Here is a 1,153,433-nt window from a genome sequence, read left to right on the forward strand (position 1 = left end):
TCCTTGGGGGGGTCTCTTGGGACTGGATCACAGAAATTCCTGAGGCATCAGTTTAACAGGTACTTCTCCCACCTGGGCAAGCTTCCCAGAGATGTCATCCTGAAGGGGCCAGTAGTCAATGGCCAGTAAGGACCTGCCAGGTAGGCCAACCTAGGACAGGCAGAGTCCATCATTCTGGATGCATTCTGGAGCATGAATTTGGCTGGGTATGTGGTAGAAAATATTGTAGCAATTGGGAAGGTAGAAAATATATTAAAAATATGGCATGAACTTTTTTTAAAAAAAAACAAGGCAGAAGTAAACAAACATTTGATATTAAGTAGGACAGACTCTGAAAAGTTGTGTGGTAAGCTTCTGGTTTTCTGTTCTGCCAAAGGTGTGTGTTTCACATTTCATGAAAGTCACCTGAAGTCATGAGACAATGATTAGGCAATGGCATAAGAGTGGCAGGGTTGTGTCTTACTTATAGAAGGGAGATTTTAAAAATAGCTCATGCTTTTCTAGACTTACCTGCTACCACTCTATTGCAATTTTTACAACATTTCTGTCATACAAGATCCCTATTTGAAAAGTGAAGAAATAATTGGTAAATGTTATATATATACATATATATATATGTATATGTATATATATAATTTTTCTTATTTTACATACCAATCCCAGATCACTCTCCCTCCCATGGCCCCTGACCCCCCTCCCATCCCATTCCCCATGTACTCCACAGGGAAGGCAATGCCTTCCAGGAGGGATGATAAAAATCTGTCAAGCTATTTGGAGTAGGGACTAGGCCCTCTCTCCTGCCTCTAGGTTAAGGGAGTATCCCTCCATGGGGAATGTGCTCCCAAAGTCCTTTTGTGCACCAGAGACACATCCTGGTTCCACTGTCAGAGGTTCCTTAGACTGCCCAGGCCTTCTAACTGAGACCCATGTTCAGGGGAACTGAGTCAGTCCCATGCTGAATTCCCAGCTATCAGTCTGGTCATGACCCGTTTTGTTATCACTCCTTCTTCTCTTCACCTTAATTACAGGAGTTCGGCTCAGTGTTCAGCTGTGGGTGTCTGCTTCTGTTTCCATCAGCTACTAGATAAGGGCTCTATAATGGTATTTAAGTTAGTTATCAATATCATTATCAGGGAAGGGCATTTAAGGTAGTTTGTTCCTTGTTGCTCAGATTGTTAGTTGGGGTCATCCTTGTAAGTCTCTAGAGTCAGTTTTCTCTTTAAACCTATCATGGCTCCCTCTATTATGATATCTCTTTTTTTGCTTTTGTCTGTTTGTTCCCCAACTCAATCTTCCTGGTCCCACATGTTCTCCTCTCCTCCCCTCCTCTTTCTCCTAACTCCCTCTCTACTCACCGCCCCCCCACTCCCAATATGCTAATGAGATCTTGTTTCTTTCCACTTGTGTGAGGTACCTTATATGAATTTCTTAAGTTCCTCCTTGTATCTCAGTTTCTCTGGCATGAAATGATTTTGGAGGCTAGCAAGACTGCTTAGTGGTAAAGGCACTTGCTCCCAAGTTTGGCTACCTAAGATTAACCCATGGAACCTACATGGTAAAAGGAGAGAACAGATTCCTATAAGAGTTCTTTGATATTCACATGTGCACTGAGGCACATGAATGCCCACACATGCATGCACACATGTAAAAGAAATTCAAAAGGCAAAATAATATTGTCTTCCTCTAGATAGGATATTTTTTATACAACATAAACAAGGATTCCACTAATTGAATTCAAGACATGAATTTTTTCTGTCCACCCACTTGATGTGAAGCTTGATTCAGTTGCAATGTCCTTATACTTTGCATTTTTCTTGGACTAGTCCTTCAGGATCCTCTTTGGCTAGTTGGGAACTCTGAATGCAGTTCAATAGCCCTGTTTAAGTAAGCCTTGTAGCTGCTACTCCTGATAGTAGAGAAAAGATGCTATTTGCAGAGCTAAGTCTTTTCACTTTTTACAGGATTCTTGGCCTGCCAGTTCCTTATAAGTTGTTGTTCAGTTTGTTAAAATAGATGATATCTTTATCTTTAGCATTCACAAAAATGATCTAGTCTTCCATTACTGTTAGTTGAAATAATTTTATATTTCTAGGTTCTCTCAGAGATGCCCCATTTTCAATACTGATTATACTGATTACTATAGTGATTTCATGTGATTTATTATTTGTTTTAGTATACATCTCCAATTTATTTTTTTCATTTTTATTTATTTATTTTTTTCATAGCTGCTAATTGAACCTGGCTGGATTTTATTCATAATTTTATTGTCCCAGATTTGTTTTCTTTTTTTTTGTTTTTTTTTGTTTGTTTTTTTGGTTTTATTTTATTTTATTTTGGTTTTTCAAGGCAAGGTTTCTCTGTGGCTTTGGAACCTGTCCTGGAACTAGCTCTTTAGACCAGGCTGGCCTTGAACTCACAGAGACATGCCTGTCTCTGTCTCTTGAGTGCTGGGACTAAAGGCATGCACCACCAACGCCCTGCTCATCCTGTATATTTATAAGTATTTTGCAATCACTTGGCTTTTAATAGAAAATGGAAAAGGTAACTCATAAATATTTCACACACATACATGCACAAATACACACAAGCACACAAATACAGACTCACACATGTACATATACACACATGGGCAAACATGCATGGAAACATACACATGCACTAATACATTTACACATACATGTCACATACACAGAAATACACACAAATCTTAAAATAATAAGAAACTGGAGAGAATCCTGGTCCTGCCTTCATGAATGGAGGGAGCCCATCTTCTGGTACCCTGCTCTGAGTCTCCTGAGGACTGAAGACTGCATGCAGGCAGGCCCATCCTCTTAGACTGGCCTTCCCAGAGTCTGCCAGCATTCTGGTTCCATCTCCAACCACTGTAGGAGATAAGCTGGGGCATGATTCCAGCCTGTGTGGGTTCCCATAAAAATGGCTGTCCTCCATCATGGCACAAAGCAGAAAATTCAAAACTGTCAGCAAGTCATAAATCCTCAAGTGTCAAATGTGTGGGTACAGAAGCATATTTTGGCTATCTTAGTCTAAATAACATCAAACCTGAATCTGAGGTGTGGCTACTGCTGACTGTCAAGGTTAAGGAAGAAGAAGTTGAATCTGAGGTGTGGCTACTCCTGACCTCAAAGCTAGGGAACAAGGAGTCGGAGCTAAGGTGTGGTTACTGAACCCTTAGAATAAGTGAGGAAGAAAAATCTGTTTGTTCCATATACATGATACTGTGTTCTCCTTTTTGGTTATGGTATATAAGAGTGGTGAAAAATAAACTAGTGGCTAGTTACCAAAACACCAAATAATTCAATTAAAAAGTGGGGTACAGATCTAAATAGTGTATTCTCAATAGAGGAATATAAAATGGCTGAAAGACATTTAAGAAAGTGCTCAACATCCTTAGCCATCAGGGAAATGCAAATCAAGGCCACTCTGAGATACCAGAATGGCAAAAACAAAACAAAACAAAACAAAAACAAAAAAACTGCAAAGACAGTTTATGCTGGAGAGGATGTGGAGAAAGGGATACAATCCTTCACTGCTGGCGAGAGTGCAAACTGGTACAGACACTTTGGAAATCAGTATGGTGGTTCCTCAGGAAAATGGAATGAGTCTACCACAAGAACCAGTAATTCCACTCTTAGGCAAATACCCAAAAGATGCACATTCATACAACAAGGACATCTATTCAACCATATTCATAGCAGCATTATTTGTAATAGCCAGAATTTGGAAACAACCTCAATGTCCCTCAATTGAAGACTGGATAGAGAAAATGTGGTACATTCCAACAATGGAGTACTTACTACTCAGCTGAAAAAAACAATGGAATGTTGGAATTCACAGGCTAATGAATGGAACTAGAAGAAACCATCCTTAGTGAGGTAACCCAGTCATAAAAAAAAGACAAACACAGTATGTACTCACTCATGTATGGTTTTTAGACACAGAGCAAAGGATTATCAGCCTACAATCGACACCTCCAGAAAAGCTAGGAAACAAGGAGAACCCTAAGAGAGACATACATGGTCCCCTGGGAGACAAGATCTCCCAAGCAAATTGGGAACATGTGGGGAGGGGAGAGGGAGTTAGGAGAAAAAGAAGAGGAGAAGAGGAGGGGAGAGGTTGGCATGATTGAACAGGAAGATTGAGTTAGGAAAAGAGAAAAGGAGAGCAAGAAAAGAGATACCACAATAGAAGAAGCCATTGTAGGTTTAAAGAGAAATCTGGCAATAGGAAAATGTCCAGAGATCTACAAGAATGACCCCACCTAAGAATCTAAGCAGTAGTGGAGAGGATACCTTAAATAGCCCTGATAATGAGATTAATGACTACATTATATGCCATCCTAGAGCCTACTTCCAGTAGCTGATGGAAGCAGAAGCAGACACCCACAGCTAAACATTGAGCCAAACTCTTGTAATCCAGTTGCAGACAGAGAGGAGTGGTGAACTGTAGTGAGATAGTCCTTCTGTAGCACTGACCACGCCCATTGGGGGGTGGAGCCATGGGCGGAAGTGACCTGTGGAAGGAGGTCAGAGGGGGCCAGGAAAGGTGCTCTCTTTCTGGCGTGACTCGGACAGGAGAGGATCGGGTTGAATTTCCTGGTGTTCATCTGTCTAGGTTGTAAGTTATTTCTCCCTGAATAAACATCTATTCGGCCTATTTGTTTATCCTGATCCTTATTTACCGCAATAGTGAACAAAGGGGCCAATAACTCAATTATATGTAATCCATTTCATTTTATGAAAAGAGATGTCCAAATTATGTTGCTGAATAGCAAGGCTTAATGAAACATTTTAGTCATGTTGTTCTTGCTGACTTTTTAACTTTCTATAATTCTAATATGGGTAAAATGGTAGACAGAAAACAGCAGACACTTTGTTAGTCTTCATGAAACCATTTAAAAGCCAAACCATGAAGATTTTATAGCAGTAATTTGAAATCTTACTTATCCTCATGAGGGTGTTTTTAAAGAGTTGTCCACAAAAGTCCTTTCTGTAGGCAGTACTCTGTTTCTTTGTTTATTTCAAGATGACAAAAGCTCATGATGAATTCATACAAAATTAATTTCACATTATTGTGATGGGACTTGTCATTCTGTAAATATGTTTATCTTATTGGTAACTGTTAGCCAATAGGACAGCAAGACAGGTGGGGCAAGGAGACAAGGACGTTTCAGGGAGAGGAGTAGGAGATTCAACATGTTGAACCAAGAGAACAGAGGTTCCAACCCTCTCTTCAGTAAGATAAGACCATGTGGAAATACTTAGATTAATAGACAGAGATAGCCATTAAGAAATGCTAGTAACAGGCTAACAACTTTATGTCTAATACAGCATCTCTGTATGTTATTTGGGGTTGGCACCACTGTGGGACCAGGCCGGCGGGAAAACAACTTGTAACATTATTGTATTTATATATGAAATACCTAATAATATTAGGGAAGAGCTAGGAGAAAATTGTTGAGATATTTTCCATCTTAGGGTTTCAATTTGTTGAAGTTCTAGACTGGACTTACAACTTTCCAAAATTCATGCTTTCAAATCCTAACTCTTTGTATAATGATATTTGTGGATGGGGGATTTTAAAGGTAAATAGGTTTATGTGGGCATAGGGGAAGGATAGCATAATGGAAATAGTGCCCTTTAAAGAAGTACTACCAGAATGCTGCCCTCATCTGCAAAGTCCCCTTATACCACAAGGAAGGTTGTGTGAATGAGTTCACAATTAAGTTAGTAAGTCAGAAGTGAAGCCCTCATCAGAAGCAAAACTGTTGGAACTTTTATTCAAGACTTCCCAACCTTGAGACAGGGTGAAAATAAATTTCTTCTGCCTAATCCACCCAGTCTGAGCAGGTTGCCATGGTAGTTCAAGCAGACAACTGGTCCCTTGGTAGACAAAGCTGACTCAGAAAACAGATTTCTTCACAATCTTAGAGACTTGCCAAATTCTAATGAATCAGCTGGATTAGTTCCAGAAATAAAATTGAACAAGCACATGTGATATAGACTTGAAAATATTTTTTAATAAACAGAACAATTAATCCTTAAATACATTAGCTACAGATCAGTGATTTATTCTGTTTTAGATTGAATGCCACCCAATGCTGACTTTGTTACACTTACCATAAACATTACTTATGTACTGTAGATGAGAGATGTGGTGGCCAAAGAGATAAGCATACAAAGAGCTTAAAGCTCTGTGTTCATTAGCATTCCACTTTAAAGATATGGTAAGTCTATTTGTATGTGTTTTAAATAAGTATAGGTCTATAATCTATGGCTTATTTTTAAGATACATTTTGACAAATTAATTGTACAATAGCAATCTCATTGAATTTTGTTTTGTTTTATGTGTGTATGCAGGTATACGTGTGTACAAGTAGGCATGCAAATATGTATGTAGTGTATATATAAATGTGTGAACATGTGAAGTCAGAGGACAACATTGAGTGTCTTCACTTAAGTTCTGTCTATAGTGTTTTCTCTTTAGACAGGGATTCTCAGTGACCTGTAATTTATTTAATGAGCAAGGTTTTCTGGCTTATGAGTGTCCAAGAATCATTCTGTCTCTACCCTCTCTTCCCTGAGATTATAAAAATACTGCTATGCACATTTTTAAAAATCTTGTTTGGAAGTTTAATTTAGAACAATCTTATTTTTATTATTATTTTTTTCTTATTTTACATATTGATCCCAGTTCCCTCTCCCTCCCATGACCCCAGAGACCCCTTCCCATACCGTTACCCCCCTCCCAACTGCACAGGGAGGGTGATGTCTTCCAGGAGGAAACATCAAAATCTGTCAAGTCATTTGGAGTAGGGTCTAGGCCCTCCCCACTGCCTCTAGGCTAAGACAGTATCCTTCCATGGAGAATGTGCCTAAGGTCATTTCATGCACCAGGGATGCATCCTAGTTCCACTGTCAGAAGTCCCTTAGTCTGTCCAGGCCTTCTAACTGAGACCCACGTTCAGGGGATCTGAATTGGTATAATGCTGGTTTCCCAGCTATCAGTCTAGGGGTCCATGAGCTCCCACTTGTTCAGGCCAGCTGTCTTTGTGGGTTTCTGTAGCCTGGTCTTGACCCCTTTTGTTATCACTGCTTCTTTTCTTCACCTTAATTACAGGAGTTCGGCTCAGTGTTTAGCTGTGGGTGTTGCTTCTGTTTCCATCAGCTACTAGATGAGGGCTCTATGATGGCATATAAGTTAGTTATCAATCTCGTTATCAGGGAAGGACATTTAAGGAAGTTTTCCCACTGTTGCTCAGATTGTTAGTTGGGGTCACCCTTGTAGGTCTCTGAACCTTTCTCTAGAGTCAGTTTTCTCTTCAAACTTGTAATGGCTCCCTCTGATATGGTGTCTCTTCTTTTCACTCTCATCTATTCATCCCCGGAATTAATTTTCCTGGTTGCACATGTCTCCTCTCCTCCCCTCCTTGTTCGCCTAACTCCCTGTCCACTCACTGCTCTTCCCATTCCCAATATACTCAGGAGTTCTTGTCCCTTTCCCCTTCTGTGAGGGACCTTGTATGAATCTGTAGGGTTCTTCCTTGTATGCCAGTTTCTCTGGTGGTGTGTATTATAGGCTGGTGATCCTTTGCTTATGCCTAAAATCCATATATGAGTGAGTACATACCATGTTCCTCTTTTTGTGATTGGGTTACCTCACTCAGGATGGTTTTTTCTAGTTCCATCTATTTGCCTGAGAATTTCAAGATTACAGCCCCCCCCCAGTAGTACTCTATCGTATAACTATACCACATCTTCTTTATCCATTGTTCATTTGTGGGGCATATAGTTTGTTTTCAGGTTCTAGCTACTACAAATAATGCTGCCATGAACATAGTTGAACATATGTCTTTGTTGCATGGATGTGGATCATTTGGGTATGTGCCTAAGAGCAGAATTGCTGGGTCCTGTGGCAGACTAATTCCCATTTTCCTGAGGAACTGCCATACTGATGTCCAAAATGGCTGTACAAGTTTGCACTCCCAACAGCAGTGAAGGAGTGTTCCCCTTTCTCCACATCCTCTCCAGCATAAGCTGTCATTGGTGTTTATAATTTTAGCCATTCTGAAAGGAGTAAGATGGTCTCTCAAGAGTTGTTTTGGTTTGCATTTCCCTAATGGCTAAGGATGTTGAACACTTTCTTAAGTGTCTTTCAGCCATTTAGGATTCCTCTATTGAGAATTCTCTATTCAGTTCTGTACCCTAATTTTTAATAGGGTTATTTGTTTTGGTGATTAGTTTCTTGTGTTCTCTGTCAGATGTGGGATTGGTGAAGATCTTTTCCCAGTCTGTGGTCTGCCATTTGGTCTTGTCAACTGTGTCCTTTGCCTTACAGAAGCTTCTCAGTTTGAGGACGTTCCATTTATTAATTGTGGATCTCAGTGTCTGTGCTACTGGTGTTATGGTCAGGAGGTGGTCTCCTGTACCAATTTGTTCAAGGGTACCTACCACTTTCTCTTCTAGGAGGTTCAGTGTGGCTGGGTTTATGTTGAGGTCTTTGATCCATTTGGACTTTTGCCCAACTTTTTAAAAGAAATGTGTATGTGGTTGTGAGTAGATGTGGACCCCATAAGAGTGGCACTATTAGGAGGTATGGTCTTGTTGGAGTAAGTATGGCATTATTGGAGGAAGTATGTCACTCGTGGCAGGCTTTGAGGTCTCAAATACGTAAGCTAGGCCCAGTAAGAACCCTTCTTTTCCTTGTGCCTATGGCACTTGGCCAGCTTGGCTTCATGCATGCTATGTAGATACTCTACTGAGTTATATGCCTATTTCTCTACCCAAGTTCTGCAAAGATTTTAAAAGTTTTTTGATGTTTTGTTTTTATAAAATTATAACAAAACGAAAGAAAATACTCATACAATGATTATATGGTAGATTTTTTTTTAATGTGTATGCACCTATGTGTCTAGCACCACAAAGCAAGAAGTAGAGCATGAACGCCATTCCAAAATACCCTCTCCCAAAGTACAAAGATCAGCTTGGATTGTTTTGACATTTATTTAGATGAAAACATAAACTTTTGTTATTTGTAATTGTTTTATATTATTTCAAATGTTATTATGTCTGCAAACATCACTAAAATGGCTATATGAACTTAGTTATAGTTTTTCCTTATTCATTTTATATACTGTTCCAATGTGTGTGTATAGCAAAATGCAATCATTCTTCCCTTGATGGCAATTTGGTTAGCCATCATGCCATTACCTTCAGTACTATTGAGAATGTATTTGAACATTTGTTGGGAGGAATGCATATAGTTCCAAGGTATGTGTTTAAGTATGTGAAATATGTGGTACATGGCTCATGTATTTTCTATGTTCTGATAATTGGTAGAAGGTTCTAAAATTGTTTCATTTTCCATTCCCAATCAAGTAGTTGTTTGGCCAATTGAATATCTTATAAAGTAAATACTTGGAAATAATTCAGATGATAATTTAGCATATTAATTAATATATGTATATACATATGAGCATAAAATTAATACTTAAATTTAGACAATAGAAAATACTTTAGAGCATTTTGTTATTAATAATAATGAAACACAGTATTAGTATAAGTAGTATGTATTATTAAAACCAAGTTCACTTTTGTAAATATCATTAGTGCTTGATATTTATGTATGTGTCTTAACTTATTTATATTGAAAATAGCTGATATTTTGACAGTGCTGTTTACTGGCTGGAATTTTGTGGATGTGATATATCTTCCAATCTCTTTGAAATTCAGCTTCTGCAGTTACAGAATAGCCTTCCATTTCGGAGCTATGAATTGTGTTAAATACTCAGTAAACATTAACTGTCACTAACTAACATTTTTATGAAGACTTGATGACCAGGGAGATTAAAATAAAGGTATTTCCTAAGTGTACCCAAACCTTATTATTCATAAAGGTCATATGTTGAGCTTGTAGATTAATTTGGACTTAGACTGGTACAGATAATGGCATTAGAGGTTAAAAACAAGTTCAAAAATCATAGCCTGTTCTGACAAAGACCAGCATTTCCAAGAATGTATCTTTAAAATGTTTTAGTGCCTCTTTGGGACAACTATTTAATTTCCTTAGAAGCCATTTTTAAATTGAACAAAGTATAGATATAAATAAACCCGATTCATGCTATGTTTCATTAGGGAAGGAGACAGAATGCTTCCCAGTCTTGTGTGTCACACTGTATAATCCTTACTTGCAAAATATTACATTCAGTCAGTTACTTGGCTTTTCTGTTCCTAAATTTTATTTGTAAAACAGAGGTGGTAAAAGCACTTCATAAGGTAGTTAGGAAAGTCTACCACAATTGGGGGACTCAGTAAATCTATCCTCTTCATTACTGTTGCTATTATGACCATACTTAACTGTGATAGTAGCAGCCCACTTTCAATGTTTCTGCTCTGTTTCCTGGGATGTAGGCCCTCAAAACTGCATCATCTGTGTTCTTTGGTCCTCTTCAGTTAGGATTATCAATGTGAAGTAGCAGCTAGGGAACAGGGGACAGAAGGAGGACAGTTAAGACATTTCTTGTCTGTACTTTCTAATTCTGCACTTTGGTCATGGGAGTGGCTTCATCCCTCTATCCAAATAGCTATGATGTCAAATTTGTCTGCTGTTTTAGCTCTCTCAGAGATAGAATGCCCCCATTTTCCATCCCATTAGAGAGGTGGTATTGGTTTTCCACTCTTGCCGATGTCTGGAACCTCATCACCAGATAGCATTTTAATCTTGCCTACATTGTTATAGTGCCTCCAATAAATTATCATTTGTTAAACTCTTCTAAACAAAATTGATTTCTTACTGTGATTTTCATGAAAATATAGTTAAAAAGAAAACTTAGTGTTTGTCTCTCTATAGTCTTCCTTGTTCAGGGTTAGGGTTAGAGTTAGGGTTCTATCAATGTATTTCATACTTTGTACTGTATACAGAAGTCACTATTCCCCCAGAACTTGAGAATTAGCTTATCTGCATGAACAGTTTTTTTTTTTTCAATTGTTTCTCCTTGGTTCTATGGATATCTGAAGAGACTATTCTATCCAAAGGTGCAGAGGCAAGAAGTACAGCATGGTGCAGCAAGTAAAAAAAAGGTGACTGTTCTAAGTTGGCCCATAAAAAAATTTATTAATTTTGGCATAACTGGTCAGAAAAAATCTCTATAAGAAATAACAAAAGTCCTCAAAGTGGAACAATTGGAAAAAGATTCTTTTCCTAGTGTAGGCTGATACTCTCTTGCCAGAGTATGAGCTCAACAAGTGGAGGAAGATCTAAGACCCATCTGGTCAGCCGTTGCTTTTGCATTTTTAGTATTCTGGGGTTGCAGAATGATGTCGTGCTGAATTGGGACTATATCTTGGATGAAAGTTAATTTTATGTTTATCTCTCTTAAATTTTATGGAATACATTGATTCCTGCTGCTCTTAATATACACATATAATTTGATCAAGATGGTGTAAGTTCTATCACAAAGTCATGTTAAGTATAAGTTTTATATTATGCACATGCAGTTAGTAAGATGGCTTTTCAGCTTCCTCTACCTGAGCAAATTTAAAAGTGCTACATGAAAAGTACTAGTTTAACAGAGTAATATCAGATTAAATTTACTAATGGACTTTCATCAGTTGCATCAAAAATCTTGGAAATGTCTGTATGAACATCCTAAAACATAAAATATAAGCAAGTAAAGGTATACTAGTGTGTATCAGAGTTTTGGATAGATATTGATTAAGAAAATGACTGATTTTAAGGCTAAAATGCATTTTTTGTGTCTGCTTTCTCTATGATATGAGTTAATTAAACATGACCTTAAACAATAATCTTAAGATGATTGACTATTTTTTTGTATTTATTAAAAATATTAAAACTGAGTTAATGTTAAATAAGTTATCCTTAGGAAATTATACATATGTGTATAACCTGTAATTCATTGTGAGGTAATAAAATAGATTATTGTCCTAGTGCTGATAATGCAGTATACCAATCAATGTTGAAACACATTTTAAACATTTTTCATCTTCATACACAGCAATTATGTGTAGTTAAATCTAAAATTAATGTTCATTAGATTGTGTGTTTATGTGAAGCAGGATTTCTTACTTCAAGATATAATCTTCAGTGTATAAAATTACATATATATTCAGGGCATGAACAATTAAATATATATATGTAAGAACTATAGACTGCTACATAAAGCTAGTTATGCAACATTAGGGAAACTCAGTGCCCCAGATAGGTACTATTTATTCATATGAATATGAATCCATTTATATTTGGTATTTTCACTTTCTTTCAATTTGGAGATGATCATTGTGAGTCCCACATAACCTAACAGCTATGAACCAGTGTCATCTCTTCCTCTACACTCAAATTCTTATCTCAGGGTTTCTGTCTGAAAAGAGCTAACTTGTTACCACACAGATAAGACATCGTGGGAAATCTGCTTCTTACTTGGAATTGGTGATGTTGAGCTGGCCACAGGAAGGGCATCATATAGGGGGGGCAGTCCATGTCTATGTAGGTACCCACACAGTAATGTTCTTATGCCCCAATCAAACCATTAAAAATTAATATCCATGCTAAATGCTGTTCAAATTTTGGAATATACACATCTCTCCACAAATATTTAGGTTTCTGAGCTTGTGGACAGAAATTTCCGTTCTGCCTGGTCCTGCCACTATTCAGTCCCAAATAAATATGCAGAGGTTTATATTAATTATAAAATGTTTGACTCATGGCTCAGGTTTCTTATTGGATAGCTCTCTCTTAACTATTAACCCATTTCTATTAATCTGTGTATCTCTACATGTTCTTGGCTTACCAATGAAGCCCAAGCCTTTTGCTTTCTCCACAGCTACATGGCATCTCACTCTGGACTCATTCTCTGAGTTCTCTTCCGGGTGTTCTCCCAGTCTGGTAGCCCTACCTATACTTCCTGCCTGGCTACATCTTGCCTGTCCTTTGGCCAAAACAGCTTTCTTCATCAACCAATAAGAGAAACATATATTCACAGCATACAGGAGGAAAGCCACCATCAGAGCTTGCAATACAAGAATGAAGATCTGCATTAGGAACCCACGTTTCCATGGGCATGTACTATTGGGGAGATAGAGACTTGGAAGATCTCCAGAGCTCCTTGGACAGCCAGTCAAGCAAAATTGTCAAGTTCCAATGAGAGACTGAGCCTCATAGAATAAAGTAGAGACTATCAAGGAAGAAACATGATATCTATCTCTTGCTTACACACACACACACGTAAGGAGTAAGGTTTTTCCTCCCACCACCTGGTCTTGTCCCGCTGCCGCGCCTGCCCCAATTAACACACTGAGACTCTGTATTTGATATAATTCTGTTGGCCAATTACTTGTTTCTTATCAGCTAGCTCTGTCTTAAGTATTAACCCATTTCTATTAATCTCCACAGGGTCCTATCTTACCGGAGAGAGAGGCCACCAGCGTTCTACCCTCTCCGTCTACTCTTTCCTCTTTCCTACTTGTCTCCTAGTCCCACCTATCTAGCTTTCCTATTGGCCAACAGTACTTTATTCATTAACCAGTATGAGAAACATAATTACAGAATGACATCTCCCATCACACACACACATACACACACACACACACACACACACACACACACACACACACACACCATGTGCACATACAACTACAAGCAAACACATATAAGAAATTGTGACTCAGATGGTGGTGGTGCATTCAGGAGGCAGAAGCAGTCAGATCTCTGTGAGGTTGAGGCCAACCTGGTCTACAGAGAGAGTTATAGGACAGCTAGAGATGTTACACGGAGAATTTCTTGAAAAACAAACAGACAAACAAAAAAACCAAAAATAAAACAAAAATAAAAAACAGAAAAAGTGAAACTTCAATTGTCCTGTATATTTTAAGTGGTAGATAAAGAGTTGTTTTATTTAATAAACATAGAAACTAGGAATTGATTCCATGTATGGAAAACGTAGTAATCTTTTAGTCTACTTCAAATCTACTTCAAATCTGTTCCCTGTTTTTCAGCAGGGGACATGCTGTCTTTGAATAAGACAAAAAAAAAAAAAAAAAAAATCTGTGGGTTAATGGGGATATAATAATATAGCTTAAAGTAGTCTATAAAAGTTACAGTTGTTTTGTTTTGTTCTTTGTCAAGATATATCATATTGAAACTTACATAGAATTAAAGGTTTAATGTATTTATTAATTTGAGGTATAGATTTTAAAAGTTTAAAAGCATTGATTGATAAGTCATGTTAAATAGCTCCAAAGATTGCTTAGGGCTAATCCTATTAGAGAACAGTTGTCTCTAATCTACCTCAGAGAAAACAAAGTGGGGTCTTTGGGATTCTTTTGAGGGCAGAAAGGGAATTTAGGGTTTGTTGTCAGTCACAGATGTATGGAATAAGATAATACACATTTTGGTAAGAAATGAAGCCTTGTGCCATAATGACAAAAGAATCTCATGTTTCTGAAGACTCAATGAGATTCCTTTGTATCTCTTGACATATTCTTCAGGTTTTATTAACACATTCTCCGAACATAATAGGATCAAAGATAAATTTTCTCTTACAATATTTTCTAGTACTTATAGATGAAAAGTGATAATTAGTTCTGCCTCTTTTCCTTCACATTCTGAATTTATATACAATTAAGAAAAATGACCATTTTGAGTTAGAAAGATAGATATAAAATTATTGATATTTCACCAATAAAGTTATTCAAAGGATAGAAACCTGACCTGTATAGAAGAATTGACATCCCTCAATCTGTAACTTACAGAGTTTGGATCTAGGGAATGGATAGCATAGACCTAGACATTAGTCCCTGTCTTGGCTTGGTTGTCACTGGAAAATTAAGAATCTAAGGAAAACAGCTTACTCATGAAAAAGACAGAAGAGGAGGCATAGAGTAACATGGTAACAAGTTAGTTACTCCAGTGATACACTGTGTCTTCATCTCTCAAGAAAATTCTAGAAAGTATGCATACTTTATGATTATCCTTCCCAAGAGTCAATGAAGACAGAATATTTAATGGTGAGGAAATTCTTCAAGGGAGAATTAATTCTGAGGCTTTACTGTGAGTGCCCAAGCAAAAGGATTGCCTGTGGTTTAGACAAAGGTTTAGACCTTAGGCTAAGAGACGAAGATACTGGTGACTAACGGTCAACTACAGGAAACAATGAAAAAGATGTGTTCAGAGACTGATGTCTACTACAGGCCCACAGTGCAGCAATGGCCTCTGAGCTGGACCCACCGCTTGCAGTAAGAAACAAAACAAGCATGACAGCTTTAAACTTCTTAACAGATGTGTTACAAAAGGAGAAAAGAAAGGCGAGTCAGATATGATTTGAGAATCATTTCTTGAGCAGTATAGGAGGATAGAGTAACAGAAGGGAACATCCCAGAGTCCCTTTAGGAGAGGGAAGTAAGTTTTACTCTGGGAAGGATTAATGTAAGAACATGAGGGGAGGAACCAATTGTTCATGGCTATAATTGGAATGTGAAATTTAGAATTTTGCATTAAATGTAATAATAATTGTGACACTGATAATAATGAAGTAAGAAGCATCCAAACAACAGAATTTTTTACATGTTAGAAAGAAGTTTTCATGATGAACAGACCCTAAAGTTTCTGTACACAGTTGGTCTTTTTATGTGGCTAGTCTGTTTCTGACTAGTCTATTCCAATCTCTTTCCTATAAGATCTTCCAGGAAGCATTATTCTGTTATCATGTCACAGAACAGAACAGAGAAGGAAATGGGGTGGTCAGTTTGACAGTAGGCTGTTTTGTGCTGGTGTTGAGAATGAGCAGGAGTGGTTTGTTAAAGGTAGCAAAGAAATGAGTAGAAAGTTCAGCAAGCAGAAAGGAGAACACATGCTGTTCCTTTTCTTTATGTGACTGGATACAACTACATGTTATATGGTATATTTGTCAATCCTTTATCTCATTGAAATAACTCTCATCTGCATGTCAATATTAATATTATTAATTATTAATATGAGCTCAAAACATCCTTCTTTATAGTAAGTCATTTGGCAGTAGATGCATGTGTTCCACGTTTCTCTATCTCCCAAACATTTTAGACTATTTAATATTAGTAAATGATTTAAAATTAACAATTTAATAAGAGGATTATTTTGACACATAAACCATTGCCATTTATCCCCTAATTGCTTATCTTTAATAGCATCTACAATTTTTCTATACTAATGTAAAATTTATTTGTGTTTCCCAAAAGAATATTTGTAACAAATTTTAGCATTTGGAAATGCTTCTTAAATAATAGAATATGCAAGAGCAGGGAAGATATTTATTATTTTTCTGGACAGACAATGATAAACAAATTTAGTTTAAGCTAGGTGGTGGTGCATGCCTTTAATCCCAGCACTTGGGAGTCAGAGGCAGGTGGATTTCAGTGAGTTCAAAGCCAGCCTGGTGTACAAAGTAAGTTCTAGGATGTCTAGGGCTGTTACACAGAGCCACCCTGTCTCAAAAAACCAGAGAGAGAGAGAGAGAGAGAGAGAGAGAGAGAGAGAGAGAGAGAGAGAGAGAGAGGTTTTATAAATGTCTCTTCAATCATTCTCCAATTCCATAAAATTTTATCTATACCTCTACTTAGAAGAAAGTTTGATGGTAAAGGTAGTAGTTTTAATGTATTTTTTTAATAACCTGGAATTTCTAAACAGTTAAAGATTAGAATTGACTTTTTAATGTTTTCTTGTTGAAATAGAATCAAAGTGGCAATAACCTTCACATATTCACTTAGTAAGAGTGGTCTGTTTCTCTGCTCCCAGTCCTCAGCTCAACAGAGGAATTGGCACCAACTTTTATGAGTTGTAGGAACACTGCAGTTTGTGATATTGTTCCTTGTAACACTCCGTACTGCTTTGTACATTGTATTCCTCACCCCACCCTGGAAAAAAGTCAATAGCTCTGCCCCAGATCCTTAGAGTTTTTGGTTAAATAGAAGATTGGATTCGATTGGGCCCACTTTGCTGAGTGATATTGTAGTCTGTGTGATAGGCAAAGAGGATGGAAAAGTGTGAGTTTAATGCTGGTTCAATTAGAAGGCTGAAATAAGCCACTGGTTAGAGCATGAAATTAGGATACTTTCTGTCCAGGAAAGTATTTCAAAGGAATGGATTGTCTGTCTAAAAAAGGCATAAATGTGATTCTGTACATATGACTCTACCCCCCCCCCACACACACAAATATGCTTCCATCTAGATTTTGGTGTTTGTCCATTTTTGTTTGTTTTGTGTTTGTTTTTTGACAGGGTTTCTCTGTGTAATCCTGACTGTGTTGAAATTCATTTTAGGAACCAAGTTGGCCTCAAATTCTCAGAGATCCTCCTGCCTCTGTCTCCTGAGTTCTGGAATTAAAGGTGTGTGCTACCATTGCTCTGTTGGTGTTTGTGCTTTTAATAGTCTGGTTCTAGAAATGCATACTGGCCATTCACCTGGCTTATATTTTTCTGAGCATGGAAAGCAGGAGTCACTTCCCAAGAAAGGAAGGGACTTGCATTTTCTTTAATATCTAAGGTTCATTAATGTTGCTTTGTGGATGGAGAGTGGAGTTGGTTTTGGCTGTGTGCAATGGCATTAAACTCCTCCCCCATGTATTTTCTAAGGTTTACTCATTATAATTGTTAATTGTACTTTTTTAAATTTGCTTTTTACAGCAGGTTGTAAGGCTGGTTCTAAGAGCCAGCAGCAGAGGAGGAAGAGGGTCTCTGGGGTTGGGCTGGCCTGGCTGGGGTTGGTGGAGGGGAGTGCTCTGGAGGGGTGGCACACACACTGCAGTGACAGTCCCTCCCTGGGCTGGTTGAGGCACCTCACTGGTGACGGGTCTGAAAGCACGTGGCTACGTCATGGAAAGCCAGTCTTTTCAATGCAAACTTCAACTCCTCCTCCTCCCTCTAATGCCTGTAACTCACAGCCAAGGCTGGGCGAGGAATACGGAGGAGAGATTTTCCTCATGCTCACGGTGCCTGGAGACTGGAAGGAAGAGTGTAAGGAAGGAGGAAGGAAATTTGTGGCGCTTTCTACCTACTACGAGACTGACAAGGGGAGGGGGCACCTACATTACATCTTCTCTTCGTGATTAAGAACTGCAGTTTCAGTCGGATCCCACGGAGCTCTGGTGATTGCTTATCTAAAAGAAAAAAAAAAAAAAAAGATAGGAAAAAAAATTGATCGCGAGAGAAGGAAGGCTCAGTCTTTGGCGGCCAGACAGATCTCGGAGGTGGTATTGGTGTATGAGTGTGTGTGGTGGTGTTTTGTTTTTTCTTTCTTCTTTCTTTCTTTTTTCCTTTCTTGCTTTTTTTTTTCTTTCCCCCGTTTTTATCCTTCTCTCCTAGGGACTACACAATGGCAGTCTTCTCTCGCTAAGATGAATCTGGCTTGCTTTCTGCAGATCCGCCCATCCTCAGTTCCATTGAGTAAAAGGCTATGATTTTCTCTTTGGGGATCTTTTGTGCATTACTGTTCTTCCTGATTAGTTCTGATCTCGGTTGGGATTTCTTTTCTTTTTTTGGTTTGGCTTCATGTGAAAAAGGATTTTTTTCTATCCAACCTTTTGGTCATGATCCAGTGCTGATCAAGAGGGGATAAATCATTCACCCTGGCCGAGAAAAAACAATCGCTGAGAAGTCTCAAAGAGATATACCACGTGAGGGGAAAAAACTGGGAGAAGATCCGGAATATTAACGTTTTTCCTATGGTAAAACCGGTGCCCCTCTTCAGGAGAACTGATTTCAAGTTATTATTATGCAACCACAAGGGCCTCTTCTTTCTCAGGGTGTCTAAGCTGCTGGGTTGCTTTTCGCCCAAATCAATGTGGTTTCTTTGGAACATTTTCAGCAAAGGAACGCATATGCTGCAGTGTCTTTGTGGCAAGAGTCTTAAGAAAAACAAGAACCCAACTGGTAAGCGAAGCATGCATCATATTCTGATTTTCCTCGTAATACCCTGTCTGTTGCTCACCGAGCTAGGTCTGCAGTTTTGCTATGCAGGAGACCAGGGAACATGCAAGGAACCCGGACAGTGTTGCATACAGAGGTGTTGCATGAATAAACAAGTAGCTACCGCCGATTTGCGTCCTTCTGATCCGAAAACCCTGATCAACAGCTCTTAGCTGTGACACAATCCATCACTAGGAGGGAGGAGGAAACTTTTTTTAAAAACCCCACTAAATTGATTTGATCTCCCGTGTCTGGTGGAATATTGAAGGGCTTATGGCTTATGGCTGTGCCAGGAGAAAGAGCGGAGAGCTGCCTTACTTCTGCTCCTCTGGGGACATAGCTTTAGACTTTCTGATTAGCTTGCACAATATTCGCCACCCCATCACCTTTAGCAAAGTAAAAGCTCCCCCTCCTTCATGGCCCGGCTCCTCCGTCAGCCCCCGCCTCCCTCCCCCGTCTAGCTCTGGGTGCTATTAACTCATTCTCTCGTCTGCCTCTGACACATCCAGCCTGCCAACAGTGAACACTGGAACAGGGCTTGTGCCTGGGGGAATAAGAACGTAGAGGACAACCCCAGTCCCTCTAATATATGCCATTTAAGTCCCTTTCCCTTTCATAAACGGGAGTGGAAACCCTGTGTATGGGTCCCAGGATGACCAGCAGGTCCCTTGCCTTATGCCTTCTGGGGATCACACGCCCCGATTTCAAAGAGCTCCAACCAGAGAACTTGCAGTATATTACATAAGACATGCAAATGCAGTTGATTTGGGGAGTCGGTCCCAGGGGTTTACTTCCCTGTGTCTAGTCTGAGGCATTTGGGAGCAGTGGAGTTGTGGGAGAGCAACCCTCAGGCAGCCACGCTGGAGGGCTGCCTGGCGGTGGCAGCTGCGGCAAAGGAGGCTGGGTGCAGTCTTTCCTCAAATCTCAAATCATTCCTGCTGTCAGCCAGGAGTGTGCAGCAGAAGCAGCTCCTGTTTGGGATAGGGTGTGGGGGAGGGGCCTGGAGCTTTTTTTTTTTTGGCTGTAGTTGTGCTGGAGGGGCGGGGGGATCATCTGTCCTGCAGCGGCAGCGGGATGATTAAGGCTGCTTGAAGCTGGCATTGCGGTGCACTAGATCATGGCTCTCCCGCGACCGCCGTGACATCTGGGGCTTAGCGTCTGCCACGTTGGCACCCATAAGTCCCACTGCTGGGCAGCAAGTGGCTGCTCGCTCCCAGCCTCTGAGCCTAGCAAATGTAGCATCGCCGGAATGACGCGAGCGGAGGGGGTTGCGGCCTTGTGGCTTTAGGGAGAACAGAAGAGCATGTGTGGGCGGGGTTGAAGGCAGTGGGTGTGGAGGTCTAGGACGCTTTGCAGACACCACTTCTGCAGCAAAAGGCAAGGTGCACGTGAGTTGCTAAGAGTGTCCAAAAGAGCAAATGTTTCTGTGCTCAGTCCAGGGGAAGTTACTCCTAGCTGGGGAGCTTAAGAGGATTATGGAGGTTCTGAGAAGAGACAGCTATTGACTTCAACCCACTGCATTGAAATTGGTGCCTCTGTCCTATGGCCTGGTCCTTGAATTCTAGATCCATGCCTTGCTTAACAAGCCTCCTTCATTGTTTCCTGTCCTTTTACCCTCCTGTCCCTTAACTACTCAGCGTTTAGTGACTCTGGAGTGGTGTTCACTTCCTGAGACTTCCCTAAGGGAAGAGCAGACTGGACACCTTCCTTAGTAGAGCATTCCTGATTCAGGCCCAGGGTGTACTCCCCATCCTTGGCATCCAGCCTAACACTACAGATGCCTAGTTCAATTATCCACCTACATCTGCAACACTGGTTCATGCACTGGACATGAAACAGCTGTCTGCAAGACTTCTCAAAGTGGCTATAAACCTTCTTGTGTTGTTCTGTGAAAAGATTTAGCTTTCTTCTGAAAACAGAACACAGTAGAAAGCCTTTCTTTTTTTTGTGACTTGGCCATTCATCTGGGAACTTTGAAGTCATCCTTTCCATAATATTGGTGAGTGGGAAATAATTCAGCAGGAAGAAACAGTAAGCTTGTTCTGAGGCCTTTATGTTTTTATTGCAAATAATTTTACTGGAAATGCCACCCCCCACTACTCAGTTTAAGATCTTTTTATTACACTTCCCCTACCCACTTTCATTTCTCAAGAATAGTTTTCTTTTTTCCAAAGTGTTTTAGAAGGCGTTAAACAAGTGATTATTTATTTTAAGAGCAATTTATTTTGCAGCTTCTATGTGCTAATGTACTTGGGGGGGGGCGGTGAGGTGATGGGTGAACCCATGCCATGTCTGATAACATCACCAGATAATTTAATAGAATAGTTAGGTCTTCGATTGCCAGAGATTTGAGTTCAAATTGGAAGTCAGAGAACTTAGGAGATTTTTAAAAAATGGAGCTTTGAACTTTTTAGCTGGACTCAAACTCATGCCTGCCATGTCTTCTGAATATTGTACCTAGTGATGTCTATTCTCCTGCTAGTAACACAGAGCCTATAATCATTTGTTGTTTTTTGATCCCAATATAGCAATACAACTAAGAATTTAATCTGGTAATTGAAATAAAAAGGGCCTCTTTTTATAAATAAATAAAATCCTCTTGACTGTAAAAACTAAAAGAACAGACTGACTACTACCTATCATATTATCTTAAATCCAAAAGAAGGACATTTAACTGGTTTCAATTGAAATAACTTGACATAATGCTGCCAAGCACAAGGGAATCAGTGCAAAGTATTCAGTATTATTTCAGAGACAGATTTTAGGCTGTTTTTTCTTCCCTATATTTGCAAGTTATGAAATAATTTACTGATAATTTTTGATTCTTGAAATCATCAAGAATTGTGGGGAGCTGGGATAAAGGTTCCCAGGCTAAAGGTTTTAGAGCAAGTTAGTGTAAAAATAAGCAGAAATAGAGGTAAAGATTTACTACTAATGAGAAAATAGCAGCATGTATTTGCACTACATATTCTTTGAAAAAACAACAACTCACAATAGTTTAAAATGTTTGGATGTAAAGTAAAATCTACTAATTTTAGCACAGTACCTAATATTTCAAAGTACAGTGATTGTTAGAGAACATATTCAGATGCACACACATGCTCAGATGTCCTACTTTCTGCTATTTTTCTAGCAGAGCAATAGCTGTGCATTTAGAAGATATATTACCTGCTGTAGCTTCTGCTGTAGGAGTCATGAGAAGTGACTGTACTCTAGGCAAATAATTAAATAGAAATACTAAGTACAAGTTGCTTATTTTGTCTGAAGGGGGTCTGGCATATTTTTTGCACCAATGTAACAGTTTAGAATGACCAGTGTATATAACAGGCTGGTCTAGAAAATAATCTAGGTCATTGCTCTTGAAGCATAGACTGATAAGGTAATAAATATAATTGATAAATACTAAGATTATGTCATTGCTGTCTCTCCAGATTCACAAAACAAGCAAAGCAAATCAGGGACCTTTTCACATGCTGTACAAAATATGCCACACACAAGACCCCCAAGCCTCCTCACCAAGCTAAGACTTTGGAAAACTCAGATTTTAAAATACATTACGATGTGTGAGAATCTTCTTGCATACAGATGTCTGTGGTGGGAGGATACGTAGGAAGCAGATTACCTAGACATAGTTCCACAGAGTGCACTGGGAATATTCCACAGACTCATGGCCTTTGGTGTTCCCATCACGGCTTTTGTAGTGATAAAATGGGGAGATAGGGAAGGAGAAAAGAGTAATTACCCCCTTTCAATTATTCTCACCCTAAAGTCTTATTTAAGAGTTCTCTAGACCTTGGTGAGCCACAAATTGACAAGTGTATAGCAAATGAACACATCAAATTCAGATAGCATGGACAGAAGAAGAAATGGATGGAAAATTCTTGTAATATCCCATGCAGGAAGTTTTAGTTATTGAGATAGTAAAGTAAGCTGTACCGAGCAGTGCTGCTTTGTGAATCAAATGTGGCATTTTTTAACAAGACTTCCAAGTAACGAATTGTTAGAAGAGAGGATTTCTTTCTTTTCTTGAAATTGACATCCAAGTTTACAATTATAAAATCAATGCACAGTAATCTCAACTCACCTTTAACTATGAAGATGATGATGTTCAAACGATGCATCACTCTTCGAATGTGCTAAAGCTAACTCTATACTCTGCTTCACATTTCCCACAATGAACTATTTGTTTACAGTGTTTGATCCCAGCTTTCCACATTTTAGCTAGACACACATTGGGTACTTTTGTGTTTTCATACAAATGATAACAAGGACAACAACCAATGTTTAAGCTCCTTTGCTCATTTTGACATCATGCCTCAGTCACCGTGACTCATACGTTTTCTATCAATACAGTGTGTGTGTGTGTGTGTGTGTGTGTGTGTGTGTGTGTGTGTGTGTATATCAAATTGGGAGCATTGATTCACAATAGTTTCTTATGCTTTAGGGGGAAACAGTTGGGGTACTTGAAGAGTGTGGCAGAAATTTGGCCTCTGTGAAGTTTAAACCAGTCTTTGCATTATGTCTAGAGTTAAATAATGAACAAAACCCTTTGAACTCAACTTAGCCCTATCCTCAAGTCAATGTGGGTCAAGGATAGATCTACTTGCATATATGCCTGCTAGTGCTCAGTCTATACGATGTTCCTGAAGCCTCTGGTTTGTGAGCCATGCATCAGATCCAGGTGTGAATTGACCTGGGCATTGACTGGCTAAACATTTTCTGAGGGAAATGCTCAATTTCTTAAATTATTTCCTGAGATGTAATTCCAGATTTTTGCTATTCTATTTTGGAAGAGTCACTCATCCTGGTGTTTCTCCTGTGTATTTCTCAAGTTGCTACAAAATAATGCTTTTATTTGGTCAAAGATAGGGTGATTAGGGAAGTCAAAAGGAAAAACTCCTAGGATTTTGTTAACATGGAAGTCAAAAGGAAAAACAAGAACACATTTACACAGAGCCTATTATGTAGGAAACACTGACAGTGGTTTTTGGGCACCACTGCATTTTCTGTTTCCTGACAAAGCCTCTGCTTGTGATGCAGAACATTTGTAAAACATTGCAATAAGATGAATTGTGAAAGCTGATAGCTCTAAAAGCTGAACCAACTGGCAGTATGATAGTTGGTCATTTATTCAGTGTTCACTTCTATTCTGAATGATGAAAACAAAACAAAACTAAACACACAAACATAAGTAGGTAAGCAAAAATTCCAGCAGTGGCATCAATTTCTGGCTCTTTGTATTCCTGAATGGTTTTACAGAAGTACTCTGAATTCAAAAAGCTTGAAGCCTTCTGGCTATTCCTCATACCTGACTCTTCTCTAAAAACACAAGACACAAGGTTATTGTATGCTGTTAAGCTTTCCTTTAAAATTGCAAATGCAGCTTGAAGCCCTCCCAGTTCCCTATGTAGTAAGGTTAACATTCTTTTATTTTTTGGTTCTTTTTTCTTTTCTGCAAAAAGTTGAATTTTTTGTTCTTCTTTTTCTCTTTAGAGCAATTCCTAGGACCCTCTTTATGGCATTTACTTTATTTATTGTCGTTGAGTTACCAGCTATCTCTAAAGAAGCATTCTCAATTCTAGTATTTCTTTTGTTGTTTAAAAATCAGTCATTTTCCAACTTTTTTTTTTTTTTTTTTTTTTTGCTTCATCTACTACCAAGCTACCAAGCACTAAGCCATTTGCTTCCTTTTTCCAGGGTGGAGGATGCCTTTGGAGTAGGCAGGGACTACAAAGTTTGACAGAAGGAACTGTTAACATTATTGGTTCTGTTCAAATCTGTGCATCTTCTCTGCAGCTCTGTTCACAGCTTGAAAACCCTTGGAGATCTGACTGAAGATAGTGAAGGTAACAGGCTGAGAGGGGAAGGCTTCCTAGGAATCCTACCCAGCAGTACCATCTCTTCTAGGCTTGCTGGACAGCGACCCACTCTGGTCCCCCCCTCAGGGGCTCTGCAAAGCAGTCCAAAGCAGCAGAAGCTGTCCTCAGAGCAGCCATTGTGCAGAAATTTTCTGTTTCCATGGAGATGACCTCTGACCCTGAGAGCATCTCTTGTGGCCCCTTTGCGGGTGCCAGGGTTGCTATGGGAACTTCAGTGGCCAGGATCCTGTGGCTGGAGCAGCTAGTGAGCAAGGGCTAGGACTCTGGCATCCACTCTGTCCTCTTCCTGGCGCCGAAGCATGGTTGCCCAGTGGGCCTGAGGGGATGGGAACTCCACCTGATGAAGAAGGTACAGGCCGGGTACCTTAGTTCCAGCTCACAGGTGGCCACATTTGCCTCTTCATCCTCAGGCTGTTTTAGAGAATGTGCTGCTAAAGAGAGCTGGGCTGTCTGGTCTTTGTGTGCAAGCTAGAGACTGGGAGCCTCTTTTGGAGCCCCATTCTGGGCTCAGTTTCCTCATTCACTTCCAAGAGACTTTCATACATTCTTGAAGTTTTCTGTACCCAGTCTCAGGTGCAATCTGAATGGTTTTGATTAAGAATAATTTCAATGTAGCACCTCCTCACATAGTTTTGATTTCTGAAACCTTTACATCTAGTCTACTATCTTCTCCCCTGTCTCCTTCAAGTGTCTTTCCTGTTCTATGTTGACTTCATTTAAGTTGTGTTTTAAAAATCAGTACTCATTAGATGTGGGACCACCTTGAAGCTCATGAATGGCTTGCTCCTCTTCCTAGTGTGCCAACTTCTCACTGGGAATTCTAGTGATTGTTGGCAAAAGTCAGTTCATAACTGTAGGCACAAACATAGGCAGTGCCTCTGAGCCCTGTAGGAAGAAACTACAGAGAGCTACTCAAGCATTTCCTAGAGCTATGAGCTTGCTGTTGAGATGATGTTCCACTTGACCCCTTCTGTCCCTAGATGCCTCTTCCTGGGGGACTGTTAAGCATTTTGAAAAATGGAATGTATACACTGGCTTATTTTTTTTACCCCCTTTTCTCTTTGGGTAATAATCACTTTAAGTTTTAAACATTTCAGTTATATGTTTAAAAATAAGATTTCCCAGGTTTCCTTCCAACTCTGAACTTTATGAAGTTTTTCAGGACCACAGGTTCTTTGTCAAGTATACTTTATCCTCCCCCCCCCCTTTTGCCATGTATTCCAGGCTGACCTAGACTCACCATTCCCTTTCCTCAACAATAAAGAGTACTGTCACTAGAGGCAGAAGCTCAGCACGTCCAAGTGTTTCATAAACTTAACAGACTTAAAAAGTTCTCCTGTGTCTCAGGTGTTGCAGGAGTAACAAGATGAATAGTTCTTGCATGAAGAATTTTGGAGTAGACACAAAGAATTGGGTTGGCTCTGATGGTTCAATACTAGCTCAGAGCTGTAGGCAGAGGAAGATAAGCTAAGGTTCAGCAAAGATGATATAGAAGGCTTGCCACAGTGAACAAAATTGAATTATGGTAACTGGCTAGGAGTTAGTCACTGTGAAAAGACTCAGGTTAGTTTGGCATGGAAAAGTAAGCATGCTGAGCACATGAGAGTAGTGCATGCTAAGAACTAAGATGACAGTAGATGTCAATAGGGAGTGTCAAGTAAAGCAGTAGAAGATAAAGAGGAACAGCTGTCAATTTGGCAGCTCTTATGCCACAGTATGGAAAATAGCTTTGAGTCAGGCAACATGGAAGAAAGGGCATAGAGGAAACAAATAATATCCTAAGAGATGTTGTAGTCACAAGGAAGGCTCTGGAGAGCAAGTGGAGTCAGCTGAGTGAAAGAGTTGGTTTGGAAAGGAAGTGTAAGGAGTCTAGAACTTTGTACCTAAGGCTTTAAGCCTTTGGCAATTTGTCAGTAGTTTGCCTTTGCTTTGGAACCTGGAAAAGCTGTCCAGACTTCCCTGTTATGGATCCAAGGAACTCAGCAACAAATCAGAAACTTTGACAGGTTTCTTTTTAATTTATTAACATTTTTTCTTTTATTTTACATACTGACCAGTTTCTCCTCCCTCCTATCTTACCTTCCCCCTGCCTACCACCTCCTAGGTACTCCCCTTTCCACCCCCCTAACCCTGAAATGCCCTACCCCCCAAAATTTAAGACCTCTCTCATTGTTAATCTTCCTTTCCATCCTGCTTCTAACCTGTCTCCCCCACCTAGCATGACCAGCCCATTCCCTCAAATTCACATTCCTCCTCCACCCAATCCCCAATTTATCCAGGGGGTCTCTTCTGTTTCCCCTTTCCAGGGGAATTCATGCAGGCCTCTTTGGGATCACCTTGTTAACTAGCTTCTCTTGGGCTTTTGATTGTAGGTTGGTTATCCTATATTTTACTTCTAATATCTGCTTATGAGTGAGTACATACCATGCTTGTCTTTCTGGGTTTGGGTTACCTCACTCAGAATGATTTTTTTTCTAGTTCCATCTATTTGCCTACAAATTTCATGAGGTTATTCTTTCTTAAAGCTGAGTAATACTCCATTGTGTACATGTTCCACATTTTCCTTATCTATTTTCTGGTTGAGGGACATCAAGTTTTCAGGTTCTGTCTATTACAAATAATGCTGCTATGAACATAGTTGAGCAAGTGTCATTGTGGTATGATTGAGCATCCTTTGGGTATGTGCCCAAGATTGGTGTAGCTGAGGTAGATTTGTATGCCATTTTTAAAACTGAATTATTTGGTATTTTGATGTCTAGTTTCTTGAGTTCTTTATGTATTTTGGAGGTCAGCCCTTTTTCAGATTTGGAATTTGGTGAAGATATTTTTCCATTCTGTAGACTGCTGTTTTGTCTTTTTGACAGTGTCCTTTACTTTTCAATTTCAGGAAGTCCCATTTATTAATTTTCAATCTCAGTGTCTGTGCTACTGGTGTTATGTTCAGGAATTTGTCTCCTGTCCCAATGTGTTCAAGGCTATTTCCTACTTTCTCTTCTATCAGGTTCAGTATAACTGGATTTATGTTCCGGTATTTGATCCAGACTTAAGTCTTGTGCATGGTGATAGATATGGATCTATTTGTATTCTTCTACATGCTGACATCCAGTTATGCCAGCACAATTTGTTGAAAATGCTTTCTTTTCTTCATTATATAATTTTGGCTTCTTTGTAAAACATCAGGTGTTCATAGGTGTGTGGATTTATGTTAGGGTCTTCAATTTGATTCCATTGATCCACATCACTTGACAAGTTTCTAAGTCAAAATTCGAATAATTCTGGGAACCTTTCTGTAGATAATGAGTTCATTTTTCTTGATTTTACTCTGAAAAATCATAGGAACAACAACAAAAAAATACTTTATAATGAAGACAATGGTTATGTACAGTTCTTTGTCAATAACAGACATTTTTGTATATATTTTGTTCAATTTGAGGAGTCAAACAGTTCAGTTAAAAGCCATGTTTTTAGATGATTGTTCCAGTCTGTCAGGAAAGGAGAAAGAAGCCCAAACCTTGCTGAATTTATATATGTAGTGTATTCTTGCTACCCAGATGCAAATTAAAGTGCTTGTAATTAAAATGCCTTTCCCTTCTGTAGCATTTTGTTGCTTGAGCAATTATAGTGGATCACTGAAGTGAGCCATAACCTTTTCTGTAAAACTGCTTCTTAGATAAAGAGTAGCTTTGAAGGATTCATCGTCATATTTAATTGTATACATATATGAAATTCTCAAAGAATAAAAAACACAGCAAAATTATGAAATCTAAGCATAAAGAGTTTAGGAGTCTCCAGGATGGTAAGTAAAAATACCCTTAAATTCCTACACTGCAGCTGCTTCTTTTCAAAGCCTGTTAAGCATTTTGTATGTAAAAGTCATCAATACTTGTCTTTATGGTTTTGTGAATCATTTTGACCCAAAGCTGAAATAAACTGCCACAAATTCAACCTTTATAAACTTGAAAATTTTAATGTTTTATTTTTGGAATATAATTTAAATTAATCTAAATGCACACTTTTTATAGCTTGGTGCATTTTGACAGTTGTGGGTTATAATGATAACTAACAATGCAATCAGGATTTAGACCATTACCGTTCACAATAAACACACACATAATATCTCATCTCTCTTTCAGAACTGTTCTAATTTCTCTATCTAACTTAAGCTGTAGCTAATATTCTATCACTAAATCACAAAACCCTCATATTTCATAGTTTGTTTTTTTCAATCAGGATAATACTTTTATTGAAGTAAAACATTGACCTTAATCAAAAGGGACTGAGTGATCTCTTTTTAGCTAAATATAATTGATGAAGGCCTGAGAACAGGGATTCTAATGACTCTGAATAACTTGTATGTCTGTGGAAAAGATTATATTAACTTTTGTAGTTACAGAAGAAATTAATAAGTTAGCACATTTGGCAAATATTGGGTCAGTGGGAAACAGCAGGTTTTGGATGGTATAATAATCTTAGTTTTAGGGCTGGTAGAAACTAAGTAGACTTATAGACTACTAAGAATAAATTCTTAAAGTTTTACAAGTAATCACAAAGGTGTTAGGTGAGATGCAGAGGTTTAAAATAAATAGCTTACTAGATAGGGTTAAAAGTAGCCAAAGGCAACTTTGGCTCTATCTGCAACATTCTCAGTTATCACAATGACAAATGACAAAAGTTTAGGAATAAATAATCATGCAGGATCTTCAACCTAACATGGCTTCTTAAGAGAATGTCAGTTCATGTTTTTAGATCCACCTGTGCAATTGCTGTTAGACTGGTAGGTTTTATGGGTAAGTTTTAGTTTTTACGTTTTAAACTGGAACCTTCTAATTGAATAATTTGAAGCTATCATCTATAAGTTGTCAGCATATGAAATGTGTAAGCTTGTCACAAATTACAAACATGCTACTGGAAGACAGGAGACTATTGGGACATGGAAAAAAAAAGACTTTATTACTCTGGAATAACAGGCAGGCTGGGCTTCATATCTTCATCAACTCATGTGTCCCATAGGTTCCCCAGTTCCTCAGAGGCAATGTCCAGTGGCCCAATAGATATCTGTACAAGGAGGATCTGTATAGCAGCTAGGATATAAGTTTAGAAAACACCAGGCTTTTAAGAGGCTTCTAGCAAAGTTGCCTATTTGAACATGAAGGCAATATGCTTATTATCCTCATCAGGAAACAAATATGTCCTCACATCATGGGGAGATGCTTGATTCCAAGATGGTTTGTTCATGCATCCTGGTAAGGACTAGTTCAGAAGCTGTTACAAGTGTTGGAGAGATGGGGTGGGTCTTAGATCCGTTTTCACACATTGAGGCTATGTTCCCATTGAAATCATGAATAATATATTGAGCTTGTAAAGTGGGACCTGTAGCTAGTGTCTGAGTTCACACCCTTCATAGTCATAAAGCTGAAAGATAGTTATGCACATTCTGACATAATTTGGGGCCATATCTCAAGATCTGAGATATGGCTTTCTACATAAAGAGAGAATGAGCTTTGGTTCTTCACATTGTGGAATGTACTACTGTGTATTTACTTACTCCTCTGGTAGCCACCTGCTATTTTGCAAGATGATGTTTTTCTATCGAAAAATTCAACTGGTAAGAAGTAAAAATGTGAACAGGTTATTTGGAGATAAGAACTTTTTCACCAACTTGTACCACATTGTACTGTATTATTTTCTCATTAGTGTAACAAAAATATCTAAAAAGAAGCAATGTAAGAGAGAAAAGGTTTGTTGTGGCTCATAATTTGAAGGTATTGTTATCATAGGGAGGAGTATGAGATTGTAGATCATGTTATATCAACAGCCAGGGAGCAGAAGATGAGGAATGCTAAAGCTTCTTGTTCTCTTATTTCTACTTAATCTGGGACCCTAGATGGTACTGCCTGCATTCACAGTGGATCTTCCTTCGTTAGTGAAACCTCTCTGGAAACTGCCTTCCAGGCACATTCAGAGATATGTATTTTAGGTGATTCAAAAGTCCTCAACCTGACAACATTAACAACGTTAACCATTACAGGCATTTTTTTTTTTTTTTTGCAGTGATTTAAGGTGCTATCCTGAATCCAACAGTGCTGGCTGTTGTTAGTTGAGGTATACATTAAGGAACAGTTTACCACAGTAGCATTTTTGGGAATGAATGTTTACTTTGTACTCTCTGGGTTATAAAATCTGAATTGTATATTAGGGTATAAGTATCTTTGTTCTAGCCACTTTAATGTTTGAAATGGTACAAAGTTTATAACATGATATTTTAAGAATAATAACCTATTAAAGAGCAAACCTTGCAAGTAACCAGACAATAAGGCCTTAAATCAACATTTCTTTGATTTAGATCTAGGATCAGACTTTTCTAAGACTGGTATACACATGGATACAAACACACACACACACACACACACACACACACACACACACAAGCACACAGGAATGGAAATAGGTTTCTTTTAGGTGGTGATGGTGGTGCACAGCTTAAATCTAAATCCTATGTTGGGTAGGTGATTGAATCAAATTTTTATTTTCTTTTCCTCCCTCCCTTCCTTTCTTTGCAAATTAGGGAGAGAGAAATAGACTAACTGAATAATAAACAGGAATGGATACTGAGGCATCAAGGAAAGGTCCTAACTCTTTTACCTTAGCGTAATTCTGAATAGAAAGTGTATTATGCACTCTGTTCAAGTAAAGATGCCACACCAAAATCATGCTCCAATTTGTGTCATATGGGTAAGGGCCCATCACTATATCCATTCCTTCAGGTGCCTACTGACTTTTGAGAACCCATGTAAGGGTGTTGAGGGTCATTCAGTTAACTCTGAGACTTAAAGCTTTACTCTTACATGTTTCTTAGTCAAAGCAGACTATCTATCTCTCTGCATCTTGATATTAGTCTGACTATACTTTTCATTTTATTGTTAATATTTTAATATAAGACAAATCTTTGTAACTCTTCTCTTATATTTCTTAACACTGCTAAATGGTAGAAATGCTTTTTAAATACAATTGTGTATTTTTTATGAATGATTTTTTTATGTCTTTAGAATTATGGAAATATTAAGGGAAACAATAGAATTGGTGCTATTAATAAATATGTTCAGTAACAGAAAGGAGATTTCCAGGTAATGATACAGTATGTTTATTTCTTAATTGTTGTTACATTATGGCAAAATATCCATATTTACATATTGCATAGTGACCTTCCAGGTTAAATTGTGGTTTGTATTTCTCTAAGTTTCAGGCAAACACTAAATAATTAAATGTACTTATGACTATGAATAAATAGTAGATAATTCATTCATTTGGACATTTGTGCCCTCGCTCCACCACAGTTTTTTACATATGAGAGCCACAAATAAAAAAGAGCCACAAAGTCAAGGTTCACATTAACAATAACTTAAAAGCAAAAAGTAAAAGCTCAGATGTATGTTGTTATAACTGTTGCTATTTTCGTTTTTTTTTTTAAATTTTTACTTATTTTACATGTCGATCCCAGTTCCCTCTTCCTCCCTCCCTCCTTCCCTCCCTCTCCTCCCTCCCTCTTACCCTCTCTGCCCCCTTACATGCACCCTGACCATCCTCCCCTCCCATCCTCTACCCCCATTCTACATGTAGGGCAATGCCATCCAAGTGGGGTCATGTAAATCTGTCAAGTCATTTGAAATAGGGACAAGGACTTCTCTCCTGTCTCTAGGTTAAGGCAGTATCCCTCCATGGGGGATGTGTCCGCAAGGTAATTTTGTACATCAGGAATACATTGTTGTTCCACTGTCTGAGGTCCCTTAGACTGCTCAGTCCTTCTGGCTGAGACCCATATTCAGGGGGTCTGAGTCAGTCCCATGCTAGATTCCCAGCTATTAGTCTGGGGGCCTGTTAGCTCCTTCTTGTTCAGGTCAGTTGTCTCTGTGGGTTTCTAAAATTATTTCTAATTTTATTGAAGAATGTTCTAATAATGTCTAAGCATTTTAAAGAAATAAATTATATATATCTAATGTACCTACAGTAGAGATACAGTGAAAATTTTTTGGGAGTGCATGTCTGCTTTTACTATATCTTAGTTCAAAAACTTTTTTTTTTTTTTTTTTTAGCATCAATAGCTTCCTGCAATGTACAAGAAGTTTCAAGAAATTAAATAACACATGCTTATGACCATTCAGGACTCTAGAAGAACATAGCTTAGGTGTTTATAAACAACAGAAATGTATTTCTCAAAGTTCTACAGGTGGAAAAAATCAAGGTTGAAGTGTCAAAGGGTAAAGTGTTTCATGAAGGCTTGATCTCAGATTCAGATACAGAACCTTTTCAGTTGTATCATAACATGATAAGGAAAGATGGAACATCCTTTTCTTTTCTGAGTGTACAAATCTCTGCCCCAGAGGCACATGACCTGATCATGACCTGATGGCTTCCTAAAAGGGATCAGAGATAACATAAACACCAATACTGTAAAAAGTGCTTAAACTACTTGTAGCAAGTAAACGGGAATGAACATTTTTTTTGTAGCCATATCTTTTACACAAAATTGCTCTGATGATTGTTAGTGATGTTTATTTTCAAGGTACAGGCATCTCCCATCAGATATCTATCCAGAAAATTGTTCATTTCCCATACATTTTCCAATTTTGTGGAGTACAGGTTTTCAAAATATGACCTGATGATTCTCTGAATTTCTTGAGTGCTTGTGGTTATGTCTTTTTCACTTCTGATTTTGTTAATTTGCATGTTCTCTCTCTGCCTTTTGGTTAGTATAAACAAGCTAAACTAAGATGGACAGAGAGTTTTTATATTCTCTGTGACAACACATGCATGGTTCAATTATTTACATCCTTCACCATAGTGGTTCATTTTTTACAAGCAATGGTAGGAGGTATCATCTCTCAGAGTCCAATACTTATATTTGAGTTCACTAATGACATTGTGTGCTTTGTGGATTTGGACAAATATGTAAAGTTCCCACGTGTGTAGAAAGAATCTTTGTTACTGCCTTAAAAATTCTTTTGCTTATAAAATGTCTTAATAAAGATTAATGGTAGACACATTTAGCAGCTTAAGAAAGTCCATGTTTGCTCATTGAAATTCATTTTGTACTTTTTAGATCTAATTGCCTTTTTACTCATAGGGTTTAGTGTTTAAGAAACTAAAGCATTTTGTATTTTGCCAGTCCCAGGAGGACTTGGCAGCAAGTGGATAGTTTTCTTATATTGTCCCTGACCTTTTAGAGAACATAATAATATGTGTTTTGGAATATTAGTACATCTTCTCTTTTCACACATATTTTCAAGATACTTATTAGTCATGTATGCAAGCCAAAACGATGACTTCTGAGGCTTTAAATGGGTATCTTTAAGTTCATAACATCCCTATATTGTTGTCATCACCCTTAATTCCATGATTACTTTGACCAATAAAAATTACCTCAAGTCCTTTGAGGTAAACTTTGTGGATACTTCACTTTCTCTGATGCCTTTTGTTTTAGTTACAAATTAATAAAGCACTTTTCAAGAGATCTTTCTTACTACTTTTTTCCTTCTGAGAGATTCCTGTTTTCTTTCTTTTTTGGATCAGAAAGAATCTCATTGTGGCATTGAGCTCTTTTTGTTTCCCTTCATGCATCATATTTTGGCTAACTCCTGCTATTAGTGATTTTTCTTATGTCCTCAGTTTTTTTTTCAATTATTCTTACAAGGGTTAGCCCTTCTCTTTATAGTTTGGGTTCTTCTATTTATTTATTTTCCTGGGAGGGGTAAGCTATCTAGATATGCGAAGTTTAGCTTAAATTTACCCATTTCACAGCCTGTGTGTAAAAACTCTACTCCATAAATTAACATCCATCATGAGAATGGAGAGGCTGGACATTGTAAGTGTAGCTCTCATTTCAGCTTCAGGTCATGAGGAACGCTTCTCATAACTTTGACCACCAGGCTCATAATGGGTTCTAATAGATAATATAATTATAATAATTGTAATAGAAAACAATCTATGATGATATACAGACACCCACAGCTAAACAATGAGCTGAACTGGAATCCAGATGCAGAGGGGGAGGACAAGACCAGGGTACAGAAACCCACAGAGATAGCTGACCTGAACAAGGAGGAGTTAATGGACCCCCAGACTGATAGCTGGGAAACCAGCATTGGACTGACTCAGACCCCATGAATATGGGCCTCAGTTAGAAGGCCTGGGCAGTCTAAGGAACCTCTGACAAAGGAACCAGGATGTATCCCTTGTGAACGAAAGGACTTTGGGAGCGCAATCCCCAAGGAGGGATACTCCCTTAACCTAGAGGCAGGAGAGAAGGCTTAGTCCCTACTCCAAATGACTTGACATCACCCTCCCTGTGGAGTTGAGGGGGGGGATGGGATGGGAGGGTGGTTGAGAGGCATGGGAGGGGGGGAGAGAGGGAGGCAGGGAACTGGGATTGATATGTAAAATTAGAAAAATAAATAAAAAAGATATTGTTGGAAGAAATCAAATTAATTAACCATTGTTAATAAATATGATTTATAGATATGGAGTAAATTAACAGCATTGTGAACATGTGGACCTGAAATTCATCCTCATAGTCCACATTAAAAAGGCCAAGTATTACATGTATAATCATAACCCCAAAGTAATGAGGTGGTGACAGCTAAATCCTGGGATTCTCTACCAGTCAGACTGGTCTACTTGGTGAGTTGCAGTTCAGATAGTAACCCTGTCTCAAAAAACAAGGTTGGTGATATAGGAGAAATGACTCTGCTGGTCTACTTCTGATCTCAACACATACATGCACACATGCGTGTGCACCCCCACTCCACGATAATATGATATAGAGGGTGCATGTCAAGATAGTCTGATTCAAAATCAGTGGAGTAAATAGTTGATTTAGGATTTACTATCATAAATGCTTTTGTATTCTATTGGTAGAGTCTAGAGATGATAATCTAGGGGTCTGGACTGGGTTAATTTTCTCTGACAGTAAAGGAATTAAAAGGCCCCAACATTTGAAGCTCAACATAAAATAGCCACAGAGAAATCTCAAGCTCTGAAGACAAAACCAGAAGTTAAGAAAGGCATTCATTGGAGTTGAGGAAATACGCGCATGAAACAGACACACTGAGACAAAGACTATGAAGCAGAGGGGCAACTGAGGAAGCCAAAAATATCCAGACTCTTCTCCAGGCCTGTGGGCCTCCCTAATTTAAGGTTTGAAGACATCTAAGATACTTGACTTTCCCAGAACTGCTATGTGACAAGTCCTAATCAGGCCTAAATTTCTTGCTGAATGGGTATACCAGATGGTGGGAAACAAAAGCTTCCAGGCTGTTATCTCAAAGTTGAGGAAAAAGCTACCTCTCTTGGAAATTTGTCACCTTTATTATAGAGCCATGGTTCCTATCCCTACCTATTTGCCTACTAGGAAGTCTATATAATCTTGCCCTCTCACTATTAACTTTTGTTCAAAAGTACTTGTTATTTTTTGACTACTGAACTGCTTTACTTAATAAAATCCTATAATATTGTTTTCCCTGGAGATGCTTTGATGAGATAAATCCTAAGATAGTGTTAGCCTAGGTAGTTGTGTGCTCAACTCAAAAGAGAGTTTGTGCTGCACAAATAGGGCAGAACTACCAGCGATAAGTTTTAGAAAGAACGAGAGTACAGGAAAGAGAGCTGGAAAGAGACTAGCTCACAAGAGGATCTCGGAATAGTTAATTGTATCCACAATAGAACCAGTTGACTTATTTCTTAAAGTGTCTATGTCATTGTGAGAAATGGACCCCCAACACTATCACTTCATAATTAATAGATTTAAACACAAATTCCAGTCAAGTTTCAAGTTATTAAAGTAAGAAAATTATCTAAATGAAACATATTAATATGCCCTATTATTTTGGTCATGATTTTTGTATTTATGTATATGGTTTTAATCTGCTGTTGATTTTTTCAAGGAGAAAGATTGATTTAAAAACAGATAGATAAGGACTGGTGAGATGGCTCAGTGTTTAGAAGTGGTTGCCTTGCAATCCTTACATCCTGAGTTCCACCCCCAGAAACCCTGCAGTGGAAGGAGGCCATGCACTCCAGAAAATTTGTTTTATGACCTTCACAAGTGTGTACCTACCCACGCACACACACACACACACATTGTAGTAGGCATTGGCATTTTGTTTGTTGATTTGAGGTTGGCTTTCCTCCAAACTAACAACTGGCGAAGTTTTAGGGAAGAAACACAGGAATTGGAAGACATAATCCTAAAATAAAAACAAGTGTTTAGATTAATAAGTGCAGCTTCCCAGATAAGTAGTCTTACTGTCTTCAAGTATTTATTTTGCTTCACTTAAAAGGTAGCTAGCATACAATAGGATCTATGTACATACATACATATGCAAATATAACAGAAATATAATACAGTAACACATATATTTTACTTATAAAGCCTCTCATCTACATTATTATTACTTAATGTATATTTAAATATTGTGTCTAACAGTTGGCTCTGTACACTTTAATTCCTTCAGCTAGTACAATTTTTTATCACAGGGAACACTGGCTCTAATTTGACCACAGATGTGATTATGCATAGTGTTAGAATCAGGGAACAAGGAACACAAAACTTTAATCCTGCTTCCAGAACAGCTACCCCTAGATTGATCCTTATCTAGCAGTGGAGATTAACTAAATCAATCAATGGGTGTATATTTCTTTTGGGGACATAAGCATGGTAGTGTGGAAGTAGGGGTGTTACTTTTCAACAGCATAAGTGACCTTTCCCATCACTCTATTTCTATTTTCATTTGCTTATGATGGCCAGATGTTGTGTCTCATTTAGGTTCTTTTTCTTGAACTCTGGCTCTGTTTCATGGCTCTGTCTCTTTAGACTTATTTTATTTATAGTAAAAAACCAAAAATTTTAGTTTCTTGAAGTAGAATTTAACAAATGAATGCTTATTGATCCTCTCATATCTCAAAAAATTCTTATCCCATGGAATCAGCATAATTTACTTTCAGGCTTGTATTTTGGGTAAATTAGTACAAGTTATTGAGACTGTAATCAAAATTACATGAGTTACCAATAAATATATCTTGAGTCACTTTGAAACATTTCACTTTAGTCTTGTGTGTGTGTGTGTGGGGGGGCTGAATGGCTCCTACATAAGAATCCTTTATATAATATATAATCTTTTAGAAATTTAAATTTTTAATAATTTATTTGTCTTAAGAAAATATGTGAGGATACAGGCTTTTGCACTGATATTAAAAAATTAATTATGCCTTATGACCCCTTCTTTGTCAGTGGATATCCTGTCAGGCTTTAACCCTATATACCTATTAACCTGCCACAAGGTATGAGTTCTAGTTAACTCACTGAGTATTCAGTGCTTATAGGAGTATAATAGAGACTCAGGAGATGATAGAATAGTATGGAATGAATCACCTTTGATATCTCTTCAGTATATGATCAGAACCTGAATAAGAAATGCAATTCATAGTGGCATTTCAAAAATTTCCTTTTGGAAAATTATGATTGCAATAATATCTCCCTAAATTGCATATCCAAAAATCTTCAGGTTTGACCTAGTGAAAATTATACAAGGCCCACATGGATGGCCTACTTTAGACTGAAATAGAGGCATTTGAAGTGCTATCAAGGCCCACTTTCCCATTGTGCTTCCACAGCAACTACTTCATCTTATTCAAACATTGAGAGTGTTTCCCAATTTCTTAAAGCTCAATAGGTGTGGTTCTCAAGTAAATGTTGGCATGAAAAAAAAACCCTTTGATTATATAGGTTATTCCAAAGTATAGCCAAATTTTGGAGGCATTGCTCTATAACATTTCTGTAGAATGTTTCCCAAATCTAATGAGGGCCTTACTATCAAATCAAGTTTTGTGCTTATTTCATTTATTAAAGTAGTAACTTTATAAGAGTATTTAATTATAAACTGGTTAAGTGAAACAATGCAAATCAGTTTCATCCATTTAGAGCTCAACTGTTGATAAACAGCACTGAATAGAAATATTTAAATATTTTTTTAAAGTAAGAGTTTGAATGTCTTCCAAAGGATTGGTCATAGTAACTGCTTCAATTACTTTCAAATTTGACTCTAATCCTAATCAAGTTATTTGGTATGACTCAGATGAAGATTTTGTTATACCTTAAAAGAAACCATTTCATTTTCCGGACCTGGAGAAATAGGACAATGACAAACATTATTTTTGATTTTATTTTGGCTGAGTTAATTCATATTGTTTAAAGTTAGTTAGACTCTTTTGACAATGTGCTGACTTCTTTGAAAAGTGACAATCCATGTAGAAAAAACCATAAAATACACTGGAAGGATCTAATGGATGATGAAGATTCAATTGATTTTTTTTTGTTTTTATTTTGGATTTTATTATATTTATTGGAAACAACTTTTATATATGTTGTCTTACTACACACAATTTTTGATTATAGTTATTAAAAATTCTGCTCCTATTCATCTCATATCTACAATAGTACTCAACCCCAATTTATTTAATATTGACATGTCATCTAATAAGATAGAAAAACTAACATTGCAGGCCCTAGGCTAGATAATTAAGTACGTGTAAGTCTTTTGAATCCTTAGATTGATCAACATCAGTAAAGGAACTAATACTTGTTGTTGTAAAAAAAAATAATGTGTTTATCTACAAAAATGGTTTTGAGTGTAAACTAGCCTACTTGGGCAGAAGGAGCAAGCATTGTCTTTGATATTTCTACCACTATCAGTTGCTGCCTTCCATTCATCCATCACACTTTTATGTGCAGAACCCATTTTATCATGACATCACTTTTGGAATTGTAACTGTTGGTGTATATCAATATCCCCTATGATGACAACTCAAACTCTAGGAACTTCTAGCCAAATTTATTTCCATGACCTATAAAGTAACATAGATAAAGTCTCAATCTATGACCTGACTTTAGGAAGCAAATATACTACTTCAGTCTGTTTCAGGTAGCATAATGTTTAATTTCAGAGAATTTTTCTACAGAAGGTTCCATGTGACTACACAAACAATCGTATTCCTACACAGAAACTTATGTTTTTGGAGATGCTCTGCATACCTCAATGTCAACTCTTTTGGACACATTTTCATTTCCTTTAGTCTTTTAGTAGATTTTGGCTACTAAAAGTTTGTATGTAAGAACATTTAATGTGTGTGTTCTAGAGTTAGCCTGAGCTGGGTTTGGTTTCACCTCCTTCCTTCCTTCCTTACTGGGTGACTTTGAGTAAAGTATTATTTATCTAAGCCCCAGTTTCCTTTTAAGTAGTATAGGTGGTGTTATTTATTTTGTAGGGAATATTCAAAGACAAATGGAGTAATGGAAAGGAAATCTCATAATAGCTATATAGAATCCGGTTGGATATGTATATGTATTTCTGTATGCTGTTTCATGAAGGCATTAAACTCATTAGAGGCAGGAACTGTATTCTCATAAAGAGTATTCAATAAATTCATTTAGCTTTTATTACTAATGTTATATCTAATAATTACTGCTATGGTATAATACTGTGTATAGTTATAGTATAATAATAATTAAATTCTTATTGTCATTACATTATATTTGTGTATGGGCACATGATACATGTGGGTATGAGTGCCATGGAGTACCTGTGAAGGCCAAAGGTCAATTTTATTGTTAGTTCTGTCCTCTTATCTTTATGCAGGTCTTGGGAAATGAACTCAAGTTACAAGGTTTGCATTGTAGTTGAGTTTACCTACTGAGCTGTCCTACTAGCCATATAAATTGTTAAGTTTAAACAAGAAACACACAATATTTGTAAATGGGGCATATATTTCTGTGTATACTTCCTTATTATTTTGATAAGTTTACTGGGTGTCATAAGAATAATAGAATATGTGCATTGACAAATCTGTTTTTCATCCCTTTTAGTATTAATTCATGTGTTTGATACATATATTAAAATAGACTTCGTGTAATATCCATTTTGTAATTGTTACAATTTACTTTCATGTAGTTATCTACAGTTGGTGAGGTCTTGGTGAGATCCTGGAGCACAATATTTAATCTTGACCAGGTAACCACATGGCTACAGTGGTGGAGAATTTGACATTGTGATATCCCCTTGGCTGCAGTTGGCAGTAGGATGCTGTTCACCATAACTCAGCAATACTTGTGCATTGATTTCATAGCATGGGGAACATACAGGAGAGTGGGTTGGGCAACTCATGTGGCAACTCATTGGAAACAAAAGCATGTGTCCTCAATGGTATTTGGCTTTTACTTGCCTTCATCTGGATACAGCTGGGAACACAGAGTGGATCTTGACAATTTATTTTCTCACCTACACTGAAGAAAGGGAGACTAAGAAAATGCATGCTCTTCTACTTTTTTCTCTTTCTTCCTTTCTTTCTTTCTTTCTTTCTTTCTTTCTTTCTTTCTTTCTTTCTTTCTTTCTCTCTTCTCCTTCCTTCCTTCCTTCCTTCCTTCCTTTTTAAATGCCTCAGCAGGTGTATTGGCTATTGTCAGGAGTTAGTCAATGATGGACATTGACTAAAGAATACCTGATTATCAGGATCCATCATGTGTCTAAAAACCCACATTCTACTGACAACAGCATCCTGTTGCTGTGTGTCCTGGGCAGGTGAATTGTGACAAGCTTCTCAATAAACTGTGGATGAGCTGTGCAAGTCTGTTAAGAGCCATTACAAACCCAAGATGGAATATCATGGGAGTGAAGAGTGTGATGACTATTGCCATATGAAGCAGTTTGATTTCTTAGGCAGATCTCTCTGATTTATTTTTTGGAAAACAATTCTCACTGTTGCCTCTTAGTCATTTAACAGATCTAGTTACATGTCAGCCTTTTCAATTATTGGATTTAGAGACCACACAGGTCATTGTATCTTACACAATTATTTTTGTGAGATGAAAGAACTGATTGAAAAACAAACAAACAAACAAACAAACAAACAAACAAACCCAATGCTCCCATTAGTTTGGTGCTAGAGGGCAGAGACAGTTGGAACCTTAGGGACTTGCTGGTCAGCCAGCCTGCTATAATTGGCGAGTTCAGCCTCAGTGAGACATCCTGTTTCAAAAAATAAGATAGACCAGTGGTTGAGGAAAACATTAAACTGAAGATAGAGGTTTCTGTACCACCAGGTCCCGTTGCCCTTTAGCCCCAAATAAACACACAGATGCTATATTAATTATAAAACTGTTGGTTGATGGCTAGGGCTTCTTACTGGCTAGCTGTCTCTTAATTACTTAACCCATTTCTATTAATCTATGTATTGCCTTGAGGCTGCGGCTTACCCATAATCCAGCATGTTACTTCTTTGGCAGCATGGCATCTTCCCTTGCAGCTACTCTGTGCCTGCCTCCCCAGCATTCTCCTCCTCTGGTAGTCCTGCCTATACAGTCTTTTATTCACCAACCAATAAAAGAAGCATATATACAGAAGGACACCCCTCATCTTTAAACATCTGATGCTTCTGGCTTCTACACAAGCATGCCCTGGAGAGTGCACTGGAATACATATATTCAAATATATGTTACACACATACAAACAGGCACCCCTTCTACATACATAAAGAGGTGAAGTGCATTGTCTTTATTTGCAAGCAAATAATCACTTATGGTAATTCTGAAATTACATCATTGTCAGAATATGTTAGTCCTTTAATGAAACTATCTTCATTACTGACATGCAGTTGAGTTTTGTTATTCAATATAAAGCATGTTATTTTTTTCTGGAACTATCAAATAAGCCCAGTCGATCAATTGTCAGGGATATTGAAACTGGATTGTAGATGTAGCACAGTTTCTATGGTAGGAAAAAACTTTCTGATTCACTTATTGTCACAGAGGTAGAGATAAAAACCCTGAATATTTATCAGCCTCTTACTATATAGTGAGAATTTTCATGACTTTTGCCTTCTTCGCCTTTTAAAATGATTCTATGAATAAATTTGATTCTAGGTCTTTGCTAATGAGGAGGTTAGTGGCATTCAGAAGATTCAGGCACCAGTAGTCACCTATTATGATCTATTATGCATTAGGTATCATTAAAAACTTAGCATATGTTTTCTAAATTTACTCTCAAAAGAGATATTATTCTTTTTATATTTGTGAGTTAGAATATGCTAGGTCATATTGTTATAGCGAGAAGAGTCCAAACCACCATGGCCCAGGAATAAGATGGTTTACTGTTGCTCATACTCAGATCACTAAGTGCCTATGACCTACTATAATATTTCCTCTCTGTGGTTACTTGGCAGTGGAGATTAATGGAAGTGCCATGGCTCTGTAGTGGCAGTTATGCGTCTCAGAACATTGGCCCTATAGATACTGTGCAAGAAAATGCAAGCACAAAATATCATATGGAATTTTAAGGCTCCAGATGAGAAACCTTGCATGATTATCTCACAGTTTATTGGCTGGAGCTCTGCCTATAAGAAACCGGCTCTCCATCATTAAGATAAGAAACATTAGAGACACATGTGTAGAGGTGAACATCACTGGACTTGAGTTTTAAAGATAGGAAGGATGAATTCAAGACATTTTATACTTATTAACTGGTAAATTATGGTGCTAAAAGTAGTTAACTGGAAGTCTGAAGAGTCTTTAGGCCCTCCATCCTACCATCAAAGGAGTTGTGTCTGTGGTAGCCAATCACCAATATAGGTTCTGTGATTTGGCCTCCTATGTATTAAATGAAATATTGCAGAAATTGTGGTGTGACTTTGGAGCCAGTAATGACAGACAGTGGCTTAACTTTGTTTTCTGTTGAATCACTCTGTAGAAGGCCAGCTGCCATTTAAGAGGATGCTAAGAGCAGCCCTATGGATCTCCCCCATGACAAGAAATGTAGGCCTCCTGCCAGCAGGAAGAGCCAGTGTGCCATCTGTAAGAGTGAGTCATCTTGAAAGTAGAACCATCAACTTCATCATCTTTCAGATGACTGAGCCCAGAACAAATCTTGAACACCCAAATCCCAAAAGCCAAGTTATGTCCACTCACCTAAGTTGCTCCCTAATGTTTCTTGGCCCACAGAATTCTATGAGATGACCAACATTTACTACTGTTTTAAGTTGTTACTTTACAGAGTCACTTGCTTTATATAGTTTTGGTTTAGATTCTCAGGGTTCATCTAATGTCTCATATATTGAAGGGTTGTAGCATGGTTTGACTCTGAAATGCCCTTCACAGTTTCCTGTATTTAAATACCTGACCTCTAGCTAATGCTGCTGTTTGGGAGGTTGTAGAACCTTTGGGAAATGGAGCCTAACTATTGGAAAGAGGTCATGGTAGGCCTTTGAAGGATAGATCTGCTTCTGGTTCTGGGCTGGGGTCTCTACTTCCTGGTGATGAATGAGTCTTTGCCACATGCCCCAGTCACCATGAACTGTGTTGTTTTCCTTGTAGTAATGAGACTGAAGTTCTTTGGAAACTGGGAGTCAAAATATACTGTTCTGTGCTACTGGGTATGGAGGAAACTTTTTCAGGTGGGGTCTAGCGGAAAATCTTTGGGGCCATGCACTTGAAATAGAATGTGAGATCTTGGCCTCTCCTTTTCCTCTTGCTTCTTGGCCATGACGCCATGAATTACTGTCTCATCAGAGGTCCCAAATCAGCAAGGCCAGTGGATGAAGCATAAAAATCTTTGAATACAAGAGCCAAACAAACATTTTAAAGTTGATTTACTCAAGTATTTGTTATAGTGGCATAAATATGACTAACTAGTTTGATGGTGAATAATAATACCAACCTTTTTTGGATTGCTAGTGTGTTTTCTTTCTAAAGACTATACTGCTTTGTGATAGTACATTTTCAAATCAGCAGAATTACCAAGTAGTACATTCCACAATGACTGCCACACAATGCAAATGTATTTTGACTTGCAATAGGGTTTATGACTATTTCAACAAATGCTTTATAAACTGAATATATACAAGTTAAAAATAATTTAATATAGTTAATCTGCAAAATATACCTCAACCTTCTTCAAACATGCTCAGAAACAGTCACATTAACTTATAATTAGACAAAATAACCATTTTCTAACAAAGTATTGCATATGCCAATTCATTAAACAGTATACTGAAAGTAAAAACAACTGGTTTCCATTCCATCCTAAAATAATCAGATCCTACATGGAACTGTCACCAATAGGAGGTTACCAGTAGTATTTTGGGAAATTTTAGTTGACTATATCTTACCATCTGCCTTAGTAATTTCAGACCAGTTCAATATGATGTTCTATATTAAAATATTTTATAATCTACCACTTCTGAAGAGAGGAATTTGAAAAATTTATTTTCCAACAAAAGTGTACCTTTCTGCTTTGAGATAATGCCTGCTTGAGATTATTTCAGATTTTAAATTACATTGTGAAATGAGTATGAATAAGCCAAGGACATTTTTAGTAATTGTTTGATGTCAGCAGAAAGACAAATATAGGTGTGTCTGCTTGATTCTTGGTATACTAGAATGTTTTCAGTGCTTATCTCTGAGGCAGGCAGATGGACTCTATGAAAAGCAGAATCCTGAAACAAAGAACACTCTTATTACCACTGGTCCCATGATAAATGAAAGTGTTCACCTTCTCTACTCTTGCATCGCGTTTTTCCTAACAGTGATATGCCTCAGTATTGTTATGTATTGGTGTTAATGTTGGTACTAGAGGATTATATTTTCAAACAATGGTTTTCTTAATTATTGTAATTCAATTTCCCTAACATTGGTAGGATCTTTATTATTTTTTAATCTCCCCTTCTGTATTCCTGAATGTGGTATAATCTATCAGACATAAATGCTTAGGGATTCCAGAAACAGATGGAAGCAGATGCGAAAATCCTCAACTTAATAATGGGCCAGCTCCTGGAGTACAATCAAAGTAAGAGAGGAGCAACAATGTGAATAAAGAGTCAAGACCATAAAGGGGAAACCCACAGAATCATCTGACCTGAGCTAGTAAGAGATCATTGAGTCTGCTCTGACAAATGGGAGACATGCATAAAACTGAACTAGGTGTCAATGGTGCGTCAGAGACAGTATATGAGGCCACTGGCAGTGGGTCCAAGATCTAATCTAATGCACAAACGTACTTAGTGGAGCCCATTCTGTATGGAAAGATGCTAGACATAGAGGTGTGGGGGGGTGGGGAGGTACCTTGGTCCTGCCTAAATGAGATGATGGCACAGACTTAGTAGACTTCCTAGAGAAGACCTTGCCTTCTTGGAGGAGCACATAGGTGGCAGAATGTGGAGAAAGTGGGGAGAGTTGGAGGAGAGGAGGAAGGGAGAACTGGGACTGGAATGTAAAAAATAAATTAATAAATTTTAAGAAAAGAAAAATGCTTAGGGATTCTTGTTTTCTAGGGCAGCAGTGAAAGGAAGTGGGCTTGAACCAGCTGTGGCCAGAGTCAACTGTGTATGTAAATGACAATGGCAATGGGGTATTATTTCTGTTCTGTGTAACATTGGCTTGTTATCTGTTTTAAAATGTTTGTTTTAACAGTGAACATAACACTTTTTTTAATAATAGTCTTTCAATGGCTCTTTCTGCACATATGTTTCTTTATCCCTTTAGTAAATGCTCTCTGTGTAGTATATGCTCCTGATTTTTCATCTTGGCTTAATTTTGCCAGCAGGATAAATGACAGAGAGGATATCATTTGTATTGAACAAATATTATTTGTAGAAACGTGGTCATCTCATAGTAAAAGCCAACTCAGGATAGTGGTGAAATTAACATCATATTCAAATATACACATTTTGTATAGTTACATGTACAAAAACAAAAACATTGTAAATTTGCATTTATGCAGTGAAAGTTTATAACAAACCAACGGTAGTGAGACCTCCAAAGACTGAGGCTCAGACCTAAGGAATTTATCAAGGTGTGTATGACAGTGAGACTGGACTATCTGCATTAACAGAGCATCTAACAGACTTTAGAAGACTAAAAAACATGGACTCAAGGACAATTTCAAGGTTTCTAACTCTGTGTGTGTGTCTGTGTGTGTATAGATAGTATATGTAGACAGAGAGACAGGCAGACAGATAGAGTGATGGCTACATCAGGAACTATGAACTCACACATAGCTTAAAGTATGTTTTTTGAGATTATAATATAATATCATCTTCCCTTCCCTTTCCTCTCTCTAAGATGACCATATGCTCTTCTTTGATCTTTTTCAAACACATGGCCTCTTTTTTAAAAAATTAATTGTGGTTCCAGGCACATATGTTTATGCATATATATTCCTATACATAAATATAACCCTCTCAGTCTGTATGTCACTCATGTCCATGTTTTCAGGGCTTACCATTTGGATAACCAGTTGATGTGATATTCCTGGAAAACACTTTTTCTCCTTCTGTTAGCATTAGGTATTGAGGCCTCATAAGCTTTCTGCCTTCTATGTTAGCATCTTTCTTGTCTCTTCCTGGTAATGTCTTATTCAGGAAGCCATGTTGGTGAGAATTCATGGATGTAGCTTCTAACATTCTTAGCAGACATACTCTCATATCAAATTTTCATTCTTTTTGGTTTTACAGTCTTTCTGCTCCCTCTTCCTTGAGCCTCAGATTCAGGAGTTGTAGATATATTAATCAGGATTATGTCCTACAACTCTGTTTTGATTAGCTTTGTTTTTCTGTAGTGGTTTCTGTTCAATTGCAAAGAGAATTTTCCTTGCTGAGAGATAAACATTTTTTAAAATGAGAATTTTAATTGATTTGCTAAAGGTCACACTGTTCATAAAAGATAAGACAGACTTAGAATATGGAGGTTCTGATTTCAGATATGATCAGGGTTTTTCCCCAATTTTAGGGATTTTTTTTTTTTAAAAATGCTTGATCCACACATTGGCCATATAGGACATATGTAATGCTGCTGTGGGCACAAGTGTTTATATGTAATCTTTTCTGATTAGAGGATCTATATGTATGTTCTCAAAGGGCTCAGAATTAACAGAGCCTAAGGGCTCTTTTCTTATGATAACTGCCAGACACTTGTGACTTAAAAGATGATGATGTGGAATAGTATTCAGATAATGAAAATGTGCACCCATTGGGGTAAAGAATATTGAATGTGAAACCAAGAGAAAAAGGCAAGAGTGTAGAATTTAGGAAGCCTTGGAATGATTTGGGATAGTCCTTTATCTTAATCCTAGTTAAGAAGGAGGTCAGATTTTTAAGCCTTGGCCATCCAGATACCACAAATAAGCAAAGGCATTGAATTTTACCACATAAACAGTCCTGGGCCATCTCTGATATTACATAATTAGAAACCAGAGAGTTACATTTTTGTTCTTTAAGTTATATATTATTTTTAACAGGAACTACATAGAAATATTAGTTGAGTTGCTGTTAGTTAGGAGGACTGGGCAGACTATGGAGCCTCTGATAGTGGATCAGTATTTATCCCTAGTATAGGAATGGACTTTGGGAACCCATTCCACATAGAGGGTTACTCTCTCAGCCTAGACACATGGGGGAGGGCCTAGGTCCTTTTCCAAATGATGTGACAGACTTTGAAGATTCCCCATGGAAGGCCTCACCCTCTCTAGGGAGCAGAAAGTGAATGGGATTGGGGTTGGAGGAGACAGAGGAGGAGAGTAGGGTGAGAAAATTTGGATTGACATGTACAACAAGCTTGTTTCAAGTTTAAATAAATATCCTACAAAAGAAATATTAGTTAATAAACTCTTCAATTGCCACAATCCTCTTTCTCTTCACCTGAATATGAAGACTCATTCTTAAGCATGCTGTAATGAAGAACAAAAGCAATGTGATGGACTGTAAACGTTCCTGTAGAACACTAGTTCTGTTGAACTTACCGTGAATATTCTGAATTGTGTACATTGTCAGGTTATGTTCTGCTGACAAAGTTTTGAAACTGTAAAAATAATTGATATTAAAGAGATAAACATATCTGGTGATGTCTGACTTTGAGCACAATGCTCCAAAACCTGACTCATAGCATGACTGACTTTGGTCATCTGAATGCTTACCAGGAAACTCAAGATTATAGTCTATTTAGAAATAAATATGCATATTTGTGCTATTGACAATCAATTTAGAGAGCTGAGAGCAAAATACAGTGATGTTTACCAACTTATCTATTAGAACAAAGTAACAATATATCATTTTCCTTTGGACTCCTTGTCATTGACTAGGCTACCCAAATGGTCTAAAATTGTTTTCTTATGTCTGCCCCCACCTGCATTGGAAACAAAATGATGGATGTGTATTTTGGGGCTAAGGTAGTCACATGCAACAAAATTACAGTCAAGACCTTCCTTCAGGAAAAGATTCACTGAGAGGGTGTTGTTAGGATCCTGCTTCAGAGTATTGAGCCTTCCCCACAAGAAAAAAAAAAAAAAAAAAAAAAAGGTGTGTTGGATGTTTAACAGGAAATACCATGGTAGCAGGAATCTTTGCTAAGAATCTGTGGTGATGAATAGACATGAAATCCATCAAACTGTTCAAAATGGAAAGGAGACAAATAAAGTGCCCCAGCAGCTGTCATAAACAGTTGAGAGAGAGACATCGTGTTAAAAAATAATTGTAATGCGTTTTTCCAACTAAAGGAAATGCCTTTTGCTTTTGCTTTTGGAACAACGACAAACACGAATTTTAATGGCAATCCACACCATGGGGAAAGATATCATTTGTAGCATGACATGGTAGGGATGTATTTGAACATGAGGCATTCTGACCAAGCATGACCACCACCTACATTTTTATAGCTCTTTAAAGTTTACAGACGTCTGAATTCTTGTTATCTTATCCAAATAGGCTGCTCTCTAATCTATGATTTCCCAGTTGACCATATGAGAAACAGAAAAATGCCAAACCCTTCCATATCCACTTGCCTTTTTGCAAGTGAGAAAACTAGTACTATCCTCTACATAAAGAAATTAGCAACTGTAATAACAACTGAAGGCCATTATCAATTGATCTAAATATTTAATTCAAGTAGTCACTTAATCTGAAGTTTAGAGTTAATTTTGTTTGTCTTTATGACAGCATGGTGTACGCTACACTGCTAGTTCCCTGATTATTTAATATGTACACCTCTTAAAATAGCGCTTTGTTGTATTTAATGCTTTACAGGGTATATTATTAAAGTCAAAGCAAATATCTTACATTAAAAAGCATTATGGTTTAATGGTTTCACTTATCACATCATGTTTATAATTTTAAATTCATTTTATATAAAGTAAATAATTTCTTTTTCAACAATTCAAAGAGGTAATATTTTCATTTGTATTTAAATAACACATGTCCTTTCTCTCACAATATAACTAAAATAATTTGTTTATTATTTTAGTGTTTTTTAAAATAATTTTATCATGCAATATAGGTATTTAACTTTGGATTTTTTTCTGTCCTTGGGTATAGCTTAAAAATGAAACTCAAATTAAATTCCTTTCTCTTCATCTTTCTGCTTCAAATGAAACAGTTTGGAATTTGTGATCTGAGGGGACTCATAATTTTATAGAAGAGACAGAAATAAACATATTTAGTAAGCATATACAATGTTGAATGTGAATTTTTCTGCAGGCTAGATTCAACTCCAAATCTCATCTTTATAGAACAACCATTTTTTCCTCACCATTTTCCTTAACAAAAACTTGCCACCTTACAGTCAAGGTATTCAGTCTCTTACGGAAAAGAATTTTTATTTGTCTCAACATCTCTGGTTGTTTATTTTGTGTTGTTTTGTTATTTGAGTGTGTGTTTGCATGTACATGTGTACATGTGCTCCTGTGTTTATGACATGTATATACATATACCTGTGTGTAGAGGTGCAGGCTTTATAACATGTAGTTTTGGTTCAATATGTTGGGTAAAAATTAGTTAATCAAGACTCACTACAGAGTAAATGTAGTAAGAATTTTCATATCAAAAAGACTATACTTTACATTGTTAGAATTTTGGGCCATTGTAAGCAGAGGCAATGTGAAATCTTATCTTGGAAGCAATTGATTAAAGAAAACATAAGGACAATCAAATATAATTAGATTGTGGAATAAACATTAGATAATGCCAAGAAAATGATTCATTTCTAGGAATGATAAAGTTAATATGAAATGGGAAGCATAATTATAAAGTTTATATTAATTGATTCAGATATGGAATAGTCTGGTGTTTGTAATTTATAATGGTTCCACCTACAAAAAAATGAAGGGAAAAGACTGGAGTATGACACAATTCTCATTCAAACTTTGAAGCCAACATTGGAAATTAGAGTCAGCTGTTCATTATCTATAGTGATCTGGGTGCCATCCTGTCCCATTTCTCTATCACTGTACACATTACTTCCTCTAAATAGGAAAAAAGTCTTACCAGGTGGTTGTCTTAAAGTTCCTTGTAATTTCATAGATATATCTAATTTCTTATAGATTTTTTTCTAAAGGATTTTTACAGCACAAAAGCAAATCACAAGATCATAATTCCATTCTGTCCAGAAAAAAATTCTATATTTTATTTTTATTTAATTAACTCAGGAGAAGAGGGACTGGGGGCTCAATTTAGGAATGTTGATAGATTTCAAGTCCCAAAGAAGGTCCAAAAATCAAATCAAGGTGCATCTGATTCTGTTGTGTTTTCCAGAAAAGGCTTTGTATCTAGTTGAAGAGTGTGTTGGAGTTGAAGAGCACTCTTTTCCATCTGCTCTTGTTCTTCATGGCTTCTGAAACTGGGTTTGATGAAGAATTTCATTGTTCAGCCAGCCCTCTCAGCCTTATCTTCTCTCTCTCTCAATAGAATCCAGAGCCCAACATATTAGAAATGGCTGCCACAATATCTGATATTCCAGTCATCCCCACTGTTTCTACTCTACTTTCCCCTTACTCTCATTGGTCTTTATAACAAGGGCTTTATCTTGGTTCCCATTCTGTAATCTAGTTCACACTGCATGCTGATTGCCTTGTTAAGAATCCCACCTATCCTATTCTTACCTAATAATGTTAAGCTCTTTTCAGTCTCCCTTTATTATAGACTTGGCTACAGATTCCTGTTATATGTGCCTGCAGGTGTTCTAGTACAGGAAATTCACAAATGAAACTCTGCTTCAGATTGAGATTTGCAATCTCTGTGACTAGGTTGTGTATTCTGGTACTATTTCTCAGCCCATTTTGAAACTCATCATTTGTGTGAATGCTAAGACACAGTTCCAAGTACTATTAATGATTGCCCAGAAAAAAAGTGGGTAATCAGTGTTTCTATGTTCTATAGCTGCTTCTGATAACTTAAACTCTTAATTTTGTTTTATATAGATTTTAAAGATATTCTTACCCCAAATGTAGTCTACTCATGCTGTGTGTTTTCCATATAACATTCTCTCCATTGTATTTAAGTCCCCCCCCAAATGGTAAATATAGAAAATAAATCATTCTCCCCAAGGATGCCTTGTGTTTCTCAATATAAAGCTACTTTTGGTTTATTTCTCTTCTAAACTACTTTAGCAATTTCCAATGGGTTTATGTTTAGGCCTTCAGAAATTTAAGAGACAGTGAATTTTCTTCCTTCCAGCCTACCTAATGTAGACATTTCATTTCTTAGGAGGATTTCATCAAGATATTCAGAACTAAAAATGAAGCTTTTATATGAAAAGGAAATGTGTAACTTTAAATTGCTTCTTTTTTAAAGATGTATTTTAGCCAATTTCTATCTGATCTTTTTTATTTCCCGCCTAAGGGAAACTAAGTGTCAACAGAGCTGGGTTTTATCTAGTAATAGAGGGAAATGCAAAAGTGAAAACTAGAAATGTTTATACAAACATATTCCCATGGTGTACAGATGAAATGGAAATACATAAACTCTGTGAACACAGAGATGGAGGTTTATGTAGAGCAATAGGTTATTTTTGTTTTACTTTGTTTGTCAAAGCTATTTCATGGTGACTGGAATGTATCAGGTGAAACAAATCTAATTCAACTTTAATTGTCTTTAGTCAATGTTCTATTGCTGTGAGGAGACATCATGAGCACAGCAACTCTTATAAAGGGAAGTGTCTAATTTGGTCTCATGTACAGGTTCATGGGTTTAGACCGTTTTCACCATGGCATGAAACACGGCAGCATTCAGGCAGACATGGTGCTGCAGAGGCAGCTGAGAGTTCTACATTTGCATTGGCAAGAAGCAGTAAGAAAGAGAGACACTGGGCCCGGCTTAAGTATTTGAAACTCCAAAACCTAATCCCCAGTGACACACTTCATCCACCATGCCCATACCTCCTTAGAGTGTCATTCACTGATAACCCTTTCTTCTATCTTTGGCTCTAAAACCAGAACCACATGGCTGATACTGCCAAGTACTTCTGTTTGCAGTGGCTGGAACATTTGCCCCTTATTAAATACATTTTCATCAACTTTATGTTTTTGTTTCACTCCATAAGCCTGGCTCTTTTGGAACTCATTTTCTAGTTTAGGCTGGCCGCTAAGTCACCTGTGTCCTATTCTCAAGTGCTGGGATTTAAGGTGTCTGCTACCACACATAGCCTTTTCACAGGGATTAAAGGTAGGGACTTGCCCTAAGGTCACAATTATATTCCATTTAGTATCAGGTTTTTCTTTATACTTTTTATCTCCTCGAACACTGGACTTTATTATACTTCTTGATTCTTCTTTTCTCCTCAAACTGTACATTTTGATTTTTTTTCTTTCTTAGATTGTTCCTTTTCATTATAGATTTGCATAAGGGTCATTACTAATAACAGCAGAACAGAGTAAATACTAGGTTTCTCTGAAATCTTCTCTGCCAGTTCTGTTAATCCAAAATGCTTCACTTTAGTTTCAGGTAGAGACATTCTGAGGCTAAGACTCTCAGGGCCTTGCCTACCTGAAATTGATCCATCAGCGTTTTGTTTCCTTGTGGGCCAATCCCCTGAAGTCAATTGCCATCTGCTGTTCCTCTGACCAGCCCACTGGAGGATACTTACAAATATTCTTGCCTTCTGAAAGCTTTTGAGCAAAGCAATCATAATATATATTGCTCTCAGCATGACTTTTCTTCCTGCTTCTACTACTATGGCCCATTAAGACCCACTTAAATTGTCCAGTTTTCTAGTTCAATGTCCTTAAATGTTCTATATTCCTCCAAACAAAGCATGCTCAGGTCTATCATAGCAATACCCCATTCTTGGTACCAATTTCTGTGTTAGTGTTCTATTGATATGAAGAGGCACCATGAACATGACAACTCCTATAAAAAGAAATAATTTAATTGAAGCTTGCTTACAAGTTCAAAGCCATAGTCCATCATCATCATGGTGGTAAGTGTGGTGGCTTGTAGGCAGACATGATGCTGCAGAGGTATCTTGGTATTCTACATCTGCTTTGGTAGAAATAGAGAGACACTGGGCCCAGCTTGAGCGTTTGAAACCCCAAGTCCATCCCCCAGTGATACACTTCATCCAAAAAGGTCACACCTACTTCAATTAGGCCACATTGCTAATAATGCCACTCCCAATGACCAAGCATTCAAATCTATGAGCCTATGGGGGTCATTCTTATTCAAACCACTATAGTAATAAAATTTTATGTGTCTCAATTAACATGCATTATATAATATCACATGAATATTTATATTTGAAAGAAATATTATCATTGTAATCCTTTAATATCTTTATTACTTTTAGTAAACTTTTTATTCCTGAAAAAATATTTAGAAAGAAATTTAGAAAGAAAGGTTTGTTTAAGTTCACAGTCTTAATTCATGGTTTGTTGAACTCATTGATCTTAGGGCTGTAGAAAGGTTCTTTGGGGATATACATATGATGGTGATTATATTAATGTCTAATATATAAAAACCTAATTTAAAGTGGTTCTCAGTAAAGATTATAAATGTTATGGTAAGGGCTTTCTTTGTTTGATGTAGATGGCCTCTGAATCACAGAAGCTTCATTTGAAGATGCTATGGATTTATCATTCTGTGAAAGTGATAAATGCTAAATAGTAATCATACTTAAAAGTTTTGAATTTTGCTCTTTTCCAAGCTTGGTGACATGTGGAGAAACTGGGTAGCTCCATGATTGAGACAGTCAACTATATTACTATGGCATTCTATGATGTTAAGCTACCATATTCCAGAAGTTAGTGGTTCTCAGTGTGCATTTGGCTCATGATACTTTATAGTAGATTTTCAGGGATGGGACTCCTTTGTAAGTCAAAGAATATCTGTTAGCAATGTGTCCCTGAAACAGCCATGAATCAAGTTTGGGTAATGTTTCATATTTCTGCTGTTTTACACACAAGCCACTAGGAAACCAAAGATTTAAGCTATAGGTTAAAGTATTACTTTCAAGGGCAAATAGCTACTTGGGCTTGCCTGTTCAAAAGGAAACAAGTGGGTTGCCCTTGGTGAAAACACTTTCCATTCTGGTCCTTCTGCTCATCCATTTATTTGGTCTATAATTGTAGTGTAATTACTGCTCGCCTGTAGACCTATATATATTCCTCTAGAAAATGATGAAACAGACCTTGAGGGCATGTGCATATCTTTTGGTTTGAACCCATTTTCTGTTATATACTCTTCTCATGTAGAGACAAGAGCAATAACAAAAGTGCCATTTATCACTTATTTTGTTTCAGGCACTTCTATAAACATTTTATCAGCACTAATTCATTTTAGTTCTTCAATGTCCCCATTACTATCCCCATTTTACAGGATTTTAAATCAAAGTAGAGAAATAGTATGCTGCATTAGTGTTCTCTAGAATCACAGAACTTATAGAACGAATATCCCTCTGTCTCTCTCTGTTTCTCTGTCTCTCTCTGTGTCTCTGTCTATGTATCTCTCTCTGTGTGTCTCTGTCTGTCTCTCTCTCTCTCTTCCCACCTCTTTTTCACAAAAGGTTTACAGGCTACAGTCCAGCTAATTCAACAATGGCTAGCTATGAATGGGAAGTAGTTGTTTAGGCCCTCAAGGCTGAATGTCTCAGCTGGTTTTCTGTGTATGCTAGAATTTGAAAGAAGCAGGCTCCAATGCCAGTGAAGAAATAGATGTGCTAGCAAGGCCAGGGCAAACAGAGATAGAAAGCTTCCTTCTTTCATGTCCTTATATAGGCTTCCAGCAGAAGGTGTGGACCAGATTAAAGATCTGGGTCAAAGGCTTGTGTCTTTCCAGCCCAAGATCCCAATCTAAACACTATATCTTACAGCCTTAAGAGCTGGATCAAAGGCATATGTCTTTTTACCTCAAAAGTCTGAACTCCAAGTGGAGTCACTGACTTCAGATCAAGCATGCAATTTTTCACAAGTGTGCCTCCATTTCTGGATTGTAGTTCATTCCAGATATAGTCAAACTGACAACCAAGAATAAGCCTTCACAAATTCACCCTTCGTTAACTAAACACACAATTGTACCTCCCTATGTCATGCTCAGTTTCCAAATGAAAAACAATAACAGGCCATAATAGTACTTAAACATAGTACAACTGTCCCACATACAGTCACAAACACATTATATATTTAACCAGGTCGTAACTACACTTAACATGATAACTATCCCTCATAATCAAATAAACATTATGAATTTAGAACAGGTGGCACAGTCCTTTCAGTGACTCAAATTTAAATACAAAAAACCCCATTGTTCTCTTAATTTATGTTGCAACATATTATAAAGAAATTAAGAAAGCACAAATATCTGTAAAATGCACTCATTTCTGGTCATATGGCCGTAACTTATAACTAGCTTCCTTCACTACCCATTCTGCATCTCCTCCACCCTCAGTAAGTACCTCAGTAGGTCTTGAATCTTTTCTCAGGTGAATAGCCTATACCTTCATTCCTGATAGGTATGTTCCCCTTGGCATTCTGCCAGGATTTGGCCGTTGTAGTTTCCTATTGACTTAAATCAGAGGACATGGTAGCACCAAGAGATGCTCTAAAGTATTTCCTATTTTGCAGACATAATCTTTCTTACTTCCATTGTGGAGAAGCAGTCCAATTTCCTTATGGTAATCTGAATCAGTCAGCCCTCCTAACACTGTTATTCTTTTCTTAGTCTGTTGGTTTAAGGACAATAGAAGCCCAAAGTTATCAAATGCAAGTTTAACCTTTCAGTTTCATAGAATGCTTGTTGTAGCTCCTGGTAGGAGCACTCCCCTCTCTGGAACCGAAACTTCTAAGTTAGAGATTTCAGGGTCACAAGAACAGGAAGCAAAAATTTTCCTAGTGGGTTACTAGAGATGATAGTTAGTGCAACTATTCCCTTTTCCACCCCTTGTTACTTGGACACATGGATCCTGGCTATGGGAGAAACTATTCCAAATATCAGATATTGATTAAAACCATAACCAGCCTCCTGAAGAACTCTGCCCCAGTCCCCCCCCCCCAGGCTTCTGCTGCCTAATTGGTGCTATAACTGTCTTCATTGGTGAGGAACACAGTAAGACCAGTGGATTCTATGATCATGGACTCACTGTTGCACTTCTCTGGCTGTAAAATTAATTTCTTGGTCAGAAGCAATACAGTGTGGAATACCATGAAGGTGGATATGGAATTCTGTAAGTCCACAAATGGTGGTTTGGGCAGAAGCATTACATTCAGGAAAATCAGTTCCAGAATAAGTATCTACTCCATTAAGGACAAAGTGTTGCCTTTTCCATGGAGGGAGCAGTCCAATGTAGTCACCAGGTTTCTGACTGGTCACCCCAGGGAATAGTGCCATATCTGGGGCTCAATGTTGGTCTCTACTTTTGTCAGACTTGGCACTTAGCAGTAGTTGTAGCTAGATCAGCCTTAGTGAGTAGAAGTCTGTGTTTTAAACTCTTATCATAACCCCCATTTCTGCCACCATGGACATTTTTTTCATGGGCTCATTGGGCAATTACAGAATATCTAGAGAAAGAGCCCAATTGTTCAAAGAATGGACCATGATATCTACTTGATTACTGAACTCCCCTTCAGCTGAAGTCACCTTTTGATGAACATTTACATAGAACACAAGAGTCTTTGCATGCTTTGCCCATTTGGAGAGATATATCCACATACTTCTCCAGATATCTTTTTCACAATTTTTCCAATCCACGCTCTTTCCAAATCCCTGACCAGACAGTCTTTTGACTACAGCCCATGAATCAGTAAACAATCCTACATCTGGCCATTTCTCTTTCCAAAAAACCTGTAATTATACATGTATTGCTTAAAGTTCTGCCCACTGTAAAGATTTCCCTTTGCCAGCACCTTTCAGGGTTGTCCCAAAAAGGTATTGTAGTGCTGCAGCTGTCCACTTATGGGTTGTACCTACATAATATGCAGAACCATGAGTAAACCAGTCTCTAGTCTTCTTTTCCTCGTTCAACTGATCATAGGGATCACCCCATAAGGTTATAGATACATACTTAGCAACAGACACCATTGTACCAGGACTAGAAGCCATAGGAATTTGGGTAATTTCTTTATGTAACTTGTTTGTGCCTTCAGGACCTATTCAGACCCAATCACATATATATCACTTCCATTTGACACTAAATTGCTATTGTGCATGTCCTACTTTATGATTTGGTGAGTCTGATAACACTCAGATTACGATGGGCAGCTTAGGTAACATGGTAACTTGGAAGACACTGTCAAACGTTTAGTTTCCACTAAGGCCCAATAAAAGGTTAAGAACTGTCTCTCAAAGGGAGAATAGTTGTCTGCAGATGATGGTACAGCCTTGCTCCAAAAACCCAATAGGTCTCATCTGCAATTCACCTATAGAGGCCTGCCAAATGCCAAGCAGCATTCCTATCTGCCACTGACAACTCAAGTACCATCTGGTCTGCCAGATCAAGTGGTCCAAATAGTAGAGTGTGCACAGCAACCTGTACCTGTTTAAGAGCCTTCTGCTCTAAGCCCCACACAAAACAGCTTTCCCAGTCAGCTGGTATATAGGAGAAGTACCACACCCAAGTGAGGAATGTGCTGTTAACAGAATCCAAATAGACTCACTAAATGTTGTGCTTCTTTCTTGGTGATCAGAAGGGTCAGTTACAATAATATACCCCTTGCCTTAGAAGGACTACATCTGCATGCCCCTCACTGCTGGATTCCTAAGAATTTCACTGAGGTGAATTTTGGTTGGATTTGTTTCCCATCCTCTGATATGTACAAGTGTTACCAATGAGTTCAAAGTGGTTTATACCTCCTGCTCATTTGATCTAATCAGCATAATGTCATCAGTGTGATATTTTATGGAAGAGACAGACAATAAAGATGCCTTCTAAGTTATCACGGCAGGAGAGTTAATATATCCTTGATGTATACTGACTACTGAAATCAAATTGCTTCTGGTAGTCCTTATGGACAGGAACTGAGCAAAAAGGCTTTTGCTAGATCAATAGCTGCATGCCATGCACCAGGAGATATGTTAATTTGCTCAAGTAAGGACACTACATCTGGTACAGCAGCTATAATTGGAGTTACTACCTGATTGAGTTTTTGATAGTTAACTGTCATTCTCCGTGATCCATCTGTCTTCTGCAATAGTCAGATAAAAGACTTAAAGGGAGATATAGTGGGAACCATCACATCACCCCTTCATCTTTCAAGTCCTTGATGGTGGCAAGAATTTCTGCAACTCCTAAAGAGATGTGATATTGTTTTTGATTCATTATTTTCTTTGGCAAAGGCGCTTTAAAGGCTTCCATTTAGGCTTTCCAATCACAAAGCTCTTACTCCACCAGCCAGGGAACCAATGTGAGAATTCTGCCAACTTCAAAGTATATCTATCCCAATTATACATTTTGGAATGACAAAATAACCACAGAATGAGTCCACAACTACTGGACCTACTGTGAATAAGACTTCAGCCAAAACTCTATTAATTGCCTGGCCTTCATAAGCCCCTACTTTAACTGGAGGGCAACAATGCTTCTTGGGATCTCCCAATGTGGTGGTTTGAATAAAACAGCCTCCAAAGGGAGTGGCATCATTAGGAGGTATGCATTTTTTCAATTAGGTATGGTTTTATTGAAGAAAGTGTATCACTGTGGAGGCAGGCTTGAGGTCTCTTTTGCTCGAAATTTGCTCAGTTTGACATACAATTTCCTGTTGCCTGCAAGAAGTAGAACTCTCAGCTACTTCTCCAACACCACATCTGCCTGCATGCTGCCATGCCTACCATGATGATAATGGACTGAAGCTATGAACTGTAACTGAGACACCCTAATTAAATGTTTTTCCTTTATAAGAATTGTTGTGGTCATGGTATCTTTTCATAGCAATAGAAACTCTAACTAGGACAAATGTGGGTATCATGGATTGGGGTATTGCTGTGAGAGGCTGAACATGTTTTTGTTTAGAGGAATTTGCAGTTTGGTTCTTTGGGTTTGGAAAACAGTTGAAAGCTTTAACCACTGCTTATTGGGCCATACCAGTAAGAATATGGAAGACAGTGGTACTAAGAGTTATTTGAACTGTCAAGGGATGCTAAAGGGTTTCAGAGGAGAATTTCAGTATGTGGTCTAAAGAATAGTATTTTGATGAAAAATGTGGCTACTTTTTGACCTTTTTTGAAGAGTCTGCCTGAGGCTAAAGTGAAGAGTTTTTGGATTAATTTCCTTGGCAGAGGAAATTGCAATAAAACCTAATGTAAACTCTGTTGTGTGGTTATTAGTGGCAACTCTAATAAAGATTTATAATGAAAAGGAGCAAACTGAGCAAATAAAAATAAAAAATGCATAGATTTTGAAAAGAGGTCCCACAAAGTGGAACAGAGCCAAATCCTGTGTTCAGGGAGATAAACAGATTAAGAAATAGAATAAAATAAAGGGAATGGTGGCCTCAGGGTAAGATCCTAACCAGCTAAATTTCCAGTATGTGAGAAGGTACTAAAGGAAAGCTTAGCTGTCAGTATCTGCTTCTGTTTCCATAAGCTACTAGATGAGGGTAGATAAGTTAGTCATCAATCTCAATATCAGGGAAGGGCATTTAAGGAAGCCTTTCTACTGTTGCTCAGATTGTTAGTTGGGGTCATCCTTGCAGGTCTCTGGACATTTCTCTATAGTCAGTTTTCTCTTCAAACCTATAATGGTTCCCTCTTTTATTGTATCTATCTCTCTTTTTTTCCTCTCATCTATTCCTCCCCTGACTCAATCTTCCTAGTCCCACATGCTCTTCTCTCCTCTCCTCCCTTTCTCTTTCTCCTATCTCCCTCTCCACTCACTGCCCCCTCCACTCGCAATATGCTCAGGAGATCTTGTTCCTTTCCCCTTCTGTGAGAGACCTTGTGTGAATCTCTTAGAATCCTCCTTGTATCCTAGTTTCTCTGGTGGTGTGAATTATAGCCTGGTGATCCTTTGCTCTATGTCTAAAATCCTTATATGAGCAAGTACATACCATGTTCCTCTTTTCGTGGCTCGGTTACCTCATTCAGGATGGTTTCTTCAAGTTCCATCCATTTGCCTGAGAATTTCAACATTCCATTGTTTTTTTTTTTTTTCTGCTGAATAGTATTCCATTGTGAAAATGTGCCACATCTTCTTTATCTAACTTATCTACCATCATAGAGCCCTCATCTAGTAGCTGATGGAAACAGAAGCAGACACCCACAGTTAAACAGCTCAGAGCTGAATTGGGGACAAGACCAGGCTACAGAAACCCACAGAGACAGCTGACCTGAACAAGGGGAAACTCAGACTGATAGCTGGGAAACCAGAATTGGACTGACTCAGACCCCCTGAACATGGGTCTCAGTTAGAAGGCCTGGGCAGTCTAAGGAACCTCTGACAGTGGAACCAGGATGTATCCCTGGTGCATGAAAGGACTTTGGGAGCACCATGGAGGGATACTCCCTTAACCTAGAGGCAGGAGGGAGGACCTAGTCCCTACTCCAAATGACTAGACAGATTTTGTTGACCCCTCCTGGAAGGCACTACCCTCTCTTTGGAGTGGGGGGGATGGGAGGGTGGTGGTGGGGTCATGGGAGGGAGGGAATGAGGGAGAGGGAACTGGGATCAATATGTAAAATAAAAATAAATAAAAAAGAAAAAAAAAACAGAAAGAAAGGAAAAAAGAAAGAAAGAAAGAAAAGAAAAGCTTAGAGTAGGGTATGTGGTTCACTTCTTCAATTCCAGCACTTAGAAGATGGCAGAGGCTGTTGCATCTCTGAATTTGAGGGTATCCTGGTTTAGAGGTAGTTTCAGGACAGCCAACTTAGGCAGTGAAAGACAGAAAGCTGGTGACGGTGTAATTGAACAAGGGGGGCAGGGGACATAATTGTGGTCCAGTAAACTGAAGAACTTGGATGCTTTGGCCATGTGGCTCTGGAGTTAAGAATAGAAGGAAAGGGCTATGGAATTTCCCCACTGACTAAGGAAAGCCACTGATACTAGCCATGTGTCAAGGGTGTTCCTGAATGGAGGCTTACAGAACCCATTGTGTGAAGCTGTGAAACTGAAGTCTTGATTGCTTTGGAGACCCTAAGATGCTAGAGATGCCAGAGTCATGGGATACCTGCCAGGGAGAGTTGCTAACAGGGAATGGAACTAAGTGTGTTGCGGTCAACAAACCTGAAACGAGTTGGAGTTCTGAAGAGCAATTTGACATAAGAAATGGAGATTCAAAGTTTGGAGTTTTCCCAGCTGGTCTTCAGTCTTGCTTTGCTCCATTATTTCCTCACTATGTTTATTCCCTTATGTTTTGGAATGGTAATGTAGCTCCTGTGACATTATATGTTGGAAATATGTGATTTTTTAAAATTTTGATTTTATAGGGGATTACAGTGATTGTGAGATTGAAAGAATCTCACAAGAGACTTTAAACTTTGGATTTTAAATATATTGTTGAGACTGTGATACACTATGGGGACTTTTGAAGTTGGAGTAAATGTATTTTGTATCATGATTTTGTTACAAATTTATGGGAGCCAGATAGTTTTTTTTTATGCAATTGGCCCACATAAGCTCATAAGGAGTGACGCTATTAGGAGATGTGGCTATGCTGGAATATATATGGCTTCATTCAAGGAAGTATATCACTATGGTGGAGGGCTTTGAGGTTGCCTATGCTCTAGATACTGCCTAGTGTCTGAGTCTTCTTCCTGTTGTCTGCAAGATGTAGAACACTCCTACAGCACTGACTCTGCCTGTGTGCTACCATACCCCACCATGATAATAATGTACTGAAACTCTGAACTCTGAGCAATTCATCCCAATTAAATATTTTTCCTTTATAAGAGTTGCCATGGTCATGGTTTTTCACAGCAATTAAAACCCTAAGACACCTGGGGTTAGCATTAAATCAGAGTAAGTAGCCAATAGACCTTGGAATTTCTGATTGTTTCCTCTCTCCCGGTCGCCCTTGTATGAGGTCATAGGTCCCTCTGGTGAAGAACTGGAGAAAGAATAACAGCACAGTTTTTAGGTGTTTTATCAAAGTCCTTCCTCAGGAAAACTTAACTTATAGCTGGTGGGGCAAGATTTGACCCTAGGCAGTTTGACAATGAAAGTGCTATTTTAAGTACTTTTCTGAGTTGCTTTCATTGCAGAAATTACATGAACCTTTCAGAAAATGTAGTTGTTTCAGGCCCTCAGTGGATGCTGATGATAGGGCCTCCCAGAGCAATCTATGGGCCCCAGTGCAGAAAGATCTACCCTGGTGTGCACACCTGGCTGAATATTTGTGGTGGAAGTCTCTCATGGCCACCCTGAAGGACCATGGGGTACATGGCTCTGTAGGCATGTACCTGATAGATAGCCTTGCTTGTATAAAAGGACTTTTCTGTGATTAAGAGTTGGGTATATTACTTTAAAAAAAAAAACAAATTCTAAAAAAAATTCATTATCACCAAACAACCCAGGTTTTGTGATTTAAAGTGCACACTTGTCCTTGTTCCTCTACTGCTTCCTAGAGGAAGCTGTATTTTTAATAGTGATAAATGGAACTTCCCAGATATTCACAGCCTGTATAGATGGATCTCTCTCTCTCTCTCTCTCTCTCTCTCTCTCTCTCTCTCTCTCTCTCTCTCTCTCCACATATGTGCATGCTTATGAACACATACACAAATTTTATAGGCTAAAGTCACATTTCACATGTTCTGGAACTTTTCATAATTACCTTTGCGTTTCAGAAGTCTGTTTTGGCATATTGAGTAGTATCCCATTTTAGGAAGCAGTCACTGAGTAATCCACACAGAAATATTTGAAATAGAAATAATAAATTCCATTTAAATGAGTATACAATTTTAATGGATCTCCTCCAGTTAGATATTGGGTTGTGTCCTAGCAGTGTAATGCTTTAGGACAGTGGCAGACAAGGAAAGAGAAAAGTACTGCACTAGTTATGAAACAATGAGACAGGAGAATACCCAGATAGGCAGGATAGCCTGAAAGGTTTTATAGATGGGGTAACTAGCCTTGTTCTGCAGTATGAACATATTTTGCAGACAAGTGAGAAGTTTTTTTTTTTTCTTCTGAAAAACAGACACAGGAATGTGTTACATTCAGTCTGCTATGTCAGGGGAATGGCAAATTATTCTTTACACACTAATGGTGAATTGTATACACAACACAAAACTGGAATGCTGCCTTATGGACAGGAATCAAGTGGAAGGAAAGAAAGTGGAATAACCTAAAAGTAGAATAAAATACAAGTATCCCTCATGCAGTGATGAAAGTGAATTTAGGCTCTGCCTGTTGGTTGAAGTGGGTGCCTAAGAAGGATTTGAAATAGATGGCTTGCAGTCAGGGAAAACATCCTTGCTGTCAGGTGAGGAAAGGACCTGAGGTTGTCAGTGTAGGAGAGGAACAGTTAATTAAGAGCCTGTAACAATCAGTAGTTCAAGTAGAAGACAACAGGGCCAAGAAATAAGGATGTGCTGTGCAAGATGAAAGGATGGACGCATGTAGGCGAATGACTCAATATGAGAGCAGTGGAAGTGGGGATGTGAGACTGAACTAGTTGTAATTGCACCCAAAGCTGCCTGAGGAGAAATTGTGGAGGGGCAGCACTTTTTTGTTTAGGAGAATGAATTTAAAGGACCTCTGGGTATTTGAGGTCAGGGTTTCTATTGGATAACCAGACAGAGCCAAGTAGAGAAGCCTGACGTGGGGCCCAACACTAAAGTGATCACAACTGAAAAGACCACTCTGGAGAGAATTTCACAAGGGCGGAATAGGAGCACACCCAGAACCCTTCTGATGTCAAGAGTGAAGAGCTGCATGGTGAAGGGAAGCCAGCAAAGATATCAAGAAGAGTTACAGGGAAGATGAAAGAAGCAGTGTGTTAGTGTTTCAGCTCCTCACAGTTTTCTGCTTTCCTTCTTTCATGTATAAATGCCTTCCTCTTTTATGGTCTCTCTCTCTCTCTCTCTCTCTCTCTCTCTCTCTCTCTCTCTCTCTCTCTCTCTCTCTCTCTTCTGTCTTCTGTCTTCTATTCCTCCCCTGACACAATCTTCCTATTACTATGTGCTTTCCTCTCCTCCCCTTCTCTTTCTTCAACTCCTCATGTGCTCTAGAGATCTTGTCCCTTCCCCTCATGTGAGGGACCTTACATGAATCTCTTAGAATCCTCCTTGTATCCTAGTTTCTCTGGTGGTGTGAATTATAGGCTGGATCCTTTGCTCTATGTCTAAAATCCATATATGAGTGAGTACATATCCTGTTCCTCTTTTTGTGACTGGGTTACCTCATTCAGGATGGTTTCTTCAAATTCCATCCACTTCCCTGGGAATTTCGAGATTCCATTGTGTGTGTGTTTTTTTTTTTCCTGCAGAGTAATATTCCATTGTGTAGCTGTGCCACATCTTCTTTATCCATTTCTCAGCTGAGGGGCATGTAGGTTGCTTCCAGGTGTTTGTATTACAAATAATGCTGCTATGAACATTTTGAGAGGAAAGTTTTACCTCCCAAATGTTCATTTTTCTTTCCCTGTATCTTAAAAGAAGTCCTGTGGTATGTGATGGCTGCTGGCTGGTGGCTGCTGGCGTCTTAGGTAAGAGTTACAAGTCATTAAAATAACTTGTGTCCTTAGTAGCTAAAATTTCTCCCAGGTTTCATTAATGAGTCATATGATTATGCTACTTTCTTTGTAACCTTGCAGGTTATGAATATTTAAAATTTCTTATTAGTTAGAGGTGTGAGAGTGTGAATGTATGTTCTTGTGCATGTACATAGGTGTACATAGATTCTATTTTTTATAATTGTAAAATTCTTAAATGTGTGACTTTTAATAAATGCTGATGTTGTAATAACATGCTAAGGTTTTGGCCCTTTTTATACAATATTCTCTTACAGAAAAAATGTATTTTGAACATTCACATGTAGGTATATCATAAAATTCCCCCCCCCCATGGAAATGACATAGCTAGAAATTACATTGCTTCTTACTGAGGCTTGAAATCTTTCTTTGAAATTCTTTGGTGCCTCTATCCTTCAAGTGGTGAAGCAGATTCCCCCTCCTTCACTGTTAGCTGGATGTAGTTACTTCTCACAAAGAAAAGCGGTGGAAGAAGTGACTTAGTGGCCTTCAGACACTGAATTACAAATGTCTTCATCCCTGCTCTTTTTTCTTCTTTTTCCCCCTGAATCACTGGCACAAAAAGAACCAGATGTCCTATCCTGTCTGAAGTCACCAAGGCAAAATGGGGAGAGGACAAGAAGATTCCTTCCAGAAACCTTGTAAATGAACTGTGGAAAGCCCCAGATGTCTGTCCTAGTGGATAACCAGAGACCTAGACTCTGGTTTCTTTTTCTTTTTTTATATATTTATTTTATATAACCAAGTCCATTTAAATGAAAACAAACATTTATAGACAATATTTGGGAATTTGGGCGTTGTTCTTTCCAAACTACTTCCTGCTGGTAAGGGGCGATGTCACGGGGGATTCGAAGAAGATGCAGAAATCCTGGCTGTAGTCTGCAAGGCTGCTTTGTCCAGCTGTTTTGAATGTAGGATCACCTGGTACTCTGTTTCAGGCGGTCTGGCTTGATCAAACCACATTATAGACTCTGGTTTCTTAATAGTACTATTGACACTTTGATCTGGAGAGATCTTCAATGGAAGGGATTTCTTGTTAACAGCATCCTTGCCTTCTACTCAGTGGGTACTAGATTGAGGTAAAATTCTGTCTTTAGGTTCACAGACAGAAGTAATTGCTGAATGAAAAATCAGTGGTTCTTAACCTGTGGGCATCAATTCCTTGGGGGGTCATATGTCAGATATTCTATATATCAGATATTTACATTATTATGATAATAATAGCAAAATTACAGTTATGAAGTATCAATGAAATAATTTTATGGTCAGGGGTCATCACTTCATGAGGAATTGTATTAAAGGGTTGCAGCATTAGAAGGGTTGAGAACCACTGTGTTAATGGAATGAAAAAAAAAAAAAAGGTGTTGGGAAGAAATGAGACCTGTCAATGATGTCACCTACACAGAACAACCTTCAAGATACTATGTTTCTCAGATCTTGGTGGGCATCTTCACAAATTCCTCGGTGTCTTTCTTCAAGCATATCTTCAGGAGTTATGGTTTCTGAACTTGAGTGGTATCAAAATCACCTGGATGGCTCATGCAACCTCAGAAGTACTAGCACTCAGATTATGATCCTATAATCTGGAGGTGTGTTACCTAGAAAGATAACACATATCTACCTAGCTGCTATGTGAAACTGAAGCTTGTCCAAGAGACCACATTTTGAGAATCACTGGCCTAGAACCATATGTCCTTGGCACTATCTGACATTGGGCATTGGGCTTTCTTCTTTACTTTTGCTGTTGTTGTTCATGACCTGGCTTGCTATCTCCATGTGCTCTGATTTTAGGAATGCTCTTTTTATGTTAGGTTTATATCACCTGCCACACACTGTTCCTTCATTCCAAGAGAAAATGCTTTCCCCTTTTCTATTTCACACAGGGAATATTTTTTAATTAAGCATCTATGAAACTTACTTTCCTTCCTGTTGAAACCTATGCCAATTTTCATAGCTGACTGTTTTTTTGGAAACTTGTTTCCTAAGGGTAGGCTATCCTCAGATACCACAGCTAGCAATCATCTGAGGTTATTTAGCATTTTGCATACTATTTTGACTATAGTAATACATTTTAAGGGTCTATGTGACATGTAGGTCCTCCTTTGAAAACTAAGTGACTTCTTAGAACTTATTTTTTCTGCAGGGGATATTTGAATTATTTTACATAAATGTATAATTTTACACTTCCCCACATCAAACTTATCTGTGAATTTCATGCCCACTCACACACATCCTCATGTGACATCCTTATCAAACTTCTTTCAGTGCCTGGGAAAGAAAATTCAGGGTTGTATGTATTTGTGTGTGTGTGTGTGTGTGTGTGTGTGTGTGTGTGTACTTGCATATGCTTGCAGGTAACCATGGAAGCCAAATGTTGATGTCAACAGTCTTCTTTTCTCCACCTTTTTAAAAACTTTATTACGCAGATGTGAGTGTGTATGTTTGTGTGTGTGTTGTGAGTGTGCCATAGGTCAGAGGAGTCTTCTCTATTCTTAAACCTTCATTGGGTTCCAGAGATTGAACTCAGGTCACCATTGCACAGAAAGCATGTTACTGTTGAGCCAGCTTGTCCACAATCTCCACTGAATCAATTCAATTGGGGTGCTTGACTAATAATTCCCACAGATCCCCGTGCTTCTGCCTCCCTACCTCTGGAATTACAGGTAACTGCTGTGGCAACTGGCTTTTTCAAAAATGGATCTTGATTGAATGGAGGTTCTCATGCTTACATGTAAGCACTTTGTGCAGTGAGCATCTTTCCAGCTTAGAATTACTGTTGTGTTCATTCCCTCGGCTTCATGTCACTGCAGAAATCCATGTTCTTGACAAAACATATTCACATTTCATTTTTTCTTCAAAAGTAGACTCTTTCATGGGCCTGCTTGATTCCTTATTAAGAAGCCAAAATCCAGTGTCTTACTCTAAAGCTTCAAGTTCTGTTACTCTAAACCTTGCAGTGCAATCATCTGGGTTGTGCTTCAAAGTCAGTCCCCATTGGATTACAAGCAATTGCTTTTGTAGTTTCATTTTGTTTTTTTGTCTCTTGTTTTTCAAGAAAAGGGTTTTTCAGTGCAGCCTTGGCTGTCCTGGGACTCTCTCTGCAGACCAGGCTCATCTAAAACTCACAGTGATCCTTGTGCCTCTGCCTCCTGAGAGCTGGGATTAAAGGCTGTCTGGCTGCAATGGCTTGATCTTTTTGCAGTCAGTATTAAGTGTAAAGCCATTGGTTTATGCAGTAGTTCTAGCTCCTCCCACACTATTCTCTCTCTAAACTCTTCTTTTGTCTGTAAAGTCAGCACATGCCTTTTTTGCCATACAAGCTTCTAGTACTTCTTCATGTGTTCCCATTCTACCTCACCTCAGAGGATCTTCCATGGTACCCATGCAATGCATCTGTGCTTGACTCTTTCAAGATGCTTCCCATGGTGTAATGAATCATTTTTAATAATTTGATGACTCACATGCCTTTGAGTTCTCTGAGGACAGTGACTACTTCTCAGGTCATTGTAAATCCATGTAAATCCTGGGTGGACCTCAATAGTTAATCCTGTTTGCTATCTTCTGTAAGAACAATAGCAAACAAACAACAAACACATAAAAAAAAATTCCTTGCCTTCTAATTTTTCCCATTTGACTGGATGTGGTCAGGTCTACTTTTCATTTCCTCCATTGTTGGTATTCTCTGAAAACTCCTCCACTCTTCAGATCATTCTCTTAGGACATCTCCAGATCTTTGGCCATCTTGACTCTCCACTTTCAGGTGCTCCTCTCAAAACACAGTTCTGAGTATTAGCACAACCTGTGATGGTCTTCTTTTCTGTTATAATGTTTGCTCTTCAACATACTTCAGGACTGTTTTAATGACTTTATCACCCAAGCTACTAGCTGAGTAGCTAAATGATATGGTAAATGACAAAGAGTAGAAGGTCCCAACTATTACATTTTTTAGTAGTATGTGGTTATTAGAAAGTACTCAAAAAGTACTGGAAATAGTACTTTTGTGTGTGGTATACAAATTTCTATGTACAAGTACTGTAATGTCCATGTGCCCAAGTGTGTATGTATATGTGTGCCTCTGAATATATATGTAGAAAGTAGGTGTTTTTATAAAGTGTTATCCTCTGTGTCTTTCTACCTTTATTATTATTTTTTTTTGAGATAGGTTGTCCCACTCCATTTGGAGTTCACTTATTTAGCTAAGCTTGCTGACTACTGAGCTTCCAGGATACTATTGCCTCTGCCCCCAAGGAATGAAATTATAGGTAAGAAGCATCATGCCTGTTAAGGATAGAAACTCAGGTGTTCTTACATATGTAGCAAGCACTTTACCCATTAAACCATCTTCCCAGCCCCATAAAAACAATTTAATCTCAAAATAATATACTTTGTCATCCACAAATATCCAGTGTAAATTTATATATGGAAAGACTTTAACTATGGGGCATATTCTCATATGTGTGTGTGTGTGTATGCATGTATAATGCATGTGTGTATATTCTGAGTTGAATTTCTTTCTATATGTTGCTCTGTACACTATAATGTCACTTTATGTCAACAAACATAGTAGTTTTAGTGTTCTTTGGGAATCAATTAAGCAGTGATTAGAAGTTTAGGACTTGGGCTTAGATGGATTTTGTTCTCATACCCCAATTCTTAGTAACTATTTTGCCTGTAATATATTGCTTACCAACTAAAACTATAATTAATAGTTATCCTCAGTTAAATAATTACTTCATACATAGTTATACAACATTTTAATAGCTGTACATCTCATTTTATGTGTAAATCTATTTACAGGATCTTTAAATTAGTTCTTCCCCATTACTAATTTAACTTTTTGAATTTTAAATGCTGATTTGATATTTTTGTTTAAATTAAATTATTTTATACTTTGAATAATTTTAAACCATGTTTCAATCTTTGTCTCTTCAGTCTGTGTGATACACCAACCTGAAAGACAGAATTTTATTTTGTATAAGAGATCAGAGATTATTTTAGATACCTCTACAGCCTGTCATTGTAACCACTAGAGTACTCCTTTCTCATTGTTCGTCTATTAACAATATGCTACTAACCAACACATTCATTAATTGTTAATTATAGAATCTACTGAACTGATTGCTACACTCTTGATAAGATGCCTTGCTGGTTCCAATAAAAAAAAATCACTCAAGAATCCTCATGAAATGACAGTAATTTTGTAGGGTGGTAGCTAAGCCTGGACCAGCAAGATGCCTTAATGGCAGTGGTACTTTCTATTAAGCCTCATGACCCTACTTTAATTCCTGGGACCCACATAGCAAGAGACAACCAACTCTAGAATGATGTCACCTGACCTCTACATGTAAACTGTGGCACATTTACCCCACATTCCATGTTAACACCCACAATAAATAAGGAAATGTAATACTTAAAAAATAATCTTGAGTTGGTATGATGAGTTTTTAGTGAATTCACACTGTAAGTGAACTCACAAATGTATGGCCCTTACATTTTCTTTCAGTAAACCTCCTTTGATCCTGATATATAGGCATTTAACACTGTACTTGACATGGCATGGCTTTTTTTTTTTTTTTAAAAATAATGTGTCTCTACTACTTTACTCTGAATATTTGTATATCTAGATCTCAAAGGGTAATAAGTACTACAATATGAAAGTAGGTTAAAGTGACAAGTTGTACCGAACATGAATTGTGAAAAAAACCTGAATCAACAGATAAAAAACTCTTGGGCAGAATCTTGTTGAGAAGAAAGTTATTTGTGTTTTCATAATATATATATACATATATATATATATACATATATATATATGTATGTATGTATGTATATTTAATTTTTGTTTTGAGACAGTATTATCTTATATAGCCCTGGCTTGATTGGAACCCTCATGTAGAACAAGTAACTCTACCCAGAACTCATAGAGATTCGTCCGCCTTTGCCTTCTCAGCATTGAGATTAAGGCTGTGTCCCACCATGCCTGGTAAAACTATGAAAATTCTTTATAAATGAGGTATGTTACATTCTTAATGAGTATTAGGGTTGGTAAGGTTCTTTAAGTAAGTGGTTCTATTTAAATTCAAATTCCCAGGGGAGCAAAGTTGTATCTCACTTGGTAGAGTGCTTGCCCAGCATACATTAAGCCCTGGGTTCAATCCCCAGCACTGCATAAACAGGTCATAGTGCTGTTTGCCTATAACCCCAGAACTCAGAGGCAAAGCAAGGGGAGCAGAAGTTTAATGTCATCCATAGCTACATAGTGAGTCTGAGGTGAGCCTGGAACACATGAGAGCCTATCACATGAACAACAACAACAAGATTAAAGGATTCCTTCAGAGACTGGAGTAATACACCTACTCCCCCCCATTCTATTCTTAACTTACTTAATTGATTTAGTTTTTAATAGGCAAGGAGAAATTTATAAAATTATACCCACAAGTTAATTTTTTGTGGAGGATAATTTACTAGGTGGTGGATTTTATTCCTTTATGTTTTTCTACACATAGGAAAGGTATGTAGATTTTCTAACTTAATAATTTTACTGATATGTAAGAACAGAACAGAACTTACTGTGAGTTATATAACTAAAAAAATTGCATATCTTTTTTTTGACAGAGTATAGAAAACACAAGGCAAAGAATATGGTTATTAGACATTTTTCCCTTGCAAAAGTGTAATGGCATTGTATTTCACAGTGTAGTTAGAGAAAGATTTTGTTAGAGTAATCAAAACAGCCACTCAAGAACTCTAACTTCACACTAGTTTTGAGTATACTTTCTTTCTTTCAATAAGAAAATCTGATAGGGGGGCTTGAGAAGTGGCTTAGCAGTTGAAAGCACTGAGACTGCTCTTCCAGAGGACCCTAGTTCAATCCCCAGCATCCATGTGGCTGCTACACACAACTGCCAGTTCCAGATGATCCAATACCCTTACAAAGAAAGACATGATGGCAAATAAAAATAAAAAGAAAATCTAATAGAAAAATTTAAAAACTGTTAACCTTAAAACTATGTTTGGATTCTATTCTACTTCTAAAGAAGCAATATGCCCATGCGAATTATGTTTAGTAGAAAGTTTGACCCATAGAATTTACAGAAAGAGGTTATTTAAATTTAGTTTGAAAGGTAGCACTCTCATATGACAATCTTGAATGTCATATCTCTTAATTCATTCTCCACACAACTGGTGAAATTACCATCCTGAAAGCAAATCTAACTATGTGATTGATCAGTTTAAAGCTCTGTGGCAGTAAAATGTAGATGTCTTACTTTGGTTGACTAGGTCATTCCTCATCAGGTTATGTACCATGTGCTCTAGGAATCCATGTTGGAGCTCTAACACACCTCAGCCACTTGCTATTTACTATTATTTTCCAATTAGGTCTGCCTGCCTGAGTGCATGGTCTCTTTCGTCCCCGAGCAACTGAGCCCTCCTCTCTTTGTACCTACAATCTATGCCAACATCACTGGTATGTCAAACAATTTCCAAAAGTTTACGTATTATTAGTCTTCCCTCTCAGACACCAAGCTTTTATTATTCCCATGTGTTTCTCTTCTAATGATATATTCTAAGAGGCACGTAGTTGAGTCTATTCATAAATGAATCCAGTGATACGTGAGAGACTGCTAAATATTTTTATTCTCAAAATGAGTATCCATCAAAGTTTTGCCAGCAATTTAAAAATAAATTGTCTTCATTTTGAATATTCTTAAGCTTCCCTTGCTATATTTACTGATTTTATATGAATTATATCATTGAAAACATTTAACACAAGTAGCTAGGGTTTATAACTTTTGACTCTTATTCAAATGTGTTCAGAAAATCATGCTAGTGAGTAAATGTTTCAAATTCAATCTTAATATTTTAATCTATAGAAATGTGCCTTCCTGAACATGCCTTTTGACCCACTGATGCTGTTAGATGGGCTTGGGATTTTATGGAGAGGAAAAAGCACCAACATTTTTGCTGTATTATTTATAGCTAAAGTTGCTTATTGTTTATAGCAGTGCTTCTCAATCTGTGGGTTGTGACTCTCTTTGGGGTTTTAACAACTCTTTCACAGGGGTTGCCTAAGACCATGATAAAACACAGATTTTTACATTATGATTCATGACAGTAGCAAAATTCCAGTTATGAAGTAACAATGAAAATAATTTTATGGTTAGGCATTGTTACAACCCAAGGAATTATATTAAAAGGTTAAAGCATTAGGAAGATTGAGACCCACTGATCTATAGGGTTAAGAGTAACCATTTAACTAGATGCTATACTTGGGAAGTACATAATATTAGAGAGTTAACTTTGTGTACCTTTCTCCTCTATTTTTTTTCAAATGAAGAAAACTGAAGCCCAGAAAGTTAACTAGCAAACAGAATTTCATATCATTTTCAAAGAGCAGTTATAAGCACTGTGTAAAAATGATTTCCAAAATATTTCCTTTGCTTTGTATATTTGGTTTCAATTTGGTATACTTTAATATAGGGACTCTTCCAGGGTGCATCAGGCTTGTAGTTCTGTGAATTACACTATAGCTTATTTTCTGCCATATTTTCTTTTTTTCCCCTTTATTTATGGGAGTAGAATGCCACATGAATAATTAGTCTTCAGGGGGCTAAAAAAAACTGAGATACACAGCTACTTCATAAGTTTTAGGTATCAGAAACACCACGTTTCTACATGACATAGCAAAGGCTTTGACGAAGTAAGGGAAGATTCAAGCATAGTTACTTCTACTAACAAGTAGACTTTCTTCAAATTCATGAATCTCCATGTAGAGTATGATAAGTTAGAATTATAACATGGGATCATAGATAAAGTAACAACATAGGGAAGGGAGAGAAAATGACTCAAATAAAAATGCAAATAATCTTGGGAGTCTCTTCTAAATATATTCACACACCAGTCTCTACATAGCACCTACCTGACATTTTTTCACACTAGGTTAATTATTCTTGCTAGATAATTTTACTTATTTTGCATTTAGCAAAAAAACAACAAAAACACTAATATCCCTGTATTGGTTGCTTTTCCATCACTCTGATAACAGAACTGAATTAAGAAAGCAAAATATTTCTGGCTTGATTTTGTTTTTTCTACTACAGCTACTGTAGCAGAGAAAACATGGTTCATGGAAGCATTTCTTCAGAATTTTAGAGATATCATTGTCTTCTTAAACGCCTTCTCCTAAAATCTGCACCCTGGAGTTTTTTAAGCCTCTAATATGGATTGTTATTGATTTGACAAACATCTTCAACAACTTTCCAGTTATTTTCCTTGATGTGTGGGAAGCTGTTTTTATCATAGTGGCACAGGAATCAGAAATAGATAGGCATTGGGGACTGAGGATAAAATTTATAGGTCTGTCTCTAGTGACTTACTTCTTCAGCTAGACCCCATCTCCTAAAGGATCCATAGTCTGTGAAACCTGAGCCTGTGGGTGTGTCTTGGATTCAAACTATAGCAACCACATCTATGTGTCAGATTTGTCTTTCATTTACAGTAAGAAGGAAATAAAAAGGGACTTTTGAGTGCTGTATTGGAAACCTTGTGGGATGCTAGCCATCACTATTATGAAATTATTTCAATCAGTTTTCTTGCTTGGAGTTCATCATGTGGAGAGTGGGAGAGTGGAAAAGGGGAAAGAATAATTTTAGATTATATACCTGCAGCACTTTCAATGACAAACCATATCTGTGTCATTCAAAGCCATCATCATCTGAAACATACAATCTATACATAATAAAGTCCTTGTCAAATATGGAGGGGATGGGAGGACATTGTACATTTGCTAAATGTCTATATGAATGACACAGTATCTCCAAAATAAATTTATCTCCCTACAAAGTATGTCTCTTCTTCCCTTTCTATTTCTACAAATTAAATAATTATCTTTTCATTCTTCTTTAATTTCACAAGAACCATTTGCTCTTACCTTAGTTCTGGATTGATTACATTCCATTTTACTCACCACTCTAGCTTTCATTGTACTGGGCCCCCATGAGGGCTGCTACTCTGTCATACTTTTCCTTTCCTTGGATGGTATGATCCTTTAAGGTATAGCGGGGTGCTGGTACTTTATTTGTTTCTTACATTCTTAACTATTTGTAACTTAGCTTAAATTCTTTTAGGATGGTATCCTTCTTGTGAAGAATAAAAAAATATTCCACATCAAAATATCTTTGAGTAGTTTCTTATGAGCTGATATTATTAATGAGTACTTTCTTCACATATGAAAATTTATTTAGACAATTACCAGAAACAAAAGTTTTATTTCTCTCAAGGCTTTCTTTGTCATTTTCGATTTAAAAAAAAATTGCTTCAAAGACAAGTAAAAGACAGTTCTCACTGGTCATCTATCTTATATGTTTCTAATTATGCAAATTAATTTTCTTGCTGTAAACAACGTAATAGCACACAACTGTGTACCTAGAAATTAACTCATTAATTACTAATAAATCAATAGCTCATTAACTAATATATGATTCTTTTTTATTTTTTTATATCTAATTTACTTTTAATATGTTTGTTTGGTTGAGATGGAGTTTCACTGAATGTCTTAGTCTGAGTTCCAGTATCCCAGTCTCAAGCCATCCTCCTGCCTATCCTGTCCCAGATAGCTGGGACTACAGGTATATGTCACAAGCCTGGCTACTTTATCTTTTTTTTTTAAATATATATTTGTTTTATATACCCAAGTTCATTTAAATGAAAACAAACATTTATAGACAATATTGATTGACCTAATTGTTATATGCAAATGAAGTACACATGTTCTTTTGAGTCTGTCTGATTGCCATTTTATTAGACTCCAAATGCCTACACACCTACACTAATTTAATTGACTATCTTGTTTTTGTTTTTGTTTTGTTTTTGAGGAAGCTTCACCCTATGGTAATAAGAAAGGTTTTGCTGAGTTTGAGGCCAGCCTGGTATACAGAGTGAGTTCTAGGACAGCCTCCAAAGCAATACAAAGAAACCTTATCTTGAAAAAACAAAAGAACAAACAAAAAAAGGCTTTGCATCTTTATTATTGCTTTCTTGACTTCTGTATTGATTTTAAGTTGAGTGTTACACTCTATCCTTATTCACAGACAAAGCACTATGCAAGCTCCAAGTTACTGTTTCACAGATAAGAACCACAACTTTTCAAATTGACCAATATGGTGATAATGTATTATTGGTTTAAAATTACAAGGTATTTTGGTGATATATTGCAAGATTCCATTATAAAGAACTTGCATATTTTGAGAAACTTCTCAGATGAAATGATGAGCCTCTTCTTTGATGTATGTGTGTTTGTGTGTATGGGAGGATGAGAGAGAGAGAGAGAGAGAGAGAGAGAGAGAGAGAGAGAGGGAGGGAGAGGAAGACAGAGACATGGCATTTATTCTTTGAGGACAAAGGTTAGATTACAATCCTAACTGTAGCCCATAAGAAAAGCAAAGTAATAAATATTAATATCTGTATTATGCTTTCCTTCTTAGATTCTATCAAGTAAAATTTTTGATATGGAATATGATTGCATCCAACCCCAAACCTCATGTTTTTTTCTCTGATGGACCTATCAAGATTGCAGAGGAACTGGGCCTGAGTCAATTTGCATTTAAACCAATATAATTGGCAAGAAACACTCTTCCCATATTGGGCATAATTGCAAATGAACTGAGTTCCATGGAATCTCTCTAAGAGTAGAACATACTAGGAGTTTGAAGGCAGAGTTGTTTTTTAGATTTTTTTCTCCCCCTTTTAGTAAATTAAATAACTCCAAGCACTTTTGGAATTATATTAAAAATTTTAGGCAAACCTACTTTTCCTTTCAGTATGTATCATTTACTTTTATTTCATTCCAGACCCCCTGTTCCCCACTCAAAAAAAAAAAAAAAAAAAAAAAAAAAAAAAAAGGAAAAGGACTTGAGATAGATGCTCAATCAACTTTCTAGGGAGTGTCCTTTTCTTGTTCCTGCTTACTGTGAATCATGTAGCACATTCTGAAAATGATTTTCATGTTTTAAAACATGAGTCCTTTTAAGTTCAGAACCTTATAGTATCTCTTACTATGGTGATTTCTGGAGAACCCGAGGAGCTACTAAAGTTGTACATATCCAAAATTATGTCCTGAAAATATCAGACTTAATTTCTCTATAGAATGGCTGTAGCATCCCATGGATAATCAGGTTTGGGTTACTTCTGCTAAAACAATTTGTTTTTCAAAGACTCCTTATTGAGTAATCTATGGTTGTATATGGATAGACCATTGGTAAGACACATGTGTGCAGACAATACCATAGAAGAAAATTATGAGATCCAAACCTAACAAGGTTTTCAGCAGGAAAAATACCTAACTACTATTTATGTAAATTATCAAAAATGGTGAAATGAAGGCTAAGATGGTATGTTAATGCATTTATGATGAAGCTTTTTATCTTCAGAGGTTGGGCCAAATAGAGTAGAAAAATCTAACAGTCCAGACTGATGTCTAAATTGAGAGATATTATCAAATTTCTATAAATTAGTTTACATGTTCAGAGGTTCAGAAAAGACACAAAAGGAGTGGACAAGGGCACACACTGATGGGAATGTAGATGTACATCAGGAAGGATGTAGAGAGGGCAGAAAACAGACACAGTGGTGGCTCTGACATGGTGTCGTTTAATTAGAGGGTGCTACCTGGTGTAAGGATTCAGGAATTATGCTGGCCTGCCTGTCTCCTGTCAAAATGCACTTAGGCAGTACTCTGGTCAGCCCAGGTGCAAAGGACCCCTTTAAAAGAAAGACCTCCACTTATGCTCTCTTTTCTCTCTTTGCTGCTGTTCCTCTGGGGCAGACAAGATTTTTCCCGTTTCCCTCTTCTCTTCTTTCCTGTCTCTGTGTCTCTTTACCTCTTTCCTTGTTCCTTCTACCCCTTGCCCTTTCTAATAAAACTTCTCACTAAACGCTATATGTCTGGTATGTTTGCCTTTGCCCACCCCCCTTGGTCACCCTTGTTTGCCAAGGAATCTGCCAAGGTTCCCCTGATGATTAATCCTAACACCTGGTCTTTTTAGATTTTAGTGTAGGTTCAACACAGGCACTTCCTTGGGAAAAGGAGAGTGTATCACCAACATGGTTGCCCTGATGAGCCTAGATTCTCGATGTATTTTTGTTATCGTGTGTGGCTATGTAAAACCCTAGGCTATCCTTCACATGATACACGATAACCTCAAAGCTAATTATGGAGTGAAGACACATTTCAGGCACTAAAAAGAAAACTTTGGAATATCTTTTAAAGATAAGTCACCTCCACAGAGTTTATAAATAAATGCTGTGCATACAGCATGAAGTTAGAAATCTGTTCAGTAAAGCCTTATAGGAATGTGTGCTGTGATTCCAACCTTGAATGTCTTGTCTGGCAGTTTTCTGCAGCAGATCATAAATCTTGTACAACAGGGTGATGTTGAGGCAAAATAGAACATCTCATTTGGTTTTATTTCACTATTAGAAAGACGTAGCTCTGCTGTTTCTGAATAGTGTTGTAACTAGCATGTATTGCTGCAGACAGTTAACTTTGAAGGGACACTAGCATTTCATTAGAGAGGCACTGAGTATGGTGTTGATACAGGTTTCACTTGGCAGGTTTGTTTTGCAATGTGAATTTTCATTGGCTTATCTACCTCCATGACTATCAGAGGACAAAGCTAACAGGTTCAAATCAACTTGAGGTTTGTCTAGGAAAATCAACCTCAAAACAATTGTACCAGCATCAATCCATGACTTGGCTAGCCCTGGCTGTTAAAAGAGCAGCTGTGTGGGTGAATTGCTCTGCTGGGTCTTATGGTTCACCTCAGGTGGCTCTTTCCCAGGGCTGGAGCACACTCCTCTTGACATCATCATTCTGTGTGTGTTTGGAGAGCATGGGGCCTGAACAGATGGCCTTGATATGGACTCCCATGACTACCAGGCATGCCAAGCAGGCAGATGAGTGATCTGGCTTGTTCTTTCTCTTTTGAATTGCTGCCAGCCAGAGGAAAATAGCGAAAATAAGTCAACAGCTTCCTCTTTCAGACCCAGCATGTACCTTTAACTAATCAAAATAAGCAACATTCTGAGGCTGCTCTTTGGGTGTTTTCTCTAGTAGGAAAAGCACTTCATACACTGGAGAGTCATGGAGCAAATGACCAAGTCATGCTTCAGAGAAGCCATAAGTGTGCATGTGTTTTGCTAGGGACCAAATGCTGGCACTGAATGGAGAGCAGCAGGTTTAGAGGAAGTGTTTATTCACTCTCAGACATTCTTCATCCTTTATCACTGGGTTAAGTATTTTTGGTAACTGGTTGGTGAGTGTTTACATCTCCCATCACGAGAACACAGGAAATCATAAACAGAAACCTTGCTGAACATCCCTGGCAATGCCTTTGAATTCCAGCTATGTATGTAAATCTTAGGATCCTTTTCTTGGGTGATACTCAGAGCTTTGATACTTACAAATCAAAACTGGAGTTCAGTTTAAGAGGACAACATAATCTTTAACACCCATGTAATCTTCAGATGAGGAATTGACACCAGGCTGAACTGCTTCATGGGCCAGCTTCTTTTTGTTTGAAATAAAGGTCCCCTTCCTACCTTGCTTAGCAACCTATTACTCATTCTCACAGATGCACACTGACTTTCCATTTATAAATCTGGACATCTGGCATGTTTCCAAACAGTAAACATGCCACATATGTGAGAGCCATGTCGGGTTAAGATGGAAAGGAAATTTTTATTTCATATATATATTCCAAAGTCTCTTCAATTTTGGAATTCTCATATGGCCTGTGGGTGGCAGTTGGATATCCCAAGATTTACTTAGCTCAGTATGGTAATCTAGTTCTCAAATTTTGCATAGTTCAACAAGTAGAATTTGTAATGTTTCTAGAAATATCATGGGTAGAAATATCTTCAGAAGGGCTCTATGTTTTGGTCTGTCTTCAGCTGACTTTAATTAGTTAACTAGAATCATCATAGGACAGTCAGGTTGAGGAACTGGCAGCCAGACATCTGGTCTCATTTGTGGTTTGGTCATGACTATATCTTTTCTTTGAGAGATGCCATTTATCACAGTGCTCTACAGGTGATTTAAAATTTAAAATACACATACAGCATCAAGCAGTTTAACTTACAAAGCTTTGGAGGGGTATCTTTTATAAATGTTAGTAAACTCACAATTATAATTATTTATTATTGACTGAAACACATAGACTCATAAAGAAAGATGGCAATATGTCAACCAGTCCTAGAGAGAAAACAGGTCTGCTGTGAGTTAGTCATCCTTCGGGATGATATATTTGAGGATATGATGCACAGACACTGAATTTACAAAGAAATTGTTGCTAAAGTTCCTTTTAGAGGAGTCATGGGTTATAGCTTTTTATTCTGGGAAATGGAATTTTTCCCTCAGGCTTATAAATATGGCAGAAGAGAACCAAAATATTTTGTATTTTTGAATTTTCATTAATGTTTCTTACCTTACACACAGAATCAATGAGATCTATGGTAGTTAAAAATCCTTTGTAGATTTAAGGAATGTTTAAAACATCCACAGTTGATGGCATCTTGGGGAAAATTATATTTCTTCTGTTTCAAATCTGTGGCTTTCTTGGACAGCTGGATAGCCAACTGCCTATTCATACTTTCCCTTTGAAAAGGCACTTTTGTTCTAGCCTCTGAATAGAATAGTATCCTTAGGCTCAAGTGCAGTCAGATAACCCTGGAAGCCTTGGCACAAAAAGTTTAAAATTTGTCTTTTGCTACCCTTATAAAGTATAATCACCTAGCTAACAGGGTTTGAATTGGTGGATTCTACTGAGGCTGGAATTAAGAATAAAAGTGTAGAAAATTAGATCAAAGATGTAAAGTACCTAAGCATAGATGGGAAGAACCACAACTAGAGGTCAGGTGACTATGATTGATTTAGCTCTTTATAGGTCTTATGTTGAGGGCTACCTTGTGTCTTTTCTGTGTCTATCCTGACAAACTGTCTAATTCTTTGAAGGAGTTTGCTCTCAGTCAATTACTTTCCTTCTGAGGGAAGCACTTCTCTAATGCTTGGTTTTTTTCCTATAAGCTCACTGTATTTCCCAAATTTCCCAATTTTTGGGGTGAAATTTCCAGATGACAAGTCTAAACTTTGATGAGTCTGTCACCCTTTTATCAAGTAGGCTTGAAAAATGAGCTTGAACCCTGAATATGTTTCATTCTGTAATTTGTGTAGTTTAACTTATTCATTTAGTTATTTTACTGGTTTGCATTAATTTTATATAATATTGGGTGTTATAAGGAAATTCTCATACAAGTCTACAATGTAGTTTACCTATAACCTCTCTCCCCGTTTCCCTTTTCCCTCCTCTCTCCTGTTAGCCTGCTTTGTTTTTTTAGACAGTTTTACTATTATGTTCATGTCTTACATAAATACATTTCATGTATTAATGTAAAATCAAGAATCTGCCTTAACAGAAAACTCCTGGTATCTGTCTGAGTATGACTTATTTAAACATTATACAATGATATCAACTTATATCCATTTGCCTCAAATTACATAATTTTGATCTTCTTCATGGTTGAATAAAATTCCATCATGTACATATACATTTTTTTTTAACCATCTCTCTACAGATTGATACTGAGGCTGATTCTGGTTTATCTATTTCCACATTACCACCTTACTTTTTAAAAAGGTCATGGAAAATAATTCTCTAAAAGCTCTTTGTTGGTTCAGGGATCAAGAAGGAGGTTTTGCTTTTTTAACCCAATAATTATAGTTGGCTTTCAGATCTTTGCTTTAAATTTATGAGTCTTCATATAACAATGATGTTGTCCATCAACATAGCAGCATTGTGAGCTACTGTCCTCAGGACCTAGAACAATGACAAAGCTTAACAAAGCTAACAATGCACATATGATGGAGTAAACAGAATTTTCAGTATGAGTCAGTGTTAATGAGATTATACCAATATCTGTGTCTATAGTTGGAATTTCCTTTGGGCTGCCAACCAGCTCCCAAACAGACAAAGAGACTTTTATTAATAAGTATGGATGTTAAGCTACAGCCTAGGCCTGTTCCACCAGCTCTTTTAGCTTAATTTGACCTGTTTCTGTTTTGCCTAAACATCTCTGTTTTGCCTAAAACTTTATGAAGGTATAATTAATATGGGAATGTTGGCATGTATTTATTATATGTATCATATGATAATTTGATAGGTTTTGACAATACCTTCACTATAGTCACCTAAAGGTCCTTTGCATTTATTTATCTGACTTATTGTTTAAAATATTTTTTATTAATTCCTTGAGAATTTCATACAAAAATTTTAATCACATTTACCCCCAAATTCTCTGCTTAACTCCTACAAAAATTAATGCCCACCTTCTACCCTTCACTTTTACGCCCTTAAAAAAATATCCTTAATAATCTACCAATACCAATGTATACTGTTCATATACTTCTGGCTGTGGGGTTATTTACTGGAGAGTGATTAATCCACTTGGAACCACATTCATAAGTGAACTTAAAACTACCTCCTGCAGAGACCATGAACTTTCCATAGATCCTTTGTTAGAGTAGCGGTTCATGAATCCCTTCCTACTCCATGATGGAATGTTGACTTGCTTAATCTTGTGCAGCTCTTATGCAGTACCACAGCTCTTACAAGTTCATGAGTACAGCATTTCTGTCATAACTAGAAGATACTGTTAGCTTTTACAATACATCTACACTACTATTTGATACTATTCCATGATCTTTGGAGATGGTGTGTGATACAGATAGACTATGGATGAACACTCTACAGTTACTCACTCTTTGCATTTTGATCAATGGTGTCTACATTAACCACCCTCTACTACACAAAGAATTTACTCTGATAAGATCCATAATCTGCACTAATCTATGAGCAGAGAGAAACAAATTTAGAAGGCATTTTGGTAGTATATCCATTTAACAGAATAAAATAGTAGAATTGCTCAACCCAGGGACGTATGAGCTTCCTAACCATGGGTTGATTTCACTGATATTACCCAATTCATTAGAAGAAATTTATAGCTACTTAGAAGAAACTTCAGGACAGTTATATACCCAGCGTATACATGTTCAAAACACATTCTGATTAACACGTGTGTATAACTCTAGCTAATGAAGGACTTTGATCGTCAAGATGAATAAACTGAAAACAATTCTAACTTTAAAATTCTAAGGAGGGAACATTACAGAAGGGTGGAAAAAGTTCAGGAGCCATAGGTAGATAGAAGTTCTGCAAACTGTGATCTTCTGGGCAAAACATAGTCATCGAAGTCATGATATCTACACTGAGTGTGTAAAAGAAAGGGTCTGTCAATAATCAGGCATGGGTGAAGGTGGGACTCTGGGAGCCTTAACCCTCACTGTTAAACTACCTGCTATTAATAGACTTAGGGAGTGGGAAAACTTCTGTTTTCAATTGTGTACCCACTGATAATCCTCCCTGGTTCCAATGGACACCCCAAATTCAATAACTACTCAAATAGCCATGGTTAAATCAAGCCACAAACTCAAAGTCATGAACATGATAAAAGTAGGATGCTAGAGGGTGTTTGATAGGTACAGTGAGAAGACAAAGTTTGGAGGGGTGAATATCAGAATACATTTTATACATGTATGACTTTGTAAACAGTAATATTGATCAATAAATATTACAAAAAAATGAGAACAAAAATAAACAAAAACTGAGCAAAATTAAACAGTTGTTCATGACCTATAGTTTCAAAAGTAGAATGGTGAAGAGGAGACTATTGCTAATGAATTTTACTTCCCTTTCTTCACATATGCCCCAGGATAGTAAAAAGGAACCTTTCCCAACCATGAGATCCTCAGAATACATCCTACATTTTATTCTAATTTTTTGATGTTCCTTCTGATTCTCATTATGTTTCCTTTTGCTAATAAACATATTTTTGTTTTTTAAGCAATATAATTATAAACTTTTCTGTTTTTAGGATAGTAGTACAGTTATTTTTCATAGGAGCCATTATGAAGGAATAGACCACCTGGTAGAGACCATTTGTTTGAATTGGGAAAGTTATTTGGACTAGGAGGCATTGCTTACTAATTTCACACACACTTTCATGTTACATCGTAGATTCACTGATGTAAGAGCTGTGTGATATATTGTGTCTGAAACCTATCCTTACTAGTTATTTTCTATGTTTCTCTGGGACTTTACATGTCCTCTGTGTCTTCAAACAGTCTGATTCTTGAACTTTAACAGATCTCTCTCTCTCTCTCTCTCTCTCTCTCTCTCTCTCTCTCTCACACACACACACACACACTACATATGAAGAATTGTCCATATGATTATTTAGATACATAGGTATTTAAATGGGTTGCAAATCTGAAGGATCAGAAAGATTTTCCTAAGCTGAGTATGCTACCATGCAGCACTTCAGAAGTATTTGGATGCCGTGCTTTAGTAGAGGGATTTTTTTTTGTTTGTTTGTTTCTGGTTGCTTGCATTTGACTTCTAGTTATTGTTTCTTGGTTTCTTACTCTGCAGTTCTTTATTATTTAAGATTAAGCTTTAAAATTTGAATACTGCTCATGGTGAAAGTGACTCATGCCCATTTTCATTTCATACATAACATGCATAGTAAGCTTTTATTTTTCCCTTAAACATGCCCACTGAGAAGAACAAAGTGTTTTTTTTTTTTGTTATCTTGATACAGCCACCAAGAAACTGTTTTGTTTTTAAGTGCCTTGATCATGTGTGTCTATTAAAGTCTGAAAAAGTTTTGTTTGCTTGTATCAATGACTGTTTATACATTAATTGATACACCAATGAACTGACAAAAATACATAAAAGTCTATGCCTTCATTTACTTTATATTTAATTTGGAGTACACAAAGGCAAATATATATATATATATATATATATACATATATATTCATAATGAAATAATAATAATGAACACAATAGTTCTATCTACTGCAATACTGACATGACTGTTATAGGAATAGCCTCCCTCCCCCTCCTTCTCCTCTCTCCCCGACTCACATGCACCCTGACCACCCTCCCCTCCCTACTATGGTCTTGTGGTATGATGTTTTGTGGCTATTTGTGGAAAGCAGGCCTCCTTTCTTTAATTTCCTTTCATCTCTTCTGAGAAGTTTCTATGTGATATACTGTCACTGAAAGATTAAAGCAAAACAAAATCCCCAAACAACAACAAAATAAAACATCACAATGCTACCATTCTATTCATTTTGTATAAAATAGTATTGAACCACAGAAGTTTTGAAAAATTCTCTTACATATTTCTAAAATCTCTAATACAAATTACAGATGCCTATGGATGGTTTGCAGGTGGAATTGCACAGTGAATGGAATTCTGTATTTGGGCACAGTGCTCAGTGGGATAGGCATTCAACAGTTATTTGTGCAATGAATGAACATAAATGCTGGGTCTTTAGATGAATAAATTAAGGCTTGGTGGTAATGGGTCAGATCAGAGGCTAGGATGCAGAGCCCAGAGTCTAAGCTCCTGTTTAAGTTGTAAAATAAGCAAAATTTAAAATGTAGCATTTTAGACATCTTTGGTATATATTTATTATATGTCATGATGAGTGTCACAGAGACAACTGATTTTATGTGTATTATTCTGTGACTTTATTCACTCACAATACACCTCCTTTCTCCCCATTTTTTCCTTCCCTGAAAGACTGACTCCTTTACACTAACTCCCCTTTTGCTATCGAGTCATATACATGATATGCACACACTCACACACACAAATTTTACATACTATCTAGGGTCTACAAATCACAAAAATATGAAATATTTGTCATTAAATCTGATTTATTTTTCTCAATGCAATATCTTATTGTGTCCACTTTCTTATTAGTGGCTGAATAAAGAACATTGTGTATTGGGGGCTGGAGAGACAGCTCAGAGTTTAAGAGCACTGGCTGCTTTTCTAGAGTACCTGAGTTCAATTCCCAGAAACCACATGACAGCTCACAATAGTCTGTAATTCAAGTGGATATGAAAGCTTCATACAGATACAAATGCAGGCAAAATACTAATGTAAATAAAATTGTTTAAAAACAATTTTAAAGGCAAATTGTGTGTGTGAAATATTGCTTTTATCCATCCATAAATCACAACACTAGTAGATCCTCATTAGCATATTGTGGGACACAAGAAGTTATGTACTATGAATTTCTTACCTATGATTATTGTCTTTAGCTGCAAAAACATAGTCAATCCTTGATCTTCCTCCATAACATGAGTCAAGGAAATACATGACAATGGTTAAAATGTGAGCATTTACTTAAAATCACACATATGTGTGAATGTATATACACACACATGCAAACTACATGTATCCTGATTCATCTGATGAATCTTTCCTAAAATCCTGTTAAATACTAGTCTGAAGCTGAGGCAAATATTTATTGGTCTGTACAAATTTGTAATAGGTGAGCAAGGGACATAGTGATTTCAAAACTGTAATTCAAATCCCTCCAGTGCATAACATTGTTTTGTCAATCTTTCTTGCTTTGTAAAATATTGGTTATTTTAGGTTGTGTATTTTTTCAAGACTCACAGTTAAAAAAGAATAGAAGGAATACTGTTGAGATCTATAGTCACAGAGCAACCAATATATTAAAATACCCAAATCTTTTTTCTAAATTAATTTAGATTTCTATATAAATAGTGCAATATCAATAGTATGGTAGGTATTCAATCTTTATCAATATTATGTCAATTAATGCGTTCTGAATGGATAACCAGCCTCTAGTCATTTTTCAGTGATTTACCTGGCAGTTATGAAACTGGACTTTCAGTGGTATTCACTTATGTTCTTTATCACTAACAAAGGCAAGAAAAACATGCATTTAATAAGCTGTAAAGAATATTATTATACAACTTTATACCTACATATATACAAATAATCATGATTTAGCAAGTCAGAATTTCATGTATTTGGTGATGTCTGTGGCCAGTGCAGCTCCAAACATCTCATGCTGCCATGTATCAAATACTGACTCTCCATTAACAACAGTTTAAAAACTGACATGTTACTGTATTCTATTACCTTACACTTTAGCAGAACGAGAGAGAGAGAGAGAGAGAGAGAGAGAGAGAGAGGAAAAGTAAAAAGCTCTGGGTTAATATTAAGTTTATATTATACTCAAAATTGTTGGACTTTGAGCTTGCTCTTACTCTGTTGTCAGTTTAAACAATGGTTTTGAAAGGATCTGTTTGTGAGAAAGCAAGAACTAAAGAATTCAATGTGCATTGCTTCCACAATTTCTTTTTCTCTTGTTCTTAATATAACAAGATGATGATTAATTTCAAATATAATGCAATGGAGGGAGGTAAAGATTAGTCAAGATGAGAAAGGAGGAGGCAAGTCTGTATCTTTAATGGGCACAGAGTGTCTCAGGAATTATTTATCTATTCTGCAGTGTGAAATCAAATGTGCTAAATTATCTGAAGTAATCAGTGTTCTGTATTGGTATATGTTTGATACTTCTTTTTGTAAAGTCAATAATAGTAATTCTACTAAAAGCAAGTTACTAGGAAAACAGGAAACAAGATAAAACAAAAACTTTATTAATAAACATGAAGGGATTTGATATTCCAGGTAAAGTTTTAGATACAATTTTTGCAAGATTCTGAATACCTCAAGAGTCATAGAATAGATCTATCTTCATAAATGCTGATGAGTCACACCAACCACTAAAAAAATGACAATTATGAGATTTCCCAAAGCCCCATGAGTAAATTATATATTGGCATTGTGATGTACAGCCTGTTTTTTCTACCCACAGGGGTAAAATGTATTATCCACTCCCTACAGCACCATATAAGCTTCAATCCTGTGGGAAAGGCTATCTCAGGCCATTGCAGCACAGCGCTACTAAATAAAACATATTAAGTCGTTGAGTTAACTGTTCATGAAGTTCAAGGTAACAAATACTCTGCACATCACAATGTGACACTGAGAAGGGTGACTGTAGGTGTGTTTATAGTAAAGTATCACTTCAGTTCTACCCAGAGGGCAGCACCAGCAAACTAAGTCTTAATTTCAGCCAGTGCCAGAGCAAAAGTGCTTGGCAAGTTTCTATTTTTGTGCTCTAATGTTTGGATGCTTCTCTTAGGTCTAATTCTGCCTTCCAGGGTCAATCCATACCTGTCTAAGTCAAATCAGGTTGAGTTGGATCCACCCAGTGAAATTTGCTCTGTTCTTCATATAGTTTGTGTATGGGGGACCATTTCAAGATGTATGGTTGAAGGAAAGTGTGTGTGTGTGTGTGTGCATGTCTGTGTGTCTATGTAGAGAGAGAGAGGGAGAAAGAGAGACAGAGACAAAAATCAGAGGGAAGAGGGGAGGGAGGGTCTGAACTGGTGAATCAGCATGAACTATGGTTCTTTACTAGTTACACGATCAAGAACTAGTGAGTACCTGGAGATAATTATAAATTTTATGCTTCTGTTTGTAAACTAGATATGTAATTTAATTGTTCTGTGTTTTGATGCCAGCCTAAATTTATAAAACACATTGATGACTAATTAAAATTAGTGAAATATAAGCATAGCTTGTCAGTGGCCCACTTGATCAGTCACCAGCAGTCATAATCAAGTATGCATGTCCAAGTACACACTCAATGCACAGAAGCCAGATCAGAAGACTTCATCAAAGAGTCTCACAAACTAATACTTTAAGAATCATCAGCAAATGGAAATTTTAGTTTATAATTCAAGTTCATTAAAATTTTGGTGTGATTGCCTTATTAAATACTTTTTGCATTGATGGTTTGAAATTGAAAATTAAGTATAATTTTATATGTGAAGTTACCTGATAACACCAAAACAGCCACACACACACACACACACACACACACCACACACACACCAAAAAAAAAAAAAAAAAAAAACCCACTAGTATTGTTTTTGTTATCTGTTTTATTTAGTATTTTAAATATCAATCTCAGTTCCCTTTACCTCCCATCTTCTCATGACCCCTGGCCCTCTCCCCATCTCATCCCTGATCCACTCCCCAGGGAGGGTGGGGCTTTCCGTCAAGTCATTTAGGATAGAGCCTAGGCCCTCCCTCATATTTTTTAGGCTAAGGGAGTATCCCCCCCATGAAAAGTGTGCTCCTGAAGTCCTAGCATGCACCAGGGATACATCCTTGTTCCACTGTCAGAGGTCCCATAGACTGCCTGAGCCTCCTAACTGAGACCCACATTCAGGGTCTGGGTCTGTCCTATGATGGATTCAGTTTTCAGTCTCAGGTCCATGAGCTTCTCCTTGTTCAGGTCAGCAGTTTCTGTGGATTTCTCCACCCTTTTCTTGACCCCTTTGTTCATCACTCCTCCCTTCCTGTAACTGGATTCCAGGAGTTCAGCTAGCGTTTAGCTGTGGGTGTCTGCTTGTGCTTCCATCAACACTGGATGAAGGCTCTAGGATGGCATACAAAGGAGTCATCAGTCTCATTATCAGGGAAGGGCATTTAAGGTAGCCTCCCCACTATTACTTAGATTGTTCATTGGGGTCATCCCTGTAGGTTTCTGGACAATTCTTTAGTGCCAGATTTCTCTTCAAACCTTTATTCTTGCTCTCCGCTGTTCTTCCCCCGACTCAATCTTCCTGCTCCCTCAAGTTCTCCTCTCCCCTTCTCTTCTCCCCTTTTCTTTCTCCTAACTTCTTCTCCCCTCACTGGCCTCCTGCTCCCAATTTGCTCTGGAGATCTTGTCATTTTTCCCTTCTGTGGGGGGATCATGAATATGTCTCTTAGGGTCCTCCTTATTTCCTAGCTTCTCTGGTGGTGTGAATTGTAGGTTGGTGATCTTTGCGCTATATCTAAAATCCATATATGAGTGAGTACATACCATGTTCCACTTTTTGTGACTGTGTTACTTCACACAGGATTGTTTCTTCTAGTTCCATCCATTTGCCTGTGAATTTCAAGATTCCATTACACCTCACCCCCCCTCCCCAACTGAGTAGTACTCCATTTTGTAAATACACCACATTTTCTTTATCCATTCTTCAGTTAAGGGGCATATAGCTTGTTTCCAGGTTCTAGCTGTTACAAATACAACTATGAGCATAGTTAAACAGACGTCTTTGTTGCATGGATGTGCATCCTTTCAGTATATGTTTAAGAGTAGAATTGCTCGATCTTGAAGTAGATTCCCATTTTCCTGAGGAACCGCCATACTTATTTCCAAAATAGCTGTACAAGTTTGCACTCCCACCCTCAGTGGAGGAGTTCTCCCCTTTCTCCATATTCTTCCAGTATAAACTGTCATTGGTGTTTTTGATTTTAGCCATTCTGACAGGAGCAAGATGGTATCCCAGAGTTGTTTTGATTTGCATTTCTCTGATGGCTAAATAATGAGCACTTTCTTAAGTGTCTTTCAGCCATTTTAGATTCCTCTATTGAGAATTCTCTATTAGTTCTGTACCCCACTTTTTAATTGTATTATTTGGTGTTTTGGTGACTAACTTTGTATATTTTGGAAATTATCCCTCTGTCAGATGTGTGGTTGGTGACTATCTTTTCCCATTCTGTGGGCTGCTGTTTTGTTGACTATGTCCTTTGCCTTACAAAAGCTTCTCAGTTTCAGGAGATTTCATTTATTAATTGTCAATCTCAGTGTCTGTGCTACTGGTGTTATGTTCAGGAAGCAGTCTCCTATACCAATTCATTCAAGAGTTCCTCCTATCTTCTCTTCTAGGAGATTCAGTGTGGGTGGATTTATGTTGAGGTCTTTGATCCATTTGTGTTTAAGTTTTGTGCATGGCGATAGATATGGATACATCTGCAGTCTTCTACACACCAGCATTCAGTTGTTGAAGATACTTTCTTTTTTCTAGTGTATAATTTTAGCTGCTTTTTCAAAAATCAGGTGTTCAGAGATGTGTGGGTAAACATCAGGGTTTTCAATTATATTCCATTGGTCTACCTGTCTATGTTTGTGCCAATGCCAAGCTGTTTTCAGGACTATAGCTCTATGGTAGAGTTTAAAGTCAGGAATGGTAATACCTCCAGATGTTCCTTTATTGTACAGGGTTGTTTTGGGTAGCCTGGGTCTTTTGTTTGTCCACATAAAGTTGAGTATTGTCCTTTCAAGGTCTGTGAAGAATTCTAGGATTTTAATGGGGATTGCATTGAATCTGTAGATTGCTTTTGGGAAGATTGACATTTTTTACTATGTTGATCCTACCTACCCAAGAGCATGGGAGATATTTTTCATTTTCTGGTATCTTCTTTAATTTCGTTCCTTAAAGATGAAAATTCTTGCTATATAGATCTTTCATTTGTTTGGTTAGCATTACTCCAAGATATTTTATATTGTTTGTGGGTATTGTAAAGGTTGTTGTTTCTCTGTTTCTCTGATTTCTTTCCCAGCCCCTTTTTTGTCTGTATATAGTAGGGTTACTGTTTTTTTGTTTGTTCATTTTTTTTTTGAGTTAATCTTCCATCTGGCCACTTTGCTGTGTGGTATCTGCTTTTATGGACTTTAAAATTATATGCAAAACTTGAATCATCAGTTTAATCATCAATTTCTTCCTCTGCTTCTTCTGTCTCTCTATGTATACACCTATATAATTTAATCATCAATTTCTTTCCCTGCTTCTTCTGTGTATTTGAATATATACACACATGCTTATATAACTGGCTATCAATCAACTTTAGTCTGCTTAACCAGCAAATTGACAGAGTTAAAGAATTAGGGCTGTGGATTTCAGTTCAACATTTTACTGGAAAAAAACCTGATCCACCCCATAGGGCTTATCCAAAGGTAGATGGCTGGTTGGCAGTCATGAAGTGACTGTGGTTTTCCCTTCTGACTTGAAAAGTGGTGCACTTAGCTTTTCAGCTGTCTTACAGGAATCAGGCATTACCATCAGTTTTGAGTGGTCTGCATTTCTCTCTGAGCTGTTCCAAATACCCAGGTTATATCGACTTCTTTTGAAATATTTTTTAAAATTAATTAATTCATTCATTTTCCCAGCCCAATCACAGTTTCCTCACCTTCTCCTCTCAGCCCTCCCCCCATCTCCTGCCACCCTGATCCAACCCAATCCCTCTCCATTCCCTTCAGAAAAGTATGGGTTTTCCATGCATATCAACCAGACATGGGATATCAAGTTGCATCAAGACTAGGCACTTCCTCTCCTATTAAGGCTAGAGGAAGCAACTCAGCAGGAAGAAAGGTCCCAAGAGCGGGCATGAGAGTCAGAGACAAAACCTTGCTCACTCTGCCAGGAGTTCCACAAGAAGACCAAGCCTCACAACTGCAACATATGTGTAGAGAGCCCTGAACAGTCTCATGCAAGTTCTCTGGTTGGCTGTTCAGCCTCTGTGAGCTCTCATGAGCCCACATCAGTTGACTCTATGTGTTTTTCCATGGTGTCCTTGGTCCCTTTGGCTTCCATAATCCTTCCTCCCTCTCTTCCACAGGATATTCTGATGTCCTCCTAATATTTGGCTGTGGATATGTTTCTATAAGTTGCTGGGTGAATCCTACCTGATGACAATTATGCTAGGCAGTGATCTATGCATATGGGAGAATATTATTAGGAATCATTTCATTGACGTTTTTTTCTCTTTTGCCAGTGTTGTTCAGCTTCTTGGTCCTGGCCCTCCAGTCATTATCAGAGGTAGGGTCCTTGTATCTCAAGCTGAATCAGCCATTGGTTGGCCATTTCCATAATTTCTGCATCACCTTTGGCTCAGCATATCTTGTAGGCAGGGCAAATTATAGGTTAGAGGTTAGGTGTCTAGTCTGGGGTTCCAATCCTTCTATACTAGAAGCCTTTTCTGGTTACAGGAGATGGGCAGTTCAGGCTACATATCTCATCCTGCTAGGAGTCTTAGCTAGGGTCATAGATTCTTGGGAGTTTCCAAATCACTAGGTTCTAGCATATTCCAAGGACACCCCTGATTCCAGTTGTCTTTCCCAGTTTCCCTCCATCCTCCCTTACCTGATCTCTCCTGTTCCCATGCCTACACCCCCATCTGGACAACTCCCCATTCATCTGTGTTGTCTATTCTATTTCCCTTTTATAGTGAATTCATGTGTGCCCCCCCATTTGAGCCTTCCTTATTACTTAACTTTCTTGTGCCTGTAGACAAAAGTGTCCTTTACTTTATGGCTAATATCCATCTATAAGTGAGTTCATACCATGTTTGTCTAGGTTACCTCACTCAAGACTATCTTTTCTATCTTCATCTTTTTACTGGCAAATTTCATGGTGTCATTGTTTTTAACAGATGTATAATACCACATTTTTTAAATTCATACTTCACTTGATGGGCATCTAGGTTGTTTCTTTTTAAAAAAATTATTGATGGTCTATACATTTATATAACAAATTTTAGTAATGTTCATCCTTTATTTCCCTCCTGCTGAAGCTTTTGCAAATGTCCCTCTTTTACTTTCATGTCTTTGTGTGTGTGTGTGTGTGTGTGTGTGTGTGTGTGTGTGTGTGAGATACACTGAATTTAATTAGCATTTCTCCAGTAGATGACCCCTATTCTTTAAATGCTGTTAAAGTGTGATCATGGTAGCCCATAGGGAGTCTCTGTCATCTAAAACTGGAAAGAATGCTACATGAAGGGGAAAGGGGGAAAAAGTTACTTGTCTCCTTTGTAGGTACTCACAATAAAAAATTATCATCCCTTTATGTGCACAGTGTTTCTGTATTTTAGCACCACTCATGCCATTTTTAGTTCCATCAAAGAGAATGGTGACATAGCTGTGGGACATCGAGGTGAAAGGTTTTCCTTGCATTCTCAGGCTTGTCTTTGCAGATTTTTTTTTTCAAACTCCATACACTTTTGAGTTGGGAGTCACCTTATCTCTGTTACCAACCTCTACTTGAGAACAAGAAACCTAGATCCCTTTCCTTGAACATTTTGTGAGAGGATAAATCTCTATTGAAGAAGAAATATAGGGGAAGACTAAATCTGGGCATGAAGAGGCAGTTAGCCTGGTCTTTGTTTTGTTGTAGGGTAACTCTGATTACATAGAAAAGCAAGCACAAGCCAGTTCTAGAGTAGTATCTACTGCCTGAATGTGTTGGGAATGTACCCAGGGTGTGTGTAGGGGTAGCAGGGGCCAGTCATGTCTCCATAGACAAGCACAAGTTGGCTTTTCCAACTCATAAGTCTAATGGGTGTCACATTATTTCTCTATAGGTGAGAACGTTCTCTCAAACAATCTTTTTAATTTTTATCTTCATATTTTGGCCAGCAAAATCATCCATTCTATTTTTTCATTAATTCAAGGAATGGAACTTAAACTAAGGACTTCTTGTTAACTTATAAACTACTATTCTTTATGATCTTTGTAGCTGCTTTGAAAGCACCCACATGTACACACACACACACACACACACACACCACAAACACACCACAAACACACATAGACACAAACATATGCATACATTTTAAAAGTGGAAACCATATAGATATGTGTCTGCACAAAAACTTTGTTATGTGCTCTCAAAAAAGCAGTCTCAATAATATGATTCATAATCTTGGAAGTTATATTTCCTTTTCTTATGTTTTTTTCCAGACAGGGTTTCTGTGTATAGCTTTGCAACCTGTCTTAGAACTCACTTTGTAGTCCAGGCTGGGCTCAAACTCTCATAGGTCCACCTGCCTCTGCCTCCAAAGGATTAAAGACATGTGCCACTACCACCTATCAGAAGTTATATTTAAATGACAATTGGAGCTATCATCAAAGTGGTTTTAATTAGTCTATACATGTAGACTTACACATTTATTTGTTCACATAGCCTTTAACTCATCTAAATTTACATTTTCATCTCTGCCTCTGTGTGTGTTTGTGTGTGTGTATTTGTGTGTATTTTATCATCTGCATGTTATAAGCAGTTTTCCCACCAGCCTAGTCCCACAGCTGTGCCAGCCCCAAATAACACAGAGAGACAGAGATGCTATATTAGATATAAAGCTGTTGGCCAGTTACTAGCATTTCTTATTGGCTAGCTCTGTCTTAAATATTAACCCATTTCTATTAATCTAAGTGTTTCCATGTGGTCTTATCTTACAGGAGAGAGGGTCTGGACCTTCTTCTCTAGTCCTTACATCTTGACTCTCCTATTACATCTTCCAGAATCCTCCTTGTCTCCTAGTCCCGCCTATCTTGCCTTCCTATTTGCCAACAGTGCTTTAATCATTAACCAATAAGAGAAACATATTTACAAAATGACATCTCCCATCATCTACATGCTAGTCACTATTCTCAACTCATACACCTAGTGTCTCTGAAACAGATCAGTGATTTTGAAGCATAAGCTTATAGAATGAATTGATTTAGAACTGAGAGAAGAGCAAAATCACACTCTCAATGCACATCTAGAACTTCCCCCACCTTGCTTACATTTAAAAAGCAATGAAAGCATATCACAACCCTGTTTTGCTTGTAGCCATTAGAGTAAAATTGTTTTATCCCTTTATTTCATGCTCCGTGTGGTTGCCATGCCTTTCATTCTGGTTGTGTTCATCTGAGAGATTTCCTGATATGTTATGTGATTGCTTTGTGTGAGGGAGGCTGAGTCACAGAGTCTGAGTGATATATCAAGCTCTGGAGCTGAATAGCTTTGGTACTTGTAAGGAACCTATTCTATATCTTATATTCCTAGGTCCTGTGTGTGATTCTTAATGGTGTATGAGCACCTGATCCAGACAGGAGGTGTGCTTCTTCTCAGTGTAAGGGTGTAGTTTCTGACTGTTGCCAACTGTCATTAGACATGTAATTGTATAGCTAAATTTAGTCTTCCAGTTGAATATGTATTTAATTATAATATAGCTAGTTCTTTTTAGTTTTCCTTTTCCAGAAACCATGTTACTCAGGGGCTCTTTTATGATACTGAAATCTCTTTTAAAAGTACATGTGGCATTTTGAAGGATAAGACTAAGCACTATATATAGCATTCCAATGTCAAATTCAAAGCCTCCTGCTATGATCAGACAGCAAGGGGGGCCTCAATCTTCCAAGTAACAGAACAAGCCTCAGAACAATGTCTGCTACATCAGTTTCTATTCCCAATAGTTCATGAAAATCACTTCACCTCAAATAAATTACTTCTTCAGAAAGCTTACTTATTCCGTGGATCTGGAGTTATGGATGGTGTAAGCCACCATGTGGGTGCTGGGAATCCAACTCTTTCTATTCACCTGTGTAGATACCAGTAGCACCCATGGTGCATACATACACATAGGCAAAACTCATACACATAAAGCAAAATGAAAGAAAAAAAAAGTAATTGAAGAGGTTGGAGAGATGTGTAACTAGTAAGGTTTTTCTGCTCGCTGCTTGTCTTGTCCCACCGCCGCACCAGCCCCAATTAACACACAGAGCCTCTGCATTAAATAAAATTCTGTTGGCCAGTTACTTGTTTCTTATCGGCTAGCTCTGTCTTAAGTATTAACCCATTTCTGTTAATCTATGTATTTCCACATGGATTTATCTTACCGGGGAATGGGCTGGCGTTGTGCTCTCCCCATCTCTCCATGTTGACTCCTCCTTACTACTTCCTTAACTCCTCCTTGTCTTCTAGTCCCTATCTTGCTTTCCTATTGGCCAACAGTGCTTTATTCATTAACCAGTATGAGAATCACATCTCCCATCAGAGATGGCCAGTGGTTAAGAAGAGTGCTCACTGCAAGAAATCTGAATTCAGGCAGGTGTTGGTGGAGCACTCAGGAAGAAGCAGAGGTAGGCAGATCTCTGTGAGTTCAAGGCCAACTTAGTCTACATAAAGCTAGTACCAGGACAGGCTCTAAAGCAATACAGAGAAAACCTGTCTCGAAAAACAAAAACAAAACAAAACAAAAAACAAAAATTTGGCTGGGCGTTGGTGGCTCACACCTTTAATCCCAGCACGGGAAGGCAGAAGCAGATGGATCTCTGTGAATTCGAGGCCAGCCTGGTCTACAGAGTGAGTTCCAGGACAAGTTCCAAAGGTACAGAGGAACCCTGTCTCAAACAAAAAAAAATAAATAAATAAAAATTAAAAAAAATTAAAAACAAAGAAATCTGAATTCATTAATTTCCAATACCCACATTGGGTGGCTTACAACTTCTTGTAATAATAGCTCCAGAGGATTAAATGGCCTCTCTGGCCTCCTGGCACCTATAAACATGTTCGTGCACATATACATGTATAAACATACACATAAATAAATAGTTAAAAATATTTTAAAATGAAAAAGTTCTTGGTCTGAAAGTACAGCTCACTGGTACAGTACATTGGCCCTATGAGATTCATACAAGGTCCTTCACAGAAGGGGAAAGGAACAAGATCTTCTGAGCATATTGGGAGTGAAGGAGGGGCAATGAGTGGAGAGGGAGTTAGGAGAAAGAGAAGGGGAGGAGAGGAGAACATGAGGGACCAGGAAGATTGAGTTGGGGGATGAACAGATGAGAGCAAAAAAAAAAAAAAAAAAAAAAAAAAAAGGATACTATAATAGAGGGAGCCATTATAATTATAGGTTTGAAGAGAAACCGGACTCTACAGATCTACAGAAATGTCTAGACACCTACAAGGATGACCCAACTAACAATCTGAGCAACAGTGGAAAACTACCCTAAATGCCCTTCCCTGATAATGAGATTGATAACTAACTTATATGCCATCATAGAGTCCTCATCTAGTTGCTGATGAAAGTAGAAGCAGACACCCACAGCTAAATACTGAGCCAAACTCCTGGAATCTAGTTGCAGAGAGGGAGGAGTGGTAAGAAAAGGGGTCAAGATCAAGCTGGAGAAACCCACAGAATCAGCTGACCTGAACAAGGGGGAAACCAACATTGGACTGACTCAAATCCCCTGAACATGGGTCTCAGTTGGAAGGCCTGGGCAGTCTATGGGACCTCTGACAGTGGAATCAGGATGTGTTCCTGGTGCACAAAAGGACTTTGAGAGCACATTCCCCATGGAGGGATACTCCCTTAACCTAGAGGCAGGAGAGAGGGCCTAGTCCTTACTCCAAATGACTAGACAGATTTTGATGATCCTTACTGGAAAGCATCACCCTCCCTGTGGAGTGGGGGGGGGGGGATGGAATGGGAGGGAGGGAGAGGGAACTTGGATAGATATGTAAAATAAGAAAACATAAGAAAAATAATGTACGAGGCTCTAGATTCTCCTGCACTTTGAACAAAAAACAGATTAAATAAAAAAATCTGAAAAAAAAATCTGTTTCTCCCACTTTTTCTCCAGAAAAAGTTCTCCTCCAAGCATTTGAACACCAAAGGAGCAAGAAGTATAATACCATATCTGAAAACTCACAAGCCAACATTTAAAGTATTTTATGTACTCAAATAGTTCAAGGATATTTAAGTAACTTGTAAGTGTATTTTCATCTGTCATAAGTGGTTCTCTCTCTTTGCATATATATATGTATATATATATAATAGCTACAATTTATATTATATCATAATATTATATGTTTTATATTATATATAATATAAAATTTTCTTTGAAGCAGTACTTAACCTCTTATAGCTTGGAACTTGCAATATAGATCAAACTTTCCTTGAACTTGAGGTGCTTCTTCTGCCTCTGTCTCTTGAGTGTTGACATTACAGGTTTTCATCTTGGCTTTCAACATTTAATGTCTTTAATTAGAGAACTGGAGTGTTGCTCTGTCTTAGTTAGGGCTTCTATTGCTGTGAAGAGACACCATGGCTATGGAAACTCTTATAAAGGAAAACATTTGTTTGGGATGGCTTGCAGTATCAGAGGTTTAGTCCTTTATCATCATGGTGGGGCACACGTGGTGCTAGAGAAGAAGCAGAGAGTTCTACATGTTGATCCATGGGCAGCAGAAGGAGTCTGAGTCCATGCTAGGGGTGAATTGAGCATAGGAGACTTCAAACCCAAACCCAACAGTGACACACTTCCTCCAACAAGGCCATAACTCCCAATAGTGCCACTCCCTGTGATCTTTTGGAGGCCAATTCATTCAAACTACCATGTTTGGTCTTTTTATGTCAAAGACATAAAAGTCCAAAGACTTTTGGATGTTTTCCCCTTGGTATTCTTTCTTCCATGCTAGAAATCTGTTGTGAAACCCTTGTCAGCAGTAGGTCTAACAGCTAATGCTGGAGTTGATTTAATTTGTTGAAAACATATTATCTGCAAATTTCAAAGTTTTTGCATAAATGGTAGCATTGCTTTTGATTTGTCAATTACTGTTAATAGGATATCATGAAAATAATAATTGAACATGGCTAAATTTAAGGAGTTTCCGATTCAAGAGTAGGGGCTGTAGAGCTGGTTCAGCTTGCTTTGCTCCTCCTTCAGAGGAACTCCTACGATGGCTCAGAATTGTTAATGACTTTATTACAGGAGTTCTGATGCTGTTTTCTGGCTTCTGTGTATAAATGGAGTTCTTAATTGGTCTAGATAATGTAAAGCTAGAGTCAGGTATAGAGGGAAATGCTGAGAGATCAGAAAGAAGGAGCAAGCCACAGCACACCTTACCTACTTAGCGTCTCAACAGACAAGAGAGCGATTTTCTGTTTCTCCCTTCTTATACCCTGTTTCTGCCCAGTTACCTCACTTCCTGTCTGTCTGTACAGACCTGCAGACCCCTATGGTTAGCTAGTGGCAGGCTCCATTCTCTGACTTCCAGACAGGCTTTATTTGTTCAGGGATGATATCACCACATCTGTGGATAATGCATATATGTGATACATAAAATTCATATCTATTCATGCAGGGACATTCTCACACACATAAAATAAAAATAAATCTTAAAAATATTTAATAGAGTCATTTTTTCCTACAAAACATTCATATCTGCTGATTTTTGATATATAGCAGTCCTGAGGATTTAAATGGGACCCTAGGGGTTTGTGTGTGTGTGTGTGTGTGTGTGTGTTGTGTGTGTGTGTGTTGTGTGTGTGAGTGTGTGTGTGTGAAATCTTTCCTTTGCAGCAGGGCCTCTTTGCTTAACTTGACACACTGGCTGAAAGCTTATGAAAGCTTATTTTCTTCTCAGGAAAGTATAGTTATGGAAAGCATGATAGTTAATATGTACTTAAGTAGCTATGTCCTAGTTTCTGTTTTTTAACACTGCTGGTGTATTTATGGAAGGAGTTTAATATAATATACAACGGGGGTCCTTTCTTATAGTACCCTGAGATATTGTAGAATGGAATAATTTGCTGGAAAATAAGAGGGAATTAGAAATTAAAAAAAAAAAAAATCTGTGTTAGATTCTCTGTCTCACTGTATTTGAGATCTTACCTAGTTTAATTCAGGTCTGGGGTTCTCCCTAAGGGACACAAGACCCAAGATAGTGTACTTTACAGGTATGGTATTTGGGGCAGCCATTTCCAACTGTAGTTTTTTTGTGATATGCTGGCTGTTACTCAAATATATCAAGAGGGATCACAAAGTAGCTGAAAAGAAAACACATTTTCAATTACTTTAATAAACTAGCAGAATAATTGAGACCTCTTTTCAGCTATGATGGCATTTTGACTGGACTGTGCTACGTCTCAGACATCCAGGGACAAAGGGTTCACATTGTCACCTCCCATGCAGCTAGTTAAAGTCAAACAGATCTGAGAAACAGCTAACCATTACAGACTCTGATTACAATTAGGGTCTGATGATGTACTGCTTTTTGACTCTTAGAACTGAGAGGTGATTCTAGTCATTTTTGCTGCATCTGAACCAGGATGGAAAGTGATCTTTTGTGTATGTAAATGACTGACTCACAGCAATCTGTGCTTCTTTTGGAGACTCTTTGTCTCCAAATGTATAGCAGGCCTTATACTATTTTCTCCTTGCTGTTTATTAGGAGATGCACACAAGCATGAGTATATGTGTGTGACATACAGTATCCACATAATACAAGCATATGTAGCATATGTAAAGTCACATAAGCACATAAAACATATGTATGTATACATATACATGTTTTTACATATGTATATATGTATATTTTAAAATATGTTACATATTTTGTTATATCTTATCAACAAAATATATTTATTGACATATAATAATATATTATGTACATTATGTACATGCACAATACAATTTACATCTTTTATTTTTACATATGTATTTTAAAGCTAAAGATAATAGTAGTGAGATTAGTAAAAACTACATTTACTCAAATGCTCAAAATGTTCATTCAAACTTTCTAATAGATTTCACCAACTGCATGCCTTCAGAGGTTCTAGTAAGATCTTCCTGAGTCAACATATACAAGGCAATTCTTTTCTGATACTAAAACACACTTTCTGTGAAAATACCATAAGTGAGATGTATGCTAAATAAAAAATAAAAGGCCCAAATGTTTATTCCCAGACACACAAACACATGCACGTATTTTAATTCATTTTTATTACCATAGACTCTAGAAGTGCATAACCATGGAACATCTGAATGTCTCTCATTGGGTCGTCCTTGTTTCCTAGCTTCTCTGGTGTTTTGGATTGTAGAAACTTCCTGAATCTGAAAGGCAAAGGATACAGTCAACAAGACAAATTGGCAATTTACAGAATGGGGAAAGATCTTCACCAGCTCCAACTCCTCTTCTAACAGAGGGATGATCTTTAAAATATACAAAGAACCCAAGATGCTATTCACCAAAACACCAAACAATCGAATTTAAAACAATTTAAAAACAATGGGTACAGATCTAAATAGAGAATTCTCAATAGAGGAATCTCAAATGGCCAAAAGGCACTTAAGAAATTGCTCTACTCTATTTGGTGTTCTGTAAGCTTCTTCTTCCTCCTCCTCCTTCTTCTATGTTTTAGTATATATTCCAGTACTCTAGAGAAATTTTCCATATTTTATCCCCTTTTTAAAAACACTTTGTGAATTATAATTACTTAAAAATCCTACTCACATTATGTTATAATTATCTTATTTTTCTTCATTTTGACCATATGATTATGTCTTTGAATATGTTTTATAATTATTTTCTGTTAAATATTGATTATTGCTTACAAGTATTTTTTTAAAAAATTATATGCCATAATTCTCTTTTTTAATTTAAAAAGAGGTTGCTTCTTGTACTTTCATTGGCATATCTTTCTTTAGGTTGGGAAAGTTTTTTTCTATTATTTTGTTGTATATATTTTTTGCACCTGTGAGGGAGCAGGAAGATTGAGTAAGGGGAAGAATAGAGGAGAGCAAGAAAAGAAATACCATAATAGAGGGAGCCATTGTAGATTTAAGGTGAAATCTGGCACTAGGGAAATGCCCAGAGATCTACAAAGATGAACCAGACTAACAATCTAAGCAATAGTGGAGCGGCTACCTTTAATGTCTTTCCATGATAATGAGATTGACAACTACCCAAATGACGTTACAGTCTTTGAAGGCTTCCGATGGACAGCCTCACCCTCCCTGGGGTGCAGAATAGGGATGGGCTGGGATTTGGTGTGGGTGATAAGAGAGGAGGGAGGGGTTAGGAGACTGGGATTGACTTGTAAAACAACTTTGTTTCAAATTTAAATTAAAAAAAAAGGAAAAAAAAATTGCTCAACACCCTTAGCCATCAGGGAAATGCAAATTAAATCAACTCTGAGATACCATCTTACATCTGTCAGAATGGCTAAAATCAAAACCACCATTGACAGTTTATGCTGGAGAGGATGTGGAGAAAGGGGAACACTTCTCCTTTGCTGGTGGGAATGCAAACTTGTATGACCATTTTGGAAATCAATATGGCAGTTTCTCAGGAAAACAGGAGTCAGCCTACCTCAAGATCCAGCGATTCCACTCTTAAGCATATACCCAAAGGATGTACATTCATACCACAATGACATCTGTTCAAATATGTTCATGGCAGCATCATTTGTAAAAGCAAGAATCTGGGGCTTCTATCTCTAATATTTTTTTTTTCAGTTGCCCTTTCAGAAAACAAATAATTTCTTCTTATAAGATGATATTTCATAAAGATAGCATGCTCCAGAGGTTTTGCATATGTTTCTTTGAGTAAAATAAAGATCTTGGTAGTCTGTATGTGCTCTGTGTTTTCTGGTCTCAAGCTATCAGTTTGGTGAGATGATTGCTAAACTTTCTATCTCAGTGATGGAAAACAGGTTTGGGAATGTAAGAAAATGTATCAGTTTTGAACCATTTGGAAAGGGCTGGGTGGCATTTGGGAGTGGGTGAAGATTTTTTTTTTAACTTGAAGCATTTTAGTGAATATTTACCCACCACCAATTCTGGCCAGTTGCTATATTTTTTGAGAGAGCTCAGAAGCTGCTTATTTGGGTCTTTAATTGTAGCTTATACACTAACATTCTAATGATCTCTAAGCTCTTTCATGAGTGACGGTACACCTTTCTTAATAAACTTTTCATGGACAGAGAGTCTGCTTTGTTTTATTTTGTACAAGGAATTTGAACCTAGGGCCTCATGCTTGCTAGGCAAACAATATACCACTTAGCTATATCTCTCACAGAATATAGGCATTTTGAACCACAAGCATGTGCAAATCCAATTCATCTTTTTTGTTTTGTTTTGTTTTGTTTTTTGATAAATATTTTGGATGACTTTGAATAAACACTGTATTATCCCATTGATAAGACACTGATGAATATTAGTTCCTGAAATCTGTTGTTAGGATAGTAAATGATGCAGATGAAACCCTTTGAAGAAAATGAGCCCTTAGTACTGGCCACACTGAGGTTTCAGATACAAGTTCTTTCCAACTTGAGACACTCTTGTTCTCTTCCATTCAAATGAACAAGTTCTTTGTCCAAATCTTGCACATTGATCTTAATATGATAGAAACTCTAGACTAGAAAAGATAGGACAGTAATGGTTCCATAAGTTAGTATAGAAAATCTCAAAGAGATTGGGCTTCTTTATTTAGTAGATGGGAACTGAAAAATCAGAGTACATAACATATCAAACTCTAAACCATCCTTCACAACACAGACAAGCTAAAACTCAGGTTTCTTATTTACTATATTCAAACTCAATTGACCTGTAAAAATTAAGTAGTATTATTGTATTAATTAAGTCACACAAACAGCAGGAGACATATGAGGAGTGAATATCATCTGAACACTCATTTCTATAAGGCTTACCTCAATGTTGCAAGAGATTTGTAGTGGAAATAAAGCTTTACACATACTGTTATTTTTATTTGGCATATGGAGCATGCTGCACTCTTGTATTTATAAGAAATACTCAGGGAAGGAGGTAGCTTGTTCTACTTTCACCTTTGATTACAGGGATTTGAGAAGATTTTAGTAGCTGTGGTTGAGGGTTGTACTGTCTTTGTTCATAAAAAACAAACAAAAAAACAAACAAAACCTTGTCTTATATTGTATAGTGTTATTTGTTTTAGGTCTTTATTGACTTTTAATATTTCTTCATGTAACCAAGTTTTTTGGGCTACTGTGAAAGAAAGCCCTTAGGGACCATTGTACTTTTTCCATGTTTGTTTGGAAACTTTTGTTTTGCTTTGTCTTTATTTTGAGACGGAGGATGGCTATATGCTCAGGCTGGTCTTGAACCCACAGCAGTCAGTCTGTTTAAGACTTCTGAATTCTGGAATTACTGAGAGGATCTGTAATTCCTAGCTGTAGTTCAGTGTTTACTCAACAGTTCCAATCTGTCCCAAATACATGGGATAACTTTAAAATTTGCTAGACTTAGCTTTGGAGATGAGTGACTGGGGCCTTATTGCTCATGCTAAGGTACATTTTATTTTATTTTATTTTTAACATTTATTTTTTTCTTATTTTACATTTCAATTCCAGTTCCCTACCTCCCTCCTTCCTTCCCTCCCTCCCATACCCCCAGACCACCCTCCTATCCCATTCCACCCGAACTCCACAGGGAGGGTGATGCCTTCCAGGAGGCATCAACAAAATCTGTCAAATCATTTGGAGTAGGGATTTGGCCCTCCCTCCTGCCTCCAGGTTAGGGGAGTATCCCTCCATGGGGAATGTGCTCCCAAAGTCACTAAGGCACAATTTCATAATTCCTTCTTCTGAGCAATATCAAAATCCTAGTTTTGCTTTTAAAAACTTACATAGAAAAATTGTTTTCTACAACACTCTTCAGATAAGTATACATTGTAAATCATATAGCTCAATTCTCCAGAGCCAAGAAACCAGGACACAAGAAACTCCTAATGAAATGTGATCTATTCATGACCTTAGAAAAGAACACCTCATACTCTCTGAGGATTGTGAATCCACACACATTCTGTTTCCCACCCTGCAGAAACATCATCTCTTCTTGGGCTATATAGAACCTAGTGAATAGAACAATGAATCAGAGTGCAGAGAAACAGCTTAGTTAAGTAGTTGGCATTACCTCTTTAAAATCTCTCTCTCTCTCTCTCTCTCTCTCTCTCTCTCTCTGTGTGTGTCTGTCTCTCTCTGTCTCTCTCTCTCTCTTCTGTGCACGAACACGTGTGTGTGTGTGTGTGTGTGTGTGTGTGTGTGTGTGTGTGTGTGTGTGTAATTCTCTGTGTATAAATAGAAACAGAAGTCAACCATATGGGACACAGCTAGTAATATCAAAAGAGGTAATGCTTGCAACATGGAGGGACACAAGCTGGAATTAGGTCAAGCTTTGGGTACAGCTCCAACTACTAAAGGTGAGACCCTGGCAGTCTCTTTCTGCCTCCAAGGGGGTACAATCTGGCCTAGGATTTGGCTCCAAATGATCAGTTCACTTCTTAGATGACGGACACTGGATCTTTTACAGATCAGGCTCTCTTAAAGGCCCTTAGGTTTATTACCTCAGATTTTTTCCCTTATATGAGAAAGGGACATTTTCTGGTGGTTATACATACAGAGAATGGAAGTTTTATTAATTGTTTTTCTAATTTCTTAACCAAGAAGGATATTTTCAGCCCTTTATGCAAACACTCTTCAAGAGAAAAATGTTTTAATTCAAAAGATGAACTCCTTTCTCCTTTAATATTCATGAGCTCTATTCTGCCTGCTCTTCAAGGTTACTTCTTTGCACATTTGAAGATTCTATCATAATCTTTTACTTCAAGTAGTTGTAATTTAAGTACAGAAAAGTGAGAATACTAAGAAAAGGCAGAAAAAGATGATGTTTGTGGAGTGAAATTTAACCAATATCAAACAGGGCAAGAACAAAACCTTACTTTCCCTTGTTATTCTCTGAGCTCCCCTAAGAATTAAAATCCTCCCAATGTTTTGCTGTTTTCTCAGTTTAAAGCCATATCATTCTAAAGTAAACTGATCAAAGAATCCCAGAGCTGGCAGGGAACAAGCTCTTCCCTCTTATATAGTAAGGAAACACTGTTTAAATTGTTGAAGTGACAGATTGCAGTCACTGAGGAATGTTTGTAGACAGAGAGAACACTGTAGACCCTGTGAGAGGTGAGTATGTGAGTATGACATAGACACCATGGAGCTCTCCTCAGTGGTTTGTATTAAGTATTTTAGATGCAAAATTTAACTGATTCAAGAATAATGGAGACTCAAAGACTCATCCAAAGTCAGGAGAAAGATTTAGAGAGATCCCCATCATCATAAATGGAGAAGGGGAGGAAAGTAAACCTACCCAGGATACACCTGCTAAGAAGAGGTTTGCTCCATTCTGTAGAATTTTCATTAACATAATCCTGTTCATAGATGAATTTGTAGCTGTTCCCACTGTTACTGTTCTGCACTCAATAATACTAATTTTATCCCACCTTTCCCCATATATTGTAGTGTTTGCCTGATTTCTGCAGTTCATTATTGAGTTTGTTTTCCCCTGATCCTGTGCTTTGTCACCAAACTTCACAGTCCTTTTATGTAAGAGGCATCACTAATGAAAAGCAAAAAGCAACTTGGTTGTTATTTTTAGGATCTAGGTAGAATCCCCTCTGTGTCCCTTGATACTGTAATGCAGGCTGTGGACCAGCCTTTCCAGGACCACCTAGAAAAGGATTACACTCCATCATTTCAATCTATTAAGTAGATACCTAGCTGATAACAGCATCAGTGTTTGGAAGAGCTCCACAGTGCTCATGCTTGGAGAGGAATGTGGTAGTGTTTCCAGGCTTGCTGTGTGCTGAGTGAGATTGCTGCAGTGCAGCAAGCTTGTGTAATAGGACCAGGTTGATAGGGTCAATTTTCCACTTGAAGGAATGGAAGCTCTGGATCATAGATGTGCAAAGGGATGTGTTCATATCATATACATGCATATATTTATGTGAAAGTATGTTTACTTTTTGAAAAAAATCCCATTAACCAAGTATCAAGCACACCTGCCACTACTTAACAAGATTATAAGATTACTATTTCTGGTGTTCTATTCTAATTTAGGTCTTGGAAAACACCACTTTTTTGCTGACATTTTGATTACCTTTATTTTTCCAGATCTGGTTTTATTTAGATGTATAAGAAATACATATATAGCTATGTACAAATCTATATGAATCTATTTATCATCTATCATCTATCTTCCATCTATTAACTATATCTCTATCATCTATATGTCTGTTGATCTATCATGAATTTATTTATAAATCTATCATCTGTCTTTAATCTACCTATATATCTGAATATATGGCTCTGGGTTTTGGACATTTGCCATTTTCTGCACCTGATACCATCCTTATACCAGATCTCACACCAATCGTGCTATTATTTTTCCATCATATTGCCTGAAGCTAACATCTTCCTGGTACAAAGGAAGATTGGCAAATTTCAAGGAATAGCAACATACAAATTAGACTAGGAAGATACTTGATATTTTGTAGCCCAGTCTTTTTGTTTTACAAATGAGGAAATATAAGCTAACACAAGAGATTTGATCAGGTCACTCAGGGTAAGCAGGGGCTATAAAATGGGTATGTCCATTTTTTATCTTTTTTTTTTGTTGATATCATTGTATTGAATTTTTTTAGAACATCATGACAGCTTTATTGAATTTTAAAATTCTACCCCATTTAAATTCCTCAGATTTCTTAGATTAATGTTGATTTTATCAAATAAATTATAAAAGCTGCTTTGTTTTCTCTTGAAAGTTACATTCAATATTATCTTACAATTTTACCTGTTTTGATGTTTGTGAGTATACAATACATTTATCTGCACATAGTAGGTGTTTAATGAATGCTTGATTAGTTTTGTAATTAGGATTATATTTGAAATATAGTAGGTAATATTGTGTTTTTGTTGATGGAACACATACTCTGAGTTTCTGGTTGGTTTATAAAGTTCCTCACCGCCAGAGAACAGGGTCTCCAGTGTCCTTATGGAGACATATGATTTGATCCAGTGAACTGAAATATGCTTCTAAGTATTAAGACACAAACCTGTGAATTTATGAAGAAGTCTAGCCTTCCTGGTCTTCTCTGGAACACACCAGTTATGATAGCTGCTGTGAAGTCAGTTCCAACTTTAGCTGTACTGTGTGATGGTTGTGACATTCTGAGCAAGTCACTAACAACTCTAAGCTCATCTTCAGGATGAAGTGTTATGGGGCATTAATGTGAAAAGCACTTAGTACAGTACCTGTTTACCATATGCTCCCCACAAATGCTTGTTTCTGAGTCAACTGGTAGAGGATTCAGCGATTTCTATCTGTGGATCTTGGCATTCCTCATCTCAGTCTCAGTTTCCTCATCTTAAGAAATAGGGATAATAACAGATGTTGTCTTATGAGGTATTGTGAAGATCAAATGACTTCCTTCATGCAAAAAAATTAGCCTATTAAATGCTGACATAATTTACATGTGTTTGAAATATGAATTATTATTGCTATTTGTAACATTTGGTATAATAACTGGTAAGTCCTCAAGAAACAATAGCTCTTATGACTACTCTTATCCTTGTTCCTTTGAGGAACTCATACACAAATTAGTGGTGTGATTATAGCAGCATTTCTATGTTATACAGTATTTAGTTTTCTTTTTTATTAAATTGAGTTTCAGTATACTTTTACAAATAAACTTTTTAGTATACAAGTATACAAAACTTTTCTGCTACAAAAGTTTTGTTGAATAACAAGGATTCCTAAAAATAAAAATCTCTGTATATTGGCAGAACAAGTTCTCTGGGAGTATATGTGAGTCTACTTGTTGGTACTAGGCTATGCTCTGGTTTCCACTGCACATGAGAAAAGTAAGACAGTTGAGGTCATCTGAGAAAATGGCCAGGATCTGGCCCTGATCTCTGGCCTGGATACTCGGGCAGACAGGAGCCCCTTGTAGCTCAGTGGATTTGGAGGCACAAGTGATGTCATGTGATAGTAAGTCCTCTTTTCCACCATGATTTTCTGAAGTTATACTCTACCCTAAATCTTGCTAAGTTAGCAGCTTGCTACAATCTACCCTCCAGGCTCTGTTCAGCCTCTGCTGAGAGGCGGTGTGTGACTCACTGGCAAGTCTAACAGGTGTGAGGCTCTTGCTGATGACTGGGCTGAGGCCACTGTGATGGTGGAGGTGATCCTGATTGCCCCCTACCCATAGGATCAGCTCCAGCAGGCAGAGGAAGTCTACTCACTGAGCTTTTCTATAACAACTTTGAGACTAAAGGGTCTGGAGCTGATGTCTGCAGAACAGCAACAGGCCTCCTGGAAGATAGTGTAGCCCAGATGGTGATAGGTTACATTCTAGATGGTACCTTTCTGCCCAACTAAAAGAAAGTTATGTTGGGATTCAAACTCAATTTCTCTTGAGGATTAGCAAGTGCTCTTAACCACTAAGCCAAATCTCCAGCCGTTGTATTTAGTGTTTTATGTTCAAGTTTTCTCTGTTCATTTTAGTGTCACAGACTCTTGTAGTCACACTTACTGTTGACTATTCTTTTGGCAGTGTTTCTGTTGTAGTGTCATTTCATAAAAAATATAGGTTTACAGTGTCAGGTTCTCTATTACCTTGTTTTTCACATGACCATTTATTTAATGACCATGATCAAAGATCATTACATTTCATGACAACATTCCAGATATCATTCTGTTCAGTTAGTCTGTCACTTCTTTTCAGAGTATTCATTTCTTCTCTGTCTTCTTTCAGTCATGATAGTTTCCTCGTCCCATTATTGCCTTTCACATTGGCTGACTACAAGCTCCACTATAGCCAGAGTTATTGTTTAACATTTGTACATCCATGGAACCTAACATATTGCTTTATTAAAGATGAATCTGGAAGGGTTTTGGTTGGCTTTTAATGTGTGTACTAGAAAATGAGTACCTCTCTCATCATCTAATCTGTCATTTAACAGTTATCTATCAGCCAAACACAGGAAAAAAAATCTTGTGGCCAGAGGCAGAGCCATAAATAGACACAGTCACTCCCCTGGGGGGTTACAGCCTAATTTCTAGGGAAGCATCAGAGTGATATATCTCTAAAAAATGAGTGTGCATCCCTCAGGAGGAGATGAATGTTAAGAGCTTTATTTGAGGACAGGAAAGGCCAATGAAATTATTTAACTTTTACCTTTGAAATGTTTCCACAAGCTTCCAAAGAAAAGCCAATTGTTATTCCCATTTTTGGATTTATAACCATATTTCCTATAATGTGTAACATGTCAAGAACAAAGCAAGTGCTGATGACTCTTAGGTACATGCCTATGTTGGGTACACAACATTTACTTCTTCTCTAGAAGATCTGAATGCTGATTGATATTTATACTCTGGGGCTATCTGGCTCATCACATTTTATTTTTGCTTTTTTTAAATTTTTTAAAAAATAACTCAAGGAGCTAGGTACCAAAACACCAAATAATTCAATTGAAAAGTGGGGTATAGAACTAAATAGAGAATTCTCAATAGAGGAATCTAAAATGGCTGAAAGACATTCACTATCAATGTCTTTCACTATCAGGGAAATGCAAATAAAAACAACTCTGAGATACCATCTCACACCTGTCAGAATGACTAAAATAAAAAATACCAATGGCAGTCTATGTTGGAGAGATGTAGAGAAAGGGGTACACTCCTCTAATTTTGGTAGGAGTGCAAACTCGTACAGCCACTTTGGAAATCAGTATGGCGGTTCCTCAGGAAAATGGGAATCAATCTATTTCAAGATCCAGTAATTCCACTATTAGGCATATACTCAAAAGATGCACATTCATTCAACAAGGACATCTGTTACACTATGTTCATAGCAGCATTATTTGTAATAGCCAGAACCTGGAAGCAGCCTAGATGACCCTCAACTGAAGAATGGATAAAGAGAAGGTGGTACATTTACACAATGGAGTACTACTCAGCAGGAAAAACAAAGGAATCTTGAAATTATCAGGCAAATAGATGGAATTGGAAGAAACCATCCTGAGTGAGGTAAATCAGTCATAAAAAGACAAACATGGTATGTATTCACTCATATACAGATTTTAGACATAGAACAAAGGATTACCAGCCTACAATCCACACCACCAGAGAAGCTAGGAAACAAGGAGGACCCTAAGAGAGACATAAATGGTCCCCTGGAGAAGGGGAAATGGTCAAGATCTTTGAAAATTGGGAGCCTTGGGCGGGGGGGGGGGGAGGGAGAGGGAGTTAGGAGAAAGAGAAAGGGAGAAGAGGAGGGGAGAGGAGGACTTGAGGGAACAGGAAGATTGAGTTGAGGGTGGAATAGAAGGGAGCAAGCAAAGAGATACCACAATAAAGGGAGCCATTATAGGTTTGAAGAGAAATCTGGCACTAGGGAAATGTCCAGAGATCTACAAGTATGACCCCAACTAACATTCTAAGCAATAGTGGAAAGGTTACCTAAATGTCCTTCCCCAGTAATGAGACTGATGACTACCTTATATGCCATCCTAGAGCCTTCATCCAGAAGATGATGGAAGCAGAAGCAGACACCACAGCTAAACACTGAGCTGAATACCTGGAATCCAGTTGTAGAGAGGGAGAAGTGATGGGCAAAGGGGTCAAGGCCAGGCTGGAGAAACCCACAGAAACAGCTGACCTGAACAAGGGAGAGCTCACAGACCCCAGAATGATAGCTGGGAAATCATCATAGGACTCACCTAGACTCCCCCCACCCCCCGAACGTGGGTGTTAGTTAGGAGGCCTGGGCAATCTATGTGGACTTTGGTAGGTGATCAGTATGTATTCCTAGTATATGAATGAACTTTGGAAGCCCATTCCCAAATGATATGCCCTGCTCCAAATGATATGACAGACTTTGAAGATCCCCCATGAAAGGCCTCACCCTCCCTGGGGAGCGGAAAGGGGATGGGATAGGGGGCAGGGGAGGAAGAGAGGGAAAGAGAACTGGGATTGACATGTAAATCAAGCTTGTTTCAAATTTAAATTAAAAAAGTGTGTGTGGGGGGAGCAGTGTATCTGTGCACATGTACACAAGTTGGGACACATATGAGCATGTTACATTAGTACATGTGAGTGGAGGCCAGAGGCTAACCTTTGGTATCAGCCTCAGAAACACCCTCCACCATTTTTGAGCCAGGATTTCTCCCTAGCCTGGAGCTAATCAAATGAGCTGACTGGCCTCTTTCTCCTTAGGTGTGTGATTGTAAGCTGTTTCTATCACTTCTGGTATTTCAGGTGAGTTCTGGGAATCAACCACAGGTCCATAAACTGTGATTGTCACTTTACTTACTAAACCATCACCTCTGCCCTCCCTTGAGTTGATTTGTATACACTACTTCTGCAAGAATGTTGCTAGCTAGCTGAAGGTGGTGAAATCTCTTTGTGGAAGGACTATGTAAATTTCTAATTGCCTTATTATAGCAAGCTTACAATGATATAAGTAAAATACAGGCCTCTTTACAGTGGTATCCTGGCATAAACACCAAGGTTTCAACCTTAAGGTGAATGTTTCTGTGGTGGTCTTGATGAGGCTGTTTTTCTTCACAGTTGTATCTTTACAACTTTTCATTTTGCAGTTTCTATAGTCACACTTTATACCCCAGGCAACCCACACTTAAGAGATAAGCATTATATCTTAAAGTATTGTTACTGTGTTAGCATCACTACCTCATGTTTCTTAATGTTTTTCAGAGTTTAGATTTCTAAGTCTCAAGAAGTCTCTCTTCCTCTAAAGCGTGGCTATTTCACAAACTTACTGAATTCATCAGCTTTTAGGTCTTTTCTGAAGGTTGAAATGAGGCAAACAACTGCCTATGAGAAAACTCACATAAACATCATAGGCTTAATAAAACAACTATCTCTTATTGATCTATTTTATATACCAAATCAATTTTCAATGCTATGTTAATTTTTATTTAAACATTTATCTCCCAGCCAGCTTCAGCTGTCTATTCACACAATCTAAGTTGTACAAGGAAACTCAATAGGGATTGATTGGATCAGACTGGTTTGTGGGCTTGTCTATAGGGCATTTTGCTTATTGCTTATTGATATAAGAGAGACCAGCCCATTCATAGGCATGTGGGTCTGGACTGTGCTAAAAAGCTAGCTGAACATGAGTCAGGGAGCAAGTTTTAGTCCATGCTTCCTGCTTCAGATCCTGCTTGAATGCTGCATTTACTTTCTCAATGATGTACAATGAATTGGAGGTATAAGCTGAAATAAAACCTTTCCTTCCAAAGTTGATTTTGGTCATATAGTTTTTCAGAGTAATGAAAACAAACTAGAACAAGTTGTTTTTATTTGTTTGAGTGTGTATGTATGTGTGTACGTTCATGCACATGCATGCTTGCACCCTGGAATCATGGCATATGGGTAGAGTTCAGAAGAATTTGCAAAAGTTGGTTCTCTCCTTCCTCCATGTGGGTACCAGGGATTGAATTCAGTTTGCCAGGTTTGGCAGGATGGGTCTTTACTTATAAGACATCTTGCTGGTCTTGGGTTGAAATTTTTTTACAAGATTTGTCTTGCTTTAAGGCTTGTGATCTTTTACACTTTTTTCCTTACAATGGATTTTGTACTTGCCTTGCTTTAGTCATCTTTTGGTGCCTTGAGTCATTTCCATAAAACTTAGAGCCATTACACAAGAATAAACTCAACATTTCTGTGGGTCAAGAAGTCGTGAGTATTTCAGGTTGACAGTCTGGCTCTTGATCATTCCTGAGTTGATGTTCAAGTACAAGCTGAAGGTATAGCCCATTGTAGATTGCCTGCATAGAGAATCCACTTCCAAAGCAGCACCTGCACCTAGGTATCAGATCAGTGCTGGATGTTGGTAAGATGTTTTAATTTCTTTTGTTAAGTGGGCTTATCCACAGGGAAGGTTTGCTGATCTTATGATATGAGTGAATGAAAGAACACAAGACAGCTACTGTAATGTCCTACCTAGTTTACTTCAACTGCAACACCTATTTTATTTAATAGAAGAGGGGTCTATCAAATAATATGAATACCTGGAGATAAAAACCCCTGGAGTTTCTCTGGAAGGTGGGTGATCATCATCTAGTCCTTTTCTTCTTGGGTTTATTTTATATAATTGTAATTTTGCATATTTTGAAAATACAGTTTAAGCTTTATTTAGACTTGATGAGAGCACCATTAGGTAAGATCCAGCACATAGGGTTAACAATGCTGGAAATTATAGATCTGGATTTAGAATCAGAGCAGCCACAGGAATCTGGGGCAGGAAGACAGGTCCAAAAAAGAGCAGGTACTCAGCCATACAGTACACCTGTCAGCTCCATCCTTTTTAGTAAGAGTTTGGTAGGTTTGGAAAGAAGATAATCAGAATAGGTTCCCACAAAGAGGGCTGCTAATCACAACCTTTTTTCTTTCCTTTCTTTCTATTTTTTTCAGAGATGTTATATAATATTTTTTTTTCTGGTTTGTGTAATTGATTTTGATGAGCTAGATATAAAAGTACCTTGGCAAATATATTTTAGCAACTTGAACATTAACCTCAACATATGCATATTAGTTTTGCAGAGCTAAGACAGTGCCCATTTCACTGACAAGAGAAGTATCATCTACTTCTTAGGAAAAAAGGAGGATCAGTAAATATCCCTGTTGGTAAATGTTGTGCCTAATAATCTCTATGGGGTTTTGGATTTGAGTTTTCTTTCAGCTTTTACCTACTGTGTACATTTTGACTTTTAATAATAATGATTGCAAATGCTTGTTAAGTATTTAAAGAACATTAAAGTCATTATCTAGACTCACTGCAGTAGCAGCAATGAAACATGCTGAGTCATTTTAGCAAAGCAACAGGCTGCAGAGTCTATTTCAAGTTGGCCTCAGTTGCTGTGGCTGTGGGAAACTGACCCCTTAGCCATATTTTTCTCTTTGTTAAAGTTGGGGATGAAAACAAGTTGCCTCAATGATTACCATGGGTGTTTAGTAAGATAACACCTATAAAACACTTAGTGCACTTCATGATTACTAAGCACACAGAATGTGTTAGTTTTTATTATTTCCATGAACTTCCTTCAAAAAAGTTTAACTCAATTACTAATGTAATAATTATTTCCTGATTTTCTTGGTAGTAGAACCTCTGTCCTCATGGTGCAATGTTCATGGCCATCAGTTAAGCATCTAAGGTATGCAAGAAGTTGATAAGAAAATAAAACAGAGGAAATAGAGATAACTGTATTTGTAGAAAGAATGATTATTTCTGTAGACAGGCTAAGGAAGTCCTTGCTTTTAGCATCCCATATGATTGGGAAGAGTAAAGGGAAGAGGAATGAGTGTGTCTGTGGAAACTAAGAAGGTATTTAGAAAAAGGAACCAAAGAAATATATCTTGTCTTGGCAGAGACACAGGTCTTAGAAATTGTGGTTGTGGGATCTGATGGGTTCTTTATTCTAAGCAAAATTAGAGAAAAGGGGATTGATGGTATATGAACTAGGGCTCTGAGAATAAAAGAGGCATGAAATATTTGCCTGGTCTGTTGAAAAATTTCCTGCCACCTGCAAAACCCATTTGAAGATAGCAGACCTGAACTTTAATGAAAGACTTAGAGACTCAGTGAGGTTATCTCTAGTTTTATGTTCATTCCTGTGAATGCAGGTATGAAATAGGTTAGACCAGATAGTCAAAGTGAGTGAGGGCCTGAGTAAAGCAATGCAAGATGATCAGAGATAAGAGAGGTCATAAATCAAAGCTTCTACTCTTTCAATTTGTCATAGATTAAACCTACATCTTCTATTAAATTATACCTGTCTTTGTCTTCCCCAGTTGTGATGAGCCTGTGCCTTACTCTTTTGATCTTTTCAACATAGTCTATTGCACATTTTATTTTTTTGCAAAATAGGAAATCATTAACAATCAATTGATTGTGCTTTCATATTTTCTTGTCATTCTACATCAGTTACATTATATAAAATGTCATTAAAACTTTTTTTTTTAAAAAAAATCCAGCACCCCATAAATACAAAGAGCTACTCTGTTCCAAAATGGGCTACTTCTGATTATAAATGTGTCCACAGAGTTGAGGTAAATTAAAATTTTAACAATGTGGTCAGTTCTTTTTCAATTAAGTAGATGGATGAAACAAAAATTCAATAGAAAATTTGGCTTGAATTATTTGATTTGAATGTTTCCATTTTGTCAAATTGAACTGGTGCTTGCCAGTTTCCCATTTTATTCTGAGGAAAGTCCAAATGATCAAGAAAATAAAACTCACTCTTTTGTTCCTTTAAAATAATCTCTGTAGGCTATCACTTTAAACTTTTATGTAAATGAAGTATATGGCTGTGAAGATGCATTACTAGGGTCAGGAAGTGAATATGGACTGTAATGAAAAGTCAAATCATGAATAATCTATGGATAAAGGTACTCTAAAAATATCCTCTTGTGTGATTATAGCAAATGTGAAATCATTAAATGAATTCACTATCTAAAGTATATTGTACATCTCATTCTGAATGGTAATACAGGTAGTGGATGAAAGATAGTAGACACACAAATAAGCAAATTAAAGATTCTTGATATGATGGGATACTACTGTATGGTGAAATCCTTATAGATAGAGTAGACAGATGTTAGTAACTGAATAGACACAGAGTTAGGGAAGAAAGAGTATAAGGATCTCAGGAAGTTAAGGAGATGGTTCAGTGGGTATAAGTACTTGTTGAATAAGCATGAACACCTGAGTTCAAATCCCTCATCCTCATGTAAAAGTTGGGTGTGGTGGTGCATGTCTGAAATTCCCTTCTAAGGTGACTTTAGGCTACATCAAGTTGATAGTTAAAGCTAATTTGGAGAGAAGCAGAACTTTCCAAGTGAAGGTATGGCTTGAAGAAGCAACAAGAAAGTTGGTTGACAAGAGTAGTTATGACTCAGGTGTTAAAGAGAAAATGCTGGCTGTTGCTCATTAATGGAAATATCATATTTTATATTTTTGTGTGTAGTTGGTTGTAATTTTTAAGTGCGAATATTGAAAGTTTTTCATTCACACATCAGATTTGAAATTATAAAACTATAGCAATAAATAGTATATGCTAACATTTCAGTTTCAGTGACTAACACATAAATTTAAAATATCCATTGATAAACTTAGCTCCCAGTGTATAAATGTTGAATACATTTTCAAACAGAGATTTATTTAAGGAATAATGTCAGTGAAGTTCTAAAGGTTCAAATTACTTGTTTGTGGGTTTAGTGTACATGTTTGCTTTTCTTATTTAAGTTCCTAAAAATATACCTGGAAGCTACTCACCTTCAGCGTCACCTAAGTTGCTGTATTCTCACTCTAACCTCCCTCCCATCTTATCAAATTTCCACACGCTCTCATTTCATCTTGTTTGCCTCTCCCTTCCTGCTGCGATTTCAGCCTCATGAATAATTCTCAGGGAATCAAAGCAGAGGAAGGAAGAAAAGGGGCATCTAAGTCTTGGGGTTTTGTCTCTCACCTGTCAGGATCCTTTTTACCATTTCAAAGTTATCCTCACCTGTGCTGGGAGAGATGGGGAATGCCAGATGTGGGGCAAAATGCAGCTACTTCTAGTGCTATTTGCCTTATTTGATTTTCATCTGCTCTGTTGTCTACTTGCCAACATGCAGTTCTGGTCATAGGCTGTTACTATGGAAAAATAGTTCAGTCAAACTATGAACACAACAAACACTCTCACTGCTTAATCCTATAGCAGAATAAGTTTGTATTGTTTGCCCTGCTCTATTTTCCCAAACAGAAAGTTAGCTTTCGTTTTCACTTCCTTGGAGATATTTTTCAAGCATTTAAAAAAAATAGATGTCCTATTTTAAAAATTACCCTTCCTAAGTATATTCCTGACTGAAGCACACTAATTTATATGGGCATTTCTTCTCTTTGGGTGAACATCAGTCAGTGTTTTTATTTGTATTGCTAGAGATTCTTGCTGTTATTTTGGTTAGAAAACTGAATAGAATGAGTTTCTTGCACACAGAGAAACCAAAAGCTTTGCCACCATCATTTTAAAAGATGGCTTTTGTTAGGTAAAATGTGAGAGATCATTTGCTTTTAACATGAAATAAGAAACAGATTAACGTTTAGGATAACCTGTCTTGTACAGAACTTATTACTGAGAAAGAAATACATCACATGAATTTAGTTTTCATCTAGACTTCTTCTTAGAATGTGTTGAAAATTTCCTTAAATTTAAGTGAATAATGTTTTCTTAGATACTGACTTTAAAAACACCTTTCAGGTCCTTTGTTTCTTGGGAGTTTTCCTATATCACCAACCTAGCATACCACACAGTCCTCTGAGAAGCCACTTTACAGAGTTTTCTTTTTCGAAACAGCACAGCACAATGAGACAATCGCCTTTGTGTCTGGATCCATCAGGAGAAGAAGGTGACAGAATGGGTTTATTATAAAAGTGCACAATAAAAGTCTGAACTTGGTAAATAAAAGGAAGTTTCAAAAAGACACTCTGTAGAACTTTGATGCATGGTATACAAAACTAAAAATCACCTCCTATGGAGACTCTTGTTAGTGCACTGCATTCACTAGTAATTTCTAAATTGAAAATTAACAAAAAAAGAATGAAATAGGGTAATTGTTAAAAGTTCTACACATACACCTTAAACATTTTATTTTATTTTATATTAAAAATATAAATGCCCCTGTATTCTGTAGTAGCTCCATGGTGTTTCCTTTGATACAGTTTCAGTTCCAGAAGAAATCACACCTTTGGATGATCAATTATGATTCTGGTATCTTTAAGTGAAATATAACCTCAATGAAGAAGGAAATCCCAGTACAAATCCTTCTTGATTTTCAAGGCATTTCTTCTTGTCTTTTATGAAACAAAGACACATATAGCCAAACAATTGCTTTTAGTCATTTTCTTTTATCAAGTTTTTCTAAATCATTGAATCTACTCTCAGTTAAAATAGTAATGCCCCTTAGCAAATATATTGGTTTTTTTTTTTTTTTAAAAAATAATTCAATTATATAATTTAAATTACAAGTTTTACATATATAAATAAGGCCAGGGGAATGTATTGGTCAAAATAGAATTCTATCACGAGTAGTCATGATGTAAGTATCTCAGCTACCAGTATGACTTACTATAAATACTTTCACATTGTTATATAAAACAACATGATTGGTTGAATGATTCTGACACATCAGTAACTATAGTAATTATATGAATTAATAATATGGATACAATTATTTCTCATTTTAAACTGATTTCTTATCTCAGAATACCTTTAGTTTTATACAAATATTGCAAAGATAGTGGAATGAGATACGATTAGATCTCATTTGAATTTTATATAACAAGGTGTAAGACTCATGGTTCCTATAGTGTGGTGGTTTCCTTTGCTGAATAAGGTAACAATGACTCAACAACAAATATATCATTATGAATGCACATAAAATTTCTTAGAAATTTTTTTTAGCTTTTACTCAATATCTCCTTTCTTCTCCTGAAGCTCATGTAAGATACTGTACTGCCTTTATTCAGATAAAGTGATATTTCCCACATGTTAATGATGCCTACAGCTGTACCAACAGATCTCATGATACTGATACTGTCCCTTGTCATGTAGCTGAAACTTTCCTCTTGAAAAGGTGCCCTAATATTGGATGTTTCTCATTAGTTGATTGTAGTGGGCCCACCATATGGTGTGCACTGTCTTTCCATTGTTTTTATAGTGTTACTTCACTAAATAAATTACTTCTTTCATCCATAATGGTTGTCATCATGATGGAAACTATAGTTTAGCTTTTTATGAGGATGTTTTACAAAACTAACAAGTTCTTTTTACCTCCTTATTAAATTCTACTTTTCCCGTGCTATTCCTGTTTCTTGAGCTTTAGAATTCAATAGAAGAAAAGACATGCTCCAATACCATCTATGTTTGGAGGAAACAGCACAGTGGCTGTACCAGGTATGGTTGTGTGATCTGGAATTCAAGTTCAATACTGCATTCCTTGACTCAATTTTATTTTCTTTGGTGGCATTTTTTTTTCTTATACTTCCCAAGTGCACTTGACAAAATTCATTGGATAATTCTCTTACAGAATATCACCATGTAACTTGGGGCAATCCTGTATCTACAAATTTATTGCTTTGCTCATCAGATCATCTCTCAGTTAGAATATAGCTCTAACATGATATAAACAGGGGATTTGTTTACCAAGCTGAAAAATGACAATTCATAATCCTATACTTTATGGAAGAAGCTGCCCAGATCCCAAAGTTATTTTAATAAACAGCCAGACTCCTACACTATATCTATTGGAAAACATTTTAATATAGAACACAAAGAGACCTTTCCAAGAGACAATCTGTTGACTTTATGAGCCTAGGAAATAAAGATGTCACAACAGCTTCTTTGTACCCAAATATCTGTGAAGAGAGATTGGAGAAACAAGTTATCTTTGTTAATTGATAGTGATTTTTCCAATTCTGACAAATGTACAGATATTGGCTCCTGGTTGTTTAAACTGATACTAAATAGTTGATATAAAACAAAACCAAGGGAGACCAAATCTTTTGGTTTTCATTTCTGTGTTCCAAATACATTTATTTTCTACCCTACCTTGGGTGAATATGGATTTCATCTGTCTGTCTCTTCAGTGTACTGTCATGAAGGCAGTCTCAGTGTCAATTTAACGTGAAGCTGCTGAATGGGGTAAAAACCTTGCTGCCTACTATATATTATATATTGTTTTCTTGTAGGTGGTTTTGGTTCTATGTCCATTGAAACTGTTGTGGGAAGCAATGTGCTTTAGGGAGAAACACCGGGGAACTCTAATGATATCTTTGAGAAGAAATCCTAGGACTTGGGCTATTCATTATCTTAAATAACAATGGACAGCTGTTACAACCTTGCCTACTTTTAGGATGTTGGTTTTTAACCCTGTGAATAACACTACATGAATGTGTTCTAAACCATGTGGTACAGTATAAGTCATAGGGATGGCTTTGAGGCTACCAGGGATTTGAAAATCTACAGCAGTAAAGGATTCATTTTGCATTCACAGGAGCTGTTAGTGTAGTAAGTGAGAGAGACAGAAAAAAGGAATGAATGTCCAGAACATCATATTCCCAAACTCATAAGAGGTGTTATCCACAAGCTGTGTGATTAGCCACAAAGTGCCCAATGATGACTACTGCAGTGATAAAGAACATGGTATAGGCATGCAGTCATTGCATGATTTAATTTTTAAGGTTCTTTCTATTTTTGAAGATAACTTGAAATAAATCAAGTACTTAAGCTAAAGACAACTATAGGTAAATGAAGATAAAAGCTATAGGAAAATCGGTATTTTAAAGATATTTGCAATGATATTTTCAGATTTAAATCACTTTAGCTTTTAGGATGAAAATACAAAAACAAAGTTTGTTTTGTCCTAGTCATTGCTCTATGTACTGTGGTGACATATTTAATGCCCTTATGATTCTTAGCAGATAGGCACAGAAAGAAGATATCATTTGATAGAAGTTGCGTATGTAGTTATGATAATGCCAGAATTGGAAGAAAACCAGTGTAGTATTCAATGTTAGAGAACAATTAATTTAGAAAGATGCCACTAATAGTAAAGGAGAAAAATGAAAGAACTATTTTTTAATCAGGAAGAAAATGAGAAAGGATGTTTTGGAACAACATAGGGCCTGCTGTGAAACTTCAGGCTACTCTTTACAATTGACAGTTGTGTCTCTTAAAGACAATATGAGATAATCCATTGCTAAGATGGAAATATATTAGATAAGCTCTATTATTATAATTATTCCTATTATTATAATTATTCAGAATGCACAACTTAAAAATATTCTAGAGAAAGACTTACAGAAAGCAAAAATATTAACAGGGGAAGAGAGCCTATTGTTCTAGGAAAATAATTACTGAAAATGAGTAGGAAAGACAGTTGATAGTGTCTGAGTCCTTTCACTGATTTGAGTATGTAATGGGCCAAATTCTTCATAGAGTTTTGATTAAAGAACCTACTTCTGAAATGATTATATAAAATTTTGTTCGTTCCAGTTTTTTTTAATTGCATGTTTGTGAATGTGTTTACCTTTCCATAGTTTAGTTGGCAGCATTCGTATGTTTACTCCCAAGTATTCATGAAAAATTTTTGTACCTATGACAGGTTGCATGATATACCTCTTCTTGTTGCACTCAATTTGTGTGTTATTGTACCTTGTGATATTTTAAATCAAGTGTTGTTGGTTCCAAGCTGCTATCAGCAGTAGATGCCAAAAATATTCATTATAACACTTCTCAGCATGTGAGTGAAAGCACTTCAAATCACAAGGGCAGAATTTACAGCCATTGTCTGTTCTTTTGCATGTTAAGTAGCTAAAAGAATGTAAAATAGAGAAGTATTTACTAGAAAATAACATGGAGGGAGATGTGGTAAAACATGAGATTGTTTTGTGACAGTTTTGAATAATTGGGTTCTGAATTAAAGTTACCTTCTCAAAAACTTTTGTTCTTTCCCTGAATGTTTTTTAAGCAATAGTTGTTTGTTTGTTTGTTTGTTTGTTTTCTTCAACAAAGAGCCAGAATGTGAAAGGTAAAGTCTGGGATACCTTATATTCCGCCCAGCTGTATGCTGAATTGCTATTCCCAGAAGCACAGATACAGACTCATGGTACCTAGGAGAACAAATGTTTTATTTGTGACAAATTAATGAGCAGGTTTGTCATCTTTTGTGTTGAGCTTGCCACTATTGGCCTCTATAAAATAAATTAATTCAGTTTACAATATAAGTTTGGACTTGGAGGCCAACTGACAAGCTGCCAGGAAAAATGTCACCAAAAAAAGCCTTCAATGACAATTTTGGATATTGAATTTTCACTGTTACAAGTTTTGTCTGGAGGAAAGCAAAACAAAACAAAACAAAACAAAAAAAAAAACAAAAACAAAAACAAACAAACAAACAAAAAACAAACAACCTCCCCACCCCCACAAACCCAGAGCCTTTTGGTCTGGGATAGGGGGTTAGTATGGATAACAAAGATAGTAAAAGAAAAGCTAGTGAGAAACAGATTTCAATTTCTTTCTTTCTTTCTTTTTTTCTGCCTGATAATTGTGTGTTCCTAATGATATTGCATCCTTTTTTCACTAACTCTGAAGACAGGGAACAAAGAGCTGGAATTTGGCAAAGGATACATAGGGCTGTTAAATATGCCAATTAAAAGAATGATCCCAGCTATCCAGCTCTCTGTTTACCATCTTTGACCTCACCTGCCTTTTCTTGACTGTGTGGTGTAGCTATGTCATCTTCAACAGTGTCCATATAGAGATGTATTTATCCTGCTATGTGTTAAACCCATGGTGGTTGATGAGATGGCTCCTTGATTGGTTGCTGACTTTGCCTTAGACATTACAGAGTCTTACCAAAACCTACAGGAAAACTAAGAATTTTATTAGGCATGTTTATTAGGCACTTAGTAGGTAGCCTTCAGTAAGTCCTTTCTGAATTAAGATCCTAGAACAAGGCAAAATACATATTTAAATATTTTCATAATCATATCCATATAAATTTGTAGGATTTAGAATTTAGCTTCCAACTGCATTTCAAATTCTAAAAGGTAGCGTTACAAAAGATTTACCATCAAAAAAGTATCCCATTAAATTCTGTTGCTTTTAGAAAAGCTCAGAAATTTCCATATTATTTATTGATGTCCTAGGGTATCATTCCATATTGTTTAAGAGCATTAGGAGACATTTGCCATGTAAACTGTGGCTTCATTTTAATGTCAGTAGACTTTCTACCATGGAATGTTATTGAGACATTTTCAAGAATATCTGAAATGACAGAAGAAAGAAGACAGGAACATTCTGTTGACCATTGATTTGATTCAAGTGAAGTAATTAAGAGCAAGGCAGAAGGACAGAACTGTGCCGGCTCTAATCAGCTGGCTGGCCCTTCTACTGCCCACAAGTCCAGTCTAAGTCAGGCAACTGTGGAGTCAGCATTAACATTCTGACTCACTGCGCCAGCTCTGAAGCATTTCTCTCATCTTTTAAATGCTTCCAAATTTGGTATGCAGAGATGTAGAGACAGCAGAGGGAGCATCATACAGAAAGGCAAGAGGGTCAGTGTAAACATGGTTTCATTCCAGTAGTCAAAAACAGAAAATCACCTTTCAGGGACATGTTGTATTCTGTCAGGGGCCCCCATCCCAAGCCTTGTTCTTAACATCCCTTTTATTAATTTTAAATCTTTGCAAACCCATTGTTTCCATAGAGAGTACTGGGTCATGTAGTGTACTTCAGCTTGGTGGATGATGACTTTCCTAGAGCAGAAATAATTTATGTATCAGTCTGTCTATTTTAATTTATATGAATTTATGTTGGTAAACGATGAACTCATAGGTGAAATGGGGAAGAAATAAGCTTCTTTGAGCTTTTCTCAATGCAGCCATACAAACGTAAACACTTTCTTCTTCCAAACCTTCTGGACATACTGGCAAATTACACTTTTCATTTAGCTGGGAATCTACAATGTAATTTCCTTGATCTTAAAGCAGATCAAACTCCAGGCAGGATACAGAAATGTTTCTAAAGACAGTTTAGAAAGAAGACCATGTTCAGCTTTACTTTGTGGATGATGGTTTACTTGGAACATGGATAATTTAACTTGTTATTTTGAGCTAGTTAGTAAATAATTATGTTTGTAACTGAAAGACAAAATCTGTATCAATTGTGCTTTGTAACAAAGAATTTTTTTCATTGCTGTTAGAAGCTTGCACACAAAAATTTTACATAGCTCACTACTTACAAAATGACCATTACTTAATTTCAATGTTTTCTTTAAGTTTGAGTTCTTAACATGAAAGTGGTAAGTGAAAAGAAATAAGTTTTAAATACTATGAGTTTGGGCTGGGAAGATGATTCAGTAGGTAAAATTCTTGCTGCACAAACATATGGAATTGAGTTCAAATGCCCAGAACTTAGTATGCCTGGCTTAGTATGGCATGCCTGTGATTCCAATGGTTTTGTGCTCCCAAGATGGGAAACAGAGAAGACAATCTCAGGAATTCGTGAATCAGCTAGCCTTGCTTATGCAATGATGAACAAAAGACTCTGGTTGAGAAACAGGTGAACTATGAGGATCAACACCTGAGGTTGCCTTTTTCCCCTATATAAACACCGTGGCTGAAAGCCTCCTGAGTTTGGGTGGTAGCTGAAGACTGTTTAGAAAAACTGCAATCAAAAAGATCCACACTTGCTCAAAGATTTGAGGAGAAAACAAAAGAAAATCTAACCAGTCTAGCAGGGATTCAGGCTGGAGAGACTCAGTCAGGAGTCCCACCTACAGGTCAAGCTTGGGCCTGGGCTGGTAGCCTCATGCAACTTATTTGTGAATTCATACTTTAACGTTGGGTGCCAACTGTAACATGAAAAATAAATGACCCAGAGAATGGAGTTCAAGCTTCAAGTTGAGGATCAGAAAAGCAAAGCAGCCAGCCACTAGCTTTTACCTCTGCCTCAGGCCAAAAGGGCCATGTCCTTTTCTCAGTGTGCTTGGAGAACCCTTTGGATGTCCTTCTGCATATATGTTTATTTTTATTTTTAACTGGTTGATGAATAAAACACTGTTTGGCGAATAGTGAGGCAGAAAGCATAGCCTCTATCAGAAGGGGAGAATTCTGGGGAGAGGAGGCAGAGAGAGACTGCCAAGGGAATGGACGGCATGTCGCCGTCAAAGGAGTAACCGGTACAGGCATTCTCCAGTAAGCCAAGACAATGTGAATATACATAGATTAATAGTTATGGGTTAATAATTAAGAGATAAGTAGCTAGTAAGAAGCCTAGCCAACAGCCAACAATTTTATAATTAATATAGCGTCCATGTGTTTATTGGGGCAAAGCAGCTGTGGGACCAGGTGGGACAGAAACTTCTGCCTACAAGTGCGTGTCTGGAGAATGAATGAATCTACCTTTTATGCCTCTTAAATCCTGGGATTAAGGGCATGTGGTCCCAGGTACTGAGATCATCTTTGTGTGAGCTGCCTCTCTTTAGCACTGGATTAATCTTGTGTAGATCTAGGTGACTTTGGACTCACAGAGATCCATTTACTTCTTAATCCTGAGTTTTAGGATTAAAGGTATGTACCACCACCTCCCAGCTTTTAGCTGCTGGGATTAAATGTGTATACCTGGCCTCTATTGCTTGTGGCTGAATTTGCTTTCTGATTCCTCTGGCAAACTTTAATAAATAATAAATAATACATCAAAACATATGCCTGTACTAAACACAGGTACACATGCATACACACACACACACACACACACACACACACACACACACACACGGGGGGGGGGGAGGGAAGAGGGAGAGAAAGAGAGGGAGAGAGAGAGGGAGAGAAAAAAGAGAGAGAAAGAGAGAGAGAGAGAAGAGGGAATTTAAAAATGATCTGGATCTTCTAGGTTCTATAAAATGTGCAACACTGTATATTCCTCTAAAGAACAAGGTCAGGCTATAGGTTTGCACAGGTTCATAATCTCATGATCACAAAAGGAAGGGGTGTGTCTGTAGCAATCTGGTGTGTCAATGTGAAGGTGCTGTAGAACTAGCAAGGGGTAGTTGAAAATAACTATGTGATTTAAAGGAATTATTGTGGAGGTACAAGACAATAAAACCTTTCTGGGAGAGGGTGACCTTGGCCTTAGATGTCTGTTCAAGGTTATAGCCTGTTATTCAGTAGACTTCAATTGGACTCTGCAGTCAAATCTTACCAGTGAAGAGAAATACTGTACTCCATGGAGATATAGCTTCACACACAGTACTAGAATTTAATAGGGAAATTGGAAGTGGCCACCAGAACAAGTAGCTCAGACTACAGACCCCAAATAAGCTACTTCTCTCAACAACAGAAGCTGGTGACTGTTGTGGTCAGAGGCTGTCCTGGCCAGGGAGTGAGGACAATTTTAATAATGTGCTGTGGGGCATTTTTCCATTTGTCTCATGCTGGGGCTACATTCAAACTATCATAAACTGGATATTTAATAAAAATAAAATAAATTTACTTTTTGTATTTCTGGGTACCAAGGCACCAGTATCCTGAAGGAAAGTCTCCCTTGGGGCTCTTAGAGCATGCCTTATTTTGTATTCTCATGTAGCTGAAGGGACCACTATCAGATAGCTTCCTGGCATTTCTTTTACATAAAACTCATCTTATCAATGAGTCTCAATTCTCATGACCTAATCACTTTCTATAAACTCTATCTTTTGATACCGCCCCTTGTAGGTTGGAGATTTAACATAATTAGAGGGATATAAACATTCCTTTCATGTATCATTCAACTTACTTTTTCCAGACTTTCCTTTGAGAACTAAATTATTTTTAAATATCCTGAAGTTAATGGAAATAACCAACACTTATTAATAGTATTTCAGTATTATTTGGGAGATGATATATGATAGATAGATAGATAGATATAATAAATGCACTCAAACACAAGTAAGTTACCTTTGATATTAAGGGAACCATAATCATCTAGTAAATATGGTCTGGTGCCTACAATGTATATGGTAGGCCTGAGCCTACATTCCAGCAAAAGATGAAAAAGAACCTGTTCTATTGTGTCTCAGATGGGTTAGTGCAGGGATTAGCAAACTATGTCATCTGATTCTTTACAGTCCACAAGTTAAGCATTAAAAAAAACTTGACCAATATTTTGGTAGATAACAATTATATAAATTTACCTTAGATATATAGACACTGAGATTAAAGATTTTTAGTAGAATGCAGTCATGCTTCATTTGTGGGTATTACCTGTGAGAATTCCATGTTATGGTTAGCCAATTTAATTTCCACTATGGAACTCTTGTCATACAAAGAATGTGATGTTTAATATCAGCTGTTTTTCCTCAAAAAGTTTGCAATAGGTCTTTTTGGCGGGGGAGGGAGGTGTCAGAAAGCTATTAAACAGATGGTCACACTTGGTAACTTGGTGTGGACTAAGTCCTGGGAAAGAAAGATGAGCAAAATGTGAACATACAGAACAAGACTGAGAAATTCTGTGTTCGGAAAGACTGCAGCACTATGCCCACTATCACCTTTTTATTTATTTATTTATTTGTGGCTTCAATGATACAATACTCAAAGTGTGGAGAGCAAATTGTAGTTGGTCATGTTATGCACATATGTCCTGTTGCTGAGGAGTTCTTCACTGACTCCAACTGCTCTGTTGTCAACGATCATGATGTTGCATTACAGCAATAGAAAGAAACACTGACCAAGATAGTAGCCATCATTACTAAAATTTAGAAATCACAATTATTGTCAACAATGGATCAAAACTGGGGGACTGACCAGAGAGAAAGGTGTTCTCACCAGGCTTGAGGAAAGAATATGCTTGTCTTTCTCCATGAAATTCTAGGGAGTATGCCCAAACTTAAATATTGTAGATATCTCAGTCTTTAAGAGGAAAGAAAGATTTTGTGAAAGAAGAAATACCTGATCATTCTCATGTGATGGGAAAGCTTTAAGTGGCAGGGAGTCTTTCTTAAGGGATGACAGGGGTGGGGAAAGTGATGCTGATGTCATTAGAACAGGTGAGGACTTGCCTGGTGGAATATGCAGCAACTTATTAGCAACCCGTCTCTTAAATCAGAAGTCTCTGTGGATGAGATTACATTCCCTGAGCTATGGGACCTATTTTGATCTCAGTCAGAGCATATTTTTGGAATTTCACATCAGTGACTCAAAGACATTTGCTCAAGTTATTTTTATACCCATTTGATACTCTTTTGTCATGGGCCTTATTGCACAAAGGATGCTCTCTACTCAACCCTTATCATTGGTCCCCTCTAAATTGTACTATAGTCTCTATAACTATACCACCTTTTCTTTGAAGCGTCTGCCTTGGCTCCATGCTTTTCATTACTAGATGATATAATTGAGTGATACCTGTTTCTGCCTCTATATACATTGATGTATTTGAGGAAAAATAGTGTCTATCTGAGAGATGTGTTTAAGATATTTAGAACAGTGATAGATACTAATTAAGTGCTAAGAAATATTAAAAATGAACAAAGTATTATTTTGACTCATTTACAAACATTTGGCTTCATTATGAACTGACTCAGCAAGCTTAAAAGAATAGAGCTTGTGGAGGAAAATCATCAGAAAAACTAAGATCATGTTATCTCAAAGAGTTTAAAGTTAACTTAGAGAATAAAGATTGAGTGGTCTTTACTCTCTGTGTATCCTCCCAGGGTAGGATCCTTACCTGGTGTGATAAAAGGACTAGCTGGCATTCATTCGACCTTCTCTAAGTTCATTCTGATTTCCTAAATCCACACATACAAATCACCACAATACATTTATTTGCTAAAACTTTTATTATCTCCAGAAATACAGCTATCAGAAATACATTTCACACTTTGGACTCTGTCCTTAATGAAATAATGAAATCCTCCTTGGCAGAGCACTCAAAACCAAGAGAACAGAACCTATATGTGTTCTAAGAACATCCAACAAATTACTATGGAGCTATGAATGCCTCCATGACTCCAAAAAATATCCTTTGGCATTAGCATGATATAACAAGATAGGTTCCTGTAAAAATTTCTAAATTAATAAACACATTCCTAGTATATGAGATCCATTCATGCTGGGCATTGGTGGCTCACACCTTTAAGCCCAGCTCTCAGGAGGCAGAGGCAGGTGGATCTCTGTGAGTTCCAGGCCAGCCTGGTCTACAGAGTTAGTTCCAGGACAGGCTCCAAAACAATATAGAGAAACCCTGTCTCAAAAATAAATAAATAAATAAATAAAAATCAAGAGAGAGGGGGGATCTCCATTCTTTATCATTTCATTTTTTAATGCTTTTGGCAACTCACTTTCCCTTCAGTTTTATAAAATATTTGTTAATATACAAGGCTTCAGCAAGGAGATATGTGAGGAGGATGAGGGAGTTTGAGAGAGTCAGAAAGTATAGACTAAAATATTGATTTCTGTGCTATCAGAAACAATAAGTTTGTGAGTGTTTGATATTCTAACTGCAATGATTCAGTTTGATGTTATTATTCTAGAGAAGAATCACTAAATGTGTTTATTTACTTGTACTCAATGAATGAAGTTGTATTTAATCTAAAACATGATCACACTGAAATCAATATCAAAACTCAATTTCTTCTAATTTGAAAGCAAAACATTTCACAAAGCATCTAAACCAGAGTTTATTGTTTCTGGGGAAACTGGAGCTAGATACCACTGCTAGATGGCCTTTTCATCTGCAAAGGTCATATTTAAGCCAAAGTTCAGCTTGCTCATGGGTTCTCCTTTTAAGCCTGGTTGCATTTATAACATCACTAGTTTCTGTCCTGTTAGTATTTCTCTAGCCACACTTAGCCAGCACCTGAATTAAGATCTGAGTTCACAGTTCTTCATGAAGCATTTACAAATAAACTCAAATGGTTCTAGGAGATCATATGATTATTCTTTTTACACATTTTTGTCTATTTTTAGTTCTCATTCTAAGCAATGGGCTTCATTGTGACATTTTAATTCTCTCTCTCTCTCTCTCTCTCTCTCTCTCTCTCTCTCTCTCTCTCACACACACACACACACACATTATACCTTGTTTTTGTTCATCTCCCTCACTGGTTTTTTCTACTCCTTCTCTCCACCTCTTGCTATTCTTGCTGGTTCCATTCCCCCCTCCATGTCACAAATCCTTCTGATGTCATGCCATACATTCTAGTACCATCTCTTATTCCTCTTCCTCCCTTCCTTTAGACCTCTCTCTCTTCATAGCTCCCATTCCACTTTAATGTTGAACATGTACATATACATATAAATGTGTGTACATATATACACATAAAGGTATGCTATAAACTTTTATTTATTTATTCATTTATCTTTTGGTGTTTGTAAATTTTTTTGGTGTTTTATTTTTATTTATTTATTTTTCTTATTTTACATATCAACCCCAGTTCCCTCTCTATTCCTCCCTCCATCCCTCCCTCTCTTCCACCCTCCCACGCCTCCTGGCCATCCTCCCATCCCATTCCCCCCACTCCACATGTAGGGTGATGCCTTCCTGGAGAGGTCAAGTCATTTGGAATAGGGACTAGGCTCTCTCTCCTGCCTTTAGGTTAAGGGAATATCCCTCCATGGGGAAGGATGTACATATAAACTTAAATCAATAATCTGAACACGAAGAAAAAAACAATTTTTCCTCTTGAGTCTGAGTTTCCCCCTGTAATATAATATCAATTACATCCATTTTTTGCAAATGGCATAATTTATCTATTCTTTATAGTTGAATGAAATTTCATTGTGTAGATGTATGACATTTTCTTTAACTATTCATCAGTTGATAAACCTCTAGGCCTATTTCACACCTTGGATATTGCATGCTGTGGTTAACACTTGTAATCCCTGCACTTGGGAGGTTGAGGCAGGATAATGGTTGAAAGTTTGAGGCCATCCTGAGCTACATAGTGAATTCTAAGCCAGCATAAGATACATGAGATTGTGTGCAAAATAAAAATAAATAAATAAATAAAATTATGGAAATAACTATTCTTTATCACTGATGTGAGATGTGGGATGTGGAGAGAGGCTCTGTGTCCTTGTGCATCTGGTTTTACATGTGCAAGTCCTGTTTCCTTGGCTTTTAGAGACAGCCAGAGTATAAGATTGTCCTATAAACAAACGTCTGTGGAGTTGGAAAAGCTACCCACTTACAACAACACTTCTCAACACTCCATTATTATCAAACATATGGACATTAGTAAAGGTTAGCTAGAGTAATGCTACATCCTTGGAGAGAAACATAAGGGCTAGCTGTCAATGTCCACATACTGCATGCTGACATTGTTCTTCTAGGTAAACCCCAAAACACTACTGCAAGGGGCAACTGTTATTTGTTCATATGTTCAACATATTCAAAGATATGTTGAAATTGAGATACAAAAGGATTAGATGTTATACTGCTGGTGAATAGCAGACACGAGGAATGAAATAAATAATCAAGCATCATGAAGATCTTCTTTTTGAGGATACAGATTAGTGAAAAAAAATTATAGTTGTATTTTCTCAGTGTAGGGTATTTGAAGTGGTTTGAAGAACACGTTGAGTTGAAGAACACATTGTCTAATGTCAGTCCTTGGAAATCTACATTTAAAAATAAAATAAAAAAAAATACTTAGATGGTTGGAATCCATGCTTCTCTGGGAGATGCAGAAAAAGAGGAAACAAGCAAGCCTCGCTTTTTCAGTCTGAGACTTGGGAGAAGCTTAATAAAGCTTGGTAAGACATTTTCTACTAGTTCACTTAATGTGTATCCTTCATAGTCTTATTTCCATCTATGAGGCTCCAATGGGTATTGTGGCTATTATAGAGAGATAAGAAATTCTTCTTACTTACACTCACTTCTTTTACATTATTAGAGGATTTAAACTGAGCACAGAGCCATGTTGCTAAATATTTGCATTTCTCAGTGTCTCTTAGAGCTAATCATGGCTGTGTAACCAAGTCACAGACAATAGGATATGTCTGCAAATAGTGTGAACAGTGTACAGTACATTTGCTTCAAACAGAAGGTAGATTGTCCTGTTTCCATTAAGTAGAATGTGAGTATGATGGCAGGAACTAGGGCAGGCATCTTGAGACAATGATACAAATTATCTCGAAGACCTTAGAGTCACAAAATAAAAGGTTCCTAGTCCTCATAAAGCCATGTGTTACCCTTCCATGGTTTACACATGCTCAGAGAAAGCAAATTCTGTTCTAACATTGCTTAATATAGACAATCTCTAATCTCACCCTTCACGTTTATTAAAATGTATACCTTAATAAAAGGGATCTGTGAATAGGAATATTTGAAATCATCAAAATAATCAAAACCAGGCAGTTTTACAGTGTTTTGTTTTATTTTCATGGCTTCTTAGATCTTTTATTTTGAAAGGATGTATGCAGAGTTCCTATTATTTGATTACAAATATTGCTTTAAAAATATGGTGCTTCTGGACTTGATTTGATAGCATGCTTTTTGAGAACAGTCTATTTGGAAAGCACAGCTTTAGGAACCTTTTGTAGGCTGCACTTGAGATCAATGTTGAGGGTTGGGCGTGGATCTGAAGGATATGGTCTAGGATACCCATGCAATATATGATAATGAAGTACAAGTATCCTGAAAGGTAAGGTACATAGCTTTAGATGCAAACATGAATTCATTACATGTACCCAATTAATGGAGACACAAAAATATGTGAAGAAACAAAAGTGGGTTAGGTTGCTTATGTGATACCTTGTAACAAGAGGAGGCAAGGGTGACCTTCATGGGAACTTCTGAACTTACAAACAGGTGAGGCTTTGGCCATACTCACCTGGAAGGAGGTACTTTCTTCTCTGAAAAAATATACTTTCAGTATAGCTATGAGTGGTACCTGGTGAAGGCAGAATACATCTTAACTACATTGACCCCTGTGACCACTGTTTGGAAACATGAGTTCTTTTATATTTAGTGACATGTCCAGGCAAGTGTGATAATGAGAACTAGGGATTTAGAATTGGAAGAAATGAGAAATGCTAGAGGGTATGTTCAAAGACAGCATAAGCATAAACCATGTGTGGAATAAACAGAAATCAAGAAGGATAAAGCCTGAAAAACACAAATGTAATATAAATTAAATTGGTAAATTGTAATAAGCTGTTGGCACTTGTTGAGGCCTAACTCTGAGAACAAGAGAAGGGTCTGCTTGCCTCAAAATCAAACATGTTCACTTCAGATTTCTTCTAAAACTCAACAGATGTGCATCAGGCTAAGCACATAACCTTGTAAAAGGTTACAGATAGTTTCCTTATGTCTTTGCCAACTAGAGGGTTATTGTCTGTTTGTATTGTTTTCTTCCTTGTTTGCCTGATGGAGTTACTATGTGTACCCACTACACTAACTACTCAATCATCTCTCTCCTTTCTTGGAGCCTTCTCTAAGACTCTGGGTTTCATGTGTATCTCATAGGCAGTCAAGCTGTCTCTAGGTTTTGCAGTTTTCATAGGACATATTCCCTTGAGTCATAGTCCTTTTGTTTAAACAGTCTACACAGGTATTTTCTCAAACAAAAGCAATTTTCCCTTCTCAGGGAAACTCTGGTACCAGCTGTAAAAGTGGCATTTTCTCTAACCTGCCTTTCTTTAAAGATTAATGTTATTTATTCTTCAGTGATTGACATTTATGCATAAATAATTGCCCATTTCACCTACTACATGGGGTCTAAATTGGGACTATTATTTGAATGAAGTGAAGAAAGGAAATAAAATGATTACTTAATATATTCAGGATTGCATATATGTTGTACTTAAATGTGTTTGTAATTACCTCACACAGCAATCTTCTAACATATTAAATTACAGTCAACAGTACACTGCCAAGTCTGCTCCTAAGCAGCATGGTAGACCCAAAGACATGTCTGTGTTCACCAGGAGAGGGGATGCTGATAGCGATCATGGAGCCTACACACTAATCTCATCGAATTCCCAGGGGACTATTTCCTGCACAAAATGTTAATAATTCTAAAGTCTTACTAGACTTTTAGACTACACTTGTTTAACATGCATCTGTTTTATTTTTACTTGACCATTTTGTAACCATTGGGGATTTTGAAAGTTATTTATTTATTTATTGGATGTGGTATTTTACTCTATGTAACATAATGCTCAGCATTCCAATTTTCAGATTATAATTGTAGCAGTGAGAGAGGTGAGCCTGCGTTATTCTGGGGTCACACCTGCAATGGGTAACAGTTGCATTCACTCTGATACCAGTATATCACAATCCTCCATTATTCCTTTCTTGAAAATCTGTGTGCTATAATATTTCCTTGAAAATGTGAGCAGAATTCTTTGCAATTTCTCACGAGGAGTAAGACAGTTGTCTCCTGGAAAAAGGGAGAGTGGATCTGCTTCAGTGACGGTTGAGTCAGGATGATGACTTTCCTGGAGTCAGATGTGCTACCATTGCGCCACGAGGTCACGATGATGACTTTCCTATGTGGGACATTTTCCTTTTGTTATCAGACTGTATCAATATTCCCATTCTTACACGCGGTTTAGAAGATGGGGCTTATATTTAAATAGCATACTTAGTAAACATGAGAACGTGTCCTTGGAGAAATAATAATGCTGCAGATCAGCATCCAGGCAGTCAAATGTCAGGTTTTGGTACCCTGATCTAAACACACTAGGAACATTGCAGTGGGGTTAGCTTTTTCTTCTTTTTGAAGATGATGAAGAAAACAGGAGTTTCATACTATCAAATTGCTGTGAGAAGTGAAATGTGTAGTATGGAAAATTCTTAGAATAAAATTTATTATATAACTATATGGTATATAAAATTAACTGCATTTTTAGGGATGGATGGGATAAAAAAATCTATGTCAAATGGAAACTCAAGGTTGGAACATTTAGAGAAAAAACATGGCAACTCAACTTATGCAGCATGAAATATACATTTTGTAAATTCCTTTTTTGCTAATTGTAGTGTTATTTTAGCAGCCAAACAAGAAATCAATCTAAACTTTTGACAACAGATGACTAAATAGGTGGACTCATATATGGTGCGATCTCTCAAACATGATATTTTACCCAGTATGTTGTCATCTAAATATAACACCTGTAATCTAAAGACATCATCTATCTATCTTCTTGTCTGTTCATTCATTCATCTGTCCATACATCCATTCACTATCCCATGCATATATACAAGACCAATAATAAGTATTACTATATATTAATCATAATATTTTGCTGCAACTTAAATACTGAAATACTATGCAGAATTTATATTTGGTATTGTCCCAACTTCCTTCACTTAGTTTCAGTCCATTTGCAATCATAAAATACCATCAAAATCAAACAGTTGATACTAATTTCATTAACATATTCCATGGAATAATATTAAATTTAGTTTATTCTCATTGTGTCTTTTTTGTTCAAAACCACTATGAAAGGGGTTTCAGATGCTTTCTGAGTTTACATTTTGACCTTGCACTAAGCAGATAGTATTCACTCTTCTGTCATTAGGTGGACTTTTATTTCTTCTTTAGCAGTTGCTATTTTCTTGCATCATTTTATTTCCATCATAAAGGGTAAACATTATGGTAGTAATAGATAGAAAAACTTAAGAACAATACACATCTTAGTAAGTGGATTTTTTTGTACACACTGTATATTTTACTCTGAAGTTAATTTGTTGCTTATGTGTCTAAAAACCTACGTTTTAGAATGAATTGTCTTTCTGAAGGAATGATGTAAATTTAACCATATTTTGTATCTCCAGATTAATCTACCCAGTCAGCTAATTAAATGCATTAACTCACAAAAGAGTGATTGTGGGGGATTTTTAAAATAAGGATGTATATATGTATGCATGTGGATATATGAATGTGTGAGTGCAGGTGCCCATGGAATCCAGATGAGAACATTGAACTCTTAATGATGGAGTTATAGGCAGTTGTGAACTACTGGAATTGGATGCTGGGAACCTAACTCCAGTTTTCTTAAAGAGCACCTTTAACTACTGAGCCATCTCTCAAGATCTCTAGTTCTTCTCAAGGACTTGAAATATACTGGGTTTGGGGGCAAGTTATTTCCCAATGAAATTCATGTGTTCGGATAACTAGCTCATTATTCTGAAATTAGTTTCACCTCTTTTACTCTTTTAACATTTTAAGAATTAATTTTTTTCCAGTTTGACACACAATTGTCCTTTATTAAACCCATAACCTTTCCTTTTTCTTCATTCCCCAAATCTATTGTTGATGGAGTTTCTGCCTTACTCAGTTCCGCAGCCATTTAGTACCAAGTGAATACATAAAAGCTGCAGAACTTGTTTCAAATGCTGGTTAAAGTAGTCTGTGAGGCTGGATCACCTCAGCAAGTGACCTCAAAATTGTAAGGAGCAGTTTGTTGTCCTAAGTTCATCTTTAGATGGTGTTATTCAGCATCATGGTGTTGTCGTAGTCCTAGTGAAATTATCATTGTGGGGCCCATCCTCCTTTTGGAGACTTCAAAGGTCACTGCTAGGCGTGGCCACGGTTCACTGTAGAAAACTGATTGATACTCAAACCTGAAATCATGTGCATGAAGGCAGACTAAACCTTTTTTCTAGAATTGGCTAGGACTCTATATGATCATTAATATCATAACAAAAATTATGATATTAGCAGTAATGCTATAGCCCTAAATATTTGTTTTTCTTCTGTTCCATATCAGATTGCTTAAGAGTTAATTTTAATGTGCAATTTCATAGAAGAATTTCTCTAGGTTTAAATGAAAAATTTCAAAGGTTGTAAAAATAAATAGCAACTACTACAAACACCATGGTTCAAGTTTTTATTAGTATTTTTACATATTTAAAATATACTGAAATTCTAGAGTAAAAAAAGAGAGCTACGGTCTCAAGGATAACTTTTGGCAGGTGGCAACTTTATGGAAAGTATTGCCTACAGGTCAAACTGAGAAAGAAATCAGTTAATCTCAAGCATGACTTAATATTCTTAAGAGAAAATGCTTTAAATTTGTAGAGGGATTCCTAAGTGAGCAACATGTAACCTTGAGATATTCATGTAAGATCTATATACTTTATTATTACTGTGAATTTTGTGAATGCTTATGTTGAATGGTATTGTTGTTTGAATAATCTATTAAATATTTATGAGCAAAACAAAATCTTTACATTGGGATCAAAATAAATAAACATAATTTTTCAAGTTAGTGGCTAAGAATCTAAGACAGAGCATGCCCTGTGAGACATAGACAGTATGTAGCCAAAAAAATCAGTGGTCTTAACATTTCTTCTATGAAGCACTACGCATTCTCTCTCTCATTCTCTCTCTCTGTCCCTCTGTATATACTTTTGGTCAGGCAATTCATTCTTTTTTGATATCTGCACAATTTTTATTTAAATGAAAAGTAATCTTATCTTACATACCAATCCCAGTTCGCCTTCCATCTTGTCCTCCCATTCCCTCTACCATCTATCCATCACCGCCCCCCCCATCCACTCCTCAGGAAGGGTGAGGCCTTCCATGGAGGATCATCAAAGTCTGCCATGTCATTTGGGGCAGGACCTAGTTGCTCCCTTCTGTATCTAGGCTGAGAGAGTATAACCTTCCATGGGGAATGGGCTCCCAAAGTCCATTTGTGCACTAGGGATAAATCCTGGTTCCAATGTCAGCTGTCCTGTAGACTGCCCAAGCTCCCTGACTGACAGTCATGTTCAGGGGACCTGGTTAGGTCTTATGCAAGTTCCCCAGCTGTCAGTTAATACCCCCAAATTTACTTTGCTTTAGTCCAGTTCTTTTCTTTTCTTTTTTTTTTTTTTTCATGTGACACATAAACACACCACACACACACACACACACACAGAAACAAATGCCACTGTCGTTCTGGCTGTGGACCATCTTAAATCAAGCAGAAACCAAACCTCTGAACAGGTGGTGAGACTTCAGGTTTCCTCTCAGAGAGGCTGTGGGAAGGGACGGAAATTACATGTTGCAGATTAATTCTCTTCCATGCTGCTATTTCTTATTCTCGTGATTTCTGTTTCCTATAAACACCATTAGCTGACAAATCAGTAGCTAGCTATAATTAACTAGGTTATGTGTATTTGTCAGTGGCCCTGTCCAAAATTCACTCAGCATGGCTTGACCCATGCCATATGTCCAGTGTTGGTGCATTTTGGTCAAATGATGCAATGCTGCAAGGTCCTGCATGCTTCTTCCTGTAGAGGGGAAAGAATGTCTCTCTCTCTCTCTCTCTCCTTATCTCTCTCTTTTAACTAGGAAGGATCTCTTAATTAATGATATAATATTTGTGTCATGAATGTTCCTAAAATACAGTGCTCACAGTAGCAATGTACACAGTTTTATTTGTAAAGATCTCCTTAACATGTATTATTGTATCAAATGAATGTAATAATTTAAATGTAAAATATTTATTCTAGGTTTTAAATTCTTACTTAACCATGCATGCAAGGGGATGGTAAATTTGAGCCTAGTTTAAGCTACATAGTAAGACCCTCTTTTAATATTGAAGTGATAAATGTTTCCACTGCTTTAAAGTGGGTGGTGTACATCCCAGAGGTACAGGCTATTCATTATGGTAGACCTTATCTCTGCTTATAGACTCATGCCTGGTCATCTATAGAGCCCTGGTCCTGCCAAGGTAACACCATAAATAGATGGAATCGAAGTGGATGGATTCTATTCATGCTTTGAACAATGTTGGATTGATAAACTTGATTTGCTGAAGAAATTTATTATCTATCCCCCTGGTTTATAGTATGAGCTCATTTCCCCTTAAATATTGTCTTCATGAGAGATGAACAATGTTGATTCCATTCTTTATATAACAATCCACCAAATTCATAAAGTATATTTGCATTCTCTGGTCTTAGGATATCATTTTATGCTGTCTATACTTAGAGATGCTGCTGAAGCTAACAAAAAGGCTTCTGTTTTTTAACTGCTGCTGACCATTCATTTTCTGAGATATTTATGGCCATTTTTCACTGTTGCATGACATATGTCCAGTTGGTCATCTCTATCCTTTTTTAAAAAGTGTATTGCCTTTCATTTTTATGCACATGGGTACCTAAGAAAACTCTTAGAGCCTGTCTGTAGCTATATTTTCTTATATTAACATACTTTTAATCTTAAATTATGTTTTTCTCATTTAAATGCTGTATGAACATATAAAAAGAAGGTTTGAGTGTCCCAGATTGTTAATAATTAGGTGACATGTTCCAAAAATCAAACACGCTATTAGTACAAGTGGCATTTCTGTTCCAATGACCTATTGCACTATCTTTCTGAGACAGAAGATGAAATGGGTTGCCATGGAGAATTTTTCATTAAGCTTAGCATGAGATGAGTCAGACTTTTGATGTAAATATTTTCCTTAATTTGTATCTATTTAAATAATGTACTATGTATTTCTCTATACATTTCAGAAATATAAATTAAAGGATCATGGTTGTAAATTTCCAGATGATATGCGTAGGCTTTGTTTATTTTCAATTTAAATGATGTAGATTATAAAATTAACATACTACAAAAGTAAAACCTAACAAGCATGTAAAAATGAGACCTAGACTTCTACTTTTTTGATCATTTTACATTTTATTCATTAAAATTTTTACTGACATTTCTGATTTAATTGTGTATATGTGCATATAGGAGAATATGCACATTTATATGTATGTGGTTAATACTACGTGACTTTTATATGATGTTTTGTTTTTATGCAATGATATTATAAACTAATATTATGTGTTTCTATTTGATAAAATATGCAGGACTTTTCATGTCAGGCAATTTTGGGTCTTCCTTCTTATTTTTCACAGCTGTAGATTATTTCTATAGCTCATAAAGAGTGAGTTTGTGGATTCCTGCAACATTTGGGAATAATATACAGAATGCAGAGCTGGGACCCATTTTAAGAGCATTCACATTTCTGTGACACTTGTATATCACCCTAGAAGGATGGCATTCAATTCTTCAGTATTACAACACTTCTTTCTGACAGTTTATTTTACATTATACACATTTTGTGATATCAGAAATGTTTAGTCATAGTCTAAAATCATAGATGAACAGAGTAGTTCAAGATACTTTCATTTTCTTTTAATATATTTTTGCCTAAATTGAGTATGTTGGTTTACACCTTTTGTGACAGATACAAAAAATGTCATCTGAAGTATCCAGCTTCTTTTAATAGTTTTCTTAATATTGTTAGATAATACACCTGAAAACCCTTCTTACAATTTCTGTCTTCCCTGAAAATGTGTTATGTGTTGATTATGATTATTAATTTAGTTTTAAGGATTGTAATGTTTGTATTCAATCTGGGATTATAATTTTCATGCCCTTTTTATGCAATTTTAAAAATTTATGATGATGGCTCAATACTGGTATTTTACCTGGATTTGGTGCACATTATTTGACTTTCATATATATACACACACATATGTCAGAGACTAATCAGTATATCTGATATGTTCTTAGAGCAGTATGGATTTAAGGTTCACGCTTTTCTAATAGAATTTAGCAAGTGTTTCTGTATGATGTTGTTAATTGGGCGTTGATGCCACATGTTAAAAGTTTGAATATGCTTTTCCTAATCCACAGGGTGTGAGGAAGAGTGCTAGGAACTAAAAGTGCAGGATGGATGGATTGTAGGTCTCTCTTTACTGAGCAGTCCTCTTCTAGAAAGCCTCTACAGTACATCCTAATCATTATTTTATTGTTTGCTATCTCAGTGGGTAACAATGTAGATGGTCCTTGTGTACCTTCTACCTTTATTTCTCCCTTTTCTGGGAGGTAAGAATTAACCTTTGTGTGTTTCAACCCAAGTAAATGTTCATAAATCAAACTGTTCAGTCACTGTTCTATTGCTGTGAAGAGACACTATGACCAAGGCAACTCTTATAAAAGTATTTAATTAATAAATAAAGTATTAATTTCAGAGGGTTAGTCTATAGTAGATAATACCTACATCCTGATTTGCAGGCAGCAAAAGGGTAGCACTAAGCCTTGTGTGGGCCTTTGAAAACCCCAAACTCACCCCTGTGACTCTCCTTCAACAAAGCCACACCTCCTAATCCTTCTGTGACAGCTAATAAACTGGGTACTAAACATGCAAATATATGAGTCTACAGGGTCATTCTCATTCAAGCCATCTCAGGTAGTTTATTAACTGATATTTCCATGGTTTGTTATGCTTATAAGAAAGTCGGCCCTAAGTTTGGCTTCACCTTAGTTGCATTGGATAATTATTGAATCTGGTACATGAATGAGTGGAGATGTTTTTGACTATATACATAGAATTCTACCATGAATAATTGTTCTCATGAGAGCTTTAGGAAGACTACCTGCCCACCCAGAAAGAGGGATCTGAAAATGCCTCACTATTAGGAACTAGGGTGTCATCCTCTTTTACAGATCTCCTCTTAGGAACAGTGTGGACATGAAACAAAACATAAACCATGTATATTCTAAATGGAAAGCCAAGAAAGAGTAGGTAGAAAACAATGGCTTGGAATTTTTTCTTTTCATTACCAACAGTCAATAATCAGAAAAACCTGAAGGTATTTTTGTTTTTGTGGGGTTTTTGTTTTTCGAGACATGGTTTCTCTGTATTGCTTTGGAGCCTATACTGGAACTAGCTCTTGTAGACCTGACTGGTCTCAAACTCACAGAGATCTTCTTGCCTCTGCTTCCCAAGTGCTGGGATTACAGGTGTGAGCCACCAACGTCCGGCTGCCTGAAGGTGTTTAACTTAAGTTTTTCATCTTAAATATCTGCATTGATGGGTAAAGATATTGAAAAGCCTTATCTTCTACATTTATAATAATAAGCGGTATGCAGGTATTTTTAGTAGTAACATCAGTAACATGATTTTCTACCGTATGTGATACTGAAGTTTTTCCTCTGCTTTAGAAAGGTCATGTCTCTTTTTCCACTGGAATTTTTCCAGGCCTTTGGCCATTGATAGTGTGGAATGAATGTACAAGCCTGATGATTCTTGGGTGTATTATATATCTAATCACCAGGAACCTGAAATGGTCTTCAACCTTTTCATTTCTGACACATTAGCTAATGAAACAATTTGGCTCATCTCTGAATCATTTTGGAGAGTCACACTAAAGAGACAGTGAGTGAAAAACTCCTACATACCTACATCTCCATAAAAGCCATGAGTTGCCCTCTATTTTTAGGGGGACAAACTCTTCTTTATTTGAAATGCAATAGGAAAAATAATTTTGTCTCTTAAACACTACAAAATTGAAGATAGAAGGTAGCTAAAGTGAATTCTAGGAATATGTAAAGCTGATAGCCTCTCAATGCTAGGAATGAGCTTGCTATTATCTTTGAGGTCTGCTGTCATCTTCCTTTCGTTAGTCTAAGAAAAATGAGGGAAGTATAGCAGGTTATTTTGGAACATGCAAGACATGCTGATGAGTTATAATTACATGGCAGCATCTTGGAAACTCTTATTTGGATAGCGCTTCCTTGCTGATTTATAATCCTTTAAAGATACTATAGAAACGTAGCTTTGCATATACACTCACCTCCCCCTAATTGGATTTCTTTTAAAACTGGGAACAGTGCTGTTGTTTTAAATGCCTGAAAAGTTTTATTCTACAAGTTGCCAGCATATGAATCAGTTCTTGAAAGGCCCAGAAGCTAAAGGCAAATTTTCCTAAACATATCACAAACTGGGCTGATTGTCTCTTTTAAACCTCTGCTTTGTTTTTGGTGCTTGGCTGGATCCTACTCTGAGATAGCCAGGATGAATTTTGTCATAGCTCTTGATGGAGGGTTGGCATCATTTCCAAAGATATGGCTCAAAAGGAAATCACACAATTTTGTTAAACAAACAAACAAACAAACAAACAAACAAAACAGCTTTAATTCGTGTTTTGGATACCTGAGCTTTTTCTACCAATAGGAAACTCAGAGGTTTTTTTTTTTTTTTTTTTTTTTTTTTTTTAAGAAGAACAAAGAAAGGTCAACAGAGTAAGTACCATGGGAGCAGTTTGAGATGGGGATTGTCACTCATTCAGGAAGTGTTCTCTAGGAACATCTCTGCTAAAACACAAGATAGAATGATGCCCGTCTGAAGAAGAAATGAATAAAGGGAACAATGTGTCTGTTAAGAAGTGAGACCTGTGTAGAATAAATTCCCAAGGCCTAAATCTGTCTATTTCCAGAAGGTCTTAAATCATAGCCCATTATCTTCCTCTCAATTCTAGGATTTATTTTGTTTTATGCCATTCTTTTCCTACCACAGGATCTTGCTATGTGTCCCAAGCAGACTTCAAACTTAGGGTCTTTTCCTTTCTCCCTCTCCAGGGTAGTTTTATGGGCCTTTACTTCCACATGTTGGCACATTTTAATACAATGAACACAAGTCATTGTGATAGAGGGGATGTTTTGTGTCTGTGCTTACTTTATTAATATGTTGTAGTGAACTGCATAAGGGAATCAGTTGAAGGTTTCTATAAAAAATCAAAGTGTAGTAGCCACTGATACTTCCTTCTGAGTCATCGTGAAGTGTGGAGTCTCAGGGGATGATGGCTAATGGCTTGCCAAAACACAAGATGCCCAGGTTGCCACTTCCATCTGTGCTTATTCAGTCTTCCTCTGATGTAGACATCGACTTTGTTTCCCAGGAAATAAAGTCAGATTTCCAAGATCTATAAAGTGCTTATATGGTTTTCTGTTTTTTTTAAATTTAATTATTTTTTACTTTTATTTTACATATCGATCCCAGTTCCCTCTATCTTCCCCCTCCCTCCCTCTCTTCCTTTCTTCCTCCCTCCCTCTCTCCCACTTTCCCACCTTCACATGCATCCTGACCACCCTCCCCTCCCATCCCCTCTCCACTCCACATGTAGGGTGATGCCCTCCAGGAGGGGTCATCTAAATCTGTCAAGTCATTTGGAGTAGGGACTAGGCCCTCCCTCCTGTCTCTAGGTTAAGGCAGTATCCCTCCATAGGGAATGTGCTCCCAAAGTCCTTTTGTACACCAGGAATACATCCTGGTTCCACTGTATGAGGACCCTTAGACTAGCTGAGACACATGGTCAGGGGGTCTGAGTCAGTCCCATGCTGGATTCCCAGCTATCAGTCTGGGGGCCTGTTAGCTCCTCCTTGTTCAGGTCAGCTGTCTGTGTAGGTTTCTGCAGCCTGGTCTTGTCCTCCCTCTCTGTGTCTAGATTCTAGTTCGGCTCAGTGTTTAGCTGTGGGTGTCTGCCTCTGCTTCCATCAGCTACTAGATGAGGGCTCCATGATGGTGGATAAATTATCAGGGAAGGGCATTTATGGTAGCCTTTCCACTGTTTGTTCAAACTGTTAGTTGGGATCAGTCTTGTAGGTCTCTGGACATTTCTCTAGGTTCAGTTTTCTTTTCAAACCTATAATAGCTTCCTCTTTTATGCTCTCTCTCTCTCTCTCTCTCTCTCTCTCTCTCTCTCTCTCTCTCTGTGTGTGTGTGTGTGTGTGTCTGTCTCTCTCCTCTCTTCTATTCCTCCCCTTACTCAATTTTCCTAGTCCCATGTGCTTTCCTCTCCTCCCCTTCTCTTTCTCCTAGTCCCCTCTCCACTTACTGCCCCCCCAACTCCCCATGTGCTCTGGAGAACTTGTCCCTTCCCCTTCTGTGAAGGACCTTATATGAATCTCTTAGTATTCACCTTGTATCCTAGTTCCTATGGAGGTGTGAATTATAGGCTGGTGATCCATGTCCCTCTTTTTGTGACTGGGTTACCTCATTCAGGATGGTTTATTCAAGTTCCATCCACTTGCCTAAGAATTTCAAGATTCCGTTTTTGTTTTTGTTTTTGTTTTTGTTTTTTTGCCGCAGAGTAGTATTCCATTGTGTAAATGTGCCACATCTTCTTTATCCATTCTTCTGTTGAGGGGCATAAAATTTGCTTCCAGGTTCTTGCTATTACAAATAATGCTGCTATGATTTTTGTTTTCTTTTTTTTGATAATTTTTTATTTAAATTTGAAACAAGCTTGTTTTACATGTCAATCCCAGTTCCTGCACCCTCTCATCCTCACCCATTCCCCCACCAACCCCAATCCCATCCCCTTTCTGCTTTTTCAAATTTGAGATAAATTGAGTTGAACTTTTAATTTGAGCTAAATGTACAATAAAGATAATTAGTCTTCAACTGTATTTAAAAAGAATTTACATAAAATTACTCTGCCCGTCTTCCTCTTCCTCCTCCTCTTCTTGCCATGCCTCACTTTCTGACACCTCACATGTTTCTGTCACATATTCACTCTTAAATAATATACAAATCATGGATTTTGTGAAAACAGACAGAGAGTAATTGAAGAGAATGTGGGGAACTGATTCCTCTGTTCAGTGAGGTCCAAAGAGGTAATATTTATACTCATGTTTTAAAAGATACAAAACAAAATAAAAAAAGAGAACAGAAAGGAAGAAAGCAGTTCTTTTTGCTGTTATTTCAAGGAAGCTGCAAAGAAATGAGCACATGGAGAAGATCTCTAGGACCAGAGACAGGAGTCCATGTCCTTCCCTGTCCTCACCAGATCTATAACACGTTAGCTGTACTAGGGTATCAGTATCAGGAGTGTAAAAGCTTTTAGGTCTCTCCATTATTGTCTCTTCAGTGAGACTCTTTCTCATAAGTGTTCCATAGTGTTCTGAAAAATGTTCAAACACATGAGCTTATGGAGGACATTACATATTCAAGTCACAACTGGGCTCTGAGGAAGGTGAAGTTAGATTTTCTTGGAAGAGCTCAGGGAAGCAGGACTCCTGCACAGAAGTGATGCATCCAGGGTGGAACAAACACAAAACTATAGTGGGGTATATATCTGTAGCTATCCAGACAAAGTATCACCTAACAGACTGGACCATCAAGGCTATATTGAGGGGCATTCTTACAAATGAATAGATATTAAAGGCCCATGCAGTATGTTAAAGTTATCTAGATGAAGTTAAAAGGGGATATTCTCAAAAGGAAGTATGAACCATTGAGGAACTATGAGTAAATCAACCAGCCATACAGGGCATGCTTGTCAGTACATGCGCAAACATGGTACTGGAAAGTTATCTTATGACAGATACTTCACTCCATCTATAATCTATAATACATTGCCTCTTACCTGGAGCTGGTAGGAGCCTCAGAAGTCATTACCATAGAGTATTAGATGGTTAAACTGACATTTTGTGACTACCTCTTTGTACTTTAGCTGTCCCATGTAGAAAATAAGCAGACATTGGTCTCTAAGTCTTAGATTATGCTTTCTTTGCAAATTCTACATGTAGTTTTACTCACATATAAAAATTTTTAAAGAGTAGTTTTACTCACATATAAAAATTTTTAAAGAGTAGTTTTACTCACATGTAAAAATTTTTAAAGTTATAAAAGCCTTCAACATCCATCCATGGGCTACAGATCAACAAGTTACCAGTCATAGCTTTCGATTTTTAGTCTTTTCCGAAGTTTAGATCAAGGATATTTATTCCATTGCTGGGCTGATCCTGAAAGTTTCACATCACTGTATGCCCATCCATTCAGGTATGCATTTGAGAGCTCATCTTTCACCAGCCCTTGTGTACATGTTCTGGCATCATCCACAGGACAAAACAAGCAGGATAAATAATTCATTGAGATAGATGTCACTCTAGGAACTTCTATTCAGGGCACATGAGGTATCTTCCATCTGCTTCCACCTGCTACTATATTCTTTATATATAGTTATAGTCCTCACAAAATATGAATGGGGGAAGAGATGACCACTAAAGAAAAAGCTTGTCAAGACATATTTCACTGGACCAGTTCCAGGGGATTCCTAAGAGGGGACTAAGACAGGGTATTTAAGCTGAGAAGGACATAAAGCAGGGAAGAGTCAGGGCAAGAATTATTTGGATGTCAGGCCTTCTAACCCCTACAGGAAGATGAGTATATTAGTTAGGGTTATTTAGAGTAACAGAACTACTTGTAGAACAAATCATTCTAAATGTACAAACTCCGCTTTATTAGAATTATTTCCAGGTGCTGTTCAACTAGTCCAACAAAGGTTGTCTGTGAATCCAGTAGTGGCTCAGTCCATGAGGCTATATGTTTTACCTTGGTCTTCAGTATACAATGGAATCCCAAAGAAGTAGGCTCTAAGGAAGGAATGGACTTGATAGCAATGTGAGGGCAAGCTGGCAGAAAGCAAAAGCTTCCTTCTTCCATGTCTTCATGTAGATTTCCAGTAGGAAGTGTGTCTTCCTGCTTCAAGATCCAGAGTAAAAGTGGATCTCCCTACTTCCAATTAAGCAAAATTGCCTCACAGGTTTGCCGTCCATTTTTAATTAATTCCAGATGTAGTCTAGTTGACAAAGAAGAACCATCAGAGGCAGGAAAAATGCATAAGCTACTGTTAGCATGGGCCGATGTTGCCATTGCTCTCTCTGCTATAGGTATTTCTGGCTGAGGAATGGTGACAGGGAAGGACAGTGATTATCTCAGCTAGAAGAACTTTAGGAAAGAATAGGACTCATTAATTTGAAATGAAAGCAGATCCTCAAAAAACACTGGAGCACATATAACCTTGTAAAGCTCTTTAATCCTTACAGGACATTTGCTTATTCTGTGTCTTGATGGAAGCAACAGACAAAAATAGAAGTGTTGATGAACAAAGTACACAGGATTTTATTAAATAGAAATGCACTTATATACAAGTAGATGGATAAAACACATGAAATTAAGACTGTGGGACTAAGAGAGTGCTAGAGTAGATCTGTACTGTAGTGCTTGCTTGGCACACCTAAGGCTCTGCATTTAATCCACAGAATACCCTCCTCTCCACCAAAAGATTAAAAGGCCCATTTTCAAGATACTGAAGAAGCAGCTCAGTGGTTATAAAGCACTGCTACTCTTTCAGAGGCTCTAATTTCAGGTTCTTAGCACTTACATAGGACAGCTCATAATTCCTAGTAATACCATATTGAGGTGATCCAAAACCCTCTTCCCACCTTTGTGGGCACCTACATTTATTTAGCAGAAATTATGTAGATTTACATGTGCACATAACAGAAATCCCACTTTTAGAAAATATTACTCTAAATACTTATTCTATGAGATAGTGAATTTTGAGGGGTGTTATGTACATTTCTTTTTCTGAAAAATAAATTGAATATATCCACCATTGCTTACTCTGATCATCATCATTGGCATAACACTAATTTTGAGACAGCTGGCATTTTGTTTTACAGCTGTCTTATTCTTGTGTTAAATAAAACACAAACTAGTCCTATGATTTTGATATATCATTCAGTTTCAGAGTAAATTGTCATATGCAAATATATTGGTTGTCATTTGAAAATTGAAGGCAAGTGGAAATTTACTGTTTATAAAAATGTATTGCAATAATTTAAAATGTGTGTGTGTGTGTGCGTGTGTGTGTGTGTGCATGCATGTGCACACACATGTACTTTGAAACTAGCTCTGTAGACCAGGCTGACTGTTAACTCAGAGATCTGCCAGCATCTTCCTTCTGAGTGCTGTGATTAAAAGTGTGAGCAACCACCTCCCAGCAACATGGTTTAATCATATTCACTCTACCTCTTTTTTCAAATGCTCTTACTTGTATACCTACCCTACTTAGAAAAAAAAATAAACCAATCAACACTAAATTGTTTTGTTCAAATACCAAATATTCTTGGATATATGGTTTTTCAATGCAGTATGATGGAAGTATTAAGGACTACATTCTTAGAGAAAATTGTCTTTACTTCAGCAGTTCACAAATGGCAATATTCCTTAGCTAGGGTTGGGCCTTTTTTTTTCTTTTTATTTATTTTATATAACCAAGTCCATTTAAATGAAAACAAACATTTATAGACAATATTTGGGAATTTGGGCGTTGTTCTTTCAAACTGCTTCCTGTTGGTAAGGGGTGCTGTCATGGGGGATTCGAAGAAGATTCAGAAAACCTGGCTGTAGTCTGTAAGGCTGCTTTGTCCAGCTGTTTTGAATGTAGGATCATCTGGTACTCTGTTTCAGGTGGTCTGGCTTGATCAAACCACATTAGTCTGGAAGGAATCCACATTTTTTCATTTTCTGTGGACACAAAAATAGAAATCCTTTTCCCCAGTAACTTGCCCATGAACTTAAATTTTGGAGTCAAAGCATTTTTTTAATTTAATTTATTATTTTACATGTTGATCCCAGTTCCCTCTCCCTCCCTCCCTTCCTTCCTCCCTCCCCCTCTCCCTCCTTCCCTCCCGTTTACCCTCTCTGCCCTCTCACATGCACTCTAACCACCCTCCCCTCCCCTCCCCCCACCCCAATTCCATATGTAGGGGAATGCCATCCAGTTGGGGTCATGTAGGTCTGACAGGTCATGTGAAGTAGGGACTAGGGCTTCTCTCCTGTCTCTAGATTAAGGCAGTTATCCCTCCATGGGGGATGTGTTCGCAAAGTCCTTTTGTGCACCAGGGATACATCCTGGCTCCACTGTCTGAGGTCTCTTAGACTGCTCAGTCCTTCTGGCTGAGACCCATGTTCAGGGGGGTCTGAGTCAGTCCCATGCTGGCTTCCCAGCTCTCAGTCTGGTGGCCCGTTAGCTCCTCCTTGTTCAGGTCAGCTGTCTCTATGTGTTTCTGCAGCCTGGTCTGCCTGGTCTTGTCCTCTCCATCTGCATCTGGGTTCTGGTTCGACTCAGTGTTTATGAATGGGTGTTTGATTGAGAGAGAGAGAGAGAGAGAGAGAGAGAGAGAGAGAGAGAGAGAGAGAGAGAGAGAGAGAGAGAGAACATAAAGAGGGAGCCAATATTGGTTTGAAGAGAAAATTGAAACCAAAGAAAGGTCTAGAGAACTACAAGACTGCCGCCTACTAACAATTTGAGCTTTCGTGGAAAGTCCTCCATAAATGCCCTTCCTGGATAGTGAGATCAACAACTAACTTATCCATGGAGCCCTCATATGTAAGTCTTTTGACCAATTGTGGGTCTATGTGTTAATCAATGTTTACCACTAATAGAAGCTTAATTGAAAGATGCATTGATCTCTGAGTATAAGAATAAATCATTAGAAAGCAGTTTAATACCACATCCATTTAGCAGAATAACAGTGATAGGCTATCCTCTAGGGCCTACAACCTGTTTGGCCACAGGTTCCAGGTTAGATAATCATGTAAGGTATGGGTTTCATCTTTTGGAACAGAAGTTGGGCATTTCTTGCTAGGCCAGTCAAATGGTATTGGGGAAAATTTTCAGTTAATGCTCTGTTGTTTAATTCAAACTACCCAGATTTGAGCTATAAACCTAGTCTTGCTTGTCACGCAATTAAAAGTTAAACTATGTTTTAATAGACCCACATAGTACATGATCCACACACACTATTAAATTAGGCAATGCACACATTTACTATTTCCTCTATGAACAATTGCTAATATCTGATATTTTAGGGGAAAATTTAATAAGCATTTTTAAAAGATTTTTATTTTATGTGTAAAATGGTTTTACCTGCATGTACATATGTGCACCACATGCATGCAGTGCACACAGAGGCCAAAGAGGCACTTTATACTCTGGATCTGGAGTTACGGATGGTTATGAACTTCAGGGTGGGTGCTGGGAACTGAATCAGGTCTTTTGCAAGAGCAGTGAATGTCTTGATCTCTGATCCATATCTCCAGCCCAAGGGCACACTTTTTGAAGTATTAAGTTCTGTATGAGATGTGGGAAATATCATAAAATGTCTTGATTCTTCAGGACATCTAACTCAGTAGCTACAAAAAGACTTTTGGAACCATTTCAATAAATACGACCAGGGACTAGGTGCTCCTTATTTTGCTTTTTCATCATTTTCTTATAGTATTTCTTGAATATATTTATTCTAGGTTTCAACATTATTTCAAATTTTTATCCTCTTAAACAACTCATGTTTCAAAATCTAAGTACTACTCCATCCAAATGTAAAGTTTAAGTGAGTGTCATGCTTATTAATTTATCAGAGGCCAATAGGAAGTTTTGGATAATTTTCTTAAAATTTGAAAAATATATATTTCTGTTATACTAAATTCTAAAGTTCTATAATGAAGATATCTTGAGGTATCTTAGTTAGAGAAAGTTGCAAAGAAATCTAAATAAGTGAAACAAGTCTCAAATGAGCTTACTTGATCTCAGATTAACCTTGTAGAAATGAGGTGAAAACAATCATTTTTGAATTCAAACAGAAGGTTGGTAACTCAAATTGTAATGACCATTGGTCTCCCAACCTGAGTTCTGAAGTAGAGCAGAATAAAGTCCAAGATAACTATTAAAGCAAACAATGAAACTTATATTACTTTGTAATCCTTGTCTTTTGCTGAATCAGTCTGATTACACCTTGCCTATGAGTCATTAAGATAACTGGTTGTATACAATGGATTGGATTTCTTCCTGGTTTATGATAACTTATTGTATATGAATGATGGCTTACATTTCTGCCTAGATTAAAGTTAAAATTTATTTTGTTAAATGGATCATTACCTCCTCCAACCCTGCTCTCTCTCTTTTTCTCACATTCTTTCTCTTCTTGTACATAGGTGTATTGGCTATAGGTAGCTAAATAAAGTTTTATCATCATCGAATTTAATACTAAAGCATGACTGAGCATAAAATTTGCTATTGGTGCTGAGTTTTCATTCAATTCCTCTCAAGATCAAATTTTCTCATTCACTCAGGATAAATGGCCATAACAGTCAAAACAGTTAAAGAAACAGTTGAAACAAAAATGGAAATTCTGACATGAGTTACTTTATAGTTATGATTTATAAGACCTAAATAATTCAGTTTGGATCAATGTACTTCCCACTTAAAAAAGGACTAGAATTAAGAGCATTTAAATCTTTAATTTATTTTGTGATACAGATGTTATTACAGTGGCTTGAAGTAGAACTATCTCAATTGGTTGTTTCCTTATATGTGTAATTTAGCTATTTTTCTGAAATTTTCTATTAAAAATTAATAGAAAGTGGAGAAAGTTGGCAAAAGGAGTCAGTAGCATGCAATCTCTGTGACATTTTCTCTATTATTTAAACTATCAGTTACTCTTGGTGACAGCCTTCTCTGTCAGGAGCTATGTGATAATGTGTAAGAACATTTCTGATATTGTTATAATTGCAGGATGGTGAAAGAAGGCAGGGACACCTCCAACCTTCTTCCCATGCTTAGAAAATCACCCACTACAGAAAATTATCTAGCTCCAAATATCAATAATGCCACCATTACAGATCCACAGGCTGTATCAAGAGTTATTGTCAAATGTTAGCTTTACTATTCTCCAATAGAGAGATCTTATGAGCATAAAAAAAACCTTAGAACTTTCTTTATATAGTATAAAACTATTTCAATGGGCCAGCAAGGTGCCTCAGCAGCTTAAGACACTTGAAACCAAACCTGATAACCTGAGTTCTAGTCTTGAAATCAGTACGATGGAAGGAGAAAACCAACTCCTGAAAGTTGTTCTGTGAGCAGTCAAACAGTCAAACAGTCAAACAGACAGGTAAGAAAGGAAGGGAGGAAGGAAAGAAGGAAGGGAGAAAGAAAGGAAGGAAGAAAGGGAGGAAGAAAAAAGAAAGAAGAAAGAAGAAAAAAGAAAGGAAGAGAAAGGCAGGGAAAGAAAGAAAGGAATAAAATATAATTTTAAGGCATTCTGCCTGAGGTTGTTTAGGGAGACAAAGAGGTCCCTGGCTCTCCTGGAAGGTTTTGCAAACCTGACTGAAGAACCTGATTTGGCCTTAGAGTCTCCAATAGCTTATTTACAGTTGTTTCCTTAGTACTAATCTAGAGCTTTTGTACCCATTGGTGACTTGTCTTCCTCCAGAATCTTGAGATAATTGTAGAATTGAATTAGATGCATACTAATTGTAGTCACCTACCATGATACTATTAAGCTGGAATGTAATGGTGGCATATACATACATACATACATACATACATACATATATATATATATATATATATATATATATATGTCAGTTTAAGGTCATAAATGAAATGAGAACTTTCTTACTGAGGATGCAAATCTGTGGCCCTGACTTTTCTATTATCTACCTTTTTTTTTTTTTTTTTTTTTTAACCTGTACTGTGCCAACATCATGTGATATGAGAAAGAGAATCTTCATTTTACCAGGGTGTGGGGGATGTAGTACCAGGGTAGAGAACTGTGCCATTAGCTATGGGCATTTTTATATCTTAGGTCACTTATAATCACACAGGCTTCTGGTTTAAGCTACATGTTTATTCATATAATTTATAAAGATTTTTTACCTCCATCATTTTAAGTAATCATTAGTTTGTAAAGTAAGTCTCATTATCATCACCCTATTTCAAGGATGGGGAAACTTAACTCAGTGAAGCTCCCCAAACTTAATAGCAAAATCAGAAACAAAAATCTCTTTTCCCCCAAGTGAGTCGAGTCTCCAACTCAAGTTCTTAATGTGACCTGGCAGTTGTGTAACCTGCTTTAGTTCTCAATATACAACCTACATTTGCTAAGAGCCTTATCTGTTATATCAGATTGCAAAATGTATATAATGTCCTTTCTCAGTCTCTACTTTCTTACCATGATCCAGACAGATTGAATTAACTCTCCAAATTTGCAGGTGTCTGGGGTCAGTAATAGGTTGTAACTGGCCTGGTATAAGATTATTTTGACTTAATTAATTTTTATCCATTTGTGGCTCATAGCCTGTGTAGCTGAGAGATAGAGGAAGAAATAAAATGCATTTTGTGCATTGGTAAATTTGATTTCAAACTTATCAATGGCATTTAAATAATGAAGCAATTTTGACAATACAGGAAGTATCATTTGGGGATTAAATCTTAGTAGAAGGGTAGATTAGTAATAGTATTTAGAAGAAAAGTTCAGAGAGAGTCACACAAAGAAAATGGCATCTGATTTCCACTACAGTATCCCTGTAGTGTTGCTTAGAGGATTTGGACAAGTTAACTCCTCTAGATATTAAATAAGTATTCAAAAGCCTGTTAAGCAAAATATTAGATTACTAAAATGCTGATGTTCTCTGAAAACAATATCTGATAAATACTTAAAAACTAGCAGTATTACAAAAGTAAGCATATGTCTTTATGGCAGGACTTCATAGGGGAAGTTTATCTGTTTTCATGAATGAGAGTTCCCCTACAGAGGAATACCATGTGCAATGTGTGCCACAGTTACATGCAAATTCATGACTAACATTCATTCTACCTACATAGTCCTTTTTCACATTTGATGATGTATTTTTTCTTTTCCCTGTTTAGAGACTTGAATAGGGCTATGGTAATTGATAACTACACTGAGATGACTACACTTCTGTTGGATAAAAAAAGGCCAAATTCAGAAAACAGATGCAACATATTATATAGTAGTAAAAATTCTAAATACGCACATTAATTAAATACTGAATTTTTCCCAGAACAGATGTGGCTCAGGTTAGAAACCTGTGTCCCAGGGGAGGTTAGGTATCATTTTGTTGCCTGCCTTTTCTTTCTGGTAGTTGCCACTGAAATTGCTGAGTATGAGATGCAGGGAGGGGGGATGAAGGGGAGATAACTGACCCCACTAGTTTTTGTCCATATTTATCAATGTCAAAGCTTCCCCTTCCATGCATTTTAACAATTGTTAAAGCTTCCCCTTCCTTCTCAGTTTTGTTTTCAGAAGCTTGCTCCTCTGGATCAGTGACAGGGACTTCTTTATCCCCAACCATATTTCCTCCATGCCTTCAGACATATTCAGCCAATCCTTTATATATTTGACTTCCATGGACAGAACCAAATCAGTTAATCTCTCCTGAATGTCTCAAAGCTTCTCAGGGGAGAAGTCCTAAGTTGCTATGTACCTGTAGTTTACAAGTGCCAGTTGGTCTGGGGCTGCTACCACAAAGGATTGTCATCTGAAAATCTGTAAGTAATCTTGTTCTGATGCCCCCATTTTTCTCCTGCCCTCCATTTACCATCTTCACAAAAGCACACTCATGGGCTGTAAGTGACATCTATGCTTTCATACTGAACATGCTACAGTATACTGGGCATCTTTTAGAAGGATTATGCACTGTAAACTTTTTTTTGGAATATTAATAATCCTATTGCTGAAGAAGGACAATATTTTCTCTCTCATGTATTCCATAGTGGCTGGAAAATACATTTTATTATTCTGACATTGACTGACTGAAATGTGATAGAGCTAGCCATAAATTATCTAGCAATATTTGATATGATGTTTCAAACAAGATACAGAGATTGATACTGGGGGAGTCTGATTCAGGAAACTATGAAGATTGGTTCATTGTTGACAGTTTCCTAGCATCACACAGCAAGGGACAATCACAAGCTGTTGTGACTGCAATATAAGGGTGAAGAGAAAACAAACAAACAAGCAAACAAACAAACAAACAAACAAAAAACAAGATTTCATGGTCTGTACCATAGAATGATATAACATCACAATAATAGCTCTTTGTGGTCTGTACCATAGAATGATATAACATCACAATAATAGCTCTTTGATAATGAAGCAGAAAAAACACCAATTTGTTCTGATTACACAAACTGCAGAAAATACCAGCTTTCTCTCACCAATTGCCTCTACTTAAGGAATAGCAGCAGAGATGTGTAGGGAGTTGAGAGAAAGCAGTAAAGTATATGGGCAAAATGTTATGGGAGAAGTGCTATGGCTTAGTCATGGAAGTAGCATCATTTTAGTTTCATTTATTGATAGTGGCTTATAGATAGTGACATGGCTATGCCTCTATCTGCAAAAATGGCTGAGGAATATATAATTCTAAAGTGAACCAACTGCCTGGTGCAAAAAATTTAGGTTAGTGAAATAACTAACAGTCTATCATACCTTACATAAGAAAGTTGTTCTGAAAAGGTAAGGGTGACTGAATGAATATGTGGATTTGCAAGCATATTACCAAGAAAAGACTTCATATGTGAAGTAGATGCATGTAGAAGAGGCAATATCACATATTGTGTTTGTGTGTTTGTTATAGAAAACATGTATTAGAAATGTATTCTTCAATATAGCAATACTGGGTTGTAGAGTCTGTTATGAGAAGTGCTTACATGTGATGCCTCTCATGATGCTATTGTCAAGGAAGTAGCTGTATTATTGCATAAGTAGGTTCCTTTTCTTCCTCATATCCTCTGTTTTTCCATCACAAGATAATGAAGCAAGAAAACCCTTGCCAGATTCTGGCCCTAAACATTGACTCTTAGCCTCCAGAAAGAGAAGTACTATTGTTTCTGACTAATATACATGATGTAGCTTGGGATATTTTGTTATAGCACTATAATGAAACTAAGGCATCATTTTACTTTGTGGCATACCAAGGACTTGAACTTTGCTCTGCATCAGAATCCTTTTGTCATAATTATAAACTTAAGTACAATTTAAATGGAATATTTTCACAGATGCTGAGGAATAATAGTAGAGAAAGGGAGTAGGGGTAGGATCATCCAGGATTTCTTGGAGCTAATGATTTACTGATGCAATAAAAAAAAAACCTTTAACCTATGTTTTATTTCCTTATATCCTCATGTATAATGACCATGCTCATTATACAATTGAATTGTACTTAAAATTCAGGTGGATGAGAAGAGGGTTACTTTTCTATAATGAAAAGCCATTGGAGCTTTCATTACCCTGACTTGGGGGTTTTAAAGACTGAAGAGGGCATTTAGCTTATTTTCCAATCCTAGGTTATCAAAAGCAAAGATTCCTTAAATCTTAAATACGTTGTAAGGAGAACTTGCATGGTTTATATAAAATAATTTCCTAACTAAAAATAAGACTTCCTGGCAGGGAGTATTTGCTAGATCAGAGCTTTAGGGATTTTCATTGGCAAAATGTTATCTCCAGAGGTTTGTCTCTCCTCATTGTGCTCTAAACAAATTCTTTCTTCATTAAGTGGGCATTTCTTTAAGTAATGCGATGACAGGTTGGCTTCTACTTATGGGAAAGATTTTTTTTTTTAATAGTGGAAAAATAGATGATCTTGATGCCAAAGTTCTTGAGCCCAAATGAGCAAGGCAGGTGGAAAGATCATGATTCTCTCAAGTGTAACTCCAGGGGGGATTCTGAGCTGTTTTTGGTACTTGCCCTAGTTCCTTTTGACTCAGACTTAACAAAGAAATGTGCATCTTTTAACTTCATTGTTGTTTCTTCTAAAAGGTTATTTTACAGTGGGGGTGGATATCAGCTACTTATTTGTCTATGCAGGTTGTATAGGGCACAATTCCAGAACACTCTGAGAAGGTGAAATATCAAAGTGACCTTTAGAAGATGCTTATTTTATTAGGACAAAGGGGTATGTGACTTGGGCATAATGTCCCATTTTCTTTTGTTTTGTGTGTGTGTGTGTGTGTGTGTGTGTGTGTGTGTGTGTGTTTTACAACACATGATTGGGGCTCATCCTTTCTATGAACCACATATACTCACACACACAATTGGTGATGTTGACATAAACTCTTCTATTTAGGATTATAAGCATGCCCCTTTCTCTGCGACAATCAAACCATCCAACTTTATCATCAAGCTGACATGAAATACACATGCCAATTATTTAAATTTATACTGTCCTGATCATACTGGCAAAATTAGACCCTTTATGTCTGTTGGACCTGCCTTTTTATTCATTGAGAATTCCTTTACTATATTCCTGCTTATTGTTACTTTGGCTGTGGTTTTGTTTGTTTGCTTTGTTTGGATTTTCAAGACAAGATTTCCTGGAACTTGCCCTATAGACTGAGCTGGCCTTGAACTCAGAGATTTATATGCCCCTGCTTTCAGAGTGCTGGGATCAAAGATATATGTCATGATTTGGCAGGTACTTTTCTTTTCATTTAATGACTTGAAGCACTATGTGTTATAGGTCTAGATTCCCTCCGAGATATTTTGATATTTTCCCAAATAAGCAGGTAAAGATGAATTTTCTATAGTACCTCTCCTATTTGTATCTTTCCCATTACTGCTCACATGTTTTATCCTTTTTAACTTTATAGATGTTATTCTGCAGAGCTTTTTAGCCTTCATTCCCTGTGGCTATTTGCCCCATCAACATCTACTCAACCATGAATGTGGTTACAGTGGGTTTGGAATGTATTAACTATATTTTTCATGATGCTGCTCGGTAGTAGAGGACAAATGAAATTCACATACAGTGGGGAACACAAATCTGTTCATAATCTTTTAAACACATAACTATCATCTCTTCAAACTAACTCTGGAAAAGTTAGTTATAGTTAGGTGCTGTTGAAGGAGAGTAGGTGGAGAAAACATTCCCTGTAAAGTGAAGAGTATGCATTCTTATATGAAATGTGAGCTGGATAAAAACATCATTCATGGAGTGAAGGTGGCAGGGCTATCAAGAAACCCACATTTGGCCAGCCACTGGTGTTCTATGCTTCCTTGAATTAAGATGGATATAAATAGAGATATATTACATGCATCATTTAAGCTTGGTTCATAACTTTTATGAGGGTTAAGCATGTTGTCTATATAAAAGTATTTCTTCCTAGAATGCTTACTCTGGCAATATGGTTGATGTGGGCTATGCTGGGAAGTGGCAAAAGTTCCATATATTAAAATTTCCATTATAAAATAGCATATCTAAGGAGACTTCCTTTGAAATAATGAGTCTTATAATCAGCATAAAACACTGATATATCTTGCATTCACTCTGTGGAACTAAACTCTGAATTTGTTTTAGTAATGACTTCTTTTGGTTGACTTTTAACTTGTTCTTACCATGAAGGTCTGTCTTCTTCATCAGCTTTGTGTTGAAGGAAAAAGCTTACTTGTCTTTGTAGGAGGTGGATTACTCTGAGGAGGTAATTAGTATATCACTAAAAATTCTTGGAAAGATTCCATAAGGAAAGGTAGAAACTAAATTAGCAAGTTGGGAGAATGAAACTGGGTTTCCTTGGTTACGCGGTGCCTTCACCCACTTGCAATAGTTCCAGAAGCCAGAGGGAATTTCTTCTTTCTTTTAAAATTACTTTTTTTTTTTGAGATGGAATCTCACTATGTAGTTCCAGATGTCCTGGAACTTGCTATGTAGACTAGGTTAGCCTGAAACTCAAAGAGCTCACCCTGCCTCTGCCTCCTGATTGTTGGGATTAAAGATGGGCTCCACAATGCCCAGCAATTGAATGGACTTTTTAAAGTCAGACTTTAGCATTAAAAACAGAATAAAAAAAGCTTCCACTCCTTCACTGCCTTGGGAGATGAGAACCCAAGGCTATTAATGCATAGATTCTGTTTAGCAGTTTAGCCAACTTAATCCTGAAATAGGAAATAGGACTCATGGTTCAAGAGCGACACAGGTTGAGTACTTGCTAGGCATGCCCCAACCTGAGTGATAATCTGTGTTCTTTGAAGGATTCACATGGAAAACCATTGTTCTGTCCTGCTAAAGCAGGAAACAGACCTGGACCTTCATTCCTGTTATTTGTTAGCTCAACTGATAAATGATTATTAGATATTTCTTTGAACAGAACTAAACAGGCAAAAACCAAACATCATTTCCAGAAGCAAAAAATCAAAATAACTTTCCTAATCTGACTGACAAAATGTAAAGAAAGAGGAGACATCTAGGTAGTAACCTGGCAAGAGAAATCCTCAGTAGAGTTGGTGGTTTAGAACTTCAAGATTGGCAGATTTTGACAGGAAGCTTAGCTTTTCCATGAACTGGTTTAGTTATCAGCAGGTTACTTAATTGTCTTCTACCACAGTAAAATATATGAGTTTTGAGTCCCAGACCCAAACCCTTGACTCCACTGCACTTTTTCTACTTGAGTTTATCAGCAAAATAGTTTTTGGATGTGGAGACTGATGTTCAGTCATGATTTTCTGATCAGTATCGTCTGTTTAGATTTTTATGAACTGTCTTTGGAAGGGCAGATATGTAAATCAGACATATAAGAAAATAATTAAGCTATAGGTAAGGGAAATTTAAGGGACATTTAAAAGCCCTATTAGATTATTTTAATAATTAACATGAAAATGTCTCCAACTAATTGATTGTTAAGATGAATCAATGGCCTTGGCTGGCTCTCACATCATCTGTAGTTTTTAATCTGATCTGAGGGTTGTAATAATATGTGAACATTGCTGCTGATGATATGATGCTCTGACAACGATAAAAAAACTAGATGTGTGTATAATACTAGTTGATGTTCATAGACATATTTTAGGATAGGAAAAGGAGTTCTGTCTCTGAATTGGCATCTGTGGGAGGTGTGGGACACATTTGGATGAATTTTAATTGAAAAGGATATAATGATATATTTTGGTGACATATACATATTTTCTAATATGGAATATCCATGAATTATGTTCAAGCAAAAATATTATTGATAGGGCAGAGTATAGAAATACATTTTATTTATTTTTGTCTGTCAATTAGTGTGCACTGCATAAGTTTATGTGCATAACATACTTACAGTGACCATAGAGACCAGAAAAGGGCATAGGATCCCCTGGAACTGGAGTTACAGGCAATTGTTAGCACTATTTATATGGGAGGAAATGAATTGAGTCCACTGCAATATTAATACATGATCTTAATGGCTGACCCATCTCTCTAGCCCCATGTCCTACACAATTTAAATAATCTCTGGAGAAGTATGTGCAGAATGTTTTATCTTGAATTAGGGTTTTGTTAGTCATTGCATTAACTATCATTGTATTCTCTTAATGATAGTACTTTATTATTTCCTTTTTGCTAAGTAATTTCTTTAATAGATTTCAGCACATTTTAACTCAGTGCAACCTTTACAAATTTCTTATGTCCCAATTATTTCACTTAGTAAGCAAGCATGTCAATTTGGTTAAAAGACAAATTTAATGATGATAAAGAAAATGTAGCCTATTAAGTGCATACTGGGTACATAAGTGGTAATTAAGTAGATTTGGGAGGAGTGTAAGTGACTGCATAATTAAAACTTAAGTAAATCTAAAAACATGATTAATATGCAGCAGTATGTGTTCCTACCACCAGCTTAATCTAAATGAAAGAATGTTTATTTCCTCCTTAAATGCCATCTGAAACTCTCTGTTTGACTTCATGATAGTGTATGAAATCACTTTTCTATTGAATTCACCATTTATCTTTAGGGTGTGTTTTAGATTTTGAATTTGCATTGAGAATTGTGACAATTGTAGGAGGAGAAGGACTTTGGAGAATTACTTCTTAAGGTTTGCTTCCAAATACAGTCTCTGTATTGACTGTCTCCAGATTCCTACCTTGTAATTTAATCCACAGACTCCAAGAAAAGGCCAATACTACCTCCCATTGTAGCCCCCATTGTCAGTTCTCTGTGTCTATGCCAACTTCTAACTCACATTCTAGAGTTTGTCTTTTTTCTTTTTTGCTTAGTGAGTGAAAAGGCACAGCTCTGGTGACAGGTACCTTGCTTTGCTAATGCCCCGAGGCCACAATGGTGAGGCTGGTTGAGATCTCCAGGTAAAGTCTTTCTTGTAGTTCTCATCCTGAAGTTCTCAGACTGTGGTGTGTTCCCAAGAAAATACATTATACTATATTTTGCCCCTGCCTCTGACTGTCACACTTCTAACAGGGTCAGACATTTTGTGGAGTTACCATAAAGATGGGAATGGAATGATACCTTTGTGAGACCCCTCTGTCTAAATGTGGACTGGGTTATCAAGCACTGTTATTTTTCACAGCAGAATGAATGTTTCCTGATGTGGCTGGATGATTTTTCTTTTGGCGATGTCTGCCATTTTAAACCTCCAAAGTTGTTATTACTAATCTTTTCTCTAAAAACTTACTTAAAGAACAGAGGGTCCTATGCTAATACCTAGTTCTCATGAGAAGAAAGCATATTTTATCATCTAAGCTGTAGGGACCAAAACACCAGACAGATAAATCAGTGTTCTGCCTGACCCAATCTTTTTTGGTCATCAGTTTGGAGAATGTTTATTGCATATTTTTGCATACTCATTCCTGTATAGTTCTTCTCAAGCTTTAATGTGCACACAAGCTTTCAGGGATTATGATATCTAGTGTAGTTTTTGAGATTCTATATCTAACAGTTCCCACCTGTGTAGTGAGATATTGACTCTGTCTGTACCTGTTGCACTGACCATGCCCATTGGGGGTGGGGACAGGTGCGGACATGACTTGGGGGAACTAGGTCTGAGGCCCATGAATGCCAGCAGGTTCCAGTCCCAAGGATGCCTCCCGATGCTCTCTGTCTCTTTCGAGCAAGCAAGAGAGCGCTCCGGGGTCCCTGCCTCAGACCTGTCCCCACCCCCAGTGGACATGGGCAGTGAATAGGGACAGAGTAAATATCTCACTACACAGCTGGCCTCAATGTTGCTGGCCCATGAAGCAAACTGAGTAACAAAGGCCAAAAACAAAGACATTTCAGTGAATAACTTCATTTGGTTATCTTGATAACTGAGTAGAGAATAGATATATTAATTATTCATTGTATCTAATTTATTTATACAACTTTAATGATGTTGCGATTTTAATATTACCCACTATGACTAATGATTTATATTATTTGGTGATTAAGCAGTATAGAAAAATAGTTGTAAATCAAAACATATAATTTCTAAAGTAATAAATGCCTACAACACCTCTAGAGTTTGTTTTGGTATTGGAAGTTCACTGTGAGTACATGTAATAGTACTGGGGAATAAACCAAATTTATAGAGATCATATTTCTTTGCTAGTAAAAAATGTTGCTTTATTCTAACACACTTAAAGCTTTATGTATTCCTTTCACTTTTTTATATATACTATTTCTCCATTTTCAGAACATGAATGAGATTCTAAGTTCCAATCTATCAAAATTCCCATTTATCATTGTGAGGGACATAAAATGTTTAGCTTCTATGAACTCACATATAATTCATTAAAATGTACTTTTAATAGCTGATACAGACATAGACTTATCAATAACTTGAGGGAATAATTCTGAATTCATTGCAGATACTGTTCAAATGTCTAGATATTTAAAGGAATTATTGATTACTATGGTTTTTAAAATTATGTCATTAAAAACGTACCATTCCACTTGAAAGTGTACAGCCTTATGTTAATTTGATTTTTACAATGTTGTGCAAACACCAACACTATCCATCTCTAGAATTTTCTTTGTCATGAAAATCAAAGCTCTGTACCCATCTAACAGCGCATTATTTTCTCTTCCCTGCAATTCCTGAAACTCACAATCTTACCATCAATGTTCATCATCTGACAACTTCAGATAATAAATACATATTGAAAAAAAATGCCTACTATCTGGAAGTCAGAAGATGAAGAACATAGTTAATTTTTTTTTTCCATTTAGTTACTTGACAGGAAACTAATTGGAAGCACATTAAAAGTCAGCATGGTGCACAGATAAAAAACACTCTGATGCAGTCTCTCAAAGAACTTATTGTTTGTGTATATTAGCAACATTAAGCTTTTTGCTGATGCTGCTGGGTTTCTACTAACTCAGAAGCAGAGTGACATTTTGGGAGACTCATACCTGGGTCTCCCTTCAGCTAAGTGACTTAAGATACTGTAAAGAATGAGATTAGGAGATTGGACCAGAAATTAACTCCAAGGACATGTGTTTGTGCAATAATTTAATTTAAGTTTTTTCAATGTTAGTTTCTGTAATAGGTGGTAATGATCCAACAATGAAGGGAACTTTCATCCTAGTATATAGAAAATATGAGAGATGCTTGGATTAAAAACTAAGAAAGGGAAAGGGGGAAGGGAGGATGTGAAGTGGGACAAGGGGCTGCATTGGGAAAAAAGTGTGAAAACTTCAGGGTAGAAGGAGGGGTGGTGGGCCATTCTCTCACAGCGGGGTTTATAGCTCTGAGGTGGGGTCTTTAGCATCCTTTTAAATTTTATGCTAGAGTATAGTTTTGCAAAACCACTCTCTCATTTCACTTAATTTTTAAAATTAAATTGGTATAAATATCAAGTAATGTATTGTTTCCAGTATTTTGTAATATTCATATATAAAGAAAAATTGATTATTCTCATGGGGCATGCCTTGCAGCAGCATTTATCGTTAAAATGATGGTAAGGAGAACTGTCTATTAGAAAGTTAAAAGGACACTACATCCAGTTTAGTTTTATGTTAAAATGCATTAAAATAAAGATTTGTATATATTGTTAAGAGAGGTCCAAATTTCACAAATTTGAATTTATTATTTTAAAAGAGAAAGAAGGGTCTAGTTCTTATAAGTTAAACATTGTGCATGTTATACTTTGGTTTTCAAAAAATTAAAGGCCTAATTGGATAGAGGGTTCAAATAGTATTATTCATTGGGGGAAAATGCCTTGATAATTTCTAAAACTAAAAAAAAAAAAAAAACTTACTGTTTAAGTAAAGTTGATTGTAGTGGGTGGGATATTCACTTTGTCTCCTTCCGTGTCACTGACCATGCCCATTGGGGGTGGAGTTTGGGGCAGAAGTGACCTGTGGAACTAGGTCTGAGGAGGAGCCGAGTAACACTCTTCTTGCCTGGACGCCAAGAGGAGAGGTTCCGGTGGAACCTGCTGGTGTTCATCTGTCTATGTTGTAAGTTATTTCTCCCTGAATAAACATCTGTTCGGCCTATCTGTTTATCCTTATCCTTATTAAACCGCAATAGTTGATATTGATGGAAATGTCAAAAGTTATTTTTGTTTATAATTGTCTAGTCACTTTATAACTTACTTTAACTGTGTTCCTTTCTTCTTGCTTCGATCCTTTTGATATATAAAGATGTAAATACCATGTTGACTGTAGTTTGCTCCATATAGCATGCTCTTCCTGGGAGACTGCTGTACTCTCACAGAGTGCATTGAATTTCACATGGACAGAACTTTCCCTCTTTCTACTGCGTCTCAAAACAAGCAGGGGAAGATTAGAAATAAGAACCAAAGCCTATGAGTTAACACTGCAGTCCCTGAGCCTTGTTTTTAAATAAAACTTTTGACATTAATAGTATTAATGATTATTTGACACTTACACATTACATTTTTCTTGTTGGTACTTGCTATTGTCCTGTAAAATAGGAATAGGACATTCTCTCACCAATACATAGTAATTGCCTTTGAGGGTCAGGCTAATTTGCCCAGTGCCTTTCAGTCAGAAAGAGGTGAAGTCAAAGGTCTGAATTCAACAGCTTCTCCCAATGTCAGTGGACTGTTAAGAACTTACTATCTTTCCTACCAGATGGGATCTGGGGAATGAATTCAGGTCACCAACCTTGGTGGCAAATTCCTTTAGCAATCCTAGAGCAGTGTTTCTCAACCTTCCTAATGCTATGATACTTAATATAGTTCTTCATGTCGTGGTGACTCTCAACCATAAAATTATTTCATTGCTACTTCATAAACTGTAATTTTGCTACTGCTATGAATTAATTGTAATGAAAATATCTGATATGCAATATATCTGATAATGTTATCCCCAATGTGTTTATGATCCACAGATTGATAACTACTGCCCTAGAGTCATAGTTTTGCATATATTTATGTTCAAGTAAATGTGGGAACAAAATAAAATATCCTTATCCATTTATTAAGGAACCAAAGATGCAAAGGTAATAAGCATAGAAGCTTCAATCCAACCCTAAGCATCTGGATTAAACAACTTCTTTCCACTGAACCATGTCCCCTCTCTTGTCCTGTAATGTCATATTTCAGTGTCTGCTAATCTGATGAACCAAGAAGCTAGTGTCATTTCCCCCTTTTAGATGCAGATTTACTCTGTAGTACAATGTACAGATCATTCCTTAAATCCTGAATTTTAAATAAACGGAGAAAAAACTGCACATGAAACAGTAGGTTGCAGCTGACAGCTTATCAAGGTGATGGAACATAAGCAGCTGGTTTTGCATTTTTATGTTTATTTTTTTTAAAGTAATCTCATTGGCTTTTGGACACCTCACGAACCTAGAGAAATATCGTCTGTGATCAGCAGTGGCAACAGGAGAGCTGGCTGCAGGAAAGAGCTAGAAATATTTAGAGCTAGAAAAGATAGGATGCAAAGTTACAGCAGAAGGCAGTGTTCATGAGTGAAGACATCTCCACACACAGAATCAGATAACTCTAGGGCATGCTGCTTGATACCCATGATATGAACATCCCAATTATGCTGCTTTGGAATTAGAATGCTTCTCATGGATTCAGCAAGTAGCAAACCAGCTAAAGATAGGACATCCAATTACTCTCTGTTGATATCTGCCCTATAGTTGCCTCATGAGAACCAGAAGAAAGGGTATGGTAAGACTAGAGCCCTCTTTTTTATACCATGACTAGGTCTTAAGAAACTCTGTGGGTGAATTTAAAAAGAAAAGAAAATCCAGAAAGAGGTTAATATATAGAATGGTAGCCTAGGGAAGTATGGTATCCTAAGCCAACAGAGCCAGATGTCCTTGGGAGGCTGCCAGTAACCCCAGATCAATTAAATATTTAGAATCTCTTCTGACAGGCACCACCTACAAGACAAAGAAGGAGCAACAGACCTTTAGCATGGGCATTCCTATCTCCAGCCTTTTGCTTCAGTTTAATGTCTTAACATTGTCAACCCTAAGCTGGGGGTTTGTTGGAAGATTAAGTTGGGAAAATCATGTGGACTTACCTATGTAGAGACCTGCTTATTGAATTGTTTATCAATTCTGGTATTGGCTGTATGATCCCCACAAAGTTATGAAAACAGAAAAAGTATCACTTCCTAAGATTCTTGTCTCTATAAAAGCCAAGGAGCCTCCTGTGACTGAGAACTCTCACCCAGTGCTGGCTTCCTCCTGTCTCCTATAGATGGACTCTGACATCTCCTGGGGGCAAAAGCAGTCAAGAGAGAGACTTTGTTTTTATTTTTTTCTTCCTCAAAATAGAAAGGATTCAAGGTAGAAAATAGAAGATAGGGCAATGAAGTCAGTAGAAGAACAAAAATAAATTTCAGTAGAATCTTGAGAAATTTGGTCTAAATTAACCCAGTATTTTTAATTAGAGTGAAAGATTTATACTTTAATGTTCATCTTAGAGAGGACAGAGGGTATGGTCTGAAGGTATTCAATACAGCTCCAAAGAACATGTTTTTCCAGTCAGAAAAACCCAAATCAAATTCTAACACTAGTATTTACATGCTGTGCAATAATAGGTTTCTTAATTTATCCATGAATCATTCCTGTTATCTGTAAAATGGAAATGGTTGTGGCCAAGTAAGTGCCTACTTGAGTTGAAGGAACAAAGGCCATCATTGGTGTCAGAGAGGAAGGGAGCTATGACTAACTTGAATTTCTATTAGTTTTGTGTTTGATTTTTTCTAAAAGGGATTGAATGATGGAAGATGATAACAACATAGAATGAGCTAGAACTCACTTGTTTCTAGCTTGAACTTTGAAAATTAAAGTAAGTTCCCTGTTCTAAGAGAAGAAAACCATAATGGGAATGCAGTGAAGGGGTAGAGGAGAGAGGTATGTTGTTAAAATGATTAATTTACAACTGGCTAAGGCTCTTGAGTTTATGTCCTGCAACCTGTGCAGTACCTTCTAGTGGCATAAAAACTAGCCAAAGAGAGTCAGTAGGACATTTATTTTTTAGTGTCCTGTGTCCAAAATATGTGGTATTGTCAGCAACAGAGCCTTACCATCAAGCTCAGCTTGGAAATCAAAAACAATGGCAATGCCTTGTATTGTTTGAGAGACTTCTAAGGCACTCCTGACAAAAACTCAAGAACAGTTATCCCCGCACTACATTGGGATTTTTATTTAGAAACTTATGTATGACTTTTGAGAGGAACATTGTTATACCCTGCTTATGATGACTCCAAAATATTAGGTTACCATAGTGCTTTTTTTTTAATGTTAGTTATCGTTCTCCACCCTCTCCCCCACTTATTCTCCCATACCTCTCTGTAGTGATATTTTTTATGATTTATTAAAGCATGACCAAGGATTCAGGAGAGCAAAGTCAGCCACAAGCCTTAGAAGCCAGGCAAACACCTTTAATCCCAGCAACCAGAAGCTAGGAGATGGTGGCACACACCTTTAATCCTAGGACCTAGGATTAAGAGTTTGACTGATCTCTATGAGTCCAAGGCTACCCAGATCTACACAAGAGTGAATCAATTTGAAAGAGCTTTATAGCTCAAACCTTTGATCCCAACATCAGGGAAGTATATAGAACAGAGCAAAGTCTCAGAGAGAAATTCATTCTTCAGCCACAGTGAGGAGAGGTTACAATCTGAGGCTTGGTGAGAGCTTGTGGAGACAGAATCATCCCATTCAACCTGAGGTAGAAGCAAGAAGCTAGTGGCCAGCTACTTTGCTTTTCTGATACTCAGCTTGAAGTTTGAACCTCAGTATCAGTCACTGGGTCTTTTATTTATTCCTGGGTTTATTTATTTATTTGTGTTAAACCTCTCCTCACAAAATTCCCCCAATATTCCCTTTTGTTCTCTAGGTAACCTGTGTTATAATGACAGTCAGAGCATGATAGGCCTGTGGGTACAACAGTGGAATTAATGTTATGAAAGAACCATATGCCTGGTAATGCAAATCTAGCCAATAACCCATGTTTGACAAGGTTATGCCATAAGCTGAACCTAATATTATTATTTTTTTCTAAATGGATATAGCATCAAACTGCACCCTAACTTTATATCTCTATAGCTATATGTTAGTGCAGCTCTCAGACTTCATCAAAGAATGTGTGTGTGTGTGTGTGTGTGTGTGTGTGTGGTGGTGGATATTGGATGACCAAGAAATTTACAACTGGTCAAAGTTCAGAGAATAAGTTTTTGTGTAGTTCTCAGTCTCCAAAGGCTCAGGGACAACCATGTACGAAATCAGAATGACTATAAAATCTAGAGGTCATGGAGGACAAAAATAAAATAGTGTCTGTCTTCTGAGCATTACAGGTTCACTTTACTAATTAACTTATAGCCTCCTGCATAAGACCTGCTCAAAATCAAGCCAGTCAACATTCTAGCATGGAGGTGGAAAGGCTTCATGAGCCACAACCCGTAGTGTTGAAAATATTCCAGCAATGATCCATGAATAAATGCACAGTAAAAATTGGACTTAACTAGTTACTGAAAAAAAAAAATAAAGAGGAAATGGACACAAATTTGGGAGTAGGTGAGGGTGGAGATGGAGGAGCTATAGGGAAAGAAAGTAGGTGAATATAATCAAAGTGCATTGTATACATATATGAATTGTCAAAGTATTATAAAATATTTAAAAAGGATAAATTTATCCTGACTGCTATTAATAAAGAAGTGTGCTTAAGGATATCAGAAATGGAGTTTTGGTTTAAGATTGAAGGCAGAGGTTTGATAATCATTGAAATTAAAGCAGTATTTGCAAGCATGGGAGTAGATGGCATTGCCTGGGGAAGATCAGACACAGTGAGAACAGAAAAATGTAAAACACTGAAAGTTTAAGTAAATTTAAAAGATGAGAAGAGACCTTATAATGGGATGCTGAATGAGGGTTAGAAACAGAAAAGGAAAATGGGGAGGAAGCATATTTGCTGAAGTAATGAAGCTGAAATGTTGAAGAACATTTCAAATATATTATACTTCAAAACATTACTTGTTGTCAAAAACTTGAATAAGATAAGAAATGAGATAATATTGAAGCAGGCATTATCAGACAGTAGTAAGAATAGCTTAAAACAGTAAGTGGGATAAGCTTAACGGGAAAATAGCTATTTTACTTTATTGTGCCTTTTCTGTTTCATAACTTTTCTTCTTCAGAATTTCATATACATATATAAAAATAGAATCATATGCATTTACATTTTCCCCATCAGCCACTTCTATATCCCTGGTGACCAGAAATAGCCAGTGATCTTTCTCTTCTACTTTCCTCCTAGCTCTGAATGCTGGGGATACAGACATGCATATGGGTATGCACAGCTTTTTATGTGTGTGCTGGAGATTTGAACTCAGGTCCTCATGTTTGCACCGTAAGTGCTCTCCCTGCTAATTGATCCCCCTGTTCCCTGGGTCCAAATGTAGAATATGCTCTAAGTTATGCTTGTGAGTCATAGAAGAGGGATTCACCATTGTTACTGGTGGAGGTTGAAACAGGATCCTTGTGAACTTTGGTGATACATCAAAAACTTGCTGAGTTCCTTTCCTTTTAAATCTTTAACACAGCATGACACTTGTTTGAAAGTGATATTCCATAACAGATGATTGTCACAGTATAGAGGGGAAAAGTAAAGTAAAATTGGTAATTTAAATTTAAGTAAAAGCAAGTTTAACAGATTTCGGTCCTTTGGTAATTCTGAGGCAGGAGTTTTTGCTGGGGAAGCTGGTACTGTACTAGAAACTGAATTCATTTGGAAAGTATAAAACCATAAATACTTTTAGTCCCCCAACGAATCTCTAGTAGCTATGGCAATTTCCCTTCTCATGTTGATAAGCTCTATGGATTGCTCCATAGCTAAACATGTGTCCTATATGTGGTAACTTACATGATTTATAGTCTCCTAAAATATGGTTTCAACACACCATAGTTTAGGGAAGTATTTAGAGACCAATTTCTGACAAGTCTTTTCTATCATCTGTAGGGTACAATATGGGTCAAATAAACTGTTCTGAAGCTACCTCTCATTTTGTTTAAAACCTCATTTATACAGTTCCAAATATAGGTTTCAAATTATCTAGAGGAAAATCACTCCAGAAAATTGCTAAGGCCCAAAGTCTACAATCTCTCTAATATTCAGAATTAATGGGCTAAGAGCACATTTCTGACTACTTTCCTAAAAATATGGCTGGGGACTCTAAAAACAGCATCAGTCACCAGACACAGGGAAACATGTTTGTCTGGAACCTTAGAACAATGCATACACTACACAACAATCACAGAGGGCAAGGAATCTTTGTGTGTGTGCATGTGTTTGTACATGCAGGTGTGCATGACCATGTGTGTGTAGAGGCCGGAGGAAGATGTCTAGTGTTCCTCTCTATTGATGTTTACCTTATTTCCTTGGGGCAGTTCTTGTACTGAGTCCAAGCAAGTCTTCTGTTTCTAATGTCCACTTCCACCCAGACTTGCAGAATTGCAGGCATGTACAACCATGCTCAGATTTTCATGTGGGCTAGAGAGATCTGAATTCAGAAACTTAAGCTTGCACTCCAGACACTTTACCTACTAAGCCAGTCCCTTAAAGGTAAGCAGTCTTTAAAGAAGCATGCAAAAATACTAAGTAATTTAAATTAATTATTAAAAACATAGTCACAAATCCTAAAATTAATAAAATTTGTACATCACCACAATATAATTTTACATTACCCACTATCCCATCACTTTGTAGATTATCTCTTAGTGCAAAAATCTTGCAGTCACACAGTCTTTCACCATACATTTTTCCACTTTGTTATGAAATAGCATGGCTGACAATTCTTTCTCAGATCTGCATTCCAAAGGCTGAAGTGGCTGACTATGCTATCATGTAAAAGTTCCTTCCCATTCCACTGCATTTTCTGTCTCTTCAAATGCTTAGCTCTTTGAGTATATGTATTCTTGTTTATTTCTTTTGGATCCTTTTTTGATGAAAAAGAGTTAGACAACAGGTTTAAAGTCATCAGTTTATCACATTAACTTGTTGCTGTGTTCTGCTCTAGTTTAATTTGGTGCCCTTTACACATAGAACATGCAGAAACACCAATGATGGAATTTTCTGACAAGCATCTTCTTTCCTTCAAGCTGAGCATAGTGACTCATGATTTTACTCCCACGTGAGACAGAAGGTCTGCCCTGATATAGATAGCCTGGGCTATATAGTAAATTTTCACACACATATACACACCCAACACACACACACACACACACACACACACACACACACACACACAGAGAGAGAGAGAGAGATTAATCATGATTAAGACGTATTGTATAATTTATAATTCTAGTTTCACAAACCCAGACGTACTCTGCTGTGAGCTGGAGGGGTGGGAGGAGGGAGAGTGAAGGGAGCTCCTCCTTCTCTGGTGAATTTACATTCCTCTTATTGCTAATGTTTACTGCATAAATCCAGGAGAGAGGAACCTGCTTTGTGGTTGGTGGTTTCCATTCAAACAGAGCTCTGGTTTGGAAAGGAAGATGGGGATCTAATGAATGGTCTTACTCTGAGGTGAGGTTGATTTTCTCTAGGGACCAATGCTGCATTTGCAGAGGCAGGAAAGCTGAGCTGCTGAGGCTCCAAAAGCAGATTGTGTGAGTGAAAACTGGATCATTTGGATGCCAGGGAGCACTCTCTAGATATAGGGGTAGGATTTTGTAGCCTAGAGGAATTTTAAAGGTATTTAAAATGCTAATTCTTTGATGTTTTTGTGTTGCCTTTTATGTGTTTTTGAACGCATGCAGCACTGGCTTCCTTTACACAGCATTAGGTGTCCTGAGTTGGTCCTGAACTTCAGCCTTCTTTGTGGTTCTCATAGTTAAGTGAGAACCCAGCCTCACTGAATCATTGCTAGAGGATCTCTCAGTCCTTGAGGAGGGTTATGTGTTTTATTTATTTTGTTTTTCCTGTCAAGCTGTAAAAGGAAGGAAGGTGTGACATACTTTTGAATTTCTTTTTGGCTTTTGAGAAAATACACTCTGTGGTTTTCATGTTTACTACCCTTCAGGGTGCTGCCATACTAATTTTAAACTGACAGAATCGGCTTTTATTTGGTTTTCATCATAAGATAAAACAATTTCTTGGCTACCAAAATATCTATTCATCTCAATTTTAGTAGGTGATTTTATAACATAAATGTTATTTTTGCTATTTATAAGACAAAGTTTGGCCATGGAAGTTTCCAGATTGCAATGTTTCTTAGAACTAAAGTTTCCTGCTGTGAAGGATGCCTTTTCTCCTCATAGGCAGATAACAATAAAGCTAATCCTTTCTAGTCTCCTCTCTCCCTCCTTCATCCCCCTCACCCCCTTCAGTCTTCCTCCATCCTTCAATTTTCAAAGTTCCTGAGAACCATACACTCTAAAATATTCATAAGAGAATGTTTTCACTCTAGGGATTTAGTAGATAGCACACCAAGTTTTAAAATGCTTTGCAGTAAATAGTCTCAGGGTTCAATCTTAGCACAATGCTTTGTCTCAACTATTTAGAACATGTTCATTGCCAGTGAAACTAATTCTTAGAAAATGTACCTTAGCACAGTCATGGATTGATGAGTGTCTTTATTTTAAGGATGATGAAATGGTGTTAGAGGAGAGTCAAGTAACTTGTTAAGGTTGTATGGCTAGTTCTTAGGGAGGCCAGTTGTAGCCTGTTCTGTCTGGGTTAGTGGTGCCGATTTCCAGAGTCCTATAATTCCTTTCTCAGAGCTCTGAGAGTTAGGATGGGGCACATTACAGACTTGGGATATGTGTGTATTGTGTGACACAGAACCTGGATATATTCTATAGCAACACAAACCCCCTTTCTTCTCTTGCCAGACTTCTGAAGCCTTTATGGCTCTTCTCCATCCCACCACTTAACTTTAACTGCATGTTCCATTTAGTATCCTGGCTCATTTCCATATATAATATCTTATCCCTCTTGTTACTTCATTTCACATGTTTTGGTCTATGTGAACTTCCATCTCTGACTTTCCTTTTTCTCACTCAATCTGTTCGAGATACTTACAATTTATAGTGTCAAGTTCAAGTCAACATTGAGAAAGAACGGGAAGAAAGGAACAAGGAGACATGTACAAAATAATACGAAAAACATTACTACCCTAATTCCACTCAGAGACAAGAGTCATTAATAAACTTAGAGGTGACCCATGCCTGAAAAAGCGAAATTTGAAATGATTACCAAACTCACAGTCTGCTCTTGAAGAGCATGTCATCTCAAGACCAATATATTATTCTATTTTTATCAGCAGCTTATCTGCAAACACAGAAGCATTGGTGGTGAATACATTGCTGGGCCGAGTGAAAGGACCTGGGGCTGAAACACTAGTTCTTTGGGTTATTTTGAATACTGGGAACACACACATTTAGAAAGGCATGAGGTGGCTATATGTGACCTGTACTGGCTGTCTAGGAGAGTTCTTACCTTTTTTGAGTTCTGTGCCAACTTGCTTGAAACATATGTCACACTTTTATTTTAAGAGGTATAGAGGGAAAAGAAGTAAAAAGAAGCACCAACTTCTGCTCGGGAGCTTATTTTTAAAACTGGAATCAGATCAGTGAACCTCATGCACATGTGCTATGCTCACTCACTCTCCCCTCACACTCGGGAGATGATGCACCAGCCAGTGATAGGAGCAGGCTGACCTCAGGGACTCTTTCTGCTCTGAATCTCCCAGTGTAAGCCCCAACAGCTGGGCCAGAGGAAAATTAACTTGTCAGTATTGCCCAGTTTTGGTACATTATAATTTTCATATAAACAAACAAACAAAACAGGCAAATGTGAAATTTTATAGTTAATTTTCTAGGAGAGTGAATAACTGTGAGCATCTCCTTCACAGAATATGGGTGGTGACATTCAGTTGCCACCGACAAAGAATATCTGTTCCCTCTGCTCTCAGGTGAGTTATTCTCCAGAATTTAAAGGAATGCTTCAGGCTGATGAGCACAGAGGTCTTTCCATCCCAAATGTGAACAAGAAGTTCCTTACCATTCACAGATGGCATATAGGGCTGGAGAATTCCTAGGGAACTATTCTGTATATGGTCAGACATTTAGTAGCATTCTTTACTACTCTATCACAGATGAGAATAAAACCTTTTAAGTTGTTGGTAACCAAAACCATCACAATAGTAGGGAAGAGTCCCATGAGAGAGAAGCCCATGATGATCTCCTTTTCAAAGAAAGGATCAAAAATGATTCCATTTAAGTCATTGGACTGTTTCTTCATGCTCATCAGTGACAGACTTCTGATTTACTGCTTTTCTCATTAACATTGACAATAACAATAATTATCTAAATAAGTACAATATTTCAAGGTTTCCAGAGAACTTTCTCTATGGAACTTGATTTACTGGCAGATGCTCCACAAGATTCTTAACAGTCTGCTGATGAGTCCATTGCCATAGGACTTGAAAATAGGCTAAATTCTGATCTCTAAGATAACTCTTTCATCATTTAAATGAGTTTTTGGTCTGCCTATAGTCTGACCAAAATCTGTGAAATGCAGAGCTTGGATAACCACAAGTGAAAAGAATATTCTAGAAAGGCTAATATTATTTTCCAAGTGCAAGATTCTAAATTCCTTTCTTTTGTATTTCCCTTCAGGGTAACCTATATTAACATATGATATCCTTTAATGGAAATGCCTGTTTCTGTGTATCCTTTTTATGAAGATGATGGCAGAAATCTTCTGGCAGTTCATGTCATTTAGTGTAGTCTCATCTTCAAATTGCAAGAGCAGGTTGGGGCCTATTCAGTCTGCTTCTAAGAATCTACATCTCTGTCACTTACTCTTTCAAGGTGTTGAGTAATTTTCAAAGTGGCTGTTGCAAAACATGTATTTAAAAAAAACTCTTGACAGCTGGCAACATTCTACAGGTTTTTCTGTTCCTGTCCTGGAAAGACTTGCACTGTGGTAAATGGAGGTTTTATTTGGACTTAGTTAAATTGTATTTGCTGGAATACAAGTTGGTGTAAAATTTGTGTTAATTGGGGGAAAAAGAAATTGCAACTTAATTGGAGTCTGTAGGTTAAAAGTATAAATAAGTAAATAATTATTGAAGGAGGATATAAATTTGGGAAGAATATGTGATGGGGTTCTGTGGGTTGGAGGCAGAGGTTGAAGGGTGGACATGATCAAAATGCAATGTATACGTGTGTAATTTTCAAAGAAAAAATCCAAGTTAAAAATGAGATAAAATAAAACCTGAAATTGCAACCCCATTCTAAAATTAAACAATTTGATTCCAAGAAGTATACTAATTGCACAGAAAAAAGGTGGTAAACATATTTAAGCTTGTTTCTCTTAACATTAGTATCTCATATTTGAGACTGCTAGATTTTAAACATAATAAACACAATTGAATTCTGGTAATTTCTTCCTATTGAGTTATGAAAATCAATAAAACATGTAACTTACTTTCAAAGTGGCATCGGGCATATCTCTTTTTAGCTTGAGAATATAAGAAAAGGAGGCTTCTTCTGTGCCCCTGCTTTACAGCTATTCAGTAACCAACTGAAGAGAAAACAACTCTGGCTGTTTAAATACCATCCAAGAGTTATTTGGGATTTAATTTTTTCTTTTTAATTTTGTATAAAAACACAAAAACTTTATTACACTATTATTATACTACTATCAAGATTTATTATTTATAAATTTGTCTTGAATAAGTAGATTCTCTTTTGTCCCCACTGTTCTAAAAGCTGCCTAACTTCTTTCGTTGCTGCTATGTACTTGGTAAATACAAACTAATTTATTGTAGTATTTGAATGTTCAGAAGTAAGCCATTATTCATCAAAGCAAAGGAAAGTGCTGTATATACAAAGTCTAACTAAAGTAGAACACAACCCCCCTCCCCTTCATCCTGATCCAATGCCTGTAGCTCTTTATAGCCATTATGAATGGGGCTAGAGTTTACATGCTTTCCATTTCTGATGAACACAGGTAAACTCTCACTTTATATATTTTTTAATCACTGCTGAAATTGAGGGATTGGGAGATGGGATTGTGACACTCTGGGTCAGCACGGCCTTCAAAGCACCACATGAAATCCAACAAGCTTATTCCCTGCCACCTCATAGGTGATCCTGGGAACTGCATTATTCTAAATCTTGGCTCCCTTCTTACTCTTGCTCAGAGCAGTGAAGTGGAATTTAGAGATGGATATTCCTGCTCATTCATACTATCTATGAATAGCTCTTCTCTGCAAAAACATTGAGATGGAGAGAAAAAACAGTCACTCTTAGTATACTTGGTCATACCATTTCTGAGATGACACTTCCTCAGCATGAAGCTTGTCAACAACAGACATGGCTAGAAGATAATGTATTATTCTGTGAACCAGCTGTGTGAGATCCCCCCACCTCAATGGAGCATCATATGATTTGGCATCAGCAGAATGCTTTCTCTGGTGATCAAAAGGCTCCATATCTCCTCCAGCCCTGTTACCACCAGTGCAGGAGGAGATCGTGGGAATGGGCAACATAAAACAACCAGTCATTCATAGTCAATATCTCCAGGACTTTGCCAAGTGGAGTGGCACAACAGGGAACCATGCAACTGGTGGGTCAACTCATTAAACACTAGTTGTCACTGTTGTACATGCCCACGACCCCCTGCACACCAGGCGACCTCATTGCATTCTTGTGCATTACACCACAACGTTGGTTCTTACTAACAAGTCTCCTTTACTTCCATAGTAGAGCAAATATTGAAAACCTCTCCATTGCCCTACTAATCTATGTCTGCAACATGATAAACTCTTTACATGGAGTGACTTTTATGAGATTCATGATAAATTCTTCCAGTACACTGGCTTATGGGAGGCACAGCTTCCCACATAGTCCTCCACTTGTAACTGCAATAGGGACATAATAGTTTTTAGTCTCTAGTCCTTGCCTCTCACTGGATAGTTGCATGTTCCTATTAATCTCAGGATAATTATTATCACATGAGCTTAATGAGTTTTTTGTTTGTTTGTTTTACATTTGTAAACATTTATTCTCTTGAACTGAAAAAGGCTTGCATCAGCACATTGTACAGCCTTGAAAAACTACACAAAAATTGAAAATAAGGTTCCCTGTTCATAAGTGCAATGAATCTTTGATGTCCAGTAATCCACTGCAAACACTGAAAACAAAATTTAAACCACTTAAGAAGTTTTCAGCACTCATCAAGTGCATTTCCTCAGGAGAATGCAGATGAGTGACATTTAGTTGTTGGAAGGACATTAAAAAAAAAAAGTGGAATTATTTTCCTGCCTAGGATGATTCCTATTTCTTTTTAACCTAAGTGGTTTTACTAAGAAGCATTGAGAATATAATTACCTTACACTTAATGGCCATACCACCTAAACGAAGGAAGGACCCTGTTGAGGAGTTCTGGATTTCCTGAAAACCTATTCTATGTTTAGCAGTGGAGGTGTAATTGTCTATTTGTGGATCTCCTCAGCACCCTCAGCACTCCTAGTTTAGACATGGTTTTAACTCGGTCCTTCCATTCCTGTATTCTTTTTTTCATGATGTCTGAGCTGGTTCACACTGTGCTGGCTTCAAAAAGAAATACAGGCTGCAACTGGTTATACTCACTTTGAAGAATAATTTGCTGTACGATAGTGCTTTGGATCTGATACAAGAATTCAGAAATTTAAAACAAAATAACTATAGAAGTTAGGAGGCATCTGAGTAACATTTCTTTAGAAAAAGCTGCTAACTCAGTATCATTCCTGTGTGGGTTCCTATAGTCACTGGGATGAAATGGGTATCTCCCCTCCCTTTGCTGGGTCCCTAGCCCTTCTTCCAGAAGTTGTAACATGTGGCCACACATCCCAGCAGTCTCTATGTTAACATTCAATCCACATATCAAGTCAATAAACTTGGAGAGGGCAGGGGGATTATAGAGGGTTCGAAGATTGCTGCTTTACTGAGAAGTAAGAACAGGAAAAGCCCCAAGCCAAAAGGTAGATGGGGTATTTGAATATAAACTGACTACTATGTAGACTTCTCATGGGAGCCCTTACCTGTGAAGAGGAGTGGACTGGGGAAGGTCTAGTGGGGAGGTGAAGTGGAGGGGGCAGGTGGGGTGGGGTGGGAGAGAGAACTGAGGCTGGATTGTAAAATGAAATAAAAACATTAAAAATAGAAGAAAGAAAGAAGGGAAGGAAGGAAGGAAGGAAAGAAAGAAAGAAAGAAAGGAAGAAAGAAAGAAAGAAAGGAAGAAAGAAAGACTAAGAAAAGCTGTCTAGAAACAAGCCAAGCTAAGGCTGGACAATCATAACTAAGAATAAGCCTCTGCTACTCATTGGCTTCATGGCCAACCAAGCTGCTTCATGCTGTAGTTGTGAAAGTTTAACAGGCCACACAAAGCTAGTCTTAATTCACCATGGAGCATTTTTAAAACACTCACTGAAAGTTAACTATTTTCACAAGCATTGATAAAGATCTCCACTTTAATTTCTTAAAAATGAAAAATGATACATTAAACAAAGGCACTGGACTGTTTCAACAATGAACACCCCAACACCTACCTGCCTTACTTTTGGAGGATATTTAGTCTAGTTTGATGGAACTTCATGCAATACTAGTGAATCATGACAAACAGTAAAACAGAACTGCCCACACCTCTTTACAGACCATAGAGATGTCAGAATAATAGTATTTTGTGTTATGATTTGCATTGACTTGAGCCAGTCATTTCTGTGTATCTGGGTAATTATCAGCAGTTAGGGGGCTTCACTGAGTGGGTTTCAGATATAGAACTTGGAAGAGTGAGGAACAAGTACCTGCTACTTATTCAATTACTTGAAATGGCTAAGCCTTTTGGAAAGCAGAATGTCTGCTCCCTACACATACCTACAGGGAAGGCAGGAATAAGAGTGGGGAGGATCCATTTATCCCACAGCTGGTGTTTTAATAATTATTTACTGTCTCTGAATAATCAAACCACTTTGGCATTTTCCTCATAACATTTAAGTGACAGTCCATTCCAAGAGCAGTATTTTATAAGTCCAAGAGGAAATAGAATTTGTCAGAGTAAGCAGAAATCTCTGGTCACACAGGAGGAACTAAAATTATCATATCCTTCTCCCCAAACTTAAAAGTATGTTCTGTTCAGTTTTAGTATAAATCTCCTGCCTAAAATCAGAGTGCACTCTCCCATAGCTCCTTGTAGGTGGTGTCTGGAATAGGTGACTGCCATTGAAATATGATTTTGGTGAAAGCATAAACTCTCAACTCTTATATTCCTTCACAGTGTTTGGTGATCCTCAATAGCTTATTACAATTAAAATTAGCATATATTATATTTACCATTGGTCTGGCTTAGAGTTGTGAGGTTTGAACTCCTCTGAGGTACCGGCAGGTAGAGTAGCCTAACTTCCTGTTCCAGCTGGGAGAGTAGACCCCCCCCCCATAGTCTCTTTATTCTTGCCCAGAAGTTTCTAGTGGAGCAAAGCCTCATTGTTGAATCCTTCAACAACTTCCCTCAATTGGGAGGGATGTAAAAACTTTACTAGAAAGATGCTGAGTCACCTTTGTAGGCCAGAATGGGTGGAAGGAGGAGAAAACTGGAAAAGGAAGGCAATGATTCCTGAGAAGAAGGCCTTGACTGGAGAATGAGAAAAGAAAAACCTGATTCACATACCATCTGAGGTCATGTCTAATCAGGGCAGCTCCATACTGCAGAGTTTCCTTTGAGTCAGCAAGGAGCCAGTAGACATGTGAATCTTCTCACTGATTTTTTTGTTTTGTTTTTCTCCTAAAATAATTTTGTGCTGACCTAAAACTGATGGGAAATGTTATTCTGTAAATATGTTTTTCTTATTGGTTAATGAATAAAGCACTGTTGGCCAATAGGAAAGCAAGATAGGTGGGACTAGGAGACAAGGAAGATTCAGGGAGAGGTAGGGAGATTTTATTTCATCTATAAGTTTGTGTAAATATATATTGTTTCATTCCATATATATTGCTATTTATATATACATACATTACGTTACTTACTTTTAAAGCAGTGGTTCTCAACCTGTGGGTAGTTTCCCCTTTGGTAGTCACAATGCCATATATTTACACTACGATTTATAACAGTAGCAAAATTACATCTATGATGTAGCAATGAAATAATTAATTGTTGGGCGTCACAACATGAGGTACTGTATTAACGTGTTCCTTCATTAGGAAGGTTAAGAACCCCTGTTTTGGAGGAACTAAGGAAATTATTTCGCAGGACATTGGCGTGTGTTTTCCTGTCCGGGACACTTTCCCGGGGCAGCCCTGTTTCTCCCAAAGAGTGCCAGCACAGGAGAAGGCCTCAAAGAAGTGTTGTGACTGTGAAGTGTCTTACCCCTTTCTTTGACCTGATCTCAGACAGGAAAGGATAGGAAGGGGAAACCCAAGAAGCAATTGCTTTAGAGTATAACAAACAACAATAGAAAAGCTAAAGACATTAACTTGCTTCAAGGCAAATGGACACCTATCCTTCCTACGAAATAAAGGACTTTCCAGAATGCCAGAGCCCAGCTCCAGCAGGTCAGAGTAAACTGGACAGGAGACTTACCTGAGGGGGCAAAACTTAATTATCTTCTCAATTTTTATTTTTCCCATAACTGTTATATACCATTGAAGACAAAAATCTTTACAGAAGTAGGAAACCACAAGTCATATGTTTTCCAAAAACAAATTAAAAACTTTACACAGGAAGAAATCACATTATGATCACAAGTTACATGTTTTTCTTGGAAGCCCATATGCAATTAAACATTTTCCTTTCTATTAATTTTCCCACCATAACCCATAGCAATTTCATCCCAGAGTAATGATTATTTTATTATTGATTAATGAAGTTTAAAACAAACCAAGTGCATTTCAGCCACTTCATTTTTACTGGACTTCAGCTGTTTACAGTTTCAGTGTAGCAGATTCCTACCCTATTTTTAGTCTACAAAACGTTAGTCAAGTGGTCTAGCTATCCATCTAGTTTTCTTTTTCCTTTACAAACAATAGGGTTATTTAATATCCTTTCACAACATGGGTTTTTTCACAGTGCACACTGAAATTTGTGATTAATTCATCAGGCTACACAACCAAGGAACATAGACCTAACCTATGGTGTAAGGACATAATTGCGTTTTTTTGATCCCCAGTCTGTTTTTTTTTTCACAGGTAGAATTCATGGGCCTATAATGTGTGAAAATTCCTTGTTTTTATTTTCTCTCCTTTAAAAAATCTCAAATTGCTAAGCATCATTGTTCTATAAAAATCATCTTTGGGAGGGCCTAGACCCTACTCCAAATGAGACTTGACAGATTTTGATGATCCCTCCTGGAAGGCATTACCCTACCTGTGGAGTGTGTGGGGGGAGTGGATGAGAGGGGGAGTCAGGGGGAAATGGGAGGGAGAGAGAGGGAACTGGGATCTATTTGTAAAATAAGAAAAAAATATATTTATAAAAAATCGCCTTCATTATGATCTGCAAGTAAATTGCCCAGTGAGGAATGGGATTTTCCCATGAAACAATTACATTATACTAGATACAGTAGAATTATTTCACATAGTAATCATACTATGCCAAATACAATAGGAACACTATAGCAGCAAGCAAGAAAAGGCATAGCAGAAGCAGGGGATATCCAGGAGACAAACCCCTGGGGTGCACTCATTGTAGCTGGCCCTGCTGCACTCCATAATCTCCATTGCTAACTGCAACTCATCCAACATGGCCTCCACCACCACCAGAAACCATCCCAGTGTGTCTCCTCCATTTTTTTCTTCTGCTCATCATGAGACTATGGTCTCCACTTTTGCTCTATGTTGCTGACGTAAAAAGAGATCTTACCTCAAAAGGCATGACAAACAGTCTGTTGAGTGAGTATGAATGACCACAGCATTGGAACACAGATTTAGTTGTCCCATGTTACATGCCCCCATGTGCAAACAGCCTTCTGTAGTTTTGGCTGGGTACAGAGTAAAAGAAAACACAATCCAAGGCAATCTTTAAATCAAGCAGAGTCGCTGTGGCAAAGCTGGGAATCTTTTATATGCCTCAGATGCCAGAAGATACTGTTATTGGGTTAGTGGAAGCTACTGATCAATTTATAAAAATATATAAATATATAATAGTCCCAAGGACGTTATATCTGACAGAAGAATTGGTCAAGCATGACTTTTAAAGGGACAAAAGATAGCAGGAGATAATTTAGTTTTGAGTCTGCAACATTCTCTTTCTCCTCAATCAGGAAGTTCCAATCAGCCTCATAGAACCTTTAACATGGGTGTGCTTTGGATTGTCCTTGCAATTCAGATTAGAGAATTTACACTGTAAGCATAAGAGAAATAAAGTTTGTGTTCAACAGTCTCTTTGCAAAGATAACCCTCAGTAACCATAATTTTATTTTCTACCCTGGTGCTAATGGGGAGGGTGGAGAACAAATGGTAGGAACTTCAGCTAGACAAGAGGAGCAATATCTTTAGTGCTAAATGCCAAAGCATGGTGATTATAATCACCACCAACATATTATGTACTTCAAAATTGCTAAAAGAATGATTTTTTTTAACAGTTTCACTACAAATAATGTTAAGGACAATTTGTTATCATTTAGATTTAATCATTCTACACTGTAAATATGTCTTAGAATGTCTCATTGAATCCCTATGTGCCATTTCCTAAGCCATAGACTGTAGTGACATTTATGATTTATTAAAGCTTGCTTGAGGATTCAGAAAGCAAAATCAGCCACAAGCCATAGAAGCCAAGAACATACCTTTAATCCCAGCAGCCAGAAGCTAGGAGGTGGTGGTGCACACCTTTAAGCCTAGGACCCAGGATTAAGAGATGAATCTGTGAGTTCAAGGCCATCAGGTCTACACAAGATTGAATCAGTCTAAAAGAAAATATAGATCACACCTTTAATCCCACTAAGGAAGTAAGGTTTCAGAGAGGCATTTATTCTCCAGCCACAGGAGAGGCAGCAGTTTGAGACTTGGTGAAGAACTCATGCCTGGATCAGCCCTTTCACCCTGAGCTAGAGGAAAGAGCTAGTGGCTGGCTGGCTGCTTTGCTTTTCTGATATTCTGATATGGGGTGAAGTTTGCACCCCAATATCAGTCATTGTGTTCTTTTATTTTTTGTGTTACAAAAGGTTGTTTTTCAGGTGTGTAACCCAACCAGGTTGACCAGGAATTTTGCAGTGTAGAGCCCATTGTTCAGCAAGCAGGGCTTTCTGCCTTGAGTCCCTTCAATGGAGTCCTTGCAGTTGACACAGTCCTTGTTGTTGTCCCTGTCTCTCCTTTCTCCATCAGCTGTCCTGGAAGAAATGGCAGAGTTTAGCTTTTCAGCCAGTGCCAGCAGGCCTACAGTCCAGGATACTTAACTCAGTAGGATATGGTCAACTTTTTTTCCCAATTGAAATCAGAACTAGTAGTGTCTTGATTCTCCTGCCTAGACAATCTTCATGCTGTAACTACTCATCATAATGGCTCTGGCTGATTTCTAATGGCCTTTCCAAAACACAACTTGCCAATCCTATAAATTTTTGAACATGCTGTTTTGTTTGCTCTAATTAATCTATTAAGAAATAAAATACTTATCTTGCTTCCTCCTTCCAAAGTGACATGTATAGATTCAACTTCTTGCTGGTTGCTGACGCTGTCTGGAATGATACTACTGATTTAATTCTGTCTTCTGTCTGTCTGCAACAAATTTAATCAGAACCATTAAACAAATTTGATGTTCTTTTCCAAGGCTGAGACAGAGGCTCTAGATTCAATAGACTTTTAGTTCTATTAGTGAAGGATAGGAATGGTAGCATAGAGTTCTGGAGTCATCTTTCCTTGATGCTTTCCCCTCTTCTTTTATACTGTATTTTATTTCTTTTTTGTTATTATTATAGCTTGACTCCTTCAAAATATTTGTCAAATGCCTACCTAGTACATTGTACAAGATAATTTTACATTTTTAGTCATTTGGATTTTGTGAGGAACAATGTTGTACTTTGCACCAAGTCTTCATTCCCTTTATTTATCATGGGAAAACTCTATGTTCTTTTTTATTTCCTATCAGTATTATTTTAATATTATCTAAGCATAAATGTACATACAGTTTGAAGGGTCTCCAAGATTATCTAACTGAAGTGCTGATGATAACTTTTGTATTCCTTTGTTGAATCAATCACTATGAATTGGATTGAGGCTATAAGGGACCAAACATTCTGCATAGCTTAAGAGGATGATGTAGAGTGTTGAAATAAAAATTGTGTCTATGGTATGGCTTATTAAGAGGATATTAATGAACTGGTTGCTAATGCTATTTTTCTTGGAATGTTACAGGGATAAACTTAATTATAAAATGTCTTCCAGGGACATAGGAAATACAGCCTCAATAGAAATCCAGCTACCTCTTACTGTATGCTGTAATTTGTAACTTAATTAAATGTATACAATATTCTAATATGGCTTTCACACAGGGTGCTTCATGTGCAAAAGTGAATGAGACAGTTTTTCTTAAAGCACAGAGTACACAATACTATAACAGTCTGGTAAGTGATAGCAGAGGAGAGAATGATGGGATGTGTTCTAAGGTTGTTGTGACAGGTCTTCTGAAAATGTAAACTTCTATGGTAGGGATGCTCACCCCCAATACCATTTAAATTAAAATTAAGATGTAGACCTGTCAGTCTTTGATCAGATATATCCTATCTACTGATTCCAAGGTCTGTTCTCTTTTCTGCTTATTTTGAGAAAATGTAATCATCCTTGAAGGTCTACCCATGAAATCACTCTGGACTGTTAAGTAGAACTATTACATGTTTTTGTCAATGTAACATTTTGTTCATATCACTAATTACTTCACCTACCACATATTATTGGGAAGTTTTTCATTGAAAAGATATAGGTAGACTCCTTAAATTATGTTACCATTGGTAAATAGCACAGTTTTGATTGTTAATGAACAATTTATAGTAGTTTCCTAATACATTTGCTCTGATTCCACAAATGAAAAGTCATGTATTGATTTCAAAACATCCAAATAAAAATTTTGGAATCATCAAACTGGTGATTCAAAAGTTCAGAGTTAGCCTAACTTTGAGGTTGGGCTGATTGTTAAAATCCTGGCCTATTTGTTCATTATTTTAGACTGAATGAACATGGAAGAGAATCTCAAAGAAGGTGAGAAATTTGCTCAAGGCCATGCAAGAAACACATGGTAAGACTTGAAGATATAATCCACACATTGTGAGTTAAGACTCAGGGTCTTTCTTTTATTTTTGTATGCATATGCAAATATGCATATATGTGTGCATGCATGTAGAGGACAGAAGTAGAAATCAGATGTTTTCCTCTTTAACTCTCTTCCTTATATATTGTGTCAGTGTGTCTCACTGCACAGACAACTTGCTGATTTGGATATTCTAACCAGCCAGCTTGCTCTGAGGATCCCTTAGCTCCATTTCCTACTACATGTTATGGTTACAGTTAGGGTTTCATTCTTGCTTAAAATTTATATAGTTTCTTAGGATCCCAACTCTAGTCCTTATGTCTACATGACAAGTGCTTTTAGTGACTGACCCATCTCCCCAGCCCTATATTTTCTATTTATATAAGTATTTAATAGATCAGTTACCATCAGAATCATTTCAGAGAAATATCCACGTGACTCTTGAGGATGTATATACATAAAAAACCCTTCTTGTTTTCCATCAATAATACAGCAATTAACCTTATAGATTAGTTCTCTTCTCTGTGAAGCCATTTTTCTCTCTTCCAGGATGGCTCCAACTTTACAAAGTATTAGACACATCTAGAAAATCTTTGTCTTGTTTGAGATGACTCTGAATCAGTTAATTATTTTGTTTTACAGAAAAAAAAATCTCAAGCTTATATATACTTGTAATAAAAAAGAACTGGGACCTCTTAGCTCCCAGCAGTTGCACTAAAGCTGCACATTGCCTGAAGTGAGCAGGGACCTGGGCCTGCCTCCATGTGGGAGGAGAATGAAGTCACGTAGAAAGTCAAAAAGTAGCTTCCCAAGCAGCCAAAAACAGACCTCTGGCTCAGCCCCCTCACATTTTTAAAATTAAATGTTCAGCAGAACTTGAAATATTAGTAGATTAACATGTCAATACATTTTCCACATCACTGCACAAAAGTAATCTCCAAGAATAAAATGTACTGTTTAAGCATTTTTAAAAGAGATATAAAAATTACAGGTAAAAGCAGAGGATGAAATAACTCTAAAATGAGCTATTTTGGAATTGAGGTTTAGTTACTCACAGAGTTTAGATCTGAGCTCTAGCAAATTCCTTGACATCAGTATTACAGATGACAGTGGACTCTCCCCAAACACATGGTTGAAGTTATAATCCTTAGGATCCTAGACTATAACTATATTTATAACTGAGAGCTGAAATTGAGGCTTTCACTCAATGTAACCATTGGTCTTATGAGAACATAACTGATTTAGGAAGAGGGAAGTTGGTGTAGAGATACAGAGACAAGATGATGAACTCAAAACAGGGAAGGGACACACTCAGAAGGAGCCAATATTGATCTTGGGCTTGAACCTTTCAACTGTGGGACAGTGAGCCTTTAACTAATCATCATGTAGCACTTGGCTGTGGTAGGGTAGTGCAATCATTAAAGCCCCAATGAGTTTGATGACATTCAAACTTATTCCTTTATGTAATTACTCTACCCCCAATTACAGTGACATTCTAGACTTGTAACTACTAGGGCATGAACCTATCAATTTAGGGTCACATTGGTATCAAGGGATTTGTTAGAGCTTCATCTAGACTCCAGAATTAAAACCTGAACTCCAAAAGAGGAGGGTCTTTGTAGAATTATACCATGAAGATTTTGTGCTGTTAAGAATTTTTGTCAGGTCTTACATTTCCAATGAAATGATGACACACTGTCACTAGCATCAGTGAACTAGACTTTGTAAAGAAAATTACAACTTTCATTTTCAGAAGCAGGGAACCAACATCTCCACCCATGAGTTTGCAGAAGAATGTGCTACAAACATCAGCAGTTTGCCTTATGTTAGGCAGTGTGAAAGTGGCCCCAAAGAGTCACAATTTGCTTGAATACTGAACATCCAAGGAAATTATACTTCATGAGTAGTGTTTCCTTTAGTACAACAGGCTAATAACATACTAGAGGATTTTACTGTGATACAGTGAGCTGATACTGTATAAGTAATGGAGGCATGGTTGACTATTTTACTTAGCTCATTCCCTTTTCTTTAAAGTAAAATGGCAGAATGTGGAGCCAAGCTCTCTTTCCACATACAACTGAGTGTTAGTAAGGTTTATCCTTATCTTTTCTAGTGGGTGGCTTTTAAAATAAGGCTTAAGATAATGGAGTTGCTAAGAAAAGATGAGAAGGTAGGGTAAGAGTTGTGTTTGGCTGTGCTGGGCCTCTCAGCTTTATTCTATGAATTGATCCCACAACTGGTAATTCTGTATGAGTTTAAAATTTCTTCATGACATGCAATAGCTCATTAAAACATACAAAGAATCTAAGGGGATGGGCTGGGGTTTGGTGGGGGTGATAGGGGAGGATGGGAGGGTGAAGGAACTGGGACAGACATGTAAAACAACCTTGTTTCAAATTTATATAAAAAAGGGAAAAATTAATATGTGAATCAGTTTCTCAAGAGGCAAAGCACTGACCACTTCCTCAAAGGCAAATTAGTGAACTATGGCTTCCCTGCCCCTCTTGTCCTCCTGTTAATGACTTATCTTACCAGAGCTCCTCTAGAGCTGCTACCTTCCTGCACATGATTCAGGATCCTGTATTACACTGTTTGAATTCCAAAATCTAGGTAGTGCAATAAAAGTGACAGACTTTTTTTTTTTTTGTATATCAGCACGGTGTGTTCTGTAGTGCAGGATTCTGGGATTTTAATGAGTTCAAACAGTTCTGAACTTGTTACTAATATTTCAAGCCATGTCTTTAACCCATTGGGAAATAACATCTTTCACCATGGTCTTTATTATTATATGCAGCCAAAGAAGCAGTCTCTAAAGCATATGGAGAATAAACAAGGGTATTATTTTTACAACACTTAAGCTCTTTTGAGTGTGCCATATATGAAACACAAAGGGTCCATGTTATTGCTGTTGACACATAGGTAGATCTGGTGATCATGGTATACAGATGCCTGTCTTAGAAATATGTGTCTTCGCATATACAGTCCCAATCCCCCACAGAAGAGGAAAGGGACAAGATCTCCTGAGCAAATTGGCAACAGGGTGGAGGGGAGAGGAGAACATGAGGGAGCACAAAGTCCAGGGAAGAATAGAGGAGACTAAGAAATAAGATACCACAATATAGGGAGCTATTATAGGTTTAAAGAGAAATCTGGCACTAGGGAAATGTCCTGAGATCTACAAGGATGAACCCAACTAACAATCTAAGCAATAGTGGAGAGGCTACCTGGGAGCTACTGACCCCAGACTGATAGCTGGGAAATCATCATAGGCCCTAACTAGACCCCCTGAAAGTGGATATCAATTAGAAAACCTGGGCAATTTATGGGACCTCTGGCAGAGGAATCGAGATGTATCCCTGGTGCAGGAAAGGACTTTGGGAGCACATTCCCCATGGAGGGAACTCCCTTAGTCTAGAGACACAAATGACTTGACAGATTTTAATAATTCCTCATGGAAGACTTTACCTTCCCTGGGACGTGGATGGGGGATGGGTTGAGGGGTCAATGGGGAACATGTGAAGGTGGGAGGGAACTGGGATTGTATGTAAAATAAGATTATTTTTAATGTAAATAAAAATTAATTTGGGAAAAAAAGAAAAAAACAATGATGTGCCTTTGGTCCTCATATCTCATATCACACAATATATTTTTCATCATTAGCCTTCATCAGATAGTTGCTTAGAACAGACCACATTACTAAGAACAACTGGAACCTGTAACAAACTACAGGTTTTCTAGCATACCTTGATTGCTAACTTGACATGTCTGTGGAGACGGAAACTCAAGTGAGGAATTTCTGGCATATTGGCAAATGGCTAAGGTTTTTGTTTGCTTGTTTCCTCTCCCTTTTTCTTTATTTAAATTTGAAACAAACTTATTTTACATGTCAATTCCAGTTTCCTCTCCTTTCCCTCCTCCCCTGCCTGCTCAACACCCTATGCCATCCGCTTTCTGCTCTCCAGGGAGAGTGAGGCCTTCTGTGCCTAGGCTCCTCTATGTGAAATGGGCTCTGAAATCCATTCATATACTAAGGATAAATACTGGTCCACTACCAGAGGCCCCATAGATTGCCTAGACCTCCTAACTGACACCCATGTTCAGGGGGTCTGGGTCAGTCCTATGCTGGATTCTTAGCTATCAATCTGCATACGTTCCCCCTTGTTCAGGTCAGCTGATTCTGTATGTTCTTCCAGCCTGGTATTTGCCCCTTTGCTCATAACTCCTCCCTCTCTGCAACTGGATTTCAGGAGTTAGCCTCAGTGTTTAGCTGAGGGTGTCTGCTTCTACTTCCATCAGTTAATGGATGAGGGCCCCAGAATGGCATATAAGGTAGTCATCAATCTCATTATTGGGAAGGGCATTTAAGATAGCTTCTCCACTATGGCTTAGATTGTTAGTTGGAGTCATCCTTGTAGATCTCAGGACATTTCCCTAGTGCCAAATTTCTTTTCAAACCTATAATGGCTCCCTGTATTGTGGTATCTCTTTTCTTGCTCTCCTCTATTCTTCCCTGGACTCAACCTTTGTGCTTCCTTGTGTTCTCCTCTCCCCTCCTCTTCCCCCCTTTTCTTTCTCCCAACTCCCACTCCCCTCCCTCCTGTTCCCAATTTGCTCAGGAGATCCCGTCATGTATGTCTCTCTTAGGGTCCTCCTTGTTTTCTAGCTTCTCTGGTGGTATGGATTGTGGGCTGGTAATTATTTGCTCTATGTCTAAAATCCATATATGAGTGAGTACATACCATGCTTTTCTTTTTGTGACTGGGTTGCCCCACTCAGTATGATTTCTTCCAGTTCCATCCATTTGCCTGTGATTTTCAAGATTCCATTTTTTTTTCCTGCTGACTAGCACTCCATTGTGTAAATGTACCACATTCTCTGCATTCATTCTTCAGTTGAGGGGCATCTAGGTTGCTTGCAGATTCTAGCTTTTACAAACAATGCTTCTATGAACATAGTTGAACAGATGCCCTTGTGTGAATGTGTGTCTTTGGGTATATGACTAAGAGTGAAATTGCTGGTTCTCTCCATTTAGTTTGATGGTGGCTGTTGGTTGCTCTATATATTGGACTGTAGTTGTCTTTTTTAACTTATTTCTTTGTGTGACTTCGCTACCAAGGTATTTGTAGTCTCATAAAAAGAGTTTGGCAACGACCCTTCTGCTTCTATTGTGTGGAATGCTTTAAGTAGTATTGGTTTTAGCTGTTTTTTAAATTTTTGGTAGAATTCTGTTGAAACAATCTGGTGTTGAGCTTTTCTTGGTTGGAAGACTTATGATGACTGCTTCTGTTTCATTAGGGGTTATAGGCCTATTAAAATTGCTTATCTGTTCTTGATTTAATTTTGGTAGGTGATATCTGTTCAGAAAATTGTCCATTTCCTTTAAACATTCCAACTTTGTAGGGTACAGGTTTTCAAAGTATGACCTCAAGATGATCTGGATTTCCTCAGTGTTCAAGTTTTATGTACCCCTTTTCATTTGTGATTTTATTAATTTGCATGTGCTCTTTATTCCTTTTGGTTAGTTTGGATAAAGGTTTGTGTCTTGTGTTGGTTTTCTTGAAGAACCAACTCTTTGTTACATTGATACTTTGTATTGTTTTTCTGGTTTCTGCTTTACTGTTTTCAGCCCTCAATTTGATTATTTCCTGACATCTACTTGTCTGGGCTAATTTTATTTACTTTGTTCTAGTGCTTTCAGTTTTGCTGTTAATTCTCTAGTGTGACTATTCTACAGTTTCTTCATTGGGCACTTAATGCAATGAACTTTCCTCTTAGCACTGTTGTTAAAGTGTCCCATAAGTTTAGATATGTTGTATCTTCATTCTCATTGAATTCTAGAAAATCTTTAATTTGCCTCACTGTTTTTAATTCTAGGCAAGGATGAGGAACTCTGAAGTGTAGTATAGCCTATGCACACATCATGAGAGTGTTGCAGTTTAAATGGCTATGGGTTTAAGAGTTTTGGTAGTAACTCTTCAGAGTATGGCAAACGCATGTCTGTGGAGTGCTTAGCCACAAAATGGGGCAGGTATATCATATCCCCTGCCAAAATCTCAGGGGATATTGTCTAAATGGACAGAATATTGTAAGAGCCAGAGGTCAGAAGGACTATAATGAAACTGTCTTCTAGACATGACAGGACCGCTACACTTATGAACTCATAACAGCTGTGATTGCATTCAAGCCCTGAATGAGATAAAGCTGGTCAACATTGTAGTATGGAAGCGAGAGGAGCTCAAAGTCCCTACCCCTAATTCAGGAGCTATTGATGGTGGATTCCCAGGGAGAGAGATTCAGTTTTCTTTGAAGGTGTATGTGTAGTGAAATATTATTTATGATTTATTAAAGCTTTTCTGAAGATCAGAGAAGCAAAGCAGTCAAGCCAATAGATCTTACCTCTACCAAGCTGAAATATCAATCTTGTCTTTATGGAACCTCAGAGACAAAAAGCTCTGAGTTTCTATATTCTCCTGCCTTATAATCCTTTCTCTGCCCAGCCATACCACTCCTGTCTTCACCTGCCCAGTGTTGAGATTAAATGAATGAGCTCTTTTACTCTTTACTCTTCTGTAGTCCAGGGTAGCCTTGAACTTAGAGAGATCTATTTGCTTGTCTCCTGCCATTAAAGGTAAGTGCCACTACTGACTGGCTCTATGGCTTGTTAGTATGGCTGCTAGGATTAAAGATATCCATTACCATTGCTTGACCTCTATGACTTGTGGCTATCTTTGCATTCTGAACCCTCAGGCAAGCTTTAATAAATCATTAATAGTATATTACCACCGATGTGTCTCCTGTGAGATCAACCATGCTCCAGGGATGGCCCTATACCCAGAAACATAAGGACAACCCAATTGTAGTCAATGGTTATTAAAAAGAGAAAAAAAGAAGAAATGTATTATGCAGTGGAAAATTAGAAATGGATCTGAAAGAAATGGGGGAGGATATGAGAGTAAATATGATAAAAATAGATTGTATGAAATATGAGATTTGCAAAGAATTAATAAAAATATTAATTTCTATAGTTTAGCAGTGGAAAGCTACTTTAAACAATTCTGTAGTTGAAGTTCAAAGTCAAGGTGTTAACTTTGTAGATGCCTGCTTTCTTGTTGTGTTCTTATGTGTAGAGGGGAAGAATATTCTCCATCATTTTAGACAGGTGAATCCCATCTCCAGATACTACCCTGGTGGTTCTGTGTAGCCCTAATTGCCTCACAGTGGCTTGCCTCAAAATACTGCCTCTATGTTTCAGAGTTAGGGATACAACATGTGAGTATTGGTGACTCAAACCTCAAGTCTGTAGTAGATAGTAAAAGGTTTGATCAGAAAACAGACACTGTGGTGGTTGAATATTTACCCCCTCCCCAGAAATAAACCACTATCAGTTTTCTCTCACACTCTCGAGAGTAACCGAAGACTTTCCTGCTTATGTGAAAAACTAATAAAAAGCAGTCACCATTCACAACTATTTTCTTCAATGTTTTAGGTTTTTCAAATTCTCTACAGTTGAGGTATAGTATGAAAATTAATTGGTGTAACTGAAAGGTGATTCATTACTTCCATTCTTCGTATAAATATGGACTCACTCTCATTGACTTACTCTGTAGTTTCCATATATAATACATATGTTAATAAAACATGATTTTAATAATTAATAAATTCTTAATTCATTATTTTTTGAATATATGGTTCAATGTAAAATTACAGGCCTTGTTATATGTTTGAGGAGTTCAAGTATAGAAAAGGACATAATAGAACAAGGCAGGGAATAGGTAATAGTGTACAATGGTGAGGATAATTTCACTCCTTAATCACATTTTTGGTGTGTGATATTTTGATTTTTAAGGCTAAGAGCATTTCTCATGAAGACCTTGCTTACATCTAGTTTTAGGATATTGCATAACAAGAATTACCATGGCAACAGAAAAATCTTTTGGCATCTGTAGACTCATACTCTATGTGTGACAGCTGGAATAACATGAGGGACTGCAAGCATGTGTCAGACTAGATAGTAATGGTCTTGAAGGAACAATGTTGCTCTCTTATAGGTTGCATGTTACAGGGACATCTTTGTATGTACCACATCCCCTGACCCTTTCTTCTCCTTCCCTGTGATTTGACAGCAAAATTAGGCACTGATTCCTTTCCTTCCTGTTTTTTTTTCTTTTTTTTCTAAAATGTTTGCCTCCATGTGTTAGCCACACTGCCCCAGACAAGACCATTTTATTTTGCCTTTAATTTTTCTTTGCTTATGTATAAAATACACATTTTTGGTGCTAAAAAATAAGTTTGAAATCAATTCAACCCTATCAAGTCTGTGGAAACGTGGTTTGAAGTTTGAACATTTAAAACTAATTCTGGCTGGGCGTTGGTGGCTCTTGTCTTTAATCTCAGCACTTGGGAGGCCGAGGCAGGCTGATCTCTGTGAGTTCCAGTCCAGCCTGGTCTACAGAGCAAGTTCCAGGACAGGTTCCAAAACAATACAGAGAAACCCTGTCTCAAAAAACCAAAATCAAAACCAAAACAAAACTAAAACTGATTCTGAAATTTAGGAACTGCTGGGCAAATATAAATGCCCCTTTATTTCCAATAAATGCATTGATTTTTGTATAATACTAATACGTAAGATAAAAAACAGGTGTTTTCTTTAGCTTGGAAGAGAGTGAATTAGCAGTGTGTTATAGTTTATATTCATGATTATATTAAAATTTTTTACCACACTGATCATAGTTTCACATGTGCAGTTTTTTGATATAATAATTTACTAGTTACTAAAACTAATAGATATTAAATACATGTGTCATATGACATACATATGCAAGTCAAATTGAAGAAAGGATAATACTGCTTCTGTATATGGAAGCAGTTTCCTCAGCTCTCATGAAAGCCAAATAGCCTCTAGATGGAAAAAAAAAAAAGAGTTAAACCATGTCTCAGGTCTCTAGAACTGTGTAATTCTTTAAAATGATGCCCGCTGTATGTGAATGACCACAGATGGGTAAATGATTACCAGTTTCCTAATTGCCATTTCTTGTATAGTTTATAGATGGCAATGGACTCTGGTGGCATCTCAAGGAATATAACCTGCATCAGGAAAGGAAACATGTTCAAGTAAAAGGACGTTTACAGATAGGGTCAGATTTGTTCCCGTGGAAGGCATACAGGCTTTAATAAATCATCTATAAAGGAGTTACAAAACATATATTTTAGGGGATGAAAAATGGCCCAGTAGTTAAGTGCATATATTGTTTTTGTGGAGGACCTGATTCAGTTTCCTGCACTCACTTTTCCTGGCTCACAAGGATTAATTACTCCAGCCTGGGAAGATTCAGTACCTCTGGCCTCCACAGGCACTCCACTCATGTGAGAATACCACCACACTAGCAGACACAATCACACATAATTGAAAATAATAACAATACATTTTAACTATTTTTAAAAGTGGATTACTTTGAGTGACAAAACATCTACAGTTTCTAGTTTATAATCTTTAGGCTTTGAGTTTTAGAGAAGTATCAAAAAACCCAGTGCAGTAAGAATTTTGTTACACTCTACTGTTCATTTCCCAGTAGCTTTTTTTTTGTTTTGTTTTGTTTTATTTTCATAGACACCTAAATAAAATGATATCATCTGGCTAGGTACCCTTTCTCTGCCTTTAAGGGATTCTCAGTAAACTGTGTGCTCTGTTTTAGTTTTATTTTTTTGTATAATTATTGGCTCCAGATAGAGTTTATAAAATAGCTGTAAACATATCAAGGCAGAGATCAAATTTGATTGCAGTTATGAGCGCTTTCCAGACACCCAAGCTGACAAGATTGAGAACCATTTGCTTATTAGGAAGACACTAGGCACTGCCCATCCCCTTTCCATTTTAAAAGATAAAAGAGTTGTTGAAGATAAAGATACTTTCCAAGTGTAACTTGAGTGTACGACTCTGTGAAGATAGCAACCAAACCATATCTTGTTTTTATCCACAGGGCTGTATCTGATAAAGAATAGACAGGGTGAATAAATTTTATATCTACAACTCTGTCAATTTTGTGAGGTAAAACCAAAAAATGCTCCATGATCTTTACAGATATTCACACTGAATATTCTCACTATGGGCCAGACAAATAGTGGTACTATTGCCAGGGAGCTGGGACAGTGTCTTATATGTTTTCCCATCTCTGATACTTGTTTAACTTCAATCATATTATATATTCTGCATTCTTATAAGTAATCGATGCTTCTAGTTCTTTTTGAACTTGCATACTTTTTTGTGAGCAAGTCAGATAAGTGAATCATAAGTATGAATGTTTGACTTTTCTTTTGACTTGAAAAAAAAAAAAAAAAAAAAAACCATAAATGTCTAAGTATCCAAATTCAATCTCCCAAGTAGGAATTTTGCCATTTTCAAAGCCAAACTAGCTTTATTTGTGCCCTCTAGTGGTAGAAGCATGAATGTGTTCAATAAACTAGGAAAAGCTGACTGACACCTCCCTGCCTCCAACCCACCCCCCCACCACTGAATAGCATTTTGGTACATAATAACTCTACAGTCATGTATCTAAATAATATGCCAACCATACATATGCATAGACAAAAACATATGTAATTTAGCTCTGAATGCATTGAAATTTCTATTGGAAAATTAAGTTTGAGTCCTGCACGGTTGAAGTTCTTAGATAGCAGTGGTAGTTTTTATTTTATGATTTTTTTTATTTCGTTTTTAATTTATTTTTTTTTATTTTACATGTCGATCCCAGTTACCTGCCCCTCCCTCGCTCTCACTTACCCTCTTTGCCCCTTCACATGCACCCTGACCACGCTCCCCTCCCATTCCCCCCACCCCAATTTCACATGTAGGGCAATGCCATCCAGGTGGGGTCATGTAAATCTGTCAAGTCATTTGAAGTAGGGACTAGGACTTCTCTCCTGTCTCTAGGTTAAGGGAGTATTCCTCCATGGGGGATGTGTCCGCAAGGTCCTTTTGTGCACCAGGGATACATCCTTGTTCCCCTGACTGAGGTCTTATTTTATGATTTTAATGGTCCATTTGTTTGGCAGCTTTCTTATACTCTTAGAGAAAAATCTTCCCACTTTCCACAAATGTGTTTTCTCTTCCTGAAATCAGTTTCCTGGGAACTATTCTTAAATTGCTGCTGTCAGTCAACAAATAATTTTCTTTGACTTAAGCAATCTCATTACAAAGCTTCAAGGAACTGAACATTATCTTCTTCAAAACACCAGGATTTAGTTCAGATAGAAAAATGTACTAGGATCAGTGGATTTTGGCCTCAAGGCCATACTAGACATTAGCTTATATCCAGCTTTTCTCCCTCCTAAATGAGTCTTCATGGATAACATTTCCATTCTTATGACTGTTTAAAACATTTTAGAACAAAAACCTGAATAGCTTACTGCTGTCTGATGTCCTGCCTTCTTCCCTATTCCTGATTAGCTGTTCTAGGTCCTTTGACTTCTGCTATAATATCTTCTTTCTTCTCTTTGGCAGTATTGAAATTTCTTGGTGACATACAAGGCAACAAAAAGGCTAAGTTTTCTGATTTTTTTTAGTAATGTTACCAACTAATCAACACTTTGTGCAACATTTTGCATATTTTATTGCTATTTTTAAAATCCACCTTGATAGTTTTGTGCCATTTTTCACTTTACAGATGAGGAAACTAATACTCAAAGGAGTTAGGATCATTCAGATTCCTCTAAACTTCAGTGTGGAAGAACTAAGACTCACACTAGGTCCACTGAACATTGGTATTATCTTGAAATTCTGCCTTCCAGAAGGCCACAAGAACACACAGACATATTGCATAGATGTACCACAAAAGACTTAATGTCAAAGGAATTTTATATATTAGACCAATAAGAAGTATGACTTTCATCTTATCGTGTGTATCTATCAAAACATTAGAAACAAATGGCACTCAGGAACATTGTATGTTTTAAATTTGGTCATAGATCACATTACATCTACATAGTGAGAGTGAATACGGGGAACAGTTGCTTCACTGTGTAGAAGACAATAGCAATTCCTCATTGTATAAGCTGCTAACTACTTAGAAATAACTTTCATGTTGTACAAGAAATATTTAGCTAGTGTAACAGCCATTCTTACATTCATGACAATATTAGCATTCTATGATATGTCACGAGCTACTACTTATTTGAAACAAGTAACATCCCATCCCTCTGTCCTGACCAGTGTATTGAAGGTCTGCCTCAGTTTTGAGCCAATCTAGAGTTCTCCCCACAAATCCTGCCCTTTCTAAAGTCCACTACCACTGTTGTTACTCTAGATTTTGAGAGCAAACATCAAACTCTACATTATGCTTTTCACATAAATGTGGACCTTCTCCTTCACGTCACAATAGCAGATCAGAAATTCCAGCAGACACTGAAGATAATGTGGCAGAGTACCACAGAGAGGATTATACACATTTTTATTTGACTTTTACCCCACCTTATAGTTTTACAGCTTAACTTTATTTGGAATGGGGCACTCCATTTTGCTTCTAAGATTTCAATTCATAAGAGTACAGTTCAAACTACAATAACAAGGCTAAGGCAATGTTTTTTTTCTATCATCTTAGACAAAGGTCACTCCTCTAGGTTACTATTTTCTATCTTAAAAGTCATATCTTTCATTGTTTGCAATGAGACCATCAAAACATCATCCACTTGAAGGATGCGACTTGTCTGAAGCCCCTCACGAAACAATGACACATTAGTGTGCCACATATGATTTCAATAAGATTTGTGTAATCATACATAAGTAGCACATCCAAAATCAGGTGTTTAGGTTTTCATTGTTAGTTGTGATGTAGGAATTGTAAAGAATCCATGGTCTTGTAGACAGCACAACACAGATTTGGATGTTTGTTGCTCAGTGTAACAGATGTAGCAATAGGATGAGTGATTCTCAGGGAGAATTAGATATGTGTGTAACAGGAATAATAAAGACCCAGAGACAGATTTTGAAGTTCAAGGTTCAAGTTGAAGATCAGAGAAGCAAAGCAGCCACACCAGTAGACTAGACCCTACCTCTACCATGCTGAAATGACAATCCTGTCTCTAAAAATCTTCAGAGGCAAAAACTCTGAGCTCCTTTGTCTTCCTTATATTTCTCTGGCCAGCTGTATCACTCCTGTCTGCACCTCCTTAGTGCTGGGATCAAAGGCATCAGCTGTGTTTCTCTTCACTAGTGTAGCCAGGGTGGCCTTGAACTAACAGAGATCCATCTGCCTGTCTCATGAGCCCTGGGATTAAAAGTGTGTGCCAACACTGCCTGCCTCTATGGTTTGCTAGTATGGCTGCTGGGATTAAAGGTGGTTATCACCAATGTCTGACCTCTGTGGCCTGTGGCTACCTTTGCTTTCTGAACCCTCAGGCAAGATTTAATAAATAATAAACAACATCACCACATATGTGTGTGTATTCTACCTAAAAGGAAGAGATGAATAGTTAGTGTACATTTATTTATTAAAGCAAGATATTCAGAGGGTTAGTTGAGGAGCTATAAGTAAATATTGTGAAAAAAATAAACAGAAACCGAAATGTGTGCTTCATCATATATATTTGGGACATTAATATTGCAAATAGCTTGGGTTGCAATAAGCTTAGGTTCATTTTTTCCCATTGGTGCCTCATCTAGGCTTAAAATATTGGCATCTCATTATTTGAAAACAAGGAAAGATACAGCTAAATGCTCTTGGTGCAACTTATTTGAGTATTGTGGAAGAATACAACTTTGGTGTGTATAGGCAGAGTGTCTCTAGTTATTCCTTTCATTCAAAAATCTTTGCTTACACAGATTATGTCTCCAGAGGATAGCTTACTTTGTAAAAACAGTAAACAGTGTTTAGTCCTAGATTTTGGTATTTAACCGTTGTCAATTATCCCAATGCAGTTGCTATAGATGACTGAAGAGGCATGACTGCAGTATAAATTACACTGCCATTGAAAAAAATAAAAGCCAACTTCATTAAAAAGCATCTGGCAGACAGCATGTGCTGAAGGATCATGTGACTATATGATACCCAGTAGGACAGTGAACACCAGGGCCACATTAGCACCCTAAAGTTGGCATAGTTTAAAAGTGACCTCATTGCTATTTCTAAAATATAATAGTCAGAGTGGCCTAGTTTCAGATTCTTGCCATTATTTCAAATATTTTTAAGTGTTGACTACCTTAATGCAATATTTTAGCATTCATCCTTTCTTTCATTAAAAGTGCATTTCTGGTCTACTAGGCTGACATGGCTGACAGAAAAAGGACTGGACTCTGTGTGTGTGTGTGTGTGTGTGTGTGTGTGTGTGTGTGTGTGTGCGCGTGCGTGTGTGTGCGCGCGCGCGCGCACAATAAACCACATGTCTGAACTAGTTGAGATCATAGAAAAGAGGATAGGGGATAGGTGATTATAGTCTCTGCTTCCTAGAAGCAGTAAGCATTCATGCTAGCATGAATTATATTTGCTTTGAATTATATCATGTATTCAAGTATGCAGAATTACTTTTGTCTACGAGCATTAAAAATTACAATTTGTTTGTTTCATCTATGGACTGTTCTACAGTCAAGCATGCTGCCTATGTTGGTCCTAGGAGAACTAGTTTTCTAAGAAGACCATTCTAGTTGCTATAGTGCTTTTTGAAATTAAACCATTTTGAATAGAGAATCCATTTTCAAAACAATACTGTGGGTGGTGTGTAGGCGCTTATTACTTTTTATTAGATTTTGTTTTTGTCATTGCTATATGGGGACAGAACAGTACAGCCATTGCGAGCTTAAGCTTGTAAGAACAGTATTTCAGGTCACCTTAACCTGTCTGTGCCTCAGTTTCTTCAACTATACAATAAAGATTATGATGATTACAAAGTGGTTATAAGGATTATATGACTTAAAACTTATATAACTTCTAAACCAGAGCTTATTGTGTATTAAACTAATGATAATTGTTAGCTATCAGTTTTTACATTCCAGGTATGAATGACATTATTATTGCTATGTATAGAATGACACAATAAACTGGTAAAATGTCTTGTTGTGTAAGGTTGCTTGCCACAAAGCCTGAGACCTGTGTTCTGTCTTCTGGAGCGACATGGAGAAAGGAGAGCTGTGTTCTGACCTTCATATGGTGCACCTTTCTTTGTCTTTCCCCTCTCTCTGTGAATAAATTGTGTCTTAAAAAAATTACATATAATGACTCATTGAATTTAGAAGTCTACTATTGTCTAAAGATTTCTGGATAGAACATATTTTTGTTTGGAAATTTTGCTTCTTACCACTGAAATATTCTCCATATCAGCAAAGTAGACAAGCTAAGATATCTAAACCATATAAAGATGCTTAGACTTATTTAAATTTCACTGGGATTAAATTTAAAGTCTCACCTGTGGACAATTTCTGTTTATAGGTGATCTTCCCAATATCACACACGAGGTTCCAGAGCTCTCATGCAAAATCCCAGTTTTTGTTAGTTTTTAACTGTTTGCATGCATGCTTCTTTTGCTAAAAACCCAATCTCAGGTATTTCTAATAAAACTTAAAAAGATAACTTTTTTAATATCTTCATTTCTCTAATAAGTATAGGCTGAAGACTAACTTCTATTGGGATTTTTGTTAGTTTGTTTGTTTTCAGTGAAAAAGGACTTGTTTTGCTTACGTGAGCTGATCCTGGATCTCAGCTGAGTCAGAGGGAAATGCCAGACTCATTAAAAAAACTGATAATGTTTTTCTAATGTGTGTGTGTGTGTGTGTGTGTGTGTGTGTGTAGAGACAGCTTCCAGGCATTCTCTCAAGTGATTAGAGGGTTCATATTAAAAATCAAAAAAATCACCATAAAAATTTATACTAATGGGGAACTTTGTTAAATTTAATTAAAAATAGAAATCCTTGATTTTGGCCTTTTTGTAAAAATCAAACAAAAACAAACAAACAAACAACAATAACAACAACAAAAAACCCCAAAACTAATAAATAGTGTCTCTAGTTAAAGATGCCACTTCACCGGCCATTAATGGACATCCAGCCCCAACAATCAGATTGGTAGGCCATCATGTCACTCTGAGGAAATCTGTCAGTTTGCTCAATGGACTTTTCCTACAGTTCCCATGCCAAGAGGATCAAAAACATTAAGTTTATCATGAGAAATTATCTAAGGCCTAATAAACTAGAAACCATATTTGTTACTCGTACTTGTTTTTACTAATAACACCCATGCATTTTATATGTTTGCTTGTATGAGTGAGTATAGATACCAGTCATAACACTGAGTTTCCATGGACTAACTTCTTCTAGTCTAAGTTTAACAGGGCAGAAATATACCTATTCTGTTTTCTTAAGCATATTGAGGAAGAGTTTGCAGATTTGGTCAGGAAATGCTGCCTCAATATCTAAGCATTAGGAAAGGGATATATGCTCAACTTGTAGTCTGTATTGTATAAAAGCTTAAAATATAAGTTCAAAAAGAAGTTCTAATCAGGCATAAAAAACCTTTTCTTTACCAGGGAATGTGGCCTTCTTTAGCAGGCATGGCATCTGCATTTTTGTAGTTTTTGCTTGTTTAGTGCTCAGTGTTTTAGTTGCTGAGATAGAAATATATTCAGATCAATGAAACTCCCAAAAATCTTTTTGAAGGGTTCTTCCAAATGTTACCTGGTCTGTTTTAAATTTAAATAAAAGGGAAGTGGTAGCCTATAAAGTAAAACAAAACAAAAGAAAAACAAAAACCAGCTTTTAAGAAATATAAACTGTTTATAATTTTCCCTCTTCGTTTATTAATTAAAATTATTTGGCATGCACTAATTATACATACTTAAAAGATCCTATGTGATTTTTCAATGCATTTAATTTGGTAGTATCAAGTTTGTTTTTCTTATTGACCCAAGTTCCCAGTCCATCCCATCCTGCTATGTCCCCCCCATTCCATTCCCCATCCACTCCCCAGGGAGATCCCTTCCAGAAGGGATCATCAAAATCTGTCATTTGGGGTAGAGCCTAGGCCCTCCCTTGTGTCTCTAGGTTAAGTGACTCTTCCTTCATGGGGAATGTGCTCCCAAAATTCTTTTTTTGCACCAGGGATACATCCTGGTTCCACTGTCAGAGGCCTTGTAAACTGCCCAGGCCTTTTAACTGAGAATCACGTTCAGGATGTCTGTGTTGTTCCTATGCTGGTTTCCTAGCTATAAGTCTGCGGTTCATGGAGGAGTTAGGAGAAAAAGAAGGGGAGAAGAAGAGGAGAGAGGAGAACATAAGGGAGCAGGAAGTTTGAGTCAGGGGAGGAATAGATGAGAAAAAAAAAAAAAAAAAAAAAAAAAAAAAAAAAAGAGGGAGCCATTATAAGTTTGAAGAGAAAATTGGCACCAGGGAAATGTCCAGAACCTACAAGGATGACTAACAGTCTGAGCAATAGTGGAGAGGCTACCTTAAATGCTCTTTCCTGATAATGAGATTGATAACTACCTCATATGCCATCCTAGAGCATTCATCCAGTAGCTGATGGTGACAGGAGCTGACAGACATCCACAGCGAAATACTGAGCTGAACTCATGGGATCCAGTTGCAGAGAGGGAGAAGTGATAAACAAAGGGTTCAAGACCAGGCTGCAGAAACCTACAGAGAAAGCCAACCTCAAGTAGGGTTTTTAAACAAAAATGCTCTGGGCATCTGTGCAAGCTCATGTGTTTTCCATCTGCTTCCTTAGTTTAGTTCTCCAATTGAGTAATCATACTTCCAGTTAAATAGTATGCTAGAAGTGATCATTTTATGGTTCCAAGTCTTAGTCTGTTCCTCTCTCTTAAGTGTAATTTTTTCCTACATACACCAGATGTCCTAAGGTGTATCATTATATAGTGTTTTGTATATTTCCTAAAATGATAAGGGTCCTATATTCTGTAAAGGTTTGTTATTCCTTTTTCTTCGATATTGTATCTGCTGTTTCCATTTGTTGTTTCTCGCTAATGCATGCTCTCCTGCAGTGTATTCTCAGTATAATACAGTCTCCTCTCCATCCCCATAGTTTTTGGGTCTATCCAACTAGGTAGGAAAGCTTGCCTTGACAAATGCCCTTCTGATTATATTCCTGGTTCTACTGTTTTTTTGGCTTTAGAGAGGAATGTGTCAGCTGTTCATTTAAACAGAACATTCAGGCATTAGGATTTCATTGCCTGCTCCTTTGAGCACCAATTTAGGGAGAGGCAATAAGAGAATTCAGATCACATTAGTTGAAGAGATCTGCTATCAATTTCAATAAATTTTGAGTTACTCACTTATGATGAGCTGACTCCCCAATCCATAACTTTGCTATATGTTTGTTCATTTAGCAGAAGCTCTGTCTAAGCAAGCAGAAAAAAATCACCACACATAATTCATTGCCGTTAGTTCATATTTATACTTGCCATAGACTTTCAGATAAACCTTTGAAACATTTGTTTTGTAATTATAGCCTGTTACTTCTTTGTGGCTAATAGTTACCTTCATTTCATTACAGAGACATAGATGTTAAATATCACCAGCCTTTTCTTTCTTCTTCACTTTTATAGCTTAGATCAAGGTAAATACACATAATATTTAAAGGTGATAGTTTAGAGCACTTGATTTCTTTACCTTCTTTCCTGTTTCTTACATATGCTGTATAGGACAATGGCTCATAACTGTGTCTGTGATCTATTTCCCCAAATTTATGAGCATAGGAGAGATTATATTTTATTCACATAGTTAAGGTTGCTGATCTGCTGAAATGAAATAGGAACTGTTGCCTCCAGCAACTCAGACCCAATGTAAATCATAAGGATTATGTCTGAGTGACACCATAGTTAATGGTTCTGTTCCACACACCATTTTGGAAAAGGCAAAGGAAAGAGACATAAGATCCAAAATACAGGTAGCCTCTGGAAACTAGAAAAGGCAAGAGAATCCAGAAGACACTATGATGTTTAGTTCACTGAAACCCATTTTGTACTCCTATCTTGCCAAATGGTAAAATAATACATTTTAAATTTAAATCACCAAATTATGATTTTATAGGAACTAAAGGAAATCAATACATATATTTGCATCAAATAATTGTTTCAGAAATGAATAATCCAATAGAACAAATGTAAAATGAAGATATTTAATTTACAAGGCTGTTGTTTAGTTCTTCCACAATATTTATTTTTTTTGGGGAGGGGCAGGTCGGACTAGAGATTGAATTTTGGGTTTCATACATGCTTAGCCATCATTGTACCATGGAACAATATTTCCAGCTCTTCAATTCATTTCAGATTTTGAGATATTGTTCCATTAAATTTTTCAGCGTAGAGTTGCATTTGCAATCCTTTCACCTCAGCCTCTCGAGTAGCTGCGATGATAGGTCTGTGTCAGTAGTCCTAGCTAGTCATATATACACATATTACATTCCTCTGCTATTTTCCAAAGAATACAATTAACATACATAACACAGACTAGGTTATAAAAGATTGAGGGATGAATATACTCATGCAATATTCATCCACTTTTATGTCAGAGATCAAAATGTATTCAAATAGTAAAATTTTAGTATCAATCCTCTCTTCAGATTCCTGTAAGAGTGGATAATTTATTTCAAGATCAGTGCTTTGTTACTCTATAGAATTTTTTGAAAAGCTATAGAATCATACCACAATGCAATTATTAATGAACATTTCTGCTTCATCATTTAAACAGTGTCCCCAGAAACCGGTCCAATATGGAGTGAATGAGTTCTTTAAATTGGAGTTGCAATTTTCAAATTATAAGGAAACGCAGCAGTTTTAAACAGTATGTTTCCAACCAAAAGAGAGGCACTTCATAGAAAATGAGCTGTTGTATATTCAGCTCACACTTCAGGAATCCTGGAACCAGCTTTCAGTTTCCTGTAAATTCCTTTCCTTTCTGATGCTATGATTTGGGGAATTAACACGCGCCATTGGAAAAGTGAGGATGGGGTTTCACCAAATTTGCACCCATAGGGGCGAGTTATATGGTTTCTCTCTCTCCAAGTCTAGTTTGACTGTTCAAAGCTTTGTTCAGCTTCTGTTTAGTAGAGTAGTGATGATAGTACAGTCATGTGAAACTAACCTTGGCCTTGTTACCATCAACATTGCTAGGAATAGGGGTTTCTTGTACATCTGCGTGGCCTGTCCTTCTGAAAATGATCACATTTTTTTCCAGGTCCTTACAGAATTTGGGGTTACTGAACATATTGTCTTATATGTGAGATAGTATTGATGATGATGACGATAACTTTCTAACAACCGTTGGGCTCTGAATATGGACCACCCTCTAGAGATCTCTCCCTGTAGCACTTAGGAGCTATGTCCCTGTTAGAAAATGGAGGGGTCAGGATATCATGTAGAGACTGCCCTGGGCTGAGAGAAGCTGAGGCTACTCAGGCTTACAAAGTCCCTTCTTACTTGACAAGAAGACAAATCTTTCTATCTCACCTAAAGTTGAGTAGAGAAATAAGCATCAGAAACCTAACAAGTGGATGTAGCTGTCTATACTGTCTTTCATAGGAACTCACTTAGCTGTCAATTGAGAAACCAAGTAGGAGGATAGAAAAACCATTTTGATTTATGGCTTTGTTGGCTAGTGAAGAATTGTGCTGGGACTTTGATGGGAATTGCATTGAATCTGTAGATTGCTTTTGGCAAGATTGCCATTTTTACTATGTTGATTCTACCTATCCAAGAGCATGGGAAATCTTTCCATATTCTGGTATCTTCTTTTATTTCTTTCTTTAAAGTCTCAAAGTTTTTAATATAGTTCTTTCACTTGTTTGGTTAATATTACCCCAAGATATTTTATACTGTTTGTGGCTATTGTAAATGTGATGTTTCTCTGATTTCTTTCCCAGCCCCTTTATCATCTATATATATAGTATGCCTACTGATTTTTTTGAGTTAATCTTGTATCTTACCAATTTTCTGAAGGTGTTTATCATTTGTAGGAGTTCTCTAGTAGAGGTTTCTGGTCACTTATGTAAACTGTCATATCTGCAAATAGTGACAGTTTGACGTCTTTCTAATTTGTATCCCCTTGATCTCCTTTTGTTCTCTTATTGCTGTAGCTAGAACTTCAAGTACAATGTTGAAGAGATATGGAGAGAGTGGACAGCCTTTTCTTGTTCCTGAGTTTAGAGGAATTGTATCGAGGTCTCTCCATTTAGTCTGATGGTGGCTGTTGGCTGCTGTATATTCATTTTATTTTGTTTAGTCATGTTCCTGTTGTGCCTGATCTCTCCAAGACCTTTATCATGAAGGGTGGTTGGATTTTGTCAAAGGCCTTGTCAGCATCTAGTGAAATGATCATGTGGTTTTTCTTTTTCAGATTGTTTATATGGTGGAATATATTGATAGATTTTCATATGTTGAACCATCCCTACATCCCTGTGATGAAGCCTACTTGATCATGGTGGATGATTTCTCTGATATGTTTTTGGATTTGATTTGCCAGTATTTTATTATTTTTTGCATGAATGTTCATGAGATATATTGGTCTGTAGTTCTATTTCTTAGTTGTGTCTTTGATACTAAGGTAACTGTGGTCTCATAAATAGAGTTTGGCAATGACCCTTCAGCTTCGATTGTGTGGAGCACTTTGAGGAGTATTGGTATTAGCTGTTCTTTGAATTTTTTGGTAGAATTCTGCACTGAAACTGTCTGTCCCTGGACTTTTTTTGTTGGGAGATATTTTGATGACTGTGTCTATTTTATTAGGCATTATAGGTCTATTTAAATTGCTTATCTGTTCTTGATTTAATTTTGGTAAGTGATATATATCCAGAAAATTGTCCATTTCCATTGAATTTTGTGTAGTACATGTTTTCAATGTATGATCTGAAAATTCTCTGGATTCCCTCAGTGTCCTTTGTTATGTCCTCCTTTTCATTTCTGATCTTGTTAATTTGCACGATCTCGCTCTGCCTTTTGGCTACTTTGGATAAAGGTTTATCTATTTTGTTGATTTTTTTTGAAGAACCAACTCTTTATTACATTGATATTTTTATTGTTTTACTAGTTTTTACTTTATTGATTTTAGCTCTCTATTTGACTATTTATTGCCTATGGTTATGTGGGTGTAGTTGACTTCCTTGGGTTGGAATTTTCCTTCCAGAACTTTCTGTAGGGATGGATTTGTTAATAAGTATTATTTAAATCCATTTTTTGTTATGGAATGTCTATAGTGATTGAAAGCTTTGCTGAGTATAGTAGTCTGGACTGGCACCCGTGGTCTCTTAGTGTTGGTAGAATATCTATCCAGGACGTTCTGGCCTTCAGAGTTTCCATGGAGAAGTCAGGTGCAATTCTGATTGCCTTTATATGTTAGTTGGCCTTTTCCCTTTGATGCTCTTAATATTCTTTATTCTTTACTACATTTGGTGTTTAGATTATTACTTGGCAAGGGAAAAATTTTTTTTTGAGGTCTACTATATTTGGTGAGCTGTAAGCTTCCTGTACTTTCTTTTCATTGGCATGCCTTTCTTTAGCTTGGGAAAGTTTTATTCTATGATTTTGTTGAATATATTTTCTGCACCTTTTAGTTGGGTTTCTTTACCTTCTTCTTCTATGCCTTCTTAGGTTTGTCCTTTTCACAGTGTTCCATATTTCCTGGATATTTTAAGTTAGTGATTTGTTGGACTTAAGATTTTCTTTAGTCGATGAATCTATTTCTCCTAGTGTATCTTCAACATCTTAGTTTCTCCCTTCAATCTTTTGTATTCTGTTGGTTATGCTTGCATCTGTCATTCCTTCTTGATTGTTTACCCAGCTTTTCTATTCTAGCATTGTTTTTTCTTCATTGTCTCTATTTCAGCTTTTAGGTCATGAACTGTTTGAATTGTTTTCTTAATCTGTTGATTGTTTTTTCTTGGCTTTCCTTGCTTTCTTTAAGAGATTTGTTGATTTCTTGCTTTTTTTTTTTTTTAATTTTGTTTTTTGTTTTCCTCCATTTCTTTAAAGGAGTTTTAATTTCCTTTTTAAGGGTCCCTATCTATTATCTTCATGAAATTGTTTTTAGGGTTGTTCTCTTCTGTTTCATCTGTACTGGGATGTTCAAGTCTTGCTGGTGTGGAGTCCCTAGAATCTGGGGGTGTAATATTGATCTTTCTGTTGTTGACTGTGTTCTTATACTGTCACCTACCCATTCCTTTTTCCAGTGCATACCCATGAGGTCTATCTATCTCCTGCTGGGTAGGGGATCAAGGTTCTCTTCCAGTGGATGCAAGCAGGTCAAATACTCTGATGGCTCTCCTCGTCCAGTGCATGGAGGTGGAACTAGGGTGCTGGCCGACTCCAGATGGGCTGGTGTGTTGGGACAGGTTACTTTGTACACAGTCCTCAGTCCCCAAGAGGCTCCAAGCAGGGCACCAGAAGGCAGGCTCCTTCCTTTTGTGGAGGTGTGACCAGGTGGTGTTGGCACACACTGTCTTTAATCCTAGAACTTGGGAGTCAGAGGCAGGATGATCTTTTTGAGTTTGAGGCCAGCATGACCTATAGAGTGAGTGCCTGGATAGGCTCCAAAGCTACACAGAGAAAAACTGTCTCAAAAAAAAAATCATTTCTAAAATACAAAAAAGAAAATAAATGCATTTTAGAAACTCTTTGCCTATTCTAATATTCTGGGCATTGGTGTTTCTCAAGAAATATCCTTTTGTTAACTAATATTACTCTCTAGACTAAATTTCTATAGCAACAGCATCATATGCAGGTTAATTAAACACTTTAATATCTCTCTAATATCTTATTTTCTAACTTAATTATCAATTAGCCTTGAATTCGGCCCCCCAAGTCTTTGTAAATTTTATTTAGGAAAATACTTAGAAAATACAGCTTTTTCTCAATAGAGTAGCAAGCATGACTGGCTACATATGGCCTAGACATTCTGTTGCAGATTTAACTCTTCTAAGAGGTTCAGTGTGGCTTTATGTTGAGATCTTTGATTTGTACTTAAGTTTTGTGCATGGCAATAGATATGGATCTGTCTGCAGTCTTCTACAAGTCAGCATCCAGTTATGCCAGCACCATTTGTTGAAGATGCTTTCCTTTTTCCATTATATAATTTCAAATACAATAAAAAACCCTAGAAGCATAAAACTCATACTTCTAACATTTCTTGTGGCTTGGTAGCAATTATAAGCATGAATGTTTTTTTATTTTGTCTTGATGAATTTGATTTTTTTTCACTAAAATGAAATGATACTTTTGAATGCCAAGTGAGGTTCCCTTAGCAGAAAGGCTATTTTATATTTATTTTTTTATGTTGATTCTTATATTTAATTGCACTTATGACAAATTAAATAAACCTCTGATTAGAAACTTGGTAATGGTGGCACTCCATTAGTTGTGGTACAAACACAAATGTGCTTTGGCCTTTTCACCCCAACTGAAAGAAATAGTACTATTTGAACTATATAAATAGGATTATTTGTGCATTTATAATTTATACTCTACTGTCTTACTTCAGGTTTCTATTGCTTTAATCAGATGCTATGACCAAGAACAAATTGAGAAGGAAAAGGATTATCTGACTTACACTTCCACATCATAGTCCATCACTAAAGTAAGTCAAGACAGGAACTGAAACAATCCTGGAACTTTGAAGGAAAGGCCATGAGGGGCTATTACTTATTGGCTTGCTAACCATAGCTGGCTCAGCTCACTAGCCCAGGTATGGCACCATCCATAATGTGAATGGTCCTACCCCAACAATAATTAATTAAGAAAATGTCCTATAGGCATGCCTGCAGCCCAATATATTGATGCATTTTGATAATTTAGGTTTCTTCATCTCAGATGACTCAGGTTTGCTTGCATCAAGTTGATGTAAAACTATCCAGCACTCTACATTATTTCATTTCAAAAGCATTGCTTTGAAAAATGCAAATATTTTCAGAGATATTTTAAAGTGTGTGATATTTAGTTTCCAACAGCAAAATGTGAAGATAAATAAAAATGAATTTCAAGTTAAATGAAGGTAAATTAGATATGAATGTGAGGCCATGCCTATGGTAATGATGAATATGTGGATTAATATTTTTAAAAAGGTTATTGAAATTCTTGTTAGAGGGCTGTGGAAGCAGCACAATGCTGAAGAATAGCTGTGTTCTTCCAGAGGATCTGGATTCAGTTCTCAACACAATGGCTCACAAATATCTGTAAGACCACACACACACACACATCTTAAATGTGGGCTTAACAACTATTTATTTTTAATTATGTTTGTATGTCTCTATATGTGTGTATTTGTGTTGGTATGTTATGTGTACGTGAATATGGGTACATGCACAATCCAGAAGAAGGTGCTGGGTCTCCTGGTCCTGGAGTAGGAGGCATTTGTGAGTTGACCAATACACATGTTAGGAATTGAAGTCTGTTTCTGTTCAAGACCAGTAGGAGATATTAATCAATGAAACAGCTTCTACATGCATTTTAAAGTGATGTTTTATTATTTGTATTTTTTTTTTTTTTGTGTGTGTGTGTGTATGTGTGTGTGTAGATGTCCTTGAAGGCCCGAGGCATTGAATGCAGCTGGTCACAGATGGTGTGACCTTCCTGATGTAGGTGCTGGAAACCAAACTTGGGTTCTCTGGAAGAACACTATGTGCTCTTAACCATATCTCTCAAGCCTCTTCTATATTTTTAAATTAATTAATTAGTTTTATAATTTTTGAGTTTATAATTATAACAGTTCTCCTTCCCAAACCCTCCCATATACTGCTCTTCACTCTCCTTAAAACTTTTAGCCTCCTTTTTCACCTATTGTCATTTTATGCATATAAATGCATATGTACTCCTAAATATGACATGTTCAATTCATATAATATTACTTGTATGTATATTTCAGAGCTAACCATTTGTCTTTGGACAATCAATTGGTGCCTCATCCCTAGGAAAAATCATTTCTCCTCTTCTGATTTTTTTCTCAGTTGCCTTTATTTCTTTGCAAGGTGTTGAAATTAATGGGCTATTCCATATCCATTCTGGCATGTCCATTGGTGTGATTCTTTTTCAGACCAATTTTGGACAGTGGAGTTGGTAAGACGTTATGAGTATAGCTCTCATGTTACTAGAAGACACATTTTTACAGCAAACTCTCTGATCATCTGGCTGTTACAGTCCTTCTATCTTTCTACACCTTCTTTCACAATGCTCCTTGAAACTTAAGTGCAGAATTGTTTTGTAAATATATCCATTTGGAATGGGCTCCAAAACTCAAAATTTTGATTGATCTGGGGGTTTTTGTAACGTCTCCATCTGTTGCAAAGAGAACTATGCTTTGATATGTACATATGTAAGTATAGTTTCACAGATTTTACAACACAAAATTCTGCCCAAGAGTTTGTTTGCACCTTGTCTTTTTTTTTTTTTTAAACCTTGTCCAAGTTAATGGATAAGTTACTTTATTTTTATCTTAGAGTCTATATTCTTTTTGAATGTTATAAATGTTGAGTCACATGAAGATACCATTGGCATTGTATAAAACAATGTTGTATCAGACTGAGAAATCTTATGGTATTCTTATTCATTTTTGCTTCTTAAAGCCCAAATGAGACTCTCTTTAAAATCCTTTTCCCTTATGTTTCTTGTTTAACTAGGCAAATCAGAGTAAAGCAAATCATGTTTTAAGAATGAAAAATCTCCACCCCTATGAGCAAGGATTAGTCAATCAAATGTTTACAAATTACATCTGTTATCCTGTACATACATATACATGTATATCTGTGCATATCTTTTGTGTAGATTTAAATATACATATAACCACCAGGGATATTGAGACATACAACTGTTTTCAAGAGCTAACAATCTTTGCGAAGAGCTGTTGTATTGATTGTCTCAGCCTGGTTCAGAGAGATCCAGTTTGATTCTAGATTTGACTCAAACAGAATCTTTCCTTTGTAAGTATTTTTAATCCACTATTTGCTTGATCTGGTTCTCTATCTTCCAGGTAGAGTATTAGAGATGCAAATATATATAAATATATAAGGCAAAGTTTCTTGGGGCAGATGACTGGAAGAAAATAGACAAAACTAATTTGGAAAATTTGTGGTATTCATAAGAAGTATAAATGAGTAACACATAGTTAATAGCATGAATAGAAAATAATGACAATCCTACTGATTTGTCACCAAGTTGATACAATATATAAAAATAATATATAACAGTTAATTTAAATAATTATTAAAGACAAAAATCACATAAGCAATGCAATCTATCTTTAATGACTCAATTTTTAATTGATTTTATTTAATGTAATTTAATTCCATGTCATTATTGGGTTTTAAAATGCTAGAAAATGTAATTACATAATCCATTAAAGTAATTGAGAATATTTTGTGTGTACAATGAGTTTCAAAATTATATCAATTCTTTCTGATACTTCTATAAAATTAAACTATATCTGCAAACAAAGCAAAATTCTCTCCTTTCCTAGTTTGATTAGTGCAGTTAACCCATGACCTATCCTGTCATTTCTGTTGCTTATATTTGACAGGTACTGCCATCCACCCAGAGTTCTTTCCTTCTTTATGAGACTTTAGAATATTTTGATTTTAAGGGAGTCCAAATGCAAGCTACTTCTGAAGACTTCCTGTTGTTCACAGTCTGCAACAGCTCAGCCTTGAGATGATGAGTACCTTCCAGTGGTCCCGTGAAATTTTCAGATTGACCTCAGTCTGTGTGGGGGCCATGTACTTTTTAAATAACTTGAAAAGTGCACTTAGTTTAAGTCAAGATGAAAGAAGTTTGGCAACATTAACATCCACAGTAAACTTCCTCTATTTCTTCCAGAAAGCACACAAGCACATTTTCTCTTAAGCCAACTTGTCAGAAATATGTGAAGCTGTAAAGATAGGCAGAAATACTTGCCTTTGACTGCATGCCTTCTGATTATGTTCTCTATGGCTAAGACTTTGCAGTTATGAAAAGTTATTTGCTGTGAGATCTTTTATATTCTTAGCAGAACATTTAAATTCTTTTGGATATTTTGGTATAAACTATTCAGCACTTTATTGGCTTACTGCAGATAAATATATCAAGCTAAATATTATTTTATAAAAATAAATAAGCTTATCTCGGAAAAACAAAATATGAAATGGAACTGTTTTTAAGCTCTTTTGTGGACTGCTATACAATCTGTTGATTCATTTGGGTCTAAGCATCTTGAATTTTTTTTACTTATGTTGATGTGTATGTGTATATGTTTCTGTGCGTAAGTCACATCAAGGCTTGTTTCTACAGAGGCGAAAAGAAGCCATCAAATTTTCTAGAAATGAAGGTTAATACTGTTAAGAACTGGGAACCCATCTTAACTATCTCTTTTGCTAAAATCTAAACTATTTTAAATCAAGATTCAGTAATTAATGTATTATCTATGGTCTGGACTCATCACCATCATTGATGTATCAGTGTTGACTAGAAAAAATAGTATTTTTCATATTGAAATATGATAGCTACTACCCAATGTCATTGATGAACTAGGATGAAACATATTTTGCACTTAATTCACCATCTTGTAAGAATCTGAGTGCCTATTTGTGGAGTTCTCGAAGCATTCTGAAAATTAAGTTCACAGAGTAACTCTTGATTAATATTTTACTTACAGTGTTGCTGAATCACTAGAACAGTGGTCAGCAAATCCCCCAGCCCCAAATAACAGAATAAATGGAGTGGTCTTTCTGTCCCATTTACTCTATTAACACTGCATTAGCTCATGCCTTTGGGGACCCACTCTGTCAGCTAAAACTTCAGATGGAAACATTGATGCTTAGTGGCGAAGATGACAGAGGTTCCTTTGAATTTCCAGCAACAGGGAAAGCATAAACATTTATGACCAAATTAAACTATTTTATTGGAAAAGTTATGAAAATGGAATAAAACAAGTCAGTGATTTCTAATAAAAATGTAATTGTCTCTAATAGAGGTCAATTTTGGTCAATAAAATATTCAGAGGAAAATATCTAATTATTCTTCTGGACCTACTTAATTCTGGCATCAATTTTCTCTTTTTCTCTCTAAAATATGAAGACTTTGTCAGAAACAATGATAAAATACTGTAGCAATATATTTGCCTCCATGCCTGTAACAGTGACCACGTACAGTAGAGTTAGTGACACACTCTAAATTTTCAGTCAAAAAGTAGAATTCTAACTAGAAGATTGGCCCTAGAAGATTACTGTTGTCAGGACACAAGATTTCTAGTATAAGCAACAACTAAGTAGTCTCAGGGTATTTTTTGTTTTGTTTTGTTGTTTTGTTTGTTTGTTTTGCTTTGCTTTGTCTTACCAAGTTACCTAGGGAACTCCCTTCAGTCAAACCAGAAAACAGCAGTGTACTGGTGCCGAACCACCTTGTATTAGGAAACTGATATTTTTCTGTGCATACATATACATATTTACTTGCCACACATCCTGGATTGGTTTTGGACCCAGTCCTTGCTGTAACCTCATTTGGATTCTAAAAACAGTTTTTTTTTTTAGAATTAATTTTGATTTAATCACCCAGTGCAGCATGTGTGCAACTTGGGCACTATCACAGAGCTTGCGGTTTTAATGGCACAGGGAAGTGTTGAAGTTCACAGCAGCTGCAATTTCATCTGGTGGCTCTCCATCTCTTAATAATTATTAGACTTCCAGAATGAGGATGCCTTTGGCAGGGGCAGTTTTTAAACCATTGATATATGGCAGGTGGGGGTAAGTGAATAGCTGTCAATGATGTGTGCTAAGTGATTTTCTGCCTTTATTTTACTTATCTGCAAAATGGCTTAATAAGATAATTGCAGTGTGTATTTCTGTGTTTGTGTGTGTGTGTGTGTGTGTGTGTGTGTGTGTGTGTGCACGTGTGTTTGTGAGTTACTATTATGAAACTAATAACTAATAATAGGATTGGATAGGGAGAATGGTTAACTCTACCTATCACCAGATACATATTGATGAATGTTACTTATTATTTTCTTTTTTGTTATTGAATGTTCTTTGCAAATTCAGTACAAATATAGGGCTTAGCTTATAATAAAAGCTTGCCAGTGAGAATAGAGCTTGTTAGGAGCACAGATGACTGGCTTAGGGAAAAGATGAATACTAGAAGGGAATACTGTTTGCAGCAATTTTAAAATTATTTTATTCTAACTCTTCTTAATGTCATTTTATTGGAGGTGGGTGGGTAGAATACTAGGAAGGAACACCATAAAATAACAAACAAGCGCTTAGTGGAATGAAATCTGAAGGAAGTCACGATATAAAGAAGACAGCCCATTCCTCTATCTCTAACTTGACAAATTACCAGAGAGATGGTCCCAAGAGCCCGATAATGCAGAATGAACCCTGCAAGGTGAATAATGCTGTACTTCAAAATGGGTGATATTTTGTACATTTCGTGACTTGTAAATTATTCCCTGGAAGAGAAATAGTACAAGGGAGAAAGACCAGAACTTGAAGTCATCCCTACTCTACTAAAATTCCAGAATAGTTTGTCAAACACTCATTATGCACGTGTCCTCTGGATACTCATTGAAGAGGTCTTATCTGGGTTCACTGTGCCTATGATTTATGTGTTTCCAGGTAGAGTTGTGGCTGCCTGCATGATGGCCACATGTCCAGTGACCAGTCACTTAAATCTTTACAATTTACTGTGAGCCAACTAAGTCTGGAAGGGAATAGATAGATGACTTTATTTATAACCTGAGGAACCCATACCTTTAAAAATAAGAACATGGATATAGTTAACCAGAAAAAGAAAAACTCATTGATGTGCTTGTAGAAGATAGAATAGCTGTCTCTGGTTTCTCCCTCCACCGAGAGAGAGAGAGAGAGAGAGAGAGAGAGAGAGAGAGAGAGAGAGAGAGAGAGAGAGAGAGAGAGAGTCTGAAAACAGCAACTGTGCTCTGAGTACATTGTGAGGCAAGGCTTTTGCTCTCTCTCTGTAGAACTTCTGACCTGACACCAGATGCCTATTTGCATAACTGGTAGAGAATGCTGAGATTTCTGTACTTCTAGAACTTTTCACCATCTTCCTGAGTAGAGATATTTTTAGCACATCTAGAGTTGTACACCCATGATTTGCAGCTTGTATTCATGCTATGGCTGATTGTTTCATAAAGAGTTCGACTGGATGCTTCAACTTATTCTTCCTGCCATTACCACCTTATTCATGCCCTCTCCCCAGCAAATATCACAGTTTTAAGGACAGTAAGCTATTAGACCTATAAAGCCATCTCTAAAAATAATGAACTTTCTGAAACAATAATGTTTTGCCACACATATTTCACAGCAGATCCTTTTTGAAACATCTTTCTTATAATTTCTTCTTTTTTCCTTCCTTCTTTTATCCTTCCTTCCTTCTTTCCTTTCTCTTTTCTTTTATTTGGCTATATGCTGAAAATAGAGGTTGCAGGCTTATAGCATGGCCTAAATATTCCTAAAATGGTGAGAAGAAAACATGGGATGACTGATACTCAAAGGGAAGTATCCTTGGAGGAACAATTGATGAAAATCCAGGGGCAATGAGACAAGGATATGAGATGTTCCTTTGCTATTTATGACTACATACTGGTCACCTCATGCACAAAATGATGTATTAACACCTGTTTCATTTAAATAACTTATCAAAGAATGCAGTGATAAGTTCATTATGAACATTCTTCACGAGCATGTATACTAATTGAGTTTATGTGGTGAATATGTCAGTCATTGACTGGCTGACTTGGTTATTCAGTGACATATTCATAAGGTGCTGAGTTACCCTTGAGGCTGATAGAATTGTTGGTAAAGTACAGAATATCTTCCTTCAAAATTTCTCCTTCTGAACTTTGATATTTACAATAACAAAATATTAAGCTTTCTCACTTTTGATATCCAGGTAAAATTCAATTATCTAAAAGAGGACTTCCTTTATCTGGTTTCTACTACACTGTCTTAAACATCAAATAGATACTTTTCTGGAATGATTAAGAACAACCATCTAACATGTCTTGGTTACCTTAGGGCATGAAATTATCACTTGTTTTTTTTTTTTTCTAAAAAGGCTGCCAGGGCTACACTTTTCTGGAGGGCGGTGTGGCCACTGGTAGGTTTCTAGTAGCTCACCTGATGACCTCATGCCTATGTGACTATGAGCAGCATCGATTAAACTCAATGGGTTAATCCAAATTAATTAACTATAAAGTAATATATGGCATTAGAAGGCAGGTATGATTGAGTATCCCGAGGACAATTGCAGGTATGAAGTGAAAAATGGATATGGTCATACATTGAATACGTGTATAAATTTTTCAAAAAATAAAAGTCAAAATACATAAAACTAATTATAAAATTATCCTTCTGTGTGAAAGGTAATAAATATGTAAATAATAATAAGCTTCAAATATAACCCTTCTTGTCAAGTGTGACAATCTGATTGTTATCTTTATCACTGGGTTTCCAAATTTAGAAGAAATTCTCTTTACTACATTGAACAAAATTTAAAGGGAAATATTTACTAACTATAGGCACATTCAGTGAAATATTTTGTGATGTTCAACACATCCATGCACACACACACACCCACACCCACACACACACACACACACACACACACACACACACACACACACTGGATATGCCAGTTAACTTTACTTTTAGCCCTAGATCCCAAGTCTGGGCCATAATGTTTAATTTTTCTTTTATGATAAATTCTCTTCCATAAGTTGAGTAAAATCTGGCTTTTAATCTTCTGTTCTAGACCCTGTCACAGCTCATCAGGATTGTTTGTATTTGTCTGTTTTGGACCTGAGTCAGGCTAATTTTCTGGAAGACTTTAGAATCCCAATCCAAACCCATGAATTCTAGGGAGAGAAATAGATGGATCCAAATTAGCTGCCCAACAAAAGTTATGGCTAAAGAAAATGTAGGGTCTATGCCCAATGAGATGCTTTTAGCCATAAAGAGGGAGTTATGGTATTTATAGGAAAATGGATGCAACTGGAGAGAATCATGCTAAGAGAATCAGTCACATGTCAGAAAAACAAATATTGTATATTTTGACTCATATTCGGTACCTAGGTTTTATATAGATACATAAAATCATATATACACACACTAAAAATGCATTACTAGGATTTTGTGAAAGATTATAGTTATGTGTATCATCATTATTTTATTGATGATTTTGTAAAAGATATTTTCAAGTGTTTTACCTTCAAATGCAATGCTATTAAAAACAGTAATTAATTAATATATGACTTGATAACAAATAGTACATTTTATTTAAAATATAAAGTTGCATTTGAGGTAATTCTAATGTACTGGAAGGAGTGTGGGCTTGCCGGTTGGGAAAGCTGGCTTTAAATCACTGTTGCCACTTTCTCAGATGATATCATTTTTCAATTGGGAGAAATGGTGATAGTGAGAATGTTGTGAAAATATAAAGTATAATTTTTGTAACCTTCCTTATAACAATTAATGTGTTGCCCTCATCTTTGTCATGACAACCTAGTTCTAAACAGTCACAAGTAATTAAGAGACAGGTGGCCAAGGACAAGAGAGAGTGGATTAGGGAGAGACATTAGGAAAACAGAAACCCACAAAAACAGCTGACTTGAACAAAGGGGAGCTCATGGACCCCAGACTGATGTCTAGGAAACCAGCATAGGTTTGGCCCAGACCCCTGTACTTGGGTCTCTTTTAGAGGCCTAGGCAGTCTATGGGACCTCTGGCAGTGAAACCAGAATGTATTCCTACAGCAAGAACAGACTTCTGGAGCCCATTCAACATGGAGGGATAATCCCTTAGTCTACAGACATGGGGGAGTACCTAGCCCCTACCCCAAATGACTTGACAGATTTTAATGTGTCCTCATGGAAGGCTTCACCCTCCTTGGGGAATGAATGGGGGATGGGATGTGAGGTTTGGTGGGGGTTTTGGGAGGACGGGAGGTAGAGGGAACTGGATTGATATGTAAAATAAGAAAAATATTATACAGTAAAAAAAAATTTAAAAAAAATTAAAAAAAAAAACCAGTGGCTATCCATGCACGATCCCTGTTTATGCATAAGTACTGCATTTTCTAGCGCTCAGCTATTTCTGCCCTCTTTCTGTTAACCCAAGTCCCTGTGAAATATGTAGTCCTTTTCCACTTTTATTCTCTCTACAACATTTACTTTGAGGACTATGTAAATATCTTGTACAACTAGAAACTTTGATGAAAAGAAGGGAGAAATGACCATTCCTATGGCAAAGACGTAGGGGTTCATCTCCATAAATATAGTCTGTGTGTTCTGTTTTCTTTGGGTAGACATTCACTGCCAACCTGACTTAGCCTATGGTCACCTATATGGTTCCTGTCTTACTTCTAAGGAACAAAAAGAAAATTAATTTCTGTCTTTTCAATCTTAATTTGTACTCAGGCCAATGCTTCTGCATCTTAAAGTGTTTATATTGTGGAGTCTGAGTTTAATTTGATGGAGAAGGTCCTGCGATTGCTGAATTCATTTTAGACAGTAGGTGAATTGAAGGTAACCTTATCAGCAGGATAGCTTTGTCCTCAAAGCAGACTAAAGGATGTCCCTGGCAGGTGTCTTCTAAAATGAGGGCTGGCACACTGCAAGAGCATAGACATCATGATTTAACTCACTCATGGTTTCTGACCTTTACTGCTTTCTGAACGAATTTTTGCTTTTACCATGTCTTGGTGTGTAAATCTAAAGAACTCAATTATGAAACAAACAAGTATACCTTTATAAATATTTCAGTAGAGTGAAGCAAGAATAAATTATTAATTGCTTTCTGTGGAATGTCTTTCTAAACTGTCAGTAGCATATATGTTTGCTTAAAAACAACATGAAATTTACATATGAAATCCTTAAAGCAAATACAAATAACCCTGAGAGTAGGCTTGGGAAAAAGTGAGTGAACATACAGAGATTAGGAGATTATCTACTGTAGTAGTTTAAAAGAAAATGGCTCCCAAAAGGAATGACACTATAAGGAGGTATGGCTGTGTTGGAGTAGATATGTCTTTGTTGCAGAAGTATGCCACTCTGGTGGTGGGCTTTGAGGTCTCATAAATGCTCAAGCCACATCCAATGGTTCAGTTCACTTCTTTTTGCCTTTGGATCAAGAACTCATCCTAGTATCATATTTGCCTACACGCTGTCTTGCTTCCTGCCATGACAAGAATGGACTATACCCCAGAAATGTAAGCAAACCACCCTAATTACATGCTTTACTTTATAAGAGTTTCCAAGGTCATGATGTCTGTTCACAGCAATAAAAAACTTAACTAAGACAGAAGTTGGTACCAGGGACTGTGATATTGTTATAATAGGCCTGAACATGCTTTTGTTTGAAGGAACATGGACCTTAGTACTGTTGATTAGAAAGTAGTTGAAGGCTTTAGGGGCATGGATACAGACAGTGGTGCTGAGTGACTTGAGCTGGGGGAGGGAGGGTCAAGAGATTCAGAGGAGAGGGATTTTAGTATGTTGCCTAGAAATTATTCTTGTGACTTTTTTTTTTTTTTTTGGTATAATGTGGCTGCTTTTTACCCTTGTATAAAAATTTAGCTAGAGGCTAAAGAGTTTTGAATTAATTCTCTTGGTGGAGAAAAAAAAAAATCTCAAAACAGCCTAGTATGGACTCTATTTTGTGGTTACTAGTGTTATCTCTAATAGATACATAACTAAAAGGAGGAAGCTGAACAAGGAAATATATTTAAAGAATAAAGGAACACCCAGAAGTAGAATGGAACTCAGTCCTGTATTCAAGACGATAACTAGATTAAGAGTTGGAATAAAGGGAGTGGTGGCCTCAGGGCAAGATCTCACTTAGATAAGTGTCCAATTTGTGAGAACAATTAAAGAAAAGCTTAGAGCTGGTTGTGATCTAAATGAATGAGGGGACCATGTTTTAGTTCCAGCAAAACTGACTAGGGAAGGCATGTGTCATTTGGGAGGCATGTGTCATGTGAATGGAGACCTAGAAAGTCCATTGCATGAAGCTGTGAAAGAGAATCCTAGATTGCTTTAGAGACCCCAAGATGTTAGAGATGCCAGGGTCATAGCATACCCACTGAGGAAAGTTGCTTATAGGTAGTGGAAGCATCCCAAGAAAAAGAAGTATGTTGCAGTCAACAAAGTTAACATCAGACATGGAGATACACGGTTTAGAGTTTGTCTAGCTGGTTTTCAGTCTTGCTTTGGTTCAGTATTTCCTCTCTACATTTTGGAATAGTAATGTTTATTCTGTGCCATTATATGCTGGAAGTAAGTGATCAGCTTTTTTATTTTTATTTTATAAGGGGACTACAGTAACTTTGAGCTATGAGGACTTTTGAAGTTGGACTGAATGCATTTTTGTGTTATGAAATGGCCAAAAGCCTTTGAGGGCCAGGGATTGCAATGTCATTATTTGAAAGAAAATGGCCCACAAAGGGAGTGGCACTATTAAGAGGTGTGGCTTTGTTGGAATATGTATGGTTTTATTGGAGGAAGTGTGTCACTGGGGAGGTGTGCTTTGAGGTCTCATATATAGTCAAGCCATGCCTCAGACCACTTTCTGTTACCTGAGCAAGATGTATAACTCTCAGGTATTTCTCCAGCATCCTGTCTGCCTGCATACTGCCTTGTCCCTGCAATGATGATAATGAACTAACCTTTGAAACTGTAAACAAGCCACTCCAATTAAGTGTTTTCCTTTATAATAGTTACCATGGTCATGGTGTCTCTTCATAGCAATAGGTAGCCTAACGAAGACATCTATATATTACGTGTACCAGAAATATCACTCAGGATAATTCTAAATGTAAAAAAAATTCAGGAAAAAAGATTTTCTAGAAAAAAGGTTTCTTAAAAAAAAAAAAAAACTGGGGACAGATTAACAGAATATATAGATCAGGGATCACGATGAGGGAAAAATGTTATTGTTTATTGTTAATGGTGGTATTGAGAGCTAGATTGTGGGATATCCAGGTAGATTCAACAAATGTATATGAGACATACCTGGTCATGGAGATGGAAACTAGCAAATTTTAGAAGAGAGCAATACATGACTCTAAAGATATAAGTTTGCACTGGGAGTTGATGATTCCAGTCGGCAGCCATAGTATTAGCCAGGCTAATACTATGTTTTCCTTCAGTGACTACTCACTGTGACAAATGAGGGCAGAACTTTGGCTCATGTTCTATGTGCCATCATGCTCTGCCGTGCTCAGGAAAAGCACAACGCATCCTTAACAGTTGTTTGCTGATCATCCTAGCTCTGTTCATGGAGAACGGCTTCAAGCACTCCTCAGAGTATTGCTTGACATATGTGCATTAGGACAAAAAGAACTTCCCTGTAAATGAGGTGAGGCTGCTGATTTGGAAAAAAACAAAAAAACAAAAAACAAAAAGACTTTCAATCAAGTTGAATACCTAGAGACTCTTTGATCTCAATAGTTTGGTTCTCACTTCCAACACTGCTTTTATGGATGAATGCTATTCTGTTGATCTAAGATTTTAGAATTTTAATCATTGAGATTGTACAGGATATATAGCTGCATGCCAGTTCCTTACTATTGGGTGTTACGGGCAGTTTTCCCACCAGTCTGATCTCACTGCTGCACCATCCCCAAATAACACACAGAGACACTGTATTAGATATAAAGCTCTTGGTCTGTTACTAGAGTTTCTTATTGGCTAGCTCTGTCTTAAATATTATCCAATTTTTATCAATCTAAGTGGTTCCATGTGGTCTTGTCTTACCTGAGAGAGGGTCCAAACCTCTGTAGTCTCCACATTGTGATCCTCCCCAACATCTCCCTGAATCCTCCTTGTCTCCTAGTCCTGTCTATCTTGCTTTCCTATTGACCAACAGTATTTTATTCATTAACCAATAAGAGGAACATATTTACAGAATGGCATCTCCCATCAACTGGAAGTATGATAAATAAAACTGATTTGGTACAAGATTTATAGACAAACAATTTCATTTAAATGGCCATAAATTAGTCTGGAAGCATATTGGGAATATATTTTTCCTTGACAGATTGACTGAGAACCATAGGTTTCTAACAGTGTCTAAGGAAAATGCTTTTGTAAGTATGGTAATGAATAGGGATTTGGAAAGATGTTGACTTCTGAATCTTCCTCAGTCCTTTGGATACTGCATGCAATTTTAGGGATTGGCAAGGGACAGAAATTAATCTGTTTTCAAAAATCCTAATGGTAATTCCTTAGGTGGTGGATTTCCCATAATTATACCAAAGTCCTGGCTTGTACTTGCCTCACCCCTTCATGCCTGCCTAAGGCATGTCTGTGGCTCTATTTTCATCATGCTTTCCTTAATAAACACAGTTATATAGCAGTTTTGGAGTGAGGAATGAAACTGAGCATCCTTGAACAGTCAAACACCATGGGCCTTTTAGACTTGCAAGGCTTCAAACAGCTTCATTTCTTCTTACACCCTGGGATCATAAAATTTCATGTGAAGACTCAGGGGTGGAATCCATGATGAAAATTATGTTTTCAATGAAGCAAAATTTTCTCAGTTGTTCATTAATCAACTGCCCATAATCTAAGTTGTTTATTAGAATTAAAGAGGACACTATGAATTAACTCCAAAAGATAGAATTAAGTCTGGACTGCTCTTGGCATAGCAAGACACAGATCATTAGTTTTCAAGGTCTAATACCCAATTTTAATGAGATCACAAATTCAGTATGTAGTTTCTTGGCTCCATATTTGGACAAAAGTGTAAATGATCACTAGCATTTATAACTTCATTTCTTTATATTTGCTCATCCTTAATATAACTTGTTATCCATTTCTGATTTTATAGATACCCATTGAGACGACTTTTGTCACTGCCTAACCCAATGGCTCTTCTTTGGTATGCTGGGTATTCAAAATAATGTCTCCCAATCCAAACAGATATTTATGGCTGAAATAGACAATCTTCTTTTTACACAAATGCAGTAAAATTAGTCATAGAATTTGTGTTCACAGTTTAAAATAATAGTTTCCAGAGTGAAAACTCACATGTATATTGTACATATGTATTCTCTTCTTAACTCTAGTTCCATCTAATGACTTCCCATCCCTAACTGATACTTTATGTTTTCAAATCATAATTGTCTCTGGAGTCATTAATCAAGGTCCTCCAGAGTAATTAGTTTGATAATCACATTCACTCTTCGGATTTAGTAGAGTTTATTGCTTAAAGAATGCTATATTATGCTATTATTATTCATTGATAGTATTTTATTGATATTAGTATGTATAACAGATTTATTATTTATTAATTTGTTAGTATAATATTTTGATATTAAAATATGTTTACAATAACCTGATGAGAGAGCTCCACTTTTGAAGTGCTTGTCTTATAAAGCATCTTAGACTGATGTAAAAATTATATGTTTGTAATACTAGCACTGGTGAAGGTGAAACAGAGACAGGATGGTCCCTGAAGTTTTCTGGACAGCAGTTGTAGTTTAGTTGTTGTGTTCCAGTCAATGTCTGCAAGGAGCTAGATGATATTCCTAAGAATGACAATAAAAATTATCATTTGACCTCTATATGCATAGGTGCATTTGCACCTGCATGATCATGAGCATACACATAAACATATGTTTACAAAGGCTAGTTATTTTTACTGGGGTATGACTCAGAAAATAAGTCTTCATTTCATCTCAGATCTTCAGAAATCAAAGGAGAAGCTCTGTTAGTGTGTAAAGTCAGTATGTGACCTGTTTGTTAGTTCACAGAACAAATGGTTCCTGTTTCTCTGGGCTTACGTGAATCTAAATGGATAAAAACAAAACAAAACAAAAAACAAAACAAAACAAAACAAACAAACAAAAAAAAAAAACAAAAAACAAAAAACACAGTTAAGTAACCCTTATCCAAAATGCCCAGGAACACAGTATATGAATGCAGGTATCTACAAAATTAAGAAGAGGTCATTGAGTTCCCTAGAATTGAAGTTATAGATGGTTTTCACCAACCTGATATGAGTTCTAGTAATGGTACTTAGGTCCTCTTCCAGAGCAACAAGTACCCTTAACTGCTGAGCTATCTCTCCAGCACTAATAACATATTTTTGTATGACTTTGTTTTCACTGCTAGTTGTTCAGTGAGGTCAGTTTGGAATTCCTTCTCTTCTTCATCCTCCTCATTTCATTCAGAGTGTTTTATCAATGACTTTCTATTGATATTGAACAGGGTCAGACTTTGGAGCACTTCAGATGTTTGGACTGGAGTTTTTCAGCCTGTAACAGTGCAATTTCCAAGTTTGTGGAGGATGTTTGAGTGACACAAGATAAGTGTACACATTGTGGGAAGAAGTCATAATCTCTGCGATGCAAACACATGGACTATCCTATATAGGGAATCTTTACATCTCCTACTTGGTTGTCTGTTACATAAAAATATAAATGTTTGTTTTCACAACTGAATAAGTTTACTGAGAACAAAACTATCCTATAAGTAAGAGGAGACTGTGATTTATTTTGTTCATTCAACTTCTTGTTAAAAACTATTCAATATTTTTGAAAATAGCTCTATCAAGCCACCAGTGATAATGCTGGTGGTGGCTTGCTAAGTCACCAATGTGTCATCCATTATGAGTAGTTGTGCTTACAACACTTTTATGTGGATGTAAACACTCATTTCTTTACTTCTTTTTTTTACATATTCAAATTAAAAACAATAATATTTGCAGTATTTATGGTAATGCCAGACACAGGGTTTGGACACAAGGGCAATAAAATGAGACAGGAGTGTTATTAATATAGCTAAAGTATTGATAAGGAGTGGAAAGGGCTGTAAATAACAATTGAATGCCCCCAAAGGAAGAGACAGTCTTTGAATCAGTTACTGGGGTGAGGATTGATCTGGTAATTTCCTGCTGGTAATGAGCATGCCACTTTAAAAGAAACTTCCTCTTGTGTAAGGCATGAATAAGTGGTCATTTGGTCCATGCCAGTTATTACATTGTACCTGGCTTATGTGGTATCTGAGATAAGAGTGTGAAGATCCAAAAAGATATATAGCAGATACTGTTGGAAGGATGGGTAAGAGGGCAGGGACAAAAACTGACTATTCTAAGCCTTGGAGCTTGTCTGTCCTTCGTTCTTATGGTGATAACTGACACTAGCAAGGGAACAGAAATGACAGTGATCATTTGAAAGATATTTTAAATATTATAAGTCATTTAAAATTAGAAATCATTTAAAAGTATCCAGTTATAAAGTATGTACGTTGGATAGATGTAGCTTCACCTCTGAGCTACCACGGACTAGGATACATAGTACTGTCTCAGCTAGAAAGGACTTCCCTGCTATTGGAGTCTGCCTACATGATTGTCTTCAACTTTACAACCCTACTCCGAGGCTTTAAAGACATACAGAGGTAATTCCAGTCTCTAACTGTCTACACTGCTTCCAAGGAAGGTGATCATTATAGACAAACTCTGGAATTTTTATGAAAACCATACTTAGGAATGCTGCCCAACACTGTTTAATTCTGCAGCAAACAGGCATTTGGAGAGGTGTCACAAACACAATGGACAAAAGTATTTAAGCTTCCATTTAACATATGTGGTCCCTAACTGTAGGGACTCTGCCACTAACAATGATCACACTAACAGCTTGTGATAACACAGCTCCACTTTTTTTTTGTTTTGTTTTCATATAACTCTCCATCACTCTTCCTTCAAAATTAACACAAAAAACTATTTTGTGCTAGATCATTCTTGTAATCATACATCATTAAATTACTAATAAAAATACATCTCACATGTATTATAATCTAATTATATGTTGTAAGTGTATTCATAAAGAATTTTTGTTATAATGGTAATTGTGAAGTTGACTATTTCTGCTCTTGAATATGTTTACTAGTGTTTCTCTTATATACACATTAAACTACTTACCTAATTTTAGTTATTTGCTTCATCTGATATCTGATAACAGTAACTCAAGGGGGAGAGGAGTTTATTTTGATTCACAGTTACAGAGGATATAACCCACCACAGTAGGGAAGACAGGGTATGAGCACCAACTAGCTTTTCACATTTGTTGTTGTTGCTGGTTTTTTTTTTCCCTTGATTGTAATTCTAATTTCTGAAGTTAATTTAGTGATGCCTAGTTTGGTGGTGAGAAGAAAGAAAACCATCTTACAAAGGTTTAGTCTGTGTTAACCTTTGTCACAGGATCCTTGTCAACAATGAACATCCAATACTGAGGAGTATGGCTTCAATTCTTTGTTATAATAGCAAGATCAGCTTTCTGGGAGGCTTGCTGAATTTCATCTGAAGTAAATTATCCTATAGATGTTTCTCTTAGCATCCTTCTCTGAGATAATGGGATTTCACAACGATTTTCACACTCATTTGTATCACAAGTTCTTTAGAAAGTGTGGCTGAAAAAGAGTCCCACTTCTAATTTGTGCATTTTTCATTTTCAAGTTTCATCATGAAGTTTGCAGTGGTAATTTTATATGTAGCATTTATACTAATAATAAAGTGCATACATTCTCTACACCCTAGAGTTTGGGATCTGCTGTTTGTATTAGTTGTTTAAGCAATTATAGCTACTTTTTCTGTTTTCTTTTCTTTTTTAGTGAGAACTACACTTTTCTGTGGATACGGATGAGATTTTAGAATGGAGTTAGAAATTAGGAGCCTAAAAGTACAAGGGTCTCCTCTAGGGCCCTTGACCTTACCAGCCATTGATGTTCAGCTAGGTTTACAGTACTAGGCATGGATTTCCTCATGCCTTAATTCTAATGAGCAGGCCTTAATTCTAATTATACGGCGGCTGATTATCCCTAAGATGCAACATTGAGGATAGCTTGACAAACTGGTTATTCTTGTGGTCACAGGCTTTATACCTGTGCAGAAAAATTGATTCCCCGCACTTTGGCAACATACATATAGCCACTTTTTCTTAACTTTGGGTCTCTTAAGTACTGCCACTATGAATCTATATTTCACTTAAACAAAACTCGTTTTATTATTAATTAATTCATAGAAATTAAATTTGAAGCAGTAGAATTATACATTTGGAAACTCATTCAACTTCTGAAAATTTATCACTCATTTCCTTAATTAATGTATAGATCTGAGAACTTTAGTCAGTGGATATGGTGATACATTGTTTATGATCTAATAAAGCTTGCATGGAGGTCAGAATGCAAAGTTAGACACAGCACAGAGGCGGATGTGATGGTTCACACCTTCAATCCCAGCAGTTACACTTGTTAGCCATAGAGGTTGGGTGGTGGGGGTGCATACCTTTACTCCCAGGACGAGAGAGGAATATAAAATTGGAGCTCGGGGTCTCAAGCTGTATTCAGTTTGCAGTCTAGGCAGCCTTGGGAGCAGTGAAGTTTGGAGACACAATCAGAGGACAAAATTGCCCTTTTGGTCTGAGCATTGGTAGGCAGTGACAGTACACACCTTTAATCCTTAATCCCAGTAGTCATACTAATTAGTGGTAAAATCTGGGTGGTGGTGGTGGATGTCTTTAATACCAGGTCTAGAGAGGAATATAAGACAGGAGCAGGGTTTTAGAGCTGGCGTTCAGTCTTAGGCAATTAGCCTCCAGCCACACTGAGGACAGGACCACTACATCCTTGTTAGATGTGAGAGCTCTCCAGTGGCTTGACTGCTTTGCTTTTCTGATTTTCAACTTGAACCCCAAAATCTGTCTCTAGTTTGTTATTATTCATACTAGAGGTAGAACTCCGCAGATATTAACCCTATGCATTAAAAGTTTATAGATTTATATAGAAGAGGACACATATTTATTTTTAGGTAAATAAATGAAACCCTATATGGACTTTTTGATATTTTCTGCCTCTGCTTTCTGATCAGAGACAAATTTCAAAGGTTTTTAATTGACTGCTATAATTTGATAAATATAAAAATGTAGCCTTTGAAGATAAAGGTAAATTAGGACATTATCCATATAACATGAATTGTTACGGAGCCAAGCTGATTCTCATCTTGTCTGTACATTGAGAATTTATACCATAGAGAGAAGAAAGGCTATATGGACATTTATCTTTTGGCTTTATAACTACCAGATATAATTTTAAAAGTAGATTAGATGTTTCAGTGGTGATCTCTAATTTGAATGCTGGGTACTGAACCTTACTCCTTTACAAGAGGAATAATTGATCTTAACCATTGAACAATCTTTCTAACCCCCCCCAGTGGATGATGTTTATAATGTTGTGATCAATACAATTTGCTAACATTTTATTGAATGATTTATATATTATGTTTGTTAAGGAAGTACATAATTGATTTCTATTTTTTTTTTTTAACTGCTATGGGCTTAGGTTTCAGAGTAACTCTGGTTTTCTGAATTGAGTTTGAAAGTATTCCTTCTTAGCTACAGAATAAACTAGCCTGGCTTATTGATCTGTTTTAGTATCTAATGCAGTTCCTACTTCACATTAGACTGTTAAATTTTGTTGAATAAATGGTTGCAATTCTCTAGATGCCAATATTTGGGAGTCACAATCTATAATATTATTCCTTGACTAAAATATTGAATAAAACAAGGCTTTTTTTTTTTAGATGGAAACAGAGAATTGTGAACAAACATTTTTTATGTTTTTGGTTGTGAGCCTAGCCTTTAACGGCTGAGCCATTTTTCCTGCCCGTGAACAAACATTTCTATTGGCAAACTTTTTCTTAGACTTTACTGGGTTGAAAGACAGAGATTAAATACAGGAATGATGCAAATAATTGTTCTATCTTGGAAAATAACTTTCATCATGATATTTCCTTCGATTTAGGAACACTGGATCTCTATCAGGATAGTGTACTAATAGTGCTCTGAGCATTAATCTTTGAGGAAGAGCCTGTTTGAAGAGGTGTGAGTACTGCTGTAGAAATAAATGAGGGATAGAAGGCCTCCCAGCACCACCAAAAGTTAGGACCTCTACCACTTATGTCTGAAGAGTGCTGTTTCAAAGAATCCAGTGAAAATTGGTGACAGGGCTAGAGTTACCTTATAGAGGAATGACTATGGGAAAAATACCTCACATTCAAAACATAAAAAAGTAGAGGTCTGGGGGAAGAAATTGCCCAGTCACTCATTCTCAGTGTACTCTGGTCTACTCAGTATTTCATTGACCAAACCAAACTGTAAATCTAAGGCAAGTGTTAGGTGCGGCAGGCTACAAATGACATTGAATATTCTACTCTGATATACATAGACAAGAAAGGATGGTAGATGATATTGAGTGTGGATGAAGAGTTTAGAATAGACACGCATCTGGATCTTAAGCTTAATCAGACAACATATGTAACTTGTTTATAAGAACTTGAACATCATTTTCTGAGTTTTCTTTCCTGAGTATCTTTTGTCTTCACCCTTCTTCCAGAACTTCTCTCCCCTGTTTGTTATAAGTCATGACTTATGTACCTTAAGTACAGTTCTAGTTGCTTCAGCATGTTCTGGTATACCTAAACTATCAAGTAGAGCTGGTTCATAAACAACAAGACAGTCCTGTACCCCGCTGTGCAGATATCATGCCGGGATAGGCTAGGTCTCTGCTTTCACTTCTAGAACATGCAGAATTTTTTCAGGGACTGAAAATAGTAAATTTGTAGAATCTTGAAGTCACAGTCCACTGCTGCTTCCTGCCACATGATTAAGATCAAGTTTTAGAACAGCTAGGACCAGAGACTCTTCTTATCACAGAGTACCTTTCCAAGCCTTACAGATGTTACCTTTATGGGATTGTCAGGTTATTATTTGGGCACCCTAAAACTAGAATTGTTTCATTCTACATCTGCCATTTATCTTTTCATGATGGTCCTGTATTCTATCTGCCCAGCATACTTAGGAGATGATGTCACATCATGCTCTTTGGGTAACACTTTGTTCAAGTTTTGCCATTTACAAGATGGGACACCCATTCAACAAGGTTAGAGGACACACAGAAAAGGCCTTGAAACTTGTTCTTCCCTGCATGGTATATCAAGACTTTCAAATAGGCAACATTTGCAAAGAAGTAAATTACCAGTTATGATTCAATTTTCAAGGTTACATTAAATAAATGATTTAAATTGAGAACATACACTACATGCTCACATATGTGAGTACCACAATTTGCCCTCAAGGAACAGAATAAAGCCATTGAAAATTAAGGCATTATACCAAGTCTGAGAAATAGGTTTCAGCCCTAGAAGTTCTTCAAGTCTCAACATCCCCCATTGTAGGAGATAATTCTGCCTGACCTCTGGAGAATTCATGCTGACAAAGCAGTGGCTGACAAGGACCTTTCCTCTCCTCTGCAGAATGTCTTCTTTTAAGGAAGTTAATTTTACAGGAAAAAGAGAGAAGCCAGTCAACCAGTCTAAGACCTGTTTTGAGAACCCCTGAAAGAATTCTTTCCTGGCCACTTTTTGTGACACCTGTATGTTTTCTATTGACCTTCATTTTGGACAGTGAAAAAATTTAAATGAATAAAACCACTTAAATTAAAGATTTTTTTGTAACAACAATTTTTAAAATCAAATCAGTCAAGGTAATACCCTCCACAGTATGCTCAAAAGGGTCAATAAAAAAGAAAATTTTTGTTTGAAGTGGATATTTAAAATATTCAAAGCAAGATCCACCTGTGCTCTGAGCTATATCTAGAGCTAGCATTCACTTGCTTTTATTACTATGTGGTATTTGAATGCATTCATATGTCAGAATGGTATTCATGCCATTCATTTGACTGCCTCTCTGATTCTGTGTGTCCTTTCCCCTCTCTCTTGCATGCACATACATATTGGGAATTTAATATTCTCCAAGATGATCTCAAGCTCCTCAACTCAAGCCACACTCCTAATTTAACCTTTTAATACAGCTGCTGAATCCAGCTTGGTTTTTAAATTCCAGGTAAATTTGTTATAATTAAGAATGCTGATTTGTTCAATACCTAGACACAAAGAAGGAGCTTTACACGCAGGACTAATGAATAATGCCATTACTAAGCACTAAACAAGTATAAATTGAATACACGAATGATAAAACATATCTCATGAAAGAAGGTCTGCATTAGTGATGTTCAAGGTAGAATTTAAGAACAGAAAAACTGGATGTGCATATACTTCCCAGAGATAACTGCAATGAAGACTTTGCTACACTTGCTTGTGTGGGTGAACTTATATTGTAATAACACTTTTCAAGAACATTTTATTGTAAAGACTTTAAACTCTTCAGCATTCTTTGGAAACACAATTTTGATTGACTATACAGTATGCCATTTTACCAGCTACTGGAATGAATTTAATTATTATGTTATTCTTTCGAGATTCAGTTATTTTTTTAACCATTTTTTGTTTTAAAAACAATTTTTTTCATTTTACATACTAATACCAGTTCCCACTCCTGACACTCACTCCTTCCCCATACTGCAGCCCCATTCACTCCTCAGGGAGAGTAAGGCTTCCCATGTGGACTCAACAAACTCTGGCACCTTACTTTCTGGGAGCACTAAGGCCCTCCGCCTTATATCTAGGCTGAGCAAAGTATCGCTCCAAAGAGAATGAACTGCAAGAAGCCACTTTAAGCATTAGGGATAAATCCTGGTCCCACTGCCAGCAGCCCCACAAACTGTCCAAGCCACACTACTGTCACCCACATTCAAAGAACTTAGTTTGGTGCAATGCAGGTCCCGCATCCCTGCCAGTCCATCAGTCCAGAGTCAGTAACTTACTGAAGCAGATGCAGAGATCCACAGCTAAGCACTAGGCCAAGCTCCTAGAGATTCAGTTCTTTAGATCTGTGTACGTAAGTGCTGTGTATATCCTGATTCATGTCTACAAATTATTTCTAAATTCTGACTGATGTTTTAATATAATCTCATTAAGTGTAATTGTTATATCAAAGCAAAGTTAAAAAAATATTTTTATGCTGTTATTTTCATGAAAATGCCTTTGTTTCAATAAATTAAAAATTGATCTTCCTGTATACTTAAGATAAGCAATCCAAGTCTTACCATGCTTTATTGACTTTCCAGGACAGTATTTTCAAAAGACTGAATTATTGTTTAATTGAATTTCTAATTGACACATATGCAAATTATATCCATCCATTTTTTTTTGTATTGGAATTTGGCTCATATTTTTTAGTAGAGACCTTTAGCTTGTAATAATGATATTTTTCATATTTTATTGATATTTCCCCTCTTTATTCTTTTATTTCATTACACTGTGCAATTTGGTACACAAATATTTACTGACAAATCTTTTCTTAATTTGTTTTTTATATTATTATTAATGCTTATTTTACATATCGATCCCAGTTCCCTCTCCCTCCCATCCTCCCATGCCCCCTGACCCTCCTCCCATCCCATTCTCCACCCATTCCACAGGGAAGGTGAGGCTTTCCAGGAGGGATCATCAAAATCTGTCAAGTCATTTGGAGTAGGGTCTAGGCTATGCCTTCCCTCCAGTCTCTAGGTTAAGGAAGTATCCCTCCATAGAGAATGTGCCCCCCAAATCCTTTCGTGAACCATGGATACAACCTTGTTCCACTGTCAGAGGTCCCATAGACTGCCCAGGTCTTCTAATTGAGACCCATGTTTAGGGGGGTATGGGTTGGTCCAATACTGGTTTCTCAGTTATCAGGCTAGGGTCCATGAACTCCGCCTTATTCAGGTCAGCTGTCTCTGTGGGATTCTGTAGCCTGGTCTTGACCCCTTTGCTTATCACTCCTCCATCTCTGCAACTGGATCCAGGAGGTTGGCTCAGTGATAAGCTGTGGTTGTGTGCTTCTGTTTCCAACAGCTACTAGATGAAGTTTCTAGGATGGCATTTCAGTAAGTTATCAATCTCATTATCAGGGAAGGGCATTTAAAGTAGCCTCTCCACTTTTGCTCAGATTGTTAGTTGAGGTCTTCCTTGTAGGTCTCTGGAAATTTCTCTAGAGTCAGTTTTCTCTTCAAACATATAATGGCACCCTCTATTATGGTATCTCTTTTCTTGCTCTTGTCTATTTGTTCCCCGACTCAATCTTCTCCTCTCCTACCCTACTCAATCTTCTCCTCTCCTCCCCTTCTCTTTCGCCTAACTCTCTACTCACTGCCTCCCCACTCTGCTCCCAATATGCTCAGGAAGGTAATTTTTTTTTAACACTCACCATTTTAACAAATTAGAATTTAGTATTGAAAAAAGGCTTTAGGAAAGTGCTAACCTTAGTAGTTTATTTCATTATTGGTTTTAGGAAATAATGTTGAACAAAATATCTTTTACTTTATTAGTTGGTTCCAAGGTTTGGGCTACATATGTCAAACCATTATTTCATTAATTCAGGCCAACACTTTCTCAACGTGTATGCATGTTGAATGATGAGTTACAACTTTATTATACTATAATTTTATAATACTATAAATTTATTATACTATAATACTATAATTATAGTATAAAATAATAATATAATTTTGTCATGAATAAATTATTTAAAATATAATATTTTATAATGATTATCCACACTAACTAATTTAGTACTATTTTTAATAACATTAATTTGCATTTATAAGTAATGAAATGGCATATGCTTTATAGAAACATTTTAAATCGTACATTCAGTATAAATATGTATTTATTTAATCTTTGTGTCAATAAAGCACTCTGTTAAATAGTGTATGTTCAGTAAATACATATTCATTTTACTCTTTCAGGTCTCAGTAGCACAGATATATTCTCTATGATATGAACTTAAAATAAGTAGGGATTTTATTCCTATGATTTTGTTTTATCTTCGTGTTTTAATTTTTTTCTTGTCTCATACATGGCATCCTGATCACAGTTCCTCTCCCTTCACTCCTCACAGTCTCTCTTCCCACCTCTCTTCTCCCCCAGATCCACTACTGCTCTGTTTCCCTTCAGAAAAGATGAAGCTTCCCAGGAACAGTAATGGGACACAGCATAAAAAGTTACAGTAAGACTAGACACGTACCCTCATGTCAAGGCTGGATGAAGTAACCCATAGCTAAATAGCAGGCAAAAGAGTCAGAGAAAACCCCCACTCCCACAGTTTGGAGTCTCACAAGAACACACAACTACACATTAATCATATATGCAGAGGACCTAGATCAGATCCATAGAGTCTGTGATTGTCACATCAGTGTCTGTGAGCCCCTACAAGCCCAACTTTAGCTTATTCTGTGGGCCGTGTTCTTGCCTTCACCCTATCACTGCTACAAAGCACTATGTGAAGACAAACATGAATTATAGTGTTTACTGTTGGAGATCAGATGGCCCCTTGTGAGAGTCTTATATGTCTTAAGCTATGTGTGTTACAGACTCCTGCTGTCTCTGGGCCAAGGTGTAGAACTCTAAGCTTCTTCTCTAACACCATGTGTCCGTACACAAGGTGTGGTGGTAATGGATTAAACCTCTAAAATCATATGCCATTCCCAATTAAATGTTTTCCTTTATAAGAATTACCATGGTCATGGTATCTCTAATGCAATGTAAACACAAAGATAGTATTACTTTTTATATTCACATGTGTTGTAGCTTAAGACTTTCTTATGGAAATCTGTATGTACTCATGTCCTCCTATGAAGGCTCTAGGGCAGCAGGATATTCTACCTTTCAGTTTTAATGGTTTATTTTTGATGGGGGTTTATGGAGATCATTCATAGTTTCCTCTTTGTTTCAAGTGGGTTTTGAATTTAGAACCATTTTCAGTTCTTTCTAATAGCAAGTATAGTTACAATAGTATAAGTCCCATGACTCCAACAATAGGATTTCATGCTTTATTTGGGAACTAAAATTGGACTTCCTTCTTACCCTAACCAGATTTCTCTGTAGTTTCGTTTGGGCCAATGACAATCAGAAATGAGCTACACAGTATGTTTCCTCTAAGGAGAAATGAAGGGCAAAACAGACAGATGTGTCTAGTCTAGCTGTCTATAATCAGAGTGAAAGTAGTATGGAGTGACTATCCTGTGTGTTACACAAAGGAAGAAAAAAAAATAAGTGAACCTGCTTCTAGAGTGTCAGAAAAAAGTTGCTCATATCAATGCACATAAGAATGAGTGATTTTTCTGGGTCTGGACTACCTCACACCAAATTTTTTTGTTTTGTTCTGTTTTGTTTTGTTTTCCTAATTCTATCCATTTGCCTTCAAATTTCCTGATGTCATTGTTTTTAACAGCTGAGTAATACTGAGAGGCTAGGTAACAAGAAGGCCCAAAGGCAATGCATGGATCTCCCTAGGAAGGGGAAATAGAGATCTCCTTGGTGGACTGGGGGCAGAAAGGCATAGCAACTTGAGGGATCAGGTTGGGAGGGGTGGGCAGAGGGAGAAAGTGATGAGAAAGATCACTGAAGTGGGGCACTTTATGGGATAGGTAGAAGCCTGATGCAAGGGAAAATCTCATGCGTCTACAAGGATGGCCCCAGAGAAGAATCTTGGCAACAGTATATGTATAACCTGAACTGGCCATCCCTGTTATCAGAATGGTGACTACCATCTCTATCACCAGGGAGCCTTCATACAGTGCCTGATGGAGGCAGATTCAGAGGTTAAGGTCAAACATTGGGCCTAGCTCTGGGAGTTCTGCTGAGGTGGGAGAGGAAGTATTGTAGTAAGGGGCATTGCAGAAAACCTATAAAAATGTATAATTTGGCTTCTGGAAACTCACAGTCTTAACCAAAAATCAGAGAGTCTACATGAGACCCATGTAGACCCTCTTCATATATGTGACAGTTGTGTAGCTTGGCGTATTTGTGGGACTCCTGGCAATGACAGCAGGGGCTGTCCTTGGTCCTTTGACTGGCTCTTGGGAATCTGTTCCTCATGCTGAATTACTTTGCCGAGCCTGAATACGGGGGGGGGGGTTTGCTTAGTCTTATGGCAGCTTGATATGCTATTCTTTGCTGATGCCCATGGGTGGCTTGCTCCTTTCTGAGCAAATGAGGAGGATGAGTGGATTCAGGAGTAGCAGAGAGGAGGAGGAGAGTGGGAGGAGAGGAGTGAAGGGTGGCTGTGTTCTGTATGGAGAATAAATAAATAACTAAAAAAAAAATGAGTGATCCACCAGTTTATTGTTCTTTTCCCCTCTGTTGTTTACTCTTTACATAATTATTATAAAATACATAAAGGGAAAGTGGATCAAATAACAAAAGAAGAGGGGTAGAAAACAAGAGAGAGTCTAGTAATGCATCAGACAAATTGCTTCTGTTTAAAACTAAATGTTTCTGAAAATAGCAGGAGACTTCATATGATCAACCCACATCATCCCATGATACTCCACAGTGAACTATGTACAAAGAAAACCCTCTGGTAGATTTATCTTTGCTTGCCTAGAGTGCTTCTAGGTAATTTTTAACTCGTTCTCTCTCCATGACTGTTTTACTGTTATTTTTCTGGGGACTCTTCATGCTTGGGTGCTTCCAAGGACAGAAATAGCTTTTGGTCTTTTTATTATTCTCCTTTTGTGAGCTTTACCTGTGATTTGGAGAAGAAGTACAGCTTGGATGATTTGAGTGCCTGTGTGTTCCCAGTCTTAGCAATTTATTACTGGAGCTTGATTTTTTTTTTTTTCATTAGAGTACCTTAGACAAGCTTTTGATGATTATTTTTTCTGGTCAGGAAGACCACAGTTCTTAAAGATCCTGTTACCAGGGAGTACTAACATATTCTATGCACTTTGTAATATTATTCATGAGGACTGGGAGTGAACTTATGGTTAACAAATATGTCATATTTATATACATGTTTTACTAAGCTAGCTCTGCTCCTTTGTCAAAATATTTGTTAATTTAAACAGATCTGTTCCCTGTGAAGTTACTTAATTTGGAGCAAATGAAGCAGACATTAAGAAGCCCTTCATTGGATGGTGAAAGTATCCTCTTGCATATTCTTGTCATTATCAGTGTTTTGTGATTAGCTACAGTACAAAATTATTGAACAAATCTGTTTCTAGTTTGTTAATATCTTGCTGGGTGGTCATGTACATGCTTTTTAATTGACGCATTCCCTGCAACTAAGCACCTGTATCAGCAGAAATGGACTTGTCCATTTTGACATTTTTATCTTTAGATAATAATATGTCTTAGAAAAAATGTGAATCTCACAATCACAATGCTTGTTTGTGAAAACTTCGGCTGGAGAAGAGTTAATAGGAAAAATGATTTGCCTTTAATCAATTAAGTATATTCTGTTTTGGGAAGAGAGACAAGACAGAGCATTTGTTGGCAAGAAATTAGCATGTGCTGATAGCCCAACTTATATCATGGTATAGAAAGACAGAGAAGCTCGGAGGAGGCACATTCCATTAACTAGGTAATAAGCTAGAGGTTCTGTGGATAGAGGAGAACTAAAGACATAGATCTAAGGTGTTCCGCACATCTAGGTGTAAAACCAAGAGCAGAAATGTATTTATTATTTATAATTGCATATGTTCATATAAATACACAGATAAAGACATGTACAATGTTTTTTGGTCAAAACCTCTCTGTTATCCTGTCCCATTTTTTTTTCCTCTCACCAAATCCCTTTGTTTCAAGACCCAGGCTTCCTTCCTATTTTCACATCTTGTTATTTCTTTTGTGTTCTATTGCATTTAGTTAGGGTTGATACATGAGTATGTGTTAATTACTTGAGCAGAGTTAACATACCCATAGATACTTCCCACAAGTAATATAAATTCCACTTTCTGAAGCCTTTAACTGTCTATAGCTCCTCTGGGAGGCAGATGGGTTCCAATGAGCCTATTTATCACCCATGATGGAGGACAAATTCCAATAAGAACCACTCCCTGAAATTCCCAGGAATCCACAAGGGTGACCCCAGCTAAGACTGCTAGCAATAGTGGAAAGAGTACCTGAACTGGCTATATACAGTAATCAGAACAGTAACTACCCAAATTGTCATCAGAGAGCCTTTATTCAGTAAATGATGGAGAAGCACATGTAGAGATCCATAGTTGAGCACTGGGTTGAGCTCAGTGAGTCCTCCTGAAGAAAGGGAGGAGGGATTATACAAGTCAGGGAGCTCAAGGAAGAACTCACAGAGACAACTGACCTGAGGTCATGACAGCATAGGGGACAGTTGGGGAGCCTACATGGGATTGACCTAGACCCTCTGCATGTGTGTGAAAGTTCTGTATCTTGGTTTCTTTGTAAGTCTCCTAGCAATGAGATCAGTACCTGTCCCTGGCATCTAGAAGTTTTTTGAAAACCTGTTCACCATGCTGGATTACCTTGCCCAGCCTTTCCCCCCTCCCCCCCCCAGTGGGTAGGAGATGGTCCTACCTCAACTTAATGTGCAATGCTTTGTTCAAAACTATTATGAATGGAGATGGAGAAGTAGATGGAGAGAGAGGGTATAGATGGGAGTCAGATGGAGGGAACAGGAGGAGAGGAAGGAGGAGAAACTCTAGCCAGTATGTAAAATAAATAAAAAAGTTAATAAAGTAAAATTAAATTAGAAAAGAACCATTTCCTAGGCAGAGAAAGACATTCAGACTTGGGAGATTTTAAAAAGAAAAATCAAGGAGATAATCTTGTTGAGCATATTTCCTGATAGAATGTTTGGAAACATTGAATATTCAGTTCAGAAATCCAGAAACATAGTTGAGAGAATATGCCATATTGTATTTTACCCCCTTTATGTGCTAGAAAAGTGTTTTGTAAACACGAATTTAGAGGAATAACCCTTATTTAAGAGTGAAATGCTTATACATGTCAGAATTCTTTATGTTCAGCCTTTAATAAAATAGTATCCTTACTGATAAGGCAATTTTACTGGTTCTCATGTTTTTGAGTACCTAATTTGTTTCTAGTTGAAATTAAGAACCTGATGTAAAATAGATGTTTGAAAAAGCAATAGTTTTTTAAGTTGCTTTTGAATTACACACTGGTAACAGTGCTTAGAAAAACTCCTAGCACTTATTAGACATCAAACAGTGATTTATTTCTCAAAGTTGCTATTATGAATTAGCCATCTATTTCAAAGTGAAAATAGTCTACCATGGTAATTATGGACTTATAACATATTAATAACCCCCTTTTTAAAATAAGGGTACATTTTAAGTTGAATGTTATTATTACTGTATTATGTGTATTTTTATGTGCCGAGGCACTTCACTTGTAGTAAATGAAACACAGTTAAATAGAACTGGGAGCTACATATCTTGAAAACTGCTCCTCATTTATGTTGGAGATAGAATTGCCTAAACAGTTATTTAGTATTGATGTTAATGTTTTAAAGTTTTCAGTGTATATTATTTCAGACATGACTGCTTAAGGGGATCATCCCTGGGGAACACTAATTCTCATTCTCTCAGCAGTCATTATGTTAATAGTTCTTAGTCGATGAGTGGGGTCATATGAGGTTTCCCTTCCATTTAATATGTTCACTGGTATTGTTTTTGTTCAAATCTTCGTTAGTCATTCTTTTTGTTAAGGAATTATGAATGGAAAGGGAAGGGGATAAATGGTATAATTATATTTTAATTTTAGAAAACAATAACAATCCATTAACTGCTTAATGTGTCTGTGTGTGTGTGTCTCAAGTATATCTTATTTCTTCTCACTATAGCCTTTTTTGACTCCATTTTCTAAATGTGAGAATTATAGGGATGCACCTCAATGCCAAAGTACTGTCTGTATATTTAAAAGAAAATATTCTCTTCAATCGTTAAAACTGAGTTTCATAGTTGTAGAGAAGCTAATGTAAGAGTGTTAAGGTGGATCACTCACTACTCATAGACTAAAGTGATGACTGCAAGATCAGGTTCTGAGATGCATTGACCTCAGTTCCTGGAACCCAGTACAAGGCATTCTGCCTGAGTAGTCTGCCTCTAGGCTTAAGATATACACATGAATTTTCAGAGTAATGATGCATAACTTTTTAGAAAAAGTGCTATCTCTATGCTGAAAACTTCTAAAATCCCTGCCTCTTTTTTCCTTCATATGAAATGTGCCCAGGCCCAACATATGATGATGAACCTCTTGGTTTGAGCATAGCCTGATTAATTGTTTCAATAACACATTACTTACAGAGAAGCAGGGACAGTTAACATATGAAAATCCATCAATGTAATCCACCATCTAAAAGAACTGAAAAAAAAAAAACCCATGATCATTTCACTAGATATTGAAAAAAAAAGCCTTCAACAAAATTCAATGCCCTTTCATGATAGAGGTCTTGAAGAGATCGGGCACAACAGGAACATACATAAACATAATAAAGGCAATATATAGCAAGGCAATAGCCAACATAAAACTAAATGGAGAGACACTCAGGTGATTCCTTTAAAATAAGGAATAAGACAAGGTTGTCTACTATCTTCATATCTCTTCAATTTTGCACTTGAAATTCTAATTAGAGTAATAAGACAACAAAAAAGGGATCAAGGGGATACAAATTTGCAAGAAAAAAGTCAAACTTTCCCTATTTGCAGATGGATATGATAGTTTACATAAGTGACACAAAAATTCTACCAGGGACCTCCTACAGTTTATAAACACTTTCAACAAAGTGGCAAGATACAAGAGTAACTAAAAAAAAAAATCAGTAGCCCAACTATATATAGATGATGAATTGGCTGAAAAAGAAATGAGAGAAACATCACCCTTCACAATAGCCACAAACAACATAAAATATCTTGGGGGTAATTCTAACCAAACAAGTTAAGTTAAATAGCTGTATGACAAGAACTTTAAGTCTTTAAAGAAAGGAATTTTAAAAGATATCAGAAAATTGAAAGATCTCCCATGCTCTTCAATAGGTAGGATCAACATACCAAAAATTGCAATCTTAACAAAAGCAATCTACAGATTCAATGCAATCCCCATCAAAATCTCAGCACAATTCTTCACAGACCTTGAAAGAATAATACTCAACTTTATATGGAAAAACAAAAAACCCCAGGATAGCCAAAACAGGCCTGTATAATAAAGGACCTTCTGGAGGCATCATCACCCCCAAATTCAAACTCTACTATAGAGCTAGGAATGGAAACAGCTTGGAATCGGTACAAACAAACAGACAAGTAAACCAATGGAATCTAATTGAAGAACCTGGTATTAATCCACAAATTTACGAACACCTGATTTTTGACGAAGAAGCTAAAATAACACAATGGAAAAAAGAAAGTATCTTCAACAAATAGTGCTGGCATAACTAAATGCTGACATCTATTATAAGATTGCAGATAGATCCATATCTATCGCCATGCACAAAATTTAAGTCCAAATGTATCAAAATACTCAACATAAATCCAGCCACACTAAACCTCTTAGAAGAGAAAGTAGAAGGTACCTTTGAAAGAACTGCCAACAGGAGACCACATCCTAAATATATCACCAGTAGCACAGACACTGAGATCAACAATTAATAAATGGGACTTCCTGAAACTGAAAAGCTTCTACAAGGCAAAATACACACTCAACAAGACAAAATGGCAGCCCACAGAACGAAAAAAGATCTTTACCAACCCCACATATAATAGAGGGATGATTTTCAAAATATACAAAGAACACAAGAAGATAGTCTCCATAACACCAAATAATCCAAATAAAAATTGGAGGTACAGAACTAAATAGAGAATTCTCAATAGAGGAATCTAAAATGGCTGAAACACACTTAAGGAAGTGCTCAACATCCTTAGCTATCAGGGATATGCAAATCAAGGCAACTCTGAGAGACCATCTTACTCCTTCCAGAATGGCTAAAATTAGAAACACCAATGATGATTCATGCTGGAGAGGATGTGGAAAGGGGAACACTCTTCCAGTGCTGGTGGGAGTGCAAACTTGTACAGCCATTTTGGAGATCAGTATGGCAGTTCCTAAGGAAAATGGGAATCAATCTACCACAGGACCTGGCAATCCCCCTCTTAGGCATATACCCAAATTATCCACATCCATGAAACAAAGACATGTGCTCAACTATGTTCGTAGAAGCATTATTTGTAATAGAAAGACCCTGGAAGCAACCAAGATGCCTCTCAACTGAGGAATGCGTAAAGAAGATGTGGCACATTTACACAGTGGAATACTACTCTGTGGGGAAAAAAACATTGAAATCTTGAAATTCACAGACAAGATGATGGAACTTGAAGAACTCATCCTGAATGAGGTAACTCAGCCACAAAAGAGGAACATTGCATGTACTCATTCATATATTGTTTTAGACATAGAGCAAAGGACCACCAGCCTATAATTCACACCACCAGAGGAATTAGGATACAAGGAGGATTCTAAGAGATTCATATAAGGTCCCTCACAGAAGGGGGAAGGGACAAGTTCTCCAGAGCACATGGGGAGTGGGGGGGGCAGTGAGTGGAGAGGAGACTAGGAGAAAGAGAAAGGGAGGAGAGAAAAGCAAGTGGGACTAGGAAGATTGAGTCAGAGGAGGAATAGACAAGAGAAAAGAGAGAGAGAAGAAAGAGAGACAGAGAGAGAGAGCATAAAAGAGGGAGCCATTATAGGTTTGAAGAGAAAATTGAATCTAGAGAAATGTCCAGAGACCTACAAGACTGATCCCCACTAACAATTTGAGCAACAGTGGAAAGGCTACCATAAATGCCCTTCCCTGATAATGAGATTGATGATTTAGAACCTAGCTTATGGAAACAGAAGCAGATAGCCACAGCTAAACACTTAGCCAAACTGGAATCCAGATCGAGAGAAGGAGGACAAGACCAGGCTACAGAAACATAGAAGCAGCTGACTTGAACAAGGAGGAGCTATTGGGCCCCTAGACTGATAGCTGGGAATCCAGCATGGAACTGACACAGACCCCCTGAATATGGGTCTCAGCTAGAAGGCCTGGGACTTCAGACCCTGAAACCAGGATGTATCCCTGATGCACAAAAGAACTTTGGGAGCACATTTCCTATGGAGGCATACTCCCTTAACCTAGAGACAGGAGAGAAGTCCTAGCCCCTACTCCAACTGATTTGACAGATTTAGATGACCCCTCCTGGAAGGCATTACCCTGCATGTGGAGTTGGGGGGGGGATGGAAGGAGAGGGTGGTCAGGGGACATGGGAGGGTGGGAGAGAGGAAAATAGGCAAGATGTATCATCAGGTTCCATTTTAATTTTAAATGGGGAAAAATAAACATTATTAACTTCCTCGAACCACCTAAAAGCCCTTGGATGTTTGTTAAGCAACCAATTCTTTTTCTAAGAAAGACAGCTATACAGACTAACTTTTGTCACTACATAATTAACTAGTGAGTTCAGGTTGTTATGGAAATTGTTACAGGCTTTTTAAAGTGAGTTCCACATTTCTACAATTTATCTTCATGTCATATTCTTTTCACAGTTTTTTTTATGAGAATCTTAAGAAATAAGAGAATTAGTCTCTTGTTTTCTGCTGTGTTTGATTAAAATCTTTGCTTATGGGACTGGGGTATAGCTCTGCTAGTAAAGTCACTTACTGCTAAGGCTGAATACCTCAGATAACTAGAACCCATACATTGGAAGGAGAAACACAACTTTCTGGTTTTCTTCTGAACTCTATATGTGAACTCTATGTGTGTATTCACATACACACATAAGCACAATGCACATACAGAGAAATAAATGAAGTAAAAATAATATTAGTACTTTGTTTTAAACAAGCATAAACAGATATAATTTCTGCTTATACTGATAATACCTAGATCACACAGGAAATATTTATGTGGTGACTGGTGATGTCTGAGGGCCTTGGATTCCCAGTAGCAGTGCTTGATTATTGATCATATGCTGCAAAACACATGCTGACTATTATTAGCAAAATGTTGCAGATTTCATGTTCTGTTTTGAACAGGCTCTTGGAAAATTAAATGTCCCAAGTTAATGGATGAGACACAGCAATTGATTGGTATGGTTGTCACTAGATTATTACAAAGGCTGCCACAAATATCAGGTACAAATCTATTCAGTGGTGAAGACAGTGACTAAAGATTCAGTATAAAAAGAATCTTATGCACCACCTGCTCCAAATGATATGACAGACTTTTAAAATCCCCTGGGAGGGATTTACCCTCCCTGGAAGCAGAAAGGGGATGGAATATGGGTTGATGTGTGGCAGGGGAAGAGGGGAGGAAGAGGGAACTGGGATTGACACGTGAAACAAGCTTCATTCTAATTTAAATTTTAAAAAGGAAAAAAATAATCTTAGGCATTAATTAAGCCATGATACAAATCTAAAATAAAAGTAAATCTAAAATTCTCTTTAAGTGACATCTACACATTTGACATTGTTTAATCCTTTGCCTGGTTAAATATTTACTCACTCAACAAATAGTTTTTAGCAAGTATTGAATTAAGCAAGTATTGATCAAGAGAAATTCATGCCATCAGATAATTATGATACATAATTTAAGTATCTGTTCAACAAATAGGCTCTCACTGAATATTATCTTTGCTTCCTATGTGTCTTATTTGCTTTTATATTGCTGTGATAAGACAACACAACCATGGTAATTTTTATGTGACCAAATTAGTTATCGTTCTTATATTCCTATGTTCTATTAGTGATCCAGTGGTCTCTTATTGATAGTAATTAAAATATTATATTTTGTAGGAATTATTATTATTATTATTATTATTATTATTATTATTATTATTATTATTCAGGCATCTGTACTGGCCTGTCTTTGAGTTTCTGACAGGATATACCCTCAGCTGTAGCCACTAAGAGCAACACTTGTGCATATTCATTATGTTCCCTTTTAAAAGGAGCCTCCCCACCTCCCATCCTTCTCTCTCTCTTTTCCTTTCTCTCTGTTTGTTACCCCCTCTTTATTTCTCTCTACCCCTTTCCTCTCTCCTGCTGTCCCCTTCCTCAGAGGCCAGTCTCCCCACACCCTTTCCCCTTTTTATGATTCCTTTTCCAAAAAAACCCAAAAAAACTCTTCTTGAATCCCATCACATAGCATCTTTCTCTCGAGCCACTTTTCTTAAATTACAGTTATAGCATTACTCTTTACAATTTGTTTTCCTTGCTTTTATTTCATCAAAATCACTAAATTAATGAAAAAAGAGCATCCATAGAACTTATTTTGTTAATAGCAATGATCTAAAGATTAGATTTCTATGAAATTTACTAAATAATTTCTGGCCTAAAATATAAAATTTAAATTACCTATATTGTTAAAATGGAATGTCAAAATCATAGTTTAAATGTAGCCATATTTTTACATATAAATATATACATTAATTTTATGTCTGTAATTACATATCTATTTATTGTTCAATATTTATGAAGGTCAAGAACTAATACCATTCTTCAGATGTTACATCTTGACTTTATATATAAATTTGAGACTAAAATGAATGTTTTATATTACAAATGTTTATTAGCAACCATCTACATATACTGTGCCTAATGTACCCAATAGTATTTGAGTCACAAATGATGACATGCAAAAAGCAAGCAAATTAAGCAAAGCACTTGTGAGGAATGTGATTTTATTATACCTGTGTTTATTGCATCTATACTCTGAGAGGAAGGCTTTAACATGGAAATTATTGTGTCATTATTTATATATGAGATACCCGGTCTTCCCAGGATCCTGAAAAATTTTCATAGCTCATGGAGTTGATGTACTACTCAAACCAAAAGCTTATTTTCAGGATGAAAGAAAGATACTTTGATGATTTTTCTTTGGATCTAGATAATCACACTAGTTTGGTTTAGGAACTAGAGTTTTATGAAAGTCTGATAAGGCCAAGTAGTTTTGCTCTCAGAGCTACAGTATTTATAAAGACTAAAAAAGTTTTCCTCTGCCATGCAAAAACATCTTTATGGAATTTGCAAACTAGCAGGTGTGGCTACGTTTTAATAAAATTTTATAAATGTTCAGGATGGGTCTGACCCTAGCTGTGGTTTTTCACATCCTGCCTTAGCTGTGCTGTCACTGAAGGTGTATCTCACAAGAGAGAGGCACTGTATTATCTCATATATTTGTTGGTTTCTACATGATAATGTACCTACATGATAATGAGTGGACCCCACTATATTCTTTTAAAGGAAGCTTGGCTAGTAAGATGAGTACATAGTACATAGTTTATATTTCTTTTTAGGCAGATTACAGTCCCTTAGAGGGCATGCAAAAGGAAAAACTTAAAGTTTAGTACTTAAACTTAGAGCAGTTTAAGCAAAATTAATAACATAATGAAAGGATGGGGATTTAGTTTAATCCTTCTGGGTGAAAGCAGTACATGTTTAAGAGGGCAGATGGTTTTTGATCTGGATCACAGAAGATGAATTGTACTTGGCCAGGCATTGGGTCAAGTAAATATATTTTGTATATGGGGAATGGTATGTACAGAACGAGAAATGCAAAAAAAGACCAGCATATGTTGAAGATGATTTGTAAAATCTCAGATTCAATAAAACTTGCATGAGATGGTGAGTGGAGATATAACTAGAAACTAAGTTTAATTCTTAAACAAACAGGGCATTGAAATGTAAGAAACAATTATAGAGCTAGCAAAGTATTTGAGTGATAGAAGGAAGATTTTATTATTAGCTAGAAAACAGGGTTGGTAGAGTAGGTAATGATCTGCAATAGGAGGGACTGACCCTGGTTTTACAGTCACTCCAAAGAATAGTGATGAGGAAGTGTAGTAAAAGGAATGGAAGATGGGAGCTGGTCTGAGAAGATACTGTGCACACAACATTGATGAACATTGCTTATTGGTTTTACTTTTATGTTGAGAGGCCGGCTAAAGAAGGGATAATCCCAATGACTATTAGAGAACGCAAATATAGCAGTCCATTTTGTTGGAGGATAGAGTAAAGAAATATAATAACCATTTTTGAACTTAGGTTGGGACATCTAGGGCCAATGTCTAGTAAGATGTAGGAAGTAAGAGATAGAGAAATATTTGGGAATATAGAAATAAATTGTAAACCGTGCCTTGCAAAGAATGGAGAACACCCATGGTGGCAGGGGGTGAAGATCAGGAAAACAGAAGAGAATAGCAATGTAATTAGCACTAGCCTATGAGGTGGGCAGAGAGAGGGGGATCGGGGTTGGGTAGAGAGTGAAATAACCCAAAGACAGAGAGATAGGCATAGAAAGACAGAAATAAAGTAGAATCCATTAAAGTGAGGTAGAAGACTTTTTGAAGATAATAAAGGGATTGGTGGGAGTGGGAGGGAGATAGTAATTTTTGATGAAGATGATCAAATACACTGTTTATGAAATTATGAAGAATATACTAAATTATATTGATAGTAGGACTATCATACATTGAGGTTTGTAATAACGTCAGGGCCTTAGAGTATTGTGTTTATTATTAGTTCTCAAAATATAAACCTATGGCTAAGTCACATCTTTCAAAATATCACTCAGTATTCCCTTATGTAAATTATAACAGATTGTGTTTTATTACCTTAATTTAGCCATTAAATGAATGCTGCCTACAGGTCTGTGGTTTAGAGAAATTTGAACAATAAAAGTTTACTTCTTAATTCATTTAGAACAGAAGTGAGTACTATACTGTCGGTACTGTGCTTAGTACCTGGAACATGATGTGAATAGTGAGGATGGGTAAGCCTTTTCTCAAGAGACCTGTTCTTCACTAAAACCTAAAGAAAAGAAAGCAAATGCAATTTTGAAGTTTTGTTCACTTCAGAATCTTTGAGTGTATATTACAAGTAATCTAGACCTTTATCTATTGAATTAACTTTTCCAGTTTCCTTGTGGGATGTGAATAACATTTATATCTACTCTGGGTTCAAGCATCTGACTCTTGGAAGGAATGTGCTAAAGCTGTTCTTCCTTTTTAATTATAGTGCATATGAAAATATGCAGAGTTTGTTTACTGGATGGCTTATTGGCAACCATCAAGATATCAAATGACAATAAATGCAATGAGGATGTGGGAAGAGGTACCTTACTCATTGCTGATGATGGGGTGTACTTCTGGGAATTAGTGTGATAGTTTCTGAAAACCAAAAATCTAACTACCATACAAATGAGCTAGTTCACTCTTGGTCATATACCCACATGACTGTGAGTTAAAGCGTTACACAGATCTTTCCACATCCATATATATTGATGTATCATTTACAAAAATCAAGAAGTGAAACTAGTCAGGATGTCCATGACTAAATGAACAGATAAAGAAAATGAAGTGCATATATACAGTGAAATTTTATACAGTTGTAAAGTGGAGTGAAACTGTAATAAATGTAAGAAATGGATAGAACTGGAAGTAATTATGCAGGTTAAATAGATAACTTTATGAGTCACAGTATTTTTAGTTAGTAAATTTTTTCTTTTTTTAAATTTTTATTTATTTTTTTTATATAACCAAGTCCATTTAAATGAAAACAAACATTTATAGACAATATTTGGGAATTTGGGTGTCGTTCTTTCCAAACTACTTCCTGCTGGTAAGGGGCGCTGTCATGGGGGATTTGAAGAAGATGCAGAAATCCTGGCTGTAGTCTGTAAGGCTGCTTTGTCCAGCTGTTTTGAATGTAGGATCACCTGATACTCGTCCATCCCTCCCTCCCTCACTTCTTCCTTTCTTTCTTCTTGAGTCCAAGAGAGCTTTTTCTAGTAGTTTTAAATTTATTTACTTATTTATTTTACACCCTGGCTATAGTTTCCCCTTCCTTCTCTCTTCTCAGCCCTGCCCCAATCTCCCTCTGTTCCCATGCCACCAATCCACCTCTCCTCCATTACTGTTTAGAAAAGTTGCAGTAATACTAAGCACCTCCACATGTATTGTGGCTAGGCAAGTTGACCCAGTATGAGGAGTAAAGTCCTAAAAGCCAGTAAAAGAGTTGGAGACATCCCCTCTTCCCACTGTTTGGAGTGCCACAAGAGATTCAACTGTAACATATATGCAGAATTCCTAGGTCAGTCGCATTCCTGGTTATGGAATCTGTATCTGTGAGCCCCCGTGAGCCCAGGTTAGCTGAGTCTGTGGGTTTTGTTGTGGTATCTTTGCCCCTTCTGGCTCCTACAATCCTTTCTCCCAGGCTTCTGCAAGATTTCCCTAACTTCTCCTAATGTTAGGCTGTGGGTCTGCATCTGTTTTCATCAGTTGCTGTATGAAGACTCTCTGACGACAACAGAGCTAGGCACCAACCTGGTCACACAAGATGACTAATTCAGGTTATGTATCCACTATTGTTAGGAGCATTAGCTGAGGTCATGCTTGAAGATTTGTGGAAATTCCAGTTGCACCAGGTTTTTACCAGATCCTAAGACACTGCCCCTCCAATAGTCTCATTTAGTACTTCCCCCTATGTCTTCTCCCAACTTAATCACTCGCAATGCTCTTATCCCCACCTGCTTTCAGTCCTCTCACAAAATCTCTTCTATTTCCCATTTCCAGGGAGATCCTGGAGTCCTACCATGAACCCTCCTTATTACTTAGTATCTCCGGGTCTGAAAATTGTAGCAGAGTTATCCTTTATTTTATAGATAATATCCACTTATGAGAGATTACATACCATGCTTGTCTTTCTCTGTCTAAGTTACCTCATTCAGGATTAGGTGTTCCTAGTTCCATCCATTTGCCTTCAAATTGTCTGATGTTCACTCTTTAACAGCTGAGTAATACTTCACTGTGCAAATGTGCCACATTTCCTTTATCCATTCCTTGGATGAGGGGCCTCTAGTAAATTTTATTTTTCCTTAGAATTCTGGGTTATTCAATATTTTATAGGTTTCATCATTTTCTCTATCTTCTTGATGTTTGCTCAGGATCCTGAAAATACACCCATTTTTAATATTTGTCAGATAGTTCACATAGTTCTATGTCTTTGAATTCAGCTTGTTAGCAATTGTGGTCTTCCCTATGGAGTCAACTTGTCTACTTTGTTTTTATATCTACTGCATTGCATTGTTGTTTGTACATTTAATGATTCAGCCCTCTCTCCCAGATTCTATGGGTTATTTTCATTATAAACAAAAATTTTCCTAGGATACATGTGTATAGGAGGGTAGGATGCTTGTTGTGCAGCTCTGGCATCAAGAAACATAGCTAGTTGTATTGTCTTTGTGCAATTGAAATCAATATTGAACTTCCCAAGGATCCTCAATAGCCAACATTGGATACCCAAAGAACTAGCCAATGTTTGTGTCTTTGGTGGTAATGATTTATAATGTCTTCTTGGTTTTTTGTTTTTTTTTTTTTCTTAGAGTGTGGAAGTAGTAGATGAGGGATTTTCTCTTGAAAACTGATCTAACTTGTAGGTTCTCTTTAGTGGCTGAAATATTGGTATTTGTCAAGGGAAACCATGGAACTGGGAGCTCCTGGCTCAGCTGAGGTTTATGTGCACGAATAGAAAGACAATAGAATGAATAGAAAGATGTGAGAGTAAAGACACTAGTGTATGGATGTAAGACACATTGCTGTCACACTGCAAGATATGGATGCTTGTGAAGTTGCCAGAAGATTCAGTAGTAGGAATGTAGATACATATATAGTCCAAGGTTAAGGCTGGTTCTAGCTCTATGATGGGAAGTTGGTGCTTAGAGCTTTAGAACTTAAAATTCCCTTTATTTGTAGCTTACATGTGAAAAACGTATGAGTCTAATAAGGCCAAGGGGATTAGGTCTGGAGTGCAGCACTTGCTTAGTGTCTTACCTTCATGATTTGGGCATGCAAGGCTTTAGGGGAAGTGTCAAATCCTCTCCTGAAGTGACTTAATAGCAGCTGCTTCTTGGTTTTGGGTAGAGTGTGAGCTACAATTACATCTTTATGTCTAGAGTGTTCCATTGTTATGGCTGTTGGTTACCTCAGTGACTGAAGAAGTCAAGATCCAATTCATAGTAGGACTCCAGAGAACATGGTGGTGCCTGATCTATAGTTTTTGATGGTATCTTCAATGTTTCTTTGTTCAAGTGGCCTTCTAGGATCTGTTCTGAATGTACTAGTCATTCTGAACAACTAGGTATTTTATTTCTGTTTCAGTGTGTTATTGAATTGTGTGTGTGTGTGTGTGTGTGTGTGTGTGTGTGTGTCTGTCTGTCTGTAAAAGATGAAATATCCTACTCTTGTAAGTTGGTTAATTAAACAAATCTACATTTACTTTCACAGTAACAACTAGATTACTATAACAACAATAATTTTACTTGTAAGTCCTCCTGATCAGCTAGCATCTTGATGTTTTTAAGATGACTTTTTTTATGATTTTTAATGTCTAGAATGCTAGTTGTAAGTAAAGTTTCTGACCATTTAAGTTAACATCAAACATTATAGGGATGGAAACTAAATAACCACAAAATATAAATCCAGAAAACCCATGACTTTGTTTTCTTAAGACCCAAGGAGGCATATGGTCAAGATCCAGAGGGATTTCAATTCTCTTAAATTTATAAATCTCTTTACTTTCTTAGCATGCTATTGTAGAAGAAAGGTTAAGTATGTTCCAGAAAATTTCTATTTAAGTTCCTGTTTGAATTGTACACTTATCCTGAAAGGTAATTTTGGTGTTTGCATTGTTATTTCATTATACTTTCTCAGCTGCTTCCCCTGAGAAACAATGTACTGAAGCTTGGGGCATGTTTCAGAAATGCCTGTGTATTAACTACTAGAAAAATGGTTTTAGCAGGTTCTCAGGTCAATGTGTCAAGAGAAACATTTATTTTTGGCACTGTGAAATAGAATCAGTTCTTTGCTTGTCATCTGTATCTTAGTAGTGTGCTAGATTCTTAAGGATTTTTCACTTGCAGATATGTTTTTAATGTTCAAACTGTAGTTTACATCTCCATCTTTCTCTATTTACATGTATTCTATAGGGTCCTAGGCATATTGAATCAGTGAAGCCTGCTACCCTCACAGTGTGGTTTCAGCTTAATTTAACTAACTATATTTTCATTGTACTCATTTCCAAATAAGGTCCCATTCCAGGTTATGGAAGATAGAAATTCATTGTACAAAGTGTATAAGGACATAGAGAAAATCATAATATTATACTAAACCAAGAATGTATCCTTAATTATGAGCCACATTTTTTTCAATTATTTGTGTGTGTGTGTGTGTGTGTGTGTGCGTGTGTGTGTATGTGTGTATGTATGTCTGTGTCTTTGCTCCTAATTATTTGTTTATTTTTGACTTGAAGCTGAACACATTAAGAGCAGACACATCCAAAACAGAATTCTGGGTCTCCGAGTGACACCAAGTATAGACTAGGGGTTCTGTCTTGGAATAACAATTTTTAAAATCAGTAAGAAATTGAATTTTTAAAGATTGATTTATGCAAAGAAAGGATATGATTATTAAAATGAAGAATATGAATACAGAGAAACCCTGTCTCGAAAAAAAATCAAGAATATGGGCATAATAAAAAGGACATTTAATCACACAAATCAAAGTTTATACCCTTTATTAAAAATTTGCATACAGCGTAAGGCTTCACAAGTTTATGATGATTGTATTTTCCTTCTGGAAGTTTCTTTCTTATAACTGACCAGAATTTCTTTGACTATTGATTTTTAAACATCTTCTCAGGGAAAAAAATTCATTTCATATTGTGACTTTTATTCCTTTCTCTTTGGACATTATGCTTCCATTATCAGCTGAAAGAAGGTAATATGGAAGACAAAACTAGTGTTACTGGAGGGAATTCATTAATTTTTAAGCAATTAATAACACAAAGCTCTGTAATTATAGTTTGAATCTAGAAAAATCCTGCTATCCCAATATAGCTACTGATGTAAAGACTCAAAACACTGTAAATCAGGGAGGGGCTCATAAAGGCTCACCTCTAGCTGAGGAGTAATTGGTGATTGGTGGTGTATGGGGGAGAACGAGTCAGTTTCTTTTAGATGTGGTCTTATACTCAATGTGCTTTTGAACTAGTACATGAAGTTTGGAGTAAAAAGTGGTGGTGTGTATAGGAGGAGATAGATGAAGGTAATGGGGATGGATTTGATTAAAAAATGTGCATGCATAATATTCTCAAAAAAGTTGATACTACTGTGAATCTCAATTCTGGATACAAGGTATGATTTCTGGGAGTTCCCAAGGTCAGTGCCACTCTCTTTGCAAGACTTGTACATAAAATTATTTAATTAAATAATATGAATCCACTCCTTATCATATGGTCCCTAGCTAACATTTGACAGCTATGCTTTTTTTTTTAATTGTAGGTAAAATAAAGTTTACAGGAAATGTGAAAAGTTTGTAGGAAGGTATAAGATGGTGACAATTCTGTGTTCAATTTTCTTTTTACTATTACCTACCATGATGGTCTGATTTTGTACTCTTCGACAACAGGGGCAATTTTAGTTCCACAATGACTCTAATTAGCTGCAGGAAGTCTGTCCTAGAGGTCAAAGAACAAAGTGAAATTCTTCATGGTATCATTTATTTGCTTACTTTAAAAATACAACTAGATCCATTGTGAAACAGTCAGATGTCCATTTTGGATAACTTAAATGATATCTGAAATAAAATATTGTTACTGAACAGAGACACATAGTCTGTGGTGCTTCCTTTCTCTGGATCCCTGATAAAACATAAGTTTTTATATGCATGTTATCCTGCCCCCCACCCTGTGGCTATCTTCATTCTCCTCCAGCTTTTAAAGAAATTTTCATGATAGTTACCACAGTTGGAACATAGTAATCACTATCTGAAAAATGAGTCATGTGTCTTGTCTGAGTCCTAGCCCAGCTGTATGTGACATTTGGAAGAAATGAGAAAATCAGAAATTTATTGCAGATACTAATGGAAGGTGAGGTAGTCATGCAGAGATTGGAAGCTTTCACTTAAATGCATGCCTCCTTCAGTGGAGCTATGCTCCTTGGAAGAGATTTGGGCCACTGTAGACAAAAGAGTGTTTTGTGCCTTGTCTGGTACAAACAGTTCATTAAATAGACATCTTTTAAATCTGGAGCTCTACACACTGATGACTAACTCACTCATCTTCTAACTTTCAAATTCCTGTCAGACTTCAAGAAAGAAAAACCTTGTTGAAACAATACAATAAAACTTGTGTTTTTCAAATAGACACAGACATTTTTTGTACTATTTAATATAAACCAAAAATTTAAAGAACATTCCTTTAGTATAAATCAGAAGATAATGTATCTGTGGAACACTTTGCCAGGCCTCACTTTGGAAAATCTTGTGCAAATAGCAACTGGAATAGAACTTATATTTTCAACTTTAATGTGTAACTGTCATGGTCACACTGATTCTCTGAACAAATTATAAGCATGTAATTCTACTCTCCCATTCTTGTTCTGACATTACTGCTAACACTTGAGGGCATATAACTTGAAAAGATATAGTTTATATACCGAGATGTATGTGCTTCCATTTTAAGTATTTATAGTGTTTTGCATCCTTGTATTGAATTAAAAGCATTGTAGTTTTAAAAAAATATGAAGGAAAGTGATTTCAGGCAAGCAAATAGAAACAATATTTACTAATTAATTTAGAAAGAAGTCCTGATCTGAACAGGAACCACAGTGTTAAATAGATGGGTTGAAGTCAAGCTATCCTTAAGCACCAGTTGGGTTTGGTAATAAGGTTCAGTAAATATTATGTCTTCCACAATAAGCATACCCATATGTGTTTAGAGATGTACATTTTATTACCATGAATAGGCAAGTATGGGAGGCAGTGTTAATGAGAAACCAAAATTAGGAAACAAGTCAGGGTTTAAAATAATAAAAATGAAGGGCCCTTGAAACCCATAATAACAATATGATTTTTTAAAGTATACCTAGATTGACTGCTTAGAAAAATCAAATATCCAAGAAACACACTAAGGCTTTTCACTCATGCCTTAGCAAAGATTCTAAAATTTGCAGTTTCAACAAACAAAAGCAGTCAGGAAATGAAAACAATCACAGCCAACAAATATTTGGTCAAAGTTGAACATGGATAGCAAGCATATCCCATGGAAAGGTTTCCCTGTGTTTCTTGAATCTTTATACTGTCTGTGTGAAGTACTTTTAATTATCTACATTTTAAAGATTTAGATGTGTGAACATGGCTCAACAATATAAAATGATGCTAGAGTATGCTACTTTTTATCAGCTGTCACTGTGAAAGTGTAAAGTTTCCTGAAATTCTTGGCAGTTACATCTGCCAATCTGTGAAACATTTAATTATTAATCTCTACAAGAAAGGTAGTATATATCTGTAATGTGACAGACCAAAGCCACTGTGCCCTCAACCAGCAAAACAAGGGATAATATTGAAGAAAGGATCAACCATAGAAGTTATTGGACAGAAAACAAAGTGCCATGGAGCCAAAAAGAAGAGAATTTTTAGGGAATAGGGTTCTCACAGAGAAGATAAAAGAATTGAAACATTTCAGACAATTGTCTAAATTGTGTTCATTTCTCAGGTTTCTTAAGCCTTAGGGTGAGACTCGAGCATGCTCTGCTAGTGAACAGGCACGTGGACCCATACTATTTTAAAGATAGAGAATTCTCAATAAAGGAATCTAAAATGGCTGAAAGACATTTAAGAAAGTGTTCAACATCCTTAGCCATCAGAGAAATACAAATCAAAAAACTCTGAGTTAACATCTTACTCCTGTCAGAATGGCTAAAATCAGAAACACCAATGACAATTTATGCTGGAGTGGATGTTGAGAAAGGGGCACACTCCTTCACTGCTGGTGGGAGTACAAAATCATATGGTGGTTCTTCAGGAAAATGGGAATCACCCACAGCTAAACACTAGCCAAACTCCTGGAATCCAGTTACAGAGAGGGAGGAGTGATGAGCAAAGGAGTCAAGACCAGGCTAGAGAAACTAGCAGAACCAGCTGACATGAACAAGGGGGAGCTCATGCACTCTAGTTTCATAGCTGGGAAACCAGCATAAGACCGACCCAGACCCCCTGAATGTGGTTAGTTAGGAGGACTGGAAAGTCCATGGGGCCTCTGGTAGTGGATCAGTATTTATCCCTAGTATACAGATGGACTTTGGGAGCCCATCCCTCATAAAGGAACACTTTTTCAGCCTAGACACATGGGGGATGTCCTGGCCCTGCCCCAAATGATATGACAGACTTTGAACACTCTCCATGGAAGGCCTCACCCTCCCTGGGGAGCAGAAAGGGGATGGCCTGGAGTTTGATGGGGGTGATAACAGCCTTGTTTCTAATTTAAATAAAAAAAAAAAAAAGAAAAAGAAAATGAAAAGAAAAGAAAGAGGGGAGGGAGAAGAAATTGGGATTGACACATAAAACAAAGATTGTAGTATAAATTAAAAATATCATTAAAAGATAATTCTAGTACATGAAGCAACATCTTTTCAAAATGTCTCGCATGCTAATAACTTATTCAAACCCTCAATTTGGAATAAGGGAAGTTAGGAAGCTTTTAATAATAGTAGTACTAGGGCAAAACAATTCATATTTCTCTTTTGAATTAATGTATAACTCCTTGTTTCAGTACAAATAGCTCTAAACTTGGTTATCATAGCAATTCCTGTAAGAAACAGTAACATCTTCTACTGGGTTCCAACATAGATGTCTTCTCAGTGATCTATGCATTTCATTATCTTTATCCATATCTCACTTTTTTATAGTAATAAAATCATCAGTTTTGTTAATGTTTCTGACATCCAAATTGTATCTTTTTCTTATTCTGTTTGTATATTTATATTGGAGGCATAACCCAGAGGTACCAATTGTTTGTAATAATGGAAATACACCCTTTGCAGGGAGCCAAGTGAGTTGTTTTGCTGTTGTTGGGAAGCTTGATTCGAATTGGGCATTGAGGATATGAATGCTCAGTAAGCTCGATTCATTCTTCCTGATGTGTAAGTGTCTGGAGTCCAGTGAATTTTCTTTAAAATATTACTTAACAATTTTAGAACAAGATTTCATTCTCTTTAATAGGTAGAGATTATGATACATGCTAAGCATTCAAGTATTCATTCTGATGTAGTGATCATCTTCTCATTGCTTTTGCTATTGTTTGTTTATTTTTAGTTTGTGTAGATAGTCTTTCTTCAACCTCTCTATGTTTATTCAAGGATAGAATTTTTCAGGGATACCAAATTTGTTATATTTTAACCTGCATTTTATAGTATTTTACTTGTGTTGAAAATAGTGGGGTTTTTTTAATATGCCATGTTATGAAAAAAGTAAAAGTCTACATGTGGTAAATGGATGATGCCTCTGTAGTCAAAAGTAACCAGGTCCTGATCTTTGTTCCTATTTAGGTTATCTTACATAGCAAAGGGGGTCTTTATAGATGTATGATTGTGTTAAGGATCTTGACACTGGGAACAAGTATATTCTGGATCTTAGGTGTACTTCCAGAAAGAGAGGTAACCTGGAGGAAATGTTCAAGAACAAGCAATTTTACTGGATTTGTAGATGAATGGCAGAGGCTGGAAACGAAAGAATGTAGGAGGCCTCAACACACGGGTGATAGGAAGGAAACAGGCTCTCTCTTGGTGACTCCGAAAAGTGAATAGCCCTGCTGATAACTTCAGTTTATCTTGAATAGAACTGTTATACTTTGAGCCTCTAAATTTAATTATGAGATAGTATAATTTAAGAAAAAGTAGTTAAGAGTAACACCCTTTGCTTTGATAAATAAAAGTAACTAACTGCCAATAAATTTTATTGACCTAAGACTGATTCTTCCCAAATACTGTTTGCTCAAAATATTTATAAATAGCCTGAGTCATAAGCTTCTCAGAAAGCATACTCCTCCCTTTGTGTTTATCTGTGGTCACTTTCAGTTTTAGAGATTGTGAAAAAGGAAGGCTATGGATGTTGCATCCTCAGCATCTTTTTTGAAATCATTAGAGCATAAGAATAAACATTTGTGAGTGTAGGATATACCTCAGTGGTACAGTGCTTTAATAACATGCATGAAGCTCTAGAATCCATGTCTAACATGTTAGAATAAATATTGCATATCATTTTCTTTATCCAAATTAATATTGTTCTTTGGTCTCATATATGTTTATGACACAGAAGTAGAATTTCTCAGAAGCAAAATGAAGATGCCTATAGCTTTGACCTGGGTACCATGTTCAATATTTCTTGTCAAAAGACAACCATGAGAAAATAATTTTGTATCAAATTACTAATTCCTTCATCTTCAGGAATTTGGGATGCATCTGGTAAGGTATAAAATGTTGTGTACACACTGCTCCCATGGTTTCCTCTCCTCACCACAGTCAACCTATGCTAAGCTCAGCCACTTCCCTTCCTGCCATTTTGAAAGCACTTCCAGTAGTCATGAATCAATTTTGTGCTCCTTTTGCCAAGAAGAATCCAATGCTGAGGCTGATAGTTCTACATCATGTGCTTACCACATTTCTAGGGGCAAGAGAATTGATGTGGAGATCTGTGTCACTTCCCCATTTCCCAAATACTCCTGCTATGCTCCTTCCTATTCTTAGAGCTTTTTGACTAGCATTCTAGTCATTTTGTTGATGAGATAATTTAGCAGAAACATCTTTTTTTTTTTTTTTATTAGAATAAGATCTGTAATTCCTTGGTAACAATATGCAAAATAACAAATGATGCCGTAACACATTGGAGCTTGCTTTAGAGATTTTAGTATATGAGATTACTATCTCTGCTACACACAGTTGAAATTACTTTTTTTTATGCATATAGAGTATTTTTTATTTAATTTTATATAACAAAGTCCAATTAAATGAAAACAAACATTTATACACAATATTTGGGAATTTGGGCGTCGTTCTTTCCAAACTACTTCCTGCTGGTAAGGGGCACTGTCTTGGGGGATTCGAAGAAGATTCAGATATCCTAGCTGTAGTCTGTAGGGCTGTTTTGTCCAGCTGTTTGGAATGTAGGATCAGCTTGTACTCTGTTTCAGGCGGTCTGGTGTGATCAAACCACATTAGTCTGGAAGGAATCCACATCTTTTCATTTTCTGTGGAAACAAAAATAGAAATACTTTTCCCCAGTAACTTGTTCTTCAACTTAAATTTTGGAGTCAAAGCGTTTTTTTTTTTTTATTATTTTACATGTCAATCCCAGTTCCCTCTCCCTCCCTCCTTCCCTCCCTTTTGCCCTCTCTACCCTCTCCCATGCACTCTAAACACCCTCCCCTCCCAACCCCCCACCACAATACAATATGTAGGGGAATGCCATCCAGTTGGGGTCATGTAGATCTGACAGGTCCTGTGAAGTAGGGACTAGGGCTTCTCTCCTATCTCTAGAATAAGGCAGTTATCCCTCCATGGGGGATATGTTTGCAAAGTCCTTTTGTGCACCAGGGATACATCCTGGCTCCACTGTCTGAGGTCTCTTAGACTGCTCAGACCTTCTGGCTGAGACCCATATTCAGGGGAGTCCGAGTCAGACCCCTGTTGGCTTCCCAGCTATCAGTCTAGTGGCCCTTAGCTCCTCCTTGTTCAGGTAAGCTGTCTCTATGTACTTCTACCGCATGGTCTTGTCCTCTCCATCTGCTTCTGGGTTCTAGTTTGACTCAGTGTTTATGTATGGGTGTTTGCTCCTGTTTTCAACAGGCATTAGTTGAGGACTCCATGGAGAAGTTAGTTGTTGATCTCACTCTCCGGGAAGGGCATTTATGATAGCCTTTCCACGGAAGCTGAGATTGTTAGTTGGGAGCAGTCTTGTAGTTCCCTCGACCTTTCTTTGTGTTCAACTTTATCTTCAAACCAATATTGGCTCCCTCTTTTATGTTCTCTCTCTCTGTCTCTGTCTCTCTCTCTCTTTCCTATTTTCCATTCCTAACCAGGCTCAATCCTCCTGGTCGCACATGCCTTCCTCTCTTCCCTCTCATTTTCTCCTACTTCTCTCTCCATTAGCTGTCCTCCCCCACTATACCTGAGGTCTGGGGGACTTGTCCCTTCCCAGTTCTGTGAGAGACTTTATATGAATCTCTTAGAATACAACTTGTATCCTAGTTCCTCTGGTGATGTGAATTATAGGCTGGTGATCATTTGATCTAGGTCTAAAATCCATATATGAGTGAGTACATACTGTGTTCCTCTTTTTATGACTGGGTTACCTCATTCAGGATGGTTTCTTCAAGTGCCATCCACTTGCCTAGCAGAAACATCTTTAATTAAAAGTTATGAATCCTCACCTTTTAGTCTAATAGGACTCAGACTTGAGATAGGATCAGAATCTTTGAAGGATTTGTGAAAATGAATTTCCCATGTCCATCTATGAACCTTAATTTTGACATGGATTTCACTATCAAGTTCAATTTTGGAATCTGGAGTTAAAAAAAAAAAAGATGGTTGTTAAGCCATCAGTTTAAGTATTGGAGAGTTCAAACCTGACTTCTTTGTTATACTTTAGTTCCAGCAGCATATTAAAATTTCAATACAAATTCCATGATTAGGAAATGGAGTCAGATGCCTGGATCTCAACTCTCACTAAAGAACTCAGTTTATGAGAAATTTGCTCGTTCCAAAATGAAAAAAATAAATTCTGCCTCAAAAGTTTCTGAGACTAAAAGAAATCAGTGCTCAAAGATTATGGCCACCCTAGATTCTACACTTTCTCTGAGGCAGTGGTGCTGTCTATGTATAAAGCTTCAGGACTTTGACTTAATGCTCCAACAGCCCTCTGAGGAACAAACAGGAACAGGACTAGAAAGGGCTGGTGAGCTGAATGGCTGTGGTACAAGTATAGATTGATTGCTTTTAAACAAAAAAGATACATTTTGGATTGAGCTTTGTATCTCAGACATCCTATAACCACAGCTTTTTTTTTTTTTTGGTGGTGGGGGTGAGGAGGAGATTGAAATAAGGAGATCACAAGCCCAAAGCAGCTTGTGCAACTCAACAAGACATTTAAAAATACTCAGAGATGGGTCAGTGGTAGCACACTTACATAGCATGTAAAGGCCCTGAGTTCTATCCTAAGTAATTCAAACTCATACACAGAGAGAAGGATGTGGGTGAGTAGATGGATGGATGGATGGTTGGAGGGAGAGATTATGTTCATGATAACTATTTTGGTATTAAATGTTTATAACTACTGTGTTGGAATTATCTTGCTAGCTTTTTCTGAGCTATACTAAGTCTTCTCTGCATCACTGATAAGGGAGGGGCAAGAAGAAAGGTTTTCCTTGGTTCACAGATAGTGTAGATACTACATGTAATGCTGCCTGCCACCATCCTTTTATTTACTAAATAGCCAGCATTATGAAGATGGAAGCAATGCAAATTGCCAGCCCCCCAGCTCACCTTCTCACTTGTCAGACCCTTCTTAGTTGATGATTTCCCCTCAGCAAGGAAGCACTATGTCTCCACTGACTTCTAAAGAGATGGCTTGTCATGCTCCACTAATCAGATCTATCTCGTCATGATGGATCCTAGGGCCTCTGGTATATACGGGGTGGGGCATTCTCTAGAGAAATTAAATTATAGCCTCTTCATTAACATTCTCTACTTTTGTATCAGATGCCACATTACATGGTCTTTCCCTTTCCCATTGAGAGATATAAGAGAACATAGTTCCCAGAAAGCAGCGAGGCACAGCTGTTGAAGTTATAGCAGAAGCGGTGCTTGTATTTTCCTCTGATATGTGGGCCTTATGTTCCTCGATTGATTCTCCTGAGATAATAGCATTTTGCTTTGAATTGATTTTCAGGCAGATGGCATGCTGACACTATGTAATATACACAGCCTACATTGCCACACCTCACATCCCTATATTGGTGAACAGAGCTGGTGAGAAGTATTCATGTTGACTGTAATTCAATGAAGCTATTTCTTTGTCTATGATTTGCTGATTCCAGGTGATTTCTAGAAAAAAATTCTTAAAATTTATATAAATACCTTAGAATCAGATCAATATGTTGTGCTGAACAGACAATGTATATTCTTAGCATAGCTAAATGCTAGATTCTGATTTCCTTTCTGAGAATGTATTTCAGCATGTATTTATCAGATCTTCACTGAAGATGAGTGTTATAAATCAGAAGAAAATGATGTTTAGCTAATAAACCTGAGTGTATCTTTTAAGCCCCTCTGAACTTGATGGTGGAATTGTGTGTGTGTGTGTGTGCATGTGTATGTGCAAATGAGCATATATGCACATGCATATGCACACATGTTTGTATACATACATAGGTAAGATAAAATATTGATTTACATTAATATGTTAAACAATGTTTTATTAAAACAGAATGTGTTCTTTCTGTTTGACTGGTCTGATCTAAGCCTTTTACTTCTCACAATGACCCTATTACAGACTACTTCATTTTACTTGTATTTTGTGATGAGAGTTGCTAATGTTTGACACATTGTAGATTTTCTAATGTGGGTAATTACATCCAGATGTGATTTTAAATGTTCTATAAATTGCTACATACTTGAAATGTCATTAGAAGGTTGTGTTTGAATGCTATAAATACTAGCATGTGTATTCATGAGATTTGATTAAAATCTATACATATAATATTCAAATATTTTTTGTAAAACATTTTGCTAATGTATGGAGAAATCCAGAAAGTAGTACATATTTAGAATCAACTAGAGATGATGATGTTGCCATTAACTTTATTCTTTTGAAAAGTTTGTGGGCCCAGTTTGGCCTTTGTAAGCTCATAATTATAATTTATTCCATCCTGCATAAATTTTATAGCATGAACTACCATGGGACGAAATATTTTGTAGGTAGTGTAAGATAATACATGATTGAGGGCATCCTTGGGATTCCTGTGAATTTCTATAGCACCAGATTTCTCCCTAACCCCATAATGGCTTCCTCTATCAAGATATCCCTTTCATTGCTCTTCCTCTTTACCCCTTCTCTAACTCTAACTCTTAAATCTTCTTCTTCCCATCCCCACCCTACCTTCTATCTTCTGTCCCAGTTTACCCAGGAGATCTTATGTATTTCCCTCCCTGGCACCCTCCATGTGTGTCTCACTTAGGGTTCCCAGCCAAGATGCCTAGCAGTAGTGGAGAGGATTAGTGACTGCCATAATTGTCATCATAAAACCTACATCCAGTAAAGACTCTGGACTGACAGCTGGGGAACCTGCATGGGACTGAATTAGGCCCTCTGAATGTTGGTGATGGTTATGTGGTTTGATCTATTGGCAGGGGCAGTGGGGCATGGGCCTATCCTGGGTGCATGAATTGGCTTTTTGAAGCCTATGGTGGGATACATAGCTCAGCCTTGATACAGGGCAGAGGGAGTAGGTGCTGCCTCAACTTGGTATTCCAGACTTTCCAAGGAAGACCTTACCTCCTCTGAGGAGTGGATGGGGTGATATGGGGAGGACTGGAGAAGGAGAGGGAAGAGGAATTCAGGTTGGTATGTAAAGTGAATTTTTTTTAAAATAATAAAGATAACATATTATAGGATTCGAGGTATCTTGTTTTGGGACTTTTCCTCTGAGTGGCTATGGCATGATGCTTTTCTGATTTAGCTACTACAATATGATTGCAAGTAACAGCATTATTCTTGGGAGAGGCAGATAATTTATGTCAATATGTGTCACGTATGGATTCTCATACAACTGTGTGCATGCATTTTTATACATGTGTCCATGCATTTTATGTAAACACGCACACACACACACACACACACACACACACATGTGAGAGGCCTGCATATCTCACTCCTATATCATTAAGAATCAAATATGTAATGCAACCATGTAACCAGTATATTTTAAAATAACTCAAGATCTATAGAGAATCTTTTAGTTCCTTGAAAGGAAAATATCAGTCATCTCTCCCACACCCCACCAACCCACACTGAGGTGTCTGTCTCATTTTGCTTCTAAGTTTTTGATAATAATTTTTTTCCTATAAAACTCCTCCAGCTGTCTCTTCGCCTCTCCTGTTGTTTTCTTTCTCTTCATACATCTTTCTAATTCTCAATCACAGGAGCTATACAGATCCAGAGTGCTCACCTTGGAGAGAAGGAAAAAAAAAAAAAAAAAAAAAAAAAAAAAAAAAGAATGAGTCAGTCAAACCGAAGTCCTGTGTAGAAGTCCTCTGTAGAATAGCTAAGAGAGCCAAGTTTCTGGTTGGTAGTTTTTGTAATTGCCTTGGGTTCCCAATGGGTGGGACCCTGGTTGTGCTTGCTTAATGTGAAAGAAGCTGTTGACCTACAGGAGTTTTAGGGTTTAGAGATTTCTAACTTCACTAAGATTTGTCAGAACAGCATATTTATGACTTTCATAGTATAATTAGAGAGTCATTCTCCACTTCCATCTTTCCAAAAAGATGATAGTTGAGTAGATATGTAATTTTATAAACTTTTTATTATGTTACTCTTTTAAAAAAATCAATGGGCAGGTTAATATAAACCTCGTGTCTTTGATTTTTAAATTGAAGTTTCATTCCTTTATAAAATGTTTCAACAAATACCATTTTTGTCATGGGCTGACACAGTCTTTTGTCTTATAAAAATCTCTAAAGTTTCTGGGAGAGCCTTTCATAACATTAAAGTTACTGAAATAAATCCAAACAGACTGTGTTTTGATGTTTTATGGGATTTCAGCGATACTTAAATCAAATAAGAAAGCACAATTTTTTAGTCCTTAACCTGGAAAAATATTTACAATTGTCATTTCATAGAGAGTTGAAGGTGTCAAATTTGTGAACTGCTATTAAATTGAGGAGAAAAACTTTCGGCAAATTGAGTGTGGGCTTCCCAGCATCCGAGACTTATATACATCCTGTCAAGAATGGATGAATCACTTGTCATTTTTAACCTCAAATATTCTAAGTGCAGGAGAGTACTTACCTTAATGTGTAAAATAAATTATCTATAATACACTACCCATTGTAAAACACATCTACCTCCTTCTAATATACTACGATTTAATTTTCATTTCACTCTACAAAGCATTTTCTACTTGAGTATTTTTCATTTCCCGCGACTCCAGTTATAAATGACACAGAGTGAATATGTTGAAGGAGAGGGAAATTTACCAGTTGCACATTCTTTGAGGAGGTTACATAATATCTCAATGCACAAAGATCATGGTAAAGCCTAAATGTAAAACTTGAATACCAGTGCTCCTTAGGATCTTTATGTGACTATTTGGGAGACATAGAAAAAGTTTTATTTTGATTCATGCTATAAAGCTGTTGCCAGCACCTTATGTTTAAATCAGAGTTCACCTATATACAGTAATGACTGGTTCATTTTATGGAAGTGAGGATATCTGATTCTCTTTAAGATTAGAATTACAATATGATGCCAAGTAGTTCACACAGGACATATTTTTTTTTTCTTGAGAATTGCCTGAGGATCCCGTGGGAATTCTGTAAAACTGAAGGTAAAACAGTCACTCAGGAGGAAGGGAAGTGGGTGGAGATGTTCATGGATGAGTTTTAACCTGCTCCTGTCATGGTCTTCTTTACTCCTGGTTTCTCTGTATTTCTGAGGCTGGTCTCAGGATAGCTTGTGGTTAAAGCTGGAAGCCAGCATGTTCTTTGAAATGATTCTTCCTATTTTATGTCATTTTTATAACATTTATGTTAATCTTTAATATGAACCTGCTCTTACTGCCTGGTTACCATCCTTGTTAACTTCCCTTCACTAAATCAATCAACACTTTCTGTTACAGACAGCTTGGTTGTTGCTATTTCACATGATGATACCCATAGCTGTGTGAACAAATGCTGCCTCTGTGGTTTCCTTATCCCATCACTGAAGATGTGTCACAGAATAACCTAACAGGGACTCTAATTTTCTGATATCTGGTCAAGCATAAAACAGGAAGTTATAAATTTTGCTGTCCCAAATGCTTTATAAAGCAGTTTTACATTGTCCTCCAACAAGTTTTAAAAAAAGTTTTTCTATACACAAAATATGTTCATTTTGTTTAAAAATAAATAGAATATCACAAATGAAAAGCCCTCTTGTTGTTAGTTTAGTATCAGAAAATTATGCTTGATGTGTAATGCTTTTTTCTTTCCATGTAATAAACAGAGGTCTCAATTTATAAAATATTTTATTAATTCTCCTGAAACATTATAAATTGGAAGGAGACAAGAAAGTCCTTCATTTTGTTTAATTCATATTCTTAGCATTCATACTTGAGCCAAATACCAAGACAAAATGCAATATGGAAAATAACTTAAGGAATGAGCCATCAAAAGCTTTCCCTGTTATTAGTAGATATTATTCTTGACTCCCAAAGAAAACATAAGCTTTCTTTCCCCTGTGGCCAGTGCACTGTGTGAATAAACCAGGTAAGTAGAGTCAGAGAAAATGAATGTGTTTTATAAATTGATTCAAAGACTTTGATAAAAGTTCATAGTTAAGTATTTTTCTACATTGTGTATCTTGTTTTAAATAGTAGAACAAAAATGATCTTAGGCAGTTGTGGATTTATGGTTTAAAATGTTTGAGCTACTTTGATGCAGTAACTTAATTATTAGAAGAATACTTCCTTTTTCTGTTGTTTTTCAGTTTTCATTTGTTTTTCCTTAAATTCATATGCTGTATGAAGAATGATCTTTTTAAGTCAAATGCTTTCTCTCTAAGTCTCAGAGGTCATCACAACTCATGGTAATCAAACTCTCTCTAGGTCCCCAATGTTTCAGCAAAAAGCTTTGCTTTGCAACAGCTTAGGATGAATGTCTATTTCATTTTGCCAGCTTATCTTATAGAGAGATGAGTGTGGTCAGAGGAAACCTATACAAGGAACAGTTCATAATTATAGGTGCTACATAATGATGAGACCAAAAAATGTATACCCTAGATTATACTGTTATTATAGGAAATGTAGCTGGTATTATTCATAGCAACTGTGAAATAAGGATATCAACTCTTTTGAGATATGAATGTTCTAAGTACAGCTGGCACCTGATTTTGAAGAAAGATATCCACATATTAGGCAACACAAGAATCCTACTTTGTTGCACCCACTTTAATGCGTATGTTAATTGACAGTGGGATCATTTCCCAATCCAGTGTGGTTACCACATGTGCTATGACAATCATATCACCATTGGTTATATGTAAACCAGGCATGTTTATTTTCTGTGCTGCCAAGCTGTGCATTTCTACTATGTACAAAGATTCTATAACACTGAGCTGATGGAGAATGTCCTTTTGTATATATGTTTCTCTTATTGGTTGATGAATAAAACACCATTTGGCCAATAGAGGCAGGAAGATAGATGGGACTAGGAGACCAGGGGAATTCAGGGAAAGGTAGGCAGAGAGAGACCTTGGGGAGACTCCATATAGAGACCAGGAGGACGGGACGCTCCAGGTGTTCTCTGGTAAGATAAGGACATATAGCAGTACATTGATTTATAGAAATGGGTTAATAATTAAGATGGAGCTTACCAATAAGAAGTCCTAGGCATCAGACAACCATTTTATAATTAATATAGCATCTGTGTGTTTATTTGAGGTTGAAGAGCAGCAGTGGGACCAGGCTGGAAAGGAAACTTCAGCAACATTGAACCATGTATTATCCTTAGCCCTCTTTCCCCTGTGGAATGAGAAGATATACCCCTGCCTCTGAGATCCCCAGTCTAACAAAGCACCATGCTAACAAAGTCTAGGAGACTCAGTTGCTATGCACAAGATTAACCATCAAGCTTTTAAGTAAAATTATTATATGAATTTTATTTACAGGTCCTAGTTTCTCCTTATCTAGTCTTTGTTTAATCTAAACAAAAGGTAGATGGTAGTTAAAGCTTAAAAAAAAACATCAACAACAAAATCCCTTATTTTGAATGCAAAGGTCCTGGGCAATGACATACTTTTACATTATCTTGCCAAATGTTTTTAAATGGTTTATAATCATTAGAGAAATGTCTGAATAAATGTAAGCATTTGATTAGCAGCGAGTTTTGAGAAATTTTTCAGTTAGTTCAGATTACTATAAAATATCATGTACTATATAGCTTACACACATCATATATTTAGTTTTATAATTTTAGTACCCCCAAAATTTAGTATCATACTAGTAGGTTTTCTGTCTGATGAAGGCTTACTTTATTATTCAAAGATTGTGCCTTCTCCCTAGGTCTTCACATGGTAGAGGGGGGAAAAGCTTCCTTGAGCTTCTATCATAAAGATGATAAAACATTCAAGGCCGAATCACCATTCTCCAGTCCACCCTCTCAGTCACACTTGTGATTTTAACATTTTAATATATGTGTGCATAGACTGCATACACTTTCAGACCTTAGCATCTAGATAGAAGAGGAGAAAAAAATTATATTACCATCTTTTGAAAGACAAGTTTTTGCTTTCTTCCTCTCTTCCTTTGGAGTGATCTAATAGGGACAGATGGAGCTAAGCTGTAGTATAAAAAACAGGTGGAGAGAAATTGAAGTTTGCTTAAGAACTGGTTACCAAAAAAGAAAGTGGGAAGACTTTAAGAGCCAGAGGTAGTAGATATTTTCAGATAAATAGTATTTTCTGGATATACTAATATAGTTGCATGTACAAACTCACAGAAGTTGCAAGTATAGGATGTGCACAAGATCAAGTCAGTCCAAATTCCAGCAAGGTTGAGGAGGACCAAATGAAATCCTACAGCTACCCAAGGATTTATTGGCAAATGATAGTTGTTGGATGAGGCAATGTCAGTTCCCTTTGGAGATTCTTACCCTAGAGGCTACCCATGCTCCAGTAGATGGTCCTATACTCATGCACACTTGGTGGATCCAGTAAGCTTTACAAAGAGGGTACATGAAGCTGGGAAGGAATAGTGGTAGGAGGTTTGGAACATGGTCAGAGGTTGAGAGCACTGGCTGCTCTTCCAGAGGTCCTAAGTTCAGTTCCCAGCAACCACATAGTGGCTCACAACCATCTATAATGAGATCTGGTGACCTCTTCTGGCTTGTACACATATATGCAGGCAGAAACTGTATACATAATAAATAAATCAGTCTTTCTTTTTTTTTGATGAATACATCAGTCTTGAGGTAGAGAACAATCTAGCATAGGTCAAATGAAAACACAAGTAGAACTGACTCTCCAGGTTACCCCATTCATCTCTAAGGAAAGACTAGGTTACAAATAAAATTATAAGACAAAAAAAAAATGATGGATAGTTAAAGATGTGAGGTTACTCAAAAGCCAAACACTGCAGAAATTCTGGCACAGTTTTGACATTTTCAGATATCTATGAAAATATAATTACCATTTTGACTTTTAGTGTGTGTGGGAGAAACTTAGAGGTTCAAAATAGTTGCAACCTGTGAAAGCATGTGTCATCAGTGGTAATCTGTTGTGTATTTTATGTGGGTGATGTTGCTTGTATGTTTGAAAACATCTCAGTGTTTGTGGGACTTTGTCACCAGGCTGTGACTAAGGAGAAGGCCTTACCTGGTTCCCTTCCCTTTTATGCTAGAGAGCCTAGGACAGAGTTTCACAAAGGATAACTGCACTATGACACATAAAAGCATTGATTTTGAGCCCAGATTTTATGTAGAGCCTGTACAATGATTTTCTCTTTTTTATAACTTACAATGGATCTTGCCATATATTTTATTTCATAATAGCTTGCCCATGTAATTCTTAGCATGCTAAGTAAATGACTTCTTTGCTATTCAGTATGGGAAAAATCAAATGTCAACAAAAAATGAGGGCTGATATTACCATATCTTCAAGACAGGCTTCTACATTACTTTGTTTCTTCTATGTGATCTTACCTTGATTTTTAAGATGGCAAATATATGCTTTGTATTGTAGTTTGAATTTCAAATTCATTTTCAAATGATCCTGATAGAAGGTTAGTTAAGTAATCTAAATACATGCAGTTAAGCATGCTGTACCATGGGAAGAGAATTAGCTGATATTCTAAGCTTCTCTAAACCTTCATTTTCTTGTATGTACAAAGGAATTATGTAGATAAAACTAACATATTTTAAATGTCTTATATTGACCACTGGAAAATTTGTTTTTAATCAGAAAAAGATTTATTTTTAACTGAAGAAAAGATAATATTTATGCCAAAATTCACATAAGTCTTGCAGGTGAACTTTAGAATAGGAACTAGTTTGTACATATCCTTCAGCTGAGTTAATGATCTATCAAATTTCAGAGAGTATTTCTACAGGTATTTTCTTTTAGATAACTTTCAACACTGTTTGCTGAGAATGCTACTAAAGCTGGAAATGTAAATTTGAAACGAGACTACCTCAATTTTCTAACTGAGAAAGGAATGCAAGCTGTGAACCCAGAAGATAATTTCTATGCAGGCAACAGTATCCATTAAACTCTTGATATTTTTTCTTTTTATTTAATCTTCTCTAATACAATACATCCTGGCTGTAACTTCCCTTCTTGTCACTCCTCCTAGTCCCAACCCCATCTTACCTCTCCCACAAATCCACTTTTCCCTTCAGAATGAAGAGGGCTTCCCAGGGATATCAAGCAAAAACAGCATAACAAGATTTAATAAAACTAGGCATAATCCTCATATCAAGGTTGGATGAGGCAACCCAGTAGGAGGAAAAGGGTCCCAAAAGCAGGTAAAAGAATCAGAGATACCACCCATTCCAGCTGTTCAGACTTACACAAGAACATAAAGCTACATAACTATAAGATATATGCAGAGAAAATAGCTCAGAGCCATACAGGGCCCATGATTGTTGCTTCAGTGTCTGTGAGCTTTATGCACCTTGCTTAATTAATTCTGTGGGCTGTGTTTTTGTGGTGTACTTGACCAGTCTGGCTTCTACAATCCTTCCTCCCCATCTTCCTCTTCTGCAGGATTCCCTGAGCTATGCCTAATGTTTGGTTGTGGATCTCTGCATCTGCTCCCAGCGTTGCAAGTCTTTGGGCTAGGCTCTGATCTATGACTGTAAAAGAACATCATTAGAAATCATTCTGCTGCCATTTATTTATTTATTTGTCTATTTTTGCCTAGGCATATTTATTCCTATTCTAGGTCTCTGGGCTATCCAGCCTCTGGATAACTATGGATCTATTTGTATTATTCTGCATGAAAACATCCAGTTAGACCAGCATCATTTGTTGAAGATGCTTTCTTTTTTCCACTGAATATTTCTGGCTTTTTTAAAATAAAAATATTCAGGTGTCCACAGGTGTGTGGATTTATGTCTGGTTCTTTGATTTGATTCCATTGATCAATGTGTCTGTTTTTATGCTAATACCATGGGGGTTTTATTATTATAGGTCCATAATATAAATTCAATACAAGGATCATGATACCTCCAAAAGTTATTGCTCAGGATTGTTTTTACCTATTCTTGGAATTTTGTTTTTTCATATGAAATTGGATATTGTCCTTTCAAGGTTTGTTATACTTGTATTGGTATTTTGATGGAATTTGAATTGATTCTAGATATCCATTTTTGTTGTGCTAATTATCCTAAATCATGATATGGGAGATTTTTACATCTTCTGATATCTTCAATTTCTCTCTTCAAAGACTTGAAAATTTTGCCTTACAAATCTTTCACTTACTTGGTTAGGGTCACCACAAGGTATTTCATAGTGTTTATAGCTACTGTGATGGGTGTTGTTCCTATGATTTCATTCTCAGTCCATTTGTCATTTGCATATCGGGGGGCTACTAATTTTTTTTTTCATCATGTATCTGGCTTTATAGCTGAAGGTGATTATCAGCTGTCAGAATTCCCTGGTAGAATTTCTTTTTGAGTAGCTTATGTGTAATATCATATCGTCTGTAAATAATGATACTTTGACTTCTTATTTTCCAATTTGTATCTCCTTACTCTCTTTTGTTTGTCTTATTGCTCTAGCTAGAACTTCAAGCATTATAACACCTAAGGAAACAGAGGATGCTTTTAGCACAGAATCCTACCAGACTTTCAAAGAAGAGTTAGCTCCAACACTACTCAAATTATTGTACAAACAAAAACATAAGAAACATTGAAAATTTTATTTTATGAACTTCCAGTCACCTTGATACCCAAACCACATAAAGATTCAAAACAGAAAAAGAATTACAGATAAATTGCCTTTACTAACATAGATGCAAAAATAGTCAACTAAATGCTCACAAACTGAATAAAAATCATCCACCATGATTAAATAGGCTTCATTTCAGTCCTGAAGAGATGGTTCAACATATGAAAAACAGTCAATGTAATACACTGTAGCATTAGGTCTAATTGGTTTTTATAATAAAAACCAAGAGTCAGATATAGGGCAAGCCCCAGCCACACCTTACCTTGCCAACTTCTCAGCCAAAAAGAGGTACTGAGCTTCTGTCTCTTCTTGCCTTATATTACTCTCTCCACCCAGCCATATTACTTCCTATCTGTCATTGCAGATCTCCAGACCTCTATGATTAACTAGTGGCTAGTTCTACCTCTGATCTTCAGGCAAGTTTTATTTGTTAGAACACAAACAAAATATCACCACTTTTCCCTTTATGTCTAAAAATTTAAAAAAGGTTATAACTAACATAAGAAAACCTATATACAATAAGTACAATAACTATATTTAATATATACAGGCAATAAATAAATCAACAATGTATAGTTCATTGTTAATTGAAAAATTCAGAGAAAATACTTCATATCTATTCTATCTTGATTATTAATACAGTCTAAAAGGCTGTGCCTAATTCATTTCTTATTCAAACTTGCCTAACCAAAACTTTCTTTTAATGTTTCTCAACCTTTTACACTTTATACATCTTTAGTGCATTTCTTTTCTGAATCTGGTAATAAGGAAAACTGTAACTATAACTATGAAGTCTTTAACTCCACCAGAGACCCAGGAATGAAATAATATTACCTGAGTAAGCAGGAAGTGCAAGCAAGTGACTTCAAAAATATATGAGAAATGACAGAAATAGCTGGCTACCTGGACAGTCACCCAATATTTCTCTGCAATGCTGGGGCATCCATTTTTTGCCTATGGGCCTAGCATATCTGACAGACTTTTCTGTAAAGCAGAATGCTCTAAAGGGCTGTTCTACCTTGTATTGGCTAAGTTCTGCAATCCTTTCTTTTTGTGTCCTGGTTGTCCAATTTGGACAACATACTGTCAAGTTGAGGTAGGAGCACTGTCTTGCCCAGTGGTTGACTTTTGCCACAAAGTAGGTAAACTCCATTTGTAGTCTCTTTGATGCCAACCATCCTCTCTGAAGTAGAATGGTGCTGCCAAGAGCTGACATGACTCACTGTCATATAAAAAAGAGAAGAAATCCTATGTTATTAAAATATTTTAAATGTCATATTCTGTAGATATCTGGTGTTTGAAGATGACTTGTCTATCTAAAATTTATCTCTGTTTAACTTTGTTAATATACCTAATATGTCTGCAAGTTCAATTATCATAGGTGACTAATTACTAACTTATATTTCCTTATAATCCTATATAGTTCGTAATAATAACTTTCAAAAACTAGAAATTTGTATTACTTTGTTAAATGACCTATATAGGTACAATACCTTGAACAAGATTAGAACAAGATTAACAAAATTAATTTAAAATTTCTATCAATATACAAAGGTCAATATCAATGTAAAATATTTAAAACAAGTAGTTGTTTTTTTAAAAGCAGATTCAATAATCTATCCTATTATATGTATATCCTCCTTTTTTCTTTTCAAAACAAGAATCCTGAATTGAATCTCCTTCGTTTAGCTTTTTTCCAGATCATTACCAAGAATAACTTGTAACCAACCACCCTAAACAATGTTAAATATCCATAATGACCAAAAAACATCCCCCACTTAGGAATGTGGCCATCATGTTCTTAAAATTACTTCCTGCTGTCTGACAGGATCCTGAAAAGAAAATTTTGGGTTGTCAAGTACTGGGAGAGATAGCTGAATTATTTGTTATCCAGTCTCTGTAAAATGGGAAAGTACAGGGCTTATTTCAAGTCCTAGCTAGAGTAGCCTGTGAGGCTGGCTCATCTTAGCTCCCCACTTTCAAACTGTCCTGACCAGTTTGTAGTCCAAAGCCAATCTTTAGATGGTGTTTGTCAGCTTACTGGTATTGTCATCATCCTGGTGGAATCATCAATGTGTGGCGCCATCATCCTTTTATAGACTTCAAAGTCTATAAAAAGTTGGCATGATCATAGTTCACTGCAAAAAACTTAAACATTTTAAATATCATATGCAACATATCTCAAAGAGTTTAAAGGATCAATATTTGTTAAGTATACCCAGGGTAAAAAAAAGTTCATATTTACCTAATAGAGTCTCAAACCTGAATTTCTGTACAGAAAGCTAGATGAAGCCTTTATCTAGAATTAGTGAGGACTTTATTTGAGGAAGAATCCAGTTAGTTCTCTTTATTGATTGAATTCTCATGTTTTTTGGATAGTTGTTGTTAGTCCCCCCCCCCCAATTTACTGTAAGCTCTACTCTGTCTATGTGGTAGAAAGCTCCATTATAAGATAATATCTTCCCTCTGCATTAATATTCATGTAGCAGAATGGTTAGACAGTAAAATAACCAGAATGCAATCAAGCTCTGGATCCTAACAATCCACATGTGTATCCTGTAATTTCTTTTACACCAAAACCAATTCTGTCTCAGCTTTAGTTGATAATTCTTTTGGACTATTTAAGTCCTTGTTACCATAAGGTTTTGAATAAATTATCCAGTTCATCATCGTGTACCCCAATAGTAGGCTGTAAACAGAAAATATCTCATAGCAATCTTTGAAAGTCATTAAGAGTCTGCAACAGATCTCTCCTAATTTACACCTTTTGGGGTCTAATTTTTATAGACCTATTTTATACCCTAAATAATTAATATAATCTCATCATTGTATTTTGCAGGAGCAATTTGAAACCACAACAAGGCAAACTTTACTTCTTCAAACATTCTTTCTGAAGTATCTACATTTGAATAAGCTAGTAAAATATCATCCATATAATGGTAAACTATAGATTGAGGAAATTGCTTATGTATAATTTCCAATGGCTGTCATACAACTCTTATGTTGAGGTGAAAGGAGAAATAGTCCATTTTGCCACAGTAGGAAAAGAATAAAAATGTAATGGGTAAAGTAGCCATTATTGGAAACAAAGGTTGAATTTAGATGAAGGCCTTTGTATGACTTTTAGCAGGAGAGTGTAATTTTGAACAGATCTAGCTAGCCCTAAACTGTATCTCACACATATGACTTTCATTAATGCTTGTTTACTATTTTTATTAAGAATGATTGATTACATCACTCTACATGTGGAGTGGGGGGGATGGGATGGGAGGGTAGTTGGGGGGTATAGGAGGATGGGAGAGAGGGAGAGGGAACTGGGATCGATATGTAAAATAAGAAAAATAAATTAAAGAAAGAATGATTACAATTATATTTTTGAACAAGAATACATTTGTTTATGGCTTTTAGATATCTTATGAATGGATACAATCATCTTCCTTGTAAAGTGAATTGTTACAGACTAGAACATGGGCAACTTTTGGCTTTGTTTCAACAATATCATTTTTTATACTTTCAAAATTCAATTAGTAAACTTTGGATCATATTTTGAGTTGCTTCAGTTATCCTGGGATCCAGGTTGTCACATTGGGTATGATATACAGTGTGTGCACAGTCTTCATGATTTCTTGTTTATTTTTCATACTTAGATAATTAGAGACAATTTTGCTTAGTTACAATAGTTGCTACTGAAGGCATATGGCTCACTGTGGATGCTAGTTTGAAGGTTTAGAAATGATGTGCATCATGCCGAGTTCTTATCTTGCTTCTCTTTCTCTCTCTTACTTTCTTTTGTCCTCTTTTTACTTTCCTATCCCTCTTGTGCTCCTTTTCCGTTGTTAATTTTAAAATGCAAATAACTATTTCAGAGATTTAGAAATATCTTACAATTTGAAAAATAACCAGCTTATTTGAAAGATGACATTTTAATTGACTAAGGGTTTGGGATACAAATTATATATGATTCCCATATATTTTCTCCCTTACCCTGTTTCATATCCTCAAAAGAAACACAGCCAAGGTTATAATTTATGATATGAATTTCCCATGTAGCAGAATATGTTCATTCAAAAGATAACTGTTCTTACAGCTGTTGTCTACTTGATTTTTCTTTTTACTGTGTCAAAGAGGCCTATTAAATAAAACAGTATTTTGTATTTTTACTATATTGTGGTTTTGAAAACATGTATGAGGATACATAACCATTGAATATATATGAATATACACATATATGACTATCTACCACTTTATTTCTACCTATATTTAATATTTCTATATACGTATGTAAATATATAAACATGTTTATATGTTTGTTGCTTTCTCAGCAAATTTGTGTTTTGTTGTTATGCTGCAGAGTATAACAGTGCAAAGACGAAGGACTTTTCAGCCAATAAGTGCTTGTATTAGCAGGAACATAGCACTTTCCAGCCCAGGGACTCTCAAAAGGTACATTTATAAAAGAGAGGTCTTGCTGATGAATTCCATTATCTCATGTCTTCCCTGGTCCCTTATATTACAGAGGATGAATTTCTCCTACTACTTTCAAGGTTAAAGTTTTCACATGCACTCTCCAAGAAATAATCAATTATACACATTACATTGCATACCATAGAGTTGCTAAGCTAGGCAAACGACTTTTTACCATTTTAAAAATAGCTTTACTCCTACCCACCAGAAGAGAAAGAGACAGAAAATGGGGAGGGGCACGTTGAAAGGTAACTGATCACATGATCAAATCAATTACACCAAACATGGAGGGGATTGTGCTCCTACTGAATTTTACACTCGGAATCCCCAGGTTTAGTATGTCTTACCTTCCTTTTTTGCTTATATTTTGAATGCCCTTGACTTCAGTTTTCTTTTTTAATAAGTTTGGTGACATTTATTGGAAGCTCCATGAGAGTAGGATGAAAGTGTGCTACCATAGTCAATGTCTCCACATACTTTGGAAGAATATCATGGGAAACCAGACAATCATTAAAATGTTGTTATAACAATAACATCTTAAATGATTCTCAAAGTAACAAAATATAACAAAGACAATATATTTGCATTTTTAAAGCATGTTCCCAGCCCTTTCCCTATGGAGGGATACGTTCCCAGTCTAGATACATGGGAGAGGGCCTTGATCCTGCCCCAAATGATGTGACAGACTTTGATGATCTCCCATGGGAGGCCTCACCCTCTTTGAGGAGTGGATGGGGGCTGGGATGGGGGATTGGTGGAGGGAGGGGGAGGACAGGTGGGAGAGGGAACTAGGATTGGTATGTAAGTTAAGTTTGTTTTTAATTCAAATAAAAATTAATTAAAAACAAAAAAAGTCATGTTCCCATGGAAATAGTACTCCAAGATTCTCATGAAGGGGACACTACTAAAATAAAACACTAAAATTAATCCTGGCATTATTAAAATAGAAAATGGAGCCTAATCACAGTCACTTTTAAATTTAGCAATTAATATAATGTAGTGGATACAATAAAAATTCAACTTTGTTTTTCTTAAGTCAGTTTTCTTCACAATCTCTTATTCTTTGCATTATGTTTATATTCTTTTATAACATCACTGATGCTCACCTATCAACACTCTGCCCTGTGTTCACCCATTATGCGCAATACAGTGAGCTGGTGAGCAGAGCACTATCACCTTTATTCTATAGAAGAGAAAGTTGAAATCGACAGACATAACCCTGTCAAAGTAGCCAAGTTGGTAAGTGGTACCGCTGGGTTTTGAACTTAATGCTCCTTGATTTGGGGGCTGGAGAGATTTCTTGTTCCTCTTTCATAGGATCTAGTTTTAGATTTCAATACCTATATCATAGCTCACACTATCTGTCACTCCAATTCCAGAGTATCTAATGCCTTCTCCTGACTTCATGCATGAATGCAAGCAAAACACTCACACACATAAAATAAATAAGTATAAAAAGAAAAAAAAATAAAGCATAGCTTCTGAGTGAAGCTGACCTATGACAGTCTCCCCAGAATTTATTTACCAAAGAAGGAAAGAAATCCCATAACAAGAAAGTTTGACTGTTGCTTATTTTGTAAATAAACAAATGTATGTCTTTTTAACATTTTTTCCTTTTGAATTACATCATCTCTTTTCCTTTTCTTCTCCATCCTTCCATGTGCTCCTTTTTTCTCTCTTTCAAATTCATAACCTCTTTTGTTTTTAATTATTGTTACATGCATATATTCCTATGTCTTTTTAAAAATAAAATATGTTGCTTCACTTTGCTGTCTATACCCAAGAGCAGGAAGCAAATTTAGGGTTTGGTGGCTGGTCTTGGCTGTGTTACCTAACAGGCATATCTCTGCACTCTAAAAAGAGGACTAAACTAGGCTACATGTCTCTTGGAGGCTCCTTCCCTCTCTCAGGAATATCCCCTGCCTCCCTTCCACTGGCACCATATGTTGCGATTTTAATGGCTTGACTTAAAGACTTTACATCAGCTTTATTTTCTCTTTCAGACCAGTTACATAACACAAACCCACTGTGAGAGAATGTTCTGTTTCTAAAGTGAAGAGTTATGCTATTTCAACCAAGTACTTAGTAAAAAAGAGAATGGTTCCTTTAACGTGTGAAAGTAACTAAAAGGAGCCAGGGGTAGCAACAGAATCCACTCCTTTTCTCTACTGGAAGATTTTTTTTCCTCCCTATTTCTGTTTTGTCTTTTCTTAGACAAACTTGGGACTTTGGGAATCAAGAAATGTGGTCAGTTTTCCCAGGGCTTCTATAATGAAAGGGAGAGAATTGGAGAGCTTTGCCCAACCCCCACCTCTGCTTGACTCTAGAAAGTTTGCTTTTTTCTTTTGTTTTTTCGAGACAGGGTTTCTCTGTATTGCTTTGGAGCCTGTCCTGGAACCAGCTCCATAGACCAGGCTGGCCTCCAATTCACAGAGATCTGCCTGCCTCTGCCTCCCAAGTGCTGGGATTAAAGGCGTGTGCCACCAGCGCCTGGCTAACTCTCTAGAAAGTTTTGCTACTGGTGTTGAGAAAGATAGAAAGGCATGCATGAACTATGCTACTTGATTTTGTTTAGAAAACTGGAATGTTAAACAAGATTAAAAACTTTGTGTCCAAATATAATACCCAGTAGTAGTAGTAGTAGTAATAGTAGTAGTAGTGAATATATGCAAATAATAACCTCATAGTCTGGTGATAGGTGTTAAATTTAATATACAATTATTGAAGGAAACTTTGGAAACCTATAAAATATTTATGAGAGTATATACCTCCATTCAAACTTTCTTTTCCACAATTTGTATCCTAATAAAGTTATCAATAACATGTTTACAGGTAAGGCATCTAATTCAGTATGAAACCACAAATGCTAACACACCAGACTCAGAAACATATAATTCAAGCCAATTCACAATAGGAAATCGATGAGAAAATTTGACAGAAAAATACTATGTAGCTAGCTGACAATATGTTATACCCACTTCTCATCTTTATCAAATGCATATATTACAATATATTTTCATTAATTTGTATTTAAATAAAATATTATTTTATATGCCAATCAGTGTTCTCTCTCCCATCTTCCCACCCCCCACCATCTCCCCATCCCACCCTGCATCCACTCCTCAGGAAGGGTGAGGCCTCCCATGGCTGATTATCAAAGTCAGTCACATCATTTGGGGAAGGACATAGGCTCTCCCTTGTGTATCAAGAATGAGAGAGTACCCCTCCATAGGGAATGGGCTCCAAAAAGCCATTTCATACAAAAGGGATAAATACTGGTTCCTCTGCCAGATGCCCCATAGATGGCCCAAGTCCCCTAACTGATACCCACATTGAGGGGACCTAGTTCAGTCTTATTCAGGTTCCTCAGCTGTCAGTCTGGAGTGTATGACCTCCCACTTGTTCAGATCAGCTATTTCTGTAGGTTTCCCTAACCTCATTACTCCTCCCTGTCTACAACTGGATTCCAAGAGTTTGGCTCCATGTTTAGATATGAATGTCTGCTTTTGCTTTCATCAGATATTGGATGAAGGCTCTATGATGGCATTTAAGGTAGTCATCTTTCTCATTATAGGGGAAGGGCATTTAATGTAGCCTCTCCACTATTTAGATTCTTAGTTGGAGCCATCCTTGAGGATTCCTGGGATTTTTTCCCAGTGCCAGGGCTTGTTAAGCCCATATGGCTCCCTCTATCAAGGTATCTCTTTCCTTGCTTTCCTTCTTTGTCCTTCTGCCAACTCAACCTTCCTGATCCCTCGTGTTCTTCTCGCCCCCCCCTTCACTTCTCTCTTCTTCCTCTTCCCTGCCTCCCTCCCTCCCTCTTGCTCTCAATTTACTCAGGAGATCTCATCCATTTCCCTTCCTGCAGGGGGTGAACATGTATAACGTCTCTCTTATGGTCCTCCTTGTTTCCTAGCTTCTCTGGGGTTATGGATTGTAGGTTTGTTTTCCTTTGCTCTATGTCTAATACCCACTTATAAGTGAGTACATACCATGTTTATCTTTGTGTCTGGATTAGCTCACTCAGGATTGTTTCTTCTAGTTCCATTCATTTGCCTGAGAATTTAAAGAAATCAGTTTTTTTCATGCTGAGTAGTACTCAATTATATATGTACCACTTTTTCTTTATCCAATCTTCAGTTGAGAGGCATACAGGTTGCTTCCAGGTTCTGGCTGTTTCAAATAAACATGGTTGAATAGATGTCCTTGTAGTATGAGTCTGTATCCTTTGGGTATATGCTTAAGAGTCTTGAGGTAGACTGATTCCCACTTTCCTGAGAAACTGCCATACTGATTTTTGCATTTCCACCAGCAGTGGAGGAGTGTTCCCTTTTCTCCACATCATCCCCAGAATAAACTATCATTGGTCTTTTTGATTTTAGCTATTCTCACATAAGTAAGATGGTATCTCAAAGTTGTTTTGATGTGCACTTCCCTGACTAAGAATGTTGAAAAATTGCTTAAGTGCCTTTTGGGGAAGAGGCTATGAGGAACAGGAAGATTGATTTAGAGGGGAAAAAAAAAGGAGAGCAAGCTCTTTTCTTGCACTAGGTAAATCTGGCACTAGGTAAATGCCCAGCGATTCACAAAGATGTCCCTAACTAAGAATTTAGGCAATAATCCAGAGGCTACCTTAAATGTGTTTCCCTGATGATTACATGACATCTTAGAGCCTTCATCCAGTAGCTGATGGAAGCAGAAGCAGACAGCATTTATAGTTTTAATATATAATGTTCCTCATAGGAATATTTGGTCTCAAGAGCCTAATGGCACTTTGATAGGCTGTAGAAGACAAGAGACCTTGTTTGTGATTAGGAACACTTGCCGCTCTTTCAGAAGATCCAAGTTTGGTTCTCAACACCTACTTCTGGTTGCTTATAACTACCTGTAATTCCAATTCTAAGGAACCTGCTACTGTCCCCTGGGTCTGCAGGAAACTGAACATTTGTGACATTCATATACAAATACTACTAATAATAATATTAATATACACTATTATTATTAATAATAAATCTTTAAAATTACAAAATAGTTGTGAAAATGTAGAAAGTGTAGCCTAGATGGAGTAAATAGTTACTGGGGACTGATCCTTGGTAGTTCATTCTCTCTTGATGTTTCCTGCCCCCTTATCTCCTTCTATCCCAGTCATGACATGAATAGCTCTCTTTCATCACACATTCTAGAACCATGCTATTCTGTCTAGGTACATGGTATAAACAAGCAAGAACTGTAACTTTGAAATTGCAAACAAACAAACAAAAACAAAAACAAAAATTACCCTTAAGCTGTTTTTGCCAGGTATTTTATTCCAACAAAATAAATGTAACAAACAGGATGATTCAGGTGAATTAGGCAGATCTTAGTGAATAAGAGAGGAGCCTAGCATGGCACAGCTCACCTGATCCAACAGTTGTGCACTGATGTCTGTGAACAAGAATTTCTCTCTCTCTCTCTCTCTCTCTCTCTCTCTCTCTCTCTCTCTCTCTCTCTCTCTCTCTCTCTCTCTGTGTGTGTGTGTGTGTGTGTCTCCAAACAACCAAACAGAGGTAAAGTATAGGAAATGATTTATAGTCCTTTTTCTTAAAAATTTTCTTAATTCCCTGTCTGCTGAACACATTGGATGCTTTATCTTCCATTTTCATGGAGAAAATAGTGTTTTATTTATTTATTTATTTATTTATTTATTTATGGATAACACTGGTCTGTAGAGATTCACTAGATACCAGAAACACAATGAAACAAAGGACTTATGTGTACTTATAGCCTTGACAGTTCCACTGTCAGAATATTACACTTAACTCTCCAGAAGAGCAGAGGGGACATTTCTGATAAGACAGACTATACAATGAATTTAAGGGCTGTGATCCATTCTCCATATGACCTATATGTACATGTAAACTTCAATTTTCTGGGCACATTTGCCATTTATTCATTTATTCATCTGGTTTTGTATTTGAGCACTACATGCCTTTATTAAATAAATAAAAAACAACTTCAAAAGAAAAGAAATTTAACTTCTTTAAAAAACATGATGGAGACATCTTAGATATACATAAGATTGCCCATGCACTAAAAATATGAATGTGTTCACTGTGTTTATACAAAAATGGAGACATGTTTCTAGTGTCAGTTCAGCTCCTAGACTCACCTGCCTGTCATAAAATACACAAATGCCCACAACTGTATCATTTGTTTTTCAGCCTCTCAGAGAAAACGGTATTTTTTTATATTCAGATTGTAGTTTTTTTAGTCATTGATAGGTAGTAGTAAGCTATATGTTTGCAAGCACACTGCTCCCTTTCTATCTTCATAAAAATCATTCTGTTCATTGTGTAGTTTATGGTCTTTTGGACTCTAAGGAACACAGTTGTGTTCTCAATTAAGCAAAACTTATCATACACAACCAATAATCTTAAGATCCAACATCACAGGGTTTGATTATTCTTTCCTTTACTACTATGGGAAATTTAATTCCAGTGGAAATTGTTAACACACTACATTAAAGCAAATGTTTATATTAAATTTGGAAGTTTGCCATGAACCCATTCTAAGGCTATCTTTCTTCAGCTTTGCTATTTATTCCAGGAAATGGCATGTCATTTATTTGGTTTACTAATTTAATGAGATTATCAATTTCATCTTCATCAAAGTGAAAGTTTAATTTGATATAGCCAGGCAATAGTACTTGTTAGCACTTTACATAGCTGAATTGGCAAGGTTTATAAAGATATTAAATAGAAAGGTATGCTATACTTTCTAGTCTCCTGGTAAGAACTGTTCAATTAAAAAAAATGGAGGATCTGCCAGTTCCAGGCAATAATGCAAAATGTTAATAAGCGATATCTGTTTAAACTTAACAGGTACAATTACACTTTTAAGTTCTCATTAAATTAAGTGAGTCATCTGTTAAACTCCTTATACCATCTTGGTGAACAGCATTCAGATTTTAGATTTTCCAATCTAATCATACTTATTTTTGGTTGTAGAAAAAGTCACCTTGGTGTGGCCCTCATCATGGGCAATGTTTTCCCCACACTTCTTTGAGAAACATACTTTGATTCTACAATTAGATGTGGGTTACATGTATGCTTCAGGAAATCCTTGTGCATGTGTGTGTAGAGGGATACTATGTGTATGTGAGCAAATGTACATACACATGTGTGCACATGTATATGAAGTCTTGATGTTCACATCAAGTGTCTTTTCTCCATAATTGTACAACTGTTCTGTTTGGTATTTTTTTAGACAGAATCTCTAGTTGAACAAGAAGGACATAGAGTCAGCCAGCTTGCCTGATCAATGAATATTAGTAATCAGATTAATATCCTTCAGCTAAGATGGGGTTACAGACATTTGAACTATATCCAGTTTTTAAAGAGAGTTATGAGAAACCAAGTATAGGTCCCTGTGCTTGTATGGAAAGCACTTTATTAGCAGAGTCATTTCCTGCAGCCCCAATATGTTTAAGCTAAAAATAATTCTGCTATGTCATTTAAAAATCAGATTAGATTACATAGAATAGCATTTTAGGTTTAATAGAAGACAGTGATTTGACTACCTTTCATAACCCCCCAGTGTTTCAGAAAGTTCCAGACTGTGATGTTTGATTTTGTCAACTTGACTGGATTGAGAAATACTTCCTAGATAATTAAGGAATAACGCTGGATATGTCTGTGATATCTTCTCCACAAAATATTATATCAAAAGGCCTGTAATGCAATGAGCATATTAGTCATTTCATGAATTCAATCATATGCCTTAGAAATTCCTATGACTATGGCCTCTCTTTTCCCTTTTCATTTTTTTATCTTACGAATTCTAAATGCCCTTTCACCATGGCCACCATTTTCAATCTGAAGCAATCTCTATCATGAACAACTGAGTGATTTTATGGTGAAAGGGAATGGTCATTCTCTGTTGTACTGTGGGCACTTAGCTAAATGGAAATCTTGCAATACTGGATGATGACTGGGCTAATGACCCCTGCCATTAGATCTAATTTATTTTTAAATAAGTTAGAAGCAAACGACACCTAATAACTCCTAGGAATCAGTTTGTCACGTTTGCATCAGTCCAGTTCTTAAAACAGTGTGATGCACACGACACTTGCTAAATTGAACTCAGTTAAGTGCCAGGCATTGACCTAGTTTGTGTTATAAATACACAAATTAGATCTTCCTTATGCAAAGTATGACTCATTGCTACACCTCTGTTATCATAAAGCTGACAACAATTGTTTTCACTTTTTAAAACCACATTCATTTTCTATTTCTGAACTCTTAGAAACTAATAACACATGTCCTTTCCCTAAGATATAATACTTTTTGAATTAGGGCAATGCTGCTTAGAGAAATTCACACATATTCATCTTATATTGGGCAACATCTGTCTCTCTGTCTCTTTCACACACACACAAATCTATGCACATGCAAATATAATTCTTTCAAATGACACTGCAAATGCAAAACTTTCAGCGTTGTTTTAGAAAATTGCTGACCTTTGGATTTTGTGACCACCTATGACAGCTGACATTATGTTTTTCATTTTAATTAGCAGATGCTCTATTCAAATTGCTGCAATTATTTTTATCTTGTGATTGCTATGCTAATGCAAAGCATGTAAGGAAGGCAGATGGGTATTTCTCATGGCCTTGTGGTTTGATTAGCCTTTTAATGTCTATTTACATGACACAATTCATGCTTTGCCATATAGTTCTGTTAATTGTGTTTGGAATGAATTATAGTAAGCTACTATATTCTCCATAACCAGGATATTAAGTTCAGAGGCTCAGTTTTCTCATAAGTTATAGAATTAGATGCTATTGTAAATTTAGTAAAATCTATTTATTATTTTATTTTTAATTGCACATCCTACTAATTTTATTTTCTGCAGTTCCTATGAATTTCAAATTGTATTTTGACATTCACTTATATTAACTTAGGAATTAAAATTAAAATTGGACAATTGGCATATATTATTTATGAGGTTATGATTAGTAGATGATGATTTTTTCAGTCTCTTAAGGCCAAAAATCCATTTATAATAACTTTTAGAAATAAGAGTAAAAATCAGTATCCAGCACAAAATTTAAAGAAATAATTGTGACTAGTTGGACACATGTTTGATGTCCTTGCTATTCAGGAGGATATGACAGAAGTAATACAAGTTTAGAATTTCCTTGGCAGCTTAGCAAGACCCTACATCAAAATGAAACACTAAGTTGAATAATTGAAAGGTCTAGATATGTAACTTGATGGTAGCATGTTTATTTAGTACATCTATGCACTGAGCTCAGTCTTCAGTATTGAAAACACAAAACATAAAAGAAAAATATGAATAGGTGTCATGCAGCTAGCTCATGGACAGCAACTTCTGCATTAATTCCTCGGGACTCTTGAAAGGAAAATTTCAATACCAGAAAGTGGATTTTCATTGGCATCTTTGCTGTAAACCCTGCATTAGAACAAATAGGGATTAATGTTTCTAGTAATTAGTGTATTCACTTCTCCAATATTACTTTTTAGTATGGGAGGAAGTTGGAGGAGTTGCATGGTAAGAAGCATGCAACCACCAACTATATTCAACAATGGTTGGAATATTGTTGCACTTATATCTCTTTCTTTATATATAAATACACGCACACACACACACACACACACACACACACACATGCATGTAAGCTAAAGGTTTCTCAAGATCTTCCTCATGTCACTGTTACACCATTATCACAGCTAATATATGAGTTTATAATGTCCTAAATAGCTAACTATATTTACATTTTTAAGTCCTCAAACATCTCTCAGAGCATTTTAAAACTTCTCTTTCTAGTCCTATTATTTCTTAGCCTAACTGGTTTTAATAGAAAATTGCCTAATATCACATTTTCCCTTCTATTCTGGATTGACAATTACATTGGTTTTCTAAGAACAAAACTGTATTGGCTGTCTAGAAGTCTGCCATACACGTTTATAGTTATGGTAAATCCACTTTCAACTGGCACTGTAAAATGTGAACCATGTGCTAGTAATTTATAGAGCTCACGATCTTCCCCTCCTGTTCCTATTATGCTACCATCATTCATGTCACCAAGTCACAAGCTGTAAACACCTGACTTGCTGTTGAACATATTTTGGACAGACTGTTCTCTCCTATATCAATTAAGTTATAAAAAAACAAACTAGTTTGTTTTGCTTCCAGTGTTCTTTCTGTCTCTTCCTTTCTGTAGATTCAAACTTTCTGGTTTTGTAAATTTTCATTCTGTCTTGTGAGGGATTGGTAGTTGTTGTTTTGACAATGTATCTCAGAAGGAAGGCTCATAGGCAGGGGATTCTGACTATTACAGTCACCTATTAGTCTTTTTTAGCCTTCACTGATGAAGGGCAAATTCACAGGATTCAGAAATCTACATGGTAGTTGTATGGTTTTAGACAATGGAAATATTTTATTCTACTCTTTTCTTGCTTGTGTGGTGTCTAAGAAAATTTCTGCTAGATTTAACTGCATGCTACCCTGTTCTTTCCAGTGATACATAAAGAAAGGTCATGTTTTATAAAATGTGGACAGTTTTAATTTAAGTGTTCTGAGCTTTGACTCATAATATTTTTGTAAGTGTTAGAACTCATATAATTTTGAAAAGTCATTAATTAAAAAACAGACAAAATATTTTAAAGGTACCATGAGATGGTTTGCATATGGTAAAGAATTACAATAGACCTTGCTTTTATTTAATGTAAATATAGGGAAAATTTGGCAAGAATTTATAGATATTTTATAGAAATAACTTCAGGATACTGTCCAAAAGAATGAAAACAATGTAAACAATGTGTGCAGACAGGGATATTTATTAAGTAACCCAGGAGATGCCTATGTAGGAGAACCAATAAAATAATAGGAGCAATATTAATGTTTTCTTATCTATTTACCAAGAATCACAAGACTAAAACATTAATTAAGTAAAAATTATAGAATCTATGAACATAGTTGATATGTTTGGAAGATTCATAAGTTGTATGTCTATGGATATAAAATCTATACACATACCTGTATGACAGTCTGTATAAGATTTATCAAAGCAATGGGTGAGAAATTTGATTTATTTATTAGCTCTTCCTATTGATTGAGAAAGTCATTGGTGTAGAATTGAGTAAGAATATTCAATATTTGAGCAGTAGAAGACACATGTCATGCTATAGGAAACCAAATATGCTACATCATCCATTATCATCATTTTGGATTCTTTACAATCTTTCAGAAAAGAGAAAAACCTATAAATAACTAGTTTACATTTGAGATAGGAAGTTGAAGGGTTCAATGATGTACTTGACAATTTATCTGTGAAATAGAGCATTATACAATTATTAAGATATTGAACCTCTATATAAAATCAATCATAAATATCTCCATCAGAGGAGCGAGTGATTTATTAATTGGTGTAAAGATTCTTCATTATCTTGGACACCTACAGATCTTTTATTTTATATATTTAATAATTTAATTTATTTATTTTTCTTATTTTACATATCAATCCCAGTTCCCTCTCCCTTTCTCCATCTCTTCCTTCCTCCCTCTCTCTCTTCCACCCCCCATCCTATTCCACACACCCCCCACACTCCACAGGGAGGGTGATGCCTTCTAGGAGGAATCAACAAAATCTGTCAAGTCATTTGGAGTAGGGACTAGGCCCTTCCTCCTGCCTCTAGGTTAAGGGAGTATCTCTCCATGGGGAATGTGCTCCCAAAGTCCTTTTGTGCACCAGGGATACATCCTGGTTCCACTGTCCGAGGTCCCTTAGACTGCCCAGGCCTTCTAACTGAGATCCATGTTCAGGGGGTCTGAGTCGGTCCAATGCACTTATAGAAAAAATACTTTATACATGAAACAAGTTACTTTCAATGTTGTAAATCACTTAATGCCTAAAATGAGGGACTAAATGAGGGAGTAAAATGAGGACTGAAGAGCATTTTTGGAGCAGTCACCATAGGGCTTTGCCAGACCCTAGGGAATCAGATCCAATATTTCAAATTCAGGTGGTTAAAGTCAATGTTTTATATCAAGAGCTGACATTTTTAGATATGAGCTGCCTACATAGGAGCTAAAAAGTATGTTTTGCACTGCATTGTACTAACAGCAAATATGGTGTTTTCTTTAGCTATGTCCATGTTAGTAGCATTTTCTTCATTTTTCATTATTGCCAGGAATAACCTGTAAGTTTGATTACTATTTGTTACCACTGTTGGTATAATTATCTAAATCATGGTTCATCTGCGTTTGCAAATAACTCTTAAGCTTTTCACCTTCCTAAGTTTGTAAAATTTTAATGTCTCTGAGATGCTTGTTTCTGGTTTATTATATAAGAAATATTGCTTTCTGTGTGGTTCACAGTAGGAAAGAAAGTAAATCTGATGTATTCTCTTAACTTAGACAAATGTGACAGTCTAGGACAGGAACATGACAAGCTTGGCTCTGTTCTACTGATACTATGCTATCTTGCCAGAATGACTTATATAGCAAGTTCCAGGCCATTCAGAGCTATACTGCAAGACCCTATATCAAAGAAGAAAATTAACCTGCATATAGCTTATACATAACAGCCAAGACAGTACTCCTGGCATACTCCTCCAGGGACCTAAGAGGCGCCTAATTGGTGAATTTGGACACTAAGACATTCTTTCCTGTTTTCCCTTTGTTTGCTGGAAGCTTGCTTTATGAGAAATAATTCAAGTACTTTACAGTATATTTGTACAAGATAAAATTACTCCATCTGACACTAAAGGATTACTTTTTCCTGTTTGTGTTCTTGGAGACACACAAGGAAACTAGAATCATAAAATACTCAAAAAAAAAAAAAAAAAGAAAAGAAAAGAAAAGAAAAGAAAAAAAGAATAAAGGACTCTGCAGCTCTATAACATGAACAGCCCTCAAACATGTTTAAAATGCAAATTTGCACTTTAAGATAATTAATGAACTGTTGTGATATATTTTCAAAGCATATTCTGCAAACCAGACAAGCATACAAAAGATGTTACAATTTATTCATCACTTTGCTGAGAAGTGAAGTGTGCACTGCTTTGTTCTAGCATATATATCGAGTCACTCAGAGCCCTGCTGGTGGTCTTTATTCACAATGCTGTTTTACATTGTGGTACCCATTTATGAAACTTCACAGTGGCTGATATCCTAAAATATTCCACAGTGCCTGAATACATAAAAATGAATTGAATTATGAAAAATTTTAATTTGAACCCTGCTGTACATAGCAGGAATCATAATTTTAAAGTGTGTTAATTAGAAACATGAATTTCATGTATTCCATGGGAACTATAGGCAATCAATGGCTACTAAAGGAAGGAGAATCAGGTTTCTTCATAGATGAGACATCTGATAAATTATCTCAGGTGGTCAGCCTTAAACACACACACACACACACACACACACACACACACACACTACTGAGTTTACATTTAGTGTGCCGGTGTGTATGTGTATGTGTGTGTGTATCAGAGAGAGAGAGAATTTGGAGTTGTAGGAAGCTTCCTACATCCCAGTGACACACTAATTAGGACAAGGCTTGAGAATCAACATGTTATGTGCCCTCTACCATTTTCTCATAATTCTGATTTTTTCCTTTTAAATATAGTAATTTTCTCTCTTATAGTTTTCTTTGTGCTGTTTTGAGATGGGGGTCTCATTTAGCCTCTGCCTCCTGTGTGAGACTGTCCTAAACTCCTGTCCCAGCTGCCTCTGCTCTCAATGCTGAAATTACAATTGTGAACCTCAGTACCAAGTTTTCCTATGATACCATCTTCTGATCTTTCTCTACCTACATACTGGTATCACAATACCTGCTTGCCCTTGTGGATCATTTATTGACCTCTACTGTGTGAATGCTTCCTCTATTTCTCTCTCCCTTGTTATTTTACTTCATTTGAGCTGTTAAAACAGAGTTCCACAGGCTATGTAGCATGTAACAATGTAACAACATAAATGTATTCCTACTATTCTGGAGACTAAGAAGATCAAGACCAAGATGCCAGCAGACTTCGGATGTTGGGAAAACTCCTTTCTGACTCATAGTAGAAAGCTTTCTTGCTGTGTCCCTGACAGGTGGATAGGATGACAGTTTTCTGGGAACATTCTGTGAGAACTGTTAATAGCATGCTTGAGCCTTTACCCTCCTGACCGAATCACTTCACAATGGCCTTTCCTTCTAACTTGTTACAACACAATGGAATTTTTGGTTTGTTTGTTTATAAGACAGTGTGCCTTACTGTGTAGCCGTGCATACTTAGAGCTCACTATGTAAATCAGAAACTAATGATTCTCTTGCATCTTTCACTAAGGCTACCAGTATTAGTATTGTAAATTTATCTGAATGTTTTGGAGCTTCAGTGAGATCTTTTTAGAGAAGTTTGCCATTTCTTTAACATCCCTGAAACTTTTTGACAAACCAAGCATAAATTCACACGGAGATATCACTTTTTAACAACTTCTTTCCAGCAGAAACTTTTCCAAAATCATGACCCTTCAGTATAAATTTTTATCATTTTTTCCATTTACTTATTCTGCATTTCTACAATTTAAAACATCTCCATAATAATCTCAACTCCAATTTTTATTTTTAATTTTATTTAATAAATTTACATTTGTTTTATCTCTCTCAGCGGGGTGGTGGTGGTGGTGGTGGTGGTGGTGGTGGTGGTGGTGGCACAAATGTATAACCACAGAGTCTAGAAGAAGACTCCAGTAAAACCCACACAGCTGGCCTTTGTCTCCCAGGTTGTATTTTAGTAAGCAGGTCCAACTATTGTGTCATGCTTCTAATCTCACCATGTCACTGAAGAAAGTGAGGTTTAAGTAGACACAGGATTTGTTTGGGGACTGGGAATATCCCCCTGGCTTCTATTTCACTCTGAGACATCCTGCTTGGCTCTTTGCTGTGCTGTCTTTCAAGCTGGCTTATTGTACCAAGGAGGCCTCCATCATTTTGTGATGAGTTGTGTGATACAGAACGAGAGTGGACCAGTCAAACCTGGGAAAATAGATTGACCAATTTACAGGAGGGCTGGCTCATCCAGTAGAGGAACTGTCCTGATTCTTTCTGGTGGCTGAACAAGAGACAATTTACATACATAGACAGTATAAAAATACATTTTGCATTTATTAGAATTATCATTGTTTTCCATGAATGCCTAGTGAATTCAGACAATGTTATCAGCATAGGCCTACACTTCTATTTAGTTTTAGACTTATCCTATTTGAGTACAGAGAATTCCCCACTTGCCATTTAATTTGAAAGCTGGTCTTTGTTTAAACTACATATGCAAATTGCCTACTCTTTTATCTTTTGCTTTGGCCCTTTAAAAGTAGCAGCAAAAATATCTTTGATGATTGTTTTCTGGATACTGTTGAATGGTGCTTCTGGCTGCATGGTACTCTAATTAAAATCAGAAGCTGAGATGAAGAGGCAGTTCTTTTTTTGCATGTAAGGAAGAGATAATTAGAAGAGCGTGATTATGGGAGGGTAGAAATGTCAAGAAAATGTCACATCGAATATCCCTCCTTTACACAGGTGATAAGTAAGTGTAAAACTTCATTAGAAGCCAGAGCCAGCAAGGAAAACCTGCTTTACACGTCCACTCTATTAAAGGTTGTCAGTTACAGCAGATAGTGTGCATTGAGCAGAATAATTTAAAAACAAACAAACCAACCAACAAACAAAAAGCTCATTGCATTTTTGCTCCTATTAGGACAATGATATCCTAATCCCTTTACATCAGGAACTCAGTTGTTTTACATTCATGAAGTTTCCACTTAAACAACGTTTAGCAAATCTTAGTATTTAATAGATATGTAAGCTAAATAAAATACAAACATAAATTGACTGATTATTGACAGCGATGTACTCACCACATAAATGTAAAATCTGAACATTGGTCTTGAATCAAAGGGGAACTTGGTCTCTTTACCAGAAGTTGCTTTCTGTGGTGAGGTTATGTCCAAAGCTTGGCAGCTTCCTGCCTGCAATTATTTAGCTTTTGTTCAGCTCAAAGAGAGAGAAATATTGTTAAGTAAGAAGAAAGATATGGAAGGAAGGGGAGGAGAAAAGTGGGGGGAAGGGGGAGAGAAAGGAGGGAAGGAAGGGAAGAGGAGGGAAGGAGAAAAGAAACATCTTTAGATCTCTCTCTGACTCAGTTACCTTGAGTCATTCAGGCACCTTCACCAAGGAAACCTGAAAAGTGGCAGATAAAGCTCAGGCTGGAAGTTCATCCCTGAACTTTTAGACCAATCTGAGGTGAAGTTTCCTTCATGTACTTCCATGAAGGTCCTACATCATGGAAATGGTTGAAAAGCAATCAGGAAACAACTATTTTATTTCCTGAAGCCAAATATAAAAGGACTATATATTTTTTTAAAGCACTGCCTGTTAGCAAACAGGCAAACCTCCTGTGCTTGCAGATGTCAGGTTTAGGGTTAATTCTACACAGGGCAGGGGTTTGGTAAATCATGGGTATTTTCACTTCCTTATAATTCATCCAGCTATATATTAATGGTGTAACACTCTCCTCTATTAACTATGCCTCAATTAACAAAATTAAAACTAACCTGAGAATATAGTAAGTTTCTAAGTTGTCTGTGCACAGTAACTTACATGAAGTATATAGTGATACTCAATGCTCCACACTGAGCACTGAGACAACCCGGGTGCCTCAGCAAACTCAGTGAGGCCAGGACATATCTTCAAACGTTGAAGGTATTGTAATCTAAGACAAGCAGAGCACAAGAGAAAGATGCCAACAGGGTTCAAGCAGAGGGGTTTTTTGTTTGTTTGTTTGTTTTTTGTGGTTAGGGAAAGAGATCATACAAAGGGGAAAGACAAGAGGGAAAACAACTGGCCTCTGGAGACAGGAGCAGCAGGAGAGAGGCAAAAGGAAAGACGGGGAGAGAGAGGAGAGAGAGAACAGACAGAGAGAGAGAATTATGAGAGGTGGGCAGAGCCCTTTAAAAATCAAACATAGTGAATGTGCACAGCTCTTAGTGGCTGCAGTTGAGGGCGTGTCATGTCAGAACCCCAAGGACAGGCCAGTACAGATGCCTGAATACAGAGGGAAGCAGGAATATGAAGCATCTGTTGATCACTATAGTTTTATACACACTGTAGGTGTCTAACTTTTATATGACTTCATGCTGTGTGATTTTGGGTCTCACATTTGAAAATCTGGTTTTATATTTCTGTAAGTGCTGTAATAAAATTGAATGGAGTTACCGGTGGTACAACATCTAACATGTCTCTAAGGTTTAAGGAATTGTGCAAGACCCACCAGTAACTAAATCCTTTTGGCAATTATGCCTATTGAGAAGGAAGTAATAATGCTATTGAACTGATTTTTTCTAGTGGTCTGCTAAGTTTGGCATTACTCTGCTGATTGGAAACAATTATTTCTTACATGAAATTGCCATGTGTTCATTTGCTTTAAATGTAATGAAAAAGCTCATGAGATACTGAATGCTATAAGCTAATAGGATGTGGAAATAACTACATTATACTATTTTCTGATTAGTCAGTTATGCACTATTGTATAATTCTGGTTAGAAGTTAAGATGAAAAGAAACCAGTAGTGTAATTTGCAGTTCTTTGCCTTTTTTATTTCTTATTTTACATATCCATCCCAGTTCCCTCTCCCTTCCTCCCTCCCTCCCATCCCATTCCCCCCCCCACCACCACCACAGGGAGGGTGATGCCTTCCAGGAGTGACCAACAAAATCTGTCAAGTCATTTGGAGTAGTTGTTTAATGGATGAAATATATATATATATATATATATATATATATATATATATATGTGTGTGTGTGTATATATATACATACACACACACACACACACACACACACACACACACATATATATATATATATATATATATATATATATATATATTTCAGTTTCATAGTCTCAGAATTCCAGGTGCTGCACTGAAGAATCCACTTTACTTGGCAGACCTTAGGGACCACACTACATGTGGCTTTATGATACAGCTGTCGGACTATGTTTTGGAGTCATGTTAGCAGGTTTCCATTATGTTCATCTGGCTTTTTTTTATTCTGTCAAAACAACAAGAAAAAGGAAACGAAGGCCACTAACTTTAAACACCTTGTGCCAGGATTCTGGTCCCAACAATGACTTTTGTTTTAGAAAGTTGCCTTTCTGAAGTTTAACAACCGTTTTTTTTTGTTTGTTTGTTTGTTTTGTTTTTTGTTTTTGTTTTTGTTTTTTGTTTGTTTGTTTTTTGATTTTTTTAATTTAATTTAAATTTGAAACAAGCTTGTTTTACATGTCAATCCCAGTTCCTGCACCCTCCTGTCCTCTCCTATTCCCCCCACCAACCCCCATCCCATCCCCTTTCTGCTCCTCAGGGAGGGTTAGACATTCCATGTAGGATCATCAAAGTCTGCTATATCATTTGGAGCAGGGCTGGGAAACCAGCATAGGACCAACCCAAATTCCCTGGGTGCAGTGTTACTTGGGAGGCCAGGCAATCTATGGGGCCTCTGGTAATGGATCAGTATTTATTCCTAGTATAAGAATGGACTTTGGGAGCCCATTCCACATAGAGGGATACTCCCTCAGCCTAAACATCCTTGATTTTAAGAAGATACATTTCAATGGTCATGATTTAGTAGAAAGCTTAGCCTTCTATGAGCATTTTAAAATCCCATCAACTTAACTATTTACAATGCAGCTACCTTGTCCCTCCTTTCTGCCTAAGGAGGCAAAACCACAAGGTGGATTTTGTTTTCTTTAAGAAGCATCAGCAAGTATAACAGAAACTGGGCCATAGTTCAGTAATCGGGGCAGCAAAAAGAAGGTGCTGAAGATTGAAAATGCAATGGGAATAGAAAGGAACAAAGGTTACTTCTTAAGGAAAGGACTAGATCATGCTCTTGGTGAAGTAGCCACTTCGTTATGTTATTCTTCTACCACTATATAGGCTTGCCTCTCTGACAAGAAGATTTCTCAGCTTTGACCTCAGGAAGTTTTGGTTCTCCATACATCATAGTAGACAAGAAACCTTTTATTTTTGGATCCTCAATGTACAGGAATTTAATATGAAACTATGTGACCATACATTTGTAAATTATCCAAAGAAAATTTGGAAGGCACTTGAACATTGTTCACCATTAAGTTTTCACTGTCAGTGGGGTTAATTCTTAGCTGGTGAGTCAAGGAGACTTGATTTCCAAGACGATCTTATAACATCAAAATTTTATATAAGGGTTCTTTTACAACTTTTAGAATTTGTTTAATCCTGTAATACTTTTGTCTAGCTTTAGACATTATTTGCCTGAGTATGAGATGCTGCATCAAATAAAACTTATTAATAACACACATATTATTTCTTAGTTAAACTTTGAATTTATCAATAACGTACCATTCCATGACTGGAGTGAATAAACATAAAATTGATCTTTTGTCCTATCATGTAAAAATAAAAACTCAGACTTTTAAGAAAATGTATAAGAAAGAAAGTCAATGAATAGCCTTCATTGCTTAATGGGGATTTTTAAAAATAAAATACAGAAGAGATAGTGAAGTAATTACCATACTTAATATGAAGTGGGGGGAATATTTCCAAGCTATCTTGCATTATTTTATAAAATATTTATCTTTATACACAGTGCTATGCTGGAAAAAATGAATATATTTTATTTAAAAGCACCAGAAGGTTTCCATGGCTATGGCCCCTGTAGGAAGGTGCTAACTTTTTTTTTAAACATTCCTGTGTATTATTCAGTCTTCTCTATGTACCAGACCAGCTGGCAAATGGGTTTCTCAAGAACTTTAAACCCACAGACAGAAGAAAGTACAAATGAACCATACCTTCTGATATATCTTTTCCCTGTCAAAACCCCCCTCTTTTTCATTCTGGGCTTAAAAGTGTTATGTAATTTAAAAGAACAACTGAACTGAATTTAAACAATTTTCCGTAGAGAATTTCTGAATGCCCCACTAGATAGCTGTAGATATAGCCAATGAACTCTGAACAATCATTGCTGTGCTATTTTCTCATCTAGACTCCTAGAAATAACAAATTCAATTAATCTAAAATGTCTCTCAAAGGATTTTATAAAGTAAACTCTGTTATAAGAACATTTTTGGCCAAATGCTAAAATATATTATTTTGAATCCTGGAATACAGATCAGGAATAGAGAGTATACTTACCATGGACATGGTTTTGATCTCCAATAGAGAGATAAAATATGCACAGAGAGAATCTCTATTGATAAAAATTAGCTGAAGATGTATTTTCTAATTATGCCTAAGATAGGAATGGGATTGGAGTTCAGTCTTGATCTGTATCCACAACTATGTACTTTCTGTGGATCTCAGATTCCTCATCTCCAATATGTGAGCCTTCAGTGTTATCTTACAGGATCCAGTCAATAGAGAAAATTAATAAACATCATCATTTATTTTTAACAGTTTAATGATGATCAGGAGAGTGTAAATAACTACAGAAGTGGAAAAAACAAGTAAAAAGTTTCAGTGCATAAACAATGAGTCTCTATCAAGCATGAATAATGAAGATTGTGTGGGGACATTCCTGGTGACACGCTGTGTGGAGGTCTGAATGTGTTTTGTACACCAGAATAACAAAAACAAAAACAAAGCAAAAAAAAAAAAAAATCTGTTAAACCCTTACTTCCATCTTTAATCATCACAAATGCATTGTTTAACAAATAAAGGCTCATCTTTCCTACTTCGTGAAGCATATAAAAGAGAGCATCAGGCAAAATTTAAATAAGTAGAAGTCTGCCAATTTTGAGTTTAATTTAGAATAATAAATTATCATAAAATTGATCATACAACTGGAATGTTTGTAGCCACATGGGAAATGAGGAGGGGACATTCTGATTCCCTTATGTTGGACTCAATAAATAACTCTTTTGACTTTCCCTATTACTTCACTAAATTTAAATGTTTAAAAGGCACTAGGCACTTTCAAGGTCAGCAGTGGTTTGGATTTACACCTACCCACTCAAATGAGAACACCTTAGATGCACTGTGCTAGCTCATCTCTATTCCTCAATCCAGAGTCACAACATCTACTGAATTGCATATTAGCATATATTAATGTTTTGTGTGAAGTAATATTGAAGAAAGGGAAGACTTAGTTCCTCACCATGCAGCAGTGCACACAGGACTATTTTCAAGACATGGAGCTCATTGGCCACGTTTTTCCCATGGTTCTTTCCTCTGTAGTCTCTTCAGTTTCTAAAAGGCTAGTTCTACACTTTCTGTGTTAAGCACATCCTTCCTTTCTGTCCAGACCAATGGACCTTTAAAGTGATATTGTGAATTGAAAGAAACCTGACTATACAAAACAATCTTCCACATTCATTACCCAGCAATAAAAAGGAATTTTAAAGGTACCCTATTTACTTCCAATATCCTAGCTCTTTCTAACACAAACAATGCAAGTATCAAAGTCTGCTGCTGAAATAAATAATGAAATAAGAAAAGAATAATAACCCTGTAGGGAAAAAAATAATACATGGGCTCTAACTTTTTGGCCATTGTGGTAGTCTTAATACATAATACTAAAAATCTAAAGCTATAAGATGAAATAAAAATTTCTCAGTAATTGTTATGACAGAAAGAAATTTTATATAGCCAGTAGCTTACATATTTTATTGTTGTTTGATTAGCCATAACAACAAAAGCTTTTATTCAAGTTTATGATGGCATGCCTAATAAGTCAGACACCATTACATCACAATTTCACCTTTGTTTCTTTACATTAACTCATCTTTATCTGAAACAATGTTTATCATTTTATTGCTGCTTTTTCATTCGAACAAAGATTGGTTGTAGAATACGACCCATTATTGCTTTTCTTCCAAGTAATCAATCTAATTAAAAACATGAAGACAATTGTTTTAAATACTACCTAAGATATTAGCAGGGAGCTAAAAACTTACTAATCATTGACTAAGTGACTCAGCTGTATTACAGCAGAAGGTGAGCATATAACTCAGCAAAAAGAAAATGATGTCTCCTGCCACCAGTGTGCCTAAACTATCATCCCTTTAACCTTGAGTTTCCACACATCAGAATGCCTTCCTTTTAATGAGGCAATAAGAGTTTATTAAGCTCTTAACATGTCTAATAATGTGAAGTGTGTGGAGGACTTAGAGAGAAACAAAGACTTCAAGAGAGAAAAAAAAAAACAAACAAAACATAATCCCCAGCTGGGAAAGATAGCTACATGAGTAAAAGATACTTGCTGATAAGCCTGAGAGCTTTATATCCCTAGAACCAATATGATGGAAAACTAGAATCAGTTCCTGCAAGTTGTCTTCTGACTTCCACAAGTATATTATGCTGCATGCACATACCGATACATTCACATTCACATGCATACATACATACATACACACACACCTAAATAAGATAGGCATGCAGGCAGGCAAGCAGAAAAAGGACACGAGCCATATCACCAAAGAATGTTTAAGTGCCATAGGGGGTAAAGCTCAAGGACATAAAAGGTTCAATATGTGAGGTCTTAATTTAGGAAAATGATGAAAGAAAACATTTAAGGAGCAAAATTTCCTGTTCAAGACCCCCAGTGTTTCTGTTTTTCTTTTTCTTTTTAATGTTACAGCATACATTTATTTATTTGTATAAACATATATTCATAAACATAATCTGTTCAGTCTATATTGTTCCTTGTATATATGTTTTCAGGGCTTACAATTTGGTACTGGGCAACCAATCGGTTTAATTTTCCATTGGGAACACTGCATCTTTAATAGCTTTCCTCAGTTGCCTATGGCTCTTTATGTAACATTGAATATTGTCCCTATTCACTTTGGCATGTCTATTAACAAGAGTCTTTGAGGCTGTGGAGTGGTGGGTGAACAGTACAGGAGGGGCTGTCAGGGGTCAGGAGGGAGGGACAGGGAACTGGGATCGATATGTAAAATAAGAATATATATATATATATATATATATATTTATGTTTATATTTATATTAAGAAAAAGCATGTAATGAGAAAGTTCACTTGCCCACAGATATCCTAAGTTCATTCACTTGCTGTTGCATCCATTCTGAACACTGTTGTTTTTCTTGAAATTTACATTTGTTTTCATGAAAAGGAATAAGTGGTTCTTCCTACATAATGTAAATATTTTTATGTTATGACCTTGAAATCACCTCACAGTGCCTAGACTATAGAAGATATATTCACACACTTAGGTTGGCAGTTTAAGTTAGCTACAGTTAGAAGGGAAGACATTATGAATACAGTTAAGTAAATATAAAAATATTTTTCTCATATTTGATGTATGCGAAGATTATCCAAGCATAGTCAAAAGTGAATACATACATACATACATATACATATACATACATACATACATACATACATATATATATATATATATATATATATATATATATATATTTGTACTCAGTCTTCTACATCTTGTCTATTTTAGGCCTGGAAAGTTGGAGTTTAAGGTTCACTCTAGTTGATTCAGACTCAGGAAGTCTAGGACCATACGCTGAGCTATTGTGCTCTAGAGGACTCTCCTGATGGCCGTAGTAGTACTAGGCTAATACTGTTACAATGTGCCGAAATTTATAGTTTGTATGAGTGCTTGGTCTGCTTAGTCAAAACCTGGGTGAGTGGGCTATTGATCTGGTTTTAAACTAACCAATAATTACTTTACATTACTTGAGTAACTCATCAAACATCCTTGTGAGGCTTCCTATCTAATCCAAAATGCTGCCTTAAATTGATCCCTCCCTCTAAGTTCTCCTCTTAGGTATGCTCTCAAAGTGTCACAAAACATGTGTTTTAAATAACAAAAATGTATTATCTCAATTTTATATGGTGAGAACTTCAAGGTCAAGTGTCTGTAGACCCCCAATGCACCAAAAATAGGCAGAGGAGAATTCTTCCTGGGCAGCTCCTGGCTTCTGCCAGTCCTAGCTAATCTTGGGAAGTTCTTGGCATCAGTACTCCTTGGCAGTCCCTGGCATTTCATGTGCAAATTATCACCCCTATGTCTCTCTTTATTTTCACACAGTATTATTCTCTGGGCATGCTTGCTACTTGCATCTGAGCTTCTGGTTACATTGGTTAGACTCTACTCTTGTGACTTCATTTCCTTTTGGTTATTGGGTTGTAGAAGCCAGAGAGATCAAGGACACCACAAGAACAAGACCCACAAAATCAACTAAGCATGGTTCATAGGGCATCACCAAGGTGAGAGCAACAATCACAGACTCTGCATAGGTTTGAGCTAGGTCCTCTTCATATACATTATGGTTGTGTAGCTGGGTGTTCTTGTGGGTCTCTTTTGCTTGCCCTTGAGATTCTTTTCTTCTTGTTGGGTTACCTCATCCAATCTTGATTCAGGAATTTGTGCTTAGACTTATTGTAACTTGTTATGCTATGTTTGGATGATATCCCTGGGAGGCATACTCATTTATTTATTTATTTTAAGAGAAACAGAGGAGGAGTAGATCTGGGGAAGATGGGGAGGTGCAGGGAGGGCTTGGGAAGACTACATGGTAGGGAAACTGTGTCAAGATGTGACATATGAGAGAATAATAACTTTTAAAATTCTAGTTTATCAATAAAGGTAAATTCTCATTAATAGGCTTCAAGAATTAAATGCATTTTTTTGTTTTTATTTTTGAGGGGGGCAAGATAATTTTATCCACAACACCTTCTTTCCCTTAATTATGTTGTAAATACATTGTAACACTTAGACAATGACAAAATAATTAATTTAGTTGTGCTTTTAATGACTATGGTGAGCATAACTCCCTACTCTTAAAAAAAATAAGTAAAAATAAAAAATCTTCTGCTTTTTTTCTGAAATGACACTTCAGCTTGACTTTTGGAATGTGTTAGAACCAGATTATGATACATTGAAAGGACTTGGCTTGGGCCTCTGTGTTCTTTCCTTAGGTCTGTTCTCAAAGTGTAATAAACATGTACTTTAAACAACAACAACAACAAAACATGTGTTGTCTAGTTTTGGATAGTGAGAACTCCAAAGTCAAGAGGGTGCAGAATCCAGTTCCTGCAAAATGTGCAGAATCTTTCCTGGCCTTCTAGATTTTAGAGACAAAAACCATCCCTCTGATATTGCTTATGTATGGAACATTCCTTTACCCCTTAGAAAAAATGGCATTCCTTTTCTTATCTATATCTTGTCTCTCAGGTATTAGTTTCTTTATCTCACACTACTATAAAAAATTCAACACAGAAACCTTTGTAAGATGCCCCATTCATTCTAATATTAGACCATAGGAAGGAAATATTTCATTTTCTTCTACTCTGTTTGGATTAAATAAAATATGTCAAGTAATCAAGTGATTATACTGTCGATTTACTTAATCCTTTGATTACTAAAATATTTGAAAGAAGTCCAAGTCATAATTTGGTAAGGAAATTAAAGTTTTCATAATTTTCTGTGGTGAATAAAGACACTGGGACATTACTAGTCAATATAACCATGTGACATGAAATAGTGAGTTTCGTTGCAGCTGTAGAGTATGTTTTAAGTTCACTATGGAGAAACGGAAGTTGTGAATGAGGTAATATATACCAAAGCCACACTGTGAATGATATTGAACATGGAAAAATACAAACAAACAAAATCTAGAAGTAAGTGTTGTTCTCTAAATCAGGGGAAAGTGATCAATCATTTATTAAACAAAGGGGAAACATTGGCTTTTGAAGCTAAGATTTGGGACAGAAAAGCACTGCAGTGGGAAAGAAACAAGCAAAAAAAGCTATTTTATGTGTTCAGAGAAGTACAGAATAGAAAATGTGTTTGTTTTTGTTGTTGTGATTTTGGTTTTTCCAGTCAGGATTTCTCTGTGGCTTTGGAGACTGTCCTGGAACTAGCTCTTGTAGACCACACTGGTCTCGAACTCATAAAGATCCATCCTCCTGCCTCTGACTCTCAAGTGCAGTGATTAATATAGAATGAGTGAAAATGCATTGCATAAAGGTATACATTTGGCAAATACTCAATACAAATGATAAGAAAGAAAACAGGCACAAAACTGACTCAGAATTATCACTGCTAGAAGCACAGCTTGGAGGGTTGATGAAAAGTGGAGAAAGAAGAGATTACAGCTATTACTGAAGCCAACAGAATCTGAGACACAGTTAAGGACAACCTGAGTCTCAAAACACAGTGGTGAGAAGGCAGAGAATCACCTGGGTGAAATGACATCATTGCATGGAAATGTAAGCATGTAGACATAGCCCTATGAAAACACTGCCACAAGGTTTGGGTTGGTGGGAGCTGATATACAATCATGCTATAAATAACTGTACTGGTCATTCTCCCAAAACCATACAGTGAGAGACAAAAATGCATGCCACCCACAAATGTGGTCATGAATCCATTATAAAGGTTATGTTCATAATATGGGAGATTTGAGACTGGGGAGATAGCTCAGTTGATAAAACATTTGTCTTGCAAGTCTGAGAACCTGAGTTTGATACAGAAACAGGCAGATCCCTGGGCTTTCTGACTGAGCAGGCTAGCCTACTTGGTGAACTCCAAACTAGTGAACACTTGTGTCAAATTAAGGTTGTAATTGCTTGGATAATGACACCCAGTATTGTTATTTGCCACACGAACACACACACATGCATACACATATAGTGTAAGAGAGAGAGAATGAATGTACATGCACATACATGTATACTCACACACATGTATACAAATAATTTTTTTTAATTCACAAAATATGGGAAAATTTAACTGAACTACATTATAGACCTATATAATTTTTAGTACTATTTTGGGAAAGTCGATCTTACTTTGTTTTCCAAATTGGTCTTTGACAAATATACTTAAATTTCTTTGTTTTTTTGTATGTTTATTTTCTTTTTTCTTAATATATTCTTGAGCACTTTTGATTTTTATTACTAGTTTATTTAATTTTCAAAACATTGGGAACAAGGAATGCATTTCCTGTTTCTCATGTTTCTACAAATGTTTTACTCTAATAAAATAAAAAAAAAAGCAAATATTAATTGAAAGGAAATTCTCAAGTCAATCTAATGTTTATTAAGCAATACATTTTAATACAAACAATAAAGAAATATGTTGAATTTATGTAAGTGAAATTGAATTGTTACAATTAATAAACAGTCAACACATTAGTATTTTAAGATAAGTGAAGTTATATTTCATTCTTATAACACAGATTTAAACATTTTAACTTGTTCAGCTGATATTAATAAATGAATTCCCTTCTAAGAATTTTCAGTTTTAAAACAGAATTTTTAAACTGAAATTCCAAATATTTTGAAACCAAAAATCAATTAAGATCTGTCACATGTAGCAGAGAGTTACATAATTACTATAGATAAAACCTCAGGAATTCTCAGTGAACACTGCAACTGATGAAGAGGATCTGCAATAAAACATAAAAAAGAAGGATTGTTGAAAAGTATGTCTAAGCAAATCACTAAGAAGATAGTGATAAGTTCTGAGTGTATACATCTATGAAACTCACTAGTAGCCTTTAACCTTGACTTCAAAATATAAGATAACAATAGAAGGAAAATAAACAGTTAATACCGGCAGTACCAAAAATAAAAACAAAACAGAGGCCCTTGGAAAGACTGAAAGTCATTTAATGAGGTGGATGGGAGACTGGAAACACAGCCCTGGGTCAAAGAGAGCATTACACAGAAATTGCCAATGTCTTCTAGTCAGGGACACACCAAGTGTGTAGTGTTTCTCAGTAGTACACAATGCAGTGAGAGAGAACATAGAACCTGGGAACTGATGATATATCCATAGATGGATGCTAGAAGGGACCTATTAATACGATTCAGATTTGGTTCCACGATTTGGGCAAGGGTGTAAATTGGAATGTGACCTAAATGAGATGTTATTAGATATTCCTTTTTAAGTTTTGTTTTTCTCTTCTCTGTGTTTTGTTTGATGAGTTTAGTTTCTTGTAATAATTTTCTCATTTTGCCTTTTCCCCCCCAAAAGAACAATCCATGTGAATTCAGTTACTTCTGTCCTTTATTTTTAAAAACTATACCTAAGTTTTGAAATGAGACTATAAAGGTGAAGCATCCCAGTGGCAGGACCTCATGTCTTTGTTTCAAATTTTCCTTTGCAATGTCATCTTTTATCTAAATACAAATCTTTATACTTGAGACCCTAGGTACATAGATCCTCCCTTGAGTTTGGTGTCTCTCATTGTATACCATGTGGCAGGAACTGTATTCCACAGCATCAGTGCCTGCACTGGAAGCAAGAGATGTGAGTTTATAGAGCAGAGAAGTGGGTGTGCTGTAGAGTGGCATAGAGCAATGGGAATGCATGCGTCTTAATTGAGCATATCATAACAGTGAATAAAACTGGGAATCTCTTGATAAATATGGAGTTTTCTTTAACAAAGATTTGGGCATGGGAGGGAGAAAGGGAAGAAGGAAGGGTTGGATGGATGGAGGGGTGGATGTAGATGGAGGGAGGGAGGGAAAAGGGAAGGGAGGAAGAGAGGGAGGGTGAGGAAACTGGGATTCATATGTAAAATAAATGTTTGGTATTAACTACTCCAGGAAACTTAAAATCACATTCCAATTCTTCAGACTCTTTTCAGTAAGTTAACATATTTCTGGGGAAAATGTCAGTGTTCGATAGAATAATTGCTCCATTAAGTTCTTAAGACACCACAGTGAAGGGCTTGTATTTCTAAGCACAAATGTGCCTTGACTCAATTTTCTGCTTATTCTGAGCATTTGCCAACAAATTAATAGTATTTGTAAATAACATTCATTTACTAAATAGTACCCAGTCACCCCAAAATAATTATTTGTGCACTCCTCAAATGAGCAAGCACATAGAAACAGCTGTCCCTAGTCCCCAAGGAGAATATTAAAGAAATTATGCAGCTATACAATGTTTTTCACCAGTCCTCATCAGAACATGCTCATGTCTGAAGCCCACATTGGGCAGGGATTTCTGTAGAGAGTAGGTTAGAATATTCAGGTGTTGCCAGGAATGTTTTCTGAGAGAGATTAAAAAGTTGAAATGCCATTTTAATTCATGGCCAGAATTTAAACTCTTCAATACAAAGTCTATCAGCCCATTTCATAGACACATTTGCCTCAATAATATAAAATAGAGAATTCAGAGGAAAATTCAGTGGGCCATGGGACATGGCTGCCTTCAAATTCCTGCTAGCTGAGCCATGACAGATACTTGAAGTAGACTTAATGAACAAATGCAAATGCAAATGCAGTGTAAATGAAAAACAAAGTAAATGCAGAACTGCTGTAAAGTTGTTTTTCAGAACTTCAGGAGAGAATTAGAACTGGCCAGTACCCTACCCCAGGAGTGCTTGATGACTGCATGGCTTTTAAAACCTTCACTTATGCAAAAGCAGGGTGTCAAACTTTTCTTTTGTTTGGACCTTAAAGGGGAAAATAGCTCTCACTTTTCTTCTTTGTCATTAATGAGGCCTGTGCATTGGGAACCTATTTAATTCTGTTGTTAATGAGCTCATTTTAATGTCTTCATTTGTGACTAAGTCGGCTTCATTAGATAGACCTCCAAGTCTGCTTGTAGTAAAAGTGTTGTGCAACTATTTTAAATATGACAGCTTTCTCTCTAGCTCTTCTCATCTCTATCTCTGCATCAGTTTCTCTCCTCCTTTCCTTTCTTTTCAGTAATTCTTGTAGCACTGTTGAAGAGTTGGCATGGTAAAAGCTGAGTGATGAAAACGGAGATAACTTTTTCAATACAATTCCATTGCTGATTAACAATTAATAAAGAATAGTGAACTCTAGTGATAACCTATATGGTATGCTTTGTAAAGACATAGACACATGCCTTTGCTTCAACTTTACTTTTATTGTGTCCTGCTAAATATTTTGCATATGTGAAATAATCTCTAGGACACAACTCTGAAAGCTAATAAATGATGAAATTGTAGTAGAAATACCTATAGTCATTGTTTGGAAACCATTTCTTTCATTAAAAATTTTTTTCCTTTTTAAAATATACTTAATAATAATTCATTTGGATTAATTTTTTTATTGCCCTTAAGGGATTTTCCTGTTTAAAATTTCCTATCATTAATTGACTTCTTCTGTATTGTTATTGTTATTGTCTTTCCAATACTATTTTAAATCTTAAAGGCAATTCATTTTATTTAATTATTTTAATTTAATTTTTTGTTTTTTCGAGACAGGGTTTCTCTGTATTGTTTTGGAACCTGTCCTGGAACTATCTCTGGCCTCTAACTCACAGAGACCTGACAGCCTCTGCCTCCCAAGTGCTGGGATTAAAGGCATGTGCCAACAATGTCCAGCTTGGCAATTCATTTTAAAGAAGGAATAATTTCAAAAATTGTCTTATTTCAGAATTCAGTATTCAGTTATTCAACACTGGCAGCAGAGAATTCTTCCCATATATATAATACATAAGTTTTTGTAAAAAAGAAAATATTTGTAAAGTTAAACTCCAGACAGTTGAACAACCATAAATGTTGGTATCGGCTGCACCAACAAGCTTAATATATATATATTTTTAATCATGAAAATGTGAAGCACAAAAATTGAGCTATAATATGAGAATATATTGTCATGACGTCTGAAGAATGATTTCAAATAAACATTCCAGATGTGTGGGATTCTAAAAATGCCAAAACTGGTCTGGAGCTGTCAATCATTCCATTTGGCAGCTCCAGCCAACTCTGGCAATCATTCAAAAGCCAAAGTAGCACAAAGGGTAAACAACAAACAAACAAAAACCAAACAAACCCAAAACCTTTCTAGAGGCAGCTGTGATATGATAAAGAGACAACATTAGTTCCTTCATCTTTTAAGTATTAATCAATTTGATTCCAGATGACCAACTTAAGGGTTAAGAAAAGTCCTGGGGAGCTTGGGAAAGCCTGTACATTGAGGGGCTGATAAGAGGTAGAGCAGGACTGATAAAATAATGGTAAAAGACTATTCCAAAGAGCATTGGAATTATTTTGCCACCTGCAAACTATTATTGTTCATAAGGTAGAATGCTGAACTATAATTTAGAGAATTTACTCTCTCATCTTGTAGCTGGAGAATTAAAAGTAGGAAGGGTGTGTGAATAGCAAGGGCCACAGGAGGCCAATTAAAAGATTTTCCCATTAATTATCACAGACTGGAATTCAGAAAAAATATTTGTTTTAAAAGCCAGAGAATCAATACTCCAGCCTCCATAGTCCATGAGTTATGTGTCATATCTGCTCAACCCATGCTATGATATATATGAAGCTTAAATGCTGAAGGCTATGTTCTAATAAAACTTTATTAAAATGAACACTAGGGAAGACTTAAACAGAAAATCATTGTTTTCTAAGCTATGTCTTAGACTTTTAAATGTCCATTGGAAATTTTAAATCAATTCCTACATGGAAAATGGCTGTTGACAACGATTTTCCCTGTTGCATTATTCACAACAGCTGAAAGATAAAAGCAATCCAGGCAACTCTGTAGTATTAAGAAGTAGCCCTGTCTGGGAGCACCCATGCCCCTTGGACTAATTCAAAATATTCCCTAAAGCTTCCTAAATGACAACTTTGGAGGAAGAGAGATTCTAATGTTAAGAGCCACTGTTCTGCATACATCTTTCTGCACTGTAGTATGCTGAATTAATACCCCCAAAGAGTTCAAAGTCTGCTGGGTAAGAGTTGACATATATGGTCAAGTTCAGAGCAGGCGTTATTGCACCAAGAATCAATCAAGTCCACAGAAACCCTGAAGGGATTAACAATTGTTTCAGGAGGATTGACTTTCCTCTAAAACAGCTGTGTCTAAAACAGCTGTAGGTTATGACCACTTTGGGGGGAGGAGTTGGATGACCCTTTCACAGAGATCACACATATCAGATATCTACATAATCATTAATAACAGTAGCAAAATTACAATTATGAAGTAGCAGTGAAATAATTTTATGGTTGAGGTCACCACAGCATAAGGAACTGTATTTAAAGGTCAGAGCATTAGAAGGGTGAGAACCATTGCTCTAAAATGTCTAGATTCACCATTTCAGCACAACACTTGCAAGCTGCCATTTATTGGCTTAATATTACTCTCCTATGCCTGGTTTTCTTTATGTAAAATGAGAATAATAACACCTCCTGGACACAAAGTAAATGCCCTAACTAAGCATGCTGGGCCCTCCTGGTGTGCAGGGTAATACTGGGGAGGGAGTAGCATTCTATTTTGAGCCTACTCCCTGAGTTTCATTAGCGCTGCAGAATATCTTCCTTAATGTTTGCCCCGAGGTTTGGAGCTTATTTTCGGGCCTCATTAAGTATGGAAGAGCTGTTCTATGTGGTTGTTTTCTAGATGAGATTTAAACAAATAACACCTTATGCAGTTGTACAAGGGTGACCTAAGTTCTTGGGTTTTGTCTGTTCTGTGAGGGTCCTAGAAGCATATATTCACTTAGGGAGGGAACCTTGTGACAGACTAGCTTGTGCATTGTCTTTAAGAAGAAGGCTGAGATTAGGGATGAGAATGGTCTGCCCAGAACCAAATCCTAAGGAGCCAGAGCTAAGATCTTCAGTCATTCACTCTCAGCTTAAAGTGTTTCTTAAGTTGAATATCAGCCCTCTGCTGGGGAGATAATTTTGTAGATGCATGAAATTCATGAGAGTATTTGTGACTGGATATTTGACAGTTAATCCACTGTTTTCTATATACTGAAAACAATCAAAAGAACAATGCACCTTAAGTTATAAATATAATCTGTTAATAATCTTTCGCATTCCAACTGTCATATTATCATGTTTCTAGTTTGCATCTACAGAATAGTTGTGTATATTGTTGTTGTCTTTATGTTAATAAAGAGCAGGTTTTTCTTGAGACCTGAAGCAGGCTTTCCCTTCTTTTTCACTGTAAAAACTAGAGTAACAGTGGCCACTACTGTCAAGTCAGATAATTGCACCACACTTCTCTCCCTGCTCTGTGGGGTGGTGGCAACATTAACCTTTACATGGAAGTATTTTCTGGGAGTTTTAAGATATGCCATCTAGATAAATATTACTATTGATTAAATAAATACTCAATTTCTATTACCTATGAATCTATTTATTTTTTTATGAATAACCAATACTTCTCACCAAGATATTATATAGTAACTATTCCTATTATAAAATAATTGAGGTTTAAAATATTAATGGCCTAAAAATTATACTTTAATGCAGCTAAGTTTATAATTAGTAACATCACATAAAATTAATGATCAACATAAAGTTATATAACTGGTAGGTTTTTATCATTACAAATATTAAACTTTCAACATTTATCAAGATTTATTGTTCTAAAAACATTCATTATTGGTTTGAAAGAAACTCTACTAGAATAGAGTTAGGAATTGTCCTAGATTTATTCACAATATTTGAGAACATTTTAACTTATTAGGTCATAAAAGAACATTTCTGTTATCTAATAATTTATTATTTTATATTGGTTTTTGGACAGAAGCCTAACTAGAAATGGCTTCTCCGGGATTTTTCACACCTTTAAAAGCCTGCTGTTTTCAGTGCCAGAAGCTGGCAGCAGAGGGCCCTACATATTTAACTGTCCAGAGACTTGTTACAATTGAGAACAGTTTTCTTTAAACATTGTGTGACCTCTCCTTGAAGTCTGGACTTGTGAATAACAAAGATTAAATTTTCTCTCTAATAAGGAAAAGAAAGGATACTTATTATGTTGGTATAATGTTTGGAAATCCACATGTAGTGATTTATTCTAGTTATACATTTCTAGCTAGGAAAGTCAAGAGCTTGTGTGCATTCCAACATAGATTAGTTTTGAGACTGAGTAATTACAATTCCAGCCATAAGCATCCACCATATTTGAAGTCTATGCATATTGATGAAGGTTAAAAAAGTATAGAAAAGACTTGGTAGTCTGATTGGTTTGCTCTTGTCATCTGATGGATGTTATTTGTTTGTTTGTTTTGAGATCTAGATCTGTAGGGTCCCTGAGGACTTTATCTGCCTTCAGTATTTCATGTTTCCAATCTCTGTTCTCCAGCTCTTTCTACATGCACATTCCATTTGCAGGAGTTCTTATGTATGTCCTTCCTTCCTTCCTTCCTTCCTTCCTTCCTTCCTTCCTTCCTTCCTTCCTTCCTTACTTCGTTGCTCTCTCTCTCTTTCTTTCTTTTTTTGAACAAATGTTTATTGAATTTTACTGGTTGACAAATGCTCTGGCCTCTACTCTTATGGAAATTACTTTCTAATATAGGGAGATAAATCAGTAGATATAGAAAAACAAAAATCTAGAAGGAATCCCATGAGCAGAAAAGATTTGAGTAACAAAATGTATTTGGAATGTTTGCAGCCATTACTTTAGATTGACAATTGCTTCAGATTGGTGGACAGGGAATGCCTCTTTGAAGAGGTGGGCTTGGAGGAGAATTCCAAATGACAGAAAATAGTCAGCCCTGTACAAATCCCGATATTTAAAAACAAATTTTTACAAAATTGCTTCAACATTGCACCTGCATTTCATGTCTGAAGAATGGAAAGTAGGCCGCCCAGTTTGTCTGTGCTGTTTCCATTTCGCCTTGAAAAGAAAAAGAGAGCTGTGGAATGCTTTTCTTTTTGTTTCCTAGTGGAAAATCACAGCTTCACTGAGCACGTTATCCACCTTCTTTGTTCCTTCACTACTGCCTTTCAGGGGTTTCCAGGGCAGGAGGCAGCCTTGTTTGGAAGACTGGCCAATCATCCTTTAAAAATCTTCCCCTACACTTACCCAAGTATGAAAGCCTGCCTATTTAGGGACCACATGTATTAGTTTCTCAGCAGGCACCTAAGGCATAAGCATGCTTCCCATTTACTGCCTTGAGGGACTTTCATGGAGGTGATTAAAGTTGTCTGCTTTGCAGGTCCACTAATTGGTCAAGGCTTCCTTGCTAAGTTGAAGAATAAAAAGCAAAAATGTCAACACGTTCTAGAGTTATGTGAATGACCTTGTTCTATCTTCGGTACTAATTCCTTTGTAAAGTTCCATTTTACCTCCAAGATAATTTTCTTACCTCTTTTTTTGGATCACTTGATTGTTTCACTTTCTTATGCCTCCTTTACCTAACTTCTTTCTGGAGCATACCTTTTATCATAAAAGAATAATTTTATAGCCTTTGATTGCCGAATTTTTTGCTAAAAAGCTAGGCAAAATACAAATAGTGAAGCTAAATGCAGTATGTCCTGTGCATAGCAGGGCTGTTTTCCATGGGAAATGCTATTATACAAAGCAGATTGGCATTTGCATTCTGTGGATAGAGGACATGAGGAAGAGGGAGACCTATATGATTCCATGATTGCAAGGCTTAGTGTTCAAGATGCAAAGCTAACCATGCTTAAGGGTAAATTTCAGAGTTCTGACTTAACCAGATCTACTCTCAGGCATTTCTGTCTAATTACAACACTTCTCAAGCTGACTCAAGATGGGTATTGTGTTTTATCATTAGGGATAAAGGGTCTGCTTTAAGTGCTAGGACCAAGGATACTCAGACTAAAATTAAGTACGGAATAAAAATGTTACAGCCAACCAAAGCCATTTATAATAATCATATAGATGATTGCATGTAATGGTGCTGTTGATAAATATGAGACAATTCCAGGAGGGCTAGAGAAACCCTGCCAATAATAAACAGGGAGAAAGAGGCTTAACCCAGAACACATACAACTCACAGAGGTAGATCATGAGAATAGTTAGAGAGTAACAGAAAACCTGATAATGAATGGGCAATAATTATTCACTCATCTCATACTGTTTTAACAATGGTGTCTTCAAACCCTCTTTATTTCAGCATGCTTGCTCCAAAGCAGAGCCTCTCTACCTTGGTTCTCTGTTTTGAGTTAGACATTTATTTTTGTAGGATGACCTGTGCTTTGTAATGTATAATGTTTAGTGGCATCGCAGGCCTCTGTCCACTAGATGCCAGTAGCACCCACCCACTCTCTGCTCCCGTTTCTGATAATCAAGTCTCCAGGCATTGTCAAAGTTCCTCATGGGATGCAAATCACCCCACTACAGAAATGATGCTTCTGTCAAAGGTGTTTTTATTATACCCTGAAGCATCAGACTTATTATTTATATCTTTTCAGTTGTATTGAAGGATTCACAGAAAACTTGGGGGAACAAAGATACTGTTGGGTATGTTACATAATAAAATATAAAGATAAAAATAATTAATGATGAGTGAGATTAAAAAAAAAAAGCCAGACAGGCTGAGGGTAACAATTGCATCTAAAGAAGACATTTAGTTTTGGTACTCCAAGGGGATCAATTTTAAAAGAAAATAAATTACCTATTTCTATTAACTGAAAAATGTTTAAATGACATTGCATTTATTTACTTGTTTGTTTAGTGGAGAGAAACCTAGGCTTTGTGCAAGTTTGATAAACTCTGCCACTGAGCTGCATGTCCAGACCTGAATACCAGTTTTACAGGATTGAAATTTTCTCTTTGACCTGGATTTTTATCAGGACAAATGTAGCACTATGGTGTTTTTAATAGCAGTTTTCATTATGAATAAAATTAATATTCTACCTATATTCATTTCTACTCAGAACCCAAGAGATAAAAGAAGGTAGAATAATTATAAGTACTAATTTCATGAAGATGCTTTTGTCAGATATTCAGCTTAATTACATTTACCAGTATGTACAGAAGAAAAGCCATATACATGCAAGGCCTTTCTTTATCTGTCTGTGAAATTCTTGTATCATGACAAAATGGTACTGTCTGCGTGCAAGAGGTTTCTAATTCTTATTTACAAGTGGGTTCAATGACTAAGACCAGACTGTGAAGTTGCCAGTAGATGCTTGGAGAGTTGGCTCTGGTTTACTCATCAGCATTCATGCAGCAGTATACTGTGGGTAGATTCCTTCATGGAATCTGCCCTCAGTGGCTTCTTTTATGGGATCCTATAGGAAGCAATGGCAACCCTAAACAGTCTTTCGATTATGAAGGCAGGATAATTTTTAATGATATTGCTTTAGCACAAAAACAAGTTAATTTTCAAACAATGCATTAGTTTACTCAGCTTGCTTTGATAAAATATTTTTTAAAAACTGAGTAACTTAAGAAACAGAAATCATTTTTTTCAAATGTTTAATATCTGGAAGTTCCATAAAACACCAGACTTCATTCTGCTGGTGTTCCAGGCACTTCCTTCAATCTATCTTGGAAATTAATTGCTCCTATATATTCATTAGTTTTTCTCTCCAGAGAAAATACAGATAGATAGATGATAGATACATGATCAACAGATAGATAGATACATGATAGATAGACAAATAATAGATAAGTAGATAATAAATAGATGATGATAGATGATAGATAGAAAGGGAGAGAGAGAGAGAGAGAGAGAGAGAGAGAGAGAGAGAGAGAGAGAGAGAGAGAGAGAGACTGGAGGGTAAATTGGGATTTTGTAGCCTCTGTTTTACTATTACTCTCTGTCACTGATAAAACCTTTCATCTTCTTCCAATAGTTATTTGCACTTATAGCACATGCTAAGAAATAAAAAGGTGTCAGTGAACAAACAACACAGCTGACTTTGCTCTCCATAACAGAAGAAACGAGGCAGGGGGACTGTCACCAACATGCTGACTTCCAAGGCTGTGTATTTCAGGTTTTGACTGGCCAAAGCTGCTTCCCTTCCTATTCTTAAACTTTTGGATAAGACACCAATACTTTTGAATTGGTCTCCACAAACTTTTGAATACCCCTGGAATACCAATACTTTAAAATGTATAACCACCCACATCTCAGAGATAGAGGATTTATAACTAACTTGAGTCTTGGAGTTTGTGGTAGCAGTTACTCTGCAATGTGGGTTAGGCCTTTAGAGTCCTAAAGACTAGCAATAGTGTTTGAGTACCTCTAAAACTCACCTCTGTTCAAGAGGTATCTTTAAAATATGCTGTGAAATTCTTCTCATTTCTTTAGCACATTGATTTCTAGAGTCTTCATAGTTTGAGCACTAAGAAGCAATTCAATCAGGCCTCCCTGATCTCAAACATCATGATCCTATAGAATGTTAATTTCCCTAAACTTGGAAACAGAAAGAAAACTTTCTTTTAGTTGAGGTGTGGTTTTAATGATTAAATCAGGTGTTACATGCTGGAAACCTACTTCTGTGACTTGCACATAATGGTTGATAGGTGTTTGAGGTCTGAAACTATCAATTCCATTTTTTTTCCTCCCAGGACCATTGATAATTCATCTTTTGAGATTAATACTGTGTTCACAAATATCTTGCTAAAAATTAAAGACATCTTACCTGAGGAGGAAAAGCTACAACACATTGAACATATCTTTAGACTAATTGGCCATTGCAGCTGCACAATTACTTAGAACAGCTGTTTTCTATCTGTGGGTCATGGCCTCTTTGGCAAACCTTTGTCTCCAAAAACATTTACATGGCAATTCATAACAGTAGCAAAATTACAGTCATGCAAAAAGCAATGAAAAATAATTTTATGGTTTGGGATCACCACAACATGAGGAACAGTATTAACGGGTTGCAGCATTAAAAAGCTTGAGAACCACTGACTAGGAGTTTTGTAGAGATATATGCCTTTTATTGAGAGGCTGCAACAGCCACAGTGCTGTCAGACATTAGGAGGTTTTTGGTGATATTATGACTTTACAGAAGCATTAGAATATGTGAGCTGTAGTAGGTCAAATTATTCTCTTAGAGTAAAAGTCTAAAAATGTGTGTCAAAGTATACATACATATATGTATGTACATATTCTTTTATATAAAGACAACTGTATTTTGATTGTTATTCAATGCTGATATTAGTTACAAAAATCAAAATAATATGTAAATTACATATTAATTTATGAAAATAAAATGATGTGACATTTATAACATCAATTCAATCTAACCCAATATGTATTCACAAACAACTATATAAAATTCTTCTCCTGAAGAAATTATTTATTTATTTATTTTTATGACATTTTAAAATTAAATTTGAAACAACCTTGTTTTGCATGTCAACCCCAATTCCCTCACCCACCTCTCTTACCATGACCACCCACAAGCTCCATCCCATTCCTTTTCTGCTCTCCAGGGAGGGTGAAGCCTTCCATGGGGGAATCTTCAAAGTTTGTCATATCATTTGGAGGAAGGCCTTAGTCCTCAACAACGTGTCTAGGCAGAGAGACTATTCCTCTGTGTGGAATGGGCTCACAAAGTCCAAGCACATACTAGGGATAAATGCTGACCTACTACCAGAGGCCCCATAGACTGCCCATTCCTACTAACATAGATGCACATTAAGGGAGACTGGGTCGGTCATATGTTGGTTTCCCAGCTATCAGACTGGGGGCCATGAGCTCCCCTTTGTTCAGCTCAGCTGTTTCTGTGGCTTTCTCCAGCTTGGACTTAACCCCTTTGCTCACCCTCTCTGCAATTGGATTCCAGGAGTTCAGCTCAGTGTTTAGCTGTGAATCTGTGTTTCTACCAGTTACTGGACGAAGCCTCTAAAATGGCATATAAAGTATTCATCAATCTCATTAACAGGGAAAGGCATTTAAAGTAGCCTCTCTGCTATCGCTTAAATTGTTAGTGGGGTCATCCTTCAAGAATTCTGGACATTTCCCTAGTGCCAGATTTCTTCTTAAACCTATAATGGCTCCCTTCATTATGGTGTCTCTTTTCATGCTCTCCTCTATTCTTCCTCTGACTCAATCTTCTTGCTCTCTCTCACATCCTCCTCTCCCCTCCTCTTCTCCCCTTCTCTTTCTTCTAACTCCCTCTCCCCTACCCCCATGCTTGCTATTTGCTCTGGAGATCTTGTCCCTTTCCCCTTCTCAGGGGAAATAATATATGTCTCTCTTAGGGTCCTTGTTTCCTAACTTTTCTGGCTGTGGATTGTAGGCTGGTGATCCTTTGCTCTATGTCTAAAATACATACATGAGTGAGTACATACCATGCTTGTCTTTTTATGACTAGGTTACCTCACTCAGGATGGTTTCTTCTAATTCCAACCTTTTGCCTGCAAATTTCATGATTTCATTGTTTTTTTCCCTGCTGAGTAGTATTCCATTGTGTAAATGTACCACATTTTCTTTATTCATTCTTCAGTTGAGAGGCATTTAGGTTGCTTCCAGGTTCTGGCTATTACAAATAATACGGCTATGAACATAGTTGAACAGATCTCCTTGTTGTGAATCTTTTAGGTATGTGCCTAAGATTGGAATCGTTGGATCTCGAGGTACACTGTTGTTGTCGTTTTGTTTTTTTCTGTGGTTCATTCTATTTGGTGTTCTGTAAGCTTATTGTACTTACATGTCTCTTTCTTAGGTTGGGAAAGTTTTCTTCTATGAGTTGGGTTTCATCACCTTTTTCTATACCTATTATTCTTAGGTTTGGCCTTTTCATGGTATCCCATATTTCCAGAACATTTTGTGTTAGGGATTTGTTGGACTTAAGATTTTCTTTGGTTGATGAATCTGTATCTTCTAGTGTACTTTCAATGCCTGATAGTCTCTCTTCCATCTCTTGTATTCTGTTGTTTATTGTTTATGCTTGCACCTGCAGTTCCTGATCAATCATTTACTCAGTTTTTCTGTTTCCAGCATTCCCTCAGATATTTTTTTTGTCTCTATTTCAGTTTTCAAATTTGGCACTATTTGAATTGTTTCTTGAAAACTTTGGTTTGTCTTTTCTTCCATTTCTATAAAGGACTTTCTCATTTCCTCTTTCAGAGTCTCTGTCATCTTCATGAATTTGTTTTTAGGGTCACTCTCTTCTGTGTCATTTGTGTTTGGAAATTCTGGTCTTGCTGGTGTGGAGTCCCTTGATTCTGGTGGCTTCATATTGATCTTTCTGTTGTTGACTGTGTTCTTATACTGTCATCTATCCACCCCCTACTTCCAGTGCATACTGGTGGGGTCTCTCCCTCTACTGGTGTGTACTGGACCAAGGTTCTCTTCCAGTGGGTGCAAGCAGATCCAGTACACCAATGGCTCTCCTGTTCCAGTGGTTTTGTTATAAGTAGGTTTTCCCGCTGGCCTGGTTCCACTGCTATGCCAGCCCCAAATAACACACAGTGATGCTATATTAAATATAAAGCTGTTGGTCTGTTACTAGCATTTCTTATTGGCTAGCTCTGTCTTAAATTTTAACCCATTCCTATTAATCTAAGTATTTCCACATGGTCTTATCTTACTGGAGAGAGGATCTAAGTTCTATCTTGTTGGTCCTAAACATTGAATCCTCTCCTCCCCTGTCCCCAAAACTCCCTTGTTTCCTAGTCCCACCTATCTTGCTTTCTTATTGGCCTACAGTGCTTTATTCATTAACCAATAAGAAAAACATATTTACAGAATGGTATCTTCCATCAGTGGTGGGACTAGGGCATTTGCAGACTCTGGATGGGACAGGTTACACTGCACTCAGTCCCCTGGCCTCAGGAGGCTCTCAGCAGGGCACTGGAAGCTGGGGTCCTCCAGTGGATGGAGGCAGGACCAGGAAGCTGGCAGACTCTGTACTGACTCTCTTGTGTGTACACAAGTCCAAGGCCTCAGTAGTCTCTGAGCAGGGCCCCAGAAGGCAACGGACATTTTTACTTATTGATGCTCAGATATTTTCTCTTTGAATAAAAAAACATGAGTAGTGGACAGAAGATGGGATCTGTCTGCAAACATTCAAACTTACCAGGAAAAAATAGAACGCATAATTTTGGTTCATGTTAAGGCTGCTGTTGTCCAGACAGGTTAGGAGTTGTTAAAAATGAGTCACTTTTTAAGAGAGTAGAAAACTGCATGTGATATCACTGATGTTGCTGAAGGTAACCAGGTCACTTCTGCATGTGATCAGTAGGGGGAGATGGAGTTTGGGAATGTGTAGCTAAAAGCACTCCTAAATTAAGTTATATGAGACAACTGAGAGAGGAGCAGAGCTTCTCACAGCACTATAGCGTCTATCTTTGGCTCATGCAGGTGGACTTAATTATCCAACTGGGATTTTCTCTTCCTCATTGTTGCAAACCCATGTTAAATGCTGAGCTAAAATACAAGCAAACACACGCACACACACACACACACACACACACACACACACACACACACACACGCTAGTTGTGAAGTATGATATTAGAACCTGCTTTTTTACACCTGGAATTCTTCAAACTAAATGTTTTTATTTTTAAAGTTAGTTACATTTTAATGGTTGTAAATGTGGGTTGGAACAAATGACTATTTCACTTTAGAATACTCACCTCCAGCCCTATCACATGTGCCCTTAGAGCTGTAAGTTCAGTCTTCTATATTCTTGTTATTTCCTTTTAAAAAAACAATAGAAAAGGGCTACACAGCTCTTTTTCATAGGCTCAAAGTAAGGACAAGACTTTTCCATTAAAGAATATTGTTTTTCACATGCCAGGGGTGGTAATTGCATAATTAGATTACAAATTAATATATGAAAGATGTATATTCACAAAAATTCTTCTGATCATGTAATATCTTCAATTATTTCTATGATCTCAAAATTTGAACCTGGCCTCAATTATCATTTTGAGGTTTTTGTACTAGAAACACACACACAGAGAGGCACAAAAAGGTGTATGCTGGACTTGAAAAATAAACTAATTAATAATAGTCAATGATCAAAAGAGACTTAGGGGTGACATAGGGCAAGTTCAGAGTGGCTTAGTAGTGTTTCAAGTGCTTGCCACCATGAAGGCCCCAGAACCACCAGAACTCATGTACCATGTGTCTCTCTGGTACATATTTTCACTGCTTTCCCTGGGGACTCCAGCCTTTCAGTCACCCTGAATCCCTTTATCTCATTGCTTCTGTAGGCTGAGAGGATATTGTGATCAGCAGGGCAGGAAACAAAGTCTCTGAGTCAGTGGACCTGAAAATCTCCATCGTCTTTCACACAGGGTATAAGAGCAGAGAAGGCAGCAGAGTCCTCTGTTTTTAAGATGACCATAAGTGAAATTTCATTTTGACATATTAGTGTTTGTGATTTAAGGGAAAATATAAATGTAGACTCTGACATGTAGACTCATGACAAAGAAACAGAATGTGAACTACCGATTGAATTGTCAGTGAAAACAGTCTAGAGGAAAACTGAAGGAATTCTGAAGGTGCATATAAAGACCTGGGTAGTGAGAGACAAGGCCAACCATGGAGGGCAAAATGAAACTAATTCACTAAGTGGGTGCCAGAGACTAGTGGGAAAGACTGGCAGATTTTGCACATACTTGATGACAGCTCTAAGGGATAGATAAATAATGACATTAAAAGCTCAAAAAAAAAAAAAAAAAAAAAAAAAAAAAAAACAGAAGGCTAGAAATTAACAGAGTATGGTTTTCAGAAAAACAATATTTAAAGATTTTTCATGCAGATGAGGGAAAATGGTTTGTTTTAAAGGGAATTCTAAGATAAAAATGACAGGGACTTTTGGAGAAATAAAGATTTTATAAAAAAGAATTGCATCACACATTCTGAAAACTGGAAAGCAAGACTCTAGTGTTAAATTATTAGAGTATTAGAGTAAATAATAGAGTAAGTTGCAGTCCGATCAGTCTTCACTTAGTTTCTGGAACAAAGAACTACATCTGTGAATTTAACAGTGGTGTTAGGGCCTCTGTGTGGATGCCACTGTTACTGCCTTTGACAGATTTGGAGGTTTTGGCAGTATTGTTTTAATTCTCTGTGTATGTGTATTTTAATTCATGTGAATGTACAAAAAATTGCTACAATGTAGCACACTTTCTTATTATGAAGTAAATAAAGCCCTGTGGCCATTAACCAGTCAAGGAGGGAGGAGGAACACTCAGCAGGTGGTTCCATCCTTCTAAGTGAAAGAAAAATCACCAAATGATTTTCTAATCAGAGCATTATCAAAGGAATATTATCAAAGTTGGGCATCACAGAGATGTAGGTTTATTTTTGTGTTTATCAATAAAGCATTTGTACCAGAATATGGTGACATAGGTGTGACAGAAATAAAATGAACTTGTTTACCTAGGAACTGAGGTACCACTATGTGGAGAATAATAGTTTAGCACAGGAAATTAAATTTGTACTTTCTGATTTGAGGCCTTTTGAAACCCCCAACTTATGACTTATACACAGCCAGACTGAAGCTTCTCTTATGTAAATGCAATTTTTAAGGATAAAAGCTATCTTGTTTTCTTCTTTTTCCTTTAGTTTATTTTAAATAAATATTTCATTGGAACAGTGGTTTTTACAACTGTAAAGAGAAAAGGGCAAAGGAAATATTCTGACATTTAAGAATTCCCAATGCAAAACTTTTGATACCATATAAGTGGAATAATGTCTCACGTTAAATGTGTAATATTATTATATAAAATTTAGGATTTCTCATCAGCACAAGTATGCTCAGCTCTCTAGTGATCCTTTTTGCATCATTTACCCTCTTTAGATTCTTACAAATCAGCATCTTTCTTTTAAAAAAATCAATATTTATTATTATACAGGCAGAATACATTCCTTTCAAGAATCAGGGAAAGCACACAAAGATGAAAAAATAGAGAAAGCTATAGTTTACCATCCACTGACAAACACTATTTATACTTTTTATACTTTACTTACAAATTTGTTTTTTTATATATAATCATATTTCACGTGTGCGTGTGTGGGCACACACACGCGCGCGCGCGCACACACACACACACACACACACACACACACACACACACGCACATGGGTTAGATTTTGTATATTTAAATGCAATGAATGTATTTCAGTTATTAGCAAAAATGTATAATGGAGGTCATTCTAAGTACAGGATGGCATGAAAATAGGAATTGAGTAAGTGAATATCTTTGCTGACCTACATGATAACATTGGTAGGTATTTCATGAATTATTACATGATTGTTTTAGAAAGCTGTGTGTGTTATAACTTGGGATTTAATTTTTTTCTAATTTATGCTTGATGGTCTTTTCCTCCTTTGTCAACCTAGAAATTTCCTCTCATCTATTGAATCTTAGTTCTATTTGATATTGTTTCCCTGACATCTTTTCTGGGCTGTAGTGGGCAGAAGTGACATTTTTCATTGGATAACCCTCTGTTACTTAGTCTCACTATCCTATGCAGTTGTCCTTTACATTATTTTCTTATTGTTTGAATACTTAGTCTAGGGATGGGAACGCAATGCTCACCACATTGTATAACTGAATGAATTAATGAATGGATGAACAGCAGGAAGATATATAAACAAGATGTCTGTCTTTATGAAAATTATATTTTCGTGATTACATTGATTGAGAGAGGGTTACTTTGCAAATATCAGATGAAGCAATTCCCCACCTGATGTTGTTTAAGATTTAAAAGAAAGGTGGCAGGATAGCTATGTTCTGGAAGTGTTCTCAGGAGCTTACAAAAATGACCACTGTGACTCAGTGCAGCCAAAGTCTACTGACAAGTGCATACTTGTGACAGGGAAGTATGTGTACAACACAGGATGTCATCCAGCTAGAATTAAGTTCCATGGCTGCTTCCAGATAGCTTTGTGACCTTAGCAAATTACTCACCCTGAAGACTCAAGTTTGTGGATCAGTAAGATTAGGCAGTTAGTTCAGGTAATCCCTAAAGTGAGTTCCTGTCCTCATTTTACATGGGGAAGGATACTGTAATGCAACAGATTAAGATTTTAATTACTGACCTTAAATGATTATAATTGAAAAATAAAAGGAATTAAGATGAGTGGTGATTTTTCTGCTTGTCAAAAGTATAAATTATATGTAAACACATGGTTATTGATACAAGAACACACAAATTTAGGATGTTTTGGGCTTTTATATTGTAGCCATTTTTATTAGCTTTCAGTAATTTTAATAGAAAAGTCTCTCAGTTATTATTTTGTGATTAGGTAATGAGATTTTATTTTGCATTCACCTTCATTACTATCAATGAAGGAACAAAATGGGGTTAAAATCTGTAGATTCTACTTGCAGGTGGAGATTCACAGGGATCTCAGTCCAGCACGTCAGCTTAGCATTGTTTTCTTCCTTCCAGAAGTGACAAGAAAGTGAACTATGCACAAGGTGTTCCAGGTTCACAAAAGCAGAGGTACTACAGTGGGGAACTCTGAGCAGGAGAGGCTGGGAGTAGTTGGGAAAAGAAAAATCCTTAGAGGCAGAAGAGCTGACCACTCCTGGTAGGCACGAATGTAGTAACAAGGGGTAAGAACAATTTGTGGATTGTTCCTTTTGAATTACTTAAAAAGACACAAGATAGTCATGAAAGCTGACCCTGGAGGACTATGAAATTATTACCCTTGTTTCTGAGTGTCTTCTCTGACTATGAGCCGAATATGACTAACTCCTAAATTTTGCTGTTAAAGGATATTGTGTTGCTGTTTCCTGTTTGTCGTAAAATATTTCTGACATAAATTAATCTGAAACAGGTCCTGCTATAGCCAAATGTCTTGAGAGCATCACTAAGCCCATTCCATGAAGATGAGAACACAAGCTCGGTGCAGACAAGCTGGCTTAGCACAACTGAGTGAATTCACGAAACAGCTTGAATAAAAGCTCTGTTTGAACAGTTTATCCCTATTGGCTTGGAGAGATCCATTGACTGTCATATGTATGATTTTGAATATTTTATATAAGCATAAATGTACATATGAAGGAAAACAAGAAAAATAGTAACTGCTATTTCCAACTCATAGCCAAAGGCCTCTTTGAAGCATTTTCTACTGTTATCTATGAAAGCCAGATTCAGATATCTGTGGGTCTCAAAAGAAGGAACAAAGAATAACACACTAATGACTAGAGAGATGTAGGTACAGGTGAGCAAGAGATATGTTAAACCTGAACTTCTTTGAGGAACCTGTTTTAGATAGGGGGTCTATTGCTGTGAAGGGACACCATGACCATGGACACTCATAAATTTGATTGGGGTGGCTTAAATTTTCAGAGGTTTAATTGAATATCATCATGGAAAAGCATAGATGCATCCAGGCAGAAATGTTGTTGGAGAAGGAGGTGAGAGTTCTACATTTTGATCCACAGGCAACAGGAAGTGAACTACCTGCCACAATTAGAGTAGCTTGAACATAGGAGACCTCAAAACCCATCCTCACAGTGACACACTTCCCCCTAAAAGGCCACACCTGTTGCAACAAAGCCATACCTCCTGCTATTGCCACTTCCTTTTAGGACCATTTTCTTTCAAACCACCACAGGACCTGATAATTTTTTTTTTTTTTTTGGTTTGTTTGTTTTATTTAAAGCCTCCTGTGGTATCTTCTGCATAAAATTACAAAGTTTCTATAAATTGCCCCTGACTCTGTATGTATGCTCTCTCTCTCTCTTTCTCTCTCTCACACATACACACGTGTACAAGCATGCATGCATAATCTAAGAAATAACTCTTTTGTTCCATTTTGTCAAATGATAACTTTCATTTGCCTTCAAGTCTAACTAGTAAAGGTAAATTCTTACCTAAGTTACAGTCTAAATTTCTGAGTAGGAAGACTAAATTGTCTACTACCATCTCTAAAGCTACATTATTAAAAAGAAATGAAAATGGAAGAGGGAGAAAGGACTTTCAGAATCAATATTTTTCATTTGGTGATAGCCATAGGTGTAGAGTATCACATTTACCTGTAGCTGTATTTAGTTTAATTCTATGGCCCTAAATCTCATGAAAACCATGTTATAAATTCAAGAAATTAAATTCTTCATGGATTGATTTCTGTAGAGCTCAGAAAAATGTGTTCTCAAAATACACAGAATAGCATAATGTTTCTGTTTTCACAACTGCAGAGAATTGCTGTGTCCTGCTACATTTTCTCCTGAAAAATGCAACAATTAAAATACAAAGATATTCTAGTAAGCATGTATTACCCAAGATGTTACAGCAATTGATCACAAGACATTCTGGGAAATGGGTAGAGCACTCAGAAAGACAAAAGAAGACAGTAATCAGAGATTCATACAAATGAACAACTGTTATTAAAATAAACAATTAAGCTGATACAAAACAGGAGGTACTCATTTTAAATGAGGTACTCATGGGTAAGTGGCTGTATAGTGCTAAGCCAAGTTATATGTTCCCATATGAGAGGTAGAGGGTAGCTGTGATAGACCGAATAACAGCCTCTCAAATTTGTACACATCCTTTTCCTGGAAACCTATGGACATGTAACTATTTGGTAAAATTAATTTTGTAAATGTTACTGTGTAATAGGTCTTAAAAAGGAATTCTGGATTGAGCAGGTGAACCAAATGAAACCATGGATATTTTTATAATGAAAGAGGCAATAGGGTCAATAGTAGGGAATGTGATAACGGAACCAAGAAGTTGGAGTAACACAAAGAATGGTCCATGAGACCCTGAATAAAGATGCTCTTGAGAGGATTTTCCAGAAAGCAAGAACACATCAATCTCTATTCAGTGTTTTCAAAAGTCAAGGCCAATATCTTGATTTAGCCCAGTGAAACTAAATTGACACTCTGATCTCCAAGGACACTAAGAAAATAACTGTATATTGTGTAAGCAGCTATGACTGCTAGACTCCTTTTACAGATCCCATGGGAAACTTAGATACTAAAAGCAAGAGAGTACCATAGTTAAGAGAACATACTGCTCTTTGGTTCTCATCAACTATGGTAGACAGCTCACAGTCCCTTGGAACTCAATCTCCAGAGGAATCAGTTGTGTGGTCCCTGGGCAACTGCATCCTTGTGCTTTACCCCTAAACAGATAGACACACATACACATTTACTTAAAAGTAAAATATAATCTTTTAAAAACACATGGGAATGGGATTTAGGGATGCAACCTTGATTTTCAGTGCTTGAAACAAGGTAGCAACTAGAATCAGGAATAAGGGCTCAATCAGTTCATGATTTTAACACTTCCTGACTATATGTACACTGAAAGCTACTTTCACACATAACTTTCAGAAGGAGCTCACAAGGTCAAGATAGATTAATAGCAACTTTACCAGTCCAGAGGCTCTAGTATTTAGCTAGATTTGCTGAAGCCTTGTACACTAAGGTAAGAATTAGTTCTGGAGATTAGAGCAGACAAAATGTTACTTAGGGGAAAGCAATCTTTGAGTAACAGAGGTTTTAGAGACTATGTAGGACACAATTCCTTCATGGACTTCCATATCATAACATTAAGAGTATGATCTTCCACTCTGGCCTTTTACCTCAACTGTAAATCCCTAATTGTTAAATTGTTTCAAAAATAGGTTGTAAAAAGTTCAAGATAATTTTCACAAATAACAGAGAAATTGTGGTTAAAAGGTTTATTGTTGAGATTAGAAGATCTTGAATTTAACGTTGCATTATACATTTTACCTATCAATAAATATGTTTCACTTTCTGATTGAGAAAGCATAGTATTAGATGTTGTGTGTTCATTTTTCTTCACCTCCACCCACTTAGGGTTATGGGTTTCTATTCTTATTTTGGTCAAAGATCCCTTTAATAAATGAAATCTGTAAATCTGATACTATGAAAATACACATGAATATTTCATATAAAATTCAGAAGTGATCACATATTTATATATCTTCGGAATGCAAGGAGTACTAAGATTCTAGATGTAAATTACTATTCTGTACTTGATTCTCTAACAGATGGTTTGATTTCAAATAACTGACTTCTGGATGACAGATACTGTCGGAGAGAAAACAAATGTTTCTGCTCTGTGACTTTCCAACAGAGCAGATTTGATGATCATTTAACATTATTGAATTCTCTCAACTATTAAGCTGGGATAATGATATCCTCTTCACAAAATACAGCAAGGCATTGTTTAGAAGTTTTATAAATCTAGAGGCATTGGGCATAGTCTTAGTTAAAAATGAAAACAATTGCAACTGGTAGATATCCTCTACTGCTAATTTCTATTTAAACATTTTCTTCAAAATATATGCTTTCCTATTTTATTGTAAAACAATTTATACATACTTATGTGCCACATGATAACACAATACATGTAGACAAAGTGTAGTGATCTTGTCAGCAATCAGTATCCCTGTCTTCTTTTCATACTTGTGATTTCTCTGTATTTGGATCTCCTGACCTCTCTGCAGTTCTTTGTAAAAAAAAAAAATATATATATATATATCAGACTTGTGGATCTTGTAATTGCTCTCCCATGCTGCAAAGCACCTCCATTTTTAGGTCAAGGGGTTTAGCTTTCACAGATGTTTAACAGCATGCATTATTTCTTTCTGTGCTTGACTTATTTTACTTAACACATTGTCTTCAAGTGCCATCTATTGTGTCACAAAGACAGGATTTTATTTTATATAATATTTTTGTTTTTTTTTCACTTTTATTTTACATATTGATCCCAGTTCCCTTCCTCCCTCCCTTCCTCCATCCTTCCCTTCCTCTTTCCCTCTCTCTCCACCTCGCATGCACCCCGACCACCCTACCCTCCCATCCCTCCCCCACTCCACAGGTAGGGTGATGCCCTCTGAGAGGGGTCATCTAAATCTGTCAAGTTATTTGAAGTAGGGACTAAGACTTCTCTCCTGTCTCTAGGATAAGGCAGTATCCCTCCATGGGCGATGTGCCCACAAAGTCCTTTTGTGCACCAGGAATACATCCTGGCTCCACTGTCTGAGGTCCCTTAGACTGCTCAGTCCTTCTGGCTGAGACCCATGTTCAAGGGGTCTGAGTCAGTCCTATGCTGGAACCCCAGGTATCAGTCTGGGGGCCCATTAGCTCCTCCTTGTTCAGGTCAGCTGTCTCTATGTGTTTCTGCAGCATGGTCTTGTCCTCACTCACTGCATCTGGATTCTAGTTCAGCTCAGTGTTTAGTTGTGAGTGTTTGCATCTGTTTCCAATAGGTACTAGATGAGGGCTCCATGGTGGTGGATAAGTTAGTCATCATCAATCTCATTATCGGGGAAGGGAATTTATGGTAGCCTTTCCACTGTTGCTCAAATTGTTAGTTGGAGTAGTCTTGTAGGTCTCTGGACATTTTTAAGTTTCAGTTTTCTCTTCAATCCTATAATGGCTCCCTCTTTTATGTTCTCTCTCTCTCTCTCTTTTTCTCTCTCTTTCTCCCTCTCTTTCTCTTTTCTGTTTTCTATTCCTACCCTGACTCAATCTTCTTAGTCCCACATGTTTTCTTCTCCTTCCCTTCTCTTCTAGTTCCCTCTCCACTCACTACCACCCCCACTCCCCATGTGCTCTGGAGAACTTGTCCCTTTCCCCTTCTGTGAGGGACCTTATATGAAACTCTTAGAATCCACCTTGTATCCTAGTTCCTCTGGCAGTGTGAATTATAGGCTGGTGATCCTTTGCTCTATGTCTAAAATCCATATATGAGCGAGTACAAACCATGTCCCTCTTTTTGTGACTGGGTTACCTCATTCAGGATGGTTTCTTCAAGTTCCATCCACTTACCTGCAAATTTCAAGATTCCATTTTTTTTTTTTTTTTTATTCAGCAGAGTAGTGTAAGGAGTAAGGCTTTTCTGCCCGCCGCTGGTCTTGTCCTTCCACCGCGCCAGCCCCAAATACAGACTCTGTATTTGATATAATGTTGTTCGCTAGTTACTTGTTTCTTATCTGCTAGCTCTCTCTTCACTTTAGCCTCAGGCAGACTATTTGGACAAGGGTAAAAGGCAGCTATGATTCTTCACCAGAGTACTACAAGGTCAGTCTCTAGTTACTTGTGAAGCACTGAGTGGGTATGCATGTGACAATAATTAGAGAGGAAGAATCTGTATTCTTCCAGGCTAATGTTTAAAATGGGGGAAATGGGTCAAATAAACAAAGGACTCCAAGAAAATTTTCTAAATAGTGCAGACTTTATGGATCCATCAAAAAAAAAAAAAAAAAAAAAAAAGAGGTTGTGTTTAAAGACTGTGATTAAATATAGCATTGTGAGGAAACATGTAGATCTATGATGATGAGCATCAGATTGAATGCAGAATATAACAGTTTTGCCATGAGCACAACAATTAATGAGCAAAGGAGGATAATAGGATATCTGGAAAGAAATGAAGGCAGCAGATATGCACAAGGCAGGATTTTGAAAAGGTTGTGATATAATCTAAATTTTGTCTCCAATGTTATGACCACAGTGTTGAATTATGCAAAGCAGAGCACAGTGAATCCCAAGGAACCCATTAGGTTACTACTTCAGTGGTTAATATGGTGAAAAGGTGAGTATGTTGAAGTGACAGCAACGAGTGTGGCCATATTATATGTATATTTTGAAAATAAGATGAATAGTTCCAGCACCAGTATATATGGGGTTTACAGAAAGAATGAGTCTAGTATGGTTCCAAAGATTTGGGCCAGAAGAACAAGAAAGTAATTGCTTTTCTAGAGATAAGAAAGAGTAAATGAAGACCAGGGTTAAGAAGAAAAAACAGGATTTAATGCTGACCATACTAATGAGAAAAGAATTGTACATCTTTGTAGAGATAACAATCTAGCTTGTTCTTCAGTTAACAGACGTTACATATTAATGCCAACTTTGTGGAAGTATTTTTATAGGCATGCATTGGTGTATTAATTGGAGATCATGATAAAATAAATAGTGAGAAAATTTTGGTTTGTTTGTTTTTTGTTTTGTTTTTCAGAAAAGAGGTCTATGTTAAGAGCTATGCTAGACTGTAGGGTTTTGAGGGTAGAGTCCAAGTCTCAGTTTGTTTTTCTTTATAATTTAAAAATTTATTGACTATCAGCCGGGCATTGGTGGCACATGCTTTAATCCCAGTACTCAGGAGGCAGAGGCAGGCAGTTGTCTGTGAGTTCAAAACCAGTCTGGTATACAGAGCGAGTTCCAGGACAGGCTAAAGCAATACAGATAAAAACTGTCTAAAAAAAACCCAATAAATAAATAAATAAATAAATAAATAAAAATTGTTGACTCTCAATCAGTACTCAATCAATTGAATATGTGACTAACTAGTGATGACAAGTTAAGTGATCATAATAGTTACTATTTATTGAATCCCAATTGTGTGACCAATACTACTTTAAGTGTTTAATATACGGGCCCTCATTGAATTCCCACAAATACCTTATTGATAATGACAATTGTTGGGACAAAATTATGCTGAGTATAAATGAAATGCTTAAGGGTTCAGACAGTCAATTAGCCTCACTCAATTTGTGATTTTAGCCAACACTTTACATTGCAAGGGTGAGTGTGGGTATCCAGCAGTTAAAACTTTGCAGGCCGAGAAAAGAACAAATGTTGACTGACAGGCCAATGGGAACCATGCATATTCTAGAAAACTTAAAAGACACAAAATAATGGAACAATCGATTGCCTTCCAACAGAGTGGTGTTCCTATGGTAATTTAAGTGCTAGGAGTATTTACTACTCACAGACTCTAACATCTGAGAGATAAGACAACATTTAGAACAGCAGTTTGGAGGCATGAAAGTAGAGGGGTAAGTTCACAAGTCCACTCAATATTGACTAATGGAAAGTGACAAAATGTACTGAAAATATATGTTGTGGTATTAAAAACATTGGAATTAGAAAAGAATGTACAAAGTATGTGTTTATGGTCTAGGGATTTGTACTAAATAGCTGACATTTATTTGTTGTGTACTTTAAGATAGCCAGGCAGTGCAAAAGAGTCTGCACTTTTACCAGAATTGAATAGAATCTGATATCTATTTTTAAAAGATGTAAAACTTGAAGTAGAAAGAAACTAAACTGACTTTGGAGGTCAGTATACATTTAAGAAGCTACAGCAAATTAAAGAACCAAGAACACTCCTAAGAGCTTTGTTAGACAAACCCCTTTCCTAAATCACTTCTCTCCTCTCCCCTGTTCTCTGCTTCCCCTTCTTCTATTTCCCCTCATCCTCCTCTTCCCCCTCCTTCCTTCCCTCCCAATTTTCTCTTTGCTTTATATAAAGACAAATGTGAAATTAAAAACTCTGTGCAACCGCCCTAAACCAGGTTTCTCTCCAGCTCTGCACTGCCTTTTATCACAGTTTAAGACAGCAGATGGCTCTCTTGCGTTTTCTTTCACTTATCTCTATCTGTAAACAGCCAAGCAGCCTTTGGGAGATGGAAGAGGCAAATGCTAGGGTTGAGCTAAAAGACCTTGATTACCCTATCGTGCTTTAAGCTCCCTTGAAATACAAAGCCACTTCAAATAGAGAGGACTGCTGTAGTTTCTATAAATTTCACTGTGTGAATAGACCCCGAGATTCTCCAGATTCTCCAGTCTCTGCTCCAGGCACTTCGACAGGCATCTGTACTGAAAAATAGAGCAAGCAGGGTACTTCTCCTGTATCCAAGAGCTGAAAAGCTTCGATCTCGAGGTGTGTTATTACTGTCATTGGAAGCTGTGATGATTAATGATTAATTTCCTTTCCGTCTGAAAGAAAGGAAGAAGGAAGAAAGGAGAGAGGGAGGGGAGAGGAGAAGAGAGAGTGAGAGAGTGAGAGAGAGCACTTTTAAGAGAGGAGCTTTTTATTATTATTTTTTTTATTTAATTTATTATTTTACATGTCGATTCCAGTTCCCTCTCCCTCCCTCCCTTTTATCCTCTCTGCCCTCTCACTTGCACCCTGACCACCCTCCCCTCCCATCCCCGCACAGTTCCATATGTAGGACCCAGATGCAGATGGAGAGGACAAGACTAGGTTGCAGAAACACATAGAGACAGCTGACCTGAACAAGGTGGAGTTAACGGCCCCCAGACTGATAGCTGGGAATCCAGCATGGGACTGACTCAGGACCCCCTGAATATGGGTCTCAGCCTGAAGGACTGAGCAGTCTAAGGGACCTGAGACAATGGAACCAGGATGTATCCCTGGTGCACAAAAGGACCTTGTGAACACATTCCCCATGAAGAGAGGAGCTTTTTAGAGACTGGTACAGACTACTACAGTTCTCTTGAGCTTGGTCAGGGTTCCTGTCCGTGGTACTGAAAGGCAAACTCTCTGGAGCTTGTGGAAAGGTAGGAGACTGGCTGACCTAGGAAGCACCAAATCTACATTCCCTGGGGAATGCTCTGTTCTAAGATTTAGGTGAAATCAATTCAGCCTTAGAAAGAAAGCAATTAACATAGCTGCAATGACAAGAAGCTTAATCCCATTCAACGTAATAAACCAACAAGGAAGGTTGGTGGAGTTGTAGCCAACTCTCTGAGAAAAAAGATACCACTACAAGAACCTTTAGGTAAATCTGTTTGTTTGTTTTGTTTTTAAATCATGAAGTCAATCAAAAATTCCAAAGCAGAACTTTTCAAATGTCCAAATGGCTTCTTTACAGTAACAACTTTCAGCAGCTCCCCCCCCCCCCGCCACAGAAATTTAGGTAAAGTAAAGCAATACTTCTATCTTCATTTTACCAGCATTGTTCATCTCTCTGTAGACCATCTTCTCTCTTTATGAGGCATAACACTGTTTTACAAATACAGTCAAAATAAATTCTTATTTTTCCCCCTCAGTTCTCCCCTTTAAACTCATGGGTGACAAAGCAATTCAAATTTCTTACAAAGCATCTCTAAAATATTGCTCTTCATAATTGTGGCACTTGTATATGTAACAGCCAAGTGATAGAAATAAGCTTTAGGCATGCCTCTTAATAATAAAGCAAAACAAAACAAAACAAAAACAAAACTATATCATCCTAAACATGATATTGCCTTCACCGGGTCCAAATCTCTGCATTCCCATTACAGCAAATGTTCCTACCCACAGCAGCATACAAGGGAAGGCTAGGGGTAAATTGTGGAGAGCAAAAGTCAGATTCCCTGGAATACATCCCAGGCTGCACTTCCCTCATTCGCCTGTTGGTGAGACTTAGTAGTTTTGTAGTACTCTCTGACAACTCCCCAGACCAAAAGAAGGAGGAGGAGGAGGAAGCATAAAGAAGCAATTTTGTTCAAAACTGCTTCAGACAATGCATGCATTCTGCACGTTTTCTTTCCAGCTCTCAAGTAGTTCCCAGAGATCTGTATAGGCCAGCCAATGAGTGCTGAAACAGTTTTCCTCTGTGTTTGCACTGGATGCAGAGAAGATCTTTGCATTCCTTCTTCCTTACCTTCCTAAGATGATGGGCAACACAAAGGGTGCTGGGGGAGGGGATCCAACTCTAGTGCTTGGATCTGTCACTGGAATTCATCCTGGAGACTACGACCACCAACTGTCCAAATCCTGAAGACCTTCTCCCCAGCCTTCTCTTTTCCAACTGCCTTTCCTTTCTTGTCACTTTCTATGATTAATAGTCTGAAACAGAATGCTGTCAGGTCACAGGCAGGGTACCGAAGGGAGGAGATATCAACTGTTATGTTTGGATTTCAGTTCAGCTCATGTGGCTTTGCTCTCTGGCAGTGCTGTCCATGCAGACAAACCAAAGGAAGGCAGCTCTTGGTGGAATGCCCTCAGACAGGCTGCTTCTTGTTATCCTGAATGCCACTCAGGATAACAGCATTTCTCCACCCCATGCTAATCTTTGTGCTAAGAGTTCTTCAGCATTCTTCCTGGCATTCGTCCTAATCCAGCCACTAGGAAGGACCACTATGGCAGCTGAAAGTTCCTCTTCCACCCTCTGGGGAACAGAGCTGGAAGCTATTTCCTCCGTTCTACTCCAGCACAGATTATTTGTCTCCTCTCCTCTGGCCCTTCCTTTTGCTCATTGTTGCTGGTTCAAAATTATAAACCTAACCTTCACAGCAACAAGAGGCAGAGTATGACAAGTTTGGGTGACTAGATTAAAAGTGGAGGTGCTTCCTTCTCCAGGGCTTACTCTCCTCTTCCCTTCCCCGAGAGGCGGGGATGCTTTGGTGCTGGAGGGATTAATCAGAGAGCAGAAACCATCTCACCCTTCAACTGCTGCTGAGAGTTTTCTGTGGACTCTACAAGCCCTAGCCAATCTGTGGCAGCCTCGGAAACATGCGAGTTTCATCTGAACCAAAAGCGCACCGATATTCTTTCAATTCCACATCCTCAGGCTCAACGTCTTGGTATCCCACCTCTTGCAATTCAATTTACCTTTCTCTTTTTATTATTATTTTAAACCATTGCTTCATATAGTTTTTATTTATTTTCTTTCTGAAGACACATCGGAGGGAAACCACATAGTTGGGAGGGGATTAGTGGGTAAGAATGGAGCGCTTTGATTAGAGAGCTCAGGGGAGAAGATTGCTCTCTCCAGATGCTGATTTCCAAAGCACTTGACAATCACAGGCAGAAGCCGAGAGCAGACGGCTGTGGCCGCACCTGCCCGAGGGCAGCTCGAGCTGGGCACTGAGACCTGCCCATCACGCCCAGAGACCCACAAATGTGCTGAGCCACTGCGGGGACCTGTCGTCCTCCCCTCCATCCTGTGTCCAGGAAGGAAGCCCTCCGATCTGCCAAGATCTCACCCGGGAGGTGGGCAGGGCAAGAAAGCTCGGCTAGTGGTGGTGGCGACCCCGAGAGGGCTCCAGCGACAGGAGGTGACCTACAGCCACAGCCCTCTGGATTCCGAAGCAGCCGAGACCTCCAGTCCCCCGGGTTGGCCTTGCTGTGTCCCAGGAGAATCTACGCGCCTAGCCCAAGCTCAACAGACTGGGCGATGGGTCCTAGTGGGCACTGAGCACCCTCACCTCTGTCCCTGGCCCCTCCAGACCGCCCCTCCCTCCGCTTCCCTCGGGGCGAGCAGCTGTCTGCACCGCCCCTTTCCTCTCCAGTGCCCCAGGCTCCCCTTGCTTCTGTCCCTCCCTCCCTGGGACCCATTCCCTGGGCCACCATGGCCGCGGCCATCGCCAGCGGCTTGATCCGCCAGAAGCGGCAGGCGCGGGAGCAGCACTGGGACCGGCCCTCTGCCAGCAGGAGGCGGAGCAGCCCCAGCAAGAACCGCGGGCTTTGCAATGGCAACCTGGTGGATATCTTCTCCAAAGTGCGCATCTTCGGCCTCAAGAAGCGCAGGTTACGGCGCCAAGGTCTGTGTGGGTTACTGTGGGGAGGTGCGCCTCAGATGGGATGGCTGTTATTTCACTGCCTGGATAGAACCGCTTAGGATTCCCCGTGCTCCTTCCTTCCATCATGTTTCTGTCCACCCTTCTCTAAACCTCTGATCTCCCTCCAGCGCGCCAGAGCGCCTTCCCGGGGTAGCTGTGAATCTACCAGTAGGTTGCTCCCAGGCAACCTGTAGCCAGTCACTGGGAACTCAGCCCGCCCAGAGCCCTGAAATTGGCCATCTCCTGGCTGGCTCTTGCTTTCTGATTCTCCTGCAAGCTGGACTCTAGAAATTCTGTTTGCACTCTTTCTCCAGACGCTGGGGCTCCCCAGAGCACAATATCCTCTCTGGAATGCAAGAAGCTGCTCTTCCACAGTGCCTCTGGTCACGCGCATTGTCCCCGGAGTCAGATAGGCGATGTCAGGAATTGGTGTGTGATCTGCTTCACATGGTCTCTTTAGTCCCCTGAAAATCCTTTGGTTCACATCCCTAGGTGAAAGAGCCCCTCAGCTGGGTTTGAGAAAGAAGTGAGCAAAGGCAGCATGTGAACTATGGGTTACCTCAGTAGAGACTTAGCAGAAAGCTGGTTAGTAAGGGATGCTGAACCCACTGCCACCCCCCCCCAGACCTTCATTCAAAATTTGGATGGGTAAAGGGTCATCCTCAGAATGAATCATACTGTGCCTGTTGGGGAAGTATGCATTCTTGTTTTGCCTGCTTTAACTGATACGCAAGAAAATTATATGAAGTGCAGACAGTTACTACACAAAGATGTCCAGAACAGAACCTTTACTATGTGTGATATTAATTGCTATTATATTTTGAGAAACAGCTAGTGCCCCTCATTGCCTTCTGTTGCCTGTAACATGCCAGTCTTTACTCAGGAGATGGAGCCCAGCCATCTGCCCCCTTTCCACACCCAGTTACAAAGGCTGTTTTAGGATCATGTGGGGTGTTATGAGGGCAACATGGAGATTGCTTACTCTACCTAACCAAGCGGGCAGGAAACAGAACATATTTACATTAATGGTTGTCTGTGTTTGCCCAGTATAATACATTCTCCCAGCACAGCTGTGTTTGCTTTCAGTGTCCTGTTGTTCTAGAGACAAGAAAGAACAGCATTGGAAAAGCCTGAGTTCCTGTGTGGATTTGTGTGTGTCCACACCTTTATCAGTCCATGATCAAAACTTTTTATGCTTTTTTAGGCTAATGTTAAATATGTAAAGGGTCAACAGTTGATTGTGGTAAAAATAAATTGCAGATAACTGGCTGTTTGCTGCCATCAATATGAAAAGAACACACATAAGATGCAGCCTACACATTCTAAGAGAAATGAAGTTGTATACATGTAACAGGAGAAACTTCCTTATGGAGACAATGGGACAAGGAGTTTTCAGAGCAGAGTGGCAGCTATGAAGAATAATTAGTTGGTCATGGATACTTTACACAGGAACCGAATCCAGGGTACCTTTAAGTTCAGTGTTCTGGTCACTGTTCACACCAGTGCCCATTATTACCAGTGTCTGCTTCTCACTTTTCCAGGTAGATCATCCTTTGGAACACAGCTTTCAGAACAGAGAGCTCTAAACATGCCATCTAGTTAAATTGCAATGGATATATTCTCTCCTGAGTAAGATTATCTTAGTACAAACACTGCTGAACAGAGCTAAAAAAACCTACAATGTACATTCTTGAAATATGTAACAATTAGACAATTTTATAAATACAGTCAATAGGTCTTATGTGTGATGAGAGGGGCTTACTTGACTAGATGAATTTTAACATAAAAATCTAATAGTTTTCTAGTTTATATTCTCTAATAGTCAATTTCTCTGTTTTCAATGTTGACTGTTTGTTTAATATTCATAAGTCTGAGTGCATGTGTGTGTGCACACGCACACACACACACACACACACACACACACACACACACACACACACCTCAATGATCTGCAAGAAAATATATTTGGGGCCATGTTGTCACCTTGTTTTTGCTATGAGAGTATAAGAAAAAAACAATATTAATTTAGATAAAATATTTTCTTCTGTCTCATAACCTAAGAAATATGTTCTTTAGTGAAGAAAACCATAGCTACAGCTATTGAACAACAGATAGAAATGAATCTATAAGTATTATTTTAAACAAAAGAAACATCAAATTATATATATGTATATATATAAAATGACTATGATTAAATGTAGTTCATGTCATTAATTTATTGCTTAAATACTACTTGGGGAAATATATACATATGTAGGCATATATTTATGCCTTTACCTATTCTTAACATGGAAATTGCTTCCCAGGAAACTTAAAATCTGATATCTGAAAGGCCTAACCTTTAAGTTTCACATGCTCTGAAGACTTGAACATCAGTAATCTGACAAATGAGTATTGAAAGTTTACAATGTAATAAGCCCTGCTACAGGTCTTACATATTCTCATTGATAACTAGGAGATTTTACTCAAGTAGAGCTCACACACACACAGGCTACACAGTTGTTGCACATAGGGAAAATGAATGGACAAGAAATACACCCAGAGTTCTAGATGCCAGTAGAATAGAGAAGAATGCAGGATGAGAAGGGAGGCTAGCTGAGAGCTGAGTCTAGTGAAGGAGGATGGTGCTCATATGTAAACCTCCACATGAAGCACTGACTGCTAATGAGGGTATAGAGAGGCACAAGAGCCAGTAAAAGAAGAAGAAGAAGAAGAAGAAGAAGAAGAAGAAGAAGAAGAAGAAGAAGAAGAAGAAGAAGAAGAAGAAGAAGAAGAAGAAGAAGACAAAGCTGTGTAGGGAAAACCATTAGTCAACAGGGAGAAACCAAAAAGACATAGAAACTCGAAACATACCCTTAAGTAGAATATGATCACTTCTTTTAAACAGGGTAAGACAATAGCTCTACATTTTGTGTTTGTCAGGATTTTAAGCTTTAATATTTTTTTTTTTTAAGATGCTTGTCGTAACACACAACTTTAATGACAAAACTTGGGCGGGTGTGTATATGTGTGTGTGGGGAGAAAGGTCAAGTGTTCAAGGCCAACCCTAACTACATGAAATCTCTCAAAAGCAAAAATCAAAAACCCAACACTTTATTAAGTAGTAATTTATGTATTGTCAAATGCATTAAGCTCCAAGACTCTCATTGTGTGCTTTGATTTGCTCCTGAATAGTCTGCAGATGGCTGTGGAATGGTTGGTGCTGTCTGCGACTGTTCCACCTTTCCAGGTTTCTCTTCTTTTGCTCTTTCTCCATCCCTTCCCCTCCTTTGACTTTAAACGGAAGTTATAATCCTGAAAATTAGCCACTTGTATGTGGTTCTTATATATGTATATGTATATATTTCTGTATGCATGTCTGTGCGTGCATGCATGTGAGCTGTGTGTGTGTGGTCACTTTCCTCTGTGCCTGAATCTTCTCTCTACTTGTAGACATGCATGGTAAAATTAATCTTATTCTTGAAAGAGTGAGGAACTACCTTCTGGGAAGTTTTTACTCACTACATGCTGTTAAAAGAACCCTCAGTGGTATTTTATCATTGTTCATTGTTGTGTGTACCTGATAATAATTACTTACTACACACCTTCAGTTTACTGTGCTTAAGAAGAAAAGTCCATTTTCTTCAATTCTCAAATCTCGATAGAATGTTACCTAGGTCCTGGGTGCAAATCTCCATCATTTAACTCGAAGGAAACATGGGATGCCAAAAGGTCCTAACTAAAGAAAGGTCCCTGAACCTCAGTGTTCTAACTAGATCATACTAAAATCAAAGCTCCTTTCAAATCTTCATGTTTTTTCTTCTTGCCCTTATATGCATGAAGAATATGTCCCTTCTAAATGGGTTTTTAGTGAGTTGTTGACAAGAAATCAAGGATACCAATTACTTCATTTTCATACCTACACAACACAGGAGAGCACATTAAAATATTAGCTAACTTTATAAAAGAAATATTCAGGAAACAAACAGTTGGCAAATAGTTTTACCATTTGGAATTTTTACAGAAAAAGTAAACCAGAAAATGAAGGTGATGATCTTATTCTAAAAGCATTACACTTTCACTTTTAAATGTTAAAATAAGCAAGAATTTGTTTGTATATAGGATAATAGCCTTTCAAAAATCTCTGTGAGGTCTATGTAGTTGTTTCTTTTAGGTTATTTTTTTATTTGCACTTTTACCTAGGATCACAGAAGCTATTGAACTATGCACAGTGCGTGTGGATTTGCTAACAACACTTCTGGCCTAAAATAAATTTCAGGATAATCTAGAAATTTAGAAATTAAAAACATGCTACTTAAATTATTTTCATGTTTTCAAATTAATCTGTGATCTAAAAATCAGAAAACCCAAGTCTTTTAAGAAATGACAAGAGGCCTTTGTCCTTACAAAATACTATGTTAAGAAATAAGTAAAAATAACAGCAGACAATAACATAGGACCACATAATTTATGATAATATCTCTGAACAGCTGTGATGTGCTGTAGGACACAGGCTTATGAAGCTGCTCATGAAAACTAAAGTCAGAGAACCTTTCCCACAGAAGCATATTTATTTTCTTTTGGAAATGTTTTAAACATATTTGTTGTTATTGTTGCTGTTTATGTTTTTAAACCACAAGAATTTTCTACACATATTTTGATAAGACTTGTTGCTGTTTTTATAACCAGAGTACGTCTATCTTGTTATTAGTATTATGTCTACAAAAATTATGCTGTTTCTTAATTTAAATGTTTAGTTTTATTAATTATTATAGGAATTTTACTAAATTATATTTCCTCTGTGATTTTCTTGTTTGGATTTCAACAATTCATGTTATTGTAATTTTCTAAGTGTAATCACTGCTTCGGTGGCACAATGAATCAAAATGTAGTCTAATGAAGTAGAATTATTCACTAGATTAAGATAGATATATGTAACAGAACATGGTTTGTTCTGGGATGAATAATATTCATAAAGTTGAGCTTATATATACATTATTAATTAGTTTGTTATGGTCATGTATTTTGACTTTTTTTTTTTAACATAAAGTCTACCCAAAAAAATACCAGAACTCCCCTGCCTTCACTCCCAGGGATATCATAACCAATTACAAATCTCTTTTTATATTTCAAATTAATAGAATTTTCAGGATGTTGTTACATGTAACTGCAGATTTCTGAGGAGGGTGTTAATAACTGTACTTTTATACTTACACTATATTTTCAAAATATGTTATTTTTATCATTGTTAGATAAAATAAAATTTCAGATTAATGGGAAACCATGTTTTTCTTGGAGGTAGTTAAGACCAGGGACATGTTGGGCAAGCAACCTATGACTAACTACATCTCTACTACAGCATCTGTGTTTTTAATTCGAGAGAAGCTCTCTCTAAGATGCTCAGGTTGGCTTTGAACTCACTCTTTAGCTCTGTATGGTTTTGGAGTTTCCATTTTCTACCTCAAATGACCAAGTACTAGGATTATAGGCTAGCTCATTTGATATTTCTATACATATAAGCATTGCATAACTGTTTAAGTTATGTTAAATACTTTGAACTCTTCAAACATGTATTTTTCTTTATGGTGAAAATATTAAAAATTCTTTCTGCTAGCTTTGACTTTGCAGTATTTTATAATGTAATATATACTCATCCCACTGTTCAATTGTTCACCTGAGTTATTACTTCTCTATGACTACATCTTAGTACTCAGTAATCAGCCTATCTCTACCCACCCTCATCTTCTCTGACTTTAGGAAATACATTTTTCATATTGCTCATATGCTAAGATCCTATGAGAAATGACACCCTCCCCCACACACACATGCACACATAAATGTGTGCTAAGTTCACTAACCTTACATCTATGATTAGCATAATGAATTTAGCATAGTTATCTAACAAATGAGAAAGCATTCTTCATTTTTATGGATGAACAGTTTTCCATTTACTATACTTACTACATTTACATTTTCTTTATCCACGTTAGATGATGGACATGGTTGTTTTAGTTTCTGGTGTCTATGGATAGAACCCCAACACATATGGCAATGCAGATGTTTTCCATTCTTCCTAATCTTATTAGGAACATTGTTTTTTCAAACCAATCATAAACCTTCCCTTACTCCATGCAAAATAACAATTGTATGTTTCATTGGCTTAATTTTTTAAATTGCAGATTTTTTTTCAGTGTGATTCATCTATTTAGTTTTGAAAATGTTTTTCCTTTGAATTTCTCTTTATATAATTCTTTGAAAAGATGAAAAACTTTCAGCTAAAAAGACCATGATAATTGCATAGTTTAAATTACATATGCAGGGCTGGAGAGATGGCTCAGTGGTTAACAGCACTGGCTGCTCTTCCAGAGGACCTAGGTTTAATTCCCAGCACCCACAAGGCAGCTCATAATTGCCTGTAATTCTAGTTTCAGGGGACCCGACAACATCACACAGACATACTTACAGGTAAAACAAGAATGCACATGAAATAAAAATAAAGAAATCATTAAAAAATAAGTTGCATATGCTAATCTCAGTATTAACACCCAGAATCTTTAGAAATACAATAATAATGATAAATTCAAATATGAAAGAAAACATTTTAAACAGGTTAACATAAAAGCAATCACAAAATAAGTGGACCAGAAAGCCACCAATTGAATGACAGTAACTTCAATTACCCCTATCTTCTTTAAGAAATCAGGTCCCATGACTATGTCTTTATTTACTGTTTCTTGGTGTGAAAGATTGTAGGAAGTGACAAGAAATTAGATACCATTTCTAAGCTGTTTTATCAGAGTTGCTTATTTTTGGTTGTGGGAAATATATCCTGTTATAAGATCATTACATTTTGAGAAATACTTTTGGTAGGATGTGTTTCACCCTGTGTCTCATATTTCTTTCATGTTGATAGATAGTGCTGTGATTATAGGACACAATCAATCAGGAAGGAGTCAGGGCCTCAGGTGTGACCAGCATATAACTTTCTGACTCATCTACCTTCCCTAACTATTTAAAATCTTGCGTTACTTTATGATGTTTTAAATTTTTTATTAATGCAAGTAACGTTACTGCATTAATAACAGAAGATACAATATGTATATCTGTGAATGAGGTTAACTGTAATCCAGTTGCTGTTACTGCATTTGGAATTACTACTCATTCTAACACTGTTATTATCCTTAAGACTAAGGCCAGAAGCAAATTTACCTTAAAGTAAATATGAGATTGTGAGCTAATAAAGAGTATAAAGTTCTGTGATTTACTAAGCCACTTTTGAAATAGGTATGCAAATTAGTTTTATTTTGCACAGTTAGATATTATATGCAATGATGTTATGATGTTAATAATTTTTAATTTCATAGATCTAGAATTACCTAGGAATCAAGCCTCCTGGCATACCCACAAGGGATTATCTAATTTAAGTTAGCTTCTGAGTATGTGTGTGAGGGATAGTATAGAATAGCTTGATTGAAGTGGAAAGACCCATCTTAACTATGGGCAAACCATTTCAGGGAATGGGGTTCTTGACTGAATACAAATGAGAAAGTGAGTTGAGCATAAGCATCTATCATGCTTTCTGATTTTTGCCTACAGATGCAATATTACCAGCTGCTTTAGCTCTGCCACCATGTCTTTACCCCTAGACTGTGAGCTCAAATAAACCTTTCTTTCCTTATGTTATTTGCATCTGGTATTTTGTTGCAGCAACAAGGCAAATACCTAGTAGAAATGTTATCTCCTTAATAAACAAAATTCCCATCATCATGTAATGGATTATATTTTAAATATTTTATTACTTATCATGAATGTGTAGTCTAAATGATGGGCGATGTCGTTCTGTAAATATATTTTTCATACTGTTTAATAAATAAAGCACTGTTGGCCAGCAGTAGGCCAGCACAGTAGGAAAGCAAGATAGGTGGGACTAGGAGACAAGGAGGATTTGAGGAAGTAGTAAGGAGAGACTGGAGAACAGAGGTCCTGGCCCACTCTCTCTGGTAAGATAAGACCACATGGAAGTACTTAGATCATAGAAATGGGTTAATAATTAAGACAGAGATAGCTGATAAGAAACAAATAACAGGCCAACAGCATTATATCAAATACAGTCTCTGTGGGTTATTTGGGGCTGGCGCGGCGGCGGGACAGGACCAGTGGTGGGCGGAAAAACCTATTACTTACATACATCTAAATATCTCATAGTCATTAGGATACATTATTGATTATAATCATCATTGGTCTTATTTTACGTGATAAAATAAAGTTAAGCTTCTGAGGTTAGAGGATCATAAATTAATCATGATAAATACAGATGGTTGAAAATCTACTGTGTTATGTTTTTTAATCAGATCCTTGGCTCATAGTCCTTTTCAAACACGTTCTGTATGTTATTCCTAATGTTGATTCTAGAAAATATAATGTAGTCAAGTCAACATACTTTTAAATTATACACTTTATTGATATTGCAAATAAGTGAACATTTAAGCCTGCAACTGCTTATGAGTTTAATTACATGATATTTGACTGAAATATCCTATGCCTCTTCTTGTTGTCTTCCTGACATGTTAAAATTAACTGCTTAGTCCAATGGTCAATCCTTTTATGCTTGCATTGACATGGCTGACTTAGGCTAGGAAGAAAAAACTATAAACAAATGAATTGGTTCAACTTCAAGTTAATTGCCAATAACCTCAAACAAGCCCTTGTTCATTTTTTAAAAATTATATTTCTATTTAGCTAAATAGTATTTCTCTTAAAATATCTGCCAAGTACTCCCTTTCTCTACTCTCAATAATATCTTAGCTTCTGTTTCTCTGAAAAAAAAAACATAGCAATTACAATGTTTTCACAGAGTCCCATGCTTTGATAAGTTAGTCTATGGATTCATCCATTTGCTTCCTTCTTTTATACCTAACTGGGGATGATGGGGATGAGTCTTAGTGCTCCACTCTTGTACAAATAATTTAAATTGAATTTCCTTCCTATAGAGGCTTATCATTGAAATGATTTTTATCTCTTTTCTTAACAACATATCTATCAGCACATGATCTCATTGGCATGTATGTGATAATATATGTCAATTTGAAAAGGAAACCATCCTCAGTCATGTGTTTCTATGCAACTGTCTTTTATTGAAAATTGGTTGAAAAGAAACCTCCTAACCTTCTCCTCAGATTATTTTTCAGATCATTTTATATTTGTTTTTCTCACCATGAAACTGCTTTTGTCAATGTCACTGGGGATCTCTGAGGGTCTGATTTCTGATCATATCCCACCTGCACAGCCTTGAACATTTAGATTTTCACAATAAATTTGTATTTATATTTTAGTGGAAAGGATCTAACATTAGCACCAAAATAGAACATATCATTTATACTATCCTAAACTTTTATGTAATTGCCTTCCTTTCAAAGGCACAATATAAGTGTGTGTGTGTTTTATTTTTAAAGGCAATGTCTTGCAATGTACCTTTGGCTACCTAGTACTCTGTACATAGCCCAGGCTGATCTCAAACTCCTGGCAACCCTCTGACCTAGCCTCTTGTGTGTTGGGATTTCAGGTATGCACCATCAAACCTGACTTTAGGTGTGTTAATGAGTTAGCTATTGCCAGGGTTTGGATGAGTTTCTGACAAATACTATTGCTATTTCAATGGTGCCGTTAAAAAAACAACGGTATTTCCTTATGTGAGGAACAATTTTGTATAGTACATTTATGGGTACATTGAATGATATGTCTGTAACATGGAGAAAATTCTGCATCGGTCATTTTAAGTATTAGTACAATTACTTGTTTTGATTTTCATATATAAAAGATTTGTCTTTAGCAGTAACTATTTTTAAAATTCCTTCATTACAATCAAAGAAAATAATTTGAAAATTAAAATACTATTTTATTTGCTTAAAAAGCACTAGCACTCAGACCCAAGTTTCATATAGAAAGAAACAGGAGCTGAAGAAAGGAGTTCTTTCTGTAGAATGTTTTCAAGGATGCATTTGTTCCTTTTGAATCCAAAGATTTCAGGTACATACAGTATCTCCTGGACCCGAGTATTACATACAGGTCTATAATTATGAGCTCTGGTGAGAAAGGTATGGTAATAGGTTTTCTTGTGTTTTCCACTTTTATTTTACTTCCTGTCAGAATGGCAATGGTCTGTTTGGGTATGAGAGATGGCACAAAGCTGCAGTTGGAGTGTAGGGATGAATCTGCTGACACCGTTCTAGTTTGTATTCATGTTTGATCCTCCAAGAGTGACAGGGAACCACTATGCTTCATTGCTACTAGATAAATATGTCTTTTTTCAGAGTATTTTGAATGTTGGATAAGCAGTTGTTTACTCATTTAATTTCCTCGGAACCCAACAATTCTCTCTCCTTGAAAAGTTCTTTAAAGCAGAGTTCCATTGCTTAACATCTTTTTATTCCACCACATGCCCATTTCATCTCTCTAAATTTTGGTAAATAATTCCTGCCCATCCTTGGATACATCTTACACTTTAAATATTTGTTCATGAATTTTTTTATCCTTCTTACCATTTGGTCAAGTTACAACTGTTTAACTCTACTTATCTTTCTCCATAAGTAAATGCCACCAGCACCTTAATCATTTCTGTGGCTCCTCACGTTCAATAATTACCTCATCTTTATTCTAGTAAATGAGATGACTGCTGTTTTCATGAGCAGAATTTCATGTAGAGGCCTGACTTGATGGGGGAAGTATGAAAGCAGCTATTCTCCCCTTTCTCTTTAAGGTGGGGCTGACTTTAATAGAAGGAAAAGGAAATCAGGCACATTTGTGCAAGGCAGAAGTCCTTGATGTGGCTTTGCATCTGACAAATTTAAAGAAAATGTAGGGAAAAAAACCAAACCATCTTTGCTACATTTGCCAGGGTTAGAGCTGCTGGGTGATACCATGTCTCCCACTTCAGAACATAGATGTTGTTGTTTTCATTTTCCTGGACAGGGGGAAGTAAAGTACTTTTTCCAGGGAGTCATTCGCCAGAGGTAGTAGTAGAAAGTAGTTCTGCTCCATAGAGGATGCAATTTGAAAATTAGTTTGTAGATGTTAGATTGTACCAGTGGCTGGCAACATATTCCATGTGTTTATAGATCCACCTTTTGGGCTCGAATGACAACCAGAATGCTATCTGTTTATCATTACAGATTCACTATGAGAAAATGAGGGTGCCAGTGTGGCTGCCATGCCCAGTGAAGTGCTGCACACACATAAAACCTGAATGTCTGTTCAGGTTTCTATTTCTTTCCAACACTCATGACATCAAGTTCACACATAAACAGGACAGCAGAGTTTCAACAAATGTTCTGGCATCTCTATTATTATTATTATTATTATTATTATTTGAGTACACTATTAGAGAGCAGGTGGACAATATTAGAGTTCACGTAAGGTGCAGAGCATTCTATATTCATTCAACTTAAAAAATTCATTCTAAGTCCTTTGCATTTTGGAAAAATTTACACACGTTATAAAAGTTGCTGAAGTTTCAAGAATATAACACTAATGAACAAAGGTTTGTTTTCTCACTGATGCTGCTGAGCCAGTACAATCTCCATCATTAGAAATGTCTCTAGTGTCCAAACATTTTCATATGAGTTGGATTTTTTATTTCTGAATGATGCAATATTATTTATTCACAGCATAAATATTCCTGATTGTTTACGTAACATCATGGATTTTAAATACTAACAGAAGCATCACTGCCATTAGCCTGTAATAATGAGTAGATGACATTGCTTTTTACTTTAATTAATTAATTTAAGAAATCTTATTTTATATTCAAACCACAGTTCACCCTCCAACCCCTCCTCCTCCCCTCTACCCACTCTCTCCCCAGCTCAACTCCCATCCACTTGTCCCTAAGGGTAAGAGCTCCATGAGAAGCCTTGTACAACAAACACAGTCCTGTACATTAAGTTGGGGCAAGAACAAACCCCTCACCCCTGCATTAAGGCTGGGCATGGACATACTGTAGGGAATGGGCTCCAACAAGCTAGGACCAGGATCTGATTCTGTGGGTTTCCCAATCTTGTCTTGACTCCTTTGTTCATATTATTGCTCCTCCCTCACTTCAATTGTACTCCAGGAGCTTGGCCTATTTGTTAGTTGTGGATTTTTGCATCTACTCCCATCTGTTTTTGGAAGAATGTTCCAGCTTCTCTGGGATTGTGGGTTGTAAGCTGGGTATCTTTTGCTTTATGTCTGGTATCCACTTACGAGAAAATACATACTATATTTGTCTTTCTAGCTTGGGGTTACCTCACTCAGGAATGTTTTTTCTAGTTTTGTCCATTTGTCTGCAAATTTTAGGATGTCATTGTTTCTTTACTCCATTGGAGAAATATGCCACAGTTTCTTTATCCATTTTTCAGTTGAGGGGCATATAGGTTGTTTCCAAGATCTGGCTATTAAAAGTAATGTTGCTATGAACATACTTGAACAAATGTCCTTATGGTGTGAATGTGCCTCTTTTGGGTATATTCCCAACAGTGGTATTGCAGGGGCTTGAGGTAGATTGATCCCTAATTTTCTGAGAAACAACCACACTGATTTCCAAAGCAAGCTATGTACAGCTCTCATCAGCAATGGAGGAGTGTTCCCCTTTCTCCACATCCTCTCTAGCATAAGCTGATCAGTCTAAGATGAAATCTCAGATTGTGTTTTGTTTGCATTTCCATGAGAACTAAGGATGCTGAGAATTTCCTTAAGTGTCTTTCTGCCATTTGATAGTGTTCTGTTGAGAATTGTCTGTATCCCGTTTTTTTTTTTTTTTTTAAATTGTGTTATTTGGTAGTTTGATGTCTAGTTTCTTGAGTTCTTTGTACATTTTGGATATCAGCCCTGTGTCACATGTGGGGTTGGTGAAGCTCTTCTCTCATTCTGTAGGGAGCCATTTTGTCTTGTTGACAATGTTCTTTGCTTTACAGAAGTTTGTCAGTTTCAAGAGGTCCCATTTATTAGTTGTTGCTCTCAGTGTCTATGTTACTAGTGTTCTATTTAGGAAGTGGTCTCCTGTACCTATGCATTCAAATGTATTTCCTATTTTACAAGACCCTTTTAAAAGAAAAATATGAGTTGTATATGTAAGATCCAGTCACACAAAATGACAAACTCACACACAGGAAATAAACTCATGTATATGCATCAATGGCAAATTTAGGAAAAGAATAATCACACACAGTATTAATTTACTTCCTCTTGGTGTGATAAAATAACACAACAAAAGCCACTAAAGAAAAGGTTGATTTGGAGTCACAGTTTGAGTATATAGAAGTAGCTAGCTTCTGTTGGAAGAGAGAGGGGAAACAGAACACCACACAGCGAAACTCCAGTCAACGGGTCAAATTAAAGCCACAGTCAGGAAGCAGGGAGATATAAATGATTATACTCAGGTTTCCTCTTTTTGATGTCATTATTTTAGTGTAGCCTGTACACTAGTGCTACTTTCATTAAATGTGTGTCTTCCTACCTAAATTTGCCTAATCTAGATAATCCCACACAGACATACCCAGAAACTTGTCACCTAGGTAAATCTATATCCTGTCAAGTTGGCAATCAATATTAGCCATGACCACAAGTCTGCACACATCTGCCTTCACACACACACACACACACACACACACACACACACACACACACACTAACAACATAATCTGTAACTTTAATGAATGCAAATTGTTTCCTAAGAACCTAATCTTCAGTTTTTTGGTCTTGTTAAGTACCTTGATTTCATTCCTTGAGAGCAGCACAGCAAGTTTTAAATAGCTATTAGAATGCATTTGAAGGGATGTTAGAGAAAATGAATGATTCAGAAAACTGGCAAACATTATCTATATGGCAGCAGTAGATGAACCTGAAAGTCAGGACCAGTGGATGACACCCAGTTGGACCTGGTTACAGCAGCTAGCTTCTGATAAAGAAGGGAATCTTTATGTGAGGGTTTCATTTTAGTAAGTCAAATTAGTTAAACAAAAGAGTCAAGCTATGGGGTTTTCATTAAAAGTGATGCTTCAGAATGGAGGCCAGACTAATGCAATTTCTGAGCAGCAATCAGCTGGTAAAAACTTCAGACTTCAGATTCTCAAAAACATAACAGGGCATGGAAAACATTCCTTGGTAAAAGTCTCAGGAAATGGTAATTTCCCTAGTGAAGAAAATAATTATAAGTCAAAAGGATTTTTTTTTATGGCTCTGGGGAATTCTTCTGTATTGGCACTTGTACCCAAGGTGATTCCATTTGGAGTGCTTTACAGATCCATGTTTGTTAAAGCTCCTGATTGGCTGCAGAGATACTTTTCATAAGGAAATATGTGGGTGAACTACAAATGAATATGCTGACATGATGTTTAAAAATGAATTTGAGGCATTTATTTATTTTTCTTCAAAAATGCAGGAACTATTCTGGGTACAAAAACAAAACCAAATGAAACAAAATACCAGCACCAACAAAAAAGAAATGTAAATTGCCTTATTATGTCATCTTTTGTTTTTATTTCAATCTGTTATGCTGTATATTGAAGAAGATGGGGATTCCAACTAATACTATTTCATAAATAATAAGGAAGTTTCTATATTAAAAACTCTCTGCTTAAAATTTTGTATGCTTGAAGCATGATGCCCACTGAAAACAGTAGAGCTAATTACACACAACTTAATGAATGTTGTCTTAGAAAGGGCTAATATTACTGCAATGAAACACTATGAACAAAAAGCAAGTTAGGGAGGAAAGGATTCATTTGACTTACATTTCCATATTGTTCTTCATCATCAAAAAATTCAGGACAGGAACTCAAAGAGGACGGGAACCTGGAGAGCCAGATTTATGGAGGCATTTTCTCAATTGAGATTACCTCCTTTAAGATAACTCTAGTTTATGTGTCAAGTTGACATTAAGATTAGTATCCCTGGTACACAAAAGGAGTTTGGGAGCACATTCCCCATAGAGGGATACTCCCTTAACCAAGAGGCAGAAGGGAGGGCCTAGTCCCTACTCCTAATGACTTGACAGATTTTGTTGACCCCTCCTGGAAGGCATCACCCTACATGTGGAGTGGGGGTGAGTGGGATGGGAGGGTGGATGGTAAACATGGAAAGAAGGGAGAGTGTGAGGGAGGGAGGGATGGAGGCAGGGAGAGGGAACTGGGATCAATATGTAAAATAAGAAAAAAAAATCAGCCAGTACATACATTCACAAAGTGCAGACATAATTTATGTAAATATCACCTAGATAAAGAATAGACTAGTAGGTTATCAGAAACCTCACCCAGAGTCACTAAACCCTAAAGACAAGCATGTTCTTGATGTCTAACACAATAGATGAGATTCTCCTGTTTGTAGCTTTTTATAAAGCAAATATGTATGTATGTATGTATGTATGTATGTATGTATGTATGTATGTATTTATGTATGGCCTGGCTTTCTTAGTGTTATATTTGGGGATTCATTCTTGTTATCTCTGATCATATTTCATTAGATTTGACGTTATGGAAGTGATGCCCCTGTTTTCCCTTATATTCATAATTTAACTTTTCTCTCCCACAATTTTGTGAAGTATTAAATTTTATTGGGTTTTTTTTGAAGGTGCTTTCAGCTTAGTTGATTTATTTTCTCTTGGGGCTTTGTGTCAAGTTGCTATTCCTTAATTTTATTATGCCCTTCTTTTTTCTTTCTTATCTTTCTTTCTTCTTCTTTTTTTTTTTTTTTGAGAAAACTCTTTTAAATCTTTCAGATTATAAAATGATTCTCATTGACTATAGAGTGATAAAGAATTTAAGAAAAATGCAGTTCAGCTGTAATTATGGCTTTGGTCAAATAACATAGCACTGCTGGGTTATAATTTAATCAGCTAGATAAATTATTTTCTACTTCCCATTGTGATTTCTTCTTTTAACCATGACTATTTAGAAGTGCTTGTTTATTTTACATATATCAAAGAACTTTCTAGTTATCTTTTCATAACAGTAAATTACTAAATTTCAAGGTGAAGTCTAATATAATCAGTGAACAAATGAAATGTGAGAATGAAACAAAATGTTTACTTTTTAGTGATGGGAAAGGTTTCTTTGTTAATTATATTATTTTTAAATGATATTGACTTTATTTATTGCATGTCTAGGTTGTGTGTGTGTTTGTGGGTGTGTGTGCAGTTGGAAGCATGAGTGGGACAGAAGGTGTCTTCCTCTGTCATTGTCCTCTTTATGGCCTTTTAATACAGGGTTTTTCACAGAAGATAGTCATTGCAGCTAAGCTGCCTGGTTTGTCAGCTGTCAAGTTACACCTATCCCTGCTACCCAGCACTAGGGTTGTGGGCACCTTCAGCAATGTGTGGATGGGATATCTCTCAGGTCCTCATGTTTGCAGGACAAAAGTACTCTTACATAATGAACCATCTCCAAAGACTTAAATTACTTTCTTATCTCCGATTTTGTTCTGAGATAGCTGTAAAAATAAGACTTATTTTTGCACAAGTGTGACTAAATTATTTGTAAATATATTTAAATTAAGTAGAGACTTGGAAATAATGATGAGTTGAAGAAATGTCAATGAAATTGGTATATTTGTCTGTGTCTCATTTAGCTCTGACAGTTTTTTCTTTAACATTTTCTAAATAAATGTAATTTCATTGAATTGACAGTAGGAACACCTTGTTTTAACATACTTGCTTTTTTTTATTTTAAGGTACACATTGCTATTAGTAAAATACTAATTTCCTTTGGTTTGCTGTTCTTATGATTTTATCTTTCAAAACTTCAACTTTCTGTATTTTCATATATGAAATAAACTCTGAAACTCTAATTAAAACAGTCTACTTACCACTTCACCTATTTACTAGTGCGCTTGATTTTTAATTCTGCCACCTCAACAGTTCAGTTTTTCTCTTTTCAACTCTCTTTATTTGCTTTGCTTTTCTATTTTTTTATTTATGAAGAATATTGTTTTGACTGTCTAGTTTTCTATTGGTACTAGCACGTGATTAAGTTTCTCAAAATTATTTGGACCTTTTCTGACTTTTGTTGTTTCTCCTCCTCCTCTTCCTCCTCTTCCTCCTCCTCTTCTTCTTTGCTTTGGTCTGGTTATATACATTTGAATTAGTTTCATTTTTTTTACCTGTTTTCTTTGCTGTTGAATTTAACAATGGAATTGTTTTTCTTGTTCAGTTTTTGATCATTTATGTGAATAATTTTGTTCTTTAGATCAACATATCATATATATACACATATATATATGTAATATATACATATAGTGTACCTTTAACAATTCATTTCTTTCTACACTCATTTTTACCTTCTTGAGTAAATTATCTACTTTTTATTCAGTTTTAGTCATTTTTAATACAAAAATAAGGGGCTCTCTAAGATTTTATCTTTTGTATTTGTCATCATTACTCTAAATTCAGATTTTGGTTTTTTTAGTATTATATGGTACAGAATGCTTTGATTTTGATTTCTTACACCTTTTATATAGGACATTCTGGAGAGAGTGATGTCCAACACAGTGCTCTGGGGCTTCCTCTCCCAGTGTCTGCTTTCTGCTCCTTCTGAGCAGTGGCCGCTCAAGTAATTCTTGTCCCCACACCCTCTCCAGGAGACCTGTTCCTTTTTGTTCCTTATTTCAGTTATGATCAAGATTTCAGAGCGTTTGAAGTTTTAGGAAGAAATATCTTGGTCAGGTTTTGATAATGCTCCATATTTCTAATAATGCAAGTATTGAATCTACGTTCAGTTGTAATTTCTGATGAAATCTAGTGCAAAAAGGGATATTTTTGTTGACAGTTGTTTCTGGGTATATGTCTTTTGTGTATTGTGTGTTTCATGCTATTGTGCTTCTGACATTGCCAGCTAAGATTATTTTAAGCCATTTGTGTATAGTTGTAAAAATTGGGTTATGCTTTAGCTCTTCAAATTCATTTCCTGGTAGTTGCTTAGAGCAACAGTGATGTAGATTATCAAGCCACTTCCCAGAACATTGAAAGACTGTGGGCTTACATGAAAAATTCAATGTAAAGGTTTATGTATGAGCTAATTTTGTTTTTGCTCTTAATGTTTACAAGGAAGATATAATAACAGATTTGCTATCTGCCAAGGCAACACTGTTTTCTAAGTTCAAATATTAATGAGAAACTACAATAGTCCTAACAGAATTCCAAACATTTTCACTAGAACTTTTACTATGTGGATGCTGTTTTAAGCCCCAGTCCCAATGATGTGCATATTGCAGTGTTTTCCTGTTAGGGTTGTGTTATCTTGCACATATGACTCCTTATTTTCCAAGTTATTGAATTTGCATTTCTATTATGCTTCTCCCTGGAGGAAGTAGGACTCAAGTGAAATAAAACATAGGAGTAGGTTTTATAAGCCATCAAATTCCATGCCCATGTCAAGAGAGTAGCAACAACAGAATGATACAAAAATGTATACTGTATTCAACAACTAAATACACAAACCACAATATAATCCCTCCACATGAAATTCTCTCACTTAATTCCCACAAAAATTAATGTAATTCAGTTTGAAAATATGGGCTAGAAGAAAAAGGTAAAAATTATTGAATATTTATCTCCGTTTCTTAACTTTATTTGAACTATGATATAATTTATTACACCCTTCATTGTATAAAATTTTAAAAATCATCTATTATCAATCTATTTTATACATACATTAGTCCCAAAATATAGATGGGACTACAAAGATGTCAACTTCTTATTATCTAATCATTACTAGTAATTGACAGTATAGATAAGAAAGAATTCTAGTTTCTTTTGATGACTTGATTTACAGTGATATGGTATAGTAGGTACCATTTCGGTCAACACACACAGAGATATGCCACTGTGTCAACCCTGACACATTCCTAGACAAACAAACACACAAGAATAAAGACAACATTCCTTGGGCGGCTGCTGACAAAACAGCATTTTTCATCTCTTCATCTCAAAAGGAAGTGAACAGATTTCTTTCCCACTGATATCTCCTCCCAAGGCATTTAGCTACCTTGGGTTAATACATTTTTCTACACTACATAATATAATCCATGGATCTCTCGAAAAATAGAGTAGCAGCTAAGGAGTCACACAAGTAGAAGTGGAATTGTGGCAAATACAATTTTAAAACAGAAAAGACCTAAGTATAAACTTGATAGTTATACAATTTGTACTAAGGGGTTTTCCTAGTTTCTGTTGCTGTGATAAAACAGTCTGAACAAAAGGAACTTAGGGGAGGAAAGTACATATTCCACTTAAACTTTCAGATCACAGTAGGTCACCAAAGGAAGCCAAGGCAGGAACTTTAACAGTGTTGTATGAATATATACATATTCACAGACACACACACAGACACACACAGACACACAGACACACACACACACACACACACACACACACACACACACACGGGGGGGGGGAAGAGGCGCAGAAAGAGAGAGAGGTTGGGGGGAGAGAGAGAAACACACATACACATCTCAATCTAGAAAGGTAGCCCAAGACAGATCAAATTAATGATTAAATCAATATCCTATTTGTTGAACCAATGAGATTTTTAATTGGTTACAAGCAGAAGTATCGGTGAGGGGTTACTTAGGCATATAAAATCAATTTAAAAATTAAAAAAAAGAAGTAGCAGGAGCACTTCAAAAGCAGCTACATTACTAGAAACCCCATACCAACATGGCTGATAAGCTAAAAACTGCAACCCAGAAGCCTTCCATACAGCTTATACGCAGATGCATACTCCCAATGTCTTTCTTCCTGCACTTCTTCTGCTCAGTCTCCATCTTCCACAACTGTTTACTCCATTGTACTCTGTTGGTAGGGATCTTTAAAACCTTACAAGATTTTGTTACACCCAGAGTGTAAGGTATTACTTTTCTCCTGTCTATCAACTGGTTCATTCTCCAGCTCATATTGAACTGCCTTTTTATTTTTTTTTAATAGTCAGGAGCCACCAACCCATCTAGGGATGGTGCTACTCACTATGGGTTTAACTTTCCCACATCAATCATCAGGTTCCACTTCTTAGTTCAAAATATAGGAACTTGCCTCTGTGGGTTAATGAATTTCTATCCTATATATTTAAGTTTGCTAGTTGTTTGTCTTGGAAAGCTTCACCGTTAAGCGAATGAGAGCCAATATTTTTCATGGTTTTAAGATATTTTTTTTATTTTGAACAAGTATTTGGATAACTTGAGAAAATATGATTTGTCTAGGAAACAAGAAACAAGTTTTTTTTTCAGTACAAAATCAATTTCAAACAAATGAGCTCTAGTGTGAAATACAGGAGCAAAAAGAGAAGCAATAGGTACAAAGCTACATTTGATAGAGGATTGCATGTTGGAGTGAATATCCTTATTTTAAATTTGTAACGAATGTAAGACATTTGAAAGAAAATTAAAAGGATCACACTGACTTAAAAAAGAACTGAAAACTCACATATTTTCTTACAAATTGGACAACATATCGGTGAAAAAGTAATATATTTCTTAAATAGTGATTAGATGATAAATTTTTTGTAAGATCTGTGGAAAGTTACTTAGACCCTGATTTACATATGAACTGTTCAAAGCAGAGGTTAGCTGAGTAGTACCCATACATACATTCATCTTTCTCTGCCTTGTGTTCCCTCATGCTGTGCTCATGAGTGTGTGTATATATATATATGGAGTGTGTGGGGTGATTGTGTGCATACCTGTGTGTATATGTGCATGCATACAAGTGGAAGCCTAAGGTTGTTTAGAATCATTTTCCATCACTGTCATATTATTTAATGAAGTAGGATGTCTCAGCCAAACCTAAAACTCTCCAATATGGCTATGCTATCCTTCTTGCTCTGTGAGAATAACTCATGTCTGCTGTATGCTGCTGGAATTACAGCTGATCATGGTGTCCACCCATTATTTATTTGGGTTCTGTGTATGTGAACTTGCAAGGCAAATAAGTGCTTTAACCACTGAGCTGTCTCTCTAAATCTTCTCTCTACTTTTGACTCTGTAGGTGATGTGACTAGCTGCCAGTTCTTACAACTTTCACCTACCTTCTGGCTAATGGGCTATAAATTGGAATTATGAGCTAAAATTAATCCTTTCTCACTTTAGTTCCTTTTTGCAGGGTATTTTATTTACAGCAACAGGAATGAAGTTAGTATAGTTTCACTGTTTTTTTAAATATCCTGTAATTACCCATGGAGAGACTCAATAACCCATGATAATTTTACTGGCTTGGTCCTCCAATTTATCTGGTAAGACTCCTGGACCTTGTATTGATATTGGGAATTAGTATAAGGAGAACCACTATTAGGATATTAGAGGACCATTGTTTTGACCACTATAACAAGACAATCATAAAGACAATTAATAACAAGTGACAGGACACCATTAATGCTGCAGTGACATTGAAACAAGACAGATGCAGGAAAACTCCATGGTAAGATAACAAATACAGAGGTGGTGCATGGGTGACTAGGAAATGACATTTGTGCCCATCAGGTAGCTAGTGCAGTCAGCCACCCTCTGTAAAACTCCATCCCACAATGTCTACCTCCTACACAGCTCAGAGCTATGCATTTGCTACTGTCCCACTGCCCCCCCCCCCCGACAGAGGCTCTGCTACCTACAACATGGTCACATACATATCTTAATCACATTCATAACATCTAACAGTCCAGCAGTTGGCACACCATTATAAACCAACTACAAAGGACCCTGCCTCTTTCCTTCTTGAATTTAATGCCTTACTGTGTTCTCAGCATATAATTAAACTCTCTTCCAGAAAAAACAAAAACAAAAACAAAAACCAGATATCCCAAGGTTTGTATACTTGCCCACTGTTTTCAGCCTCCTTCACTGACAATGTTCCTCACTCCTATAAAATCTGTGGTGAGATTTCCATGTCATCCTGCGACATTGGTTTACGTCCAGTTTACAAAGGACTCGGGAATTTTGACTTCCCTCAGACCACCCAGCTAATGAGTGATTCAACTGAGGTGTTATTCCTACTGTACAACAGGGAGGCAGCCTTGTTCCTGGAGACTACAGGATGGATCTGGGGACAGACTGCTTCCTGATTTTCTGCAAATTCATTTTCCCTTAAGCCAGTTAACACTAAAGTGGGGGTTTTCTGAGGCATGGTAGTGAGTCATAAGAAGTCTAATTCCTTGTGGTTCACATGTTCAATGGCCCATGTAATTATAAAGTACAGGGATTTCCTCTCTGCTGGTAAGAGAATTACCATGTTAAAAATGTCTTTATTTTAATTAGGTTTTGCTAGACCTTTCTAATAGCTCAATGTAGCTGAACAGTAAACAACCGGGAAAAGAACATTTTCTTTTGCTTCCAAAACATTTGAAAGAACTTACAAAGAAACCTTCATGTGGGTCAATGTGAACAGTTACACAGAGGACGTGGAGAGGGATGTGTTCTTTTTCTTGTGTAAACTAGATTTAGATATTTATTTGTATATATTGAATGAAAGTAGTATGGGAACTATGAGAAAGAAAACTAAAGAGGTAAATGAATTGAAAGAACAAAATATTGTATATTTTCTATTTTATTTAAATCACACACACACACACACACACACACACACACACACACACACACATACCGAGAAAGCATAAGAGATTATTTGGCATTGACAGTGGAAAGAGGAGGAATGAGGAGAGCCATGGGAAAAGAAAGAGCATGGTATAAAATATGTGTGAAGATGTTATAATAAAACACATTATTTTGTATTAAAATACAAAAACATGCATTAAATGAATAAAATAAATAATTCTGATTTAAATTCTTTGTAAAAGAAACTGTGTAGCTGGGTAGTGAGGCACACTCCTTTAATCCCAACATTTGAGGCAGAGGCAGGCAAACCTTTGAGTTCATGGCCAACCTGGTCTGCAGAGTGAGTTCCAGTTCAGCCAGAGGTACACAGAGAAATCCTGTCTTGAAAAAAACAAGCAAACAAACAAGCAGGCAAAAATGAGGGAATTTACATCTACTTCAAAGTTCATTTCATTGTTCCACCTTGATTTAACAACTAGACTTCTTGACTTCTAGAGATGAGAATATAGATTGTACAAAGTTGAGTCCCTTTATATAACTTACTGGGCTGATGAGAAGGTGTGGTGTTTTGAATGAGAATGGTCCCATATGTTCACATATTTGAATGTTTAGTCCTCAGTTGGTGGACTGTTTTGAGAATGGTTAGGAGGTGTAGCCTTGATGGAGGAGGTGTTTTATTGGGAGTGGGCTTTGAGGTTTCAAAAGCCCATGCCTTTCTCTGTTAGCTCTTTTCCTCCCTCTCTCTCTTTCTGCCCCCACCCCCACTCTGTCTCTTGCCTGTAGATCAGGATATAAGTTCTGGGCTACTGCTCCAGTTTTATGCCTGCCTACCTGCTGCCATGCTTCCTACCATGATGATCATTGATTCACTCTCTAAAACTACAAGCAAGTGTCCTGTTAAATGCTTCTATTTTGATCATGGTGTCTCTTCAAAGTAGTAGAAAAGTAACTAAGACACCAAGAAACTAGACCAACATCTTCTACCTGTATCTCTTTTATTCCTTAATCCCCAAGCTCTATCCTATTCAAGATCAATCCTCTAATAACTCAGATACAGGCTTTAGTTTTTTTCTACCTGATATCTCCATGGCAGTGTTTGGTTCCTGGACTATCCACTGGCCTATGTACTTTCTTAAATGCTTGCAGATTTAAATTTTATTGACTGACTAGGAAACATTTTGTTCTAACATAGAAGTTATGTAGGGGTAAATCATTGTTGTCATCAACATTGTTGTAGCCTATTCTATGATGCCATCTCTGAGTTTTTTAAAGTTTTCTTTGAACTCCAATTTTGTTTAAAGAGCTGTCTTTCAAGAATTACCTCATTAATACATTTCCTTTTCATGAAGGAGCTGCCACGAGCTACAGCCAACACAATATTCTTCCTGTTTATTGTACAGCAAAAAAGACATAAATTCTAATGATAATCCCCTCCACTAAGCATTAGTCTGTCCTTTATCATGATTTTTCTCAGTGCTACTGTTTAAGGGCATTTTCATCACCTAACAGCCATCCAATGTCTAGGGCAGTAACAAAATCATCATATGAGAATACACAAAGCCTCCTTGAAATGTTCTGGAATTGACATATCAACATCTTCATGATATAAATCAAATTTTGTATCAGGACTTCAACATGGTATTTTACACTTGGAGAAGCAATTCCTTATTTTCCTGTTTCTTGCTTATGTATTTTACTGCCTAAAATAATTTAATACTAGAATATGAAAGATGGCTTTTAAAATTTACAAATGAGAGTCAGAGAAAGTGGCTCAGCTGGTAATTTGTCTTCAAAAAAACAAGGACCTAGTTTAATCCTTAACTCTCACATTAAAAATGTATACATGAACAAATGTACATTAATACTGTATATACACATAAACACATAAATGCATAGACAATACAAAACACTCCAAATGATACTTTTTTCCCTAACAAGGATGATAAATGACCATTAATAAACAGATACTGAAGATGGCCCATGATGCAGGGTCATGTTTTGGCAGGTGTGGCAACTAAATTGATAATTTGAATAAAGAAGTGTCTAGCAACTCTAAAGACATGTGAACACACAAAGAAGCATGACAAAGTTGGGTAATTCCAGAGTTATAAACATTTGGTACTCAGAACACATCCATTCCTTACTACCTGGATATAACAAAATTTAAAAACTCAGAGTCTGATATTCGGGTTTAAGCTTCAAGCTGAAGGTCAGAGAAGCAAAGCAACCAGCCACTAGCTCTTTCCTCTAAGTCAGAATTAAAGGGTTGATCCTGTCTCCACCATCTCGCCTCCAAACCTCAGACTGTTGCCTCCCCTCAATGTGACCAGAGAGTAAATCTCAGAAATCAGCCTTAGACACTGGGTTCCTGTCTTTTATATACCTCTCTAGGACTGGGATTAAAGGTGTGAATTCTAATTCTCTTTTATACTTATTCAGTCTTATGTAGGACAGGATGGCCTTAAACTCAGAGAGATCAATTTGCCTGTCTCCTGAGTCCTGGGATTAAAGATGTGTGCCACCTCTGCCTGGCTATATGGCTTGTTAGTATGGCTGCTGGGATTAAAAGTGTGTATCACCATTGCCTGACCTCTATGACCTATGGCTAGCTTTGCATTCTGAATCCTCAGGCAAGCTTTCATATATCATAAATAATATATTACCACACCTGAGTAATCTTATCTGCTCTCGTATTCAGATTTTCTTTATGTTTCACATGGACAAGTCTGAAGATGCAGACAGATATCCTTCCTCAGTAATTCTGAGGTCAGATGAACACAGAGCAAAGCCACCTTTTTCTTTTTCTAATGAAACATCACTTGATATTTAGCTCTTGATTAGTAGTTTGCAACCTATTTCCCAATGTGGGAAGAATATGTTTTCATATATGTCCTCAGAAACATCAACAAATCTTTATATATGAAAGAACCTAAAAAGGAAAAAAAAACCCTGTAATTCCTTAACACTACAAAATCTATAGAATGCATTGTGCTAATGTTGAAACATAAAGTTTTAAATTGGGTTCTTCAAACATAATAACATAAGAGAAAAGAGCAACAAAGGGTAATGGAAGTACAGAACAAAATTTTCTCTTTAGCTACATTGCTTTAAGTTATTTATTAATTTTCATCTTTATTTTACTAATCTTCAGTGTGTGTGAGTGAGAAGACAACTAGTTTACGCTAGTTTTCTCCTTCTACAATGTGGATGTGGGTTCTGGTGGACTGAACTCAAGTTGTCAGCAAGCACCATTGCCTGTTGGGCCATCTTGCCAGCCTAACATAGTTTTTAAATATCTCTAAGTTGCTAATCATTGTAGTTAAGCCTTGTTTTTTATTGACACTATTCATACAAGTCTGCTAGATATGTCTTAATGGGATGTCACAGCCTGGGACTTACACAGAATGGCACTTTCCTGGAGTTCTAGAGGCTGAAAGGCTAATGCCATGGTCTTGACCATATTGGTTTGATCTGAGCATCTCTCCATTATTGTATATGATTGTTTCTCCCTGTGTCCTCATGCGGCTCCCTCTGTGATACTTTGAGTCTTAATATCATTTTATAAAAACACCAGTCCCACTGAAATGCAGCCTATTCTAAGGATCTCACGTAGAAAGGAGGAGATGATTAAATGCATGTGTCTCCAAATGCAACTACATGATGAGCTATTAGGGGCTTAGTACTGTGTTCTGTGATTTAGGTGCTCACACAATTAAGTCTCCTTTTGAGGTTCACCCCACCACACAGAAGTAAAAAAATAAATAATTTTATGGAATGTGGCTGTTCTAATTTTTTATTTTATATAACCAAGTCCATTTAAATGAAAACAAACATTTATAGACAATATTTGGGAATTTGGGCGTCGTTCTTTCCAAACTACTTCCTGCTGGTAAGGGATGCTGTCATGGGGGATTCGAAGAAGATTCAGAAATCCTGGCTGTAGTCTGTAAGGCTGCTTTTTCCAGCTGTTTTGAATGTAGGATCATCTGGTACTTGTTTCAGGTGGTCTGGCTTGATCTAACCACATTAGTCTGGAAGGAATAATGTGGCTGTTCTTTAAGAACACTTGTAAATCACCAGACCTCAGAGGTCAAGATCACTAGTGGTTATTGTGGAGGCTTCACATTTAGTTTTCACCATGAATTCCAAGAAGTCTCTCCCAACAATTGATACTTGGGCTCCAAAGAATCCAACACCTTCTAGTTCTTGCTGTTACTTGCACACATTTGGAAAGTAACACCCACTCACGCAAAATTAAATAAATAAATAAAAATGAGAAAAAAATCTAAGTTGTCCACCCTTGAATATATCAGGAAACACTATTTTTTTTTAACTGCATGAACACCCTTCAGAAAAATTCTGATAGGGATTTAAAGTATCATTATTTTCTATTATTGTACATGTTACATACTCTTCCATCTAATCTAATCTAAGCAATTGCTATTGCTTAGATTAATCCCCTATAGAAATGACCATAGAAAAAAATCTGCTATCACCCAAAGTCATAGAATTAAAAATTATCACCATTTTACAGCACAATTTTTAAACAGTTTTTTAAAATTTATTTTATATAACAAAGTCCATTTAAATGAAAACAAACATTTATAGACAATATTTGGGAATTTGGGCGTCGTTCTTTCCAAACTACTTCCTGCTGGTAAGGGGCGCTGTCATGGGGGATTCGAAGAAGATTCAGAAATGCTGGTTTACAGCACAAATTTTAACTTAAAGTGTGTGTGTGTGTGTGTGTGTGTGTGTGTGTGTGTAAATACACAGTGTTAACGTTCTCTACAAAAACAAAAATAAACTGAAAAATTTGGATTTGGAAATCAAAAGTACATGGAATACAACCAAGCACTTGTTTTTCCATCTATAATCTCAAGATTTATTTTACCAAGCATCTCTTTTGTGAAGAATAATTACTTTATTCCTTCAAACGGTTAATAATGTTCTCAAAAATGAGACTTTGGCAGGTCATTCCTTAATTAAGAAAAATGAGACAAAACATGTTTTTAATATCTCTAGTGTTTAACGTGCAAACTCTTAGGTGTGTTCCTGGATGCTCAGAGAGGCTGAGTACAGACTGCCATCAGCCTTGTCTGTCATTGTCTGAAACTCTAAATCTGGCATGCCACTCAAATGGACTTCAGAAAGCACCCTGGTTTTCCTCCATGAAAGACACCCCCTTAGTTGACAAGAAGCCTATGTTTCCTTCTACTACCCACATTCTGGCCAGATCTGTCACAGTTCAAGCATGTGTATCAACACAGGCATTTCAAGTATTATGTTTTATAGTATTATTTTCTACTCATAACAGCATAGTTTTGTTATCAAAGATGATACAAATGGTAAATTCAGTGTAAGCAATGGAAATCAAGACAATCAGTAAAATTCTTGTAGTTCAGAGGACAGAAGAAAGTGAAATTTTGTTTGTTTTTATATTTTTTAATAATGTCACAAACAGATACGGTATTTACATCATATCCATCTCATATTCTATCACCTCTAACTCTTTTCATGTTACTCTACTTGTCCTTAATTTCATGACCATCTCTTCTTCAATTATTATTATTATATGTACACATATGTTTTTATAAATGCAGCCTGCTGAGTCTATTTCTCTCATAGCTTGCATCCATGTTCTCATGTATGTATGGGTGTGCACATGCATACTTAGGGCTGACTTGGAATTATATAATTTATCAGGGGCCTTGTCCCCACCCCTAGATGTAGAGCTATTGGTTGTTGATGGTGGCTAAGAGAAGAACCTGTTTTTAAAAATCTAAATCCATGCTCTACTTTTCTTTCTTCCTTCAACCTTACAGCCAAAAAAAAAAAAAAAAAAAAAGCTTAAGACATTGGAGTTGCTTATTAATTTTACCGTGAGCTAAAGCCAAATTTGGAATATACAATTTATATGCAATAAAAATAAAAAATAAATAAAAAGGAGAGTGAATAGTCTTGTGCATATTTTCTCCCAGATTTGAGCATATAAAATGGGCCTGGCAAGACAGTTGTTATATAAAAAACACCAGAAGAGATGATATGCCATCCGACAAGACTCACTTAGGAGGTTTATTGGAAGAGAAGAGAGGAGGAATAGAAAAAGAGGTAAAGGGGGACACAGACTGGTCCCCGGGGACAAGAATGGTGGAAAAGAGAGGTGGGTGGATGTGGGAAGGGCCCTTTTAAAAGGAAATGTAGTGTGCCCAGATGATGTTTAGTGGCTGCCGCTGAGGGTGTACCTTGTCAGAACCCTAAGGACAGGACAGTACAGATGCCTGAATATTAACAATGGACACAACTACATATCTCAGAGTTTAAGATTTCTCAAAAATAATCTCAAATGCTCAACGGCTGCAAATTCCTGTATTTTAAAACTTTTGCCCTAATAAAATAAATCTGTCTGTTTTTATTGGATAGCCTATCAAGAATTAGTGGCCCTTTCTTCTGACTCACTCTTTTCTTTCCCTTTTTCTAATGTCAAACTCCTTCTTATCTAACCCCTAATACTGGGGAAAAGTCAGGGTTTGCATGCATGGCCACATGTATGGATGTGCTGCGGAATAACTACAAAGGGCAAGTTCTAAGCCTATTATATGGCGATGGACTTCTACCTTTAAAGTAAAGGCTGCTTTTTACTCAGCCTGTCTTTGGTTTCATTTCTCTAATAAAATACCCAAGAGAAGCAACTGAGGGAAGAAGTCATTTATTTTCACCAACAGTTTTAGCAAAGATGCAGTTCATTATGACAAAGAAGAAATTTCACCAAGGAAGGCATGGCTTCCTGAGTATGAAACCAGAAAGTTTGTGTCAGCTATCTGACCACAGGCAGAACAGAAAGTGAGGCTATGTTCTCAACCTCCAAGGTGTGCTCCAAGTGATGCTATGATACACTTCCTCCAGTCAGTGTCCGCCTTCTATTGGTTTCATTCTGACACTCTCCCAAACAGCACCACCATCTGTAGACCAAGTGTTCAAACACATGAGTCCATGAGGACATTTTACATTCAAAGTCTATTAGTAACTGCATGTCACTTTAAAAGCAATCATAAATTTCAAGTTAGCAAATCCCTACTTCCTTTCTTGAACACTCTCAGGGCCAGGGCATCTGTTGCTTTGTGGGAGAGTTGGCTCTTTAGCCACTGGTCAGTTCAAAGTATTGCATTTATCCTATTGACTTTCACCTGGAGTTGGCAATGACCAAAGAGATACAACCTACATTCTTGATGTCAACATACTTTGTCCTAATTCTGTCTTCTGAGACAACATGCACACAAACATAAAAATCTATTTTCACTTGCATTGACCTCCCTATACTTCTGAAGATAACCTCTCAGCATCTTCAGAATAGACATTTTTAAAATATAAATATTCAAAGACCATCCTTATCAACTCAATACACCTCTAATCTGTTGGTGTTTGTCACTGTGTAATGCTACTAATCCCGAGTGGTCTGAGGAAACTCTAGTCTTTTTCCAGAGAAAGCTAGGTAGGCTAAGCAAGAAGTGAATTACAGGTTTTAATACCTTTATCACCACTCTCTTATCGTGTTCCTATCATATGAGTGACACCGTGGCACTGTATCTTAATTTTCTCTTCATCATAGTGAGGTTAATCATGTCACCTTCCTCAAAAATCTGTTGGATTATGTAATTTAATAGCAAAAAGCAAAACTATTAGAGTCGTTTCTGGCTCAAGTTACATGATCAAAAGATATAAGACATTGTTCTTATGACTAATTAAGGGATATCCCCTATCTGTTTATGTAGCTCATTGTCTTAGGACTGCCATCATAAGGTTGACTGCAGCTATGGGCAATTATCAGTAATCTGCTTTTGCTAGGAGTTACTTTTGGCATCTAGTAAGTAGCTAGAGAAAGTAGATGCAAAGCAAACTCCTACTCAACAAGCAGGTTAAACTCTATGGCTTCCACAAATACTCATAACTAGAACACAAATGAATCTCCCCTCTTATTTCCCACTGTGAACTGCTAAATCCCCTCTAAACTGTACAGTAAAGTTTTGTGAGTGATGTTCCATAAAGGACGAGCTGAAGAAAGCATTAGAGCCTGCCATTCATTTTAAGCCTCAGAAATTAAGCATGGTAGGGGGTTTGTCTTGTAATAATAAAATATGCAGAGGCTTTAGATTTCCAACAAGCATACATCTGGTCATGCCTGACTTCAAAATCCAGGATGAAATTTGCAGTTTTTCATGGAACCTGTGCACTGATTTCTAGGAATTTCTTACTGCTTTGAGCATCAGGATCAAATGTTTGTCCTCTCTGGTTGCACATGCCTATGCTGATTCTGATGAGAGGATATCTAAACACCTTCTTTTTGCTGCTCCTCCCCCTCTTGCTCTGTGGATCTGCAAGGAGTGGTACCAGTTAAGCAGTGTTTCTGTCACATAATCTCCTGCTTGGTGGGTATGGAAGGAATTTTAGTGGGGAGCAACTAAGATGTCTGCTCCTTCTTTACATGGAAGCATCTTTGAATTCTTAATCAATTCCACTTTCAATTGCCCAGACAGTCAATGCTACAAGTTCTGCGGAGATGTCTCAGTATTTCTAGATATGAACAGGCAATATGAGCCCTACTGCTGCTCTGAGATAGTTACTCAAACATGTGATCCTAATGCTTAGGAATGCACAGATCATCCTTATCTCAGGCAGCAATAGACTTTAATTTGTCCACTATCATGTATATTTTTCTTGAAAAAAATATGGTTAGGAATGTGCCTCCTGGTCCTAAAGCAAAACATGTACTAAGACCTTGAAAACACAATTTTCATGCCTTTGTCTTCAAGTTCTCAGTTCATCTCTCCACACTAATTTTTAAGAAACCCAGTGAGTCTACACACCAACTATCCTTGTTTTCCTGGTTAACGCAAAAGCCTGACTGAAAGATAACTTTCACAAAAAACATTTGACACCGACTTTTATTAAATGATAACACAATTTTATTGCAGTAGATGCCCCCCCAGCTTTAGTGTTATTCCTCTCCCCCCACATGGAAAGCTTTTGTTTCCCAGGGAAAGACGTTTCTGGAAAACCTATTAGGAGGTCCTCCTGTATGTCTAACTAGCTATTGAATGCCATCAATGAATCAAATGCCTGTTTTTCAAATTCTTTCAGTTTGTTTTCTGAAAGAAGTGAGTGATACTGTGCAGTATGGTTCTGTATTAAATTTAATACTTAAGCCTCAGTCTTATTTCTACATCCACACTGATTTTATAGTCATATACATAGTACAGAGAGCAAAATTGAACTATTTTAGTATATTCTCAGAGTTTTCTGTTTCTCCTTGTAATTCTGACAGTGTCTGACTGCAGTGTTTAAAGCTGCCAGTGAAGAAACATCTAAAGATCGTTGTTAACTTTTGATAGATTGGCTTCCTTATCCTAAATTAATTCCCATTAGTATATTGCACCAGGTCTTTGTTTTGAAACCTGTTTATTTACAATTTTTAAAATTTATTTTGGTTGTGGTGCTATGAGTCACACTTGAAGCTTTAGGCATGTTGACATGTACTTAATAATTATAACCTCATTAATACAAATTATTATCATTGTATATTGTTTCCTATCCAGCAATTATATATTTGCAAAACACTTGGCATATTTATAGATACAGATGGATAAACATCATATAAAATATTCTAAACAGATAGAAAGATAGATTAGAAAAATAGATAGATGATAGCAGGTAGATAGATGCAGATGATAACACTCCTATATACCTTTTTATTAAACAATAGTATTTTGATGTATGGAATACTTTTATAGACATGATCATATAATATTTTATCACAGATTAACATGGCTATCCAACTTAGTTTGTGTAAGCATATTCTATGATGTGTGCATTTTCTAGATTATATTTCAGTCACTAAATGACACACAATTTTCTTCATAGGCAATACATATATAAACGTGTATATATGTGAAGGTTTCACTGTATTTAATATTCCCATGTCCATCACTTCTAAAATTTGCTTGAGTCCTTTTATATTCCTTGTACCTGCAACTTTGAATATCTCTCATTACTGATCTCCAACCACAAAATCTAATTATGTGGTTGTGGGCCAGATTACACAATGTGAAATATTATACTAGTGGAATCATGAGGAATGTACAGTCTTGTTGAACACTCTGATCTTCTATCTGTAGATTCTTACTTTATGTACATCATCCTGTAGTGTAAGCACCACAGTTTGCTTATACATTCATTTACTGAATAGGTGTTTGGATTGTTTTCACCTTTAAGCTATTGTAAATAAAGCAGTTGTGAGCATTCACGTATGGTCCTATGTGCATACACATATTTATTATATGGGCTAATATATAGAAACATTATGTGATTGTAAAATGTATTATTGTTGAATATTTTAAGATATACAGCAAACCAACAGCCAACATTAAACTAAATGGAGAGAAACTGAAATATACTAAAATATTTCAACTTTGCTCTCTGTACTACGTGTATGACTATAAAATCAGTGGGTGGGGAATGGGATGGGAAGGGGGTTGGGGGGCATGGGAAGATGGGAGGGAGAGGGAACTGGGATCAATATGTAAAATAAGAAAAAAAAATAATAATGAAAGACATGTGAGTAACAAAATAACGCCCGCATATTTCCCTGAGAATTTGCCATCTTCTAGGCTCTTTCAGATCCCTGTTGCTATTTGTTGTCCCCTTACTTGTCCTAAAGGAGCTCCTTTAAAATTTCCTATGCTGAAGGTCTGCTGAAGACAGATTCTGCTGTGCAGAAACATTCCCTTTACCTTTGATTTTTAAGTGACATTTTCTTTGGGCTTAAAATCTTAAGACATTTTTTTTTCTTTCAACTAAAGGTTGCTCCATTGTCATATTGTTATAAACAAGAAATTTGCCTTTTTCATCTTTGTTCCTTTGTAGAGAAGTACCCTTCACATACCCCACAAAGTAATAAAAGCAAAAAACAAAGCAGATTGTTTCTTTATCTATGGTTTCAACTATTTAATTTTGTGCTGTAGTTGCTTTCCTTTCTTGACTTTTCTTTGGGTTCATATGATTGCTCCACTCTTCCTGCTGATAGTTTTCAATATTTTGGAAACTCCCAAGCTATTATTCCTCTTTGTATACACCACAGGCATGTCTGCTGCATGTGGGCTGCAGAACAGGACACAGAATCCTCTGGGACTGAACTTACACTTGGTTGTAAGTCTCCATGTGGGTGCTGAGATATAGATTGCATCCTCTGGAAAAGCATCAATTGCTCTTAATCACTGAGTCATCACTCCACCCCCAGACACATTGTAATTTTTATCACCATTTGGATTATTTGCTTGTTTGGGGAAGTGGCTGTTGTTGTTTTACTAAATCTCCATTATTTGATTTTACCAACAAAGACTTGGGAGCCAGATGCTGGTATGAAAGCCTGCTAGTTCAAGAGGCAGGAAAAGTACCAGTTGATCTTCCTCCTCTGTTAATATCCCAGAAAGATATTTCTCCTGTGTGGTTTCAAGCAAGACTCCTCCAACATATTGTCCCTCTGTTCTACTTCCTCTGCATTTCTCTCTCTTCTTCCACCTGACTCCCTCTTACTCTATGATTATTTCTTCTCATCTGTCAGCTGGTTGCTTGTTCTGCCTCTTGACCTATGGTTGACTTTATTTAAACTTTTTTAATAATATTCAAGCAGAAAGCTCCAGTATTAAAGGTGCTAGGGCTAAGCCACACCACAACCAGAAACAGGTTTTTCCAGTAAATGAAGCAATCTTGGGATTCACAGTGTGATCAAATATCCTGGAACAGCTAGTTGTCTTTCTAATAAGTATATGCAGAACTTTTCAATGTATGAATAATAGTTACATCCCTTTGTACACTTAGTTTGACATTATAAATCTAATAACTTACTTTGTTCAAAGTAATTTTAAATAAATTAATTTCTCTAAGTGTTATTGATCCTATCTGTGCTGATTTCCAAGCATAGATTTTTGCTTTTGTTGCTGACTGTTTTTTTTATTGGATTCTAAATATGTTGACCTCATCTTTTTGTGTGCTGAATGTCCTGAGATTGGTTGAGTCACTTAGATACAGTAAACAAGTGTGGGTATAGAGGTGTGTACAAATGAGTGGGCATATGTGTGTTCATACCAGAATGGAAGCCAGAGGACAATTTTAGGTGTTGTTCTAAGGTAATGTTTACCTTGGTTTTATTGAAATATGGTCTCTTGGCCTCTATTAATCCTACTTGCCAAGTAATATTAGATAAGAGATCAGAAAGTGTTGGCATTCACCTGTTTCCACCTATCCAGTTCAGGGATTACAAATACTGCTTGCCATATTCCCCTTTACTCCTTTATTTGCTTTAAATATGGGTTCAGGAAATCCAACTCAGGTCCTGATACTTTCATTGGGAGTATTGTGCAGTAGTTGGATGTTTTTCTCTGTTTTGTCTGATCCCACTGGACCAGTTTCTCTCCCTTTCTGGGTCCCTGAAGCTGCTTATGAACTAAAACCCTGAGGCTTAATAAATATAATTGTTTGGTCAATGACCCAGGCTTTTTACTGGCTAGGTCTTCATTATATATTAATCCATTTATATTAATATGTGTATTGGTATGAATCTTTGCCTTACCAGTAATGCTCCAGCATGTTACTTCTCTGGCAGTTACATGATGTCTCTCTAACTCTGCCTTCCTTCTCTCTACATTTTTGTTTGAATTTCCCACCTAGCTATATGTTTTTTAGCCATTGGCTGAAGCAGCTTTATCCAGAAACCAATAAAAGCAGCCACATTTGTAATATACAGAAAGGCATCCTACATCATTTTACTAACTGATTTGCCCTGATTTTTGTCAGCAATACATACTTAAAGATTCAATGTTTGTAATGTGAGACAGAATCGGGGATGAAGTTGAGTTTTTCATAATACTGAGGAAAAACAAGTATTTGTTCTTTGTCCATAACCCTTTGAATTGTGGTAATATTCAAAGTGGTCATGGTTCTCAGTCCTATGCCTCTAAGTCACCAATACCTATCATACATTTGGATAGCTTCTTTTCCAGCTTTAGGTTCCTCCAATGCTATCACTTACCAATCTTCAGCTGAGTGTTTGAGCAGATTCTCTGTGTCTCTTTTTAGCGCTCTGTGAGCTCCTCCAGTCTCCACAGGTGCTCATCTTCAACTGCTAACTCTAAAAAGAGCACCAATCCCTTTCTGGGTGTGCTTTCAAAAGTGATGCATTCTGCAGAGATGAGTTCTGCTTCTCCATTTCTTTAGAACTACTGACTTTCATTTCTAACAGTCAATATGCTGTATCAGTCAGTTTGCTGAGTTTATGTCTTTGTTATGGGATAGAATTGCTGTTCTTTACCCTCTACCCCCTTCTGTGCTCTGCCCACCCTCCTTTCCTACAATCCTCCTCCTCTTTCACTTCCTCATCCCCCTTCTATTCTTTTCTTCTTGTTCTTTTTATCTTCTCCTCTCCATCCCACCCTGCCATCTCTCTCCATCCTCCCCTTTCCCTTCTTTCCTCCTGCCTGCATACATTATTATTATACATAGCTTTGAATTTCATAGGCAAATGTTCACACATATATAAAGTACTTTAAGCACACCCCCTCCATTCCTGTCCAAACCACTCTTTTCTCCCCTTTCTTATCTCTTGGCTCTTCCATGTGTCTTTTTGTCCATCTAGACAGTTTCTTTTTAAGCTTTCATGTCATATACATGTCCATTATTTAGTATCTCTCCATAAAAATCTAAGGCACTTCGTGACTTTCTTAATACATCAACAGTGCTGTATAATTAAAATGTAAAATGAAAGTTGGCACCAATGTTTTTGAGGCACCGTTTAGTACTCCAAATTCTTACCTAGAAGGAACAATAAAAGCACACATACTAAAGGGTGTGCATAGAACTAAATAGCAACTGAAATGTCTTATGTTCTATTTATTTTTCCTGATCAAAGCACCTGGAAATTTAAGTAAAATGTCTACCTATTTGCTTAACCATCTGGGAAATATCCTCTTAATTCATTACAAAATAGTCCTCCCTAATATTTATGCTAATTTGGGGCCATATAAATGTTTCCTACAGTAGTCCTGAGTCTTTCAGGTTGTGGTGTTGTTGATACACTAACAAGGACTCTGTGGGTGAATGGCTGTGCTCCTGTCTGTGGCTGTTGCAGTTCATCTGAGAGATTCATCTACACATCGAAGAAGAAGGCCGAATGCATGGCTGCTCAGTTTTACATGTGCAGTCCAGTGTGAAGGGAAGACATGAATAGAATCACTCAAAACCTGGGAATTCCTGGCATAGTGAAACATCTGGAAAGTTCCTTTGAAATGCACTCATCTTCACGGGTTCCCCAGGCTCCCCAGTGTTGTCAGTGAGGAATAACCATTTTATTTAACTGTGGTCCAAGAATGCTGAACATTTTCACTTCGACAATCAGTATTTATAATTTAATACCTTTAAATTTGCAACTATAATTCACAAGAAATAAATCACTGTATCAAAGCACGATTAATACAGTTTTTATACTATGTTTATAAGGACGAATTAAGTTGTAAAAAAAAAGTTCCCATTATGGCTATTACATGGTTTAAACTGTAAGAATGGTAAGTGATGTGAGAGTTTTAATATGTCTTTAGAATGTTAGGATATTACAATTATAGAATCCTGGTAGGAAATAGTGTTGGAAAAGTGTTTTCAAGCAGAGATACAAAGACTTATTCAGCGCTCAAGCTTTCAGGTACTGGATATTTGGGAAGCTCTCAAGAGTTCAGCTTTAGCTCCTTGAAATGAGATAATCTGGGTTGTCTCTTGGAAATATGGAGTATATGTTAAGCAGGATTCTTGAATGTCATGTGTGTATATGAAGGTATGTATGCAGGTGTGTGTGCAGGTATGTATGCAAGTGTGTATGTGTGAGTTCCCTTGCTTGCTGAGGTGAGAGATTAAAAGAAGGTGTCTGGCTCTAGTACTCTTAACCTTCCTTTAAAACAGGATTTCTCAAAGAACCTTGATCTCGATATTTTTTTGCTATACTGGTGGCTAGCAAACCCCAAATGATAATCCTGTGTCTACCCTTACACAGACACTGGAGTTTGCCTGGCCATGCTTAGCGTTTGATATGGGTGTTGGGGATCTGAACTCAAATCTTCTTGCTTGTACTGTCTTCTCTCCAATGACTTCCTCAAGCCTATCCACCCTCCAAGGTCCTCATGCCTAGTTCTTATCCTATATTTTACTAAAAGATGATATATTTTAACAGAATATTTTTGGTAACTGTTTCCATTTCTATCTTCATGTTTATCTTTATATCAAATAGGCTTTTCTATTCAGATGCCTAAGTAAGATATTAAAAAATATTTTACCCAGAGAGATAGTTAGGGCTTGTATAGATATTTTTTAAAATAGTCAGAAAGTATACTTGATTCAATAAGTATACCCTAAGCATCTATCCTGTTCAAATCATGCTGATAGGAAATTATGAGTGCCATATTCAGGTATCAAGGAGTTCATAGTGTTTTATTAAACACATTAATTTAAATCCATTTACTGGTGACTATTTTACAGTCAATTCATAGTACAGAGATGGAAGGGTGCAATAGCTTTTCTTTCCAATGTAAAAAGGCAAAGCCAGCATCCCGATAACAAAAGTCAGGTTAACAAGAGAAAAGTATATCAGATATTTTAATTAAAATCTTACATGACATGGAATCCTCAGACATGAAAACCTGAGAACTTAGTGGAACCCATTTTCACCTTGATAAAGGATTGTTATATAGAAATGTGATTGGATAAAAAGGTACATACTAATGACAATAAATTGAAGTATGCAGTGAAAGTTTGTCTTCTTGGCCTCTCTGTTGAGCTCTTATTTCTTCTGAATATAATACAAACTTCTTTGGGATTATGGGTTTGAGGGAGACAGGAGTATGATCTTCTGGAGTTTTGTGGTTAAATTTGTGGGGGGAGAGTTTCTGAATTCTCCCACCCAGTTTGAAAGAGAAATTCTGGTTTATATGACTCGTTTTTAGGGTAGAAAGCCTGGGGCAAAGCAATGCTGGACACAGTTAAAGAGACCATGCTTTTGAGAACCTCCAAATCTCTTTTAGTTCACCCTGTCAAAGTACCATGCTTGGAAATTACATTCCAAGCCCTCAACAATTGAAAGCTCTTTTGAGAGTAAAACCAACATGCCCTGCTCAGCTTGATCCTGGAAATCTGACTGGGACAAGAAGAAAGGAAGGATGGACAGAAAGACATATGTACAGTAAATGTGGCATCAGGTAGGCTGTGGAACCCAGAACCTCAGTGCTGTAACACAGGAAGCAGGGTTAAGTAGTCTTCTTGGTAGATCTCCATAAGAGTGCAGTCTCTGACTGTAAGCATACAGAAGGAGGAAGCTGTTGTGGAATGCTTTCTGAACACTCAGCCAGCACTTGCCCATGAGAGGAGGAAGGGTTTGACAATGTCCATGGGTCTGAGGCATCAGAGTCCTTACTCATCATTAACACACATTCATGAATAACTTCATGTGCAACTTACTATTTCATTTGGTTTTGATTTTCACTTGTGAGGAACAAGTTAACGAACGAGAGTTTATTCTGTTTTGTATTTTAAGTGGATGCATTTCAACACATGGCATGCATAGTCAGGATGCAGTGAGTAAGCAGTAAGCTGTCTGTAACACCCCAAGGCCTGCTCGCTGTAACGCACTGTAACACACTTCCACCGTAAAAGTTCCTACTCCTAAAGTTTGAATAACCTCCTCAAACTACCACCAGGTGGGAAGGAAGTGTTTAGGCACATGAAATTATGGTTACATTTCCTAGCCAAACCACAAGGAATGAGTTCTCACAGCAGCATTGGGTCTAGATGTAGAAGAAAATGAATGCCATCACAAGAGATAATTGGAAGCATCCATAATATTTTGCATGGCTTAAATTGAAGTTATCATTGTCCTTAGTGCCTTTACCACACCCCTTTCCTCAGTCCTCTAGAAGTATCTAGAACATGGTTTATTTTTGTAGTGGGTTATATGATAATTTATAGCTTTGGGCAAGAGATTCACAATATTATTTTCTGCTACTAGGAGTGCCAAAATCTAATTAGATCTGCCATGTTTCACCATATAAATATTCTAGAAATTGATTTTAACCTGTGAAAAAAATGTGTGTCTGTTTTTATAGCTATGGAAGAGTCATGTTTAAGAGCTTCCACTGGTATCCAATGAGAAGCAGATGTATCACACATCAGCATAGAACATATGAGGTGAAATATCAGTATATTTTCTGTAAAAATATACATTCTAGTGTGCATTTTCCATGGTGAAGAGTAATTAAAAGCATGCATATCATTTCAAGGATTATCTTGGCTACTCCTTTTTCAATCTGCATATTGTAAGAAAACAGTCTCTGACAGTGATTGATTTAAATGAAGCCACTTCTGAGAGAGTAGTTGTTCTAATTAAAAACATTGGGTATTTTTCTCTCTGTCTTTAGGCATTTAGACTTATTTGCATATCTTTCAACTGTATGTGTTGAAGGAAATGCATTATAAAACATTTTTTTTCTTGATATAGACACACATTAGGTTTTGTTATTTCTGTTTTAATTAATGTTCAGAATCCTCTGCACAGGATATCTTCAAAACATTTTTAGTTAACTGAACTGGCATAGTAGGCAGAAAATTAATGAGAAAAGCAGAAGAATAGAAGAACTGAATAAAAAAGAATAAACTGTATTTTCTTAAAAAAAAACTAGATATTCTGAGTATATGGTGGTTTTTAGAGGAAAACATCTAACAATTTTGGGAATTGAAAATATTTTGAGTTTTTTTTTTTACATGAATAGCAAAAATATATAGATGTTAGACCTCAAACATTTACGTGTATTAGTTATTAATTTGGTTGTGAGTTGTAAGAGTTTGGGGAACATAGGCATTGAAAGCAAAAGTCTTTGTTCTTATGGGCCTAAATGTTAAATGCTAGAGAAATGTCATAAAACTACTTACTTCATCAATTTAATAAAAATGTGAGCACCTGTACAACCTTATTTGGTTCACACTAAGGATATTTGCATTGTTTAGTATGTCAGGACATAATATTTATTTAGAGTAAGCATTTGTTAATAAATATTTGCCAGTTGTCTCAACATTTTCAAACTATTGGCTGATTACATTGTAGATTTGAGCAGACTGCTTAGTTTTCATTTAAAAAAATGTATTTTAAACCCACAATCCCTTGATGAAGAATTTCATCTTAACTAAATGACATTTGACATTGCTAATTTTATGTTTGTATTTTCAATCCACACTGTATCCATGATTTTTTTTTCTCCTAAGTTATCCTAATGTTATTTCTAATGCATGCTATAATATATAAATCTGCCACACTGGGAGCACATACCTTTCAAGGCATGGTGAAGTGTTCATTGGAAATAACCAGTTGAGAATCACTGTCTCCAGGATAGCCCTTCAGAATCACAAGATGTGTCTGCCCAACTGCTTTAGGCTCCTGAAGACCCGATGTAACATGTAGCTGCCTGGAATTATCAATAGGAATCTATATATTAAATTATTAACAAGTATTAATTTACCTTTCATTTTCAGAAATAATAAAAAATTCAAAGAGCTTGCTATTGTGCCTTTGTACACTCTTAGGCAACCTTCTTTACATGCCCTTCATAGAGGTATACTTTTGTTATGGCTACCTGATGGGTCCTGTCCCCACTGGAAACTGTATAAGGCTTTCTTGATTTAGCTTAGATAATTGTTCCTCTTGTTCTGACATGAAGCATCATGTAGGTGAGTGGTCCAGCAGATGCTAGACCAAGATTTGTTGCAGCTATAGTGAAGGTCCTTATTTTCATTCTCCTAGTCAGTCTAGGAACTCAGGCTCTCTTTGCTTCACAGGGTGTTACTGACAGGGCTATTTTCTTCATCGTTCCTTGTCTTGCTATGATCATCAATTTTGGCTTTAGAGAGAAAGTTGTGCTTTGTTTTGAATTGTGATTGTCTGAAAGATGGACATTACATTATACTTTAAATGACCATGTCAGCTATGGATAATTTTATAAGTAATGAAAGGGAAAAAGGGTCATAAGGAACATTCTGTGCATCTGTAACTGTGAAAAATCAACTAACAAATGCTAACTTTAAGTATTTGTACCATTTGCCACACAGCAGGATATTTATATTTTGGGGTATATATGATTGCAATTTTAATTGCAAATGTGTATGAAATATTATTCTTACTTGTTGTTCATTAGCCATTAATAAATGTTACTGCAATCTCTACATTTCATTATAAAACTGACAAGCCTTTATTGTATAAAATTTATCAAAGAGTAAAAATGTTGACAAATACTTTCAAAATTCAGTATATTTAATATTATTTAATATTTTGGTATACTTTCTTTCCTATATTTTTTCCTATGATCTTTTAAGTTTTATTTTGACATATTCCCTTTTAATCATTTATGTTAGAGTATATCTTGAATTTAGAGATGTGGAAAGCATAACTACATGAGCGATGGTTTGGGACCCATCTAAAAATTTGCTAGCCATTGTCTTTTTTGGTTTTCATACTGTTCAAATTTTGACTCCTATTTGAAATCTATGGAATTACTGGATGTTTTGCTAGCCTCTTGTCAGTATTTAATCAACAAACACTCACTTTAGATCTTATTAATAATGACACACACTTTAACTTTATGTCACATACAGTTACCTTTGTGAGGTAGATACTATCATACAATTTTATCAGTAAGTATGGTATTATGATCTCAAATTACAAAAGAGAAAATGAGCATGTTTTAAGTAATATTTGAGACATAGATGTGGCTTGAAGTGTTTCTGTACATTTTATTGTATTTTAAATGCTCAAAATGAGTAATTTCTATTTCAAAAATATTTCCATTTAAAATTTAATTAAAGAGTCTTAAAAATTTCTATTAACCAATGTTTAAAAATAATGATAAATAACTCAAGAGATATGTTTGTTGGCATAGGGCTTGCTGAGAAATCCCAGGATGGTGAGGTATAAGGAGAGGAGAGGGTCAGCAGTGAAGAAGTACACTTAAGAGGCAGCCAGCTCAAGGGTGGATTATGAAAACGAGCCTCGGGGGTGTGGGGCTGATGGCATTCACATTGTAGTTAAGTCATGAGTAGAACCGCCTTTTGGCTGGAGTTGAAAATGGTCAAATTACAGCATAAATGGTACAGAAGGAGCCTCAAATGTGTGGTGCTGAATTTACAAACCTGGTGGGGATTCATGAGGATGGAGCAATAATTGGGAACTTGGGAACTTGTCCAGCTACGGAGTGGGATGGGTACAAACTTTCAAGGACTTTGATCTCTCACAACTACATTCTAGCTTTGTCCTTCATGTTCACCTGTGGATATGCAGGACAGAGGCGCAGCAATTGTGATGACAGAAATGGCACCACTTTTGTTTACTTACTTGATTTTTTTATTAAGCACTCTGACTTAAAGGAATTTAGTCTAATTGTTTCATTTGTAGAGGGCACATAGCCTTTACAGGGCAGACTGAGTGTTCATTCTCCACCTCCAGCATTGTAAATTCTGTGCCGTTTGTAAGATTTCTTAATTGCTCTATTTCTCAACTTCCTCATCTTTGAATTCACATCTGCAGTGGAGAAAGGGTGTGTTGAAAAATGAATGTGTGGTTGTATTTGCTTTAACTAATACATATTTAGAATTGTGGGATATGGAAAGGAGTTGGTAAAGGTAAAAATCATGATTTAGAATACATTGCATGAAAAAATCTATTAAAATGATTACTAATACTCAAGAAATGATTTATCTTAATTTTCAACCTTACTGGATTTCCTTATCTAAGAACTTGGTATGGAGGGCATGTTTCTGGTCCTATCTGCGAGGGAATTTCTGGAAAGGATTAACTGCAATGGAAGATATATTTTGAGTGTAGGCAATCCTATGGACTGGAGCCTTGATAGAATAAAATGATGAAAAAAAGATGAGAGAGTTATGAAATTTAGAAATTATTTGGTATGGAAGAGAGTATATATATAATACTACCTTAATAATCATTTAGATAGCTTTTTATGACCCTAGCCTTTTAAACACCTGTCTCCTGACTTGCTTGACACACTGATGTAATGATACCTCAATATTGTCTCATTTCCCAGAATGTTATTTGCGTCCAATTTATTCTCCTAGCTATGAAGCCAAAGTCCTCATTGCAGCTGTTTTCATAGAAACCGTCATTGGATTTTTTCCCCCAATTTTCAAAAGCTAATCAAAAATAAATAATAAACCCCAAATCAAAAGCCCAGAGTTTTTGTTTGGGGACAAATCTGCCTGTTTGGCCTGTATGCTGTTCTATTTGTCTGTTGGCTATTCTGTAGTTATTAAAGACTATGTGTTGAATTGTTCAGTAGCATCCTGTAATTTGGACAGCACAATCAAATTTGCATATCCCATTCAGCTGTCGTGGAGAGAAGCCTGTTGCCATGGTGAGATTTATGATGTCCATATCAGATAAATTCCCAAAATGAGGATGACCTTTGCAAAGCCACACGCAAATATCTATTGTCTTAGAGACAGCTAGCTTCTGTGAAACACTGAATTACCTTTTCTCATGCATTAAATGAGAAACCCACAGCACATGCTTTCCCCTTGTTACTGTAAACTTCCACCTCTCTCCGTGCCTGAAGTGCTTCAAGAATCAGATGCTATTGGTGGTCCTTCTCAGTTGTGTAGATGAAAAGCTTGTTTGTTTCATTTACAACTTAACCAGGACATTATCCTAGAGCTGACCCCTATGGAAATTAGTATATCATTTTGTTTTATTATTTTGTTTTGGTGCTGAGTGCGGCACAAGCAAACCACACATCGCAGCTCTGAGTCCAGTCTATTCCTCCCATGTTTTCTCATCCTTTTTCACTCTGAGTGCAGAAGTGGAATGTAGGACTCTTGTTTGCATCACATTTAAACAACACAAATCCTTCCATGCAAATTGGGGGTGGGGGGTCCAAACTAGGTATTTTACTAAAGATGTGCATCACACTTTAACATTTTTAAAATATAGTTTTCTCACATTAAAGGTCTGTCAATTTAAGAAAATAAAAAATTCTATTTAAAACCTTTAACAGTTTCTGAGTCAAAACTCTTGAACTTCCACCTTGAATGACCAAATTAGTTTATAACAATTACAGAGTAAAGTCATAATTAACTTAGCTTGACAGTCTAATGAACAATGTAAACATACACATTAATTTCATTAAACGGCCTATTTTCTGAAGTTTATTATGATACTTCCTATAATTTTAGTGGTTCATGACACAGATAAGTCTGAGAGATACAGATATACAACCTTTACAAAAGGTCTTCTGAAAAAGAAAGATATTTAAAAAAAAAAAAGAGGGGAAAACAATTCTCTCTTACAGCATTGTGAAGTTGATGTCCCCTGTGTTTGCCTTTCAGATCCCCAGCTCAAGGGCATAGTGACCAGGTTATATTGCAGGCAAGGGTACTACTTGCAGATGCACCCCGATGGAGCTCTCGACGGAACCAAGGATGACAGCACCAATTCCAGTAAGTGACCGACTGAGTCTGCTACTCAAATGGCTTTGTGAGATGCATTTGTAAGTGCTTGGTTCTGTTGGTTTTTTCTAGTTGCCTGCTACAATGCATGTATCATTTCACTGAGACCTGTATTACAAAAAATAAAAGATCCAGAGAGTGATATTGTGGTTCAAACTTCAAGCTGAATATCAGAGAAGTCAGTAGATCTTACCTCTTCTACCAAGCTGAAATGGCAATCCTGTCTCCATGACTACTCTGAGGCAAAAGCTCTGAGTTCCTGGCTCCTGCCATATCTCCATCCAGCCATATCTCTCTGTTTACACCTCCCTAGTGCTGGGATTAAAAGGCGTGTGATCCCACGTGCTGAGATCTCCTTTGTGTGAGCTGTTTCTTTTTAGAACTGGATCAATTTCATTTATCTAAGTGTGACTTTGAACTAACAGAGATCCATCTACATCTGCCTCCCAAGTGGTGGGATTAAAGGTGTGTACCACCACGCCACTGCTTTGCTTCTATAGCTAACTAGTGTGGCTGCTTTACTATTTTGATCTCCAGTGGCTTTAATAAATCATAAACAATATATCACCACAGAGACCACATGTGCGAAGGTATTAATGCAGACAAGTCACCTGTGGTGTTAAACTGAGTATATTTTCTTTTGCTTATATAGCATATAGTGATTTTGTCAAGAACATTACTTTCTGTCTCCTCATCATAACAGTTAGGCATACTAATGCATCGATGTAGAAGTTAATGTACTTCTAATGGAGAGGATATTAAGGCTATGTGCATGTAAATACATTGCACAAAACATTTAATTACCTTATTCAATAGCATCTGCTCATTAATTTAAAATCTATGTATCTTACATTTATATTCCAGCTTTTGATTTCCTCTAATTTCACAAGAGTTCTAACACACACACACACACACACACACACACACACACACACACACACACCTTTTAGTCTTTTACTACTGGGCTAGGTAAATGAAAAAACTGATACAAGATATAAAACTCTGAGGTCATGAGCAAAGATGGCTGCCTATCCACTTACCTTTACTATTTATAATAAATTATAATCCATTAAAAGAAAAGAAGACCTGATACATGTAATGGAATCATTAGCCCTTCTTTTTAAGTCTGACTCATCAAGTTCTCAGGCACAAATTTTGAGGACAATTGATGATATGGAATAAGTTGTTTTACACATGATGCCTCTATGTGAAATAATATTAGTAATTTTCTGTTTCCTTTTGTCTTAAGTGAGCTGAGGTTTATGACTAATGCATTTACTAGTTTGGGGAGTGTTGCTTCATTTCCTTCATGATATATATATATATATATATATATATATATATGTATGTATGTATGTATGTATGTATATATGTGTGTGTATTTGTGTGTGTGCATATATATGTATGTGTTTTGAAATATTAATCTTTCTTGCCATTTTGTTTTCCATTTTTAACCTTGAAAATGTCCCCTAGATTATTGCTCCTTGATTTATTTGTATCTTTTTTATTATTTGGGAAAAGAAGGAAAAAATAATTCAGGTACTTGGGGGAAAGAAAACAAAGATTAGCAGAGATCATATAAATACAATGCTTCTTATATAAGATTAGAGATTGAGTGGTATTATCTGCACAAATCATGATAAAAGTTTTAAAGGAAGAAATATAAAAGCTGCAACTAAAGGAAAGTTGCCTCTCTGGACTTCATTCTCCTTTCTTTGGCAAGGTGTAGGGGTGTGAGGTATAAAGTGTGTACATATATAGTTAGATTGGTTGTCTGAAATTTGTGAAAGTTGTCACACCACCCCAGAGGTCTTAGGATGGCAGTTTTCCCATGACCTGCAGTCTAGGCTCATTTGAAGAGCTCCTTAGAAAATTTCCTTATGTTTTTAACCCAGCACTAGTGATTCTGACTTGGTTGGCCCCGGGGCTGGGCATGGTCATCTTATTTCATAAATACATTCATTTTTGTGTACAACCATGGTTGGAATCCCCTGCTACCTCTAGGATAGAGTATTCCACAACAGGAACACAACCACAGGGACATCTTTATTTTTATTCCCCTAGGCTTTGCCTTATTGCTTTGTAATTACATGACATTTTTAAAAAGTGGAAAATAACATATTTATGTTTTTAACTAGCACCACACACCCTCCATTGTCAGCTCCATATTGTTAATTTGTAAATGACAATTGTTTGAATTTTCCTTGCAAAAATCCAGAGGAAAGAAGGACAGTGTAATTTTTGTTATTTAGAGTACATTTTAGAATTTTCTATTTCCCACAGTATATCATTTTAGTGTATTCATACTATTCTTGCCTTTAGGAATTATACCATCTAGTTGACATGATATAATCAGAAGCCACAATACTTTTAAAAAATCAGGTTACAGATATTAAAATAAATAAGTTTGAAATTATCAGGTTGTGTAGTTACATTATATTTTACATTAAAATTATATACAGAAGTTAGGGCTTATCCTACAGTGTCCATCCTTTCAAATTTCAGGGAGTTAACACAAATATGAATGAACATAACTTTCACACACAAAGAAGACACACAGAGAATTGCCATGACAAACCCTAGTACCCAATACACCTATCATATTCAATGTTAAATAACAGAATTAAAAAGGAGTAAAACATTTTATTTTATTTGTATCTCATAACCCTCCAGAATCCTTTAAGGAGAGTTCAATGTTACTTTGCATAGTGACAGTAATACTCATCTATTCACAAATTAGCCCCCAAATTAATCCCTGTGTTATTATCAAGACCATGGGATACTGTTTTCCTCCATTATTATGGGGTGTAGATATGTTATGGTCTGGGGAACAGGAATTTTTAATTATTGCAAAAGAGGACTTACCTTTCACCATTCTGCATAGCATATTCCTGAGAAGAAAAACAGAACAATGGTTATTGCTGTGTTAGTTTGTAATCATCAAATTATTCACCAATTTCAACTCAAATGTGTTCTGTATAAGAGTTGAAGGCCTAAAATTAACACATTTTAGTTACATATTTATGTCAAGAGCTGAGTGCTTCCCAAACCAATTCCCACTGCTCAGAAGTAAATACAAGTTAACGGCTTGAATAAGAGTAGATAATTAATAATATTCTTGTTAATGCCACTTGTAATAAAAATATTTCTGGAATACCCACTAAATAGTCTATGTGTAACAGAGATATTATGGTTGATAATATCCTAGATGATGTGAGTACACTTTGTGAAAATATAGTGTATTAGAAGGAAAGAAAAATAGAAACATAAATGGTGTTTAATTTACTAGATATGTAAAACTGAACATGGTCATTTATTATTTACAATAAGTAGTTTTATTTATAAATTTATAAAACAACAATAAATACAATTCTTTCTTGAAAATTTGCAAGCCATTTTTAATTTTATTAGTACCTTCTCAGTTTATCTCATGGAAAGCTGCACATCTTTTTTTTTTTTTTTTTTTTTTTTTTTTTAATGTCATTTCATGTTGCTTCTGCCAAAGTAATTTAGTTTGGGAATTACTTCTGAACTGCTGGCCTACACTGCACTGCAATGCCCAATCCTACAGTACAGAAAATTACAGTCAACTTCCAAGCTGCACTTTTTAAATTCTGCTTCTTGAGAATACTCATAGATGATTTTTTTTTCTTCCTGGAACCTAGCAAGGTCAGAGACTTTAATAGTAAAAGCATCATTATAGTCTTGACTCTCTTCTGTCTCCCAACCCCTTCAGAATGGTATGGGCAAACCTGCTAAGGAAAAGCTGAAGCTGAGATGCTCATTTTTCTATATGAGAGTAGCTTCTAGGTTATAAAGAGAAACAACATTTCTTCAGTTGAAACTTTGAAAATAGAAATACATGTGATGCTTCTTAAATATCCAAAGGAGAAAGGGGAATTGTTATGGAAATGATTTGCTTCTACTGCTTGGTGACAGATCAATCACCTTTGTCTTCTACAGCATTGTTCAACCTCATCCCAGTGGGACTGCGTGTCGTTGCCATCCAGGGAGTGAAGACAGGGTTGTACATAGCCATGAATGGAGAAGGTTACCTCTACCCATCAGTAAGTTGCATGCCAATGACATTGGCCTCCAGTATGTTGTTAGTGAAATGGCAAAAGCAGCAATAGAAGTCAAAGATAGACGTGGACTCTGTCACTTTGGCTTTGGGATTTGGTCCTTATAGGGCTGTTGCAGAAACTGCTTATTAATTATTTATCAGTGTTTGGTGACAAGGGCACATCTGAGGGAATAGTAATTTTAGATCCTGAAATATGTTTGCCATTTTTTAAAAAGATGACCAAGGTCATACGAAGAATCAAAGAGTTGCCGTTAGTATGATCATTTTATTTCTGTTTATCAATGTTCTTGTTTTGAAGACTTTCAAAAGAAGTGCCATTGATATATGTTTTCTCTCACTAATTTATTTTTACTCAGTTTAATAGTTATATGTTTATCTGGGACAATATGCTGTATCAATCTTTTTCTACCAGTAGATTCAGTCAAGGTAATTAATATACCTGTCAGCTAAGTAGCATAATATTTTTTTATTAAAAAGATATTCAAATGTGTTTTTAATTTTGAAATATGTAAACTATTTACTGTACTCAACATACATGAAGTGAATACTAGGACTTATTCCTACTTGATAAGTGCCTCCTCTTTCTCCATCACTCTTCTGGAAAACAGTGGTATGATCTCTGTTTCAATGTTTTGTTTTGTTTTGCTTTTTCATTTCCAAATGTAGTATATAGTCTCATTTGTACTTGGAATCCAAAAGCTTGTATTTCTAAAAAGGAGACAATATGAGTTTTGAAAGAGAAAGAAGCATTGAGTCTCTGTGGACAGGGCTTCCAAGATTCTCTGTGTATACCATGCTCTGGGTACTCAAAGGTATCTTGTTGACTAAATTTCCTTGTGTATACCATACCTACAGTTTTGATAATACTTATATGATGTGAATATTAAGGAAATTGTTGTTTTATGTATTGCTTAGGGGAAAATAACATGAAATAAGCATATATATGTTCAGTCCAGACATGAGTTTTTATAATGCTATGATTGTCTACTTTGAAGGTATATATACTACACCAGTGGATATGAAAGGACACATATATTTGTTTTAATTAGAATTTCAAAACTGGAAATATTTTAGTAGAAAAACATTCTAATAATGCAGTACACATCTCACACAAATCTAAGCATGGATTTCTGTTTTTTTTTAATTGATATTTATTAGAAACAGAAGATTTTCTTCCACATAGCCTACACTGAATTTTTTTCATTAACTTATTTTCGACCAGATATGCTGTGCTCATACACTATAATACAGTTAGAATCTCCTTCCATTGCTAGTCAAAGAAATACATACTTGCTCATAAGTGTTCCTTTCCATTGCTCTTTTTAGCAAAAGTCAATAGACTAAAATGTAATTGTCTTAAAATACGTTCTCCTTTGAGTATGCTTTCCATTTTCTTGTAGATTCTTAGAATGCTAGTTGTTATACAATATTACTAGCAAAAACTGAAATATTCAATTATAATATTGTCATATATTTATGTATAAATAATATATGACTTTATATGCAATAAACATTTTCTTAAGCCTTTCACAACAGGTAATCTATTTTTTCTGGCAAATCTGGAAACTCTGTCAAAGGAAATGGCTATGTAGCATCAGAGTCCCTCCAACTAATCTCACCCAAGGGTATTCCAAAGCACAGAACTGGGTATTACGTTATGCAAATTGTGTACTGCTGCAGGGGATGAATATGCAACATGCTGTGAGAAAGATCAAGATAGAATTTCTTACAACTTGTCTAGGAAAACAAATACAAAAAGAGATCATTTATAGAGATGACTCATTTCAGCTACAACTCAATGTTACTGATTTGACATTTATACTGTTATTTTTGTTTACTTACCCCTGAAGTAATGTCTGAATAATCTAAATATCATTAGATGTACTGCCAAACACAGCATCTAACTCTTCCTTTCTGTTTCAAATTTTATCACATGATTGTTCTCTCATGCATATACTATTATCAGAGCATTTTTGTTTAACTTTTTGCTAATATAGGTGATGCTTTTAATTATTGCTTATTTTGAATCAGACTATAATTGTAAGGTATTCTTCTCTAAAGAAAGACTATGTCCTCTTAGAGATGAACTTTGGCCTAGAACAAATACTAGCACATTTAGAGCAATCTATCACTATAGTAACAATGAAAACAAGGCAGCTATCCCAAGTCCAACAACAAGCATTTTAAACATGGATCCTTTGGTCGGGACTCATAATTTATGAAGTTGCTGTGGGAAAGAGTATTTGTACCAATAAGTACTAAATATCTTGCTGAAGTTTCTTATTCTGGTTTTGTAGATGGTTGGCTCCTGGACATCCCCTGTGGTGGCTTAAAGTCTCTGACTTACAAATTGTGGTTTTGCTACGTCCTATCTTTTTGTACCATGAATCTAGGCTATGTCCTAGCTGAAGCTATTTCCATAGCCCAGGTTGGTGGGCAAGGGACCTGTCATCATTCCCATCTTTTGGGAGAGAGACTTTGATAAAAAATAAAAACAAACAGTACAATTTCAAGTCTTTTCTCATACACCACAATTAAAATACTCCATTGATTTAAACTAAATAAAATTTGAACTTTAAATATTTTGTTGGAGATAAGTATTTTCTATATTTACTAATTTTATAAGTAGCCAACCACTAAGACAATAACATAAAATATGATATATAAATTATTTTACTTTATAATAAAAGTTAAATTATAATAATCATAGTAGTATTTGTTTACTGTGCAGTATTCCAGTCATGAATTAATTTACCTGATCCTCTTAGCAAACTTTAATATATAAGTATAATTAATACATTATGATAAAATAAAGACACTGATATTCAGACTGCATAAAAGTTTGCTGTAAATCCCTATAATAGGCAGAAGCAGCAGAATCTGCTATTCAGTCTGATTCACTACTTTGCACTTTTAGATAGTTTACTATCCTTTCTCCATTTGAGATACGTTTCATTATATGACATGGCATCTGTTATAACAAGAAACTAAAACTGTATAATGATGTTATTAAAACCTTTGGAAGAATAAACACACAAATAAATCTTTTTAAAAAGAAAATTTAACTTAGAACATTTTCAGTATTATATGAGACCTATTTTTATCAAAGATCAGTTTTGTTTTTGTTTTTGTTTTTTGTTTTTGTGGGGGGTAAGTAATAAAATAGGCCATTCCAACTGAAGTACGTTGCTTGACCTTATACCAGTAATGCCGTGTATTTCTCTTTTTCAAGAAAACTTGCAATCCATTGTTATTTAAATAAATATCTTCAATGTGTTCAATAATGATAGTTCTTAAATGTTGTCTTGACTAAGATATGAATAATTCTATTCCCAGTATTGGAGGGAGTTGTTGCCTGTGAAAACTATTTTCCCATATGACAAGAGCTATTTTTGTGATCATAAAGATTACAATATACACTTGATATGGGGCTCAAGAGATTTAATGTCGTATGAATGATTTGCTGGGAAGTGTAATACAAGTTCTCAGGTCAGAGAACAAAAACAACCAAATACTTGGTACAAAAAATAAACAGGTGAAAATACTGCTTTAAAAATAAATCTGTTTAAGTTAGCTAGAAAACTACCTATTGTGATAAGAGGAACAGTCAGATGTTTTGTTTTACCAAATAACTTACTTTTGGAAGACTAAGCAATCCCCTGTGGGGGCTGAGAGATGGCTCATCAGTTAAAAGCTTTTGAAGAAGACCTGGGTTTTATCCCAAGGATCCACATGGATCTCACAGTTCCAGAATTTCTGATGCCCTTTTCCAGCTCTGTGAGCACTGTATATGTGTCCTTACATGGTACATGTGCATCATCCTTTCTCTATCCAAGGCCCAGGGAACGTCATGGAAGAAGGAGTATCAATAATGTCAGAGTGGGAGGATGAGGAGAAGTGAGATTTACAGTCATCAACATTTGGATAGTGCAGGTGCCCATGGGACCCCATCCTTAACTGGGAATTTTGATGGTTAGTGGCTGCTGGAAGAGAGAATCACTTTATTCAGCAGTGTATACGTGGGAATATACAGGCTCACACAAGCAACCCTAATGAAATTCATTGGGTTTTACACACACACACACACACACACACACACACACACACACACACAGTAGGGGAAGACCACATGGGAAAGAGAAGTGGGTCATCCAGAGTTTGGGCTATGCAAAACATGACAATATGTTTGAATATAATCATAATACATTATCTACATTTATGAAATTGTCAAATAATAAATTTTATAATAGAAACATGTGAAGATAGAACTTTTCTGTGATAGGTAATGTTTCTTTTCCTTTTATTTATACTCAGTGACAAAGATTTAGATATGAAATCAATAGCCTTATAATGGTGAAGGGAGAAAGAAAATAAAACCTTAGTAAACTATCTTATTAAGAATTTTCTACATATTTTACTTAATTCAAATAATCCATTTTAAATAAGAAAGTATACAGTCTGCTGATTTAAATTCATAACTTGAGCTTTCATAGAAATAATTCTGTTGTGTAAGAAGGAAATATTTAGTATTCACGCTATGTTTCACAGATTTCAACCTGCATAAGAATTATGTAGAATGTCTTGTACATATCTAGGCCTCAAAATATTGACCCAGCAGATTCTGATACTCCAGTTAAGTAAGTTCACAAGCCTTGAGAATCACAAGTCTGAATGTGTTGTGAACCATTCTAGAATTACTGCCTGAAAAACATATTGGAAAAAAACAAAACAAAACACAAAAACAAAAACAAAAAAACAAAATTCAGTTCCCCATCACATCTAACCTACCATGACTTTAATAGTTCATTCTTTGTTATTTTCCATTGATGATGACGAAAATGGACAAATGACTAAGGACTATAGCTTTATGCCTTGGTCTAGGTCCGGTGAAATGAAGAACAAAGAGTATCTATACGTAGTGTTCATTTTCTCATTAACCTTTAAGGAAGGCCACAGAAACAGTTGTGATCATTACACTCAATCTAAGGGAAAAACTCAACAAAGAATGTGACCTTAGCTCTAAGATAACATGAAGAAAGACAAAGAATTTGTTCAGACTAGAGAAAATAAAATCATAGGGAAAGTTCAAATCAGTAATAGTGGGCTTTTATAGTCCTGCAAAATGCTGTTAACTCTATAACACACAAAGCCTAAGAAGAAACTACGACACCAGGTATATATTTCAGCTTCCTGATACCTGTTGGTATAATGGGGCAGACTGTTGTCAGTGTGAAAAAGCTTGAGCTGATTTTGAAGGTGATGCTTTTTAGATTTAAGAAAATGAAAATAAAATTAAGTAGCTATATTTTACAAATTAGATTTTATAGTTTTTTATTTTCTGTGAGACTGAATTTTATTTGTAGCTAGGCAGGTTAGACCCACCCAAATCACATTTCTAGGATTAGGGAACAGACTTCCTTCTTCTTCATTCTGTGTGTGATTACCAGGTTTCTGGTATATGACAGAGGACAGGCTGTTCTCTGAACTACATTTCCATGTATCTGCAGGATTTGATTCCATGATGGCCCATGTATGGTGGTTTTCATGAGAAATGTCTCCCTCCATATACTTAGGTACTTAAACACTTAGTCATCAGTTGTTGGCAGTTTTTGGGAGGTGGTGCTTCCTTGCTAGAGAAAATAGAGTATATCACTGTGGGTGAACATTTGGGAACTCCGCTTACCGCTTGTGGTTGAGGATGTGATCTCTTAGCCTCCTGCTCCAGTTGCCATATCTGTCATTTATTGCTATGCTTCCCTGACCTGACAGAATCATCTCTCTAATATCATAAGCCCAAATTAGTTCCTTCTATAAGTTGACTTTGCCATGGTATTTTGCTGCAGCAGCAGAAAACTAAATAATACATCTTCATAAGTTTATTACTCCTACCTCAAGCCATATTTCTCTACTTGAGAAAAGTTAAACACAAAATACACACAACTATTTTAATTAATTTAATCACTTAAAATATAGGCTAAGTCAACATGCTTGGTGTGGATTGTTCAGTCAGATTACTAGGTTCATTCACCAAATATTTACTGTATACATACCATTGAGCATGTACCAAAGCTATAAGGATAAATGAAAATATGGTAGTTTTCAAACACATCAAAAGTACTGATTAGTAAAGGGGAAAGGAAATGACCAAATTGACTGTTGTTCTCTGTATTTTATGCTAAGCACAAACAAAATCTCCCTTCGGTAATTTTAAGTGATCCATCTTCTGGGTTGTTTTCTGTCTCTTCTTACTGATTTTTAAATTATAGTTTTCTTGACAAAACAGCGACCATTTAATTACCTGGAACATTGCCTGTTAACTAGCATAAACTTAAGCACACAGTTAGATACAAAAAGTGATAAAAATGTGGCCTAATGGAAACTTCAGTTAATATAGATATGAATTCTATGTACTATACAGTTTAACAGAATTGTTTATCTTGATTGCAGAAGTTTGTGCAGTGTCTGGAACTGTTTAGAGCCGCACTAAATGTTGATTGTTGGTCCTAAAATAAGTCACTCAATAAGAAATGCAATGTCATGGAGGTACACAATGCACTTCTGAGAAGGCTGTATTAGAGTCTGTGAGGGTATTATCTGAGGTTAGATGCTGGCCTTAAGATCCAACCACTGTACTAAACTGAGAGATGAGTCATAGTTATTAGGTGTTCCCCAGTTCATGTGAAGGCCTCATAATCGGTGGCTATTTGTTGTTCCAATAACAGTAGAGACCAGATGGGAACAAGATATTCTCATGTAGCTTCGGAATCACTGATTTTTTTTTCCTCTGACAAGATAGAAGTATTATTTGATCATTTATCTTAGCTCCTGGCCGTTATTTAGCAAAAATGTCCCTGTGAGAAAATTGGAAATATTATTTAACTTTTCTTTTAAGCTGGTACACCTAGTACCTAATGGAACTAACCTGATAAAATTTGAGTTTTGCTTTACATGTCAATCCCAGTTAGTGCATCCTACTGTCCTCTCCTGTTCTATATTGAGAGAAAAAAATTACTGATATTATGTAATAAATAAGTTGTACATGTCATAATTGAGGTTATAACATCACAGATTTCAAAATTGATGGCCCTTCCATTAATATCAATTTCTACAATTAACTCAGTTGTCTTTTACCGATGGGCCCATTATAACATGGTCTCAACTTCCTCTAATGTAGACAAGACCCCTTCATACCCAGTTTACTCTTGTAATTGATGTTTTCTCTTATAATTTAAGGGTGTTGGCTTGCTGGGCTGCAATTTACTTGCAGATCTTAGAAAAACAATCTGTCCTTTGCTAAGAGATAGAAACGAATAAATTAGGTACATGTTGATATGTCCCTTGAAAATTATGTATTTTTATGGCCTGAGAAACACTATATTGTATTACATAAGTGGTAAGTGCTCACACTGCAAACTCTAATTAATTTGCAAGTGTTTTTCCTGTTATTAAGATTTATGCTCATACTAATTTTACCATGTCAAATTATGAAACAATTGCTGATATCTATAACTCTAGAAGATATCACTACTACTATATTATTATTTAAATATTGACATATAGTATTTCCTATTTTAAGGTCATATGTTATTAAGAGTAAAAATATGGAAATTCTATTGGTTTTAATAGTTTGGGAAATAATGCCCCATTTAGCCCAGGCTGGCAAAGAACTCAGTATGTAAAGAGACTGGCTTAAGCTCCTCATATTCCTGCCTCCACATCCTACATTACAGGTATGTGCCACAAGCTTGGCTGGAAACTTTGTCATTAAGAATTATCACCTGTTATTATTATAAAATATTCATCTCAGTGTAAGGTACCAAATAAATACACTGCAAATTAGATAACACTACAGGTATACATAATGATTCTTCTCCCCCCTTTCACTACCAAGTTAGATATGCTTAGTTTTTACAATAAGAATATTAGAACAAATGAACTTTTAAATTGCTCAAAAGTCTTCAAGACAAAGGTTAAATGGGGAATAAGAAAGATACTTTTTAAAACTATCCATGGAAAAATATACTGTAAAGTGAAATATTATTAAATTGAAGGAGGAAACAGTTAAAAGTTGTTTCACAGGTGCCATAAAATGGTTTAGTTATTTTCCTAATAAAATCTGAACCAATTGAAAGATAGTTTTATAGAGTTAACAGAGCCCAAGGGCTACCTGGGAAAACAGCAGTAAACCCTTTATTAAATTTAAAATTACATTACAAAAGAAGGTTTGAACATTGAAATGGACAGACAGAAGAATTACTTTGAACAAAAGCTCTTATGTAGTTACTTCAAACACTCAAATAGCCTGTAATATTTGGGATGAAGATGAAGTTCATATTAATTTTATGCATCATTTATCCAAAAAAATATCAATCAGAAAAAATAGAAAATGGTACTAATATTTGACAGTTGTTTAGTGCAAAGGATGTGCCATTATGTTTTGCTTTTCTGAGCCACAAAAGCCAGTCCTGAAAGTATTTAGAAATAGTATCTTCATTAGACAGTATTTTTTCTAATAGTGATTAGAGGAAATATAAAAGGAATGCAAAATTAAACTTAATTTTAATGGTCAAATAGCCCAATCATTTCCTTTACAAGTCACTTGCCTATGGAACTGTTGATACCCTGGATATCTAGATTCCTGTGTGATAATTATTTTGATAAATGCACGCTTAACTGTTCTGTCACATTTCTATTGGTGCCAAATTTCACATAAAAAAATATCTGGTACTTTAAAATAATTTTTAAATTTGTTAAAAGTGATAAACTGATATTGACCACTTGAGGTGGTTTTACACTTGAGCTATGATAAAGACAGCTACATAAATGTGAATAAAATATGCCTGAATTTGACAGATGCATAGAATCTCAAGCCTCCATGTTGTTGGATTATTCTTGTTAAATAACCTCCAAAGTGAGTTTGTTAATCATAGTTCCATAACTTAAAGAGTGAAATGTACAATCTTTTTATTATATATATTTGTGTTTATGTGTATCAGTTTTATAATCACAAGCTAGTAAGACATTTTTTTTTCTTCAGAACGAAATAAAAAAGATACACTAAGCATTAGTTTCTCACAGATACATGTAGGTATTTTTCCCTTCTCGTATGGGAAGTGCTGTGAAAATTAAATCCACTTTTCTCAGTATGGAAGTAATACCTGTACCACAGAGGTCATGCTATTTGTACTTCCTCAAACACAAAACATTTTCTGGATTGCTTGAATAGTGGAGTTGATATGGGGAGAAGTATAATGGAGTGAAGTCTCAGTTCAAATGACTGATAAATTAGCATGATGTGTTATATGAACATGGTGAAGAGCAAATATCTAAGTATTTGCAATAGTTGCAGAGACATTTGACAGAACAACCCATTTTGTGATTAAAAAAAAACACTACACAAAGCTCAACTTTTGCTCACAACAAGAGAAAGAGAAAGAAAAGAAAAGAAGAAGAAGAAAAAAAAAGATAAGAAAGGCAAGGATGCCCACATTCACCACTTAAATCAATGTAATCCCAGAAGTTTGTCCACAAAGGGCTGGGAAAATGGCTCCGTTTGTAGAATGACTGGCGAGAATTCATGTGACTATGTGAGTTTGGTCCCTAGTACCACCTAAAACCTAGTGTGACCATGCACACCTTCAATTCCTGTACTCAAAAGATAAAGACAGAAATATCAAAAGGTATGAGTCGTTCTTGGCCACATAGTAAGTTTCAGTCCAATCTGGGCAACATAAGACCTTGTCTCAAAATAAGTGAACAGATAACTAAATAAACAAACAAATGATTAAACCAACAAAAATCTTCCAAAATTGTGTGAGATTTAATAAATAAACTTAACAAAGTTTCAGAGTATCAATTCAACATGTAAAAGTCGGTGATATTATTACATGCCTATAATAAATTATATGGATCAGATACCATAAAAATAATTACATTGACAATGGCTACAGAAAAAAAATAAGATGACTAGGAAGAAAATTAACCTAAGATACATAAGATTTTTTTCAAAGCAAATAATAAAACACTGCTAGAAGGAATTAAAGGTGACCCCCAAACAGAAAGACATCTTTTGCTCATATGTTAAAATTGGTATTATTAAATTGCTTTTACTTCCCAAAGTGATCTACATATTCAGTGCATCCCATTCAAAATACTAAGAAAATAAATAGAAAAAAATCTTAAAATTTGTATGCATTCATAGAAAACCTTTAGCAGCTGAAGAAATTTTAAAAACAAATGGAAAAAGAAAATGACAAAAAAAAAAATAGAGCAGGAATAATCTAACTTCAGTGCATACTACCAACCTGTAACCAGCATAAAACTGTGATAAAATTAATATAGAGACCAAAGGAACCATGTAGTGAACCCTGAAGTAATCTCACACATCTACTGCTAAATTCCTTCCAGTAAAGGTGTGAAGGTTAAGAATTGTAGAGAAGATGATTTCCAAAAATTGATGCAAGAAAAATTAGATATCTAGGAGATAGACTCTTGTTTCTCATCAGTTACAAAATCTACAAAATGGATTAAGTCTCAAATGTAAAACCTAAAACTACGAGGCTATAACAACAACAACAACAAAAATAGGGTAGAGAAATTTTAAGGCATTTGCAGAGAGCACTGCTAGTTGGTCAGTGTGATGCTCATCAATCAGGATTACCACACCAGATTTGTCTTTCAAATATGCTTGCTTTATTCAGACAAGTTTTTCTTACAATATCATGCTCATATAAATGTTATGGTAATCTCGTGTAAACAGACATCTCACGCAGCAGGAAAGTTCCTCCAGGCAGAAAAATGCTGCACATTTCCACCGGGGAATCGGCTCTGGTGCAAACACTGTGGAAGAAAGTTCAATTCACACCAGGTGTGAGGTTTTTCAACTGTGGCAGGCTGGGAGTATGGCACTGTACTTGGGGGAAGTTCCAGAAGGTCCTTGAGCATATGGGTCAAACTTAGTAGTGACTGGTAGTCATATGTTAACTCAGCAAATATGCTGGCAAATGCCAGTCTCTGAAGCCAGAGACACACAGTGGCCAGTCTCAAAGTCCCCTTGCCAAAAGGGATCAGCAGACTTGAGATACCTTTCCTCAGGAGCAAGGCAGCGGGTTCGAGGGTCATCTCAGAATTTCCAGGTTTTTTTTGTTTTTGTTTTTGTTTTTTTTTTTTTAACATTATCCAGTGTGCATTAGTTTGATGATAGTAGGATTCGCAGTTTAATACTGGTTCACTAACGTATCAGTGCCACATTGGGATTGGTTATTGGAATATCAAAGCCTGCCTTAGGATTGGCTCATATTGGAGCTGCCTTACAATGGTTTCTATTTTGCAGGCATTACATTTTTTCAAGTCACATAAAATTATTTTCAAGTTATCCAAAATTGTTTCACTTATATTGCTAACAACATTGGAATGAACAGTGTTATTTTAGATGGTATCATCAAAGCCAGTATCAGGAAAAATAAGGAAATATGATATTATGTGATTTTTAAAAAGCTTAACAGAAAGTCAACAACACATAAGAGTGACAAGCTGTGAAATACAGAAAATTTCACATGCTATGTTGACAAGGGTTAATATTCAGACTTCATAAAGAACTCAAGAAATCTAATAATAAAAGGCCAAGTAACTACTGAGGTATGAGGAATGGGGTCAGAAACTTGAATCAGTGGGTAAATAGACTGGTTTTGCTAACCAGGTGGCCAGAGTTTGATTCCCTGAAACTGTGTAAAGAAAAAGACTGATTACATAAAGTTTTTTTTCTTGCCTCAACAACACACACACACACACACAAATAAATTAATAAAATAAAAATTAACAATTTATATATTTTATAAAAGATAATAATGCTCAATAGGTACATGAAAAATTATCAGCAAAATATGTTGGGACAATGTAAATTAAAATCATAATTAGAATACAGTTAATTCTAGTAAGAATGATTATTAAAAAGAACAAAGGTCACAAATGCCATAGCCAGGTGTAGTGGTAAATGCCTTTTATCCTATCACTTAGGAATCTATGAGTTCAAAGCCATGCTGGTCTACATAGTGAGTTCTAGGATAGCCAGAGCTACACAGTGAGACTCTATCTTGAAAATAACAATGAAAAGATGACAAGTACCAAAGAGGATATGGTAGAGAAGACTTCATGCACTCTTTTGTTAAGAATGAAAATTAGTACAGTCATTATGGAAAACAATATGGAGTTAATTCATAAGTTAAAAATCCAACTATAGTGTGATTTAACTATCTCCCTGCTGGATTTAAGTGCAGATGAAATGAAGTAGTACAACCACAACAACAACAACAACAACAAAATATATAGCCTAATGCTTGCTGCAACACTGTTCACAATAGCCAAGAAATACAAGAGTGATCTCCTAGAGACAAATGGAAATAGAAAATACAGTGCATGTACACAGTAGATAATCATTCATCTATTACAAAGGATCAAATCCTGCCATTTGAGACAACATGGATGTTATTAAACATAATTATATTCAATAAAATAAGGCAGCCATCAAATCACGAGTGTAGGAGCTGACTCGGTGGGTAAAATGGTTTCTGTATGAGTGTAAGAACCTAACTAAGCTCATATCCTCAGAATCCACATAAAAGCAGGGGCAGTAGCATACATGTGGAATCAGAGTACCCTGTGATGAGCTAGGAGTCAGAGAAGAGAATTCCCAGAAGACCCTGGGCCATCTAGCCTGAAATCTGAACAGTACACAGCTGGAGATTCTGTGTCAGATAAGGTGAAAGATAAAGATTTACATCAACGATTGTCTGCTAACTTCTAAGTTCTACACAGACAAGATGGCACACACACACACACACACACACACACACTCGAGAGAAAGAGAGAGAGAGAGGATAGGGAAATACAATATACAATATGATTTCATTCATATATGGAACAAGAAAAAGGTGACCTCATAGAGGCAGAGAATAGACTAGTGACTATCAGAGACAAGGGCAAGACAGAGATAGGAAAGACTAGACAATGGTTGTGTCCTGATAGCATAAAGTCAGAAGTTCTGGTGTTCTTTGGACAATAAGATGATCACAGGTTGTGATAATGTGTTACATACTTTTAAAAGAATTAGAAAGATTAATTTTGAATATTTGTTCCTAAAGAATAGATCAATGTTTAAGGAGGCAGACACATTTAAACATGAACAGAATTAATGTATGGAAACACCATATGATACCTCATTAGTAAATGTAATTTTTAAGTTAATATGTTTCAATTGGGATGATAAATGATTAGGAAATATGCAAATTTATTTTAAAACAAGCAACTCAACAGGCTAAATGATTACTGGCAGTGTTACTAGCACTGAATTAATTATTTGGGACTTTCGAATGATCCTAAGACTTCTGAATGCCTTTGTTACAACATGATGGTAACATTTGCTTAATATACTGTGATTATGTTCTGGCAGGATGATAATAATGAATTTATTTAGGTCAGTAAATATTGCAATGTATGTTGCCTCCATGAGAAAAAACTATTCAAATTCTCATCAGCTGTACAGTTAGACTGCTAGGCATCCTGCCTATTGCCATGTGATTTTTACTGAAGCACATTTTTTTTTTGAGTGATACCTTAGTGAAGAAACACTGTTTTAGTGGAGATGAATGGAGGGTCTGCTTACTTTCTTTTTTTTATTATATTCTAGTACCACTCAAAAGAAATTTTGGAGAAATTGCAATGATAACCATATCAACATTTACATTGAGGTGTGTGTGGACATAAATTTTATAATCTCATATAAAGATTATGTTCACCCAAGTGAGTTTTATAAATAGTGTTCACCAACCTTGAATATTTGCCGGTGCAGCCAACTGCAATAATCTCTAACATTACATTTGTTTTCTTTAGAAACACACCTCCAATTAGTGAACTACAATGGTTTAAATACTGTAATTTGTCTTATATTATGGAAGAGTGATTCTGGTTATTCTTTGAAAACAATATACATCATTTAAAAACAAAACAAAATGCAGATATGGTTGATACTGAATTCAAATTTGAGCCATCAATGTACAAAGCCATTTGAAATAGCCTAATGAGTTTTAAAGAGAATTATAGAAGGATCATTTTGTCTTGGTAAGGGATTAGAGTTCATACAGAAGCATTTGAACAAGAATCTAAAAACTTTTAGTTCAAACATGTGGAAATTTTTTTTACATATTTGTATTATTATGTTCCCTGAGAATGAAAATTAATGTGGCTGTCACTACCTCCATCACTTCTCCAAAAGAATAATGGAGGCCAGACCCTTCCCAAAGAGGCAAAAAAGATAAATTGTAGAGTGGAAGGCACAAGCTTTTGGAGATATGGACCAAGGCTGGGTATGCCACTTGCATAATTAATAATTTTGATTGTACTCCATGACACCTGTTGTCTAAATATTTCCAAGAGGTTACAGGATTCAGGAATCTCCCCTTTCATTTCTTCTCCCATGGTAGGAACAACACACTGAAGATATAAGACCCATTCGAAGAAATTGCTGATGATTCTGCTGCAGGCACTGGTTTAAGAAGCTTTATAAGTGAATTTTGCTTCTATTATTGTTATTTAAATGCTAATTTGAATTGTTAATTGTATATGAAAATAAGCAATGTTCTGATGTGCGTGTATTTAACTCTCTAGCACTTAAGATACATGGAAGATAATACATTAAGCAAGGTATCTATTTGCATATGTTACTGGGAAAATCTTTGTTAGTAAAGGTCATTACCACATTTACGGCCAATCCAGGTAGGTGAAAGAACTTTGTGTAGTGTTATAAAGTCTTTGCATAGTATTTGGGTTTGATATTTCTTCACTGTCACTTCAGGAAGTAACTTCAATTTGTCTTCCTTTGAGCAAGAAGATAATTAGCACAATACATAAAGAAAAATCCAAATATCTCATTATAAAAATGTCATTTAAAAATTATTCAATTAAGAGATGGATTAATAGCTCAGCAACTAAGAGTATTTACTGCTTTTTCAGAAGTCCTGGTGGGTTCAGTTCCAAGTACCCGGGTGGTGGCTCATCCATAATTGCAGTTCCAGAGGATTTGAGTGCTCTTCTGGCCTCTAAGGGCTCCTTAGCACATGTAGTCATATAAATTCACACAATGCTTCACACATACACAAAAATAACTTTTAATAGAAAAATCTACAATTACTAGCATTGTTGTCCTTGTCAACAATGATGAATTAAGCATAGTTTCTATTAATGTCTTAGGACATTAGGTTTAAAGTGACCTGGCTAAAGTAAAAATATACAGCCCAGTGTTTTCTTGATTTCAAGATTTAAAAAGAAATAGCTGTATATGTTGAAAGCAAGAACCTCATATTTGTAGTGATAGTGATGTGTACATCAACAGGCCTATGATGCAACAGGTTCAAGAAAATAGAGAGTCCAGTGTGATTCTGTATGTATCTTTACTTTTGACATACTATACATTAGGAAAGTCCTACCAAGCATACCAAAATGATTATCAAAAAGCTGATTTTATCCCAGGAAAACATCCGACATGGGTTCTAGTGACCTGGATGTATTTTGATATCATTACCTAAAAGTTGGTCAATGGCTTGACTGTGGGAAATTCTTTAGCTGTTCTGCCTCTAATTTCTTTTATTGTAAGGAGGTTTTGAAAGCTGCGAATGCTGAGTTAGTTAAACATGAAAGCTCTGAGAACCATGCATAGATCTTAGCAGCAGAGGATCCTCAAATGTTACTGGGGATGAAGAGAGAAAAGAGGAGAAAACAGAGGAGGAGAAGGGATAAATCACCATGTTTAAACGTCTTTTTTAATGATTATGTATTTCTTTGTGTGTTAGCTGCTGAGGGGAGGACAGATTTAATTTGGCTCACAGTCTCAGAGGACACATTCTCTACTGGCTGGAAGGTGTGCAAGAACAAAGCAGTTTATGGTGGCCATGAGTAGGAGGAAGAGGGAATGTTTACACTCTCTTGATTTCTCCTCTTTCTCCTTTTATTCTATCAGCCACCTCATAGGCTGGCATTCCCTACAGTCTGAGAAGGCCTCTCTTTGCTACTTAATACAATCTTTAAATGCCTTCAGAAAAAAACACCGAGGATGTATTTTACTAATTTACTCAATCCAGTTAAGTTGACCACAAAGATTAGTCATCATACTTCATAATTTTCTATTATTTTCTTGCCCTCATTTTAAAGTGATTGAATTTAGGCAGTGGTCCCTACCAGCTCACCAAAGCTTCTGCAACAAAGTCCTTTAAATTTCATAGCTTAAACAGCAGAAATGTATTTACTCATTCTACTATAGATCAGATGTCTCACGTGATGGTATTGACAGGATTGAGTCCTTGTGAAAAAAATTTGGCAAGGTCTGTCACATCCCCTTTTTGAGGGAGTTGCTAGAAATCTTTATTGTGCTTTCTCTTGTGGAAGCATCACACTAATCTGTTACCATGGCAACAGGATGTTTTCCCTGTGTACATACCTCTGTCTCTGTTTTTCCTCCTCTTGTATTAAATTATATCTAGTTTAATGGCTCATGAATACTCAAATATCTTTGAAAAAGACCTATGTCCATGTCCAGCTTTATTTATACACGAAGAGTAACATGAAGAGTAAGGAATACAATGTCTTGGGGGCATACCCCAAACAGAACAACCTGTAACACAGCCTTGCAAAACTCTGTACCTCTAACTAATGATGCATAGTACCATACATAGCTGAGAGACCCAAAACTGTGTAGGAGAAAAATGACTGAATCAATATAACTCTAATTTTAGTGAAAATTCACAAGTAAAGGGAGAAGAGAAAAATTGTCCTTATGACTGTCAGTATCTCATGTTGAGTTAAAATGAGGTGGACTGTGGCCTCAGCTTTTGACAATTTAGACATGATGTTCCAACGTGAGTTTTTATTTGTTTTCTGTTGCATTTGTATTGTATGTTCCTCAGGGCTTCCTTCTGACCGCACTTTTCCTCTGCCTTTTCCGTATTCCTTACTCAGAACCCACCTGATGGGTTTTATTTCTCCATTAAGGAGAAAAATTTATATAGTGTTCTAATTTATTTCTTTAGTTGGGAACATACAGTTGTCAGAGCTGTGATGACAATAATGTCCCATCCCTACTTCCACAACTTATATCCCAGAGAAGCACACCCATGGTACACATACACACATGCAGGCCAAACACACACACACACACACACACACACACACACACACACACACACACACACTATAAATAAATAAACTAAAAATCTAATGATAAGTAAAGGTGAAATCAATATTGAGTCTGCTGAGGCTATCTTAAAACCTTCACATTTCATTCCCTAGCTCAGCCTCAGCAACACTCAAGAAATCCATTATCTTAGATTTCAGTGAGAAAGAAGGGAAGGTTTAATTGGGCTTAGGCATAAATGCGGTGGAATGCATTCCATTTCATAGAAAGAGTAGGCAGTAAATGGCTGCATTTTTAATAACTCTTAGTTTGCTCACATGCTACTGTGTAATTCACAAAAACTTGTTTTTTTTTTTTAACTTTTATACAATCTAATGTGTTTTAAAGAGGGCTGAAATAACCCTTCTTTTGTAAAATTCCAATTGCCAAAGTGACAAGCCCCATAGGAAAGAAATTCTTGGGTTTGGGAGTCAAAACCCCTCCTTTCTTTTCTTTCTTTTTAAAAATTTTTCAAGTCAGTTCACTTCAGTTCTAAAACAGATTTCATTATCTCAGGTCTACAACTAATTACTCTTGGTACCTTTCTGTCACCATAAAATGATCACTCTGTCACTGAAATGACCTCTAAAATGTCCTTGATGCAGGTCCCATGAACTCACATTTTCAATGTTCTACACCTAGAAATAAAAAGAGGGAGGAGTGACTAACAAAGGGGTCAAGACCACGCTGAGAAAACCCAAAGAAACGGCTGACTTGAGCAAGTGGGAATTCATGGATTGCAGTCTGATATCTGGGGAACCAAAATAGGACCAAACCAGGCTTTCTGAACGTGGGTCTCAGTTAGGAGGCCTGGGCAGTCTCTGGGACCTCTGGCAAAGGAATCAGGATGTATCCCTAGTGCAGGAACGGACTTCAGGAGCCCATTCTCCATGGAGGGAACTCCCTTAGCCTAGATACATGGGGGAGGGTCTAAGCCCTGTCCCAAATGACTTCACAGATTTTGATGATCCCTCCTGGAAGGCCTCACCTTTCCTGGGGAGTGGATGGGGGATGGGATGGGGGGATCACTGGGGAGCATGGGAGGGTGGGAGAAGAAACTGGGATTAATAGGTAAAATAAGATTGTTTCTAATTTAAATAAAATTTATAATAAAAAATTATATACATAGTAAAATATGTATTAAAACTGAAAAACTGATGCTTGCATCTAAGGGAAATATATATATATATATATATATATATATATCAAATTATTTACTTAAAAATTAATTCAATTTAATATTTTTCATTTTTAAGTATATCATTTACTTTTGAGATTATTATAAATTGCATCATTCCCTGCCTTCCTTTTCCTCTCTTTCCTTTCTTCAAACTCTCTCATATATCCCTTCTTGCTTTTTATCAAATTCATGGCATCTTTCTTCATTAATTGATACTACGTGTGTGTGTGTGTGATTAATAGATTCTATGTGTGTGTGTGTACGTGTGTGTATATGTGAGTGTGTGTGTGTGAGTGTGTGTATGTGTGTGTGTGGTGTGTATGTGTATGTGTATGTGTGTGGTGTGTGCGTGTGTATGGTGTGTGTGAGTTTGTGTGTGTGTCTGTGTGTGAGTGTGTGTGTGGTGTGTATGTCTCTGTGTGTGTGACTGTGTATGTGTGTGTGGTGTGTGTGTGTCTGTGTGTGTGTATGTGAGTTTGTGTGTGTGTCTGTGTGTGAGTGTGTGTGGGTGTGTATGTGAGTGTGCTGTGTGTGTGAGTATGTGTATGTGTGTGTGTGTGGTGTGTCTGTGTGTGGTTTGTGTGTCTGTGTGTGTGTGTGAGTATGTGTATGGTGTAAGTTTCTGTATATCTGTGTGTTAGTGTGTGTATGTGGTGTGTGTGTCTGTGTGTCTCTGTGTGTGAGTGTATGTGTTTGTTGTGGTGTGTGTATGTGTGTGTGTGTGCATATGTGTGTGTTTGTGGGTAAGTATAACCTGCACAATATGTATAATGGTACTTGTATGTTTTCAGGGCTGATGACACAATCTTTAAAGTAATAGCATCTCTAAAGGTTCCAGTTTCGGTTCTTTATATTTTTCCCTTCCTTCATTGATTCTGTGTCTTTCACATCATTCATCTCCATCCCACTCATTTCCCTGTCTCTTAGTATCCACTCTCTGCCCTTGCAACCTCCCAGCCCCCAAAATATAATAAAATAAAATAAAATTTAAGAGAAAAAGGAAATAGAAGGAAAAATTAACCTCCTCATGGAAGCTCTTCATGCAGTAAATCCTTCGATCAGTATATCTTTACTTGCAAGTGTTCATTGCTGATCAGGGAGCTGGCCCTGATATCGTAAGAGCAGGAGAGCTGGTCCTGCCCCTCACCAGCTGCAGCACTCAGGTTCTTAATATTTTTAAAAGGAAATATAGCTTGTAAGGATTAACTTTGTGGCATTACTTCAAGCAGAAGAAAGACAACCTAGTTGTAGAACATGGAAAATATGAATCTGTTTCCAAGCTTCCAAGGACAGGCTGACTTTTGTTCAAGACTAATGAAGCTGTTGACTAAAGTTGATGACATTGCGTACTTTCTATTCTGTAAATTGTGGAGACATTGAGAACTTTACTAAACCTACCCTGCTGGTACTCTCTATGTGAACAACAATGTGGATGGCAGCATGTCTATTTACAAAATGATTTTGTGACTATTTTAAGCCCACTTTCCCACGATTCGGAAAACAATATTTTTTTCAAAATATTACTGTTTATTGGTAATGCCTCTGGTTATTTAGGGGCTGTGATGAAGTGATTCAAAAATAATGGCTTTTTTGTGTTTGTTATATCTATTCATCGTACTAGAATTACAGAGTGATTTTGACTTTCAAGTCTTATTTCTTCAGAAATGTGCTTTGCAAGAAGGTAGCTGTGTCTAATTTAGTTTCTGTTGCTGTGATGAGACACTTGGATAAAAAGCAGAAAGAAATGAAAGCACACATATTTGCTTGCAATGCTCAGTTGGATTTTGCCATTCTAATATCATTCAAAATAATATGCCTATGGAATAGTACTACTCACAGTGGGCTGGGTCTTCTCATATCCATTAGCTTAATTAAGAGAATGCCCACAGGCATGTCTACTGGCTAACCTAATGCAGGCAATTAATTCTTCATGGGGACTATCCTTCCATGTTGTTCTAGGTTGTACCAAGTTGACAATTAAAATTATCATAGGCTTGATCCAACCCCATTATTCTGGAAGTAATCCACATCTTTTCATTTTCTGTGTAAACAAAAATAGAAATCCTTTCCCCCAGTAACTTGTCCTTCAACTTAAATTTTGGAGTCAAAGCATTTTGATCAAGCCAGACCACCTGAAACATTCAAAACAGCTGGACAAAGCAGGCTTACAGACTACAGCCAGGATTTCTGAATCTTCTTTGACTCCCCCATGACATCGCCCCTTACCAGCAGGAAGTAGTTTGGAAAGAAAAACGTCCAAGTTCCCAAATATTGTCTATAAATGTTTGTTCTCATTTAAATGGACTTTGTTATAGAAAATAAATTAAAAAAAAGAAAAAAATCGAAATAGACATGGGAGGGCATAGTTGAAATGCATTATATACATATGTTAAAATGCCATAATGAAAGTCAAAAAAAATTATCATAGGCTACTATAGACCATTACTCATGGTAGCATAAACTGAACACATTTTGTGAAAGATATATTTCAGCAGATGCCAATAAGAGCACCTGTGATTGCTAGGAGAAGGCCAGAATACCAACATGAAAAGGAAAATGAAAGAATTGGATTCTTCCAACCTCTGTAGATTATTTTTAAAAATAATTTATTATGTGCATTGCTGTTTTGCCTGCGGGTATGTCTGTGTGAGGATGGAAGATTCCCTAGAACTGGAATTATAGACAGTTGTGAACTCTTAACCATTCAGCCCCCATAGTCGACTTTGAGGAATCAAATATTTCAGTGAAGGAAGGACCTACAGATGAGATGGAAACAGCAAGAGAATGAGAATCGAAAGTTTTGGTCTGGAGGTATGGCTGGATTGCTGAACAATTACAATAAAAATTACTGGTGAGGAGTTGTTTGTATGGATGAGCTTTTTAAAAATGTTCCCTGAGTTAATTTACTCATGGTAAAAATACTGTGAATGTGGCTGGGTGATAATGAGGAATCTAGAAACTACATAAACTAAACAGATAAACTTACAACACTGACTCCAACACTGAAAGACAGAATTTGGATAAGGTTTTATGAAACATTACCATGTGCTACAGGAAAAAAATATTTTATGAAAAGATCTACTAGATTATGAAAACCCCATAATTGTCCCATTTTAAGAAAACCCTGAGGCCCATTAACTCCTTCATGTTCAGGTCAGCTGTCTCTGTAGCCTGATCTTGTCCTCCCTCTCTGCATCTGGATTGCAGTCTGGCTTAGTGTTTAGCTGTGGGTGTCTGCTTCTGTTTCCATCAACTACTAGATGAGGGCTCTATGATGGTTGATAAGTTTGCCATCAATCTCATTATCAGGGAAGGGCATTTATGGTAGCCTTTCCACTGTTGCTGAAATTATTAGTTGGTCTTGTAGGTCTCTGGACATTTCTCTAGAGTCAGTTTTCTCTTCAAACCTATAATGGTTCCCTCTTTTATTGTATCTATCTCTCTTTTTTTCTCTCATGTATTCCTCCCGTGACTCAATCTTTCTAGTCCCACATGCTCTCCTCTCCTCCCCTTCTCTTTCTCCTAGCTCCTTTTCCACACACTGCCCCCCCCATTCCCCATATGTTTAGGAGATCTAGTTCCTTTCCCTTTCTGTGAGGGATCTAGTACAAATCTCTTATATTCCTCCTTGTATTCTAGTTTTTCTGGGGGTGTATATCATAGGCTGATAATCCTTTGCTCTGTGTCTAAAATCTATATTTGAGTGATTACATACCATGTTCCAGCTTTTTGTGACTGGGTTACCTCATTCAGGATGGTTTCTTCAAGTGCCACCTATTTGCCTGTGAATTTCAAGATCCTATTGGCTTTTGTTGTTGTTGTTTTCAGCAGAGTAGTATTCCATTGTGTAAATGTGCCACATCTTCTTTATCCATTCTTCAGTTGAGGGGCATCTAAGTTGCTTCCAGGTTCTTGCTATTACAAATAATGCTGCTATGAACATATTTGAACAGATGTCTTTATTGCATGGACGTGGATCATTAGGGTATGTGCATAAGAGTGGGATCGTGGGGTCCAGTGGTACACTGATATGCATTTTCCTGAGGAACTGTCATACTGCTCTCCAAAATGGCTGTGCAAAGAGCTAATGGACCCCCAGATGATAGCTGGGAATCCAGCATTAGACTGAGTCAGACCCACTGAACATGGGTTTCAGTTAGAAGGCCTTTGCAGTCTAAGGGACCTCTGCCAGTGGAACCAGGATGTATCCCTGGTGCACAAAAGGATTTTGGCAGCATATTCCCCATGGAGGGATACTCCCTTACCTTAGAGGCAGCAGGGAGGGCCTAGTTCCTACTCCAAATGACTTGGCAGATTTTGTTGACCCCCTTCTGGAAGGCATCACCCTCCCTGTGGAGTGGAGGGGGGTGCGATGGGATGTATGTACATTGCTTTTGCCCATACCAAGAAAAAATCTTCCCATACAGCTCTTGCAACCAAGGGAATAACTTTACAATTTCTAAATCAGATCAGAATTGTTACTTGTTTGGTTTTTTTTTTCAGTTCTGTTAAGATATATTCAGAAAACAATCCATTCCATGGTCTGTGTCTAGAAATGTTTGCAATAAGCAGGCAAAGACTATGGTAACTTGTGATGATTATTGAAGTCTCCAACAAATAATTAGATTTCATCTAATTTTAATTCTGTTAAGGGGCTGCTAAACCTTCACAGTGAAGGTGTTTTGTGTTACAACGAGCATGGCCATCTTTCTTAGCTTAGGTAGTTATCAACATTCCTAAACTCCATGTGATCATGTGTACTATTGAATAAGGGTTTTTATTTTGTTATACACTCTTTTCACTAATTTATATTTTTCTGTACTTTGCTATGATATAAAATTATAAAGTACTCATGATAGAATGAATATCTTATAAGAAATTTCCTTCTTTCCAAGCTATATTAATTCCAAGTAGGTCATGAGGATTTACAATGATTTTACCTAGGACCAGAGAGAATCAGTCTAAATCCAATTGGGTCTGAATCTGTTTCTGAAAGTCTTTATATTGCCAGGAAATGTGAGAGTACTCACATTGACACATTATTGCTCTACAGTGTATACTCCTGGTTAGTGATTGGGGGTTGAGCAGTCTTTGTCTTTTCACAAAAATATCTCTGAAACAAATTGTTACGTATAACATTGAGGAATTATGTCCTTAAAAAAAGTATCAGTAAGAATAGACACTAACATTGTTTTGATGATTGCATTTGATCTCAATATTTGGAAATAATATTTATGTTTTGTGTGTGCATGTGCACATTTATGAATGCTCCTGTGCATGTGGAAGCAAGGGGTCATTGTCTAGTGTCTTCCTCAATCACTATTCACCTTAATTTTTGAGACAAGATTTTTCATTGAGCCTGGTGATTACTACTTCTGTAAGCTAGCGAACCAGTGAGCCCCAGATGTCCCCTTCCCTCAGCACTAGGATTAAAGCTATGGGTTTGGTCATATCCAGTTTTTAGATAGTGCTGAAACTACAAACACGTGCCCACACGTTTGCATGGCAAAGCACTTAATTATTAGGGCATCTTCCTGTATCAATATCTCATAATTATAACATTCAGAAAGCAAAGCTGTTATCCATGTTAAGCTAGAAATACTCTATTTTATAATACGAGTGGTTAAATTCTGCCATAGAAAAGAGATTTCAAACTCTGATGAAGTTTAACCATACTGGAGAGATATGTGAACTATGATTAAACATATGGTTAAATAAAATTATAGAGCTTTTAACATGTGGTTTTTGTGCTAAATGGATTTTGAACTGTATACTTTATTTAGTGGAACTGTAAAATTCAAGGTCTCTATGAAAGGCGATATTCTTACTTGTGGTTCTAAATCCAATATCAAATGATGTCCTTTAAAGGGGACAGGAGTGCAAGACATTGATGTTTGAGATCACAAAATCTATTGGTAAGGGATAAATGTGAGAAAAATCACTGAGAATACTAGTTTTATCATGCCTGCTCCTCTGCATGTTAATATACTTCTAAAACTGCCAGCATCACAGATTCACTTTCTGTGTCTCACTGTGACTTGGACTAAGTTTATTTTAAGGGCTTCATTTTGGGTTCTGACAGTTTTAGTAATAAAGAACAAATAGCTCTTTTATAGTTGAAAAACATAAACCTTTGAACTGGACCAGGCCCCTCAGTATTTATTTAGTTTAAATTATTTTCCTGAAGTATAAGTGATGTATTTTTATAATATTATGCTATATACAAATCTTGTAGCTCATATTAAGGACGCATATTTTAAAACTAAAAACTGAAAGATCTCTAACTATATTTTGTCTTATTCTTGCATTGTGTATGATTATAAATCACATGAGTTTGAGAAAGACCATTTTATGTGTGATTAACTCCCCTTGACTTTATTCTGTCTGGTATCCATCCATTCTTCCTTTTCTTTCTTCACTACTGAGCATGATTTCTCCTTAAGAACTACCCTTTCCTCTTCATCTCCATTTCACATCTTCTTTTTGATATTGTTATTGTTTTAGAAGGCACTGTCTCACAACAGCTGTTCTGGGCCTCTGGCTCCTACAATCTTTCTGAACCTCTTCTGCAAAGTGCCCTGAGCCTTAAGTATGGGAGTTGTGTTTTAGCTGTGTTAATTGGGGGTAAACATGCCCAGGTCAGCTGGTCTCTGTTATGCCTAGGTTGGATTTCTGCTACTGCAAAAAGAAGTTTTTGTTTGTTTGTTTGTTTTTCTATGAAGGTTGAGGCATAATTTTCTGTGGGTATAAAGGTAAATACTTAGAATAAAGGTAGAGATTTTATTTGTCTAGGCATGGGAGGATGGGAGGGAGAGGGAACTGTGATTGACATGTACAATAAATTAATTCTAATTTAAATAAAGTATATTAACAAAAAAAGTAAAAAAAAAAAAGGAAATAAAATTTTAATATAGACAATGTCATGGTTCTCTCTCCCTTAGGAGGAAGTTTCAGTCTTGTTAATAAAACGCATGAGGGACACATGGATCACTCTTGGAAGGGGAAATAGATGACATCTCCTGGGGGTGGTGGGTAAAGGGGAGGGGATAGGGGATGGAAATGGGGGGGGGTCAAGGTTGAGTTGGGAGATGGATGGAGTGAGAGAGCAATGAAAGAGATATCTTGATAGAGGGAACCGTTAAGGGGTTAGTGAGAAATCTGGTGCTAGGGTAATTCCCAGGGATCCACAAAGATTACCCCAGCTAAGACTCCTAGGAATAGCGGACAGGTTTCCTTGAACTGTTCTTCCCCTTTAATCAGATTGGGGACTACTCTAACTGTCATCATAGTACCTTCATCCAGTAACTAATGGAAACTGACACAGAGATCCCAGCCAAGCACTAGGAGACCAATCAAGAGGAAAGAGGGATTATATGAGATAGGGGGTCAAGGGCATGAAGGGAAACCCACCAAGACAGCTTATTGGGAACGCACGGGAGCTCAGGTACTCTAGACCAACAACTGGGGAGCCTGAATGAGACCAAACTAGGCCTGCTGCATGTTGACAACAGTTGTGTAGCGTGGTCTGTTTGTGGGAACCCTGGCTGTGGGATCAGGCTCTATCTCAGGAGCATGAGCTGGCTTTTTGAAGCCCATTCCATATCATGGGATACCTTGCTCAGCCCTGATACAAGGGGAAGGGCTTGGCCCTGCCTCAACTAATGTGCTAGGCTTGGATTACTCCCCATGGGACACCTTACCCTTTCTGAAGAACAGTTGGGGGTTAGGCTGGGGGGTAGGTGAGGGGAAGTGGGAGGAGAGGAGAGAGGGGGAACTCTGGTTGGTATGTGAAATGAATAAAAAAATTATAAAAAAGGAAATGCAAAGATCTCATATATACATACATATATATGTATATTCATACAACATACCTTGATCATATTCATTTCCCTCCCCCCAACTCCTCCCAGTTACTGCATCTCACCTACCAACTCATTTTTTTTACTCTCTCTCTCTCTCTCTCAAAAACAAAACCAAACAACAACAACCCAGTTTATGCAGTGCTGAGCATTGAACCTAGAGCCTCAAATGTGCTAGGCAAGCACCCTACCAAATGAACTCACTCCCAAGCCTTTTCACTTGACACTGACGACAGGTGTAAGAGAAGCATTTAAGCCATTTTAGCAGAGAAAAAATGCTCTACTGTGTGCATACAATTCCCTTTGTGTTATGTCTGTTTGCTCATTATGCATGTGCAACAATACTGAATTTGTTACTTTGCTTGGACTATTTAAATACTAACTTTCCTCTTCGTATTATTTGAATAATAGTCTCTCTGTGCTTTAGAATATTAGCTTATAAATGTGCATATTTTGACCACCAATTTTGTCTAATGAAGGCCAGTACATTAGTAAAAGTACATCTTTACATTATTAATGACATTCATAAATGCATTAAAGTAATGAAGTAAATAAAGTAATTAAGCTTAAGATGTAGATTTAACATAATTGAAGTATAAGGATGAGTTTTCTTCAAATATTAAGTTGTGCAAAATAAAGAATTGCTTTTCTATAGTGCACACAAGCTTGAGGGGACAAATAACATATTTAAAAATGATGATGTTAATTCTCAGTGAATTGAATAGAATTGATGGGGAGAACTGTACATCATTTCAAAATCTCAAACAGAACTAGAATCCTTTTAAAACAGAAACAGCACTTCTTCTGGATGAGCACATTGAAACAGCAGCAGGGATCCACTTTACACTGAAATTAATTGAACTGGCATTTAAGCTTTAAGCCTGACAAAGAAATATTGGGGCTCGACTGTTCTCCAATCATGACTTCACTGAACACCAAATTGTAAGAAATGGTTAAATTGCCAATGTTAAGACTATAAAGAGAGTGTATGTGAGAGCAAGTAAGCAAACCAGCAAAAGAGCAATGATGAGAGAGAAGGGGGGGATGGGTTCTCAACCTGCAACCATTTTCCTGACCAGTAGTATTTTTTATCCCTGTCTGCAAAATCAGGTTCTACTTTTGTTTCCTAACACCCACAAAGCAAGACAGATGACCATGTCTTCAGTTACTGTTTTTATTTTGAGTCTCTTTACACAGAGTAATATTCTATATCACACATCATTTAACATAGGACTTTATAGTCTGTGAGTCTACATTCAACTCAACCAAGGCATTGGGCAATGTATAAGACAGACCCTGTGTCAAACTGTATATTCAAGTTAGGTTTTGGAAGTCCACCGCACCCTTCCTCCTGGTTTCTGTGCAGCAACACAGCTCAACTTTATTCTTTGAACAAATTCATAATGGGACAAAACCTCATCTTACATTCCATATTATTTTCAGATAGTGGACTTTTCTACTCATTAAAGTCAAAGTCTGGGGTTGGGTAGTGGCGCAGTGGATCAACAGCCTGCCATGCAAACATGAGGGCCATAGTTCAGAACTCCAACACCCACATAAACACCAGACAGACATGGTAGTCACATGTCATCCCTGTGCTTTAGAGGTGGATACTGGAGACCCCTGAAAGAAGCTGGCTAGCTAACATAGCTGAGTATGGAGCTCTAGAAACCAGAATCCCAGTAACACACGTGCACGTGTGCAGAGTGTTTCTTGGAATCATGCTTACATAGATAGTCCTTATATTTAGTGCTCTATGCTATTTCATGTCACCTACTGGTAAAAGAGATCAGGAACCTAGCTTTTCATTTCATGTAAAGGCACAGGATCATTGAATAGACCATAAGGACATTGTGTGTTTTATTAGATATGAAGCAGTGCAGGGAAATGAATGAGTCTTGAAATTACTGGCTTCTAGGAATTAGAAGATAAGCACAGTGCTTACAGTAGTATCATATCTGTTATATTACTTTAAAACATGGATTTGAATCTAGAGTATGCTGTAGGAATGGCCCATGGTATGTTGATTTCTCTGACTTTGGCAAGATGTTCTGGAATGGGGAATGGATGCCTATGCCAAATATTTTGAATGTTCCCTAGGCAACTGTGTATCAGTGGTTCCAACAAAACGGGGAGAAGTTATTTGTAAATGAGAGGAAAATACAAATTTTGTTTTGGTCAGTGTTTCTGCTTAGAAACATTATTTGGGCTTTGTTCACTGACTTTCTTGTAATTTGAAAGCATTAATTAGGAAAAGACATGCATTTTTGCTGCTTCTCTTGAAAACTGTCTTTTTAGGTCAAGCTCATGTTCTACCAAGGTTCATTTATGCAGTTTCATTTCTTGTCTGCTTTGCACAGTGGCAAAACTACTCTTGCTTATTTGCTTTAGATTGTTATAAGGAGAGAAGGGCAAAAAGTACATCTTCCTCAGGATAGTTCTTATGCAAGTTATTGCCAGGTGACCACAATTCTTTGCATAAGCACTCATTATTTCTACCAGCAGTTCTCCTTCAAACATAAATTTTAATCTTTGAATATCAATTTCCATACATGTTTTGGCTTCAGGCTTTAGGACGAATTGCTCTGCCTGGAGCAAGAGCATTGTCAAGGATGGAACTGAAACTCCAGAGGAGCGGCTAAGTTCTTACAGCTCTCTGTCCCTAGGTCAGCTCTGATGGGAAGGATAACACCACAGAGAGAGAACTCTGAGAGCTGCAAGAAGTTAGAGTCACAGTTGAGTTTCTTTTGCCCACAACTCCATTTTCATTTCATCTTATCTTAATTTCTTTAATATGAACGGATAGGGAGCAAACTCTGTTGAACATGATGACAATTTGTTTCAGAACAAACATAAAATTGTGAAAGTAAAAGTGATGGGACTCAAATTTTGTGCTTTACTCTTTTTTTTTCTTAAAATAACATGCACATACAATAAGTGCTAGATCAGAGCCAGTTTGTTTCTTCAACTATGCATGGTTAGAAAATAACTGAAAAACCATTCAAAAGAGGCATATTTACACTAAATCGTGAACAAAACAGTGCACATGCATACACTATGTGCGTGCACACACACACACACACACCATGAAAGAGAGTTTTGTAGAATAATGGAGGAGTAGTTAGGGGCAGCAAGAAGATAAGCAAAGATGAGAGGTGAGGAGAATGGTCACTATGCAAACTGTACATGCATATAAACAATGGATTTAATTAATACAAAGTGAAAAATTAAAGTTAAGATACAGACATGATAACCTGACACTTACCTACAAATGAAACATCTGAAATATCTTTTTGCAGCCACATTTAATGAGACCATTAGTTCTCTCACAAAATTTTTCTTAAAATGTAAATTGATATTCGGAAAGTAGCTTGACAATTTTACTTAAAATATAGATGTCTTTCACTTAACTTCTTTTTTTTTGTTTTTGTTTTTGCAATTTACGTTGATTGAGTGAATGAATGAATTAGTGAGTTACCACATGTGGAGGAAATGGGAGGTACATGCATACTATGGTAAGTGTGGAGTTCATGAGTTGGCTTTCTACTTCTAACTTGTTCCAGGCACTTATTCTGGGTTTTCAGGTGGCAAGCTGTGGAGTCATCTTTAACCATGGATCTATCTTACCTGCCCCAGCAAACTCAGTTCCTTGAATTAATTGTAAAGAACAAAACTGAAAGCAAATGTACTAGTTATTCTTTTCTTTTTTATTTAAATAACACTTTCTTCATTTATTTTGCATACCAACCAGTTTCCCCTCTTCTTCCTTCCCCTTTTCCATCTACCACCCTCCCTATCCATTCCTCCTCCTCCATCTCCATTCCCGAAAGGGACAGGCCTCCCATGGGCTTGATAAGCATGCTACATCAAGTTGAGGTGAGAGTTAGCTCCTTTCCTAGAGGACCTAGCTCTTGGCCCCTCAAGTTGGGCCCAGGTAATCCAGCATGGGGAACATGTTGACAAAAGTCAGCTAGCACCAGGGTGAGGTCCTGTAGTCAATGTTCAAAGCCTTACTAAGAGACCAAGATACACCATTGTTACCCACATGCAGATGGCCTAGGACTCATTAAGGCTCCTTGACTGTTGGTTCAGAGTCCATAAGCTCCCTATGAGTTCAGGTCAGCTGTCTCTGTGGATTCCCCCATCATTACTCCCTGGATGGTACAATTTTTCCTCCCTTTCTTCCACAAGACTCTCTGAGCTCAGCACAGTGCTTGTTTGTAGATTTCTACCTCTGCTTCCCTCAGTTACTGGATAGCATATCTCTAACGGCAATTAGGAAAGTCACCAATCTGCTTAGAGTAGATGGCCAGTTCAGGCACCCTGTTCACCATTGATAGAAATCTTAGTTGTGGTCATCCTTGTGAATCCTAGGGGGGTTCCCTGGCACCCGGTTTCTTCCTGACACCCAAAATCCCACCCCTATCAAGATGTCTCTTTTGTTACTTCTTGTGTTACTCTCCCTCTTCATCCAGCCTCGAACTGGCTTCCCCAACCCAGCCCACCCAAACAGATACCTATAGTTCCCATCTCTCCACCCTCAACTCCTACCCCCCCCCAGGGTACACAGCAGGTCTTTTCTACTTCCCCTTCCCAGGGTAATCCATGTATCCCTCTTTGGGCACTTCCCCAAAGAGAGGTGTCTAACCTCTCTGGGGCTGTGAATTGTAGGTTAGTTATCCTATCATTTACTCCTAATAACCTGCCTTCAAGAATATATCTATGTCTGAGTATCAGTAAATCAGTGGTAAATTTATGTCCCTATATATAATGCCACATTGATTGTATTTGACTTGACAAAGTACATTAAAATTAAATATACAATAATCATCTATGCATCCCATTCTGGCATGAGCTTTGATTCTCTTGCCTTAGCATCTATAATGCTAGGATTATAGGTAGTTACAATTTTATACATCACCATTCCTGGATAAATGGTTAGTTTTCATAACTGTCTCTAAGATGTTTTGAATGAGACAGTGGCATAGGCTACTACCTTGCTGTCTAGCTTCCGTGTGTCACTGCCTCTGGATTTGCAGAATGAGTTATGTTGTTGAGGAGAAATCTCTGGATCTGTGCCTGGATGTGCCTAGTACATCCATAAACCTCAAATGATTTATATTTGGAAGGTGGTGACCTGTTTTCTTTCTTGATTCTATAATTGAAAATGACTGAATACTTCAGGAAAACAAAGAAATTTGAAATCAAGAGAATGATTTAGTTTGTTTCAGCTTTAGGGATTTTATAATCCTTTTGTATTTCCTTACCTTTTTTGTCTTGTTTGATGTGTATATGTGTTGTTTTTATTTATTTAATTATTGTTTTTTTTATAAAGAGACCAAAAATTTTTTTAATTATTTCTTTGTTCATCTTGCTGTTAGGCAGTTATATCTGGGAAGGAAAAATATTTTGAAAGCACTAGGTACTTTGAAACCAGTTCTTATTAAAATGCACAGTTGTGAAAATGTGTAGTTGATTAAAGGGGAGAGTTTGTACCATATATATATTTCACATAATATTATTACCTCAGAACATGCAGTGGTGAGATGATCTGGTTTCCTTGTAAAATGTGTTAAAGATCAATAATATTGATTTTCACAAAGAACATTGGCAAGCTCTATAAAGCTGAACATTTGCTGTAAACTCTGAAATGTGAGATTGAACCATGTTAGAACCTGAAAGCAATCACCGGCCTCAACTGACAGTCACAGAATACCCCTTAGGTCTCAGGTTACTCCTGTGTTTTATATACTCAGAGTTGGTGTTGATATCCTTTACATGTTTTAATACACACTGTAATCTTTGTTGATAGATGATCTGTGTTTAGAGCTTAGATGTTGTTACATCTTTACATGTATACTATGGCTTCAGGGTTTTTTTTAATATGGAATTACTGTAAGAATGAACATGTGTGTTTATCTGGATGTGTTTCTTTTTCTATTTTTCTTCTGTTTGTTTTGTCTTGTTCTCAATTGTTTATTTTTCTCTTATTTTATTATTACTTTTAGATGTCTGTTTCCTAAGAAAAAGCAGAAAGGGTGTGGATTCAGGTAGGGGTATCTTGGAGGAGTTGGAGGGGAGGAAATGGAGGAAACAATCAGAATACTATATATGAAAAAATACAGAAGAAAAAATGTTATGAACTACCAGTACAAAGTTTACTGGAAGTTTATGGGTTACTATTTCTAAAATAAAATAAATTTTTCTTACAAAGCACATAAAAGTTCACAGATCTCTGCAAATGCAGCCCACCAGTATTTCACAGGAGAGCTGTAAATGTGCCAGATTTATTCAATGTGAATAAATAGGTAAGTAAGTAATAAAGAGAATGAGAGTGTGCATGTTAGAGAACATTTAATTTAGTTAATTATTAAGACTAAGTTAAGGACACAGGTAGGATATAATTGAGTCATCATAAATAATCCATAAGATTTCCAAACATGTTTGGTAGCAAATCTCATACTTAGAAATTAGCAGCATACACCTGTATAAGTAATGAGATTATAAAATAAAAGATGAATCAGAACATAGAATTGAATCAGTATCTGCTGAGAAAGAAAAAGAAAGAGGGAAGAGGGAGAGAGATTAAAACAGATCAGTGGAATCAAAAATTGAATTATGTCTCTTTGTAAATGACTAAATGGGCAACATTCATTTAAGTATAGTTTCACATGGTTTTCATTTATCTATCTTATGGGTTTCTTTGCATGCATTATATATGTATGCATGTGGGACACAGGCATGTCACTGCACATATGTGGAAGTCAAAGAACACCTTATTGGAATCAGTTTTCTCCTTCCATTATGTGGGTTCTTGGAATCAAACACAGATCATCAGGCTTCATGTAACTTTATCACTTCATGAAAAAAAAATGGTGAATGGATAAGAAGCTTCTGTTTATTGTTTTTTGTTGTTGTTGTTTTGGTTTGTTTGTTTGTTAGTTTTGCAGTTAGTTGTGGACTTTTGTATGATAGCCATTCTAAAAGCTTATGGCTTCTTGTGGAAATCTCATTTTATTTGCAAAGATAAATATATTCATGTTGCCCACATTCCTCAGTTCTTTGACTCTTGACCCTTACTGGAAAATGCAAAGGTTTCCAGATATCACTGGCTTGTATGACATATGAAACTCTGTTGTAATACGGAATCAATGAAGATCAGGAAAGAAGAATTTATATCAGATAAAGATACTCTCTAAAGGTCAAAATTTACAAGGAACATATTAGCTTTTCATTTTATGTTTTTCAGCATGTATTGTACTCTCACACAGAGACAACTGTCTGATCTCTCAGAGAATGTAATAGTGTTGGTTAGAGAACAGAAAAGGGTGTGGTATTCTTTTATGAATGGCACGAGGTATGAAGTAGGACTATAATCTTGTTTGGATGGAATAATCCATTAGATTTCCTTAATTTGTGTCAGGATGTAACAAAGTGCATTCACCATCTTGGAATCTTTATTGTGCTTCAGAATTCAGTACACCTTGCTCCTCTTCTGCAACTCAAGATGTCAGGCTTTTGGATTTAATGAGAATTGTCAGGATAATGGATTATGTTAAGAGTGAAGAATTATAGATTTAAATTTTTCATAAGCTAGTGAACATTAAACAACTATGCACAAATAGTTCTATTTATATGTTAAATAGGTATCTATGAAGATGTGGTTACATATGTACACATGCATATGTGTATATAGTTATATGAATGCATATATATATTTATATCTATACATAACATGTAGAAATATTTCTATGTAAGCATTTTTTAAACTCAGGCATCTCAAGCCATAAACAATTTTCAAGAAATTATTTCCCAATCTCCTACTGATAAAATGACTAAGCATGGAGGCCTTGTAGAATAAGGGCCCTATTTTGTGCTATACTTTAAATTGTAAGTGCTTCAATGGCTTGCTCTTGTAGTGTCACTATTGGAAAGTAATATAATATTTAACAGATTTGGTTCATAGTTATATTTTCTGGTTGTTAGGATTGCACTTTTGTGGAATATGGGACCTCATTTCCTTCCTTTTCTGTGTTGTTCACTGACCATAAAGTATACCCCTTCTGTATTGTATCTTTCTTAATAATGTTGGTAGATTGCATCTATTTCTGTCAACACTGGTAAGAATGTTTATTTTTTTATTAATTGAAAATGCTTCTTTGATCATTTCATACATTTACAAATGTATTCTAACTGCTTACATTATATTTTGTCTCCTTTCCATACATGTTAATCCTCTGCACAAGTGGGTCCCTTTTCCATGTTCATGTCCTGTTTAACATCTAAAGATAATTATTATTCCTCTCCTAGAATGCTTCATTAGTCAGTATCTGAACAGGGAAGTGCGGTTGCCAGGAGCCCCTCCTCTACCCATAGCTTGATAGGTCTAGTCTCGTGCAGGATCAATTCAAAAGTCATAACTGTTATAGGTTCATGATACAGTGACTGTGTTATGCCCAGAAGACAGAATTCAGTAGACTTTCTCCCTGTCTTCCAGCTTTTACATTATTTCCATCTCTTCTGAGATATTCCCAGTCAAGAATTCCTTCCTGCTGAAATTCAATTAAGGAGAAGTTAATTGCACCACAATAATCTTCAGAATGTTTCTCAAATTTAAATTCCACTCCATTGCCCTCAGAAATTAAACACCACATAAACACACACACACACACACACACACACACACACTCATGAAGTTTAAGGGCTTGTCTTAATAAGCATCTATTGTGATCAGACAAAAGCTTACCACTTGTAAGTCTTTACATCAAAGTATGTGAGCATTGTGCCTGCAGTGGTACAAAAACAACCTTATAATACTATATATTATGATACAGTGCAAGTGGACCCCTGGCAGGAAGGATGAGAGATAAACATGCCCGGCAGACAGAGCTTATGTGGGAAGTTTTGGGGGGGCAAGGGAAGGGTGAGAGAGGGGAGAGAAAGAGGAGGACAGATGTGAGGAAGAAGAAGCCGAGTAGGCACAGTTCTGCATTTTAAAGGGCCACAGAGCAGGTCAGGGTACACAGGAGTGACATACTCTGCCAGTTCCCAAAGGGACAGACAGGGCCAGGATGCTAACACATGCTTGTTTGCAAAAATATAAAGGGTTCTGTGGATTGTCTATACCCATTTTCCACATTGGCCCTTGAAGTGAATGCAAGGACTGGAAAACTGTATTAGCTGTGGGTTTCCCAGGACAGTAGAACTCAGTCTTCAATGTCTGTGCTTAATTTCTTAAGGCAGCATTGCCCTAAAGGTTAGACAAAGCGTTAATCGACTTACACAGAACTGACCAAAATTTGGGATAAACTTCCAGTGTCAAGACCTTCAAATCCACATTTTTTTTTCTCATAAAGTAACATTTACAGATGCCATATATTAAGACATGTTTTCTTTCTGTCCCTTATACATCCTACCATGTGCTTCAATGAAACATACCATGCTTGCCACTGAATATTTAATTCTAAGCAAACTTTCTCTGACATCACAGAAGTATCCCCAATTCCTTTGTAATCTAGCACAAACCAGCTGTACTTATTTGAGGTCAGCAGCAGAATGAGTTGATGCTTGACCTTGTTTTAATCCAGAACTTTATCTATTAATTATTCTAGTTAATTTAACAAGTGAATTAAACCAAAGATCCTGAGGGGCCTAACACATAATAGTTATTAAAAGAGTGAACAGATAAAAGAATCCTCAAATGAAGAAAATTCTCTGAATGCAAAATACTTTTCTTGTTTCTTCAAGAAATTAAACTTCAGTGACCTAGTGTGCCATATTATCTCAGACCTATGAGAACTTCTTATATGTGCATCAAAGTCTTCAAGTTGCATGGTACTCTTAGCCTACATTTCTGTAACATTAAACATTCATAAAGAACCATGTACAAGTTGCAATGCATACAATTTTTAACGCCCTCTAAAGAAAACTAATTAGTAACTATATGTATATATGTGTTTGTATGTGTATATATAATGTTCACCTAATACTTCTTTAAGTCTCTGTGAATTATATCATTTAATTAAATTGTCACAAATTCTATGAGGAATAATAATGTCTTTTTCAAGATGTCCACATTGTGATTTCTAAGGTCCGTGACTATACCACCTCATATCATGGAAGAAATTACACAGAATGCATCATTAAGGATGCTGAGATGAGTTCATCTTGAATTTCCAAATAGCCCAAATATAATCACAAGAATTAGTAACAATAAAGGACCAGAGGATGAAGTCAGAATGAGGCAATGTCATTGCTGGCATTGGAGCACCTAAATACAGGCAATCTACACAATCTAGAAAACTTATAAGCTTGATTCTTCCCCTCAAGTTTCCAAAAGGAAATATATATGTGCCAACATCCTGATTTAACCCAGAGAGACCATCATTATACATCAGGATTTTGAAGGTACAAAGTAGATACAAGAGATGGATACAGATGGTGACTCACCTGAGTGAAAATAAGGATTAGAAGCATCACATGGTATTAGCGACTTGCCTAAAGTGAAACAGTCAAGTGGTAGAAGAGGCATCCAATTAATGCAGGAGATATATATCCTTACCTACCTATAAACAACAATCAAATTTGTCTCAAGATGGAAGCATTTGCTACATCCATGAAATCTTGGTTCGCCAGGAACCTGTAACCTCAGAGTACTTGGGAGATAATAGAAATAAATCCCTTGCTAGTTTACGATGCTGACCAGATTCTCTGCTTCTTTCTCCTTTCCATTATTCAAACAATGATTCTCACTGCTGCCTCCCCATCCTCCAATCCTTTGATAACCTCAGAGCCTCTTAAAAGATGATGGCATAAGTGGAGAAAGAAAACACCACCTTAATACAACAGGTCTTCATTTCAAACACAGCAACTCTATTCAGAAGTAGATAAGGTTCTCTGTGATATGAAGTTTATGTAAGAGAATTATTTACGAAGGAGGCTCACAAGTTGGCTTAACATCTCCTAGGAAGAAAGTGTGGGAGCAGTCTGTATCCCATGTCACTGTGGCATGAGGAAGAACAGGGATGTAATGTTATCTTTGTTTGAGTCTAAACTACAGTGTTTATTAACTTAAAAATCCCAGAAACTTATATTCAACATATGAATTTCATTTAAAAGAATAGCTAGGGATGGGTAAAGTGTTCACCTCACGCATTTGTTCTGAGAATTAAATATAACAGAGGGTTAAATATTTGTCTCTTGATGGAAGTTAAATGAATGCCAGTAACTATTGAATTTGGGGGTAAAGTTGTTTTACTTTGCATTTCAGATAGTACCATTCTGACAAGGAAGTCATTTTTGAAATCTTTCATCCCTACCTAATAGACCCAGAAACGGTGGTTTCATTTTTCTATAGTTTCAGTTACTATGTTCAATCATTGCTAAAATTAAGTGGAAATTTCTAGATCTAACAAGCATAAGGTTTAAATGGTACTCCCTTCTGAATAGCATGATGAGAGGTCATGCCAATCCTCCAAGGATGTACAAGATCATCCTTTATGAGATGGTTCACCCTATATATACTACCTGTCTATCAGTCAATTAGAGACCATTTATATATCAGATCTACCATTGAGCTACCACAGTGCCTGTATTCATGTAGTCCTTATTTTACTTAATTATGACAAAGTAAAAAGTAGTAATGGTAAGAATTCAGATATTCCATGGAAATCCATAAAGTACTTTTTTGAGTGAAAAAAATAAAAGATAATACTGTATGTTGAGGTTGCTAAGATATATAGCAGAATGAACCTTCTATTGACTAAAGTATGAATAAGTACAAAGTAATTCATGCTGGCCTTGATGTGGAGGATACGACCATTGTGGGTGATATGAATTTACACATGAAAGATTTTCCATTATAGAATCTGGTATTGTCAGAAGGTTCAATCATACACTGTGGGTTTCAAAATGTATCTACTATGGGTAAGTGGAAACAGTTGTTTTTAATTTAGATCTGGGTCACCAATTTCTCTAATAAACCATGTGATTATTTTAAGGATGATGCTGAAAATAGACTTTAAGTGGGGATTCTTATTTGTTCTTCAGCTGGAAAGCAAATGTTTGAAGATTTTACTGTTGCTGACTGGCTTGTGCATTCTTTGATGAAGCAACACAAATGTAATTCACCTCCTTTAATCACTGTTAAAATTCCTTCCAGGCATTCATTGATTGTGATTATGTGGTTTTTGTTCTTTCTTTCTTGAGTGGTAGTTAGCACTTCTTTGCAAACTACACAAAACCTGCATGGTCCTGCATGGGTCTGGTTTAAGCAGTTTGTCCCCAGCTATCATTCTGCTCCCCAATAACTATGCTTCCTTCTTTGAGACATAAAAGCACAAGGCTGGCTATTAGCTAGCTAGTTTCCTTTTCATTTTGTTTTATTTGTACTTCCAAAAGGATTTTATGCCAGTCATTGTGTCATTCTTTCATTCTAGAGTTGCTTCCCTAGATATCAGCAACATAAATAAGTATGAGATTCATCTCCCAGCCTGGAGATAAACAGAAAAACTATGAAATAGAAGCAACATTTCAGCACACAGACAGTGAGAGACAGAGCTCACAAATTCCCTGACCTTGAAGTGTAGATGGCCACCAGGAGTTCCTATTACCTAGTGTGACTCCTCTAATGGATTTCTAATGAACCAACATTGAAAGAAGAGTAAGAAATAACTAAGGTTTTCTCTCTGCTTTCCCCTTTAGAGTACATATATTAAAAAATAAATGCAAGAAAATCAGAAAACAAGAATTTATTTTTTTAATGTACTACTTCTGTTTTAAATCCAGAGATACTTTTCTCTATTATTGAAAATAGATTCTTTTCTCATATAATGTATCTTGGCTATAGTTTCTCGTAAAATACAGAGATATTCTTATCACAACGCAGTAAGAGAAATTAGAATAAAGTTAGAGTGTGTAAATAATTGAATTAATCCATGGATTAGCCAATAATAGAAGCATGGTTACTGTGGTCACATAATAAAATGACTACTGTGGGTCTACTCTAAACATCAGTGTTGGCCAGGGTTATCGATGGAAATCATATTATATGAATAGTAAGGGTATAGTATTCCCCTTTGGTCCTCGATTTGGAAGCATCTTCCTGATAAATTGATTAACAGGATTAAAAAGCAGTCACTATGAGCCATCTTTTCACTTATCTCCTTGCCTCATAATACTAGTAGCAGTAGCAATAATAATAAATGAATTTTATTTTTGAAACATTATATTTTAAAACATTTAACATCAGTGTCCCAGAGCAATACGAACAGTTGCCAAAGGTGCCTTTGGAAAGTCATGGGCGCAGGATACAACAAATGAAGTAGGTACTCAGTGAGCAGATGAACACAGTAGATTCTTTGAGCTGAACTGGAATCATCTATGGCCCCACTATGTTATTTTTATTACTTTCTTTTTATTATTTAAGATTATATCATTTACCCCTTCGCTTCTCTCCTTCCAAACCTTCCCTTATTACCTCTCCTTTTTTTTTTTTTTTTTTTTTTTTTTTTTTTTTTGGTCTTAAATTAATGGCCTCTTTTTTCTTTATTATTATTTATTTATTTAGAAACAGTCTTATTTTATATATCAATCACAGTTCCCTCTCCCTCCCATTCTACCATGCCCCCACTGACCCCCTCATCCACTCCTCAGAGAAGATGAGGCCTTACATGAGGGATCTTCAAAGTCTTTCATATGATTTGGGGAAGGGCTTAGGCTCTTTCCTGTGTATCTAGGCTGAGAGAATAGCCCTCCATGGGGAATGGGCTCCCAAAGACCATTAGTACACTAGGGATGAATACTTGTTCCACTGCCAGAGGCCCCATAGACTGCCCAGGCTTTCTAACTGACACCCACATTCAGAAGCCTTGGTTCGGTCCAATGCTGGTTCCCCAGGTTGATGACTGGAGTTCATTCATGAGCTCCCACTTGCTTAGGTCAGCTTTTTCTGTGGGTTTCCCTAGCATGGTCTTGACCACTTTGCTCCTCATTCCTCGCTCTTTACAACTGAATTACAGGAGTTCATCTCAATGCTTAACTGTGAATGTCTGCTTCTGCTTTCATTAGCTACTGGTTGAAGGCTCTAGGACGGCATATAAGGTAGTCATGTGTCTCATTATCAGGGAAGGGCATTTAAAGTAGCCTCTCCAGTATTGCTTAGATTCTTAGTTGGAATCATCCTTAAGGATCTCTGGACACTTCCCTAGTGCCAGATTTCTCTTTAAAGCTATAATGGCTCCCCCTATTAAAGTATCTCTTATATTGCTCTCCTCTATTCTTCCCCTGACTCAATCTTCCTGACCCCTTATGTTCTCCTCCCCCTCCTCTTCTCCCCTTCTCTTTCTCTTCTCTCCTTCTCCATTCCTCCCAAATTGCTCAGGAGCTCTTACTACTTTTCCCTTATAAGGGGGATCATGTATGTCTTGATTAGATTACTCGTTGTCTTCTAGTTTCTCCAGAGGTATGGATTGTAGGTTGGCACTCCTGTGCTCAATGCCTAATATCCATATATGAATGACTACATACCATGTTTGTTTTTCTGTGACTAGGTTATCTTACTCAAAATGGTTTCTTTTAGTTCCATCCATTTGCCTCCAAAATTCAAGATTCCATTGGGTTTTTTTGTTGTTGTGTTGTTGTTTTTTGTTCTTTCCACTGAGTAGTACTCCATTGTGTAAATGTACCACATCTTCTTTTCAATTTTCTATTGAGGGGCATCTAGGTTGTTTTTAGGTTCTGGCTATTACAAATAATGCTGCTATGAACATAGTTGGACATAGTCCTTGTATAAAAGTGCATCCTTTGGGTGTGTGCCTAAGAGTGGTATTGTTGGATCCTGAGGTCGACTGATTCCCATTTTCCTGAGAAACCTCCATGTTACGAGCAGTTTTTTCCTCCTGGCCTGGTCCCTCAGACGTGCCAGCCCCAAATAACACACAGAGACACTGTATTAGATGTAATGCTGTTGGCCTGTTACTAGCATTACTTATTGGCTAGCTCTGTCTGTCTTAAATATTAACCCATTTCTACCAATCTAAGTATTTCCATGTGGTCTTATCTTACCGGAGAAAGGACCCAGAGTTCTGCTCTCTTGATCCTACATGTTGAACCTCCTCCTACCTCTCCCTGACTCCTCGTCTCCTAGCCCCACCTGTCTTGCTTTCCTATTGGCCAACAGTGCTTTATTCATTAACCAATAAGAGAAACATTTACAGAATGACATCTCCCATCACCTCCATACTGACTTCCAAAGTGACTGTACAAGTTAGCACTCCCCCAGAGATGGAGGAGTGTTCCCCTTTATCTACATCCTCTCCAAGCATAAACTGTTTTTGGTGTTTTTGATTTTAGTCATTCTGACAGGAACAAGATGGTATGTCAGAGTTATTTTGATTTGCATTTCCCTGATGGCTAAAGATGTTGAGCAGTTTCTTAAGTATCTTTTAGACATTTTAGATTCCTCTATTGAAAATTCCCTATTTCGTTATGCACCATACTTTTTAATTGATTATTTGTTTTTTTTGGTGACTAACTTCTTGAGGTTTCTTTTGCACATTTTAGAAATCTGTCCTCTGTCAGATGTGGGTTGGTAAAGATCTTTTCCCATTCTGTGGGCTGCCATTTTGTCTTATTGACTGTGCCTTTTGAATGGCTTCCTTTTTCATTGATTATTCTTCCATACACAGTCAGTAGAGTGTGAGACTCTTAACCTCAGGGTCATGGTTTTGAGCCACATGTTGGGTGCCAATTGAATGAGAGGATTGTAATTATATCACTAGACCCAAGATATATAATAAATGGGTATTTATTGGGGAAAAATTACACAGAAAAATACAAATAACCACTGGAGTGTTTCCCTGCTCTTCCTACCAGATCCACTGACCCACTAGAAAGTACGCAAAGGAAAGCCATGGTTCAAGTTCCTCTCTTTCTGCTCCTGTCTACCTTAAATCACACCCAAAGTTGTGTGGACACTGTTACAGGTCCACAGACCAGACTCCTACATATATGTTTGTTGAAAGTGCCAGAATTGGATGCACATGTAAGATATATAGATGTATATGCACATATAAAATGTATGCTTATGAGGAAGGTGTGTGTTTCATTTGTAATACATATGTTATGGATTTGAATGTGTTATCCTTAAGATTCCAAAATGATATGGTCAATTTTATAATTTGAAAATGAGAGTGAAATCTGTATGTTGACTTCCTTATTTTTAATTGAAAATAGATTCTTCTCTCATACAATGCACCCCATCCACAGTTTCCCATCCCTCCATCCTTTCTAACTCCCCCGCATACAACACTTCTCCCCTAGATCCACTGCCCCTGCATTTCCTCTTCAGAAAAGAGAAGGCCTCCAATAGAAGACAACCACATAGGACAAAGCAATATATGATGAGACAAGGTGAAAACCCTCATATTAGGGCTGGACAAGGCATGCCAAAACAAAGAAAAGAGTCTCAAGAGCAGAGAAAGGAATCAGAGGAACACCTGCTCTCATTGTTAGAAGTCCCACAAAATTACCAAACTAACAGTCATAACATACACTCAGAGGACTCAAGGCAGACAAGATCCATGTAGGTCACCTGCTGTGGTTTCAGACTCTGAGCTCTGTTTAGTTGATTCAGTGACCATGTTCTACTGATGTGCTGATATTTCAAAAATATGTTAGATTTCCCGTGTTCTCTGTAAATAATATCTAGAATATTATGTGAATCCTATTATCTTAAATTAGGTAGTTGAAGATACCTTATCATGGCACAGCTCTATATCAATGTGTTTCACTAACTGACATTAAAGCAAGAGTCAAAAGGAGTTGGATGATTCTCTTTGCCTTTCCTTCTTAGGCAATTGACTTAGATTCAGCATGTCTGGGAGAATTATGTTCACTAACTCAACTTTTATGATTAAGGGTTTTTTCCTATTAATGGTTCTGGACTCATAGACAATTTGAGGTAGATGGAAAGCACTAGTTTTTTTTTTCTTGTTCTTTTTTGTTTGAGACAGAGTCTCCTGCAGTCTAGGCTGACCTCCAACTCACTGTACAGCTGAGGGAGATCTTGAATTCCTCATTATTCTGTCTTCTTCCTGCATACTTGTGTAGCAGCCATGTGCTATGACCATCCAAAACTCAACAGTTTCCCTGCTAAACATTTCTTCATATATAAACAACAGAAAATATATTAAATAATGAATGTTAGCACATGCATTCATATGTATTTTTCACATATATTTCACAAATGGTTTCTTCAGTATTTAATAACATATTTTTAAGTATGTGTTAAAGAATTTATAGAAAATAAGTCATTGAAGGTTACAGAGGAAATATAATAATTTTAAAACAATCTATTCCAAGATGCTGTGTGATCAAAACCATAGGACGGTCTTGTGTCAGCATTATTCTTCTACTTATGAAGATGACGATTCGTAAATTTATGCCATCTAGTGAGCTTCTGAAGACACAATATGTATAACTAAAATAAAAGCTCATTTTGTATTCATATGTGAAGCCTACTTAAAAAATCTAATACCTAAGAATAGAGAAATGGCCCAACAGTTAAGAGCACTGGCTGTTCTTCCAGATCACCAGGGTTTAATTCAAAGCACTCACATGGCAGTTCACATCTGTCTGCAACTCCAGTTCTAGGGCATCTGACCCTCTCACACAGACATACACGCAAGCAAAACACCAATGCACATAAATTAGAAAGTAAAATCATATTTAAAAATTAAAAAATGTAACACCTGTAATTTTAACCATCAACTCTCTAAAAGTTTCTTTCCCACCTGGTCCCACAACCATTTATCCCCAAATAAATACACAGAGATGAATAATTATAAACTGTTTGGCCAATGGTTTAGGCCTCTTACTGGCTAGATCTCGCTTAATTATTAACCCATTTCTATTAAACTATGTATTGTCATGAAACTGTGGCTTACCTGTAATCCGGCACATTATTCCTTTGGCAACTGCATGGCATTTCTCTCTCAGCTTCTCTCTGTGTCTTCTCCCCAACATCCTTCTCATCTGGTCTGATAGCCCTGCCTATACTTTCTGCCTTACCACTGATCAATCAGTGTTTTATTCATCAACCAATAAGAGAAACATATATACAGAAGGACATCTCCCATCAAGATCCTACAGATTCAGGGCTTAATCACTGAGAATTGTTCCCAATTTAGGTGTTAAAGGTCTTCAGAGCTTTTAGCCAACTGTGTAATAAGTGTGGGTCCCCATGCTTCTCCTGGATTTCAGTGCTATATTTGAGTGGCTGACAGAATTCAGATAAGCATTCTATTTATTACCGATGATTTGGTATTAACATTAAAAAACTACACATGAGCATCCAGGTGAAGAAATATACATAAACACATGCATCTTAGGCAGTCCTAATTAGGAGTTTCTGTTTCTAGGGAGTTGAGTGGCATTGCTCTACAGTGTATGTGTGCAGTCATTAACCTATAAACTTCCCACACACTGTCTTGTGTTTTTTTATGGAGCCTTCTGAATATAGATAGGCATGACTGATAAAATCACTGACCTATGATCAACATAACCTTCTCCTCTCTCCTCTCCTTAGAGATTGGGGTGAGGCTGGAACCTATACTATTTATCACATGGTTTATTCCCATAGTTTCCAACCATATTCAAAGTTGTTAAGTATCTCCCCAAATCAGTCAGTCATTTTAGTTGCATACATAAAATCACACAAATCACATTGGGGACTCAAAGCTTAGAAGCTATGGGCCAAGAAACTGAGACTAAAACCAAATACATTTCTTATTGTAAACACAATGCTAAATATACATATATGGTTATAATATCAAGCATTCACGTACTGTAAAATAGAGTGGCATTAATGATATGAGGTCCAAGTCACCTGGAAGGAAATTGACTAAGGTTACTCAGACACAAGACTAGAAAGGATTGTTCTAAGTGGCTCAGAGAAAGACGCATGAATACTCTTGCCATGTACAGAAAGCAGAAGAAAAATGAACTTAAGGGGACCTGTAAAAGAGAGAATCCAAAAAGAGATGTGAGGTGATTCCAAAGTAAAGTGTGATCCTAATGATAAAGAAATGAAGTGTGAAAAGATTAACCCAGAATTCGAAAATGAGAAAAACCAATCTCTCTGTCAGGACCAGCTGACCTGTTCAAATGTGCCGGAAAAGGGGAGTGAGGATTTAGAAATAAAACACACAAAAGACAGAAACAGGAGGGCTCTCAGTGAATACTGCAGCCGCCTCAAATTTATGTCATAGCCCTTATATACCCCAAGCAAAAGGGGAGGGCAAAAGACATCCTTACCCTGATACAAGGAACAAAAAAGCATAATTATCTCTTTAATACTCAAAAGATTGAATAACCATGTCCTAAGTCAAACATCCTGTTATTTGGCCTTGAGGAGCAAGACATCAGGTAGACAAACCTTTGGCCAAACATCCTGTTATTTGACCCTGAGGAGCAAGAATAAGTTTGAACTCTCCAACCTTAAGTCAAGATTGAAATAGAGTTATTGAGGGCCCCCAATCTCTCAAACGTTAAGTTTTAAATACCTTATGCAAATAATACATAAAGAACCTTTGCCAGCAGTTTTGTCCTGAAAAGTATAGTATAAAAATTCTTCAAGGTCAAAGGAAATTACCAACAAATGAGGTACAAAATGGCAGTGAGATATACAGAAAAACAGTTATGGAGGATAACATAGGGCAAAGGTGTGTGTAATATAATACCTGAAAGTAATAATGTCTCCTGGAATTTGTGACTTACATCTATACATTCAAATTTGTTCATTAATAAAAATAGCATTAATTTTATAATCACTTATTAATTCTTGCCAAACGACACTCTTAGCAGAAAGAAGCAGTGGCTTTTTTTTTGTAGAAAGTTTATAAAAAGCAGTATTTCTTTTTCTGAAAATATGATGTGTGTGTTTGTTAGAGAGGAGAGACAGAGAAGCAAGCAATAACATGAACAGCTGCTTTCAAACAATCTGTCAGATCCTTAAATAATTAAATGTAAAATTACCATATGATGCAGTTATTCTACCACTAGGCATTTCCCCAGAGAATTTCAAGCATATGTCCACACACAAAATAATTACATATGACTATTTATAACAGCTTTATTTATAATCACCCAAGGTGGAAATAACCCAAATGCCCATCAAGAAATGAATGGTTAAGTATAATGGAAGATTTATATACAATGAAATATTATCAAGTAATCAAGAAGAATTGGAATAGTGAGGCAAGTTGCACTGATGAAAACTGGTAACATTAAGCAGCCAATTGAAAAGCTTATTATTATTATTCTATTCATATTAAAGCCCAGAGCTAGGAACTCAGGTAGAGAGGAAATGGACTGGTGGTTGCTTAAGGATGGGTGGAGGGAATTGGGAGGTGTTAGATGAAAAGTGTAAGATTCCCAATCTGAATCTAAAGTTGATTGTTACAATGATTATGCATAAAAGTAAGAGCCACCTGAATTCTAAGTGGGAGAATTGTATAGAATACATTTTTATCTAAAAACTGTTTGAAAAAGTCAAAGGAATGGAAAGACATATAAGACAAAATAATAACCAAGCCACATTGATATCTATTTATAACAAAAGTTACAAAAGAACTAAAAATAATTATTTTCACATGATAAAATCTCTATACTGAAGCATAACTACTAATATCGTATGAACAAAGCACTCAATGCTTTTGAGATAGGAAAAAACACCAAATTTTCCTAATGCTTTCACTTTTAGTCAGTTCTGTACTGTGTATGACAGAAATAAAAATAAATAAGATTATCTAGATTTATTGTCAGAAATAATACTGCTCCTGCTATGATATATTTTAACATAGAAAACTAAAGGCAATTTAAAAAAAATTCCACTAGAATTAATAAGTAAATCAAAGAAAGATGCTGATTGGATATCTGTTACGAGCAGTTTGTCCCACCAGCCTGGTCCCAGAGCTGCTTCAGTCACAAATAACACAAAGATTAGATGTATTAGATGAAAAGCTGTTGGTCTGTTACTAGCATTTCTTATTGGCTAGCTCTGTCTTAAATATTAACCCATTTCTATTCATCTAAGTGTTTCCACGTGGTCTTATCTTACCGGAGAGAGCCCAGACCACCTTCTCTCAAGTCCTTACATCTTGACTCTCCTCTCCATTACATATCCCAGAATCTTCCATGCTTCTTATACCTATGAGATTAGTCAGACATAGATGCTTATTCTTTAAACATTTCATAGACCTGCAGAACATGGCATTTAAATGTTTTAATATTAGTACTCCATTGACATGAGACACTATTGCTCCTGACAGCACTGTGCATTTCTCGAAAATATATTGGGCACTGCTGTTGCTCCTCCTGGAGTCCATCTTCTCCTCAGCTAATGGCCTCTTGGGCAAAGAACATACCCCACCTTGACCACTGACTTGGATGTGTTGTCCTACTGTGCTTGCAGGAGACAAACATAGAAGACCGCTGAACCTTACCAAGTCAGTTTAAGACAGCCTTTCTACCTCCCTGCTTCTGTAGATACTCTAGGCCTTAGCCAAAACTGCTTGCACCAACATTGCTGTGAGGCTTTGGGTGACTGTTCAGGTAGGGTAGCTTGCTGTTTCTGTCCTCAATGCACTGTTTGGAAGCTGTCCATCTGTGCTTTCTGCCTACTATAGTATTGTTATCTTCCTTCTCAGGTCTTTGATGAAATTGAAGATTAGACTCTCACAATTATTATTCTCTCTTTCAATATAGAAATATTAGGCACTAGACTAAGCTTTCCAGCTTAGGACAACTCTATTATAATCTATGTTACGCCTTCACACTAGGACTAGGTATGTAGGTCTTAAGTTTGTATGTTCTTGATTTTCTTTTCTTAGAGCATATGTGTTATTCACTGTTTTTGTATATAGTTTTGTATCAGGCCTAAATCTTTTCTTTAGACTAAAATGGGAATTGTACTGAGATATTCACTCTGTCCGCACCTGTTGTACTGACCACGCCCATTGGGGGTGAGGACAGGTGCAGATGTGACCTGTGGGAACTAGGTCCAGGGTAGGGTACCCTGGAGCTCTCTCATTTCCTGTACTGAGACAGAGGGCATCTGGAGACATCCTGGGGACTGGAACCTGCTGCTGACATTCATCTGTCTCTATTGTAAGCTATTTCTCCCTGAATAAATATCTATTGAGCCTGCTTCCCCGATCCTTATTTTTCTACCACAGATATCATGACACAAATTAATCTATTTTTTAACTTTAAAGCAGTAAAGGAATAAATACTGAACATATTAAAATGGCAATCCAATATAAACAAACTATCATATATATGGAACTAGATTTAATTATAATAGTCAAAATGTTGATACTGAATATTTAAAGCCCGCCACAGAAAATATATTTTACAGTTCCAAAAATTTAGAAGGATATATACTGTGCTGGCTAATGGAAGCCTCTCATGGATCAGGAATACTTTTTTCTCCAAAATTTCCTAATGTCACACCTATAAACAAGCACATTACAGCATGGCTTGTCCAATCATGGATAGACAAATGAGATGAATATCGGTTTCCACCAAAATTGACACATTCATGGTTATTAATAGCTGCATTACAAATAATACCCATCAGTAATCAGATGGATAAATATATTAATATGCTCATATGTCAGCATATAGTACATTACAGAAGACGAGTCTAAGTATTAATATATACAAGAACAGATAGACATATTTGTTGTGGTATGAAGCAAGAAGCCAGAGCCTGGAGATTATGTGCTGAGTAATATGTGTGAAAAACCTAGAAAATAGACAAACTTAACTTTTGATGATAGGGAGATAGGGGTTGGATATTTGAAGCCTGTACCAGTGGTTATTCACCTTCCTAATGCTGCTACCCTTTAATAAAGTTCCTCATGTGTGTAATCCCCAACCATAAAATTATTTCATTGTTACTTCAATTCAATTTAGTGTTGTTAATATGTATACGTGTTTAGAGATAACCAGTTGTGATAGTATAACCTGTTGAGGGCCTAGCCCTGGAGAAGACTGGTTGCCCCTCAGTCTGTCAGCTGTGGCTCTTGATCTAAGGTTGTAGCTTTGTAAGATTTTTCCCATCTTCATTATGTGTCAACTGGTGTTGTCATTGTTCAGGTCTGTTTAGGTGAACATATTATTAAGATCTCATGGATGCAGTTTTCTGTCATGTATATAAGATACTGTCTTAGAGAAGACACCTGGCCCTCTGCTTCAATTACTCTTTCACCCTCTCCCTGCCTCTTCCATGATTTTCTCTAAGTCTTAGGTGTAGAGGTTGTGTTGCATATTTACTAAATGGGAATAGACACCTATGGTCAGTTGTTCTATTTCGACCAATTGTTAGTATTTCTGTATTAGTTTCCATCTTTTTGTGGGGAGGGGGCTGGAAAGCCTCTTTAATGCGGTCTAAGATCTGTATTTAACTGTGGACATTAGAATAGTATTAGGAATGTAGGTGGGAATTATAATTGCTGAAATTGGTTAGGGTCTAATAAAATTTCCATCAAAAATTGTGAGAAAACAATGAAAGGAATAAAAATTAATCTCACTCTTGAAAGCATTATGCAAAATATTCTTTGTAGATTTACTTTCCATTGACTTCTTAAGTGTCATATATTGGCATGTATTTTCCATGAGCCTTGCATGCAGCTCCAAGCACATGATAAGCTTTGAATACACTTATTTAACTAAATTAATAAATTGTCAGTGAGTGAAAAAGGATGAGTATAACCTACAATTTGGCCATATCATCTCTGCTCTAACTTCCCAAAGTACCTAGAATTAACTCTTTGTTTCTATTGTTGTTCTCATGATCACATTCTTGGCTATATCTTCAATGTATCAAAGGGCACAGATGTTTCTCACATTATTCTTTTTGTGAGGCAATTTTTAGTCATTTTTGTGTATTATCTCATGCATGTACAAAAGCTAGGTCCTAGTGGAACCTAGAATAGTTTTAAATTTACAGAAAAAAATCACAAGCACTTTGATATAACATAAAATCCTTTCCTGGAAACAGTGGCTAAACCCAATCTCTTCATTTCTCCTGTTTCTCTATAGTCAAAGGAAACATAAATTAGAAAAAAATAAAAGATTAAGAGTCTGTGAAAAAAGATACAAAAAGATAAGTAATAACATTAGCCATCCTGAAACCATGAACTAGAAGAGAAGTCAGACAGAAAGCCTATAACCATCTTATTGTACTTTGTTCTGTGATAATATAGACTACTTTTCATCTTTAAAGAAGTTCCAAAGAAATAATTAGCATTTTCATTGTAAGGAAGATTATGTATTTGAGGGTTGTTTAATGTTCTCTTCTTTTCTTCCTTTCATTTCTCTCCCTTCCTTCTTTCCTTCCTTCCTCCCTCTCTTCCTTCCTTCCTTCCTTCCTTCCTTTCTGCTTCAAGCCATTCAAGGTTTATTTTATTCATAAGTTAAAATTTCATGTCCAATTATTAGAATGATGAGAAAAAGAAAGGGAGCGGAAAGTGAGGCCTAAACGTGACCATTGACGTGGTCCATTCAGAAAACAAGCCATAAGTCCACAGGTCAGCTCATGGAACTGTTTGAAATAACTACACAAATACATTCCTCCTAGAACCCTGTCAGAATGCTGTTTGTCTTCTCTCAAAACTTTGAGCAATATTTTTATTCTTCATGAATTTCATGCCTCTATATAATTTATTCTGATCATATTCACCCCTGTACTACCCACCTCCAATTTCTCCTGGATATCCACAAGGTCCCTCTCCCAATTTCATGTCCCCTTTTCTTTTTTATTACCCAATGAATCCAGTTTGTGTTGCCCATATATACATGGATATGGGGCCATCCACTGTGAGTATGATCAATATGCCAGGGATGACAACACTAAAGAACATGAATTCCCCTTCCCAATGGGAACTCAGGTGCCTCTTCTCCATCCATGTTGGAATGCTGAGTACAGCTATATGCTCTCCAGCAGATCTTATGCAGGCAGCAGCTGATCTCTCACAAAATTTTTAAGGAAGGAGGAAAAAAGACAAGTAAGATGTGCTCTTAAATGTTTATTTTGAAAGTCAAAAAATGGGTTTAGTTGTCAGTGGCCATGTTAGAGAAGCAACAGATGACACCTGATAGGAGCAGAGTCAGGGAAACCCTACAGAACAGGGTGAGGAGGATTGCATGAGCTACAGATGTCCTTGGAAGGCTTTTTCTTTGTGTTCTAATTTTCTTTCTATTGGTCTGATGAAAACACCATGTCCAAAAGCAACTTGCATGGGGGAGTGTTTGCAACTTGGAGGTCAGGAGGAAAGAAATTATTTTATTATAATCTAATAATCCCCTCATAAAGGGCATGAACTGAAACAGAGGCCACAGACAAATATAATTTGATGACTAGGTTCCATGGCTTGCTCAGACTGCTTTCCTATACTCAAGATTACCTGCCCAGGAGTGGAACCACAATAGTGTACTGGGTCCTCCCACATCAATAATTAACCAAGAAAAAACATTTCAATGTTCCAGTCTTGCCTATAGACCAATCATATATGCTGTGAGGAACTGAGACAGAAGGACTACTGGAGCTTTTGGCCACCATTCTAGTTTCAAATTAAGTGAGAGACACTGTCTCGAGGAAATAAGGTGGGGCATGATAGACAAAGACACATATTGTCTTCCTTTGGGATGTCTTCATCTGGCCTCTGCAAAAGTGAACAGATGTATGTACCTCCACACACAAGTACTCATATGTCCACACAGAGAGAAATGCACAAAGATACAGTTACAAGTGTTTGTATGTGTTTGTTTAAGTAACACATTGAATGAGATGCATCAAATCTAACTTAATATTGATAAGTATGAATACTTTTGGAAGTTTGTAACAATAACTATAACATGAAGTCACATGTAATTCAAATGGGACCAGAAAGCATATACTCACAATGCCATTGCTCATTTTCATAGCTGAAAAACTGATGAAGTTCAGTAGGAGATTGATGAAAATATACACATATTACTTCCCTTTGGGTTTGATGATGCCCAGGATCCCATCCACTGACAGCTTGATAGTCACTATTCTCTATATTAAGATCAGCTTCACCAGAAACTCCCCAGTATGGAAATTTTAGCTGCTAAGTGGTGGCGATTGCAGTAATAATCTTGAGTTCCCAAGCCTGTGAAATCTTTAAGTAATTAGGAAATGTGGTGTAATTCCTCATATTACCCTACCAGAGAAGAACAGTGTCTTTTCGTCTCTTTTATCATAGAAAAAGGAACTTAAACTTGAAGTGATTCAACAGAAGTTACATAATTGTTTATTGATAAAAGCTTAGAAAAAGACATGATGGTTCAGAGACTCCTTTTCATATCATTCTCCAATTTAGGAAAACAAATACTGGAATTTGCTTATCTATCTTTCTCTACATAACTCAAATATTAACAAAATTACTTGCTGGAGATCTATTTAATCCTAAGACCAAAAATGTTTAGCCAATTCTTTCATCATACAGATTTTTTAAAGGAAGAATACAAATGATTTACCTCAAACTTGCAAAGGTTTAAGTGCATCGAGGTGGGGAGGATGTGGTAGAGAGAAACAGCACTCCTCTTGGTGGCCAGAAAAAAGAGGGAGGAAGGAAGGGAATTCTATGGAATCTTCCTCCATGACAAAGGAAAGCCACCAAAGACAGGAATATGTCAGAGATGTTTCTGCATGGAGGCATAGAAAGACCATTGTGTGAAGCTGTGAATGTGAAGCCTGCATTGCCTCAGAGATCCCAAAATGTTAGAGATATTAGAACAGTGGGATACCCACCCAGGACAGCTGCTAGCAAGCAGTGGAACCAGCCCAAAAGAAAGAAGTGTGTTTTAGTCAGAAAAGCTTAAGGGAGTTGGAGATTTGGAGAGTACTTTTGACAGCAGACAAGGAGATTCACAGTTCGGAGATTTTCCAGATTTTTGTTTTATTTGAGGGGATGTTCTATTTGTTTGTTTGTTTGTTTTGTTTTGGGGTCTTGTTTGGTCCACTATTTCTTCATTGTGATGTCTTTTGCAATTGGAATATATATTATATATATCCCCTATGGAGTTATATTTTGGAAGTATGTGATCTGCTTTTTCATTTTGATTGTATAGAGGATTACAGTTAAGAGATTGCTTGAACACAGGGGAGTGAGCCCTGTACCTCACTCAGACAGCACAACAGAGCTGTCCTTCTTGCATGAGAACAGGTGAGCTGACCCCACCCCCTCACCTGCCATGTGGAGGCAAGGGTAAGGGAAAGATGTCCCCCTTGTCTCTTACCACCTATAGCAGGAAGGAGAGATGGACTCAAGATCATAAGAGTCGGAGAGCTAATTCTGCCCATCATAGGCTGCAGGGCAATGAAAAGCAGGCCCTAACCCTCATGTGGGCAGTGCAGTAGAGCTGATTCTGTTGGCAGGGATACAGGTGGGCTTACCCCGAGGATGTGATAAGGAAAGCTAACCCCATATTCCCAACTCTTGTAAGTCCCAAAAGAAAGCAGGGGAGTGGACCTTGCACCTTGCCAGGTCAGAAAGGTAGAGCTGGCCCCTGTGGTGTGGGTAGAGCTTGGGAGAAGAACTGGCCTCACTCCTTGCTGCTTGCTGCATTGGGTGCGCTAGCCAGAACAGTACTGGAGCGCTTGCCCAGGAGGTGATGACAGGGAGGGAAAGTTGACAGGCTGACCAACCCAGTTACCACCCAGGTGCAGAACCAGAGCTGAGTTAGCCCTCCCAATACTGATTACATCTGTGAAGTGCAGAAGCATGTGAAGGTGCCATAACTACAAATCCAAAGCAGTAAGATCTCCATAACACAGGGCAACACAAAGTAATCCAAGAGGAGTCCTACGGAGGGCCCATTATCGATAGTATAGAAGAAGCCAGAGGCCTTGAACCAGACCAGTGACTTATAGCATTGCACACTTACAAGTAAAGATTTATGAAATAAAGCAAATACTGTATGACCTGCTGGGCCACACTACAGCTTTCACTACAGCTTTTGTTTTGTTTTAAAGGGAGGTTGTAAGGGCAGAGGGCAGATATGAGATTACAGGGAGTTGAATAGGACTGGAACACATAATGTGAAACCCACACAGAATCAATTAAAAAAAAAGTTGTTTTGGGGGGGGGTTATTTTATGATTGTATGAGTGTCAGAAGAAACTTTGAACTCTTAAACAAGTTTGGGACTGTTATAGACCATGGGGACTTTGGAAGTTGGAGTAAATGCATTATGACATGGCTACAAACCTATGGGGTGTCAGGTAGAGAATGTAGTAGTTTGAATAAAAATACTTCAGCCCATATGAAGTAGCACTATTAGGAGGTATAGCCTACTACTGCTTGTTGAGGTAGGTGTGGCTTTGTTGGAGGAGGTGTGTCACTAGGGAGTGAACTTAGAGGTCTCAGAAACTCAAGTTAGCTCACATCCTGATGCCTGTGGATCCAGGCGTAGAACTTACAGTTATCTCTCTAGCACCATGGCTGTTCATGTCTCCATGTTTCCTGTCATGATGGTAATGGACTAAACCTCTGAACTACAAGCCAGCTACAGTGAAATGTTTTCTTTATCAGAGTTGCCATGTCATGCTATCTCTCCACTGTAATAAAACCTAATCAAACACATCATTTGTCACTGTTATACATACATTTAAAATTGTATTACGTGTGTGTTTATACAATGCACATGCAATGGCACTTAAGTAGAGGAAGGCTTATGGGGGATAAGTTCTTTTTCCCACCATATACTTTCCAGGAATTAAATCCAGGTGATCAGACTTGGCAGCAAACTCCCTTATCTCTTGAGCCATCTTACTGGCCAAAATGGAGATTTTGAAATCATGTCTTAGTACAATTATGTACAGTGACTATAGATCCTTAACTAGATATTATAGGAGAAAATGATCAATGCATATATTCTGTTTAGAAGAAGCTGATAACTTTGGGAGGGGAGGGTTGGAATCAGAAATACAATTAAGTATATTCCAAGCCTTGAAGTATAACCCACAGTGTTTCATTACTTAAAAATTTATTTTTTATTATAACAATCACTATTAGTCAGTGTTTCTATAATTTGTTAGAAATACAGCTTCCCAATGGTAAAAATGTAGCTTATATATTCTGGCACTCAATGTCCTTTGCTGAAGCCACCACTGGGAAGATGATTATTCTCTGCTGTGAACCCTGGTACATATCCCCTGAGATGGAAAATAGTTAAGATTTTTTCCTAAGTAATCTGATGGTATTTTTCTACAGAGAAAGTATTAAAGAAAAGTGATGTCAAATTTAAAATAAGTTTTATCTTAATGTGCAACTTCTCAAGAGTACCCACAAAAGACACATTGTACATGTGTAAATCAAAGGTAAGATCACTATAAAAGTCACTTTTGTGCTCAGCTGAGTACACAGTTCCATTAATGGAAATGCAATCTTTAAATATTGTGGTTCTTGAGACTTAGTCTAATCTTATTTGCCTGTGCCTATGGTTTAAATTTACAACTTAAATGTGAATCACTTCTGTATTTGTAATTATAGCTCAGATATCTCCTCTGACCTCCAAACTTGTATATTATTTTATTCAAAAAAATCTATATCCATGTCCCATATATATCCAAAATACAGCAAATCTGCCTTTCTCCCCTAAATTGACCTCCTGTCATATTTTCTGGTTTAGGAAAGGCAGCAACATTTTCCTGTATCTTTGTGTCTGAAACCTGAGTGTTACTCAGAGCACACCAACCTTGTAGTAGTTCCCCACACTCACCCATACACCACTCTCTATTACATAAGCAGCATAGTAGTAGTCTTTAAAATCCATCATCCATTCTTACTGCATGAGCAGTCAACTTAACCTGTTTCTAATTACACACCGTAAATACATCAGTCAGTTTTGTAATAAACACACAAATCTTCCCAGGTTTCCATCTATTTAATCCATTATATATATATATAAAAAAATCACATGATATGACCATGGCCCCAAATCTGGGCATCTTCGTTGATTTGTAAATAATTTTCTAACAGACACATCCACACTCCTTTGTTCATGTTTTGTCTGTGGCTACTTCCAACTTACAGTGTTAAAACTGAGTAGCTACAAATGGTATTTTAATTCTTCTAAAGCCTAAGACACTATCTGCTATAGTAAAGGAAAAAATCTATGCCTTCCTGCATTGAACACATATTAAGTATTGAATGGACATGAATAGATTGCTTTATATTATGTTTTCTAAGTACTGCATGTCCCTGTATGCTTTATGGAGCCTGTGATTGTACATGACCTTTTATCAGTTTCCTTGATGACAAAGACCTAATGCTCGGACATTATGCTATGTTCAGACTTCAGTGGCCAGAAAAAAGAATTGTGCATTTAGAAGCAATGATAAAAGAAAACCCCATAGAAAGACAGAGAGAAATTTGAGAATGCTTTCATGTGTGTGGCCTTTGAGACCCAACTTCTAACTGTCCCTCATTAGGTGACACTTACTGCCTTCCAACTTTGACATAGATGCCAAGGATTGTCTCAGAATTTCTAGAAAAAATGCAGTTGTTCAGTCTTTTGGAAGATTCATTATTTATCAATATTCCTGAATATCTGGGATGTTCTGTCTTTGACTATGATTGTACAAGATATGCTACTAAAGATAACCCAAAGCTTTCTAGAAGGCATAGGAAACCCTTATCCATGCAGCCAAGCTGCCTCTGGTCAAGTTGCTATGCCATCTACTTCACCATATCTGGCCAAACAGCAACACAGATATTCAGAACACAGACTGTGTATTGATCTGATAATTTTGAAAGCAGATACTTATTTTTTAGATGAAACCTGTTTTTCTATTATTGTCAGGAGAAATAAGATTGTAAGTTCTGTCTTTGGATAACTGAGGACCATTGTTCAGATTAAAGCAAACAGCAGAAGGCTAACTCCCTTGTGGTTTAGTCTATTTTGTGATAATTTTAACATGTTATTGCTGTTATTTGATGAATGTGTTATTATACATACATATCATAGTTAGCTGTTAAGTTGATGAAATAGATATAAATTACTATATTTTCTATTTCTGAATAGTTTTTTGAGATGAAGAAACAGCTTGAATATACTAATCTAATGATGATTTTCTTTGAAACAAAGTAACTCACTTAGGGGATAGCAATCTTATAGGAAAAATGAATAATCAATATATGGTACATTTTGGATAATTTTCAAGATGTTCATTGGTCCTAGGAGTTCTAAAATATGAATTTATTCAAGGAAAATGTAACTTTTGTTCAGGTTTATCTAGAAGGTCATCTGCTTGACTGAAATAGGCTTCAGACTGATAAAGTCTGTGTGCAGCCTTCTGTTAGCCATCATATTGACCCCACTGCAATTTCTATGAAACCCTGTCTGTGGGCGATGCTGAAGACCACTATTAGTCATCTACTTCCCTTTCAGTTGTTTTTTTAAAGCATTTTTATAGAAGTTTATCTCCTCATGCTTAATTATGTCACTGCCTTCTCAGTGACTTTTTTTTTTCACTTTTGGTAGTCATCCTAAGAATACTTAGAATTTTTCTAAGAACAGTTCCCTGAGTAAAGAGTATGGAAAGTGATATTCTAGTTGCAATGAAATCAACATGTTTAGATCCAGACAGGAAAAAAAATAACAGTGATTATCATAGAATAGAACCAATTTATAAATTTCCTCAAACAGGCATCTGTCCTGAGTTTCTGCAAGTGACACACATTATTCAAGTTAACATAAAGTCACGTTTTTCTTATTTAAATCCTTTTCTTTTCCTACTTCTAGACTATACTGTTAGATCCCTTATGGCAACAACCTCCCAGCAGTGTAGCTGCTTTCTATGCTTGAACGCACTGTTTACTTATCGGGTGAACAGCTACAGAGTCTGCTAAGGAGAGAAGAAAGCCTCTGAGACATCACCTCAGTGTCACAGGACTGCATTGGTGTGACTTTTATATCTTTTGGGCTCCTACACATTGTAAAATCTCAGGTTTGGAAGACAAAAGGATATCAGAAAGAACAGCATGAATTTGCAATGAGAATTATCAGACAATGATAATTCTCTCCAGCCTTCCTTCTCCAAGTGGACTCAAGTTAAACAAAAAGCCAGATGATTGTGATTTGAATAGGTGCAGACGAATTCCATACTCTCAAGTTTCACTAAAATCTACACAGATGATTGTGTATGTCACATAGTTATTTTATCTGTACTATGTTTGTTCAAGACGATTGTCCCTTCAGGTCAATTCAATGTCTATGACTAATGTTCTATTAGGAAACTGTCTAATAGAATACTGAACATAGTTTTTGAAAACATACTTTAAAATTGAAGTTCATTATTTTCAAATCATCAAACCATAGTCCATGGTACTTTCTTTCTGTCTCCTACAAACCACAATCCTAAATCAGACACACACATTTTTCTATCTAGTCCCATATTGCAATAACTTACATAGGCACACATTAGCATAATTATCCTTTAGACAAAAAGAATCTATGTTCCCACACAACATTTAAAATTTAATTCACAGCTGGATTGTGGTGACTCAAGGCTTTAATCACAGCCTCTCAAGTCCTGCACTTGAGAGGCAGGCGCAGGTGGATCTCTTAGTACAAGGCCAGCCTGGTTTACAGATAGAATTCCAGGATAGCCAGAGTTATACAGAGAAACACCATCTCAAAAGAAAAAAAAAACAAAATAAAATAAATTTGTGATTCACGAGATGTACACAATTTAAAAACTATACTAGCCTATTCTTAAAAAGACCGTTTATTTGGTCACGTCAATCAATCACTCCCCCCCACCTCCAGGGGAAACAGAAGCTAAGCACTGAGCCATACTCCTGGAATTCAGTTGTAGTGGGGAGGAGGATGAAAAAAGAAGTCAAGACCGTGCTGGAGAAACCCACAGAAACAGCTGACCTGACCTAGTGAGACCACAGGGACCCAAGTCTTAAAGCTGGAGAACCAGCATTGGACTGAACCAAGCCCTCTGAATGTGGGTGCCAGTTTGGAGGCCTGGGAAGTCTATGGGATCTCTAACAGTGGAAGCAGTATTTATCCCTAGTACACAAATGGACTTTGGGAGCCCATTCCCTATGTATTGTCTCTAGGAATAGGATCTTATTACTTGTTCTGGTTGGTAGCCAAAAGGAATGGCAAAAACCTATATTGTCCAACAAAACATAACAAGGTAGCCCATTCTTATTACTGGGATTTGGCTTACTACCCCATGGGTGTTGAATGCAAAATTGTTTAGCCATGCAGGTTGCCACCCTTTTAACTCTCATATTTTTTTTAGTTGAGTTTCAAAGTATGAGGTTTCTTTATAACTTTTCCCTGTATCTTTTGTTTTGGCTAAACTTCATTATTGCTCTCTTAATTGCTTCCTGTGTTTCCTATCTCTGCTTTACTACCACCCTGAACATCATTATCCGCCTTCTTCATTTTTTAAAACCAGTGTGTTTTAAACCAGTGAAGAGCAGAAGCAGAATAAATGCTGGGTTGCCTGTGAATGTAATTTATATTCTCTCAATTAATTAATTACCAACACGTATTTGTTCAGTTAGCTTTTAATGTAGTTCTTCCCCATTTTCCAGCCCCATCATTTATGTTCTATGGCTATTGTGTAGAAGAAAACCTGACTTGCTGAAGGGTAGAATTTGAATCCCTAAATGAGTTCACAGAGAAGAAAATTCCATGTGACAAATGCATTGTTCATTTCATAGTTCCTTATCTGCCAAATAATCATTGAGAACCTGTAAGGCATGGGCTGACTATGAGACTTCCATTCCAGTACTTTACTATAGGCATTGACACAAAATATGGTAGGGAGTAAGTTAAACATTTAGAAAAATATATTCAGTTGGCTTACATATAAACAACAAGAAACCTCTTACACATATTCTACTTCATGTTATAAGATATGAAAACTTATTCTAACTGTATAGATAGAAAGTCTAAGTCTTGGGAGAATGGCTGATTCCCAGAAGCCACTGGGTTGGAAATTAGCAAAGCCAGGGGTGACATCCAATTTTCATGATTCTAAGACCGAACTATGCATCACTGAGAGGAGAGGAATCTTCCAGGTTCTGTGAGAGTAAGGTTTATGAAGACTTAATGAGGAGTTATTGGTGAAACTAGACCAAGAAAGTCCAACAAAATCTTCCATACTCTTGGAGTAGGAGAATGAGCAGAATAATGTATTATTCTGAAACAACTGTGGTAAGTGACTTGAACAGCAGAAATGCATTATCTCTGGATTTTGTAGGTTGAAAGTCTAAAGTGTTAGCAATCTCCTCTGAGGCCTCACACCTTGCCCTGAAAATGGCTGACTTCTCTATGATCCTCACGTGGTTTTCCTTCTCTACCTGTATCTGTATCTTAATCTCTTTTTCTAATGACAGCTGTCATTTAAGATTAAGGTTCATCGACATATCATTCCCCTCCCAAATGAGCTCTTTCATGATTCTGGTATAATAACATTCTGAAGTACTATAGATTGGGCAACAATTTAGAATATGGGATGGTTGCAGTCACAGGAGCAAAGTATGGCATATGGATACTCACATGCATGCTAAAATCCAGGGCAAAGAAAACTCAAGACCAACTAGGAGGTGATCACTGAAGAAGAAAATATTTGGAAGGGTAAGCAACACATTTATCTCCAAAATGATCTTAAGCTTTCACTTGGAATGATAGTAGAGTTAAAATTAGTTTCACGACTATAGCCAAATATTTTAAAGCTGCATATTTTAAAAATCATAACTTAGTCTAACTATATTTTCCCATTTCTAAAAATAATATGATTATTTAGCTAGGAATTATAATTAGTTTTAGTCACTAGTAGTATACCCTTTGCACTTGAATTCAGTGTCTGTATGAAAGCTATTTAAGCCAAAGTGTATCAGATGACTTTTTTTCCCTCCATGTAATAATACTTTAGACAAAAATCATGTCATGACCAAAATCTAACAAATGATAAAAGGAGGTAGATAGAGGGAGTCCTTGGACCTCCTGGCAAAAATATAAATCAGTGGAAATTGGTATGGAGGTTTCTCAAAACACTGAAAGTAATACTATCATATGACCCAGCAACCTTATGCCTGAGCTCACTTCTAAAGAAAATGTAGTCAGTATGCTAAAGAGACATTTGCACTCACATGTTGATTGAAGGATTGTAAGACTATTTCTATGTTGATAAAAATGCTTTCCAATGATTTGTGTATATAGAAAAATCCAATTTTATGCGCTACTTGTTCATCACACATTAAATGTGAACAAATCTATTGCCCTGTGTTACATGAGCTTTATCTGGCTCACATTGCCTACAGTGATTGTGTGTGCATCCTAAGAAGTAATTCCTGCTTGGCCTACATTGCTAAGTGAGCATCCTGGTGGATTTACCTCTTTAGTCAGCTTCTTCTTTATTTTCATGGAGCTATTTGCTGCTATCTAAGCTGCCATGACTATTTTTGTTCTCTGCTTCTGGTGTCATGCTTTCTGTCTTGGTGGCATTCCTCCGGGACAAGAGTCAGAGTTTGGGAAGAGAGCAAACTAACTTCACAGACGCTCCCACAACTACCATGGAAATCTTAGTTATGAGCTAAGTAAGATGAAATCATGACTAAAATGATGAAGGTTTTTAACAGAAAGAAGTTTCTTTTTTTAATATTTTCCTTTTCTTTTCACTAAATTCCTTGTATGGAGTCCTAGCTATTCTATACTTGTAGTTCGGCTACCAATAACAATTCAGAGACTTAATACTATCTACCATGGTTTAATAAGTGAATTTTGTATGCATATATTGAACTATCACACTGCATTCAATAAATATATAAATATTTTACATGTTCATTTTTTATTTAAAAGTTAAAAAATACTATATGACTTTTATTAAGTGAAAACACTATCAGCAATAACATAAAGCAGCCTTGGGCAAACTCTGGTTGATGGTTAGCTCTGTTCAGCCTCTTGACTGAAGAGTAACTGAAGTACAGTCATATTTTTCATATTTTTGCTTGTTGCCCATTCTCTAGCAGCCTAGGATTGATGGTGAAGAACACATGGAGGCTGCTTGACTTTACTGATACTCTGTACCTGATTAGGTAACATAGATTTAACCATACATATTATTGTATATGAACTAACATGTGCCCCCTAGAGGCTCTGCTGCATTACAGTGTAGAGCTTTTGAATAAAATAAGTAGCCTGGCACTGGTGAAACATGCCTTTAACCCCAGAACTTAGAAGGCAGAGGCAGGCGGATCTCCGTGAGTCCAAAGCCAGCCTGGCTTATAGATAAAGTTCCAGGGCAGACTCCAAAGCTACAGAGAAACCCTGTTAAAAAAAAAATGAAAGAAAAAAAAAAGAAAAATAATAAAACTTTAATGCTAGATGCTTTCACATCTTGCAGATTTTTAGTTAACTTTGATATATAAATGAAATCACCAACTGATGGGTGTCATAATATAAAAACAAAGGCAATGTTATTCAATAGTTTTGCAAATGCTGTCACATGTCTAAAGCCTGGCAAGTGGATGGAATGTGTCTGAGTGTGAGCTGCAATAGAAAGTGGTAATAAACAGAAAGGTCATAGACAAGACTCCAGCTGCATATGGTGTTAAAGGCTCTAATACAGGGCTGAATTGATGTTCTGATGTTTTTCAAGGAAAGCTAGAAATCACAGTTGTATGTGAGTTCTAGGTTTTAAAGTGCTGTTCACTTAAAAAAAAATAATAACCAGTGTGTGTGTGTGTGTGTGTATACTTACATCCACATAACCAAGCACACATGTGCACATACATGTGGAAGCTAGAACAAGAAAGATGCTGCTGATATCTTCCTCCATTAATTTCTTCCTTATTTTCTCAAAACAGGGTCTTTCATTGAACAGAAAAAAAACTATTTTAAGTAAGTGGGCTGACATGGGGTTCTTGGGAACCCCTGACTCTGCCTCTACCTTCTGAGGTTATAGGCATGTTCCTCCATGCTTGACTTTTCTAGTAGTTGCAATGGGTTTGAATTCAGGTCATCATGCTTGCAAAGCAAGTGCTTTTACCCAATGGGCTACCTATACAGCCCCAAAAGGCTGATTTCTGATAGGCCTCTAACAATGACAGTACTTTTGTTTTTGCTTTGTTTTTTTGCGTGTGTTTTTTTTTTTTTTTTTTTTTTTTTTTTTTTTTGGTTGTTGTTGTTTTCAGGATAAAGACCAGTAATCCATTTCAGTGATTACTTGTTTGTTTATTTTTGAAACTTTAATTTAATTACAACGTTCCCTTTTCTCCCTTCAAACTCTCCCATCTATCCCTCCCCAATATCCTTCAAATTCATGCCCTCTTTTTCCATCATTTGTTATTGTATGTATATATGCATCTGTTACTCATATATTTTCAAATATAACCTATTGAGTCCATATATTTGTGATTTATGTATAAGTTCTCAGAGCTGACCAATTTTCCCTTCACAAAAATTGTCCTGGATACTAACTCATCACTCGCAATAAGATTTCAGTGTTATTTAGCCTTTTACTTTTTCCTTCTCCGTAAACTTCCAAGGACTAAATCTGTTATTCAGCTACCCATCAGCTGTCAACCTGAGTGTAGAGTTATCATTTTCTACCCCAAACCTCTTTGTTTTATTTCCTTCTGTTTTAACAATCTGAGTTGATAGTGATAATTAAGTAAGTTCAGGGATCAGAGCTCTACTTTACATGGGAGGATTTCATTTGACAATAGTAAAATCTTCACATTTCAGCAGAATTTCTAAGCTGGATGCCACACTCAATTGTTTTGTTCTCTTATTCTAGAAAAATTATTAATTATAACATTGTTAAGATGGTTTCTTGACTGAATGAATTCTCTGGATAAATTTTCCTTCTATGACTGATTTAATGCTGTATTCTCTTGCATTTCACAAAGAATAATTAGTTTTATTTTATTTATTCACATTTTCTAAATAATACTTATTTCCTAGGGAAAGTCAATCTTACCATGGTTTTTGTTATTAAACACAAATATACAAACACATGAAATTGTTATTTACAGAGCTTTGCTTCTGGAATGGCATCTCATAATGAGTGATAGTCATCTCATTTCCTTAGTTCAAATTTCAAATACTAGAAAACTTTTCAGTGTGAGTTTTAGTGTATATTTATATTTACTTGAAGTTGACAATGATAGTGTTAAAAATGAATGATGATACACATCCTGAAGATCCCATAATTTCCCCAAACAGTGTCAACAACTAGAGACCAAGTGTTCAAAAACTCATGTCTATAAAGGGCATTGCTCATCCCAACCACACAGTGGCCTACAAGATAGAGGACCTCAGTGTGTCCCATGATTACACATTTGGAAAGTAATAGCAAAAATGGAAAGATTAAAGGAAGAGAAGTGATTTCTGAAGGAAAATACCTATATTCCAGGCACTTAGTTTGTGTTTTAACTAAAATTGTGCACTCTGCACATGACCAAATATAACACAGCGTGAAGCAGAAAAGTTAGAAACCGCAGAGATCTGTGCTTTGTGGTGACTGCAAACCCAATATTCAATATATATAGGTCAAAAATAAAATTTGACACAAGTCCTCCAGAAGAGGAAAAGAGAACCTCATAATAAACAGCTAGAAAAATGCTTACAGTTAAACTGGACAGACACCAATAATGGGATTGGACCCCCTCATGGCAGAAAGTATCCCAAGCAAAGAAGAGTAAGGCTTATCCCAGCATATCTTGGCCAAGGCTGAAGCACACAGCCTTCTGCTGAGTGTGGCCAACAGAAAAAAAAAATTACAAGTAAAGTGTACTCTAAAGAAATTCAGTTAAATGCCTGCCTCTCCTCTCCTTGTCTCTCTTATAATAACATGCTATAGGTTTCACACAGAGATCACACATCTCTGTAGTTTCTAACTCTCCTACTTCACACTGTTATACTTGATTTAGGTTTTAGGTTTTTAAACTTGATCAAATTCAAAGTAAAGTGAAGAGGCAAGCATATAGTGTCCAAGTCACATTAAAGGAATTGATTTTGTCTCTCAGATAACAACATACCTTGGGTTCCGAGGAAGTTAACTAATCCAGAGTTCTGTCTCAAGATGACTACTGGCTGGCTGCTTTTTTCTTTCACCAACAGACAGTTCAGAAATTCCCTTGAGTTTCCTTATACGTGTGCATTAATTTATAGAAGGGAGGATGATGATTATAGCCCTCTCCCCAATTAATTTTCCCATTCAGAGTCCTAATTACCGGATAATTGCTCTAATCTGACAGAGGCATTCAGGGCAGTAAATCAGGAGGCAGACATTTTTAACAACTTCAAATTAGCTGGGAGTCTTGCTAAAATCAGTGAAGCATAAGGTCCTTACACTGCTCTATCAGGCTCACAGAGCAACCCTGGTGATATGAAAAGAAGAAAAATCAACTAGTCACACTAGATATTTCAGTGTTTAAACTCTTTGGTACGAAGAAGTGAGTAATGGTGTGAAAAGAGAGAAAACCCATTATCAGTCCCACACAGTGAGGGTTACAGTGTAAGGGCAGTGGAAATATGCAAGGATTGAAGCTACTGGGGAAAGCAGACAGAAGAGAGGGCATTGTGTCTTGGTATGAAAAGCAAAAGGACACACTCTGAGAGGCAGTCAGACATCTGAAAGCACATTTTGTTTCTACTGAGGTCCTCATCCAGGAGCTGGAGCTGCTCACAAATATCATTCTGTTCTTCATGTGATATAACTCAATAGGAAGGCAGATGAGTAAATCTGCAATTAAAAAAAAATGCAGTATACTGGGGCCAGAAGATAGCTCTGGAGGTGAGGTGCTTGCCACCAAATCTGACAACCTGAATTCAATACCTGAAACTCACATGGTAGGAGGAGAAAAATTAATTATATGCAGTTATTTTCTGACTTCTACATGCATGCTGCGGCATACTGCCTTTTACCCCAACAAGTTTATGAACAAGTGTGGAAAAAATAATGCAGTTTAATGAATTCAATAAATGCAGTTAGTTAATGGTCAAAGTTATAGAGGCCCATGTGAAGGACACTGAGACATAAGCAGTATGTCATAATTCATTCATATGCTAATAATCACAGACATGGGTGACTATAAGAACTATGGATTTTCCAGAGTGCCTTCATAGAGATGCAAACTTCTTTTTTTTTAATTTATTTATTTTTCTTATTTTATATATGGATCCCTCCTTCCCTACCATTCCCCCCCTGACCACCCTCCCATCCCATTCTTCCCCCCCCACTCCACAGGGAGGGTGATGCCTGCCAGGAGGGGTCATCTAAATCTGTCAAGTCATTTGTAGTAGGGACTAGGCCCTCCCTCCTGCCTCTAGGTTAAGGGAGTATCCCTCCATGGGGGAATGTGCTCCCAAAGTCCTTTTGTGCACCAGGATACATCCTGGTTCCACAGTCAGAGGTCCCATAGACTTCCCAGGCCTTTTAACTGAGATCCATGTTCAGGGGGTCTGAATCGGTCCAATGCTGGTTTCCCAGCTATTAGTCTGGGGACCCATTAGGTCCCCCTTGTTCAGGTCATCTATCTCTGTGGGTTTCTGTAGCCTGGTCTTGTCCTCATTTTCTTTTTCTTTTCTTTTTTCTTTTTGTATTTTGCATATCAAGCCCAGTTCCATCTCCCTCCCTCCCTTCCTCCCACCCCATTTACCCCACACAAACTCCACAGAGAACTTCTTTTAATGAATGGTCTCAGAAACTTAAAAAAAAAAACACTCAGATAGGTTTGCTTCATACTCACAGGCAATATGTTGAATAGTATACCATCAACTGGTATCTTTGTTTCCATGATACTTGCAGAATGCTTGCTCTATATTTTAAGTAATCATGTGAAGTAATGATAAAAATTACCCATAGAATCTGTAGATAATATATAGCTCAGTGTAATTGAAATGACAGAACAAATTGGGGCAAAATAGTTAGCACCCATCATATGATATATGATTATGAGCCTCCCTGAATTCTGTGTTCATGAAATTCATTGAAATGACAACTGCTCTTTTTGTTTTGAGATTCCTAAAAGATATAAACACCATCATCAGCCTTGTGTAAAGCTTACATATTGTTATTTGGTTTAATATCAATTATTTGAAGAAACCTAAAAAGAAGACAATTGCAAAAAGTGGTGAGGGTCAAATTTTACTTCTTCTGCCCCACATTTATATACCGAAGCACTATCTTGTACTGTTATTGTTTTTGGAAATAGGATTTTAATTCAGCAACTCACTTAAAATTGAATAACTACCATAGATCATATCCAGTGCAATTGTTGTAACCATTGTCTTCATAAGAAGAAATTAGGTTCAGTTGGTTGTCAGGGTGCATGTGATGGGGGACAGAGAATAAGATGGAAGGAGGGAGGGAGGGAGGGAGAGAGGAAGAGGGAACTGGAGAAGGAGAAGGAGAAGGAGAAGGAGAAGGAGAAGGAGAAGGAGAAGAAGAAGAAGAAGAAGAAGAAGAAGAAGAAGAAGAAGAAGAAGAAGAAGAAGAAGAAGAAGAAGAAGAAGAAGAAGAAATTAGGATGCCTATATCGAGTCGGGAGATCAGGAGAAAGCAGAGAGATGACAGCTAATGATAAGTCTGCCTCACCTTGCTCTTGAACTACCAGACTGCATAACTGTCAAAAAGTATGCTAGTGTGCTATAATCTACACAATCCATGATACTTTGTTATAGCAGCCCTAGAAATAAGTTGAAAAGCAAACACCCACAGCTAACAGAGCAGAACTCCTGGAATCCAGTTGCAGAGAGGGAGGAGTAATAAGAAAATGAGTCAAGACCAGGCTACAGAAACCCACAGAAACAGCTGACCTGAACAAGGGGGAGCTCATGGACTTATAGCTGGGAAAACAGCATTGTATCGACTCAGGCCCCCTGAACGTGGGTCTCAGTTAAAAGGCCTAGGTAGTATAATGGACCTCTGACAGTGGAACCAGGATGTATTCCTAGTGCACAAAAGGACTTTGGGAGCACATTCCCCATGGAGGGATATTCCCTTAACCTATAGGCAAGAGGGAGGGCCTAGTCCCTACTCCAAATGACTTGACAGATTTTGATGATCCTTCCTAGAAGGCATTTACACACACACACACACACACACACACACACACACACACACACACACACGCCTAGTATACCACATGTGACTCTTCTGATAGACACACAAGGAAAATTTGCTATGTATACTCCATTATTTGGATCCAGCTATGGTCATTGTAAGCCTGGGACTTTGACTTTGCCTTCCTGTTAGGCAGAAAAGCAGTAAAGACTTCATGTTATACAAGGGCCTCTGAATAATAACTCCTATTTTAAAATACAATGTTTTTTGACTTAGCTTGGACAAAACTCAGGGGATTGGGTACTTCACAAGTGCCTGATAGGCAAATAATAACTTGGCAGCAGTATTTTCAACTGATGAGGCACCTTGAGCAAAAGCCTATAGGTAGGGGAAAACAAAGGGACTGGAAAAGCCTGTATTTTCACAGTTTGCCATATTCACCTGTGCTCATATTTAATCAGGAACAGAACAGGATGGACCTATTTCTATCAGGAAGCTGGGAAAGTGATTTTATTGACCCTACTTAGGGGTCAAAGAACAAGTTTGGTAACATCATGTCCCATCCCTTCCAGATGTAGAAACAGATAATCAAAGAGACTCAACTGACTTTCCCATCACCACTCAGGGATCAAGTGCCAGAATCAAAATTCCAATGCCCTTATTTTGTTAGCATATAGCAACAGAGATGTGTAGGAGCATGTACAACCAGGACACTTTACCTTTGGAAATATGACTTTAAATTCCTCTAAAATGTTTTTAGATGTTTAGTTCTTATAGTTTATCTTCAGGTTTAAGGGACAAGGGACAAAGCCTAGGGAGATGCTCAGTAGATGCAGTGTTTGATGTGCAAGTAATTATGAATATCCAGGTTTACAGCCCTATCATTCTCACAAAAAATGTGGTATGGTAGTACACATACATAACCCTCAGCTGGAGGAACATCAGGTCAGATAGTTCGCAGGAGTCTATTGGCTGGACAGTCTAGCTAATCTAGTGAGGTCAAGGCTTAGGGACAGAAATGAAGAAGAACTGAGGATGACACCTGATGTCATCATATGGTATCCACAGATAAGTGCACACACACACACACACACACACACACACACACACACACACACACGACAAGTAGTTTCATGAGAAGAGTACAGGTGAGTACAGACATGAGGCAGATTGCTGGACTAGGCTTGCTCTATGAAGCCATCCTCACAGGAATACCATCATGAGAGTGACACTGTGATGTTCACATGTATGGGCAGTCTGAGCAAGAGGAGAGCACTGGGGTGATGGCATGATTAGATGAGAAATGTAAAAGCAACATTAACAGAATTGAACTCTATCTGAGCACTGACACATGTAGACACTTCCAACTAGACAGGAAACATGACAAGTACCTCTCTGTGAGTCATCTGGTAGCCTGGACTTTGCTTCATTTACCAAAACAAGAATCATAACCACCAATTTATCTGCTACACTCAACATGTAGCTCAAGGACATGGTTCCCTTCCACATGTCTAATCAGAATTTCATGCACCAGACATGCAGAGATTTACCCTCTGGTGGCTTAAAAGACATTTGAGGTCAGTAGGAATTTTAAAATTCTCTCCCTCTCCCTTCCCCGCCCCCCTCTCACCTTGAGATTGTACTAACATTGTTTTAGATTCAAATTTTTCTCTTGCACAAATAAGATAATTAATGTGATTGAAAGAGATTTGAGTCCCAGATGTTTATGTATATATGATCCCAAAAGCCTCCCTGGGGAAGCCATTCTCATTTGTAGTTAGAAACACAATAGAAAGACAAGGCAGCCTCAGAGCTAGCAAACAGTGTCACTTAAATTCAGATGTTAATTCAGGCTTTTTGGTAACAAGGTTACACTATGTCTCACATCAGTTTCTCAGTTTTGCTAATTATGATGTTACAAAGACTGTCTTTCAAAGGCTGGCATCTTACTGAATGGCCAGTCTTAATGACTTTTCCTTCACTTTTCTGTGGTAGGAGAACAAAACATTTTTATAACAAAGAGAATTTCCATTATTTGCAGTATAGGGAATCCTAGGTAGAAGACTTCTAGCAATAGTGGATAGGTATCTTGAACTGGACATCCCCTCTAAACAGATTGGTAACTACCCCAATAGTCATGGGAGAGCCTTCCTTCATCCAGTAATGTTTGGAAATAGGTACTGAGATTCACAGCCACGAACTGGGCCAAGCCCAGGAAATCTTATTTTGGATGTGGAAAAAGGATTATATGAGCTGGGGACTCAGGGTGGGGGAGGGACAAGGGAACTCATAGAAACAATTGGCCTGTTCATGGGAGGCCACAGACTATGGACTGGCCATTATGGAACCTGTATGTGACCAGTCTAAGCTCTCTGCATACGTGTGACAGTTGTGTGGCTTATGGGAATCCTGGTAGTGGGAGCAGGATCTGTCCTGCTCATTTGGGGGAATCTGTTTCTAATTGCCTTGCCAAGCCTTAATACAAGGAGAGGAACTTAGTCCTACCTCAACTTATACGCCATGCTTTGTTGGCATCCAAAAAAGGCCTACCCCTTTCTGAACAGAGGTGGGGGAAGGGTAGCATAGGAAGAGGGACAGAGGGGAGGTAGTAAGAGGAAATAGGAGGATAGGTAAGAGGAAGTTGTGGTTAGGATGTAATATAAATAAAAAAAATTAACTGATAAAAAATATTGAATATGACTAAATCACACACAGAACTGTGTTGTTAGAGGTGTGGATTTTATTCCATGGCAGAAATTTTCCCTGATTCCATCCCAAGACAAAGAGATCAGTCCACCTCATGCTATCAGCTGAGGTCAAACAGATCTTTGAATCTTTTACCTAAAATTTCTATTATTAATAAAAGCTTGGGAGACAGATATTGGTATACAAACCTGATAGATATAGAAAGCAGCAGAGGAAGGATTAGCTGACCCTCTCTACAAGCCCAGATCAGAAGAAAGGCCTTGAATCTCTCCAAGCTCCTCCCGGTTTTCCCGCCGGTCTGCACCCACTGCTGTTCCTGCCCCAAATAACACACAGAGACTCTGTATTTGATATAACGCTGTTAGGCAGTTACTTGTTTCTTATCTAGCTCTGTCTTAATTATTAACCCATTTCTATTATTCTATTCTATTCTATTCTATTCTACTACTTCCACGTGGTATCATCTTACTGGAGAGTGGGCTGGTATTGTGCTCTCTCCAATCTCTCCATGCTGACTCCTCCCTCCTACTTCCTCAAATCCTCCTTGTCTCCTAGTCCTGCCTATCTTGCTTTCCTATTGGCCAACAGTTCTTTATTCATTAACCAGTATGAGAAACATATTTACAGAATGACATTTCCCATCACCTCCCTACCTCTTTCTACAACTCTCTATGGCTAATTTCAGTCAGCTAGTCAGCTAGTCATGGAATCTGCCCCTTCATTCAAGGTTTAACTTAATTAACATGCTCGAAGTGTTACACTGTAATCAAATATCCTACAACATTCCCATTTATATTTAAATAAGAAGGAGAGGTTTTAGCTATAGCATAGTAAAAATATATACAGTAAGAATAATTATCAGGTAAGAATATGTACAATTTCCAATATATCTATATTTGGCAAGTTCATAGAAATTGCTCTATTATCTATCCTAGTTTGATGAGCTCAAAGTTTTATACCTAAACCACTTTCTGTCATAACTTGTGTTAGCATCCTAAATATATCTTTTCCAGCCATAAAACATTTTCTTAATTAAACAACTTAAGCTTTTATGTCTGTCAGCCTTAAAATTTTTACATCTCTTTTGAAAGTTTCTCTTCTGAATTTGGTAACAACAACAACAAAAATGATAAATTTATCTAGTCTTGAACTCCAAGACTAGATCCAAGAAGGATCAAATATTACCTGAGTAAACAGGAAGTGTGGAGCAAGCAAAATAGGAAGAATCCCTTAAACAAGAGCAGAAACATGTATGTTCAAACTGTATGTTCAAACAAAAATAACCTTAAATTTGTGTCAATATAGAAAAATCCATACCATCCATTGTAAAATATTTGAGATTAATAGTTGCTTTTTAGTTTAAAAGTAGATTCAGTAATCTACTCTTTTATAATATCATGTTTATATCTAACTCCCTTTTTCTTTTCAGAATGAGATCCTTGAATCTAATCACCTTTGCTTAATTTTATCCCTGAACAGAATCAATAACAACTCACAACCAGCCCCATCAAATGATGGTAAAAATCCAAAGTCCATTGAATGACAAAAAGTTACCCACACCACCTCTTAGGAATATGCATCATGTTCTTAAAATTACTTCCTGTTGTCTGAGTGTCTAGTTACCAAATTCACACTCAAGCTTGAAATCACATAGAGGAAGAAAGGTGAAGCTTTTTTCTAGAATTAGTACTTTTAGGATATTTGTTGCTGATTTCTTCTAAAAATTACTGCAAGTTCTTTGCCAGTATTCATTTTCTGCCCATAATGAGAAAATTTTAGCATTAGTAAAAGGTAGTACAATTTCTGCTGGGTCTCTTCCTATTAATTGATGAAGTCTCAATTTTCCTTTCAGAATCAATTTATAAACCTTTTCTGCATAGGGCTTTAATTTTTTACTCTGTTTGTATGCAAAAATATATGTAAAACATTATCTTCTGTATGCATAAGAATTCCTGTGGAAGAATGCATAAAATATGTAATAAGCAGAAAACAATCAAGTTCTGGATCTAAGTAATCCATATGTGGACCCTGTAATCTTTTATGCCAGCGCCAAATTTCTCTCAGCCTCTGCTGATAATTTTCTTGGACCAGTTAAGTCCTTATCACCTTGTAATAAATTACTCAGCTCTTGAGCTGTTAATCCAGTTGTAGGCTATAAACACTTATATCTCCCAGATGTTTCTGAAAATCATTAAGAGTTGGTAATTGATCTCTCCTGATTTGTACAATCTGTGGTTAAATTTTCTTTAAAGCTATCGTATATACTAGATAATTTATGGATTCTCCTCTTTGTATTTTTACAGGAACAATTTGTAATATCCACAAAGCAAAATTCTGTTTACTTCATCAAACATTATTAAATTGTAATTTTTAAAATACCATGAAAAGAAGTAAGGCTATTCAACAGGACCCACAAAGAAGGTTTATTGGAAAAGGAGAGAAAGGGTCATAAAAGGGGGCAGAGTGGGTGGCAGAAACTGGTCCCTGGGGACAAGAGTTGTAGAAAAGAGAGACAGAGGGAGAGAGGAAGAGAGGGAGAGCAAGAGAAAGAGAGATCGGAGATGGACAAGGACTCTTTGAAAGCAAACATAGTGAATGTTCACAGAAGGTCCTCTTAGTGGCTACAGCTGAAGGTGTATCCTGGCAGAACCTCAAGGGCAGGCCAGTACCAATGCCTGAATACTAACAATATGCATCTGAATCTGTTAGTAAGATATAATCAATATAATAGTAAATTATAGATTGAGGAAACTATTTATAAATTATTTCTAATGACTGTTGTACAAAATACTGACACAAGATGGGGCTCTTAAAGACCCCTTGTGCAAGAGTTTTCCAATGACACCATTTTTTTTAATGTTTCTTTCTCCTTTTTTTTTTTTTTATTTAATACTTTTTCTTATTTTACATATTGATCCCAGTTCCCTCTTCCTTCCATCCTTCCATGCCCCCCACAGATTCTCCCATCCCATCCCCCATCCACTCCTCAGGGAGAGTGAGGCCTTCCATGAGGGATCATCAAAATCTGTCAAGTCATTTAGGGTAGGGCCTAGGCCCTCCCCCATGTCTCTAGGCTAAGGGTGTATCTCTCCATGGGAATGGGCTCCCTTCCCCCCTACCACCCTCCACCGCCCGCAAAGTCTGTTCCTGCACCAAGGATACATCCTGGGCTCCATTGTCAGAAGTACTATATATTACTATATATTCCCCAGGCCTCCTAACTGAGACCTACCTTCACCGGGTCTGGGTCTGTCCAATGCTGGTTTTCCAGCTATCAGTCTAGGGTCCATGAGCTCCCCATTGTTCAGGTAAGCTGTCTCTGTGGGTTTCTGTAGTCTGGCCTTCACCCCTTTTCTTATCACTATGCCCTCTCAACATCTGGATTCCAGGAGTTCAGTTCCACTGACACCTTTTAACTGGCTGGGAATTATTATGAAGGCACATTTTTCTCTGTCCTGTTCTTGTAAAGGTGTGTAAAAGAGAGCTATTTATATTTATTTATTTATTGCTTTTTCAAGAAAGGGTAAAGTGGTCTTTTAAATAAATTACTATAAAAAAAAATCCTTTAGGTAATAAAGGAGGCAAGGGAATTCCAGGTTGTAAAGAGCCCATTGGCCGAACACCTTATTAATCTATTACTATTCTCCATTTTCTAGATTTCTTTTTAATGAAAGATACAGGAGAATTCCAAGTACTGGTTCAATTTAATATATTGAGCCTTTAGCTGTTTCTCTCAGCTCTTCACGGGACTATGCTTTCACCTTATGTAGGATTGATGAGTCCACTTATAAAAATAGCAGCTATTTAAATGGGAAGAGCTTTTCCCTCCATCATCTTGGAGCCAAATATTTTTCCAAAACATTCACTTTCCCCCCCATCACATAAGACTGATTCCAAATGAATTTAAAGTTCACAAAATCTCTGAAAATTTTATTTCAGTTCTAGCAGTAAGTTCACACAAAGACCAAAATGAAAATAAATGAACTAAGAACTGCCCTGTGAATTACCCATGCAACTGTCCATTTATTTTTTTTACATTAATAAACAATATATGTATACTGATGATGTATTTGCCTCTGTATTGTTTTTTCTTATATAGAATCTTATGGAGTGATTTTGAGGAAGGTAGGATGTGTAGACTATATGAAATATTGCTTAAGTTCTGTCTTTCTGGTGTTTAGATGTGAAACAAGAAACAAACATGCCTGTTTTCAATCCTTTTTATATACTGAAAAAAGGCTTTATTAATATGTAACCTTGGTGAATTTTCATGACATAACGGACTTTATTATAGCTTTGTCGTGTGTGGTTTTCATTGACCCTCACCTCCTACTCTTCTGTACATCCTCCTCCTCCCCTCACTTGAACTCTTTCCTGTTCCCTTTCCTATCACATGTATTGTATCATTCCCTTAAAAATTATTTCTGTACTTCCTTAGGATTGCCTTTTTACCTTCCATGTTCCCCTTTCTTGTTCAAATCAACCCCCCTCTCCACCTGCTTCTCATAGCTACGATCACACTAGTCCTATTTAAAATGTTCTCTATTTATTAGAATCTTTAAATGTCTTAGTCTACCCACATGATAATTATAGACTTGTATTTGAATGTTATCTTGATATTTAAAGAGCCATTGCAATAGGATACAATATCCCTCTGTTATTGTGTTGCTGTGAATAGACATTTCCATCAATAATAAGTCCATTGTGGGAAGGTGTGGGGTTGTATCAGGCAGATCTTTAGAGCCAGTGTATTCTCCTTCAGCCCTGTCAGCTGTGGCAAATACATCTTAAGGGAGAGCACTGAGCTTGCTATGTACCTGATGAACGTCGAATCTTTTAGTGTTTGCCTGACTTAATCACCAAGATACCATAGTTTCCTATTCCTTCTGATAAAAAGTTCAAGTCTCAACTGCTTTCTAAAGCCAGAGAAATACATTGTACTCTAATGCCAACAGAACTGTCCTCACAATGAGGCAGTCCACTAGTCTGCTTCTTTGAAACTCTATGGGGGTCATTACCCTTTACATAGAATACATTCAAATATTTAAAGGTAACCATAATGTTTCACTATCTTGATTTCCCAGGCTAACTTGCTTCTATTTATTTGAGCACTGTGGCATGCTTTATTATTGACTATATGCATCTATAGTCCTTTGGCAGTTCTAATGCATTTCAGTGTATGCCAATGTTTCTTGCCTTTGGCTGTTGTTATTGTTGTTTTCAGTGCTAGGAGGATTGAGCCTTGGGAAAGCACTTCCTACTGAGATGCACTAGATTTTTGGCTGCCTTTTTCATGCTTTATTCTTTTATTTATATTTCTTTTATTTTCAATTACATGTATGTGCATGTAGTATGTACACAAGTACCCACAAGGGCCACAGGCATAAAATCCCTTGGAGCTCAAATTATAAGCTTTGGTGAGCTGTCTAGTATGGGTGCTGGGAATCAAAACTCAATTTCTCAGTAAATGCAGTATGTGCTCTTAACCACTGAGCCATCTTTCTAGACCTTCACTTTTTATTATTGAGGTTATCTCACTAATTGTCAAATGTCAGCCCCATAGCATTGTGATCCATGCCACCTGTCTTAGTAAGGGTTTCTGTTGTTATGAAAAAACGCCATGGTCACAACAACTCTTATAAAGGAAAACATTTAATTGGAGGTGGCTTACAGTTTCAGAGATTTAGTACATATTTATCATGGTAAGAGGCAGGGCAACATGAACGCAGACATGGTGCTAGAGAAGGAGCTGAGCATTCTACATCTTGATGTGCAGGCAAGAGGAAGCAACTGTGTGTCACACAGGGTATACCTCGGGCATAGGAAACCTCCTCCCCACTCCATGAACATGCACACACACACACACACACACACACACACACACACACACACACCATGACATGCTTCCTCTAACACAGCCACACCCACTCCAACAAGGACTCTGATATTGTCAATCTCTATAGGGGCCATTTCTTCCAAACTACCATAGAACTCTTCAGTAGGATTCCTTGGAACTGATAAGCATCAATTCCTGTGTCATGCTTGAAGAAACAGAGCCCAAATGCCATATAACATGGACACATATGAACTCTAGCTGCAAACCTCATCCAAATCTAAGCTTTGACTCCAAATCCTTGGAAGTTTTTTTTTTTTTTCTCTATTTCCATATGATTTACAATTTAGGATTCAGCTGTAGTCTATAATTGGTCACACACCACTAAACCCCATTAGTTATTTAGAAATCAGTCTTCACTTTAGGGTCTTCCTTGCATTACCTATTTATTCTCTACATACATTGTTTCTGGTTGTATAAGTGAAACACCTGATAGGCTCCTTCCAGAAAATTGCCTTATAAAATAGAGTTCTGTCATTTTTGTCTTTGAACAAGTCAATTACAGAATTTCCTTTCTTAATATTTTTTCACTTCCAAGAAACTTATCAATTTTATATCATCTTTATTTTAGTCGTAATATATGCTATAACTTATTTTTGCATTGTCTTCATTGTCTTAAACTAATCATTTAGAGACAATACAAAGAAAATATTTTATCCCCTTCTATGAGGATAAATAGGAAGTAATTATAGAAATTAAGGACTTTCTATCCTTAAGAAACAGAAATGCTTATCCTGAATTTTACTGAATTTTCTCTTATATATATGGAGAATTCGGTTCCAATGCTGGGTCTTAATGACAGACTGCTGACTTTGTCCTTCTGTACACATAACCGATAAGTGGCAGTGGTCAAAGTAGAAGTCAAGCTCTCTATTTCTTTTAACTGAAGCAAGAAGCATAGCGGGCGTCTGGAAGGACTTCCTCACAATTGGAGGAAGTTTGTATTTTTTATCTAAAGAGGTAAGGTAGAAGACACTGTTTGACCTATGCCTCTTCCAAAGGATGAATGTTCAGGCTGTGAAAAGCCACTGTGGACTTCAGTTGACTGAAGAACTGGCCCAGATTTACAGAGAGAAATATGATGCCTGTTCATGTAGGTATTCACCCCAGCAAGGTGGAGATGATCAGAGAAAAATGAGCTTAAAAAAAAAAAAAAAACATAAAAAGATCCTGGAACAGAAAGCCGAATTTGCAAGTACGAAAAGCTGAGGAGTTTCTCCAACATCCTTAAGTTCTAGTCACCTTTCTATGACTATATTATTACTGAGATAATCAACTTGTAAAGAAAAATGTTTGTTGTAGATCACATATTTAGGAGTTTCTGTTCAGATTTGTTGGTTCCATTGCTTCTGGGCCTGAAATGAGCTCATATATCATGGAGTTAACACATAGTGGATTAAATCTATTTGCCACTTGATGAGAAATCAAAAGAAAAGTAGAGGAATAGTAGGATTCAATTATCTGCTTAAGTTGCACATCGACAAGAATGATGAGCACCTTCTAAATCCTACCTCTTAAAAGACCCAGCTCATCCTCCTAATAACATCATAAACTGGAAACAAAATTTTTAACATAGGAACAGAGGAACATTAAAGATATAAACAGTATGATCTGAAAATGAAATAATCCATGCCATAGTCTAACATTGAATTTTCATTCTTACAAGTGTAAAATATCACTGTATTTAAATATTATCAATATATACCAGAATGTGTCAAAGTTCACCTGAAAATAGGAACTGTTTGGCAACATTATTGTTTTTTATTACATATGCACAAGTGGTATAAATTATTTTAAACTCTATAACAGTCTAAACTATATATGTACATATATATATGCATGTGTACATATACATATATATTACATATATGTGAATATTAAAATAGTGTTTGAAAAAAGAAATCAAGAACAAATATATGGGTTCTCCAGAAGTCTACAAAACTAATGTTGTAAAAAGGTGTATAGTTTTTACCTTACCTTCAGATGGTCTAATAGCTGACTACCCAAATTCATAGATCAGAAACCCAGGAAAAATATTCAATACTGCAACAACTCCAGTTGGGCAAGCATTCGTGTACTTGTCTATAAAGTCGAAGATTCTTTATAAATGCAATTTTGCTGAATCTCTTTATGCCATGTTCAAATTTTTATTTTTAGTAATATAAGTAGGCTTACTACTTAGTAAAATAATAACCCATTAATGCTTTTATCCTGTTTTTTAACTTAGCTATAATGGGAGAAAAATCTCTCAGGTCAATATTTGGAAGACATAAAAGGCCATTTCTCAGTTTGAATAATTAAAATCTTGGGACATGTTAACCTAAACTGCCACATGTGTTTCAGCTTTGTGAGACTTTGTTTTTACCTGCTATGTGCCTAAGGAGCTAGAATGTTGACATGCTTCCCCTGAGGGTAAAATTTCCTGGAGGGTCTTGAATAATCTTTGCTGGTAGAGAAGCATGAAGTCCCACATCAATTTCGGCTAAAACATTTTCCTTCAGTATAGATGTACTTAGTAGATGTTTGCAGATATGTTGAGACATTTATAGATAAGTCATATAATATGTCAAGATTTATAAACATCCTTTAAACTCTCAGACTGACCCAACAAAAGGCATTTGCAGCTTGAGAATGTTTTTGATGAGTTCTTAATTTAACTTTCATGTAGTTTTTAATCCCTCTTTCTTGTCTGCAATGTATTTATTAAAAATGTTCTTCAGCAGTTAATTATGTATCACTTTTAAAACTGGAAGCTAATGTTCCAAGACAGTACAATGATTACTTAGGTGCTAGTGATGAGCTGTCTAGACAAGTGGTGGGTTCCATCCATTTTTTTCAAATCAACAAATATTTAAAAACATCTGATTTAGTATCTATTATGTTAAGCCACTTAGTTTTATTTCAGGCTTATATTTGACATTTTAGACTGTATAATTTCATAGTAATATTTGGTCAATGTGTGATTAATATTCTCCAATTCTCTGTTATTTCAGAAAACACCTACTAAAATAAATAGAAGCAAATTTATCTTATTCATAATTTTATCTTTAAATTATTAATAATTCTCAACTCTGAGATTTAACACCATGGTTAATAAAATGATTACAGGCAGGACATATGTTCCAGGATATAATATATGAGGGAAGAACAAATTAAATAAAAGATAATCAGAAAATAAAATAGTAATTTGTATTGCAAGTACATGTATATATACTTTTTTATTAATAATTGAATACAATTTAATTGTTCATAAATTATCCACATATATTTCAATTATTTTTATTCCTTTAGTGATTTTAAGTCCTTCTTATTAAACAAAACTCCTTACTATTTCACACATTTAAGTGTATTTTATTGTGTTACTATACTATACTCAGTAACATAATATTTTGAGATGGGATGAAAAATTTAAAACTAAAGGATTAGCAAATTATTAATAATGCTTCTTCTGAAAATGTCAGTATATGTGATCTTAAAACAAATAGTTTATACAAAAATCAAATTACATTTAGATATATGCAATACATAAGTGATTATATTAACATAAATGCAGTAAATCTATGGTAAAAATCTTAATTGAATCAATTTAAATTAAAATCAAATTCCAATTAAAATAAATTTCTAATTGGATTACCTTTCCTTAGTCTTTGAAAATAAAGTTCCAATGTGAATGCTCTATAAAAAAATAGTGCCAGGTCTTATGTACTCAATTATAGTAGCAAATGCATGTATTCAATGGCAGTGTTATAACCAGAGAATATTTTACTGCAGTTATGCACTACTTTTAAATTTTATAAACTTTCCACCTTTTTCTTCAATGATGATCCTTCATCCTTGTGGGGAAAAGGCATAATATAGATATCTCATTTATAGTTAAGCATTCTATCATTTCTTGGACATTGAAGGAACTCATGAAGTTATTGGCAACTTATGGTTGCTAAATGAGAGAGGCAAAATATTTTCTTCAGGGATGTGGTCCCAAAAAGTATACTCATGTTCCAGTAGATGGGTCTTCATCTTCATCATGCATATTCAAGCAGCATTAAGTGGACTCAGTCATGGGGAGATGAGGAAAAAGAGGGATAGAGAGATACAGAGATAATCAGAGACAGAGAGACAGAAAGGAGATGCAAATTGCAAGGGAGAATGCTGAGGAGGTTCAGGAAAGAATTAGAGGTGAATGAATAAGGTATGGATTTGAGTAAAATGATATATATGTATCTATAAAATTCTCAGTCAAAGAAAGATTATTTTCAGAATATTTTTAGGTTCATAGTAAAATGGAAATCATGAGATCTTCCATGCCTTCTATGACTGTGTTATGTGAATACTCATCTTCATTTTCAGAATTCCTCACCAAAGTGGTACCTTTGTTATGATGGTAAACTTGTTTGACATATCATCATCACTCAGAATCCATAATTCACATTAAGGTGCTTTCATCCCTACCTAAACAGATATATAATAATGTAGCACTACTACAGTATCATCTATAGAATCTTCATTGTTCCAAAAATGGCCATGCTGTCCCTACTCAACCCCCATTAATCCTAAGTGGCCATAGTTCTTTTTGTTCTCTTTGTGGCTTTATTTTTTTCCCACAGGGCCCTATGGTTTGGCTCACACAGTAATTCATCTTTCATATTGGCTTCTTTCATTTAGTGTGCACTCTTCCATGTTTTTTCATGGCTTTGTAGCCCATTGCCTTTTAATGATGAATATTTAATATGACAGTGTTTGGGTATTCCATATTGCACTTGTTCCTTCATCTGAAACACATTTTCATGGTTTCCAAGTTTAGAAGATCATAACTGCCACTTTAATAAGTATCTTCGTATATATTTTTGTTTGGTTATAAGTTTTCAACTCCTTCAGGCAAATATCAAGAAGCCTACCTAAGCATGGTGATAAGAGTTTAGATTTGGAAGAAACCACCACACTGTCTTGTAAAGGAAAGGGTCAACCATTGTGCATTCCTACCAGCAGAAAATGCAGGCTCTGACTGTATCAAATGCTAGTAAGATTTTGATAGATTTTATTGAGTCTGGGCTATTTAATTGGTGTTTAGTAGTATCTTGCTTTAATTTACATTTCCCTAAGGAAATATAATATAAGGTTTACAAACATCTGTTTTCCATATATGGATCTTCTCTAGTAAGTTATTTGTTGTGAATTCTTAATATCATCAGACCATTTTAAAACTATGTTGGCTAGTGAGTTCAGATCTGTAACACCCCCTCAATACACACCACACACAGCTTGTGCCCATAGTTAAAGGCCTGAGTTTTTTAGGGAATGCTGGGCACTCCAACTCATGTGCTCATTCACAAATAGGAAACATGCCTTCTCACCAAGCTGTCTCCCCAGCTTCTAAAGAATATGTCAATTAGGCATTTCATGAATAATGCCTTTCCTGTCATATGTGAAAAGCAATAGACAAATTTCTGATCATCTGTGTCTTCTACCTAATATCCTCCAAGTTATGGGCTCGAATTTTACATTTAAGTCTTTATTCTATACTCATTTCAATTTTTGCTGGTCTGTGTCTTTCTTTTATTTTGTTTTCTATATAATATTTTACGTATATATGTGTTCAATTTTCCAACAGCATATTTGAAAACCATACATCTTAATTGAGTTTCCTTTATTTGTTTGTCAAGGATTTATTCCTTTCAAAAAATAGACAAAACCCTTGACTTTCCTCCTTTAATATATGTTATCTATTATGGAACTTTTATCTCCCACATAAACATTAAGATCAATTTTTTAAATACCTACTAATGACTTACTAGAATTTTCAGATAAAGTTGATAAAGTTGAGACAGATGGACATACTATAAAATCAATTCCTCTCATCATGAACGCAGAGTATGTTTTCATTTATTGCATTCTTATTAAATATTTTTATTAGAATTTTTGAATTCACCTCATATAGGTTTTGAATATATACATTTTAAACATTCTTGTATTAGACCTTCTGGATCACAAAAATCTTTAAGGTTGAATGATTTTAAACATAAGAACTATTTTATCCTATGTGAATTTAGAAATTTCGTCATCAAAATATTCCCATGCTGTGTTGATTTGTACAATTTCTTTTTAAGTCAATTAAAATACACTTTGCTGAAATTATGTTCAATGAAATAGAAATATGAGCATTAAAGTTGTATTAGGCTATCCAGATTATATTTTCTGCTTTGTAATCTAAGGTATCTCATTTAGAAAAACAATTGAATTAAAACGCACTATTAAGATTGTGTAAGATTATGTGGGGGCATACTTCTGGAAGACACATATTGCTAAAATTACCAATTTGCCCTTAGTATTTAATTCTGTATTCTAGAGATGTTTCTGCAACAGTATAGAGTGGCAATTCCCAATTTTCTTTTGAGTTTACATTCTTACCCTCTCATTTAGATCATTTCAGCTTGACCACGCTGTTCATCACCCATCACTGATCTGCCCACTCCCAGTCCTGTCAATAAAATCTCTCTCTCTCTCTCTCTCTCTCTCTCTCTCTCTCTCTCTCTCTCTCCCTCTCCCTCTCCCTCTCCCTCTCCCTCTCTCTGTTACAGGTTATATCTCATTATTGCCAATATCCCCCAGTTCCCATTATAGTCATAACATGGCAAAATATCGCATACCTTTATAAGACAGAAGCACAAATTTTGAGCTGACTTTCAGGTTTTATTTGTTTTATCTTATTTGTCTTGTCATGCATTTAGAAGCTACTTCACATTCTTCTTTCTGTAAAGATTTGCTCTGCATCAGTAAATTGTAATCTGAGCTACATTTCTGCATCTCTGGAGACTTATTTTTTTTTTTTTTTTAAAGAGGAATGTGATCTAAAATCAATCCAGACCAATTAAGTAGGATCTCTTGAGGTTGGTGTTCTGGCATAAGTACTTGAGAAACAGCTCTTCAGGGGATTCTCAAAGGCACCAAAGGTGGCAAGCTGAAGCATAAAACAACACAGGGGACTACCGCTTTATAAATATTAATCACTGTGTATTTTAATTGAAAATCACATTCATGAGTAGAAATCTTGGAACAAGTGGATAAAATGCCTGCAATTACTTAGACAACTGGAGGAACATCATAATTGTAAATTTTACTGTTATTTTACCTCAACAGTACATATGGGAGAGAATAAATGGGTGACAATTACAGTAAAATAATACATTTATCGACAGCCTTGTTAATTACTGTCATGTACAGGAAAATTATTCTTTTTATGGATGATGTGCTTGTGTAAGATGACTAGAGTGACATTCTGATGAGACCTTAGTAGTCCTCCCACCAGTTTTCCTGGACGTTACAACAAAATTACTGTGATCTTGGTTTTTTACATCAGCAGTTCTCCTGGAAGTTTCTCAGGAAGAATCTATCTTGTGCTTCCCCTGGGTTCCAGTTAGTTGTTGCTGACAGTCCACGGTTTGTAGATAGGTCACCCATATCCTGTTTCTGTCTTTTTTTTTCTGTGTTTCTATATTCACCTTCTTTTCTTTCCATAAAGACACCAGTCTTGAAGTTTAGGAACTATCCAAACCAAGTGTAATAGTACTTTAATTTAACTAATTACATCTGCACAGCACACTTCTAAAAAAGTCATATTCTAAGGTCCATGTACACACGGGTGTAGGGAGTGTACTATGGAATGCAATGTTACCAGAAATTTGGGCACTCCTACCCTAGTCATCAGATGACACTTAGGAAATCAGATTCCCCTCTTGCGGTTCTTAGTTGAATTGATAAATGAATTTAAGAACAGACCCAAAGAAAAGCTTGAGTACAATTTTAGTAGGGCTTAAAAGAAAAATCCTACATAGTGGGCAAGCTATAAATTTCAACAGCTGCCGAAAGGAAGAAAATGGAGGCGAAAAGAAAAAGAAAAACAGGCCAAACTACTGGAGTTAACCTGACATGAATGAGACATATATTTGAGTTGGGGGTAGATTTAAAGAAAAAAACAAAGCTCAAGAGGTTAAGGAAATCATGCTAGAAAAGAGATAGAAGAAAGCCAGGTGGTGGTGGCACACACCTTTAATCCCAGCACTAAGGAGGCAGATGATCTCTATGAATTAGAGACTAGCCTGGTCTACAGAGTGCCAGGATAGCCAAGTCTACACATAGAAACCCTGCTTTGAAAAACCAGAGATGGGGGATGGAAGGAGGGAGGAGAGGAGAGAGAGTGAGAGTCGGGGGGGGGGGGAAGCAAGTTTACACTTGTTTGAATAATTCAAACAAGTTGATATATTTACGCAGAAGTAAGAATGAGCTCTTGTAAGAGTCTGCCTTAGAGGATGGGAATTCTGGGAAGATAATGTACATTATTTCACTAAAGGACTAATTATTCCTCCTGTCTCTTTAGCATGGCTTACTGTAAGTCTGCCTTATAGGGATAGTCCCACAGCCAGGTGTTTGACTTGACCCAATTGGAATGTTAGGTCTTCACCAAAACCAGAGATTTTTTATCCTCTTGACTAGAAGAAGGTTTCCCTTAATGAGACTATTGCTCTTTTAATACAAATGTGTTAGATATATCACTGAATCACTTAATTTTTCCTCAGCTCTGAATTCAGAAGATGTTCTGCATGTGTGTATTATTTCCTATATTTGGTGTATATTTTGTAGGTTTTGTTTGCCTCTGTCTTTAGGTCTCTAAGAATATATTACAAAAGTCTGTTATTCTCCTGTTTCCTCACATAGCCTGTGAAATTCTAGAGGGCAGAATATTAACTTTTGCAGGTCATTGTGTGAACATCTAGCATGGTTTATGAATCATGTAAGTCTTCATTAAATACTGTAAGAAGGGAGGAAGAGGAGGATAAAGACAAATGAAGTATGAATACTCACTTGTACACAACAGCAAAGCCTCACTGAATGTCTTTAGGAATACATAAAGCTTGGTAGACTTCTACAACTCACTTTTCAAATATTACCACTCCTTATTCATTACTGAACACCTCACATGAAAAATACTGTGCCAGCTAATACAGTTTGTTTTTATGAAATCGTAGTTTAGATCATTGACTATAGTCATGACCCTATAGGGTCATCATTTCCACATTATTGGGTCACAGCATTTGGAAATAAAATCTCTATAAGTGTTTTCAAGAAATAAAAAGCTTTGAAAAATAAAAAGAAATACTCACCTCTCCGATGAGGGTTATGCTAGGCTCTGGTCATCATTAGGTAGTGTCAGGTATGGGCTCCCTCTTGTGGCATGGATCTCAGGTTATTGGTTGGCCATTCCCAAAGTCTTTAGACTTGCCGAAAACTGTTTTAAAGCAATGAAGTTAGCAAATGCCAGAGACTTTCAAATACCACCCCCCACATTTGTAGGCTCACATCAGAAACAATCAAGGGCTTAAATGCCAAGGTTTACTTTGGCAATTACAGACACTGCCTCATCCACTATCATCTTTGATCTTTACAAATGGGTAAAGTTGAAGGGACCAGTGTTGAAATTGGCAAATGCAAATTAGGTAATGAAAACTAAGAAACAGGTTAAAGACCTAAGGTGGATTGGGAAGGGTGTTGGCAGGGGTGGGAATGTTGTGGTAGCAAAAGGGTGTATTGCCTATAAAATGTTATGTAATAATAATAATAACACCTTACTGAGTAAAAGATAATATTTTTTTTTTAATTTCCTCTCTGTGTCAATACTAAATAATGATAGTGTTGATGCAGTATGCCACCAGGGATAAACTTCACACTAACTCTTCCCACCCTGGTTAGTCATACACATGTCTGTGAAGTTCAGGTCTTGTCTTCAATTTAAAATGAGAGAAGGAAAAAGATTGCATATGTGTAAACCACACTTCCTTTTATCTGTCTCATTACAAGGCTCATATCCAATTCCAGTCCCAATGTTAATCTTTAAATATTGTGCCATTTTACATAAAAATGAGTCCTTAAAATGTTGTTAAATCCCATAATTTTAGTGGACTCCATGCTTACAATGCTTCATCCCACCAGCTGAGGTCACCATCTTGACCCATCAACAACATAGAAAGGTTTTCATGCTGTGTTGACAGCTGGTGGGGGAAAATGGGCTGGAGACCTTTACATGCCTTTAATTTCGTAAAATGTAAAATGTTCACATCATAATCACAGGTACTGTCTACTTCACTCTTTGTTCTAGTCTGAAACCTACCACATCCATTAGTACAGATGTTCTACCAATATAGAAAACATGGTTTCCAAGACAAAAGAATAAGAGATAGTTTGTTCTGAAGCAATGAGTGAGCATAGCCTTGGAACACAGATTTAGATTACCTTAAATACTATATTCTAATCTGAAATTAATTTCATGGAATTTTTCTGGTAACAGGATGAAGACAATAATAAACTAAGATACTTTTTCAGCACATTGGTGGAAAAAATCATATAGGTGGACTACAGTATTATTGGGAAACCTCTCCTGTAGGCTTCAGACACTATCTAATGACAGACTTAGCTTTTGGGTTGTTGGAAATTGGGTGTCTATGCATTCTAAAAGGATTTACTGAATAGAAGGATGTTAGGCAATAAACACTGTTAGTCATTAAATAACTATTTAGAGGGCCAAGGAAACATAAGATAATTTTGGCTCCTAATCTATAACAAACATTCCAGCTCCTTTCCCACCACCAACACAATCCTTCCAGGAACCCCATTTCACAGTTTTACTTACTGCATCTTACAGGCTTCTGCATAACCTCAGTTTGACTTTCTGCATAATGAAATATAGAAATGGCAATTAATAGTCTGAAAGATGACCATGACCTTTCTTTGATGAGATTGATAGCTTGAGGCTGGAGCTCAGTTTGAGTTTGGTACAGAACAAAAAGATATTACCTATGGCTATGTCAGAGCATGCTAGAGAATGGCTTGGTGACTAGTATGACAGCATAGCTCAGGGCAAGAGAGAAAACATGACCTGGCAGGAAGCAGTGTTGACATGAGATTGATTTAGAAAAAAATCAAAAAGTGACAAATGCTGAGACCACTCAGGTCAATGAGAATGGCTATTTTTTAGGTTTACAACAGGTATTTAATAATGAATTATGAAGAGGGGTGGTAGTTCAATTATTGGCTACCTACCTCTGACCTTACACACACACACACACACACACACACACACACGTGAAGGGTGGTCATGACTTTGAAACTATATTTACTATCCTATGCCTACCTGCATCCAACTAGAGAAACATAAATAACAGTCCCTCTTCAGCCAACTGGTTGTATTTTGGTATATTGTTTTATTTTGTTGTTGTTGTTTATTTTTACCAGTGTTGTGTAATCACGCAGAAGATCAGAATTGCCTGAACTATGTTTATATTTTTGCTTCCCAAGATTATCTTTCCAATAGTATTTTAATGGAGAACCAGAAGCAAAGGCAGCAGAAGAGACATGTGGTCATTTTTTTTGTTTGTTTGTTTGTTTGTTTGTTTTTTATGATCTAATAAAGCTTTCCTGAAGATCAGTTTAGCAAAGTAGTCAGACACTAGAAAGTTCTCACTTCTACCAATTCACAAACCAAACCGCAAACTTGACTGCATTGCTCCTCAGATCCATGAGACTACAATGTGTTCCTCTATCCTCCTGCCTTATAGGCCTCTCTCTGTCCAGCCATATCAAACAAATAAACTTTGCCTAAAGATCAGTGTACAGAGATAAGTCACTAGTTAACCACAAACCTAGTTAAGAGCTAAGCCACTGGTTAGCCACACGCACACTAAGCCACTAGTTAATCAGAGAGGACAGGCTGTGGTGGCCATACCTTTAATACTAACAACAAGGAGCTAGAGGCAGAAGGATCTCTGTGAGCTCAAAGCCACCCTGGGCTACATGAGAGCGAATCAGTCTAAATAAGAAACAGAGCTCACAGCTTTAATCCCAGCACTGGGCATGTAGAGACAGGAGTGGTATGGCTTATCTTCAAGCAAGCCTTATTAGATCATAAACAAAATATCACCAATATCACCACAGGGACACTTACAGTGATACTTGCTTTACTTGAATACAGTGCCACTGTAGTGTGAATCCAGGAATGTCTGGGAAAAGTTCACAAGAATTTATTTAGATAAAAGTAGGGATAAACACTGTTACAGCACAGTTTAAGTGGTGCAGCAGTTGCTCTGCCCAAGGGGAAAGAGGACCAACAGCAAGCCACCTGCTCCACTCCTACCCTCCATCAGAGCTCAAGAGCAGAAAAGAGCATGCCCTAGAGCTTACTGACCCAATAATTTGAGGGAGATAACAGAGTTTTGACAATCATACTCCCTGGGTTTTTGGTTTTCTTCTATCCCACACGAAGTGTCTCTTCTGAGACAAAAACTCTGAATTTTTCTTAAAACACCATGCTTGAATTAGAGAAGGATAGAGCTATGCTCCGACTCCAAATCCAGCTTTGATTTTTTTAATTGAGTCTGGACTACAACTTTTCTGATAAGTAAAGAGATACAGATGTTTAGGTAGTGATTTTTTCTTTACCCTATATAGAATATTGGTACCATAAGTCAGATTTTTTTCTTTGCTTACTAATATTTTAATGGATAGCTTTACCTTCTTCTTTAGACATCTAGATGTTCAAGGTACTATGAGTTATTTTGGAGTATCTCTATTTTCCTATAAATACGAAAAACAAAACTAAACAAAACAGCAGAACCCTGCCCCACCCCATATTTGTTGAGTTTTCCTTTTGACCTGTCAGATTGGTTGATGGAGTATCACTTCTTATTAAGAGGTATCTCTTATTTGAATTGAATCTTTATTAATTTTGATGGTATCCATAGTTCTTCATCCCCATTGGAAATAAAAGTGAAACCCCTTTCCCAAGTAACACATATCCTGGTTTCCATTCTGAGGTCAACACATCTTTAAAGTATACAGGCTGATTTATCTCAGTAGTTTTTTCCTATTCTCCAATGTCTCTCTGCAGCTATTGTTTCTCCTTAGCAATAAGAAAATCAAGGTTAATATGGTATTATGCATTCTGTATCTGGAGGTCTTAGTTCCCCCTAACCTGTTTATTAAGCATTTCTTTTACAGTGTCATTAGATCTTTCTACAACCACTTGTCTTGTAGGATTGTGTGGTAAACCTGTAACTTGCTTTATATCATACTATGTAAAATGTTCTGGAATTATGATTCATTTATCCAGTGAATTGGCTCGTACCAAGCACCAGGGCTTTTATCTGCTACATGACAACTGATAAAGTGAGGGAGAAGGGTCTCTAGCTCCTTTGCTCTTGAACTCTGATGGATGGCAGGAGCAAAGCAGACTACTTACTCTTGGTGCCCTTTGTCCTTTGACAGAACAACTGTCCTGTATCAGTGAATGTTTATCCATATTTTATATCTAAATAAATTCTTGTGAACATTTCACAGACTCTTGTGGAGTCACACTATATTCCCCAACACAATTTGTTTTGCTAGTCTAAATTTGTGAGCTTCTTGTTGTTGGAATATCAGACTTAGCCCGAAAGTGTGTATTTTACCCAACAGAGCCAGAAGTTTACACTGTGAAACAATAGTCTACATTCAGGAAATGCAACTGATTTTGAATTTCAGGTATGATGCTTCACAATGTTGTATTACCTGGTAAGATTTAATGTGTCTCTGTGACTTAGCCTTCTTTATCATAAACACACAGGCTTGTAAATGTGTCTCAAGGCATTTCAAACAGTTTTGTCAGCTGAGTTTTGATTTCTCTGAGTTTGTTTAAGTCCTCGTGCTAGGGAAAAGCAAAAGTAATATAAACCACAATGCCCTGAAGTCTTTTCTACACAGATAATTCATTCGTGCTATTTTGTTTTGTTGTTGTTCAAAACGTCAACTGAAGGAAGCAGAATCCAAAAGCACCGGTTTGAGCTGCTTTATTCTCACTTTTCACTCCTTGTCAGGCTTTCTCTCATTGGCTCTTCTGTGGGCTCATTTCCCCAGAGGTGAGAACCTCTGACTAATTTCAAGGCTTGAGACCATGACCTGAATACTGACAGAGGAATTCCTACCAGTTTGCTGAGAATGAGACACACAGGGGCTTTTTAATTTCTGGGAGCTTGACCAGAGAACATTGATAAGCATTTGTCTGTGTTCAGCCTTCATATAGGCAGTGGAATTTTAACATTTGCTATCCTGGCTCATGATCAAGAATGTTCAATGCTTTGAGCTTTCTCCTAGATGAACAAAATGGTTATCTCAATTTTCCAAAGTTATCATCAACTTCCACAAATCTACAAAGGTCTGGCAGTGTTTATGTTCCTGTGAAACAAGAAATTATTGACATTAAATACTTGCATTCAGTAGATTTTAACCTTCCAAAAATTTTAAAGAATATGATAGTGTGGAAAGAAGGGGTTATATCCTTAAGATACAATGTGAGATTAAACATAATCTTGTCACTTGTTAGTATTAGGGGTACAACTTTGAAGACTTCTTAGGTTTCTTCAATCAATTTTTATGCTAAAGTAAATTAAAATAACAATGCATAAGTGTAGCATGGCTCCCTATTTATGTGTGTATGTGTTTTCATTTCTAAAATAACCTGAATGGATGGCAGTCATAACTTTTCTTAAATAAATTTATAGGAATTGGGTTTATAATTCTTAAAGGCCTAGTATAAAACCACACAGGACTATAAAAAAAGTCAATTAAATTATTCATAACGATATTCTGCTCATAGATCTGAGCCTAGCCCAATAGTCATCACAGAGGCTTCATCCAGTAGCTGATGGGAGCAGATGCAGTGGAGTTTGGCGAACCTTGAAGAATAGGGTTCAAAAAGATTGTAGGAGCCAGAGGGGTCAAGGACACCAAGAGAACATGGCCCACAGAATCAACTAAGGAGGGCTCACAGAGACTGAAGTGACTATCAAGGAACCTAAATGGGTCTAAGATAGATCCTTTGCATATATTTTATTGTTGTGAGGCTTGTTGTTCTTATGAGACTCCCAACAGTGGAGGTAGCAGTGTCTCTGACTCTTTTCACCTCTCTTGGGACCCATTTCCTCTTACCTGGTTGCCTTGCCAGCTTTGATATGAGAGCATGTGCCTAGTCCTTTTGCATCTTGTTATGCCAAGTTTGTTTCATATCCCTAGGAGGTATGCTCTTTTTTGAAGAGAAACAGAAGATGTGTGTATCTAGGTGAAAGAGGAGAGGCTGAAAGGAGTGAAGGGAAGAGAATCTGTGGTTGGAGTATAATATATGAAAATAGAATTAAAAATAAAATAAGAATTAAAGCCAAACACGAAACAGTGAACACATTGCCCCAGTACATATATTTTAATTTTCCAGACTCCAGGATGATGAAATGCTTCTGAAGAATTTAATAGGAATGGTCTTGACTTTCATATTCAGGCACTGGCTCATATTTCATCCAAGTTTATTTCTATCGAAAGTAGTTCCCTATGAGAACACATTATTACCCAACATTGTCTCAAAGTGAAGATTTTCTTTTTAGGCAAGGAAAAATGGAGATACCTCTAAGTTTTAGGCTGTGGAGTTTATATTCAATGAAGAAACATGAGATTTCTCTGTCAGCCTGTAAATCCTTTTTCCTATAGGAGTTTATTATTAGGCTTTTCAGGTGCTGCTAAGTTAAGCTTAGAGAAAAGAGAAACCCAAAGCTTATGATATTTCTAGGGTAGTCCCTTTTATTTAAATTCCATTTCTGTCCCCACAGAGGACAGATGACAAATCTAGTCCTCTTTTCACCACAATTACAGTTCTTCTCCAAGGACAAATTACAGTTAAGTAGGCTAAGAACTTGAGAATGGTGTTCAGAAAAAAATAGTTGCATCTTCCATCTTAATTTTATACCTACACACACTGGGACACCCTGCCCCAAATAAAAAAAAAAATCTCACAGGTAAAGCCAGAGGAAAGGTATATGTAAAGATGAAACATTTTTTCATTGACAGATGGGAAACATTCCTCCAACCTAAGGATCCAGCCCTATAGGATGTGGGTCTGGAGATTTGAATTAGCTATTAATAACACTTACCATTCTTGCAGAGGAATTGAGTTCACTTCCCCCACACAGCTCACTACCCTCTGAAACTTCTGGTGCCTCTCCCATGGGGCACAAACATGCTAACAAAACACTCATACATATTTAAATTTTTTTCTTTAATTACAGCGACATAATACAGAGTTCACTAGTATTTAGGGAATCTGTACAAATACTTGAGTAGCATGTTATGTCCTGAGCCAAGACAATACTAATCCAGCCAGATGTAGTTGTGCATGCTCACTAATTGCAACCCACTCATATCATTACCATCCTTCAACATCCCGATTGCTCTTAAATTCATATTTGACCAAGATAACTAACTGTTCAGCAGATAGTAAGAATACAAATGAATCTGTGTTTGATTTTAAAGGCTGCTGATTTTCTATTTGCTTAATGCCAGTGACTCAATGGGTAGCCTATAATATAAGCAATCATTTTAAAAGTTTTATCTGGAGGTTCTAGAAAGTATAAAATTGTGATGATTAACAAGGGGAAAGAAAGCTGCATTTATGATCTATTCTTACAAATAGAGCCAGGCTAATTTTCTAGCCTCTTGGGTGATTTTAACATGACATTAACAATCTTAGCGGATCTTTAAATTTCATAATCTAGGGTTTTTTGGGAGGCAGGATCTGAGTGGAATAATGTGTACTTCTTAATCTTCCACACTCAGATTTTTTTTTTAAATCTCTGAATTTGGGTCTTGTATTTGGTTTTCAAAAATCAGTCTTCTTTTTGTGTATGTGTGTGTGACTCAAAGGCATATTGAGTGATATTTCTTCTCCAACAGAATAAGAGTTGAGTCTGAAATATGTGTCACCCCTGTAGAGGGTGAACTTTACCTAAGTCAAAGTGTAGATAACTAAAGGCATCCTCAAAGCTATCTCAGGATTACATTTTGCTGCTGTTAATCGTGTGGGGGAGTTGTGGAGTTATTGACACCTGAACAGCTTCCTACTTCCAAATACCTTAGTTGTCTTGTAGGACCACTTCTCCATGGCATGTTCTCTCTGTACATTGGGGTAAAACCACTGATAATTATTATGTTTTAATTTTCATTCTCAACTGTATTTTATTTTTCTATCATAAAGCAGCAAATTATGTAAGAAGCTTACACAATGAAATTTTATTTTAAAAAATGAAAAAGAAATGAACAAATTATTTTTAACAAAAAGTCATAGCATACACTAATGTCAACTATATGAAATAAATCTACTTATATGTGAGTCTTTTCAAACACTATTTAAAGGATATTTCTGGAGCATAGAATAGCTATCCCACTAAGAAGAAAACCAATTAACCTCAAGCAAAGTAAAGCTACAGTAATTAAATTTGAGTTCTGACATACAAATGATTTCCTGTTATATTGATGCCTTTAAACCAAGGGTATTTACATTGTGAAATGCATCTATATTAACACACAAAGAAAGGTTTAACTTAGTCTAATTTTGGCATAGTTTAGTCTAACTTGGTTTTTAACATGCCTCCAAGTTTATGAGGAGAGACTATGTTTGAGAAAGAGTGGCAGTTTTATCATTATATTCTCAGAGTATGAGATCCCAACCTGGACTGAGGCCTCCCTTCCCCTAAATGCTAACCCTCTACTTCGGGTAACGTCTGTGTGTATGTCTGTATGTGGCTTTGCACGTTTGGTCACAACTAAAACAAACACATACTATTCTTTCACTTGTAATTCATTCATTATTTAAGCACGAACATTTATGTTTAAGATTAGTTTTTCTTTTCGATTTATAAGATAACATCCATTTGAAATTAACAGAAGCCAGTTTTTTAGATGGTGAATTCTATGTAAACAGTCATGTACTCATAATTAACCAACATGTGGGTGATCTGGTGCTAAACTCCCTTTTGTAATTTAGGGTGAAAAGAGAATCTGCAGTGTAATTATTTCCTGAGTCAACCACCCATACTTTCACTCAAGATGTAAACTACACATAAGACTAAAATGCTCTTTTCTCAGGGGTGGGAGAGCTATGGACATACAAAGTATCTTCAACACAGTGTCTTCAACGCTCTCCAAAAATTAAAATAAAGTTGTCCCAGTTTTATTAAATTTCTCTAACATTATCATTTCCTTTATTTTCCATTGGCCAATGGTTCTGACTCTTCATTTTCAAAATCAAGTTAAGTGGCAAATAGCAGGCATCAAGGGAGATAGAAAAAAGTACACAGGGCTAGTAGGGACCTGGATATCAAAGGGTGAGAACTTCCAGGTATTTTTATGCCTACCCTATCCATCATCATGAGAAAAGGGAGATAATTTCACCTTGTTATTACTTACATTTAAATTTTACACTTAAATATCACTATACTGTTTTCCTTCATGTTTAGTTAAAGCAGCCTAAAGTAAACTATTATTAACCATTCATATTTCCAGGAATTGTGATGAATTCTACATTGATATTTGATAGTGCATTTTTATTGTTTATTGATGTAGAGTAACATGCATATACACAGATATTTGTTTTTCCCTCCCTTTTCTTCCAATGGGGATTATATGGTTTGTACATAGTGTTGGGTAGGAGAACACCATTTCATTTCACTTCTGTTTATTTTCGAAAATGCATTCTACTTATCATATGAGCATTAGTTTGTGGTAAAATGGCTGCTCATTTTTTCTCAAGTTTAAGAGTCATACATTTTTATTATGGTTAATAATATTTTGGAGTTTTCAGTTTCTCCATTTGTAAAATGCAAATTTCAGGCCATTTCAAATTAGTTTTGTTAATAAGAAAAGCAACTCAAAAATTATCAGGATAACATATAATGTTTCCTATAGCTTACTAGCCTTAGACAAACTGAAATGGAGAAGGCAGCTGGGCAAGAAACTCTCTGGCAGGGTATTATTTGATTCTGTGTTTGTTTTTTGTTTTATTTTGTTGTTTTTCCTCATGAATGGCCAGCTTTAGGCAGGAAGAGATGCACACACATGCCAATTTACCTGGGTCACCAGTTATCTGAACTGAAACACTGATGCTGCAGGTCTATAAGACAGTTAGGCTCAGGAAAGTAGAGAATTGCCCAGGAGACACCTAGCCCATCTCTAAGCCAAAGAGAATATGGCCTTTGTCCTTCAATGGGGTCTTAAGGTCATGAGAAATCCAGCTTTTCCAGGTGGCCTGATGTGTATGGTCACAAACACCCACTCTCTTTCAAGCATGGATCCCTGTCTGATGTTCAGAGGATGCCTGCTACCAACATGAAGATTTCATGCAAGTAGAAAACAAGAAAAACCTTCCTGGGAAACCTAGAATGGTTGCGAGGACTAGAGGAGGGCCAGTGGCAGAAACTGAACCAAGAAGGAACAAGATCACATAGAGCTTAATGACCACTCTAAGGATTTTGGATGTTTCTGTGAAAGCAATCAAAGCTACCACAGTTTACTCTGGGTCTGTACAAGCAACTCAGAAGGAAGTCCAAATACATATGCCCAAACTTTTGATATTATGACACAACTTTCATTTACATGGTTCATACTTTACATGGCTCACATTCTAGAACAGCATGGAAGAGTTACAAAATATAAAATAAGGTAAAATTCCACGTTTTAAGTGAGTTTATGAAAAGGAATTGGGCATCCCTAGCTGCTTCATAGCTCATGCGCTGCAGATTAGAGATTCCTAGTAGAAAAAAAAAACTCTCTGTTAATTATTGTTGCTGTATATAACAACACATTTTTAATTTGTATTTGGTGTATATTCAGGGTTATCTGAAGTAACAGAATTTATAAAATTATAACATACACACACACACACACACACACACACACACACACACATATATATATATATATATATATATATATATATATAGAGAGAGAGAGAGAGAGAGAAATTTATTAGAATGACTTACAGTCCTCAGTCCAGCTAATCAAGCAGTAGCTGTGAACAGAAAGTCCAAGAATCCAGTGGTTGCTGTTAGTATTTAGGCATTTGTACAGGCCTGCCCTTGCAGTATGTGTGGACATCCATGATGTACATTGTAAACCCAAATTATTGGCATATTAATTCTTTCTATGTGAAATACTTAGTTGAATTAGGGGCCAGGAAAACTGTGGCCCACTGTTTGTATGAACACGTCTTAAGAGCCAATTCTACTCTTAAAGTTTGGAATTACTGCAAAAATAAAAGAAAAATAAGAATGCTAAGTGGCATATTTCAGTGAGGCTAAATCTGGGTGTTTTAGAACACAGCCATGCCTGCTCATGGAAGGCTTGTCTGTGACAGTTTTTCTATTATGGTAGAGCTGAATTACCCCAGCAGATACCATATGACACACAAAGATTGAAATATCATTTTGGTTCAGAAAGGATAGAAAGATTGACAATAAACCTGCAGGACTCCCATAATTTTTCTTCATTTTTTTTTAATTTGTCTCTAACCTCAGATTGAACATAATGACTCTCCTAAAGACATCTCTGCATTATGTGGTACCATTCTATTCCAATGGCTATTGGCACAAAGGCACTCTAAAAGCATAAATAGTTTATTAGAAGTATGTACCAGGGAACTATTTATAAAGAAGAGTAAAAATTAATTACATGGCTGAGTGAGTATTTCTCTAGTAACTTTGGTGTGGAGCTCTCGAGGTAACAGACACTATCTACAGAATATTGACAAGGCCATCTGCTTAGTTACTTCTCATCTAGTCCATGAACATAGCTTTTAGTCTCCAAAGTATATTTTATTCCTGTTTAGAGGGAAAAATGTAATTTGCCCATAAATAATCATATACACATATGCATGTATGGAAATATATAGCAAGAGGCATATATAGCATCCAATGTGTATTTACACATGCATGATACAGAAGCTAACTCTTCCAAATAGTCACTGTTACTCACTGAAATGATAGTTTTTTTTAGCCATAATTCATATGGGAACTAGTTTGGTATTTTCTGCACATGAATTAATATTGAATATTTTCAATACTTGCACCAATTTCTGTTATTGTTGAACAATTTCATACATTTATATAATTTAGTTGTTTTTAGCCTCTTCCATTGTCTCTTGCACCTCCACCATCTTCTCCTACTTCTGTGTCTTCTTCCACATGGCCCACAGAGTTATTAGAGATTCTTGACAAAATCCCATTCAGTTTTACTTCCATATTCAACAGTACATGAACCCACTGAGAAGATAAATATCATATAAATCTGATTTTAAATGTTGTTTCTAGCTTAGAAAAGAGAAACAAATGTTTCAGATTTTCTCAGTAATAGTTAATACCTTTAATTATAGATTTCATTGGGAAAGCAAGCAACAGGGTTTTTTGTTTTGTTTTGTTTTGTTTGTTTGTTTTTTCTGGAAAGGGCTAGGCTGAAAATATGTTAAGTTTATGGGTCCAGTTGCTACTACATGGAGATAAAGGGAGGAGAGCCCAAGAACATGTATAAATTATGGACTTGGCTACGTGCAAATAAAATTTCATTTACAGATATAAATGGTAAACTGCATTTGACCTGAGAGTTGTAGTCTGCTCCTCTCTTACCTAGAATTTGTGCTTTTGCTTCCCGAGCCTGGACAGAGTTTGCAACATCTCTGCCTCTAGGCCCCGAACTTCCTCCTCTTTGACTTATTCTTTTATTAAAATGGTGTTTTGAATTAGTAGACTTTTCAATCATCCTTAAGTTTACAGAAACTGAACAGGAAGTAGAGTTACATAACTCTTTTTCATTACCCTACACTGCTCACTATTTCAGTTTGAACTACTATCTGTATATTACACCAGTGTGACACAAACATTACTTCTAAAGAGTCAATATTGGCATATTAATATTATGAAGCCCACAGATTTTAATAGAGTTCACTCTTGTTGTTGAGCATTGTTTGAGTTTAAATGAGAGCATAAATAAGTGTGGCCACCATTACTTTTTTGAGGCCCTGAACTAAAACTCCCCTGTGTTTCAACTGTCTATCCCTAGCCACTGTTCATGTGTTCTTGTGGCTTTATAATTCCTTTTCATCATCAAGTAATAGTCCATTGTCTGAATCTTTGTTCCACACTCATGTGTTTAGGTGACCTCTTTAAGTATTAGCACAATCACTTCCACTGGTCATTAACATGGACTTGCATATTCCATCATCAGCTGATTGTACAGATCCAAACTTGCATTATGTTGTTTAAGACCTAAATTTCGCACATTACATCATGACATCTCTTCTTTCAAGACAGAACCTTGTAGTTAGTGGCTCCTGCTGACTCTTTAAGATTTAGCTAAATAGCATCAAATTTAAAGATTTCCCCATCTTAGGCAGAAATTGCTTTGTCATTTCTATCTAGAAGTGTGCTGTACAATTCTGACATAATGATCTCCCTTACTAAACAGACAACAAAGCTCTCAGAAGTCAGGGATAGATCCTTACCCACCCTCTTCCAGCAAACAGAGTAGACAACAAATATTTGTCAAATGAAGCAATGGGTTTTTTATTCATAAAGAAAGAGAAAATAAACTGGTCTTTTCATTGTTCTTTATACTTTCTGGTGTTTGTAAGTTACTCAAGTTGGTTTCACATTGATCTACATTTTGAAAATTTGAAACTACACTGTTTATGGTATATACCTCATAGATGATCCAAGACTTGTTTTGCTTACTGACAGTGAAGTTTCTTTAAAAAGTAAGTAATAAAATTTACAGAAACATCCTCCCCAAATTTCAGCCTTTTTATTTTAACTTCTTTTCATTATTAGTTTTATAGCTAGTAATAATTACCCACTTGTGAGTTTTCTTTGTTAAAGGGTGCATCATTTTTAAAACTGACCTAGAATTTAAATCTAACCCATCATAAAACACATTTAAGGGAAAATTTACATCTTGAATCATGGGAAAATAATCTACAAGTATTGAGGTAATATTATTTAAAAGGATAGAATACATCAGGCAAAAATTGTATTACATGTTTCATCCTTATTTTGCCCACAAGTACAAGGCGTGAGTATTTGACCTTTCAGAAACAGTGTGAGTACATTTCAAATGTCAATATTCCCCAAAGTAAGGACCCCGTGCACTGTGCCTGAAGCCTCAGCCGCACCTCACGTCCAACCTACTGCAGCAGCATGCATTCATAGCACTGACTGATGTCTCAGATCTTTCTGCAACCTCCGGAAAGATTTTTGTCAATCCAGCTGACAATGCCTCACTCATACAACAGTATTTCCTGCTTGGGGTTGTATAAGCCATACCCAAATCCTTGTATCCAGTCTGGCTCTCCTCTGTTCTACACGGCTAGCAAGAAGCAGCTTTCCAAACTTGCGTTTGATTTTTTAAATGTCCCCATCCTAAAACATTATTTTTTTTAAGTTCTCCTTTTATTTATTTTTTTAAATATTTTTTATTTAAAGTTGAAACAAGCTTGTTTTACACATCAATCTTAGTTCCCGCACTCTCCTGCCCTCCCCTGTTTCCCCACCAACTCCCATCCATCCCCTTTCTGCTCCCCAGGGAGGGTGAGGCCTTCCATGGGGAGTCTTCAAAGTTTGTCATATCATTTGGAGCAGGGCTCAGGCCCTCCCCTTGTGTGTCTAGGCTGAAAGAGTTCCTCTATGTGGAATGGGCTCCCAAAGTCCATTTATGTACTAGGGATAAATACTGATCCATTTCCAGAGGCCCCATAGACTGCCTAGTCCTCCCAATTAACACCCACAGTCAGGGTGTCTGGATAATCCTATGCTGGTTTCCCAGTTATTAGGCTGGAATCCATGAGCTCACCTTGTTCAGGTCAGCAGTTTCTGTGGGTTTCTCTAGCTTGGTCTTGACCCCTTTGCTCATCACCCCTTCCTGTTTGCAGCTGGATTCCAGGAGTTCAGCTCAGTGTTTACTTGTGGGTATCTACTTCTGCTTCCATCATCTACTAGGTGAAGGCTTGGAGAGAGGGCTCGGCATTCTGCTCTCTGTCTTCCATGTTGAATCTCCTCCTCTCTGTTCCAGAAACCTCCTTGTCTCCAAGTCCTGTCTATCGTGCCTTCCCATTGGCCAACAGTGCCCATTCATCAACCAATAAGAGAAATATACCTACAGAATGACATCTTCGATCATTTCTTTTCTGTCTAAAATAGAAAGAAGGGCCCAAACCCTAACATAGCAAAGTATATAACAAAAGTTATCGAATAAGACCCACAGATAACAACATTTAGTCCATTAACATTTAGCAAGATTTAAAGAAAATATTTTATTATCTATATTATCTTTGTGAGTCTAAAGTCCTACATGTAACTTAATCTCCAATCCTAATTAAGGAAAACTATAACCACCCTAAAAATGCCCAATCTCGTCTGATCTCAAAAGCTAAGAAAGGTTGGGCCTGGTTAGTACTTGGATGGGAGACCATCCTAAAACTTTCAACATCTTTTTCTCATTGCTAAAGGGAGACCCAAACTCTTTAAAAAGGACCACCTTGCTTAGTTAATGACTAGCACCTGAAGTCCAGCTACAAGATTCCCAGCTTCATGGTTTTGCTTTCTGTTTGTATTGTTCATGTTTTGTATTTCAAATGTTTTCTCTCTGCTCCTGGAGCTTTACACAAGCTGTTACCTTCCCAGCAACATTCTTTACCCTGCTCTCGATCTAGTTAAAACACACTGGTGTTTCGTGGTTCACCTCAGAGTTTAATGCTTTGTTTACCAATCCATGCTGGGTTGAGTTTAAGTGATCTCAATGAAATCATTCCATTTTAGGAAGACCTTGTAACAGTAAGATCCACAATGTAAGCATTTGCCCCATCCCTCCATAGCCCATATTCTCTAATAGAAAATAGATCACATCAGTTTATGCCGTAACTGGCACATGTAGGAGTTTGTTAAATATTTATTCAGTAAATGGCTGTGTGGATTTTATGCCATTAAATATAAAATAAATGGAAATCTGACTACGCTTGTTCACTTATTCAGATTTTTCCAATTTATTGTCTAATATCTGGTACTAAAAAGAATGAAATGTTTGGGGATAAAAGTTATTTTAATTAGCTTTTGTTTCTACCTTTTTTGAAGTCTCATGGTTTCAACCACAACCTGAAAAATAAGAAAATATAACTCCCAGTTCCTTTAAAGTATCACACTGCATCCTGCTGATTTAAAGGGAATTGAGTCTACAGAAAAGTGAGCCTCAAGGCTTTTCTCGCCTGGAGTAGATTGCTTTAACCAAAGGTTTGACATTCCTCTTGTTCAGGTGCTTTCCTGAGGGGTGCTGGCTCCCTAATTTCCTGACTTCACTCTTCAGTATTTGATGTTTGCCTTTTGTGCTAACCTTTGAAATTATCAAAAAAAATGTTACTAGAGTCTGGAGGATTATGGCCAAGGTGTTCCCAGTTAATAAAGCAAAATGAGAGGGAAAATGATCCTCAGCACTTTGCTTCTGCAGTACATAGACTTCCTCTGTTTTCCATACCTCAGGTTGGCACTTCTCGTTAGACACTTAAAGCTCTAGTCATGACCAAGATGACATTGAACAAAATTACATCCCCTTTAATTCCTTTGTGGATCCAATGCTGTCATTACAAGTAAATATTTACTAAAGAGTATAACCGATGAAAGACTCAGAAATAGAACAACCATTCAAAGTTAAGCAGATTTTTGCAGATGACCACAGTTTACTTCCCAGTATCCACATTGAGTAGCTCACAATATCCCATAACTCCAGTCCCAGGGAAATCTGACATCAGCTTCTTTATAGGCAGCTACATATATCACACGGCATACACTCAGACATGCGCAGACATTCCCATAAACAAAAATAGCAATAAATCTTAAAGTAGCAGAATGATGCAGATGCTGTGTCATGTGGACAGAAATAGAAGTATCTCCATGCACTGCTTCATGCATTGTTGCCCTATGGGATGCAAATCTCCACCTGGGGCCCAGGGATAGTGCTTTGCTTCCTACGTCATCTTACTAGCATTGTTAGTTGGAATAAAATGAAAGTGAATAGTCTTTAAGAATCCAACACTTAAAGTCCTAAATGAACAAAAGAAATAGACATTACTATTTAATTAATATTGAAATTTAAGAATGTTGTAGAACCTATGTACCCTTTCCCCCTTTACATTTTAATTTAATTAATTAAAATTTCCATTTTAAACCAAGTATTTTTGTTCCATTTACTTGTATGGCTTAGTTATTATTTGTACATGTATTTCAGAGGGGCTGAGTGTGATTTTCATGGGTAAAAATCCACAAAACATGCTAAACATGCTAAACACTGTGGTGATATATTATTTATGAATTATTAAAACCTGCCTGAGGGTACACAAAGCAAAGCCAATCACAAGCTATAGAAATCAGGCAGTGGTGGCACTCACCTGTAATCCCAGGATTCAGGATTAAGAGGTAGAAGATGGATCTCTGTTAGTTCAAGGCCACACTGACTACACAAAATTGATATAGGCCTAAATGAAATAGCTCACACAAAAGATCTCAGCACCTGGGATCACATGTCTTTAATCTCAGCACTAGGGAGGTGGAGACAGGCGTGATATGGCTGGGCAGGAAAAGGAATAAAAGGCAGATGGAGACAGGAACTGAGAACTTTTGCCTCTTAGGAAACAGGACTGCCATTTCAGCTTGGTAGACCTAAGATCTACTGGCTTGGCTGTTTTGCTTCTCTGATCTTCAGCTTGAAGCTTGAACCTCGATATCAGTCTCTTGGTCTTTTATTTTTCATGTTACAAAATACAACAAAGTCTTATAGAGAAGTTTAATTGAAAATTAGGTCTAGAGAAAGAAAGCTATGTGGACACACAAAGGAAAAAAATGTAGATACAGAGGGCTGGGATGGAAATATAATGTGAGAGGAAGGGAAGAAATCTGGATGAAAACAGCCCACTTTCATTCCAAGAATCCTGAAGCCAAAGTCATGGAGCTGTGATTGCTAACCTCTTCCCCCAAAATACTTCATACTGAAAATTTCAAAATGTACCACTTTATATTCAGTTACTTAGGAGCAGCCTGCCTTAATCTTTGACTTGAAAGACAAAGACAAACTAAGTTTACTCCTGTTTATCATTAAATCTCTGTTTCTCAGGGGTTGGACTCTGTCCCACCTGTAACATTAATTACAAATGGTTTTGTACTGCCTGTTCCAGGAAATGACAACTGTACCTTTGTTTCAAAAGATTGTGACCACCTGTTATTATGACCACTTGGTTTGACTACCTTAGGACCACCTTGCAGCATGTCTTTGTTTCACAAGAGGTTGCTATGACCAACTTGTTATGTTCAGCTTCTGTTACTCAGCCTATTTGTCTGCCAAATCCCCCATTTGGAAAACCCCTACCCATGAGCTATGAAAACCCTGACCTTGCTCATATCCAATGCTGATATCTTGAACCCTGCCTTAGGGGAAGGCAGCCTATGTACACGAAATGAAAAGCTTGCTTTAATTAATTTGACCATGATAATTTGGGTCAGTGATCTTTCTCCTTGAATCTTTGAGAAACAACATCCTAATGGACTGGGTCAAGAAAAGAGGTAAAAGGAATATTAAGTTATGTGTGATGGCTCACACATTAAATCCAGCACTCAGAAGCAGATGCTGAGCCATCCCCACAGCCCTAATACTGTCACCGTATACAGTGGAAAGAAAAAGGTATGGACAGGTTGGGTAAATGGAAGCAGAAATGTATTTTGAGTGCTAATACATTTTCTTGTTTCTATATAGCAGGGTCTCATGCAGCACAGATTGGCTTTGAACTCACTATAGAGCAAAGGATGACCTTGAATGCCTAGTCCTCCTGCCTTCTACATCCCGAGCATTGATCACCAGCCCCTTTACTTTCTTTGCCAGCTGCTCTCGAGTGGGTAACCATCTACAGGTGGCCTGCCTCTTTCTGTTTCTTTCTTTCTCTTCTAGGCATCTGTCGGGATTTACAGGCTGTTGATCTGGGTTTTTTTTTTTTTTTTTTTTTTTTTTGTTTTTGTTTTTTGGGGTTTTTTGTTTGTTTGTTTGTTTTTGTTTTGTTTTTTCTGTTAATACCTAAAAAACTATCCTCCAGCCTTTTTCTGTTTGTTTGATAATTAAGTACAGTTCATTATGTTTTGTTTCATATTTATTTTTATCATATTTAAAACTATCTTATTTTACATACCAATCCCAGTTCCCCCTCCCTCCCTTTAACCCACAACCCTCTTCCTTCTCCACCCCACCCACTCCTCAGAGAGGACAAGGCCTCCCATGGGGAATGGTCAAAGTCTGTCACATCACTTGGGGCAGGACAAAGCAAAGTTAGTGCATGAACAGGATTTCTGGAGCCCATTCCCTATGGGGGAATAACTTGCTCAGCCTAAAATTGTTTTTAAAGTCCCCCTTTGAATTACTGTACTAGTGAAATTAAGACCTGTGGAAGAGAGAACCCAGATTTCTCCTGTAACAGGTAATATCTCAGGTGGGACTCCTCAAAATTTCTGGTAAGAATACGTAATGCATGATGAATGCATGATGCGCTCTTTGCTACTGTATACCTAGTATAATCCCTGTGTTTTCTTTTTTGTTAATTGATTTTATAATTCCTGTTTATTTTAAGAAATGTAAATTTATCAGAAAACTATTTTTCCCCTTGAAAAGGAGGTGGTACATGTTGCTATGAGTGGAGAAATGAAATAAAAGGAGGACATGACTGCTGTATTTTAGCAGTGGCAGCAAGATCACAAGATACAACAAACACACATGGAAGTTTATTGAAAGCGGGGTGATGAGGGAGTTGTGAAGGTCAACCAGGGAACAGAGAGAGTAAGGGACAGTGCAGAGAGAGTAAGGGACACGAAGAGCTTACTCTGAAAGGGGCACCCTTTGTGCATGCATACAGAGCTTTATGCAGCCATGCAGGGCTTGCCATAGTGAAGGACTACAGTCGTGCACACAGGCTGAGTAAGTATTTGCCTGAATACTGACAAATGCATGAGTAGCTGCAAGACTCTGAGGCTGGCTAGGCATTTGAATGAGTGCTGGCAAACGCATTCTGCCAAGTTATGGGGGTCAGCATAATGCTGGAATGCTAATAATGACTACTCCTAAAGTATGGAGATTTTTACTGTAGGTATTAGGAAGAAAGCAGGCAGAGGGAAGAATCCAGGCTGAATATGGTCAACAGTCTATGCCAGACCATGAGAGGAATGAAGGGGAGGAACAGCAAGAGAAGTGGCAGCAGGGGCCAAGAGGCCATGAAACTAGAGTAGCCAGAATAGCCAGAGGGAAGGAAAGTAGAAAATCCTGGTTAAGGGTGGGGCGGACGTAGGATGAGAAGGGCTAGGAGGCGCTACACACATCCTAAGCGATGTTGGGAGAGCTGGCCAGTGGCCATGTTAATATGTTAACAGGCAATTCAAGTTGGCCATTTGTTTCAGGCTCCTGAGATCTAACACGCTACGTGAGCAAAGTGTAGTTAGGCTCCTCCGTGTTACACAGCACTAAGAATCTGCGGCTGCGGAGCATTGTTATAGGAAGCCCACACCCAGAAGGGAAAGATATTTTGGTTTCCCTAAAATCAAATTCTGATGAAAAGTTTTATTCAAATCATATATATTTACATACATTAATATATGTGCAATATAAAAATGAATATACATGAAATCTAAATAAATCTTGGGAGCATGTATCCCTTAGGAGTCATGATATTAAACAGTTTTCCCTCCAGTTATGTAGACTGTAAAAATCATCACATTTTACATTAAACCAGAGTTGGAAAACTTATTTTGGGAAAGGACCACATAGTAAAACTTTAGAGCCTGTGAAATGAGGGATCTTTATCTCAGTTCCAAAGATTTAAAATCTGAAGTTTCTTGAAACTTCATACCTAGCCTAAAGATTCTAAAGCCATATAAGGGGCAGGGGCATTTATTATTCTGATCTGATAAACATGTTTTTCTTTCCTAACAGTCCTTCCCCTTATAGTGCAGACACAGAAACATTGTGGTGCTGTCCGGCCCACTTCCTGAGTCCTAACATGGAAAAACGTAACTCCTTGTGTACCCTCCATGTATCTTTTTTCTTTTGTAGTAGAATTTTTGTGAAGATTGGCTTCTCTGAGGTCAGTTTCCTATTGTTTCTGCCATACAGCATCTTCTGAACTTCATTGCTGAACATACAGACTTTCTCAGACCCTTACTTAAAATATCATGGCTTTCTTTTTCTTCTCTTCATCATCCCTCAGCAGATAGCTATCAAGCTTTAAAGTTTAGATGGCTACTTGTTTTTTTTTTTTTCTCTCAAACATTATCAAATTTTTCTTAACCTTCCTTTTATGTCTATTTTTGAATTCTCTTATTGGTTAGCAAAAAGGGGTTCTAGATTTTTGTAAGTAAAATATGGTGCCAATGTGGGATTCCCTGAATTTCTCTGTTAACAATAAGTCTTTACTCTTTACCATAAAGTTTTCTGCTGAATTATCTTATGATCTTTTGGTGTCCCCAGGGCCAGAGCTACTCTGTGCGTTCCCCAGTAGTTTCAGAATATGTTGCTCATTATTCTGTGGCCCTGGAAGTTCATTTAACTGATTTCATACTGGAGCCTATCTTTCAGGGCAACCTGAATCCATGTTTCCAACCACTATCTAACATTTGGCTCCAAATAAATGTTTGTATTTTCTTTGGCTATGAAGTTCTATAAAAAACATGCATTTTGCATTGAACTTTCTACAAGACTAATTAATTGATAAGAACTTCCAAGATGGTAGGGAGATTCGAATACTGCAGGTCTAGAGCCTAATTATAATTTATCTGGGGCTGTCTTTAGACACCTACCTAGCCATTCCTTTTTCACCTCTGCTAACATCCTTGTGACTAACAGATAAAAACCTTTTAGAATGTAACAGGCCCCTTATGTTATCTGATAACATTTTTAGCCTATAGCTGTGAATTTTCTTACTAAGCTATAGTCTGTCTACCTATTGTCTCCTCCAATGCATTTGAAAACTGCTTCAATTTATGACTTTCCTCTGTTACTATAAAATCTTCATCAGATTGTGACTACACTGTATTGCAGTTAAATAAGGATCAGGATAAACAAATACGTCAAATAGATGTTTGTTCAGGGAGAAATAACTTACAACCTAGACAGATGAACACCAGCAAGTTCCACTGGATGCTCTCCTCTCCGAGTCCAGCCAGCAAGAGACTGTTCCCTGGCTCCTCCTCAGACCTGCTTCCACAGGTCACTTCCGCCCCTAGCTCCACCCACAAAGTGAACATCCCACTACAGTACTGGGGAATATGGAATTTGGAGAACACTAAATATGTGTTCCCAGGCTGTGTCACTCATGGCTTCAGAATAAATGATCTCTTTCCAATTTGAAGGGAAAGGCACTTTCTTTTGAGTTGATAGTCTGAAGACCATATGCCACAAGTCACATCTCAAGGTCACCTTCAGTGCTGACATTATGTCTTTATTTATGCCAAACTTCCTGGGTTGGCCAATTCATTCCTCCTGATTTGTAGAACATGGACTATCTATTCCCAGCATTCTCCCCTTTCACCCACAATCTAGGAGACTGTCTTTGTACATGCAAATAGCCCATCAGGGTGTTTTCTTGAATAAAGAAAAGGGATTCTGCTGCTACTGTCAAAATAATAAGCACACTGCAGATGGTGCTTTCATTCCAGAACAACCACAACAGAAAAGGAGATATAAACTTCTGTCTCCATTGTGGTGTGCTTTTTTTCTTATTCTATAATTTGACAGTTTAGTTTGGCATTGGCACAAATTAATACTTAAGCTTCTACGAGAACTCAACTGTTAGGTTGTTGTCAAGGCAGTGGTTCTAAATATAGGTAAGCGAGAGGAGAAAAAGATACATCTAATTCCTTATCTATCTCATTTTGGCATTTTCAAAGAGTTTATATTTAAGTTTAAATTTAAATAAGCATTTTTGTATTATCACTGCCAGCATTCTGTCACATTAGTCCTTTTAGTTGACTGAATAAGAAATGTAAATTAGAGCTTCAGAGATAGCCTAGAGTCCTTGCCTCCTCAGTCCATTGAAGATAGCAAAGAGGAAGGACACAGGGTCCCTCCCAGCCTTTGGCCTACTCCATGCTGAGAAATATATTGAGGAACCAATCACAATGAAGTGATCTCACATCAAACAAAGAGAACAAAAATGTTGTTCTTTTTCTTTCATTTGAAATCTCAGAACTCCTAGAGAGGTTAGGCTTTTCATTCCCCATGCAGATGCCCAGCTTCTTCAGTACAAGCCCACAACTGCCTCCTCTTGAGGGGTCCCGAACAGAGGTTATCCTCATCAGCCACCCTCATTTGATAGTTTTCTTCAATCTTGCTCACATGATGCCCACATGATCCCTGATGTCATCAATTACAATTATTTCATGTTCTACTTATTGAAGTTCCCAATACAATATTGGCTCACTAAATCATCTAGGAAACTCAAATAGTAAACTATAGTTGTACCTACTTCCAAGAAAACTTTTTTTTTTGGTGTTGATGAGTATCACTTTTATAGATCTCTTTACAAGTTAGTAATATTAACTACTGAATATAACAAGTTATAGTAATATTAACTACTGAAATGAACACAAATGTATTTCTTTGACAGCTTCATGAAATGTTTCACATTTTAGGTTCAATCGGGGAGCTGAGAAAGAAATCTACTAAAAGTTATTATTAAGTAAGAGATTTATTAAAAATTATTAAATCCATCAACAGATGGCAGCATGACAGGGCTATTGAGTGCAGCTCAAGCTCATGTGGCAGAGTGAAAGACCATTTTTGTACATTTTAGAGGAAAGGAAAGGCACGTCAATTGTAAAGTTTTGCTTGTGGTCTGTAGTCAGATATCTAATGGATAAACAGCTTTCCTGTCTGGCCATGATTTGAGGCTGTTTGAATAGGAAAGAAAAGAACCTAGAGAAACAATTGATTTAATTCTAGAAACTAAAGTACTTTAATTTTCAGAATTATATGTTTAGTAAAAATGAAGGAACTTCACAAAATGGTATTTCGCTGCCTAACACTTCCTAGTCCATTTCACCAAAGATTAGGAATCAACACTCTAGTGTTGAAATGTAACTTATGTGCTAAAATTGTCTTGCACACTGACAGTCATTTTGTGTTTTCATAATTACGTTCTTGCTTGTTCAAGAGTGCCTGGTTACTCACAATAGCTTTCATCACTCTGGCAGTATATAATACCCTTTATCACATCTCTCCAGGCTGCCTTTCCATCCAAATCACTATCTGTTTCTTCTTAGCAATGCCTGTGTTTCAGCACAAACCACCCATGGTTCTCTAAATGGACCATGGCATTTCCCGTGTCTAGTATGTCATAATGCTATTCACTTTACCTATACTCCCTCTATCATCTAAGTGCAAACCATAAATAGTTTGTGCTTATATGTTCTTTTAAAATTAAATGAATGACTAATTTTATTCATGTTTTCATATCTGACAATGAGCTCAATACTTGATATAAAGCCATGTTTTCTGACCAATCCTGTAACTGAATTTTGATACGTGGAATTTGATAGAATTGAAATAATTGATACATCAAAGTTTTGCTGTATACAAGGAATAATTTATTTCATAAAATTAGTGAGTACTTATTAAAATGTTTCTGTACTATTATACTCACTTTCCCACCAGCCTGGTCTCAGAAGCGTCAGCACCAAATAACACGCACAGACATTGTATTAATTATGAAACTGTTGGCCAGTTACTAACATTTCTTACTGGCTAGCTCTGTCTAAATATTAAGCCATGATTACTAATATGTTCTATTGGCTTCCATTTACATGTCATAAGTATATTTCTAATAAATGTCACTGTTACATAATAAATAGTCCCATTTATGTGTACTTCTCCCAGTTCTCCAGAGAATTCTGACATTGCTTTGAACTGTAACACTTGAGGAATAGATTAAGTTCTTTACAAGTCTTTTTATTTTAATTTATTTTATATATGAGAGTTCTAGTTGCATGTATGCCTTTATGCTAGAAGAGGGCATAAGATCCCTCTAGAGAGGGTTGTAAGCCATTATGTGGCTGCTGGGACTTGATCTCAAGATCTCTGGAAGAGCAGCTAGTGTTCTTAAACCCTGAGCCACCTCTCCATCTCTCTTTATAAGTATTAAGAAAAGTGTATTAGATAAGAATATCTTGAAATGTTGTGTGTATATTCACTTTTATTATTTAATATAAGGGATAAGCTGGTCAGAAATGTATCAGCCAGTCTTTACCAACATTATATATTTTTCCTGTTATTTTGTTTGTTTGTTTTGTTTTTGCCTCCAAAGTGCTGAGATTAAAGGCAGAAGATACCTCTGAAGTCACAGGCAAAGCTCAAAAAAATAATGCAAACAGGGGCTACAGAAAAGGCTTACTGGGCAAAGTAATTACTATACAAGCATGAGGATCTGAATTCAGATCCCTGGACCCAGTGTAATAAAAACAAACAAACAAACAATAAAGAAACTGTCATGGCAATGTGAGCTTGTAACTCTATTTTTAGATGGGGACAGAAGGGAGAATCTTGCCATCTCCCTGCCAGTCAGTCTAGCCAAGACAGTGAGCTAGAGGTTCAGGGAAGACTCTGTCTTTAAAATTAAGACCAAGAGTCATAAGGGAAGAAACTTGATGGTCAGTAATGGCTTCTATATAAATGTACATAGACCAACACACACATACACAAACACAAAAGTTGCTAACACTCCTGAAATGCAGTGTATGAAGTCTTAATGTATCCACTGAATAACTTACCTCTTACACATTGAAAGTCTCAATAACACAAGTTATTGTCCTAGAATATTTAGTTTCAACCAATATGGCAGATTTATTGTTCTTCTGGGAGCCCTTCAAGTTTTATTGTGTTGCTGCGATAAAATGCCCTGACTAAAAGCAACTTAGAGAAACAAGGGGTTCATTTCATCTTACAATTCTGGGTTATAGTTGAGAAGTCAAAACAAGAACTTCAAATAACTAGTCATAGCACACACAGAGTCAAGACCAGAGAGAAATGAATGAATGCAAGTCTACTTGCTTGTGTTCATCGTTTCTCTAAGTTCTCCACCCAAATACAGTCCAGGACAACATTCAGGAATGTTGCTGCCCACAGTGGGCTAAACCTACACACATCAATTAACTTAATTAACACAATCCCTCACAGACATGCCCATAGGATATTCCTTATCAAGGCCTGTCTTCCAAAATTACATGCAGTTGCATAATGTTGTCAGTGAAAGTTAACCATCACAGAGGATAAGTCTGGTTTGGAACATTTCATCTTGCTTTCCTCCACTTTATATAGTTTCCTCTGTGACACCTCTTAGATCCTTACTTAGTTAGGGTCAACTTATTAATGAGAGAATAAAAAGGAGGGTATTTAGAGAACAGAAATTTAGTAGAAGGCCAGGACATTTATTTGGGCAAGATCTTATTAAAATCTGAGGTTAGAGGTCTTAAGAAATCCCTATGGAGGTGTTATAATTTAAGAAAAGCAAAAAAGCAGGGCAGGAGAGAAAGTTGATGAGACAGGGTTCAAGCACAGGGATTTTTTATTAGTGAAAGGAATCATAAAATGGGGAAAGACATAGGGGGCAACAATCTTCTGGAGACAGGAGCAGCAGGAGGAGAAAGGACAGAGAGGAAGGACAGAGAGAGGGAGGAAGAGAGATAGAGAGAGACAAGCAGAGACAGAGAGAGAAAGAGATGGAAGGTGGGCAAGACCCTTTTAAAAGGTAATGTAGTTAATGTGCACAGGTGGTACACTTACTTAGTGGCTGCAGCTGAGGGTGTTTCCCGTCAGAATCCCAAGGACAGGCCAGTACAGAAGCCTGAATACTAACCGGAGAGGTTTACCCTGCATTTTGTTTTGCTAATGTCTTTTATAGACCACAGCATTGGTCATCTTTGTCATAAAAAAAATCTGAATTAATGAAATCTGTTTCTCCTTGGAAAATTGACTTATGTTGAAATAAATTTATGGAAAAAACTAAATAAACTTAAACAGTAGAAGATATTGCTTGAAAATGCACACTCTTTTTTGCATCTTGAACCCATTCATTCTCTCAGTCCCTTTGCATCTACCCTTTATCTCCAAACACCCACCCCCATAAAGCAAAATGTAAAAGGAAAGCATTAAAAGTCTCACCATGGAAACTGCAATGTGGCACAGTGAGTGATGCAGTAAACCTCTTTGTCCATATATCTTCACTTGCAAGTATTCATTGCATAGCCATTGGTCTGGTTTCATTACACCATCAACTCTGGACCCTCACTGGGACTCTTCTTGAATATCCTGTTGTTGCCCTGTACTGAGGAGATCCTATAGTTTTAGGTCTTCTGGTCAGACTCCTTCAGGTGCTTCATCAGATCATGGATGGGGTAGATGTTGAGCCAGGCCAAAGCATAACCCTGGTCCTGGGCTTGGGCAGCTATAGAGTTGGTCATCCCCCAGTTCTCCCCTTTCCTTACCATCAGTGTGAGAATATTCATACTGTTTTAGAAAATATAGAAAGCCATTTTTCATATGGCACATTTCTTATGATAATTAACAACAATTCAAGTGTTAGAGATTTCCATTTACTTCTTTAAGAATGTATACATATACATAGAATGTTTATTTCTAAAAGATTAAAGTTTCTCTAGCAGCAAAATCTATTCGGGTGAAACGAAAATCAAGTGCTTTTTTTGTTTTTTTTTTTTGTTTTGTTTTGTTTTGTACAGTGATGTTACAAAAATATAAGTGGCAGTATGATATGTTTTTGTATATTTATTTCCTGTATGTACAAAATAACAAATAACCTATTTATAACACCTACAAAAACTAGTTAAGTGTCTTCCATAGTATGTCAGCAGGAGGCTAGAGCTTAAAGTTCTATTTAACTGGATGCTGTCAAAAGATGCTTATAAGCTGCATTATTATATATTTTTATAAATAACCATGCAATTATATTCATTATTATTTATTTCAAAATGAGAGTGCCATAAAGTTATAAAATAATCTGTGAATATTTGTGATATTTATAATAGTACTAAAACTTTGTGCTGATCACTAATAAATGAGGATAATGGCGTTGAGCCTGAATCTGTTTAACACACTGTACTCTTTTCAAAACTATTAGGTGGTTTTTAGTAATGGCTGGGTTTTACTATTTATCTTTAACAATTTCAATAGGGCTTCAAACTTTAAAGTTGGGTAATTATTTACGGCTTCCATCAGCTAACATAATGTCTAGCCTCAGCTTGTCACACATCAGTACTTCTGGTGACTAACATGTGCAAGGAGTAAGGTTTTTCCTGCTTTGCCTGGACCCACTGCAGCACCAGCCCCAAATAACACACCGAAACTCTGTATTTGATATAACACTATTGGCCAGTTACTTGTTTCTTATCGGCTACCTCTGTCTTAAGTATTAACCCATTTCTATTAAGCTAAGTGGAAACACGTGGTTTCATTTTACCGGAGAGAGGAATCTGGTGGTTCTGCTCTCTTGCGTCTCTCCATGCTGACTCCTCCCTCCCTACTACTTCCTCAAATTCTCCTTGTCTCCTAGTTCCACCTATCTTGCTTTCCTATTGGCCAACAGTGCTTTATTAATTAACCAGTATGAGAAACATATTTACAGAATGACATCTCCCATCATCTTCTCTTTTCTGTCTAAAATAAAAAGAAGAGTTTTAACCTTAGCATAGCAAAATATATCATACAACAGTTATCAAATAAGAATCACAGTTAACAATATTTAGTCCATTAACATTTAGTAAGATTTAAGAAAATATTTCATAATCTATTCTATCTTTGTGAGTCTAAAGTCCTATATGTAACTTATATGTAACTATAACCATAACTAACATGTATGCCATCTGATTGTCATAACATAAATTTGTCACCCCATAACACTGGTGATCCAAGTGGCAACTGTCAACTTGCTGTTAATAATATTGCAAAGTTATTACTGTGGAAAGAGTGTTTGATGTAATGTTTTAAATATTTCTGTAAACTTTATCAGGAATAGATGATGGTACACTAATGTGGTTAAGTGGTTACACACTGATTGAATTAAGCTCTGCTTAACTGAAGATACTATATGGTTAATTTTTCTTTTTGATTTTGTGATTTGATATAAGATCTTGCTATGTAGGTGGAGCTTCCCTGGAATTTGCCGTGTTCAAGCTGTCCTCAAACTCATAGAAACATACCTCCCTCACCCTTCTAAATGTTTAAATTATAGGCGGGAGCTATCCATACCTGTCTTACACTTTCCATTTCCTTATTAAAAGATATCTATCATTTCATACATATGCCCACAAGTTGCAGACTCTCCAAGTTCCTTTGGTATGAAGATTATGTATAAAGAGCTCCCGCATGCAGGAGGACAACGTCACCTTGTCAGAAAAATTCATGCAGAATGAGTGAACATCAGGAAGCTTCTGCTTTCTACTTTAATTTTCTTCTCTTCTTTTTCCTAATAGGAACTTTTTACTCCTGAATGCAAGTTTAAAGAGTCTGTTTTTGAAAACTATTATGTAATCTACTCATCCATGCTGTACAGGCAACAGGAGTCTGGCAGAGCCTGGTTTTTGGGATTAAATAAGGAGGGGCAAGCTATGAAAGGAAACAGAGTAAAGAAAACCAAACCAGCAGCTCATTTTCTACCCAAGCCATTGGAAGGTAAGTATGTCACACACACATTACCCTCTTGGAAACTGTTAATTTTTACATGGATACATCTGACATGGCCACCGGAATCTCCCACTGGTTGATGGAAATAACTTTTATTGGAATGGTATTTGCACACATTTCTCCTTCTGTTTTTGGCTAAGCTTTGTAGGCACCAAGTATAGGTCTGGGGTAGAACACTAACTTACTATGTGCTAGAGCCAGGATTTTCAGTTCTGGATACCAAACCTGGGGCAAAAAAGAAAAGAAAAAAGAAAAATGACCCTCTCCTTTCCCCATACAGCAGAAAACTTCTTTCAGTGTTGCAAACCCTCACTATCTCAAATGCTTTAAGCAGTTCATGAATTTAGTCAATCTTTTGAAAAATAAATTATGTTCTTACAAACATACAATGGTAAGTATATAAGGAAAACGTTTTCACATGAAATTTCAAGTATTTGCCTATTTTTAGATTATCTGAGTAAAATTTCTTTTGAATTATTATAATTCTTAAAATGACCTGTAAAGATCCATATCTCCTTCCTTACTACATAAATTATTTCCCCCGTATTAAAGGAACTTACTTACCTTCAACTGTAAATAGCAGCTCCTTCAGTTTTATTCTCATCAGATCTGAAGGCTCAAGCTACCATGCTCTATTAATTAATTAGAAATATATATATATATATATATATATATATATATATATATATATAGCTCATTAATTATTCTGACAGAAGGACCATTTGCCATTATTTATGTTAAATTTTAGAACTAAAAAAATGACACTGAGGCTTTTCTAAAATTTTATTAAGAATCAAGATGAGGAAAATAACAAAGCAAGCAAACTTACACAGTGGCCCAGCTTCTTGGGATAAAAAGAAGAGGCCTCCATGACCCTCTAGAGGCTAACCTGATGCTGATAATGACTTCCTGTAGGTTGTAACCCAGACAAAGATCTACAGGATTTCTCAGTTTGGTTTTAGGATGCTTCAGCCTTGGTGCTTTGAAGTTCCTCAGTGTTACCTCCAACCACTGAGATGACACAGCTCTTCTGCTATAGATAGGTCATGTCTGTGACATATAATAAAAGCATGAGGGCCACAGAAAATATCAGAGACTCACCTGCTGTGGTATAAACAGTATTATAACAAATAATCCTATTACTTGATATTTTAGCCTTAAGTTGAACTGTTATACGAGTGTGGTGTATACATATGAAGAAAGAAAATAGTATTCTCTCATGCTTTAAAATAATTCCTGGGCAGAGGTCCTCTAAACAAAACAAGGGGCTATGCTCTACTACGTCTTTAAAACATTACTTCTGAAACACAACATTTAGCAGAGGAGATTATAAGAGGGATAGCAATCTCCTTTACAACCCCAAATAGGGTATAGATTATATAATTGAAAATTTTAGGACAATTATAGATATTTCCACAGGATGTTGTTGTTTATGGGTATTCTAGGGCATTCAGATCGCCCACCCAACTTGACTTCATAGATGGTATAAGACAAAAGTTTGATACTGTTGAGTCCTAACTTAATTGGTGTACGTACAAGTGATACATCAGAGATGTTTCAAGATTAAAAACAGTTTTCTGATTTTTTTTTTAAATTAAAACCAGGTTTTCTTAATACAATATATTCTGATTTAATGTTCCTTCCTCCAAGGATCCTCCCAGATCCTCTCCACTTCCCAAGACCACACCCTTTCTTTCTCTGTGTCATTAGAATAGAAACTGGCATCTAAAAAAAAATAAAATTAGGTTAAATAAAAGCAAACAAAATACAAAAGTAGAAAACAAGCATAAAAGAAGCCAAAGGCAAAGCAAAAAAACAAAACAAAACAAAAAAAAAAAAACCCAAAACAACAACAAAAAACACATATAGATGCAGAGACACACATTAACACAACAGAAATCCCATAAAAACACAAAATGAGAAACCATAACATATATATGATGGACCTGTAGGGAAACAATGAAAAGCCTAAAGTCCTGACAAAGCATGATGATGTTGACCATCTACTGCCGAGTGTGGGGTTAGGCTTTAAGAGTCGTTTGTATACCCAGTCAGACTCAGTTGGAGAAAATTAATTTTCATTTCTGAAGGGTTATCATTTATAGACAGCTCCCGGGTTAGAGACTGGCTTCTTTTACACGATTTCCAAGTCATTAAGCTCAGTGTACATTTACCTTTGTAAGTGTGCTAAGAAAAGCCATGCATAACTTGATGCAAATGTTAAGATACTTCCACAGTACTCATAGCACCAAGCCCTACTCCACCAGGGTTGTTTTTTCTAGAACACCTAAACTTTCAAAACCCAAGCAGCCTGCTGGGAAGATTGACTGTAATTATATTCGGGTGGCAGATGAGTTTAAGTCAACTAATTTCCCCACATATCAGATAACCTTAGTAGTCTTTCCCAAGACTCTGTAAAAGCATTTTCTAAAAAGTGACATAAACTTTGGCGCTCATGTCACAAGGACCAACTCAAGACAATTCCTCAATTTTCATTCAGACATTAGTTTCAGCTGCTGTTACTGTTTTATGCCTCTGTCCTACCAACACCAATTATTTAATTTTTTTAAACAATGCATCAGAAAAATAGATACAAAAATATAAATGCCACACAGTTTCCTCCAGTTGTTTAAAGGCCTCTTCTATGATAGTGGGAAAGGAAATATAAGCAATTATTAACAGAAGGCTCTGGTTTAAGCAAAAGGAAGCCTGTATTACTAATGTGTGTAGCTTTCAAGTGGAACCCAATGACTGTGTGGTTTTTAAACCACTGAAGAGAAAAATAGCTTAGTGATCTCAGGTGAAAATAGAATTAGGTCAAATGCTTTTCTTCCTGGAGAGAAAAAAAGGGGCGGGGGTATGTGTCTGTGTGTAAGCACTCATGCAACACACATTCTTGAGTGTTATGTGTGCTTTTCTTTTTAGGTTTACAAAGAGGTCATAGATCTCACTTAAACTTTCTTAGAAAAAAAATTAGGTACATTTGCAAGCACATACTTTAGTATATAAATTAGAAAACACATTGAAAGTTGTTTCTTAATTTATGGATTGGAAATGACTGCCTTTAACTGCTGGCCTCTTGTCAGTGGGATTGGGTTGATGCACCAAAAATAGACGCAGACTGGCTCAGGTCTGTGCAAAAAGTGGCATGCCATTCTTGCACGGCAGCCAGATAACCTGTTCTTTTCCTCTACCTTTCTTCACCTCTCTAGTTGCCATGTACCGAGAACCATCTTTGCATGATGTTGGCGAAACGGTTCCAAAAGCTGGGGTGACGCCAAGCAAAAGTACAAGTGCATCTGCAATAATGAACGGAGGCAAACCAGTCAACAAGTGCAAGACCACATAGCTAGATCCTCAGGTGTCCTGACTCACTTGTGCACAGCACAGTAGAGCAATTCATCCTTACCAGACATTCCTGCTCCTGTGGCTGAAGAGCCTCAGTAGGCAAGCTGATGCTTGTTCTATGCTGTCTCAGACCTCCTTTGTTGCAAGTGGATAAATCTCAACCTGTGGTTACCCCCACACCAAGAAGACACCTGGACAAACCAGCTAAACTCAGACCATGGAATGCCCTACCAGATATGGAATGCCTTTTTAATATCTTTTCTGTGACTGTGACACTTCATGTGAATGACATACTTCACAAGTACACTCAATACATTGCCTGCTGACAGCTACCCATAATCCTTTTTAAGTCCTGTTCCAGCGGAATCCATATGTTTAAGTTCAATTTTGTAGCACACAAATATTATTGAGTAATTTCTAGTTAGACGCTGTAAACCTGTGCTATCATGGATTTCTCTTCTTCCCATTTCTACAGGGCTGCTCGCTCCACTGTCTGTGACTTAGCAGGATTGTGTTCCTCTGAATCTTCGGTGTTGAGGTTGGTTTAGTTTGGAGAACAATCAGGGAATCAGGAAGCCTTCTAAACCTATTACTACAAATCGTATCTATAAAGATTAAGGTTGTTGTCTTTGGCTCACATTACCGGTTAAACACACATACAGGCTCTGTTCAGTAGGAGACGCTGTGCTCAAGAGGTGGGCATGGCCTGGGTGGACCAAGGGTCAAACACAATCCATTGGAAGCTCTCTATGATAGGTGTTTGGCATCCCCTCTAAGTGTGTGTGTGTGTGTGTGTGTGTGTGTGTGTGTGTGTGTGTGTGTGTGTGTGTGTTTTATACATATCACAAGCTTACTGGTAATGGTAACATTTGCCTTGCCCAGCGAGCAAGACCCACTTGGTTTTTGAGAAAGTGGGTCCAAAGAATTCTGTAGGCCTTGTAGGCCTGATTAAGGTTCATTTTTGTTTTTGTTTTTTTTTTTTTTTTGTTTTGTTTTGTTTTGTTTTTTTTCATCTATTAATCCTCATTATTGGGAAAAAAGGAAAAAATAAAAAACAAATCATTACAACATAAAGGAAATATGCTACCTAAATCCATTTCTGACCCACTTCTTCCTGTCTTTAACAAAGACAACTCAGTGCCACCCCAATTTGGGCTGCATTCCAGTTACCCTCAGCAGAGCATGGGCAAGGTGGCTGTTGTGTTCTTCCCTGCAGAGCAATGCACACATTAGTACAAACTAGACTTTAATGTTTTTGGTGTTTAATGACAAGATTTTAAACTGGACATATTAGGTAAAATTCTTTTTTTTTTTTTTTTTCAGCTCAGCATGCTGGGTCTGGTAATGTGTGTGTCCACAGGCACACCTCTCTCTAACTCATCTCTGTAGGGTCTAACAGGCCAAGCAGGGTGTGAGGGGACTTGCTAAGATATCGGAATGTGTTGTGTTGGGTAGCCTAGATAAAACTAAAGACAAACCAACATATTCCAATATTTGGAGTTTGGGCCATTTGTTTTATTTGATGTTTTTTTTTTTCTTTTGTAACTTTATTTTTAATTGAATTCTATTGAACTCAAGTTTGGGGGTACTAAAAAAGGCTGTGAATTTCTGGAGATGCAGTTTAAAGATTCCATATAAAATGTTCAATATCAGACACAAATAGCTTCAAAATGTTTAATACTAAAATATTTGGAAATATATTTGTTAACTATGTGTACACAATAAAATTTCATGTTTTCTTCTCAGAAAAGGTCACTGAGACCAAACTGAACCTCTTTTATAGAAAATAATCTATGTGGGATTGATTTACTGGCCTCTTGTCATTATTTCCATGTGGCAGAGTGACCTAGCTTCCATTTTCCCCAGTCTTCCCTGTGCTTGCTGGGAAATTATTTTCTCATTGATTTCATTAATCTCCATGACAGCCCTTGCCCAACATAAAAAAAAAATTGGCTTGCTTATCTGATTAAAGATTCAGTATAAATTTAACTGCTTATGCTTATTTCATTTTCATATTAGGCTCCATTTTAGTGAATAACCATTAGCATAAAGATCGAGTAGATTTATTGTCAATAATGGTAAATTGCAAACACATACACAAAAAAATTGACTCCTTTAACCATTACTGATTTGGTGTTATACGTAAGTAGACAAAACCCATTAACTGATTATTTGAGCAAGACACATATACCATAATATGTATTAAAATATGAATAACTTATAATTCCTATTAGTTGGTCTTACAGACACAGTTTATATCCATCCCCATGTACACACACCCTAAACCAACCTACCTTTCTGTTTTTGATAATCAACACTACTTGAGATTTCTTTTCTCAAGACCTGGCTAGTGCTTAAAAATAAGGCAAGATTTATTTTTGTAAATGATTGAGATTTATGTTAATGTTTTTCTATTTTATTTTCCAAGAGTTGTCAGTTGTCTATGAGAGAATGTATTATTGTAAGTAGGTATCAAAGTGGATTCTTCTAATACATGTTTAGATACACGAATTGGGGTCCTTGTTATATATTTGAATTAGTTAGGCCATTTCCTTGGGTCTGGTCTTACGTGTTGCATGGGAAGAGGAAAGCACCAATGAACTGCATGTACTAGGACCCATGTATCCAGAAGTACTGGTATGTATTTTTTGATTTACATACAGAGAGCTTGTCTGTATTGTACAATTTGTGTTTCTTGCCATTTGTTGTATTCACAGATACAACATATTAAATAAAATACTCATATGAAAGCATATGGAAACCATCAATTAACTTTATGTAACAACATGGCATTGTATCACCCCAAATATAGAGAACTCTGTGTAAATAAGTTGATAACTCAATTTTCCCCTTTACCATGCCAAAGAAAATTTTAGCTCTTTGATGATACCTCTCTTGCTAATTTTCTGGAATAAGATCATTACTCCTTCCCTAAAAATTTAAGTTTGCTATTATTATGTACAATCTGTCATCACTGATGTTCTGTATAGCAAATCTGATGGAACACATTTGTATTTATAGACTGTGTTTTATACTTCCTGTATGTATATCCATTGTACCATGTCTCTAGAAGACCCATTCCTTCTGCATGCATGTCTGGTAGGGGAGGGTTAGTTCTACCACCTTGTTATGGTAGCTGATTGCTTTGCCTATACATCAACAGTGCTCATTAATATTAGTCCTTTACATAATTCAAGTCACACAATTTTGTTTCCAAATAGTTTTACTTCCAGAAACTTCTTATTATTTCCCAAGGAGAAAATTATGGAAGATACTCAAACAGTCTGCCCTGCATTGGGAGTAAAAAGGCATTTAAAATTTAAAATCTTATTTTAAGTACTTGCTTGTTCTGGATGCTTTGGAGGTGAGGACTAGACCCATAAAAGGTCCCATGACTTTTACTCTGGTCTTTCTAATTGGCAAGCAATTAGAATATATCATACTTAACCACTTAATTGGTTATTAAACTACTATTAAACTACTAAACCGTCTTTTTTTTATCATATCAAATTTGGTACATTAAGTAAAAACTAAAACAATAAGTTTCTCCTTAAAGTAAATAAGTATTACTTTGTTAAAAGTTTCTCCCAATTATTACATGGATAATAGGTCTTTGATATCCCTCAAAGGAGGAGCATGAGACTACAGTGGATACAGTTCAATGTAGAAGATACTGAAAATAAAGAGAAATGATTTTCATTTTTGGTTTTTTGTTTTTGTTTTTTTTTTTTTTTTTTTTTTTTTTTTTGAAATGACAATGTCATAGGGAGACAATCAGGCTAAATGCCCAATTATTTTCTGAAGTATAGACTTATTCAAATCCAGAATGTAAGTTGTGTTGTAGTTAGGGGTTTGACTTAAACAGTGACTCAAAAGGCTAGGTGAGCATCTGGAATACTATGTGGTCTCAAAGTTGTGACAGTTGAGTTTGCAAATTAAGACTGTGTTGTAGTTTTGTTTTCCTTTGTTCTTGATTCTCATTCAGTCTAATTTTGATATCTACTGGTGAGGTTGAGTTTGTATTTGAACTGATAGAGGCAAGCCATTCCTTCCCTGGTGCTGCTGGAATCCAGGTAAACTCGGATTCCTTCAAGGCAGTAAAAACAATGGTTCTTCTCTTATCTTGAGGACTTTCATTGGCTTTTATAACTCCCCTGGAGGGATTCTTCACTGATGGTTTGTTAAACAAATATGATGAGAATCACCACCATTGGTGAACTTAATGCCCCCTCTTTAGTTATCATGGGTCCCAGTGTGGTTTTTGAAAAGCCACAATCAAGCCAAAGAGATTTGCTTATTTTCTCCCACTCATTACAAATTTGTTCTTGTTCAGCATTTTCAAGGAAGTAGTTTCTACTTTGGAATCAAAGTATAGAAACATTTAGATAGGGAATAGATTATATCTTTGACTGTCACCATGTTTTGTTTTTTAAACAAAAGTGTGTAGAATTTACACACACACACACACACACACACACACACACACACACACTATAGCAAATAAACTGAACCTTTTTTTCCAAGTCTGTTTTCTAAGAAAAAGAGTTGCTGTGGGATATATACTACAGTTTCTTTCCATAACCTGTAACAATGCACTCCAGAACATGGCCAACTACAACATATTTTCATGTTGTCCAAAATTTAAGATATCATATTTTGACCATCATGAAATAATCATGTATCCAATGTCCTAATTCTGTTCTGATAACACTTATATGCTATGGATATTTCAACACTGTTTCTTTTGAAAATATAAGAAGAGCAACACATATTTTGTAGTAGATGCTACTGATAGAAAAAAAAACAGAGAATTAATAACAACTTAAAAAGATGCAACTGTGTTGATGAAAGGGAACTGAAGGTAATTCCAGGGGAGCAAAGTCTGCAAACTAACACACACAGCTGTGATTAAAGCCAGCCCACACCCTGTTTATGTCTGGTCAGAGAGCTCAGGATGGATTTTTATTTATTTATTACAATTTTAAATATTAAAAAATTAAAGAAAAATCCTACAATGGTTTATCTAATACACATTGTTCACACCTTTATAGAAGGCTGAGTCCTGCAATAGGGAAATCTGAAGATCATTTATACAATGATGGGAAGGTCACTCAATCTCAATGTTTGGGTACCACCAAACATATAATCAGAACTGCTGCTGAATTATTATAATTGGTTCTTTTATGGATTAAAATGTATATAGAGAATGGGAAATACAGAGAAGAGAAAAGAATGCAATCATCCATACTCTACCTTAACTCCGTATATTTCCCTCATTTTTATAAATCTGATGTTGGTTGCCAGCTTAGTAATAGAAATAACACCTATATGGCTGGGTCCCCTAATCTCAGGATAGAGGCAACAATTTTATAAATAGGTTAAATTCTCAGAACCTTATTGTTACTATAAAACCAGCACCAGTGAAATTGACTCTTCAAATACTTTTCAATATTTAGTTTTTTAAGTAATATGTGGAGGCATGTTTTCTTTACTTTTGGTGACTTGACTGATAAAGTCTAAGCCATGACTCTAGAATATTTACATTATTAATATCAGATTTGCAAGTAAAAATTTCATCTTAAGATAATACAGAAATGATTTTGCTATGTTATTTTAGGATTTTACAAATAATTCACATTTAGGAAAAAGGTATTTTTTTAGCTATAAATAATGGTTGCTTCAACTATGTGTATAAGTAGATCTAACTGTATATATGCAAGGGAACCCCAGATATTGTACATTTTCATAATTCAATGTGAGTTTCATACAGACAAAATTTCACCAAGAAAATAAACATTTTGTTCCTATCACTGAGTGAATATTTGTAATTTTGATTTAAGCTATTTCTAGATTTTGGAGTCCACTACTGAGCTTCTGAAATATGTGTCATTCTTGTTGACCCTACCATTTCATTGAAGAAAAGAGAGTCTTTTTAGAGCAATGAATGCAGTATAGGATCCTTGTTGTTCTAACTAGACACCGTCTTTTTCAGAGGACACATTACATGACTTAAAAAATCGGATTTCTTGTACATGTAAGCGATGCCTAGTCTTAAAAACATGGTCTGTTAGTTCTTGGGATCTAAAGTGCGTATTCTGATTCATTTTTTTTTCTGCTATGTTTGTTTTCAGTGGGTGAATAGATATTGACACAAAATATAAACAACTTATGTCACTATTTATTAAAATGTCAAATTGTACATTTTTCATTTCTTCCTGTAAGAGATTCTTGTAAGTTTAAAGCCCTTTTGATCTGGTAAGCCTCAGCCCATCATCACAAGTCATATGTGTCTGTTATCATTGTCCCAATATGCAAATTCAGAGTCATATGGAATCCTGGAAAAATCCAAATGATTGGTTTATGTGAGAATAAATATCATCCTTATATTATAATACAGTGTTTCTGGTGTTGGAATGTGGAGTCCAAAATACCAAGTGATTTATTATTTTGTTTTCTACTACATATTGGCAAATATTGGATATTGTGTTCTATAGGGTGTTTAGCATTGTCTGTGGCCACTATATCTAAAGTGCCCATAGCACAAGCACCCCTACACTACCCAGTCCGACATCCAAATTCTCTGTAGGTATTGCCAAATGTCTTGTGGGTTGCAAAAGTGCTCTTCTTAATTATGAACCACAGGTGTTAATTATGGGAGGACAATTCTTTGTTGTGTAATTTACATCAGCTTATTGAAGTCATTTCTAGTGAAGACCCATGTTTCCCTCACACAGTCAGAAATAGAAAAAACATACAATAGTCATGGTGCTGTTTACATATGCTTTCCTCTAAATTTCTAAAGTTGCCTAGAAATAAGAATCCAGTTGTCTCCTGTGGAATCATTAAGGATATTCAGTGCCAAGCCAGATTTCACATGCATTTCCATTCCATCCATCCCAGCATTCACAGTTCCCACAGCTACAAATTCCATTACCTGCAGTAAAATAAACATGGGAATTACAGTTATGATCAGAAAGCACCATTGGAATATGTGACTGTGAATCATAACTGTACATGAGAAAACCATTCCATTCATCCTCTCTAGAGTGTCTTATAATACAATGATATTATTATGTCATTAATCACCTGAGAGAAATCCATGTTCTACTTAAAAATAAACACTGAAAAGCATAAAGGCCCTTGATCTGAAATTAGGCATGCCAGAGAGCTGGAAAAAAATATCCTTTGATAGTAAAGTGAACAGAAAAAGTGGTTATCTAATTTAATGTCATGTGAAAATAGTTATCTTTAACCTTTTAAAATGTTTGATTACAAAAATATTTTGGGTTCCTGAGAAAGAATTTTATTAATGGTATATTGAATCAACTATAATTCTATGGAGTATGAATATGTTTTATAATTAAGATAATATCTTCAGTAGAACATATATTATTATTTAATTTAATTCAATATTTTATAGTTAATTATTATAACTCAATTAATAAGGATTATAATAGCCACTACACAGTCAAATCTTTTGTATACTCTGTTGCTGTCTTTCCTACCACACACATATTCATACATATCCCTAATTCCCTAAAAGTAGCCAGTACACCAATTGTGGCATCTGAGTGCTGATTAAAACAATAGCCCTCTCCTGTTTCATGTTAAAATAAAATGGTTGTCAAGAGAATTCTGCATTTGTATTCATTACCTTGTGTAAATTAATAGGGCAGATTAGCTTGTAGAAGCTTCCAAACAATCATATAATCTAGCTTCATCATTTTTGCAATGTTCTATGGAAAATGTTGGTGAGTATTCACAGATGCTCACTTATACTTTCATAAATACTACACATGTGCGTTGTTCACTTGAGTATGTGGAGGCTGCCTTCATTCTCTGGCTATCTAAGACAGTATGTGGTAGATGCCCTTGGGTTGTATTGTCATCTGTGGCCTAAAACAATTAATGTAATTCAATACTGTACCTGTACAAATGAGACCGTCGTGTTTGTCACAGTCTCTGTCATCACAGTCACAAAGCTCCCCTGAAATATACCACTCTTCTGCAGAACAAATGCACTTTCCACAATGGCAAGAACCTGAAATCACAGTGGGTGTCACTGACTGTCACCAGAGAAATAAAGGCTTCCATCAAGAGGAGACTATCACTGACACATTGACAATAGGCTTGTAATAACCTATCTTCTAAAGGTAAAAGTTTATCGAACAGCTGCTTTCTCAGAGAACAGCTTTACTTACTCAAATACATAAAGGTCATTCAGGAAAGCCTTTATTACAGATCTAGACAGTTGCAATTAGCCTGCAGCAATTGTTCCTTGGTTGAGTCTGGCTGAAATGTCAATGGAACAGGATGTGGCTCATCCTTAGAGATGATTTCCCCAAAAGGTATTCAAAATAGATGTTTTAGTTTCTTTTCTTTTAAATTGAATTACATTTTAAAGGCCCTATTATCTAAAGGAATCCAATAACAAATTATATTAAGTGAAGATTCATTTTATAATTAAATAACTACTAAATTATTGAGCTCATCATGGTAGAATTTTGTTTACATGATTTTTTTTAAAATACTGAGTGGCAAGGCAAAGAGCTAAAAATGCAAACACAATCCCTCATGCCCGGTTGATGTCTCAGACCTGTCCTTCAGGATTTTATCTATAATCAGGAGGAGTACTAATGAGCCCAAAATGGGGTCCAGTCAATTTTCCTACCCCTTATCAACTTCCTTTCTAGTTACCTTTCATCTCATTTTAAAAAGAAAACAAACAAACAACAAAAACCGTAGTTATTAAAACATTTTGGGTAACTTGGAATTAATGGCATATTTAAAGTAAAAAGTTTTATGATATTTCAAAGAAGAAAATTCTCTTGGTGGAAATGTCGAGACAGGCTTGAAAATCATGCAGAAGAAGTGCTTTTGCTACAGTTAGAAGTAAAACTGCAGAATTCAAAAGGAGTTTTCCATTTCCTTGTTTGACTTTTCTTTCTGGACACAATTTCCTTTTACTAAAGTATACCGATATTTATTGCAAAGTCACTCAAGTCACCAATCACCTTGAGAAAATGTGAAACAATAAAAGTTTCCAATGTGGTTAACAAAACTCCAAACTCATTAAGCTGTAAATACACAGAGGAGACTCGGAGATGTTCTGAGTACTTTTGAAATAGAGTGACTGGCAAATAACAACCTAGGGACACAGAGAGAGGAAAACTTGGGTTTGGGGAAATAGACTGGCATGACATTGTCATGCATATCATGAAAGAATGCAAATTAATGTGTCCTAGTCATTAAGTGCTAGGTGAATTCATGACATGAAAAAGGTATATTCATGTTAGTTGAAACAATCTCCTACAACCAAATTTCATTTTGGTCTTTCCTTGTCATACATCTCAAGGCAATTGAGTCTAAGAACCTGTTATTAAGTGAGAATTGCATTTATATTTATTTTTACTTGTTTTTTAAGTGCAGCCCAGTGTCACTTAGTCTTGACCTGTTTTTCTAAGAGTTTTGGTTGACTTGCAGACATGTGTGGAGGTCTTCCATTTTTTGTGGAGTGATTGCCTAGAATCTTATCTGCTGGTCTAGTGGGAAAGACATAAGGGACCCTTGAATTCTTACCTAGGCTAAGTGTATCCTCATTTTAGAATTAACTTTTTCCTAAATTTACATATTTTCTTTAAAATTTCTAGACATGGGAATTTTGGACAATCAATCGTTTATTTAACAGATGGCTAATAAAATAGTTACGTAGGCACTCTACTGTCTATCACAAAGATGTCACCCAAAGGACGGTTATTTTTAGTAGCTAATTTCCATAAGAGAAGGATTAACTATTTGAGAAAATAAGTGTTTTTGTTTCTTATATAGAATCTCTTACATCATGAAGTTATTCCCACAATAGAAAGAAATGATTTTGTATACATATGATATTAATATAATCACACCTAGGATGCCTTTTCATGTGTACCATAATTCCTAAAAAGAGTTTACACTTCATCTTCAATCTCTTGCCTGGAAATGATTCTTATTACTTCTTTTGTTTCTGGAATGCTTAGCTGCAAAGAATAGCAAAGTATTTTCCTGAAATGAGCACGCACAGCTAAAGTCAACGTGGTATATGTAGACTGAATATTTGACAAGTAAATTATAGCTCCAAATGTTGTAGATGTCACAAAATATTAGAATAAAATTGGGATTTGATTTTGTGTATGCTATGGAAGCAATCTTTGCTTTCCATAATCCCAGATGTGTTTTTTCTCTGTTTGCTAATGATAAGTAGGAAGTCCTTCTACTCCCTGCATAAACAGGAACAGCATAGCATGCAGTATTAACACAGTGTATATAGTCATTAGGACCTATTATAGACCTTTATTGTAGAGAGCTCTGGCTGTTCTCATAAACAACCATTAGCAGGGGTGGATTATTCATATCTAGAAAGGGGAAGAAATGAGAAGATTCTGTCTAACAAGTCTAAGCTTACTGAACACCTCAAAGCAAGCAACTGTGCAACTCAGCAGGCTGGGACCCATTCCCATTAAGGCCCAGCCAAGCTATGGGCTACAGCTGGCGCATCCTGTAGGGAACCATAGGGTGACAAACCTGCAACCACAACATTACTAACTCATTTGTTTTCATTCTCCAAGAGAACTCTTAACAATGTCCCCATTTTCCTTTGTGCTTTTTGCTGGCTTCCATTATTGGGAAATTTTTCCATCTATCTGTAGAACATTCCAAAGACCTAAGGAGGAGAAAGAAACGTACTTCCTTTGAAAATGAGAATAGAATAGCAGAATGGATGGAGGAATTGCCTCAGACAACATTCCAAAAACAAAACATTTCAATCTGATTCGATCTACCATCTAGTCATCTATCTGTGATGACTGACACGACAAAAGCATTCATACAGTTTCATAAACGAGCAGTTCTTGCGATCATACTGGGTGTGGCAACTAGGGCAAGGATAAGCTTAGTTTTGAAAGTGTAACTTCTCCCCGTTCTCTTCTCTGAGGATATGTAACAGGGGTAGCTGAGAAACGGATGAATGAATGAGGGTACCCTAGACTTACTAGTGATGTGAATGCAGCAGTATCACTGTGACAGTTTGAGGATACATTTAAAGACTTATCCCATAAAGGTATAGCTGACTATTGTAGTGATTACTTCGATCTAAGGTAATGTTATTAAGACAAATATATTATTGTGCCACCATGGAGCCAAATTAATAAATAAATCCTTAAACAAACAATAAAAATAAAGCCCTATAAATTTCACCATTTATTCTGTAAAGGTAGCTAAACTTAGGGGCAACATGGCCACTGAGCACATCTCTCTTGGTCATTTACAAAAACAGTTTCAGTCTCGGGGCAAGGCCCCATTCCATTACTGACTTTCCTTTTCATACATCAAGCCTGACAAAATGCTGCAACCTGACACCCCAGCAGGCAGTTTTCACTATTGTACTAATGACACCATCTGTTATGAAGGTCACAACAATGTATCTTGTTTTAAATTTTTCTATGGAGTGATTTATTGTCTTGGCTATAAATTTGTAAGAAATAAAATGCTATTTCTTCATCGTCTCCTGAAGTGAAGGCTTTATTCACAGGTACCAAGCAAATGTATAGTTCAAGCTTGTCGTTTTTTGTTTGTTTTGTTTTGTTTTGTTTTTTTGGGGGGGGTGGTGAGTTACAAAGTATCATGGCATGCACTCACAGTCCCTGGCTCACAACTGTCCAAAATGAGGAATAAAAAGGTTCTATATACTTTGAGACCACCAGAATGAGAGTTTTCCTACATACATTTTAGAAAATCATACAAGTTAATGAAGCTGATCAGATACAGAGTGAAAGGGTGTGAGAAACTTTCCTTTCTCATTCATCATGTTAAAATCCCTCAGTCTCTCTCATGCTGTACTTTTACTTAGGTTCTTGGTCCCATACCCATAGAGACTAGGGATAACATCCTCATTATCCTCTGTAACAAAGACAAACTACAGTTGCAAGAGCTCAGTCTCAGCCCCTTTCGTCTATGCCCACCATGATGCCTCCAGAAAGAAAGAGAAAAAGAATTTCAACCACTTGCTGCCCATCATTAATGTGAACGATGAAATTCAAAGTGGAAAGCCTTGGGAAGATATTATACTCCTCTTTGAATTTAGCTATGATCAAGTATCCTATCCACTGAAGGATTAAGTTCATAGACTTCTAGGCTCTCAACTGTCAATGACCTCTGATTATTCTCCTACAATATGAAGCAAATAACTGGTAATGCATTAGTAGAGATTTGTGTTTGGTTCTGTTGTGAGGAAATACCGTTAGGTCAATATTTAATCAAATTTTGCAATTTTTTCTTCTTAAAAAAAGATTTATTTCATTGAAGAAATATGTATGTGTAGATTCAATGTTATGCAACTCAGAAGAGGGTATCTGATGCCCTGGATTGAGTGTTACAGGCCATCAATGTGGGTATTAGCAAGTGCTCTTAACTGAGGAGCCCTTTCTATAGCCTCCCTCAACATTTTTTTTGTGTGTTTTCTATATGCAAATTGCCTACCTAGCTGAAAATTCTGAAACTCTAATGAGGATTCAATATGGATGTGTATATATTTTAGGGAATACTTTTGCATAAAAGTCAGGTTAGGGAATAAATGCACTATAACTCACTGCATTGAGTGAGTATAGCTTCCTATATCCTTATGGAATTTGTAACTGGACATGACTCAGCAAAAGAGTTTTTAAGATAAAGTTCTAAACATAAATATAAAAAAGTCACACCTGTGTCTGCATACAAATGAAGTCCTTTTTTTTTGGTAAAGCATTTGTGAAAACTTAGCAAGTTTTCCATCTTTTGCACAGACAAAAAGAAGCATAGCATCTTAGTTTCCACACCGCCTGTTGCTGATGCTCGGGTCTCAGGGTTCACACAAGCTGAATGGCTTTTCTCAGGCAAACTTCATTCTCTATCGACTGGATGCTACCTGTTGCTCTAATGGACATATCTCTGAGCAGGGATCCAGGACCAGCAGTGATACTCACCTTTTCCTGAGCACAATGTGCCATCTGCTGACTCACACAAAGTCTTGCTTTCTTCTTCTGTCATGTTACACTTCCGTGGGTGTTGGCAGAGCTTGCCAAACCATCCTTTTTCACAAACACAACGACCACAGGAGCATGTGCCATGGCCTGTGAAACAGTCATAGGACAAAGATAATGGAAAGATGTGATGAAATAGCTAGAAAAATCAATTTATAAGATAGTATGAAATATAGGGTCTCATCTCTCATCAGACATGCTTTCCTCACACACAGACATTCTGACACACCGTTGTTTTAAAACAGTGTCCCCCACAGAGAGATAGCTTAACATGACATATTTGGATGTGGTATAGGAGATAAGATTTCGAGCAAGAAATCTTGAAATTATATAAAATGGAATTATGAGTCATTTCTGGATATTGGTCCTTTCTCATTTGCATTTCCATCAGCAGGTTATGTTGGTGCCATTCTTCATTGTGCAAACCATGACACCCAGTTCACTTTTGAAGGCTAGTCACGTTGTCACTGCTTCCAACATTTATTAATTGCTCTCCCATAGCTTATTAATAAAAACAGGAGGTATTCCTAATGATCTTGACTTTTTTTTACATTAGTCTTCATGAACAAGAACAGATAGACCATAAATACCTGTGCCTTTTATTGATGTTTAACATTTAAAATTTTCACGAGGCTTGAGTTCACATTTGACCTTTTGTCTCTATTCCTGGTTTTTGAGATGTTTATCCTTTAATAAGAAGCACTGTGTTTGTGACAGTTATACAGGGGTATATACTCCTTCTCACCTTTGTGCAAACAGCCATCCATTAGACTTCTGTATTTTCCAATTTGTATTTCTACCTAATGCTTTGATTCTTTCCCAATAGTCACACTTTCATACAGCCAGATCTCTCTCTGACTCAGTTATTTGCCTAGAAAGGATTTCTCAAGTGTCAGTCATGAACAGAATATGTTGCTAGGAACCAGAGCATAGGAAATGAAGGAAGATGGATACAATGATCCTGCTGTGTTCATAGAATATACATCATTGTCATCTATACTGATCAGTGCTTCTGCTACTGTGGCCACCATGCTTTCTTAACCATGTGTTCTTTGAGACTCATTTCTGGAAATGGAAAGGTTAATGGACAAGACTCTTTTGATGAGTATTTGTTATTATGAGTAATTAACATGACCACCCATGAATCCAGGTAGTGATTTTCCATAAGTTAACAGAAAGTTAACAGAAAGAAGATGAGAGACCAATTTAAAATAAATCTGAACAAAGTCATCTATTCCAAGAAGCCTTTCCTCATGCATTGAATGCTCTGTCATCTAACCCTGTGATGTCAGATGTTGTTCCCATCTTACAAAGAGGAAGCTGAACCTCAGAGCGATGTACTATTACAGTTCAAGTTGCCCTTCAAATCTTGTAGTTCAGCTATTTGCCAAAAGTAGATGAACAGGGCATTATGAATTAATTGATAATTGTTCTTATTATAGAAAGTTCTACTGTGTTTGAGTTCCTATTAATTCAGACAAAAAGGAGAAAATGTTGCAGGAAATTTGATTGCACTGAATGGCTAATTGCTAGGCAGGAAGAGGTTGGGCGGGACTTCCAGGGACACAGAGAACCTGGGGAGAAGAAAGTTGGATATATCATCAGATACAGAGCATGTCAGACATGCCATACTGAAGAGAGGTAACTAAACCACGCTGCAGAACATAGATTAAAATATGGGTTAATTAAGTTATAAAAACGAGTTAGAAAAAAGCCTAAAGCTAAGGCCAAATTTTCATGATTAATAAGAAGTATCCATGTCGTTATCTGTAGGCTTAGTACACTCCATTTTCTATTTCTTTTAAATGCACAACTTTCTTACTCACTCAGTTCAAAATGTTTTGAATAATGATTGAATATCGTTAATTCCCTCCATAAGGGGTATTGTCAAGCCCTGTTAGTTCTTACAACATAACATCATAAACTTTTGAAATACCTCTTAACAAGTTTCACATGCTCACAATGCCCTATTCTGTACTTCTCATATCACAGCTTTACTATTAACACTGTGAGAATACCTATTGTTCAACCAGGAGGTCCTTGGTATGCTTTATATTTCTAAAACTCAGAGCTCTAAGCTGCTTTTCTAATCTTACTGTGTCTATCCTCCCTTCAACCCCACTGACCCAACCAAGTTTCCTATGCATTTCTCACATGTGCTAGATTAAGAATGCCTTCCTCTCTCAATATATTCAGGCCCTACCTAATCTACAAATCTCAGCAAATTACTGGATACACTTCTATAAGGAATTCTCTGATATCTACAAGTATAACACTTGTTGTGTGTGTATGTGTGTGTGTGTGTGTGTGTGTCTGTGTGTCTCTGTGTGTGTGTGTACGCACGTGTGTGCCTTGAGTTCAAATCCAAGGCCTGTACATACTTTTCAGCATTTTACTCTACCTTGGGATACATTTCAATTCTCCCTTTGAAACTTATACACAATTTTGTTTCTTACTTTGCACGGAAATCTCTACTGCTAAAGTAGGCACTCTGCTATTAATTAAGGTATCACTGAGAAAAGGTCAATGGCTCCTCACAGAGAAAAATATAATATGAAACTTGTATGGAAGGAAAAGGACCATATTAGATATTTATTAGCTTTTTATCACATCTTTTTACAAAGTAAAATTGGCAACTACACCAGACAATCATAAAAATGCATTGGCATTTAAATTTTGATTTGTCATTTAGTTAAAATATTAATCAATTTTGAAAGCATATTCTTCATGTGGCTATAATTCAGTCATCAATTCAAGAAATGCCTGTACTGGATATTATACTTCAAGTTTGACTATAGTAGAATAAAGAATATTGACTCTATTTTCATGGCATTTACAGTCTACTAGAAATAAACTCAAGTCACAGCAAAATGTAGCTTGAATTATCAGAACGTAAGGAGTCTATTACTATATTCAACAGTGAGAACGGGACAAACAAGGGTGCTCAGAGATGTATGTAGTAAAACCAGGCATGAGAAGGAGCCAGGCAGCCAATGTTCTAGGAACAGAGCCTAGAAATCCTTGGGACAAGAAAGAACTGGGCATGTTTCAGGCAGTGAAAGCCAACTGTTTGAAGAAAAATGACTAAATGATTAATCAAATGGGAATGAAATTCACAGCAAGTTATTTATTTTTGTAAAGAATTTAATCTGTGCTGAGAGGAATGAGAAAATGAGAAGACATTAGGCCAGATGACGTGGCATAATTAACAACTTCACTTAAGTAATTGAGTGGGGTTGGGTGTGTCAGGTCATGTGAGTTTGGAGAATGTGGATGGGTGCTAATGGTCAAGTATACAGGGAAATGAGTATAAAAAACTCTTTGATTTCTGACATTTTTCTAGTATACTCATTCAACAGATCTTACACAGCTGGCATAACTTTCCTGTATCGGCATTATTTACAATGCCAACTGACATATGCAGCTATTGAATATTTGTCCTATGCCTAAAAATATTCAGATAACCTTCTTTTCTTCTTTTTTCCCTGGCAGATGGGCACATTAAAGGCTGTCTATGAGAATAAGAATAATACTCATGCATTGAGAACAAGACAGAGCACAAGCAAAGACAGAAAAGGGTTAGGACATGAGAGTTTAGGGTCAGCATCTTTGTCTAGGCACATCCCCGCTGATATGTGATTTTGAGATGTCACTGGTGACAGTACCCTAAATGTTATAATGTTCATCTTAGGAAGCCTTTCTCTTTCACAGAATAAGAACCCAGCAGTTCCTGGCATTGCTGAATCTGTAATTGCAGACTGTATGATTTCCTTCAAATTGCAGCCATGAGCTGGAGAAGTCCCAGAAGAAATGGGAACTGATTGTGTAATTAAGCAGTGGCTCTTCATTATCCTTTCTTGCTTCTTAAATTGGACCCCTGGGTAGCTATTCTAGGAGCAAGGGGTGATAAAACAAAACCAATAAGCAGTCCATTTCTCATTCTCACCCTTGGTATAGGGCATGTAGGAGGGAAGCCCCTGATTAAGCTTATACTCACAAAAATAATTAAACACATCTGAACCAGAATATGATTGTATTCTCTTTATGAAATCTGAAAATTATGCATTGCTGAAAAAGAACAAATCTTAGGAACTATCAGTCAGACAAAGAATCTTTTAAAGAGTGACTTATTTGAGAAGAAAATCCATGCCAACTATCAGTTATATTCATTTTATTTGCTAAAAAATGTTTAGAGAAAATCTACACACCCTGTATGATGATGGAATGACTCAGGCAAGCTAATTAAATGAAGAAAGGTCCTATCTTGCACTGATTTTCTTTTTGTCATTATTATGACTCTTTTTTAGGCTTCAATTTTAGTTTAATCAAAGCTGAACTGTTGAAAATTATGAAATTAGTTACATTCACCTTTGACTACAATTGATAAATTATCTTAACCTGCCAGAGTGGGTTTAATCATCTTCAGTTTTATTGTTGGAAAGGTACATTCACAATGTTGGTTCTTGATTTTCATGTGCTTGTTGGTTAGAAAGATGTGAATGTTAGGGATTTACATATTTGATGGCTAACATTCTCACAGTCCCTGCTTTTGAGTTAGAAGCTGTATTTTGTTCTCTGACCAAACCCTGAACAAGCAGAGTTCTAGACTAAATGTCAAGGTGAACTCATGTATCAGACTGGTGGTAAAACTGAGTTAATGGTCCAAACTCAACAATTTCAATTTATTCTATGAGCCTAAGCTAGAATAGTGTCCACATGTTTCATACTTAATATCAGTGTGCCTATTGCTGGCTGTAACATGAGGGGCACTAACTTCCTAGTTAACTTTAATTCTCAGCTTGATATAGTGTACAGTCACCTGAGAAAGGAGTCTCAATTAAAAAACTGTCTAGATCAGACTGTCCATATACATGTTTGTGGGGGTTGTCTTGAATGTTAATTGATGTGAGAGGTACCAGCTGTAAGTCAATGCAGTTTAACATACTGGAGAAGATGGACTTTCACTAACCATATTACCAAAATATTTCAATGGGGCTAATGGATGGAGATTTGAAAAATGTTCCCCCTTTCAAAAGAAACCTGAAAAATATAATAAAACATTATGAGATATCACTTCCAATGACATTTTTATCAATGAATTCCATTTTGGCTTTTGATGTGTTCTTTACTTAAGTGTTTCAAAGGAAATAATTTTTCATATCTATTATTTGTTAGAAAAAATTAATCATGAGATCTGCAGGCAACAGATGGAAGTGAATACGTTTTAAAGTGAGGTAACCCAGGATCAGAAAGATAAATTCTGTGCTTTATTTTCTCCTTTATGTTGTTAGCTTGTAACTTTTATATAAGTGTATTTTTGTGAGTGTGAGTGTGGGTATAGGCTCAGAAACGACTAGAAAGGCATCCACAGGAGTGGGGAGGTGATACTTAGGGGATAGTTTGAGAATAATAAAATGACACATGTGAAGTAGGAAAAAGGAGGAGCTAAGAATACAGAGAGTGTGAGGAGGAGCAGAAGAGACCCAGATGGGTTATATATGAAAATGCTTTAAGGTATTTTGTTACTTTGCATATTGATTTAAATATGAATGGAAACAATAAAATTACCCCTTTTTTTCCATTAAAAATAAAATAGTACTGGGCCGGAGAGATGCCTCAGAGGTTAAGAACACTGGCTGCTCTTCAATTCCCAGCAACTACATGCTAGCTTACAACCATCTATGAGATCTGGTGCCTTCTTCTAAAGTGTAGGCATACATGGAGGCAGGATTTGTATGCATGATAAATAAATATTTCTTTTTTTTTTTAAAAAAAAAAGCAGTATCTAAGACAATGTATAGCAAATATAGGCAAAATGCTTTTTTTATTTTAAATAACAACTGAGTATAGAGTTCCTAACAAAGCTTTTCCAAGAACAGGTTCAAAATCAACTAAGAATGAATTCAAGTTTCAAGAAAATGTGGCTAGAAGGATAGCTCAACAGTTAAAAGCACTCACTGATCTTGCAGAGGACCTAGATCACACAACCCATGTCAAGCTCATAACCACTTGCAACTCTGGTCCCAAGTAATCTGATACCCTCCCTCTTCTGGTAGCTGTGGGTACCAGAATGCGCTCAGTGCACCCATGAATCCTTATGCGTTATCCTGTATACATAAATTCTAATCACACAGTTTTGTTGTTTTTTTAATAAATGCCTTTCCTTTCCTGATAAACCCTCCAGTTCTCATTACCTTTTCCAACAAACAACAGGCCAATCTATGTCTCACAACATGGTACCTACAGGTCTTTTTCAAAAAGTTCTAAGCTCTGGGCCAACTCCATTTCTGCCAGAACATGAAAGGATTGCTGTTCTGGTTTACATACGGACATTTTACTCATTTGGGTCATGGAAGTCCATTCTTTCAGGGATAGTCAGCTTTGTGTAGACAGACAACACAGAAAGGTGTTCAGGTATAATCCTGAGAAGTTTTTAAGCAAAACCCATCCATGTGATGTCTCATGTGACAGGTAGCCTATTTTAATTTTGATAAAGATGTTCATGGAGGAGAGGCACACAATTTAATGTACATAGAGATTTAATAGGTTTCTACCAAACTAAACATTTCAAATAAGTCACTAAATTATGCTGGGCAAAGAGGCTCATGTTAGGTAAACATTGAATGCCAGAGAGGAAAGAACAACAAACAGAACCAGGAGGGATCTTATGAAAAGATCCCTCCTGCAGGCACTGTCCCTAATTGAGCAACAACACTAAGGGAATACAAATAGAGAGGTACATATGGGACTTTCCAGACACCTGCTAAGCTTCATATATTAAATGGTAACACAATAACAATAATCTCCTTAGATAATGCTGGCAACCTACAAGTAATATTAACAAACTAATATTAATCTAACCTAAAATCAATATTACAATATGGAAACAATTAGATGCCACTGTGAGAGCTCCACAGTGTAAGGAAAGATCTGTGAACTGACTGTGGAGGCTCAGAACTCCTGGTCACTCACTTGTGAGTTAATGGGTACCAACCATCAAGTGCCCTCCATTTCCCACCATTAAAAAAGAAGAAAGCAGAAATTCCTTTTGAGGGGAACTTCTGCGATTACAGCACAAAAAACTAGCAGAAACAGTGGTTACTTCAAAGAAAATTCCCCATTGTTCAAATTGTAAGTGACACAGAGTATATATACTACAGAGCAAGGTACACAGGAAGGTAGATATGAACTTAGAATGGTAGACAGATTGATTGAGAAGAGAGCTAGCAGATGATGGTCAAATGGTACAAGCAACATCAGTCTTGTTACTATAAAGTATTTCGAGGCAGACAGAACTAGAATAATTCAGACACATAGTCCCTCACTTCAATGATGCTAATGTCAACATTCTATCTCTTGGAAATTGCTTTCCAGACTACCGTTACTTGCTTTATTCTTTACCTGGATAATTAATGATTTTTCAGTATGGGAGAGGGGGACTTTTGGGAACCAAAAAACAAAGCAAAAAAACTGAATTTCTATCTCTTATAATTCTGTAGTTCAACTTGAACTTATAACCTTACAGTTTCTTCCCCTAAGTTTCTGGGAGACATTGCTTTCTTCCATCAGTGTTTCTCAGTGATCAAATGTCAGCTTGCACGAACACCTTCTATTTGCCACTAACTAGCATAGAACTTAGAAATCGATTTAGATTAGACAGTCTTTTCACATAACCCAAGTCAAGAGTTCTTGCTTATAAAAGTAGCAATACAACTATGATGCTTTAAGGTGTAATAGTATATTTCTTAACTTCTTTTGAACAGCAATTTTAAATGGTACAAACAATGAAAAAAGGCAGGCAAAAGAACTCGCATTCAGAGGATAAAAGGCTGACAGACTGGTTACCACCTCCGCAGACCACGCCCTCCAGGTCTTCACAGCGCCGGTCATCACACTCACAGTTCTTGCCATATACCCTGCTGTCCCCTGGAGGGTAACAAGTGCATCTGCCACATTCGCATTTGCCTACAAAGTATCCAAAGGGACCAGGGTTAGGAGAGTCAGTCTCAAAAGGGTTTTCAGAGAAACAAGTATGTTTAAAACTCAAATCTCCTGAATCATCCAGCAAATGCTTTTTTCACCTTCTCTATAACATACTGAAACACAAGTGCTAAGAAACCTGGGAGTAGAAAGGACAGTGGCTGGTTCAGAATTTGGCCACATTTGTTTCAACTAACCCTGAGGGATAATCCCATGATGAAACTATTTAATACTTAATTTAGTTTGAATAAACTTCAAATTAAAATGATTGCAACAAAGCATCATGTATAATATACACAAAGTATTCATATATGGTCAGTATATATTTCAAATAATTTAACATAATTTGGTTATTTAAAAATTCTTTTGAATGGATGTGGAAATTCACAGGAGAAAAAATAATCATGGGTATATTTTCTTTTAATAATTTGGTGATTATTTGTGGTCAGTTCCCTAGCTCATAAAATTCTTTTAATATAGAACAAATGTCAAAACCCATGACCTCCAAAGTTGTATTATATTTATCCTAAAATCTCAAAGCACAAACATGTTAGAGAATGAGTTTTGTTCATGCTTAGGGAAAACCTCAGCTAAGTGAGATGATAATTGCCAATACTATTTATTCTGTTGTACCTAGATACCAAACACTGATTCCTTTTATTGTCCCATTATTTTTATAGTACCACACATTGACTAGTAAATTATGTCCACTTGACAAGACAAGAAATTGAGATACCATCGAGGTTAAGTACTTGTTCATGGTGAACCAACTAGTTAATATTAGAATCAAAATTCACATCTATTCTTTCTAACATTAGAGCTTATTCACCTTTCTCTTAAGTTATATCTTAAAATAGCATCATGAGACCACATGAGAAGACATTTCCTCTTGTCTGAGAAATCAGACCCGTTTGCCAGAAATTCATCTGGGTGACAGTGCTTCAAGACATCTGTTATTCCCAGTCATTAACCCAACCATCATAATTACACACCCACTGACATGATCCTAGGATGCTTCAGGGCTGACCCTGTAATGATGTTGCTGCACTTCTATCTTGTTAAATAAATTTGGCATTGGTGATGATGAGGGGAAGAAAAAATAGTATTTAGAGTCATACAGGCTCAGAGATGAAATGACAGATGATCTAATGCAGTGATTCAGTTTTTCTGGCAGGAGTGATGGGGCCAGTATCCCCTTAGAACACTATGAATATGAGATTCTTTTGATCCAGTATTTCTTCTGGCTTCTGAACAACTCCAACTTCAGCACCAGATAATCTGTAAATTCTAACCCTGAACTCTGTATAAACCACCTTTTGTCCCATTAATGAAGCACATAGCCAATGGTGGCTGTACAGTGAATACACAGATATCACGTGTGTGCCTTACTTTTTCTTACTTTCTGCCATCTCCTCTATAGAACCCCACCAAGGAGAGACATCAGTGGAAACCTGAGCTCTCTACGACATCCATGCTTGGTTACATGGCACAATTTCTCTTTGTCTCTTGTCTGTTATCATTTCACTACTAAAGCACTGTGTAGAATTTTATACTAGACTATAAGTGTCTATAACCTGTCAAAACAGTGTGATCTTCCAAGTCAAATCTACCAGTAAGGTTTTTGACCCTGTTTGGAGTTGGGAAAGGTCTCAGCTACTGAAGTACACAGGCAATGATATGTAAATTTATTGTCTTAATTGAAAAAGAAGTTGAGCTTAGTGATGGTAGTGCTTGCTGTAAACCCAACACTCAGGAGGCAGATGCAGGCAGTCTCTGTTAGTTTGAAGTCAGCCTGTTCTACAGAGTGAGTTCCAGTGAAGTGAGAGCTGTTACACATAAACCCTGTCTCAAAAACAACCAAAAAAAATGAAGTTGAATTCAATCTACTTTTTAAAAAGAAATTATATAACCTTAGAGATTGTTCTAAATTTTTGAAGATATGGGTGTGGTTTCACAAGCTACTATAAGAGGGGAATAATAGCATACATGTCTAGTGCTAATAAGTGCTATTTTGTGATATACAATTGATGTTAAATAAATGAAAACAGATAGTTGGTTTATAAGACAATTCAGAAAGCGATAAACCTACATGATATGAAGTTAATTCAGTCAATATGATCAGTATCATCCAATAAAATGTATCTAAAGTCTATTCTATACTAATGGACTACCTACTCTTATTAAATATAAGTAACATACATAGTTGTTAACACAAAAGCCAATCCAATGATACTTTCTACAAAAGACAGTAATCCCAACTATGCAATGTTTTAGAGCTTATTATAAAGAATAATAGTGAGGGAAGAAAGATATCCCAGAGTTCATATAAAAATAGATTTTACACATTTCATATCTGACATATAGACCCTAGAAATGTATCTCATTTAAATTAAATCTTAATTTGGATTTTTGCTTTTCCTGTATAATCAATATACAAAGCATTTTTCAACATGTACTTACGTTATCTTAGATCACATTTTTCATATGAATTAAATAAATTTGAAGATCTTAGGCTGTGGATGGAACTTCCTGGGAAAACCTACATAGCATTCATAATAATATCATCACAACATAAAAGAAATGCCAGATTTGCTCTTATGTTAATGAATATTTATTTGATAACCTTTTTATGTAAGGTTCCCAATTAAGTATGGAGGTATCTTGCCAAATAAAAAAATATGTCTCCCAGGCAGTAGTGGTACATGTCTTTAATCCCAGCAGTTGGAAGCAAAAGTAGGCAGATCTCTGACTTCAAGGCCTACAGAGCAAGTTCTAAGACAAGGGCAATACAGAGAAACCATGTATATTAAACTAGGAAAGAGAGTTGCATGATTTCATTTTTTTGGTTCTGTTAAAGAGGTTGTTTCATTTCACTAAACAATGATCATGAATAAGATAGTTGAAGAATGATTATATTACCAAAAAATAAATAATTTTTGGATCATTGTTTTCTAACTCTAAAAATGACCAGTAGTATAAAACTAATATGACTAGAATTAGTATATGGAAAGTTAAATGTTTTCAATTATTGCCTTATTAAATACAGAGAGAGTTGAATTTCCCTTTTTCGTTCCCTTATTCTTTCTTTTTAAATTAACTGTACATCTAACAATCTCAAAATCTTAAAAAAAATTCAGTAGTAAAGGAAACAAAATTCCACAGTCTTATTCAAATTTCTGATCATTTTAGGAGTGACAATAATATATTTTTTCAAAAGTTCTGTGCTGCTTATCAAGGGACCGCTTGCCTATTGGTTTTACACATTCCTAACCTTGTCACATACCTCCCAGAAGCAATTGTACTGCCTTTTAAAAAATCACTGTCTTTAAAAACACATGGCAGCATGCATTTCTCTGTAAATACAGAGTCTGAAGGAGGGACTGAATATCAACGTCAGGAGAAGGATGGACCAATATCATTTCTTTTATTGGCAGGCTACATATTGCAGTTACAAAGAAAGAATAAATCATTTTATCACTTAACTTGAAAATTAATCTTACACATATCTCAACGGAATAACAATAATAAACTTGGGCTGGAGAGATGGTTCAGCAATTAAAGGCTAGGCTCACAAACATAAACATAATTATATATAAAAACAGTCTGGTCTCCATAGAAAGTTCCAGGACAGCCAAAGCTACACAGAGTAATACTGTCTCAAAAAATCAATATTTAATTTATTTAAAGCAAAATATAGCATAATAAAATAAGTTGCATAATTAAAGTACACACTACAGCAATCTCCTTCTAGGTAAATATTAAGTATATCGCTTACAATTTTGTACATATATGTGTATGTACACACACACACATATATGTATGTGTGTGTGATTTCATGGACTTATATATAAAATCAAATATAAATGATAACTGATTAACAAAAAGAGAACATTCACAGCAGTTATAGGCCATACTGATGAAAATGGAGGGCTGTCTGGAAGCATTGTTCCTGAAAAGTTCATCTGTGGTAGAAATTAATGGTCTAACACTTGCATAAGGCTATATGAAATCATGAAGGCAATTTTTTTTCTCAGAATATATGTCCCTCTTCTTTTCTTCCTTTTCTGTTACTCATTTTGATTCTCTGTTTCTTTCCTTGCCCTTATAGTACTCCTGCACTCACACACCCATTCATCCAACCCCAAATGCAAGTTCCATTTTACACTTCACATAGTGGTGTTTGTGTGATGAACAGTATGACACACGTGCTTTCATCATTCAAAGATATGTTCAACAAGACTCAACACTCTTGAATATCAATATTCATGTCATCACAGCTCTATTGGTCAGTCAATACACTGTAGGAATATCAATTATTATGCCAGCTATTGAGGGTACAATATTAAGAAGGATGTTTAAGTGTCATTAATAACCAGGGTGTAAAGGTTCAATGTATGAATAAGCATAATCTAAAGAGATAGGAAAATGTTCTGGTAATGCAGGGTTCTTCACACTATTAACTTTAAAAAGAGCTGCATTTTGGTCTTGGTGTATCTTCCAGTAAATATAATTGATTAGAAGAATAAGTTAGATCTCATTCATCTTCATTTCCACAAAGGGGATAATACTAATGCACATTGCCCGGGATTATTGTTAAAACTAAAAGATGTAATGGAAATAAAGAGTATTTCCAAGTATCTGTGCCCAACAGATGTTCCACAAGCATCACACATAATCATTATATTTTAATATTACCATTATATATATGTTTAAGAATAAAACATGAAGGCATATATTTCAATTACTTGAATAAAATTTGTTCACTTCCTTTCTTACTTAATTCTTCAATTAAACCAACAAAAATATGTACTTCCTGCAGTAGAATGAGATTATTTATGAAGAACTCCTTTATACTGACTGCACCTGCCAGGATGGTAACAGCAGGCACACTGTCTATGACCTTATTTTTTCTCCTTTTATAAAATTGTGTAAACCATGCTTGCAGTACATGCTCAATAGTTGAAGAGTAATTAGAGGCTCACATAAAAACAGGAAAGAGATTAGCACTTTACTAACACAGTCCTGCTTTGCCTAAAATAATAGTTTTACCATAGCAACCTGATTGCACTAGAAAAAAAAAAGTGCCTGCCAAATGCATCCTAAGTCCCTTGAAATTTCTATGAGAAGAAATTAAGCATTCGAAAACTATAATATTCTGTATAGTTTCATTGAAGTACAAATATTTTTTTCTGGGAAATGAAATAGCTCTTCCTCAGAGATCTGAAGGTGAAACAGTACCTTTGCCTTCCATTTCAAAATAAGAAAAAGAAAAAAGAAAACATTTGAATACCACCCACATTGACATCACACATCAATTTTTACTCAAGGAAGCTTACTCCTGATTTAAAGTACAAATAATGCCAGTTCTTCTATTTGGACATTCATTCTTAGAACAAGATAATGAAGTTGCCATTGAATTCTGTGAAGAAATTAGACAGCTGAATAAATGCTGTACTAATATGATTTTCTGTTTCTTCCCTACAGTCTCCAAAATCGAAAACTGGCAAAGGAGTAATGGGCCTTACTTATGTCTAATGGTTTTCCAAGGCATTAAGAAAAACAGCACAGGGGCAGGCATCTAGCCCCCCAAAGGACTTTACCCCATTGTTTCATCCTTATATTTTCTAAAACTAAAGTACAATATTTTTCAATCCTCGTTTTCTTTCTAATGCAAACCTTAGATATTGGACAAAAATATTTCACTCTTATAAAGGTACCTCGAAACTTGCAAGTGCAAGGTTAAAATGTCAGGGAATGATTAAGTCAGGAAATGTTTAATCAAGTAGTATAGCTCACAATGATGCAACCCATAAAATTAAAATTGGAACTGTTACTGCCCAGAATCTGTGCTCTGCTCACCACAGGACAGAAGCCACTTTGTCAGTCAAGATTCAAGGCAGTGAAAGGAAGAATCTTATCACAATAATCTAGGTGTATGGAAGACAGCTAAAATTTAAGAATTGCTTATGCACAAGATGGGTGAATGTCAATGCAAGCTGGTGGAGGATGTCCCACAGGTGGTAGTGGTGGTGGTTAACCAAAAGACATGCATGTGATCCTAATCATATAGCCATGAGATGTTCCTCAGTTCTTTTAATTCCTAAAACAAACATAGTTTGCCCATACATGGTATCTGACACATTACACATACCAAACAATGGAGAGGCTAGAGGGTATCAGATTGCAGAGAGCCCTTTGATGATCAACAGGCTCACCAGAAAGAAAATTACACAATTAACAAAACAAAACAAATCCCATGTTTCATCCTATTATTATGGAAGACTTGATTAAAAGCAAGCAAAATGTTGTCCTATATAAGGTCTGGCCTGCTTCAATGGTCAGGGTCAGAATCTTCTTCTTAGTTGGCACAGACCATCAGAGAATGACTCTTTTCAGTATTAAGGTTTTAGGTGTCAGCATACAGGAGTCCTTTTTAATTCCCGACTCTGTTTGACACAAGTGATTTCATAAAGAGCACACGGCACTGTAGTTTGCCATAACTATAGTCTCTAGGATAAATACCAAAGGAAGTATACAAGAAAACAGCTGCTGCTGCCTAGTGCAAGAGGCCACAGTAATGGAAATGTAGGTAGACTCTTCCCTGCAGTGTTTCTTTCAGATAATTAATTTGTGCAAGGAGTGGAGCAAACTCAGGCCTCAGTCATTTTCAGTTTTTGATTTTGACACACACACACACAAAAAAAAATTTTAAAAAGTGTGAGCAAATGTATCATTCCTTAATACACATCTCTGTAGTTCTCAGATGACCAGATTGAGAATACATGTGAACTTTTCACCTCAGGGGTGAGTAGCAAGCATGTTTTTTTAACAGATGACACATCATAAATCAGCATGTTCTAAAAACTTTATGCTTCATTTTGGGGTCTCAAAGCACCAATCTCCCACATCATAAATCTTTAGAAAGAACATTTCACATGTGCAAGTGTCTACATGTAGTAGAACACATGTATATGTGGCCAAATTTCAGAAGAGTGGAACTCAATCCTCAACTAGTTCATGTCAAAAAGTGCTTTGTCAGGGCTAGGGAGATAGCTCAGCAGTTAAGCACTTCTCAGCACCCAGCTCATCAGTCTACAACCACGTGTAATTCCTTTTTTAGAATGATCCAAAACCTATGTGGGCTTTTGCACACATGTAGCATGCATTCAAAGAGAAATACATGCACATAAATAAAAATAAAATCTTTGATGGAAAAGAATCTTTTCACTATTCTTAAATCTTCTGAGATTTAAAATTAAATGTTTAAAAAAATTCATTGTTATTGTTTTTAGTTGTGCATACATATGTGTGAATGCAGACAGATATTAGTATGAGTTCTTGTGTCTGCAGAACCCAGAGAATGGAGTTACAGATTGTTGTGGGCTATATGACATTGGTTCTAGGACCTGAACTTGGGTCCTCTGGAAGAACAGATGCTCCTATCTGCTGAACCATTTCTTTGGCCCCTATTTTAAGAATTTATTTTTTAAATCACAACTTAAAAATATAAAAGTAAAGTCTTACACATATTTTTTCTCGTATCTACATAGCATTTGAGATGTAATCTTACCAGTAATTATGTTCATAACATACCTATGTAGTCTATGTATAATTTTGAGAAATTAGCGTTAGCAACATATCTAAGATGAAGGCTGGCTTTTGTTTTTGTTCTTGTTCTTTTTAAAATACCATCTATCACACCTCAAACCCAGGAAATGTGATCTTGGAAATGTCAGAAACCTGATAATCTTAAGGGATACTGTTTACTTGCTTCCAGACCATCAGATGGCAAACAGAGTTGGTAGTGTCTAAGAGGGAACTTGCACTCCTTCAGGTAAGTTCTCACATGTCCCTCACAATAGCAAGCTTATGGCCATTTTCTTGAAATACAAGTAGAACTAAGGGTCCCGTTATATTATGATATTAACTGTACTATGTGCCTCATTCGCATCTAAAAAAAAATCACAGGACTTAATATCAGAAAATAAAAATGAAGCAAAACTTAACATGGAAACACAATTTCTCTGAAGCTCCCGTGTCACCATGTGAAGAATAACATATTCTTTGAAGTGACAGGAAGTCAGAAGTAAATTACCACACTGGTTCCTGGTTGAAAAGACTTGCTTTCACCTGAGACTTATTGGCAGGAATAGACTAAACACTTTAAACAATGACACTAATATCATCCTGTAAAAGGATGAAATGATGGTATTAGAGGAGGACAAAGAAGGGCTGAATGCTCACATGTTTCACAGAATGACAACTCTATATCATGCAAAGCCCAGTGCTTGGTGAAGCATGATTACTTTTGTTTCCGTTTAAACACGTCTGATTGCCTGAGTGCCCCAGTATGTACTGCTTACCCACAGCATGTTAGCAATGACTCACTGCAGTAGCTACAGTGGGAAATTTAATTAGCAGATTCGCTTCTGTTTTAAAATGGCAACTGCTTTGTGGGAAGAATAATTAATAAACATTCTAAACATATTCTCTTCTAAGTTTTTTATTTATCTTCTACTTTATTACTTTCTTCAGGAATGTGATTTTTTGCTTGTAATTGTAGCTGAGTATGTGAGATGACTTTGAAATTAAATTTGAATTAAATTAAATTTGAAATTAAAATTCTCTTGACTCAAATTCCCAATCCTTGGCCACCATACCCAAAGAGCTGTGACTTTGTATGTGAGGTTTTGATAATTGTCACTTATTAAAATAGCATAACAATAAAGATAGATTATCACAAAGTATACAATATTCATGCTTTAACTTCTAGAATCATAAAACTGAAATATGCTACATTTAAAATACTTTCATTACTGTTCTTATGGGAAGTGAACTGGAGGAAGAGCAAGAAACTGGAAACGGTTGAAAAAGTTACCCTGAAGGTAAAAGCCTGTGTGAGTACTTCATGCATTGAAAGTGAAAAAGATGAAGCCATATCTACTTGGGCAGCCCCGAATCCAGGAGAAAGGGACCTAAAACCAAATAATTTATTCTCAAAATTTAAACGTAATCATTGAAGAAAGAAGACTGATTCTATGCCCCCAAAGCACTTAGAATTTAGTAGAAGTCATGCATATGTTTAAAGTAAAAGGTTAACAGACACATACAAGAATTGGTGGGTGATTACTAATGATCTGCAAATAACCAAACAGAAACAACACTTTGCTTTATAACCTAGAATTTATACATGTGAAAACTACTTCACCAAATCTCTTTGTCCTTTGATATCAATCATTTCTACATCTTCTGATAAGTACATTCTCTATCCCTGTATTACATCACCACTTTAGTGATAGGGTAGTCATCTCAATGAGGTTTAAGATATAAATTTGGTAGTGTTCTGGTCTATGAATATCAATAGATATGAAATGTGTTTCATAGTTTAAAATTAATTAAATGTAAATTATTTATCATATGCTAATATGTTAAGTATATGTATTAAACTAGATTTTCCATTTGTAGCTTGAAATCAATGAGTATACCAGTAATAAACAATTTTATGCATATTACTCCAGAATTCCATGTACTACATACTAACACACACACACACACATCTTCCTATTACTACAAATAAAAAAATTAAAAATCCATTAAATATATGTATACACACATGCAAATGTGAACTAAAATTACTCAGAGCGTTTTAGTTTCATATTATTATTTTTATTGTGTTCCTTATGTTTTTTTTTACTTAAAACAACTATGAAATTTAAATAGACTTTCATCATATTCTTCACCTTCTTCAAGTCCTTCAAGATCTTCTACCTAACCCAACCCTTCCAACTTTAAATTTTAAGTTCCTTCTCAAAAAGAAAAATCCCAATACAACGTAGTCCCAAAAAGTAGGAAAACAAAATAAAACCACATCTCCCTAAACACATCAAGTGGTAATTAATAGCAAATAAAAGCACACATACATACACAAAAACAAGCAAACAACAACAACAACAAAAAACTGTGGTATTCCCTCTCCAAGTAGGTATGACAGCTCAGTTCACAAATTATTAACTCAATATATAAATAATACTAAAGAAATAAAAGATAATTATAAATTAAAAAAATACAAGAGGACAAGGCAGAAAATTTCGCAATTAAAATCAACTTCAGAAAAAAATACTGCTAATATGTCAATAAATTTCTTAATTGTCTTTTTATATATTATTACATGTGTGTGTATGTGTGTGTATGTGTGAATGTGTGTGTGTGTGTGTGTGTGTGTAATGATGAACCATAATTTTACCTAAACTTGTAAAAATCATTTTAGTTAGGAGAACTTTGAAGATCAAGCTTAATAAGTCTTTACACTACTCCTTTTTATAACTGCAACTGTGGCTGAAGTTCACCTTCAAATATGGAACTGTTAGATAAAACAAGCAAATAATTCTCATATCATCTTTTTAGACCACACAAGGGTTAAGACACCCATGGGTCAAGAGATATTTTCTTTACCCCTGCACTCAGGCTTGTATAAATTCTAGGTTAAAAGGGAATCTGTTTCTGTTTTGTTATTTGCAGATGATCAGTATTCACCTACCAATTCTAGTTAAATCAGAACACAAAGGGAGAGTGTCTAAAATTTAAACCCAAGAAAGTAACATTAGAGAATTGCACCAAGTGGTGATTGCTGATGCTAATAAGGTTTTTTTACTTAATTATATCTTTTCTTTAGTACTAAAAATGTCTTACATGAAACATAACCATGTTCATCCATCTGGACTTTATAGTGAGGGAAATGAAGTTTGGGTTTACACACACAGATTTAATAACCAGAAGAAAGGTTGTTGAAGCCCTGAATGCTTCTTTTGCTTACACCAAGTAGCTTTTGGTTTTAGTATTGTAGATTTGCTCTAATACCCATGTGCTTACATATGTGAGAAAAAATTACAACGGGAATTTGCATCTCCTGAGGATAAATTATTAGTGCATTAATTTGACTAAATTTATCTCGTCTACCACCTAGATTGTTGCTGCATTTACATAGGCATGTCTAGCAACTGCTATTTGCACTATATCCTCTCGGCACACACAAGGGATCAGTGAAGAGAAAGCAAACACCTATTTTACGATACCAGCACAGCTGGTATACAGCAATGTGCTCATATATCACAGGTACATTTACTTTAACCAAAAACATTTGGTCACTTGACAGTCTAATAAGAAAGTTGATACTTGGATGGGTTCATAAGTCAGAGGACATTTAATTTTAGAAAAACACTCAAAGTTCTCTCCCTGACACTCTCATTCTTACTCTTACTCATTCATTGAGCATAGTAAACAAATCATCCTTCCCGTTATGGCACAGTTTGATAAGAGGGAAATCAATGAAAGTATAGAACAGAGTTCTGAGTACCAAGTTCTCAGCTTCTTAGAACAAAGATCCTTTAATACGTGGAAAGCTAATTAAAATGGGTGTTGCAAAGACTGAAATATGCAATTATTCTTAGATCTTCCTAAACCTTAAACTGAAAGTTTATAAAATTTAATTTGGATCTTGGCAAGATAATCTTGGAAGCAATCTGGTGAACACATAGATCATAAGTGTACAGGAAGTACAATGGAAAGTTTGGCCTGGAGGACAAATGGTAAGGTTCTTGGAGCTGTGAGACTGGGACGCAATGATCTCCAATAAGGTTATGGAAGAGATGGGAAGCAGATCAGACATTACCTCATTTGACTGAAAAAGACAGTATCTAAACAAATGCAGATGCCCATGAGAAATATCTGCAAGGCCACAACCTTGAACACACATTAAAATTTCTTTCTAATTCTAACAGTAACCAAGATAGCCACTCTTATATTTTTGTACTCATTTATTTGTAGACTTTACTTATAAGAATCCCATGGTCAAATTGAGAATAAAATAATCAAAGAAATAAAATTAAATATTTAATATAATTTCTTACATATACAACACCAGTACGTGATTCTATTTCCAGAACTTTAATGAGATCTTTCTAAATATGAAACAGAGATACCTCCCTTGAGTTCTGAATTGCCTCTCAGTACACAATGAAAATATGGATCAGGGAAACAGATATTTTCAGACATTAATTTCAATAAAAATCAAAAAACTGTAGCCAACAGAAGTGATCAGTTATGCAAAGACCAATACAATACCAACATTGAAATGAGCAACTACTTGACTATGTGTATATGCCTCTTTATTAAGAGGAAAATATGTAACTTGTAATTTATTCATGGATCATTTTAAAGTCTTTTTAGGCAGCTGTCTCATTTCTGTCATGTTAATCTGAACACACACATTTATAATACTTGTTTAGGCAAATAATTCTAACTACATTTACTATATCACACAGAAAATCAAGATAGGGAAGTATGAGGGGGACTTATTGGGCAGGGTTGCATGAGAGAAGGACATGAAAGATAGAAAATGACTAACTTCATTGTGAGAAAGTATGAAACTGTAAAAAAATAAAAATATGGAAGAAGAAATGTGAGTTTATGAATTGGGTCTCAATGAACTTTTATGAGCAACTAGAACCACGTGTCTCCCAAATAAAATAAATGAGAGGTTAAGAGACTCAACAAATGTTCATTTTCTACTCTCTTTAAACTCTATAAGGTAACCAACCACCAAGCTAATTTTTTTTGTTATAAATCATTTTTAAACTCTCTGGGAATGTAAATATATAGAGTATACTATTTGGGGACTAGCATTCTTACTAGAATGAGTTATTATTCAAATGATTTTTACTTGTACTTTTTTCTAGGAATATTTTAGAATCATTGAGTTATTTTAATGGCTTTCTTGGATGTTCTGGATGTATATAATAATGAATTTTCCCCTTGCATTCCTTCTCAAATTTTCTTGTTTTATGTTCAAAACAGTAAAGAACAGAGGTGGAACTATTAGGCATCTTTGCTCTTTTTGTCTAATTTTGTCTTGTTTTATTTCTTATAAGAAAGCTTTTCAGCATTTATCATTAAATATGTCCTCTAATTTTTTTTATGAATTCTTCCCAGATATAAGCTACATCCTCTACACACTGATTCTAAATACCTGTTTAAAATATACACTTGTCTACTTGTTTGGTCAAATATTAATTGTGCAATCTAATAACAACAATTTAGGCACTTGTTTCTGTTTCTACCATCCGTATACCCCAACTGTCTTAGCATTTTTCGTCTTTTTTTTTCTGACTTGTATTTTCCATTGTTGAGTGTAGAATACTGTAAATACTCTGGAAGGCCAATGATTCTCTTATAATAACTGACCCCAGTCTATGATAAACACTAGATTTATGTCTATATCTCTCCTTATAACATATATATATATATGACTGTAGCAAGACTGTTATCTTCACCAGGATTTATCTGTCTCAGAGTAGCAACATTATCTCCAACTTCAGGGAACAGGATCTACACTCTTTAAAATTCAAATTTGATAGTCAGTTTTGGCTTCCAAGCTCACCGGATTCCATAAAGTTCTGATGAACATGATAGTTACTTCTTCTGAGGAGTATCTTTCAGTCCTCATACATGTTTTACCCTTGGAAAAAAGAGATAACATATTTGACTCTTTTTCCACACCTGTCATCTCTGTGGATGTGCCATTTCAAGTACTGGTAATGTATGCAGCCTTTCCCTTCCTGACCTTCACTTTGGACAGAGCAAGAGGGTGAAAAATCTAATAGGGAATCTATAAGTAAGGAGAAAAGCTGTGCAAACTGGCTGGGGTTTCACAGTGATGGACTGGAAATGTAGAACATGCTATAGTGTTATGCTATGAGTTTTGCTCATATCTTTCAATGTCCTTTGGAAAGTTCTTTTGCTTCATTTTAAGGTAGTTCATCACTAATTTTATTTCTAATTCAATAATATTTCCACTGTTAGAATCAAAACAAGAAAGACTAGGTATAAAATATTTGCATCATATTTATTTATTATCTGTTTGTTTGCTTGGTTGGTTAGTTTTTTGAGACAGGACATTTATATAGCTTTGAAGCCTGTCCTGGAACTAGCTCTGTAGATCAGACTGGCATCAAATTCACAGAGATCTGCTTGTTTCTGCTTCCTGAGAGCTGGGATTAAATGTGTGCACTACCACTGCCCAGCATTTTAAAGTTTTATTAGTTACAAAAAATTAGTCTACTGGTTCACATAGTATATATTTCTTTATGGATATTTACTTCACAGTGACACAAATATAACAATAAACTAAAAGATATTGTTCATGGTAAATATTCACTAATATTAAATAACCACAAATATTATTCATCTTATTAATATTTAAAAGTTTAAATCAACCAGGCCTGAGGCTGAGGCAGGAAGATAACTAGGCTGAGGCTTGCCTAAGCTACATAATAAGGCCTCCTTTGAAACCAGCAAACATTGGCCCTAAAACATTTAAATTTTCAAATAAATTAAATTTTCATAAACACTGATTTTCACTTCGAGTTAATAATTTTTTAAATTCTCCAACTATTCTTCATAATGTGTACCTTCCATATAATTTGTAGATATTTTCATATTAAGAAATATTTTAATGAAAAATCACAAAGTAAAATAATTATACTTACAAAGAGTGTCAACTTAAAGCTTTCTTCATGGAGTAACTCAGTGAAGATGTAGAAAGCAGGGAACCCGGGGCATTATCCCACAAAGCATTCTGTTCATGACAGTGCCATTGCCTAATACTGTAGCAAATATAAGCAAACAGTGGAGGGTCCATGCCTAGGTGACCCATCAGTCTTATGAACAGTGGAGGCAACTATGGAGCCATGAACTCTGTTCATGTTAATCATACACACTCAATTTCCATTACTTAATTATCTTACAATGAAGAGAAATCATCTCAGCAAGCAAAATAAGAGAAACACAGGATTCATTTAATATATTTTTCAGAAGTCATTGTCTTTAGGCATTGTGTCAGGAAAGATAGCAATGCTGGGCACATCGAGAAGAAGGCATGTAGCAACTCAACCCCCCACACTGAAGACCCAGAGAACTGGGAGCAGCCTCCCCACATGCCAAACCTCCCCAAAACATCAGTGACCCTCTGAATCTTTTACCACCCATACCTAGGGAGGTGAGTTTCCGTGGCCCCAGCTGGAGGGTCCTACTCTCTAGGCCCTAACCCCAGGAGGCATATCTGTCGACCCATCCCCACCCAACAAAGCCCCAGAGACCTGAATAAAACAGCCCCATACCCCAAATGACACTCTATATCATCTGTGACCCCATGAGCCTTGTCCCACCTTACTTGGAGAGGTGAGTGTCTAGGTCCCTGGCTGAAGAACCCTTCTCTTTAGTCTATAGCAACTGGAGTCATATGCCATATGCCACCCCCCCACACACTCACCGAAGCCCCAGAGACTTGAGAATAGCTTCCCTACTCCCCCAACCACCCCTCACAGCATCTGTTATGAGCCTTGGCTCAACCTACATGTGTCTAGGTCCCTGGCTGGAGTACCCTACTATTTAGGCCCTATCCTCTGAAGGCATATCCCATGCCCCACACCTACCTAGAGAAGACCCAGAAGCCTGGGAACAGCCTCATCACAGCCTCAACAACCACCCATGGCATCTGTGGTGAACACTGGAGCCTTGGTCTGCCTATACCAGCAAGAGCCCCAGAGCCTTATCATCATCCACCAGAGGCATGGAATCACCTGCATGTGGAGGAAGAGTGACCACTTAAGCCACAGGCCTCACCTACACCAATTTAAAGAAGAACAGCCCCCTGAAGTACAGGTCTCACCTGCACCCACTGGAGGAAGGGATGGGTAGATAATAATGTGAGGATACTTTCAACAACATAAAGATCAATATGGAACAACCAGAAACTAGTGGTTCTGCATCAACAAAGCCTGAACACCCGAAAGCAGATGAAGCAGAAGAAAAATGACCTTAAAATAACTTTATGAAGATGATATAGATGAAAGGCAAACAAAAACTTTGAAGAAATCAACAAATCCCTTCAAGAAAGCCAAGAACAAACAATCAAATAGCTAAAGGAAACTGTTCAAGTCATGAAAACTATTTGCAGATGATATGATAGTTTCCATAAGTGACCCCAAAAATTCTACCAGGGAACTGCTACAGCTGATAAACACCTTCAGAAACATGGCAAGATACAAGATTAAGAAAAAATAAAACAAAAAAACCAGTAACCCTCCTATATGCAGATGATAAATGGGCTGAGAAAGAAATCAGAGAAACTCCACCATTCACAATAGCCACAAATAGCATAAAATATCTTGAAGTAACTCTAACAAAACAAGTGAAAGACTTGTATGACAAGGACTTTAAGTTCTTAAAGGAATAAAGTGAGAAAAAAAAAAAACGGAGATAGTTTCCATGCTCTTGGATAAGTAGGATCAACATAGTAAAAATGGCAATCTTACCCAAAGCAATCTATAAATTCAGTGCAGTCCCCATCAAAATCACAGCCTTGAAAGGCAATACTCAACTTCATATGGAAAAGCAAAACACCCAGAATATCCAAAACAATACTGTACAATAAATTAACTTCCAGAGGCATCACTATCCCTGACTTCAAGCAATACTATAGAATTATAGTAATGAAAAAAGCTAAATATTGGCACAAAAACAGACAGGTGGACCAATGGAATTGAATCAAAAACCGGATACTAACCCACACACTTTTGAATACCTGATTTTTGACAAAGAAACCAAAATTGTACAATGGAATAAAGAAAGCATCTTCAACAAATGGTGCTGGCTTAACTGAATGCAGACATGTAGAAGAATGCAAATAGATCCATATCTGTCCCTATGAACAAATCTTAAGTCCAAATGGTTCAAAGACTTCAACATAAATATATTCACATAGAAGAGAAAGCGGGAAGTACCCTTGAACACATTGGCACAGGAAACTACTTCCTGAATATGAATCTAGTAGCATAGACAATGTGATCAACAATTAATACATGGGACCTCCTGAAACTAAGAAGCTTCTGTAAAGCCAAAGATAGTCAATAAGACAAAACAACAGACTACAGAATGAAAAAAGATCCTCACCAACTCCATACCTGACAGAAGGATGATCTCCAAAATATACAAAGAACCCAAGAAACTAGACATCAAAATACCAAATAATCCGATTAAAAAATGAGGTACAGATCTAAATAGAGAAATAACAACAGAGGAATTTCAAATGGCCAAAAGGCACATGAGGCATTGTTCAATATCCTTAGCCATCAGGGAAATGCAAATAAAACAACCCTGTGATACCATCTTATGCCTGTCAGAATGGCTAAGATCAAAAACACTAATGAAAGCTTATGCTGGAAAGGGTGTGTGGAGTAAGAGGAACACTCCTGAACTGATGGTGGGAATGCAAACCTGTACAGCCAATATGGAAATCAATATGGTACTTTCTCAGAAAATTGGGAATCAATCTAACTCAAGACCCAGCAGCACCACTCTTGGACATAAAACCAAAGGATGCACACTCATACTTTAAGGACATTTGCTCAACTGTGTTCATAGCAGAATTATTTGCAATAGCCACAGTAAGGTATAAGCTCATAGAGACAAATAGTAAAATTACACTTTATCTACAATTTGTATTTAAAAGGTGAAACAGGTATCTGGAATAAAAATATAAATTTTAGGAAATCAAAATGCAACAAGTATTAATACAACAGGCTAAGGGCTAAATTGAGAGAGGACTTGATGCAATCAAGTGAAGTATATGGTAATTTACATTCTTATCCTATGTTTTCCCCCTAATAGATTTAAGTTAGATTTAAAAATAGATTACCTAAAGATTTACAATAGACCCGAGGGAAAATTTGAGTGAGTAAAAAAATCTTTTCACAAATAATTGAAGCTATATAGTTTATTCTACAAGTATTGACAAGAAATGAGTGCAATCCTTGAACCCTGAATGCTTTATTCTCTAAGATAAGAATTTTTTTAAGGACTAGAGTGCATTGATTCTTTCAGATTTGTTGTCTTCTGAAAGCTGATTCAAAAATTAGTGTGTAAAGTTCCTGCCTGCAAGTATACTCATTTTCACTCGTGAATATGAGCAAGAAGATTATAAGCTGTCAAGAATTTCCAGAGTTCCTGCCCATGACAGAGTGATGGGTCTACATGCTGTATTTAAAACCCAGCTGAATGGATAAAAATAGTATTTAACTTTTATAGTCATTATGAGCTGAAGCAATTTATTGAACCCTTCAATCAGGAAAGGAAACAAAAGACAGCAAATGGACAGATGACTCATTTTTGCATGTGTTGTCTACATAGTGCTATTCTGGTAATTGGATGATCTGAAGTTTAAAGGATTGCATTAATGCCTTTTAGAAATAAGGCAACCACAGAACATTTCAGAAATGAAAACAAAATGCTGCAAAAGGTTGAAGAATGAAAAAAAAATGACACCATGTAATTAGAAACATAGGCTCTGAGCATGATAATGAAGACTAAGGTATGCTAAAATACATTTATCATGAAAGAGAGAGAAGGCTTTCTTATACTTAAGAACCCCAGTTGAAATCTTGCCTTTATATAAAACAGTTTGCTTTAGAAAGAAAATAACTTAAAAGTAAATATTTGATTTCTTTTAAAAATATTTGAAATTATAATAATTTCAGGAATTTTTGTGGGCTGTGATTTAAATAACTGACTAGAATTATTTCAAATGAAATTATTTAGAAATGACTCACCCAACTCCATATGTGTATTTTTGCTTCTTTTGAAACATTGATCAGTTTGTTCAAATAGTATTTGTTCAATTCACGTTGCCCCATAAATTTCAGAACAAAAGAATATTTGGTGTTAAGATTCAGTTGAAAAACAAGTAGAAATATAGAATATAAAGAATTTATGAGATATTAAAACTCATTTAAAATGCATATCCTTTGGATTTTTGTATCATCTTTAATGTGAACATTTAAAATACCATCTTACTAATGTAAACAGCCATTTGAGGTCATAAAGTAAGATACCACTTGGAAGGGTAGAAATAGTCAGGGGTGTTTAGAGGCAAATCTTTACTAGAAACAGACCAGCAACTTTCATAGAACATGGTGTTTAGGTATTTTCTCCTTTTTCACATTTATTAGTATTTTTTAGTTAATGAAGATTATAAACCTGGTGCTGAAGAGATGACTCAGTGGGTAAAGACTCTTGCATCAAAGCAAAAGAACCTCATTTCAATTCCAGGAACACACATCATGGAACAAGTAAATGAATGCCATGGATTGTCTTCTTATCTCCACAATATGCTGTGCTGTGCACGCACACACACAAACACACACTCAATAAACAAACAAAATTACAAATCACTTATCTAAAACAGGCAATATTAGAATATCACTTGATTCTGAAAAGGAAAATGATACTACTTCCTTAGTGTAAATGGGTAAGTGATCTTGACTTCTTCTTCATTTTGTGTTTGGTAATAAGTTTTCAGAATTGTTGGGGACAACCCCCAACCTTACCCCCGAAGCCTCCTGGTCTGCAGGGGGGAAGGGATCTATGGGGAGTAAAGAATGAAACTCAGGACAGTGACCTCTCAGGTTACTTTTCTTACACATTTAAACATAGGTAGAAGTTGTAACCTATAATCTTTACAATAACAATAAATTCTATTGGCTGATAAACATACCTGAGGCCTAGGGCCTAGAGGGAGGATCCATGATACACATAAGAATAGAGTCTATTGGTGGAGAATGAAATTACATGTTACCTCCTTCATAGATCATAGGGATATGCTCTATGATCTATGCAGTATGAGATCCCACACAATGCTCAGGATATTGGGTGAATTCAGGGGAGGCTGGCTCCTAACAAAAGAGCAAAGAATCACCAGGTTGATTGAACCCTTTTCACTTGGGCATTCCAAATGACTGGATGCCATCCATTTTCTGTGTTTAAATGTGTAAGAAAAGTAAACTAGGAGGTGAGACAATGGAAGTAAGACCCAATGTTTGCAAAAGTGGCACTGTCCTGTTTCATTTGTACCTTCCATAGATCATCCCTCCTGAAGGCTAGGATATTTGTAGGGGCAGGGTTGGGGTGGTCCCCAACAATTAAATATACTTATTATAAACCATAAAAGAGAAGTAGAAGCCAAGATCACTTAGCCATTTGTTGATGAAAATAGGCTGGTGCCTATCCTGCTTTTTCCAATACCAGGTAAAAGATCTGAACCCACTTCCAGTTTTAAAAATCTACCAAACCCATGTGTCTCTGGGCTCAAACATCTACACATACACACACACACACACACACACACACACAGAGAGAGAGAGAGAGAGAGAGAGAGAGAGAGAGAGAGAGAAGGTGGGAAGGGCCATTTTAAAAGAGAACATACTGAATGTGCACAAGTGGTGTGCTTAGTGGCTGCAGCTGAGGACATATCCTGTCAGAACCCCAAGGGCAGGCCAGTACAGATGCCTGAATATTAACACTGTTCCTGCTCACTTCCTCACTGATCCTGACCCAAGCACAGACAGGTACCCTCTGTGTCTCTCCCAATAAATCTCTTATGTGAGATTTGTGTGGTGTGACTTTGTGGTATTCTTTGGCTCCCAGTTACAAGGGTAACTTTCCCTTCAGATCCAAAAAAAAGGTGAATAGCACTCTTCCATCAAACACTAAAAGCACTCTAAAACCATGTTTAATGGCAAGTCAATGCTTTTCTGGAATATTCCTACTAGATATACTTCCTTTTTTACCTTCATGTTAAGATATTATAATGTATTTTAGAGTTTGCTATGAATGTTCTTTCCAAATAAAGCCATTGGGTCGACATGATTTTATATTATTTACATTACTGAAAATACCTAGATATTGAAAATCCAGACTTAATAAACTGTGTTCTATCTAACTTCTATTTTATTATTTTGGGTAATAACTACATAAACTATGATGATGAAGATATATATGTGTGTGGATATATCTCTATCTCTATCTATATCTATATCTATATATCATCTATATCTATATATCTATATATATATATATATATATAGCCATAATTCTCTAGATTTAGTAGAGTCTTAGCAAAGAGTTACTCTCATAATTAGGGAGATAAGATTACCTCTTTGTATCACACATGAAATTTATCTAGTTAAATTATCTCAAAATATTTTTAATATAATAATCTGGGGCAAAAAAATTATCAAAGCAGTAGGCAATGTCTTTGGGAGCTAAACATAAAGTATACTTTCAATATAAGATACATCAACTCATTATTGAAAAAAACTTAGAGGTACCAAGAACACACTGCCATCTGGAAAGCACAGTAAACACCTTTCTACATACTGAGAGTAAGAGACAATCATCTTCGATGGCGTAACTTTTTAATTTCTATGAGGGCAACCCGAGGCTATTTTCAAGTAAGGAAATAGAGGACAGCACCTCCAAAGTTATTTAAAGGCTCTAAATAGTTTAAAATAGTCCAGTCTTATAAAATAATTTCAAGGGAATATCAGTAATAAATTTATAATAATCTGTAAGTATTTGAAAGGGCTTTTAACAAATATAAAAATTGTATACTTAGTAAAAGTACCCCATTAGTCCTAGTGAAGGAATGAGTTGTGTAATTTTCTGATGCGGTCTGCTTGAAATGAATCATAGCATAAAATAGTAGCACATTCCCATTCTTTGCTGTGTATCTGAAGAGTAAAGGGACAGATGATTCTACTGTACTCCTGCCACTGTATAATTAGAAAGAAGCCCTTACTCTCTGAAAACTGTCTGCACAAGATTGCTCAAAATCGTATTTCTAGATCCCAGTATTATTCTATTCTGGGTTAGCCATTGTCAGTTTCATGGCTGACATTTAGGACAAACAGAAAAAGCAGAGCACATTCTGACATTTTCAAACTGTATTGTGCACAAGAATAAAATGGGAGTAATGCATCAAAGATGGCCTCTTGAACAGGGAGGGAGGTTTTATCAATTTTTATCCTTATAATTCTTCATGGTTTGTCTTTTCTAACAGCACATAGGAAAATAAGTCATTTAAATCATAGAGAGGTTCGTTTTGTGTTTCTTGTCAGGCAAATAATCTTTTTCCCCCATGTTTTCTTTAGATACTTGTTGAGTTTTACCATAATTGACCTAAAGTGGAACAACTTAATGTGCCCACCATAGCAGATATGCACACAGTTAAGGAGACCCTTCCCTACGGGAACTGAGTGTTTATCCTTCTTTGAGCACATTCAGATTTTTTAAAAAATCATCTTTTCTGACCATATTTACCCCACGTCTCTGTTGAATCAAGGTCACATTATACATAAGTCTAACCCTTTGAACAAATGAAAAATTTGTATCCCATTTTATGTTCTTTGAAACTGATCTTTTTTATCCCACTATGATATATATATGGACTATTGTTATCACTCACATGACCTATTTGTTTATGAATAATTTGGAGTTTCACTTTGAAGGCATCATATATTTTTTTCTCTTGAAATGGATGCTGTTTTGGCTGTTTTGTTTGTTTATTTAATGTGTCCATATAGTAAACATGTTTTATTTTCTTTTGTTTGGTTCTTTTTAGTTGATAGGAAGAATGAGAATAAGCTGGTGACTAAAATTTTCTCCATAATATATGCCATCATAGAGCCCCCTATCTAGTAGCTGATGGAAACAGAAGTAGACACCCACAGATAAACACTGAGCCGAACTGAAATCCAGATGCAGAAAGGGAGAAGTGATAAGAAACCCACAAAGACAGCTGACCTGAACAAGGAAGAGCTAATGGGCCCCCAGACTGATAGCTGGGAATCCAGCATGGGACTGACTCAGACCTCCTGAACATGGAAAGGGCAACAATACCTATGTTTCAAAAGGTTATTATGACCACCTGTTCTTATGAATACCTTAGGACAACCTTGTAACATGCCTTTGTTTCAAAAAGTTGTAATGACTATCTTGCAAGCCTACCTTTGTCTCAAAGGTTGTTATGGCTACCTTATTATGACCATCTTGTTATGTTCTGCCTCGGCAACCCCAGCTACTTTGCCCACCAAAGCCCTTATCCTGCCTGATCTGTAAAAACCTTGTGTTCCCCATGTTTAATGCTGACCTCGCAAACCCTGCCTTAGGAAGAGACAGCCAGTGTACACAAATAAAAATGTTTGCTTTGATTAATTGCTTGCTTTATGTAATTACTTACTTTAATTAATTTGGCCATGATGATTTGGGTCAGTGGTCTTTCTGCCCCCATCTTCGGGATTAAAACTTTCTCCATGTATTCATGGTTTCCAAAAGGTGATTTTTACTGATTGCTTCCCCACACTGAAGCATAAGCAGTTTCTAAGAGGAGACTCATTTCCTGTTTTCTGCCTACATCCCCATTTGTGACTTGGTAAAGATCAAGTGCTGATAAATGCTTGCTGATGGAGGAAGAAAGGAATAAAGTATTTGAAGTAAATAGCCTAAACACTACCGGAGGACTTTATACATTTTTCTCTTATTTTTAGTGTGACCTTTCTAAAAACAATGGAAAATTACCTTAATTTGTGTGTTTCTCAATTTATTCTCTATCTTCCAGCAAATCTCATCATTCCAAACATCAAACATGAGGCATTGATCTAATCTCCTGTGCAGCTTTCATTTACAGCATCTTTAGCAATGCAACACAAATACCAGTGACCTCCCAAATTATCATGGTGAGCTACTGAATGAACATTCCTTCAACAGGTCCAAACTTATCCATCACCTTCACCTCCCTACTGAAGTCTATCATCTCCTACTCCAATAAACTTAAGTCAAATTTTACCCAGAGCTATGCATAGGAGGATTTTTTAGCCAGAAGGTTTTGCTTCCTATAAAGATATTTTCAATCAACATTGTGTGGGGGGAAAAAAAAGAACAATTGTGCTGAAAAAATAGTCTCCCTGGGTGAAACAACTTTGTTTATTGAGAAAAATATTGGGATAAGGAAGGTTAAACTAGTATTATTTTAATTGATTTTCTGTGTTTTATTTTAACATAATCCTTTTTAGTTATATTCACTATTTAATGAGTTGTCATTGCATGGCACCACTGGAAAAAAACCTCTTTCAGTATTAAACAGCTTGCTGTAAACTTTATTTTCATCCATATATTTTGAAAGAAAATAATAATAGCAGACAAGATTACCATAATGACTAACACAAATAGTATACACAATGTGGCCCAATGCCTACCTCATGCAGGGGGAATGAATGCCCTAGGCCAGGATCTCTCACCAACACAGTAGTAATTATTTTTTGTTTTGTTTTGTTTTTTCCTGCTCAGGCAATGTGTTGGTTGCCACTGTTTTCCATGCGTTTCCCAGAAGTTCTGTGCCAGCATTACCCCAGCATGTTTTGCAGACAGGACAGAGTGTAGGTTGAAGGTATGGCTGGGTTGATATTCCAGTCCCACTGCTAGAAGCTTTGTCTAGTAATGGAAGGTGGCCAGTTCAGGCTCTGTATCCCCCATTAATTGCATTAGTATGGGTCTTCACTAAGGTCATCCTCATAGAGTCCAGAGAGTTTCTACTGTGCTAGGTTCCCATATCCCTGCAATTTCAGTAGTCGTGGGGCTTGGGCAGTCTATGGGGCTGCCGACAGTGCATCAATGGGCTTTTGTAGCCCATTCTATATGGAAGGATACTCTTTCAGCCTAGATACAGAGGGGAAGGACCTCAGTCTTGCTCCAAATGATGTGACATACTTTGATGATCTCTCAAGGGAGGCCTCATCCTCTCTGAGGAGTGGATGGGGTTGAGATAGGGAGATGGTGAGGGGAATGGGAAGGTAGGAGGGAGAAAGAACTGGGATTGTTATATAAAATAAGATTGTTTTTAAATTAAATAAAAAAATAATAAAAAGGAAGTTGGCAGAGATAAAATCAACAGTGTCAGTTATTTTAAACTCAAATTAATCTCACCAACCAACCTTATTGTGGAAAATCATATTAAGATAAGAAACAAAATTACAAGTTGAAATGTGACATTCAATAGCTAAATTTCACCCACAATAATGAAGAATAATAAAGGTGATGTAGCAAAGAAACAGTACGGTGAAAAGTATGACAAAGATTGATCAAGCAAAGAGAAGAAACTGATCACATAAATTCCAGATTCCATAGAATTTAATATAAAACCCTATTAAGCAAAAAATCTTAGGCTTTTGATCTTCTGTAATTTGAATATTAATGTGTATTTAAAACTGTAAATTTTTTTTGTTCAGCATTAGGCTTTTATCAACCCCATGAAACTATTTAAAACCAAATAAGAAATCGATTATTTCCATAAGAATGTTCAGCATTCTATTTATCTCTTGGATAGAGAAATTCCAAGTTAATTACAGGATTTCAACAAAATAATTCATAAGAAAAATAAATATGTTGTCTCCTATTATAATTACTCTTTTTAAAGTATCCATACAGTAATTACCAAAATTATACATATTATATACTATACTACAACAAACATCGGGATGTTAAGAAAATTAAAAGAGAAAGCAGAAAATGGGAGTATGAACATGTTAAAGAAGTGTCTGAGAAGACACATCAAGAATACTTAATGAACACTTCAACCCCAACTAAAGGAAAAGCGAGGCCCAAACATCATGACTGTATATCAAAGAAAATATACGTATGGCAAAAATGCCCAACAAAATTGTCATCTAGGAAATACAAATCAAAACAAGGTATCACTACCATATATTAGAGTGCCCAATACTCCTGACACTAACATCGCCAAATACTGGCAAGGATATTACAGTCAGCATGGTATATATGAGTACTGTACATATGAATGCAAACTAACATAGCTACAGTCTGTTGCTGCTGTTTATGAAACTATGTTGCACTATGTTACTTGCAAACCATGCTCCTTTGTGCTTACCCAAAGGAGCTGAAATTTTGTGACTCTAGAAAATGCTTTCTCACAGATGTTTATAACAGCTTTATTCATAGTTGTCATAACATAGAAGTAGATGCTTCTTTCTTAGGAGAATGGAAAAATAAATAGGTACATCTAGGCAATGCAACAGTATTGAATGCTCAAAACAAGTAAGCTATCAAAAAAAAAAAAAAAAAAAAAAAAAAAAAGAGCATGCATCAGAGACACTTGAATGCATATTACAGAGAAAAGCCGATCTGAAAAGCTTTCAGTTCCATGGTCCTAGCTATATGCCAAGGTATGAATGATAAAAATATGGAGGCATAGAAAAGATCAGAAAGATGTCAGGAAAGGGAAGAATGAGAAGATAGAGAACAGAGGACTTTGGTGGTGCAACTGTTCTGTATGGAATTATTACAGCTTAGCTTAGCTCTTGCTTTACTGTGTACAAGTAGAGTTGGGTCTGATGAACTTCCACAGTGCAATATAGTTATAAAACTATCCACACTCAGGCAACTGTTTTCCATAGGAAGTAATGTGCTCTGACATCAAACCTTTCTTCTGTTTTGGTACTGGCTAGCTGGTTTTGCTGAGAATGCAAAGCTACATTAAGTTCATTGTGAGGCCCATAATCATACATTTATATATTTAAGCAGTTCTTTGATGTTTAAAATCTCTGTCTTATACACAGCAGGGCCATCATCACTGGACTTTTTTTCTGTCACTTTGGGATACCAGTCTTCTGTCAGACATGATAATTAAACCTACAACCTTCCCTTTGGTAAATCAGGAAGAGTGACCACCAGACTACAATAGCATTACCCAAGAAGGCTTCTTGCTTTAAAAGTAAATACGCTGTATTTCCATCACTGTTTATCTACTAGATGGAACCTGATAGGCACTGACAATGTTGTTTCAGAAGTATCATCTTTGAATGATGTAACTGCTTCTTCTCTTCCTGGGATGCTATACATACAGATCCTCAGTTAGCAAGAAAGATAGGGTTAACATATGTCTATTATTAATGTAAAAAAAAAAAAACCTTCATTCACCCTTTAAAAGTGCAGACAAACAGCCCTGATCTAAGCTGACAATTAAGTTCACTTGAAGGCTGTTGATGAGGAGGTCCCCTCCCTTCTAAACACATATCATCAGAGAGACTCTGTGGGTGATGACTCCTGGCTGCAGAGACCAAAACTGGAAATGGAAAAAGTCTCTGATACTAGGCTCTCTTGATTACTGAGTAAAATCACTGATTACACAGGAATAAAATACAGAGAGACCATGAGTGGAGACTGGGAATTAGACTAAGGAAAATCATAGATGTGCACTGACTTCCTCTTACACTCAGCTCGTTTACACTCTACCCAAGATCACCAGGCAAATCTGCATGCAACATCCCCTTTTTCCTTTGTATAGATGATCATTTTGTTTCATTTAGAGTTATGGACTTTTAAAATGCTTTCAGGCATACATTTAAAGACTCAGAGCAGGGGAAATAAATAGAACTATAATAACTGGGGCATAGAATATAAATGTTCATCCAGGGAGGAGTTGTTAGCCAGGGAATGTGATCGAGGAGGTAATGGTGTCTGCCTTCATGAAAAGAAGATACAGCTGCTCAATTAGAAAAAAAATAACTAAATCTCTTACTTAAAATGAAATTATTCATAGAATCTTGATAATTAAAACATAGAAAGGTAAAATCTGCCCATAGGAAGAAGATACCTGGGCAGTTAGTTTCTAACTGGGCCATTGTCACTCTGGAAAATTACCTCCAGGATGCTTTCAAGGCTGAATCACCTCATAAAGTCATTACCATGAACAGATGAATAATAGATTTTCCATTGTGGTAACTTTTTTTAACTTAAAAATAAAATTGAAAAGACAAGGTTGCATATATACATATAAATATATAAGTTATTTATATGGGTTATTAAGCACATACATGTATATTTATGTATATGTTTGTGTGTGTGTGATAACAAATATTGAAAAAAAGGAGACGATACATGAATTTGTAGGAAAGCAGATAAGAGTATATGGAAGGGTTAGGAGAAAGAAAAAGGAAGGGAGAAATGCTACAATCCAATTATATTTTTAATAATAATAATAATAAAAGAATTCATCTGATTATGCATGTTGTAACTTTTCAACTCTTGACTCCGAGAAAAGTTTTTTCTAAGTTCTTGATTATAGAATTACAACAGAAACATCACTACTCATTGCACAAACCAAAAGAGGAACAAGCATAAGTAATGATGGTAAAGTAGTGTGTATGAAAAAATTAAGTGTTCATGGGTTTAGTGGCATAATGAATTTGTGGCCTCATGCCTAAAGTAATTACAGTAACTCATCATCATGAATGTGATTATACATTCATGTGAAGTTGTTTATTTATTTGTGTGTATATGTACATCTTCATGTATATGTATCTCAATACCTCTCTGGTTTCTAAGACGGGGTCTTAAACTGAAGTTGGAGATTATTGATTGGCAATATGGACTGGCTAGCAAACCTTAGGGATCCTCTTCTCTCTATCTCCTTAGCACTAGGGTTACAGACCCACTCTACCATGCCAGCCACTTAAGTGGATAAGGGAAGTGACTGAGTTCCTTATACTTGTTTAGCAAGCATTTTATAGATTGAACCATCTTATTATCTTTGTGAAATTTAACTTCCATGAACATCTCCAAGATGCCAGTGGATATTCTATGTAGAAAGAAGTATACAATAAGGAAGTTAGTATTGATGAAATTAGAAATAAATGGTTGGATTTAGATAGATAGACAGGTAATTGTAATGATTAGCTGTAGAGGGAAGTTCATGGTATCACTATCATGAAATCGATAAGTACTAAATGAGGTTTGTCAAACCCTTAATACAGTGCCTAGCACCAAATAAGTACTTATTAAATATTAAGTACTATTACTTATTAAATCTAAATCTCATAGAAAAAGCATTGCATAAGAAAAAATGTAATCATATAACTTCTCATAATGTGTATGAGGAAAGGCTAATTTAATCAACAATAAGCATTTAATAAACACCTAGGAATTGTAGGTGTAGAAAAATCAATAAACAAAAAACATAATCTCTACTTGTTTGTTTGCATAACACAGTTATCAACAAACCCAAACATCTCCTCCCATTTCTCTAGGTTCTATTGCTTTGCTTGCATCTAGTCTCAGCCCTTGACCTAAGGGCACGCATCTACACTGAAGTCTATGCTGCCTGTGTCTTATTTTTGTCTGATCTAGGATTTGAGGATAAGCTGTCTAACTTTCCTACTTCCTTATTTCAATTATCCCCTTCAAACCTTAATTTGTCATTGCTGGCACACTCATTCCCTTTGGCTAAGATAAAGATCCACCTTTTCCCAAGAGAAGTCCAGAGAGTTTTAAAGAATTGAAGCAGCTTTCTTTTTTGAATTACCTTTATTTCAGTGCATGGAGTCCGGAAGCCTCTTGTTGCCAAGGTCTTATGATGAGATGGACAAGAGCATTTTAAAAGTTGGAAGAAAGATGTTCAAATGTGGGAACTCATTTCAATGAGTATGCAAGGCTCAATTCAGGCTTAGAGAAGATCCTGGCTGGATCAGTTTCCTTATCCCTTTTTAAGTGAGGGGAAAAAAAAAACCTTAGGAGTTCTCTAGCTCTGCATTTTTAAACTAAAAGTTTAGCTTTTGGGGAGTGCAAATCTAAGACTCAAATTCATGGCCTCATCTTGGTTGGATATTTGCAAGGGATAAAGTTAAGAAGGAACATTCAGTATAACCCACAAAACAGACATGTTGAAGTCCAAGGCTAAATACTTCTGGAGTTTTAACAATGCTTTTGGAAGCCAATAATGTGACAAATATCTCCACTCCTACACATGTTCCTGTTGTGGAAGGATGCCTGGGCTACAGACACTCACCTGGACAATGGTATCACAGATGTTTAACTGTCCAAAGATGCTTTACTGTCCAAAGCTCCATTGCATGCTTGATAATAGCATGGCCATTATATCAGGATGGAAGGTGTTCACAGTTACAGATATATGTCAGCTGGAGCAGAGACAAAGAAAGCCTGATACACATCACCTGTCCTACCCTGACAGATGTTTGGATCACTGTTCTTTTGGGACGTCAGTGGCAGTCATGATGGAGAAAGTCACTCTTCTGTACATTGGGTACAGCCCCAGAAATAGTTCAGCACTTAAAAAGACAAAAGTCACTTTTTTTATGAAGCCATTAACAATAAATCTCATATTTCCACAGTGATGGAGGTCTCTTCTATGGTACTGGAGAAAGCCCTGACAGCAAGTCAAAAATATTTTCAAAAACTGGAATATATTATTAAGTTGACTATGGCCACTGTCTCTTTTTATCATGCTATTCCAACTCACTTTATGGCATTTCTCTTCTGCCATGGTAGTTTTGGATCAAAGGAATGTGTAACTGAGGCATATTTCTGAGGTTAGTAGATTCAACTACTTCCCTTGAGCTTTTTAGGATATGGGGGTGATTTGAGGAATATTTGCAGAGCCCCTTTAAGTTATGAGAAAGTTAGACTGCATAGCAAATGAAGTATTATTTACACTGTAAAATGTCTAGCACACATTTAGAGAGTTGACAAGAAACAAAATTTGAAGTCTATAGAGGCCTTGACAACAAATGCATAAAGCCAAAGTTATTCCATATTATGGCTCCTGTGACCTCTCTGATGGTGTTTGCTTAAAAAACTGTAAACATTATTGATTGCCTTCTCTTTGATATTTACCTTAACTTTGGTTGAAATTATGAATGTACTTTATTTTAAAGGATTCCTGAATTGCAAGGCCAAAAACGTATGAATCTACTTGTCTTGCCTGTGAAGCATTCTTCTCGCCATTGTAACAAAATACCCAACAGTAGAAATTATAGCAGGACCAAGTTATTTTGACTCATAGTTTCAGACCATCATTTTGGAGAAAGCTTAGTGGGGTTTTTAGCAGCTGGGGCATTTAATGGAAGCTCCCCACATATTAGTAGATTAGGAAAAGAAGTTGAAATGGAAGTGTGGTTGAGCTATAAACCCTGAAACCATGTCCAGTGGGGGAATCCCTGACTCTTTTGCCTTTTCCTCATAGCGGGTTGCCTCATCCAGTTTGGATATGAAGGTTTGAGCCCAGTTTCACTGTAAGTTATTTGGCAATATTCACTGGATATCCCTGGGGGACCTACTCTTTTTTAAGGGATATGAAAGAGGGGTTGATCTGGGGGGGAGGGGTCTGGGAGGAATAGAGGGAGGGGAACTGCAGTGGGGATGTAATATATGGGAGGAATAAAAAGAAAAAAATGTTCAAGCCAAGTATTGGTGGCCCATGCCTTTAATCCCAGCATTTGGGAGGCAGAGGCAGGCAGATCTCTGTGAGTTTAAGGCCAGCCTGGTCTACAGAGCTAGTTCCAGAAGATGCTCCAGAGCATTAAAGAGAAATCTTGTCTTGAGAAACAAACACAAAAACAAAAATAACAGGAAACAGTTCAAAAAGTTCAGGTATCAGCAAAGTTCTACCAAACAGCATCACAACTCTGATGCTCTGGTGCTCAAGCACGGGAGTCTATGGAGGAAATTCCACATTCATTCACCCCATAACACATAGTTGAGAGAAAGATGTGTACTACGATTTACAGAAACAAGAAAATCTCAGTGCTGAAATCTTGTTCATGGGCAATTTAAATAAAATAATGGTTCGAATGGTTGTAATAATACATACACCTTAATATGAAACTATTAAAAACAAAGTTCATAATCATCCAATAAGTGAAAAGTAAGATATAAAGTTGTGTTTAAAAACTAGTTTCTATTATTTTAAAACAATTCAAGGAGAAAATCAAGATGAAATTTACACCTCAGTTAATCTCCATATTATCCCTGAATGTGTAATATTAATAGTAAAAGGAATCATTTTTTCTTTCTTTTTCATGAACACAAGTTTATTTTAGAACTTGAAATTCTATAGCCCAGATCATCAAAACTGTTTGCTCAAAAAGACAATTATTGGATTATTAACAAATCAAATTACAATAAGAAGGAGTAACACAAGTTTATAGCTCTAAAGTTTTAGACACCCCTTTGTCTTAAAAAAAAATCCACACATACATGTGGGTACAGTTTAACCTGTAGCAAAAACAACAAGAAAGGATAAATGTTATGGGATGGGTAATGCAGGTAATGGACATGAATTATGAAAGAGCACACAAAGGTATTTTTTTTTACTTCTAACATGTCATAGATTTTTGGGGGAGGGAAGTGGTACTAACAGGTGAGTTCATACAAATATAGAAATCATCTTTTCAGCACCATTCTTTCCCACATTGCCATAAAAGAATTTAAAAAAATATACTATTTACTTTTTTAAAAATCTGTTTATCATCTGGAGATTGTATGAAAGATGGAGTCCAATGGTAACTGTACTTTCTTTTCTGCTATTATCAATAGTTACTACAATCTTTGTGACAAAGCAATACAAATGAATTATCTTAACTTCTCCAAATTGGAAGATTAAACTGGTGTCAATGGGACAACATCAGGATCTATTCAGGCCTGTATCTGCTCTGGACACCAAGGGATGAATTTGGCTCCTCATTTTTATTTTATCGATTAATTATGAGTTGAGTGGGGTTCCACAGTCTCTCTGCATGTGCAGAAGCCAGAGGAGGCTTGGTGGAATTTTCTATCACAGCTTGCCTTACTCCTTCAACGTAGGGTCTCTCATTGAATCTGGAATAAGAGTAGCTGCCAGCAGACCCCAACTATCCTGTCCTCCCAGCCCTGCAGTTCTTGGAGGCAGGGATTTGAATGAAGACCCTTATGCTTCTGCAGCAAGCATTCTTACCCAAAAAGCCATCTCTCTAGAATTTGATTTCTTACCTTTTAAAACTTACTGCAGCCTGTCTACAAAGCTACACGAGAAACCCTGTCTCAAACAAACAAACAAACAATGCCTTACTGACATCTCGGCCTCCCTTAGTACTTCTTTCTGTCTTCAAAGTCAGCGAAAGAAGGTTAAGATCTTTTCATGTTGTCTTTATGACACACTTTTTCTACACACATTGTTGTCACATTGGACCCATTTAGCAACCAATTATAACCTCTTGATGAAAATCACAGTTACTCCTTGCCATATAATCCAATATATTACAGATCTAGAGAGTGAGACACAGGCATCTTTGGAGTGTTATTATTCTGTTTACCATAGTCATTAGGGAAAGCATAACCTGAAAGTTTGCTAAATTCCACTCACCCTCCCCATTACAGAAATACAGGCCAGAGTAAAATTAAATTTCCAACAGAGTAGAAACGAGTGTCAGGTACTGTTGAGTGTGTGAAATATGCATATATGCATGATGGAAAGGACTAGGGAGAATGGTTGGAAGTTATTTATATCCCTCTCCACTCATGTGTTTGGTGAATAACATAAAACATCTCTTATTTGTGGTTACCTCAATTGGAATTCTGTCACTTTCATTCTGAATTAAAATAGATGTTGTGCAATTTTGTGTGTGCTGAACATTATAATTAATGACAATTAAAAATATAATCAAGGAAGGTAGTTCCTTTAGGTCATAATAAAATAACAAATGTTTAGATCTCCAAAATCAGGCTTCCAATTAGAATAATTTGGTATCATCACAGCTTCAGCATTGTATTTCCTTTAGTGATAACTCCTGGATGATTTCTATACCTATCAGGCACAAAATATTATTTCCCTTGCTAGATCCAGTTTACAGTATAGAAACCAAACCATTGGCTTCAACTAGAAAGTATAAACAGTCTATGCAAAGAAGTAAAATAATTACCACCCAAATTATATATCCATGATAACTGCAGAGAGTTCCTCTGGACTTTTATTTCCATTGTTTCAAATGAATGTATAAGTAAATGAATACACATTGAACAATTAAGTATAAGCCCAGAAGGTAGCCAGTGGGTTAATTAACAACACAAGCTGTTAATGTAGGGTTTATAACACATGAGTCCATCTGCACTACCATTTCCTGAGGTTATGTGCCTATCAGAAATTTTATTTAATTTAGACATGTCTCACCTATTCCCAAGTAACAACAAAAGTCATAGTTGGAGTAATTGTGCCATATATATATATATATATATATATATATATATATATATATCAATATCAAAGGCATGGAGGAAGTGATATCTCTTAATTTCACATTCAATCTCTATAATTATGAGACAACACATTTCTGTTACTATTATCAATTGTTTTTCTAATAATTTCAGCATCCATAGGGAATCTCATGTAAAGGTGAGCTGGGGTTATACTGAAAACAATCCACTACAACTATAAGGGAGGATGGTGCCAAGGAGACAGACAAGTCCAGGAGACCATGAGATTGGAGAGGGTTTCTGGGGAGGCATCTGAGGACAAGCAGGGCTCCTTTAGGACATTTTCTTCCTTGTACTTTTCTCAGGTAGTCTATGAACAATGTTCACTGATACCACTGCCAGCCCTAAGTAGGCTAAGTGTTCCCATGAGCATGGGAATCACTTTGTTGTATTGTCTCACGGTGTCTACAACAAAACAAATCACACACACACACACACACACACACACACACACACACACACACACACACACCAAGATAAACATAGCTACGAAGCTGACATGCCCCAAAGCAAGCAGCTAACCAAATGTAGAGCGTAGGTTGGGAACATGCCAGGTGGATTGATTGTGGTGGTCAGCTAGTCCTATCTTCGATTAAATAATGGAGAATGTGTTCAAAGTAGGCTTTACTCAAAATTATCCACAAAAGCCTTAGATTTATTCACAAAGAGAAATCATGTCCCTATTCGCAGCTTGAGGAAATATTTAGAGAAGGAAAACAATACAGAAACAGGCATCAGTTTGTGAGTTTGTGCACACAGGTGCAAACACAACATTAGTAATAACTATTACCACGCCTATTTCAGAGGAGGAATGGTTGAACGCATTCCTCCACATACTTATTCAGTTCTAAAATTACCAGTGGAAAAAAGTCCAAAGTGTTTTTTTTTTTTTTCTGGAAAACAACAACAACAACAACAAAACCTGTCAGGCCAATTATCTTCTGTATTGAGTTAAATACCATCACCCTTGTTGTCAGGCTTAGAATGGGCTTGGCTCTTCTGAGTTCTTTCTGTGTTGCTGTGTCTCTGTTTCTGTCCCCCACCCCTCTCTTTCTCTCTTCCTCTTTCTTTATCCTATTCCCCTGACTCATTTTCCCTACTTATTCAATGAAGCATGAGAACCCCCCCCACCAAAGCTGTTAAATCCTATGCAACACTTAATCAACCCCTAAGCCCCACCCACTCATCAGGAAGTAGGGAAAACAACTCAGCACCAGCCCTGTGCAGCCAGCTTGTGCCCACTGCACAACTCTGCAGAACCATGATTCTTAACGTAGATGCATAGTCCAGTAGCCCAGGGAACTTTGAAAGTTCTCGATCTCGAGGAAGTACAGCGCACCTAACAAACCAGCTGAGAGTTGACAAGAGCACCTGAGTCCTCACATCCTTTATGAATTATTTTCAGACTAATTCCACATCACTTAGAAATCTTCCAGCAAGTTTCCATCACCCAAGTCTAAAATTTTTACAAAACATGTTTTGTTTTAACCCCAGGCCGTCTCCCCTTGGCTCTCTCTTGGTTCCCTTCAGTCAGGACTTGCAGAGAGGCTCCCTGGTAACACTTTCAGTGCCTTGGCAACCTAGTAGGACATGAATAAACAAACATGTGATGCCAGAAAGATGACTGAGTGAATGAAAGAACATTGACCTTCTGTTGAATTCCATGTCCTTGAGATCAGGTACTTACACCCTTGTAATTCCTTACAATTTCAGTACTGATTTGAAGTTTGCAAAGAAATTTCATAGCAATTATTTTAACTGTGGTTATGACAACAACTTAGAAAAAAAGTGAAGAACCATTTCATAGGATAATCTTTTGAAAGAGACAAAATTGAGGCCTCCCCAAAATCTCAAAACTGCATAGTGCCCAGAATCATTCTCCTTTGATCCTGCCTCCTCTGAAGTAAACGCCATAGGTTTGCAAGTTGATTAACTAGGTTACACAATGCTTATGTAGGAAAGATGCAGTACTGGCAGTATGTTCCAGTTTTGTTTTTGAATTTTTACCAAAACTGGAAATTGGGGTCTGTAGACATTGTTTTCAGAGATCCCTAGTGAGAAGCTGCAGTCACCAAGCACTAATGAGCATTGTCAGCAGACATTGTATCACACCCTATGCAGATGGATAATCCTTCCAATATTGTATTTGCTAGTATGAGCCTAAGACTGCAATCCCTTTGGACTTCTCTCTTTAGGTAACAAAATTATCTGGAATAAAGTGTCTGGAGCACAAAGTAGGTCACGAGTTTGTGACTGTCTCTTCTATAATTACAATAAACTACACTCAAGAATGTAAGTCCTTAGATTCTGTCTCCTCATCATAATGGAAATGCTCACTCACATTATCCACAAACAGCCTTTCTACAGCATATCCAGAGGCAGCAGCCTAACAAACTTTCCAAAGTACTGATGCAAATGACATTTTGTTTTTCATTTCACATCCCCATGTCTTTTGGATAATTACCATACAATACTGACTTTTAAGTAAAAAACTTGGCAAAGCTGTTAATGTGGTGGTAAAAGACTACAAGGCACCTTGGGATACTTGCTGTTTCATCTCTGGGACTATCCAAGCTTTACAAATATACCTGACACATTATGCCAGACTATTATTTACAAGAACCCACATGGCATGAATATTCTGAATGGTAAAGAGGCTAAAATTATTTCAAATCTTAGATAGGAAGCCAAAGAATCCTGTCTTCTCCCTTCCTCCAAGTAAAAGGCACCACATAACAAATACATGTTTATGGAAAAGCAAAGTCTCATTTATCTTAATTGTTACATTTCAAATGAAAGGGTATCACAAAAAAGAATGCATTACTCTCAACCCAAAAGAAATACTTGGTATGAAGCAGAGAATAGAAGCACATGTGGCTCATACACATGATCCCAAGTCAAAGAGGTGGATGATGGGGGATGGTTGTGAGCTCTCGGTCCCTCTGGCTAGCTGTGCAAGTCTAGACTCAGAGCTGACTTTAAGATAAATGAGAAGTAACAAGCAGAGGGTCAAAGGGAGGCACACAATCTAGGGATCTAAAGGCCAAAACACAAAGTCACATTCATACACTGCGCTCTTTTTCTGGCGTGACTCGGACAGGAGAGGATTGGGTTGAATTTCCTGGTGTTCATCTGTCTAGGTTGTAAGTTATTTCTCCCTGAATAAACATCTATTCGGCCTATTTGTTTATCCTGATCCTTATTTACCGCAATAGTGCTTATGTACAGAAGTCAGGGGACAAGCTGCTGAAGTAAGCTATCTTTGCCCTTTGAACTATTGGCAATTGATGGCTGCTTTGGGGAGTGTCAGTTTTCTTAAGGGATTCAGCCCCTGAAAGGCTATCCATGCTTCCCAAGGTGGTCCCAGATCAAGCAGACCAGAGTATTTAAAAAGAGAGCCAGACACGATATCTGGAGAAAAAATAAAGAGGAAATAAGAGAAGGCAGGATGGGGGGTGGGGGTTGACCAAAAAACATGACATGCATGTATGAATATTAAAATATTGTAAAAGACTATAATTTCATTAAATATTTTGTATTTATCATTTGCCATTTGTCATAACAAAATCCTAGCACTGTAAAATTTTTCCTATACCAGTCTAAATAGGAATTATTTCAAAACTTACAAAATTATATATTTCCTGTGCCAACTATTGAAGCTTACCATTATAGTAGTAGTTCTCAACCTTTCTAATGCTGCAACCATTTAATAGAGTTTCTCATGTTCTAGTGATCCCAACCATAAAATTATTTTCCTTGCTAGTTAATAACTGTAATTTTGCTACAGTTATTAATTGTCATATAAATATCTGATGTACAGAATAGTCTTAAGTGATTCCTATGAAATGGCCATTCCACCCACAGTAGGGTCATGAAATATTGAATTATAACAAAGAGGTAGTAATTATATGTAAACAAGACAAAGACTCTTTCAATAAAGCTTACTTTACAAAAAAAGAATATGAACCTACTAGAACTTGATGCCTCACTTCTGGTTTAGCACAGAAATAAAAGGTCAGGTGATCAATAAATGCTAGATATGGCAGGCAGTAAAACTGTGAACATATGATTCATCTGTTGTCTGTGCTATAGAATACATGGCCTACTGAATTTCTGAATTCATTTTGCAAACACAACACAATGACTTGGGCTATTAATTTTTAATAATGCTGTGCTGTGTGTATCCAAAGAAGGGAAACATAGGGTCCTGAACACCTGAATGATATAAAACTTAGACAAAGAGTTGGTACACTCTGCCTCATTGACTTCAGATTAAAGGGAACATCAATTGAAGCTGCAATATCCTCAAGACCATTACTGATAATCAGATGAGATCTTTATCTCCTGAAAATAATTGGCTTGCCTATTCATACTAAATAAAATATGAAAAACAGTTTCCAGAGAACCACAATCCAGCCCCACTATGATTTTAGTATTTTCACACAAATAAATATGTAAATATAGTAACAAAGTGGTCATGGTTGTCACACATTTCATTTTAAGCTTGCTTAAAGAAATTGGAATTGAATTACTGACCAATTTTCTATTTTCATTTCAAATAAGTTTTGACAGTATTTGCTACAATCTTTCCTAGAAATTTTATTTAGCCAAAGAATTTCACAGGTTTTCAATTTACCAATTTACCAAATAAAAAATGATTTGAAACATAATAAAAATCTATTTATTTGAATCAATTTCTATCTTTTATACAAAATATTCCATTGCTTAGATAAAACATTTAAATAAGAATAGTGAGTTGAACACTTTCAGAAAAAAAATAACTATCTTACCTGGTAGTGACACAATTTTAGGAGCAATGGATTAAGAAAATCTCAGGTATAAGTAGAACTGTTAGGTTTAATATTTGTTTACTAAAGTATTTATGATGGTTACTCTTCATTGTCCAGTTAAATCCTAGAATTACCTAGAAGGTTGGTGAGCCACACAGATGGTTGTGTCTGGGATATGTTCCAGGGAAAACTAATAGAAAAGACATGTGTCAAATATCACCATTCTTAGGTCTGAATAAAAGGGATAAAGAAGAAAGCTATCTTAGCCACAGCATTCACTTTCCCCACTTCATGGCCCACCATGCAGTGAACTGCTTCAGTCCACCATAGAATTTCTCTCTGTGATAGATGGAACTCTGAGAATAGACTCCTCCTCCCTTTAAGTTCTTCTGTCTGGCATTCATGTCACAGCAACGAGACCTAATACAGTGTTTTACACTATATTGAAAACCACGAACGTGTGCTTTGCAATGACTTCTTTTTCTCTCTGTTGCTTAATATTAAAATAGTTAGAGAAATGACAAGATAAAAGAAAAAACAGAGAATAAAGAACATAAATAATCGTTAGCTGGAAAAGGGAGTCACTGAATAAACACTTAGTCTTGTATTAACATGGATCATTTCTACACTTTTCAGCACTCTGCTTTCAGGTATATATATTATGCCTTCATTTTAATAAACGATGCTTTATAATATAACTGAGAAAGCCAATAACGAATTTATCACATCTTGCCCCTATTTCTTTGTCCATCTTTTTGAGGTTACAGAACATCCTAAAAGAAATTCAAAACATAGGAAGGAGGCTGAACACACCTTCTGTAGTTCTTGTTAGGTCTTAATCTTTTCCTTTCTAAAGTCTATTTAATAATATTACATAAATAACAATTATATTCAGAAAGTTTGATAAAATACATGACACATTTGTAGCTTAAAGCTTGCTAATGAGTTCTGGGTACAAAGAAATGATAAATAGAATCCTCTCCTCCTGAACACCATTGAATAGATCACTGCGTGGTAACAGAACATATAAAACACAAAATAAAATCACAAAATCGGTGTGCTCAGCATTACACAGAAGCTTCCCAGGTGGTCCAAATTTGATTTACTGACAGTATTATGTTTGTTATATTATGACAGAATCCATATTTTTGCCCCCTGACCACAATCATCACTTCCTTTTCATTTCTTAGTTCGTGATAAACCCTGGAAGTGTTAAGTTCAGAACCATTTCTCCTGGTAAAGAAGAACTAAGAAGTTTGTTTACCAGAACCGTTTCTTCCTTGTCCTTGTCTACAGTTCATAGGAGACTAGATTCAAAATGATAGACTTTAGTGTATGTTTGCCATTCCAATGTCCGTGAGCACTCCATTGCACAGCAATCCTCCAGAGAACTCAAGTAGAGTAAATTGGACCCTATTTGTTCTCTCCAAATGTTCTGGCAGGATCACACACAAACCCTTGTCCCTTGGCCACTCAGTAAATTTCCTACTGCTGCTAAGTTACAGCATCACTGTTAATTAAGCCACAGAATAAAGATAATCAAAATCACTACATGGGGTATGGTGCTTAATTGAAAATGTTTGGAGGACTTCTCATATTGTAACTTTCTGTTCCAAATAAATAGCACATCCCTAAACATGAATTCCAAAATGAGTGATTCAATGTCTCCTATCACATGGGAAATAAGATTCAATGGGACGCAGTATAGGTTGAATGATGTTTATTTAGAGAGAAATCACTTACATCTGAAATAGATGACTGCCACAGGTTCCCACTCCAAGGATGCTCTCTGCAGCCTGACCATGAAGCAAGAGAGTGAGCTGGGGTCCAGGACCCCAGATCTAGCCTCTCCAAAGGTCACGCATCACCTGTGCCCACACCCCAATGGGCATGGTCAGTGCAACAGTGTAGGAGGGTTGGATATCTCACTACAATACCCCTTTTCTTCTAAAGAAAAGATTTAGGCTTGATACAAAACTATATACAAAAACTATATACAGTAAATATCAATTATGGTCTAGAAGAAGGAAAAGTAAGAACATACACACTTAAGACCTATGCCCCAATGAGCATGGTCAGTGCAACAGGTGTGGGCAGGGTGGATATCCCACTACAGGCCCCCAAACAACACAACATAAAAATCACACAGGAAAACAAAAATCAAGTGTCAGTCTGTGGTAACACACTCCTTTAATGCCAGTATTTGTAGTAGGATCTTTGAGTTCAAGGCCAGCTTGATCCCCAAGATAGCGAGGGCTACAGAGAGACCCTGTCTCAAAAACAACAACAGTAAAAATATGTTTCACGAATGTAACTCTGGCAAATTAAGAAGAAAATATGAAGCTGTGTTTTTTTTTGGGTTTTTTTTTTTTTTTTTTGTAAAAGAGATAAATTATGACTTCAGTTGAAAAAATCTACAGATGGTGAGAATGTGGCATGTTATTACTCTTTGAATATGTGTTCCTAGGGTAGGGAAAGCTTGATTAATTCATTAATTCAAGCATACTAATTGAGAAAAATGAGGATAGCATTTCCGTTTTCTAGACAACAAAATATGAAATAGAGCAAGTTTCAATGTACCATTTTCTTAAGTTTTTCACCATTTCACACAGAGGTATCTGTTTATGAAGGTTTTAAGAACTGAGATAAGAAAAGTTTTAACAATTCTGATGAAAAAGAACCAAAGGGCAAGGAAGGCAGCCAGAAATCTCAGGGGACTATGATACAAGGACAATTCACTATTGATGATCAAAGACAGCAGACACTTTAGATACACTGAATAATAATGTCTACAGATAGGTTATAGACATTGATGCAAGGAATTTGCTAAAAGTAAGAAATTTATAACACAAACAGCAAAATGTATAAGAAAGAGCTCTCTAAATTACCACGACTGGTGGGCAAGAAGATCCTTTCTTATGCTCCCAGTAGGAGGGTCTTCTAGTACAATTTTTCTGGAGAATATAAATTGTTTGGCCATGTTTTACTAAAAGTATTTAACCCATTTTCATTCATTCAGATCTCTTTACCTCTTTATAGTTAAGAAGCAGAACTAAAGATTTATATGCACATTCTGTTCCAAGAGTGTAATTTGTGGCACAAGATAGAATAAACAGCCACATGTATTTCTAAGAAATAATTATTTATTTTGCTACAACTAAAAATCTTAATTACTGTGCAACCAGAAGGGTACAACTGTATAATCAGACAATAATTTTCAAGATTGTCACTATAACAAATAAAACTGCATTTAGTTTGTGTTGAATAACAAATTGATGTGGTAAAGGATTAAGCAATTTTAAACAACACCTCTAGAGTCCAGAGCACTGAATCAGGAAATTATATGACACAGGCAGGCCTGGAACTTATTATATAGTTTCAATCCACTCACTGTCAAACACAATTAACTGTGTTTGTTTCTATTTCGTTGTTTTTTGGGGAAATTACAATGAAAATGCATTCAATACTTTTTAGCACTTTCTCTGTTTAAGTATGTTCACATAATTAACTGTTTATGGAATAGCATAAATACTTAATTTCTAAGATACATACATGAAAATTACATTTATTTTTATTGAGTTGTTACTACAGATAACACATAGGGTTATACACCTTAAGTATTTGTCTACCCATGTATTTAAGGGTATGAGAAATTTTTGTTCTGATTATTGATTTATTCTGGCCTAGTTTTACCCCCTTAAATTTGATTGGGAAAAACTGTATCAGATAGGATTTTAGATATTATAATAAGCATGCCCAAAATATCAGTTACTTGAACAACGAAAGTTTCCATCCATGTTACACACCATGGGATTATTAACAGAGCTGACCTCTGAGACCCAAGCTGAGGGACCAGCACTTGTCTCCAGCACATCTTCAGGGGGAATTAAATGGCAAATCCTTCCATACCTCTCAAAGCTTTTGCTTTGGAAGGAACACACATTAATTTTGGTCTTAGTTTTTGAATAAAGTCAGAATCATATACAAGAGGTCCTCAATAAAGTTAAAAATGCACTTTTAACTAGAGAAGAGTTTAAAGCTAATATGTAGCCTATCTAAAACTGCTTTTAGTTTTTAATAAAAAAAATAGGTGAAATAAATGAAAAGTGGCCGCTACTGAGATTCAGAAACCAAGATGAATAAGCTTACAGATACACCAACTACAAGGAATACATGTACTTCAACGAAGTGGTATCTACAGGCAATGGAGAATAGAAGATAAGAAATTACAGACTGCATAAGAATTTGAAGAACTTCTGAGGCATCTGATCTTTAGACAGAACAACTCCACTTACTTATTGCCATCAAAAGGAAGAAATACAATTTGATTTCCAGTGGGACATACACCTGCCCCTATAGAACATTCTACTGGGAATAGTCTCGCAGTAGGTGGACTGATAGTGCTCTCAAGCTTGAGAATTGATGGTGCTTGTAATTGTTTTTTTCACTCTTGTAATCACAGCTGTGGTGGGTATTCATTCAAAACTGTAAAACTGACCCTTTGAAAGCTTTCATATGGGATGTTTCTGTCAGAGACACCAGTCACAGTGGCATGGCTCACAGATGAGCACGACAGAAAAGTGCACTGACCATGGATTCAAGTGTTAGATGGGCTTTTGTTTCTTAGTTTCCCTCTCAAACTTCCACAGGGAACAGCTCACCCACAAATACCTCCATTATTCTTAAGGAAACTAGTGATGTGTATTATTTATTTATACAGTGCTTCTAGAAGCTTGGTCAGGTTACACATGTGTATTCAGCATCCTTTTGATACAATATATTCTAACTATATTCTGCTCCTCTGAAAGTGTACCTAAGAAGTTATCCTTGAGAAACATGGGAAGTCAGTGTGTATTTGAAACCAAACCTACTCAAGCTTATTAAAGATTAACACATAATTCCACAGAAAATTCCTTGTACTTGTTCTGCATATTAGAGTCTAGACAAAAAAAAGTGATATATAAATTTAAAGAAAATTTTAGATAGTTACAAATAATTTAGGAGGTTTTCATATTTATCCATTATACAAGTTGTCATTTTTAATATCAACATGGATATTTTAATAATTTTTCAGGTTTTTGTTTGTTCATGTTCTATTTCTACTAGTAAAAATTATTTGATATTTTAAACCTCACAAAATGTACACTCTTGACTTAAAAAATTCTTTAAGTTCTCAACACACATGCATACCCTTGTCCTGTGTTTGGGACCATACAGCAACAGCAAAACTCACCTTAATATTCTAGAGTGAAAACAACTGGAAAACGGTTCTTAGAAATAAAATATATTTTGAGATGGTGCTATTTCCACATTTCTCTCAAGATTTCCCCTTTGGAATTATCCCCATTACTATAATAAAATGATAAAATATAAACATTTAAAAATAAATAACAGGGACACTGCTTGGTTTAGCCTGCCACACTCAATTCTGTCACCGAACACAATGATGAGCCTTTCCAGAGTGAAGGTGGAGAGATTATGTCAGTTCCCAGCTGCAGACTGAAAATGTGGGTGACAGCTGTTTGAGGGATAGTACAATTTCAGCCTTTGGAATTCCAGAAGCCTGACAAGATTGCTCATCCCAACATGAAAATATTTTAGATTGCATGGAGCAAAGTCTCCTGTCTAGGTTATTGCTAGAAGATGGGGATATTTGGAATATCCTCCTACCCATACCTCACCAGCCTATGCATAAAATGCATACAATTAGTGTTCATAACTGTATCATTCCATGATTATATAAAAATCTCATCACTTTAAATACTAAAAAGTTAAACTTCATGTTATATGAAGTATATCTTAGTAAATAAGCACATTAAAAAAGAAGAACATAACAGAAAATCACATTTTTTTTAATCTAAATTCAAGTCCTTTTCCATTTTCTGTCCTGAACCAAATTTCTTGTAGTCTCTACAACCAGCTCCTCTAAAAGCATGTGTCAGATTGACTGTTATTCTCAAGTGAGGGATGACTTCATACTTCGTATTTTGATGGATCAAAAAGGATATTCTTCCAGATAAGTTTTCCCTTATCCTGGTTTGTTTTTCCTGATCTGAGAGTAAAAGCACACTCGAGGATAAATTACTTCTCAAGGAGCAATGTATGCATGCATTTTTATACAATGCTTTTCCAAGTGAACAATACCCAACAAATAATGGTATTGAGTTTCATAAATGTCACTGGGCAATCAGATACTCGAGTTAAGAAAACTTTAAGCAAACCTCTCAACTGTGTTTTTGTTGTTTTTTTAGTGTATTTAACTGAATGAAGCTAAAGTGAAATTCAATAACCTGAAGTAGAGAAAACTCTCTCTCTCTCTCTCTCTCTCTCTCTCTCTCTCTCTCTCTCTCTCTCTCTGTGTGTGTGTGTGTGTGTGTGTGTGTGTGTGTGTGTGTGTGTAACAGAAGACAAAAAGAGAGTTTACCAGTTATGAAAGAGCAACATTATTCCTGCTTTCAGTGATCTCAGCTACTTTCTTCATAAGGTGCATGTGGACAGCATTCATTTGCCTCATGCTGTTGGCAAGTAATGGCGATCCATGGCAATTGGCTTCACTCACCTCTTCCAGAACAAGGCAGTTCAGAGCCACTCTGGCACTTCCTGGTGCTCTCCTCAGCTGACAATAGGCAGGACCTTGGGTGCTCACAATTCTTTCCATACCAGCCTGCTCTGCAATCACATCGTCCACAGTTACACTGCCCATGACCTTCGTAGTTAGGGAGAGGGGGAGAGCACACAAAGCTTATGCAACCAGAGATAGTTTATAGCTTTTATTCTAGCAATGACTTTCAGGAGTAAGACATGATCTTAACTAACACATCACTAACCATTAAGGCAAAGGAACACTTTTTTTCTCAAATTAAAAAAAAAAAACTGATGTACATTAATGGATCACAAAGAACAAACAAAGAAAAGCAACAAGTATGGATAAAATAAATGGCTTAATAAAGTTTTGAATTTGAGCCTATCAAAGTTTAGATAAATGTGATTGTATTGGTCTACTAGGAAGTCTATGGATTTGCCTATTAATTCATGTAAAGGAGAATAACAGGATACAGAACCCAATCATCTTTTGAAGAGGTTTTTGTTCGTTCTGATGATTATATATATATATATATAATGTTTTAATCCATGGAAATGAGCATAGTGAAAGTACATAAAAGTGATGCTGTTCTCCATATACTCATTATGAGTATATGCCATAAACCTAATGACAGATCTCTCACCCAACACAGGTGCCTATGAATACTCTAGATCTATCTCTGTACAAACCTAAAGTTCATAGAGCACAGTAATTTGTATTCACCATGAAGAATGCTATGACTTTTGGACTTATCTGTAACTTTAAAAATTTATATGCTTTGATAAGTAATTCCCATTCTTTGGTGTTTGGTAACCACCCTTCTATTGTTTTTAAGAACTTAATATTTGGAGGCTGGAAAAATAATTCCACAACAGTTAAGAGCACTTGCTAATCTTCCAGAGGACCTGGGTTAGCATTTTAGCAATGGCATGATGGTTCACAACTATCTGTAATTCCAGTTCCAGGGGATCCAATGCCCTTTTCTGACCTCTGTGGGTACCAGGAAGGCAAATAATATATGTACATACATGCAGGCAAACATTCACACAATAAAATAAAAATTGTGCAACTCTAATAAAAATTATCTAACATTTTTAGATTCTGTACAATTATGTTCTATGGCTACTATATTCCAGTTAACATAATGTTTTCATGGTCCAGTCATATTATGCAAATGCCAAATTTCTTTTATGGAGAACATTATTCTACTATATACATCTATATCTATGTATAAATATATCCTTCATACAGTCATCTAGCTACTCTTATTAAGATTTACATTTCATAAACCATTTAGTTCTGTGGCACTTTGCAGTTTATCTCAGCTTAAGAAATTATTAGCTATTAACTGATTATTAGTTTTAACTGTCAACTTCACTAAGCCTAGGGTCACCTATGAAAGAGTCTCAATTGAAGGATTCTCCAAACAGATTGATTCTTGGGCATGACTGTGGGGGGCTGTCTTGATTTTTAATTGTTACAGAAGGACCTAACCCACTATGGGCAGAAGCATTCCCTAGGCAAGTGGTCCTGAGCCAAATAAGAAAGATAGCTAAGTGTGGGTCTGTGAGAGGGCTGGCAAGAAGCCTTCCAAGTCTATGATTTCTATTTCAACTTATTGCTTGACTTACTACCATGATTCCACTCCATGGTGCATTGTGACCTGGAAGTGTAAGGCAAACAAACCTTTCCCATTCCTAAGTGGCTTTGGTCAAGGCATTGGTCAACTACAACACCATCCTTCTTCTCGATGAACACAATTCATTCTGCTGTTTTACAGGAGCAAGTGGCTTTAAAATATTTGGACACAGGCAAGAGATTAAGTTCAGGGACTGTTAGATTTGTAAGGACACAGTACAGGACATGCTGCCATTTGTAGACTAGTTGACATTCTTAACAGTGAAATTGAGGGGTGGTTAGATTAAAGGAGGAAAAGTCTTACTTTTTCTTGGAAGTTTTAAAACTGTAAACACCTGAGCAAAACACCTAGTAGATGAGAATGTGGTTAAATACCTGTAGTTGTGACCCACAGGCATTCACAATCAGGGAGAATCTTCCCCCACCCCTGAGGAAGAACCTATCCAATCCAGAGAAGGCAAAAGAAGCAGAAACCCTGGAGGCAAGTGCAGAGAGAAGGCAAGGACTGCAGAGAGATAACGTTGTCAAGCTGAAGTCAGAACACATGCTTAAATCTTGTAATGATTACTTTCTATCTGAAGTTCATTTATATGGCAACATTAACAAAGAAGATGCAGGTATGATAGCACATATCATTAATGCAGAACTGAGGATACAGCAGACCAGGCAGGCAGATGTCTTAGTTCAAGGCCAGCTTGATCCTCATAGGGAATTCCAGATCAACTAGAGCTACAGAAAGACCCAGTCTTGGGTGGAGGAAAGTGGCATAAAAGAGCCTAAAGATGGCCATAAGTTATTAAGAAGAGGTTTTAGAGTTAGAATCTGTTCCAATCACTAACAAAAGAAATTATATTAATTAAAGAGGGCTTAATGCTATTTTTATTCATATTTTAAATTACATTTATTCAGCGGGGAGCAGGCATGTATACCACAGTGAACAAGTGGAGGTCAGAGGCCAATTTGAAAGGAATCTGTTATTTTATTCCTTAATATGGGTTCCAGAAATTAAACTAATGTAGGGCTTGGTAGCAAGTGCCATTTCCCACAGAGTCATGCTATTGGTTCCTCAATGCTGTTTAACAAATTGGAAATGCTTTTCACCTAGGAAAAAAAATCATGTTGGGAATTTTTCCATTAAGCCTTCATGTTCACTTTCTGTTTCATACTGGGTCTATTTTATTCAATAAATTTTTATGACATGGGATAATGTTCTTGTACACTGTAAAGATTTGTCTCTCGTATTAATAAAACACTGATTGGCCAGTAGCTTGACAGGAAGAATAGGCGTGGCCACCAAACTAGTAGAATTTTGGTAAGAGGAAGGCAGAGATGCAGTTTCCAGCCAGATGCAAAAGAAACAAGATGAGCATGTCTTACTGAGAAGAGGTACCAAGCAATGTGGCTACACATAGATAAGCACCGTGGGCTAATATAAGTTGGAAGAGCTTATTAGTAATAAGCCTGAACAATAGGCCAAACAGTTTATAATTAATATGAGCCTCTGTGTGTTTGTTTTCTGTGTCCTTCATGGGGCAGAGGAAGATGTAGTCTGTGATCTGCACCACAATGTCTGGTGTGCTTGCAATATTTGGCTTTGTGAAGATCTTGAGGATGACCCTATAAATTTAGATTTCATCCCCAGGCATTTCAACCCTAGCTTTCGGCAACTCAAAATCCTCTATAATCAGTTATTTACTCAGCCACATGGGTTCAAAGATAGTGTTGTGGCCATGACTGGCTCTGAGATCACAGGCATTGCCCTTGAACAGGAAGTACCAAGGTGGGAGAATACTGTCTGGATCAAGATGAATGCTCACTCTCCTGAACCATCTGGGTATGTATATGTGTTTTCTTTTTTCAGTTTTTCCTAAAGGATTCAGTATTGGCCAACAATGTTTAATCTAGGAGACATTAAAACAGGAGAGCAGTGCATAAGTCATACAAGATGTATGACTTCTCAAGATCTGGTGAACATACAGCAGCTGGTGTAAAAGAGGAAATCTCAACATGGCATATCTCTGTGTGTTTTAATGCAGGGGAACAATATATACTTCATCAAATATAGCAGTGAGGAGCACACAAGAAGTAAATATAAGAGTCATGGGAAAGTTTCTGTAAACCCAGCCTGCAATGATGAAAAATAGAATTAACATTGGCAGTGCTATGGCTTCAGTCTGTAAGCTCTGTACTCTGGAGGCCGAGGAAAGATGACTGTTTCTGGCTTAATGTCAATCTGTGCTTCACAATGAGTTCTAAGCCAGACCTGCCTGTAGAGTAAGACTAAATCTCAAAATAAATAAAGAAATAAAAGTGTACCCTTGACTAAACATTTATTCAAGATTAACTATTATAATTTTCAAACACGATTTTTACTTTCTCAGTAGCGAAAAACCTTCTTGTGTGTTGATTTCAAGAAGTCTGTTCTATGATGTCAAAATAGATTTCAGAGTTTTAGCGATTTTATTCCAAATAAAAATTTGGATTTTGAGCCATATAGTCAGAAACTTGTTTAGAAGTGTAAAGCATTGACACCAGATTGCCAGGAAGTGGCTGAGTCAGAAAAGCACTTGGAAGTGCCACGGATTGATATGATCTCTGAAGCAGGCACTAATGCCTACAGAGGAAACTATGAAGTAACAATGTGGCCTCTCTTCTGGAGTTGCTAATTCCTCAATTCCAACCAAAAAAACCCAGCTAAAGAGAAAGGGATCATTGAGGAGAAATAAATTCAGGAAGAGAAAGGCTTGCGTTTGATTAAAAACCAAAACAAACAAACAAACAAAAAAACACAAGAATTTAAAGTAAAACAATCTATTTGGCATGAGAATGAACTGGTTAGTCTGTTTAACACACTGGAATATATTACTAGATCTTTTAAAGGCAAATATGGAAGAAAATGCTTAAAACAAATAAAAATAGGTGTTTGCCATTGACTTAAATGTGCCACCGTCCTTTCCTAGGCCTCATCAGAATTTAATCTGACTTTCAAGTAGAGAGAATTTAATACCCTGATCACAATGTAATGCTTCCAGGCTGGTTTGTCAAATCTGTGTATATTTTAAGCCTTTAGGAGTTAGTCTCATTTCTTCTAATAAGTGTTCTTTAAACTGCATAGGCAGATCAACAAAATCGAAATGAAAGATGCAGGATGTTATTATTTATTTTCTGATCTCAACATCAAAAGAATTAAAATGAGAAAATCTTTCTCAGATACCCTGCACACATATGTACATGGACAGACACACACACACAAACACACACCTGCACACATATACATGTACACACATGCATATACACACACATGAATATATGCATATGCATGTGTACAAACACATTCACACAGAGATATGTTTGAGTATAGTCTACCTACTGCAAATGTGACTGCTGTCCAGGCTACCACCCATGGTCAAGAAGGTTCACAGCATGACTCCTAATCCAGAAATATGATGGCCATGCAGAGTAGGCACCACAAATTCTCAGACTATTTTAGGATGAGTGTAATACCCAAACCCACATTTCATTTGTGGATTATGTTCACTTGAGTTATAATGGCTATATTCTAAAAGAACTATCACTCTAGGATATATTTAGTTAAAATTGTTTCAAATAATTTTTTTTTTCTCCTGGAGAAAATATTTCCTTCCTTTCTTTTTTTTAAAAATCTCAAGTAAAATTTATTCATTCTATGTGTTTATCATAATATGTATCTCAGTACCATTCATTCCCTGTCCCTTCACATCTGCCCTCCATCCTTGCATGTTCCTATCCCCCAAATTAAACAAAATCCAAAAGATAAAGATAAAGAAAATAAAATGAGAAAAAATTTTAAATGTAAAGAATTTAAAATCTTACCATGAAAGTTTTAGTACAACACAAATCAAGCCATATATTCCTTTGTCCATACATCTCAACTTGCAAGTTTTCATTGCAAAGAGTCATTGGTCTGGTTTGGGGCTCCTGGAATCCACTACATATTTAGATGCTGGGCTCTCACCAGGACTCTTCCTGGACAGCCTGCTGGTGCTCTGTGTTATGGAGATCCTGAAGGTTTGGGTCTGTGGGTCAGGTCCCTTGAAGTGCTCCTAGATATCATAGATGTGGTGGGCAATGGGGCTAGCCACATCAAAACCCTGGGTCTAGGCCTGGGCAACCATAGGGTTGACCCACCACATGAGAAATGGTGAGAGCTCTCTCTAATACCCAGGGATGTAAATCTTAATGGTTACAAGTAGATGCTTAAAGTCAACACAAAGGCCATCAACAGGGAAAGTCTTAAGGGAATAAGTTGCACTTGGCTAATTATTTATATAATGTGTTATTATTTTTAATCTATTTCTATTTTTTTTCCATTCAAGGCAAGGGAAATGCTATGTTTAGCTATTTCCTTCCATGTTTTTCTTGATGCTTTCCAATCTACCTTTACAAATTTATCCAAATAATACAGATTTGTTATATTTCACTCTTTTACAAACTAATGCAGTCCACCTTATGCTTCCATAAACTTGGTATACTGAACAAGAAGGTTAAAAGTTAAGGTCTTCTGGAATATACTGTTCTAACCCAGGGGTTTGGGAAATAAAATGGTGGGTAGTCATTCAAAATCTTGGAGGTGGAGAGGTGACTATATATAGTTCAGAGATATTGCTGTTCTTTGAGAAGAGCCAAGTTCAATTCCTAGCACCCATATTGGCCAATTCCAATTGCCTATAACTCCAGTCCCAGAGGACACAATGCTCTATTCTGGCCTCCCATGACATTTGTGTACATAATGAGCACATGCACACACACACACACACACACACACACACACACACTCCAGAGAAAAGCAGAAAAAAATAGCTATTTCTAAAATAAAAAAACAGAGTGAAACAAACACAATAGACAGTACTAATTTTGATTTTCAGCTATACCCTTGTCAGTTCAGTCATATTACGTTCTTACTTTGCAGAAATCTCTGGAGCATATTGATGTATTGATAATTTGTTCTTTCTGTGTGATCACAAAAAAAGTATTGGAATACTTGATAATCAAATGTGTATCACCCTTCCTATGTTATGGTTGAAAGAGGCAATTAGGAAATCTGTAAGGTCTAATGGCACTCAGCATAATACACAGAACTCAAAAGATACAGTCAGAACTCAGAAATCCTCTAGCCCTAGATCATCCTGAAGTTCAGAAAAGAAAAAAAATGAAGGAGCTTTGTCAGAATTTGGGCATCCATAGTGTAGTCCCTCTCACCAAAATAAGTAAAATTGAACAGTATCATTTGTATATGCTGCAGACTAAATCACACCAATGCTTGGGCTACATGTATTTTTAGATGACAATGACCAGGTGAGTGCTGTCAAAGTGCTTAATCAAAGTGAAATCATTCCCTCTTCTGCTAAAATGCAGATAATGTATCCCTTCCTGAGTTGGTGCAAAATTCAAACCGAATGAGCTGTAATAGTAGAACTTTGCAAGTGTGTGACCAACTAAGGACCTCTTCTCATGTGAGCTTCTTCTTTTTACATTTTTTAAGTGTAGCAGATAGTTCTTCCTGCAAGCCTGGTCCCATAGCTTTGTCACCCCAAATGAACACTCAGAAACATATTAATTATAATACTCTTGGCCAATGGCTTGGGCTGTTTATTGGGTAGTTCTGCCTTAATTATTAACCCATAATTACTAATCTATGTGTTTCTACATGGCCTTATTTTACCATAGAATGCCTGATTCGCATCGTTTCTTCCCAGGTTCACATGAAGACTCTTCTCTGTCTATACCTCCCAGAATTCTCCTTGTCGTCTATCTTCCTGCCTGGTCAATCAATGTTTTACTCATTAACCAATAAGAGAAGCATATATACAGAAGGGACATCCTCATCACTTAATTGTGGGAGCCACACTGGCCGTATTTAAACCACTTCAGCCAAAGAAAGAGAAATTACATATTGATGTCTGATTGATCACACCACAGCAGACCATGGTCACTTCTCCCTGCCACCCCCCTCCCCGCCTTTATCTGCACCCACAGTATGAGGCCACATATGAAAGATGAAACATTCTCTCTCTCCCCCCTTCCAATCCCACCAGCCACGGAGCCATAACTGCTCAACCACTTTTCTCTACAATCTACAGGTTAGGGAAGAGTGGAAAATAAGAAGAGAAAGAAACAAGACATAAGGGCATGAAGGGGTTAAGTTGAGAAAGCATGAAATCCTGGAGACACTTCATCTGCTAGCTTACAAGAGTAGCTCTAACCCTGAGCAACATACCACAGGAAACTGAGTTCACAAAAGGCCAAAAGGGTCAACTGTGGTATCATTTCTCACCTTTATCTATTGATCCATCTCCTCAGAGTATTAGATGGAGGGAGCAGTTCACAGTACAATGAGTGATCACTACAATGCAGTAATTATGAATGACTAAGTCCATTCAGATATCAGGATCAAGATCATATAGATCTTACAAGGGAGAGTGAGCATATACCTTATCAATATGCCACAAACTCTCTCTCATCTCCATATACATATGTGTATGCATGTATGTGTGTGTGTGTACATCATGTTTAATAATTTAATTTGTTTTCTCATTTTATAAAGTTTTAATTCATATTTGCCTCTAGAAAGCATTAAAAATTCAATGGTTTTTCATTATAATTTTAACTTTTAAGTCAATGTTCAGAACCTTAAATTCTCAATTTTTAACCTCTGCTGCATTCAATACATTTCAAAAAATAACATCGTTGGCCTGCCATTAGTCTCGCAATGTCCCAAAACAAATGTGAAAATTTCCTTCTATACCTAACAATTGTAAATGGTGCCAGAATTTAGTCAGATTACCAGGCTAGAAATTCAATGATGGTGACCATCTTCTGCCTACATACATCACAAGCTTCCCGTTGCCTCTATAATACTGTAGTTCTACAACAAGCCTGCATTCCCTTTAGTAGTCTACTACTTTCCTCCAACACTCGCATCACTTCACTCTTGTCCCAAGCAAGTATCATATTTCTCCCCTCCTCCTGCCTGGGATGCCATCTTTAAATTTCATTACCTGAAAGCCTACACTTAAAACAGAATTCCACATCTGTGTCACAGTAGCACCTAGCCATGCATGTGCACCTCTGTGAACACACACATCTCCCTAGTTAGAATACTAAACAAGCTCTTATCTCCACAGCTTCCATGTATGCTTAGCATAAAAAAGCACTCAATAACTGCTAGCTTTTTAAAATAACCAATATAGTGACACTGATGATACAGGAGAACACTCATTACATAATAAGTAACAGAAAATTTCTCTAAATGACTATGAGTAAAATAAGATCTGATGCTTTCAGAGAAGGAATTCTTACAGGAGAAAACTCTGGAAGGTTTTCCCCAGCCTTTGAAGTTACACAGTCATGATTAGGTAAGACAACTGTTTTATCTCCCTTTGCTGGAAAATTTTCAGGAAACCAGAGCAGCTTTCTGTCTAACTGCATGTACCAAACAGTTGCTAAAGAGGCAAACACACATAAAATATGTCTGTCTTATTAAGCAAAAGAACTTTGCATCTGTAACTTCACTCTGCAGAAATGTGCACATATGTGTATGGGTGTACATACCAGTTCTTGTATGAATAGTAACCTCAGTTACCTTCTATAGCTCTCTGACTTTTTCTTTGAAATAGGGTCTCTCAAGTGAATCTGGAACAATGCTGATAAACAGTGTGCTTTCCTCCCACTGGAGTTACAAGCACACAGCCATGTCCAATTTTATTTTATATTATTTTATTTTATTTTCTCATTTTTCAGGACAGGGATTCTCCATATTGCTTTGGATCCTATTCTGGAACTATCTTTATATATTGGGCTGGCCTTGAATTTACAGAGATCCACCTGCCTCTGCCTCCTGAGTGCTGGGATTAAAGGCATGTGCCTCCAATGTCCCAGCCATGTCCAGTTTTTTTTTTTTTTTGTTTTGTTTTTTTTTTTTTTTTGGTATAGGTGCTGGAACCTAAACTCAGGGTCTTTTCTTTACATGGTAAATGCTGCTACCCACCCAGTCAGATTTCTAGTCCCCAGTTATTTTCTGCTTGGTGAACTCTGTGAAATCCCAGGTCATGGTTACTTCCTTCACTGCTGAACTCAGCAACTGAGAAAAAGTCCACAAACTGTAATATAGTATCTGCATCATAAATATTTAAAATATAAAATGTTTGGTTCAATTAATCAAAAAAAATCAATTCTACATTGAAATAGAGTAATTTCAGTGAAAATTCTGTTTATGAATATATAATCCCCAATAACACATATAATCCCCAACAAAAGTCATAACTTTTGGTATATGTTTGTCCTGCTGCCTCTTGTTGATGGTTAGCATGTCTGCTAGTTCTTCAGTCTCAGATTTGAATCAAGCAAATGTTTGGAGCTAATGGATATCCTCAGCAAGGGATCAGGCTAATTTGAAGAGTGTAGGTGGGTTTCATCTTGAGCCTGTGCAGAATGTCTGAAATCGCTAAAGGATGAGTACATCACTGAGAGGAGCCTTATGGATACAAATTCATTTTCTCTGTATATGTGAGAACAGATGCACAAAGAGGAAGTGAGTCTTTTATATAAAAATAGGAACCAAGAGCTACCTTACCTGAACAGAAATCATCAGAGTATCGATCATAAACAGCTCTACAGTCCCTTTCATCACACTCGCATGTGTCCCCATGAATGTCTCCCCAGTCCCCAGTCGGATCAACATCATGGCAAGAACATTCACCACAAACACATGTTCCTAGACGGGAAAAAATGAATTTCATGGGGGGGGGGTTTAGACAATACAAAAACTGTAAAGCATCTTGCATATTTATTACTTAAAATATTGATTCTTTTATATTTCAAAAGTAAATATGTCTAGATAAAATAGTATAAGAAAGTGAAACACCATCTAAAGTTGATGGCAGAGAACTCTTAATAAGCAAAAGTTATCTATAATTATGTGCAGTTATTTGATATGCCAGTAGCATTGTGTTTATTTCCCTCAAAGTTAATATTAAAACAATATATCGTCTTTGTCTGCAAGAAACTTAGAAACGGTTTGACCAAAATGTGAAGGCAAAGGTAACAGAAAAATTAGCAAACTCAAAAACCATCACAAACATTTTGTGGAATAAGATGTAAGTGACTTAAGAGTTTAAGGAGTTTTATGTGAATGAAGAGTTAGGAGTAGACTATGGCAATATACCTGAGAGGGGAAATGCTTTAGCCAGCCTTAGAAGTAGAATCTAAGGAAAGTGAATAAGGTAACTGGTCAGGGTGGCAGGAATCTGAACACCTATGAAGGAAGACTATACAAGTTTGTTAAGTCAAATGCAGCTGGATCAGAGAAGGTGCTTGGGACAGAACTGAAAAATTGTGACCACATAGGTGGGAGATTTTACGTTGGAAAGTAATTCATTGTCAATAATATTTTCTTTAAAAAATTGCCAGTGCTCAGTCTGTAGGTAACTGGCAAATTATTTGGGACTTAAAAAAATAAATCTCTTCATTGCTTCTTTAAATAAAAATCAATTTGAGTAATACTTTAAATTATAAAATAAAACCATAGGATATGAACAAATTCATTCTTATTCAGAATATGTGAAACACAATTATTAAATGAAATAATGAAACATACTTAATTACATGCAAGTCTGAAATTTGTATTGGGACCAAAACTGCCTACAAATACCCAAAAGACTAAAACCATGGAAGCAAGTTGTCCATATGTATGCATATAGAAGACAAAAGTACACCTACAAATATATAACCAATTCTTAGGCATCAAGTTATACAGTTTAAATATACCTAATGTAAGACAGGCAAAGACAAAGAACATAAAATATCATAGAGAATTAATGATAAGCATGATGAGGGATGACCTGGCAAATAAATATTAGTAAGAGCTGGGGGGAGACCATAACAGTGAGTTAAAATTATTTTGGATGCCAGGTTATCACTAGCAATAATGAATGTATAATCTAGAGGCTTTGAAGATGTGGGTGGATATACTGCAATTGTTGGATACCAAGCCAATCAAACACAAAGGATTTAGGCAGAAGAGAGGTGCTTATGAGGAGGCAGTTCACATAAACAGAGGGTTTCCCTTGTGCGTGTGTGTGTGTGTGTGTGTGTGTGTGTGTGTGTGTGTGTGTGTGTTTGTGGCCCCAAATTTCTGACTTCCATTTTCAACAAATTTTAAGTCTTTATATATCAATATTTAAGACACAGTATCAAGATTTCCCTATGAATATAGTCTATTAAAATGGATTGCACCTTTATATAAATTGTAAAGAAAGCTTATAGCTTTCTATTTCTAATTGTTTTAAAGGAAAAAAAAGGTCACTCACTTATGACCAATTAGTCAATGAAAAACTAGCATGGCTAAAGCTCACTGTGTAAAAACATATGTGACCATGCCTGACACTTGACTCTGATTTCAGGACCCACATGGTAGGAAGGAACTGACTGTCTCAAGTTGTTTTCTGACCTTCACAGGAATGCCACGACAAATGTAAGTTTTTAATTTTGATTTTATACCAGTAACTAATAACTATAAATTACATTTGATATCCATAAGTCTCCAAAACTTCTGTTTAAGGTCAGTCTACAATTCATGAAGCTATTTGATTCTTGATTTCTGGTATCTATTGTGTTCAATACCTTTTTAGTATTGCATTCAGAAGTTAAATTCATTTATACCAATTCCACATTTCAGCCAAGACGTCCATTAGCCATGATTAAGACAGGAGGGTTGTCTGACTGCCCTCTAGATAATCAAACACTCACAATGTCGATGGTTCTGTTAGTCAAGAGGCATTTAGCATACCATCTCTAGGAATTGCCTTTTAGCTGTGTGGTACCAGCTTTGGACAGATGCCAAAGAAATTCCAGTCCCCATGCTAACTATTTGCTCAGCAAAGCTTAAATAATGACACCCAATTTATTTTTCCTTATCTATTCAGGAAAGAACAAGAACATAAGGATTGTTGGTGTCAATGTGAATTTCTAGGAAAGTGATTATGGATGATTATGCTGTCACATTGAAGGAAATACATCTAGATGAGGTCTTAACAGTGATGAGCTGTATTTGCCACAGTCATGTAGTAACATGTATGAGGGACACACCTCTGTTGCTGCAGATTTTGCCATCTGGAGATGTGCATCTTCGCTTGCTTTCCCAGGGGGTGATGTCACACTGGAATTCGCATTTATCTCCATGCCAACCAGCCTCGCAGTAACAGTTTCCACAGTAACACTTCCCATGGCCTTTACCCAAAAAGAATTTTATATGGTGAGGAAAAAAGCAACTTTTAAAAGCAGCATTAACTTTCTTTCTTTTCAAAATAATTTTTTTTTTACCTTTAAAAATAACAAGGGCTCCCAGATTCTTGCTGAAAATAATCAACTTATGCATTTTTTCTCCCAGTTGAGCTTATATATTAGTACAAATAAAGGCACCCAATGTATCTTTGTTTTGGCCTACATGGAAGATGATTAAGGATAAAGTATTTGTAAAGAAATGACAAGAATGACTGTGAAAGTCCATTACTCTTACGTTTGAAGTGCATACATCACTTGAATGTATGCAAGCCTTATTGTGCAGATGTTTCTTCAGTCATTAAAATTGTTATTTGAAATGAACTATTAATATAGTAGCAGTGCCTGTTTACTTAGCTATGATTGATTTATGGCTGAAGCATTCTCAAAGTGGATGAAATATGTCATCTTTTTGTTCCACTAGCTGTTGTATTGTGGAATACTATTTAACTAGGGAAAGACGTGTTTCACCTTTTTTTTTTCTTCAGTGCTGCAAAATATTACTTTATCTGTACAAAGGTCTCCTTTGTTTGTGCTGCATTTGTTTAATTATGTAAAGATCTGTTGCATTTGCTTCACCTTCCCTGTCTAAGACAATTAATCTAACAAAAAGCTGAATGGCCAATAGCTAGGGATAGAAAGGACAGGCAGAGCTGGGAGGCAGAGAGAATAAATAGGGGGAGAAATATAGGTTCAGAAAGATCTAGAGAAGAAGGGAGAGTGGGAGACACCAAGGGTCAGTCAACCAGCCACCCAGCCAGCCACAGTCAAGAAGGAAGGAAAAACATATAAAGAAAGGAAAAAACCCAAGGCAAAATGTAGATACACAGAAACCGGGTCAGTTAAAAACAAAACAAAAGCTAGCCAGAAGTGAGCCTAAGGTAGGTCAAGCATTCAAAACTAATAATAAGTCTTCATGTCATGATTTGGGAGCTGATGGGCAGCCCAAAAGAAAAACTCTGCTATACTGTTGTGTTCTACCATATGGAAATTTCTAAGTTAAACCAATAAAATGCAATGCATTCTTGAACTCACAATAAACTCCCACTCTGGTGTCAAACAAATACAAAAGAGAGATAAGGATGTGCCACAATGCCACACTGCAAAGACCGCATTGCTATCATCTTCCACATTTTCATTTGCACAACACACCAAGCCATCTGCAACAAACTGCCATCACTACATTTCCATCCTGAATGTCTATATGACCCTCCACAAAATCCTCCAAAATACTCTTTATGTTAAGATTAATTTTATGTGTGATCTCCTCTTTATAATTATTTTACTCAAAAATGGAAGAATGACCTCTTCATTTTCTATTCTAGACTTTATTAATCATAAAAGTTTGCATTTTGTGAGACTGACTAAAGTATACTTCCATTTCCCTCTTACAGGGCGGTGGAAATGTTCCTGCTTGACCACTTTTGAATTGCTTACTGGTATATTTTTTCATTTAAACATTATGATATCACTTTATTGATGAGTTATAATAAATTTCCATACTTTATGTGCAAGTTCTTAGAGTATTTATAAAATTCAATGTCTAAAAAAAAAGTTTGTTTAAAAATAATCCTTAAGATAAGGGGTTAATTCTGAAAGGAAACAAAGTGGGGGTAGATCTAGGGAAGAGGGAAGGTAAGGGGAGCTGGGAGAGTTGAGGGAGAGAAAACTGTGGTCAGGATAATTGTATGAAAGATTTTTTTTCATAAAAAATGAGACAAGAGGTTAAGTAGAAAAGAAAACACATGTAAAGCTACCCTTTATTACTGACATAAAAAAGATTCAGATGAAGGGTGAGAAAATACTTTGGGACAGGGTTGCATGAAAAAGAATAGATCCAGAGTCTGATATTTGGGTTCAAACTTAAAACTGAAGAACAGAAAAGCAAAGTAGCCATCCACTAGTTCTTACTGCTACCTTAGGCTGAAAGGACTTATCCTGCACCTCTTAGCGTGGCTGGAGAATCTTGAGACTTCATGTCTTTTTATCCTCAATGTGGCTGGAGAATGAATGCCTGAAGTGGACTACTGAAGACTTGCTCATATCTTTCATACCTTTCTAGTGACCCCAGGTGCTGAGATCATCTTTGTGTCATCTGTTTCTCTTTAGGACTGTATCACTCTTACATAGATCTGGGTGGCCTTGAACTTAGGGAGTTCTGTCTACCTCTTACTCTTGAGTCCTAGGATTAAAGGTGTGTACCACCACCTCCTAGCTTCTGGTTTCTGGGATTAAAGGCATGTACATGGTTTCTACAGCTTATGGATGGATTTTTTTCTGACTCCTTAGGCAAGCTTTAATAAACTATAAATAGTATATCACCTCAGGACAGCAGATGTTTATTAAAACAAAATATAATCTTCAGGACAATGCATATTCTATACAACAAACAAAAATTTCTACTTGATTTTTCCTGTGTAGTATCGGTGTAAACTATAAAATCCTTTCTCAACAGATTGTTTTTATGTGAATGACAAATGGAAAGTTCTAGGATTCTGAGTAGCATCACTCCCACAGATTGTTACTGGATGCTAGCATCTGTGGTTAGAAATGCTGTACGATGAAATTCCAAACAAGTAGAAACACCAAGTAACAAAGGTGAAAGTTAAACATGTCCTACTGAATTCTTTCAAGTTATTTTTTTTAATCTGCTTATATAAATAAGCTTGGCTCAGAAGAGTTTCCTTTGCTTTTGTTTTAGCCTGGTTATACATGCTGGTGACTAGGACAAAGGTCATTCCAGTTTAAGATAAGAACATTTGGATAACACTACAAGACTATCTGAAAGCCACTCTTCTCAGGAAGCTGGAAACCACAAGGCAGGCAGGCAGCATAAATTGTGAAGGGTCAGAAACACAGTTCTAATGTCAGACACCAGCCTCGAGGCTGTCATACAAGTGGGATGGCCCTGGGCATGTTGATCATGTTGCCTATGTCTCTATTCACACTGATTGAATAGATACAATTGCAGAGTGAATCTTTCAGGTATCATAAGACATAATATGTTGCATATAAAGCATGTTTTACAGCCCTTAACAATAAGGAACATGCAAGAATTAACACAAGAAGAAAAAAGTGATGGAATGATAGTGACACAAAAAATGTGAGTGGAGTATTATCTACATGTAGGGGATGCTAAGAGAGGAGCTAAATTAAGTTAGCCATACCATCATACTCCTGTGTCTCCCATTAAGACATGGAACTATCTAAAGACTTTTGATTTAGAAAGAGACTAAAAATAACATTTAAGAGAAAAGAAAAAAAATAATAAAACACACACACACACACACACACACACACACACACACACACAATAGTAGCTAATGTGAGCAAAAGAAACACTTTCCTAATAGGACTACTTTCAGAATATGCTGCTGGCTTATTGCATCAGTAATGTTGCTCTCCTCTGGGGACAATCTACTTTTGCATTTAAATAGTTCTAGAACACTCTGAAAGCCTAGAATACAATGCAAGGGGTAAAAAAGAAAAGAAAAAAGAAAGAAAATCAGCAGCTTTAACTTTCCATTCTTAATATACATACCTCCACACACTTCTTCTGTTTCATCATCTATGCATTCTCTATCATCGCACTCACAAAATTTACCATAAATGAGTCCATTTCCATCTGAATTATCACACTTGCACCTGCCACAGTGACATGTACCTAAAGCAGTAAAACAATGAGAATTATAATTAATGATGCTTTCCCATATTTCTTTCAAGTAGGTAGAGAACTCAAACCAAATTAATGTTACAATTACACATTTCTGTGGCTATGGTGAGGTAGAGGAGAAGCTACTTATTTTTGAGATCATTGTGGCACAGATACTAGAATTTGTATTTCACAGTTATTATTATTGACCTCTAGTCGTTTAATGAGCATCAATGTGACCCCCTCATAACACAGAGGTCTGTATATATGTCTTTTTGAAACAAGTAGTGGATGAATATTGTCTAATCACCTGTGATAAAGGGAACTAAAACACTTTTAAGCTTCTGACTAAAGAAGAAATTTTGCTCATCTTCCCCATCAGTATTTGTTCAATGTTTTGCCTCGTGTCAAACCGTATTATTTATATACTAAATATTTAGATAAATATTAAATAATAAATGTTAATGAATGTACAAACAAAAAAATGTATGTACCCTGAGGGTGTCACATCTCAGCATTGGCTGACATTCTTGTTCTGAGGATGACAGGACCACAGTGGGTTTTCTTATGCACATTCCTGGGACCTCAACAGTATCTCAAAGCAGTTCAGAGAATGTTAGAGATCCTGGGAACATTAGATCTACCACAAGCCATTTACTTACTTTACCAGAGTGTTTAGCAATTCCCCACAAGAGTAATCACTTTTCTGAAATACAGTAATATTTTACTGGAAGTAACATTTTATCCAAACAATGTTAACAAATCAGATGCCTACCTGCTCTAATAAATAGTTTTCCACTTTGAATTGATCCTTACAGCAATTGACATATGAAATCTAAGACATTATGCGTTACCAAGATGGCCGTAATCTCTGGAAATTCAACAGGCAATCAGGTCACCCGTAGGAAATAATTGTGCTAACTAAATAGAGAAGTGCAAATGTTGAAAATGTGAGATATAGCTGAGAGCTGGTTGTTAAAGAGAAAATCCTGAGTAAGTAGTTGAGAACTGAAAGCCAAGCTAAGCAAAATAAATAATAAACAGTAAAAATAAGACACAAAAGCAAAAGCATCAGTGTTTGACGAACAAATAAAATAGGCCTGAAAAGTAATATCAAATGAACAAAATTACTAGATGGAAGCTTCTAGAAACTGTGTAGTTGATGCTAAAGATCTCCAACACCTGTATTTTCACAAGGACCACAAGAAAAGACACGCATGTGGATTAGGTGTTTATTGCTGTCACATGGGACATGAACTGAAACTGTGGAAAATGGGTGCTACGAAATGAATAATGAAGAAATGAAAAGTACTGTAGGATGTCACAGGCTGAATAAACAGTAACAGAGAGTTAAGAAAATACAGGCATATTTGAGAAGATTATTGGAAGGAAGAGCAGACAACATTTAGTGGCCAGTTGAGTATAAAGCATGGCAGGGGGGGAGGGAAGGGTCTTGAGAGAAATCAAGAATGATCTTTGGCCTGAGTGATGGTACAGCAGTTATTCTGTGCGTGGTTACAGGGATGAACACAGTTTTCTATTCGGGTACAATTACAGTCAAATGCAGGTTTTAATCCTGTCTGGGTAAGAATCATTAGTTTAAAAGCACTTCTATTGCTCATTCTAAGATCCGACATGTTCACATAGTCTCTTGTTCACAAGATAACTGCGAGGCTGAGTGACAAAACCAGTAGCCATTCTCTTCTGAAGACTCTGCTGTACCTGGTGCACAGGAGGCTTTCAGAAGACCATCAGTCTTTCCTGATCTCTCTTTAAAATATCAGCTCATTAGTCACAGTCTGAATATCTTTCCCAGACTCACCTTGAATCTATGGACCTTGATAGAATTCTTATTTTCATGCCTTCCACGTTCTTTTGCTACCAAAATCCCTGCAATTTGCTAATATCTGTAAGAGGGCTTCCTCTCACAAAATCACAAATAAACAGTGATTTTGCAGGATCTGACTGTGTTGTTTTGTACCTTGAGGGTAAGCCTGTGAATCTGACATATATTAAACTCAATTCTCTTGTACTATTTTTTTTTCTGAAGCCTATTTTAACTTATAAATATTACTTTAGATGTAAAGATATAACTTTTGGTACTGATCCATTTATTTTTTTTCTCTCATTATCACCTTTCGCTTTTACTTTCACATCTTTCTGTCTCGCTGCCACCCACATATTTAGTTATTAAGCTTTCTTGTGACCTATTATGCTATTGTCAATGTGCTATTTCTGAGATAATAAGATAAAGAAAATTAAGTAAATGAAAGATCAGAAAGAAAAATGAACATGATACAAATGTACACCTCCATATTTTATAAACATACAACACACACACATGGAACTAGAAACTACACATCAGAAAGACATTCATAATAGAGTCAAAGCAAGTGTTACACAAAAATGATTGGTTCTGCAAGGGGAAAACAATGGCATTAGCAAGAAGTAAATTCTTAAGTTGTTGCTGATAAATGGGAAAAAATTCCAATAAGTGAATTGAAATGCAAAGAAGGCTTATGGTAATGAGAAAAAAAATGAGTAGATAATTATGGTGAAAAATAACAGACTAGGTAAAAATCTGAAGAGTTTGAATGACAGAATGTAATGAATACGTGTGGCAGAGATGAAGAATATTGGCTAAGGATTTTTAAATTATCCTGGAATACCAGGAGTCTGCCATGGTTTGGCAGCAGAGAATCTTGGTGAGAGATGCATACACACAAGTCATTTTCCCTCCAGAAAGATGAGCAGGAACTATCACTGCCTCCAAGTTTCATGAGTCCTCACTGACGTCTTCTATTGGCAGGCTCATTCCCATCCACACATGTTAACCATTCCTCACCAGAGTGGGAAGTCTCCAACAGCTTAGAGACTTCCTGCCTTACCATCCAGCAGGATTCACATATGAGCCTCTAAGACATGGCAGATGGGAGCCCAGGCAGAAGTGCCAGACTCCTGTGTTCCCGCTGTGTCATCCTACGTCTCCCTCTTGGTTGCCAGTCAATCACACTCTAGGACTGGTAGCTTTGTACTTGATTATTTTAGCTCTAGTTTTTCCCGCTGCCTAACAAAGGTGTTTCTCTCTACAGTGACTTACCAGACTTGAACGCCAATCTACCCTCTGTTCCAGGGTGCTGAGGCTTCACCTTGCTTGGCACATTGTCACTGTTGAGGAAGCTCCTGGAAATGTGGTTCTCAGTTCCTTCTAAACATGCCTTTCAGTTCATGCCCCACACTGGTTACCTCTTCTCCCTCTTTTATACTCTGTACCCATCAGCTTCCAGAGAATCAATGAAAAGAAAAGACAAAACTACTAAGGGAGATGTCTTAGTTAGGGTTGCTATGTGATGAAACACCATAAGGAAAAGTTAGGAAGGAAAGGGTTTATATGACTTAAACTTCGACATCACAGTTCATCATCAAAGGAAGTCAAGACAGGAACCTAAGCAAGGCAGGAACCTGGAAATAGGTGATGCAGAGGCCATGGAGGAGTGCAGGTTACTGGCTTGCTACTCATGATTCCCTCAGACTAATTTCTTATAGAATCCAGGACCACCAGCCCAGGGATAACACTGCCTACAGTGAGTTGGGACACCCACCCCATCAATCAATAATTAAGAAAATGCCTTATGGAACAATTTTCTCAATTGAAGTTCCCACCATTCCAGTATGTCAAAACTAGCCAGAACAGGGGAGTAATACAATTTGGAGTGGCTGGTAATGGAATAGGCTGGTGGAAAATATTATTAAAGGGGAAGTTGATGAGTACAAGATTGGCAAAGCAGACCAAAAGGCTTGGACATGAAGACAAAATGTGAAGGCAAAGATTAAATCTAAATTTGCATGTAACTTTTCCTTTTGCCCCAGAAATCTCACTCCTGATATTTGTCTTGATAGTAAGATCTCCAAAAGAAGGAAAATGCAAATAGCCCAAATAATGTCACAGATTATTATTTATAATTTCCAAATAATAGAAGCTCCAAATGCCTAAGTATAGGAGGCAAATTGAGTAAATGGCACTGCATAGAAAAACTCAGTACTGAGCTGTGGAGAAAAGAATAGGAAAGACTCTCAAACATTCAACACTCATGTGGAGTTGAGTGACAGAGGCAGAGGCAGACTGCTAAATATCGTAGTGATCTTGCTGCCTTGTATGTGAAGTATAAAAGAAAAATACTGGTTCTAGAGAGATAGCTCAACGGGCAAGGATGCTTGCTCCACAAGCATGAGGGCCTGATTTCAAATCATCAGTATCAGTCAAAGCTCTGTGTGTCTGTTACCTCAGCACTGGAAGGCATAAAAGTGTGGTCCTAGGAGTTTTCTGAACAGACAGCATAATTTAATTAGTAATCTTCCCAGTCAATGAAAGACCCAGCATAATTTAATTAATAACCTTCAATGAAAGACCCTGTTAAGACAATAAGGCAAAATATCCAAGATACTTCTCTAGACTCTATATACCTGCATAGGTATTTGCACTTGCATACTCCTGTGCACACACTACCTCCACAAAACACTATATTAAAAAAAAAAATACTAAGAGAGGCTCTGACAAAGGAGGGGGAGGTAGAAAGCCCAAAGCAGCAAAGTTAGTTTCTTACAAAGCTAACACTTCCCAGATGTGAGAGATTCTCTATTCACTAAAGACAGTGATGAATCTCTAAATATGCCTTCTGCATAGCGTTGCCTTTGGACACCTCTTCATCCTCTATAATTTTATTAATAATGAAGGGAAGATGAGCTAACCAAAAAAGACTTAAAAGTAAAAGCAAACAAATTAATAAGCACAAGTGTATTTCAAATGAGCATCATAAGCACTCTAAAAAGAGATTCAAAGGAAACAAAAAGAGATTCAAAGGAAACCAAGTAACTTATGACTATAGCTTTGACTAGACCCCTAACCTGAGGCATGGTTAGGGTGGAATGAGGGTAGGTGAGATCGAATTGGGACTAAGTCCATTTTTGGTTTTGTATTTATTTTGTATAGTTAGATATATGAACAATTATTACAAATCAATTTCAGATGTGGGTAGTACAGAATTTAGAAAATAAATAAATGCATTGCTGCTGTGAGAAGGCATCATGAAAGCCAAATTGAGCAACATTTCATTAAACAAAATAAATAAAAGCACAGTGGTTGTGGTGGTTTGAAAGAAAGTGACCCCCCCCCAAAAGGAGTGGCACTATTAGGAGGTGGAGCCTTGTTGGAATGGGTGTGGTCATTTTGGAGGAAGTGTATCACTGTAGAGGCAGGCTTGAGGTCTCTTATAAGGTCAAGTCAAGCCCAGTGAGACAGTCTACTTCCTAGTGCCTTCTGATAAAGATGTAGCTAGAACCATGTCTGCCTGCATGCTACTATGCTTTCCACCATGATGATAACAGATTAAGACCTCTGAACTGTAAGAAAGCCACCCCAATTAAATGTTTTGCTTTGTAAGAGTTGCCATGGTCACAGTGTCTTCTCACAGCAACAGAAACTCTAACTATGATGGTGTGCATAGTGGCACATGCCTGTGATCCCAGTACTAGGGACAGAGGCAGGAAGCCCATACTAAGTTTGAGTCTAATCAGGAATATAGGGAGAACTAACCCAGCCTGGGCTAACCAGTGAGACCTTGCCTCAAAAAATTCAAACAGCAACAACATTAATACAAACAGCCTCAAAAAAATAAAAAAAATAAAAATAAAAAAGGGGCTAAAATATAGGTGTTTTTGTGTCTGTACAAATTTATCAGTTCTTTGAAGTAAAGAAAAAAATCTATGAATTATAGAAAAGTATTTATAAAATATAACATGGTAAATAAGGATCTGGGAAATGATAGACTGATGGATGTTCATTTGGGGAGAAATCATACCAGAAAAAGTTGACCAACGCAGGTTCCCATCCCAAGGATGCCTCTGGATGCTCTCTGTCCTCAACCAGGAAGTAAGAGAGTAACCTGGGGTCCTGGACCCCAAACCTAGTACTCCTGGTCAAGCCTACACCTGGCCCTACGCCACAATGGGTGTGGTCAGCGAAATAACTCCTATGAAATACATAAATATTTTGCAAAAAATAAAAATCAGCAAAACCAAACAAACAAAAAATCTGAACCAACCAAACAAATAAACAAAAAAAAGTTGCCATCATTAGAACCTCAAGAAGGTTCAAAACCAGTATCTGAAATTTCCATGGAATTGAAAATTGCAGTTTTTTGGGGTTTTTTTTTTTCTTGTTTTTTTTTTTTTTTTTTTTTTTTTTTTGCTGCTAAGTACTCTTGATCTCTAATACAGAATAATTAAGCCGGTTGTGTAAGCCTTAATCAACACTTTAATCCAGCATTCAACATCACTGCTTTCCACGTCCACAGAACATCACTCAGAGTCATCCCTGATGAATACCTTGCTTGAAGGATTCATCAGAAACAGCTGGAGAATCTCAAACTAGCAAGTCCCAGCAAGATGACATCCTTTTTCCTTATCAATTTATCTAATTATTTTTTAAAAAATGAATATTTAAAACCAGTCCCTTTCAGATGTTCACCATTTCTACATGTCTATAAAATTCAATCAAAATCCAAAGTTTGATTATTTTAATGAAGAACTTACAGGGATGCATCTCTCACCTGCATTGGAGCAGATAACATCTTGAGAGTTCTTGCACATCTGGTTGCTGATTTTTTTTGTCAGGTCACACTTGGTTGGGTACTGGCAAGCTTCCCCGGACCAGCCCGCATCACACTTGCACTTGCCACAGTCACAAGTTCCATGGCCTGAGAGAGCAACAACATCTGGTGAGACTCAGACTTTTTCTTTTAACCAAAGAGGGTCTATCATAACAAGGACTCTTAAGGGTGGTGTTCTTTCTGCTACACTGTCGATCCTGGGCCCTCATTGGGACTCCTCTTGGATATCTTGCCTGTGTCGTGGAGATTCTGCAGCTTTGGATCTGCAGGACCGGCCCCTTCACATGCTCATCAGGACATAGATGGAATGGATGTTGGGGTGAGCCAACTCCATCCCTGGTTCTGAGCACGAGCAGTCAGTCCACCAGATCTTCCTTATCCATCCTCCTCAGCACTGCCTCATCTCCACCCAAATGCAGACCTCAGCAAGGGAGGGGCTGGTTCTCTTGCACTCACACCATTGGGTGGCTTACTTGTCAGCACCACCATGGCCAGCTCTACTGTGTTACCCAGGCAAGGTACAGGGCCACACTCAGGAAACTTGGGGACAGGCAGGGCCAGCTCTGCCACTCTCATGTCCCTGAGGCCAGCTCTCACACTTGTCATATGTGGTAAGAAGAGCCGGGTAGGGCATCTCTCCCTCACCCATGCCACCACATGCCAAATGAAGGCAAGACCAGCTCTCTTATGCTGATATTCTTGGGCTGGCTGGTTCTGCACCATCTCCACCCTTGTCAACATGGTCAGCTCTACTGGGCTGCCCAGGCAAGGTGCAGTGTCTCATCTCCCAAGTGTTTCAGCTGGTGAGAAGAACAGTTCTGCTTCGTGACCCTGTGCCAGCTTTCCTGCCTAGAGCAAGTGACAAGAGACAAGGGGGGAGGGGTTCTCGCCCTTCTCATGCCCCAGCATGACAGATGGACGAGTAGTAGGACCAACTCTCCCATGCTCATACCCTCAGCCAGCTCATCTGCAGCCTCATCAACAGGGTCAGCTCTGCTGTGCTGCGCAGGACAAGTGCAGGGATCTCTTTCTCCAGAGCGCTGCAACCAGTGAGCGGCAGGACCAGCTCTCCGACTTTCATGACATCAGGGCCAGCTCTCCCACCTGACACATGGTGAGGGAGGGGGCCAGGGGTGTGCATTTCTGCCTTCCCTATATAATTCAACTATTTTGGTTATCTGGTGCCTCTCATCTACTCTCTTTGGACCTCCTGTCTGATGCAACTGGTTTCCCTGTCTTCCCCTCTCCTCTCTCTCCTTCCCCCATCTCCTCAGATGGCTCAGGGACATATCCAGGGAACCTCCCAGATACCCCTGACTCTGTCTATGCCCTTTTATCTGTAATAAACTTTCTCCTCCACCATGTTCCTTTACTTTTTGTTTCCATTCATCTAGTGCTGAAACCCAGGGCCCATCATGTCCTTCCTTTTCTTTTTATTTTCTTTTTTCATTCAATGTTAATCCAAATTCATGAAGTGGAAAAGCTTCTTTCAGTTGGTAAAGAATCTTAACATTGTATTGACTTTTTAATGACATTAATTTGTTAGGTGAACTGCAAGTATTGACAATTCTCCCAGTTGCATTTGAACCATTTCTAATGGTTAATTACAATAAAAATGGTTCATATCAACAGGAAAGGATACAGCATTTATCTATAATATAAATAACTATGGAATTAGTGATTGGTTGATTCAAGAATAAAATGACTACCCCATGATTCTTTTACATTGCATGGAACATCTTACATTCTAATTCAAAGATGTGTGTGTGTGTGAGAAGGGGGGGTGAGAGATTGAGAGAGAGAGAGAGAGAGAGAGAGGGAAAGAAAGCCAACATTTTGTACTTTTGTGAGTCAAAGATTACAAAATTGTAAAGAATGATATTAAAAGATAAAGAGAGAGAAAGGGAATTTATATAGAATAGGAAGAGATAGTCCATGCCAAACTGACCCCAAGGATCACTGTGGAAGCAAAGTTCTAAGGAGTTTATTTCTCACTGTGGTCCAGGGAGACCCAAGTTCTATTCCAGCATGATCTCTTCTTATCAAATTCCATATTCAAGACATTACTTCCAGGCAAGATCATGTCACATTTATAGAAGCAAATGTTAGGACTTCATGTATTGCTTTGTTCCACCCACAAGCAACAGAGAAGCACCTCCAGTCTTCTCCTGTCTCCCAGATATGTCATTCATTCCCATCATGATTACACATTTCTTTAAGTCAGAGTATAACCCCTAATCCATGTGACCCAGAACAAGGTTCACACTTCTCAGGTCAAAAGGCAGTTTTAGATAGCCCATGTCTACATCAAGTCCTAGCTAGAAAAGTAGTCCCCAAGCCTCTGTAGAATGAATAGTTTTGGTGTTTCTTTTCTAAAACTTCAATTTCCATAGCTTTGAAATTCAGTGTTTAAATGAATAATGCAGCATACTTGACAACAAGCCCATTGACCTTCAAGTAAGTTCTAAGGTGTCAAGGGAAAACAAACACACAAAATAAAAATGTCAGAGAAAAGCAAAATAATACCCAGCCAATGCAGTAGGGACAACACAAGCAGGGTTTCTTTTGTTCTTTGCAGGCTCAGCCATGGTGAAGCCAGTCACACACACACACACACACACACACACACAGAGAGAGAGAGAGAGAGAGAGAGAGAGAGAGAGAGAGAGAGAGAGAGAGAGAGGGAAGGCAGGTTGTGGTGAAATAGTAAATCATACCTAATCTCCTGGGTGAACTAACTTTTTGCTCCTACGATGATACAGAAAGAATAATTTTTTTAAAGTTATCAAGCCATTGCCACTAGTTCATCACTACCTGATGGGTTTTAGAAAGAGCAATGTGAAAGGATTACCCTCTTCCTGAAGTGCTGGTGAGCTCCTTAGAAGGTGTGGTAGTATGTACCTAATTGCCTCCCATAAACTCATGGGGAGTGGTAATATTAGGAAGTATGGCTTTGTTGCAGTAGGTATGGCCTTGTAGAAGAAAGTGTGTCACTGTGGGGAGGGGCTTTGAGGTCTCAGATATGCTCAAGCCACGTCTTGTGTCTCAGATCACTTCCTATTGCCTGCAGGATCAAGAGGTGGTGCCTACTCTCAGCTGCTTCTCCAGCACTGTGTCTGCCTGCATGCAACCCTGTCCCATCATGAGAGTAATGGAGAGTAATCTCTGAAAGTGTAAGCCATCTGATTAAATGTTTTCCTTTTTAAGAGTTGACATGGTCATGGTGTCTTTTCACAGCAATAAAAACCCCAAGACGGAAGACATCAGAGAGCAATGTAGAAATTGGATGCTTTTACATGTACAGTAATTGTTTCCAACTAAAAATAAAAATGCTTTTAGTGCTGAAAATACTTTAAAGCCAATAAGAAACTATACTTCCCTCTGCTGAACAGAAGGAGCAAAAATGAGGAAAGGGTAGCACTTTTCTGTCTTTCAAATCTCCTATCTTATAGGGAAATAGAATCCCAAGATGAAAACTCCAGGGATCATGTTTACTGATAAGCAAGTCCACCATATTTGGGCCCAGGACTATGAACAACCCATCTGTGGCTGAGGACCCATGAGGCAAAAGAGACTGAAGCATCACAAAGGAGGCTTTGATGAAGTACATTGTAAGTAAACTTGTGAGGAGAGTAAGAAAAGGGACCAGCAAAACAGCATGAAAATTTGCAGGGAATGAGACCTGGAGGACAAACCTAGACCACAAACAGATCTTTTGGGAAACTGGATAGAAACCAGGGAAGCCTGCAATCTCCTTTAGCACGTTTTTCTTTTAATTTGTCAGTGCATTGTGTTACGTAGGATGTTGACAGCAGAGAAGGCTGAATGAAGGGTGTGCAAGAAGCTGGACTGTGTTTTCAGCTCTTTTGGGAGTCTAAAGTTATTTGGAATTCAATGTATAAAACCATGAGCGTGCTGTATGTGATGGAACCAATTTTCTCGCTGTAATTCTTAAAACTAACTTTAACTCAGATGCAATATTTATTAGGTAATGTACACCATATGTGTGTGAATTTGGCACATATTGGCCAAATTGGCATACTATATCAAAGAGAACTGAATAGTAGCTGCTACACATATTTAGAAATTCAGTCAGCAAAGGAATTGTTTCCAGAGAGGGTATTTTACTGGCATGGTGGACAATTGCCTACTGATACAGGCCTGCTTGCTCTGGTCTCTTCTAATCAGTGGTAATTCCTAAACTCTCCCTGTGTTGAAGACATTCAGATCTCTGAAATGTCTAACTTTTCTTGTTGTTTTTATTCAATGAAGTTTTAATTTGTGATTTTCAAGCACATTGAGACTATAGGTTAACAAAAAGACATAGATACTTATGTCCACAGGTACAGGGTCATGTGACAGACTTGAATTTCTTTCAGTGTTACTTTGAAGTTTGTGATATTTCACAAGCACCCCCACGGTCAAATTTCCACTCACCACCTTGTGTGTAATACAGATTGAAGCAACACTTGGAGGTTATGCAAATAACCTGCTTCTGTCTAATATTTTTACCATTATCTTCAGCATTTATCACAGTCTGGTCCACATTTAGGAACAACTTAGTGGCAATTTTCTATTTCCTTTATTCTCAACATTCATTTCTTTAACCACAGAATTATTTCTTCCCCTCATTTGTTTATATGATATTTTTTTAATTTCTGTATGTACTTCACATATTTTTTCTTTTCATAGCAGATATAATACTATTGTTTATATTATTGTTAAAATTCTACTATCTTTGAACATTAAGAAACCTTATATTTCTTATTTGGTCTTTTAACATATACATACATATAGTTTTGTATATTATATATATAGTATATATATATATATACATATATATATATATGTCAAGCACAAAGTAGTTTATCGTTATTCAATTAAATAGAAACAGACCTGTTAGTTATATTATATAGCATTCACTATATACACAGAATTTAGGCAATGCTAGTCAAATTTTTTCTTTAACAGCCACTTAGAATCTGTCTATAGATTCTCTCTAATGTAAAGTTTAATCTCCTGTTAAAAATAAACAACTTTGAGTCCTCCAACTTGCAGAATGATAAAACTTTGATTCTATGAGGGACCTATCTATGTTCTTAAAAATGTTTTGGCTGCATAACTTAATTGCTTTGATTTTCTATGTAAAATACAGAAATGCACTGATGATAAGTAAAAAAAAAAATATGCTTTCAGAGATTTTTACTGGGATTTCATAGAACTAATGAACATTAAGTATCTTACTATTACCCAGCATATAAATATAATAAAATACTTTTTGAGTTTTGAATGTTGTATCAGTCTGTTTTGTTGTCTGAGATATGTTTTGACATAGTCTCTTATATTTTACATGTATCTGATGTGGGATAACGTTCTTGATCACTGTAAAGACCTGTCACTCACATTGGTTTAATAAGATACCGATTGACCGGTAGTCGGGCAGGAAGGGTAGGCAGTGCTACCAAAAGAGGAGAATTCTGGGAAGAAGAAAGGCAGAGATTCGGTCAACAGCCAGATGCAGAAGAAGGAAAATGAGAATGCCTTACTGAGAAATGGTACCAAGTCACATGGCCACAGGACCGGGCAGGACAGAAACTTCCATCTACGTTTCTGGCAATATTCATTGATAATTTATGTATCTGTGACCTTTATTTATTTATATTTACGTTGTGTTTGTTTGTTTTTTGAGACAGTTTTTCTCCTTGTAAGAACTCCAGCTGTCCTTGAATTTATTTTGCATTCCAGTATGGCCTTGAACTCACAGATATCAGCCTGCCTCTGCCTCATGATTAAATGTGCTGGGACTTAAGGCATGTGCCAACACTGCCCAACTGCGTCTGTGTTCTTAAATTACATTGGTATGACATTCTCTTTGTTGTAAAAACATTATTTAAATTTAGTTTACAGAAAAGCTTGAAAAGATGATTTGAGATATTTCTCAATTTTTCATTTGGGGGACAGAGGTTATAGTAATTAATATCATATTATCCACAAGTTTTGGTAGAAATTTCTAGTAAAACCATTAATGTATACTACCTTTTGGTGGTGGTGGTGGTGTCCATGTTGTTTTTAGACAGGGCTTCTCTGTGTTGCCCTAACTGTCCTGGAACTAGGTCTGTAAGCCAGGCTCTCCTCAGAAGTAGAGATATGCCTGCCTCTGCCTCCCAAGTGCTGGGACTAGATGCCTACATCAGCACTGTCTTGTAACCATCTTTTTTTTTCTCCAAATGTTTAATTATTATTTAATATCTTTCTTCGGTAATGGGGCACTAAGGGTATCTTTTTCACTTTTTTTCATTTTGTATGTTGTACCTTTCAGTAAATCAGCCCATTTCATTTAAACAGTTGAGTTATAACAAAGCAGATCAGCCTCTTTAACACTAGTAGCACTAGCTATTAACCAACTTATTTTTTGAGATGCTCACAATAATTAACTTCCTGAATTTATTTGCTCTGTCGCGTATTTTATCAATCGTATTGATGTTTTCAAAGAATTACATTTTGAAATTTTTGAGATTTTTCTTCTTTTTTAGGTTTCATTAATTTTTCTGTGAACTTATTATTATCTCATAATTCTCCACTCTGAGTTTAATTAGGTGATCCTTGCTTTGTGTTCACAACTGTGATAATTAATCTTAAATATTTCTTCTGTCCCATTATAAGATTTTGATGCTAAAGATTTTTCTGTAAGTACTCTTCTTTTACTTCACAAAATTTGCTATATGGTGTTTTTATTTTCACTTAGGTTAAGATTTTAACACCCTGTGAAGACTCTTCTTTGATCTATGGATTACATAAAAAAGTACTTTATATGATACAGATATTTTAAAAAGGATTTATCAGAAATGTTTCTTTGATTTTTAATTCATTTCAGTATGGTATAATGCTATAATGTCTCTTTTAAATTTCCAGAGGCTTACTTTATGGTTCATATTTAATTTCTCTTATGCATTCTGTTCTATATGTAAACTAGGTCAAATTGATAAGGGTTTCATTTAGGCATTTTATTCTCTCTTCGATCCTCTGTTTGCTCTATCGATTACTGAGCATGGATTTTCACGCCTCCAGCTGTGATTATTGATTCTCCATCTTGATTCCAGCTGTGTCATTTTACTCTTCATGTTTTTTGAGCACCACCCTAAGTGTACACAATTTCGCTTGCTTGCTCTGCTACAGAATCATAAGCAGTTACGTCTTGGTCTTGTTCTTACCTGAATGCTTTAGAGTCCATGTTCCCCAAATCAGCATGGTTGTTCTATCTTTGAGCACACAAGCATTTGAATAAATTACATGTTTTTCATTCATTTACTTTTGGCCTATCCATAGCTTATATTTTAACTTGTTTCTCACATGCGGCATGTAGTTGGAGCTTACTCCTTACCTGACAGTCTCCATCTTTTAATTAGCATTCTCTGATCACAGCTTAGAGTACTCTTATACTGTTGAATTCGTATTTATCATCTTTTCATAGCTTCCATTAACATTCCCTGATTATATTTCCCCTTTCCACTCCATTCTCTTTTGTCACTTGAGCATAAATCTACATTGCCGTGTAGTGGGTGTCCTGGATGCACACTATAATCCTTTAATTAATCATAGCTCATTTTCAACGTGGTGTTAGGAACATAATAGGGCAATTACTCCCTCTCGTTCTCTATGCTGTTTTGCTTTTGCATTAACATACCTTACATTAACCGTAAGAAAACAATATGCTGTTCTTTAGTTTTTCATTAGACAGCTGTCTTCAATTTAGATCAAGTAAAATAAGGAGTTCTGTTTCATAGTAATGTATTTCGTTCCTAGCCATCTTCATCTGTTTGATAGCCCTGATAATTTCTAGTGTCATATCTTTCTGCCTGATGAAATTTTTATTTTCTCAGAGTAAAACTGCTGTGATAAATATTCTTATACATAAAATCTTTCATTTTTATTTTAAAAAATACTTTGGCTACATACAATAAATATTGCCTTTTCATTCCTTTCAGTGCTTTCAAAATGTCACTCCATGTTCCTTTTGCTCACATGATTTCTGACAAGAAGTCCCCAAAGATTATCGTCTTTGTTCTTCTGAATTTAATGTATCTGTAGTCCCCTGTCATTCCAAGATTTTCTGTCTTTATTTTGAGAAAAATTGAGTACGATAGAACATCCTTTGAAGAATGTGTTCTTTATTTTTTTCCATACATTCCCTCAGGTGCCATTGGTGCCCTAGAAAATAGCATTTATTTGTCTTTCACCAAACAGAGAGGAAGGTTTTTGTTTTTGTTTTTGTTTTTTTCCTATAGGGAAATCAGGACCATGCATATGGAAGGTATCATAACCATAGGAATTTGCTGATCTTGCTGAGGTCTCTAGTCAGCAATTTCCAATCTCTTCTGTAAGCACTCAGTGGGATTTTATAGGAAAATGTATGAGGACAGTGTGAACTCCCCCCCCCACCCACACACATAAATACTACTGCAGCCTCAAATCCCATGCCTTATTACATATTCCTCAGGGCACACCTGCTTTCCACTGATGTCCCATGAGACCCTGACTGTGACCCCTAGGAAATTTAGTGCTCACTCCTTGTCTCCCTCCAGCTGATCTTCTAATCCCATAATTGAGCCTAGTTGCTTATCCTGTGATTCCAGAGAACACATAGGAATCAGTAATTTGTCCAGTTTTCTTCAGTGACAAGGTATAAACTATACTTTCTAGCTCTCTGCATTCCATACAGAAACTAAAATTGCAAGTTTCTTATTTTGGGAGAGGGTGGGGAGGTAAACTCACCAAAAGAACATAAGTAATTGGAGCTTGCTTTCCTATCTCTTGCAAGGCATGTAGCCCATATTTAAAATCAGATTATAAATATGAATGAGGATAATATGTGCCACCAGTAATACAGTAATTCTTAACCATTTTGGCAGTGCTTGCCTGTTTTACATTTTGAAATCACACAACAGGTATATAATGTGCAATTTGAAAGTATTTGTTCATGTATAAGTTGCTTAACTGGAATAATTTTAAAAATTAAAATTTCCCTGTTGACTTAAATTTAAAAAACACTTTCTATCATTTCTATTGACTGTGATCTTATCATAAATAAGACTAGCTATAAAATCAGATCCTGCTTAGGTGCTGAATAAATGAGGTATTGTTACAGCCTCAGAGCAACATTGAAGTAGATGTTTTCATATGAAAGTTTAGTTGGCCATGCCCAGTAAAACCCATGTTCTTTTTGTTCAAATAAATAAATTCCCAAGATCTTCACTATGCCCTACTTTGCAACTGATTCCAAAATGCTTACTTAATAATGGATAATCTCATTTTCCCCCTAGTCTTTTTGAGACACTGTTGATTCCCTGGCCTTCTGTGCTTCTATAAAAGGTTCATTTTTGAATATCACAATTATTTCATAATTTGAAATAGAAACTTGGCTGTTTTCAGCATAGGGTCACTAGCCATGGTGAGCTTCTCAGGCTAACAAAAGATGGCATTTTATATATCTATGCTTCTTGTTCCTGGGAACAAGAACAATGGAAAAGCTGCACATAAAAATCCTTTTGTCTCCAAATTAAATGGCCTTAGTTTTAATCTTGCCATGACATAAATAAGCTGTGTGATCTTGATGAGGAAAATGGAATTGCAAAGGAAAGTGAAAGCAATAATTACTGGCTTCTTACACAGTGGCAAGTACTTTATGAAAGCTAGTCCATTTAATTATCATAATGAGCCAATACGATAGATTTCATTACTCTGTTTTACAAGTGAGGGGACCAAGAGCCAGTGTTTACTTAGTTCCTGCACTCAAAATGCACTCAAAATTTCTAAAGCAGAAATGAGTGGGCTGAAGTGAGCCATGGTTCCTGGAAATGTGATGTGAGGAACTGTGGTCTGGCTCTGGACACCGCAACCTCTGCTTTCCCTGTTTCTTGTTAGAACTCACATGTCCAGAATGTCATCACACATACTCTTTCTGAAAAGAACAAATTAGGGAACACTAAAACAAGTAGAAATTTAGGACCCTAGTCATACAGTTTATCTAGATCTTGTTAAACTCATCTGTAAAAATAAGAGATTAGATTGAATAACTAAGACTAAATTTATTTGGAAAATCTGACAATATAGACAAAGTAATTTTCTTTTCCTCTTAACTAAGTAAAGCAGACTCTTCACAGCAAGAACTAAACAAAAACAAACAAATGAAAATCCAGGCACTGGTTGACAAAGAAATATCAAGTAATTGTTATTAAGTCATATTTGATATTCAAACAACAATGAAAAGTTTAAAATTCTATTTTGTAGTCAGAGCACACATTAAATATTAAATACGCCAGTCAGCTTGTATTTAAAGCTGATTTGAATTAATTCTGATAAAATTGGGCCTTAAAATGGAAATTTGGTAACTTGAGATTGATAGATAATATAGCTACTATTTGGGCACAGCTCAGGTAATACATTTCACAAACTCGAACATATCCATACATTAAATTCATTCATAAAACTCAAGCCCACAAGCATTACTTAAATAAGGATTTAAAAACCCTCTAGGTGTTGGTACAAATTCTGTCACAGTTAACTGAACCATCGTGGGTTCTATAATTAACCCTTTCATTCCCATTATCTTATTCAGGGAGAGAGTCATAAAATAAAAATAAGGTATGTGTTCCTTAATTATAACCACATGCAAGGAATTGTGTCTTTATGAGTGTATTAGAATTATCTTCTGGCTCTGCTTAATCTTTCTGAACCCCAAGAAGTGTATCCTTTTCCTGCCTGAAAATACATTGCAATAAGAAAATGTGGTCTGGTCTATGTCTTATTCATTCAAGAGAGGAACAGCCAGGGATCTGGAAAAAAAAATGTTCTCAGGTCTCTTTCCCTTCTAACTTCAAGTCCTAAGACTATATCTGAAAACACATATGTATGATGTATTATGTGAGGAGTAACCTTGTAAAACTAACCTAAAATATCCCAGAATGGTCTGGAGAGATGGGCATTTTACCTCCTGAGCAAACTTGATTCCATGTCAAAAGAATCCACATAAAGTAACACACTGAAGTATGTGTCTGTAATTTCAGCACTTCCATGGAAAGACAGAAGGCAGAAATAGGAGAATCTTGGGAAACTCATGAGCTAGTTAGACTGGTATGTACAGTGGTGAACGAGAGACCCATTGTTAAGGCAACTGGAAGATGAGGAAGGTATCTGAGCTTGTCATCTGGTCTCAACATTATGCAAGCGCCATGACATGAATGCAAACATATGTATATATCAATATGAATATATATTACAGGACCTGAAAGAAAGGAAATGAATTTACCAGAACTGATGAAACTCTGTAAGCAATCCTACCTCCCTTTCCACTTCACATAAACACATGTGCCAAGGAACCCAGATAAAATGAAATGTAATATATGATGCCTTCAGAGAAGCTAAGAAACAAGGAGGTTTAAAGAGAAATCTGGCACTAGGGAATTGTACAGAGACCTACAAGCAGGTCGCCAACTAACAATCTAAGCAATAGTGGAGAGGCTACCTTAAATGCCTTTTCCCTATTATGAGAATGATGACTACCTTAACTGTCATCCTAGAGCCTTCATCCAGTAGCTGATGGAAGCAGAAGTGAGATCCAAATTAAACACTGAGCCAAACTCCTGGAATCCAATTTCAGAGAGGGTGGAGTGATGAACAAAGGGGTCAAGACCATGCTGGGAAAACCCACAGAGCAAGTGGGAACTCGTGGACCCCAGTCTGATAGCTGGGGAGCCAAGGTAGGACCAAACGGGGCCCCTGAATGTAGGTGTCATCTATGAGGACTGAGCAGTCTATGGGACCTCTGGCAGTGGAATCAGGATGTAATCCTAGTGCAAATGGACTTCAGGAGCCCATTCTCCATGGAGGGATACTCCCTTAACCTAGAGACATGGGAGAGGGCCTAGGTTCTACCCCAAATGACTTGACAAACTTTGATGATCTCTCATGGAAGGCCTCACCGTCCCTGGGGAGTGGATGGGGATGTGACAGGGGTCCGGTGGGGAGCATGGGAGGATGGAAGGAAGAGGAAACTGGGATTGATATGTAAAATAATTTAAAATAAATAAATAAATAAATGATAAAATTATAACATTTTGTGTTAGATGTTCATGTAGATTGAAGTATTCCATCCTAGAAGGAGTAGGAAGTATTGTAAAAATCAAAGACCATCCACCATTTAAAATATTCAAGAAACTCAGGAAACTTACATGTGTCATATGGCTACTCCCCAAGTTATGCAAGCAGTGATCAATTGCAGGCAAGAATGGAGGGTTTCCTTCAATATGGGTTTGCAGCATATTGTGCAGGGAACTCTAGGGGTACAATTTCCATTTGTCATCATCAACATTAGAGGAGGCTATCCATTAATGGAGCTGACTTTAATTCTGCCGTGCCCCTGTAAATAACCCCAATAAAATAATTGGTGTACTGGGCTAGAACCAGGTACAATAGTATTGATTTTTTTTCACTTTGACTTTTTTTTTTAAATCTGTTATCTATATCCTACTCTGGATAAACATATGAACATATGTTTGTTCAAGTATTTACAGGACATTTCACACAACAAAAGGTTGAGACTTCTTAACCAAAGAATGTATTTCTCTTTGGTCATTGAGGTCTACAGTCTGAAGGGGAAAATGATGGGAAAGAACTCTCCCTCCATTAAAGTAACCCACTGTTTAAACAACCACTGAGAAAAATGACTCTGGTACATGTTTATAATCATTCTACTTAAGGTTCCTCTAGTCTCCAAACCTTGTTTTTGTTTTTTATTTGTTTGTTTGTATGGTTGGTTTTTCAGAAAACAGGTCATCTTTGTCTGAAAACCAAGCCAAGTCTCTCCCACCAACAATATAACACACCTGTTTTCAATGGAGTTTATGAAATTCCCTTCTGCAAACACAGACTGCCAATTGGGCCTATGCGGTAGGTTTGCACTACAGATTTTCTATTGCTACTTAAGTTATTCCTTTGCAAGAGGAAAGTGAAATACCATCATTACCTTGAGATGATCAGTCAATTTTTTAGAATTATGTTTTCTCCATCGACAACTATGAAAGAGCAAACAACAATCCCTTTTTCTTTTCCTCTTCAGTTAAAAACTTAAACATTATGTATTTTGTATTAAGTGTATTATTAATCCTCTAATTCTAATGTCTTTTTTTACTAATGCTGGTTCCCTGATGTCTACTACAAGCTGGCATGAAGTAGGCAGCTAATGAAAGCAATCAACAGCTTGGCTGCCTTGACTTTAAAAGAAAAAAAAATAATTTCCTTCCATGTTGGTAAGAGGACTAGAAGGCATAGCTGTTTCTGCAGTACAAAACCAGCCATCGGGAAAATGTATGTCTGCAGTTGTCATGGAAACTAATTTGAGCTGGATCTCATTCATTCTTAAAACTTTTTAATCACTTATGAAATATTTCACAGAATTTAAGAGGTAACTCATGGATGAGATAAAATACATTAAAAATAAAGTGTCACTTTTGATTTTCTTTTTGAAAAGATAAGACTTCCAGATCAGTAGACAGAAAAATTAAATTAGAAAAAAAGACCACATGACAGGCAATGTGTTTTCAGATATAATACTCCCTCTGTTCTGATACTCCCACCTGCTTTTTTGAAGAGTAAAATCAAGATACAGGTCACTCAACAAACAGAGTTCTAGAAATCACCATAGCGTGGCAATAAGAGGAGTAGTCATGTGTGTGTATTCAGGTGATGGAGAAGGAAAGCACAGTTTGCCATAGTAACTGGGGAACACTTGGATATTAAAGAAAGTACACAGTATAAGTGGAGATAATACTCTAATAATATGGACAAATGGCAATATGATCAGCATTCAACCTCCCCAGCCCTGTCATGATGCCCTCCAAACCTGTCCATGACTCCTGAGCTATGCTTTACTATTCTGACAGCCCATAATTATAACACTTATAGTTCATGTTAGATAACTTTCCCCTAATTTTACATTTAAACAAATCTCACGTTTTAATCTATTCTGGATGATGGGTTTTTACTTGCACCAGCATAGTGATATTTCCTTTGGAAAATAGATGTACCAAGTTCTTAATGCATGAAAAAACACAAATACATACCAACCTACAAATAACTTGGATTCTCAAAGTGGTGTCCAAAATGAAAAACCACTTAACAGAAGAGGAAATGCTTGGAGACAGTCCAGTAGAGACTCATGCAAATGTTTGAGCTCTTCTCTGTCACTCAGCAAATGGAGCAGGGCAAGGAATGAGGTTCTTCACTGATGTTATTCCTGTTTCCTTCCTTTCCCTTCAGGCTCAGAGGTCATGCCTAGGCCTTTCTTTTCACAAAGATCTAGATTTCTTTGTCTCTGGTTCTTAGAGATTCCCATTCCTCCCTCCCCACCACATGAACTCGGGCACTTTTATTAGTACTTCCTCTTTAAACCATGGCGCTAAGCAAAAGTCTTCTGTTCTTTCTTCAATGTGATCAAAAGCCTCTGTAAGCATGGCCCTTGCTTTTAGTCTCTATCTCAGTTCAGTCCTATCTTTTCTGTCCAGAAAGACGGTTGTCACTCCAAATCTTGACTATTAATTCCAATCAAGATTAAATACTGCCTTTGTACTGAGGTTTCTCTGAGATGACTAATGCGCTTTTTATCACTTAACTCTATTGACATTTAAGTCCTTACCTGATGGGCTGCTTCTTATGCTGTCACCCTGTCCTCTTTCTCCCACGCCTTCTTGCCTTTCTCTGTATCCTCACCCTCCTCCATCATCTGTACACTCTGCAGAGAGTACAGCAAACCCAGCCATCCACTGCATCTCAGAAAAGGTGAAGTCAATCAAAGCAGTAAATCAGACTATGAAATTCATCTGGAAGAGAGTTTATTAAGTCTAATGATAGTCTTTATACTACTATATATTACTATATCACATTAGCCTATAAACAGCCAGAGCTTAAACTCTGTTTATTTATTTGTTTCCTAGGCATGGACTAGCAACTGAGATGTAGAAAGCTTGGGTATATGTGAGGATTTTTTTAAATTAAAAAACCTATTTCCTCTGTCTATACTCGGTTTCAAAAAACAATATTTATTCTGCTACATGCACATATATACTATTTTTCATAACTTTACTAATATATCATGCACACTGTTCTGAGCCATGGTTCATTTTCCCCTTAAAATACAGTTTTTAGAAGATATTGCCAAGTTATGTACAGGAAGACTAAAGTTGTATTTTACCCTAATTTTATTCTTTTATATTTTATTTTTTATTTAAATTAAAAACAATCTTACTTTACATACCAATCCAGTTCCCTCTCCCTCCCATTCCCCCATTTCCCTGAGCATCTCTCTAAACCATCCCTATCCACTCCTCAGACAGAGTGAGGCCTCCCATGGGGGATCATCAAAGTCTGTCACATCATTTGGAGCAGGACCTAGGCCCTCGCCCCCTGTGTGTAGGCTGAGAGAGTAACCCTCCATAGGGAATGGGCTCCAAAAGGCTGGTTCATGAGCTAGGGATAATTACTGGTTCTACTGCCAGTGGCCCCATAGACTGCCCAAGTCCCCTAACTAACACCCACATCCAGGGGACCTGGTTCAGTCTTTACAGGTTCCCTAACTGTCAGTCTGGAGTCTGTGAGCTCCCACTTGCTCAGTTCAGCTGTTTCTGTGGATTTCTCCAGCATGGTCTTGACCCCTTTCATCACTCCTCCCTCTCTACAACTGGATTCCAAGAGTTCAACTCAGAGCTTAGCTGTGTATCTCTGCTTCTGCTTCCATCAACTACTGGGTGAAGGCTCTAGGATGGCATTTAAGGTAGTTGTTAATGTCATTATAGAAGGGCATTTAAGGTAGCATATTCACTATTGCTTAGATTCTTAGTTGGTGTCATCCTTGTGGATTCCTGGGAATTTCCCTAATGCCAGTTTCTTGTTAAGCCCATAATGGCTCCCTCTATCAAGGTATCTCTTTCCTTGCTCTCCTTCTCTGTTCTTCCCCCAACTGGACCCTCTTTATCCCTTATGTTCTCCTCCACCCTTCCCTTCTCCCCTCCTCTTCCTCTTACCTCCCTCCCCTCCCCCATGCTCCCAATTTACTTAGGAGAGCTTGTCCCTTTCCCCTTCTGGAGGGTTTGTTGTACATGTATGTCTCTCTTAGGATCCTCCTTGTTTCTTAGCTTCTCTGGGGTTCAGATTGTAGGCTGATTATCCTTTTCTCTATGTCTAATATCTACTTCTGAGTGAGTACATACTATGTTTGTCTTTCTGTGCCTGGGTTACCTTACTCAGGATGGTTTCATCTAATTCCATCCATTTTCCTTCAAATTTCAAGATGTCACTATTTTTTTTTAACCACTGAGTAGTACACCATTACTTTATCCATTCTTTAGTTGAGGGGCATCTATGTTACTTCTGGGTTCTGGCTATTACAAATAATGCTGCTATAAGCATAGTCGAACAGATGTCCTTGTTGCATATGCCCAAGAGAAGAATTGCTTGGTCTTGAGATAGATCAATTCGTATTTTCCTGAGAAACAACCATACTGATTTCCAAAGTCACTGTACAAGTTTGCATTCCCACCATAAGTTGTCATTGGTGTTTTTGATTTTAGCCATTCTGACAGGTGTAAGATGGTGTCTCGGGGTTGTATTGATTTGTATTTCCCTGATGGCTAAGGATGTTGAGCAATTCTTTAAGTGCCTTTTGACCATTTGAGATTCCTCTGTTGAGAATTTTCTATTTAGATTACTACACTATCCTTTTAATTGTATTATTTGGTTTTATCCTACTTTTAAGCTAACAAAATTAACCTGATTCATGTTCACAGATGGTCACAGAGGGAATGAGATGCTGGGGCCAAAGTCGAATGCACTAATTACACACGGCAGGAACAGTAACTTCACTATCCTTATGAGACAAGTTATCAGAGCTCCTGAGGCAGGAGAGTGAGAACCAGGCTACACTTGCACAAGCACTTGACTGTGTTATGGGACAGACACCCCAGATCAGGAGTCTCAAGCCCTCTTCCATGGTCAAGAAGCATTCTGAGTCTTTACACAGAAGGAAACAGTATTATGTTATGTTAGGTAGCATACAAACTTACTTTTAAGGGAAGGCCTTTTAATATTCCAGGGTTGCTACACGTAAAAGACAGCATGGTGCAAGTTTAGAGTCTGTGTTGCCAACAGTAATGGAAACCTAAGAGATCTGTGGAGAATTTTATCCTAATATCGGGTCATAGCAAAGTCTTAGACTGTGAAGATCTGCTTCACTCTTACACATTGATAATGCTCCATAATACAAAGTAGCAATACATGAGCAGACTTTCACTGATGCACACTTATCTAGGTCCTGATCATTTACAGCTATAAACACCATAGTTGATCTGTTTGCTTCTCTGCTCACATCAGCAGGGATTGAAGTGAGGGCTCCTATATAACAGACTAGAACTTTACTGCTGAGCTACAATCCCTAGCCTTTTTACTTTCTCCTTTGAGACAGAATTTTAATAAACTACCAAGTTGACCTTGAACTAACTGCAGCTCAGGCAGACCTTGAAATCTCAATGTTCCTGTTTCAGCCTCTGTGTGTTTGGTCTGTACCACCAGAATTAGCAAGCATCATTCTTTACAAGTGAAATGTACAGATTAAAAGTATGTGTAGCAATACAGATTCATTGCTATAGGCAAATTTGTTGGCAAAGTTGCATTAAATACACTTTCCTGAACAATGTATAAGGATATGCTTGCCAATGCCGAGCAGAATATTATCAAACAACTTGCATCTTTCTGAGTGTGGAACACAATACTGGATGGTCTCTATGGCATGTGTCACTGTGAATAGGACTCAAAAACTTTTCATACCAATCATTTTGTATAATAAGAAAAACAACTTTTATTTTATAGTCTTAAAATTTTCCATTATGTCGCTAGATGATGCCTATTGATTGTTTTACTTTATAAATATGTTGCATGATGAAATTAAATTTAAAATATAAGAATTATTCATTATTTCCTGAATTAATTCCAAGTCTGTGGCACACACAGGTTTCTAAAACACAAATGACCAGATTTTCTCACATCTTTAAAGTTTGATTTCATGCATGTCTAATGTCCTCAAGTATAAAAAAATCAAATGTTCACAATACTTTTCCTATGTCCAGAAACATGTTTTAATACATCATTAATAAGAAACTTCTTTCTCATTGATTTAATACACTACTTTTGCTATTACATTTCCTGATGTTAATCTTCTCCCCCTTCTGTCTCTAGTTTATAGTGACACATCTATCACTTCTTGTTTAAAAGTGAAACCACTTGTAATATTTGAAAGTGGAGTATTTTTTAAATAGTTGGTTAACCTGGAAAGTTTGCTCTTTGTTTTCAATTTCTACGTTTAGATTAAAATATTTTGCTGTTGTTTCAAAAGCAAATGCTGGAATTTCTTGAAGGGAAAAATGAACAACTTCAACATATGTGTATGATAAGCACATAGATACATAATAGTGCATAATATAAAATTAACATGACAATTTCAATAATTGAACTATATTAGTATATTTTTAATGGTAAGAACTGTGTGTAAGCTATTCTTTTGCTTGTTTGTTTTAAGAATGTAATAAAAGTTGCAGCAAAGTAATGTTAGTCAGTAACATCATTATTTTGAGGATTTACTGGTATTATATGCATGAACTCAGTTTTAAATGGGAACAGACAGGCTAATTGTTCTTTAACACATTGACATTAATGCTATATTGGGGGAACTTGGCACACATCATTTTTATAGACATAAACTGTTCATATTGTTACTTGCATTGATCTGAGTGCTAAACCAGATACTGGACTTCCTCAGTGACTTGCATTCACTATCATCTTACTACATTTATCTTATAACTATTTCAGGCAGAGATGGTAATAAATTATCTTGAAATGTCTCCTAAAGATCTGTAGAAACATTGTATATTTTTCCTAATTAGCCTTTCAATATGACAAAGGATATTAGAATACACTAAGGTTAAATCATTGTCCTGTCTTCAGACACCATGGATCATGAAGTCACATTCTTATGCATGGCCCACTTACTTGGAGATTATTTAACAGTTTTGTGATCCAGTGAATGCGGTACATGGTTTTAAGTGCCATAACATGATACATTGTTAAAGTTTTCCAGATTTTAGGAATAAACTTTGAACTTTTTTCTACAGTCCAAAATAATGAGATGAACCTATCCTTAAAATTTCTATTTTTTTTTTTTTTTTTTTGAAACAGAGTACCAGGTGATCCTACATTCAAAACAGCTGGACAAAACAGCCCTACAGACTACAGCCAGGATATCTGAATCTTCTTCGAATCCCCCATGACAGCACCCCTTACCAGCAGGAAATAGTTTGATAAGAGCGATGCTCAAATTCCCAAATATTGTGTATAAATGTTTGTTTTCATTTAATTGGACTTTGTTATATAAAATAAAATAAAATGTCACAAAAAATAAAAAAATAAAATTTCTATTTTTATCTGTGAAACATTTTGTCTTTTTTTAAGCACTTGAATATGATAAGGCATTAAAATATTTTAAGTATTGTTTAATGTACAGTTTGCTTGATCTCTTCTTGTGTGCATACTGGAAAATATTTTTAGAAAACCATCCATTTGGAAAAGTATTTCTATTTTTGTTTCCACAGAAAATGAAAAGATGTGGATTCCTTCCAGACTAATGTGGTTTGATCACACCAGACCGCCTGAAACAGAGTACAAGCTGATCCTACATTCCAAACAGCTGGACAAAACAGCCCTACAGACTACAGCTAGGATATCTGAATCTTCTTCGAATCCCCCAAGACAGCGCCCCTTACCAGCAGGAAGTAGTTTGGAAAGAACGACGCCCAAATTCCCAAATATTGTGTATAAATGTTTGTTTTCATTTAATTGGACTTTGTTATATAAAATTAAATAAAAAATACTCTATATGCAAAAAAAAAAAAAAAAAAAAAAAAAAAAAAAAAAAGAAAACCATCCATTTAATTCAGGGTTAAAGTTTATATGCATAAATATCGTGGTGTCCAATACTATCATATCCTAAGAGCAATAAAGGGGAAATATGTCTTCTTAAATATGTTTTGAAATGAACAAAAGAATGAAAGAATATTTCTTAGCACAAAGTAAAGATCCACTTTAGACAAGAATAAAAACATTATAACTGAAAAAGTAATTACACAACAATGTAAGCTTAAAAATAATAATACCTAACAAAATGGGTAACATTAGCTATCATACTATATACAGATAATTGAAGATAGATGTTCACAAGGAAGGAAAATGCAGTAATTAGAGACAATCTTGAACTAGATGAATGGCACATAACTGAATGAGTTTCATATGTACTTACAAATGTCTGATACTAGTAATTACCAGGATCTTGGTGCCCTGTAGTTTGAATTTCCTGTTTCTTCCCAAGTTCTAAGAAATTTCAAAGCTTATAATGTATAGTATATTGTTTTGGTTCTAGTGTATCTAATCTGACAGCTCTTACCTAGAAATTACAGAAAACTGTAATATGATATTGTATCATTAGAAAATCATTTTTTATCAAAATTTTATTACATTTTAACTTCCCCATGTAGCATCTTTGGTAAAATAGTTTAGAGACCTGAGAACCCTTGTTCTTCATGCAATTGTGTCAACTACATTGAGTCCTGACTTACTTACGGGGTTCATATCACATTACATTTGTTGAATGCACATATGTTGCAGGCATTTTCTTGTCCTACCAGGTCCTGCCTTCCTTCTGAGCCCCAAATAAGCACATGGATGCAGTATTAATTTATAATCTTTTGGCCAGTGATTAGGGCTTCTTATTGGTTAGCTCTGTCTTAGTTATCAACCGATTTCTATAAATCTATATATTGCTGTAGAATTTCCAGACCTATTTCTTCTTTTGGCTACATGGTGACTCTTCCTGGTAGGCTCTCTGCCTACCTTTCCTAGAATTCTCTTTATCTCCTAGTCTCGCCTATCTTCCTGCCTCTATAGGCCAGTGTTTTATTCATAAACCACTAAGAGAAACACATACATAAGGACATCTGCCATCACACATAAAAAAATGTTTAACTTCAAATATGATTCTGAACTTTTCAAAGAACTTGTATGGCATTCCCTCTGTCTCTCCATTAAAAACTAATCGTTATCTCATCATAACATTTCATACAGTGTTAACATGATAAGATACACATAGACTGCTACTTCTCAATGTTTTTCAGCAATTTCATTTTAGAATGTCTTATACAATTATCTGAAACTATGGATCAAGTATGGTGGCTCACACCTATATGCCCTGCATTTGGGAGGACTGATTGTCATTCATGAGGCACAGACCAGCTTAAAGGGCAGACTGAGATAATGTCTCAAAAAATGGAATAAAAGTTTGTTTACTCTGGTGGTAGAATCTGGGGTTATATCTAGTGGTTATGAATATAAAGAAATGAAATTGCAGAAGTGCAATAAAAATATTATGAAAGTGAAGCAATACATTAAATTAGCACACGTGCTAGCCTAGGCTCTCACTGCTATGCTCTATCCTCATGTTTTAGTTATTAGACAGATCCCTAGGCTTAAGAATAGAAAGGCTTGACAATCTTGGAAAAGTTGAGGCAAATCTTATACCAGCTGTTGGGAAGTCTTTCAATGTTAACAGCTGACATAATTCACTCAGCATACATCAGCTGGGTATGATCCAGGCAATACACAATTCTGAATGTTTCCTAGAATTTATTGCAGATTTACTGTTTTATTCTGGCTAGCATTACAATACAATTAGACTCAAGACAATCTGTGCCCCGTTAACTGCACACCTATCACACCCAGGAAAGAAGTTTGTTAAACATACCCATGTGTAATCCCTCCAGCAGTTTCTCCAAGGGATGCTTCAATTAATACAACACACCACCTTTTACATGTAAAAAAATACCTCCTTTGTGAGAGTATCTAGTGATGGGTAAGGATGTTCCCAAGTAAGTTGATCTTCTCTTTCAAGCTCACCAACTTTTACCACATATGCTACATTCAGACAACAGTTTTCTCTCCATCCTCTGTTTCCACTCTCTACCCCCAACCTCTCCTCTCCCCCAGATACACTTCTCCTTTCCTTTCAGAAATGGGAAACCATCCCAGGGATACCAACCAAACATAACATATCAAGTTATAATAAGACTAGGTGCATCCTCTCATATTAAGGCTGGACAAAGCAGCCCAGTGGGAAGAAAGTGGTCCCAAAAGCAGGCAAAAGAGTTAGGCAGCCCTTGTTTCCACTGTCATGATTCCCACAAGGATACCAAGCTACATAACCATAACACATATTCAGAGGACCTAGCTCAGACCCATGTAGGCTCCTTGATTGTCAGTTCAGTCTCGGTGAGTCCCTCTGAGCCCTAGTTAGTTGATTCTGTGGGTTTCTTGGGATGCCCTTTACTTCTCTGGCTCCTATAATCCTTGCTCACCCTCTTCCACACTTCCACAAGATTCCCTAAGCTATACCTAACGTTTTGCTGTGGGTCATTACATCTGCTTCCATTGTTTTCTGGATGAATCCTCTGATGAGGGTTATGCTACACTACAGTCAGTATAGGAGTGCAATAACAGGGTGTCATTAGGAATCATTTCCTTGACTTCCTTTTTCTTTTCTTTTCTTTTCTTTCTTTTTTTCCAGGTATAAGGAGTCTTTGTTGGTCCCACCAGCTCCCAAATAATATTATGGAGACTTCCTATTAATTAAGAAAACTTGTAATTATATTAGGCTTGTTTCCCATTAGCTTTTGTAAATTAAATTAAACCATTTATATTTATCTACTTTCTACCACATGACTGTTACCTCTCCTCCTGCTTGTCCTGCTAGTTCTGTGTCTCCTGGCATCTCTCTCAAGCACAATTAAATTCATCCTCCTCTTCCTCTGTGTCCCTGGAAATTTTGCCTATAGCTCCTGCTTAGCTCTTTATTAAACCAATCAGAAGGTACATTGGGAAAGACACGTATTTACAGTGTAAACAAATATTCCTCAACAATGAGGTGTGTTTCACTATATCCTAGGTCTCTGGGTTGTCCCAACTCTATTTCCTGGCCCTCCAGGAAACATCTGGCATGGGCTTCCTCTTGTGGCATGGGACTCATGACCATTCCCACAAGTTTCATTTGATTACATGATTCCATTTACTTTTATTCTGATTATTTTCAAACCAGTGTTCCATACTTCTGATTGACTTTAGAAAATATAATTTTCTCTACCATGTGTACTAATTTCATTCTTCTCCTGTATTCTTCATTCTGAATATTAGAAGATAATTTTGCCTAGTTTCTACAACAACTATTGTTGTGCATATGCCTATCATGTGGCTTTAGGGTGAGAAATTACACAGCTAATTTAACATAGCTATTTCAGAATGTTCTTGTGATTAATACAGGGAATACTTTTGCATGACAGGGTTTTCATGAGAATTAAATCAGGTTATAAATGTATGATTCTTGAATGTATATGCCTCATGGTAGTGATGATATGTGTTCATTAATCATTTCATTAAAATGTAATTTCTTGGTTGACAAGATGGCTAAAGAAGTAAAGGGCTTACTTCCAAGACTGATGCCCAGAGTTTTATCCCCAGAATCCACATGGCAGAAGGAGACAACTGACTCCTGTAAGTTCTTCTCTGGCCTCAGTTTAGCCTAAACAGTTAGTCCCTAGACCCAGTGAGAAATAGAGAGATCCTACCTCTAAAAACAAGATATATGACCCCAGAGGAACATTTAACAAAGGTTGATTTCTGGTCTTCACATAGATCTCACACACATGTAGCCACATATATGTACTAAAACCCACATGAGTAATACACAGAAAGAAAAATATATGTATATAATTTCTGTCTGTATTATTGCAATTTATTTTTGGCTACTTAGCATCAGTTATTTGACATCTTATATTCAGGAAACAATATATCCATAAGTTTCATATGAAAGAACTTTCTAAACATTTTCATAGCAAAAACTGGTACATAATTTTAATTAGCTCCTCAGTAGGACCATTGGGACATTGATTTTTATCTGAGTTTAGCTTGTTGGATTCATATTCTAGATTCTTTCTTGTATTATATTGTTACAGTAATGTTTCTAATTTTATAATTAGTATTCATCACCAAGTGGTCATGACTTTTCCTGGAACAATTATTTGTGAAACTATAATATGGTATATTATTGTGGAAAAATAAGGATCAGGGAAAACATAGGCTGAATAGATGACTTAAAATGAGAAAGATGAACGCCAGCAGATTCCAGTACCAAGGATGCTTCTAACATGCTCTCTGTCTCCATCCAGGAAGAAAGAGAGTTTCGGGGTTCCTTACCCTAGACCTAGTTCTCCTAGGTCATGTCCGACCCTGTCCCAACCCTCAATGGGCGTTGTCAGTGAAACAGCTCTGGGTGGGGTGGATATCTCACTACAGTGTATGAGCAGATGAGCTAACCTCTTATGAATTTCACTTTACGCATGTGTGCAAATATTATCCTACCAGTTTGTAAAGTCAAGCTGATTTCTCAAATGTCATTTGTAAGTTTACTAGATTTGGCTGTAATAGACTCTAAAAATTCTGTGAGAAATTTTCCTTTTACCAACAATCACATCCGCTTCCTGACTCTCTTCTGTTTATACTTCTTATCTATTTTAACATTTCCTAGACTCTCAATACATCACATGCAAATTCATCTCTATGCATCCACAATCATGTCTTTGCCTGGCTCCCACATCACTAACCTGGTATCCTTTTTAGGTTGCAACTGTGTCTTCTTTTTACATCCTTAGTATATGTCTATATTTTGGAACATGATAATTAACAACAACTTAAAATTGCTTGGCTCTAGCTGCACTGATGACAAATGGTCAAGGAAGGATCTAAATCCATTTTGTTCTATCAACAAATCATACTTTTGCAATTCAACAGTCTCAGTTATGGCAATATAAACTGAAAGATCCAAGTCTAAGTTAAAAAAGAAATCTGTTTTATATACTTTAGATTATAATTATCCTACAGATGACTCTTGCAAATAACTCTTATTCATCTTAGTGCTGAAAAAATTCCAGTGTGGGATTTATATAGACATTAATTACAAGGTTTAATTCATGTGAAATTTTAAAGTTTGACTCATATGCAGTGTATATCTATGTAACCAAAATTTGACACAAGATTAATAAATTATCTTCAACGTACTGCATAATTCTCTCTGTTGATTAAGTTGCACCTATCCAATTATAAATGACTAGGACCAAAATCCAATCACTCTTCATGCAAATAACTCATTGGCTTTGCCCTCAAATGGAGAAATAGGCAGTCTTTGGAGGTTAAGGTGAAGGTTAGTGAGAACTGATTACAGTAATTTAATGAGGATATACATGACAATTTTCACTCGCTGGGAATGGAGAATGCAGTTTCTATTTTATATAAAAATATGTATGTCTAAAAATTAATAATTTAGCTTAATTGGGATTACTAAATCAACCTTGGGTGTAGAAAACGTACTGATGTTAAAGTGTTCTGTAGGCTAAGGAAAATAAATCTCTTGTCCATAGAGTTTATATTTTCCTGTTATATTTTCTGATGTCATAAAAAAAACACTTAGACAAAAATGACTTGCGAACAAATTTATTTTGGTTTATTGTTAAGGCAGGATAGAGCTATCATGATGGGGAGACATAGTGGCATGATCAAGAAGCTGATAATTACTTCTTTGTGACAAGCATGGAGCAAAGAGAATGTAAACCAAAAGTAGAACAGGGCTACATACTCTCACACTTGCCCTTAATCCCAGTATTAACAGTCTCTCTCAATTTTACTTCTTTCTGACATAATTTTTCAAGAAAGTACATGGCTGTCTAGTAAGTTATCTTACATTTTTATCTGTTTGAATGTGATGTTAAATACTCTTTCTTATATAATTTGTCCTAAAAAAAATCTAGATGTGGTCTCCTTTTTGTTCTCTTCTGGAACATGAATGTATCTATCTAGAATTTGCAAAAGTAATCTTTTTTTGAAAGGAAGCCTGATTTTGGGGAAAGATATGCAGTTGATAATGTTTTTGAAGAAATAAATATAATCTAGTTTTCTGATCATTTGCCAGACAATCCTTTTAATCAAGTACCACCAACCTTCCCTGCATATTTAAATGAAATGAAATAACTCATGGAACAAGTATAAAATCAAATACAAAAAAGCTAAAGTGCAATGTTAACTATTAAGAAAATCTTTTGAAGCCTTATACTAATATCAACTAATCCAACTGTCAATGTCTGGCTTATAATTCCTAAAACCCAACTGAAAAAAATTTCGCCTGGATTTTAGTGGGTTGATGAAGAAAGGGTTTCAATAATGAAAAAAAAATCATGAGAAACATGTTTTTGTAAGGCCCTATGAAAATCCTGAGGCATTAAATTATTTCTAAGGAGCTTAACGACATGTCATTGTCCTTTTCCATGGCACCAATGATAATTAGTCTTTACATATTCACAGTTCTGGGGGGGGGGATATCAAGTGTTGGCAGAGGAGATGGCTGAGTTAGTAAGTGTTTGCCTTGTGAGCATTAGGGTCTGATTTTAATTCCAAGAACCAATGTGAAAGCAACAGGTATGTTTGTAATAGCAGGGATCCAGAGACATGAGTATCCTTTTGGATTGCTGACCATACAGTCTAGCCTAGCTTAACTGGTCACTTATAGGGCAAGAATTCTGTCTTTATGAAGATGGATGACATCCCTCAGCTTGATACTCAACTACTTTCTGTCCTCTATATGACATGGAAAAGCATTCATGTGCATATGAACTCATATAAACATGAACACACACACATACATATGTGTCCTATATAGATTATTTGAATTTTTTAAGTGACAGGAAAATGTCTGGTTCTGGGTAAAATTTCAAAAAAAAATTTATACAAACTCATGCTCCAAATTATCCTAAACCCCAGCAAGTCAAATAAAGGCTAGAAATTTTTCACTAATCTTGACTTTTAGGGCTTCCAAAATATTTAGAGAGAAGTTAAACATTTAAACTAAAGCTCCCAGATGAAATTGTCTTTGCTATGTGCCATTTTTGTTTTTTGACTAAGTTATAACATTAGCTCTAAGCATTCTCCAGAATGTAAGGCCTCACCAAATCATGAGAGCTGATGGAGACTCACCATAAAACGTGTAGTATGGTCAAGTCATACTTCCCAACTCTTCTGCTGTGTTACATGGGAATCACTCCACAGATTAAGAAACAATACTCATTAAAGTTTCTAAAACATACTTGGAGGATTAGCTTTATCTTCAATCATGAGCATTAAAAATGACATGCTCTGCACAGGCTCATGCACTGAGTGTTTGGTGCTATGTATTTGGGGGAGATTCTAAAAACACCAGAAAATGGAGTGTAGCTGAAAAGTATGAGTCACTGAAGGAAAGCCTCAGAAGGCTGTATCTAGTTCCTGGCCATTTCATCTTTCTCTGCTACCTGACCACGAGTTAAATAATCTCCCTTATCATATGATCATAAGCTATGGCCAGTTCACAAAAGTCAAGCCCAAGTGGAGCATTGATATATCTACCAAAGAAACTATAAAGGCAAAAGGAATACCACAAACAAAGCTACCAGATTAAGGGAACAATCATGATGTAATATCATCTTCAATAGTGCACATCGGGCCTCACTGAAAATCTCGCCAGCACATTTGTTACACCTCTATGTTAGGATCAAAATAAATGTCACAATACAGTGTGTCTATTTGAACAGTAGTTACTGTTGGGAGAGTCTAAATGCAGATTATATAGGACTCTACACCCATAGTCTCTGGCTATTCAACACTACTTAATAAGCTTCTCATTTTCTTTTTGAGATCTGATGTCTTCCATCGCCTTTATGATTCTTCTAAGCTTCTCAAGTGCTCTTAATAATCATTATCCCTTTCATTTCTAAGAGACTACATTATTTCTCCAAAGGACAGAAGGATCTAAGATCCCCTCTCAGTGATCCTGTGAGTTATAGTGTTCGTCGGTGCTAACCCTTCCCTGCGTGTTTCCATGCTCATGGGAAGCAGGAAGTTTCTTGCTTACTGCTTGCTGATGAGGCCTTCTGCATCCACACCCATCTCCACACCCCCAAACCTTCCTATCTTTTTATATTTTCTAATAACCTAAAAGCACTCCTGGTTATTATATCTCTAAGAAAATCCAAGATAAAAACAAGTCTCTCAAGTCTGAGACACATGTAAATATTTCTGATGCAATTCTTAAAAGAATATCCTAATCCTGCTTCTTTCCCCCATCTGTATCTATATGCAGTTCAGCAGTGACTCCACATCTTTCATCCATTACTCTAAGCACCAGGTCTTAACATTTATGGTGACATCTGTGTTACATATAGAAGCACAGTATTATACCTTTGTATGATTACAAACTTCTAAATAGCATCATGCCAATAAATAAATAAATGGAATCACATTGAGTTTCGTCAAAGGCTTTTTAAGGATCTAGTGAGATGATCATGTGGTTTTGCTTTTTCAGTTTGTTTATATGGTGGATCACATTGATGGATTTTCGTATTTTGAACCATCCCTGCATCCCAGGGATGAAGCCTAATTGGTCATGGCGGATGATTTCTTTGATGTGTTCTTGGATTTGATTTGCCAGTATTTTTTTTTTTGAGTATTTTTGCATCATTGTTCATGAGGGATATTGGTCTGTAGTTCTCTTTCTTAGTTGGGTTTTTGTGTGGCTTAGCTACCAGGGTAATTGTAGCCTCAAAAAAAGAGTTAGCCAATAACCCTTCCGCTTCTCATATACAAAACACTTTAAGGAGTATTGGTATTAGCTGTTACTCAAATTTCAGGTAGAATTCTGCACTGAAACCATCCGGTCCTGGGAATTTATTTTTTTACAAAACACTTTAAGGAGTATTGGTATTAGCTGTTACTCAAATTTCAGGTAGAATTCTGCACTGAAACCATCCGGTCCTGGGAATTTTTTTTTTGGGGGGGGGAAACTTGATAACTGCTTCAATTACATTAGGGGTTATAGGTCTGTCTAAATTGCTTATTTGGTCTTGATTTAATTTTGGCAAGTGCTATCTATCCATAAAATTGTCCATTTCTATTAAATTTTAGAATTTTATAAAAGAAAGACACGGGATGTACTCACTCATATACGGATTTTAGACATAGAACAAAGGATAACCAGCCTACAATTCACGCCACCAGAAAAGCTAGGAAACAGGGAAGACCCTAAAAGAGACATATATGGTCCTCTGCAGAAAGGGAAAGGGACATGATCTCCCAAGCAAATTGGGAGTATGGAGGGAGGAGAGAGGGAGTTAAGAGAAAGGGAAAGGGAGAAGAGGAGGGAAGAGATAGGCATGAGGGAACAAGAAGATTGAGACAGGGGAAGGATATAGGAGAACAAGAAAAGAGATACCATAAAGGAAGGAGACATTATAGATTTAAGGAGAAATCTGGCACTAGGAAAATACCCAGAGATCTACAAGGATGAACACAACTAACAATCTATACAGAAGTGGAGAGGCTACCATAAATGCCCTTCCATGATAATGAGGTTGACGACTGACTATGTTATATGACATCTTGGAGCCTTTATCTAATAACCAATGGAAGTAGAAGCAGACACCCACAGCTAAACACTAGGCAAACTCCTGGAATACAGTTACAGAGAGGGAGGAATGATGAGTAAAGGAGTCAAGACCAGGCTTGAGAAACCCACAGAAATCAGCTGGCCTGAACAAGGGGGAGCCCATGCACCCCAATCTGATAGCTGGGAAACCAGCATAGGAATGACCCAGATACCCTGAATGTGGGTGTTAGTTAGGAGGACTCAGCAGTCTATGGTGCCTCTAGTAACGGAAGAGTATTTATCCCAAGTATACGAATGGACTTTGGGAACCTATCCCACATAGAGGGATACTCTCTCAGCCTAGACACATGGGGGAGGGCCTAGGCCCTTCCCCAAATGACATGAGAGATTTTGAAGGCTCCCCATGGAAGGCCTCACCCTCCCTGGGGAGCAGAAAGGGGATAGGCTGGGGTTTGGTGGGGGTGATAGTGGAGGATGAGCATGTGAGGGAACTGAAATTGACATGTAAATTACCTTGTTTCAAATTTAAATAAAAATGAAAAAAAGCAAACAAACCTAAATAAATGATATGAAATGCCCTCCCTGATACAATGCGTCCTGAATACATTTGTGTATCTGACTGCTTCTTTCCTCGTGTTTTAGTTTCTTACTCTTTAACCCTAGAAAATAAGTCACAAAACTTGATTTATGCATTGTTGAGGACAAAAAGGGACATCATTCATGCTAGCTATACACTTGGCCAAATACGCAACATACTCCACTCTGTTATTGGAGTTCAGCTTGAGGTGAGAACACAAAAGTAAATGCTGGCAAATCTCCAATCCCTTTCCAAATATTGCTTCCACAATGCCTGATGATAACACATTATTCCTTCAGTTTGAATATGAATAAGACTTGGTGCTTGTATTTCCTTTTAACTTCAAATAAAAAATCTTAATGCATTAACATTTATTTAATTAATAACAAATAAAAGAACTCAAACATTAAGGTTTCTCAAATTTCTAAGGAAAATACCAAAATCTTCATAGAAAATTTAAGAAATCATAGAATAATGTTAAGTATGCTTTATTTGGGAACATGGTCTCAAAGCCCAGGGTTCTTAAGGAAGCATCAAAATATTTTTTTTTTGATGCAAGAAGAAAATCTTAACAACTTTTGTTGGAATCACTCTGATAGCAAGAATGTACACTAGCAGAGATGGGGACTGGCTCTTCCATGGGTAAAAACCAGCATCTCTTCAGAATGGTAGATGTGTGGCAGAGCCATGACAGAGTTTAGCACTAAGATTAATATGCTAGTCAGCTTCCAGAAGATGCATTCTTATAACTAGAAATGTGTCAATGGGAAAAAGTATCTCTAAGAAAATCTAAGATGGGATGGTTGTGACCTAAGATCAATGTATGTTGATTTTGACACCTGATCAGTAGGAATGATACCCAATAATGTAGTAATAATTTTTCATTCAATTGGTCTTTCTTTGTTTCTTTATTCCAAATAATCCTAGTTTGATTACATGATATGCATTTAAATAACTATGCAATAAAAATACATAATAATAACAGTTAAAATCTACTGCTCCTAGGTTTCCACAGTTTAGTATAATCTCTCCAATGCTGCTGAAATGCTATCATTTGGACACACAATTTTGGTTAGTTCTTTTATTAAATCAAAACAGAGATATAGAGAACATTTTGCAAAGTAAAGTTTTTAATTTATTTTTCATGTGCTACATTCATATTATGAGTTCATGTTCAGACAAGAATTTTATTTGTACAACTGCTTTCCTTTTCTCACTATCTTAAGTTCTAGGGACTGAACATCAACAGACCATCAACAGAAACACTATTCACCAAACCTACAGTCTGCTTGCTGCTTATCATCTGTGAAGTTTTCATTACAGAAAAAAAAGCAATAATATGCAATCATCATCTACAAACATGGATACTACATGCTAAGATATATTTTAAATATGCTAAAATTTACTGAAGTCCTATTAATCAAAAACATTTCTGGACTTAAATTTTTAAACATACAATAAATAAACAAACCAAATGTCAGATGATGCATGGCATTTTCTTAAAAGATAAATTAACTAATTAAAGAAATAGTGGAAGTAATTTTTGTACATCTGTTTACTATTATGTCTTTATATGACTAAAATGATATCTGTATCATTAAATTTTAAAATTACTTCAAATATTTACTTCCAATGAATAACTTTGGAAGAAAGGATAATTCCTTACATGGAAATACATATCTATTTTTAAACTCCTGAGCATTTTGGGAGTGGGGGTGAGGCAGTGAGTGGAGAGAGAGTCAGGATAAAGAGAAAAGGAGAATAGGAGGGGAGAGGAGAACATGAGGGACCAGGAAGATAGACGGAACCATTACAGGTTTGAAGAGAAGACTGACACTAAAGAAATTTCCAGAGACCCACAAGGATGACCCCAACTAACAATCTGAGCAATAGTGGAGAAGCTGCCTTAAACGCCATTCCCTGATAATGAGATTGATAACTAACTTATGTGCCACCCTAGAGCCCTCATCCAGTAGCTGATGGAAGCAGAAGCAGACACCCACAGCTAAACTGAGCCGAACTCCTGGAATCCAGTTGCAGAGAGGGAGGAGTGATGAACAAAAGGGTCAAGACCAGGGTGGGGAAACCCACAGTAACAGCTGACCTGAACAAAGGGGAGCTCACAGTCTCCAGACTGATAGCTAGGACCGACCCAGACTCCCTGATATAAGTCTCAGTTAGAAGACCTGGGCAATCTAAGGGACTTCTAACAGTGGAACCAGGATGTATCCCTTGTGCATGAAAGGACTTTGGAAGCGCATTCCCCATGGGGGGACACTCCTTTAATCTAGAAACAGGAGGGAGAACCTAGGTCCTACCCCAAATGACTTGACAGATTTTAATGATCCCTCCTTGAAGGCCTTACCGCCCCCCCCGGGGGGAGTGGGTGGGGAATAGGATGGGAGGGTGGGTTGGGGTGGCATGGAAGGATGGGAGGGAGAGGGAACTGGGATTGATATGTAAAATAAGAAAAATAATAAAAAAGATGAGTATTTAACTTTATTAGAATGAAATAATATGAAAACTTTGAGGAAACTAAAAGCATTAAACATCTATTTTTAAGTAGATTCTCAGCAAAAAAGCAACTGTGTTCAGAAAAAGTCACTTGTTGACCATGACTCCAAATTACATTGGTTGCTAATTCTCACCTCATATCTCTTCCAGAACATTCCTTTGAAACAGCACAATATCTAAACTATAAAAGACAGGCATACCTTGGTAAGTATTAACAACTAATTAAGCCAATGAATATTATTGATCATGATCATCAAAATCATTAATGGAAACTCCAAACAACCTGGAAGGTAATTTCAGTGGGAACGGGAGCAGAAACTTCAGATAACATTTACCTTCTCCTATTTGATACCTTTTGAAGCTACATAATACATGGAGTAATATTGAAGCCTTCTGCACAGAATCAACTAAATATTCCATTTAGGTATTTCAGCTAAATTTAATGAGGTTGACCACTATTAAAAGTTTCTTAACTTCTCTAGTAACTCTAATATTAAAATAAGATACAAACAAAAAAACAAAAGAGATAATTAAAAAAAAATGACTCCAGCATACTTTTAAACATTGGATTGCCACATCCTGTACAGCCTGTTCCTGGAAACCTGACTGGGGTGACACAAGAACAAAAGAAGGAAATATGAATTCGTTTTGCTAGAGTCTTATTTCTGCCTTGAAGTTTTGTATAACTTGTTAAATTCCCAGAAATGATTTAATTAATTTTTCTTCTAATTCCCTTTTCTATCCCAATCCACATTGCAAACACAGTGTGAGTGGGGCCATGGGTCTTTATGACAATCTCATCCACAGGACTGAATCTAAAATGTGACCAATCAACTCGGGTTTATGTGTAGTACTATGTATGTATTGATACATATGTCAATACATATGTATCTATCCACCAAGGTATATACTTACTGCTACAGAACTCCTACTACAACAGTGATTTTATCTGCTGTGTTTTATGACTGTACATGAGAGTGTTGCCATGTGTGCACATGTCAACTACGGTTTTAATAGAAAACAGCATATAGATGAAATGGAAATAACATGGGCTGCAGATATTTTTGCCTTATGAGTAACACATTTCTCTTAATAGCATGAAGTTGGGTTGCACTCAGGAGGTTATGGAGAGTTGGAGGGGAAGGAGTGGATATGCTCAAAATGTATTGCATCCATGTGTCTTAATTCACTTTCTATTGCTGTGATAAAGGCCATGACCAAGAGAAGCCTGGAAAGGAGAGTGATTCCTTGGCTTACATTTCCCAATTATAGTTCATAACGAAGGAATGTCAATGCAGAAATTTAACAAGGGCAGGAATCTGCAGATGAGAATTGAAACAAAGACCACAAAGAGACACTGTTCACGCTTGCTCCTCTGTCTCATATTCAACTGCATTTCTTAATCTGCCAGGAGTGGCAGTGCCTACCCAGGAGTTGTACTGCCAATGATGGGCTGTACCCTTCCATGGTGATCATTGAGAAAGAAAATGTTATTCGGATTTACCTACAGGCAAGTCTTATTTATGGAAGCATTTTTCTAAGTGGAAGTTTACTATTTTTTCTGAAAGTTTGACAGTATCTATTCTAAGTATCTAGCCGTGGAGTCATGTTTCGGATATTTTAAGAACAATTTTTGTTTTTAAAAAATGAGGCTAAATGCTGGGCAGCAAGTAGTGGCACACTCCTGTAATCCCATCACTCAGGAGGCAGAGGCAGGAGGAGGAGCTCTATGAGTTGAAAGCCAGCCTGGTGTACAGAGCAAGTTCTAGAACATCAACAAGGGCTACACAGAGAAACCCTGGGGAAAAATTAGGGAGATAGCTCAGTTGATCAAGTACATGTTACACAAAAATGAATTCTGATATTGTATCCCAAACAACGACATGGGAGTCAGGTAATGTGATACATCTGTACATTGGGCAACCCTGTGCTGAGGGGGCAGAGACAGGGATACCTGGAACTCACTGGCCAGGTGGCCTAGCCAAATATATATAAGCTCCATATCCAGGGTAAAGCCTGTCTCAAAAACTGAAGGTAGAGAACAATTGAAGAAGACAATCTCTGGTCCTCACACATACACACATGTGCATACACACGAACCCACACATACATACGAAAGGAATGAATTATCTCCTATATAAAATAATTCTTCATAGGGCAATATGAGCTAATTACATATAAACCAAGACACATCAGGAATATTAATTATCCTGTGAAGATAATGTTAGTAGGGAGACTTTTTATCAGAGGCAGGACACAGCTGTTCCCATCTGTGAAGCTTCTGCAGGACAGATCATTTAACTTACAGTGCAGAAGAAAGCTGGTTTTAAGCTGAAAACTGCTTTCCCCCTTAATCTTATTAGAAAGGCATATATTAATCACACATAGCAGCAGTGAAAATGGTTCTGTCACCTTCTCTCTTTCGCCCACGCTAGACCAGGGAATAACAACTCATTTGGCTATCCTCCATAGCCCTCACAGCCATCACGCTCTGCCCTGTCACAACAGACTTGGTCTGAGGAGCAGCCAGTGAATCTGGTAGAAGGACCATTGTGGTCCACACAACAGTTGCTAAGGGCAGCTGGTCCTTCCTACCAGCTGGTCCTGAATCACTGGAAGTGACACAGTGATTCTGTGACAAAATTGGAGATTGCTATGATGAAGCAATGCGTGAACACATGATGTTATTTTCTTCTGACAGTTACAAACCTTCTAGATAATGTCTGAGGCTCCACCTTAAGTTCCAAGTATTGTCAAGAGAACAAATTAAGCAATCTTAAGATTTAAATGTGAACAATACATATTTCACTAGTGAATAAGCAGTCTTATCTTGACATTTTAGAGGTCACCTGCATTAATTGGAAGCCTATAATTTTTCTAACATGAGAAACAAGCAGTGTTGGATTAGCATGACTCCAGAGTAGAAGACTCACTGTCGCTAAAGGTTCATAGTATTTTAGTCACAATATGTCACCTAGAGACTAAAAGCTCATTAATGTGACATTCACTTAGCAAAAACATTTTCAGCTTCCAATACTGTGGGAGGTAAGCTACACTTCAGGACATCATCTGAGCCAACACCAAGCTGGGTTCTTTTTAAGAGGATTTGGCTACTGAGCCAAGGAGAAGAGGAAGTCTTGGGAGTAATGAAAATGCTACTTTGTCATCCAGTCTTGGCTTTCTCGTTTAGAAATGGGTAGCTAAGGAGAACTGACAGATGGCTTAAAACCTTTCAGCTGTAAAATCAGTTCACCAAGAAATCTTAGATACAGCACCAACTATTAATTTTAAGGGAAGGGGCACTAGGATGAGCCATGAGTTTTGTTTTATAGGACAGGTGTGTTCTAAGCAAGGTAGCTAGAGCGAGTATGCAGAGAACAGCATCATTTCCATTGAGTGCACATTTTTAGCTTGCACAAAAGGGAAAGTATCTCTGAATGGCCTAAGATAAAACTGCCGAATGAGAAGGAAGGAAAAGCACAGAGAGATAGATGACTATCACACCACAATTTGATCTCAACTACATAAGCAAGACTATTCTCCTTCGAAGATATGGCCTTTCCCTCACTCAAGACCCTACCATACTTTGTTTCTCTTTCCCACTTACCCTGCATCAATAACAGGTAAATCTTCCTGGGTCTGTGGTTATGAATTCTCCAATTTGACTTTATAAAATTTTCATCAAATAAAAACATGATGAACACAAGAACCCTGATGCGCTACCTGCCTTCACAACTACACATCTACATAGATAAGGCACAGCAGACACTGGCATATAACTTACGTTCAGGAGGGACTATTGCTCACTTAATGCATCCCTGTCTATGTCCCACAGAGCAGAATTATTATTTGCAGAATTCTCTAAAACCCAGATGATTGGTCCCTCTTGCCTCTCACAAAGCAGTAGCCTGTTTGGTTTTTCCTAAATCATGATGAAATGTATGTCTTCACAAAAGAAGCTAAACTCAACTCTTCCATGATTCGTGTTTGGAGGACAGAAATCACAATCTCCAGAATGAGGACTGTGGAAACAAATCAGACACAAAACAGTGCAAATATTCTCCCTCTTCTCTCCCCTTTTCTATCCTTCCCCCACTGCCTATTACTCTTCCTTTTCCCAATCTTCTTCTTATGTTGTTTCCTCCCTGGAAAATAATTAGTCCGTGAGGTCTGTATCAGCATAATACAGATGTTTTTATGCTACACATTTGGTTTCCATGGACTGCACTGAGTCTCCCTAGTATCTGTATGTGAAGGGGTAGCCCTCAATATGGCTCTCTATGAAGACATGCTTTGTTATGGGAAGTAAGATTAAATGAAATCACAGGTGGGATTCCGATCTGCAAGAGCTGGAGTCCGTAGAAGGAGAAGGAAGACTGAGTTCCTGTTCTCTTCACATTATACAGAATTGAGCAGGTGAGGGTGAAGAGAGAGAGCACCACCTGCAAGTCAATGAGGGAAGCCTCGCTAGAAATCAATTCAGACAGCACCAGCACTAAAGTCTTCAACTCAAGCCCCAGAGCTGAGAGAAATTATTTTATGTTAAATCACATCATATTTTAGGAGAAAAAGTAACACATGTGGGAGGGCAGCTGCCATGAACTTGGCATTTGAATTTGGGAATTGTGTTTGAGCTCATGGCAGATGAGTACTGTCTGGGAAAGAAGCTCCTACTTGTCCCTGTGAGGTGACAAAAAGAAGACTTCTTATTGCTATCCCCACAGGACGTGAAATCTGATTGACACCTATGGGACTCTGCTGCCCTTGTAACCCTACACATCACCAACTTGACTTCTGCTTTCTTCTTCTCCCTTCAACCCAGCACCGATGCTCTTTGTTTCTATGACAAAAGCAAGGTCCTTAGCATCTGCAGACATCGTCTGCCCACCTTGCTTGAAGTGCAGCTCCCATCAGGATAATAGTTACTATTTTCTTTGCCATGTATAACTTTTCTTTTTCTTTCTTTTTTTTGTGATCATTTATAACATACATTACTTTTGGCTTCTTTTTAATTTATTGATTGCCTGCCACAATCAATAAAAGCTACAGATGAGGAAAGGACTCTAACAGTTGACTTGCTACTACCTCTTAGAATAATGTCTTGGAATGAATTAATGGAAGAATTAAAGAGTGAATGAATGAGGAACAGCTTTGCAATACTATCTCCATCTAGCCTGATACTACCCTTACTGGATCAAAGTTCTGTACTTTAGAGTCTACTTGAAATTTATAAATATAGCACACTATGTTCCATTCTATCATGTATTGTTATTCCTTATTTTAATCATTTTTGTTTGATATATGTGAAAATACTATCTCCAGTGTCAAGTTGATTTAAGACAGAAAATGGTCACAAAGGGAATGTCCTGCCCTTCTGAAGGAAGTGAGATGCATTTGTACCTCACAGATCCTTCTCAGGATCTTCACCATGTCTCTAATTCCCAGGCCTCACGGGCTTTTAATGTACCCACAAGCCTCAGTTTTCACTCCTCTTGCTTTGGCAGCCTTGGTATTCTCATATCACCTGTGCTTTCCTTTCTTGACACTTCCTCATAAGTCCTTCGATTCCAGTGAGCCAGCCTTGTGTTTTGTCCTCCATGGAGTGAACAGGATATCCTGTAAGCTCATGATTAGATACCATCGTTTCGATGGAATCACCTCAGCAATGGAAGTTGGAAGTTGATAGAGTAGGTGGTATGTTTCCTGACAGAAAGATTATTTATTCCATCTCTGTCCACCATGAACACAGGGTTTGTCTATAACTCACTAGGACTGAACCCATTTCAAGGACTTGGTTTAAACTTTTCCAACTATACAATTAAACAAAACAAATGCTGTTCTCAGGAATGCAAGAAGAAAAAAAAAAAGAATAAGAAGGCAACAACGGCATCTGGAATTCTCATGTTAGTCTAGCACTGAATAGAACATAGTATTAGCTTATTTGATAAGAAAATGTTATAATGAAATTCCACAACAAAGTGCTGGAATTATTATATTTAGGCTTTTCATATTATTAATGTAGAATTTGTGCAGATAAAGAAGTAGACAGAAAAAGAAAGTGGGATTTGGGGTTAAAATTCTGGACAGTCTTTAGCAAACCCTTTTTTCACTGGGTTTTATTTAATCATTAGCAGTGTAAGCTTAATACTTAAATTCTGTCTTCAATAATCATAAGCACACACAGACTGTGATCTATACTTGTGACTTTAGTAACAGTCTGCGATATTACTACAGCAGTGAGTAAACAGAGATAGGATACACGCAGCATTGATGTGGAAATGAAGTCTCCCTTGCATCCCATTTGCTAAATCAGTATCACCATCATCATAACCATTATCCTCATCAACAGATCATCACTTAAAGCAGGTACTCTGCTAGATGCTTTTCATAGATTGTTTCATTAATCCTAAAAATATTCAGAAGTACCTACTCACACATGTCCCATCAATCCTAAAATAAGCAACCAAATAAAGGAGCTGATATCATTTACTCTTTGCATTTAGAAAGAGAAAAGTCAATGTGTGCCCAGATTGATATTATAAAGAATTGAACTTCCATGTGTCTGATTTCAAAGTTTCTATATTTTTTTTTTCAGAGAGAGCACTCTATACTTTATAGCAAAACAATCAATCTTCATGCATTGCTAGTTGAGTTTAAATTAATTCATATAATAAAAATTAAAACTTCAATTTTTTATTTGCTGTGTCTTCATTGTGAGTGCTTCCAAGGCTTCCACCGTATAGAGTACAATTAGGAATATTTCCATCACTAATAGTTCTAGCAAACAGTCCTAGGTTAGAGTATGATCAGATTAGCATAGTGCCTTCTCTTTCTCCCTCTCTTTCTCTCTCTGTCTCTTTCTCTCTCACTCTCTCTCTCTTGTTTTATTTTGTTTTGTTTGTTTGGTTTTTTGGGGGGTTCTTTTGTTTTTATTTTGTTTATTATTATTATTATTTTTCTTATCTTGCATATAGATCCCTCTCCCTCCCATTCCCCTCAACCACCTCTCATCCCATTTTCCCCTCCCCACCCCACAGGGAGGGTGATACCTTCCAGGAGGGATCAACAATATCTGTCAAGTCATTGGAGTAAGGACTAGGCCCTCCCTCCTACTTCTAGGTTAAGAGAGTATCATTCTATGAGGAAATGTGGTGCCTTATCTCTTACTTTTGTTTGGAAACATTACCTATCAAGTTACTTGTTTCCAAGTTTCTTTGCTTTTCTATTATGAATTCAAACATTTATTTTGAATGCACAACACTCATTGAATTTTATCAGTTTAATGTCCATTAGGCAATGAGCTAGTGTACCATACCACATGTGAGCATGTGTGCATGTGTGAGTGTATATTTGTATATTCACAAACACCAGTTTCAACCACTGAGAATTAAAAGCTCTCAACTCACATGGCTTGGTATAGTGATTAAGCATATCATGCAAATCTTAACTGCAGATTACAGTCTAAATAAATTAGGGAAGGTTACTTGAGCAGTTTCTACTGTTTATGAAATGAAAATAAAATAGCAAAACCTGTATATGATTATTGGTTTTACAAAAACCAACAGTAGAATTGAGGATTATAGCTTCATGATAAAAATGCTTATCTAACATATATAAGGTTCTAGGTTCAATCCTTAGTATAAAACAAAAAATGTAAAAGCCAAAAGATAATAGGCAATACTTGTGCCTAGTGCATTATCTAACATAATAACTATGCAAATAGCACTATGAATGACACTAAATTTTGACTAGGACTTTGTAAAGTAAGGCAAAGTTATACAAAGCCTGAGAATCCTTAAGTTAATCAAACTGAAAATACATTGAGTATTTTTACTAACCAATTAACTGTTTTTCTCTCCTTGAATTGACTTCACATGTTCACTAAAATGAAGTAATTAATCCAAATCAATAATACAAATCAGAATGTCAAGAAAGATAGAACTAACAGGATTAAAGTGACACATTGGAGGAGGAGCCAGTGGGTACAATTTTACCTGTGATTCATATGACAAAAGCACCTTGTGAAGACAGAGACAAATTATATTTACCCAGCAAAACAATTGGGAGCTGAACAATTAGATTAATATACCCTTTAGTGATAATGTATAATCAAGCCACCTCATGCCGAAGGAAAGTCAATTCAAGACCAAGGACACGACTCCATGGTTCTTTATAAATCCAAAGAAAATGTGAAAAGTTTCTAAGAAATAAGAGTAATCACCAGTTTTTCTGATTTCCAATCTCTGTCGAAGGACCAGATCTGTTTCTGAATACTAAGGTCACATTAAGTATCTCAGAACAGCAATATGTATCCATATGTTTCCGAATAATGGAGAAGATGAGAGACAAGAAAATGTTTAGCAAAAAGATTCTTCAAAGTCAAGTCAGTAGAAGAGCAGAGCTGTATGGAGACCAGAAGAGCAGTGCCCAACCATGGAACTGGTATGTTGCCTAGCAAGGTTGGCTGACATAAAACACAGAAACGAGAGAGCCTCCTCTAGTCTGTGCCTGAACCCTGAATACTAGACCCAACAAGTTCTTGGAATTTGTGATATTAGGGAAAGAAAGTCTTTCAGATATTGGAACATATGACTAATAACTAATTCATTATCCATATCATATGTAGGTCATGAACTGAATCAGAAAGTTTGGGGTCTTATGTCATTTTGCATGAAATTGCTTGGAAATATCAATGAAATGTGTTTTAGAGTGTTAGTCCTAAATAATATAATCTTTAAAATAGTGTTAAAATAAAAATATATTCCCCCTAATGAAATATATCCACTGCAGAAATTTTCTTTGAATTTGAAGACTTCTTTATAACTTTTTAAAAGTGTGTGTGTGTCTGTGTCTGTGTGTGTGTCTGTATGTATGGGCCATAGAGTCATAGAGAAGAGAGCATCAGATCCCCTGGAGCTAGAGATACAAAGGGTTGTGAGTAGACATATTGACTCTTGGAACCCAACTCAGGTCATCTGCAAGAACAGTATGAACTCTTAACTGCCAAGCTACAACTGCATCCCCAGATTTTTAAAACTTTTACAAGAAGCATAAACTAAACTGCAATTTGTGATGTGGTATATATTTGGTGGCTATTAAAATTGTTGTTTTTTTTAATCATTTATATCACTGTATGTGCATTGAACTAGATATTAGATATCATCTTTAAAAGTACTTAGTTGAAATAGTTGAAATGCTTTGTATTTCCTTTGAGAAGAGTTGAAATTCGTTTCTTGGTGACCATTTTGAAATCAAAATCCCAGCAAATCACAGAGACAGGTGCACTAGACTTTCTCCACTGTGACTATGGATAAACAAACACAATTTGAGTACAAAAACCAACTTCACCATATGATTTTATAGTAATGATTCCATCAGTTATAGCAACTGTGAAATGAAGGGATGAAGTGTGTTTCAATCAGTATTGTCTTATGAACAAAAAGCAAAAGTTAGGGTAGAAGATTTGAAACAGAAAGCCAACAGGAGGAACGCTATTTGAAATACTCAGTTTAAAACAAAGTTCAAATATTGCTTTAAAATTATTTCGATAAATACAAGACACATGGGAATCTGCTCTAACTCTATTTTCTTTCTCTAAAGATAATCACAATTAGTAATTTTCAGTCCAGAAGAACATAATGGATAAAAGGAAGGGCAGGCTGTTTTATTTTCTTCTATAATACAATATCACACACTTATAGACAAGAAGGCAATATCTTGGTGTGGGTGTGTAATGTTGCACATTTAAGTGCAGAAATAATAATGTATTTCAGAAGAAAGGTAATTTGAAAAGATAGAATAGCTAGATAGCATTTTCAGTTGCAGTAATAAATGGATGCTGCTTAAAGCTCATTTCAAAAATCTCTCTGATGACTCATCTGAGGAGATTCACCTGGAATTAAAATTTTCCTAATGAATCTTGTTTTCAAAGTTTGTTCTGAGAAATGTATATTTCCCTTTGCTGTGATGCCTATTCTCTTCATCATGGCAGAATTAGACCATTTATGAAGCACTACAGAAGGTATCTGGGTTGCTAGAGTTAGAAATAAACTCATTCATTAAAAAAAGAACCAATGGCAAGTGCTCTTTCTACATCTAGAGTGTTTCTGGTAACTGACATTGTATTACTCATAAAGAACCAGTGAGAGGAGCCACAAAAGAAAAGTTGTAACTGACCTCTAGTCTAGATCTTAGTTTGTAGCATTTCTCATCTTGGACCATTATGCCCACACAAGGAAAGTTTACAGTCTTGTCCTGTGAATATCTTTGCTTCCCAAAATAGGCTGGGGACTACAAAATAGCATAGCACTGTAAAGAAGGATTTGCTTTATGTTTTACTTGTGACTGAAAAACAAATATAACTACATTCCTCTACTTCAACTCTACTTCGCATCATTTGTTTATAAATTATAGAATATGGATGCAGATTCACATTTACTTACATTAATACTTGAAATAGGGAATAATCATCAAGTATAGTAACTACCATATCTCAAAGAAACAAAGATTAAATCAACCACAAAACTTAATGACTTTATATAAAATAGCAAGTTTCTTAAGTTTGTTCACTAAAATTGTTTTTGCATAAGAACAGAGATATTCTAGAAGTCTTCCAACCATTCAATCTATATCACAAATTATAATACTTCTCATTCAATAGTAAACTTTGTAATAACTGCACTTGTAGTTTGATACTTGGATGGGAGGGTTATGAGAGCCCTCTGGTGGCCAATATTAATTTTCTTGTTAGCACAGGCCAAATTTCCTTAACCTGGGGTCCTGGGAGCAAAGGTGGATGGAAAGAATGAATATCTTCTGGGACAGGCAGGGGAGTGTACGTATCATAACTCCTTCTTCCATTTCTCAAGAAATTTACTCAGCAGTTAGGTTATGATCAACATAATTTAAATTCATATTTGAATAAGATTTTTAAAAGTACAATATAATTGAAATATAGATATTAAATTGTGTGAATTTTAAACAAAAAAAGTCCCATAAAAATAGAGCTTCCACAATAACAGTAGACTTAATTATTAATAAACAATTGTTTTTATTGGCTTCGTAAATACCTTTTGGCAGGGTCTCACAGGGGAGTCTTGACTGGTATGGACCTCACAGAGATTTTCCTACCTCTGTGTCTGCCTCACACCCAAGTACTGGGGTTAAAGTTGTACTCCATCATACCAGTTATATCATCATAACTGAGAGGATATACGTGTGTGACAACATCACAATAAACCCATTATTTGTATGGATAACATGCAAATAAAATAAAAACATAACTTAAAAGATGAAGTAACCCATGGCACGAAAAAGCACGGAATGAAAATAGCAGACCTTAGAAAAAATAAAATCCTAAAAATAATTTTTAAATACAACTATAATTACCAGATCACTCCATTAAATAACATCCTACTGACCTGGAAATTTTAATGGACTTTCAGAAGTGATTATTTTGTCTGTGGGAGAGATTTATATGCCCTGCATTATTAAGTAAAAGGAAACTTAAAAGAATTTTAACAGATGCTGACATTTGGAACATCTTCAAATCCAAGTTCTTCCATCTTCACTTGAGCAATAAATATAATTTATTAGGCTTGTAAACAATCATCTATCTCCTTATACAGTGTGATGATGACATATATGACGGAACACTTAAGTCATTTTGTCTCTAATTATATGTCACCACATGGAAAACACAAAGTATCTATTAAATATTAAGAAGTTTTGAATCTCATCACACAAAGCAGTAACTAATAAAGAAAAAATTCTAAAGTAAAGCATTACTTCCATGTGATTAAATTCACATTAAAAAGATGAATATTATATCCATAGTATTATATGTTATATGTGTGTGTGATATTTGTTTTTATATATCATCCTTGGTTGTGGCAGAAAAATTAATTATTTTTACATTATTCATTAACACATTGTGCTTCAAGAACAGAAATATCTATTATATGTAAGATATTTTTCAACATCACCTAACCTAGAATATTATTAGCCCCAAATAATGACCACAGATGACAGTAATACATCCTTATTAAGAACTCATTAATGTAGGTCAGTTTGAGAACTTGATTTCACAGGGTCAATGGTTCTTCATTAATTTGAAGTATAATTATGAATGACCATATTAAAAGATTTAGACTTACAAGAGAATTATAAAGGCAGAGGGATTCTAATTATACTCTGCATGCAAATTTTGAAGAATTAAAACAATTTTGAGGATCCCATGGTTTCAACTTTTGAAATACATTTTTCTTTTTAAATTACAAGAAACTTAGGAGAAATGTTTAATATCTTTTCATCAACAATATTATTTTGAAGCCAGGTAATACTATCCTCAAATTTTGGTGTGCACAAAAATGACTGGAAAAGCTTATATCCCTATGTTCCTTATGTCTCAAACAGTTGTGCACTCACCCAACTCAACAGCTGTAACCTTCTGTTTGCCTTCAGGAAGGCTCTTAGCTGTACACTGTGATGTAAACACATTTTTTATCTTTGTACCCACACATACCCTTCTGTACCCTGTCTGTGGTGTCGCATTATTCATCAAATATGTGTTAAGTAAAAGAATGTGAGGGCTTTGATGAAAGAAGGAGTCTTAGAGAAAACAATTTCACCAGCACAAAAAAAAAGTATTTCATGTCACATAAATGGGCAGAACATCAAACCATTGCTACACCCAGGTTCAGTAAATACTAAACAGTATTTGATGGGAGATATGGGAAATGTCATTCTGTACATGTTTCTCTTATTGGTTGATGACTAAAGCACTGTTCAGACAACCAGGCAGGAAGATAGGTGGGATTTGGAGATGAGAATTCTGGGAGGTGTAGGAAGAGTCACAGTCATCCTGTAGCAGGCGAAGGAGTTTCAGGTCTGGCATACTCCGGTAAGACAAGACCATGTGGAAATACTTAGATTAATAGAAACAGGTCAATAATTAAGACAGAACTAGCCAATGAGAAACCTAAGCCAATGGCCAAAGTGTTATAATTAATATAGCATTTGTGTGTTCATTTAAGATTGACATAGTTGTGGGCCCTGGCTGGAGGGAAGTATGCTCATAACATTTACTGTGTTGTAGTATGGCATATTCTGAATCCAAGCTTTGGAGAGATGTCACAGACATTGGGGTCTGTTTGATGCCCTGCCACAAAGACCTGCTTGAAGGAAGGCCCTCTTTGATTAGTAACCATGTGTTCTACAGCAGAGTAGACAAGAGGGCCATTGGCCAAGAGCATTTGAGTTTTCCATGTAATACCCTTGCTCAGAACAAAGCATTGCTCATTTCCTAGGAGGGGCTCTCATGCTTATTCACAGCCTGTAAGAAATAGCCCCACAAACCTCCAACTTGGATGAAAGAATCATATGTGATCTCTATCCAATGATGGAACTTTTCACTTTCCTCCAAAGTTATAAATACACTTGTTCACTCAAGGAAAACAAGCACAAAACCCACAAAGGAAGAGAACAAAACCCCACATTTTTTATCTCATTTGAAACTTGAAACACGGAACATGGAAACTTTTTTTTTTCCTTAAGGGAAAATAAAGCAGTTACTTACATGCTGAGTTAAATGGAGTAATGACAGATCAAAGTCGATGCTGAATGGGAATGAAGGGGGAAATACAAGCTAAAATAAGCAGGAAATGGGCAAGTACAGAATAGCTCAGGCAAGACCAGGAGCAAACAGCACAAATAAGGACAGACCAGATGTTGTGTGTAATTCAAGTGGAAGATGTGGTATATCCTTGAATATAGTTGTGAAGGGACTTGTGATTATGAGAAGAGAAATAGAATCGCAAGGAAATGTAAGGTTCGTGAGAGTACATGTTAATGTTAATCAAAGGCAATATTATTTCAAACTCCCTTCTGCACTTTTCATTTTTATTTACATTTATTATATATTTTGAACATGGCTTCCCCAACCCCAACTCCTCTCCACCTTCCTACCCACCCAACTCTACATTTTCTCTGTCTCTTTAAGAATCAAAGCAAAACCCAAAGATGCCAAGACAAAACAAACACCAAAAAGCCATTAAGTTTGTTTAGTTAGGGAATGGTTCACATGTACACACCTCCCTCTCAAGGCTAGAACTCCATCTGGTTTAAATCTGTGCTTGTCTTCTGTGTGCTGCCACAGGCTTTGTGAGTCCATACATGCATCCATCCTGTTACATCTGATAGAGCTTCCTTCGGCTCACCCACCTGCTCTGGCTCTTACACTCTTTCTAGCTCCTCTGCCAAATAGCTTTCTGAACCTTGAGGACAGGGTTTATTATAAAGACAAATCATTTAGGATTGAGAGCTCCCAGGTCTCTCACTCTTCACATTGTCCAGTTGTAGGTTTCTGTATTAAATTCTCATCTACTGAATGAAGAATCTTCTTAGATGAGGGATGAATAAGGCATCAATCTATATATAATAGTATGTCATCAGGAGTCATCATATTGCTATATTCCTTTGGTATTTTCATCAGCATCCTAAGATTTAAAGGTGCAATGGTGAATCAATATTATGGAAGTAACCAACATGCTATGAATGGTAAAACATAATCCACATGACAGATCTCCTAACTGGTACCATCAACTGGACCAAATATCCATGTCTGGCTAAGTCATAGATTCTAGGAGAGAACCACATCATTAAACTATCCATTATGTTTTCATCACTATACCCATAGATCAGTGAATCTCTCAACCCTCATCAGAGAGGCTTCCTTCTGCACTATATGGTGATTAATATAGACTCTATATTAATTGACAAGCAGAGAATAAGTGACTGCTTATTATTTAGCTTTAAATATTTATATTTATATGTGATATTACAGCAATCCCCCCAAAATTTAAGGAAAATCAAGAAACTGTGGGCAAAAAGGTAAGAACCAGAGGGAGTAGATGTCTACAGCAAAACAGTACTTGCCAGACATGACATTTCAGTCGCACACCAATACTCATGTGCATGTGGTAAGCCTAAACTGGATACAGTAGGTTTTTATGTTTTTAACATTTCAAAAAGGAAGAGCACAGTTTGGAAAGGGGAAGTTGTGTGAGAATAAGGAGGAAACTGGAGGAGAGGGAATAGAGGATGGATTTAATAAAAACACATTGTACATATTATGGGAGATGTCATTCTGTAAATATGTTTCTTTTATTGGTTAATGAATAAAGCACTGTTGGTCAACAGAAAATCAAGATAGGCAGGACTAGGAGACAAGGAGGAGAGAGGAAGTAGTAGGGAAGAGATTCAAGATGTAGGACAGGGAGAGCAGAATGCCAGCCCCTCTCTTGTAAGATAAGACCACGTGGAAATACTTAGATTAATAGAAAGGGGTTAATATTTAAGACAGAGCTAGCCAATAAGAAATGCTAGTAACGGACCAACAGAATTATGTCTAATACAGCATCTCTGTGTGTTATTTGGGGCTGGCACAGCTCTGAGATCAGGCTGGCAGAATCTGCTCATAACATACATATGTATTGATAATAAATGTTTCCAAAATTTATATGAAAGAAGTAAAGAAAATATAGCTATTCTTCAGAATTAATATATTGCAAATTAGAAAGGTAGTGTACAAGTTGATGGTAAACTGAGAAGGGAACTGCTATTTGGGCATGTCTAAGAGAAGGAATCCCTCTTCCCACCACTGAGTCCTCAAGGGAAAAGCTTGATTTTGTTTTCTATTGTAGCATAACAAATCATCATAAATGCAGATGCTTAAAATAGCATCCATTGTGTATCTCACAGCCTTATGAATCATAAGACAGGGCATAGCACAGCAGTGTGCTTTTGTCAGTACTGACACCTGACTGTATTCTCTCTGGGGGTTCAGACAGAGATGGAGTCCTCCTGACAAAGCCCTGGTCTCAATTCCTTGTGACTATGATGTTCATGAAAACACATGTCTCCATATCCAGGAAAAGAGGAAAAGTGTCTCTTCTGCTCCAAAGCTTAATTTCAAGAAAGATATGGGAACATTTCTCTAAAAATCACCTGCTTAGATATGTCGTGCTTGGTGCATTCTCTCTTCCAACAAGCTAAAAAAAAAACTATATCCAAGTTTACATATAAACCTGATAAGTATTTAGGAGAGAAAAATAAGTTCTAAACATCCATGGGAAAATCACCAGATTTAAACATGAAAGTGCTAGTCCTCATGGTGAAACAATTAGACCAGAGTTCTCACAAACCTCAGGCAGAAGAATGAACAAGAGCAGTGTTATCACAAGGCAGTTTGGCAAATTCAGGACAGAAGAGTGCTGATGCCTATTCATCTAGGAACTCCTCCCTTGTCCTCTTTCCTTTAAAATTACCAAGAATGCAAACAAAAGAAGAGAACATCATATTCTTTGAGTGGAAGTTACAGGTTGTGAATCACCTGATGTGGCTGTTGGGAACCAAAGCTAAGTCGTCTGCAAGAGCAGCAAGAATTCTTAATCACTCAGCTATTTCTCAAGCCCCAGAAATGAGTTTTTTGCTTAGACTTAAATCATGTCAGTGGGTCAGTTTTATGGCCAATATTAGGACAAGTCTTTTGGATGAGAGGAAATAAAAATACAGGAAATACACAGGAATGAGTTCTAGATGTTGAATGCCATGCTCCAGATTCCTTTGCAAACAAGAATGCCAGGTAATATGAATTTGACAGGACAAATTTGGAACCAATCAGGATAACTGTGAAGTTGTCCCAAAAGCTCATTCTCAAAAGCATTTCCTTTGCCTATGTCAATGTCTCTGTGAATTCAGTATGTTTACCCTGTCTTAAAATATTAGCTAGAGGCAATTATGAATAATTGTAGTTAATGGTAGCTACATAAAAGTTCCTATAATGACTACAAAAACAAAATAAAAGAACTAGTGGGTTTTATAGATAAACAAATTGTGGCTCTTTTTTTTTACCACAAATTTCTCTACTTTTAAATATATCTATGAGTGATTGCTATTTTCATAATTAATAAAAGTAAATGGTATTCTAAAATAGATCATATTTGAGGTAGGATAAGAATAGAAAAAATATTTATTTGTTCAAGACAATCATAAAACTAAAATCCTTTATTTGAAAGTAAGTTATCTGTTCACAAATTTTCTAGGCACTCAACCTGCCAAGCAGGGTCCTTCTTGTTGCTGTTAAAGCAGAGAACAAACATATTGTCTACCTTTCCTTTGGGAGCTTTTGTGGTAAAGGTAGAGAATAAATTTAATGAGATCTAATTCCACAATGCACAGAGAGAATCCAGAGTCTGTCCCCACTGAAGAATCCACTCGGTTGTACAGAAAGAGATGTGGGGAGATGTGGGGAGAGGATGTGATTTAATAGAGTCCCTCTTCACTATAATCTTTATTTCTTCTTTTATCCCTTGGCAATTTGGAAAGATCTTCCCACTGTCCTTGTACTTGCCCTTCCTGTGGAGGAAAGTTTATCTTACACTTAATCTTCAAATCCACTATCTCTAATAATGACTTGTTAGAATTCACAGTCCTCAGAAATTAGAAGCATTTCACTTTTTCATGTTGTACTGGGTAGGCAGTTCAGAGTCACAGCCTCAGGTGACGAGGATCCTGTATGTTCCAAGAGTCAAAAGAAATCAAATGCAAGACATGAGAAACAAGAAAAAGACAGCTTTGTGCTGAAGAAAACTTGATCTCAGTTAATGTTTCCCAAGCACTCCCTCCAAGGTCAGGAACCACTTCTACCTTAGAAACGTTCATACAGCCTTAAGGTCAAGGGTGAGTGGGGGGTGTGAAAGCCAGCCAGGATCACATCCTGGCACTGCCTGTGCATGTCCTATTTGTTCATTCATGCATATCCTATTTCACCCTGAATATTTAAAAACATCTTCCTTAAGTTTCAGTATCTTGTTGTGAGTGGTCTTTCACAATTACAATGGAAGGGTTGGGGCTATAGCACAGTGACAGAACATCTGTCTACTATCCACAAGGTTCAAGGTTTGACCCCTAACGTTGAAGCAGTAGGGGAGGGTGTGTTATGAGAAGAAAAAAAATACTTTCAAAGCCCTATTCTTACACACACACACACACACACACACACACACACACACACACACACACTAGAAATCCATCATATAATGAAGAAAATAAATAAGTTAGTTCATTGTGATGGACATTTTGTCTCTAACCATCTTGTTTCCCTTCTCTTCAATGTCACGCGTACAATGAAAAAGTAGAAAGCTATGCTTCCTGGTACTTTGTTGTGAAAGAAACCAAAGTCTAAAATTCAGCACATCGGGGTTATCTCGTTTAGCTCAGCAGTGCACTGTCACACTTCAGGACATCTGAAGTGTTTTCAAATGTCCTGAGGTTAGTTCAAAACTGAGCACATTCCAGTAGGCCTACCATCAAAGGAAATTCACTTGGTGGGCAATCTCCCCTTCAGAGACTGCAGTCTTCTTGCTAATGATTCTTTCACATGTCACTGCCACGCTGTCATCCTGTGCCTGACAGATGCTGTTGTTCAGTCACCTGAGCAGGTTGCTAATCCACATGCCTACTCACAGCAAGCCCCTGTCTTCTGTTGTTAGTTGAATTATTTCCTTAGAATAGAAAAACCTATTCCCCAAAACTACCTACCCAGTTGTTTGGGGGTTCATTCAAGCCTTGCCGTCTTTGCTTTGTGAGCATTAACAGGAATAAGAAGAATTATGTTCAAATGCTGACTTTGGTTTGCAAAGCTAGGATAGCCCAGAGCTGATTAAGGGGAAATTCTTAAAAACTGCTCAGTTCTTAACACTGTTGTTTTTCTTCAATGCATGCCCAAAGCCAAGTGCCTGGCAAATATTAAAACACTTGGGGAAATTGTTTATTGATTTTGTTGCTCTTGTTAGTCCTCTTGTCTCCCTAGTAGAACTAGCCACAACCTCTTTACAGGGCCCAGGAAAAACTCATCACCCTTCTTCCAAATGTTTCATTGCATTATATAGTAGTATAGTAGATACACGTTTGGTTACTTTAATTTCCTATTAGACCATGAACTCCTCAAGATATACACATCAATGACAGGAACTCACCCTCTTGTCTGCTGAGATGTTAAGGAGGTAAGGTATGGTGAGTTCCTGTTTCTCCCTGCTTATATCTTCTGCCCAGCTACCTCACTTCCTGTATATCTGTACAGACCTCTCCAGACCTCTATAGTTAGCTAGTGGCAAGCTCCATTCTCTGACCTTAAGACAGGCTTTATTTATATGAGTAAGATATCACCAATAGGTACTTAAGGAATTATAATAAAGTGTGCAAAAAAAAAAAGTCATTTAAGTGCATACTTCTACTACATGGATCTTCCTGTTTGTGAGTGTCAAGACCAAATGTCTTTCATGGAGGCAAAAAGATCCTTTCACACAAGTCTACTGTGTCCACCTCATGGTTCAGAAACCCCATTCAAATGCATTTTCTTTGTGTGAATGCACTTACTGCTAATTTTGGCCCTTTGTGGGGATCTCAGATTTAAATGTTTATAATAAATAAGTTGGCAAGCCCAAGAGTCGGTAATAGCTTAGAACACAGCATGGGTATAGCAACTGCCTCAGCATTAAATACTTTGTGGAGAGATGACCCACTGAACAATCTCTTTTGCCCTCACCTTCTTCCACTTAGGCAAAATTATCTATAATTGTGCAAACAGGCTGTGGGATGAAGAACTTTTTTTTTTCCGTTGACATTATGAGAGTGTGTCATTTTCTCCGAGTACAGTGCAATATACATTAGAAGAATTTGCCAGGTCTATTTTCTCAATAAAACAGACAAGACAGGAGGAGCAAGAACCAAGGAAAATGAGTCAGCCAGCCATCATTTGTCAAGTAATATTTCAGATTCTTTCAAATATAGGCTTCCAGATAATATGGGATTCTCATATGACACTGCTGGATCCATTGTTCATGGTAATACCTCCATTTAATGCCATATATGTGTGTGCATTACATTTACATAGAACTCACACTCAGATAAGCACACACAGAGTTGTACACACACGTGTGTATATTAGTACTATAGGTAATAGCATCCTGCATGTTTTGTTTGTTTGTTTTTGGTTTTAGTTTTTGGGTTTTTTTTTTTTTGAGACAGTGTTTTTCTGTTTAACCCTGGATGTTCTGGAACTCACTCTGTATATCAGGCTGGCCTCTGTCTCCCAAGTGCTGGAATTAAAGTCATGTGCCATCAGCAAATACACCTTGGTTTCTTGATGAGTACTTTGACAAAGATACTTAAGAAAAATCATAGAATAATGCTTTTCTATCTGTGTGTAAAGATTATTATTTTATTATTAATTTGAAAAGCAAATATGAGTTGCATGATGCAGAGAGTCAAATTACTTTCCATCCCCTAACTGGATTGTGACTCGATAAGAATACAACTCCTTTCCATCTACTCTGTGTGTCTAATACCATATATAAAACAAAAAGTATGAAGTGCAATCATAAAGGTGGAATTTTTAAAATATATCTATCCTAATCATAATGTGTCTGATAAACCTCCTAAGTGTATATTTTTATGGACCAATGAATATTTAAAAATTATTACAGTGCTTAGCAAAATTATATTTTCTTTCATAGTCTATTTTGTAATTCCTCCTATCATTTACAGGCTAATGGGGGTGTCCATATTTTATCATGGATGATCCTTTATCAGATCACATTAGCATGAGATAACCACCTGAGTTAGAGGATTTACAGATTAAAATATTCCAGTCTAATTCCTCTTCCAGTGACCACAGACCCCAGCTTACCATGCACTGTTCTTTAATGACTAGTTCTCTGGTACCCACACAGGTTGCTCCATCATTTTAAAGAGAACAATCTTAGCTCTACTGTTGCTCATGTCTCTAGCTTTAGTTTTTGAGACTACAGATTCTTTACTTCCAGGGACTACAGATGCCCCAAAGAAACTAATGCTCTCAATTTTAGTGGTTATTTAATTTTTAGAATCCTGGGTTGCCTTTCCCAGGGGCTATGTTGGAGGTCACTTCTGAGCTGTTCATTAGTGTCATATTCAAAGACAGACATGATGTTAACCAAGATGAACACTGCACAGATCTAGCCCAAGGGTGAGGTTCTGACTCACCCAGCCATACTTCTTTGTTCTTAGCCAGCAGGTAGGAATGTACTATGTTTTCCTTTGTTAATTCGGAATGCTATGCCCTGTCCCCCTAAGCTGGGTTCTCTCTCTTATTTTTGTCTTCATTTCTTCCACAGGTACAGGTACCTCGGGATGGTTGACGTACTCACACACACAAGCTGTACCTGTGATTTCAAATAGCCTTAAGAAAACTGCCTATGTCCCCTATTCAGAAAAAAATATTTAGATATTTATATAAAAATTTATAGATGTGTTGGCTGATTTTGTTTGTCAGTTTGACACAATCTAGAATCACCTAAGAAGAATGTGGAGGGGGGAAGGCTGCCTAGATCATGTTGGCTTGTGGGCATGTTTTTGAGACACTGTCTTGATTGTATTAACTTATGTGCAAGGATCCACCCTAAAAATGGGCTGCATCATTCCCTGGTTCTGAATTCTACCAGAATGGAGAAAGAAAGCCAAGCAGACAAGCATGCATTCCCTTCTCCCTGCTCTTCTCTGGGAATATGATATGCCTAGCTGTTTCAAGTTACTATTTTGGCTTTCTCACAGTGTTGAAGTCTAACCTGGAATTGTGAGCTAATGTAAACCCTTTCCTCTTTACGTTGTTTTATATCAGGATATGTATTCCTGTGATCAGACGTTTTTCACCTGCCCACCAGTTCCCAAATAACCACTGGCATATAACAGCAACAGAAATAAAACTAAAACTCCAGATTTCTTCAGGATGCCATTTTCTTCTGACTTAATACCAATTTTAACCTTTCACAGAACAGAAAGACCTAAAGGGTTTTTTAATTGGTCATATCATTTTTATTGTCTAATATTACCTCTGACAGATGAGAAATACAACTTACTTCAATTTTGTGAATTTTGAACAAACCACTACCATGTTAAGGTTGTTTTATTGGGTACACAAACAGTAAGTTCCCAGGAGTATGGCATTTGAATTAGTTATAAAGCACAGCTGTAGGTTCAAGGTAAAATGGGAAAAGACTAAAGAAATTCAATTCATCTTGTTGCATTCTTTCTTTTCTCTGAGGAAAAGAAACATCCAGATAATTTCATCTCTTATCTCAACCACTCATGGCATATCACCAGACCCAAAAAAAAAATAAAAAAATAAAAAAAACTGAGGTAAACATAGCTTTTGAGATTGTTAACTAATAACATTTCTACTGCAACATGTATTCACAAAATACAAAAACTGTATATAGAAACAAAGACTGACTTTTTACATGTGTGTCTTTACTAATAACCATCATAAGACATAAAACATTACAATTCCTTAATAATATTCTATTTAATCAGTAAATATATAAGTGAGGCCTGTCTAGGTCCTAACAATCAGAACAGCCATGGAAGACAAGTTTTAGAGAATGGATTTGTAAGTGACAAGTTTCATATGTATTTAAGATGATGCCTTGTTAAATCAGATCCAATTATAAATGTGTCAAATGCAAGAGGAAAGACTGGTCTAGGCTAGTCACTCTGGAATGTGTGCCTCGTAAGTGAATTAGTGAATGAAAACACAAGTACTTTTGATGGAAAAGGTTAGGTTCAGATTTGAGAAAGGACATGTGTCTACTGAAATGGCTTGACACAGACTTCAATTTCTCAGTCCTGAACAATGGACACAAGAGAGAGTTAAACATTTTTACTCTTTGTATAACAATGAGTCCATTATTATAAACCCAACCCCAATCTGTATTTGATTTAACAACACAAAATTTTAGTTAGAGGATAAATACAAATGTACCTACACTAATAACTGTTGGTACTTTTAAAACTTTTCATACAAAGTTCTAAACTGTCATAAATACTAGGTTTAAAAAATTTGCACTAAAGCCTACAATACCTCACTCAGTTAGCTCTTCAAGGGAGGGGGTGGATAAAGTATGTTCTCACCATGGTTTACTTCGCTTCCATCCCATTGGATAACACTGGTGAAGTTAACTCAGGTACTCCTTTCTGGCTATTTTGGAGAAAAGCAATGTATTTAGAGTATGAATGTACTGGCTCATATTTAAACATCTGACCCTTAGGTTTTTTTTTCATCTTTATGACATGAGATTAACAATCTATATAAGGAAGCTGATTAGGCACCAAATGCTTCATCAACTATGGTTTATTTACTGCTGGTCCAAACATTGATCCATCAGGACAGACTCTGGAGAAATATGGATTTTATGGGAGCACAATGACAGCACAAGGTATAGTGTTTGAAAGAAGTTTACTTCACTGGCACCTGGAGACTTTGCAACCAGAGACATCTATGGCTGAGAAACTTTAAGAGCTACTGTGGAACATTGTGATTCCTTGGGATCATAATATAATATGGTTTGTCCTCTGGGTAATATCAAGGAGACTTTTTTTTATATGATTTCATTTTTGTCCACTGAAACCAATATGTTTCAAATGAGAATGTTATCACCAGAGAGCTGAACCCTTAGTAGAAAATCTCTCTCCAGAAATAGAACCACTTGAAGAGTCAAGGGTGCAGCATGCCATGACTGTGCACATCCAGACTCCAAGAACTAAGGGATAAGCTGACAGAATAAATTGACAGCACTGGAGACAGATCTCTGTCTGACAACAGTCTGCCACTCTGTAAGCATGCTGCAGGCAGCTACAGTTCAGGAGATGTCCAATGGCTGGGCCACAGCACAAAGACCAGAAGTCATGGGAGAATTCCCTGACATTTGCTCATTTTGTCCTTCTTTTCTCCAGAAGCAGAGACACTTTAACTTATTCAAATTCTCCCAGGTACAAATAATAGAACTTTCATCCATGTAGGGTCAAGCCTAGGATATCAGATACCAAATCAAGCCAAGCAACAGGAATCAGGAATTAAACATCAAATAAAAAACAAACATGCAAATACTCCCAGGCAAGCAAGAAGAGCCCTCTAGTGTGATAATTTAAGTGTAATTGGCTCCCATAATCTCATAGGATGTGACACAATTAGGAGGTGTGGGCCTTGTTGGAGGAAGTGTGTGGTTTGTTGTGCCCAAGTTACCATCCAGTGTCTCCACTGACTTCCTGTTGCCTGCAAGATATAGGACTCTCAGCAACTACTCCAGCACTACAACTGCCTACACATGACCATGCTCCTCGTCATGATGATAATGGACTGAACCTCTGAAACTGTAAGCAAGCCACATAATTAAATATTTTTCTTACATAAGTTGTCATGGTCTTGGTGTCTCTTCACAGCAATAAAAACTCTACCTAAGACAGAAATTGGTACCAGGGACTGGGGTATTGCTGCGATAGGTGGGCAGTCATGTTTTTGTTTGGATTTTGAGAGTTTTTGTTGGGAAAGCAGTGGGATGCTTTAAGCACTGCCTAGCAGGCCATACTAATAGGGGCATGAAACACAGTGGTGCTGAATGTGATTTAATAAACTATGATGGCTTACTCAAGAGGTTACAGAGGAGAAGAAGTTTAGTATGTTGCCTAAAGATTATTCTTGGTTCTTGTGATATTTTAGTTAAGAGTGTGTTTTCGCCCTTGTCTGAAGAGTCTGTCTAAGGCTAAATAAAATGGAGAAATTTGGATTAATTCCATTGTCAGAGGGAATCTCAAAACAGCCTAGTATAGACTCTTTTTTTTTTTTTTTTTTTTTTTTTTTTTTTTTTGGCTGTTAGCAGGAACTCTAATAATGACTTATAATGGAAAGGAGCAAGCTGAGCAGGGTAAATTACAAAATATAAGATTAAAGGAGAAAAGGAGCACCAGAAAGGAGAATGGAGCTAAAGTCCTGTGTTCAATGAGATAACAGATTAAGAAATGTAATAAAGGGAGTAGTGACCTCAGGGAAATATTCTACCCAGCTAAGTTTCCAACTTGTGGCAAAGAATTAAAGAAAGGCATAGAGCCAATGTGTTTAAGTATGACTTTTAATCCCAGCATTGGGAAGGCAGAGTTTGGAAGACCTCTGATTTTGAGGCCAGCCAGCAAATTTTAGGACAGTCAAGCTTAGGCAATGAAAGACAGAAAGCTGGTGAAGATGAAATTGAATGAGGGGGTATGTTCCATCCCCAGTAAGCAGCAGAAATTGGCAGCTTTGGCCATTTGGTTCTGGCTTTAGAGTTAAGGATAGAAGAAACTGGCTATTGAACTCCAAGCCTAAAGAAAGCCACTAATGTCAGACATGTGTCCCTGAATGGAGGCCTACTAGAGAGGTCTTTTCATGAAGCTGGGAAGTTGAAGCTTGAATTGTCTTAAAGAACCTAAGATATTAGAGATGCCAGAATCCAGGGATGCCTACCAAGAAGAGCTGGTAACAGAAAGTTGAAACAGACAAAGAGAAAGAAGTGTGTTGTAGTCAACAAAGCTGAATAGAGTTGGAGATTTAGAGGGTGCTTAACATGAGACATAGAGATGCAGTTTGAAGTTAGATCAGCTGGTTTTTAGTCTTGCTTTGGTCCAATATTTTTTCATTATGCTACCTTCCCTGCATTTTGGAATGGTAATATATAATCTGTACCATATGTGTTGGAAGTATGTGACCTGCTTTTTTTTAGTTTTATTTTTTACTGGTGATTACAATTAAGTGATTGAATGAATGTCAGAAGACACTTTGGACTTTTATTGTTGAGATTGTGGTAGATTATTAGGGCTTTTGAAGTTGGATTAAATGAATTTTGCATTGTGGTCTTATTCCAAGTTTATGAGGGCCAGGGAGTAGGATGTGTTAGTTTGAATGTAATTGGCATCCATAATCTCATAGGGAGTGGCATAGAAGGTATGGCCTTGTTGTGAGGATGGACTTTGAGGTTTTCTATGCTGAGGATACTACTCAGTGTCTTAGTCAAATTATTATTGCCTTCAAGATGTAGGACTCTGAGCTACTATTCCAGCACCACATCTGCCTGCATGCCACCCTGCTCCCCATCATGATGATAATGGAATGAACCTCTCAAACTGTAAGCAAGCCACCCCTATAAATGTTTTATTTGTAAGAGTTGCTAAGGTCATGGTGCCTCCTCACAGCAATAAAAATCCTAAGACAGCATGAGAGTGGCAATCACTAAGAAATAGATATCCATATATATGTGTATGTGTTTGTTTATGTACTCTGCATGTGCACATGTCAAATCTCCTCTTCAAAAGCTCTCCATCTTGGTCTTTGAAATGTTTTCTCAATGAATCTAGAACTCACTGATTCAGTTAGACTAGGTAGAAAGGAAGCTACAAATATTTCCCTGCCTCATCCCTCCAGCAACAGGAATGCTGCCATGTGTTGCAGGATATTTGATCACACTGTGAAGCCAGATATTGCGTTATTTACTGAAAAAAAAAAAAAAACCTGCTTCTAGCTGTGGTGTGACTCAGCCCTACCACACACTTTAATATAAGAGCATTTTGCTTGAATATTGTAAACAGCATTAAATAAAATCAACCTTAGGTCAAGAGGAAGAGCAAGCAACCAACTGACAGAAAATGAACCACAGAGAGTAGGAGGAATTCAGAAGGATGGAAAGGGAGAAACACAGGAAGTACAGGGGATGGGCATCCAGTTGAAACAGTTTTGTTTTGAGATGGCATAGGAGTGAGTGTTTTTTCTGGGGTAGCAGCAGAAGAGGAAGCAGCTGGGTGCTTTCTCTCCCTCTCTGATCTAGTAGAATTTCACCCCAACATCTGCCTCTGATTTTTTTTTATTGGTAAAATAGAAATGATAGAGTCTTAATTAAAGAACACAGCCATGCACAGCTCTTACATGTATACTGGGAATCTGAACTTGTGTCCTCATTATTGCACAAGTAGTCTATGCACTGAGCAATCTCCCCATCCCAGAAATGTAAAATTTTACTGTTAAGAAACACTTTTCCTTGTCACTTTATTTATTGTCAAGAGATGGAAGGGATAATGAAGTTAGATACATTGCCTGTGACTCCAGCGTATAGTAAAATTGGAAAAGGATTTCAAGCATGCCTTTTTTGTCCTAGAAGTATTTAAGACATCTCAACTAGATATTCAAAATGGCTCTGATATTTATGCTAGATACTATTCACAAAGGACTTAGCATGTGTGTCCAAAGAGTTTTCATTATTACTCAATAGGAAAAACCTACTTGAAGCCCATAAAATGTTATTCCTGCTAAGTAGTTAATGTTGATTGTCAGTTTGAGAGAATTTAGATGTCAAATAGAAGACAAAACCTCTGGGCATATTTGTGTAGGTCACTGCATAGACATTTAAATGAGATGTAAAGACTGCCTCCCTTAGCTATGGATAATACCATTCCATGAGCTAGATTTCCCGAGTGAATTAAAAAGAGAAAATGAACTGAACACCAACATCACTTCTTGACTATAGATGCAGTGTGATTACCCTCATGCTACTACTGTAATGCTATTAAGTCATGATGGAGTGTACCCTCAAACCAAACAACACTAAACCTTCATTGCTATACTTTGGCAATTTGGTCACAGAAATGAGAAAAATAAGCTAATAAAATGTCTTTGCAGACCCATGACCTATTTACATATAAATTAGTATTAGAAAAAAATGTAATTGAGTAGTTGTTAACCAACCTACTGCTGGAGAGGAGATGTATTCTTTACCAGTGAGTAAATAGTTCCGGTTATCCCTACTTCTGAGAAATTCGGAGGTTTAATTAACAATTGATTCTTAAATTTGATGTAATTTGCAAAAATCATAATCTCATAAGTATTTTGTAGCAGTTGGTTAATATTCAAAAGGAACATCGAGTTCCTTAGAAGAAAAATTTACACAAATGTAAGGATAGACAAAATAAGCCTCCCTGACAAAGAGCAACATGACATTTTTAACATAGCGGTCTTTAATTGCATCTGTATAAATGATGCTTTTATTTCCAACATTGTTCAGCAGGATTTCTACTACATTAATTCCAGTATTATAAAAGGAACCCAGTGGAGGTTGCTCATAACTATTCAGGAACATCATTTTAAAAATGTTTTATGACACACCTTATTATATTTTTTGCTAACTTATTGAAATAGGCAATAATCGAAAATCACCTTAACTATATAAATGAGGATATTTTGAATATGCAGGAGATTGGTTCCAAGACACCCCCCCCCAACCTAATACTACAAAGACCCACAGACACAAGTCCCTTATATGAAATGGCAGTGTTTGTATATAATGTGTGGGTATTCTCCTGTAATAATAATCTTATATACAATAGTAATCCAATGTAAATACCATGTATGTAGTTCTTCTATGTGTTGTTGCACAGGAACTAACGACTAGAGGAAGTGAATATAAACATCCAATTCAAAGTTAATATTTTTCAAATATTGTCTATTTGATTTGGTTACATCCACAGATATTTAACTAAGGAATATGGAAGAATGGCTGTACTGTACCAACCTGAGGACACAGAGAATGTAAGAACAAGGGTGACAGTTTTGCTAAGCCACATTTGTGCAGTACTGCAGCCCATAGAGGCAGTGGGAGATGGGACTGGAGGGTGACAGCTGTGACAGAGTGACAGGACTTTGAAACCAGCTGGTGACCATGATCCAGCCAACAACCCAAACTGAGAGGAAATGGGATGAAGTGTCAAATGAAGGAAATTGAAGCTGCAGAATTGGGAGCATGTTCCAGACCTCCAGCTCATTCTCAGGAGCAAATACGGAGGCAGTTATCCAACCCATGACCTACATCTTGTTCCTTTTTTATTTTATTTTTCTCCTTCCTCCATTATTATTTTAATAATTCATGTTTATGAATATTTTTCCATTTTAATGTTACAGTCATCAAGCTTTGCTCTCTGTGGGTTTATTCGATTGATAGCGAAAGTAAAGTATCAAAGTCTTTTCATTTCTCAGTGACCCACCTACAGGGGACAGGGAAAACATGAGGAATGTCTTGCCCTAGCCAAAAGTGGCAACTCTATACTTTTCCTGCTACTTTGATCCTATTCCAAAATTGAGCCCAGGCAATTTCAATAGTGGAAGTTAGGCAGGAAAAATTAACATAATGAGAAATAGTTGGATGCTACCTCATAGTCTCCTTTCTCTGAGAGCAAACAAAAGTTATGTAATGCTTTTTACAGTAAGACAATCAGCACTGAGCACATCTAAGATGCTGGTGCAAAGTATTTTACACCAAATATGTGTTTCTAATGATGTATAGACATGGCATAAGGTGTGACAGAGTTAAACATGAAAGTGGGAATCTAAGAAGTACCGTTTAACCATGGCTGAGATAAAGTTCTCACCCATAAAGACAACAAATGAAAAGGCAGATAGATGTCTGAAGCTCCTTATAACAGGTATCTAGGTGTAGTCGTGAGTTTCCTGTGTTGTGATAAAACACTATGACAAAGACAACTTAAGAAAGAGACAGCTTGTTGCAGCTTAAGGTTCCAGAGTATTACTATGCCATCATGGTGGCAGGAACAGGAAATCAAGAGATCACATTTTTAAACCACAAGCATGAAGCAGATGGCAACCAGAAAATGTGGCAAAGTTATAACATCCCAAAGCCCACCTCTAGTGATATAATTCTTCCAGAAAAGCTGTACACTTCCCTAAACAGCACCACCAACTAGGGACCAAGTGTTCAGATACCTAAACCTACAGGGGACATTTCTCCTTCAAACCACCACACCGAGGAACAACTTACATGAAATTACAAACAAAAACAACAAGAATAAGAAGGTACTGGAGCATAACGATTAGAAACCAAGAAGAGATCCCTACCTATGGCTGGTTTTGCTACTAGTTCAGCAAGTCAGGGTTAGAGGTACAGAACACACTCTTGTATACCAGTATAAACCTAATTGCCTTTGTACATTTAGCACGAAGTGACATTTTACAGTGTATTAACATCCTTTCAGTTTCATATAATCTGAAAGCCTTAATGAACCTTAAAAAAAAAAAAACTAAAGTCATCCCACTTTAGATTTCTAGGCATATGCCATTTGCAAATAGTACTGCTTTCCAAAATTCCTAAACAGGCAAATAATCAAACTGTGGAAGGTGTTCCACACCTATGTGAAAAACCATATGAAAATAAACTATTGTAATAAACATTTCCATTGGAAAATATGTGAAAATTTCTACCCTAAAACATGACACTGTATAAGATTATTCTAATAGTTTCAGATATGCATCCTGCTTGAGATGTTAAAAATAAAAAGCTCATGCATACCTGTCGAAGAAAAGCAATGATCAAGCATGAAGCAAAAGCATTCCCATTAGGCCATGTGGAAACTTGGGCTAGCCACTGGGATTTCAAGGGAAATAGAAACTGACGGTGGAGACAGCTCTCAAAGAAACTGTACAAGGTCCCAGTAGAGAGTCTTTTTCTTTTACAAAGTTAGAGGGAAAAAAAAGAAGTACAGCAAGAATCTGAAAGTGTCAGATGTGTTGCATTCCTACATTCCAAGAGTGTCCACTCATCAGACAGACTGGACTGGAAAACCTTACAAACTGTAACCTTAGAAGAATCTCAGAACCTACCTACTATTGCACAATTGCTGACCAGACCTGGCAGCAAAACCTTTCTCCACCTACTTGGAAACTGTCAAAGTATTAAATCCCACAGAAAGAAGACTTGTAAGTGAGCCTGACAACATGGGATTTTGTACTTACCCAGAAGGAAAAACAATTTCAGCTGAATTCCCTAGGAAAAGAAAAGGAGGTGAATGCTATTTGTTTCAATGGCCCCTCATCCTTAGAATCAATTTCCAGGTGGTTTCTAGAGACCACTTTGCCACCACAGATGGATTTCCCTGAAGGAGAGCTGTATGAGCCTCTAATTCCCGAGGAAAACTACCAGGCCACTGCAGAAATCGGGCTCTTATTTACAGAAATTCCAAATGACTCATTTAAGTTCATACACATCAAGTGAAATCAGTTTGTCTTTCTGCATTCACTTTTTGACTAGCTTGCCCAACTAGAGAGAACTTTCAGAGACTTGGGGCCTTCCTTTGTGAAGTGTCTGGGCCCCCAGGCACGGGAAAAATGTGCTTGTGATTGTATATTTTCAGGGATGAAGTAAGTATAAAGTGAAAGGAAATTTTTACCTCTTTGTACTTAAAACTTGATACCTATGTCAGTGGGAATAAGTCTCTAAATTTAGGTGTAAGGTATATGGGCATATAAAACTTTTGCCTGTGAGGAATCAAGTAAGCAGTGAAACAATCCATTTTCCAGATGCTATTAGCATAATATGTTGAGTAGAAATATGCAGGCTAGATCACTGCAAAGCCTAGGCTGCTAGCCTAGCTTCTCCCACTACATAACATATGGTCTTTTTCTGTCTCACACAGTCGCCACTCCTGAGAATATATCCCCACAGCCTTTCTCACTGTGGAATTTGTCCCCAGCTGTGGTCCCTAATCTGCCTGTCCTTGGACTTCCTGTAACCATGAGCTAGGTACCTGGTATTCTAACCATACAAGCTCCTGGTTCCTAGATCCTGTGGTGATATATTATTTATAATTTATTAAAGCTTGCCTGAGGATTCAGAAAACAAAGCCAGTCACAAGACACAGAGGTCAGGCAGTGGTGATACACACCTTTTATCCCAGAACTCAGGATTTAGAGGTAGGCGGTGGATCTCTGTTAGTTCGAGCCATACTGACTACAGGAAATTGATTCAGCCCTAAAAGAAACAGCTCACACAAAGGTGATATTAGTACCTGGGATCACATGTCTTTAATCCAAGCACTAGGGAGGTGGAGACAGGAGTGATATGGCTGGATGGAGAAAAGAATAAACAGCAGGAGGAGACAGGAACTGAGAGCCTTTGCCTCTGAGGATTTGTGGAGGCAGGACTGACATTTCTGATTGGTAGAGGTAAGACCTACTTTCCTGCTTTGCTTCTCTGATCTTCACCTTGTGGCTTGAATTCCAGTATCAATCTCTGGGTCTTTTATTTGTCATATAACAATATCCCTCCGTTCTTGTCTTTGGCTTTTGTAAGGATACCTTTGTTCAGGATATAACAGAGCATCCTTACTAATAAGACAATCGGTATGGTAGGGTAAGAATCTCAAAGGACTATGAGTCACAAATTTGTACTAGTGATAGGTCCTTAAGCACTCTGAATATGTCCTAGACGGGTATTTTAGGAATCAAATTTCTACTTCTCATCTTCTATGGCTTCCTAGCTACGAAGAGTATGGCTCCACTAATCATACGTTGTCTATTGTGGACATAAAAGCAGTGATATCAACCAACCGGGGACTAGAACTCCAAGAATAAATGCAATATCAACTTTTCTCTCTTATAAGTTGAAAATGTCAGGTATTTGATTCACTAAGGAAAAGATGCCTAATGCAGTAGTCCATCTCCATGTCAAATCAAGGAATGTTCAGATGAGTGGGGATTCAGATTCAATATGATAGTATTTACATTGTGAATTTGTTTATATGGCCCTAAAATAACAGATGATAATGGTAAAGAGGAAGTAGAAGATGCTGCCAATAAAGAATTTAAGGTTTCAAAGGAAAATCAAAGCCATTGATACCAATTATGGATATAATGAGTAAATTATTGAAAATATATCTTTTCTTTGTAGAAGTAAAAATCAAGTACAGACATTCATATCACGCCACTTGTCAATAACACTTAATTATCATGCAGCAAAGCACGATTATGCATATTGCTAAACATCAAAATCACAGAACCAGAAGTGACTTCAGAGAACGCATCAGTCAAAGCACTCCTGTTAATGATGCTCTAACAGAAGGAATTCCAGCCCAGGACTCCTGACTGCCTTCCCAGAGAGAAAACCCTATGGACTCACTACACCTGTGATCGTATCAAAGCAGCTTTGATGAGTACATTGTTTGTTGTTTTGAAGTATAAATAGGTTTCAAACCTGCTTCTCTCTCTCTCTTTCTCCCTCCCCCTGTATGTGTGTGTGTGTGTGTGTGTGTGTGTGTGTGTGTGTGTATGTGTGTGTGTATGTGTGTGTGCACATGAGTGCATGGGCATGAACATGCATTTTCAGGTGTTAGCAGAGTCCCTCAGGTAAACATACTTGGAGAAGTGTAAACTCTACAATATTGGTTGGAAAATATATGTGATCTGAAAGAAAAGGGATAGATTAAGGAGATAAGAAGGTATCTTTGTATAGATCAACCATGGAAATAGAGACTGGTTGGTAAGTGAAATGTTTTTTTCAAAAGCTAACATAAGACAAATATGTAAACATAGCATTCACATTTAATTATCTAGTATATAATGTAAGATCCATAATAGTAACTTTTATCTCAGTGAGTTACTGTTAACTAGAATCATTGCATTTCTTCTATTGTATGGCAAGAAGCATGTGAGGATATAATGACATCTCAATATAGAGACCTACCATGACAAAGAGACTCTATGCTGATCACATAGACCCTGTAAGTTTACCAGCTAAAATGAGAAAGGCTAACCATATGCCAGTCAGACAACATTAACTTGAATATACCTTCCTCGGCTCTCCCAGGAAAGCAATTCTTGATCCTCTTCTGTCTTTTATCCAAGTGCTCTCATGTAAGGTAGGCACTGCATGTTAATGTATGGTTTGACACAACCATGAATAAAGTTTGAAAAAAAAAATCTCCCCACTGTTACTTCTGACTTATGAGAAAAAGCAGGTCTGTGAAAGATTGTAATACACACAGCAATCTCACTGTGGAGAAGCAGTGCCCAGGAGGGGACTCAGTTCTGGTAGGTGGCACTTCACTCAAGCCCAACCTTGAGAGAATGAGATGAGAGCAGGATGTTCCCACTCTAAGATGAACTCTATAGTGACTACAGAAAGCATGCTTGTGTTCCTGTCTCTGGGGTGATGGTGTGCTGGTCAGTTTTATGTCAACTTGACACAAACTGAATTCATCTGAGAGGAGGGAACTTCAATTGAGAAAATGCCTCCAGAATGTTGGACTTTAGGCAAGCCTGTGGGGCGTTTTCTTTGTTAGATTGATGGGGAGGCTTCAGCCTATTGTTGGTGATACCATCGTTAGGCTACTAGCCCTGGGTTCTATAAGAGAGCTGGCTGCCATCCCAACCACTTCTTTCTCACATGTTTCTCAGGGACACATACTAGAATTTTCTATCATCACTCTCTCCACAGATGTATATAAGAGAAATGAATTTGGACTGATGAAGAACTTTACCATAAGAACTGAAAATGGTAAGCATTTGCTATGCTGTTACCAATCAACTTACCCACCTGGAGGGTCGGCAGAGAAACAGTTCCCATGGTGGGGAGCAGACCCCTGAGTTATGGAATCACCACCCCACTTCAGCTAGCTAATGCACCCCTGCTTCCTCACAGTACAGATCACACGGCTACAATCATGGTGTATTAGGAAACTGATAATAATTTACAGAAGACAGTTATAATTTCACCAATGTTACAGTTTTTCAGAGTGTTTCACTGTCCTGTCACATGCTACTCTTACAAAGTGTATTGGGTATGTAGCAGATTTTTAAAACTTGATTATATATATTTCCAAATACTAAATCATTATGCTTGTTGTCTTAATGACTACAAATTATGCTTCAACTTAATATATTATAATTTAATTCATTCTACTGCACAAATAATCTGCCTACACATTTTTATCTTAATAAAAAAAAATGTCCTGTGGGGTTTGGGAAAATGCCACAGTAGTTAAGAATATTTGCTGTCCTTAAAAAGGGTCAGGCTTCAGTTCCAAGAACCTACTTTGGGCAGTTTATATCCACCTGTTACTCTGATTCCAGGAGGCCCAACATCCTCTACTAGAATCCATAGGCAACTTCACTTGGATGCACAGATATGCACACATACACAAAGTTTATTTAAAGTCTTAAAAATCCTTTGTACACACAGTATTTTTCTCCCATTAAATTATTTTCAACAAGAATGATCTGAGGCTAAAGCTGTGTATAAAAATGTGTATGAATATGAACTAATATATTCAAAATATAATCACTTTATGGAGATGTGTATGTATGTATTTTGTGTGGCTATGCAATCTGATTTCAGTATTGGGTTATTAATTCTTTTCAAATTCTTAAATTGTAAATATTTTTAAGATTATATTACTAGAAATAATTTTTTACCTTTTTAAAACATCATTTATGGACACAAAAGTTATAAAGAGTATTTAGTGCCATAACTGATCTAGAAATTAAAAGCAATTTTTACCTAAAATGTGAGCCCATTTTGAGAGTTTTTTGTAAAAGAAGAAACATGCCTCCTTATATTTCAATAAAGCAAAAGGTGATCTCTAAGCTGCTGCCTTCTTCATTGCTCTCTGGTGTGTGTGATATGATTTTTCAGCTCCTAATAAAGATGTGTTGGGTAGTGTGACATCACAGTAAATGCCATGTAAACAGCATGTTCCTTCAAAATGGCTTACTAGAGAGATGTTTATGTAAAAAAAAAAACCTGAAAGAACAAATTTAAATATGTGTTCTTGGGCCAAGTTCAAAGGAAAGCAATTAGTTTTAATGTCTATATAAATGAACCTGGAAAACCTAGGAAATGGACCTGAGATTAGAAACAAGCAACAGATGGCCACACACTATGCTCAAGGCCAAGTTTCCCATAACCTTGAAATTCTGAAAGGCCTCCAAAGAAGAAAAATAAGAGAGGCTTTTAGCCTGGATTGTCCTCAAGACAGATGAAGCTAATGGACTTGTGTCAAAAGAGAGAAAATGAGATGGATGTTTACAGGCTCGGGTCCCCAGGGAGAGGACATTTTGCCATCAGGTCTGTGGAATAAATCTCCAAAGAACGACAGGTGTAGAGAGTGTCCTGGCAGGTGATAAGGGTACAGGGTCAGCACTCAGGAGCAGAGCATGGTGCAGCTGACACATACCAAGGGCAAAGTAGTTCTTGACAGATAGGATTTTCCCACCACAGATCCCTCAAACCAGACCATGACAGAATGCCTGTTGCCACCTGAATCACACACTCAAAATAAATAGGATTGACTGCAACACTAAGGATCAAAATGAGTATTGGACATAAGGACAATTGGAAATGTTTAATGATGCTGGGAAGCTGGTTCAGTGGGTAAAAGCTCCTTCTGCCAAATCTGATGGTTTAAATTCAATCCCAGGATCCTCTGACCTCCAAACATATATCACGCATGAGTACATATACATATGCATGTACAAACACATACATACAGATGATAAATAGTAAAACGGGGGCTTTATTATTTCTTTGTTTTGAGATGGGGTCTCACAATGCAGCCCTGAAACTTCCTCAAACTCAGATTCATCTGCTTATGTGCCCCAGGTTATGGGATTAAATGCCCAGACCGCCATGGCCTACTAAAAAAAACATAATTTAAATGTATGGTGAAATAGCTTTATTTCCTATAGATAGTAACACAAGAGTATCTTTTCCTTTTCTGTAGTTCATTGTCCTTAAATAAATCTTCGGGCTAAAAGTGAAAGGTAGAAAGCAAATTGCTCCATTCTGCCAAGGAAGGAGGTCTTCCCACCTGGCTGCCCTTATAGATGGACTCCTAGAAGTTCCCTGCCACATTTACATCAAGTCCAATGAATAGAACCTTGTAAATACCATTTCTGGCTTGAAATAGTTCATATGACAAAAAAAATCTATGATTTTTATCTCCTGTTCCAACCATTCACCTGTTCATTTGCATATCTATCTTCTACCTATCTGCATAATATATTTTTAATTTACAATATACTTTTTCTGCCTTAAAAGATTCTTCCTAAATGTGTTTATCTTCCAGAAGCCTGAGATGTCTTCCCTTGAACTTGGAAGAAGACAGCATAAAAGTCTGTTGTTATCACAGAGACAAGACAAAGGAAAAGTAAGAGCTAATATTCAGCTTCTAGAATTCAAAATAGGGCCACAAAGGAAGACACTGAACATGCTGAAGTGGCAAGCATTGCCCAGAGGGCAAGGGACACCTAACTTCCTCTCGTAACCACCAACTAACCAAATAACTGCCAAGGGTGATGAATTACATCCCAATGAGTCATCTAATTGAATCAGAATCAGAAGGAGGAGAAAAAAATGGCATTATCAAGCACCAGAGATTTGGGGAAGAAGAAAGGTCAAGGGTAGAAGGGACTAAGGTAAGGCAGGGCACAGACCCACAGAAGGGAAGCTAATTGTCCTCTCTGGGGTCCCACGGGATGCTGCCTGGTCTGTCTCATCTCAAATTCACTACCAGCTGGAAACCTGAATTAGTATCTGCTGAAATTACAAAGAGGCTCTAAAAACTGCAATAAGGTGTCAGCTCTACAGAGCCAAATAGTTTCCAGAATTATAAAAGTATATTCTTTTACTCCATTTTCCTTTTCTCAAAAATAGCAACATCAGCTCCTAAGTGGGTAACCGTTGAGCATGTCACAAACGCAATCATGTTTTTTATCTGTAGCATCTAAAATTCCAAAAGAAAAAACAATACATATTTGAATTATTTTTGTGAAACAAGATGTCCATTTGGGTTGCAAGTAACTCTGAATTTTTCATCTGATAAATCAGCCTAATAAAAATGAAACCTTAAATATCATATGAGAGAGACATACTGAGTGGCTCATAAGAATAAAATATGCAGCATCGATTGCTAGGGTAAGAATGCCATAGCTCTGGTGGCAAACAAAACAAAACAAAAAAAAAAAAAAAAAAAAAAAAAACAGGGCGTTTCTTTCTCCTGGTTTTGGAGACTGGGAAATCAGTTGATTGGGTTCTGGGTGCAGAATTGCTTCAGGTGGTGGTAGTACATGTCTTTAATCCCGCACACTTTTAATCCCAACACTTGGGACACATAGGCAAGTGGATCTCGGTAAATTCCATGGCAAGCCTCATGCCTCATGTATAGTGTGAGGTCCACATCAGCCAGAGCTACACAGAGAAGCCCTGTCTCAAAAAACAAAAACAAACAAACAAGCAAAATATTGCTTCCTATGCTGCAGTTGGCCACCTTTTCTGCTGTCTCTACATGGCAAAGAGATGTATTCCTGCATTCCCCCTCCGTATTCCCTGCTCCTCCCCCCTTTTCCTCTTCCTCTTCCTTCTTTTCCTCCTCCTTTTCTCCATTTCACAATCATGACCTTACCTCATCTGAATCTACTCATCTTTGAAAAGCTTCATCTACAAACACCATCTGGATGGGGTGAGGGCTTCCTCACATGAACCTTGAGAGGACAGAACTCAGCAATTACAGGGTGCTGGCTGAATTGAATACTATGGCTGCTGTTCCTTAAGTGGTTCTATCCCTACAACTAAGCTCATGAGAAAAAGTTAGAGTGAAAACATTTTGCCTTTTACTTGTTCTGAAAGCTAGCAATCATCCCACCAAGACCTAGGTCCACTTCTCAATTATTTCTAATTTTTTTCACCATGAGTCAGACAGACTGGAGGCTGCGTTTTCCGTGTGCACCAGAATTACAGCACCATTTTATATCAGTGACCTCATCCCAACAGGACATTAGGGGTTTTTCCTCTACTGTGAGAATTGTTTTAAAGTCCCACCACTTGCTGGCTTTTAGAATGTATCTTAGCCGATCCATTAAGAGCATGATCTTAGTTAAGAGCATGCAGCCCTAACATTCACATACTATAGAAAATTAACTTTCTTTGCTACAAATTCTATGATGGACTAGTTTACAAAGAATTAATTGATACATTGTCTTTCAAGCAGAACTTTCTTTTAAAATGCTCTTCAGCTGAGACAAAATAATGTAGGCTTTGGTCCTGAGAAGATTTATACCCAGCACTGAGCACAAATCTAGCTAAGGTTGAACTCCACCTATTTTTCTATTAGGGAAATTAATCTTCCTTCTGACTTTGAAACAATGGAACTAAAGCCTATATGACAAGCCTGGGTATAGTCAAATGATCATCCCATATCCAATCTCTGAAACTGTAATTTTTTACTTGGAGCCAGTATGTTGACAAATACCTGTGCATGGGAAGTACTGGGAGATCTGGCTATACATATGCATCTGGAGATGCACATCTCCATGTTCCAGAAAAACCCAGGCAATTCTTAAGATCACTCAGTTTTTGGGATACAAAGTTCTAGACCATCACTGCAGAATCTCTCTCCCTGATACCATTTAATATACATCAAATAGTCTTATTTTAAAAGAATTGTATATGGGAGATACAATTGCAATTCAAATTGTACCTCAGTTTGCATTGGCAATATGTCAACAAAGACAATCCTTGTCTTTAATTATAATGTCCTTTTCTTAGTGACATTAGAGTAAGTCTCCAATGTAATCCATACACTCTTGAATCACGGGTGGTAATGGGGCAAATCAGTTTTATCTAATGTCACCACCAAGGGTAAGTTGTTAACACTCTCTGTATATCACTTCCTGTATGTCTGTCTTTTTCAGCAACTGTCCTGATGTGACTTAAAAGCAGTGACACAGAGTAATAATAGCCATGAGGACACCTGTCTTTCGTGAAATGTCATACACTCAGCTAAGCCACAAAGCTTAGGCATGTGTACCTAAAAATGCATCAATGAAATCAATATAGGTTATCAAGACCACTGTGAGAACTTACAGGCAATAAACTGCTTTCAAGGTTCAGGGAATAGTAAGAAAAAACTTTTAATGAATAGTGAGCTATATTAGTCAGTGTTCTGGGCTAGTCACAGAGATAACCAGAATGACAACTGAGATTAACCATTGAAAACCTGGGGAATTTATTCATTTTTTTCATGGTGGGAGAATCCCTTAACCTAGAGGCAGGAGGGAGGGACTAGTCCCTGCTCCAAATGACTTGACAGATTTTGATGATCCCTCCTGGAGGGCATCACCCTCTCTGTGGAATAGGGGGTGGGGGAATGGGACAGCATGGGAGGGGGAAGGGAAAAAATAATAAACATATATATGTATATAAATAAATCCTATTCTTTTCCTCTGACTTTCTCTTTTAAACAGATATGACAGAAAAGATAGTTTGTATCCTATGCACCTACCCATATAGTTAATATGTCTACTTTATGTTGCCTATGTAAACTAATCTGTCTTCTGTTTCTCATATTCCTTCTGTTAGTGGGATGACCTCTACCATTTCTGGAAGGTCAAGTCAGCTAGAGAATTTTCAGCCTTTATTAAGCCTGAAAAACTTTTTACTTCACATTTATCTTGAAAGACACTTAACAGATGACCAGCAATGATAGCTTAAGTGCTTCCAAATGTTTGTTCTGCAACTCAGACAACCTGAGTTTGATCTCAAAAACATCACATGGAAAGAACCAATTCCTGAAAGTTGTGCTGTGACCTCTACATGGGTGTCAGGTAACACACATCCTTACCTGCACTTACCAACATCATACATACACAATGTAATAATAATTAATAATATCCAATTTAATTAAAAACAGAAAGGAATTCTGCTTCACTGAATATAAACTTCCACGTCTATGCTACTTTGTTTTTATTTATTGCATTTTTTTTTACACTTTGAAGATGCAATTTAACAGTCTTTTGATGATGAAATCTGTGGTTATCCTTATCTGTGTACTCTGTATGTGAAACACTCTTTTGCTCTGGATATTGTTAAGATTTTCTCCTTATTACTGATCTCCAGTGATTTGGCTATGGTGTGTAACCATGGTGTTTTCTTCAGATTTGCTTTGCTTTTATATTTATTGTGATTTATGCTTGTGAACATGCTGTTTTCATCAAGTTTGAATGTTTTCAGCCATTATTTATTCAGATACTTCATCTACTGTCCACAGAATAAATCATACACTTGTGAGTCTATGAGGTCATTTAAAATTGCTTTACAGACAACTGCTGTTTTAATCCTTCTTTTTAAAAAGTGCAATCTTCTAACTTAAAATCCCTCTGATGCTCTACCTTCAAATTCATTAAGTTTATCTTCTGTTATTTACTCTGCTGTTAATTTCTTGATATATTTGTTTATTTGTGACAGATGTTTTGGTTTCCATATCTAGAAATGCAACTTGGGCCAACTGGCAACATTAACAAACCAAAATGACTGAAATTTTTCTTTTTTAGAAATTAAAGGAAACATGGCTCTTAAGTTAAAAAAAAAAAAAAAAACTAACCCATACAAATACTAAGTCCACAGCACGGAATATGTGAAGCCAGAGATTATTGTCTTTTTACTGGGTATTGTCTGATCCTTTCATGTTTCTCTTGGACATTGAAAAAGACTTTTTTGTGTGTGTATTTTTACTTATCTATTTTTTCATAAAAAAAATAAAGTTCAGAAAACTATTTGAAACAAATTAGCTAAAATGTTTCTTAGGAAATCCTGCAAATTTCTTTGTTTATCTGCTCTTGCACTTTTGAAAAATATCTATAAGTGGCATGTAACCGGACAAAAAGCAGGTAACAATAAACACAAATGTCCACTTCAGAAAAGAATAGAGGCTGATGAAGGCAATCACAGGGAAGCTCATCAGAGCTGCAATCCACCTCACATTTAGAAAGTCTTGCCATGTGAGGCTAGGCTATACAGGACACAGAGTTTCTGGTTTATCTCAGCTTTCTTTTGAAAAGGAGGTGATGAAATGGAATGTGTGATAAAGAGGACAGTTTACCCAAGGGCCTTCTCATTTTTTTTCATTTTCCTGCATTTCTAATTTCCCACTTCTGCAAGAAACCATCTGGGTAAAATGATCACTTATTGTTTTAAGAACATCAACATCATTCTACTTAAAGGAGTATGTAACAGGAATGACTTTGGCTTTCAAAAGTATGTGATATTAGTAAGAAGGTGAAAATATCTTTAAAGAAGGGAAATAATAATAGAAAGAAAATTAATTTTTCATTTTATTGTCAACACTTTCATCCTTGATAGTCTATATTTTCTCAGTAATTAAATAGTTGAGACCATGGAACTAAGATTTCTTTCTGGGTAGTGGAGGCCCGTAAGGTAAGGTATATGTTTTGTGTGAAAGTGGGCATTTTCTTACTCTGTGAGATCCACTGCCTAAACATTTTCCACTGCACTCCTAGGTGTTGTCCTTATCTTGATAATGTGTCTATTTAAATGACTTCAGCCTTTGGATCTTCATGTTGGTGGTATGACTAGAGCAAGCAAAATAGAACATTTCATTTATTCAATATTGTGACTGAGTTAGAACAGAGATGATCTTTGAATAAGGCTACTTGGATAATCAAAAAATTCTGAAGGACATGTTATTAATATCTGAAGCCTTATTAGTCACCAAGTGAGGGCCAGAAACAGGATTACCACAGTATTTAGAAGAGTTTGGTTTCTGGTACTGGTTGAGACTTAAGTTGGTAAGTAAAGACAAGTGTGTGTGAGTGTGTGTGTGTGTGTGTGTGTGTGTGTGTGTGTGTGTGTGTGTGCATGTGTTCATACCTTTATGGTCTTCAGATCAAAATGAATGTTAAAATTCAAAATTAGTCAAAACGTATGGAAAAACTAATCTGCAATTGATCTTCTCTGCAAAAATGAGAAGCACAGTTCACATTATGTGAATGAAAGCTATGATACCAACTAGTTTTTTTACAAGAACTGGCCTGACATCCAATAGTTTGATGATAGCACAGTTTAAGCTCTTAATACTTTTTTCTTAAGTAATATGGAAACTGTTGTTCAAAGATCTGAAAAATAGAAATCTACATAATAGTTCAAATAATAATTGATTCCAATGTTTTTTTTAAAGCCTTTAGACGAAAGCTTAAAAATAACCTATTCAAGGAACTAAACATATTATTTCCATTAAATATTCTCTTAAAGTAGAAAATGTGTGAAAATAAAATATTAAGTAGGAATGTATTATTTACTGAAGGACATCTGAAAATAGGCCTGTGTCTGACATGTGCCAGTAATTGGCATGATCTGCTACTACACTTTGTGGGATCTTCAGCACATTTTTAGAAGGATTATTTAGAAGGTACATAAATAGGCTACTGGGTATATTAAGCATAGTTCTGTTGACTTACAAGACCTTTTCTCTACTCCAGCTTCTCTCTTACCTACATCCCATTTCTATGTCAAATACATGACCTCATCTATAATTAATATTTTTACACACACCCTACATCCTACAGAGCCCATTTAATGTTGCTGGTGTGTGTTTAGGATTGACTGCCTAGGAAAGGATAACCAGCAGGGGTCTTGTTGCTGGATAAAACTATTTCTCCCTCTATAAATAGCTATGGTTGCCTGTATAACTTTATCTAAGTGTGGATGATTTAATTCTTACTTGAGTCAGGCTCCTAGTCAGAACACCAGTATCTGGATTTACCTGGTGATTCCTGTTGCCCATGGATATGATATTGTACAGTGCAAGTTAAGAGTTCTGAGTCAGAGCTCTGAGAGACCACACATAATTCTTCTTGCTTTGGCCTTTCTCTCATCTTGCATGACAAAAGCAAGCTGTGCAGAACATGGAAATCACATAGTTTAAACCTGAACCAGTCTGAATCCTGGACTCTGGCTTTATCATAGTTGCACTTCATTTTCAACACTGAGAAATAAATGGATTTTTTTTATAAGACACTGAATTGGGAGTGGTTTGTCACACATCATTCTTGCAGCAACAAAGCTGTAGTTCTCAAGTACAATATTATAGAAGACAATACTGTGCTTGAGGATTATACGACATAATTGGATATGGGGATGAGTTTATAAACTTAACAGTGGGAGTAGCTTCTTCTGAGCTCTCAATTCACACAGGTATTTTTTTCCCTTGAGTCCTCATACTCACAGTAAGAATATGGGGAGGATATAGATGCATGCAAAAGTCAGTTTACTCCCTCAAATCACAGTTAAAAATGAATAGAACCAACTTCTCAACCCAGAAAGTTCTTTTCCCACCTCTTCACTATTCTGCCTCTTGAAATTTCACACATGAAAATGATTTAATAATTGTAGCTTGATACTACATTTTGTTGTTTGAATTGCAGAGAAAAGATTTAATATCACCGGGTAAATACAGATACCTGTGCTACTCTTCCTAATCCTCCACAAATAGCTCCACCAACTAGGAACCAAATATTCAAACATATATAAAGTCCACTTTCATTCAAACCACCACATTTCACTTGAGCCTGTCTTTTAACAAAAATAATTTGTTATTCTCTCCCCAATGTTTAATACCCTTTATCTCTTGCTCAAACTCAGGGCTCCCATGTCATTCCCTTTAGCTGTCCCTTCTGTGCAATGAAGAATGCAGACTATTTTGTTTTAAAGAACCACATGGCTACATGGTAAATTTTGTTGTGTTTCCAATAGGTAATCCGTGAGCAGGGAAATTAAGGATCCAATTTTATAAAACATCGTTGCCTCTGTTACAATAAATTGTAGGCACTGGGCAGTAATTAAATATAGACTGCCTTGGCATCTGTCCAAATTTTGTTTCAGGAGGCTATGTGGATACAAATAATTAAATACTCAAATCTATACATGATGTATACAGCATCTGCATATCAAATATACATATCCTTTCATAAATTTCAAATTCTCTCTATATTGTATGTTGCATGGTACAATACAATAAATACATTTTTACTTTTACTGTATTGTTCAGAGAAAAATAACAAAATTCAGCAAATGTGTGCCTTTTTCCTGAATATTTTTTTGACCCTCAAATGGTTACATTCACAGAGAGAGATCTGGAATACACAGAGAGTAGTGATTGTTTATGGAAGAAAAGTTCTTGAAACCTTCAGGGAAAGTAGAGAGTTCAAGATGAGCTGAAAGTCATTCTGCATTTCTCTAGGTTCACATTTCTTTCATCTCAAAAGAGCCACACATATATTAAAACTGGTGTAACTGTATTTTTAGAGTTTCCTTTATGGTTGTTTTAATATATAAGAACAAAAAAAAAAACAGAGATAGGTTTTCTAACATGACAATCAATAAATCCAAAAAAATCTGTCATTAACAAAATAGGTGTTCATGAGAACACCCTGTCTACGTTTTATTTTTATTATTTTGTTTGTTTGTTTTACTTTTAGGGACAGGGAAAATTACAGGTTGCATGGTTTCTTCCCATTATTTGACTCAGGAGGATTTTTATAATAGTTAATGTAGAATAGATTCCCTTGAGGGACTCCAATCATGACTAAGAAGAAAGTGTCCTGCCCTGATATGGCACATACCGTGTACCATTAATTTCTGTAACTGTGACTTCTTTGAACATTATATCCAGAAGGTATTCCTTCTGCAATATTTAAGCTTTTATGTGCATTCACTAACAAGGGGCACAAATGAAAATCAGCATTTGATATTAAAAATAATATTTTATGTTAAAATAAAAAAGAAGCCTCTTGAAAATTATGTCTCTCTTTCATTTCTTAAAAAATTTATGAAAATGGTTTCCCAAAATATGTAATTTCACTTTAGAAATGTGCTTCAAGACAATCCTCATATTGATTTTAGGAAGGGCAAATTTTTACTCAGGATTTCTCAGGCTGACAAAGAAGTATATCCACTAATTCTTAAAAGTTATGAAAATTAAATTCACATATATGAAAATATTTCCAACAAATCATGTGGAAATGTAAGTTGATTACTCTCACTATTCTCTTGTGTTATTGATTCAGCATTAAATCCAAGGCTCCAATCCATCCAAGCAGGCAATTGAGAGGACATTATCCACTATATCAAATATTCTCTTTCTTAAAACAAATGAATTATTTTTAGGTCAAAACAGCTGTTAGAGTTTATGTAACAACTGGTGTTGAATGAGAAAGTAAAAGTCTATAACTTGTGCTTTGTATTTTGTGGAATGAAAGACTTCAAGGCCAAGTCATTTTCCTTAGAAAAATAACTAGTTTCATGGAACTATTCTGCACAGGATATAATGGTAGCTCTGAAAGCACATTAATGATCAATTAGGAAATACATTTAGTATGTTTTGATTTTCTGAATTTGGTTCCTCACTCTTTCCCATGAACTTAGTAACAAATATATAAGTACCACTTTGCCACAAAGAGAAATGTGAATACCCACACTTATAAAATTCTTAGTATTTTCTAGTCTGTATTTCCCTAAGAAATTCCATGATAACATAATGTATCAGAAAATTCAGGTGGGTAGCTATCTCCTTGGAATCATTTGGCATTTGAACTAGAAACAGTTCATAGACAATTACTATAGTATGGCTTGGAGAAGCGACACTTATTTAACAGTATGAGGGAAGACTTGGGTAGAGTAAGGTCAGGCCACTCGCCTTATAAAGTCCTTATTCTTTTCTTCCCGTTATAAAGCCGTCATTCTTCTATTCAACCCTTAGTAAGATGATTGGAATAGATGGAATAGTGAGTTCTATTACAAGATACAGTTTCTTACTTGCCAGGAAATGTGATTCTTGAAAAGACAAAGTATTCTTTTTCCAGAGAAAATGAGATTTGTAACCTTCTCCCAGCTCTCTATCTTTATCAATTTAAGAGTTAATGGAAGATAGCTTGAGAATTCACCTGTGCAGAGGCCTAAAATCACCACAGAAAATCCCCCGTGGCACCCCCAGTCCCAGAAGTATTAGACTTCACTCTCTTAGGTGTGATCCCAGCCCTTGAATTGCAGACTAACCTTGGGAGCTAATTTCCCAAAGGACAAAATCTATTGCTCTGCTAGTTCACTGATCTGAAGCTCTCTCTTGCCAAGATCAGGAAACTAGGAAGACAGCTTTTCTATCACTTGCCTGTAGGTGGGAATTCCCTTGTGCATGTCTACAAAGCCAACTCATGGGAGTGGAAATGCTGACATGAATGTGCAAAAGCCAGAGTGCCAGAAAGCTGTGCAGGCAAGCTCGCACTTGCGTGTGTGGAGAATTTTAAACTAAAGCCCAGAATACAAAGTTCTATATCAAAACAAAACACACAAGAAGACAAAATAGTCTCATAAGATAATATGCTGAGCCACTACTCAGTGAAATTCTTTTACTAGTGTATTCCTAGTATAAAGTAAGGGTGATAATAAGATTATTAAGAAATTAAGAACTAAGGAGGGAAAGATACTCATTGTCTGTTTTGGTTTGTGTGTGGATGTAGTTGTTTGTGACAAATATTCATGCATGTATTAGAAAACATGAAGGTACACATAAAGCTTGCATTGGTAGCTTCAGGAGCTGTAATTAACCAGAAAGAATGAATTATAACACACATGTTTAACTTTCTTCAATACAAATTACATGTACTCAGGCATAGAAGTGGCAAAGGGAAAGGGGAGTAAATAATAGCTTAGATACATGGAGAGTCTGTCATTGCATTTCATTGACAGAGGTCCTAGGTGGTCATGGAATGTGGGTAGAAAAGGCCCATGCTTTTCTGAGATTCCTGGTGTATGCTTTCCAGTATGAGCAAGTCAGTAGCCGGGTTGACGACACAGAATAATCCAAACAAAACTCACCTCAAACTCCAAAAAACAAGCAAACAAACAAACAAAACAAGCAAAATCATCAACGTTGTCTTTGAACCGTGGGAATAACATATAGGATTGAGTTGATCTAATGAATTTCAGTATTAGGCCTTTTCTAGAGACATGACAAGATGATGCTGAACTTCAAAAGGTCTGAGCATCAATTGGAACCTGTCTCTACCTGAAAAATAATGATCTCTATTGATTGCTTATCTGTTCAAATTTACAGATACATAATATATTTCATTGTATACAACATCATGTATTATATATTGTTATACAGATAATATGTGTGTGTGTGTGTGTATACAAATATATTTTAGGTAACAGTTGGCATACTTGTAGCTTGCATGGTTATCATGTCTGTGGAGAGGACAGAACACTTATGAATACACTGCGCTGATCCCTTTATAGAAAATTTGCATAGTTTTAATAAATTCTGTTTATTCAGATAAATTGAGGACTTTTAATATTGAACTAATTTTTCAGTAATATTCCCCAGGGTGAAAATTATGCTCATTTCAGAAATGATTAAACCGAGTCTTGCTGGATTTGTCCAAGCCGATAACAACTAGAAAGCAGATGAAATGACATGGAAATGGGTCTTCCAGCTCTCCTGAAATCAAGTCACCAATGTGATGGGAGATGATGGGAGATGTCATTCTGTAAATATGTTTCTATTATTGGTTAATGAATAAAGAACTGTTGGCAAATAGGAAGGCAAGATGGGTGGGGCTAGGAAATAAGGAGGAGAGGTAGTAAGGAGATTCAAGATACAGAGACTTGAGAGAGAAGAGGTCAAGATCCTCTCTCCAGTAAGATAAGACCATGTGGAAATACTTAGATTAATATAAATGGGTTAATATTTAAGACAGAGCTAGCCAATAAGAAACACTAACTGGCCAACAGCTTTGTATCTAATACAGCGTCTCTGTGTGTTATTTGGGGCTGATGTGGCTGTGGGACCAGGCTGGCAGAAAAAAAAAAACTGCTTGTAACACCACTGCATCTGTCCTATACTTTCTTCTATTCTAACAAACTTGAACGTTTTTAATACAACCATTATTTAACAAGGGTATAAACAAGATAAAACTTTTATTCCTGGGGCTAGAGATATGGTTAAATGGTTAAGAGCAGCACTTGCTGTGTTTTTTTCAGAGGAACCAGTGCAATTCCTAGTACTCACATTGTGTCATATAACCACCTGAAACTCCAGTTCCAGGGGATTCTAGTTTCCATGCATAACAGGAACAATGTGGTACAAAGACCTGTGTGTAAGCAAAGCACCCACACAATAATACAAAAGTGAATAAATATTTTGAAAATTAAGAACTGCCTCTCAACAAAAGAAAGGAAAGAAGAAACAAAGATGGAAGGAAGGATAAAGAGAGAGAAAGAAAGAAAGAGAGAGAGGGAGTGAGGGAGAGAGAGAGGGAGAGGGTAGAGAGGTAGGAAGGAAGCAAGGAAAGAAATGAAAGAAGAAAGAACTTCCTTCTTCAAATGCACATGAGCTGTCTTGAGTTACACTGCCCAGGTACAGAGGAGCTGATCAATGGAGTCTCTAAGACAGTACATCCAGTATCTTATAGCTATCACTTTGTCACAGTGGCCTCCTTGTGCATCTCTTGATTCAAAGTGTACACTCCAAGCAATATAGGAGATGTACAGTTAAAACAGTTCCCTCTACATCATCCCCTGTTAATCCACTCCACTCTATGCATCTTCATCCAGAGTAGCAGAGGAATATCCAGCAGAGAATATTACCTGCTGTTACACTCACTTTGTACTATCCCTATCTCCTTTGCACAGACAAGGAAGCAAAGTTTATGACTGAGTTACAACGGCATGTAAGGAAACTAAATATTGAAAACAGCAACTGCACTAAAAACACAAACTTTAGTTTTTCTTCACATGTGTACTAGAAGCTTTGTGCTATTCTGTGGAGGCCAAAGAAATTAAATTCTGTTGATAGCTCTGGGAAATAAATAGAGACTCAGCAGTGATACACAGGATTAAGCTTAGTAGCAGCAGGCGTTGATAAACATGGAACCTCTCCGTTGCCATTCGCATGCATAGCAACAGACAGTAAGGCAGTGACCCTACAGTAGACCAGAAAGTCTTCAAAAGTGTCCACTTTCTTGTTTCTGGGACTTACAGATTACCATGCATGACAAAAGGAACATCAGTGGTTTTGACAAGGGGCTGGGTCTTAAGATGAAAAGCTCTCCCTGGGTTATTGAAGTGGGTCTGGCCTAATGGTCCTGAAAAGTGAACAATGAGAAGAAAAGACAACAGAAGACACTGAGAAATGGAAGCACGAGAAGGATTAGACAGCCTTGTTATGGTTCCGACACAGACATTGCCAGGAGTAAGCCTACAGACTGGAGCACAGTGGACTTAGCTGCAGACAAACTAGCATTGTAGTCATAAATGCACAGGGAAAGAATTCTCTCAACACAGAATAACCAGAAGCAGATTATCCCACAGGGCCTCCTTAAAGGGAGCGTCTATCCATAACTCAGCCCTGGCAGTTCCAGACCAGCCCTCTAATCTGCATAACTATACTAGAATCCACTTGTGTTCTTAAAAAACGTAAGACTGTAAAATTTGTTATGACTGCAAGAAAAAAAAACAGATACAAGGACATGACATGGGATGCAGAAAGATGTTCTGTGTTCCATTATAAATCTTCAGACAGAACCGGAGGGGGGCGAGGGAAGGAAGACAAATGAGGGATACAGGGGACTCTGCTCCTATGGCATGAGTATTGGTCACTCACCTCAAGACCAATAACATTGTCACTCAAGATCAGATGAGACAATATGTGACTGAGACCAAGACAGCAGAGTAGTTTGGGGTAGGGGTGAGGTTACAATACAAATAGACATGGGAGGTTGGATTTAGCTTTACATCTCAAACTACATTAAAGACTTTCAGAAATCTGTGCAGAAAGTACAGTCTTTGCAAATTTAAGAGGTGTCACATAAATGCATTTTTCCTTTCTTTTTTTGAGGGAAATTATGAAAAAATAAGGCAGAGCTTGCCATAATCTGAATTAATTGACTTAGGTATCCTAAGGTTATAAAGATGATCTCCTACGTTTTCAAGAGCAAGTAATAAGCACAGCCAAGGTGTTGGGGTCTCCAAGATAGAACTTCAGAATGATATCCACCTCACCTGGTAAAACTGAGAAAAATGATGTGAGTAGCTGGTACTGTAAGAGAAAGACTTTAACTTTTATATATCACTTGGGATAATACAAGGTGCATTTGCCTAAAGCAGATGAGTCTAAGAGATAAGTCCCCCAAATGCTCATGTAAAGGAGCAATCTAGTACTGGTGACCCTAATCCAAAATTACAAGTAGTGTCAAGACCATGAAGGTGAGGCATAAAAGGCAGTAAAGATAGAGTGTGTCCAGTATGGTGCTCCAGCAGAGAGAAAAAGTATAGACTAGCAGTGATCTTAGTCCCCGCCCCCCACCAGAGCCTTTGTTTCAATCCACAGAGATGGGAAGAGGAAGCTAAGCCCAATCAGGACTAGACAAAGACAAAATAGTGGGCAAAGAATATTGCATAAGGCTTGAAGAAAAGCAAATGAAGAACAGAAGATGACTAAGAGAGGAAAAACCAAAGATTAAATCCATAAAAATAGGATTGGATAGAAATGACTCAATCGTCTAAAAGATATCATAACTATGTGGCAGAAAACCAGGTCAAATAGTCCTCAGGTTATGAAAATTCAGAGAGTATAATAGTCTTACAAAACATATCACCCCATGGTAGTTATTTAACTGTGTAAAAGTCAGAAATAACTGCAAGAAAATACCATATTCCAAAGATATTCAATTTTATTTCCATTATTTATATTTGTGTTTGTGCATAGAAGTTAATGCAGTTAAAAATATTAAATAACATGAATACATGAATAAAATACATAACTCAAATATACTTATGAATAAACATGTAAATTATTTGGAACATCATGTCTGATACAAGTTTCTTCATAACCATAAGGATATTGTTACCTCCAAAGACACTGAGTTCAGAGAAATTTAATAATTGGTTTACAGTTATCAATTCAAACCAGTTAAAAGGTCAGACCAGATTCCCATTCCATCCCAGGAGTCTTGTTTGATGAAATACAGAGTTGCATTCCTCCAGCAATAGTTGTGCATTTCATGGTATTTCTACACAAAACACTGTTCTTCAATAAGGACTACAATCCATTGGCTAAGGGTCACCTAATTCTTTTCCTGACTTTTTTATCCCATTCACTCAGATCTCGCTCTTTTCATTCATTATCTCGCTTATCCTAGAGTGTCAAATCACAAGAAAAATGTTTAAAAATAGGTTTTAAAACCGTCCCGATTCTGCCCTGCTCTCTCTCCCTTGGGCTGCAGATGTACATAGCGTTTAAACTACATCCACTGGGTCTGCCCCACCCTGTGCCCTGGTGCATTATGTCACTTCTCATGAACCAGACACAAGCCATCACTGCTATGTTCCTGAATGCAACAGCTCCTAGCTGTTGTTTAAGAGACACAAACTTTGCTAAGGTTTAAGGCTCTACCTCACTTCCTCAACTATAACTTCCTCTAACAGGCTCCATTTCTGCTTTAACTGTGGTGCTAAGATCCAGCCAAGCAGCCTTGTGTCCTTCACTATTCTGAGTGCATCCAATATGCCTTCCCAAATGGCAGCTGGTACCTGAGTTCTTAGAACTTCAAGTCTTTATTTCCTTTTAACTAACAATTCCCTATCCTTAAAGTCTTACATCAACGATCTCCTATTTTTAACAAAATTATAGCCACATTCTACCTGACTGAATGGAATTCCCACTGGAATTATACCCTAAACTTGATAGTACTTGGTACTTGGTAGTTCTGGTAGCCTCCTAACCCATGGTTAGCCACAGCATAGCCCCAGCTTCCCAACCACCTCAACAGTAGAGAGACAACTAAACACATAGTACCTTGTGCTACCTAAATTGATATCAGTAGTTGTTCCCAATTATGAACACTACTAAAAAGAATGCCAAAGATATCAGATTTCCCTGGAGCTTGAGTTACAAGGTGTTGCGAACTACCACTGCCATGGGTTCTGGGGATTGAATTTGGTTCCACTATAAGAGCAATGAGTGCTCTTAACTATGAGTCACCTCTCTAGTCCCCTATTTTATTTTTATTATATTTATGGGGGGTGTTCTGCACCCATGAGAACAACACTGAACTATCTATCGTGTGTGTGTGTGTGTGTGTGTGTGTGTGTGTGTGTGTGTGTTATTCAAGACAGGGTTTCTTTGTGTAGCTCTGGCTATTCTGGAACTCAGTCTGTAGACCAGACGAGCCTCAAGCTCACAGAGATACACCTGTCTCTGCCTCAAGAGTGCTGGGATTAAAGGCATGTGCTATATACCTTCATTTTCAGTGTTACATTTCAAAAGTAACTCAAAAATCTTTTTAGCAAGTGAATGTTTTATTTGAAGCATGTCATTGCTGTTCATGGTTCTTATCCAGCTTTAGAAATACCAAGCTAAAGTTTGTTTTCATACAAGGAAACATGCTGCTGTTCTCACAGACATACTTTACCAAAATTAGTTTATCCCACAATAAACCATCACATCCCTAGGAATAGTCACTAGCCAGATCTGTAAGCTGGAGAAGTAAGACATAGATTCAGGTGCCACTGGCAAAAACATACTTGTGGTAGTGTGGACATTTTTCAACCAGCTTAAATTAAAATAAGTACAGTTCTTATGATTCATAGTGTAAGAATCCTAACTGACTATGCTCTAAAAGGGCACAGTGTGCATAACGCAGATGTTTTGAGGTTAGGCCAAAACTGCTATCCTTGCTTGACCTTTGGAGCCTCAAATCAGTAACAGGCCTCAGCTACATGAAGATAATTAAACTGATCTTACAGTCACAAATACTCAACAACCATAAAACCAGGCTACCTATTTATCTTTCTACAAATCCACCAATACATCTATCTGTCTATGCATAACAACATTATACATATCAATAAATTAGTATGCGTGAGCACTCACTTCTTGTCAGATACCACCTGAAATATTTCACACATATTAAACTTCACAATTCTATAGAAGGCTGCTACCGTTAAGATGTCCATGGGGGGTGGGGGATGGAGAAATGAATCTACAGTTGAAAGCAATTTTTTTTCTTTACTTTTGCAGAAGACCTTGGTTGGTCCCCTGTACGCAAATGATAGCTCACAACAATCTATAACTGTGTTCCCAAGGATTGGACACCTGCCTCTGAGCTGTACAGGAACCAGACACACATGTAGTATATACATGGATACATTCAGGGAAAATTTTGTATACATAAAATAAATGGTTTCTAGAGATTTCTATTCTTCAGATGAAGAAATGAAGGCGTAGGTATTTAAGTAACTGTCTGAGTTCGAATAGCCAGGTGGATTAGGATTTGAAGTGTCAAATTTTCTGACAGATTCTATCCCCCAACTAGTCTGGAGTGTAGGGGGGGGCGGGATTTGTTTTCCTTAAAATGGGAAATCTCAGTGGCCGCCGCCCGTCAATGTACATTCTTCTACAAGTGAGAGTGTCAGAAGGGTATATGTATTCCACTGGGCTGTGAAAAACAGATATATTTTGCCTTCTATGGAAAAGTCCTGCACTTAGTATCAAGAAGGAAGAAATCCAGTGACTAAGATGTTGTAAGTAAACAACCAGTCCCTCCAAGGAAGGAGAAAGGACTCCAAAGCCCATAGCATCACAAAGCCAGATTCACAGCAAGGCACCAGCCAAGGCCCTTTGTAGGAAAGCTTATGGGGTGGCACCCAGCCATCATTGCTGGCTTTACTGGCTAAACACTGCATCCCACCACTTTATTTTCTAATCAAATAGTAACACCAAAAACCCTGCAAATGTTGCTCAAAATTCATACCATCGTGAAGGTCTTGCCAGAGAGACTGGGTGACAGCTGCATTTGGAATAAAATAGCAGATAAAACATCACTTTCATTCCAAGGAGTCACCCCTAACAACTCAAGCTTGAAACTAATGTCTTTAAAATAACAAGGGTTGAGTCAGGGGCCTTGCAAGGCTTCACAAACTAACCACCTATGCCCCTCTGAGTTACCTCTAGGATTATTTTTTTCTGAATCATAGAGCCTAAATATTAGAGCTGTCCTGATGGCCTCTTGGGCCCAGGTACTAAGGAAAAGCATTGTTGTTATAAGTTTGGTTTTTATGTCTTGATGTTATTGTTGGACATCTTAGTCTTAGCAGCCTCCAGGGTAAAATAACTTGCTTTGTTTTCCTACTAATCAGCCAAACCCTGCTTGGCACACATCATGTTGACTTTTGCTAGTAGAGTTCCTGCGTTGGTAACAGTAAATTAACTGAGGCTCCTAGCCACCATTAAAAGACACAGTTCTGTGAAACTGTTAAAGAAGTTAAGGGTTCTGACCCTTCCCAGTATCAGAGCTTGAGTTATGCTTTCAAGTGTGCAAGCGAAACAAACAAACATGCTTTCACTCCATGCTTATGAGATAGCACATTTCACTGCAGCTCACAATTCCAAGCAGTTAAAATGAAAGGCTTTTTATTCCTTTCCCTGCAGTGATTTTAGAAGTGTATCTGTTTCTATGAAGAACCCCTGAGAGTCAAAAGGGAAAATCAAACTCAAAGATACTGCCTCCTTGATTTTGAGGAAAATAGAACTCCACCGTATTTCCTATAAAATGAGGAACATAATTTTCAAATATGATTGACATGTCCAATACGGATCAGGGAGACCCTCAAGGTAACACCATCTGTGAGGCTCTGAAGAGTCTAGCTCATGATGAGGAGCCACAGGAGAGGCAGGTGAAATGTATGAGGTCAATGGTGTGTGTGTGTGTGTGTGTGTGTGTGTGTGTGTGTGTGTGTGTGTGTGTGAGTGTGTGTGAGTGTATGTGTACATATACGTTTATAATTTCCATTTAAATGAGGTCCAATGAGGAGGAGAAATACTGTAATAAATAATGCCGAAATTGCATAGAAGTATGGCCTTCTCTGATTGCAATTACTTAACTCAGAGCCTGATTGGAGGCAGGTAGCCCCCCCCAACCCCCCACAGGGAATAGCACCTTACCTGCGCAGGTTTTCCCATCGTAGGTCTCGCACACCCACTCGTGACACTCACAAAGTGGTCCAAAATAGGTGCCAGGTTCAGTCACTTGACAGATGCAGACCCCGCACTCGCAACGGCCACGGTCATGGCACAGCGCGCCCCCTGGGGGTTGCCCAGGTGCACGACATCTGCGCTCAGACTCGGCCCTGGAAAGCCTGCAGGGGGCGCCAGACGAGCTCCTGCATGAGATAAGAAAGACAACAGCTAGCTAGGCCATGGTCAGACACAAGCCCCGCCTCTTCTTCTCCCAGCCCACTCTCCCCCTCCGATCTGTGGAAAAGAAGCCTCCCGCCTCATTTTTCTGCGGGCCAAGCATGCCTCTGAAGGGCTGTGTTTTAACCATGACTGGAAATAGCGCCTTCCAAGTAGACAGAGGTGATGGCCCCTTGCTCCTTGGCGGATTGCCACTTAATCTTAAATGCACATTTTGATTAAATGCAAATTAGTATGAAGTATGATACTTGGCTGGCTTTTTGTTTCTTCTGGTAGCTACAAAAGAGATGAATGACAAATGTGTAGGAAAAGTTTTATGTATCATGTATAAAGTAGGAAGAAATGCTTTTAAATTGTGTTTGAAGCAGACCTTAAGAACTCTACTTTTAATAAAAAGTTGAAATGGAACTCGTTGTCGATTTCAAAATGCAAATAAAGATGTGCCAGGGCCATCAAGCATATTAGAAATAAAGCTGCCATACAGGCTACGGGGTTACAGAGGTATGCGTAAGTAAATCTTTTACTTGAGGTAAAAATAAATCTACCCTCCCTTGCACGTATTTGCAGAGGGAAAAATGATGTTTCATTCAATGAGCATTTTTTGGAGGCTAGATAAGGGGTAACAGGTTGAAAACAGTTTATCGCAGGTCCGATTTAGTAACTGCTCTTGGCTTAGGCGAAGTCAGTCATTTGCAAGCTTGAGTTCTGCCACGTACAACGCAGCAGGTCTGTCTCAAAGAATAATAAACCAAACTTACCTCAGAGAGGGAGAGAAGCTTTGGGGAACAGCTGACAGCCCAACGAAGAGAAGGGAGGATAGCAGCAACAAGAAGTTCCTGAAACCGGGAAGATGCATGCTGAGCTTGCAGGCAGGAGGGCAGGCCAGCTACTCTGCCTGCCTCAAGGTGGGGCTTTCACAGCAGGCAACTGGAGGGAGAGGTATCACCAGCAGATGTCCAGGCAGAAAGTACTTGGGACACCCCCAACTCGCAAGTTCTGGGCTCCTCCTGGAGGCTCAGTTGCCTGCAAGGACTTGGGCAGTGGAACCGCTCTGGGCGGGGTGCTAGAGCCAAACCCCTCCAGTGGAGAGTCTAGGCAGGGAAGTAATTAGAAACAGTTGTACAAGCAGATGGTTTATTTTGACATTTTAAAAAAAGTGTCCTATTCACAGATTTGGAAAAAAAAAATCACGTCTTTCTTCAAGTACAGGCCCCAAAAATATTTAACAAGAGGATATTTGGGATAGTTGATAGGAAAAGGCACCCTTAAAATAATTCCTGAATTGTGAAAGTTACGAGGAGTATGGGTGAACACAGCAGGGAATTGCTTTCACCAGCTCTAAAAAAGATGCCCAACGGCCGGAGAGATGCAGGGAACAAAGCTACTAAACACAGTTCTGTGTATTTATTAAGTTTTGTTTTCAACCATGGTGTTTTATTCCTTCTGTTTCTAAAAACTACATTTTCTTCCAGTTATTCAAGCCAGTTTCTTATCACAGACACATTTTTTTTTTCTTGACTTGGGTAGTCCAAATTATGGTTGTTCCAAATCTACTCCATTCTCTTCTGCGATTTCAGTATGGAGAAAATATAAAATATCGGTTTACAGTGTGATTTGCAGTAAAAAGAAAACAATCAGTGGCATTTCCTAGACACCTACTCAGTGCCAGGCTCTAATACTAATTCTGATTGTGAGAAAAATCACACATTGTTTTCTAATTACACTTCTATCAGACACCAGTGTTTCTGCCAGATGTAAGAAACATACACACTTTCTGGAAAGTCAGAGGACTGGTAAGCTGTCAATCAAAACAAAAAACGTCAATTCCAAAGGACCAGGGATTGCAATGGAAAGTTACTTCCTGATTAGACACAGGTGCCAATCACATCTAAGAGGGCAAGAGTTGAGCTGAAGGTTGAAGGAAGAGGAACTAACCTCAATAATAACATTGGGGTGAAATAGACTAGAGATGTAATTTTACCAATGGAATCGAATCGAAAATCCTGATAGTAACCCACAAACCAACAAACACCTGATTTTTGACAAAGCAGCTAAAAGTATACAATGGGGGGAGGACATCATCTTCAACAAATGGTGCTGGCATAACTGGATGATGGTGTGTAGAAGACTGCAGATAGACCCATGTCTATCACCACGCACAAAACTCACGTCCAAATGGATCAAAGACCTGAACATAAATCCAGCCACACTTTCTCTTAGAAGAGAAAGTGGGAGGTATCCTTAAACAAATTGGTATAGGAGACCGCTTCCTGAACGTAACTCCAATAGCACAGACACTGAGAGAAAGAATTAATAAATGGGACCCCCTCAAACTTAGAAGCTTCTGTAAAGCAAAGGATACAGTTGACAAGACCAAACAGCAGCCCACAGACTGGAAAAAGATTTTCACCAATCCTACTTTAAAAAAAACAAAAAGACGAAATCAAAGAAATTAATTTACTCCCTGAAACAGTGAAGTTACAGTGGTATTTCAGCTGAAAACTGGGGGACCCCAATAGTTCACACATGGTTACCCACATTGTATGGCCAGTTGGGGAAGTATGTTAATGGAGGAAAGTGTAGTGAGATAGTCCTTCTGTGGCATTGACCATGCCCATTGAGGGGGTGGAGCCATGGGCAGAAGTGAGCTGTGGAAGGAGGTTGGAGTAAGAGCTGGGAAAAGCTCTCTTGATGGCGGGACTCAGACAGGAGAGCATCCAGTGGAACTTGCTGGTGTTCATCTGTCTAGGTTGTAAGTTATTTCTCCCTGAATAAACATCTATTCTGCCTATTTGTTTATCCTGATCCTTATTTAACCGCAATACTGAGATGATACAAACTGTGGCCATGGCATTCCTCAGCAAGCACTAGAGAATTGTCATAAACATGATCAGCAAATGCAAGACTTCCCTCTAAATGATCAATGCACCTTGATAAAAATCAGTAGTTTGAGCTGGGCATTGGTCACAGCACTAGGTAGGCAGAGGCAAGTGAATGGATCTCTGTGAGTTCAAGGCCAGTCTGGTATACAGAGCGAGTTCCAGGACAGGCTCTGAAACAATACAGAGAAACACTGTCTTACCCTCTCTCCCTCCCTCACGTGCACCCTGACCCATCCCTCCCCCCACTCCACATGTAGGGCAATGCCATCCAGGTGGGGTCATGTAAATCTGCCAAGTCATTTAAAGTAGGGACTAGGACTTCTCTCCTGTCTCTAGGTTAAGATAGTATCCCTCCCTGGGGGATGTGTCTGCAAGGTCCTTTTGTGCACCAGGGATACATCCTGGTTCTACTGTCTGAGGTCCCTTAGACTGCTCAGTCCTTCTGGCTGAGACCCATATTCAGGGGGGGCCTGAGTCAGTCCAATGCTGGATTCCTAGCTATCAGTCTGGGGGGGGGGGCGTCTGTTAGCTCCTCCTTGTTCAGGTCAGCTGTCTCTATGTGTTTCTGCAACCTGGTCTCCCCCAAATCCACACCTCCTCCATTTCCCTTCAAAAAAAAAAAAAAAAAAAAAAAAAAAAAAAAGCAGGCCTCCCAAGGATACCAACTGAACATGGCCTAACCCATTAAAATAAGACTAGACACAAACCCGGTGAGGCAATCCTGTGAGAGGCAAAGGGTCTGAAGGGAAGAGTCTGAGACATGCCCAGTCCTACTGTTAGAATTCACACAAGAACGTCAAGCTTCACAATTGTAACATATATGCAGAAGACCTAGCTCAGATGCACACAGGTTCTGTGATTGTTGCTTCAGTTTCTGTGAGTCCCTGGAGTCCAGTTTAAAGTTTTAACAGCACCAACTGAACCTCATATGCACATGCAGCATAAGGAATCTTTCCTATCACTAAGTTCAAAGCTGATAAAAAGAATCTTGATCTCTCAAAGGCTACTTGGAAAATATTTTTAACTTGAAGGCACCTTTCAAATTTTCAAGCAGTGCACTGTACACAAGCGCATTCAGAAAGGCTAAATATTCCCAAGAAGCAATAAAAACAAACTTGCAATTCCAAGAAAAAGTAGAACTTTGTACCAGGCCAGAGCTGTGGAATAAAAAAGGTGTGTGGTTAATATCTTTTCCAGATGTGAGCCCAAGACCAGAGGGCATTTTTCCCCTCCCACATGGGAAAAACACCTGGAAATATTAGTAATCATTAGGACAAGAAATATTCTTCTACTCTTGTGAGTACTTTTACAGTTCTACTTTATGCTGAAGGAAGATTTTACGGAAAAGAATCTAAAAGTCATTTTTTTCTAATTTCATATAGTAATAAAAGGAGTCTATCACTTAAATGTGTTTTTTATCCCAAATAATAGGTTTTTATTTCTTGGCTGATAAAAGCTGCTCAACCAGGATCAGGTAAAGAGTAGACAGGGGACTGTTTACCCAGTGATGGAGGCTGGTGCAGGATATTTACCTAACAGGCTATGACTTTGCCAAGTCTCCTTCACTCACTGGATCTTGGCTCCCACAATAGCAGGATGAAAGGAGTCTTAGTTCATTCTAATGCTAAACTTCTGTGATTACAATGTACAGTTAAAAGTGGTGGGGATAGTACAGATAAATAAGAGTAATGGAAAGTCACTAGAAGCTTAAAAGGTAGAGGTAGTATTTAGTCTACTGGCTGTAGGTATCATATAGACTAACCCTTTTATAAGTTCCCAGAAGTAAAACAGTTACCCATTCATGTCTATTTTTCTTTAAACTCTGAGCCAAGGCTTTCCGCACTATTGAGCTTCATCCACTAAAGCTACATTCAGGAAATGCAACCCTCAAGTCCTTCACTTTGTAACTCTTCTGGGGTTTTTTTATACAGAGTGTACCACACGCTGCCATGGTTGACACCTTCCATTAGCTGTTGTTTTGGAGTTTCTACTATTAATTCAGTTATGACTAAGATCCATTCTATGCAAATCAGCATGTATAATGGCAAGTTATATTGCAGAGCAAACAACCAGGAAGGTCGTATATTATTGCCTCTCAGGCTGTCCTAATCATATATTCTGTCTGAGATACCAGTCGAAGTTGAGAATATTAAACATCTGTAAGAGTCTACTTCCAAACATTCCTACATGAAATACATGTGCTATAAACTAAAAAAAAAAAAAAAAAAAAAAAAAAAAGCCAGTTCAGAGATATTTTGTATTTTCTAAGCTTAGACAGAATGTGTTTGGCTAGACAGCATTGCCATAGACACTGTCTCATTGAGAAGATTGCTAGCAAAATTTCACACAAGTTTTCATTTAATTTCATTTCATTAATAACAAGATTATAGCTTCTTCTTTCTCCTTCTGCTTCTCTAAAGTGGGCAATACCACCAATCACATTCACTTTCCAAGTTTTGGCTCAAATATAATACTTAATAATGGCAGATAAATAGCCTAGAAAACAAAATTGGCAATAATGATCTAGCAAGTCACAAAGGAATCATTGTACATAAACTCAATTTCTTCTGTTGGAACAGAATTGGCTTTAGGTCCACTGATGGAAGGAAATTGCATTCCGAGTCTGGTCCTTCTCAATTTCAGTTGCTTCTTTCTTCTATCTCATCTCTTGTTTCAGACAACTGCTCTCCTTCAGTTGAATGTGAGCATTGAATCTTGTCTATTCCTTTCCTTTGGCAACATGTATTTGACTGAAATAATTCACTTGTTTTGGTTATAAAACTATTTATAAATTTTAAAATTGGCATGCAATCCAAAGCTGTTGTCTAGAACAGGTGTCTAAAGCCAAAGAGAAATGACCACAAACCAAAAGAATGTTTCTCACCAACTATGACATTTCTCAGGATCACAAGGGTGGTTTCTATTCTATTCCTACCATCGCCAACACTGTCTCCCCATGACTTTATATGTTTAAACTTGCATTTATTCGTGTGTGGGGAACCACATCCCCTAGAATCACCTTCAAGAAAGCACTTGTGAACCAGTCAGGAAGAATACTCTGGTGGCTGCTGCTCTGTTTCTCTGATCTTTCAGCTTTTACCCCAATATCTGACTCCAGATTTTTATTGATTAAAATTGATTAGATTAGCCTTTGTTCGAGCTCCATAATGCTCATGATGTTGGCTATAGGCTTGCTGGGCAGGAAGCTGTCCGTGTTTGTCTAGGTAACTATGAGACATGGGAATGGAATTAGTTGATTGCCGACTGGGGTGTGTGTCTTCGGCCCTCATGTTGAGTATATGGCCAAGATGAGAGAGATCAACATTGAGAACGGCATTTGGCAATCTTATTTTAAGCACTGGGGACACAAAAATGAACAAAACAGTCCTTAATGGCTGCCCCTAAGAAGTTATCACAAAATAAAGTAAAAACTGTTTTTGTCAAAGTTCAGTTTATTTCTGATAACCTTTCTAGATTAGAGAACTGAAATCTTACAGGAATTTCTTCTGATCCCCCAAGACAGCGCCCCTTACCAGCAGGAAGTAGTTTGGAATGAACGACGCCCAAATTCCCAAATATTGTGTATAAATGTTTGTTTTCATTGGACTTTGTTATATAAAATTAAATAAAATAAAATAAAATAAAAAGAAATAGTTCACTAAAACTTCCTCTCTGATACTTCTCAGTAGAGTTAATTTATAACAGGCAAGAAGATAGATGATAACATAGTTTCTGTCCATCATCTTTGAAAAGCTAATGTGGAGTCTTTATTTTGGCTTGAAATATATCTAGTTAGAGACACTTAAAATGAACAAATAATTGTTCTTTTGTGCATCCCATTAAGCTCATCAAAATAATAACATGTGTAAAGGCATTAAATTTAAAAATTAAATGTTAATATTAATATAATCAACAAAACTTCAGAAATACAAGGGAGACTTTCAAAACCAGGTGATTTTTCCTAAGAATAATGATAATTAACTTGGACATAAATAATAGGAACACTCATAAAACCAAAATTATCCAGTAAATTAAAAATTTCTCAAGAATGGCCTGTGCATGAAATGTATGAAAGCTATTTCAGGAAAAAAAAAATCCATAAATTCAGTGCCAGCCATTAAATTACACATCGGTGAAAAAGCCTGTATCATACTCTTGGATAAAAAGACTAACTATCACAAAGATGTCAGCTGCTCACACAGTAACACCAAAGCTTAATGGAATGTCACTCAAAATCTTTATGTGTTACGTTTTTGGACAACATAAAATGGTTCTAAAATTCATTTTTAAAAAAACAGAAAAGGGCGTTAATAATTGAAGTTGGCAGATGGACTTTTTCTTCCAACTATTTGGCATGTTTTATAAGGAAAATAGTTAAAATGGAATGTATTTTTATCCGAGTTTTTATCCAAGAGTAGACATTCCTATCACACTAAAGAAATTATAGCACCAAATGAGAACTTCCATTCAAATTTCAATCCGTTCTGGTATAAAGCTGAATATTTTCTGTCAAATGCTTTTTAAAAATAAAAGAAAATGACGTTAAATCATTTCACAAAACCAAAATCAAGTCAGTGAATTCTTTATTAGATACCTAACTAAATTCAAGCTGGAACAATGACAGATATCAATCTATAAAGATGGTTAATGAGGAAAATTCACAAAAGGAAGGCTGATAGGACTCACTTACATCCCCCCCCTTTTCTTTTAAGATAGAGTCTGTTATATAACCTAGGGTGACGTTGAGCTTGTTATTCTCCTACCTCAGCCTCGGCCTCCCAGTGTAGGAATTATAGATAGGCATCACCAGGCCTGGCTTCATTTCACTTTGATACATCACTAACAACAGAATACTGGGAAAATATTGATAAAATTTATGAAAAACCATTAATAATCTCTTAAGATTTTGGAACTTTGGAAACAGTTCCATTGTAGGAACCTACAAGTACTGTAGCAGCATACAACCCATCAAGCTTTACGATTCAATAAACAAATGCGAATACCCTAATACCCAACAAAAATGTACAAATTGTAGCAAGAGAAAAGTCTTAGGTCACTTAAAAGTAACTATGCACACGTATAGCTTAAAGGTACAAGACTACCAAGAAATTAAAGAAGGCGGCATGATTTCCCATCACTTGATTTGGAAAACTCTGTAGACAGTGATGGGATAGGTCAGGTGCATCTGCACATTGCTAGTGAGTACACACTCTAAGATTCTAGGAAGCAGGCTACACCCAAACCGCCATCAATGTCTGCTAGTGCACAGTGTTCTCTCTGCACAAGGCTCCTGGCTGACAGACTCATGGAGCTCACTCTACTAATCCTCAGAAGCAACCTTGAGTAGTGCTGAGTCATAATTCTACCAAAAAAGATGTTGTTTTCTTCACATAAAACTTAAACTAGGAGTGGCTCCATCCAAAGTAATATCAAATATCCTTTTGTTGCAATATGTGATTTATGAGGACTTTATCCAAATTATCCCCGAGACAATAAGACTCAAGGAAGCTTTATATCAGTAGCAGCCTGTATATTGACACCCAAATTAATGTTTCTCCATGTGCTGTTCATGGATGGGATGTAGGAAGAAGTTTCTGTCCTGCCCAGTCCTACAGCTCTATAGTCCCATATAAGCACACAGAGGCTCATATTAATTATAATTTATTTGGCCTATGGACTACGTTTCTTATTGGCTAGCAATCTCTTAATTATAAACCCATTTATAGTGTGTATCTTCACATGGCCTTGGCTTACCAGTGATGCATAACTCTCTTTTTTTCCTCAGTAGTTACATGGTGTCTCCCTCACAACCCACTCTCTGTGTCCCTTTTCTCAGAATTCTACTAGTCTGGTAATCCCACCAATACTTACTGCCTGGCTACATTATGCCTGTCCATTAGCCAAAACAGCTTTATCCATCAACCAATAAAAGAAACATACATTCATAGCATACAGAAGGACATCCCTCATTAATGGGACTAGCTAGACCACAGATTTCTGCTAATCATATCACAAAAAGATTTTCTGAGTAAGCCATGCTTTTATTGATGTCATAACAATATCCATCATTTAGTTCAACAAAAGTAGCATTATTATATTCACAATTTTATTTATTAAAAATATGAATATTGAGTATAATAGGAGTAGGCTCTATCTGGAGACAATGGATACAGAAGTGAACTGAGAAGAGAGAAACCCCTGATTTCAAATACATTTTACATTTTAAAAAACTAAGTAGTAGAGGATAAATCCTTAGAATAATGGCATTCATTTTATTGATTCCTTCTTCCTTCAGTGAAAGGTGCAATACATTTTTTATTACTGTTGGAGTGATTGTTACCTGACTTAAACTCTTTGAAGCACTTATATGCCTGGCTCAAAGTTCAGCAAAGCATTTATCTTCAGAAATACTTCTAGTCATCATTCGAAAAGTGTTCATAATGACTCAATTTTACTAAAACATATATGTGCATTTTTATAACTGTCTTTTGCTAAGGGCATGATCCAATACTACTGATATCCTTTATTCATTCAACAAATAATTTTGTGTCTATTATTTGTTCTGTTGTAGGTACTATCAAGAAAGAAGATAGTAAAACAAATTGTCTATACATCTACAGGTATCCTGTATAGACAATAATCAGATAAATGAACAAACCATGAAGAATGTTAGAGTAATATTACCTAAAGAAACTTGAGAATGGAAGTTCAAAACAAATGGGAATAGGACTTATGATACATTGGGAAGATTTTACCAGGCGATGGAACAGATAGTACTAAAAGTTCTCTGAAGGAAGGGCATGCCAGCAGAGCAAATGACAAGGTCCTAGGGTATGAGAATGTTTGGCAACTCAAAGGGTAGGAAGGAGACGATGTGGAAGTGGTTGGACTCAGAAAAAGGATACAAGGGGAAAAGGTGTCTTGGAGATAATGGAGGCCACATCATATAGGACAGGAAGTCAGACTACGACCCCCAAGAATGATACGACACTATTACTGTGTTGTCAAAATAGGCATGGCTTTGTTAAAGTTGTTGATTGCATTTGGTTTGGTTAGTTATCATAATAAAATATAAGTCATAGGACAATAGTAACAGGGACACTAGTTGAGACATAGAAGTAACCATAGCAGCAGCTACAGGAATCTGAAAGCAAGCAGTCAGGTCTGACCACATTTTACATATATGTTATTACAAAACATATCAGACATAAAAATTAGGAACAATTATCTAATGAACCCACAAAGACCCACCTCTTATACCATGTTGATGCTGCTGTAGCAGTTTACTTATCATATTGAATATTCATCTACCTCAAGTTTCCCTCATCCCTCCATCAATCCTAAAGTTATAATGACTCTCAACATGAATTGCAGACATCTGGACCTGTCTACCAAAATAATTCAGCATGCATATCAACTATATCTCATATATTGTTTGCATAAAGTCATTTCAGTATTCAAAACGGTACCTTCCTTTACAAATTATTTTCTCATGACTTCTCATAGTCAATTTCTCCTATACCCAAATAAAATATTCTGAATTTTTCAATGCTATTTTTTTTCAATTTAAAATAATCACTTGACTAAACCATATAGTACCAATGTTTCTGGATAAGACTTTTCAGCATCTTGGGAAGATTCAGATATGTTGCATATACCAGTAATTCTGTTGTTTTAAGCACATTTCCAATTTGTTAGACTAGACTAACTCAATCACTAGAGAGTTCTTTCCAAGCAGATTTGGTACAACTGGTTGTCATATGTGAAGCTTTTCATTGTTTTTGTTCGTTTGTTTTGTTTTGTTTTAACAAAAACTTAGAATTGAGATTTGGATCAGTCATCACTTATAAAAATCTACCTCAGGCTTGCAGCACTAATTTATATCCTTCTGGTGCCTTAACAAAGAGCACATGGCATTTACTAAACCATAGCTCTAGTTTGTCACCCTGGTGTCCATTGTCTTCATTGTTTTATCAGCTATTTTATTTTTAGTGTGTTTTTGTTTTGGATGTGTATTTATGTGACGTGTGTGTGTTTACATATGAATCTATGCACAAATGTGAAGGTGCATGGGTACACGTTTACACGGGTATCTCACAGGCCCAAGGTTGCCTCTGGGAGTATCTTCATTGATCAGTTTCTAACTTTATATATTGAAGCAAGATCTCCCGCTTGAACCCAGACCTGGGTGTAACCAGCCATCTTTTCCTAGGTATTCTCTATCTGTGCTTCCTGAGCACTGGATTCATATTGATTTGGGGAATACAAAATATAGTCCTCATATTTGAGCAACAAGTGCTTAAACTTAAAAAAAGGGGGGGGGGAGCAAACACACTCTTGAAAAAGGCAAAATGTAAAAAAAAAAAATACTGACTTGTGCAGGGGGTGGGGGTGGAGGGCGCGGTTCACAGAGTGAGCAGTTTGAAACAAGTAGTTTTAACAGAGGCAAAGTTAAGTGGGTATCTGGAGGAATGGGTTCCACCTTCCATCCAGGCTTCTTTTAATGCAAGCAGGAAACACAAGGACCATATGATAACCGTGCAGAGCCTCAACACAGCAGATGGTGTTTTACCCTCTCATTGCACTTACATGTTTTCAGTGCTTCAGATAAGACAACTACATCTTAAGTTCAGAACTGATCTGGTACCATTATGATAACGCAGACATGTGACTTGCCAAGAGGGAAGGGACTGGAAATTCTACTGAGGCCTGTTCAGAAGAAATGCTTGTTGAAATGGGTAGGCTGACTCTCAGGATGTTTATTTAATTTAGAGATATTCTGTGGTGTGGTGGTTGAAAGAAAATGGTCCCATAGGCTAACAGGCCCTGATGCTATGAGTTGGTGTGGTTTCATTGCAGGTGATGTGTCACAGGAAGTGGGCTTTGAGGTCTCAGAAGCTCAAGCCAGGCGTAGTGGCTCACTGTCTCTTCCTGATTCCTGCCAATCTGAATGTAGAGCTCTCAGCTGCCTCTCTAGCACCATGTTTGCCTGCATGCCACCATGCTTTCCTCCCTGATGAGAATGGACTAAGCCTTTGAGGTATAATCCAGCCACAATTAAATGTTTTCCTTTATAAGAGTTCCAGTTTTCATGCTGTCTTCACAGCAATAGAAATTTTAACTAAGATATATGGTCACCATCTCACTCTTGATGTTCTTAACTAGACTATTGGCAGAAATACTTAAGATAGCCTAGGTGACTCTACTATTAAAAAGTTTTAGGAAATTCCCATAAAGGAAAATGTATGACATGAGATGCCTTCACAACTTTGCAATATTTAAATTATACATGAGTAAATGATCTGCTATTTCTTGGAGTTGTGAACTCATGAAAAGGTAATGACTTATTCAGGGTCTCCATCTAGAACACCGAGGACAAGGGAAGACTGGTTCTAGTTCCATTCCTTTTGCTGTGATAAATACCACAATCAAACCAACGTCAAGAAGAAAGATTACACCAGGCAGCAGAAACACATAGAGACAGCTGACCTGAACAAGGAGGAGCTAATGGGCCACCAGACTGATAGCTGGGAAGCCAGCATGGGACTGACTCAGACCCCCCTGAATATGGGTCTCAGCCAGAAGGACTGAGCAGTCTAAGGGACCTCAGACAGTGCAGCCAGGATGGGGCCACCAGACTGATAGCTGGGAAGCCAGCATGGGACTGACTCAGACCCCCCTGAATATGGATCTCAGCCAGAAGGACTGAGCAGTCTAAGGGACCTCAGACAGTGCAGCCAGGATGTATCCCTGGTGCACAAAAGGACTTTGTGGGCACATCCCCCATGGAGGGATACTGCCTTACCCTAGAGACAGGAGAGAAGCCCTAGTCCCTACTTCACAGATCCTGTCAGACCTACATGACCCCATCTGGATGGCATTCCCCTACATATGGAATTGGGGTGGGGGATGGGAGGGGAGGGTGGTTAGAGTGCATGTGAGAGGGCAGAGAGGGTAAAAGGGAGGGAGGGAGGGAAGGAGGGAATGAGGAAGGGAGGAAGGAAGAGGGAACTGGGATCAACATGTAAAATAATAAATTAAATTTAAAAAAATGCTTTGACTCCAAAATTTAAATTCAAGGACAAGTTACTGGGGAAAAGGATTTCTATTTTTGTTTCCACAGAAAATGAAAAGATGTGGATTCTGTCCAAACTATGTAGTTTGATCAAGCCAGACCACCTGAAACAGAGTACCAGGTGATCCTACATTCAAAACAGCTGGACAAAGCAGCCTTACAGACCACAGCCAGGATTTCTGAATCTTCTCTGAATCCCCCATGACAGTGCCCCTTACCAGCAGGAAGTAGTTTGGAAAGAACAATGCCCAAATTCCCAAATATTGTCTATAAATGTTTGTTTTCATTTAAATGGACTTGGTTATATAAGGAGGGAAAAAATAAAACTTCAAGTGAGCCTATGACTTAAAAAAAAAAAAAAAAAAAAAAAAAAAAAAGAAAGAAAGAAAGAAAGATTACGGATTGCAGTCCATCATTGCAGGAGCCAAAGAGGCAGCACCTTGAGACACTTGGGCACATGACATCTGTAGTCAAAGGCAGAGAAATGAACATATTCCAGCCTCTTGCCTGCTGATGCTTATGCTCAGCTAGCTTTTTCATTCTTCACAGTTCCTGGGCAAGTCCATGAAACAATGGTACCTTCATTCTGAGTGGATCACCGTACCTCAATCAAAAACCAAAGCAATCCCCCAGAGGTATGCCGACAGGCTAGCCTAATACAATTAAGTTTCTCTTTGCATGAGATTTTAAGATGTTGACAGTTAAAACTAACCAGCAGAATCAACAACCACTAACCATAAATTTGCCCCTATTGATTCTCTAAAGATTCAAAAAAGACCTTGATAATCACTGGAACTTCACAATTTAGCAATATGTCTATATGTTTGTCCCCTTGGTCCAGATGTTATGAGTCCCGCTGAACATTGTGTTAACCTCCCTAAGCCCTGCTTGCTGCTCATTAAAACATCTGCTCTGCCTAGACTAACTTCTGTATCTAAGAAACTGTGTCAGCTAGTTTGCAAACACAAGACTCTTCCCTCTTCATAATTTTTAAATGGGTACATTTAACCTTTATTTTCCCACCCAAGCGTCTTTAATACAAAAATCATCTGATAACATCAGTGGCAAGTAGGTCTTGAAATCATATCACACAAATCAGTGTGTACTGATTCAGACCCATTCTAAGAGGAGTCTTTAAAAGATCCTTGAGCAATCTGTCTAAGCATAAGGTATCTATAAATCAAATCTAATCGAACTGTACTCAATTACAATTCTTCTCCAGGAGAATTGGGTGTTCCATAGCTCGCTCACACAGCATCCCTCCCAAGGATTCAAAACTTTCTCTTCTATCATGGTTATTTTTTCTTGGTAGTTCACTATGAGTAGACAAAGGTAATGATAGTGTTTGTTGGATATAAACAGTGGAAGCAAAGGAGTTAGTAAGAAGCAAGTGTCCTGTTTTCATCACATTCTTCCTGTCTTTTGTGTCCTAAGCACTGATTAGGATACCAGTGCAACCACCTGTAAGCTATAGACTCCACTATTAGTTGCACATCGCCCTGGCATGTGCTGTACTGCAGAGATACCAGCATCTACTCTGTCTCCTCTTCATTTCATACTACTCAATACAGATTCAACCCATATCTCACCCCTGCAAACTTTTCTTTTCATGCCCAGGAGCTGAAGAAAAAAGAGGCAAATGGAGATGGCATGCTATAAAAAGGAGATACAGCGTATCCCCAGATTCTTAGTAGCTGAGATTACAGATGTGTCCTGACCAGATTGGCGAACACTGCATAATAAACTGAAAACCCCATGGTATTCAAATATTGGAAATTGATGTTAGTATGTCAAAATGTGTTATGAGACAGGAAAAAGGAAATCTGTGAATCATATGTGTAGGAGTAGGTTTTTCTGCCCGCCCTGGTCTTGTCCTGCCGCCATGCCAGCCCCAAATAACACACAGAGACTCTGTATTTGATATAATTCTGTTAGCCAGTTACTTGTTTCTAATCGGCTAGCTCTGTCTTAATTATTAACCCATTTTTATTAATCTAAGTACTTCCACGTGGTCTTTTCTTACTGGGAAGTGGGGCCAGCGTCTGGTCTCCCCAGTCTCTCCATGTTGACCCTCCTTACTCCTTCCTCTTTCCTCTTTGTCTCCTAATCCCGCCTATCTTGCTTTCCTATTGGCCAACAGTGCTTTATTCATTAACCAGTATGAAAAACATATTTACAGAATGACATCTCCCAACACATATGAACTCAGAGAAGAGCAGTTATGGAGGAGACATTTGTCTGTGTTTTCTCATTTTGACTGAAAGAAAATTGGATGAATAATGAGCAGGTAGAGAGGATTAATATGGTATTCTCTTTTGTCTTCCTTAATGGTCTCTTTCTATATGCAGTGAATCCCTATATTCTAGAATGGATGTGTTGATCTTCTCCACACATCCCCCAAATCCCATGGACTTTGCTTGAATTCCATCAACTTTTCAAGACTCTAACTCATCTATGGGACTGGGAGAGGCTCCTAAGCAGGAATCAGATGTGTCAGTTAAAGTATGCAGTTACTGACACGGAAGAGTCTAAAGTGTCTCTCTGATGTAGATCTTTGCTGGGACAGGTGGGAGAACAACTTCTGAAACATGACATTCAAGTTTTATAAAAATCTTGTGTTAAAATGCCTCATAATTATATTTTTTCCAAGAGCAATATTCCATCATATATTTTAACACTAACAATAAAGTAGTACATAGGTTAAGACAAAATGTAAGTAGAGAGAGATATGATGAAATAAACCAGTAAATTTTTTAAAAATAAATTAGTTATTGAATTATTAGCATTGAAATTATTTTTAATTTTATTATGAAACTGTCTCAATCCTTTGCCTAAAATACAGGTTTTTATATAGTTGACTGTTTTCAAGTCTGAAGTTTTGTGGGGGAAAAAAAAATCTCATGTTTCTATATGTTGTGAAATGCTAATTGTGAAGATTTCCCTTTAGACAAACATAAACAAAAACACAACAAACAAAACAAAAACAAGTAAATAAACCAAAAGCCCTCAAACAACCTATTAGGGTCCTGAAGACTGGTCTGTTTGTAAAGGTGGTATTTTAAATAAACAAGGTCAGAAAATGCTTTAAATGTGTAATTTTACTTTCGTTGCTGGGGACAAGATATTTTGTGATAGACAGTTGTGCTCCAGTTAATTTTCCCTTTAGAGGAAGCTTCCTCTTCTTCCTCTATCCCTGCTGGCTTTGTGTGTGTGAGTGAAATTACAGGCCAGGAACTCTTGCATGATAGCTAGGGCCGACTGCCTGGCAAGATGAAAACATTTAAGTAAAGCTTTAGGGGAGAGAATGCAATGGAAGGTGTCTCTTGGGCATGCACATGGTGCTTGATGTGAAAGGTGTCTCTACACCTATTCTACTGGATTTCCTAAAAGACCCCAGCCTCAGGCTACCCTGGTGCTGTATGTAAGTCAGGTATGGGGTTAACCATGCATGAACAGACTTTAGCCTCTATCTATGCGGTAGATTTTTAAAGTACTGAAAACATTGAGTGTTTATTGTTTACTAATTTCACATTCAGGTGTGGTCCTGGTTAGTACCCTTGAGGCGCTACTGAATAAAGTAGGACTACAGGAGCACACACTGGGCTTGCAGGCCTAGAAGCAGGAGCCCCCCACAGCAGTCTAAGAAGATTGCCCAGCTGTTGCTGGGTAGAGAGAAGGAAGCCACCTGCAAATACAGACCCTGGCACTGGCAACCAGCTGCGGCGGCGCCGCTTTGAGCATCCTCTGTAGCTCGAGCAGCAAAGCAATCTGCAAAAGGCAAGGCCAGGACCCCCCGCAGCTTTCTCTGCTCCCCTCGCCCTTGCGCGGACGCTGGTGCAGGTCTGGCACGGACCTGACTGAGCCGCCGTAGGTGAGGGGCCGAGTCCTTGCCAGCCCAAACCGGCGCAACCCGCACGGATGCCGCTGGCTGCCGCTGCTGCCGCTGCAGCCCCAGCTCCAGCTCCAGCACCATGACCGCTCCGCGCGCCGCGGTTACAGGTTGGTCACCGCCTCTGGCCCTAGAGGCTGCGGCGCGGCCGTCACAGTCCTGCTCAGGAGGCCAGGGGCGCCCCATTCGCCCTTCGCTGGGGCCCGACCAGGGCAGGGGCTGGGAACCAGGGAGGCCTCCTACAGCTCAGCCTGGGGCGCGCAGGGAAGGGACCCTGAGAGCCACTATGCGCGCTCAGGCCCCGGGCAAGCTGCTCCGGGGCGGCCTTGGCAAGCCATGGGCCGCTGGATGGGGCCTGTCCAGCCTGGGCATCCAGCAGGTGCTGGAGGTGGGAGAAGCAGGTGGCTGGGGGTGGGGCTGATGCGCTTGGAGACCACAACGGTGCTGTCCTTGTCTGCCTGTGGCCTTCACCAGGGTCAAACCATAACCTGAAGGAGGGTTTCAGGAGTACTTCTGCTCCATCAGCTTTTGGGAAGGCCTTCCTGGCCTTGTGCTACTCTGTGGTCCTGCAGACTGCTGTTTGTTCAATTGCCCTGTTTTATTAGTTGACCTGGTTGAGCAGCTGTCATTATAGTGGCCCACTGCAAGTAAATTCTGGAGTTGCCAAAGCAACTCCGTTTTGTCTTTGACTCTTTCAGAGTCCAGCTTGGAGGGCCTGGCTGGAACTAGGAAGTGTATCCAAAACCCTGACCGGGGCTAGTTATTTCTCTGACTTAAATGTTCCTTTGAGACAACAACGTTTCTTAACCTTCGCCCTAAGTTCTTTATCATGGAAAATAAATATTTTAGCTTTGGGCCCAAATTTCCAAAGTCTGTATTGAGGAGTATTCTTTCTCTCTCTCTCTCTCTCTCTCTCTCTCTCTCTCTCTCTCTCTCTCTCTCTCTCTCTCTCTCACACACACACACACACACACACACACACACACCCCTACCTATTCACCTAAAGAAGGTTTCAATCTCAGGACCTAATTTCTCTTCGTGGGAAATGGGAAATAGTTCTTGTGGTCTCTCACATGAGATTAAAAAAATAACAGGTGGCTGTTTCTCTTTTCCCTTTTAAATTTACAAATCGTCTTTTTAATGCTTTTGCTATGGCGTTGTGTTACCTGGGAGAGGAGCAGGGACTGTGGCAGTTTCTAAGCATCAGGAGTGAAGGGTTATTGAAAAGGATGGTGTTAGAGGTATTATAAAAACAAAACCGTGATTCGTGAAATGGTAACAATACAGCTATAGCTTTGGGTATGACTTGCAAGGAAATTGAACAGGAACCGTGGACACTTAGAAGAAGAAAACCTACTCATACCATCATTTGCTCACACTTCAGTGAGCTGAAGGCTATGTAGTGTTTTCTTTTCTTTTGTGGATGGCAGTGAGCTATAGTTGCTTCCCCCCACCCCCACTCACCAGCAGGAAACGTGACTGTATGTTTCTGTCTGTAGGTACACCTGTAGAAGAACACATTTATTTCATCATTCTTCAATGGTGTTAAGATGATTTGTATGCTTGCATATCTCAAGTTGTAAGAAAAAGTTCACATCTCAGGCATCATATCATAACATGAGCAGGATGTCGATAATCTTTGAGGAAAAGAGTCAGGTCCAGAGCCTAAGAATCTTTCAGGAAATTACCCATGCAGGTCATCATACAGTGAAAGGCACACCATTCTAGTTTGGGTCTGGAAACAATGTCCTTGAGCTTCAAAATATTGTAAATTAACCTTCTGCCCCAAATGGTAACAGTGCTTGGATACCTGTCCTGTCGTACCTGTGCCAGAGCTTTGAGCCTTCAAAACTTTTTCCTGTACAGATATTTTAATTTGTTGAATATTTGTTATCTTCCAAAATATTTCTAGTGATTTTTGAGAGTTTTAAGAATTTTGTACCTTCAAAACTTTTTCCTGTATAGATATTATACTTTTTTGAATATTTGTCTTCTTCTAAAATATTTCTTGTAATTTTTGAGATTTTAATTACATCATTTCTCCCTTTTCCTCCTTCCAACCCCTCCTATAAAATTTATGACATATATATATTTATATATATATATGTGTGTGTGTGTGTGTGTGTAGTCATATGAGTATGTCTAACTGTAACCTCCTCAGATTGTATGTTACTTGTTTGTATGTTTTCAGGTCTGACCATCTGGTATTGGTAACAACATCTGACAACTAATTGGTGTTCTCTTTCCTATGGAAGACTATTTCTCCTGCTCTCAACATTCCTCAGTTGCCTATAGTTCTTTGTGTAGGATTGAGGCCTTGACCTTTCCCCTGCCTACATTAGCGTGTTTATTGTTGTCTAGGTTCAGCTTATGTTCACGTAATATGTTGGTGACACTAAGTAGGTTTCTTATGTTAAATAATCAAAGGGGGCAGAGACAGCTGAAGGACGGGGAAAAGAGGTACACATATTTTTTTTTCTTTTAATGAGCTAATACAAATGATTACTGTGTCCATGTTCTCTGTAGTCTTGTTAAGTTCAGAACATTACATAGCTGTGGTCATAATGTTAGTCGGTCTTTATGCCATTTGTTCTATGCACTATTTATTATAAAGTGTTTCTATACAATTTGCTTACTTTAAAACTTTGCAAGACTATATTATACTATCCCCCCCCTCACCCCCACACACAAACATAGCTTCACTTGCTGAACTTTTACATCTGTCATTGGATAAATTTTGCTTCTACTTTTTCATCAATTTGAAATGAAATATCCTGGTAGGCCATCATGATATGTTAAGTAATTTCTATCTTAATTTTTTTTTCCTGAAAGTTTATTAACAATGGTTCTGGCAAGAAGCACACGGACTCTATGGATGTATGCATATTTATCTAAACACACATGTAAAACTAAACTTCCTTTTAGAAAGATTAATGCTGTAGTAATATGTATGTGCCTTCGTGAATTTACATGCCTCACATGTATGCAGGTGTTTGTGGAGGCCAGAGAATATTGGATGCCCTAAAACTAGAGTTAGAAGAGATTATGAGCTACCATATGGGTGTTGGGAACTGAACCCAGATCCACTGCGAGACCTGTAAATGCTCTTAACCTGCTGAGTCACCATCTCAAACCCATAAAGTATAAATATATTCAAATTATATGCCATGCTTTAGAAGTAAACCTGCCATTTTTAAAGCCTGTGTGAATGACCTTCCCTCTTAATGAAAGGAGAAAAATTAATAACTTGACCTTACGACTTTTGTGCAATTTTAAAGACTTGAAGGAATTCTTCTGAAAATTGAGTAATAAAATTGAACTTCCATAGTAAAACCAAAATTAATAAAAAAACTATAAAACTGAAAAAGTAAACAAATGCAATTTTTTTAGGCAAAATGGGAGTGAAGTTCAGTTTAATTTTGTCTTCCTTTTTCTTTATTTTAAGTTAGACTTCAAATAAATGGCCAAAGGAATTTTTAGTGAAAGCTCTGCATGCACAAATTGTGGAAGAAGATGAACATAGCTCTTGAACTTCAGAAACCAAAATATTTTGGTTTGAGTCCATAGAGATGTTGCAGTTTACAGCTCTCTCTAGGAGGGCTGCTGGAATGCTAAGAAAGAAATTCCAGAATGACCTCCTACTGTTAACATGGTGGTAGCTAACACTGGGTACTGGGTGTTGGTGAGAGGAATGTTTCATTTCTGAAGCAGTTTCCCCAGCATGACCCAAGGCAAGCAGGGCTACACCCAAAGGAATATGTTCCTTTGTCTGGGACTGAACCAGTGAATCCAGAGTGGGAGCAGGTGCAGGGCTCCAGGGAGGCTAGCAAAGGAGGATTAGAAATACAAAGGCCCAACCCTGTAGCCAAAGGATTCATTTATGGGGAGATCAAGAGGAAAAATTATATCCAATTATACAAAGGAAAGAGATGAAAGGAAGACTTTGTAGAGAGGATGGCATGTCTGGAAGACGGCCAACAGAGACATACACACATGCTCTTCATGACCAAGAAAACAGCACAAATGGAATACAGCCATTTTTTTTTAGAGTGAAATAAGTTCATTTCTCCCATTTTAGATTAGAAAGTAACCAAATACACAGATCAAAATAGGCTCTCATGTGCCAGGAAAGATAAATAAAGCAGAGCCAACATTTTTGTATAACCTAGCGAAGGCTAAATTTAAAAATGAGAACAAAAATAGCTCATCAGCATTCTGACCAGTGTTTGCTTTTTTTAGTTACATGTGTACAGATGAACAATTCAGATTGAATTGATACTCTCACATACAGATTTTCAATAAACAGTAAAATAACATCCTTAAAGTAATTCAGGAAAATATCACAGACAGTTCTCTTATAGGTTCAAAATGGAAAAGAAAAATGCATGCAAGGCTATTGACAACAGTGGACTTGAAGTGTATGACTATCAGAAGAGCAGTTAAATAAGAGGAAGGTGACTTTAAGGCTACAGTTGCTATCTTCAATAAAGTTTTGAGTAAAGACAGACCCCTCACATATATAATCTTAGCATGATAGAATGCCCGGCTAAAAGTATTATTACAATGAATGGGAGAAGACATGGCTTGGAGATTTAGTAACTTCTCAGGGTTCTGAACTCTAAAAGGGAATTAGGAATGAACACTCCAGGTTAAGAATTGAAAAGAATGGAAAAATAAGAACGGCACAGAGAAAGAGAAGATAAAAACTGGAAATGAAAACGTGGTTGAGTTAGTTTTAAAGTACAAAAGCTCTATGTCAGACAGATAAGAGCTGTGCTATTTCTACTCTGTAGTAAATATCAATATTTCTGTTGCATATGTTTATTATGTGCAGTGGTAAATTTATTAGGGGCAGTTTCTAGAATATTGTATTCTCTGACCATACTCATTTCTACATACCTTTTCCGCTCCTCTTTTTTCCCAAATTAGTCTCCTTTCTTCTCTTTGTCTTTTGATTTCATGTCATATATAAACATATCAATATATTATGGACATATATATATACATATATATATATATATATATATATATATACAGTTTTATGTATCTATAAAAAATCTAGAGTCCACAAATGAGAAAAATGTGATATTGATCTATGAATCTAGCTTCCTTTTTTATTATGATAATCTACAGTTGCATTCATTATCCAGCAAGTATGTTTCATTCATTTTTAGTGCAGAACAAAACCTACCTGTGTACCCAACTCATTCTCTTTAGCCATTGGTCTGTTAACAGACACCAAGACTATATTCCACAGCTATATGTCAGGTAGAAGAAGACTAAGGATTTTTTTTTTTTTTTTTGCTAAATTCATACCACTCACCAGTGGTTGGAGATCTGCTTTGGTTTTGTTGTCAGTACAATCATGTAGCAAGAATAGAGGCACAGCTTTTATAAGCAATGATGACTGTTTCCCCAAAGGCACTGATGAGGTAGACTTGGAATTAACAGTCAGAGGGATGTTACTAATCATTTATTTTCTAAAATTTTCACTCACCTGTAACAGATGTACAGAGTGACTCAGCAACAGCACACAGTTTACCAGATAAGACAGGCAAAGGATTTCACTTGTACTCATGAAGACTGCAGAATTTGAGTATATCAGTAGACCGACGACGCGTGGTTCATGATCCTATATTAGTAGATATAGTACCACCTAGCAAAGAGAAAAAAATCGGCTGCCTTCTTTAGGCATTCTTATATGAAATACATGCTACGAATTTGCCAAACTGCTGTTTATTTAAACTTTTCTTTTTAAATAGTAAATCTTTCAGTTATAACATAGACTTTAAGAATTGTTTTTGAGTTAAATAAGGTAATCAGTAATAAGGAATTGCATCGGGCAAGGAGGACATAGCTGGACAAAGGACTTGAAGCAGCTGAGAAAAGCTGGAAGATGAGAAATAATGGCTCCTTTAGCCAGGAAGAGTGGAACATTTGAGGGTAAGGACAAAAAGAAAATGCAGGTGACAGAGTGGAATTATCCGAGAAATATGAGTTTAAATGGAGCTGATGATTCCTAAGCTCCAAGTGTGTTTCTTGTTTTCTGCTATGCACTCAGCACCGGCTGTAGTCCCTGGCACAGAGCGGATGCAGAGTGAATGAATGAAAAGTAAATAAGTGAATGAAGGTATAGCAGACACACAAGATAAACAGAAGCCCCATGAGCTGTAGAAATGTCCATATCACAATTTTTAGTTCAGGCAGCCAAGGCATGCTAATAGTGGGAGAAATCATCTTCCCCAGGAAGGAATATACCAATTCCAAATTGTCAGTCCTGAAAGCATGCACACAAGTAACGTTATACAAACTGAACAGAATATATTTAGGAATATATATGTATATACATATGCAGATATGCATGCAACAACAATTAATGAATAAAGAGGCAATGAATTTGAAAGAGAGCAAAGAATGACAAATGAGAGGGTTTGGAGGGAGGAAAGGGAAGGATGAGCTGATGCAATTATGTTATAATCTCAAAAAAAAGGATGAATAAAAGAAAAACAAAAAAGAATAATCCATGAACATGGGCAATCTTTTCACTTACTGCTGTCTTCTTCAATTTCTTTAGTCAATGTCTAGTGTTTCACTGTAAATCTTCTTGACTAAATTATCCTTAGGAGTTTTATTTTATTGTAGTTATAGAAAATAAAATATCTTCCTGATTTATTGCTGTATGCATGCAGCAATACTACTGAATTTCTTGTTGATTTTTTGGTATCCTATACCTTTAAAGTTCATTTAGTAAATGAGTTCTAATGAGGTTTTGGTGGCATTGTTAGAGTTTTCTATATAGGGCATTATATCAATTGCAAACAGGGACTATGTATATTCCTCCTTTCCAATTTGGAGATATTTTCTTTCTTTCTCTGTCCAGCACTCCCAATACTCTACTTAATGCCAGTTTGGAGAGTGGGCATGTTTTTCTTCTTCCATAGAAAGCATTAAGCTTTTGTTCATTTGGCATGATGTTAGGTGTGGGCTTGTCATATGGGGACTTAATTATGTAAAGTACATGTCTTCCATACCTAATTTTAGAGCTAAATCATGAAAGACAGTGATTTTTTTTTAATATGAAGAGGACGACATAGTAAAATGCTTATCCAGGGTCCTTGCCAAACCTGTGAGAGGATGTGTGTGTGATCCCAGACACCACAAACAACAAACACATAAATAAACAAATAGAAGAAATCTCAGATTTGAGATACTATAACTTGAAAGGGAATTAGTGTCAGCAATTAAATGAACATACACAGAATAAAGAAATAAGAAAAGAATACTGTAGCTGAAGAGATAATTTAGTAGTTAGGAGCACTGGCTGCTCTTCTAGAGGACCCATGTTCAACTGGGTTATAACCATCTGTAACTCTGGTCCCAGGAAATCTAACACTGGCTTCTGTCTTCTGCATAGGGGCACCAGGTATGCACATGGTGTACAGAATATGGGCAGGTAAAATGTATATACAAATAAAATTAAAGTAAATACATATTTTTAAAAATATGGCACTGTTGAGGTGTAACATGAATCTGTGTGGTACTCCTGGCTACATGTTGGGACCTGGGGCATATAGGGTGGTAGGATTTGGAACATGAGCAGCAAGAATGAATGAAACAGAGAGATAGCCCACCACTGTCTGTTGTCACTCTGTATCTGAGAAACAGCATAGGCACATGACTCAATGGTAGTGGGACACTAGCTGAGTGTAATGGACATCGAAGGCATTAAGTATGGCAACTGGGATAGGTACATTGAAAGACAGAAAATCTCAATTTCCGTGTCCTGTAGCTCCAAGAAGGAAAATGGACCACGGTGTTGCAAACACCTCACAGTTAAAAACAAATAATTCCATTTTAATTTTTGACAAGAGGGTAGAAATAAAATAAGGAAAATATATGTGTATTGCTTCCATGGATTAACTGAACTTTGACCATTTAATGAGAGGAAGGAAGCAGAATATGTTTTCTTTCTGAGTTTCTGTTAGCTATCTCTGAGTAAAAGATTTATCAATGAGCACATTACAACTGTGCAGCCTCTCCCAATATTGAACTACTTAAATATCAGCTTCTAATAAGTGTGGAAAGGCTTTAGAAAGCCATGTTTTTCAAACCCTGTGCACTGCCTTATTAAGGACACTTCTGGAAACAAACGAGATATATTTTTTATTAGTGCATAATACTGATAAGGAAAAATACACAGAAGCAATTCCTATCAAATAGAAAGCTTACCTAGGATACTTAAATATCCACACTTGTCTTTCTTTATAGGGAAATAATAGTATTCTCTGCTCTGTTATATTGACAACAAAGGTTTCAAGCAATCCCTAGTGCAAAAAGATGATTGTTATGACCAGCTGCTCTAAATTAATCTGAGATTCTTTGTATATTCATGGCTTGAATTTATTTTATTGCTTGAATATTTTCCTTTAATTGAAAATAGATTGTTTTTCTCAAATAAATATATCCTGATTATGGTTTCCTCTTTGTCTACTCCTCCTAGTTCTTCTTACCTCCATATCCCCTCCCCCAATCTAGATCTATTCCTTTGTTTATCTCATTAGAAAACAAATAGGCATCTAAGGTATAATAGTAAAAATTTAAAAAGGAAAAGCTCTGACACAACATTATAAGACAAGGAACCTCCAGACATACCGTTGAGTGTATTTTCTGTTGGCCATCTACTGCTGGGCAAGCAGCCTACCCAAAAGAGTAGTTTGTTTCCTCAGTGAGTCTCCCTTGGAAAGGAATTAAACTTTTATTTGCAAATGACTATACATTGGAGATTTCTTCTGGATTAGGGATGAGGCATATGTCCATTTCTCCTTTCGGCTCTAGAACCCCATCTGGCGCAAACCTGTGTGGGTCCTGTGCATGCTGCCTCAGTCTCTCTGAGTTCAGATATTCATGGGTCATGATGATTTATTGCTTCAATGTTTTACGTGCTGCTCAATGTTATTAAAAGAGTCAAACTTCCAGTGATTCTGGAGCTTTGATAGGTTTTCATATATGTGTGGATTCTTTGGAGTTTGGATAGATCATTTCATGGGCACTGTCAGACTTGGTAACATGTTGGCAGCAGTTGAAGAAAACATCAACGAGAGTGACTGGTGTCATTCAATTATAGTCTAACTGTTTTGATGTATCAAATATAGCCAACTGAATTTCTGTAGACAAATCAGTCAAAAGTCAGTTTTTATTCAGGTACAATATTGGCAATAAAAGGTACATGGAATTCATGTGTCCGTCAGTCTTCCCTGTCTCTGTGAAAAAGTGATAAGGGTTAGGTCTCTAAAATTCTTTGTGTAATCTTCTGGAAACACTCTCTTCCTCCTTTGTCTTGTTAAAGAATTTCAAAAATATTTTGCAACCATTCTCTGGATAAGTAGGAGCCTGTCATTTAAGAGACATGTCAAATTAAAGGCTACCAGATGTGTCCCCCAACCCCAGAGTAAATCACTAAATAAGTATCATATGAAAATTTTGCATATGTTTACATGTCATTTGATGTATAGTAGGCCCTTCTTCAATGGCTGCTCAGCTTATAAAGTAACTGTAATGTCCACAGGGAGGTGATATAAATAATAGGTTGTGGATAATGTGGAAGTGTATAAACAGGTGACAATCCAGCATCTCATCTTCAGGTGTAGTTGATAAAGAATTGACTTTAGAAGAGCAAGGAGACTATAGATGGCTACTGATTAAAAATGGAAAAAGCTTCCAACTGCTTGGAGCTTCTCTCCTTATTCTCTGTGTCCATCATTTCTGAGAAGCACAAAATTGAGAAATCATCTTGGATTATGGTTGAAACAGGACAAGCATGTGAATAATATATTAAAATAATAGAAGAAATCTGTTGTCATGACCATGGTAGCAGCTCCATAGAGCAAAGAATTTTCTAGTAATCTGCATTCATAATGAGACAAGTAATTTTGTTTTAGCTGTTTTTTTTTAATAACATTTGCCTCTAAACTGTTTTTGAGATTCACGTGGTTTAGGAAAAAAATGTATTTTATTAACATCAACTGTATCTCATTCTTTTTCTATGTCTAGATATGTGCATTTCACACACACACACACACACATACACACACACACACACACACACACACACACACACACACATATATATATATATATATATATATATATATAAATCCATAGAACACATGTATGATCTAATCATGTAGGAAGGACTCAATACCTTTGATGGGAAAGGAGGTAGGTTAGGAAACTAATAAAGCCTTCTCTTTTCCTTTCTCCAGATTTTGGTTTTGTACTTGCCTCCCAAAGCTAACTTCAGCATGCTCAAAAGGAAGCAAAGCTCCAGGGTGGAAGCCCAGCCAGTTACTGACTTTGGTCCTGATGAATCTCTGTCAGACAATGCTGACATACTCTGGATTAATAAGCCAGTAAGTCACCTTTCTGAAGTGTGGAAAAGTGCATGCTGATATAAGAGAAATTTCATTCATAAATTCAAAACTCATGTACGTTTAGCTTTGAACTATTGTTGAGCTGAAGTGGAAGTGAATGAATTTTGGAGTCTGGTGGTTGGGCTGGAAATGATTCAAATTGGAAGGTGGAGGTGTTGCTATGAGTTCCTCACATAAGAAGATACAGGGTAAGAGGTCTGTACTCTGCCTTCTCATCTCCTTCCTGCTCTGGACACACTGTCCTCAAATTACACAATGTAGAGATAATTCCACTCCCAGGCTGACCCAAGATGAGCTACTGCTGTTATCTTCATGCTTTCCTTATCACGTTCAACAGTAATTTACTTAGGTGGAGAAGGTTGCAAGACACTGTCCATTTCTGACTAGTATTTACTTTGACTCAAACCTTGTGACTCAGAACATGTGCCTAGTATCTCACAAGTTCATTCATGTTGAGCATGAAAGGAAGAATTATTATGCCATGCATCGCTGCACATTAGAGGATATAGCGGTTGGGACTGATCCAGGAAGCTCACTCTTAAGTCTTGGGAATTCAGCTCCATCCACCAAAGTAGGAGCAACTTTCACCTTAACTGCATAGTTATAAGTGCCGAAGTAATGAAACAAATTGACCTGAGGCTAAGCAGGACAAAGCTTCCTCCTGAGCTTCCAGGTTCATTGAGAGTGAGTTGCTATATTGTGCAGAGAACCAGAGTGTTCTGATGATGGCCTTCAACTTAACCTTGGGTTTAGCATGTATTAATGTATAACCACAGGAATGTGTCTTAGTCTTTTCAGAATCTTGGTATGTTCGTGTGGAAAATAAGCTTCTTTGAGAAATAAACACTACAAAATGCGTGGAACCATTGAGTGTGCTATATGAACAAGTAGACGTCCCCTTCATCTTCTGCACTACTGGACTGTTTTAACCTATATGTTATGTCTTCCAAATAGTGTGCTTTCCTAGGCAAGTCAAAGGTCTCGGTTCATAGTGTCACAAGGTGTCACTCGCCTTCCTTGCAGTGGGTACACTCTTTGCTCCGCATCTGTGCCATCATCAGCGTCATCTCAGTGTGCATGAACACACCCATGACCTTCGAGCACTATCCCCCTCTTCAGTATGTGACCTTCACCTTGGACACTTTATTGATGTTTCTCTACACGGCAGAGATGATAGCAAAAATGCACATCCGGGGTATTGTCAAGGTGAGTATTTTCTGTCATTTAAATTAATAAACATTGAATATTTTAATCAACTCAGTAATATTTTTGTATGAATTTCCAAATACAGTGCAATTTTATATTATTAAGATTGAAAATTTTAAAGAGCATAACTTCAAATGTTGGTAGAAATATATCACACAAGAATATTTTTAAAGTTAATTGCATTTTATAAGGTACAAAGCCTTATAAAGGAGCTAGTAGCTTTAGGTATATGCTTCATGCGTCTAGGGTTGGGTATATTGTGCCAACTAGAGCTAAAGTCATGGCCTACCATGGTCATGAACCCTCAAGGAGGCATTTTAATATTTGTTGATATACTGAAAACAAAATAAATGTTACATGATAAAATCAGAACATGACATTTAGCTGGATTTCATACCTGAGTGTTTTGAAGGTATAAAAGGACAGAGCAAATGAGAAATAAAGGAACTTGGAAACTGCAAAGAAAAGAATACATATGTTCTGTTAGTACATAAGAAACAAAATAATAACTTTTAATAAAAGTTAAAAAAATAAAAAAGAAAGGAGAGACAATTTTGCCAAAGGTTCTGGTTCTATAACACAAACCTGTTCAGAGATTAGGGTTATGGAAAGATGCTGTTCAGGAGTATCTTACATTGTCCCATTGAGAGAGAGTGGTAAAGTATACACTTTAAAGCTTGGCAATTGACACATTGACACAAAATCTGTCTCTTATGTACTGGGGAGGTTCTGGGACACGTGAGAGACTGGGAGGCCTTCATAAAATGATTCTTGACATAGAGATAACTGTCAATCTCTTCCCTTCTCTTTATCCATCATGCATTGTGGCTCTAATGGAGAATCATGATAGCCAATGAACTGTGGTATGCATTTCTAATGTTTTATTGTAAAATTATGAATCATAGCCTTCATAAAGATCAACAGTTGAAGAGCTATATTTCATTTTAAAGGAAATCTGAGCTATTAGCTCACTTCAGAAATAACTCCCTATGCATTGCTGATAATGTTTTTTACTTGCTTTCCAAAAACACCATCATTGTATAAGATTAAATTGACAGTAATTCCTAAGATAGGATAACTCCAAGTTCATATTCCCCTATCATTATAAATAGCTTTAAGTTGTCTTCTTAGAATCAGGACTCACACAGGCTCACATATTGTATTTGGTTTAACTGTTTATTAAACTAAAAAAATAAGTTTCAGGGTTTCAATCTATAAAAAATGACAAATTAAAAATGAAAACCAGGTAAGTATATTTCTACTTTTAATTAGGGATAACTACAGGAGATACACATGTAGTGTCAACTGTAATTATTCTGCATTGCATTAAAATATTATCTTGAAGTAGTCAGAGCATCACATCTCATTAGAACTTGTATTTAAATGCTAGCTGCAGTTTCTGCTGAATCTGAGATCTGATAGTTCTGAACCAAAGTTTAAATCATTTTCATTACCTTTCTCCTTCATCATTTGAGTGTAGCAGTTAAGTGAGTAATGCCAACTGCTGACTTTATGATGTTAAATCCAAACCAAAGCTTTATCATTTGGCACCGCACAGTTCTTTAGCATGCTTGTCATGAAAGACAATCTGAGCAAGTTGGGTTTGACATTCCATTCTTGATTATAAAATGAAAATTTTAAGGAAGTTCAATGTTAGCGAAATGTTACCTGCCACAATAAATTTATGTTACTAATTAAAATTTTACTGTTTTGTAGTTTTATGTTTGGGTGTTTGACTGTTTTTTAAATGACATTTGTAGGGACAAAACATCTAAATAAAAATATATCTTTCCACAGAGATGTCTTGGAAGACCCTATATTTCTCGAGTAAATTGCTTTGCTGTCTTCAATTAAATCTGTGAAAGTTTTAAAAATATTAAGTAGCTGTCTGCTAAAACCTTTTTCTATTAATTATCTTGCAAGCAAGCAGTATGTCATTGCTTCTTAGTTCTCTGGTCTCTTCACTCATAACAACTTGCAAAAAAGATGCTAATTTTTATTATTTATTTTATTTTTTGAGGTTATACTATAATTACATCATTTCTCATTCTTGTTCTTCCCTTCTGACCCTCCCATGTACCTGTCCTTGTTCTCTTTTAAATGACCAGCCTTAAAAACAGATATATACAAGTAACATTATATAGACTGAGCAGGATGTATTTATGTACTTAGAAATACACACACACACACACACACACACACACACACACACACACACACACACACCACAAAAGAAAATGAAAACAATCAAAAATCTCTCGAAGAAAGGGAAAATTGAAAGATGAAGAAGTATGGTATTTAGAGAGCGTGGAGGAGGGAGAAAAGGAAGCCTCTCTCTCTCTCTCTCACACACACACACAGAGAGAGAGACACACACACACACACACACACACACAGAGAGAGAGAGAGAGAGAGAGAGAGAGAGAGAGAGAGAGAGAGAGAGAGAGAGAGTAGCTTCTACTTAAGAGAGGTCTGAGGAGTCCAAAAGTGACAGACAGGCTGTACTCAGGCAGCAGCTGGGAAGGTTTTTTAGAGTCAGGCCTCTGGTAGGGCCTGGTATTCCAAGAGTTCCTACTATTATCAGTGAAGATGAGGGAAGGATTTTCATCAATGAATAACAGCATATAGTTTGTCCCTGAGAAACTTTATAATTGCTTCTCCCCAGAAGTATCTCTACAGAGTAAATCACTAAAGGAAAAGCCAACCAATTGAAATGATGCATATTTAGGTGCTGAAGATCATCCCGTGTATGATAATCTGAATTCTTCAAATGAGTCTCAGTTGTCTGTTTCTTATCTGGCAGTAGATCTAGCTAAAAGTAGCATGCAAAGTGGTAGTGCAGGCCTTTAGCCCCAGCACTCAAAAGACAGATGCAGGTGGATCTCTGTGAGTTCGAGACTAGCCTGGTCTACAAAGTGAGTTCCAGGACAGGTTCCAAAGGTACAGAGAAACCCTGTCCCAAAAAAAGCAACAAAAATGATAGCACACATCAGCATGGAGTATGGCATGTCTGTAATCCCAGCACTTGGGAGGCAGAAGCAGGCAGATCTCTGTGAGTTTGAGACCAGTCTGGTCTACAGAGGACACACACAGAAAAAATCTGTCTTGTATAACAAAATAAGTAAATAAAAATGTAATAATAATAATAATAATAATAATAATAACAACAACAATTAGCATGCAACTACTGAACACTGCTGAAACTGTAATTAACAATGCCAAGATATACTAACAGATGGGTGTTGGGAAGCCAGGACAATAAATCACATGCTCATGAAACTCCTAGTGCATGTCATTTGAGACTGCAAAACATATCTCTCTCAGTGCATTTAGTGTATCTCCTTGTTAAATATTTGCAAGGCACTTTCATATACTTCCTTGCACTGGATAATTGATTGGCATCCTTCAGCTGTTTACCTTTATACAAATTGACAGGTCTTGAATAATGCACATCCTCCTTGACAAGCATGGCAATTTCTGCCCAGAGCCCAAGTGTTCTCTGCCCTCCACTTTTATTGGCACTTTGTTATTCCAGAGGGAAATTCTCGTCTCAAATCCCATTTTATTGAAATATACATTCTAATCTCAGGATAGAGGCCCTATTAATAATGAAAGCAATATATCTTCATTTTCTTTGACCGTATCCTGTACCCTCAAAATTAAAGTCAAACTTATCCTTTCTTTGCAAAGTCAGGAAATCTTTTCCTCCACTGTTGGTGGTAGGTTATCTTTCCTACTAGCAGTGATTAATCAGGCAGTTTTCAAGGCTATACTGTGCTCCGGATCTTCTGGGACAAGCTGACTGAGGCCTTAGGATCTGGTATAAATTGCTGCCCTCTGTTACTACATGTTGAGTTTGTGAGACTAAAGAGAACAAATAGATATTTTCCTTTTAACATCCAAATCTCAGAGTTCTGAAAAGTCCTATTTCATCAATTACTTGCTTAAAAAAAAAAAAAAAAAAACCTACCATTTAAAAGTGCTAAAATACTCTTTTTAAAGTTCTGTTTCATTGTGATATGACAATGTGAATGATTTATACTAAACTAACCTTTACTATTCCCATCAGAGAATTTAAAGAATAAATATGGATTGATTCATTTTGTCTGACAATCCATGTGGTATTTTTTTTTTTTTTTCAGGGTGATACCTCCTATGTGAAGGATCGCTGGTGTGTTTTTGATGGATTCATGGTCTTTTGCCTTTGGGTTTCCCTTGTGTTACAGGTAATTAAGTATGCTAAATTACACAGGGAAGTTTTAAAAATTGGGCAGTATTTTGCAATCAAAATTTACCTAAAAACATTGAAGAACATAATTCAAATGTGATTGTGTAATTTCCTATATTTTTAATTTTACATGTTTATGGACAGAAAACTCTAATTGCAACATTTACATTATTGTTTATTACAATTGTGAGTTTTTCACAGGAATTAAAATCAGCATTAAAGATAGTTTTTCCTCATGAAACAATGATAAACATAGTGTCAATGAAATAAAAGATTTGGAGTGCTATATCTAATTTTTAAAATTAGAATTCTATTTTTTGAATTTAGGAAATTTTAAGTTCTGGTCTAAATCCTCACTAAAAACAAATTAAGCTATTAATATTGGCCTAGATAATAGACAATACCAAATAAATTACAAATATAAATGCTTTATTGTAATAAATAGTGTGTGTGAAGAAGTTTTTACAGGGGATTTTACTGGAAAATAGAAAATTCAGTCTCAGATTCTTTCAGTCATGATTTTATATTTCAGTAAAATTACTATGTTCTTTAATTCTGATTTGATTTTCAGTTTGATTTTACTAAGAAACCAACATGAGATTTACCATTTTAACAAAAATCAAATGATCAATTCATTATTGTCAACTTGTGGAAGAATATTTTACATCAGATCCATATTCTTCTTTTGAAAAAAATCAGAACAGGCACTGGTGAGATGGTTCATCGACTAAAGGTGCTTGCTACCATGCCTGACTTCATGAGTTAGATTCCTGAGGTTTGCATGGTAGAAGGAGAGATCAGACCATTCACCATTGCACATGCGTGTATACACACACATGCACGCACACACACGCACACACACACACACACGCACAAGCATACACACACTCACACACGCACACACATGCACATGCGCACGCACACACAGACACACACACACACACTAATAATAGGAATTCTAAACAAAAATGTGCATTTCATCTTTCCAACTCTCCAAGGTAGCTGCTGATTAGCTGTCCTTCCTCATTTTTATGAAGTGCACCTCTCTTGTGGCCTGATTTCAACCTCTCACACTCCCATGTCCTTTCCATTTAATAAACTATTGTATGTTAGGTGGGCAGAATTTTGTTATTATTTTGCTTCTGCCGGGAAGTGACCATTTACCATATTTTGATAATATTTTAACATTTCCCTTACTCTTTTGTTTTTCTAAATAGTCAAGGACACTGTGAGAAATTACACTAAAGTTGGCATTTTATTTTATAATAATAAATAAAAGAACTACTGCTCGAAGAACTAGTACGTGGAGATTTAGGGCCCTTTCATTGGTTTGTGTTTTTGTCTCTTAAGGTAGCTATAGTGTTGAGATGTGATCATTGGTGGGATACAATGTAGGTCAGGCTAAATTCAAGGCACAGGATGTAAATTCCAACAATTCCACTGCTGCAATAAATAATGCCAAGGGGGAAGCCTAAACTGTGTGTCTCTTCCTCTGTAGGCATTTGAAATAGCTGACATAGTTGATCAGATGTCACCTTGGGGCATGCTGAGGATCCCACGGCCACTCATTATGATCCGGGCTTTCAGGATTTATTTCCGGTTTGAACTGCCAAGGACCAGAATTACAAATATTTTAAAGTAAGCACAGCTTGGTGCATACATCAAGGGGACAATTTATGGAACTTGGGGAGGGGGTGTATTTAATCTATTTTGTCTAACTTTTCTCTTTTCCCTAGGCGATCAGGAGAACAAATTTGGAGTGTTTCCATTTTTCTCCTTTTCTTCCTTCTTCTGTATGGAATTTTAGGAGTTCAAATGTTTGGAACATTTACCTACCACTGTGTTGTGAACGACACAAAGCCGGGGTAAGTTTCTTAGCCACACTTTAAATCTAGGTGATTAGCAAGGGCATTTCTCTGTGTGTGTTTTTGTTATTGTTGTTGTTTTCTTCATGAAATTGTCAAATGCTTTAAAATTGGTATTTTTGAAATTTTCTGTCCTTTGCCAACCTAGCATCGTTTGTCCAAATTTGAGCCAAAAGTTTTCAACAACACAAAGTGTGACCTGGTAGGAAAGAATATTAAACGAAGGCAAACCTTCCTGAGGATAGCCACATGAGGAGTATACTTAGAAAATTTTGTAAAATATCCATGGAACTAGATTGTTAGGGAAAAATAAAACCCTCAATCTTATAATTAATATCAATGCTCACCTAGTCTTAAAAAGTTTCCTGGGTGATTCCAGCAATGCATCTAGATAAAGGGTAGTTATCTATTGCACCCATGTATTTTAAGGCTCGTGGCTAAGATACAACACGTGAGAGTAAAACAGCTACTAATTGTATAGATAGAACCTGATGTGGTACATAGCTACCTGACTAAGACCAGCACTGATACAGGGTGGCAGGAGGTGGAGCAGAGCTGATTGCCAGCCCCTGGACATATATGACCAGTGGCATCCCTTCCATGTCTACAGGGCATCAGAGTTTAGGATTCCAAGTTGAACCCACAGATGTTCAATAGTTGTGCTATACTACTGTAGAGCAAACGGCACTGAGGCAGAAATTGATTTTATCTTCTATTCATATCTTTGAGCAAGGATTGATCTGTTTACAGACAAAAGACTCACAAATTATATTTAAGAAAAACCTCAGTTTGGATTATAGAATGTGAATTTTTGTTTAAAGGAGACTCATTTACGTTTGTGTTAAAAATCCATTTGCAAATAGGGTTTTAAAATTAATGCTGCTTTTATAATACTTGTGATTTTTTGTATTTAGAAGGTATTTTTCATAAAAGGTATGTGCTTATATAAGTGAAAAGATGAACTACAGATAAATGAGTCCATGTGAATCCTAGCATATTTTTATGATTAGATTATGTAAATAATAATAGTATTGGTTCAATTTCAATATTTTGTCTGAGCTTATGGGACTTGTATATAGTCTTCTGAAAGCATGAACAGAGCTTTCAAAAATTAAAATAGACACAGTAATTTGCAAAAAGAAATAGTTCAGTGTATTTTCACTGGTTATATATTAAACATCAAGAGCCTCTTAGCAAATATGCTCCTGTTTTCTATCTTTATTTTTTATTCATGTGTGTAATGAGTGTGATGTCAGGGGACAGCCTGGAGTAACCAGTTCTAGTCTGTTCTCTCCTCCCACGATGTGGATTCAGGGTGGAAGTCAGGTGTTCAGGTTTGGAGGTAGGTGTCTTTACCCTGGAGGTCATCCTGCCAGTCCTATTTTACCTTTATTTAGTAGTGATGCAAATGCCGATCACATGTACTTACAAGTTGTCCTGGGTTCATAGGTGTGTGTGTGTGGAACCAAACTTTTAATTATTGCCAGCGACAAAAGGAGTTCATTTTTACCAATTAACATAACTTTGTAAGAATTTCACACTTCAGTTTTGTTCTTTGTTTTTGAGACAGGGTATAATGATGTATGTGAGCACAAAAGCCACTACGAAACTGATTTTTTTAATAAAGTTTGGTTTTTCCGAATACAATATTTTCTCCATTATCACAGTTGTATTCATTTTATTTACCCACTTTATTGAACCTTTTTGATATGTAAAAGCTTATATGTAATAATATATAAGTATATGTGTATAAATCTATATGTATATACTTATAGAAGTCATTACATCTTTGCTCATGAGAAACATGATTGGTTTTCAGGAAACATTGTCTTCACATATAAAATGGGGAACATTCCTTCCTACTTTACTTTGTAAATACTTCTATTTATCCTTTGGAAATTTTATACATATCAACGCCCACTCTTGCCTAACAGCTGCCACTCTATGCCTATCACCCTCCCAACTTCTCACGTTCTATTCATTTGTAACCCACGAGTCAAACTAGTGTGTTCCGTACAGTAGGATGAATATGAGATCGATAGACTCCTTTTCTACTTTGCAAAATTCATGAATGAAACTCTCTGAGTTTGGAATTTGTTTTGCTGTGGTGGTGTTAGCAGTGATGAGGAGATTTTCACATTATGAGTTAGATATAACCAACACGTTAATATCTGATTTTTTTGCTTTCCTGTCGGGTGTGCCAAATTTTGTTTTCCGTAGAACCTACTTATTTTTGTAGCTTGTCAACACTGATCTAATATTTATAAAGTACTTCCTGGTTATTGTTCTAATAGTTGTTGGATGTGTTGGAATCAGCCATGCTTCAATCCTGACGTTAATGATTTATATGTTTATTACCTTTAGGCCCTACTCTAGTTTTTTCTCTCACACATGGGAGAAGCTGTGTGCCTTCTTTAAGGTTCTATGACACAGCATCATTATGTTTTCTTAACATGACAGGAATTTCCTTTTCCTCTCTTAAGTCTGTCTAATTTTTTTACTTTCTTTATCTTAAAACTCTAATTAAGTGAAGGAACACAAAATGTCCTTGTCTTTCTGATGAACCCACATTTCTATACTTATACAATTCTAACTACTTCTGAGTTAGGTTTGGTGAAGGCAGGGTACACCATGTAGCGAATCAAGAGAATGACCTTTCAAAGCTCCTTTTTATAATAAGAATTAGATTTTGAAATCTAAATCTATTTTTGTTTAGTCAGCTTTTGTCTTATTAACAATTGATATTTTCCTGAAGTGTTTTTAAATTAGATGTGCTTCGTTTCTTTCATAGACTGGCAATAAAAGGAATCAAATGTTAACCCTACTCTACCCCAGTATTCTGAGTCACTTAACTGTAATGACAGATTGGTAAAGATGGGATTGAGTTCATCAAGAGAGCTAAAATTAAGAAGGAATCTGGAGATGTATGAGTTTGGCACAGATGACCAGAGACTCTAATGAGCAGCTTGAATTCCACTGTTACACACACACACACACACACACACACACACACACAAGCAGCTTGGAATCCACTGTTACACGGTTACACACACACACACACACACACACACACACCATAAGCAGCTTGGAATCCACTGTTACACTGTTACACACACATGCACACATGTATGCACAAGCACAAACACACATGCACATACTCATACACACACATACAGGCACAGACACACACATTTATATGAGGAACAAACTAGTAGAAAAGGATTTTGTCCCCCTTAGCAGCCTATGTAGTGTAGCAGTGAGGGAAGTGGTGTAACTGTTTCTAATAACAGTTTGACAGATTTTTTTTTTCTTTTAAGAAAAAAATCTTAAAAGGTGCTACCTTTTCATGTGTCTGCAGGTGGTCTTTTTAGGTCTTTTCCTGTGGTCTCCATTGTGTTTTATGGATTCACTGACTAATATCCAGTAGCTGAACTTGGACTCCTAGGTACAGTGTGGCTATGAACATGAGGTCATTCCTGTTTTCTGATCTTTCAAACTGAGGGTTCTGGCTTCCACCTGGTGTGGACCCTGGATGCCCAGTCCTGTTCGTATTTCCAAGTTGCTAACCACTCACCTGCTGTTACTGCCATGTTCTCCATCTACACCTAAGCTTGTCACTGGGAAATGAAGTTTTCTTTCTTAAGTGTTGTTATCTCCAATTTTTTTTTCAGACAAGAGTTTTTTATTTATTTATGAATAATGCATTGGGAAGTATCAAACATTTTACTTTTACTATTTATTATTTTGCTAGGAAAGATTACAGTATTTGGATATTTATTTATTTAGTATTCCTTGGAGTTTTCGTTTATGTATATAACGGGTTTTAGTCATTTTTATCCTCTAGAGTTCTGTTGCATAAAGCTTTTGTTCAGCAGTTAGTTGTTTGAAGTGGATGGAGTTGACTTCGGTGTAGGACATTTTGCCAGTGATACTCAGAGCTCCTTCTTCTCCTTCCTCTTTTTCCTCTCCTCTTCCTCATCCTCCTGTTCTTCCTCTCTATTGCTTATTCTACAACTCTGCCTTTCTTCCTTCTTGCTTACTTCTACCTTGTCTTATTTTCACATCATTTTGCATGATTGATAAGGCCACCTTCATTCAAGGTTTAATGGATGGATTACGTCTTTTAGTCATCTCCACAATTCTGGAATTCTAGCACAGAATTCGTGCTTATTATTCATTTATATAAAGCATGGTTGATAGAATAGACAATAATAACCCATCCCAAATTGACGAGAAGGTAAAAATAAGCAAATAAAGTAAATATGTCCCTAAATGTGGAAAAAAAAGTCAAAAATAGAAAAATCTATGTCTAAATCAGAGAGAAAAGTGAATTATTAAAATTGAAGAAAGTTGGGAATAGGAGAGTTGACTATGTGGGTGAGGAAGAGACAAACACAGGGAAGAAAATCTGTTGTTATCCTTATTATTTTTCAAAGTAGGCTTTGGGTATGTCTAGAATGTTCTATTGGTGGGTAAGAAAATAACAAAACTATTGTGTGGGTGAGAGATAATAGTTACAGAAATAGGGGAAGGCAGCTAAGTAAGAACTTTCACAGGTGGGGATGTTGTAGATAGGGTATTATTTATTAATTATTTCTTTTACTTTTGAGATTATAATATAATTATATAATTTCTCCTCCCTCTCCCCTCCAAACCCTCCCATATACCCCTCCTTGTCTTTCAAATTCATAGCCTCTTTTTTCATTAATTGTTGTTATATTCATGTGTATAGATACATACATATTTATAAATGCATAAATATAGCCCTGATGTTACAGTTGTTGACTAGGTATTGTTCTGGAAAACCAGCCTGTAATACAAATATATACAGATGAGTTTGAATGATACTTGAACTAGTGCATGAACTTTAGTACCGACTGGCAAGAGGCATGAATATCTCCTAAACTCAAGCCCATAAGTCACTTCATTGAGTCTGCATGGCCATTTCCATGGGTATTCCCAGTGCTGAGAACTGATGTCCTGGAACTCACTTTGTATATCAAGCTGGCCTCGAACTCATAGAGATCTGCCTGCCTCTGCCTCCCAATTGCTGGGACTAAAGGTGTGCACCACTACTGCCCAGCATTAAAAATCTCATAAAATGTTAACATTGGCCTCATTTCACCCCATTATCCTGAAGACAGAAGTCATCACAGGGAACTTCATAAAGGATGGCAGAAGATTCAATTGCAAGAAAAACTCCCTTTCATTGGCAGTGATGTTGTTAGCTAAAAAAAAAAAAAAAAGGCAATATCAACCTACACACCACACACACACACACACACACTAGCAGACTCATCATTTTTCCCACAATTTTTCTGACTTTAGACTAATTAACGTGTACATACTGTTTTCTTGATAATGGCAAAGCTTTCAAACAGAAGGCTGTGTATCTTAGGTCTCACCACTGAACTCCGGAAAGTACCTTGTTTAATCTGTGAGGCAAAAAGGATGGGGAGTGGGACAATTGCTTGCACGCATTTTGCTTTTAAATGGCATGCATTTCTTTAAGGCATATAGAGGGACACTGTAGCCATGTCTTCAGCAGCACTACCAGTCGAGGCTGAGATTCTTCTTGATAATGAACAGCAATCTAAGGCAATTACGGAAAGAGTAACGAGGCTTGACTAAGCAAAACAGCTCATTTCCTAAAGAAAGTTGAAAAGGGCAATGCTCTGTGGCAGAAACAGGTGCTGCAAAATGCCAAACGTGATGGCAGACATCTGCTGCAAGCTGAATTAGGAAGCTGCAAAGATGAAGCGGCAGCTGGAATAGGAAAGAAGAGCCCTTACCTGACACCTTATCATCACCCCTGAGAAAGGACAAAATATGTTTGTGCTTTCATATAACATACTGAAATCTTATTCCCAGGTGTGAGGCAATTAGAATGGCTTTAGGGCAAGTAAATGTAATGTTAGATATATAAAAATCTTTATAGAGAGAGCAGAGCTCAATCAAGAGTTTAAGTGCTTATTCCTTCTGGCTGGACCATTTGCAGGAGGACGTAAGGTGCCATGCATTACAGATACCCAAGGCAATTCTCCTTTATCTCTACTGTTTTTGGGGGAAATTACTAATGGCTTAATATTTTATCCTAAGAAGCTTCTGAAAGGGTCACCTTATAGAACCTAGAGGTCTTATAAATTATCATTAAAGAGTTGTACTGGAAAAAAAACCGTATAAACTTGGATTTAAAGAAGTGTGATATTGCTGGTTCAAATAGAACTTAAGTACACCAAAGAACATTAAATCCATCTTATAAATTCCATGTACAGAACATAACTTCTCTTAAATACCTGGAATGCTTCACATCATGAACTTGCATGGCACACTTGTGCAGAAGCCATGGAAGTCTTCCTGAGTCATTCCAGTTTTAGTGTGTGTGATGCTGAAGCAAGTACAAAGGATAAATTTTTAATGGACAAAAGAGTAAAAATAGAAAAATAATAAAGCCAGAGTATCATTCCCACAGGCTTTGTGTCCTCGTCACGACTTACCCTGGATCAAGTTTTTAAAGAAAAAGTAGAAGAGCTGCTGTTTAACCAGGTCAAGAAGGGCAGGCTGCTTTATAACTGCAAATCACATGTGCATTGCCAGCATGAGTCTGGTCTGCTTAGGGGCTGCATCCTGATGCATTACTTCTCTGCTTCTGCTTTCATTTGGCCATGGCTTCTCCTTACATTCACCTGATTCTCCATGATTCACCTGAAGCCTCCTGGCTCCTGCCATACACCCAGTCTGTTCTAAATCAGCAAAGTAGCCAATGATGCCGTAGGGGAGCAAACATGGGGAATGGCAGAGTTGTTTAAGACTTCAGATGCAACCTGGTAATGAGATGACAACGTATGTCTCTAAATAATATATTGTAATTTATGTGTCCCAGTAAAAGTACTCAATGTTAACCATAGCTTTACCTACTAGGTTATTTAAGAATAAACAAAGAAACTGAAAAATTCCTGTCAAAATATTCAGTTTAACAGGAAAGAACTGTTTCCTACAAAATGTGCCACATCTGCTTGTTTATTAAGAAGAAATGATGTCACTATTATTTCCTAATCATGTGACTTACCTTGTTTTGCAGTCCTGCTAAGTCTAGACAGCTCCATTAAAAGTTTCAAAAAATCAAGATCAATAAATAATTTATCTCTACAAATAAGAACCTTGCTTTCCAAGGTGAGATTAGTTTTCCAAAGCGTCCAGCTTGAGAATGAGCCAGGCCAGTACAGGGGAGGGCTTTTAAATTAATCCCCCAAAGGGGAGACTAAGTAGAGGTGAACAGGAAGCCAGATGATTCTCTGGAATGAACTGGAAAGTCATGTAACTGTTCTAGGTAGGGCCATGTAAATGATAGGGACCACCTTCATATTCAGGACTCAGCTGTCAGCAAGACATGAATATTCTCTTCTTGTCATCCTTAAGAACATGACACATAGGACGTGATGTATCAGAGTGCACATTCAAATTGTCTTTGGTGCAAAAGTATGTGTATATTTGTATATGCATGCATGTATAATGTGGATGTGCACATGTGTGTAGTTCTTTCACATAGACTTATTATAATTATGTTCCTCTTTTTTTACTTCTTAGAACCCACAATGTGAGTATAAAAGAAACCTTACTGAAACAATAAATGGCAAACGCCCCTAAGTTGTTTAATATGCTTTGGTGCTAGTGAATTCGTTGTATTAGGTATTTCCTTTGCATCTTTAACAACTTCTCAGGAATTTTCTTCTTTATTTAAATTAGAAACAATCTTGTTTTATATGTCAATCCCAGTTCCCTCTCCCTCCCCTTCATCCCTGTCCCCTACTGGCCCCCTATCTCATCCCCTTTCTGCTCCTCAGGTAGAATGAGGCCTTCCATGGGGGAATCTTCAAAGTCTGTCACATCATTTGGGGCGGGGCCTAAGCCCTCCTTTGTGTGTCTAGGCTGAGAGAATATCCCTCTGTGTGGAATGAGCTCCAAAGTCCATTCATACACTAGGGATAAACATTAATCCACTACCTGAGGCCCCATAGACTATCCAGTCCTCCTCACTAACACCCACATTCAGGGGTTCTGGGTCAATCCTATACTGGTTTCCTATACTGGAGTCCATGAGCTCCCCCTTATTCAGGTCAGCTGCTTCTGTTCTTGACCCCTTTGCCCATCACACCTTGCTCTCTGCCACTGGATTCCAGGAATTCAGCTCAGTGTTTAGCTGTGGGTGTCTGCTTTTGCTTCTGCCAGTTACTGGATAAAGGCTCTAGGATGGCATATAATGTAGTCACCAATCTAATTATTAGGAAGGGCATTTAAGGTAGCCTCTCCACTATTGATTAGATTGTTAGTTGGTTTCATCCTTGTAGGTCTCTGGGTATTTCCCTAGTGCCAGATTTCTCTTTAGACCTATATGGCTCCCTCTATTGTGGTATCTCTTTTCTTGCTCTCCTCTATTCTTTCCTCAATCTTCCTGCTCCCTCATGTCCTCCTCTCCCCTCCTCTTCTCCCTTTCTCTTTCTCTTAATTCCCTCTCCCTTCCCTCGTGCTCCCAATTTTCTCAGGAGGGCTTGTCTCTTTCCCCTTCTCTGGGAGACCATGTATGTCTCTCTTAGAGTCCTTTCTGCTTCCTAGCTTCTCTAGTGGTGTGGATGAGATACATACAGTTTGGCCTCTGTGAATGAGTTAAAAAAATTGAATTTGAGAAACTAAAAGTCCACTTTCAGGCTGAAAAGGATAAACTCAGCCATTAAGCTCACTGGCTGCTCTTCCAAAGGAATCAGGTTAAATTCCCAGCACCTGTGTTGTCCTCCACAACCTTCTGCAACTCCAGTTCCTGGAAATTTGATAACATCCTCTGGCCTTGGAGGGCAACACATGTCTACACACACAGACACACACACACACACACACACACACACACACACACACACACACACACACACACACGTGCCAAAACCTGTGCACATAAGAATAATGAAAATAAATTACAGCAGTTAATATTTTCCTGCGTATCTGTATGTCTTAAGGGAGGCACCCTGCTGATGATGTAAACTAAATAGCCATCTTAAAGGCTCATGTGTGTAGGTTTTGCAAACCTAGTAAGAAAATTTTATGACAGCTGGATGTGTAAAACAGTGGGTTCTAATCTTCTGCACCTTTTTACAAATTAGGAAGAAGTTGTAATCAGTTATTAGTACACCAGTCCCACTATGCCAGTTTGAGTAAAGTATATTTCTCTCTCTGAGTATGTGATTGAACATGGCTGAGAATGATAGCAACTGCTTGAATACAAGCTATTATATTTAAAACAATTTCTTGAGTTGAAAAATCACTGAAGAGCTACAGCTGTTAGTGAATGGGTGATAAATTTCCCCTTTTCTACCCACTCCCTCTAATCCCCCCTTTCTAACTCCTATGCACATAGTGACTTCTATTTCCATACCCCAGAATGCACATCTAGTTGTCAAGACTACTGCCTATTGATTTTTTCATGGAAATCACATGAAGTTTTCCCCTTTACCCACCATGCCCTGCTTCATTCTTAAATGTAGGATTTCAGAACCTCCTTAAGATAGCCATGGATGTGAAAGTAGCTGCATGCTAACCCATGGCCTATCATTGAGCAGCAAAGTCCTTAAGAGGGGAAACACTTCCTAGATACTCCATCCCTCAGTAGATCTTCAACAAATGATCATTGTACTAAAATAAAGCGGCCCCACTTAGAACCAAAGATGAACAATTTTTGGAAAAGACTGAACACATTTGCTCATTGGTGACAGTGAGGACAGAAGGCCATCATGCAACATATCATAATTAGCAGTGAGAGTAGTTTGACATTCGTGGAGAAAGATGACATTGGAAGTCAGAAAGAGAAAAATTTGAACAGATTGCTAAGTGGGTAATTACTGATACCTGCCTGCTTGACACCTAGCCTGGTTATTTGAATTCCATCCATATGCCCTATGTAGTGGCGGGAGTGAATTGGCTGTCTCTATGGCAAGTGCATATTCCTCCAACCAAAGGCAATAAATAATGTAAAAATTTAAACCCTTCCACTCCGCATTTGGCACTGAGGAATCTTGCATACCTGAGGTTATTACATCATACCTGTGATACCTGTGGTGGTTACTTTTTATTGTTGAATCAATATGACTTGCAATCACCTAGGAAGAGAAAATTCCAATAAGGAAATTATCTAGAGGAGGTTGGCCTGCAGGCATGGAGGATTATCTTGGCCCAACCTACCTTAGGCAACATCGTACCTAGATAGGGAACTGTGAAATACAAAAGAATGAAATTGACTAGCTAAGCAGCATCATACATACATTTATTCTCTCTCTGCTCTTTAATGTGGGTGTTAAGTGACTAGCTGTTTTAAGTTCTTGCCTGAACTTTTCCTTGAGAATAGATTGTAAAGGAGAGTTTTTAGACAAATGAAACTTTTTGTCAGGGTGTTTCATCACAGCAACAAAAATGACACCTCAGTGGGGCACCTGGCTTCACTTTGCCTCTGGACTTCTTTTATGTGAGAGTGGGTTAAAATCATCCCACTTTTTAAATAACTGTAAAGTTTCTCATTTGATAGATGAGGAAACCTAGGCTCAAGTAGTTAAGTCAACAAGGCACTGCAGGAAAATGGGAATTCTCGGCTTCTCACATACGGCTTCAGATTCTGTGCCACTAAGACAAATGCTGAAGTTAAAAGCCTAGAGCCCAAAAGTCCTGATACATTGTTTGGGGTTGCTGTTATAAATGACCTTAGTAATAGTCTCAGAAAGAAAAATTCTTAGATCTTAAATCCCCACATAGTTTTTCATAAGTAGGATATTTTGTTAAGAATTCAGGGGTGGGGATTAAAGAAAAGCATATGCCAGTAAGAGAATTAAAGCCTTTGGAAAAACAATTAAATACTCAGAGGGATTCTAGTACTTATTTTGAAACATGGACCCTATTAAATACAGAAACTTAAAACATTGAAAATCTATGTCAATATGGAGGTATAGCAATGAAATAAAATACATATACATATAAAATACAAATACAAAGGCACATACTGAAGATTTTCTTTCTATACTTATGCAAATGAATAAATAAATTCACCAAAAATTATTGAATAGTGGTTTTAAAGACACATTCATTCATCTATTTAGAAAATAATTACAGAGCCTGGAGAGATGGCTCAGAGGTTAAGAGCACTGGGCTGTTCTTCTAGAGGACCCAGGTTCAATTTCCAGCGCCCACATGGTCTAACATTGTCTAACATTGCCATTGATTGTTAATTCTGAAATCAGAAAGGTTTTGGTCAACTGGCTCATTTTCCACCTTTGCCCTTCACTCTGACTTTCTTGAATACAAATAATGACAAACTAGGTCATATACACAGTGTCTCTCAGCTGCTCAGTTCTATAAACAAAATGCTACCAGAATTATGTGCCCACATCTTTATTGTAATGTGTATATATGATGAAATTTATGTGATATTTTAGTGTAATTAATGTAATCTTTTTAAAGACACAGTTAATTAAGTACTTGTAATATAAAATGTTAGGCTCCTAGTCACTCTATGTACCTTTCACACGTGCTTTTCCATGAAGACTGCCTTCCTGTCTCTCAGATTTAGTGATCCTTAGAATCTTTCTGCTCATATGACCAGCAAATGGAGAGCTGTGATAAAGCCTAAAAATCCCTCACTCTGAAACCCTGAGGGCTATTTCCCATTCGGCACTGACTTTGTAGGTGTCAAATCTAAAATAGCATCAGATTAGATTTACAGAAGGGTGAATCATTTGTCTGCAAATGAGAATGTGATGTGAAAGACATAAGCACTGTTTCTGCATAAAACTATATTTTCTGACTCAATCAAGTAGTAATTTTCACAGTGAGAGCCTTGCTTTTCTTTTTTTTCCCAAATGTGATCCAAAGGATATTTTTAAAATATGATTAGAGACTGAATGATTGTTTAACCATTTACTCACTGAGAAGTGTAGACAGACAAAATAGCAGGAATTTAGGTAGGAGAAAAGTCTACAGGAATTAACATGTGGTATCTGAATTCTAAGTAAGGACAGTAAGGTTTTTACTATAACTGAGAATTGGGCCAGGCATTAGGAGGGTCTGTATGTGTGTGTGTGTGTGTGTGTGTGTGTGTGTGTGTGTGTGTGTGTGTGTGTTTATGTGTGTATCTGTGTCTGTGTGTAAAAATGTACATATGTATGTCAAACAGTTCAGAGATTACACTTAAACATTATATTCTAGACAATTGTGTCATATTAGAGGAAGGAAGCAATAATTGGAATCATTTACCAAAGACATGTTGGGAAGATAGGTCAATCAATAAACTGATTGCTGTATCAATGAACTGAGTTTGGATTCACAGCATTTATGTAAACAGCTAGGCATTAAGGAAAATGACTTCAACTTACGTTTGGGGAGGCAAAGATATGAGATCCCTGGAGCATTCTGAACATCCAGTTCAAATCAGTGAGCTCTAGACTCAGTGAGAAAGCCTGTCACAAAAATGATATAGACAATAACTGAGGATGATATCTGTCATTGACTGCTAGCATCCATCCACCTGTTCATATACGTGGATGGGCACATATACAGACATGTGCACATGAATATACAGAACCATACATGAAAATGATGATAGATGATGATGAAGATAGAAACAAATATAGATAGACTGGATAGATAAATATACATGAGATAAACACGCAAAAGATGATTGATAGGTGATAGATTATAGATGATGGATAGATGATACATAGTTAGATGATTGATAGGTAAGTGATAGATGATTGATAGATAAGTGACAGGTGATAGATGGTAAAAGATAGATAGGTATTTAGATAGAAGGATAATGTTAGATGATATATGGATAAGTATATAGGTCAATAGGTAGAAAAAACAAATAGATGATAAAGAACTAATTGAAGAAAAAATATGTTATTCTAGAAGAAATATCTACCTCTGTTTTGTCATAAGCTTAAGGTAGGCTTCAGGGACTCAGGAAATCCCTGGAAGCATCAACTCAGGTGGAAATTTCCCCAACAAAATCCCAATTTGGAAGGCTTGTGGAGTTATATAGCCCAAACTATGATCTATGCAAGCCAACATAAGAAGCCTCATATGGCTACACTAGTTTGTTTTTTAGGGCATGAGAATGTCAGTCCTATTCTGGTTATAACTTTAGAACCTATGAAGAAATCCATAATGTAAGCATATCCTTATACAACCTAATTTTTGACCTGTCTCATAAGAAGATGTGTGACACTATCCAGTTAAAGACTTCAGTTTTCTTGGTGCTATCAGGAAACCTCCTCCCAAGTTTTCTCTTGCCAAAATAATAGGCTTTCTTTCAACTTCTCCTTATTTGTCTGGTTCTCTTTCTAAACTGTACAAGAATCAACATACCAAAAGGTCTAGTATAATTTGATTCCCTATTTGTAATATATTCAAAAAGGAGCCCTTCATCACTTAATGTTGACTAAAAGTAGGAATAATAAATTATTTGCCTAGTAGTACAGGAGCATTCTGAATGACAAAGTCTTATCCAAACTAGTGTCCCTTCACATCTCTACACATTTGCTTACTGCAATCTTCTTTTTTAATAAAAGCTTAAATACATATACTTTTATTGAAAGCAATTTTTCATACAATGTATTCTGATCACAGTTTTCCCTCCCCCAACTCCGCCCAGATTCTCTCAACCTCATCAACTACCCAACTCCATGACTTTTCTTTCTCTCTCTCATTAGAACAACAAACAAACAGGCAAAAGCAAAAAAGGAAAGAATATGGTAATAAATCTTTTAAGATGTACTAGGGGACTGAATCAATTATCTTTTGAGAATGTTTACTAAATGTGAATGCCACACACAAATTATAAATCTCAATTTGTGTCCATATACAATGGTTATTAAAAAGGAATAATTAAATGATTAGTTATTCTAACCCATACTTACAACTACCAAAATATCTAACATTTTCATATGCTTTTCACAGGAATGTAACCTGGAATAGCTTAGCTATCCCAGATACACACTGTTCCCCAGAGCTAGAAGAAGGCTACCAGTGCCCACAAGGATTTAAATGCATGGACCTGGAAGACATGGGACTTAGCAGGCAAGAACTGGGCTACAGTGGCTTTAATGAGATAGGTCTGTCTTACTGATAAAATATATTTTCAGTTTCTATTTTATAATGTTTATGAAATGGAAAGTATAATTGTGTAATGTTTCATTTATGACAAGTAATAGTACAATAGAAACACAAATGCAAATTTTAATTCTATGCATAGATTGTAATATGTTTTGCTCTACAGGTTGTGATATACAGACTCTGCATCGTCAATTTTATATTATCTATATAGAGGTAATGGTGTCATTTTAGGCTATTTTGGTTTTTTTTTGTAGCATTTAAATTATTTCCTTGAGGAATAAGATTCAGGGTTGCTGATTCAAAAACAAGAAAGATTTGACTTTCTCCTACTAGTAGCTGACAGTAACAGCCAAGGTAAGTCTCAAAATACGCAACATTAGGCATTTGTGACTTCAGGAACTGAGAAGTAACTGAAACAGAAAACAGCTAATTAAGTACATATATGTCTGTAACCCATAGAAGGGTAATGCTAATCTATGAACATGAAGTGCTAATGTGTATATTTCTCTTTGTCTTGTTAAATACTGAAATATGCCATTACCTACGTAACAGAATTGCCATCTTTCATTTTTTTCCACTTTGCTAGCAATCACGCTGTTTATATATATATTCTTTTATTATTCATCCTAGAAATTAAATTTCATTAGGTATTATATTTTATTAAGAATTAAATTATATTTGGAACTCATTTTTGAACAGGGGTGAGTTGGGGATGTTTTGTCAGAATATTCCGTACATGTAACATTCCAGAAGACATTCAGGCAACTAACAATGACTAATGATGAGCCTCATCTATCACTTTAAGAATTTATAAAATATAAAGTAACTATTACAAAGTATGATTATTTAGATTAAAAAAGAAAATGAAAGATACCTTGGGAAGTAAAATCTATGCATTAATAATATATTGCAATATATATATATATATATATATATATAATGATGTCTACTGACATGAGTCTGCATTACAAAGCCTAATTATATGCTTTGAAAATAATTTAAAACTCAAAATAATGCTAGCTACAGGCATGACTTAGAACATCATCTCTGTGTGAGCAATAGTATTGAGATCAACTAGTGAACTCTTGATTGCACTTCTCCAAGAGAAAGCAGAATTTGAACAATTATATCTGAGTTCGTGCATGCTGTATGCTTTAGTGGACTTGAAAATTACATGAGAAGGTGACTTCTTTGCAGAAGAGACTACATAAAGCACAGTGGTTAAAGAAGATGGCACTACAATATGAATTGTGGCCCACTGATACACCAGGGAGGTGATTTTCAGAAATAAATTACCTCAGTTTTCTGTGTCATGAATTTGTGACAGACCTGTCTTGTAGGGTTACTAGGAGAAGTAACTTAGGAAGTACACTTGGAATAGTGTCTACTAAAAATGTCCTACCACAGCCACAGCAGTGGTAGTAAAATATCTAAGCATCTGTGTCTCATTTAATTGGTAAGTGGCACCTTTGGGAGGAAGGTAGGATATAGGAGGCTTAAGTTGAAAACGCTTGAGCCTTATCTTTATTTCCTTTGCTTTATAGCTATAATTTAGTATCTTGAAGAAAGGAAAAGGTAAAGAAGGAAGTGGTTGAAATACTGTTAACATCCATGTGTTTGTGTTAACTAATTAGTATCTCAAACTTCACATAGTCACAATCTATGGACTGAATTCAAGAAAGTAGATTCTGGATCTATTTTTGTCTTCATATGTCCATTATTCTTGATCCATCACTCATCCTCATCTCTGATTCTTGTTTTCTGTCTCTTGAGAATTGTATTAATTCTTTGCTTATACCACTGAATATTTTACTTTCATCCAGCCTCACATATATTTAATTTCATCTATCCTGAACATTTTAATTTGTGACCCTGGTCTTTTCCTTAGCTTTTCAAGACTCTTCTTTCATAGAGCTCAAGAACACTTGATGTAGTAGTTCTCAACCTTCCTAACACTGTGACTTTTTAATACAGTTTCTTATGATGTGGTGACCACAACTATAAAATTATTTTCATTGCTACTTCATAACTATAATTTTTCTATGGTTTTGAATCATAATGTAAATATCTGATATGTGAGATATTTGATATGTGACCCCTGTGGGAGGGTTATTTGGCCCCCAAAGGGATTGTGACCCAGACTGAGAAATTCTGACATGATGGGACACTGAACCAAAGCACAGCCATATCAGGCTTTGGTGTCAGCCATCAATGGTTTGTTCTGGCCTCCTTAATCCTTCGGCCACACAGTGACCGACGTTTCTGATTCTCTTCCTTCTAGCTAAATACTTCCTCTGTGTCTCATTCTTAAGCACTCTTAACTGGGATGTTTTCCTCAGTGGTATTAACCCATGCACTTTAAGGTATCAGGGTCTCTATATTCCTATCCTGCTAAGAATCATATATTATTGAGAGGATACACCTGAAGATCCCAAAATCTGTTTAGCAGACATTGGGTGGTAGCTGTAATAGCACAGTGAAAAGATTTGCAGATTAACCTTTCTGGGCTTGTCTCTCTCACTATAACTTTCTGTTTCCTAAAGCTTCGTTGGTATTCATGCCCCTGTTTACTAAGGAAGAAAATTCAAAAGGCAACCTGCAAGGCTGAGTCTTAATCTTATAGTAGCCCTTCAGCATCACTCACCCTTGGTAAGGCGCCTTTGCAAATGACCATTGTCCAAACAGACGTGACATGCAATTAGAAAAGAATAATACTAACTCTGTCATCTTTGGGTAAGATATCATAGCAAATACTGTTTAACAGGCAATTTGGTTGTCATGGTCTCTCAGGGGGAAAATGCAACATTTAATACAGCACAGAAGGACAAAGCTACCCCGGGGTTGACTTTAACTCCCAGTTAATGCTTACTTGGGTTTACAAAAGGAAACAGAGCATTTTGAGCTTGGATGATAAAACTTACCCTAGAAAGTCACCTAGATAGTAGATAGTCAGGGCCGTGTTTTGTTACTAATCTTTAAAACCATGAGCACAATGGCTAAAAGACTAATTACAAAATATCCCAAATAAGTTAAATCCAATTAATACACTCTTGTCAAAGGAAGTCCATAAGCAGGAGAAAACTACACATCAGGAGATTCTAAAAAGGGCATTTAAACAAAATGTGCTTTGTGCCATGTGTACTGTGTATAGTAGACCATTTTGTGCTCTTTAAATATAATAATCAATGATAAATCACAGTGAACATTGTGTTGTGTCAGTGACTAATTGTCTAACAGACAGAGTTTACTTTTGTAATTACTATCATCATTTACTACAACCACTGTTATCATTCATTGATTGCTTATTATATAACTGACAGCTGGAGAAGGGTCATCCATTCATTACATTTTAATTCTCAAAACAAACCCATGAGGTGTGGCTATTGCTGTTCCACAAATGAAGAGAATGAGACAAGAATTAACAAGAGTCAAAGTTGCTGTTCTGGGTGGTCAGGTGAAAGCCCTGTTCTGGGTCTGCAAACTAATAAGCTATGACCTTGGTTGCGAAGATCTCTGTGGCTTGTCAAGGCAGCCACTTCATGACAAAATCTTACTTTGGTAATGGACAAAATGTGCCCTCCGATATAGAGGTCTCTACATATCTGTGCCTTATTCTCCAGGCTGATGTCTTTAGGTCTGGGGATGTGTGTGAACAAGAGCAATAGCCATTGAAAACTGTTGTTTATTTCTTTTACTTTTTATTCTTTTGAGTCTTTGCTGTTTACTTTTTGGGGGTCAGACACCCAGCTCCCAAGTAAATCACACATGGAGACATTATTTCCTACAAATGCCTGGTCTTAGCTTGCTTGTTTCTTGCCAGATCAGATTTTCTTCCTTCCTTCCTTCTTTTCTTTTTTTTATTTATTATTTTTCTTTTTTTAATTTTCAAATTTTTTCCAAATTAAAAATTATTTTTTTTCTTATTTTCCATATTGATCCCAGTTCCCTCTCCTTCCTCTCTCCCACCGTTCCTCCCTCCCATCCTCCCTCTCTCCCTCCCTCCCTCCCATGAATCCTGACCACCCTCCCATTCCATTCCCACCCCCTACTCCATGGGAAGGCTGTGCCTTCTAGAAGAGGTCAACGAAATCTTTTAAGTCATTTGGAGTAGGGACTAGGCCCTCCCTCCTGCCTCTAGGTTAAGGGAGTATCCCTCCATGGGGAATGTGCTCCAAAATCTTTTAGTACTCCAGGGATAAATCCTGGTTCTGTGGAAAAGAAACAATGGAGTCTTTAAATTCACAGGAAAATGGATGGAACTTAAAGAAACCATCCTGAATGCGGTAACCCAGTCACAAAAAGAGGAACATGGTATTATTGACTCATATATAGATTTTAGACATAGAGAAAAGGATCACTGCCAGAGAAACTAGGGTACAAGGAGGAATCTAAGAGATTAATACAAGGTCCCTCACAGAAGGGGAAAGGAACAAGATCTCCTGAGCACATTGGGAGGTGGCAGTGAGTGGAGAGGGAGCTAGGAGAAAAAGGAGAGGAGATGAAAGGGCTTGGGAGTAGGAAGATTATTATTTTTTTCTTATTTTATATATTGATCCCAGTTCCCTTCCCCTCCTTCCCATGCCCCTCCACCCCCATCCCATCCCATTCCCCACCCACTCCACAGGGAGGGTGATGCCTTCCAGGAGGGATCATCAAAATCTCTCAAGTCATTTGGAGTAGGGACTAAACCCTCCCCTGTGTCTCTAGGTTAAGGGAGTATCCCTCCATGGGGAATGTGCTCCCAAAGTCCTTTCGTGCAACAGGGATACATCCTGTTCCCACTGTCAGAGGTTCCATAGACCGCCCAGGCCTTCTGAGACCCACGTTCAGGGGGTCTGAGTCAGTACAATGCTGGCTTCCCAACTATCAGTCTGGGGGTCCATGAGCTCCCCCTTGTTCAGGTCAGCTGTCTCTGTGTGTTTCTGTAGCTTGGTCTTGACCCCATTTTTTTATTAGTCTTCCCTCACTGCAACTGGATTCCAGGAGTTCAGCTCAGTGTTTAGCTGTGGGTGTCTGCTTCTGTTTCCATCAGCTACTAGATGAGGGTCCTATGATAGCATTAAGTTAATTATCAATCTCAATATCAGGGAAGGGCATTTAAGGTAGCCTCTCCACTGTTGCTCAGATTTTTAGTTGGGGTCATCTTTGTAGGTCACTGGACATTTCTCTAGAGTCAGTTTTCTCTTCAAACCATAATGGCTTTCTCTATTATGGTATCTCTCCTTTGGCTCTCATCTATATGTCCCCCCCAACTCAATCTTCCTGGTCCCACATGTTCTCCTCTCCTCCCCTTCTTGTCTCCTAACTCCTTCTCCACTCACTGTAGCACCCCCTCCCAATCAGCTTAGGATATCTTATTCCTTTCCCCTTCTGTGAGGGACCTTGTATGAATCTCTTAAATTCCTCCTTGTATCCTACTTTCTCTGGCAGTATGAATTGTAGGCTGTGATCCTTTGCTTTATGTCTAAAATCCATATGTGAGTGAGTACATACCATATTCTTCTTTTTGTGACTGGATTACCTCACTCAGGGTAGTGTCTACAAGGTTCCATCCTTTGCCTGCCAATTTCAATATTCCATTGGTTTTGTTTTGTTTCTTTTTGCCTCTGAGAAGTATTCCATTGTGTAAATGTAGCACATCTTCTGTATCCATTCTTCAGTTGAGGTCTTGCCAGCTTTTCTAAACTTGTAGTATCCTGTATATCTTTTGCCTCTGGGCTTTTACCCTTTTCTATTTATGCACACTTTTCTTTACTCCTTACTCCATGGCTTGCTTTGTAACTGAGTGATTGGCCCTGTAAGTCCTTCTCCATCTCTCACTCCTAGGTCTTCCTCTCAGAATTCTCCTCTTATTTATTCTCTCCCAGCTTACCCTTTCTCCTGCTTTGTTATTGACAGGTCAGCTCTTTATTAGACCAACCAGGTATTTTGGACAGGCACAGCTTCACAGAGTTAAACAAATTAAATATGAAGGAATGCAACATATCTTTGATCCACAGCATAAACAAATGTATAACATCTTAAAATAATATTCTACAATAGAAGACCAATGATTCCTGTGTGGTGAGGTTGTTGATCTCTGGCTCAAAGCTAGTCCTTCATGTCCTGTGTGATAGAGAATTCTTATATAGTCACCTCTCAGTGTCATTATGGATTGATTGCAGGGGCCCAGCAATACCAAAATCCTCAAATGCACAAGTTGCGTATTTGTATATAACATGGCAACATTCTCCATGAATTTCACATCATCTCTACATTACCTTTCTTTCCTATTGTGTATAAAACAATTTAAATGTTGTGTAAGTGATTGTATACCATGTTTTCTAGGAAATAATGATTACACCAGGAGTGTGTATATGGTTAGTTTATATGTGATTAGTATGGGTCCATTTCTTTGATACATAATTGACTAAATTAATAGATATAATATGTGGGATATGTGGGAAGCTTGTAGTATTATCAGAATGAGAAATAGGTTCCTATAGTTTTATAAAATAAATTATTGAGTCTGAGAATATATGGACAAGGACTAGAGACATTGGTAATAAAAGAAAGTACATTGTGATCTGATTGAAAATGAGATGGTAAGCACATTGGGCAAAGATATACAAGATAGTGTGGGAAATAAGAAAAATATATTAGATGCCATATTTAATCAAGCATATTCTTTTTTAAATTTAATTCAGAATTATGAGATGCATAGGTAGAGAGATAGAAAAATAAATAGGTGATAATATAGATGATAGATGGATGACTGAAGATGATATATAGATAGTAGATAGAGGAGAGAGAGAGAGAGAGAGAGAGAGAGTGCAATGATTAAATCAGAAATCAGGCAATGTTGTCCACTATCTCCATATCTATTCAGTATGATACTTGGAATTTTAGCTAGAACAATAAGACAACTAAAGGAAATCAAGGAGATACAAGTTGGAAAAGAAGTCCAAATATCTTTATTTGTGATGATATGACAGTATACATAAGCAACCAAAAAAAAAAAAAAAAAAAAAAACTCTACCAGGCAGCTCTTACAGCTGATAATTTTATTTTCTAAAGTATTGTAATTCAATTAACAATACTCATCCAAATTTATTTTTTTAAAAAAAATATTAGTTTATTAAGCATGTCACATTAAAAAAAAAAACCTCAAGGTTTTCTCGTGGATATCTTCATTAAAGTACCAGATATATCTACCAGTTGGTAGATATAGCTACCAGTTGCCTGCTTCAGAGGATTGCAATGTGGTTTTTGGATGCTTACACAAATATAAAGGGAGGACCTTTCGTTTTGTAATTTTTTTTTCTGCCATCAATTACTAAATTGGGTATTTCAAGAAGATGGAAACAATTAAGGCATGACTAAGTCTACCAGATTTTCTGATTCTCACACTCCTTCTGAAGAAGGTGGCTCTGTGTACTGAGGGGACTGCGTTTCCTCCCCAGGGAGAACTACTTCCTATTTGCACTGTTATTTTCTTTATGATGTTTTTCTTCTTTGACTTTGAGAGTATTGGCCATAAAGTTGACTCGGCTCTCCATAAAAATCATAAATCAATTATATTAAATACTAGTAAGACGCACCAGTGATTATTTTCATCAAAGGAGTATTCTGTGCTGGGAAACACCTGTATATCTCACAAAATAAGGACAATGAATCCTCATACACAGGACAAATGCTTCAGTTCTGATGTATGATGTGGTTGGCATTCTATTGTTATAAGCATTTATCTCATAGTACACCTGGTATTAAATAAGAGTATATAATATGATAAAAACAAATTATCTTGAATCATACCATAATAGACTGTAAATTGAACTTTCTTGATGTTGCTAATAAAAGACTGATTCTCAAATTTCAGTGCAGTTAGACTATATTTCACGGTGCTCTGCATGATACCAGATATGAAATTTAGGAGTGGATAGAAAGTAGGAATTGATACATCTATGGTTTTACTATATAATTCTACTGCATTTTTATATTTAAAAAAAGCTGCACTCAAGACTAATTTATAAAACATGTAATGGAGATTTTTATTGCTTTCAGAAAGGCATCAAAAGGTAATTTTCTCCACATTTGCCTTTAAGTTTAGTGTTGTTACCACTGCAATTAATTATTGATTTCTATAAAGAATACTTTGGAAGAAAGAGCTGTGATAATCAAATCTAAGAACCCAAAGCATTTGGGCTCACTTTAATCTGACAATTCTGAAATTGCTTCTCATGGGACAAGGAAAACCCAACATATTCCTGTTGAATACAACATAAGATTGGTCATGCAACTCCCAATAACAATATTTGTGAAAATCCCTCAGGAAATATGAGGTGCAGGTTACCACCCTGTTTGAGATGGGTTGCAGGCACAAGGTTCTTTTTTTTTTTTTTTTCAATATTAAACATTTAACTTTTCTTGATATGCTATTGCAGTGACGCATTAGGTCCCCAATAACGAGGAGATGCACAAGGGTTTTTAAAGACAGGAAGTCTGGGTTCTACTTGATTCTCAAATGATCACCGACTTACTTATCTGAAGTTAGATGTTCAGGTGCTATTCTAAGTGTTAAAAGGGAACATGTTTTTAGATAGCTGTTGCAAATGTAAGTAAAAAAGGGGAAGTCACTGTCCCTGTCCAGCAGCTGTTCAGGAGTTCCTGTTGAATGGGGTAGAAAACATAGCTGCTGGGAAGATTTTTTTTTAGCTAGTAATGAAGGGCATTTGCCAAGTGGATACAAGGAGGAAAAGTGATAATGTCTTTTTCATATTATAATATGTGCTTGCAGTATCTAGTACTTTAAAATTATCATTTTATATCTTTTTAAAATATAAATATTTTAAATAGAATTTATAATAAACTGACATATATAATTCCCTTCCTTGTTCCTCTCATCCTTCCTTCCTCCTTTATATTTTTCAATTGTCATAGTTTATTAAAAATGCTGTTACCCCCTCCCCAACTGAGAGACATTTAAATAAATATCTTCCAATACTGACCACACTAAGCAATTCTAGATTGAGAATACATAATACTCCTATGTATATGCGGAAACACTGTTTAAAATAGATGCCTCCAAGGGACCTAAACATTGAAATATGGCATTGCTACCTACAAAGTTTATTCTCAAGGATCATGTGATCAATTTAGAAGAATAAATTGTATTGGGTTGTGTTCCTAACTGTCCCTGGCTGCATGAGGCCCACAGGCTGTAAAATGGGTACATGTGAAAGAATCCACAGGTCAGAGGCTTGGGTATTGTGAACTCACCGAGGGAACCTGTCTTTTCCTATGCTTGGCACAGTGCAGGCTGTGAAGTTATATTTATTCTGCCTCCCACCATGTAATAGTGTAGGCACTGCACTCACAGCTATTCATAATTCTTTAGTTTTGAGAGATCAGAGTAGGACTTCCGCCTTAGTTAATCCTCTATAAAACATACCCTTGCACACACACCCAGAGATAGACTTTATTAGTCTCTCCAGGCATCTCTCAACCCAATCGACTTGACAGTCAAGGTCAACCTTCACACAGGCTTCTCACTGATCTCTCAAAACTATGTTAATTTTTCTATTTGCCTCTTCTGCTGGATTATGATAGTTTACATTTCATCATATATGTATCCTGCTGCTTCTCATCCCTCATTTCTCTCCCCCGTTGTCTTCTCCATTAGCTATTTAGGTTATTTAGATAGAGGTACTTCTGGTAAGAACAAATGTTTTATTCTCCTTGGACAAAAAGGAACACCATGAGTTAATTTTTAGTGGTTGTGGTACCTGACTTTTATAAAGCTTTGTAATATTAGAACAGACTATACCAGAAGGAACATAAATTGTGTCAAAGTAATGGATGAGACCTTTTTCATATAACCACCCTGTGCCCTAATCACACTTCATTTTAATCTATAGAAAGACACCTTGAGGGGCTAATTAGGTTGCATCTGTCTGTGATTAGTCTGCAAAATCTGACTGAGGATCTGAGAGGAAAGGAGAAAGCCAATGCTGCAGCAGACTATATGCAAAATGTGCAAAGAATTATGAATAGCTGTGAGTGAAGTGCCTACACTATTACATGGGGGGGGGGAGGCAGAATAAATGTGGCTTCACAGCCTGAACTGTGCCAAGCATAGGAAAAGACAGGTTCCCTCGGTGAGTTCACAATACCCAAGCCTGTATGTTAGAGCTGCACTTCATCTGCATTTAGACATGTGTTTTGCACACATTGTGGAATCAATTCATTTATTAATTTATCCACAGTGTATTCTCTTATTTGAGGAAGTTTTATGCCTTTTAATAGTTTATTTCTCCTGTAGAGATGTATACCATCATAAAACAATGAGTGGATGGAAAGGGAACATTTGGTGTAGCCCAAAGTTTCTATAAACTAAGGTTTATAGAAAGTCAATCCTTCAAGAAAAATGTAGTATAGAATGAAAGATGATACATAATCAAATGGTTGTACTATGCCATTGATCCTGTCAAATGGTACAAGAACTCACGCTGTGAATGACAAATTAGCAGCCTTGATTTTTACACTGGAATTTTTCAGATTCCCTTTTAACACTAGGAGAGCACTATCCAAGTGGAGAAGATATGCGTCAAGGGATTGTTATTAAAAACATTAGAATCAAATATAAAAGGAAGAGTTGTACTAAAAAAGAAGTTTTGATGGCTTTATTCCTTGTAAAACCAAAAGTAATAATGAGCAAGTTTATGCTGGACTTCTAACAGAAAATAAAAGGATGTGAGCTCTGGAAGAAAACCTCTGTCAATAACACAATAATTCCTCCTGACACAGATTCCAGGAACTAGAGAGGACTGGTAATGGCCCTTTCCTGGTAATCGGTGTCTTGAAAGAAGCCATCTAGGAGATATAAAAATAGGATACTTATTCATTCCCACCCTAAGACTATTCTCTAAAGGAACCAGATTTTTTGTTGCTGGAGATAATAGCATACAGCAAGGTGTCTACTGTGTAGCATTAGCTGGTACCTCAGCCTTCTAGAGTTTATGTAAGTTCATAAAATCGTGAACACACGGTACAGCATAGCAGAAGCTAAGCTGTGTGGAACACATGGGAAATAACAGTGTAGGAGAGAAAGGACTATGAGGGATATGAGATGAACATGGATAAAATGCATTACATACTTGCGTAAACTATCCTTGTAAATCTCAGCAGTGCATATAATGAGCACATGGCATTACAAATACTCATATTTTAATTTTCTGCACCTTTGAGAAACACAAATAGTTTTGAATCAGATGAACTGGATGAATATCTGATCAGTCTTGATCTTATAAATAAAAGCAGTGTTATTGAGGGCTGGGGAGATGGATGAGCTGTTAAGAGTACTTGTTGCTCTTCAAAAGAGTTTGATTCTAAGCACACACACGGGGTAGTTTAAAACAGTGTGTAATTCCAGTTATGGGGACCAGATGGCCTCTTTGGGCTTCACTGGCCACCAGGCACATACATGATACCCAAATACACTTACAAGCAAACGACTCACATATATTTTTGTTGATTTTTAATGATAAAGAAGAAATTGTAGCTTATCTTCCTACATTTCAAATTCTAACTGAAAATGATAGTTTGACATATTTCATTTTTTGTTCTTATTTATTTAATTTAGAAACAATCTTATTTTACATATCAATCCCAGTTCCTTCTCCCTCCCAACCTCCCATGCCCCCCCTAAAACCTTCCATCCCATGATCTATCCACTCCCCAGGGAAGGTGAGGCCTCCCATGTGGGGTCATCAGAGTGTGTCACATCATTTGGGGCAGGACCTATGCCCTCTTCCATGTATGTAGACTGAGAGAGTATCCCTCCATGGGGAATGGGCTCCCAAAGTCCATGTGTAAACTAGGGATAATTACTGGTTCCATTGTCAGAGAGAAGTCCCACTGACTGCCCATTCACAAAACTTAAGTCCAAATGGATCGAAGACTTCAACATAAATTTAGCCACACTGAACCTCTTAGAAGAGGAACTGGGAGGTATCTTTGAATTAATTGGTACAGGAGACCACTTCCTGAATGTAACACCAGTAGCACAGACACTGAAATAAACAATTAATAAATGGGACTTCCTGAAACTGAGAAGCTTCTGTAAGGTAAAGGACACAGTCAACAAGACAAAACAGCAGTCCACAGAATGGAAAAAGATCTTCACCAACCCTACATCTGACAGAGGGCTGATCTCCAAAATATACAAAGAACTCAAGAAACTACCCAAAACACCGAATAATCCTATTAAAAAGTGGGGTATAGAACTAAATAGAGAATTCTCAATAGAGGAATTTAAAATGTCTGAAAGACACTTAAGAAATTGCTCAACATCCTTAGCCATCAGGGAAATGCAAATCAAAACAACTCTGAGATACCATCTTACATCTGCCAGAATGGCTAAAATCAAAAATACCAATGACAGTTTATCCTGGAGAGGATGTGGAGAAAGGGGAACACTCCTCCACTGCTGGTGGTAGTGCAAACTTGTGCAGCCACTTTGGAAATCAGTATGGCTTTTTCTCAGGAAAATGGGAATCAGTCTACCTCAAGATCCTGCAATTCCACTCTTAGGCATGTACCCAAAGGATGCACATTCATATATCAAGGACATTTGTTCAACTATGTTCATAGCAGTGTTGTTTGTAATAGCCAGAACCTGGAAGCAAACTAGATGCCCCTCAACTGAAGAATGGATGAAGACACTGCGGTACATATACACGATGGAGTATTACTCAGAAGAAACAAAAAACAAAACAATGGGCTTTTGAAATTCCCAGGCAAATAGATGGAACTGGAAGAAACCATCCTAAATGAGGTAACCCAGTCACAGAAAGACAAGCATGGTGTGTACTCACTCATTTATGGTTATTAGACACAGAGCAAAGGATTACCAACCTACAATCCACAGTGCCAGAGAAGCTAGGAAACAAGGAGGACCCTAAGAAAGACATACATGGTCCCCTGGAGAAGGGAAAAGAGACAAGAGCTCCTGAGCAAATTGAGAGCACAGGGGTGGGACATAAGAAAAAGAGAAGTGGAGAAGAGGAGAGGGAGTAGCACATATTTCTTTATATTCAAGTCTACATTCTCAAAGCCACCTAAATTCAGCCTTGTTTCCTACTTGTGATATGTATACTCAGATCTTATTCTATGGAATAAATGAATTTGTTCACACCAGTATGTCTTATTTATTTAAAATGCTTTGTTTCAACACATGAGTAAAACATACACATTCCAGGAATTCTAATAGCATATAACAAGAACAACAGAACAGGAAACATTCTCAAAATTATATGTTTCATGTTTTTTTTTTAAAAGGTGAAATTAAATATAGCATTTCACATTATTAAATCTTTTTAATTCAGAAGGTCATATGATTTCTGAGTATGTTATGACTTCAACATGGAGATTCTTGTCCTGCAGCAGTGTAATTGTGGTCACTTCTAATGTGTAGATTATACAACTAATTCCAAACAAGTACACCAGATCAAAATACTAGATTTTCTCTCGTCCATAGAATCTCCAAATTAAATTTACTTGTCTGAAGCTCATAAAGTCATCCTGTCAATTCTCATTTACACAAGTTATCAACATCAAACATTGTTATTTACAAGAAAATAATGTTTTCTTTGAAATAGTTTTGTTTGCATAATAAAAGAAATGGACATAAACTTTATAACCCAGAAAAACTCTAAATATTAGGTGAAACACTTTCCATCTATAATACAAAACAATTTGACATCCCCTCAAAAATTTTTGTCTTGGCTGATACTGGGAAAGCCCTAAAAGGAGGTTAAAAAAGAAGGAAATTCCTCAAATACTTTGTGCACCAGTAAAGTATTCACAAATGTCTAGAAAAATTAAAGCTTAATACTCAAGGTAGTTTTAGCTTATTTTATTTAAAAGGTGAAAAGGTGTTTAAAATCTCAGGATGCCATAAGAGCATTATATTTGTCATTTAAAATTAACTTAATTGTGCACATCTCACTACAAAGCAATTTTTCTCCATTTATTCTATGCCAATATACATGAAGGCATCATTTTAAAATCACTCACTCAGTCCTTCTAAAATATTTAAAAAAAACAAACAAACAAATAGAGAAATGCAGTCAGAACACATTATCTTTCTTGCAATGTATGCAAAACACTTAAAAAGGGATTTCTTGGGCACAGGTATTAACTAGTATATTTTTTACTGGAAATCACAGGACTAACAGATTGCTAATGGTTTCATCCCAGAAAAATTTGGTGTTTGAATTTATGAAAAATGAACATGATTCTTTACTGGGCCTCAGGTAGTATTTTCAGCACTGATAGAAGTCAGGAAAGGTAAATATGGAAGTGTGATATTATTTGAAAACATGGGCATACATATGCAATTTGAGAAATCACCAATATTTCTGTCCAACTAAATGCAGTAGCACAGATCAATATTGCCTGCAAATAGAGAATAAATCTGGAATACTAAAACGTTCCTTTCAGCTCCTAAAGGTAATGAATGCAGTTCAGCTGGATTAAGGATCATTTGAATTTAATGGGATAGTATAATACAGAGTTTAATCTGCTTTCTAATCAATATGACAAAGAGGAGGAGCATATTTAATTTTTACTGAAGAGCATTGACTAGTAGCGGTTTGCACCTTAGGAATCACTTTCAGTACATGACCCCTGACCCACCCAACTCCCTTACTAGACAGTTCCATTTATTCCTTTTCAGTAGTGGCAGAGTAGCTATGACTTGAGTGTTAGGTAGCATCAGCTCTGCATTAATTCACACATACAGTGTAGTATGGGAAAGAGGAAGAAGGAAAACAGAAGTCTGATTCCATCCTCATTAATTTCATGGGAGATCTGTGGACTCTGAACAGACCAGAAGCATGTTAAATAAAAAAAAAAACTTGACTGTGAGCTCACACCTGAAGGGTTATTCAGTTTCCCTTCTGATGCAACATCTGGATTTTCTGTTTATGTTGCCCTGTATTTGTACTTACTATATGTAAGAGTCACCATCGATAGGTATGTTGTTATTAATTAATGTTAATAATTACATTTGATAATTCATTGTCAATAATATCCATTCTCAAGAGTAAGTTATTAGATTTTTAGTTTATGCTTATGAGCGGTATGTTCATTCAAATTAGAAGTTTTCCTTTGCTTTTTTAAATTGATATAAAAATTCTCCTTTAATTTCCACATAGAAATCTATCCAGACTACGATTGTGCAGCCATCTTGGCCTATTATCACTTAGGAAAGATTCCCATGCTTTCTTTCTTTCTTTTTTTTTTTTTATGTTTCTCTTTTTCTTCATTTTTATTTATTTATTAATTTTATATAACCAAGTCCATTTAAATGAAAACAAACATTTATAGACAATATTTGGGAATTTGGGCGTCGTTCTTTCCAAATTACTTCCTGCTGGTAAGGGGTGCTGTCATGGGGGATTCTAAGAAGATGCAGAAATCCTGGCCGTAGTCTGTAAGGGTGCTTTATCCAGCTGTTTTGAATGTAGGATCACCTGGTACTCTGTTTCAGGCGGTCTGGCTTGATTCCCATGCTTTCTAAAGATAGTATAATTTATCTTGTTGAAATTATATGAATTGTACAAGATCTCCTCTCCTAACAACATTATTAATAGTCTGTCCACTCACCTACACATCCACCCACCCACCCATCTATCTACCCATTCATCCATCCACCTTCTCATCCATTCATCAATCCATTCATCCACCCACCCAACCACTCACCCATCAATCCATCTACCCATTCATCTATACATACATATGTCCATACATCCCATACATCCACCCAGTGTTCTTTCGTAAGCACCTTTAAAGGGAGAATAATTCAGATTGGACCTGGAGTTTTCTCAAGGAAGATTGGCCAGCCTTTGGAAAATTCCATTCTTTTCAAATTTGCATAAAATTTGGACTCTCTATTCCAGCTATGATAAGTTTTGACATTTTTTTAATTCCTCAAAGCCAAAGCCACATTGTCTTCTTGCTAGTTTAATAATTGTGTAAACCAATTTCTTATTTTTATCAAGTTTTGATGATTATAATTTAATTAATGGTGATGAGGTAATTTGAACAAATACATTAGAGAAATTATTACTTGTGTTGGTATTGTTTCATTTCCCAGAGATACCATCTTTCTCTTTTCCCTTTTTATTTGTCAGGTTTTTTCTTCCCATCAGCTAAGTCTATCCTTAGGACTCCCATAAAGTAGTGTTGATGTAGTATTAGTTTTGCATCCCTTTATATTGTCTTTCACACACGTATGGGAAGTTTACATGACTAGTGGGTGTATGCTTGGGTAAGAACTTAAATACAGAAAAACTGGGTGATCTTACAGATATCCAAATGAAAGCTGTGCTTATCATGCTGTTGCCTTTGTGTCTGTTGCATTAGAGAGAACAGAGACCTCGGTGGTCCCTGGGTTTCTGTAGCTCATGGCTGGGAATGTGAGGTACTATCATGCAACAGGGTATTATGGTTGAGTTTCACAAGAGATTGGAGCATTTGAGGTGATAGAACTATTCAGGCTGTAAAATGCAGACACCATCTGTCACCGAGAAAACACATTAGCAAAGGCCACCTGTTCCTATATTGTCTTGCCCTTGCCCCAAAATTTCACATTTACTCTTGTGTTTGCTTGCTGTTTCTGAGTCATGAGCGATCTAGTGGCCAGTGGGATTTTTTGGCATACTCCATATATTAATATTCTGTCTTTTGATGGGCTTATGACTTTATTTCATTTACAGTATATGGATATATGCTTCTTTACTAATTTTATGCCAGTTTCATTCTAGGCCAGTCAACTATGTGAGGAAATTTTTAATTCATTTTTCAACAGTAATTTATCATGGACACATTGTATTATGTGTTGTACATTAGTTCACACTCGCAAAAAACAGGCAGATAGCACTCTAAAAACTCCCTTCTTCTTCAGCTGTTGCCAATAAAACACGAACACGAGACTCAGTGAGCCCGCGTGGAGTTTATGTATGGAGGGGAAAGAAGCCAAGTAGCTGAAGCAAAAGAGATCATAAATGGGCAGAAGTCTGTCTTTTAAAAGGGTCCTTTACACCTGCGTGCAGACTAGTACTCATGGAACTCTGGGATGACCAGAGTACTGCCTGAGTGCATCTGCCAGGTGACGGGGCAGGCCAGCGTAATGATGGAATCGTTACATCTAGTAGGTTCTGCATCTCCTAGGTTATTCTAAATCCAGGAAATTTTGCAACAAGGATTAGCCATGGATTCTTCCTTTAATTAAAAGTGTGGTGACTGTGGAGGGGCATGCCAGGAGGGTCTCTGTAGGGAGAATGTGCATCATCTGATGCAAAGGAAAAAAATCTAGTGCCAAGGCTTCGACTGAGCAAGCTTGTTCAACATGCTACTCCTAATATAAGAGAGAGAGAGAGAGAGAGAGAGAGAGAGAGAGAGAGAGAGAGAGAGAGAGCAGTACCTTGAATGAAACAAGGAAGGAATGACAGAGCATGAAGTCAGAAGGGCAGTCAGGGACCCACCAAGAGAGCCTCACAGGTTAATGTAAGGTCTGGCCTTGTGCTTTAGAAAGGCTGGGATGACACAGGAGATATTTCTAGTGAAGGAGAGAGGCCATTGGTCAGAATCCATCTGCATGCCAAATAAAGATCACTTTCCACAAAAAAATGATAGCTGAAGCCACCAAGTAGAAGATACGATCATTTTCCTGCTGTGACAGAAATGTGGTGGCTCAGACCAAAGGGTGAAGGAGGAGCTCAGAGGAGGAGTCCATTCCTTTTGAGATATTTACTGATTGATGATGATGATGGTGTGTGTGTGTGTGTGTGTGTGTGTGTGTGTGTTTTCTGAATGAGTAAGTCCTGGCTGTCCCCTGAAGAGTATATTGAAGAGAAAATGTTACATTATAGCATCATGTTTACATTGAAAAATGCTACCATGTATTTTTTCCTCATGTACTTTTTAATTTTTTAATTTAAAATATAATCACATCATTTCCCTCACTTCTTCCTATGTATCCTCTCTCTCAAATTAATGACATATATTTCTTTAATTGTATATATGTATATATATACATATATACATATATATATGGAATATACAAACTTCTCAGGATATATAAAGTTATTTGTATGTGTATGATTTCAAGGCTTATTTTTAAAAATCAGCATCAAATAATGAAAGGGGCATATATTTTAATCTTTGAAATTTATTTACTTTGATGCAACAATAGGTCAATGACACTTTGTCAAAAATACAAAGCCTTAAAATGCTCAAATTTGCTAAAGCTCTGGATTCTGAATTTCACTTAAGCCAAGTACTATTACTTAGAACCAAGATCAACTGTTCTGGAATCTTGTGGAATTAAATGCAAGAAGCATAGTTGGATGGTTAGCTTTTGTAGACAATGAGTATGTTAGAATTAACTATGGTTAACTCCTGAAGGCCTCCCTCCATCTTTATGATCATTGGTATTTGCAGTGGTTTGTAAAATCTTCTTGTTCCAGTAATAAATATATCTCATATTTCCTGCCTAGAATAACAAGCTGCAGGCTTGAAAGTCCAAGTATGTGAATTCCTGTGACTTTGTTTCACTTTGGTACTTTTGGATTTTGTGTGTAAAAGTGTGTGTGTGTGTGTGTGTGTGTGTGTGTGTGTGTGTGTGTGTGTATGCCTGTCTATCTGCAGATATATTATTCTCACTACTTTTTTACATGTTAATTTTTTGGTAAGAAATAACACTTCTTGGCCAAGTGTTTTAGGGGCTTGAAGTGAGACTAACGATAACTCTTATTGAAAAATAGTTTATCACTTCATGTTACTGAATCTTGCCATTAATTAAGGAACCAAAATATTATCTATAAAAACTAACAATCAATCCCATGTTTAAAGTGTCTCTCTCTCTCTTTTTCACATTTCACGAAATCTTAAATGGGTCTTTATATGTCATTAAGTTGTAAGTATTGCATTGTTATTATAGATCTATGATGGGAATTCATCTTTGGGTAAAAAGCTTGTATGGGATATTAATTTCTGTGGTTAGGCTTGCTGGTAAATTGCAGCAAGATTAATAGAGTGACTTTGTTGTGGAAAAAAAAGGGAGCTGTTTTATGGAAAGCCATTGTGATGTTTGCTTTGTTGTCTTTCCCAGAACTATCTATTCAGTTCCATGTATTTATGTGAGCTTTTAAAATAACTGTATACTAGTTTTGAGCTAGTACTCTCCTCTCCTCCCCTAACTGAAGATTCTTTGAGGATCAGCCACTAAAGAGAACTGATCCAAGGCTATAAACTTTCTTGACTATCTTGACTATGAGCAGCAATATGCCAGGGGATACAGGATAAACAGGTCTTGGGGTGATATACAAGCAAATGTCTGTCATAGCTTTACATTTTTAAGACACGACAAAATCAATTACAAATGTGTTCTGAAAACAGCCATTTTATTATAATCACAGTCAGTTTACTTTTATAAAGCATTTTCTTTATTTAATATTCTACCTCTCAAGTAACTGTACTTATATCACAGAACATGATAAAACAATCAGAATTCTTGTTGCTGCTGCTGAATTCCCAGAATTTCTATCCAAAATCAACAAAAATTAGTTTTGAATTTTATGTTGTTTTGACCTGTCTAACAATTTGAAGAAAGAAAATTTTGCTGGTTTTTTTGGTTATAAATCTTTCAAGTTGATGAAAATCCAGAATATAAATGAAACTCTTCAACTGTCTTGTTAGTAATGTGAGGAACATAGAAGGAATGGTGGCTAATAAATGTTCCCTCAACACAAACACTAAATATCTGGTCCAAATGCACAAAGAGGAATTTCTCCTCCCTTCCTTTGCCTCTCGTTGGCCTGGTCTGTCTACTTTTAAAAGCAGAATTTCGCTTTCCCAAAATGTACCAGACAGGAATTTGTTCAAATTCCTCAAAACCAAGCCAGGAAACATTCATAAGTTTCAGGCGTGCATGGTAGAGTGAGAAGGACATGTCTGTGGAAGGAAGCATGAGTCTCTGAAACAGCTGCAGGCTCGTTCTCCTGGGCCAACTTAAGGGTATGTCTCGGCTTTCTTGAGCCATAGTCACCTCATTTTGAAATAAAAACTTGGGAAAACGAACTTCTGGGGTGTTGATATAGTATGAAAGCATAGAATGAATTTCTGGGGTGTTGACATAGTATCAATTATCAATGCATCAATGCATAGAATAACTTCTGGTATGTTGATATATAGTATCAATGCATAGAATAACTTCTGGGATGTTGATATATAGCATCAATGCATAGAATAACTTCTGGGATGTTGACATGGTGTCAAAACATAGGAAACACCTGCATTTTATAGGATGGTTCTTCTGTTGATATCCTAGGAAGTACTGCCCGTAATTTTCCTGGTTTGATACTACTGAATGGGACCCAGACTACTATTGGTCTTTTATCCTGAGGTTTAGGTTGATTCTTGTTTTCCATGAACCTATGTAATGACTCAGGACAAAAACTAAGGCAGTACTCTGGCTATGAAGTTCAAGCAAGGATGGCCTCCAAAAAGCTTCTCCCTAGAAATGTAAAATGCCTTATGGAAGAACTTACCCACAATGTGCACAGAAAAGATAAAATATCCCTGTGTCTTTTTAAACTTTACTGACTTGTGCTGGGTATTTGACATGTGTCAATAGAATAGTAGCAAACATGTCCAAATTTAAGGGAATTGGGAGATGCATCTGTTACATTAGGAACTTATTTGTGATTGCTAAATATCCATATGTATTTAACAAGGCAGGAAATGAACACAATGACCAAACAATAGGTTTTCACAAACATTTGCATCCATATCCTCAGAAAAAGATGAAAGCTGAAGTGTTGTCCTTGCTAGTTTCATTGAATGAATTTGTTATGCAGGCTCATTAGAACACCTCTTTCAGTACATCAGAAATTAACTTTAGTAATTGTTCCCTTTAAACCACTGCAAAAAAAAAAAAAGATCTTGTATTTTTAAACAGTGGTTGTAACAGCTTTAGCAACTGATTTAATACTGATTTTTAAAGTGCGAGCATGTGTGTTCCTGCGCCCACACGTGCGTGCGGGCACACACACACACACACACACACACACACACACAGAGCCTACATTGATTGAAGAAGGATAATAATGAATAATGAGCTATACCTGCTGAGTAACTAATTGGATAAATATCATTAAAGTTTTAAGTAAATGCTTCTTAGACACATTTCTCTCTGTGTTGGACTTAACTAGCATTCCAAGAGTGATTTTTATGATATTCTGTTGCTCTTTTGAGCAGCAATAAAAAGTTCATGGCAAATCATTAGCCATTCTGTAAATACCTGATGGCTGTTTGGGACCCCCAGTCCCAACATTTGATAAGAAGATAGCGTTGCTGGCCAGGCTGTTTCTGGTGTGACACAACAGAATGCTACCATGCCTAATGAGAACATAGAGAGACACTTCATTCTAAGAATAAGAGGTAAAACCACAGTTGTCCAGAGATCTTTGGCTCAGATTTTGTTTGCTGTGATATGTTATAATACGCACTTGAACCAAATTCCATGAATGAATTAACTTTTTATTCTCTTTCACTCCTGTTACATCTCACTAATTATTCTTTATGTTGTGTTACCAAATAGTTGTTTAAAAAAAAATGTACAAGAAACACGAATAGATGTTGAGATGGAAAGAGTGAAAGTTATTATCAGAGAGAAATAAATGCCTCTCTAAAAGTTTCTGGTCTACATCTTGGAGTCAGCCAGCAGAATCTCAACACAGTTCAGCTTTGGGGCTACTGAGTGCTTTTTCAGTTTCTATGTTGTTGCTATTCTTAGCATTGTGGCCAAGCTGACTATAGTAGGTGTAACCAGAGGGTGATGCCTTTACACACTCTTTCTTAAAGCTCTCGTTTTAATCAAAGGTGTTCAAATATCCAGTCCTAATATTTGAGTCACAATGAAATTCTCACATTGTAGCTATTGAGTCCAGGCTTCTTTGTCTGGGTTTCTTTTAACTAGTTCCTAATAAACCTTCAAAAAATTGATGGCAAAGCTAAAATACTACAAGTTATCATGCCGCTTGCCCTTTGGGGGTGGGCAGAAGTTTTAATTAATAGTGATTTAGTGCTGTGGTTCATACAAAGTATCTGATTGCCCTGAGAATATAAGAGAACTCCAAGGCCAGCATAGTGACCTGGTTGATCTAACATGGTATGGATATGAAATCATGGACACTTGAAGTGTTAGAGAAGGGAAGAGAATATCAGTTGTGGTAAACGTGTGTTCATTAGGTCAAATAGTGGAAAATAAATCCCAAGAAGCCCTTTTGATCTGAAGCTACTGCTACTCAAAGGCCAACAAAGGATTACCTAGAAGCACTTCCCTGTGCCCCAAGGAAACTCTGTGTCTACCTGGAAAGTACCCAGGCACTGAAGGCAGGAAGTATTTGCATTGGCATGTGGCTTTGACATCCTTGGAATGGCTCTAATTTAATACCCAAACTTCCCTGCCAATGTCAGCATCCAGCCATGTCAACACTTCTTTTCCATGTGTGGATAAAGCCTCTAAGGATCTCACTTCTTTCTGGAGGGATTTTTCTACTCACAATGGGGAAGTGTAGTCAGTTTCTAAATCTAGAGTAATATTTTCCAACTAATAAATTTTATTATCTGTAAAATTTTAACTTAGAAAATATGTGTAAACATGCACATTCATTTTTTATATATTCCAGTTATATTGCATGATTTTAGTACCACAGACTGTGAAGTTTCTGGTGACTTGTTTATTTCAACAGCAAGACACAGTTGTGCCATCATCAAAAAACTAAGTGTGGCTCAGAAACATCAGATTTATAAGTCTATTTTAAAGATTGAGTCTATGTGTATGTTCCTGAGTGTGTATGTGTATACCATGTGAGTGCAGGTACCCACAAAGGCCAGAAGAGGGTGTTGAACCCCTAGAACTGGAAATACAGACGGTTGTAAGCCAATGTGGGTACTTGAACCTATCTCAGGCCCTCTGAAGGTACAGCTAGTGTTCCTAACCACTGAGACAAATCCCTACCCCCTCTGAATACATGTTTAAATGTCTAGGATAAACTGAATCCTTGTGTTTGTTTTCAGGAGTAATAGACAAAATGTATCTTGCTTTGCTTCAATTGCTTTGCTGTATTGATGGCCGCGTGACAATTATCAGCATAGTACATAGTGCTTAGTAGTTGAGTGTGCAGAACAGGTGTATTAATGAGAAATCAGCTGCATCACCAAAAGCCCAGATTGGGAACTCTCTACACAACTTGAAGGCAGCTTGACTGGTCCAAAATGTCTGAAGAATCTCTTCTTGATAGCAGGGCTGGTCAAAGTCCCCTTCACAGAAGCTGTTTACTCCTTCTATAAAGCTGCGTGGGGGCCTTCTAGAATCTTACACATTCTGCTTTCCCAGACATGTAATGCTTTGCTTATCTCCTGAGTTTCAAGGGCCTTATACCACTCCTGGAGGAATTGTTTCAATTCGGAGGAACCTACTATAAAACACACACATTCTTTCTCTCTCTCTCTCTCTCTCTCTCTCTCTCTCTCTCTCTCTCTCTCTCTCTCTCTCACACACACACACACACACACACACACACATACACACACATTCATACACACTCGTACACACACACAAATGAATAAATAATACATAAAAATAAATAATGCAGGAAAGCAATACATAAATCCTAAAGAATAATCAAAACAGATGGGGATATGCCTATATTCAGGCTATAAAAACATGCTGTACTAAATCCCAATGCAGAGACTCCTCACAGAAAGTTCCAAGGTCAGTATTTATTGTCTACATGTCGATTTGGATTGTTCTTTCAAAGTGTAGATGGGAGAGATCAAAAAAGAATGAATCATATTAGGGATGATGAGCCAAGCGTGATTATTGTAATTTTGTTTCTTATACAACCTTAATTTCTGCCTGAAGGATTTGGAGCACCAGAGTGTTTTTGGAACATGCTTTATTTTCCACAATAGAACACATTATATTCCCAGGTACTATCATAGAATTGTTATTCATTTAAATAACTTAGCTGTTTTAGCAAGAAATTTTACTTTCATAATTAAAATTGACCAAAAATACAAAGAAGCATACCTAAAAAAATAATTTCAAGTACCAATGTTTTCCTATGTTTCCTCTTATTGTAGAGCATGGGCTTTGGCAATTATATTTGTATGTACATATTTTAAATTATATTTGAAGACCAGGAAATACGCTTACTTTAAGATCATTCCATTTGCTACCAAATTATCTGTGAAACAATCACATTAACCAAGAAGTGGTTTTTCTTTCTGAAAGCAAATATTTGAGAAACATTTTTATATCACTTAAGATCTATGAGATCAAGGTTCTGGGGAGATGGCACAGTCAGTAAAGTGTGTAAGGCAAAACCACAAGGACCTGAGCTTGTTCCCCAGCACCCGTGGAGAAAATGTCAGGCATGGAAGTGCTGGGAGGCTGATCTCTTGGGCTCACTGGCCAACCAGCCTAGTCTACACATACCTACATACATGTACAAACAGACACACAACATGATCATTGTTTAATTTACTGATATATCTCGGTACATTTTTTTTCTTGGTTTTTCGAGACAGGGTTTCTCTGTGGTTTTGGATGCTATCCTGGAACTAGCTCTTTGTAGACCAAGCTGGTCTCAAACTCAACTCACACAGAGATCCACCTGCCTCTGCCTCCTGAGTGCTGGAATTAAAGGTGTGTGCCACCACCACTGGCACCTCAGACTTCTTATGCCCAAAATACAAACAAATGAGTTTTAACATCAGGGTGGTCATAGCAGTGATCCGACAGAATTCACATCTCCTTGGGAGTTCTGAGGACTATCACTTTATGTTCCTTGGAGGCAAAGTGGCTGATTCCCCTGGATGCAGAAGACGAGACTGATAAGAAGCCAGAGGAAAGTAGCATTGGACAGACAGCAGAGCATAGAGGCCCCAGTGAATAGCCATGAATATGGCTTTGCCCGTGGCCAGCACTAGCCATAGAAAACGAGTCCATGCATTTCACTTGTATCTATGTTAAATCCCAGCCAACCTTGAAAATCCCTCCAGAAGTGCTTTTCTTTCCCTGTTTTGCAAAGCCAGATGCAGAAGGGTGAGGAGGAGGAGTATTGCACTTTCTTGTCTTTGACCCCACAACCTGCTATGGTACCCTGGAATCCTCAGACCTGGTGAAGTTTACACATGGCTAGGAACATTTCTTTAAGCAGTCACCATTATCTTCCTGTCTTTTCTTGGTATTTTCAGTTTCCTATTTTCTCAGCACATTGGCTTTTCTGACTGCACTGTGGGTTATCACTGACTCCAGCTTTTTCCTTTGCTGAGTGAGGAAAAGTAGAACGAAAGCATCAAGATTACATGTTGCACATACTATTTTGCCCTTAACTCTAAAAAGCATCTTCCCTATAGATGTAATGCAGACAGACTCAAGTAGGGAGATTGGGGGTTAATCTTACGTTGACAATTTTAACAGAAAATGCACCATTGTTGAAGCTGTTAAACTTTAATAGTAGCTCATGATGGATTTCTGCAGCCACTTTACTGTTTCCCTTCAATGACTAGAAAAATAAGGGGACATAAATTTTTATAATAAAATTGTCCTTTGTATTAAGTCTACACAGATAAAAGTGCTGCATGTGTTTTAGAAAATGCATTGGCAATTTGGTTATTCTTTTCTGCTGGCATTTGGCTGCTTGTCTGTGCTGCTCATGTCTCAGACTCTCTCTCTCTTTCTCTCTCTCTCTCTCTCTCTCTCTCTCTCTCTGTGTGTGTGTGTGTGTGTGTGTGTGTGATCTTGTACAGCTCTTTGATGTATTATAAACTTACCCATGACTATCCATAAAAGAATAGACTTTGTTCAAATAAAAATAACAATACAAAACAATATATTCTTCCAGTCTAATCTCAAGCAAGATAAAAAAAAAATAGAGCAAAACATTTTTTTAAAGAAGTATCATGTGTGGGACCTGAGAAGCAAGTTATATTTTGGTTAAATCACTGTTTTAGCTCAAGATAGTTCATAACTAATGACCTTCAGTTTATTTCTCTTCAAAATGTAGCTAATAGTTGATAACATTTGTGCTTGCCACCACTCCCCCTATTTCTGCCTAATGAGAAGGAGACAACCCTAGGTAAATATGCTTTGTAAACCCAGCTATAATGGTAATAACTTACCAAAATAAAAAATAAAAGTATTAAAATGGAAGTTTATATACCTCATGTTCTTAATTGTATGTGGAAGCTAGAGTAACTCTCATAGAGCCATAGAAAAAGATAGCCAATAAAGAAGTTGGGGAGTAACAGATATGTGCAGCCCACTAGAAGTAACTACAATGTTCAATGGCATACTGATAACTATGGCTGAAAACAAGAGTGAGTGAGTGTAGCGTGTGAGTGTGGTTATGATGATGACATACCACAGTACACATGTGGAGGTCAAACGACAATGTTTGGGAGGCAGTTTTCTCCTTCCTTGCTGTTTTGAGACAGGGACTTTCTTATTTCTGTCACTGAACTTTGCATTCTAGGCTAGCTGGTCCTTGAGCTCCTGGACAGTTCTCCTGTCTCTACCTACCACCTCACAATAAGATACCCACCATTGTGTTGGTCTTTTCCACATTAGTTCCAGGGATGGAACTCAGATCATCAGATTTATGCCTCTAGCACCCTTATCAATTGAGCCGTCTCCCAAGTCAACGGTTAATTTTTCTATCTCAAATAGCAAAAAAAAAAAAAAAAAAAAAAAAAAACAAACAAATAATGTTGGTTTGAATGCCAGTTACCTTCACTTTATCATTATGCTACATATTTGATTTAAAATGCTATGCCATATCCCACAAGTATGCAAATCAATTAAAAAGTTTTCAAACACAAATGTAAAAAATATAAAACTGCATTTAAAAATATAGGCAGCTCATAAAAGTAGTTGCATTCTGCACAAAAAAATCTACATAAAGTGATTTTGTAATGAAAATTCACCAAATACAACTCCATTTTCCTTCTGATCTTCTTTTATGCTTCTGTTTCTCACTGTATGCATTTTCAATGACTTTCTATCAAACATCCATCTGTACAGTGGAAATACATACACTGGCTCTGAATGCTTCTGTATTCCTTCATGGCCATTCTTCTCCTCTCTAAACACACATGTGATGAGGCTCACCAGACCTTCCAAGCCCTCTTAGTTTAGTTATTGAGACATAGGCAGACACATACACTCACATGCACATGCATATGCACGCATACACACACACACACACACACACACACACACATGCACACATATCACAACCGTATTGTTTCTTATGACTAGAATGTTCACTGATGGATATTGTTTATATTCCATAATTTAGGCCTTCTGTGGTGACTGCACTTACTGAAGTCATAGCTATCAGTTCTGTGAACAATAGACATCACATTTTATCAACAATTTTAAGTACATAGCAGATTTTGTGTTTTCTCACAAAGTATTATTGAACTGTTGTTTCTGTTATATATGGATGATACTGGTGCCTGAAATGAGAACTCACCATATATCATTGCTAAGGTCTGACAGAAATTGCCAGTTAATCCTCACAGCAACAGGAGATTTGTACACAAAGGTGTGTAACACACATTATGTTAAAAGGAAAGGCATTGTCAGTTAAATATCTGGAAACTTGCTTCAGATGGACTGGGTTAATTCCAATTCTCCAAACTATTATCATGAATCTTTGAATACGACTTTTAATATCAATATGTTTTAGTCTCTATAATGCATCTCATTGTCTTGACAGGATACCGTATGTCCTTCGCATTCAGTATCTTAGGTGCTCTATAGCTAGCTAGGTATTTTAAACTTCATTGTCATTTCCAGGAGTGTGTTCAGTGAGATGCTAGTTCCTCCACTACAAAGCATTAGGGGATAATTGACAGCCCCACAACTAAGCATCATGAATCTTGAGGCCAGTTCCACTAAGTTAATTCCCAGAGCCGGAAGTAGTTAAGTCCTCCAGTGAGAAAGTGGCTCTCAACCCAACCAAATTCTCAGACTTCCATTTTGGTTAAAGGTAGGGTGGGTTTTTCTAGCACCTTCAAATTGCCAAGCCCCTAGTACTGAATTCCATGCTACACAATTTTTGTAGTATTCCTCTACCTGGTTTTAATGTCTATGTCATTTTCCCTATACCAAATGCCTTAAATATCTAAAGACATAGTATAAAGCTGTTCTGCTGTTGGTGGTACTGAAATTACCCTGGCTTGAAGTCAGACACAACTTCACCAAAATCCTAAGGACTGCAAAATGCCACACATAATCTTAATTCCTTTTTTTTGGCAGGGGGGAACTTCTGTTGTGGAGACAGTGAGTATGGATAACTATTGATTGTCTGAAAAATGTTTCCTCATTTCAAAAGCAAATGGTGATTCAGTGTGTGGTCCTGTGTTGACAGGCACGAGTATATTCACGGTGTATGAGGCTTCGTCTCAGGAAGGCTGGGTGTTCCTCATGTACAGAGCGATCGACAGCTTCCCACGCTGGCGCTCCTACTTCTACTTCATCACGCTCATTTTCTTCCTTGCCTGGCTTGTCAAGGTACGAGAGAAAAGGTGCTCACCATGTGTACATTTAGCGATGCTGGGCATGTGGTGGTTTTGTTTGATTGTTTTTGCTTTTGTTCAGTTTTATGGGTTACTATGCTTCTCCATCTCCAGTGTTTGGTAAACATGGTTTGTCGTTTCCTTTCAGAATGTGTTTATTGCTGTCATCATTGAGACATTTGCAGAAATCAGAGTACAGTTTCAACAAATGTGGGGGACTCGGAGCAGTACAACTTCCACTGCAACCACACAGGTATCTTTTCAGTGAGATGGTCACAGTCCATTTGGCCTTGGGCACAGCCCCTGGTAATGCTGAAGTATGGTACCAGGAGAGTGGTTTGAAAATACAGATGAAGAGGGTCCAAAGCCAGAATAGTCACCCCAGGCTTTTGCTGTGGTATGGTGAAGGTCATCTAGTTCCTTTAAAGTGCCGTGGGTTGCTTAAACGCAAATACAAAATTGCCAGCTCTCACCAGAAACTGATGCACTGATTAAGATGGAAAGGACTAGGCTTAAAATAGATTATTAATTTTACTCGGGGAGAAGTCAATTCTGTGAGAAACCGATGACCTGAAAGTTTCTGCTCCAAGGATTCACCAAGAGAGCACAGTCGGGTCCCAGACCCTAGACCTAACCTCCCTCCTTCACTTCCATACCTGTGACCATGCCCAAATGGGTGTGGTCAGTGCTACAGGTGTGGGCATGGTAGATATTTCACTACAATTCCCCTTTTAGTCTAAAGAAAAAGATTTAAGATTGATACCAAAAAAAAAAAAAAAAAACTATGTACCAAGGTAGAAAATATCAAGTATGCTCTAGGAGAAGGAAATTCAAAGACATACATACTTAAGACCTATTGCCAGTGAAGCAACAAGAGCTAATGGCAAGAACTACATATCCAATCCTGGGGTGAAGGCATAACAGAGATCACTAGAGAGTTGTCCTAAGCTGGAAAGTTTAAGTCTCGTATCTAAAATTTCTATATAGGAAGAGAGAACAATAATTGTGACAGTCTAATCTTCAACCTCATCAAAGACCTGAGAAGGAGGATAGCAATACTAGGGTAGACAGGAAGTACAGGTGAGCAACTTCCAAAAGGTGCAGCTAAGACAGAAATAGCAGGCTACCTGGACAGTCACCTGAAGTCTCACAGCAGCGTAGGGGCAACCACCTTTGGCTAAGGCCTTAGAGTGTCTGATAGATCACTACAGAAGCAGGGAGGTAGAGAGGCTGTCATATCCTGACTTGACTAGATGCAACAGTCTTCTATGTTTGTCTCCTGCAAGCACAGTAGGACAGCATGTTCAAAGTCAGTGGTTGAGGTGGGGGCAGTTCTTTTCCCAAGAGGCCATTAGCTGAGGAGAGAATGGACTCCAGAAGGAGGGACCACAGTGCCTAACATGTTCTCGGGAATATCTTGGTACTGTCAGGAGCAATTGTGTCTCATGTCAAGGGAGTACTAATATTAAAACATTTAAATGCCATATTCCGCATGTCTATGAAGGGTTTGAAGATCAAAATCTGTCTGACTAATCTCATAGGTACAAGAAATGTGGGTGAAAATACCTGTGATTCTCAGGAACTTAGTTGTACAATGGTTGAAGCTTCCCAAAATAGGTGAGCAAGGACAGAGACTTCAAAAAGTGATATATATATATATATATATATATATATATATATATATATATATATATATCACTAACAGATAGAACTGAAATGTCTTGACTAGAGGAAGAACTGTAAAGTGCAATATGATAAAATATTCTAAGTTGTATCAATATACAAAATGTATAAACATCAAGATAGTTTTACATTTGTGTGTAAAACATCGTAAACAGAAAGAAGACCCTAAACAGTCAACATACAGGAATCTAACAATTTGAGTTATCAAGGATCTAACAATTTAAGTTACCTATAACTAGCAGTTGGTAAAATTAATTTACTAGAAAATATTTAAATCTACCTATATCCCATCCTAACCATACCCTTCCCATTTATACCCTTAAACTTATCTAAAAGAGATATTCGAGTCTGAACATCACCTTCCATACCTAACCCTAAACAATTAAAAACCAACCATATGCAAGTGAGTATTATCCCTTAATGCTAACAGTAGGGAAAGGGGGCATTGTGTTCTTAGGATTGCTTCCTGCTGAAATGGAATGATGATGACTACATTGGATCCTGTAGGAAAAAAAATAAAGCAACAAAAATTCTCGAAGGGACTAGCTGTAACATTTGTAGCTAGTCTCTGAATAGAGTTCAATCAAGTGAATTGATAAAGTGGGGCCCTCTTCTTTCTGGAGAGTTCAAAGATTATTGTTAGGAATTTTTTTTTTCACTGTGGAGGACTTAAACATTAATATCAGCACAGAAATTTTAACTTCCTTAGGTAAACATACAGGGAAAGATAATAATAAAGGATGAAATTAAGAATGAGGAAAATTAGTATTTTAGAGAAGACAGAGTTAATACAATAGCAGTCCTAGATTTTGTTTTATCTTACACCGATGATATGAGAGAGAAACTGAACTTTATTTAAATAGCATGTTTGAATTTGGAGAAGGAGGGCCAAGTTCAACTCCAAAGCCAGGTGGGTATCTTACTACAGACAACAATGTTTATTATGGACCTTTGATTTGATTCCAAGAGCACAAGTCCTCAAAGACTTACCGAGGAAAAACAAAAAAACAAAAACTGAAAGTTCCCATTTTTATTAACATTTATTAGTGTAACCTCAAGTCTGTACTGTGGACCTTATATGGAGAATTAGAAATGTTGATGTTGTAAATGTGTTTAATTCAGAACAAACAATCAAGGTATAGGAAACTATAAAGAAGACTCCTCAATCCCCACTGAATAACTGTGGTTCTTAAGAAGTCATCCTATATTCAGTATGGTTTCCTTCTCCCAAAAAACTAGAGATAACATGAAACATTACAAAAGCAGCAGAACATTCAATTATATATGAGGCATTCTGATATCCTGTTATGTACTTATTTATTTTTGTTTTTCCATTTTGTTGCTTAGAAACAGGAAGGGCAGGCTCACATATGTTCTAGAATGAATAGAGGGAGAGGAAACAAGGAAAATCCAGAATTAATAATGAAACAATTTAATGCTTTTAACAATTATCTTAAGATTCAATTATGAAAAAAAAATCTAAGTTTTTGAGTGATTGAATAGATCTGTTGGTGGAAATGCCAAAGTGAAAATTTTATATTGAAGACCTTTTGATTAAACTTACAGCAATCCTATATTCAAGTGTTGTTAAACATAGGAAGCTGGCATTTATGATGTCATAGGTATCAGAATTGCCCAGTCTTTGTTACATATAAAATTAATGTTATTCAAGTTTAACAAAAATAATTCAGACTTCTATGAAAAGAAATTAATATGCTACATAGGTTAAGTCATAGATGCTATGTTGTGGCACTTTCAAGGAATCAACCCAGGAAGCTGTTATTCTTTGTCTGGTCCTATTAGCTACTGTGAAGTGTAACAATCTTCCCTGAGGTGATAGCCTCTTGGCAGGCATATTTTCTGTGACAGACATTGAGATGTAAATGGAACATAAAACTGGGAATGAAGCTCTTACATGCAGCTCTCCCAGGCAATGGCCTAAAACGTCCCTAAAACCATATTTTGCTTATTAAGTAACTCTGACAGATAAAAATCACAGCTGGAAAAGTAAAGTGCCAAACCAGCTAGAGGTTATAATAGAAGACAAAATGTGAAAATTTTGAACAAAGTCATACAGAATTATTTTGATGCAAAATTGCACTTAATGTCGAGGCATAAGTCAGGAATTCAAGAGGGAATGCGCCTGGATGTTCAGCAGAGGTAATCACACAGAGAACTGTGAAAAACCTTCATTAAAAAAAATTCTATGGCTGAGGACCTGGTTGCTAAGCAACCAAAGCTCCTGCAGGCTTCCTCTTAGTAAAACACTACTTAGGCAGCCTAGCAACTGGCCTCAGGCTCCACCCACCCCTCAGTCACCATTTCTAAGAGGTCCCAGATGCTTTTATGCGTACAGGAGGGAGACAGAACATTTGCTGTGATTATTACATTTGTGAAATCTCACTAGACTCATAGCCTGGACTTCTTTGTCATTGGTTTAAGACACTAAATCACATATGTCCAATTCTGACAAAGTAGGCTCCAAAGTGGTAAAATCATGATGATTACTATGTGATATACAGATTTTTGGACATGAAATAATTTCTTGCCTTTATCTATGATGTCGAAAATTTATGTTCAGTGTATTTTTCTCATCAGAGAGTTAAATAAGACTGGGAATATTGGACTTAGTAACGTCTCTAAGTATGTGAACTGCCTATGACAATCATGGTAATAGAAATGTACACATTCATATATACTCACACACACACGTGTACATGATGAGACTATAGGAAACCTTTAGACATAGGCAGTTCATTAAGAATTAGCCCAAAATCAGAATCCATGATGATTTTTTTTTCTTTAAACTATCAAAGTAAGATTTTTTTTTTTTTCATTTAAATGGTCACTACCAAATGTCTCTGAGTAGCCACATAGAAATAAATTAAGGAAATATAGATTCCAAAGCTTTTGGGCATAGCATGCTATTGTGTGCAACCACAAAATGAAGAGATAATGGAAGGGTTGGTGACTCCATTCTGAGTAGTTCTTGGTGTGCATAACTGTTGTCACATGCTCAGAGGTGGACTGGTGACTAGGACAAAAGGTTCACATTCCTGTTACAAAATGTACCTTCTGTTAGTCCACAATGTAATTTCTCATGCCACCTCTTTTTAGGCATGAGGCATTAACACTGGATGCTAGTAGGAGTTAATGTGAGCTAGCAAAGCTTCGCATGCAGCAGTTCCTTAATCCAGTCCTTCACATCCGTTACAGAATACCTCACTTTAGACACTTGCCCTCTCTTCACCTACATGCCCATGCTCACTTTGGCTCATGTTAAGGAGAAGCTTTATTCCGCTTTGTGCAGAATAAAGCTTACGGACCCATCAAAGCCAAGGCCATCCTGACCACTTTTGTCCACTGTGTACCAAGAGGGGACACAAGGAAGGCAAGCCATGCATACTTAAATTTTGTAAAAGTCCATGTCCCGATGGCATCCTGTTGAAGTTCTGGCAAATAACTGGCGTGATGAGAGGTGTCATTCTATAAATATGTTTCTCTTATTTAGTTAATGAATAAAGCACTGTTGGCCAATAGGAAAGCAAGATAGGTGAGACTGAGAAAGGTAGAGGATTCTGGGAAATGCAGGATAGTCGCCATGTGGTCTCAGGAGGAGAGGATGCCAGTCTGGCATTCTCAGTACGATAAGACAATGTGGAAATACATATATTAATAATTATGGATTAATATTTAAGACTGAGCTAACCAATAAGAAGCTCTAGCCATTGGCCAACAGCTTTATAAGTAATACAGCGTCTCTATGTGTTATGGGGCTGATGTGGCTATGGGACAAGGCTGGCAGAAAAGTGCTCATAACAGTGGTGTACTTTGTGAAAAGAACAGTATTCCTGAGGCTGTCATCTGTGACCCAGGGCTCCTGCCAACAGATACTGTCTGAATTATTTTCTATAGCTGAGCTCAAAGACAGATAAGGTAGAGTTGATGCAAGTAAGGGGGTGATTTTGAGTTGTTTCTTCTTTGCTTTCCTGTCAGTATCCTTAGAATTTGCCTAGATCAATTTCTCTAAAAATGTGCAGTTCTCAGCAATTAAAGCAGAGAGACATACATGAGCAAAAAAGAAAAGAAAAGGAAAGAAAATAAAAGAAAAAACACTGCGTACATGCATACAACCTAATGTTCAACCTGCCTGTGTGTCCCAAAGCCGGCAATTTCCACATGAATAGATATATGCCACTCAGATGTGTGAGAAGGCAGTTAATGGATACAGCTCAGAGAAGGGCTGTCCCCAAGTACTGTAATAGTGAGCTCTTTCCAGTGAAAAGCCATGGGGATGGATGAAGCATTCACCATAGGAAGTGAGGAGTGGAAATTAAACTTTGTGAAACTGACTCACTAAATGTATTCTTTTGCTGATTTTTTTTCTAATTCATTTTGAGATAAGGTCTCACTCCATGGCCCAGACAATCTTAAACATGTTGCAGTCCTGCTTCAGCTTCCTGAGCTCTGGTATCATGTGTATGTACTGACATTCATGGGCTAAACATATTTGTCCATGCTCATGATTTTGATAATCTATTTTTAGAAATACTTAATTTAAAAAGGAGCAGAACAATTTCAAAATAAAGGTTTTTTCCCCCCACATGTGTGTGTATATCTTAAGTTTGGAATTTTAGTTCACTCTTTGCAGATTACCCCTGCTCCTAGTATTGTTTCTCTTAACCTCACCTCAATGGATACGTAACATGATGATATTTTGCCCATAGACAACAAGAGTATTCTTAGCTATTTTGTAAATCAACCTGCCCATTACAAAAGAACAAGCCTGAGCTAATTCACCAAGCTGAAATCTTCAGGCTTTCCCAAATGCTTGAACTAAGAAGAGAACATACATGGATATCCATTATGTTGTGACGGATGCTGTCCCTCCTGTTCATTGACATCATCTCTGGCAATCACTCCATTATATCAGGAGTGACACTGTGAATACTATAGTGACACCACAGCCTGTCTTACTTAATTTCTATAGCAATATTACGAAGTGGGTACTATCATTGTTTCAACATTGCAGATTAAAAATGTCAAAGATGGCCAACTCAATTATCTTGTCTGATTATAGATAATGTGAGATTCCATTCTGGTTGCCTGGCCTTCCTTTTTACTTACTGTGAGATCATTCCTTCTTTTGTTTTAGCTATTATAGGCCACTGTCAATGTCCTCTCTGTTCTAGCACCATTGTTCTTAAGCCAACGCCTACTGCTAGCTGACAAGGTACTTCTCCGATATTTTTCTAAGAAATGTAATTAGAACATCTTTCCAAGAAAACTGTTGTCTTAGGATTTCTATTGTGAAAAGACACCGTGACCACAGCAACTCTTACACAAGAAAACATTTAATAGGGGATGGTTTTCAGATTCAGAGGTTAGTCCATTGTTATCATGTCAAGAAACATGGTGGCCCACAGGCAGACATGGTGCTTGAATAGGAGCTGAGAGTTCCACATCTGGATCTATAGACAGCAGGAAGAGACCGTGACACTGGACCTGGCTTGGGCATCTAAGACCTCAAAGTCCTTCCCCAGTGACACATTTCCTACAAGTCCATTCCTAAAAGTGACTCTCCCTATGGGTCTATGGTGGCCATTTTCTTTAAGACCATCATTGCATTCCCCGACCCCCAGGCTTGTAGCCATATCATAATCCGTTTTCAAATGTCTCCATAGTCCTTAATAGTCTCCAACCTGTTTAAAATTCAAGAATCTCCTCAGAGACTCATGGAAATCTCTTAACTATAAACCCCTTGTGAAATCAAAGTCACATACTTCCAATGTACATTGGTACAGGATATAAATTACTATTCCAAAGGGGAGGAAAGGGAGCAGAGTTCAAAAGTACTGGACAGAACAATATTAAAACCTCACTGGGCAAACTTCAGTTTTTGCATGTCCACCTCTGATGCCAAAATGCTCTTCACATCTACAACTCTTTTCAGCCTTGTTGACTGCAACGCACTTCTTTCTCTCAGGCCGGTTCCACTTGCTGTTAAGCTGCTTTCCTAGACAGGTATCCCACGACACTGACATCTCCAACATTTTGATATCTAAAGCAACCCAGGCTTCCTGTTCACAGCTTCACGCATGGTCTCTCTAGACCTCCATGCAATGATACCCCTGACACATGCCTGGCCTCAGCAGGAGTTTCCATAACTCATTTCTTTGTCCTTGACTCTAAATCCAAAATCATGTAGGTGAAACTGCTGAGTTCTGCTGCTTGCTGGGCATAGAACATGGCCCACTCATTCAATTACATTTTCACTACCTTTCTGTTTTCCATGGTTCCATTCACTGCCTAAACAAGGCACAATGTGTAGACAGTGATTGACCTTGAACCCAGACATCTGCCAGTCTCTGCCTTCTGAGTGCTGGAATTAAACGTGTGCATCACCATGCCTGATACTGAGCTTTTCTTTTATTCCTTTTCATTTTTTTTTTCTTTAATTCCTTTTCACAAATTGGAAGCTTAGCTGGGCGGGGTCTTGCTTGAGGTCACCACTCCCTTTATTCCACATAGCATCAGGCTTTTCTTTCATCTCTTTATACTTCCCGGTGCTCCTTGTCTCTGTCCATTTTGTTTTCTTTCTTGCTCAGATTGCTCCCTTTCATTACAGAACTGTATAAAACCGGCCACTAATAGCCACACAACACAGGCAATGAATGCTAGGTTGTTTTGAAATGTTCTTTGCTAAAGCTGTTAATCCACAATTCTTCAATTTACTCTCAGGCAGATGTTTTGGATAAGGACAGGAAGTCACAAGAATGGTCTCTAGGCCACATATTAATATTCTTCTCTGAAACATCTTGAGCAAGGTCCTCACAGTTCAAATCGCCCCCAGCACTACTATCTCCCAGGTTTCTACTAGAAAAGCATTCATCTGCTTTTCTAATCCACAGTCACAAAATTCCATTCCTCCAAACAAAAACCTGGCCCAGCCTATTGCAGCAATACCCCAGCCCTGGTACAAACTTCTGCCTTAGTTAGGGTTTTTATTGCTGTGAAACGACACCATAACCACAGAAACTCTTGTAAAGGAAAACGTTTACTTGGGGATGGCTTACATTTCAGTGGTTTGTTTAGTCCATTATTATCATGGCAGGAAGTGTGATAACCCACAGGCAGACAAGGTTCTGGAGAAGTAGCTGAGAGTTCTACATCTGGATCTATATGCAGCAGAAAGAAAGAGTGACACTGGGCCTGGCTTGAGCATCTGAAACCTCAAACCCCTACCCAGTGACACACTTTCTCCAACAAGGCTTGCCTTTCCCTGTGGGCCCATGGGGGCTATTTTTGTTTAAACCACCACAACTATTAAGCAATATATAACAAAGTCTTTAAAACATGCATACCATTTGATCAAGGATGTCAACTTCTATGAATTTGTCCTTAAATTATTGAACAATAATCGAAGAATTATGTTTGAGGATGCTTTGGAAGGTATAAGGGGAGAAAATGGATATGGGGCTGAGGATGTAGCTCAATGGTAGAGTACTATCTTCATGGGCAAAACCCTGGGTTCAGTCTTCAGGACTTCCAAACAAATTCTGAAACTCTGGCACTGTTATTGGTGTGTACTAAGTTAGAATATATAGAAAGTGGTAAAAATAATACTTGAACCTTATTGGCATGAAAATCTATGGACAACCTATTAGTAGAAAAAGAAAAAGAACAATCTTGTGTGGTATCTGCGTATGTGTGCATGTGTATGCATGCATGTATGCATTGTGTGTGTGTGCACATGTGCATGCATGGACAAGTGTGTTCAATTCTTGAATGTTTAAAATGTCAGTAATGCTTATCTCTTGAGATGTCGGTTAATACTTTTTCCTCATCCACTTTTCTAGGTATTTAATAATAAATATTTGAGTGATATAATCAAAATACAAAAATCACATGATTAAAACACAGAAACCACTGAACATTTTAACTGAAACCACCTAAGTTATAGTCTATGGCATAGGCCAAATGCTGAATATGAATAGCTTAGGCGACACAGCTTTGTGTTCTTTCTGGGTACAGTTGAAAGGGATAGGTTGGGTTAGCTCTGTGGTCCAGGTTGCCAATGAGCCAGTCGCTACCCACTCACTATCACTTTTTTACTCTACTTTGCACAGTCTCCTTTCCAATGGTTACATAGAAAACCACAATGTCTCTTATAGCTGTAACTCTCACATTGATATCCAAGGTAGCAGAAGAAATACAGTAAGAACAAGAAGGCTCTGCTTACATCCTAATCAAAATGAGCTTCCAGAGAGAAGTGTAGGAGCTGGCCCTTTTGTTGGGGGTTTAGTGACTTCATAAAAAATAAATAAAATGTCCTGACATTGGAAGACAACAAGAAATGGCCACAGTCATACCCAGCATCTTCCCCAGAGATCTGAGCCCCTTGGAATTCCTGTCTCTGTTAGGTATCCCAGTTTCAATCTGAAAGATCTATAGTCATATTAACCAATCTAAATGGTGTATGATTCAATTCAGGTTCCAAAGAAAATGAGACACTTTTGCATTTCTGTTACTTTATTTCAAACACAGAGGTGACCTTCAGAGAACACTTTTGCTGACAGTTAAATTGATTCATTTGAGTTTGGTCTGCTGGAGAAAAATAATTTACCATAGAAAATTAGTCTGCCACCAATGAAAGGAAATATTAGCCCCAGGAGTGCTTTGTGCCTTGACAAGACAGTATAGGAGGCATTGGCAGGGTGTTTTCAGCCGGTGACTGACAGCACAGGTTTTGACATTTGCCCTTAAAGAGAGACTCCCAGAATCCTGAGGGTCTTAAAGTTCACTTTAACTGGTTTGCTTTTCTAGCTAGTCTACATTCACAGGTTTTACCACTGAAAATAGCTTTTAAATTTTATTTCAAAGAGAAGGTGAGTTTGTCACTAGACAGCTGGGGCTGACTATTTGTGATGGCATAGTTGGTCAAAGTAATTTTGTGAAAATGTGCACCTCATTCTCTTCATTTAAAATCTAGATATACTGCCTATGAGGTTAGGCACTTATTTCCCATTGTTTCAATCATGATATAAAGAAAACTTTTCTTCCTGCAAATGAAGTACAGTCTCTCGGGCTTGTGTTTGAAAGTATGTTATGTAACCTAGGCAGTGATCCATGTGCTTTGTTACTCAGAATTCTATTATGGATTCCCTTTTACAGCAGGGGGTCAACCAATATAAAGCCATAAGTAACAGAAACAATGAAAATGTTTATGTGTACAAAAAAAGAGACTTTGGGCAGAAACAAAACAGTACATTATGGTTAAATGTCTTAAAAAAAAGACTTTATCAATTAAAACCAAACAACAGACATATACACCACTCCTGAGGAACAGGATAAGAGGGAAGTGTCTTCCAGCTGAATATAATGTTGACAGATGAGTACATAAGTGGGAGTGAACTATGTCATAAAGTTATCACCAAGACACCCAAGTGAGTGGGTTTCGGGTTGGCCAATAGCATCTTGAATTTTATCTCTTCTAAGACTTCCAAGCCAATATAAATGAAATGTACATTTGTAAATATATGCATAAAATTTCCCTTGAGCAAATTAATTGTGACCTAGTTAAAATAATTGCACAAAGTCAAGTTAAGCACCCTCTAGGTCTCCTATCATTGAAATACTACCAAGCTTATTGCACATGTTGAAGGTGAACTCCTGATATTATTTAACATGAGAATGTTGATTAACTCACTGAGAAATACCAACTAAGATTTTTTTAAACCTTCTTATATATTCAACAGATGAGACACAATACTTTTAAAATTCTAACTATACTTTCTTGCAGGGCTAAAAAATAATGATGAATAAACCAGCCAAGATATCAAGTATTTTTTCTGCATAGAAGGATATCTAAAAGATTACATATGCAAAATCCATGTATGGTAGAAATTGCATGGCATGTAAGCTATTTTTCTCACCAGAATATAATTGTAATTCAGCTGTTTTCAGTTATTAAAATGGGCATATCTGAAATGATTAATGATTCAAATATGAACCTTTAAGAAGAAAGATTTTAAGTAGAAAGCTGCAGGCAGAACTAGAGTTCTCAGTGTTCCATGGTCAACATCTTTGACTCATCTCTCTCTATCTTAAAGATGTTCCATGAAGATGCTGCTGGCGGTTGGCAGCTGGTAGCTGTGGATGTCAACAAGCCCCAGGGACGTGCCCCAGCCTGCCTACAGGTACAGCACAATACCACTTTTTAAAAATCATCCATCATGTGTCTTTGGTTTTTGCCTTATACAAAGAAATCCATAGGCTCTAAGCTCCAAACTTGTCCAGATTTATCAAGATGTCAGGGGCGATGTTTTATTCTGTTCTGTATTCAAAATCTAGTTACTATTCACTTAGATGTATAGCAGGTACTCTACTTTGTTTCCTATTGCTGTGATAAAGGCTTTGGCCAAATGCAATTTGGGTAGGAAAGGGCTTATTTGGCTTAACTATTCAGATCATGGTCTATTGAGATAAATCAAGGCAGGAACTTGGAGATAGGAACTGAAGCAGAGATAATGGGAAAATGCTACTCACCGCCTTGATGCCAATGTCTTATTCAGCATGTTTTCTTAAACCGTTCAAGACCACCTGGTATATGTTTTTTTCTATTGAACCACATATTATCAGTTATAAATTCATGGCCTGGATTAGGCTCATTTCTAGTTAGCTCATTTAACTTAATCTGTTTCTCTTTATCGGAGAGATTTACTTTTCTTCTGTATATCTTACTTCCGCTGCTTCTCATGTCTGGCTGACTAGTGGCTGCCTGGCTTCTTGACCCAGAGGTATCCCTCTTTCCCTCCTCCTTCTCTCGTTCCCTCACTCTCTTTGAACGTAGATTTATCCTCCTATTTATTCTCTCTGCCTGCTGGCATTGCCTACCCTTTTCCCTGCCTTGCTGTTGTCAGTTCAACTCTTTGTTAGACCAATCAGGTGCCTTAGGCAGGCAAGGTGAAACACATACACCGTAAACAAAAGTAATACACTTTTACACAGTTAAGTAATACTTTTCAGTATAAGAAAATGTAACACATCTTTGCTTCGTTAAAATAATAGTCTACAACAAGCTACCCAAGGTTCAGCGCTACCTACAGTGGGCAGGGTCCCTCCCACAACAATTATTAATCAACAAAATGCACCCAAACGCTTCTCTTTTGACCAGTATGATGGAGGCATTTTCTCAAGTGAGGTTCCATCTTCCAAGATGACCCTAGCTTGTGTTGACAAAAAAACCTAACCAGCAAGTGGGTATTTGATAAAGAATGAATAATGCACATACTCAAAAGCATTTCAACAGTGTCAAATCAACAAAAACATGTTGCCATGCTAATTCTTGTCAAAATATTTTCTAAAAAGCCTGAGTTATTTAGGGCTGTTCAATACCTCCATGTGTTACTGGAAAAAAATATATATTTCCACATGATCTGTGGTTCTACCTATCCATTCTCCAGGGCAAGGTGATATCAAGGTGTGTTTTTGTTTTGTTTTGTTATGTTGTTTTTTTACAATATTTTTTATTTAAATTAGAAACAAGGTTGTATTACAGGTCAATCCCAGTTCCTGCAGCCTCCTGCCCTCCCCTATCACCCCCAAACCCCACCCCATACCTTTCCTGCTCCCCTGTGAAGGTGATGCCTTCCATGGGCCATCTTCAAAGTGTGTCATATCATTTGGAGCAGGGCCTAGGCCCTCCCACATGTGTCTATGCTGAGAAGATATCACTCTATGTGGAATGGGATCCCAAACCCATTTGAATACTAGGAATACATACTGATCCACTACCAGAGGCCCCATAGATTGCCCTGTCCTTCTAACTAACACCCACATTCAGGGGGTCTGGGCTGGTCCTATGCTGGTTTCCCAACTATCAGTCTGGGGGTCCATGAGCTCCCCCTTGTTCAGGTCAGCAGTTTCTGTGGGTTTCTCCAGCCTGGTCTTGACCTCTTTGCTCATCACTCTTCCCTCTTTGCAACTGGATTCCAGGAGTTTGGTTCAGTGTGTTGGTGTTTGCTTCTGTTTCCATCAGCTGTTAGATGAAGGCTCCTGTTTGTCTTTTTGTGTCTAGGCTACCTCACTCAGGATGGTTTCTTCTAGTACCATCCATTTTCCTGAAACTCTTGTGTTTAGTCCTCACATGACCAAGGTGGTTCATAACAAAGAACTTCAAAAGTAAGCATGGGATGATAGATAGCAAGGGGCATCTGACAAGACTCAAATGGTTAGAAGATGGAACATGTGGGCCCTCTATGAAACTTGTAGATTCACTCAAATTCGCTTACTTTTTTTTCCTTTCCAAATGTGTAACTGTCTTGAATATTTGCACTTTATATTTAAGATTTTATTTTCCTCTCTGATATAAAGTAAACAGATAATTGTGTTTTGTAAATTGCCTCCTCATTTTGTTGAATATGTACCTGTTTCTTCCATTTAAAGTTCATTATTCCCAAATGAATAGGAGTAATTTTTTTATAACAATCTTATTTTATTTTAGGTAATAATTCCAGTTCCCTCTCCCTCCCCTCCTTCTGCCCCCCCCCAAATCCCCCATCTTAACCCCCTATCCACTTCTCAGAGAGGTTGAGGCCTCCCATGGGGAGTCAATAAAATCTGTCACATCAAATTCACGCAGGACCAAGGCTCTCTCCCCTGTATCTTGGCTGAGCAAGTTATCCTTCCATAGGAACAGAATCCAAAAATCCAATTCATGCACTAGGTATAAATATTGGTCCCACTGCCAGTGACCCCACAGACTGCCCAAGCCACATAACTGTCATCCACATTCAGAGGGCCTAGTTTGCTCCTAGACAGGTTCCCCCACTGTCAGTCCAGAGTCAGTGAGCTCCCACTTGCTCAGGTCAGCTGTTTCTGTGAGTATCCCTATCATGATCTTGACCCCTGTGCTCATTATCACTCCTTCCTCTCTTTGACTGGACTGTGAGACCTTGCCCCAGTGGTTAGTCATGGATCTCTGTTTCTGCTTCTGTCAATTACTGGATGAAGGTTTAATGATGACAATTAAGGTAGTCCTCAATCTAATTATAGAAGAAGGCCAGCTCAGGCAGCCTCTCCACTATTGCTTAGGGTCTAAGCTGGGGTTGTCCTTGTGGATTCCTGGGAACTTCCATAGTGGCAGCTTTCTCAATAACCCCATAATGGCTCCCTCTATCAAGGTACCTCTTTCCTTGCTCTCCTTTGTTCTTCCCCCACCCTGACCATCCCATTCCATCACATTCTTCTTACCCCACCCTTCTCCATTCCTCCTACCCCTCCCCTTCTAAACCCCTTCACCTCAGACTCCCAATTTGCTCAGTAGATTTTGTTTATTTCCCTTTCCCAGAGGAATCCATGTATGTCTCTCTTAGGGTCTCCCTTGTTATCTAGCTTCTCTGGGGTTGTGGTCAGTAGGTTGGTTATCCTTTGCTTTATGTCTAATATCCACTTACAAGTGACTACATACATGTTTGTCTTCCTGGTTCTGGATTACCTTACTCAGGATGTTTTTTTGTTTTTGTTTTTGTTTTTGTTTTTTTTTTCCTAGTTCTATCCTTTACCTGAGAATTTTAAGATTTCATTGTTTTTTTTAAACCACTGAGTAGTACTCCATTATGTAAATGTACCATGTTTTTTAAAATCTATTCTTCATTTGTGGGGCATCCAGGTTTCTTCCAGGTTCTGGCTATTATGAATAATGATGCTATAAACATAGTTGAGCAAATGTCCTTGTGGTATGATTGTGCATCCTTTTGGTGTATGCCTAAGAGTGGTATTGCTGGGTCTTGAAGGTAGATTGATTCCCAATTTTCTGAGAGAATGCCATATTGATTTCCAAAGTGGCTGTACACTTTGCACTCCCACCAGCAATGGAGAAGTGTTCCTCTTACTCCACATTCTGAATAATGGTAATATTTAGTGTGATTTTCAGCAGCTACTTCTACCATCCAAAGTTATCTTAAGCCATATTACTTTCAGGAAGTATTGTCTTGACATATATTGCCATTGCACTGCTTGTTTTAGACCATGGTGACATAAACATAGAAAGAAATGTCTTTTATCAGAGTGGTTGTTATTACCATAATTGGTTCAATTTCTGGTTCCCAAAAGTGAGACTCATGAACACAAACAGTGCAGGGTTTCAGGAGAAACCAAATATTTTCAGACCTCCTAATGCTGTACTGTTCTTCCACGCATGTTCTTTCACTTAATAAATATGTATGAAGCTATTACAGTATTGAACTTAGCTTTTGCAGAGATCATGGTTGGTGTGACTTCTACCAATATAGACTTTACCCTTGCTGAAGAAACAGGTGTTAAATAACCAGCATTAATCAGAGACACCATTTTGCCTCAGTTTATCAGCTCTTCATTTGTTTTTTTGTTTTTATTTTTCTTCCACTAAGAGTGTTGATTACTACAAGTTTATGTATTTGTCTTTCACAAAGCATTAAAATGTAACAGACCTTCTTTCCCATTAGTCTGGTCCTGCTGCCCTGCTCAGTCCTAAATACACACAGATGCCATATTAATTATAAAACTGTTAGCCCGTGGCTTGGTCTTCTCATTGGCTAGCTCTGTCTTAATTATTAACTCATTTATATTAATCTATGTATTGCCACATGGTCTTTATTCTATTAATCTATGTATTGCTTACCAGAGAATGCTCAGTGCATCCACTTTTCCTGAGCACTACATGACAATTGCTCTGCCTACATTTTTGCAGAATTCTCCTTTTCTAGACCCATCTGTCTTCCTGCCTTGTGGCTGAACATTACCAATAAGAAAAACATAAATACAGAAGGACAATACCCATCATTAAAAGACATTTCTCTTTGCTTCAATGGTAAAAGAATAAACAGACCCACAGCTAGATAGGATCATTAAACATACACAAGCAGTTTCTAACAGAATATACTGATAAATACACCTGGTGTTCATAGAAACAAAGGCTGCCATACATGTGTTAATATGCCATTCTGGAATAAATTTTCTAATTTCATATGGCTTGTTGGCACTTGTTTGGCAAAACCCATAAAAGTAAGTTAGAGGGATATTATTTTAGATTGCAAAGATCATTTAATAATGAGTAGTGTATAAATTTAAAAACATATTACAAAAATAGCCCATAAATATATTTTTAAAATTTTACATTTGTAACTAAGCACAAGTAGAGACAGGTTCAAAATCTCCTAAAAATTGGGAATATTAAAATAAAACTACTCTTCTTTGGTGCTAATTCCTCTGAGTTTGCTAAATTTCCAGGTTTCTGTGCCCTTGTCTGGCTTTTATGCTTATGGTCTATCCCACCAACTATAATTGAACAACTTACTAATAGCAATTGATGTGACTTAATCTTCTCTACCCTAAGTCAAATGTTTCAACTCTATTGGTCTTCCTACGTTCTGTTCACATTTATTGGTTGTGAAAATACTCAGATGAGTTATGATACAGGACAATCCATCTCTTCTGCTGACCAATTGAGACTGTAGTGTTATTGCTAGACTCACCACCTCTGATCTAGAAACAGAAACTATGGAAATTCATTTACCATTATGAGATTCAAATTATAGTAGTAATTTCAGGCATAATAAGTATAATGGGAATCATATGAAGGAATACTGAGAAAAATTCAGTTTTATGTCCTTGGCATGGTCTTTTCTGTTGGTGACAAATGAAAGTAAATGTCCTTGTTCGTTTAATTGTAAAGTCTTAAAGTCAGAACAGGAGGGTAGACAAAGAGAACGTTGTTATTTGACCAGATAGGGGATTCTTAAGTTCTCTTACATACTTCTTGGAATTTTTTGGTTTTGTTTTTTTGAGACAGGGTTTCTCTGTATTGCTTTGGAGCCTGTTGAGGAACTAGCTCAGTAGACCAGGCTGTCCTTGAACTCAGAGATTTGCCTGCCTCTGCCTTCTGAGTGCTGGGATTAAAGATGTATGCCACCACTGCCCAGCTACTTGCCGGGATTTTTAATTAATTTAATAGTAATTGTGTTCACTTTGAGATGACAGTACTTGCATTGATCTATTTAATGATTTCATATCATTTTCATAGACTAAGGTAGTAATATATCTAGTTCTAGTATATGTGTGTGTGTCTGTGACCCTTTAATCAAGTTCCTCATGTTGTGATGACCCCCTAACCATAAAATTAACTTTGTTGCCACTTTGTAACTATAGTTTTATTACTGCTATGAATCATAATGAAAATATCTGTTTACTGACAGTCTTAGGAGAACCCTTTGGCCCCAGGGGTCGCAGCCCATGTGTCTGAGGGCCTGAGTAAACCAGCCCTCACACCTGGATTATCTTCTCTTTGTGCTAAAGTGCCTCTAACATCCATCTCCTGTTCTCTGAGAAAATTAAGTGAACATTTGTGTTTTCAGTTGAGAATTGTTTTGTTGAGATATTCAAAGAGGGCATCTGGCATCTAAGGTACATCTTATATCTTTCCCTCCTTAGCCACATAATATTTCATTTTTGTTTCTGTCTGTACGTGCCCGTCTCCATTATTTTACCTAATCACGTGCATCATTCTAGTTCTTGCACATTACTCACAGTGGCTGTCTATGTCTCTGAGCTAGGTGACCTCCCACACAAGTTCTCAGGAGAAAATCACCAGAAAATTTGCAAAATGAGGGTGAACTAAGAGGAAGTGTGACTTAAGAATAGGTCACAAAATGTGAGAGGCATAGTTTCAAGAATTTTGTCATTGGAATAGAAGCAGAAGCAGCCGGTCCACTTAAACAAAATACAATAACAAGCACCTGTTAATGTGAGTGGGGATTTGGTACAAGACAGGCTAAAATGGATATGAATTTTTAAGTATTTAAACTCTCAAATCCCTTATAATATCCTTAATGTTTTTGGAGTCTGTTGTAATGTTTTCCTGAGAATTTCTGATTCTGTTAATTTAGTAATCTCTGCATTTCTTTTTGGTTGGTTGCATAAAAAATCTGTCAATCTTGTTGATGTTCTCAAAAATAATCAACTCTTGTATTTTTCTTTTTTTTTTTTTTCTCTTGTCTCAATTTCTGCTCTGATTTTAATTATTTCTTGCCAACTGCTTGGGTTGATTTTGGTTGCTCTTGATTTTCTTTTCTATATTTGTTTGTTTGGGGTTTTTGTTTGTTGTTTGTTTTCAAAATTTTTTAGTTACATCATTAGAGCATTTATTGTGTTATTTTTTAATGTAAGCACTTAGAGCTATAAATCTCCCTCAGAGGTTGCTCTTAATGTGTCCCAAGGATTTTGTTGAGTTATATTTTCATATACTTCTGGAAGATTTTTTCATTTGTTTCTTAATTTCTTCTTTGACATAACATCATTCAGTAATTAATCTCCTTGAGTCTGTATTCTTACTAGAGGTTTATTTGCTCTCAATTTCATTTTACTGTATTATGGTTCACTAAGATACACACATTTATTTCATTATTTATAAATTTGTTAAGATTTGTTTTCTGTTCCAGGATGTGATCTATTTTAAAGACACAAGTTGTAGCTGTAGTTTCCTGCCCCATCTGGTCCATAGTTGTTTAGCCCCAAGTAAGCACACAAAGACTTATATTAATATAAAATATTTTTCTGTTTGCTCAGCCTTATTATTGGTTAGCTCTGTCTTAATTATTAACCCATTTCTATTAATCTACGTATTGTCACAAGGCTGTAGTTTACCAGTAATCTGGCATGTTACTCCTTCAGCAGCATGGTGTCTCAGCAGCCTCTCTCTGCCTTCCTCTCCCCAGCATTCTCCTGGTCTGGTAGCCCAGCCTATATTCCTGCCTGGCTACTGTCCAATCAGTGTTTTATTCATCAACCAATAATAGAAACATGTATACAGAAGGACATCTCTCATCAATAAGTCATATATGAAGCAAAGATCATAAGAATAATGGCCGAGTCCACAATGGAAACTCCGAAATTCAACCTAAAACAATGTATTCCAAGTCCTAAAAGACCACAGCTGACAAACTAGACTAATACGCCCATCAGAAAACATTTTCCATAGTTGAAGAAGAAAAGATTTCAAGATATAAACAGCCTTTAAGAAGTGTATCCAGCAGACCAAACTTAAAGAAAATACGAGAAGCCATATTTTAAGCTGAAAAGATGAGTAAACAATAAAGAGGGTGTAGAAAGAACAAAAAATGCTATAGTTACTAAAACTTTATCATTGAATCCTGATAGTCTATCATCTTAATTCGTTGTACATTTAAGGCTTTCCTTTGAGTTGGATTTTGGTTTATTGAGTTATTCAATTCCATCTTCATTTCTGCTTGAGTTTGTTTTGACTTTTCTACTGTTTGATTGAATTCTATTTTCAAATTCTGGATTATCTTCATAATTTTCACCAGGCTATTGTTTGTGTTTTCCTGGGTATCCATTCAAATATTTATCTCTTTAAATTCATTGTCTTTTAGTTCATTGAGATGTTTCCTTTTGTTTTCTTCAGTTATTTGAATTCTTTAAAGAGATTTATGATTGTTCTTTTACATTTTATGTCCAAGGATTTATCAAGGTTTTTCTCATGGGGGAAAACTTTCATAGGATTAGTAGTTGGCTCTGGGAGTTATGAAGGATACTGCCTTGAACTTTCATATTGTTTGCAATGACATCTGGGCATACGGTCTTCTTTTGTTCTGTGTTTGATGCAGACAGAGGAGATTGTGGCAGAACACAGGATTTATGGGCTGGCTTGGACATAAATGATTGATATTACTTAAGTGGAATTAAGTAAGTTAGACAGAGGGGAGCTAAGCTCTTATGCAGGATGTGTGCCCTGGCTCAAGCCTGGATGTTGTAGGTATATCTAAGGGTTGAGGGTGTTTCATGAAGGGAAGGATCAGTTGGACTCACCAAGCTAAGTCCTGGGGTAAAGATATCCAAGACTTGGCTATGTGGAGGGGTTTAATGTGGCATATGAAGGTTCTGAGATTGGGCAGGGCATGTCCTGACTGAAGCCCCCAGGTAGAGGCCAGGGCAAGTAAGGCAGGTGAGATAAAATACTGGATATAGGGTATAGGCTAAATCCTGGGGTTGATAAGGGTATATAAGGATAAGAGGACTAAGCAGACTTGCCTGGTTAGGTTCTGATGAAAGGTACGTAGGACCTTTTTAGTCGTAGAGGCTGGAATATGACACTCAGGGAATATGTAGATTGTATCAAACAGGCCAGTGGATATAGCAGTAAATTTCCATCTGATTACAACCAGTAAACAAAATCCATCTTTTCATACACTTGTTGGCCACTTATGAATTTCTGCAGATTGATAAGCAATCGTCAGATTGTTAACATGCCACTAGCTCACTTATTATAACTGACTTTCAGAAACCCCATTTATTTCTAAAGGATATATCACTTGTATATGACTGTGAAACAATAAAAATATGAAATATGGGGACAGATCCAATGTGTGGATTCTAGATGCATGGATGCAAACCATGCAGTCTGCTGCTGTGGGATATTTGTCCTCTGTATGATGGTGTACTGCTGTGACCAGTGTAATAAAAAGCTGAACAATAGGAGAGATAGGCAGGTCTTCCCGGAAGAGAAAGATCTGCAGGATCTGAGTCGCCAGGCATTCATTGTGAAGGGAGCAGGATAGTCAGTACAGAGATGAGGTACTGAGCCACCTGACAGGACATAGGTTTAAAAATATGGGTTAATTTTAGTTATAAAAACTAGTTAGGAGCACATCTAAGATATGGCTGAGCTTTCATAACTAATAATAAGTCTCTATGTTCTTATTTGTGAGCTCGCAGCCCAAAGAAAAATCTGTCTGCACTCTGCTGCTATTTACGCAGCAAGGGGAGTCTGCCATGCAGTATTACGGCACGATTTAGAAAGTTTCTTGAATGTGAGCTTAACTGTGGGTCTCAGAAAATTGGAAAGTTATAATTGACTCTTTTAGCATTAAACCCACCATTAGGTAGCTATTTAAGTGCTGTTTTTTTTTTATAAGAGAAACATCTGTGTGAGGGGGGGTCACTATAATACATGATGAATAGAATCAAATTAAATGGGAAAGTCATTCCAAGGCTGCTGCTGTGACAAGCTAACCCCACCCCCCCCCCATCCTCCACCTCGCAGGTAGGAGTTTTCATCCTTGACAGTTTGACAGATGTGGCTCTGTTCTTGGTACTCTCTTCCAACACATGTATGCCCAGTGGCCTATTATCATAAGGAGTACCTGACAGGAAAATGAAGTTATACATGACACGCGGAGTACTCCCTCTCCATTTCTCTCTGGTAAAAATCCCACATTGTTCCTCCTTCTGTAAGGAAAAGAGGTAACACTAACAGGTCAAATTATGACAAGATTATTACTGTGGCGTTTTAATGCTTTTTGAGAAATTTTCCATTGAAGATATTGAGAGGAGGTGAACAGTATGATGCATGTCACTAGGTGGAGTGACATCCTAGATAGTTCTAATAATGTCTATCTTCTTAATGACGCCTCCCACAACTGATGGATAATTTTAAGAACTGATGGTGCCTGTGAGGAGTTAAGTTCTTTTTTATCAGCTAGTATCTTCTGTCCTCCTGGACCAGTGTGAGATGACAAGAAGGTCTAGCTAAGACAATGTAGACTCGGGTCACTTGGGACAACTTTCCAAAGCTTTTAGAGTTTCACTTCCTTATCTGACAAGCAGGAATAATAGGACCCTTCTATATGTAAGTATCAGGATTGATGCTTCCCACATTCCCAGCATAGGTTTTGGGAGAGAGTTGGCCACTTAACCTGGAAAAAGGACCATGCTTGTTCTTAGCACATTCACAGCCTCACTCACCATCTGAGGGTCATTGCTTACTTCTAGGAAGACAGTTCCTGCACATTCCATGACCAACAGACTCAGCCTCCAGGCACAGCCTTGTATCTCACCCCCAACAACCAACACTAGGCCTTGGAAGTCTGTTTCTTTGTCCTTGTTTTTAAATCCATTTGCTTATTCCAGTTTAATAGATTTTTAAAAATCTATTGCGTTGACACAGGTTTACATTGTGGAGTGAATAAGTACAACTAATTAGCATGTACACTTACATACAGACACACGGACACAGTGACGTCCTCCATTTCTTATACCAGAATTAAATTAATTGGCTTAGAGGAAAACTTGAGGAGAAAAACCACATAATAGTGTTTGAATGTCTTTCTTGTATTATGCTTTTTTTCTAGCATGAGAGGAATATAATGGTGAAAATTCTAACATTCTGGCTTTATTTATTATTATCTGAGGCTAGCAAATTAACAAGGTCAACACATCATTGATTACAAGCCAGGATTTTATAGTCTCCTTCCTGATTTTTTTCCTAATGTCAATAATGTAGTCATGTAGGGACACTGAGTTCTTAATCCTCAAATTATAGCTGGACTAATTGGAAGCATTTGGCACAGATCTTCATTTACTTCTCCTTTCTCCCACTAATCCATAAATGTGTGGCCACAAAGTGTGGGGAAATAGGGCCACAGTAAGCACTGTTCAACAATATGGTTCAAGTGTGAATGAACGTCCATTACAACCATTGTATTCTGGAAAGCACATGCTGTCCTAAATTGAAGCACTGTACAGCATAGCTCAACTCAATTCAGGACAGATGATTTTGTTAAGTTTCAAGAAACGGCCTATTTTCAGTGGCCCCTGGTTTTATCAATGTATGCAAGTGAGTGTGGCATTCAGGACAATATTTCAGTGTCCAGAAGCACATTGTGTGGGTCTCTAGTTCTGAACAAGACATCATATTGATGTGTATACTGTGGTATTGTGGCTCATTATGAGTCTCTGAATAGAAAAATGGAGCTTTATGCATGTGGTTCAGCCTGGGATAATGACTCTGAATACATTTAGGACACCCATAAATTCTCTTTCCTCTCTCAAAGGATCAACATTCATAATTAGATCATTAATTTTCAAATCACCAAAGCAGACCGATGATCCATGGAAGGAGCAGAATGCCTGGAATAGCTTGGTGGTTAGCAACTGAGTGAAGCAAGCTGATTGGTTGAAACCATGCTGCTTTATAAAGGAGATACTAATTTTTGCTTGTGAATCTATGACCTGCCTGAAAAGCCAAGCTAGTCTGTGCCAAACCTCATCTAATAGCTTGGGCATCTATGGTCAGCAGCCACTCTTCAGCTCACATCTATGCTATGGGTTCAGCTGGAGTAAAGAGGATATTAGGATCCATAGCTAGGTTGGCAAGTCAGTGCGGCGGCTCAGGCACTGTAGTAAATCCTAGCAAACAAGAATTTCCCAATTCTGTGCTTACTACTCCTCTGTTTTTATAAACTAACCAGAGAAAATCACATGACCAGATTGAGAGCTACTGTAGAAGATACTGCCAAGGGTATGGGCACCCTGGGGGTGGGTTCAGTTAGAGGCCATCACTCTTCTCCACACAGACTAAAAGAAATATCGAAAAATCACTAGCTAAGGGTAACTTTCAACCCAGATTAGCAACTTTTCCCACCCACAGACACGTGAGTTCCTGCTTATTACAATCTAACTTGTGTTGTAGGGTCAGGAGTTGATGAATGAAGTGTATTGATAATAATAATATGACTTCCAATATGTGATTTAATGACTTAAGAGTGGAAACCTTACTGATACTGGGCAAGATATTCAGGGGTTTTATTAGCATCTTCTCCCTGAAATTTGATTTCCAGATTTTCACTTTTACCTTTCTTCCCCAAAAAAGATCAAGCAACTCTTAAGGCATGGAAGTTGGCAGGGTGTTCATGGCATCATGGACTCTCAATACCCATGTGGAGAGATACTCATGGATCTCTTTCTGTTCTGCCTCTTCAAGGATGGGTGATTGAGAAAGACACAGTTTAGAAGGACCTCCACTGGTTTGCTTTCAGTCTTGATGTAAACATATTACCTACCTCACAAAAATTATTTTAGTTGAGTGGAAGCATTTTATATAATAGTTATAGAAGCATTAACACACAGATGTCTTCTCAATAAGGACACAACACTTGTGAATGGGAGATTTAGGTTTTGTGAAGTTGCTCAGTGTTATGTTCTCATTCTCATGCTCACAGATCACATGCAAGATGGTTTCTGAAAATTTTACCTTATAAATGCATTGTTCTCTAAAATATTTACTTTGAAATCCAAATAAAATTCAAAAGTCAGTACCCAAATGATGCAGTGTTTAGTAGGTGAAACTTTATTTTTAACCAAGGCAGGACATTTGGTTCACTCAATAAGCAGTTGAAAGACTCAATTTGTGAGCTGTGGTATTCATTATTGTATCATAATTTATATGCCTTGTGTACTCTAAAGCAACAAGTGTCCTGTTTTGGATATTTTATCTACAGAATCTTAATGCTCTCAAAGGCACTATCTCATAAAAAAAATTAGCTGAAAAATTAATAGCAGCAATTCTCCGCAATATACATATAAACTGCAGAAAACAAGATCACCTTAGACTTTTTGAAAATCTGTGAATCTTCATAATCTGTCTCAAGCTTTGTTGTTTCTTTTAATTAACCTCTTGTTTTATCTCTCTTAACTTCCTCCATAAGCAACTAATGGTATCTCTATTTTTAAAGCCCTCCAGTTTTCCAATTCAGTATTCAAGATGTCTATTAGGCTATACACTGCATTAAACAGTCCTGTTAATATTCATGTTTCAATCAAACATATAGATATTACAATATCTATTTCATGGAAGAGAAAATGTTGTCACAGAGAGGTCAAGTCAGATACAGAGCTCAACCAGTCTTCAAATTAACATTCCATTATATCATGATAATCTTTCATCCTTCTGTACAGAACAAACTGTTTAGGTTTCAAACACAAGCTTCATGTACTTCTGCCTTCTATTCTCAGAGAAACCCTCAGCAAGGATACTACTTCACATCCATTTAGCATCTAGAGCCATGTCAAGAGCCTCTTGACTGCTCAAAAGAAGGCAGAAGAAAACCTGCTTTGTTCCCAAAACATTTGGGAATGCTTTCCAATTTGATGTGATTGGAACACTACTCATCCTTTCTAAGAAGTCTGTTTCTTCCTGATGAAGGGGGATGGCACAAACACCAAACACCTGAGACTATTGAAGGCCAAATAGTGTCATTATATCAGTATACAGTGTACTTGAAATGAAGCTTGGCACAGATCAAGCACTCCAATACAGATTGCCTCTTCTCATGATAAGATTTCTTGTTAATATTGATTTTAATTGCAGAAGATCTGTCCCTATGTGGCTTCACTTTACAGTCTTTTGAGGGCTTTCTTTGGACAATGGGAGTTAAAACTAGAGTTTTTAATCTCTTCATTTTGCATGCCTCATGCATGCGAGCTAGACAGGCACTTAACCATTAAGCTACATCCTCAGCCTCCAAACTAGTATAAAACTGATATTTCTTGTTCTTGGCCTTTGCGCCATTGTTTCACACTCATCCTCTCATGGCACTTCCTAGCACAAAACAAGATGAAAGGTTACTATAATGTTGTTTACATTTGAAGCAAAGCATTTATAGCATCCTACCAATGAGTCACCCTATGTGGAGACCATAGTTCCAAGTCTCACTTCATAGCACTGGGAAGATGTGTTCAAATCATTTCCATAGAGGATTATTTGAGCTGATATCCATCAAAATCATAGACAGTGTTCTATAGTTCCTTTTATGATTGAAGAAAATGTCCACAAACTCAAGTTACTTACAACATGTTCTGCAGATCAGAAGGTAAAACTTGTTTTCATTGGAGAAAAACAAAAATGAGACATCGATGGGACTGTATTGTTTTTGGAAACCAGAGGCAGGAGGGAGTGCCTAGTCCCTACTCCAATGACTTAACAGATTTTGTTGATCCCTCCTGGAAGGCACCACCCTCCCTGTGGAGTGCTATGGGGGGGGGGGTGGAAGGAGAGGAGTGAGAGGGATAATGGGAGGGAGGGAAGAAGGAAGGGAGGGAGAAGGGACTGGGATTGATATGTAAAATAAAATTAAAATATAATTTTAAAAAATGCTATTCCCTTTTCTTTTCTAACTATTGAGGCTACTTCATCCCTTGCTGTTTTTAAAGAGCTTTATGATTGCAGCTTCATTAAGCCTCCTCGTGGTGAAAACCCTTTTGTCTAACTGGTTATTTGACTTGGAGTTGGGTGGGAAGGAACTGCCATCCATTTAGAGGTCTAGCGATCCTAATATAACAATGATATTCAGCCAGTCTTTGTTAGATTCTACTTCAATCATTGCAAGCATTTTGAATCAAGAAGTTTGAAGAGTCTGATAATTTTATAGGTCACCCAATTTACTCTCTTATTCAATGATTATTATCTACTACACAGATTCTTAAACTTGAAAATGACACAAGAAACTACATTGGGACCCTATTAAAGTTATAGATTTGAATTATTTGTGGTTAGGAAACAGCCTTAGTTTTTGCATTTCTAAGTACCTGCAAGGCTGCAGATGACCCAGAGACCCTTTGAGTATAAAGTATCTAGTTTTTCTAACAGATTTTGATGCCTTGGGAAAGATCTATTATCGTCTCTTCATGTCTTGGTAATTCCAATCACCATTTATGCAAATAAGTGGATTTTGGAACAAAGAAAAACTAAAAATTATCCAGATGTCTTATGTTTCCTCAAAGACCTTTAAAAGGGGATTCTATTTTTATTTTTATTTATGTCTATGCATGTATGAATGTGTGAATGGGTGCATATACCCACTGAGACCAGAAGGTTGTGTCAGAATCCCTGGAGCTGAAATATAGGAGATTTTAAGCTGCCTTATGTGGGTACTGAGAACAAAACTTGAATCACCTAGAAGAGCAGCAATTATTTTTAAACACTGAGCCATCTCTTCTGTCCCATAACTTAAAAAAAAAAAAGTAAACTAAAATGGCACTTTAAATGAAGGAATTTTAAAAAGCTTGAATACAGATGTCTAAAATTTCTTATACTACATGTATAAAAATATAACACACACACATGTACATTTAAATTTGTATGTGTTGGTGTTCATGGACAGGCATGTGAGTGCATGTCTCTATAGAGATAAATAGATGACAGGTAGAACATACATTTATGTTAAGTAATTGAACTGTGGAAGCCTCAAGTTTCATAGTGTTTTGTGACACCTATTCAACTTCAATTTTCTCTATGTTAATTTGCATAAGAAAGTGAAAACCAAAGGTACAGACTTAGACTTCTGCAGATACAAGAATGGATGTGGATGCAATATTACCAGCCATTTTGAATCATGGAAGCTGAAGGACAGTTTCTAACTCTGGCTGACTGAATTCAGTTCCAGTGGCCTCTGTCAACAGCTTTCATAGTAAAGCTGGAGTTACTGGTTTTAATGTTTAAATTTGGCTCCTGCACATATTTATTGCCTTCATTCTTATTTAATGTTTGAAAGTCATTACTTTAGAGCAAGTCAACCAAGCCACAGTGATTATAGCATATCAAACATTGTAAATGATTGTTTTAATGACTCTGTACCAACAGAGATACATAGACATTCAGACAAAAAAAAATAACCTAATTATAATGACAGCACCAAAGCCAAGCTGTGACAGTTACAAAGCCAATTTCAAAGTTTTTTGACAGCCATAGCTGAAAGCTTTGTTTGGACCTTTCTGTAATAACAGTTTTCTTAAGACCTAAATCCACAATGAAGGAAAACAGAAAGAAAAAGTTGTGGCTTTTCTGTCATGGTAATAAAATAGGAATTGGTTGACATGTTTTTAATAGAACATTATGTTGAAAAGAGTATAGAAATGAAGTGATGGGCATGGAATTTAACTCTCACAATGCAAAAAAAAGAGAGGAAATAACAATGCAAATTCTAACGAGAATAGAAAATTGACAAGTGATTTATTTATCTGTGTTATGAAGATCAGTAGACCCTGCAAGTAAATGATGGCCATACAAACAGGTTGATTGGCAGTTGGAATTTGATTTTTGTATTACCAATGAAATAAAGTCAAAGAGAAATGGTTATAAAAATGTGTCCATCCCCAGGAGGGACATGAAGTTTCATGGGAAATCTAATTTTCCCTAGGTTCAGACATCTCTGGAGTTATTAGGTTTTTATCACTCTTGTTTATCTCCCTTGGTTCTGGTCTCAGAGCTGTTCAATATAATTAATTCTTTGACCTTGTGCGATTAACTTCTCATTCTAGACAGAAACATATCTGGTTCATGAAATGGCATTTGTTTGGACTAGAGATCTTTGTGTAACACCTTCAGTGTGTTAACACATCTTGAGCAGACACATTGTGTCCACTTGGAGAAAACTGAGCTGGAGGCTTAAGAGAATTGTTCAGTGGTACAGTGTTAGGAGATGGTAGAGTCTCAGCTGCACCTAACTTGGCTCCACCCCATTCTGTCAGAGAAGCATGTGTAAGATGATGCCTTGGAAATCTTTCTGGTACCCTTTATCTCAGTCTCATCCTGAGCTTTATGTAGACTCTTTGAATTGCAATTCTAAGGAACTTGTCAGTCAGATCACAGGACAAGAGGAATCAATGTCCATGGTATGAGGAAGAAAAGAAGTCTTAAGAAGAGATGATATGACTGTTTTGCTTTTGGGTGTCGGCAGAGCATATGTAAGCCTTCCTCTGAAGCCTCATTCCCTATCTGTTTCCACTTTGTGCTATCCATTTGTTTATCTGCCATACGACTGATCTCCATGCCTAAATCAAATGACATGGTTCTCTCCCCATGCCTCATGCAAATTCATACTCTTTCTCTCTCTTCCTCTCTTCCCCTCACTCACCCTCTCCTTATGAATTTATAATAAATTTTTCTCCAAACTCAAATAACAAAAGAGGAAGAGACTGTATGATGATGTCAGTCCTGAGAAGTTGGCTCAGCATGTCCAGAGCCTTCACCCTCTGTTTTCTCCACTTAGATGATCTCTTCCTCACAATTGAGTAAAATCACAGAAGAGTCGTCAAACAGACCTAGTGGCAGCTAAGCTTGGTTCTGATGCATTTTTGCTGTGTGGTCTTGAACAAGTAACCTAAGCTCTAGGAACTCTGTATAATGCATGTCACATATCCTATTGTGTAGAGTTGGGGCATTAACAGGCACAGCATGAATAACATGTACATAAATGACTTGGCACATAATAAGCATTGAATGTGTGACAGCTACCATAATACTTATTTTTAATACTTAGCTAACTCCCCTCCAATACAGGCAATGGACTTGGACAAGATTTAATTCCCCATCCTGAGTCCAGTCTCAATTGACATGGTAGTAGAGAAAATTATTTAACATCTTGGAGGCTCAGTTTTCTTAGCTGTCAAGTTAGAATAACATCCTAGGACTAGCATGGATTTTAATTGAATTAATCTATGTAAAAATCTAGAACAGTCCCAGACACATAATAACCTCAACAGACAGTCATTATTCATTACAGGATTATTTTCAGAAAGTATTTGTGGAAGCAATGAAGGAAAATAAATCTTGTTTCCCCCTCTTTCTAGCTTTATAACAGCCTACAGAAAGTTTTCATTCTCCCCATTGATACCAAACGGTCATGCTTGTTTTTCAGGATACCCATTTTGAAAACTATTTTTTCATATGGTCAGAACTCTGGAGTTAAAAAAAATCCTAATTGTCCAAGATTAAAGTATATAAAAGTCAAATTGACTATGTTTTCCATTTTTAACTGAAGATTTCCATAACTATGTCCCTACACATCATTAACACACTGAAAGACATGGCTTCCTTAGGTCCCAGTATTGAGCAGGAAAGACAGTGATCAGTGGTCTTAGAAAAACTGCTCTTCACCACCATATTGTCCTGTAGACCTGTTGTCCCTGAGAACGTACAAGCATTCACATGGCGGTTAGTGGTGAGGTTCATGTCTTCATCAAGAGTTCTATCCATTTTGCCTCCTCAGGAAATGATGCGGTCTTCCGTTTTCCACATGTTTATCCTGAGCATGGTGACTGTGGATGTGATAGTGGCAGCCAGCAACTACTACAAGGGAGAGAACTTCAGAAGACAGTATGATGAATTCTACCTTGCAGAGGTAAGTCACTGGAGGGGTGTGTGTGCACCAGTTCTGCCTCCAAAGTCAACTCATCATCTGCCTCTTAAGTGATTCCCCTTGTCACTGTGTTACTTCACTCATTTCCTGTCCCCATGAGCCTGGGAAGTCTTCCCCCATAGTAGTCATGTTGCCAGGGTAACGATTTTTCCCCTCTGAGTATTACTCCCGTTCTTTCTGTTTCCTACCAACCTCTCATCTTGTGTTTTTTCCATGCTGTGGTGGCATGCGTCTCCCTGCTGTAAGTTATCTCAGTCTCACAAAATCAGAAACACGCTAGTCAGTGCAACAACTGGGTGTGTGTGGGAGCAGCAAGGGGCTGTGGATAAACTGAAATCGCTACACCAGAGGTTAAGTGGTTTAACACCTGGGCTAAGGATGCCAAATCACATGAAGAATGAATGTTAAAATGATGGATGTGCTAATTGTCCTGACTTGGTCATTATACATCTGTACGTTCACCACATCAAATTAACCGGAAGTGCCCTGGCCAGCGGGGCAGCAAGAGGGTCAGAAGCCCAAAGGATCTAGAATGAAGGACAGGAGACACGGGAAACAGGCAGCAAGACAGGATTTCTGATCAAGCTGCAAAATTTTATTTTTCTTAAGCATGTTATATAGTGGTTAGGACAGGAAGCTAGGTAAGGCGGGGATTCAGATGGGGGTAAAGTGGGGATTCAGATGGGGGAGGTCGTTGCCTGGTAACCACACCACAGGACTTTCTTAATCATAAGTCACTGAAGGTGAGCAGGATATTGGTTAAGGGGAAATGCAGGTAGAGATAAGTAGGTTGTTAGCAGGGGAAGAGGTCTTGTGAGTTGCTAAATACCCTAACTGCATTCCTGTAAGCCCCAAACTCTACCTGTCAGGAAGTTGGGGATGGGGAGGAGGTTGATTGGGACTAAAGGTTGCCATCTTCTAGCTCAATGGGCTATTCCATAAAAAGGCTGGCAATCTCTAAGGCTTATGCCATGATCGCTCTCAAGTCATTAGGCTTGTGCAGCAAGTGCTTTCCCGATGAGGCATCTTGCTGGACCTAATTCTTAATTTTTTTTAATTAATCGATCAATTAATTTTTTCTCAGCCCAATTACACTTTCCCCTCCCTCCCTTCCTACCTTCCTGCCTACCTCCCTCCTCTCCTTCCAGTCCCTCTCCCCATCCACTGCCTCCCCTTCCCTTCAGAAAAGTACACAGCAATAACAGCAAATAAAGTTGCAGCAAGACTAGGCACCTCCTCTCCTATTAAGGGTGGAGGAAGCAACCCTGCAGGAGAAAAGGGTCCCAAGAGCAGGCAACAGAGTTGGAGACAACCCCCACTCCCTGAGCCAGGAGTCATACATCCAAGCCTGATGACCAGAGTTCAGCCCTCAATGCGCATGTTGAAAAGGAGAGAACCAATACAGGTTATATTCACACATGTCATTGCACAGATCTGCACACACAGAGGGACATTCAGTCACATGGACACACAATCAAAATGAGTGAGTGTGAACATAAAAAAAAAATAACCATAAGCCAACAGTGATGTTTTGTGACAGCGTTTTAACACAGAGACAGGCTGTGATTGGGAAGGTGGGACCTCCCTGATTTCAGTTTCTTGGATAGGCATCCAAGCAAATGACAGGATGAAATGGGACACTTAAGTAAAACAGGGAGATTAAGCCAAATAAATAATAATAGTAGTAATAATAAATAACTAACAACAACACTTCAAATGCAGTGTTAAAGAAACAACCGAATTTTCACAGTATGGACCTAACAGTGACCTCAACGTGAAAGATAGTAACTGCCCTGGGTCTTATGTAAGAGAGGAGAAAGGCAAGGTTTTCAAACTGACCCAGCTTTAGGGCTTTCTTTGGAGTGGGACATCTGAGAGACAAAGAGATGGGGAGATGGGGGTGACTCACAAAGGAGATGAAATGCAGGCCACAATATCTATGTGATCGAACCACGTGTTTTATTGAAGTGAGAGAATAAAAAAGTTATCTTGGTCAGAGAAAGGAATCCAAAATTTCCAGTTGCGCCATGATTTTGGTAATAAAAGATGAAACTTTACGGCGCTGCCTGGAGATGGGTGGCTTAACCATAAAAGTGGGGTTGTGGCAAGAGAGCAAAGAACCGCCATGGCCTGAGAGTTGCTGAGTCTCAAGTGGGCATTGAAGAAGACTGCCAGTTCTTAGACAGTGTGGTTTGTGCAAAGTCAAGGTGCACGAGTGGCTGATGGAGAGATGAGCAGAGAGCGGGAAGATGGAGTCAGAGGTTGCTTGATCCTGATGGAATTCTATCACGGGGTTTCTAGGTGGACTGGATGGAGCATCTTTTCATTGTCCATTTACATAGCAGCATGGACTCCTTCTTCCACAAAGGGCTGTGCATATAGTAGAGTATTATGTAATATACTTGGAAGAGGCAAAGGCATGTTCAGGAGGCATGTAATCTGCACATGGGACTTGATAAAATGGAAGAAGTTGTTTAAAATGGAGGTAGACATAATGCTTAGTAGGCCCTGTCATGAAGGTAAAAAGGAAGGTTCAAAGTTGCACAAAAGAATTACATCAGAGGATTAAGGAGTGATAACCAGCATTCCAGTGAATAACAGAAATGAGCGTGATGGTAGGACATTGCTTTATCTGGAGGAGGGCCAGTCTCTCCCACAGGAGCGCTGATATTGGAGCTTGCATGGGCATCACTTCTGTGGCCTTCCCACAACAGGGATTTGTTACACCATGGCTATGAAGTAAATGAAGTGGCCACATACCCTGGAAACACAGTGAATTCAGTCCTGATTTCTTCTCAGACAAAGCCTACCTCTTTTCTAACCTGTTTTTATGAACCTTAGATGGTCTTTCATTATACTATATAAAAAAACTGCAATAAAATATCAAATAATTTCTATTGTGAAGTTTGTTAATTGATGCTTAAATGCTGGTAGAGTCTTGGGGTAGGTGATTAATTCTTGTCAATTTTAATGGTTTTGTTGATAATATTAAAAATAACCACAGAGCTAAATGGTATAGCAAAACCTGGCAAACAAAAACCTGAAATATATTATATACCTACTAACTTATTGCCCTTCCCAAACCAATAACACAGACTTGATTTTAAAAATAAGCCTGGTAAATACTTTCTGAATAAGGACCTATTGCCAACCACATGACATTGAGTATATAAAAACTCAAGGAGCATAGATTGTGTACAAAGTGTTATTGCAGCATCTAACACTAACAACAGGAACAATGAAGATGATAGAAGGACAACTTAGGAGAGTATGGGCATGTCTGTGGCATTGGTGGTGATGGCTCCAACTCAGCAAGTAAATACATTATTTAATACACCTTTCTACATGCCAATTGTTTCTCAACAGAAAGGTAGATGTAGATAAGTAACTAAATAAACACAATAACCAACTCTTTGAAATCCTGGGACGAAAAGGAATAAATAAGCCAGGCATAGGATTCTATTCACTTAAATGATCTATAGACATTAGTTTATTATTTAATTGCTTAAGCAATAAAAATCTGTTCCTGTAGATGGACTGACTTTTGGTATTTGAGTTTCTCAGACTAAGTTTGGACTTTCCTTCAAAGTATAGAATCCTGTCTTTTTGAATGAAAAATGTTGTACATGAGACTTTTGAGTATGGATAGTTTTATGTAAAGGTCCTTATTTTGGTTTTTTGTTTTGTTTTGTTTGACAAATACTTTCTTTCACTTTAAGCCAAGAATTGCCAAAATTTCTTGAAGAGCCAAATAAGCATGTTAGGCTCTGTAAACCATCAGCTCTCTGTCAGCTCCTCAATTTAGCCACCTTTGTGAAAAAGTAAATGTAGTCTTAAGACAGCTGGATTTCAATAAAAGTTTACTTACAAAAGCAATCAATATGCTGGATGTTGCATAAGCTATAGGAGCACACAGCTTTCCAAAGAGAATTTTCATAGCCACCACTTTTTGGAAAGCCCATTGTATACTAAGTACTTTAAAAGAAATTCATTATCTCGTTTAATCCCCCCAAACAGCTATAATGACAGCAGTTGAAGACCAGGGAATGTAATGGCTCTGTATTTAGGAAAAAGCATTATGTAAGAGCTCTGAAAGCTCAATTTCACACTGTATCACAAAAGGCCATGAGGTTTGAGAGAAGCGATTTCTTTGTTAGGTTTCTACAAATTACACAATAAATTGTTTAGGAAAATTAAAAATAAACCACTCTACCCATTAGGAGTCAAGTCACAGTCTAAATCAGCTTCCTTTAAAAATGAATTAAGCTGCTTAGTTTCTGTTGTGGAGCTGGAAACTTGCTCTGTTACTTTGGATTAATTAATCTAAATCTAGAAATTAGGTAATAAACAGGAAAGAGATGTTTTTATTTCCCAGGCTATGCATTAACAGAAAAAGTAGAAACCAATTATTTGGTAAAATAAGTTACTTTTCATTTAGATATTATCTGCTTATTATTACATATTACACATACATGCATTTTAAATATAATTTTATGTTTAATCACAAACACTAATATTGTAAGCAATGTTTTCTACTGTGTGGAAATTTGTATATCTGTGCATTTATTAGGCTGTCTGCTTATTAAAAAGTTATGGGCTAAGTGTAGTTCTACCACAGGAGGTGAGCAATTTTAACAGAATTTCAAACTACATTTTGTAAATGAAAAGGGATCGTAACTTACTACCCTGTCTTTCTTCCAAACATTAAATAGACCTAATATTTGTAAGAAGCTTAAATGTACCCTGTAAGTATCCTTGAAACAGATATTCAGGTTTTCTGACATATGTTGTCTGTCAAGTTTAGAATATCTGTCCCAACTCCCTGCCAGTGCATTCACATGAATGCTATATTTTTCTCTATTAAACTATTTTTCTCTACCTAATATTGTATGAGTAAAAATAATTGAAAATTATCCCACTTTTTTATGAGTATGAGAAATGAAACAAACAGAAAATTGTTGTCAGGTGTATGTTTTGGCTGTACATCTCAAACCTCAGTTCCATGTGAACAGTTCAAGTACCAATCCATGATTCCAGGAGCTCTAAAATCATTCTCTACTGTGGTATGAAACTACAATATTTTTAAGCTGACTCTCTAGAAGTGATAAGCCACAATCTGGCTAAGGTGCTAATTATTTTTAGGGTTGCTATATCTCAACAGAATGAATATTATCTTTAGAATAATATCGCTCAATAATAACAATAATAATATTGCTTTAGGATAATGTTGCCCAACATGATCCTAAGACTAAACTTTTCATGCACTAGTAAGATTTTGGAAGGACTAGACATCCACCATACCTAGGATTCAAATATAGCCATCAGACTTCATTCATTATGTAAGGCTATTCTTTTTAATTCTTTTCATGTATCTTTTTTTTTCATTTCTGTTATGTGAAATGTCCAATCTTTGGACTTTTAACTTTTTTCTTAATTATCAGTCACATAGACAATATTACATACATAATAAATATTTATGTTCACCATTCTGGTTCTTGAAATGTACCTTTCTTTTTCTGTTTGATTCAGGGCTTTCAATCAGAACCAATGCATAGACAGAGTAAGAAACCCCTGTGTGTCATCTGATCTTATTCTTCTGTGTATTCTACAGAGGAGTATAATCATTTTTCCAATGTATATCTTATAAGAGTATCAAATATCTACAGTTTGGTTTTCTCTTTCATTCATTACGACCTTTTAAAAAATACTCCTGTTGATTCAAGTACTGTCTGCTTATTTGTTCCATGAATAATGTTGTTGTAATTTGCTTTGCTTTTGATCATTTGCCATAAGATACAGTTCTTCTGTAAACATACTCATCTGTGATTTCATGCCACATAGCAAACAGGCTTTGTTTGTTTCTTTTCCTCGGAGCATATATCTTGGCTAGAAACTGCTAGAGTACAGGATACGATCATATTCACCTTTGCTAACCGTACTTGAAAACACTTATTCTGCCAATTTGTACCCCTACCAGATTGTATGAACAGCTTCATTTCATGCTAAATTTATGGTCATTCAGATTTTCAATATTATCATTCCTGTATAAGAAATCATTTTAGATTACTGTGCCTGGTCTCGGTTACTGTGGAGAATTAACTTTTTTCATCTTCGATTTTCTTGTCTCCCCAATAAGTGGCCGTAGCTGTTTTTCAGTTATCTGGTAAACTATAGAGCCTCTCTATGAGTGCAGCTTATCTCTTTGCTTTGCTTTTATTGGTTGCCTTGGTTTCCATGAAAGTTATATAATGTAAGACTTAGTAGTCTTTAATTTTTTTATATAAAGTGTCTTGGATATTTAAAATTGCTTAAGTGTCAGGAAATCTGTTTTTCTAAAGCACATCAGATAAAAGCTATTTGTGAGAAAAGCAAACTACCAAGAGAAGTGAACTTTAATAGCACGAAAAAGGCATTTATGAAAACCTACAAACAAGGATGGATGGTGAGCAGTCGTGTCAAGATAGAAGTGAGCTATGTGTGTCAGTGCTTTGGTTTAGTATTTCCATGGAACCCAAACTAGAACAACAAAAGTAGAAGAAAAAAAAACCTGGAAGTGATAATTTAAAAATGAGAGACAAAGAGGGGGAAAGGAGAAGAGAAAACAGAGAAGGGAACACAAAACAAAAGTTTCAAGTGGTGCATTTGTCGGTGTAAAACTTCCAAACAAAGCTGTAAGTATGGTTTAGGAAGTAAGATTGCTGCATGTGGGATTAGCATACTAAATCCATAGCATTTCTACATCACGATTGGTGAAAACTTAATTGAAATAACTTATTCTAAAAATATTGGACGATGTCTAGGTACACATTTCACAAAAGATATACAAGATCTTTAGGAAACATGGGAAAGCATTATTGAAACATGCAAAAAAGCAAGAGAAATTTGAAAAACTCAATAAACATGTTGGTAACAACAATGTGATCTCTGTATAAAGATACATTTGTTTTGGCTCAGGGCTCAAAAGAATTAGGATTTGGGTGATGGAGAAAACAAGACAGAGGGAACAGCGGATTCTGTGGGGAACCCATACCAACAGTTCTCCACATAATCTTGAACCAGAAAACAGAGAGCATAGGTCAAAATCAGGGCAGCATAACCTTCAAAAGCCTTCTAGTGACCTACTTACTCCAACAAGGCTCCCAGGCTCCATAACATAAAACCAGTGCCATATGCTGAGAACCAAGAGTTCAAAACAGGAGCCTATGGGGTCATTCTGGATGCAAACTATAACAAAACCTCACCTGTGTTTAGAAGTCATAGTTCTTACAGTGTTTGGGATTGAAATATCAGCCAGTGTTCACAGTTGGAATTTCTGACACAGTCAACCCCATGAATCATCTCATTGTCACAGACAACCAATTATAACCCCAAGTCTCTGGTGTGCTGTCAGTGCACTAGATAGTTCAAGAGAAAACTTTTTTAAATGAATGGCTAAGTAGTTCAGCTTATCATTATAGTGGTGTCATTTTATCTAACACCGATAATGTTCCTAATACTGATGAAATTCATGACAATGTTCAAATATTTTATAAATATATAAAAATAATTGTCAGAAGAAATTTACCTAATTAAGATTTTCTCAGAAAATGAAATTAAACTTAGCAATAACATCAAAGGTTGCTGCTATGAAATTATTACTTTCATGATTTTATCATTTCTCCTGATTAATTTACTCCCAGATCGGTGTCAGAATTTGTTGGAACTAAAATGATTCATTTTACTTATTTTCGTTCTAAGAATTACCGTAAGAGCAGATGGCTTTGGAGGAACACAGAAATTACTCCAGAAAAGAAGGCTCTCTACAAGGTGGCAAAACAAGTTTACACTTCACAAAAGCCCTTCTGGTTCCAGCACATCTCACTCACCAATAAAACAGAAGGTCTGAGCTCTAAACATTAAGGAGCTCTAAAAAGATTCACTTCTTGTTGACCATAAATACAATGGCAATACATTCTGAGTCAAGGACAAGTAGAACCCTAAATCTTCATGACTTGAAGACATATATTGAGAACTTTTCCCAGAATGAACAGTATGATCTATTGCTTGAGGGGCTATGACATACAGAAAGCTGTAGGCCTCAAGAAGTAAGAACAGATAATAAGCCCACATGAAGGATCAGAACAAGCTCTCTTATAGACCGCTGACCAAGGACCAGTAGCCTCCATGTGATATTGAAAAAGGCATTCCAGCCCTTCCTTGTCTCCACAGGTACAGGTAAAATACAGTTATATATAATTTGTCACCCATAAATGTTCAGGCATTATCTTTGAATTAAGAGTCATACAGTTTCATTTTTTTTGTCCTTTTATGTTAAGTGTATCATTTTCTCATCATTAATTTTCATCCTTCCTTCCAAATTTGTCATTCATCTGGCTACTCAACTTACTAGCCATGTGAGTTCAATTGCATATTAATTGGTCAAAATATATACTATCCTGAGAGCAAACACAATTCTATCTTTTTGACAATGAAGAGTACATATTCATGTGTGCTCCTCATATCTTTCTAAGTAATATTGTACCACTTTGGGACCCTGCCAGTAAGGTCATCAGGATGTGCAGCCCTAGACTTTGATACAGAACTGTGAGCCCAAATAAACCTTTTTATATTTGTGCCCCTCCCTTGTGGAATTGTATTATTTGAAGCTTGAGACAACCCAGCAGATCATGCATTCTCCAAAGGAAATGAAATCACCTCTAGAGGGCTGGAAATTTACTCTTGGCATTTAGGAGTCCAAAAAGGAAAACAAAAAATGCTCTATGAAGGAAACAGACACAGATATTCAGAACATAAAAATATACACATATCTGTGGTTTGCAAATTCCAAAAGAAGTGGTGATTAGAAAAAAAATTGCAAAAGATTCACTGGAAAAGGAAATAAAAGAAAGAGTAGGATTAGGAGATATGTCACCGGGTTATGTTTCTGATCTCCCTAACTTGTCAAAGTCCAGCTTCAGCAGGTCAGAGAAAATGGAAAGGAGATGGGGAGTTGGTGACTGAACACACAAAGAAGCTTGTCTTCATTTTATTTTTCTCTGTTCTCTGCTCTATTTTTATCTTAGCCCTTTTATATCACCTAAGACAAAAACTTTCTACCTAAGAAAGGATGACCTCACATCCACAAGTTGTGTATTTTCCAGAAACAAAATTTTACAGGGGAAGAAATCACCTTATGATCACAAGTTATTTTTTTTTCCTTAGAAGCCCACAAGTAGTTAAGCATTTTCCTTTGTATTGCTTTTCCTGCCATAACATCTTCACCCCAAAGAAATGATTCTTTTATTATTGGTTAACAAGTTTCTAAGCAAGCCAAATATATTTCAGCCAGTTCCTTTGTATTGGTTGGCAGCTGTTTTCAGTTTCAGTGTAGCAGATTCCTATCCTATTTCCACTTTACAAAATGTTTCTCAAATGGTCTAACTAACCATCTATTTTTCTCTTTTCTTTACATACAATAGGGTCATTTAATTTCCTTTCACAACTTTGGTTTCCTTAAGGTGCACACATCACATTGAAACCTGTGATTAATTCTGTAAGCTACATAACCAAGTAACTCAGTCCTAGCTTTGGGTAAAGCAACATGATTGCTTTCTTTAATCATCGGCCTATTTTTTTAAAGCCAGAATTCATGGGTCTGTAGTGCATGAAACTTCCTAGGTTTTATTTTCCACCCTCAGCAAATCTTACATCTAACAAAGGAAAGGGGCTGCATGATGTCTACTCTTATTAATGTCTTTTTTAGCTCTCATTGGAGCAACTGGCAGAGCAACCTGTTATGAGCAGTTTTCCATCCAGCCTAGTCCCAGAGCCTCATCAACCCCCAATAACACACAGAGATGCTGTATTGGATATAAAGTTATTGGCCAGTTACTAGTGTTTCTTATTAGCTGGCTCTGTCTTAAACATTAACTCATTTTTATCAATCTAAGTGTTTCCATGTGGTTTTATCTTACCAGACAGAGGGCCCGGACCTTCCTCTCAAGTCCCTACATCTTGACTCTCCTCCTACATCTCCCAGAATCCTCTTTGTCTCCTAGTCCTGCCTATCTTGTTTTCCTATTTGCCAACATTATTTTATTCATTAACCAATAAGAGAAACATATTTACAGAATGACATCTCCCACCAGCAACCTAAACCATTTCCCTAATCATCTTCACTGTCTTAAACATCTGTATCTTTTAGGCTGACTCAGAAAGTTCAATTAAATCCTCGATCAGACTAAGTGTCATTATAAAAATCAACTACATTATGATCTGCAAGTAAATTGCCCAGTGAGGAGTGAATGGGATTTTTCCCGTTAAACATTCACACCATACTAGATGCAGTGGGATTCTTTCACATAGTTATCACACCATTTCAAATACAGTAGGAACGTTATAGCAGCAAGCAGGAGAAGGCAGAGTAGAAGCAAGGGGCGTGGTGGAGACAACACCCCATGAGTGTGGGATTTTGCCTCTCCAGATTGTACCCATCACAGCTTTGCTATTTGATGATTGTATGCCATAAACTCCATTGCTGCCGGCTACTCTTCCGACATGGCCACCATCAGCTGGAGGATCTCCAAAAGTGATGGGCTAGCTAGTTTGGCATACACAGTGACAAAAAAACAAAGGTCCTTATTTCAAACAAGGTGGGAAGCCAGGACTGACATCAAAGTTGTCCTCTGAGTGAGCTCCACATACTGCCTATGGCATTTCTAAGCCTATGCTCATTCACAGAAACTATGGGCAGTGCTGCTTCAAAGTAAGCATAAAAGGAAAGAAATGTAGGGACTGGTGAGATGGCTCAGTGGTTAAGAGCACTGGCTGATCTTCAAGGGACTTGCGTTCTATTATCCGCACCTACATGGTGGCTCACAGTCTTCTGTAATTCCAGTTCCAGGAAATCCAGTGTCCTTTCTGACATCCATGGGCACAAGGAATGGATATAGTGCCAAAACATACATTCAGGCAAAACACCCACATGTTTAAATGTTTGTAAATAATTAAGTTTCTTAAAAGAACAAAATATTTTCCATATATTTTTAAAATATTTTCAAAATTGTGGCAAAAATATTATTGTAAAGCTATTACAAAGTTCATCTTAGTTTTTAAGAAAGTAAATTTATATTTTAAAGTAATCACAGAGAGTCCTACAAGGACGATGCCTTAGTTCACAATATCACAGACTGAATAAATTACACAGTGAAAATATTCATGTGGTCTTGTGATCCCAGCCCAAGACCAATGAGCCATATCTTCTAGCCTTCATGGAAAGAGTCCCAAGATGTGGGCATGAGACAGAGAGAGGGAGAGATTAAGGGCCCAAGAGATGCAACACACAACAGACTTTTAAAGCAGACACTCTGATGGTAACCCATCATCCCATCAGTCTATCGAGGTACTGCCATACTGGAGAACTAAGAGCTAAGAGTGACAGCTGGGTGTCTACTCCACACTCTACTTGCTGGCTTCAGTTTATGTGACCAATAGCAATAATCTAGAAAGTTCTACCATGCCCTAATTACTAGGAAAATTGAGAAATAATTTTGAATTGCTCATGGCAAGGGGCTCTCAAGTTTGCCTCTTGGATACCTCTAAGAACTGTGCTATATACCTCTGACAAACCTCACAACACATACTAAAATAATTATCTATTTTAGCTAATCTTCTGTAAATTATGACAGTTTTCCCAGTGAGAAGCTAATCCATAATCTGAAGTAAATTGGGATTGCTTTACATGTATTTTTGCCATTAATAACACTTAGGAGTTAGTACTATTTGTCAATAAACTACAGAGTTAGCCTGTGGAAACTATGACAAATCAATTTAAAGGGGAAATATTTAATCTCAGAAGAACCCAGAATTGGGAATTCAAGAAGAAAAATTGACAAGAATATAGGTCTGCAAAGCTAGTTCCAAGTCAGCCAGCTGGTTACAGAGAAACCCTGTCTCAAAAAACAAAGCAAAGCAAAACAAAAGAAATCACTTGTGGATTTTATTTAAGCATGCTTTATTCCCATGCTTATGTGAACTTTGCATATAATTTCACTCTAAGTGCAGAGCAGGCTGGCCTTGAACTCACTGAGTTCTGTCTGCCTCTGCTTCCTGAGTGCTGGGATTAAAGGCGTGTACCACCATCACCCAGCTTCCACAAGTGATTCTTATCATCTAGAATGTATTCCAGGAATAAACAAATAATACCTATTAGAAGCCTAAATGATACATGTCATTGTATTGATGAATAGTATTTATGGCAGCCATTAATTGTCAAGCTTTATTTGGAACATTACATACTAGTACTAATGGTGTTTTCACTGAAAATAATGGATTCAAATTATTATCACTGTACAGTGCAATAACTACCTTAGAGTTAGATCTCTACAACCAAGGAATTGGTATAATTAACTCCCAAGCAAATCTTAGGAAAAAAATATTTCATTTACAGGTGGTGAATACACATTTCCAGAGAGACCCAGGAGACTGTATTTAAAATATCTGAGTTATGTAGGCAAATAAACCCTAGTAGAAAAATCAGTAGCCTTTCCTTCTTCTGTAATTAACTATGTTAAAACACGCGCACACACACATATTCTATATATTTTATATACATATAAGAAATGTGTGTATGTATGTGTATAAATATATGTAAAAGTTTTACTAAAGAATATAGAATGTGGTCCAAATAAGTAGGATGATATATGAAGATAGAAGGATATGAAAGTGTGAAATTTATAATGCAAACATGTAAACTATTAACTAAGGGAGAAATATATTCAGTAATTTAGCAGACAAAGATTAATGACGTTAATATAAAAACTCTCAAAACTACTTTAAAAAAAAAAAACAAAATAGCACCATAGAACAGTGACAACATTAGGAACAGCAAAATATAATTAATTTAAAAAGAAATTAATTCTAAGATATCAATATACACATTAATGTATGAGAAGTATTACATCTGACCTTGCTATTGCCAACCAAACTTTTGAGATGATAAGAACAATATTTTGACATTCCTGGGAAGCAAATGGTTCATTACAAATGTTTCGGAAATGGCCTTTTACTTTCCGAACATTAAAAACATTCAGGTCTTTGTGCCCTCTCCCATAATGCCAGATGTGGATATCTAGTTATATGTATAAAATCCTCAATAAAACAGGCAATGCATCACACACCTGTAATGCCAGGACTCTGAAGTTTAAGGCCGAATGATGAGGGAGGGACTGCCCTGTCCTATAGCAGTGGAAGCTAAACAAAATATTCATCAGTTGCTGATGGCTCTTAAGTCTTTCCATCATCTCTTCTGCAATGTCCTCTGAACCTGCAGTGGGGAGTTATGTTGCAGATGCATTCTTTCAGGATTTTTCTGTATTTTGACTAGTTATATATTTCTGTAATGCTCTCTGTCTGCCATAAATAGAAGCATCTTTGGTGGCAGATGAGAACTATGCTTATCTGTGGGAATAAGAATAGTATTTAGAATACAGTAGAAATTAAAATGTCTTGCCGTTTTGAGTGTTCATAGAGTGGTAATGTCTGGCAAAAATAAGAAACAAATAGAATCTACAGACATTGTAGCCTCCAAAAATAGCTTAAATCCTTCTGTATATCTAAATTAATGATCAGCATTGCTTCTAGTATTCAGTTTCTTAATATGTTATTACTATAATTCCATTTCTCTACATTTTCCAAATATGAGTGGAATAAAATCCTTTTTCATATTCAATAATGGCCTGGAAAAAAAAGAATTTCATTTCCAACAATTTTACACTGTGTGCTGAGAACTGTAAAACTATCCCAACATTCAATCTCATGCCCTTTAGTTAGAAGCTAATATAGTATTGCCTATTTTAATTCTAATTATTACCTATTTACATAAAATGAGAAGTATCTCCCTCAGAGCAGGCAAAGAATAATGTTATTACCTGCTACCATGTTTGTGCACTTCATAGTGTTATTATTTTTTAATATCAAGTTATTAGAATTTTGTGAAAGATTTTTAAAACATATCAGTTTATATATGCAATTTTTTTACTTGGTAGAGACTCTCAATTTCTCTGCTTGCTATATACCTCAAAAGTTAGATGAGTCAATGATATTACTGATGGTCTAATATAGCTTTGGTCTCTTATGCTTTTTTTTGTTTGTTTGTTTTTAACTCTTTCTAGGAGGCCTGCAGAACAGGTACTCACACCAGAAGGTTTGCATTGTCCAGCATCGCCCAGTGTATGCTGACATTATCCTCAGCCCCTTCTTCCTCCCCTCCCCCCTCCCCTTTCCTCCCTGGAACTTGTTGTGGTCAGAGAGTTAATTAAGGTTTTGTTCTTGCTGGCTTTTCTTCTTCCTTGTGAGATCCCTTGGTGACACTTAGTGAATGAGTCACCAATTCTTTCCAGTCCCTAAAGCCAGGTGTGGGCCCAAATGTGCTCCCTGCTGCCCCGGAGCAGTTCTAGTCCTGCATCACCGTGTGATCCTCCTCGGAGCCGCTTGGAGCCTGCTTCGTTATTTTCTTATTTTTAGCTGTCTGCTGAAGCAGTGCTATCTCTCTGCTTCTACTGCCATGAGACAGAAACCTCATGTTTGGGTCGCATCTTCTAGGGAAAGCTCTTTAAAATAGACAAGGCTTATATATATATATAAAAAAAAAAAAGGCTTAAAAAAAAATTGTGGTGTGCTGTGCCTGTTCTTGCTACCATATAAGTCCAGAACATTGTGGGGCTTTTTAGTTTATATACAATGGCTGAAACTCACTTTGGGAATATATAGTCTTAAATGTCAATCGCGGTGTCTCCTTCTCCCCCTAGGTGGCTTTTACAGTCCTTTTTGACCTGGAAGCCCTTCTGAAGATATGGTGCTTGGGGTTTACTGGCTACATCAGCTCATCTCTCCACAAATTTGAACTACTGCTTGTTATTGGAACCACCCTGCATGTCTACCCAGATCTGTATCATTCTCAGTTCACATACTTCCAGGTAATACAACTAATGCCTAATTCCAGGAAAACGCAAATCATTTACTACAACAGCTACACAAAACCACTTAATATGTATGTACATATATAGTATTGTGACTTTGAGGGAGGTTCAGTAACATCTTAATTATCAGCAATGGTGCATTAATAAATTAATTTTTCTTTATTTATTTTTCTTATTTTACATATCCATCCCAGTTTCCTCTCCCTCCCTCTCTCCCACCCTTTCACCCCATCCCCCCCCACCCACTCCACATGTAGGGTGGTGTCTTCCAGGAGGGGTCAAAAAAATCTGTCAAGTCATTTGGAGTAGGGACTTGGTCCTCTCTCCTCTCTCCTGTCTCTAGGTTAAGGGAGTGTCCCTCCATGGGGAATGTGCTCCCAAAGTCCGTTTGCACACCAGGGATACATCCTGGTTCCACTCTCAGAGGTCCCTTAGACTGCCCAGGCCTTCTAACTGAAACTCATGTTCAAGGAGTCAAATCTGTCCAATGCTGGTTTCCCAGCTATCAGTCTGGGGGTCCATTAGCTCCTCCTTGTTCAGGTCAGCTGTCTCTGTGGGTTTCTGTAGCCTGGTCTTGTCCTCCATCTCTGCATCTAGATTACAGTTTGGCTCAGTGTTTAGCTGTGGGTGTCTGCTTCTGTTTCCATCAGCTACCAAATGAGGGCTCTATGATGGTGGATAAATTAGTCATCAATCTCATTACCAGGGAAGGGCATTTATGGTAGCCTTTCCGCTGTTGCTCAAATTGTTAGTTGGGGTCAGTCTTGTAGGTCTGTGGACATTATAATCATTGTTTTTAAAGTCCTTAGAATTCACAGTAATATATAGAAATCCTTAACAAAACTGTTCCGTTGATAACAAAATCTCAATCATTTGATTTTACCAATAAAAACTCTGGAGCCATGAAAGGCTGCTAGCTCAGAGGAGCAGAGAAAGCACCCAGCCAACCTTACTCCTCAGCTTTGTTCCTCTTATGTCATACCAAAATGCTCTCGATCCCTTCTACTTCCTGTGTGTCTCTATCCAACCTTCGATTCCCTCTTACTCTATGTTTTTTTTTTTTCTTAATCACCTATGTTTACTTGCCAGCTGATTGCTTGCTCTGCCTCTTGATCTATGGTTGACTTTGTTTAGTCCTGTTTAAAACATTCCAGCAGAAATCTCTTGGATCAAAGGTATGTGCTAGGGCTGAGCCATACCACAACTCCAAACAGGTTTTTCAAGTAAATAATGCAATCTTGGGGTTCACAGTATGAATACATCGCCAGCAACACGGCTCCCAATTAGTTTAAGACAAATCTATTCATAGATATCAAAGTCTAAACCAAATAAGATGTTGGCAGAAACATTAAGGGGAAGTCCCAGTAGATTTCTACCAATGAGTCACAGACCACACCAGCCAGGAAGGGTTGTCCCTGGAGTCTGCCTCTGGTGACCTCTCCCCGAGCCCATGCTGTCACTGATAGTCCTTGGCCCCACTGCTGAATCCTCCCCCACAACCCCAGAAGACTTCTGCCAAGCAGCACTAGGCCACATAATACAGAGTAAGTGAATGACCCACCTGCTAACAGAACTGTCCCCTGAGATCCTTTCCCAGGCCAATGCTATCCCAACTGCTGCTGGGCCCTGCGCTAAACCCTACTGGACTTCTGCCACTGAAGCACTGACCATATCAGCCACAACTAAAAGCAGCCCTTCCCTAGAACTCCAACAGAATCTCTAGGCCTGGACAGAGTCCACACCAGCCCCAGCACCTCTACCAAAAGCCAGGCTGGTGCTAGATACCCCAGAAGACTACTCAGGCTTTACCATAGGTCAGGCCAGATCTAGAGATACAAGAAGATTTCAGCTTTACCAGAGGTTAGACCAGATGGACAAAGGAACCCAAGGTCCCACAGACCTCAGCAGAGAAACCCTAATAGACCTAAAGATTCACCATTCATCAGAACCATTGGCCAGTTAGGCCAAAAGATCAACCATAAAACAAAAACCAAGGGACAAAACATCCATCCAACAAAGACAAACACAGGAATCAACATATAGACCTATACTCATCCCATATCCAGATTCCTAAATGCCAGGGTAAGAATAGTCAATAACAGAAAGTGCAAAAATATCACCACCAGAAGCCAGCTATCTTACAAGAGCAAGACCTAACATTTCAATGCAACTGAAGCACAAGGAAATAGCCTTAAAAATAAATTTATGATAATGATAGAGGTTCTAAAGAAATGAAAAAAACCTTAAAGAAATGGAAGAAAAGACAACCAAAAAATTAGAAGAAATAAAAAAATCTCTTAAAAAATGTCAAGAAAAAGAAGAACAAACATACAACAGTTGACAGAAGCAAAACTTTTCAAGACCTAAAAATGGAAATACAAGCAATAAAGAAAACACAAACTGAGGGAACTCCAGAAATGGAAAACCTGGGTAAGTAAGCAGGAACTACAGACATAAGCGTCACCAGCAGAGTACAGGAGATGGAAGAGAAAATTTCAGATACTGCAGACACACCAGAGGAAACAGATTCACTGGTCAAAGAAAATTTAAGTCTAAAAACATTCCAAACATAAAACATCCATGAAATCTGGGACTTTATAGAAAAAACATACCTAAGAATGATAGGAAGAAAAGGAGAAGAATCCCCTCTCAAAGGCCCAGAAAATATATTCAACAAAATCATAGAAGAAAATTATCTCAACCTAAAAAAGGACATGCCTATAAAGGTCTAAAAAGCTTAAAGAACAAAAAATAGACTGGACCAGATAAAAGTCCCTTTGGCTTTAATTAATAATTAAACATGAGGCACACATAATAAAGAAAGAATATTAAAAGCTTCAGAGGAAAAAAGGCCAAGTAAGATGTAAATGCAGACCTATCAGGATTACACCCAACTTCTCAGTGGAGACTCTAAAAGCCAGAGGAGTCTGGACAAATGTCTCTAAGAGACCATGGATGCCAGCCCAGACTACTGTACTCAGCAAAACTTTCAACCACCATAGATGGATAAAACAACATATTTCATGGCAAAGTCAATTTTAACTATCTCTAGCCACAAATAATATAAATTATTTTGGTTTAACTTTGACAAGCAAGTGAAAGACCTATACAACAAGAACTTCAAGTCTTTATAGAAAGAAATTGGAAAAGAGATCAGAAAATGGAAAGATCTCTCATAGATTGGTAGGATTAACAGTAAAAAGTGGCTATCTTACCAAAAGCCATCTACAGATTCAATGCAATCCCCATCAAAATCTAACACAATTCCTTTCAGACCTTGAAAGAACAATATCAAATTCATATGGAAAAACAAAAGATCCATGATAGCTAAAACAATCCTGTACAATATAATAGCTGCCAGAGGTATCAGCATCCTTGATCTCTTAAGCTCTATTACAGAGCTATAGTAGTAAAAACAGTATGGTACTGGCATAAAACTACACATTAATCAATGTAATACACTTGAAGACGCAGACATAAATCCACACACCTACAGATGCTGATTTTTGACAAAAGTCAGTAGTATACAACGGAGAAAAGACAGCATCTTTAACAAATGCTGCTGGCATACCTGCATTTTGGCATGTATAAGAATACAGAGAGATTCATATTTATCAATCTGCACAAAACTCAAGTCTGGTATGTACAGGCCTAAACAGAGAATTCTCAACAGAAGAATCTCAAATGGCAGAAAAACACTTAAAATAATGCTCAACATCCTTAGCCAGCAGGGAAATGCAAATCAAAATTACTCAGATTCCATCTTGCACCTGTCAGAATGACTAAGATCAAAACAACAAATGACAGCTTATGCTAGAGAGAATATGGAATAAGAGGAACACTCTCCTGTTGCTGATGGGAGTGCAAACTTGTACAGCCACATTGGAAATCAATATGTCAGTTTCTCAAAAATAGGGAATCAGTCTACCTCAAAACTGGTGATACCACTCCTGGGCATATAACCAAAGGATATTCAACTATACCAAAAGGACACTTTCTCAAGTACATACATGGTAGCTTTATTTGTAATAGCTAGAACCCACAACAACTTAGATGCCCCCCCAGCCCAATTGAATAAATGGACAGGAAAAATGTGGTACATTTACACAATGCAGCATTATTTAACTGTTAAAAACAATAAAATCAGGAAATTGGAAGGTAAATGGGTGAAACTAGAAAAAAAAATCACCCTGAGTATGGTAACCCCAGCCCAGAAAGAAAATATGGTATGTATTCACTCATAATTGGATATTAACTATAAAGGCTAATAATGCTGCAGTCCACAGACTTAGAGAGGCTAGGTAGAAAGAAAGGATGCACTGGGAGGGTGGGGGTGGGGGGTAATTCATCAATCTCCCTGGGAAGGGTAAATATAAAAGATCTGGGTAGACTGGGATGGGTAGGGATCGGAACTTGAGGGATCAAGTTGGGGGTGGGTAGATTGGGAAAGTACTGAAAGTTATGCCTGGAAGGGGTGCTTTTCCAGGACAGGTAGAAACTGGATACAAGGGAAACTCCCATGGATCTACAAGGGTGACCCAGCTAAGGCTCCTGGCAGTGGTGGATGCATAGCCTGAAGTTGCCATATCCTATGATCAGATCTGTGACTATCCCAGTTGTCACCAGAGAAGCCTCATCCAGTAACTGGTGGAAACAGACAGAGACCTGCAGCCAAATATTAGGCTGATCTAAGGGAATCCTGCTGAAGAGAGGGAGGAGAGATCATAGGAGCCAGAAGGATCAAGGACATCACAAGAAAACACACAGACACAACAAACCTGGTCCATAAGAACTCACAGAGTCTGAACAAACAACCAGGGAGCCTGCGTGGGAGCAGCCTAAATCCTCTAAATACATGTGACAGTTGTGCCCCTTTCTGAACAGAAACAGAGGGGGGCAAAGAGGAGGGGGAAAGGGAATGAAAGAAGAGGAAGGAGCAGAAACTGTAGTTGGCATGTAAAATACATAAATAAATTAAATAAAAGAGGAGGAGATATGAGTTTATTTCACATGTATACCTTCCTTCTAAATGTTCTTACTGAACAATAATTTATTACAGTGGATACATTAAGGATTGTAAAATTTACCCTCACAGATTTTAATTCATCTTATATTATTATTTACAAATGTTAATTTTTTTGGGTTTTAATGACTAGATAATTATTCATTTATAACATTTGTATGTCTTTTTCAAATGTGATGTTTTGGATAGGATTGCCTTATGATTAGTTAATAAATGTTAATTATTAATTATATTTTAATAGTTATTTGGCATTAGAAGGTGCTCACTGTACTATTAAATTCATGGTAAAATTATTATGAAAATACATGCAGTAGTCTAATCAAAAACATTTCAAATGCAGTCAAATTTCTGACTAGCGTTTGTATAATTTATTATGGGGATATCAAAATATACATTAATGTTCTCTGAAGAGATTTTTTAAATAGTTGAGGAATTATATTGAAGCAGAATTTTAAATATTAACTTAGAGAAATAGGATTTTAATTCCTTAGATCAGTGGTTCTCATCCTTCCTAATGCTTCAACACTTAATACAGTTATTCATGTTGTGGTGACCACTTACTATAAAATTATTTTTGTTCCTTCTTCATAGCTGTAACTTTGTCTCTGTTTTGAACCATAATATAAATACTTTTGTAGACAGAGTTTTAGCAAAGAGGTTATGATCCACAGGTTGAGAACCACTGCCTTACAAAAAACACATTCCAACTTCATGATTTTACTTATTGGTAATAACAAATCCATTGTATTTAGAACAATGCTAACTCTAGCTTTCATAACACAACTTAAAACTGAACATATTATCGCAGAATAGGACGTGAGACCATAGTTCACAGAAATTAAAATCAAGAAATCCACAAACCCAGACCTACAACTGGGCTTTTATGAACAAGAGCCTGATAGATTACAAGGTGCTTTGATGACTCTGGCTATAATGTCTTTGGACATAAATACCTCATTACTAATTGGGTTCTAATTGGTCTCTAAAAAATATTAGCGAAGTAGTTTGTTCAAGATTTTAAATGTGTTTTAAAACCACATGCACATTAAATGCAATAATTAATCTTTAATGTCATCTTGATTAGACTAAGATTCAACTAGGATATTGGTAAGACACACTCTGGATATATGTCTGTGTGTCTATGAGAATGTTGCCAAAGAGGATTAGTTAAAATACCATCCAGGTGGTAATATCACATGGTCTAGGGATGCAGATGGATTAAATCACCATGATGGAGTAAATTCCCTCAAAATATGAGCTAAAACAAATCTTTTCTGTCTTTAACTTATTTTGTTCAGAGAATCTTTTGCCGTGACTAGAGAACATTGACTAGAACACTAAATGTTCCTGTCAGTTTAGACTTACAAATACCTTCCAAGTATATAGTATAATATGTAATATCTGCAGAGTAGAGATGACAAAATAAGCAAATACATAAAAGCTCTAAAAACAAGAGTTAAGACTTATTCCTCTCCATGAGTTGGTGAACCCCTAGGAAAAACAGGTGCTTCAGGTTCACAAGATTCCTCAAAGGATCCAGCCAATTGAGTTAGATCTGACCATTCATAGTCTTTACAAGGTTTTCAGTTTGGGTTCATAGGTGCCATTCCATCTGTTTCCATTTTTAGGCAAGAAAAGGGGAAAATAAATATGTCTATGGCAAGTTTGATTTACCATGCCCATAGTTGCACAAGTCTCTTGTTTTCATAGTAAGCCATTAGGCAAGGCAGACTCAGCTGCAGAGTACAGATGCAAAGGCTAGAAAGTAGAGTCTGTTGCTCTGGCTAAAATCCAGGAAAAATCTATTTCAAAGAAGAAAGAAAAAATAAATATCAGAATAGGAGTCTGAGCCAAACCTTGACTGATGCTTGATTTTCCCCATTTATGAGTGTGCAATAACCTACGAAGGCTTATTGCAAGAGACATTAAACATAACTAGTGCTGAATTAAATGTTTACTTAGGTATTTAGCATTGGGAAAATATTAGTTTCATGTCAACAGTATGTACTAGGACCGTATTGTATGTTGAAACAGTTGCCAATGTTTGTCCTTACTCATTGATTTGAGACTTGCTGTGATTTCACTATATGTCAGACCACATGCTAGGGATGTCTCGGTTACCATATTACTATTTTTTTAGTCTCTAGATAAAATGGAAAATTATGATTTTTACATGGTATTATAAAAACTGGCATTTTAGTATGGGTTTATTATTACTTTAAATTTATTTCATTTTATATATGAACCCCAGATCCTCCTTCCTCACTTTCTACTGCCCCCACATCTCCCCTTCCCAACCCCATTCATTCCTCAGAGGGAGTAAGGCCTTCCTTGGGGAGTCAGCAAAGTCTGGCATACCAGGTTGAGTTAGGACCAAACACCCCCCCACCCTCCGTAATCAAGTTTGAGCAAGGTATCCCACCATAGGGAATGAGCTCGAAAAATCCAGTTCATGAACCCAGGATAGTATGCATTTGTTTAAAATTCTTTTCCTAGCATGTTTGTCTTTTTCTCCATGACTAGGTTCTTCGGGTAGTCCGGCTTATTAAGATTTCACCTGCACTGGAAGACTTTGTGTACAAGATATTTGGTCCTGGGAAAAAGCTTGGAAGCTTGGTGGTGTTCACTGCCAGCCTCTTGATTGTTATGTCAGCCATTAGCTTGCAGATGTTCTGCTTCGTTGAAGAACTGGACAGATTCACCACATTTCCAAGGGTGAGAACTTGAAACACGGCCAGTTTAATCCATTGTTCTTACTTTAGCAACGATGATTAACATCTAAGGAACTTTATTTTAGTCACAGTTCAAAAGCATTATCATTATCTTTGATAATTTGAGATCATTACATTTTAGTATTTTGAATAGTATCTTCTGCAGGTATAGTTATGAATACATTTTCAGTATCATCAGTGCACACAACAATCCTAAAATTTTGGAAATAATATTTATGGATACAGCAAAACCTTAGTAAGAAAAATTGAGAGCAGTGATCCTCCGTGGCTATGATTTACAATGTAGCAGAAGTTTTAATTAAAATATCCATTTTTTTGTGACAGGTAATGTATTTCAGGCTTACTTTATAGTTCATCTTTTAAGCAAACTTGGGATTGTCAATATAGTATAATTCATAGACCTCAAATTTAAGATGACTTTAGTAGATGATCAGACTTCTAAATTTGTGGTCAAATTCATAAAGGGTAAGGAAAAATGGTGACAAACAACTCTATAAACGGGACTTAGGAATCGGTCCCTGACTAAAAGACTCATGTAGACTGATAAACATAACAGTATAATGACTGAGAAAACACAGTATGTGTTCTCACCAAAAGTTGAAATATTAAGACCTATGTTTGAGGGGAAAAAACAATCATGGAATCAAACATGATAAAATGTTTTTCTTTTATATTAAGCTTTGGTAGTAATAAAGTTTGTACTTTTAATGGTGGTACTAATGAGATAGATTTTAAATATTTTTGTTCTAAATTTGTAACTTAGCTATCAATGTTAAAACTTATCCTTTTATGACAGAAATTTTTTTATCCATACATTCATTTGTTGCAAACTTATAACAAATCAGAAAATGTTAATTATACCAAGTACATAGACAAAAAAAAAAAAAAAACTTAAGTCCTCCAAATCTCTCAGTTGACAGGAAGAGCCAGCAAATAAACACATATCTATGAAGGCAAAAGCTATCCTAGATCCCCAGAGGACAGAAAAATCCAGAAAGGGTTATTGGAACAGGTGACACCTGCCTAGCAGATTATGTGGCCAGACGGTTATTGGTACAGAAAGTGGAAAAGGTCTAAGATGAGCATATTTTCAGAGGAAAGAAAAAGAATAGTTGATGACTGTGTTAGACAGGGTTTCTGTTGCTTTGTAAAACATCATGACCAAAAGAAACTCAGGGAGGAAAGGGTTTCCATATTCCAGTTCACAGTCAAATTGAGGGAAGCCAAGGAAGGACTCAAGGCAGGAACTGAAAGAAAAGCCATGAAGGAATGTCTTCATACCAGCTTGCTCTGTTCTTATGGCACACAGCCACACAGTCCCAGTGGCAAATGTAAGCTGAGCCCTCACCCATCAAGCCTTATTCAAGAAAACACCCCCAGAGACTTGCCTACAGGTCAATTTTATGGAGGCATTTTCTCAATTAAGATTCCCTGTTCCCAGATATGTCTAGGTTTATGTCAATTTGGCAAAACCCTGCTAGTGGTGAGACGAAGATATAAGACTGACAAAGGTAATGAATTCCTAGTGAGGGAAAAAGCAAGATCCAGAACACGAGCATGAAGGTCTTAGACAAGTATCTAGGGGACAAGAGAGGCAACAGGCTATTCACTCACTCCCTGTGCCGTTCAGGCAGAAGCAATAAGGAAGTCAGAAGTAGCCCTCTTCGCCATAGCTCTTGTTCCTGAAGAACAATATGTGCTGAGAGCAGGTGAGTCTCTAAGGTAGTACGTGGTGGATGGATCATTTACATCTGAAAAGTCATGAAACCAAAGGTCCAGTCTTTAATAAGCCAGGACACAATTGTCTGAAATAGTGAGTATCCAGGCATGGAAATACACTGATCTAGATCAAAGAAGAGTATTCTAATGGGGTCCCTGGAAAAGGCATCTCTAGCAGAGTCACCTGAGCCAAGGGACATGGCTTTGCCCTTGAGCACAGCTTCCCAGTGGAGAGGGACTGAATCCTTGACAGCAGCTCTCTCCAGAGAACTGTAATGTCCTGTATGCAAACCAACATCAGCAGGGAGAGGAGTCTGCCTATGATGCATTCTGAAGAAAGGTGCATAGGTTTCTCCACAGATGGGTCAGGTCTGCTTCCTGTGACCCAGAAATTTAAGCAAGGTTTAGACCTGCTTCAGAAAGCCTACCTCCTCTTCCTTCAGCTCCTCGTGAGTGCATGTCCAGTCCACTGGAACTGACACTGTCTTGGTCCATATGTCCCTCTAGTCTGACTCAGAACAGTGGTGAAGGCCACTGTGTCAGCCATTTTTCTAGGCACAGGAAATTCTACAGGGGAAACAAAGGTCGTTTCTGTCCTTTACAGACTATCTTATTTTAATGTTTACCTTCATCTTTTACCATCCCCTCTCATTTTACCTCAGTGTTTATATCCCTCAGCCAAAAGCTTTTTGAAGGAGGCATATTTTGAGTACAGGAGTTCCAACTATTAGAAAGGTCAAGTGACTAGCTAGCACAACAGTCTGAAAGGTCACCTTGTAAACAATGCATTGATATTCCTGTAGCACATTTAGACAAGCGAGTAAAGACAGTAAGTCTCATGTCAGATCAGATTTTGCCACTAAATGAACTTTTTATTATTTGAAAGCATGCTTTGGGGATTTTCTGCAGTGTTTGGACTGTGACTTGGGCTGTGAACCTGTGTGATAATCACTGCCATTCAAACTTTCCCTTCTACCACATGTTCCAATTTTACCTTCTGGTGCATCATGTTTTTAGATGTGTGGTGCTGGGCAAGTTATTCTGTAAGGTTTTTATCATAACCAAAATATAAGTAAAATTTCTCAGCTTTCCCCATTATAAATACTGAAAAACAACACCTGGGCCTGGACAACATTTTAAGAAGTTCAAATATACTTTACAGGTATTTAAGTTGGTGCCCTTGTGTCTGTATTAAAGGTTATGCTGCTTTGTAAACCTTTCCCCGGCTTGCCCCTTCAGCTTAGCTCTATTTCCTGGTCATAAAGTAGCATTAAGTGTTCAGGAGTCTGGGGATTCTGCCATTCCCTTCTCCCCGATCACTCCACTGACCCAAGGAAAGCAGGCCACTCTCTGTGCCCCTTCTCAGTCCCTGAGCTAATAGCAATGCTGGCATCCTGAACTGTGATAGCAAGAGAAGGGCGGGTATATCCCTGCACATGAGCATGGTCAGAAGTTAAATCCCTGAAAACATAATTAAATTTTACAAGAAGCATTCAAAGAACTGCAATTACAGAAAGAAGCCACAATCATTCCTATCCAAACAAAGCACAGACCCTGTGAGGTAGTTTATTGGCTGATGATAAAGCATCAGGAAAGGCAATTAAAAACACACGGAACTCTCCCCCCCCACCGTCTCCCTCCCATCCCTCTCCCTCTCCTTCTTACCCTCCCCCTCCCTTTTCCCTTCCCCCTCCCCCACCCTCTCTCCCTCTCTCCCTTTCCCTCTCCTTCTTACCCTCCCCTCCCCCTCCCTCTCTCCCTCCCTCTCCCCCTTCCTCTCCCTCTCCTTCTTACCCTCCCCCTCCCCCTCCCCCTCCTTCTTACCCTCCCCTCCCCTCCCCCTTCTTCTTACCCTCCCCCCCTCTCCTTCTTACCCTCCTCCTCCCTTTTCCCTTCCCCCTCCCCCCACCCTCTCTCCCTCCCTCTCTCTCCCTCCCTCTCTCTCCCTCCCTCCTTCCCTTATGTGTGTATGTCCCTCATATATGTGTGTAGGTGTGTGTTCATACAGGTGCAGTGCACACATGTAAGCAGTCACATGGAGGTGAGATGAAAAGTTTGGGTAGCATTCCTCAGAGACTATCCAACTTACTTTTTACAGAGCTAGAACTCACTAAATTAGCTAGGACAGTCAGCCCCAGGGAGCCACTCTCTCCACCTCCTGATCTCAAGTGTGGAATTAACAAGCACATTCCGCAGTATCTTTTATTTTGGTGAAGTGGGCAAGTGTATGCTCAAACGTGTGTACATGTGTGTGATGGCACAGTTGCCCATGTGTACATATTGGATGCCAGTTTATGCTGATGTCTTCCTGTAATACTTTACTGAGATGGGAGCTCTCTCTGAACCTAGAGTTTGAGGTTGTGGCTACGTTGACTAGCCAGCAAATCCTGTGATTAAGTATCTATGCTACCCTCCCAGCTCTGGGGTCAGAAAAGTGACTACACCTGGTGTGTATGTGAGTGCTGGGAGGCCTAATGACAGCAAGTATTTTACACCCTGAGTTCACTTCCCCATCTCTTGGCTTTTGCTCTAGAAATAAAACTCAGGTCCTTAGCTTCCTTTCATGGCAAGTTCTTTACTACTTGAGTCATATGTCCGGTTTCCTCTCCCCTTCTTATCTACTGCTTAGGTACTTGGGATAGGTTGGGGTTTTCATAGTATTAGTCACAGCATAGGACAATTTAAAAAAGAAAGATTCTGTAAGAAAAAAAAATCCCATGATGGAGCCTGGAGAGAGGTCTCAGTGAGTAAAAGTGCTTTCCACAGAAGTACAAGGGTTTATATTTGGATTCCAAGAACCGGTGTGAAAGTCTATGGGCATTTTGTGTCTGTAAAACCAGAGGGAGAGACAGGTGGGCTCCAGAACTCACTGGCTGTCCAGTCTATCTGTGGCAGTGAGTTCTAGGTCCAGTGACAGACCATCTTGAAATGCAAGATAGAAAGTGACTGAGAAAGAAACACAATGTTGACCTCTGTTAATGTGTACCTGCATATATGTGGATACACACAAGCACATACTCACACATGGATACATACATACAAAAGAAAAACATAAAGGTCTTGTTATACTCCAGAGTAAATTAGGACATGTGGTTGTTTATATTGACTCGATGTAAGTCCTGGCCATCTTAGAAGGCGGCTACCAGAAACAATTATAAAGCCATGGAAGGATGCAGGAAATAAACTAGGGGAGACTTTCAAGTTGGAGACAGCACTCACCACGCAGAAAGAGGCAGACTCAGGAAAAGGCTGTGGCCGTGGCCCTTAGATAGAGTACCAAAGATACACAGAACATATAAACATCCTACAGGGAAATTAAACTGTGACCAACACATCAGAAATGAATCATGTTTTTCAATAGATTTTTTTTTTGAGAAATGTTGATAAGCATCATTGTTCTAAGGTTTTGCTCAGTATTTTCCTATACTTTCTACATAAAGCAATAGCATGCATGTTACTAAATGGATATACCAAACATTTACTACATGGCTTTAAACTGTATCCATTCTAACTCCCCACTAACACTACAACAGGCCTCATTTTCTTTGCAGTCACACAAGTGTAGCTAGTTTTTACTCATAAGTAATAAGCCACACTCTAAAGCAGGAAGTACTTAAATATTAATATTAGTTATTTGATAGAGACTTTATTAATCTGCAAAGTCTAACTGCTAATTACTTGCTCTATTAAGTTTTCAGTTATAAAACCATGTCCAAGAGAATTATTACACTGTAAAAGCAGTAATGCTATAAAACTCTTAATTACAAATTAATGTCCATGTTTTCCTTCAGCCATTAATGTGACTAGTCATCCTTTTACTTGTCTTGAATTACTGAATGTTCTGAAGAAACAATGCACTCGTCTCTCTTTTACTCCATTTTCCACATTTAGTGAGAGAATATGAGTACATTTCTAATAAAGTAAAATCAAGGTTAATTTTACATCCAGCAATATTAGTAATGTTAGTATGGCTGATATGTTTATTGTTTTTAACTCACTTTTCCCCCTTTTATTATGTTTTTAATTTTGCTGTGAAATATCTCAAAACTCAAGAAATAAATGGGTGATACTAAAAGAAGTTCATGACTGTTACCTCAAGCCTACACTGGCAGCCTCTTAGGAGCTGAGTCAGTGGGGTCATCAATTCAAGGCTTGCCTCAGCTAGAGGGTGAGTTTAAGAAAAATCTGGGTAGATTAAATTGAATCTTGTCTTGAAACAAAAGTTAAAATAAAACTGAGGATAGTGCTCAGTGTAGAATGTTTGCCTGGCATTCACAGAGTATAGATACTCAAATACACACACACACACACACACACACACACACACACACACACACACACACACACACACACAAAGATAATCTAACAGAGGCTGAGTTATATAGCTCAATTATTAGACTCTAGGTTCAATCCCCAGTACAAATGCAACAAAATGTTAAACCAAAATACAACCATAACTTTGAAAAGCTTAATATGTGCAAATTGAGGTAGATATGATGTTCTTAGGTGCCTCTATCTGGTGACTATTCTCTCATTTAAAGAAATAGATTCTGATACCAACAAAAGGAAGTTGAGCTCCACATGTGAGCAAATCCCAGGTAACACCACGATTTCAGTCTCTGACCATGAGCAAAGAATGATGCCCTTCAGGCTAAAGAAATTAGGAGCCGATGAGTGGAAGCTGACTGGCCCATTTATCCACTTCGTGGAAAATTAATACAACTGGTGATGTGTGTTTGTCTCTAAACTTTGTGAATCCAAATGGTGCTGCCTTAAGCATCCTCCTGCATCAATTTATGTACAGGCAACATAAATTTTTACCTAGGAACAGAATTGCTGGGTCTTAGAATAAATGTATCTTCAACTCTGGTTGATTCTGAATGACTGGACTTCCAAAGTAGACATGGTGGTTGATCTGTCAGCAGTGGTTGAGCAAGTTATGAACTTCAAACCCCACAGCACTGGGTTTGGCCAGAACAAGTTACATCTGTTGATGCGCCATCTTACTGTGAACACTAAACTATTCAGTTTGTCTTACTTCAGTTTGTGACAGAGCTAACACTGTTCTGGCCATGGTGCAGTGCCTGTGAGGTACACAAGCTGTGCTTGTCCAGTGAGGTACACAACACAGGCTGTGCTTGTCCAGTGAGACACACAACACAGGCTGTCCTTGTCCAGTGAGGTACAGAGGCTGTCCTTATCCAGTGAGGTACAGAGGCTGTCCTTGTCTACTGAGGCACACAAACTGTTTTCTCATCTTCTTGTCCTATTCATTGTCCAGTCAGTCTATACCAAGAGAGGAAACCAGCAAGCAACCAGCTTCACTCAAGTATTTCAGCTTTGTGGGGTCTGTAGCATAGTCCTTTTGCCTAATGTAACAGTCAAACAGAAGTTTGCTAGGGTGGGGAATTCAACCAGTACTTCTTAGTTTGGGGCCCCTGAACTTTCCATTATTTTCTTAGATTTGTAACTAGGCCTTTAAGCAAACATTTGTTACATTCTAGATAAAATTTCCTGGAAGTTTAAAATGTTTGCTTCGGTAATTTCATACATGTATATACAGTGTACTTAGATCATTTTCACACATCGACTCTTCTCCCTTTTAACTCTTTCATCCCCCTTCCCACTACATTTACTTTTCTTTGGAGGGGCTAGTAACAACTGAGTCCTGGGATTTTTTTTTTTTAACTCTCTTTTTCTCTACTTGAGATCATAAACAAAGCTTCCCCAATAAAATTTAGATAGGATCAAAGGCATTCCATTAACTATTTTTATGGAACAAAGATGGATTCTTATGGGCACAATCTAATTGCCTCAACGCTTGGGCTCACATTTCTTTGTTGCTGTCTCCTCTTTGAGCTTCATATCCTCATGTCTTCACCCTCTAGCTTCTAAATCACTGAAAGATCCCCTTTTCCTTAAAATGTTTTACACAAAGTTAAGTAATGAAGTCTTAAGTTAATTATGTGTCTGTTTGTTATCTTTCACAATTTTGTACTTTTCTTTATGTAATAGAGGTGAGGTGGGGTATGGGCATGGACACATTCATTAACAATTTCCATTTAGTAGAGGCAAGGCTTAAAGGAAGAGTTGTAATAGCTTATCCCAACAAATAACTTACAATAGATAAGCTCATTTATAAATGATATTGAGCATGTCCTGTGGGCACTTGGAAATTCTAGGACTATATTACTTGCATGACTGCCTTGTCTCCAAATGTAGTCTTATTTTAATAGCAAATAGGTCTGCAGTGCTTCTTGGGTAAATAAAATTTCCATGGGTGCATTGTGAAGATTTGGGATGGGCCTGATATAGATCTGGACAAGGAAAATCAGATGAGTAAATAAGAAACTTAGAATTTGAAGGCATGAAAGGATCATCTGGATAGGGCTGAGTGGTCGGCTGGAACCAGCCCATGAAGAGTCTGGGATGCAGAGAGCCATCAAAGATCACATTGTAGGTTATATTATTTCCCTGGGGTCTGAATTCATTGTATAAGATTCATTTTTATTGACCAAAGACTACAATTTATGACCAGTTGAAGAATCACAGGAATTTTTGTAGGTAATTTTTTTTATTCTTTCTGTGAGGCCATTATCATGTCAAATGCTCTACAGGCCCATAAAGTAAATCCCATTGGAAGCTCTAGACCATTTTGTTACTCATGCCTGGACATGACTCTACAACAGAAAGTGACAACTTGGCTCAAGATTTAAAGTAATGAAATGACAAAGCTAATGCAATTTTCTCTCCTTCCCCTCCTCAAATCCTAAAAAAAAAAAAAAAAAAAAAAAAAAAAACTTTATTTCCTTTCCAATATAACTTTGTACAATTTTGTTGGTTCTGTTTGATACCTATTGGATTTATTTGTGTGATGATTCATCAGACTCCACAGTGATAATACCCTGTGAACATACTTCTCTAACAATGGCTTTATTGCTTCCTGACCCACATGGAGTTGGCCATCTCTGTCTGCTGTATATTGTCACTGTTGGCCATTTGGATGAACATTGTAGGAATTATTAATTCCCTTGATGACATATTCATACTCATGCCCTTACATTTTTTTCATTTCACTTCAGTTTAGTAAATTTTATTTGCTGCTCCCCTGCTGTTATTTACCGGCACTTTATAATCACATTAGTCAATAACAATCTTCCTATTCAACCAACTTTAAAAACAAATGTGAGCTTAGTAAGAATCACTAATATCTTATTAGTTTTGAGTGGCTTCCCTAAGCATGATACAGTGGTGAATCTGCTACTAAATATGTTGCTGAATCTCGCATGCAGAAACACTTGTGCTCTTTGCTAACTTTCATGTTTGTCTATAGTTACTCATAAAGTAAAACAAAGCGATAATGCATGATTGAGAAGGCTGGAAGGATGAGATAACAGCAAACTGGTTATTACTGTGTCTCCAGATAGTAGCCAGTAGTGTCACCCCTAAACAACATGGAGAACAGTCTTAGCATCACACACTAAACTCTAATCAACAGTCAGATGACATCTCCAGCTCATAAATATCCCTCTGTAAAAAGACTGAGCTGTGGACACTCAGATTCTGTTATACAAAAAAAAAAAAAAAAAAGGTAGTGCTAATTTACAGTTTAAAATAGTAGTAGTGTCAATTCACAGTTTAAAATAGTTATCTTAATCAGTCCTTTGAAAATTTAAAAATGTACAGAGATAGATAGTTAAATGACAAAAGATAGATGGTAGATAGATAGATGATATATAGATAGATTATAGATAGACAGATGGGTAGATAGGTAGATGGGTAGATAGATGATAGATAGAAAGATAGATAGATGATAGACAGATAGGTAGATGGGTAAATAGATAGACAGATAGATAATAGATAGGTAAGTAGACAGAAAGATAAGTGATAGATATCATAGAGACCAGTTGCCAAATCACTGCCAGAATCTGAAAGATCGTATTATTACTGATTTCACATATAGATCTAAAGAAAAGGCCTTTTAATGACTGCTATATAGATCCATCCATCCCCTCCTATGCACTTTGTATATAGACTACCTGGATCCATAATGAGCCAAAAGGCTAAGCTTCCTACACCCTGCAGATGACTGTCTCTATAGCTTCTGTGTCAATAAATACTAAAATTCCAATTTCCAGGAAAAAGAATGGGATAGGTTATGTGTTCATGTGTGTATATGGCTGAGTATCTCTGTGGCTGCTCACATACGTTTGGGGGTAGGAGATCCCTAGGAAAATGGAGACTTGCAGGACACATTCTATATTCTCATTTAACACAGTACAAAAGGAGATTTCAAAAAAAAAGTGAACATGTCCAGTTCAGACCCAGTCCTGTAGTATGATTGCTTGGGCTTTATTGTTTAGTAATATTTGTTTGGTTTGGTTTGGTTTGGTTTGGGGGATTTTGTTATTGTTTTCTTCATGCCATCAACTCAGAATCACAGAAAAAAAGTCAGTAGGCAAAATCTCCAATCCTACCTCATGCTAAAAGAAATGTACTTGATAGTTTCTATAAGAAAGCTCTAGACATTTGACAGTAAAGTAAAGGGACTGGTGTTTGGCACAAAACACCCCAAGACCAAGTTCTCAGCACAAAGGAGATTTGTTTGCCCCAGAGGGACAATGAGTTGGGAATAAGAGACAAAGATAGGAGATAGAGGATGATGGAGAAGGGGGAAAGGAATAAGGGAAAGAGTAATTGTATATTTGGCCAGGACAATGTTCAACAAGACTATGAAGTAGCTAGTAGCTCCTAGAGATGTGAAATCCAGAAAGACATTCCTCCAGTAGCCATATGCTTGATAGTAACAGCTACTATGTATGACACCATTCTGTATGTGAGGCAGAATAATACTTTGCAGAAATATAGAGAGAGTGGGGTACACATGTATACATAAACTGCATCTGTAAAATATAATCCACACAAAAAATATCAAAAGTAGTACAAGTATGGGTTATTCTAGTACATGAAAGATCGAGACCTAAAAATGAAGAGTTTCAGGCTAGTCTGGGCTGCACAGCAAGATGCTCTCATTAAAAAAAATAACGAAACAAACTAAAAAGAAGGAGGGTCAGTAAGAGACATCACCAGTGAGAGGTTACTACCAGCAAGGAAGCATATACACTTACGGTAGATAAAGAATATGATTGAGGAGCTTGAAGAGATGACTCAGAGCTCTTGCTGCACAAGCACTAATTTAAATGCTGGACATAGCCATAAGCTCGAGTGACCTCAGTCTGGGGGACAGGGACAAGAAAATCAACCGAAGCCTGCTGGCCAGCAGCCTGGCTAAAATGCAGCAAGATCCACATTCAATGAGAGGTCTTGCCTCAAGGGAACAAGACACAGAATAATAAATAGAAAATGACACCCAATGTCCTCTGCTCTCTGCAACAAATTAGCCTGCACATTTACATACGTAGGCATATTCATACACAGGTATCACACACACTTTCTTACATTGTCAGCCACTTTAAAAAGTTGAAGAAATTTTTGATGCCCATCTATATGGAAATGTTTAAATTTTAGAGCAGCGGCTTTATAATTATCTACAGCATATTCTTACAGAATAATTGAGGGAAATCATAAATGGTACAAATTGGGCTGATAAAGTTCTAACCTAAACAAATAGGAAATCTGTGTTTTTCATCTAATCAAAAATATATATATATAAGCAATGCAGGACTGGGGTGACTTTATCACACCTCACATCCAATACTTTCCAAAATTAATCACACTCTTTCTGGAAAAGAGCCAGTGCACAGATCAAATAACAAACCCTTTCATATGACAGAACTAATACAGACAGGAGAAGCCAGCCTCGAAAAGACAGTCTACTTTAATGTGTAGAAATCTTAGCATCTCCTTGATCAAAACTGCTTCCTGTTTAAAGCTAAACAGAAACAAAATCTTACTCCTGCTCATATATATAAACCATAACAAAATTCCTCATGGAATCTCCGTGTTTCTCACTCAGAGAAGACTTCCTATGAATTTCTCAGTGTGTTTAGCAGTACAATACACCTGTGTCTCAAATGCACTCTCTGTGATACTCAATTTAGCTACCTCAGATGTAACCTCTGCTTTTGCCTATAATCTCACAGCACATATTTGCCAATGAAATGCATCACTTACATTATGAAAATTTAACATGACTGGCATTAGCAAAATTACTAATTAAGAGATAGACCATAAATACTCCACAGTCTGTTCCATGAAGAAAATTAATTCAGAACTCCCCCCATTTGCATAAATCTCCAGGTCTCATTTTCACAGCTGTTTGTTCTGTCAGCTAGATGGCTGCATATCAAAATGATTTTAACATAATCGGTGGGAAGTACACCTTTCAACTAAAAATACCATGCTCTAACAGATAGATTGCTAGGGCAAAAAATAGAATTCCATTCAGCTCACCTCAATATTGTCCCTTCAAGTGAGTGTCTAATGCAGGGAGTTTATCATTTAAGTTTCAAATTACTAAAATATATTTTATTTTAGATGTGTATAAAAAGTAGGGAGATATGTCTATTATTGCCATTAATAAGTATATATTATATTAACAAATAAGAAATTACTGAAGATAGCTACATACCATTAGTTAGCTGAGACATAAGGAATTTCACATATATGTTCTGTGCTGCTAAACAGAAGTGATTTAAAAAAAAATGTAAGGGATGGCATGGTGCTCAATGGGTAAAAGCGCTTGCTGTCTGCCTGACAATTAAGTTAGATTCTGGGATCCCACTAAGTAGAAGATAAATGACTTTTCGCACTCCTCAAGTTCACATGCTGTCCTCTACCCTGTTCTCTCTCTTTCTCTTTCTCTTTCTCTCTCTCTCTCTCTCTCTCTCTCTCTCTCTCTCTCTCTCTCTCTCTCTCACACACACACACACACACACACACATACAATTTTTTTAAATGTTTAAATATTGCTTACATTAGACATGAATATTATTTATTTCCATAACCTAGATGGTGGAAGGGCATCAGCCATTTTAGATCTTACAGTGTCTAAAAGGACATGCAGAAACAAAATACACAGCAACACCACTTGATGCCTGTGGGATGCATTAGTCCCTGGAGCCCCAGGCTCTTTATCTCGCCATCAGCAGCAGGGGCAGTCACACCTAGACACTTGTTTAGAGAGTAATTGCGAAGATTATATTTAATGATGGACAGCTATTGCTCTGGAGCTACAGAGCCCCCCCCCAATGGATGCTATTCCTGGCTCAAAGTCTCTTTGCATGCATATCATTTATGCTTTGCTGATAAAGAAGCCCTAAGAAATCACACAAACCAATGACCTTGTATATAATGTCATGTAAAGTCACTACATGCATGGTTGAGAAAAACTGTCATTGGCTACACCTACACATGTCTTCATAGCTGGAAAATAAATGTGGTTTATGGTATATTTATTTATTATTTGTTATTTTTGGAAATGAGCTCATTTTTCCCCTCTTACTCTTGTAATTATATTGAAGTGTAAAACACTACTTGAAGCAATTTGCTGCTGGGAGAGGCCTGACATTCTGATGTATATTTTTCTTCTAATTGTTGTCAAGCTCATTTTAATATTTAGGGCCAATTATGTGGGTCTAGATTCAAACTTTTCCTTAGTCATCTATAATCTGACCAAATAAAAATTTCCCCCTCTGCTCTCCCCTTTATCCCCTAAATGGAATGTTTGGCAATGAGTATATATGGAGATTTATGAAAGCAAAGTAAAAAAATGTGGATCCATTTTGGGTGAAAAAGCAAAGATTTAGTCCTTCTTATGAACATTAAAAGGTAGTGACAGGATCAATTGAAACCACCTACCTCAACTTTACTTTCTAAATCAGTGGGGATAAAATAAAGAGTAATTGTTTTCAGAACACATTATTATTTTAAATACTCCACTTTTGTCCATATAAATGATAAGGAATTTCAACAAATCTCTAATTGCAAAAGATTTCATGTATAAAGAAAGCAATGCGTGGCTCTGAGACATTCTTTGTTAGAGAGTCACTCAGAACAAACACCTGGAACAGGGCTGAAAAACTCAAGCTGAATAACAGGAGGCCCAAAGCAAAGCACCTGCTTTTCTGGGCCACTTGCCTTCTGACTACATGCCAACCCTATGACTTATAATATTCATTCAATAAAATCCTCAGAAGAGCCAACTACACCAAAAGATAATTTGCAGTATCTGTTAATTCTGAAACTCTCACTGTAACCTTTCTCTGTAATTTTCATAGATAAGACCCAGTACAAAAACAGACTGAAGTACATATTATACAAAATTAAATTTTCCAAATGAATGCCATTATCATCTCCTGATAGGTCACAAAATAGTAGACACTTGTAGTTAAAAGACAACTTAAGATGAAATAAAATGCCACCATCGTGCATAATGTCAAACTTCCAAAACCATCCATCTAGAAGTAGCATTACCTCAAAACTATAGCTTATCCTAGATCATTTTTGAGCTTTATAGAAATTTACTCAAATTTTATGAACATAAAAAATTTAAATTGTGACAATATATAGGAATATAGGTTTTTTTCACCCCTGGGGAACAATATTATTGAGATAGGTTTCTAAGCTAATATATAAAACATTATCCAGAATGTGCTTTAATGTTCATAAAGTATTCATAAATGCTTTCTTTTTCATTTCAAAGCAATCATCACAGAATGACAATGTGATTGCATATTTAGTAAAGTTGGCCTCCAGACACTGAGGGTTTTACCTGAAGACAGTAGGTTGTTGGCAACTGAATGTTCTCTGTGCTAATAAATGCCAAAGCAGACCCATGGCTTTCAGCCTTTTATCTCTACAGACTCCCAGAGCATCATGGTCCCCACTGACAGCCTACCCTGTCTTTTGACTTCAGTCTTTCCTCCATTCTTTCTTAGAGGAACTTCTTTTGAGAGTGAGGCTGATGAGAGCCTGTGTTTCTATAGTGATTTACTCCAATGTGTCCTGTGTGTCCAAGGACAGCAAGACAGGGTTAGATTCACCTTTGTGATGGCATTCTTCCTGAAAGCTTGAAAAGGAAAACAAGAAAGATGGGATTTGGAGAAGGATACCATGATTAAAGAGACAGATAGTGGAATTCTGCCTAAACCAAAGGAAGGATTCAAAATAAAGGAAAAGTTAAGCTAAGAATGTAATAATTCAGTTTTGATCCAGATTTCAAATCCATAGTATTTATAAACATTATATGCGCAAGTCATTTCTGCCAGTAAGGTTTCATTTGTTGTAAGATTTTAAATATGCTAAATACCGTTTTAATGAGTTTTCCTAATCTCTTCATCTCCTTCAGCCTTTCATTTATTTTTTTCAATTTTGATCTTACTAAGCAACATGATTTTTTGAAAATTAATCACAACATCAAATAAGCCCAACGTTTCCATAAAGTAAAATCATTTTAAATATTGTTAGTTTTGGACAATCAAGTAAGTTTGAAGCAAAATACGAGCAGATGTTAGCAAAATATTAAAGGTTCATAAGCTCTTTGGATTTCTCAGAAGATAAACTCTTCTGTAAATTACCCCTATTTGGGAAGAAAGAAAAAAGCAAGGAAATTGAGTAGGTGAATAATTAAGGCAATTATGCCCAAAGGAGATGTCACTTGGGCACTCAGAGAATCCCGTCAAAGCAAATCTATTTTAGGGCTGTCTGGTAGTAAGACACAGTGGGGAAGCTCTCAGTAAATGGTTGCCCTACTATAGAAGTTGTCAAGTAGATTTCATTTTGAAAGCAAATCTTTCATAGAGAGAGAGAGAGTTCTTGAAACTGGCTAAAAATAAAGAAAATTGGTGCTAGGTCTATTGTAAATTGTAAGCTGCCCAAGGATAATGTGAGTTATATTTCTTTCTACATTTTAAAAATGTAATGCACATATTTTATGAACAAAAAACCATACACATGTGTACATACATGTGCTTCAATATAAGAAATAGACAATTCAGTAAAAGGTACTTTATACAAATACATGTCCACATAAATATTCATAGTGGCATCATTATTCATGATTAGCTCCCAAAAGTGAAAGTTCCCCAAATATTTAAAATTGATAAATAGATAAAATGTGATGTACATTTGAGATTTTATTGGGCAACCAAAAAGGTGGATGCTGCATTTGTGGCATGCTATTACATTTATAGACAATGTCCAGAGCAAACAAATCTTCGGAAATAGAAAGCAAATTGATGGTTACTGAATGATGCAGTCAGGAAGAATAGGAAGTAAGTATTTATTTTCCTTTTGCTCTAATAAGAATATTCTTAGGTTATATGATGATAATAATTGTGTAATGTTATAAATAAATGTTGTAAAATGAAGAAGTACCTAATTATATACTTTACAAAGCAGTTTTTTTTTTTTTTCTACCTGGTACAAATACCACAATCTGAGGTATTTGCCCACACTTCTTTCTTTAAATATGTGTTGAAATTTAACTCAAGTTGATAGCCACGTATACTAAATACCCCAAATATGTATCAGGTCATCAAAGATCAAATACCATCCACTATATCTTTTAAAGAGGTTAATAGTTGCTTTGCCAGGTCTGAGTAGATTTTTTAGGCTGTCTATTTTACCATTAGATACTTACTATGCTTGCTCCGTTTCTAAGAGTGTAAACAACACTTTGGGTCAGAAGTTCAGTATTTGAGGTTGATATAGAAAATGATGATCCAGCACCATTTATCACAAATGTACACACAGGCACACACATGAGCACACACACACACACACACACATGCACGCACGCATGCACACACACACACACACACACACACACACACACACACAAACACTATCACTATGGAAAGAACAAGTAGTACCCAGATGGAACCATGGCTCAGAATCATTACCCAGCCTAGCCATCTTCAATGTCCAAGTGTTATTAGGAACAAGAAATGACAAGCACTGTTTATTCCTGTTTCATCCCTCTATGATGGTCTCATTTTCATCTAAGTCCAATCTTTGTTAGTTAAACAGAAATTTTAGTAATAAAATGTAGGATCCCTCGGGGAAAATAATATTAGCTATAATAACAGAAATGTCAGGGAATATTGAGAATAAGTTCAGGCTGAGACCAAAAACTAAGTCACATTTCTAACAATAGCCAATCAGATTAGATTTGGAAAGTGAGGTGATGAAAATGAAGAAAGCTCTCCTAGAGGCCAGTGGTATGAATGATCTGAAGAGTGGATGCTGTTTTTTGGAACAGGGGTGTAGGAAGGTCAGCAATGAACAGAGTTTGAGACGCCAAAGGCTTGAGATTCCTTTCAGGCATCCCAGTGGAGTTATGGAGTTGAATCTAGAGGTGTCACTGAAAAATATCAGTGTGGGAATAGTCTGGTATAGATGACCTTTAGGGACATCAGGATGGAGAAGTTGAACAAGATAGTGAGTGTTAATAAGCAAGAAATAGAGTGAGGTTCAGATGTGTGTTTTCTACTGTTCCATTTCTTTTGCAATCAACTACTACTTACCCTCTGCTCTGTGGTTCTTGTCCTTGGTTTGTTCACAAATTCCCAAGGAATAAAATGTCTGATGAAAATAGTAAAGTTAGTATCTTTAAAATATTTCATTTCCATTAGATGAGATCCAGTTAGGTTCAAATATCTTTATTCAGTACATTTTCTTGACCTCTGTTTATTCAGAAATTTTGCTTTCTTGGGACATCATCACATCTCTGACTTTGCAATTTCCCTCCATTGCACCTCCATACATGCATGAAAAAATGTTATTTCTTCACCTGCCCCTACATTTTGATGACAGTTTTTCTCTGTAATTTTCATTTGAAATTCATGTAAGACACGTTTTGGTTGGTTTATCATTCCCATGAAGGGGTAGAATTCACTTCATGTACAATGTAGACTAAGCCTCCAGTGAGCTGCTCATGACTGCTTCACTTAGCAGCTTGTGGGAAACTGAAGTTTACAATGATTGGCCTGTACTGTCTTGTTTGATTTGGGATTCTGATTAGGTGTATGGAGTACAGAGGTAAATCAAAAGAAAGAATAGGTAGAGATAGTGCCTGCCTAAAGAACCAGAAAATTAGGAAACCAGAAATTACACACGGAAAGATCTACAAGTTCATATCATTGTATTTGAGGAACAGTCAACATAGAAAAAAGACAGTAGTTAAGCTATTGAGAGAGAATGGAAAAGGCATCTAGACTCATCTCTGAGACTTACCTTCTGAAAATGGGTAAGAAGAAAAAGGTTGGAAAATAAAATCCTAAAAAGTATATACTCATCTCAAATCCCTCAATCTGAGGTGACTCCAAATGGAGATTATGTAGAGCCCTGCAAAAAAAGACAAGAACCTTTGTAGAAGTCTTTTATTTAAGGCAGGAAAGTAGAGAGACAGACAGATAGATAGATAAGCATAGAGATACCCATTTTTTTTTTTATTTTTTTAAGAGTGTAAAGGTAAAAATTATAACTTTCAAAAATGAATACTTCCTCATAGTAACCCAATTTTCTATTATAATAAGAAAAAATACTGCATCATTCAAGTATGAAAAATGAAACAGGTTATAAGGAAAAGGGAGGACAGATGGAGGAGGGTGTTACAGAGGCCACCTTTCACTACATACAGAGAACCAAAGCCAACGGAAGTCCATTATTTAAGTCCACAACTAAATTCATGGACCAAGAATGATGGCTGAAGACAGGTCAGGGAACTTTAAGAAGGGAACATCTAGAGTTTATTGTCTCTGGCTGTAGAAAAGATTCCCTATATATACTTGGACTAAAGAAGTTCCTAGAATCGTTACCCACAGTTTCAGATAATATTCTTCATCCCAGTGTCCTTTCCTCATACTGGCAGAGCAAAGCACAGGGAAGAAATCCAGTTGATGCACAGAAGCAGGGCTTTAAATCCACGGTTGAGATGTTGGCAGCACTTTTTGTTTGATGTTACATTGGAGAGAATAAGGGACCAAAATAAGGAACTTGAAATGCAAATCATACCAACTACAGAACAAGTCTCAAAAGCAATTAGCCCAAATTAGAACAGGCAGTGAGACAACTCCAGGAAACAGATCTGCAAGAATAGGACTCAGATGGCTTCCAGGTAATTGGTGGTTCTAAAAAGAAATGGCTAAGGCATAGTAGAAATGGGATCTATTCCAAGTAGTAGATAAATTATGTGAGAATCTGGCAATCAATCATCTTAGAGTCTATTTCTTTTCCCATTGGGGCATATGAATAATCTCAGCATAAACAGCACCAAAAAATGACAGTTAAGTGATATGAATAAGTAGAGCCAGATTCTTATAATTACTGTAAAATAATAAAGGAACCCAATTTAACTCTAAGCATTGACCTTTAGTTATTGCACTGTCATGATGTCTGAGCTCTGAAGGGGGAAATGGAATCTTAGCACATTACCTGACTCAATAGTGAGTGAACAGTACCTTCCTAGTCAACAATATCAATGGTCTATTGTTTACCATCAGCTGGTTCAGTAGTGAGTGAACAATATCTTCCTAGTCAACAATCTTAGTGATCTATTGTTTACCAGCTTACTAAAACCCATAGACAGAAGACAAAACAAAAATATCAAACTCAAGGATGTAAATGTATGAATGAAAAAGGCAGAAAAGGTGGCAACAAGGAAAACTCCTTCACCTTGTATGAAGGGTTTGGCTTCTTTTGGTTTGTTAGTGCAAATAGAAAGTTTTGGTACAAAAATGACGAAAGGTCAAGGGAAATGGGGAGTTGTCTTGTGTGAACTAAATGTTCCTGTTTCATAACAGATTTCTATGTGTGAAGTGAGTAAGTCGAGAAATACTGAATAGGGACCTAGATAATGTCAAAAGAAGTGTGAACTTGATTTAAGAATGGTGACCTGTGGGAAAAACAGGGGAATTGTTTTTCACACATGAGGATGTCACTTGGATTTTGTTAAGAAGCACATCATAATATTTATTTGTTACTTACACTTTAAATCATATGCTTGATTATGTTTTTGAAAATTAAAATTAAAAAAATCTTACTAGGCACTGCAGAAATTACTGAAGATCTTTTTTTCACAATCATATATAGATTAATAAGTAGAAATAAATATCTCCCTACACTGAAAATAATTTGAGAACATTTTCAAATTTTATTAAATAATCTAATGTGACCATAGTGAATAAACACCAGAATATTTTAGGAGATTACACATAAATGATATTTTTATAATAAGAGGTTATGAAGAGGGACTAATAACCCTACTAGTTATTAAACTATACAATTATTAATCAATTTAGAAATGAGATAAAATGAAGGAAAAGAATAGAAAAGTAATAGAACCATGACTTTATGAGTAGGCAATATATGATAGAAGATATTTCCAATTAGTGAAGAAAATATGGATTTATTCAATTACATTATTCCTAGTCAACTGACTATCTATTATAAAGAAAGAGTGAAGCTGGGTGGTAGTGACACACAACTTTATTCACAGCACTCGGGCAGAGGCAGGTGAATCTCTGTGAGTTCAATGCCAGCCTGGTCTACAAAGCTACACAGAAAAATCCTGTCTCAAAAAAAAAAAAAAAAAAAAAAAAAAAACATCAAGAAAGAATGAAAATTAATCCTTGTCTTTTTCAAATTTCATAATAAACTTAAGATATAAACTGGTCCAAAGGCTGTTTCAGATTTTATATGCTAAATATAATAAACTGTAACCCTCTGCATAAAGCCTTGAGTGACTATATACCTAATGTTGTAGTGAGCAAAGAAAGGAATGCCAACTTATGACATACAGAAATTTTAAAGTTATACCTGTTGTATTTGTCATTCATGTTAGGCACATGCTTTTCCACTATGCTACCTTCACAGTCATCTGGTATGTTTCTTCATACACCATCTTTTCATTCTCTGCTTGGTCATGTTAATTTTCATGCCTTTTGTTTATAAATGTTTTAGGAGTTGGCCATCATCTCTTACTCATCTCAACCCAATGCATCGAACCTTCATGAGCCACTCATGATTGTTGTTGGAATACATAAGCTGTAAACGCCTCCAGGTACATGGGCCCTAACCACAAAATGTCAGTGATCATATCTGACTCTCGATCTCAATCTGTCATTGAATTGGAAAGTCTGGGTACAAACTCAACAAAACTAAAGGAGCCTTCACACAAAACACACATTAATTTCAGGCTATAATGATGCTACCATTTCCTCCAGTTTCTATGCAATAATGTACAAACAAATCCCATTTTAAGTACAAGCTTTGCTCTCAGATACATGTGCTTCCAGATGAGCTGTGCAGAAATCAAGTTTTCTTTTTTGTTGTTGTTTTTGTTTTTCAAGACCCTGAAAAGAACTGCAGATAACCTCTGTCCTCCTACCCTCTCTGTTTGTCTCATAGCAGCAAGACACAATCCTGCAGTTCCATGTTCCTGGGTATATACTGCGCAAATAAAAACTAGATGGCAAAATGTACTGTAGTAAACATGTAGGTTGGTTGTGATGAAGATACTTGAAAAGTACATCTAGATTTTTGGTCTCCAAATTCCAGGAAGGGTGTCTGTTAGGCATAATTACGGTAAAAATCATTTAAGAATTAACTATTTCTCATTCAAATGTGCCCACTGTGATGGGAGATGTCATTTTATAAATATGTTTCTCGTATTGGTTAATGAATACAGCACTGTTGGCCAATAGGAAAGGAAGATGGGCGGGGCTAGGAGACTAGAAGGAGAGAGGAAGGTAGTAGGGAGGAGATTCAAGATGGAGGACCTACAGGGTAGTACACCGGGCCCTCTCTCCAGTAAGATGAGACCATGTGGAAATACTTAGATTAATAGAAATGGGTTAATATTTAAGACAGATCTAGTCAATAAGAAACTAGAAACAGGCCAACAGAATTATATCTAATAAAGTGTCTCTGTGTGTTATTTGGGGCTGGCACAACAGAGGGACAAGACCGGAAAGCAGGAAACTACTCATAACCCCACTGTCTTCTGAACATTGAAAGTCACACTTCCTCAAGAAGGGAATTGACTAAGAAACACCAGCTATGCTTAGGCCTAAAAGTGGCAGATCCCAGACTTTCCTGAATGCAGGAGAATCATGCCTGGTCACTGCTTCTAATATAATGTTAGAATGCATTTGGCCCACCTGACTCTTCAAGAAGAGCCAGATTGAATGACCTTCAGAGTTCCTTAACTCTGTCAGTCATAGGTTTTATCTTGATTTCAGGCTGTCTGTTATCCTGGACCTCAGTTCTTGACATTTTAGTACCCTATTTATGGTTTCTTCTACTAAAGACTATATAAAAGAGCTCCAAAGAGTAGACTGTTTCCAGACATGATCACAAAGTCTCATTTTACTGACCACAGATATGTATAGGACCCATACACTTAATTAGAAAGATGTTTCCAAACTAAGTAGCCAAAGCTCTAAGCTCTGTGCAGGAAGAAGGTAAGACTTTCAGCATGACTTGTTTTCTTGGAATGTTCTGTTTTTTTAGTCTTGGCTTCTTCAACCTTCACTCTGTGCCTTAAATTCTTTAAAAGTATCACGAAAAAAAAAATGTGTCTTTGTTCAGGTCCTCAGCCTATCAGCACCCCTTAGAACATTTCTTTTTCTTAAGATATCAGATGTTTCTAATATGGTAGTGGAAATTATTTGATAGATGGATACCATGCCAACAAAATTAAGGTCATTGTTCTCTTATATGGTTAAGATAATATAATTTACTTTTAAAGTAATACAGTTCTACTAGCAACATCAGGAAACCTTAATAAAATTCTGTTGGGAATTTTAACTTTCTGGGAAGGGAAAAAAAATAAATTAAACTAGGTGTAGGCAAAGATAGAGAATTTTTCATTCCTCAATAGTATTTACCATTTAAATAGCAATTTTTAATTCAAAATAGTTTCTGAAGATGAAGAGTTTTATGGAACAATTAATCCTTTGTTCTCAGCTTTTCACCTTGTTGCATGAATTGCTTTTCCTTAATTGATTAAAAGAGAATAAATAATTCCAACAACAAGACCTCAGCTGACCCTCACAGAATAATTTAATTTTATTTAAACATCCACTTTTAGTTTTGTTTTTTGCTTTTTGGGGTGATGTTGTTGTCTTATTTTGTTTTTGTCTATATGCAGTGCCCCAGGTGTCAAAAGAGGATAATGAATCCACCAGTACTTGAATTATAGACAGTAACATTTATAGACAGTTGTGAGCTACCATGTGGGTACAGGTAATTGAATCTGGGCCCTCTGCAAGAACACCCAATGCTCTTAACCACTGAGACATCTCTCCAGCACCCCATGAGCTTATTTTAATTGCATTAAGGTATGACTTACATGGTGAATCAGTGGGGTGTGTAACCCTCCATTTCTTTTTTCTGTGTAGGCATTTATGTCCATGTTCCAGATACTGACCCAGGAAGGATGGGTGGACGTGATGGATCAGACTCTGAATGCTGTAGGACATATGTGGGCACCAGTGGTTGCCATCTATTTCATACTCTATCATCTCTTTGCAACTCTGGTGAGTGTATTATTTCTTTAGCTTATCTCTTTAGCCAGGCCATGAGTTCAAGGCCAGCAGCCTGGTCTACAGAGCAAGTGCCAGGAGAGGCTCCAAAGCTACACAGAGAAACCCTGTCTTGAGAAATGAGAGAGAGAGAGAGAGAGAGAGAGAGAGAGAGAGAACTCTTTAAACACATAAAGGGATGAGCATCAGCATCTACTTGCTATATTATCAATTTAAAAGTAATAGTCAATATAAAACTGCAAAGCCATCCCATTGAATGAGATTCCTTCCATTCTAAATGCAATAAATTAAAGAACTTCTTGTCAGGTTGGTTCAATGAGAACCTCATCGTTTTTCATCAGATACAAAACAATTGGAAACCTCATATTCACACGTCAATTAACTACCTTCCATATTCACATGTACTCACATCTGTAGATCAAACTTGAACTATATTATTGCTGTATTTTTTTTTTAATCATGGAGCAATGGTCTCTTGAACTTCACCTCCTCTTCTCAGCTGTAATTAAATGGGAACAGCAGCTGAAGACCTCAGGGTGCAGTTAGTTAATTAGAAATTCATGGTGTGTGCTGTGTGCAATGCAGAGAAGCATGAGAGAGAAAATAAAATGTGTTCCTGAAACTATTCTGAAACCAGGAGAAGACAGAATGCCAAAACTCGGGAAAGATTGGTTTCTGTCACTCATATAGATTATTCTTGTCAATCACAGAAGATAAACAATTTTCACTTTGTATTAAAAACAGGGAAAGAGACCTCTGAAATGTTGCCTATACTACACTAAAGAACTAATTCTCTTGCTTTCCTATTACCATACGTGTATCTATACATCATGTATTTGTTCCTATTTAATATTATTCTCTGATAGTATAATAACAGTTACAAATCTTGGACCCATATGTTATCCTTTTTCAGGAATGGGTAAAATAACATTTTTATCATGTGGCAAAATTCTTTATGATATTGGTTTTGATATTTTGGACAGTCAGATGAGAAAATTTTATACTGTAATTGATGATGAAATTGAGACTCAGAGGAGTTTAGGAATTTTCCCAATACCACTTGAAGTATAAATTGTGGTCGAAATATTCCTACCTCTGGCTGGTCTTAAAAGCTAAAAATCTTATGCCTGTTTATCACTCCCTTAGATAATAAAATTGAAAGTTGCCATTAAGCATGCAAAAATCAAGTTTGATCTTGAGAATAGACTCACTCAAATAAAATGAACTACTTACCACCTCCAGTGTCCTGCAATTCTAAATATTTAGGAATTATTAAGGACTTGCAAAGTTACGTGTGATAACTTAGAAGTGACATCTACTGTAGACAAAGGATTTCAAAACGAACATATAGCCACCAAAAACAAACATACTTGGTTAAGTGGTGTAAAGGCAAGGATTCAAGTGGTAGAATCATATGGAAATAACCTGGACATTGTTTACATGAAGTTGAATTTACAGATATTTACGAGAGCTAAGAATGCTGGACAATGGGGATGGAGCCTGGCTTCCAGAGCTTGTCTGCTGAAATGTGTGTCCTGTTTCTAGAATTTTCACACCCTCCTTCCAGCATGCTTAAATCTGTGTCTGTGTCACTTGATCATTTACCAATTATTCACTCATTCACTCATTAATACATTTTAGTATAAAGTTTAGTAAGCCCCTATCATATTTTCAAATCAATATGGCACTGGAATAGCTTGAAGACTATTGACCATAGGTTAAATGTAAGAGAGATTTAATGGACATCAACAATGCACATGAATATTAATCTAGTTGCCTTCTGACAACCAATCTAATTATTTTTTCACTAAGATAGTATAATTGTTGGCAATCCTCATTGCAGATTATCACACTCAGAAATAGATTTGAGTAACTCAAGATCATGAAGGGTAACAGCCAGAAGAAACTATATCCTGGTACATTACCTAGGAAAGTAAATTATTAACTAAAATTCTATAGGGATAACTTATAGAATTAATGAGAATATTAAAACTTCCACATAGCCTTTTTGGGTAACCTAAAATTTTATGGGACCCAAATATGGCATTAATTATTAACCATTCCTTAAACATACTCAAAGATGCATGGGCTTCAGAATGTATGGAGACCAGCCTTAAAATCTACACTGAATTCCATCATTTCTTCTGCTGACTTATATGTGTCTGAAACATGTATTACCATTGTTCATAGTCATTTTTAAATTTCTAAGTTAAAAAATAAGCATTGAAATCATTTATTGTTTTATTGACAATTTTTTTGAAGACTATAAAACAATCAAGAATTGAATAGTCTTTGTGTCAACAAAAGGCAGTTTGGTAAATATAGTGCAGACAAGACCATGAAGTTGGAGTCCAAAAACCTAGATTAGTTTTACTGGTCACTAGAAATGGGACTTAAATGTACCAATTAACTTCATGAATGGTTATACTGCATCAAACCTGAAAGTAAGAATAATAATGCCTAATGTAGGTAGTTCCCAAAGTTCCATGTGTATGTTGGCTATTTTTGCATTCCTGAAGATTCTTTGACCAATGGCAAGGCTCACTCGTATTTTACAGTGACTGAAAATAAATATCTTCAAATTAAATGTCTTCAAACCAGTGAAATGCAGAGCTTTGTCACACATACACATTTATATCACACACACACACACACACACACACACACACACACACACACACACGTTTTAAATTTAAAGTTATTTTTTGTTTGTTTGTTTGTTTATTTGGTTTTTGAGACAGGGTTTCTCTGCTATGCTTTAGAGCCTGTCCTGGAATTATCTCTGTATACCAGGCTGGCCTCAAACTCACAGAGATCCAAATACCTCTGCCTCTGCCTCCCTAGTGCTGGGATTAAAGGTGTGTGCCACCAAAGCCCATCCTAAATTTATCATCTTAAATGTATTCTGTACTGTAAAGTTAGAAGATTATTGATAATGCCAGCCCTGAACTGATCCCAGACTCACCTCTGGCAGAGGCCCTACAATGGGGATCAAAGATCAGGCAGACAGGGACTCTTGGTGGTCCTGTGTGGACAGGCTGGTCTCCTCCAGCAGAGGCCCTGAGATGGGAGTCCTCAGCTATTGTTTTTCATTACCCAAATACTCTTTGGATGGCTGTCACTAAAGTATTAGGTTATTATTAGGTTCATCCTAACTCACTTTGTGTGATTTTCATGAATCTCTACAATAATATGTAAAAGGATCAAAGTGGGAAAGATCTTAACCAAAAATAGTTAGGTCTAGTTACTCAGAAATTATCTCTACTCAACACAAACACACCAAAAAATATCTAAGTCCAGTCATTCAAGGACTAGTTTGATGACATGGCACCCAGTTCCTTATTGTCTGATCAGTGCCCACATGGTTAGCTGTGTTTCCTGGTTCTTCCACATCAGCCTAGTATGAGAACTTCTAAGTGTGCCTATTCAAAATTCTGGTGATGGTTATTAATTCATTAATTATTTCAGAGATAGTTTCGACATCGACACATCAACATGTGCATGGGAGTGATGGACCCATGTAATAAAGTGTTATTCAATGAGCTGTGTAGTTCACAGATCTGTCTGTGAACTCGTATCCATGTTAAAGTGATAATTGTTTGCTAAGTCACTTTGTAATATTAAGTATTACAAAAAGCAACTAATTCAATTTGGGAGAAAGTTTGATAGAAATGAGCAAACACTAATGAGTAATTGGGCTTTGAGTCCATGTGATCAGTGATGCTGCTAGCATGGAGCATCCCTATCCAGCTTTCTCAGGGACAGACATGTGCATGGTAGTGAAGGAAAATGGAATTTGGCTGCAGCCAGTTCTGGAATAGCTCCAGGCTAAGATGTTGCATGCTCCCAGGGAGCAATTTGTCTGCTCACCTTGACAATCAAGCTCCAGTGTACAGAAAAAGAACATATTCATCACTATTATCCATTGTTTCTTTAAATGCTCTCTTCTGCCAGGTATGTGTTCAGTATTTCTGTCCAAAGTGGTTGCAGTTTGTCATATGCTTGTTAAATTTATGTTTTCACCCATTTTTGCTGGTGATTTGGGGATAAGGACCACAGAAGGTTTAAACAGCTGAAAAGACTTTCTTTTTCTGCCCCTTAGAAGGTTTTTTCTTCTTCCTCCTCCTCCTTTATTATTATCTCAAAAGAAAACCCTGTGATGTGAATACTGAAAGGAGAGAAAACATAATTAAGCCTTCATTGTGGATGGTCTTTTCGTTACCTTTGAAGTGCTGAAATTAACACAGCGATCTCTTGATTTTTGCCTCAGCGGCAGCAGCTTGCTGTAAATAGTCATGTTTTGCTCACAGAGATGTGCATTTGAAAGTGTAAATTAAATGATTTAAAATTGAGTCTGTGTTGAACATAACCCATTTTACTCTGCTCTGATTAAACTTGACTGTTTTTTGACCCATATAAAAAGTGAAATTGTTTTATACTACAAATGACAAGAAAGCTCAGAATAGTATGGTTATAAATGTTTAAAGGAAAAAGCAAACACAATATATGAGGTGTGTATTTGTCTCCTGCTGTGCTTCTGTGTTATACAGAAAATGATGAGTAATACCAACAAACTTCACCATCAATGAAAAATTAAGAATAATGATGACATTTTACCCAAAAGGCCACCTTAGCATTACATGGAAGCAGTAAAAAGAAACAAAAAGAAATATTAAAAGAGAAAGGGAAATGTGTTTAGAGTGAGTCATAGCATAGAATTAAAACAAAATAGATTATGATGCTACAATGACAGAATTCTCACCAAGTCAGTCCATCCTCAATGATGTGTTTGCCCTTTAAAAAAAAAAAAAAAAAAAAAAAAAAAAAAAAAAACAGAAGCCTTAAACTTTGGTGTCTGCATCACGCTACCTCAAAAGTGAGTCTGTTGTATAGACACTGGAGTGATGGACAGAAATAATTGAGGAAATAATGCTTGTTAGCAATGCTACTCTTAGCATTTGTTTGGATTTGCCTGAAATTCAGTGTGGGCTAAAGGAAGAAAACCAAGTTTATCTGCTGTAAAAGCATAAAATTTAACAAATATGTGAATCTATAAAATAGATGTATAAACTTGTCAAATGAACCAAACCATTGGCTTAGGTGATTCTACAGAAAATATCTACCCCAGAGCAAATCTGGACTCTAAGAAGTAGAATGAAGAAGCAGAGGAAAAAGATTCCTAAGGGACAGGACAGTGGCCAGACATCTGGGAGACACTTGGGCAGAAGCTATGCTAAACCTAGAAAAAAAACACTTTAAATATCTACTAAACAGGAAACTCAAAAATTCCACCAGTATGTTGTTGTGGCCTTCTGTTACTTTCTAAGGGTCTCGATCACGTTTGTTTTGTTAGTCAAATAATTAAAAGGCAGGAAAAATCTCAAGCCAAGCAGGTCTCAGCAGGGAATATCACAGACAGACCAGATACAATCAGCCAGACCAGATATAATCAGCCAGATGGTAAGAACACCCACACACACCCACACATAAGAATCTTGTGTTCTGTTTGTTTATAGTGGACATAAAATAAAGGTGCATATATGTTAAGCCAATCAACTGTTGTATAGCCAAGTAGACACTATGGTATATATTGTTACAGTCAAACACTGTAACATGTATAAACATGTAAGTAGCCATCAATGAAAACTTGCATGTGTGTGTATGAAAAATTCCTTAATTTTAAGGCCCAGGTAAACTACCAGCATTCTGCTGGAAATATATGAGTGTTTTAGCAAAGATAAAAGAAAATGATACCACATAACAAACTTTTGTACCCTGCTATTATAGCATTAATTTTTTTAATGGTCTAAAATTATAAGCCATTCTAAAATGAAGTATTATATGAATGTAAGTGACAAAACAAAACTGATCAATTGGCTAGTTTAAACTTGGAAGCATATAAAGTATTTATATACAAAAAGAAGATCTTGTGGCTCAGGGTAGTAAGTCCCCATAAAAATTCTTATTTTGTCATTAAGCAGTCCTATGTGCAACATCTAACATCTGTGGAAAACATTTTGACAACAGTATGTACGTCATGCTTACTAAGTGGACATTGACTGAAAGCCAGCAGAGATGTGGGTATGATGTGTCCTGGTTAAAGAATATTACCTAGGCTTTCTGTCAAGATAAAACAAACAGAAATGCTCAAGAACCTAGCAACATGTCGTGCATCCCCATGACTTACAATTCCTTGTGTTAGTAAGCTTCCGACACCCAGGCCAGCCTGTTCCCTCCTTCCAATCCCACCCTGGGCTTACAGGAAGATGATGTATTGTTGACAAGGTAAATTAGACATGACAGAAAGCAAGCTGCCAGTCTCTCCTCACTTCAATTTCTTCATCCCAGTGGTTATTGTCACCTTATTAGAGTCTGAGAAAAGAACCACGAAGTAATTCTCACTTCCTCACAATCAGCTGAGGGCTCGCCTTGGTTTTCTAACTCTGTCTCTGTTCCAAAGAGTCTATTCTCAGCCTAGACTTTGTTCATCTCTCATCCTGAGTGACAAGTCATCATCTTATCAAGACCCCTACACTTGGGACAAAAGCCCATGTCGAAAGGAAACTGAGTTTTAGGGGAAGCCTGGGCTTCACATGACACTCGTTTCCTTTCTGCTATTCATTTTTTGTTTGTTTGTTTGTTTGTTTCCCTTTGCCTCCAGAATGTAATGCTAATAATGCTAATTGTTCCAAGATTTTCAATGAATGAAATTAATCTTCATGCTAACTGAAAGCCAACTTTGATTTTCACTTTTACTAATCTTAATTTTGTTGCTAACAATCTCCCCAACACTACTCTCAATACTATATGTTTGGGGCTTCCTACTGCCAAGTCTTATCTGTCGTTTATTTCCCTGGGAAACCCAAATCTTTTGTGAGGTGAGTCTTGCCTCCTTTCATCTAAACTAAAATCAGCCTCAGGTCTGTAAGGAGAAAGTACATAACCCATCTATCGCTGTTCCTCTGTTCTGAGGGTAAACTTTTTCTCTAAGAACATATGAAATATAATGTACTTTTCAGAGAAGAAAATATTCTGTGTCTAATCACCTTTTGTCAAACTGCATCCATACTTCCGTTTTAAAGCAGCTTCCTTAGATGCAGTAGCAGTGTTGGCGTCGGTGTGTTTCAATAGCTAAGACCTATCTGCACATTATGCCTGAACTTGAGGGCCATCAGCAGCTGGGCAGGTTAGAATTCTAGGAGGTCTAGATATAGACATGTTCTGAGACACCCAAAAAGAACAAGTCTAACTTGATTCCCCAAGAATGGCAGAACTTCTAAACTGTCCCTGAGAGTTGAGAGGCAGTATGGCCTGTGATCACTTCCTGTCAACCTGCAATTTCTACTGTCTAATTCATGCTCTGAAGAACTGGTTTGAAGTACATGAATTATACCCCCCTCAAAAAAAAAAGAAAATAAAAGAAAGGGAGGAAGGAAGGAAAGAAGAAAGGAAGAAAAGAAGGAAGGAAAAAAGAAATTTTTGGAAAAGGTGCCTTTGTGGATATAATTAAGTTAATATTATTGAATAAAATTATCCAGCGTTATCTGGATGGATCTCAAATTCAATTAAAACTATTTTTATGGGAAACTAAAGAGAATGACACTTGGTGAGATGGAGTTGAAGATTAATACTATGCTCTTTTAAAAAAAAACCAGCGTTTACCAGGGGACATCAGAAACTGCAAGAGGCGAGAAAGAATTCTTTTCTAGAGGCACTGTAGGACTCATGGTCTTGATAACAGGTAGCCTTTAGACCTGTGGTCTCTAGGACAATGATAGAATAACTGTCCAAGTGGAAGGCACAAAGGGCATGCATTTTTGCCTCAACACCTCTGAGAAACCACACAGAAGATGTTAATGGGAATCAATGCTCAACAGAAGATTCCAAAGCTGAGGTGGTGGCTATATTAGCAGATCAAAGACCAGATCGCCAACCTCTGCAAAAATAATAAGAAAATAATAATCACTAATACTCCCCATGGGAGATGAAGACTGCTTTATCTAGCTCCTAACAGACAAGACACCAGGTAATTTGCCTGTTTGATCTTGGACCACTCCTGAAGAAATGAAGCATATATTCTAACATAAGAACTGAGTTGCATTGGTAAAACAACACTACATCTTCAACCATCAATAGAAATAAAAAAGACTATTATGTCTCATCAAATTTACTCATAGAAAAACCCAGAGGGTTTATTTTCGTGTATGTACATATTTTCAGTGTAGATCATTCTTCTAATTTGTTGGTAGAGAGTTAAATGGATGGAAATGATAGCTGCAATTTGTTGATATATTATTATTATTATATCCAGAACATCTTACAAATAATGGTACAGTAACCTCCATGAGCTAGTGATTGCCACAAGAATAAGGAAGGGATGGCACCTGGTTCTGAACCCAGGTCTCAATCTGAACCACAGTGTTCTTGCCTATGTGGTACTTACTCTCTGTGCTGCTGAATTCATTTGTAAACTCCACTTTGAGAACAATATTGCATCTGTGCCTAATAGATTTCTGGGGTCTCCTGAACTGTTTATCAAAATTTAATAGAGTCCTTCAGTAGCCCTCCATCTGGCTAGAGCTAGAGAAATAATTAAAAGTAAAATCTGCTAAGCTGCCAACATCTCTGTAAGAGTAGTAGGAAGAAAAAAAACAAGACAATTTATATTCTTGAAGAAGCATTGAGTCAGAGTCCTGGTGGGAATATCAGGTGACCTATCAGGTATAACAGAGAGAAAAACAAATGCTACCCTCCATACCACAATAGCATATACATGTTCCAGTGATAGAAATGAGCAAGCTTCCAGAAGACTCAACAGTGCTGTTTGGTAAATTCATCTAAATTTAACCTAGTGGCTGTCAAGGCTGGAGCTGATTGCCTATATCCAGAGAGACAATAGAGCTGCCTATCTCCAGTACAAGTGATTTTATAGCTTGGAACTGGACTCTGTATAGAGAGTCCCATGCTCCCACCAGGATGAGGCCCTTGGTGGTTGTTTTTAATTTCAAAAATACAGCTCTCGGGTCCTTAAGAAAACCTTTCCTGGATGATAAAGGAGTAAGATTTTGAGGTAACTTCATGTGTACACAGCTCAAAGACAATAAAAACAATGTGCAGGTAAAAACATATTACTTGTGGTGAGGGTTGGGGTCATCTCTCCCAATGCTGAGGTCAGCTCTCACATAGGGGGTGTGCCAGCTCCCCTGCAGCAGGGTCCATTAAGAAGCAGGTATAGCAATGTCAGTAAGGGACAGGGCTAGCTCAGCATAGCCCTAGGATGAATCTCCCCTTCTGAGGGGATTGTCCCAACAACTAGGACCAACCAGCTCAGCTATCACCCAGACCCACATTCAGGGCCTTGGGTTGACCCATCATAACAGCTGTCTCTACTGGATTGTGGCAAAGGGCTAGTCAGACAGAGTAGTAACAGCAGGATCTTCATGATTTGGGGCAACAACAGGATACTGGAGAGGAGTTTCCTTGAGAGTCCAGTAATGATGGATTACTTCCAGAGGCCTTGAACCAGACCAATGGCTTATTGAAATGAACATTTTGTGAATGGGGCTGATTAGACAAAAGGGGTATACTGTGTGATAGCCTCCAATGCCACTAGGATGAATGAAAGAAAGGATGCTTGAAAGATGGAGGAGCAAGGTAGGCTTTTGTGCATGTGCTTTGCTTTGTTTTAATTAATTTGGGAGGCATTCTTCGGGGGACAGGGTTAGAGAAACCGGGAGGTAAGCAAGATTGGCGTGCATGATGTGAAATTTCCAAAGACTCAATAATTTTGTTTAAAATTTAAAAAAGAACATGTTTTCTAATAGAATTGTTTAAGAAAATGAGAGGAATAGAGCAATAAACCCCACCACCACCATCAAGGACCCCACACACACACACACACACACACACACACACACACGCACACACTTTTGGATGTGTATTTACAAGTTTCCTGGGAAACAAGAAACCCAGCTGAATCAGGATATGGTGTAAGGCCAGTTTAAGTACCTACCACCATAACTGTGAAGCGTCTCTTACTATTGGGAGGCTTGAGGGGATACTGCAGAACTTGAGATGAGGATACAGGGAAATGATGATTCCTCTGAGATATGGCTTTTCATCACCAAGATCACAGAAAGGACCTAACCTTGGTGTGAACTGTAGGATGCCCAGTTTAGGACAACGCTGACTCTCAAGTGAGACTGACCTAAGAAAAGGGTTCCCAGAAATGCTGACATCAGGAAAAGCCTATGGTCTGGACCACTCTGAACTGTCTGCAAGTTCTTCTGGGGTCCTCAAAGATGAGGAAGCTAAGGAAACATGATGACACCAGTCCTAAGCCAATCTGTGATAACAACATTGCTTATGATTTAATAAAGCTTGCCAGAGAGTTCAGAATGCAAAGCTAGCCACAAGCCATAGACGCCAAGCAGTGCTAGTACATACATTTAGTATGACTCAGGAGACAAAGGCAGATGGATCTCTGTGAGCTCAAGGCCACCCAGGGTTACATTAGAGTGAGTCAGTCTAAAAGAGAAATGGGTCAGACAAAGGAGATCTCAGCAGTTGGGATCCCACGCCTTTAATCCCAGCTCTAGAGAGGTATATAAGATAGAAACAAGGCATTCAGTATTCAGTCTCAGAGATTTATTCTCCAGCTACTCTGAGCCCTTTCAGCCAGAGGTAGAGGTAAGGACTACTGGCAGACTGCTTTGCTTCTCTGATCTTCAGGTGAGCTTTTTATTAAATCATAAATAACATATCACCACACCAGTCATCTCCTACAATACTGGCACATGGTGGCACTAGTCCCAAACCAGTCATCTTCTATCACAGCACACACACACACATCCCCTTGCTTTCCATTCATTAAACCTGGAACAGAGTGGGCCACTAAATTCTACATAAGAATTTCTCTGTTACAATAACTAAGAGCTCAGTTGCCTTGTCTTTCTAACCATTTGATTCAAGCATCAGATATTAAGAAATGGCAATGAGGGAAATCGAAAAAGAAGAATCTAAATTAGGAGTGAAAGACAACAATGAAAGGAACAGGGAACCTTCAGGAATTCCAAGCACTACAAGAAATTAGAAATTGAAATATTTTAAATGCTAATGTGTGTTTGCTTTCTTCCTTTCCCATGTTTACCTATTCCAAAAGAAGCATGTGTCATTTTTTTTTTTAAGTTTTAGGAGTATTTCAGAACATAAAAGGGGTATTTTTATCATCACTACACAAAGGCAGACATTATTGTCAGGCTAAATTACATGCTCTGAGTATTTTCTCTTTAATTCTCTTTAATCCCTTTTCCTGCATTGCCTACTTTTACTCTTACTATTGTACTGAAAACATTTTTTGTTACCATAAAAATTCATGAGTTGTTATCCAGTGCTATATCACAAATTACCCACATGCTGAGAACTTAATAACAAAGAAACCTTTATTGTCTTGAATAGATCCTCTCAGATGGAAATGGGAACAGGCTTGTTGGGTCTGTTTCAATGTCGCCTTAGGTTACAATCAAGATGTCTGGGGCTGTGGTCACCTAGAAGGCTGGAGTATCTGTCTCCAAGACAGGTTTCTCCCAAGAGTGTTGGGAGGTCCATTGTTGTGTGCAGGCAAGTTCATCAGTGGAAGGGATTTTCCATGCGTCTCTCACATATTGGCACCTGGCTCCCACCTTAGCCACTGATGCAAGAGTAGGGTAAAAATGACATTGCCTTTTGTTGCCTTTTTTCTGTTGCTTTCTGGTTCCATATTCAATGAGACTACAGCACACATGGTTTGCAGCTAACAACACTGTGGGGCAGCTTGGAGAATACTTAATGGAAAACATTAACATCACTGTGAATTTTATCATTGAGTTCTCTGTAGTTGTATTAGCTAATTATAAAAGTTTAGATGTCATTTCCAGTATTTCATCATTATAAGTAACTATTCCAGTTAGCACCTTTGCATATTAAGCTTTTAATTGCTAATTTAGAAGTTTTCTTAGGTTAGCTTCAGATATGATGTTAAATTAAAACAATCACAACTTCCTTATTAAATCTCCTTCCTGAAGTAAATTAATATTCTTCTTACTTATGTGACTTTTGTATTTCCTGTCCAAATACCTTAAAGTGTCCATGCGATGATTCATAGTGCATTTTTATGATTTTCAAATGATAAATTTTTTATCGAGTACCTTTTAGATAGATATTCTATCTTATATGTGAAGTTTTGATACCTATAACATGTGGGTGTTTTCATTGTTATTTAACCGTTTTATAGATCCTCCTGAGTTTGTTTGTTGCTGTTATTTTGGACAACTTAGAACTTGATGAAGATCTAAAGAAGCTCAAACAAGTAAGTGACACGGGGGAATTAAAAAGTAAGCGCATCTATAGTAAGGCTGATGTTTGAAGCTTCAAAGCAAAAAAGTTAATTGAAAATTTTTAGGCAGTGTGAGTTAACAAAGTGATATTTTTGTTTTTATTTATCTCCTACCCAATATCAGAGGCTGTTTCCCTATATTACTCTACAATCATCTTCAGGCTAGTGTCATATCATTTTGAGTAAAAGTAAGATGGTCATTGTTTAATAAACCAGATTTTAAGATCGTTTTTCTATTAAATGAAGGTTGTCTGGAAACTAAATTCCCCAGAGCCACATTGCCAAAGTGCATAAACATAAGCAATGTTCTTGGTTTTCATCATAAAAGTATTAAAAAGTAACACTAAAAGAGTATCTAACCTGGATGCCCAAAGTGAATACTCAAAATTAAATAAGATAAATGATCAAATGTGTGTCTTGTTATACTTGAAACCACACTCTATGAGGGTGATGGTACCCAAGAAATGGAAATGTGAGTTTGTAAAGGTTGTGCTGTCCATGGTAGACAGGTGTCAAGACGAAACAACTAACCAACTCCATAGTGTTTGGTTTAGATGAGTGTTTGACTTTATTGACAAGGAAGTGGATGGGGACCTTTAGATATTTCCTTGAACACACTCACATATTATACAATGAGTTAAAATGTTAACAAAATTACCCAACAGTCTAAAGCAAACCTTTGGAATGTGAAGGCACTTACATAGAATTTTCAACACTTGCCTATTCTGCAGAGATAAAACAACATAACCTATTAAGTTTGTATTTTTAAGTTTCTTCAAATGGTCCTTTTGAACTTTAACATTGAATAACTCTCATTTTCTTTGAAGATTTAAAGACAGTTTTCAGCTCTGAAAACTCAAAGGAAAATAAAGTAGTGATACCATTTTCAGTAGTGCTTTTAGGCTATTATTTATTCATGACTGGACTGAAACTACATATTTAATTAATTCATCTATTAATTTCATACCCCAAATCCCTCCAATTTCATATTTGAAATTCACTGGAGCAAAAATGATCATTCTAAATTAAAATGTGCCTAGTTCTCTCTCTTCCCTTTTTAAACAAAAATATTTTTGTGTCTTCACTAGTTTTAAAAACTGTGTCCTTTGAATGGGACTAGAAAGGTTGCTCCACTTACAGAGAGGCCCCAAGTCCCGTGTAGCAGCTCACAAACACCTACCCCTGTAGCTCCAAGGGACTCAATCCACTCTTCTCTCTCTTGTGGGCTCCTGCAAATATGTGATGCACATAAACTCACAAAGCTCCACACATACACATACACTTAAGATTATAAAAGTATAAATAAGTGAATATTTTTTAAATTGTACCATTTAAAAATATTAATTGGTTCCCCATTTTTCATTGACCTTAGGCTTTGAGGTTTCATCATTTGAAGAAAATACTACACATTTAATTATGCACATGTGATCATGCACTTTCATACACATGTTTATAGCCATGGGGAGAGGGCAAACATGAAAACCTCCAGTGTCTAAGAGACTTATTGGACTTGCCAATAAAATTACCCCATAAGGAATTTACTAGGAATTTACACAGAGATCTGGCACTTACAATCTAATTTTACCACTATCCCCAGATAGAGAGTAGAATAGAAAGGATATGTTAAAAGTTTACTCTCCTATCATTTCAAGTTAGAGGAAGCATTGCACACTCCTAATTCTTCGCTCAGTTCAAAGTACTGTTTTAACTTTTTACTGTTTATAGCTGTTATGGTGGAAGCTTCATGCCAGCCCGTGGTATCCACACACCTAAATAGTCTGGAATGTTATGGTGAAAGTTCTACCTAAACCTTCCTCCCCTATCTCCCTCAAAACCCTGGCTCATCTCAGAAAGCCTGCCAAATGATGATGCCTCCCCTCAGAGATGCTCAAGACCACGCCCACAGGGTATTTAAACTGCCTCCAAGACTCATGGATTTTTTGGTCTCCTTTTCCCATATCCTCTCTGGGCCATCCGGAGGTGCTGTAGCCATTAAACATGGGCTTTTCCTAATTCTGTTTGATTTGGTCTGATTTGGATTGCTGTATGGGCAGAAATCCTATGGGGAATAGAAACTTTTCATTAGCCAGTCTGTAGATTGTTGTTGATATGGTCATAGTTGTTGACTGCCTACTCACTGCCAAATGCCAAGTAACTTCACTTACTGCTAAAATTTAGCCATTCAGCACAGATAACATTATATCCATCTAACAGGCAAGAGAAAGGGACACAATGAACTGAATATTGAACAATCAACAAACGTTAAAGCTAAGATTGGAACTGATGCAGTTTGGATCAAAAAAAAAACATATGCTAAAGACCTAAAAGATAATGACTCAGGCTGAAATCATATAAATAAATGTCAAATGTGAGTCAGATATTTCATGAATCTATTCATAAGACTTTTAAATTTCATATGTGGTATTATTGATAATCACAATTATTTTATGTTGTACATATATATACATATGTACATATGTATATATATTTTTATATATTTTTTTCCACATGAAATTGTCTAAATGTGATTGTAGTGACCTGTGAAAAAGACAAGTATTGTTTGTGTGAGGGCAGGGGGTGAGATAGAAAGAGAGAGAGAGAGAGAGAGAGAGAGAGAGAGTCAGATACATAAAATCACAATGAGAAAGACCTTGGCCAAACTGTTCTCTGTCATCAGTTTAGAGAGGGTGACCTTGATGCTCAGTGGTACAGTGCTAAGAGAGATGAAAAGGAGAATGTGGTGGGGTGGAAACTTTGAAAATTACAAAGAAATCCTACAGCTTTAATGATTTTACACAAAGTCATAGCAAGAGATATATTAAGGGTGTTCTTTTAAGAAATATAAAATTCATTAAACTATGAGGGGAAACTCCAGAGAGGCCTCAGGGAAAGAATTGTGGGAAATAGAAGCGGATAGTCTGTTTAGATTAAATTCAAAGCTATGAAACAATTTTTGAAAAGGCTCTCCAGCTCCACATCCTATATCATAAAATCCTGGTTCAAGGGTTTGACAGAGTCCAAGGCACAGAGGTGAGTGAACACACAGCTTCTCACTCTTGGTCACTGGGAGTTTTCCCCAATATATTATTTTTGTTGGTTATTTGGGAATTGTATACAATGCACCCCATCATTCTTGCTTTGCATTCATTTGTCTGGGAACTTTTAAAAAACAGAAACAACAAAAAACACTATGATGTGTGTGTGTATATGTGTTACAAATGAGTAGTTTTCTTTATCCTTTTCTTTAGCCTCATCTTTCATAATGGTTGATTCTTGTGTCATGTCACCTGGGTTAAGGAATGACCACATAGTTAACATTGTTCTGGCTAGATCTGCAGGAATGTTTCTGATAAAGCTTAGCATCTTAATAATTTATAGACGACGAAGCATCATTAAATCAGCTGAGGGTCTAACAGAACAAAAAGGTAAAGAAAGTTAATTACTCTTTGCCAGATGACTTAAGGTAAACAACTGATTTATAACAAGGCTGGAACCTACACCATTAGTTCTCTGCTGGAGCAGCATTGCTTCTCTGTATCTCCTTGCAGAGTGAAGACTGGGATTTCTCTGCTTCTGTGATCCATGAGTCAGTGTCTCTCTCTCTCTCTCTGTCTCTCTGTCTCTCTCTCTCCCTCTCTGTCTCTCTCTCTCTTCTCCCCAGCCTCTCCCACTCCGTCTTTCCTTCTCCATCTCCCTCCACCCTCCCTCCTTTCTCTCCTCTCTTCCTCTCTTCCCCCACCCCCACCCACACACTATTGGAATTCTAAGATGCTCTTATACCTTGAAGCTTCTATTCATCTCTGTTGCTTCCCATACATTCCAAATTCAGGGTCCTAGCAAGTAGTGTTGCTTTGGACACAAATCAGCTAATCAGTCACCAGTTGCATCTTAATAGCTCCCTCCAGATCTTCCCATACTCACTATTTTGTCAATCTCTCATGAGTAGATTCAAGATAATGTGACGTTAAAATGAGTGGCATTGCTGGGACATACTAACCTACCAAATTCCATCCTGATTTATTAAGCGTAATTCAGAGAAGTAAACTTTTTTTCACCAATTCATGTTATTTCTAAATACCAGAGCTGGGACACACACAGAATGTATGCCTCTAAGCCAGTATCCTTTGCCTTCTCTGAAGATCAGTTCTTTCTTTGGTGATGACAATATCTAGATAGTGGGATAGATAAGATGTGTAGAATATTTTGATATCAACAGATTCTCATCCTGCAGGTATATAGACAGAAAGCCAGATAATAATCATGATCCAGCCATTCCTGTGGAGGGTGGGTGTTGAGGAGGGCAGTATGGTTGAGGTGTTGTTGAACGGAGGGAGATTAACTCTTGAATCTGTTAGCAAGAGGGATACGCACACACACATACGCACAGATAGATGCACACGCACACACACACACACACACACACACACACGTACTTGTGTATGGTCACCAGGGAGCTGTTTCTACCTTTAAATAGCTTGTGAGATGGTGGAAAAGTTGACAAGTAAACAAACTGAAGTGAGTAGTGATGATGAATAAAGAGTTTGGGCAGCAGACATTGTGAAATCAGTGACATTCTTTACAGGTATCGGGTATGACAAGATCTGAAGGTGAAAGAAGCAACAAAAGAGGTTAGAGGAAGAAGGCATGAAGGAGAGCAGCCACAAAAGAGTGAAGGATCTGACACATACCTTCATGGTATCACAGTACGAGAAGCAACCTGTCATAAAAAGTTACACACTGTAGCTGTGCAGTCAAGTCCATAGACACACAATATGAAGTTGCTTGCCAGGATAAGGGCACTGTTGTTCATTAGGTACTGAGCTCCGACTTTGCAAAATGACAAAGTTCAAGGAGTCTGTGGCATAGCAGTGTGAATTGGATAGTCAGTAAGATGTGAATTCTTTTAAGTACGTTTACTACAATTCATATTTTTACTTGAAATGGGCAACCGCCATAGCAATAAGAAGGTGGTTAGGGATGGCAGAAAGAGTGGGTTCAGGACTTGGATGGTAAAGGTGGGATGCAGAAAAGGAAGCATGAATGACAGCTGAGGAAGTGAATCAGAATTCCCAACTCCCACATCTCATCTTCCTCACACTCTATATTTCCGAGCAGACTACCTACTTGCTGGTGGGTTCGTAATTACATGCACCCCATTAGCATATTCACTACAGTATACCCAACCTTCCCTCACTGAGAATGGTATTTGTACAACACACTGGGAACATACACAGCTGGAGGATGGATTGGTAGCTAAGATTCCTGCTGCTCAAGGAAGCACTCAGCTGCCCAGGAGGTAGAGGATCAATACTCTAAAGAACCTAGAAATCACTAATAGATGAAAGTGGGAGAGGCACCACATTTTACTCAAAGCAGTTAATATGAGCAGACTCCACTTGAGATCACTCTCAGTCTTTTGGAGAGATTCTTCTTTGTCAGTTTGCTTATCATAGCCCAGAGCTTTATTTAATGTCCAAGGATAATCTTATATATTACATTGAATGTGTGACCAGCGTCAGACATTTTTCTAGTAAGTTCTGACGTACTAAAACATGAGCAGCAATAAAATTAGCTGAAAGGAATCATTAAGACTGTGAACTATTTAGACCAAAGTTCAAGCCAAGGAAGAAGTAATAGCAGAAACTTGGAATTTGAAAGTATCAATCACCAACATCAAGAAAATTGGATATATAGATGTCGAAACCATGCATTGAGGCAAAAAGCCTGTGATCCCATCACTCAGAAGATATATGATGCCCACACAAAGAAGGAGGGGAGAAAGAAAGAAAGGAGGGAGGGAAGGAAGTCTGCACCAAAAAAAAAAAAAAAAAGGTTATTTTTTTTAAGTCTGTATTCAAGAAGTCTGGTCACAGCAGGAGGTAAACCTGTCAAAATTTGTGTCTTCCTGATATGTGTTCAGTCATGACTCTCAGAAAGTTCTTCTATAGAATATATTCTATTCCTGCCTAAGTGCCTGTGATGTGATTTAACTGGAAAAAGCATCTTTGAAGATATCATTAAGTTATGATGAGACCCCTGAGGGGAACCCAAATACAGGTTGACGGGAGTCCCTGTGGAAAGAGAAGGGACACAGACATAAGGAGATGGACCAATGATTAGGGAGACAAATCTAGGACATCCACAGGACACAAGAAATTGACCAAGTCATTCAAAGCTTGGAGAGCCTCATAAGATGGTCCTACCCGGAATATCAAAAAAAAATTTACACTGGGGACATCTTGTTCTAAATTTCTCAGCCTCTGAACTAGAAGAAAGTAAATGACTGCAACACTAAGCCACCCAGGTTTGAGAACTTTGTATCTTCAGCCCTGGGAATTGAACATTTCCAAAGCTTCTTTCTCCAACTTCAGGATGAAACATTCAGACACTGGGAAACTCCATGGCTAAATGCTGGTAGCAGGTGAATTCTAGAGCAGCTGAGCGTGGTGTTGTGATCAGTTAGGGCCATTTCTTTGCCTTGTGTAGCCCACCCCCCAGCACCTGCGATCTGTTTCACAAATCAGGCAAAGGCCTAGAGATTGAAATTAGAGACAAGACAGAGGGTCATTAGTTCAGAGTGCCGAATGCCATTTATTGAGGGCACAGAATGGGCTTATATACTGACTTACAGCACAGTGGAAATTAACAGGCTTATCAGGCTTAGCTCCTCCCCACCAGGTGTGTATTAGCAAGACAGGAAGAATACCAATAATAGCTTTGAGTCAAGACATTCCGGCCAACAGCTTCAGGGTTGCTCAAGATGCCTTGGGGGTCCATGTAGGGCCCTACCCTAAAAATTCATCAGTGTGAGACTTCCATGGAAGAAGATTCCTATAAACTGTTCCAAAATTCCCTTTCAGATGGTTTTTGATGAAACCAGAACACCTTCAAATGATACTGTTGTGTAATCCTCACCGTCCCTGATGCCCTGACATTCCAGGATCTCTGTTCTTGGTTAGTTAAGTCTCTTGACAATGAACTCTACACCTAAGACTATAGACTATGTTTTCACATTTACAATAGCAAAGTGCTGCTCAGGTCAGTCTTCAATTGTGCTGGTTCAAATTGTGTGTGTGGGGGGGGGGGGGTGTGAGGCGAGATTGATGCTGGTTGTCTTTCTCTGTTGCTTACTATTCCTTAGTATCTCATTGAACTTGGCAAGCATCAATTTGGATAGGCTGGCTGGCCAATCGACTTTGGAGATCACCCTATGTCTATACACATGCCCTCCATTTCATGGGGTACAGGAGTATGCTACCACCACTGGATTTTTCCTTGTGCTCTGGAGATCTAAACTCGGGTTTTCTTGCTTGTGAAGAAGGCATTTTTCTAACTAAGCCATTTCCCCTCCCCTCAACATGATATTTAATACAGATTCTCACAGTATTCTGGGAGATTATCAAATCAAAATTATCTCAATAGTATTTTGTTTTGTTTACTATGGTTCTGCTGTTGTCTGTTTGTTTTATAAAGAGTGAGGTGTCAAGTAAAAATGTATCCAAACAGGGGGGACATTATCCTTCAACACTGCATATAAGAGTTCCTTCCTGAGCTCCAAAGATGTTCTTTCTTTTCCTCCCTTTAATCAAGAGCAAAGCATATTTAAGTGCTTGCTGCCCTGAACGCCTGAACACAACAAGGGAAATAATAAAGTGAAATCTAACAGCATTATTTTGTTTTCCCACTCCTGTCATAGACAATAGGAAAATAGATTGTTCTGGTTCTGAGGACAAAGGCATGACAATTGTTTTTGTAGCCTTATGAAGTGTCTGACAGCTGTTTAATCATAAACACACACATTCATAGCTGTGTTACTTGTTCTGAGGCATTAGATGAGTTATATCCTAGACAGACCTAAGTACTAACTAAGTATGCCCATTGGCAAGGATGTGGTTGCCTCTGTGGACTCAAGCTTCAAACAGGCCATCTGCTTCTTTCTTCTGATAGTTCAAATACATTTCCATTTTTTTTCCCAAAGACTTCCTAGTTTCTGATTGTTCATTTATTCATCAAATAGTTGAATCCTTACTACAAACAAAAAACTGCATCAGGCTCAGTGGAATCAAGAATATGCAAATAACTTTACCACTCCAGAGTCTAATTTGAATACAAGCTGAATATTCCTTGTGAAAATGCATGAAGCCAGGAGCATTTCACACTTTGAAGTTGCTAGGATTTTGAAATATTCACATAGACTTTACTACTACATGAGTATCCCTAATTTTCTCATCCTGTATCTATAGATGTGATGTGACATTTTCAATTTGATGACGTTGGTCTTAACCCGTGTGTTGTTTGGTATGATTGCTTCTCCCTTCTTGACTGGCTTCTATGCAATCTTTCTGGTCCCATAGGAATTTAGATCCAGGCTCTCATAAGGTCTCGGCAGATCTGATACTGTCATCTGGGAGTGAGTATGAAGCTGGAATCCCTGGGACTGGATTTAACTGCACCCACTGGCCCCAAGTGTATTCTTTATGCCCAGCATCTGTTCTCTGTTTCTGTTGCTTAACCTATGTAGATTTTTGAAATAAAGACCTTTGATATCTCCCTTATTCATTAATGTATATATGCTGACACCTTCCCCTCTCTCAAACCTCAGTACATAGTGCAGACAACATGATGGTCATCACCATGGGGGGAGGGTTTGACAGCCAGTTTAGGGTGAAAAGATGGACCACAAATGTCCCTGGTTTTCGTGCCAGGCTGTGGCATAAGAGCTGCTGTGACTGAGTTCTGAGTGAATAGCAGTTTCTCAGAACAGCATGAGTTTGCCAATCTTTAATTTTCTCCTTAATGAAAACCTAGGTTATATTAATAGATGCTATGAGACAGCTTGCTTTCCATTTGAGTGTAGGTGAAAATGAACATGAAATTCAGCGAAAGCACCCTTTCCTTCCATTTGCATAATTTGCTCTCAAAATTCACCAGAAGTTCTGGAAATGAATTTCATGACTACTTGAATGCTCATGTGGCTCCATGTATTTTTACTGGGTCATTTTATCTTACTCTACTATGACAGGAAAGCTTTTAATTAAGTGCCTTGCTCTCTTGGTTGACCTACACCTGAAGGGCACAGACTTGACCTTGCTGAAATGACCAACATGCTCTTGTTCAGTCCACATGCCCGAATGACCCTCCTAGTTGAGAAAAGTGGCTATCATGGGGGAAAGTGTATAGGTAAGGATAGGGAGTACAGTGTACATGTGTAGAGATGCTCCTTGGCAGAGGCAAGCAGCAGAAGAGCTTAGAGGAAAATCAATTCATAGATTCCTGTGAAAATAAAAGCCTGGTTATATGGAAGCTTGCTGAGCTGGAATGCCAGTAGGAATGCCTGGTATAGCCACTGGATTAGAGCAAAGTATCTTTGCTGTTCAAAGACATTGACATCTTCCTTCTGGAGAACAGTATGGATGGGGCAGATGGGGCATAGGAATCCATCCATGTGTAGCCTAGATGTGACTAAAGATAAGAGCCCACCCAGAACATCAGCAACTGCTTGAGAAATAAACAAGAAATATTCTAAGACTTGTCCTGGGAGGAGTAGTAGTCTCTTCTAGTTCTCTCTTAACCTTGGATGGTTCTGAATAGTTCTTGCTGGCTACTGTGAAAATGTTAAATGGACGTGGGAAGCCAAAGGGCTGGTAAAACATAAGCCTAGTCAGAGCCAAGAGCAGATCCAGGCAGGAAAAAAAAAGCCTAGAGGAAAAGCCCAAGTAAAGCATGACCCACTGTCTTAGAAGTCTTTGGCTGTAGAACATTGAAATAATTTTTATCACAGGGCTGCAGAATAGAGAAGGAAGGAAATGAAGCTATGTTACCCCATCAACAAAGGACATCTCTATGAACAGGGTTAGACCCAGACCAAACCAGGAGGACTACTGGGACATGCGTGTAACCTCCTGGTATGATTCCTTCCCCTTACCCCTTCAAATCTGGCCTCTACTCAGCAGGAGGTAGTATCCGTGAAAGAGGAAACATGTCTCTTCCCCAGTCCAATACTATGAGTCAGGCTTGTACCTGAGTGAAATGTGTGAGGAAAAGTTTAGTTCAGATATAAGACAAAAAGTCACTAATTTATGACAGCCAAGGCTGAACCAGAAGCTACAGAATCTGTTTGCCAATAATAGACAGCCTTTTATTTCCCCTTTCCTATAGTAGAGGACTGATGATTTCATTGTTGACCTTTCCTCATAGTCTAGGTTAACTTGCTCATTATTAAACATAGTAGGGCAAACTGGTCCCTGACTTTATCATGCATAAATATTGTGTACTCTGATATTAATAAAAGAATGTCTTACAGCGTTTCTCAGAAATGAGAAATGTGCACGTTGTTTTGTTCAGTGTTAGCCCTATTTTCATCCTATTTTGCATAAAATATGTTAATTAATGTAAATTTTCAGATTGCATCTAATAAACCCTTTATATCAAAGGATGCAAAACTTTTTAACAACTCTGCCATGGACAACAAGCACTCTGAGGAATAATGTTTGGAAATGTGTGATTGATACATGAAAAGGAATTACTTAAATGGAAAGTGTACTGCTAGGGTCCAGGTCAAATTTAATGTGCTTTGTTTATGTTTGGTGAATATCATCATTGATGTAACTTTATTGGGAAGCTAAGATGAAAAAAAGAAATCAGATAACTTCCTGAAGATGAAGAGAGACAGAAAAAGAAGTTACAAGTAAGCAAAAAGGAGAGTTCAAAAAGTGAGTGTGAAGTAGATGATAATAGAAGATAGATTGTAGATAGATAGGTGGTTAGATAGATGTTAAGTGGATGAATGATAGATTATATATACATATATAGAGATGATAGATGCATATAGATATTCATAAGTAGAGATAGATAATAGATAAAAGATACATGGTAGATAGATAGGTGGATGGATGGATGATAGAGGAGAGAGATACATGATAGGTGATAAATGGATGGATGCTAGATATATAGAAAGATGATGGATGCATATAGATATATAGATAGTTGTGTATTTGCATGTATAAGGTTCTACACTTCTACAAGATGCACATGTTTAAGTAAACATGAACAAAACTAAATATAGACACATGTGCATGGGGCTTATTACACACATGCATGCCATAGTTCTCCTGCGAAAAAGAAAACTTAATAGCAGTAATAGAATAGTCCTCTTTCAGTAGTTTCTCTTCCCTTAATTTGAGTTACTTAAAGTCAACTGCAGACCAAAAATATTAAATGAAAAATTCCAAAATTAACAACTCATAAGTTCTAACTTGCTTGATACTCTAAGTAATGTGGTGATGTCTCTGGCCATTCTACTCTATCCTGCCCCCATTCCACTGCAGACATGGACATCCACTAGTCCAGTCGATATACATTACCCACTCATCAGTCATTTAGCAGCCAATTCATTCATTCTCCATATAGGTCATATAGACTGTTAAAGAACTTCAGTGCCTATGGTCAGGTAATCCTTAAATATTTCATCACAGGCCCAAAGTGTGAGTAATGTTGTTATTAATTCAGACATCCAAGATGATCTGCAAAGTGTAAGGTTTTTCCTGCCGGCCTGGACCCACCGTGGTGCCAGCCCCAAATAACACACAGAGACTCTGTATTTCATATAATGCTGTTGGCCAGATACTAGTTTCTTATCAGCTAGCTCTGTCTTAATTATTAACCCATTCCTATTAATCTAAGTATTTCCACATGGTCTCATCTTACTGGGGAGTGGGCCCGGACCTCTGTTCTCCAGTCTCTCCATGCTGACTCCTCCTTACTACTTCCTCCATTCCTCCTTGTCTCCTAGTCCCGCCTATCTTGCTTTCCTATTGGCCAACAGTGCTTTATTCATTAACCAGTGTGAGAAACATATTTACAGAATGACATCTCCCATCAGTAAAGTACTTATTTTAACTGAAAAGGTAAAATGCAGTAAGATATTTTGAGTGATACTGTTGCAATTTTTAAAAGTGGCACTTGAGAGAAATACAATGTACAACAGAGCCTGGGTGGAGGGGTTTTATTGTGGGAATGTGAATAGGAAAAGGGGAGGAGGAAAGGGGAGACAGGCCTCTGGGGGGTAGGAGTGGCAGAAAAGAAGAGAGGAACTGGGTGGGGAGGAAAGATGGAGAAACTGGCAGAGAAGCAGGGAGAGACAAAGAAAGATGGGAGGTGGGCAGAACCTTTTTAAAAGGTAACATAGTTAGTTAAGGTGCACAGGTGGTGCTCTTAGTGGCTGTAGTTCAGGGAATATCCTTTCAGAACCCCCAGGGCAGTCAAAACATCAGATATCCTGAAATTAAGAGGCAAACCGATTTCTGTGAGTTCAAGGCCAGCCTTGTCTACAGAGTGTGTTTCACAGAAGGAACCCTATCTCAAAAAAAAAAGAGGTAATTAGAAAACTACCCAATTAGTGGTCTTCAAGGCCATCACCATCAATCAAACATGGAAAATTGGAGTGATTGATAACAGCAGTGTTGAGGAGGACAGAAGACATGGTGGTAGAAGAGAGCGCTGTGCCCTGGATGGAATTCTAGAACGAGAAAGGGGCCTTGGTGCAAAAGCATGCCAAATTCCAATAATTCCTTCGCTGTAATTAATGTACATAACTAAGACTAACTTCTGGTTTTGGGAAGAAGTATTCCATGGTTACATAAGATGCTCATTTAAGCAGAAGATAGATCAAGGGCATACAGAAATTCTTTGTGCTTTTTGCAATTGTTAAATAAGTTTAAAAATAATTTAAAAAATATAGTGGACTTTCAAAAATAGGGCAAGAATTTTCTATAGTAAATAATGTAACATGACATGTCAAAAGCAAAATAACGTTACCTTGTTCAATGATAGTATATAAAGCTTTGTATTGTACATGGGTCCTGTTTAGTTTATTTTTTATGCATTTTTAGTCTTAAACAGTGGGAACTTTCAATTTTGTCGAAAGCTAATGCTTTAGATGATCTTGCTCCGGAAAGAAAATCCAATGATTTACCAAGTTTCCTCTGACCTTTTAGAGGGATTGATGGCACTGGTCAGTTTGACTGATTTTCCATTATAAGGAAGAATAGAAGAGTGATGAGAAATAGCACAATGTCTCATTCTCTACTCATTGTATTCTTCTCGTCTTCAGCAGAGACAGGCAAATGTGAAGCCATGGGCTACAAACAGTTCTTCATTAAAAGTTGTTATCTCAGTAAGAGAAAGGCATGGATTTTTAGAAAGGTATACTGCAATGCCCAGGTCAGCAGGATGGGATTTGGACTTCACAAGCTTGAAGAAATGTCAGAAATTATTAATTTTTTTTAAGTAAAGTAGAAAAGGGATTTCTAAATTAAGGGACTGGAATCACAGAAGTTACAGTCAGTCTGTTTTGTGAGAATGTGGTTTTGAGGGCGCAAGTTAGTTTGGGGACCTTCACGTTCAGAAATCAGGAGGTTTGTGGGTGACTCGGCAGAACTGATTTGATCTCCTTGGAGCTGTGCCCTCACCCTTGGCATGACATGACAATGGCACTGATTGTGAATCCTACTCCTGGGAGCTATTGTAAGGATTAAATAATACTAGCATGCAAAGGGCTGAGGCTATAACCAGCCCACGTGGTTACTGCCCAAACCCCAACTACTTCTCTGAGAAATGTTCCTGTAGGAGACGGTTTGGGAAGGAGTTTTGAGACTTATATTAAGGAAGGAGCAGCTGCTGTAATTAAATGGCATCCTATGAAGTCACATGGAAAGAACTGGATGGGAGATAACAGCCAACAAGGTTAGGGCACAAAGGGCACAGCGTTGGAGGACATTTGAGGTCAAGCTGAGCAGAGTGGCACTTCTGCATATAAATATCAGTCCCGGAGTTTACTTTAAGGACCACGGAAACACAGTTGTTTCTTGTGATTTGGGAGGGTCTGAAGGAGAGATTTAAAGGCACAAGACTAAGACAGAAGCTCACAGGAGGCACTTAGGGAGCTCCATTTGGTAGTTTCTACTGCATAATCATGTGACCCCAATGCTAACCACAAAGAGCGAGCCCGAAGTAACCCTCCTGAGGGTAACGGTCAGTAAGACCGAAGTGCAGGGCAAAGCAGATGGCATGCTGGTATCGCCTCAAAGTGGTCAGTTTGAAATGGTTAGGAGAATGGTGAAGAAGACATGGTCAGAAAAAGGGATTCCCCCCCCCCGCCGCCCATCTTTGAATTCATGTCTACAGTAAGGAATCTTGAAAAATGAACCATCCAACTCAGCAAAGAGGAAGAAATGGGATGGAGATGGGAGGAAGAAGAGAGATGGAGAGCACGCACGTATGTGGTCTCCTTACCTTCCTGTAAAGTCAACCACTACTTCAGCATAGTGGTGGTTTGGGTTCGTATAGCACATCTCCCCTGCGTGATTCAGATTACGTGCAATGTGCTATCTCTCTTCTGCCTCTGGCGTTTAGGTAGAAGAATGGTGATCTTCATCTTTCATTTGAGAGCACTGAAATCCAAAAAGCTCAATTCCACATCCTCTTCTTCTGCCATTTACTAGGATATGCTATTGCCTGCGTGTCCTAGTTCATGTCTCTGCTGCTGCTGCAATGAACACTTGACCAAAACCAACATGGAGAGGAAAGGGTTTGTTTCATCTCCTAGGTTACAGTCAACCATTGAGGGGAGCTGAGGTAGGAAGTTAAAACAAACAAAAACAGAGGAGAATGTTGCTTACTTAATGGCTTGCTTTGCTCTGACCTGCCCAACTGTCTTTCTTATACTACCCAAGCACAGTAAGCGGCACAGTGGGCTGGGGCCTCCCACACTAATTAGCATTTTTAAAATGTCCCCACAGACATGACCACAGGCCAATCCAATGCAGGCAACTCCTCATTTAAGGGTGGAAGAGAGAACTTTGGTTGGTATATAAAATGAAATTTTAAAAATGTTTAATAAAAAAATACTACTTCTTCCGAGTTGTGTGAGTGTGTCTGGGTTTGTTGTAGCAAATTGGCAAAAACTGTATTATATATTTTATATAAAAATGAGATAGCAGTTATACAAATACCTTTATACATGCTCTGTGTGTGTGTGGCTGTCTTTGTGTGTGTGGTATACATATAAAGACTTTACCTTGGCTCTCCCCTCTTACTGGAATATTCATCTAGCAATATGAACCAAGTATCTAGATTACATGAAATTCTAATGTAATTTCATCTGAAGTAGAGGAAAACGGTGCATTTTTATCATAACAAGCATATTTCTATGACTCATTCAGTTCCTAAATGGAAACAACCGTGTCTCAGTCGACCGACACAAGAGAAATCTAATGTGAAATGGTGTTAACATTTGTAAGAGAAAACATACAAAAGCCGTCTTGACTTATCAGCAATTCTTTAACAGATGGTAACTAGTTGCATTAATGGGTTTTTAATGAACGATCATCTAAGAACAATTTATGCAGTCCCTGTAACAAGGCGGTCTACTCTTTTAAAGTTCCTTTTTCCTCTTACCAACCAGTAAAGGCTGCTGGGAATGTTTTATGTGTGGTTGTGCAAAGCAACCTTCCGAAGGGCATTTAAAGTTTGTAAGATCTGAAGTTCAGTGTGAAGAGCTTGAAAGTAAACATTTCAGAGGTTCCACGAGGTGATAGCAGCGCCACTGTCCTTCCTAAGTGCTTTCTCTGTTGGGCTCCTAAATCAGCAAGTACAGAACCACACCTCAGTTCCTGGTGACTCAGCCCCTCCCAACGTACAGTTCTCTCCACACCTCCCTTGCTGGGCATGCCGTATGGATGCATGGGCAACAAACAGATCAGAACCTCTGGGGAGGTAGAAAAGCAAACGATCACATTCAACTACTTAGTCCACATTATGAAATTACTGTGAGCATTTTGGAGCTGCAGAGATGGCTCGGCCCTTAAGAGCACTTGCTGCTCTTGCAAGAACACCCAGAATCCTTGTGGCTCACAAACTCCTGTAACTACAACGCCAAGGAATCCAACGCCACCTTCTGCAGTTAACCATATGCATAGGAACACACACACACACACACACACACACACACACACACACACACAAAAATCAATATTAATTTAAATATATATATCACATACAATTAATTAGTCTGTATTTTAAAATCATCGTGAACATTGTCAGGTAACAGCTGTCATGCAGAAATGTAACCATAGGCCAACTGAGAAATGAGCCCTCCAATTTGATATGCATGGTTTGAATTCATGCATCAAGGTAATAAAAATCTCAGTTTGACCTTCGGAGTATTGAATTTGTTAAAGATTTTATAAAGGAGAGGGAATTAGTCAAAAATACCGTAAATACACATTTGTGGCGTGTACAGTACTGCTGCCTGCATGTGTGAATTCATTGCCCTTTGCTTGCAGTAAAAAATGAAAGTGTCTCCCTGTGGGTTCTCCTTACTCACAAGAACAGGGAAAGCAAGGGTAGTCCTCACATTTTATATCAAGTATTTATGATAACACATATTATTAAAAGCCAGAATGTTTGTTCTCAACCCAAATAAACCATCTGTTTTATCTCAGAAGCCATTTCATTTCAGTTGTAAAATTTGTGTAAACAAATTAGTTAGAGAAGACCCCTTGAAAAATGATGTTGTGTATAGTTCACAAAGATTCTCCATTCTGAATCACCATCAGTATAGACGCAAAAGAACCAGGTAAGATGCATGGAGAGTCCAGCCGTAATTTAATCATGTAACTAAGAGGAGGGACTGACTCCTTTTCATTCTGGTGTGAACATAATGTGATCATTTTTCGTAGTCTGAACAGCTAACAGTTACTCTTCAGATGTACTAACTCACACGTCTATGCAGAACCCCCCTCCCCGCCATCATTGAGCAAGGATTTGGTTTAAAAATGACAATATTTTACACATCTAGGTATTTTCTAAATACTTTTCTTTTAAAAAAAATCATGCTAAAAGATTACAATGAGCATTAATGTACTCCTCCAGTTCAGGTATTTGTCACAGCATTCCGAGAGGAAACGGGGTGGAACGGCATTTGAATCTCTTAGCGAAAGAACGAAAGGGCTGGAACAGGGAAGTCAGAAGCATCGAGGCAGAACAGGGTATGTGCCATGCAGCACAATTATATGCCCATACTCTCTGGAGAGGACTGGGAAAGCAGAGACTCGCAGCCACCCAAACCTGTGCAATGATATCTCAGCTTAACAGATGCTGAGCCGTGGAAGCGCCCAAGCTTAGATTTACGGTTTTTGTTTTTGTTTGTTTTTTGTTTTGGTTTGGTTTTTTGTTTGTTTTTGCTTTTTGTTAAGTTCCATGTTTGAAATTTGGTTGTAATTTCTCTTTTGCAAATGCACTTTCTTTTTTTCCTTGTGTTGTCCTGTGAGCCTGTGGCCAAACAATCATCTGGTCTGTGGGCTGCAGGCAGACTTCTTGCTCAGTTGAAGCCACTATCAACTCCCTCAGTGTGCCATTCTTCACATTAGTGTCTTCAACATGAAGAATAAAGCCTCAGTGTCCCCTGCATCATGTCTCCCATGCAAGGCTTCAGATCTTTTAGATTTTACCAGACATTGCAATTATAAATACTTTATTTTAAAAGCCTTACATTGGAGGGGGAGTAGTTTAATGGTCTTAAATTTACATCTAGTCCTTTTATTGATATTAGTCATTCATCTGCATCAAAGTATACTTGCTTTTAGTGTGTGGAAAGGAAAGAAAGACGTTAGGATGACAGGCAGAATATCATTTAATCGAATGTTAACTAACTTAGTGAGAGGTTTCAAAGTACCATGAAGTACTGCTTTCAGATCTACAGACCCTGATCTCCCTGAACCCCAGCACACCCTGGCTCCAGCATACCCCACCCCCAGATTGGCTTACTTCCCATCTTGTTCCTTTTTTCTTTCACTTGTGTTTGTGTCTGGGTCAAGCTTGTGGATTGCGGAAATCAGAACAGTCAAGGTTGTGATAGCAATGAAATAGGAGTTGCTGCGTGATTTTGTTCAAATGTATCATCTATCCACTTTTAAGCTTTTCGCTGAATTGTAATAAGCATAGGATGAGGCCATTTTCTGATGTTTTGCAAAAAATAATGTACCTAAATTAAACAGATCAAGGCAACTCTACTTTGGAAACCATTGACCTTATACCTGTCTGGCCATTGTTTTCTACTTGCCCCTAGAACACTGACCTCACTGAAAATTAGCAATATATAATAATGTTGTTACTTGTTGACCTTACAACCTTTCTTCCAATATATCCTCTTTTGTTATGACTGGCTTCCTGCCCTCAATACTGTACTATAAGATTGAACCACGTTTTATATTAGACTGTACCTCACTCATTTCACGTGTTTAAATAGACCAAGTTTTGTTTTTCTATTCTATTCATGAGTAATTGAGTTGTTTGTAGTCAGGATTCACAAATGCCATTGTCATAAATTTGAGGGCATGGCTGAAGTATACACACTCCTGCCAGAACAGGCCCATAGAGGTGTATAGGAAAAGAAGGAGCTCATGCAATTTCTGGAACAGGACTGTTCTTGCTCGTAGGAGACAAAATTCACTGTACCTGTGCAAACAGCCACTCCCCTTGCTCAATTTTCCTGACCTGTCTGCATATCTGAGCAGCCATGGTTCTCACCATTCAAGGGGAAGACTTGCAAGACCACGGAGAAGGTTCTGAGTCACTCAAATGAACTTTGCCATTGCTCTTTGTAGCTGTGTAGTTCAGTGACCATTTCCTGTTGAGCTTTAATTTGTTTCCAACCATAACCTATTTTCACTCTCTGGGGGATGAAATGAAAGGAAATTTAAAAATGGAATCTTAATACCCCTAATGCATATTAAAATTCTACAAGATCTATTTTAAAAACATAGAAGCAAGTTTTTTTTTAAAAAAAAAAAACTATTATTATCCTACTGTATTGATTGGCCACTGTATCCGAGGGCATGGTTACCTATAATCTGACATATTCCCATCATGCTGCTGACAAAAATGTGTCAGTCTAAACATGGTCCAAACATTCATCAGCTTGTTGGTGACAAACATCATAAACTAGTTAAATGCCATAGAAGTCTAACTTTATGCCATTCTGCAAATAGAGTGTTCCTACACTCTACACTGAAAAAAGTTAAGCTGCCCAATTAACAAATAGATACCATCTACATCTCTGTCTGCCATACCAGGTTTTCTTTTGCATCTATATTGTCTGTGAGAGCGTCTCTATTTATTCAGTGACTATTTCCTTAGTTGACTCTAAGCTAACCACCATGCCAGGACACAGATAGGATAAATGTGAGGAAAGAAGCTCCACCAGCTTCCCAGCCCTCTGTACTCTCATTCTCTTGGGAAAAGAGTTTATGTGAGACAAAACTATTTGAGATGATAATGCATATGATGGGTTTAAGTGTCTCTCAAACCCTACTGAGCTTCAGAATGAAAGTTTACTTGTAAATTGGTCCTTTTTCACAAGTAAACAGTTAATCATTCTGGATGAGAGTGAGCCCTGAATCTGATGTTTGCATTCCTTATTAGAAAACCAGGAGGGAGATTTGGGGACAAGCACTGGGAAGAAGACAAGTGGCATTGGAAATAGAGGTGGAGGAATGAGCCACAAGCCTGCAGAGAACTTACATAGATCTGCAGGAAGTTTTTCCTGGAGCCCTCAGAGGAAGCAGACCTCAGGAGAAGCCTTGATTGAGAATTAATTCATTGATGCTGGAGGGGTTGCTAACCTCTGATTGTGGAGCTACAAGTCTTGTGATAACTGCTACAGTAACCTACAAAACTGCTAACAATATGTGTTAGATTGAACCTGAACACATTGAAGATTTGACACTGTTTTGACTCATGTGAACAGCAATTCTGTGGTCCAGCCCTACATGCTATCAGATCCTAAGGTAGAGACTGGTGGTCAGAGAAAGATTATCCAAAGACCAAAAACAAGAAGTTCATGAAGTTCAAGAAAGAAGGAGATAGGGACCCAGCTGAGGGCCTGGCAGGAATAAGAGGTGTGTGTGTGGGTGTGTGTGTGTGTGTGTGGGTGTGTGTGTGTGTGTAAAAGAGCATACAATGGGAACACCCAGTAAACTAAGACTACAGAGGTAGGGAGGAGGGAAATAAGACTTTGAGTTCAAATGGAAGGTTTTGATCTTTTTTTTTTTTTTTTTTTTTTTTTTACTTAAAAGTATAAGAGTAACAACAGAAAGGTTTTAAGGCAAAAATTGATATTTCAATGGAAAAATAGATGATAAAAGGCTAACTTGGGAGTAAAGGGAAATTAATTATTAGGCTTGTAAAAGCCCAGTCAGGGAGGTTCTGGTGAGGACAGAAAGAGTTAATGGATGCAGGTGGGTTTAGGAAGATCTCAGAATTTTCATTTTGGTGAGATGTTCTAACCAACATAAACCTTGCCCTTGCGTTTCATACCAGACTAGCATAATATACAATTCAGTCTCTGCTGGTTATCAATCTTAGTCATGCACAGTCATTCTGCTGCCTAAAAAAATGTCTGTCAGAGCGGAGAAAATAATACCTTGACTTATTTGTCTTATTTCTTCAATCCCCTTGTCTTGTGGGTCCCGAGCATTCTGGTCACACTTCTTCCATGGTAACCATTATCTTTTATGGATAATTGTTTGTTTCACTATCTGGGTTATGATGAGGGCTGGGTGAGGGGAAAATGCACACACCCTTTTATTTTTATAGCCCCAGTGTTTTTCATGGAATCTGGCTCATGGGATCGGTTCTCGGGGTGATAGCACAAGAGTCTAAACAAATGAGTCAGCAAAGGCAACTGAACAAGCTCCTCTCTGTGCCATCCATCTTATCCGTCTCTGGCGTGCTAGCCCTGACTGTCTTGCTGTCTGGCTGCCTTAATAAGCCAGACGCTTTTTCTTTCTCTGTGGACCCAACTTAACCAATGGCAAATTTTTCAGCAACTGTACACCAGCCAGTGAGCAGATAGAAATCAGTTACTGAGTCATTTTTTTTTTCTGATTATTCTCATGACATAGAGATGTCTGTGCTTTTCTGTTTTGTGGCTCTTGGTGTTGTGGTTTTGCCATGCTCCTCATCGTCATCAAAAACCACCGTATGATATTCATGTCCTCTGAATACATCGCCGTACCGAGGGGCAACAAACGGCAGTAGCCCTCCTCCCTGAATAAGATTGCTACCTAAGATCAAAAGCTACTCAACAAATCAAATAGATGTCCGCATAGCTAAGCTAATCCATACATGTTTTATTAAATTAAACTGAAATAATCACATACAGCAAAAGATGAGAAAACTAGACATGAGGACCCATGCATGACCTTGCTATCCACCCCAGATCAGATGGAAGCTGAACCATCTGTCACCTGAATTGAGGTCTAGTCTCCAAATGCAGCATTTCTGCTCCTTAGGACCCATTTACAGCTCCATGTATAAGAGGTACCTTGCCCATCCCTTCTGTTTTCCGAAGCTCTCTTGACTTTTACTGCTGATGTCCACGGTCCTGATAAAAAAAATCCTTGTCATTTTAAAGTGAAATGACATTTAACGAGGGGACCATAGCAAATGGCTTTTGGTGCCCTCTTAGTGTGTTTGTGAACTAATAGGACCAATCTTCATTTGGAGAGGGATAGAAACCACTGAAGGTCAGCTGTGATCCACAGGTGATCCTCTTACAAGGCAAAGAGAAGTGCGGAGAATCCACCAGAAAAACTAGCATGGGAAAGGGAGTGGGCGTTGGAAGACAATAAAGTATGAATTAAGTTCCAGCCAAAAACTTATTTGTAGTTCTACATTGGCTACACATAAACTTTAACTTACTGTGAGTCCATGCTACTTCGACCACGCCTGTGTATACAATAAATTTGAATATTTAATCATAGGTAAAAGGCAAAAGATAATGTATGGGTGAAAGGAGAAGACATCTTTGGGAGCACAATAACAAAATCTTCCTCCAGATTTTTTTTTTTTTTAAAGTGGTTTAATTTGCTGTTAACGTTTGTCCTTTCTTTGCAGCAGCAGAAACCAAGCTGAGAAACTATTATATGATGCGTTGTGGGCCTTTGCTGCCATCTACCGTATTGATATGCGATTGCATGTTATTATCTGAAGCCTAAACTATTCATTCCAATGGGATCCTCTCTTCTTCCTCTCTCCCCCGCCCCGTTTAGCTAAAGCAAAGCGAAGCAAACGCGGACACCAAAGAAAAACTCCCTTTGCGCTTGAGAATCTTTGAAAAATTCCCAAACAGGCCGCAAATGGTGAAGATCTCAAAACTTCCTTCAGATTTTACTGTTCCTAAGATCAGGTATCGAACTGTTTCTTTCATTTCATTTAAGCCTTCCTCAGCCCTTCTTTCAGACTGGCGTGTGGGTGGGTTTGGAGTTGTGCTGGAATTTGTTGTCTCCTGCTGTGCCCCCCCCTGCCTTAAGCATTGGAAGCCTGAGTCCCCAGCAACCTCTTAAGAGGAGAGGCAAATGGGCTTCTGTCCTCGCCTCCCTCCAGGGACTCCTCAGCGATTACACCTCCCAGGTACAGACAGGATGGACGTTGCTCAGAGCGTGAAAGAGGATGTAGTGAGGTCCAAGGGCAGCCTTTGTGTATGTGGCAGTCTGGCCACAGTGTAGTCTGCCTCCTGCTGGTTAAAAGAAACATGGCATTTATACCCACACTGATTCAGTCTGTACCAGCTTCACCTTCCTACTAGACAAATGCATATGGATGGTGCAGGGTGCTTTGAACTGCCTGCTTTTAATAATTAAAGGTTAATCTTCCGATGAATAACTCTGAAATCTCTAATACAATCGGAATCACATAAAATTTTTCTATTTATTTTTATATATCTTGGCGAGGGATTAGGAAATTAGACACAGTGCCAAACACTTTAAATTCAAATAGATAAAGACCGCCCGGTCACATAGTGACTGACATGACATATGTTCTGAGCAATGACCTTTTATATGATTTTACCATTTTGTCAACATCGGAAGACATGCTGATGCAAATCTGGATGGTTATTACACGACTGGGTGGTCAATACTGTCTTATGGGACTACCATTTACATGCATGCAGTCTATTGGTGACCCAAATGTCCCTATGTAGTTCATGGCATAGTTGTATTTCTAATCTTTTATAAAGTTAATTGGCTTTGCTTACTTGCATTGATGTTATTTAATTTTTTTCCCACCATGGTTTGGAGATCAGTTGAAGTCTTTTTTCCTTTTGAGTCTTTAAATTCAAAATTATCTCTCAAGGACTTTATAATGAATAGAAGTTTGGAAAGATGAATTAATTCTTTCAAGTCTTAGGGGAAAGATATCTCACTACCATGCTAGGATTCAAATCACACCATCAATTATTGGATACCCTTGCTTTTAAGCTATTTTGGGGGCATTTTGCTTTTGAGCAGGAGTTTGCAAGGATTCAGGAAGTGTTCTCTAAGTTAAATACTTTGATAATTAAATCTAACCGCCTCTCTTGGTATGACACATCTTGTGTGTGTGTGTGTGTGTGTGTGTGTGTGTGAGAGAGAGAGAGAGAGAGAGAGAGAGAGAGAGAGAGAGAGAGAGGGAGGGAGAGAGAGATCCTGCATTGCTTCATGGTCTGTGGAATGCCACCTCCGGCTCCGTTTCCTGAATGACGCCTGGTGTGTGTACTTTGTTTACAAAGGGAAAGCTTCATGAAGCAGTTCATTGACCGCCAGCAACAGGACACCTACTGTCTCTTCAGAATCCTCCCTTCCACATCTTCTTCATCATGTGATAACCCCAAGCGGCCCACGGCCGAAGACAACAAATACATCGATCAAAAAGTAAGGGCCACTGTCTCCATTACCAAACTTCTGTAAAGCATGCATTAGATAAAGGCATGAGACAACTATTTAGGGTGCTGGGTTCCTGGATCTGAAGAGAATAAAGAAGATAATGGTTTTATTTGCAAATAATAATAGATAATTGTGTATGTGTGCATACACATATATACTGTTTACAATGCAAGGCATACTTCTATTATAGTTAAAATTAGCATTGCCAGTGTTTTCTCATGCTTAGGCTCTCCTGTTCATTCTCTACCCCCACAGAGCTGAATGCACTGTGTCGTCTGGCTTAGTCATCTTGCCCTAGCCTAGGTTATGACAGTGACTGCTGCCTTTGCAGCGTGTCTCTTATTTTTTAAAGAATTCTCACTCATTTACTTTCTCTTCATCATCTACAGGTCTCATTCCTCATTCTTACAGGACCCAGGATTGTAGACAACACTGTGATGCCAATATCTTCTTTTTCATATATATTTGTCAGAAAATAATTAGGTTTGTGTCTGGCTGGTTGGATTTCATTATCTCTGGAGAACCCTTGAGATGTTATCTGCATTCTTGGAGTTCAGAAACTCTACCATTATGTACCTTCTCCGTCATTTTCCACCAGAATTGCCTAAACTGGGGAGAGGGCTGTTTGCAGAACAAGACACTTCTTGCACAGGGATAGTTCAACCTATAACATGTTCAAGGATGCCATATCCATTTTAGGACTGCCTTTCTCCCCCCTCTCAACTCTTTTTTTTATTTATAATTTTTTTTATTTAATTTTATATAACAAAGTCCAATTAAATGAAAACAAACATTTATACACAATATTTGGGAATTTGGGCGTCGTTCTTTCCAAACTACTTCCTGCTGGTAAGGGGCGCTGTCTTGGGGGATTCGAAGAAGATTCAGATATCCTAGCTGTAGTCTATAGGGCTGTTTTGTCCAGCTGTTTTGAATGTAGGATCAGCTTGTACTCTGTTTCAGGCGGTCTGGCGTGATCAAACCACATTAGTCTGGAAGGAATCCACATCTTTTCATTTTCTGTGGAAACAAAAATAGAAATCCTTTTCCCCAATAACTTGTTCTTCAAGTTAAATTTTGGAGTCAAATCATTTTCTCCACTTTTGTCCTATGCATTAATGTTTTCCTTGTTCCAGCCCAGTTTGGTCTTCCTGGACACAAATTTGACTTCAGATGATACCATTCATGGCTTTCACTTGTGTAATGAAAAATCATGCAATGTGTATGGTGCTTTTAACTTCTTTTAGTTTGTTATTGATTGTGTTAGTTTGAACTAAGAGTCTGTGGTGTCTATACTTCCTAGTCACTACCATAAACAGGTAAACAGCCAATTGAACTAAGGAAAGACATCTGGAGAGAGGACAACATGGTGCAGGCCAGTCTGAGGTCTCATTTTGCATACTGGAAAGCAGATTGACATTGTCATGCCAACATAATGAGATTTGTCTTATTATATTGGCTATTATAAACCAGCGGCAAAGCAGCTATCTCTACACCCTGACTGCTGTGGTTATGACCGCCTGCCTCCCAGAGAAAGAACAAAGTGCCCAGTGTGGCAAAACCAGGACACGCTTTCCTATAATTAGGAACAATGTCCCACAGAAAACTGCAAATCAACCCCTTCTTTAAAAGAGCACATGGATTTCTCACAATTCCTGGATAGAATATCAATCACTAAGGACTAAGAGGATGATTGACAGCTGTGAGGTGGGGGGGTAGATTGGGGGAGGCACACTTCGGTGCACCCAAGCCTCTCCACCATCTACTATTATGCCACTTCTCATTTTCTGCATACCTTTTTTTTTGGGAGGGTGACTTCTTTTTAGTTTAGCAGACACATTTCACCACGGGTGCCATCCTTTGCTTATCTGAGAGAAGCTGCAAGATTTTGAAGGCAGTAATCAGTCCCCAGCCTGTGGAGCTGATTGAAACCCACCCTGACTGTTTAAACAAAGATGGTCACAAACATGGTGTTTCTCTTCATCTTGTCCCTGCTTGGTGGACCATAAGCCATTGAAATATAGGCAGGAGAGTGCTATTCTCCTCCCATGGTATTGACTCTAACCTGGGCAGAAGCTCAAACTGGGAAGTGAAATGTAAGTCTGCCTCCAGGTCTCATCACCTGATCCCGAGAGAGAGAGAGAGAGAGAGAGAGAGAGAGAGAGAGAGAGAGAGAGAGAGAGAGAGAGAGAGAGAGAGAGAGCGCTACCTATATTGCCATGTGTCTTGGTTTGCTTCCTGTTGCTGTGGTAAGCAAAATCAATATGGGAAGTAAGGGACGTATTTCATCTTCTAGCTTATAATCCATCATAGAGGGAAGTCAGGCAGGAACTCCTCGAGGCAGGAGCTTGAAGCAGAAACCAGGGGAAGAGCACTGCTTACTGACTTGCTCCCTCTGCATAGCTTTCTCACACTGTCCGGGCCCATCTGCCCAAAGATGTCTCTACCCACAGTGGGCTGAACCCTCCTACGTCAATTTGTAATCAACGAAATAATCCACAGACACGCTCACAAGCCATTTTGATGGGAGCAACTCCCCAGCTGAAGTTCCTTCTTCCCAGGTGTGTCTAGGTTTGTGTCGAGTTGACAAAAACCAATCCAGATACCATAAAACTAGTCTCCAACCTTTGGCTCTATTTCAGTGATGGAGCAACAGTTTTCACCTGTTTCTGGAGCTGTTTGTAAATACTTAGGACTTCCCATCATGTTTGAGAGTCTTTGGCCAGGGCAATATGAGACAAGAAACTCCAGTGTGAGTTAGCACTTCCAGTGTAGCACAAAAAAATAAGAGGCCCAGAGACAGATATTGAGGTTCAAGCTTCAAGCTGAAGATCAGGAAAGCAAAGCAGTCAGCCACTAGCTCTTCCCTCTACCTGTGCTCAGACCAAAGGGGCGATCCTCAGATTCACTCAGGCTGCTATGCTCTCCTCAATGCAGCTCGAGACTAATCCTCAGACCAAATGTCAGCTTGAAACCCTGCTCCTGTTTTATATACCTCTTTAAAGCTGGGATTAAAGGCATGTGATCCTGGGTGCTGAGATCGCCTTTGTGTGAGCTGTTTCTTTTAGAACTGGATCAATTTTGTGTAATCAGTGTGGCCTCCAACTAACAGAGATCCATATACCTCTTAATCCTGAGTCCTAGGATTAAAGGTGTGTACCATCACTGCCTAGCTCTATGGCTATTAGGATCACCATTGCCTGATCTCTATAGCTTGAAGCTGGCTTTGCTTTCTGAATCCTCAGGCAAGCTTTAATAAATCATGATTAATATATCACCACTTTCAAGGAAGAAAAAGTGCAAGGAACAGTGATCCAACATTGATATTTTAATCATGCAAATATCTACTCATTTTTTACCTTTTTTTCTTATTTTACATATCATCTCAGTTCCCTCTCCCTCCCTCCTCCTCTCCCTCCCTCTCCCCCCCTTCTCTCCCTCTCTCCTTTCCTCTCTCCTTCCCTCCCTCCCTCCCATCCCCCTAACCACCCTCCCATCCCACCCCCCCACACTCCACAGTGAGGGTGATGCCTTCCAGAAGGGATCAACAAAATCTCTCAAGTCATTTGGAGTAGGGACTAGGCCCTTCCTCCTGTGTCTAGGTTAAGGGAGTGTCCCTCCATGGGAAATGTGCTCCCAAAGTCCTTTTGTGCACCAAGGATACATCCTGGTTCCACTGTCAGAGGTTCCTTAGACTGCCCAGGCCTTGTAACTGAGACCCATGTTCAGGGGATCTGAGTCTATCCAATGCTGGTTTCCCAGCTGTTAGTCTGGGGGTCCATTAGCTCCTCCTTGTTCAGGTCAGCTGTCTCTGTGGGTTTCTACTCATATGTTTCTTTGTATTATTGAGATGAAATTCTAGAGTTGTAATGCAGAGTGCTTTCTAATTATACAAGATGCAAACTTGACTCCCTAGTAACCCAGTGATATGACCCATTCACTCAGCCTGCAGCAATGAACCCTTCGATCCAAATTCTTGATCATTGCTCTGCAATCTGTGTCACCTTGATGCCTCTGTCTTACTCTTAGCCAGCATGCTACTTCTTGGGTCAGAACCTGCCTATTATTTAGAATCATAAGTGAGCTTTGCGGAACTCCAGAAGCTGTAACCCAAGTACAAAATTGAGAGTAAAATGATAAACATTAATTTTAATGTATTGTTTATCCTTTGCATTTCCTTAAGTCTTCCACATCCACTCAGTAACTCTACAAAAATGTGTGGAGCTCCCACTATTTGCTTATCTGCCATTCCTCTGGATGTGGGAATTCAAAAGAAATCAAGATGTGAACTTTAGAAGGTGACAACATTAGGAAGAAACATAAGCAAACAGGTTAAAGTAAAAGCTATTATGGGAACAGGAGCTAGAGAGATGGCTAGGGTCCTTGTTTCTCTTTTAGAGGACCTCAGCTCAGTTCCCAGTACTGACACAGTGGCTCAAACTATCTGGGATTCCAGATCCGATACCTTCCTTTGACTTTTGTGGGTACCAGGCATGCACTAGACATGATCGCCCGAGTCCTCCTTCCAATACAGTTGAAAAGCATAGAAAGGGGCTTCTGGCAAATAGTACCCTACAGAAAGTGAACCATATTGTCATCTATCCTGTACCTTACATTCTTGTGGAGTAAATTAAAGGCTCCTGGGAGATTTTCTCTTCACAAAGCCTTGTTGATTACCATGCATCATTTCAGCAATTTCCTGCGTGATTATAGACTGTCATGTTTTGTTCTAGTAACTCTACATGTAGCAACTTGCTCAACCTGATCTATAATTTCCAGAGTGAGCATTTACATTTATGCACTCATAAAATAAATAAATAAAGGCAGAGAGGGTGGGGGAACAAGCTGCTTTGGTCTTTAGGGGTGTTGACTTTCTGAAATAATTCTCCCAAGTAATATTTTGGCAGCCTAAAAAAACTATTGAAAGATGTGGGAGGGTGAGATAACAGGATGCTAACAAATAGCCATATTCCTGTACCAGGCAGGGTAGTCGTGAAGGGACTGCCAGGGCTGATGTTCACAACACAAAATACAAAAATTATATGCCGGTCTCTGATAGCTTAAAACTGACTACTTAGTCATTATAATGAAAAGAAAACAAAAAGGTCTATAATATAAAAGCAAAGTGTTGTTTTTCATTTTTATTCATCTTTGTAAGTTTTTGGCTTCGAAGTAAGAGGTGGCTGTGCATGGATGCACATTCTCCTATTCAATCTCTCTCTTTTGGGGACCTTTGTCCATCAAGAATGTTCTGGAGGCACTGGGAAAGTTGTTTACTAACTTCAACTAGTAAGAAATGAAATTCCTAACCAATATTCTTCAAAACTGTTTTTTTTTTTTAACATGAGGGTTATATGCAATATGTTTATGTTTCTTGGATGTATGTTCATGGAGAGGCAAAAGGGAGCTATAGGTAGTTGAAGAATTAGTTTTCCTCAGAAGTATGACCCATGCTCCAGTAGGTTGCCAATGTCCCAGCGAGCAGCCCTATAACATAAGTTCTGAACCTTATATATGTTTTAAGAATAAAATTAGAAGGGCACATAAAATTGAGAGAGGGACAGGGAACCCAGAGCAATTAGAGCAGGAAGTGAAGAATGGATATGATCAAAATGTATTGTCATGTGTGAAATCCCCCCCCCAAATCTTGTAGCCAATGCAGGATTGCAGGATTTTAGATTCTGAACCATCTCTAAAACACACTTCAAGGAACTAAGGCTGCTGCTAAAATATATAGGGTGTTGACATCAATCTTTTTTTTTTTTTCTCTTTTAGCTAAAGTTTCACTTATAGAGCTTATCTTTCAGTAACTGTTCAACCTTCTTGTGTCACAGTTGTTGCTAATGGTCACATTCTTGTTATTGATATGTGAAATTCAAATGCAATTGAAACCTAGGATCCCAGGGCTGTTTGAACTCTGGATTTAAATTCCCAAACAAATTAACCGCTCGAATCAAAGCCACTCATCTGTGTCTCCAGACTCCATCTGTTTATATGAGATATAAATATAGAATCATTTTGTATTTACATCAATAACTCAAAACCTCTGGCATGTGTTTCTTGTTTTGTTTTTATTTTTTGTATATGGGTATTTGCCTGCCTGCATGTCTGTGGTCCACATGCATGCAGTGTTCATGGAGGCCATTAGAGGGAGTTGGGTCCTCTGGGAAGACAGTTACAGAGGGTTGTGAGTTGCCATGAGAATACAGGTGATTGAGCCTGGGTCTTCTGGGAGAGCAGCCAGTGCTTAACTACTATGCCATCTCTCCATTCCCCAGCATATATTTGTGACATCAGTTAATACCATGCATTAATCATTTTCACTTGTTTTCAATGGATCAAGGTGCCTCGTGTTCTGTTTTGCAAGTCACTGTCATATAGTAGTAGCTGACTTGGCCAAATCTGTGTTGACCCCAGCCATCACTTGAGTGATGAAAGGACTGTCACAAAATTCAAGTCAATTAACTTTCCAGTCATTTAGTTCCAAGCTTTGTAAGATACACACATGCAAACTGATATGATTCACTTTCAAACAGTCCTTCATAGCATTCGCCTCATTTACAGTTATTTCATGGATTAATTACTTAAGAAAAACACAAGTCAAGGGAGGCACAAAGATTTAAAGTAATCTTATAGTGTAATGCTAATTCATTCTCAAACTGCATTTCAGACTATGCACACTGAATGTAAGCTTACAGCTTACATGAAACTCACAGAAAGTAGAGTTTCACACAAAATAGGAACCAACTTACACAGCACTTCCTAGAGTCCCAGGGGGGAAAAAGTGATCTCTCTCTGTCTCTCTCTGTTGTACATATTCTAATTCTTATGCCTGGTGTTTATGAAGGATTCAGAATGCATGGTGTGGAAATAACTAAGATTAAATCTCTATTTTTTTATTTATTCTTCTCTCATGTATTACATTCCAACCACAGTTTTCCTTCCCTCCACTCCTTCCTGTTCCCTCCTGCCTCCCATCTTCCCCAAGATTCACTCACAAAAGACCAGGCCTCCCAGGAGTATCAACCCAACACAGCATAACAAGCTACACTAAGCCTAGGCACAAACCCTCATATCAGTGCTATACTAGGCAATCCAGCAGATTGAAAATGGACTCAAGAGCACGTGAAAGAGCCAAAGACACCCACAACTCCCACTGTTCAGAGTACCACAAGAACACCAAGCTACACAGCCATAACATATGCAGAGGGTAGCACAGTCCAGTGCAGTATCCTCTTGACCTATCACCCAAAGTTCCCTTTCCACATCCTAAGACACGTTTCAAAGCTTCATAATGTGACATTATAATGGAATTCACCTTTACATGCATTGGAACATGACTATTTTAGTCTTATCGCCACCTACATTAGTCACCTTTTAGAATTCTTTCTTTCCGAGCATAATGTCAACTCCATAAAAAGTTTACTTTAGAGAAACCTCTTGCTGTACACATGATCTGTCACACTTGCTCCAACATTAATTTGCAGCTCATGGGTGCATGGTAAATTCAAATCTAGTCAAGTGAGGCACCACCTTCCACCTATGTAATTTTAAGTAATTGCTTATTTCCAATTACTACGTTTTACGTGGGAGCCATTCAATAGAGTGGCTCATTACAATAATTGCACCGTGCCTTCCCTGCAGAAATGATGCTCATCAAGCCCTATTCATCTCGGACCATGGTTTGTTTCATGGTCAGATGTTCACGTACCCACTTTCTCATCTCCTGTTACTCTGTTAGTGCCTTCAAAATGAAACTTGAAAAAAAATAAGGCCATCTAAACTTTCCATATTAGAAACAAATTTATTGTGAACACTTCAAATAAGAAATACAAATCTTAGTCACAAACTATAGTTTTGTTCATTTGTTTTATTCTTTGGGGGGCCCTCTGTCACACTATACAACAGGAGTCACATAGGAGTCTTCTGATTAATCAACGCCGTGATGGAGCTCTGATTTGGAGGGATCAGTAAAGGTAAGATTTAAGTTCTACGATCATGGAGATTCTAATAGGTGAGAAACTCGGTCCTTTCCCGTGTTCCGGGGTTCTCATTCTAACCATCCATGACACACATAGAGAAGAACACAAATACTGACTCTTACATTTTTTACAGTAAGATTTTGGACAAGTAAAAATTTGTCATAGGTGTGCTAACCTCATCTCTCACAGAAAGCAAGCAGACAATTTTAGAAAGCTCATTTTTATTTCCTAGGATGTTCACAAAGATATCATGATGAACTGAAAAGACTTGAACCCCACTGTGCTATCCAGAGTTCTAATGACAATTGTAAGTTGTGCATCGTTCACGACAGCAAACAACCTCATTTTTACTAGTCTCCGATTTCACCTTTAAGGAGAAAACACTAATATTTACCTGTGAGAACCGATTTTCAGTTAAAGCTCAAAATATGCATATGACATCTCAGCACAAATCAAGGCAGAAAATCAGTAATGACATTTAAATGTACATACAATGGGCATTGATATAATTCTTCATTTAATGGCTAAAGAACAACATTCCTTTTGTTTTTACATCCCAAATAAGGATTCCCCTCCTTCCCTTCTTCTCAGTCCCCCCCTTCTCTTGACACCCCTTGTCCCATCCATTCTCCACTCTTCAGATACAGGTGAGCATCCCATGGATATCAGCCAGACACGGTGCATAAGCTGCAGTGAGACTAGGCGCCTCCTCTTCTGTTAAGGGAGACCAACGTTCTTATTCAAGAAAAGGAGGATGACTGATATGACTTGAATATCTAGTTTCTCATAAATTCTAAATACATTCTAAGTAAATATCCTACGGAAGATATGACGTAACCAAAATATAATGAAATTAAAAATCCAGTAACACACACACACATAAGATCGTCAATAGTTCAAACCAGACAAGTGGAAATCCCACCCCTAAGCAAAGAGTTACATGGAATTGACTATGCTGTCCCAAGGAAAATCAGTTTTTTCAATGGCATGCCTCAGAGTAGTTGACCAACACAAGACATGTGCATGTGCGTGTGCGTGTGCGTGTGTGTGTGTGTGCTTGCGTGCACAAGCACATGCTTTTTGTGTTGTTTTGGTTGTCTTTTTTGTCTTACTGGATTTTGTTTGTTTGTTTATACCTTCATTTTATTTATTTCATTTACTTTTAAAGTTTTAGGAGTTTTTGTGAAAGGACAAGAGTACTATGGTTAGGTAGGTGGGGAAGATCTGGGAGGATCTGGGGTAGAAAAAAAAAGAACATTATCAAAATATATTGTATGAAAAAAATAGTATCAAAAATTATCAATTCCAAAAAGAAAACACATTTTTGATGTTGAAAATGCACTTCAGATAATGCCTTGCTAAAGAAAACAATGGAAATAGAATCTGTAAGTGGAAAGTGATTGACATAATATATATCAAGGTTGTGGTAGACAGCTAATGGATCTTTTGACATTTATTTGAAGGAGATTTCCATCCGTGTGAACTTTTACAATTATGAGCATAAAATTGATCTTAAGTCTGTGAGGTTTATAATAAGGCCCACTCACTGTTCTTGTATTTTATGACTTTGCTTTCAATCTTTCTTGTTCCTTATTAAGAAAGTGTCATCTTTAATTAGAATTTTATTAAGTGTTATTCTTGAAGCAGTCTTTTTTTTATTAGCAGAATTTTAAGAAAGAAAAACTAGTTCTGGGCGCATATCTAATACAGGAATAAATGTTTAAATTAACTTTCTAACTATCAAAAATTTACTTTGAAATTACATCATCAAGAAACATTGCAGGGCAGCTGAGATGAGGGAAACAGCAGATTCGGGTAAACTCTGAGGGGGACAAGAAAAGCAGATAAAGGTAGGGGCATAGAGCCAGGAAATCATAGAGAGAAAGGCTCCATGTTCAGCCATTGCATTGAAACAGCAGCAGGAGAAACAAAACTCTGGAGTTGAGAGAGAAACACTGAGCTGTCCGGTGAACCCAACGGTAAGAATGGACAAGTGCTGATCATCAAAATCAAATATCCTGTAAGTCATGATAAAAAAAAAAAAATGAGCAAAAATACAAGCCGTAAATCCATATCCATAAGCACCTGTACCTGGGGCACTCTATTGCAAAAATTGAGTTTAAAGGGCTGAAAACCACATAAGGATGAATGAGAAGCATAAATAAGCTTTAGAAGAAATCAGAAGGAAATAACCCATATAGGGCTAAGTAGAACTATATGCATCTTAAGGCTTTGTATATATTTATGCCTCTTAGCTATTGTAAGAGTTTGAATTACAATATTAACCTACTTATACATAATACTGACAGACACGATGCCGTATTAAAGTAGTTTATTAAAAACAACAACAAAAGAAGTCAGAAGTGAGGCACTGAGCTTAAGTAAGAATCCTAAGTAAAATCAACAATATTAAAGAATTGGATTGTTACATTGTGCCCAAAAGATCATAACAAAGAGAGGAGTTCTTAAATTTTTCCTGTGTATGTATGTATGGGATGTGTGTGCTCATGTGTGTATGTATGTTTGTGTGTGTGCAAGTGCATATGCATGGGTTAGGGTTAGGGTGGAGGTCAGAGAATGATGCTGAGTGTCTTGCCTGCACATACCCCACCTTGCATTTGGAGGCAGTATCTTCCATTATAGCTTACTGCCTTATTTAGTGCATGCAGGCAGGCTGCTTGCTCTGAGAAGCAGAATCTGCTTCTGGAGTGCTGATAACTGGCTGTCTCACCTGGCTTCCATTGGGTGTTGGTCTTCTTGCTTGCATTAGCAAGCAGTTACCTGATGAACAGTCTCCCTGGTGCTTGGGAAAACCTTAAAAATCAGAAAGAAATAAAAATAACATCCATATTATCATTCTAGGCATCTCTAGTGGAGAATACCACAGCCACATAATAGAACAAGTGACAAATATTCTAAAAGAGAACATTTGAAAGAAATATGGAAAGCATATGCACATCCCTGAAAATATTGCCCAAGAAGGGCCAGAAATGCAACCTATGCCACATATGTTATAAGACTTTGAACTTTAAAACTGTTTGTGTATTTGTCTCCCCAAGCAGCAAGTGACTTTTAAATTAATGAGCGTCAGATCATCATCAGACATTTTAGCAACAATCTTTTAGATCAAAGGACACCAGAGTACCACTCAGAGAAGACTGTGAAGGATGGGCCTCTTACACCTAGGAAAACTGAATTTCTTGATTAAAAGAGACAGAGAAGCCGATATCAGGATGTCATTGTACACTCAGAGCTCTATGTAGTAGTGTTCCCATGAGCTCTTTCCAGAGAAACTTCTGAAAACCATACCTCTGACAGGTACCCCACCCGCAAAAGTGACTTGGGCATTAATGGAAGTAAATACCAAGCGGCGGTGGGAGGCACTCGTACCGAAGAGCTGAGACGATGTGAGGGTGAGGCTAAAGGGAAGCACACCACAGCTACGAGCTTTGAGGAAGAAGAATGCAGGCCAAGCCGTTTCAAAGTCTGCCAGTCATCTGGGCGGTGGGTCTGTGGGTCCATCATCCTTCCAAGATCATCTGTGAATGGAAATAAAACTGGTGGATAAGTATGAGATAGTCAAATCTGTTATTGCTTGTGTAGAATATCAAGTCCTGAATTCAAGAGAAAATATATAGAAATGTCGCATAGGAAAAGCAAGTAAAATTTCCTGAATCTAAATTGAAACTATCAGAGTCAGCTCGGGGAAAGTTCCATAATAGTGACCATCTTGGAAGCAATGAACAGTGCCTGAAAAAAATATTCCTCAATAAATCCATCAAGGCTGCTTGGAGAAAATGTTGTCAATTTTGAATAGGAAGTACACATAATTATGGACTATCCTGTCATTTCTGAGAGCAAAGAAACTGTGACAGCAGCTGCTAACATCATATCAAAAGAATTTATGGGCCAATGGGAAGTTAATCGGTCAACATAAGTTGAGAAAAAGAGCATAGAGTGTGTGGTTATGGAGGAAGATGGGGAGTCTGAATCGAATTGGAGGAAGAGAAAGAATGTGATCAAAATATGTTATATTAAATTATCAATGAATAGATAACAACATTAAAAGTAGCAATTATAATGGGCTAAAACTTATAACAATTGGATGTCTTAACCTTGAATTCATAGTGATACTTTAAATAGTCACTTTGTATAGCGATACACTATTTATGATTTACTAAAGGTTGCCTGAGGATTCAGAAAGCAAAGAAACTGGCTGCACACTTTTAATCCCAGCAGCCAGAAGCTAGGAGGTGGTGGTACACACCTTTAATCCCCTAGGTTTAAGGTGTAGATGGATCTCTGTGAGTCAAAGCCACCCAGATCTACAAAAGATTGAATCAGCCTAAAAGAGAACTATAGCTCACACCGTTAATCCCAGGACTCATGAGAGGTATATAAATCAGTATCAGATATTCAGTAGGTGACATTCATTCTGAGGAGGCAGCAGTTTGAGACTTGGTGAAGAACTCGTACGTGGATCAGCCCTTTTAGCCTGAGCTAGAAGTAAGAGCTAGTGGCCATATGCTTTGCTTTTCTGAACTGAATCTTGAAGTTTGAAGCTTGAACCCCAATATCATTCTCTGGGTCATTTATTCTTCATGTTACAACTTTTAAAGATTATATAAAACCTATTAACTATTAAAAACTGGTATGAAAAGGTAAAGAGTCATGAACTTAAACCTTGAGTGTTTCCCTGTGGACTATGCTAGTAGATAAAAACTTAGGGACAGTTACTCATTGAAGAATCATTTCAATGAAATGAAAAGAAACAACAATTTCACAAGTAGGATGAGTCTATACAACAAACATTAATGCTATTGATATCATAAAAAGACACAGGGGAGTATGTGTTTTCTGATGACAGAACATGACAACAAAGGCAGCCCTGCCAGAGAGACCAAACCGGAGCATAACTGTTGAGATGTTCAGATCAACCACTGATTCACAGGAAACAGAGGAGGCTGAAGACCCTGTCAGCCAACCTGCCCTTTACACACGACCAGAAATGGCAAGGGACGTGCCACCATTCCTTAACTAAAGGACTTTTATAAAAATAAGCAAGAGCCACCCATCCATTGCTGTGTCCTTCCAATCCAAATTGGAGTAACTTGCAGAAACTGAATTGCGTTTCATGGCTTTTGAGCTCTGTGTTAAAGTGTACAATTTAGGGAATATCAGTCTCTCTCTCTCTCTCTCTCTCTCTCTGTGTGTGTGTGTGTGTGTGTGTGTGTGTGTGTGTGTGTGCGTGCTTTTACTAGGCCTGAACCTAAGATCTCACACAAGGTACAAGAGTTTAACTTGACTCAAAATGTGGACATATCTTTGAAATTAAAACCTTTCAACCAATTGTTTGTTTCCAGTGCAAACTCCATCTAAATGGGTCCCCTCTGTTTCTTCTTATTTTCTACATATTAGATGCCTTTAGATTCAGTATGAGCTGTGACTGACTCCTTTCACTGCTACAATTTACAAACTATGGTCTGAAATTATTTATTTTGAAATGGCTCCGTGTAGTGCTTATTTTAGGTGACTAGCAGTATCTTTTGAAGGCAGAAGAGGGCACCGCAGAGCAATGTAGCTCTGAGAATGTCTGTGCTAAAAGAAAAAAATACAGTTTTACTACCACAGCCAAGGACTAAAGAATGATTGATATCTACAGACCTTTATTTACTATGAAAAGAACAGCATGTGTGTGTGTGTGTGTGTGTGTGTGTGTATGTGTGTGTGTGTAGAGAGAGAGAGAGATAGAGAGAGAGAGAGAGAGAGAGAGAGAGAGAGACCTAGCATATCAAATGCACATCTTTCAGAACACAGTAAAGCTTAATCTGCAGGTGTTGAATTAAAACAGGAAACATACAGCTACTTCTGCTGCTAATTGTAATACAATTTCTCAAGGACAACCTTGAACACATGACCTCAACATTTGCTGTAACTGAGTCATGTTTATTCTACTAGATAGCATCCCAAATATGTAGAAGGTGCGTTTGATACCAGCTACCCCTTTGCAGTGTAGTTGACAAGTGCTTGAAACCCAGTTGCTGCCTTATGCAAAAGACAGTTAAGGCGTACTGCTGGCTTCCAGCATTACAGTCTCTGCCCTCACTGCCCATCATGGGCTGCTGACCCTCCTGTACCCTGGGCCTGACTTTTGACTCCTGATTATATATTTCTAGTAGTCATAGCATAAGCCCTCCCCTGATAGGACCTTCAGCTGTGCCTCCGGAGTATCACCCCCTTGAGATGTGCTAAAATCTCAAAGAGTTTGTAAAATTGTTCTAGTGGCACTTCTTTTTTTCTCTTATTTTACATATTGATCCCAGTTCCCTCTCCCTCCTCTCCCCTTCCATCCCCCCTCCCAAACTCCACAAGGAGGGTGATGCCTTCCAGGAGGGGTCAACAAGATCTGTCAAGTCATTTGGAATAGGGACTAGGCCCTCCCTCCTGTGTCTAGGTTAAGGGAGTATCCCTCCATGGGGAATGTGCTCCCAAAGTCCTTTCGTGCACCAGGGGACACATCCTGGTTCCACAGTGGCACTTCTTTAGGGGGTGAAAGATGTAGGAAAGTGAATGCCCTTTTACATGAAAATGTACCTTCTAAATAAATGACATCCACTCTAGTCTCTATCAACATGTGATTAATTCTCCTGGGAGTGCTAGTCAATTAGAAAGCAATTCAGTTTTTCATTACAGACAGATAAAATTTTTCATGGATGTAGGTGGAAAGATCGGTATGTTCAGTGATCCTGCACTTCATTTCAGATCTGCTGGGTGATGTGAAAACTACATTGGACATCAGGTAGTCAGTAGTGATGGCAAGGACCAGTTTGTTGGGTTAGATAGATAGATGGCTAGGTGGGTAACGTGCTCACTGTGCAAACTGGTGAATGTGAGTGCAGTTCACTATTGGCCACACGAAAAGCTGGTTGTAGCAGTAAGGATCTATAAGCCCAGTGCTGGGGTACAGAAATAGGGGGATCCCAGAGGCTCGTTGGTCAGCCACTCTAACCAATCACTGAGTTTCAGGTTCAGTGGGAGATTCTAGCTCAAAAATCCAAGGAAAATATTGACAGAGTAAGACACTTGATATTCACGTCTGACCTCCACATGATCACACACACACACACATGGGTTTGTGACTTTGTCCTTTCCCAATCCTGGTCATATAGACATCTTGGTTCTTATTTGTAGACTGGTTTGTACATGGGAGCTCCTGTGTCCTAGCCTGCTCTGCCTTACTGATCTGTTCAGTTGCAGAATTCAAGAACCTGGCTCCTACCTGTCTTTCATTATCAGTGATTATCAATATTGTGCCAAGTGGTTAGAAAAGATAATCTGTTAGTGGCAGAAGATATCCCACTCTCCCATCACTGGCTCCCACTGAAATTGTCCGCTCTTAGTTCTTGGGAATCTAGCATGGATGGTATATACCCCCTTCTCTCTTTCTCTCTCCATCTCTCTCCCTCTTCATCTCTTTGGACCACTTAGTAACCTGTAAAGAGGTTCACTAACCTAACATGCAACCGATGAGCAGGACAGAGCTGAGTTCGCCCGCCTTCCGGGATGTTTTCTTCATCCTCTTCTCTGGGACAGCTTTTGTCATTGCCTAGAGGCAAACTTTGGCCTCTTGCCATCTTTCCCTGTCCCTGAAGGTAAAATACCTCATGAACTCATGTTCAGATTAGTATTGGATCACAGGCCAGGAACTTGCAGAAGTATGGTGTGGATTGGAAAATATTTCACCAAGCCATGCATGATGTGTGTTACAGGATTTTCTGCCTGGTTCCTCTGCCACCTTGCCCCAAACAAACACACAGACCCTATATTAATAATAAAACTGTTGGCCCGTGGCTAGGTCTCCTTATTGACTAGCTCTGTCTTAATTATTAACCCATTTCTATTAATCTATGTATTTCCACATGACCTTGGCTTACTGGAGAATGCCCCTTGGGTCCTCTCTTCCAGGGTTCTACATGACAACTCTACCTACACTTCCCAGAATTCTCTTCCTGCGGCCCTGCCTATCCTTCCTGCCTGGTCACTGGCCACACAGTGTTTTATTCATCAACAATAAGATAAACATAAATTTCCAGCTTAGGACAACTCTATTGTAAACTCCATTATGCCTTCACCCTAGGACTAGATATGTAGATCATTTTGTTCTCGATTTTCCTTTTCTTAGAGCACACTTGTTATTCACTGTTTTGTATATAGTTTTGTATTAAGCCTAAATCTTTTCTTTAGACTAAAAGGGGAATTGTAGTGAGATAGTCCTTCTGTGGCACTGACCACGCCCATTGGGGGGTGGAGCCATGGGCGGAAGTGACCTGTGGAAGGAGTTCAGAGAGAGAGCTGGGAAAAGCTCTCTTGCTAGCTTGACTCAGACAGGAGAGGATCGGGTTGAATTTCCTGGTGTTCATCTGTCTATTGTAAGTTATTTCTCCCTGAATAAACATCTATTCGGCATATTTGTTTATCTTGATCCTTATTTAACCGCGATACCCCATCACAAATGCCAGTTTTGTCGTATGTGCAGTGTAGGTTTAAAAGTGTGTATGTATGGAGGGGGTGGTGAAGCTATAAAGGGAATCATAAGACTGGAAGAAGGGATAGCAAGAGAAATGTAACATGTGACACAAAGGTCAAAAGGTAAAAGAGAGCCAGTATCTCGTGGGTTGTGACATAACATTCCTTTACCTCCCAAACTAAAGTGGTTCTTCCTTTTCAGCTCCGCAAGTCCGTTTTCAGCATCAGGGCCAGGAACCTTCTGGAAAAGGAGACTGCGGTCACAAAAATCTTAAGGTAATACCAATGACCTTGAGGTGTACTTTAATGTAAGTGGGGTAACATTAGGAACAAAATAGAACTTTTTTCCTGAAATGAATTCATTTCCTGGACAGTGATATCTACTTTCTGCTCAGTTGTAAGAGTCTGCATCTTCATGTTTACAGATAATGTCAGAGACGCAACTAATGTCTGCCTAGAACAAGTAGTATTTTATTATCATAGTATACCACGTTTATTATTTAATGTATTTAAATAAAGTAAACCAGCCAGGCAGTGGTAGTGCACTTTAATCCCAGTATTCAGGAGGCAGATCTCTGTGAGTTGGAGACCAGCCTGGTCTACCAGAGCTAGTTCAAGGACAGGCTCCAACACTACACAGAGAAACCCTGTCTCGAATAGATAGATAGATAGATAGATAGATAGATAGATAGATAGATAGATAAAAAACTATACTGAAAAGCATTTGCCAAAACAAAAGGTGAAAAGAAATTATCATTATTCTTGGCCATCTACATCTTTTGTGGTATCTAAAGGGAAATATTCTGAAGGAAACATGGCAAAGTGTAAGTATAAAAAATAATTGTGATTTCTTCATCTATTACTAAGGATCTGTTGATATTTGAAAGCCCAGCTAGAAATGTGTAGTAAGCACCATGTTCATGCAGTGCCTGTGGAGGTCTGAAGAGGGCATCAGATCTCCTGGGACCAGCATTAAAGCTGTTTGTGAACCTCCCTGTGGGTGCTGGAAACTGAACCTGGGTCCTTGCGAGAACAGCAAGAGCTCTTAACTGCTCAGCCATCTCTCCAGTCCCACATAGCCACCTTTGAATGATCAGGAAACCATATTATTTTTAGTGTTACTTCCTAAAATATGCCTTGAAATGAAGCATCAACAAGGAAAATGAAATTGTCCACTTAAGGGTATCAGACTGTTCGTTTTAACAGAGAGTGAAACGATTCGAGAGTCTATACGCATCTGGGACACCAAGATTGCTGCATATATTATGCTTATGTGTAAATGATAAAAGTGGCATGGCTGACAAAGCCAATGAGCACCTTCATTTGGCAAAGTCGTCTACAAATCTGTGGTAAGAGGAAGGAATTAGACTCCTCTGCCAACTCCACTGCTTGTAATGAAAGCATCTTTCCATAATGCATATCACTGTGTCTTGGGAAGCTATAGTGAGGAAATACAATGAGGTCTATGTGAGATAAGAAAATATTTAACTTTATGACAGCTTCTCATGACGACACGTTCCACTGTGTTCTCCTTCTTTGTGGATGTCACTCGGCCACAAAGTCATGCATGTGTTGCAGTAGCATTTTGCGTTGAAAATATATATTGCCGGAGCTTGAGTATTCTCGATATGATTAGATAAACATAAAAGAAGTTCTCGTGGAAAGAGACTTGGGTCTCAATGTGGTCATGCTTTAACTAGGTGGCCCTTCATCTCAGTGTCGCCCTTGGAGTATGCCATGAGACTGGGTTTGGACAGCTCATAATCTCCAGGATTCTTGGTCAAACTAATTATACCAGCAAGTTCATGGCAGGGATCTGCAGAAATGCTGACACACTTAGTAGGAAGAGAAACATCCATCAAATAAGGAACTGCTCACAGGGTAAACATTATACTCTGAGTCTAATTCAGAACCTTCCCACTGTTTCTCCCCTGTTACAATGGTCCTTCAGCAAATCTGCTGAACATGCCTATACACAGATACTAAATTTTATTTCTTTGCTGGAGCTACACAGTGAACCAACCGTGTCCGATTAATGACTCTGTGCCCTGGCTACCAACCAGCAAGTCAAGGCCAGGGTTCCCAGTCAATGACTGCCCTTGGTACCCAGTATGCAAGCCATGACCAGAGTACCTAGTGAATGACTCTGTTCCGAGAATATTCCAATGCTTTGGGGCCTAAAGGGAGTGGAGTTACAAGGAAGGAGTCATAGGCCTCACCTTCTTTGTATTCTGTAATAGCTAATGTTGGTTGTCAATGTGACAGGATCTAGAATCACCTCAGGGCATGTGTGTGAGGAAGTAACTAGATTAATACCTGAGATAACAATCCCTATCCTATGTATGAGCAGACACTTCTATGGGCTGGTCCTGGGCTTTAACAAAGGAGGAAGCTAGCAGAATACCATCATTCATCTCTCTCCTTTCTGGCTGCAGATGTATTTTATTGTGACCAGCTGCCTCAAGGTTTGGCCACCATGACTTCTCTGTAATAATGGACTGTAACCTCTCAGTATGAACATGAACATACCATTCCATCCCCAAATGCTTGTGTCACAGCAATTAGAAGAGTAACTAATGTGTACTATTATAAGTGATTCACTGCCTCCTCTCCCACCCATGTTCTTCTTTTTCCTGTAAGGCTGTAAGGAACTCAACCACCTGGGAATCATTGTCCATTGATGGCATTGAGGCAGCCAAACAAAGGGACATGGCCTTTCCTGTAGGCCGGTACTCTATTGTTTATCTAGGTGACAAAATTTTCAAGGTCTCCCAGGAAACCATTTCATTTACAATTCGGCCTTGCAAAACATCATGTCATAAGGTATATGTGGACATGTCATTCGAGTGGAAAAAAAGTCACACTTTTCCTGAGAGCTGATCAGTTTAACAACAGAAAGTGACTTAATGGGTACAGACTGTCACAAACCTAAATGAATTAGATGGATGGAATAGACTCTGTTTTCATAAATTCACATATCCAGACAATGCTGCAAGGGGTGGGGGAAATTTAACATTTTTTTTAAAAAAAAATATATAGATGTTTGGTGATTTTATTTGAAAAGGAACATGATATGAGAAAAAAAATCTTTAAACTGTCAGGCAATATGAACCCTCATCAACTTTTCCCAAGTGTTGTATAATTTTGGGATACCAAAAACCAATAGTATTTCACTACATTCCAGAAAAGCACAAAATCAAAGAATTTAGCTATGTGAATTACAGGAAATAAATGGCTACAGTTTGAAAATAGTAGTAATTTTTTATTAATTTATTTTTTGCATTCCAATCCCAGTTCCTCCTCCTCCTCCCATGTGCTCCACAGAGAGGGTAAGGCTTCCCATAGGAAGTCTACTAATTCTGTCCCATCATCTAGTTGAGGCAGGACCAAGGCATCTCTCCACCCCTACACCCCTGTGTCTAGGCTGACAAGGTGTCTCTCCATATAGAATGGGCTCCACTAAGTCAGTGTGTGCATTAGTGTTAGGTCTTGGACCCACTGCCAGTGGCCTCATACATTGTCCCAGTCACACCTTTGTCACTTATATTAAGGGAGTCTAGTTCAGTCTTATGCAGGTTCCCCATTTGTCAGTGGTGATCTCTCACTAGCTCAGATCAATTGATTCTGCGGGTTTCCCCACCATGGTCTTGACTCCTTTGTTTATATTTTTGCTCCTCCCTCACTTCGATCTTACTCCAGGAGCTTGGTCCATTGGTTAGTTGTGCATTTCTGCATCTGCTTCTATCTGTTTCTGGAAGAGGGTTCAAGCTTCTCTGGGGTTATGGACTGTATAGGCTGGGTATCCTTTGCTTTATATGTGGTACCCACTTTTTAATGTAAATTTGATCTTTACAAAAAGCATTTATTTTTTTCTGGTCTATAAAAAAATGTCCTTGCTTCTCTGAGTATATGAGAGCAGAGGTCCCATCATGTCTAGAGGACACTGCTTGGCTCCAGCCCTTGCCATTCTCTGGCTCTGAAAATCAGATCCCTTATATGAAGCCAGTTTGGCAGTCTGCATCTGTAATCCGAGTGCTGTGTAAGCAGGCTGATCTCTGGAACTTGCTGGCTAGAGAAGTCTGGGTTCAAACAGAGACCATGTCTCAAAAAGGAGAGTGGAGGATGACTGAGGATAACACTAGACACCAATCTCTGTCCCCCACTTGCACATAAACCCATGTGTACCTGTGTATTGACACACATACACCACACTGCACATACACACTCATACAAACCAAGAAAGAAAGAGGGGTGGAGCTTGGCATGGCTAGATGTCAGTGAGAAGGTGCGTAGTTGGTGTCTTGGAGTATTCTGATCATAGACCAGTAGATTTTTATCAAAGGCTTTTCCCACATCTATTGAGATGATCATGTGACTTTTATCTTAAAATCCATTTATGTGATTTATTGCATTTATTGACTTGTGTATGTTGAACCAACCCTGCTCCCCTGTGATAAAGCCAGCTTGGTCATGGTAGATAATCTTTTTGATGTGTGTCCTTATTCAGTTTGCAATTATTTTGTTGAGGATTTTTTAATCTATGTTCGTCAGGGATCTTTTTTGTAGTGTTTTACCTAATTTGGGTATTAGAGTAATACTGACTCATAAAAGGAGTTTGGTACTGCTTTTATTTTCTTTTAATAATTTAAGAAAGATGACTGTAGATATTCTTTGGAATTCTGGTAGAATTCTGATATGAATCTAACCAGCTGCTTTTCCTTGGATTGGAAGGTTTTGTTTTTGTTTAATTTTTTTTATTACTGTTTCAAACTCTTCCTTAGTTATGTCTATTTCAGTTGTTGGTCTCTTCTTGGTTTAATTTGGATGGTTTGGATGAAGCATGTCCATTTCTTTTAGGTTTTCTAACTTAATGGAGTACAGATTTTCTAAAGTATTCCCTTGTAATCTGAATTTCTTTGATATCTGTTGTGATGTTTCCCTGTTTATTTCTGATTTTATTGATTTGGGTCCTCTCTCTTCTGGTTACTTGGGAATGGTCTGTCAATCTTGTTCATCCTCTGAAAGAACCAGCTCTTAAACTCACTGGTTTTTTGTATCATTTTCTTTGTTTCTAATTCTGTTAGTTTCTTCTCTGGTTTTTATAATTTATTGCCATCTGTGGAACTTCAGTTTGGCTTGCTCTTATTTTTTCCAAATTTTCGAGGGGCATCATTAAGTCATTTGTTTGTGCTCTTTCCAAATGTTTAACGTAGACACATAGAGCTGTAAATCTCCCTTATAAGACTTGCCTTTAATGTGTCCCAGAGGCTATGTAGTGTTGTGTTTTCACAACCAGAGAGGCTGATCCTGCAGTCTACAGTGCAGATGAATGAGTTGAAACATGGAACCCAGAGCGAAGGAAGCAAGGCTCTGACTAAGTGTAGCACTTTGTTGACATGTTAAGTCTTATTGGTGGAGGGTCTAGGTTTGCAGCCCTGGTAAACAAAGGGCTGCTATGACCACAGTTCCCATTAGACCTACATTTCAAAATAGTTTTCTTCTACCAAACAAACAGATTGGTATAACCATTTGCTACTAACAGGAAACTCCACCCACCAGAGAAAGCATCAGAGAGCCCTGGAGGCCAACAGGGACTCCACTCTTCAGTCAAGTTACCCATCTCTACCCAAAATCATCTTTAAGTCATGTCCTTTTACTGGACATTTTTATAAATTTAATTCACATTTTGAGTAATTGAAACATATTTCTGGCCATTCTGATGGGGAAATGTTTGGTCATTTCTGCAAGGCTCCAAGTCAGGTAGCCAAATAGCACCCACACTGTCCCCTCAAGATATTCCTAGGGAGGGTTGGGAGAGGGATGGAGTGACCCCCCACCTTAACCACAGAGTCCAAGGTTGCTGCTCATAACCAACTCCACAGCCATTCTGAATTGGATGCTACCATTCAGCTCCACTGAAGATCACACACGCTCTTCCAAATGCCTGTGACCTTTTCTCAGCATCAGAGAAAAACAAATGGACACATTTTCAAAGCACAGCTACCTTTACAGAGGTTTGTTCTAATTCAAAGCCCGCAAATCAAGCAAAAGCTCACTCCCATTCTCATAGGCATCTATGAATAGAGAAATATAACACACAAAAAGTAATTAAACATTATACAATATTCCATCCAAAAAGGTCTGTCCTTTTGTGATTTTTCTATGACTGCTTCATTAGCCAATCGGTATCTTAATAACATTGGCAGATGATCAACTTGAGTATTTGTATCCTGATATTTGATTAATGGCACTATGCACTTATAATAATTGTTACTGAAAGTCTAAAGAATATTTTAGCTTCTTTAGTTGGAGCTAAGATGGAGTGTGCAAGTGAGCACTGCCTTTGTTCCTGGAAATCACTTTAAGGGCATCAGTATATGGGTGTTTTTCTTGCATGTAAGTTTGTGCATGTAAGTGTGTGTGTGTGTGTGTGTGTGTGTGTGTGTGTGTGTGTGTGTGTGTGGTGTGTGTGTGTGCTGCCTGTGGAGGCCAGAAGAGGGTTTGGCTGGGATCCCCTGGAACAGGTGTGAGCCACCATGTGGATGCTGGGTATTGAACCCAGGTCCTATGCAAGAGTAGTCAGTTTTCCTAACAGCTGAGCCATATCTCCATTCCCGCTGAGATAGATTATTTTTCCTGAGAGTGACCCCTTAGTCACCCATCCATCGAGGATTTCTATGGCATCTCCTTCATGTCAGGCATTGGAGTCCTTTTGCTTCTCTCCATTCAGCCATGCCGCCTTACCGGTCACCTGCCATTCAGAAAACTTCGATGGGGCCATGCTTTGCTCTCTGCAGCTCCCAGCATGTTCTAGGCATGTCTAGGGAGGCAGTGTATAAGAGCAGCATCCCACCCATCCCATCCACCCACCCCTCTGTAGCTTCAATCACTCCTTGACACGGCAGTGATTATTTTATAGCCAACATTTGTCAAGAATAAGCCAAAGTTTTAAGGAAACAGTATTGGGAATTAACAACATAAATACTTACCTTCATGGTCCTATTAAGACCACCTACTTGTAGTTTTGCCTTAGCATTTCTTGACACTAGTCTTGCAAATTATAAGACATTATTTTTAGATGAGGAAATTGAGGACGTAGATGCAAATAAGTTTATTCAGACACTACAAAATGAGATAAAACCGAGACATATGTGTGTATATATTTGTATAACACAAAAATAGCAAAGATTTCAAAGTGATAAAATGCAAATACAGGTTTTCCATTCCACAGTCACATGGCTTTCATTTGGAATATCAATCTCTACAGTCAGAGATAAAGTGGAAAACTCCAGAAATAAGTATTTTTTTCCCAATTATAAACTCTTCTTAATCCCCTGTTGTTCTTGCTGTCCTGCTCCATCCCTACTGGGTAAACCCGTGCTATAAATGCCAACTGTCCCCCCCCCCATCACTTCATGGTTGTCCCATCACTTCATGGTTGTCTCAGCTGGTTATCAGATTGATGATCTGCGCATCACTGTGCTTATCACATTTACTAACAGCCCCAAACCATAAGGGTCATGCATGGCACAAGGGAGGCGCCAAGGCAAACGCACAGAAGCAGGAAAGGTAGAGTTTGGATATGAGAGTTATTTTAATAGGATCTTGCTTTAACTGTTTTGCTCTGGAGTGTGAAGTAACAATACAGAAAATTAAAGCTTATATCTGTAGGAAAGTTGGACTGTACAGGTCATATGACATTTTCATTTATTTTTATTAAATTATAAAAAGTTCAGGGGGCTGGCTCAGTGAGTACAAGTGCTTGCTTGATTGCAAGCATGAAGGCATAAGTTCAAATCCTCAGCACCCATATAACTATCTGAGCATGGTTGTGCATGCTTACAACCCAAGCATTGGAGGGTAGACACGGGTATACCTAAGAGCTCACTGACCAAATGAGCATCTACTGGTTTACTGAAGACTTTGTCTCAAGGATGTAAAGCAAACAGTGATAGAGGATACTTAGATGCATGTATCTCACATATACAAGCACCCACAATCACCACACACACACACACACACACACACACACTAAAGTCACATCAGTATAATATATGAGGTTACATTATAATATTTCTATTTCTGAGATGGTACTTGGGTTACAAAATTTGAACCCCAGTAAATAGTTTGGGGCTTACTTAGGGCAACCAAACACATGGATTTCCCATGAATGGATTTTCCTTTTCTGTTTACGACACATTTGTAAGATAAAGACATTGAAGGATCCTTTCAGATCTACAATGAGACATTGGTCGCCCATGAATTTGCTTATCTCTCTGTGAGAACATCTTTGTGAATAATGCAGAAATGGAGAGCCCTAACATAAACCTGCTGCTGTTGTTAAAGAATGATATCCTTCCACCCAGGACGGGGCTGAGTTAAAGAGCCGGATGCTCATTCCAATAAAAAAAAAAAAAAAAGAAAGAAAAGAAAAGAAAAAATGGCGACTTGTCCTCATCTCAGCAAGAGCCCATCACCAGGGGCCCAGCCATTACCATCTTGGGTTGCCTCCACCTTGGATGATCACACTGCCACCGAAATGTTGTCAGGTAGCAGCCAGTCCCAGGAAATACCCATTTTCTCTTCTCTTAACTGTTACCCACTTGGGATTTTATGTAATTGCCACTAGAGGACCGTTTTCCCGTTGTCTGGTGAGGAGGTTACGTCACATTAACCAAAATCTGATAATACTTTGAAGCACATCACCCCTCGGAACTCTGAACGTGAGTAAAACCCCTCAACTCCAATGCCCTGCAAAGTCACATTGAGATTCCTTTGGGTGGTAATTACATTTACTACAGATGGCCTCATGTAATCTAACTTTTCTATAATGAGTAAAAATAATTTGAAGACTCCTAGGCCTCCCTTTCATTACGCGGAATGTGCCGGCTTTTCCCACACCCTTTCTCCTGGAACGTTAAAAAAGAAGGCACGAAAACAAAGAAAGGAATAGGGGACCCCCTGCTACTGTGTCTATAAACAACTGGTGGTGTTTAAAGGCTAATAAAACCCCAAAGATCGCTCTCATACCCATCATCTTTGGGCCAATTTAAAAATATTTTTGATGGAGGAATGTCAAGAAAAATAGAGACAATTTCTTAAGACACAATTCTCTGCTCTGAGCTCCTAGAAAAGATTATATATGTGGCTGTCATAAGGGGCAATTGAAATTCCACACCACAAAGGCGATGCGGGGAAGTGGGGGGAAAGAATCAATCTTTCATATGTTTTTTTTTTCCCCTCAAAGGCTTGGCAAGGAACCAGGGGTAATATTTTTGCAACTGGGAATGTGTGTTTGCTGAGGAATATTCCCACATTTGAGTCATCATCAGGGGTCCTCATCTTGTTTTACTTTCAAAGGTAGAGAGGGCATAACATTAACCCCAACTGGGAAAAGGAAAATACCTCTCTGTAATTCTCCTCCAGGGAACAGGAATAAAGAGATTACATATGCCTGCATAATGGAGGGTCTCCTCACTCACACAAGACAAAAGACTTCATTATTTTTCACTAGACAGAGCCTTGTGCCTCTCACTTCCAGAAGCCAGGCAAGCAGACTTGGGTTTTTGTTGTTGTTGTTGTTTTTAATATTAAGTTGCTAGATAGACTTTCTGTCTGCAGTTTCTACCAGTTTGCACAGAAACTTGCACAGCCTTCTCAGACTTTCCGTTAGGAAAAGATGCAGGGAAGATACAGAGACCTTGGCATCTCCACTCTGTCTAGTGTTTCCTCAAAGAAGTGGAGACTGCTCAAAGACTAAAGAGCTTTCTTGATATCATCAGCTCTGTTTTCTCTCTGAGCAACAAGTAAATGGATATTTTCTTCCTGAGACTATTCTGCTTGTGACTTTAAAAGAGGTCAACACGCACACACAGATTAGTGGAAATTTATACTGTCAAATTATAGTTTGCCATTTAAGGGCATCCATCCCTCACCTAGAAATATGCACACATTCATTTGTCAGGTTGGGGGTAATTGTCCTGCATTCCTGAGGCTTTCTCTTGCCAACAGATTCCTGTAAGACGAGCTACATGGGGATCCAGTTCCCAGCAATGGACCTGCCCTTAGGTCCAGAGACTCAAATGAACTCACTTTTTAGAGTCTTAACTCCATATCTGCTTTTATTTTCCTCCACCAGTTTGCACAGACAACACAGATGAAAACAAATTTTGCACTTGTGAGAAGCAACATCTGAGATGTTCGAGGTGTTCTTTTTCTTATCACTGTCTCCATGTCTTATCTACTCTAGGTATGCAGCCTTTTCGTCTTAAGCGATGAATATTCCAACTTGAAATAATGTTAAAATTACTAATCTCTCAAAAGTGCCTATGAAGGCATTCTATTTTGCTTGTGACTTTCATTCTTTGTAAGTATGAATGGGTCAAACAAAATTAAAATATTTTATCTTTGCATCATGTCGAGGCTCATTCATCAAGTATTTATGGATTTATGGATCACTTTCTTTGTTCAAGGACTGAGAAAATGATACTCAGTAACTTTAAGTACAACATTGCTTGCTGTCTTGGAGCTTTGAGAGTCTGTTCTATGTGTAGAACTGAATGACTGAAGATAATGTCATGAAAGAATGGAATCCTTTCTGGTGAAAAAAGAATTCAGAAAGGGTAAGATTAGGAGGAGGCTAACAAAAGTTTGGAAGCCACACTGAGGTTCTGAATTAATATTTTTTCTGAAGAACAATAGGAAATTGAGGGGTTTAAGGCAGTGGAAATAACTGTGTTCTATACCAGTTTACTGCAAAACAAATGGTTGCAGATTTGGAGATTTGAGCACTATACTTTATGTCTTACATTTTTGGTGAGCAATCTGGGCACAGCACATAGCTGATTCTCTAGACTTGGGCATCTGGCAACCATGCACGCACTTGGATTGATGGAACATTCTCTTCCTAGGCCATTCCCATGATTACAGATAGGAGTCAGATCCCCACAAGGTGTTAGATAAATTGAAATTCTTCCAGAACCATTGGGTGGTGGTTTATCTTGATTGATTGTCAACTCCATGAGACTTAGAATCACGTAGAAAACACTTTCAGTTGTTTTCAGAATTTTAGAGAGCATTAAAGAAAAGTGGGAAGACCCACTCTGAATGGGGGTGGTACTCACCACGGGCCAGGGACTTAAACTAAATAAAAAGATGAAAGGGGAGTAGAATAACATTCTTCATCTTCCCATGTCCAATTGATAGAAACACCTTTTCTCCCACTATTACTGCTTTCCAGAAAAGCAATACCTTTTACATAGCCAACAAACGTGGCACAGATTAAGCTTGAATCTGTTTGATATATAAAGAAGTATGTTAACATGGCATGTTTTCAACCTGTTTCTTTATCCAGGTGGTCTCAGGGCCAAAGTATTGTTCTTCATGTTTTCTTTGCAACCCTGTGGTCCTGCCCCAGCCCCTGTTCCAGACTCATCTCCTCCTCTCTGAGGGTCCTTCCTCCACTCCTTAGTTTGGCTTCTGTTCTTATTATACAGTGGAATTAGGAGTTTCCGTGTGCTTTTAGATGAATTACTGTATCTGCAGAGAAATCATTTTAGCTATATCCTTGCCTGTTTCCTGAGACAATGCTGAAAGATAAGTAGCCTTTATAAGCTGGAGAAGAGCATGCCTTGGAGAGGCCTTAAAGAGAGTTTTTAGTTTTAATAGAACCCTGCCATTATACTTGGGTGGAAGGATATTCCTTCAGAAATCTTCAAACACACTTCTTGTAATCTTCCCCAACCAGTGTCTTTACTCAGATGCACATTTTATAGCGTATATTTGCTACAAGAATATTAGCTCTTGGTTTTCAGCTTAGAAAGAATGACTTTTACCTATAGTTTCTTAATGAGAGAGTGACGGTGGGGAGGTATTAATTTTAATTTTACACAGGTATGGAGGATGCACAGCTGGGGAGACCAGCCAGAGAGAGAGTCAGGGGCAACAATACACAGACACTGAAGTTCTGAAGGTGACATCTCAACACAGGGGGACAGGGAGGGTCTATGAGCCTGGTTTCATTGTGCTCAGATTATGGGGAGCCTTGGAGTGGGGAAGAAGTTGAGCAGGGAGCTCTGCTCGGGACAGGAAGTCTCAGATGGAGACTTACCACTGGAGAATCAGAAGCCCATGCTGGGCTCCAAAGAATCCCTTAGAAACTCATGGTCACTGGACATTTAATTCTTGCTGTGGACATAGCATGGCTGGTGGGGGTTGTGGAAAGGAAATTAAAGCAAATGTTTGACTACTGTAACCCATTTGAGCAAAAGCTTTCTGATTGAAATATGGAACTGAAAACCAACTCCCATGCTCAGGGTATGAATCATCCAGAGATCATAATCCCCATGTGTGATGAAACTCCAGCCTTCTCCAATATAGTTTTCTGAATTTCTTAGATGCAAAGAGAAAGAAATTAGTCAATAAACAAAAAGGAAGTAGGGGGTCAAACTATGTCCTCACTCCTTCAGGCACTGATGGAAAAGAGAAAAGGGAACCATAGTTAAAGGGAACCATGGGCCCATGGAAAATCGGCTGCTCTGTTCAGTCAGGGAGGGCACAGAATGTTTTACAGAGGCTACCAGGGCCTGGGGTCAACAGGCACTTCCTAGCAACTATGTCCACCACTTCCAGCCTGAGACTGAAAGTATCAGACTGTGTAAGCCACAATACATATAATACTAAGCCTGAGACTATTGCTTTCTTCTGTTTCCATTATAAGATAGACCCTCACATTCAAACAGGCATGTTCTACTTAGGTTGGATGTGTTTTGTATGTAAGGCCAATAGGTCTCAATAACTTAAGGGTAGAGTATTGTGTTTAAGAGTAAAAGTTACATGACAGTGGATGAAAGCTAAATCCTGTAGTTTATACAGATTGCTGGGGAGCTCTAGACAGCTAAAGGAGCATAGCACTTACTCCAAATCAGCGAAATGACTTCATGTTTTTCAGTCCAAAAAACATACTCTAGACATTAGAAACTTTGATTTTTGTTAACTGAACTGAACCTAGGAACACATCTTTTTATGCAGCATCATTGAAGTTCTAGAAACCTATGCAGTTTACCTCTACCGTTTTGGAGATCCTCTTGTGTGGTTAATTGTCAACTTGGGTGTATCCCAGAGTGGTCCTTGCTCCTCTCTAAGGTAACAGCAAGAATCTTTGATTTTTTTTTCCCTCTGGTAATGCATTTATACTCATTGGATTTGTGAAATTTTTTTCAAGTGTATACACGGTGATTATCTTCCTCTTCATCAAAAGCATTTTTATTGTATGCATTTGGTTGTGTGTATGTGCATTGAGGTTTGTGAGTGTGTGGGTGAATGTGTGTATATAGGTGCATATGTATATGTGTATGCCCCATGTCTTGCTGAGACCTGGAATGAGAGTTGAGTTGCCATGCCCACCTGGCTGGCATTTATGTGGGTCCTAGGAATCTGAATCCCCATCCTCAAGTTTGCATAGCGATTGCTTTAATCACTGAGCCATCTTCCCAGCCCATCAAATTCCCCCAATGGCTCAGGAAGCATTTCAGAAGAGGAGGCAGATGAATGTAAGAGCCAGAAGTAGTGCATATCTTCAGCAAAACCATAATTTTAAGGATATAACAGGGCTATTGCAATATGAATTCACAGCAGCTGGGTAATACATGTGCAAGACCCACATAGGAGCAAGTCAACCATAATCCCAGAATAGATGAGGAAGGGCTTCATGAAGCCCCACCCCTACCCAAGATGCTATTGGCAATTGATGGGTGCTGAGAGAAGGGTGGTAAGCTTTGTTCAGAGATATGAACCCCAAAATACTACATATGCTCCAGTAGATGATCCTACATTTCTCATATAGGGAGTACTGAGTGGATTCAAACATCCTTTGAAGATGTATGTCATCATTCCAAGGGTCCAGTTGGGGGGAAAAAAAAGCAACTTTTCCTTGAGGGCTCATAGAGACCTCCATGTTTAAGTTTCAAATCAATATCATGACTGGCCCAGCTGCTGACAGGATTCTCATAGAAAGCTGCCATGGTTACTGGGATTTGAAGGAAGAGGACAGGGAAGAGGGGCCAGTTTCTGTTTATCTTTTAGCTCTTCTTGGCTTTGGAACTTCTGCTTTGTGTTTCTGACACAGAGTCTAACGGTCATTTTCCTCTATGAGTTATTGGCTGTATTTTGCCTTATCGTTGGTGTTTTCTTAAAATTAATAAGAGCCATGAGCAGTAATGTATTATTCATCCTGAGTGTACAAACCATGCATTTATGTACGGTTTCTTTCTTTTGCAAGAGCTTGCACTCGACAGCGCATGCTGAGCGGATCATTCGAGGGGCAGCCAGCAAAGGAGAGGTCAATCCTTAGTGTGCAGCATCACATCCGCCAGGAACGCAGGTAAATACTCCAGGAAGGTGAACTCCAGAGGCACCCAGGAAAGGATTTTACACGTGTGTCTCAGTACAAAGCCCAGGTCTCTACCCTAGTTGGCAGGCAGGCATGGTTAGGACCTGTTTCTAGCTGCTGGTGGTAACAATAAAGAAATTCCCTATCTGACTCAGAGATTTAGAAATCTTTACTTCAAAGATTCTTTCCTTGGTGATAGCCAGCGTCTCACTTTTAAGATCAGAAAGAACAAAAATCTGAAAACTTGTTAGATGGGATCAAAGACTGGTGGGTAGAACGCAAGCTTATGTTTTACAAAGAAATGAATTATTTCCGATGTATCCAGAAAAATTAATATTTTACTCAAGATTATTGACTACAAGCCAAGAGTTGGTCTTGAGATGTTTTGACGAGATGACTATGGTTGTTCTAGGTCACTAAGACATGGATCCAACAGCCAGAGGATCAGCAGGGGCAAATCTCTTGAAACTTTAACTCAAGACGTGAGTTTTAAGCTATGCCTTGGATTTTTGAAAGCTTGATTTTGAATGTATATTTTAGTGATCGTTTAGACAGTTCTCATCATCTTTAAATGTTTTCCTACCAGAGGGAATCGAGAAGTTAAGAAAGCAAATTACGTGGCCAAGTACCAAAAAAAAAAAAAAAAAAAAAAAAAAAAAAAAAAGCAGACATCCTATGCAGGGTACATGCACATGCCTCAGTTTGGCTGTGAGTTCCTGGCCCCAACTGATACATCTATAGCACAGCTCCCACAGCTAAGGTGTAGGGAACATTTCCGAAGAAAGAGCAAAAGGATCGTTAAGAGACAAAGAACCAGGATGTCGCCTGTGAGATTTCATCTTCTGCACAGGACAGTGAAACTATTTTCACCAACAATGTAGCATAAACAAGAGCTGAACACAATACCAGTTGATGCACCAATGTGGATCAGGAAAATCTCACAAGGCCCCTCCCTTAGATGAAGAAACTACGTGCTGAGAGAGGGAGAGTCTGTCTTCTCTAGGGATGATTCCCCCATTACTTACCCAATGCTAAGCATATACATATACTCAACACTGAATGGGTCCTGGGGGTTGCATTTATATAATCTAGTCTGTTATGTCTTGGTTGTTGTTGTGGTTGTGGGAATTGAGATCATTAATACTGAGAGATAATATGGAGCCGTATTTATTGATTCTGGTTTCTTTTGCTTAAGTGGTCTGGTAGAAATGTACAGGACACTTAAGAGTCTAGTAGGAACGTGGTATTGGAGACATATCTTGACACGCGCTCCACTGAAGGACTCCTGTAGCCCAGGTTGATCTAAAATTCACTATGTCACCAAGGGTTACCTTGAACTTCTGATCCTCTGGTACAGTGTTACCACCCTCTTGAACTTATGCAATTCTGGGGATGGAACCCAGGACTGTGGGCATGCAAAGAAAGAACTCCAGAAACTGAGTTACAACCTCAGTCTCACTTTTTTCTTATTACAACATCACACACCATCTAACTTATTTTTTTCTGATTTATTTGTTTACTCTTTTGTTATAGCCTCAGAAGTATGATAGGACCTAACCCACCATGAAATTTCAGTGTGTATGCTAAGCATTTTGTATCTTAGAGGGAAAATTCAGTTGTCAAGATGCTAATGGTCATTACTATATATATATATAATCACATGTTATAGTCTGCATATAGGATGCATATATGAATAGAAATGTTGATTTTAAATTAAAAAAAAGTGATCTTTTAGGCCTTTAAAAAACCTTCCACTATACCCACACCATTTATTTTTAGCATTCAAATACAGTGCGGTACAGAAATGCCCAGAGAGAAGACAGTGAAATAAAGATGATTCAGGAGAAGAAGGAGCAAGCAGAGATGAAAAGGTACCACGTGGCTGCGTCCCAAGGCTCCCATTTGGAAGTTGCTTTTTTTCCTTGGCCTTCTTCTCATCCCATGAATATTCCCTTGAAGGAAAGTGCAAGAAGAGGAACTTCGAGAGAACCACCCATACTTCGACAAGCCGCTCTTCATTGTGGGGCGGGAGCACAGATTTAGAAACTTCTGCCGTGTGGTGGTCCGAGCACGCTTCAATGCGTAAGTATGGGCCACTTGCCACGCTTGGACCAGGTATTTGGCCTGAGTCCTGTGAACAGCAGGGAGTATGTCACAGGAAGAAAAAAAAGAAAAGGTTTGCGTAGGCCTAGTGGGGTCACAAAATAAAAACCATGGGCTAATTAATCATCTTGCTCCTCTTTGCCGAGAGCCTGACCAGGTGGAAAACAAAGGTTTCAAGCAGACAGCGTTTGCAGGAAGCTCCCATTGGTAAAGCACGTAACAGCCCTGTGTATTAGCATGCTTTTTGACAGTTGTGTATGTCAGTGTTGTTAAGTCTCAGTTTTCCCTCAAAAGGATTAAACAGAAGGAAAACCAATGGCACGATGAAGGATATTGTTCAAGGCTCCTGTCAGACTTGTACTTTCTGATGGACACCTTTACTCTAGAACAAAGTGGGAATATAAATGTTATCTATTACCAGCTGTTAGGAGAAGAAAGCCCATTAGCCACTGTCTCAACCCCACCAGTGTGGAAGAAATGGGTTAAGAACCTCTGGTTGTGTGACTCTGGGGAGGCCTAAGCCAACTGTCATAGCCAACCAATCGGTAAAAGGAATTTGTGTCTAGTGTTACTTTAAGTACATAGCACAGATATTAAGAGTCCTGGCGTGGGACTGAGAAGATAGATCAGTGGATAAAATACTTGCAGTCTGAGCCTGAAAACACACAATTGATCCCCAGCATCATGTAAGAAGCTAGGCGCAAGAGCACAGGTACTTTTAACACCAGTACTAAAGCTGGACATAGGCGGCTCCCTGAGGCTAACTGGCTAATCGTCTTAATCAATGAGCTTCAGGTCCTAGTGAAAGTTTTTATATCAAGCTACAAAGTAGATGGCTCCTGAAGAACGATACCTGAAGTTGAACTCTGGCTTTTCTCTTGCATAAACACGAGTATATCCCCCCTAACCCCCACCATACACACACAGCTTCATACATGAGTGACCTAGGGGAAAGTGTAAAACTTTCTAGTCTTTCCCTGTGTCCTCATTAAAGTAGTTGGATATCCTTTGTTAATAATTAACAACATAAAGTTTTATTACCTGTTGAATTCTCAGTTGTTTCTATCAAATAAAAAAAATCTATATGTTGAAGTCTTAACCTCTAATATCTCATAATGTGGCAATGTTTGGGGACAGGAACTTAAAGACACAGCTAAATTAAAACGAGGTCTTCAAGACCATCCTAATGCTCTCTTCTAAGAAGAGGGAGTTTGGACACAAACCCACAAAGAGGGAGCCCATGTGGAGACATGTAATCTGAAATAGTCTGCCCTTAAAGGCCCGGAGAGAGGCCTGGAGTAGATCTTCACCCCCACAGGACTCAAGAGGACACAAAACTACTGACATCTCTAACTTAGACCTCTGGTCCTTCATAACCACATCACCACAAAACCATCCTCCTTGCCTACACCACCTCTCAATATAGTTACAGCTCCTCTACAAAACCAGCAGGAACTGTCCCGGCATCACAAGAGACTGTGAGTCACCAAATATGCCCTCCTGCAATGATTAATAATTGGTGGTCAACTGGGATTCAGAGTCGCCATGGAAACAAACCTCGGGCATGCCTATGAGATGATTTCTAGCCTGGTAAATTAAGGTGGGGAGATTCGCTCTAACTGTGAGTTGGCATTGCCCTGTGTGCTTAAGTCTCAGTCAGAATAAAAAGGGGAAGTAACCAGAGCATTTGCATTCATTTTCTGCACCTTGCAGCTGCAATGTGGTCAGCTGCCCCAAGCTCTCCCTACCACAGTTTTTCCTCCATGATGGTCTATACCTTGAATGAACCCTTCATGTCTTAAGTTGCTTTGGTCAGTCATTTTGTCACAGCGATAAGGAAGTAACTATTAGACCTCTCCACCGACCAAGAAAGACATTTAGATCTGAGGAGGCCGAAGGTTTTACACAAGTACACCAGCTAGGGTGTGACTCCCTCCTGATCACCATTAAACTGTCCCTCTGCTGTTCTAGAAAGATCTTCACTATTTAAAGTAGGGAGTAATAATTTTGAAGCTTCCCTGAGATTTGACCAAGTGAAGAAGGACAGTGGGAGTTGGTCAATGCTCAAGTGAGGTTTTCATCTTGAATTACCCTATTGGCTGCTTACATGTTAACATCTAATTACTAATTCTCTACTTCATTTACTACGGTGTAATCCCCCTTTTGTCTGGACACAGCTGAATGGGCTGATGAAGACCTTGTTTTAATTGGAAACGCACATAAAAGACTACTGGGGCTTACTGACAACTGCTCACAAGACCCCTAAAACTAAGCCTTAAGAATCCACCTCCAGTGAAATGCCGCATTAATTCTGCCACAGGACCACAGTGAAGTGGGAAGTGAAGAACTCTCTTTAATTGATGGAGTGTCTAGCTAAATAATTATGAAAGCATACTCAAACTAGTAACGCATGCATCTTAAATAGTGCTTACCTTTGTGATGTCATGGCAGAAATCTATGAATGGAGTCCCAAATCCAAAACCAAGAATTTGAGAATTCTTTTTATTTTTCTTTTATCCAGTCTTCTCTGCCTTTCTCCATGATGTACAGTTAGCTATTTCATCATAGTCATTTTATAGAAGTTATAAAAGAAGTTCAGCTAGAGAGTTGCTTGTGATTACTAACATGCTTGTTGTGTTGAAGAATTTTATATGCTGTTCTCTCTTACAGATCAAAAACAGACCCTGTCACAGGAGCTGTGAAAAACACCAAGTACCACCAACTTTAGTAAGCACCACAAACCCACTTTTCCCTGTGCACTGGAACTTATGTGCTATTTTCTGGTTCATAAAAATAAAAAATTGTAGGTTGGGGAGTTGGCTCAGTGGGCAATGCGAACATAAGGGCCAGAGTTTAAACCCCCAGAACCATTATTTTAAAAAAATAGCTAGATATGGTCCCATATGCTTATAAGCCTAGAAGGGCAGATAAAGGTTCAGTGAAAGACCCAGGTTCAAGAATGTAAGATGGAAAAGGACCCAACATCTACCCCAGACCTTTACATGTGCAGGCATGTGTGCACATAGCACACACACATGAAACACAAACACACATCATAAACAATACGTAGAGGAAATATACCATCAAAAAACTTGCTTTTAGAAACACCAGTCATGACAGAGTCACCAAAGCAGTGGTCTCTGGCCCTTGTAAACATGGGAGGAGCATTTGCATTTCTCAATGATGCTTGTTTTTCCACAGTGACTTACTGGGCCTGGTCACTTACCTGGACTGGGTCATGATCACTGTAACAATCTGCTCCTGCATTTCCATGATGTTTGAATCCCCATTCCGGAGAGTCATGCACGCACCCACTTTACAGGTACTGTGGAAAAACCTTAGCTCCCAGCTCAGTAGAAAAGTACTGCGTTGATTTTCCTGTCTTGTCACAACCAAAGTGTCATTTGCTCTTTTCAGATTGCTGAGTATGTTTTTGTGATATTCATGAGCATTGAGCTTAATCTGAAGATTATGGCAGATGGTTTGTTTTTCACTCCCACTGCAGTAATCAGGGACTTTGGTGGCGTCATGGACATATTTATCTATCTTGTAAGTTTTTATTCTTTCCTAAATATAAAAAAAAAATGTGACCATTTTCTGCATCCCCCTAGTACAAGAGTGGAGTGCCTGAGGTCTAGTTGTCATAACCTAACCCCTTAATAAATTATAGTGACCTACTATATGTAAATAAAAAGAATAACATGAAATCTAAGCAAGTAATCAATATAAGAGGTATTACAATATCTGCAGATATAGTTAATATAACCATCACAGTTTTATATGTGGATGAGACTAAATTAATAAAATCTAAAGCATCAAGCTAGTTTGCATCCTGTAATTCTTATGGGTCTTATAATACAAAAATATTTGTGTCAAATAAATCACATTAGTAATTATTGAACCTCTTGTTATCAAATCCTTCCTAATTCTGGCTATCACTAATAGCTATACGAGTGTTCTGTTCAGTTGAATTGAGAAATTATAGGAATGGGCTCGGAAACTTCATAAATTCAATGCAAGAGAAAATAATTCCTTTGAGTGGCAGGTTGCATGTTTATGATCACCAGTAAGTAGTAGTGTCATTGATGAAAAGGATTCCATCATGGTATATGAGTGGGACAAAGTTCAAAGAACACTAAGATAAAACACAAGGAGGAAATACACAGACACAGAGTGGGTACCCTCTACCCCATATACCAGAGGCCTTTCCTTGGAACCCTCTGCAAGCATAGGATGAACTCACTATTTAATGTTAGTAAATGGTATGCACACCTATGAGTGTATGTCCCTCATATAACTCATGGTGGTCCCCGCTGAATGGAAGGAAATGTGTGTAGCAGAAGAGACGGTATAAATTCCAGAGATTATTTCTCCCTCTAGGTAAGTCTGATATTTCTTTGTTGGATGCCTCAAAATGTGCCTGCTGAGTCAGGAGCCCAACTCCTCATGGTTCTTCGGTGCCTAAGACCTCTGCGGATATTCAAACTGGTGCCCCAAATGAGGAAAGTCGTTCGGGAACTTTTCAGTGGCTTCAAGGAAATATTTTTGGTATGTGAAGCTCCCATCTGCTTTGTGTTCACTGCAGTGTAGTCCTTGTCATGGCATTGACTGGGGGATAAAGGGACACTGGGAGAGCAAGGGCAAGTTCACGTAGTTTTGTTCATCGGCAGAGGATTAGAAAGGAGACAAGGAATCTCCTTTAGAAACCCCACCCACTGGTGTTGTAACTTATTTATTCCAAGGAACACAATGCATGGCAAACCAGAGAGCTAGGATCCACTCTTTCATTCCACATTTGACCCCAATTTCTACTCTTGTATTTCCTTTCTGTATCTAAATATTAATGATAACACAATGCAATCCCATCTACTTCATGAATGCAGTAGAGAATTGATGCATTTTGGGTTCCGTGTGTCCCATCGAGCATTAAAAACGTAATTTGACCCTCCATCTCACAACTGTTAACAAAACAACACTTAAAGACACAGCATATAGAGATACTTTACTTTCAGCAATAAACAGCATGCAACATTTACAAATGTGATTCAAGGGCGAAAGAGATTCAAAGAACAGGGCTGGAGATAAAATGGGAGAAAAAAGAATTATCACACAATTATTTTAATTTGGATGAGTTCTGCTTGTGTGTGAGGGACAGGGGATGATGGACAGTTTTGTTTTCTAGAAATGGTAGTGTTAGCTCAGCTGCAGTTTCAGTTGATATGAAGACACTTGACAAGTATGTTGTGATGTTACCAGAGGTGCATAGATGCTCATATTTTTAGAGGTGTGTTTGTTTAAAAGACCCAGTTTCTTTTGTATGAAGCTGTAACACTGTGGCTTTTCACATGAATTCATGAGAGGGAAAAGACACTGTCTTCACACCAGGCAGTTCACATATGTTAGCTTTTGGACCACCGATAGATAAGGTTTGGAAGGGATCTCACTTTGTCTTTCTCCTGAGGAGGCCTTTGTACAGCTTCACGTTACCTAAGACAACTGTTTAGATTATCCATCCAGTACAGTGCTGCAGTTGCCACAGAATTAACCTTTCACCTGTTTTCTCTGCTGAGACAAAAGCAGCAGCCAGCAGAGGGAGCCCAAGACAGCTAATAAATTGAGTCATGGAGCAATGTGCTCTCCATCACAAGCACCCTGGCTCACAAGAGAGCAGAGCCACCCATCTCTCTACACTCAGATAGTAAAGAAGTGGCTCCATTTTGGGAGCATGAGCATGCATAACAGAATTATTTTAACATTTTGTCTTGTTCTTTCAAATGAAAAGTATTGATTTTAAAAGTCATCTAAAAATGCTTTGTCTCATTCTCCTGCAAGAGAGCCATTCGCTTTTATTTTAAAAATTTAAAGCCTGTAGTTAGTTTTCTCCTCTTCTCATTTCAAGAAGATGAATGAATGACCCATGGTCAGAAGGTATTGTTAAAGAGCAAACAAACATAAAATTTACACAATATGCTCTAAAAAGTTTTTGTTGTTGTTGTTGTTTGTGTTTTGTTTTGTTTTGTTTTTTAAATCATGGTTTAAACCTAATACTTAACTTTCACTAAGAGACTTTCCTTTTCATCAATTTCTTTCAGGTCTCCATTCTGTTGTTGACGCTGATGCTTGTTTTTGCAAGCTTTGGGGTTCAGCTCTTTGCTGGAAAGCTAGCCAAGTGCAACGACCCCAACATTATCAGAAGGGTAAGGCCTTCTCAACTGTCTTGAAATTAAAACCAAGGTAGTTTTGCCATTCCTTGTAAAAATGTGTGTACTAGTGGCTACCAGGAGCTCTAAGAATTCTCTTCCCACAAGTTCCTTTTGCTGTGAGTATGTAGTATGCCTCTTCCTGGTAGACAGTCTGTGAGATTCTAAACACATTTCAGAGGGTCCTCCTCTTTCCCGTCCCAGCACCAATCATCACTCTGCTTTTGACAATGAGCACGCCCACCCAGGATTTAATGTATTTACAATTAAGAGCCTCTGAAGCTTCTTTTTAACTCGATCCTCCTCTCTGGGCATTTAAAGCTCACCAGCGAATGACACTCACTCCATGCAAGATAACCCTCTCTCTCTCTGTCTCACTGTCTCTGTCTCTCTCTGTCTCTCTCTATTTCTCTTTCCCTCCCTCCCTCTCTCCTTCTCCCCTCTTTCTGTCTCTGTCTCTCTCTTTTCCACACCCCTTTCATTTCTTTTCCATTCTGGACATCCTATCAATGAGAAAAATCAGTGTATAACATATTCACTGGTGACTACCCAGGGGTGTTTGCTTTATGACAGCCTACAAGGTACCCAAGAAAGATCTGATCTTTCATAACCTCAGAACGCATTGCTTTCTCCTTCTTCAGTCGGTGCCAATAAGTGTAAATTAGCGGCAACAGCCTTTCATCCTATTAACATTAAGTAATGGCATGTATGTGTTACATTTTGGAAAAACTACACCCTTCTTTTCCAAAGCGGTATTTGTCTGGTGGATCTACCCTTCACTAGGTCTTATCTGATGGGGCTACAACTTATATTCCCACAGAAACAGCACAGCCTTACCATGCATGAAAGAGGGCTGGGAAACATGGTCTTGTATGTTCTAATAGAAAGTAAAAGGACATAGTTTAGTTAATGTTAGCTCACCGCTGCTCTGCTTCCTATGCCCCATTCTCTTGAGAATATTTTTAATACTAATGTAAGAGGATTTCAGACATGCCAGAGGGATAGAGGCATTCTAGAAACTTTCATTAACTTGAGACGATATTACAAGGAACATGGTACTGGTACAAAGGTCATGATGTACCTACCATATCAGCAAATGAAGGAATTAATGAAGAGCTGATGCATTCATCCGTGGTCTTATGTAAGGATCAAGAGTTATTTTGGACTCACACTGAACAAAATCCAGAAAGATAATAACAACATTTCAAGTTGAAGCTTTGTGGGAATCCTGGGTGACTCACTGTATTAATGATGCCTTCAGAGCACCGTGATGTTCTATTATGTACTCATATGCAGCCCAAGCCAAGACCATGGACTTGAGGGGGGAAGGAAAGAGCTCTGGAGATGAGCAAACACAGAGATGATGCTTCGTCCTCTTGGTGAAAGCAGTGAGGTCTATGGGAGACTCAAAAGAAAAACTTAAGGATACAGCAAATGTGCAGCGAAACAACACCCAGAAGTAACTGGCATCATGAGAAATATTCTCTCCTTACATGTTAACTGATTCTAGAGTAGAGGGCTGTGGTGGTTTTAATAGGAATGGACCCCATAGACTCATGTGTTTATATGCTTGGTCATAGAGAGTGGCATGGTTAGGAAGTGTGGCCTTGCTGGAGGAAGTGTGTCACTGGGGAGCAGGCTCTGAAGTCTCCAAAGCTCAAGCCAGGCCTAGTGTGTCTCTCTTCTTCCTGGTGACTGATGATATGGAAAGCTTTGGACAAGTAGATCATATCTAAGGCCTTATGACAGGTCAAATGTTACTGGAAAACCAAGACAATCATTGTGGTTTTGTAGCACTTTCTGTCTGTTTAGAACATGTGTGTTGTATTCAAATGATTGCAATATAAAGCCAGCAGTTACAGAGCACATGAGTAGTGGAAATCATGTGCCGTCCTATTTCAGTGTGGGAAATTCTGCTTCCAACTGAATGAAACCACACCAGCAAGGCTTGGGAAGTGGGAAGGATCTAAAGCCCTCCCAGGAAGACCAAATATAATGAAGAAAGATGCCATGCTTGCCCAGAGGTCACTGAAAAGAGACAGTTCAACAGGAGCAGGGAGTTGAGATTGGGGGCCCCCCAGATGCAATGACTTTATCTAATCAGTTCTTTATTCCCAGTCTGTTTTCTCCTCTAGAGCGCTCATCACACAGAAGTATCTATTAGGAAAAGTAAACTGACTTACTTATGTGAAGTGCTTACACCAGACTGAGGTAGTCACTCTTAAATTTTATTTCCCTTCCATATTGATGAGATTAAAAAATAAAGTCAGAAATATAAGTTGGAGATTCACAAGGTACTGATTGTCACACAGTGGTAGTGAGATGGAAAGTTCTTTGATGTGAAACAAGAAGTCTGAAAGGTTTGGAAGAGGAAAGAGGCATTTCTTAGTATCCACAAAGTACAAAGAGCCATCCCTCAAATTGTTTTTGTTACCAAATAGTATGAATGAGGAAAGCAAGTACAGAGTAATTAAGTAATATGTGGAAGGTGTAGTGTCACACAACACACACACACACACACACACACACACACACACACCTACCTATACACCCTAGAAAGGGAACTCATGGCAGACCAGAGTAATGATTGCACCAGTGTCCAACTTGGTGAACCATGGCGTTTTCTTGTGGTCACTAGCAGTATTATGAGTGAAGGGTTATTTACAAGGAGCAGGGATGACAACTGAAAAGCAGCTACATCACCACAAATCCCACATAAGCAAAAGCTCAACAAAATCACAACTCTGGGGCTTTCCGTGTAGCTTATAAGCAGTTCGACAGTTTGGGAAATCTCTCAGCTAAATCTTTACTCTGCAGCTCAGATAGCCAGTCTCCTCCCACTATAGTTTACTCATCCTCTGGAGAAGATTCCAAGTTTCTGTTCTCCCATTGTTTATCTCCTGGGTCTCATGGGACTCCTTCTCCCTCCTGAAGAGAATGTTTCAATTTGCAGGAAGCTGTCATGTAACAGAAGGCCGCCTGTGTAATAAGTTGGAAAACTGTGATTCACCTGCAGCCATCCTGCCCCCACATGCTGTGCTACTAGCTAGGCCACCAGCGTGGCTTGTGTGATGAAAGGTGGCTCAGAAAGACAAAACCGGAAGGGCCAGCAAGGCCAAATGCATTGTGGGGCCTCTATACAACATAGTACAATACAGCCCTTAAAAATAATGATGTAGATGAATAGATAAGATTATGAAAAAAATAACCAGTATATTTTTAGCTTTAAAGAATAAAAAGATTTAAAAAAAAAAAACAACTGTATGACCTCATGTACACATAGGAAAAAGGCTAGAATATAAACAGAAACTCAACTGTGTGTGTCTCGGGGCAATTACAGGTAAATTTCCATTTCCGTTATTTTCCATACTTGTGTTACTTAGGTCAAAAATAGTCAGTTTTTATTTTAAAGAATTTCACTGACGATCTAGAAAGAAGTAATCTTGCCATTACTAAACTGAGATTAAAAAAAAAAACAAAAAACAGAGATGGGGAGGCTAGGGAAATGGTTTGGTTGATAAAGCTTGCCATGTAAAATGAGGACCTGAGTTCAAACCCTAGCTCTCAGTTAAATACTAAGCACAGAAAGCCCATGCTGATAATCCCAGTGCAGGGGACACAGAGACAGAAGGATGTCTAGAGCTTGCTGGCCAGCCAGAGTAGCCTACTTGCTTAGTTACTTGTTTTGTGAGAGAACCTGTTCAAAAATAATGATTAAAAAAGATACCAGATGTCACCCTCTGGCCTCTACACACACACACACACACACACACACACACACACACACACACACACACACAAAACACTGGATAAATGGTCCACAAAGGACAAGGAAAATTGAGACAATTCCAAGGTCATGATGCAGAGAGGAATGGTGTGCTAACCAACGGACAGAAATGGGGAGCTAGGAAGGGATGTGTTTTAGAGTCCGATGATAATAAAAAATTTTACCAAACCCAGGTTTGGGCTCAAAATATAACCCAAGCCAAAAGTAGCCAAAGAGAGGTTGGACAGAATATGAATCAAAACTTACATTTTTTTTCCTCTTTATAAAGCTTTTAACATCTCTTTATAGAGACATAATTCAAATGCTGCATAATTCGCCTCATTAGAATGAGCCATTGAATGGCTTTTGACATGTTGAGGGCTCTGTAACTGGAGAGTGTGGTCGCTTTTATATCATTACAAAAAGATTCCCTTGTACATGCTAACTGCCCCATGACTTTACACTTGACTCTACCTCCAGTATCCCTGATTACTGTTTCCTCAGTAGAGTTTCCTGTTCTAGACCTTCATATCAAAGGGGTCATGTAATGCACTGTCTTTTGTGACTGTCTCCTTTAACCTAGCATATCTGTGTTTACAATGGCCATCTATATGTCTCACTTATCAGTACTCCATCCTTTTCTATGTCTAGCCCACTGTGTGAAGGATATACTATAATTTGTTCTCGTGTTATGGGCATTTGTGCTTCTACCTTCTGGCTATTATGAACATTCTCAGTGTAGACATCCCTGTGACAGTTGTTTTTGTTTGTTTGTTTTGTTTTGTTTTTTGTTTTTAATCTTTTTATAGACGTGTTTTCTGGATACGGTGTAATAGTCTGTATCCCATGGCCATAACAAATACCCAGTGTTGGATATTTTTTTAAAGGGAAAGGGTTTACTTAGCTAACACATGTGGAAACTAAGTGTCCACAATTAGGCAGCTCCATCTGTTTAATCTTTTCTTTGGTGAGGGCCCTCTTGGCTAGTCACATAATGGCAGACGACTTAGTGAAAGTGTATGTAAGAGAGACATGCAAGCAGTGAGACATCAAGCCAACTTTTGGTTTTTGTTGTGGGAACTGGAGGTCAGGAATTAGCATTCATGTCTGTGAGAAAAGCACCTCCCTGATCTAATGACCTTCACTGGGTCTCAGCTCTGAAAAGACCTGTTGTGCCAGCCCACCACCCTTGAGGTCCAAATAAACACATGGACATTTTATTAGTTATAAAACTGTTGGCTGACGACTAGGGCTTCTTATTGGCTGGCTCTTTCTTAATTAGTAACCCATTTCTGTTAATATAAGTATTTTCATGTGGTCTTATCTTACTAGAGAAGGGTCAGGACCTGTTACTCCTTAGGTGGCCTACTGGTGACTCTTCTTGTGGTCCGTCTCTGCCTACCTTTCCCAGAATTCTCCTCATCCTAGTTCTACCTATCTTCCCGGCCAGACGGTGTTTTATTCATCAACCAATAAGAGAAGCATATATACAGAAGGACTTCCCCCATCAAAAACCCACTTTTTCTCATTGTAGACTGGGAACTAAGTTCCCTACATAGAATCCTCAGAGTATGCAGTCAAACCATATCCAAAACACAGTACTCACTGGTCTGCTTACTCAGTGAAGGGAAGGCTAGACCATTTCCAACAGTGGCTGCACCTAGCTTTATGGTGTGTGTTGGTTCAAGTATGAAGGTCCCTGTTCTCCAAAACCTTTTTAACTTTTTCATCACAGAGTTCTCAGTGAGTATAAAATAATGCTTTACAGTGGCTTTGAGTTGCGTTTCCCTGGTGACTTATGTTAGTGAGCATCCTTATCCGTCACTGTGTGACTTCTTTGAAGAAACGTGCATTTAGATCCTTTGCCACCATCAGCTTTTACCTCCTCAAAGCCTTTGTTAGGATACAGTCACAAGAAATGAAGCCTGTCTTTTCTCAGAGTTCACTTCTGACCAAGTTTCTGTACTTCCTTTCTTTTTCCTACTTTAGGAAGACTGTAATGGCATCTTCAGAATTAATGTAAGTGTGTCTAAGAACCTGAATTTGAAATTAAGACCCGGGGAGAAAAAGCCTGGATTTTGGGTGCCCCGTGTTTGGTAAGCTCATCAAAAATATATCCTAAGCAATGCTACACTTATTCATATTGGGATTTAAATCAGAATAATTTGCGTGAGACAAAATAATTCTGTTTAAAATATTGAATTATTTTAAATAATATATGGAAAATCATTGGGTTATAGCATGTTTTCTTTAAAGACCAATAAGAACCAAGCGGTACACTGAATCCCATTTTTGTTTGTGAACCTAATGAAATGATACTTTGGTATTTTTCAGTACATAGCTGGATTCAGATAGCTTTCGAAATTAATGAGGCTTTAAAACCAAATATTTCCAATCACATTAAAGCTGAATTCATTCTGAGCTTATATCTTTAAGAGGGGCAGATGACCTTATAACAGCTGCTGAGAACTCTAAATTATAAAGCCACTTCAATTACAAAACCCACGTACACTGATGGACCTCCATCTCTGACACTAGAGAAGAGTGATTGGTAGTGTAGTTGATTAGACTCAATTCTCTTCTTAAAATCCATGATTTGAGCAACTGAGTTTTCAAAGTATTCCCACCAAGGTTGGAACCCACTCATTGTCTTCTTTTCTGTCTGCTTTATTAGCGACTATGAACAGGATTTTTCTGCTTCATCGATAAACTCAGTGTTCCACCTACGTTTCTTGACCTTTTAATTACCTTTTAAATTTCCCTTTTACCCCAAAGACTGATGAGTGAGCCCCAGAAACCCTGCTTTTGTAGCAACATACTTTTTTTTCTACTCATCAAAACTTCTTCAAAGGAATAACATTTCACCCAGGTATATCCCTGACTCATTTTTTATTTTGTTCTTGTACTTCTCTGATACAAAATTCACTTTTATGAGCAATTCAATATGATTGCTATTGGCTTTCTTTTTAACATCCATCAAGTATGGAAAACAGTTTATTTAGGATGTAGGGTTTGAGCATGGAGAAGAGGGATTTAATTCATGGGGAAAGCCTTATCCAATACTCACTTAGAAAACTGATCTAATTTGCCTTAAAATAAAATTTTGAAGAGGTATAAAAGATTTGTTTTGGTGAAATGAATATTCATTATACCATAAATAACTTATTTATATCGAGACATCAAATGGGATTCTCTCCCCTGCTGTTTTGGGATTTGGGCTAAAGCCTCAAAGTTGATCTTAGTTTTAAAGACAGCGACTCCCCAGAACTCACTAAGACCTTGTCACCCTCATCAGACAACATGAACACAACACCCCGAGAGTAAATGAGTTGTGCGGAGAGTGCTATGTTGTCCTTACTTCTCACTATGGAGGAGAGCAAGGTACTCCCCACCCAAGTTAAATGAGACCCATAGGAGGACCCTTAGTATTAGAGCTTGGCAGAGCAGCGAGAGGCTTCAGGGCAAGGCTGACTTTCCACCCTCCAAAGCCGACTATCTCATCTACCTGATGGATGATGTGGTCCTTGCTTAAAGCCACCTGGTCTCGACTATCTTGGATGGAACTCTATTGCAAAGGGCTGTGTACAGGGGCATGGAAGTCTCCACTGAAGGAAGCCTTAGCATGTTTCTAGATGCAGGAGCTGAGACTCAGTAGAAATGGTGCAACTGAGCATTCTTGTCTCAAAATGCAGGAGATGAATAGGGAATTTGAAATGTAAAGAAGCCAGTTGATGAGTTGATAACCACCATTGAAAAGCTAGCTTGTTCTTAACAGTGTCTAGAGGAGAGTGTGCCACATCACGTGTGGGTACACACAGGGAAACACACAGGCCGAACAGTTGTAGGGAAAGGCTATGTGTTGGATTTCCCTGCTCCTGGAAAAGCACAGGGAGGTAGGGCAAACGAATGACAATTTCACAAGGTCCTGAAACATATGTATTAGAACACAGATATATAGCACCCCTAGTGTTCCCACACTAACCTTGGGGTGATACGTGGCTGAGGTATGAAGTCTAGGTTGAATGAAAATCACATCCCCATGAGAAAGACTCTAACCTTTTTGACAATGTGATTTAAAAAAAAGGCTTTACAGCCTCTGAAGATGTCAGAACAGGAGCCAGAACGTACTGGATGGTAATGTTTAGAGACAAATAAACCTGTCCCAGGCTGTGTTATGCATGCAGCATTCAACTTGTTCATAAAACATGCTATATGTAACTTTAAAAATCAACTTTACTTTAAATTTAATACTGCATTATTACTGGAGGGATGGGGGAGGGGAGGTCAAGTTTAACACATTTTTAAATGCCAAGAAAATATAAGGGTGTCACTTGCACATCATTACACAGGTTTTTGCCCTGTTGCCCTGGATTGTAGCTTTGGTTCACTGTGAAACAAAATTCTTCAGTCTAGTAAATGCCAACAGTAGTTTTGATCATTTTAAATTTTTCTATAATCAGAGTTAAAAGCTGAAAAATTTAATTTTATACCAGCTAAATTATAATTAAGGAAATAACTTATATCTGGGAGTATGCCTAGAGAAATGTTTTGATGATTAAAATTAAGATATAAATATGCACTGTCTAATTCAGGAAACAGACTTTCTCCAGATAAATATATTCATTTTACTCTGAATTACCCAGTGGGTTTTTTGTTTGTTTGGTTGGTTGGTTGTTTTTTTTTTTTTTTTTTTTTTTTGGTTTTTCAAGATAGGGTTTCTCTGTATTGCTTTGGAGCCTGTCCTGGAACTCACTCTGTAGACCAGGAGACTGTTCTCAAACTCACAGAGATCTGCCTGCCTCTGCCTCCCAAGGGCTGGGATTAAAGGCTGTGCCGAATCACCCAGTGTTGATAAAGTTAAAAATCACCTTAGCAAAAAGGACTAAGCATATGTTTTATCATGAACATCATGTGCTTTATTTTAAACCTGGGTCTATATATAATAGAGGAAGGAGCACATGTAGGTAAAAAATAAAAACCAATGAAGTATTTTTACTAATTGTCCTTACTCAGTGCTTCCAGTTACCAGGAATGCTTGACATTTTCTCAGCCATAAGTGTGGCTTTGTCCTTCAGAAAACAAATCACAAATAATTTCATATAACGTGCTAAGGGCCTTGATATGTATCAACAAAAGACATTGGGTCTTATGGGGGCTCAAGATCAAACAATCTAAGACACAAGTGTTTGAGAAGTGATCCGTACAAAGACAAGGTCTCAACATCGAGGTTCTTGTGTGTCCGCAATGTCTATTGCTGTTTTCTGCAAATGGCGCAAGTGCACTGAGTGTCACACAGGAGAAGACCCCAGCCCAAAATGCCTCTCGCCAGACTGAAGGGTCAGAGGAGAAAGCACAGGGCTTTATTAAATGACAGAGTGTAGGAGCCCATGAAGAAAGGGGAGGGGCTGGGGCGGGCGAGTAGGAAAAAAGGGAGTGGCAAGGGGGAAGAGGGTAGGACAGGAGAGGGAGCTAGAGACAGATGGGGAGGGACTAGGAGAGGCTCGGAAGTAGGGAGGGAGGAAGAAGAGAGTAGAGAAAGGGAAAAGACCAGAGACAGGTCACACGCAAAAGGGGAAGGGCCGGCCGGGGGTCGGTAGGTAGTAGGAATGAAGGAGAGGCCAGATGCATCAAGGTCTCATTTTCCACAGTGCCCATCTTCCTCAGAGGAGGATCTGTTAGCTTAGCCTGATCTCACGGGCCCTGGGTCCTGTTCTCCAGGAGACAAAAGAATGACCAAATTCTGAGGTCAGAACCAGTCTTAGTTTTATGACTGAGACATTTTAAAAAATGAACCAGAAAAAGATTTTTTTTAAAAAAAACAGCTTTCCAATTCAAATGAGGGCAGTATATGAAATGGCGATAATGGTTTATGCTTGGGACTTACAGAACAAAGCCCTCTGGAGATACAGATCAAATTACGGACTTGGCAATTTTGATAGCACGGAGTAAACAAATACTTCATGATTAAACTGGAAAAGTCTTATTTTTCAAAACGTGATATATTCTTTCAACTATGTGCCTTGTTTTCCTTGATTTAGCCTAAAAATATTTTCTTAGCATTTTCTAACCTCTAAAATATGTGGGACATGAAAGCAGTTTAAGTTGCTGGAAATTTAGCTGCAAAAGCACTTTCACATAAAGAAAACAGATGAGTAAGAAAGATTGACATTGGATCTGAGAGCTGGATCCCTTGATTTTTTTTTTTTCTTTTTTCTTTTAGTTCTTATACAAGCAAACGTTGAGTATGCATAGTCCTTACAATCACTGTATGCTCTAAGAGATGGGAAATGTAATCGATACCCTCCCCAAGGAAAGAGTATTGCAAAGATCCAAGATGGTATATTTGTACTTTCATAGAAAAATATCAATCAGAATTCTAAAATATGAATATCTGAGTGGAGCTTCTACATTGATACCAAATGTGTCTGACAGTCAGCCTCCAGCCCTGAGGACCAAGTCAGATGCAGACTCAGGCTTTCTCATTAGATACCGTGCATTATAAAGACACAGCTTATAGTTGTTCCTAGAGTTAAGAAACCACAAAAGATAGCTGAAAAAATATTGAACCAAATGGTTCTCTAGAGTACTGACTTCATGGAGGCTAAATGTTGATAGACAAGGTAGCATGAGAAAATCTGATGGAAACATAATACAGAAGGAGGTAGTGGGATTAACTGTGTTAAACAGCTCAGAGTTGTATTCTCCATCAACCTCACAATGGGTCATTACAGTCTTTCAATTCATTAAACTCAGGAGGATCATTTGAATCTTTTAATTAGTTAAAATAGCCTGTCATAAAGCAAATAGAATGAAAACACTGAAATGTATTCTACTGACTATGAGAGTGTGTCAGCTAAGACCCACCAAGTAATAAAAAGAAACACTTTCACAACTGAGAAGCAAAAAGTATAAATTATTAGAAATCATAGATTTGGACATCCTTCCCCACAAAGAAAATAAATGTTTAAGGAATTGTGAATTAGTGATGGATACTGATAGCATAACAACGCATTGCTATAACTTAGAAAAGGAATGTTGAATTGCCCGACTTCCCCCAGATTAAAGACTCTTCACCCAGATTTAGAAAAGGCATGCATTGGACCCTCATCCAGCATCCTTCTTTTGTAATTGCAGGGCGAATCCTCGTAACTTTAACTTTGACAATGTGGGAAATGCCATGCTGGCACTGTTTGAAGTTCTGTCCTTGAAAGGCTGGGTAGAAGTGAGGGATGTTATTATTCATCGTGTGGGGCCGGTAAGCAAGCACATAGAATTTTCTAAATACAACCAGGGTGGTTCCCATTGGCTCTGATAAATAACATATTTCATTTACACAGATCCATGGAATCTATATTCATGTTTTCGTGTTCCTGGGTTGCATGATCGGACTGACCCTTTTTGTCGGTGTAGTCATTGCTAACTTCAATGAAAACAAGGTAAGTCTTCTCAGATTAATAACACAGACCTAAATTTTGTTCTTGCGCTTGCTTTAAGCTATTTTTTTTTTTTGTCATACACAGCATGGAGCCACATTAAACTGAAATGTAACTCATGTAACTAACCTAACCTGTGTAACACCGCTGCACTTGGGGTCCGTTCCTTAGGAGTATATACTTCTCTTGCTAAATTTACCCTATGGTAACAGTAGTTCACCCATAGCTGAGAAGCACATCTCCTATTGTTCAGATGGGTTATAAAAATGTGGTAGCTTGAAGCCATGCTCTGACTGTAGCCCACACTGGCTTTACAAAGTTGTAAACCCTGAGCTTCTTTGTCAGTATTCAGAATTTTGACAAGGTTAGGCAGAAGCCATACGGAACGCAAAGGCCAGTTCGTATAACAGAAAGATTTTTCTAACTCTAAATAAACTTCACGTTCTTCCCAGAACACAGGAAGCACCCTCAGTCTTAACAGCTGTCATGATGGATACAGGGTGGTGGACAGTAAGACAGCAATGTGGTTTCCTATGGAGCACAGGTTTAAGGGGGGGGGGGGACACATTATGTTAGTGTCTCCTGGCTACTGTTTTTTCTGGGAGAGGCTGGTTAATCTCTCTTGGGGAGGTTCTGTCTGCAGGAATCACACTGAAATGCACACAAGCTTTGGGCACCCCACTACACAGAACAGGCTTCTGCCAGCTCTCCTGATGCTGCGATGTGTGGATGTGAGAGCCACCACTATAAGGAATAAACACCCTGGCCCAGATTTTAGACTCTCTTCCTACAACTGCAGGGTCTGTGATTCTTCGAATGCAAGAGCTTGAAAATCTCTAAGCCCCACTTGCCTGCGAAGCACCTGCTGTTCACTTGTGCACAGCGAAGGCTGATTCCCATGCATTCACGCCAGAGTTCTTTGGTTTGTGTAGCTACATGTGAGACTATATCATTCACCGTCCCCAGGCTCAATGTGTGTGGTCCCATTGACTCAGTCGATTGACACCTTTGATGTGTGCCTAATGAGCATTTCATTCCAGGCAGCCTTTCAAAGACTACAACTTAAAACTCTCCCTCTGGACCCCAATGCTACTCCAACCCACAGAGTCATGGACTCTTAGAGTAGTAGCAACCGAGCCACCCAGCCCCTCTATTTTACTTCCCGACACGTTCATACACGAGACACTCTAACCCTTCGGTGTGTTCAATTTAATATCAGGCAGAAAGAGAAAGATGTGTCTTTTTAGATGCCTTTGAGACCTGTGGTGGAGCAGACACTGGGAATTCCAGAATACAGGAAGAAGTTAATCAGCCCATTACTAGAGAGATGAGGTACTGTCAGTCCAGGGTGGTATACAGGCCCCTTTGCGGGCCCCTGGATGCAAGAGTACCAGTCTCCAGGGCTGCTCACAAGCCAGCAGCATAAGTGACCCAGCATACAATGCTCAATACCAGGAAGAAACTGTATAATTAACTGTCAGTCTTGAAACAACTGTGAATTACTGAGGATTGTTTGCCTCCAACACCATAGTTATGTCCTAAAAGAGTCAGGAAGTGACAGCTTGTTTGGGAACATGGTGTGTTAGTCCAAACAGATGCCAAGAGGGAGGCAGAAGTTCGCAGCCACTTTACCAGCTGTCACAAACTTGATTTCCTGGTTGGAGATGGAAGGTTCGTGCACACGTGTGCATGTGCGCGTGAGTGCGTGCTGCGTGTCTGTGTGTGTGTGTGTGTGTGTGTGTGTGTGTGTGTGTGTGTATGCGTGTGCCTGAAATTCCAGTTTCAGGGGATTCAAACCTTCTGAACCTCACATGCAATGCACACACATGATTTACATAACTATAACATATAGGCAAAACACATAAAATAAAATCTAAAAACAAAAGTGGGCATATGAGATGACTCTAGTGAAGACACTCCCAGAATCCATAAGGTGGAAAGAGAGAACAGACTCCACGCGCTCACACCACACACACACACACACACACACACACACACACACACACACACACACACACATAAATAATAGATGTAACAATAAGACTTGTTTTAAAGACAGAAATTTATAAATAAATAGAGGTTGATACAATTCATACCGATTTAAAAATTCTAAACAAATGTGTCCTTATGTACTTCTGTAGTCAGAAAGCACACATTTCTGGAAACCAAGTTAGGAGGGTATTCTCTGGAAGGACAGTCATTTTCTCTACAGAAGGAAATTGAGAAAGGGAATGACATTCCTCTCAACTCTAGTTTCTTAAATTATACTTATGCTTCTGTAAAGTAGCATAATAAAATCCAATGCAGAATAATACAATGCGATATAATTTATATGCATTTTTTATCAAGTACTCCACTTTATAACGCAGAATATCTGGTCCCATCTTGCGAATTATCATAGCATTCACTTGTGCAGGAGGAAAATTCTGTGACTTCTTATCTCCTAAAAGTAGCCTTACAATTGCACATACTGGAGTGTCTAAAAATATGTATAAAGGACAAATGCCCTCCTCCAGCGGCCGCACTGCAGACAAGCTGTGATTGGCTACTATAATGCTAAACTAGCTGCAGTTTGTCACTATCCTTTCTGGAGGACGTAATTGTGTAGAAAACGTTCTTGAAACTTCCTCAAACCCAAATGTTGCAGGTCCTCACTAACACACACTGGAGGCTGCTGAATGCCCTGGGCACGCGCCCATCCCTCTTGGGAATGCCTCTCAATGTGGGTTGCTAGCTTTGACCATGCGTCTCCAACCGCTATGGTTCTTGCAGACTGTCTTTCTGTCAGGTCTCCACACTGGTCCTTCCCTTTCCCTCCACTATCTCCTTTGTTTCCAAGGGGACAGCTCTGTTGACGGTAGATCAGAGACGATGGGAAGATCTCAAGAGCAGACTGAAGATCGCACAGCCTCTTCATCTCCCACCGCGGCCTGGTATCAAAGACGCTCTGATTTCATTCATGTTGGGCACCAGTGTCCCTGATTCCCTAAGAGCCTCAGACTGAAATTAAAATAATAATCGTGAGGCCACTAGGGGGTTGTGCACAAGTTAATACAGAAGCAGATTCCAAACAGGCTATTACAATCAGCCACCTAAAGGCTGTACTTCAGCACTCTCCGAATAAGAAAAAAAAAACTGAATTTTTAAATAAAATATGTTCGTGTTTGCCTTTTAGAAATATAAGGGAAATGTACTAAGCTGCCAGAAGTTGAATGATGCAGTTCTCCTCCCAATACGGATGGTGCCCTGTGCTGTCATTTTAATATGGAATGCCAGTCATTCCTGCAAAGAACTTCACAATAGAAAGAACCGGGGAGGGGGAGGGGGCGCTGTAATGGGTTTGAAGATGAACATTGAAGAATAAGAAAGACAAGAGAGTAAATCTGGTCCATGTCTAAAGTGCCTATACCTTTCTCTTTCAGATAATGATGGCTTTAGAGCTAAGATGTATGACATAACCCAGCATCCATTTTTTAAGAGGACAATCGCATTGCTGGTTCTGGCCCAGTCTGTGCTGCTCTCTGTTAAGGTATTGTTTCACCCTGAGACTTTTGGAGCAGACTTCACATCTCTCTGGTGTATCCAGGAGCACTGTAACTGGGCATTGCCATCTGCAGCCTCCGACCTTTAGTAAAAGTAAAGATTGGTGCGTACGCTAGCAGAGAGGGAAAAGAAGTCTGTCTGGTGCCTGTTGCAGTGACTTGTGCTCTGCTTGCAGTGGGACGTCGAGGATCCCGTGACTGTTCCTTTGGCAACAATGTCAGTCGTCTTCACCTTCATCTTTGTCTTAGAGGTACAGTAATGAGTCTGCTGGTCCGAGGGGAAGTAAGAACCCTGAGAGAAAAGCAGCGCCCTCCCTTTGAAGGCCCCTGCTTCCAGCTCTGTGTCTTCCTGCTTTTGAAGCTTTAAGGGGTGGATTTCACGTGCATCTCCTTGCCGGCTGTTCTGCTTAGCTTCAACAAGGACTTCACTTTACCTTTCCGATTTTTCTAACTGCTAAAACATCCCTGATAGTTGTTGTGTCTGGGCGTTGGCCTACCTAGTAACGGGGTTTGCGCGTTTGGAGCACGGGACGCAAGCTGCTGTTACTCGGGGATTCAGGTTACAGTAAAGATGCCAGCAGCACAGCCAAGGTTATCTAAAAATGTTTTCCCGTGTCACGTCTACCTGCCATCCAGTCTCCTTAGAAATTCAAGTGGATCGGCCATTTTTCTGTAAACTAACCGAAGTTTCCCAAAATACAGTTTTTCACCCAAGGTAGAAAAGTAGCCTGCAATGAGTACTTAGCCATCAATCCAAGGGAAAGAGTGTGGAGAATAGAGATATGCAGCCTGCTTGGCTTTAACTCTTTCATTAACTATAACATGACTCAGCTAATTGATTTAAACATGCCTAAGCATTTGCCCTGTGCCCTCTGTCCTTGCTTTCTCTAGGTTACAATGAAGATCATAGCAATGTCTCCAGCTGGGTTCTGGCAAAGCAGAAGAAACAGATATGATCTCTTGGTGACGTCTCTTGGTGTCGTATGGGTGGTGCTTCACTTTGCTCTGCTGGTAGGCACGTCATTAAACTTTATTTTAGCTAATAATAGTTCAGTTTTCCTTGGTTCAGCTGTGAGTTTTCAGGCATCTATACTGGCCTGTCCTTGGGGTTCTGACAGGATTTGCCCTCAGCTGCAGCCACTAAGAGCATCACCTGTGCACATTCACTGTGTTCCTTTTTAAAAGGGCCCTGCCTACCTCCCATCTTCTCTCTCTCTCTGTCTCTCTCTCTCTCTCTCCTTCTCCCATGCACTGCTTGTCTTAAATTACAACACAGGCATGTTTCCAATCTCTTCATTCCACATAAGCTACTCTTGAGTGAAATATCACACGTTTCTATACCCCAGCTTTGATCATGAAAGCCCTGGGACATGCTTGGAAATGCATACATATATATGTGTGTGTGTGTGCGTGTGCATGCGCGCATACCTACACTTCTCACACAGGCAAATCCTGAATCTTCAAAGGCCTATCGTATGCAGATCTAGAAGGCTCTTAAAAGACAGTCTCTTCATTTACCAAAGGAGACACTGAAGTAGAGACGAAAGCACCCGCCTAAATTCACACAGCAGACTAGAATCACAAGAATCAGACCTTGCACTCTGAGATGAGAGCAGCATCCATCCTCCACCCAATCACAAGCAAGGTGTATAATGCAATCCTTATGTACTTCTCCCAGACATATCACACTGATTCTCTGAACCCATCCATCTCCGTATGTCTGAGGTCCAGCCCCAAATCTATAGCCATGGGAAAACTTGGCTGGTCTGTAGTGGTGTTGCCCAGTGGAATTAAAACATGGTCCCTGATGTGAGACTGCCCACACAGTACACTCTGAGCCAGTGCTTCTCAACTCTCCTAAGGCTGCAGTTTGGATACAGTTTCTCATGTTGTTGTGAAATTATTCTTGTTGCTACTTCATAATTGGAATTTTGCTACTTCTGTGAATCATAATGTAAATTTGTTTTTTTGAGACAGAGGTTTGGCAAAGGGGTCGTGACCCACAGATTAAGAACCATTGCTCTAAACGTGATAGCAGTCTACGAGGCATAAGTTATAAGTATCAACTTTTTATCTGTGATTAGTATTATCCGTGTTTCACATTCTCCCATCCTCGTCAATGTTATAGGGCTGCCAGGAAGTACCCAGGACTCATAGAGCCCACTTGCTAATCAGTCAGGGCTTGCTATAGCTTGTATCTGACACAATCATAAACATACTGAGTGGCTTTCTTAAACAGTGGTTTCCTTCAGCAGTAGAAGCTCTTTGGATTCCCAAGCACCTGTATTCATCCTCTCAAATAATAAACGACTAGAATATAATGATGAGGAAAGCACTGTCAGAGGATTTAGAAGAAAGTAATGAACAAAACAAAGATACTCAACTGGCTGCATAAACTTCATAGCATGAAAAGCTAGAGAGACCTTCACCGTGTGCTTACAAACCCGTGAGAACTTTGGGTATGCTGGGAAGGATGAAGGAGATCCCATGTTCCCATGACAACAGCAAGAAGTGGGAAATGTCTTCATCAAAGAGGTCCAGGAAAGCATTCCCCAGAGGAATTGGGCTCCATCTACAGAGTATTTCAGATGCCATTGGCTAGGATGAAAGGGTGCAGGGGCTGGACAAAGGTGAGGCCTTGTGGCTGAAGTAGACAGAACCAGGGCATATAATACAGCATGGGGTTTGGAGAAATGGAAACATTAAGTCTTTTCAGGAGTTTGGGGTCCATGTGAAAATCACCCAGTCATTATCCCAGGGGCTGTGGTTGCCATGACTTCTAGAACATAGGAACTTAAGGTGTCTGCATTCCTGAACTGGTGTTGACAGAAGAGGCAGAAAACATGTCCTGGTTTCCTGATTGTGTTTACATCGCCCAGACAAACTTGACTAAATGCTACTCAGTCTAAATGGAAGAATACAGTAGGCTTCCTAATCTCAAATACTCCCTACAGAGGAAATTCTAAACCATAAAAACCTCTTCCCTCTTCTGCTTGACTGCTTTTGTTCTCCCCTTAAGAGCCTCTGGTCTGAGAAAAGCAACCGTTCTTTGCCGTATTTCACAGTGGACTGCTGGGGAGGAAGGCATGGTCCTTGTATTCCATCCAACATTGCTATGTGCCCACATTCCTGGCCTTTTGCCTCACCAAGGAGCTCAGTGGACCCCCTTCCCAGGGACCCATCTGGGACTGTTGTCATTTGGCTATGCAGTTTCTGGAGAATGCTCAGGCTTTGGCATCAGCTGAATGTCACTGTTGTTATGCTGTGGCCAGTGGCATCTTTGTTTCTCAAGAAGCAGCCTTGTGAATCATAAAGCACAGAGTGGTCTCTGGCCCTCAGCATGCACTTGAAGAGCAAGCTGATGCAATCCTCCTGAGCTTGGGGATGGGGTGCTTTTCTAAAATGGATTGATTTCTGAACAGGAGAGTGATCTCAGAAAAAGCTGCCTTCGGGTGTTGCTGTTGTTGAAGTAAGGTCCTATGTAGCCCAGGCTGGCCTTGAAATCACTATGTAGTCTAAAGGATGACCTTAAAATTCTGATATTTCTGCCTCTACTTCCCAAGTGCTGGGATTATAGACATCACCACTACTCTGGGTTTATGCAGGTGTGGGATATTGAACCCGGGGCCTTATACGTTTGGCAAGATTTCTACCAGCTAAGTTACATTCCCAACCTCTTCTAACACTTGTTCTCATCATCTGACTACTTTTTGCCATGATGCCTTTATTTCCTATCTCATTCTACTTTACTCCCATATCATGGTTATTCTGTGCTTTTCTTACCCTGTCCTCAAAAAGGCTGGTCCGGGTCACTGCCTTATGTGAAATGAATTTCATAATACAGAACTCAGTTAAGCAAAACAAAACCCAAAGTTTCATCCAAGATTTGATTTTAAATCTAATATTTATTCATGAGTTTTTGCAGTGACCTTTTCAGTACCTTTATTTTAGATAAATTTCTTATAGGAATTTTCACATTTTATTAAAGTAATTATTCAGTAGGCTTCACAGAAGACAAAATGAAAAATGGAACCATAACAAGATCTTTTATGCAAATTTTAAAAACCTGTCTTCTGTTTAAATTTCAGAATGCATACACCTACATGATGGGAGCCTGTGTGATTGTCTTTAGATTTTTCTCCATCTGTGGAAAGCATGTAAGTCTATCGTGAATGCAGAATCTTTTCAGAGGTCACATGAAGCATTGAAATCACTGGTGCCAGCTGACCTCAGCCAACCTGGTTGTTACAGGTCAACAAAGCAATAAACATCCTAAGTCAAGATTAATAACTATTAGATATCGCATTGAATCAGTAGCTTAGTTATCTTAGACTATGTTTCTTGTTATTTTTGTTTATCATATCTGCTGAGTAAACTCAGTCATAAATGAAGCCAAAAGCCAGTCATTCCTAATGTGTCTGGATTTATATTTATTTAAATTAGCTTTATTACAGGGAAAATGCATAACTGATGATAATATTTCCATTGTTCTAGACTCCTTGTCAGCATTATGCACACACCACACACTATCAATGTTTCTCCTTTTAAAAGAAATATTGTTTGTTTTTTGTCACTAGGATTATTTCACATATGGATTCCATATATCCATGTTAATGGTAGACTTAATAATTGGTGGTTATTTAATACTAAACCATTATTACATTTGGTGTTCTAAGATGTCTGTGGGGGACAAATAAATGTACTTGCTCTAGATCAAAAATGTGTTGACCTTACAGAGGTCTGGGTAGCAAAGGAAGAGGAGCTGGGAATAGAAGGCTAAGATGCTTGTGTTTGCTAATTCAATTAATTTCTGTGCAGTGACTGAACTGTTTGAAGTATGAATAAGACTTATCAGTGCCAGATGGTTTTTGAATAATATTTAGATTTAATATCTAACAGGAAACAACTTTCAAACAATGTACTTGGGGATCATTCCACAGTCAGCTTGCTTTTAGATTATTCGCCAGCCAGTTCCTCTCCACGGCGAACTGACTCTCCCTCCCCTTCTCTTTCTCTCTCCATCTGCCCTAACACTGCACCCCTCCTCACCCACAGGTGACATTAAAGATGCTCCTTCTGACCGTGGTTGTCAGCATGTACAAGAGCTTCTTTATCATCGTAGGGATGTTCCTCTTGCTGCTGTGCTATGCCTTTGCTGGGGTTGTTCTGTTTGGTACCGTGAAATATGGAGAGAACATTAACAGGTCAGCATGTGTCCGTCTTCCTATTCATTTACTAAGCAAACTATTTCATAAAATCATGAATGCAGACGAAGTTTTTGACTATTAAAGATTTAGGGGTTGTGTAAAGGGAAAGTAATCTGTTGGAAAATAAAACACACATATTTTAAAAGACTTTTTTTCCCAATTGACAAAGATGGACATGTTTATTTTAGAATCCTTAGAAAATGCAAAAACAAAACCAAAAAGAAAAAGAAAAAAATGTTTTACAATTCTACCCATTGTTGGGAATAACTACTTTTAATTTCAGAAGTTTTTCTATCCATGTATTTCTCTGTAATGCTATATTACTTGGTTGGGGATGAAACAGTTTTGAGATGACTTTCTTTTTCAGCAAAGTGTAGAAAGCTAGAACCTACAAAATTACTCTGCTATGAGAAAAGCATTTTCTTTTTTTTTTCATTGTTAATGAGATATTTTATCATCAAGTCAACAGCTGTTCATATGCTAATACTTGACTCAATTTGCAAATAAGTTGCTTCAGTTTTCATAAGTACAGATCTAATTTTAACTGTTGTCCCCAGCTCTTGATCCACTGTTAAATTTGTTTTTTCCCCCTAACCTACACATTTTTGTGTCCAGAATTATATTTTTTCCAGAACTGGGATTTCATCCCAGGATTTCACACATGCTAGATAAGTACTATCTCACTGACCTACACTTCCTATCATATACTCGGTGTTTTTCAATACCTACTCTTAAGAAACTTACTCAAAATAATATTGAATCATGAGGCACAAAATTCATTACTATGTGTTTTTCTACCTTTTTGTGCCTCTCCTAAACCTTTTCCTTAACTTAACATTCATTTTGACCATCCCTGAGAAAAGCATTTTCAAAAGCTCATTTTCCATTTATGGAAACATATGCTGTTGTTATCTTAAAGGTTCTAGTGCAACAAAATGCATGCAAAGCCTCGCTGCCAGGTGATTTATTTGGTAATGGCTGAGTCTCCTTTCATGACCAAGCAAAGGAAAGATCACTTCTTAGTAGCCAAAGCTCACTCAGTCATACAAGAGGAAAGCCAGTAAGTTGGTGACCCTGTGAGGGCTGGCTTGTCAGGCAGCTGTACTGCCAGCAAGAGGCTTTAAGCTTTGGTAATAGGAACTTGGCAACCATGCTTGCAAAAGCCACCTGTTTTGGTGGTGACCACCCATATTGCTTCATGGCAATGACAACTCATGAAATCTCACTTCTGTTTTCTTTTCTTAAATTAGGCATGCCAATTTTTCTTCGGCTGGCAAAGCTATTACTGTATTGTTCCGAATCGTCACAGGGGAAGACTGGAACAAGATTATGCATGATTGTATGGTAAATATCCCCTCATAATTTTCAATGCCTCAACATAAACTCATATGCACATGACAGTGGAATCCTTGTTAACATAAAGGCCTTGTATTTTTTTTTTTTTTTTTTTTTTTAGAATAATCTGGCCATCTGGCAATCTAGTCCATAAGCTGCACTTTTTAACATCACAAGTTATGAATATAAAGACAAGATTATTCACTTAACATAACTTAGGCTATTGTAATAGTAGTTAACAATGAGCATTGTTCTTTGATGTGGGATAACATTCTTCTTGTACACTGTAAGGATTTGTCACTTGTACTGGTTTATTAGTGTGCCTGGGCTTTGACAGTGAGTTCTTCCATCTTTGGTGTTGTGTTGGTACTAAAAAGAATTCAAAGTCTTAAGCATTATTTTGCAATAGGGATACTAACCTGTGCCATAAGTATCACTTCACCTCAATGGGTCACCCCTCCTTTATGCCGTAAGATCTGTGGGCACAGGAACCTTGCCATTTGGGAATTGCTTTACCTCAGTGCCAGACAGGAAGTATAGGCAGGCTTACCAGACTAGGAGAATTACGTAAAGAGGAAAGGCAGAGATGAAGTTTCCAGCCAGACACAGAAGATGAGAATGACTTACAGAGAAAGGATACAAAGCCATGTGGCTAAACATGGATAAGAATGATAGGTTAGTTTAAGTTGTGAGAGTTTGCTAGTAATACGCCTGAACAATAGGCCAAACAGTTTATAATTAATAGAATCTTCTGTGTGTTTATTTGGGACTGAATGGCTACAGGACCATGCAGTACAGAAATTTGCATCTACAATTCTTTCCTTCCTATCCTTTATAGCTTGGCAATCCAAACAAAGACATTTATTTAACACATTTGTCAGACACTCACAAAGCACCTGATTTGTCCTGGGCCATGGGCCTTCTGCTGGTCCAAAGTTTCCTCAAGGCCTGTGTGTCATGTGTTCCGAGCCAGATCTTCCTTTGGTAGCTTGATTTCTGTGCCATTCTCTGGTCAGGCATGGTATTAGCATTTGCTTCTTCACGCATTTGCCCACATTTAAAACCGTGGGTTACTACTCTAACATTTCTTGTTTGGACATGCATAACAGTTCTAGAGAATTGTGGTTTTAAACTTCTTTCTTTCCTCTCCCTCTCACCTCATAGACACCAGTGATGTCCTACAGACTTCTGGTGAGGAAGCCTGTGCTGTCCAGGCAGGAAGCTGCTAGCCATGTATGGCTCAGTACTGACCTACTGAAGTATGACTAGTTGCATCTGAAGAACTGTTTTATAGTCCACTTATTTTTGCTTAATGTTAATTAATATAAATTAAATTCAAATTACCACGTGGAGCTAATGGCCCTTGTACTGGCAACTGTAATATTAAAGTATGGTCAGCATTCAGGATACAGAGGTTGTCTTTGTTATCAGTCCCTAACACTTGGAACAAATATAGCACACAGTAGGGTGGGCTTAGGGAATTTTAAACATAAGAAATGGAAACCAAATTCATCAAATCAGGTACAATACAAGACAGAATTCAATAAATCCTACATAGGAGTCCCAAAAGTGTATGCAAGAATATAGAAGAAAGAGCTAGTCATTCTAGTTAAGAAAAACCAAGACAGTATCACAGAAGTTTGTGGGTCCTACAGAATGCATTGCTTTTCGTCATTGAACCTTACACATCTCCGTAACATTTCATTTTGGTGCCTCAGGATGGGGGAGGGGGGTTAGTCCTTACATGACTTGAATGTGAATTTGAATTGTGTGTTCTACTTAAGTAGAGATGGATCCATTGCTCAAGTCAGAAAAAGCAAAAGGAAAAACAAAAACAAAAAAAAAAAAACTATATTTCTCTTTATTTGAGGATGGGAAGGGTATCATTTGCTTTTCGTTTCTATCAATGGCACTGAATCGGGGCATCTATAGCACAGATGAAATACTCTTGTGGAGCTCTCTGCAAATGATTTGTGTTGCGTGTGTGTGTGTGTGTGTGTGTGTGTGTGAGAGAGAGAGAGAGAGAGAGACGTGTGGCTCTTGCATGTTGACTTTAAATTAACCACATCCCATACTGTCAAGAATACGTTCATTGAGCACTGCAGTCAGAAGAAATCTGTGCCCTTCCATTCCTTCACCCTCCCCTCTGTGTTCCCCACTGCCTCACAGGTTCAGCCTCCATTTTGCACTCCAGATGAATTTACATACTGGGCAACAGACTGTGGCAATTACGCAGGGGCACTTATGTACTTCTGTTCATTCTATGTCATCATCGCCTACATCATGCTGAATCTGCTTGTAGGTAAGAGATGTTCGTGGAATTATATTTTTTTTTCATCTCTTCAAACTCAGGTACTTAGATAATTATGTACAATTTTCGGGTAATTATCCTGGATTGCTTGGGGCGGGTGTTTCATGGCATTAATTATAAATTGTTGCCTCTCAACCCAGGAGCTGAAAAGAGCTTTGAAAGGCATGGAAATGGCAGTTGATTGCAGTTTGGAGAGTTGTCCTATTTATTATGCTCATTAATTCCCAAAGAGCCTTTCCCATGGATTGGGCTGAACACAGATCAGGGAGGGCTACTTTTATAGCCTCAAAATGTAATATTTTTTTGTTTTAAAAGATATATTTTGTCCACCCAGCTGTGGGGCCACCCAGACCCCAATATGACCCCTTAAAATGCCCTGGAACGCTCAAGTAAGCATAGGATCCAGCTGGCATGAATGTCTACACAGAGTGCTTTTGAGCTGATGGCCCTCCTGTTTTGGAAAGGCAAGCGCCAAATAAATAGCTTAGTCCAACTGAGAGATATGCCAGCTTGGAAACTGTACTAAAATCACTTTGAAAAGATTGGCTTTGTAATGTGAGTGATAACATCTATTACTTATAATAGATGTTTTACTTTTTCTAAAAAGTGACGTATTAACATACTTGTCTAACATCTGGATTTTTCCCCCCTTAGCCATAATTGTGGAGAATTTCTCCTTGTTTTATTCCACTGAAGAGGACCAGCTTTTAAGTTACAATGACCTTCGACATTTTCAAATCATATGGAACATGGTAGATGATAAAAGAGAGGTAGGAACTGTGGGTGTGGCTCACTTGCTTAACAAGCACACATAGGATCCTGGTTTTGATCCCCAACACCACATAAAGCATGGTGTGGTGGTTAATGGTTGTAGTCCCAGCACTTGAGTACCGGAAGCAGGAAGTCAGATGTTCAAAGTCTTCCTCAACCTAAAGGTGGGGATGGGCCATTGTTTCCTGCTCCATCTCAAAGAAAATAAATGACAAATGCAAATATTCCAAAGTTCATAAAACCCAAAATTTGAAACACTTCTGGCCCTAAAATTTCAGTAGGAGATAATTCAGTTCATTAGTTCCAGAAGTTATGAGTGTGTTGAAGAAGGCAAAAAAAAAAAGGATGGTCTTGGGGTAGATCCTTTAGCTAATAAGGTCATGAAGATGTGGTTGAAGAGGTGATGGTTGAGCTCACATCAAGAAATAAGGTAAGATCCATCTTGAGAAGACCAAAACATACTTCAGGAAGAGTTAAGAGTACAAAGGCAAGGATTAACATAGTTGACATACGTAAGGGTGTGAAAGGCAAGGTGTGGTCATGACCCAGGGTCTACAAGACAAGGTGTGACCTCTTCACCTTGCTTTACTTTCTGCCTGTGATAGAATTCCTTGGCTTCCAACTGGGTTCTAGTCTCTTGTGAACTTGTAGAGAACAGAGATGCCTGGTCTGGTTCTTTTATGTCATCTAGATCTATATTTGTCTCTTGATCTCACTTGATCTCACCTGATAGGTGAAGGAAAGACTACACAGCCATTCATACTGACATCCTAATGACTAGCAAGAAGACCTGGGCCACCAGATTCATTCAAAGATACAGTCAGAGTTTGTGTATTAGGCTGTGTTACATGGAATAGAACAATAGTTTTTAGAGTCTCAGTGTCCAGACTTATCCCAGAAGGAAAGCAAAGCTGAAGCCTCATTGTCTTATCTGAAAGTTGTTCTAATCATTGAGAAGACCTACAAAGAAGCCATTTCAATGGAGGCAAAATAACAAATGTCAAGAAGTCCCAGCCAGGCATTGGTGGTGCATGCCTTTAATCCCAGCACTCGGGAGGCAGAGGCAGGCAGATCTCTGTGAGTTCTAGGCCAGCATGGTCTATAGCACAGGCTCCAAAGCAATACCGAAAAACCCTATCTCGAAAAGCAAAACAAAACGAAGACCCAAAGTAAGTGAGGAGGGTTGTGTACATGTATACCACCCACTCTTAGGAAGACATTCATCAAGGTGCATGTGCAGAGGTAAGTAGACTGCCGAGCACATGGACTAAGGGCTGTCTCTAGGGGAAACTGCATGGGTTTTTTTTTTCACACTCACTGGCTGAAGTCAATACTATAAAAACCCACTGGAGCAGAGGAACAGAAGGCTACTGTTCAGTTCTTTACATCATATGCTTAGCACCCATCAACTGCCCAGCTTTCAGTGAAACCAGTGATGTTCTTCCTGGCTGGTGCTATTTATGCTGGTGATCCCCTTACCTCAGCCTCCCTGGCATTTGGATTATAAGCCTGAGCTACCAATCTTGGCTCATAGATTTACTTTGTTGTCTGGGTTTCTATGTAAAAAGATATCCCTTCCCAGCGAATCCCTGGGACCTCCTGATGACTCACTTTGCTGGCCCTTGTACTGTCTCCTCACCCAGGGTGTGATCCCCACCTTCCGAGTGAAGTTCCTGTTACGGCTGCTGCGTGGGAGGCTGGAAGTGGACCTTGACAAGGATAAGCTCCTGTTTAAGCACATGTGTTATGAGATGGAGAGACTACACAACGGTGGCGATGTCACCTTCCATGATGTCTTGAGGTATGCAGTTGGTTTTACAGCCCAACGTCACAGAGATTTTCTGAGGCCAGAGATGAAAGCTGTGGCACACAGGGACCGACAAATTTAGGTACCAAGGGTGTTTAAAACCTGTGTTGCCACAGTGATAAGGCAAGTAGTCTTTCTCACTGCCCCGTAATGACCATGTCTGATCACTACCTCACATAGAAAGTATAGGGAGCAATAGCTTGCCATCTCAGAAGGAAAGAAAAAGAGACCCGGAGAGGGAGTGGTTCTGTCTCTTTGTTTTGGGATGAAGGTGTGGTCTTGTAAGAGTTAAGGGACTTGCTCAGGGCCACTTGGTTAGGTGACAAATATGGAGCTGAAATCCTTATCTTCTCATTCAAGTGAGTCTGATCTGCCCCACCTGCTCCTTCACAATTGCCCCTGCTTGCTTAAAACATGACATTGTCTGTGTGTTTTACGAGCACAAGGACTGAAACTCAGCTCTACCTGCCAGTCTTTCTTAGGAGGCTCTCTGTGTTACCTTGCTAGAGCCACTGTGCTCGAGTCACCACAGAAGTTTATTGCTCATGATTCTAGAAGCAAGAAACCTGAAGCCAAGGAAGGGCACTGTTGGTTCTTTGTGAGACTTTGAGGAAGAATCTGTTCCAATCCTCTTCTAGATCTTTGAGTGGCTTCTTGCAGTGTTTAGCTAGCAGTGTGGTCTACACTGTGATCTCTGTCTTCATCTTCAAAGGTGTGTGTGTGTGTGTGTGTGTGTGTGTGTGTATTATTCCTTTTGTAAAGATACCAGACATCTTGCATTAAATCCCCAGATACTCTAGTCTGGCCACATCTTAACTAGGTCTGCAGTGAACTCTACACATAAGGTCACAACCTGAAGCTCTTGACATAAATCTTAAAGTAACATTTATGCTCCACAAGTCCTTTCAAATTACAGTGTCATTTGACCTCACCAGGGTAGTATTTAATGAGCTAATGTAGAACTTATGCCCCATATCAAAGAAACCAATTGAAAGAACTATTTCAATATAGCTGATTCCCTTCATAATAGCATGAGAAACATCATCGCAAGAAACCCTTCACAAACTCCCTTGTCAGAGGCATCTGTGACACAGAAACTGGCTAGAACATTTGACTGACTGTAGCTATTTTACTCATGTTGCATGAGCCTGGCATGTTAAATATTGGGTATTACCACAAATTTGGGGCAGAGACCATTCAGGTAGATAAAACTCCACTTGTGCCTAAAAGAAGAAAAAAAAAGGTTAGAGCAGCAAAGGAAGAGCCTGGGGAACGTTCCCTAAAGTCCCTAGTTTTGCCTCTTGCTATCATTTCGTCCATGGATAAGCTAAGGAGCACAGGACAAGTTGGGGCAGGATCATGGGTGAGAAAGAACGGCATCCCTCTTAGAATGTTGAGCTCTCCTTCTGATGGCACAGTGTTTTTAGGTTGTCCATGAAGCACCCAGAACTACTGTGGTTATTAATACTTAGCATTTGGCCTCTCTGGAGCATTGTGGTGCATATGATTGCAAGGGACCTAGGCAAAGCCAATGGTGGTGATGTTGGCCCTCCATGACCCACAGAAGTTATGTAATATTAAAATTTCTGATAAGTCTGGAGGACTTAGTATCATTTTATGAAACACAATGCATGATTTTCCTCCACAATGGGAGGACACTTAGCAAAGAAGAAAGAGCTCTGATGGTGGCCTCAAGCTCACAATAGAGGTTGTATGAGAGTCCAGGGTGCTGAAGCTACACTTAAGTGTATAGTACTACCAGATAGGTCTATATTCCCCTTTGTTCAGTCCATGCTAGGAATTATCTGACTGCCCTTATGTGCGTGTGGGCTTGTATGCGCTCACACACACACACACACACACACACACACACTCACTCACAATGTTAGTTTTATTTACCACTGTCTGGACCTGTTGAGCCAAGGACTAAATGCATCTTCTGAAATTAATGAAGAAGACGTAGAGTGACAAATAGAGAGGGGAATGGAGCATGCACCCACTCACAGGCAAGGGTATGAACCATCACTAAGTAGAGCTAACCACAAGGAAACAGTGGAAGGAATGATCTTTCAGCAAAGAACATTCTAGAGTATGTACTTGACAGCTAGAGCTGTCGATACTACCTAACCCAGGCCTTCTGGATACATTCAGTGTCGGAAGTATCTCATAGATATTAGCTTGCCAGATTAAGGTAGGTGCCAAGACTATTCTCAGAATTTACACAGGGAGAGACAGAGGTGACATAACCATCCCCTCATCCAGCTGCAAGTGGCATCAAATGCTACGTACACCCGATTGTCTGGGAAGACGTATTCTCTGCATTTTGAACACCCAAGGCTCCAAACACCAGAGGAATCTGACCAGTGAAGCTGCTGTTCCTGTCTTCCAGCATGCTTTCCTACCGTTCTGTGGACATCAGGAAGAGCCTACAGCTGGAGGAGCTGCTAGCAAGGGAGCAGCTGGAGTATACAATAGAGGAGGAGGTGGCTAAGCAGACCATTCGCATGTGGCTGAAGAAGTGCCTGAAACGCATCAGGGCTGTGAGTGAACCATGAGTACCAGCTCGGGCTTTCCTTTCCTGTTGCTGTGATGAAAACACCCTGACAAAAGCAGCTTAAGTGAGGAAGGCTTATCCTGGCTCAGAGTTCAAGCGTAACTTACTGTCCATTACACAGGGGAAGTCAAGTAGGTAGGAGTTTAATCACATGACATGTGTTGTATAATCACATCACATCCACAGTCAGGCCACTTTCCACATTTTATATAGTTCAGGACCCCTTGATCATAAAAAGATCCCATCACAGTTACGATAAGTCTTTCCACACCAGTAATCAAGATAATCCCCCACAAGCATGCCCACAGGCCCATCCCTCAAGTGATTCTGGATTCTGTCAAGTTGACAATTAATACCCTCTCCCCCCACCACCTCTCCTCTCTCTCTCTCTCTCTCTCTCTCTCACACACACACACACACACACACACACACACACACACACACACACACACAAAATCACACAGAACAAGAGGGCTGAAAGAGAAGATTGTCTTCAGTGGAACAACCCTTCAGCACCTGGCCTGATACCCCTAAAATGCATCATCTTCATCCACTCAGGGTGTCTGATGCTGCTATAGCCTTAACTACTCCAGCTTCAGCCTCATTCTCCTCAGCAAGCTCTATCACACGTCTCAACTGAATCACATTTGTATGACATGAAGGTTTAAAAGGCAGTTTATGGGTATTAAAATATTTATGCTCTCCATTTATTAAACTCAACTGTACAAAATCCCCAAAATATCTACTGTGATGAAATCTGCAAAACTACTTTTAAATTGCTGCAAAAATTTCCAACATATGGTTCATCATGTTGCTTGGTCTCCAAAGACCCTCTCTCATGGAATTTTAATGTTGTGCCTGCTGCCTCCTGAACTGTAAGTCTGTGTGAGACTCACATATTAGTGAATACATACTCCATTAGCACATACTATATTTCCAATGAGTACATCTATTGGGCAATTAGTGTTTATGAATTCTTTTGACTTATACTTCACATACAGAGAAGAAAGGCAAGACAATCAGTAAACACTTTTTACACTGCAATTGATATAATGTAACATTGGTTTGATCCTGCCCTTCAGAACAACACCACTACAGACACATGCATTTCTGTTAGAAGAAAAACAAAATCTTCAAAGAAAATAAACACTCTAGCACAGCCTCCTAGAGCAAGGCCCGGTGCCCACTGCAGCCAGGAAAAAGGCTGCTGTTGAGCTGGCCTACCAGGCTGCCCTACAAAGTCCAGAACCAAGACCGGAATGTGGGGGAGGGGCTGGCATTCATCAAATGAGGAAAGAATTAAATAAGAAGGGAAAATAAAACACATATTAGTGCTCTGGTGTTCGTGGTGCTCGCTCGCCTTTAATTAGGCAAGCGAATCTCTGTGAGTTCGAGGCCAGCCTGGTCTACAGAGCTAGTTCCAGGACAGGATCTAAAGCAGTACAGAGAAACCCTGTCTCAAAAACAAAAACAAAACAAAACAAAAACAAAAAAAAAAACAAAAAACAAAAAACAAAAAAACAAACAAAACACATTAGTGATTTTTAAATGGCATATAAACTAGCATGGATGAGCATAACAAGTCCAATTGTTCTACAAATGGGATAGTTGGGAGATGCCTCTAATCTACAAGCCTTGAATATCAATCTAACAGCCTCAAAACTAGTTTGAGTCTTACTTAGAATTCCTAAGAGGTCAACAAACCCAAAGGTCTCGAGAGAGGGAAGAAGACACCGTGATGGATGAGAGTGGGACAAAGAAGCCAGGCGCCTACCTATCCCTTTTATGAAAGCACAGCATCTCCTTGCAGAAACAGCAGCAGTCATGCAGCATCATCCACAGCCTGAGGGAGAGCCAGCAGCAGGAGCTGAGCCGGTTCCTGAACCCTCCCAGCATCGAGACCACCCAACCAAGCGAGGACACTAATGCCAACAGCCAGGACCAAAATATGCAGCCTGAGGTAGGAGATGAGGTACCTTGCATCCAATGATGTTCTGTGGGAGTTGGTTCTGGCCACAGACATCTCAAACAAAGTGACAGCATCTTTAAGGTGGCTTTGTGTTACAAAGAACCAAAAATAATGAGTACATGTACATCCAGATATTTTAATTTTTGTCACTTAGAATTCAGTTGATTTTTTTTTTTTGGAGGGTGGGGGTAAAATTGTGGTTTGTATGGTGTGTCAGTCAACATTCTGTACTAAACAAAACACCTGAGACATTCAACTTAGAAGCAGGGAAGGTTTGCTTGGCTCTCAGTTTGGGATGTTTCAGTCCAGGGGTGGCTGACTCACTGTATAGGATTATAAAAAGCAGTACATCATGATGTACTGAGTGTGGTGTGGGAACCTGTGGTGTCCAGGGACCCCAAATTCCTCTTCAAAGACAGACCCTATCCCTATAATAACCCAACTTCCTCTCACTAGCCTTCACCTCCCATTAGTGTCTTAGGCTGGAGACCAAACCATCAGCTATGGGCCATTCAAGATCCAAACTACAAAAACATATACTAAAACCAGTTAACATCCTGAGTGTTGTTTGCTTGCTTCTTTTGCCATAACAGATAAACTTGAGCATAGAAATATGTGCTTTTAAATGATTATGATTTACACGAAGCCTTGCCATAATTTTTTTCTTCCGCTCAGCACATCGTGGAAATTTTCAGTAAAGTTAGCAAAATACATGCACTTGACTCTCAACCCTCTCAATAATCAAATGCATTGGGGATTTATCCTTTCTTATTTGGGCAGCAGAGGAGCATACAGAATTAAGAAAAAAAGTAGCTTCTGTCTACTAAAACACAGCTAATTTCATTTTAAAAGTTATTCTATGTGCGTATTCAAAAACAAAACAACAACCACAAAACCCAGAGAGCCCTGTGCAGCTGGCAGGGAGGCCCCACACCTTTATGTGGCTGCAATGATTTGATGCTAATCACCTGGAGTCCATCCAGCACACTGTGCAGTACCTCCAGTTTCAATGAGCTCATGATGCATGGCAACATAGTCTGGATAAAGGACAAATTGGATCTCCAGGCCCCAGGGCTCCAAATGGACCTGTTACGTCCTGGTACAGTTTCGTGTGAGTTTAGTGGCTCTCTACAAGAAACCAGGAATCACTTGCCTCCTTCTTCACAGACTATGGGAGCAGTTAGTGACCCTGCTGCAGGTCTGACCTAGAGACATCTGGCAAGGATTTATGAGGAGTCAGATCAGGTTGAGACAGACTCTGAGATTTTAGAGCTTCCCAAAAGGTATCCAAAAGCTGAGGTGTGTGTAGGGCGTGGTGGTGATGTTTAAGGATTTAAAGTATTGTGATAACCAAGACTATAAGGGGCTGGGGGGACACCTGCTGTTCCAGAGGACCCAAGGACAGTTTCCTATACCCACATCTGACAGTTTAAGACAACCCACAGCTCTAGCTCTAAGGCATCCAATGCCCTTTCCTGGACCCTACGGGTAGCTATACATGTGTGACATACATTTTCGTAGATGCACACACACACACACACACACACACACACACACACACACACACACACTGAATAAATAAATATAAAAACGATGACAATGGTTAGTGAAGAGCAAGGTAAGGTGGCAGGTGAGCTCGAGATGGAGGCAAAGCACCTGTGAGTCCTCAGCATCAGGAAGTTCTCAGTCTGGGCTTCCCCAGGAACATCAAATCAACGGTGAAGATAACCGTCCCATGTAGTCCTCAAAAGTCTCTGCTATATTTCAAAATAACTGGAAAAGTCACAAGGTCCCAAAAACACTGAAATGGTAGATATTTGAAGAGTCAAAAACGGGAACCACACTGACTTCATCAGTTTATGTTATAAACTTGGGGTAATTACCACACTATACCCCACAAAGCTATACAAATATTTGTGACAAATTAAATATTTGTTTTAAAGAGGAAGACCCACAACTGACTAAGTCTTCTCCCATGTAGACAAGCAGTCAGCAGCAACTCTTGAGCCCTACTCTGTCCGACAGGGGAGGGAGTCGGCAGGGTGCAACAGACCCTGGAAAACCCCAAAGGAAGTTTGGACAATGGCGTCTGCCCTCAGGTAGGTACATCAGTCATTTCTCTACCTACTGGGGGAACTTAAGAGGCATTTGCTCTCTTTTTTAAACTTTGGGTCTTAGATTTTACTTCATCTGCTGATCTATATTAGTCTGCCTTCCGCTACCATAACTTACATGGGAGAGAACCCAATTGAAAAGAAGAAAGGTTTACTGGCTCATTCTGTTGGAGGTTTCAGCCCACGGTCGGTTGGTCCGTTGCTATTGGGCCTGTAATGATGCTGCATAGCATAGTGGAAATGTATGACGAGGAAAGCAGCTCACGTTATCACAACCAGGACAAAGAAAAAGAGGGAAAGATTGCCGTCCCACAATCTTCTTCCAGGGCATGACCCCGGTGACCCAAGACCTACTAGGTACCACATTTTAAAATTCTACCACTTCCCAATAGCACAAGGTGGGACCAAGCCTCCAACATCCAGGGCCTCTGGGAACATTTCAGACCCAAACAGGGTGTGTATCTGATTATCATAGACAGTGAAACAATGAAATGTATTCCCTTATCAGAAACATTCTCCTCAAAACAACTTCTCTAAACATAACTATATTGGCCCTCATTTTCAGCTGCCATCGCTGAGAAGACGGCACCTGTTAACAAAATGAGATGTTACAGCCAAGATCCAGAAAGAGAGGAGGAAGAGGTTTCCAAGGGCTTCCTGGGTACAGTCAAGGCATCTCAAATATGGGCAAAACTTATCTAAGAAGGAATGGGTAGATATGATCTTCAGAAAATGCCACGGAGTTATCAGAAAGGGCCCAGGTCCTACTTCATCCCAACACATGCTGTGTAGCTGAGCTTATCGCCACCCTGACCTGAGCTTCTTTGTCTCAATGACAGCAGGAATGATGACAAACCTCCATGTAGTGTTGACCATGTCACTAGTCCCAGAGCATTACCTGGGTCATTCAATCCTCACAGCTCTATTATTTCCCACGTTTTATTAATTTAGCAAGAGTCATCTTCTAAAGAAATGTGAGGTGCCTGAAAGCCAGGATGCTCTCATGAAGGGACACATACCCCAGTCTCCTCTCTACCAAGGTCTAAGCCTGTGGTGAGACAGGGCTTCATTTTCTGCTTTCCCCATGCTGAGCTTCAGCCCCACACAAGAACAGTGGGTGGACCCTGAGGCTTCTTCTGCCACACATCTGTTCACAAAGTAGATGGCAGTACAGTTTACATTCCAGGTCTTAAAGCCACTGGTGAGGGGTCAGAGAGGGCCTAACTTCTGTCTTGGTCTAAGCAAAGCTAGGAATGTCAGGAATCAAGGTTGAAGAGGCACAGGGGCCACAGTGTGAAAATCCTTAAATGACAGACTGGGAAGTTTCAATTTCATACTCTGGGCAATTAGAAGGGATACGTCTGCAACCTTTGCTTTGTAGAAAGATTAATGTGGTAACACAGCCAAGAGTTCACTTGCCTCTGGCTGTGACTGACAGTGACCTGCAGGCAGACGGCAGGCTACAGGATATTACAGCAGTCTGGACACAAGTGATAATGCCACGGTCCACACCGCTGGTCCAACACGACAGGGCAGATATGAGAGATGTCCCTCCTTGGTATTCGCTTAGGTGGGTGGCAGAGGGATCCTGTCAAGATATCGACAGTGGTGCCTGTCTGTGTAGCCTCACTGTGAAAAATGGTGATAAGCAGAGACAAGCTACTAGGGGCCTGCAAAGTACGAGGGGGCGAAGGGAAATGTAAAGTACATTTTAGGGAGGCATCCCACATCACACTGTCCACTTATCAGGTCATCTCAAACACACACACACACACACACACACCTTCAGCCTCCCAGCACCACAGTGAGCACATTTACATGGTCTTAATCCTGCAGTGGAGAAAATAAGATAAGGGACATGAACTTGCCAGGGACTTCATATCTGCAGATTACACACGGGACACAAGACCAAGGCAACGGGAAGTCAAAGCTACTTCTGCTTTCCACGACACTATCACTCTTTGTCTCCCTAATGAACATCAGCTTAAACATACCACCACTGTAGCACTTCTATTTTACACAAATTGGGGCAGCTTGTGGTTTCTATTTTCCTCAAGTAAAAGGAACCAGCGGTATACTTTCCCAAGAGTTATTATTAGCTGCCCATGAGCATAAGTTTATTGGAAAGAATCAAGCACGGGAGAGGTCTCTTACTTAACGTCTGGAGATAGGAAATGGGAGCCAAAAGCATCATGATTTTCCAGGAATGGCTTACGCAGGCTGAAACAGCCACCAGTCAATAATGGAACTCCCCTTAATTCCACAGCCCCCAAACCAATAAGCCATTCGGTGTCTTCAGTTAACCTACGGTTTGGAGGAAGGACAGCCATGAAGTCTGTGGTGTGCAAGATGAACCCCATGCCAGATACAGCTTCCTGTGGCTCTGAAGTTAAAAAATGGTGGACCAGGCAGCTGACCGTGGAGAGTGATGAGAGTGGAGATGACCTCCTGGATATTTAGACGGGAGCCAAGACAAAGGAAGTCACAGGGTGAAAACTTGCCTCCTTCATCCAGAGAGCAACATGTAATTGCTGTGAACTGAACTTCACCTTGGTAGGGGATTTTCTCAGTTGATTTTTGTCCATTTGTAGGAATGGTTTATCAAAGCAGTATGTGTTGTGTATTGTTGTAATATATTAAAGAAAATTTGGGGCTAAGGATACAGGTCAGTGGAAGACCACTTGCCCAATATGTGCAAAGCCCTGTGTTTGAATCACAGAAACACAAGAAAAGAAAGAAAATGTATATAATGGTGGCAGTGTTGCTGATGTAGAAGCTGCGCCAATAGCAGATGTATACCAAACATTCATGTGTTCTGTGTGTATAAGCTAAGATGTATTCATCTGTACTCTTGTGTGTTATTACTACCCCTCCCAAAGAGTGCTAAGCCCAAAGTGGCCCATATTCATAGTACAGGGGTTATATTCTAGCCCACTCCCCCATTTCCAATAGAAATACCTCCCTTGGGAGAAATTATTTATGTTTGATCTGAAGAAGGCCAGCACTTAGCTCACGCTAAAATAATAGCATTTTCAAAAGTACAGATTCAGAAGTTTTAAAAGCATATTCTTTTTCTGAAGTCATTTTAAAAAAATATGCATGAGGTGTTCAGCAATCAGAGCAATTTGATTTCTGCCTTTGAGTACTCTAATGAAAAGTGTTGCCTGCTTCCAGGAAAATTGTGTGTGCAGGTCCCAGGTAAAGGAATTGGTCCCAGATACTAATTGGTATAAAACAAACCAGTAGGCTGATTACTTCAGGTACATGAGGAGATAAAAATATTTTGAAATCTTGAAAAAAGTCCTTTTGAATAGCTGAGTTTAGAAGATAGGATAAAGGTATCAGGCTTGACTTAGTTAAAAGGTTTGCATTCAGAAGGCTATCATGGACTTCATGTTCTATCCTTGCTTTGGCTGTTTTGCTGTGAGTCCACAGGGACATTATAGATTGGCTCTAATACACAATTGCTATGCTAGATTCAAAATAATTTCCCTGGTACTAGAATTATGTATGGAAATAATAGAAGTGTGAAAAAAAAAAGTAACTCACTCTGAACCCATTTTGGGAGTACCACAACTTAATTTTATTCTTCCCACATGTTAATGGTCCATGTCCTCAGGGAAAAATTAGGAACACAAAAAGACTTGGAAGCACTGGTGGACCCTGGGCTGGGCAGGGCCTCTGCTGTCAATTGCAGATTTGGTGTCCAGATTATTTTAAGAGATTGAGTATGTAAAAATTATCTGACTCCTGGGTTGCTTTATGATACCCCTTTCTCCATTTAACTTTCTTCAAATGGCCAAACATTGTGTCCTTTCTATATAAAAGGTGTGACATTATGTGACCATCCATTGCTTATATGGTTAGTTTTGCCTATAAGATAATAGGCAATTCAAGTTCGTGCAGCCAGGGGGGATTTTTATTTGATTTTATGTTCATTTGGAATTTGAGTTTTGTATATAAAAAATAAATATCGGATTTCTAGAAGAATTTACTATGACCTGGTTATCGTTTTTAACCCCTTCCGTGTATGTGTATGGGATGGGGCACTCTGTAGTTGGCATTTTGCAAACCCTGTATGGAATATTTAATCCATACTTGGTCGGCAAAAGCTCCATCCCTGGTAATCATTTAAAGCTAGAATGATCCTTTTTAAGGTTGTGCTGACACACCTGGGTTGGCATTAGTGCTGAAAGAAGGAAACAAACCATTTATGTTGCCTCATTACAATAAGTAATGGAACTTCGCTCCCACTAAACACTGGATCCTTCCTGGAAAGTCTGTGGAATGAGCACTTGGGAAAACATCATCATCACTCATTCCATAGTGAAGCAAAAACAACCTAGCAATGCATTCAATGCTACAGCACCCCTACACTTAGTTAAGCCAGCAAGTGCCTCCTGGGTAACTGGGCCGTGCGGTTTAACTGAAGCAAACAGAGGAAAGTTCAGTTAAAAATAGGTACTACCTCATTTAGGTTTTACCCAATGGAATATGCAAGTTGGGTGATACAGATGGAAAACTAGAGCCACCCATGTTCCCTGGTCCTCAGGGAACCAGTCACAGTGACAAACCTGTCACCATACCACCCACTGTCTTTAATTAAGGGAGCTGTCAGGTCCAAGGACACAGGAACTCTTGAGGGGTGCAATGCTTCATACAGAACCCCTGAGAGAGAACAGACCACACAGACATTGTCCATATGGCAACTCAAAGGAGCTCAACAGGAATAGGATGGGACAGAAAAGCTGTGTGATGACATTCAGATATTCCTAGTGATGCTTCCAGACCAATGCCCATGATCGGTAGCTCTCTAATTACACCCCAAGATGGTGAATTTGATAAGGGCAAATATAATGAAAGTGACTATTAAAAAGCCTTGCATACACGTGGTGTCTAAGCCAGACATTCTTGTCTGCCTTTCGTTGTTGGGTGTAGCTTACTATATATACATTGGCGAGCTCAATATCTTACGTGTCAGTGGTGGTCTTTCTCACAAAGCTACTCAAAGTATCCTAAAATTTGAACTAAAAGCTGTGGTGATATATTTTTTATGATTTAATAAAGCCACTGAATATCAAAATGCAAAGCCAGAAACACTAGACAGCCATAGAAGCTTGGCAGTGATGGCATACACCTTTAACCCCAGGACTCAGGAGACAGAGACAGACGGATCTCCGTGAGTTCAAGGCCACCCTGGGCTACATGAGAGTGAATGAGTCTAAAAGAGAAACAGGGCTCATGCCTTTAATCCCAGCACCAGACAAGGTTTCCATTTCAGCCTTGGTAAAGGTAAGAGCTAGTGGCTGGCTGCTTTGCTCTCTGATCTTCAGCTTGAACCCCAATATCTTTATCTGGGTTTGTGCTATTCCTCTTACACTAAACAAAAGAAGCATATCCTTAGGTTGAAATCTGAGCCCTTGGAAACTGTGAATGAGACAGATCTCTTTGGGAAGCAGTGTTTGCAGAGGTATTTAGTTAGGATCTCATAACTGAGTAAGGCACCGTAATTTACTAAGACTGGTCTCCTAGCAATAAGAAACACACAGGGGACAAAATGAACTGTGAAGACACAGACATACAGGTAAGGGGGCCGTGTAAGGATGGAGGCAGAGGCCAGAGGGATACTGCTGTTGGCCAACAAACTCTTGGAGCCATGAGAAACTGCAACAGTCAAGAAAAGTTGCTCTTAAATGGGCTTCGCAAGGAGCCTAACCTGCTACCAGCTCGCATTTTCAACTTGCAGATAGCAAAATTTAGAGAACCAACTTCCATTGTTTGCAACCACCTAGTTTATAATGCTTTATGATAGCCACCCTAGAACATTAATACACAACCCCCATTCACCCCAGCCCCCAAGATTGCCCACATTATCCTAGTGTTCCAAGAAACCCAGTTTTGAAAGTACCAGTATAGACCAAAGACTTTTTTATTGTTTTTAATTTAGCCAGGGTCTATATATAAGCCAGGGTGATCTTAAAGTTTACATGTGACTGAGGGTGATCCTAACCCTGATCTTTCTGTCTCCACCACTTGAATGCTGGAATTGCATCCTTAGCCAAAGATCATAAGTCTAGGAGTGTGACTGATTTTTTTTTCAAGCCCTATATTTATTTCCCTCTATGGAATCTTGGATGAATTTCAGACCCACTCCAAGCTGCAATTTAATAACTCACCTTTTAAAAAAGGCAACACAAGAAATTTCTTCACTTCGTTTACTGAAGGGGTGGACAAGTCTGTTAGATGGCCTTAGTCTGGGCTGACTTGGAGGTCCTCTAAATCATTAACCAACTGGTTGTTCTCTCTTCCAGGATCCCCAGTGAGCCAATAATTAGCCTTTCGTTTTCTCAGCTAAGATTTCTACTGTCAGGTTTAGCAACAACCTCAGTCTGAGAGTGGATTTGGAGGACCACTCTTTTCTTTAATGTATTTTAAACCCAAAGAGAGCACTTCTACAAAACGATTCTCTAACACCACTCCCAAAATACACCCAAAAATTAATCTTTCTCATATTGCCCTGTCCTCTTTTTCATTCTACCCCTCTGCAGGGTGACTCTGAGGGAGGGGAAAAAAGCAGATTTTTATAAGGGGAAGTGTCCTGAAACCTTAGCATTCAGTTTACTGTGTGAGCCTTTCAAGTCCTCACTAGAAAACACTAGTTGCAAAATCACCTACATTGACCTCACCAGGGATGGGAGAAACAGTGACTCGGATAACAAGTTGGAAGCTGCATCAGCCTGTGCTATGCTAGCATACAGCTGCAGAAGCTATCTCAGCTTTCCTGGGATAGAGAATGTTCAGGGTCCTTCTGGCCAGAGAAACCATGAGACACATGGGTTCAGGTTTGTGCTTTCTTTATTCCCAGTTCTTTGTTCAAGCTGGAGAGTGTCCTAGTGAGTGACTTCCCAAGACTCCACATCATGGAGGCTTTTAGGGCTGGAAAGGAGAATGCCAAGGAACCAAATGACATTGCTGAGGACGAGCTATCCTGCTTCCCCTCACCTTCCCACATTTGAACTATACTAGCCATTTTCAAACTGAATTCCTTGGAGCTTATGGGTAGTGTGAACCACGTGTGGAAAAAGGATTTAGAGGATGTGTATCAGAGAAGACAATGTCTCTTCTCATAAGCCATGCGAGGAGGTAACAATTCCCACCTCACAGTGGAAATTGCCCCCACATAAACCTTGAATCCTTGGGATTTCCTTACCAACCATCTTCCTTCAGAGCACCCCCCTCAATCAGACTTGGCATCTGATGCATCCTGGATATGTGTGATTTTTACCCACCCAACTGCTGCCCTACTGGCTGACGTTGATTTTCCACCAATGGCAAGTTAATTATAACCACGGGGATCTTCTCTTACATGGATCATCTTTCTCCATATCATGGTTTGAATATCTCCTCTGCCCTTCAGCACTGCACTTAATTTCGTTTCCAGAGAGAAGCATCCTCATCGCCAGTATGTGTTTATAGTATTTGCCTGTCTTACACAATCGCTTATATGAGTTGTCCTCATTAGTGATTGCCTTCATACGGCATTGTCTTCATTACCGTGGCTGTTATGATGATAAAATGCCCTGATAAAGGCAACTAACTTAAGGGAGGAAAGGTTTGTTTGGGCTCACAGGTTGAAGTCACAGCCGCTTGTAGTGGGAAAGTCATGGCAGCAGATCATATTGCCTCTCTGGGGCAGATCATATTGCCTCTCTGGGAAGTAAGCAGTCCTGCTCTTTCTGGTCCTGACTGTGCTCCTCCGGTGTGAGGCACATGAGGTGTCATCTGGTCACATTGCATCTTTAGTCAAAGGCAGAGAGCAATGGATGCTTCTGCTTAGCTCTCTTAGCCTAATCAAGACGCTCCCCAAAACACAGGCTCTGAGGTCCATCTCCCAGACTGCCCTACATCCCATGAAAGTGGCAAATGAGACTAATTGTCATGGACACTAAGACAACATGTCCAGGTGCTATGCTTATTTTGCCTATTAGTTCTGGAAAATGCCGGTATGTGACAAAAACTTGTTGAATGAACAATTAGATAGATGGGTGAATGGATACGGATGGGATGGAAAATCTCATATGCCCCTCCAACTGACAATCTCTCCATGTATTCGCGGTTGGTGGTATATTATGATTTAATAAAGGCACTGGAGATCAAAATGCAAAGGCAGCCACATCCATAGAGCCAGACGGTGGTGATGCTCACCTTGAGTCCCAGCAGCCATGCCAGCTAGCCATAGAGGCCAGGTGATGATGGTTGATACCTTCAATCCCAGGACTCAGAAGACAGAGGCAGATGGATCTCTATGAATCAGAGACTACCCAGAGCTGCACAAGAGTGAATCACCCAAAAAGTGTGACAGAGATCTCCCCTTTGGTCTCAGCACTTGGGATCACACACCCTTAATCCAAGAGCTATGGAGGTAGAGACAGGCGTGGTATGGCTGGGCTGAGAGAGGAATATAAGGTGGGAGACAGAAACTGGGAGCATTTGCCTCTGAGGATTCATGGACACAGGAATCACCCATTTAGGTCTGAGGTAGAAGTGAGAGCTAGTGACTGACTGCGTTACTCTTTTGATCTTTGGGTAAGCTTCATTAAATCATAAATAATATGACACCATAACTGCTTGTGCTTATTCCTTATGAATATCTTTACACAGCTCATGTGCCTCACATAGGAGGAGCTACCACCTAAGACCAGACCAGGGGAAGGCAGAACTGCTTACTTCCCAGCAATGCAATTTAGTTTCCCATTGCCTTTACTAGGAAAGTTGCAATCTGAATGTAACATATTAAACCCCCCCCCACACACACACAGGTCTGACAAATCAACAGCTTGATGTATTGTTTCCTCACTTCTACTCAAGAAAACAGGAATAAGGGTGACTTAGATGCTTGACAAATTGCATGTTATGTGTATTTTATCATAATGAAATTCCACTTAGTGTAAAGGAGTATATATATATATATATATACATATATATATATATATATATATCCCCAAAACTAGTGAGTATACCATTCCAAAGCCACCCTTAAATCATTCTTCCACATGTTTTTATTTTCTATATAGTACCAGTTCTCCTGATTTAAACTCTGTCTGACTAAAGAGGTGCATGTTGTCATCTAAACTCCATTACAGTATTACTTAATTACTAAATTCCATTTGAACACTAGAGGGCTGACAGTCCTGTCCTTTGAATCCAGACACGAACTGTCTGTTTAGCAGTAGAATTGAAAGTGTTTTTCTGTAGTATCCCTTCATGGGCAAGTGGCTTGATGTCACTGTCAATATTCTGAAGTTTCAAGAAGGATTATGTAACCTTATTGTGTTCCTTTCTCAAAATGATATTGTGGCTCTGTTACATACAATATGGAGAGTGACACCCCACCCCCAAATAACACTATGTTGGAACTTTTCTTTTGATGGTCATTCCCGGCAGGTGCTAGTAGTGCCTGGCTAACAGAGAAGTCTTTCTGAGGTCAATTTGCTTAATTTTGTAATTCCAGCAGTATCCACTGTAATGTAAACAGCATACTCTCGTTCCTCTTTATAGCGAGATAAAATTCCATTTTGAGTATAAGTGAAATTTTTCTTACCCACTTATCTATAGATGCCTTAGCTATTACAAATAGTGCTACAATGAACATTTATATGCAAAGGGCTCTGTGACATACAGGTTTAAAGGTTTTTTTTATGTAAATACCTAGGCATTGTAATAGCTGGGTCATAGGGTGGATATGGTATTAGGGTTTTGAGGAACCTTCATGTTGATTTCCATGTTAACTAGACTAGCTTAAATTACTATTGTCAGTATGTAAGGAATGGTTTCCCTTTCTCCACATCATCATCAGCATTTATTGTTATTTGTTTTCCTAATGACTACCATCTGATTGGAGGAGGATGGAATCTCAAAGCAGCTTTAATTGGCGTTTCGCTGATAGCTACTGATGTCAAATAGTTTTCATGTTGCTTGCTCTTTTGTACTTAATCATGTTAAAACTGTTCATTGTGTTAGCCCATATATTGATTGGATTCTCTTTATTTAGATTTTTAAAAAAATACTTTGAATGTCCTAGATATTAATCTTCTGTCAAATGTGCAGTTAAATTAATTTTAAGACTGATTTTTTTTTTTAGTTTTATGATGAATACCATTGGAATTTTAATGGAGATTATTGTAAATATATAGATTGCTTTTGGTAATATAATATTTTCATAATATTAGTTCCATTGATCCATGAACATAGAGTTCTTTCCATCTTCAGTGTTTTAATGACTTCTTTCTTTAGTATTTAAAATTTTTCATTGTAGAAGCTTTTACATCCTTGGTTTATTCTAATGCATCTGTTCTCAAGCTGTGGGTCACGCCCCTTTGAAGTGTTATATCAGATACCCTACATATCAGATATTTACATTATGATTCATAATAGTAGAAAAATTACAGTTATGGAGTAGCAATTAAATAACTTTATGGTTGGGGTTACCACATAAAGAACTGGGTTAAAGGGTCACAGCATTAGGGAGGTTGAGAACCATCAGTCTAAGGTTATTTATTTATTTATTTTAGATAATTGTCAACAGGATTATTTTCCTGATTTCTTTCTCAACATGTTTGGTACTGGTATACATGAGGGTTATTAATTTGTATGTGTTAATTATTTGTGCTTCTAAAGCCTTCTGTTGATGAGGAATACTGACATTGACTACAATCTACTTTAGTCAAAGTCTACTGATTTAAAACATAGCCATATTTAAAAATACTATCACATTATCATGTAGTGCATGAGAAGCAAATAGGTTATACAACCTAGTGGAGTTGATGCAAAAACTAACAAATTGCTATCATGTTAATTATGCCCTATAGTTGATGGTTAGTGCAAACTTTGATGAGAATATTCCTCGGTCTTCTTTTCAACTTTAGGAAAGAAGTAAAGAATGCTGGTATTTCTTCTCTTCAGGGTAGAAAGTCAAATTTAAAAAGAAAGGGGTCGTCGTGCGTGTGTGTGTGTGTGTGTGTGTGTGTGTGTGTGTGTGTGTGTGTGTTGATGTGTTTGTTGTCAAGGCTGCCAGTGACCTTGACAGATGTATCACCTCCATCAATACAGTTTTAACCTTTTCATCTATATTGGCCTCAAAAAAAAAAAAAATATATTAGCACACAGTCATCCCAGGTTGTATCAAACTCAAGGTGCTGTCTTATATTTTACAACCTGCTGTTTACATAATAAATGTCATATAGAGCACAATCCTAGACATACTAGAAATATAACATACAACTATGGACTCAGGAGTGACTGGCTGGCAGTGGGTTAATAATATATTTCCTTCATGGCAAGGAAAACTGTCACATGGAGGCTGGTCCTCTTCTCTGATGTAAGCAATGCTCCTTGGTGGCTTTCCTGTATGCAGAGGAGTGAACCCATCTCAGTACCTATTTGGTCCAAAAGATGTCTCTACAGGAAGGGGTCTTTGTACTTGAGTCCCATTCATAGAGTGTGAATTACCTGAAGTACCTTGGGGACTCGTGAGATATATCGACCTCTTCCAGGAAAGTTTCTCTTCCTGACCTTCATTGGGGGTCACCACATTGCATATCAGAAAAAGCTTCTTTGCCGCCATGATGGTAGAGATTCATCCTTCCTGTAGCCATCACTCACTGGCAAGAATGCATCATTTCTGATTTCTACCAGCTTCCCATTAACACCAAACCCCTTTGCATTCTTTTTTCTTTTCCTGATGGTTCTTTTCTCAAGGTACTAGAAAGATGCCTGCTCAAGACCAGGTCAAAAGATAATTGGGGATTTTGTAAAGTCCTAATGAGCCACCACTCAACAACATGTCAGACCAGCAGCACTGAGATCCTCTTATCCAGGGGTTTCCCAGCCCAGGCAGGGTCTCCATTTCCCTTCTGCAGCTGCCTCACACCCTTGTCTAACTGTTAATTAGATGCCTCATTTCTTGGCATGTGTATGGGCTTGGGCCATCTGCTTATTGATCACATCCTTCAGAATATATTGGATTTTAAGGAAGCCAGTTACAAAAGCAGATGATGTTGTAAGTGGTCCTCAGAGAAGATTTCTCTAAACTTGTGAATGCATGATGGGGTTAACCTGTGTTCCACACAACACAAATCAACAAGCTACAGACACATCGGCTACAAAGTTCATACACTGTCATCAGCATAACACAGTGTGAAAACAAAATTCAGAATTTCTAGCAGAAGATCTATTCGCTGTTGTCAGCAATGAACAAAGGACATGTGTATAAGGTGGGCCAGCATGCTATGTGGAGCCTAACACCTCTGTGAAAGTCCTAAGGAGCTGACTCCCCAGCCTACAGATGGTGCTGAGGCTTGTGGTTGTCTACTCTATGGTGCATGTCCGGACTCTCTAGCACACCCTCAGAGCATGTGTGGCTCTGAGAGCTGTTCTTCAAACTGAAGAGTCGGAATATTTCAGTAGAAATGTTTTTTAAGTCATCCCTGGATAAAAATAGATAGTATCGCTGGCATTCATCAAAAAAAAAAAAAAAAAAAAAAAAAGAAAGGATTGGGAAGATTTCTCTTTTTTTTCCATCCTGAACCTGATCCATCCTCATTTTGTTTTACATCTTGAGGACCAGAGATTGCTTGATTTCTGGCTAAGGGAAAATACCAGAATAAAGACGGTAGCATACACTTTCCTGGAACACATTCAGACCTGAACTGTCGTTCTCATCAAAGAGCTTCATTCCAAACCCTCCAATGATATTGTGGGAACTCACAGAGAGCAAATCAGGAACCCGGAGGAGGATGACTAAGTCCTGGGGTTGGGACCAGAGTTCAACAACTCATCTCCTGCAGGTGTAGCTATCAAGCCACAAAGTAGTCTCAGCTGGGGAAAAGGAGACTTCCTTTGATTCCATCCTATGACTTATGTCAGATAAAAAAGTAAATCCCAAGTTAAATAAGGAGACTACAAGATTGTTGCTTTTCTTCTCTCTGTAACCAAACACAGGGCAGACACAGCTAAAGAAAGGAAGAAATGATTTTTGGCTCACAATTCAGAAGATAGTCTGTAAAGTACCATATTACTAATGCCATTATTGTTTCTGACCACAGCTGTTGTCTCTCCTGTTCATAATATGTCTCTGGTGTGGATCTGGCTCTAATTGTCTTCATAAAATTCCTACAATTTGAGGTGGCAAGAGTCAGCTCCATGTAAGGCAGTAGTAGGGATACTCATGATTCAATGTCTTCTCTGAGCCCATTTCCCCATCTTCAGAATTGGCCTAAGAACAAGGATGTTGACTGGGGCACGTACTAGAGCCACAGAAAATCACATTGTCAGTGTGAGGAGATACCAGCCTGATTATACAGGATTGCAAACCTCCAAGACAGCACTGTCTACCAAGTAGTGATGAAAGATGCTAGCATCAGTGGAAGGCTCTCTGTTCTTGGAAAGCATCGTTCAGAGATTGCTTCTCCTGCAAGGGTTTTCATGGCCTGGCCTGTGTGTCACTCAGGAAATGGGGCACCTAGCAGCAGGCGTGACACCGGCATGGTCACTGGAAAAGTGTGAATAATGCTTTGGTCAGCAACGTAAATGGAGATGCCTGGGGAGAAGAGCTCTTTCTGAAACCCAGGTAGAAAAATCAATGTTCCTGGAAGGGCGAGAGGGGGAAATCTATAGGAAGGGAAGTGAATGCTGTGTAATGCAATTTGGAGGTTTTTTCACTCCCCCATGCAGTTGGACTAATAATAAGTAAAATCTAAAAACCGCTTGTTGGAAGGTGAAGGCTTAACTAGGAAGAACCAGCTGATTCTCAATCGACTGATTGCTTGGCTTACAGGGCCACTGCTGTGTACAAGCCTGGGTTTTCATTGCTTTGTGAGTCCCCCCTCCCACCCGATTTATAAGAACAATGTTGATATGTATATTCTAAAAATGGGAAATCAATTTCAGAGTTGGAAAGACTTGTATGTCAATTTATCAGTTCTTCTCACTGCTATAAATTATGGAGTAGTTTTGCATCTGAATTCACAAGTGAATATGCAAGCAACTTTTTCAAATGGGTCATGAGCAACATTTACAACTGCTGAAGATTAAAGTTTTTCTTTTTTTAATTTATTTATTTATTTATATAACCAAGTCCATTTAAATGAAAACAAAAATTTATACACAATATTTGGGAATTTGGGCGTCGTTCTTTCCAAACTATTTCCTGCTGGTAAGGGGCGCTGTCGTGGGGGATTCTAAGAAGATGCAGAAATTCTGGCTGTAGGCTGCAAGGCTGCTTTGTCCAGCTGTTTTCAATGTAGGATCACCTGGTACTCTGTTTCAGGCAGTCTGGCTTGATCAAACCACATTAGTCTGGAAGGAATCCACAGCTTTTCATTTTCTATGGAAACAAAAATAGAAATCCTTTTCCCCAGTAACTTGTCCTTGAACTTAAAGTTTGGAGTCAAAGCATTTTTTTTTAATTTAATTTATTCCACTTGCCCGCAAATTGTATAATAAATTAAATAAAAAAAAAGATTGAAGTTTTTCATTTGTGCAAATTTTCCCCTTTGTTCACCTAAGTTAACAGAGCTAAGGTATTAACAGATAATTATTATGTTGCTATAGTTAGATATTATACTGTCTTATCTTTGTATACTATCTACTTAGAGTGGATATATTCATTTTTCAGGCAAGTAAATGAGCATCCCGTCATCATACAGACTACTGACCACTCTGGTTCTGTTTCCCCACCCACACCCACATTGTTCCTACAACTAAATGGCTGAAATAGGTCACATACAACCAGGGGGACTGGAGTTTTAGCTTAGTCTGTAGTGTGCTTACCTCATGTGATTGGCCCTGAGCAATGTATAAAACTTGGTATGGTGGTGCAGACCTGTAAACCCATCACTGGGGAGGTAAAGGAAGCAGGAGAATCAGAAGTTCAAGACCATCCCCAGCCAGGTTGAAGCCTGGGCTATAGGAGATCTTGCCTCAAACCATCAAGCCAACAAACAAAAATACATGCTTCGTACATATCTAGTACCTTTCATCCAAAATGCTTTTCAGTGTCAGGATTTTATGTGTTGCGGTTGTGGGAATTTCAGAATCCTTGCATATACATCATAAGTAATTATGGGGATGGAATACTAATCTACATCAGCATATTCACCTGCTTCACATATGTCCTGGACGTGCAGCCTAAAAAATAACTGAGTACAATAGCTTTAGTGGGCCTGCATTTTTAATGCAATCTGTTACTTGAAGTCAGATGTGTAATTCTCCATTCATGACTTCTAGCACTCAATGTGGGTCAGATTTCCAAGAATTTGAGATTTCAGATCTTTGAATTAAAGATGCTCACCCCAGATAAAAGGCACAAAATTACTAAGCTCTTGAGATCTTCCTCACAACTGCCTGACTTTCCTGCCTGTGAGGCCACAGTAGTCTGTGGGAATGACGGACAAATAGCACTCACCATCAAGCCTACTGAAAAATCCCCTCTTCTTCAGTTGCAGAAAGGCTAAACAAGAACTGCTGACTGTTGTTAGTAACACTCACTGTCCCAATAACTCACCCCACAAACAATACAGGACAGGCTGCTGTCTGAATGGCTGCAATGGAAGACAGTTACCAACTCCTGAATCGGCCAATATTCTTACGTCACATATCTGCAAGTCCACTGAGTCCAGCCACGTCCAAAGCCAACCAAGAGAACAATGGCTTTTAACAATGATTTCACTTTGATGTATTTTACTTGCTCACCTATGAGTTAACCTTTCTCTGGTATCTATTGATCCTCTAGAACCAAAGACTATTAGTACAATTTACCAAGCTCAGGTCTAATTTGTATATAATTTTATTAAACATGCACTGCATCTTAGATAGTTATGGAACCCCATATAGCTATAAATGATAACAAGGAAATAAACACAATTCAATATTGAGTTTTGGATTGTTGTATATTTGAACAAATGACCAGGGTATATATATATATATCATAAAGTAACTTCAGAGTTTCTCACTAGCTCTGATTTTTGCCCCAGTAAAAGGAGAGATGATTAATGGTAGATGATGCAGGTGAGGTGAGAGAGGCTTCACATGTGGCCTCTTCCCTGACCACACCAGGAAAACTCTGGCTTCCAAGGGGATGCAAACTTCTCAGTTTTAGGTGCATACCATCAAGCCATACTGGTGGCTCCCCACTAGAAATAAGAAAATAAAATGTGAATTGTCCTAGCATTGGGAATTCCTCTAGAACCTCTGCTTAAATTTACCTTCAATTTATTTATTTAAAATAGATACACTCTGATCCCCAAATCACACATATAAATGTATCACTACATTCCCAATCATTCCTCAAAATCATTACACTGTTGATGTATCCTTTTGTAAAACACTGCTCACTTTGTCAACTGGCTGCTTTCTGAGTTATATTTAAGAATTCAATGACAATCTTTACGGAGAGCAGAGGTTTGAAAGACGCGAGAGAAGCTCCTCAGGACACAGGAGAACTCATTTGTCAATTGACACGCCATGTCAGTTAGGTGCAGGATCCGTTGTAACATTCAAATCTTCACCTTCCACCTAAAGTGACTCCCTAGATTCTTTTATTCTACCCTGGGTAGTATACCCCTTAATCATATAACAAGAGTGAGCTAAATAGACTTTTAAAAAATAAAGAAAGGAACTTCTGTGTTGTAGAGAACAGCTTTTAATTAAAAGAACAGCTTTTCAATCTTGAATGTGCTGGGTTTTTGCCTAGAATATCTGAACAAACAGCTACATGTGCTCAATCCCAGTGTAATCGCCCATCAGAAAAGAATAACAAACCCTGTAAAATATTTTCAATGAGGCTGCAACAAATATGAAAGTGTGATAATTACAAAACTCTTTAATATATCATGTAGGTAAAATATGTAAACATGTTCTTTGTTGTCAGACAAACATAGTTGCAGAGTCATGTTCTAAGACTGCCATTATACTGTGACATCTGAGGCATTTTTAACTGCCCAATAAGATATTTAGCTCCAGTTCCTTGGGCTGGGAATAGGGTAGGACAACATAACCAGACTGAAAAGGATGTTGTGTTTCCTTTATGGAGGGGTGTGGGAAGACAGGAGGGATGTAGGAAGGCAAGATACTTGTAGAAGTCAAGTAATAAGTCTCTGGAAATGAAGACGATTCATAAGTCTTTTCCCTGAGGTTACATAAGCAACAAACATTCACTGAGAAGAAGGAGACTGTTCAGTGATATAGCTGCTCAGGACACTCCAATGTCATAATTTTGGTAAGTCATTGTCAACACTCAACCAAGCTTTTCATGTTGCTGCCATGAAGAGTCAACCCGAGAATAATGTAGTAAAGACATGATCATCCTACTAAAAGCAACCTATAGAGTCAGTGTAACCCCATCAAAATCCCAAGATCGTCACAGATCTTGAAAGAACAATCATCATCTTTAAAGGGAAGCACAAAAAACCCAGGATAGCTAAAACCAGCCTGAGTAATAAAAGACTGTTGAAGGTATCACCATCCTGATTTCGAATAGTACTACAGAGCTGTGGTAATAAAAACAGCATAATTGGCAAGAAAATAGACACCTTGATCAATGGAATCAAATCGAAGGCCCTGATATAAATCCACCAACTTATGGACACCTGATTTTTTATTTTAAGCACACACACACACACACACACACACACACACACACACACACACACACAGGGAGGAAATATAGCATCCTTAACAAATGGTGTTGGTCTAACTGGATGTCAGCATGTAGAAGAATTCAAAGAGATCCATACTTGAGCACAAAACTCAAGTCTAAATGGCTCAAAGGTCTCCACATAAAACCAGATACACTGAACCAATAGAAGGGAAAGTGGGAAATAGCTTTGAATTCATTGGCTCAAGAAAAGACTTTCTATACAGAACACAGCACAGGCACTAAATCAACAATTAATAAGCAGGGCCTTGTTAAACTGAAAACTTTCTGCTCAGCAAAAGACACTGTCTTTTGGACAGTGGGAGCCTGCACAATGGGAAAAGATTTTGACCAAGTACATATCTGATAAAAGGCTAATATCCAAAATATACAAGGAACTCAAAAAACTAGATATCAAGAAAACAAATAACCCAATTAGCAAATGAAGTACAGATCTAAAGGGAGAGTCACAAACAAGGAAACTTAAATGGGCTGAAACCACTTAAGGAAATGTTGAACCTCTTTAGTTATTAGAGAAATGCAAATCAAAACTACTTTGAGATTTATCTTATATTTGTCAGAATGGCTAAAATCAATAAAACAAATTGTATCTCATACTGGTGAGGATATGGAGTAAGGATAACACTCATCCCTTGGTGGTGGGCGTGCAAACATGTACTATGGAAATCAATGTGATGGTCCTTCAGAAAGATGGGAATTGATTTACTCCAATATCCAACTATACCACTATTGGGCAACTACCCAAAGGTTGCTTCATCCATTCACAGACACACTTGTTCAACCGTGTTCATTGCCGCTCTATTCATAATAGCTAGAAAATGGAGGAAAAAACATAGATGTCCTCAACGGAAGAATGGATAAAGAAAATGTACATTTACAAGATGGAATATTATCTACCATTTAAAAAATAAAATAAAATCATGAAATTAACAGCTAAGTGAATGGAACTAGAAAAAAAAATCATCCTAAATGAGATATCTCAGACTCAGAAAGATAGTTGGATATTATCTGTTAAGTCCATGATACCCAAGCTATAATTCATAGAACCACTGAGACAGTAAGCAGGGTGGCAGGTAGATCTCTCCAGGAATGGTAAATAGAATAGATAGTTGTGGAATGATGGGGAAGGGACTGGAACAGGAGGATCAGGTGAGGAAGGACAGGTAAAAATGGGGACACGGGAGAAGATCCGGGGAATGACAGCAGTATCCATACAAACCACCCAATGGAGAAATGGAGCTGGTGTCTACATAAAGCTTGCGTCCCTATGTTCTAGAGTCTTTGGTAAAGCTACCAAAAGAGAAACACAACTACCACCCAGCCCCAAAGGCTTTGATCTCCAATGGTGTCCTGCCTGCAAGATATGCTTGGGAAATGGTGGGATAAAGCTTGTATGAGTAACCAACCAATATCAGATTTCGCTTAAGAGCCACTCCACTACATGGAACCCATATCTACCACTGCGTGGGTGACCAAACACTTGAGACTAGATGGCCCAGAGACCTAGGGTAAAACAAAATTCCACTGTTCTTTAAAAAAGCAAAAAGCAATAAAATGACTCCTAATGACACTCTGTTATACTCACAGATCAATGCCTTGCTCAACCATTTTAAAGAGGCTTCCTCCTGCAACAGATGGAAACAAATGATAGAGACCCAGAGTAGATATTATGTAGAGAGTGAGAGACCTTGAAACAGTCAGCCCTAAATGGGATGTGTCCACCAAATTCCTCCCCTCAGGACGCAGGGGACCCTGTTAAAAAAGAGGCAAAGGAGTCTAAAAGCCAGAGGAGATGGAGGATATCAAGAAAACAAGGCTCTCTAAATCAGCATGATTGATGCACACATGAACTCAGAGAGACTGAGGCAGAATGCATAGGGCCTGCACCAATCTTCTGCACACATACTATGGCTGGCTTTCAGTTTATTGGGGTTTTGTTGTTGTTGTTGGTGGTGGTGGTGGGTTTTTTTGTTTGTTTGTTTGTTTGTTTGTTTGTTTGTTTTGATTCCTGAGTGTATGAACAATTGGGTCTCTGTTTCTTGTACCCTCTTTTGAGCTCTTTTCCTTCTCTTTGTTTGTTTCACCCAATTCCAATGTGCTAGTTTTTGTCTTACCTATATTTTATTTATTCTGCTATTATCCCTCATAATCTCATTTGTTTCATTATGAGAGATGTAAAGTAGGTGGATCTAGATGGGAAGAGGGTTGCAGAAGAACTGACAGGGGTAGAAAGGGGGGTGGGGAAATAACCAGGATATATTGTGTGAGAAAAAAAAAAAAAGGAAATGAGAGGAACTTTCAAATTTGAATTCCATTCCTCCCTATAGGGCTCCCTAAATAGTTCCCTTCCATGGAACTTTGTGTGTTCTTGGGATCTCATGAGGGTCTAGTTACAGTGAGGGTTCCGATTCAGTGAGCAAGGTGGAACTCGGGGTTCTGTCTCTAACAAGCTCCCAAGCCACGCTGCTGCTGCTGCTGCTGTACTAGAAATCATACCTGGAGTTCAGGACCTGAAGTGCAGGTCCTGGGTTTGAACCCTGATCGTGTGGGAACTGTCTTTGGTGAACTCAAACACCCGGAAGCCTATGTGCTCTTTCTCATTTAATTGGTCTCAGGTGGAACAGAAGCATCGGTATGATTTCACCAGTTCTTACAGTGAGACTTCTGAATCTCATTGAGTTCCTGGACATGCAATGGCAGCTTAGAGCTCATCAGGGAGCACTTGAGAAATTCAAATCCTGACTCCAGACATTCGGGCGGAATGCAGCTCCCAGAGAAATGTCACACAGGAAAGTTTCCAGTAAAACTCTCCCCCACACTCCTAGTTCTCAACACAGTGACTTCAGTAGCACCTCTGCGAACCCCTACCTCCCACTGGATAAACTCCCACCTCCCTACAGGAATTCAAAAGCAAAATCACCCCGTTAACAGTAAAATTCAGAGCGTGCCGATTTTCTGTGATTTCTCTGGGTACAACTGAGCATGGTTTTCTCTTCATCTTTTAAAAATGTCTTTTTGTTTTTATGGTTTATTTTTGTTTGCATATAATGCGTTAAGATCAAACCCACACCCACCCTATCCCCCCCATTCTCTCTTCCCTATCAACTTCGTGTGCTTTTTTTTTTTTTTTAACCCTATTGAGTATACTAAATAGCAGTAACTGGCAGGGATTCTTACATAATATGAAAGCTAACTCTTTTCAAAGGAATGTGTTAAAAAGGCAATGTGTGATTCTACAACCAATTACCACGAGAAACTCCCTTTTCTTTGCCCCTTTGACTTATCTCATTAAAAAAGGCAGTTGATGTGCAGCATCTTCCAAATTTTTCTAAATTAATTATTAGTGCCTGAAGGTATTGAAGCCCCAAACTTCTCTATAAGACTGCAGGACTAGGCAAAAAAAAAACAGAAGGACTGCTGACTTCCTAACCAGGCAACTTAATTTCCCAATTATCTTTCCCGGGCAAATTACAGATCTAAATATAACATTGTAACCTTCACCATTTACCCACCAGGCTGATGTATCCATGCCTTGATCTCTTGTTTTCTCTCTTCTGTTCAAGAAAACTGAGATGGGTGAGGGTGTGCTAGATGCTTGTCAAATATGACATTGCTAAATTAAGGAAACCCATGTGATATCACCCAGCCAGCATCAAGGGGAGGAAATGGGAGGGCTTGGGTTCCTTTGCCCTGACACTGGGAATGAATTAATTAGTAGTTCTGAATTTAGACCCTTCAGGCAGCATGTGAAGTGAAGTGATGTGGTTTACTCACAGGAAACCCTTGCTTGTTATTTCAGGATAATACCAATTGACAGACAGTGGGGATGCCAATCAACATGGTGTTTATAGGAGATGATCAGGGCTCTGAGGCAGACTAGAAGAAGTCTACTTCCTGACAGGGTCCCCCTACTCTGCTGGGGGTGGAAACGGGAGCCAGCAACATCTGAATGTGAACACTGACTAATCTGTGCTCATGGGATGACCTCGTTATGGGGTTCACCCTTGACATCTACCAGTTTCTTGGGAACTCCAACTGCTAAGTCCCTGTGTGTGTCTCTCTTTTATGGAAGTCGGGGATTGCTAGTCTTCTCAGTTCCATAGTCAAAGAGTTCTTGAACTTTTACAATGGGAAAACACTTAGCATTTGACCAGAGTGGCCAGATTTGGGAGTTACGTGCTTAAAGTCTTCCAAACTTGAGAGGCACAAGGAGTAAGATTTGGGTGCAGATTATTTGCAGAAACAACAGAAAGATTGTCACCCAGATTTCTGATGTTAGTGGTTAACTGGTCAATATGCCATCTTGATGTGAAAGACTGTGATGAATTCCATATCAGGCAGATTGGGTTTGAAATGTAAACTTCCAGAAGGTAAAATAATGGGCGGAAAGCTCACTGAAAACATGACAGCTACAGATGTAATTTTAAGATTCTTCAGTAGAAGCCACACTCATCATCTCTAGCTCTTGCTATGAATCCCAACACCTGACTTGTGCTCCAGACTCATTACAGAGTTCCCAAACACAGAGGGCCACACCCTTCATCCCTCCCTTCACCAGCACTGTCCTGCAAAGTGTCATCTCAGTCATTTCTTCCCATGTCAAAACTCTCCTTCTTTGGATGATATGGCGTCTGTGAAGCTTAGAGGAATTCTAATTGCTGGCATATTCTTTCTTTATCTCAGTGGAATATCTGCTCGTTGGGCTTTGTTATCTTTCCACCCGACCCCACCTCCGAAGAGAATAGATGCACAATGTTCTTTACAGGAATTGCCAGAATGTCTGTGAAAAACAAGTTCTGATGATTTAATCAGGATGAACAGCCCTCTAGGTAAGGACACCTGAGAAACTAGATTTCCAGGTAAAAGGAGGTTGGCCAGGCAAGCCGGAAACTATGCATAAGGGTGCCCCCAACACTTCAACCTCAGAAACAAAACAGTTTTGCTCTGTCCTAAAAACTACTCTTGTCTGGATTGTGCTGGGGCTATTGGGAACTTTTCTGAACCATAATGGATTCCAGAGCCTGCTAGAGTCACAGAGGAGGAATGGCGGCTGCTGTTGGGATGATCAACCAAGATGGAAACTTGAGGACACTCTCCCTGGCTGTCTTTTCTCTGTCTCCCATTCTCTTACTTCCCACTAATGACCCCATTGGCCATTTTAAGGCAAAGCTGTCAACCTGCAGGATTCTCTGAGAGTATAAAGAACACAGAACAGTGAGACTGGAACCTCGAAGCAAACAGCTAGTAACCAATTGCCAACTATCCAGCCCATCAACATCAGTACTTTACCGCCAGTTCTCCTCTGTGGAACCCCAACTAACACTGAGATAGAAGCAACAGAAGGGTGTCGAGGGAGGAAGAGCAAGTGTCAAGGTACCCATAAAGAGGCTGTCTGTTTGTATTGCTGTTTTCAGACAGCTTCACTAACCATGTATCTGGGTGCTTTGTGTGCTATTCCAGAATGCCAGGGGCGATGGGGCTCCTTGGGCAGGTTGACATGCATCTTCACTCCAAACCAATCTCAATCATCCTGTCCTGCAGCCACTTTTTGTCCCTGTTGGACCCTGGGCTCTTCCCTGGAGAGTGCAGCATAACCCACATTTCTGCACTGGGTTGCAATTTCTGAGTCCTCACCTAGGATCCCCCATGATGCTAATGACTCATTTTCAAGATTAGATATCATTGTTCTATTTCACCTGCCATTTCCTTCTCTACTGTGTATGTTTAGGCATCATTTCCTATTCTAGCCCCCAGGCAGGACCTAAATTTTCGTAACTCCCAAGCAAAGAATAATAGCAAAGGCCCCAGCTGCTAATAGCCAGCTGGTCACAAGATGATAGGCACACTGGTTCTGGGCAGGTTGAGAACAGGGCCAACAATCTAATTTCATATAGGGCACATCCAGGACTTTCCGAGCCTGTGAAGGTAGTAACTGAAGGGTGAAGTTAGGGGTCTGTAGCTTTTATCATTGTTTAACTTGTCATCCCTTGCCTCTGAGAATCAGGGCTTCAAATATTTCACGATGCCCACAAACAAGCTAGCTTCCTGCTATTTAGTTGCTGCCTAACAGACCTCAGGAAGCCTGCTTAGAAACCATAATGTATTTTGGCTGCAGCTGGACCATGTTACAAAAATGGACATCAACCAAAGTGGGAGGATAATTTTGGTCTCAGTACCGACGAATTTAATGAAAGAACATTATTTGTCCCTTTTCCATGAGAGCAGAGCATAAAAGGCATTTGCAGGAACTCTGCTCCTGTGTCATTTGAACATTTCTGGGATGGATATTACTTTTATTGCTCAATTATGGTTGCTTCCTTCTTAGATTTGTGATTGTGGCTAAATACGCTCCAGTCAGCATTTGCTTTAGTCGTCCTTCAGTGAAATGCACAGGCAGAATTTGTGTCTTATTTTATTTTATTTTATTTTATTTTTTTGCCAAACACATCTATGTAATCAGATATATATAATTTTGAGAAGACAGCAGTAGAAAGCCAAAAGCTTCCTGATTTCTCCCTCCATGATTCTTGGGAACAGGGGTTCTTTGTCTTGAGAACAGTATCTGAAGGTTCTGTCTGCGTAACAGCATTTCAACACAGGAAGCAACACAAATGCTAGCAAATTCTGCACCTGCTTCTCATTTATTCCTGGAAAAACAATATTTCTATTACATTATTCTTACTCAATAGCAGTATAATCACAGGCCACACATGACTGTTGCTGTCAACAATGCATGGCTCACAATAAGGTGCCCCCTCCATAATTAATTAAAGTAGAGCTGGAAAATTCCTATTGCCTAGTGACACAGCACAACAGACTTTGTGGCGGTGACGGTGTTAACAAAGCTGCTGTGCCGACAGTGGCATAAAAGGATGGCTATGCAAGTGCATACACATCATACTTGATGAGGAAACGTGGCCACGATATTGATTGGCAGATTTCCTATGCTAATCTTTGTAGTGAGGTAGTCCTTCTGTAGCACTGACCACGCACATTGGGGGGTGGAGCGATGGGCGGAGGTGACCTGAGGAAGGAGGTCGGAGGGGGCCAGGAAGGCGCTCTCTTTTTCTGGCGTGACTCGGACAGGAGAGGATCGGGTTGAATTTCCTGGTGTTCATCTGTCTAGGTTGTAAGTTATTTCTCCCTGAATAAACATCTATTCGGCCTATTTGTTTATCCTGATCCTTATTTACCGCAATATCTGGTGTCAGAAGTGGGATAGGAACCCACGCCTCCACGGGAGACTGCGAAAAAAGAGAGCGCCTTCCTGGCCCCCTCCGACCTCCTTCCTCAGGTCACCTCCGCCCATCGCTCCACCCCCCAATGGGCGTGGTCAGTGCTACAGAAGGACTACCTCACTACAAATCTTTATCACTGATGCACTTCCTTCCACTTAACAAAAAGCTGCAAATCTCCCATGTTTTTTATTTTATTTTATTTATTTATTTATTTTTTTGGTCACTGATAGTCTCAGCTACAATCCACTCACCATGTCTCTTTGCTTATGAGAGTATGTTTGTATGAATGTAGTCATGGTGTACATAACGTGTGGCGATATGTTCTTTATTATCTAATAAAGCTTGCCTGAAGATCAGAATGCAAAGTGGAGCCAATAGTTAGCCACACACCTAGTTAAGAGCTATGTCACTAGTTAGCCATAGAGGACTGACAGTAGTGGCCACATATTTAACTCTAGAGACAGAGGCAGATGGATCTCTGTGATTGCAAGGCCATCCCGGGCTACATGAGAGTGACTCATTCTTAAAGAGAATCACGCCTTTAATCCTAGCAGGAGCTCAGTGCAGTCTCGGAGAGCAGTCTGAGGTTTTTGGTGGAGAGTGTTGCAGTCTAGGCATTCTGAGGAACAGTGCAGTTTTGAGATGCAATCAGAGGACATGATTGCCCCTTCCGTCTGAGCATTTGTAGAGGTGGAGGTGAGGGCTCTCTAATGACTGGCTGTTTTGCCCCTCTGGTCTTCAGGCAAGCTCTATTTGTTAGATTACAAGCACATATGCATGCACGAATTTTTCAGACAGGGTCTCTACTTAGCCTGAAACATACTGATTCAGACTGAGTGGTCAATGAGCCCCAGGGCTCATTGTCTTTTTTTCCTCGGGAATATGATTGCAAACTTATGTGTTACCATGCCCAGCTTCTGGATGTGAGTGCTGGGTGTTTAACTCAGGTCTTCATGCTCACAGAGCAAGCACTTTGCCAAAATGAATTGTCTCCTGAAGCCTCTTCATCCTTCATCATGTCTCTTGATTTAACTATCCTCTTTTGTGCTAGAAGATGTCTTGATGTGGTGTTATGTATCAAACCCAGGGCCTTGTACATTTAAGACGAGAAAGAAATCTACCACTGATATATAACTCCAGCCCTCATATACTTTATTTAAACTCCCTGGGACTCACAGCCCTGGGACTCACAATGTTATTTATTATTGTAAAACAATAGTGTATAGTAAATCTATGCTGGTAAAGTTGGTGATGTTCAGACATTGATCACATCACCTAATGACAGTTTTCAGAACGTTTGCCTACTGTTGAGTCATACACAACTACAATGCACTCTTTCCCACAAAGAGAGAGTAGCAGCGTGAAATGTGCATGGATTTCAAAAATTATGTATTTTTCTGAATATTCACTCAAACCATATTTCAGTGATATCTAAAATAATTACATGTGAAATGCTAGAAGAATTTAAGACACCAATTTAAGGAGCTACAGATAAAAGAATACTTGAAACAAAATTTTCAAAACACGACAGGATATGTACCTTCAGATAAGAATTCTGAAGAACATACCCAAACTTGCATGGAGATGCATAAAAGTCTTAAATTAAGCAAAAGGAAAAGCAAATATACATTTGGGAAATATACCTGTTACAAGCAGTTTTGTTAATAGTGATAGTGGTGACAGTTTGTTTATAGAACTGGAAAGTCAATTAAGGAAAGAACTATAGATTCAAAGAGAAATGTCATCAAGATCAGAATTTTAAGCAGGTAAAAATAAAAGAAATTTCAGATAAAAAAAAAAAAAAAAAGAAAGACCTTAAAGGAATCAGAAGGTTGGACATTCTTTGTCCAGATAAAGCAAAACTACAGAGATCAGCAAACACTTATTGAACACAGCCAAGTCTTGATTAATTTGAGTTTTGGAGACTTCTGAAGTAGAGAGGAGAGAGTGTGTGTGTGTGCGTGTGCTTGTGCGTGAGATGAGCTCCAGAGCAAGTCATGCCATGTTTCACATTCCAAGCAGGTGTCTATTCCTGAAGAGAGAGCAGAACATGTGGATCAAATTAACCTCCATGCATGTGTCAAGCTATAACATAGCTCCTCATAGCTGCAGAGAGATGGAAACCTTCCCATTCCTCCATTTCACGTGAGCTTTTAGTTGGTCTTTCTTGCAATTTATGTGCTGATCTACTCAAAGAAGCCAGTCTCCTGAGGTCGTTAAAGAGTCATTTGGATGGGAAGAGTCACACAGCTCACTTGTTCTCATCATGCATCACTGATTTTGGCTTGAGTATCTCTACATTTCCATGACTACATGAAGAGGTTTTCTTGATACCTCTCTGTGACAAAATGCCATACTCCAAATTCCACTTTCTTGTCCTGAGACATGCTGTTCATAAACACCAAGTATTTCTCACTTTAAATTCTTTGTAAGCCTCCACAGGCACCTAAACATATAGAAGCAATAGAGATAACTATCTTTAATATAATGTTTGGCATATGCATTTCAATGTATTATCCATAATGAAAAGCAACAATTTATCTGCTGTTTCTGTCTCTGCCTTGACCCACTAGCCTGTAACTAGTTTTAAGATGCTTATAGACAAACTGCACCCCTGCAGTCACACTGTGTTGAGCAAATGAAATGCATGACCACAGTTCTACATAACATCCGTATGCAAAAGATGGACATGTTGCTCGTAAATTTGTAATTTAAAAGACTGTTCCGGTAATATATTGGAGAATTTATATGCATCACCCAACAGCAATTCCAAATTGAATAATAAAGGGAAAGTGGATACACTTTTTTTGAACTAACAAGCAAAACAGAATTTAATTTTTCTTTAGTCCAGTTTTATAAAAAACAAGAAAATGTTTCATTTTGCACAGGAGGGTACAAATAACACTAAACTGAGCTTAGCTTGAGGAGTGTTGGTTCTAGGTTCATAGAAAGGCTATCAAAGAAGAGAAAGGCACACACTGTAGTTGAAGACTGAATGATAACTCAGGTGTGATCACAAAGATAGTATGTTAAACAGTCATGTACTGTGTCCTCTTCCCAGCTGCACAGGAATTGATTTTGTAAAGAATATTAGTATGTGTTCCATGATGGCTTCCAGACATAGCCATCCACCTAACACTTGCATTGTTTGCTTTACTGTGGTAATTTCCACTAAGTATTATCCTTTACATTCTCATTATCATCATTGTTATTATTGATCCACTGTGGAAAGCAAGTTACACTATGTGCCAGATCAGTTTGGCTGTCTGTATGGAAGAAAGAAGATCATTCTTAACTCCTACATCATATCATAGGCAAAACACGATCCTGTTAAGTTATATATCCAAGTGTGGAGAGGAAAAATTTAAAGTTCCAGAAGATGTGATGGAATATATAAGGCAATAAGAATACTGAAATTTTCAAACAGGTGCTTACACAACTACTCACAAATATGAAATAACAACAAACACAAATATATTTTTTAAAAAAAGGATTCCTGTATATCAAAACTGAACAATAAGTAAATAAGTAAACAAACAGATATAACCAAGGGAAGACTTGCAATGTATCTAACCAGTAAATCATGTAAGTCCCAGCTAAAATATTATTACAAAGGGAGGCAAGTGGGAAATTGGATAAAAGATTTAAGTGGGCACTTCTCAATGGAGAGTATCCAAATTGGCAACAAACATGAAAAAGTATTTGATCTCATTAGTCTTTGGGAAAATTAAAATCAACTGCAATAATAGCACCAATACACACATATTTGAAAAGACAAAATTCTGAACTATTAAGAATGTAAAGTGTTAGCAAAAACTTAGACTACAAAACTATCTCATAATGTGGGATTTATAGTTTGGATTCTTTGGAAATCTCATTGATAGTATCTATTAAGGTTAAATTTAACCACATATACTTAACAGGGGCTTGCTCAGAAGAAAACTTTGCACACATGGGATTTCAAAATTGTGTTGTTTCTGTTATAGACTATATGGCAACAAGATGTACTGAATTTGACTGCATTCATGACATCACAGAAGACTCATAGACTATTGGCGTGCAGGAAACCCTGGTACATACAGGGTGCTGTATAATGTAGTTAATGCAAATGAAACGGGGTTAGGTATGACACAGTAGGTACAGGGTAAAAAGGGCAAAATTCCATGGCATCCACTTCATGACTTTTATTAAAGAAATAATCTACACTTGATAAAAGCATGCCCAAGTTACAGGTGTGAAGAGCCTATAGTCCTGTATTATATTTTCTCCCTCTCTCATTGTTTATTTTGTGGGATTTACTGAAAAAAGAAAAGAAACTCACAATACATTCTTACCATCTTAATGGGGCCTTGGAAAGAAGGGGACAGAAATGTCCATTGCCAGTCTGATATCTTGAGCTGAACCCCTTCTTTCCAAGGCAGGACTATGAACATGTTTCTAGAAGGGAATAAGCAAGAGCAGAGAAGACTGGTTTAAGGGGGGGGGCAGCCTCTTCGTGGATCCTTCAGGAAGCTGTAAAATCAAGTGGTAAGAGCAAGAAGGTACTATGTATGCACTTTGTCTGGCCTCCCTCTAAATGTGATGGGACAGAGTTAACCTGCAGAAACCCTGCAGTTCAACACCAATCAGCCACAACAAAACATGTACAACAGCTAATTCCAGAGAAATCATCTTACGAAAACAAACACATCTAGATGATGTATTAACATATGCAAAGGTTTGAGAACAAAGCACATCCAGAGGAGAAGAAAAAAAGAAGGAAGATATTTTACAAATTTCTTTAAAATTGTTCTAAAAGCATGCTACTTTGGGTCTAGTAAGATAGTTCCATGGCATAGTGCTTACCTAGCAAACAGAGGGGCCTGAGCACAAAATGTCATCATCCTAGGTCTAATTGGAAGAAGTGGGTAACCAGGGTGGGGGTACATATCACCTAACAGTTTGTTCAACTACAGACTCATCACTGACTTTTTTCATTGATAATTCTGGTGCCTTTCAAATTCCAATCCCTTGTCAATAGAACAGATCCTTCGACCTATGAGTCTTTGTGGGAGGGCATTTCCTATTTAAAATACAGCTGGGGTTGGGTACAAGATATCAATGCACAGAGACACAGCTTTTCATTGCAATCCATTTTATTCTCTCTGGTTTCAAACCCTGTGTGTGTTTGCAAAATGTGTCAGCTTTGGCACAGAGACTGCTCAAGGAAAATGCTACATCACCTATTGCCAAATTGTTCCTTTTAGCTGCTGGAACACAGCTCATCCCCTGCAGTAGATTCCCAATGGGTTTTAAGGCATTTGTTTTCTCATCTTCTTGCAGATAAGAGAACATCTTCCGCCATCTTTGTCTACGCATATACAATTGCCAGTATTAACCAGCTGGTGCTGTGGTACAAAGCAAAGAGCTGGTCAGACTTCAAAATATGTTGTGATACATAGGCAAACACACAGAATCTAAGTGTTGCCACTTAAAGAAACTCAGGTGCAAGAACACCTGCCCAATGTTAGCAGTACTGGGAAAACAGACACAAAGTAACATAAACATTGAAACTGAAGGCCCTTAGGAGAATTTGATATGCCATGAGACATGCAGGACACTGCACAAAAAATGCACTTAGCAATCCTCACTATTATATTTAACATTTCATAAGGTGCTGAGCATTACACAGTGCTTCTTAAATTCTGTCTATCTCACTTACCCTTGGTATTAGTAATTATGAGTGAAGGTACTTGTTAGATAAAATATGAACCCTGAACTTTGATTCAAGTTGACATTCAGCTTGTGCTCTTTCAAATCTGACATCCTCCTCCTCTGATTTTTTTTAATAAGTGCAAGTTTTTCATAGTCAAGAGAAACATTTTAAAACACCTTTCCCTGGTGTCTTAAAGTTTCCTATTGAAGTGGAGAGACACCATGACCATGGCAACTCTTGTAAAGAAAACATTTAATTGAGGTGGCTCACTTTGAGTTACAGAGGTTCAGTCCATTATCGCCATGGAGGGGAGCAAGGTGGGGTGCAGGCAGACATGGTGCTGGAGCTCAGAGTGTTATATCTTTCAGGCAACAGGAAGTCGACTGTCACACTGGGCAGTATCCTGAGCATAGAAAACATCAAAGCCCGCCCCCACAGTGACACACTTCCTCCAACAAAGCCACACCTCCTCATAGTGTCACTCCCTTTGGAGACCATTTTCTTTTAAATTATCGTACTTGGGTAAGACTGTTTCTCCCTCTCTCAGAGCTCCTTAGCTGCTTATAGTTCTTTCTGTATGTTTAAGGCCTCATGGACTCTCCCCAGTCCATTCACTATGTCTATTATCCCTGTTAAGCTCTGAAAACATACACATAAATAACATTATACAGATTGGGGTTAGGTTTAGGAATATATATGTATATACACACATGTATGTAATAATAAGCTTGAAAGAAAACTTGGTGGGATCTATATAATGGTTTGGAGGAAGGAGATACGGAAATGATGTAATTATGTTACAATATCACAAAATAAAAGAAACACTAAAGAACTTTATTCCACACAGTATCATTATTCTGAAAATGATTTTATTTTTACTGCATTGTGTAAAGGACTTCATGACATGATATTTTGACATGTGGTGGAAATTTAAAGGAAACCATTTCAATCGTCATGAAATTTCTTTTCACACATATACAGGGCTCCAGACAGTCAGAAACATATTTGTGAAAAAGAATAACTCTTCCTTCCTGAATCACAACCAGCAGGGTCACTGCATGCTTAAGGGAAGCTTTTACTGGATTGCCGTCCTATAATCTCAGCATGGCTGACAGTGAGCTTCGCAACTACACGTACGTGTAAGCAAACAAGAAATATGTCCTCCTACATTCTCTGAGATTTTATTAGGGTGCTAACCTTTCAACAAGACATGGCATTTTAGAAATGCCACAGGCATTTTAACTCTTGTTCCATTGCTAATGGAAAAGATGACCTATCAGTCAAGATAGGGCATAAAGAGTCTCACCATTAGCTACATAAACAACCTCAGTCCTTCAGGGCCATTATGATTCCATTTTTCACTCAGGCTTGTGCTATTTATTTGTCCATTCACCCCAAGAAATATTACTTTTCCTTTACTAACTGGAGTATCCAGGGAGGCTTGATGTTATAAAGTCATGCAGTATGACCTTACTCCCAGTAACTTTTTGTATTTTCTTCTTAAAACTTGTTCTCAGATTGAGCAGCAATTGATGTCTAAGGATGAACACACAGCAGAATGAAGGATGGAGGGTTTGATTTTCATCATCTACAGATGTCAATATGTTTCCAGAAATTATAAAGAAAAACACTTATGTCTGCTCTAACCTGAAAACCAATCTTCAGCCATGCAACAGTTGACTCCATAGACTTCTGAGTAGTTAGGGAAATGTATGGCATATTAGCCAATCTTGACCATAAGTTCTTCCAGTGGACGTCAACAGCTGGAATTGCTGAAAGATTGCTTGCATTCAAGAGATCTGCTTTAATAAATATTGAAATATGTTATTTCTGTCAAATACCAAGTAAGACTAAATATTTACATCATACATAACTACCAGAAATAGATAGCAGTGAACAAGACGAAGCCATTGATTTGTCAACATGGAGGTCCTACTTCTGACAGGAAAGAAGGTCAAAAGGGAGTGAGGAGCTCTGAGGTATTTTGTGGGTAGGAAGATACTGTCATTTTTTAATATGTGTGTGTTGATCATCATTGTAGCTAACAAAGTTATATTTCAGTAAACACCAAAAGGAAATGGGGAATTTAGCCATATAGATAATGAGTTTAGAGCCTTTAAAATCAAATTTTCTGTCACATATCTATCACACTTTTGTATGAAAACAGAGGTGAAACAGAAGTGATTACCATTTTCCTTAAGTGACACCAAATTCCAGCGTTTGGAACATAATCGACTGATTTGTACCATCTTATCTCTGTCTGTTGTAGAGAGCCACCGGTGCCATTCCCGAAGATGGTGCCGGTTTCCTGTCCATAGCCAGCAAGGCACAGATATGCGATCCACGTCATGGGGTGACCATTACAAGCGTTGCGGGCTGCACCTGTCAGTAACGACATGACTCCTTTGAGCATTATATAAGCAGAGCCCTTTTTCTTCCTCGGGGTCTTCCCTCAACTTGCTGTAATAAGCCGCGCAATAAACACAGCTGCAGAAGAATCCTGTTGTTGAGCGTCGTTCTTGCAGGCAAGGCGATAGCGCTCGACAGTCTGTCACTTCATCCTCAGACACAGAGAAAGAACAAAGCTTAGGAGTCAGTCTTGGCACTCAAGACCTGTGTTGTAAGGTATCCACCAGAGAAGGCCACTGGGACATGAGTTCAAACCTCTGGAAAGTGTTCATTAGCCAGCCTGCACTACACTGAGTGTTTGCAACTTATGTGCAGTGCCAAGCCTTTCTCAGAGTGAGCTTTTTAGCACAGAAACCAAATCGTGGACTAACACACCTCAGTTAGTAAGAACAGTCTGCCGGAAGCAGAACTACAGAAGTCAAAAAGCAAGGTGAGTACATTTAGAAACTTTCCCAGAGCGAGGAAATTTGATGGATTAGGTCTCTGCTTTCATTTGGGCAGTTGGTACTGCCTCTGTGCTAAGCTCCAAAGCCCGAATGGACATGAATGGTGCTTGCATAATGGCGATCATCAGTTGTGCTATGGCCTGAGGACCTGTTGCCGCTATAGTCCAAGTCAGTGGACTGACCCTGCTGCATTCCAGAGGGGAGGTTTGGTGAGAAATGGGAGTGTGGTCATGAGCCACAGTGAGTCATGAAAAGTTTCCGGATTTTCTTTGTGCTTTCCCTGAAAGCCAAATAAATAAATAAATAAATAAATAAATAAATAAATAAATAAAAATAAAATAAAAATAAAAAATAAAATGGTTGGCAGTCTACCCTACAGGTTGGTTGAAACTCTCAGAACTCCATGATACCCATAGGTAATGGGAGTGGGGTAATGGCCCATGACACTTTAGGGGGCCACTAAGCTGCTCTAATTTTCTTCTAACATCAGATAATTTTTTACCAATGAAACTTTAACCTGAAAAACTGTTTTGTTTTTCAAATGTATGTTTTCACTAATATAAAGTTAATATACCTGTCCTCATACAAGTACAATAGCAAAGTACACTTTTCATATTTTTATGGAAGAATGGGGTTGTAAATCCCAAATGTTCTACGGCTCACAGATACCATCTGACCCTGGGGCCAGCTCCATGGGTAGACAAACATACAAGGGCCCCATATTCACTTTAGCCCCGACCACAGAAAATAGCTGGATCGTGATTGTATGCCTACAGATAAGGACCGGCAAATTCTGGAACCCATGGAGTGAGCCTCTGGATACATGGGGAATCTACAGGACTACAGAACAGATGTGCTTTTCACACACAGGAAGACAGCTTTTGCTACTGACCATCACATCAGTGGTATGCCAGGGAAATAAATGAACCCTGACTTATTTGTATCTCTGTTAATTTGTGCTATTTTTCCCTCACACACACAGATTCCATGTCCACAGAAATGCAAAGAGCACTGATGAAATATCTGTGACACTCAATGCCAGGAGACATAGCAGGTACCTGCCATATACCTGAGAATCCCAGTCAGTGCTCACATCATCGTGAAATATCTCCGCATGTCCTCTCATGAGGGAATAGTTTCGGTGACAGTAGGCAAAGCCACACACATAGCAATTGACAGAGCTCTGATCAGACCCCAAATTGAGGGGCATCCTCATCATGCCATTCCTGCCAAATAAAAGAAGAAGAAGAAGAAAATAACCTATGATGTTAAGAACTACTTCTTGTACCAGCCATTCTGTTTCCGCCATGCCTCACCCTACTGCTGGCTCACACAATGGAGCAGGGATGTAGATAAAGCCAGACCCAGACATATATCACTTCCAGACTGATGGCCCCCCACACCCCCCATCGCCATCAATTCCAATTTTCTGCTCAATAAAGCTGTAGTTCATGACCATAGCCTGTGGGGCCCTGTCCACATTGGCCACCGCCACAGCTCAGATGCCCTCTTGTTAGGATCAGCTCATACATTCGGTTCACTTCACTCTTGGAGGGAAAGAGGATAGACATTTCTGTTTCCACAGTTTGCTCTCTTGTGGAGCGCCTGCCCTATACCAGTGAGTGGCTCACCTCCCTGAGTTTAGGTTTGTCTTTTGATGCCATAACCTCAGAAAGAGTTCACAGAGACCCTCCTTAAGCCAGCGTCAGCTCTGGTGTTATGTGATACCTGATTCTGCTAGCCTCCTCCCCCCCCCCCCCCGATCTGTCACATCTAATGTCAATCTGCATATCTCTCTGTTCTCATCCTACAGCAGAAGCCCAGGGAAGGCAGGACCTTACATCTTTCATGCACAGCCACCACTGAATCTGGAGCATGAGAAAATGGATGCTGTCCACCGCTACATGTAGCCAGACAGGATACTCTTCTGTTCCCACACCTCCACCTCACCTTGATCTCAGTCTCAGATTTTCTGAGGCTGCTGCTACTTATTTTTATATGCTGCCCAGTCCAAGGAAAAGCAGTAAGCACCTTCTCGGTGTCTTCTCTTTCTTGATGATGCTGTCAGTACCCCTGGAGGCCAACTCCCTGCAAATGAACACTTTCGCTGTAAAACCTTGCACATTCAAGTTGTTGTAACAGAGCCTGTAGAGCCCAAGAAAACCCAAAACATTTGCTCCCTGACTGGTCAGTGTCAATTACTCTTGTCTACTCAACTCCTGACCTTTTGTTAGGTGAGGAAAATAAACACTTTGATTGTATATAATATACCTATATTTTTGGTTTTAGGCTGTCATGGCTGAAGGTGCATGGTGCATAGCCATCTTCATGAGCCGGGAGAACCACAGATGGATAAGGAGGACAAGTGGCTTGGAAGGCATTCTCTAGATGGCAGAGCTCTTTATCTAGTTCCTGTAACTTCTCAGAACTTAAAGGTTTTGTTGGAAGGGGGGGGGGGGCGAGAGGGTTGTGGCTACAAGAGTAGGAGGAGAGAAAAATAGAGAACTTCAAAGACTCAACTCTGCTGAACTCAGAAGCCATGTAAACATGTGACACAAAGCAAAGGTGTCTTGTGATGATAATGCCTCTGTGTATTAACTATCTATTGCTGTAGTACAACTCCCCCATAGCACATCTGTCAATCAAAATGCAGGGCCTGGTTTCTCGAGGTCTTCTGCCATAAGCTAAAGTCAAGGTGAGAATGGGCGGTAGCACTTCTCAGGGATCAGCAGAAAAGAGAGTTGATTCGAGCTAACTTAGGGCAACTTGTTTAGCTGGCTATGGGGAGGTGGCACCTTTTGTCTCCTCTGACTATTTGCATTTGTTGCTGTTAATCATTGAGAGGAGAGCAGCCAGTCTCCTGAGAGCAGGCAAGTGAGAAGGAACAGGAGCCAGCCAGAAACCCCAGTCTCTAGCCCAGAAGTGGCATCTACTGGATTCTGTTAGCAAGAAGCCCACACTAGAGGGGAGAGAATTAAGCCAAGATGTGGATAACAGGAGGCAGAGCCTACTTAGTGTATCTGTGCTGTTGGTCTTGGGATATGCTGTAGGAGACAAAGGAAATGGACCCAAGGCCACAGTGGGGGCTGACTGGAATGCTCTTCCTGCCTCCAGAGGATACACGCTTAGTCCACTTTACCCTCTCCATGCCCACCTTCTGGGGAACCTGTCCAGCCCTGTCTCTTGTATGCATATCTTTTTGAAGAGCTCTTCCCTGTGGGTTTCATACAAATGTTTTATAAACCTGTGTTGATTTTCTTAATACGAGTTCAGATACGAAGCCTGTCCTTCTCCTGACTACCTCTCTAAAATCCTTCCACTGAGTCTTCTTCACCCACTACCTTCATTCCAGCTCCTTTACATTCCTCCCAAAAGAGGGCTCTCTTACTTCACATTCCCTTTCTCCCAAAGGGAAATGCTTTCAGAAACAAGACCCAGCCCAGGCCCGAGAGAGTGCTCAAATGGCCACTTCTGACCAAAAGGGCTCCAAGATGCCGCTCCAGCAATGGAGGGTCTGTAGTGAGGCTCTAAAATAGGCTTTGCAGACCCAATCTTGGCTGGCAGCAGCCCTCATTTGAATGCCTCCTACCACTCCTGCTAAGCAGACACTTGAGCTTCCCCTATGCTGAGATGAACCAAAGAGTTAATCAGACCCCTGAAAGGAATACCAGGGATCTCTGAGAGTGGCATTCTAAGTTGCCTGCCTATTTTGCAAATTTAAGAATAGGGAGTTTCCAAGGAGCTGAACCTGGAGGGCCCTTTAAATGTTAGAATGCTAAATGGGCTGGAGATTTTCTGTCATTAGAGCAGCTGAGAAAAGAACCTGAGAAGGGATTTTAAAATACTGTATATTCACCTTGGGGACAGAGCTATTTCTGATTTTAAGGCAAAATAAATCAACGTGTTTAAAGGAAAATATGAGTATATTAACACCCCACAGTTCCCTTCAGTTTTGCAGAGCTTTTTAGTTAATTTGTCTTTTTTTTTTTTTTAAGCGTTGAGTGCAACACAATGGAAAATCCCTGAATTCTCATCATCCAGAAGCAGGTTACAAGGGCAGCTACCAGCAATACCATATGCTTACGTGAGGCATAGATATCACAGTCACCGAGAGAAGCAGAAATGAGGAGAGAAAAAAAAAATGAGGTAGAATAAAGGTTTTCAAGATAATGGTAATATAGAGAAACTCACTACCAAAAAAAAAAAAAAATCCAGGAGAAATGTCTGAGGAAGGCAGGATGCCCCCCCACGCCCTGAGAAAGGAAAGAGAGGATTTTCTCACACCCTTCTTCAGCTACAGGTAAAACCAAGAGAGATGGCTCAGAGGCTAATGAGAGAGCCTGAGGACCTGAGTTCACTGCTGCCCAGTGCAGGGGATAGTGGCTGGTTCTCAGGCTTCAGCAGGCAAACTCCACCTCAGCCTTGCCTTTTCCCATCTGAGTGATCATTTGCACACAGTCTGAGATGACCGAATGATATCTCCATGTAAAGAAGCTCTGAGTGGCGAAGAACATCGTCTCTCTTGTTGCTGTGACCTTCTCCTTGTCTACATTTCCCCAAAGTCTCCAAAAGAAAGCTGAACTCAGCTTACCTCCGTGAGCTCAAGTTCTGAATCCTTGGTGTGAAACCCCTGGTTCAGATTCAGCCTCAAAACAACTAAGCCCTGGTAAGACAATCCTGTGGATTAAGCGGTGCACAGGCTTTACTCCATCGCCCTTGTTTAAGCACAACCTACCAATGTCCTGGTCTTGCAGGCTCATCACACCCACCCCATACCCCATCAGGTTTCATCTAGGGCCCATCAGTCCCATTCAGTGATTCAGTGCTTGGGAAAGGGTTTTACACGTGGGAGTCTTCTGATGACTGACCACTTACTGAATTGTAGAACCTGTGCAAATTCGCCAGGAACTTTTTTTTTTTTTTTTTTTTTTTTTTAACAAGATCTAAACTCACCACAGTGAATCAAAATAATTGCAATATGAACTTGATTGGGGCACATGGTGATGCAGGGTTTTCATTAAGAAAAACTTAACAAGGATATAAAAGGTAATAAGATGGTGGCTCTCAGACTCTTCAGAGAATATATGTTAATGCTGTTCATCTAAAGGTTTTTTTCTTTTTTCAAGTCAGATGGCCAGTCTCCTCCCAGCAGCAACTCCGACACACAGGTTCCTGCTGTGTGTGGCTCCTTCCTACACAGGAAGTGGGAATAATAAATGGAGCTAATTTTAGATTAATTACCTGGCTTCTGCCACACTTATCAAGTCTCGTGTGTGTGTGTGTGTGTGTGTGTGTGTGTGTGTGTGTGTGTATGTGTGTGTGTTTGAGCATGCATATGCTTGTGCTGTGCGGATTTTCTGAAAATAACATTCTCTAATCCAAATGCCTAGATTGATCTCTGTAAAAAGTGAAAAATGCACAAAATGTGTATAGACTGTTCTAGATTAATCTCATCATATATCGAAGCAAAGCCTCCGGAGAGCCCTCAAATACGAAAGTCCGCTAACAAGGACAGCGGCAACAACAGCAGTCTCCGCTAACTGTGCCTGCCCTTTCCACAGAGTACTATGCTTGCACTGTATCCCATCTGGAAGTGTTCATGAGCCAGTAAACAAGCTAATTGCCTACAATAGCCACTCAACCAAACAAGTATCATTTGCTACAGAAGATGAGCCTTCACAGGAGAAGTCGGTGGTGTCCTGAGTCAACATGCAACAGTTTAGGACAAAAGAGAAAATGACAGTTAAGAAAGAGAAAGAGTCTTTGGGGTTATGTAGATTTGTCAAGTCCTCAGACTCATAAATTCCTACATAGCTCAATATTTAACTGTAAAAATAAAGGGATTACTTTACCCATTTTCAGTATATGTATGTGTGTATGCACACACATATATAACTTGAGTCTGGTAGAAAGGGGAATGGCAAATTTGGGGCTAATGTAGTTCTTGATTTATTTTGAAGTACTGACAGGCTCTAGAAAAATGATGCAAGCTTTCCTGCAGAAATAAGATGTCAGGATGCAAAGAACATCATGAGGCATCAGGCTGCCATTTGTCTCCAGGAAGAGCACAAGGCATCTTAAGAGCAAGCACCGATGTGCCCTTCATGAGACTGACATCTTTGTCCTGTCTATAGAAGTGAAAACAGCAAGCCAAAATAACAAGGAAGGAATTTGAGTTCTCCCCAGAGTTCAGTTGGATGATTCAGAGAGGAAAAACTTGCAGAATTAAAAATAATAATGTGACACCTTTTTAAATGAGTAATGAACAGGCATGTGGATATGGCTCTGATAGACTCTCCTCCTCTCTGCAGCAGTCAGCTACATACCAGCTCTCAACTCTCTGCTTTTTGTGTTTCTTAACACAGGTATTTTTTTTTCATCTGCCAGTGACTAAAATGTTTACCACCCCCAAGTAATCTTGATCCATTACTCTAGTTGCCCCAGGTCACAGAACATTCTAGTTGAGTTGCAAATTATTAGGAGGATGGATTTTTTTTAATGTCTATACAATCTAGAAAAAAATGCATACATATTTTCCCCATCCTTAACCCTTATTTTTCACCATCTTACACTACCAGTACCTCTTTGTCCCTCCATTAGCCTCAATAAATTACAGTTGATTATAGCTCAGTCCCTTCTATACTGGGTTAAGTGCAGTAAAATGAGTGGAAAAATAGCAAACAAGGCCTTGGGGTGGCATCAACACCCTGTAATAGCTTACTTTTACCTCTGATAGTTTCACAGATGATTCTGTCTGAAATTCTCCAATTTGGGATAATGATGCTGAAAGTGTATAATGTGAGGATTTTGGGGTAAAAACCACAGATGATGGAGATGGTAGTGGCAGAAAGGTTGTGGGTGAATAAATCTCAGCTCAGCGTAAAAGGCTGCCAAGGGCTAGCATGCAAGAACTCAAATAGGTCCTGACTCAGTGGGCCCATCTGCAACACTAGTAGGTGTTGATGTTCATTTTTAAAAGAAAAGAAGGATACTCTCTGACAGGGAATTTAGAGGTGATCATAGTAATGATAAAATGGACTCTAGATTAAGAAAATTATGCTAGGGCTGGGGACCCAGAATTCAGTCCTCATCACCACAAAAACAAATACAGAGAAACTGCGAGCATGTGTGTGCACGTGTGTGCATGCTTGTGTGTGTGTGCATGTGTGTGTGTGTGTGAGAGAGAGAGAGAGAGAGAGAATGTGTGTGTGTGTGACACCTATCTGAAGTTTCCCACTCACTGGAATCATTAGCATATTATAAGGCTCCCAGGGCAATGAGGACATCTGGATGTGACTCCATCTGTGCCCAACCATAAGGACCACTGCTAAGAGCACGAGGTAGTCAACTCTTCATTGAAACTCCATTTACCCCCACAGTTTTGTTTCTTGAGGGGATTTAGATAGAGAGCTGATGACCACAGTGAGAGCTCCTTCTGGGGTGGGAAGAGTAAGCTGAAATTTAGGAGGGATCTGCGATATTCACCAGGAGAAACAGGAGCTTGGTTCACCATCTCCCCAACACCCTGCATACACCAAATATGACCCCACACACAAACCCTTACTCCTTTGGATCCTCTCTAGTCTCCACTTCAGTTAACTCACCAAACTACCAAGTTATACTTTAAGTCATTGCACAAACATCTTTCACCACACCTTGGAACCACACCCTTCTTAAAGCTTTGTGTAACCCCACTGTTACCTAGGCAACCCTTTCTGATCATCAGATGTGCACTATGCCACAAACTCTACAAAACCACAGCAACACTCTAATGGTATTCTCCTTTGTGTCAGGCAAAAAAGAAAGAAAGAAAGAAAGAAAGAAAGAAAGAAAGAAAGAAAGAAAGAAAGAAAGAAAAAGAAAATAATATTCTTCTCTAGGCCCCAAAGCATGTTCCTGGGAAACCGTATTGCTATTTGCACTCTCTTTATGCCTGCCTCTCATGCTTTACGCTCCTAAACAGACTGAGACACACTCAAGAACCCCTGGGTTGTTCCGACCCTGTATTTCTAGGGAGGTGAACTTACTCCCCTTCCCTGTCTCAGTCCCTGAGCCTTTCCTCACACCTTCTCTTGAACTTTATTTCTTCAATCCTCTTTTCTCCTAACAAACTTCTCCCTCCTGACACCTTACAAGTATCCCTTGCCTTAAACCAAAGGCCCAAAGTGGGAAAAAGTGTAAAATAAAACATTTCTTCCCCCCACCCAGCTGCGCCTAAATGGCTCCTTTTAATACATCCTCAGGACGAGACACAAATCTTTACATATCCTCCCCAATCATGCTAATGGTTTTCCTCTCTGCAGAAATCATTAACACTAGTTAAAAAAAAAAAAAATATATATATATATATATATATATATATATATATATATATATATATATCCCTAAGTCAGATCATTAGGATGTTATTTTACTACATTACTTACCGGGCTCTGATTGCTTTCTTAAATGCACTGAAAAACAAAATGAAACAGCAAAATAAGACACCAGTGAAAAGTCATAGGAGCACAGACAAACTGAACACACCTAGGTACTAGCCCACGGATTAAGAGCAGAACATCACCAGTCTTCCAGACTCCATTGTTCTGTCTTACTCCCTGGGATACCCCACTTATGGGGAATGTTCTTCTGTATATTTGTTTCTCTTATTGGTTGATGAATAAAATACTTATTGGCCAGTAGAGGCAGGAAGATAGGCAGGGCTACCAGACAAGGAGAAGTCTGGGGAGAGAGGCAGAGAGGTGCCTGGAGGAGATGCCATGTAGAGACCAGGAAGATAGGAAGCTCTGAGTGTTCCCTGGTAAGATAAGGTTATGTAGAAACACATAGATTAGTGGTTATGGGTTAATAATTAAGGAAGAGCTAGCCAGTAAGAAAGCCTAGCCATCACCAGCAGTTTTAGAATTAATGTAGCATCCATGTGTTTATTTGGGACAAAGCGGCTGTGGGAACAGGCCAGACAGAAACCTTCATCTTCACCATGACTTCTGAAACCATCACATTGATGCTGTTATTTAGAAGTGTTCTAAAATATAAATGTAAAGAATGCACCTTTTTGTGTTTATCTTCTTTTATCATATATGGAACTTGTTGATTCGTGATACCTATATGAATAGTTCTTGTTCCTGTTTTCTGTCACCTGAATATGCTGTGGTTTATTTACTTTCTGTTGACAAACATTTGGGCAACTTCCAACCCAGTGGTGCGCAAGAGTGTGATCTTTCAATAACTGTGTGTGTGTGTGTGTGTGTGTTCATAAGTCTTAATTTCTTTAAGACAATATAATTACAATAGTCTTCCATCATTTTGTTCACTCACTCACCTGTTACTTGATTCTTTAATGAATTTATGACTTCATAGGGCACCAATCACATTGACAAGAGGCAGAGATGACCTCTTTTTAAGAAACAATCCTGGTGGGTCAGTTCTGGTGACCACCTAAAACTTCAGCACTTGGGTGGTAGGATCAGATGTTGATGGTCATCTTGGGTTGCATAGCAAATTCTCAAGCCAGATACTGTACTAAATGAGACCCTATCTCAAAGAAAAAAAGAAAGGAAGGAAGGAAGGACAGATAACTAAAAAAAGAAAGAGGGGGAAGGAGGAAAAATCCTTGCCTCAAACAGCTTACTGTCTCCACACCAAACAACAACAAATCAACCACCATTTACAGTGCTTAAATATACCATAACAAGGTTTGCAGCAATACAGAGTAAGCACTGGGAAAAACAAGGGTAGTCAGCAATGTAAGCACTCTTTATACCCTAAGATACTAAGTATATAAGGGGAATCTGCAGCTATTGTCAAACAGAAGAGGGAAGAGTGTTTGACCCAGAGGAACTCACACATGAAAAACTGTGGTTAACTCCCTTCACACAGCAACATTGTTTAGAGATGTTAGAGATGGCTGCCAGGGAGAATAGAACCCTTAAGGAGGCTGGAAACATAGGCTGGAGGGCTTCTATACTTTCCCAGGGAGTGACTGAATTAGTAAGTCAAGGAGTCTACAAATATGCTGTTTAATTCACTGAAAAGATCATATTTTAGTTCCAAAAGCTAAGGCAGCCATATGTCCTGGATTTTCCAGAATGCTGCTGATTTAAAATATTTTGTCTTACCAGGCCACGTGTCAGAACACAGACCATTTAGGGTCAGGAAAGTTGTGTTACCATAACCTCATCCAGCCTCCATGCCATATTGCTTTTTTCAAATAAATGGTGACCTTGTTTCTGGTGGGCATCCTACACAGAAAACCATCTTGGTTTGTGAGCTTGTGATGTATGCTTATGAATATTCAAATGCATAACTCCAATTAAAATAAGAGCTGAAAGTCTGTGCTACAGGCAAGAAAAATACTATTTTCGTGTCCACATTTGCTTTACTAACAACGGGTTGTAGCCTGGAGGCTAATTTGTTCTTACCTTGTTATTGTAACTCTAATGAAGCATATTTGAATTTGCCTTGCATTTGCTAAAGTGTCATGGACATGGCCAAAATAACAGCAGACACTGTTACTACTCTGGCCAGTTCAGGGGCTTAGTTTGTCTCAGTCTCTGACTCTGATGGCAGTCAGATGCCAGGAAGTCCAGGCCAATGAAGAGGAATTGAAGGGGCATCCCAAACTGGGTTTACTCAAGAACAATCAGCAGGTCCAGTCCACAGCCCACAGAAGCAATATCATCAGTGATGGTGGTGAGAGTTACACATGCTAGGCAAGCACTATAACACTGAGCCCCTGTATTGGCTTTTATAACAACTTGACACAAGCTAGAGTTATTAGAGAGGGAGTCTCATAAGATCCGGCTGTAGGCAAGCCTGTAGGGCATTTTCTTAATTAGTGATTGACAGAGAAGGGCCCAGCCTATTATGGATAATGCCATCCCTGGGCTGGTTGTCCTGGGTTCTATGAGAAAGCAGGTTGAGCAAGCCAGTTAATAACATCACTCCATAGCCTCTGCATCATCCCCTACCTTCAGGCTCCAACTCTGCTTGAGTTCTTGCCCACTCTGCTTTTGATGATGAGCTGTTATATGGGCAAAAAATCACCTGGGCTTATAGAGGCTCACAGAGACTACACCAACAACTAGGGAGCCTGCATAGAATTGACATAGACTCTATGCATATACAGTTGTGTGAATTGCTCTTACTGTGGGACTCCTAACAGTAGGAGCAGGGTCTGCCTCTGCTTTTTAGGACCCTTTCCTCCTACTGTATTGCCTCCTTCAGTCTTAATAGCAGAGGAGGTGCCCAGTTCGCTGAAACTTGATATACCATGGCTGGCTGATATCCATGGGAGACCCACAATTTTCTGAAGAGAAACAGAAAAGGAGGAGTAGAGGGGTTGAGGAGAGGGGAGGGGAAGAGAGAGGAGTTTGTGTTGGGGACTTGGAGTAGAGGAAGAAGGGGAAACTTAGGTCAGATGTAAGAACAACAACAACAACAACAACAAAACAATAACAAGCAAACAAACTAACTAACAAAAATGCATATCCACCAAATCAGACCTGTAAGAAATATCTGAAGCAATACTTCAAGCTAAAGGCATGAGTGAGCAACGTTAAAAGACTTTAGAAAGAAAGCAAATGAAGTTATAAATACTGAAATACAAAATGTAGTTGACAAGGCAGTTTACTTATTTTATTTTGTGGATAGCTCTATCATCCTATTGAACAACTCCTGGCAAAAATGGTCAGGAAGTAATTCTTAACTACAGTTCATTTCTCTCAAGCATCATTGCCTAGTTTGAATCTCTTCATATTTTACTTGTGGTTACTCCAGTGGCTACCTTATCTATTTGCTAATACTTCCTTGCTAATTTTAATGTATTTTTAAATTAATTTTAACTAAATTCCAAATACATTTAGATAACATGAACTGCATCAATTAAAATATGTAGTTGGTGAACTTTGATATATGCACCCAAGAAATAATGCAAATAGGATGCTGAATATTTCCAATACCCCCAGCCACCATGGTAAGTTTCCCATAGGTAGTTTTCAATCGGTTTTTCTGTCTCCTTCTCCACAATCCTCAGACAACTGATGAGCTTCTGTATGTGTGTTGTGTTTTCTACAACTGGAACTACAACCACATAGAATGCAATTTGCATGATGTTTTTAGGGTTTGTCTATGTGGTTGTATATTGCGGTAAATAAGGATCAGGATAAACAAATAGGCCGAATAGATGTTTATTCAGGGAGAAATAACTTACAACCTAGACAGATGAACACCAGGAAATTCAACCCGATCCTCTCCTGTCCAAGTCACACCAGAAAGAGAGAGCGCCTTCCTGGCCCCCTCCGACCTCCTTCCTCAGGTCACCTCCGCCCATCGCTCCACCCCCCAATGTGCGTGGTCAGTGCTACAGAAGGACTACCTCACTACAGTTGTATGTAGTTTGTTTATTGCTAAGTAACTCTTACATGCTCTTACATGAATGTGCCACAATCAGTTCAGTCATTTTTCTGTCAGTGAACGTGCAGCTTGTTAGCCTGGCACTGTTACAAATGAAGTCCCTCTGAGCATTCATATACAAGACTCTCTGTAGGCATGGCTTACATCTCTCTTGAGTAGAGGAGTGAGGCTGAGTCATATGTTAATATATATTTACATTTTTGAGAAGCTACAAACTTGGAAAAGGCACATCTCTTATACTTTATTCCTGCCAACCTTGAGGGAACATTCCAATTGTTCCTCATCCTTGCACTATTTTTAAGGATATTTAGTGGAAAGTACAAGTATGTTGTTTTAATATGGTTGTGTCTGATGATTAGCTATGCCCAACAGCTTTTTATGTACTTACTAGTCATTCCTATGTCCCCTTTATTGAAAACTCTATTCAGATTTTTTCCCTACTTCATTTGCTTCTGGGCTGTCAGTTTATTTTTCAGTTGTAAGGAACTTTTGCTTTGACTTATGTATTCTAGTCATACATCTTTTATTTGGCATGTACCTTATAAATATTTTCTCCTAGAATTGTAGGTTGGATATTCCTCTGGGTTAAGTAAACTTTTACCTTTTATTCTTGAGTCACTCAAGCAGACTAATACTTAGAATAATCCCTGCATACTGCAGAGAATGTGGAGCATATTATCAACTTGCAGGGAGCTCCAGATGGCCCAGGTCTAACCAGCATCTCCACTAATTACACCACCAACATTCACTTTCTGAAGAGTAACTAGAAATGCTATTAGAAAGTACAATTTCTACTAGGCTATGATAACATTCCTTTTTTTTAGATAATAGCGATAATATTGTGCTATTGAACGTGTGGGTAGACATGAAAGACCCAGCAGATGGTTTTAAATCAGCTGTTGTCATTGTGTGGGGGACACTGTGAAGAGGTAACTGTGGTGGGTGGAAGGTGAAGGTGTGTTGACAGATTTCTGAGGGAGATTTTTCAAAAGGCAAATAGATCAGAAATTTAATCTGTTCCCAGAAAGAAAGGAAATAAAATAACAACAACCAAAAGAGCCACAGTTAGAAGATGGGGTCTAACTGCTAATCACACACATGTACACACACACACACACACACACACACACACACACACACACACACAGTAGAAGTATAAGGAGAAATTAATTGCAATCTGCTCTTTATTCCTACTAAAATCCTGCATTTTTTTCCCTGGTGGCTCAACATACTTTATATAAGAATGTGTGAGCTTCTGTGAATACCAAGAAAGCCAGAATATTCAAGATGAAAATTCTATGGATAAAACTGTCAGCAAAATTCTTCACTTCTTATTTCAAGGTAAACAAAGACAAGATAAATAAAAACATTTGTGTGTGTATAAGTTGTTGGGCTTAACTTAATCTATCAGAGTGTCTGTTCACTTAATTACCAGTGTAGGCAAAGTAGAAGGACATTGACCTATGAAGACAGACTCTTGGGTATCAGACAGACTTAGATTATAACTCAGGTCTTCAGTGAGTAATGATTCTGTAAATGTAAATTAAATTTCTCAAATTGAATTTAGATATGCATAAGTAGTAGCTAAACAATATTTACATCATTATTACGACAACTGATGGCGTTAAATGAAACCAGGCATGCTAATTTTCTTCAACAGAGCTCATCACAAAATAGACATTCATTGTACGGGAATCTTTCCTCAACCCCACCCAGCTCCATTTGCCTTTAGGAAGAAGACTATTTGTCAATACCATCATGAATTCTTGAGCTTGTATTCTAACAAGAAATGCTTCGTCAACAAGAGCCACATTTCGTAAAAGTTTGGGTAGTATCTACCTAGCTTATGGCAAACAAAAATTTCCCTTCACTTTGAAGAAACTTATGAGTAGTGGAGTCATAAGGAGTAGAGATGCCTGAGATTCAGTTCTGTTCAATTCCCCTTCTAACCATGTAATATTAGCTTCTATTTTGTACCACCTGAGGATACACACTGTAAATGGCACTACATTGCCATGCAGGTATTCAGTATGCCTAGCGTGCAGACCCTCTGCACCACCCTTCCCTGTCCTTCAAATTCCTATAAAGGTTTCAAGCCACATGTGTGATTTTATGGATCCGTGTAAAATCTAGGAGCCACAAACAAGAGAAAGCGTGATACCTTTTTAAGATTTAATTTTCTCAATAGGATAATCTCCAATTGACATCATCCTTCCTGTAAACAGCTTAATTTAATTCTTCTTTATAAACGAATACAATTCAATTATGTATATAGACCACACTTTATCTATATCCAGTGGGACAGCCAGGCTGGTTCCATAACTTAGCTACTGTGAATAGTGATATTTTTAAAAGTGTTTCCAATATTCCTACATTAATTCCTTACTCTAGAGATCTGGGTAAGATTTTAATCTCTAGTTTATGCATAATAGGCTGGGCAAAAGAGCTTAGTTTTCCTACAATGGATAACCCTAACTCTAATGCACTTTGCCACCTCTAGCCTTTGGAAGCAAACTTCTGATTTTGATTTCTTAGAGTTGTTGATATTTGTGGTAGTTTTAAAGAAAACATCCCCCATAGTCTCACAGGGAGTGCATTATTAGGAGTTGTGACTTTGTTGGAGTAGGTATAGCCTTGTTGGGAAAGGTGTATTTCACAGGCACTGGTGGCAGGCTTTAAGGTCTCAGATGCTCAGGTTTAGCCACTGTGTCACAGTCTCTTCCTGCTGCCTGTGGATCCATCTGTCCTCAGCTCCTTCTCCAGCACCATATCTGCCTACATGCTTCCGGATAGTGGACTAAACCTCTGAACTGTAAGCCATGCCCAATTAAATGTTTTCCTTCATAAGAGTTGCCATGCTCATGTTGTATCTTCAGAGTAATAGAGAAACCTTAACTAAGGCAAATATTTTATCTTTTATGATAGGCTGCTCTAATTTGGGGAGAGAGGCTGAGATAACATAGTTTCAAGAAGGGCTGGAGTGATGAGTGAGTGGTTAAGAGAGCTGCTCTTGCAGAAGACCCAAGTTCGGTTCCCTTATCAGGTAGTTTACATTGCCTGGAACCTCAGCACCTGTATTCAAATGCACATACCCAGAGAAAATATACATGAAATTAAATAAATCTTTAAGAAGAAATAATTTAAAATGTCCAAACCTGACTTGTTAGGATAATCTTTTTGTAAACTGTGTGAAGATGTTTTTCTCTCCTTCCCAACTTGCCTAAGGTACCTTCTTATTGATTTAATAAGGACAATAGCTAGGCAGAAGCTAGGAACTACTGGGTGGGGAGGAAATATGACTGTGTGTGTATGTACATAAGAGTGTGGATACCTATGGAGGCAAGAAGAAGGTGATGGAATGAAACACTGGCAGCCTCTGGAGATGAGGTCTTGCATGGAGGAGGGGTGTACAAAGAGAAAATAGTCTTATTACTGCCTTCCATCCAGTGGTGGAGTTTTACCTATGCGCATGCATCACTCTGATGGAAAATGTTGGTTGTTTTTAAAAGACCTTTGTTGCATGCTGATGTGGACTCTGAGCCCCTTTTTTTTTTTTTTTTTTTTTTTTTTTTTTTTTTACTCACATAGGAAATATTCTCTGGAATAAAACTGTAGACAAGCAGGTTGTGAATACAACATTGGTAAAGGATAGCTGGAACCAAGTCTCTGAGGCTTCCCTATACCACCTTAACAACCTCTGAATAATCAGCCTTGCTTCCAACCCAGCTCCAAGGTCAGTCAGTCTGTCAGTTTTGCTTTCAAAACGTGCCTCCAGGGGATGTTTGTTTTCCAGCTTTGCTACTGGTAACCCCACCACCATCACAAAATGGCAAATTATATCCAGATGTGAGCAGTAGTCTCTAACCAGAAGCCTGGGGATAAGTAGGTGCTTCAGGTTCCTGCTGTGACTTTCCCACAATGAGGCATGATTTTATAGCCTGAAACTTTAAGATAAAAAAATAAAGTCTTCCAAATTGCTTTCTGTCAGGAAATTTCATCACAGCAACAGAGATGAAACTAAAACATAAACCATTTATGCCACTCTGATTGAACTCTTTCTTTCCCTTCTCCCCACAATTATGCTCCATGAATAAGAACAGCATTTGTAAAACTACTGCTTCTCATCCCTCAATATGGGTTCCACCCATAATAATTGTGTCATGGATTGCTGTTGAATGAATAAGAATCAGTTCTCTCCCTACTCAAAAAGAAAAAAAGAAAAAGAAAAAAAAAGAAAGAAAGAAAAGAAAAGAGAAAGAAAGAAAAGAAAATGAAAGAAAGAAAAAGAAAAAGCTTAATTCTACAGCAAAAGGTCTACATTTCCTCAAGCAAAATTAATTCTGTTACCTCCATTCTCCTTTAAAATCTTAATTAAGATGAATAAAGGCATATGTTACAAATTCTAAAGATAGGTGTGCTGGCTAATTGTATGTCAACTTGATACAAGATATAGTCATCTAAAAAGAGGGAACTTCAGTTGAGAAAATGCCTCAATAAGAGCCAGCTGAAGGGCATTTTCTTAATTAGTGATTGACCAGGAGAGCCCAGCCCATAATGGGTAGTGCCACCTCTGGGAGGGTGGTCCCAGGTTCTGTAAGAAATCAGGCTGAGAAAGCCATGGGAAGCAAGCAACAATCCTCTATGCCCTCTGTGGCAGCTCCTGCCTACAAATTTCTGCCCTGCTTGAGTTCCTGTCTTGACTTCCTTTAATGATGAACTATGATGTGGAAGTGTAAGCCAAATAAACTCATTCTCTCTCAACTTGTTTTTGGTCATAGTGTTTCATTACAGCAATAGTAATCCTAACTAGGACAGTAGAAAAGGCATTAAAATGAGAAAGAATACTTTAGAATTCTCAGGATTCCATGCATAGGTGCATCTACTCCAACTACAAATCCGCAGCTAAAGAACAAGCAGTTGTAATGTGAGTCTTTTCAAGCAACAACAAAATTGAAATCGTTCAAAAACAAAGTTTGCAATATTTTTGAGCATCAGAACTCAGTCACATCATTAACATAAGAGTGAATTACAAAGCCAAAGGTAATATGAACTTGATCTTAGAGTAATGCAAAGTTCTAGCTACATCATTCTGCTCAGTTCCTGCCTTGACACTGCACCTGAAAATTGAAGAGCAAATAGTCTTTATAGTCTGCATCATTCCTGTATAGAGGCATCTTGCCTTGTCAGTGAGCTTGTAGTGGTGGCCACACGTTTTGGATGTGGTTTCAGGTGTAGATGTGACCTATTATGAGGTAGAGGAGCTGGCTCACGCTCTCTTGGGTTATGGAGAGCATTGAAAGGGCAGAGACTGCATCTTCTGGAGCAGGAAGACAGTGACATTTATTTATTCTTATCTGTGTTTCCTTAATAAATACCTATTTATCATTTATCTTGGATCTGGTGGACTCATTGAAACCACGCCTTCATTCCTGGCTTAGCAAATTGCAGCTACATCTTTTCCTTAAGCTGGAATTTAAATGATTATTGAATTACTTAGTTTCATTTTGCTGTGACCAAAACATCTAACTATAACAAGCTACAGAAGTGTGATGGTTAACTCTGATTGTTAACTCAGGATTTAGAATACCATGAAACTCTGTATGCATATCAAAGAAGGATCACCTAGAATGGGTTTAATGAGGTGGGGAAACCCCTCTTACTGTTCTACCTGTGGGATAGGATACCAAATAGAATGAAAAGGAGAAACAGAAAATACAAACAGTTACCTTTCTCTGCTTTCCCGGCTGCAGATGATACAATGTTACTAGCTGCAGATGATACAATGTGGCCAGCCTCAAATGATACAATGTGGCCAGCCGCAGAGGATACAATGTGACCAGCTGCAGAGGATACAATGTGACCAGCTGCAGAGGATACAATGTGACCAGCTACCTCAAGCTCCAGCTGCCATGTTTTCCTCACAGGGATGACTGTACCCTCAAACTGTGGTCCAAAGTAAACTCTTCAATTCTTACATTGTTTTTGTCAGATATTTGATCAGTATAATGAAAAATCTAATTAATACAGAAGAAAAAGCTTTTTCCCCATTCACAATTTCAGAGACTTCAGAGGGAATGTGACATAGACTCTTCACAGGACCAGAAAGCAGAAACAGGCTGGAAATGAATATGTATAGCTTTTGAAGGCTTATCTCTAGTGACTACTCTGCAGGTAACATGACCTTCAAAATAGTGCCACTGGCTGGAGACCAATGCTTCAAAACCTGAGCCTATTGGGGCATTCTAGATTAAAAGCATAACACCTATACAATGAAAGTTTTGCTGAGGAAGAATAGTGAGTATGGGGGCTAGAAACAAGGACCGCTCTAGCATTGGCTATTAACCCATAGAAGTATCCACCCCTTCTGTTATACATGACTCCAGAGTCATATTATATCTGGCAGGTTGTTATAATGATATGAGAGTTATCCCCAAGTTCAGGACATAGACGTTGAAGATCTTTGCTTTCGACATAGGAAGATACTTAACTTCAGAATGTTAAATTGTGTGAAAATGCTGATTTCAGTTATAGAACCAGAACTCCCATCTTATTTATTCACCGAATTATTGTAAAATTAGTACCAACTATTCTGGGTGCTGTTCTAAGTTCTTGTGGTTCTGTTAGCTAAAGAAATAAGACAAATCTTACTACTTTTGTATAACTCATATTATATAAGGAAGAAAGTACCCATCTTGTGTTTTGAATAGTGTTATCAAGATGGGCCTCATGAAAGGAAAAGATTTGAATAGAAGATGAAAGGTCACCCTGTAGGTGCCTCTTGGAGGTGCATTGTGCCTTACTCAGTTGCCACATAAGTAACTGGAGAGGGCATGAATGGCTGACATTGATAATGGTAAAGAAAAAAAAAAAGCATTGAGGACACAGAATTTGGAAGCAGAAAAGACTTGTCTCATTGATTAATTGGATGAGTGTCTCATGATTTCTCCAGAAGGTGTTGACAGGATTTTTGAAACAGGCTCAAAAGACACCAGCTGGGGACACATCACCACTAATGAATCAAGATTCAGATCAACATTGAGCTGTTTGGTGTACCAGAAGAAGATTAGGGAAAACATTGTGCCAGTATGGAAGAAGAGAGGAAGAACAGGAAGCCAGGGTAGGAAGGAATGGAAACCTGTAGATCACTGGAAGAACTCTCGTTTTCATTCCAAAGAAAATGAAAACGAAAAAGAAAAGAAAAGAAAAAGAAAAAAGAAAAGAACATTCAGACAGGAGAGGTAAGATCTGCCTTGGGCTCTAGTCTACTTTGAGAGGTGGATGACACCTGACACTGACTAGTACTGGATAGAAGTGGAACTCCCATAGAAGGCTGCCACAAAAATCCACCTTGAAAAATTGGTGGCCCAGAACTGCATGTTTTAGAAGCATCAAGAAATGAACAATCTGGATGTGTTTTATGTGATGAATAGAACATGCTGTTGGCTGAGAGAGTAGTCTGGGAGAAAGAGCAATTGAGGACAGCATCCTCAAGTATTTGTTTAAAGCCATTGGGAGCACAGTATCAAGTCCCTACAAACCAGGGAGTGAGACTGGGTCAGCAAGTTTGGCAGAAGGACCAGAAGGTCAAGTTTAAGTTGCCTATCTAAGAGGACATGTCAAAGCTGCCATCGAATGCCCAAGTCTGGGCTTCTGCAGTCACTCTTCAGCTGAGATACCAGTTTCGGGTGCAGTCCTTACCCAGCTCACAGTCCTTCTTCATAGCCACACCTCAGACTTTTCCAGACTGTGATATACAGAGGCAAAAGCATGCCAGATCCATGCAGATATATAGCCAGGCTCCCCATATTGTACTTCACAGAATCCTCAGTCAAGGGAGTTCTGTGCCCTACTCACCATAGCACTCATAGCACCTGGGGTTGGAACTGATTAATAAGGCACGTCTCCAGGATCTATAGCTTTCTTACCCCCCCAATTTATCAGCTGGATTTGATTTGTTATTACTCCCTTGAAGGACAGAAAGTCTTTAAATCCTTGGGAAGGTCATAAGCAGCTAAGCTGATCCCAAAGAACCATGCTCAATGCAGCTAAATAATTCTGCTTTGAAATGATGCCAGGAGAATGATCATATTTTAAAGCTATTTCTATAAATGTGGCATATGCATCCCCATGTGTCAGCAGTCTTAGCTGAAAACAGTTCATTGAATGACAAGTTGATTGGCCCCAATTCGAAAAGCACAGTGCATAAAAACATAATTTCAGGGTGGCCAACATTATGACAGATTCTAGATTCTGCTCATACACAGAGCTTGTTTGAACTGTTTGGGGAATTCTGGTAGTCTGTGAATGCTTGCAGCCAAGACAATTGCCCTGATAGGAACAGAAGGAAAGGGAAGGGATGGAATTAACAACTGTTGTGTGACTATTATCAGCCAGGCATTGTCTGGAAGAAAATAGAGGAGCAAGGGACTGATTGATAATAGCTGTTTTCACCATGAAAGGAACAGCGATGGCAGAGATGGGAAAAGCATGGTTTACAAGCCTCTCTGTACCAATCCCAGGCCTGTCACTGGCCATAGGGAACCAGGGAATTATTTAACTTTGATGGTCTTCAGCTTTTATAGCTGCAAAAAGAAAGGGTAATAAAAAGCTGTAATAATTGAAGGGGGGGTATTTTTGTACACACACACACACACACATACACATATACCACATTTACACCATACCCACCACATACCCACACTACACACATACACACACAAACACACAACACATACCCACACTATACAAACACACACCACACAAATATACATATACCACACTCACACACACACATATTGCACAAATACACACAGGTACCAACCACATTTATACCACATATGTATCACACACACACACACACACCACAAACGTACTCATGCCATAAGTCCATACATACACACCACCTAAACACACACCATAAACATGTACCATACACACATATATCACACATACCCTAAACACACATGTCACATACATACACACCACACACAGATTCTATGTACAAATACAAACACGTACCACATACATACACACAAAACACACATATACACCATGCATCACACACACATGGACTATACACACTCACTCAGGATGGTCTAGGCATTTTCCTAATTCCACTCAATTATACACAGTGTATTTTAAAATTTCTCATATGATAAAAGATTTCTAAACCACTAGGCCAAGAACTCACTATAGTTATGACAACTGTTATGATTTGAGAGTGAATGCTCCCCACAGACCTATGTCTCTGAACACTTCATATCTAGTTATTGGCACTGTTTGGGATGGTTGTGGAATCTTTTGTTTGGTTGGTTTTTTTTGATTTTTGTTTTTTGTTTCTTGTTTTGTTTTGTTTTTGTGTTTTGTTTTTTGAGACAGGATTTCTCTGTAGCATCAGAGCCTGCCCTAGAACTTGCTCTGTAGACCAAGCTAGCCTGGAACTCACAGAGATCCACCTGCCTCTGCCTCCTGAGTGCTGGGATTTTAGGTGAGCATCACCACTGGCCAGCTGGTTGTGGAATCTTTCTGAGTGGAGTCTTCTGAAAGACTGTGGAACACTGAGACAGGCTTGAGGTCCTCCAGGCCAGGCCCAGTTCTTACTTTGTTTCCTAACTACAGATGTGTAGTTTCCAACTATGAGCAGCCTCCTTCAGGCACCATGCCTCGCCTATCATAATGGAGGATATTCTCAGGGGCTGTAGGCCAAAATAAGCCCTTCCTGACTTAAGTTGCTTCTTGTCAGGTATCTGGTCACAGAACTGAGAAAACTAATACAACAGAAGGAAAAATAGTGGTTACTTTTGATAATATGCCACTCAGAGTCTCCAGTTCAGCAGCTTAGACCCCGGGAATGGTAACTACAGCACAGCACCCTGTGCCCTTTAGTCCACTAAATCACAGCCACCATGCCCAGCCTGTTAGCCCCTTATTCATTTCAATGAGTTTATCTCAAAGGCTGTGACCTTGTCAGAAGAACTTTTCCTAAAGGAACTGCGATAGAAATTAAGATATAGTAGCAAAATCTTTCTTTGTTGTTTGGAAATACGATGTCACAAGAAACCTGTAAAAAGCCCTCAATAGTGTCCCATCACCTCCCATTCTGAAGCACTCATGGTGCAGGCCCTCCCAGAAAACTGCGGATTTGGTAAGAAATCAGAACTCCTTGATACTTTGAATTTCATTGATCTCCTGCCAAAAACAAACAGGAAAGACGAAGAGCAAACCCTCAAAGCCCGGATCATAGGCATTACGTTCTGAAAGACTGACAGAGGCCACACACCAAAGAAGGCAGACTGCGATGAAACCAAGTCCCTGCCAAGTACAGAAGGAAGGTGGCCGAACATGGCATTGGTGGAGCTCCGATCCCGGGTCCCACGCTGAGGGGTCCCTAACTTTCCCACGGAAATGAGACCTCTACCTTACAAATATCGATCTGGTGTCTCAAAATGACTCTTAAAAGGGTGTTTCTTACCGGTCTCTGTTAGAAACAAGATCAACTGATTTTGTCGTTGAGCCAGATGAAGGCATAAACAATATCAGGTAGGGGGAGTCAGGTGATTCTGGAACTTACGGGTTTTTATACTAACTTTCTCTGGCATAGCAAAACCATTTCACGAAACAGCATCTGCTCAGAAAGACACTGCAGAAGGTGCAAAATTACAGCCGGCTCTCTGAACAGGAAATGCTATGAAATTCTGAGCAGCCCAAGATGAAATTGAGGCAAATCATGGAGGAACAGAAAATCTCCACTATGGCCTGTGCTGTGCGTGGCATGTGCTGAACATCATAAGGGTGCCAATTCCGGGGTAGACATGCCCAAGGGCGGGAGCCAGCAACAGACATCGTCAAAGGTAAAGAATTACAAAACATGACCAAAGAAGATGACCCAACCTTTGTGTGGAAAAAAAGCCTCTGTAGCTGCCTCCTGTCTGGCACAGGGAAAGGAGAGGCTAAAGCCAGCTCTGATGGTGGAGCCTGTGCTTTTTCCTTGGGTCCAGTTTCAAGGATAAGACCTGGAACAAACAAGCTGAAAGAAGGTATTTATTCCAAGTCCCATCCATACCAGCGTGGACAGTGGTGGGTTAGAAGAGGGAGTGGAGGATGTCATCTAATCAAAAAAGGATTTCCCCCAGAAAGGACAGCATGTGTACTTCTAGCAAGATGACTACTAGGATAGACACACAAATATGATTTCTGTGATTCCCCCCCCCCTTTTTTCTACCAAATACATAATTTTGAGATCACAAAATGACAGTGCCTTAAAATGAAAACTAAGATTCCAAACATTTAAGGTGTAGTTATTCAACTAACTATGTGCCACAATTTTCAAGGGCACACCCCTCCCTCTGCTCCTGAGGTTTGAACGGAATAGTTCAATAAATGTAGCTCACAGTTCATTGTGAAATATCCATTTGTTACCACTGGATTTTGGAGTGAACACAATTTATATTAATATTAATACATCCCATACTGAATATCAGTTGTAAAGCCCCACAAATCTGCTTTTTTATCCATGCTGTTAAACATTTGGTAAGCAAATATGAAATGATACTGTAATGCTTTTTTAAGTAAGCATGGATTTGATTATATAAGTAAGCATGTGTACCACGCTTATAACATCATTATTCATGACAGCCAAAATGTTGGAATAATTCAAGAATCCATCAAACAATGAGTAAAGTGTGTGTGTGTGTGTGTGTGTGTGTGTGTGTGTGTGTGTGTGCAACACAAAACATTAAGCTTTAAAACAAAGGAATTCTGACACAGGCTGCCACACAGATGGCCCATGAGCAGATGAGCATTGGAAAAAACTAGTCTTGTCAAGGCAAGTGCATGGGAATACTTCACATGAGGCACTGTGGTGTGGATATGATTTGTCCCCCAAGGTTTCTGTGCTGGAAAGTTGGTCCCACTGTGGCAGTGTGCAGCAATACAGCCTCTAAGGGCAGGGCCTGTTTGAAAATAATCAAGCTGTGGATGCCCACCCTCAAGTGTAGACGAATGTTGAACAGCAGGAATGGGACTGATCTAGTAGCGTGGCTTGTTCCCAAGAGAGCAGGATGTTAAGGGTGAGTCAGATTCCCACCAGCGTCTTGCTTACAGACAGACTACCATGTAACCTCCATCCTTATCACAGCACCATTATGAATGACATCAGACACAAGGCACTATCAGAGCCAAGCAGGCACAGACTATGCTTTTAGATCGACATACTAAATATGCCTTCTTAACAATAAATATCTAACCTTAAGTGTGTTACACTAATGGGGAAAGCAAGGCTAAGCCAAATTAATGGGGTGGAAAACAGAAGGATGACTACGGGGGACTGAGAGATCGGGAGAATATCAGGAGTTTTGTATAAAATGCAGCTTCAGGTGGGGTGATTAATTGCACAATAATGTGACATACTTAACACTACTGAATTGAACACCTGAAAAAAAAATTGTTAGATGCTCCTTACTAATGTTAAAGATAAATACTGGGATAAAGGTATGTCGGGAAGAGAGAGCAAGGGGATGGAATAGAGGGTTAATTCAGAGAGGGAAAATGCCTGAATGTTCCTTTTACAAGGACATGGATATAAATGGCTGTACAATAGAAAGCCTGCCATCCCAGCTAATTAAGAAGGCTTTAGGGAAGTGACATTTCAGTCACTTCACAAGGAATGGGCCTGGAGAACTGGGTATGTGGGAGAAGGAAGGGCTTAGAGGCAAAGAGAACAGTGTTCAGAAACCCATCTGGCCTCAGAGAGCATTCTGTACATGGGTAGTATGGACTGCAGGGACAGGGACATGGTGCTAATGTTTTACGGCAGAATATTTGGGCGGACTAGACAGTTGAAGACTCTTGAAATAGTGATGATATTCAGCTAAGCACTAGGCTTTGGGCCACCACCGTACGTTTGATGAGAGAGTCGACGCCATCAGAGAGCACCGGGTGGAGAAAATGAACTCGGCAGTTGCGGCAAGGGAGGCTTGTGTGGATCGGGTTGTAATCATTGACCTAGCTGTGAAATCGATCTTCCCACAGTACGTCACAGTATCTATCCAGTCCTATATTAAATGGGCTCAGTGCTTTGCAGTAACAAGTCTCCACGGAAACACCAATAGGAAGCTGCTAACAGATATGTAGAGAAGGACCGAAGGTAAAGGATGAGAGGGGGCAGGGAGGAGAGAATAAATAATATTTCAAAGTATAAATTCACCAGAATGGGGTGGAGAGACAGAGGGGAACACACTAGGGAAAGGAATTGCCAAGCTGAATGATTTATGGCAGAGAAGCAGCATTCCTTCAAAAAAAAAAATGGCTGGACTGGGTCACACCAGGCATAGGCCACTAATTTAGTATTACACACATTGGTAACTATTTCTTAAGAGTATTAAACTATCAAGAAACTCAATAAGATTATACGGCTATACCATCCCTCTGGAATGTCCTTAATCTTATCTAAAGTAAGAGAATTTGTGTGTGCGCACACACATACACACACACACAAACACACACTGATGTGTTTGTGTGTGTGCATGCACAAGGAAAACATCAAGCATCTGACAGTACAGTAGAGGTTCTATTCCCTTAGAGCACATGTTAAGAATGAGGAAATGTATCAGGAGGAATGTGTGCCTGTGTGCACATGTATGTACGCTTGTGTGAACACAAAGAGTCAGCATATACAAACGGAAGAAACTATAGGACAGACCTAAACAGTAAGAAAAGGAGATTGCTTAGCTACAAAATTTACATGTAACCCTTGTTCTCTGAATGAGAGAACATAGAAGACCATGGGAGAACCTAAATACTTAACATATTACTAATTCCAAGTTTTGTACATTGTAGGTGTTTCTCTGGAGATTGGTGGTATTTTCACGAATCTTAACAAATAAACATGTAAATTAAAATGAGATGTATTCGTAATGCAAGTGTGGATGGATTAAAATAATATATGTGAGCCCTGGGCAGTGGTGGTGCACACCTTTAATCCCAACACTTGGGAGGCTGAGGCAGGTGGATCTCTGTGAGTTTGAGGCCAGCCTGATCCACAGAGTGAGTTCCCTGACAGCCAGGGATACACAGAGAAAACCTGTTTCAAAAAACTAGTGTGTATGTGGGTGCGTGCACGTGCATGTGAACACACACCTGACACCAAGTAGATAGCAGATTCAAGTAACAGTGATAAAAATAAAATTGTACTATTTATATATGCATATATGTTACTGTTACTAATAGCTTCAAAGAAATTTTCCTAATCACATGTGTTAAGGATAATTATTGAGCACCTGATTCATAACAAGGATCAGGCACTGAAATCATCAAGCAGTGTCTTAGCCCTTAGGGAGCTCACATGTTTCTTCATATGTTGGCAAATGAACTCCCCACAGTCTCCTGTGCTGAGATAAGGTCAAGTACACAGATGGGGACCTCGTGAGCAAAGATGACAGCATCCAGTTCTCCATTCGCCAGGATCTCCGTATTAGCTGTTTTTTCTGACCAAAAGCAACTTAAAGAAAAGGCTTGTCTGTGCTTATGGTTACAGAGGGATAGAGTCCATTATGGTGGAGAAGGTATGGCATGCTACAGCAGTGGGAGCAGGAAACTGACTTAGCACGTTTTTATCTACACATGGGAAGCAGTGTGTGAATAGGATGTGGGGTACGGCTATAAACCTGCAGTGACTACGTTTGCCAGCAAGGAGCTACTTCCTAAAGGTTTCGTAACCTTTTCTCATAGCACGAAAAAGGACAGCCAAATGTTCAAATATATGAGCATATGGGAGAAATTTCTCATCTTGATCATCACAGTGCTCGAGCCAGGAAGCCATAAATCTTACAGAAGGACGTCCATGCTCCCTAGTGAATGGAGGACCTGAAGTCAAAGGAGGAAGTATTTCCAAAGTTACAGACATGCTCTTCCTCAGATTCTATACTTCAAATGCTTCAGAATGTAGACAACAGAAGAGCACTGTGGATGGGTATGTCATTAGACCAGATCAAGGATGACCACGCGACCCATAGAAACCACAACTGCTGGGTCTTCCTTGGTAGCAATACCACATCCTAAACCTACTAGCAAAGGAAGGATGAGTGTGAAGAATGAACAAAACCCACAACACTGCCATCTTGATATCTCTTATCTCATACGTATAGCCTCTCACATGGACCGTTTCTCAATTGGCCAGCCCTTTTCACATCTACCTCCCTCTTCCGATAAACTCCCATTGTCAAAGATTGACAATGTCCCTTGAACAACACATAATACCACACAGTGTACTAAGGATATACTAGTAAGAAATGGGTGTCATGGTGAGTCACAGAAGGAAGGGGAGATTTATAAAATGCTAAAGGTCAAGGGAGATGATCGGGGAGGGCACGGGAAGCCCCACGTCATGTGGAAGGGTGGGGGAGACTGATAACAGGTCAGTAGACAGTTCTCAAAGAGGAACTCCAGGCTCCCTCTGTAGAGGATGGAGATTGTTTGGGGATATGCATAGTTTCATGAAGGAAGTAGAATATGAGGAAAATTTATGTGGCAATGATTCCTTCTTGTCTTCCATCGTATAAGACCCTTCTCTTCCTGAATCCATATCTACTTGAGACCACTGATTTCGCCAGCTTCTTCCAGTAGCCTGTCAGGAATCATCCTTCATTCCTCTTTAACAATGGCCCTTTTCCTTCTGAGAAGACCACCAACGAGGTATGTGCCTCTAAACAGTTCTCAAAACCACTCCTGTGGCTGGCTAGGTGGCTCAACGGGCTCACTTGCCACCCAGCCTGATGGCCTGAGTTTGAGCACTGGAACTCACATGGTTGAAAGAGAGAACTGACCCCATCAAGTTGTCCTCTGAATTCCATGCATGTGCCATGACACATTCATGCACATATACACACACAAAAATAATTGATTATTTCAGTGCTATGATTCAGGCACTCATACCTTCATTTAATGTCCTTCCATTTATTATCTGAGCTATTTCTAAGATGACTATTCTCAAATTCACATGTAATTATGCTACCACCTATCCTACCAACTAGAAGCCTAGGCACATTATCCAGAACCACCATTAGGGGCAGATAATAAGGGTGGAAATACTGAAGTGCCCACACATAAATGCAAATTGGATTTACTCTGATCATATCTGTATAGTTGGGGTTGATGTGGTACCAAGTATTTCAGTTTAGTACATCTGACAAATTGAAGTTAGCCAAGTACCCGGTGTGTCTGCTCAACATCTATCATCTGACCACAATGCTGAGTCCCAGGTGAGTTCCTGTTTCCAGCACTGCCAGGAAATGCCCTTACCATCCTCGAACATAGATAAACACCAGAATTCCAGAAGAGATCACCTGCCATACTCGGCACTGAGTCATCCTAGAGGTGTTACATACCCACAGGACTCCCTGGAATACCCAGGGGCTTCAAACCGAGCCCATAAAGACAAGTGGAAGAGAAACATCACAAGATGCACCTGTGAAAATAGTCTTGTAATAGCAGCTGCCCATGCACTAGGTGGAAGAGGAAACAGATGGCCATGTCTGCCTAATTTCCCAATCCCCGAGGTTGTACTTCTCTGCCTCCCTTCCATCTCTTCTCCTAGAACATAAGTCTTGGCAGACAGTGATTCCCTTGGAATCAGTCATTATCTCTCAAAGTCATTCCGGAACAGTACAGCACACAGGGCCAACCTATATGCTATGCAAGTCAGAAACTCTGAGTTATAAACATAAGCATGTCCAAAGCAAGTCTGTGACCTTGTATGAATACCCCATTCATTTAAACAAAATTATGTGCACTGATGATCAAGGCCCCTTTCAAAAGACTGACACAGGAAACTGGACTCGGTAGAGAATCGCAATCACAAGACCATTAGGTCCTGCCAGCAGAGTCACCAGACTCAGAGGGCCATGGAGCACTAATTAGAGCTGCCGGGCTACTCATGGTTGACCTCCATCTGTGTGTGGCATCATCTGTGGGCTGTCAATTCTCTCACCGAGAAGATAATCTGAACGTGGGATAAACGTTGACTAAAGCTTACCTTCCTAATTAGTGCTCCCTGGAACAGACAGACCTCTAGGGTCTTCCTTGTTTGTTAATGTTTTGTGATGCTTCAAAAGTGTAAGATTGGATTTTTTTTTAAAAAAATAATAAGTAAATAAAACCGCTTAAGCTTACCTTGAGTTCTACATTTTTATAGCTTCCTCCATGCACTTCCTGATTCACTGATTTAAACAGACAGAATTTCAAGTAATGTGCAGGTAAAATGTTTTATAGGTCTTACCATACCCTGCTTTCTGTGTCGTGATTAAGTAAGAGGAAAGTTCACTTGATAGTCCATGAGAATTCAAAGTCTTTGTATCACTTGATTCTTAGGAGAAACACAAGTGAATATGGAAGAGGCCATTTACTGAATCCATCACAGAAGATGGAGGTTAGGAAGGACCCAGAAATGATCCCAATCTACAGCAAAAGTTATCCACCTCCATATGATATTACTAGGACTTTGGAGCTTGGAGATTATTTGGGTAGTAGAGACACAATGATGAGATTGTGGAGGTTGCCATGTGAGCAGGAGGAAAGAATTCAAAAAGGAGTATAAGGAAATCTGAAAGGAGTAAGACAGGCTGAAAGGAACAAGATAAGAGGCTAGATTTAGAGAATTGTTTTGCTTACTGTTTTAATACCAGAGAGATTTGATCAGTTTTAAATATTGGTAAAGAACTATTATGAAAGGAGATTCTCAAGTCACAGAAGCAAGATTAACAGGTGTTCCCTTAGATAGGAAATAAAATGAAGAATTACTTATGTAAGATAAATTGATGCCACATTAAAAAATTTTAATGCTATGCGAAATGAAAATGTTTGAGACACAGGGCAATTGAGATAATTTCCGCCTGACCTCTTCTATTTTCTCAAGTGGGATAAAGAGCGACAAATGTAAAGGAACTTTTTAAAATACTCTGGCAAGTGAAGGAGAGATGACCCACCATGCTCAAAGCATTTTCACCTTCAGCTGAAGTTGAGGATCATTGGATGGTAGCCACAGTCTAAGCATTGCATAATCCCCAACAATATTCAACAGACTGTGGTAGAACACCAAAGAAGGGTAGGAGAAGATTGATCAATGATGGCATTTTTGTGGAATGATAAGAAAGGATTTAAAAAGCAAAGTGTGGTGGATTGGTAAGGCTATTTATTCTTTCAATAATCCAATACACCAGAATGTATTCATTCAGGCTGTATTTGCTATGTGTCTCACACATGCCATTCTAAAAATAGTATGGGACAGTGATAAGTCAAACATACAGGGATCCAATGGCTAATATACAGTACAGGCAAGGATATGGAAGGCACTGTCAGCAACATTGTATCACAAAGAGGAGCTGCTCTGTTTGGGGTGGAAGACTTTTCTGAAGAGACCACTGGGGTCATCCCTATGATCAAGGCAAGGTTGGGATGAGAGGAGATGCCAGAGGCTATTAGGGATGGACTCTGAAAGTTCAGAAGTGTTCAGAAGAGTGAGAGGCCTGGTGAGTTGGAACACTATAGCCAGAGCAGCATGGTGCTTACAGGGCTTCTAAGGTAGGCAGTTCCCGGCCTCTTATAGGTTGAAAGGATGGTGCTGGATCCCCTGAGCTTTTCCTGCTTCTTTCAGAACTTCAACTAAGGTCTACAATAGAGCCTCAGTGTCCTAAGAGCCCTGCATTTGAAGTCAAGAGAAGCTTGTAACTATCCCATGAGACGTGCAGAGAGACGTGTCCCCTGAGGAAGAGCAAAGCATAGATATTTTGACCTTCGCCACCCTGACACCCACTAGCAATCCAAGAGGGCCTGCACATTTGTGTCCCTTTTTACCTGCACATGTAAAGACCCACTTGTCACTGCTCTGAAGAGAAAACTGAAGACACAAACGAAAGAGGCATCTACTGTGTTCAAAACCAAAATGACACTCATGAGCTTCCCCATGTAAGGTGAAAAGGAGGCCTTTATATCAGAGACAAGACTACAGAAGTGCCACTATGGGTTTGTTCCAAGACCCAAGAGCAGCTGCAGGTTAAGAGAGGCCAACTAAAAGGCAGTCTTGGTGATCCTTAAGGATCATGCTTTGGAAATGCAGGAATGCTGCTTCATGTCTATTCTGCAAGTTGAAACACCACAAAATCTTTCTTACATCTTTAAGACAGACTGGTTGAAGAAGAGTGAATTGGGGAGCTTGTTCTTTCCTCCATCCAATATGAGGGATGTGCTCTAGTTGGCTCCATGTGCTAAAACCCCATTCTCTGATAATCTGGTTAAGGTGACATTGAGGACATTATAACTCTAAAGAAGGTGACACCCTGGTTCTACAATATGGTTCTACAATTGGACCTGATCATGATTCGAAGTGGGAAGAAGAGAACCATTTTCAGATAAAGCATTCAGAGACTCTGGCAGGGCAGCTAACATCTGCACAAAGAAAGGATAGTATTGGGGTAGAGGCCACATGCTTATCTGGAAGGAAACTTCTCAGACAGTGATGGGGCTTTGATTTCAGCTTCAATGTGATTTCAGTAGTGGGAAAACTTAGTGGGCTAGTCAATTTGTTTTACTTTGACAAAAAGTCTGAGATAAACAATTTAAAATCATTAAAGGCTTATTTTTTTTGGTTCTTGGTTTCAGAAGTCCATAGGCTGGGTCTGTGGCTTTGGATATGTGCCAAGCTATAGCACCATGGTGAGGACATGAGGTAGAACACACCTGATCACCTTGTGGCAGTCAGGAATCAAATACAAAGACAGGGAAGCTCAATGGTCTCAATATCCCCTTTGAGGGTTCATCTAGTGGCCTAGCTTCCTTCCATTAGATCCCATTACCCTAAAGGTACGATCATCTCTCAGTAACTCAAAGTATGGCAACACATGTACCTTTGGGAGATACATAGAGCTAAACAAGTTTCTGAGACATTCCTGTGGTAGATGTGGGGAAAATTGAGTGTAGGTACAAGAACAGAAGCAAGATGTATTGGACTACTGTGATGCTCTGTGCTAGGTAGTAGCAGGAAGTACTCAAGTTGGACATGTATGAGAGCCTAGAATGGAGGATGGGTTAAATACTCCTGAGTATAGAGTTACTGTGAAGCCAGTGATTGTTGGGTACAATTAGGATAACCAGAGCATATTATTGAGGAGCAAAGATTATGAATGACATTGAGAATAAGAAGTAACCCAAATAAACGAAAATCCACTTAACAGGGAAGTCTCCAGTGACCCCCAAGACCTAGGGGGAGACCTCTGTCATTGTGTTAAGGGTGTGTAAAGAAGCTATTTGTAATTAAGGAACCATGCTAAGGAGCACAGAGGAGGGACTCAAGAGAGGACCAGTCATATCTGCTGAGGAAGAAAGCATACAGCCAAAGAAACTCAGGAGAAAACATATGAAAAACACAGACTAGCTATAGGAAAAATAACTGGCCTAGAAATTTCCACAGAATTAAGCCCAACAGTCTCTGATGGATTAGAGAGTATGGGCATCTCTGGAAGAAACCAGATGCTCACCGAAGCTCTACTCCAGGTGGACTGACACCAGGATTGGTTGGTTCCCAGAAGACACGGTTAGGACCAGAAATAACATTCACTCCAGATGGATGGGAGGCTGCTGTGGACAACATCCTTCACAGCTTGTCTTCACAGTGACTCCAAGGGAATACATGGAAAATGGTATCATTGGTGTAAAAATAACTTTAGATTCGAATTCTCTGTACTTTCCATTTCCCTTTATTTAATTCCTACTCTCTTTTCAACCTACAGAGATAACGTGTCTGGCCCCTCCATCTCACCAAAGTAGTCCTTAAAAAGTTCACCGTTGGCCTTTGTATTGCTGGATCCAACTGTCAGGTCTCAGCCCTCATCTTAAGGGATATCTCAGTCCTACTGGCCATTTCTTCTTCCTTTAGCAACCTCCTGCTTTTGGTTGTCCTTACAAAGCAATCATCTGGTTGTGCTTCTACAACTCTACCCATCTGTTCTGTCTAGATTGTGTATGTGGGCAGCTTTTCAGTGCTTCGTGTCCTAATCGTTGACTGCAAGCCCTCCGCCCTTCTCCCTATATGTCCTGTCTCCCAGATCACTCCAAAAATTCATGCTTCTACCACTTAGTATAATCATACCACGTAAATAGAAGCCCAGACATATTCAAAGAGGTGTGACTAAAGTATGCATAAGGGTGTTTGGACTGGGTCATTGCTACTAGAGTAGTAAGTGCAGACCTAGGGTACCAAATAAAGACCAAGGAGACAATGCATAGAGACTCCCACTTAGAACTCTTGGAAAAACTATACACTGGGCTTGAAGTTGAATTGACACCCATATATTAAAAGTAACTGCTATCATAATTAATCACAGTAATCGTGACTCCTCAAAGTAGTTGCTTGTCTGTATATAATGCTGAGCTCTCTATCAATACACTAACTTTATGTGAGCATTTCTTATATTTTATCATCCATATCTTTATCCAAAATATCCATGTCTACCTTTTTTTTTACCCAGTATACTATGAGGCTTTGTCTCATCAAGTCAGTCCATCATCTGTATTTTTTTTCAAGTGTTGAAAGCACTATGATGGACCTCCACCCTCAAAGATCCCAATGCAGGACTGCAATCACCCTACTGCTCATTGTTGGCAGCTTTTCCATGGTCATCAATTTCAATAGACACAAAGGAACCATGTGTCTGTCAATTACTTTATCAGTGGAGCAAGTGCAGAAGCATCACTTGCAAGTGATCGGCAGTCATTTCTGCATGCAATTATAAGGAATGTGCCCTTTGTCTTTAGTCTGTAATATATCCAACTACCATGTATACACAGAACAGTTATCTGCAGTGTATCTGTTGGCATCCCTGCTGTTCTGCTTATTGATATGCCTTAATGAATTAATTACCTGCTCTGTTGACATCTACACTCTGCAATGACACAGCCAGTCACACCTGAGTGTCTTCTTGCCAGATCCCACCTATTTTTCATACTGTCTGAGGAGACAGTAAACTACAGAACCAGAAATCCAAAGTCAAAGTCTTAGATTATAACTCAATTGCATCACGCAGGAAATTTCATTTCCCTCACCCTTGTATCTGTATGAGTAACCCACACCTGTTTACCACTCTCTAAGCTAGGCAGGTAACCAGTACATTACCATTAGGAAAGGCTTTGGAAACCTCACCCTTTTAAATTTATGAGGCACTTAGGATGAGTCTCCCCATACCAATTAACCTAATCCAGATAAAGCCCCACAGATACTCCCCAAAGCTTGCCAAATCTAGATAAATCCTTCACAAGCATGCCCAGAGGCTGGTCTCCTAGGTGATTCTAAACCATGTCAAGTTGGCAATCAATATCAACCAGTATATTATTCAATGACAATAACAATCCACAGCATTCACAAGCAACTTCAATATTTTTAAAGTGTTAATATTATCAATAGTAAAGTAAGAATTTCACAAGACAACTATGTGGCAATAATAATTATTACCCCACATAAAGCATCTTCATGAACTACCTTCATTTTTGTTGTGTGTGTGTACTTGAGATCCGTACTGGATACTCATGTTTGTAATGCACTGTAACAACCTGAGCCATCTCTCCAGTCCCTTAAAGATGTGCCCAACAACTATTACTTGCAATGTGCAATGTCCAAGCTTCCTTCTCGACATCTTGCATATTTAATATGCAACGAGCTTCGGTAAATCATTTAAATGAGCTGTGTACATAGGCTACAGTTTAGCTGTAGAAAGAGGCTATATAGTGTATTCAACTTATTTCTAGTTTGAGGTACAGGCAACCCAAGACTCCAAATTCCTTTGTGTTTAAAAGTTAAAAATCTCTTTTACTAAATGAAGTGAGGGTCTTTGTAGTCCAGTTTAAATCTGTTACAAGCTTTCTGAGGAACAGGGCCAGCCAGGAATAGTCTGCTACGGACGGGTATCGTCTGCATGATGAGGACCAGCCTGACATAATGCTAATGAACAAGGAAGGACCAGTTTTAAGAAAGAGGTTATTGTATATTTAAAGCCATATACACCCATAGATACAGATATAAGCTCTTCCTTTTCATTGGTTTGGTGGCAACTGGTAGATGCTTGCGGATGCTAAGTTGTTTGGCATCGAATGAATAGAAGAGCCAAACCCACTTTTTAATGACAAAATGCTTCTCCCCCCACCCACTAGAAATCAGACTTCTACTCATGTCAGCAACAACAACAACAAAAAAATCATCATTTATAGCTGGCTTCTGTTTCCACTTGAATACATGCCCTGTAGATGGGAAGCTACACAGGGACTTTGCGCCCTATCAAGTTGCCTACACCCAAAAACAGCTGCAATGCTTATCTAATTAAACCCCAGTGCCAAACTGTGAGCTGCAGCATCAATCATTAATATTGTATTTTGGATCACTTTAAATTCTGACTGGGGGAAGGTGGCTTCCTGCACACTGGTCTCAGAAGGAGATTTTTCAAATAATCTTTAAGCAGCACTGAAAAAAAATGAAACAAGCTGCCTGCTGTTCGATGAGGGCTGTGCTACCCTGCTGAACACTGATTAGCTGTTAACTCTAATTGAGAGATGGATATTACTTATTCTGAAGATGCTAAGGACCTTTTTTTTATTATTGTGAAAAATGTGTAGCTTTTTTTCTCACCTCAAAAAATGTGTTTTGTGGCTCCTTGCCCACATTGTGAGCCGTTTGAAGAGAATTGGGGCTTCTTGTCTTCAATTTGCAGAGTCACTATTCTGAATCATGTCTTTTCTCCAGGTAGCCATCCACGAGTCATCGGACTGTGGTCTTCATGTGGGGTTTGTGCACACATGTCCTACATCTGGAACAGGGGCATACTCTTAGAGTTCTGATGGCCCAGAGATGTCTGTAAATCTTTGTCCCAGTCAGGCATGTACTGGTGTGCTTAGGTTTATGCACATGAACCAAGAGGAGGAGTTTTCTCTATTGCCTTCTAATAGGCTAGAGCCAGCAGGGCAAGCCAAATGGGGCAATTTAGACAAAGGGAGACTGGCCAGAACTAAATGAATATCTGCTTCCTTCTAGCATTCTAGGAAAAACACCAGCAGCTGTGCCAAAGCACACTGCTCCTCTTTGTTAGGAAAATGCTCTCCTCCACTCAAAATCAGGGCCATCAGTCAGTAGCAGCTTCAAAAAGAGATGTGTACAAGAGAGGCTCCTAATGAGGGACAATTGACTGCAGAAGCACAGCGTGTGTGAGGCTCGGCGGAAGCACAGTTAAAAACTCATGAGGAAATCGGACAAGTATCTGAACCATGAGGTTCTCATTCTCAAAGCCAAGACAGAGGGAGTCTGTGCCAGGGTTCTTGCCTGGAACCTGGCCACTGCAGCTAAAGAGAGACGGGAGAGCCACAGAGAATACAAATGAGAGAGAGGGAGAGGAGGTTCCGTGAGCCTCGGGGACAGGAGGAACAGGCTGCGGTGATAGGAGAGCTTAGTGCACGGAAGAGAAACTGGAAGACACAGGAACATTCTAAAGGCAGCATGAAAGGTCTCTGCTCATGAAGGCACCAAACGGAAGTATTTCATGAGTCTAGCAAATGGTCCAAAGGAGATCAGAGTGTGGCACCTCAGCCCAGCTTAACATATCTCGTTTCCCAGACTCTCTCCTGTGCCAATTTAGAAAGCGGAATCGAAAGGCAGCCACGTTTGGGGGCTTTGATAGCTGTTTATCTGCCTTTTCACCTTGCTGGGTAGCATCGACTTCAGTTCCTGCTGAATCCACTCCTTCAGTCCTGTGATTGTGAAACCAAAAGTGTTCACCCCCTTAGCAAAAGCTGCCATTATTCCAGGTGTACCCTCTCATCCTCCAGGTTGAAAGAGATGATTCCAGCCCGTCCTTGTGGGTTATAGCTGGCATCCCTGGTTATTGCAGCTTTCCTCCAGTGCCCCAGGACACTTCTTGACCACACTAAGGAAGAGCAGCAGCTTGTCTTCCTGTGTAGTGATTTAATTGTAGCAGTCTAAGTGACTCAACAACTGGGTCTTGGAAAGTGGCACAAAGATGCTTGGTGAACATTAATGATCCTAATTCAGAGACTTCATGTTTATAACATTTGAACACACATAGGACAGGAGCACACATATACACATTTATATGTTAACAATAAACATGTATATAAAATATGGTCACACTTTGTTTAATAATACATGTACATTCTGAGGTATGCTTCATTAGTCAATTTCATCACTGTGGAACTGTAGAATGTAGTTACATGAGCTAAGACACATGACTACCTTCCTGTTCAAAGCCTGTCCTTGTCCGACTTGTTATTACGCGCGCGCACACACACACACACACACACACACACACACGCCCATATGTGGTAGTGAGCTAATTTGTCCACTGGTAAGCAAGGAGGAAACATTCCAAACTTCTCACTTTCAAACATAATACTGCTCTTCAATTCCCATCACTTCCTTTTCCTTGTCCCGTTCATTGAGAACGATATACCTAATACAGCAAACTTCCATTCTTTTTTGGCACCCTCATTTTGCATGCAAGGCAAAACAAAGTGTCCACTTTCATTAGAATGGACTTCCTGAGACATCTGCAAACGTAAAGACCCCTACCAGCGGTTCCCTCTCCCACTGGGCCATTTCTGTGTTCATATGAGGAAAAGAACCATCTGGCCCTTCCTCTGGGAAGATCCCGGCACCTGAAGAGTAGTATTGATACAGAGAGCACCTGGCTCAGAAGGGAGTGTGATTCTGCCTTTAGGTCATCACCCATCTTCAGTACCTTTGGATGTGTTATGTAGCATTCCATATCCTTCCTTGCCTTATATGAGAACTTGGCATGATAGTGTTTGTTTTGGCTGCCTTGTGGCATAAAAACACCAACTGAACTGATTTATGTGTGGGTTTTACATAAATATGAAGAGGACTTTAGGGCTCAAACCACTCCAATTATAGAAAGAAAGAAAGGAGAAAGAAAGAAAGGAAACTGAATTTAATTAAGCCAACAAATGGGACCCTAATCACCCCCCAATAGACCTGGGGATGCCTGCATATGCCAGAGATTAACTTCTCAGCTGGGACCTTCCATGGCTGCCTTTTGCCTCTTCGTTTTTAAGGAGTTATTTGTTTCCTTCCTTATTTTCCTCTTTTATAGGAGCCTAAACTTGAACCTCAACATGGATGACTATGGCCATGAGACCTCATTTCCAGTTATTCCTTTCCCTAAAGGACTGAATTCTATTCCCAATATCCCACAGCTAGTGAACAAGTGATCCTCCACAATGAGAAAAAAAGAATCACTGTGAAACGTGGTATCACACACTGCTTACCTTCATCTGCTGTCTGACCAAGTTCCATTCTGGACACCATGACCTGGTGCTAAATCCAACCCTCCTCCTCTCCTGTGTCAAAGCTGATGACCTCTTCTGAGAGAGAAAGGGAACAGAGAGATGAGGGAAGGAAACAAGGATGAAAAAACAGGAAAATATGACAAAGCCTGTCAAACGGGAATAAAGCTAATTTATTCATCTTGGTATTAAGAAAATGTTGTGCTATTTGTCAGTGAGGGCTCTAATATGCTTGCGATGTAATTGACTTAGGAATTGCAATAACAGCCATCCTTCTGAGTGATTTTTGATGAATTTGGAATTTTGCCTCTGGCTTGTTTTTTTTTTTTTTTTTTTTTTTTTTTTTCCCATCACTGATAATTGAAGGTCTGAAGTTAGCAAACAATTGCTTTCCAGCAAGCACTGCTCCTTTGTTCAATTGTTCGTTCAACAAAAACATCTCCTGATTGGCGTCTGTGTGCCAGACACCGTGCACTCATCTGCCAGCATGCAGGGGAGAGCCAGACAGTCTGGTGTCTGAGGTTTTAAGGCCAAGAATCAAATGCTTACATCTGGCATTTTCTAATTAAGAAAAATATTTTATGCAATAATTTTGGGGGGTCTTAGGATACAGTGTATTTGGTGATAAGCTGACTGAATTGAAAGGGAAGTTGCGGGGAGTTCCCGGGGTGGGGGTCGGGTAGGGTTAAAGGATCTGGTTCCCAGGTCTAATTTTTTTTTCTCCTATTGCCGAACTGGGTACCAAACCTCATGCCTGACCTTCGCACGCAGGTGATTCCCCTCAGTTCCTGTGCACTTGAAACCCCAACGTACTCTTTTCAGATAAAAGGACCTGTTGCTGGAGCTTTTCTTGTCCCGCCAGGTCGCGCCGCTGTTTAGCCCCAAATAAACACACAGCTGCTATATTGATTATGCAACTTTTGGCCAATGGCTAGGACTTCTTTTTCTTCTTATTTTACATATCGATCCCAGTTCCCTCTCCATCCTTCCTTCCCTCTCTTCCATCCTCCCATCCCTCCTTCCACTCCACATGTAGGGTGATGCCTTCCTAGAGGGGCTATCTAAATCTCTCAAGTCATTTGGAGTAAGGACTAAGCCCTCCCTCCTGCCTCTAGGTTAAGGGAGTATCCCTCCATGGGGAATGTGCTCCCAAAGTCCTTCTGTGCACCAGGGATACATCCTGTTCCCACTGTCAGAGGTCCCTTAGACTGCCCAGGCCTTCTAACTGAGACCCTTGTTCAAAGGGTCAGAGTCAGTCCCATGCTGGATTCCCAGCTATCAGTCTGGGGGGGGCATTGGATCCTCCTTGTTCAGGTCAGCCTTCTCTGTGAGTTTCTGTAGCCTGGTCTTGTCCTCCCTCCCTGCATCTGGATTTCAGTTTGGCACAGTGTTTAGCTATGGCTCCCCTGACTCAATCTTCCTAGTCCACGTGCTTTCCTCTCCTCCCCTTCTCTTTCTCCTAGCCCCTTCTCCACTCACTGCCTTCCCCCCCCCCACCCCACTCCCAATATGCTCAGGAGATCTTGTTCCTTTCCCCTTCTGTGAGGGACCTTGTATTAATCTCTTAGATTACTCCTTGTACTCTAGTTTCTCTGGCAGTGTGAATTATAGGCTGGTGATCCTTTGTTCTATGCCTAAATTCCATATATGAGTGAGTACATATCATGTTCCTATTTTTGTGACTGGGTTACCTCATTCAGGATGGTTTATTCAAGTTCCATCCATTTGCCTGCGAATTTCAAGATTCCATTGTTGGTTTTGTTTTGTTTTATTTTCCATAGAGTAGTATTCCATTGTGTAAATATGCCACATCTTCTTTTTCCATTCTTTAGTTGAGGGGCATCTAGGTTGCTTCCAGGTTCTTTCTATTACAAATAATGCTGCTATGACATAGTTGAACAGATGTCTTTGTTGCATGGATCATTTGGGGATTGCCATACTGATTTCCAAAATGGCTGTACGAGTTTGCACTCCCACCAGCAGTGGAGGAGTGTTCCCCTTTCTCCACATCCTCTCCAGCATAAGTTGTCATTGGTGTTCCTAATTTTAGCCATTCTGGCAGGGGTAAGATGGTCTCTCAGAGTTGTTTTGATTTGCATTTCTCTGATAGCTAAGGATGTTGAACACTTTCTTAAGTGTCTTTAGGGCTTCATATTGGCTAGCTCTGCCTTGATTATTAACTCATTTCTCTAAATCTACGTATTTCCTCTTTGTCTTGGCTTACAGGAGAATGTCCAGACTCGTTACTCCTTTCTTGGCTACATAGTGTCTTTTTGAGGTCTCTCTCTGCCTACCTTTACCAGAATTCTCCTAGTACAGCCTATCTTCCTCCATTGGCCAAACAGTTATTCACCAACCAGTAAGATAAACATATATACAGAAAGATACCCCCCACCAGGGACCCAAGTAGCTTTTCTGCCTCAGTAGGGTCACTGGGAAGCAGCTGTGACTGTGGTTATAAACTCCACTGGCAACTCATATACAAGCATAGAGGAGACCCACTTAGCATAAGCTGTGTACATATTGTGCAACAAATAAAGAAGTTCAAACAAATAAATATTTTAAATGGGTGCCATATGTTAAAAAAGAGTATTCATCACACTACTGGAAATAAATTCCAAAAGCAATATATACATATGTATGCAAAATGTATACACATGTATATAACAACAATTAGTTTAAAAAAAAAAAAAAAAGAGACCATGAATTTGGAGAACAAAGCATGGAGGGGTATGTGTAGATGAAAGGGAAGGAGGAAATGATGTGTTTATATATTTTTTCTTTTGAATTTTTAATTTTAAATTAAAAACAATCTCATTTTACACACCATTCCCAGTTCCCTCTCCTTCCTGTTCTCCCACTACCCCCCCCCCACTGATTCCCCATCCTACTCCTCAGAGAGAGTGAGGCCTCCCATGGGAAATCATCAAAGTCTGACACATACACAAAGCCCTACTCCTGTATCTAGGCTGAGAGAGTATCCCTCCATAGGGAATGGGCTCCAAACAGCCAGTTTAAACACTAATGGTAATTACTGGTTCCACTGCCGGAGGCCCCATAGACTGCCCAAACACCCCAACTTACACCCACATTCAGGGTACCTGGTTCGATCATATACAGGTTCCCCAGCTGTCATTCTGGAGTCAGTGAGCTCCCAGCTGCTCAGTTCAGCTGTTTCTGTGGGTTTCCCCAATTTGGTCTTGACCCCTTTGCTCATCTCTCCTTCCTCTCTACAACTGGATTCTAGGAGTTCAGCTCAGTGCTTGGGTGTGGATCTCTGCTTCTGCTTCTATCAGCTATTGGATGAAGGCTCTTTGATGACATTTAAGGTAATCATCATTCTCGTTATAGGTGAAGGGCAGTTAAGGTAGCTTCTCCACCATTGCTTAGAGTCTTAGCTGGGGTCATCCTTCTGGATTCCTGGGAATTTCCCTAGTGCCAGGTTTCTTGTTAACCCCATAATGGCTCCCTTTATCAAAATATCTCTTTCCTTGCTCTCCTTCTTTGTCCTTCCCCCAACTCAACCTTCCTGATCCCTCATGTTCTCCTCCCTCCCAATTCTCCCTCCTCTCTGGCTACTTCTGCCCCCCCCCCTGCTCCCAATTTATTCAGGAGATCTTGTCACATTCCCCTCCTCAATGTAATTATATTCTAATCTCAAAATAAATAACTGTTTTCTTTCTTTTGCTGTTTTCTTTTGTTTTGGGTTTTGTTTTGTTTTGAGATGGTTCATCTGGATAACCCTGGCTATCCTGAAACTCAATCTGTATGATTTTCTTTCAGAAGTATGGAAAGAAATATTGGGTTAATGTTATGTATAGATTTGCACAAAACAAACCAGAAAGCATTTTTCAGTTTTCGATTTATCTGTTGCTCGTATGTAAAATCAGACACTGGGTCTGAAGTTCAGGATGACCTTGAATTATTTACATTCCTTCTTCTACTTCCCACATGCTATTGTCTGTCGACCTGAGATTAATACATTTTAAATTATTTAAATCATTTTTAAACTAATTGTCTGTTCTGTGTTTTGGTCAAGGTGTTTCTCAACAAAAAGAGGGACAGGAGCAAGTGATGAAACTTTAGTACCTTTACAAGCCTGAGCAATCCTCCATCTGGAGCTCTGTGGATGGGGATTAGTGGCAGAGCACCTACCTAGTGTGCATGAGGTCCTGGGTCTGATCCCCACTGCTGAGACAGTTATGTAAACAGATCTGTTTAACATTTTAAAGTTTTTTTCCTTATATTAAATTTTTTCTCATATAATTTGTTCAGTTTATGGTTTCCATCCCTCTATTCTCCTTACCACCCATCAACATTCACTCCCTCTTAGTCTCTCATTAGAAAACAAGCAGGCTTGCAAGGGATACAAAATATGCTATACTATAATATAATATTTAGTAAGATAAAACAAAATTAGTGCATCACAAGTGATCAAAACAAACAACCAGAAAGAAAAGAGTACAAAGTAAGACACAAGAAACAGAGACCCACTTGTTTGCACAATCATGAGTCCCATAAAAACACAAAACTGTAGGCTGTCATATATACACGAGACTCATAGCATTAAAAAAGAGGAGATGAAAACATAAAAAGAAAATAAATGTATGCTTTTACCTGTAAAAGCTCTGATACAACATTCTGAGACAAGAAAGCTCAAAATATGCCATTGAGTTCTGTTGGTTATCTACTAAGCATGTAGCCTACCCTTAAGAGTAGTCTGTTTCTCCAGTAAGACTCCACTAGATGAAACTAAATTTTAATTTGCAAGTGGCTATGCATTGAAGATTGCTTCTGGACTAAGGATGGGAGTATGTGCCTACTTCTCTTTTCAGCTCTAGGCAGGTTATCTGGTGCAAACCCACGTAGGCCCTGTGCATTCTGCCCTAGGCTCTATGATTTCATATGTGCATCAATCATGTTGATTGTCTTCTTGTTGTCTTCCAACCCCTCTGGCTCTCATACTCTTTTTACATCCTCTTTCTCAGGGTTTCCTGAGCCCTGAGGGGAAGGATTTGAAGGAGACACCCCACTGAAGGCTGAACGTTCCAAGGTCTCTCACTCTCTGCATAGTGTATTTGTTTTCATCTACAAACGTAGATGTATTTGTTCCTATGGCAGGAAGCTACTGTAGGATGGCTGTCCAAGGTACTGATCTACGAATATAGCTGAATGACATCATGAATCATTTTGTAGCTACATTTTTTAAACAGTAGTATTTGGTTTACCCTAGGCCCCTGGGATAGCTAGTGTCATATTATTAGTCACCAAAACAATGTCAGGTGTGGGTTCTATCCTATGGAGTGGGCCTTTAGTCAAATCAGATATTCATTGGTTATTCCCACAAGCTTTGTTACACCATTGCAGTAGCATACCTTGAAGGCAGTGCACTATTGTAGATCAAAGGGTTTGTGCCTGGATTGATGTTTATATTTCTCTTTGGGTAGAGTGCAGAGTACCTTCCTGTACCAAAGCCAACAACACATAAGAGTGAAGGATCTGTGTAGGTACCAACTAGAATTCTCCATGTTCAATGAGTTGTGTAGATGTTATCTTCAGCAATGGAGCCCCACAGTCAGTTTTTGGAGAGCAACCTATAGTCGTGGCAACAACCTGGATTGTTTGGGGTTCCTATAGGACTACTTTGGCCAATATCTTAAATGGATGAAGCACAATACTGGTACTGGAAGCTTCATTTGGCGACAATGGATGTCCAGTTGGGGCTCTGTCTCCCCCATTATTTGACAATTTTATTTAGGTCACTTCCACATGTGTATAAATATGACAAAATAAAAGACCCAGAGACTGATATTGGGGTTCAAACTTCAAGTTGAAGACCAGAGTATCAAAGCAGCCAAGCCAGTAGATCTTACCTCTAGCAAGATGAAATGGCAATCCAGTCTCCACAAATCCTCAGAGGCAAAGGACTCTTAATTCCTGTCATCTCTTCCTTCTACTCCTTTCTCTACCCAGCCATATTCTGTCTTCACCTCCCTACTGCTGAGATTAAAGGCATGTGATCCCAGTTGCTGAGATCACCTTTGTGTGAGCTGTTTCTTTTAGGACTGGATAAGTTTTGTGTACTCAGTGTGGCCTTAAACCAACAGAGATCTGTCTACCTCTTAATCCTGAGTCCTAGGATTAAATGTGTGTACCATCACTGTCCAGCTTCTATAGCTAACTAGTATGGCTGCTTTGCTATTTTGATCTCCAGTGGCTTTAATAAATCATGAACAACATATCACCACACATATGTATATATTTTAGGAAGATTCTTCCATATTAGGTTTCCATTCTACCCCTCAAACAGTCCTTAATTTTAGCTGTCTTTTGCTCCATTTCCTCTCTCATCCACCTTTATTCCTACTTTGCATTTGATCTCCCAGTCCAGTCCCCATTACCATCCATCCTTTTTCGTTTCCTAAGAATATCTACCCAACCTCCCCTAGTCCCTTACTCGATACTTCTGTGGTTCTACAGGCTATTGCTTGGTTGTCATTGACTTAACAGCTATTGTCCTCATACAAGCTAATGCATACCATTTTTGTCTTTCTGGGTGAGGGTTAACACTCTTGGAGTAATGTTTTTGGTTTTTGTTTTGTTTTGTTTTGTTGAGTTATATCAATTTACCTGCGAGTTTCAGCTTTTTCTAATGGTTGAGTAATTCTCCATCATGAAAATATACCACACTTTCTTTATTCATTCTTCTATTGAGGGACATCTAGGTTGTTCCAATCTCTGGATATTATGAAGAAAGCAGAATGGATATAGTTCATCAAGTGTCTTTGTGGTAGGACAAAACATCATTTGGGTATATATTCAAAAGTGGTATAGCTGGGTCTTGAGGTAGATCTAGTCCCAACTTCCTAGGGATCTGTCACAGTGATTTCCATGGTGGCTGTACAAGTTTTCACTCTCACCAGCAATGGATGAGCATTCCCATTACTCTACATACTCACCAGCATGGGCTGTCACTTGTTAATTGACCTTAGCCATTCTGACAGGTGTAAAATGAAACCTGGAAGTAATTTGGATTTATATTTCCCTGATGGCTAAGATGTTGAACATTTCTTTGTTTCTCGGTGATTTGAGTTTCCTCTTTTGAGAATTCTCTGTTTATATTTGTACCTGAGTTTTTTAATTGGGTACCCTGTGTTTGATGCATTGCTGTTAAAAACTGCAATGTTATCTTGGTGGACTCATCCCTTAATGAGTTTATAGCATTCTTCCCTATCTCTTGAATAGTTTCGGTTTGATGTCTATTTTGTCAGATGTTAAAATGGTTACACCTGCTCCTTAAGTCCCTTTTCCTGGAATATCTTTTTCCATCCCTTTACCCACAGGTGATGTCTTTCTTGATGTCTGAGGTTAATTTCTTGAATGCAAGAAAAACATTGTTAGTCTGTGTCTTTTTATCTGTGTCTTTTTATTGGTGAATTAAGACCATTGTTGTGGAGAGGTATCAATGAGTGGTATTTGTTGATTCCTGGTGTGTGTGTGTGTGTGTGTGTGTGTGTGTGTGTGTGTGTGTGTTTCCCCTATTTTGATTTGATGGCCCAGAATTATTTATTCCTTTTGTTTTCTTGGGTTACGCTCTTTAGGTTGAAGTTTTCCTCTTAGTGCCTTCTGTAAGGCTGGATTTATTTATTTTATTTGTCCATCTATTGTGATTGAAAGTTTTGTTGGGTATAGTTGTTTTGGCTGGCATCTATGGCTTCTTAGAGTATATAGCATAACTATACAGGCCCTTCTGGCTTTAGAGTCCACATTGAGAAGTCAGATGTTATTCTAATAGGTCTACCTTTCTATGTTACATGGTCTTTATGCATTGTAGCTTTTCTTTCTTTGTTTTGTACATTTAATGTTTTGATTATTGTGTGCTGCAGGGAATTTCTTTTCTAGTACAGTCTGTTTGATGGTCAGTATGCTTCTTGTACCTGATAGGTATCATCTTCTTTAGGTTAAGGAAATGTTCTTCTATGATTTCATTGAAAATATTCTGTCTTTGACCTGGGTTTCTTCTTCCTCTATTCCTATTATTCTTAGATTTACTCTTTTCATAGTATCCCAAATTTCCTGTATGTTTTGGATCATTAATTTTTATATCTATAACATTTTATTTGACTGAGGTATCCATTTCTTCTATCATTTTCTGTAACACCTGAGATTCGCTCTTCTATCTCTTGCATTCTGTGGGTGAGGCTTGCCTCTAAAATTCTTGTTCAAGTTCCTACATGGTCATTTCCTGGTTTCCCTCAGTTAGGATTTCCTTTATTGACTCTATTTTGACTTTCAGGTCTTGGAATGTTGGGTTTATTTCCTCCTGCTGTTTGTTTGTGATTTCATTTTATTTCTTTAAGGAATTGTTTGCTTCTTCTTTTAGTACCTCTATCACAATCATAAAAGCCATTTTAAGGTCTTTTTCTTGTGTTTCAGCTATGTTGCAGTACTCTGAGCCCGAGGCAGTGGGGTTGCTGGACTCTAGGGAAGACATTTTTTCCTGATTGTTTAGGTTGTGTTTTTATGCAGCTGTCTAGGCATCTGGGTTTGAGAATAAAATAATTCTAGGTGTTGGTCTTGTCTTTGTTGGGAAGGTATTTCATTCTTGGATTTCTATTACCTTCTCTTGTTCTTAGGAAAGTGTGGTGGTTGTGTGTTGCCTGTTGGGAAATTCTTCTAGGACTCTGATATGTGTGTCTAATGGAGGTTCCAGTTAAAATGTGTTTCTAGGTATTAGGTGCTGACACTAAGGATTGAGGGTTGGCTAGAAGAGGACCTCAGGAGGTTCACAAGAGGAAGGAAAACAGTGTTCCACTAGATTCTGTTAGGCAAAGAGTAAGGAGAGGCCATTATGCTGGGATGAGTGAAGGCCTGAAGCTCACCTACCTGCTGTGCTGACCTACTTGCTTCTCTGACAGTCTTGGCCAATGTAACAAATGGCCCTGCTATCTTTATATGATATCTAATAGAGGGAGGATTCAAGTGAGGGTGGCTTTAGACAGGAAAGAGAAAGACTAGTAGTGCAAGATTGACATTTTCATAATTTTCTGCTAAAGATAAATGTCAGATAGGATAGTCATTGCCTTTTACTCTGTTTAAACACAAATGGATTGTTTCTCGATTTAAAATGCATGACTCTCTGGAAGCTCACAGTTCTCATAGGAGGTGCAGTGGAGACATCCCAGTCACAGAACTAAGTGACAAAATGGACTTTCTGATGTAGCCCAGAAGTCAATATACCTTATGGGCACTGAGACAATTCACATTGTGACCACCTTGAAAGGACACATGCGGAGACTTTGGCTTGGCAGACAGACCTGGAGGAGCATCACCTTAGTGGCTCAGAGCTGCAGAAACTGGGAATGTTGGGAATATAACTTTGGTAGGACAAAACACTTCACTGACTCCAATCCCTGCTGATTGCTTGTTAAAATGACACCTAAAGCTCTCAAGAAAGCAACATGTGAAGCTGAGTAGATGCTTTGTATGGTTAGGACACCCTTTAGGAAAATACTTCTTTCCTACAGATAAGAAATTTCCTAAACAATCCAGGGAAATGCTTCTGATAAATGTTCCGGGTAACAATCTTCGTAATGATCATTGCATTGTTGGTAAAAATGGTATGTGAATAATAAAATCCCCCCACACTGGCTCTAAAAGATAAAGCATGCATTCAAAAGGCCGCTGTTAGTGTTGTTTTTAATTCCATGTTTTTGAGAAATCCACAATAACAGTGGAAAATCTTTAAGCAGACAAATGAAAATTTCCTTCTTATTGTATTTTGAGTAGTGAAATTGCACCCAGGATTGTAAAATCAAAATACATTGTTGCTAGGCAATTCTATGAATCATCCCAAGTTGAGTTTTTACCAGATTGATAAAAGTGTACCTCTTAATTTCTCCCCCCCCCCCAATTGGAACACGTTTCTTTTTGCTTAAGCAACAAAAAATACATGGCATGATCATATGTGAATTCAATGCTGTGTAGTAATAAATACATCTCTCCATTATGCTAACACTTAATGCTATGTATAATTATTGCTGCAGCACATAACTATCAGCTGTGATGTAAAGCCAAGGTAGTAATTGCACTTGGCATTGTGTTGACTCCAGAGAGAAGAGGCCCCAGCAGGAAGAAAGAACAGGTAGATGTTCTCAGAGCCATCTCCACAAATGCTTCCATCCAAGTACCGCAGTATTATCCTGCAACTCCCAAATCATTCAGTTTTAGATTCTAGGATATTTATTCAAGGTTAATCATTTGACTGGTAGCTAAATCTAAAAAGAAATACACACCCACTGTGTTACTTAATAAGAAAGTAAATAGATATTTAATCATATTGAATTTGAAGGTGATAAAGATGAGTTTAAGTAAAATGGTGTTGGTACTTGGGTCTTAAGGAGACTTAGTGTGTGTCACTGTGTGTCTGTAAAGCTAATGTAGGCATGAAAGAGAGAGGCAGACAAGAGAGTTTACTCTTTAAGCATAAGGCTCTTAGAGTTTCTATTTATTGATATGACTGTCAAGTATCCCCCACAAATGATTGATGGGTCAGAGATCCTTTTGTTGAGATGTTTGCTCAGTGACAGTAGAAGCCAGAACCATGTGAGTCACTTAACCAATCTGAAAATGCGAAGCGAAATCTTCAGATAAGCTCTTTCTGGATTTTAGCTGGATGCAGTCCTTAACTCTATAAGCAATAAAGGAAAACTACACCAGAACATCTTCAAGGTTCTTAGGGGACTCAATGAGCAAGAATAGCATTTAAAGAGTGAGGAAGTGGAGCAAAGATGAATATTTTTGTGCTTTTTTCCTGTGAAGAGTATCCTTGTAATTATGCATGTGTCTTAATTAAAATCTCATATTCATGTTCTGCATTTTCAGTTGTTCTTGTGTCATTAAAACTGCATCACGTTTGATGTATTTGTAATTATAGCTAAAAGGTTATGTTAATGTTCATCTCTTCAACAATGAAAGTCAACAGAAACTATGAACAACGAGTCTTTGGATTGTTTCAATCTGCAGATGTAAAATTCCAATATTTATACGCCTTGAAATAAAATCTCTTTGATATCAACAGTCAAAGTTTTAAGGATGAGTACCCCAGTACTAGTACCTACCCAAACCCACACTGTCCTTACAAGGTAATCTAGGGGAAGGAATCAGAATGAACTATATGTCTCTTTACACTCTCAGCAGGGACACATAATCAGGGAAGATGAATTAACAGGGGAGAATGATATCTCCTATGGCTATAATTTCTGAGCTTTAAAACCTCAAACCTTCTTTTTATACAGAACATCAATAACTAAAAGCTGATAGAATGGTCAAGGCTTTCTCCCATGCAAGTAGAACAGGTGATCAAACCCATTTTCTAACTTTTACTGAGAAAGTTCTAACTTCTTCTACTAAGAGAATTACAAAAACAAGGGCACTGTAGAACTAAAAAGTCTCTGTTGGGCATAAGAGCAGGAGAGCTGCCCCTGCCCACCATCAGCTGCAACATTCAGGAGAACATCTTGCATGGATAGCACAATAGAGCCAACCCCATTGGCAGAGTTATGGATGAGCCAATGTTTTGTTTCTGACCTGGCAAGTGTCTTCTACTAGCATCCATGAAATTCTTGCAGGACAACTTGCCAGGCTGCAAGGAGGATTAGCTTCTCACAGTTCAGAACACTCAACACAACCAAGTCAGCGATATGTGGAGCTCTTTATTAATTTTAGAACCATTTGCTTTTTATTTCTTCCTTTTATTATTTCTGTTATTGTTCTTTCTTCAGACTTATAATGTCATATAATCCATATATATGCATATATGTGTATATATATGGATACATACACACACACACACACACACACACACACACACACACACACACGTTTTTCAAGACGAGTTTTTATGTATTGCTTTGGAGCTTGTCCTGGAGTTGGATCTACAGACTAGTCTGGCCTCAAACTCACAGAGATCCACCTACCTCTGCCTCCTGAGTGCTGGGATTAAAGGCATGTGCCACCACCATCTAGCCCACTTTAATATTTGAGAATTGATGATTCTCAATGTTTATAAAGTTAAAACATTTAAATTTGCTTCCTTTTCTATGACAATAATGTTCTAGACAAGAAAAAATATATTCCATGATATATAATCATTAGATTATAATTGGCCAACAGTAAATTCAAAATATAAATGTTTCCTGGGCTGAGCATATAGCTTCATAGGCAAAACACCTATCTGCCTGGTATGCTTAAGGTACTGGGTTTCATCCTTAGCACTATAAGGCATTTAAAAAGTGTACATATATTTCAATTCTCAATAAATAATGAACATTAAAAGAAAAACTTTACTGAAAATTCATTGTCTCTACTCAACACTGATGAATAATGTATTTTTTTTACATGTACTCATATAATTTTATGTCAGCAAACTGAAGACATTACACATTTTATCAGTAATATTAAGGCCAGTCTACTTAAGCTAGGTGTCGTAGTACAAGCCATTAATCCCCAAACTTGGGAGACAGAAGCAGGCAGATCTCCATGAGTCCAAGGCTAGCCTGATCCTCATGAATTCCAGTTGAGCCAAAGCTACACAGTGATACGCTGTCTCAAAAAATACATATTTAACTAAATATTCTGCTAAATGGTGTGAGAATAATTCTAACTACTTAATCGTATGACACATCCTAACTCTCTGAGAAACCACACACAAATTTTAATCAAAGGCTCTATAATCTATGCCCATAGAATTTTTGTTTTTATTCTTTGGCAAAAGAAAAAATGCAGGAGAGATGGACTCCTACTCTTCCTGTATCCAAGCCAAAATATTTCATCTCTGGTCCCAACACCGAATCCATGCTAAGTAGAATAGTGATTATGACAGAGAGATACGGGAATCCCTGTGCATACATTTTTCACCTTTTACAGGAAGCCCACACTTTTGGTGGAGGACCAGGGGGTTATCATACCATTAACCACTGGGTAAGATTTGAGAAGGATTAAAGGTCTATTTTGAACAAGACCAGCATCGGGAGGAAAAACCTTACTCCTTACAGAGATCCAAGATGAAGCCCATCTTCCTTTCTTCCTATTCATGCACCTTCTATCCTCTTAGGGTTCATTTCCATTGTTACCTGCAAATACAAAAAAGGAGCCTAGAAGGACATATGTAAAAAAAGGAAGAAAATACTTTGTGGTGGAAACAACAGTTGGGAAGATTCATCATGGATGTATACCAATGTGTTGCACTCATGTATTATTTGATTACAAATATATAATTTTAAAGGATACATGAAACTCCTTTTGGAAAAGTGAGGGAATGAGAAGTTGGGGCTAGGTAAAATGTAAAAAATAGTAAAAGCTATTGTGTGTGTGAGGCTCTGGAGTTTGGGTTCAACAAGACAAATACCAGGAAAAAAAATTCATTGAGGGATTTTCTCAGCATTTTTCTCTTTGTTCAGTTTGTTATTCACAATTAATAATCTCACATACTTTTGTTTTATGTACAGCTTTTGTCTATGGATGTATGGCAACACTCACTCTATAAGTCCCCTAAATATTAAAAACGCCAGCATAACTACGAGTTGCTTTGCTATTTAGGCAACCAAGATGGTGGCCATTGAATAGAGTATAGCAGAACATCCATGCTGGCATGGAGAAAAACCTTGAGTTTGGTTGGTGCCTCTGTGCTGGTTTTAGTGGCGTGTGTAAATGGTGGTGGAGATCAGCCTCCAAAGCTTGGCTTTGACAGCACCAAGAAAAATCTAACCTCTAACCTAAGGCTTCCTACCTAAGTTCCAGAAGGCAGATTATAGACTGTGCCTAGGCACTTCTGCCCTAAGGTCCACCTGCACTGTGGGGTGGGGTCACATCTGGTACTGCTTTGAGGACTCTCGGGAGGCAGTGGGACATGACCTGGGAGCCAGCTGTGCTTTCCGTGAACCCCATCTGCCGATGTTAACAGGAAAAGGAATTTGCTGAAGGATTTCAAATTATGTGAGAACCGAATATTTCACAGGAGGCTGATGTGTTTTTATCCTCAAATTTAAATCATAAAATACATCTTGTATTCTTACTGATTCTTGCAAAATGGGAAGTCCTTCTCTATGCTTTCCCAGACAGAATGAGGTACATAATATGCATTTTGGAAGGATTTGTATCCCAGAAATATATCTAATGTTTTGCAAATTTATCTCAAAAACATTTTTTTTTCCTTCTTCAGGAAACCTTGAGTTTGGGTGTGAGAAGGAAAGAAATGTCAGTATTTTGAGGGTCTGAGACTGGTGTGAATTTATTTTGTCTTCACGTCCTAGAGAAAATAAGAAAAATGGAGAGAGGCAATGTCTTCTTCCTTGTGCCCTTGCCTTCAAGCCCCACATCTAGCATTCTGCTCTTGATGTACATACTGCCATGCCCCGTCCCCTTCTGTCTTCTTAGTACATTGTTTAATCTATTCATTCAAAATCACCTGCACCATCTATAGTCAGATCCCCTAGAAACAAAGCCTGAGCAGAGAACTCTTCCTTGGTCTGTTGAATGGCAGATACCAGGAGAAAGTCAGGGGCCTGATCTGATAGGACAGAAGAACACAGCAAGAATCCAGCCCCCTGAAATGGAGAGGAAGTAGCTTTCCGTAGACCTCCTGTAACTTCCAGCTGTGAGTACCATATTGCCAAACATCTGGCTCAAAAGAAGGAACTAGAAGGAACTGCACCCCATGGACGCACACGCCCATGCCTTCCTGATGCATCTGATCCAGCCCTAGGGCTGGAAATACAGCTTTTACAGCATCAGTTAACATCCGTGCACCTAATATTACCTGATCACTCAGAACTAAGTTGAAACCATAAAGGAAAGAAGCGGAAAAGAACATGGGGCACAATATTTACTATCCTGCAAGATTTCGTGCTCTCTCATGATGCCTGACAAGACCCAACCAAGGTGAGTTAGCCCTTACTTTCTCAATTTTTTTTGACTCTACATATGACATGGTAAATATGTTGAGACACACATGAATAATATAACTTTAATCATTTTAGGTGAACATGAATGGGGGGCATTGATCAACTCTTGGTGTCTTCCTTCCTTGGTCTCTTGCTAGCTTATTTTTTTAAGACTATGAACTTGAAGCTCATCTGTAATGTGAGCTGGGAGCCATTTTGTAATGTTAGGTTTTTTTGTGTCTCCCCCCCCCCCCCCAGGCCCCACCACAGCTTCAGCCCAAAATGAACACACGGGATACTATATTAGTTATAAAGCTGTTGACCAGTGACTAGGGCTCCTTTCTTGAATAGCTCTGTCTTAATTATTAATCCATTTCTATTAATCCATGTATTTCCATGTGGTCTTATTTTACCGGGGAATGCCGGTAACCTGCAACTCCTTTTCTAGCTGGATGATGACTATTCAATGTCTCTGCAGAAAAGAGAGCCATTTCCTGTTCATCCTTGTTTATATCCTGATTCTGCCCAGCTATGTCACTTCCTGTCTGACTGATCAGCCAATCAGTGTTTTATTCATCAACCAATAAGAGAAACATACACAGAAGGACCCATCACTCATTGGCTTGATTAGGCTGACTTGACCAACCAGCTGCTTCCATCAACACTACCCCTTCCCACACTGCTGGGGTACACGTGTGTGCACCATTGCTCCTGGCTTTTTTACATGAGAACTGTGGGTCTGAACTCGGGTCCTTGTGCTTGAGCCCCAGGTACTTTGCAAACTGAGCCATCTCCTGTGGGGTCCTCTACATGTGCAATTTTTCTTATGCCCCAAAGTAATATTCTCTTCTAGCTGGCATTGGATATTACAAAATAACATGGGAGCAACCCCCACCTTTCACTCTAAGGAGGAAATTTCCTTACAATCTGAGTCCTCACTACACAATAAGCTTTCTACTGTGCCTCGAGGTCCGATATTTGGTGCAGCGATCTCCATCTTTCAGCATCTCTGTGTTCACGGGGGTGGGGGGTGAGGTGGGGGAGGACACATTAAAACACCCCTCTCTGGATGCACAACCTTGGCACCACGTTTTGAACCTACAGTCTTCGCACAAGCTATCAACTACAGATGGGAGTTCGTTTGGTTTGCTTAATATAAATAATTAAAATCCTGCAGGGAGCATATTTTTACTTACAGGGCTCCATTGTCATTCTTATACCTGGTGGGAGTACTGCAAAATTACATGAGTTTATTAAAAAAAAAAATGGATGGATGGTTCCAGCTCCCTTCCTCTACCCCATGGAATGAAATCAAACAGCAGCTGCACAGACTCAGGAGTTATCAGCGATGTGAGGGGAGAGCTGGCTAACATTTGGAGGGGATGGGCTTTCAGATGCGAGGGCTCCCTATTGTTCCCAGGGTGTTGCGGACATCGCTGCATCTTCGTGTGCAGATGTTCATGCTCTGAGCCGCTTCCAAGCCCAACCCTCACCCTTGTTGGATGTTCTGTTTTATCGTCCCCTCTTTATTTATGATTCCCCACATTTCCTGCGATCGACGCTTACGCTGCTGAAACAGCCAAAGCATACCCCCTACATACAAACTGATCTCCAGATTTCCAGCGAAATTGCCGCCTTTGTATACTTACGGACTGACGTGATAACTGAAAATAACTTCCATTAGCACTATAAAAACTCCAGCTGATACCAAATGAATTTCATTTGATACCAGCAGAGAAAAATATTGGCTACTGAGATATTCTTTGTTCATGGTTATTTACAGTTAGCTAGAATCCGTGTACAATCCAGCCAGGCAGACAGCTCCAAATGATCTTTCTTCGAGGACCTTGTGGGAATGGAAAGCCTCTGCTAAAAGACTGGCTTGCCTTCATTTGCTGAAATCCTAGGACCACTCATGTGGTACCTGGTCTGTCGCAATACATGGAAATGCCTAGTAATTAAGGCCTTCGGAGAAAGATGTACACAAATGTTTGAAAGCCATAATACCCCAACTCTAAGTCTCCCCTCTCCACCTGCAGAGTTTATCACCATTCTGTTTTGTAAACCTTGAAAATGGTTGCTAAAACAGTGAGAATACATCTCCTAACCATGACCCTGGTGTAGAAATCATGTGAATATTTCAAATGCACACAGAATCGTCACTAAGAATGAAATGTCTGTGTTTTGTTAGGTTCCCCCAGATCATTTACTTTTTGAAAAGTATCAGATTCCTGCCTGGTCATAGAACTTCGTACCCATCCTGGAGCTAGGATCTCAGTATACACAAGTGAAGGCTGGATAATTTTTAGTATTTTAAGTAGAATAGATATGCATCACACCTGTCTTTCCATGGGGTGTGTTCTTCATTCAACATTATCTATTTTTAAATTTCTCATGGTAGATACACTTAAGACGTACCATTTTAATTATTTTATTTGTGTGACTCATTGACATTAAATATATCCACAATATCATGAAGCCATCACCCTCTATTTCCAGAGCTTTCCCTTTGTTCTAAACAGAAACCCTGTCCTCACTATCTAATACTTGTATTGCTTTCCTTCCTATGCCCCTGGCAACTGTTACCTGATGTGGGTTGCCGTTCTGTATACATGGTTCTCGTGTTTGTTGATGAATAAAACATTGATTGACTGATTGGCCAGGCAGGAAGACGGACGGGGAATTCTGGAAAGTATAGGCAGAGACAGAGTTATCATGTAGAACCAGGGAAGAGAGGATGCACAAAGCATTCTCCAGTAAGCCAAGGCCATGTGGAAATACATAGATTAATAGAAATGGATTAATAATTAAGGCAAAGATAGCCACCGGACAACAGTTTTATAATTAATATAAGTCTTGTGTGTTTATTTGGGGCTCTCAAGGGTGGTGGGACCCTGCTAGAACAAAAAACCTCTCATTACAAAATGGTGCTAGCAACATGAGCTGTTAGAATTTCCACATAGAACGTGACTAAAGCTTGAAAAGAACCTCTCCTTACAGCTACCTAGCTTTACCTCCATAAGTGTGGTCACTCTGGGTGACTCATGTACACGTAATTGCATAACCACTGTCTTTTGGCACCTGGGGTTGCTTCATTTAGAGTCTTCACTCATTTCTGTGCATAACCTTAAATATCATACAGCATTTTATCACATTGTATCCACAACTCTATAAAAATCTATCCATTCCTCTAATGTTGCGGCATAATAAAAACAGTTCTCCAGTGACTAAAGGGGACAACCGCCTGGAAGTGGGACTGGAGACTCTCCAGCTCTGAAGTCGGCTGCCAAGCTGCTATATCACGGCTCTCATTCGCACACTGACCAGCAGTAACTCGGGCTCCCTTTAATATTTGATCTTTGACAACTTGGTGGGTGTGAAATGCTGCTTTTCTTGCACTCCCTAATGAGTACTGGGGCTCCAAGTGTCTCTGTGTTTACTAACCACCGTGTTTCTTTTCTCATGAAGTACCTGCTCACGGCCTTCACTCTCTTTTATATTCCCAACCTTTCAGTATCACAGGAAACAAATAGAAACGCAGGCAGACCATCTGAGAATAGTCATTTAACGGGCATATTTCAAGTGTCTTTGATAATCATCTCTAACATAGCTTTGCTTTCTGCTTCGTTCATTTCTCCCATGATCCATCTTGTATTTTCCTTCTATTTGGATCGCTCTATTTCTGTGTCTATTTTTTTAATTCTAATTTTTCCTGATTTCTAAGCACTGGAGACCATGACCTTTCCTCCAAGTAAATGCTTTAGTTCACTCCCACAGGCTCTGGTCTGCTGTTTTACTTTAAAGGACTATGCTAAAGAAAAGAAGAAAGGAAGGGAGGGAGGGAGAGGGAGGGAGGGAGGGAGGGACAGAGGGAGAGAGGAATGGATAGAGGAAGGGAGGAAGGGAGGAAGGAAGAAAGGAAAGAAGGAAGGAGGGATGGAGGGACGGAAAGAGGGATGGAGGGAGGGAGGAAGGAAGGAAGAGAAGACAAAGAAAGATCTGCTAAACCCCTGCATCTCAACTCTGCCCTCTGTCTGTTCCTTTTGCAGGAACCCAGGAAATATGGTTCCTCTTCCTCCGTGGATCTGAATATAGTAAGTTTGGCCTTTACTGTTGGGCAATAATTGTGCCGTGCACTGAGCTGTCATCAGCACCTCTCATGACTGGGAGCAGTGTGGCTGCCTTCATAACCAGTCTTTCATCTCTAGTACAATATGAATGAAACATTCTATTTGACTTCGATTGATTGATTAATTGAGGCTTGATTGATTTTTAGTTTACCTTTAAGACATTTGAGGGTATCATTTTATTTCCTTTACATTTTGGGAGATGGGTATTACTCTGAACATCTGTATCTCTCCTTGATGTAGATTGCTCTACATCCATTGTGTCTGTCATCCAAGAGTGTCTGTCTTGAGCCTTACAAATACTCTTAAAGTCCCCACCTTGGGTCTGTTTCTGTTGACTTTGTAGAACTTGTATTTAATTATTAAATATTGGTCTTATGACAATATTGGGTTCTAAACATGTTTTCACTCTTTCCTTTAAGCCTTTGGGGAAGACTAGGCAGGGTGACCAGCCATCACTGAGCGATGGTAGAGGGTGTAACTCATTGAGAAGTCAAGGTCATTAGCTAAAAAGAGTGAAGATTTCTAGCTAAGCTGACCTAATGAAGTTCTTAATGAAACTGGCCAGTGCGGATGTGAATACCAATCTCTATAGTCATGGTCTTTTTGGAAGGAGGGTTCAAAGGAGTTTAAGTTTGGTCTCTTTTGGGCACTCTGTGTTGGGAGTCAGGAAGGCACAGGGCCTTGGAAACTGAAAGGAAACTGACCCAAGGGAAAGAAGTCAGGTGGAAGATGGGCCAAATAGAAGACAGAGCCACACTGAAAGCTAAGGGGCTGCTAGCTCTATCTATAGATACTGGTCTAAAACAGGAATCACCTGAGCTGGTGTGTATGCAAATTACAAGCAAGGATAAAATATTTCCACACCTGCCTCAGATAAATATACAATGGACTCAATAAAGAGCATAACTCAATATCAAAAAACAAATGCCACAATTCACTTCACTGCATAAAATATTTTAACTAGTATGTCACACATACACATACATACACACACACAAAACAACAACAACAACAAAATAAACCACAAAAAAGTGCACTGTGGTCACAAGGAAAAGTGCTCAGCACCATTTTCCAAGAGAAATACAAATAGCATGGATAATGAGATGTCACAGGAGCATACAGAATGGTTGAAATAAACAGGAACAGAGATGATGCATCATTTGTTCATGAATGTTGCAAAGAAACTGGAATCCTCACAGATCACTGGTGGGAATGGAAAATATCACTTTGATTATTTCTTGCAATATTAAACCTATCCTTAACTCCTGACCAAAAATTTTCTAAGATAAATTTTGTTTATTAAAGGGAGAAATCACATATCCAGAAATAAACTACACATGAGTATTTACAGAAATCTTATTAATAATACCCCAAACCCAGAAATGACTCACATTCCCACTAACAGATGAACAGATTATAATGAGCTCTCTATACAACAGAATAGCTACAATGAAAAGGAAAAATCCTTTTAAAGCATGAAAGAATCCCAAAAACATTATGCTCAGAAAAAGAAACCCAAAGTATGTAGTCTATTGGCTTGGATCTGGATAGCTACAAATGACTGCCATAGCTCTCTACAGGTTATCCAAGTAGAAGGTATGTGTCCTTTCTTAGCAGACTTCCATTTGATTTCCCCCTTGACTAGGTCATATACCAAAAATTATAAAAGGCAGAGTCAAAAAGAATGGCTCATTTATCCTGACTTAGGTGAATTGGGATTTCTCTGCTTATAGCTGGGATTCATTGCCTCCCAGAGCAAAATAAGAATTATGTTAGCAAAGCAGAAGTAAAGGTGGATAGTACATAAACAGCCAAAAGGGCCAAAACAGAACTCTAACATGAAAAGAAAACCATCTAAATCTATTTGTATGTGGTACTAGAAAAAGAAATGCTGAGAAGAAATGACCTATATCACTTTGCAAGAGCCACAAGAAGCCAGAGAACCTTCCCTTAACCAGAAACTAAGAAAATCATTCCATAGGAAAAGAAAGAAAACAAATAGTGTGAAATAAGATGTCACATAGCTGTTAAGACATGAGAACCAAGAGTGGGAATGTTGGCATTAAGAGACAAGTCAGTAGAATATAAAAAGAAAACACAGAGTGTGTTAGATTGAGCTGATACCAGAATCCCATGCTTTTGGGCATCTTCAAGATAAGAACTTTATTTCTCAGGTATGGAATATGGGAAAGCCTGATGGGGGATGTCCTACTGTAGGTATGTTTCTATTATTGGTTGATGAATAAAACACTGCTTGGCAAGATAGGTGGGACTAGAAGACAAGGAGATTTTTGGGAAAGGTATGCAAAGACAGACCCTGAGGAGACACCATGTAGAGACCAAGATCGGAAAGATAGGAGACATGCCGGGTGTTCTCTGGTATTATAAGGCCATGTAGAAATACATAGATTAGTAGTTACGGGTTAATAATTAATTGACAGCTAGCCAGTAAGAAGCCCTAGCCATTGGCTAACAGTTTTATAATTAATGTAAGTCTTAGTGTGCTTATTTGGGGCTCAAGGGTGGCAGGACCTGGTCAGAAAGGAAAGCCATCAATAAAAGCCAAGATCAAGGCACTGCTGATACAGCTGTTGTTTGGAACTCCTTCCTGGAGGTAGGATTGCTCCCCCTGGCTTTACTTCACATTGATGATCTCTTCAGGGCCACACAAAATCATATTGGGTGTTAGAGCTTCAGTATATAAGTTTGGGAGAAATGCAAATATTTAGTCCACTGTAAATGATAGTTGATATGCTATTTAAAAAGCCATTGATACCAAGATATTTCTCCACCTAAAACATTGAATTGCATTGTGAGAAAAACAAAAACAAAACATGGTGTCCATCTTTGGGCTACAACATACCCATTTTCTTTCCCTCCACTTCAGCCAACAGACTGGCCTGATAGGTCAGGTTATTAGCCCCTTTGCCCATGTCTGCCTTAATCAGCCTTCTATACAATACTAACAACACCACAGCCCAACGCTGCCTGGAGTAGATGTCAGGTTTACAAACACAATACACTGGTTGGCATATAGTAACTGTGATTAAGTTAATGACTAAGCGCTGTTTTAAGAGGGAAAAATATCAGAAACCCAGAGATCTTACATGCTATTATTTGGGTCTATAAATGTTTAGACAGATGGTGGAAGTTTGCCCTGACACTAGCATTAAAATCCACAATCACAGAATGGTATACACCCACATTCCTAGGAAGAGCATTCTTCTTCCTTGCCCATGTGATGGGGGATGACCTTCTGTATCTATGTTTCCCTTACTGGTTGATAAATAAAACATTAATTGGCCAGGCAGGAAGTATAGGCTGGGTGATAAGAGGAAGGCATGAGGAGAGAGAGGGGCTGGGAAGAGATGTCATGCTGCTCAAGGAGTAACATGCAGGATTATGGGTAAGCCATAGCCTCATGGCAATACATAGATTAATAGAAATGGGTTAGTAATTAAGGCAGAGCTAGCCCAATATGAAGCCCTAGCCATTGGCCAACAGTTTTATAATTAACATAGCATCCATGTGTTTATTTGGGGTGAATCAGATGCTGGAAAGGAACTCCAGCAACACTCCTGGATACCATCTGAAGCCAAGTCATCAAGAGCTCAAACTTCTGTGATTCCTCGTCCAGTTTATGACCCATGCTATGAAAACAATATAACAGTTTTCACCCAATTGCCTCGTGAGGAAGATCATGGGCACTAATCCACTTAAAGAGCTTTTAATAACTGTCCAGTTCCATGGTGTCAAACTCTCTACCTCCATTGTGTTAACATCCACAAGCATGTCCCAAACACCTTCTCAGTACTTAATATCTCAAAGGGGGCTGCTTGGTTTCTTCCTCAACCTTCTGAGTAGCTACGAGTAGCCAACAAGCCAGCTATGTCTCCATAAAAGAATTCCATGTGACTGCAGCTATACCAATCTCTTTTCCTTATAAACTGATACAGCTTCAATTCATTGCAATAGCGGTAGACTGAAACAATGGGAACTTTGAAGGTGTGGGTGTTATTTATTAGCTCTTTTAAATCTGTATGTAAATGTTTCATTACACCCTGACACTGATGTATCTTCACAAAGAAAATGCAAGAATGCCATGGCTAAGGAGATGGTTCAGCAGGAAAGGTGCTTGCTACTGAAGACTAAGTTTAGATGCCCAGATCTGACATAAAAGCCAGACACCTGTGAAGCAGCAACTCTGTGGAAAAATGTGAGGCAGAAGCAGGAGAATCTCCCCAAGTTCACAGGCCAACTCTCCTGAAGCCTGCAGCAGAGACATAAAGAGACCCTGCTTCAAACAAGGTGAAAACCAAGGATGGGCACTCACACATCTGCTACACATATACTCACTCATACACTCATACTCACACACTCACACACACACTCACACACACACTCACATACTCATACACACACTCACATGCTGACATATACACACTCTCACACACTCACACACTCACATCACACTCTCATATCACACACCCTCACACATTCACTCACACACTCAAACACCCACACACTCATACACACACACACTCATACACTCACACTCTCACACACACACACCATACATATTTTAAAACTTCTTTAAGTTTATACTGCCTTTGCAGACATTTCCAAAGAGCAATCTCTTCTTACCCTATGGATGTTTGCTCTCTTCCTAATGTAGGTAATGTAGCTACCAGCGTTACTGCAGTTCATCATGCCCTTGCGTGATCTCTCCCTGTTGACACGTCTGTCTTCTTTCTGTCTTGTGGCTTCCCTAGCTGTCATTACATCATACTGTCTACTCTGAGGAAGAAAAAAAATCATCATGATGAAGACACTCAGACCCTGTGCACTTATTAGGCACAAAGGTGTCTCAAAGATAAATTGGGCACACTAGTGTTTTGTTCCTTGACTAGTGTATTGAGTCAAGGAGATGTATAGTGATAACACAATATGGCAATCTTTTAAATGACTCGCAGGTTTGCTGAACATCTGGTGACATTTGGTCAGAATTCATCATTCGATGTCCTGGTATAGCCTATAATCTTTCCTGGTGTTTACATCAGAACTTGTTGACATGTTTCAACTAGGGAATCCCAAGATAATCCTTCCCCCATGTGAAATAAAAAGTCATTCTCCTTTCAAAATGACTTTTAAAAACTTTACTGCTTTAACATTGATATTCTTTATGAAGACTCATGAGTCTCTGTTACCTAGTAGAGTTACTTCAAAACCCTATTGAGGAGGTTTTCTAAAGTAGTAATTAATTATAAGCATGGCAATAATCATCATGATAATGATTACAAGCATTTGTTGTATGTTTATTGTATACCAGTGGACTCAACCCCCCAAGTCTCTTTACTCTTTACAACAACCCTCTAATTTTAATAATCTTGTACACCTGAAGATAAGGACACTGGGTAGGGCTGAGTGATTTGTTCAATGATACAGAGCTGAGTCAGGATTTAAACAGGAGTCTGTGTGACCCAAAGTTTGAATGTCTTCTACTATTCTCTGGCTGTTGTTATGCTGTTCAGTTATAGAAGCTTTGCCTCCAGTGTATAAACTGTACTCTGCCTTCATTCCTCATTTCCATAGCCATGAGGGCTTTCCCAGACATAAAGCTGCTAGCTAGAACTTCTGAATTGTGACCTGGAGAAAGTGGAGAGAAACACAAAACCATGATGGACCAGTCAAATTCCAAAACAGTGCCAAATAGAAATTGGAGAATTTAGGAGAAAAATAGAGGATCCTAGTCCTATGGATATATCTGACATGCAAGAGTCACAGGTATTTGGACCTGTTAGTTAGGGTTATTATTGTCCTGAGGAAACATCATGACCTAAATCAAGTTAGAGAGGAAATGGTTCATTTGTCTTAGATTTTTTTCATCATAGTCCACCACTGGAGGAAGTTAGGACAGTAACTTAAATAGGGCAGGAACCTGGAGGCAGGAACTGAAGAAGAAGCCATGGAGGGATGCTGCTTACTGGTTTATTAATGAATACTCCCCAGGCCATGCTCAGTCTACTTACTTATAGAACCCAGGACTATCATCTCAGGGATGGCCCCATACATAGTGGACCGGGGTCTCCCATATCCATCACTAGTCAACAAAGTGCACCATAGGCTTGCCTGCAACCCATTCCTATGGAAGCATTCTCTTAATTGAGGTTCCCTCAAAGGACAATAGCTTACGTGAAGTTGACATAAAACTGTCCGGCACAGACCCCAGCTGCCAATTGTAGCTGATGCTCATTTCTTTGATCGGCACTGGCTCTGGAAGTCAGGTGAACTAAATTTACAGATAAAGGGTGGCTATTATTTGAGCCATGGGCTGAGGGAAACTGTCAGGTGACTTTGGTGAACACAGATGGATTAATTCTGTTTTCGTTTAAAATCTTGAGAGAAGATGTGTCAAGTAAACTCTTCAAAAGTCAGTGGTGTAAGCAGAAGACAAGTGAAAATTCCAAACCTTTGGGGAAGAAAGGAAGGAACTAGGATGAGGACATGAATATATTTCTCTACCCGTTGATATAGGTTGTCTTGAGGTGAGGGAATGAGAAAAACTATAAGATCTGTCCTCAGAATTCTCAGAAAACTTGAGATGCCATTGGGCAGTAAAAACTAAATGATTCAAAAGCACCGGCCTTTATGGTGCTGAAAATAATCTGTCCTCAGTGCACTCTCACAACCACAGCTACCCTTCCCTATAAAGGGGCTACTTGCACACCATGTTTTCAACCAATCGGGGGCGGCCTGGATACCAGACACTGATCTTAGATTGAAAAGTAACCCTACAGCTCCCCATGATTGGTTACCCAAAGGTATTGATTGTAAGATGATAACTTAGGTATCTCTAACACTACTGCGGATAATGCTCATGGTAGCTCCTCATTTCTGCCATATCTTTTATTTACAAAGTAGCTTGAAACCAAATGGAATCTTTGTTCCCATCACCATGGGACACGGGTTGTTTGCTTTCATTTGCAGGAAAAGGAAATTTCCTTTAAATCTCACAGGGAAAGGAAAATGGAAACCCAGCAGGAAGAAGGGGGTTTCTGAGTCAAGACTGAAACTTAGATTAAGACATAGTCACTCTCCACACGATCGTTTGTTGACTAATACTCTCTTTACCTAGTGTTCCCAAAAGATTTCTTCAGTGAAAGGGGGGAGGGCATCATCTCATCTGTTCTTGATCCATGCTTCAAGGCACCCAAGTCCAGGCTAGAAGAGGGTTGCAGAGAAGGGTAAATATCACCTCCACCTATTTTGTTCTATAGCTAAGGGTCTGTAAGGACAGACAGTGGTATGAGAAAATCAAACCATTTCACTAACACAAGCAGCTAATTAGCACATCAGGTAAAAGAAATTCCAGTGGAAAGTAACTCAAGGCAGTGGGTTAGAACACTGGCATACACAGAGTAACAGATAGATGGGGAAATGAGAATATATAAACCATCATTATTGGCTTCCAAGGGTAGGAAAACTGACACGATAAATCAATGGGATGAAGCTGACTGGGTGAGGGTTTGTGTTTACAGATAGCTCTGGTAAGAATCTAGAGTTGTAGGTAGGAGCTGGGGACATGGCTCAGTCAATAAATTACTCGCTGTACAAGAGTAGGGATCTAAGTCAAACTCCAGCAGCCATGTAAAAAGCACCACTAAACAGAAAGAGACAGGTGGAGCCCTGGGGTCTCTACCTGATTGGCACGCACCCAGTTCCAGGAAGAGTTTTAAGAGAGTTTAAACTTATTTGCTGAGGAGTTTCCACTAAACAGAGAAGGCAGAGAAAAGGAAGAGGTTGAGATTACCCATTGATTTCCAAGAAAAATGTGGCGGAAGTTATGGAACAGAAATTTGGAAATTAGGTTGTAAGCACCAGCTTCCATCTGGGTGCCCTTTCTTCCTCCTGTTTTCTCTTTCTTGGAGAAGTTGCAGTCTCTTTGGAGACCCAAGTAGCGGGAGATTAGGGGAAGAGTATGACAGAGACTCAGCTGTGTGATGACGCAGAAAACATGAGATAATAAATGGTTGGTGTTTTAAGGCATTAAGTTTTGAGATAACCTTGTATGGAGCAGGTAACGGTAACTTCTAAGTTTTGTCTAGTCCCACACCATGCACCGCAGCCCTGGCACCACTGCAGCCTTCAGCACAGGCTGCTAAACCTTGACAGGCAACCCTGCCACCACTCTACAGTTCACAAAGATTGAAGACAACCAAGGGGAAGGCTGTTGCCCAGCCCACTGGTGGCCCAGCTTTGTTTCTTGTAGCCTCAAGATTCTGATACCAAGTCTTGGGTCCAGCTGAATCATTGAGGATAACAGAACCAATTAGCAAGTATCTAGATTGACTTTTCCATATCTCATTCTTTGAGAAGTAGATCTTAAACCTACCTTCTCTGTCCTTCCTAGCATGACTTGTCAGCTAGACAACTCTCAAGTTCAACCCAAAGTTTCAAATTCAGTTCTCACATTTCTAATGTATTTTTTTCTTTCCTTCCTCTCTGTGTGTATCTTGTGCATGCATGCATGACTGTGTGTGTGTGTGTACATATGCATGTGGAAGACAGAAGAGAAAGTTGAGTTCAACTCCTTTGACACTGATTTTTTATTGTTTGTTTTCTGAGACAGGGTCGTTCACTGGCCTAGTGCTCACCACTTAGGCTAAGCCGGCTAAATAGTAAGCCATCTCTGTAAACACCCCAATGCTTTTATCATGAAAGCAAAAAATACAAAGATGTAAACACTTGCACATTTCTTCGGCAATGTGAAAAATATAAAACCAAGCACATTCAAGGATATCATTGTTCCCGTTCCCATTCAAGGGTTATTATTCAAGTACTTATAAGACAAGTGAGCTTGGAGGAACACCAGAAGGCATGGATATTACACAGTACGGGGCTTCAGTGCTGGCAGCTTCATACCAAAGGCAGTCTGACTTCTAAGGTGAATGCAGCACTTTGCCTCCCTACGGGAACAATTCTCCAACACTGAGCATTTTTGCATCCATTAACGCTTCATGCTGAAAAGCCCGTGGCAGAGAAATGTTGAAATCTCATCACACCCTGAACTCAGCTTTTCAGTCAAAGATCTGAAAACGGAATATTCTTCATGAGAACACAGGGTGTGCCTTTCTACTCTCTTCAGGATGAGGACAGCTCTGATTAGGAAAGGAAATGACCTCTGCCTACTGATAATAAAAAATTGTAATCACCCGGGTTCTATATCCCACGGTTAGGCCAGACTAAGCATTGAGAGGGAAAAAGGTAATGGGTGTGAAATGGTCTAAGCAGACATCTCCCATCTTTTACACCACACAGCCCTGTAGTGAGAGTAGAGAGAGTAGAGCAAAACTGAGGCCAGGGGCCAAGCTGATGGAGGCACTTTCTCAACTGAGGCTCCCTTTTCTCAGATGACAGTGTTAGTATTCAGGAATCTGTGCTAACCTGCCCTTGGGGTCTGACAGGATACATCCTCAGCTGCAGCCACAAGAAGCACCTCCTCTGCACATTCAATAGGTTCCCTTTTAAAGGGCCCTGCCCACCTCCCATCTCTCTTCCCTCTCTCCCCCTCCCCCTCTCTCCCCACCTCTCTCTCCCCCTCCCCCCTCTCCTTTTCTGCCTGTCTCTCTCCATTTCCCTCCTCTTTTCTGCAGCTCTTGACCCCCTACCCTCCCCCCTGTTCCCCTAAGAAAGGAAAACCCTCTGTGTGAGCTCTGTCCAGCCGCTTTCTTTTTTAAATTACACAACTAGTTTGTATCAAGTTAGCAACAATAGCAATGAACTAACACACGGCTCAACTGAGGCCATCTTTTGCCTGCAAATCTATGTTCCTCAAAGGTTCCTCCACACACAGAACTACTAGCATATATGTAAGTAAGGATTTGTGGGATTAGCTTCCTTCAGAAGCTTTTCACCCCAAAGAAAGTTGTCAATGGGACAAATGCAGGACCTGAGGCTGAAGAATCCAGAAGTGGCAGCAGCTGTGTAAACAGAGCTTTCTCCTTCCAGCCCGTCCCAGGGCCAATTTAAGTAATCACTCAGAGCCTGTTCCAGATATGTTATTTGTTCCGTTTAGAATTAAATGAGTCATAGCTGGGAAGGTAGCTCAGTAATAGAATGCCAGTGGTCCTAGATTTACTCCCCTGCACTACAAAAATAATTAATTAATTAGTTAACTAATTAGCTAGTTAATTAACTGTACCCTTAGCATAGCTGGTGACACTAAAATGTCCATAAGCAGATCCCACTTCTCAAGCATACCAGGCATTGTGAAGCATTAGGAATCACTGACTCCAATTCCCAGTCACCCAATCCTGTTATAATTTTTATTTAATTAACATCTAAATAGTCCTTTGAGACAGGAAACAGCTGGTGTCTCGGACAGTAGATAAAATATCCTTAGCCTTTTTTTTTTAAGTTGTATATTTGTATATACCTTCACACTGATGCAGGAGGCATATACAATATCCCAAGGCTTTTGCCACAGCTTCCCTCTGTGGCTGGGATGTGTAATCCAAATAAACTCATCTCCAAGCTGCTTTTGGCCATGATGTTTATCACCATAATAGAAAACAAACTAGGACAATGAATGACTAGGTATCCATGCCTTTATAAGCCTTTGACCTTGATAGAGCATGAGCTTAAACAGCAAGGACACACACAAGAAAATACTTTCTTTGGATGGTATAATCATCAATTTAGTTCGTAGCTGTTCAATATAACAAGAGCACCAGGTATCAAGGACTGAAGGCATCTTGATTGCCTTATCTGTTTCCCATGGCAGACTCAAGTTAAACATTATTATTTCATGCATAGATTAATCAGACAGACCCAGAAGCTGTTTGCAACTCTTCCAAGAGGCATTGAAGACAGAGCTCAGCTCTTTAATTACAAATCCAGTTAGGTCTTAGACCTATAGCATCTGATCTAGCAGACATGCCTTCTTCAATCATGGCTCACTGTTTAATTGATAAAACCAGATTTCTTTCACCTTCCTCTACCAAAAATAATTTTTTTAACTTATAAAAGGGGGAAGATCTTATATATGAGTTTTTCTTTTCTTTATCTTACATATTTCTACCCCTCCATGGTCCAACTCACAGGACAACTGAGGCACAAGCATACCAATTGCTATAGAAAAAGAGCTGCAAAGGCAGACTTCCTTCATAGAAACTGTCATGAGTAGGCAAGTATATACTAGTTCTCACCTTACCTTGGAAGTGTGTTGACCTCCTGCAGGGGGAACACCAGCTATGTATAGTCTCAACCAGTGTTTGTAGATAAAGTTGTTCTAACTTCTTGGCCCAGCTGCTCCTATGCCCCTGCTCTCTGGCACAATATGAATAAGAAAGAAGACAGACAAGTAGTTTCCAGTGATGTTTTAAAACCTTGGTAGACAACTGCAGGACTTCTGTAATCCAAAGAGACCTGGAGCCAGGTGAAGATATAGGTTGGCAGAAGGAGCTCAAAATGCATGAATGAACTCACTGAATGCTCAGGTGGAGAACACTGGGCCAAACAATAAACATGATTCATATGGTTCAACAAACTCTTGCTTGAGTCTAGCAAAGGCTTTCAGTCTCTGATGTTTTGACAGGTCTTCTGTCTCCTTACTGTGCCTCCAGATTGGTAAAAACCAGTCTGCAAAACCACGGGCATTTGCTTACTAATCAGAGAAAGAGGATGCAGTTGGAACTCACCTTGGCAGTAAAGAATTGAACAGGGCAAGTCACTTCTGTCTGGTCTCTGTGTGTGAGAGACACATCTCCAAAAGGATCTTTATCTAATCCTTCCAGGGCAATGAAACAACAGCAATCTACAGAAAAAGAAAATCTACACATGGGCCCAACCATCCAAGATTTGTGGGCCCTCTCCGTGACTCTGAGTAAAAATTAAACTCTGAGTCACACTCAGAACTAACAATGTCTAAGTCTCACCTTGGTGAATATACCTGCCAAATGGGAGCTACTAACTACTAATATTTAAATTTGCATTCAAGGTTCTCATCTGGGCTTAAGTGAGCTCCACACTTAAAACAACTTTAAAACTGTATGTAAACTTGAGTGTACATGTACACGTGTATATTTCTGGGAGTGGGCCCATAGCTTTCATCAAATTCTCACGTGGTTGTGATAGCCTAGTGTAGCTATCATTATGAGCTCTTAATAGAAAGTGTGTGTCTCTTGCTACTTAGTACATTGGATGCTTTAACATAAAAGGCACACAAAAGATGGATGCCAGAGGCGTTGAAGTCATAGTTTTCCACAAGTCTTCAGTGTTTCAGTATAGGAAGAAAGTAAGGACATCACACTAGTCTGTACCATTTGCCCTGGACCTATGCAAATGCACGGGGTCAATTTTTCTCATCTGCCTTCCATGTAATTCTTGAACTATCCTAGAGTATGTTAACCCTAGTAACAATCTACAAAGCTGTAACTTTTTAAAGTGATCAACCATAATTGGACAGAACTTAATAACTGTCTACATTTTTTTTTAAATTTCACCTCCCTTCATCTAAGTTAGGATGTTCACAGAGTTCCACACTGCTGTTAGCAGCATCTGGCTTCTCCACGCCTCTAGCTTCCAATCAGGACATGCTTGCCTCTGCTCTTCTTTCCATGACAAAGCATCGTCCCAATTTTCTGCCTGCTTTCTATTGTCTACAAAAAGCAAATGAACATGGCTGGCTCCCTTGCTACAAGCTTTGTTTTTCTCATTTGGATTGTCTTCATTTTCATGGTTCTCATTATAGACTCATGCTTCATGGTTCCAGCAGCAATGAGCACCGCTCACAGTTAAACCCTATAAATACAGTCACGGCCATACACCAAAAGGATGGTGCCTTTTTCAGTGAACCTGGAACAGAGGTTTCCCAGACAACTTTCTTCAGTCTCTTCTATTACTAATTATTTAATGTCATGGTGTCACAATGAAATACTAGAGGCAGTTAACATATAAAGAGAGACTTAGTGTTATATTTGGGAGGTTCAAGGTCCAAGATCCCATGGGCAGCCATATTGTTTTAACCTCTGGTGAGTGTGACAGATAGAGGCTCATCGTGGCGGGGTATAGCCAAGAACAAATGATCACTCTTCAAATAAGGGCATGGCAGGAATCTTTTGTTTTGTTTTGTTATCAAAACAATCCCATGGACAGAAAATAGGGTTGTACAAGAGATGATATAACTTCTGAGAGTGTGCCTCCAATGTCCTAAAAGCCTTCTATAAGGATTTCATAACTTTTTCTGTTTTTCTTGTTTTATTGTTATATCTTGTTGAGTGTGAGCAGGTAAAAAGAAATTTGAGCTACAGAAAGGTCATGTGATGATCACATGACCATGACGTGACTGTCCAACTCGATATTCTAGTCTCCTGAAAATCAGGATCATAGGAAATTGAGGCCAACACCTTGCCAACTGCTGTAGTCTAGATATGGTTTGTCTCCTGAAAATTCATGTACTAGAATATGGACCCAAATTTAAAGTTTTTGAAAGGTGACAGGACCTTTACGAAGGGAGACATAGAAATAACTACCCTTGTGAGAAAGTAAAGCTGACCAGATGGATAAGTTAGGTCTCACAGGACTGGATTTGTTCCACAGAGAGTGTTTGCCTTAAAAGTGGCCTCCTCCCTTAGTCACACCCTCCCTTACTGTGTGACTTCCTTGTCATACATGTGGGGTCTGTCTGCTGTGAGGCCACTGTAAGATGCTTCCACTACACTGTTTGTACTCTCTAGCCACCAGAACTGTGACCCAAAATGAGTCTTTCTTCTTTATATGTTATCAACATTTAGTTATATCAGCAGGGATGTGGGGGCAGAACTAAGACACCAGCCTATCTCTCGGTTGTGGTTTGTCCCACAGGAAAGACATTCTCTGGCACACTTATCTGCTTACATAGGAAGTCTGGAGTTCATTTCTTTCCCAGCCTCTTGCTGATGCAGTGGAGTTGAGAAAGAACACTGCTGACTCCAGCTGAAGTGTTATTTATAGCAATCTGCATAAATGCCTTCCTTAGGCATGGGAGAAGTAGCAACCCAATCACCACCTTTTAGAAGATCACCAAGGATACACAGTTGCCTCACCCACACACCCCATCTTTTGACCTTAATGCAGCCAGATTCCTTAGATTATCCCCAACACACACCACATAGAAGTCATCCTTCAGTCTATTGTCAATCAGTCTTGTGCCTTCGTGGCAAAGGATGAATTCAAGAAGAGATGAGAAAACTGGGTAGTAAGTACTTTTATCAGCTCATGGATCCTGTTTGATTTTCTCATCTGCACCTGTCTCCATTCACATCACAACCATTCTGCTCTAGACTCCTCCTTTCCTATGTACCGGAACCTTCACTCAACTTTCCAAGTCTCACTTTTTATATGGGCCATATTCAGCTTTGGTGAGCTTTAAGATGTCAAGTCATTTTAAGATTTAAGATGTTCACACCCAAAATATATAAGGGATTTAACACATGTAAGAGTTGAGTTATAACAAAAGGTATTTACCAGATTTCTTGGGTGAGTACTAATTTTACACTGCCTCTCATTTTGCCTTTCTACTTTCAAATGTTTGAAATATCCAAAGGATCATACATGAAGACATGACCACAGCTTCCATTTACAGTAGAATCCTTGTCAGGTCAGGTGCAATTCACCAATGTGTTGTTTCTTTTACTTTCCTTTTTATTGATTTACTTCTTAAAGGTGTAGCTCAGGCTGACTTACCTCCATCTTTCAGAATATTGGTATGCACCACACAATCTCCTCGAAAACACCGTTAACCACAGACCTCAGGGGCAGGGAGAGGAGCCATGCCTCTCTGTGAATCCTATTCCTGAGTAGACAACTAGCAACAGGTGGTGCTTCTTTGCCTTTTTCTCCTGCAGCTCCCCGAGTCTGACTTTTGCAGGCTGGCTTGTCCCCACGCTGCGGAGCATTCCTTTACACTATGTGAAGATGGGTCACTGTTATTGGTTTAACAGAGATCTGAATGGCCAATAGTGAGGCAGGAGAAAACACGCCGGACTTTCCAGGGAGAGAGAGAAACGTTCTGTCACTAGTCTTGAGATCTACTAGCAGCAAAAAGGAAGAGTTGGTTTGTTCTAATGTCTTTGAATACTGTCTTAAAAATGCAAATGGGTCACATGATCTGGCTTCTTTTGCCCAGCGTTGTTACCTTCAATTATATTGAGATTTTAAAGTTAACTTGATAATTATACATTTAGATTTATTTAGTAGAACTTAAATATGAAGATACAATGAACTATCATCTTTGGCAATCTTTTCTAAATGTTCGGGAATTTTATGTTTTGATTTTTCCCTTTGACTTGAATTTCTATTCTATTTCTACCATAAACTTTTACCCTGACAACACAATAACATTTTATGCTTTTATTGCTTTTGATAAGATTATGGGCATTGACTGAAATCTTTCTTTGTTTCCTGTGTATACTATCCTCTTACAGACAGAAAGTGTGTTCAGTGAATCCTGTAGATCATAATTGACCAATGTGACAACATATTGAAGATTTTTATACTCATTAAACTTAAAAATCCAGCTTATCATATTTACTTCTTAATAGTTCTGGTTGGTAGAACCCTGGCTCCTCAAAGTTGCTTACATCTTAATGTATACAACCTATGGATATGTTAGGTTACATAGCCAAGGGCAAATAAGGCTTTGGAATCTAAATTTTAAACACAACAAAGCTACTAATGAATTGACCTTGATAAAGCTCAAATGAATCTAATATCATCATTGCAACCTTGATAAATTGGAGAGACAAAACCCAGAAAGATGAGTGCATTAGGATCAGGGTTAACGATACTGGCTTTGACGATGAAGGGAATGGGGCAGGACCTTACGAGTGTGTGCAGGCCCTGGAAGTAGGAAGGCAAGGAAACAGACATCCCACTCCTGACATATATCCACAGCCTTATTTTACTCACTCTGTAGCCAAGGCGGGGCCTTGAACTTGCAATTTCCTTACTTCCCAGGTAATAGCTGGGATTGCAGGCATGCACCATCACGCCTAGCTTGTCCATTAGTTTTCACTGGTTTTTTTTTTTTTTTTGTCCATTCTTTTTATGTGCCCCATTATTTCTAGAATTCTTCAAAGATACATGATATGCAGTTTAAAAATGAATCTTTTGTATGCGTGACAATGAAGCTCTAATACATGACGAACCTTGAAGACATGGTGCTAAATTAAAATAAACCATACAGAAGATAAATGGCATGTCACTTCACTTAGATGGTCTTTCTGGAATCTGAGAATTTGTAGGGACAGAAAGTATATCCAAAATTCCCAGAAGTTCGGGGGAGGAGATACGTGGAGTTATTTAACGTGCACAGAGTTTGAGAAGATGACAATGTTCTGGAGGTGTATGGTGCTGTTGGCGGCATAATATAAATGTTCTTTAGTTTTGTTCTGTTTTTGAGTGTAGCAGTGGATGTTCTGGAACTCACTATGTAGACCAGACTGGCCTCTTGAAGTCACAGAGATCTTTGTCTCCTGAGTGCTGGGATTAAAGGTGTGCACCACCACCTGGCTAATATGAATGTTATGTATATTCTTAAAACCACAGAAAGGTAAGCTTAAAAATAGTTAAGGTGATGAATTTTGTCTCTCTCTCTCTCTCTCTCTCTCTCTCACACACACACACACACACACACACATACACAGTGTGATGGGGTAGGGAGGGAGGGTTCATGTGTACACATGTATATGGAGGCCGGGGATTGATGTTGGGCATCTTCCTCAGTTGCTCTTCACCTTAGCTCTTGAGACAGTGTCTTGCTGACTGGACTGGAGGTTCAGCAAGTTCAAGGAGCCATCTGTCTCTGTCTTTACAGTGCTGGAGTTGTAGATGTGTGCTGCCACACCCAGCTTTTATGCAGATGCTGGGGAATTGAGCTCAAGTTTTCATGCTTGTACAGGACACACTTTATAGATTCAGCTCTCTCTATGCATAGGTCTCCTTAGACCAACACACACACACACACACACACACACACACACACACACACACGCACACAAATACACACATGACTTCTAATCTCCCCCTAAGTTATAAAGGAAAATTTCATTGGGTGGCTTACATTTTCAGAAGTTTAATCCATTATCATCATTGTGTGACATGCTGGCGTGTAGGCAGACATAGTGGTGGATAAGAAGCTGAGAGTCTTACATCATGATCTGCAGGTAACAGGAAGTGGTCTGAAACACTAGGCATGGTTTGAGCATATATGAGACCTTAAAGCCTGCCTCCATAGCAGTACACTTCTTCCAACAAGGCCCCATCCACTCCAGCAAAGCCACACTAACCAATAGTGCCTCGTCCTACATTACTGTTCCAAAGGGAGGAAAGGGAGCATAGTAAGGAAATACTGGACCAAAGCAAATCCACAAACCAGCTGGGCAAACTCCAAACAGTGCCTCTACATTTCTGATGACAAAATACTCCTCAGAACTCCAACCCCTGTCAGCTTTGCTGATTGCAACACACTTCTCTCTCTTGGGCTCATTCCACTCCATGAGCAGATCCTCAGCTGGTGTCCAATGGCTCTGGCATCTCCAACATCTTGGGATCTCCAGGGCAATCCAGGCTTCAACTTCGTAGCTTCACTCTGGGCTCCCATTCAGATATACCCCTGACACATGCCTGGCTTCAGTGGTTTTCCTTGGTCATGAAGGAATATCCCAGAATCCCTTTCTTCTATTCTTAAAGCCAGACCCATGTGAGCAGAGCTGCCAGGTTCTGCTACTTGCTGGGGCTAGAACATGCCCCCCTTGTTATTATGAGTATGTTTTCCCCCACCGGTCAGGCCCCACTGCCACACCAGCCCCAAATAATACACAGAGACTCTGTATTAATATATAATTTTGTTGGCCAGTTACTACTTTCTTATCAGCTAGATCTGTCTTGAATATTAACCCATTTCTATTAATCTAAGTACTTCCATGTGGTCTTATTTTACCAGATAGTGGGGCTGGCGTTCTTCTCTCTCAGTCCACCATCTTGACTCTCCTCTCTACTCCTTCCTCTCTACTCCTTGTCTCCTAGTCCCAACTATCTTGCTTTCCTATTGGACAACAGTGCTTTATTCATTAAGCAATAAGAGAAACATATTTGCAGAATGACATCTCCCATCACTTTGTTCAATTACATCTTCAATTACAGCTTAGTGGTTTCAATGGTTTTCTTCACTGTACAAGTTTGGCTGTCCTTGAACTTGCTCTACAGACCAAGATCCACCATTCTCTGCCTCTAGAGGGCTAGGATAAAAAGTGTGTGTCACTACACCTGGCTTTAAGCTTTTCTTTAATACCTTTCACAAGTTGGAAACTTAGCTGGGTAGGATCTTCCATTGAAGTCACCGCTCCCTTTACTCCATTTCTTAATCTGTTTATCTCCTTGAACACAGGACTTAGCTCCATTCTACTTTCTGGTGCTCCTTTTCTCCTCAAATTGCACACTTTATATTTTTCTTTGCTATGCTTATTTTTTTTTTCATTTTAAATCTTCATTAGAGTTAACACTAATAACCACATGACAGAGTCTATACTAGACTTTCTTTTTTAGATTATCTCTGCCAATAGAATTAAACCGAAACTCTTCACTTTAGCCTCAGGCAGCAGACTCTTTAGACAAGGGCAAAAAAAATGGTCACATTCTTCAGCATCACAAGAATGATCTCTAGGCCACATAGTAATAATCTTCTCATCTTGAGTCAGGCCCCCAGAATTGATAAAACCACACTCACCACCACTGTCGCCCATGCTCCTAATAATATGGCCCATTAAACAGTACTTAAAACATCCAACTGTCTTGCTAAACCACTGTTCCAAGGTCCATATTCTTTCAAAACCATGGTTAGCCTTATCACAGTAGTACCCCACTCCTGGTACCAACTCCTATCTTTGTAAACATTTCTATTGCTATGAAGAGAGACCATAACCACAGCAACTTTTATAAAGAAAAACATTTAATTGAGGTGACTTGCATTTTCAGAGGCTTAGTCCATTATCATCATGGTGCAAAATGGTGGCATGCAGGTGGATATGGTGCTGGAGAGCGAGCAGAAAATCCTACATCTTGACCCACAGCTAACAGGAAGTGGTCTGAAACACTGGGCATGACTTGATAATATATATGAGACCTCAAAGGTCTCCTCCCCAGTGACACACTTCCACCAACAAGGCCATACCTATACCAACAAAGCCACATCTCCTAATAATGACCATTAAAAACTATATATTTTAAACTTTGAAGATTAGTTGCATTGTATCTATTCAATTCCAACAGGATAATTTTTAAAAAGTATGGTGGGGCTGGAGAGATGGTTCAGTGGTTAAGAGGACTGGCTGTTCTTCCAGAGGTCTGAGGTGCATCTACATCTTCATTGGGGAAAGTAACCCCAGCTCTAGGGGATTTGAAGTCTTTTTCTTCTGGCCTCATGAGACCAAAGTTCAAAAAAAAGTTGTTTCAAATATGTCTAAAACAACAAAAATGAGCAAGGCAGAAAGATGGCTGTCTCACCATGTCTAGATGTATCACTGAGAACTACCATCTAATAACAGAACCATCTGAAAGGGAATTTATTTAAATTTCCCTTCCCAATAGAGGATGCAGGCAGAAACAGTATAGTCTAACTCTAAACTGAGGTTTTGATTGTCTTGGAAGGCATGGAGTAGTACCTGGGTCTGTGTTACTGTGTGGGGCACAACAAATTTAATTTCAGTCATGAGTTCTTAGAATTTGAAATCTGACTTAACAAAAAATTAGACATACCAACAATAGTAATTACAACCACGATGTCATGACCAGTAAGTAGGCTCATGTGCATAAATACATGGTGGAAGAATTAAGGAGAATTATTGATGACAGTGAAACTCCCAAGGAGCACGGTGTTTTGTGACCTCCTGACCAAGTGGCCAAAGCATTGTGGCCCCTCCTGACCAAACAGTCCAGCAAGCTTCTTATACAGTATCAAAACTTTCCCCCTTACTGATATCAATCAATCAAATAAATGATCTAAAAGGCTTATACATATTTTATTATCTTGTCCAGAACTGAAGTATTTAGTCTTAAATTGTGTTGGGTTTTAAGATTAATCAAATCTACATTGAATACAGTTGCAGACAAGGGGTGGGAGTAGGTTTTAGTAGCATAAAGCAACTCAATGACATTATTTTACACCTCTGTGGAGGAGAAATCCCATTTAGATCACACTGGATGAAGGTCGTCGCATGCTGCTGGGGTGTGTTTCCTTTGGAAGGCTCCAGCAGAGAATGCATTCGCTTGCCTTTTTCAGCTTCTAGGGGACACCCAGCGTTCTGTGCCTCCTCTTCTGAAAGTCAGCAACACAAGGCTACATCCCTCTCACTCTGCCATCCCTCGGGTTCTTGCTTTGCTTCCTTTTCGGATTTTAAAACCTTTGTATTCCATTGATTCCATTCAAATAGCTCAGAACAACTTCCTTGTTGTAAGAAAGATTGGACTATTATGAGAAATTAGCATGATGACATCTTTTGCTCTTTCATTTGATTCAAAGAAGCTTGGACAACTCCTATGCAAACTCAATATTCACCTACAGCTCTTTTTTTTTTTTTTTTTTTTTTTTTTTTTGGTCTGGAGAATGCACGTTCTAAGAAAAAGCAGAGAGAACAAAAGCCTGAGAGGAACAGTTCAGATCCAGCCACTCACCAAGAGTCTCCCCGCAGCCAATAGAATGTGAATACAGAAGCAGCTGGCCGCAATAGAAGTGATGTACACTTACACCTTCAAAAGTCAGTGACCACCCCCAAGAGAAGTGGAGATCAAGAGTCTAAGAGCAAGGCAGTTTGCATACTGATTTTGGAAGCCCACACCAAGAGATCAAAGAGAAGTGGTGTTCAGTTAAACTTAGCACAGAGGGGGCCAACAGCCTCATTCCAGGCTGCATAATTTCATAATTAAAGATCAGGGGTGGCCACAATAAATAGCGTGACATTAATCAAGTCTTTAAAATGCCAGTGTACAAATCAATCTTTCTCATTTCAAAGAAACTTTGACAACTTCCAAAAGGCATCATCTCATGCAAATGGTGTGCTGTATTATAACTGTTTAATTAACTCTGGTATCAAAAGGCAGATGTGGTTCCAGCGGGAGTCCTGATATCTCACACGGAGACAGCTGCCTGCACGTGATCATGGCTCCACTCACTATGCAACAACCACCCACCCCGTCCCCTCTGCAAGCTCCTTTCATTCTCCAGATCTACTTCTCTTTCATAGAAATGAGAGCATCTTTGCAGGAGCTTGATGAAGTTTCTGGAAACACACTTTGAAGATGAAGGCAGTGAGTATTTCTCAAACAATTACAAGTAACATGTGCATGCATGTGAGTGTGTGTGTATGCATGTGTGTGTAAGTGTGTGTGCATGTGTGTGTGAGAGTGTATGAGTGTGGGGGGGGTGGGTTAAACACTATATAATATTAATATTGATTATCAGCTACAGGATCTAGAATGGTCTAGGAGACGGGCTCCTGAGTGTGACTATGAGAGGCTTGTCTAGGTTAGGCTAACCGTAGTGGGAAGACTTAGTTTATCTGTTGGTGGCACTGCTCCATAGACTGGGTTCCTAGACTAAGTAAAAATGAAAAAGGTAATCTGAGCACTAGCATCCATTTCTCTCTGCTTCTGGACTTCAGGCACAATGGATTGCCTGTCCCAAAGCTCCTGCTGACATCCCCTCTTGGATATACTGTATCCCTAAACTCTGAGCCCCTAATATTTCCTTAGTTAAATCGGTTTTATTACAGCAAGGAGGCAAGTATCTAATATGAAGTTCTTTGAATACTTTAAGGGTTCCTGACAAAACTGGGGTTTGAGAGGCCTATGTAGGACCTGAGATTCTGCACATCTACACAATTCACAAATGTTGGTGATTATGCTGTTCTGCGGACAACACTCTGAGTAGCACAGCTAGTGTGACAGGTTGTTGCTCCGTCACCAAAGAATGGTCTTACAACTGGTATAAGCTGTTCTTTGAGTGAAGAAATGTCTAATGTTAGAGTGATACCAGACCTAAAGGACAATCGCAGTAACTACCCCCAACTCAGATTGTTTGGCATCGTACCCACAATCAGACACAGAGCAGTAGCAGTTTCTGCATTTGGCTTCCTTTCTACAGCCACCAAATTCACTTCCCTTCTACAGCCCCTAAAGCATGTAGTTCAAGTCTCACGCAGCAGGGAGAAGTGAGGAATGGAGAGAAGGAAGTTTATTTCTTACATATCTGTTCAATAGTGTTAGGCAGAAAGCACCATCTGTGACCCCAGGACCCATCCACAGAGTTTCAGGGTTCACAGTGTGATGGCAATACTGTCAACTCAGCAGCATGTAGAATTTCCTGAGAGGCAGGTCTCTGGGAGTATCTATGAGGGAGTTTCTAGACCACATGGCTTGGGGTCCTGGACTGAGTAAAAAGGAGAAAGCAAGGTGAGTACTAACACTCATGTCTCTCTGCTTCCTGACTGTATACAATGTAGCCAGCTGCCTCATGCAGGTTTCAGGAGGGAATGCCAAGTTCTGCTGTCAGGTCAACTCGAATAAGGTCACCAATTGACTGCTGGGTTTTCTATCACCACAAGCGTGCCTCTTAAGAATAGTTTCAATGGAGACAAAAAAAAAAAAAAATATATTTGGAATTGGAGCCAGAAAGAAGAAGAAAAGGATAGAGAGAAATTGGAAATGACTACAGGCAATACTTAGAAGTCGTTTTTTCTTCAAACAAGAGTAAAGAAGGGCAATCTTTAGTAGTCTTAGTCATATAAGGGGAAAGTATTTTTAAGACATGAAAATGATAATATATTTACATGTCATTGACAAAAATACATCTGAATAAAACAATAACTGACTTTTGCATAAAAGAAAGAACTGTGGTAAGAGAGAGTTAGATAACTTGGGCACACTATATCTCCACTTCCAATGTCATTGGTGGAGAAACTAGATCATCTATCGTGCAAAGTTCCCATGCACTGGGTGTCTCCCATTGTATATATCTTGCCTAAATATAGTGTTTACTATGAAAGTTCTTTCATAAAAATACTATATGAAAGCAAAGTAGATGAAACTCAGAAAAGGAATTGAAATAGGACCAATTATGAAGGCCTAAACAAGATCAAGAGCCAGAGGTAAAATATGCCTGTGGGTCCTTGCATCTAAATGACTCTAGACTGGAAAACTAGTAAAGAAAACCAGAGTTTTCTTTTCCAGGAAGCTTTGACATAATAGCATTGGTCCTAATTGCTAACCTCCTGACAAGGACTCTGGAGCTCTGAAGGTCATCCAAAGGGCAATTGCTACCATGATGATAAGTGGGATGTTTTCTATGTAATGTCCTTGGCTATTCAGGTAATGACACTAACTGCAGCTATCGGGGCACTTTAAAAAACCCTTTGGCCAAAAGCGGAATGTCCGTGCACTCAGGGTTCAGTTTCCTTAATGACTAAAGGCCCGTGTGCTCCGTGTGACTGTGCAGAGCTAGAGACACAAGCTGGGACCACCAATCTAAGCTAAACTACCTGAACCATAGGAGGGTCAGACATGGACTCTACAGACAGCTCTCTCTAACTCTTACTTGGCTAACCAGCCTGCGGAGCCCAAAATTCTAATTAAAATTGCAAAGGGGTGCTTTTCTTTCTTGACGTCTATTCCACATCGGATGTAGAAAGCATTTCACTGCGTCCCTGATGAGAGGGTGTACGGGTTCAGTAGGAGCACAGCTTCGGGGTTTATTAGGAAAGTAATGAAACCAAAGGGAGTCAAGCGTGTCAGAAAAAGGAGAAAGACAATTTAACAAGAACACCCTGTGCAGAAGCAAAGACTGTTTTCTTAAGGGCTATGGATCTTTTGTCTACTTCTCCAGGATTATATTAATTGCTAATACGCAATCAGAAGTTGTTGTTTTCACACTCTCACATTAAGAAGCAGAATATTCATAAATATTTACCAGATTGTTGCATGTGGCATGTAATTTCTTCTCTCTCCATAAATTATGAACACGTGTGATATACATCACCAGAAGAGAAAAATGTAAGAAGACAACAAACAAAAATCGTAATTGAAATGACAGGCTCTACTTAGGTGGTCTCTATGACTATTTTCCCCATCTAGTCACACTCTGAGGGAAAAAGCAAGCCTCTCTGGGCTCTGAAAGGCAATCACTTACATATCTGCAGCCCATTGTGAGTTGATCTGATGTGTCCTAGCTTGGGGATGTCACACTGACAAAGGCTCCAATAATCAGGTGTTAAATACTGTTTTCTGAGGGAAGCTTTGAAATGGGCAGAGAGCCACATTTGTTAGTTTCTCCTCTGATGTGGAAATATCCACATCTTCCATCTCATCCTACACTCATTTTTATTACCCAAAATAATCAAAATTAACTCAAGTAAGAAACAATAATAAAATAATTAATGACATCCTTATCTATAAAGGATATACCACCTGGCTACATACCCTAAGAGATTGAGAAAGGCATGGTATTTTACTACCAGTACCCCAATGCTCCACAGACCACAGAAATAAGTATTTACTTTCCATACAATGTCCCACATCTCTCAGTACCTTGCTTACATTCACGAACTGAGAGGTAACCTATAAAGTTGCTGGTCAAACTCAAACTTTAGAACCTTTGGAAACACTGAATTTCCACATCATTACCCCTCTTACCTGCTTCACCATGTAGAGAAAATGAGTTTGTGATCACATCCCACATGCAATTTACTACTTTCACAAGTAAAGCAACTTAAAAGAAGCCAGGTGGTGGTGGTACACATCTTTAATCTCAGCACTTGGGAGGCAGAGGCAGGTAGATCTCTGTGAGTTCGAGGTCAGCCTGGTCTACAGAGCAAGTTCCAGGACAGGCTCTAAAGCTACACAGGGAAACCCTGTCTCTCGGAAAACAAAAAGGAGGGAGGGAAGGAAGGGAAGGAAGGAAGATTAAGAGATAAATTTGTGTTTTGCTTTGCTTTGTTTTTTTTTTTTTTTTTTTTTTTTTTTTTTGATCATTTCTTGATATCTTGTAACTAATGTGCTAGTCACTGGGACTGTAAAAGTCATTAAAGCTTTTGAAGACACTCTTGTTCCTCTAGTAGAACATCTATCATACAAAACCCTGGTCATGCCTAAACCTGGTAAGGATGTGGAGCAATAGAAACCCTCACCAATTGCTGGTACACATTCAAAATGATGCCATCATCTTGGAAGACAGTCTAGCAGTTTGGCAATGAATTTGTTCCATGACTAATGCACATTTGATGGAAAGGACAAAGGAAAGGAAAGTTGCATAGAGAGAAAAAGAGCTGGAAGGTAGCAAGGAAGGAATAGGTAATGGGGAGAAGGTACTTTATAATACAATTAACTGTCCGGGGATAAATAGCATCCAATTGCCCAAGTTGATTCTGGGGTGATTTTAAAGAAAGAAATAAGAAGCTAGTCCAACACAGTGGTCTGCCTAGGCACTCTACTGAACTCTCAGTTGTTTCCAACTGACTTGCAGGTAGACACAAGTGACTGAATCTGGACACAAAGGTAGAAGGCCCCATTGCCACCCTGGTTTACTCAAGGATTTCCTGCTTTTCATACTGAAGTCCCATTTCCAGGAAATCTCTACAGTATCCAAAATCCCTACTAGATGATTAAAACTGGGGCTGAAAGAAACATAGTTTTTAGCATCAAACCAAAATGATGAGGGTTATCAGCCTTCAATAGTTTGATCACTGTTTTTTGTCCTGGCTCATTGACAACGTGACTCACAGTAACACCATCAGTCTTCATGTGATTTCAAGTAACATGAGCTGGGTATTTATTGTGAGTTTCTGCCTCGATGTTATATTGGGTCTGTATCAAAGGGGTTCTATTTTAATTTTTAACACTATGTTAATCTTTAATGCAACATTTAACTCGAATTTACTAGTCTTAGTGTTGGAAATTATGTTTCTTAAGAGTTGGGATGATAAATTGATTACAGAGCCCACCAACAAGACCTATGCATCATGAAAACAGAAGGCCAGAGTGACTAAATCCTCACAGCAGCTGGAAATACCCACACATGGTTAGTGCATCCAACAAGCAGACAGCAGCACAGTGGTAGCCCACAAACACTTCGAGACTGAACCTGGAAAAAAGGAAATACTTGGAGACTGAGTCTCAATAAAACGAGACCAGATAGCTTTTCTAAACCCACCTTACGTTTCCTTACCTTTCTAGAGTCACCAGCGCACAGTTGAAAACTGAAGCTACTGCATCCAATGGGCCACAGTAGAGGAAGGGACACCTCACTGTACTGTTCTCTTGTGGCCTGTGAAACTGAACACAGTTTAATTTCCTGATTCTGAGTTGCAGACACGATGTCCTATGAATGAATTATCCTAAAATGACCTTGTAGCCTCAACAGGAAGGACATTTGAGGAGAGCTGAAGTTAACTCCAAGTCTCACAGCCAACCATTCAAAGCAAGTAAAATCCTACATATTTAGCACATTGCTGGTGGGGGGGCGGTGGCTTTAAGGTTTATAGGCATGGCCTTGCTTCCTATTTTCTCTCTGTTGCTTTCATGTGTAGATGAAACGTGGCCAGACAGTTTGCTGCTCCTGCTGGCAGCTGGTATGGCAACGCCTTCCCCACCATTATGGATTCTAGACCTCAAGAACCATAAGACAAAATAAACTTGCTCTCCTTCAAGTTTGTTTTTGGCTATGGTATTATATCAAAGTAACAACAAAAACTAACTAATGCAATAACTACACCATATTATGCTAATGTGTTTTATAAAGAATGGATGTCTTTCTTGACTTAGCAATGGTTTGGTCACCATAAATAAAAAGGAGGTGGGCACTTGTAAGACTGACTTATGAATACTCAGGAAACCTTTGGCGCTACCTCTTTCCCTGTAGTGTGAACTATCAACTGAAGATAGCCAGAAGCCAGTGACAGCAAAATTCAGAATTTTAAGGCGCCTGTGATCACTGAGGAGCATCCACCTCTCTCTGGTACTGTGAGAGTTTGGAGAACTGTTAAAACACTGTTGGCCATTGTTACAGTCATGAATAATGTTATAGAAACCTTTATTATAAGCACTTTGTGTAGTGTGTATTTTTCCTGTAAATAGCCTAAGATAGGACTCCCTAATTAACTGCTATAGTATCTTTCCCTGTGCTCTGGCTGCTATTAGGGGAGGATTACACATCAGGCAGCCAGACAAACTATCTTTATGACAAATCAAGCCATTTTGAGCACTACACATATTCCTTAAGGAAGCTACATGACAATTACAGCGGCTTGCTGCCTTCACATAATACCAGCATCTGAAGGTACAGCCCCTACCATGGTGGTATTAAACAGATCTTTCCATGCAACCATTTCTACCCAGGGCAAAGGGAAGCATTTTCCCTGATGACTTAGGCAAGAAACTGCTGTGAGTGGTACAGGAACACAATTCCAGAATTGTGGAACCTTTACGTGAGGTTCTACTGTGATTGGCACAAATAGCCCCTTTCAGCACAAACAAGTGCGCTGGGATATTTGGTTCACTTAAGAGCTGACTGGGAGAGTTCCCTCCCCCCTGTGCTACCCTGTTGGTGTTGTAGCATTAATTCCAACAGAACACTTCTCTCTGGTGATCTTCACACATTTTAGTATAGCAGGCTGAGTTAGTAACTGGTAGTGATGGCACCAGGGAAGATGAGTTGTGCACAGCGGAGACAGCAGTAGAGGCAGTGTCAGGTCGGGGAGGTTGGGCAATGAGTTAAGGTGCTCATACTCCAGGTTCTCTGCTGGTCAGTCTGCCTCGGGAAAGAGTGATCTAGGTCTCTATCTCATTGTGGTCTGAACAGAGGAAACCACAACATGAACATGGAGGGTGTTAAAAATAAAACCCTCAGTCCCATGAAGGAAAGTGATCTGGGAAGACTAGAGACATGGGTACGATAGTAGGAAACAGACACATGGATGAGGAAGCAACTTGGGATCTGCAGACACAGCTATGATAGGCCAGGAGCACCCATGAGCTCCTCCAGTCCATCCTGGTGCTCAGGCCCTTGGAGAAGAACAGCATATTCCCTTCTGTAGAGCAGTGTGAGACACAGGAGCAGCTGATGGAGCTAAACAGTTTCATCTTATTTATAACATTGTATAATACATGTGCAGTCTCTCAGCCTGCTTATATCCAAGACTCAGTGCATTTATGATACCCAGAACTTCAGGAGCTTTGGGAAAACTTGGTAGTAAACCCAATCTGGCCAAGTCTACAGAAGGATTTCCCCATTAAGGGAAGATCCACACGCTGTAGGGACAATAGCAATGGCCATTCTGAATTCCCCCATCCCATCATCCAACAAGACACCATTTAAGACTGACCCGAGGAATGAAGGAATGACTCCTTCCCAGAGCCATTAAAAAAAAATGGATGTGCCTGGGGATGGATAAAATACACGTAGCAGAAAAATAAGGTATGGGACTAAAGGACCCAAGAGAGAGGAAAAAGAAACGTGTAAGGGATTGCTGTGTCTTTGGTAAAGGAGTAAGAAGGTTGGAGGAGCATGCAGCTGTGTCTGCCTCACGGTGGCCAGACACTTCTGTTCGACCAACTAAAGGCTTCACCAAAAACAATCTAGTGCATTCGGTTTTACCACTTGCTAGTTATCTTAAAAGTATACCCAGTAACTAACATGAAAATGGAGGCTACATGCATGTTACTGAATAAACAAAGTTGATGGGAAAAATGCTACAAATTCTATGAGTCTAACTATATGATGTTCTGAAAGAGAGAGAGAGAGAGGAGGGAGACCATAAAAAGCTCTGTGCTTTAGGGTTTGGGGGAGGTAGGATGGGTAGGTGGAATACAGATGATCCTGTTAGGACCCTATAAGGGCAGAAATACATCATTACACATTTTCCAATTTGCAAGAATGTGCAGGACCAAGAATGAACCCTCACAGAAAGAAACCGTGGACTTTGGATGATAATGTGTCATTGAGGAAATGTCTGTTAAAAAAAAAAAAAAAAAGGACCACTCTGAAGGTGAGGGATGATGAATAGTTGTAGGGCAAGTAGGGGCAGAAGATGTATGAAAAATCTCTGTATCTTCCTTTCTGTGAATCTTAAACTGTTCTAAAAATGTCTAGCCAACTCTGTAAAACACAAAATGTGTTCTATAACATTCATATAAGTATACGACCTCCACATGTAACATACATACATTTTCACATAAGCTAAACATTTGTGCAAAAGCAGTTCTCTTCATGGGATATGCACACCGACATGATCACCATCAAATGTAGTTGCATTCACTTCTTTTACTTCATTTTCTCTTTCTCATGCTTCACTGTCCAAAACTAACATTGTGAAGCCCACACCCAGTGTTCAAATGGAATCTATATGGGAAGCTTTGTGTTTTGTTCCTGAGCATGTCCACATTTTACTATGTTACCCATCGCCTTTCTTATTTTCTGTGCATCTCCAAATCCACAATGCAGTTAAATCTTCAACGGATACAGTTCAGCAACATCCAGGGGCAAGAAGGGATGCCCCGACTCATAGGCGATAAAAATTCACAGCAAAGCCACAGATGTAGCAGAGTGAGAATTACCACACCAGCAGGAACTACAGATAAAAGTCAGATAAAAGAGGATTACATGGGATGAAATGCAGTAATTGACTAGAAGTCACCGAAAAATACCAGATGGATGTCACTGCTCTCTGTAACTCCAATGTGCCGGTAGATTTTATTGAGCATCACCAGAGGTTCACTTTCAGTATTTTCTTGAGTGTAATTGAAGTTTATTGATATGCCATTATTGCTCAGTTTAGATGTGACCACAAAAAATACAGTTTGATGGACTCCTATCTCCGTAGAAATCTTGAGCTTTGCTGCTTAAAATGAGAGTGCATAGTCATAATTTTCGTAATATTTATTCCTCTCTTTCCATTAGTCCTTTGCCCAGAATACAGACAGCAACTGCTTCCAGCAGCACTGAAATTGCAGGGGTGTCTTCAGGAGTGATTGGTGCATAAAAGATCAGAAGTGTGATTTTGGGTAATACCAAGGGAGACTTGCAGAGAATTTTTATGTTGAATGTAAAAGAAAACAAATGTACATGCTGAAATGAGCTGCCATAGGTGATGTGGTTGCCTATTATTTTTCGTGGTTTCTTTCTCAGTCTTCAGTGTAGGACTATGAGAAAAATAACTGTCTTTCTGAGCCAGAATATTCATTCTATAAACATAGATGTCTCAAGTCTCAGCAAAAGACCTCCCCAGCATAAGACCATTTCCCTCAGCAACAAACATTTGAAATGAAGCTGGAAATAATGGGTGTGAAAATGATTGCTTCGCAGAGCAGCAAAGGAACACCCTTCCTGGGAATTCCAGGTACAGTTTGAATCTCAGCACTGACAGGTTAGTCTAAACGTGCAAGAAGCTGCTGTAGAGCCTAAGTCAAAAGGCCATGCAACATGATTGCATTTTCACAAGCTAGGAAACACATGTCATTACTAAAGAAAACAATTTACATCTGAACTCCGGTGAGCCACGGTGAGTCTAGTAAAACCAGGGAAGGAAAAAAAAAATCTTACAGCATGGCTGTTGGAAGCCAAAATTTCTCAGGTAAAGCAAAATCAGAGTAGGGAGGTCTGCATGGAAGACTCTTGCAAACATATACCATCCCAGGGAGACACTCCAGGGATCCCAGGCAAACACATTTTGTGTGAGCTTGAAAGCCACAGTGAGGACCACCTCCTCATCTTGTTGCCCAGGTACCATCTGCATGGCAATCTCCTAGAAAACTCAGATTCCAAGGCTTAGGAAATGTCCTTACTGCCCAGCACCCACATGAAACACTAGCCATGGCTATGCATCTGGAAGGCAGAGGTAAGTAGATGCCAAGAACTCATCTGTCAGCTATCCTAGCTAAAATGATGAGCTTCTGATTTGGTGAAAGTCCTTGCCTCAAGGAAAAATAGCAGAGAGAAATAGAAATCTGATGTCTTGTCCTGGTCTCCATGTGTACAGTTGTAGGTTCACACACCTGTACATTCAAGTATATGCAGCACATATACATATGCTAAATAAATATTTTTAAAAATAAAATTTCAGACTCCTAAGTCCCACTGCAAACTATTAACTTAGACCCTCTGGCAATAATAAACAAATACTCTGCATTTTAATAAACAACCAAAGCTAATCAAAGAAAAGCTTGAGCAGCACAGTCCTGGCATTTACAAAGACCTGCTTCTGGAAATAATAAATCAGTAAATGCCAGGAGGACAAATCTAGCTGTATAATGCCCAACACCAGATCTGTGACGGAACAGGCTTTTACTGTGTTGCAAGTACAAATGGAAGAAAAAAAATCTGAAATAATAAAAGATTAACCTCTTTCAGGTAAGCATCGACATATTTCCATTAATTGTGCCAGAACACCTACTTCTTACTGTTGAGGGAAAATGAATGCAAATGTCAAGTACCTTGATATTTTAAGAGAGGAGTAGCCACATACAGGATCAGCATTTCAGGACAGCAGGGGACAACCAGCCATAGGATATGCAGAAGAAAGCAAGGGAGCTGTGCTCAGGCCCTACTTTGAGAAAGTCAGCCACTTCTGGGCATCCGGTGATGCTAGGAACACCCATGTGGGGGCAGCATCTTCTCCCTTTGTTTTCTAGCACTTCATACTCTTGATTGCGGAATGAGAATCATAATACTAATACATACATGGGCATAGTTCCATTTTGCACCTCTAATACAGTTAAGAGAACTATACTGAGAATAACAACAAAAGCCATATGGCATCTTTAGTTCTGCTCCGAAACAACGTACCTTTTCCCATCTGGCATGTCTGCCTATTTCGCCTCTTCTTGAATACACATTTCCATCATGGCCTGGATCTCAACTGAAGGTTGAGGACTACATGAAGCAAAATACAGAAGCAAAAGCTGTTGCTCTGACTTTTGTTTTATTTCAAGCACATTCATCTATTCATTCTACATTTCAAGCGATGACTTTGGGCCAGGTTCCATCTTAAGCACTTGGGCTATCACACTGCATGAAGGATTCTGGGTGCTCTAATAAAGAATCCATCTTAGATGGTGAGACTGGTATCTGAACACGTTACTCCTAAGAATGTGACTGCATTTTCTGATAGGAACACTAAAGAGGTAACTAAGATAAAATGAGATCATGTGGGCTGACCCTAGTCAGTTCTCTTAAGGATAAACTATGACTTAGACCCTCATAGAGAAAGACAAGAAAAGAGGTTGGACTATAGGCAGGGAAGATATAAAAGAAAAAGAAAATATCTCATACCTTGGTCTTCAACTTTCCATCACCAGAATGGCAAGCTCCTTCTGGTATATCAGTCACTATGTCTGTAATGTATAGTTCTGACATCTCTAGCCAACCTATACTGAAACCCCCAAGCCATAGCAGGAACTCTACAGCCTCTTCCAGGAGACCCTGCAGCTCTCACAATCTAGATTCATCAGAACCTCAAGGGAAAGGCTGTGTAGGTAGTTTCTCAGATTTGACCATTTCTCTATTCCTTTCCATAGGTAATGCTATAACAAATGGTGTAACTTACAGCCATGAAAATTCATTCTCTAATCACTTTGGGACTGGAAGTCAGAGGACAAGAGACCATCAAGATGGAATATCCTCCATAACTCTGGACAGAGCCCTTCCTCGTCTCCCCCTGGCTTTTGGTGGCAGTTGACAATCCCTGCTAGTTCTTAGCTTGAAGACACATTACCTGCATCTCTGCCTACACTCTCCAGTGGGATCGGATCTGTTTGTCTGTCTTTCTATGATAATCTTCTCATAAGGAGAGCAGTCATAATTGACTAAGGCATTGCCAGGCCAAAATAACCTCCTCTTAACTAATTACATCTTCAACTACCCCAGTTTCAAGTAAGGTCACAGCTAAGATATCAGGGACTAGGACGTCGGTGTGTTTTGTGGGGACACAATTCAGTCACACCTGGTGACTGTAAACAGCCGCAGTATGATGAAGTAGAGTGGCAATCTGCCTTATCAATAGGACAGCCACAGTGGGCCCAACTCTCAGATACACGGCAGAGGTCTAAAACAAACAGGACTCGGATGACCAGTACCAGCTCTAACTACAGCAGACTTGACCTTAATCTAAGCTGCTGCATCACCTCATCTGACTGATAGAGACTTTGCCCATGGGCTGAGATTGGAAGACAATGTGAGCTACCAAAATTTACATTTCTAGAAACACCATGCACAGACTCACATGCATGTGTATCTTTTTGTTTTGTTTTGTTGTTGTTGTTTGTATTTTCGAGACAGAGTTCCTCTGTATTGTTTTGGAGCCTGTCCTGGAACTAGCTCTGTAGACCAGACTGGCCTGGAATTCACAGAGATCTGCCTCCCTCTGCCTCCCGAGTGCTGGGATTAACACTTTTACAAACGAGGAAACCTAACTGGTCCACTGACTTTCACAAAAGAAAAGTCATCGTACTGTCAATATGCTGTATTAAAAATCCAAATGGTCTTTAATCATACCACCAAGTACCAAATTAAAGCCAACCAATTGTGGTAAATTCCTATCCTACTCAAAATCACCTGGGAATATACTTTGGGTACTCTGAGCAAGGTTCATTATCTCCCAACATCAATAGCAATGGCACCAGCCAATGAGAGCAAGTTTATTGGTTACTAAGGAAGACTTGGGGACTGGTGAAGAATGTCAGGAAGCCTTAGACTACAACAAGAAGGCTGAGTTAGGGAGATGCCATGTAGGTGCCTAAGGGATAAGATGCCAGAACATTACTGGTAAGCCACAGTCAGCGGTGACTGTTAAAAATTGGTTAATTTTATCATGAAAGCTGGTCAGCAATATGCCTGAGCCACTGGCCAAACAATTATGATTAATATTAAGCCTCTAAATGTTTGTTTGAAAACTAACAGACAAGAGGGAAAACCTCCGTTTACAAGGTCCATCTTCCTTAGAGCAGAGAGGTAACCCTTTGGTTAAGTATAGAAACCTGCTTGTCCTGGCATGCTTCCAGGCAGTCCTTTTTCGTGTCTGCTAAGAAAAAGAAAGAGGCTACATGCAAACATAGCTGGCTCATACATCCATCTGCATTTTTTCGGTCCTCCAAACCACTTACGTTATTGCCATGTCACTGTGACCAGCTTACTTAATGAAGACAATTTAAAAGCGGAAAGGTGTGCTTCAGTTCTTGGTTTCAAAGCTTCAGCCTATCATCACAGGAAAGGTATGACCAAGCAGGTCTGTTTGTGAAGGGAGAAGCATGTAGCAGAGGTTATTCATATCACAGCACACCAGGAAGCAGAGAGATAAAGCTGGAAGCTGGACCAGGTACAACCGTCAAAAGCATTTCCACCAGTGAGGTCCTGCCTTCTAACGATTCCAAGGTCTCCCAAAGCAGCACCCTGACCCAGGAAACAAGACTTCAAATATGAGCCTGTTTGGGACATTTCTGATTCAAGTCAGTGACAAGGGCAGGTAGCAGGGAGAAGGTCAACTTTCCTACTTCAAACTGTCTTGCATTTTTGCACAAATAAATGTTGGATGTAGAAGAGAATGTGGTATAGTGCTATCCTCTTCGACAGATGCCAGCACAGTCTAAATTGAGACAAGAGCCAACACCTGGCTGTACAGACACAAACTGTACCATTCTTCACATTTCCTGCCTTCATGGCCTTATACATTCTATTAAGGAAAGTAAGGCACAAGTCAGCAGCTGTTAACACACCACAGGTTGTGGTTAATGAGATGCAGGAAGCCCACAGGACTGTGAGGCTGAGGAGAAGCCACAACTTTATACACAAATCCAGTGACATGAGCATTTCCTTGATGAGGTCTCTATACCTCCCACCATGCTGTAACTCAGGATTTATAATATATGGGTGATATGAAAACTCCAAGTTCTTTGATGGATCCTGGCTGTGGTTTCTTGTTTTGCCTTGCTTCTCAGAGTAGACAGAAATGTGTGTTTCACTGTTTGCTGATAGTTCATGCCATAATAGCAACATCTCTGTGTGTGTGTGTGTGTGTGTGTGTGTGATGTGTGTGATATGTATGTATATGTGCAGTTGTTGTTATCAAAGGATCATTTTTAGAGATTAGAATTTTACGGTTGCAGCCTTTAGCTTTTAATTTCTCTTTAGTGTGTAGTGAGCATGATTTTAGCATCTTCACAGATGGGAGTCTTCTTTGTTATAGGGAGGGACAGTGAGCTGGCATTGTTCTCCCAGAAGCACCTGGAACTCAGCTGGAGAGATAGCTGTGTTCTGCTCCCTTCCAGCTTGCTGACTCTACAGACAAACCTGTGGTCACACCAGCACTCTCCCTAGTGACCTGTGTGAAGAGCAGTGATGTGTTTAGAACTCCCCAGCTATAAAAGGACAAGAGCTGCAGAGATCTTACCTGATCTGCTGAGCCTGATCCGCTCACATTCTCTCTCTCTCTCTCTCTCTCTCTCTCTCTCTCTCTCTCTCTCTCTCTCTCTCTCTCGCTCGCTCGCTCTCTCTCACACACACACACACACACACACACACACACACACCACTCTACAATTAATAAATGGATTTTGGCAGTAGAGCTAGGCAGGGCCAGGATCCCTTCCTTGTGTATCTAGAATTGAATAAAAGTGGCAGACAGAGACATGCTTTAAGGCTAATTCACTACTAAGGAGTTCTTGATGGCTAGTTCTGCCTGTCTTGTAGGCAGAGCTGCAAGGAAAGCTAGCTTTCCAAAAGCAAAGAATGAAGCTCAGAAACAAACTAATAGCAACCATAAAAGACAAAGAAAGACTAATAGATGTACAGATCCTTCCTTTGGTTTTTACCAAGTTATCAATTTTTGCAGAATTTACTCCACCCTTCTCCTAGTCCTAGTCTATGAGACTTGCCTACTTGAGTCTCCACAACAAATCCTCATTTTATTAAGTGATTTACATTACTCATAACCAAAATAAAAGTCATCTACTGCAGAGCCACTGTAAAAAAGTCCCCAGACACATGTGTGGTAGCAACAGACTAAATGACTGATATTCCTTGTGTATCTGTGATGTCAGTCTATCAATTAACACCCTTGGATATATGTACAAACGGTAACTAAATGGCACTCATTTGATATCAACAAAGATATTCCCCAATCCCAACCTAATGTCTTAAGCCTCTCTTGGGGCTGGTTCCCATTGACTTATTTGGATATGCCCAGTCCTTGAAAGTAACAGCTGGAGAACAGACTATAGATTTTGGGTGTGAAAAACAATAGGCTCAGGATGTACAAACCAGACCATCAAAGCACAATGGCAATCAATTATACCAATCACAAGTGATGCCACTGAACAGACTTTTCGAAGAAATGAAACAGAAGGAGGAGTGGAGGGCAATCTTGTTGCTGCACTGAAAAGTTTGCAATGGCCATTTCCACAGCACAGCTTTTTGTCTGGAACACTGATATCCACAGTAGAAAGTGATGAAAATCAGAAGGATTTTCTCAAGAAGGAAAGCCAGAGTGTGTGTTCTGGTTTACTGAAAAGGCCGGTGTCTTAAACACATCATCCCTTTATTTCCTAAGCCAGGGTTTGGCACGCCCATCCCCTCACTGAGCTGCATCATCCCCAACACCCTCCTTTAAAGCACACACAAACGCTGAGGCGCCCAAAGCTGGCCCAGGGCACCAAGACCCAGCTGCCACACTCCTGGAATGCAGGCCACTGCCTGCCACAGTGATGAAAGCCCAGCTCAGGCATCTCCAGCGCTTTGATTTGCAAGAACAGCTTGACATCCATAGCAACGTGGCTAACGTGAAAAAACACAAGATAAAAACATTCTGTTTAATTAAAAGCCCACAGTTCAATGGTAGTATAATTATTACAAGTGCATTTTATGGCTGTCTGAATTCGTTTTGGGTACATAAATTAATATGCAAATTTCCAGCCCTTCTTCTGTTCTTAAGCAGTCCTCCCCCCACCCCCATCAATCTATTCTCCAACATGTCAATTGTGCAAAGCATGGCTTTTTAAATGCAAAATAAAATTCACATTTATGGTGCTTCTGAAACCTCTCTGGGCTGGTAAGCTTTATTTTAGATGGATGGTGTTTAATTAACAGAGTTCACCTCTCTCTAAGGGCCCTCAGGACAACAAAGACAAGGCCAAGGCATTGCCCATGGTCTTTAGGCTGGTCAGGATTAGAGACTATTTTTCCATATCAAGGACCACCTATCAAGGTATTTGTGATTCTCCACTCAGTACAGCAAGCATTATGGGGAAATATTGTTCTGATTTATAGAAAAGCAAACTCCTGTCCTTAGCCACATGATCTTGATACTATTCAACAGGGAAATGCAAGATGGCATTACTTCACAGACGGTGTGTGGGTATCCAGAAACTGCTCTGCATGCAGGCACTGGACTCTGAGAACTAGTTGTGAGTGGAATATGCCGAAGAAATGCCATATCAGGCATGAGCCTGCCACTTGAATCATCTGCTTTGACAGAATTGCTGAACTAAGTCAACAATAATGACCAGAATCTGTCTGAGCCTTTAACTATATACATTGACAAGTATTAAAAAAAAAATCACATCAATAAAGTTTGGAAATAAATCTTTCATGACTACCTAAGAGACACATGCATACATATTTTGGATGTAAAATGTTCCCCAAGGCTCATCATGGATTTGGACACTTGTCCCCAGCTAGTGGTGATGTTTGAGGATGTTTAGGAAGTTTTAGGAGGTGAAATATAACTGGAAGAAGTGGACCACACCAGAACAGACCTTGAGGTTTAAACTCTGACCCCACTCTACCTTTAATCCTCTCTCTGCTTCCTGACTTGCTTGAGTATGAATAGGCAGCCTCTCATTTTTAACACTATAGCTGAAGGGTACCCTGCAGCAATACCTTTCCTCCACAATGGACACTCAAACCTTGAGCCAAAATAAATCCTCTCTTTCTTAAATTGCTCCTTGTCAGGTATTTAATCCAACTGATATGAAAAGCAGTTGAGAAAATACAATTGGTGAAATTGCTGATTGATTAGTAATATTGAGTTTATTCAAATATCAGTAGTTAAGAGCACTTGCAGTTCTTGCAAAGGAACCAGGTTCACTTCCTAGCACCCACATGATGGCTCATAATTGCCTGTAACCCCAATTACAGGAGAGCTATAACCCACTTTGGGCCACTATGGACACTACACACTATATGGTGCTCATAAACTCATGTAGCCACACACACACACACACACATACACACACACAGACACACACACACACACACAGACACACACACACGTATATCTGTAGGAGAAAACAAAATATCAAGTACTTGAATGAAAGACTTCAACATGGAGCCTGAAGCCCCAAGCTTGGCCTTTCTCTGGCAATGTGTATGGAGTCAGCCTGAATGGAACTGGAGGAAATGTGCTTGGGTAATTTACAAACATCTCAGACATATACACTTCCAGAATTAAAACTCCCAAATGAAAACATTCCAAAGAATGAGCCTATGAAGTGAAAAACTCAACTCTTCAAGAAGATAAACTTCCTTGCACATCGGGTCTTTGTTTTGAAGTTGTCATCTATGAGTCTGACGTTGATACTCTTCAGGTTGGCATGAAGACTAAAGAAAAAACAAAAAGCAATTCATTAAAAAGTAAACAACTTCACCATTCACGCCATAAATAATTTACATTATTACAATCATTTATATGTTATAGATCTTGGCAAATATGATTTTCACAGCACTGCATCAGTGTACTTTGCACATATACATTCATTTTCCTAACCACCCACGCATTCTGGAGGCTATTTAGGCTGTTGCCAAATATTTTCTATATGGATATTTAAACAGTTACCTTACAAATGTAACCATAAGCAAAGCTTTCTTCCTGTTTCGGGATGAGTAATGGCCTTCTTGCAGTGCCTAAAACTTAACCAAGTTTTGTGTGTGTGAGTAAAAACAGCCTAGAAAGCAATTATTCTTCCTAAAGCATGGTGCTTGCCAGGGATGTGGGGAGTGAAGATGGGGTTTTCTGCCCCACCTTATCCTTCAGCCATTTAGACCCAAACAAAAACACAAAGACTTATATTAGTTTGTAAACTTTTCGGCCATCGGTTTAGGCTTCTTATTTGGCTAGCTCTGTCTTAATTATTAACCCATTTCTATAAATCTACGTATTGCCACGAGGCTATGGCTTGCCCGTAATCCAGCATGTTACTCCTTCGGCAGCATGGCGTCTCTCTCCTGGCTTCTCTCCACCTCCTCTCCCCAGCCTTCTCCTCATCTGGTAGCCCTGCCTGTACTTCCTGTCTGGCTACTGTCCAACCCGTGTTTTATTCATCAACCAATAAGAGAACATATACACAGAAGAGCATCCCTCAGCAGGAGAGTGCACTGCAGTTAGGTGAACCATGAGCTCTGTGAGCACAGATTGATGATTTCTGACTCTGCCATCTAACTGCGCAATAGCAATCTGGGCAGTCTTCCTCTAGCAAAGGCTTGATTTCTGGTTCTGTAAGACAACGTGGGTTTCATCAGTTTGCTTCAGTAGAAAAGAAAGTGCTGCCTTACAAGTGCCTGCCACCATTTAGTAGAAGGCTGTTGCTCTTTGGTGTGTTGTGATTATTCTACACTCTTGTGAAATAATTCGCAGAGGCATGCATTGTTTCTAAGTTTACACAGGCTTGGCCAAAGGAAGGCAAATGGCAGGGATTGTGTAGACTGGACGAGTTACAAAATTTTCATGCTCCAGTGCAAAGCGAGAATGCAGATTGCCTTGTTTACAATTAAGAATTTCAGGATAACGAGAGCTGAGCATGAAACACAATGCAGAAATCCACCCTTTCTGGAAACTACATGTATGTGCATAGATATGCAACCGCTGAGTGGCCTCTCACTCTGCGAGGTGGACATACGTGGTGAAGGAGAAGTTCGGCAGCCCCACCTTGCCGTGTGATCATGAACGAGAACTGGACTTCCCTTGATTTAGCAAGTGACTGGCAGGGGTACCTTCTGGAATGGGCATGTGTAGCTTCTTGGCTATTCAAAGAACTGAAAATAAGGGCACGCACACCCTCAAAAAGTAGTGAGAAAACCTAATCCAAACACAAGACAAGTACCACAGATGGGAAAGGAACACAGTCCTTGGCCATGGGGTGAGAAAACACTCAAGGGTCCCCATTAGTTTGGAACTTCCTTTTGTGGGGTTAAAGAGAGGAAGAAATTCTGTTACTAAGGATGTAGATAGATTAGTCCGTACAATCATTTTTCTCCTGTGTATGACCCATTTCACTACATTCATGACATTTATGGATAGACATAATATGGTAAACAGAGGATTCTCCCTAAAACTTTACCTAAGTATGCAAATTTGCTTTTCTTCCCACGCATCCAAAAACCGTTCAGGCTAGACTGCCCTTTCTGTTCTTCATAGCCAAATACATTGGGAATGTACTTCAATAGAAACTATGCAAGTTTGATTGTTGTCAAGGGAGGAGAGACCTTTTTCGTTGTTCAGTGAGGGGTTTCTGAGTAGCCCAGTGCAGGTAGGAGTCTCTAGTTTTCTAGGTTCCTTGTTCTGAGAGGAGAATGTGGACATAGAATGTGCAAGCAGGCCAGGGCACTAAGTAGCCAAGTGCATTATTAGAAGAGGGAGGTGTGTCCAACCCAAACCAAACAGATACACACACACATACACACCACTATCTACAATGAGCATGTGTCTCCTGAGGTTCTACCACTAGATTCAATGGTAATATTCTAATTTTTCAATCTTTTCAGAAGATTCCAAGATGTTTGCTAAGATCTTTTGTCTCCATCTATTTGAGCTGCTATAACCAAAGAGCATACACCCACATCTTGTAAACAATAGAAATGGCTGTTTACATTTCTGGAGCCTGGGAAGTCAAAAAGAACTAGGAGATCCATTGCCCGGTAAGGACTGGCTTCTTTCATCAATGAAGGTTGTCATCTCCCTTGGTGGAACAAGAGAATTCTAGCTTCTTCTGCCCCTACGGTGTACTAATCCTACTCTTGAGGACCCATCCTCATGACCTAAGGCCCTACCTCATAAGGCCACTGGGGCTTTAAATGTCTTTTGGAGACAATGCAAGCTTCCCACATACAACACTTCCCCAGTAGTTAATGACTTTAATCAAGAACCCAGAGAGGCTTTCTGTGAGATTTAAGTCAATGTGGCATGATTATGTGAACAATAGCTGGTTACTAACATCCTACTGTGGCTACAAGAATGACTGATTATCAACATTCATATCCCTTTCCACATTCAAGAGAATAACAATGTCCTCATTTTTCCTTTTTCAAAAAGTCCATGTCCTGAGTTTCTCTTGTGTTCATTATTTCTTTCTAATGAGTGTATATCAAGCAATCACATCTCCAAATGAATGCATTTTTCTGTATAGAATTACTCACTGTTCCTGCCCCAACTCTACTTCACATCCCTTCTCCTAACCTAGACCACTACACAGCTTTATCCCTCAGAAGGAAACTGAATATTGATCCCCAAGGTTTCTATCCCCTAACCCCTGAACCATTTTGATATTACCTTGCATGCTAGATAAGACTTTGCAGGTATGTTTAAGGATCTTGAAATGGGAAGGTTACCCTGGATTATTAAATGCAATTAATTTAGTAAACAATTACTAAAATTAGGCTCTGTGGTCTTTTTAAGAGGTAAAGCATATAACAGCATATGGAGGTTAGGAAGATAGCAATAAAGCCCCAGAGTACAGGGGCTTCCAGAAGCTTACTGGGGCTGGGGTATGACAAAAAGGGAACAGATTCTTCCACAAGGCATCCAGAAGGAGCCAGCCTTATGTGTACTTAGTAAGAAAGATCTGGTTTTCTGGCTTCCACTCCCATAAGGGAATTGAGCGGAGCTGTTTTGACAAAGCTCCATTTATGTTAATTTGTTAGAGTAGCCATCAGAAGCTGTCCTTCCAGAAAATCTTTACCACCACCTCCCTCCTAGCACCTCCTGTTTTCATCCACCCTTTGAACAATTTATAGACATCCCTCGGTATCCATGGGAGACAAACTCCTGAACCACCTGCCAATACAAAAACCGAATGATGCTCAAGTCTCTTATATAAATGCCACAGTATTTGCTTACAACCTACACACACACCTCTATACAATGAAAAATCATCTTCTGATCATGTATGCCTAATATGTAATGCAAATGCTGAGTATATTGGTTGTTGTCCTGTATTGTTTAGGGATTTGTGATGAGGAAAATCTGTACATGCTCCATATAGATGCAATTTTAAAAAAGAAAAAATACCCTTAGTCTGTGATTGGCTGAATTCAAGGATGTGAAGCCTGAGACTCTGATCCTATTCTATTTTCATAGGGAAAACAAATTCTCATTTCTGTTATAATATTTTTAAAACAAAAATATTTAACTAAATAAAAACCTCATGTTGCATAGCTCTGAGGTAACTCTACAACCCTGCAACTCTACAAAGGAAACTTTAAAAGCACAAGTATAATCAGAATGCAATATTGTCTTTCACCTTTTCTTTTCTTTCTTTTTTTTTTTTTTTGGACAGGATTTCTCTTTGTTTGTTCATTTGTTTGTTTATTTCAAAACAGGGCCTCACTATGTAGCCCTGGCTAGTCCCAAAGTTGCAGAGACCTGCCTGGCTCTGCTTCCTGAGTGCTGGTATTAAAGGTTTGTGCCACCATGCCCAGCTGAGACAGAGTTTCTTATAGTCAGATTGGCCTCAAACTTGCTGGGTAGCCAAATATGACCTTGAACTACTGACCCTCCTCACCTTACTGCCCAAGTTCTGGGATTCCAAGCACATGCATCACATTTGGCTTTTTATGAAGTGTTGGGGATTGAACCCAGGACCTCATTCTTTCTAGGCAAGAACTCAACCAATTGAGTTGCAGCTCCAACCCAGAATATGAGTTCTTTAAATCATTGATTTGTTGCTTTTGCAGAAAGAAAATCATTCTCATTGAGTTTGATTGAAGAGAGAGAGGGTTACACACATCTGCTGGTTTTCTTTGTTCATTTTCTACCATTGAGTTTTAAGCAAGGCAGATCACCCAGGAAGCTCCCATGATTTGTTTGTATTTTACCTTTCAATCTTAACCTCACATTTATCTCTGATTCGCTTCCTCGATGGACCACTCAATATAATCGTATGTCCAAAGACAAAGTTCCAAAATATTTTATAAAATCAGGTTCTTTCATGTTAAGTAGCTAGCTACATGCTATATGTTACTTAACATCCATGTTTACCATATTTGGACTATCATGAATCATTTTTCACACAGTCTTGAAGAATGTCTTTAGGCTTCTAGCCTGCCCAAATACACATCCAAGTGAATACATAGTTTACAATTGCCTAACGGTATCCAGTCAAAAGATGGTCAACCGAATCACACTGCGTATCCTTTGATTAATTTTTCTTTAGCTGGTCATCGCATAAAGAGAAGTGAAGATATAAAAACTGCAAAAGTCTCATAAAGTCGATGGACCTTGGAAAATATAGCTACAGCCTGCAGGAGGCAGAAAATCCAACTGGGGAAATTTTCATCTGGCTTTCGTTCATTTTTTCTGCTTTCTCCCCCTCTTACCCCCCTCTCTACTTCAGCTGTAGTAATTATTTTGTTTCCATAAATTTCCTTCCTTTCCCTAAGGTGGCCTGATCTGTTTCTCTCCCGTTTCTTATCTGAGAGCAAACCCCACAGATAATTCATCTCCCACATAGGGATCCTGTCCTCCTTATCTCTGGTGGAGCCTGGCCACCTGAATGAGACAGGTGTGGATTGAGCCAAGGGCTGCCTACCAAGTAAGCGGAGGGGCACCACTCCAATTTTCTCTCTCAGCAAATGTGCCGACGGCGCTTCCTTTCTGCACAGTGGCCCCTTCCACTCCAGTTGCTTACAAGTCATTTAAATGACTTACACTACATTATTACCAAATCATATTTTTCTAAATATACTGACCCCTTATTGGGAGGCATATGCTTTGAAATGTTCTCCCCAACAATACAGTGGTGACTGCTGGGCCTTCCTCATCTCCCACTCCAGATAGAACCCTCGGAGAAGCTCTGTGTGTGGGAAGCTGCATTGTATTGAGCCTCTTCTACTGATGCTAGGTTCACCTGGATACTAAATTGGAATTTCTTGTATTCTGCTACTGCAACAGTTGATGCAGTTTTTACAGGAAATGATTTGTGTGCTACTGTATAAGCATATGGCCTTGATTAGACTATAATAGCAGAGTAACTTACAAATGATAATTTGTAATGTATTGACCATAGTTCTGTGCGATATTTACTTTGTCCGTACCTGTGGCACTGACCACACCCATTGGGGGGTGGGGACAAGGGCAGATGTGACCTGGGGGAACTAGGTCTGGGGAAGGGGCCCTGGAATGCTCTCTTGCTGGCTGGACAGGGACAGAGAGCATCCGGAGGCATCCTTGGGACCAGGAAGCTGCTGGTGTTCAGAATCAAAATAAATATGCTGCTCGTTTTGAGTAGGAGAAATTCCATCCTAAACCAGTGTGTTCCAACTGGGGGGTGGGGGGGTGAGGACACTATTAATCCTTAGTATGTCACCTCTCCCAGTACCTATATGATCCTATGTCACGCTACTCTGTGTCTACATGGCTTTGTCTATGACACTGTATAACCTATTACTAAGGCCTGAGTTTGTAGTGAGATAGTTCTATGGCACTGACCACACCCATTGGGGGTGGAGCCATGGGCGGAGTGACCTGTGGAAGGAGGTCGGAGGGGGCCAGGAAAGGCGCTCTCTTTCTGGCGTCACGAACAGGATAAACATATACAGAATGACATCTCCCATCATGAGTTTACTCCTTGTTCTATTAAAATTGCTTTTGCTCTTTGGAATTGTTTGGGTCCATGAAATTTGAGCATAAGTATAAAAGTTCTGAGGCAAGGCTTTAAGAAACATCCTATTTCCGCTGACCTTTCTGGAAACTTCCAATGTTTGCCATGAAAAGAACGCACCCAGCAGGCCAGCAGTTTGTGATACATGAGATTACCAAGGTTACTACAGCCCAGATTAACTAAGCCCCCTCTAACATGGATTGAATTATGTGCCTCCAAAAATCTTCAGAAGTTTAAGTGCTAACCCCTAGGCCCTCAAGTCCTCATGATTATTCCAAATGATGATGGTTGGAGTTATGGTCTTAAAGGGGGTGATTAAGATCAAATGAGCTCATGTAGCCTGGACAGGCCATGATGCGATATGACTTGTACCCTGAGAAGAGGAGATTAGAGTGTGGAAGTGTCTGTCGATGAGAGAAAGACTCCATGAAGACACAGAAGGAAGAGAGACAGCCATCTTTGAGTCATGGAGAAGCACTCTTCAAGAACACAACAGCTCATCTGGGACCTCTAACCCCCACAACAGTTTGTTGTTTTGCTTAAATCAACCTAATCTATAGATTTTTATCATCCCTGGCAGACTAATAGACTATTCAACCCACAGTCTAATGATTGGGAAAGGGTTGTTGTTTGAAGTCACTGAGCTTGGAAGTAGTGCTCTAACAGTGTCTCCGCAGTGAGAGATAACCTTTATTTTTATTTCCACCCTTCACCCACATTATGCTGTCTGGTGGTCATAATGTAAATGACATATTTGTACAAGAAGAAGCCACAGGCTCTTGGATAGCAGAGACCCCTTTTCCTGTAGCTTTGCGCCCTATATTAGTTAATACTTTTTTTTTTTTTTAAATGACAAAATACCTAACAGAATCAGTTTAAATGAAGAAAGACTCACGGTAAGAGGGTACACTCCAAGTTATCAGGAAGAAATTGATGATAATGAGAACATACAGCTGAGAAACTTCCTATCATGATGGATCTAGGAGCAGAGAGTAAAAGAGTTAGAATTCTTCTCACTTACTCTCCCCCCCCCATTTGCACTAAGGCCTGGACTCCAGGCCATGCTATGGTGTCTCTGACATGCAGGACGTGTCTTCCTCTTCCGTTGATCCTTTCTGGAGACATCCTCATGGACACAATGAATGCCACATTAATGCTCTCGGTGACTCTTAAGCCAAATTGATCCACAGCTCCTGTACTTAGGGTGGGATCTGGCAGGAAGATAATAAGTGATTGTGGAAGGCGTGAGCAAGTAAGGAACAGGGAGGAACAAGGGAATGCGCAGAGCCCGCTTTTAAGGACTACATCAAGGAGATATGGGAGTCAAACAGTGGTGCAAGGAATTAAAAGTTCCTCCACCACAAGGCTCCCTTAAATGCCCTTCCCTGAGATTGATGACTACCTTAAATGCCATCCTAGAGCCTTCATCCAGCAGCTGATGGAAGCAGAAGCAGAGATTCACAGCTAAACACTGAGCCAAACTCCTGGAATCCAGTTGCAGAGAGGAAGAATGATGAGCAAAGGGGTCAAGACCAGGCTGGAGAAACCCACAGAGACAGCTGACCTGAACAATGGGAGCTCATGGACACTAGTCTGATAGCTGGGAAACCAGCATAGGACTGACCCAGACTCCCTGAATGTGGGTCTCACTTAGGAGGCCTGAGCAATCTAAGGGACCTCTGACAGTGGAACCAGGATGTATCCCTGGTGCACAAAAGGACTTTGGGAGCACATTCCCCATGGAGGGATACTCCCTTAGCCTAGAGACATAGGGGAGTGCCTAGGTCCTACTCCAAATGACTCCACAGACTTTGATGATCCCTCATGGATGGCCTCACCCTCCCTAGGGAGTGTATGGGGGATGGGATTGGGGGCTGGTTGGGGGCACAGCAGAATGGGAAGGAGAGGAAACTAGGATTGATATGTGAAATAAAAAAAAATATTAAACTTAAAAATTTTTTAAAAGTTACTCCACCTTCTGGCTTATTTGGCTCTATCTGCTTGTCTGCCCTCTGACCATGAAACTGCATGTGCAAATCTCTGTCTCTGTTGCATACATTATTTTCTACAGAAGAAATTATCCATTGATCAAGCAACAACAAAGATTTCAACAATGGCAATAACAACAACAAAAATGCATGAAATGAAAGCACATGACCTCCCTGAGGCCAGAGGCCACAGCATACGTCACAGTCACAGGGGTGCACTGACTGTGAGAAGCAGCGAGGCTCCATGATCAAGGCCAGCACAGTGCCAAGAGCTTACTTCCACAAGCAAGGAAACAGAACAGACAGCAGCAGATTCTCACCAAGGCAATGCATGCAGTGGCTGTCCTTGAGACTCTAAATCAAAGGATTTCTTCCGATTCATATTATTCCTACTAGCTATGGTTTTGCAGCAGCAATCCACTCACGATTATGCAAAATGACTGGAGAGAACAGACTAATAGATAACCCCAGTGTCGTTTATATTTGCACTGTCAAATACTCTCCCCTAGTCAAAGTCCAAGGTCCAAAAATGAAACACATCCGTGCTTGAATCTTGCCTCTTGCAACTAAGAAGTTATTAGACCTTTCATTCCTTACATTTTCTAGCGGCTGTGAAGGAAGAAGGAGGGGGTAGTTGTGGCCCATGACTAGAGAGCATAATCCGTCGTGATGAAGAAGGCAGGGTAGCAGGAAGTAGCTGGCCTCACCGCACTGGCAGTCAGGAAACAGAGATTAATGTGTCCTCTCCTTTTCATTCACAAGTCAAGGATGCAGGTCAAATTTGGGGTGGGTCTTCCCTCCTCTTTGAAACTTCTCAGGAAATTCTCTCATAGACATGCCACAGGTACCTTCCAGATGCAGGTGAAGACTAACCGAAGCCCTCGAGAGAATTGTTTAGGACTAGAGATGAAGTTTTTGCTACAGTGCTTGCCTAGCATTCAAGAAGCCATGTGTTCAACCCCATCTCTACAATAATAATTATTATTATTCAATTTCTCTGAACTTTAACTGCATCTTAACACAAGTATAGTAATACCTACATCCCGGCAGCCTGTTATCTGACATTGTGCTGGCCTACTAGGTAATTAGTAAACAAAAACGTTCAGCAGTGCCATTATGTTACACTCTGGCTTTGCTACATAAACTACTCCAGTCATCATCTTTAAATATCCATTTCCCTTCCACACTGCAATGTCTGCAAATTATAGCTCACTATTCATTCAACGTGTTTGTGTTGCCGAGAGAATTTTGACAGGGTCCATTTGCACACCGGCGTTCCTGCCATCAGCAAGTTGCTGTCACTGTGGATAACTGACTGCAAGCGCAAAAATTCAACTCACAGCCAGAGTTTCTACTGATGGTTGTGACAGACACTTGAACAGCTGGCTTTATGGATTGTGTCCAGAAGGAATATCTTAAAAGGATTAAGTAACTAATTCTTTTGAACTTAAAAATTAGTTGTTGATGGCAGAGAAACAGCTTCCTTGCTGTGTTTCTCTCTGCTCAGTCTGGTTCAGGCTTCCTGACTGTACTGACTTCAGTTCAAAATGTTCCCACTTTAAGCTGGGAGCTGTGACTAAACTTGCATTTTCCATTTTCATTTTGGCACACAATATCAATAGCATTTTCCATTCCCACCAAGGTTGACTGACAAGGTTTTTTATTTTAGTGTGGATTCTAAAATATATGTCTAACACAAGTGAGGGTAGTGATAGATGTTTGGGTAGAACACTGAAGGTTTTATTAGATCACTTCCCATCTTCCTGCTTGCATTTACAGCGTTCTAGGAAATAGGTACCTGGAGGGTGTTCAAGAATCCTGCCTCAGCCGTTAGTGTCAGCTATGACCTTAAATCTTATCCGCAACAAAATGGACAATTTAGCAATGAGTAGCATTCTGTATATTAATGCCTTGTTACTTATGTATGTTTTGGTTTTAGAAGTATCCTCTGTGTGATTATTTTGGACTGAGTGGCTGCAGGATGGGGCAGGACGGTAACTTCTGTCTACAACCTACTGAGAGTTCTTTCCAAAGTCGAGAGGAGAAGGCCTATACCAGCCTCCGTGAGCTAGTCTCTCTCTTCCCTCACTGTGGTATGCTGGGAATTACCATATTTTCAAAATCTTAGCCAGTGTCATGTACAGAAAAGAAGAAAAAATGGTTTCAGTTTTTACGAACAAGGAAGTATGCCTTGCCTCGAGGCAATTAACCATTTGTTTACTTTTTGAAATAACTCTGTTCTTGTACTTTGCCATGACTTCTATGATAGACAAGACACCTTATGCTTAATTTTCTCAGCATTAATTTCCCCTGCGCTCTTTTCTTACGAATTTTACTTATACCTTGTCTGAAATTTTGTTTTCTTTACCTCTTCTTCCTCCCTTCCTTCCTTTCTTTCTTTCATTTTACAGGCTGGGTTGGAATTCACTGCCTAGCTCAGGTTGGCTTTAAATTCCCGCCTCAGCCTCTGAATGCTGGGAATATAGCTGTGCACCCTCATACTACCTTGCAGAAGATTTATATATTGTGTGGTTCTTGTTTTGAGCCCTTGTCAGCTTTTCTTTTCCCATCGTGTGTGTGTGTGTGTGTGTGTGTGTGTGTGTGTGTGTGTGTGTGTGTGTGCTCAAAATACCTTTCGTTGTACTACTCCCAGGTGAAAATCAACTTCTGCAGGCATCTCTGTGCCAGACCTCCCATGCTTATTGCATGACCATGGCTCTATACACTGCCTCAATTAAATTCTCCTAACTAGAGCCTCATAGTCACCCAGGGGAGAAGGGTAAGGTCAATAGTACGCAGCATCTCCCGTCTGAAACCAAGTCCGACAATTTAAAATAGTCTATTGCTACTGCTTTGAAAAGGAAGTGGAATTCCCTTGCGTATCAGACATTAGTGACAGGAAAACTCAAGGGAGCCTGGCTAGCTACTATCAACTAGTTTGCACTTGTGGCGGTTTGAATGAAAGGGGCCCCAGTAGGCTCAAAGGGCGTGGCACTATAAAAAGGTGTGGCCTTGTTGGAGGAGGTGGGATTCGATGTTTCAGATGCTTGAACCAGACCCAGCCTCTCTTCCTGCTGCCTGCCAATCCAGGCAGGACTCTCAGCTCTGTCTGGGTGCTGACATGCTTCCCACCATGACAATAGTTGACTAAACCTCTGAGCTGTAAACCAGTTAAATGCTTTTTCCTTTATAAGAGCTGCCATAGTTGTGTTATCTCTTCACAACAATGGAATCCATAACTAAGACAGTACCCTAGGGAAGGACCATGTCTCTTCCTAGAATTGTCTCCATGTGTGAAACTATAAGGATCTCAATATCTGTAGATAACAAAGGGTAATAAATGCTTCAAATCCCAGAGATTATTTGAGAGCAAGTCCCACATTAAGTGATAGTAGGGGCCCTCTATCTTTCTTACGTGGGTATGGTGCATGTCTGATAGGAAATTCTGGAGTAATAATCATTTTTTCCAGGCTATGCTGGAAGCTGTTGGCTATACCTTCAGGGATTGTGTGTTTGTTGGAATGTTTGCACAGTGCGTGGCTAATCGTAGCTAAAATAGAAATAGAAGCGAAATAGAACAATGTCCACTCAAACACATCTACAATGTGTTGATCCTGCAAGAGGCTTTCTGACAGATTATAGAAAATGGAGTGAGCATCTTCCCTTCCCATCCCCACCTAGGGACATTTTTGCCTACTTGGAAAACAAAGCCCTCAAAATCAAAAACTGAGGAGTTAGCAGTCAATGCCTGTTGGCTGAGCTTGGAAGACCGAGCAGAATTTAAACAATAAACACTAGGTGATTTCTCATACTGGCACTTTATTTTCAAATGAGGCCCTATTCAAACAAGCTATTTCCTGAGGCTTAGGGACTCTGAGCCATTATTTGCTTTTGTTTGCTCTGTTGTTTGGTTTGTTGTGTTTCTATCCAGTATGCAAGTTTATTCATTTTATTCATTCCTTCAACAGTTTTAAAGTAACAGGATAAAAAACAAAAACTGCTATTTTACTCCTCCAGCTTCTGCTATCACCCCACCTCACCCTTACATTTCTCCCTAAAAATTCTACAGCCAAAGCAAGATCCGTCCGAAATAGAAAAACAACCTGCCAGCTAGTTGAAAACTCAAATGAAGAAAATAAACCAAAATTTTGGAGGACTGATAACTGTTTTTTCCACCTTTGAAATGGAAGTACTATTTCACATTCGTTAGAAAAGAAGCAGTTTGTGTGAATGCACTAGTCAGAGGTATATGATTCACACGACAAACATCAGTTTCTTCCTTTTCTTTTGAGCTTTTTAACCTTTAATTATGGGAGAATCTGTGCACATGTCCCTCAGAGAGCATCAGATGTCCTGGAGCTGGAGTTACAGGCCATTGTGGTCCACCTAACAGGGAATCTGAGAACAGAACAGAACTTCTGAAAGAGAAGGTAAGTGCTCCTAGCCTCTGATCCATCTCCCTTTTATCTTTTATCTTTTTGTTGTTCATTTGTGGTTATTTTTTTTTAGGCAGGTACCACGCATAATCCCAGGAAATGTATTCACAAAAAGTCAAGGTGCTTATGATAGAGCAGGGACACATTCAAGTAAACAGCAGACAGTTCTGTGTAGCATGAATTCCTTTGGTCTTAATAATAAAAACTCAGAGTCAGCTATCAGGGGGTGAAAGCTGAAGGATCAGAGAAGCAGAGCAGCCAGCCACTAGAGTTCTTACCTCTACCAACCAATGCTCAGACCAAATGGGCAATCCTGTCCTCAGACGGCATCCTCAGACTGCTCCATCTCTACAAATCTTCAGACTGCACTGAGCTCCTCTCTCCACCCAGCCACATCACTCCTGTATCTATCTCCCTAATGCTGGGATTGAAGGTGTGTGATCCCAAGTGCTGGGATCACCTTTGTGTGGGCTGTTTCTCTTTTAGACTGGCTCAATTCATGTAGCCCAGAATGGCCTTGGACTAACAGAGATTCATCTGCCTCTGTCTCCCGAGTACTGAGATTAAAAGTGTATACTTACCACCCCTGCCTGTCCTCTATGGCTAACTACAGTGGCTAGCTCTGTACTCTGATCTTCAGGCAAGCTTTATTTATTATAGCACAAACAAAATATCACCACAGCTCTGTGAGGTAAATGTGGCAGCAGAGGTAAATACAAGAAGGACATAGGTATCTAATCCAAGTAGACATGTGTAGAAGCAGAAGGCTAGGCAGACGAAGGCCTTAAAATTTGTGATAGCCACCATCTCATGGAATGCTGAATTCCAGACCTTGTACTAAGTACTTTTCAAGCATTTTTCTGACTGAAACTTATTAAAACACATGCACATATACACGTACAAGCACACACTTTACAGACAGGAACCCTTGAGAGATTGAAGGGTCCGTCCAGGAACATAGAAATAAAAAATTTGTAAGCCCAAACACATTTTGGAAAAAATAAAGCTGGAAGCCACTGTTAACCTTTAACAACTGCTTTCGGCCTTAAAATCAGACATCCTGGACGCCACTATGTACAGAGGTAAATTTTTAACAGTTGTTTCCTGCCTCCCAGCTTCCCAGCAGACAAAGATCAGCTTCTAACTACTGGTTCTACACGACCCGAGTTGTATTCCCTTAGTTTTTAACTGCCTTGCATTCTTTCGGGGACCATGAAAGGCAGCTGTATCGGCCACAGGCTTTTTTGCAAACATCCTAAGTTAACATCCTAACACCCTATAACAAAAAGTTGTAAAACTTAAAATATAACGTGACTTTAAGCCCGACCTCAAGGCTGTAAAAGCTCTATGACCTACACCTGGTACTTGATTTTACTATAAGAAGAAGCCCCAAATCAACCCCCATTGCCACAGTTTCAGAAGCCTATCCCTGGCTGTATTCTCAGTTATAGCTCATAAGCTTTCTGTGCACTGTAATGACTTTTTTTCTTTTCCTTTTTCTTTTTCTTTTTTCTGGAATAAAGCTTGTTGTGGTTTAATACACTTTGATGGCCTGTCCCCCATCATTACGCAACCCTGGACCGAACAAGATCACCCAAGCTAATCTCAAGCATACAAACTGCTCTGTCAGGGTCAAAACCGAGGCCAGGACTGAAGTCTGTTTGCCCTCAACATCCTCCATGTGCTCCCAAAAGCCAGTTTACTGAGCATGTAGCTCATGGCCAGCAGAGTCTGAAGGATAAGCAGCTGTGGGTCCATGTAAAGCAAGGGAACCCTGAGGCATGGAAACTTATGAGGAAATTCACTTGTTGTCACTGGAAGGTTAAAAAGGTAATCTGAGAACTGAATGTGTGGTAGGATGTGGCAGTGTACAAGCAGACATGGTGCTGGAGAGGGAGCTGAGAGTTCTTCATCTTGCACAGGCAACAGGAAGTAGTATTAGTCTCTGGGCAGTATCTTGAGCATATATGAGACCTCAAAGCCCTCCTCCACAGTAAACACACTTCCTCCAACAAGACCACACTTAGTCCAACAAGGCCATACCTCCTAATAATGCCACTCCTTTTGGGGGTATTTTCCTTCAAAGCTCCACAGGCAATAATACATTAATTCTAGATGAATATATATTAATTCTACATGAATACATATTAATCCTCTAAGTATCCTCACAAGAAGAAGGTCCATCTCAGAACACAATTTGCCTGTAGTCACTCAGCTACCACGGTGGAACCTGAAGGCTGTCTTTATAGCTTGGTAGAAGAGAACTTGCCTAATAGTCACAGATCCTGGATTCAGGCAAAGAGATATAATAAACTAAACACAAGCATTAAGGATTCGATCCTATGTCTGACTCCCAGCAGATGTTAAAGTCATCTTTCTATCTTCCCCGCCATGGCCATCGGATGGGTCCTGAGTTCTCTCGTAGGGGGCTGAGGCCTCTGCCCATTTAACCTTCATTTTTGCAGTTATTCGACCATCTGTATACATTCCAGTCCTTGGCACTGGATCTTCTCTCTCTGGAAATTGATGAAGCTGCATCTGACTAGAGTTAAATCTGGAAGAAATGTACCTAAGAGCCCCAGACAGGAGAAGATGCCAAGTCGATCAATCATGGGATAGAGAGGATATCCCCTGCTGTCAGCTGGCCCACAGTTTAGCTGTTTCCCTATTTGTAGAAACTTCCTAGGTTGTTTTTAAAGTCTGAGGCACATCATTTACTAGGCTGCCTTTGGCTAAGTTGACAGGATCAACTTTTATTTAATTCCATTTGATATCGAATCTGCTTTGAAAGCTACTTTTGATTATCCAAGCTAACAGAAGGTATTGCAAAATACCAGATAAGGAAGCAATTAAATTTACCTTCAGAATACATTGCTGCACTTACATTTTGTTCAACAGAGTGAAGCAGTGAGGCTCAGGCTCCCTGCCTGTGTGCTGTCCAACTCAGCCTCCTCTGCCCTGTCCCAGAGTCAAGCCTGTCCATGGTGTGGTCTTTCTTCAAGAGACAGGAGTGAGGATGAGTGTCTCAGAGACTGTCTCAGCTGAAACAATAGCCTCACCTTTCAAGGTTAGACATTAGGTCTAGTGTGAAGTTCATGAAGCCCTATGTAATGCACATGCTGTAACTTTTTGTGAGTCATTAAGTCTCCAATAGATCATTTGCCTTTTCTCCTCTTCCCCATATTAGGTATTGTGAGCATGAAGACATACTATACATGACCTCTGCTGTCATAATCTGAGAAGGAATGTAACAGGAACACATACCCAAAATTCAGTGCATGCCACAATATTACCCAACCTTAAAAAAGAATAAAAGTCTGAAACTTCTGCAATGTGGATAGAAACATTACAATAACTGAAATGAAATATACACAAAAATACAAATATTCATTACATGAGTTAGCTAGAATAAGCAATTGAATAGAAACAGAACATGAAGTAGAGGTCACCAAAACCAAAGGAAGAAAGTGACTTGGAGTTATTAAATCATAAATCACATACGTTTGGTGTTGGAAGCCAAACACACATTCTAGAAATGGGTAGTAGTGATAGTTATAGAGTAAGGATGAATATAACACCACTAAATTATGAACTTCAAAATGGTTGAAATGCTTAATTTGTTGTATATAATTTCCTATAACTTGAAAACAAAACTATCAACCAACTGTTGCTGGAGTTTCTTTCCAGCCTGATCCCACAGCCACTTTGCACCAAATAAACACATGAACGCCATATTAATTATAAAACTGTTTGCCAAAGGCTAGGGCTTCTTAATGCTTAGCTCTCTCTTAAGTATTAACCCATAACTACTAATCCATGTATTTCTACATGTCCTTATCTTACCAGAGAAGCTGCCAGCACGTCTTATCTTACCAGTCTCTACATGGCGTCTCCTCCTGATGGCGTCTCCCTGCCTCCTCTCCCCAGAACTCTCCTTGTCTCATAGCTTAAGTAAATACAGCTTGAATAACCTATGAGTGCTAGATGGAAATCCAGTCTCAATCGCTGTTAAGGTGTCAGTGCAAAAAGAAACAAACAAAGCAAAAGCTCAAATGGAATAAGATAGTTAATTCTGGAGCTAAACATGAATGGTTATATTCCAGGAACATGGGTATGGGTTGCCCTAAATGCTATATTCCAGTTTGGAGATAGTTCCATAAAGCTTCTATAGTCACAGAGTAAAGTGGGCAAACCATGGCACTCTTCAAATTTATGGTAGAAACATCAAGTAGGTAGGCTACAACAAGTAAGGGAATCTGTTATTGACCTCGAATGCTATCTGGCCTTTGAGTTGGTGAAAGCTAAGGGTTTGTCAGTATGTTTCACAATGGTGACCAAGAAGTTGGAGCATACAAAGAGGCAGTCAATGAATGGCTATTAAGGGAGCTAAAGAAAGCCCAAGATGCTTTGGCTCTGGACCTACCATATTCCAACTCCCCAAATAATAGCAGTCATGGACTGTTTTCTTTTTTTTCTGAAAACTTTCTCCATGATCCTAAAAGGTGAAAATTTCTTAAGATATGAAGAGTATCATGTGGAGTTATTATCTTCCAAAAAATATAAAAAGTATAGCCTAGCTGTTTTTCTTAAGACAAGTAATCCCTTCATATTTACAAGCACCCAAATTCAATCATTAATAGTCTACGCAGTGACTCTTCCTTCAAACTCTACTCACTATGATCAGGCCTTTGAGAGTCACATGTAATATTGCAGGATGTTTTTAAATGGTTTGGTCTTAGACTTAATTATGAAAGAATCCATATCATGTAAACGACATAGTGTAGCCTTAGTGATGAAAGTTAAATGTTAAAACAAGATTCTAGCTTGAGCTAGATTTTCAAAAAATCTAGAGCTGTAATAGAGGAATAATTTGTATAATAACTTCCCCTTTGCACTTCACTGTTGTGGAGTGCCCACTCCTTGGGTTGAGAGGTTACTGTTGGCCATCATGAAGTAGTTGATATGGTGGCCTAAAGTCATCAAAATAAAATAAGCAAACCACAAGGATAGCTGAGTCTCTAATAATAATAAGAATATTAACATTCCTTGAAATAGCCAACCTTCACCTAGGATTCTAATCACCCTAGCTACACTGAGTGTTATGATGCTAGATACAAAGAGAATGGAATGTCGGATGGTGGATGGGTTGCTACAGTGGTGCATCTTTTGGAAGTCTTCATTCAGGCTGGGGAAGGACTTTTCAGTGATAGCACAGGCAGGAACCATCTCATAAATAGTTCCTCACTCACAGTTATGTAAGCAACCCTTCACCCATACTCCTGGGGGTACCCCTCACACATAATTCTCTAAATAACCCCAATAACTCATTGGCAGAATCATTTCTGATGTGTCAGTGACCTCCATATGTTAAACAGACATTTCTCTACATCACCCCAAGAGGAGTCACAGGGCATACCCCTTCACATCATAGGGAAGGCTTGGGCTTACATCATCCATGCATAAGGCTGTTTTCAGAATATGTGAGAAGGGGATTTGCAAACAAAAAACAAGGATTCATTCTGTTGAAAAATGAGCATATTATTAAGGACAACTAAAATAATGTTCTTTATACTACATGAATAAGTACAAATTCTACTCTACACCACAGTCCTGGCAAGGTCAGTGTCTACAGGGTGTGTGACAGACAAGTAAGACACTGACTTCAGAGACTAATAATTAGAGATAAAATCAAGACCTCAGAGGCACACGCCCCTGTCCTTTTAGAATTCTACAATGTTGTACCTTCTCTCCTTCAGTTTTAGTTTTTTACCTTGTCTAGCATCATTCTCTTTCTTGCAGTGTTTATTGACATATTGTCCCTATAGAGTTGCCTTTATTAAGTATCAGAAAGAAGGATATAAGAAACTGTTTTGAGAAGTGGTTTATGAGGTATTATAGATTTTCTACGAAACTAATGCTAAATATCTTAGTGAAATGCCAAGTGGTATGGAAAACGCAGTGTACTGTTGATGGATGAATTTATACCTTAATTTGAGTCTCACAGAGAGCATTCAGTTCCCCACTTAAAACAAGTATGTGTGGGTCCCTGGAGGAAAATCGATCAAAAAAAATGACTTGGTCATTTCTCAGGAGTGGGCATCATCCTGTCGTTTTAAAAGGCATTTGCCAGGTACACTAAAAAGGAAATTTCCATCATAGAGAAAGTTTGTTTGTACAGCTGTAACACATTGATAATTCCCACATTGCTGGTGTTGGTCCAGGTTATTAGTCACAAGCAAGTATCTGTTGCAGAAATGACCTCTGGTGTAGGTAAAACAGCACCACCCGAGAGTACTGACATAAACTCATGGGGTCACCATCATGTACTTCCCTAAGACCATTGCCAGATTCTTCCCCATGGTGACCTTTTTGATTATCACGTAATGATTATATGAAATGAAGACTAACAACAAAAATAGCCACCTAAAGATACACCTCAAAATGTCTCTCCAAATCCATAGGACCTATACATCTCCTCCTGAGAGGAAACAAGCAGTCTTTGTGTAGATGTGGTAAGAGTAAGGCTTTTTCTCTAGTATCTTAGTTAACACTAATGGATTACTCTTGGTCCAATCATAGGTTTTTAAAGAGAGGGGCTGAAATTTGACACACATATACACAAGAATCGAGTAGGCAAAGATTTAGGATGGGGACACTAGACTAGGGATACCAACAGTCTCCAGAAACAGAAAATCCATGGAGAGTAGGGCAAGAACCGTGACCCTACCAATCCCTGATTTTAGATTTTTTTTTTTTTCTACAACAGTGAAAAACTAAATTCCTGCTGTAGTAAGTCATTCACTTGTGACAATGTATTACAATGATTTGGGGAAATGAAAACGGATACTATTTTTATCTTCATTCTAAACCTGGGGAGACAGATATGAAAAGATGGTGTAATTTCCCAGCATATCACAGATGGCAAGTGACAGAGTGAGCATCTGAACCCATACAAAAGGGATGCAGAGAAAATCCAAACCCATAACAAGAATTTATTCCACTGAAGGCAAATCACCTTCCAGTCCGTGATGGAAAAACAATGCAACCAACAGGCTATAAAGGCAGTGTTCACCTTCTTCCCAGCACACAGAACACACAAAAGGTGGGCACTTGTCACTGGTGAGAACTAAGGCCTGACTCTGCAACTAGGCGCATGAGCTGTTGCTGTAGGTTTTTTTGTTGTTGTTGTTGTTTTTGTTTTGTTTTGTTTTGTTGTTGTTGTTTTTGTTTTGTTTTGTTTTGTTTTGTTTTGTTTTTTTTTTTTTTGTCCCAGCTGGTTCCGCTGCACTTGGGCCCCAAATAAGCACACAGACACTATACTAATTATAATGCTGTTGTCCAGTGGCTATAGCTTCTTAGTGATTAGCTCTGTCTTAATTATTATCCCATTATTTGGTAATCTAAGTATTGCCGCAAGGCTGTGGCTTACCCGTAATCCGGCGAGTCGCATCTCTGTGGTGAGCTCCCTCTCCTACCTCTCCCAGCATTCTCCTCGTCTCCTAGTCCCGCCTATCTTCCTGTCTCACCGACCGAACAGTGTTTTATTCATTAACAAATAAGAGAAACATACACAGAAGAACATCCCCCATCAGTGAGCCTCTTAAAGACCACTGGAACTGCTGACGAGGGCCACAAGCTTTACCCAGATGTCTATGCGTCTGTCCGAGACTTGTGCTTTTTCTCGGTGATGATTTGCTTGGGCTCTCTTACCGAAGCGCCGCCCCCAATCCCCAGCCACACAAATGTGCTGTCTCACTGCTCTCAGAGATGGAAATCTTGGTATCAGAGTACCAACAGGATAGGTTCCCTCTAGCAGCTGTAAGGAGACATCATTCTAGGCCCTTCCCCTGGCTTCTGGTGGTGGCTGACTCTCTTGCTCTCCTTAGCATAGAAGTATGCATGTCTCTGCCTCCATCTTTACAAGGCTGTCTATCTCCAAATCCCCGGTGACATGGGATGGGATTCTGCCCAAAGAACATCTTTTAACCCATTAGGGTATTAGCTCCCCTTGCAAACCAGATTGCATCCTTGCACACTTGGGTTAGTTATGACTTCCACATAAGAAACTGGGGTGCACAGATGGACCCATGGTAAACTTCTTCCGGGTTCATGGCACTCTGGTCCTGCTTTTGTGGTCAGCGCTCGGTAGAGGTGGAAATTTCACTTTCTTTGCTGCCTTGTGCAACATCTGAAGGCACAGCTGGTGCTTGATGCTGTTTTGCTATTGCTTATTTCAGCAACTTCTTGGCTCAGACTTGACGTTCAGTTTTCAGTTCTTGCAGTACTTCAGCTTCAAAAGCAAAGACAAAACTTCCATCACAACCAATTTTAAGCCTCTGGATTTTTAAATTATCTGTGGCTCCAAACTATTAAAGATTTAAACTGATGGTGCTCCACTTTGATAAATTACCCTTTACTGTGATCTGAGTGAAAAACGCCCCCCCCCATGGGCTCATGTGTCTGAGCACTCGGTCTCCAGCTGGTAGTACTCTTTTAGAGTTTACGGGACTTGGGGGCTTGCTGGAAGACATATGTCACTGGGAATATACTTTGAGGTTTTATATCCTGGTTCTTTTCATATTCTCTCTCTCTCTCTCTCTCTCTCTCTCTCTCTCTCTCTCTCTCTCTCTCTCTCTCTTTCTCCTCCCTCCCTCCCTTCCTCTCCATCTGGTGGCCCTGACTGCCAGGCCAGCCTCATTCCCCTGCTGCCCTACTTTGTCCATCATGACAGGCTGTATCCCCTCTGAAACTGTAAGCTAAAATAAACCCTTTTCTCCTCCAAGTTGTTTTCTTGATAAGGTATTTTATCACAGCAAAAGAAAATGCATACACCCCCTAACTAAATGCAAACTCTTCCCCAACACACTAATTTCCTTATTGCCATTGTTCTGCTTGATGGTGAGATATTACCTACCAAAACCTCAGCTTCCTAAAAACCAATGCAAGTAACCCCTTCACCAAGGACCCCTCCACTCCTTATGTACAAGTGTCTTGGGCGGGAGAATCAGGAGTTCTGGGTAAAAGCTGGGTATTCCTACCTTTAAGATCAAGGAGTTTACCACATTGAGAGTCAAGCAGCCAAAGCTAATTCGAATCTTTCAAAGATTCTAGTTTTGCAAATACAGCTATGATGGGGATGTTCTTCTGTATATATGTTTCTCTTATTGGTTGATGTGCAGGAAGATAGGTGGGACTAGGAGACCAAGAGAAGGCTGGGGAGAGGAAGGCAAAGAGAGGCATCGAGGAGATGCCATGTATAGACCAGGAAGATAGGATGCTCCAGGAGTTCTCTGGTAAGACAAGGTCATGTAGAAATACATAGATTAGTAGTTATGGGTTCATAATAAGAGAGAGCTAGCCAGTAAGAAGTCCTAGCCATTGGCCAACAGTTTTATAATTAAAATAGCATCAGTGTGTTTATTTGGGGATAAACAGTTATGGGACCAGGTTGGAAAGAAACTCCAGCAAAACAGCTGCTTGCTAGAATTTGTCACCCTAAAGTTAGTATTGCAGCATTTCCTGGGTCATCTGCACACGAATACAGAGCAACAAAATCTGAGTCACTCTTCACCAGTGTTCACAGATGAGGATGAACAACTTGGTTCATATGTCTTTGTAGGTCTATCTGATGGTGTGTGTCACACACTTTATGCTTTTTGTAGTGAGTTCCCTTGTTGAAATGTCCTCCAAATCCAGTAATCAAGTGCTGTCCAATGTGCCCAAAGGTGGGTAGGTTATGAGAAGAAAATAGACTTTACTAATTGTCACAAACTCTTAAAAGTGACTGCATGCACGCTGAATGGTTGTGAGCAAAATACCATATGGAAAAAAAAAAATTGCCACAGGAAAGTTTGTCCTTGAGTTCAATGTTAATGAAGAAAAGATATCTATTTAAATAGTGTTTTTAAGGGCTAATGAGATGGCTTAGCATCTGAGGGTGCTTGCCACCAAGCTTGAGAACCTGGATTCCATCCCCAAGACCACATACTTAAAGAAAAGAACTGACTTCCACACATTATCCTCTGGCTTCTACATGTCTGTCATGGCACATGAGTGTGCACCTTCTCTACATAGACACACAAATAAATGCACCTAATGCAAGGTTATATACATTGGTGAACTGATGAAAATATGACTAGAAGTTTGTAGGAACCAAGCCCTGTGTTTCCTATGGGAGCAATGGCCTGGTGTTTACTAATTAGTGTTGGCTATGACTTGATAAAACAAGACTCAGCCATTGCTTTACTACCCCCATCAGCTGTCATTGCCATGGAATCCTCAGTACCTAACCTAGCACCTGGAATGTAGTACATACTAGATAAATATTCATCCAAATAAGGAACAAATACGTCCACCCACTAAGGAACACATCCAATGGCCCACAACAGCCTTTCCCTCTGCTGTTGAGAATTAGAGGCAGTCAGGATATTTTCACTCAGTTCTGCTGTTTGAAAACTACATACTACCAACTATTGCCTGCTACCAAAAAAAAAAAAAAAAAATCTCCACCTATGTTTGATGTTTTCATGACTGATGAAGCTGTGTAGCTGTCGCTTTCACCTCAGGACACAGCTTGTTGGTAAGCACTGTTGCTTCTAGAGAAGAAATCAGGGGGGGATCTAATTTGCCTGCTCCGGGTCAGCAGTAATACCAAAGAGAGGATTTGAAGCCCCTGGAGTGTGTGTTATAACCTTTAGCGAGCATTCATTTCCTCAAAGTGAAGTCATTTTCTGAAGAGAATGACTTCACATTTCAGTAATTGGAGATGCCGCTGTAATGGGAATTGCAATATTAGTGCTTCTGTGTTGGGGCAACTGGGGACGTAAACTTGACTTTGTTATGCTGCCCTGCAAATGTTTCTACCGTCAGAAGAAAGTTAGGATGGCAATCTTTGCCCAGAAGCACTTCAGAGCTAATTTAAGCATGATGGGTGGAAGCTGCTTCCTCCAGTCACTTTCTAAGTTGCCCTAAAAGTACACGGAGTAGGAGAATGAGGGGGTTGCATCCATGACCCCCCAGCATTCACTTCAATCTTCTCCTCCAACGCAATTATCTCATTAGGCATTGACAAATCTATTGCCCAATTTATGGTAGCTCTGCATTTGCAAGGGGACACAAATTGTTCCTATTTTGATTTGGAAAGATAAACCACAGTCACTTAGGAGGGAGCCTCAATAGTGAATGACATTGCCAACCAGAGCCAAGCCAGTTGAGGGAAAGATCTGGGTATAGTGGATGGTTCAGGAGACACCAGATCTCTGATGTGTGCCTGTGGGGTATAGAATTTGGCCTGTGCAGGCTGGGATGATTGCTGGCAAAAGCAAATTCAGAGAGATGTGTTCCTCTATGACGTGCTGTGCTCGTCCTTGTCAGCCATGATGGAAAAGAAAAGTAATTGATCCATGGTTTACCATGGCCTGAGAAGCTAGAATTAGTAATGGAAATGTCTTCTTGATTTTAAAGTTGGGCATGAAGTTAGAGCAACCTGTCCCTGACAGGGCACGTGTCCTGGGGTGGGGTGGCAACAACAAGACATGAGAAAAATTAGTCACTTTGGTCATATAGAAAGACAATTTATTAAGAGCACAAGACAGACTGCAGGACACAGCAGAAGAAAATGCTAAGAACAGAGACACAGACTTGGCCAGCTACCTGGCCACGATGAACGGCTTTGCTATTTGAGACAAGTCTTACATTTTAGGGCTCACAATGTTGTCACCAGAAAAGTAGATATAATTGAAAACTTTTGACTGCATAACACAGAAACATCAGACAAGACTATAAAGCCATGGACACGGCTTTCTGTATTACGGCTGCACATGACATTTAAGGACTGAAGGAAAGACAGGCATCCAGTAAAGATTTAATGCCTCTAAATGTAAGTGTTCATAAAGGGATTGCTAACTCAGAGACTCCTTGGGTCTACAGCTAAGGCAACTGTGTAGATAAAATATACAGCAAGAGGAATGTCAATCAGAGTCTGGATTCTTCCCCAGCCCTGAAGGCTGAAACTGTCAAGCATGCATTTCCCTTCATGTATAAATTGAAAGGATTTGACTAGGTAGTTTTCAGGGCTCCTTCCAGTTCTAAGATCTTATGGAGGATTGTTTTTTTTTTTTCTCCCCATCTATTGTTTTGAGTTACAGACACTTGCAAACCTTCCCTCAGATCAAGGATCTTGTCTGTTCTAGGCCCCTTGGATGTGAGCCTGCCATGAGTGATTTCATGTTTAGAGAAGAGCACCAAAATCACACAGGGCCAGGGGGAGGGGGGAAGATTTCTTTCCTTGGGCATCTCGTAAGTCCCATGATAATTGGTGGGAAGTAGGGATGGGGTGGTGATTAAACTGAGGATATAGGAGAAGTGAGCACACGGCAGGGGGAGAAGAGGGGGGAGGAGCATTGGCCTTGCCAAGTGTCATAAACCCCTGGAAGTGACCATATGTGAGCCAGGTGATTTTATGAAGCTGTATTCCATAAAAGCATATCGACTGAGCATAGCAGTCTTCCATAGCTGAGAAAAAAGGGGCTACCAATGATGTAAGTTCCCCAGACTTCAATAATGTTTTGCTAACTGGTGTAATCTTCTGCAAATGGGTGCAACCTCAAATTAACAGCACTGAACTGAATCTAATAACGATATTGCACAACATCGTATCTACTCCTCAATCAATACTTCATTTTCTCATGAAGCCTTTGGTCTCTGAGCTTTTATTGTGTTCTGCAGAGAACACCGGTGACTTTGAGTGGCACCAGTCACCTTCAACCTTAATATCCCCAAATGGCTGAAATGTGTCTTGAAATATTCCCAACATGAATACAGATTAAAGCCCACATTCAAGAACTGCTCTACAATGCTCCTTTCTTCTTTTTAAACTTTTAAATGATGTGTATGCCTGCGGGGAAGGGGGAGGGTATTATGTGTGAGTGTGAGTACTCATAGAGAGGCCAGAAGAGGATATGGAATCTTTTGGAACTAGAGTTTCACGTGGTTGTGAGCCACCAGAGGTAGGTGCTGAAAACCCAACCCCCAGCCATCTACAAGGGCAGGGAGTGCTCTAACCACTGAGCAACCTCTCCAACCCTATAATATTCACTTATCATGTCTGATGTGTCAGTTCTTTTCCTCACCCAAAGCAAGGTGATTCTGGTTTAGGAACCACCCTTTGTTGTAACATGAAAAAATAAAAGAAGCAGAGACTGATTTTGCAGTTCAAGCTTCAAGCTCAAGATCAGAAAAGCAAAGCAGATGGCCACTGGCTCTTATCTCTACTTCAGGCTGAAAGGTGATCCTGGGCTCCACCAAACCTCAGACTGAAATCCCACACTGCTATGCCCTTCTCAACGAGGCTGGAGACTCTTGAGACTAACTACTGAAGACCATGCTTCTATCTTTTATGCCTCTCTAGTGCTGGGATTAAAGGCGTGAGCTCTGTCACTCTTTTAGACTGATTCAATCTAGTGTGGCCCTGGGTGGCCTTGAACTCAGAGAGATCCATCTGTCTTTGTCTCCTGAGTCCTGGCATTAAAGGTGTGTGCTACCACTGCCTGATCTCTGTAGCCCGAGGCTGACTTTGCTTTCTGAATCCTCAGGCAAGCTTTAATAAATCATAAATAATGTATCACCACACTTTGCCTTTAGAAGTAACTCCAAAAGACTTTGCTGACCGTCGCCAAAGTTCCAAGCCCATATTCTCAGTCCACTCTCTGCTGTCTATGCCAGATGTTGCTGTCCTGCAGTTTTAGTCACTAATCAAAGAAAACTTTTTACATTTCATTTAACAAAAAGTACTCTATCGTTTGACAGTGGGTTAACTTCAAATCTTTGGGGATGTTTTAAAATTTTATTTCAGGATCCTCATGTTGCTGTATATTGTAAAGCTATTTTTTTTAAGGTAAGAAGAAAGTACCCCAATGTAATCTTTCCTGTGTTCGTCCCTTCCTTTCATATGGAAAGTGCTGAGCTGACATTTCTTCAAACGACAAAGAAGTTTAAAGAGAGTTGGAGTCTCATCACATGCTCTCGAATCCCGATGGACTCCACAATAAAATGGTGCCTTCCTGGAGTCTGGCTGAAGACTGGTCCCACTTTTCTACTTTAATTTGGTTTCTGTTGGGGGCATTAACAAATTGCCAACATCCCATATACATCCATCAAGATTTGTCTTTCTCCTGGTACTTTTAAGAATTGTTTTTGAGAGTCACCGTGTCTGGGTGGGCTTAGATCGCATGATCACCCCCATTGCTAAGACCGGGATAGATAAGCTGAAACCTAGAACACACACTCTCACCTTGGAACCAGACAGGGGACAAAGTCCTAATATCAAAATGAGCATGACATTGAGCAGTGAAGCCTTGTGCAGTTGATCCCTGTAGGCATCTTGTCTGTGAACTTGTAACGGTGGCCACACCCCCTTGGGCGTGGCCTGAAGGAAGGGGAAAGATGGAAGCTTGAGACATGGCTTTCCTTAGCATGCTCTTTCTGGTGGGTCAGCCTATCATGTAAGAAGGGCAGGGAAACACTTCCCCCGGTTCTTTGTATTTTTCTATGTAATAGTTCCCCCAACTCCCATTTATCAATTATCTTGGGTGTTGTGAAGTTACATCCTTGCCTTCTGGTCCCTTATACCCACTGTATTTTAAACCTCCAATCGTAAGCTCCTGGATATATTAGTTTCTTATCTGCTACTTCATGGTTAGACAGCTTAGGTTATTCTTAGCAACTTCATATTTAAAAAAATGAGTCACCTGAATTTTAATCTGGAGTATTCGTTGTATTTGGGATCATTCCCTTAAAGCATATTTTCAATGATGGAAGAATCGCAAAGTCAAACAATGTTTTTAAGTCTCCTATTTTCAAAGTTGCCTATTTGGTGCTCATGTACACACCAGCACCTTCCCTCCAGGGTGAAGTGGTTTAATAAGGATCAGGAGAAACAGATAGGCCCAATAGATGTTTATTCAGGGAGAAATAATTTAAACATAGACAGATGAACACCAGCAGGTTCCTGGTCCCAAGGATGCCTCCGGATGCTCTTCTGATCCCAGGCTGTGAGTCAGAGAGAGCTCTCTGGGGCCTTCCTCAGACCTAGTTGCCCCAATGGGCGTGGTCAGTGTCACAGGTGCGGATAAAGTGAATATCTCACTGTACATGTTTTCTTTCCCTCCACCTTTGCCAGTTTGACAAACTCAAAGAACACAGACAGAGCTTGGTGAAAGCCACTCTCTGGTTTTCTTTCTTTAACTGGAGAATTCAATGGATTCTTTTGGTGACGAGAAAAGCCCAGACTTCCTGGAAAGACAGAAGGGATCGAACAGACATAGCACACATGGCCCCTTCACCTTACCTTGCTGTTGCTTCTCAAGACATCCCAGGCAAACTGAGAATACTCTCAGTTCCTTGACTCCACACGTATGGGTCAAAGTCTTTGCATGAACCGTTTCCTTCTCTGAGTCTCAATCTTTTCCTTGAATTTGCCATTACTGTATGATTGGAATCTCAATCGCACGCTATTTCACCAACCCTTTCCCATGGTCTTTCCTCTGTTAGAAAGAAACTGTCCACCCCAGGAGTGGTTCAGTTCAAACAGTATCCCGATCATCTTTGTATATCTGAGTCCTGGCACAATGTCTGATAAAAAAAGAAAAAAGAAAGAAAGGAAGGAAGGAAGAAAGAAAGAAAGCAAAGGACGTAGAAAGAAAATTGATATTGTTAAGTCAAAGTCTAACTTTGACCTCTATAAAGTTGAAAACTATATTCAGCTCCTGAGCTCCACATGTCATGATTTGACCCAAGCCCAGTGCACACCATTAGATTTCAGCCAGAATATTATTTTCAGGATCATACTGATATGTCAGAGTGCTTCATGGCTATTGGGTACAGAAAAAAAAATGAACATGTTCTTAAGGAATTTTTAAAAACTGGCTTGAGAACTTCTCAGCGGAAAGATGTCCCCAGGTCTCACCTCCTTCCTAGAATGTGGGTGATCACACACAGGGAGCAAACAATGGCAAGCTGGAGAAAAGAGAGTACCTAAGGAGATGCATAGCCATCTTCAAGACTCACATCTGGCCAGATGCATTTGAAGATGGACAGACAGCACTACCAGTGGATAATGCTGCTGAAAGTTATTTGCGAGACATGCTGTCTGGGTTAAAAAGATGTTTTGCTCTACCTGGATCAGAAATCCATAGAAGATAGAGCCCTAAATAATCCACAATATAGGCAACATGCATATAACATGTCCCGCTTCACAGAGGACAGAAGTGAAGAAGTAACTGTCATGGGAAAGGAGTGGTCTTATCCAAGCTCAAGCCTTAAACCAAAGCAAGAGGCCTCCGGTGGGAGAATGCATCTGCAGACCCTGTCTACCAGCTCCGACAGACAGGAGCTTTTCTGGCTCTAAGGCAGAGTGCTGCCCTGTCTCAGAGGAAAAGTCCTGTTCACGGCTTTGGGAAGGTTAGACCTGTTCCAACAGCTGTTGTCACTTTCCATAAGGCCTGTCCATAAGAGCTGCCACAGGCACCAAGCTGAGCTGCCCAGTGCTGCCAGGCAGAGTCAGGGTCCTAAGCTTGTAAACATACTGGGATGTAAAAGGGATTAATTAGGCAATGTCTCCAAAGTGCTTCAAGAATCTTGAAGAAAGGCCTTTTAATTATAGTATGGGCCGGGAGCAAGTGGGGAGCCAGAAGGAAACATAATAGCAATTTTGCTAAGGATAAGAATCAGTTCAGATAACTTTCTTGTGTCAAGGGATACACATTTTTTTCCTTTTTGTTTTCCCCTCCTTATTCTAGTACCTCATATTTCTTGAATAAAACACAGCACCCTCTCTTATCTCCACATGATCATAGGATGAGCTGTAGCTATTCTTTTTTATTTTAGAATTATTTTTATTTTTTAATGTGCTTGTATGGCTCTGTGTGGGTTATGGGCACAAGTACAGTAGACTGTGGGGCCAGCATATGATGTAGGATCTCTTGAGACTGGAGTTAGAGACGGCTGTGAGCCACTAATGTGTGTGCCAGGAACTGAACTCGGGTCCTTTGCCAGAGCTATGCTTTCTCTTAACCACTGAACAGGCTCTCCAGCTCCCACAGCTGTTCTTTATGTTAATTCCACTCTGGTGTTTCGTTTCTACGACCATTAGTTCATTTTCAAACAGGGTTCTACTGTGTATCTCAGAATAGCTTCAAACTCACGAAGTAGCCAAGCTGACCTCAGGCTCCAGAGATATTCCTGTTTCCACTTCCTGGAGACTAGGTTTTTGGGTGTGTGGTAACACATCCAGCGTCCTTATTTTTAATTCAGATTCGTTGGTCAAACCAAATCATTTTTTGGAAACTGCTTCTTAAGAGGATAGAGGTGCCTCTTTGTCTGCCCTTGACACTTTTCGTGAAGTGATTAGAGAGGTACATTTACCTTTACCTTAATGTGGTTGCAAGATTTACTTAATATGTGTAATTTGTTTGCCTGTAAATTTGTTCCATGAAGGGCATGGAAATACAGATGTGCCTCAAAATTCAGCCGAGAAAGCTTTGGAGTCAACATACTGAAAGCTGTTGTGTATGCAGCATTTGTCACAGACAGGGCCCTCATCCCTTACGATCTTCTTAAGGCAGGAGAACAATGTGGGTTCCTCCCGTTTTTTCCTCTTTAAGCTACAAATTCAGAAGTGGATGTGCAGGGACATTGGGAAGGGGAGTAAGAGAAGCCAGGGCACAGGCCCTCCCTGTGCACGCCCGCCTGCACAGATGAGTGTGCATGACTGGCTGAGATGAACAACTAGAAATAAAACTGTGGGCATCAAATATCTTTCCCTGTAGTACCCAGAGTCCTTGCCTGCATGTTTAGGAGCCCCACAACACAGTATGTCGGCTACCTGTGTGTCATATGCAGGAGGCATCTCTGAAATCAGGTCAGAGCATCCATCTACAAGTTATTTTTTTCTGTCACTCTCCAACATCACAGAAATGTTTGTATCCTTCGCTGAAGTGACCTGAGCAGGAGAATTTAAAACACTGAGCTAATCAATATAGAGAAATGCAATCTCCTCAGGTCAGGAATTTGGTTGGTTTTGCCTTAATTACTTCAAGATCAATCAATCTTTCTGCTGAATTGCCTATAGTCATTGCTGGATCCTCAAGGTCTCCCTCCCTCCAAGTCCCCTCAGCCAAGGACATAAACACTGACTTGGAAGTTTCCCAGTTATGGATTTTTTTTTTTTGCATTATAATTTCATCTTTGAGATAGGTGGTTTTTAATCTCTACATACCTCAAGTATGTTTTCTTTTTTTCTGCAATTTAATATCCATCTTATTGATTCTAGTTTAACTGAATAATGGTGAAAATATTTGGTCTGCATATCCCTAGTTCTTTGAAGATAATTGATATTTGGCTGGTGTCTTACTGGACCCCTTCTGAAAACATGTCATTTTCTGTGAAGGATGAACACTGAGACAGGATTCTCCATATCTTGAATAAATCAAATATTTTCTTTGAAAACTTTGTCTTTTTGATATGTCAATGGTTGAGAGAGATGTATTAGAATACTCCACTACAGTGGTGAACCACAGAACTCCATTACTTCTTTGGTTATTTTTTTTTATTTAAACAACTATTTTTCCTTCTACATACCAACCCCAGTTCCCCTCTTTCCTCCCCTTCCCATCCCCATCCTCAGAGGAGGTAAGGCCTTCCTTGGGGACTCAACAAAGTCTGGCAACCAATTGGGTGTAGGACCAAGCCCCTACCTTCTATATCAAGACTGAGCCAGGTATCCTGCCACAGGGAATGAGCTCCAAAAGGCCAGTTTGTGCACCTGGAATGGGTCCTAGTGCCACTGTCAGGATCCCCCCCAACAGATGAAGCCATATAACTTTCGCACACATTCAGAGGGCCTAGTTCTGTCCCATGCAGGTTCCCCAGCTGTCAGTCCATATTCCCTGAACTCCCACTAGCTCAGGTCAGCTGTCCCTGTGGTTTTCCCCACCATATTCTTGATCCCCACCCTTCCCTTGTTCATATGATCCCTTCTCTTGTAATTCTCCAGTTTTTAGCAACTTTGTTTTATATGTTTTTTTTAAAAAAAAAAAAAAAAGTTCTCTTATACCTCCTGGCAAATTGCAACTGTATAATAAAGTAACCCTTTCAAGTAGCATGCAGAGTTCCAAAAAAGGAAGAAAGTAACAGTCCTACCCAGCTATGGTACCTGTGAAACACAACAACAATTTTATGGAGTTAGCCTAGAGTTTCAGTTCGCTCTCATACTGCTGGTCTATTTGTTCCCTTTGCTGGCTTTGCAGTTAAAGAAGATATTTTAGTGCCTTTGAGACTATGCTATGCACATGTAACTTAACAAAATATAGTTTCATTTCTTTTCCAAAAACACAAGGACTTCTGAGTCTTTTCATAGCACCGTTATCCCTCTGATAAACCTGACAGTTGAATGTTCCAATCTTGGGTCTTTTCAAAGACAAAACTAAAACATTATTCTTTTATATAGAAATTCTTTGTTTAAATTTTATGCATTCATCCTTTCCCATTTTCTACATGTCTTTCCTTTTGTATTACTCAGATCTTCCTTCTTTAAAAAAAAAAAAATCCCTCTCCTTCAGAGGGCTTTTTAAAGTGGTTTCGTGGTGATGGCACTTATATACTTTTCATCTAAAAAATGTCCTTATTTCTTTTAGTTTTTATAAAAAAAAAAAAAATCCCTGTCATTGAGCATGGGGTTCTAAGATGACAATTTTTCCTCCCATGAAGATATTATTCTACTGTCTTCCCTATTCTGTGTGTCTCTGAGAAGTCTTCTCTGTCACGTTTCATAGATGATCTGCTTCCCACATACACACCCTCTCTGGCAACTTTAAATTCTCACTTTATCATTGTGAAGTTTCAGTATACTATATCTGGGTGCAGGATAAATATACTTGTGCCTTCCAATGTGATGGAGAGTTCTCAGCAAGCATCTCTGAGTACTGCCTTGCTGGGTGGGTTCACTGGGCTCCCCTCCAGACAGTTGATAATGATTTCACAAACCTTCCTCTATGTTCTCAAATTCTGTGGCACATTTTCTATCTTTCTTCCCTGTCTGCCTCCTAGCTCTTTCTTTCTGATTTACCTCCTAGTAATTCTCTCTTATGATCTGCTTAACTCACTGTCAGCAGTATTGAGGATTTTTTTTTAATTATAGTTACAACTAGTGTAGTTTTATTTTTAGAATTCCATTTGTTTCTGTCTGAATCTTCTTGGCCATGTCTGATGGCTTCCACGCTTGTTTGTCAAAATGAGTCCATCCTCCCTCTCTGAGTGGTAAACATAATCTTATCCAAGATAGGAACCCAGAAGGCTGGCGTTCTAGAAAAGCTTTAGCCAGCCTCAAAGCTCTATGGGAACTAGTCATTGCTCAGAGTTTAAGGTAATAGATACCACTCAAGCTGTGATCTCAGGGCTTGGCCCATAGCCCTGTGGCCATGGCTGACATGAGCTGCATGCCTCAGCCCTGAAGCCTGGCTTTGTACAACAGCGTTAGAGTCAAAATCCTATCACATCCTATGCCGGGGCCCATGAAGATGGCTCCACTGCATCTTGACTAAAGGTCAGAGAGTTTAAAACTGTCCTTAATAAGTCATAAGACCTAAAGGTCAAAGGCGTGGCTACAGTAGGATGTTTGATCTTGGTCTTGGGTGTCTGATCTAAATAGCAGACTTGGTATAAGGTGTGGTTACTCCTGACCCTCATGGCCAGATAACGAGAAATTAAATATAAGGAGTGGTTACTGAATCCTTGGAGAATTGAGGAAGAAAAGTCGGTTTGTTCCATATACATGATACCATGTTCCCCTTTTTGGGAACTGTTTATGAATGGTGAAAAATAAGCTCAGCACATTCATTATCGACTGAATATGTCCTCCTGATTTTATTCCTGTGTCTGTCTTGTAACCTCTTTAGCTAGCCTTTCTCAATCCATACTCCCTCTCTCAGGCAAGTTGGCTGGCTCTGACTGCAGCCCGCAAAGACAGTTTCCCACAATCCTATTCTTTCTCAAACCCACAACCCAAAGTCCAAGTCTTCCTTGTAAAATCTGATTCTGTCTGTTACTATCCTTCATTTGTGTGTTTTATTTTCTTTAAATGCCTCAGTGAGTACAATCCAGCTGCCCTCTTGTTAGCAACACTCAGCTTAGCATCTACTTGAATGTCAAAATTCTGCTGCTGGCCTCTGCTCCAAGATAACCACTTCTGCCTGCCGCCTGACTGCTCAGAGTCTTTTCACAAGGAACTTCATTGGGGAGAGTTGGGGTAATCTCTATTTTTCAAATTAAGTGGCTCATCAAAAGGGTACATTTATGCATAATCTAGTTATTTCTCAATAGAAAGAATTCTAGAGTACTAAATTCTCATATTGGTCTAACCTACGGCAATCTCATGGTGGAGCTGGTCCAATTATGACACCTACAAAATCTTAGGACTTACCAAAGCCCACCCCAACTTCTCCCTTAAACATATACTGTCACTATAGCAAAATAAGAACCATCACTGATACCCATTGACAAAGTCCCTGGCCAAGAGCAAAGAGTCTAGATGAATCCTGGTGGGGGGTGGGGTGGGAATCTCAACATTGGCCCAAGGCAATTGCTCTATGCTTTCAGGCTAGAATCACTTTAGTACTTTTAAGTTTCCTGTGCCCAGGCAACACCTGGGTCAATGTCACAACAATCTGTGCCTCAGAATCTGCATATGACAATGAAAGATTGGCAATCTCTGTCGCAGGCATGTTCACAGAACAGATACACAGGCTAAAGATATGATGTCACTTGTCTTGAAGAGGAGCAGACTAGGTTGCCACAAAATGTGGTGTGTTTGGCTTTTTTGTTTCTGACAGCAATGAAGAATCAACAGATACAGAAGGAAGCCTTCCCAAAGATTTCCTTATCAGACTGACAGCAGAAACTTGGGAGAAATGAAGATTGCTGTAAATCCCTTCTCCCCAGGACGTATGGCCACAGAGATGAAAGGCTAGCTGAGATGAGTCTACAGAAACAAGCATTATGAAAATAACTCTCACCTTCCATTAGTTTCTCATATACTTATATTCACACAATTTACCACCCTGAAAGGCTCGAACATCTGCTTCTTTTGTCTACTCACTGCTCCAGAATCAATAACCCTTTTTAAAAATGATTTGTGAGCTTACACTCTCAATATTTCTTTAGATTATCCCCCTCTTACCTGTGAAACCCCTATGCACATAAAAATACAAACATCAGCTAGGAAGCAGATGCCTTTTCTCCTGTTAACCTGTCATCTGTCAGTGTAATTCACAGGTCTCTAGTCACAGAATCTGAGAAAGCAGAGTAAAAGAATTTTTCCTCCCCTGCAGAGATCTACATACATATTAAAAGCATAAAGGAGGGAGTGCTTATTCCTTTGAAGAGATGAGGGGAAGAAAGGCCAGGAGCAAATTCATAGAGGTGGAAGGAGATGCCTGTGATGTGCCACGAGGAAAAACTAAGAGCTGACCAAGTGAGGAAAGTTCAAGGCAGAGAGGACAGTAAGGGAAAACACAGACGTGGGAACAGCAAGTGCTCCATGTGGCTGGAGAACGGACTGTGTGTTGAGTAGCCTCTTGCAGAGATGTGACAGCCATAAGACAAGGAGGTAAGATTTTCTTCAGAAGGCAATAGAAGAGATATTGATGGGCAGTAAAGCTTAGAAGGATGTAAAGAAACACCTCTTCTCCTGTCCACACTTTCATGAAGCTGCACTATGCTTTGGTGGGAGTGCTGAGACCACAGGATTAGGCTATGTCCTTCTAGACAAGAGCCATCGTTGTTCCTGAAGATATCAGAGCTTAGATATCATCCCCTCTGGGAAGAATGAGGCTCTAGCACAGGAAAAGAGGGCTTGGGGCCCATAATTAGATTAAAGGAAAAGATCTCTAGGGATGCTTGGAGACACTACCCACCCCAGAAGAAGAAACATGGTCCTCTGCTATTATGGTGCAGCCAAGGTAGTAGCAAAGGCTTCTGTTGCGTTGTAATATTTTTGAAGATGACATGCTACCAAATTTCTGTTCATCCCAGATGAGACAAAGAGAATAGACTAAAGACACAGTACACCCAAGTTTAACTTATAGAACCAGTGAATTTACTGATGTGATGTACAGTGACTCAGAGGCAGTTGCATCCCTGAAAACTGTAAGTGATGACTCACAAAAACTGCATCTCTGGAGCTCCCTGCACAGATCTACAGGTCAGAGTCTTCTCTTTCCAGGGGTTGGTAGTGCTTAAATAACCTTGGGGAGGAGCTTTGTGAATCCTGTAAGTTTCATGAACTTCCTGAGACTTGTGAGTTGTTTAGTTCCTAGGGAGTCTCAAAGCAGCTCCTTTCAGGGTGGACTGTTTTAATTCAGAAGAAATCATGTGTTAACTTTTTTTTTTTTTTTGACATTACAGTGTCAAAATACAGGAAAAAAAATTAAGAAAAAAAATATCTAATTTCACTCATGTTTTCGAAGCATTTTTGGGGGGTGGTGGTCTGAATGTGTTTGGCCCCCAGAAAATCATGGGAAGTGGCACTACTAGGAGGTGTGGCCTTGTTGGAGGTAGTGTGGTCTCGTTGGAGGAGGCTGGATGACACATTCCTTTAATGCAGACCTCGTCACTGGAGGGCACACCTTTAATCTGGGCCACATCTACTGTTGGGAGTGTGTCACTGTGGGGGAGGGCTTTGAGGTCCTTTTCTCAAGCTTCACTCAAGTTGGCTGCAAGATGTAGCCGTCACACTCCAGCACCACCCCGGCCTGCATGCCATCACGCTTCCCACCGTGATGATATAACTGACTGAACCTCTGAATCTGTAAGCAAGCCACCTTAATTAAATGCTTTCGTCGTAAGAGTTGCCATGGTCATGTGGTCTCCTCACAGCAATAGAGACCCTACCTAAGACAGTGGGTGTGGTAGCTTCAGTGAGAATGACCCCTATGGGCTCGTGTATTTGAATGCTTAGTCATCAGAGAGCAGCACTCTCTGAAAGGGATTAAGAGGTCTGATAGATGAAGTGTGGGTGAGCTTTGAGGTTTCAAAAGCTCACAACAGGCCTAGTTGTTCTCTTCTGCCTGCGAAGCCAGATATAGAACTCTTAGCTACTTCTCCATTACCCAGTCTGCCTGCAGGACACCCCGATTCCCACCATGATGATAATGGACGGAACCTGTGAAACTGAAAGCAAATCCCCAATTAAACGCTTTATTTCACAAGAGTTTCCTTGGTCATGGTGTCTCTTCACAGCGATACAACAGTAAGACAGCTGGTCATGGCGGGGAAGAGAAGCCAAGCATACGGAAGTGGTAGTGCCTGGTCCGCACCATAGCAGGCCAAAGTGTAGCGGTTTGAATAAGAATGAGCCCCGTAAGCTCATATATTTGAACGCACAGTCAGCAGGGAGCGGGTGCTACTTGAGGAGTGGTAGGAGGTGTGGCCTTGTTCGAGGAAGTATGTCACTGGGGTGGGCCTTGAGGTCTCAAAGGCCCATGCCAGGCCGGGTCTCTCTCTCTCTCTCTCTCTCTCTCTCTCTCTTATTCTTTCTCCTTGCACATCGGTATATAACTCTCAGCTACTTCATACAGCACCGTGCTTTTGCCCTTATGACACCGAGCTCCCTGGTATAATGATAATGGACTAGCCTTCTGAAATGATAAGGAACCCTACTAGTAAATGTTTTCTTTTATGGCTCTTGCCTCAGTCACAGCGTCTCTCTTCATGGCAATGGAGCAGTGACAAACACACCAAGCAACAAAACCCACCGGGATCCGAGGGTCAGGTATCATCGTAACTCACTCCTAGTAACCCACATCCTTCCGCTAGGACCCAGCTCCTAAACCTTCCACAGAACCTCAAGATACCATCTGCGGAGCAATTACTCAAAACATGGCCCTACAAAAGGAAATGCAAGATTCAAACTGCAACACCAAGCATCTTTAGTAACAAACGCAAGCTGTTTCTTACAATGTCCCATTTTTCCCATAGACAGAGAATTGTTTTTGAAGTATTTGCACGTTATTCCTAGTCCCAGCTATACACAGGGTCTATATCCCAAAGAGGAAATAGGGAGATAGATCAACAAATGCCAGTGGAGTTAGCATGCACACATGATGGACATATAAGGAAAGACTAAATCTCAGAGACAGTCAACCCACTATAGTTCCCAAAGAAACTTATCCAAATCCTCTAGAAAGAATGATGTGATTTTTATCAAGGAAGTCTAGGGTCCATGCAAATACTACAGAGGCTGGAAACTCCCTATGAGGATTTGTGCCTAGTTAAGAAATTACAATAATCTAAGACAGTGGGGATGGAAAGGAAAAGAAAGGAGAGAGGAGGGGAAGGGAGGGGAGAAGGAAGGAGAGGGAAGGGAAAGAAAGGAGAGGAGAGGAGAGCAGAGCAGAGGAGAGGAGAGGAGACATTCAGCAGACAGATTCCATGAGGTATAATGAGATCGACAGCTGCTTGGAGCAGGGGCAGAGTGATATTCTTGCAAACGAGAGTAAAGAGTTCACACCTAGGGAGCAGCAGAGGAAGCCTCTGAAGACTACAGTGAAAAAGAATAAACCCTGGCTGGAGAGATGACTCAGTGGTTAAGAGCACTAGCTGATCTTCTTAAGGATTTGGGATCAATTCCTAGCAGTCACATGGCAATTCATATCAACCTGTAACTACAATTCCAGGGGGTCTGACTCCCTCTTCTGGTCTCTGTGGGCACTAGGCGTGTGTGTGGCACACAGACATATATGCAGACAAAGCATCCGTACGAATAAAATAAATTTAATTGAAAAAATAGTAATGAGGCTAGCTGGGATACACATGCTATAACTCCTAGTGCTGGCCTTGAAATGTTAAGGGTACGAGAAGGACAAAAAGGATTCCCGGTCCTCTGGAAAATGAAGACAAAGATTGTTCTATAACTGTGTATCTGCTGGGCCTCAGCTTGCAACCTGTGGTCTTTTCCTACACATTCGCTAGGAGATGAGAAGGTAGACCTTGATGATCGTGTGGTTCCACGGTGTCCAAGAGGCCAAGTGTTAAGGCCTGGCTACTAAAGGGCGGGGAAAAGAGAATTGCTACTGAATGCACAGGAGATGAGTAGCTGCAGTACTCTGGTGCAGTACCTGGTGCAGTGACTAATCCCTGCTGTGTGCAACAGCAGCTCCCAGCCCCCTAGCTTTATAGTACTTCAGCCAGCATGAGCAGAAAATGCCTCCAGTTCATTGCAAAGGTGCTGGAAATACCTGCCTGGGTTCTCCACCATCTCAAGAGCCTTCTTCTCCTCAGGCTAAAGAGTTTCATAGAGTGGCTCAGTCCATCCTTGTAGGGGTCTTGGTGGAGCCCAGGACCAGCAGTTTGGGTCCTGGATGGAAGCCTGGCTGGGACAGATTCCAGAGTCTCCGAAATTGCTTAAGCTGCCTGAGAAAGATATCCTCCAACCTGTTGAGCTGGCTGAAAGCTATGCAGCGGGCTCCAGAGTTCTAGGTTTCATGAGCTGTACCCATGCTGGGGTTGACTTTTAGTAATGCGGCTGCCATTGAGTCAATTCCGATCCTTTCAATAACCCTTCACCATTACTGTACAGGGAACCTCAGCAAAACTCACTGATTCACCAAGGTGGACTTTGGTGGCATCTTGTCTGTTGTCATTTCCCTGCCTGGGTTAAGGAGATGTTTGTATATATCTCCCCAGTAATAGTGGTCACACACATTTATGCCAGTAAGCTGCATAGTTTCAAATGGTTGAAATTGAAAGTCTTACAGCATGGTAATGTTCCACGGTCATGAAGACAGAAAGCAGAAAGGCCCTCCTTAGCCTAAACCCCATATGTGGCCACAGTCAAAGCCCCTGAATAGGCAGCAAGAACTGGACATAAACTTGTTGAGCTATGAGTTGTTGCAATGATAGTACCTTTTAAGGGCATGGGTAACTTTAGCTTTTGTAATATCTCCTTTTCAAACTTGAGTAATTTACCACAGTGAACACTCCTGGTGTCAAGTTCTACTATCTACTAGAGTTCTTAGAAGAAAAGAAAAAAAACTGCTAAAGAAAGAGACTACAGGCTTGGAATTCTAATTCTTGATAACAGTGTTGTGTGATTTTTCAATCATTTTAATAGACAGCATCAGCACACCAAGCCTTACACTCCTATCGCGTTCTGTAAAGAGCTTTTATGGGAGCCGACAATATGATCCCCAAGGCAAACCGTCTGTGGTTTGAACGTCAAATGTCTTTTAGTCCCTGGGTAGCAAAGCCACTTTGGAAGGTTGGGAGGAGAAGACACTGAAGGAAGCGTATCACTGTACAAGGGCCTTACCGTTTGATAGCCTAGCCGGACTTCCTTGCTGGCTGCCTGTGGTCACGTGACCAACTGCATCATACTCCTGCAGCCTGTCATCTCCACCATGATGGACTGTCGCTGCTTACACTGTAATGTAAGCCAATAGAAATCCTTCTTCCCCTCAGTCACTTCTCGTGACATATCTTGGTCACAGCAAAGAAAAGAAAGCTAACTGATGCTAAGCCTAGAATAGGAATCATTTCTAACCATCGCTATGCAGTAACTGATATGATGGGGTCTAGGAAGTGAGCGAACTGAGTTCAGCCTCAGTCAGGATGTCCAGAGACTCTCCTCTGCCTCGGTCATAATGAATGCTTTGTAGATTGTGTTTGCAGTTTGCCTCAGAATGTTGTTCTCTCTACGGTTACGACAAGACAACAATTGTGCCAACCGAAATTTCTTCGGAGTAAATCATAGCCGTACATGGCAAAGTTCAGTATAGCATTACAAGTCGCTCCTTGTGGCGCTGGTGGTTTGTTTGCGTGGAAGCATGTGGCGTTTCTTCATAATACAGCCGCGCAGCTGGTGAAATAAAGGATGGAGAGTTCAGGGGTGGGAGCCTCATTTATGGACAAGTGAGGAGACCCTAATGAAATAGCATTTTGGCCCTATCATCATCCTCCTGAGAAAATTCCCTGTGAGGTTTTTTTTTTTTTCTCATTTGAATCTTGGGCATATTTATGAAGATCAAAGTAATGGCTCTTTAAAATTAATTACATGAATTTGTAGCTCAACAACACTGAGTGAAAGACGGATGTTGTACCCCATGCCTTGTTACAGCTGTACATCACATACATCAAAAGCCTGGGATTCTGGGGAGAGCAAAGCCCCCTCTATACCAGCCCCCAAGCAGCCGGGACAGACGGCGAAAGAGTACAAAAGATCAGTCCCCAAAGTTGTTGTGACAGCTTAATTGTATTATGGTGCTTAGATAATTCCCATTTATTTGGCTTTTTCCTCGGCTCCAATGCTGACCCCCCAAGCATAGCTATTACCGGAGAAAATTAAGATTCACAACTTTAATGGGTCCGCTTGCTCTCTCTAAGGCTGTCCCTGCTCAAAAGTCCTGGTAATTGTTCCACGCTGATCAGGACGTCCCCCCCCAGCCCACAGCATGCTGAGACCCGACAGCAACTAACTAATTGCAATTAAAATCTCCCACGTGAGTGGAAGAGAATAACATAAATTAATCAGTACATTAGCAGAATTACATTTAAATGTTCAAATGTGCATCCAACATAGTGGGACATTTTAAATTATAAAGCAAAGTACTTCATTATGGATGCTGATATTTTAATGAGGAAATGTGATGTTTGGTTAAATGAGAGTACAATATAGAAACTTCCTTAAAATTAGCATCAGTGATGCATTTTAATTCAAGAAACAAATTGTGGACTGTGTAATTCCTGCAAATCAACGTAGGAAAAAAAAAATGCCTGGAGCTATGGAGACAGTTGATCATCTCATCCTCTGAAGAATTAATAATTTCTGCTGTACTAACTAGCATTTTATGTAAATTGTTAGATAAATCACAGCAATAAATACAGGACTTACAAGAACAAAACAGTATGCTTTTCCTTAATTTATTCAGTCATCAATCCCTGTATACTGAAGCTAAGGGACATAAAAGATTCAGCATCCAGGCCAATAAATGAATAAATAAATGAAAGGAAAAAAAGAACATAATATCTCCTATGGTGGCATGGAGACCCTGGGGGGGGGACGTCCCACTTAATCTTACCAAAATCGTAGGAAGAAAACTATGAACATAAATATAAAAGTTGTGTTGTGGGATTGGTTCAATGGGAAGGAGAGCTTGCTGCCCAACTCCTGTCATTCCCACACCACCCACATGGTGGAAGAAGAGAGCCAACATTTTACAAGTTCTCCTTGGACCACACACACACACACACACACACACACACACACACACACACACACACACACTACATACAAACATGAATAAATGCCTTTAAAAAGAAGTGGCCTTTTCTCTAAGCAAAATTTTCCTAAGCAGGATCATTCCCTGTCGTTTGTCCTCCTGAAACAGCCTCCACTCTTGGTGTCTCTGTGACATGCACCGATGCACTGCATCAGGTGGGAGAAGTCCATCTTCTCCTGAGTGGTTCAGAGCATAGCTTGTCACCCTGATGTGTATAAAGATACCTGCTTGATTACTTGCATACTCATGGCCACTGCAGGGTTCTGCATAGACCTGCTGGTCCTGATAAACAGATAGGTAAGAAACCCTTCTGTTTTGGAAACTCTTCTGTTCAGTAAAGGGCTGCCTTCTGAGATGCTTCCTTTTCGCCACAAACTCAACCAACACTCATGGATGCTTCCTTTGCTTCTCTACAAGATTAGAGATTAGACATAAACCTGTCGAGTCCCACTGCTGGTCTAAAAAAAAAAAAATAAAATAAAATAAACCTTAGCTGTTCTGGGCACAGTGTCACACACCGATAATCCCAGTGTTCTGATGGATGAGTCAGGAAGATGGTGAGAAAGGTATTCTAGCTGCTTACATCATTACTTAGGACTCAGAGGAAATAATATTATTTCCCCACTTGTCATCACAGAGCAATTGAAATAAGATGCTTAACTAAGCTTTGACTAAACATCAACTATTCCCAATTCCCCTCACTGTGGAGCACACAGGCTTGAGAAGAGGCCAGCCACATGATAGAATGTTCTCTGATATTCTGTACCACCACTGCCCACTGTGGTTTCCAGTCTTCTGATGCCTGCAGTCCTGAAGAGAGCACACTATCCCTATTGCAGGAATCTCTCCACCTTACAACATGCCTTTGAGCCAAATCTTGCCCTCTAAAGTGCATATGTGTTTTCCACCAGGTACCATCCGTGGCTAATGGTCTCCAAGGGTGACAATGAGCATTGTGGGGCTCTATGTAAAGGCATCTCATTATATCTCACATGACTTAGTCATACTGAATCTCAGAGAATTGACAGCACTGAAGATAGAGATAACAACATGATTTCTATGTGTATTTTGTTCACATATATGATTGTGCTGTGCCTGCAGATGCCCTGGAACTGGAGTTACAGACAGTTGTAAGTCACCATGCAAGTGCTGAGAATCAAACCTGGTCCTTTGGAAGAGCAGCCGATGCTGCTAACTTCTGAGCTATTTCTACTGTTCCTACAACATGATTTTTAAAATTACTCCCACAGTAAAGCGTTCATCATTTTGTAGCCTGCGAACAGAGCAACGGGTTTTTGGTTTGTTTGGTTGCTTGGTTTGTTGGTTTGGTTTGGTTTTTGTTTTGTTTTTTTGTTTTTGTGTTTTTCTTTTTTTGTTGTTGTTTTGTTATGGGGTTTTTTTGTTTGTTTGTTTTGTTTTGAGACAGGATTTGTTTGTGTTGCTTTGGAGCCCACCCTGGAACTTGTGCTGTAGACCAGGCTGGCCTCGAACTCACAGAGATCCTCCTGCCTCTGCCTCCCAAGTGCTGGGACTAAAAGTATGCACTGGCTGCGAAAGGGTAACTACACTTAAACCAGTCTCCACTTAAAACTGGCTGAATTGTAGTCTGAACATAGCAGTAGACAAGAACAACCCCCTACCCCCTCCACATGTCCTTTCAGGATAATAAAGAGCAAGAAGTGATATAGGCTCAACAAGGTCCCAAATGTTAATATGAAATGTTCTGAGGCAGGTGGAGGAGCAGCGGTGGTTACAAAGAACAATTCTGGATGATGTAAGGTCATCACACTGCTTGCACTTGTGTCTTAGTTACTTTTCTCATTGCTGCAACAGAACACTGGATCATGAGCAGCTTAAGGAAAGAATGGTTTGTTGTAGCTCACAGTTTAAAGATACTATCCATCACAGCAGGGAAGTCAGAGCATCAGGAAACTGTAGCATCTGGTCACATTATATCTGCAGTCAGGAAGCAGAGCATCAGGAAACTGTAGCATCTGGTCACATTATATCTGCAGTCAGGAAGCAGAGAAATATGAGCCCTTGAAGATACTATGTATCACAGCAGGGAAGTCGGAGTATCAGGAAACCCCAGCATCTGGTCCCATTGTATCTGCAGTCGGGAAGCAGAGAAAGATGAGCCCTGGTGCTCAGCTAGCTTTCTCCTTTTCATTCAAGACTGAACTGGCCCTGCCAGCGTTTAGGTTAGATCTTCTTCCTATGGAAGTCTACCCAGTGCAGAAACGCTCTCACAGACATAGCCAAATGTTTGCCTCCTAGGTGATTCTAGATCCTGTCAAGTAGACAGTATTGGCCATTGCAATACAAATTATATTTATATATGAGTAGGCCACCAATAATTAAAACGGCTAGTAGCTACATAATTTCCTCAACCTACCAATTGGAATAGGGGAGCCTATTTCCTCCTGAAATACAAAGCTAAAAACATCTTTCACAAAGTGACTTTGAAGCTGTTGTCTGAGTTCGAGTTTGATAATGTATCATCTCCTCACAAGACTGTTTATTACAAGCTCCATTTCTTGCAAGACTGGGAAATGATAGTGAGAAAAGACAAAATAAGAGATTAAAGTGGAAAATGGAGAAGTTTTTGTGCTATTTGTACCCTCTCTCCGATGCCACATGCATTCTTTTCATATTCCAAAACAAAGTCCAGTGTGAGAAAAGAATAAAGGATGCAAAGAAAGACCAGTGAATTTTACTTCTCAGGCCTGTGAGTGTGATAGGAGATGTGGCTTGGAACTCCCAAACATGGGAATAAATTGGCTACTGGTAGTAAAACTAGCCAGAAAGCACAGGAGACCAGGTGTGTAAGTTAAGAGATGTGGCATGTGGTGCTGAGAAAGTGAAGCTCCCTAAGGAAAGTTTAATTTAATGAATTCTCAATCATTTTGATTACCCTTACTATAGCCATTTTTTTGAGGAAGGCAGTATTCATTTTTACCTCTTCTTTTTGGGAGAAGTGAATAGTTGGATGTGGAGGAAAAGACAAAAGTTCTCTCACCTGACCCAAGTTGAAGGAGAAGGATTTGGGTAGTTCCTTACTTTGATCAACTCAGGTTTTAAAAAGATCCCAAGCAACCTGTACTGTATCCTGGTGACATCCAAGATTCTAGCTGGTCTCCTCTTCCATTATGTTCACATAAACCCCAATTGCATTCTGGCTGTTAAAGAAGATGGATCTAGTGCTCTTACCCCCAAATCTTGCTTCATGATTCATCTACTGGCATGTGTATGTGACCAGGACGCACTCTACCCAAGTGATGTCTATATATTAGCAACCAGAGGGAGATCTGGCTTTTCCAGAAGGAATTTAAGGATTAAAGAGGATATTGCACTGTCCCAAAGTCAGGCATCTACGAATGGAGCAGGAACATAAAGACACCTGGATCTTGGTCACTAGGTTACCCAGCTTCTAAAGGACAGATCAATGACCTACAGCTTACATATGTATAAATGTCCCTCCACTGGTCTGTGTGATACCTTTCTAGCTTCTATATTCATTATAACACACACACACACACACACACACACACACACACACACACACACTTGTGCCCTCACCAGGTTATGTTATATAAAGTTGATGAGGTTGTAATTAGGTCTTAGGCTAGTGTTTTATTTTACTTGTTGCTGAGAACAGATACATGACAAGAAGTGGCTTATAAAAGAAAGGGCTGATATGGCTCTCCACTTGAAGAGTTGTAACCATCACACTGGGGGACACAAAGCAGAAAGAGCATAAAGTGGCTGATCACACTGTGTCCATGGTCAGGAAACTGACAGAGACAAATGCTGGTACTCAGTTGACATTCTCTTTTCATCAATTTTATCCAGTCTGGGCCCCCAGGCAATGGTATGGTGCCACTGATATTTAGTGTGGCTCTTCCCACCTTAGTTTAACCTCTCTAGAAATGCTCAGAGATGTGTCTCCTATGTGATTCAAAGTCCAGTCAAGTTGGTTTGTGTCTTAAGATGTCAAAGCATCAAATGCAGAAATTGAAAAACAATTTTTAAAACTGGGCAATACATGTGGTATAAAAAATACTTTGTATTGAAATGGATTTTCATTTTTATGTCCGAATTTTTCGTGATTTGTCCTTGGGACTAACCATGATGCTGGGGATGCTAGTGGCGCTTGTGCATCACTGAGACCAAATTGCCAAGAGGAAGAACTTCACAGGGGGAAGGTTTGTGTTGGCTACATCATGGTGGACACAAGAAATTTAGGAAACATGGGGATACATAAAAAAAGCCAGAACAAGGTCTCCTCCTCAAGGACATGTTTTTAATGACCTACATTGTTCAACTGTACCCTACCTCCCATCTTTCACTCCTTCTCAATCATTCCATCATATTATGAGCCCATCAAGGAATTAATGCATTCACTAGGTGAGTGTCCTTGTGACTGGCTAGTCCCTGGAAACTCATTCACAGACCCAGATGTGTGCTTCACTAATCTGGCTGTTTCTTACGACAAATCAAATTGACAAACTAGTCATCACGGTGAGCCAATCTGAAGACAGAGGGGTGGGAATCTGAGGGTGGAGGTGAAAAGTAGGCAGGAAAGGAGGAAAGGTCATGAATCTTTGGACCAGGTACTGCGACTGCATCCTGAGGACATTCTGGGGACCAGTTGAAACCAGAAGCTATGCCTGGAAGAGGCGTAAAGTACAGACAGGGATTACTGTAGCTGTCTGTACAGGCCTGAGTGACCAGAACTCATTCCATTGCAATAAGAAAGAATGTCAAACAGTCAGAGTTAGAACCTTTCAAATTTTTAAACAGCTCAGCAATGGTGTAGGACGTGACCTGTTTATTAAGGCAATACTATAAAAACCATAAAGTCAGAAAGAGGAATTCAGTTCATGCATCACTCAACACAGGAGATCTTCTATTAGCATGAGCGCTTTCTGCAGACTGGTTAGGATGGACTAGAAAGATCACACTGAAATTTAAGGTTCAGCTGTGGACTACTGAGAATAGCTTAAAATTTTTATCCCTAGAGTTTAAACATCTTGTTTGTTTGTTTGTTTGTTTTTCTAGACAGGGTTTCTCCTCCTAACAGTCTTGTCTGTCCAACCACTGCCCATCTGGCAACATCTTTTTATTTAAAATTCCTTTACTTATTGGACTGGAAAATTGCTAGTGTGATGGGAGATGCCCTTCTGTACATATGTTTCTCTTATTGGTTGATGAATAAAACACTGATTGGCCAGTAACCAGGCAGGAAGTATAGGCATGGTTACAAGGTGAGGAGAATTCTGGGGGGAAGGAGAGAGAGAGAGCTGCTGAGTAGACACCATGGAGATACCAGGAAGATAGCACTAGCTGGGCGTTCTCTAATAAAATAAGGCCATGTAGAAATACCTAGATTAGTAGTTATAGGTTAATAAATAAGAGGGAGCTGGTCAATAAGAAACCTAGTCCATTGGCCTAAAAGTTTATATAAATATGTGGCAGTGTGTTTAATTGGGGCTAAACAGCTGTGGGAAAGAAACTCAGACTACACAGGTGTTCTAAATAAACTTTCTTCTCTCAGCATAATCAGTCACTGAAGCAGGAAACACGTGTCCTTCTGTGGGGGGATTCCACTCACTTCTGCTCCTTTTCTGCCGGTTACTGTGTGAGTTTCCACATGGCAGCAAGAACTTGCCAGCAGACTGGACTAAAGGACAGCTGGCTACAGCAAGCCAAGAAGAACCTCCCTGCCCTGTTCAAGAGCCTGAAGTAAATACATCTCACCACCTCCAAAAGCACCAATGCTGGTTTTCTTTGACACACTCTTACAGTGAATCAACCAAGCCATTCAATTTTATTTATAAGCACAATGACACCCGCCCTCCTTAACTGTTAAAGTCCCTCCTGCAGCTGCAGATCATGAATTAAGCCTTCTGAATAAAATATCAGGAGAAGGCTGCCCGTCGGGCTGAGCCAGGATGGTATAAGGCTGGCACACAACCTCGTGAAGTTCACCTGAGATCCAGGAGAGAAAAAGATAAATGGAGTAAGTGGAACGGAAGGGGGAAATCTGCATGTATGTTGCCAGTATTTTCTTGTCCCGCCTGTTCCTGCAACCCCAAATAAACACACAGACTCGGACACTCTATTGTGAAAAACCTGTAGGCCACCGGTTAAGGCTCGCTCTGCCTTAATTATTAACTCACAACTACTAATCTGTGCATTTCTACATGGCCTTATCTTACAGGAGATTGCCTGATGCATCCTCTCCTCCCCTCCATCATCTCTTGCAGTCCCTCTCTGCCTACGTTTCCCAGAATTCTCCTCATCTCCTAGCCCCGCCTATCTTCCTGCCTCTATCGGCCAAACATAGATACAGAGGGGCATCCCCCATCACATGTGGTGGCACCCTTTCCCTTATAGGAAGTATAGGAGAAACTGCCTTTCCTTTCACATTGATCTGTCTTTGCTTCCTAGAATTGAGCGGGTGAATCCAGACAGTACTCATCGATGGTATATTTCCCAAACCTTTTTTTTATTTTTCCTTTTCAGAACCCAAAGGAAATAATCTATGGAATATCCGAACATAAGCCATAAACTGAGGAATAGCCCAAGAACTGAAGAAAGGACTGCCCAAGAAAGGAGTAGAATTGGATGTGGTTGCGTATGCCTGTAATGCCAGCTCTCCGGAGGAAGAATGAGAGGACCCCAAAGGCTGAGATCAGCCTGGTCTATTTAATGAGTCCCAAGACATCCAGGAGCACATGGCAAGACCTGTGCCGAAAGAGACATTAAGAAGGGGCGGTAACACTGGGCTGGAGGACCATTTGGTTGGTGAAGTGCTTTCTGGGCAGGTAGGGGACATAAATTCAGCCTCTGAGGGAGGAGGGAGGAGGAAGAGAAAGCTATTGTGGCAGCATGTATCTACAGGGTTAATGCTAGGGTACAAAGACAGCAGAAACACTGTCTGCTGATGTTTCTCTTCAGATGTAGAGAAAGGCCAGTGCAGTGGATCCCCTGGGCTCAGTGGACACCCAGACCGGTGGGGGACTCATAGCTTAAGAAATAAGGTGGACACCTCCGGAGAAATGACACTTGCTTGTCCTCTGACTTCTTTGTGCATGGCAGCACACGCATACACCCTTAAGCATGTACACACAGGCACACAAATCACAATGGAGTGTGTCTGTGTCTTGTGCCTCCCTAAAGTGAAGCCAGGAAGGCACAAAGTAATGGTCCTTGCACATGTCTGGACACTAATAACTGCCACAAATGACTTAATTAGAATGCCAACCTTATGCAAAGCACATCTAAGGGAATATTTGACTAGCAACCCTGTATTCAACACTGGACCACTGACATTCTTCTTAGTCATCATGATCAAGTATACTCATGTCAAAATACCTGATGAAATAGCATGTTTATTTCCTCTGACCTCAATCTCTGTGACCATACCCTGTTTCATAACACACACACACACACAAACACACACACACAGCACCCTTCCCAAATAAATACCAGTGTCCATCTGAGACTCTTTGATTGTGTTTTGTTTAATTTGACAGCTCTCAAGATGACCTGAAAAAGTAAAATTGATGTTTTCCTCCTTAGCTGAGCCTGGACTGGTTGGGGGAAGATGGCTGTTTCCAGAGCCTAGAAAAGATTTGCATGTTTAAAGACCAGACATTCCCAGAGATAAGCCTTGAATTACAGGCCACTGCACCCCCAGATAAACTGTGATCCTCTTTCTCTATAATTGGAGACATGGCTTTAAACCAAAACAGAACTGTCAACTTGTATGTCATAATTTGAACTGTAAATACAGCTTTTTCTATTATTCTGCTAGCTTAGCTGATTTGAACACTTGCTTCAGGCCACTGGAGCTCAGCTCAGTGATCAAAACTGTGTGCATATGAGTTTTATTGGAGGGAGAAAAGTAGATCTCTTATTAAAAGAAATAAAAACTGAATTGAGTAGAATAAAAATAATTAAAAAGATGAGGTCTTAGGTATCATCAATTAGCTGTTTATGGAGCTCTGGGGGAAGCGGGGAGGTTAAAAATTAGATGCAGCTTTCAAATATCATAAAAAGTAAAGCCCTGAGCTGTTTGTCGGTGCCCAACCAGCTAAAAATAAACTGCAAGGTTAAAGATGAGACAATGCCAGTCAGCTTTTAACCAACCACAAAACTAAAAGATCAGCAGACAATAAACACATTTAGCTATTTCTCCCAGTCTAGAACATATGCTATTGCTGTGGAATAATCCCATACACTGTGAGTATGTATTACTTTCATTGGTTAATAAAAAAAAAAAAAAGCTGATTAGCAGAAACAGATTGGATGCACAGGGAGCAGGAGATGAAATGCCATGCTAATAAAGGTAGTGTCATGTGGCAGAGTGTAAATAAAGAATATGGGTTATCTTAAAAATATAAGATAGTTATCAATAAACCTGAGCTATTGGCCAAGGATTGATAAGTAATATTAAGCTTCTGAGTGGTTATTTGGGACTGGGCAGTCAGAACAGGAAACACCCATTTCCATGCTATGTGTTTGGGGCCATGCAAAGTTAAAATCAATAGTAATATAAATTTGTTAATTAGATTGCCATCCAGGGTGGGAGTTTTGCATGTGTCAATGGTTCATATTCATTGGCAACCAGACTGGCTACAGAATCCCCTTTGGAAACACACCTGTAGGTGTGTCTATGAAGGTGTTTCCAGAAGGCTTAACTGCTGAGAGAAGACCCACCTGGATACTGACAGCACCATTCTGTGAGTTGAAGTGCCAGACAGAATGAAAAGGAGACCAAAAGCTAAGCAGTGGCATTCCTCTCTCTCTCTCTCTCTCTCTCTCTCTCTCTCTCTCTCTCTCTCTCTCTCTGTCTCTCCTGACTGTTGACACAATGTGACCCATTGCCTCATGCTTGGAGATTTGTATCCTAGGTGAATCCTACCAAGTTGACAAAACGTTAACCATGACAATGTCTGAGCTACTTAATGTCATCAAGGCAAGAAAAAATAGTCTGATGGGAGCTAAACAGACAACAACGCCTCCCACATTTGGGTATTTCTGCTACCTGAGTATGTGTGTACATAAAGAAATCTGTAATGGTCTGTAGTTTAGATAGGACAGTTCAGTAAAGAGAAAGACTTACCTATCAGGGAGGAGTGTAAAGAAGGTGTGGAAGGAGAGTCAGTGAGAAGAAACTGGAATGCAGGCTGCTGTGCAAACCATTCACCCTCTGTTACTTTGTGTTAAAGGCTCTGTGGCCAGCCTGTTTTGAGATGGGGAGGTGGCGGGACCTTTAAGGGGTGGAGTGATGGGGAATGTCCTTCTGCATACATGTTTCCCTTGGTGGTTGATGAATAAAACACTGTTTGGCCAATAGAGGCAGAAAGATAAGCGGGGTTAGGAGACAAGGAGAATTCTGGGAAAGGTATGCAGAGAGAGACCTTGAAGAGAGGCTATGTAGCCAAGGTCCAGACCCTTCTCTGGTAAGATAAGATCACGCGGAAATACTTAGATTAGTAGTTATGGGTTAATAATTAAGACAGAGCTAGCCAATAAGAAGTCCTAGTTATCAGCCAACAGTTTTATAATTAATATAATGTCCGTGTGTTTATTTGGGGTGGAAGGGGAGCTGGACCTAGCAGGACAAGAAATTCCAGCAACCTTGGATCCTGCTGGGGAGAAAGCAGTCATTGGGATGTACCTTTCAATGGCTATTGGGATCCAGCCTCTTCCTCGTTTGCTCTTTATGTCCTGGACACCAACAAGTGGATGATTTCCTTTGTATATTCCTCCACCCTAAGGCACTGCCTCCTCTGCAGACCAAGTAGCCATAAACTCAAGTTTCTGAAATTAGGGCCCAATACAAGTCTTTCCTTCTCAGAAGCTGTTTATTTCAGAAATTGCGTCACAGCTGAAACACCAGACCCTTAAACTTGAAAAATTGATTGTCTTCTACAGGACAGCATGAGAAGGGGCCCAAAATGCAGTCTGGCTTCCTTCCACCTCTACCCCGTCCAGCTTTGACCACGGCAGCAGTGATTAGCTGACTGAGTAGCAGAATAGCTGTGATTTGTCTCTACAACCCACAGAAACCTACAACCAAGGCTGGGTGACAGACACTGGTCAGAACTATAAAATCTGGTGGCTGAAATTCTTCCAAAAATACCCACACTCAGAATGGTCTCACCAGATAAGATTGAATATGGCCACAGGCTCCATGTCTCTCAACCATCAGTTGAAAATAAAATAGTGTTTAACTATTACTATAAGAGCCTTATACTCTAATCATGGTATATTACAAAAGTTTAAATGAACTCTATCTGTATAACAGAATTCATTCTCCAAAACAGATACTTTTTTTTTCTAATGCTAAAGTAGAAAACATTCCTTATATTGGAAGGCTCAATATTTAAGACACTTGCTTATGATGATGCATTTTATATTAAAAACATAAATACCACATACAAAAAGTTAACACTAAAATTGAAAGTATCTTCAACCTTCAGTTTAACTTAGAAAAATAATAACATGTTGTAAATAAGAGCTTGGTCATACATAAGTCAAAATAAGCCTAAAGCTATTGTGAAATGCTACGAGCTGGAACCTTAATGATCCTTCCAGAATGGAGAGAGAAATTACTAAAAGCAGCAAATAACGGTTAGTATCAACCATTCCTGGAACTCACTAAGAACTGAGCAACGGGGAGAGAATGCCTTGGAGTTTCCAGAGTGTAACAAGATGGCTCAGATAGTGAAGCATTCGCCATGAAAACATGAGGAACAGAGTTCAATTCCCAGTACCCACACAAAAGACCTAGTGTGACAGCACACACCTGCAATCCCGGCACTACTAAGGCATAAACAGGAGGATCCCTGAGGCTTGACAACCAGCCAGGCTAGCCTAATAGGGACAGGCCAAAGACAGACTGCCTTAGTCAGGGGTTCTATTGGTGTGACAAACACCATGACCAAAGCAACTTAGGGAGGAAAGGGTTTATTTGGCTTCCATATCTCTCTCTGTTCATCATGGAAGGAAGTCAGGACAGGAACTCGAGTGGGTCAGGAACCTGGAGACAGGAGCTGATTCAGAGGCCATGGAAGGGAGCTGTGTACCGGCTTGCTCAGCCTGCTTTCTTATAGAACCAGGAAAACCCACAAAGGCCTGGGGTCTCCCACATCAATCACTAATCACAAACATGCCCTATAGGCTTGCCTACAGGCAGATCTTATGAGACATTTTCTCAATTGAGGCTCCCTCCTCTCTGAGGAATCTAGCTTGTGTCAAGTTGACATAAAACTAGCCAGTACAACTGATCCCTTCCTTGTCAACTTGACACACAAACACAAGATCACTTTTCAATTAAATCTTTGCTTTTCTCTTTCATCCCCAAGATCTCACATTTAAAACATATATAATTTTAAAAGCCCCACAGTCTTTACAAATTCAAACTCTTTAAAATTCAGTCTTCATTTAAAAAAAAAAAGTCTTTTTTAAAGCCTAAAGCCTCTTTAAAAATTTAGTCTTTCAACTGCAGACTCCTTTAAAATTAAAAATAAATGAAGCATTGTTTTTTCTTCAAGAGGGAAAAACCAAGGCATGATCACAAGCAAAGCAAAGCAAAAGCAAACCCCAACAGTGTAAATAATACAATGCCCAGTGCCTGGGATTCACTTATGATTTTCTGGGTTCTTCCCAAGGACTGAAGGACTTGGGTTGCATCTCTAGCTCTACCCTCTGCATCTCACACAGCTTGTCTTCTAGGCTCTGGCTCCATTCCACTGCTGTTGCTCTTGGTGGTCATCCCATGGTACTGGCATCCCCAAAATTCTGGGGTCTTCTGCCGCAACTGGATTTCGCTTCTCATTAATAACCTCTCATAGGCACTCTTCATGGTGTCAAGTCTCAACTTCTCTGCATGACCCCTTCAGTTCTGGAGACTGTACCTTTACCAACGGCCTCTCCTGGCCTCTCACAGTGCCAAGACTCAGCTGCTCTCCATGACCCCTTCGTGTCTTCAAAACCAATACCGCCTGGGTGACTCTAAGACTACCAATATAAGCTGCTATAGCAGTATACAACCTTCGCCAGCTCTGGAACAGCTTCTGTGTACTGACTCTCAGGAAACCCTTCCCAGAAGATTTCAGCTCATTGATGCTGGTCTCTTCTACTACTTTTGATTGTGAGCCTAACCTTTAATGGCTGAGCCATCTCTCCAGCTCCAGTGCTGATCTCTTCTTAATCACCACTAATTTCTCATTTCTAGCTAACCAGAATCTAATACCCTAGCAAGGCGAAGATTTTACTTTAGTAGTCCTAGCTTCTTGTTAATCACAGTGGATTCTTCAGTCAGTCACAGCTAACCAGAACCACAGAATCTTAATTAAAAAATAACAAATGACACTGATACAGTCTTTAAATTTCACTCTGGAACGTCACACACCATCATCTGTATCGCCCTTAACATTATCTCCCAAGCCCCTACAGAACAAGTCACCAAGCATCAAACACTCAGTGGCTTTTCACACATAAAGTTCCAAGGCTCTTCCACAATCCTCCCCCAAAGGAAAAGGTCAGATCTGTCATAGCAGGGCCCCACAATCCTGGTACCATCTTGTCTTAGGGTTTCTTGGCTTCGATCGAACACCATGACCAAAGCAACTTGAAGAGGAAAAGGTTCATTTTACTCACAGTCCCACATAACAGTTCATTATCGAAAACAGTAAGGGCAGGACTCAAGCCAGACAGGATCCTGGAGGCAGGAGCTGCTGCAGAGGCCGTGGAGGGTGCCGCATACTGGCTTGCTCAGCCTACTCTGTTATAGAACCCAGAATCACCAGCCCAGGGATGGCCCCACCCACACTGGCCTGGGCTCTCCCACATCAATCACTAATTTTAAAAAAATGCCCTACAGGCTTTCCTGCAGCCTTATCTTATGGAGGCATTTTTCTCAACTGGGGCTCCCTCTACTCAGATGACCTTGGCTTGTGTTGAGTTGGTGGAAACTAGCCACTACAGAAACCCTGAATCAAAGGAGGTAGACAGCATTTCTAAAGCTGACGGTCATCTGGTCTCTACAATATAGCTGGAAGCTTTTCTCTGCCCTGCTCCATACCACTGGACCGGTTTCTCTTCCATCCTCCAGTCCCTGCAGCAGCTTATAAAATGATCACTTTCAGGCTAAATATTAATTAATTAATATTAAAAACAATTGCTTGGTCAATGGCTCAGGCTTATTATTGGCTAGCTGTCACCCCCATTTATTTTAATCTGTGTATCACCATGTGGCTTCCTGGTGATGCTTGGACCTCTTTTATCTTTCTCCGTTGGCGGTTAGATGGCATCTCCTTCGACTTTGCCTTCCTTCTCCCTGTATCTCTGCTTGGATTTCCTGCAATGCTATAGGCCAAAGCAGCTTTATTCTTCAACCAATAAAAGCAACACATATTCACCGAGTGCAGGACATCACAAAGACCTGTGCACATGTGTGTACTCACACCCTTACTCACACACATACCACATATAGATCCATGAGCATCTTTTAAAAGACTAAGCGAAGAGGTTTGGTATTTAGCTCAGTGGTCTAGCATTTGCCTAGTAAGCCCACAGCTCTGGGTTCAGTCCTCAGTTCTGGGAGAAAAAGAAAAGACTAACTAAAGTACTAAAGTACATGAAGTTGTCATCTAATGGTGACTCGTGGGAAGCGACAGGATACGGAAGCTTAGAATGTGGCAGGACTCACGTACACAGTCCCAGAGAGGATAGATGTAGGTGATAGTGGCTGGTAATGCTGGGCCAGTGGCTCTGTAGTAAAGTAGAGAGAAAAACCTCAGGCAGCCACAAGTGTGCTCCACCACAATGAACTCCAGTCCACCACACAAAGCCAACAACCATCTGGAGGTAAATTTTCTTCCCGATCGATGCAGGGAGTTACCTGGATGTTTATTCTTCCATGATGCCGAAGGGGTCTCCCAGGACATGTATGACTGTGTTATTTGCACTCTACTTTCTAAACAGGTCACACAGCTATCACCCAGGAACCAAGGAACACACGGCTACACAGTTTACAGTCTGCCAGAGACACTGCAGAGCAATGCACCTCTTTTCTTCTGCCTTCTGGAAGGGATGCTGCCTCTCCAACTCAAGCTGTCACAGCTGGGCTTCCCAAGACCTGGGGCTATTCCCAGATCAAAGGATTGGTTGTTGTGGGGGCCTGTGGAGAGAGTTCTCCTGTGTGTGCATTTCCCCATGCCCAGCCACTTGCCAGTGCTGCTAACAAAAACGCCATTCTGCCTGCCTTGGTTGGCAGCCCAGCCTCATGCCATCTCAGGCCAAGGACAGGCTCTATTCCCAGCCAGTGGAGATGTCTCTGCCAGGCATTTACTTGAGAGGTATTTTTCTTTAATTATAGTAATTCCTTGCTTCTGGTACATACAATGTTCTTGAAACCACGGGGAGAAGAATTTTCAAGTTGTAGGTAGCCTTGGGCTCAAATGGGTTGTGTACTCAAACACCTAGGGCCAATTATTTGAGGCTCTACATAGGAATTTAATATGAAGAAATGGGTAAAGATAAAGGGAGTGGAAGAATTTTCCAGTTTCTGTACCATCTGTCTTGGGAAGCGAGAACTTACTGTCAGCAGGAGAACGGGCAAGCGCCCCACAAACAGAGGCCTGGAAGCCTTAGGAAAGGTAGCTAATTACTGTGTTTATCAGTAATTTAGGTAAGTTTATAATTAAAAAGTAAGAAGTCCTCATGGTAATTTTAAATACTAAACACACAAATAAAAAGAGGCCATTGTCAAATCACCTTACTTGAAGGTAAGCAAATCTGCTTCTGGGCAGTTGGGGGAGCATGGGGATCTTTGTGTGTCTTCAAACATGACTAGAGGAGCTGTCCTGCTTTTCAGAGGACACAAGCCCGGTCCCCTCTCTCTCTCTCTCTCTCTCTCTCTCTCTCTCTCTCTCTCTCTCTCTCTCTCTCTCTCTCTCTCTCATTCCTCATTCCAGCCTTTCCTGGTACGGCTGTCATAACTGTGAACTCAGAGCCATAGCTGAGACATGTTCCTGCCCTCATGGCAGGAAAGAAGAGGTGGGTGACATTTCCTACAAAAATCTGAGCAGAAGTAAGAGAGATGATTGGCAGGAAGGGTGAACAGGAGGTGAACACAGTTGTGATGCTGGCAGAACCTGGAATCTGACAAGGCGGAGGTTCAGCAACTGCGTGCCCATGAAAGTCCTAAGTCCTTACAAGGGGGTGGCGCTTTACAAAAACAAAAGCCCAGCCTTCCTTCCCTGCCAGCACTTTTTAAAATTCAACATGAGGGAGTAATTAACCTACGGGGCCACTCGATCCCAGAATCCTCTTTCTCTATGGTCTCCTCCGCTAGTGAGAAATGCTTTCCCATGGAGAGTTGTTGCCTCGCTCACTGACTGCTGGTTCCGCTTGCCTCTACTTACTGTTTGAGTGATAACAGAACAGCCACAGAGAGCAAAGCTCACAGTCACATACGATGTGGGATCACGATGCTTGGGACCAGATTCTTGTTTTGGGTGTTCTTTTCAGACTATCTGTAACTCATGAGGACTTAAAAATCAAGAACCAAATCAGATATGTACTTCTTCTTGTTCCTACACACACACACACACACACACACACACACACACTCACACACACACACTCACACACACACTCACACACACTCTCACACACACACACTCACACACACACACACACACACACACTCACACACACACACACTTGCAGCAACCCTAGACAAAACGTTTAGTGTGCCTAAATGGCAAACAGTAGATGCTCTGTCAGGATCAAAAATAGTTCAAGGTTCTAGAGCGATTTGGACCTCAGACGTGGATGTGCATGCTGAGTTAGGCCACTAACCCTGCAGAGTAAAGTGCCACAGAGTGGGTGGTTAAGTAAGCATGCACTCTTGGCGGCTCCAAACGCCAAGAGTCACAGACACAATGTGGAGCACCATGGGGGGGGGGGCTCTGTGCCAGGCCCCTCTCCTTGACTCTGCCATGTTCTTCTTGCGTCTTCACACCATGGCCTCTCTGTACGTGCCCCTGTTCGAATTCCCTCTCTGTCTTAATCACTCTTCTATTGCTATGAGGAGACGCCATGACCAAGGCAAATCTTACAAAAGAGAGCATTTAATTAGGGGCTTGTCCACATTTTCAAAAGTCCAGACAGGCTGCGGCTGAGAACTACACTGATTTCCACAGGCAGAGGGACTCTGGGCTTGCCACGGGCTTCTGAAACCTCAAAGCCCACCCTCAGTGACACACTTCCTCCAAGGCCAAACTTCTTAATCCTTCTAATCCTTTCCAATAGTGCCACTCCCCGAAACTACACCAATATATGAGTTTATGGGGGACCATTCTTATTAAAAACCGCCACACTCCCCTCAGGACAGCATCAGTCTTTGGCTTACCACCCACCCTAATAGCTTCATTTTAACCCAATTTCCTTTAGGAAGATGATTTCATTTCGTATCTGTAAGCCAGTCATTCTGCGGTGGGATGAGACCTTCAGTGAAAAAGGGAGGGAATGACACATTCACCCCATAATGACGCTGAACCTAGCACCACAGTTAGGGTGTGGAAAAAGAAGGTAACGACTGTGTAATCTGTGGATGCAGTGGCAGTCACTGGAGGGCCAATTGCATGGTTTATGAATTATGTGCAGATGTTATAAAGATGTATCCTTGCCTTCAAGGAGAGGCTGAAATGTTCCAGGGACATCATGTCTTCACCCTACTGTCAAATGGTTCCATGTAGGGGATGATACAGAAAGTAAGTGATAAATGACAAAATATTAACAATTGATAGAGCCAAGTAGAGGATACATCAGAATTCTCTTCTCTTACAGTTTCCCGTAAGTTTGTATTTCCACTTGTAATCCCAAGGCAGATGCAGGAGAATCATAAGTTTAAAGACAGACAAAGCTATATAGTTATTCCAAAGCTAGCTTGGTCTGCAAAGAGAGACCCTATCTCAAAAATAATAATAATAATAATAATAACAACAATAACAATAATAATAAAAACTTAGATATAGTACAACGGCTGGATGCTTCCCTAATTGTTGTGAAACCCTAGGTTCAATTCCTAGAACTGCAGGCAAGAATTCTAAAATAAACCCACTTTTAAATTTTCACAATAAAATGTGCTGTAAACCTGATTTGTAAAAACATTGCGAGCTGCTGCAGTTCAGTTCAACATGCAGCCTTTATGAGTCCCTTATCTGGCTGAGTAAGGTACTCCAGGATGCCAAGACAGGTGAGCCTGGTGTTAAAGTCCAAGTATTTAAAGAGGAAGATGTTGGCCTACCCTACCAATGTGCCTAATTTGTGTTTTCTGCTTCCCACAGAGGCAGAAAGCCACATAGACAGTAAAGGTGTGTGCTTTGCTACTTGCTGTCCCCTCTGCTCTTTCTGGTATTTATTTGTCTTGTTACTGGCAGAAACCTTCATCTTAAATGCCTCTAGGCAAAGCCCTCTGAGGAGAAAGGAGAAGAAAAGGACCTGCAGTTCAGTTAAGGTTGGGAACAGATGGAGTAGCACTGGAGGTTTGGGCAAGGTCACAGACTGGACGATCCCCTTTGACGCTTTGCTAGATAAATGTGTGTCGGTGTGTCTGATCAGAAGCAAAGCGAATACGGACCCAAGAGCAAGTACTGAAAAGGCAACCCTCGGCAGGCTCTTAGCTGAGTGCAGGTTAATGACTCCCTAACATCTCTTCTCAGTATGGCTGTGTGATCATGTTTAAAGGGAGCATTTCAATGGAAGGCTTCTTGGAGTGTGTGCTTTCCATACATAGTTTATGCTCTTTTACCCCATCATAGGGTTGTGGGATTCCTAGAAGGCAGTTAGCAGACCCTCAATCCCTCCTCTGTTATTGGATCACTAAAGTGACAGACTTTTCATGAGTATTTACATCTTTCCAGACTCGAAATATGAACGATCCACTTTGTGTCAAGCCTCTTAGATCTTTGATCTTGGATGGACTCCAGCAAAGCTTGGGCCAGTCAGTCTTTTCTAACTGGAAAATGAAGAAAAAAAGCAGTACTGAGGGTTTGGAGAATGTGAAATAAAGATACAGTTTAAAAACTAAAACAAACAATAAGACACAGCCACCAACCCAGAGGGCAAAATGCCTTCTTTCATTAAGCCTTAGAGTTACGAATGGGTTTGACATTTTTAGCTAATTATAAAATAAGGAAGAAGATGTGGCTGAAATGTATATACACTTACCAAAGCCTAAAAAAAAAAAAAAAAAAAAAAACTACTATACAGACTTTTAGAGAAAAAGGTACTGACCCCTAAACCGGAATGTCAGATTAAAGATGGAACTAAAATTCCCTCCACTCTGGAGCTAAGGTCACTCATGCTTCCAATGCGCAAAAACTTGACGTAGCTCGGGGAAACAGGCTAGATAAAGGGATGAGAATGAAGACATTACTTATCAACAGACACTATTTTCCACATTGACAGTTGGTAAATCACCCATAAATCTGTGCTTCCTACGGGTGTGGCAGTGCACACCTATAACCCCAGCATTTGGGAACCAGAGAGTCAAGAATTCTCAGAAAAATAGAAACATTGGCTGTCCTTCAAGGTGGGTCCAAGGCCAGCTTGGGCTGGTGATATCAGGAAGGAAAATAAGAGGGGAGGAGGGATGGAAAAAGAGAGGGGGGAAGGGGAGGATGGGAGGAGGAGTGGAATGGAGAACTATGGTTAGAATATAAAATGTGACCAAAAATTTTTTTAAATGGATAAAAAGGCCAGAAAAATCCTTAAGCACTCACAGGCTAACTTTCCTGGTAGATGAACAAGAGATCCTGTCTCAAATAAGCTACAAGATGCGGATTAATAATCAAGGCTTTCCTGTGTCCCCCAAAGCAAACTTTGGGACAAGTACACCTGTACTCACAAACAAATGACTAATAAAAATATTAAAGAAAATAGCTAAGACATAAATAGACATTTTTAAGTAGAAAAGGAGAGGGGAGGGACAAACAACTGCTGAGAGGCATGTAAAGAGATCAGGAGGCATGTGAAGAGCCTACATAAGACCTGCATGAATAGTTGACTAGTTAAGTAAGTCTGAAGACGCTAGCAGAGAATTCCAGGTAAGAAGGAAACAAGAGGAGAAGAGCATGCTTTCTGGTGTGAACTGGTCAAGCAGTGGGCAGAACCTGCAAAGCTCCAGGTATTCATCCTGAACACAGCTAGAGCGCCAGGCAAAGTCAGACTTGTTACCTCATGTAAAATGAAAACAATCATGCCTTTGAGAGGCACAACAGTCATCTATCCCTGAGGTAGCCTGAGGCAAGCCTTCTCTTAAGGGCTTCAGTTTCCTCAAACTACAATAAGATGCTGAAAAGTAGGTAACTTAAAGCCACAGAACGTGTTGTCTTGCTGTTCAGCAGACCAGGACCACTCTCTCCCTGAAAGTTCCAGGAGAAATACTCCTGTGAGAGTTCAACTTCTGATTTCTGCCAGTCTCTGGGGTTCCTGACCTTGGAGAAGATAGCACATGGCTACCTTCTTCCTGAACACCTCCACATCTTCCGGGGTACTTCACTCTACATTCGGTCATCTTCTCATTAGCATGCCACTCATTGGTTTATATGCACATGGAAGTCCAGCATGACCACACCAGAATTAAAGACATCTGTGAAATAAGGTCATGGTCTGAGAGACTGTGGATCAGGACTTCAACATGACTTCGGGAGGACACCCATTGCGGAACATGTTTATATACAGCAAACTAGTCATGGTGGTTTCACTTGGAATCAGCTAAGAGCTGGATAATTGGCTAGGGAGACAGCAGAACATTTGCCTTATGGCAAATGCCTTTTTTTACAGAGTTGGTGTATGTTTAACGTGAGGGCAGACAAAGACAGGCTGATCCCTGGAGCTCAATGGTCATCCAGCCTAGCCCAACATGTTGGGTTCCAGGCCAATAAGAGACCCTATCTGTGAAATAATACTGGCAGCGCCTAAAGAAGAAATGCTTGTCCTCTGACCTCCACACAGATGTGTACTCACATGCACCCTCACAAATGTGTACACACACACACACACACACACACACACACACACACACACACACACCACATGGTAGACATGGAAAAATCAGGTTACCTTAACCTAGATTACGTCATTGACTTGCTTTTTCGGGTGTCTTTAGCCCTTTGTACAGTATCAAAAGAGCCAAGACAGGAGTATCCGAAAGGTGTGTGTGTGTGTGTGCTGGGGGAGGGGGACAAGTCACCTACTACCCGACTTAAATGCATTCCTGTGATTCATTACAATGGCCAAATTAACAAATGATCCCAAAATTTTAAAACTGCTACTGTTTGTTCTCAAATTCTGTGCTCATGAATTCAGACACACAGTTACAGTGGGCACAGTTTGTCTGTTCTTACAATGAATGCTAAGAGTAACAGTTGGAAAAATTCAAGGGCTATAAAAGCAATCTCCTGAAGGCTTATTCACTCACCCCTCTTGCTGAAGACGCTAGGAAGGACCTCAAATGAGATCATCAGCGGTAGCAACACACCACTACCCTCCTCCTTCAGTGACCCAGGCTTCCTCACAAACGATGGTGACTGGTTTCAAGTGGGGGGGGGGACAAAGATCAAGCATGCATAAGTCACGGCCTATGACATTTTATGACCTGAACCTATGAGTCATGCAACAGCAAATCCTGCTCTTACCTAAAACGTTGATATTCTTCTTTATCCTTGATTTTTATATAAATTCATTTTCATTCTCTCAGGGTAGTGCTCATCTCTAATCCTCGCACTCAGCAGGTAGAAACAGGAAGATGGGTTCAATGTCATCCTAAGGAACCCATTTCTAAGGCCAGGCTGGGCTACATGTGCTACAGCCCCTTCTCACTCCCCAAAAAGCAGTTCTTTCTATCACTGAGGTTTTAATAGCTGCTACTATGGACACTAAAAGCAAGCACCTCTCTCATCCTGTTCCTGCACCACATTCTGCTTGCTGAGTTAGTTACAAAGTCCTGTCCAACACCAAAGGAAAGAGAAGGATCCAACCCTCTGTGAAATGCCAAGGCTAGACCAAAACACAAGAACTCATAATAGTGCTAAGGCTGCTTTGGGAAAATGCAATCTGCCATACCTTACAATAAAAGAGTTGTAAGGGTTCTGACTGATTTGACAAATGCAACAACAGCCTTAGCTAAAGTGATTCCAGAATCCCAAAAAAAGAAACATGTCAAGACTAATATCCACAGTGGCAAGATCCTCGACCTTCTAGGGCCTTTACCTTAGCAACATTTCTGCTGACTATACTGTTCCAAAAGCTCTGTCTTTCCTTAGATCTCTTACAAAGAATTCAGATCCGTGAAAGGCCCCAGCAAATATTTGCTCAAGCCATTTGAATTGAAAATCTTGTGTTCCTTTTAGGCATAAAATTAAGCAGGAAAATCTCCCTTTGTTTCCTGGGGAAACATTTTAATCACTGTGATTTTTTTTCTCCCCCAAGTAACAGGACACATTAATGAAGAAGTTGATCCCAAGAATGTGTTGGCATCGGTAAATATTAGGAAGGAAAAGTGCCCTGGGAGTTCCCTATTGGGATGCATGCCAGTTGTTCCCAGGTAAAATTTCTCTCACAGGCTCCTGTTTGAACACTTAGTTCCCAGCTGGTGGTGCTGTTGGAGAGGTTGTGGGACCTTCAGCAGGTAGACCCTAGCTAGGTCACTGAGGGGTAATTCTTGAGGTTTACTGTCCAGCCCCAGTTCCAAACCCAGTCTCTCTCAGCCTCCTCATCGACCAGGCTGTACACAAAACACCACATGTTCCTGCCATTGTGAGGCATCATACCTCTCCAGCCATGAAGAACTGTATTCCCTACAACTATGAGCTGTTGCGGAGGTTCTTTCCCTCCAACCCACCACCATTGAACCCCAAATAAACACACAGACACTATATTAGTTATAAAATTGTTAGCCAGTAACCAGGGCTTCTTATTGGCTAGCTCTGTCTTAATTACTAACCCATTTCTATCAATCTAAGTATTTCCACGTGTTCTTATCTTACTGGAGAACACCTGGGCATCCTTTCTTCCTGGTCCTTACATAGTGAGTCCTATCTGCCTACGTTTCCCAGAATTCTCCTCCTCTCCTAGTCCCACCTATCTTCCTGCCTTATTGGCCAACAGTGTTTTATCATTAACCAATAAGAGAAACATATATACAGTAGGACTTTCCCCATCAGTGAGCCAAAGTAAGCCCTCCTTCCCTTGAGTTGCTTCCTGTTGGGAATTTGATCACAGTGGCAGAAAATGTAGTAAGGCGATGCCTACATGTGAGCTGAGAATCATTTGAAGACAGTATCTCCCAGTCATTAGATGTGATTGCAGGGTGCTCTGGTACTTTTGACTCAAGTTCTTTCAGTCTGCCATCCTCTATTAACAGATGGGAAAGGTCCCCAGAACAGCAATACGTGCAGAACATTCCCTAGTAGTTTCAAGAAGAGAAGACAAAGAACATTCAGAAAACAAATGAACTTGAGACCCATCCTGAGCAAAAATACTTAGGAGCTTTGGTTTTATATGTATGCAAAGAATCATGAAAAGTTTATCCTACTAGAAGATAGCAGTTAACAGTCCACAGTGTTGTTGCTGCTGGCAGAGAGCACATGATTTCTGGGGCAAATACAAAAGAGAATCCCCGACTCCTGGAAATAACAGGAATCAGAGTGAGTGCATTTGACCAGTCCCAAGCCCCAGTTCCCACAATGTGATGTCACAAATAAAGGCCAGGTGGCACATGCCCAGATGATGGATGATGCAACTTGATAGAAATTATGAGCATAGTAAACTCCATTTTATAAAGGGCAATAAGAATGTCTACTCTTCATTCCACAGCAAGATACTCCGAAAACTACTCACCCTGTAAACACTCTAAAAAGTAACATAAAAAAAAAATCAATCATTGTCTTTGCTCAGAAAAAAAAAAATACAAGAAACCCAAGAGTCATTTCCCAATACCATGCCAATTTAGAAACATGAATCCAACATGCAAGTATCTATTAGATGCTTTTAGGTATGGCACCTCCCACCAAGTTATATATGAATTAGTTAAATAAAATAAAATTGGAAATCCAGTTTGTTGCACTGTGAATGAATGTCCCAGGTGTTCAGGGTCCACATGTGGGTTTTGGCTGCCATATTGGATAGAATAGCCAGGACACTTGTAGATGCCCATACAATCAGCCAATAGCCAACCACAAATGAGGACATTTGTATATGATTTAGATCATCATATATATATATATGATGTATATATCATATATATGTATATGATATATATATATATATATATATATATATATATATATATATGTAACCTTGTCTTGTTCCAGGAAAACAGGTTACAGCCTGCAGTGGAGACCAGTTGATGGGAGATGTCATTCTGTATGTTTCTCATACTGGTTTAATGAATAAAGCACTGTTGGCCAATAGGAATGCAAGATAGGTGGGACTAGGAGACAAGGAGGACAGAGGAAGTAGGAAGGAGGAGTCAGCATGGAGAGACTGGGGAGACGAGATACAGGCCCCATTCCCCGGTAAGAGCCCGTGGAAATATTAGATTAACAGAAATGGGTTAATACTTAAGACAGAGCTAGCCAATAAGAAACAAGTAACTGGCCAACAGCATTATATCAAATGCAGAGTCTCGGTGTGGTATTTGGGGCTGGCGCGGCGGCGGGGACAAGACCAGCGGCGGGAGGAAAAACCTTACTCCTTACAACCAGTCTCTTTGGATAAATGAACACAGCAATTAAGCACCCAGAGGAAAAATAAAAAGGTCCAACTTGATGTGAAGGGCCCAAAAATTCAGCTAAGAAGGAGAAGAGTGAAAGAGGAAGAGGGTAGAGCGGGGAGGGGGAACACTGTCATTGTGGCAGCAGAAATGGGGACCTGTTCCGGAAATGACCATTGGAGTAAGAATGGGAGAGCGGGGAGAAAGTGGAATGACACTAGCCCTGTTGAGCCACGGTCGCCTTGGTTTCCATAGACTATAGACAGAATTGGTGACTTGGTTCTAAGAGCATTGGAAACCTTTGGAGGGGTCTGTGGAAGAAAACACAACCTCCCCAACCCAAAGATTGATGCATATATGATATATTTTAGAGGGAGAAAATACCAGGATCCAAGAAGTTTTAGACGCTTGACCAATGACACAAACTCTTGGCCAAGGACCGCACTATGACCTTCAGGTTATATTCAGAGGACTATAGCTACTATTTTCCCACCTTCTCAATCCTGGGCTGAAACAGGGTCTGTGTGGATCCTGTAAGAATCTGGCACACAGTCGTCAGTGATGAACAATAATTCATCAGTAATGATTGTTCAGTGCCATGGACAGTCATTATGAGAAAGGCAGCATTCCTCCAGAGATGTCCCCAAGAGCAAATGACAGACATTCCCAGTAGAACATTATTGTGGCACTACCATACAAACACTGAGATGCACCAGGCAGGGTGCCCAACAGGAAGGCTCCAAGAGAAGCAAAAGACAAAAAAACCAAGCTAGTGAGATAAGGAGCTAAGATTATTAAAGAATGAAATCCTAAAGCAGCAAAGCCACCGGTAAATAGAAGACATTAAAATAACTGTGATTGCAGCTGATAGACAAACTAGAAAGTGACAGAGGAGTGAAAAGTAAGTTTCTGACTTAGAACCCTGGGAGAACATGGTGTTTTTCCTGATCCTGGAGCTCCAGACAGCAGGGTCAGGATGGGCACCACACATTCGGTTTGGATAACACACAATGGATAGGCCTTCTCCTTGGTGTCCGATAAAGAAGGCGCAGAGGACTGGTTGTGTGAACTCAGAGAGGAGTTAGCTGCCCTATAGACTTGGCTGTATAACATCCATAGAGCATCCGGTTGTGGGGAAAGTGACAGATATACAGAAGAAAAACCGCGCACAGGCTGACCACGTGACAGAGAGAATGCCCAAAGTTCTCTGAAAACCAAACTGGCTGTGAAACGTTCAGCTCCCCACTTCCGATTTGCTTTGGCGGGCGGTGCTGCTTCACACACAACAATCCGAGAGGTGGAAATGAGAATCGGTTCGTTTTCAAAGTGAAGACTAAGAGTGATATGCAGCGGTTGCTTGTCTCTGCAGCTGCTCTGTTCGTTTGATGAGTTTCTGTATAATCAAAGTTGACATGGGTTTCAGGAAATACATCTTCCAGGCTTTCCCAGTGTAATGCGTCTTTTTCTGTCCCTACAGCCAGCTCCCAAATAATGACATGGAGACTTCTTATTAATTATGAAGCTTGGCCTATAGCTTAGACTTGTTCCTAACTAGCTCTTATAACTTAAATTAACTCATCTCCATTAACCTATGGGCTATCACGTGGCATTAACTCTCTTCCCTCCTGCACCTCCTGATGCCTCTGCATGTTTCCTGACCTCTCCTGTATGCCTAGATTTCTCTTCCTCCTCTCTCTTTCTCTCCATGGAAATCCCACCTGTATCTCCTGGCTAGCTATTGACTATTCAACTTTTTATTATACAAATCACAGCAAGACACCTCCACACAGTGTACAAATATCCCACAACATCCCAGGATGTACAATATAACTGAAGATTACTTCCCTGTGTATCTAAATATTTTAGCTGCATTTGGGTTTTTAAAAACATAACCGTGCAGGGAAGTTTTTGTTTATTTAAGTAACAGAAATTGTGTGGGCACATTTTGTATTGCATGGCCTTTGTGTTGAAAGGATTAAAGCCTAAAATGGATCTTGTATGAAGTATGATAAGCAGAATATGGGTAACAGTGAACATCGTATCACATGTCACAACAATAATCGACACAAATTGTATTATACATTACTTCTTCCCTGCCACCACAAGTCCCTATTTTACTCCAGACATAATAAATCAACACATATCTCACTAACTCAATTACAAATCCTGTGTAAGCAAATCCAGGGCAACTGGGATTTTTATGGGGATTTCTGATGTCTGTTTAGAAGAATCCTGTGTTACATTTAGAATGTACATTTTTAATACAAAGTCAACAGAAATCAACGTGGAATTGGACTCTAAGAACAAGATAAGAAGATTCCTTCACTGCTGGTAACGGTCACAGAACAGCATGACGAAGCCGTCTTTCTCATGGCAGTTCCTAGTACAAATCCAATGGGAAGCATTCGAAAGGAAAACATGCATTAGTTTCACAGGTTGTACAAACCCGTACTGTGAATTCATCTACTGACCTACACAGAAGGAAAAGGGAGGGAAGGCACATGTGTCATCGTAGCTTAATTCAGGAGGCCACATTAAAAAAAGAGAGAGAGAGAATGTAAGAGCTGGGTGATTTGGGGGAGGGGGCCATGTGGGCATGGTGTGACCACGAACTCATGAGCTCATAGCAGCTGTTTGCATGTGGAGTTCTTAGCATCCGGTCATAGACAGGGGAGATATTTATGGAGCAGACTGGACCTACTGAGGGAGAGGAAAGCTTTGCAGAACTCAACATAGCACTATTTCATGGGGGTCGCGCGCGCAGAACACTTAACCATTCATGCGTTTGTTATGATGAAGCTTTGTATTTGTTTGTATTTTTCATCATTAATATAAAGAATGATTATTCTGAGATTTCACCCTCTTTTATCAGATTACTCCTGTTGATGTTTACTTACTATCTTCACTTTCTGGAATACTCTTAACCAATGAATATTTTTTTGTCATGTTTACATTTATGTTTGTGTGTGTGAATGCATATGAGAGCAGATGTGTGTGCTCCTTGAGCAGATGTGTCTGCTCCTTTTTCTTCGTCCCTTCATCTGTAATGGTCTTCCCCCTTGTACTAAAAGCCTCCTCAAGATCAAGGCGAGTTTTAGCCAGGTATGGTGGCGCACACCTTTAATCCCAGCACTCAGGAGGCAGAGGCAGGCAGAGCTCTGTGAGTTCAAGGACAGCCTGCTCTACATAGTGAGTTTCAAGACAGCCAGAGCTATAGAATGAGAACTTTCATTAAAAAAAAAAAAAAAAAAAGATTAAGGTAAAGTTTTGCATCAAATGATAGGCCATCTACTACAAAAAAAAAAAATACAGGTATCTATGCCAACATTCTCTGGAAGCTCTTGGCAGAAACTCTTTGTTGAATAACTAGAGTATGTTGTGGTTTGAAGGAGAAATGTCTCATACGGGCTCACGTATTTAAGGACTTGTTCCCCAAGTGGAGGTATGCTTTGGGAAGTTATGGAGCCTTCAGGACTTGGAGCCTTGCAGAAGGAAGTGCATCACTAAGGTGGGCTGTTACAGCCTGGCTCTACTTCCTATACTGTTTTCTGTGTGTGAATGAAATCTGTCTTCCCCACCATGAAGAACAATATCCCTTCTGGAACTTGCAATCTAAAACAAAACAAAACAAAAAACCATAAACTACAATCTAAAAATCTAATCCCCTAACTTTCTTTTTGTTGGGGGCATCTCATCAATCACGGCAGCAAAGCAGCCATACAGAGCAAGTCTAGTAATGAATGAGCCATGAACCCACCCACCCCACCCCACCCCCGAACCTGGATGACATCACAGGAGCTTGTTCTTCGGTAGCCGTCTGCTTTCTCTGAAATACATACAAGATGCATTAAATTGCACTGGCCTTGTGACTTCCTTGTTCGCTTTGTCTGCAGCTGCAAGCAACATTACCAAAGCCAGATTTTTCTAACAGAATCGGTCGTTTCTGTTTGAAAACCCAGAGCCCTTTCCAAAAGATTTGGTGATCTACAAATGTCAATAGTAACACTCAGCCACCTCGGAGCCCATGAGATAAAAATCTGAAGCTTTTATGCTCCTGCTGTCCCAGTGCCGAAAGTGTCTGTGGGCATCTAATTACACTTCTAATGATTAGAGACATACTACCTTTTTCTTTTTCCCAAATAAGAATTTATAGTTTTCGAGTCATATGTGTCACCAAGTAAACACCAGAAGGTGAATATATGATAGGAAGTCAAGGATAACTCAAGAAGAATAAGCCCCACCAGGCCCAGCGATGCCACCAGCAGAAGGCCTTCCCAAAGTCTAGTTGCCACGGCAAACGGTCTAACGAAAACTGCTTCCACTCTGAACTCATCAGTGGAGAGTGGTCAAGGATGTAAGTAATGATGAGACGTGTAAGCAATCACGTTTTTGTCTTAAAGGGTGCACTGAAAAGCAAATCCTTATTGGAAGGTCGGCAGCAATAGGAATGGTTACTGCCCGTCACATACAGACCCAGAAGCCTTTTCAAAGCCCACTGTTTTCCATTTCGACCTCTCTGTAAACTTCCATTATATCGCATAAAAACATGCAACAATTAAGGCAGTTTAAAATTTAAATGGATTTTGGGCAACAGGAGTGACGTCTGTCATTTTTTTTTCTCGCTGTAGGGCACGCATAGAGCCTTGGTTACCATCTGTTCTCAGTAATTCCTCCAATTCAATTATAACACATTCAAAACCTGCAGAGACATAAAAGGCATATTCTGAATCACAATTCCTCATTTTTATTTCTTTTTTCATTTTTTTTTTTTCCTAGCTATTCAGGATACCAATTTCTAACCCAAAATGAGGATTTTACATTTTCCATTCCCAGGTACAAAATGTCCCCATTTAAAAAAAAAAAAAAACTTCATGGCTCACCGCTCCATCTCCTGTTGCCTCCTGGACTATTCACATACCTGAACATCCTTCTTCGACACTGGGGAAAATTGAGATGATTAACTCTTCCCCTTTTAAATTACTTATTGGGTATTTGTCAAAGCAAGAACAACAAAAACAAAAGAAAACAAAAAAACCAAACAAACAAAAACCACTGACACACATGAAGTCTTTGCCAAGGTGAAGCAACAGGCAATAAATCTCATTGTGTAACTCTGTATGAGGAGTACAGTTAATATCATAAACCTGCCATTTACTCCGGTGACCTTGGACGCCCCAGCCTCTGTGAGCTCAGTAATGCACCCTCCTAATCAAGTAGGTGATTTATTAACACAGCATATGTGTGTACAGTGAGTGCCTAGAACACCTAGGCAGGAAAGAAGCCTACTCACAAACCTAGGATTGCCTTCTTGTGTGCGCTTATGATGAAATAAGAGTGTATGTTTAGATACCACCCAGGATCACTTCCCTACATGTCAGCTCTGTCTAACAACTGATATTCTGTACTGTTTCAAACTGCCTTCTAACACAACCTAGATGGTACCAACAATGTATCGTCAAATTCCCAAGTGACACCACAAAGACCTGAAGAGAAAATGTGGTGCTATTTGCACAAGATCTAAATGGGACTTACGTTGGGAAATGCTGTTCATCTTTCTCCATCCACACCCGCCCCCCATCACTGCTTAGTTCACGATGTGAGTGATTTGCGTATATTACCATGCACTGTCTTTATGAAAGGGCAAAAGCATTTAGGACACTGGATCTCGAACTTGAACCACTTAATCAAGGGCTAGTGAAAACGTTTCTCTCGTAAGTTAATTGTCTCAGGCATCTCATTGTAATGAAACTAATAAACAGAATGTGTCTTTCTCTGGTTCTGCAAAACCCAAGGCTCGCCTCCTTGCTACAAAGACAAACCAGTGGAGCAGCGAGGAGAGCCTGAGAGTGTATCTTTAGATAAGATGCACCGATGGCCCTGCCTTGTAACCTAGCAATGCCTGCCGTGCAGTACAAAATTAACCTGTAGGTGTTGCCTTTGCTCAGAGCCTGGGAATGCAGTCTTCTCTGGCCTGGCAGAGGATCGTTAACTAACCCTGTCTCTAGCAACAGCAAAGCTCAGAAGACACCTCCCCAAAATGACATAGAGTCTCCCAAAGTCCAGATACATTGTATACACACAGCTGGTCACCCAATTCCTTGCTCCACCACAGAAAATAAAAAGCATCTGTCCTGGTAAGGTGCTTATTCCATATGTAGCCACCCTGACCTGCATCACTGCATGATTTTTCTGGGTGATTGCAAATTGATTATGAAGTGCTGCTCTCTGGTTTCCACCAGGTACAGCAGGTAAAATGCTCTGTTATGATTAAACCCCATCCTTTGCCCTTTTTAGCATAGCACAATTGCTATCCTCCTGTGTCCAGGAAATTCTCTATCTCTCCACAATTTTTCATGGTTAGTGGATTTTGCAATGTGTTCCTTTAAAGTTTAGATAATCCCTTTCACCTTGGAAGAATGGACCCTGGATCATGCTGTTCAAAGGTACAGGAAATTAAAAGGTGTGCAATGATAAACTGAGATAGCATTTGGACAATACAGCCACTACACAAACACAAGAGTCTGTGATTGTGTGTTTGTATTCGATCAGTCCCATTGAGCACATTGATTGAGGAGTCCACAATGTTCCTAGCATAAGTCCTTCTGCTGCAGTGTTCCAAGGACTCCTTACACACACACACACACACACACACACACACACACACAGAGAGAGAGAGAGAGAGAGAGAGAGAGAGAGAGAGAGAGAGAGACATGCAATTCTGTTTTTAATAGTGAGTGAGACACTGCAAGATCAGTACACCAAAGAGGCAGATGGCTTGAGGGTCTGCCTTGTAGTTCAGGAACCACAAGCTACTCCTTAGAATCATCAGATGGACAGAGAGGAAAATCTATGGATTTTTGCTTGCTTGTTAGGGTTTGAATCTTCCGGGTCTCCATCCTCCAAAATGTTCGTTTTTTGAAGGCTTGGTCCCAGTGTAAGTGTTCAGAAATGTGGGTGTCAATAAAGATGGCTGTACTCCATCTTGGCACAAGGACAGAGTTCAAAGCTGTCAGCAAGTCACAAGACCTAAAGGTCAAAGGTGTGGCTACAGAAGGATGTTTCAGCCGTCTTATCTAAATAACAACAGACCTGAATCTGAGATGTGGCTACTCCTGACCTCAAGGCTAGGGGAGGAGACATTGAGAGCTAAGGTGTGGTTACTGAACCCTTAGAATAAGTGAGGAAGAAAAGTCTATTTGTTCCATACACATGATACAGTGTTCCACTTTTTGGTTATCGAATATAAGAGTGGTGAAAAATAAACTAGTGGCATTTCAGTATTGACTGATCTGCCCTCCTGACCTTTATTCTGTCTCTCTCTTTCTTTATTATCTATAGCTACCCTTTCCCTCACCGCACTATCCCACTCAGGTATGGACTTGGGGCCCGCTTGGCTGGTTCCAATTGCACCCTGCAAAGACCGTTCCTGACACAGAAAGGTGGTCTCTGGGATGTGATTATATCATAAGGACTGTGACCTCAGGTGGACTAAATTCATCGATGAATTTATACCTTAATGAGTGTCTTAGCTACTCTTCTTTTGCTCTGAAGAGACACCATGACCAGGCAACTTTGAAAAGGAATCTTTTAACTTGGGGCTTTCTTACAGTTTCCGAGGGTGAATCCGTTGACCATCATGTTGAGAAGCATGGAAGGCAGGCAGGGAGGGCTCCTGAGCAGTAGGGGAGTGATGGGAGACGCCATTATGTATATATGTTTCTCATACTGGTTAATAATAAAGCACTGTTGGCCAATAGGAAAGGAAGATAGGAGGGACTAGGAGACAAGGAGGAAAGAGGAAGTAGTAAGGAGGAGTCAAGATGGAGAGTCCGAAGAAAGCAGTATGCCGCCGGCTCCCCGGTAAGAGAAATACATAGATCAGCAGAAATGGATTAATAATTAAGGCAGAGCTAGCCGATAAGAAACAAGTAACAGGGCCAACAGCGTTGTATCAAATACAGAGTCTCTGTGTGTTATTTGGGGCTGGCTTGGTGACAGGACAAGACCAGGCGGCGGCAGGCGGAAAAACCTGTACGCCTTACAGGGGAGAGCCTACATCTGATACAAAAGTTGTAGGCAGAGACAGCAAGAAACTGAGCCTGGTGTGGTCATTTGAAACCTCAAAGCCCATCCCCAGTGACAGAGTCCTGCCAGACCACACCCCTAATTCTTTTCAAACAGTTCCTCTAGTGGGGGGCCAAGCATTCAAACATACTAACCTTTGGGGACTAGTCTCATTCAAACCACCACAGTGAGTTTGAAGAAGGACTTTGTTATAGAAGGAGCACTCTCTACTTCCTAGGCACAGGGAAGTAAACAATTTCCTCAGCCACAGGCTTCTACCCTGATGTGCTGCCTCACCAATGATCCATGGTAATGGGACCCAGCAGCCAATTTTCTGATTCTCTTACTCTTATGTGTGAATACAGAGTTAAAGCAACTCTGCTACCAACCCAATAATATGTTCATCAGTCTCTGCTTAGACAAAACTATGTCTACCAAAAACAATTCGGATATTGTCTACCCTCTGGTTTGAATAAGAAACACTTCCATTAGCTCTCTGTTGGCTGTGCTGTTGGGAGGTTATGGAATCTTTAGGAGATGCTGCCTTGCTGGAGGAAGTATGTCACTGGGGATGGGAGGTGAGGCTCACCCCACTTCAAGTTCACTCTCTGCTTCGTGTTTTCAGTTGAGCATGAGACCCCTCGGCTTCCTGCTCTGGACGCCCATAGCCATGCCTCACCTACCTTTACATCACCCCCTACATAAGTTTCTTTCAGCTGTGTGATTTTTCCACAGCAACAGAAAGTAACTCTACACCACCCAATGCCAAAGACCAGAAGTAAGGTATGGTGAACTCACTCTCACAATTCACAAGGAGCAAATATGAAACAAGGTTTGATTTTTAGTAGTGTATGCACACCTTGCATGCATCCATAGTTCTAACACGAGTCATATTGGCACCTGTAAGTGTAGTGGGCTGAAGAGAAGGGACACGCTAGAGCCATATTCTGGAGGACTTTTTCTCCTGGAAATATGCATAATTGTCTCCAAGCATCAAATAAACTGAGTCAAATAGTTAAACATCTTAGTCGTCTCTGTAACAAAATGCCATGGGCTTTTGGGTGGCTTAAGTTAACAGAAATGCTATTGTAATGGCTAAACTTGGTTGTCAACTTGACTACATCAATCAGTTGGTCACATCTATGAGGGATTTTTTTCTTGATTAGATAATTTTAGGTGGAAGATCCACCTTATATTCAGGTCTTTTGAGGTCAGAAGACCCATCCTAAATCTTAACCACATTTTCTGGTGGTGACTTACATAAAAAGGACATGGAAGAAGGAAGCCTTTGGGTTTTTGCCTGCTTGCCCTCACTCTTGCTGGCAAGTTCATCTGTTCTTCTGCTGAGGCATTCCCTCAATGGTGTCAGAACCTACTTATTCAGGATTCCAAAGTATGCTGAAGATCAGTGGAGACATCCAGCCTCATGTACTGAACAACTATCTGATTCTTAGATTTTGTCCATTAGGAGACAGCTATTGTTGGACTAGCTGGATCACAGCCTATAAACTATTCTAATAAATACCCTTTATAGATGATAGATAGATAGATAGATAGATAGATGATAAATAGATAATAGATAGATAGTAAATACATATATACATAGATTTATTGTAGCAATTATATTTCACTACATGTGGAATAGATCAATGTCATCCAATCTACAATGAGAGAGTTGACTGAAGTGTGCAGTCTGGGCAATGGAAATCTTTCTTTTCTCTGCATGCCAATCAACTCCAACTCCCTATTCCTCATTTGCTGCTTCAGAGCATCCTATATGACTGGAAAAGAGCCAGCAGCTGTCACAGTTTACCAATAGTTTTAGTTCTCTGTGTAATACATGTCTCATACACTCCTAGCTTCGGGGACTTGCCATTGGCCCAAGCACTGCTAAGCACATGGACACTACTCTGTGCATGGTCTTCACTAGTCCTGTCGTCTTGGCAATCATCCTCTTGGATGATAGGATTCTACATGTTCTCATCTTTCACTTCAGGCCATGTCATCCTGTTAAATGAAAAAGCCAACCAGTGTTTTGGGTCCCCTAAGTCTCTAAGGCAGAGGAACACATGTATTCTTACCTTGTACAGCTGTGCCTGCCTTTGCAGCCAGCTGGCACCCAACCCCATGAATAACCTGAATGCCATGGCAACCTACAGTAGCAATGGGCAGCAGACCTTGCTGCTCCCTCCCACAGTGAAAGGTTTTTGAGACCACCAACAAAGACAGCTTGGAGGTGGATATCCAGCTGGGAGGCAAAGGGCAGGATGTTGTCTAAGAACTCTGCCATGAAAAATGAGAAAGGATGTTTTCTTGACCCTTGCCCAGCCTCTGTCCACTGTTCTGGAGAAGTTCCAAGTTTTCTGTCTGGAGGAGAAAGAGGCACTGGCTGAACCCACACATGCTCTGCATGCTCTAGAAGTTCTTAAAACTCTTCTTTTCTCCTCCATCTTTCCCAGCCCCATGGTAGAATGGGTGGGCACAGGAGGGAGCTCCAGGGAGGTGCAAGCAATGAACAATGAACCAGAGATGAGTTGGGAGAGAAAAAAAGAATCTGAAGTCAGGCTAGGGTAGGGAACACATCATGCTAAAATCACCCACAGGCTGTGAGGGGAAGGAACATGCAGGCGTGATGGTCTTCCAAAGGGTAACATGAAAACATGGGCAGTCTTACTGATTTTTGCCCAAGTCCCACCTGGGTAGCAGCCAGGACATTCACAAAGATTTGCTAACCTGCTCTCCACATCCAACTCCAAAAGACAATTTCAATCCATAGTTGAGAAGGTCACAGAAGACTTTTCCTTCCTTCTTTCTTTTTTGTAGCTTCCCTAACAATCTGATTGAAGCAAAAGTCTTGAGTCAGGGAATAAGGAATAGGTCGCTATGAAATCAGGTCATCAGGATTGCTGCCTACATTGTTTCAGCTCAGTGGAAAGCATGCCTGCACCTCTGTAAATGCATATGTTTATAGTGTATGTGCATGTGTGTATCTTCATGGTTGCATGTATATATCATTGGTGACAGAGGAAAGGATGTATTGAGGGGCTAGATGAGATCATTTTCTAACAGGCTTTTCAGAGGTTGGAAGGAATTTTTGTTTCATATTTGGATAATTGTCTTGCATTCCTGAATGTGGGATCCTAGCAGCTTGATTACTGAGTCTATCATGGATCCGACTGCAGCTCATGGACATGTGAAGGCTGTGCCCCTCTCCGATCACACGTCCCCCCTGTCCAGTCCCCAACAATCCTGTAGTCAGGTAAACTTGGCCAACAGCCTGTCTTCCCCTATCACAGCACTGTTCTTCTCTAAGGCCCTATGCACATCATAACAGCTCAGTCCACAGGGAGAGCTCAGG

At 38.1% G+C, this 1,153,433-nt stretch overlaps 3 protein-coding genes across 4 annotated transcripts; 2 read left to right on the forward strand and 1 right to left on the reverse strand.

Annotated features, from left to right (window-relative positions):
- The first annotated feature begins 17,825 nt into the window (after positions 1-17,825).
- Fgf14 (fibroblast growth factor 14) lies at positions 17,826-505,874 on the forward strand. Of its 2 annotated transcripts, none has more exons than XM_051195185.1 (5): positions 17,826-18,932; positions 382,646-382,756; positions 386,729-386,832; positions 502,270-502,468; positions 505,693-505,874. In XM_051195185.1, the coding sequence occupies exons 1-5, from the start codon at positions 18,725-18,727 to the stop codon at positions 505,827-505,829; spliced, it is 759 nt and encodes a 252-aa protein (XP_051051142.1). In that variant the 5' UTR covers positions 17,826-18,724; the 3' UTR covers positions 505,830-505,874. The 2 variants fall into 2 exon arrangements, with proteins under 2 accessions (XP_051051142.1, XP_051051143.1); XM_051195186.1 differs by lacking the exon at positions 17,826-18,932 and adding an exon at positions 336,753-337,612.
- A 6,112-nt stretch (positions 505,875-511,986) lies between these two features.
- Positions 511,987-684,898, reverse strand: Itgbl1 (integrin subunit beta like 1). Its single transcript, XM_051195187.1, has 11 exons — positions 684,779-684,898; positions 683,769-683,986; positions 595,432-595,578; positions 588,713-588,835; positions 584,980-585,120; positions 582,467-582,607; positions 572,194-572,340; positions 526,729-526,845; positions 518,824-518,970; positions 513,756-513,869; positions 511,987-512,762 (listed from the first exon to the last, which is right to left on the reverse strand). Exons 1-11 carry the CDS (start codon positions 684,874-684,876, stop codon positions 512,671-512,673), a joined length of 1,485 nt encoding a protein of 494 aa, XP_051051144.1. The 5' UTR covers positions 684,877-684,898; the 3' UTR covers positions 511,987-512,670.
- A 16,020-nt stretch (positions 684,899-700,918) lies between these two features.
- Positions 700,919-948,641, forward strand: Nalcn (sodium leak channel, non-selective). The gene is made up of 45 exons (XM_051195188.1): positions 700,919-700,976; positions 711,129-711,275; positions 712,320-712,502; positions 716,645-716,728; positions 718,229-718,368; positions 718,467-718,595; positions 732,585-732,739; positions 761,234-761,376; positions 761,530-761,634; positions 773,177-773,263; positions 791,945-792,076; positions 806,881-807,048; positions 814,598-814,789; positions 837,891-838,028; positions 850,306-850,380; positions 872,520-872,656; positions 874,019-874,160; positions 890,883-890,956; positions 904,959-905,060; positions 905,482-905,551; positions 906,849-906,940; positions 907,029-907,151; positions 909,843-909,899; positions 910,374-910,494; positions 910,590-910,721; positions 911,553-911,720; positions 913,265-913,369; positions 919,128-919,234; positions 924,273-924,393; positions 924,476-924,574; positions 927,411-927,504; positions 927,994-928,100; positions 928,290-928,364; positions 929,005-929,124; positions 932,202-932,270; positions 933,169-933,317; positions 934,571-934,664; positions 936,825-936,957; positions 937,621-937,736; positions 939,381-939,538; positions 941,934-942,084; positions 943,909-944,058; positions 946,049-946,166; positions 946,747-946,842; positions 948,448-948,641. Exons 2-45 carry the CDS (start codon positions 711,168-711,170, stop codon positions 948,639-948,641), a joined length of 5,313 nt encoding a protein of 1,770 aa, XP_051051145.1. The 5' UTR covers positions 700,919-700,976; positions 711,129-711,167.
- The last annotated feature ends 204,792 nt before the right edge of the window (positions 948,642-1,153,433 follow it).

This window comes from Phodopus roborovskii, unplaced genomic scaffold (genome assembly GCF_943737965.1).
Source record: "Phodopus roborovskii unplaced genomic scaffold, PHOROB, whole genome shotgun sequence".
In the NCBI taxonomy this organism is placed as follows: Eukaryota; Metazoa; Chordata; class Mammalia; order Rodentia; family Cricetidae; genus Phodopus; species Phodopus roborovskii.

Excerpts from the sequence above, each read along its gene's own strand:
- Fgf14 (XM_051195185.1), top strand. The coding sequence starts at position 18,725 with ATGGTAAAACCGGTGCCCCTCTTCAGGAGAACTGATTTCAAGTTATTA. Across the intron at positions 18,933-382,645 it reads GAAAAACAAGAACCCAACTG|ATCCCCAGCTCAAGGGCATA; the intron begins GTAAGCGAAGCA and ends TTTGCCTTTCAG. Across the intron at positions 502,469-505,692 it reads TCTACCCAAGCCATTGGAAG|TTGCCATGTACCGAGAACCA; the intron begins GTAAGTATGTCA and ends TCACCTCTCTAG.
- Itgbl1 (XM_051195187.1), bottom strand. The coding sequence starts at position 684,876 with ATGCATCTTCCCGGTTTCAGGAACTTCTTGTTGCTGCTATCCTCCCTT. Across the intron at positions 595,579-683,768 it reads CGATGGGAAAACCTGCGCAG|GCCATGGAACTTGTGACTGT; the intron begins GTAAGGTGCTAT and ends TTGCTCTCTCAG. Across the intron at positions 513,870-518,823 it reads CACATTGTGCTCAGGAAAAG|GTTCTTGCCATTGTGGAAAG; the intron begins GTGAGTATCACT and ends CTGTGATTTCAG.
- Nalcn (XM_051195188.1), top strand. The coding sequence starts at position 711,168 with ATGCTCAAAAGGAAGCAAAGCTCCAGGGTGGAAGCCCAGCCAGTTACT. Across the intron at positions 712,503-716,644 it reads ACATCCGGGGTATTGTCAAG|GGTGATACCTCCTATGTGAA; the intron begins GTGAGTATTTTC and ends TTTTTTTTTCAG. Across the intron at positions 924,575-927,410 it reads CTAACTTCAATGAAAACAAG|GGGACAGCTCTGTTGACGGT; the intron begins GTAAGTCTTCTC and ends TTTGTTTCCAAG.